General features: G+C 42.5%; 4 protein-coding genes across 9 annotated transcripts; 1 reads left to right on the forward strand and 3 right to left on the reverse strand.

The window, feature by feature from the left end:
* Positions 1 to 566: 566 nt before the first annotated feature.
* Positions 567 to 167,938, reverse strand: LOC126475103 (mucin-2-like). 2 transcript variants are annotated; one of them, XM_050102681.1, is made up of 3 exons: positions 167,842 to 167,938; positions 24,511 to 25,927; positions 567 to 610 (listed from the first exon to the last, which is right to left on the reverse strand). In XM_050102681.1, exons 1-2 carry the CDS (start codon positions 167,875 to 167,877, stop codon positions 24,518 to 24,520), a joined length of 1,446 nt encoding a protein of 481 aa, XP_049958638.1. In that variant the 5' UTR covers positions 167,878 to 167,938; the 3' UTR covers positions 567 to 610; positions 24,511 to 24,517. The 2 variants fall into 2 exon arrangements, with proteins under 2 accessions (XP_049958638.1, XP_049958637.1); XM_050102680.1 differs by lacking the exon at positions 567 to 610 and having other exon boundaries at positions 24,444 to 25,927.
* Positions 167,939 to 219,633: 51,695 nt separating this feature from the next.
* Positions 219,634 to 256,412, reverse strand: LOC126474152 (uncharacterized). Its single transcript, XM_050101609.1, has 2 exons — positions 256,308 to 256,412; positions 219,634 to 220,833 (listed from the first exon to the last, which is right to left on the reverse strand). Exons 1-2 carry the CDS (start codon positions 256,338 to 256,340, stop codon positions 220,192 to 220,194), a joined length of 675 nt encoding a protein of 224 aa, XP_049957566.1. The 5' UTR covers positions 256,341 to 256,412; the 3' UTR covers positions 219,634 to 220,191.
* A 64,097-nt stretch (positions 256,413 to 320,509) lies between these two features.
* On the reverse strand, positions 320,510 to 385,416 carry LOC126475107 (TIP41-like protein). Of its 5 annotated transcripts, none has more exons than XM_050102687.1 (6): positions 385,127 to 385,416; positions 384,722 to 384,919; positions 375,404 to 375,583; positions 375,110 to 375,329; positions 326,801 to 326,962; positions 320,510 to 321,551 (listed from the first exon to the last, which is right to left on the reverse strand). In XM_050102687.1, exons 2-6 carry the CDS (start codon positions 384,886 to 384,888, stop codon positions 321,438 to 321,440), a joined length of 843 nt encoding a protein of 280 aa, XP_049958644.1. In that variant the 5' UTR covers positions 384,889 to 384,919; positions 385,127 to 385,416; the 3' UTR covers positions 320,510 to 321,437. The 5 variants fall into 5 exon arrangements, with proteins under 5 accessions (XP_049958644.1, XP_049958643.1, XP_049958646.1 ...); XM_050102686.1 differs by having other exon boundaries at positions 385,011 to 385,416; XM_050102689.1 differs by lacking the exon at positions 384,722 to 384,919.
* Positions 385,417 to 385,837: 421 nt separating this feature from the next.
* Positions 385,838 to 826,484, forward strand: LOC126473859 (TWiK family of potassium channels protein 7). Its single transcript, XM_050101187.1, has 6 exons — positions 385,838 to 386,073; positions 576,004 to 576,289; positions 727,688 to 727,860; positions 744,332 to 744,557; positions 751,117 to 751,352; positions 825,425 to 826,484. Exons 1-6 carry the CDS (start codon positions 385,948 to 385,950, stop codon positions 825,545 to 825,547), a joined length of 1,170 nt encoding a protein of 389 aa, XP_049957144.1. The 5' UTR covers positions 385,838 to 385,947; the 3' UTR covers positions 825,548 to 826,484.
* The last annotated feature ends 319,918 nt before the right edge of the window (positions 826,485 to 1,146,402 follow it).

Consider the following 1,146,402-nt stretch of genomic DNA (forward strand, 5'->3'; position numbering starts at 1 on the left):
GATCCTGAAATTCTCCTGCTGATTCACATGTGAATGGCGCTTCAGTAGTTGGGGCTTCTGTTGGAACAGTTGATGTTGCCATACCGGTTGTTATTTGCTTGGTTGTTGTTGTTGTTAATTCTGTTGAACTGGTTTCTTCTGTAGTCAATTCTGTGGTAGTCTCTGTCGTCGTTGATGTCGGCATTGTTGTAGTTGTTAATTGCGTGGTGGTTGTTTCTGTTGTACTGGTTTCTTCTGTAGTTAGTTCTGTGGTCGTCTCTGTCGTTGTTGATGTCGGCATTGTTGTAGTTGTTAGTTCTGTAGTTGTTGTTTCTGTTGTACTGGCTTCTTCTGCAGTTAGTTCTGTGGTAGTCTCAGTCGTCGTTGTTGTCGGCGCTGTTGTTATTTCCGTTATAGTCGTTTAAGTTGCTGCCGGAGCACAGTCTACACCAATCTCTGCGCAGGGGTTTATACAGCTATCATAACAGTTCAAGGGGCTACATGACTGTATAAAATCAGCGACTACATTGCCATTTAAGCAATATGCGAATGCCGTTTCATTTACACAAACAAATTCCACATTAGAGGCACAGGTTTGTCCTTCAGCTTGATGTAACATTGCATGGAACATCTGTAAACATACAAACCAGTGAAATTAAGTCATTTTGTTCAGCAGCAGAAGTATTAAAAAACTACATCATTGATTTCTGTAACATAATAAGACATAATGGCAGTTTGGCGCACGCACACACACACACACACACACACACACACATACATACCAGCGCGCGCGCAAGAGACGGAGAGAGAGAGAGAGAGAGAGAGAGAGAGAGAAAGAGAGAGGGAGGGAGAGAGAGAAGGGGAGGGAGAGAGATAAACAAATGGAGAGATACTCCTCGCCGCATAGTTCTACAGTCTCTCTGAAGCTACAATAGAATTATATCCAGATAGATACTCTGTAAATCATATTTAAGTGCCTGGTAGAGGGTACATCGAACCACCTTTACAATAATTGTACAAATTCCACTGTCGAATAACTCGTGGGCAAAACGAACACCTATCTTTACGTGCGAACACTGATTTCCCTTATTTTATTATAAAGATCGTTTTTCCCATGTAAGTCGGCGTCAACAAAATATTTTCAATAAAATATTTTCGCATTCGAAGGATAAAGCTGGTGTTCCCCATTTCGTGAGAACATCCCGCCGCATCGAGAAACGCCGTTGTTTTAATGAGGTCCACCGTAAATCATGTATCATGTCCATGACAGTCTCTCCCCTATTTCACGATAATACAAAACGTGCTGCCCTTCTCTGAACTTTCTCGACGTACTTCGTAAATCTTATTTCGTGCAATTTTCCAGTCTTTGGGTACGCATCTTTCGTCCAGCGCGCGGTTGAATGTGATTGTTAAACATGGAGCTATTGCTGCAGCATACTCTGAAAGGAACCTAATTGCTACACAATCTGGACCGGAAGACTTACTTTTATTAAGTGACTGAAGTTGCTTTAATACTCATAGGATATCCATTTCTAAGTTACTTGTGTTGGCAACTGTTCTTGATTCGAGTTCTGTAGTATTTACTTCGTCTTCTTTGATGAAGGAGTTTCGGAAGGCTGTGTTTAGTAACCCTGCTTTAGCAGCACTGTCACCCATAGTACTCCCATTTCTATAGCGCAGAGACGGCAATGATTATGTCTTTACTTTACATACGACCAGAATCGCTGTGGATTTTCGAACAGGTTTCGAGACAAAGCTTTGTTGTGGAAACTATTATAAGTATCTCGCATAACATCGAGCTTCTGGAAAAGATCACAGATCTTCAGGGTTTTAAATTTGGCATGCTTTTTTCTTGTCTCTGAAACAATGTTCTCAACTGCTTTGTGCACCATAGGGGATCAGATCCGTCATTTGTTAATTTATTTGGTATAAATCTCTCAACTGCTGTTTGTTCGAGTTCAAGCCATGTCTGGTCTACACTTACAGTGTTGATTGGAACGAGTGGAATTGTCTCTCAGAAAGACGTCAAGCGAATTTTTATCTGGTTTTTTGAATATATATATATTTGCCTTTTATATTTGGAGTATTTGGAAGTTACAGTACTCTGTCTCGCTATGACAACCCTGTGTTCACTAATGACTGCATCCGTTTTGATGCTCATGGTTAGCTCAGGATTATTTGTTATTAAGAGGTCAAGTGTGATTTCACAACCGTTTACTATTCGAGTGGGCTCATGAACAAACTGCTCGAAATAATTTTCAGAGAACGCGTTTAGCACATTTTCGGATGGTGTTTTGTGCGTATGCCATGATATCTACCTACCTCAATTTCGCTGCAAAATAAAACAAACACACCATCGCCAACTGTGTTTAGCCTATCCTTAGCGAACAACGCTGGGTCCTTCGCAAAACTTTCGGCTCAACTTATCTGCAACTTTAGTCAGCTTTCAGTGCCTTTAACGATTTAAGCATCACTGCTTTCTATTAGCGCTTGGAGCTGTGATACCTACTTTCCCAACACATCTACGACAATTTACAACTGTTACGCAGATGGTTCCTAAATCTGCGTTCTCCCTGTGTCGACCTGCCCCTTTGCGACTGATGCCCTTTTTGTGTTTCCCCGAGACCCTCTAACCTAAAAAACTGCGCAGTTCACGCCACACAGATCCGGCTACCCAGGTAGTCGCCTCCTGGGTGTAGTGGACTCCTGACCTGTTTAGAGGAAACCAAAACTCTAAATTTTCTCATTGTGATGTGTACGAAGAGTCATTTCAGTTAGAAACCATTTTGAGCTTCTGCCATGGAAAATGACTCTTAGTTCTCAATGCAAACAAAATGTGAAAATTCTATCTTGAGGCCAGAGCACTTCTGCGAACCCAGGATGCTGTCTTCACTGTTCCATGGTGAGAGCATAGCCAACTGCCATGGTTTGCCTACTGCGAATCCAGACAACACCAAAAAGGGATTCTCACGCGACTTCAGCATAGCAATGCTTACTTACATTTTGCACATAACGTAACTTAAGTAACTCACGTATCTGACCCAGCTTTACAACTGTTTGTTTTTAACTACAGAGAGAATCTACTGTTGTTGCTATGGCTGAAAAGAGAAATACATGAGTGGAGAACCAGCCTCTTTCATATTAACGAACTACAAAAGCACGTGATTATAATTATCATACTAGTTAGATATCGATTATACTAAGCAAGCATTTATCTGTTCATAGCTTTAACCTCAATCCAAATTTAGAGTGCTAATTGTTCAGAGCACTTCAAACTCTTGCCCTTTGTTGCAGATGTTTCAACAGTTTACTACTAGGATTTTAATACTCTCACCTGTGAGAGGCATTTCTTTCGAACTTACACTGATACTTTGGGGTTTCCTACAGCTATCGTTATCTGAACTAGATGGAGAGTCGCCTAACCAAAAAACCGTTAAGTGCACCTCACAAACTGTCAGCTACCTGAGTAGCAGCCTCTGTTGTGTAGTGCACACCTGACCCATTTAGGTTGACCCTACAGTTCTCAACTCCTTGGCGCAAGTCCAAGAAGCCACAGCCTAGCTTGTCACAAAACACTCGAAGTCTCTCGTTCGTTGCTTCCATTCGACCCAGGACCAAAGGGTCACGATCAGTTCTGGGGTCAATGCTGCAAATTGTGAACTTCACTGACAATCCATGCACAAAGCTGGTCTTCTCAACTTTCTCAGCCAGTCGCTGCAGTGACCCAAGAATGACCTCATGTCCGTAATAACAGCTCTGTGTGTGACGGCTGGTGTTGCTTCTGGTGCTAATTGGAACTAAACTTGCATCGATTTAGTTATGCTATGTATGTATGTTCCAGCATGCTACCCTCTAATGCTTCACACAGCAAAGAAAATGTGGAAATAGTTAAAAGTCTCGCAGACAGCATCAGTTGTTCTGTAAAACCGCCACATCACTTCTGTCTCGCATGCGATTGTAACCAATATAAACTCATTTTCAACAATCTTAAAACTTCTGCAATGCTCTGGACACCAGAAGAAGAGGTCTGACAGTTGAAGTGGCCTTGGCGCACATGCTTCGTGCATCCTCGACGGCCAATCACATTTTGTGTACGTTACCATGGTAACGCCCCAGTGTTGCTGTTGTGCTAGGCGACCCCTGCTTTGTCAGTTTTACTTGTAGAAGAACGATATATATATATATATATATATGCTTCTTCACGTTAATGTGTGTAGAGTACAGTGAAGGTATATACTTAGCGCCAATAACCAGTTTCGTCGAAACAAACACAAACAAACAAATTTTCCATTACAACAATGCACAACTGACATTTCATACATTTTCCTTTTTTGTGTGCTTCTCTTCCGCTTTAAGTTTGCGGCATTCTGTGCTAGTAATTTCTAAATGAAACGAGAATTAAACGCTCGTAAGTGTAGCTGGAGGTTATGGGAGAACAATGTGGTGCACCTGCGACTGCTGGTGGTCCCATCACGTGGCACAGGGGCGCCAGAGTCCTGCAGTAGGGCTATTCTGCCTCGTTCAGTTCTCCCTAGCGACAAGGATGTCTTCTGTGGCTTTAGTTCCGCCACTCTGGCCCACAGAGGAGTGCTCTCAATGGTTATTTTAGGCACTGCTCTGTTTCTTTAACAAATTTACTCCGTGTGTTTTCATACTCCTACAGAAATATATTATGTTGATTTTGCACATAAATATATCGTTACAGTCATATCTATTCTTATTTAACAGTTGTTTAAATGCTTAGCAGGAGTTCGAAAGCTTGATTTCTTAAACTTGCCTCCTAATATCTCCACCAATGCTACGTTCTTCTCAGGGAACGGCCCTACCGCAGATAAAGCTGTCGAGGGGAGAGGGCTGATAAACGGAAGGCAGCGTCTGCTGCCTGCAACAGTGCTAACACCATTCTCTTAACAATGTGTACAGTAGCACTTCGCGTCTACAGGCAACTGAACGTTGGCAGCGCTCGTAGACAAATGAATATCTTTCAACTAGTGCCGATTTTCTCTGCTTGCGTCAGCAAAACGCAATCGTCAAGTTATCGTAGCCAGGTAATACGTATGAATGTTTTTCTGACATATTTTTCTGGTTGTGTGGTGTATTGTTTCAAAGAGTTTCGTGGATTGTTTGAATAATTTCATAACATAACATGAGCGGTGTGTACAAATTTGTAGCAGGTAAGTAATCATAATAAATTATAATCAATCATCCATAACGTATCAGTAAGACGTAATTTAACTTCATAAATAGCTGTTTCGGTAGCTGTGCAAAGAAATTACGATGACGGAAGTACCTTTACCCAAGATGGCGGGAAAGTGCCACACCCCCATGCCACACCCAATCTGGCGAGAAGTTCAAATTCCATCAGGACAATGTATCACACCACAGTTACTTCTATCAACCTAAGAAAATCGCGGGAAGATAGATCACTTGAGCTACCTCCACCAACCTAAGTCACCCGACTGGCGCCCCTTCCTAGGAACTGGCACCAATTTTGAATTTTGGCGGTAAAGAAAGGCCACTTGGGGCTTCTCTAGCAACCTAAGAAAATTGCGGGAAATAAAGCTCACCTCCACTAACCTAAGTCACCCGACCGCCACCTCATCCTAGGGACTGATGGGAAAAGACTCAGCCTACACTGGGCTGGTGGAGAGAGGAAGGAGTGTGCTTTATTTATTTTGAGACAATTTATTTAGGGATGGAGTATATTTATCACAGTCATACAGAACACACGCTCTGACATACCACACAGCATACAGACCTGCAAACTACTCTTAAATAACTAACGTGTAATGCTCTGCACGTGCACTTGCTATTTGCAATTGTAATTGTAAATGTGTTACCCTTCCTGCTTTCAACACACAAAAACGTTCCCACTGTAAGGTAGAGTCTTCTATATCCCAGCACAAAGGATGCCTTGTGAATGAATCGAGCATTATGATTGACTCATATCGAATTTACCTGCCGAATTACTGATACCACCTGTAACGAAGAACCATCCACCTTTTCTTTCTTTTTGCAAACTAGACTTTCAGCAGTAAAATTATGTTGCACAGATCGCTAAATTGTATTGACAGTTAAGCCCACAAAGTTGTCTACAGATCATCAAATACATATGAGACTCACAAGGATATTGGAAGCCAGCAACATATTTACCAGTGTAACTACAATTAAATATTACGATTGCTGCTACAGTCTGACACCAGTCGATGTACAGGTAATGTCTCCTCTTGACAGCTGTGCTTCGGGAACAAATCTCAGTATCTATAGCACACATAATTTTCCACGTAAAAAAACTCTCTCATACCCTCAAAGTTACCGATGTGCTGGATCTATACGTCCCTTATGGTAGGACACACAGTCATCTTCTCTAGTCATGCCGCAACATAAACCACAGTAATTTTACAATGCAATATATACACATTTTACACAACATAGGCCACAGTAACTTTACAATGGAATATGTGGACATTTTACACAAACAGTGCAGTTATCTTTTATATCTGTACAGCAACAGAAAAATTATGATATGCCTACACTCACACCGGCTATATGTCACGATTCTCCTCAGTCCTAGGGAAGCACCGACTGCCTTCTCTTTCTTTCTGCAGACATGACTTTCAGCCACAATAAGCTATTTTACATTGATCGCCATATTGCACCGACAACTAACGTTGCAAACTGCCATACATATCATAAAATATGGACAGACTCTTACTCAATTTCACTGCTCTCCCACCGAGGACAGGAGCTTGAACATTAGAGCATAAAACAGATCTACAACCCATGCGGCTTTTCGCAGATGATGCTGTAGTATAAAGAGAAGTTGCACAATTAGAAAATTGCAGTGAAATGCAGGAAGACCTGCAGCGGATAGGCACTTGGTGCAGGGAGTGGCAACTGACCCTTAACATAGACAAATGTAATCTATTGCGAATACATAGAAAGAAGGATCCTTTATTGTATGATAGTGGAACAAACACTGGTAGCAGTTACTTCTGTAAAATATCTGGGAGTATGTGTATGGAACGATTTGTAGTAGAATGACCAGATAAAATTAATTGTTGGTAAGGCAAGTGCCAGGTTGAGATTCATTGGGAGAGTCCTTAAAAATGTAGTCCATCAGCAAAGGAGGTGGCTTACAAAACACTCGTTCGACCTATACTTCAGTGTTGCTCATCAGTGTGGGATCCGTACCAGGTCGGGTTGACAGAGGAGATAGAGAAGATCCAAATAAGAGTGGCGCGTTTCGTTACATGGTTATTTGGTAAGCGTGATAGCGTTACAGAGATGTTTAGCAAACTCAAGTGGCAGACTCTGCAAGAGAGGCGCTCTGCATCACGGTGTAGCTTGCTGTCCAGGTTTCGAGATGGTGCATTTCTGGATGAGGTATCGAATATATTGCTTCCCCCTACTTATACTTCCCGAGGAGATCAAGAATGTAAAATTAGAGAGATTAGAGCGCGCGTGGAGGCTTTCCAGCAGTCGTTATTCCTGCGAACCATACACGACTGGAACAGGAAAGGGAGGTAATGACAGTGGCACGTAAAGTGCCCTCTGCCACACACCATTGGGTGGCTTGCGGAGTATAAATGTAGATGTAGATGTAGAATATATTACTGTGTACCGTGTCGATGTAGTAAACATACAATTCATATCCCCATATCCCCCACAATACAAAATCATCCTTATTACATCAGAAAGTCGTCAGTGGATCGAAGTCACTCTGAGAACTGTTGTGCAAAGACTGCTCTCCCCCCCCCCCCCCCCGCCCTCGGTACAAACGCGTTACTGTTTCTGGTCCGCACCTGCCTGCTTGCTCGCATTTCTACACCCATCTCCAGACTCTGGTATTACAAAAAGAACATGGCAGTATCCTACAGATCGCCACGCAATATAATTTCGAAGATATATAGACTGGGAATTATTTCTATACAAACTCGAACCTTTGGCTAGGTGGAGCGTGCTCTAGACCAATGACTAACTAGAAACTAACAACGAAAAATGATATTTCCTCTTGTGAATACCGATCTCGGAGATGTAACAGATTCGAAACATCCCTATAATTTACAAGGTCAACTAAGATGTTTCTCATATCTAGAGAACTGGCAAACGTGTCTTCCATATGCTAGATGCACATGCTACAATCGATCTTCTCTCTACTAAATAAAGGCGCGAAATGTGCCGAAGCAGTCAACCGAACAGTTTTCATGGGAGGGAATAATGGTCCAGCGCAAATGCACCTCCATATTCAGTCTCCTCAAATTTCCACGCGATCACGCAAGCTATCCAACACATACTAGGTATTAGTTCACTGTTCGGTAGTCTAAAGGACAATACGTTAATTCATCTACATTCCTACACTGCAACAGGGCTCTCCATTCTGACAGCTCCTACCATCAACAGGAAGTGTGAATCACTCTCGTGCAGGTCACCGGGGCTGCATGCCTAGCACACACAGGTAAAATGCTTATCCTAAGAAATCGGTCACCTACATATTTTATCCCAGTATTTACAACAAAATTTTACGATCGTAGTCTCTGTTGAACGCCATTCAACAATGTGCGAAGTATCGAAAATATGCTCTGTTGACGGCTGTGGCTCTGGAAATAGAAATATCACTACCACTCTTATGGCTTGACATACTCTTTCCCACGCTATCACAGCACTCAACGTCAAATCCATACCTTCCTTATGACTGGACATAGTCATTTCCTTTGCACATGTCAGAGCACAATCACATACTTTATAAGCCTGATGCTCAAATGCAAACATATCACACTCCTCCTATTACTAAGTATAATACTTCTTCAATGACTGCTTGCTGGCGATAGGAAATAATACTGAGGGAAAATCATCCATGGGTGGACACGTCTCACAAGTTTTTCTTGTGAGTGCCACCACCGTGTACTAGAAAGAGAGACACAATTGGCCCAATGTTAAAAAAACTCGATCCCAACAACTACTGTGTGTTACTGTCAGAAGAGATCAACGTTCTACATGTACACACAAGTATCCATGTTTAAAGCTATACTGGCTATATAAATCAAGGTATGACCTTATCTCTGAATGAGGTGGTTTTTCTATTCTGACAAATACCGAGACGGTGATCGATGGAGTGTATATTATCAGACAAGCACTCAAGTTACACGTAGCTCACGATGCAATCTCGTTATAAAATCGCTGAATTTTGAAAGTGATTCGGCTAAGGGAGGTGGTATGTAAGCGGTATTTGCGACTCCCTCATACTGTCTCAGCGAGGTATTTCTATAGTACTTGTAACGTATTCTGACTCGATACTATATCATAGGTTCTGTAACATATCCACTGAGCTATAGGCGATGACTGATTGAGAAGGAACAGAAACAGTGATAGTAGATGATGTGCTGATTGAGGTCATAAGAAAATGTACACTAGCTTTTTAGATCTCTAGTGTTACACTATCTGCTAGAAATGATGTCCATTATTTGGAATCAAGTCTTTCCATTCAACCACATACATGTGTCGGATCACACCCAAAAGTGAATCATATTTCTGGCACTCTCATATCTCGAAACGAGTCACCTTTCTCGAACCTGTCTGGTACAGTAAAATTCCAACCTGGTTTTAGTCAACCCCTACACATCTTGCAACTGCTCCCATTTCTACAGCTTTGCGCATGTGATTGTTCCAATTTAACTTGGAAATGAGCAGAAGCCGGAGAAAGATATATCAGCCACCTTCTGAAACCCGTGTAGAAACAGAACGAGCTGAATTAGTGCAACAGGAGCGTGTTTTGATCATTTGGTGTAAATGCGAGCATTGTGGTGTGCCTCCAAACTAGATATAGATACTGCAATCTGAAGCAGATCCCTGTCCATTCACAACTATAAAAGCTCCACTAACTTCATCCGATATAGAACTCACCTAGGCATTGTTGCTAGCGCGATGACGCATAGCTGCTATATGGGTCCGGCGCAGAGAGTTGTTGTGATGCTTCCCAGAATAGCTTTCCTAATGGGACACCCTATCCATCGTCGAATTTACCTATCAAACTGCTGATGTTAGCGATGCAGGACGATCCTATTAAATATACAGCTTTTGCTCCAGTGCAGAGGGCAGTTTAAGGTTTCATCATCTTTACTATAGGAGGATGGCCATATCCCACAGACTCTACTGTAAGTCGCAAGAGATACTCCCTGTGACCCTGTGTTGTTGTTTGAAACATTGTTTTCCAACACGCTTTGTAGACTGCCATACATTTTGGTTTTGTGCAACGACTTCGATGTCTATGTCAGATCCTAAACTGACATTAAGATGCTCTGATCGACGATGTCACGCGGAAAACTAGACAATGCACAATGTAAATCATATTGTTACTATGGCTACCATAACACGCCACAAACACTGGATGATTTTAAATAAAAGAGAGTTACAACATAAACAAACTGGAAGAGTTTTATGGCATTGGCGTAGGTTTCCAAACTACATTTAAACTCATCTGTCGTAGTCACAGAATAGTTGATGATTCTACATTCCGTTTCGACTGAATCATCATATTGCAGTCATGTAAGCGATCAGTGTCTTGGTGCTATCCACCCTAGAAGCTGCTGTCCATCCACCAAAACTCCTTCCCCAGCTCAAACATGTGATATCAGTCAATCATGTGGTAACCAACATCGTGCCAGTGCACGCATGGGATGGAAAAGAGACCATCAATATACTCTAATAACAAGCACCACAGTTGATAGTGCGAACAGTTTTACAGTAATTTCAACACCAACCAATGATGTGACAGCATGTTTCTCAATTTCAGTATCATAGCTAAACCGCCAATGGTCCACTTTGCGAGTATCATTGCGAACGTGGACAGATGACTGTGCAGTATGTCCATTCATTGTTAATTCTCGAACACATAAATTATCTAAGTATACCAGACAGGACTCCACATATTTCTAACACCTCGAGCATAGTGCTTAATTTATGATCAATCTCTCTGCATATGGGAGTCACAGAGTATTCTCGCTGTCTTAGGGTAAACTTAGAGCGTGAAAGACTTTCCTCACACTGTCATTGACCAACCCAGCCTGTAGCACAGTTAGTGAATTAATCCGCAACCAACCAGAAGAAGACCACTACACTCCACGTCTCGTGAATGAATGGAACTTTCGGAGTCCTCACCCATCCAAATGCATGACATTTCTCGAGTTGCGCCCATGCCTAGGAGCTTAGCATTCCTCATCGATGTATAGTAACAGATTTCAAAGTGTCCTGATGTAATAGCAGACAGTTAAGAAGAACAAGAAATGAATGATTTTTATGCGGGATGGAGCTCCAGACGGATGGAATTCGACGCATTTTTATGTAAATCAACCAAGCTATCAACACTAAGTATTGTTCTAGAGTCTCTGATCGGTACCTGGAAGGTATTGGTAAGATAGGACATAAACAGACGCACTCCTAAGGCCACAATATTCTGCACTTAAAACGGGCTATAATGTTAGATCGCCTTCGTTTCCGACCTATCAGTCATATGGAATGTCGCGCTGTTAATATTCCAGTGTAAGAAATATATTTCAAGCGCATGACATAAATCCTTCCTCCTGGTTTCCCTACGATAAAGTATGTTATCGGGCAGTAAAACGAATAAGCTACTACCATAAAACATTTGCTCTGCGTGATGTGAGCGCAATATACCTTTCCAGAGACGTATAGTGTCTGCTGTTCACATCTGATCACAGTTCTGTTAGGGTAAGAATTTCAGTGCGTACAAGCTGAGACATCTTGAAAACTCCTCCAAAAGTGCACGTTAAGTATTTCTGGGACACTACGCGATTTACTAGAGTTCAACTTGGTTATTATTTTAAATAGCCATGTGGCTTCAGTGTAACATTGAGAACATTGCTAGATGCACTTGCAGTGGTATTTAGGTACGTGCAGCGATGCATCAGACACACATCATGCATGGTCCGCTACAATTGATAGGGAGAAAGCAGCTTGTGCTATTATGGAATGGATTTCTGTAGCATCTTCAACGGACCGCAGATAGACGGAGGGTAGCAGTGAACACACGTGCACGTGGCGCAGCTTGGAGTGTCTGCACTCTCTAAATAAGTCTTTGCCCCCATCTGTTCGCGTCATCAACGGCACCTAGGTGATCACGTATTCTGAGAGGAATTTCTCAGGTACCAAGTATGAAAGGGATGTCGCCACCTCATGCATGCGGGACCCGAATGGGCATCTGTGAGTCACTTTGCAGGGTGTGGCGGTGCATCCCGATTTCTGAGAGCGTGTGCAGCAGCCTTCTGTGTGGTCCAACGGACAGCTGGGCGGCAGGCGATGTATGCGTATGTTGTACGCATGTCTGTTGCATTATTTTACCATGTGGTCTGTAGGCTGTGCTATGCGTTATTTGGACATTTTACGAGTACTGAGAGTGTCTACATATCAGTGTACTGCATTATTTAGGAGGAGTCTGCATGTCTGTACTGAAATTACTTTGGTAAATTAGGAATTGTTTGCGTTTCTGCAGAGAATTATTTAGGAGTAGTTTACAGATCTTTGGGCTGTGTGGCGTGACCCCAAGCATGTGTTTTGTATCAATGTAATAAATATACTCCATCCCTAAATAAATTGTTCCAAAATAAATAAAGTACACTCCTTCCTTACTCTCTCCAGCAGCCCAGTGCAGGCTGAGTCATTTTCACTCCGTTTTCCCCCTCCAGACCACCATCTTCGATTACGTCAGGATACCGACGACAGCACTGTCTGGTGGTGGTACTGTGTACTAGGTCCAGACCTCATGGTGAACACACTGTTTGCCACCATCTTGGATAACGGTCCTTGCGTCATCAGCTGATGTCATGGTTGCCATCTTGGCTTACATGAGGGAATGGATGAGAGGGCCTTCTAGTAGTGGTACTGTGTACTAGGTCAGTTGGAGTCCGGACCTTGTGGCAAACACACTGGAAGGGGGTGCTTCCTCCAATTGTTTAAATAAGGACTGGTGCATGATTTCTACAGTTGACATTAGCAAGCACATTTGCAGTCTTTTAGATGGATTATTATTTTGAGAATTTATGTGTTGTTTGGCTCTCAGGACATAAAAGTTATTGCATTACTTACGAGTGGTTTGCAGATCTGTAGGCTGGGCTATGCATTGTTTTGACAGTTTACAATTTGCAAGTGCGTGTGCAGAGCACTATACATGAGTTATTTAGGAGTACTTTGCAGGTCTGTATGTTATGTGTCATGTTAGAGGGTGTGTTCTGTATCACTGCAATAAATATACTCCATCTCTAAGTAAATTGTCCCTTCCTCTCTCCTCCAGCCTAGTGCAGGCTGAGTCCTGTTCCCAACAATCTCTACGCTGAGGTGGCAGTCGGGTGACTTAGTTTAGTGGAGGTAGCCCAAGTGACCTATCTTACCATGATTTTCTTAGGTTGGTAGAGGTTACCACAGTGTGATACATTGTCCTGATGGAAACTTCCCACCAGACGGGGTGTGGCACTTTCCCACCATTTTGGATAATGGTACTTGCATCTTCAGCTGACATCATGGCAGCCATCTTGGATGACGTCATCAACTGATGTCACAGACGCCATATGTCATCGCCGCCATCTTGGATAACGGTACTTTGGGACCATACCGGCTTTGGGTTTGTGAGATGTCATCGACACCAACTTGGATAATGGTACTTTGGGGTCACACAGAATTGGGGCCATACCAGCATTGGGGCTGTACCCCCCTTGCCCCAGTACTTTTGGGCCCGTCTGGAGAAATCTTGTGCACTTGGGTGGGCGAGGACTCGGCAAGCTCCATTCACTCACGAGGCATGGAATGCAGTGGTCTACTTCTGGGTCAGCCACAGATTAAATTGGTAACAGTGCTGCAGGATGGGTTGGTCAATGATAGTGCGAGAGGGCCTTCAAGTCTCTAATTTCATCCTAAGACTGCGTGAATGCTCTGTAACTCCCATCTGCATAGAGACAGATAGCAAATTAAGCACTATGCTCAAAGTGCTAGAAATATGTAGAGCTCTGTCTGGTACACTTGCCGATGTATATTCTAGAATTAACAATGAATGGACGTACTGCACAGTCATCTATCTACATTCGCAATGATACTAACAAAGCAGAGAAGGGACAGTTCAGCGATGATAGTGAAATTGGGAAACATGCTGTCGCATCATTGGTCAGCGTTGAAATTATGTAGAATTGCTAAAATTGTTCGCACTATCAACTGCAATGCTTATTATTACAGTACATCGACAGTGTCATTACCATCCTGTCTGTCCACTAGTATGCTGTTGGTTACTACATAATGATTGACTGACATCACTTATTTGAGATGGAGAAAGAGTTTTAGTGGACGGGCAACACCTTCTGGGGATGGTTAGCATCGTAATAGTGATCACGTACATGACTGCAATATGTGGAATCAGTCGAAATGGAATGCAGAGACATCAGCTATTCTGTCACCGTGACAAATGAGTTTAAATGTAGAGGTCGTCAATCACCTTCGGAAAGCAGTTTGGAAACGCTCCACAACACCGCCAAACTTTTCCAGTTTCCTTATGTTGTAACTGTCTTTTATTTAAAATCATCCAGTAGTTTGTGTTGTGTGTTATGGTAACAGCAGTAACAACATGATTTACACTGTGTGAAGTCTAGTTTTCTGTGAGAAGCAATGGAACAGAACGTGCTGATACCAATTTAGAACCTGACACAGACCTCGAAGACATGGTGGAAAAAACGAAGTGTATGGCAACGTACAGATCGTGTTACAGCAGAATAAACAATTTTTCAGACAAAGACACAGGGTCACAGGGTGCGTCTCTTGCGACTTATAATATAGTTTGTGGGATACGATCATCCTATTACAGTACAGGCGATGAAACTTTACACTGGTCTGCGCAATGGATTCCTAACTGTATATTTAATAAGGTCGTCACATGTGCTGGATGCTGTTACTCAGGCAGTATTTGTTTTCGATATATGGGTGGAGGGAGATGCAGTAAAAATCTTATGGAGTTCTCTATCGGGTGAAGTGAGTGGAGCATTTACTGTTTGCAGCTTTTCTCTGTTGAATGGTACAGAATAACGATGATAGCATGTTGGGGTGATAGACATGAATGGGCCTGATCGACACGGATCGGCTTCGGTCTGCAGTGTCTGTATGTAGTTTGAGGATGCACCACAATCCAGTAGCAAAATCCTCATCCTTCTCCCAGTTCCTGTACTGTCGTTTATACTACCTCATGTTGCAGGAGAAGGCTTCATTTGGCACTGAACTTATATGTCGTTCACTGTTGGTGGATCTACGACAACTTGTTCCCAATTCCACCGAATGGTCAGAACGCTGTCGTGTCGCTCTAACTCAGGTCACTCTGTTTCAACACGGGTTGCAGAAGGTGGTGGACATAGCTCTCTCCAACTTTGGCTCTGTTCTGACTTAAATTGGAACAATCACATGTGCAAAGCTGCAGAAATGGTAGCAGTTGCAGGAGGCTTAGGGACTATCTAAAATTTTACTGTAGCAGACAGGTTCGAAAATAGTGATGTGTTTCGAGATATGAGAATGCCAGGAATATGATTCACTAGTGGCTGTAATCATTAAAGGACTTCTTCGTCCGATAAAACACAAGTATGAAATATCTAGCGGCGGCAGGAGGGAGTTGCAAATACCGGTTTCATACCACGCCCCTTAGCAGAATCACTTTCTAAATTCGGTAATTCTATTACAAGGTTGCACCATCAGTGACATGTAACCGCACTGTTGGTCTGATAATATACACACCTATGATCACCATCTATATTCAGTGTTGAGGTATGTCTGGAAGAACTACTTCATTTGCAGGTAATGCCATACATCGATTTACAAAGCCGGTATAGCTTTTAACATAGATAATTGTGTGCACCTGTAGAACCAAGACCACTTGTGATAGTAATATGATCGTGTTTTTGTAACATCTGGCGATTTGTAAGACAGTTACATCTCTCTTTCTAAGACACAGTGGTACCACTCACAAGAAAAACTTATGAGACATGTCCACCCATCACTGATTTTCGGTCAGTATTATTTCGTATCAGTTATTGGTGGAGTAGTAGTAGGGGAAGTACGATAGGTTCGCCTTGAGCATCAGGCTTATAATGTAAGTTAGTGTGTTCCAACATGTGCAAATGGAATGGCTATGTCCAGCCGTAAGGAAGGTATGGATTGGAATACTGTAGGTAGTAAAGGGGAAAGTACATCAAGTCACAAGAATGGTACAAATACTTCTGTTTCCAGAGCCACAGTTGAATGTCGTCCAATTGAGACCGCGATCGTAATATTTAATTGTAAGTACAGTGATAAAATATATTTGTGGCCGGTTCCCTAGGATGATTCTGTCTGCGCCGGTGGCCTGTGACGGGAATGATTCACGTTTCCGGCTAATGCTAGGAGCTGTCCGAATGGAGAGGCCTGTTGGGATGCAGGAATGTAGCTAACTTAACCGTGTCATGCTCAAGACGGCCGCATGATGTACTAATACTCAGTATGTGTTGGATAGCTTTCGTTATCGCGTGGAAATTTGAGAAGATTCAACATGGATGTGTGTTTGTGCTGGACCATTATTCCCTCCCATGTAACTTGTCCAGTTGAACGCTTCTACACATTTCGCGCCTTTTTTAGTGTAGGGGTAATTGAATGTGGTGTGTGCATCTAGCAGGTGAAAGGCGGGTGGAGGACACGCTTGCTGGTTCTCTCGACATGAGAGAACATTGACTTTGTAAATTGGAATTATTTGGAATCTGTTACATCACCGACATCGGTACTCGCGAGTGGAAATATCAGTTTCTTGTATTTTTTCGGGTTTTGACGTAGAAGTCTATGCAGACGGAATAAATTTCTAGTTACTCAGTCATTTACAGCATGCTCCACTTCGCAAAAGTTCGATTTCTAGAGAAATAATTTCGAGTCTATATCTTTGGGTTTATACTGTGCGAGTGATACTGCTATGCAAGCAATATTGCTGTGTGCTTGATATCGAGAAGTATCGCGTAAATGGTATAATATTCTGGCAAACCATGTGAAAATAGTATTCTTGTAATCCCAGAGTCTGGAGATGGGTGTAGAAAGCAAGCAAGCAGGTCGGGGCCAGAAACGGTGATGGCTTTGTACCAAAGAGAAACAAGCCCGACTTTGTACAACAGTTCGGAGAGTGACTTCGGTCTGCTGAGGGCGCTCTGGTCACGCATCGGGAGTGGATGAGTTGTGACCATCGGCTGCAGTGTATGATCGCCCAACCTCGCGGGAAATATCTAGCGCTGTCAGGAGTATATATGGTGCCTGTGCTTATGCTGTCTGTCTTCGCAGTATATGTACTCGTGTCTGGCGGTCGATATCCATATGCATGATGCAAAAGGGGCGATTTTGTATGGCGCAAAATACGAATTGTGTGTTTACTACTTCTATACGATACATGGAGATCGGTTTTACACTGAAATATTCAAGCTTTCGTATTCAGAGGCAGAGCAATGTAATTGAGCAAGAGTCTTTCCGTATTTGACGATCTGTAGGCCACTTTTTCAGGGTTTCACTGTCAGTGCAATACGACGATTTGTACCACATTATTTTGCCACTGAAAGTCTCGTCTATAGAAAGAAAAAGGGGGACACTGCTTCCATACCAGCAGCATCAGTAATTTGGCAGGTAAATTCAGTAAGAGCTAATCAGAATGCTCCGTTCATTCGCAAGACATCCTTGGTGCTGGGACATAGGTGCCTCTATATAGTAGTGAGAACGTTTTCGTTTCAGAGATGTGATGGACAGGGTGCCACATTAGCACCATCAAGAGGAATGCATTCGGCGTTATTCTGCGCTATTTTAGTAAACAGGTTTTGATAGGACAAGAATTTCCATGTAGACAATCTGAGACATCACTAAAGGTCCTACAAAAGCGACCGTTAACTACTTCTACTGCACTTTACGATTTCTGAGAGGTAGACTTGGCTCTTATTCACATAGCCATGTGACGTCAGTATAACACTGAGAACCTTTTAGCTGCACCTGCGATGGCGAGCCTCTATGTCAACATTTCGCAGCGATGCATCAACCACACTGGACCAGCAGGTACGAGTGGTGGCTGAGTAAACACATAAGCAGCCAGAGGCGTCTTGCATGTCCTGTTAGGATCGCTAGGAAGAATGCACCCTGTGCTACACCAGGAAGCATAGTAAAACATTTCTATAGCACGTTCAGAGGGGAGACTTGGCTCTTATTTACATAGACCTGTGACATCAGTATACCATTGAAAGCCTTTTAGCTGCGTCTGTGAGAGTGAGTCGCTGTGCAATTACGTCTTCACAGGTCTGCAGGTAGAGAGGCATCGCACTACTAATGATAAACACATGCGCGTTGAGAGGGTGCCTTGGCTCTTATTTACATAGACGTGACATCAGTATAACACTAGAAGAATTCTAACAATATACATTAAAATAGACATCACTTTCACCTGCTGGCTCTAGGCGCCAGTGGCCTGAGAGCAATGTCTTATGCCCCTGCGTTCATCTGTCTGGTGGTGGCTCACAGCTTAGTCGATGCTTGTGCTGCTTTGGAACCTGTGATACGTTGCAGTTGATAATAAATCAAAAGTGTCTTTTACAAGTGATTAGTGTTTGTAAACTGCTATATTTTCGGCTGTTTAAGCGTTGTGAGTATGTTTGTGAGGCCTTTTACATAAATTATATTTTGACAGTTTACCAGTTGTTTGCATGTCTGTACATCAGTGTACAGCATTATTTCGGTATTTAAGAGTAGTTTACAGGTCTGTAGGCTATGTACTGCATCATTTCGACAGTTCACAGTTAGTGAGCAAGTCTGCAGTGCGTTTTACATGCATTATTTTGACAATTTACGAGTTATTTTCGTGTCTGCGGATCAGTGTACTGCATTATTTGTGTGATTTACGAGTAGTCTGTAGGTCTGTAGGCTATGTAGTGTGACCCCAAGCACGTCAGAGCGAGTGTTTTGTATGAGTGTAATAAATGAACTACGTGAAATCCTTCACTAAATAAACTGTTCCAAAATAAATAAGGTATAGTCCTTCCTCTCTGAAGCAGCCCAAGACAGGCTGAGTTCTACTAGGTCAGTTGGACTCAAGACCTCATGGTGAACTCACAGGATGGAGTTATTGCCTCAAATTGTTTAAATGAACACTGCATGCAAAATAGACTTATGTCCATCCTGTTCAGCACAGCCTGAGTCCTTTCACCGTCAATTCCTAGGAAGAGGTGGCGGTCAGATGACTTAGGTTAGTGGAGGTAGCCCAAGTGACCTTTTTCCCACCATATTCTTAGGTTAGTGGAGGTAGACCAAGTACCTTTTTCCACCAGCATTTGAACTTCCCCTCATTTTCTGGGGGGAGGGGAGGCGGGAGTGGAGGGGAAGGGTTAGGTTAGTGGAGTTAGCGCAACTGAGCTATTTTCCCGCCAAAATTTGAACTTTATACCATGACTTCATTGCGGCACTGCTACATCTATCGCCGGCATCTTGGATCCGCCATCTTGAATAGATTTGGCAACAATGGAACGTGAGGTGATGCCGGCCTTGCCCTACTACTCACGATGTGTTGAGATCATCAGTCAACTGCCTCCATCATAAGACTATCAGGAATTATACAGATTCATAGGCGTGATAATCTTCTACAGGTGACATTTTCCACAAGCAACAGTGTTGCAAGCATCCATAACCTAAGCCCTGGCCAGCAAGCATACCTCTGTCAAACGTAAACTCACATGGATGGACCAGATGCAGACAGCATTTGAGCACATCAAAGACTGCTTCGCACATACTGTCCTCTCGCTACTTTCCTTCCTCCCCCAAATTCACAGCTAGTCATAACAGCAGAAGTGAGTGATTCTGCCATTGGGGCTGTATTCCGATGAGAGATAGAAGGCATACTGCAGCTGTTCCAGTTCTTCTCTCGTAAACTAACGCTGTCCCAAAGCAAATGATCAGCATACGACACAGAGATCATGGTGTTCTACGAGGCAGTACAATATTTCTGGCAGCACTTTGACGGCCACCACCTGATTGTTTATCTTGACCACTCGTGAACTCTGTCTCCAAACGGCCCAAAGATCCATGTCCCCAGTGTTACCTGCACTTGGACTCTGTAGCTCAGTTCATAATGAATGTCCACCACCTCATTTATGCATAAAAAACTATCAGTTACAAACCCTACTCACAATCTGGACACGGACCTTAGGAATGAACTTCATTATATCACACACATTACCCTTGCCATACTATGTGATACTTCTGAAAGCAGGATATGCCACGTCATACATGAATGCTTTCGTCGAGCCACCTTTGAACAGTGTCACAGTCTTGCACAACCAGCCATTCTGCCTACCATCTGCCTAGTCATGGACAGCTACAATTGGCCAAATATTTAAAACAAAGGCTGCAAACTCTAAACTCATGCATACATAGCATGTCAGAAAAGTAAAGCTTCTTGCCACACACATCCACCAATAGGTTTGTCCGACATTCCTAAAGGATGCTTGCAACTCATTCACATCAACTTTGTCGGCCACTGCCAGCCTCTGATGGCTACGCTACATCATCTTGGCTATCGACCGAGTCACAAGATGAGTCAAGGTGATGTCACTTGAAGAAATTACTTATCAATCAGTAGCTTGTGAACTTGAAGCTAAGAAGTCATTTATTGTAGCGTCATATTAGAACCATAATTGGGAGCTCTTGCAATATATTTTTTTGTAGATAGTGGGACAAAAAACGAAATGACTATCGAAATTTGCTGTTATTTATCGAAAATTGACAAACCTATATTGAAAGTTAATGACGACGTAGAATGTGAATGATGTTTATGAGGAAGAGGATGCCGCCCAATTGGGAAGCGATGAAAGATTGAATTTGCTGGAAAAGATATCGAAAAAGGATTCACATTCAGAAACGGACAATAGAAGCGAGACGCAACTCTCACTACTGTCATAGGATCAATCCAAGGTTTTTCAGCCATGATGAGCGTGCTTTGAAGTCATTTAACGCCAGTGACTGATATCTAAGTAAAAAGTGAATATTAGACTTCGAGGAAAAATTATTTTTGATTGGTTGGAACCAGTTACAAATGCTTAATTTTGCACAAAATTAGCTTGATGGATCGGTTAAGCTTTTTATATGGGGCGTGAAGGGTCTTACATCACTGACGGCACCGAATAAAGATTTGAAAGAGGAATTTGAAGAGAAGACAAGTGCTGATTCACAATCTGCTGTCTAGACGGAAGAAGCGACGGGAAGAGTCTTCAGAAACATTTTCTCGCAATGAAAGAGATTGCCAGGCGTGCTTATACTGATACGGACTCATTATTCCAGTACGTGATGTACGAGGCGGAGGACAATTCAGGCACAAACAGTCTGTTTTATGGCACTCGAAATGTGAAAGAGTATGAGGAAAACATGAAGCATTCTGAAAGAGCTGTGAAGTCTTTACCAAAAATAAATAACAAATTTTACAGCAATGGACATTTAGGAAATTCCAGTAACAAAGATGCCAAGAACTCAAGTAAGAAAAACACAGCTTGGGGTCCAAACAGATAGTGTTTCGACTGTGGTGCTAGTGGTCACAGGTCAAATGATTGCAACCACGAGAGAAAGAGAAAGAGACGCTTCAATTTGCTTCGAGTTTGGCTGTATCTGAAGGAAAAAATAATCTAAAGACGACAATGAATGCAAACGCTGCTAACCTGGAGTTGAGGGCACTAATTGACTGTGACTGTCAATTTAATTTATTACAAGATTTTTATGACACAATGGATGCTCCCTGATTGCAGAACAATTGTATAGTCTTCATTGGGATTAGGAGAAACTTGTTCCTCCCTACGTTGTTTTACAGCTACTGTTGACTGATGATTTAAATGTTTTAAACATATATTTACGCGCACCTTCTGTGTCTCGACATAGCAGACAAACCAGAGTTACATACTTAAAGCTCTCTTACCGGTGAAGGAAAAGAACTATTTAAGATCTAGTGACTAATGACACCCCCCAATACAAACAAAGTTCACGGATGTCAAAATGAAGATTGTAAGAGAGGGCAACCAACACATAGCAGACTGAGGAGATCGTCACCAGGAGAGAAAGCAACTGTTAAAAACCAAGTCCAGGCGTGCCTTGACCAAAGAATAATAGAACCGAGCTCATCTGAATACATCAGGCGGGCAGTAGTCGTAAAAAAGAAAAATGGAGAGTATCGCCGCTCTATAGGCTACAGAAAATTAAATAAAATTGTCTTTAGATTTGCCCAGTACATCGCAAGCATGGATTTTCTCACATTGACGGGAAAGTTCAAGAAAGTTCCATTCTCACTGCAATGTTCCAGTCCTTTACCTGCACTGTTTTTAGGACAAAGTCTCGAGAGAAGAATAATGGGTAGTTGCAATTGAAAACATGCTCACAGAGAAACTTTCTGACAATTTTTAGTCAGAGCTGGTATTCTTTTCAAGTTCAATGACAAAACATAGGCTTTAGAGATTCCATGAGATAGGCAACGTGAAATCACCGTGCTTGTGCATGATAAACGACAGTAGGCTGTTAAGTGACCTGAAGGAGAAGTCAAACAAGATCACTACATACCAGAGTTGACCGACGAGGTGAAAAATGTTTAATCAGGAAAGAACTAGGTTCCTTCACAGTTATTTAAAGAGGGTACGCTATTGTCTACTTATCACATGGATCATATTGGACCACTTCAAGCTACTCACAAAGGATTCAACCACATTCTAAGTATTATCGAAGCTTTTACCAAGTGTACCTGCTTGTATACTGTTAAGACTAGTAAACAGTGAAAGCAATTAGTAAGATGGAATTGCAGGAAACTAATTTCGGAAATCCAGTTCAAGTGATTACTACAGAAGGACTTACTTTACTTCTCAAGAATTCAAGGTTTACTGCACGACAGAAGGAACTGAACGCGTTTTAGTGACGACAGTACATCCTAGAGACAAAGGACAGACTGAGAGGATCTATTCTACTTTGGCTACGATCATCGACGATTAATACAGACTGGTATTAGTAGTTCAGTGTGCTATGCGTTCAGCATACCACAGAAGTAATTGGAAAATACCATTTTAATTTTTGATAGGAGTTAATATGCACACACGGACTGAGCTTCGCATTACGGATTTACTAGAAGGAATTATTAATTCATTTGGGGAAAGCCGCAATGAACGGAAGGAAAGTGCTAACTACAAATCAGTAAGGGACAAGAAGAGAACCATGCTAGTTACAACAGAAATAGGAAGAAGTGTTCAAGTACAAAGTTGGGGATCTTGTGCCGATAGAACTAAAACAGACTGAATCAAAAAAATGAATGTCAAGAACGTAGATCCCCACTAGGTTGCGAAAGTTGAAACAAATGATACATACGTTATGTACTGAGAAGGTCCCAGGACTACAGCAACTGTGCTGAATTCATGCCGCCCTGGCCAGGGGGCTATTCATTATCCGAGTCAGATGATTGTCAGGATGGTTCAAATGGCTCTGAGCACTATGGAACTTAACATCTGAGGTCATCAGTCCCCTAGAACTTAGAACTACATAAACCTAACTAACCTAATGACATCACACACATCCATGCCCGAGGCAGGATTCGAGCCTGCGACCGTAAGAGGACTGAAGCGCCTAGAACCACTCGGCTACCGCGGTCGGCGATTCTCAGGATGGCCTAATCTGGTATGCTGGTAGGGAATTTAAACATTTTGCTACCAACTAGACAAGGGACGCACCAGAGAAGACGAATATTGAAGAGCAGTTCTTCTGTGAGGCTGTATTGAACTGTTCTTTTTTTCTTTGTTTCCGTTCATCGTTAGAATTGTTTCTTTGTGCGCTTTCTTAGAGTATGTAACTGTAAAGGAAATAAATAGTTTATGTGAAAGTCAGACCCATAATTTTTCCTATAGCAGTTGTTTTGCAGTCGTTATGGTGAAGTCACGGTAAGATGTCTGTTTATTTCAATGGCTCCATCACTATATGCTGTATTCTTCGTTTTTCTTACAATTATGACAAAAATGTTTATTATTTTTAGATAGCAATATCAGACTACATTTTAAATGAAATCTTAAATCTGTGTTTCCCCGTGCAGCGTTTTAGGATCCTACAGAAGTGATTAATTTCGTGTTAATTTGCCTTTCACTTCGTAATATTTAAAAGAGTTACATAATTAGAATTGCAGACCAGTGTATCGTGTTGCTGTTGGCATATATTTGGGCTATTAAATCTTGGAATAGGGACTGTAATAATGAATACCTGAAACAGCCATTTATGATCTGTGATTAGCTCTCAGCTCACGAAGATTTCTCGGTATCTCATTTAGGAACGATAGTATGGAGTAGTAGTAGTAAGTATATTATTTTTCACTTGCTATAACACACTTTATTTGGGAGCAGAACATATCATACTCTCATGAGTCCTACAGTAATACTATTAGTGGAAAGAATAATGCAAAAACATCTATTTAGCTACAAGCTAAAAATATTGTGTGTCACATACGAGCAATTCAACAGTTAACACTCGACGATGCACTGCACTGGCGTGTGCTTTGATCATAAGCTGATGTAGGTGGGCACTGGTAATGTATCTGGTAGAATCCTCCAGATGATTTTGGTGAGCATAGGTAGTATGATTTGCAGTCATCCGGATCAGCAAAACGTCCAGATTCTTCACAAGTAAAGGGCTGCGATGTTGATGTGACTATTGTTGACACTGTGCTGCTTGAATTGTCAAGCAATTCTGCAGGAGAACATGTAAAACTATCAGAACATTGTTGCGTGCTAGGATTATACAATGATTGTGGAGAACAAGAAAAGTGCATCGTGTAGAAGCCACCTGAAGACTTGGGAGAGCAGACGTAATAAAGACTGCAGTTAGCAGGATCAGGAAACCGTCCAGTCTCTGAACAAACGAACGGTTCTGCAGTAGTAGTTGGTGGTATCGTCACTGTCGATGTAGGTAAAGCTGTTGTTGATGTTGAGGGAGGTGCTGTGGTTGTACAAGGAATATCTGTCCAGCATGGGTATTGACAATCCATACTGCAGTATGTGTTTGTAGGGCATGTGAAAGCATCACCACTTGGTGGCTCTGAATCATAACATAACTGAACCTGCGACGTGCTTAGACAGTAGAATCCAAAGTCATTACATGATGGAGTAATACATGTTGCGTTTTGAGAACATTTCTTAGTCACAGAATCAAACTGAGATCCATCTGGGCATGAAAACATTATGTATACAAAGTCTCCTGAAGATAGTGGTATGCATAGGTAGAAATTGCTACAGTTCCCGAGATCCTGAAATTCTCCTGCTGATTCACATGTAAATGGCGCTTCAGTAGGTGGGGCTTCTGTTGGAGCAGTTGATGTTGCCATAGCGGTTGTTGGCTGCTTGGTTGTTGTTAATTCTGTTGAACTGGTTTCTTCTGTAGTCAGTTCTGTTATGGTCTCTGTCGTCGTTGATATCGGCATTGTTGTAGTTGTTAATTGCGTGGTGGTTGTTTCTGTTGTACTGGTTTCTTCTGTAGTTAGTTCTGTGGTCGTCTCTGTCGTTGTTGATGTCGGCATTGTTGTAGTTGTTAGTTCTGTAGTTGTTGTTTCTGTTGTACTGGCTTCTTCTGTAGTTAGTTCCGTGGTAGTCTCAGTCGTCGTTGTTGTCGGTGCTGTTGTTAATTCCGTTGTGGTTGATGACGATTCAGTTGTAGTCGTTTCAGTTGCTACCGGAACACAGTCTGCCTCACTCTCTGCGCAGAAGTTTACACAGCCATCATAACAGTTCACGGGGCTACATGACTGTACAAAATCAGGGACTACATTGCCATTCGAACAGGATTCGAATGCCGTTTCATTTACACAAACATAATCCACATTAGAGGCACAGGTTTGTCCTTCAGCTTGATGTAATATTGCATGGAACATCTGTAAACACACAAAACAGTGAAAGTAAGTCATTTTGTTCAGCAGCGGAAGTATTAAAAAACTATGTCATTGCATTCTGTAACGTAAAAATACATATGACTGCATACACACACACACACACACACACACACACACACTCATACAAGCACGCACGCAGGAGAGAGAGAGAGAAAGAGAGAGAGAGCGAGAGAGGTCAGCAAATAGAGGTACTTCTCGCCGACCGGCCGCTGTGGCCGAGCGGATCTAGGCTCCTCAGTCCGGAACCGCGCTGCTGCTACGGTCGCAGGTTCGAATCCTGCCTCGGGCATGGATGTGTGTGCTGTCCTTAGGTTAGTTAGGTTTAAGTAGTTCTAAGTCTAGGGGACTGATGACCTCAGATGTCGAATCCCATAGTGCTTAGAGCCATTTGAACCCTTTGAACTCCTCGCCGCATACATTTTCTACGGCCTTTCTGAAGCTACATGTACATCTGGCCGGCCGAAGTGGCCGTGCGGTTAAAGGCGCTGCAGTCTGGAACCGCAAGACCACTACGGTCGCAGGTTCGAATCCTGCCTCGGGCATGGATGTTTGTGATGTCCTTAGGTTAGTTAGGTTTAACTAGTTCTAAGTTCTAGGGGACTAATGACCTCAGCAGTTGAGTCCCATAGTGCTCAGAGCCATTTGAACCATTTGAACATGTACATCTATATCTACGGAGATACTCTGTAAATCACATTTAAGTGCCTGGCAGAGGGTACATCGAACCACCTTCACAATATGAATGGTCGGCTCCACGTGGTTCCCAAGTCGTGCTGCGACCGTAAACCATTGCTGCATATTTGGTAACCTTCACAATAATTCTCCATTATTCAACTGTCTAACAGCTCGTGGAAATAACGATCAACTATCTTTCCGTGCGAGCTCGGATTTCGTTATTTTATTATAATGATCGTTTTTCCCTTTGTAGGTTGGCGTCAACAAAATATTTTCGCATTCGAAGGAGAAAGCTGGTGTTCCAAATTTCGTGAGAATATCCCGCCGCAACGAGAAACGCCGTTGTTTTAACAACGTCCGCCCCAAATAATGTATCATGTCCATGACATTCTCTTCCCTATTTCTCGATAGTACAAAACGTTCTGCCCCTCTTTGAACTTTCTCGATGTGCTTCGTTAATCCTATCTGATAAGTACCCCACTCGGCGCAGCAGTACTCCAAAAGAGGACGGACAAGCATAGTGTAGGCGGTCTCTTTAGTAGGTCTTGTTGCGTCTTCTAAGTGATCTGTCAATAAAACGAAGTCTCCCATTGCCATTCTTGAATACTGGTGTGACCTGTGGAACTTTCCAGTCTTTGCATACGCATCTTTCGTCCAGCGTGCGGTTCAATGTGTTTGTTAAGCATGGAGCTATTGCTTCAGCATACACTGAAAGGAACCTAACTGGTATACAGTCTGGACCGGAAGACTTGCTCTCATTAAGTGACTGAAGTTGCTTCACTACTCCAAGGATATCTATTTCTAAGTTACTCATGTTTGTAGCTGTTCTCGATTCGAGTTCTGTAGTATTTACTTCGCCTTATTTGATGAAGGAATTTAGGAAGGCTGTGTTTAGTAACTCTGCTTTAGCAGCACTGTCACCCATAGTATTCCCATTTCTATAGCGCAGAGAAGGCAATGATTATGTCTTTACTTTACATACGACCAGAATCGCTTTGGATTTTCGAACAGGTTTCGAGACAAAGTTTTGGTGTGGAAACTGTTATAAGTATCTCGCATAACATCGAGCTTCTGGAAAAGATCACCGATCTTGAGGGTTTTACGTTCTTTTAAATTTGGCATGCTTTTTTGTTGTCTCTGAAACAATGTTCTCAACTGTTAATTTATTTGGTATAAATCTCTCAACTGCTGTTTGTTCGAGTTCAAGCCACGTCTGGTCTACACTTACAGTGTTGACTGGAACGAGTGGAATTGTGTCTCAGAAAGACGTCAAGCGAATTTTTATCTGCTTTTTTGAATATATTTATTTTTCGTTTATGTTTGGAGGATTTGGAAGTTACAGTGCTCTGTTTCACTATGACAACCCTGTGTTCACAAATCCCTGCATCCGTTTTGATGCTCGTTGTTAGCTCAGGATTATTTGTTATTAAGAGGTCAAGTGTGATTTCACAACCGTTTACTATTCGAGTGGGCTTATGAAGGAACTGCTCGAAATAATTTTCAGAGAATGCGTTTAGCACAATTTCGGATGATGCTTTATGCGTACCTCCGAATTTAAATGTGTATTTTCGACAACATATCGTGGATAAACTGAAGTCACCACAGACTCTAACTGTATGAGGCGGATATGGTTTTGAAATTAGACGCAAGTTTTCTTTGAAACTTTGAGGAGTTGTGTCATCTGAGTTGGGAGGTCGGTAAAAGAATCCAAATCTTATTTTATTCTGGCTGCCATGAATGACCTCTGCTGTTACCTACCTACCTCAATTCCGCAGCAAAATAAAACAAACACACCATCGCCAACTGTGTTTAGCCTATCCTTAGCGAACAACGTTGGGTCCTTCGCAAAACTTTCGGCTCAGCTTATCTCCAACTTTAGCCAGCTTTCAGTGCCTTTGACAATTTAAGCATCACTGCTTTCTATTAGCGCTTGGAGCTGTGGTACCTACTTTCCCAACACAGCTAAGACAATTTACAACTGTTATACAGATGGTTCCTAAATCTGCGTTCTTCCTGTGTCGACCTGCCCCTTTGCGACTGATGCCTATTTGTGTTTCCCCGAGACCCTCTAACCTAAAAAACCGCGCAGTTCACGCCACACAGACCCGGTTACCGAGGTAGTCGCCTCCTGCGTGTAGTGGACTTCTGACCTGTTTAGCGGAAACCGAAATTCTAAATTTTCTCATTGTGATGTGTACGAAGAGTCAGTTCAGTTAGAAACCATTTTGAGATTTTGCCATGGAAAATGACTCTTAGTTCACAACGCAAATAAAATGTGCAAACTGTATCTCGAGGCCAGAGCACTTCTGTGAACCCAGGATGCTGTCTTCACCGTCCCATGGTGAAAGCATAGCCTACTGCCATGGTTTGCCTACTGCGAATCTAGTCAATATCAAGAAGGGATTCTCACGCGACTTCAGCATAGCACTGCTTACTTTCGTTCTGTACGTAACGAAACTTAAGTAACTCATGTATCTGACCCTGCTTTACAATTGTCTGTTTTTAACTACAGAGAGCATCTACTGTTGTTGCTATGGCTGCAAAGAGAAATACGTGAGTGGAAAAACAGCCTCTTTCATATTAACGAACTACAGAAGCACGTGATTATAATTATCATACTAGTTAGATGTCGTTTATACTAAGCAAGCATTTATCTGTTCATAGCTTTAACCTCAATCCAAATTTAGAGTGCTAATTGTTCAGAGCACTTCAAACTCTTGCCCTTTGTTGCAGATGTTTCAACAGTTTACCACTAGGATTTTAATACTCTCACCTGTGAGAGGCATTTCTTTCGAATTTACAGTGATACTTTGGGGTTTCCTACAGCTATCGTTATCTGAACTAGATGGAGAACCGTCTAACGTAAAAAAACCGTTATGTGCACGCCACAAACTGTCAGCTACCTGAGTAGCAGCCTCTGTTGTGTAGTGCACACCTGACCCATTTAGGTTGACCCTACAGTTCTCAACTCCATGGCGCAACTCCAAGAAGCCGCAGCCTAGCTTGTCACAGAATCCTCGAAGTCTCTGGTTTAGTGCTTCCATTCGACTCAGGACCAATGAGCCACGATCAGTTCTGGGGTCAATGCTGCAAATTGTGAACTTCACTGAAAATCCATGCACAAAGCTGGTCTTCTCAACCTTCTCAGCCAGTCGCTGCAGTGACCCAAGAATGACCTCATGTCCGTAATAACAGCTCTGTGTGTGACGGCTGGTGTTGCTTATGGTGCTAATTGGAACTAAACTCGCATCAATTTAGTTATGCTGTGTACGTATGTTTCATCATGCTACCCTCTAATGCTTCACACAACAAAGAAAATGTGGAAATAGTTAAAAGTCTCGCAGACCACATCAGTCGTTCCGCAAAACCACCACATCACTTCTGTCTCGCATGCGATTGTAACCAATATAAACTCAGTTTCAACAATCTTAAAACTTTTGCTATACTCTGGACGGCGGAAGAAGAGGCCTGACAGTTGAAGTGGCCTTGGCGCACATGCTTGGTGCGTCCTCGACGGCCAATCACATTCTGTGTACGTTACCATGGTAACGCCCCAGTGCTGCTGTTGTGCTAGGCGACCCCTGCTTTGTCAGTGGTGCCACGTGCTTCGTTCAGGTTTGTGTGTGTACGAGTGCATTCCGCTAATTGTGTCAGTTTCTTGTTGCGTCTGTGGAAAATGGCTTCCAGTACTGCAGAGAAGAGGATTTTAGGAACAGGAGCTACGCTGAAATCACAAGCTCATGAATTTGTATACAGATTATGTGTTTACTTCCAAAGGCAAATTGAGAATGGTGATACCACTGAATTAAGTGACTGACAGGGTAGCAGAAGAATTGAATATCTCTACAGCGACCGAGAAGAGAGTCACAAACGATAAAGATACTGCCAATTCAGCTGGGACACTTGTTATTGTGACGCCTGGGAAATCAAAGAACAGATAGTGTCGTGAGACTGAAACAGGCAGTTTTGACGAAAGTGCTGTCAGGCACCATATAGTGTGGTGTCACGCATCTTGGTTTGTATCGATTCAAAAGACTGCCATTCGGGTGTGCATCCGCCCCTGCATTGTTTCAGCAATATCCACGAACTGTTTGTGCGTCGGTCCCTACTGCAGCAAACTATCTGGACGATATTGTGATCTCCGGAAAGACGGAAGAAGAACATTTAGCCAATCTCAGAACATTATTTCAGGTCTTGCGACAAAATGGTCTCCGCTTGCGGAAGGACAAATGTGTGTTTTTTGCTCGTGATTTGCCATATCTGGGACATGTACTCGATGCCCAAGGCATACATCCCAGTCCAGAGCACCTCCGTGCCATACAAGACTTGCCTTCGCTGCGGAATTTGAAGCAGCTACAGTGTGTGCTGGGAAAAATCAACTATTACCATAAATATGTGCGCCACGCCTCTTCCATTTCAGTTCCGCTTCATCGCTTACGCCGTAAGGGTGTTCCGTTCGTCTGGACGACGGAATGCGAACGCGCCTTTCGCCAGTTGAAATCGGCGTTGCTTTCCAATACTTGCCTTACGCCATTCGATCCCCGGAAGCCCCTTTTGTTGATGGTGGATGCATCGGATTTCGGGATCGGTGCTGTGCTTGCGCACAAAAATGGATCGCACGATCGCCCTATTGCCTGTGCGTCCAAATTGCTCTCGTTTGCGCAAAGACATTATTCACAGATCGAGAAAGAAGCATTGGCTCTCGTATTTGGTGTTACAAAGTTTCATGATTTCTTGTATGGTCGTCACTTTACCATCATCACAGACCACAAACTTGTGACGTCGCTTTGTCATCCGACCAAGACTGTACCTCCACGTACAGCGCAGAAATTAATTCGCTGGTCTATTTTCCTCTCGCAGTACTGCTACGATATCTTGTATCGGTCCACTGCCAAGCACGGAAACGCCGATGCGTTGTCCCGTTTGCCTGTTGCGGAGGATAGAGCATTCGATTCTTCCGAACTTGCTTGCATGTTCATTGATTCGGAAACCGATGACGTGGTCGAATCGTTTCCGATTGATTTTCGTCGTGTAGCTACAGCCACAGCTGCCGACCCTGTCCTTGCTACCGTTCTGCGTTTTGTTGCTACGCAATGGCCCTCGTCAAAGTCACGGATCGGGGATCCGTTGGTTCGCCGATTTTTTGCTCACTAGGAGAGACTTTTTGTACGACGTGTGGTTTTGCTGTTGCGTTCTGATAATGATCAGTCCAGGGTCGTGGTCCCACGTTCGTTGCAGTCCTCTGTCTTACAGCTTCTCCACCAAGGACATTGGGGTATAGTGCGAACGAAACAACTTGCTCGTCAGCACTGTACTTGGTTCGACATCGATGCCGCGATTACGAATATGTGCTCATCTTGCATGGTGTGTGCCGAACAACAATCAGCACCATCGCGGAAATTCTTTGCATGGCCGAAAGCCACTTCCCCTTGGCAACGCTTACACATCGATTTTGCTGGTCCATTCTGGAATGCTCGATGGTTGGTTGTGGTAGATTCATTCAGTAATTTTTCTTTTGTTGTCCGGATGTCTTCCACGACGTCATCTGCCACCATCCAAGCGTTATCTGCTATCTTTTGCATTGAAGGTCTTCCACAGACTATTGTTTCCGACAATGACCCACAATTCATGTCCGCAGAATTTCAGTCATTCTGCAAGGCCAATGGTATTCAACATCTGACGTCCGCGCCGTTTTCGCCACAGTCAAACGGTGCCGCTGAACGATTGGTCAGGACTTTCAAGTCACAGATGTTGAAGTTGAAAGGTTCGCATTCTCGGGAGGACGCGTTATTGCTCTTTTTGTCCTCATATCGCTCTCAGCCCCGAGATGGTCGCTCGCCAGCTGAGTTGCTTCACGGTCGCCCTCATCGCACCTTGATGTCTTTGCTACATCCGCCGCATCAGGTTCCTGTGCAGCGGCAGACACCTGCTTTTGCCCCAGGCGACGTTGTACACTATCGCAACTATCGAGGTTCACGGCGTTGGCTCGACGAGCGCATTCTTCGCTGCCTCGGCCACGCTATGTATCTGGTTTTGGGGGCCTCTGGTGAGGTGCGTCGGCATCTCAATCAGCTGCGCCTCTGTCGTCGCACGGGATCTGCCGCTCCCCGTCAGCTTTCAGCGACGGTGCCGTCCGGTCAGCGCCCTGGGGACCCATCTGCTGGCTCGCCTCGGCCCCAGGTGTTACCGACGCTGCCTTCCATTTTGCCCCATGGCGACGCGCCGCCGCCGCCGCCGCCGCCGCCGCTTGTTCTCCCGCCAGCGACGCCCGCAGTGGACGCTTCGCTGCAACCGCCGGGCGCCTCCCTGGGTCACGCGCCGCCGATCGCTTCCCGTGACCAGTTGTCCTCCGCCATGGAACTCTTGCCCGCTCCGGACCGTATGTCGTCTTCGCACGTCGGGTGCCCCATCCCGATGGAGGTCGACCCCTCGGCCCCTCCTGTCTCTCCACGGGCGCATACACCGCATGTTGGCGTGCACCCTGAAGCAGGTTTTCAGGCGTTTCCTAGCTCCCCTCGGACCGAATGGCAGGGTGCGGGTGGCACAGCCTCGCCTGTTGTTAGGCTCCCCACCTTGTCGCATACGTCCTCCCCAAGGCGGGCGGAAGCCTTATGCCACAACCGTCCGCCGATTTGCGGGGGAGGAATGGGGTGTCACCGCCAGACACCACACTTGCTAGGTGCTAGCCTTTAAATCGCCCGCGGTCCGTTAGTATACGTCGGACCCGCGTGTCGCCACTATCAGTGATTGCAGACCGAGCGCCGCCACACGGCAGGTCTAGAGAGACTTCCTAGCACTCGCCGCATTTGTACAGCCGACTTTGCTAGCGATGGTTTACTGACAAATTACGCTCTCATTTGCCGAGGCGATAGTTAGCATAGCCTTCAGCTACGTCATTTGCTACGACCTAGCAAGGCGCCATTACCAGTTACTATTGATGCTGTAAAACATGTACCGTCAAGAGCAATGTTCACCAATTATGGATTAAAGTTAAGTATTCCAGCAGCTACGTACTCTTTTTACTAGTCTCAATTCCTTTAACTGTTCCAGACCTCACGCCAGCCTGCGTGACCTAAAACGCGTGCCTTTCGGCTTCCTGTCATAGAGGGGTGGGCTGTCTTGCCAATCCACAACAGTTGGCGACGAGGCCAATTCGCGTTCGTAACTATACTGCCCTGATTTACTTGTATAATGGCTTCGCCACAATCTCCAGATGTACTGTCCGAATTTTATCGCCTACAGAATCAACAGACGCAGGCCTTACTGGATGCCCTTGGACAGCTCGTCCAGGGTCAACGCGCAATGCAAAACGATGCGGCAGCCGCCGCTCCACCGCTACCGCAGCCACAACACGCAGTTGCACCACCTTTTCGTCCTTCTGATGCGGCACTGGATAGCTGGACGGAGTGGTCACGCCAATTTGGATTCCATCTCGTCGCCTACAGAATTCAAGGTAACTAGCGGCAGCCTTTCTTATTACCGTGCGTCAGAGTGTCCACGTATCGTGTGATAGTCAAATTATTTCCCCGACGCAACGTAGCAACTCTGTCCTACGAAGAAATTATGTCTGCATTAGATGCATATTTCAAAGAATCAGTCAATGTAGTTGCCAAACGGTATACCTTCTTTTGTACAAAACGTACGGCAGGTCAGACTAACAGGGAGTGGGTTGCAGCCTTGCAAGGCCTTACTAATGATTGTGCTTTTGAGTGTGAATGTGGACTCCCTTATTCAGATACTATGGTGCGTGATGCAATTGCACAGAACGTTTCTGATGTTTGTATATGGGAACAGATTTTGAAACTAGTCAATCCCTCCCTTCAACAAGTGATGGACATATTGGATCGGCAGGACACACTTGATTTTGCTCAGGAATCATTTGAAACTTCGCCACTAGTGTGTCAGGTTAACCGGCCCGCCGGGCGAACTGCACGGAACAGTAAACAGTCCTCGCGCCCGGCCGCGAAAAAGCCGCCTGGCTCTCAGCCACGTATACTGCGCCAGCAAGCAAATGCAGTGAAATCATGCCCGCAGTGTGCTACTAGACATTCGCGTGAGAATTGCCCGTCACACCAGGCTATTTGCTTTTTCTATAATAAAAAAGGACATGTTCAAAGTGTTTGCCAGAAAAAGCTCCTATCAGACGCTCAAAACCATTCCAGGCCCTTTGCTTAGCGCCGGAATCGGAATCAAACCAAGGATAATCAGGCTCGCGATGCTTCGCCCATGGAAATTCATATAGTTCATGCCACTCCGCCCACTGCCACTCTCTCTCACAGTGACTGTGTTCGTCCCACAAATAGTGTGCGTCGAGATCGCAGGAATTCCCGTCAAGTCGCAAGTGATTTTGTACCAGTGTCAGTTCATGTTGCACGAGACAGTCGCTCTTGTCATCAGCAGGACAATAAACTTTTTGTGGACTTGGGCATTAACGGCAAAGTGATACCATTCCAGCTCGATACCGGAACTCCAGTTTCACTGAGCAATCAAGACACTTACAAACAGCTGGGCAAACCTCCGTTGCGTGCCACAAATGTTAAGTTAAGTAGTTATTCAGGACAAGCGATCCCTGTGTTAGGACAGTGCAGCCTTCTTGCAACATACAAGGGACAAACAAAACTTGTGTCGTTTTACGTGCTTTGTTCTTCTGCTGCAGTGAACTTGTTTGGTTTCGATTTATTTCAGTTGTTAACCTTTCCTATAGTAAATCAGGTCCTATCAGTGAACCAGACTGTGCCTTCAGCCAGTGTTTCTCGTCTGTGTGAAGAATTTGCAGACATTTTTGCATCGGGCCTCGGTTGGGCTAAGAACTATAAAGCACATTTGGAACTGAAAGTAAACGCGCAACCGAAATTTTTCAGAGCGCGCAATGTTCCCCACGCATTGTGTGATGAGGTCGCAAAAACATTACAGGATTTGGAATCACAAGGTGTAATTAAACGTGTGCAGGCTTCTCTCTGGGCATCACCCTTAGTAATTTTGCAAAAACCTTCCGGAAAATTGAGACTTTGCGTGGACTTCAAGGCAGCAGTGAATCCACAACTAGTGACTGCAACTTTTCCTTTACCCCGCCCGGAAGATCTTTTTGACAAACTGTGCCCGGGTAAATATTTTTCGAAGTTGGACCTAGCAGATGCGTACTTGCAAATACCGGTGGACGAAGAATCCCAGCGCGTTTTGGTGGTTAACACGCATCTTGGTTTGTATCGATTCAAAAGACTGCCATTCGGGTGTGCATCCGCCCCTGCATTGTTTCAGCAATATCCACGAACTGTTTGTGCGTCGGTCCCTACTGCAGCAAACTATCTGGACGATATTGTGATCTCCGGAAAGACGGAAGAAGAACATTTAGCCAATCTCAGAACATTATTTCAGGTCTTGCGACAAAATGGTCTCCGCTTGCGGAAGGACAAATGTGTGTTTTTTGCTCGTGATTTGCCATATCTGGGACATGTACTCGATGCCCAAGGCATACATCCCAGTCCAGAGCACCTCCGTGCCATACAAGACTTGCCTTCGCTGCGGAATTTGAAGCAGCTACAGTGTGTGCTGGGAAAAATCAACTATTACCATAAATATGTGCGCCACGCCTCTTCCATTTCAGTTCCGCTTCATCGCTTACGCCGTAAGGGTGTTCCGTTCGTCTGGACGACGGAATGCGAACGCGCCTTTCGCCAGTTGAAATCGGCGTTGCTTTCCAATACTTGCCTTACGCCATTCGATCCCCGGAAGCCCCTTTTGTTGATGGTGGATGCATCGGATTTCGGGATCGGTGCTGTGCTTGCGCACAAAAATGGATCGCACGATCGCCCTATTGCCTGTGCGTCCAAATTGCTCTCGTTTGCGCAAAGACATTATTCACAGATCGAGAAAGAAGCATTGGCTCTCGTATTTGGTGTTACAAAGTTTCATGATTTCTTGTATGGTCGTCACTTTACCATCATCACAGACCACAAACTTTTGACGTCGCTTTGTCATCCGACCAAGACTGTACCTCCACGTACAGCGCAGAAATTAATTCGCTGGTCTATTTTCCTCTCGCAGTACTGCTACGATATCTTGTATCGGTCCACTGCCAAGCACGGAAACGCCGATGCGTTGTCCCGTTTGCCTGTTGCGGAGGATAGAGCATTCGATTCTTCCGAACTTGCTTGCATGTTCATTGATTCGGAAACCGATGACGTGGTCGAATCGTTTCCGATTGATTTTCGTCGTGTAGCTACAGCCACAGCTGCCGACCCTGTCCTTGCTACCGTTCTGCGTTTTGTTGCTACGCAATGGCCCTTGTCAAAGTCACGGATCGGGGATCCGTTGGTTCGCCGATTTTTTGCTCACTAGGAGAGACTTTTTGTACGACGTGTGGTTTTGCTGTTGCGTTCTGATAATGATCAGTTCAGGGTCGTGGTCCCACGTTCGTTGCAGTCCTCTGTCTTACAGCTTCTCCACCAAGGACATTGGGGTATAGTGCGAACGAAACAACTTGCTCGTCAGCACTGTACTTGGTTCGACATCGATGCCGCGATTACGAATATGTGCTCATCTTGCATGGTGTGTGCCGAACAACAATCAGCACCATCGCGGAAATTCTTTGCATGGCCGAAAGCCACTTCCCCTTGGCAACGCTTACACATCGATTTTGCTGGTCCATTCTGGAATGCTCGATGGTTGGTTGTGGTAGATTCATTCAGTAATTTTTCTTTTGTTGTCCGGATGTCTTCCACGACGTCATCTGCCACCATCCAAGCGTTATCTGCTATCTTTTGCATTGAAGGTCTTCCACAGACTATTGTTTCCGACAATGACCCACAATTCATGTCCGCAGAATTTCAGTCATTCTGCAAGGCCAATGGTATTCAACATCTGACGTCCGCGCCGTTTTCGCCACAGTCAAACGGTGCCGCTGAACGATTGGTCAGGACTTTCAAGTCACAGATGTTGAAGTTGAAAGGTTCGCATTCTCGGGAGGACGCATTATTGCTCTTTTTGTCCTCATATCGCTCTCAGCCCCGAGATGGTCGCTCGCCAGCTGAGTTGCTTCACGGTCGCCCTCATCGCACCTTGATGTCTTTGCTACATCCGCCGCATCAGGTTCCTGTGCAGCGGCAGACACCTGCTTTTGCCCCAGGCGACGTTGTACACTATCGCAACTATCGAGGTTCACGGCGTTGGCTCGACGAGCGCATTCTTCGCTGCCTCGGCCACGCTATGTATCCGGTTTTGGGGGCCTCTGGTGAGGTGCGTCGGCATCTCAATCAGCTGCGCCTCTGTCGTCGCACGGGATCTGCCGCTCCCCGTCAGCTTTCAGCGACGGTGCCGTCCGGTCAGCGCCCTGGGGACCCATCTGCTGGCTCGCCTCGGCCCCAGGTGTTACCGACGCTGCCTTCCATTTTGCCCCATGGCGACGCGCCGCCGCCGCCGCCGCTTGTTCTCCCGCCAGCGACGCCCGCAGTGGACGCGTCGCTGCAACCGCCGGGCGCCTCCCTGGGTCACGCGCCGCCGATCGCTTCCCGTGACCAGTTGTCCTCCGCCATGGAACTCTTGCCCGCTCCGGACCGTATGTCGTCTTCGCCCGTCGGGTGCCCCATCCTGATGGAGGTCGACCCTTCGGCCCCTCCTGTCTCTCTACGGGCGCATACACCGCATGTTGGCGTGCACCCTGAAGCAGGTTTTCAGGCGTTTCCTAGCTCCCCTCGGACCGAATGGCAGGGTGCGGGTGGCACAGCCTCGCCTGTTGTTAGGCTCCCCACCTCGTCGCATACGCCAACATGGGGTCCTCCCCAAGGCGGGCGGAAGCCTTATGCCACAACCGTCCGCCGATTTGCGGGGGAGGAATGGGGTGTCACCGCCAGACACCACACTTGCTAGGTGCTAGCCTTTAAATCGCCCGCGGTCCGTTAGTATACGTCGGACCCGCGTGTCGCCACTATCAGTGATTGCAGACCGAACGCCGCCACACGGCAGGTCTAGAGAGACTTCCTAGCACTCGCCCCAGTTGTACAGCCGACTTTGCTAGCGATGGTTCACTGACAAATACGCTCTCATTTGCCGAGACGATAGTTAGCATAGCCTTCAGCTACGTCATTTGCTACGACCTAGCAAGGCGCCATTACCAGTTACTATTGATGCTGTAAAACATGTACCGTGAAGAGCGATGTTCACCAATTATGGATTAAAGTTAAGTATTCCAGCAGCTACGTACTTTTTTTACTAGTCTCAATTCCTTTAACTGTTCCAGACCTCACACCAGCCTGCGTGAGCTAAAACGCGTGCCTTTCGGCTTCCTGTCATAGTGGGTTGGCTGTCTTGCCAATCCACAACATATAGTGTATGAGGTCTGTTAGAAAAATTCCAGAACATTCGTAATTTCGCGCCAATGGTGTATTAGAGCGAAGTGCGGTTGCCATCCCTGTACGCTCCTGTGTTTAATGTGTAACTGCTGAAAGTTTGATTGTTCTATGTCTGTTACTTTATTTTTCAGTGCTCTATTGGGTAGAACATTGTGTCACACAGTTTGCGAATTTCGCGCCTGCATTAAATTTTGCGTGAAACTCAAGAAACATTCACACAGACATACTAAATGATGCAGGAAGCCTACGGCGATGAGTGCTTTAGTCGTACTCGGTGTTACAAATGGTTCACAACGGTTTAAAAACGGCCGGACGGATGTTAAAAATGATCTCGTTCAGGACGCCCTTCGGCTTCTACCAACGACTCTCATCTCAGGAACGTCATTCGAAGACTGACAGTCCGAGACGTTACAGAAGAATGTAAAATTTCAGTAGTGTAGTGTCGCGGAATAGTAAAGAGTTGGAAACGTGGAATATTGTCAAAGTTTCCTTGGCTATGCCGAGAGCCAGAGGCAGTACCACGAGGGAGCAGTAACTGCTGCGCAGAAGCAAACCCATTTCTGACGTTCTGCGCATGACGTCACTGAGGAACAGCTCTTGGCGCGCGCGAAGTGTACGTCTGAGCTTTGTGTTGTCGTGGTTCGTCCGTGTTGTGTTTCGTGCGTGTTGTCGTTTCCGTTTGGTTATCTTTGTGCAGTGAGTGTTTGTCCGAAGTATTTGAGTGTGTGGAAGCAATGCCAGGTTGTACTGTTGTTGGCTGTAACTCTCACAATCGCAATACAAAAGGGACTGAAATAGTGTTGCATTGTTTCCCACGTGATGAAAGTCTGCAAAAGGTTTGGCTTTCAAAATGCTTTAGGAAAGATCCTGTGAACGTAGGGAACGCTAGAATATGCTCTCGTCATTTCAAGGAAACGGATTATGTCCAGGACTTACTTTCAGAACTGCGGAAACTAATCCTTAAGAGTGATGCGTATCCGACTTGCAATTTGCCTTGTGGTAGTAGTGCCAGTGATAACACACGGATTGCAATAGAAGAAAGGAAAGAACGTTTTAACAAACGTGAAATTCGTAGAAGAAGTCTAGAGACTTTAAAGAAGCTCTCACCATTGAAGAGGAATGTTGACAAGTATACATTTACAGATGAAGTACTTTGTAGTGATCCACATAAAGTCACTTTACAGAATTCTGTAGCGTCACTACAGAGAAGAAATGCTCATCTAAGGAACATGTGCATGAAATTGCGAGCACGTAATAAAGATCTTAGAGGTCAGCTGTCCTCAATGAAACGACGTCTGCACGAAGAAGAATTTAATAAAAGGGAACTTGTGTCTCGTGAAACTAATCAAATACTGGGCAAAATATTTTCACCCAGTCAAATTAGAAGTTTGTTGCATGGTTCAAAACGGGTTCGATGGGGCAAAGAGGACATTTGTAAGTCTATTACTTTACGTGCTCTGTCGCAGAAGAGTTACAATTTCCTCAGAGAAAAACTCAGATATCCTCTACCTGCAGTGTCAACCTTGCGTTCTTGGATTAACCGCAGTTTCAGTTGCCAACCAGGAATTTTGAAGGATGTTTTAGTGATGATGAAAATGCAGGCTGCAACACTGACTGACAGGGAACGTATTTGTGTTTTGTCATTTGATGAAATGAACATTGACAGTAGAATTTGTTACGATCAGCAATATGACAGGATTCTTGGACCTCACAGTAATGTCCTTGTTGTCATGGTCCGAGGCTTGTTTGCAACGTGGAAGCAACCTATCTATTTCAATTATGACGTTCAGATGACAGCAGCACTCTTGAACGAAGTAATTGTTTCCCTGGCCAGCATTTGCTACAATGTTGTGGCTGCAGTAGCAGACATGGATGCAAAGAATAGCTCTGTCTGGAAGGAGCTTGGCATTACTCATGAAAATACTTGTTTTCCACACCCGTGTGATTCTCTGATACGTGTGTGGGTGTTTGCTGACGTTCCCCATTTGCTCAAACTCTTAAGGAACCACTTGCTGGATCAAGGAATAATGTTGTAAAACAAGGCTGTGACAAAAACTGTGTTCGAGAAACTGTTAGTTCTGGACAGTGGCGAGATGAACATATGTCCCAAGTTATCTCAGCAACACATTACAGTGAAGGGCAGAGAGCGACAGCGAGTACGCTTAGCAGCTCAGCTGCTATCAAATACAACTGCACAGGCGATTCGGTATTTGATGCCTGAAGAAGGACACGCCAGTGATTTCATACAGATGGTGGATGAGACTTTCGATGTACTTAATTCAAGGACAAAAGAAAGTAATAAATCACTAGCCTCTGGATTTGGTGTCAATTTTCAAGCCCAAGAACAGTGCCTACGTAAATTTTTGAAGTGTTGTGAGAAGATGCGTGTTGGCAACTCAGAGCATCTACTACCCTTCCAGAAAGGATTTTTGAAAAGTGTTCGGTCACTTTTGGGTCTGTTCAGTGACTTAGCTGTTTATAATATTGAATATATTCTTACAGCAAGATTAAATCAAGACTGCTTGGAGAACTTTTTTTCTCTTATAATAGGCCTTGGACGTTTTTATGATCATCCATCGCCAGTCGAGGTAAAGAGCTGGATAAGACTGTTGTTGTTGGGAGCAAACGCTCATGATATTCCACTTTCAAATGCATCGTCTGTTGAGCCAGATGAAGAAGGAAGATTCGTGACTGCAACTGTTTTTGGCAATATCCTGTCTGATATGTCTGAGTTAGGAGTAGCATAATCCGATGTGCCTCCAATGTCACTGGCTTCTGATTGTAGCACTGAAGGATTTAAATATCTTGCTGGATATGTAGCTTACCGATGCAGGCAGTATGACAGATCACTGGCCACACCCACTGGAGAGTTACTGACACTGCCTGAGGAGACATCGAGAGGACGGCTGGGCATGGTTTCTAGTGGGGGTTTGCTTGTGCCTTCAGAAACGTGGCTCGAAACAATTAGCAGATTTGAAATAATTTTTCCCCAGATCCATGGACACGACAGTTTGTCCAGGGAAACTGGTGTCATCAAGAACCTGTGCGCTATACTTACCGAGCGATTCCCCACTATTCACCCAGAAATCATTAAGATTTACGTATCCGACTGCGTTGGCTGTCTGCAAAGGACAAGTCGAAGAAAGCAGTTGCCGCTCAGCAACGGAAAGCAAGGAAGTGGTATTTGTCATCGCTTTAGAATGTAAATATACAATATTTGTGAAAGTTAAATAATGTATAAACTTAGTGATAGAAGTGAAGGTCCTCTGACTGTGTGTTTCACAACTAGCAAGACTCTACACTGACAGTGTCAAGGATTGGCTTATTGTTTCCCACACTACATACCAACTTTGCTGAACGGCGGACTCGGTAAGATAATTTACCACTATTTCCTGTAAATCGTATTTTGCAGCACTTTTTTTGATTCAATGCTCTTTTATATAAGTTAATTTTAACAACTAGGGCAAACATTATACAGCCACCTTGATAAAAATACACTCCTGGAAATGGAAAAAAGAACACATTGACACCGGTGTGTCAGACCCACCATACTTGCTCCGGACACTGCGAGAGGGCTGTACAAGCAATGATCACACGCACGGCACAGCGGACACACCAGGAACCGCGGTGTTGGCCGTCGAATGGCGCTAGCTGCGCAGCATTTGCGCACCGCCGCCGTCAGTGTCAGCCAGTTTGCCGTGGCATACGGAGCTCCATCGCAGTCTTTAACACTGGTAGCATGCCGCGACAGCGTGGACGTGAACCGTATGTGCAGTTGACGGACTTTGAGCGAGGGCGTAGAGTGGGCATGCGGGAGGCCAGGTGGACGTACCGCCGAATTGCTCAACACGTGGGGCGTGAGGTCTCCACAGTACATCGATGTTGTCGCCAGTGGTCGGCGGAAGGTGCACGTGCCCGTCGACCTGGGACCGGACCGCAGCGACGCACGGATGCACGCCAAGACCGTAGGATCCTACGCAGTGCCGTAGGGGACCGCACCGCCACTTCCCAGCAAATTAGCGACACTGTTGCTCCTGGGGTATCGGCGAGGACCATTCGCAACCGTCTCCATGAAGCTGGGCTACGGTCCCGCACACCGTTAGGCCGTCTTCCGCTCACGCCCCAACATCGTGCAGCCCGCCTCCAGTGGTGTCGCGACAGGCGTGAATGGAGGGACGAATGGAGACGTGTCGTCTTCAGCGATGAGAGTCGCTTCTGCCTTGGTGCCAATGATGGTCGTATGCGTGTTTGGCGCCGTGCAGGTGAGCGCCACAATCAGGACTGCATACGACCAAGGCACACAGGGCCAACACCCGGCATCATGGTGTGGGGAGCGATCTACTACACTGCCCGTAAACCACTGGTGATCGTCGAGGGGACACTGAATAGTGCACGGTATATCCAAACCGTCATCGAACCCATCGTTCTACCATTCCTAGACCGGCAAGGGAACTTGCTGTTCCAACAGGACAATGCACGTCCGCATGTATCCCGTGCCACCCAACGTGCTCTAGAAGGTGTAAGTCAACTACCCTGGCCAGCAAGATCTCCGGATCTGTCCCCCATTGAGCATGTTTGGGACTGGATGAAGCGTCGTCTCACGCGGTCTGCACGTCCAGCACGAACGCTGGTCCAACTGAGGCGCCAGGTGGAAATGGCATGGCAAGCCGTTCCACAGGACTACATCCAGCATCTCTACGATCGTCTCCATGGGAGAATAGCAGCCTGCATTGCTGCGAAAGGTGGATATACACTGTACTAGTGCCGACATTGTGCATGCTCTGTTGCCTGTGACTATGTGCCTGTGGTTCTGTCAGTGTGATCATGTGATGTATCTGACCCCAGGAATGTGTCAATAAAGTTTCCCCTTCCTGGGACAATGAATTCACGGTGTTCTTATTTCAATTTCCAGGAGTGTATAAGCCAAAGGTTTGAGGTATGAGAAAATTAAGAATGTGTATGTGTGTGTGTGTGTGTGTGTGTGTGTGTGTGTGTGTGTGTGTGTGTCAGTTCAGGTAGGTAATTCAAATGCTTCCTACAAATAAGGCAATTGCATAATTTCTTGAGTGAAAGTGAAAGTGTTTTTGTAGACATGATGTAAAGAGAATATAAATGAGCGTTACATAGAGCTTGTCTACAAGTTAACACTTTCCCCAGAGCCAAAGTTGGAAAATGCTCATTTCGAACGTTTACTTCGTAGAGAACTGCAAAACAGACTGTACTTTGCACTTATTTTTGTATAGTTTGATCTATAGACGCTTGATTTTGTTAAAGTCAGCACTCAGCAGTGTCTGTTTAAAAGCTGGACAAGTTACAGAATATAGCAGTAACTTTCTAGAAATAGCAGAATAACAACTTACCTTTTACTATTTCTGTAGAAACTGAAACATTTCACAAATACATCGCTTAAATGCGCGGGCTGCGTCTTGTAGCGCTGTTCAGAGGCAGCGGCGGTTCCTTCGCGACGTCACAGCCTCAGCCAATGGCAGGACAGAAGGCTTACTGCTCAACCTTATTTTTTTTACGGACCTTGGGCAGTACGTTAGCCAAGAGGTAGGAGGATTGCACATATATCGGAATGTGTCGCCACACAGGGGCAATGGCCTGGTTACACACAACGCGCGAGAGACAATTGCTTAGCACACAGGATTGTGTTAGACGGAGACTTTCGTAGAGTGCAACACAGAGGTATAGCGTCAGCTGCACTGCATTTCACTACTTCGCATAAGTCTGTCGCAACAACACGCAACTCTGTCGCAAGAACACCTAAGGGGCGAGTACGACAGATGAATCAGCAGTATAAGTGGAAGGAATGCGTTCATTACAAACGAGCATGACGTCAGGACGTCGCTCGTGCTTTCTTTAAATACGCCAGCTTTGATAGCAACAGGGCACTCGCAGTTAGACTTGCAGTTAGATGTGTACTGGGTCGCTGCATAGCGCTCAGCTCAGTGATCGACATGTTAATCTTTATTAAGGAGATGTTGCAGTAAGGGCTGCCCATCCAGCAGCAGACGTGTGGGGACAGTACCAGCTCTGGTCCTCTTTGCTGCCGCTGTCAATCATCAACCCAGAATAAGCAGACATCGCGGCAGACTCGCTCGCCGCCAATGCTGACCACATCAGTGAGCCGTCGTCGAGATCGTGTAGGGCCTAGGCTCTGTGCATCCGCCATCACAACCGGGTGAGCCGACGACGCTTGGGGACTGCAGCCCGTTCAGCCACCGCGGACAAGCCACCAGGAGCAGCAGGGAAGAAGGTGGGGTGGGATAGAGTACACTCTGCACTACGAGAACACTGACAGCGCCAGGACTCCAACCCGGAACCTCTTGCTGTCCGCCGCCGAGCCGGCCGACCAGCCGGACGCCGCCATCCACGCGCGGTCGAAGTAAGGACATTCCTCCGATACGTCACAGCACGCGGCGCTGGGCTAGCAAGACTGTGCGGCCTGGATCTGGTGTCATCGCTACGAGTCAGCAAGGACTCGGGGAAGATCGTTGATATCACCAAGCCACATTGTACTCGGCAGGAATAAAGGTGTTATGAATTAATAATGTTTCTTTGTCGTTTCTGACGCGTCCTCAGTCATTTCCTAGCATCCTGACAACTGGAGAGGTCACCGCTCGGCCATCCAGTCCACCATAGGCGACCGGGACCACGGGGGGCGCCTACAATAGGACCATGTCTTGAAATCCTGACACAGCATCTTGGAATGCATCGTGTTGCGCCAAGTTCTTCCCATAGCTCATACCTCAAAACCAGAAAGACTTCCGTCTCACAGTATGTGAGGACGCTTTGGATTGCAGAAATCACAACGAGATGTCCCTTATGAGAATCATAACCGGTGATGATATGTGGGTCTATGGCTATGATGGTGAGACAAAGGTTCAATCTTCAGAATGGGTCAGGAAAAGTTCTCCAAGACCAAAAATATCTCGTCGTGTCAGGTCAAATGTCAAAGCCATGCTGATAGTTCTCTTTAACTTTGAAGGATTAGTTGATCATGAATTCGTGGCACAGGGACAAACTGTTAATCACTGGTACTATCAGGACCTGTCGCGACGCCTGCGAGAAAACGTGAGAAGGAAACGGCTTGAAATGTGGCGAGACAGTTCATGGCTCTTGCATCACGATAACTCACCTGTACATTCATCCCTGTTAGTGTGGGACTATTGCACAAAAAACTAAATCACTGTGCTGCTTCATCCTCCGTGCTCTCCAGATCTGCCCCCGCAGTTTTTTTTTGTTTCCAAAGTTGAAAACCCCGTTGAAGGGACGAAGATTTGCACAATAGACGAGATAAAATAAAATAAGCGCGATCCAGCAATAGGTGTACCGAGACTGTTTCCGGAAGTGGAAACGAAGTAGGAAGCGGCCCATCAATTGTGGAGGAGAGTATTTCGAAGGAGCCCATGCACAATAGGTAAAAGGTAAGCGTAGAAAAATTTTGTGGACGAAGTTCTGGAATTTTTTGAACAAACCTCTTATATGTGTACTACAACTGTAAGTAGTACATAACACTTAAAAAGTAGATGATATAACTGATAGACTGTGGTTTATCACAGGCAGAACGACGCGTGTCTGCAGTGTTTTAAACAAATGGCTTCCAGTGGAAAAATTACTCAGGAAGAAAGGTACTAATGGAAAACGGAGACATTGTGGAGGGGAGGTGTCACTTCCTGCGTGAGTTGCAAGCAGTGAATCTGGAGAATATAATATGGATTGACAAAACATGGGTCAACTTGCGTCATTCACGCTCTGTCACGTGGATAGACGACATGCACCAAAGAATGTTGTGTGTCGCAACTGGTAAGGGAGGACGACTAATTACTGTTTATTCCAGCTTTATTATTGGTCTTGTGCCCCTGCTAGGATGATGTTTCAATCAAAGAAGCTTTCGATTACCATGAGAAAATGAATGCAGATACCATTTAAAGAATGGTTTGTTAAACGTTTGCTGCCAAATGTCAGTTCAGGTAGATTTTTTGTAAGGGACAATGCGCCATACTTATCTGTACAGTTAAATAAGGCACCAAAGGCTGCTGCAAGGAGAGGCAAAATAGTCAGTTGGTTGATAGATGACAAAATAGGCTTTGAACAGAATATGTGACAAACAGAACCTCTGGAATTAGCGAAACGTTGCAAAGCATAATAGACGACGCATTATGGAATTGATACGTTAGCAGAAAACCACGGCCACAAAGTCATACGTCTTCCACAGTACCATTGCCATTACTCCATCGAACTTGTCTGGGCTAAAATAAAAGCAGATGTCCAGGACCAAAATAAACCTTTATGTTACGAGACACAGAGGGGCAGGTAAATGTGGCTGTCATATTAATAACGTCAGAAAATTGGAAGAACATCGCGAGTCATATGCGGAAAGAGATTACAATGTGGACTGTAGAAGAAGGCATAAGAAAAGAAACCATAGAAAATACTGTAATTTCCTTTTCAGATGAAGAGGACGGCAGTAGCGAAGATACTGAAGCCTGTGTGGTCATGACGAAAGGTATGCAGTCGGATGACGATGATCTTGGGGTTTCCATTCTCCCACACGAAAAATGAAGATAACTTCTTCATTCGATATTTTAAACTTAACATTTGTGCATGTTGCTGTACCTTGTTAGTATCGAGAAACTACAGGGCTATTACAAATGATTGAAGCGATTTCATAAATTCACTGTAGCTCCATTCATTGACATATGGTCACGACACACTACAGATACGTAGAAAAACTCGTAAAGTTTTGTTCGGCTGAAGCCGCACTTCAGGTTTCTGCCGCCAGAGCGCTCGAGAGCGCAGTGAGACAAAATGGCGACAGGAGCCGAGAAAGCGTATGTCGTGCTTGAAATGCACTCACATCAGTCAGTCATAACAGTGCAACGACACTTCAGAACGAAGTTCAACAAAGATCCACCAACTGCTAACCCCATTCGGCGATGGTATACGCAGTTTAAAGCTTCTTGATGCCTCTGTAAGGGGAAATCAACGAGTCGGCCTGCAAGAAACAATGTGCGAATCTGGGCGGTAGAGAATCCTCACGCATTCGTGCAGCAAATTCGCAATTCACCAAAAGTTAACGTGTTTTGTGCAATCTCACGGTTTAAAGTTTACGGCCCCTTTTTCTTCTGCGAAAAAAACGTTACAGGACACATGTATCTGGACATGCTGGAAAATTGGCTCATGCCACAACTGGAGACCGACAGCGCCGACTTCATCTTTCAGCAGGATGGTGCTCCACCGCACTTCCATCATGATGTTCGGCATTTCTTAAACAGGAGATTGGAAAACCGATGGATCGGTCGTGGTGGAGATCATGATCAGCAATTCATGTCATGGCCTCCACGCTCTCCCGACTTAACCCCATGCGATTTCTTTCTGTGGGGTTATGTGAAAGATTCAGTGTTTAAACCTCCTCTACCAAGAAACGTGCCAGAACTGCGAGCTCGCATCAACGATGCTTTCGAACTCATTGATGGGGACATGCTGCGCCGAGTGTGGGAGGAACTTGATTATCGGCTTGATGTCTGCCGAATCACTAAAGGGGCACATATCGAACATTTGTGAATGCCTAAAAAAACTTTTTGAGTTTTTGTATGTGTGTGCAAAGCATCATGAAAATATCTCAAATAATAAAGTTATTGTAGAGCTGTGAAATCGCTTCAATCATTTGTAATAACCCTGTACTTGTGTGTGTTCGTGCATGTGTAAGGCAGACACTGCTGGCACATGAGAAAAAAATTTGATCGAGGAACACGTCGCTCGGTAAAATGCTACCAACAATAATGCTGCAACGAAGTGTGGGCCATTGTTAGGCTCTGTAGCCTGTGGCTGCCAGGGTGGGGGGGGGGGGGGGGGAGGGGGGTAGTGGGATGGGGATGGTAAGGTTTGTCACTCCACCCTGCCAATCGCAGCGCTGGCCCACTGCACTTCCACGTCGAATACTGGCAACGGCGCTGACAGTTGTCGTATCTTTTCTCTCGCCCTACAGAGTACAGTGCGCATTAACCATTTTTACATACATTTTCTGCGTTTACGAATAGCTCCTCGCCAGTGTGACGTGCTAAGGATAATCTTAACTTCTAGAATATCTTTACCTTTAATAGCCACTATTTTTCGTCGTTTTGAAATTAACCTGCAAATTACGTGGTACTAGTGGCCATCAGGTATGGACTATAGCCAGATTTTGCATCATTTTATCAATATGACTAACTTGTAACGTTTTCATTCTAGAACACCGAAAAGAAAGCCAAAATATATCCCACTCAGAAAAAGGAAGAAACAGAGCAAAACAAATATGACAAAGGTAACTCATGCAGTCATAAATAAAACTACGTGGACACTGACCATTTAAATAATTTAATGTGCCACAATCGATGCTACAGGTGTGGAGAAATGGAAAAGGAACTAGTGTCTTATCTGATTCACATAGAAGAGAAATTTTATGGCTTCACAAGCGGTGACCTACACCGAATGGCTTACCAGTCATCGAAATGGGCTGGTTTAAAACATCCATTTGAGAAGGAAGAGGCAGGAAGAGCTTGGGTGGGTCTATTTTTGCAACATCATAAGAAATAAACAAGAATTAATCGCTTTTATGATATAACGTATAGGCTACTGTAAGAGTGTCACGATGATTCTCCAGTGTAACTGGTTGTTGCTGACCGAAAAATTCATATATATTTGGAACACGACAATTAAAATTACACAAATGGCCTGATACTAGCCCTGCATTGATTATGAGGTATATCACGGCTAACACCTTAGGATGCTGGTTCTCATGTGGTCAACCTCCTGATGTGATATTGTCTCATTGTCTCAGATGAATGTATGTTGCCTTTTTAATTTGATGCCAAACAGGTTGATTGAGGTTACCTAAATTTTTATACATCGATGCATAGGTCGTCTACTTTCTAGAATTGCGTATCATCATGAATTGGCTAATTACACTATGTGGCTGCCCTGGAGTCAGTTACTTTATAATGGCAATATCTTTATATTTTCACTTAGCAAACTGTATTTGTGCTCCATTTTAGCATTTTTTTTGTGACTATGGTATTGTTAATAAGGCACTCTTGACATAAGCATTGATGACAATTGTTTATATCTTTCAAAGTTCTTACTTATGATTATGTGACTGTATACTTCTTGTTAATTTGATATGACGTTATTTTATCACTTCTGAAGGATTATGATCCTAATTATACCACTGGATAGCTCCCTAATGGGTCATACCTGTTATTATCGTTTCATCTGATTGTTACTATGATAATTTCCGATAACCTTTGCTAAAGATGTGTCAAATATGGCGTTTAATAATTATTTTGTTATTGAACAGTACTTTTTTCTAAAAAACAATCTGTTATTTGAGTTAGCATCTTTTAGCTGTGTATGTTAGCATCAGTTGGATGTTTGCAGTATGGTATTTATCCCATTCTGATAACTTTGTTATATTTTATTATAAAGATGTTACTTTTTTGTCTTTTTGACATCAAAGGATGTTATTATCATAGAATAAGTGTGTTGAAACCTTATTTAATGTAATTTTAAATGTTTATTACTTTATTTTCTTGAAAATGTTTGGTTAGAATACAATTTTGGTACAAGATGAATGATAACCGTTATCTTCATCCTGGGTACGAATGTAACACCTTAGCAGTATTTGATCTTCGAACTGCTTGCTATGAGTTCTGGCCCTGCAATGCCAGTATGTCTCATGTTGGTTCTCTTCAGTTAATTGCTCTTCACAAAGACACCATACTTGTAATGTTCGAAATGAACTATACTTATAGTTCTGAGCTGTAATATTGACTGTAGATTATTTTTCGATGTAAGTAATTTTTCTGGTGTTACATTCGAAATTTTGTGACCTTGAAGATCGTTTCACTTCTGCATTTTGACGTGATTTTTGTTTTGTATTTTGAGCAGAACTGTGAACATGAATTAAGACCGAAACTGGTCGGAATAAAATATAAATAAAGGCTGCATTTGCGTGCCATGCATTTTATAAAAAAATTATAGAAAATTACGAGAGTGACAGACTTAATAATCACTAACAAGGGTTGAAACAGGACTTAATAGGTCATTCTTTTGCAACATAGCATTAATTATCTGTGAGCTGCTGTGCGTTATGCAGTAAATGAGAAGTGATGGAAGCAAACTGTGCATTACTAAGAGAACAGTGTGACAACTGTTTGGCAATAAAAATATGGAATTGTTGTTTTCCTCTTAGCAACATTTCACTGTAACACAAATTGGATCTTTAACAACACTTACTACGAAGTATTACTGGTTGAACGTTACTGATGCTATATCACTGGACAAATAATTGCTCCAAATACTGTACAAGAGAATTAATTGTCGGTGTCTGCAGTAAGACTTCACGATTTCTGGTGTGCCGACTGATTACTGTTATACAATGGTTCGACCCACATTTGGTGGAAACACTTCCACTTTAACAACCAACAGAGGAAAGACCTAGCATCGTTCTAGATTGCCGTTCACAGTTATTTAAATCATGTCAGATGTAATAATTAAACCACCTTCAGCGAAAATCTAGCCTATGAAAACTTCAGTGAAAATCTAATTCTCATACTATGCCACTGACCCAATTCACAGTTACAATTGAAAGAAAACAGCCCTCGGTCACTATTTTTAACGAATTAACCGGGTTTCAACACTGCTAGGAGTGTCTTCCTCAGAATTTAAATCAAAGATTGGTCTATAACATGGTCACAGAATTATGACTATAAACGTATAATACAGAGTATAAGTACAGAATCATCGTGAAAGACTGGCAGTACTTATATGTCATTTATGAAATAATAAGTATGCCAAAAGGGGATTAGTGACAAAGATATTTAAGATAAAAAATTGTGGTGGCGAGCCACTAAGGGCTGCTCGTTACTTACGTGGTTACAGGTTGCAAACGGACCTGAGTCCAGTTTTATACCGATAAGCGGGCTCATACTGCCAAGTTCTTCGGGAATTTGACTCGATTGCATAATTGCTGAAATAACATTACAGATCCTATTTGCCCATGAAGCTCCATTCCGTTTCCTTAACCTCTTTTAAGTGCTTCAGTTTTTATGGAGGGCAGTATATACTTTGAATGCCTTTTTAAAAAGTAATATATATATATATATATATATATATATATATATATATATATATATATATATATGGGGGACCAGCAATGAAGCCGTAACAGGATAAGGGTTCAAAATTTGCTAGTTAACCACATGCACAGTTCTGGAGTTAAGGCCATGAAACGGCAGTCAGTCAACGACGAGTTAACTTAGCTCAGTTAGTACTTGTTATTGGTTATTGGTTAAATACGTTCAAGGTGGTTTTTGGGTTCCGTGCAGCAATCGGGAAAAAGGGAACCCTTTTAGGATCACTTCGTGTCCGTCTGCCTGTCTGTTTGACTGTCCAGATGTTAAAAGCCCATTTACTCAGGAACGGGTGGACGTCTCAAGCTGAAATTTATGTCATATGCTAATGTCTAGGGTCCTTTGGCAATGTAAGAAACTGAAGCTTCTGAGTCAGTGCAATCAAACGATATGGTCATTTATGTGACATATTTTAGTACTCGAAAGCTCACTCATCAAAATCTTCCCGTTGACCTAGCATTATGAAATTTGGCAAAAAGGAAGGTTTCACAATACAAACAAAAGAAATATCCGAAAACCGTAAATCTGTAATTATATCATACGAAACTTTTTCCCATTTTTTATCTGTCTGCCTGTCCGTCTGCTGGTTAAGATCTCTTTTTCTCAGGAGCGGGTAGACGCATCACGTTGAAATTTATGTCGCGTATCGAGGTCTACAGTTCCTAGGCGATGTAAAACACTGACGCTTCTAAGTCAACGAATCGAACGATATGGCAGCTTATGTTACAAATTTTAATACGCACCAGCCATTCATCAGAACCTATAGGGCTCTTTCCGTTGGCCTAGAATCATTAAGTTTGGCAAAAAGGAAGGTTTCACAATGCAATCAAAGGCAAAAGCCGAAAACTGTAAAACTGTAACTATACCGCATGAAAATAATATTTCATTTATCATTTGTTATCCGACGTCAAACTTGAAACTAAAACAGTCAGTAGTTCTGCATTCAAGCTGACTGGCTCACAATGGTGAACGTCAAATGTCAGGCAAGGAATGATTTTATTGCTCGTACGACGTGTTTCGGAATTTATCCATCATCAGATATCCATGAGCGATTACTGCACTGCGAATGTTTGTTTCGGATACAACTTGAAACACCATATCTACGCGCAGCAATTGGCCCTGGTATCTGATGATGGATAAATTCCTAAATACATCATATAAACAGTAAGGTCATTCCTTGCCTGATGTCTGACTTTTACCAGTGCGATCCAGTCAGCCTGAATGGAGAATTACTGATTGTTATAATAATGGCCGCCTACCTCCTGAATGACTTTATGTGACATTTATATTAATGCAATTAAAACGTTCTTGAAAATCTTGGAATCCCTGGGACAGATATCTTGCCAGTATCAATTATATATATATATATATATATATATATATATATATATATATATATATATATATATATATATAGGGTGTCCCAGCTATCTTGTCCCATCGCAGTAGGATGGCAGCAGACCGTATTATTCGTTTCGGACCTCTTGATACGTATGGAAGTGTGATTACGCATGTCAATCACATCGCGATTACGGGCAGCATGGGGTTCACGCCTGAGCCTCAGGACGTGCGCTAGCAGCGCATGTCGGGTGTTTCAAGCGTCAACTTCGCGTCTTAATATCTCTGGACGTAATGGGAATATTCCGATGCAATCAACGCCATTGTGTATGTGATTTGTCATGCTATGGATTCCTGAAGAAAAAATACAGGAGGTCCATTTAAAAAAACATAAGTTTGTGTTAAAAAACACATATGCTTTCGTTTTAGAATGTTTCCAAATATGTACATTCATGGGCCCCAGCCCGACATTGATACCGGTGAAAGTCGTTTTCCAATAGCTGTTATTGTTCCAGAGATATTTTGGGTGGACAAGATAGCTGGAACACCTTGTATATATATATATATATATATATATATATATATATATATCAGTTTGTACAGTACCATATGTGCACGAGTCTTACTCGCATCTAGGACAATTGTTTTTAATTTTAAGAGCCTAAGAAAGGCATTCATTAGGTTCGTACCCACAGCTAAAATCGCTAGATGTGATTTTCCTGGCACGTTTACTCGTCAAGGTTCAACTATCATATCAACTGCACTAGGAATAGTGCAAAATCATTAATCTGTTAGAGTAATAAGCTGTACTACAGCATTGGAGTAGAGTAGCCGACCATATGGTACTATGAAGTGCAAAGTTTGGTTCAAATGGCTCTGAGCACTATGGGACTTAACTTCTGAGGTCATCAGTCCCCTAGAACTTAGAACTACTTAAACCTAACTAACCTAAGGACATCACACAAATCCATGCCCGAGGCAGGATTCGAACCTGCGACCGTAGCGATCGCGCGGTTCCGGACTGTAGCGCCTAGATCCGCTCGGCCACTCCGGCCGGCTTGCAAATTTTGTTTATGAAACATAAAGACCTCGTGTTTTTATTTTTGGTAATGGACGTCAATATCAAAAGAATAATGAATGGCAAGAAACATGAAATAACTACATTTGAAGCTTGGCTAAAGTTGGTAAAAGGTTGTCCCCCAAACTACGATTGTGGGACAGCGCAGATGTTGGTAGTGCTCATCTACATTGCGAACAGCCAGTGAAATGCGATGAGGACTGCTAACCAAAATTACTCTTACTTTTGAAAGACAGGAACAGGTTACAAGGTGTAAACAGACCATCGAGAGTGTTATGTACAATAATGATAATCACCTACGTTTGACTGTTCATTCGCAGTATGTCGTGACTTCCTAGGTAGTTCTTGGGCTCAGATTTAATAGCACAAATTAAATTACTGCGACTGGAATGAGCTGCAATGATATTTGCATCCATTGTTATCACTTGCATTTGGCGCTTCTTTTGGAATACACATGCGTCCCAGTTCCGTTGGGACTGTGGCTATGAAAAATAAGTTGTGAATTAATTCATAAAATTACGGTATTGATTCAAAACAGTCTACTACGGAATCAATATACAGCTGAAACCCTTTCAAGCGTTTTGAAACAGTCACTGTAATCCTTTTTAGGAAATGCATTTAGCACTGAGGTGCAATTTCCTTGAATGCCCTTAACCGCGTCATAACAGTGTCCTTTCATTGCTAACTTCAATTTGGAGAACGACCAGAAGTTGGCTGGGGCCAAATCTGTCAAACATGGCGGGTGGCCTAGGACTGCGATCTGTTTGCTAACCAAAACCTTAAGCACGATCTTCACTTTATGGGCTGAGGTGTTGTCATGGAGGAGAGACTAGAAACCTGCCTCTCGGTATTTGGACAAAATTCTATGAATTCTTTCCCACAAACACAGAACTTAACACAAATCTGGACTTTTCCGAGCTGCTCCACAGCCATTTTCCGCCGAGTGTCAGACACATCCTGTTGCATTCGTGGCCAGGACGCCTGCTGTAGCTTAAACCTTCTACACGGCTGTTGTTGAAACTTCGAGGATCCTAACGCCACAACTCGCCAAGAGATAGTGTTGCGATTTGGAATTTCACGCAAGTAGTCTTAACAGAACTGGGACACTGTGTATGGAGCATGCTTTTCTGACAGAAATCGCTAGTGGCGTACGGCAGACAAGTTTTTCACAGCTAATACACGGCTTCTCTCCTAGGAGTCGTCAGGCGCATTTTCTCTGGTTTTTCCGCTGATATTTGCAATTGTGTGTCTGTAATACGTAGTTAGAATCAGTCCAAACAAATACATCACATAACATCTTTTATACGACGCCCATTGTCGAAGGAAAGCGTCGTTTTCCTTTCCGTTACAAGCAAAATGAATTTTAAACCGGAATTTTACGTGCCATTATGGTCCCAAATTAGTATAGTGTGATAACTGTTTTAGCCACATTAATTAACAGGAACAATGAAACATGGAAGAATGAGCAGTACCCCAGGAGCGACTTAGCAACTCTGCTGCTGCGTGGTAATAGCAGTCAGCATGGGCCAAGCCAGTGCTCTCCCTGCTGGAGTACCGGTATTTTTTGTGTCTGACCGTCCCTGTTAATGCATCTCGACAAAATACGTACAGCAATAGACTAATCTGGCACCGCTCTATCGAATCAGAATGTAAAATTCTGCTTTAAAGACATTTTTTTTTTTTTTTTTTTTTTTTTTTTTTTTTTTTTTTTTTTTTTTTTTTTTTTAAAGGAAAAGAAACCGACACTTCTCTACGACAGTAGGCGTCGCATGAAAGATGTAGTGCACAGTATTTGTTTGGACTGACTCCAGTTACACGTTACAAAAACTAAATTTCAAATATCTGGCGAAACGTCAGAGAAAATGATTATGTGGACACTTATGTTTCATGCAACCTCAAGAGTCAACGGAAAGCGTCAGCTTGTTTCCTCTTACAAACAAAATTACTTTTAAAGCGGACAGACAGAGCGGTTCCAAATTAGTCCGGTATGTATTCCCAATGATAGTAAAGCAGGGAGAATAAGCAGTACACCAACAACGACTGAGTAGCCCCCTTCGTGGTGGTAGCGGTCAATGCAAGCCATCGTGCTACATGAATCTCTGCTGATTTACTCGTTTTTCTTTGTGTCTTGCAGTTCCTGTAAACCGTTGAAACAACAGCAAATCCTGTTGTAATTCCTTATACGTTTCACCAAAATTAACACGTTTAAAATATGGGTAACAATTAGCCCAGCATCAGCCAAGCTTCAGGCTGTGTTTAGTACAGCAACTGAGGCTGCAGATTCAGCTTGGAAGCAAAGACGGTATGTACTTGTGCACCAGGCAAGAAGGGAGGTGGTCTCCATCGACAGTTTTTTTCCATTGAACATCAAGAAACGTTTATCTATCAAAGCAGAGACGAAGAATACAGGCATAAAGAAGCAGGATAAAAGTATTATGCAGTTAATAATCTACCGCTGCATATCCCAACTTGTTTCGCAGAGTTTAGCTAACCTTGAAACTCAGAGTATCGACTATCTTCTGTGACTTGGGTCTGAGATTTTCATGAAGTTATTGAATAAAAGAGTCTAAATAAAAGGCTTATTTCGTTTTCTCCACAAACATGTGAAACCTACAATAAAGTGGGAATAGTATTAAAATAAACAGTATTTCTGTAGTTATTACAAGTAACATTTGTAACAAAAGCAAATTTAAAAAAGTAGGTTGTCCGAAATAATTTAGTTTCATGTGATTCTAAAACTCAAGTTCCAAAAGTCTTAGTGATGGTAAAATTTTCATTTGCATTTACAGTTGTGGTTCATGACGTGTTATGCCTCTGCTATACCATATGTGGTATTCCTTCTACCTCTCATAAATATAATAAAATGACACTCTATTTTTAAGTGAATATTAACTTCAGACGTAGATTTTCAGCTGTGGCGTGACTGGATTGCACTGAAGTGATCATAATCATTGTAATTCAGTATATTAGCTTCTTGATTCACAAACGTAACAAGAGTTAAATACTTAGCACTGGAAACCACAGTATCTCATTCCTCTAGGAATTTATTTAAAATATTACATCTTGGAATCCAGACGGTGACTGCTAAATACCTTAAATAGCCATTTATAGTTTATTTTGTGATTACCTTTCAGCTCACGAAGATATTGTTCAGAGCATTTGCGAACTGAAACGTTAAAGTAGTAGTATAGAAATATCTCTTACTTCCTGCAAAACTCTTTAATTCTGAACAGAACATACCACACTCTCGCACAATAATATTATCAGTAGAATCATGCAAAAACATGTTATGTCGTTATGTAAATAGGAATTAAATATAACAGTCAATATCAATAAAACATTTCATGTGTCATTAATAAGCAGCTCCACAGTTAACACTCGATGCTGTGGTACACTGGCTTGTATTTTGATTGTAAGCTGTTGATGGAGGACACTGGTAATGCATTGTATAGAATCCTCCAGACGATTTTGGCGAGCATAGATAGTATGATTTGCAGTCTTCTGGATCAGCAAAACGTCCAGACACTTCACAAGTAAACGGACGTGATGTTGACGCGACTATTGTTGGCACGGTGCTATCAACCAACTCTGTGGTAGAACATGTAAAATTATTAATACATCGTTGTGTGCTAGGATTATACAGCGATGATGGAGGACAAGAGAAATGCAGTGTATAGAAGCCACCTGAAGACTTGGGAGAGCAGATATAATAGAGACTACAGTTAGCGGGATCAGGAAACCGTCCAGCCTCTGAACAGACGAATGGTGCTGCAGTAGTAGTTTGCGGTAATGTCACTGTCGATGTTGGGGAAACTGTTGTGGATGTTGAGGGAGATTCGCCGGTAGATGGAGGCAGTGAAACCGTCGTTTTTGCCAAAGCTGTTGTAGACGCTGAGGGGGACTCAACAGTGGTTGGTGGTAACGTTGTGGACATTGCGGGAGATTCAGTAGTCACTGTACATGTAAAACTGTCAGAACATTGTCGCATGCTAGGATTATACAATAATGGTGGAGGACAAGAAAAGTGCATCGTGTAGAAGCCACCTGAAGATCTGGGAGAGCAGACATAATAAAGATTGCAGTTAGCAGGATCAGGAAACCGTCCAGTCTCTGAACAAACGAACGGTTCTGTAGTAGTAGTTGGTGGTAGGGTCACTGTCGATGTAGGTAAAACTGTTGTTGATGTTGAGGGGGATGCAGTGGTCGTACAAGGAATATCTGCCCAGCATGGGTACTGACAGTCCATACTGCAGTATGTGTTTGCAGGACACGTGAAAGCATCACCAGTTGGTGGTTTTGAATCATAACATAACTGGACTTGTGAAGTGCTGAGACAGTAGAATCCAAAGTCATTACATGATGGGGCAATACACGTTGCATTCTGAGAACATTTCTTAGTCACAGAATCAAACTGTGACCCATCTGGGCATGAAAACATTATGTACACAAAGTCCCCTGATGACAGTGGTATGCAGAGGTAAAAATTGCTGCAGTTCGCGAGATCTTGAAACTCTCCAGCTGATTCACATGTAAATGGCGCTTCAGTAGGTGGAGCATTTGTTGCAGCTGTTGATGTTGCCATACTGGTTGTAGCGGCAGTTGAAAGGCTTGTTGTTGTCTGCTTGGTTGTTATCCTTGTTGTTAATTCCATTGTACTGCTTTCTACCATAGTTGGTTCATTCGTATTCTTAGTTGTTGGCCTTGATGTCGTTGTTAACTCTGTTGTGCTGATTTCTCCTGTATGTAACTGTGAGGAAGTCTCTGTTGGTAGCATTGTTGTACTTTCCAGTTCTGTAGTAGTTTTACTGGTTTCTTCTGTGGGAGAATCTGTGGTAGTCTCAGTACTCATTGTTGCCATTGTAGAAGTTTTTAATTCTGTAGTTGTTGTTTCTAAGGTCAGCTCTGTGGCAGTTTCTGTTTTCATTGTTGGCACTGATGTAGTTGTTGTTAATGTTGTACTGCTTTCGTCTGCTGTTAATTCTGTGGTAGATTCTATTTTTGTTGTTGTCAGCACTGTTTCAGATGGTAATCCTGTTGTTCTTTCGGTTGTACTGGTTTCTCCTGTAGCTAGGCTTGTGGTTGTCTCGGCTGTTGTTGCTGGCAATGAATTTGTTGTTTCTGTTGTACTGGTATCTTCTGCAGTTAATATTGTGGTAATCTCTGCTGTCGTCGTTGTCATTGCTGTACTTACTAAATTTGAAGTTGTTAACTCTGGTGTACTAGTTGCTTGTGTACTTTGTTCAGTTGTAGACTGTGTGGCCATTGTAGGTATTGATGCAGTTGTTAACTGTGTAGTTGTTATTTCCATAGCCAGCTCTGTGGTACCTTCAGTTGTAATTGTTTGCACTGATGTAGTTGCTGTTTCTGATGTAGTGGTTTCTTCTGTACTCAGTTCTGTGCTCATCTCTGTTGCCTTTGTTGTCAGCTCTGTTGTAGTTGGTAATTTTGTAGTAGTTGCTATGGTGGTGCTGATTTCTCCTGTAGGTTGTCCGGTGGTAGTCTCTGTAGTCATTGTTGTTACCAGTGATGTTGTTGTTGTTTCAGTTGTACTGGTTTCTTCAGCAGTTAATGGTGTGGTACTCTCTGTTGTTGTCACTTGCATTGTTGTAGTTACTAACTTCATAGTTGTTGTTTCTGTTGTACTGCTTTCTTCAGCAGTTAAATCTGTGGTAGTCTGTGTTGGGATAGTTGGAGTTGTTACTTCTGTAGTTGTGGTATTCATAATTATCTCTGATGTAGTATCTGTTGTCATTTCTGTTGGTACTGATGTAGCTGTTGTTTCTGTTATACTACTGGTTTCTTCTGTAGTAAGTTCTGTTGTGGATCCTGTTGACGTTATTGTCAGCATTGTTGTAGTTGGTAACTCTGTTACTGTTGTTTCAGCTGTGCTGGTTTCTCCTGTAGGTTGTTTTGTTGTAGTTTCTGCTGTTGTTGATGGCAATGGTGTAGTTGCATCAGCTGTGCTGCTTTCTTCAGCACTTAATTCGGTGGTATTCTCTGCTGTTGTTGTTGTTGGCATGGTTGTAGTTACTACTTTCATAGTTGTTGTTTCTGTTGTGCTGCTTTCTTCAGTACTGAATTCTGTGGTAGTCTCTGTTGGCACTGTAGTAGTTGCTAAATCTGTAGTTGTTTTTTTCGTATTTAGCTCTGTGGGAGTGTCAGTTGCCATTGTTGTTACCACTGCTGTAGCTGTGGTTTCTGCTGTACTGATATTTTCTGTAGTCAGTGCTGGTGTAACCTCTGTTGTCGAAGTTGCCAGCATTGTTGAAGTTGGTAATTCTGAAGTTGTTATTTCCATACTTATCTCTGTTGTAGTCTCTGGCGGCATAGATGAAGTTGTTAATTCTGTAGTCATTGTTTCCCTACTTAGCTCTGCTGTAGTGTCTGTTGTCATGGTTGTCAACACTGTTGAAGTTGGTAGTTCTGTAGTTGTTGTTTTGGTTGTACTGGTTTCTCCTGTGGTTAGGCCTGTGCTTGCCTCAGCTGTTGTTGACAATGAAGTTGTTGTTTCCATAGTACTGGTTTCTTCTGCAGTTAATTCTGTGGTAATCTCTGTTGTCGTCATTGACATTGTTGTACTTTCTAAATTTGAAGTTGTTGATTCTGTTGTACTGCTTGCATGTGTACTAAATTCTGTTGTAGACTGTGTTGCCACTGTAGGTATTGTAGTAGTTGGTAGTTGCGTGGTTGTTAGTTCCACTGTCATCTCTGTGGTTCCTTCAGTTGTAATTGTGTGCACTGATGTAGTTGCTGTTTCTGTTGGAGTGGTTTCTTCTGTAGTCAGTTCTGTATTCATCTCTGTTACCTTTGTTGATAGCTCTGTTGTAGTTGCTAATTCTGTAGTGCTTGCTTTGGCTGTGCTGGTTTCTTCTGTAGGTTGCCCTGTGGTAGCTTCTGTTGTCATTGTTGTTGTCAGTGATGTTATTGTTGTTTCAGTTGTACTGGTTTCTTCAGCATTTAATGTTGTGGTACTCTCTGTTGTTGTCACTGGCATTGTTGTAGTTACTAAATTCATAGTTGTTGTTTCTGTTGTACTGCTTCCTCCAGCAGTTAAATCTGTGGTAGTCTGTGTTGGCATCATTGCATTTGTTCCATCTGTAGTTGTTGTATCCATACTGATCTGTGTGGTAATCTCTGTTGTAGTTTTTGTTCGAATTGATGTAGTTGTAGTTTCTGTTATACTTCCAGTTTCTTCTGTAGTCAGACCAGTTGTACCCTGTGTTGTCGTTATTGTCAGTACTGTTGTAAATGGTATCTCTGTAATTGTTGTTTCAGTTGCGCTGATTTCTCCTGTAGATTGCCTTGTGGTACTTTCTGCTGTTGTTGTTGACAACTGTATCGTTGTTTCTGTTGAGCTGCTTTCTTCAATACTTAAATCTGTGGTAGTCTCTGTTGGCACTGTAGTAGTTGCCAATTCTGTAGTTGTTTTTTCCGTATTTAGCTCTGTGGGAGTGTCAGTTGCCATTGTTGTTACCACTGCTGTAGCTGTAGTTTCTGCTGTACTGATATTTTCTGTAGTCAGTGCTGGTGTAATCACAGTTGTCGAAGTTGCCAGTATTGTTGAAGTTGGTAATTCTGAAGTTGTTATTTCCATACTTATCTCTGTTGTAGTCTCTGGCGGCATAGATGAAGTTGTTAATTCTGTAGTCGTTGTTTCCCTACTTAGCTCCGCTGTAGTGTCTGTTGTCATGGTTGTCAACACTGTTGAAGTTGGTAGTTCTGTAGTTGTTGTTTTGGTTGTACTGGTTTCTCCTGTGGTTAGGCCTGTGCTTGCCTCAGCTGTTGTTGACAATGAAGTTGTTGTTTCCATAGTACTGGTTTCTTCTGCAGTTAATTCTGTGGTAATCTCTGTTGTCGTCATTGACATTGTTGTACTTTCTAAATTTGAAGTTGTTGATTCTGTTGTACTGCTTGCGTGTGTACTAAATTCTGTTGTACACTGTGTTGCCACTGTAGGTATTGTAGTAGTTGGTAGTTGCGTGGTTGTTAGTTCCACTGTCATCTCTGTGGTTCCTTCAGTTGTAATTGTGTGCACTGATATAGTTGCTGTTTCTGTTGGAGTGGTTTCTTCTGTAGTTAGTTCTGTACTTGTCTCTGTTACCTTTGTTGTTAGCTCTGTTGTAGTTGGTAATTCTGTAGTGCTTGCTTTGGCTGTGCTGGTTTCTTCAGTAGGTTGCTCTGTGGTAGCCTCTGTTGTCGTTGTTGTTGTCAGTGATGTTATTGTTGTTTCAGTTGTACTGGTTTCTTCAGCATTTAATGTTGTGGTACTCTCTGTTGTTGTCACTGGCATTGTTGTAGTTACTAAATTCATAGTTGTTGTTTCTGTTGTACTGCTTCCTTCAGCAGTTAAATCTGTGGTAGTCTGTGTTGGCATCGTTGCAGTTGTTCCATCTGTAGTTGTTGTATCCATACTGATCTGTGTGGTAGTCTCAGTTGTAATTTTTGTTGGAATTGATGTAGTTGTAGTTTCTGTTATACTACCAGTGTCTTCGGTAGTCAGACCTGTTGTACCCTGTGTTGTCGTTATTGTCAGTACTGTTGTAGATGGTATCTCCGTAATTGTTGTTTCAGTTGTGCTGATTTCTCCTGTAGATTGCCTTGTGGTAGTCTCTGCTGTTGTTGTTGACAACTGTATCGTTGTTTCTGTTGTGCTGCTTTCTTCAGTACTTAATTCTGTGGTAGTCTCTGTTGGCACTGTAGTAGTTGCTAATTCTGTAGTTGTTGTTTCCTTATTGAGCTCTGTGGGAGTGTCAGTTGCCATTGTTGTTACCACTGCTGTAGCTGTAGTTTCTGCTGTACTGATATTTTCTGTAGTCAGTGCTGGTGTAATCACAGTTGTCGAAGTTGCCAGCATTATTGAAGTTGGTAATTCTGAAGTTGTTATTTCCATACTTATCTCTGTTGTAGTCTCTGGCGGCATAGATGAAGTTGTTAATTCTGTAATCGTTGTTTCCCTACTTAGCTCTGCTGTAGTGTCTGTTGTCATGGTTGTCAACACTGTTGAAGTTGGTAGTTCTGTAGTTGTTGTTTTGGTTGTACTGGTTTCTCCTGTGGTTAGGCCAGTGGTTGCCTCGGCTGTTGTTGACAATGAAGTTGTTGTTTCCGTTGTACTGGTTTCTTCTGCAGTTAATTCTGTGGTAATCTCTGTTGTTGTCACTGGCATTGTTGTACTTACTAAATTTGAAGTTGTTGATTCTGTTGTACTGCTTGCTTGTGTACTAAATTCTGTTGTAGACTGTGTTACCATTGTAGGTATTGTAGTAGTTGGTAGTTGCGTGGTTGTTAGTTCCACTGTCATCTCTGTGGTGCCTTCAGTTGTAATTGTGTGCACTGATGTAGTTGCTGTTTCTGTTGGAGTGGTTTCTTCTGTAGTTAGTTCTGTACTTGTCTCTGTTACCTTTGTTGTCAGCTCTGTTGTTGTTAGTAATTCTGTAGTGCTTGCTTTGGCTGTGCTGGTTTGTTCCGTAGGTTGCCCTGTGGTAGCGTCTGTTGTCATTGTTGGTGTTAGTGATGTTATTGTTATTTCAGTTGTGCTGGTTACTTCAGCATTTAATGTTGTGGTACTCTCTGTTGTTGTCACTGGCATTGTTGTAGTTACTAAATTCATAGTTGTTGTTTCTGTTGTACTGCTTCCTTCAGCAGTTAAATCTGTGGTAGTCTGTGTTGGCATCGTTGCAGTTGTTCCATCTGTAGTTGTTGTATCCATACTGATCTGTGTGGTAGCCTCAGTTGTAATTTTTGTTGGAATTGATGTAGTTGTAGTTTCTGCTATACTACCAGTTTCTTCTGTAGTCAGTCCTGTTGTACCGTGTGTTGTCGTTATTGTCAGTACTGTTGTAGATGGTATCTCCGTAATTGTTGTTTCAGTTGTGCTGATTTCTCCTGTAGGTTGCTTTGTGGTAGTTTCTGCTATTATTGATGGTAATGGTGTAGTTGTTTCTATTGTGCTGCTTTCTTTGGGAGTTAATTCTGTGGTAGTCTCTGTTGGCACTGTAGTAGTTGCTAATTCTGTAGTTGTTTTTTCCATACTAAGCTCTGTGGTAGTGCCAGGTGTCATTGTTATTAACACTGATGTAGCTGTAGTTGTTTCTGTGGTACTAGCTTCTTCTGTAGTTAGTTCTGTGGTAGTCTCTGCTGTCAGCATGGTTGCTACTTTTGTTGTAGTCGTTCGACTTGGTGCTGTAACACAGACAGTGTTAAGCTCCACGCAGAAATTTTCACAGCCGTCGTAACAGTATAAAGGGCCACATGACTGTGCTGGAAAATTAGGCACTACACTGCCGTTCAAACAGTATTCAAATGCCGTTTCGTTCACACAACGATAGTCCAAATCAGGCTCACATGTTTGTCCACGAGTTTGAAGTAATAATGCAAGAAATGTCTGTAACACGCAAACAATGAAAGTAAGTGCATTTATTCAGCAGAGGAAATGTAAATAGATTACATTTATTTGGATTCCGTAACATACGACTGTGTCAAACACACACACACACACACACACACACACACACACACACACACACATGCAAATATGCGCACAAACAAGAGAGAGGGAGAGGAACTAAGAAAATGCTTTCCTTGTCGGGTAAGTTTTGTGTGACTTGTCTGAATGTAGAAACTGTCTATGAGCTTTTTCAAAGAATAGTAACTTCTTGTTGCCAGAGCACTCCTGTGAAATGTAGCGCCGTCCTCTTGACAATCCCATTACAGCAGAGGTAATCAACCTGTTATTCTTACCACCCACCTTTTTATCTCTGTTAGTATTAAAAGTTTCTAACCGCCTACCGGTTTCAACATAATTATGATTTGTAATGTAGAGAAGTAATTTTACTTTATGAAATTTATAAATTATAGGTTTAGCAAGATAAATCAATAATAATAATTTCTTAGCAAATATTTTATGTCAAAATTTTATGAACAGCCAATGAAAATGTTTTAAAAACCCCTACGGCCTACTGTGAAAGCTGCAAAACCCACTAGTGAGCGGCAATGATCACGCTGGCTACCACTGCGTTAGACGGTACTATCGGACTGTAGTAGAGTCATCTCTGATGAAAGCATTGCGTGCTGTCGATCTGCCTTCTGCGGACTTTGTCAACATCAAGCTGCGATTGTCACGTGATTTCGACAGAGCGCCGTTTTTCTACGTTTTCTACATACCGAAAATTACGTATGTCAGGTATCTGAGCCGGTTTTCCGTATGTTTGTTTCTAACAGTGGTGGTGATGACTATCGCTGCTATGACTGCAGAGATATTTAGGGCTGAGTGAATGAAAAAACAGTCTCTCTTCATGTTACACTATTGCAAAAGTCTGATTGTAGTTATCATATTAGTTAGCGTCTCTTTATATAAAACAAGAGAAATTGTCGTGCACCTATCTCTTCAGAGCTTTAAGCTAAGTACGATCCAAATATCGAACGCAAATTGTTCGTGTACAAAATTCACATAATTTATGTCTGATCTTCTGTACACAAGGCAGTGTAATGTCGTAATACGCTTGTTCAATGAATATGGTATAAGTCGCTTTGGATAAGAGGAAGAAAAAATATCGACAAGACTCTTAATCCAGACCGTGACTGGTCATCGATATGCAGTACTAGGCTCTGAAAACATTGTAAAAATCTGAACTGTCAGTCATAGTTGAGAGTGAATAAAAACATTTAGAACAGCCACTATTGAACAGTAGCTTCTTTTTGATCGGCACAGCTGTGCCCAAGCCGCTGCTGGAAACAGTAATAACCCCATCGTGTTTTGATGTTATCACCAACAAGTGTCTTTGAAATGAACATCGCAGTGGACTAATGACAGATCACTCTCTAAATTTACGACGTAAAGTTTCACAATGAGAACAACAAGAACATTTCCCGATGACACTCTGCATCATTATGAGATACCCTAGACGCAGTTTTTGTTGATTCCACCAATACATCAGAAACGAAACTTTGTTAGAAACACCAGAGAAATAGCACCAGAGTGCTTTTGAGAGAAACGCTAAGTATATATGCTGCAGTGCGCTTGGCAGAACGCGTTTCCTTGTATAATAAGGTAACACGAGTTTTTTAAAGATTAAATCCTTCGGAGTAATCATTTGGCTGGTGAAAAATTTAAAGATACGATAGCCAAGGAGAAGGACATTCTGTCATTCGTTGTTCAAAATAATTAGGCTATCATCCTGAGCAAAATTTACAGTCAGCGTGGAGTGTAGCAGCTCAAAATTCCCGCTGAAGGAATAAAGTCACTGTTACGCTCACCTAGACACGACAACTGGACGCGTGACTAACAAACTAGGGATTGCTGAAGTATTAAAGCTTCAGGAACACTCGTTGATGTGTGTTTTTTTGTTGTTATCATTAAAGTCGTGTTTGGTGACTAGTTTGATGCATCTGTCCGCAGACGTCTGTCTTGTGCAGCTCTTTCCATATCTGCATGACTATTACACCCGACATCCAAATTGATCTACTTGCTGTGTGTGCACCTTGCCGTTTCTATACCCGTTTAAACTACACTGAACACACAAAATATTATGACCACTTCCCACCGCTACGCTGGATACTCCCTGGTGAAATTGCGGCCAATGACGCAGTAACAAAAGTATGTAAGCAGAGCAGACACGGACGGGGATCACCGTAGCGAAGGTATGGGCTGCAAATAGGGAAATCCACTGAGACAAGCGACGTTAACAAACGGCAGATTATTATTATGCAGAGCCTGTTAAGGAGTACATCGATAACGACGAAGCTAGTCGAATGTTCACGAGCTTCTGTCGTGAGCATCTATGAAAAGAGGCAGGACAGTGAAACTACCACTTGGCGCTAAACGGTTGGATATCCATCACTCTTCACAGAACGTGGGGATCGGAATCTTGCCTGCTCTGTAAAGTAGGATGGATTGTGATCTGTGCATCTCTGCCGAAAGAGCACAATGCTGGTGCACGCACAAGTGTTTCACGGGACACCAGTTCATCGTACCGTGTTGAACACGGAGCTCTGCAGCAGACCAGCCATGCGTGTTCACATGTTGACCCAACGACATCGTCAATTACGATTGCAGTGGGCACGCGACCAACGGGATTTGGCCGTCGATCAATGGAAACGCGTCGGCTCTTCTGGTGAATCACATTTTTGCTCCACTAGGTCAATGGTCGTCTCCACAAATGCCGTCATCGTGGTGAACAGCGGTTCAAAACGTGCAGCGCGCTACGGACGCAGGTTGGTGGAAGCAGTATTATGCGACGGGAAATATTCTCCTGCGAGTGCTTGCGTGCGACCTGCGGTAGTAATCGAAGGCACGCTGACAGCTGCGAAGCACCTGTATCCCTTCATGCTAGATATCTTCTCCGACGGCGATGTTATCTTTTAGCAGTATAATTGTCCGTGTGTCGGAGCTAGAACCGTACTAAAATGGTTTGAGAAGCATTGTAGTGAACTCACTTTGATGTCTCGGCGACCAGATTCACCTAATGTAAATCCTATGGTGCCCATCTGGGTCGGTATCGGCCGCTATCACCGCGTACGCACGCTATTAAGCGGCCCGTTATTTACACGAATTAGATAACCTGTGCGTAGACATCTAATAGCACATATATCCACAAACCTACCAACAAAGTGTCGAATCCCTGATATGCAGAATAAATTATGCATTTCGCTCCAAAGACGGACAAACAAGCTATTAAGCAGATGGTCACAATGTTTTGGCTCATTGGTGCGTCTCCCACTTCCCTCCGTTGCCAGATTAACCATTCCTTAATGACTAAGGATGTGCCCTATCAACCTACCCCTCTCCTCAGTTGAGTTGTGTCATAAACCTATTCCTCTCCCCAATTCCATTCAGTACCTCTTCATTAGCCACTCGATTTCAAAAGCTTCTGGTCTCGTCTGTGCTGTAAGGCTACATTACCATTAAATACTGCCAGGAAAGTCTTCTTGACACATAAATTGTAATAAAGGTTGTACAGTGGCTCAGCAACGCTAGTTACTAGAATTAGAGGCAAGTACGAAGGAAACTAGTCAGTCATTGTGTGATGTATTAGATTCCAGACGAATTTTCCTAGGTGTAGTACCTCCATTGTAGCCTTGCTTTATACAAAGCAAATCAGGGATAAGTCATCCAAGACCAAATACCTCCTGACATGGTCGTTACCTCTTGCACACAGCCTCCTGTAATGTGCGACAGACTGCATCTCAATTGCAGTGAATCGAAGCCATCGCTTCCCGTTCAAATATTTCCTCACCTGTCTTCGCAAATTGCGATTTTTTTTACATTTTTTTGTGGATGTGACAATTCACCATACGAACACACGGCTAATTTACAGCCACCTACATTAAAATTTTCTACCGCTGTGGTTACATGGTGTTGAGAAAGACAGATGATATCAGTTTCTTTTCAACTACTAAGATCTTGCCAACAACTTAACAACTCATTTACTTTACTTTATACCGAGCGAGGTGGCGCAGTGGTTAGACACTGGACTCGCATTCGGGAGGACGACGGTTCAATCCCGCGTCCGGCCATCCTGATTTAGGTTTTCCGTGATTTCCCTAAATCGCTCCAGGCAAATGCCGGGATGGTTCCTTTGAAAGGGCACGGCCGACTTCCTTCCCCATCCTTCCCTAATCCGATGAGACCGATGACCTCGCTGTCTGGTCTCCTACCCCAAACAACCCAACCCCTCTTCCTAAATTTGACTCGATTGACTTTACTTTATACCCCCTAATATTCTGATGAAGCAAGTTGATTACACTTTTACCTACATTATTATAATATGAACTGGGAGTCTTTGTCACATTATTTTCCTTTAACACTGTCTGTCTCTCTGTCGCACCTAAATTCGTTGTCTTCCGTGACTTCAGTAACCACGGAATTTTTTTTTGTATATTGACGGACCGCCTTATGTTTTCAGCTAATACGCTGATTACCTTGCCGTTGAGCGTCCATAAGTTCCTTTTCTGCTGTATTTTTGTTAACTTGTCTCTATTCCTCCTGTACAGGATTACAATGAGCTCACAAATCAATATATTTCTTAATGATATTTTGTGAATAAAACCGTCTAGATCGCTAAATAAAATCTCTTTATTTACTCGTGCCACCCAGTTTCTTCTAGTGTCACCATCTGATGCCAAAAAGCGTACAACTTCCAAAACAAGTATCAGTGCCAGTATTAAAAACCTGTGCCTAATACGAGAATTGACGCTGACACTGACCCTGTTTTGACAGTTCTAAGCTTTTTGATATCTGACGGCGTAATAAAGAAAGGAATTTACTAAGCGGTCTAGACGGTGTTATTCACAAAATATTCACAACGATCACGGACACGTATAGGAACTCCAGTTCCTTCACTAATTTCTTAATGAATGTGTGTGTGAATTTCTAAGGGACCAAACTGCTGAGGTCCCTAGACCTACACACTACTTAAACTAACCTATGCTAAGAACAACATACACACCCATGCCAGAGGGAGGACTCGAACCTCCGGCGGGAGGGGTCGCGCAGTCAGTGACATGGCGCCTCTAACCGCTCTTAATGAATTTTTGTCCATTTTTGAGACTGGTTTCCTTAAGAAGATAATTAAATGTGATGGTGGATAGTCATTAAAACACACTTGTCTCAGTACAAGTATCAAGGTATAGTCACAACGAAACAGGGAGTATGAACAGTAATGATCCAGCAATATTTTCAGCCGGCCGATGTGGCCGAGCGGTTCTAGGCGCTTCACTTTGGAACCACGCGACCGCTACGGTCGCAGGTTCGAATCCTGCCTCGGGCATGGATGTGTGTGATGTCCTTAGGTTAGTTAGGTCTAAGTAGTTCTAAGTTCTAGGGGACTGATGACCTCAGATGTTAAGTCCCACAGTGCTCAGAGCCATTTGAACCATTTTGAACCAATATTTTCATGTTATAAACAGTAACGTAACGCATTAAGAAAGTAGTAAAAATCCAGACGTGCTTACTTCTTGTATCAAACTGACAAACCAGAAATTGAGATAAAGGTAATATGTAATTCTTAAAATTAAGTGAGAAAATTGGTACCAATACCTCAGAAACAAAAGTAGAACAGTATACTACAGAAGCAGTTCAGAGGACATTTAGTGAAATAAAAATTAATCTCGCAAACCCATCTGAAATAAGGAAGATAATCATTAACAAAAGTTCGTATTGCATGAATAATATCTTTAATGAGACCCTATAAAGTTGTGGCTCTGCAGGAACTACTGTTCATAGTCACTTAAGTAGTGCATCAGCAGTTCAGCTAGAATGAAATATGCCATTTTTAGGTCTCTCTATAGAAAGGGCAACTCCACAGATGTCAATAACTACTGCTCAGTGTTGCTCCTTACATCATTTTTCCAAAAGTTTTGAGACGATCAAGCACTCCAAGGATGTCACTCACCTGTATAATAATGGGGTACTAATTCACTCACAGTTTAGACTTCAAAAGGATCATTACACTCAGTCACCCATTTATACAGAGGACTTACAACATGAGTTCCGCAGTGTTCGATCACTGTCCCACTATTATTTTTCGCTTCATGTTAATTTTTCGCCGTTTTATTGGAGTTAGGAAGTAGAATTAGTGCTGCAGTGAAGCCGAGGAAATAGTAAACTATGTTTTTGTAATAGTCAGTGTCTGTATGTGTGTTAATTCCTAAGGGACCAAACTGCTTAGGGCATCGGTCCCTAGACCTACACACTACTTAAACTAACCTATGCTACGAGCAACACACACGCCCATGCCCGAGGGAGGACTCGAACCTCCGGCGGGAGGGGCCGCGCAGTCAATGACATGACGCCTCAAACCGAGCGGCCACTCCGCGCGGCTAAAGTCAGTGTCTGGTTTGTACGTATGGGCTAACATGAAACCATGGAACACAAAATAAATCCAGTTTTGTGCTGTCAGAAATATCCCATCTCAAAAAATGGTTCAAATGGCTCTGAGCATTATGGGACCTAATTTCTGAGGTCATCAGTCCCCTAGATCTTATAACTACTTAAACCTAACTAACCTAAGGACGTCACACACATCCACGCCCGAGGCAGGATTCGAACCTGCGACAGTAGCGGTCGCGTGGTTCCAGACTGTAGCGCCTAGAACCACTCGGCCACTCCGGCCGCCTATCCCATCTCCATTTATCCTAGCAATTCAAAAAGAAATAATAAACGGGGTTAAAACTGCTAAGTTCTTCGATGTACGTATTGATAAAAACTTAAAGCAAAAAAAGAACAGACTTGGTGAAACGTGTAGATTCGGCTTTTTTGCCATACGAGTTATTGTCAACTTTGAGGATATATAACTTTGTGAGACAATATACTTTGTACATTTACATACACTGATATATCTTATTTTTATAATTATTGAAGGAAATGCGCACAATGTGCAAATACAAAACTGAGTTACATTCCTCTAGTTCTCTTTTTCTGCAGTTTTTGTGTGAAATCTTTCGCAGTGTTCATTCCAAAGTTCTCACACGTGGTTTTCATTCGACTGGTGGAATCTCTTGTTTTTTTCCAGAACTTCTAGTGGAAACCACGTGCTGCCTATCCTGTTAGTATGTGAAGGTGATCGCAGTTCGCCTGTTTCCATTCCTCCGTCATTATGGCGTCGGTTGAGTAGAAGTCGTTGTAGAGAGAGCTGTGTTTTTCTATGAGCATTTGTCTACATCTACATCTACATCTATTTTTATACTCCGCAAGCCACCCAACGGTGTGTGGCGGAGGGCACTTTACGTGCCACTGTCATTACCTCCCTTTCCTGTTCCAGTCGCGTATGGTTCGCGGGAAGAACGACTGTCTGAAAGCCTCCGTGCGCGCTCTAATCTCTCTAATTTTACATTCGTGATCTCCTCGGGAGGTATAAGTAGGGGGAAGCAATATATTCGATACCTCATCCAGAAACGCACCCTCTCGAAACCTGGCGAGCAAGCTACACCGCGATGCAGAGCGCCTCTCTTGCAGAGTCTGCCACTTGAGTTTATTAAACATCTCCGTAACACTATCACGGTTACCAAATAACCCTGTGACGAAACGCGCCGCTCTTCTTTGGATCTTCTCTATCTCCTCCGTCAAACCGATCTGGTACGGATCCCACACTGATGAGCAATACTCAAGTATAGGTCGAACGAGTGTTTTGTAAGCCACCTCCTTTGGTGATGGACTACATTTTCTAAGTACTCTCCCAATGAATCTCAACCTGGTACCCACCTTACCAACAATTAATTTTATATGATCATTCCACTTCAAATCGTTCCGCACGCATACTCCCAGATATTTTACAGAAGTAACTGCTACCAGTGTTTGTTCCGCTATCATATAATCATAGAATAAAGGATCCTTCTTTCTATGTATTCGCAATACATTACATTTGTCTATGTTAAGGGACAGTTGCCACTCCCTGCACCAAGTGCCTATCCGCTGCAGATCTTCCTGCATTTCGCTACAATTTTCTAATGTTGCAACTTCTCTGTATACTACAGCATCATCCGCGAAAAGCCGCATGGAACTTCCGACACTATCTACTAGGTCATTTATATATATTGTGAAAAGCAATGGTCCCATAACACTCCCCTGTGGCACGCCAGAGGTTACTTTAACGTCTGTAGACGTCTCTCCATTGATAACAACATGCTGTGTTCTGTTTGCTGAAAACTCTTCAATCCAGCCACACAGCTGGTCTGATATTCCGTAGGCTCTTACTTTGTTTATCAGGCGACAGTGCGGAACTGTATCGAACGCCTTCCGGAAGTCAAGGAAACTAGCATCTACCTGGGAGCCTGTATCTAATATTTTCTGGGTCATGAACAAATAAAGCGAGTTGGGTCTCACACGATCGCTGTTTCCGGAATCCATGTTGATTCCTACAGAGTAGATTCTGGGTTTCCAAAAACGACATGATACTCGAGCAAAAAACATTGTCTAAAATTCTACAACAGATCGACGTCAGAGATATAGGTCTATAGTTTTGCGCATCTCCTCGACGACCCTTCTTGAAGACTGGGACTACCTGTGCTCTTTTCCAATCATTTGGAACCCCCCGTTCCTCTAGAGACTTGCGGTACACGGCTGTTAGGAGGGGGCAAGTTCTTTCGCGTGCTCTGTGTAGAATCGAATTGGTATCCCGTCAGGTCCAGTGGACTTTCCTCTATTGAGTGATTCCAGTTGCTTTTCTATTCCTTGGCCACTTATTTCGATGTCAGCCATTTTTTCGTTTGTGCGAGGATTTAGAGAAGGAACTGCAGTGCGGTCTTCCTCTGTGAAACAGCTTTGGAAAAAGATTTTTAGTATTTCAGCTTTACGCGTGTCATCCTCTGTTTCAATGCCATCATCATCCCGGAGTGTCTGGATATGCTGTTTCGAGCCACTTACTGATTTAACGTAAGACCAGAACTTCCTAGGATTTTCTGTCAAGTCGGTACATAGAATTTTACTTTCGACTTCACTGAACGCTTCACGCATAGCCCTCCTTACGCTAACTTTGACATCGTTTAGCTTCTGTTTGTCTATTCAGGTACTAAAACGCAATGATACAACTCTCAAATACTATAATACGCCCGAAATTTATGAATTAAACAATGCAAGTACCAAAAACACGCAAAGAAATTAAGAATAAAACTATGTAACAAATGAGTGAGCTAGGAGTATACAACTTGCTGCTGCAGCTGCTTATCCAACGGCGGCAGGGAGCACACTGACTGTGACCAACCGACATTGCCGTTCAAAACAAAAACAGAAGACAAACGACTACGCGAATTTACACTATTCAGGTACTAAAACGCGATGCTATAACTCTCAAATACTATAATACGCCCGAAATTTATGAATTAAACAATGCAAGTACCAAATTAAGAATTAAACTATGTAACAAATGAGTGAGCTAGGAGTATACGACTTGCTGCTGCAGCTGCTTATCCAACGGCGTATGCATTGGTGTTCAGCAGGAACATGTGCAGTCTGATTTCTTCCATAAAGAAGGTTTCTTAAGTTGAGATATAACCAGTCTTGAATACACTGTCTTCCTAATGGCCAGCATTCGTTTCATAAAGCGGGAGCTGACTTTCTCTAATGTTACAAAGTCGTTGACTTTTAATTTGTCCCAAATTATGGGGATTGCGTAAGCTGCTGTTGGTGCTATGATTGTTTTACAAAGTGCCGTTCCATGACAGTTTTTGAGACTGTTTGATGATGTAAATTGCGTTTTTTACTGCTGTTGCTCTTTCTTTCACATTTGTCTTGAACGATATCAGTGTTGTTTGCAGAGTAACTCCAAGATAATTCTATTTGGTGCCATTTATAGTGGTTTATTTTTAAAGGCTAGCATGTCTTTCAGTGTTAGTTTACCACCTGTTCTGAAATCATCTGTTTGGTTTCGCAGCGATTTATTTGTAAGTCATTTTCCACAGCAAAAGCTGTGAAACTGTTTAGCATCTATTATAACTGTTCTTCATCTTTTGAACCTATTATTATGTTGTCTCACTTGGGCAAAAAGTATTCATTGGACAAAAGAAAACAATTAGAATTGTCTGTAGGGTTCACACATTTACATCTTTCAGGAATCTCTTTAAGCAGCTGATAACATTAACCACAGCCTCACAGTACATTTATTCAGTCATGAAATTTTCTAACAGCAGTCAGTCTCAGTTTGAGGGTAATACAGGTATTCATAAGTAGAGCACTAGAAGGGAAAAATGACCTGCATTATCCTTGTATCAAATTAAATTTGGTTCAGAAAGGGTTATGTATACAGCTGTAAAAGTCTTTGACACTCTACCCTCTGCAATAAAACGTCCGACTGATGGCAGAATTGCTGTTTTCAAATGTATAATGAAGACAGCTTTGCTTAATGACTTCTTTTAACCATAGACGAACCAGTGCCGGATTAGCCACGCAGTAGGAGGTAGCAAATTCTAGGGGCTCTGCGCCTGCGTGTAGCAAAAATAAATAACTAACCAAATAAATAAAAAACTATCAAGTTAGGTGTGAATGGCATTCTTCCTACCGTCCAATGGAAAGACGACGGTGTCCAAATCTTCGAGTAGCAACGATTTTGGCTCATTTCTAATAGCGAGCTCTGGCCACACCTGCATTATGTGTCGCAAGTTGACAACACCGCAAAATCAACCTTCTCTGAGTTAGTCGTAGTAACCCAATCAATTAGAATATGGTTCTACTGATTACTAATACGAAAGTAATACATGGATACTGTTTTCGCTTTTGTAATTCTTCTATTACAGTCGTCTATTCCCCTACAGTGTATTCACTTTTCTTACAGTACTTTTGATACAAGCCACCTAGAGTGAAGGTTGCTTTCTTGTTGGTAGTTTATTCTTGCAGTTTCGCGGTTCCTGCGTTTCTTTTGTATTGTTTTTTCCTTCGTCTGTCGTAGTGGACTTATAGGATATATTTAGTGGTTAACAGCAGCAGAAGATATTAAATGAGCGAAATATAATTTTATGTAATGATTGAGATATTTGGCGACAGGAAAACAAGAAGCAGTGAAGGAAAAAGTAAGCTTACTTGTCTCGTTTACAGAAGCTACGAAGTTAAAAAGAATAAAAAATGTGCCACGTATAGATTTAAGTCATCGGCGTTTGATCTGATAATAAAATATTACTGTTGCAATTAATTTACTTCCAAATAAAGTGAAAATCTTTTGGCCTCTGAGTCATCATGGGGTGGGACTGATGTTTTTAATACCAACCACACAGTGGTGTAGAATTGGGTGCCAGGTTTTACACTGTGCAGCCACCCATCCTGGTGGACCCTAGATGGTGACAATGTGACGAAAATTATTCCTCGTAAGACACTAAACCATTAACAACAAGATAAGCTTTCCCTGTAGCTCAGTAGAATAACGGCTAAGACTCTAGGCGCGTAAGCTAAATGTCGCGTGTTCAGTATTTTTTAAAAATTGTTATCGAAATGATTGTCAACTTTATTTTCAGTTATTTTGTTTTAAATATTATTATTTTCTTAAATTTAATTTCTGATCCTTGAACGTCTCATTTCAGTCACTGTATTAACTTTATTATTTTTTACAAATTTAATGAAGTGAACTGTATTTTTTTAAAAAAAATGTGATTGCAGTAAGGTATCGTTTATGTTTTCTCATGGTGCTAAAAGAACTTTTGTTTTAAATGTTCGTGTGACGATAGCCATCCAAGGAAATGTGCATACCATTTTGGAACCATAATGTAGTGCTGTTTTATTTTGTATCGTAAAGTTTGAGGTCTAAATTAAACGAAGGACTCCTCTGAACATTTGTTACGGGCCCCCGCGCTAGCTTAATCCGGTATCGAGAGAACCCCTTTAATAGAAATAGTTAGTAATTTTGACAGAAAAATCCTGTAAGGAGCCAGCATGAGGGCATGTAGGCCCTGGCCTACGCTGACTGCAAGTGCCATGTCGCAGCGCAACACAGTCGCTGCTGGAGCACTCGTTATTCTTGTTGTTGATAACATGAATATCAGAGAAGACTAATTTGCGACCGCTCTATGGAATGGGCGATTGTGTGTAAAGGGAAACAAACAGATGCTTTCCTCAGCGCTTAGCGTCACATGGGAGAAGTGATGAAGAGTATTTTTTTTTTTTTTTTTTTTTTTGTTGGAATGGGTCCAGCTACACATTGCAAAACAGAAATTACAAACATCTGCCAAAGCACCAGAGAAAATGCGTCTAGCGACTCTCACGAGGGATATTTTATATGTAGGTATATTCTGTGTTGTTCTGTTGGCACGTTGCACATCATGACGTTTACCGTGAATATGATCCGTGGAACATGTAGCTAACTAACAGACTAACCACGCACCACGTTCCCGTCCGCCCCCTAAGTAAAGTGAGGTCAGGTTTTCCGTACAACTCACATACACGCTGATTACTGACCTGCAGAGACAGAGGCACCAAACGCAACTGTTTGTCACTCTCTGGAACGTCGTGATTAGTGTTGCTATCATGAGCATACTCTGAGTTCGAATACAAAACATTTCCTTCAGAATAAAAGGTATCCGTCCGCAAACCAACACGGGTTTAGAAAACATCGCTAGTATGAATCTTAGCTTACCATTTCTCGTACAATATCCTGGATTTCGAGAAAGCGTTTCACACCCTTCCACACTGTAGATTGATAACGACTATCTGAGCGTACAAAATAGGTTCCCAGATTTGTGAGTGGCTAGGAGACTTCTTGATTAACAGAACGCAGTACGTTGCCCTGGATGGGATGTGTTCATCGGAGACAAATGTGTCATCAGAAGTGTGATAAGACCGTTCTAATTTCTGTATGTATATAAGCGATTTGAGCGGATAGGTTGGGGAGCAATCTGCGACTGTTTGCTGGTGTTGCGGGAAAGTGCCGTCGTTGAGTGACTGTAGGAGGAGGACACAGGATGACTTGGACAGAGTTTCTGTTTGCTATGATGAATGGGAGCTTAATCTGAACGTGAAAAGATGTAAGCTAGTGCAAACGTGTGGCGAAAACTATCCTATGCAGTTCGAACACAGCATTAGTAGTGTACTGCTTGACACAGTCACGCCGATCAAATGCTTAACATAACGTTCTAAATTCAATATGTAATGGAACGAGCATGTAAGATCGATTACAGGGAAGACAGATGGTCGACTTCGGCTTATTGGGACAATCCTAGGAAAGCACAGTTCACCTATAAAGAAGATCGCGTACAGAAGAAGAATTCAAAATGGCACTGCCCTTTCCAGGACTTGAACCCCAGTCCTTCTGGGTGGCAGCCCAAGTGCACAAAACCACAGAAGGAAACTGTCCAGATACAGAGAGGAATGTTAGGCTAGTGTACTTTATTTAGTTTGGCTGAGAAACTGAAGTCAAGATCACTCCTAATTTCGTAATTAATCATAAAAATCGAGTCCAATTACACATGTACATGAATAGTGCTACGCAAGGAGTGCCTAAAATCGCAATACAGCTCGAAAATTGACGATGCCATACAACTGGTGTTATCCTGCTGGGAAAAAAATTCACGATGCCACTCGAAATTACTGCCAGATACACTCACACTCTACACAGAATGATCCCTTCTGCTACGAGCTGGCGGAAAAAGGGTTGGACTTTATTTTTGGCGAGAAATCCATGCAACTGACGAGATGTTGGTGTTAGTCAGAGAGACGTTTAATAAGTGTATTACCTGTAAGCATACAGCTGAGGACTGTGTCTATCTCTGATATTAAAGTTATTCAGGAAGACCAATATACACTACCACAACTGATGGAAATTGCTTCACTGTTCTAATTACACATCGAAATTGACATGAAAAAACCAGCACTCGCAAACAAGTCATAATGCAGCACATGTACTGGGGATTGAGAAATTCATCATAATAACGCAACTTCTGCAAAAACCCCACCCCAAAACATTGGACCAGGAGAGACGGACAGCAGTTGCATGTGTCCTCCTCGATGTGTGGTCACACGCTAATCAACTTACAACCAGTCTTACCCCCCCCCCCCCCCAACCCCCAAACCACCCCTCATCTTTCTCTCTCCTCACTGTAGGCAGGGGTACAGGTTTATTCTATCCCGTCGCGCCGGCCGGAGTGCGGTTCTAGGCGCTACAGTCTGGAGCCGAGCGACCGCAACGGTCGCAGGTTCGAATCCTGCCTCGGGCATGGATGTGTGCGATGTCCTTATGTTAGTTAGGATTAATTACTTCTAAGTTCTAGGTGACTGATGACCTCAGAAGTTAAGTCGCATAGTGCTCAGAGCCATTTATCCCGTCGCAGATGGTCCACAAGGAGATCCAGCCGTCGAGGCAGTGTTGTAATGTATCTGGTCTGTGGAAATCAGTCACAGATAGATAAAAGACACCACAGCAGCATGCTTCCTGCACGCCATTAAAGCCGGCCGAGGTGGCCGAGCGGTTCTAGCCGCTACAGTCTGGAACCGCGCGACCGCTACGGTCGCAGGTTCGAATCCTGCCTCGGGCATGGGTGTGTGTGATGTCCTTAGGTTAGTTAGGTTTAAGTAGTTCTAAGTTCTAGGGGACTGATGACCTCAGAAGTTAAGTCCCATAGTGCTCAGAGCCATTTGAACCACGCCATTATAAATATTTCTTGTAAGGGCTGGACCCCCCTTCGAACAACAACGAAATTCCAGATAACTATCCAGAACACTTTTTCAAACATCTGCTGCTTCGGAAAGAGCCAGCTGCTACCATTTCTGCATGCAGCCGTGCAACCTTCCCCAGCTGGCAGGCGCGGTCGGCCGTAGCTGGAGGCCCAGGTGGTTGAGGTGGTCAGCGCTATCGATGCCAACGTACACAATATGCCACGACGCCTGTGGGCCATAGAGCAAAGCTTGATAAATGACGGATATTCTGACCGCGAGTTGCTTATTTAAAAGTGCAGCTGTGACTGCATCTAAGACACGTCCCCACACCGCCAGTAGCCATCCCCAAAACCGCACGCCGTTCTGAGAGGGAAAACACTTCAGTGCAACAATTGTGTTTAATTACAACGCACCTCTTATAAGCAAGCATCTATTGAAAAACAGCACAATCGCAACGACAATAAAAAACAATATTGTATCAGTGACAATTGGTGCAGTCCATTTTGTTTTAGTCTTATGAGCGAAATCGGTATAGTTTGAGAGCATTCACCATGTTCAAATTACGTATTGTTGTGCACAAGGCATTACATTCTTTTCAGATGATTAAATTATCAATATAGAACGACATCTAAACGGCCATTCTTTTACGTCTGACTGTAGGATAAAGTTCAAATCTCTCTCTCCCTTCCCCCCCCCCCCCCCCCCCTCACCCCACAACACTCCCCCTTCTGTAATTTTGTGACATCCAGAAAAGTGAAAGAAAAAACTACAACAATGCCTCTGGCTACAGTCGACCAAACTGCAGAGAACGGAGCTCTATAGTGTTACATCTGATAGATGTATTAACTTCACCTCACATCCCCTATATATGTACACTCTGCATAAAAACGAAAGAACTTCCACCATTTCGCTGCGAAAATTGTCGGTAACTGCAGAATGTACTTATCATTTCAAATCTTTCATCAGAGTAAAGAAAATGCGAGAATTTAAGCTCCGCAAACAAAATGTTTGTTAAGTGAGTTCTTTCGGTTTGGAGGACAAAATTACATGGCTTGAGAGAATTCCTGGTATTCAAATAAGCGTCTGTAAATCAACTGTCATGCATGAGTGTATTACAAACATTTCAGACACGTGAAATAATATTACAGAATACAGCCTTTCATACCATTTGTTCACATGTCGGAAGAAACACAAGCATTTTAAGCACGACAACAACAAGCTATAATTCAAGAAAACATTATTGTTTTTTCCGCTATGGCAGGTCCCGTTTTTCCAATGCAAAGCTATATCACACTGGCATTTATGAAAAGTTAAAAACAGATCGCGAGAGCATGCCTTGTAAGACAACCTCCTAACGGCACCCAGTAGAGAAGCCTTTAAGAGTCCACCGATACAGAGAAAAGAAATACCGTATGTGTGCTGACATCTGGCAATTTTGCTGCCTAACTCATCTCTAGCAACACGTGCGTAAAATTTCTGTCACCCAGCAGACCATCATTCGTAATAGCAGCGGATTCTTGTGTTATAGTTTCGAAAGCAATTTGGTCATCACAGAACAGCCTGTTTCACACAATCTAGTAGTAATGGTAGTAGCAGCTTTATTCATCCATAGATCTCTTTTCACAAGCATATAGGACATGTCAAAGTATTTACAAGTTTAGACCAATTTAAAATAAGCTAATTCATACACACATACATTTATACACTTCTAGTTAAAGACAATCATTAGATTTACTCCTGGTACACAATACTTTTTTCACAAATAACTTATTAAATAATGTAATGCCACACTGTTAACTCATACCTCACCAACAGTCACTGCACACACTATACACTCATTGTTTCACAGCACTTCACTCATTACACACACAAACACACACACACTGGTGATCTCTACCCCATTTTCTGTACCACAACTTCCCATTTGCCATCCTCAAAAACTGAGTCAGCATCTCTCTATAAAGAGTGAGATGTTGAGCTCAGAAAGAGGAAGAGGTGTTAGTATTGTGCAATGCACAGATTGGGGCTAAGTTTTTCTAGAAAAGGAAAAAGAAGGAAAAGAAACATAGTGTGAAGATGTTATGTGGAATGTTGGATGTTTTATAATCATTATTATTATTTGAAACTTCCTGGCAGATTAAAACTGTGTGCCCGACCGAGACTCGAACTTGGGACCTTTGCCTTTCGCGGGCAAGTGCTCTACCATCTGAGCTACCGAAGCACGACTCACGCCCGGTACTCACAGCTTTACTTCTGCCAGTATCTCGTCTCCTACCTTCCAAACTTTATTATTATTTATTTGTATAACTTTTTTTTACCAAACCTCTAATTTGTTTTATCTAAGTAATCCTTCAATGAATAAAATGTATTGAATAACAGGTACATTTTAGCTGCCTTATTAAATAGGTGTATTTTTGCAATTTCTTTTTTCTCTTTTGGTAATTTATTGTGCAGTTTTATTCCTTGGTAGGAAATACTGTTTTGAGTTTTATGTTTATTTTTTCTTGGCAAATGTAAGTTGCTTCTAGCTCTTGTTCCACGGTCATGGACAGAACTGTTTGTTTGAAAATTGTGTTCATATTTTGTGCATTTGTTCCCCCAAAAAAGAATGCCATGGCTAAGAACTGAGTGTATATATGAATAGTATGTAACTAAAAGACGCTGCATGTTACACACTGATGATAAGATTCTAAGGGCATAACATGCTGATGACATTCTGTTTGCAAGTACCTTTGTGTGTTCACATCACTTCAACTGAGAATCAATATTCATTCCCAGAAATTTTGCATTTGTTACAGTCTGTAGAGGTGCCATCTACATTTAATTTAACATTGTCATTTTCCCTCTTCGAACTGAAATTCACAGCATTAGTTCTCTTTATGTTCAATGTCACCTTGTTGCTTATTGACAAATCGTAAACTTCCTTGAGAGCTTCATTTGCTTTCGCTCCAAGAAGTTCTCTTGTTTTCTCAGTGACTACAATATTAGTGTCATGAGCAAAGAGAATTCTTTCACTGTGGAAACACTATTGGGAAAGTCACTGATGTACGAGGGCGGTTCAGAAAGTAACCTCCGATTGGTCACAGTGCGGGTTGTGGGGGGAGTAGCGACGCCATCTGTGCGTTCACGCACTCAACAGGTCAGTCGGCATCAAGCCGTGGTCGAGTGAACGTCGTACCTGCGCTAGTTTAGTTTTTGTGGCAGTTTGAAATGTATGCTGCAATAGAAAACCCCGCCAAATGTGAAGTGCGTGCTTTCATAAGGTTTTTTACAGCCAAAGGATATTCTGCAGCAGCTATTCATCGTGAGCTTTGTGCCGTGTACGGACCAAGAGTTATGAGTGAAGGAGTTGTCCGTGAATGGGTACGTTTATTTAAAAGTGGACGAGAAAACGTTCATGATGAAGAGAGGAGTGGTAGACCATCATTGGTGACTGACGAACTCGTTCAGACAGTTGATGCAAAAGTTCGTGAAAATCGACGTTTCTCAATGTCGGAGTTGTCTACTGGTTTTCCACAGATTTCTAAGACTCTCTTGTACGAGATAGTGACAGCAAGATTGGGTTACCGTAAGTTCTGTGCACGATGGGTGCCCAAAATTCTTACCGACCACCACAAAACTCAAAGAATGGCCTCTGCATTAGACTTTCTGTCATGTTATGAGGACGAAGGAGAACCATTGTTAAACAGAATCGTGACCGGTGACGAAACCTGGATTAAGTACGTGAACCCTGAGACAAAAGAACAATCAAAGATGTGGGCACATTCAAATTCGCCTACCAAACCAAGAAAAGCCTCGCAAGATTTTTCTGCCAGAAAACTGATGGCAACGGTGTTTTGGGATGCCAAAGGGGTGTTGTTGGTTGAATTCATGGAACGTGGTACGACCATTAATCAAGACGTGTACTGTGAAACAATAAAAAAGTTACGACGGGCTATACAGAACAAACGCCGTGGTATGCTGACTTTCGGTATCGTTTTTTTGCACGATAACGCCCGTCCTCACTCTGCTCGCAGAACAACAGCCCTTCTTGAGTCCTTCAAGTGGGACGTTATCAACCATCCACCTTACAGCCCAGACCTGGCGCCAAGTGATTATCACCTCTTCATGCATTTGAAGAAATGGCTCGGGTCACAGCGGTTTGATGACGACAAAGAGCTCAAAGATGCGGTCACAGGCTGGCTCCAGGCACAAGCGGGTGATTTTTATGCAGAAGGAATTTCAAAGCTTGTGAAGAGATACGATAAGTGCCTCAATCGCTATGGAGACTATGTAGAAAAATAGTGCAAAGATGTAGTTGTAAGATGTATATATTTAAATATTTTTATTTAACTTGGTGTATTTTTTTAAATCAACTGGAGGTTACTTTCTGAACGGCCCTCGTATATCAGGATAGTATTGGTTCTAATATGCTACCTCGCGGAACACCTACATTAATGTATTTTGGTTCTGATAAGTGTTTTACTAAATGTTCAGATCTATTTGAAGTATGTGTTATCTCCTACTCTTTGTTCCCTATCTGCTATGTGTGATCGAAACCAGTCATTAGCTACCTATCTTATTCCTAATGATTTTAATTTAATTCCATAAATACCTAATGCTTCTAATTTAGATCCAAAAATATGCCTGTGACACACTCATCTTTGTCAAGAGCACCAAGTACAATCTTTGTGAATTCTACTATGGCTGACTCAATATTTTTGCCACTTCAGAAACCAAACTGTGATTCGCTTAAAAAATTGTATTTATTCAGGTACTTCATTAATCTGTCTTTCATTATTGCTTCTATTATTTTTGAGAATGGTGACAGCAGGGAAATGGCTTGTAATTTTCTATGTCTTCTGCATTACCTTTCTTAAGCAAAGGTACAACTCTTGCCTGTTTTAACTGTTCTGGAAATGTCCCTGATGTGAAGGATTCATTTATTGTATTTGTTAAGGGGCCTTATATAACCTCTATGCATTGTATCAGTACACACATTGGTACTTCATTAAGCCTACTTTCTTCTTATTTTTTAGTTTTTGAACAGTTTTATTGACTTCATTTTCTGTGGTTGAAAGTAAATCATTGTATTTAGTCCAACATTATTTACTGGTGTTGTATTTGTTTTTGGGACATTTTGCTGTAATTTCCCTGCAATACTTGAAAAATGCCCATTTACATAGTTTGCTAAGTGTTGTGGATCATTTATTACCTTATCCCCCTCCCTTAGCAGTATGTTATTCTGCATTTCTTTGCCTCTCCTTGTTTCCTTTTTTACAACATCCCAGACTGCTTTGCTTTTATTTTCTGTATTATATATTATTTTGTCATTAAATGACTTTTTTCCTATAGATCTTTTTGTTTCTATGATAGAAATTTAAGAATTCTGGATCATTGTGACTTTTTCATGGAACTGAGGTATTTAAGTGTTTGGGAGGACTTCTTAATACCTGCTGTTATCCATCTGTTTTTGTAAGATGTTGATACAGGCATGTATATTTTTGGAAATGCTTTTTCAAAATTTCAGTTTAAATAATGTGGAGAATTTTGAGAATTTCATGTTCACATTGGTTTCCTTATACACTTCATCCCAACTCTGTTTTGCTAGTTTCATTGAAAAATTTTTATTTTGATTTCTGATGGATGTCGTTTGTAGGATTGTAGTTTAGGGAATGATTTGACACCTGATTTTATTGTTGTTATTTGACGGAGATGGTCTGATAGTCCGAGATCTTTTACAGCTACATCACATTTTCCCTGTCCATATTTGCAGCCAAATGGTCAATTACTGATGCAGTCATTGCACTAACCCTTGTTGCACTATTGACCAATAGGAACATGCCAAAATTTTGAAGGATATTTATGAGGGTGCTGCTGGATTCATTTATGATATTAGCGTTGAAGTTTATGTCCCCACACAGAATTATATTGAACTTTGTACCTGAGACTTTATCTAGAACTTTCGTTAATTTATTGAAAAAAGTGTCCACTCTACCACTGGGAGATCGATACACACATAAAATGATTAATTTCTTGGTGATATCAAGCCCTGTTAATTCGACAGCTGATACTTTAAAGTGTTTGTCTGCACTTTCTGTACTGAGGTCATGTTTTGATTTGAACTGTGTTCCTTTTCTGATATAATTGCATTACCCTCCACCGCTTGAAGCAGTTCTGCTGTAAGAGTTTGCCCTTTCATACGATGATAACAATACATGTTGGATTTCTGTCTCTCCACATCAGTGCTCAGTAACACAAACTACTGTGCAGTTCAAAGACTGGAGCTCAATTTCTAATAGTTGTATTTTATTTTTTATTGATTTCATTTTTGGAAGCAGGGTTGTTAAGTCTGTGAAATGCCCCATGTTACTCATACGAACTGTTTGTGTTTATTTGTGACATCTGGTATCTTTGATATTTGGAGTGTTAAAATCTGTCTTCTGAGTGATTGTTTCAGTACTTTTTTAAATGCTGGAAATATTCTTTAGGCAGGGGAACCTGTCTGGACTTATCCTAAAAAAAGACTTACTTTTCCTGCCCAAGACCACCCCCTATTCTTTCTTGAATCAGCTGTACCAATCTCCCCTTCCTTAGTCCTGTTTAGGTGTAGGCCATGCCTGGTGAAACCCCATCTGTTGATAGGCCTGACGAGCACCAGAGAAATTTGAGCAAAGTTGGCTGCCCTCAGAGCCGGTCCTAACACCACATTGATTCGCATGACAGCTCCATCAAGGTGTGGCCGATCGTGACGCTGGAACAGCTCAACAAAGTGTATGTTGGTGCCATGCATCAGGGAAGCTATCTTGTCCAGGTCACCACCTATGTCATATGCCCCATCCCTGTCAAAACTGTTTCACACCCCACCCACTATCACTACATAGCCCTCTTTTGTAAAGTACTTATATAAAGACCCTAAGTCCTCGATCACGTGACTTAGCCCTGCATTTGGCTTGAAGATACTGGTGGCCTGGTACGCTGCCCCTAAACTTACCTGTAACTGAGGGCCTACACCTCGCCCATGGCTACTACCTAGCACCAGCATTTTTTTCTTCCTAACACTTTGTACACTCCTAGGCTTCTTGGCCTTGGTTGAAGTGTGCTGCATATTTTCTGTTTCTCGTTGTACCTGAGGCGCTTCTCCACTTAACTCTGGCAGTGGTAGATACCTGTTTTTGGTGTTGATGATGAAACTGTCAGATCGCGTTCTCTTTCTTCCTATCCTCCTAACAGCTGCCAGTTCCCAACCATCCTCCTCCCTCGACCTCCCTTGATCCTTCTCAGTTCCTTCCTTACTTCCAGATTTTCCTTTCCCGTTCCCCAGTCAAAATGTTCCTACTGTATACACTGCAGTTCCAGGAGAGAGCCTATTCTGTTCTCCCAACATTCTCCCCACTGCATACCCCCAGTGAAAATATTTCCTACGAGATTGACAACAAATCCCTCTAATCACTACCCTAGAATAGCTCCCACATTTCTCACTCATGGTCAGCTTCGAAAGAACAATTAAGTTTATAGAAGGTTTTAAATTTGTCAAGGACTACTTACACGTCAGGAAGAACACTCTCGTTTCTAGGTTCCACAACGAGCTATAATTCAAGAGATGGCTACGTTACAGTTAGAGATTATAAAGTACGAAATAACACAGGACTTGTGGTAATACGTATTTTTAAATACACAGTCGTTATGACAACAATAAAAGCAGTCATGATTCCACGAAAATAGATGTACTCTATTTCTGTTACTTTTATAAGCGAAATCGATATACACTCATGCTCATAAATTAAGGATAACTGCAGAATGTGGTGCCACACAACGTGGCACTACACAAAACAGGCGCTAATAGCATAGGAACATAGGGAACACACACGACACAGATCTGTAAGTCCACAGTATTGGTGATAAGTTGAGAAAACCGTCCCGAAACACATGTACTACAAAACGCCACTGTTTCCCGCGTATGTACTCCGACATCAATATGGAATATGATCACCATGCACACGTACACAGGCCGCACAACGGGTTGACATACTCTGGATCAGGTGGTCGAGCAGATGCTGGGGTATAGCCTCCCGTTCTTGCACCAGTGCCTGTCGGAGCTCCTGAAGTGTCCTGAGGGTTTGAAGACATGCAGCGATACGTCGACCGAGAGCATCCCAGACGTGCTCGATGTGGTTTAGGTCTGGAGAACAGGCAGGCCACTCCATTCGCCAGATACCTTCCGTTTCAAGGTACTCCTCCACTATGGCAGCTCGATGGGGCCGTGCTTTATCATCCATCAGGAGGAAGGTGGGACCCACTGCATCCCTGAAAAGGAGGACATACTGGTGCAAAATGACGTCCCGATACACCTGGCCTGTTACAGTTCTTCTATCAAAGACATGCAGGGGTGTCCATGCACCAATCATAATCCCACCCCACACCATCAAACTACGACCTCCTTACAGGTCCCTTTCAAGGACATTAAAGGGTTGGTGTCTGGTTCCTGGTTTACGCCAGATGAAAAACCGGCGAGAATCACTGTTCAGACTATACTTGGACTCGTCCGTGAACATAACTTGGGACCATTGTTCCAACGACCATGTACTGTGTTCTTGACACCAGGATTCACGGGCTCTCCTGAGACCAGTGGTCAGTAGAATGCACCTTGCAGGTCTCCGGGTGAATAAACCATGACTGTTCAGTCGTCTGTAGATGTGTGTCTGGAGACAACTGTTGCAGTGGCTGCGATAAGGTCCCGAGCAAGGCTACCTGCAGTACTCCGTGGCCGTCTGCGGGCACTGATGGTGAGATATCGGTCTTCTTGTGGTGTTGTACACTGTGGAAGTACCGTACTGCAGCGCCTGGACACGTTTCCCGTCTGCTGGAATCATTGCCATAATCTTGAGATCACACTTTGTGGCACACAGAGGACCTGTGCGACGACCTGCTGTGTTTGACTAGCATCCAGTCGCCCTTGTATTCTAACCCTCATAACGTCATCAATATGTGTTCTTTGAGCCATTTTCAACACACAGTCACCATTAGCACGTCTGAAAATGTCTGCACACTTACTCGCTGCACCGTACTCTGACATGCACCTATACACCTCTGCGTACGTGGACTGCTGCCAGCGCCACCGTGCGACGACATCAGGTCAAATGCATCGCATGGTCATACCCCGAGGTGATTTAAACCCGCAAACCGCCCACCAGAGCGTTTTTCACCATGTATCAGCATTACCCTTAATTTGTGAGCATGAGTGTAGTTTGTGAGCATTTCGGATGTTCAAATTACAAATTGTCATGCACGAGGGCTTTACATTAATTTTAGATGTGTGAAATACCGATACAGATCAGCACCTATACAGACATTTATTACATTCAAAAGCACTCGTCATCGTTATTTTGTAACACCCGAAGTAGGTAAAAAACTATGAACTATCTGCACCGAAATTTTAACCAGTCGTACCACTCCTTGTAATAGAACCTCCTAACATCACCCTATAACATTTTACGACATCCGCCTATTCTAATACATCGAAAAACAAATACTGGCTATGTGTTGACATCGAGAATATTACATATAAATGTATTCGTCCATAGGAACACCTGGCCAGTGATCGAAGTCACTTGCGCAGACCTGTGTAAAATTCTGTCACCTGTACGGAGGAAGATCATATACCATGGAGTGTCAGTCACAAGAGAAGGTTTCTGTGTTGCTTTTTCATAAGCAGTTTGATACATTCTTTTACAGTTGTAACACATCAATGAAGTGTATGACTACTGGTTTGTAAACCACCATACATTTTGTTTTCCTACCTCGTCTTCGAGGTCTGAGTCAGGTGCTAAGCCGAGATTAACACGTTTTGATCCATTGGCTCTCACAGAAAGCTGGACATCGCATGGAGTAAATCTTGCTGTTCCCACAACACACAGGATGGTGGAAATAAAAAAAAAAGGCAGAGTCGATGTTAGTTACTGGCAAAAATGTGGAAGAAGACATGGCAACATATGAAACCTGCGAGAGTTTGCAGCATCGGAACCTTTCCAAACAGCTGTCCGATGGCAATAACATATTCATTTAATCTCATCTTTCACGATGACAGAGTAACAGATGTCTCGGTGTTCCGTTTCGAATTGCATTGTTTCCTCATTTTGTAGTTAGGTACACGATCACTGCTCCAGTGTTGCCTATCCCTGGAAGGGATGCAGGGGATAGTAGAAATAAAAAGAAGTACTGTTATCTTATTTGTGAAAAAAAAGTGTGGAGGGCATCGCAGTGTATGGAAAGAGGATGCGTCTACAGCACTGAGGAACATCACCGAACAACTGTCTGAAGGTGATGACCTCTACATTTAATCCCATATACCACAGTGACAAGTAGGAGTATCCGCTATTCCACCAAGGCTCTCTCCTTCTCAAGCAAGTGGTGGTTCAAATGGTTCAAATGGCTCTGAGCACAATGGGACTTAACATCTGAGGTCATCAGTCGCCTAGAACTTAGAACTACTTAAAACTAACTAACCTAAGGACATGATACACATCCATGCCCGAGGCAGGATTCGATCCTGCGACCGTAGCGGTCACGCGGTTCCAGACTGAAGCGCCTAGAACCGCTCGGCCACACCAGCCGGCAGCAAGTCGTGTCAGTCAGTTATTATGTGGTAATCAACAGCGTACCAGTGGACGGATGGGTTGGAAAAGGCACCGTCGACGTGGCACGATGTACTGTAAGCACCACAGTTGATAGCGCTATCAGTTTTAACAATTTTACCAGTTTTCCTGTAATTTCAACGCCAACCAGTGACACAGGAGAACGCTTACAAATTTCTGCCTCATCGTTAAACCACTCCTCCACTACTTTGTGAGTACCATATACTGGACTGTGAATGCCGATAGATGACAGTTCAGTTCATCCATTTGGTCATATAAACGAAAGTATGCCAGATGCCAGACAGCGTCCTATACTGGTGCAGTTGGTCATCTACATATTTCTAGCACATCGACCTCCCCGCGTTGTCCTTGCCCTCTCCACCCCCCCCCCCCCTCCCCTCCGCAACATGGTCGCCGATTTAATCTGCAACTAACCAGAAGTAGAAGGGTACTATAACCATTACATTCCACATCTCGTGAAGAAACAGGGCGAGCTGAGTGCATAACTGCTGTTCAGCGAAGACTGTTCTGCTCCAGTCTTACTCACGGCAGCCATCCAAGTGCCTCTTATCAGTGTACAGTAGATATGAGAACGTTGTGTTGATATAAGAGACGGCCAAGAAGAAATGCGTGGTTTATGCAAGACCGGACTCTAGGCGAATGAAGTTTGAAACATTTTATGTAAACCAACTGTGCTATCAATTCTGGAGTGTTATATCAGTGTTTGGAGTCATTACCTTGAAGGTACCGGAGAGAGATAAATGATAGTAGAACATAAACATGCACTCTCCTAAGGCTAACGGATCTGCAAATGAAAACGATATATTGTTAACGCCATTGATTTCCAAAGTATCAGTCTTGCAGAATGCAGCGCTGTTAACTCTCTAATGCGGGACATATGTATCCATCATATGATATACAACCACCTTGCACGTTTCCTGCCCCAGTCACTGCGGTGACAAACTTTAAGATGATAAAACTACTTCCTTCTACGCTATTCTGATGTACTAGGAGATGACCTAACTGTTCCTCGATATGAAGGTACTGTCGGTGCATATCTGCTGCTCGAACCGCTTATAAACCAACTAGAATGAACTCAGGAACAGCTATTCTGTCTCTTAGGAAAGTGACGGATTTTATACGTCTTTTTAAGTCGGAAACGTATGTACCTCAATAACATTTCCCGCGGTCAGTAGTGCTTATTATTGTTAGTGGTAGTAGTAGTAGTAGTAGTAGTAGTAGTATTAGTAGTAGTGGTTTCTACGGATATGGTTATGCCTCACTGGGAAATAGAGCGTGGAAAAACGACATGAATATTTTCGATAGCTGAAACACTGAGTTGCTACCCACACCCTGATGCACGAAAGTGCACTTGAAGTGCACTTCAAATTTTACGTCAGGGTGATTTTCAGCTGCTTCACGGCAACAACGCAGGAAAAGACCATCTGACATTCGCATGATGTTAGCTTTATGTACTGCAGTAACCTTCTTGCGGCCATTCTCTTTTGCGTACTGGAAGGCAAATTCCGCTACTCGTCGAGATGCTTCCCCTGTAATAAGCTTTATACTTTGTACAACCCCATCCACAATTTCATGTTCAATACCAGAGTATTGACCCTCTGTATTTTCACGAATGGTAATAACATTAACATCATCATAAAGTGTCCGATAGCCTTCCAGCGACCTACAAGGCCGCACATTTGCATACAAGTTAAATTCTTTCCTAAGAGCTAGATTGAGAGACCTATGGCCCTTGCCAACAGGTGTCATGAGTGGGCCTTTGAGGCCCAATTTGTTTCTATTGACGGAATCATTAGCTGCTTGTGGAATGCCAAATTTCCCATCAGGACCTCTAACAGGTGTCACATCAACTGACTCCCATTCAATAGGAACTTGAGCAGCAGCAAATATCTTCTGTACCGACGCTGAAATTTCTGGTCCAATACCGTCACCAGGAATGAGGGTCACTTTTTTCGGCCCTGAGCTACTGTATCGTCGCAACGGAGCCGCCACCACTCCGTTAATCAAGTGCCTTTGTACTCTGCCAGCCATTTTCCTTGTGGAGGCAGATCTTCACCGAAACCTCGGTGAAAATAGATTGCAACATCTAATAGGTCTCGCAAGACGCCAAGTTCTTTGGAAGAGGCCGCGCGACGTCGCCTGCAGGCAATAGGCGCCAACTCGAAAGTCCGGTGTACACCATCATCAACTGTACATCATCTTGCCAATCTCTGAGTTTAATTCCCCTGTAATAAATTGCGAATCTTGACTATTTTTTTACCATCTATCCAATTTGCAAGTACAGAACGCCATTAAGCATTAAAGGGGACAAGTAACAGTGATTTCTTAAGAGGAAGTAAGCACCACGAACAGTAGCCAGAGATGATTTAAAAGTCTTATTGCTCCTTACAGCAGCGTACCCACAGCCCTGATAGCATTCCTCTTGCACACAGGAGTCATGATCTGATGTTAGATAGTTTTGCTTGCATGTAGGATAATTTAACAATTTCGTCCTTACGCCACGTCTCTAGAGTACACCCTCCTCACAATATTATTAGTATACATGTGGCATCCATGCTCCTACGGAATTTCAGTTAATTTACGTAATTGTGCAGATTTTCGCGATTTTACACATTTCGTCGTATTTCCCTCAATTTTACGTATTTCCCATCAGTCTTTCGTAATTATTTTTAGAGAATTTATGTCATTTTTCATATTTTGTCGATAGTTTCCCGTATATCTATCGTCATATCACTAGCGTGTCATGCTAATAAAAAATCCTAAGAATTTCCCTCTTGGCAATGATCTACATGCAAGCATTTTGGATAGGACGATTATGAAAAGTATAATAACACTCGCTTCTTACCTAGATTAGACTCAACGAGTGGTGCAGACTGGGAAAGAATTCCGTGTACGACACATCAGAGAGCTTGTCTGCAGACTCATGTAGTGATGCACTCGATGGAAACTCAGTGTCTACAAACAGTTCTACAGAGTTGATTTCTGCTGCTGCTCTGATATTTTTCCCATAATATATGCTCTTACTGCTTACCAAATGGACTTCGTTACTTTTGTTTACACTGTCAAGGATTTCCCTTGGTGAGAGGACTGGAACAGGGTGCAATCAGCATCAAGTGGCCAAATGAGGAGCTACTTGACGAAGAAATAGCGAGACGAGGTCACGTAAACTGATAACGGCTGTAAGAGCGTTGCTGATCTCACGCCCCTCGATACCGCTTCCAATGGAGCCGCTGGCAGAGGCTGACATGGCGGTCGGTCGGTACCGATGCGCCTGCCAGGGTCTGTGGGTGGAGTCTGCATTAGGTTACGGATTAACGATCAGGGAAAAGAAATAAACAAAGAGAAAACAATTAAGAACTGAGGGTACAAAATAAAAAACTTTAAATTGCAGTTGTTTCAAAGAAAATACCTTTTCTGCATGCTTCACATCAAAATTTTTATTTTTATTTATGCATCTGTATGTGTGTGATGAAAGATATATAGGACAAACCAGCAGAACATTTGACCCCCGGTACAAAGAAGATATCAGAGCATGGAAATATGGAACGAGCCACTCAACTTTTGTAGAACATTTGAGAGAAAATAACCACAAACCTACTACAAGAGAAAATGATATGAAAATAATTAGAATAAACAATTAAAGACATCTCCAAACATTACAGGAAAATTTCATCTATACAAAACAAAGGCTGAAAAGGAACAACTACTAAATGAACAAGTAAATATGATTAACAACTCACTGTTTACACTGATTGGTCATATAATAGAAAGAAATCCCAACAAATGAGTACACATCTGATTCCTCTCATAAGTATATACAGGAAATATAATAAAATAATAATAATTATTATTTTTAAGAATAAATAAATAAATAAAAAATAGCAATTACAATAAAATAAATAATTTTTATTTTATTAAAAAAAGAAATCTCTCTCTGCCCTCCCTCTCTAATACACACACACACACACACACACACACACACACACATATATATTCACAAAACAGTTGAATGCAGAAAACTGAGAATGTTGGTAACACTTAGAAAAACAAATGAAAGTCTGTATTAAAAAGATCGCAGTTGCAGTGCTGTGTAGTATAAACAGTGAACTGAAAGTGAACTGTAAGACGTCCACGGGGTTGCCAGATGAGAAAAAGCAGTTTGCTTAGATGCAATGAATTAAAAGGTACCTGTAAGTACCTTTCTATTTCCTAAAAATGTTAAAGAACTGTTTTTAAATGTATAACCTAGATGTGAAACCACAATCTATGTGTGAAAATGGATCAATCATATAATATTTCAGGACACCCACTGAAGATGCCTTGTAAAAAAGGCGAAACGCATCTGGGTGCATAAATAAAAATAAAAATTTCGATGTGCAGCATGCAAAAAAGGCATTTTCTTTGCAACAAAGGCAATTTATATACGGCTGCTGAGAAAATGGCCACTACAAGAAACGTGTTAAAAAACTTTAAGGTTTGCCGATGACGTTCTAATTTTGTCAGAGAAGGTCTTGAAAGATCAGCTGAACGGAAAGTATTGTATATTGGATTGAGATTATAAAATGAACATCAATAAAGTAAAGGAAGGTCAATGGAGTGTACCTGCAGTTGAATCAAATCAAGAGCAACGAAGGTAGTTACGTTAGGAAATGAAACGCTTAAGTTAAAAGACAGTATTTGCTATTTGAGCAGCAAAATAACTGAACAAGGTAGTAGTAACGAGGATATAAAATGTAGCATGGATTTAGCAAGAAAAGTATATCTGAAAAAGATAAATATGTTAACACCGAATTTAAAATTAAGTTTTAGTAAGACTTGTCTGATAGTATTCGTATGGAGTATAGCCTTACGTGGAATTGAGACATGGCTAATAAACACTGAAGACAAGAACAGAAGACAAGCATTTGAAATGAAATGCAGCAGAAGCACTGTGAAGATTAAATAGGTAGATCGCCTAACTGATAAAAAATACTGAAATGATAACGAAAGAAAAGAAATTTATGGCTCCAATTGATTAGAAGAAGGGATCAGTTAATAGAACGCATCCCGACGCATCAAGCAATAATTAATTTCGTAATGGAGGGACATATGGGAGTAAAAATTGTACAGGGAGACACAGGTTTTATTTTGTGCTAGGTTGAAGTACAGCGTCACCGGGGGATCTCGGTCTTACTGTCTTTGTGTGAAGGTAAAATTGTTCTATCGTGCAATGACGTCATTCCAAGGACGTCACTGGAGTGGACGCTGAAGGTGTGGCCGTGCGACCTGAAGTCCCATATCACCCTCCGACGGTGGAAGTTTAATCGCTGGCTTGACCACGGTAAACAAATACAAAGGTGCATTCACTGAAGAGTCAAAACATTATGGCCACCTGATTGATACCGCGTTTATCCAGCTTTGCTATGCAATACGACTGCGATTTTCCGTGGCATAGATATATCAAATCCTAGGTAGGTTTCTGGAGGTATGTGGTACCAGATGCCTACGCACAGGTCACACAATTTCCATAAATTACAGGTCGGCGGATACGAGTCGACAGATACGAGTTTCATCGGCTATAGATCACGAGAATTTTGTAGCCAAGACATCAACCTTAATTCACTATCATGCTGCTCAGACCATTATAGCACAGTTCGGTCTTGTAAAATGTTATCTTGATGGTATTTGCAAGCACTGTCTGGGAACACATCAAGCATGAAGCTATGCAGGTTGTCCAAAATAACATTCAAGAATCCACATTTGTCATGGTGTCCCCATTTACCATCACTGGCCCAATGGAAACTCAGATGAATATTCCCCATAGCAGAACACTGCCCCAAATGGCCTGTGTCAGTGGTGAGTAGCACATTTCGCCTTAATGAAAGAGCATCTGGACGCCACCGTCGACCTGGCATAACAAGAAAAGTGATTCATTCGACCAGACCACACATTTACATTGATCCACAGTCCAATCTCGATGATCCCCAGCCCACTGCATTTGGTTTGTTGATTTGGGGGAGGGGACCAAACATAGAGATCATCGGATTAGGAAAGGATGGAGAATGAAGTCGGCAGTGCCCTTTCAAGGGAATCATCCTGCATTTGCCTGAAGCGATTTTGGGAAATCACAGGAAACCTAAATCAAGATGGTCGTTCGCGGGTTTGAACCATCGTCCTCCCAAGTGCGAGTCCAGTGTGTTAACCACTGCGCCACCTCGTTCAGTCCCACTGCAGTTATAATTGACAATGTCACACGGTCAACATGGGAATTCAAAGGAGTCCCTACTGCAAAGCCCCATGTTCAGCAATGTGCGCTGAATGATGAGGTCCAAAAGATTCTTTTGTGCCCAGCAGTATTGTACTCTGTTGCCTGACCTGCCATAAATCGCTGCCTGTCCAGCTTTACAGAGCGTGCAAGCTTCAGATGTCCACATTCTGTGACAACATATGGACGTGTAAACCCTGTCACGTATTTTATGTTTCACCATCCGTTAACCACTTTCCATTGATGTTCATGATAGTAGCCAGCGAATAGCCAAGCACCTCACCGTTTCTGAGATGCTTGCTCACTAGTCTCAGACCATAAATGCCTGGCCTCTGTCAAAGTCGTTTATGTCAGTGGATTTTCCCATTTTCGCCCCGTATCTCGTTAGAGTGATTTCTCATTCGACTCTGCTCCACGTATACACAATGATCAGAAACAGCCTGAAAAGCTTGTTAGGGTGTTACTGGATGGGTTCTGCTGAGAAATAATTGTTAAGAAAAAATTCGATACGTTGCACCATTTCCGAGTTAATTAGCATTGAAATTAGCCAACCAGGTTCTTGCGCACGTAAATTCAAGCAGCCCGCCAGAGACGGTGTCGCCAGACATGTTCTTCGTTTGGTTTTCTAAAACCGAACAACAGCGCGATATAAAAATTGGACATGGTACGATGGTAAGGATCGAGCTCAAGCAAAGACTGAGCACCGTCGTGCGCTGTCATCTACGTTTTCAGAACAAATGGCACTAATTGCACCTGGCGGGCCGCTTGAGTTTGCGTGCACAATGGCCTGATTTGCTATCTTAGATGATAATTTACTCAGAAACGGCAGAGTGTATCGCCTTTTTTCCTTTGCGATTATTTCTCAGCACAACCTACCTTGCAACACCCTTAAAAGCTTTACAGACTGTTTCTTATCACCACCAAGTGGCATTCAGTCTCGCGGTGGGCAGTTATATCGTTTTGGTTCAACATTGTAGAATGTAGCAATTATTCCGAGATGAGGAAATTAGCTTAGGATAAATAAATGTGGAGAGCCTCATTAAATCAATCTTCGAAGTGAGGATTACAATAACAGATATAAGTCAACTTTGTAATTCCCTCAGCAATGATAACTTATTTGTCTGTAATGTACCATTATAGCACTCCTACATCAATATCAGCTACTGTTGCCAGATATTCAATCAGATCACTCTGATCTACTCTCTTGAAGACAATGCACATTTTCACTTAATAGAAATCAGGAAGCATTTTATTTAAGTAACGAATCATTCGAATCGTTAGTCATTAAGAGATTAGGATTTGAAATATTTACAGCCTTATAACAGTCGAAATATATCGCAAATGACGCCAAACAAATATTATGACGAGTATGTTAGGCCTAAAAAGTTCATTCGCGGGAAACACAGCGAAAATGTGTTTGAAGTGCCATTAAATAAACGTTTTCAGTGTTCCAGCGGCAAACAAAGGTAGAGAAAAATGTGTGCAAATGAAATCACAGACAAAGGTGCGCCTACAAATATGACGCGAAAGACAGGAAAGAAATCTTTCAATATAAACATACACTCAAATATTCACGGACATACATTCGCGAAAATCTTACTGAGGAACATAGTGCAAACGCTTGCAGTTACGGGAAACCAACTGCACCTATGTATCAAATCGCAATAAACATAAAAGCCGGATCTCCGTCAAATACAAACGATTATGCAGTGGGGGACACCTATGATGTTCACAGGAATAAATTGACAAGTGTGGCCCAAAACTTGAATGTAGTAATGGACATAAATACGAGCAAAACTATGGTCGTCATTGGTATACCATATAGATATGACTTTACAAGTGACTCATGTGTAAATAAAGAAATGATTAAAGCCGGCAAACAGTTCGAGAAGATCTGCAAATTGTATCAGTTTTCACCTGTTGACTACCTGCTGAGAGACAGTTTCGCATGAATTGCACCAAAACCGAAAGGGCAAGAGACTTCTCAGTTATAAAATTCTGGAAATGTGGCTAAAATGACTTTAGCTTGTCAACCACAAACAATAGGACAGCAACCACCACTGTCTCCAGGAGTACAACCATCAAAAATTACTGCAAATGTTCAGCTATCAGCAGTGGAACCACTACAATTATCAGTAGCAGAACCATCAGAATCACCTGCTACAGCAGAGTCATCACCAGTGGCAGCAAGACTAGTATCAACTGATGCAAAACCATTATTATCATAAGCATCAGCCACAACAGAATCAGCAACATAATTATTCCAGGCAACAGCAGAATCACCAGCAACAATAACAGTAGCAGAGCCACCTCTACAAATAACACCAGCATCTATATCTCCAGAATCAGAACCATTATCATCAGAAACACAAGCAACACAGGAACAAGCAACTGCAACAATAGAAGAAGCAACATCAATAATGGAAGAACCAATAGGATCCATTTGTCCCCTTAACAAGAGAAGAATTTCGCTATCATACCAACTGAAGTATTTTTAATGGAAATTGGTATCAAGAAAATACTGAGCTAAGAAATCTGGTTCACTTCAAACGGTCTGTCACTCAATGTGAACAAGACTCGATTCATTCAACTTCAAACAACAAATAAAATACAGGAAAATATTGAAATAAATTTTGATAACAAAGAAATATTGACAGTTAAGTCTTCCAGATTCCTGGGGTTACACATAAACAACTATCTAACCAGGTCAGTTCACATCAAAGACCTATGTAAAGGACTGAATTCAGCAGCTTTGCCATTTGCTCAATTTCATCTGTTTGTGGCTTGAAAACAATTAAAGCTACATACCTAGGATATTTCAATTCACTTTTGACATATGGCATCATATTTTGGGGTAGCCAGACATGAGCAAACAAAGTTTTTGTTGCACAGAAAAGATTCATCAGAATTATGGCTAGAGTGCACCCCTTTCGAACAGCTTGAGATTCTCAATATGGCACCTCAGTATATTTCTTCACTAATGTGCTTTGTGGACAATAAACATATAAACAGTGAATATCATGATCATGATACAAGAAATAAACATGATCTTCACAAAGATATAAAAAAATCTCAGCATGGTACAAAAAGTATTCTTGCATAAAAGTATACAACAAACTTCCATTTCATTTTAAAACAGTCATTTGGGATGTGACTAAATTCAAAAAACACCTTAAACTTTATCTTTTGGATATTTCTTTCTATTCATTATAGCAATTTTTTGACAGTGTGTAACAATTGGTACAATGTGTTTAATTTGAAGCATTCTTATAAGAACTAACTATGTAGCACTGGCATATCAATTGATGACATAATGCTTTTCATATGTATTAGAATGTAAGACTTTTAATTTCTTTGTGTAATCATCATTACTACTATAACCTGTGTTGTTTAAACACTTGAATGACATGTATCTGTTTACATATGATTTAGTTGTAAGCCTCATGACCATTTAGATATGGTTATTACTGTAATAATCTGACACGTTCTACATCCTAGCATTACACTCGAATCAAAGGATCTATTGAACACGAAAATAAATAAATAAATACGAAAAGCTGTGCTTAGGCCGATAAACAAAAATGAAAAAAATTACTTAATGCACTGAAATATAAATGGTATGGAGGCAAGTGGAACCAAAATAAAAAGCAAAATAAATCAAAATCATCTGTTTAAATGGACGTTGGTTAGCTAGTGACTATATAAAAAATTTAAATAAACTGGAACATTTCAATGTAGCTAGCAGATTTTGCAGGAAAGAGAAGTACCGTGGAGGCCTGCTTAAAACATGAGACACAAACTGATTTTAATAACTCAGATGTGGAGAGCTCTTTTGAAAGTTGCACTGAACTAAAAGAGATGAATACAATAGTCACTTTACAGGATCCCAGAAAGCACTGTAACTAAAAGTTCTTGTACAATCTCCAGCAACCATGTTTACATGCGACATATCTTGAGGAAGACGAAAATCGAATTATGGTAACCGTTTCCAGCTGTCGTGTTTACACTTCAAGGTCTGAAGTATTTACATGTCAAGGTATGAAGCGGATTTGCTAGCCCAGTCTAATATGACGTCTGGAAGCCAGTTATTCCAGTTTCTGATGTAGTCGGCACAATCACTATTTCTCTTCATTTAAATTTTAGTAGTAGACAGCTTCATGTCCCGTGTAGTATTTCTACTTCTTTTTCATGTGTAAAAAGTCAGTCCATACATATCAGCCGAAATATTTTAAACAAGTCGTAACCTGATACCCCAAGCACGTTTCAAATACGGTTGTGTGTTTGCATGGTAGCGAAAATCGATTGTGGAAGTGGAAAACTGGCATCAAAAGCGGATTTAAAGAATAGATTTTGGAGTTTTTACATGACCAACCAAAAGCAGTATTGGGAAATCGGTTTACGAAATCCGGCTTTGAGAGCCCATCCTAACATGGTCTCGTAGATAAACTTTGGAAAGACAGGAAGAAAATGATTATCATACCAGCTGATTTGAATGTAAATGTGAAAAGTCATGACAATAGTTCATTGACCTAATTCAGAACTCTGGTTTTAAACTAAACTCACTAGAGAAAATGCCCATTCAACTACTTATGTAGACAGTGTTTAGGCTTAGGACTTTCTGAACATTCTGCATTGTTTTATTCAGCTGCCAGAAATATTAAACCAATTGGTAAGAGAGGTTATAGCAAAAAGAGCAAAAATAACTCGAACATGTTCTGTGACAAGACAGATGCACCAAAGTAGCCCTTAGATTACTGTGTCTCAGGTAATGATAACTTTGATAAAGTTCTAAGAAATTTTCTACAGGTGTTCAGTGAGCCATTACCACTTAGGATCTGGCACCAAATGGTCAAAAGTAAACTAAACTAGATCATTCCAGCCTTAAACATATCTAGTGCAAGAAAACAATAGCTACATAAAGAGCTGAAACCCAACAAAAACTCTGACTTCATTAACTATGTGACATGTTATGAAGCTATATTTCAAAATATTGTTAAAACTACTAAAAGAATGTCAAATATTTTGTTCAGTTTAGGAAATAGGAATAAGTGTAAGGCAGTATGGTCTGTTTAGGTACAACAGTTATCCACCAGGAAATTTCAAAAATTAAACAAAACAAAAACACTACAATGAACCCTGTTCAGATATCTCAATGCTTCGATAAGATTCTCATAAATGTAGATGTGATTACTCATGAAAACGGTGTAAATTTCTTTGGCCTGGACCAGATAGTGGCCCTCTTGTGACATTTATTGAAGTTTCATCTGAAGATGTGATAACTACGTAAGTCACCACGTGCGGATGTGCGTTTGTTGCACTCTTATGTTTCACATCGCTTTTGTGAGATATACTCAAGGAAGTCGGAACAGGATATGCTCTAGCTGCGGTATTCGTCTTCGGCACACTAGGGTAAATGGGAATGCAAAATCAACAAAGTGGCAAAATCTGTGCTATTCGCACATTTATTTACTTATGTGTATAAGCCGACTCCTGGGATTTCCTTTGTCTTTGAGTAAAATCACGTACATTAATTTCGAAAAACTACGTAAAAAAGCTTGACATAAAATTCAAACGTAATTTTCATGTCGATTTTATCGAAACAATTTAAATGTATTTTTCATGTTGATGTTATGAAAGCCTGTGTGGGTGTAGTGACATATTTTGTAGTATTAAATCGTCAATTGTAAACATAACCTGTTTACAGTTGACGATTTTCAGGAATGTGATATACTGTGTAGTATTACATTGTCAACGGGAAATTTAACATTTTAGAAACTTGGTCACAGTATCCTCGTTCACAACTAACAATTCCCAAATTTTAATATATTATATTCGTGCATTAGTTAGTAGCGTTTTAGTTTTGCATGTTCGTATTCCTGTTGCTATAAATTTATCGACAGTCTGTTTTTATTTATAGTTGACTGTTGGTATTTGAGATTACATATTGTCATTTTGTCATTTGGAGATAGTGAGTGGAGCTGTGCCGCTAGAAAATGGAGTACCAGTCGGAGAAATCGGACCATTCCGACACGTTCTTCTGTTTGAGTTCAGTAGAGGCCAGACAGCAGTGGAGACAGCCAGAAACATTGGCGCCGTGTATGTGGGCACTGCCTTTGGACAGAGCGCGGCAACAAAATGGTTTTCTCATTATAAGGAGAATCGTTTTGGCAAGCTCTAAGTCAAAATCACAAAGGTCAGTGGGTGGCTATATGTGTATAACTGCTTGCTCATCATCAGTTGGTTCATGAGCAACACCGACCATTCCTATCCTGTATCGTTAGCAGTGGCGAGAGAAGGTTTCTTTATACTAACATAAAGAAAAGAAAAGAATAGTTGAGCCAAACAAAGCAGCAACTCCCCGTATAAGGACTTGCATGCTTTTACAAAAGATAATGTTATGCTTGCGGTAGAACAGTGGGAGCGTGGTGTACTATGAATTACACTACTGGCCATTAAAATTGCTACACCAAGAAGAAATGCAGATGATAAACAGGTATGCATTGAAAAAATATATTATACTAGAACTGACATGTGATTACATTTTCACGCAATTTGAGTGCATAGATCCTGAGAAATCAGTACCCAGAACAACCACCTCTGGCCGTAATAACGGCCTTGATACGCCTGGGCATTGAGTCAAACAGAGCTTGGATGGCGTGTACAAGTACAGCTGCGCATGCAGCACGGTATCACAGTTCATCAAGAGTAGTGACTGGCGTATTGTGACGAGCCAGTTGCACGGCCACCATTGACCAGACGTTTTCAATTGGTGAGAGATCTGGAGAATGTGCTGGCCAGGGCAGCAGTCGAACATTTTCTGTATCCAGAAAGGCCCATACAGGACCTGCAACATGCGGTCGTGCATTATCCTTCTGAAATGTAGGGTTTCGCAGGGATCGAATAACGGGTAGAGCCTCGGGTCGTAACACATCTGAAATGCAACGTCCACTCTTCACAGTGCCGTCAATGCGAACAAGAGGTGACCGACACGTGTAACCAATGGCACCCCATACCATCACGCCGGGTGATACGTTAGTATGGCGATGACGAGTACACGCTTCCAATGTGCGTTCACCGCGATGTCGCCAAACACGGATGCGAACATCATGATGTTGTAAGCAGAGCCTGGATTCATCTGGAAAAATGACGTTTTGCCATTCGTGCGCCCAGGGTTGTCGTTGAGTACACCATCGCAGGCGCTCCTGTCTGTGATGCAGCGTCAAGGGTAACCGCAGCCATGGTCTACATTTACATCTACCTTTATACTCCGCAAGAACCCAACGGTGTGTGGCGGAGGGCACTTTACGTGCCACTGTCATTACCTCCCTTTCCTGTTCCAGTCGCGTATGGTTCGCGGGAAGAACGACTGTCTGAAAGCCTCCGTGCGCGCTCGAATCTCTCTAATTTTACATTCGTGATCTCCTCGGGAGGTATAAGTAGGGGGAAGTAATATATTCGATACCTCATCCAGAAACGCACCCTCTCGAAACCTGGCGAGCAAGCTACACCGCGATGCAGAGCGCCTCTCTTGCAGAGTCTGCCACTTGAGTTTGCTAAACATCTCCGTAACACTATCACGGTTACCAAATAACCCTGTGACAAAACGCGCCGCTCTTCTTTGGATCTTCTCTATCTCCTCGGTCACCCCGATCTTGTACGGTTCCCACACTGATGAGCAATACTGAAGTATAGGTCGAACGAGTGTTTTGTAAGCCACCTCCTTTGTTGATGGACTACCTTTTCTAAGTACTCTCCCAATGAATCTCAACCTGGTACCCGCCTTACCAACAATTAATTTTATATGATCATTCCACTTCAAATCGTTCCGCACGCATACTCCCAGATATTTTACAGAAGTAACTGCTACCAGAGTTTGTTCCGCTATCATATAATCATACAATAAAGGATCCTTCTTTCTACGTATTCGCAATACATTACATTTGTCTATGTTAAGGGTTAGTTGCCACTCCCTGCACCAAGTGCCTATCCGCTGCAGATCTTCCTGCATTTCGCTACAATTTTCTAATGCTGCAACTTCTCTGTATACTACAGTATCATCCGCGAAAAACCACATGGAACTTCCGACACTATCTACTAGGTCATTTATATATATTGTGAAAAGCGATGGTCCCATAACACTCCCCTATGGCACGCCAGAAGTTACTCTAACGTCTGTAGACGTCTCTCCATTGATAACATGCTGTGTTCTGTTTGCTAAAAACTCTTCAATCCAGCCACACAGCTGGTCTGATATTCCGTAGGCTCTTACTTTATTTATCAGGCGACAGTGCGGAACTGTATCGAACGCCTTCCGGAAGTCAAGGAAAATACACTCCTGGAAATTGAAATAAGAACACCGTGAATTCATTGTCCCAGGAAGGGGAAACTTTATTGACACATTCCTGGGGTCAGATACATCACATGATCACACTGACAGAACCACAGGCACATAGACACAGGCAACAGAGCATGCACAATGTCGGCACTAGTACAGTGTATATCCACCTTTCGCAGCAATGCAGGCTGCTATTCTCCCATGGAGACGATCGTAGAGATGCTGGATGTAGTCCTGTGGAACGGCTTGCCATGCCATTTCCACCTGGCGCCTCAGTTGGACCAGCGTTCGTGCTGGACGTGCAGACCGCGTGAGACGACGCTTCATCCAGTCCCAAACATGCTCAATGGGGGACAGATCCGGAGATCTTGCTGGCCAGGGTAGTTGACTTACACCTTCTAGAGCACGTTAGGTGGCACGGGATACATGCGGACGTGCATTGTCCTGTTGGAACAGCAAGTTCCCTTGCCGGTCTAGGAATGGTAGAACGATGGGTTCGATGACGGTTTGGATGTACCGTGCACTATTCAGTGTCCCCTCGACGATCACCAGTGGTGTACGGCCAGTGTAGGAGATCGCTCCCCACACCATGATGCCGGGTGTTGGCCCTGTGTGCCTCGGTCGTATGCAGTCCTGATTGTGGCGCTCACCTGCACGGCGCCAAACACGCATACGACCATCATTGGCATCAAGGCAGAAGCGACTCTCATCGCTGAAGACGACACGTCTCCATTCGTCCCTCCATTCACGCCTGTCGCGACACCACTGGAGGCGGGCTGCACGATGTTGGGGCGTGAGCGGAAGACGGCCTAACGGTGTGCGGGACCGTAGCCCAGCTTCATGGAGACGGTTGCGAATGGTCCTCGCCGATACCCCAGGAGCAACAGTGTCCCTAATTTGCTGGGAAGTTGCGGTGAGGTCCCCTACGGCACTGCGTAGGATCCTACGGTCTTGGCGTGCATCCGTGCGTCGCTGCGGTCCGGTCCCAGGTCGACGGGCACGTGCACCTTCCGCCGACCATTGGCGACAACATCGATGTACTGTGGAGACCTCACGCCCCACGTGTTGAGCAATTCGGCGGTACGTCCACCTGGCCTCCCGCATGCCCACTATACGCCCTCGCTCAAAGTCCGTCAACTGCACATACGGTTCACGTCCACGCTGTCGCGGCATGCTACCAGTGTTAAAGACTGCGATGGAGCTCCGTATGCCACGGCAAACTGGCTGACACTGACGGCGGCGGTGCACAAATGCTGCGCAGCTAGCGCCATTCGACGGCCAACACCGCGGTTCCTGGTGTGTCCGCTGTGCCGTGCGTGTGATCATTGCTTGTACAGCCCTCTCGCAGTGTCCGGAGCAAGTATGGTGGGCCTGACACACCGGTGTCAATGTGTTCTTTTTTCCATTTCCAGGAGTGTAGCATCTACCTGGGACCCTGTATCTAATATTTTCTGGGTCTCATGAACAAATAAAGCGAGTTGGGTCTCACACGATCGCTGTTTGCGGAATCCATGTTGATTCCTACAGAGTAGATTCTGGGTTTCCAAAAACGACATGATACTAGAGCAAAAAACATGTTCTAAAATTCTACAACAGATCGACGTCAGAGATATAGGTCTATAGTTTTGCGCATCCGCTCGACGACCCTTCTTGAAGACTGGGACTACCTGTGCTCTTTTCCAATGATTTGGAACCTTCCGTTCCTCTAGAGACTTGCGGTGCACGGCTGTTAGAAGGGGGGCAAGTTCTTTCGCGTACTCTGTGTAGAATCGAATTGGTATCCTGTCAGGTCCAGTGGACTTTCCTCTGTTGAGTGATTTCAGTTGCTTTTCTATTCCTTGGACACTTATTTCGATGTCAGCCATTTTTTCGTTTGTGCGAGGATTTAGAGGAGGAACTGCAGTGCGGTCTTCCTCTGTGAAACAGCTTTGGAAAAAGGTGTTTAGTATTTCAGCTTTACGCGTGTCATCCTCTGTTTCAATGCCATCATCATCCCGGAGTGTCTGGATATGCTGTTTCGAGCCACTTACTGATTTAACGTAAGACCAGAACTTCCTAGGATTTTCTGTCAAGTCGGTACATAGAATTTTACTTTCGAATTCACTGAACGCTTCACGCATAGCCCTCCTTACGCTAACTTTGACATCGTTTAGCTTCTGTTTGTCTGAGAGGTTTTGGTTGCGTTTAAACTTGGAGTGAAGCTCTCTTTGTTTTCGCAGTAGTTTCCTAACTTTGTTGTTGAACCACGGTGGGTTTTTCCCGTCCCTCACAGTTTTACTCGGCACGTAATTGTCTAAAACGCATTTTACGATTGCCTTGAACTTTTTCCATAAACACTCAACATTGTCAGTGTCGGAACAGAAATTTTCGTTTTGATCTGTTAGGTAGTCTGAAATCTGCCTTCTATTACTCTTGCTAAACAGAATAAACCTTCCTTCCTTTTTTATATTCCTATTAACTTCCATATTCAGGGATGCTGAAACGGCCTTATGATCACTGATTCCTTGTTCTGCACTTACAGAGTCGCAAAGTTCGGGTATGTTTGTTATCAGTAGGTCCAAGATGTTATCTCCACGAGTCGGTTCTCTGTTTAATTGCTCGAGGTAATTTTCGGATAGTGCACTCAGTATAATATCACTCGATGCTCTGTCCCTACCTCGGAACTGATAGTGCATGCTGCTGCAAACATCGTCGAACTGTTCGTGCAGATGGTTGTTGTCTTTCAAACGTCCCCATCTGTTGACGCAGGGGTCGAGACGTGGCTGCACGATCCGTTACAGCCATGCGGATAAGATGCCTGTCATCTCTACTGCTAGTGTTACGAGGCCGTTTGGATCCAGCACGGCGTTCCGTATTAACCTCCTGAACCCACCGATTCAATATTCTGCTAACAGTCATTGGATCTCGACCAACGCGAGCAGCAGTGTCGCGATACGATAAACCGCAATCGCGATAGGCTACAATCCGACCTTTATCAAAGTCGGAAACGTGATGGTACGCATTTCTCCTCCTTACATGAGGCATCACAACAACGTTTCACTAGGCAGCGCCGGTCAACTGCTGTTTGTGTATGAGAAATCGGTTGGTAACTTTCCTCATGTCAGCACGTTGTAGGTGTCGCCACCGACGCCAACCTTGTGTGGATGCTCTGAAAAGCTAATCATTTGCATATCACAGCATCTTCTTCCTGTCGGTTAAATTTCGCGTCTGTAGCACGTCATCTTCGTGGTGTAGCAATTTTAATGGCCAGTAGTGTACTTCCCCAAGTGCAACTATCACTGCTGACATTTGTTGTCAACAATTGAGGTGTGTTTCAGGCGCAATCCAAGCACAACGACCGCGAAGACTGCGTGAAGTGATGTCATGCCACGATAACGGCCACATGCATTCCGCTACACTGACAAAAAACGCTACGCAGGAGTTGAACTGGGAAGTCGTTGCGAACCCATCTTATTCATCTCCTGCGAACCTTGCAGAACTGGTGAGATCTGCAAGCTTTGCAGGAGAGTTTCTGTAAAGTTCGGAAGGTAGGAGACGAGATACTGGCAGAAGTAAAGCTGTGGGGACCGGGCGTGAGTCGTACTTCGGTAGCTCAGATGGTAGAGCACTTGCCCGCGAAAGGCAAAGGTCCCGAGTTCGAGTCTCGGTCAGGCACACAGTTTTATTCTGCCAGGAAGTTTCATATCAGCGCACACTCCGCTGCAGAGTGAAAATCTCATTCTGGAAACATCCCCCAGGCTGTGGCTAAGCCATGTCTCCGCAGTATCCTTTCCTTCAGGAGTGCTAGTTCTGCAAGGTTCGCAGGAGAGCTTCTGTAAAGTTTGGAAGGTAGGAGACGAGATACTGGCAGAAGTAAAGCTGTGGGGACCGGGCGTGAGTCGTGCTTCGGTAGCTTAAATGGTAGAGCACTTGCCCGCGAAAAGCAATGGTCCCGAGTTCGAGTCTCGGTCGGGCACACATTTTTAATCTGCCAGGAAGTTTCATATCAGCGCACACTCTGCTGCAGAGTGAAAATCTCATTCTGTCAGGAAGTCGTTTCTGAAAGTATTTGTATGGAGTGAAGCCATGTATGGAAGTGAAACATGGACGATAACTAGTTTGGACAAGAAGAGAATAGAAGCTTTAGAAATGTGGTGCTACAGAAGAATGCTGAAGATTAAATGGATAGATCACATAACTAATGAGGAGGTATTGAATAGGATTGGGGAGAAGAGAAGTTTGTGGCACAACTTGACTAGAGGAAGGGATCGGTTGGTAGGACATGTTCTGAGTCATCAAGGGATCACCAATTTAGTATTGGAGGGCAGCGGGGAGGGTAAAAATCGTAGAGGGAGACCAAGAGATGAATACACTAAGCAGATTCAGAAGGATGTAGGTTGCAGTATGTACTGGGAGGTGAAGAAGCTTGCACAGGATAGAGTAGCATGGAGAGCTGCATCAAACCAGTCTCAGGACTGAAGACCACAACAACAACAGACCTCCATGCGTTGTGGACGTTTACGCCAGTCGCAGGTTCTGTCAGTCGCAGACCACATGGGTTGACTACAACGTGCGCTCCCTACCAACACGTTTACGAATTTTAACAGGTGTCAACTGTTCACTCTGCCCTGTCGTGTCTGCGAATTAACAGCGCCCTGCGAGACGAGAGGTAATTTGCGCATTCAGCCAGACACCCATTCTTTGTGTCTCTGCAGCCAGGAGACCATACCATGTGCTCAATCACTGAGGAGTGTGCATCCTTTGGGATCAGTGATGGAGCTATTTACCGCAGTCGTGAGACCCCTGTATGTGAACTTTTCAGACAGTACCTCTGCAAGTTTTTAGTGTACTGACCACTGTCAATAAATGTACTCTTATGTAATTATGTTCTTGGTCACCACATGACAGACTTGGAAGTGGTAAAAACCACTTGCTTCCTGCTTCACCGGTGACCCCTGTGTGATCTGTAGGCAAAACACGTGTTGACAGACTTGATCAGCGGATGTGTCACGGAACCTCGAGTGGACATCTGGACAAACGTTTCTATGTTTGCCAGTTGCCATGAGTGCGCGTGGTTTGAATGTTGAACGTTTATTCTTTTTGTGTACGTGTCTTCTTAGTGCGTGTTGCATTACCCTATGTATGTGTTTTACCCTGTGCATGAAGGCTTAGTGCATTATGATGACTATGGAGGAACGCTAGAAGGTGATAGAAGAGCTGTTGGCGTGCAATTGGCTCCTGGATAGCAAGCTACAGACACAGCCTGCATGCACAGAGCAGGCTCACTTGGAGCCAGCCCATGAAAATGTGCACACGCAAAAAAGCGTTACACCGACATCACCTGCAATCACCAGGGTGACGACTAGTGCAGAACATGTGTTGGTTAGGCTGCTCTCTTTCAACCTCATCACCCGTTTATGAGGTTTAGCCAAGCTGAGGCGGTTTTAAGTAACTACGTCACTCGCGAGTTCACACAAATTTGGGTATGTCATGAGCCAATTTTATCAAAACTACACAGCTCAAGTGTGGGACATAATCACCACCCCACTGACACAGCCTTTTTACAAACAGGAAGGAGAAATTGATTCGACACATTTCGTTGTCCAAAGAACAATGGGTGCACCAACTGCTGCTCCGAGAACAATATGGCGACCAGAGACCTCAGTCCCTGTGCCACCTGCGAAGCCTCACACAGTCTGACATGGTCCGGACTCACTGTTGTGCACTATCTCAGTGCACAGCCTCCCCACACAGGTGCAAGCGGCAATATCCACACAGACAGATATGCAGCTGGATGCCAATGCAATCTTGGCCCATCAGGTACATAAGGCACTGGCAACGCTATCTAGTACCACGGCTGCAGCAGCCTACGACACAATATTCCCAACTCCACGGCTGCACCACCTCCTCAGACTCTGATTTGCACCACCTAGTGCAGAACTTGACCACCCAGATGGCAGAATTAACCACACAAGTAAATCAGGTCAGAGGACAGCAGGCATCGCAGAAGCAGATATGGTTACAGGTGATCCAGCTCACACAATTGGGAACACAGAAACAGCCATTCTAATGGTACCCTGCCAACAACAGAACCAACTCTGAGTGGTTACTGTTGGTACCATGCCCATATCAGCAATGAAGCGACCAAGTGTAATTCATCATACCCCAACTGCCAGTTGCAAACTGGCGTAGCAACACACACTGGCAGCGCAGTATCAAAGTGTCTGTTCATATCAGAATGGGATGGAGGCATGAGATACCTGGTCGACACTGGTTTACATTTAGCCATTTTCCATTGGATGACATAGTACTACTAAGTGAATCAAAGCACAAGTTGAAAGGAATGTACCAGAATATGGACAATTATGCACAGAAGGTAGTGCTCAAAGTGAATCAAAACGAAACAGAGTTCATGCAATTAGGAAGAAGTCAACAGCAGGAAGAATTTCTTGAGATAGATGGCAAGAGGTTCAAGAGAGGGCATCAGTTCAAATACTTGGGATCTTAGTTTACCACGGACAACATAAAAATGGACATCAAGGAAAGAATAGCAGTGGGAATGAAATGCATGCATTCCCTCAGAGAGACGCTCGGCTCTAAATCGATCTCAGTGAACACTAAGATGAAAATCTACAAAACAGTGATATGCCCAGCAGTAATGTACGATTAAGAAACATGGAGCATGACAAAGTGAGAAAAGGAAAAACTATTAATATTTGAAATAAGATTAATGAGGAAGATATAAGGACCTGTTTTAGATAATGGAAAATGAAGGAGGAGGAAAAACGAGGAAATCTACCTTCTGATGCGATAACCAGCTATCCTACAGAAGAAAAAGAGCAAAAGAATACAATGGGTGGGCCATGTGTCCCCTATGTCAGATGGAAGACAGGAGAAGATGGCACTGAAGGGGAATCCAAACACCAGACGCCCCATTGGACGACCAAGGCAGCGCTGGATGGACGACCTAGCGAAACTGAAAACACCTGGAGGAACCAGGCACAAAACAGGAAGGAATGGAGGCAGTTTGTGGAAACAGCATGTGGTCTGCAGGGCCTGTGATCGCTGGATATCTATCTATACCTGATGTTAAGAGACCAAGGTGGCAAACAACTCTGCCATGAAAAGGTACGGCACTCATCACTGGAGTGTGAACCTCAGAATGTACCACACATTCATGAGGAGGTTCACAGCAGCCAGTGTCAACGAACTGAACCTGGGTGTAGATTTCCTCATCCACTACAAGCTGCTTTCTAACATGGCAATCGCCCAACTGATCAACCCTACAATGAGTTTGAGGATAGACAGAGAGCAACAGCAGGCAGTGTTCTTCAGCGTACACCCATGGCATGCTCAAGATCGTATGTAAACATGTTGGAGAAATATTCAGAGCTTACTCACCCATCTGAGGTACTGAGGGAAGGCAAACATGCGACGCTCCTGGCATTATCATGACGCCCAGCTCTCCAACCTCATGCTGCCAATTTCGCCTCATGCCTGATAGGCTCGCAGTGGCAAAGGCTGAGTTTTTGGCCATGCTGCGACAAGGCACCGTGCGACAATCGAGCAGTCTGTGGTCTTTTACATTACATTTAGTACCGAAAAAGGACAATTCATGGCGCCCATGTGGAGACTACTGCACACTCAATCAAGGGTGCTGCCCAACAGACCCCAGTGCTGCATCTGCTGGATTTTAGCTATGCCTTGGTGGGCTCAACTGTATTCAGACAGATCAACTGCGATACCCATATCACCAGAAGACATTCAAAAAACAGCGATCATCACCCACTTTGGGCTCTTTGAGAGCAAGAACATGATCTTCAGTCTTTGGAATGCAGCTCAGACTTTGCAGAGTTTTCAGAATGGCGCTTTATGAGCTTTTCAGGTTTTGCATACCTTGATGAGATCCTTGTGTTCTTGAAGTTGCCCAAGGTTCACCACAGCAACCTAACGACCGTCTTTCGGCGTCTCAGCGAGGTTGGAATCCTTATAAACACACTGAAAGCGCATTCAGGGTAACGGATATCAAATTTATAGGGTATTTTATCACCCCTACCAGATCCAAGCCTTTGCCAGACAAGGTGTGGTCTGCCTTGAACATGCTAAACCCACAGACTCACAAAGGCCTCCGCCAATATCTCAGCATGATCAACTTCTAATGGCAGCATATGCATAATGCTGCCACCTCTGACTGTGGAACCATGCGGCCCCACTGACAAAGAAAGTGCTCCTGTTACCTGGCTGGACAGACACAATGGAACAAAACTTTGCCGAGTTCAACAAGATCCTCACCAAAGTGACGCTGCTCACCCACTCAATACATAACATGGAGTTAGCCATAGTTGTGGACACCAGCCAGGCCGCTATGGGCACAGCACTCCTTCAACACATTGGCAGCAGCTGGCAGCCACTCGGTTTCTTTTCATGCAGATTATCAGTGTCGCAACACTCTTGGAGTGTGTACAATGGCAAGTTGCTTGAGGCGTACCAGGTGATGCAATACTTCCATTTGTCAATAGAAGCCCACACTTTCATTATTCTCACCAACCGCAAGCTGACAGCTCATGTGTTTCGGAGCAACAACATCAACTGTTCACTGCATCAATTACAGCAGCTGGAGTACATATTACAGTTCACAACGGATATTTGCCAAATTTCAGGAATGGACAGCATCATCGCCAACTGATTGTAGCACGATTGTGCTGATATGTCCTCCTCTTTAAACTCTGAGGATGTCACCTAAGAACAGGAGAATGGTGAACAAATGGACAGCTTCTGCCACAGCACCTCCAGTCACCTATGCTGGAACTAGTTTGCATTCCTGGTTCCCACCACAAGATTTGCTGTTGCATTTCAACAGGTGCACATTGCCCATTTCTCACAGAGAAATTCTGGCACAGTGCATTTGACTGCATCCGTGGGCTATCACATGCTAGTGTAAACACCACTGTGATGCTCACAGCCATGCATTCCATCTGGACATGACTCCAGAAAGACTGCTGGCAATGGGCACGCACCTGCACTGCTTGTCAGCATGCCAAATTCAGAAGACATATCCATGCCCTCATCAGTACCCTCCCTGATGCCACACACCATTTCACACATCTCCAAGGGACTTTGTGGGCCCCCTTCCTCTGTCCAAAGGCAAGTGGTATCCATTGCCAATGATGTGCCATTTCACACACTGGCCAGAGGCAACGTCAATTGGGAACATCACTGCCAAGATCATCAACACCACCTTCATCGACACCTGGGTGACATACTTTGGTTGCCCCAGTCACATAACAACAGACTGTGGCCACCAGTTCGACAGTACAGTGTTTATGCACATCATGTGACAGTGTGGCATGTGGTTACTTCAAACGACCTGCTACCACTCAGCGTCTAACAGCATGGTTGAACGGCTCCATTGGACGCCGAAAACGTCCCTGACATGTCATGACATTACCTGAATGGAGACACTCCTCCCTTGCTACTTAGCTTGCGAGTAGCACAGAAGGACGAAATCGGAGTTTCACATGCAGACTTTGACTATGGTTAATCGCATGTCTCCTGCAGTGAACTCATGCAGGAGGAACCTCCGCCATATGACACCTCAGCCCCATCCACTGGTCGAACGTCTGCCCAGTCACATGCCCAGCCTCTGACCGCATGCACTCACACAGCATGGTACTGGCAGAGTATTTGTTCATGCTGATTTACTGTGCTGCATGCATGCTATGTTGCACATAGATGCCGTACAGCACCACCTAGGCCACCCTACTTGGGACTGTGCTGCATGATCACCTATGACAAGAAGACTCAGCAGATCAAATGTAGTGGCAAGCTGACTGTAGTCTTGATCGACTGAGTCAAGCTGGCTTATGTCTTGACTGCCGCAGCCACCATTCAGTTCTTTGACCCAGTGGAGGACCTATCGATGGACAATGCTCCCCATTCAGTGGTCAAGTAGGGCTTGTTCCAATAGCTACTGGTGGTGCATGGTTGCTGCCACCTGTCACCACACAGTCACATGTACCCCAGCCTGTCCCCACCCTGCCCTGGCAGCCACCCAAACCACAGCTCACACAGGCACACCAGCCACCCCCACCACAGCAGCCAGTGGATTACATCACATGAGCTGGCCACTGCGTCCATTTAAAACACATGTGCTGTGTCACAATGACGTCATGCCACATGATGCAGCCAGCACACACCCCTCCTGCTTCCTGCTGTTGAGACACCTCACCAGCTGAAATCTTATCTCCAGTCAAGCCCCAGACATCACCTCCCATCTCCCCAGCTGTTTCTCTGTCGTAGTTCCTGGACCCACTGTCACATCTCTGTGCCTCCAATGAGTCAGGCATTGAGGCCAGACAGACTCCCGCACCAGTCTCCTCATCATGTCCTTGTTGGACTCTGGCCACCACCTGCCACACCTCTGGGCTTGTCCATCACTGTTCCATGACCCACATTCAAATGTCAGTAACACAATGTTCAAGTGAGCCTAGACTCTATGCAATCTCCGCATCCATGCTGCAGTGTGCACTGAAGCTGTATCGAGTGCCACACTGTGTTTCTCTGTCAGATCACTCAACAACTCAGTAAATAAATATTTACAACCATACATCACCACAGACAGCTCCCAGACAGCGCTCCTTATCACTACTGTCACTAACAAGCTGTGCGAGAACACATCCACTGCACTCCAGACTAGCCACGTGCACCTGGTTTTTAAGAACTCATAAATGAAATCACAGCTGAGTATTTAGTGCAAATTAAATCCAAAGCATTTGCTAGGCCTTTTTCTCACTGGCACTCTCACAAATTTTCACACTCTGAGACTCACCACACTGTCTACAATGTACAAATTTAGAAATTACATCTGATAATATTCTCAGATTTATAATAATGTTACTGCACCCCTTGTAACTTACTGTAAATTCGTTGTAATTCTCTTGAAACTGTGAGAGCTTCTTCGATGATACACTAGTTGAAGAATTACAATTAGAAACATCGTTGCCAGGCTACATAACCTCTTGTACAGAAAGCTTTCTAAACTTGTTTCCTCCAAATTGTAGTTTCTTGAAAATGCCTTTAAGTTTCGTCATCTTTAATAAACTAAACAAAACCCACGTAAACAAGCACTGCAAATGTAAGTATAACAACCACTTGCAATCACACTTGACCAAAACTAACCGCGTGTTTGAAAGCGTGTTGTTTGCAAACAGCACCGGCCTTTGTGGCCGAGCGGTTCTAGGCGCTACAGTCTGGAACAGCGCGACCACTACGGTCGCAGGTTCGAATCCTGCCTCGGGCATGGATGTGTGTGATGTCCTTAGGTTAGTTAGGTTTAAGTAGTTCTAAGTTCTAGGGGACTGATGACCTCAGAAGTTAAGTCCCATAGTGCTCAGAGCCATTTGAACCATTTTGCAAACAGCAGCCGGCCGGAGTGGCCGAGCGGTTAAAGGCGCTACAGTCTGGAACCGCACGACCGCTACGGTCGCAGGTTCGAATCCTGCCTCGGGCATGGATGTGTGTGATGTCCTTAGGTTAGTTAGGTTTAAGTAGTTCTAAGTTCTAGGGGACTGATGACCACAGCAGTTGAGTCCCATAGTGCTCAGAGCCAATTGAACCATTTTTTTGCAAACAGCAGAAACAAAAGAATACAAACCGTTGCATTCCAAGGATAGGCAACACACTCTGGAGTAAAAAATGTCCCTAACGTGCAATGTAGGGGATATAAAGATCTAAAACATATGCACGAAAGTGGGTGACAGAAAAGTGGGCGTAGCACATACACGTAGTAGGAAAATGCTCTTTAAATGCTCGAAAAAAAATTTTTGAGCAAAATCTTTTTCAGAGTACTTAAATAAAACCTTAATCTATTGGAATATGATAAAAACCGAAAATCGATTTTTTTTCGACCTTAACCACTGTGTGGTCCCCTTAATTCTCATACCACTGAAAAGGTGAGTGAAATAGATATTATTGTCAGTGATATTGAGAAACAGCTAAAATCATTAAGATGGAACAATGCCCCAGGGTCTTATAGAATCCCTGTCAGATTCTATACTCAATTCACAGCTGAGTTAGCCCGCCTGTTAACTATAATCTGTCATAGAACCCCAGAACAAAAAACTGTGCCCAGTAGTTGGAAGCAATGAGAGGTCACACCTACCTGCAAGAAGGATAGCAGAAGTGATCCACAGAACTGCTGTCCAAGATCCTTGACATCTATTTGTTGTAGAATCTTAAAATATATTCTGAGATGAAACATAATGAGGTATCTTGAGCAGACAACCTCCTCCATGCCAAACAGCATGGATATCTTTATATCAAAAACATAGATAATATGAAACCCACCACGCATTTTCTCACATTACTTCCTGAAAGCCACGGATCAAGGCAGTCAGGTGGACTCAGTGATTCACGATTTCAAAAATCTTTGACTTGGTAACAGATCTACACTTATTATTAAAAGTATGATCATATGGGGCATCAGATGAAATACGTGACTGGATTGACGATTGTTTGGTAGGGAGGATGCAGCATGTTATTTTGGATGGACAGTCATCAACACATGTAGAAATAACTTCAGGTGTTCTACAAAGAAGTGTGTGGGGTCTCTTCGTGCTCGTATTGTATATTAATAATCTTTTGGGCAATATTAATAGTAATCCCAGACTTTGACAGATGATGCGGTTATTTAAAATGAGGTACAGTCTCAAAGACTCTGTAGGAACATTGATACAGACATTGATAATATTTCAAAGTGGTGCACTGACTAAAGGCTTCCTTTAAATGTTAATAAATATCGAACCATGTACTTCATAAAACAAAATAACATAGTATTCTATGAATATAATATTAGTGAATCACAGCTGGAATCTATAAACTCAAACAAATACTTGATTGTAACACGTAGTAGGGACATGAATGGGAGTGATTACATAGGCTCAGTCACAGGTAAAGAAGGTAGTAGACCTCGGTTTATTGACAGAATGTTAGAGAAATACAATCAGCCTCCAGAGGAGATTGCTTACAAATCACTTTTGTGACCCAAATTAGAATTCTGCTTTAATATGTAGGATCTGTACCAAATAGAGCAACAGGGGATATTGTAGTTGTAGTGAGAGGGCTGCACGAGTGGTCACAGATTTGTCTCACTTGCAGAAGAGTGTCAGTGGGAAGTTGAAAGAGCTGAACTGGCAGACTCTTGGAGGTAGATAGGAACTATACTAACAAAGTCTGCCATCAAAGTGTGCTGGCGCACACCTTCGCCAGCACATCTGCGGCACTAGGAAACACTGTACAGCAGGCGCTGAACTAGGCGCGCCTATGACAAGAGAAGACCAAGACACACCCCCAGGCTACGCGCCGATAACGTCCCCTGGACGGCGTGCATATAGGCCGCCGCCGACCGAGCTTCGCCTCAATCTCAAAATCTCACAAGGGGAAGGCCTCAGACACGGCCAACCGATTCGGCTCAAATTTGGCAGGTCGCTTGTGTAAACCTAAAACGAAGGAATCTAAGATATTTTGGGTCAACACCCCCGCGTTTTTGAGAAAATCACCCCTAAAGGTTATGACGAGCAATCGACTCAAAATTGGAGGGATCGATAGATAATTGTAAATAGAGCATTTTTCATCATCAGGTACGGGGTCCGAAAACGCATACTTTTCCAGAAATCGAGGAAAGAAACTTTTACAACTGCCGCTTCTGTACCCACATGGTAAACGCTCGTCGCCGACAGCACCGACAGCGCAACGGCCAAGGTAAACCGGCATGGTAGCTCAGCGTGTTCGGTCAGAAAGCTTGGTTGGCCTCTGTAATAAAAAAAAAAACCGAGTGAAAGGATCATCAACGAACTTGACCGGATGTCATGTGAGTCATCATGTGAGTCATGTGACGTCCGCAACGACCAAACACAACGATCAACGACGAAAAAAAGAAAAACACTGTAACTGGCTAGAAATAGGAGAACCCGGGTTCGAATCTCGAAGAAACCTAGCGGCTGTTCTTCTTTTCGTTTGTATTTTTTCATATTGATAGGGATAGGAGGGTTAATAAGGTAAGTAAATCAATAAGGAATGATAATAATAAGGTATGCAAATAAATTTCTCAAACCTCTTGGGATAGTAAACAACTAAATTGTTACTCCAGGTCACTTTACAATGGCTCTTCCAGTCACTGTTACGTGTCCTCACTTTTCTTCGAACAACTAGATGGATGGTACTTGTCATATAAACATTCGAAACAAATATATTCACGGCACCAAGAACATGTAATGAATGCAATCTTTTGACAACCACACTGTTCCTTCCGAAGAGTCAGCGGAAAACAAACTTGGTTTACATTTAAAAATATGTCTTTTTCGGGAATTAATTTTGATGCGTACCACGCATACGATATCATTGCCTGAAAAATCGATGCTGAAAGTTGGTTATGAAATAGTTATTGCGTCCGTGCGTTTGTGCAATTCCCGCTGGGTTTCCAGAAGCAGACTGCAATTCTGAAGCCTGGAAATAAAGTTTTTTCCCTGGCGATAGAAATAAACATCACACGGCTGGCACACAGATGTGCAGTATGGCGGTATTTTACTGTGCACGTCGGCTGACCCTCGCCATCTATAAACATTGTGTCATCTATTGTAGTATTAATTTGTCCACTCCATGAATCCAATACTAGACAAAACTTGTTATCAGAAACGTATGGTTTGAAAACATTCTCAAGAAATATTCTGTAAATCGCATTCATCAGTTTTCCCGGATTTGGAGCAGGTAATGTAAACATTTTTCAACGAGTCGGTTAAACGATTGACCTCTTCCACTACCCGAGGTCCAAATGCAACATTCGTTTCCTGTAAACGCAGGAAAACCTTAGGCAACACTTTTCCAGAGGCTGTGATGGTATATTGCGCCGTGTACGAATGTGTTAGTTTGTTTTTACTACCAACTGCGACAAGGGTTCGTTTTTCTCCCTTATGCGATAACGTGCGTAGAATGTTCACCCGATACTCACACCCTGTTTGATCGGTGTTGATCACGTAATCACGATTAAAACCGGTCATAAGTTACGCCGTTTTCGTGCTGAAAAGAGCCGCCACTTTTTGTATATCTTCTATATTTTGTACCTCCTTATGAGAGACGTATTTAGTGACGTGCCGTTGACGAATTTTATTCTCCGATTTGAAATTTCTTGCCCAAGGTAATGATGCAGCAAACGTAAAATCCTTGTTGGCCGTATATTGAAGCGCTGCACCTGCAGCCCACTCCTGAAGTATTCTCGTTGTTACGTTCTCGTTATGACAACGAGATTCGTCAAATCGGTCGTATGTCCACTTATTTCAAAAAATGGCTCTGAGCACTATGGGACTTAACATCTATGGTCATCAGTCCCCTAGAACTTAGAACTACTGAAACCTAACTAACCTAAGGACATCACATACATTCATGCCCGAGGCAGGATTCGAACCTGCGACCGTAGCGGTCACGCGGTTCCGGAATGAAGCGCCTAGAACCGCACGACCACACTGGCCGGCTCCACTTATTTATCGCCTGATATTTGTCGTATCTTGTTCCTCCTTTAACGATATCACTTTCCTACATTTCAAGTCCTCCTTCATTTTCAGGGCTGTTATTGCTCCACTCTTTTGCAGTGTTTGTAAGTTCCAATTTGGATGATTCCTGGCTAGCGCTATCGCCTTCACTTTTACTTCAAGGGGTATAGCGCCGTAGTTCAATCATTTAGTAACCGGTTCGTAATACTCATCGGGAACAGATGAAGCACATATTCCCAGTGACGTGGAGATTTCCGAAGTGTTATGACCGTTTTCACTAGTCGGCATGTCTTCCACTGAATCACCTTCTGCTTCGTCTTCATGGTATAGTATTCAGTATCAGCAAAAGTCATTTCGTTCGTCAGCTCCAAAAATCGCTCGACGAATAGCCGCTCCTACCAATGTGGAACGCCGAGAACCAGAACTGCCTGCTTCCGGTAGTGCTCTGATAATGCATCTGTGTTGCAACACTTTTACAAACCAAAACACAGCGTCGGTAACTTCCCGGTTGCCATCGTCTGTGACAGGCTCCCAACTACATATTACAGCGCTAGTCGAAGAGTGTACATCCTCCATTATTCAGATTATGCACCTGAAAGATATGACACGACAAACACTAACTAGTTACTACGGCATAAACATGCGAGCTAATTACTACAAACTACATACAGTACTCGTCATATGTTACTTACGGAAGAACACTGTATTCATTCACAAAACGTATTTCATTCGGCGCATTAACGATTAAAAAATCACTACATGTATCCGCGAGGTTCGCGGCAGCCTAATGACGGAAAAATACTCTTTCTATTGACTTCTATAAGGCCGCTGCTGGACACCTTCACTCTACCAGGTTCTACGTGACTCTCACCGCGTGCATTCTGTCCCGTGCCTCGCTGTAAACAAGCGTCGCTCGGTTGTCTATCTGTGATCCCTCGTGAGGAATTCGTAGCACTCTTACTCGGAGTTGTTTTCATGTGACAAGACTTAAAAGTTTAATACTTAACTAACTCAAGGCGTTTGGGAAATTAGATTGCCTACCTTATTATTATCATTCCTTATTGATTTACTTACCTTATTAACCCTCCTATCCCTATGAATTGAGATATGGAAAAATGCAAACGAAAAGAATAACATCCGCTAGGTTTCTTCGAGATTCGAACCGGGGTTTTTTAATTCCCAGCCAGTTACCTTGGCCGTTGCGCTATCGGCGCTGTTGGCGACAAGCGTTTACCATGTGGGTACAGAAGCGGCAGTTGTAAAAGTTTCTTTCCTCAATTTCTGGAAAAGTATGCGTTTTCGGACCCCGTACCTGATGATGAAAAATGCTCTACTTACAATTATCTATCGATCCCTCCAATTTTGAGTCGATTGCTCGTCATAACCTTTAGGGGTGATTTTCTCAAAAACGCGGGGATGTTGACCCAAAATATTTTAGAGTCCTTCGTTTTAGGCTGTACACAAGCGACCTGCCAAATTTGAGCCGAACTGGTTGGTCGTGTCTGAGGCCTTCCCCTTGTCAGTACCTCAGTACGTCGCATCGGGACTCAGTTCGCATTACACCTCAGGACGTGGTACTGTGCTCTAGTCTTCCGCAGTGATAGTCATCGCCTATTTCCAGCGACAGCCCCACTTAGTCGCCACAACGAGCGCGCACGCAGGCGCGCAGACAGCCTAGTAAACAAGTAGCCAGGCCTGTAAATCTGGTGGAGCTTTGCCCTCGCTGTTTTGCTCGCCATAAGCGGCAAGATTGCCTGTCGCGCAACGCGACATGTTACTGATGTGGAAAGAAAGACCACGTCCAGGCTGTTTGCTTACAACGGCAAAAGAACGACAATTCTGCCCGCTCTCGCAACAACAGGTCTCAAGCACATTCTGTGAATGCAGTGTTTTCAAAACCGACTACAGATTCTAGCAGTAATTCAAGTAATGTTGTGCACTCAATGTGACGCCATTCCAACAAACTATTTGTAACCCTACAAATTGATGGCCGTCGTGTTGACTTTCAATCGGACGCAGGTGTTTCTGTAACATTGCTCAATCATGCCACGTACGCACAGTAAGGCTGACCTAGCCTGTCAAAGTCTAGCACGCACCTCACTGCACACAACGGATAGAAGCCCAGTAGTTAAACAGCGTTGTTTGCCTGCCAGTTACAAATCTCACACAAGGACAGTAAAATTTACTGTGTTGCAATCAAGAAACAGTGAAAATATTTTTGGCTTAGATTAGTTTGACTTGTTGCTAAGCATCGACGACAATGTACTTTCAGTGACTGTTTTTAATCCAAAAGACAGTGTAGCTAATTTGCTTAAGGAATTTCCTCAACTCTCTTCTGATTGTCTTTGAAAAGCTAATAATTTTGTAGCGCATTTTACCCTGAAAGATAATGCCCAGCCAAAGTTTTTCCGGCCACGCCCCGTCCCCATTGCTTTACGAGACAAAGTAGCCAGTGAATTAAAAGAATTGCAAGACAATGGTGTGATTGCTGCAGTACAAGCCAGTCAGTGGGCAAGTCCATTGGTTTTGATGCCCAAACCTTCTGGTCGCATTCACATTTGTGTGGACTTCGAAACTAGTCGCTCTACAGACAATAATTGACACTTATCCATTGCCTTGCCCTGTGGAACTTGTGGACAGGTTTGGTGTACGCCGTAACTTTTCTAAGACAGATTTGCGTGATGCTTATTTGCAAATACCACTACATGAAAAATCACAGGAAGTGTTTGTTGTTAATACACACTTAGGCCTTTTCAAGTATTTGCGTTTGCCAATCAGCAGTGCCTCCGCACCAGCCAATTTTCAATGTTACTTGGAACAGCTGACTGCTCAAGTGCACTTCTATTCGAACTACCTTGACGATATTGCCATCTCAGGTCGTACCCCAGAGGAACACATTGCCAATTTGCGTACTCTTTTTCGAGTGTTGTCAGATGCAGGACTTGTGTGACTTTTTTCAGACGGAACTACAGTATTCAGCTCATGTGATAAACAGTCAGGGCATACACTCCCTCCAGTCCCATTTGCTTGCAATCCGTGACCTTCCTGTTCCTCGCAATGTATCTGACTGCAGTCAGTGCTAGGTAAGTTCATTCCGAACGCTTCACAGTTCGCGGTTCCATTGCATTGCTTGTGTCGGAAAAAATGCCTTTCGTGTGGACCAAAGAGTGGTACGACGCATTTCAGAAACTCAAAAATGCCTTGCTCAGTGACAGATGTTTAGTACATTTTGACGCTGCCAAACCAGTGATTTCGCAAGTAGATGCTCCCTCTTACGGAATCGATACTGTGCTTTCGAACAGAATTGGTGTACAAGAGAAACGTATTGCTTTTCCCTCAAAGTTGTTAATTATTCGCATATTGAAAAAGAAGCTCTCGCTATTGTGCATGATGTGACAAAATTCCGTCGCTATCTGTCTGGTTGCAAGTTCTATTTGGTTACAGATCACAAGCCTTTTCAGTCCTTGTTTCATTCATCAGAGCCGATTCCTACACGTACTGCTCAAAAATTGCAACGTTGGGCTTTGTTTCTATCCTAGTATCAGTACGAAGTTGTGTACAGGCCTACGGCACAACATGGCAATGCTGGCGCCATTTCCCACCGTCCGATCGGCCCCCACTCATTTTGATTCATCTGACGCATCTTGTTCGTAGATCGATGTGCAGGACCCTGAATAGCTGCAATCTGTTCCACTGAATTGCAGAAAAGTTGCACAGGCCACAGCGGCGGACCCTGATCTGAAGATTTTGTTGCATTACATTCACACGTCTTCGCCTCTCTCATTGAAAAGTATTCAGAACTCCGTAGTGTGCAGATACTTTGTTCGTCGGCATAACCTTTCAGTACAACAAGGTTTGATCTTAGGACCATCTGACAGTGGACAATCGCGTGTGCCCATTCCTACAGTGATGCAAATGTTTGTATTACAACTGCTTCACCAAGGACATTGGGAAATTTTTCACATTAAACAGTTAGGGTGCCGGAACTGTACTTGGCAGAGTATGGACGCCCACATTGAACAGATGACGTCACAGTGTCGCGCATTCACGGACAACCAATCAGCTCCATCACAGACATTCGCAGCTTGGCCGAAGACTCATTCGCCGTGACAACGAGTGCACAGTTCACTTTCTGTGGTAGACTCTTTTAGCAAGTTTCCATTTGCGGTGCCTATGAACTCTTCCACATTACATAGCGTGATTCGAGTGTTGTCATCAATTTTCTGCATTAAAGGATTGCCTGAAGTCATTGTTACAGGCAATGGAGTTCAGTTCATGTGACCCGACTTTAAACAGTTTTGTGAACAAAATGGCATTTGTCATCTAACAAGTGCTTCGTTTTTCCCCAAATCCAATGGAGAAGCAGAACGCTTCGCACGCACATTGAAACAACAGACGGCCAAGCTTTGCACCTCCTACACACAGCAACAGGCATTGCAACCCTTTCTCGCCTCCTATCGCTCCCACCCACGTGACGGACCACCACCGGCGAAACTTCTGCATGGCCACCGCCGTCGGGCACTGCTTCACTTGTTGCACCCACCACAGCATTTGCCACCACCGATGGTCTGCAATTATCACTTTCCACCAGTGATCTTGTTCTTTACAAGATTTTAGCCTGACGCCAGCGCTGGGAACGAGGTGAAATCCAGACACGCACTGCCACATGTATATCTCTAATTGCAGGTCCCAATGCAGTGCCGTCACCAGAATCAAATTTGCGTTTGTTGTTTGCCCTGTGATTCTGCTGTTTTTCTTCCCCCAAATTCACGGCCTCACAGGACCACGCGACCTTCGCAGCCACTTGCTGGTGCCGCCACGGCACCGCAGGACGAGCCAATGGACGTCACGCCCTGGGACCCTATTCTGTATCGTTCATACCGATCGGTGTAGTAGGTTAGAATCGGTAGTGACGTCATTTTCGGTTCTACATCGAAATATCCTATTCAGTAAGCTTCTGAGACTTGTTACCGAACGGTCCTCCACCGATTTTACGACAATTGTACCGAGAGGTTTTGGATTTCGGTCTGGCCCTGTCGATCGGTGAGCTGTGGTTTATGTACACCTATAATTTGTTATTTTAAACATATTTAGCGGTTTTAGCTTTGGATTTAGTGATTGTGTTAGTAAAGAATCACCAGAGGACGCATCCAGTTGGAAAGTGAGTTTGCAATAGACTATTTTCCTTTGTTAGAAATTTGGTTAGGTTAGGTCGTTACGGTGAATGGATACACAAAAAAAAGTTTTCGGTCAATATTCTCTCAAAATACGTGTTATTTTTATGCAAATAAGAGTTTAAAAATCATTAAATATCAAGACATCGGCTCTGCTTACGTATATTACATGAGTGTGAGCTGACGTTATTAGTGCCTTTGTGTACTTTTTCCCACAAATAGGTTGGTTAGTAATTATCGAAACGTGTTTACAATTTTCAAGTAACAATGGAAAGCAATTATGTGAAGCCTGATATTGGAAACCTTCCAAACTATCACGCATTTATGACTTATGCAGCACCGTTTGGCAACAAAGTCAGCCTACGTTTCTCTACACAATACTACAACAAATGAGCACTGTGTGTCTATTGTTTGGCGTGGCCAAGTGGTTGCCGGCACGGTAGCTGAGCGTGTTTGGTCAGAGGGTTTAGCTACCCTCTGTAATAAAACGACTGAGTGAACGGATTTAAGACCACCTGAACGAGTGTCCTCGGACGTCCGCCACGAAGAAATTCAACGAACAATATAGAACAAATTGAGATCTAAAAAAAAAAAAACAAAAAAAAAAGTGGTTAGCGCGCACGAATTCGATACCTAAGGTCGCGCATGGGTGGAGGTCAAAAATTTTTTTTTTCCTCTTCATACATGCAACACGTTCTGAGACATTGTTATTCGTGTAAGTTAAGATTTTTCTGCAATATTCGTTATTACTTACACGTACGAGCGCACTTCCTCAGTAATGATTTCGTGATTTCTGTATGTTTAAAATACGAAATATGAAATTGTTGGAGATGAAATTGTTGTGAGTGAAACAACCGACAGTGACCTTTATATTTTTTCTTGCCAGAAATAATTCATTTTTTCCGAATATGTAGCGATTTCCGAGTATGCTGTTAGGCAGGAATCTAAGAGCAGAACTTAAATTACTGGGAATGTAACTAGCAGCAGTCATCTTCATAATCTTGCTTGTCACAAGTATTTATCTGCGATCGAATCATCAACCACTGTAGACAGGGATGAAAGATCTCTGCCGTAATATTTTTGGACTTAAGCACCATATACGAAACATATTCATTCATGAGATGCATGTTATAAACTTCGACGAACTGCAGGAGCTCTCGAAAATGCGTTTTCTTTTTCAATTTTTGTTTTTAAGACCCAAATTGTGGACGCATCATATAGGGAAGTGGGCTACTTATTCATTTGGATATCTAGGAGCGTGTTATAACGACATTCTGTTTATGTTCTTATTCTCTGAAACTCTCAGAATCAATTTTTCGGGTGTTTTTATAGATGTATTAGCACAATGTGGTACTACACACTATTCCTAACTCATTTTCCGAAACATAAAATCCAAAACACGATGTCAGTGTGAATGGGAATAAGATGACATAATGCGGCATTTACGACAATCTGCAGAATACAGTCAAATACGCTATCGTTATTATGCGTGCATGGAAACATGTGGTCAGAGAAACTGTAAAAATTTCTATGAATTTCAGCTGAGAATCATGGAAATGGATATACTGCGCCTGATACTCTTTAAGGAGGAGGCAAGAGCGATGAAGGCGGGCACGTCAGCTCTATGGAATGCGGCGTCATGCGTTATGGCAACGTAAACACAATTTTCGGTACTTGGAAGGATGGCGCGCCTGTGTCATCTGATAGCCGCTTTGTGTTCGTGGCACTGTGCGCGCTGCAGTGCGCATGCGCGGATTTGCGGCCGCTTGCTTTTGACTGGTTTGCGCGACACGAACCGACAACAGCGCTTCGGTTCTCTAGACCCAAACAGTATTGCTACCGAAATGCATACCGAATAACGCTGAGACTCTAATTCGAGTACTACACCGTTCGGTGCTATTGAGTACCGAAACGATCGGCACAATGGCGGAAAGATACAGAATTGGCACCCTGCCCTTGCCTCCGCCGTCGCCATTCTCTGGCTCGATGGACCTCTAAATTTCCAGGCTCACCTCTATGTCCAACTTTCTGCCTCCCCCCCCCCCCCCTCCATTGTCGTTTGAATCTCCAGTACACGACAATGGTGTGGCGTTTTGGAGGAGAGGAATATGCTGTCATATGCCTTTGCCAGACCACCGGTCGGCACTAGGAAGCATTGTTTAGCAGACACTGAACGAGGAGCGCCATGACAAGAGAAGACCAAGACACGCCCCCCCCCCCCCCCCAAGGTTATGTGCCAATAACACCCTCGGGTAGTGTGCATACAGGCCACTGCCTCCGACCAAACTGCCTCAATCTCCAAATCTCAGTACCTCAGTACAGTACATCGGGAGTCAGTTCGCATTGCATCTCAATACATTGCACTGTGCTCTAATCTTCCACAGTGACAGTTTTGAACTCGCATCTTACCTAGTTGTGAGGAAACATTAGTCGTTGTGTATATTTGTGATATGGACACGGACAATGTTCAAGATTAGTACATGTTATTTGATTGTGCTTAACCACACAACTTCAGATAGGACATCACTGCAGTTAAGTGCTCAATCGGTTCCTGTAATAAAGTGTATTTTAACTGTGTGTGCAATATGTGTTGTAGTGAGGGGAGACAGGCCATCCAGCTAGGGACCACAAAACATTACAAGAGGGCACAGCCATAACACAAAGTTTCAACAATTGGCTCTGAATGATGACTCTAGGAATATACTGCAACCTGTCACATAGAGATCATGAGGATAAGATTTGATTAGTTAAAGCATGTATAAAGGCATTTAAACACACATTTCCCCATGTGCCATATGTGAATAGAATGGGAGCAAGCCCATATAACCAAAGCACATGTCATCACCTCACAGTGATTCACGGAATATAGAAGTAGGTGCTGATGTAGATTATTTGCTTCAGGATCATAAAGTCTGTAGCATATTGTAGTGTTGGTGTATCCCACTAAGATCATCTATTACGACTTCTTATCCCATTTTATCCTATTAACTTTTGGAATACGCATCATGACCTTGCTTCCATCCTGAGTTGACTAATGTTTGATTTCTTGTCTGTCCACAGTACATAGGGTATTTTATTTTCCAAACTCAAACTTATCATCCTATTTCACAAATATATTGCACTACTAACAGCTCCAGTGCAAGTATACCTTCAGATAGCATACATATTGCCTTTTCCACCACAGTTCTATCCAACCTTTCTGCGGAAACATTTTGTTATGGTGTTAGTCAGTTAATGTACATCCTATGATTTTTCAGCACACTGCCAAAACTTACACAACAGAATACTTTTACAGTACCTGTCCTCAGTGTGTTACTTTTCCTCTCTTGCTGATTTTCTACATTTTTTTCATATTCTCGAAACATTTCACAATTCTCGTCCTTTGTACTTAGGAAGGATGCAGATACCATTTCACTATAATCATCTTCAAAGATGAAAAACTAATTTACACTATCTAATAACATAACGTCCATTGGTCCACAAAGATGTGCACGAATAATTTCAAATGGTTTAGTAGTTCTAATACCTTCATGTGGAAAAGTCTCACTTGTTCACTTGCCTTCATTTTGTACCATAATATTTTGTGTACTGGCACTTTCACACACCATCTCTTCAACAGCACCATTTTTATTTTTATAAGATCCTATGCATTTAAATGACAATTAGAGGCAGTAGTTACTTTCAAAAAATTACTTCTTCTATCAATGTTCTGTAAACATAGTTAATAAGAGCTGCAGTTACAGTTGATTCATGATTCTCGTTGAAAATGTTACACGTCTCACTATCAAACTCAACTGAGTTTCCAAGTTCAGTTAATCTGCTCATAGACAGTAATTTTTTTTAAGTTCTGGAGTCCACACAACCCTTTCTACTGCGATACAGAAACCCTTTTCCCACTACAGCTGTTACATCACCTTCCTCAGATCATAACAGCGGAATTTCAGTCTGATTTGCTGCCACAATTTATTTATTTATTTTTTTTGCATTTTAACATTGTTCGCTAGGTATTTCATCCTATTTTTATTTGTTGTGAGATGTGCACTAGCACCCAAATTAACATACCAGTCATATCTATTAAAAGATCCACTTAAAACACTGCACTGAAGGCATCCCACATTTTGTTTTATTTGAAATAACTATTCCCAAAGTTAGGTCACTTACTTTTAAAGTGTCCTTAATTTTTACACTTACAGCATATAACTTCTGTTTTGTTTTGAGGTTGACAACTCACATGATTTGACAGTATAGGTTGTGTGTTATTTTTCAAAGACAACCTTCCCATTTCTGTGAAAAAACTGTTGTTTGCTTTACCAGCTTTTCATTCTAAAAGCACTCTCAGGTGTAATCTCTTCTTGACTGTCGAGAAGCTTCCTAGGACTTGGATCTATTGTAATAGGATTTTCTGAATGTTCAGTGACCATAATCCTCAAAGAGTATTTTTTCTGGTACTCCTCCTAAAATTAACAACCCAATCCATTCATCATCAATTGCAAAATCGGTTTGACATAATTTTTGACCAGTGTCTATTACTTGATGTACATAGCTTGTGACTAAATCACATTTGTCTGGACAAGTTGATATTCATGTTCTCAATAAGTTTATTTTTCTCGCAAAACTGTAGTCATCAAGCAATTACTTCAGTTTTTTGAAGTTTTCCCACTGGATCGAATATCCCAGATGCTCTCCCAAAAACTAATGGAATTATTTCAGTTTCTGCCATAAGTCCTCTATCATTTCTGCTTCTTTTATATGCACATATACACTGAGGTACAATAGTCGTGGGATACCTTCTAATATCTTGTCAGATGTCCTTTTGCCCAATGTAGCACAGAGTCTTGATGTGGTATGGACTCGAAAAGTAATTGAAAGTTCTCTGCAGAAGTATAGAACCATGCTTCCTTTATAGCTGTCTATAATTGCTATAATTGTGAAAGCGTTGCTGATGCAGGATTTTGGGCACAAACAAACCCCTTAATTATGTCCCATAAACGTTGAATTGGATTCATGTCAGGCAATATGAGTGACCAAACCATGTATATGAATTGTCCAGAACGTTCTTCAGACCAGCTGTGAACAATTGTAGCCCAGTGATATGACACATTGCCATCCATAAAAATTCCATCATTGTTTCGGGAGTATGAAGTCCATGAATGGCTGCAAATGGTCTCCAAGTACCCAAACAGAACAATTTCCAGCTGCACTGGAGAACCCAGTCCATTCCATGTAAATGCAGCCCACATGACTCTGGAGCCACCACCAGCTTGCACCATACCTTGTTGACACCTACTGTCCATTGGCGTCGTGGTGTCTATGCCACACTCGAACCTTACCAACAGCTCTTACCAATTCAAATTGGGACTCATCTGACTGGGTCATGGTTTTTCAGTTGTCTTAGATCCAACTGAAATGACCAAGAGCCAAGGAGAGGTGCTGTAGTTGATGTGCTGTTAGCAAAGATGCTCATGTTGGCCATCTGCTGTCAGATTCCATTAATCCCAGATTTCACTGCACTGTCCTAATGGACACATTCATCGTACATCCCACATTGTTTTCTGTTGTTATTTCATGTACGGTTGCTTCTCTGTTAACACCGACAACTCTATGCAAACACCACTGCTCTTGGTCATTAAGTGAAGGCCATCAGCCACTGTGGTGTCTATGGTGAGAGGTAATGCCTGAAATCAGATATTCCCAGCACACTCTTGATACTGTGGATCTCAGAATATTGAATTCTCTAACCATTTATGAGATGGAATTTCCCAAGTGTCTAGGTCCAACTACCGTTCCACATTCAAAGTCTGTTATGTTCTGTAGTGCAGCCATAATCACACTGCAAATCTTTTCATGTGAATCACCAGAATACAAATGAGAATCCCACCAACACGCTGATTGCCCTTTTATACCTTGTATACTAGACACTATTGCCATCTGCATGTGTGCATATTACTATCCCATGAGTTTTGTAACCTCAGTGTAAAGCTCGATAGTAAGAACTATATATTTTTGCTTTGGTCTTGGAATCTTCTGTGTCACGCAGTTTTCCTGACTTTTAAAAAAAAAAAAAAAAAAAAAAAAAAAAAAGCACATTATTGACTGCAAATCTCCAGTCTTCATAGCTCACATTTCCTCTCATCTATAGCACGTTAATCAAATAGTTTGTTATCATATTTGTTCAGTAAAACAATTCTTCTTCTGAACAACAATATGTTCTGGTCTTCAAATAATGACACATTATTCCTGATCTTTTAAGTGATGGTTGCCTGAGTACCTGGCCCCAAATCCTGTTGAGAGTTCCGTTACATTCTGAGGATTCCACTGCTATCTAGTCATACTGAGAACACTTTTGGACATATTACTTAACACTTTATTAGAACACCTCATGTGAAAAATAACTCACACATCTTATGGCTCTGCATGATGTGCAACAAATGTTTCATGCTTGCCACAAGCAAAAATAAGAATGTACGCATTAAAAGAAACAGGACACACAAAATCATGGCTCACAGCATATTCAATGGCATCACAGAATTCATTAAAATGCATTGACCAGGCTTAACAGAATCTTATATAACTTATTACGGCTGCCACATGATTTTTAGGTACCAACATCCTCATCATCAGACTGTTATTTCATATATTAAAGGAAAAATAAGATACAATGGGACCTCCCTTAATGAGCACCTCCCCAAAACAAACAATTCGCAACCAATGAGCAAAACAAATTGTAAAAAAAAAGACTTGCTTAACAAGTGGAATTTTGCACAAGTGATGACAATTTAATGTGATGTCACCATCCATTCGCTCACAGCAGGGAAAATATTCAAGAATGAGAGTAGAGGGACAACTTATATGTCAGCCCACTCTGCATTGTTGCCAAATTTATTCAAGATGGCGGCGATGACATCATCCAAGATGGCGGCTTCCGGTGGGAAAACAGGCCAATCGTGCTATGTCCACTAACCTAACCTCCAGAAAAATGGCGGGAATTTTGAATTTTGTCGGGCAAATAGACCAATTGTGCTATGCCCACTAACCTAAGCCTCCAGAAGAAAAAAATGGTGGCAAGTTTGAATTCCAACAGGATAATGCATGCAAAACTGTGCTTGTCTTTATTATTATTCATTATCATTTATTAACATTCATAATCATTTATTATTATTTATTGGTCTATTTAAACAATAATAACAATTGGTCTATATAAATAATAATAAATAATACTAAATGATAATGAATGTTAATAAATGATAATGAATAATAATAAAGACAAGTATGGTTTTGCATGCATTATCCTGTTGGAATTCAAACTTGCCGCCATTTTTTCTTCTGGAGGCTTAGGTTAGTGGACATAGCACAATTGACCTATTTTCCCGCCAGAAGCCACCATCTTGGATGACGTCATGCGCTGTTGCCAACTCTACATGCCTCCATCTCGGATGGCGTCATCGCCGCCATCTTGAATAAATTTGCCAACAATGCAGAGTGTGCTGACATATAGGTTGTCCCTCTACTAATGTGAACACCTTTCATTGTTGGCAGAGGCCTGTGAATAATGTCATTAGTACAGACTGCAGTCTTGGTTTAGTGCTCTTTCTGCTACAATCTTAGTGCAGTTTGTAATCACGTATTTTTCTAAACTTGCTTGCAAACTTTAATAACCCTCGCAGAAATATCCTCGAAGATAAAGCCGCGACAAGACGACCATAAGAAAAAGAAAATAACCTTAGAAATGAAACATAAAGTCACTGAAACATGTGACTGTGGTGTGAGCATTGCTGATTTAGCATGAATGCACCGTCGGTCTACATCAACTATTTGCACTATCCTCAAGAACAAGGACAAGATTAAGGAGATAGATGCTTCAAGCATCTAAACAATAGGCTCGTATTCTGGATGATGTCAACAGGATGCTTCTTTTATGAATAAATGAAAAGCAATTGCAAGGGGAGATTATTAATGAGATATCATTTGTGAGAAGAAAAGAATGAGTTTCGCTGATCTCATTAAGAAGACACCCATGATCAACAGTGGCCGATAAAGTGTTGAAGGGAAGCCTAGGGTGGTTCGAGAAGTTTAAGAACTGGCATGCACACCAGTGTGAGGCACAGCAAAGCAGCCAGCTCTGACACAAAGGCAGCAAAGATCTTCATCAGCGACTTCAAGATATTTGTAGATTCTGAGGGTTATATGCCGCAACAGGATTTTAATTGTGACAAGATGCGTGTATTCTGAAAAAAGATGCTGAAGCATACCATTGCAACAGCAGAGGAGAATGCATTGTCCAGCCACAAGCCAATGAAAGACCATCTCACACTCCTGTTGTGTGCCAATTCGAAGGGATTTAAAAATTTAATCACTGCTTGTTTACCATTCAGAAACTCCATGAGCCTTCAAGAAGTAAAAAGTCCAGAAGAGTAAGTTAAATAAGACGTGGAGGTTCAGTATCAAGGCTTTGGTTACACATGACCTTTTTTGTGCTAGGAGCAATGAAGAGTTTGGTCCTTTGGTGAAAAAATATTTGCTTGAGATGAATATGTTGCTCCATGTCTTCCTTTTTGTGGACAATGCTCCTACCCATTCTCCATGCCTACAAGACCACCTCCTTGAATAATTTCAATTCATGAAGATCCAACTTCTGCCTCCCAACACCACTCCATTACTTCAGCTTATGGATCAGCAGATTATTTCTAACTTTAAGAAAAGGGGTTACCAAGAGAACTATCACTTCAGCTTGAAACAAGCTTTGGTCAGTGCGAATTGTTAAATGTGACTCTAAGTAAGTACCTGTGGAGTCTGTATTCAATGAGATTGTGTCTTAGGCAAAGAGCGTGGGACTTGAAGTGGATGACAATGATATCAATGAGCTTGGGGGAGATCACAGCCAAGAAATGACCATCGATGAATTTGTGGAGTTGCAGTGTGTTTCACAGTAGGAAGTTATGGAGAGGAGTTTCTCAGAGGAGGAGGAGGAAGAGGAGCAGGTAGTAACATTAAAACAGAAATCTTCTGGTGCAATAACAGAAATGCTAAAAACATGGGAATCAGTTGCACTGTACATTGAAAATCATCACCCCAATAAAGAAGTGGCTATGCATGCTACAAATTTTTTGACAGTAATGTTGTCTTGCTTTTTCACCAAGTGTTGAAGCGTCAACAGAAACAAATGACTATAGGTAACCTCCTAGTAAAAAAAGAATTAGTTATGTATCGTGAATAAAAAAGTGTATAAAACGTATGTATAATTTTCTTTGAATAAAGAGCATGAATAAGATAAAACTTTTAGTACTTTTTCTGCATAGAATACATTATCTTATTTTACATGAATTTATATGGAATAATTTTTTTCACTTAACTGTTGTTTCACACTATGAGTAAGATTCTGGAACGAATTATGCTCGCTATGCGAGGTTCCACTTAGTTTTAAGTGTTGAAAAACCTTATAATTCTGTGTGAGTCACAAAAATTATTTATATATATCAAACGTTTCGATAGTTAACAATCATCGTCAGATAGAAAGTGTCTCCCACGTGGCTGTTGGTAATGAAAAGCACTGGTGATTTTGTGCAGTAGCTTATAAGGTGACCACGAGGCTATGTTGTGATTTGCAAGAGCAAGTAAAGCAATATTTGTGCAAAATTGCATTTGCTTCCCAGTGTACATCAGTCACAAAATATTGTTTGTATATAGGAAAGATGTCACATTTTTCACCAAAAATGTAAATTCACAAAAATCTATTCATATTACAAATTTAAGTCTCTCACAACGTTTTTCTTTCTGTATGTAAAGGGTAATCTTGGGAATTACTGTAGGGGTTTTGATATAGTTTTCACTGGGAGCTGCCTGTAATTATATTTTCCTAAAAATCACAGACCAGAAGCTACTCTGAGTCAGATAACAAAACACTTCTTATTAGAACCAAAGTTTCCATAATCACGATGACAAAGCACTCAGGAAGCAGTTTTATACATTGACCACAACATCTCAGCTCAGAAGTTTTAACTGAAGAAGATGCCAGGCATGAAAGCCTACGTTGTCTGATTAAACAGCTTTATGAGGAGGCTGTGTCAATTTTGGTTCAGTGACTGGAGGGACTGCACAAGGAGAAAGCTCAACAACTGCATGTGCTCACTAGTAGGCAGAAGAGGAAGTTTGATGGCTTACAGAGAGGCAGACATAAAACATCAGTAGCTGACAAATTTGAATGGTTATTAATTTGTCTGAGAAGAAGTTAAGCAAAGAAGAAAGTTCAGTTCTATCAAAAGAAGGTAATTAAGCAGTGACGCCATTAAAGATTCCCACAGAGGACATTATAGCATATGTGGAGACAGCCTGCCTTACCACGACTTATTTCCATTGGATCCACGGATTTTATGAACAAATCAATGGTGTGGCTATGGACAGCCCTCTTAGTCCAGCTGGTGCCAATTTATTTACGGAGTTCTTTGAACAGCGTGTACTACTGAGGGCCAGTAAAAGATCAGCTAGGTATTACGGCTACGCGAACGATACCCTTGTAGTTTGGAATCACAATGAAAAGGGACTGGATGTCTTCTTGATGCAACTCAATGACATCAACCCAAAAATACAGTTTACAATGGAGAAAGAGAACAATGGTGAACTTCATTTTCTGGATGTGTCTGTAACTAAACAGACGGACGGTAGTATGGGCCGAAGGCATATAGAAACGGCAGACGTACACAGTGGCAGATTTACTTATAGGCCCACTAGGCACGGGTCTTGAGACGACACCTTAAGGGGGGAGGCTTTTTTTGCTCTATACTAATTTTAACCTTTTACATTTCAAAATAACTGCACTTACAAACGACAAAATTTTTTAATATAGTTAAACAACTTGCTAGCTTAAATAAGCCTTGAGAACGAAATTCGACAATACAAGCTTGGAAATATACATAGTTTACCTGATGACTGAATGAAAATTTAACGTTGGCTTTCTGTCAGGTATCATCTTCGTGACTGTTCAAAATATTTTGAAGTAAGCTGTCAGGAAGGCAATCTACAATAGTGTTCGAAACGCTATTATTCCGAGAATGTTGTCGGCTTCTACTGAACCCCACCATATTTTCCCTGTGAAAATACCGGGACCCCTGAAAAGCTGTGATAAGCTGATCAACTGTCTCTTAAATACTGTAACATGTGTGGACCTCTGTATGTAAAACCCGACTCCACTTATTTTCTTGTAGAAATTACTGGGAAGTATCAAGTCAACTCTCCATTACTGTAATTAATCTGTAAGCTCTGTGGTTTACAGTAGAGTTGGGTCGTTCGCGAAGTAACGAGTCAAAAAGGAACAGTTCATCAAGATAAACGGAAAGAGCAATGAACGAACTCTAAGGAACGATCTTTCATAGTTTAGTTCGGTCGCCGCTTTCCACTTATAGTTCCCGGGAATGGGAAACGGTAGGTCTCGTTCCCGCAACTGCACGTCGGCCGGTCTCGTTCCAGCCTCGGTCCCGTCCCCATCTGCTTCGGTCTCGCTCAGCCAGACTCGTCCTTCTTCCCGTGGTCACTCGTGGCAGTTCCCACGGGAGTGCAAATGCGACCTCCCACTTCTTTATCCGCCATGATGGATCTCGAGCTGTGACGTCACCTGGCAGCTACTGCAGTTGGTTTACAACGGTGTCGCTCAGTGTTTCTATCGAAGGCGTGCATGTGTGTTACACGTTAGTTTGTGTGTAATTCTTGTCGTGCCGAGTGTTCTGTTGGAAAGGAATTGTTCCGTGAGTCTTGGAATTATGTCTACAAATACGTCGTAATGTGCAGTTGCTGAATGTAGTAATAGTGGACGTAAGACTGAAGGCGTAATTTATCATCGTTTCCAAAAAATGTTGAACTACAGCGTAAGTGGACTGCTCGTTGTAAACGAGAGGATAAAATTAATGTTCATAATGCAAGAGTTTGTTCTGAACATTTTTGTGAAAGCGATTACAAACGAGACTTGCAGAATGAATTGTTAGGTCTACCTACACGGAAACTGCTACAGGATAATGCTGTTCCGTCTCTAAAAATACCAAACTAGCATGGAAATGTATTCGAAGTTCCAGGTCCCAGCACCGCGAATGTTACCGGTAGTGTTCTAACAGAGAGAGAACGCCGCTGGGACACTAGAACAGTAAAAAAAAAGAGCTCTCTCAACGTTGAAAACTTTATCTCCCAAGGAAAGTAAGCTGGATAAATCCAGCAACACAGATGTTTTTACTGATCCGCTAATTTCACTTAAAGACCAGGAAATTCAAGCACTGAAGAAAGAATTGGTCAGTTTGAAGATTAAAAATGTTCGACTGGAACAAAGAATTAAGTCCATGAAAGAAGTTATAAAGCAAGCTACATCTATAAAACGTAATGTGTCTCACACTAAGAAGCACAAATGTGTATGCTCGGATGTGAGAAGTACACTTTCTCAGTGTTTCACACCAGGATAAATTCGTTGTCTGTTAAAGAAGAGGAAGCAAGTAAATTGGTGCTCAGAGGACATTGCAAATGCTCTCACATTGAGAGCTTTGTCTCCTAAAGCATATGCCTACCTGAGGAGGAAGAATTATCCTTTTCCCTGCAGGTCAACAGTCTACAGACATGGACGAAACAGTTCAAGTGCCAACCAGGTATTTTGAAACCAGGTTTGGAGTTAATTAAAGTTAGGTGAGAAATGTTCACATCATTAGAGGCGATTGGTGTCCTAGGCTTCGACGAGATGAGCACTGACGGTCGTGTGACTTACGATTCGTCCGACGATGTAGTACTCGGACCACACAACAATGTCCAAGTCGTCATGATTCGCAGCTTGTTTTCAAAATGGAAGTAGCCAGTGTATTATGACTTTGATGTTGCAATGTCCAGTGATTTGTTGCAGAATGTCATAAAAGAAGTTGAAACAGCAGGAATCCGTATCGTAGCTGTTACATGTGACATGGGACCAAAAAATATGAATGTGTGGAGGCAACTTGGTGTGTCTACATCGAAGACATTCTTTTCAAACCCTATTGATCATAGCAGAAAAGTCTGGGTTATTTTTGATGTTCCACATTTTCTTAAGTTATTAAGAAATCATTTTCTTGATGACGGAATCACTTTGACTGATGGTACTGTGATTACAAAAATGGTTATACAAGATCTTCGACATCAGAAAGGCGATCCTTCGGTCAACCACCGCATATCGGAGGTTCATCTTAAGGGTAGTGGACGTGATCGTCAGAATGTCCGAAGGGCTGCACAGATATTTTTACGTCGCACTGCCCAAGCTGTGAAATATGTTCTGCATAAAGATCGCGAAGGAAGCTTCATTGAGCGGGTGAACGATGTTTTCGATGTGCTGAATTCGAGATACCCTCAAGATGAAAAAGCTCCCCTTAGAAGTGGTTACGGGTTTAATATCAGAAGTCAGGAAAACTCTCTAAAAAGATTTCTTGAAATGTGTTCTAATATGCGAGTAGGAAAAAGAAACAGTCTTCTCCCGTTTCAGAAGGGATTCAGTATATCAATAAATTCACTTTTTGGACTTTACAATGATATGAAAAATTCCGGAGCTACTTATATATTGACAGCCAGACTTAATCAAGATTGTCTGGAAAATTTCTTTTCCAGAATCTTTGACCTTGGTGTCTTTTACAACAATGCTGCTCCTTTCGAGGTGAAAAACAGAATTCGTTTATAGATACTGACTGGAAGCGCAAGTGAAATACATTTGTCTTCTGTTGCTTCGACCTCAGAGGACAGAAATGAGAATTCTGCTTCTGAAAACTACCCAACACCAGCTGATGAAACTGAGGAAGATTTTGCACGTTTTCTCTCGAGTGAATTATGTATAAGAGTAACTAGTAAATCATTTGACGTCGCTACAGATGACGAAAACTTGCTCTTAGAATTCGAGCTCAGTGATTCAGTGTGCACCAGTGAAGACGTGAATGATGATGCTTTAAAATATCTAGCAGGATATATAGCATTCAAGTGCAAAAACGTTGACAGTTCTTTGGGAAATACAGCAGGGCAGAGTGTTGTTGATACAGAATTAAGTCTGAAGTAAGACTGGATTACTACACTCCTGGAAATGGAAAAAAGAACACATTGACACCGGTGTGTCAGACCCACCATATTTGCTCCGGACACTGCGAGAGGGCTGTACAAGCAATGATCACACGCACGGCACAGCGGACACACCAGGAAACGCGGTGTTGGCCGTCGAATGGCGCTAGCTGCGCAGCATTTGTGCACCGCCGCCGTCAGTGTCAGCCAGTTTGCCGTGGCATACGGAGCTCCATCGCAGTCTTTAACACTGGTAGCATGCCGCGACAGCGTGGACGTGAATCGTATGTGCAGTTGACGGACTTTGAGCGAGGGCGTATAGTGGGCATGCGGGAGGCCGGGTGGACGTACCGCCGAATTGCTCAACACGTGGGGCGTGAGGTCTCCACAGTACATCGATGTTGTCGCCAGTGGTCGGCGGAAGGTGCACGTGCCCGTCGACCTGGGACCGGACCGCAGCGACGCACGGATGCACGCCAAGACCGTAGGATCCTACGCAGTGCCGTAGGGGACCGCACCGCCACTTCCCAGCAAATTAGGGACACTGTTGCTCCCGGGGTATCGGCGAGGACCATTCGCAACCGTCTCCATGAAGCTGGGCTACGGTCCCGCACACCGTTAGGCCGTCTTCCGCTCACGCCCCAACATCGTGCAGCCCGCCTCCAGTGGTGTCGCGACAGGCGTGAATGGAAGGACGAATGGAGACGTGTCGTCTTCAGCGATGAGAGTCGCTTCTGCCTTGGTGCCAATGATGGTCGTATGCGTGTTTGGCGCCGTGCAGGTGAGCGCCACAATCTGGACTGCATACGACCGAGGCACACAGGGCCAACACCCGGCATCATGGTGTGGGGAGCGATCTCCTACACTGGCCGTAAACCACTGGTGATCGTCGAGGGGACACTGAATAGTGCACGGTACATCCAAACCGTCATCGAATCCATCGTTCTACCATTCCTAGACCGGCAAGGGAACTTGCTGTTCCAACAGGACAATGCACGTCCGCATGTATCCCGTGCCACCCAACGTGCTCTAGAAGGTGTAAGTCAACTACCCTGGCCAGCAAGATCTCCGGATCTGTCCCCCATTGAGCATGTTTGGGACTGGATGAAGCGTCGTCTCACGCGGTCTGCACGTCCAGCACGAACGCTGGTCCAACTGAGGCGCCAGGTGGAAATGGCATGGCAAGCCGTTCCACAGGACTACATCCAGCATCTCTACGATTGTCTCCATGGGAGAATAGCAGCCTGCATTGCTGCGAAAGGTGGATGTACACTGTACTAGTGCCGACATTGTGCATGCTCTGTTGCCTGTGTCTATGTGCCTGTGGTTCTGTCAGTGTGATCATGTGATGTATCTGACCCCAGGAATGTGTCAATAAAGTTTCCCCTTCCTGGGACAATGAATTCACGGTGTTCTTATTTCAATTTCCAGGAGTGTATTATTTCAAAAGGGGGCATCATTTCTCCCTCTACTGACTGGTTTGCTAAAATACGAGAGTTAGAAATTATATTTGTTGCTTTCCATGGATCAAATATTTCTCATTGTAATAGAGTAATGGCAACTTTAGCAGATCATATAAGTGCGAAATTTCCCGAACTTAATAGCAAAATAGTTCAGTTATATGTCAGAACAAGAACTTTTATACGGATTAGACATTTAAACAAAAGAGCCAAAATTGATGCAATGAAACGGAATTCGGCAAGGAAGAATCGGCTTTGGTCAGCGTCGCCTTCAGCATCTTCGACGCAGCTTCTGCATCAGCTTTGTAAGGTAAGTTCGAAGATTACTATATTTTTATTTACAAAAACATGTGTAAAATAGGCAGTACCCAACAGTAAAACATTTACCGTAGTCAGATGCCTAAAACACGAGCATGAATGCGGATGCGAACATCGGCCACTAGTTTTGCGTGGCGATAAATCATCATTGCTACTAATATTTAACGCATTTCTTTCGGAAACCTTGTATATAATTTAACATGAAGTGTGTTCAACCCTGTGAGCACGAAACTTCAAGTTATATGAGAAGAGAAGAGACGTGAAAACAGTTATTTTGCAATCTCTCATATTCTACAAACGGAGACTGCCGTCTGGTTGCCGGGTGACGTAACAAGTCACTGACCAATGAGAGCGCACTAAGCCAATCAATCTGGCATACCTTTTTTATTCTATGTTCCTTGGCAGTTCCACTGCCGACTGCTCATAGTTAGTTCAATATAGAGTTGTTCGTTTCGTCCGCTGCGCACGCTCATTCTAGATCTGTTTCAAACTTTTTTTTGACCTCTGAACTTTTGATTCTTTTCGTATTTTATCCAGCGTCCATGACCGGTAGTTAAAATGTATTTTATAATTACCTAAATCTCATAAAATTACGTGGTATGTAATACATACATCTTTTCAGGTAACAAAACGGCATATCAGTTTACTTCACTATTTCGATAAATAGCAGAACAAATGCTTGTAAAAAGGCAATATTTTTTGTTATTACACATGCAAAGGAAGTCGGCACGGCACACACGAGTGACCATATATATATATATATATATATATATATATATATATATATATATTTATCCAAGGTAAAAGAGCATGTTCATAGTTATGGAAGGCAGACCGACTTACAACCAAATGAATTGAGCGTCTGGTGTCACACTTTGTAAAGAGAATATGATAACTTCTACCATATCATTTCAGTGGTACAGGGTGGCGCAGAAAAATCGGCCCCGAGTACTAAACTGCTCATTGCCGCCTACCAATCGTCATCTATTGTTTCGAAGTTCTTCTTTGCATTAGTTTATTTTTTATTTCTTCACTACATAATTATTGCATGTTTATCTATTCTGCTCGTAGCAGTCAAGAAATCTTGCGTGATTGGCGAGCAGTCTGTACTCGGGGCCGGTTTTTCGTGCGCCGCCTTATATTATTTCGCTGCGATCAGCCACATAACACTAAAGTTGGCTAAACGAGAGATTTTGCAGAATCAGTAAAGTTACTTCTACAAGTGTGTGAAAATTCTGTTATGAATAAAACATTTGTACTCCAGGGCTGAGGCGAGTGCCCCCTCTTGGCGCCCTCCATCTTCAGTCACCTACGCTACTAATTTTCAGTTTTTCATAAGAACCGTATACCAAGCGCAAATGAACGGTGAACGAATAAAAATGAACGGTTTCCAAAAAAGAGCGATCACCAGTGAACTAGTTCCCAAGGACTGAACGAGTTTACGCATCTCTAGTCTTCAGTATCTGGGCTTTGATTTAATGACACCCGTTTAACAAAACATGTTGATACTGGGAATGTTTTACATTTTTAAACACATGTTTATACGAAAAGAACATAAGCATAATATCTAATATTGTGTGAAATACAGTTCACAACAGTTTAAAAATTTTATTTATTTATTTACTTAGTTACTTTTTCTGGCGAAAAAAGAAGAAACCAACTTTAGTTTGCCTCATTTATTGTGCTGCAGCCTGCATGTTATCAAAGTTCCCACTCTGTGCAGTCGAATAGTACCTGGCATTACAAATTTTACATTAAAATTTTTAACTAAGCTTTTTTTCTTTGAGGAAAGGTTATTTTTATTTTATGTTGGAACAAAAGGTGCACTTGTGTGTAGACATAACAGCAGTGTTTACGCAAAAGACAACACACCACATCAACTGCCATCAAGACTACGTAAACTTTGGTGTCTATCTTCTCTGCCCACAGGAACCGCTAAAATGTTAAAAGAATATGTGGGATAAGAGTCGATCCAGCACACCTCACTGCAAGAAATTGCAAAAATAATTTGCTTTTTAAATTAGAAAGACAGTGTCAAGAATATTCAGAACATATTTGCATCCCAGCTAAAATTCCGGCGACGCGGGAAACAGAAGCCAGGAGAGCGACTCTCCCGTTTCCTTTACGAGACAAATGCCAGCCAGCAGGTGCGCTTCTACTGTTCACTGACAACAGAGAAACAAGCGAAATGAAATTAAACTATTCTGCATTGTTATTCTTTCGTAGCACAGTTACGTCGAGTAATCCGAGTTCGTCAGTTCAGCGCTCCGTGTTTAAAGGAACCTTTTATAATTTTTTTCTTTTGTTTTGACTGTTGGTTGACAGTTTTGTAAGCGCCTTAACATGAATAACAATGAAAAACGTTCAAAATTAAGTGGGGGCGGCATTTAGGAAATTATCGAAGGAAAGGCGAGAACGAGAAGTCACTCTTCTAAAAACGCTTGGCAGAGTAGGTAAAATTTTCGCAAAATATGTTGCTGGTTCCACTTAAGTAGTACGCATGATATTTCTGCCATTGCAGCTGCTGTAAAAGAAGTAAATACAGACGAAATAAAAGTTAAAAATGAAGAAAAGCAAATTATTCCTGATTTCGAGTTCCACGAAAAACTACGTGTCGAGTCAGACATTACAAAAAGAAATAACCTCGTTAATGATGATCCTTCAGAATGGTGTGTCAGTGAATCAACAATCGACATTCTCATACAATGTAGGCTATTTAAAAACTGCCTGACGACAACTTATTTCCAGCACAACAAAGAGTTTTACGAAAAGATCGACCGGGTGGCGATGGGAAGCCCTCTCAGACCAGCTGTTACCAATTTATTTATGGAGATCTTCGAACAGCGAGCGCTGCAGACTGCCAGTAAAAACCCAGCTAAATGGTACCGCTCTGTTGGTGACACATTTGTAGTGTGGACTCATGGTGAAGAAGAGCTGGATGTCTTCTTGGTGCATCTGAACTGTATTAACCCGATGATACAGTTTACTATGGAGAAAGAGAGAAACCGTCAAGTCAATTTCCTGGATGTGTCGGTAATTAAACGAGTGGATGGGACGCTGGGCCCAAGTTGTATAGAAAGAACACTCACACGGATCGATACCTCTACAAGGAATCAAACCATCATCCTACTTGCAAGATGAATTAAATCACTTACGGTCAGCCTTAATGAAAAACGGATATACCAGCAAGGAAATTGATCGAGCCCTCCATCAAAGAAGAAAAGAAGCCAGAACTCAAGAGCAACAACGGTCACCCACTGGAAAAGTTTTCCTGCCGTTCATTAATAAAGTCACGGACCGTATCGAGAAAGTTCTGGCCACGTATGGGATCGAAACAATCTTCAGACCCACCAAGAAGATTAAGAAAAATTTAAGAACTACAAAAGACGCCCGTCACCCCCTAGCAACATCTGGGGTGTACAAAAATCCACGCAGTTGTGGACAAGTATATATTGGAACAACGTAAAGAAGTGTAAACACCCGCTTAGCCGAACATAAAAGAAACTGTCGCTTAGGACATATCGAAAAATCGGCCGTAGCTGAGCATGTTTTCGAGATGGGAACCACGAAATTAAATTTAATGAGACAAGCGTTCTAGCACATCCCATTATCCTCCGCACATGTATAGAGAAACAATAGGGTTTCACAAACACCATAATAATTTTAATAGAAAAGAGGAAGTTTTAAAGTTGGACAAAATATGGATGTCTACGTTGCGCCAGCAGAATGACAGTCGATTACTCTTAACCGAGAATGATGACGCCTTCCAAAGATGGGCATACCGTCGGCATCAGGTGACGAATGGTGGTGCCCTCTATGCGATCTATAAATGCGAGAGTACCTGGAGCCTCAGTGGCATTAGCCAGACGACCTCAGAAGATGTCTCCCGCAGATGTAGACGAAACGTTAGGTGGAAATTTTAAACATAGACCACGGCCTCTCAGCCCGGAAGTTTCAACTGAAGAATCGACATTCTCTTACAACGTGGTATTAATGAAAATTGGAACGGTGACTTTTCTAATTCAAGAAGATCAGCAGGCGATAAAACCAGATATTTGAACAAAAATGTGTTTTACTGTAACTTTTAAATGGTGAATCAACTTTGCGTGATTTTATAGTATACTGCTGTAGCACCGGTCCTGTTTTTCGTGCACCATGTAAATTGACTGAGGTAAGGCTGCGATTGCTGCTAATGGTATTGCAGATTGGAAAAATGTTTCTAATATTTTATCTCATCATGAGAATTCACTCCAGATTCCATTCATTAAATAATAGTCAGTTTATGATGTCTCTTGAACTTATAGCCGAGTTTGATCCTTTTCTTGCAGAGCACATTGAACAATATGGAAATCCGGGCAGGGACATACAAGTTATCTTTCAACAATCTGTGAAGAAATAATAGTTTCTTTATGAACAAATAAAAAGAATTATCATAAGTGAAATAAAGCAGGCCAAATATTTCTCTATAATAGTAGATTTTACTGCGGACATTTCACATATTGATCAATTATCTTTCATATTAAGATATGCGAACGAGAATGGTGAACCTGTTGAATGTTTCCTTCTGTTTTTACCAAACCCGGAACACAAGTCAGAAAAGTTAGCTGAGGCCATACTAAAAGTCCTGTCTACAAATTCCAATGATATTACTGACTGTAGAGATCCGTCATATGACAATGCAAGCAATATGCCAGGAACCTACCTAATATGTTTGCAGGCACGCATTATAGAACGAAATCCGAAAGCGCATTATGTGCCTTGTGCAGCACATTCTTTGAATTTAGTCGGCACTAGTGCTACAAGCTGTACCCGGAAGTATGTTCATTTTTCAATGTAGTACAAAACCTTTATAAGTTCTTTCTCTGCTTCTACACAGTGCTGGGATAAACTTCCTTATATTTTCATGAAACCAAGAAGCAAAACGGCAGAAGTTTATATATATAAAAAAAAAAACACTTTGGTGAGCAAGAGAGGAAGCATGTGTAAGTCTAGATGAAAACTGGGAGGGCGTTATCATTGGCCTCACACATATTGCCAATAATATATTTGAAAAACCATTTGTGCGAAATGAGGCTTTATTGAGTCAACTCAGTAGACTAGAAACACGATTCATGATGACAGTTTGGAAGGACATACTCCAGAGATGCAATGGTGTAAATCTGAAATTACAAAGTGTAAATATAGATACTAAAATAGTGCATGAATTATGTGAATCACTTGTAGGATTTACTGCATCTATTCATGGCATGTTCGACTATTATGAAAATAAATCCATGGAGATTGTGACTGATATAGACTATGAATGCACCTATAAAAGATCACGAAAACGCAAACTTCATGATGACGAAGAAGCGGACTCTGAAGAAGTTTTTCTGACTGGAAGGGAAAAATTTAGAGTCAAAACATTTCTCCCAATACTCGATAACTTGTACACCGAATTAGTGAGGAGGAAGAAAAGCTATAGAACACTGTTGGATTCCTTCACAGTTTTCAGTAACCTTAAGAACAGTCCACCTGACGATATTGCTGAACGTGCAGCGAAACTCCAAGCGTCATATGACACAGATTTAGAGCCTTCCTTCCCTAGTGAATGTGTACATTTCGCGGAACTTTTGAAATCTTCTGAGATTAATGATATACCAGTCGAAATGAGTAAATTTTTACGAAAAGAGAGGTTACAGTCCGTGTTTCCGAATGTTGACATAGCTCTTAGAATATTTCTATGTATGCCACTTATGAAATGTTCAGCAGAACGCTCGTTTTCGGCTCTTAAAAGACTGAAGTCTTACCTATGTTCTACGTTATCAGAGGATAGATTGAAAGCCTTGTCCATTCTTCACAGCGAAGCCGACCTCCTAACTGATAACCGTGTGCACTATGAACATATGTCAACGACTTTTCTACCGTCATAGCCAGACGCAAACTTTGTTGACTTGTGAGTTTGTTTATTTATTCATAGACTATTAGTTTTAAAAATTTAAGATTATAATGCGATTTTTATCATAACGTAGAGCACATTCATTGGATTTACAAACGACGTATTACCCGTTTATTTTACAATTGCCGATGGCATAGCGCGGAACTAAACCTTGTTTACGTGCAGACGTGATCGGAAGGCATCCGACAATACTAAACAATCCCCGAACGACCCAGGCCACTCGGCGTTGTACAGTCAAGTCATACTGAAACTGTTGTATATTACAACTGATGCGTACTCTTGGCGTCTGTTGAAATGTATGGTTATCGCAGAAATATACTACATTATCGGAGAGTACGCTCAGATGAAAAAATGTTAATAAATAACGTCGTTCAGTTCTGTCGATAAATACGTAAAAACTTTGCCAATACCGTTAGAAAGAGCTATGGTGAGAGCAGTAGCTGCAGTACAAAACTGTTCAGCCCTTACATGGATTAACGGTATTGCGTACACTTATTACGCAGCTTCTAGCTACACAGACCCTAATGCTTTACACTTTAACTATCATATTATAAAACCAATTTGATTTTTCCGCACAAGTTTGTAAAATTATGTAATAGCAAATTCAGTTCTGTGTTTGTTCGTCTGTATTTACAGTAGTTATAGCATGTAGTCATTAGTTCGTGCACCGAAATCTCTATTTCATTTTCATTTCTTACGTTTTCCTAGAGATTCACGCATTAATGCCGAACGTGATTTTTTTTTTTTTAATCTGCTATACATTCAAGTTATTAGATCGTAAAACCACAGTTTAATTTTAATTTTGAACTCATTTCTGTAAAAGTACGTTTTAATTTCTAATGTATGACACGTTCGCTTCAAGTTTTAGATCGTAACACAACTTTTTGTATTCATTTTTAACGGTGTCGTGTAAAAAGAACATATTAAAAGTGAATGTATAACAAAAATCTGTTGTCTCCTACACGCTCTGCTGAATTTTTAGGCCATAAAAGAAAAGTTACTTCCTTGTGTTGGTTTATGTTGACTTTCGACAAAAGAATGTGTTAACACAATGCAGTTTTAAGTTTGTTTTATACGCTGCCGTACACCAAGTACAGTTCAGGAAGCATATCACATTTTGATTGAGCGCGACTAGACCGCATACGCGTCCTTCAGAACAACGAATAGCAGAGCACTATAACAGCTCACAGCGCTCCAACCCAAAATGGCAATTGTGAAGTGATCGGGTAATAATTATTATTTAAAACAGGTTTTTTCTGGGGGGGGGGGGGGGCATACAATCAATATGGTGTGCCTAGGGGCGCAAAATTTTTAAATCCGCCACTGCACATAGCCTACACTGATCGATACCTCCACAAGGAATCAAACCATCATCCTAGACAAAAAAGAGGTGTCATTAAAACCTTGGTGGACACAGCCAACAAAATCTGTGAGCTGGTTTATTTACAGGATGAATAAAATCACTTATTGCCAAACATCAAGAAAAATGGATTTGCGATTGCCGAGCAGAGCGTCAATGAAGAGAAGAACGTTTTTCCCCTATTAATTAATAAAATTACGTATCACATCAGGAAAATTTTGGTGAAGTATGTGGTTGAAACAATCTTTAGACCCACCAAGAAGATGAGCGAATATTTAAGAATGACAGAAGATGCACGATACCCTCTAGAAACACTTGGGGCATATAAAATTCCATGCACTTGCAAACAAGACTATATTGGAACCACAGAAAGAAGTGTCAAACCTGCATAGCCAAACACAAAAGGAACTGTCATCTGGAGTGTACTGAAAAATCGGCCATAGCAGTACATGTTTTTCGAGATGGGAAAATTCAGTAAGATGAGCATTTTAGCAAGGACATTGGGTTATCATGCTCCCATGTATAGAGAACCAAAACTAGACTCATAAACACCATAGTACCTTAAAAGAAAAGAATAAGGTTTGAAGAACTTGATAAAATAGGGTGTCGACTTTGCGTCGGCTGAACGACAGCCTTTTCTTTAAAGTGAGAATGATGACACCATCAAGAGATAGCTACATAGTCAGCATCACATGGTCTATCTTGGTACCCCTTATGAACTCTCTAAATGTGAGAGCCCTTCGAGCCATGGTGGCAGTAGCTGTTTTACCTCAGAAAAAGTATCTCGCATTTGGAGACAAAATGTCAGGGAGCAGTTTTATATATCAAGCATGGCATCTCAGCCTGGGAATTTTAACTCTATTTTCAAATGTTACTTTACAAATGAAAATTTAGAGTACTGTCCCCATGTGTTTATTGTATCAGGCAAAAAATTACCGACAGTGGTGTTGAGAAACAGGTGAAATCATTAAAATTGAGCAAACTCAAGGGCTTGATGGACTCCCTATCAGTTTATATACTAAATTTTTGACTCAGTTACACCCTTTTTTAACTATAAAGCATCATAGATCCCTTGAACAATACACCATGCCCAGTAGTTGGAAGAAAGTATAGGTGACACCCATCTACAAAAAGGGCAGCAGAACTGGTTCAGAAAACTGTCACCCAGTACCCATGACATCCATTTGTTGTAAAATCTTAGAATGTATCCTGAGCACAAATATAATGAGGTATCTTGAACAGAATAACCTCCTCCGTGCCAACAAGCATAGATGCCAAAAACACTGATCATGTGAAACCTAACTCGCATTTTTTCCACATGACATCCTGAAAGCCATGCATAAAGGCAGTCAGGTACAGGCAGTATTTCTTGATTTCTGAAAAGCTTTTGACTCAGTACCACATCTATGCTTATTATTAAAAGTAAGATCATAAGGGAGAATGCACCATGCTATTCTGAATGGCCAGTAACTGACACACTTTGAAGTAACTTTGCGATGAGTCCCAGGGATCCTTGCTGTTCGTGTTGTGTATTAATGATCTTGCAGTAAATATTAATAGTAATTTCAGAGTTCTCACAGATGATACAGTTATCTATAAAGAACTACTGTCTGAAGAAAGCTGCACAAATGTTTAAGTAGAGTTTAATTACATAATAAAATGGTGCAAAGGATGACAACATGCTTCAAATGTTCAAAAATGTAAAACTGTGCAGTTCAAAAAGTGAAAAAGTATGATATCATATGACTACAGTGTGAACGAGATACAATTGAACTATATCAACTAACACAAATACCTGGGTATAACACTTTATAGTGATATGAAATGGAACAGTCAAGTCATACTGAAACTGTTGTATATTACAACTGATGCGTACTCTTGGCGTCTGTTGAAATGTATGGTTATCGCAGAAATATACTACATTATCGGAGAGTACGCTCAGATGAAAAAATGTTAATAAATAACGTCGTTCAGTTCTGTCGATAAATACGTAAAAACTTTGCCAATACCGTTAGAAAGAGCTATGGTGAGAGCAGTAGCTGCAGTACAAAACTGTTCAGCCCTTACATGGATTAACGGTATTGCGTACACTTATTACGCAGCTTCTAGCTACACAGACCCTAATGCTTTACACTTTAACTATCATATTATAAAACCAATTTGATTTTTCCGCACAAGTTTGTAAAATTATGTAATAGCAAATTCAGTTCTGTGTTTGTTCGTCTGTATTTACAGTAGTTATAGCATGTAGTCATTAGTTCGTGCACCGAAATCTCTATTTCATTTTCATTTCTTACGTTTTCCTAGAGATTCACGCATTAATGCCGAACGTGATTTTTTTTTTTTTAATCTGCTATACATTCAAGTTATTAGATCGTAAAACCACAGTTTAATTTTAATTTTGAACTCATTTCTGTAAAAGTACGTTTTAATTTCTAATGTATGACACGTTCGCTTCAAGTTTTAGATCGTAACACAACTTTTTGTATTCATTTTTAACGGTGTCGTGTAAAAAGAACATATTAAAAGTGAATGTATAACAAAAATCTGTTGTCTCCTACACGCTCTGCTGAATTTTTAGGCCATAAAAGAAAAGTTACTTCCTTGTGTTGGTTTATGTTGACTTTCGACAAAAGAATGTGTTAACACAATGCAGTTTTAAGTTTGTTTTATACGCTGCCGTACACCAAGTACAGTTCAGGAAGCATATCACATTTTGATTGAGCGCGACTAGACCGCATACGCGTCCTTCAGAACAACGAATAGCAGAGCACTATAACAGCTCACAGCGCTCCAACCCAAAATGGCAATTGTGAAGTGATCGGGTAATAATTATTATTTAAAACAGGTTTTTTCTGGGGGGGGGGGGGCATACAATCAATATGGTGTGCCTAGGGGCGCAAAATTTTTAAATCCGCCACTGCACATAGCCTACACTGATCGATACCTCCACAAGGAATCAAACCATCATCCTAGACAAAAAAGAGGTGTCATTAAAACCTTGGTGGACACAGCCAACAAAATCTGTGAGCTGGTTTATTTACAGGATGAATAAAATCACTTATTGCCAAACATCAAGAAAAATGGATTTGCGATTGCCGAGCAGAGCGTCAATGAAGAGAAGAACGTTTTTCCCCTATTAATTAATAAAATTACGTATCACATCAGGAAAATTTTGGTGAAGTATGTGGTTGAAACAATCTTTAGACCCACCAAGAAGATGAGCGAATATTTAAGAATGACAGAAGATGCACGATACCCTCTAGAAACACTTGGGGCATATAAAATTCCATGCACTTGCAAACAAGACTATATTGGAACCACAGAAAGAAGTGTCAAACCTGCATAGCCAAACACAAAAGGAACTGTCATCTGGAGTGTACTGAAAAATCGGCCATAGCAGTACATGTTTTTCGAGATGGGAAAATTCAGTAAGATGAGCATTTTAGCAAGGACATTGGGTTATCATGCTCCCATGTATAGAGAACCAAAACTAGACTCATAAACACCATAGTACCTTAAAAGAAAAGAATAAGGTTTGAAGAACTTGATAAAATAGGGTGTCGACTTTGCGTCGGCTGAACGACAGCCTTTTCTTTAAAGTGAGAATGATGACACCATCAAGAGATAGCTACATAGTCAGCATCACATGGTCTATCTTGGTACCCCTTATGAACTCTCTAAATGTGAGAGCCCTTCGAGCCATGGTGGCAGTAGCTGTTTTACCTCAGAAAAAGTATCTCGCATTTGGAGACAAAATGTCAGGGAGCAGTTTTATATATCAAGCATGGCATCTCAGCCTGGGAATTTTAACTCTATTTTCAAATGTTACTTTACAAATGAAAATTTAGAGTACTGTCCCCATGTGTTTATTGTATCAGGCAAAAAATTACCGACAGTGGTGTTGAGAAACAGGTGAAATCATTAAAATTGAGCAAACTCAAGGGCTTGATGGACTCCCTATCAGTTTATATACTAAATTTTTGACTCAGTTACACCCTTTTTTAACTATAAAGCATCATAGATCCCTTGAACAATACACCATGCCCAGTAGTTGGAAGAAAGTATAGGTGACACCCATCTACAAAAAGGGCAGCAGAACTGGTTCAGAAAACTGTCACCCAGTACCCATGACATCCATTTGTTGTAAAATCTTAGAATGTATCCTGAGCACAAATATAATGAGGTATCTTGAACAGAATAACCTCCTCCGTGCCAACAAGCGTAGATTCCAAAAACACTGATCATGTGAAACCTAACTCGCATTTTTTCCACATGACATCCTGAAAGCCATGCATAAAGGCAGTCAGGTACAGGCAGTATTTCTTGATTTCTGAAAAGCTTTTGACTCAGTACCACATCTATGCTTATTATTAAAAGTAAGATCATAAGGGAGAATGCACCATGCTATTCTGAATGGCCAGTAACTGACACACTTTGAAGTAACTTTGCGATGAGTCCCAGGGATCCTTGCTGTTCGTGTTGTGTATTAATGATCTTGCAGTAAATATTAATAGTAATTTCAGAGTTCTCACAGATGATACAGTTATCTATAAAGAACTACTGTCTGAAGAAAGCTGCACAAATGTTTAAGTAGAGTTTAATTACATAATAAAATGGTGCAAAGGATGACAACATGCTTCAAATGTTCAAAAATGTAAAACTGTGCAGTTCAAAAAGTGAAAAAGTATGATATCATATGACTACAGTGTGAACGAGATACAATTGAACTATATCAACTAACACAAATACCTGGGTATAACACTTTATAGTGATATGAAATGGAACAGTCAAGTCATACTGAAACTGTTGTATATTACAACTGATGCGTACTCTTGGCGTCTGTTGAAATGTATGGTTATCGCAGAAATATACTACATTATCGGAGAGTACGCTCAGATGAAAAAATGTTAATAAATAACGTCGTTCAGTTCTGTCGATAAATACGTAAAAACTTTGCCAATACCGTTAGAAAGAGCTATGGTGAGAGCAGTAGCTGCAGTACAAAACTGTTCAGCCCTTACATGGATTAACGGTATTGCGTACACTTATTACGCAGCTTCTAGCTACACAGACCCTAATGCTTTACACTTTAACTATCATATTATAAAACCAATTTGATTTTTCCGCACAAGTTTGTAAAATTATGTAATAGCAAATTCAGTTCTGTGTTTGTTCGTCTGTATTTACAGTAGTTATAGCATGTAGTCATTAGTTCGTGCACCGAAATCTCTATTTCATTTTCATTTCTTACGTTTTCCTAGAGATTCACGCATTAATGCCGAACGTGATTTTTTTTTTTTTAATCTGCTATACATTCAAGTTATTAGATCGTAAAACCACAGTTTAATTTTAATTTTGAACTCATTTCTGTAAAAGTACGTTTTAATTTCTAATGTATGACACGTTCGCTTCAAGTTTTAGATCGTAACACAACTTTTTGTATTCATTTTTAACGGTGTCGTGTAAAAAGAACATATTAAAAGTGAATGTATAACAAAAATCTGTTGTCTCCTACACGCTCTGCTGAATTTTTAGGCCATAAAAGAAAAGTTACTTCCTTGTGTTGGTTTATGTTGACTTTCGACAAAAGAATGTGTTAACACAATGCAGTTTTAAGTTTGTTTTATACGCTGCCGTACACCAAGTACAGTTCAGGAAGCATATCACATTTTGATTGAGCGCGACTAGACCGCATACGCGTCCTTCAGAACAACGAATAGCAGAGCACTATAACAGCTCACAGCGCTCCAACCCAAAATGGCAATTGTGAAGTGATCGGGTAATAATTATTATTTAAAACAGGTTTTTTCTGGGGGGGGGGGGGCATACAATCAATATGGTGTGCCTAGGGGCGCAAAATTTTTAAATCCGCCACTGCACATAGCCTACACTGATCGATACCTCCACAAGGAATCAAACCATCATCCTAGACAAAAAAGAGGTGTCATTAAAACCTTGGTGGACACAGCCAACAAAATCTGTGAGCTGGTTTATTTACAGGATGAATAAAATCACTTATTGCCAAACATCAAGAAAAATGGATTTGCGATTGCCGAGCAGAGCGTCAATGAAGAGAAGAACGTTTTTCCCCTATTAATTAATAAAATTACGTATCACATCAGGAAAATTTTGGTGAAGTATGTGGTTGAAACAATCTTTAGACCCACCAAGAAGATGAGCGAATATTTAAGAATGACAGAAGATGCACGATACCCTCTGGAAACACTTGGGGCATATAAAATTCCATGCACTTGCAAACAAGACTATATTGGAACCACAGAAAGAAGTGTCAAACCTGCATAGCCAAACACAAAAGGAACTGTCATCTGGAGTGTACTGAAAAATCGGCCATAGCAGTACATGTTTTTCGAGATGGGAAAATTCAGTAAGATGAGCATTTTAGCAAGGACATTGGGTTATCATGCTCCCATGTATAGAGAACCAAAACTAGACTCATAAACACCATAGTACCTTAAAAGAAAAGAATAAGGTTTGAAGAACTTGATAAAATAGGGTGTCGACTTTGCGTCGGCTGAACGACAGCCTTTTCTTTAAAGTGAGAATGATGACACCATCAAGAGATAGCTACATAGTCAGCATCACATGGTCTATCTTGGTACCCCTTATGAACTCTCTAAATGTGAGAGCCCTTCGAGCCATGGTGGCAGTAGCTGTTTTACCTCAGAAAAAGTATCTCGCATTTGGAGACAAAATGTCAGGGAGCAGTTTTATATATCAAGCATGGCATCTCAGCCTGGGAATTTTAACTCTATTTTCAAATGTTACTTTACAAATGAAAATTTAGAGTACTGTCCCCATGTGTTTATTGTATCAGGCAAAAAATTACCGACAGTGGTGTTGAGAAACAGGTGAAATCATTAAAATTGAGCAAACTCAAGGGCTTGATGGACTCCCTATCAGTTTATATACTAAATTTTTGACTCAGTTACACCCTTTTTTAACTATAAAGCATCATAGATCCCTTGAACAATACACCATGCCCAGTAGTTGGAAGAAAGTATAGGTGACACCCATCTACAAAAAGGGCAGCAGAACTGGTTCAGAAAACTGTCACCCAGTACCCATGACATCCATTTGTTGTAAAATCTTAGAATGTATCCTGAGCACAAATATAATGAGGTATCTTGAACAGAATAACCTCCTCCGTGCCAACAAGCGTAGATTCCAAAAACACTGATCATGTGAAACCTAACTCGCATTTTTTCCACATGACATCCTGAAAGCCATGCATAAAGGCAGTCAGGTACAGGCAGTATTTCTTGATTTCTGAAAAGCTTTTGACTCAGTACCACATCTATGCTTATTATTAAAAGTAAGATCATAAGGGAGAATGCACCATGCTATTCTGAATGGCCAGTAACTGACACACTTTGAAGTAACTTTGCGATGAGTCCCAGGGATCCTTGCTGTTCGTGTTGTGTATTAATGATCTTGCAGTAAATATTAATAGTAATTTCAGAGTTCTCACAGATGATACAGTTATCTATAAAGAACTACTGTCTGAAGAAAGCTGCACAAATGTTTAAGTAGAGTTTAATTACATAATAAAATGGTGCAAAGGATGACAACATGCTTCAAATGTTCAAAAATGTAAAACTGTGCAGTTCAAAAAGTGAAAAAGTATGATATCATATGACTACAGTGTGAACGAGATACAATTGAACTATATCAACTAACACAAATACCTGGGTATAACACTTTATAGTGATATGAAATGGAACAATCATATAAGCAATGTCATAGGTAAATCAGGTGACAGACTTTGGTTTATTGGTAGAATACTAAAGAAATTCAATTAGTCTATAAAGGAGATAGCTTACAAATCACTCATGCAGCTCATCTCAAAATATTGCTCAACTGTGTGGAACCTGTATGAAATGGGACTAACAGGGGGCAGTGAATGTGTACAGAGAATGCCAGCGCAAGAAGTCACAGGTTTGTTTGACTCTGTGCGTTTCACAGAAATTCTGAACTAACTGAACTGGTAGACACTTGAAGATAGAAGCCAACTATCATGAGAAAGTCTACTTACAAAGTTTCAAGAACCAGCTTTAAATGATGACTCTGGGAATATATTACAACCTACTACATATCACTCCCTTAGGGATTGTGAGGGTACAATTAAGTTATTTACAGCATGCACAGAAATTTTGAAACAGTCACTCTTCCTGCAGTCCTTATGTGAATGGAATGGGAAAAAGCTTAAGTAACTGGTACAATGGTAAGTACCCGCTGCCATGTATTTCACATTGGTTGCAGAGTATGGTTGTAGATAGGAACTGAACAAACTGAAATGTCTGGGCATTGTTAAGAGTTTTAGAGGAAGTATTAGGCAATGATTGATGGAAGCATTGTTAAGGTTCTTAACAGAAGATGACAGGGTAGCATTGAGACATGGTCGTAAGGTGCTGTATTTAACTGACAAAACGAAGAATTCAAGAAACACAGCCAATGAAGCAGTGAAAGGGGATACAGATGGTTAAAAATTGAGTTATACGGAAAGTGAAAATGGCAAAGCGGAAATGACTGGAGGGCAAATGCAAAGCTGTAGAAGCTTGCATGACTATGGGAAACACAGATGTTGCCTACTGGAATACTGAAGAAACCTTTGGAGAAAACAGAAGTGCCCATGTGTAATTTAAGAGCTCAGATGGAAACCTGGGACAAAACAAAAAAGGGAAGGTGGAAGGAATATACAAATGACTATATGAAGGAAATGAACTAAAACACAATGTTATGAAAAGAGAAGATGAAGTGGATAAAAAAGACATAAGTCAAAACAAGACAATCAGAGTAGACAATATTCAATCAGAGTTATTGAGATCCATGGGAGAAACTACAATGATGAAACAATACTGCCTGATAACATATGCAAAATGTATGACACAGGTGAAACATCTTCAAACTTCAAGAAGACTGTAATAATTCCAGTTGTAAGGAAGACAGGTGCTGACATGTGTTAATATTAGCAAAACCCTTAGTTGATAAAGGTCATGGTCACAAAAAACTGACATGAACTATTTACAGGAGAATGGATAGACCAGGAGAAGCTGACTTGAATTCCAGGGAAACATAGGAATATGCAATGCAGTATTGCAACTACAACTTATCAACAAAGGCAGGTTGAAAAGAGACAAACATATGCTTGGATAATTTGTAGGCTTAAAGAAAGATTTTGACAATGTTGGCTGTAATACACAAAAATTCTGGAGATGACAAGGATAAAATACAAGAAGGGAGAGATTCTTTATAACTTCACTTAAACCATACTGCAGTTATAAGAGTCAAAGGATAAGAAAAAGACCAGCAGTTGACAGGGGAGTGAGGCAGGGTAGCCTATCCCTCTAGTTATTCAATCTGCAGATTGAGCAAGAAATAGAGGAAATCAAAGAAAAATTTGTAGACAGAATTAAAGTTCAGAGAGAAGAAATTAAAACTGTAAGGTTTTCTGATGACATTATAATTCAGTTATAGACAGCAAAGGACCTGGAAAAGTAGTTGCTTAGGATGGATAGTGCCTTACAAGGTGGTTACAAGATGAATATCAACAAAAGTGAAACAATTCTATAGAATGTAGTCAAATTACATCAGATGAGCTGGAGGAATCAGATTGGGAAATGAGACATTTAAAGTAATAGATGAATATTGTACCTTGGCAGCAAAATAACTCATGATGGCTGAAGCAGAAGGGGTATAAACTGCATACTGACAATAGTAAGGAAAGCATTTTTGGAAGAGAAAAATGCATTAACATCAAATACAAATTTAAATATTAGGAAATATTCACTGAATGTATGATTCTGGAGTGTAGCCTTGTACAGAAGTGAAATGTAAATTATGAACCATTCATACAGAAGAATGCTGAAGATTTGATAGGCAAGTTGCATAAGTAATAAGGAGGTACTAATTGAATTTGGGAGGAAAGAAATTTGTGGCATAAATTGTTTAAAATAAGGGATTGGTTGATATGGCACACTCTGAAGTGTCAAGCAATTGTCAGCTTAGTTATAGAAGGAAGTGTGGAGGGCAAAAATTGTAGAGGGAGATATGGCTTGGATACAGTAAACACGTTCACATGGATGTAGTTTGTAGTATGTATATACAGTTGAAGAAGCTTGCACAGGGTAAACTAGCTTGGAGAGCCTCATCAAACAAGTCTTCAGATTGATAACCACAACAATAATAACATACATAGAATGTAGATGGCATTTCCTGTACATATTTTGTGTAGCTGTGCTGAAATAGCAATCATTTGCATCTCCAAGCACAGATTATATTTCATGGCAATTTTTTTGTTTCTTGTGTACCTTATTTGTGATGTAATTTTAATGCCTAGCTGTGTACTTACAGCTGTGCTGAGCAAAGTGGTACAGTGAAAACACTGGACTTGCATCCTTTTTAAGATTGGTTTCTGACAGAGGGAAGCAATCGGTATTTGACTGGCAATAGCATGATTCTGGCTCAAGTGCTAACACCAGAAACATTGATATCATCTGATCACTCACCAGAAGCACAAATAATTATTGTCTTGGTTGATATACAAATAATACCATCAACAGAAGAGGAGCAGTGACAAGAACTTTGTAATCATCAAGTATGGCACATACTGTTTGTGCTGGAAACAAAAAGTAATGGGAGCATGTCTTGCCATTGAGAGATGCCATCATAAAGCTGGGATTTATATCTTTAACCATTTTAAATGTCAAGTATTATTGTTGCCCTTCACAGGATAGCATTACATTGAAAGCACTATTTTAGAGAATCATCTGTGCATTTTTGCTTCCAGGTGTAAGATGTAAAATGCATATAAATTCTTTATCAAGATAAATTCTCATTTCCAGAATCACCACACACAGAGAGTTATTACAGATTTTAATCATAATATTATTGTTTTGAATTGTGAATCTGGGGATCAGTATATCTACATTGCATGAATGAGAAATAAAGTGGCTCTCATACTTGGTGCAAACCTATTGTTGCCTTTATTATTGGTAGATATGGATGGGGTTGTAACCCTGATTTCATACTGATCAGTGGTAACATTATGAGCAATTGTTGTTGTTGGTGTAGTGGCCTTTGGTGGAAGAGCACTTTGATGCAGCCCTTCACGCCAGACTAACCTGTGCAGTGGCTTTGTTTCAGCAGATCTACTATACCCTACATCCTCTTGAGCCTTTTTGCTATAGTCAAGTTTTTATCTTCCAATACAATTTTTACATCCTTTCTCTCCTTCCACTAACAAATGAACTATTCTTTGATGTCTCACATCATATCCCAACTTGTTATTACTTTCAGGCAAATGAATCCACAACTCTTTCTCCCCAATTTGATTCAGTACCTCTTCATTAGTAATCCAGTCTACCATTTAATCTCCAGCATTCTTCTGTAGCACCACATTTGAAAAACTACTGTTATACTGGTTGTCTGTACTGCTTGTAAGTCATATTTTGCTTCCTTTTAAGACTGCACATTAAACATATACTTTCAAAATGACTTCCTAACAAACTTATATTAGAAGTTAACATATTTATCTTGTAAGATTTTTCTTTTTGTTGCTAATGTGCATATTAAATCATCTTTCTTCTGTCAGTTACATTGTTGCCCAAGTGGCAAAAGTTGTCTGATACTTTTAGTGTCTCATTTCTGAAACTGACATATTTTCATGTATTTTCTTCTACATTTACATCTACATCTATACTCTGGAAACCACCATGGGGTGCACAACAGAAATTATGTCCCATTGTAACAGTTACTAGGGTTTCTTCTTGTTTCATTCACATATAGAGCACAGGAAGAATGATTGTTTGAATGCCTCTGTGCATGCAGTAATTATTATAATCTTATCCTCACGATCCCTATGCGAGTGGTGCATAGGGAGTTGTAGTATATTCCTAGAGTAATCATTTAGAGCCAGGTCTTGAAACTTTGTTTATAGACTTTCTTGGGATAGTGTACATCTATCTTCACAAGTCCTCCACTTCAGTTCCTTCAGTATCTCTGTAACACTCTCCCATGGATTAAACAAACCTGTGATTGTTTGTGCTGCCCTTCTCTGTATATGTTCAGTATCCCCTGTTAGTCCTATCTGGCATGGGTTCCACACACTTGATCAATATTCTAGAAGCAGTTGCTGAATGATTTGTAAGCAATCTCTTTTGTAGACTGATTTCACTTCCCCAGTATTCTACCAATAAACCAAAGTCTACCAGCTGCTTTACCCATGACTGAACCTATGAGATCATTCCATTTCATGTTCCTGCAAAGTTTTATGCAGAGGTAATTGTATGAGTTGGCTGATTTCAGCAACGGTTCACTGATATTATAGTCATAGGACAGTACATTTCTTTTCATTTTGTGAAGGGCAAAATTTTATATTTCTGAACATTTAGAGCAAGTTTCCAGATTCTGCACCACTTTGAAATTTTAAGATCTAACTGAAAATTTATGCAGCTTCTCTCAGACAATACTTCATTACAGATAACTGCATCATCTCCAGAAAGCCTGATTTTACTATTAATATTGTCTGCAAGGTCATTAATATATAGCATGAACAGCAAGGGTCCCAACACACTTTCTTAGTGCATACCAGAAGTTACTTCCACCTCTGATGATGACTCTCCATCAAAGGTAACATGCTGTATCCTCCCTACCAAAAAAGTTTTCAATCCAGTCACAAATTTCACTTGATACCCTATATGGCCATACTTTTGGCAATAAGCATGAGAGTGGTACTGAGTGAAATGCTTCTTGGAAATCAAGAAATACTGCATCTACCTGGTTGCCTTGACCCAAAGTTTTCAGTATGTCGCCACAAAATAATCATTCTTTCCTATGCTTATCTGAACATTGGCTTAAGCCAGGACAAACAGAATACTATGAACCAGAAGGTTATAAAAATGGAAACAGTAATTGCAGATGTCAATACTGTAGTGGTGGTACTGTTATCTATGTTTCAAATGAAATAGGGTTTAGAGCACTACATCTCAGTTGGGCATGTGTAGAGAAACACTTTGAAATTACTGGAATCATATGTGATGTAATGCAGCTTATCTTAGTATGTATTTACTATTCCCCTGACTCAAGTGAAAAAAAAAAAAAACCTTTTTAGATAATTTAGATAGTGTACTTTGCTACAATACAAAGTGGAAGCAACATGTAACTATAATTGGGTGAGACTTTAATTCAAGCTTTGATGTAACATGCAACAAAGCCAGTGTAAATACGGTACTGAATAAGCAAAGGCAGCACAACTTCCATCACGTAAATTCTGAACTGACAAGACTAAAAGCATGCTTAGATAATGCATTTGTCAACTGTGCTCATCATATGTGCTCCACTAGTATAAAGGAATTTGATTTCTCAGATTACTTCATGTTAACAGGAGAGTTAAGACATTTTATAGAAGGGGATGAGAACAAGGTTTTACAAAAGTTATCCAAATCTAATACCTTAACACTAATAAAAAAATATCTCAGAAAGCTAATACACCAGCTGAGCATAACTAACTGAGGACAAATTATTTCAAAGATGTGATTCCAATGCCCAAACAGTTTATGCAGCATTCCACAACTGCTTAATAGGTATGTTAAAAGCTCATCTTCTTCCAAAGAAATATCATAAAACAAGAAAGGTAAATTGTGGTACACCAAAGAGTTGGAGGATTTAAAAAATAAGCTGCTGCTGTTAAAGTGCCTTGGCAAAGCAAATAATTCTAATGAAATTAAAGACCTCCAAATAACCACTAATAAACTGTATAAGAAAGATCTACAATTGGCTAAAGAAAGATACAACACTAATCTCATAAAAATAGTAAAAACACAGTGCAAAACAACCTGGTCAGTAATTAATATTGTTAAAGGTGAAATCAGAAATTTTGAAGACATTCCCAATACTGGCAGATATGTTCAACAAATATTTTGTAAGCTGTGCTGCTGAAATGAAAAAGTTGGTCAGTAAGCCCAATGTAACACATACAAATTATTTCAAGGGCACAAAATTAAATCAAAATCAGGCCAGACTTCCATTGGCACACTTCAAAGAGGCTTGCCAAGATGAAGTTCTTTAAACTGTCAAAGAAATGAAAACTTCACATAGTAAAGATATTTTTAATATGTCAAACAGTCTACTGAAAGAAATAATACATTACATTGCAGCACCGTTAACATATTCTATAAACCTGTGTCTCATATAAGGCTTTTTGCCTGATCCTCTCAACCTATCCAAGGTGACTCCTTTAAGTAGGATAGCAAATCTGATCCAGCAAATTACAGACCAATTTAACTAATTCCAGTACTAGCCAAAGTCTTTGAAGGGATAATGTATGAGAACTAAATGATGTGCTATGTACATCAGAGTTTGGTTACAGAAAAGAAAATTCAACTATACATGCCATAGAACTCTTAGTGCGAGACAGTTTAGCATCATTTGAGGACTATGTTCACATACAGATAATCTTATGCTATCTGAGCAAGGCCTTTGACTGTGTTGAACATTTGCTGTCTAAACTTGAGTACTATGGAATATATGACAAAAGTTAAAACTCTTCAAATCATACATTAATAAAAAAAAAAAAAGGAAGCAAGTGTTGAGTTCAGGAAGTCATCTGTCAAACACAGTTGAGGCTCAACACGGAGTGCCACTGGGATCTAAATTAGGACCACTTCTATTTCTTGTGCATATAAATGACTTGCTGGGAAACACAGACGTAAAGACATATATGTTTGCAGGTGGTATAACTTTTCCTCTGTAAACCTTGTTAGTAGTATGAATTTGGCAAAAAAGTGCAATATCGTGGTTTAAGGAGAATGGTCTACTATTAAATGAAAAAAAGACATAGAATATGTTGTTCAGTCTCTCAGAGACTGTAAAAATAGAAAAACAAAATGCAAAATTTTTATGTATCATACTTGACAGTAAACTAACATGGAACTCTCATGTTGAACACATAGTGGTTAGGCAGTCGAGTTACATATCTGCTGAAGAGACAGATGTGCTGGTGACAGTTGAATTTGTAAGGACAGTGTACTTTGCTTTTTTTGAGTCTGTTTTAACGTATGGGTTAATACTCTGGGGAAAGAGAAAAAAACGGATGATCCAGAAGTAATTAGAGTAATGACAAAGGTAGATAATAGGACACATTGTAAACAATTGTTCATTAAATGTAGAATATTAACAGTTACTAATCTATATACTCTTGATAGCGTTAACTATATACTTGCTCAACTTCCAAATTTTGGTGTAATGGATCACAGGCACAACTGCAATACAAGAATCTCTGCTCTTGCCACAAAATAGATTAGCAAAAATTAGCAATAGTCACAAGTACATTGCAATTAAAATATATAACATGCCTCAAGCATGCCAATCAAAGTATTTAAGGAAAAGTTACACGACTTCTTGTCAACTAACTGTTTTCATTCATTAGAAGAACTTTTAGAGATGCTCAATATAAACTTAAATACATAAAAATGTATTTTATAAAATTAATAAGTTAAGTGGTCTGACAAAGTCTATTGCATGTAATAATGCTGAATGACTCATATAAAATATGAATCTGATGTTGGACAATGGTTTTGTGGATCACTTCTACTACCCTTCTTCTAGAAGAATGTGGCATATGCCTTTTTTCCAAGAACTTGGCACAGTTTTTGGTCCGAGGAATTGTGATGGGTTATAGAAGAGGGGCTAACTCAGCTGCATATTAAATATAGAATCTGGGAGGGATTCCAACATGCCCCAGAGCTTTGTTCAAATTTAACAATTTCAGCTGTTTCTCAACACCCTTGACAATACTTATTTCATTTATCTATTCAGTGGTATGAGGATTAAATTGGGGAAATTCTCCTTGGTTTTTCTTTGTAGAGGTTCATTTGAGAATGGATTTAAGCTTTTCAGCTTTTGCTTTGCTACCCTCAATTTCAGTTCCTGTCTTATTTGTTAGGGACTGGACACTAACTTAAGTGCTACTAACAGCCTTTACATATGACCAGAATTTCTTTGGGTTCTGTGGAAGATCACTTGACAATATTCTGCTATTGTAATCAAGGAAGGCATCACATATTGCTCTCTTGACAGCCAAACACGTTTCACTCAGCATCTCTCTATCTACAGTCCTACACTTTCTTTTTTACCTCTTATGCAGTAATCTCTGTTTCTTTAGAACTTTTTTTACAGTGACTGTATACCATGGAGGTTCCCTCCCATTTTGAACTATTCTACTGGGTACATATCTATCCAGTGCATGGTCAACTATTCTTCTTAACTTGAGCCAGAGTTCCTCTAGATGATCCTGACCTGTGCTGATTGTTTCAAATTCCTTGCTGACGTATGAAAATACTGATTTTTTTGTCTAATTTACTGACATATATATCTTTCTGCTTGTTTTTGTTGTCCTTTGTACTTTGGTAATCATTTTTGTCACAGCTGTGTCATGGTCACTGACACCAGTTTCGATGTGGATGTACACTCCTGGAAATTGAAATAAGAACACCGTGAATTCATTGTCCCAGGAAGGGGAAACTTTATTGACACATTCCTGGGGTCAGATACATCACATGATCACACTGACAGAACCACAGGCACATAGACACAGGCAACAGAGCATGCACAATGTCGGCACTAGTACAGTGTATATCCACCTTTCGCAGCAATGCAGGCTGCTATTCTCCCATGGAGTCGATCGTAGAGATGCTGGATGTAGTCCTGTGGAACGGCTTGCCATGCCATTTCCACCTGGCGCCTTAGTTGGACCAGCGTTCGTGCTGGACGTGCAGACCGCGTGAGACGACGCTTCATCCAGTCCCAGACATGCTCAATGGGGGACAGATCCGGAGATCTTGCTGGCCAGGGTAGTTGACTTACACCTTCTAGAGCACGTTGGGTGGCACGGGATACACGCGGACATGCATTGTCCTGTTGGAACTGCAAGTTCCCTTGCCGGTCTAGGAATGGTAGAACGATGGGTTCGATGACGGTTTGAATGTACCGTGCACTATTCAGTGTCCCCTCGACGATCACCAGTTGTGTACGGCCAGTGTAGGAGATCGCTCCCCACACCATGATGCCGGGTGTTGGCCCTGTGTGCCTCGGTCGTATGCAGTCCTGATTGTGGCGCTCACCTGCACGGCACCAAACACGCATACGACCATCATTGGCACCAAGGCAGAAGCGACTCTCATCGCTGAAGACGACACGTCTCCATTCGTCCCTCCATTCACGCCTGTTGCGACACCACTGGAGGCGGACTGCACGATGTTGGGGCGTGAGCGGAAGACGGCCTAACGGTGTGCGGGACCGTAGCCCAGCTTCATGGAGACGGTTGCGAATGGTCCTCGCCGATACCCCAGGAGCAACAGTGTCCCTAATTTGCTGGGAAGTGGCGGTGTGGTCCCCTACGGCACTGCGTAGGATCCTACGGTCTTGGCGTGCATCTGTGCGTCGCTGCGGTCCGGTCCCAGATCGACGGGCACGTGCACCTTCCGCCGACCACTGGTGACAACATCGATGTACTGTGGAGACCTCACGCCCCACGTGTTGAGCAATTCGGCGGTACGTCCACCCGGCCTCCCGCATACCCACTATACGCCCTCGCTCAAAGTCCGTCAACTGCACATACGGTTCACGTCCACGCTGTCGCGGCATGCTACCAGTGTTAAAGACTGCGATGGAGCTCCGTATGCCACGGCAAACTGGCTGACACTGACGGCGGCGGTGCACAAATGCTGCGCAGCTAGCGCCATTCGACGGCCAACACCGCGGTTCCTGGTGTGTCCGCTGTGCCGTGCGTGTGATCATTGCTTGTACAGCCCTCTCACAGTGTCCGGAGCAAGTATGGTGGGTCTGACACACCGGTGTCAATGTGTTCTTTTTTCCATTTCCAGGAGTGTATAACGTTTGTTGTGTGTGCTAATTTGAGTATTATTTGAAGCTAAATTTATCTGGATTTGGCACAGAAGTATAAATCTGCAATCTTTTAGAGCATTCTAGAAGCTGTGAGATATGTGGATTTGTATTTCTAGTGAACTGTGCAGTCCAGATACACTGAACACTGCATCCCGTGGAACACATCTTGAAAGTTGCAAGCAAATTTCCCCCAGATTCACAAAATATTTTATTCATGTATTCCATCAAGTTCAAAATGAAGAGCCCACAGTCATATGTAGTGCTATAGACAATAAACTTGATTGAAATTTCATGGCTCAGAAGAGACATAATTGACAAATTGGTAAAACGATGAAAGAAATAATAATAGTAATGACAATAATAGTAATAATAATAAAACACTGCTGAATAAAGTTAAGTAAAATTCAAGTCAATCATATCTGGTTTAAGTATTCTATTAAGAAATATGCTTCAGTCAGAAGCTGATAGACAAAGAAGGTGAGGAGGACAAGGTAGCAGAGATTATTAGAGAATAGCTCCAAAAAAACACAACTTAATAAGCTATGTGGAATGAATTAGTAAAAGTTGCTTTTTTTTTTTTTTTTTTTTTTTTTTTTTTTTTTTTTTTTTTTTTTTTTTTTTTTTTTTTAAAAAAAAATCTGGAAGAGATATAGTAAATATGAAGGAATCTATGTGCTGTAACAGTTGCAAGAGTAATGCCCTTTCATTGTGATGCTGCATTCTGAGTACAATGTTTGCAAGAGAATTTTAAAATTGAATAGTTGGCTTCTACTCAGAAAAATAGAATTTCAATATATACTGATTTTAATTCTCTAATATGAACAAGAAAAAGAGTTAGGTGGTAAAAATTTGTATGTTTGTTGAAAGACTGATAGGGTGAAACATCACAAAAGAGATTTTATCATGTGGACTGAGAGTTATCAGGCTACAGCTATGAAATCAAATTGAAAATATAAAGAAGGCCAGTTATAACAAATTACAAATTAATTATCTTTACAGAATTAATGGGTGATCTCTATTAAGTATTGAGCTGATAGGAACAAACAAGGCAGTTACCACATAAGCATTGGTGTAGATTGTTATAAACTTCAGAATTAATGCTAATAGTATGTAATAGTATTATAATGACGATTACATTTTTGTCAAATTTAGCAACTATAATTGTCGAACAGTATAACTGTTGGGTACTACATAGTAAAAGTCTGAATAGGCTATACAGTGTACTTAAATATTACTTGACATTATTAAAAAAAATAATGCCATGTTCATTTACTTACCAATACTAAGAAAATAAAATATGGTATAGACGGCATTCCTGTTAATTAACAACAGCTACCTTACATCTAAAATTGAAAGACACTGTGAGGATTTATGCATTTTAGCTCTGGGTAGGAACTCTTATCATCTTATCTTTCATCCTGACCTTGTGATGAATTTAAGTATGCTCTGAAAGAAGCTTTAAGACTTTGTGAGATTATGAGTGAGAAGGAAAGCTGTGCGTAGGTGAAAGAAATGTTTTCTTTTGTGTGCAAAGCATGTGATCCAAACACTGTCTTACTGAAGTATCTGTTATCACCTTTTAATGAAGGACCAATGGATACATATGAATATTATCATTGGTGTCAAGATCTGGGGGTATGAGTGAAACAGAGCATTTCAGACAAGGAAAAATGAGCTGCATGTGATGTACTGAGCTCAAACACTTAAAATAAAACTGGAAAGAATAAACTAAAGTGAATAAAAACACCATTATAATCATTTGTTGGATATGTTTAGATGTACTTGAAGGATTAATGAAGAAATTGGAAGTGTCATTAGTAATTATGACAATGTGGCAACTGGTAGGCATATAAAAGACAGGATCATAAAGTTGCCAGAAGACAATGTTTGTGCTACACAGAAACATTTCTTTATTCCTTCCTCACAGCCTCCTCCTCTGTCTCCCTCTGTCACAGTTTTTTTTTCTTTGTTAAAAAAAGAAAATAAATTTTATGTCTTTTGGCACTTGTGAATATTTCATTGTATAGTTAAGGAATGGATTCCGCCAAAATTGTGACAGATAAATCATCTTTGGTTAATCACAAAACTATTGCCAGTATTTTCATACAAATGAAACAGTTGAGACACTTCTGCAGCTAGTATGTGGGCAGCAGCCTACTGACAAAATTTCGAAGGAAAATGTAGAAACAAACACACTTTCAGTAAATTATGTTAAGGTATGAGAGTCAACATCAATGACAAACAGGCTCATGAGCTTAAGTAGACTTGTTGTTTCATGGCTCATAGTAGTGGAGCTGAAGTGATCTATTACATAAGTGGCTGACTACAGTCACACAAACTGTTACCATGAACAACACATTGAATGTTGTGCTGCTGTAGTGAAATTGCAATCATAGTCATGTAAAGTTTCATTTTTATTTATCCCATGGATCAAATTAGTACAATACTGTGTAAAGTTGAAAATAGCTCATCTTGAAGAAGCTCTTCAAAAATCTTGGAATTATTAATATACTTCCCAGAGTATTTACTCTTTAATGATACTTTTTGCTAAGAACAAACAATAACTAAGTTCGCACCATGCCATTTCCAGTTAATACAGCACATGATTTGCTTGGCAATAAACCAAAACATTTTATGTCAATAATACACACTTTCAGATGACTGCAATGTAATTTGTACCGGGAGATGGCTAATAATGCTGGAAAATTAGTGCTCTTATCAGTTTCCATCCATGGATGTATCTCCTGTGGTCCATCATCTCATCATTATCTTGCTTACAGACACTAATTAAAATCATTCTGTACAGAGTAAGACAGTCATACTGTATCCTCTTCCAATATGTAACCAAGGCACACTTTAAAAGATTTAAGTACAGTTTGTATAGGATTTTTACACACAGGTCACTATATGTCCATGCATCTGAGATTATAAAATGTTTGAAATCAGTTATATAAAATACCTTAACTAAGGCTTATCATCATTTATAATATATTTTTACAATAAATCAGACAACTTAATCACTTCACTAAAAAGCATTGTCCTCATAACAATTTTTCTTTAAGTTATTACCATAATTACACATAACCTGGGTAACAGCTTTCTACCAAGTGCAACCTACAAAGGAAATTGTTTGTGGCTAAATATCTAACTGGTGTGGTTAAACTTAATGACTGTATGGGTAGAATTTTACTTATAATAGGTATGTAGAATATAACAAATAAGAAATAGAACACCACTGCATTCAGAATGTTCACAGTTCTTGAAAAGTGCAAAGAAAAGGTCTGTTTGCAATCAGAGATATGGGGAAAGTGGACAGATATGTTAAGAAAGTAGATGTATTATTTAACAAATAAATCTGAGTTGACCTTGAAAGGTGTGACAGAATCTAATACTGGACGTAATGTAAAGTGTAGGTTCTTAGTCTTTACTTGAAATGAGAAAATTCATCACATTGTATTTTAAAAGGTTTTAAACAAACAATACCATCCTCTTAGTGGGACAAAAGTAAAATTAGTTTTGTTATTGATCTCCTTGAAAGTGATCACACACTGTGGGAAATTTTGCAATCTGATAGTTTTAAGAGACTTTTAAGTCAAAATTTTGATTGAGGAGAGCCAAAAAGGAATGACATATCAAGCTACTTGGAAGAAAATCCTATAGTTCTCATTGGTGAGTTAATATGACTCTGATATCAGATAGCAATGTGATGTATTGATTTTTTCACATAACAGTGCATTAAGTTGTAGTGTAAAACCATAGTCATTATGGCTTATTCATTTATAGGGGCAGCATGTGTAATGGCACTTAATATGCAAATGAATACATTTTCAAATGCATGATTTTCATGCCAACAAAATACCTATACCTACAATCTGCAAAGCCAGCTTATAGTATGCCAAACAGTACTTTGTATTCAGTGGTCACTTACCTCCTTTCCTGTTCGAGTTGTCAAAGGTATGCTGGAATAATGATTATTGGTGAGCCTCCGTGTGAGGTCAGGTCTCTCTAAGGAAGCAATACACTGATTGATTCTTCTAGGATTTATGCTCTCTGAATTTTAACAGTAAAACCACATCATGGTACATAAAACTTCTCTTGTAGCATCTCTCACCGTATATGGATGATTGTCTCTGTGATGCTCCCACACTTATGAAATGAACCTGTCACAAAATATGCTTCTCTTCTTTGGGTCTGATCTATTTCCTCTATCAGTCGCCCCCAGGGGCTCAGCATTGATTTGCTGGGTACGGGCTTGACGACCCCAGTGTTCCTGAGCTGGGGACTGGTAAGCACCGCTCAAGGTGTGCTGCATGCCGATGAGATGCGTGGCTGTTGAGGTGGAACGGTCGTTAGCGGGCAACCTCTGGGGAACCTGCCACAGCTCAGTTGTATAAGGCTTACCTAGGCACGCGGGGCTCTGTCTAGGTGGACTTCTAGTTCCCTAGCTGCTTGTGGGACCGAGATGGAACCCTCGAACTTTTGTTCCTCTCCTCCCAGCGGAAAGGGTGGGCCGCTGGTAGGTTCCAACACCCAATCCAACAAGAGGGCTCATGTAGCCAGTCCTCCTGATTCAGTTACTGGTAACAGAATGCAAACTGCTTCGCAGAATGTGTTTCTTATAATTAAAAGAAAAGAGGGGAGTTTCGATAAAGTTTCACCATTTTATATACAGAAAAGCTTAGAAGGCATTGCTGACACCTTAAAATCTGTCAAGCATTTGCGAAATGGAACCTTGTTGGTTGAAACATCTAGCTTCCAGCAAGTCAGGAACCTTCAGAAGGCACAATTTCTTGGGAAGTTTGCGATAGAGACTGAATTTTACAACACCTTGAACTACAGCAAAGGTGTTGTGACTTGCAGAGATCTTGTTGACATTCCCCAAGATGAACTGAAGGCTGAATGATCCCAGGAAGGAATTGTCGACGTGCAACACGTTATGAAACGGGTGGATGGTGCTCTCATGAAGTCCGACTCATTTATCCTTACTTTTAACAGCACCAAATTGCCAGAGCATGTGAAGGCAGGTTTCCTATGTCTCAGTGTACAGCCTTATTACCCCAACCCCATGCAGTGTTTTAAATGCCAACACTTTGGACACACTACTCTCAGCTGTAGAGGGGGAAGCCACTTGTGGGAAATGTGGTAAAGTCGCCTTTAAGGGAGTTGGTTGCTCCTCTCCTCCCAAGTGTGTCAACTGCTCTGGGTATCACCCTGTGTGGAGTAGGGAATGCACAGTTTTCCTTGAGGAATGGAAGATCCAGGAACTTAAAACCACAAAACGCATCCCGTATGGTGAGGCAAAGAAAATATACAAGTCCATGCAGCCGCCCATGTTCGCTGCCTCTTTTTCTTCCATTCTGAAACAGCCAGTCTTGACAACTGATACCGCTACACAAATGGAGGTTGCTAACATCATGGACCTTCAAAAATGGTTCAAATGGCTCTGAGCACTATGGGACTTAACTTCTGAGGTCATCAGTCCCCTAGAACTTAGAACTACTTAAACCTAACTAACCTAAGGACATCACACACATCCATGCCCGAGGCAGGATTCGAACCTGTGACCGTAGCGGTCGCGTGGTTCCAGACTGTAGTGCCTAGAACCGCTCGGCCACTCCGGCCGGCATCATCATGGACCTTCCTGTCCCTTACCGGGTCCAGTCTTGTGCACTGCCCAGCGCTACTACACCTCCTACTGCTTCTGAGGTTTTGGCTCCAATGCCACCTCAGACCAAAAAATCTAAGCCAAAGCCAAAGGTAAAGACTCGCGCACTGAAGGAGACTGAAGTTATATAGTCTGCTGATGTTGATGACATTCTCTCTGACGTCTCTCTCGACTCCTCTTCAGAGGTGATGGAGGTTGATGTCAGACTGGGCCAATCATCACACCCCAAAACTGAGCCTCCACCTGTTGTGGGCTCTCCTCCCCGACAGAAAGTGAGGATGAAGGTACTCTCACCCTGATAGATGGCTCCCATTATACAGGGGAACATGAATGGATTCCGGACACATGTGGAGGAACTGAAACTCCTAGCACAGCAACACCCCCTGTGCTTGCATTTACAGGAAACACATTTTAAACCATCTGATGCTCCTGTACTAAGGGCTATATGTTATATCGCAAGGATGACCTGACTGAGGAAAGGGCCAAAGGCGGAGTCGCCGTGTTCGTCAATAATGGCCACCACTCCTCTGCTCTCCCACTGGATACTGACCTGCAAGCAGTTGCAGTTGAAATTCATTCACGTCGGAGGCTTACTGTTTGCTCCCTTTTTACCGCCTCTGGATGCAGTGAACTTAGAGGCTCTCACAGATCTTATCGAACAACTCCCCCACCCATTTCTCCTCCTGGGCAACTTTAATGTCCATCATGTCCTGTGGGGCTCCACGTCTCTTTGCGCTCGAGGTCGAGTTTTGGAGAGCCTCCTGACATCTCAAGTCTTGTGCATCCTCAACACTGGTACTCCAATTCATTTCTCTGCTGCTACTGGGTCATTCTCAGTCATTGACCTATCTTTCTGCTCTCCAACCTTCACTGACTCTGTTCACTGGGAGGTCATTAATGACCTTCATTCCAGCGATCACTTCCCCATCCGCATTCATGTCCTGGATGGTGTATTGCTGGAGTAGAGGCCACCATTGTGGATGATTGGCAGAGCTAACTGGCCACTGTTCAGTTCGTTGGCTGTCTTTGACCGCCGCAACAGCGTACAAGAATGGGTGGATCACATCACACTTGTGATCCATCATGCTGCTGACCTGTCCATACCAAAGTCTTTTGGCCCTCTCAAGCGGCGCCTTGTGCCTTGATGGACAGAAGAGTGCCATTCAGCCATCCAGGACAGGCGTGCGGCTCTTCAACAATTTAAATGCCGCCCAACAGCGGTCAATCTTACCGCCTTTCAAAGCACGAGAGCCAGGGCATGCCGTGTCATTAAAGAGAGCAAGAAAAGGTCATGGCAGGAGTTCCTGGACTCCATCAACCGTTCCACTTGCTCCACAAAAGTATGGGAAACCATCCAGAGGATTTCCGGTAAACGCAGACGTTTACCAATAACTGCAATCCTGAAACAGGGATGCCTCCAAACGACACCCAGAGCCATTGCTCAGACTCTGGAAGAGTATTTTGCACAAAGTACTGCCACTGCAAACCTGGATCCAGCATTTTGTCGCCACCGTGGGGCTGTCGAAAGAGCAATCTTGGACTTTCGGTCGAAAAGTTCTGAGGCCTACAACTCCTCTTTCTCCATGTGGGAACTTGAATCGGCACTTACTGAGACTTCTGACACTGCACCAGGTCACGACCGCATCCGGTACTCCATGCTTCGACATCTGCCAGTGGCGTCAAAGGAAATCCTCCTCGAATGTTTTAATCTCATATGGCATCTACATCTACATCTACATCTACATCCATACTCCGCAAGCCACCTGGCGGTGTGTGGCAGAGGGTATCCTTAGTACCTCTATCGGTTCTCCCTTCTATTCCAGTCTCGTATTGTTCGTGGAAAGAAGGATTGTCGGTATGCTTCTGTGTGGGCTCTAATCTCTCTGATTTTATCCTCATGGTCTCTTTGCGAGATATACGAAGGAGGGAGCAATATACTGCTTGACTCTTCGGTGAAGGTATGTTCTCGAAACTTTAACAAAAGCCCGTACCGAACTACTGAGCGTCTCTCCTGCAGAGTCTTCCACTGGAGTTTATCTATCATCTCCATAATGCTTTCGTGATTATTAAATGATCCTGTAACGAAGCGTGCTGCTCTCCGTTGGATCTTGTCTATGTCTTCTATCAACCCTATCTGGTACGGATCCCACACTGCTGAGCAGTATTCAAGCATTGGGCGAACAAGGGTACTGTAACCTAGTTCCTTTGTTTTTGGACTGCATTTCCTTAGGATTCTTCCAATGAATCTCAGCCTGGCATCTGCTTTACCGACAGTCAACTTTATATGATCATTCCATTTTAAATCACTCCTAATGCGTACTCCCAGATAATTTATGGAATTAACTGCTTCCAGTTGCTGACCTGCTATTTTGTAGCTAAATGATAAGCGATCTATCTTTCTATGTATTCGCATCACATTACACTTGTCTACATTGAGATTCAATTGCCATTCCCTGCACCATGTGTCAATTCGCTGCAGATCCTCCTGCATTTCAGTACAATTTTCCATTGTTACAACCTCTCAATACACCACAGCATTATCTGCAAAAAGCCTCAGTGAACTTCCGATGTCATCCACAAGGTCATTTATGTGTATTGTGAATAGCAACGGTCCTGTGACACTCCCCTGCGGCACACCTGAAATCACTTAGACTTCTCTCCATTGAGAATGACATGCTGCGTCCTGTTATCTAGGAACTCTTCAATCCAATCACACAATTGTTCTGATAGTCCATATGCTCTTACTTTGTTCATTAAACGACTGTGGGGAACTGTATCGAACGCCTTGCGGAAGTCAAGAAAAGCGGCATCTACCTGTGAACCCGTGTCTATGGCCCTCTGAGTCTCGTGGACGAATAGCGAGAGCTGGGTTTCACACGACTGTCTTTATCGAAACCCATGCTGATTCGTACAGAGTAGATTTCTAGTCTCCAGAAAAGTCATTATACTCGAACATAGTACGTGTTCGAAAATTCTACAACTGATCGACGTTAGAGATATAGGTCTATAGTTCTGCACACCTGTTCGATGTCCCTTCTTGAAAACGGGGATGACCTGTGCTCTTTTCCAATCCTTTGGAACGCTACGCTCTTCTAGAGACCTACGGTACATCGCTGCAAGAAGGGGAGCAAGTTCCTTCGCGTACTCTGTGTAAAATCGAACTGGTATCCCATCAGGTCCAGTGGCCTTTCCTCTTTTGAGTGATTTTGGTTGTTTCTCTATCCCTCTGTTGTCTATTTCGATATCTACCATTTTGTCATCTGTGCGACAATCTAGAGAAGGAACTACAGTGCAGTCTTCCTCTGTTAAACAGCTTTGGAAAAACACATTTAGTATTTCGGCGTTTAGTCTGTCATCATCTGTTTCAGTAGCATTTTGGTCACAGAGTGTCTGGACATTTTGTTTTGATCCACCTACCGCTTTGACATAAGACCAAAATTTCTTAGGATTTTCTGCCAAGTCAGCACATAGAACTTTACTTTCGAATTCATTGAACGCCTCTCGCATAGCCCTCCCCACACTACATTTTGCTTCGCGTAATTTTTGTTTGTCTGCAAGGCTTTGGCTATGTTTATGTTTGCTGTTAAGTTCCCTTTGCTTCCGCAGCAGTTTTTTAACTCGGTTGTTGTACCATGGTGGCTCTTTTCCATCTCTAACGATCTTGCTTGGCACATACGCATCTAACGCATATTGTACGATGGTTTTGAACTTTGTCCACTGATCCTCAACACTATCTGTACTTAAGGCAAAACTTTTGTGTTGAGCCATCAGGTACTCTGTAATCTGCTTTTTGTCACTTTTGCTAAACAAAAAAATCTTCCTACCTTTTTTAATATTTCTATTTACGGCTGAAATCATCGATGCCGTAACCGCTTTATGATCGCTGATTTCCTGTTCTGTGTTAACTGTTTCAAATAGTTCGAGTCTGTTTGTCACCAGAAGGTCTAATATGTTATCGCCACGAGTCGGTTCTCTGTTTAACTGCTCAAGGTAGTTTTCAGATAAAGCACTTAAAAAAATTTCAGTGGATTCTTTGTCCCTGCCACCCGTTATGAATGTTTGAGCCTCCCAGTCTATATCTGGCAAATTAAAATCTCCACCCAGAACTATAACATGGTGGGGAAATCTACTCGAAATATTTTCCAAATTATCCTTCAGGTGCTCAGCCACAACAGCTGCTGAGCCAGGGGGCCTATAGAGACATCCAATTACCATGTCTGAGCCTGCTTTAACCGTGACCTTCACCCAAATCATTTCACATTTCGGATCTCCGTCAATTTCCTTCGATACTATTGCACTTCTTATCGCTATAAACACGCCTCCCCCTTCACTGTCCAGCCTGTCTCTGTGGTATACATTCCAATCTGAGTTTAGTATTTCATTACTGTTTACGTCTGGTTTCAGCCAACTTTCTGTCCCTAGTACTATTTGGGCGTTGTGACTGTTTATTAATGAGAGCAGTTCTGGGACCTTTCTATACACGCTCCTGCAGTTTACTATTAGCACACAGTGGTCAACACTCATTTTCTTGCCAAGGATATTTGAGTGGCTTTAGGATGGGTTAGTGGTGCTGAGGACGAATATAGCAACAATTTATGCAGTTTGGCTCTAGTTTTTGAGATAATGCATGATTTATTCAAAAAATTAGAAAAAATTGCTAATACTGAACTCGAGCGCTACAAACTACAATGAAAAAAGAAAATAATCTTTATAAATAGCTTCTATGAAAACCTGATAGGTGTTTGTCCACGTATAAAACATAATTGAAAACTTTCTCTATAAGTATATCATTTTCCGTCCATGACGAACCGCTTCCTGCACGCTTTCCTTTTATAGGTCTCTTCAGAACAGTCATGTTGCAGATTCCAGCAATAATCTGCCATCATATGCCTGTCCCATCTTCCTTTATATCTTTCCTCTATTCCTTTCATATCTTGATGGAACCGCTCTCCTTGTTCCTCACTGAAATCACCTAGATTACGAGGAAATCGATCCAAGTGGCTGTGAAGGAAGTGCAATTTTATGCTCATGTTAGCTCCTAAGTTTTGAAAGTTAGTGAGCATGTTTTTGACCAGTTCCTCGTAATTGGGAGCTTTATGATTGCCCAAAAAACATTTTACAACAGCGACAAAACTGTTCCAGGCCGATGCTTCAGTGACAGTCATGACACTTGTAAAATTGGTATCGTTGATGAGCCTGCGAATTTGAGGACCATCAAATATTCCTGCCTTAAGTTTTTCACTACTGAGTCCAGGGAACGTATTGCAGATGTATGTGAAGCAATTACCATTTCTGTCTAAAGCATTGGTGAATTGCTTCATTAGTCCTAACTTAATATGTAATGGTGGAAGAACAATCTTGTCCCTACTAACCAGAGGTTCATTAATGATGTTTGCTTCACCAACAGCCATATGTTCCCTTGGAGGCCATGTTTTCTGCTTCCAATGTTCGTGCTTTGCCCTACTATCCCACATGCAGATAAAACATGGGTGCTTTGTGTATCCACTTTGTTGTCCAAGCAAGAAGTTCACCATTTTCAAATCAACACAAATCAACCACTGGTGCTGCATATACTGAATTTTCTGCAGAACCATCTTGATGTTCACAGTCGACAACCTGACTCTCCTAGAGGCGGTTATTCAGCAGGCTTTTCTCTCTCGGCATCACTGTATCGATATCTTCTTTGATATCAGTAAGGCATATGATACTACTTGGAGACACTGTATTCTCGCACAACTGCATCAATGGGGCTTTCATGGCCACCTCCCAATTTTCATTCAGTCCTTGCTGTCTCAGCGGTTTTTTCGGAGCTGAGTTGGTGACACACTCCGCTTTGAGCAAGAGAACGGTGTCCCCCATGGCAGTGTTTTAAGCATTACCCTCTTTGCCATAGCCATCAACAGTATAATGTTACAGTGCAGAGTCCAGTACAGTGCTCCTTATTTGTGGATGACTTTGCTGTTTTCTGTTCCTCCTACAGTGTTGCAACCGTGAGCCATCAGTTGCAGCTAACAGTGCGGCAGTTAGAGGAGTGGGCTGAAAAGACGGGTTTTTGGTTTTCTGCTGATAAGTGTGTTTGTGTTCGTTTTAATCGTTCTCGTTGTCTTTTTACTTTGCCTGCCTTGCATATGGGGGATACTGTCCAACATTTTAGAGACGCAGTATGGTTTCTGGGCCTAGTTTTTGACTCCAGGTTGTCATGGCTGCCACACCTATGAGACTTGAAAGCCAGAACCCTGAAGGCACTGAACATCCTCAAGTGCCTCAGCTACAGGTCTTGGGGAGTGGACAGGGCGTGTCTCCTTCAGTTTTATCGGGCTTTTGTGCGTTCACGGCTGGACTACAGGTGCACAGTGTATGGGTCAGCGAGGCCGTCTTATTTGCAGATCCTTGACGCTGTCCACCATGCTGGGATTTGACTGGCCATGGGTGATTATTGGACCAGTCCCATACCCAGCCTCTGTGCTGAGGCTGGGGAACCGCCACTTACCATCTGGCAGCAGCTCCTGCTGGTGCACCAGGCTTGTAAGTTTCTTGCAGCTCCAACCTTGCCTGCTCACCATATTGTTGCTCATCCACCTCTGGACCGCCTTTTTTCCCATTGTCCCTGGGCTACGTTGCTGTTTGGGATTCATGTGCAATGTGTGCTAGAGTCCCTCGGTGTGGAGTCTGTACAACCCCAAATCCTGGGTTTTAACTGCCTGCCACCCTGCTTACTGAAGAGGCCCAGAGTGATTTTAGATTTATTGCAGTATAAGAGAGATTGCACTCCTGCCACCATATTTAATGCAGCATATTCTGCCATTTTACCAGTGCACCATGACTAGGATCCTTTATTGTACGATTATATGATAGTGAAACAAACACTGGTAGCAGTTACTTCTGTAAAATATCTGGGAGTATGCGTGCGGAACGATTTGAAGTGGAATGATCGTATAAAATTAATTGTTGGTAAGGTGGGTACCAGGTTGAGATTCATTGGGAGAGTCCTTAGAAAATGTAGTCCATCAACAAAGGAGGTGGCTTACAAAACACTCGTTTGACCTATACTTGAGTATTGCTCATCAATGTGGGATCTGTACCAGATCGGGTTGACGCAGGAGATAGAGAAAATCCAAAGAAGAGCGGCACATTTAGTCACAGAATTATTTGGTAAGCGTGATAGCGTTACGGAGATGTTTAGCAAACTCAAGTGGCAGACTCTGCAAGAGAGGCACTCTGCATCACAGTGTAGCTTGCTGTCCAGGTTTCGAGAGGGTGCGTTTCTGGACGAGGTATCGAATATATTGCTTCCCCCTACTTATACCTTCCGAGGAGATCACAAATGTAAAATTAGAGAGATTCGAGTGCGCACGGAGGCTTTCCGGCAGTCGTTCTTCCTACGAACCATACGTGACTGGAACAGAAAAGGGAGGTAATGACAGTGGCATGTAAAGTGCCCTGCGCCACACACCGTTGGGTGGCTTGCGGAGTATAAATGTAGATGTAGATGTAGCTGTTTTTACAGATGGGTCGAAACAATGGGGTTCCGTTGGTTGCTCTGTTGTTTTTCCGGATCGTGTCCTCAAGGTCCGACTACCTCAGACTTTTACTGTCTTTGATGCAGAATTGTCTGCGATCTTGCGGGCACTGGAGCAGATGAGACATTCATCCTGTCCTAAATTTCTTGTCTGTTCTGATTCACTAAGTGCCCTTCACTCATTGCAACATTTGTATCCAGCAGATAAAATAGTCCAGACCATCCAGGATGCCCTCCTCCAACTATAGCGACTGGTGAAGGTGGTGGCTTTCTGCTGGGTTCCGGGGCATGTCGGCATTGCTGGGAATGAAAGGGCAGATCTCACAACCAAGGAGGCGTGTCTCGATCCACAAGTATCTCAGTGTGCTATCCCCCTGCACGCACTCACCTCGCTGTTGAGTTCACGAGTCATGCGTCAGTGGGAAGATGAGTGGCTGGAAGTGACTGACAATAAGCTCCATATAGTCAAGACCACAACGCGTGTATGGTGTACTTCCTTTCAGCTTCATTGACAGGACGAGGTTCTCCTCACTTGGCTTTGGATAGGCCACAGCCCTATGACGCATGGCTTCCTGCTCTGGCAAAAGGACCCTCCAATGTGTGGTGCTTGTGGTGTCCAGGTCACTGTGCGCCACGTTTTATTGGATTTCATTTTATTTTCTGACCAGCGGGTGGGGGCTGACTTGCCAGCAGACCTGCCATTTCTTTTAGGCAACACTCAGGCAAATGTGGTTAAAGTTTTAAAGTTCTGTGCCATGTCAAATGTTTTTACAAAGATTTTAGGGAGAGGTTCTTAATTTGCTCACTGTGTGACAAGCTCGTCCATATTTTATGTAAGTGGACAGCCAATGACAATTTCCTGTGGCATTCTTGTTGCTACGTTTTCCCTTTCCTTATGTTTTACTTTCTTATGTAGCATTTTCCTTCTTTTCGTGCTTTCTTTGCGTGTGTGCTTCAGTTTTATTAGGTCTGTCCACATTCGCTCATTTTAATGTGTGTCAGGACACCAATGGCCTCGACGTTGAGCGCTCATAAGCCACAACACACACACACACACACACACACACACACACACACACACACACACACACACACACACACACACACACACACACTATCAGTCCTATGTGGTACATATCCCATAATGATGAGCAGTATTCAAATGTCAGTCAAGCAGTGGTTTTGTGAGTGGACTAATTTTCCTGAGGATTCTTGCAGTGAATCTCAGTCTGGCATCTGTCTTTTCTGGGATTAGTTTAATAGCATCATTCAAATTAATTTTCTCTTTATGCCTGTATCCAGATATTTAATGGATGTGATTGTTTCCAGTGATGTTTCAGCACCTGAGTAACCATACAATAATGGGTCTTTCCATCTATTTATGCACAATGTATTACATTTGCTTGTACTTAGGATCAACTATCAGTCCATGCACCACAGGTCAATCTTCTTTACAAGAGTATAATCCACAAACAGCCTCTTGGAGCCCTCACTTTATCCACAAGATCATTTACATATACTGCAAACAATAATGATCCTGTAACACTCCATTGGGGTATGCCCCAAGTTACTTTTAATCTTAATATTGCTCTCAATGTACATGAATAATAAGGTTAGTAAATATTGTATCATCATACTGATACTGTTTGTAATTTATTTCTATTAGAATTACAGTGTCCATAAAACTGGACAACTGAGACAGCCAATGGCAGGTGCTGAATCCAATTGATCATTACGGTAACTGACAGAGACTGTTAAGAGGACTAGCCTTGCCTTTGAAATTTTAGTGAAGTTCAAAATCTGCAGAACTGGTCTAAGAACTGATCATGAGAACCTTGTCCCAAGTCAGGTGATAGGTATGAACCAGAGACTTTGAAGATTTCCTGACTAGCTAAGTTGCAGCTTCTTAGATTTGCAAAATGCAGTTGAAATCTGTAGGGTTCCACTTGAAGGCTGAGACAAACATATACAGTACACAGGTAGTTGACTATTTGTGGACTGTACAGAAAGTGATTTTTTTAAATGGGTGCTCTCTATCTAGTTCAGATAATGGGAACTGTATGACACTGCAAAGTGTTAGCCTAAGACACAAAGAAATGCATCACACAATTGGGACTATTACAATCCTAGTAATCAACTCCTCAACTTGCCAACAGTATTCTGATCATATGTAAAGGCCCAAAAGTTATTGTCCAGGCACTCATCAATGGCACAGGATTTGTAATTGAGAGTGGCAAGGCAAAAGCAGAAATAATGAGTTCATTTTCAAATTTTCCTTTGCAGAAGAAGATTCAGCAATGTAGAAAGAGATGCTAGTATAAAATTCAGTATATTCCATAGCAAATTTGTATCAATGTTTTAAAGTAGTTTGTCTAACAGGTTATCCAAAAAGTCCCTTAAAATGAGTAAACCGTGGATAACTAAAGGACTTAAAACCAATTTGAGAAGAAAAGGGAAATGTATATAAAGGCCAGAATAAGTCAAGACTCAACATTACTTGCATTCTAGAAAAAAATACTGTAATATTTTAAGGAAATTTGCATATCTTGCAAAATTAATAATGCAGATTATAAAATTTAAGCAATGTGGGATATTGTGATACAGGAGACAGAACAACCAGACAGATGACCAGATCAGTACCATAACAATTAAATTAAACAACAATGTTTTATTTCAACATGGAAGCTAACTTTACAATTGCAGAAAGGACTACAATCCACCACCTAAAAGCTGATCCTGACCTTATAATCCTATCTGCTGACAAAATCTCCACCACTGTAGTTTTGAACCACATGGATTACCTGGCAGAAGGAGTCAGCCAACTGTCAGATTCGTACACCTACAAACATTGTCATAGTGGCCTGATTCCAGATATCCAACAGGATCTTCAGTCTCCAGTCTCTCCTCAAATCCTTAGGCCCCTCCCAAAACCTCTCCCCTGAGTCTATCTCTCTCTTCAACCCTACCACTGTCCACACTCCTACCTTCCACTTGCTTTCTAAACTCCATGAAGCCAACTATCCAGGTTGCCCCATTGTGCTGGTTACTGTACCTCCACTGAGAGAAACTCTGCTCTCCTAGACCAACAACTTCAGCCTATTACCCATAACCTACTCTCCTATATAAAAGAAACCAACCATTTTCTCCATCAACTCTCCACAGTTCCTGTTCTTATACCACACGATATCCTTTTCATCATTACTGATGCCACCTCACTTTAAACCAACATGCCTAAAGTGCATGGCCTTACTGCTATTGAATACAACCTTTCCCTATGCCTGACTGATTCCAAACTTACAATCTTCTTCCTGGTCACTATGACCAACGATAACCCTTACCCACAATCTCTTCACCATTGAAAGCATCACATGCAAATAAATCCGTGGTGTGGCAGTGGGCACCTGCATGGCATCAGCCTATGCCAGCCCGTTCATGAGCCATCTAGAGGAATCCTTCCTAACCACACAGAATCCTAAATCAATCATGTGCTTCAGAGTCACTGATGGCATCTTCATGAACTGGATTGATGGCAAGGACATCCTATCCACATATGAATGGCCACCAGAAAACAGTGGCTGAGACACAGCTGGAGCTCCTAGGTGTTGAATCCCATCAGAAATTTACAGGACATATCAAGAGGTTTGTTCATTCACAAAATCCTGCACTGGCAACACGTTCACAATTGTGGATAGCTGCAGAGGCAGCATGGCTCAAATTTCTGCAAGGGACTTCCAGTGACTTGTTGAGTCTATTCCATGTCAAGTTGCTGCACAACACTGGGCAAAAGGAGGTTGAACATGATATTTGGAGGAATCCCAAGACTTTTGTTTCCTCAGTTTACACCCGATATTCCCATAACCCCTGGCCTCAACCTTCATTAGTCCCTGTCCTTCACTCACCTATCCCCTTTGCAGCTCCCACCCCAGCACTACACAGCCTTTCATTCTACCAATGCACCCACAGGCTTTTTTTTCCACTCCGCTACTTCTCTCCTAATGCTCTTCCCCCCTCCCCCCCCCCCCCCTGCCATCATTCTACCATCTCCAAACCCTACTGCTATCCATGCCCCAGCCACCTCCTTGCCCCCACCACCCCACCCAGATTGCTTGTCCCATCATGAGCAGTTGCTTGTAGTCCAGCCTCTGTGGCCAGAGGTAATCATATTTGTGTGAGATGTGCTTGCATGAATATGTGTGTGTGTGTGTGTGTGTGTGTGTGTGTGTGTGTGTGTGTCTTGTCTACTTTAGAAGGCCTTTTGAAAGTAATAAATCCATGAATATACTGCAGTCCCCCCCCCCCCCCTCCCTCCTATATAATGCTCCAGTAAGGATCGTGAAGGAAGACAAGACTAATGCACAGAGACATTAAGCTGTATTTCTTCTCATGCTCCATCTCTTAATGGAATGGGAAGAAACCCTAATACATGCTACCATGAGATGTACTCCCTTCCATTCACCTCACAGTGGTTTGCAGAGTACATATGTAAGTTTAGGTACAAATTTTATGGAAGAAGAGGAAGCTTTACAAATGAACCTTTTATTTAAGTGCAATACAATGAAATGTTTCAACATTATGGAATAGTATCATATGGTAGTGATACTACGAATTACAAAATGAACTGAAACATTTATTTCAAAAGTCTATGCGAAGGTACTCTTCAATGATGTAGAGGCATTTGTGTAATAGAAAGTTCTTTAAATCAGACTTAGTCCACTGCAATGTCTGTGCTGTGGCAACTTGTTGGAGACATACGTACCTATGTATTTCACTCCTATCTGCATTGATGTTAAGCACTTACAGTCTTTGTGAAAGATGCATTATATTCTTGTTTGCCCCATTTTTAAGATAAGAGAAACATTGGTAATTATAAAGGAAATTCATGGACATATATGTAAAACAGCTGCTAACATAAAAATTTATTAGAAGACTTATTTGCAGGATTCTATAGAAATGACACCAGACATACTGTTAATTTTACTACAAGTTACTGTACTGCCCTGTATGTTGAGTATCTCCACAAAAAGATTCCAAAACTCTTTAGTGAATGGAATTATGTATAGCACAAACTAGTTGCTTCATTTTAAATTATCTATAGAAGCAACCATATATGTTGTAAGTGCAACTGAACAAAGGTAGTTCATTTGAAGTGGGAACATGTGGGTATCGTTGCTTACATGTCAGTCATACAGTGAGCTGACTTTACTGTCACACCCAAATACTTTCTTCAGGATGTAGGCTCTAGTGATGCTGTGGTAACAGGAATTGATAAGTACAATTGCTGAATATATATTTATTCTGCCAAATGATAAAATGAACAAGTGGCAAAAATGAAATCAGATCACATTGTCCATTAACCATTAATTGCAGTAATTGTCTTTGCATAACAGCTCAACTCGGACACCGATCATGGAGGGTTTACAGTCCTCGGTGTGACTGTGTTGTGTGATCACATGAGTGCGCGAGAACAATGGCATGTGTCCAGAATAAAGTGAAATTTTTTCTCATGATCGCAGGTCACTGTGTGTTTTGCAGATGCAATGAATTAAAGGTGCAAATGAACAGAGAGCACTAGCAAACTTCTGTCCACGTCTGTGGGGAGCTTGCATTGAGCTCAACTGATGTGGTCCATGGACTGAAATTACAGACTCTCAAAATACTCGTCTGTACTATACGGTGGCTCATTTCCCACAACCATTACTTTTTCTGCTGACTCGCATCAGTGCTCATCATAAATTGCCAGAATTTTGCCTATCAGTAGGTTTGCATGCCGACAAATATCTGACTGATGCAGCTAATTTGGGCTGGGCATGAGCAAGTCTGGTCCGTTCACACGTTTTTGCAGCATGGCTGTCACACAGAGTCCCTCTTGGAGAGTGGAGCTCAAAATTTTCAAATCTATGTGAATTCCTAAGGGACCAAACTGCTGAGGTCATCGATCCCTAGGCTTACACACTACTTAAACTAATTTATGCTAAGAATGAGACAGGCACCCATTCCCGAGGGAGGACTCGAACCTCTGGGAGAGGGGCTGTGCAATCCATTACATGACATATCTAACCGTGCAGCCACTCCACATGTCGAGAGCAGAGTTCTGAAGCTGCAAGAAAGTGCAGGCATCCACCTTGTACAACAGATGTTTGGGTTTCACATGCTTTGTTGTGACATCAGCATGAGTGCTATGGTGGCAGGCTGGTCAGCAGTGATTGGTCAGTGGCACATGATTTCTCCGTGTGGGTGCACAGTGGGTGTGTCTTTGTGCTGCTGGCTAGTGACAGTAGCAGCAGGCAGAGCTGGCTGTGAATAACACAAAAAGAAGTCAGCACAGAAAGCACTGATAGTAAAAAGTAACAAAATTAAGCATTCACAAATTTCACTGTTCAAAGCTCACAGACATGCTCAGTCGCAGGAGCACAGTGTGGGATTCAGTCTAGACTCGATACTTCAGTGGAGGTACAGAGATCATGCAAAGTGTCTATAATTGCACAAGTATGGTGTTTTTGTGTGAATGGGGTTCCCAGAATTGCAACGGACAAAACCCAGCAGCACGGTGGAAGATGTCCGGAGCTTAAATGGAGATGAAGTGCTGATGACACAGCTCACTAGAGACAGGATGTCCACAGCGGGCGGTGGCTGGAGCATTGTTATGAAGCAGCACAGGCATCTGAAATGGAAGCAGCAGCCAGAGCACATGGCGTAGTCCACTGAAGGCTGTGCCAAGGGTGGCCTGAGCGCTTGTGATGAGCATGGTTTTGGCAGCTGTGCCAGTTGGCTGGGCAAGGTGGGCTGGGGCTGCAGCAGCACACGTGGTGGCATGATAACAGCTGGCAGCATGCATGAATCATTGGCAGCCACAGGTGCAGGCTCTCTCTGATCATTGACAGAGGAAGCATCGTCCATTGACAGGTCTTCCGCTGGGTTAAAGAAGTGAATGGTAGCAGGAGCAGTCGAGTTGCAAGCTGGCTTGACTTGGTCAACTGACACTTTGATTGACTTTCCATTGCACTCGATATCGAGCATTCTCTCACTGCGGGTGATGATGTGGTGTGGCAGTACCAGCAGGAATGCATCCATTCAGGCAGTGTTGTGGCAAGTTAGGGTGGCTTTCAGTGTTCGATCGAGCTCCTCGACCATGCTGTCAGATGCCGCGTGGTAGCTGGTAGATCTGAATAACTGCTTGCCTCATATTCAGGTGACTTGTGTGAACAACTCACAGTGAAACTGGCAGCTGTGATCCATTGACATAACTGGCACAGCTGAAGCATGTCACCCAGTTATTGACAAAGGCTGTGGCAATGGTCTCAGTGGAGATGCCCACTATGAGTGTTGCTTCCAGCCAGCATGTGAAGTGGTCTACCAACATCAACAGATAATGCTTGCCCTGGTACAGAGGGATTGGGACCATGACGTTGATAGGGACACATGCAAAATGGAATGGTCATGTTGGGAAAGGTGCCGACAGTTGCATGGGTGTGTGTCCCAACATTGGCATGCTGTCATGCCCTGCAGGTGCATGCCCATTGACGGTAGTCTTTCCATAGTCCTGTCCAGATAAAATGCACAGCCACAAGCACACAATGTTGTTCATTCTGAGTTTTGACAGTCCATAGACACAGTCGGAAGCACTGTGTCTGAATTCCTCTAGTAGAAATGGGCGATGTGCATCTGTTGAAACGTCACACAAAATTTTATGAGCAGAGCTGGGAAAGGGCACTAGCTCGAGCTGTAGGCCACTAGAGGTGTCATGGTGGAGGCTGTCCAATTGTTTGTCATTCTCCTGTTCTTGGGAAATGTCCTCAAAGTTCACAGGAGGAGAGATAACGGCACAAATGTGGGACAAGCATTCAGTGATGATGTTGTCAATTCTGCAAATATGGCGGATGTCCATGAAGAACTGCAACACCTACTTCAGCTGATGAAATTGGAGTGGCTTACACTTGGTATTATTGTTTCGAAACGTGTGAGTGGTCGGCAAAAATTACGTATGGATGAGCTTCTTCCAATGGGCAGAAGTGTTTTACTGCCTTGAACACCGCAGGCAACTCATGATCGTAAGCACTCCATGTGCTTTGTGACTCTGAAAGCTTCTGCAAGAAGAAACTGAATGGCTGCCAATTTCCACTGACATGTTGTTGAAGCACTGCACCTATGGCTGTTTGGCTAGCATCCATGACTGTGCCCAGTTCAGTGCCATGCATCATGTGAGCAAGCAGCATTACTTCTGTGAGGCTTCGTTGGAACTTAATAAAGATTCTCTCCATTGCATCCATCAAGTTAACAGGAGTCCTTCCCTTCGAGGTAGGGCTACATAGTGCCACAGTGAAGGGTGCATTAGGCAGATGGTGTCAATAAGAATTTATCATGCCAAGATAGCGGTGTAAGTCATTGTGCATCTGTGGGAGTGGCATGTTAAAAATTACCTGTAACTTGCTCAGTAGTAGCATGGATCCACTAGGGGTGACTAAAAGCCCCAGAAACTCAATTTCCATGCCCCTGAATATACTTTTTGAGAGATTAATGAAGATGCTGGCCTCACTCAGGAACTGAAAGATAGTTGTTAGGTGGCGGCTGTAGAGTTTGGACAAATTAAAATAGATGAGGATGTCATCAAGGTATGCGAAACACCACAATAAGCCTCATAAAATGGCATCCACAAAACGCTGCCAGGTCTCAGTGGTATTCTGAAGGCCAAACATAATGTATAAGCTTTTGAAAAGCCTGAAAGGCATGATATTTGCTGTTTTCTGGATGTCTTCAGGCACCATAGGGATCTGCATGAATGTCCTAATGCAGTCAAATTTTGCTAAATATAACTGAGCTCACCAAGATGTGGCTAAAATCATGCAGATGTGATACTGGATACTGGTCCATGACAATTCATGCATTTAAGACATGATAGTCTCTGCATGTGTCCCATGAATTATCTTTCTTTGCCACTAAGTTCAAGGCAGAGGACCATATGCTGCATGATGGCCCAACAACGCTCTGTCGCAACCTTTGCTACAGTGAGACGCTTGGGCACAAGATGAAGTGGATAGCATGAGATCGGTGGGCCAGGTGTAGTCATGCTGTGGTCAACCATCAAATGTTTGATGCTCCTTGGTGTGCTGGACTGGCGAGTGAGCTCTGGAAATATGTCTAAGAGACTTCCCTGGTTTAACACTAAAGAAGGCAGTCAGCCGTCACTGCCCTGCTATTTTCAGAACTGTTGTTGAATAAGTCAGCAGGGCATTTGCGAGATCAGATAATAAGTTTTAGTGGCCAAGCAAATCCACACACAGATTGGCTCATTGAAATCAGCCACAATAAACGTCCCTGGGAATGTGTGGCACAGTCCAAGGTCCCTATTTCTGTGTTGAATGCCTTACATTTTCATTGTTGAATTGTTTGCTGGTGTAAGAGACAACACCTCGGTCTTCTGGCAGTCTCTTAGCATAGATTGGGGGGAAACCGATCAGAACTCATGTTGACAAGGTAAGTAATTCACACTGCCTGCCCATTCCATTATGAAGAGATGCCTGGATATTGCACTGCAGCTGGGAGCACTCAAGCCTGGTTGCAGCAGGCATTAGCACGTGAGCAGGGAGGCCGACATTTCATTACTTTGTTGTCGAAGCAGGAATGATAGTAGCAAAATGCACTCGGCTGCTCTCTAACGTTGTCAGTGGACCACTGGAATGGCTGGTACTGTGCTGCCTTTTGTGTGAGTTGGGTCAGCAGTATCAGAATCTGGTGGAGCTATGGTGCCTATTGCCCTCTGCCTGTGAGTGTGCCAACCAGTCAATCTGCGTGCTGAGTGCTGCCACCTGTGCAGTCAAGTCTTGTTCTAGGTGGTGCACATATGCATCTGTGCCCTTGATTGTGGGAGACACGTATCACCGTGAAATCAAATTTGCTGGTGTGGCTATGCCATTTTAGGCTGCTGCAGCATTGGTATTGGGTGCCACTGCCAGCACATCACGCACCCTGCAGCCAAGTTTGTGATGGCATTCAGCTGTATTTTTGTTTGCACAGTTGGCAGGACACTGATTATATCCCACACTTTGCCTATGTAGTCTTGACCTAGCTGGCTCACAATGTGTCTAAATTTGGTGAGGTCACAGATGATGTTACTCAGGAAGTCTACCTCCACGTGGCTGAACCACATGATTGGGTCATGAGGCAAAAGAGCAGCAGCCTAACCAACATCTGTCCTGTGCTTGCCGCCACTCCCATAATAGTGGAAGGTGTTGATGTGGCCATGTCTCATGCATGGAAGTTTTCCTTAGCTGGTTCTGGGTGGGCAGAGCATGTGCATGCAGAGAGTGCCTGTAGCTCACTCTCCAAACTCTGGTTGTGTTCTAGCAGCTCATTATTGTCTTTTTGTCTACTGTCCATTGTCTTTTGTAGTTCTTCCAAAGTCATCATCTTGCTTTCGTTTAAGATGGTTTGTTCACAAACTAACTTTTCATACACGAGGACATGTTAGATCTGTTGCAGTACCATTTCACCCACACCAATAAAAGTTCACCACCATGTAATTAGCCTAGTGATCATGTCAGGGTCACCAGTGAAATGGGAACATGTGAGTATCATCGCTTACATGTCAGTTATGCCATGAGGTGACTTCACTGTCACACTCATGCAATTTGTTCAGGATGGCGGAGTGGTAATGGGAGTTGAGAAGTGCACTTGCTGAAAATGTATTTATTCTGCCAAATGACTAAATGAACAAGTGACAAAAATGAAATCAGATCACAATGTCCATTAACTGCCAAAGTTACACAACTTGTAGTTTCAGTCTCTTTATACCATGTTTTAAATTATATTGTATCAGAATCTTTGATATATTACAAAAAAGCAGCATTTTTAACAGTTCCATTACAATAGCCCATTAACAATTTTGTAGGCATGAAGATTTGAACTAAATTCTGACACCAAAGCAATGAAAACACTGAAGGCTGTTTCTAACAAGAATAAAAATAAAAGAGACAATTGACTTTCTAAAATTAAAATGCCTAGCTTGTGTAGACTTTCACCGCATGGAGTGGCCGCACAGTTAGGTGTGCCACGTCATGGATTGCGCAGCCCCTCCTGCCGGAGGTTCGAGTCCTCCCTCAGACATGGGTGTGTGTGTGTTATTCTTAGCATAGGTTAGTTTAAGTAGTATTTAAGTCTAGGGACCAATGACCTCAGCAGTTTGGTCCCTTGAGAATTCACACACATTTGAAAATTTTGTGTAGACTTTGCTTTGATTAAGTATTATTACAAACAAAGTTACATAAAGCAAACAGATATTTGCAAACAACACATGAAAATTACTAATTACCAGTAACTAATTAAATAATACCAAATACAGATACATATATTCGAGAACCTTAAAAAAACTACACACACACACACACACACACAAACACACACACACACACACACACACACACACAATGCCTCATTGCACACTTACATCATTTACCAGCAGATAAGTACACATAAATTATGGTCTTATGGTCTTTTGCACATGAAATAATAGTTACCGCTTTATAAAAAATGGTACAAACATGATCATAATAAGATCTGTCTTCCCTTCAGTTAGTCATTTCCATTTCCTTGGTAGTACATAATATTATTGTCTGTAGCTTCTTAGTTCCTTTCAAATCTAGCCTTTTTAGAATGTCATCTACATGGCTATAATTGCTTTTCACATCTAGGCTCAGTAGAACATCTTTTTCATGAGTGTAATATCAGCTACAAAAAAGAAATAGACAAACATGAACTTTTTCTGAGTAAGTAGCTGTGGCAGAAATAATATGTCAAGGACAAAATTGTAATTAATATAAATATTTCTACAAATCCTCAAAATTGATTCGAAAGATGAAATAATATTACCATTATCTAAATATCTAAAAAAACATGTTATTAAAATTAGAGACCAAAAAATTAATGCTGTTATGATCAGTCAGCCATCACCCTTAGGTGGTAATGCACCAGAAGACTAGCAAATCAGATATTTAGTGTTTCTATTTGTTTTCACAGTTAAGTTAGTAAGATGGGTAAGGTATGTGCAGTCACAGGAGGAGCTGACTACATTTTGCATAAAGCTGAAGATGCTTATAACCAAGGTTATCCATCTGCAAGCTGCTGCCTCAGGATGTGGTGACAGCAGAGAAACTGGCATGACACATGGGATATGTCAGGCATTGCTTGTTTTGCCCGTAGGCTCTGCTGTTGGGGCACCTTCCAGCACACTCATCACAGGGGAACCACATTCACTACTAGGTAAGGAGTCAGTTATTATGCAATCACATTACCCAGTTTGAAGAGTCAGTGGAGAGGCTGTTTATCTAGCCTTGCCCATTTGCTCTGTGAGAGGATAGGTGGTTGCTACTCCATAGTGTCTGAGCCGGCACATGGGGTAAGGGGTTTACTATTTATCAAGAGATTCAATGTTAGGCACATTAAGGAGCCCCTTTGGAGAATATTGTTCAAGACTGGAAAGAATCCTAGTTTGCACACAGTGTGTCTGCTGGAGGGATGGGGGTGGGGGCAGGGTGTCCAGGTGTGGAGGAGGCCTGCCTGCAGCTATCAAGTGTGCAGAGTGTAGTCCGCAAGATGTTGCTCATGAGGCCTGTCACTTGGGTTCTGAGGCCATCCTCAGTTCCTACAGGCAGCTGGCAGAAGTGGTAAAGACTGTTGGCCTCACTCATGGGATGCAACCGGAGCTCACAATTTGCAGCATTACACCAAAAGTCAGTCGGGGTCCTTTGGTTTGAACCCATGTACCATGACTCAGTCAGAGGCTCCGTCATTTCTGTTACTGTCATGGATGCATGTTTTTGGACCTGTGCTTTTAGTAGGAGAGTTTTAATACTTGTAGAGGCACATAGATTCATTTTAGACTGGGCAGTAGTTTGAGGTCCTGTGATGAACCACTCACCTGTTGATAGACAGAGAGTGAAATCAGATCACATAAAAAGTAGAGGCACATCATTATAATCATCATTTTATTCTGTACCATTCTTGTTGTTTCATACAAGTCATTACTATGTCATCCCTGTAAGATTTTCAATGAAAATTTACGTACCACAGATATGTCAGACCAACAGCAAGCACTTCAATATCTTATGGACATGATCACAGAGAATAGAATAGAATATTTTTATTAGCCTTTCAGTATTTTTCATACAATTGGCTTCGTCAAAGTGAGCAAAACTTTACTTCAGCAAACAACACTAACTAACCTTAAACGCTTCACTCAGCCTACAGTCATTAATAAGAATGATATGAATCACAAAACAGGGCCTTAGTAAGCCCCTATCATATCTTCAACATTGCATCATCATAATCCAATGAATCATCAGAGTGTTTAACACAAACTTCATCTCAGTATTTTCTGTAACTTTCATATACTTTATCATCATTTTAATACTTGTAGAGGCACATAGATTCATTTTAGGCTGGGCAGTAGTTTGAGGTCCTGTGATGAACCACTCACCTGTTGATAGACAGAGAGTGAAATCAGAGAGTGAAGTCAAAATACATTATTACACCACCAGATATCTCCATAGTGCCCTAAACATCGTCATGTTACCCGTAATTGAACAATACTCGCCATATAATTACATACCTTACTCACGACACCCAGCACATATTTTTAACCAAGAAACATGTTAAACTGCAACTGATTTTTCAAGAATTTCTCTACATTCATGTTTTCTTGACCTGACAGTTACCCTCCTCTATTAAACTTTTTCCTCTCAACAGCAAGAAGTTACATACAGTTCACATAGATTGCAAAATTAGATCTTATATTTTTATTTAACATCAACAGTTTCCAATCACTGCAACTTTGGATATTTTAGTATTTTTTTAAAGAAAAGAAGCCTCTTACTATAACTACATTGTGACAGTATAGTTTGTTTTCAGTCTAACTCCCCACTCTCAATATATCAGTAATTCATGTGTGTTAACCATTTATTATTTCAAGATAGCAATCATAAACAGCTTAGTAAAGCTTTGTGTTAATAAACTATGTAGAACCTGAATGTATTGAGTTTGAAGGACACACAAAAAATTCTTTAGATAACATCATACATAGAAATGGTAGATGTGACTTCATCATTCAAATGTTTCTCAGCATGAACAGTTATTAAATATTATCTATTTCAACACTCCTGGCTGTTATCAATATTTTAGAATTTACACTTCAAAATAGCTTGCATTCCCACTATGAGGTCATAATCTTTACCTATGTCGTTAATAAACCTACAACAAAATTCTTTATCTCTTTCAACATTCCTGGCTGTTATCCATTTTTTACAATTTAAACTTCAAAATAGTTTACATTCCCACTATGAGGTCATAATCTTTACCCATGTCATTAATAAACCTACTACAAAATTCTTTATACAGCATAGAAGAAGATAGAATGACAGTAGAATAATTTTGTAAAAGATGAACAGATGAGTCACAGAAAACATGCAGTATGGAAGTCAAAACTTTTGAAATAATACTGCAAGAGCATCAGGGCCTAGGATTTGCCATGGCCATGTCACAAAAACTTCTTGTGACTCTTTGAGGGTACCTTGTTATGGTTCTTCATTGAATGTTTCTTGATTTTCATTTATTTCAGAGTTTGTCACTGATTCATTACTTAACTGTAGTTTCACTTCACAGTTCAATATTTTTGTCATACATTGCCTATAATATCATCTAAACTTTCTTCCCATTGCATTTAAAGTATATCTGTAAAGAGTAATATTACTAGTGTTACTGACAACATAATCAATTTACCACGTTCCAACTTCCACCTTTGTTAAATATTCCTGAAACCAAAATTTTCATAGTGATCTGTTATCATGTAGCCTTAATATCACAGTTGCTTGTGATCATAAAGTTAAGCTGTTTATTTCCTGACAGACGTTTTACACGCATAATTCTGCCTTTAATTCAGATTTGCTTTTAATGATCCTTCTTCTTAATTGGTAATCATAATTTGAAAATTTGATGTTATTTGTGGTCCATGGTTAATGACATAGTGTTCATATAGATTTCCTGAATAACAAGACTGCTAATGTCTGTTTCAGTAGTTTGTTCTTTTTTGAGAACAGGCCTGATCTTATCATGTTTGTTTTACAACTATACCTAAAGAAGTTCTTGTTTTCTTTTTTTCAGTTCATTCCCTACTTCTTCATAAGTGGAATCATCCATAGTCTCTCTGAACTTTTCATATCTAATTTTTTAGGGTCAAAACTGGAAATAATTGTGGTTTCCAAATGATCATAATTGGATTTCATACTTGACTTCATTCTACTAATCAGATGAATTTTTTTAAATGCATTATTAAAGTCAAGACTGTTTTCATTTCCTGAGTACACCAAGTGTTGCTTCATATTTGATATCCTCCCCACTGATTGAGTCATTTCTTCTTTTGTTGACTCTTTGTTAACATCAGCACAGACAATTCAGAACAGTAAAAATGTAAATTTAAACTTTGTACTTATCTTGATTTTTGCTGCAACACATTGTTTGGCAGTCCTTTGTCCATTCTTAATTATTGTTTTTTGGTTTGTTAATTCTTGAAGAAGAGAGATATTATACAGTGATGTCGCCCTTAAGTTGAAAAGGTCATTTATTCAAATTCTAGGTTGTTTATTTGCTAAAATAGAACCTTTAGTATGAACTATGTTCAGTGGTATTATTCACTGAACAGAAAACTGTGTCAGGTGCCCAATATGCAATGTAACACATAGTGGGGATAAAATGATATTTAGCCACCAATGCGTAAAGTGGAAAAGCTTTGTCTTTATTTATAATTATAGTGTAAAAGTGGCAGTGGCAATAGTTATTTTGTTGTAGGTCCAGATTTTTGGCCTGTTTGTGTTAAATAGCACTCATTCACAGCAGCAATTGTGTATACTAATAACATGATGCATAAAACTATCCTTTGAAAAAGGAAAAATTTTAAGATTCTTATATTTTTATAATTTTCCCTAGATTGATTTAGTCCCAGTGCTTTATGATTAGTGATAAAGAAAAGGGCATAAGAGTATTAAAAGAAAAGAGACACATATAAGGAAAGAAAATAATCATCTTTTCTTTAAAGTTTATTACTTAATGTGTTTAAAGAGGAAGATATTTGAAATTTACACAGAGAATAGTTTTGGTAAAGAGTATTTCAAAGATAGAATATGATTTTTGCAGTCAACTAGTGTACATCTCATGCAGTTGTGATTCAGAAAAATACCAATTAAAGAAAAAATATTGTCAAGCTGGGATTTTCCTGTTGAAAGAAAAAGTAAACATAAAACAAAGTTAAGCTTTAAAGAGAATGGAATAAAAAAATATAGTTATCAGACTTCATAACTTTAAAAAAAGAGTATACATTGACAACAGAGTTATACCACTTCTGTTTTGAGACAGGGTCTATTATGCCATATGGCAGTGGTGTCAAAAAGACATGTACTGATTTTGGCAGTTTTAGCTGTTTTGTATTATACCATGCAGTATGCCATTTCAAGGCAATGTTGTATTGAATATTTATCACAAACAAATCAACCTTATAGTTAAATGTCAGTTAATTACACATCAACAATGTAAGTTGAAAGGAGGCTGTGATGATTTTCTGGAAGTTTTAGCTATAAATGTCAATGAAGTTGTGAATTTGATAAATGTTATATCAGTATAATCATATTCTTTGTAAGATGTCCGGCTCCCATCAGATCACTGAAGTTAAGCGCTGGTTGGCTGGTCTAGCACCATCCGGTCTGCTGAGCGCTGTTAGCAAGCAGACTGCACTCAGCCCTTGTAAGGCAAATTGAGGACCTACTTGAGTGAGAAGTAGCGGCTCCAGCCTCTTAAGGGGCTCCGGAACGCCCTATACTTGCAATGTTAAAATAACGCTTATAAATTACATCTTTCCTCACAAAGTATTTGAGGTAGGAAGTTGAACTTTTTACAGATTATTTATTGGAATATGGGCTACAAATTAACACAGGGATTTTACAAAATTTTAGTTCAGTTATTAAAGATGATTTTTTTTCAATTGTAATGAAAATTCACAACATTTTTTTGCAATTTTTTATTTATATATTCAAAAATATACAGTTTTTTTGGAAAAAGGCTGTGTTAAATTATGCAGAAGGTACTGTGTAACATTTACTGAAATTTTGAAACAAATATGTTTGGAAGATCCTTAGAAAACATGTAATTAGTATGAGAAAATAATAAAAGTTTTGGAAATCGAGCGACAAAGATTGGATTAACTTTTTAGTGCATTCCAGGTCCATAGGATGGATTATCTTCATCCTCTGCAAACTCCTCCTCCAGCTTCCTCTTGTTCCTCCTCCTGTTTACTCTTGCTTGTATTTCTAGACTCTTTACAGCCCTGTCTGCAGCCCAAAGGAGTTCCTTGTCTAAAGCAAGCATCACTCGTTGTTGTGTTCGTAGATTTTGCTACCATTTTCTTCAGTTGCAGTTACTGCAACACTGTTCCAAAAAGTCGTCATGTATGAACACTTATCACATTTCAGTTGTATTTCACTAGCAAGTCCTACGTGCTTTATTATGGAGAGTTCCAGACCAACTTCACTACAATGAATACATCTTACACAGTTTGAAAAAATTCCTTTGAGAACCGACATATCAAATATTTCATTCACATCCGATTCGCCCATAAAACATTCATAGTTTTCACTCATTGAACCAAGCTTCTTCTGTGAAGTATTTTCTTTCCCACTTTGACTGCTATGGGCAGGTGTACTTGAGAGGTTAGGTTCACTCACTTGGTTATCGTTTTTATTGTTTACAGTAATAACACATACCTTTGGCTTTCCAACATTTCTCCTTTTCTTAAAAGCCTTCAGAGGATTTCTAATAACTTTACTTTTACTCATTATTATACTTCAACAAAACAGAGACTCAAGAAACAGAATTAATTACGAATATTTTCGAGATAACGACAGAGTAAATAAACATGAAACAATCGACAATCACGCCAGCGATTTATATTGAACCATCACAGGTTAGCCACAACACATACTTTATCTCACATCACTAAAATGTACCTGATGAACACGGACGTTAATAATAACACCATTTGACAGCAGTTTAACAGCGCCACAGTGGGTCACGCCCATGTAGAACACATTTCAAAAAAAATTTAAAAATAGTTGTAGTCTTCGGAATTGAATAAATTATATATATATTAAAAGTTAATAGGCTGCAGATTCAGAAAACGCAAAAAAGTAAAAATTAAACTTTTCATGATTTTGAGCCTTTCCGGAGCCCCTTAAACTGACATACAAGTCCTGTTCAGGTGAAAACGGAAGCTGGCCTGCTGTGTAATGAAGGTGGCATTGTTTGAAAATGATTTTGGAATAAAATGTTTTGAGGGAAGATATTGAGCAAATTAGTTTATGTTAGTGGAAGAATGATAGAGGCCAACTTTCGAGGTAATGTAGCTTTTTGTGATTGTAACTGTGAGGCTTCTCATTGTTAGAACATTGCATATGATTGAAGTTTACTGTAGAAATTTTGTAATGAGGCATTTGGTCTTGTCTTATAGTTGAAACAAGTCTCAAGGGAGGTAGTTGTACATAGGAGAGTTATTAAGAAGTATTTTGCCAACATGTCTAAGTGCAAGAACTATATGAAAAGGAGTATTGTTATTATGTCTTAACAAAGCACAGTTACACTTGGAGTCCTTCTGATTTATCAGTGATCAATATTAGTTCCCCATTTTTATTTACTTTCATGCACTGTTTGCACATTCAGATTGTATATTGTGAGTTATGTATTGAGAAGATACCATCTTGCATTGCACACCGCAGGTAGGGCAATGTAAATTTGATTTTTGATAGTCAGATCATTATGCCCAATAGCAACAAGTTACAGAGGAGACAAGCATACTGTGTACACAAGCAGTTCAATAAATTTAATTGCCATCAAAGTTCATGTCCATTGAAAGGCACAGTGATTGGCAGAGTGTATCTGTGAAAATAATAACAGTATCAGTTAGAAGGCTTAATACCAGTAAAAGATTTCAGTAAAGAACTATCTTGTAAATTTTCAAGCAGTTTTACCAGAAAGTCAAACAATGGAAACTCCAGGTAGGAATGTCAACAATGTAGGAAAAGATAGATTGCTACTTACTGTACAGAAGATATGTCAAGTTGCAGACAGACATGAGTAAAGGACACTCACATGTAGTTTTCGGCCACAGCCTTTGTCAGTAAAGAGAAATCAGTAAAGACACACACACACACACACACACACACACACACACACACACACACACGACTGCCACCTCTAGCATCTCAGGCCGGAATGCAACATCACGTAGGATGCAAGCAGCAATCTGGGGGGGGGGGGGGGGGGGAGGGGAAGGGGAAGAGATAGTAATGTATAGGTGGAGAGAGAGATGAACACTGTCTGGTGGTGTGTGCAGGGACTAGACTCCAACAGATGCAGTGTCAGGTGGTTATGGGGCAGGGAGGTGGGGAAAAAGGGAACAAAAAATGAGAGGAGGAGCGAAAGATAAGTGGATGCATTGGCAGAGGGCTGCAAATAAATAGGGTGGGAGATGAGAATGGGAGGAGATGATAGGACATAGGGGGTGGAAACTGTTGGGTGGAGGGTGCGGGGATAGTATGTTACTGTAGGTTGAGGTCAGGATAATTATGGGAGAGGAGAATGTGTTACAAGGATAACTCCTATCCGCACAGTTCAGAAAAGCTGATGGTGGAGGGAAGGATCCAGATGGCTTGCGTAGTGAAGCAGCCAATAAAATCAAGTGTGTCAGGTTGAGCCGCATTTTGTGCCACAGGGTGGTCTCCTTTGCTCTTGGCCATAGTTTGGTGGTGGCTGTTCGTCCTGGTGGGCCGCTGGTTGGTAGTCATACAAAATAAAATGCTGTGCAATGACTGCAGCAGAGATGGTAAATGACGTGGCTGCTTTCACAGGTGCCCAGGAACCTGAGGGGTTAAGAGAAACCAGTGACAGGACTGGAATAGGAGATGCTGGATGGTTGGATTGGCCACGTTTTGCACCTGGGGCTTCCACAGGGATATGATCCTTGTGGCAAGAGGTTGGAATTGGGAGTGGCATAGCGATGGACTAGGATGCTGGGGAAGGGGGGGTGACAGAACACCACTTTAGGAGGGGTGAGAAGTATCCAGGGTAGGATGTCCCTCATTTCAGGGCACGATGATAGGTAATCAAAGCCCTGGCAAAGGATGTGAATCAGTTGTTCCAGTCTGGGGTGGTACTGGTTGATGAAGGGGACACTCATTTGTGGATGGTTTTTGGGGGTAGTGGGAGAACTGGGGTTGTGAAGGGAAATGGCACAGGGGATCTCTTTGTGGGCTAGATCTTGGTGATAGCACCTGTGTGTGAAGGCCTTGGTGAGCCCTCGGTGTACTGAACAAGCGAGTTTTTATCACTGCAGATACGCTGTCCCTGGGTAGCTAGGCTATATGGGAAGGATTTTTTGGTATGAAAGGGATGACAACTGTCAAAATGGAGGCACTATTGGTGGTTGGTGGGTTTAATGTGGACAGAGCACAGATGGAGCCATCAGAGAGGAGGAGATCAACATCTAGGAAGGCGGCACATTGGTTTGAGGAGGACCACATGAAACAGATGGGAGAGAAGATGTTGAGGTTGTGAAGGAATGAAGATAGGGTGTCTTGGCCCTGGGTCCATATTAAGAAGATACTGTCAATGAACCTGAAGCAGACTAGGGGTTTGGTGTTGTAAGAGGTCAGGAAGATCTCCTCTAGATGGCCCATAAAAAGGCTGGAATAGGTGGGTGCCATGCAGGTGCTCATGCCAGTGCTGCAGATTTGTTTATATACCTTCCCTTCAAGTGAGAAGTAGTTATGAGTTATGATACAGTTAGTAAGTTGTATGAGGCATGAGGTAATAGTTTTAAAGTCTGAAGGATGTTGGCAAAGGAAGCGTTCAAAAGCGGTAAGACCATGGGCATGAGGGATGTTGATTTATAGGAAGATGGCAACAACAGTGACAAGTAGGGATCCAGGAGGTAAAGGGATGGGGATGATGGAGAGTCAGGGAAGAAGGTGGTTGGTGTTTTTGATGTGGGAGGCTAGATTATGGGCAATTGGTTGGAGGTGTTGGTCAATGAGTGATGAAATTCTTTTAGTGGGGGCACGATAACCAGCCATAATGGGGCATCCAAGATTGTTGGGTTTGTGGATTTTGGAGAGCATGTAGAAGATAGGTGTACGGAGTGTCATAGGGATGAGGAGGGAAACAGATTCAGGGGAGATGTTCTGGGAAGGGCCTAAGCAGGGATTGGAGCTTTTGTTGGACATGTGGGATGGTATCACTCTGGCAAAGTTAATAGGTGGAGGAATCAAGAAAATTGACGGGGAGCTTCTGCCAGGTAGTCACTGCGATTCGTCACAACAATGGTGGACCCTTTGTCTGCAGGTTGGATGATTAGGTCAGGATTTGTTTTGAGGTTGTGTATGGCTGTTCTTCATTCTACTGAAAGGCTGGTGTTCTGAGGAAGGGACCTGGGGAAAGACGGTGAGGCTAAGTTGAAGGTAAGGAATTCCTGGAAGGTGACCTGTGGGTGGTTAGGTGGGAGGGGGAAGGATCACAGTTGGATGGTGGCACAAACTGGAACAGGCAGGGTTCAATGTTGGAATTAGAGTGGTTTTGGTTGGAGGAATTGGTGGCAAAGAAGTGCTTCCATTGCAGGGATCAGGAGAAGGAGAGTAGATCTTTGACAAGTCCAACACAGTTAAATTTGGGTACAGGGCTAAAGGTGAGGCCTTTGGATAGGACTGTAACTTCTGTGAAGCTGAGGGTTTTGGTGGAAAGGTTAACAACAGAGTTACAGGAATGTTTTGGCTCTGGATTTGGTGGAGGAGTGGTAGAGAATTTTGGGGGAGGTGGCAAATTGAAAAGGTTAGCTAGGCAGTGCTTAGCTGCTGTGAGTGGTGGACAAGGAGGAACACTGTAGGCACAATGGGAGTTGGATAGCCATGCCCCGAGGTTGCAGTAGGTTGTCAGCAGGTTGGATAATTTATGGAGGTGTCTGGAATGCTTCTCCAGGTGCAGGAGGGCAAGGGATTCAATTTGGGAGATGTGATGTATGGAGTAGGGATGGCAGAGTAATAGTATCTTGTGTAGGGAGCAGAGGTGGTTCTGGGATGCCTGTGCCATGGAGAAGTGTTTTTACAATTACCAGATTTGTGAGGGCCAGGGATTGGCAGAATCTTAAAATATGTAGGCCGTTGTGAAAGGAGGGGCAGGATCCCAAGAAAGGAATCTCCTCATGTGTACACTACTATCCCTTCCCCTCCCCCTTTCCTACCCCCTCCAGACTGCTGCTTGCATCCCATGTGATGCTGCATTCTGGCCTGAGATGCTGGAGTTGGCAGTCGTGTGTGCGTGAGGTATGCATGATTGTGTGTGTGTGTGTGTGTGTGTGTGTGTGTGTGTGTGTGTGTGTGTGTGTGTGTGTGAAATGTTGCGTGTATGTCTCTCTTTACTGACAAAGATTGTGTCCGAAAGCTACAAGCGAGAGCCTTTTAATCATGCCTGTCTACAGTTTGATGTGTCTTCTTTACGGTAAGTTGCAGACTATTTTTTCCTACATTGTTGATTATCAGAAAGTCAGATGTGTTCATTTTTATTTACATTTGCTGTGTAGTTGCAGTAACAGTTCTGGTGAAGTGATTGTTTGCAAGACTAGGACTGGGGATTGGCAATATTCCAGACAAATATTTTGAAATGATTCCTTTTGCTTTGCAGTTGGATGGACTATGTAGGTTTCCTTGATGGTGGATTGCTTTTCCGCAATGTTCTGCTTGGTGTGACGGATGGTCTGGGTTTTGCATTGTGTAGCATGAGTTCCGTATGTCTCCATTCAAAGATAAATTTTCACATAGGTCTATTGCCTTGCACTGAGATTTCCATATTTTGGTATCAAAACTATTTATTATGCATCTCCCTGATACCAACTTGACGCTTATGAACACAAGTTTAAATATATAAGAAACTTTCACCTGTTAACCTTTCCTGCAAGGATACATAATTATGTGGTAGTCTGCTGAGTTTTACAGTCAGATAAAGTTTTGTTTTGCAACCATATACAGATCAAAATTTTGATTATAGGCTTTGACTTAATACTTACTTTCAAGATCTGTGATACAACAGTTGAAATAATTATACACTCTATGTCATTAGAGCAACACAGTTTGTTTTGCATATTTATTACCGAGCAACACTACAGACAAATTTTGTGAAGATCAGTAAAGGTTTATTTGAGCTGGATATAGTTTTGTGTATTTTCTGTAATTTTGAACACTAGTTTGTGAAAAGCATTTTACAGAGTGTAGTGCAAGTGAGATTCTTTCACTTTTGTGCATTGGTGGAGTTATGTATTTGCTTAGAATAAGTGATTCTGACATTCATCTTTTATTTTGCTGATGATATATTCCCATTTAAAAGTGTTCTTGTTAACTGAAACTTTAAGTATTATTTGGTCACACAGACAGTGTTCTTTACTGATATATAGCCTTTTTACTGTAAAGTGATACTATCAAAAGCTTAACTTGCATCTACAGAGTAAACTCTATCAGTAGTAACTTAAATATTTTCTCACTTTAAACGATATTTATAGGAAGTGTTTTTGGTAGTTACTTGTGTAGTGTAGATTTTCAGTGTGTGTGAGTTTTTCCTTTTGTTTACTGTGTTATTGTAATTTGATTAAAATGTCAGAAAACACCAGAGCTATGTCAAATGCCAGGGCTGCAGCTGATGTAACTTTTGGTAATTCTGTAAACAGAGAATGGACAGTTGACCAGAGATCCTTCTGCAATACCGATTTAACTGAAACAGATAGGACTATGTCTGATCGGACTAATCAGGATAATTTTTTGGTAACAAACATGGAACGAGGAAGTGTAGTTTGAGATTATGCTTTAGACAGCAAGTCTGTAGGATGTAATTTGTTGCAACAGCGAACTCTTGTTGATCAAGATTCAGGTTTTGCACCCACACAAACTCAGCCAGTCTTTACTCATTTTGGTAGTAATGCCAAAGCATGGATAACAACCTTTTACAGCTAGCGTACTATGATCAGATTTTAAAAGTGTTAAAGAAGACAATAAAAGTTTTAGAGAAGAAATTAAAGGATGTGTCAGGCAAGAGATTAAGTGCTTCAAGGATGAGATGAAACAGATTAGGCAAAATGTACATGAAGAGTTCACCCTTGTAATGAATGAGTAATGTCTGGCAAAAAGACACATTTGTTGATACAGAGAATTCCTCCATTCATACCATAAAAATCATACATTGTGAACCCATTTGTGAACAAAATTAACAGTGTGAGCCTATTAGAAATCAAAATGAGAAACAAATGTTAGGTGAAACTGACCATAATCCTGTTAATATGGAGATTGTTGAGGACAAATAACTAACACAAGGGGAATCAGTGTCTTTGATGGGGTAACTAATTTCATGCCTTGGTCAGATGATGATGGTGAAAGTGAAACAGATGTACAGCCACAAGCAATAGGGGATGTGACTAATGATATGGTAGTGGATTTTGATGACATTTCCATAGGAGAAAACTTCTGTAACATAGATTCAGAGGAGAGACAAATAAATTTTGTCCAGTTTGGTAATATTAGAGACACCTTTTTGAAAGAGAAGGAAGACAATCAGAACATCTTACTCCATCCCACAGTGTCAGTTTATGGTGAACAGGTATCTTTAAGAGCTGTATAAGACTTTGATAGTCCTGTTTCAGACTTGGGTAGTCCTGTTTCAGTTATCAGTGAGGCAGCATTCAGTAAATTTCAGGGGTCAACTGTTTGGCCAACATTTCCATTGCAATGAACCAAAATTAAATGTGTTGTTACTGGTAAAATTTTAGAGGTCAGAAACCAAATATGTTTGGATTTCATTTGTCAAGATCATCAGTGCTCTGCTAACTTCTTAATAGTGCATCTTCTTACGACACAAATGGTACTGGGTGTCAATTTCTAGACTGAATACAAGACCATGGTCAATTTTCATGATGCTCAGGCAAATACTGCAGTCAGTGGCAAGTTAATACATTTGCAGCTTGGAAGATTGGATTATAAAAAAAAAAGGAAGACATCAGCTGTTTCAAATTTTGATCTTCATTGAAATCACAACCTTCTACTGAAAATATGGAAATAAATCAAATACTTCTCAGAAAATGGGACAATTTTTTGATATCTCTGAATTGTACCTGATAAAGTATACAGTGTAGAGGACCCTTCTGAGGAAGATAGGCAAGAGTTATTTGATATCTGATAGTCACATTCTGAAATGTTTGTCAACAAACCTGGAACCATACAAAATATTCTGAATGAATTTAAAGTCAAGGAATATACAAAGTTTATGCTATGACATTGGTATACAGGGGAAGAGTAAAGAGTGAGACCCAGTCCATCTTAGCTGAATGTGTCATTGAATCTATCATAAGTTTGTCCAACCATCCACTTCATGCTGTTGAAAAATGATTACATGAGTACAGTACGTAGAGCATCCATATCTCTGATGGGTACATCTACTGGCAACTGATGTCTCCTTAAGCTGTGTGTTACTATGTCTAAGAAGTGTAAATAACTCTCCTACTCTCCTAGTGCAGATACACTGAAGTAGTTCTGTGACTGGTTGACTGTCCACTACAAGAAATTATTTTCCTAACTGCAGATAAATCTAATTTTCTATGAATTTTTGGTAATTTGTGAATGATGTTCTAGAAGTCTACTGTATTGATCCTCAGCTATTGACTACTTGCAATACAGAGAAATAACCTTTCAGCTTTGAATGAATCTTTATATTGCGCAAAACTGAATGCAATGTAAAGAATGACAGAGAAATTGTATTGAACGTCATTTGTGTAAAAAAATATTTACACCAAAAGGTAAGAAATGATGTGCTTATGTTGTAGCTGTATTTGTGTGATGAAATAAGATGTAGATATTATGCAATGGCATAAATGGTACTTGTGCTAAGCAGTAATGAAAGAATAATATATATTGAATTATGATGGGCATCTATGTGAGGAGACATTTTTAAGAATAAGCCAATGAGGAGGAGAAGATGTTATTTCAGTAATGATGATGTATGTGGATGTCTTTATGGATTATCATTGCATGTAGCCAATGAGGAGTAAAGGAAGATTTTTGTCACGGCAATGATGTCATATGTGGTTTGATATTAACTTTACAGGTACACTGGGTAGCAGTGGAAAAAAGAACCAAAATACATTTAACATGCACATTTTCTTTCAGAACTGTATTCTGTATATACACTGAAATGCCAAAGAAACTGGTAAAGGCATGCATATTCAAATACGGAGATATGTAAACAAACAGAATAAAGTGCTGTGGTCGGCAATGTCCATATAAGACGAGTGTCTGGTGCACTTGTTAGATTGGTTACTGCTGCTACAATGGTAGGTTATCAAGATTTAAATGAGTTTGAAAGTGGTGTTATAGTTGGCACATGGGCGTTGAGACACAGCTTCTCCAAGGTAACCATGAAGTGGGAATTTTCCCATACAATCATTTCACAAGTGTACCATGAATATCAGGAATCCAGTAAAGCATCAAATCTCTGACAGCACTTGAGCTGGAAAAAGATCCTGCAAGAATGGAACCAACAACAGCTGATGAGAATCATTCAACATGGTAGAAGTGCAACCCTACTGCAAATTGCTGCAGATTTCAATGCTGGGCCATCAACAAGTGTCAGTGTACAAATCATTCAACACAACATTGGACTGTTGGCGACTAGAAATATGTTGCCTGGTCAGACGAGTCTCGTTTCAAATTGTATAGAGAGGATAGATGTGTGCACGTTTGGAGATAATCTCATGAACCTATGGACCCTGCATGTCAGCAGAGGAATGTTCAAGCTGGTGGATGCTTTGTAATGGTGTGGGGCATGTGCAGATTGAGTGATATGGGACCCCTGAAATGTCTAAATATGACTCTGACAGGTGACATGTATGTAAGCATCCTGTCTGATCACCTGCATCCGTTCATGTCCATTGTGCATTCCGATGGACTAGAGCAATTCCAGCAGGACCACACAACACCCCACATCTCCAGAAATGCTACAAAGTGACTCCAGAAACACTATTCTGTGTTTAAACACTTCTGCTGGCCACCAAACTCCCCAGAGATGAACATTATTAATGCCTTGCAATGTGCTGTGCAGAAGAGATCTCCACCCCCTCATACTCTTATGGATTAGGGACAGCCCTACAGGATTTATGGTGTCATTTATCTCCAGCACTACTTCAGACATTAGTCAAGTCCATGCCACATTGTGTTGTGACACATCTGCATGTGGGGGGAGGGGGGGAGGGTCCTACATGATATTAGGCAGTTATACCAGTTTATTTGACTCCTCAATGTATATGCCTACAAGGAATTTATTCAACAGATAATAGAGCTATTTTGTGGGTCACACCTGATTTTTGAATTTTTAGGAACTTGCAGCTTTTTAATGAAATTATATAATTAACATGTTACTCTTTCATCATCAGAAATGACAATTGTTTTGTAGCCGTAATGATACCAGTGAATTTGACCAATGCTAAGATGATGTTACAACAAAGATATTTGCTACAATAGTATAAGATGTTCACTGATGCATCACTGACAGTAATAGTAGTCTAATAAGGTTTTCTATTGTAAGTGTGTGTATACAATAGTTACTTACTTTGGTGATCACCATACTTATTCCTCATCTTATTTTACATGAGGTATGTGGTAGTTACCTCTCTGGCCAGATAGACAATTGTATGTAACTTAAAAACTGGATACAAGTCTTTTTATTTATGTGGAGTACTTTAAAAATGGAGATACTCATTCAAGACTGACATTTGATACCAAATTGATAATTTTTACTTTTTTAAGCAATTGGTTGCAGTGACATCAGAACTTCACTTTTCAGTAAAGCCTTATATGCAATTTATATGAGGCCCATGTTATAAAAACAACCATTTCTACTGCAGATAAGGATTTTTGAATGAGGGACATGCACAGCAAATTACCATATTTATCACAGAAGTTCATTTAGACACTAAAACATATGTATTACATTTTCATGCAATTTGGGTGCATAGATCCTGAGAAATCAGTGCCCAGAACAACCACCTCTGGGCGTAATAATGGCCTTAATACACCTGGGCATTGAGTCAAACAGAGCTTGGATGGCATGTACAGGTACAGCTGCCCATGCAGCTTCAACACGATACCACAGTTCATCAAGAGTAGTGACTGGTGTATTGTGATGAGCCAGTTGCTCGGCCACCATTGACCAGACATTTTCAATTGGTGTGAGATTTGGAGAATATGCTGGCCAGGGCAGCAGTTGAACATTTTCTGTATCAAGGAAGGCCCATACAGGACCTGCAACAGGCAGTCTTGCATTATCCTGCTGAAATGTAGGGTTTCACAGGGATCGAATGAAGGGTAGAGCCACAGGTTGTAACACATATGAAATGTAACGTCTACTGTTCAAAGTTCCGTCAATGCGAACAAGAGATGACTGAGACGTGTAACCAATGACACCCCATACCATCACGCCGGGTGATATGCCAGTATGGCGATGACGAATACACGCTTCCAATGTGTGTTCTCCGTGATGTCACCAAACATGGATGCGACCATCATGATGCTGTAAACAGAACCTGGATTCATCCAAAAAAATGACATTTTGCCATTCGTGCACCCAGGTTCGTCATTGAGTACACCATCGCAAGCACTCCTGTCTGTGATGCAGCATCAAGGGTAACCGCAGCCACGGTCTCTGAGCTGATAGTCCATGCTGCTGCAAACGTCGTCAAACTGTTTGTACAGATGGTTGTTGTCTTGCAAACATCCCCATCTGTTGATTCAGGGATCGTGACGTGGCTGCACAATCCCTTGCAGCCATGCGGATAAGATGCCTGTCATCTCGACTGCTAGTGAGACGAGGCCATTGGGATCCAGCACGGTGTTCTGCATTGCCCTCCTTGCCCTCCTGAACCCACCAATTCCATATTCTGCTAACAGTCATTGGATCTCGACCAACGTGAACAGCAGTGTCATGATACAATAAACCGCAATCGTGATAGGCTACAATCCGACCTTTATCAAAGTCGGAAATGTGAAGGTACGCTTTTCTCCTCCTTACACGAAGCATCACAACACCATTTCACCAGGCAACGCTGGTCAACTGCTGTTTGTGTATGAGAAATCAGTTGGAAACTTTCCTCATGTCAGCACGTTGTAGGTGTCGCCACCGGCGCTAACCTTGTGTGAATGCTCTGGAAAGCTAATCATTTGCATATCCTAGCATCTTCTTCCTGTCAGTTAAATTTTGCATCTGTAGCACGCCATTTTCGTGGTGTAGCAATTTTAACGGGCATATATATATATATATATATATATATATATATATATATATATATATATATATATATATATATATATAAAAAAACAAAGATGATATGACTTACCAAATGAAAGTGCTGGCAGGTCGACAGACACACAAGTTCTAACCTTCATGCACATCGCTGTCTACCAACCCAAGTTCTAACCTTCATGCACATCACTGTCTACCAACCCAAGTTCCTAACCTTCATGCACATCACTGTCTACCAACCCAAGTTCTGTTTGTGTATCTGTGGACCTGCCAGCACTTTCATTTGGTAAGTCACATCATCTTTGTTTTTAGATATATATTTCCTACGTGGAATGTTTCCCCTCTATTATATATATATATATGAGAGAGAGAGAGGGAAACATTCCACATGGGAAAAATATATCTAAAACAAAGATGATGTGACTTACCAAACGAAAGTGCTGGCAGGTCGATAGACACACAAACAAACACTAACATACACACAAAATTCAAGCTTTCGCAACCAACGGTTGCTTCGTCAGGAAAGAGGGAAGGAGAGGGAAAGATGAAAGGATGTGGGTTTTAAGGGAGAGGGTAAGGAGTCATTCCAATCCTGGGAGAGGAAAGACTTACCTTGTGTCTGTATATGTGTGGATGGATATGTGTGTGTGTGCGAGTGTATACCTGTCCTTTTTTTCCCCCTAAGGTAAGTCTTTCCGCTCCCAGGATTGGAATGACTCCTTACCCTCTCCCTTAAAACCCACATCCTTTCATCTTTCCCTCTCCTTCCCTCTTTCCTGACGAAGCAACCATGGGTTGCGAAAGCTTGAAATTTTGTGTGTGTGTTTGTGTGTTTTTTTATTGTGCCTATCTACCAGCGCTTTCCCGTTTGGTAAGTCATGGAATCTTTGTTTTAATATATTTTTCCCATGTGGAATGTTTCTTTCTATTTTAAATATATATATAAACACACACGCACACACACACACACAGAAAACTTGATGGAAAGAATTATGCTAGATGGCTTCATGCTTTTCGCTGTGGCACTGTGGCACTAAGTTGAATGTTGCACCATGTCTCAGCTTATGAGAGATGGACCAATGGAAACACTGCTCATTGTGGCAATTCTACAGCAATGATTGTAGCTCTTCACATTCTGGGTTGTCAGTGGAGGTTGTGGCAAGACAATTAATCCTCCATGAGTTTGCCTGGATAACAGAGCTCTGAGCTCTGTAGTTTGTCAGTGGAGAAACTGAAGGCAAAGTATTATGCTCTCTGACTCTGCCCCAGCAATGTGTTCATTCTACCATCTTGCTTCAACTGTGACAAGTGTGTGTGTGTGTAACAAAACAGTAATGAATGTGACATTTTGTTGTGACATTTTTTCCTCCCATTGCATGATGTTGTCCTCATAGGTTTTCTCAATAATTTTGAACAGACAGTTGTTAGCATTTTTGTACTATACTGTAAATGTGTGTATCTTTCTTGTTTTATTTGAACTGACAAGAATATTCATGTGTCTTCATAAGATTTTCTTATACATTTGTACAAACAGTTACAACTGATTTGCAAAGTTTTTTACCATGTTGCATGAAGTGTGTTTATCTTCCATACTTCATTTGAATTGACAGGAATTCTTACTTATACTTACAGGTTTTTTAAAACATTTGTACAGCTAATTGTAAAGACTTTTCAATGCTTTGTACATAAGTGTAAAACTGTATGTATTTACATCACTGTATTTGACTGAACTAGATTACTGATTTACCACAGCAAACATGTTGTTATGACATGTCCTTTGTATCCTCACAGTGACTTAATACTGGAAGCTCTGTACATTTGTTTGAATGTATGCACTGTTACTACTAATGCAACTCATGTACCATATTTGTATCACTTTGTATATGTTAACTGACATACATTGTCACCCAGGGCCAGGTGTTTGTCACCACACATTTTGTACCATGCCTTTGTGATTGTTTCCATTGGGGAATTTTTTGAGCACCTCCTATTATTGTATCAGCTGAAAACATTCTGCAGATTCTTGTTTAATCGGCATGGTGTTATGAAAGAGGGCTGTCCTATTTGCCATGGTGATTTTCAGGAAGTTTTGCCCACAAATTTGAAAGAAGTTGCGAATCTAATAAACGTCCTCAACCTCTGTAATATCAATATAACCATTTTCTTTGTAAGACTGTGGTTGAGACCAGAAATGTTGGTCAGAGAGGTTAACTTTGCCTTATCAGAGTAAGTCAGAGAGTAGCAGTAGCAGAGTGTGCTGGACACTCTATCAATGTACTTGGTTTAAAAAGAATGGTAGCTGGCCTGCTGTGTAGAGTAGGCAGCATTGTTTAAAAAGGAGTTTGTAATAAAATGTTTTGAGAAAACATAATAATGATGAGAGCCAAGTTTTAACGCAATCTACAAGGTGTACAACTTTGCTTCCACTGTTTTTTCCCCAACATTTTAGGCTTTAATGAAACAAATTCCTTACACATGTATCATTAAAAGTATTTTCCATCACTGGCCACTACTTTCTCCCATCTTTTGGGCAGTGTACAAATCCCGAGTCGAAAAAATTGTTCATCTTTTGAAGCGACCCACAAATTGATCCAATTTGTGACTTCTTCATAAGATCGGAAGTGTTGGTCAGCCAGTCCAGGCGCTATTGATCTAAACATATGATAGTCAGAGAGAGCAATGTCTGGAGAATACGGCAGGTGGGGTAGGACTTCCCATTTTAATGTTTCCAAGTATGTTTTGACCTCTTTTGCAACGTGGGGTCAAGGGCTGTTGCGCTGCAAAATCACTTTATCATGCCTCTTGCTGTATTGCAGCCATTTGTCTTTTAATGCTCTGTTCAAACACACTATTTGCATTTGATAATGAGCACCTGTGATTGTTTCATTTGGTTTTAACACCTCATAGTACAGGATGCCAAGCTGGTCCCACCAGATGCAGAGCGTGATCTTGGAACCATGAACATGTGTAAGGAATTTATTTCATTAAAGCCTAAAATGTTGGGGAAAAAACAGTGGAAGCAAAGTTGTACACCTTGTAGATTGTGTTAAAACTTGGCTGTCAACACGAAAGCATGGCGGGATATCCCCATGGTTTTTTTGTGTTTAGGGTTATCGTAATGGACCAATTTTTTGTCTCCAGTCACAATGCGATGCAGAAATCCCTTCCGTTTTTGCCTCTGAAGGAACTGTTCACAAACACACAAATGCTGTTCAATGTCTCTTGGTTTCAGCTCACATGGAACCCAAGTTCCTTCTTTATGAATCACACTCATAACCTTGAGACATTTTGAAATGGCTTGCTGTGTCACTCCCACTAATCATGCTAATTCTTCTTGAGTTTGATGCGAGTCTTCACTTAGCAATGTCTCCAATTCTGCATCTTCAAAAACATTCTCTCTTCCACCACTATGCTGGTCTATGACGTTAAAATCACCGTTCTTGAAGCACTGAAACCGCTCACAACATGTTCTTTCACTAGTAGCGTCCTTACCATATGTACTTGGGAGCATTCGATGAGATTCAGCTGCTGTTTTCTTCATATTGAAACAAAACAGTAACACCTCCCACAAATGACAAGAATTAGGCTTGTAAACTGACATTTTCAGTCAAGAACAGCTGTATGATGCAGACACAAATCGACTAATGTTTGAATGAGGTTATGTTGACTGAGGTCCAAGCTAACTGCGTGACATCTGCGATCTGTTTCTTTTGACTGCTATTTACTGTTGTCACCACCTATCGGCAAACGGCGGAAGCAAAGTTGTACACCTTGTAGTTTTCTATGTTTGTAACTGTGTAGCTACTCATTGTTAGAACATTGCATATAGTTGTAGTTTACTGTAGAAATTTTGTAATGAAGCATATGGTATGCTTTATAGTTGAAACAAGTGTCAAGTGTGGCAATTGTACACAGGAGAGCTATTAAGAGATATTTTGCCAACTTGTCTAGGTGTGAGAACTATTTGAAAAGGTGTATCGTTGTTATGAGCTAATGAAGCACAGTTAAATGTGGAGCTTTCTTTTTGTTTATCAGTCAATAGGACTAGTTCCTCATTTTCATTTACTTTCATGCTTCTGCCTGTACACTCGCTTTGCACATAGTGAGTTGTGTACTGAGAAGATATCATCTTGCATTGCACATCACAGGTGTTGCAACTGAACTTTGATTTTTGACAGTCATCATTATTCCTAATAACAACAAGTTACAAAGCAGATGAGCATTCCATGCACACAAGTAGGCCAATAAATTTAATTACCATCAAAGTTCATGTCCATTGTAAGGCACAGTGTTTGGCAGAGTGTATCTGTGAAAATAATATCAGTACCAGTTAAAAGGCTTAATACCAGTAAAAGATTTCAGTAAAGACCTATATTATGAGTTTTCAAGCAGTTTTATGAGAAATTTAGATGTGTTCATTATTATGTGAATGTGCTGTGTTGTTGCAATAACGGTTGTGGTATAGTGATTGCAAGACTAGGGCTAGAGATTGGCAATATTCAGGGTGAACATTTTGAAATGAGTCATTTTGTTTTGCAGTTGGATGGCATATGAAGGTTTCATGAGGCCAGAGTGCTTTCTCAGATACAAGTTGTTTGATGTGCTGGCTGGTCTGGATTTCGCATTGTATAGCGTGAGCTCCACATGTTTCCATTAAAAGATAAATTTTCACATAGTTCTGTTGCCTTTCACTGAAATTTCTATACTTTGGTATCAAAAATATGTTTTACACATTTCTCAGACACTAACATGATACTTATAAACATGAGTTTAAATATTTTAGAAACTTTCTAAGGTTTCACAAGACACCAAGACAAGTGATACAAAAGGTGATAGTCACATGCCTTTGGTGTAGTGTAGTGTATAAGGAGATGTATTAGAGAGTTGAAGGTAGCAGGATTGTATCACACAATATAATAACTGGTTTATTTACTTTTCATCTTAATGTCTTTAACTCATTCTTGGACTTTCTTACGATTGTAGCACAAGTATGTTCTCCAATATTCAATGTTATATACAAATAAAAGTATGGTGTGTGAGGAATGAGTTACTTTTTTCTTCCTTATTAGAAAACAAATGATGGAATAAATATTTTGCACTTTAATTCTGAATATGTGATGGTTTCTGATTGAGTGTTTAGGCGGGAGCCTAAAAATGCACATTTTTCCTTGTCAAAAATATATTTCTCTTTTTTTCCAAAAACAAAGATTGTTAAGAGACAGATACTTCACATGTTACACACACATCAATGAAAATAACCAATTTTTGAAAACATAATGTAGTTGGATGGATGAAAAATCTTCTCACCAATTGGTGGCAGGGGAACACACATATAAAAGGTATTACATATGCAATGTTTTGGAGCCTGTGGCTCCTTCCTCTTGCAGAAGGGTTGAAGGGGAAGGAGGAGGGGAAAAGAAAAGGGAATGTGAGGTTAATAAAAAAGGGTAGAGTTCAGAAACATCACGCAGAACCTGGGTCAGGGGAGACTTACTGGATGGGATGAGAAGGAAACGCTGATTATTGGGGACTGCATAGGCAATATTTGAAAACCTGAGAATGACTCCGTCAGTTGCTGGAATGACCCAAGTATGACCTCAGAGCCCAGATGGCAGGCATCATTTGATGCAATGTGCACCACAATCTGCAGTTAGTTGTACCCTGTTCCTTCAATGGTTGCCAGAGTAGCCTCTTCACGCATCCACAATGAGTGCACCTGGTGTCTTTTTCTTTTTCTTGGTGTTACTTCCTTAAGGGGTACCATCATTCGACATACATTTGAACTGCTGATGATTAATAGAACCCTTCCCATTTGTATTTCCCTCCTCTTGACACCAGACAAAACGGGTTTGCCTAAAACAGCTGCAGTGAGTCCCACTGGCTTAGTTTCAGTTTCAGTGAAAGCGAACTTGTTGGTTACCGGGATTGGTACTACACCATGAGTCCTCCCTGGTCCCTGTCCAACCTGTGAAGGATGCCTAGATCTACCACTGACAATCCACTCACAGTCAAGTGAATGAGTAATGACAGATCTTGTACTTTCTGCAGAGGAGACTGGATTCACAAGGGAGGATAGCACCTGAGGTACCTCTGGTACAGGTATCACAGGTAAGTGACTCTCAGGGCCTCATCCAACACACCAATTCACAGCAGCTGCCAATCACTTGACAGTAGTCAGAATGATTTCCAGCTGCTTATGAATGTCAACAGATTTTTCCCATGTTTGAAGACAGGATTCACAGTGGGGCTGCATTATGGCTGGTGCAATGAATTACAAGGCAGCAAACAAATAACTTCAAATTAAGCCCACTGATTATCTTTTAATCTGTTAAGCTAAAAAGTGTCTAATTCCCTTTAAGAATTGAATCAAATACATGAACATGATTTCTATTAAGACAACAAAACCCTGTGGTAAAGATTACCAGTTTCCTAAAACATTTTGAGGTTAATTATAATTGTTAACAAACTTGAAAACAGAGTTAATTTATGATAAATGAAGATAATATATAAGCTACTCCTCTTTAAGGGAAAACTAGATGTAACACTACATGGTAGAAAATCTGCTACAGTAACTAAATCACAAATGCCGATGTACTACAGATTGCTCTAATATTATGCAAAGGACAAGGGTAGCTTCCAAAAACTCTCAAAAACACACATTTATTTGTGTTGATATACAATGAAATTCAGGGATGATGTATTCTTTGGCAGAACTGCAAACCACAAACGCTGATTTGCAATGAAATCCAAAACTTTCGTACTGGTAATTTATGAAAATGCAGTACTGTAAGTGTCCAAAAACTCTCAAAAATAAACTATTTCTCATGTAATTGCACAATTAAATCAGAGAACAATTGTTTTGAATGAGGTTAGGCCTATTGTTCTCAAAAATTTTAAAAGAGCACCATTAAGTTTTAGCCTACAGTTGACAATAATGTATGAGTTTATTGTGGCACTCCTGAATGTTCAAAATTTTGGAATATCTCACAATACAAATGAGTATTGATACAATCAATGAAATATCATGCAGAAGTGACACAAATGGTAAAATATGTGAATTCAGAACTTCAAATCGGGACATGGATCTTGTACACGCAGTCTCATACAAGTGAAATTCTGAAGTCGGCTTTTATATACAAATAAACATTCGTATTACACAGATTTTTCACTTTGCTGATTCTGTGCACACTTCTGCTCTGGTGTGTTGAAGAGGAACACTGCCGCATGAGTTTATCTTGGTCAAAATTGCTAAAATGTGCAGCACCAATGCAGCACGTCTTCTGCCTGTTGCAGCTATTAAACAACATGACTGTTAAACAGGACACTACTAATGTGGTATCTGAACATTACGGGTTCATTTTTCCTACTCATCCACATTAACTTACAATTCTTTACATTCAGAGCCAAACTTCCATTCATCACACCAACTAGAAATTTTGTCTAAGTCATCTCTAGTCACTCATCTTCGACACCTTTCTGTACATCACAGTGCATTGCAGTGACTTTGTCAAGCACAAAACACAGGTGGCAAGATTGCAGTATCTGTCCAGACCAGTTCTCACCACAAAGGAAGAGAGAGTAATAAAATTAATCCTTTATTCAGAACACAGATTCAAACTCCAAACAAAATTACAACTAAACTGATATCTAACTCAAACCAGTCAACTAATTAGTTAACATTTCAACAAACTTAATTACTGAACTGATGCTGTTAAATTAGTTTCTTAAGTCCACATTCACTACTGAGGCATTGTATGCATAGAGGCCCATTGGCTGGACAGGAAGAACAAATTTAACATTTCCAATTTAATTAATATAGAAAATGCTCAAGATGGTTAAATTTTGCCTGGTTTTCTGGTTGTTGTTTTAGATTGTCATTGAAGCCATGTGAAGGCAGAGGCATACACTTTTCTTCAGTGTTCTGAGAATTCACGCCAGTTCAGGTCACCCAACTTGAGGGCCAGAACTCAGCCACTCCAGGCAGCCAGGAAGCAGGAACTGTTCCACCTCTCACCTCTTTTAGGTTGCCTACAAAGACCTTTTCATGTACCATGGAGGTGCACCATAGCTCTCCGACAGAGTCTTTAAGTCAATAGAGGATCAGTTCTCCAGCCTATTCCACTGCAGTTCGTAGAGGTGCCAGGTTTAGTGAGCACCCCGTCACTGCCAATTAGTGGCTAGTGCTTCCCATTATCTTGGAAACAGCCTAGGTTAGTCATCTGTGAACCAATCATGATGTTCAGAGTTATTAAGCACATTGCAATTACAGTAGTAGTGACTGTATTACCACTATGCCTCTGCCGCAAGATATTGGCACTGCAGGTTGACATGTGGCTTGGTAAGTTGTTTTGGCTGAATGCTGTTCCTGTCATCATAAATGTGAACCATGGTTTGTTTATTCTATTGTAGTGGTACCTGTTATTTCATTTCTGTGCTCTCTCAGGGGACTAGTCTATATTCTGAAGATGGGTTTGTTGTGTGAACTTGTGCACTTTCAAGTTGTTCAATAGCAAGTCTATTGCTTGCCAGCAGCTACATTCTTTGAGTGATAATTTATGGAAACTCATAGCAGGGTTAAATCTCATTTATGTGTTTATTTCTGAGTATATGGTTTTCCAGGTTATCCCCACTTTCATTGTCTGTAGCTTCTCCACTGCCCCTTTTGTAAATCAGATTTTTACTGTACTCTGAAGCACCTGTCGTAAGGAATGAAGTCCAGTACCTAGGACTGCAGATAAAGAGGTGAGTGATCTGCTAGGGAACAATGTAAGTCAGTGCTTCTTTGCTAATTTGCTACAGTTACATCCACCAACACCCAAAGGTTCAACAGCACCAGGAGCAAACAACTGCAATTGCTGGTCACACTGTCTGCCAGATAACTTATGTATATAGAAAATAACAGCAGTTACATCACACTTGCCTGTGGCACTCCTGACAATAACCTTGTCTCTAATGATCACTTGTCATGAAGAAGTCTTTGAGCCGCTCACATATTTGGGAACCTATTCTGTATGCTTGAACCTTCATTCACAGTCTGCATTGTGGCGTCATGTCAAATGCTTTTTGGAAACCTAAAAATATGTAATCTGTCTGTTAACCTTCATATATAGTTTGCTGTTTATCATGTGAGAAAAGGGCAAGCTGAGTTTCACCTGAGCAATGCTTTCTAAAACCATGCTGATTCATGGGCATTAGCTTTTCAGTCTCTAGGAAATTTATTATATTCAAACTCAGAATATGTTATAATATTGTAGAGCCCTGCAGTAAACCGATGGTAAGGATACCAATTTGTCCTTTTTTGTACAGGAGTCACCTGCACTTATTTCCAGTTGCTTGGGACTTTGCACTGGGTGAGAGATTTGTGATAACTGCAAGTTAAATAGGATCACCAATGACTCTTAATTCCTGGACTTTCTATTTTTTGTAATTATCAGAAATTTAAAAATTTTTGTATGATTATAGTTGTTCAGTTTCTGCATTGTGATTACAGAAATAGGTTTTTCAAGAAAAGATTGTGCTCCAATGTCATTTTTATTGTGTGGAATCTACAGTTCTTTGAAACAATACTCTTAAGAATGAAAAAATTAACGCCATCATCAACTGGGGTATCATTACTCTTGATGTAATGAAAACTCTGGCTGCCACTACTACTGACTGTCAATCACTACCTATCACCACTGAGAGTCTTAGTTTTTTTTTTCTGCCTCACATGTTTCTGGCCAATTGGAGGGACAAATATGCCTTGTGTCTGCAAACTAACTTTCCACACTACAACAGGTAACAAAAACAACATACAAAAAGGCTATATATTTTAATACAGTTGCTTCAGCCAGTTTTACAAAGAATTAACAAGGAGGATATTTTAATACAGTTGCTTCAGCCAGTTTTACAAAGAATTAACAAGGAGGTGGATCATTCCCAATTAAAATGAACATCATTTTTAAGATATGGATGGCTTATATTTACTTCAGACAGCTTTGAGAATTTGTGACTTTGCAATTGTTATGTCTTTTTAGTTGGTTTCAGATACAGCACATCATTTCTGTCGTTGTGACAATCTGAGGTACAATACATAATTTATATGGCTGATATAAAAGCTAACATACCATTCAACCATTATCCAACCGTGTTTATGGAAATGTGAATTATGATTTATAATTTTTCATAACCTTGCTGTTCATTTTACAGATATGTCAGAAATTCAAAATAAAATAAACACTTTTGATGTTTTGTGAATAGTTAAGGAATTGAAAGTATTTGGATAAGTGACCACAATAAAAGTGCAATAATTTTTTGTTACACTAAGCAGATTCAGAAGGATGTAGGTTGCAGTAGGTACTGGGAGATGAAAAAGCTTGCACAGGATAGAGTAGCATGGAGAGCTGCATCAAACCAGTCTCAGGACTGAAGACCACAACAACAACAACAACAATTTTTTGTTCATTTTATTCAACATTATTTGAGAATTATGTCCTCCAGAATACAAGGAGAGTTCAATCTTTAAAAAGCAGAAACCTATGCCTCCCTCTTTCCTCAAAACCATGTATTTTATGCTAACTGAATGTATGATTTAAAAATTTAAAGACTTACATGAAATTCAGACTTATCACTACTATACTAAGAATAAAATAGAAATACAAGCATTTACCCACCTTATTGGATAACATGCAGATACTATGTAGTATACTGGAATGAATCTGCAAAACCAAATTTTTTTAGGTATAAAATCTCACAAGTTTTCAGTAACTCACGTGAAATGATTACATGGTGCATCACGGTACACATTATTGTATACATTTTCATCACTGTAACTGAATGAAATGTATTCCACATACATTACAAATTCAATCATTAACATAAATAACAAGTGTACAATACCAATTTCTAACTTTTGTTCATAAACTAGGTTTGTGCCACAAATAAAAATGAACTAATACATTAAAAATACACTTCATACTTAAATTTTGATCTACTAAGTATATTACCTTACATGACCTTAGTAATTATACAATTTTTAATGTAACAATAAGCGCTTTTCTACACACAAGTGGTGGAAGCTGTGCATTGACTGGTTGCTGAGTTAAAGGCTGCTCCCTGTGGGCAGTCATATAAATATTGGTAGAAAGTACCATTTGCACTGAGGGAACACATATAATATTGAAAGCAATCAAGTGGGTTTATAAATCGGCCTACACTTGTGCAGGTAAAAGGGGCAACAGTAGTTGTTAGAGTTCCAGTTGGAGCAGTTACTGTAGGTGATACAGAGGTGCTTGATGTACCACATGTAACATTTGTGGAAAGTGTACAAAGTCTTCTCACCGAGTCAAAAAGAGAGCCACCAGGGCAGTTATACAGGTATTGGTAAAATCCACCAGTAGATATAGGGGAGCACATATAATAATTAGAGCAATTTGTTGGATCAGGGAACCTTCCAGTTGAAGTGCACACAAAGGGTTGTTCTGTTGTAGGGGAAATGGTTGTTGTTACACATGGAACTGTTTCCAGACACTCTAGGGAACAGTCAGCACTGCAGTAAGTTCCTGTTGGGCATACATTGACGACAGGAGTTGCTGGAGGTGTGCCATCTATGCAGGTAACACTTGCAGTATCATTTACACAGTAAAAGCCATCAGCATTACAGACTTGTCCTTCCACTGGGCAGTACAATGCTACAGCAACCTGAAAAACAGTTACATTTCATACAGGAAGGATTCTTCTGTTGTAATGGCCAATGTTAAATATATATTGTAGTGTCACCACCCAGTTTTAGTGAAATTAGTAAGCAGTGGTAAGAAAGCCGCACGATGTATTGCAGTAGCAACTACAGGATGGTAGGCACAGTATGGTAACACGGGGATCGGAATAACATGTACACAGAAGGATTGCATGTCAGGCTAGCCACACTCAGTGGGAAGTGTAACCTTTGGTGGTAATAGTTGTAGCAGACAGGATGATGTAACCACACCAGGGCAAGAGACTTGTTGTGACTCATGTGACTGGTTCCAGGATTCTGTGTAACTGAAGTGCATCAGAACCATACAAATAGGTCTGAATTTTAAAGCAAATTCATTTGAAGCCCAGCAGCCATGCCAAATGAGAAGACAAATGTGGTCCATGGACTGGTGGCTGTCATTCAGCCTGCCATCAGCATCACAGGTAGCCTATGAAAGCATCTCTTTGCTCAGGCAGAAGCAGCTATTTGCGAGCAGCGCAGGCTAGAGGGACCAGAGTGAGGCATATTTGTTTCACCTAGCTACTGATGCATTCTGTATTTAAAGTCAAATAAAGCATTTCTTTTAGTCAGCAATACATCCACTGGACCTTCCAGCCCATCATCACCACCACTCCTCTACTGGGTGCTGTTGCACCCAACGGAGTGGTACTAGAAGTGGGATCTTCAAGCCTGTGACTACACCATTTGGTGACAGCAGGGGGAGTAAACAGCACCTGCATTGACACAAGGTGAGGTGAGTGTACCTTTTTTGTTTTTGTTTCATTTGGTGTGAGAGGTCATAGCAAGTCAATAGTTTTGCCAGGTGGTACTGTGCTTGTGAGTTCAGTATGAGACAGAACAGATTTTTTGAAAAGGTGTAAATATGCCTTAGCTTCCACCTGGTTGCTATGGGCAATATGGGTGTCATGAATAAGAGTTGTGGCTTATTGTCTAGTAGTATATAATATGTTAAGTATGAGTAGTGATTCAGAAAATCATTATTTTCATTTGTAATTATTAGCAGATGCTCAGGCAAGTGCAATAAAGTTACAGTAAAGAGTAATATGATAGTGTTACAGTTAAGTATTCTCTGCTCACCAAGTGGCAGCAAGAGAACACACATACAAAAGATATTACAGTTTGCAAGCTTTTGGAGTCAGTGACTACTTCTTCTGGCAGAAGGGTTGACGGGGAAGGAAGAAGGATGGAGGAAAAGTACCAGTGAAGTTTAGGAAAAGGGGTAGACTTCAGAAAAGTTGCTCAGAAGCCCAGGTCAGGGGATGCTTACTGGATGGGATGAGAACGTTATTTTTGCTGAGTTAAGTGTTCTCATAATTTGATTTTGTTTTGGGCAGAGCAAGGAAAATGGCTTGGGTTAAAAGCATGGAAAGTAGTGAAAAGTGTTTTCAGTTATGATTTTTTAACTGATAAGAAGTAATCATGATGTCGTCAGTACCACCAGGAGGAGGAGTTTTGATATGACACAGAGCTACCAGAGAGGAACTGTTTTAAATTTAAGAAGTAAAGTAGATAAGTTGCTAGTAGAAAAGATAGAGCTCTCTAAGGGGTTACAAGCAGTTGATGATGAGATGAAGGAAACAACTTATGACAAAACTCCAGAGTACAGGGAGAACTTATGGAGAGAGCACAAAGACTGGTTAATGGAAAACATGCCTCATGATGTGAGGAATATATTTATTATGCATTTGATGGAAAAAAGTGAAAGAGAGGAAGCAGGACGGCAAACTGCCATTAATGTAGTTAAACTTGTCAATCGTGAGAAAAGTGTGACTGAGTGTCCTGATTGGTTTGATGAACTATTTTGTGGGAAGATTAAATTAGTCATAGATGGTGTCTTAATTCAAGTTCCTCAGAATTTAAGCAGGGCACAGTGTAACGGTATTGTTGAATGTAAGGAGATTAATGTAGAAGTACCAGCTCCAATACCAAGTAGAATTGTGGAGTCTGAGGTAGCAGGAATGAGTGTGGGACATACCAAAGTGATTGAGTGTGGGGACAGTGACTTAGGTGATTTAAGTGCAGTAGTATCTACCCCACTGGGTGATGATGGGTGTTGTGTTGCGGCTGGAGAACCTGAGCCAGATGCAGAGGGAAGTGCATGTGTCAATTATTTATGCATTGTGCAGAGTGGAAGTGCGGACGATTTTGTTGTTTTAGATACTACATGTAATGCACAAGAAATTGTTGATAGTTGTGTTGCAGATGTTTTGACAGTAATGGTACAAGCACATATATTTCTCATAAGCAGAGCGAACAAAGCAAAAGGAAGAGAAAATGACTTTGTAGATTGGATAATCAGATCAACAGGCCTGAATCTGTGTATGTGTATGCCAGAGGTTCAGAATGTACCTTGAGTGTAAGTACTGGGTCACAGCCTTGCAGGGCAAACAGATGATTTACGGACATGCTATTTACTGCACAGTCACAGTCTGATACATGTCAAGTGTGAAGTGGGTGAAGGATACAATGCAAGGCTAAAAGTAAACGTTCTAACTGAACATCATGCCAAAGTTAAACTTCAGTGATAGAAAGTTGTTGCCAGTGTGGAGCTGTCATGAAGTACCTCTGTTGTACAAACAAACCAGTTAAACCATATACAAATACACCATGGTGCAAATCATGTAGTATAGTGCCACCAGGCAGTAGGAAGTTGTTTTGGGTAAACAGGAGTAGCAGAAAACCCAGCATTTTGAGAGGAATTCAGTCCTTAATGATTGCTACAGTGGGAGGAATAAGTGAGACTACTTGTCAACATATTATGAATGATAGTAGTGTATGTGGTTTTCTCATTACAGTAGTTTTGGGAGTATGTGTGCTGGGAAAGTGTAGGGGGAACTGTTATCGCAAGGACAAAGTTCCCAAAGTTATTCCAAAACAAGTAGTTAAAAAACCGCCAGATAGACAGATGAGACACAACACAGCATAAGGGTTCACTGTAGCCAGACCATGTTGTGTTGAAGCTGATATGTTAAGGGTAATTGATCAAGAGAGAAAGAGTGTCATTTTCAGCTTGTAAGTGTGGAATGTAGAGTTAGAGGTTTTTGTTGCATAAATGTGGGAAGAGGTCTAGCAGTGAAATATGTTTCATAGTATCTGAATCAATGAACATGGAAAAGGTCCCTTGAGAGATGTTGGAAGATTAAACAACACAAGTGAGAAATGAGAAATAAATTTACGGAATGCAAGGAAGACAGAGTGCAGTCATACGAATTAGGGTAGTAGTTTTGTAGCATTTAAGAATAGCCAGTCTAGTAGCATGTACTTATTCTGTGGATTAAGGTTGCAGGAAGTTACAATTGAAAACTGGGCCTGAGCAATACCTAAGGGGCTAGATCTTCCCCGTGCAGGGAGTAATGTAGTGTCACTGCCCATTTTTACTGAAATTAATAAGAAGTAGTAAGAAAGCCACAAGAAGTATAGAAGTAACAACTGTGGCCTGGTAGGTATAGTACGGCAGCATGTGAGTCAGGATATCATGTACACAAAGGAGTGCATGTCAGTCTACCTGTGCTCAGTGGAAAACTAGACAGTGAAGCAGTAATAGTCAGACTGGGTGGGACAATGTCACCACAGCAGGACAAGACTCTTGTTGTGAGCTATGTGATTGGGGGTCACATTTTGATGTAACAAATGTGCCTCAGAAGTGTATAAAAAGATCTGAATTTTGAGACAGGTTCGTTCAGAGTCCAGCATTACCTCCATGATGCCAGGGTCATGTCAGATCATGAAACATCTGAGCATCACCTGTTGCAGCCGTGGGTTCAAGACCAGTCAGGTCAGCCACCACCAGCACTGAGTTCCTTCTGGGATTTGGTGCCACAGCACTGCTGACTTACCGTTTAACCTGCTGCCATCTGACTCCAGCCACAGGGCAGTGAGTCAGGTCCCATGCACAGCAATCTCTATGTGGCACCACAGTGAATGCATGCAGGACTGAATCACCAGAGTGGGCATTCCATGGGGGGACGTTGTCACAGGAGAAGTAGTGTGCTGCTGATTTTGGGGGCTGTGATCTAGTGACAGGCTGTTGCCCATCATTCAGCCTATTGTCAGTATTAACCATTCACCTACATGAGCATCTCCTGACTCGTATGGAAGCAGCCGCCGAAGAGCCAGTGCTGGCCAAGGTCACCAGGGTGAGACAAGTTTTCCTCACCTAGCTAATAATGTAATGTGTATTTAAAGTTGAATAAAGCATTTCTTGGCGTCATCAGTGTATCCACTGGGCCTTCTAGCCTGTCACCACCACCACCACCACCATTAATTCTCCCAAGTGCTGATGACATGCGACTGATATATTCACTGTCTTTTATTTTCCATTTAGACCTCTGTCCATCAATCCATCCACCTGTATCTAACTAGGTTATGCAGGAAGCCAGTCAGTTCTCTGTTGCATTCAGTCAAATCTTTTGTCATATAACCCAACAGTTGTATTGTCCAGCTTCCCCCCTGCCATATGTTAGTTGCAATAGATACTAGCTACCTAACAGGTGAGCAACGGCATAAATATTTGACACAATTTTTTATTTAAATGAGAAAGCAGCTCATTTGAAAGGTCAGAAAATATGTTACACTGCTTGGTTTAGTCTGTTTGCTTCAGATTACATATTTATTAGACAATCTGTACTTGTTGAAATGGGTCCTACACATTTGAGCAGTATTCTAGGATGGGTCACATGAGTGATTTGTATGTGATCTCCCTTGAAGACTGACTGAATTTCCCTAGTGTTCTACCAATGAAGGACAGTCTACAACATGCTTCACCAATGACAGAGCCTAAGTGACTGTTCCATTTCATATCCCTTCAAGCTGTAAAAATCTGGTATTTTTATGAGCTGAGGGATTCCAGTTGTGACTCTCTGGTATTGTAATCATAGGACACTACCTTTTTTTTTCATTTTGTGAAGCGTATAGTTTTACATTTCTGAATATTTAAGGCAAGTTGTCAATCATTGCTCCACTTTGAAATCTTATCAAGATCTGACTGAACATTTGTGCAGCTTTTCTCAGACAGCACTTTGTTGTGGGTAACTGCATAATCTGTGAAAAGTCAGAGGTCACTATTAGTATTGTCCACCAGGTCATTAATATACAACATGAATAGTAACACATTTTCCTAGGGCACACCTGAAGTTACTTCTATATCTATTGATGAGTCTCTTTCCAAGATAATTACCTGTGTGTCCCATACCATAAAGTCCTCTATTCAGTGACAAATTTCCCTTGATGCCCCATGTGATCATACTTTTGGTAACAGGCATAGATGTGATGTTGAGTCAAATACTTGCCAGAAATTGAGAAATACTGCATATACTTGACTGCCTTGAACAATGGCTTCAAGTATGTCATGTGAGAAAAGTGCAAGATGGGTTTCCTGTGACTGATGTTTCCAGAAGCGTTATAAGGGGAAAGGAGAGGAATGAAGGGAAAGAACTGGAGAGGTTTAGGACAATGGGTAAAGTTCGGAAAAGTCACCCAGGACCCCAGATCAGGGGGACTAACCGGATGGGATGAGTACGAAAGATTGATTGTTGGGGACTGCATTGGATGAGATTTGAAAACCTGAGAACTTAAAAGTGGAAGACACAGTTATATGCAAGACCATGACTTTCTAAACTCATGCCCCAAAATGAGGTCCATTCTGTCTGAAATTTTGCCAACCACACCTAGAATAGCTTTTCATCATCCTTCTGATCTCCACAAATCCTTGTCAGGCTCTATGCTACTTCTGCACCCATCTCCCTACCCTATGGTTCCTACCACTGAGATCATACACATTGCAAGACTTGCCCTATGCACCCTCCTGCGACCACCTATACCATCCCTGTAACTGGCAAAATATATACTGACAGAAGGAGAGCCACCTGTGAAATGACACGTCATATACCAGCTGTTATGTAAACACTGTTTGGCCTTTAACATCAGCATGACTACCACTGAGTTATCAGTTAGGATGAATGGGCATAGGTAGAGGGTGGATACCAGCAACACATAATATCCAGTTGCAGAGCATGCTTTACAACATGACAGTCATGACCATGGTGCCTGTTTCACCATATACGCAATCTGGATTATTCCCCCAGACACCAGTTTCTCGGAACTCCACAGGTGGGAACTAGTGCTGCAACATGTCCCTGATTCTGGACACCCACCTGGACTTAATTTACATTACTTTCTTCTGTCTCAGAATTTCTTCACAGTAACTACTGCTTTCTTCACTCCATTTTAGTTTTATATATCTTTCATTTTCAGATCTGTCTATTTTCTTTTGCCCTCTCCCAGCTCTGTTACATACAATGCACTTAACTTTTCACTCTTATTAACTCATACATGGTGTTTTATCAGTAATCTCAGTCTTGCATATTACCCTGTCTTACACCTTTAAGCTCTCAGGTTTTCAAATCTTGTCCTGAGCAGTCCCTGACAATCAGTCTTTCTTTCTCATCCCATCTGGTAAGTCTTCTCTGACCTGGGGTTCTGTGTGACTTTTCTGGACTCAACTCCTTTCCAAAAACTCTCCAGTTCCTTTGCTTTCACCCCTCTTTCTTCCCCTGCAAGCCTTCTGTCAGAAGAAGGCACCACCGACTCCGACAGCTAGTATAACTAAAACATTTTCTTCTATGTGTGTTCTCCTGCTGCCACTTGGTGAGTGGATTTTTTATGTACCCAATTACATTATATTGTGAAAAAATTGATTATTCATTGTGTGTGTGTGTGTGTGTGTGTGTGTGTGAAGGTCATTCTGCTCAAGGTACCTTATTATGTTTGAGCTCTGATTATCTTCTAAGATTCTGCAACTACTGGATGTCAAGGTTATTGCAAGGTGGTTTTGTGAATCACTTCTGCTACCATTCTTGTAGAAGGGTATGACCTGTGCTTTCTTCCACCTTTTGGACACTGTTTTTGTTCAAGTGACCCATGATAAATTAAAGTTAAAGGAGGGACTAACTCAATTACATTCAGTACTGATTCTGATAGGGACTCCATCAGGTTATGGAGCTTTGTTTAATTTAATGATTTCAACTGTTTCTCAAAACCACTTATGTTAATACTTGTTTGACTCATCTGACCAGACATGTGCACTGTAGCAGCAATTGAAAAAATGTCATGATAATCTCTCCAAAGGCAGAAGATTCTGGATTAGTTACCATTCAGATCTCTGCGAGGGAACTGCCAAGGAGACAACCATGAGAAAAAGATTGATTAAAAATGGAAAGGGCAAAATTTTATGATTCAAATTGTGGAATGTCAGAAGTCTGGATGTGCTAAGGAAGCTAAAACATCTGAAAAGGGAAATACAAAGCCTCATTTAGATACAGAGGGAGCCAGTAAAGTGAAAAAAAAGATAAAGATTTCTGGAAAGATGAATATATGGTAACATCAACATCAGCAGAAAATTGTGTTGGGAATATGATTTTTCCCAAATAAGAAGGTAGAGCAGTGATAGGACTATTCTCATCAGAATCAACACCAAGAAAGTACCAGCAACAGTAACTTAGGTATTCATGCTGGTATCACTTGCAGAAGATGAAGAGATAGAAAAGGTTTACGAAATATTTGAAATATTTATTTATTCCATGTGATCTGATGGTACACAGTGTGTTGCAGATGTCAGAAAATACCATTTAACATTGTTAACATATATTAATATAGTCCTACAGTGTCCTAATGTATTATATTGCTCAATGTTTTCAATTTAACACAAACAGCAAGATTACTGTTTTAAGTGTTCATTTACAGAGTAAAAACAGTGACACAACAAATACGACTTCACGGTTTTGCTAAATTTTATGTTGTCTTCGATGGACTTAATACTAGTGGGAAGATTGTTGAACAGTTGGAGGCCCATGTGGAAAGCTCCCTTTTTACACAGTTGAGTGTTTGTACGTATAACATGCAGGTTTGCATTTGTCCTGGTGTTGTGTTCATGTATTTCATTATTTTTTATGACTCTGGGGTCAGTTGGCACTATGTGGTTTCAGAAAAATTTTAGAGTCTCAAGAATGTAGAGGCAAGGCGGTGTAAGGATTTCCAACTTTCTGAAGATGGGGAGTCTCTGGGTTTGCTCCCAGTAATAATCCTCATTGCTCTCTTCTGGATTCTGAATGTGCTCAGAGCAGTTGGAGAATTTCCCCAGAATATTACACCATATTTTAGGTGGGCTTGTATGTAGGCATAGTATGCACTGGTTAATGTTTTCATGCTAGCACATGTTTTCAGAACACTCAATGCATAACAGCCAGTACAAATCCTGGCATTCACCTTTCCTGTATGTGTATTCCATTTCAGGTTATCTTGAATCCACAGACCCAGGAATTTGAAAACAGTGTCGGTATCTATTGACTGGTTATTTACAGTAACAAATGGCTGAGAGGAATTTGCATTTTGTGTTGTGTGAAAGTTCATGGAAGCTGTCTTTTTGGTGTTGATAGTTAATCTGTTGATTTTAGCCCAGTTGCTGAGTTTTTCAGTGGCCAAGTTCACAGTTTTTTGCACAGCCTCTGTATTCTCCCCTTTGAGGAGTGCAGTTGTTTCATCAGCAAATATTATTGTTTATGAGGATGTTGAACATGTAATTCAGTATGTAAAGGGAGATGAAAATCTAAAAAATTTGTATGAGGATATTGAACATGTAATTCAACATGTAAAGGGAGATGAAAATCTAATAACTATGGAGGTCTGGAATGCTGTTGTAGAAGAACAAATAGAAGATAGAGTTACAGGAAAGTTAGGGGATGGTGACAGGAATGAGAGAGGAGAAAGACTAACTGTGTTGGCATAGTCCATATATATTCAACCAGGCCAGGAAAAAATCTTATCTTTATAGTCTCGGACGTTATTGAATTTAGCATATGTTAAAATGAAGGACTATTTAAGGAACTCATATTTTTTTGTTTTCTCCTAAAAAAATTCTGCTCCGAGATACAGCCCTCCAAAGATGGCACTGCGCATACCATTTTCAAGATACAAATTTTGGAAAAAATTTTAAAATGCTTTATCTCTAGAACAGTTCTAGATATTTTGTTGTTTTTTTTTTTATTTGAAAAAATAATTGCTTTATGATTACAAAGAAATCCTCCATTTGGACTTATCTGTCAACTTTTTTTTATAATTTGTGGAAAATGATTTTTTTTAAAAAATGCTAATCCATAAAATTTTGATTTTTTTTCTGTTGATTAGTACCACATAATTCTACATTCCCTGAAAAGGAGAGCTTGAGGGCTGTGGATGTGTAAGATTTCACGATTCTCATAAAATCCTCAACATTCTGAATCACAGATGTATTTGGTCTGGAGAGATTATGTTTTGTAGCATGGTGCTTTAGCAGGCCACCTATGCCATCACAAGGCCTCTTCCCACAGCCAGTAGCACTGTATACCCACTCAGTTGGCACAAGTGACTTACTCAATTCAAACAGCTGGTAACGATTTTTAAAATGACTAGGAGCACCATCAGAAATAATGATGATCTTCTTTGCCTCTGTTTGCAGTTGAAGAATTTTGATCCTTGTACCTCTTGTGCAAGAATTACAGACTAGTTCTTAGCAAAAACACAGTGAATCTTCTGCCTGTACACACCCTTTCACTTCTACAATGTGTTGTTGTTGCAATTTCTTCAGATGCTTGCATGTTACTGCTTTCACTGAACATGTACCAAGTTCATCAATGAAACTGTCAAAGGTAACAGTTTTCTTAATTAGTTTACTTCCCTCCTACATTGCATATGTAATTTCTGAAGAGTTATCTGCTATGTACTCCAGGCCAAGAGTTTGTAAAGCCAGGCCTCTCTTTCCAGAGCAGTCCACATTCTTGAAACAAACAAGTCTCTCACTTTACGTCACAGACGACTAACGACTTCACATGCCCAAACAAGGTGTCATATGTCACATGCTCCAGTAAGTTCTTTAAAGTTACCACACAAAGTTCAAAATCCATGCAGTACACACATGAACAGACATTTCTAGGTGGATGTGAAACTACCCACTCGTTCGTTGTGCATAAAATTTTGATCTTCCAATATGTAAAGTTGTGTAGTTATTCTTATAAATTCCAAAATTTTCTTTAATATTGCAAGTCATGTACCTCTTCACTTTCACAATTTTAATCTGCCAGGAAGTTTCATATCCGCACACACTTTGCTGCAGAATGAATATTTCTTTCTGGAAACATCCCCCTGGCTGTGGCAAAGCCATGTCTCCACAATATCCTTTCTTCCAGGAGTGCTAGTTCCGCATGGTTTGCAGGAGAGCTTCTGTGAAGTTTGGAAGGTAGGAGGTGTGGTACTGGTGGAAGTGAAGCTGTGAGGGTGGGTCATGAGTCTTGCTTGGGCAGCTCAGGTGGTAGAGCACTTCCCTGTGAAAGGCAAAGGCTCAAGTTTGAGTCTTGGTCCGGCACACAGTTTTAATCTGCCAGGAAGTTTCATATCAGCACGCACTCCACTGCAGAGTAAAGATTTCATTCTGGAAGCTGAATTGATATTTGTGAAAAATTTGTGAACAAGAAGTGCAAGAGTGTTTTGTTTCATTTCCTTCTCAAGATAGAATTTCTACTTTGAAGAGTGAGGTCAGTTTTCCTGTAGTGTATTCACCCATAGCTTTAGTAATTTCTCTGTACTTTCTTGATGCATAGAGCTTATGACTCAACTTCACTGACGGCAGTTTTTTAACAGGACTAACACCTATCTCTATAGTTGACTGATTCAGGATATTTAATTCTGCCTCTATTGATGCAAGATCTGCATCATCTGCGCCATGGGAGGCTTCACCTTGTTGAAATACTATCATTGTTGTTATTCTATCAAAACTTTTAGAACACAAAAGTCGTCACTTGAAACATCTTCACATTGAAACAGAGTCTTCAAATGAGAAACTTTATTCCCAACCTGAACAAAGTGTGTTTTTTGCTTATTTGTCATATATATCACTCCTTTATGGATAGTCAAACAGTCAGCATACTTCACTCTCTTGTGGCCCCAGTCAGAAGACATTTCAGACAGTCCTTTTCACAAAACACACTGCAACTGTGTCAATTGGCAAATTTCTCACAAAAACACAGAACTCACTGGATGGTCTCAGATTTCTTAGAAGCCTCTTCAGTAAACAAATTAATGCTGTTAAACTACAGTACAGAAACCTGCAACTGACAACCATGACAAAGAAACTGACAAGAAACTACAACAAAGTGTAAGAAATATCTGCAACAATGACAGTGAAAAAAAGTAATTGCAACAAAGAAAGTGATAAAAAATAACTACAGCAAAGACAACAGAAATAAACACTGTAACACAGAAATTAGTAAGAAACAACTTCAGTTAAGACATAAATTACCCTTGAAAGTTAAAAAAAAAAGATTTTTTAAAATAAAACCTGTCCAACTTAAAAGTGGAAGCTCTCCTTTACAGAGAACATAGTAAGTACTACAGAAAATTTAACTTTTCTGGATTGGCATTTTTGAAAAATAAAATTTCTGTAAATTATAAAAAAAATCCAAAAGGCAAAAGTAAATGAAGTTTGACAGATATGTCCAAACAGAGGATACTATTGTAATGATAAAGCAATTATCTTTCAAATAAAAAAATCTAACAAAATATCTATAACTGTTACAGAGATACAGCATTTTAAAAAATTTTCCAAAATTTGCATCTTCAGAATGGTGTTCACAGAGTCACCTTCGGAGGCCTGTATTGCGGGGCAGAAATTTTTTTGGAGAAAACAGAAAAATATGTGTTTCTTACTTACTCATGAACTGCTTATGCTAAATTCAATAACGTCTGAGACTATGAAGGTAATCCCCTGCCTGAGGTGATATGGATTATGCCCATTCTAAAGTTAATTTCAACTCTTAACAGAAAATACACTGTTCAAAATTCACGAGAGGGCTAAGTATATTTGGTAAAAGCCTGTAGACACAGGAAGATTGCAGGTAGATTACATCATGGTCAGACAGAGATACCTTGCTAGTCAAACCGGCAACAGACTCACCTCCACTGTCATCAACAGAAGAATAACCATGCCACCAGCTCATCTAAAGGATTTTTTAGCATCGGGTCTAAAGGGAAAGGTGCCACCAAGATAAGTGAAAACAAATGCCTAACAGTGTTTCACCAAAACATTCAAGCCATAAAGAACAAAGCACAACAGCTAGAAGAAGAATTGGAAAAATTTGATAGCCAAATTTTGTGTATCACTGAACACTGGTGCGAAGGGAAGCAAATTGAACACATTGCATTAGCCTCATTTGACCTTGCATGTTACTATAGCAGAATCTCAATGAATGGTGGAGGTTCATGTATCTATGTAAAAAAAGGTATGTCATTTAAAGTAAGATATGATCTTTTAGATCTAGGTGAGGACAAACATTTCGAACTTTCCGCTGTTGAAAAAATAGGACCTGGCATAGCAAAAAAATTAGTCATATTTTGTGTGTACCGCTCTCCCAGTGGAGACATTGATATATTCTTCTCAAAACTGAATCAAAGCTTAGACAAGGTTTCTGGACCAAAAGCAAATGTAATTATCTGTGGTGACTTAAACATTAATATGATGAAGCCTGATAAGGCTAGCAACATGTGTGTGAATATTCTAAGCTGTTATGGAATATCCTCCCTTGTTAACTGTCCAACTAGAATAACGAAAGAATCCTCCTCATCTATAGATCATGTAGCTACAGATATTGATAGTAAAAAATGTCATATTGTTGTCCAAAACCTGGGCCTAGCAGACCACCTCTGCTAGATCTTAAAAACTAACATTCATGTAGAAACTCCTCCTAAACTTTGTACATACAAAAGAATGCTTTCCAAATCAGCCCTGAATCAGTTTAAATCCCAGCTAGAATATGAAGATTGGAGGGAAGTCTATGCAGAAACCAACGCAAATCAGAAATTTATCAAGTTCATGTCAATTTTTAAACTCAGATTTGAAGAGATGTTTCCCAAAACTCTTTATCAAATTGAAACTACAAAGAGAAATCAGTGGGTGACTACAGGTATTAAAAAATCCTCTGAAACTCTTAGATATCTCAACTCCATAAAAAATAATCAATCTAACCCAGAAGTTCTGCAATCCTACAAAAAGTACAGGAAAATTTACAGAAAGGTGTTGCTAGCCGCAAAAAAACTTACAAACAACAAAATATTACTTGAAGCTGAAAACAAGAGCAAAGCAGCCTGGAACATCGTCAAACAGGAAACATCTAACTCTGCTAAAAAGGACCTCAATTCACATATTAAAAACAAAGATGTACCAGTAGGTAACCCTAAAAACTTAGCTGATTTTGTAAGCTCATATTTCAGTAGTATTGCAAAAAAATTACAGCAGAAATTTTCAGATACGTATGATTTACCTACTCAGAACCAGCCAACAAACTCAATGGTGCTCTTGCCAACTACAGAAAGGGAAGTGGCACTAGTAGTACATCAACTAAAAAATAAAACTTCAGTAGGACTTGATGAAATCCCAGTCTGCATAATTAAAGATTGTATAGACTCCATAAAGGGCCCATTAACAGACATAATTAATGAATCTTTCGAATCTGGATACTTACCGGAGTACCTAAAACAAGCAAAAGTTATACCTATCCTTAAAAATGGAGATATGGAAAATGTAGAGAACTACAGGCCGATCTCTATACTGTCTATCATTTCTAAAATAATAGAAATACTAGTCAAAAAGAGACTGCTAAATTACCTGAATAAATATAATCTTCTTTCCAATGACCAATTTGGTTTTAGGCCCGGAAAAGGCACACAATATGCTATAGCACAGTTCACTAAAGTAATTTTAGAAGCACTGGACAAAGGTGAAAATGTAAGTGGTATCTTTTTAGACTTGTCCAAGGCCTTTGATACAGTTGACCACAAAATCTTACTTCATAAATTAGGGCAAATAGGAATGAGAGGTGTGACAAAAAAGTGGTTAAAATCATACTTGGAAAACAGAGTTCAACGAGTTGAGATATCACAAATTTCAAACAATTCCCTTATAAAACACCTGTCTGACCCAGAAAATGTGAATATAGGCGTCCCACAGGGAAGTGTATTAGGCCCAATATTGTTTCTTATATACATTAACGACTTCCCACAAAGTATCAGACATGGCGAAAAAATACTTTTTGCTGATGACAGCAACACAGTAATAACAGATGAAAATCCAACACAACTGTCAGAAAGATCAAACGAGGCTCTCAATGATGTCCACAACTGGTCATTAAAAAATAAAGTAACCCTAAATATAAAGAAAACTAACTATATTAACTTCCAATTGAACAAAAAACACAATGCCACTAGAATAAAAGTTAATAATAATGAATTAGAATGTGTAACAAGTACCAAATTCTTAGGGATGAATGTAGACAGCCAACTGAAATGGACAAACCATGTCAACATTTTGGCAAAGAAATTATCCACAGCATGCTATGCTCTTAGAATCCTTGCACCGGTATGCAATAATACCTGTCTTAAAATAACATATTACGGATATCTGTACTCAGTCCTCAGCTATGGGATCATGTTTTGGGGAACAAGTGCCAGTAACATACAAACTGTGTTCAAAGTACAAAAAAGAGCCATAAGGATAATAACAAATAGCAACAACAGGGCCCACTGTCTAGAATTATTTAGAAAGCTAGGAATTCTAACTGTTTCTTGTGAGTATATCTTTCAGAACATAATGTTCATTAAGAAAAATCTCAACATGTACAACACAAACAGCCTAATACATGACCATGAAACAAGAGCTTGTCACCACCTCCATCTAGATAGAAAGAACAAGGCAAAGACGCAAAAAAGTATATTTTACAATGGGATAAAACTGTACAACAAATTAACACAAGAAATTAAAGAAATAAATGAGCCCCTCACTTTCAGACAAAAGCTTAAAACCTTTTTAGTAAGTAAAAGTTGTTATACTGTAAAAGAATATTTAACATAGATGTAGATTATTAGCAACATATGACATTATCACCAAAATATTATGTAATTATAAATATGTGTATGACTAGTTATAAAAACTACACAAAATATGAGAAACCTGTTTAATTGTAAATGTAAATGTGTGCTCATGTGTTGTAATCTGACGACATCCATACAATATTTATTGTTCCACGGATGAATAAATAAATAAATAAATAAATAAATGATATCAGATATTGGATTTTAAGGTGTATGCAGAATCTGATATAGGCTCTGTTAACAATTTGGTAATGGTGAAGAGTAGAGTGAAGGGTAAGAGAATCATTCAAAAAAATCAAGATGGAAAGAAATGGATACTTAAGTACTGAGGAATGATGTATTGTATTTGAAGGCTGTTGATACTCTGATAATGAGCACCATTTGAAAAGGTATGAAATTTCTAAAAAATGGGCAGTCACAGAAGGTGACCTGAAAATTATATGTATGAGGAAGGTAATGCAAAGAAACTTTGGATAATTGAAGAAATTCTTCACTTGATCAATGAAAGAAAGAAGAATTACAAAAAGGTTTAGTAAATGGCAAGAATACAGAAATACGAGTAAGTCACTTGGGAATGAGATAAATAAAAAGTACCGGGAAGCCAAGGCAAAATGGCTACAGAAGTAGTGCAAAAAAAAAAAAAAAAATGTTATCTGAAGGGCTAATTCAATGTATGGGGACGTCAAATCAACCTCTGGTGAAATTAAAAGCAAGACTATCATCATGAAGCGAGCAATGGAATCGACCTGAACACTGCAATGGTAATCCCATTGTTAAATGTAGAAGAGAGAGCAGATGGTGCAAAGTGTACACTGAAGGCTTCTACAAGGGGGAGGAACTGTCTGATGATGTAATAGAAGAAAAAATGAGAATCAAATGGATGAATATGGGACTCAATATTAGAGACCATATTTCACAGAAATTTGCATGACTTGCAATCAAATAAGGCAAAGGCATAAATAACATATCTTCAGAACTTCTGAAATCATTGAGAAATGTGATGAGGACATAAAAAGCAGTCTGCCATTGGCAAAGAGGGCACTCCAGGCCAAAGAAGTCTAGTAGTATCAAACATTAGTCTTATATTTGGGGAAGAAACTTCTGAAAATGTATGTTTTGAGCATATCATTGTATGGAAATGAATTGTGTACTATGGGAAAACCAAAAGAAAAGAATTGAAATGTTTTGAGACTCAGTGCTGCAGAAGAATGCTGAAAATTAGGTAGACTGACAAGAAATGAGGAAATTCTCTGCAGAACTGATTAGAAGATAAACATCTAAAAAACAATGGGTAGAAGAAGGGGCAGAATGGTAAAACATTTACTAAAATATCAAGAAATAACTTTTTCTATTTACAGAACAGAAGATGGAGGAAAGAAGGATGTACTAACACTGAGATCATCTAGTATAGAAGAATTCGTGAGACTTATGATTTCTACACTCTACAATACTGTAGATGGTAAAAACTGCACAGAAGTGAAATATATCCTACAAGTAATTGAGAATAGTGGCTGCAAGAGTTAATTTGAACATAGGTTGGCACAGAAGAGGAGTATGTGGTGGGTCTAATCAAACCATTCGAGAAGATATATTGGTGACTGGCAAGGGGGGAGAAGGTAATGTTCAGTTAAGTAAACCACATCAGAAGTTGTGCAGGCACTTATGCCTGGCAGTTTGAACACTCTTGCCTCTGTCATTGCCCCATTCTTGCTTTTATCAAGTTATTGTTCCTCTTAAGCATTCTTTTCCCACAGTTTTTGACTGTTTTCATGATGTACTAACCCATTTTGTGTAACTTTTTTGTTTTGGTAGTTTTGTTGGTCTTTTATAATCCGAGAGTTATTTCCTTCTAGAGTGTATGTCATTACCTCTCGCAGCAATGTGGTACATATTACTCCATAATTATGAGACATATATAGTGTGACAAGCAGTGGAGTCAAGGAAGCAGACAAAGTACTTAGAAATACTGTTGTCACAAACCTCACTTTTACTGCTATCCAAATTATTGCTGACGTGACTAAAATTCTGTTTGTAGATGATTTTAATCTCTGAATGACTTTCTACTTACAGAAGAGAAGATGGAGGAAAGAAGGATGCACTAACACTGAGATCATCTAGTATAGAAGAATTCATGAGAATTATGGTTTCTACACTCTACAATACAATTGACATGAGACCAATGTATTTTCTCCCCTTTGCCAGTAGGTATTTGCAGAGAAATTTTGTTTTTCACTTAAAAAGAGGTGGATTTGTTTTAAAGAATGCAAAGACAGACTATGTTTAAGAAGTCAAGTTACTGTCAGTTGAATGAGACATTTAAAATATAGGCTGCTTCTGCACTTTTTACTCATGTGAGTACTTGCATTATAGGCATCCCCATATTCTTGTCTCTGCCTCACGAAGTGGGATTTCTTGATGCCTAGTGCTTTTGTTGGTTCTGGTACCTGTGTTTGTGCTTAGCTGAATTAGGTGTTACATGTCTGCTGAATCACTGCAGCAATCTCGTTGGATTTGAAGATTTCCACTGCCATTCTTAGGCTTTTGAAATATGGACAGACACACTTATGGTGTTTGTAGTGCAACATTCAATGCCAGCAGCAACTTGCCGAGACATATTAATCACAAGCATCTGAAGAATGGGATTTTAAATTTTAAATGTAATATTTGTAATTAAAACACTTATATATGACAAGTTCAGGAGGCATAATTCTGAATGCTAAAAGGCTTTGCGGGTGACATTTTCTGTCCAGAGTGTAAATACAAATGTGCAGAATGATATGTAAAGCACCCACATACTCTGTTCACCATGAGACACTCACAGCACACAAAAATCTTGAATTTTCCAACACAAATAAATGAGAAATGTGAAAATTTAGACTGAAAAGGGAACCAATGAATCAGTCCATGCACAGTATAGAGCAGTCTTTTGGAATCACAGGTAAAAGTACCAAATTATTCTTTCTCTGTTATAATGTTGTTTACAAACCCAGAGAAGCATACAGGCATCACTAGAAGCTGTTAGGTAGTAACAATGCGAAGGCTACTGCCTAACTAACATGGAAGCTATTTATCATTCCACTGGTATTATTATTTTTTTATTTGATCCATGTGATCAGATATTACACAGGGTGCTATATACTCACCCTGCATCGAAGATGCTGAGTCGCCAATAGGCACAACAAAAAGACTGTCACAATACAAACTTACAGCCAACATAGCCTTTGTCGAAAACAGACTACACACAAAATGCAAATGCAATTCACACATTCACGATTGCAGTCATGTTTTTGTGTGTGTGTGTGTGTGTGTGTGTGTGTGTGTGTGTGTGTGTGTGTGTGTGTGCTGTCTTTCGTGTATTTTCAGCAAAGGCATTGTTGGCCCAAAACGTGTATTGTGACAGTCTTTTTGTTGTGCCTATCTGTAACTCAGCATCTCCACTATATGGTGAGCAGCAACATTCCATTTTATAATATTGTTAAATTCCATCCTGGATTTTCCAGTGTGCTGTAGAGTCACACAAGATGTATTAGTATTTGCAATCATATTTCACCTACAATACTTTTTGTAGGTTTATATAAGGTTTGCTTCACTCAGTGGTTCATGTTGTACATTTAAACACAACTTGTAAATTTATTGTTCTATGAAGACTTTTATAGAGTAAAAAAAAAGTGACACAGAAAATAAGGCTTCATAACTCTACAGAACTGTGTTTTGTGATTCACAGAATTTAGACTTGAGAGCAGCTTATCTAACAGCTGGGGGCCCACATGGAATGCTCCCATTCGACAGAGTTGTGTGTTAGCTTGTAACATATGCAGCTTTGAGTCTGGTCTAGTGTGATGTTTGAAAATTTCACTGTTTGTCTTAAGTCTGCATTCTGATAGAATTAGGAGCTTTTTTTAAGAATGTATAAGTAAGGCTATGCTAGGATCTCCAGCTTCTTGAAAATGGGTTTGCGAGAGTTACTACTTTTTCTTCCATTAATGATCATCTTGGTTTTCTTTTGGTGTCTAGAAGTGGGAAAAATTCACCAGACTATCACACCATATCTCAGGTGAGCCTGTATGTATGCACAGTATGCAGTTATTACTGTTACATGCTAGTGACTGCATGCAGCGCACTCGGTGAATAGCAGTCTGACTTATTCTACCATTTATCTGCTCATATGTTTATTACATTTAAGGTCAACTTATAACAGATCCAGGAATTTGAGAATTAGGTGTTAGCCTTTATTAGCTGATTATTTACTATTACAAGTGGTTAGCAGGGATTTGTATTTTGTGTGATCTGGAAGTTCATTGAAACTGTCGTTTCAGTGTGGATGGTTAATTTGACTGTCTGCTGCCAAGTTGTTATGTCGTTCTATAGCCAAATTCATAGCCTTCTGTTCTGTCTCTGTGTTTTCCCCTTTGAGGAGCACAGTTGTGTCATCTGTAAAAATAATAGTTCTGTTAGCACTAACTTTCAAACAGAAATTATTGATAAGCAAGAGGAATAGCAGAGGTCTCAGTACTGAACCCTGAGGCACACCTAGTAGTGTGGAGTGCTGAGGATAGGGGTGCATCAGTGTGTGCAGAGAAGAGTCAAATAGGCCATGTTGCTATCTTCTGGTACAAGTAGGATAGAATGTTTAGGATTCTTGTCTGGCCGTGAGGAGATAGGTCACATGGGAAGGTGGACCACTGCTTGGCATCCTGTGGAAGGCAGTAGTAGTAGTATTAGGATGATGTAGTGTTTAAGCCAAGATGGAGGTAGAAGGGATTGAGCAGTGCAGGAGAGAGGCTGGCAGAGGTATCGTGGTGTGGAGATGGCCGTTGGTCAACAGTGTGGCCAAAAGATCATCCTCACTGGCATTGGGTGGCAGTTTGAAAGACCAAATGAAGATGATATGGATGATTGGTGAGCTGTCCTGTGAAGGCTGCAGGGTAGTGCACACAAGGAGAGTGCTGTTGCAGAGTTGTAGAGAGAGGTCTTCAGGGTATAAATCTGACATGTCAACCATGAACATGGCGCTGTTGGTGTCTGTAGAGGGAGGAGAAGATGTTGAGTATTTGCACTAACTTGGCTCACCTATCATTGATGGTTAAACATTCACATAGGGCGCTTCATGGCACACCATGGATGGGAGAGGAGGATCACTATCACATGGGAGAGAGGTGTGGTGTGAAGAGCCTCTGTCTGCACCCAGGAAGGAAACAAGGTGAAGTATCCTGGTCGATTTAACCCTATAGAATGAAAGTCTTTGTAGCAATATCTTGTGAGGACCAAGTAGGGAGGCTAAACAGCCAGTTTGATGTGTCATACCATAACATCACTAAGTCACAAGAGGTCAGTTCTTCATGGATGCAGTAGCAAGTGTGGTCATAGAAGAGGGGTGTGCAAGTTTGAGATGTGAGTGTCAACCTACTCGACTAGTACCAGGAGCTCATCCTGACATGAGAGTGCAAAATCTTCAGTGAACTCATCTGGTAGTACTAATAACTCACTCTACAGGATCTCTGCTAGAGAAGCATTCGGATCCTCCTTGTATGCAAAGTGAATGGCAAGTAAGACCCACAGCAGGGTCTCGGACAACAAACTGCAGTGACATATCAGCACCACCTTGAATGTGCGGTGCCAGGGCTCCGTAAGCCATTTACTTTGCAGGTGATAAGTAGTAGTATGGAACTTATCCAAGACACTCATGGTACACAATATGGCAAAGAGGGAGGACTCAAACTGGCTTCCCTAAAATGGTTCAAAATGGTTCAAATGGCTCTGAGCACTATGGGACTCAACTTCTCAGGTCATTAGTCCCCTAGAACTTAGAACTACTTAAACCTAACCAACCTAAGGACAGCACACACATCCATGCCCGAGGCAGGATTCGAACCTGCGACCGCAGCGGTCTCGCGGTTCCAGACTGCAGCGCCTAGAACTGCACGGCCACTTCGGCCGGCAAACTGGCTTCCCTGATCAGTCATTATTGAAGAGGGGCACCCAAAGTGTGTGATCCATGTGACAACAGAGGAATGGGTGACAGCATCAGCTGTGGTGTCCGTCAGTAATAAGGTTTCATTCCATTTTGTCATACAATCAACAGCTGAAAGTATACAGGGTGGTCCATTTATCGTGATAGGGCCCTATATCTCACGAAATAAGCATCAAACGAAAAAACTACAAAGAATGAAACTTATCTAGCTTGAAGGGGGAAACCAGATGGCGCTATGGTTGGCCTGCTAGATGGCGCTGCCATAGGTCAAATGGATGTCAACTGCATTTTTTAAATAGGAACCCCCATTTTTTATTACATATTCATGTAGTACGTAAAGAAATATGAATGTTTTAGTTGGACCACTTTTTTTGCTTTGTGATAGATGGCAGGTGTTGCACATGGCATCAGGACACTTGTGGTGTGCTGGAGATGCCAGGAGTAAGTCACTTACTCCATAGGGTCATAGAGATGGCTCACAAGACAGATGAATGTGGCATTGTTGGTCATTATCTAGTGAATGTCCAAGTTTTGGGATTGTCTCTCTGAAGTTGAGGTAACCATGGAAACTTGAACAGTGAGACACACTGCATCATGGTAGGCAGCATGAGTTGGGGTTGAATCACAGGCTGAGGCATAGCAGACAGGGCCTTGTCCATGGTATCTTGACTGAGTGATACGGACATCAGGTCGTAGGGAAGTGACATTTCAGCTGAGGTCATCGTGCCTTGGACGAAGTGATAGCTGCAGTTGGTACATGATGCAGTAACCACTGATACAGTCTAGACCAGCATGGAAGGGGTGACTATGATCATTGGGTAGTTGTACAACACATATGTGAAGGGAAAAATGGTTGGCCAAATGGAAGCTGTCGACATGATCTGTGCATAACTCTCCATTTACTGATGTGGTTGAATATCCATTGGGAACACAGTAGGAATGGCTGAGGAGTGTCAGAGAGTAACCCTGCTTCAAATGAAGTGGGCTACAGTCCTGTGCAAAACAGAACACTTGGTTATAAGAAAGTCTTCGTGTATGCATTGCTCAGGTCATGTACATTTTACACCACTGCAAACCGGTAGAGGTTAAGTTAGCTGTTAGTGGTGTGGTCGAATGCAAGTGCATATTTTCACATTCACTCACACACTCTGTCATTGCCAGAATCTGTGCTTCACAGTCAAATGTCAGTGGGTGACTAGATAACACATAATGAGAATTATCTAGTGCCAGATGCTCCACTGTTGACATTACTGTACACACAAAGGACAACATGTATTTGCTTACCAGAAGGCTCAAAATGGTTCAAATGGCTCTGAGCACTATGGGATTTAACTTCTGGGGTCACCAGTCCCCTAGAACTTAGAACTACTTAAACCTAACTAACCTAAGGACATCACACACATCCATGCCTGAGGTAGAACTCGAACCTGGCGACTGTAGCAGTCATGCAGTTCCAGACTGTAGCACCTAGAACCGCTCGGCCACCCCTGCTGGCCGAAGGCTGAAAGACTTGGGGTCAACAAAGTGGGTTTTGCTCCTAATGTGATGATGAAAACCAATACAGTATTTCAATACACATATTTTTTTATACGTTCATGCAGTATCAAGCTACATACCAAGTAAACAGTGGAATAGAACTACGCGAGTTAAGGTACTTAGTCTCACAAAGTGTAAAGTTCATTTTCTTGGATTTATAGTCATCACAAGTTACTGAATTGAGTTTTTTGTAAGTGTACTTCAATCTGACCTTCTGTGTGTGATTACATGGGAATAATCCAATTCACCTGTTTGCAAGTACTCCGATACTGTACTGCTATATTTTTATTAGAAGTATTTTTTGATCCACTGTTATCAAAAGCTTTGATAAATGAAGAAATATGCCTGTAGTGGATTGTTTTATATTTAATAGATCTCACATCATATTAATGCAGTAATATGAAGTTGTTTTTGTAGATCTGTTGTTTTTAAACCTGTTTTAATATATACTCAGTATACTTTATTGGTCAATGAAGCCCATAAGTTTTTTTATGCACAACTTTTTCAAATACTTTGGAGGAGCAGGATAAAGTTGTGATAAGCCCATAGTTTTTGATGTCGTTAATATCAACTTTATTGGAAATAGGAATTACTTTTCAGATTTTCAGTGACTCTTGGAAGGTACCTTCCTGGAAAGGACAGTCACAGAAGTGATTGTGGTTCAGCAATAGTCTATGCACAATTTTTATTATTGTTACTGGAATTACATCAATTCCAAATGAACAGGAATTTTTTAAACCTCTGACTGGTTTTACATCTTTAGTGACTGTAATAATGGAGACTGAATGTGTGCATGCGTGAGTTTATCATTTCATTCTTGTGTTTAGTGTAAATTACATTGTTTTCCCCTCTTCCCCTTTTTATAAAATTCAACATTGCTTTTACTTTGTTGTTGGATTTGTCAATGTTCTCATCGTAGGGCATCCTTTTATTTGAGTCTTATCACTATTCTCAGAATACATGAGTAGTTTGAATAGCATTTAAGTGGTTTAAGGATGTCATCACTTTGTTTAAATTACTGTATCAATCTGCAAGTCAAATGTCAGCTGTCAGTCAGACTTGGGTCATTTAAAGCTTTCAAGAGATAAGAGAGAGGAAATCACTGAAAAAAATTGAATGTAAATTCTTTTTGATGATGTCCTCAATTCTGTGAGGGGCTCTATTACAAATAATGAACTGTAATATTGTCACTTGCTGTCAAGAAAAGGTCCTTACTATGTATCATGGACTGTGACCTCAAGATTGAAGCAGTGAGACATACAAATGACTGCACTAGAGTGGAAATATGGGTGCAATATATACTAGAAGTGGATTCTATAGAGAAAGTCTACAAAGCTCAGGAGTCAAAATCACAAATGTACCCACAGTTGCCATGTGACAATTTCGTGGTAATACTAATGGGTGAGGCCTAGATAAAAATTTTGCCTTTACTAACATGTGCGGTTACAAACTTATACTTCCAAAGAATGCACCGAGACCTAAATAACTTCTTGGTTAAGATGTTACTTTCCTTCTCCCTAGTGCAGATAGCCCAGCTGTGTACTAATAGGAAAGGAAATTTCTTTATGAAAAAGGTAGTTCCACACTGAAATTCTGTGTCAGTTCTATGCTAATTGCATGTCGCACTCCGAGAAGTGGCCTCTGAATTTTCATACTACGTATAACAAAACACATATACTTAAATGGAATGTTCATTGATAAGGCAAAATATTATGACCACTGCCCACTGTGATGTTGGATGCTGCTTGGTGGCATTGTAGGCACATGACATGGTAACAAAAGTATGTAAGCAGAGCAGGCACAGATAGGGGATCGCCCTAGCAAAGATATGGGCTGCAAATGGGTAAATCCTTTGAGATAAGTGACTTTGACAAAGGGCAGATTATTATATGCAAAGCTTGTGAATGAATGTCTCGAAAATGGTTAAGCTGGTTGAATTTTCATGTGCTACTGTCATGAGTATCTAGGAAATGGGTAGAAGGACAGTGAAACAACCAGTAGGTACTAAATGGTAGGATGTTCATGACTCTTCACAGAACATGGGTTTGGAGGCTTGTGTGCTCTGTAAAGTAGGACAGATCATGATCTGTGGCATCTCTGCTGAAAGAGCATAATGTTGGTGCATGCACATGTGTTTTCTAGCACACCGTTCATCGTGCATTGTTGAACATGGAGCTCTGAAGCAGTGGGCATGGGACCATAGGGATTCGACCACTGATCAATGAAAACATGTCAGCTCTTTGGGTGAATCACATTTTTGCTACACTAGGTCAATGGTTGTCTCCACAAACGCCATCACTGAGGTGAACTGCGGCTCGAAATGTGAACCACGCAACTGATGCAGGCTAGTGGGACCACTATTATGCTGTTGGAGACATTCTGCTGTGCTTGCATGGGACCTGTGATGGCAACTGAAGACATGCTGCCAGCTGCAAACCACCTGCACCCCTTCATGCTTGGTGTCTACCCTGACAGCGATGTCATGTTTCATCAGTATAATTGTTCATGTCTCAGAGCCAGAACAGTGCTACAGTGGTTGAAGGAGCATTATAGTGTACTCATGTTGATGTCTCAGTGACCAAATTCACCTGATCTAAATCCTACAGAACCCATCTGGGTCACTAATGGGTGCTGTCACTGCATACACAAGTCAGTGGTCCATTATTTATGTGAATTACATGATCTGTGCATAGACATCTAATGACGCATATCTCCATAAACCTACCAACAAACTGCCAGATCACTGATATACAGAATCAGAGATGTTTGATTCCAAAGACTCACAGACAAGCTATTAAGCAGGTGGTCATATGTTTTAGCTCATTCACACACTGTTACTGTACTGATGACACAAACTGCATGATTAATTAATATATATTAAATTATAGCATAATAACATCAATGCTTTCAGTTATAGGGTGGCACCACTGACTGTCTTTATAATTTATTTTTAGAGATGTGGTACCAGTATGTGAAAATGATGTAAGGAAGCCATGGCCACTGACATAAGTGATGTAATGCTGCACACATAGTCTTCACACGCATGGTGAAACAAATTTCAACTGGCATGTAAATAGCATCATGTTACTCTTGTAGTAGTAGTAGTAGTAGTAGTAGTAATAGCAGCCGTAGCAGAAGCAGCAATAGGAGTAGTGATATTAGCAGTGGATCAAATTATTCATATTATCAGCTATCACTCAATGATTAATATCATTGCATAATATATGTGTCAATTAGGCTAATCAGTGGAACGCATGGATCTATCTATGGACATGGCAGTAACTGGGTGTGGGTCAAGTACAGGGTGACATGTATTGAACTATATGAAATAAAATCACCATAACTTCTGAACGGTTTGCATTAGGATGTTTAAACTGCACAGATGGCCACGGGGCACGATGGGAATTAGTACGCGCATGTGCACACACCTTGTTGTTGGCCATTTGCACATGAAAATGTCACGGTACAGTATGCCTGAGTATATAGTGCTTCTGAAGGCCTACTATGGAACAACAACAGCCCAACTGCGACTCAAAGGAAGTTTGTGACCGAGTTCAAGCTGAAGACAACTGGTCATAGTGTGCTAACAATCAAGAATTTGATTCACAAGTTTGAGATAATGGACAGTGTTCATGAGGACAGTGGTGGCAATGTTGGTCTTTACCAAAAAGGGTGAAAATGCCTGAAAACATTGAGAAGACACATGCTCTGCTTGAATCCAGCCCCAGGAAATCGATCAGACAAGCTGCAAAACAGGTGGAAATCAACCAGGAGACACTGCAACATTGTTGTTGAAGATCTCCATCACTTCCCATACAAAATTCAAACCCTCAGCCATTAAGCACCAGGGCCATGGAACAGTGGTTGTGTTTCACCAACAATATTGTAAACAGAATTGGGCTTTGATGTGAATATGGTTTGGTTTAGCGATGAAACCCACTTTTATTTGGATGGGTTTGTCAATACGCAAAATTGGCATGTTTGGGGGTCTGAGGATCCACGTTTCATGATCAAAAAGTCTCTTCAGCCTCAATAGGTGACTGTGTGGTGTGCCATATCTAGCTGCAGAATAATGCGTGTGATATTCCTTGATGGTATGGTGACTACTGAATGTACAGGTGAAGGTTTTGGAAGATAATTTCATACCCATTATTCAAAGTGACCCTGATTTCAACAATATGTGGTTCATGCAAGATAGTGATTGACCCCATCGAAGCAGGAGAGTGTTTGATGTCCTGGAGGAGCACCTTGGGGGTTGCATTCTGGCTCTAGGGTACTCACTGGGGTGCCACTGGCACGGGGTTCAATTGGCCGCTATATTCTCCAGACCTGAACAGATGTGACTCCTTTTTGTGGTGCTGTATTAAAGACAAGGTGTACAGCAATAGCCCCAAAACCATTGCTGAGCTCATCGGCAGCATCAGTGTTCCGACACTTCAGCAGGTCATGCAGAGCTTTGCTATTTGTCTGCACCACATCATTGCCAAGGACGGCAGGCATATCGAACATTTCATAACCTAAATCTGAATATCTGTAGTGACATTTACATGCTGAATTAAGTGTGCAAGCTGTAGTTTGCAACTAATTTATATTTTTTTCATATAGTTCAATAATTGTCACCCTGAATGTAGCTGATTTTGAAAATATAATGAGCTCATTAGTGCACGAATCCTCTTGGTGTACACCTGATGAAATTCTGTTGGGGGAAAAGTCTAAAACGTTGATGGGGGGGGGGGGGGGGGGGTAAATTTTGAGTTCACACTTAGTACACAATGTGACTTGGGTTTTACAAATGTGGGTGAGTAACTCAGTAGAGGCTGGAGTTAGACAACACAATGAAAAGCTTAATCTTCAACAGTCATGAAGGTGCTCAGAGCAGCAAAAGCAGTACTCAGCTGCATTAAGCTGCTAAGGTAGGCTATCAGAGCCTGTTGCCACAGGCAGCACATCACCTGGCAGCATGTGACACCTGGTGAAGTGATGGGACTCAAGGTACAGGTGACAGCCTGGGCTAACATCTGCACAGAAGGATTCCTCTAGATGGCCCATGAATAGGTTAGCATAGGATGGTCCATATCAAACCTACTAACCACCAGCAATACCTCCACTTTGACAGCTGCCACCCATTCCATACCAAGAAGTCCCTTCCATAACACCTAACCACCCACGGTCATCACATCTGCTGTGATGAGCAGTCCCTCTCTAAATGTACCGACGGTCTCACTGAAGCCTTCACTGACCGTAATTATCCTCACATCCTTGTACAAAAACAAATCTCTCGTGCCTTATCTTTCCAGTCTCCTACCACCTCCCAAAGTCCCACAGTCTGGCCACAGAGGAGCATTTCCCTCGTAACTCAGTACCATCCAGGACTGGAGCAACTGAATTACATTCTCCGCCGGGGTTTTGATTACCTCTTGTCATTCCCTGAAATGAGAAATGTCCTACCCACTATCCTTCCCACCCTTCCTACCATGGTATTCACCATCCACCGAACCTACACAATATACTCGTCCATTCTTACACAACCCCTGCTCCCAATCCTTTACCTCATGGCTCATACCACTATAATAGACCTAGATGGAAGACCTGACCCACACATCCTCCTACCACCACCTACTCCAGTCCGATTTCTAACACCACCTATCTCATCAAAGGCAAGGCTACACACAATGTAATAATTTAGAATAGAATAACATTCAATGTAACCACACCAAATCTGACCGCTGTTGAATGTGGTGTTCACTTGTGAGATGGATTATTATAAAGACAACTTTGATATTTCTCATTTCAAAACGGGGAAACTAATTCAAACAGCTGCTTGTTATGGAGTAAATGTTTGAAACTTCAAATAACTGTATGAATGAGACTAGATCTTAAACAATGGAAACTCGAGGTTGGAACATTAACAGTATTAGGGAAAAATCAAACAATGGAAAATCCAGGATGGAATGTAACTGTATCAATACAGAAAAGTTTCCTTATCCCTACACAGAACCCAGTCACACGTACTGTTCCTGTGTTGTTGCTTGGCTCATGGAATCCCCCCTCCCCCCCAAATGGCCTTACCATCAAATTAATCATCCTCAGCTGCCACCCCTCCTTCCACAATGACCTCCATCTGTTCAGATTCTGCCAATACTCAGCACTCACCAACATAGTCCTGCAAAACCATATCAACCAAGCCCAAACCTCCTTGCAGTACCTTCTCTCCCTCTGCAAAATTCTCCTGCTATGCAATCCTAATTCCTGGAACCCCTAACACACATTGAAACTCTTGCCCTCTATGAACTAGAGCAACATGCACAACACCATCTCAAAAAGCTCTCCACCCTGCTCACTTCCTACTCCACCTTGGAGTACCACTGTCCACCAACTCTGCAACAACCTCCAAACCTCCTCCCTGTCCCCTCATAGCTGACAAACCTTTCTCACTGACCTACTAAATTTACTCCACCCTCCAAAACTCCCACCACCACACAGAATCCAGAACCTAAACAGACCCTAAACACTGTCATGAACCTTTCCTACAGAAGCCTTAGCCCCACAGAAACGTCAGTCTTTTCCAAAGGCCTTACCTTTTGCTCCACTCCCAAATTCAACCATGACTTGTTAAAGACCTTCTCTCCTTCTCCTGGTTGCTACAGTGTACAGTGGAAAGACTTTTTCACCACCAACCCACCAACCAGACTCAACCAAAGATCAATGTTGAACCCTGCCTAACTGAGCTCACTCATGAATCCAACTGTGATCCACTGTCACTGCCACCAAATCCCTGAACATGCAAACTAACCTTACATCCACAAAAAGATTCACATTCCACCATCTAAAAACTGATTGTGCCTTATAATCCTACCTGCAGACATAGGCTCCACCACTGTTGTTTTGAACCACAAGGATTACCTGGCAGAAGGACTCCACCAGGTTTCAGATACATCCACCCACAAACATCACAGTGGCCCCATTCCAGAAACCCAGCAGGATCTCGAGTCACTCCCCAGATCCTAGGCCCATCCCAGAACATCTAACCAGAGTCCACCTCTCTGCCCACTCCTACCACTCCCCACACTCCTACCTTCTACATGCCTCCTAAAGTCCGTAAACCCAACTATCCAGGACGCTCCCCATTGTGGCCGGTTACTGTGCCCCTACTGAGAGAATCTCTGCTCTAGTAGATCAACACCTTCAACCTATTACTCAGAACCTACTCTCCTATATATAAGATACCAACCATTTCCTCCACTGACTCTCCACAGTTCCTGTCGCTTTACTAAACAGTGCCCTGCTCATCACTATTGATGCCACCTACCTTTAATCAACATCCATGATGGCCATAGCCTTATCACTATTGAACACTACCTTCCCCAGTGCCCGACAGATTCCAAACAGACAAGCTCCTTCCTAATAGCCATGATTAACTATATCCTCACCCACAATTACTTATACTTTGAAGGCATTATCTACAAACAAATCCCAGGTATGGCTATGGGGACCCACATGACACCATCCTATGCCAACCTATTCATGGGCCATCTAGAGGAATCCTTCCTATACATCCAGAATCCTGAACCACTCATCTGGTTCAGATTCATTAATGACATCTTTGAAATCTGGATTGAAGGTGAGGACACCCTATCCTCATTCCTCCAGAACCTCAACAACTTTTCCCCCATTTGCTTCACCTGGTCCTACTCAACCCAACAAGCCACCTTCCTAGATGTTGACCACCACTTGAAAAATGGCTCTCAGTAGCTCCGTCCATATCAAACCTAGGAAACACCAGAAATACCTCCACTTTGACAACTGCTACGTATTCCATACCAAGAAGTCCCCTCCATACAGCCTAGCCACCCGTGATCACTGCTTTTGCAGTGACAAGCGGTCCCTCTCAAAATATACTGAGGGGCTCACTGGAACTTTCACCAGACCTTAATTATCCTCCCAAGCTTGTACAACAACAAACCTCTTGTGACTTATCTTTTCAGTCCCCCAGCACCTCCCAAAGCACCACCATCCAGTCTCAGACCATTCCCCTTGTAACTCAGTAACACCCAGGACTGGAGCAACTGAATTACATTCTCTGCCAGGGTTTCAACTACCTCTCGTCATGTCCTGAAATGAGAAATGTCCTGTCCAGTATCCTTCCCCCCCCCCCCCTGCCTCCCCCCCCCCCCCAAAAATGGTATTTCACTGTCCAGCAAACGTATTCAATGTACTCATCCATCTCTACACAACCCCTGCTCCCAACCCCTTACCTCATGGCTCATACCCCTGTAATAGGCCTAGGTGCAAGACCTATCACTTATATCCTCCCACCACCACCTACTCCAGTCCGGTCACAAACATCACCTGTCCCATCAAAGGTAGGGCTACCTGTGAAGCTAGTCATGTGATCTACAAGCTAAGCTGCAACCACTGTGCTGCATTCTATGTGAGCATGACAATCAGCAAGCTGTCTGTCCACATCAATGAGCATCAACGAACTGTGGCCAAGAAACAAGTGGACCACCCAGTTGCTGAGCACACTGCCAAATATGACATCATTCATTTCAATGACTGCTTCACAATCTGTGTCATATGGATCCTTCCCACCAACACCAGCTTTTCCAAAATGCATAGGTGGGACCTTTCCCTGCAATATATTCTACGTTCCCGTAACCCTCCTTGCCTCGACCTTTGTTAGTCATTGTCCTCACCTATCTAGCCTACCTGTTCCCATTCCAGCACTATACAGCCCTCATTCCACCATCGCACTCAGCATTTTTACTTCTCTCCTTTCCCATTACCCCCCAAAAATCTCTCTCCTGCCCTCCGCCTAACCTCCCAACGGCACATAGCTGCCCTACCCTCTCTCCACCTCGCCTCTAGGCACTCCCCAGCAGCACTGCACTGTCCGCCACACCTATCCTACTATCCCTCCCCCTCCATGCCCCAGCCTCCTTCTTACCACTGCCCACTTGCCACTTCCATCATGCACTGGTGCTGCTGCTTGCAGTGTGGCTACAGTTGTCTGAGACTGCAATTATGTGTGTGTGAGTTGTGTTTAGAGTGTGTGTGTGTGTGTGTGTGTGTGTGTGTGTGTGTGTGTGTGTGTGTGTGTGTTTTGTCCACTTTGGAGAAGGCCTTGTGGCCCAAAGCTTATGTGTTTAATAGTGTTTTTGTCGTGCCTGCCTTTGACTCAGCATTCCTGTTATATGATGAGTAGCAATCTATCATTATCACAATATTTTTGAAAAAGGTAGATTACTGCTCACCATAAAATGACCATTGAGTTGCAGAAAGGCACAAAAAAAACATTGTTACGCATTATAGCTTTTAGCCAAAGCCTTCTTCAGCAAAGAAAACACACACACTTTCGCATAAGAAAGCACATTTCACTGACACATGGCCACTACCACCACCAGCTCCAACTGGAACACGGCTGTCACATGATCAGCAGTCTGAAGTGAGCTGGGGAATGGGGATGGATAGCAGAATATGGGTGGGGGAGAGTAGAACACTGTCTGGTGGGTCATACACAGACTAGAGACTGCCAGGCACAGCTTTGGGAGGTGGGCTGTGGAGAAAAAGTGGGGAGTGGAAAAGGAGAGAAGCAGGGAAGGAAAAGGACAAGTGGATACATTGCCAGAGTGAGACACACAAAGAGGGTTGGGGAATGTGAAAAGGAAGGAGGGACAAATGGGGGCAAACTGTTATTGGACGATGTGGGAAAGTGGGTTACCATAGGTTGAGGCTGGAATAATTTTGGGAGCGGAGAATGTGTTGTAAGGATAACTCCCATTTGCACAGTTCAGAAAAGCTGGTGGTGGAGGGTAGGATTCAGATGGTCTGGGTTGTGAAACAGTGATTCAAATAAACCACATTATGTTCAGCTGTGTGTTGTGCAACAGGGTGGCCTACTTTGCTCTCGGTCACAGTTGAATGATGGCATTCATCCTGGTGGGCAATTGGCTGGTAGCCATACCAATATAAAAGGCTGTGGAATGGTTGCAGCAGAGCTGGTATACAACAGGGCTGCATTCACAGGTGGCCTGACCTTTGATGGAGTACAAAAAGCCTGTGACAGGACTGGTATAGGAAGTGCTGGGTGGGCGGATAGGGCAGGTCTTGTACCTGGGATCCTTGTGGCAAGGGGGTTTGGGATTGTGAGTAACACAGGGATGGAATGGGGTGTTGTGGAGGTTGGGTGGATGATGGGACACCACTTTAGGAGGGGTGGAAATGATCTCGAGTACGATATTCCTCATTTCAAGGCATAATGATAGATAATCAAAGTCCTAATGATTGGTGTGGTTCAGTTGTTCCAGTCTGGGTTGGTATTGGGTGACAAAGGGGGCACTCTTTTGTAGCTGGCTCTTGAGGGTGGTTGGAGGGTTTGGGGTGTGTAGGGAAATGGCCCTGGAAATCTGTTTGCATACAAGATCTGTTTGATAGTGCCTTTCTGAGAAGGCCTTGGTGAGACCTTCAGCATGCTGGGAAACAGAGTTCTTGTTACTGTACATATGCCATCCCCATGTGGCATGGCTGTGTGGGAGGAATTTTTTGGTATTGAAGGGATGGAAGCTGTCAAAATGCAGATACTGTGGGTAGTTGGTGTGGACAGAGGTGTGGATGGAGCCATCAGAGAGGAGGAAGCCAACATCTTGGAAGGAGGGCAGGAAAACCATGTGAAGCGGATGGGAGAGAAGGTGTTGAGGTTGTGAAAGAATGAGGGTAGGGTGTCTTGGCCATGAGTCCAGACCATGATGATACCATCAACGAAACTGAAGCAGACCAGTGATTTGGGGTTTTAGGAGGCAGGTTTTCCCTAGATGGCCCATAAACAGGTTGGCATAGGAGGGTCCCATGCGGTTGCCCATGGCAGTGCCAAGGATTTATTTGTATATCTTCCCTTCTGAGGAGAAGAAGTTATGTGCTAGGATAAAGTTATATGGGTGGGTTTAGAGACTGAAGGACATTGGAAAAGGTAGTGTTCAGTTGTGTCAAGACCATGAACATGAGGGATGTTGCTGTTCAGGGAAGTGGCATTGACAGTAACCAGTAGGGAACCAGGAGGAAAAGGGGTGGAAATGGTGGAGAGTCAATGAAGAAAATGGCTGGTATCTCTGATGTGGGAAGATAGATTATAGACAATCTGTTGGAGGTGTTTGTCAATGAAGGCCAAAATTGTTTCAATGCGGGAACAATAACCAGCTATAATGGTGGTTGAGTTTGCCTGAATATTGGGGAGTATGTAGAAGTTGGGTGTGCAGGTGTCATAGAGATATAGTGGGAAATGGATTCAGGGAAGAGGTTCAGGGAAGAGCCTCAGACTTTAATAAGGGACTGAAGATTTTGTTGGACTCTAGGATAGAATCACTAAGGCAGAGTTTATAGGTGGATGAGTCAGACAACTGGCAGAGGCCTGCTGCCAAGTAGTCTCCGTGACTCACCATACAGTGATGGAGCCTTTGTCTGCAGGGAGAATAATTAGGTCAGGATCTGTTTCTGAACTGTGTATGGCTGTCATTTACTCTCCTGAAAGGTTGGGGTTCGTAGTAAGGGACCTGGGGTGCTTATTTGAGTGAATGTTTGTGTGCTTTATTTACTGGAGAAGGCTTTTGCTGAAAGCTGTAGTGTTTAACAGTATTTTTGTTGTGCTTGTTTGCAATTCAATCTTTATGGTGAGTAGCAGTCTACACATTTCTTTTTATTGTTGAGGCTAGAACTTCATAGGAGCATACCAGTTGTCTTACCCAACCTAAAAATGGTGTTTTTAGACATTGTGTTCTCATTTAATCTATCATCAGTTATGTCTAAATTTAGTTTGTTGGAGACAAGTTGTTTACACACTACATTTTCTCAGGTAAATAAAGGTTATGACCTGATTTTAAGGTGCTCCCCCCCATCCCCCTGCCTTTTTGTTAAAATTATCACTGCCCTTCTAATCAGTTAGCAAACTTAATACTAGAAAGAGAAGAGGAAAATTAGAAGTTGACTCTACACATGTTACACATCCACAGTAAGAAAGACACCATGAGACATAAAGCAACAGAAAAAATATGGATGACTGTTAGGCAGTGACAACAATAAGGCTGTATGTGTGGGCAAAACTGAACTGTGAAGGGACCAGGTAATATGAAATATGAAGAAACTACACAATGTGATGTAGAATAAATGACAGAAAAAAGATTTACAGTGCTTCTGTGTACATTATTAGTTTATTAATTCTGTAGATCTCAGAGTGAAGGAGAACCTCTAGGGATATTGAATATATCAAGAAATATTTTCACAAAGTTGAACTCTTTTAGAATTGCATTAATAATTACTGATAAATTGCTGTAGGTGTTGTGTTCACTCAGGTTATACTTGACACAGGAAAATATCTAGAATGCTGTTACTTCTGCTTCTTCGTCAGTTACATTCTATGGACATTTTTCACCTCATATTGTTAGCTAAATATGTACATGAGTACATTTACATTTCTATTAGAACAGCATTTATCTATGAGTTAATGAAACAAAGACATGTAAACAATTATAACTGCTACTTGTCATGCAGTTAATAGAAATCTCCAATCCATTGTAGAAAGCATGGATAATCATGTACTAATTTCTATTTCTTTTGAATTTGTATGATATATCCAATTTCTTGGTGGACGTCAGAGACTTGCTGAAGTTCTTTGTGCCATGTACGTTTTTTTAAGTATGCTTTATTTACTATACCTGTATTTCCACACTAGATGGGTCATTAAAGCAGCAGGAAGTGAAACTGTACAAACCATCATATTAATCTTTAAGTTATTTGGAGTTGTATGCAAATTAAGTGATTAAACCTGTTTTAGTTAGAGGTGTTAACAGGGACACGATGTATTTATTGCATTAACGAGATACTCTTTTCATTACATGTGTGAAACTACTGAGTTACAGGGGAATGAAAGAGTGTAAATGACTTTCAAATAAGCTAATACTTGATAGTAATTACCAAAGAAACAACTGTCCAAAACAGGCACTGCATGTTGGAAAACAAGTTGGTCCTATTTCACACTACAGCTGCACACAAAACATCTGATAGACTACTGAGTGAATAAATAGCCCCTCTCATACTTTTTTGCAAATTGAGGACACTCTCTGTCTCTCTCTCTCTCTCTCTCTCTCTCTCTCTCTCTCTCTCTCTCTCTCACACACACACACACACACACACACACACACACACACACACACACACACATACTCATACTCATACATACAGATAAGAAGTGTTTAGTCAGGAAATCCAGTTACATAATGTGATGAATATATGATGAACATAAATATTTCATGATGCCCCAGAATAAGGAAATATACAGCTGTGAATGCAAAATAAGATTGCACGACAAGGCATTATCTATAAGCAATACTATCAGCAAATTGTTCCCATCATTTGAGGACAGCAAGAATTGTCAGTGTAGGCAAAGAATGAAAATATATAATTCTTCTTGATCATTATTCAAAAGGAGGATAAAACAGGTGTTACAACTTTCAGAAATATGTTTCTAATTATTAATTCTTGTCTGTAATACAACCTGTAAGATTTAATGTCCATTCTGTTTTCATTGGAACTTATTTTACAAAAAGTGTAGCATATGTGTTATTTCTTTTTTATATTAGAAGCATTCTTTTTCCTTCATAGATCATATCACTTTCAGCATAAATGTAAGTGCAAATAATGTATGAAAAACTAACTTTATAAAACTTCAAATTTATATTTCAAAAATGTTTATCCTTTCAACATAAAGCTAAGCAAAGGTAATTAATTTGTATGAAATTAATCAAGGACAGAACCTCGTAATCTCGACAGTTCCTTATAGTGAGAGGGTTATATCACTGGTTTTAAACAGTTTGTGTGGTTACATTGGCCAACAACAAAACTGCAGTAAGTCTGACACTGAATGAAATAAAAATGCCATGTAATCCTGATTCAGGTTGATGACAGAAAATTAATAGAAATAACAGGGAAAATATGTTTTCAAACCAGCTCAATTAAACTTCTTATTCCTTCTTCAGTATTTTATTGAGATGTTGAAACTAGTATACTTTTAGACAACTGAATTTGAAGGTACAAAGGAAGAAGCATGATAAACATTTGAGATCAAAATATTGAAGAATAGGAAAAATAGGACTTCAATTATTTATAATTACTGTCATCAGACAAGAGTTGAAAGCATGCTACATAAATAATACAACAAAATAGTAATGTCTGATATAAAAAGTCAGGCACAATAACACATATGATCTGGAGTGTTATTATTTACTTGCCTTTATTTATTCAAGGATCATCTCACAATGATATAGGCTTTGTCAAGGTGAGACAGTGTCAATCAATATATAAAACACAGCACATATAACATGCTTTAAGAGGATTGGACTGGTAACCTATGGGTACAGAGCAGGTATTCAGCTTTAGTGATCCATGAAAACCATGGAAAACTCAAATCAGGATGGCTGGACAGAGCAGCTTCACTCTTCTGAATATGATGTCAGTGTGTTGATAGCTGCACTACCTCATTTGGTAATTCTCTACTGTAAATGTTCCTTCATTTACACACAAATTGTTTCATATAACTTACTAAATGAAACATAGTTTCCTTCCTCACTGCCCGTAAAACATAGTTCCTTTTCATAGTGGCTCACGCTCGGACACTCACCAATGACTCCTGGGGTAAGAAGATGCTGCTGTGCTCTTCTCTTGATTCTGAATGCCACATTCAACTGCCCGCTCAAAAAACTAAGCCAATAGACATTTCTGCCATGCAATATACATCTTGACATACGATCCTAGTGAAAGCAACAGGAAACAATTTTGACACAAATGATATCCATTACATTAACAGTCTGTGAGTTAAACGAAAACAGACAGATGTCATCAAATGTAAACTAAAACAAATTCTTCCCAATAGTAGTAATGCCTAAAGATTTCAAATTAAAGTATATAGTTCCAGAGATCTTTTCCAGACTCAGGCATCTATGATGTACATATGCAGACTGAAGTGATGAATGAAAATTTGTACAAAGCCTAGAATTTGGACCTGGACCTCTCACCCAGTTTGCAGATGCACTAATCACTATGCCATTCTGGTACAGTGGCTTTGCACAACCAAACAGAGTAGCCTAGCACACCTACCTCCACAGTCCAAATTCCCATTAAACCCTCAGCCCACTTGGTATTTCTGTTCAAGTTTATGGGAAATATCTAGTGGGCTGAGGTGTGAATGGCAATTTGGATTGAGGAGGGAGGCATGCTAAGATAGTCCATGCAGTTGTGCAAAGCCACAGTGCCAGGGTGGTGTAATGGTTAGTGCATATGCCTAATTAGCAGTAGACCCAGGTTTGATCCCTTGCATTGGTGCACATTTTCACTTATTGCTTCTCTCTGCTGAAAATGTTTGCCCCGACCGGGACTCGAACCCGGGATTTCCTGCTTACATGGCAGATGCTCTATCCATCTGAGCCACTGAGGACACAGATGAATAGCATGACTGCAGGGACGTATCCCTTGCATGTCTCCTGTGAGACCCATATTCCCAACTGTCCACAATCTACATATGTAATGTTCCTAATAGATATTTTGCCCATCAATGCGTACAGGTTGCCTGAACTCTTACGGGAACCATCACCTTAGTGTGTGCCAGTAATGAGTGGATGGGCAAAATATCTATTAGGAACATTACGTATGCAGGTTGTGGACAGCTGGGAATGTGGGTCTCATGGGAGGCATGCAAGGGATAAGTCCCTGCAGTCGCGCTATTCATCTGCGTCCTTGGTGGCTCAGATGGATGGAGCATCTACCATGTAAGCAGGAGATTCAGGGTTCGAGTCCCAGTCGGGTCACACATTGTCAGCTGTCCCCATTGAGGTACATCAACAACACCTGTTGGCAGCTTAGGGTTTCAGTTAATTAGCATTTATTCTAGAGAAGCTGCACAGTCATCAATAGCATCTGTTCTTTCAAGAACAGTCACTATCTTCTTATATAGTTAAAGCCTACCCGGCCATTGACCTTTGTCTGTGCGAATGTGTATAAGCTTTCTTAATAAGTTTCAAGAACAAGCTTTGACTGAGGAATCCAGGAATACTCTACAGTGCCGTATAATTGGTCCTGTAGGTTTTCATGAGGAAAAGATTAGACTAATTATATTGCATACAGAGGTGCAAAAGCAATTGTTTTTCCCATGCTTCACAGAAAACAAGTATCCCTTTCTTTCGTGGGCCTATATAGATCAACTGAAGGACAGGACATTAATGCCAGTGAAAGAAAAAAAAAACATACATAACACTGATCAATTGCCTCAGTTGACATACACACAAATTTTACTTATGTCAGTTTTTTTGCCTTCACTTGTACTAGAATCAACTGAAGAATAGGATACTAGTACTAGCAAAGGCAAAGAAGTGACAAACATAAGATTTTATGTGAGTGCATGTTTTCTCGGCGAATTTCATATATGAAGTCTTCACAGGTTGTCAGCCGAGTAGCGTCATCATCATCTTGTAGCGTTTCGATGGAATGCATTTCCATTATCTACATACAAAGTGTCAGTATATCATCAGTCATAGGCTGATATCTCACAGCGCCATAATGAAGACATCAGGCATGTACACTTGGGTCAGACCAATAAATCTGCTGTGGCAGAACATAGTATTGATGAGAGGTACACCTTCGATTTCGAGGACACAAAGAAAATATGAAGTACAAATGGATTTTGGAACTCAGTAACCAAAGAGTAAATAGAAATATGGTTACATGACAACCTAATCAACTGTGAGAGTGGCTACCATCTCAGCACAGCCTGGGAGCCTGCAATCAGGAAAATCAGCCAGCTGACAACCCATGAAGACTTCATACATAAAAAACATATGATTTGTATCCTGTACTTCAGTTGACCTACGTAGACTAGTACTAGTGAAGATGAAAAAAACACTAACGTAAAATTTGTATCCTTTACTTCAGCTGAGCTATATAGGTCAACTGAAGAATAGAATACAGCCTTCAGAGGTCATGTGAGATACAGAATGCCAGTTTCACATGTTTTGTTTTGTTTTGTTTTCGCTAGTGCTAGTACTAGTATCATATTCTTCAGTTGATCTACATAGTACATGCTATGAATCAATTGCAGAGGTAACAGCAGCTGGAATATCAGGTGAAGGTATAATTAAAAACGTGTACACAAATGATTTAAAATTAGCACAAGCAACAAAAAGCGTACACAATATCTGTCTATTCATAACACATTCATTTATAACTATTTATGTTTATGATGCCTTGTCACAGAAGATAACAAATTAATTATCTATGGCTCAAAAATAAACAGATTAATATCTTTGATTAAAATATGACATCATCGATCAAAGCTGATGGGTTGTATCCCATTCTTCAGTTGACCCTTAAAAGCAAGAACATGATAAGAAATCACAACCAGGAGGTAAGGATCAACTGCATTCAATCTGACTTCTCCAGAATGAGATTTTCACTCTGCAGTGGAATGTGCACTAATATGAAACTTCCTGGCAGATTAAAACTTTGTGCCGCACCGAGACTCGAACTCGGGAGCTTTGCCTTTTGCCGGCAAGTGCTCTACCATCTGAGCTACCCAAGCATGACTCATGCCCCATCCTCACAGCTTTACTTCCACCAGTACCTCGTCTCCTACCTTACAAACTTTACAGAAGCTCTCCTGCAAACCTTCCAGGACTAGCACTCCTGAAAGAAAGGATATTGCGGAGACATGGCTTAGCCATAGCCTGGGGGATGTTTCCAGAATGAGATTTTCACTCTGCAGTGGAGTGTGGGCTCATATGAAACTTCCTGGCAGGTACTGGTGGAAGTAAAGCTGTGAGGACGGGGCGTGAGTCATGCTTGGGTAGCTCAGACGGTAGAGCACTTGCCCGCGAAAGGCAAAGGTCTCGAGTTCGAGTCTCGGTCTGGCACACAGATACAGGGGCGGCAAATGCTTTGATGAACATCTTGTTGCAAGAGAGTTTGCTCAAGTATTGTCAATTTCGGATGTACCTCCCAGACAAGAAAGGGGTTCAACACCCCACTGTTTTCATGAAGAGCTTCAGGATACAACCCCGATCCTGGGCACCCGCCTAAAGAATATAATTTGTTGCCTCACTTGTACAAGGTGAAGGAGCACTGTGGGCATCAGAAATTATAGTGAAATGCAAAACATATGTACAATTGAAAAGAGCATTTTTATCAAAGTACTGGTCTCTAGGCCAGCAGGAGAGATTAAGAAAAGAACTGTACTTACCTGAAGTTTACAACAGTAAACAAGGTACTCTACACAAGTACTTTGAGGAATAGTATATCAACAAGAGAAGATACTAAAATGAGTCTGTATCAGTGAAAGATTTTATACAAATTTTAAAGGCATTTATGACAAACTCACATAATGTTGTTGTTATTGTGGTCTTCAGTCCTGAGACTGGTTTGATGCAGCTCTCCATGCTACTCTATCCTGTGCAAGCTTCTTCATCTCCCAGTACCTACTGCAACCTACATCCTTCTGAATCTGCTTAGTGTATTCATCTCGTGGTCTCCCTCTACGATTTTTACCCTCCGTGCTGCCCTCCAATACTAAACTGGTGGTCCCTTGATGCCTCAGAACATGTCCTTCCAACCGATCCCTTCTTCTAGTCAAGTTGTGCCACAAACTTCTCTTCTCCCCAATCCTATTCAATACTTCCTCATTAGTTATGTGATCTACCTATCTAATCTTCAGCATTCTTCTGTAGCACCACATTTCGAAAGCTTCTATTCTCTTCTTGTCCAAACTATTTATCGTCCATGTTTCACTTCCATACATGGCTACACTCCATACAAATACTTTAGGAAATGACTTCCTGACACTTAAACCTATACTCGATGTTAACAAATTTCTCTTCTTCAGAAATGCTTTCCTGGCCATTGTCAGTCTACATTTTACATCCTCTCTACTTTGACCATCATCAGTTATTTTGCTCCCCAAATAGCAAAACTCCTTTACTACTTTAAGTGTCTCATTTCCTAATCTAATTCCCTCAGCATCACCCGACTTAATTCGACTACATTCCATTATCCTTGTTTTGCTTTTGTTGATGTTCATCTTATATCCTCCTTTCAAGACACTATCCATTCCGTTCAACTGCTCTTGCAAGTCCTTTGCTGTCTCTGACAGAATTACAATGTCATTGGCGAACCTCAAAGTTTTTAATTCTTCTCCATGGATTTTAATACCTACTCCGAATTTTTCTTTTGTTTCCTCCAATGCTTGCTCAATATAGAGATTGAATAACATCGGCGAGACTCACATAATGAACGACTTTTAAATGAAAACAAAACTACTAGTATATGACAAAAGACTCTTGTTGTTGTTGTGGTCTTCAGTCCAGAGACTGTTTTGATGCACCTCTCTCTGGTACTCTATCCTGTGTAAGCTTCTTCATCTCCAAGTAACTACTGCAATCTACATCCTTCTGAATCTGTTTAGCGTACTCATGCCTTGGTCTCCCTCTACAATTTTTACCCTCTGCACTTCCTTTCAATACTAAATTGATGATCCCTCGATGCCTCAGAACATGTCCTACCAACCGATCACTTTTTCTAGTCAAGTTGTGCCACAAATTCTTCTTCTCCCCAATTCTGTTCAGTACCTCCTCATTAGTTATGCAATCTACACATCTAATCTTCAGCATTCTTCCGTAGTACCATATTTTGAAAGTTTCTATTCTCTTCTTGTCTAAAATATTTGTCATCCACGTTTCACTTACATGAAAGAATTGTTCAAAAACTGAACATTTTGTGTAACAAACCTGTTTGACATGTGTTATCATGAATATTTTATAGACTTCAGAATTTAGCGTGTTTTCAAAATGACATGACAAAATGCCTATGAATTTCTGCAATATTTGTACTGTCTTGTAACATGTAAAATATCTTTGTACTTTGAAATCCACATATTCAGATAAGTTTCAATCAAGAAATAGACTGAGGACTGTGTGTCCATTCCTTGGTTTTTTACCTTGTTTTCCTTAGGACCCCACCCGAATAGGTGGACAAGTAATTACAGTCAGAGTACTAGTTAGAACACAGGCCTCAGTCAAATAACAAAGGCAACAGTAAAATGTAAATGTAAATGTACTCAGATAATTGCCTTTTTTTTTTTAATGAAAGAAAAGGTATTCATGTAACCTGTAAAACTATTAACTATGTAAACAACAAATGAAGTGACTTTAGTTAAATATTGATATCCAGCAGCCAAAACAGTATGATCTCAACATCAAGGGGTCATTCTGGCACTGCCCTCTTTTGATCTGCTCTTTTGCTCTCTTGTTTTTGCTCTTTATGCTCTTGTCATTGCGCTTGACTCTCTTGGTTAGCTTGATTCATGTTATGCAATTAATCCTGCAGATTTGATGAAAGTTGTCAAAGGAGATCTTTCTTGGGCTGTTACTTAATTATTTGCAACTGTAACTGTTATTAGTAATCAGAATATAAAGTGTGTACATTTGAATATTGCACATTTCATGGAGAAGATCTTTTGTTTTAAATATTAGGCATCAAATGTCTGCCGTGTTTTACATCTTGAAAATATACGTTAAAGTTTAACCATATTTCATTTACAAATCTATCCTTCCTTTACAGATTCATAATTTTGTGTGTTTTCTTAAATACGGAAGCATTACTGTATCTCACAGAACATTAGCTTGATGAGGACAAGTTACATATTGTGTCCCCACTTAACTTTGTACTATGTGGTTATTTCTGTAGAAAAATTCTTAAACATGGTGGCAGTTGTATAAAGTTTGTAAATATAAAATTTTCTGTTGAAATAATGAAGGAAAAAGGCGTGGGCTATCAGGAGTTGTTGTAGTGGACACTAAACTAGCCATTATTTGTTTATACGGAGCTCCAACTGGTGACGTAAATACTTTCCTAAAAAGTCTGGAATACAGATTTGTCAGACTAATACAAGGAAACAGAAGAGTTATTCTATGTGGTGATTTTAGTATAGGTTTGCAAATGACACAAAAGAAAAGAATGAATTACTGAATTTCCTGCAAACTTTTAACATGAAATCTATCACAGAAATAGCAACCCTCCTTTAGTTCTACGTTTCCAAACTTGGCAATAATGTTGTGCAAAGTATGTTTTTTGTTTGCACGTACCTGCATATATGATGTTTTGTTTCCATTTACAAATAGATTGTTTTCCTGAAATAATTGTTTCCACTTTTCATATTTAGCAAAGCCTTCACTTGTAGATTATCCGTTGTAGAACCGGTAACAATAAATGAAGTGTCATCTGCGTACATGACTACACTATCACATACTGTTTTTGTCATATCATTGACATACATAATGAAAAGTAGTGAGGAATCCCCATATTTCACAATTTCAAAATTTGAAAAGACAATTGCAATATTATTTTTCACTTTTAGCTTTATTTCTACACACTGCTTTCTATTTTCAAAAACAATTTAAATTTTCCCCCTTATACTGTAACAATGAAGCTTTTCTAATAGGATGTCGTGGTGTACACAATCAAATGCTTTAAATAAGTCCAGGAACATACTGCAGACTTTCTTCTGTTCACCAAGCACTTTAGTTACAAGTGTTACAAATTCAGCTATTGCTGTATGGATACATTTGCCCTTTCTAAACCCATGTTGTTCATTGTTGACAATATTGCATGTTTAATAAAATGTAACATTCTGCCTTTTATTATGGTTTCTGTTATTTTAGAGAGTACAGATGTAATAGTTATAGGTCTGTACTTTCCTACATCTTTTTGCAGCCTCCTTTATATACAGGGATTCCTTCACTCTTTTTCAGACACATTGTGGAAAATATTCTTTATTGCTTGTACATATTTTGTAAATGTTCATTCACTTTTTTCTTCTTATTTATTTACTTCTTTTATTTTTGAATTACCCAAGTGGGACATAAACTTGTCAGTTGTGACATACTGAATTCAGATCCGGTTTTTTGTGTAATGTTTATTGAGATTATTTGTGAAATTTTATGTTAAAAAAACTTTTTAGAAGTGGGGGGGGGGGGGGGGGGCAGAGAAGTTATATAAAAAGATATAACTGATGTCATAAGTAAACTTATCATTTTGATTTGCAATGTCATGTCCCATTGAGCAAGTAAACTGCTAAATGAAAACTTTTTCTACTGTTTCCAAGAAATGCAGAAGTTAATTTCAGAGTCAGTACTCATACTGTCACTCTGCTTGACAATTGCTAGGGACCAACTGACACTTGCTTAGGAACAACTGCCAGTTGCTGTGGAACAACTGACAATTGCTATGGAACACCAAAACAGCGTTAGTAAAAGGAAATGTACAGGGTGGGACATGTTAACTGCAGCGAAGCCTGTGCAGAAATGCTGTGTATTTATTGGATAGTTCATGCAGTATGATGTTTGATGAAGGGTGTTCTGAAAATGATTAGTTGCAACATTCTGCATTGTATGGCAACATATCTGAAAGACACTGTTTGAATGCTTACAATCGAGGAGTTGGATGACTTGAGGCTGGTCAAAGTGTTACTATTGTGGGCATAGTAATAAGTGTCAGAGCATCATCTCATGATCAAAAATGGCTGATAAAGTTGGAAATGCTATGTGAAAGCCTGCCAGTGGTCATAAACAAATCACCACACTGCAAGAGTTTTGATAAGTAGCCCTAGTGGTGAAAAGGCAGATTGCTGTTGTCCTTTTGCAGCCACTAATGGTACAAGTGTATCTGCCAGAACCATTTCATGCTGATTAAATCAGGCTGATTTGTATGCTTGGAGGCCTTTTAAATGCATACTACTTCAACCATGCCATCATTGAGAAAGAGTTCAATGGTGAAGGGAGCATATTGATAGGGATCAGCAACAATGGTGCAGAGTGATGTTCTCTGACAAATCCTGCTTCAGTGGGGCAAGTGCTTCTGGTCAACAGTTAGTGTGGAGAGAGAGAGAGGGGAAATCTTACACACCACAGAATGTTCACAAATGTCATTGGAATGGCTTAGGCATTATATTGGAGTCAGGCATTATGCACAATGGCCGAACATCACTGCATATCTTAGCACGAGGTACTGTTACAGCACAGAAGTATTGCAGAGAGATTATTCTGGATCATGGCCATCTATATAATGGAACAGTAGGTCCCAACTTTCTGTTTATGGGTGACAGTGCCCACCATCACAGGACCACTGTTGTGTCAGACACACTGGAAAGTGAAGATATTGAGCGTACGTGATGGCCTGTGTTCCTAGGATGTTCTTGGTAGATGTGATTCTCAAAGAAAACCCTGAAGCGGGAACGTGTTGTATCTCCGCTTACAGTCGCTCATGTGCAGTGAACCGGCATTTATCGCCGCGCCCACGCACTATGCTCATGGGAGAGGCTTTGTGGCAATAAATGACTAGAGCGGTTTCTGGACAGGACACATTTATTTTTCCTGCCGTTACAATAAATGACAAATAATATACTTCGCTAATGTCCGCCTATATAGGCGCGTTGCACCGGCGGCACGGCTCGGTCACCGATCCCGGAGGGTGTACACTCCAGTGACGAGCCGTGGCGCGACCGCGTGGACCGAGCGAGACAAAAGGCCGCGTCACAGAATGTTCTGCTCTTGGCGCGACCGGAGGCGCCGTAACGTCCGCGAAGAAGCGAAAGACAATTTAACGGCGACTGCGTTCACGACCGCGCGTACGCATTTACGGCGGAGTCACGTTGACTCGACGCACGTGGTCCGCGGCGGAAGAACTGGGGAGACGTGTGTCGCGTCGCGTCGACTAGCTCGCACTGATGGCAGCTTTGTTCCCGTGCGGTCCGGTGTGCGACGCACCGTTGTCGAAATTCCGCATAATGGTACAGCTGCCCCTACTTGTGTCGGCAGTGCCGTAGTTCAGCCCTTCGTGCGTTGGACGGTGCTGCCGCCACAACCCCTTCCCCAAACCACACAAGAATTGGAAACTGAGAGAGCAATGGGAAAGGACTCCTCAAAAGTTTGGTAGCTAGAATGAATAACAGTTGCAAAATGTGCATTAGTGACTGAGGAGGGAATGTTTTCCATTATAAAAATACCACTCCACCACTATTATGTATGTACTGTGTTTCATATTGTACACCATTACCTGTGGTTATTCCTATCTAACCATGTCTCTGTTCCTTAGCATTTGTCAAATAGTGTAAATTCACTACATTATGAGAAGTTTTTTTACTTTTTTTTAAAGATATAAAAGCTATTTGAATTATAAATCCTAACTTTTTACCATCGTTCTCTGTAGAAGAGAAAATGACCTAATTTGATTACAAATAACATTGCTATGTTGAAAATGATCTAGGTTGTGTAATTTTTCTGCTTTTCAAAGCAAAATTCTTTTAGGTGTTGTATATTGTGGTAAATAGGTAGGATAACTTCTCTGACCTGCGGATTGAAATGCCTCTCTTCAAATAAGAATATCACTAATAGGATAAAAGTGTTATAGGTTGTACAACTATTTTGCTTTTCACAGTGAAATTCCTCGACAAAGGTAAAAAGAAATATTGTAAGGGTATTATCTAACTTTCTGCTAAATTTGATATTATATTTGTGTATATAAACTTCTGTTTTGTATTCATATTTGAAAATTTTAGTAGTGGACTCTATGTACATTTTTCTATGTTAATTTAGTCACCCTCTGGAATGCCAGTTGCACTAAAATTTAAAAATATTCATTACAAATGCATGTCAGTACTCAGCTATTGGCTGTAAAAACAAACTGTTCCAGACTTGTATGGATTCAAGTTTGAAGAAAAGACAAGACAATCAGCCTGACAATGACTTAAAAGAAGCAAAAATCACACTAATCCAAAAATTATACATACAGAAAAGAACATTTCTTCGATGAAGGGATATGGAATGAAATTTGTACACTCAAACAAACTTTTTATACAAAGTAACGTATTTGCATAAAACTGTTTATGAAACACAAATCATTCAAGTTCTGTCAAATATGCTTCATTGTTTGCAAATTTTGTGAGTTTGCTTATTGTGGAGAGCAGAGAACTGAATGTAACATCTTTCAAGTGTGCCTGATTATTAGTTAATTTTGTCATTAGTTGATTATTGTGGTAAATGGTGAATTTAGTGTTATTTCCTTGTAATGGATTTACTAAGTAGTTAGTCTGTCATTTCATTTAGGTTTTCCTGTAACAATTAATGTCATGCTGCGAATTAGGTAGAATCATCTTTGGAAAAGATGATTCTATAATGATGGCACTATGTGACAGTTTAGTCAGTGTACAAGCAATATGTCTGCTTGTGTCTGTTATGTGCGAATGGATATGTGTGTGTGTGTGTGCGAGTGTATACCTGTCCCTTTTTCCCCCCAAGGTAAGTCTTTCCGCTCCCAGGATTGGAATGACTCCTTACCCTCTCCCTTAAAACCCACATCCTTTCGTCTTTCCCTCTCCTTCCCCCTTTCCTGATGAAGCAACCGTGGGTTGCGAAAGCTTGAAATTTGTGTGTGTGTTTGAGTTTGTTATTGTTTCTATCAATGTACCAACACTTTCGTTTGGTAAGTTACAGAATCTTTGTTTTTAGATATATTTTTCCCATGTGGAATGTTTCTATGATAATTGCATAAGTATATAAAAACTAGAATTATTCCACATCGAGTGTGCATAAAAAAGAAGGATGAGTAAGGAAAAAGAACATAAGCCAGAGATGTCAGTCTAACAAATATTCTGATGAACTGTAGGATGATAGTGGGAGTCTTATAGCTTGAGTAAAACATATTGAATAGAGTATATAGGCATGGTTAGAAGTTGTTGAGTAAAGGGGGACTCTAGGGTATAAAATGAGGTATTAAGAAGCAAGTGTAAAGCGTAAAGTAGATTTTTAATTTTACCAGAGAATATTTAATTATAGTGTACATAAAGATGTATACTAGGGCAAGGAATCATGAGTATAAGGGGGGTATAAGGAGGTGCACCCAGCATTTACTGTATGTAGAAGGCAGATAGGCAGACCTAAGAAAGGGTGACCTATACTGTGTGGACAGGGGCACCAAGAAGTGGATTGACCTGTACCATAGGAGAATAGGAATTAAGAGGGGCATACCTACCAAAATGGAAGGAGGAAGGGCACTCATAGAGTCAACCCACGTGTAAGGTATAGATGCTGATCCAAGGGGAAAAGGACAGTATCGTGACAGAAGTCACACATTTTGTAGGAATTATACTGGTAAGTTTGGATTCTACATACCACTAGCGTTATTGGGTTTTATGAATGTTGTAAAGAACGTGTTAATTTTTCCCTGAGTCCCTCCAGATTGCAGACGGTGATAAATAATGATACTAGTTGGTACTGAGGAAAAAATAGTACAAAAAATTAGTATAAAGAATGAAATATTTAAGACTGGAGCTGAGAGAGAGATTCCTCACCATTTATAAGTATGAGTAATGTGGAATGAAATCATAAACAGAGGCTTATGTTCTAAAAACAAAGTAAGGTAAGAATGAGTGGAAAGCCAACATTCGGAACCTGCTCTATAGAGTACAAGGATTTATGGGGAAAAAAAGGAAATTGTGTATATAAATTTATGTAGTAAATGATACTTTTGAAATGTGGATTGTTACTAGGTACAATATTAATGTACATAATGGTTATGTATAAAATACTGAGTGTTAAAAAATCCAAGGGGGAAGATATGTAGTGCTTCAAGAATTTACACATAAATTCTGGAACCACTCGACCTTCTGCCACCTTGAACATGCAATATTTTAAAGATAAGTGTGAGAGAGAGCCTATTTACTGCGCAACACATGTCTGTGTGTGCAGGATGGACGTTGGTCATGGGAGTACAGGAGCTGCGTCAGACAAGCGACACCAACAAGTGTTTGCCGCTTGCGCCATGGAACCTGTATGGAAAGTACAAGGCATAATTACATGTTATTCCTTGGTGGTTGAATAATTGTAATTGTTATAGATAATTGAAACATTATTCATCTAGAGACTCTTACTTACTCTTGGTATTACACTTACTAGAAGCAAAACCTGTCTTTGAATTTCTGGTGGTTATTAAACCCACCATTTTTGTAATTATATTTAACAGTATCTAATGGTTAACAATGCAGTTGACATGCAAGAGTTTGTATGCTTATGTGAAACTTGTGGAAATGAAAATATACCTGAAGAGAACTGAAAGTATTATGAGGATACCGAGTTATTTCAAGAGAGAGAGAAAGAGAGAGAGTCTTTTTTAGTTCTTCTAACCAGCATTATTTCTTCAGAGAAGAAGCTGTGGAGATTGACACAGCCACATATCCAGGGGAGAGGATTGGCTAAATGTTTCAAGTATTCACCTGTAGTGAGAGAAGTGTGAAGTTCGCAATCCAGTTTTGAATCACTTCGCTTGTCACTGAAACCGTTAGACACTCATATATTGACACATCTCAACACCCCTTCATAATATTGCAGATGGGGGAAAGATATGATACTCTGTCAAAAATTAAACTTCAATCAATTGCCAGAAACGTAGCATAAAATTTCCCAAAAGCACAACAGCACAACATGAAGTTGACTTCACATATCTGTAAACATAAAATGTAACAGTGAGCGTAGCAGATCAAAATATGCAATAACTATGAGTTCGTACTCAAAGCATAGCTTGCATAGCTTGGCAAAATGATTCAGATTTTAACCATACATATTTCCACATTATTTGAAAAAGAAATAAAAAATTGTCTTCAGTAACTTCTGTAAATACATACAACTGTCTTTTGTTCACTACTCACCACTCCAACACACACAACATATTGTAGAAAGAAACAGAACAGGAAACAATTATACATGCTATTGATGTTCATTCAGTCTTATTTGCTGATGATACATCAGTTCTAATTGAAAATGAGGTATCTGAAAATATTCCAGAAAAAGCCAAAAACACTTTAGAAAAACTTGAATCTTGGTTCTATCAAAATGGACTAAAACTAAATGTAACTAAAACCAAAATGATGCAATTTGAAGCTAAATCAGTAGAAAGGAGTGAAATAAAGATAACTTGCAATGATCAGGATATCACAGAAGCAAACCACGTGAAGTTCTTAGGCCTAAATCTTGACAAAAATTTAAATTGGAAGGTACACATAGATTACTTAGCAAATCAACTGAACAACTTAGCATTTGCAATGTGTATTTTGTCAGGTGCCACAAACATAGATACCAGAAAGATAGTTTATCACTGCTACTTTGAGTCAGTTATTCGTTATGGCATAATCTTCTGGGGAAATTCAGCAAATGTCACTAGGCTCCTAGTATTACAAAAGAAAGTAATTAGAAACACGTGTGTTGCAAAAAAACGGGAATCCTGTCGACCACTGTTAAAAAATTTAAAAGTACTATCTATCCCCTCACTTTACATATATGAGATGGTGGTGTTCCTATATAGAAATCAGCATACACTAGACAATTTCCGTTTTGACCACAACTACAGCACTCGCCACAGAGATAACTTCAAACTTCCAACACATCGTTTAAAACTTTATGCCCAAACGGCAGAGTATATGGGGTTAAAAATTTTCAATAAAATAAAAGGCAGTAATATATTTAAAATGGAGATTGGTTCACTGAAAAGATTGCTCTTTACTCTCCTGGTGGAAAAGTGTTATTATTCTGTCGATGAATTCATTGAGGACAGCTTCACAATCTGAACACAGGGATTGTAATACATTTATTATTTTATGTACATGTGTAGCTGTAACTTAGAAATGTAAAATATAATGTAAACTTTTGTAGTTCTCTTAAAAAAGTGAAAAAAGTTTCTTTTGTAAACCTTGACATGTCTCCTGTACATCAAATCAAATGATTTGAAAATTGCATGTAATGAGATGAATAAACCACATACCATAACACATAACATAACATGATTGATGCTGAAATAACAAGATATAGTGTTCATGTTAAACTGTCTCAAGTTTTATAATCATTACACAAATATGGTTTCATAAGCAGTAGCTTTCTAGCAAGATAAGTTTTGTCAATTCTACCAACATAGGTACATGACTTCCCTAAATGGCATTTGTGGATAACATGTACATTCTCAAATATCACCTCCAGGACAGAATACAAGTTAAAACAGCATGAGATGGCATGATAATTAGTTTGTCTTTTCACTGACATAAATTATTTTCAATTTCTTTGTACATTTGTGTATTCATTTTGGCATTACACTTGCTCCCTCTGCAAAGTAATGCATAAATCATAAAACATCAAAATATTAAGTAATAGAATTTTTGTTCAGTAGAAGGAAACACTGTGTGGGCATATGCTTTTGAGCTAGTGTCCCTCCCACGTCAGCAAAGTGATGTGTATATTCATAAAGTAATGAAATTAGCAGTTAATATATTCCTTCCTTCAGTTTCTCAGTACGTATGATTGTCATCACGTATGGTAAGGAATACTGCACAGGCACATGTTTTATACAAGTACTTCTCACACTGATCTGTAATAAAATTTCATACAAAGACAACTCGAAATGTTCAGCGTAAAAATTGTATGATTAACAATTATTAATCCAGTCAGATGTGTCTCTACAAGTGATAGATTATATGCAAATTCTATTCAAAATGCTACAAAAAAATGACCACTTTCAGAACGATGGAATATTATAAAAGAAGGCAGAAATATTACATAGAGCTGAGTGGAGACACCTCTACAAGAATTCAGGACGGCTGATGGGAACCTGTGAAGTATCAACAGTGCCATAAAACATTATTAGAGTTCAGTTATTTATTCATAATGTTTACAAGTCATCATTTTTCTGTAGCAGCCGCAGCTGGTGCTAATTCAGCTGCATGTTGGATTCCAGCTGACTTCCATCAAGTTGGCTCAACGTCTGCATGCCCAGGAGGTAGCAGCTGCCCAGTGTGAAGTGGTTCTCACACCAGTAGCAGCATCTACTTGGTCTAATTCCAAATTCTACAATGACCCTTGATGACCCATTATATGATGTATCTGATGTTGGTAGACATGTAGTTGGTTGACCTCCTCACTACCCTTGGTAGGTTTCAGAACACAAAGGTACCTTAGTGTTGAACAGAAAACTAGAGCCAAAGAGAACCTGTTGCTGACTTCTGTGTTGAAGTCTAGTATTGGCAACATTCTGTGATGTGGTTTTATTGGAAGACAGTCAGTTTTTCGATCAGTAGACGGTAGGTGGCAAGCAAGGTAAACTCTATCAGGTGAAGGCTATCGTCTTGAATACATCATTGGCTAGTTTCTACTCTGTGCTGGAGCATCCAGGACATAGATTCACTACAGTATTGTAGTCATGGAATCAAGTGTTATTGTTATGAATGACATCAATCTCAATGATCAACTCATGACAGTTCTGGAGAGCTGGAGCATTTAAAGGAGCTAGCATGAATCGATGATGAAAAGCTCAGTCCATACTGACCACATGTATCCTTATTCTGCTATAGTTCACTTAACAGACTGTTAACTGCTGTATTGGTTTCTCACTAAGTGCTCTTATGAAATAGATACAGTTTCATGCAACATGCCCCACAAGCTAGTGAATATTCTTGTCTTGTTCCCTTTGGTTTTCCACCCTCTTTTCTGGTGCATACTTATTCCTTACTTGGCAGTCAGTATCATTGACCTGACCCACTTGCAACACGATGGCTCACTTGTTGCTCCACTTCTGTCTCTGGCTTGGCTTGTTTTTTTACCAGTAGATGGTGCTGTAGGCACCAAAATATGCAAAATAAAAGATGTGGGGTACATGGCTGTTCCTCAGTTTGTGTCTGAGATGTTTTGCAAGATTGTCTCAATGCATGTTCATGTGCTGTTGGTAAAACTCTTTTACAAGAATGGTGAGTGTGTGCCAGTAGCTCAGCAGAAGTTCCAGTCATTCAAGGGTATGAAAAGGAGATTTGGTCCTACATCTTCCAAGGCTCAGGAAAAAAAGGCAGGTTCTTTTGCTTTGCATTGTGGCAGAGGAAGGAAAACAATTGAGCCAATGTCAGCAGAAGATATGGCCACAGCACTGCAGAAAGGGTCAAGCAGGTGGCATGCAAACATGCAGTGCATGGGAAATTTCCCACAGTTTGGACATGCTCATGAGCATGGTGCATTAAATTCCATAAAACATCTTGCATTGTTACCATTGTTCAGGAGATGTTTCATGCTAACCTGTCAGTAAGACAAGCAGCCATGTGAGATTTTCTCTCTCGCATGTAAGTAGACAATGAATAGCCCGGAATGTTCTGTGTACAGACAAAGCCCATTTCCATCTCCAAGGAAACATCAATGCACAGAATTGCAAAATATGGGCAATGGGGCAACTGAAGATACACTCGCGTAACAACTGGTGCTGCTTGATTCTGCAAAGGTAACTGTGTGGTGTGGGTTGACAAAATCGTTTCTTGTAGGGCCACATTTTTTCAAGGAGATGGGCCCCACAGATCCTGTTACATATGTCTTTTGTGCGCCAATGTCATTTCAATCCTTCAACAGTTGTGGATATGTGGGTAGGATCATTTTTAAGCAAGATTGTGTTCCTTGGCACATCGCACAGCCAGTGAAGCAGCTCCAGCAGAGGCATTTTGGAACTGCTAGAATTATCAGCCATCATTTCCCAACAGCTTGGCCATCCAGACCACCCAATCTTAATCCATGTGCTGACAACTGTGGGGTTGTCCGAAAAATGCTGTATCCAGTGCTCTGATTACAAAGGAAGTTGAACTGAAGGCATACATTGCACAACACATTCTGAACTTGACTTCTGAGATGCTCTCTGATCTGTTGTCGAACATGCTGTTTCTCAATTTCAAAATGGTGGACAGCATATTAAACATACCTTGCGCCTTTCTCATGGCAAAAACAGATTTGCTTTTTGACTAATGGAAACCAGTACATTACACAGGTTAGTGAATATTCCACCGAAATGGAAGGTATATTGGGTATGCTCCAAGGAAATGTAATAGGACCAGGATTGTTGTCAGTACACTTGAACGATTTATTAGATAGGATCACCAGCAGGAATGTATCATTGTTGGATGATCATAAGGATCTGCAGAAAGATTTGGACAGAATTTGCACTTGGTAATGAATGGCAGCTCTTATACTGTGAGTAAATGTGACATAATACTTGTAGCAAAGAGACAGAATCTGATAGTATCTGATTACAAGAGTGGTGGTGAGTAGCTTTAGCACATCACATTGCATAATTATATAGGAGTAATATTACGATATGATATGAAATGCGACGATCACATAAGATCAGTATTAGAGAAGCTGAATGGAAGACTGACATTTGTTGGAAGGGCTCTGGGGAAGTGTGATGCATGAAGGAAATTGCAAAGAAGGTGCTAGGATGACCAGTTCTGAAATACTGTTCCAGTTTTTAGAATCTTTATTAAGTAGGTCTAATGTTGTACTTTGAATGAATTCAGATATACACAGTTGAGATCATAACCCATATGAAAGTGTAACAGAAATGCTTGGGAGAATCAAATGGAAATGCTTGGAAGAATTATTGAAAGTCCTCAAAAAAAAAAAAAAAAAAAAAAAACTGTATTTGAGGAAGACTGTTGACAATTATGCTGGCACCAACATATGTATTGCATAGAGATCTACACCTACAGCTACATGCGTACTGAACAAGCCACTGAACAGGGCATATCTGAAAGTACCTGGTACCACTACTAGTCATTTCCTTTTCTGTTATGCTCGCTAATGGAACAAAGAAGAAAATTTGTTTTTATGCCTCTGCATAAGCTGTAATTTCTCCCATCTTGTTTTTGCAGTCAGTACACAAAATATACATTGGCAACAGTAGAATCATTCTGCAGTCAGCTGCTTGTGGTAGTTCTCTAAATTTTGTCAATAGTGTTTTGGGAAAGAATGCCATCTCCCCTCCAGGGATTCTCACTTGAGTTCATGAAGCATTTCTGTAATACCCACATGTTGACTGAACCCACAGGTAACAAATGTAGCAGCCCACCGCTGAATTGCTTTGCTGTCTTTCTTTAATCTGACCTGGTGGGAATTCCAAACACTTTAGTAGTTCTCAAGAACAGGTGACCTAGTGTTCTATACATGATCTCCTTTAAAGATGAAGCACACCCTCTTAATTCTGCCAGTAAACTGACAGCAACCATTTGCCTCCCTTGCTAACATCTTTCATGCTTGTTCCATTTCATATAGTTTTGCAGCATAATGCTGAGATACAAGTATTTAATCAATGTGACTGTGACAAGCAGCAAACTAATAATGCTGTATTATGGCATTGTTTTTCCTACTCATCTCTATTAATTTACATTTTTCTGCATTTAAAGCAATCTGCACAATTAGAAATTTTGTGTAAGTCATCTTGTATCCTCCTACAGTAACCTGATGTCACCACCTTCCCATACACCACGGCATCATCAGCAAACAGCCACTGATTGCTGCTCAACCCGTTCATCAGATCATTTATATATAGAGAGAATAAGAGCAGCCCTACAGCACTTCGCTGAAGCTCTCCTGGTGACGCCCTTGCATCTGATGAAGTCTTGCCTTTTAGGAGAACTTACTGGGTACTACTACTTAAAAAGTCCCCAAGCCATACACATATCTGAGAACCTGTTCCATATGCTCATATCTTCAGTAAAAGTCTGCTGTGGGGCACTGTGTTAAATATTTTCTGGATATCTAGGAATACAGAATCTGTTTGTCAACATCTAGCCATGGTTTGCAGGATATTTTGTGAGAAAAGTGCAAGTTGAGTTTTGCAAGAATGATGATTTCTTAATCTGTGCTGATTTTTGCACAGAAGTTTTTGTGCACAAGAAATTTGTCATATTCAAACCCAGAATTTGCTCAAATATTCTGCAGCAAACTGACATTAAGGATATTGGCCTGTAACTTTGCAGGTTTATTCATTTACTCTTCTGACACAGGGCATCCCAGGAGGAATGGTCAGTATTCAGGGATAAGGCAGGACTGATCATTTGAAGCAAAAAATATCATATGGACTCTATTCTGAATGGTTTTCAAGACAGAATGCATTCCACGTATGTTGTTATTTATTTTCTGTATTATTCAAAATGCTGTCAGGTTCACCCATGTACAATGGTTCGTAAACATAACATGCATTTTGCAAAGTATCAGCTGAAAAATATATATTTTTAACACATGTACCTCATCTCTAAGCATTATCATACACATCAAATTACAGCTGCTGTACAGTGTTCACCTTTTGTTTTAGACTTCATCAAACACACAAACAAAAATGTTATTGCATTTGGTCTGACGACCTTGGATGCCAAGTTAATTGTACTACAATGACCAACGCATCTATTATGGTTAGAACACACATGTGCACAAACCCCAAAAATAAATGTGCATTAAATGTGTTGTATCTCAGAATCCTTCCATAATAGGACATATACTCTATGCGCATTCCTGTCATATCCTTGAATACTGACCATTCCTACTGTGACATCCTGGATACAGGAATCAACTGAACTTTTTTCCAGTCACTTGGGACTTTTTACTAGGAAAGAGATTCATGATATATGCAAGCTAAGTAAGGGGCCTATGTTGAAGAGTTCTCTCTGTAAAACCAGACTGAGATTCCTTCCAGAGCTGGCAACTTATCTGTTTTCAATTTTTTCAGTTACTTCTCAATGCCAGAGATGCCTATTTCTCTATCCTCCACATGGGAGTCAGTGTGACAGTCAAATGATGGTACATCTGTCCGATCACCCTGCATGGATGATTTTTAAACACAAATTTAAAACTTCAGATACCCTTTTGCTGTCTTCTGTTGCCATACCTGAATGGTCAACAAGGGTTTAGATAGAGTCCTTCAACCCACTTAGCAATTTTACATAGGACCAGAATTTTCTAGGGTTCTCAGCAAGATCTTTCACTCAGGTATGACAATGGAAGCTGTTGTATGTTTTGTGCATTTATCATTTTATAGATGCATGAATTTATTTTGAATTGAGGGTGGAACAATCTCTTCTTCCTCAGGATAAACCATGATAGCTCTTTTCCATCTGAAACTCACTTACTTGGCACATATTTCTCTGAAGTGAGATTTACAATTAGTTTAAACTTTGCCCATAATTCCTCAATGCCTCTCTATGTGGAACTAAATAATTCCCCATCATTGTCTAAGCAGGATGCTAACAGCTGCTTTCTGCTCTTTCCAGCTCAAAAGCTCTCCTAACCTTCTTGATGAATTAATTAATTTGACTAACTGTCATCGATATGATGACATCATGATGACTAATTCCTGTCTCTACAGTGATACTGTGATAAGTTGATGCCTGTTTGTAGCTAGAAGATCTAAAATATTTCCATCTCATGTGGGTTGTCGAACTAACTGCTCAAGGCAGTTTTTGGAAAATATGTTCAGAACCACTGCATAAAATCAACTGTCCGTACCACTTGCAATCAATCCCTAGCTGTTCCAGTCTATACTTGATATGTTAAAGTCACTTTCTTGTACTACTGCATGATCGGGTGCTTCTGTGTGTAGGCTTTCTTTCAGTGATTGTACAACTGTTACAGCTGAATCAGGCAGCTGGTAAAAACTTTCAATAACTGGATTCTACTAGGGCAATCACATCTGTCTAGGCAACTTCACAGTAAGATTCAATTTTGACCTTTATGGACATAATATTTTTGTTGATTGCAATGAACACTCCCTCTCTTCTTAATGTACATTATATGGCTTGCCAAATATTTTGGATGTTGCTACTTTTGCTTTCACCCATCTCTTGGTTCCAAGTGTAATTTGAGCATGACAGCTTTACTGGAGGGTGGTAAGTTCAGGAACTCTCTTATGAATGCTTCAGCAATTTACTGTTACAATTTTTACAATCAAAGAGTCTTTACTTTGCATGAGATCTGATTTCACTCTTTTTACATATAAACTGATAAGCATTCGCCATAGGACTTCACCTAGGTAAAGATGGCGGCGAGTTTACACGTAGTTTCAAATCGCTCGGTAATTTGTGATCATATTTCGTCAGTGAAGTGTACCATATGCCATAAAATTGTGTTAAATGGATTAAGAATCTGTGCGTTCAATCATAAGTGGTGCCACACCCATTGTTTCTCACGATCGGAAGTTCTAAATAAGTGCGACTGCAGTATAGAGTGCAACGGGCGGGACAATGCCAGTGAAATGCACAGGGCAGGTTTGCAAGTGAATGTAGAGAGCGAACTTAGGAAAGAACTCGATTATATTATAAAATACGCAAAAACGCTTGAAAACTTGGTAATAAGTGTGAGAAATTCCTCAAAATCTAGCCTACAAGAGTTCTCAAATACCAGTCAAATAAGCAGCACACGACCAAAAACAAAAACAGCGGGACTTACTTTAAAACTAAGTAATAGGTTTAGTGTGCTTGAAAATAGCACAGAGGAGAAAGAACAATCAAATTGTACCATCATCCACACGGACAGTTCTGTGATCAACGCTAAATTGCGCTCACAAAGCAAAACAAATCGGCCTGCTATTTGTAAACAAAACAAAAAACACACGTTGGAAAATAGACATGAAATCCTTATTCTAGCAGACAGCCATGGAAGAGGTGTAGCCGAAATTATGAGTTCTAAGAAAACAGGATTCAAGGTAACTGGCGTAATCAAACCAGGAGCGCCACTATGTGAAGTTTTAAATAGCTGTAATCAATCTATGACGAATGGCAGCACATGTGTGATAATTGGAGGTGCCAGCGATGTATACCACAATGAAACTAGACGTGCTACAACAGTTTTAAAGCAAGTAATTTGTAAAATGCCTGAAGTGAAATTTTTTGTTGTCAGTATCCCTCATAGGTGTGATCTCATGGTAAACTCTTGTGTGAATACTGAGATTATTACCGCCAACAGAATTTTCGCTAAGATATGTCGAGGTTATCCTAATGCTACATACGTTGGGATAAACAGTGATTGCAGAGAGCATTTTACAGAGCATGGACTTCACAGAAACATGAAAGGGAAAGAAGCCATGAGTGCTGAAATATCGAATGCTATTAAAGACTCTAAAGTAGAATGAAACACTATTACACTGTCTGAAAACGGCCTTATTAAAGTATCAACATTAGTGGAAATAGGAAGAGCTGATGTCCCACAATCATTGGTAGCAACAGAAGATTCTTTGTCCCACAATCATTGGTAGCAACAGAAGATTCTTTGACGTTAGAAGAAGTAAAAAAATCTGAAGTGTCGTCCAGTACAGCAGCCACATCAGCCAAATTGTCAGTAGTGTCGAAATCATCAAAAACAGCTGAACCATTATCATCAGCAGCAGATGTACCACCCTCCCCAGCAGGTTCAAAATCAAGTCCAGAATCTGTGACTAGTCCATCAATCAGAAGAACAGAGGCAAGAACAGTGGTACAAAATGCCACTCAGATATCATCAACAGAAGAAAAATCAACACCATCGGAGCATCATTTATCAGCTTCATACGCAGCTGCAACGTCCACAGTAACGTCAGTGCCAACTGTAGTTCAAGATTTAAACGAAAATACAGTTTCAGCAAAAGTTCCAGTATCAATTGGAACATCACTTACAAAACCAGACTCAGCATCAAAACTGGCAGCATCTCCAACATCCACTGAATCATCAGCTTCAGAAACACCTCCAGCATCCACTGAAACAGCAGCTACAACTACAGATACAACAAGTATGGTGACACGTCCAGGGGTAAGAAATACAAGGAGCAGGAAACGTGTAATTCTTAAGGATTTTTGGTACCCAGCCTCAGCAAGGAACAGCCGGTAACATTGGGAAACATGAGTACAAACTCCTCTCAATCTAATGTCAATAATTTAAAAATAATGAGCCTTAACATACAATGCATTAAAAATAAAATATTAGAACTTGAGATTGCAGCCAGTGAAGCTAGTATAGATTGTATTTGCATTCAAGAACATTGGTGCATGAGTTATGAACTAGAAAATATTTGCATTTCTCCATACAAATTAGTAAGCCATTTTTGCAGGAAGGAAACAAGACATGGTGGTGTTTGCATTTATGTAAAACCTGGAGTAAAGGTTAAAAATATGACTGTAACTGAATCCTTGAACGGAGAAAAACATTTTGAGGCTGCAGCAATACAGTTGAATATGCAAAAGAGTAAATTAATAATAATGTCAGTGTACAGATCACCATGTGGTGATCCTGAAATTTTGAGAAATAAGTTAGAGGCATTGCTCAAAATATTACATCATAAAAAATCAACAATAATTATAAGTGGAGATTTTAATGTCAACTTATTGACTGAAGGTGCATCCAAAGATCAGTTCCTGAATGTTTTACATAGCTTCAATTTGTATCCACATATAACTAACCCTACAAGAATAACAAACTCTTCAAAAAGTCTCATAGATAATATCTTCACAAATATAGATGCCACAGATATAGATGTAATAAATGTTGACCTAGGAATATCTGATCCCAATGCACTTATCCTTAAATTTTCCATAGCCCCTGTGACCAAAAATAGTTCATACCAAATGTACAAAAGAACCTTCTCCACAAATAGTTGCAGTCGCTTCATAAATACACTGACTAACCAATCATGGGCAGAAGTGCTGTTACAAACTAGCACAAACACTGCATATAATGTTTTTTCTTCCCTGTTTATGTTAAATTTTGAAATGTGTTTTCCTAAGAAACTTGTCAAAACAAACACATTTGGGCATACACATGCCAACTCCTGGATCACAACAGGTATTAGAAATTCCTCCAGGACCATGAAAATGCTTAACTATAGACTGAAAAGTTGGACTGACCCCAAGTTTAAAGAATATGTAACAAATTACAAAAAAATATATAGAAAAGTAATTACAAAAGCAAAATTACTAAGCAATGATAAATTAATAAGAAAATCAGGCAATAAATCAAAAACTATTTGGGAAATTGTGAAAAGGGAAACAGGTAAGGGCCTCAAGGATCAGGAAATAGTACTAAAAATAGTGAAAATATTGAATTAAAAGATGAAACTCTGGCAAATTACATTAATAATTACTTTTTAAGTGTACCAGTGTCATTAAGTAAAAACTTTACCAAACATGAGAAATTAACAGCCCCAAAAGTAGACAGTAGTATGTTGTTAACTCCCACAAATGATAATGAAATATTAAAGGTGATAAAGAGTCTAAAATCAAAAATGTCTGCAGGTGTGGATGAAGTGCCTGTGTCAATAATAAAAAAAGTTGCCAAACAAATTATAAAGCCCCTGGTACATATTGCCAGTCTTTCAGTGAAGGTGTTTTTCCTGAGAGGTTGAAAATCTCTAAGGTTAGACCTCTGTTTAAAAAAGGAGATCCATACAAGGTAGAAAATTATAGACCAATATCCCTTCTCCAATCATTTTCAAAAATTCTAGAGAAATTAATGAAAACCAGACTCATAAATTACTTAGATGCTCACAAACTTCTAAACTGCAATCAACATGGCTTTCGCTCGGGCCACAGCACAGAATCAGCTATCCATGCCTATACCAAAGAGATTGTCAGGAGCCTCGACACTAAAAAATGTGTAGTAGGAATTAACTTAGATTTATCTAAAGCTTTTGATACAGTAAATCACAAAATTCTGTTAAACAAGATGGAGGCAATAGGTGTAAGGGGAGTTGTGAAGCAGTGGTTTGAATCTTACCTTCAAGATAGAACTCAGGTAGTAGAAATCATTGCAGAACATAAAAATCAGAAAATCAAGTGGGTCTCAGATGCAAAGAAATTGGAAATAGGTGTCCCACAGGGCAGTGTTCTTGGTCCCTTATTATACTTGCTTTATATAAATGACATAAAAAATCCTAATATTTCTACCAAAATAATATTGTTCACAGATGACACTAGCATAATTATAAGTGATGATAAAAAATCATTAACTACCACAACTGATATAGTCCTGAAATATATTCAACATTGGTTTAATGCTAATGAGTTAACACTTAATCTAAGTAAAACAAATTATATACAGTATGGCAAAGCAACTCAAGATATGGACCTCCAGTTAAAACTAATGGATAAGAAGATAGAGAGTGTACAATCCACAAAGTTTTTGGGAATGCACATTGATCAAAACTTAAGCTGGAAAGACCATCTCAAGTACTTATCCCAAAGGCTCAATTCGGCATGTTTTGCATTGAGGATATTATCTAGAGTATGCAGCACAGACTGTACTAGACTAGTGTATTTTGCTTACTTTCAGTCCATCGTGTCTTACGGCATAGTGTTCTGGGGTAAAACTAAATCAAGCTTAACAGATATCTTCAAATTTCAGAAAAGAGCTATACGAATCATAACACATAACTCTCCAAGAACTCATTGTAGGCCCCTTTTCAAAGAACTGCAAATACTCACAATACCATCACTGTATATTTTTAAAAGCATTCTGTGTACAAGAGCACATATGAAAAATCTACATACAAATGAGGACTGCCATAATTATAATACTAGAACTTGTAAGAATTTGTATGTAGAAAGGGTAAGGACAACACAAACCCAAAAGCATGTAAGTTATTTTGGAATAAAAGTCTACAATGCTCTGCCAGTGTACATGAAGGCAATAATAGATGAAGTAAAATTTAAGACTGAGCTTAAAAATTACCTTTTAAGCAAAACTTTCTATGACGTAGATGAGTACTTTGATTGTGTGTAAATTTATTGCCAAAAATTTTAATTTATATGTCTAAATTTGTACTTTTAAAAAATGCCTTGAAAGTGATATTCCATTATTATGTCTGTAGTACTTGTACTAGTATGATAACTTTGTTGTGACAATTCCTACATCATGTAAATGATATACAGGAAGATAATAAAATGAAATGAAATGAAACAATTGTTTAGCCCAATGAAAGCCCACATGCACTTCACGAGCACTCTGCTACTCAAGTAGCTGCTTCCTCTATGTAGAGCACCCCTAACCAACAAGGGGAGTCCTATAATCTCCAGCCCATAATACAGGTCCAGATATCTGGAACCAAGACTGTCACATGGTTGACGGGGCCTTTGGTTGAGACACTCTACTTGACTCTAAACCAAAGGACTCCAATCATTATGGATACAATACTGCAAACTGTAAGCTGTGATTGTACCCTCTGGGTGAGATGAACAGTCTCCACCATTTCTGCCAGCTGCCCATTTTAACTGACAATGGCCTGAGAACTGAAATGACAGGCATTTCCCAAGTGACAAGCATCTTTGTTACTGACATGAGCCACAACTTGCAGATGACTGCATCCGGCATAATCAAATACCCCAGGTATCTTGTATGAGGACCCGCAGTAGTCATACCAAGTGCATATTAGACTTCCTTGGAGCCCTGGACAGTATTTCTGTAAAGGGCTTTATAATCTGCCTTACATTGGAGTGCCAGTAATTAGCAAACCTCTTCCCCTGTGTGCTTGCTTGGACCCTGCTAAAGAAGTGGCCACTTGTTCACTCACAGGGTGAATGGGCGAGGTCAGATGGCCAGTTCTCACACTGACTTTCAGCCTCCTCGTGTCCCATGGAACGTGTTAGTTTCTTTGCCACTGCTGCACCCTAAGGCAGCAGCCTGCAGGTTGCTGACTGCGGCCAATAACCCCTTCAGCTGTTTGCAAACTGTGGCCAGCTCCTCCAGTGTCTGCACACAGCATGTACACACCCTATCCATCCAACTACTAAAATTTTAACAAAAGTAGGTAAAAAATACTGCAAACTGAATAGGACTCAAAGTCAGTAACATAAGTATGATATACCCTCTGCCTCTTCATTGCACTTGCAGATTATATATGTAGATGCAGAAGCCACATACACACACCAACACTAAAACTACCAACTGATAACTTACCATTTACAATCGAATTGTTGGTGACCAGGTGACCAATTAAGGCCCTTTTCCACTTCTCTTAATTACTGTGAGACTGTAGAAATGTTAATTAAGAGTTTATGAAACAAGGGCACAACTTCATTACATCATTCATTATCTCACAATGGAGACCTATGAAAGGGGACTTCCCTATGACTACATTGTTCCTAGCATCTCCCATGCTATGGAAGGGCAACATACACGACAAAGTTTTAAGAACATTCTGGAAATACTGTACATAACTTTTCACACATCCATTATGTGACCTAACTTCTGGCTACATGCCTACTTGAAAAACTCAGTAAACAAAAAAGGAAAAATATAGTAATAGCTACTGACTTCAATATTAATATCATAGTTGAAAGCAATGACGTGTCTAAATTCATTGACTTAATAAAAACCTTTGGCTTCAGAATAAACTTCATGCAACCCACTAGAGTAAACGTACAGTCAGCTACCTGTATTGATAATATTCTAACAAATTACGTATTTGAAGATGTTCATTGAACTACTAAAAATTAAGAAAGAAATTTCATGTAACAAAGGTATATGAAAAGGAACTTCAATGAAAAAAAATTCAATTACACTTAGAAATAAGTTAAGAGGGGTTGAATGGCATTGCAACAGCTGTATTTTGAGTAATAGTAACTTTAAGAATTTTAAGTAGCTTTCTTGAAATATTTAATGAAACTTTTCTGTTTAGAATTGCGTGGAACAAAATGATTAATAAACTTAAATGGATAAACCAGGGTATAAAAATTTCTAGTACCAGGAAGAGGAAATTCCACAATTAACTGAAATATAATAGAAACAGACATTTGCTGAGTATGCTCATCATTATAAAGTTATATTTAAAAATGTTGTGAAGGCAGCCAAACAAGTGGCAAACAAGAAGTTCATTGTACAACATAAAAGTAAAACAAAAACAATGTGGTCTGTTGTCGAACAAGTGTTGGGTGTTGGAGTGAGTAGTAATGAAGTATCTAGGATTGAAGTAGATGATAGCTTTATTTTAAACCTGGCTCAAATATTAGAGTGTTTAAATGACTTCTTCATAAATGAAGCAAAGTCAGATGTTGATGTAGCAGAGTATCAGAGTAAAGTAAATCCTTTTTGAATACATCAAGTAGCTGAGTATCTCACGGATTTAAAAAAAGCCACAATAAAGGAAATGGAAAATGTTGTATTATCAGTAAAAAAGAAGACCTCTGCTGGGTGGGATGGGATACCCACTAAAGTGATTAAAACAGTGTGTGGCATAATAGCACCTCCCCTAACTAAAATATTCAACCAGTCTTTTGAACAGGGATGCTTTCCCAATGTTTTGAAGTATGCCAAAGTCAGACCTCTGTTCAAGAAAGGCTCGAGGGAAGACATGGCAAACTATTGGCCTATTTCTATTCTTCCAGTCAGAATACTGAAATTGAAAAAGAAAACTGTCCACTACATGAGTACTGCACAGCAAACAGTCTTGTCACACAATATCTGCAAATCCTAACTGTTCCTTTCATATACATTTATGAAATTATAATCTACCTACACAGCAGACAAAAACTGTTTGAGGAGAATCATTTTAACCATACATGTAACACAAGAAATAAAAATAATTTTATGCTACCCAAACACCAGTTGAAATTATATGCACAGACTCCACAGTATATGGGGTTGACAATATACAAAAAGTAAATGGACAAAAACATATTTAACATGAAGCCACAAATTTTAAAATGAGGCTCCACAGATTCTGTGGGAGAAATGCTACTGTTCAACAGAAAAACTCATAGAGGGTGAAATGATCATTTGAGCAAGGGGCAATTAAGTGTTGGATTTTATTGTATGTATATATAACAAAATTGTATTGTTATTACACTGCTGTCTGGTAACATCAGCTGTTCTTCGTATATGGTGAAATTTCACCACAATTTGACATGTCTCCTGTACCTGAATCAAATGATTTAGATTGTGTATGTCATGAGATAAATAAACCACATTTCACAAAAAAAATCACAATTCACAGTCCTGCCTCTTTTAGCAACCTACTTCTCTCTCTACATTAGAACCAACACAGGTCTGTCTCATTTTCCCCAGTATGAACTACAAAACTCTCTTTTGTGTGAATGAAAACAACCTACAATGCTACAAAACACATTAATGAACCATGTTGCCTGATGGGAAGCATGATTTCTGCTGTTTTAAATTTAGGGGAAGGCTTTACAATTATTATTATTATTATTATTATTTCTTTACTTTCTCAGTCATTATGTCTGGTTAAAAATGGAAAGTGACGCAGACCTTGACCAAGCGTGACTTCCTTTTAACTGTACGATATATGTTACATTGCATTTAGGAACTTTCGGGTAATTGAACATGTATCAATAATTACAGATTTCTGTAGTTCTATATATACGTTTGGATGTAGCTGTATTGCGTTGATGTACTGGTGGATATTGTGTGGTATGACTCCTGTAGTTGATAGTATAATTGGTATAATGTCAACTTTATCCTGATGCCACATGTCCTTGACTTCCTCAGCCAGTTGGATGTATTTTTCAATTTTTTCTCCTGTTTTCTTCTGTATATTTGTTGTATTTGGTATGGATATTTCGATTAGTTGTGTTAATTTCTTCTTTTTATTGGTGAGTATGATGTCAGGTTTGCTATGCTGTATTGTTGTACCTGTTATAATGGTTCTGTTCCAGTATAATTTGTATTCATCATTCTCCAGTACATTTTGTGGTGCATACTTGTATGTGGGAACGCGTTGTTTTATTAGTTTATGTTGTACGGCAAGTTGTTGGTGTATTATTTTTGCTACACTGTCATGTCTTCTGGGGTATTCTGTATTTGCTAGTATTGTACATCTGCTTGTGATGTGATCTACTGTTTCTATTTGTTGTTTGCAAAGTCTGCATTTATCTGTTGTGGTATTGGGATCTTTAATAATATGCTTGCTGTAATATCTGGTGTTTATTGTTTGATCCTGTATTGCAATCATGAATCCTTCCATCTCACTGTATATATTGCCTTTTCTTAGCCATGTGTTGGATGCGTCTTGATCGATGTGTGGCTGTGTTAGATGATACGGGTGCTTGCCATGTAGTGTTTTCTTTTTCCAATTTACTTTCTTTGTATCTGTTGATGTTATGTGATCTAATGGGTTGTAGAACTGGTTATGAAATTGCAGTGGTGTAGCAGATGTATTTATATGAGTGATTGCTTTGTGTATTTTGCTAGTTTCTGCTCGTTCTAGAAAGAATTTTCTTAAATTTTCTACCCGTCCATAATTTAGGTTTTTTATGTCGATAAATCCCCTTCCTCCTTCCTTTCTGCTTAATGTGAATCTTTCTGTTGGTGAATGTATGTGATGTATTCTATATTTGTGGGATTGTGATCGTGTAAATGTATTGAGTGCTTCTAGGTCTGTGTTACTCCATTTCACTACTACAAATTAGTAGATCAATATTGGTATAGCATAAGTATTTATAGCTTTTGTCTTGTTTCTTGTTGTCAATTCCGTTTTCAGTATTTTTGTTAGTATTTGTCTATATTTTTCTTTTAGTTCTTCTTTAATATTTATATTATCTATTCCTATTTCTTGTCTGTACCCTAGATATTTATAGGCATCTGTTTTTTCCATTGCTTCTATGCAGTCGCTGTGGTTATACAATATGTAATTTTCTTGTTTAGTGTGTTTTCCCTTGACTATGCTATTTTTCTTACAAAAGCCATATTTATATCATTGCTGAATACTTCTGTTATCTTTAGTAATTGGTTGAGTTGTTGAATTGTTGCTGCCAGTAGTTTTAGATCATCCATGTATAGCAAATGTGTGATTTTGTGTTTGTATGTTCCAGTAATATTGTATCCATAATTTGTATTATTTAGCACGTTGGATAGTGGGTTCAGAGCAAGGCAGAACCAGGACGTAAGGAGTCTCCTTGGTATATTCCATGCTTAATCTGTATTGGCTGTGATGTGATATTATTTGAATTAGTTTGGATATTAAGTGTGGTTTTCCAATTTTTCATTACTATGTTTAGGAACAGTATCAATTTAGGATCTACTTTGTATATTTCCAATATTTGTAGTAACCATTAGTGGGGTACACTATCAAAAGCTTTTTGGTAATCAATGTATGCATAGTGTAGCGACCTTTGTTTAGTTTTAGCTTGATATGTCACCTCTGTATCTATTATCAGTTGCTCTTTACATCCTCGTGTTCCTTTGCAGCAGCCTTTTTGTTCTTCATTTATAATTTTGTTCTGTGTTGTATGTGTCATTAATTTCTGTGTAATGACTGAAGTTAATATTTTGTATATTGTTGGTAGGCATGTTATGGGGCGATATTTAGCTGGGTTTGCTGTGTCTGCTTGATCTTTAGGTTTCAGATAAGTTATTCCATGTGTAAGTGTATTAGGGAATGTGTATGGGTCTGCAATGTAACTGTTAAATAATTTAAAAACAAAGATGATGTGACTTACCAAATGAAAGTGCTGGCAGGTCGATAGACACACAAACAAACACAAAAGGCATTTGCCTTTACGAATGTCTGCTTGTGTCTGTGTATGTGCGGATGGATATGTGTGTGTGTGCGAGTGTATACCTGTCCTTTTTTCCCCCTAAGGTAAGTCTTTCCGATCCCGGGGTTGGAATGACTCCTTACCCTCTCCCTTAAAACACACATCCTTTCATCTTTCCCTCTCCTTCCCTCTTTCCTGATGAAGCAACTGTTTGTTGCGAAAGCTTGAATTTTGTGTGTATGTTTGTGTTTGTTTGTGTGTCTATCGACCTGCCAGCACTTTCGTTTGGTAACTCACATCATCTTTGTTTTTAGATATATTTTTCCCACGTGGAATGTTTACCTCTATTATATTCATATTCTTAAATAATTTAGTTGGATGAACTTCTTTAGCCAGAAATTTGCTATTTTATCTTTTCCAGGGGCTTTCCAATTGTGAGTAGAACTAATTGTTCGGGTGACTTCATGTTGCAAAATTATCACTTCAGGCATTTGTGGTATCATCTTGTATGTGTCTGTTTCTGCCAGTATCCACTGTGCATGCCTGTTATGTTGTACCGGGTTTGACCATATGTTGCTCCAGAAGTGTCTCATGTCTGTTATGTTTGGTGGATTGTCTATTTTAATGTGTGTGTTATCTATTGTCTGGTAAAATTTCTTTTGGTTTGCATTGAATGTTTGGTTTTGTTTCCTTCTATTTTCACTTTTTTTGTATCTTCTTAGTCATTTGACCAATGCTTGTAATTTCTGCTTCTTTTCATCTAATTGCTCTATCGCTTCATGTTGTGAGATTTTACCTAACTTTTTTCGTTTTTTGTCTGATATTTCATTTCTTATAAACTGTGTTAGCTGTCCAATGTCTTTTCTCAGTTTTTCTATTCTGATCTGTAGCCTGTGTTGCCATGCTGGTTTTATGGGTTTCTTCTGTGTATTGGTTGGTTCTGATCTCTGCCTAGTGTGTATATTTAGTGTAGTGAGTGCTCCTATTAACCAGTAGTTGTAACTCTTCCATGGTTGTATTTTCATTTATTTTGTTATGTATGATTGTGTTGATAGTTGTTATTGTTGTTTCGACTTTTGGGTTATTTGGGGGTCTATGCAAGAATGGTCTAATGTCTGTATTTGTGTCTTTGTATTCTATATATGTCAGCTGAAATTTTTCTTCTATATCTAACATGTTTGTCACTTCGTATTCTATTTGTGCTTGTTCTGGTGGCTGTCTTAAGATTTTGTTTTCCTCTTATTGTTTAACTGATGCGTGTTGTTCTTTGTTTGTTTGCTCTGGGATGTTTGAGTCCATTACCGTATTTTCTTCTTCTTCTGATTGCACATTATTTTGTTCCAGTATTTGTTGTTTGATGTTTTCTAATTCTGACTGGGGTATCCTGTTATTTTTTTATTGTTACACGGATCTGATCAGCTAGTTGTTATTCTGTTAAAAATTTTAATTCTGGGTATCTGGTAATAAATGTTGTGTATACTTGTGATCGGTATCCAGTTGTGTTGGTTCCTAAAGTTTGTTGCTTGGTAATAACAGAACATTAGGTGTCGATTAACTTTATCTGACCATCTCATCCTCTGTGTTTGTTTTCCTTCTATAGTGGTTGCAGGAAGCATATCCTGCAAAACACCTCTATTTGGATTTAAATCATTTTCTGTGTGTCTAGCAGTGTCGTTACCATTGTGGACGGGCATAGGTTTCAAGCGTCATCCCCGACCATGACAGCGCTTGTCCGAGGCTTCATTAGTTCTGTCCTGAACTGACTAATCACACTAAAAGGGGGGTTAGCCCTATTAGTGGTTTGTTCTTTTCATCGCCTTTTACGACTGGCAGAACATACCGGAGGCCTATTCTTTTCCCGGGCCTCCACGGGGTTTATTATTATTATTATTATTATTATTATCATTATCATCATCATTGTCATCATCATAAAAAAATAATTGAAGAAAGACATGGAGGAGTGAAACATCTTCATGTGTAATACAAACAGCAGGCGTAATTGCTGCAGTACGTAATGCAACAAGGTGGGACTATCTTGCTTGTTCTTATACCACTCCTGATGCCCATATTATTATTTTTTTTCTTCTCTGATAATAGTACATATACAATAGTCACATCAAATAATCAGTTTTTTAAGCATGATGTATTTCACAAAATTTTATTATTAACTGCATAATTTTCTAATTATGGATGACCATTCAGCAGAGCGGTGGTGGTAGTGGGCAAAGGGGTCACATGCTGCCCCCCATCCCAATCCCCGTAGTCTGAAGTACTTATTCATAGACTGAGCAGATAATCATCAGTTTTCTGGGATATAATAAAATTTTTGTGTCACCTTTTTATATCATGACATGCCTCAAACTGAACAACTCATTTATATAAAGAAATGACAGTTTTACAGCTTTCTTTGGATGCCTATGCTGATGACAATATTATAAGTAGTTCAATTGCAAATATTTTCTTTAGAGAAATATTTTTGATTTACTACACAAAGTATCAGAAAATAAAATTTCAGGTTTACTGAAATTTGTTTCTAGGCTACATTTACAGCTTTCACTGGCACACAGGACAGCCTTCACATTTGTATTAAAATACGGATTTTTGTTTTGTACATGATATTTCTATTGTTCCATATTGGATACAATTGTATGAAGGCAGCATTTGCCTTTTTAATGCAGTTTTTCACGTCATCTCCAACTCCACCATCTTCCGTCACTATACTACCCAGATACAGCAATGAGTTGACAGTCTCCACCTACTGCTCCCCTATTAACAGTGGCACCTCATGTCCCCTGAATTTACTCTCATTTCCCTTGTTTTGCCTATATTTATCTTGAGAAGCAGTCTCTGCTTCTTCTTTCAGCAAGTTTAATTTAGCTTGCATATAAGTCAGCCTTTGAGCTAATAAAACTATGTTGTCTGCAAAATCCAAATCCTCTAGACGTTCATGGATCCCCCACTGGATTCCTCATCTCCTGCATGCTGTGACACTAGGCTACAGCTTATTTACAAGCCAACATTCTCCACTTTTAAGCAAATGTTTTACTTTTTCCAGGAACTTCATGTTTCAAAAGTTGTTAGTACTCAAAATGTTCCAACTTTAAAATGTAATTATTTCAAAACAAACCAGTACCAGCTACAATGTGCTGCAAGAACTTAATGGTCCTGGTGGCCGTGCCTTGCATTCCTATTCCATCTGCCAGCTGTCTCCCCCTCCTACAGTCCTATAACATATGTCTGCCACCTTTCTCCAATCCATCAACCATCCTTCCTCAATGTTCCTTCGTAATCACATTTTTTTTTTCCCTGCCCACACACTTCACCAGACACATCATCTTACCCTGGAGCAGACACAATGTTGTTCTCTCTCTCTCTCTCTCTCTCTCTCTCTCTCTCTCTCTCTCTGTGTGTGTGTGTGTGTGTGTGTGTGTGTGTGTTGGCACGTGCACCTGTCAGTACCTGCTTTCTTTGGTATTGGAGATGTTACATTCTTCTTGAAGTCTGAGGGTATCTTGCCTGTCACATACATCTTGCACACCGTATGGAAGAGCTTTGTCATGGTTGACTATCCTAAGGTTGTCTGTAGTTCTGATGGATGGTCATCTACTCCTTAGGCCTTGTTTTGACTTAGGTCTTTCATTGCTCTATCAAATTCTTCTCACAGTGTCATATCATCCATCTAATCTTCATCTACGTCATCTCCCCTGTACAGAACCTCTGTAATCTCCTTCCACCTTTCAGCTTTACCTTCTTTGCTCAGGACTGGTTTTCCATCTGAGTGCTTGGTATTCATACAGCTACTTCTATTTCCTCCAAAGGCCCCTTTAATTTTCCTGTAGGTGGTATCTACATTTCCCCTAGTGAAATATGCTTTCAAATTCTTACATTTGTCTTCTAGCCAATCCTGCTTAGCCATTTTGCACTTCCTCTCAATCTCATTTTTTAGACATTTTTATTCCATTTCATTTGCTTCATTTTTATATTTTGTCCTTTCATCTATTAAATTCAGTAGCCCTGTCTTATCCACAGATTTCTACTAGACCTTGTCATTTTATTCATTTGAGCCTCTGCTGCCTTCACCATCTCATCTCTCAAAGCTACTCATTCATCTTCTACTGTAGCCCTTCCCCTCAGTCTGGTCAACTGTTGCATAATGCTCCCTCTGAAACTCTCAACAACCTCTGGTTCTTTCAACTCATCCAGGTCCCCTCTCTTTAATTTCCAACCTTTCTTCAGTTTTAATCTACAGTTTATAATCAATAAATTGTGATCGGAGTCCACATCTGCGCCTGGAAATGTCTTACAATTTGAAATTTGGTTCCTAAATCTCTGTCTAACCATTATACAATCAATTTGACGCCCTCCAGCTTTTATAGGTCTCTTCCACCTATACAGCCTTCTTTTATGATTATTAAACCAAGCGTTAGTGATGATTAAATTATACTCTGTGCAAAATTCTACCAAGTGGCTTTCTCTTTCATTCCTTTCCCTTAGTCCATTATTCACTATAATTTTTCCTTTGCTTCCTTTTACTATTATCGAATAACAGTACCCCTCACAAATAAATTAACATATCCCTTAACTATCTAAATAATTTCTTTAATCCCTTCATATATTTCTCCAATCTCATCATCATGAACCAAGAGTGCAGCAGCCTTGGCTTTATCAACTTTTCGGAATTTCATTGCAACATCCTCACAATTAAAGCTTTTGGTCATTAAAGCCTTCATCATCAACAACAACAACAACAACAACAACAACAACACACACACACACACACACACACACACACACACACAGATATGCAAATGCGGCAACTGGGTGGAAGTAAGGAGGGGAGGTTGGAGCGGGGAGGGGGAGGGATAGTATGCTGCTGGAGGTGGCATCAATAGTGATGAGCAGGGCACCATGTGGTAAAGGGACAGGAACTGTGGAGAGTCCATCTCTCTACTCACCTCCACCACTCCCCACACTCCTACCTTCCACACGCTTCCTAAAGCCCATACACCCAACCACCCAGGATGACCCTTTGTGGCAGGTTACTGTGCCCTCACTGAGAGACTCTCTGCTCTCATACACCAACACCAACACCTTCAACCTATTACCCGGAACTTACCCTCCTATATAACAAGATACCAACCATTTCCTCTACCGACTCTCCACAGTTCCTGTTCCTTTATCACATGGTGCCCTGCTCGTCATTACTGATGCCACCTCCCTGTACACCAACATTCCTAATGCCTATGGCCTTACCACTATTGAACACTACCTTTCCCAACATGCGATGGATTCCAAACCAACAACCTTCTTCCTAGTTGCCATGAGCAACTATATCATCAGCCACAACTACTTCTGCTTTGAAGGCTTTATCCACAAACAAATCTGGAGTATGGGTGTGGGCACCAGCATGGCACCATCCTAGGCCAAGCTATCCATGGGCCATCTAGAGGAATCCTTCCTATACACTCAGAATCCTAAACCCCTTTCCTGGTTCAGATTCATTGATGACACCTTTGTACCTGGATCCTAGGTGAGGACACCCTATCCACATTCCTCCAGAACCTCAACAACTTCTCCTCCATTTGCTTCACCTGATCCTACTCAACCCAACAAGCCACCTTCCTAGTATTGACCTCCATCTCAAAGATGGCTACATCAGCACCTCCATCCATATCAAACCTACTAACCACCAGCTATACCTCCACTTCGAAAGCTACCACCCATTCCACACCTAGAAGTCCCTTCCGTACAGCCTAGTCACCCGTGGCCATCGCACCTGCTGTGACGAGTAGTCTCTCTCAAAACATACCGACGGTCTCACTGAAGCCTTCACTGACCATAATTATCCTCTAAATCTTGTACAAAAACAAATCTCCCACAGTCCCACCATCCAGCCACAGAGGAGCATTCCCCTCGTAACTCAGTATCATCCAGGACTCAAGCAACTGAACTACATTCTCTGCCAGGGTTTTGATTACCTGAAATGAGAAATGACCTGCCCACTATTCTACCCACCCCTTCCACAGTGGTATTCTGTTGTCCACTGAAACTACACAATACATTTGTCCATCCTTACACAACCCCTGCTCCACATCCCTTTCCTCATACCACTGTAATAGACCTAGATGTGCGATCTATCCCATATATCCTCCCACCATCACCTACGCCAGTTCAGTCACAAACATCACCTATCCCATCAAAGGCAGGGCTATCTGTGAAACCAGTCATGTGATCAAGCTAAGCTGCAACCACTATGCTGCATTCTATGTAGGGATGACAGCCAACAAGCTGTCTGTCCACATGAATGGCTACCTACAAACTGTGGCCAAGAAAGAAGTGGACCACCCAGTTGCTGAGAATGCTGCCAAACATGATATTCTTCATTTCAATGACTGCTTCACAGCCTGTGCCATATGGATCCTTCCCACCAACATCAGCTTTTTCTGAATTGCACAGGTGGGAACTTTCTCTGCAATACATCCTATGTTCCTGTAACCCCACTGGCCTCAACCTTCATTAGTCACTGTCCTCATGCATTCAGCCCCTTATCTGTTTCCTTTCAAGCACTATACAGCTGTCATTCCACCATCACACCCAGTCCTTTTATTTCTCTCCTTTTCCGCTACTCCCCCCCCCCCCCCCCCAAAAAAAAAAATCTCTCCTGCCCTTCGTCTCCTGCACTTCACTGTCCACCACCCCCACCATACTATCTCTCCCCTCCCCTCTCCAGCCTCTTCCTCAGCCCCATCCTGTTGACACTCCCTTCATGCACTGGTGCTGCTGCTTGCATTGTGGTTTCAGTTGCCTGAGACTGCAGTCATGCTTGTGAGTTGCGTTTTCGTGAGTGAGTGAGAGAGAGATGAAGGCCTTAATGGCCAAAAGCTTTAATTGTGTCTTTTTGTTGTGCCTATCTGCGAGTCAGTGTCTCCACAATATGTTGTTACATTCCAGCCTGAATTTTTCATTGTTTGATCATTGTAACCTCCTTAATCCACTTACTGTGTACATACTAACAGTCTGTTTTAACTTTGCCCATAATTCCTCAGTGTACATCATACCGGAATTAAATTATATCAATTCATTAGTGAGATGCTAACAGCTGCTTGTCTGCTCTTTCTAGTAGAAACACTCTCCTAGCCTTCTTGACTGATATATTAATTTTTTGTAACCATAGTTGCTTTGGTAACACCAAGATCACTAAACCCCGTCTCTATAATGATGCTCTCAGTAACGTCAGGCTGTTTATAGCTTCAAGGTCTAAGATATTTCCCTGGGCTGCTGAAATAGCTGCTAAATGCAGTTTGAGCAACAAACCAATATACAGTAGACTCTTGACCATCTGGCTTAATGTGGTGGAAAGTCAACTGGATACTAAAAAAGCTTAAGTTCTATAAATTCTTTCTTCTGACCTTAGCTGTACCATTAAAATGCCATTTTTTTACATCAAAACCCAGTTTTGTTAACATTTTCAGATTTCTTACCTAATAAATGCTACTCGTAAGTGACTGCTTTGTACATACTGCACCGTTAAAAAATTATTAAAGGAAACAAAATGATCTGAATTGGAAAATATTAATGTATGATTACACTCATGTGAAAAGTCATTCCTAACAAAAAAAAAAAAGATGAAACTTACAGGTTTTAAAGAAGTCTTTGAAAGATGACCATTTCCCTCCTTTAGCCCCCCTCAATGCAGCAACATCACTCCACTTACACAAACAGATGATAACAGTTGGTGTTGCTTCCTTCTGCACAGTAATGTACTGCAATGGTGCTTCAGTTGTCTTGAACCCTTCTGAATGTAATTTCTCATGTCATTTAAATTTGCTTTTGCCTCTTGGGTTACTTTCCCATATCACCATTTCTACAATATCACTGTCAGTTAGTTCATCAGCTCCACCTTTTTTATTTACACTGTGACATCCATCCTCACAACCCGGTACATTTTTGAGCAATGAAACAATATCATCATTTCCATCTTTGGTTTTGGTTGCACACATGGATTCAAAGTTAAAATGTCCACCTTCAAGTCTAAAAAAAATATCCCAAGACCTTAAAAGGGACATGTACAGATTCTCTTGCCACTTTTAGACCAACCACCTAACAATACCTAGCAAGTCAATACTCTTCAGAATGGTTACGCAGTCTTCATTATCACCTGTCAGCGATATCTAAGAACAAAGAACACATCGGCGGTACATCTCCTGTAGCATTTCAAGAATGTCCTGGTCCATTGGCTCACAAAGAGCAGTCACATTTGAAGGTAAAAATGAGGCAGTGGTATCTCCAGCTTTGTGTTCATCATTGGCAGGTTGCAAAGGCGCATTATCAACAAACAGCAGAGCTTTCCTTAGTAAACTGTTGTTTTTCAAATATTTCTCTACAACCAGTACACATTCATTATGGAACCAGGTTTTAATGATTTCTGTACCACATCTGGCCTTTCTTTTGATGAATGTAATGCAGGGTCAATGAGTCTTGAATTTTCATGTTTCTGAAAGCTCTAGGTTCCACGATTTCCCTAGTAACAAAAGCCTAGTCTTGTGGTTGCCAGTTGCATTACTTTTCCTGTATTCAGCTGCAGCAGTTTTTTAAAGTAAGCTTTTCGTAGGCAGCACCCTGTAATTTAAAACACTCTCATCACAACTGTACAACTGTTCACCAGAAGTTCCACCATCATCAATTAACTTTGAAAGGAACTTCAGGGATAATGCCTCTCCATTAATGGTAACATGTCGAATACCGAATTACCCGATCCAACCATCCTAAACTGGCAGCAAATTCTAAGTCTTCTATTTTTTTGCTGAAATTGCAATGCTTTTTCCTGTAATATCAGCCCAGTAATGAGCAAACCTTTTCCTTTTAAATGTTTGCCACACAAATAGAGCTGCTTCAACTTCTTTATGCTTACCTTTCAACATTGTCTCCCTTCTTTTATTCCATTTCTATCAGCTTGGGAAGCACACAGCGTTTCAATTCCTGCTCGATTTTTCTTTGTCTCCAACAGTATTTTCACTACCTGTAGCTCCAAAGCAACTGTTTTGGTTGCTATCTCAGAATCCAGTTACATTACAGCACATTGTTTCTGATCCACAGTCATGCAAGTTTTTTATTTTATTTTATTTATTTATTTAATTTGTTTATCACCAATTTTTGACTCTAATTAAACCACGAGGGACCACACAAAACAACAGTGTTATAAAACATGTCCTTTGGACATCCTATACACAACTGAAAAAATGGAGAAAACAGGATTGTCAGCAGAGTTGCTCTCTACGTGTGATAATTGTTGTATTTGAGCATCGGAAGAGTGTTTCCAAGTGTTGTTTGTTGAAGAGTGGTTTTGATTATTTATTCAGTATTAAGAATATACAGAATTGTTAGAAGTACAAAAGACACAATGAACATTTTCAAAGCCCATACAGCATTGTAGCCAGCATCTACTTGCTAAAGCTCTGGAAAAATACAATGCACACAATGAATAATCCTCATTTTATTAGAGACAGCTATTATTATGATATTAATGGAGTAGGCCAGTTATTACGGAGGCAGAATAGTCAAGAGTCTACAGTACTATGCAATGGAATATAAATGGTTTATATGTGCTTTAAATAACAAAGCTCTAAAATAAACAAACTGGTAATAGTTCCATCAGAACATGATAACACTCGAGTTATTTATCTAAATGAGCACTCGTTTATTGAGGACACAATTAAAATTTTAAATAGAATCAGAAATTTCAAGAAACCAGTCATGTGGCTGTTCATATGTACTTCTTTATGCTAATAAAAATTACGATACCACAAATTATTTAAATGACGAATCCAGAATGAATTACCACTCCGCAATGGAATGCACATTAATTTGAAATTTCCCGGCAGATTAAAACTGTGTGTCACAACAGAATTCAAATCTGGGATCTTTGTCTTTTGGGGGGTAATGCCACGCTGCAGAAAAATAGTGTAATTGTAGTCCTGCAGTGCATACAGGAGAGCTCCTGTTAAGATTAGAAGTAGGAGAAGGGGTGCTGACAGAGTATAGCTGAACGGAGCTCTTGTCCACGAAAGACAAAGTTCCTAGTTTCAAGTTCTGGTTTTAATCAGTCAGGAAGTTTTATATGAAGAAAGTGTATTTACAACTACTGCACAGAGATAACATTTTAGTAATTTTGATATACAGAGTCTCTAGGAAGTTAAAAGCAGAACTTTTCCCACCTAAGCCTCCAAACATTCGAAAATACATTTCAGAAAAAAGGAAAAAATCTACAAAAGCTGTTGATTTTAACATTGATATTAGAAGTCAAATTAGCTTGGCTCCAAGATTCACTGAGTCAGTACACCAAAATAAATAAATAAATAAAAATAAATAAAATAAAAAGACATTGTTTCAAACTGAATGTCATTGACTCTACCAGAAAAAAGGCCAATCAGCAACCTGTACTGATAAGATTTTAACTAATTACGTATATGAAGGTGTGTGTAACTTTTGTGGAATTTTATGTATATCAGATCATAGTGCATTGTTCATTTTGAGCTGATCATTAGGCCAGGAACATCTCAGGTATGAAAAACCCAAATTAAAAGGAACTTTGGCAAATAAAACTTGTTCATGGTTAGTAATAAATGGAAAGAGAGAAAATGGCCCCCAATCATTGTACCCCAAATAATACAAATATTGACAATGTCCTGGGTAGTTTTTAGATGTATTTAATGAAAAACTGCCACCTATTAAAATATAATTAGAAATACTGAGTTCATTGAATATGTTAGATTTTGTAAACTTACAAGCCTCTTCACTCCAGCTTTGTTCGCATACACATTCAATGCCATACTGCATACCTCCCCCTCCCTCCTCTCTGTGTCCACCTCTTTGTCCCTGCATCTCTCTGTTCACTTCAGTCTCACTCCTCTTTCTGTCCAGCTCCTCTTTCTGTCGCTCCATCCCCTTCTCCTCTCTTTGTCCACATCCTTATCCCTCTCCCTGTCCCCATCCTCCTCCCACTCTCTCTGCTCATCCCCTCCAGCCCCCCCCCCTCTCTCTCCCTGTCCATCTCCTCCTCTGGCAATCTCAACCTTGCCCATTCCATCCCCATTAGCATGTGTAACCCCTCCAAAGGTCAATAAAGCAGGTCAATACTACAATAACATGCCTGTTGTGTAGAACTGCTACATGCCTTGAGCTCAAAAATGTTTCTTGCTCCTGATGTTTAGGCTGCCCAGCAAAGCAGGTCGATAAGATAAGCTGATACCATTCCCACACAACACACTCACTGTCGAGGGTGGCCTGCGGCAAGGGCTGGAAAACTTATTTTTGTCCATATCTGTGATCCTATTGGAGCTGGGAGATTGTACAACCCATAGTGCTGATACTCATGAAGTTTGCTGTTTGTGTGCCAAATTTTGTTGAGATTGATCCTGGGGTTTGGGAGGAGATCCCTGATGTACTTACAGCCTGCTTTTATATTAAAGAGTTGGCAAGGAAGTAAAACAGTTTCCAAATATTAGGATTTTAAATTATAAGAGTAAGACAAATCTTAATCAGATGTTAAAAGTCTGTAAGCAACAAATTTCAAAAATTAAACTCAAAAGAAACACTACCACAAGTCCAATTCAAATACCAGAGTGCTTCAATGAATTATTTCTAAATGTGGTAAAGTCAGACATCTATATAATGGATTATCAGAACAATGTCAATCCCTTTTACCTTGATACAATTCTGAAAACCTTATGAAATTTTTGAGCTTCCGTTAAGGATGGTGGTGGTGGTTGTTGGGATGTTTAAGGGGGACTAAACAGCTAAGGTCATCAGTCCCCCACATTAAGGATGTATAAAATGTACACAGAGTATAAAAAAATCTACTAGTTGTCTGAAACATCCACTAAAGTTATTAAAGCAGTACAAAGTGTTACTGCACACCAATTAGTTTAAGTAACTAAGCAATGTTTTGAATAGAGCTGATTTCCAACAGTACAGATGTATGCTGAAGTTAAACCTGTGTGACCTCACAAAGGCTATTGAATCTGTGAACTCTGCCTTGTTTCTTTGCAAAGTTGACAAGAATGTAATTATTTTACAAACCTGAGAAGTAGGGCATTAGGGCCAGTGCCCTACAATGGCTTAAATCCCACTTACATGAATCAAAGAGTTTGCATTACTTTAAATGGGGCAAACTATTATTCTGACTGGAAGGTAACATCTGAGGATGTCCCATGTTATATTCAAGCCTGTTTTTGTCTTATGTGAATGATTTACCATGGAAAATCAGCTCCCTATTAGATCTGTTGGTAGACAATACTTTTATGTTAACTGAAAATCATGATGCACAATACCTCCTATGTCACTGATCGACATCTTCAGCAGGCTACTTCAGAAACTTTGTTACAGTGGAATCTAATTAGCACTTCTTGAAAGGACAGATAGATTTTGAACATCATAAGTGGGAAAATGTAATACAGAAAAACACCTAATTTGGTAATGATTTATTTATCTATTTTTTGTGTGTGTGTTACTGGTACTATATTTAGGATAACATGGAACCACATAATGCCACACTTCCTGAAATGTTATAGCAATAAACTATAATTCAAAGTGCATCTTTCCAAGGTCACATTTGGAATATCAAACCCAGAAACACTCAAAATCCTCTCCGGGGGACACCACCTTGACGAAGCACTGTCCGTGCTGGTGGAGAGGCTTGCATATCCTTGGGAAGCTGAGGGCTATGGCGAAGGTAGAGGACCTACTGCTGGAAAGGTCTCAGCCAATGGATCAGACTAAGAGTGTCCCACAACGTCCCATCTTCCCTATCCACTCCTAGTCCTACCCTATTCCCTGACCCAACCCATAGTGTGATGCGATCTGTGATGAGGGGTGCGTGGCACATGGGAAGATGTGTTGCAAACGGAGCCTCAGGGATACCGAGCAACCTCCCTGAGTAATTAGCCTTACACTGCACGGGGTATTCGTCGTGTGGACCTTCTAGATCCCCAAATCTCATGGGACCAATATGGACACAACTATAGAAAATAAAGAAAAAGAAACTGAGGGGCAAATTGAGACCTCAGATACCCAAACATCGGGGACAGAACCGATGAAGGCATTGCCATTACTGAATCAGGGTCTAGACCTGAGCCAGAAGTGGGAACTGCAATCGAGAAGCTAGACCAGATTAAGATCAGAGGCTTATCTGGGGCCCAGAGGAAGACGTTACTCAGGGAACAGAAGAAAAAGTAAGGGAAAGAATGGCTTCCTAAAAACAAGGGGGGGGGGGGGAGTAAAAGGACTAGAACCTAAGATCCCCAGGAAAAAACTGTCTCAGGATGGAGGGGACACGCAGACCCCCACAACATCAGACAGGTAGTAAGTGGATAAGGAAGGAATCAAAGACTCCCTCCTCCCTGGATAGGCAAGTCCAGAAAAAAATGAGGCAAGAAATAGGGAAACAGACCTATCAGTATTGCAGTCTCCGTTTTTAGGATGGCAGTTATCCAGGAAGGTGGCCATCACCTTGCAGCAGGAGGAACTAGTACAGATAGCCAGATGGCCCTCTTTGAAAAAAAGATGGGGAGGGGGGGGGGGGGGGGGGGGGTGCTGGTCCAGGTCCCAACTTCAGGAGGGTCTATCTAGATTGTGGTGCACTCATTTTTGTCTGTAACGGGGTGCACACAGTAGAATGGCTCAAGGACAAGGTGCCCATGATATCCCCGTGGGAAGATGCAAAGCTGCTGGTCAAGACGGCAGCGGAGCTTCTTAAGACCACAAAGATATCATTATGGGTACCTAAGATTCTTAAGGAAGTCTTTCCCAAGACTCTGTTCAGAAAAATAGGGGCCCAGAACCCAAAAGTCCCAGCAGAAGACTGGAGAGAGATTAACCAGAAGGTTGCTCTGGTTTTTAGGGTTCTCGCAGGTCACCGTATGGGTTCTCAAAGACCTCAGAGATGGCAGTAAGATGGAGCCTGGAGGTGCTGCAGATTAATCTGGAGCACAGTAAAGGGGCCTCTGCTGCCTGGGGAGACAGGAAGTGGACATGGCCCTGATACAAGAACTCTATTTATACAAAGGGGGTGTATCGGGCCTCGGAGGCACTAGAGGTAAACTGATTTATGCTAGGTATCTAAGAAACTCCAGAACATGCATCTATGTTAGAAATGGCATTTCTTTCATGCCAATGATGGATTTCTGCTCTAGGGACTTAGTGACCATCAAAATACAGCAATGTGAGGAAGGCATCACAAGGGAAATTATTTTGGCCTAATCATACCTTCCTTACGAAGACAGCTCTCTGCCTCCCTTGGAGGTGAGGAGACTGGTAGAGACTTGCCATCGGCAAGGTGATCAACTGCTGGTGGGATGTGATGCCAATGCCCACAACCTCGTGTGAGGCAGCAAGGACACCAACAGTAGAGGTGAGTACCTTCTTGAATTTCTCTTAGCTAACAACTTAGAGGTCCTGAATAGGGGCAATGAAATTACATTCAGGAATAGCAGAAGGGAAGAAGTAATTGACATTTGGTTCCATGATGATGGGTAGCTATGTCAAACAATGGCATGTGGTGTTGGAGCCATCCTCATGGGACCACATGTACATTAAATTCAAATTAATGGGAATCAGACAGCCCATGACCTATAGGAATCCCAGGAAAACAGACTGGGAGACATATAGGAGGGACCTTTACTTAGGCTTATCGGAAATTAAAACCTCGATAAGGAAGCCAGTAGAATTCGAGGAAGTAGCAGAGGCTGTTACCTCTGCCATAGTGACCTCATATAAGGACAACTGCACAATCACCAGGAAGTGTACAAAAAGGAATGTTCCTTGGTGGAATAACAAACTGGAAACGCAAAGAAAACAGGTACAGAGACTGTTTAATATTGTGAGACATAAAGGACAATGGGCTAAATATTGTGAGGCCCTTGTCAATTAAAATCTTGCAATAAGACAAGCAAAGGAGCAAAAGAGGCATCCTGGAAGGCATTCTGTGAGGAAGTGGAGGGCACGGCCGCACAAACCAGACTTCACAAGATTCTCACTAGAGTACCAACCAAGCCAGGAGGTATGTTGAGGAAGGAGGATGGGGAATATACAAAGACAGCACATGAGACACTGGAATTGCTCCTCAAAACTGACTTTCCTCAATATTATCTGCCGGACAACACAGACCAGTATGTGACCCCAGAGAGACAACGGTTCTCAGGCACTCGAAGAGAGGACTGGGAATCGGCCAAGGAGTGTGTGAACTTCAACAAAATCCAGTGGGTGGTGGGAACATTCCAACCGTTCAAGTCACCTGGCCCAGATGGAATTTTTCCAGCTCTTCTGCAACAGGCAGGAGGAAAGCTTGTAAGAGTCCTATGCAGGCTATTCAGGGTTAGCCTAGCAGTAGGAATCATTTCCAATGGTTGGAGGCCAGTGGATGTTGTCTTCATCCCAAAGCCAGGGAGAATTGATCATACCAAGGCCAAGAATATGAGACCAATCAGTCTGTCCTCCTTCATTCTCAAAACATTGGAAAAACTGGTTAATGTATATGTTGGGGAGAGGAGGCTAAGTAGGGTCCCTCTACACCTGAACCAACACGCACAACCAGGTAAATCATGTGAGACAGCTCTCCACCAATGGGAAGGTGGAAAAAGCACTTCAAAATAGCCCTCTGCATCTTCCTGGATATAAAGGGGGCCTTCAGTAACATGACCTTCGATTCCATGGTAAGGGCAGCAGAGGTGCATGACCTGGGGATCACTATATGTAGGTGGATGAGGGCATGCTTAGTGGAAGGAAGGTAGAGGCTACCATGACGAATGAAAAGATGGTAATTAAGACCACTAGAGGCTGCCCACGAGAAGGAGTTTTGTCTCCTCTATTGTGGAATCTAGTGGTGAACGAACTCATTGAAGAACTAAATTCCAGACAATGCTTCTGCCAAGGGTATACAGATGACCTCGTCTACATCTACATCTACATCCATACTCCGCAAGCCACTCGACGGCGTGTGGCGGAGGGTACCCTGAGTACCTCTATCGGTACTCCCATCTATTCCATTCTCGTATTGTTCGTGGAAAGAAGGATTGTCGGTATGCCTCTGTGTGGGCTCTAATCTCTCTGATTTTATCCTCATGGTCTCTTCGCGAGATATACGTAGGAGGGAGCAATATACTGCTTGACTCTTCGGTGAAGGTATGTTCTCGAAACTTTGACAAAAGCCCGTACCGAGCTACTGAGCATCTCTCCTGCAGAGTCTTCCACTGGAGTTTATCTATCATCTCCGTAACGCTTTCGCGATTACTAAATGATCCTGTAACGAAGCGTGCTGCTCTCCGTTGGATCTTCTCTATATCTTCTATCAACCCTACCTGGTACGGATCCCACACTGCTGAGCAGTATTCAAGCAGTGGGCGAACAAGCGTACTGTAACCTACTTCCTTTGTTTTCGGATTGCATTTCCTTAGGATTCTTCCAATGAATCTCAGTCTGGCATCTGCTTTACCGACGATCAACATTATATGATCATTCCATTTTAAATCACTCCTAATGCGTACTCCCAGATAATTTATGGTATTAACTGCTTCCAGTTGCTGACCTGCTATTTTGTACCTAAATGATAAAGGATCTATCTTTCTGTGCATTTGCAGCACATTACACTTGTCTACATTGAGATTCAATTGCCATTCCCTGCACCATGCGTCAATTCGCTGCAGATCCTCCTGCATTTCAGTACAATTTTCCATTGTTGCAACCTCTCGATACACCACAGCATCATCCGCAAAAAGCCTCAGTGAACTTCCGATGTCATCCACAAGGTCATTTATGTATATTGTAAATAGCAACGGTCCTATGACACTCCCCTGCGGCACACCTGAAATCACTCTTACTTCGGAAGACTTCTCTCCATTGAGAATGACATGCTGCGTCCTGTTATCTAGGAACTCCTCAATCCAATCACACAATTGGTCTGATAGTCCATATGCTCTTACTTTGTTCATTAAACGACTGTGGGGAACTGTATCGAACGCCTTGTGGAAGTCAAGAAACACGGCATCTACCTGTGAACCCGTTTCTATGGCCCTCTGAGTCTCGTGGACGAATAGCGCTAGCTGGGTTTCACATGACCGTCTTTTTCGAAACCCATGCTGATTCCTACAGAGTAGATTTCTAGTCTCCAGAAAAGTCATTATACTCGAACACAATACGTGTTCCAAAATTCTACAACTGATTGACGTTAGAGATATAGGTCTATAGTTCTGCACATCTGCTCGACGTCCCTTCTTGAAAACGGGGATGACCTGTGCCCTTTTCCAATCCATTGGAACGCTACGCTCTTCTAGAGACCTACGGTACACCGCTGCAAGAAGGGGGGCAAGTTCCTTCGCGTACTCTGTGTAAAATTGAACTGGTATCCCATCAGGTCCAGAGGCCTTTCCTCTTTTGAGCGATTTTAATTGTTTCTCTATCCCTCTGTCGTCTATTTCGATATCTACCATTTTGTCATCTGTGCGACAATCTAGAGAAGGAACTACAGTGCAATCTTCCTCTGTGAAACAACTTTGGAAAAAGACATTTAGTATTTCGGCCTTTAGTCTGTCATCCTCTGTTTCAGTACCATTTTGGTCACAGAGTGTCTGGACATTTTGTTTTGATCCACCTACCGCTTTGACATAAGACCAAAATTTCTTAGGATTTTCTGCCAAGTCAGTACATAGAACTTTAATTTCGAATTCATTGAACGCCTCTCGCATAGCCCTCCTCACACTACATTTCGCTTCACGTAATTTTTGTTTGTCTGCAAGGCTTTGGCTATGTTTATGTTTGCTGTGAAGTTCCCTTTGCTTCCGCAGCAGTTTTCTAACTCTGTTGTTGTACCACGGTGGCTCTTTTCCACCTCTTACGATCTTGCTTGGCACATCCTCATCTAACGCATTATGTACGACGGTTTTGAACTTTGTCCACTGATCCTCAACACTATCTGTACTTGAGACAAAACTTTTGTGTTGAGCCAACAGGTACTCTGAAATCTGCTTTTTGTCACTTTTTCTAAACAGAAAAATCTTCCTACCCTTTTTAATATCCCTATTTACGGCTGAAATCATCGATGCCGTAACCGCTTTATGATCGCTGATTCCCTGTTCTGCGTTAACTTTTTCAATTAGTAATACTTGGCAAATTCACTGACACAGTCTGGAATATGGCACAAAGAGGGTTGGACTTTGCGCAAAAATGGTGCACTAACGGGATCTGAGAGTTAATCCTAAGACGACTGTTGTGGTGCCACTTATGAAGAGACATATTCAGCATGTAAGTTGGAATCTAAAGCTCTTCGATGAAACTCTACCTGTGAAGGGAATAGTGAAATATCTACGGCTAGATTGGCTAGGATGGGGGCAACAACTCAATTTATTGGACTGGAACCTGTCTTGGCAATCACCAAGCCTATGATCAAATTAGAACTACGAAATTGGCTTAGGAAACAGCATGTAGGATATTGGACGAAGGTCCATAAACAAAAACATGGTAAGGTAATGATGCCCAAGCCATGTTTTAAAAGAAGCTCTGTAATCCTGGGACTGAACAGGAAAGAGATCAAACTCATGACTGGACTGATGACCAGCCATGGGAATTTCAAAAAACACCTATACACAATGGGTATACTGGAAGAGGATCCTAAATGTAGGATCTGTGATTAGGGTGAAGAAACTGCATCACACCTAATCTACGAATGCATGGAATTGGAGAGTGAAAGATAAAGACTCTTCGGGACAACTAGACCTGAAGAAATTGTGTCTAACAAAAAACTGGTAGAGGGACTCCTTGCACTATTTAATGGCACTGATTGGCTTTACTAGATATACAGGGAGTGATACCGCACAATAAACCCAGTTTCGGTGCGGGCAGTTGCACATCAGACCTAAGCTGTTTTAGCTCCCCTGTTAAAATCAATCAATCAATCAACACTCAAAATTGTGTTTTAGTGTAGAAGGCACAAAACGTGTTAAATATGTTGACACTTGCTAAATCCAATGTATCAGACATGTACATGTGTGCCATCAGCCACCTGGAATGCAGGTGTGGCGTCGATAGGTCACATCAACCATGTAAAGCATGATCCTTGAACTCTTAACTGCTCTGATGAGCTGCCATGTTAATGTTCCAGTCAGCCTTTGTACCTTGTACAGCTTACGCGTGTATCTTTCTTTATGTACAGACATTTATGGGAACAGTTTGTTGTGTATACAGTTATCCGTTTTCCCGTTTCCCATATTGGTGACCCCGAAGTTTCTATGTCTTCTGTGCTGGCTGTGTGGAATCAACAGGTTTTACGTTCAACGCCATGGCTGCCTCACCCAAAGTTTTATATGATCATTTGGAGGCTCAGCTACTATTACTAGGCTACTCCAATCCCCTGTCAATGGTTGTTTCGCTGCTAACAGACAGTGATTTGCGATCTCCAACAAAGTTAACCTCAAACTTTGCAGTTCTACAATGGCCGAGTGTTACGCTGTTACCTCAAACAATGGGTCAGGTTTTGTGTCGCCGGACTGTGCACGCCAACATGTGAGAGGTGAAGTGGACATTTCCAGTATCGTGTAACGATCGATCGCTCATGTAGTGTTCAAAGGGACCCAAATTCATACATGTGCTTTGATCCTGTATGCGCCGCAATGTCGGTTACTGTAGTGTCGTGTGCAACGCTGCCATTACTGCAAAACGCACACACGGTCAACTGCTATCAAGCTATGCCAGTTTTGCCATCCTCAAAATTTAATAATGGACATTTTTATACATCAAGTTTGCGAGCCTCAACCACCAGATCTGTCACCCAGTGTCTCAACCACATGGGTTCGAGCACACCCAACTGCGATTCACCATCCAGGAACATTGTATCACGACAATGTGCCCACCAGCAGGTTTTACCGATGATTTATGGACCTACCACATGGGGTGCGCCTGTGATGTGCACAGGAAACTCTCGCTGTTGCCAAACCAAGTACCAAACCAACGCCCCCCCCCCTACCTCCTGCCCCCCCCCCCCACCGCCCCTCTCACTCCTGGGGGTCCCCAATTCTGACCATACAGCCGCTTGCTCCTTCCGCAGTACCATCTACGACTGCCGCGCCGGCCTTCCGCATCATTTCCGAGGTGGACAATTTAAGTACTGTGCCTTTAACTTCTGGTCCAGTTTACGGGCCTACCTCACACGCTGCTCACCCGTTCGTTCCCATGGTACCGACCGTGCCTGCCGCGTTGTGGTTCTGTGACTCATCAGGGACATTGCAACCGGCTGTTGTTTGGAACGTGTTTGCTAGTAATACGCCCATGCCAGTAGTGCCGAGTTACAGGTCAGCCTATCCTACCGCAGGACAGCAGGCCTTCTAAGATATGCCAAAGCCACCCTTCTACCCCCATCCCCCCTCCCCCACACTGTCTGCTGAAGCTACCTCCTTTATACAAGGACAACCCCGTTTCATGGCTTGTGCTTGTGGAGCAACTTTTCGAGTTACATCAGGTGACCGACGACACTCTAAATTTCTATGTCTCGTCACGCACTTCCATGACTACTCAGATTTAATTTGTGACCAACTCCTTTAGCCACTGCCGCTGCCAAAATATGAGTTCGCCAAGAAGACAATATTGGTCTGACTCGCCCGCTTGCCAGAGGAATTAATAATCAAGATCCTGTATGAGGAACACCTGGGGGACGGCACTCTGTCACAACTCTGGTGCCGCCTTTGGCTACTTGTGAGTGAACACACGATGCCGAACGTTACCCTGTGGGCGGTATGGTCTGCCAATTTACCTACCAACCTGCAGATACACCTGCTACCGCATTCCTTCGAGTTTACTGGCTCTCACCTTCACATCGCAGATCGGCTGTATGCACTACTGTGACAAAAAGAACCAGCACACCTCTCACTGCTGGTTGGCATTATGCCACCTGTTTATCGGCCATCTGCGGGCAGAGGCAGCGCTCGTTCCACCTCCATGCCACCTACACCACCGGGCAGTACTTCTTTGCTCTCTTCTCTTTCCGAGCACTCAAGAATCGCACACGGACCATACGTCCCTGTTTACATTCCGGAACAGATCAATGACGACAAACCTCCTCCGCTGTCACAATCACCGCCACCACCACATCCAGCTCATCTGTACTGTTGGTACCACAAGATTTTTGAGGATGAGGCCAAGAAGTGCAGATAACCTTGCGAGTACCCAAACGCCGACCACAGGACCTAAAAGATGCCGAGTCCTGCGGAGAACTTCACAGGCGTCTTCAAACAGTGCACTCCGTCCACTCGGCCGAGAGGTCATTTATATGTGACCGACATTTTGTTGCGGCTTGTTTTCCTAGTCGACACAGGCGCTGACGTGTCCATCATACCAACATGATTGGCTCCTTCCGATTTTTCACTGACGAAGTCACTTCTATGCGCTGTTAACGAATCAACAGTACAAACTGTTGACTCTGCTAAAGTTATGGTGCATATATCTCCTACGTTTCCCGTGGACTTTTTACATTGCCAATGTTGATGAACCAATTCTTGGTATGGATTTCTTATCTCATTACAAACTCTCCCTGAATGTAGTCCAAAGTTCAGTGGTACACCACCTTTCTGACATTCAGATACCGTGCTGAGGCACTTACGCTCGTCGTTCTGTTTCCGTCGCGACATGTGATTTGGTTTGTGAGTGCTCCATCTTCATGGACAAAATTGTGAACTGCGACACTAATCTACTGTCAGAGTATGACGCAGTGGCACAACTCTGTCAGCATAATGACGAGTTAAAACAATGCATTGCTCACACTTTCGAGGAGCTCACTGCAGCTCATACCTCGCTGCTCAACTACAATCCACAGTTCCTTCACCTGACGACCTTCATCAGCAGACACCAGCACGGACACTCATCAGGTTAGTTCAAAAACATTCATTGCATGTGATGATTCACATTCAGTGATCTCTGCACCCGCCTACTGCGTGCAGTGCAATGTGTTTCAAACAGTGCTTCTAATGACAGTCATGCATGCGATCTGAATATGCCCACCCCACACGCAGCTGCCCCACGTGTTGGTACACATTCCCCCTCTCTCGCATGCCAACCACGTGATTTGGCGGCCATCGCCGTTCCCCATGCGATGCCAATGCCACTCTAACCAGTGCCGGTCACTCAAGGCAAAGATAACAACAGACAGTCTCTGCGTGCCCTGATCCGCTCCGTGCTGCGCGTGCAACCGACCTCTCCAAACACACACACGCCACACTCACATAACAGGCATGTGACTTTTGTGCTGCCTTTTCCCACTCGCGATAACGGCTATGCCTCATTGCGCCCCACTCATCCCTTAACTTCACGTCAGGATGTTACTCAACCTCATGCGCAGTTCTCAGTGTCTTCCGTCACTGACAGAACAACACACAATATAATTACCACTGCCAGCCCTCCTATTAGGCACAAGGTTAGAAGCCTCAACCCCATTAAGTTGGGCACGGCCCGGCAGCAAATTTACAAACTTCTTGAGGCAGGCATTCTACAGCCATCTGACACCAATTGGTCTTCACCGACTAACCTCGTCACCAAACACAACGGATTTTTTCGAATGTATTGTGATTACAGACGCTTAAACACTCGTACCATCATGGACAATTACCCTGTGCTGAACAATAAACGATTTCACTCATATTTTATCGGGCGCCGCAGTCTTTGTTGACTGTAAATGTGGCTATCACCAAATTCCCATAGCACCGGAAGACATTCCAAAGACTGCTATCATCATGCCGCTTGGTTTGTTCTAATACAAATTCATGCCATTCGGTTTAAAGAATGTGGCACAAACGTGGCAACATTTCACTGACTCAATCTTCCAACAGTTTGAGTTCTGCTTTGCATACCTGGATGACATCCTCATTTTCAGCAAGTCTACTGAGAACCACGAAGATCATTTATCCCCATCCTCCAGACCATGAACTCCAATGATGTCGATGTCAACAAAGATGAATTCCAATTGCGCCAGTCTTCTGTGACATTTTTGGGTTACACCGTCTCCTCAGACGGAATACAGCCTCCCAAATCCTGTGTGCAGGCTATCACATGATTGCCACACAAAGAACTCTGATGTTTCCTGGGCACTATAAATTACTACTGCTGACATCTACCTTCTGCCGCCACTGTGCAGGCCCCGCTGACGGACTCGCTGTCCAGCAAACAGACTTTGGGCCTTAAGCCAGTCCGTTGGACTGAACCTATGTTAGAGGCCTTCAGGGCTCTAAAGACAGTGTTAGCTCACGCCGTCGTATTGACCCACCCCGATCCGTTTGCCAAGTTGTTCAACACTAAGGATGGCAGCGACATCGTGGTTGGGGTAGTATTACACTAACACAAAGGCGACACAGTTTCACCCCTTCATTTCTTCTCTATAAAACTGTCTACAGCACAGAAGAAACATTCCGCTTTCGATAAGAGAACTTCTGGCACTCTATGAAGCTGTCAAACGCTTTTGCCCTGACATTGAGCGCCGTTCTTTCTTCATCCTTACTGACCACAAACCACTGACGGATGCGTTCTGCAACCCTCCTGAGGACCCACCCCCTCTGCGTTTACACCACTTCGACCTGGTCTCACAATTGACTACAGATGTACACTACATCAACGGCACAGAAAACGTCCACGCTGATTTCTTTTCGCGGATCAATACTGTCTCACACACCGTCGATTTATGCAAGCTTGCCACTCTCCAGGCCTTTGACGAGGAACCTCAAGCTCTCCTCATGGATCCTCAGACATCGCTTGCGTTTACCAAAACCAAGTTCCCCAGAATTTCAGATGAAGTGTGGTGCAACTCTTCTACTGGCACTCTGTGGCTGTTGCTCCCTCCCACGTTGCGCCGACGAGCCTTCAATGCCTTGCATAACCTTGCCCACTCTGGTAACCGTGCCACCACACGCCTCATCACTGAGCGTTTTTTTTTGGAAAAATGTTAAGCAGGAATGTCAAACCTAGGCTTGCAGATGCATTTCCTGCCAACACAACAAAATCTGACACCACACCTCTCCCCCTCCTTGGCAAAATTGACATTCCGCAAGGACGTTTTCGTCATGTACATATCGACATTATTGATCCTCTCCCACCGTCAGAGGGCCACAGATACATCCTCTCCACAATCGACTGCATGTCTCATTGGGTGGAAGCTGTTCCATTACCCAACATCACAGCAGAAACTGTGACCATGTGATTTGTCTTATCATGGATCACTAGCTTCGGTTGCCCGTCCACCATCACTACGGACCAGGGTTGACAATTCAAGTCTCCACTTTTCACGATTCTATGTAACCTTTGCGGTATTAAAAACATTAATACAACAGCCTACCACCCAAACAGCAACGGTTTAGTGGAACGATGGCACTACACCCTTAAAACAGTACACAAGTGCCATGACTGCCTCTGGTCTGGGGCGCTTCCTTGGGCATTACTCGGTCTCCATTCGACCTTTAAACCTGACTACGAATTTGTTTTTGGTGAGAACCCAGTTCTACCCGGGGAACTTATCCTGCCTGAAGCACTCGAAGATTTCCCCACCTCCCCAGACTTTATTAGTATAATGTGCACCCACTTTAGACACGCACGGCTACACCCGCCTGTCAGTCATTCCCCAATGGCCCCTTACATGAAAACCGCACTCAACATGTGCACCCACACTATGCTCAGGGACGATTCCGTTAGACAACCCCTGCAACCCCCATATCTCCATCCCTTTGACGTACTCTGGAGGGGCATGATGATGTTCGACATTATGCTTAAAGATCGCCCGCGGACTGGTTCGCTACACAGGCTCAAGCCTGCTTTCGTGGACTCCGACGCCCCTCTGCCGTCCCAGTTGAACCATCCAGATGAATTTTCCATTTCTGAGCCCAATAATAAGTTAGCTCACCCCATGGTAGGGTCTTCTCCTTCTGATGATTCGCCACCGCAGTTCGCGGGTTTCTCGAGAATGTCGTTATCAACCCCATGCGCAGGTTTTGATGACGTTTCATCAATTGGACAGACTTGCTTCCCGACTTCCAACTTGAACTGCAATATACCACCTAACTGCATCGACGATGTGTCAACCATCGCTTTTGACGACCGTGTGCTCGTGCTCCTTACAGACACTGCAGACTGGACACTCAATGAGGAACTAGATGTCAAGATAGTGCATAGCCTCTCTCTTCCCCGAGAGTGCGATCCATCATCTGCGACGCATCGTCTGCCCCTACTGGCTGTCTGGTTACGATGTGGACCTGCAGCCGTCACTGCGCCTTCGCACACTGCCGACTGAGACGGAGCATGTAGTCATATACCTGCCAACTCACACTACTCACTCCGACACCGACACAGACACCCACACGACCGCCCCTCAAGCCTCACAGGCCGTATTCCGTACTGCAGGAGGGGGGGGGGGGGGGGGGGGCTGTGTGGCATCGCTAGGTCACATTGACCATGTAAAGCATGATATTTGAACTCTAACTCCTCTGACGAGCTGCCATGTTAATGTTCCAGTCAGCCTTTGTACCTCGTACAGTGTACACACGTATCTTTCTTTGTGTTCAAATATATGTATGTACAGACATATATGGGAACAGTTTGTTGCATATATAGTTATCCGTTTTCCCGTTTCCCATACAGTAAAGTCACGTGGCTTGAGACCACACTCTCTGGAGACCAAAATACATACCCCACATGAGATGAAAAAAAGAAATAAAAAACATGAAAATACACTAAAATTGCAGTTTTTATTATACTTCTGTAAACAAATGAACATTGTTCACTTCGCATCTCTCCATCAGTGAACCACTACAGGAACTGAATCAATGTTGTCATTTCAGCAAACTATTGGTATATTGTACATTTGTGACACTAATTACACTATAGCACAATAATGATGATATCATACAATGCACAATTCTATCTTCACAGAGGTTTGAAAACATGTCAATAGTTGATTGTTTCTTTTGTCCTGATTTTAATATTGTATTGTGCATCTTCGTTAATGTGTTCATCACTTCTTTGTCAACTTCAAAATTTAATGCTTAACTGTGTTTACTGTTTCAATAGAAGGCATCCCATACAGTAAGTCTCCACTGACCCGCAGTTCTGGGTGACTTTTCCAAACTCTATCCCTTTCCTGGACCTCTTCAGTTCTTTTCCTTCATCCTTATTCCTTCCCCTTCAACCCTTCTGCCTGAAGGAGGCGGCACTGGCTCCGAAAGCTTGCCAATCGCATCAGTCTTTTATAAGTGTGTTCTGCAGCCATTTGGATTTTTTTGTATCCAATTAAATAATTCCAGTGAATGTGATACTCATTATTCACAGATAAAATGAGATGTATTAAATATTTGTTTCAGAACAAAAACATTCTCAGTTGTGAAATAATAATAATAATTATTATTATTATTTTCGATTATTCCCATTTAAGAGAGTATTTGAACTTGAATTCCTTTATGATGATTGTTTATGTTTTTACTGAGCCCAAATTTTCTTCATGTGTTCACTGTGTTGTTTCTTTCGCTCCGCTGTCCATTTGCATCCTGGTCTCTTCTGTGTTGTGGTGTCAAATTTATGTTTTTTGATGATGTTCCTGAATTCAGTTCTATTTTCTGCATTGTTTACTGTTATGTGTGCTTGTCTGAGGTCCTCTTCAACTTCTTTTATCCATTTTGTTTTTCCCCTGCCTGAGTTGATGACTTTAAGAATTCGCTTTGAAATTCTGTTTTCATTCATCCTGTGGATATGTCCATAGAACTGCATTCTTCTTTTCCTTATTGTATCCGTAATCTTGTCTGTGTATTTATATAATTCTGATGTTGGTCTCTTCTTCCAGATTCCTTGCTCTTGTATTGGGCCAAAAATTTTCCTGAGAATTTTCCTTTCTTGTTTCTCTATTTCTTTGATTTTAGTTTGCCCACCTATTTGTGTTGTTTCAGATGCATACAGTGCCTCCGGAAGTACGACAGTGTTGTAGTGCCTCAATTTTGCGTTAATGGATATGGACTTTTTGTTATAATAGTTCCACGTGAGTTTATATGCTTTCTGTAGTTTTTTTATTCTTTCCTCATTGGCCTTTAGGTTGATCCCTGATGGCTGGATGATTTCTCCCAGGTACTTAAAATGTGGTACTTGTACGATTTTCCCATGGGTTGTCAACAATAGGCAATTTGTCTTGTGGCACTCTTTCTATGTACTGGGTTTTCTCATATGAGATTTGCAGGCCAGTTCTTTGTGCAATTTCGTGTAACTTCTCTATGGCGTTAGTGGCTTCTTTTCTATTATTTGTGAGGATTGCAAGGTCATCCGCAAAAGCTAAACACTTCACATTGAATCTATTATCTTTTCTAATGTCAATTTGGATTCCTTTGACCTCTTTTTCCCATGTTCTGATAATTTTTTCAAGAATGATATTAAAGAGTAATGGTCAAAGTCCGTCACCCTGTCGCACTCCAGTTTGTATTTCAAATGGTTCCGAGATATCCCCCATAAATTTAACCTTGGAGACTGTGTCAGTTAATGTTTCCCGAATGATTGCTCTTGTCTTTCTGTCAATGCTGAATTCTTCCAGCGTCTTGCAGAGCGCTACTCTGTCTATTGAGTCGTAGGCCTTTTTAAAATCTACAAAAGTAACCACTGTGTTTCGGGTGTTTCTCATCTGGAGAATCATTTTCATATTCCAGATATGCTCTATGCATGATCGTCCCTTGCGAAAACCAGCCTGGTATTCTCCTATTTGTGGGTCAGCTTGTTCTTGTAATCTATTCATGAGAACTTTTGATAGGATTTTATATGTGACCGGTACGAGTGAGATACCCCTGTAATTATTTGGTTCAGTTTTGTCCCCTTTTTTGTGGAGTGGATGGATGAGTGCACATTTCCATTCAGAAGGGATCTGTTCTGTTTCCCAAATGTTTAATGTGATTTTGTGAATTTTTCCTGTTAATTTTTCATCATTTAGTTTCCATAGTTCTGCAATAATTCCATCTTCTCCTAGGACTCTATTGTTTTTCAGTGTCTTGATAATTTCTACTATTTCGTTGATGGTTGGCGATTTAGCGTCAGGATTTGGTGTAGACGTCTCGTAGTGAATATCCTCTGTAGGTCTTTCGCAGTTGAGAAGTTTGTTGAAATAGTCTGCAAGGATTTGGCAGTTATTCTTCGTGTTAGTTTCTAGTGAACCATCCGGTTTCTTGAAGAAAAGATTGGGTGGCGGGTATCCTGCAATATGTTCTTTAAACATCTTATAAAAATTCCTGGTGTTGTTCTTCTTAAAGTGTTGTTCTATCTCATCAAGTCACCGTTTGTCATAATTTCTTTTTTCCCTCCGAATAGTTTTCGATGTTTGCTTTCGGATTATTAGAAATTGTTGCCATTTTTCTGATGTTTTGTGACTATTGAAGTTTTTCCAGGCATTGGTCCTTACTTCTATTGCTTGGTCACATATTATATTCCACCACCTGTGTTTTCTCCTTCACGGGGGTTGACCCAATTTCATCGTGGATTTGAGGACGTCCACAAGTTCTGTCCAGTTTGTGGTGTTTGTCTGACTAATTTCCTGTAAGATGTTTTCCTTGTTGAGTTTTATGTATTCGCGGTCTGGTCTCAGCACTTTGTTTAGTTTTGGCTTTTTTCTATTGGGTTGTAATCTCGTCTTTATCTGTAGAAGATGGTGGTCTGAGTCAAAAAATCCTCTTCTCATTTTCACATTCAGAATTTCTGCTGTGTTACTCTTGGAGATGGCCACATGGTCTATCTGGAATTCACCCATAATTGTGTTGGGCGACTTCCAAGTATACAGTTTCTTGTTGGGTTTTTTGAATTGTGTTGACATAATTACGAGGCCGAAATTTTCGCAAAAGCTTATCAATCTTTCCACATTCTTGTTAGTTCTCTTGTGAGCTGTATGGATCCCGGTGATTTTCCTGTATTTTTTCTCTTTACCTAATTGTGCGTTACAAGTCGCCTAACAAGATTATTACATGGTGTTTGGCAATTTTGTTTGTCGTCTCTTCAAGGTCATTCCAGAAGTTATCCACTTTCTGGCGGTTCTTCTTGTTATAGTTATTTGTGGGTGCGTGTGCGTTGATCAAGGTATATGCTTTGTTGTTATTATTATTATTTTTGTCTAATTTCGCAACCGAGACGGTTTTTGTTCTGAAACACTTTTAAAGCAGTTGTTGTAACAACCTGCCATGATGAAATGGGGAAATTTTTATATGTATTAACAACAGAGAAACTCTCTTACACTTTTCATAGGACTTTTAAAAAAAAAAAAAAAAAAAAAAAAAAAAAAAAAAAAAAGTGTAGAAGGCGGGAAAATGTAAAATTTGGGAAATAATGTTTTATGCTGTAAAAGTTATATATAGGATACCCCTTGCACATTATGTAGGATATATGTACAAAACAGGCACCAAAAGACTTGTCAGGGACATGTTTATTATCTAATGAAGGTTTATTATCTAATAAAGACCGCTGATGTAAGTGGAACTGGTAACTGTCTGGGAAGTAGGAATGTTTGATTCAATTTCATATGTCATAACTGATGTTTTTGAAAGCCTGCAGTTGTCATTCATTATTTAAATAATGAAATACTGAACTAGTTACATATTTTTTCATGCTTGGCACAATGCGCTTCTAGAAATTTTTCTTGTTGTCAAGTGTAAATATGTACACAAGTATTTTGTGTGGTGTTTGAACACGTGTTGTTCCACGTCTCTTGCACTGTAGTTGTCTTTTCGAGGTTATCAGATATGTAGAAAACAACCCCCCCCCCTCCCCCCCCCCCCACACACACACACAAAAACTATCATTCACATTACTTGTTTGTGTAACATAAAAATAAAAAAAATACATACGTAAATACGGCACTTGACAATGAAAATAATTTCCAGAAACACGTTTTGCTCAAAATGAATAAAATATGTAACCCCTGCTGTGTTTAAACTAAAAACATTTGAGCATCGCAAAGTGAATGGCGGTGTCAACTATCGCTCCGATGGCCACATGCTGAAACACGCCAAATATGGTTCGACAAGGGGGTCACGATGACCACAACAATCATGAAACTGCGTTTGCACAGTGGAGACAGTTTGGGAATGATTGTGATTGATCATGATATCTTCATTTGAATGAACCTAGTTATTTCCATCAGCCACCACACCAAGTAGAGCTTTGCAGTGGCAGGAGATACAGCACAAATCGTTCCAACTTTTACATGTTTACTGGTTCAAATCCGCTGAGTAGAGTGCCTTGGTGTCAAGAAACTTAACCACATAATGTTTGTAAACACTACCGGACAGCCAACATCATGCCAGCGTCATTTTTTCACGATGAACATTTTTTCATAATGCGTAAATCATGGGAAAATTATAAATATGTTGACGCAAAATCAGGTGCAAATTAACATTGTGGGCACAGGAAATTTGATGGGACCAATAAAAAATGTCATAAATGGTGGGAAAATGCGAATTCTGGGAACGTAAAAGCCAAATTACACTGTATTCCAGTAACATAAAATTTAATAATATTATTTAGTATAGGCATTGCAGTTTCATTTCTTTTATCTCTCTTATGTTTGGAAAAGGGATGGGTGAATGGAGGGAAGGGATTAATTTTTTTAAAAATATGTATTTTACTTTTGAACACAGTGTTCTGAATTACTACACTAGGACTGTAGGCCTGTTAGTTTCTCATTCTGACATCACAGTTGGCAAAAATGGAAATATAGATGAATGTTGAAATATGACACTTCTATTAAATTTTAATAAAATAAAAGCACATATTTACTTTTCAAAATTTCACTTTTTTAATGTATATTGATAAAACATGATGTCTGCTTTTACACACACACACACACACACACACACACACACGGTTGGAAATGAGCACAAAGTACAGTGTCTCACTAAAGATTATGTTTACATAATTCTGTGAACACTTGTTCAATGAATACCTATTCTGTTCACAATATATTGTACTGGTTAACAATTTTTCATGGTGTACACACACACACACACACACACACACACACACACACACACACACACACACACACACACACGCGTGTGCGCGTGATGGGAAATGAGCACAAAGTACAGTGTCTCATTAAACATAATGTTTACATAATTTTACAAACACCTATTCAATATGTACCTATTCTGTTATTGTAATGGTTAACAACTTTTTTGACGTCCTCAACAGTGCTCACAAAATTTAATGCTTTCATAATTAATTGAGAATATGGCAACTAATTATGATTCTACATATATACTGGTAGATTTCTGAAATAGTAAATACATTATATGGGGTGTAGGAAAGATGTAACAGTTCTCTCATTACAGACAAACGCACAGGCAAAAAACAGGATAAAGAAATGAAACCTACATCATTTCATTAAGTTTGCAGCTCTAGAGAAGCAATATACATCAATTATTCAATTTCCTCAATTCCATGGAATGGATTGATCACTGTTACTAACATTGACAACAGGTCTCACTGATTATTCAAGGCTTAATCAGTATGAGCCACATGTTTTTACACGAGTTCACAGACTCGATTTCCCTTGCATTTTACATTTTAACTACTGCTAAAACCCATGTACTTGACAATATAAACATACTTCAGCAATATAAAGTACATCAATTATTTAAAAAACACACACACACACACACCAAAAATGACAACATTGGCTTTATCATACATTCTGCAAATTATTTTATTCCTGAAGAACTGCTTTCTGGGAAGCTAAGTTTAGAATAATGAGACTCAATTAATGGAAGAAGTGGTGACACCTCATTTGGTTCTCTGAGGACAGAAGGTGGAACCTGAAAATGAAGACTTTTAGTAATAATTATAAACACTAAAATGAGAAATTATAATATAACAAAAGAAAAGAGAGCATTTAAGTGCTCAACTAACTCAGGGTGGGCCAAGATTTCGGCTCCTGGGATCGAGGGCCAAAGTGCTCAGCCTCATGTCACATCGCCGCCCCCCCCCCCCCCCCCCCCCCCCACTGCCACACCGTGCTATGCTACGCTATCTGAGCACAATGGGGTGAAGCGGGGAAAACACTGAACAAGCCACATTTAAATGGTAGTACAGTGGTACTGCATATGACCTGGTTTTATATTTCACTACTTTCAACAACAAAGATCACAAACAAAATAAGTTTTCAGTATTTTTTAATTATTTTTTGCGTGCTGAAGACATACAATTTTTATCTAGAACAAACTGTCAGCACACAGAGAAATGCAGGGAATTTCACAGAGTTTCACACTCAAGTTGTCATGTACTTATGACTAATTTACTTTCATAATAAAAAAAAGTCTTTCACACACAAATGTCTATCAAAATATTGTAGCACTTTTGTAGCCTCATGGAGACTATGAAAATCGTATCTGAGAAAAGCAATGTGGACATCCTGGACAGTTTTAACATACAAAGATTTGTAATTAAAACTGGAATTACCTTGTAGGTCAATAAGTTACATCTGCATATGCACATGGGTGCTTTCAAATGAAAAAGCAGTCTCGAAAACAGATGTAAGACTGAGAGCATCCTCCTAAAAACCTCTATGAAACTATCATCGTAATTCTTGCAGGGCCACAATGAATTCTTCAAACCTCACACTTTCTTTAACACCAGTGAGCTTAAGGAACTGGATTGTCTTTGTCACAATGTGTCCCTTCTGCAATGTGATTTTCTTTCTAAATGCATCCCTTTCAAATCAGAAAGAAGTTATCTTACAATGCCTTACAGTGGGCGGCAGTGTGCAGTCAAGTCCACTTAAAATGCAAAGTCTGCAATCCATTTCGGATGTTCTAATTTTTGTTCCTGCACTGCTTTTTCCTTCATGAATCCAACAATAGTGAGTTTTAAATTGAGAAATCATTCCAGGAATGCTCCCTTGACATACTTTGCAGTAGTATGTAAAGTTTCCATACTCTTCATTCATTTATGAAAACTTCAAGTGGTCCATGCCTGCAAGTTAAACACGAATTGCTCCTTGATCCACAGAACAATGGATCATGTCTGTCGATCATTGTAATTTATTCTTGTTTGATTGTCACGTAAATGTTTAAATTCTTTCTGCATAGTACTATAATGTTGTTTAGTAGTAAATACACAGTGTCCATTGCTTATTTGAATTCAGAATTCTCATCCATCTCTTCTGTCATTCCTGTTCATTTTAAAAGACTGTAATTTAAGACTGCTAGACTGCCCCTTTCTGTGTAAACAGCCACTTGCCCTGTGAACGTTCTTCATACCATGGACAAACAGGAAAGGGTAAACATCAATGATACCAAGATCTACCGAACTCACAAGAGTTGTACCGACCACTAAATGCTGCACTGGAGTGCTTTAATGTCTTGCTGTTCTGGCTACTTCTAAGAAGGACTGAGCAAAGCTGAGTCACAGGCAGGGCCTTGGTGTGCTCACGTTGTGCACGTGAAGTTTGGCATGCCATCGTCAGCCCTGAACTAACTGAAGAGGAAACTTGAACAGGAAAAGAATGTAGACATCATCCACAAGATGACAGAAATGATACTCATTTACATACAACAGACAAACTTTACTGTCTCCTTTAGAATGAATGTAAATGGACTTACTGTTGAACTGAGTGGAAATATTATTCAAAATGCCCAATTCTTTCAACATTTCTAGCATTTACTATGTTATGTTGTAGTTATGGTATTCAGTCAGGAAACACATTAAACTTTTTTGGGGAACTTTTTTTTTGCTACTGCCAATCTGCATACTGTGCCCTCTTTACTTCTTCCACCATCAATTATTTTGCTGCCCAAACAGCAAAACTCATCTACTCTTGTTGTGTCTTATTTCCCTATCTAATTCACTCATTATCACCTGACTTAACTTGACTATATTATCCTTGTTTTATAACTTTTCAAAACACTATGCATTTCACCGAATTAATCTTCCAAGTCCTGATAGTGCCTCTCTTGGCGAAGTTTTATTTCTTCCCTCTAGAGCTGCAGTTTTATTTCGTAATTATATAAGCAGCCCTTTATGATTTAGGTAGCTTTGTGAAGTTTATTTTGATTTTTAGTGAACTTTCAACAGTGAAAAAAGGAGCTTGAGATTGACTGGCTCTTTGAATAGTTTGCTTCTCCCAAGACCAAGTAAGTACACCTAAACTATGTGCTTTGTCATGTGGTTCCTGTTTCTGAATCTGATACTGCTGATGACCACATGAATGCGATGCTGTATTGTTTGTGATTGCAGACTATTGGTGCAATTTTGTGAAGTAAACTTTTTATGGTAAGTTTTCTCTAAAGTTCTATGTGGCAGAAAATGTCTTTTTCATCAGCAAGTTTCAATGCTCACTGCTGCAAAGACTATATGTGCCTTGTGAAAATGCAATTTATTTAAGCACACTGTAATGGTTAATTACAATGTGTAATCTTAATCGTAAGACTGCTGAGAATGTCTATATCTATGCTTTGTTTTTAGCTCAGAGGCAGTGAGAAGGATCAAAGAGTTTACAGTGCATAGACGAACTATGTTCCAGGAAATTCACTATTTATGTACTGTCCACATCACCCTTACTCCTGTACGAGTTAAGTTGAGAAGAGATGAAATTGCTTGGTTGTAAAAAACAGCCATAATGAGGGGTCGCACTTGTGGCACTGATACAGCACAGTAAAGCACTATGTTTGAGTTCGGTATTCGGATATCCGGGTTCATTGATGCTATAAGCTCGATGATGCTTGAAGGGATGCCTTCAGCTCACTGTCTCCTTCCTGGGTGTTGGCAAGCTGTACTATGAGTAAGTCACATTCCTTCGTGATGGAATCAATGTGAGCTAAAACATCTGTTGGTCTATTCTGCTCACCATCAACATGCTGAATATCTGTAGTAAATTGTGCAATGAAGTCCAAATGTCATAATTGGCATGGTGATGCCTTCCTGACTGCTGATGGAAAGCAAACATAAGGGGATTATGGTCTGTGAGAAGTGTAAAAATTCTACCTTCACACATGTGACTGATACCTCATCATCAGTAAGGTGTATCCTCATGTTGGAGAATGTGGCCATGGGTGAGCCAAGTGTAGCCAATGCCTGGCCGATTCCCTGCAAGAAGTGCAAAGGGAAGACTTCCACATGGATGTGGTCTCCTTTACTGCTCTCAGTTTGTTTGGGGAGTCCAGTGCAGATCATTCTGAGTTCCAGACCTCTAACAACTAATGGTGTTGAGGTCCAATTTTGTGACCCCCATTTTCAAAATCGGCATCCTGGTGGCCAACTTTGCCAAATGGTTGACATGATCATTCCTTGAGATCTCAACATGTCCAGGAGCGCAAACAAAGATTGTTGGCCATCCAGCTTGATGGAGGTCAGCAAGAAGACCCTGGATAGTCTTGACCACTGGGTGATGAGGGTAGCACCAGCCTACAGCTGAAGGCTGCTCAAGGAGTCACTGCAGATTAGAAGCATCTTGCCTGTGCAACAATGAGCATGGCAGACGGCTTGTCAGATGGCCACCAATTCAGCAGTGAAGACACTGCATCCATTTGGCAGGGAGCATAGTTCAATGTATCTTGCAGGTGTGTATACATAACCAGTTCATTCATCGACCATTGAGCTATCTGTATACCACTTCCGAATGAGAAATGCCCTGAGGAGAGCCAGAAACAGGCACCAAAACACCACATTGGGTGAACTGAATCTTTCGATCAAAAGACAGAAAGAGATCCTAGGTCGGAGAACATGCCATGTGGGTGTACATGATTGCTCCTTGACAAAAGGCAACAGTGGGAGAAGCTGGCTTCAGGGCAGAGATACTGTAGTCAAACTGCAGTTGTGACCCCAGTTCTGGGTCTCTGTTGCAGAAGGTGGATCTCCCTACTAGAAAAAAGGACATGGTAGTTTGGATGCTTAGGGGAGCTGCAATCACTTCTAGCATAATTGAGTAGTAATTGTTGGTGCCTGATCTGTAGTGGAGGGACCCCAGTCTCCGTGAGTAGGCTGTTCACAGGACTAGTTCTAAAGACTCCTATTGCAAGTCAGACTTCACAGTGACGTATAGGGTCCAGTAACCGCAATGCTGAGGGCCATACTGAACCATCTGCCAGAGCCCCACAACCAAGAGGAGACATGATCAGGCTTTGTAAAGCTGCAAAAGGGTAGTTTGGTCTGCACGCCAGAAGGGTAGTTTGGTCTGCACGCCAGCTGGTGTTTTCAGGCAGCAAAGTGTATTCATGTGTAGCCAGTACCTTTGCTTAAGTTGACGAAGATGGGGAAGCCATGTCAGCAGGGCATCGAAGACCAGTCCCAAAAAGTGATAAGTCTCCACCACATCGAGTAATTGGTCACTGAAGTAAAGTTCTGGTTGCAGATCAACAGTACGAAGATGACAGAAGTGCATGACATGAGTCATGGTGGCTGAAAACTGGAAGTCATGCACATTTCAAATGGCACATTGCAGTCCGTATTCAGCATTACTCACACTAAAGAAGCAATAGTAATTTAGTAAATACAAAACTCGTCAGCATACAAGGAGGGCAATAATGAAGACTCTACTGCTGCTGTTAGCTCACTGACGGTCACTGGAGAGAGAGAGAGAGAGAGAGAGAGAGAGAGAGAGAGAGAGAGCGAGAGCGACTTAATATAGAGCCCTGCAGGGCCCCATTCTCTTGGATATGTGGAGTACTGTGGGACGCACCAACTCTTAAGCTGGAAAGTACGGTGCAACATGACATTTTGGACAAATATTGGAAAGCTGTCTGGATGGCAGACTCCAGGCAGAGAAAATTATCGGCAGTGGAATGGCCTTGGCAAAAACCTTTCTGGGACAGAGCCAGAAGGCCCCAAGTTTAAAAGAGTCAACAATACCACTGGCTCGAGCAACTTACAGCAAACATTGTTGAGAGTAATTAGGGGATAGCTGTCCCACTCTAGGCGATGATTACCCCTTTCTCACCTGGAGATGAGAACTCGCCCTCACTTCAATATATTTATTGCATGATCAGCATATAAAAAATTAACGGATTTTTGTGGAAGTATTCCATATTAACAGCAAGTCACAATCTAAGCACAACTATATAGTACTTACATGTTTTATTTCGGATGCCTGAGCTGCTCTAGATGTATATTCTCTCAGTATAAAATCTGTTCCAAATTCATGATACAGCCGAGTATCATTTGTTCGCAACATGACATTGTCCACCCTCAGGAAGTACCGCAACAAGACAAAGAAACTACTTGGCATTACCCTCTGTAAAAGAAAATATAATTAATATTTAAAATTATTCATGCTTAATCGTGTTTAGTAAAATATTGTATTTTCTGATTTTTACAATTTATGAAAATCAAGAATACCCTGTTAAAGTATTTTATTTGTAAGTCAATGACAAGGCTAAGTTTTATCCTTATCACACCAACTGAAATCTTACTAGGAGGAAACTTAAAAGAATGAGAATTTTGTTCTTGTGGAGGCAGAAAGGAGCGGAGCGGGAAGGGGGGTGGGGGGTGGGGGTGGGGGTGGGGGAGGTGCAGGTGAAACAGCACAAAAGTATTTTTATTGCACTTCTGTGCCATCACTAGCCAAATACTAACAAGTTAAGACTGCTCAGATATTTTATTCTTTTTGAGCAAAGTCTATGTAGAGCCATGAAAATCAGAGAAACTGTAATTGTTACTGTTATACAAACCATGATATAGCTTTTTTCCCTATGTACATTAATTTATGTTGCAGAGTTTTCAGAGCAATGTCATATGGCAAGTGATGCAGCAGTGCATCTCACGAATTTGTGCTGCACATGCCTTCCACGGGCTTTGCAGCACTCTGGTCACCCATGTTCAAGATCTGAAAGCTTCATGAGAAGGATAAGATTCCAAAGGAGGGTTATTCTATGTGAAAAATATTTTTCATGTTATTAATGTTCAGTACTTTGGTACAGTAAGATCAGCGCCAGCTACCAACAGCTGAATAAATCAGTCCACTTTTCATGGATCCTCTTCCTCAGACTAATTTGAATTAGTTAAATGCCAGATACTTTTTCAACAATCATGTCCGTATATATTTGATACAGGTTTGGCTACAAGAAGAGAAATCAGAATCACACTGGTTCCAATCTTTTGTTTGTTTGTTTGTGTGTGTGTATGTGTGTGTGTGTGTGTGTGTGTGTGTGTGTGTGTGTGTGTGAAAATAAAGCAAATCTACAACAATCCACAGAGGGGCATCATACTTGCCTTCCACCATCAGATGACCCTTTGCCAACTTCGGATTGAAAATAAGAGTACCTGACAAAAAAGTCTGCCAAGCATGAACAAGAGAGAAGCTGATCGGAGGTATTGATCCCAACTAAGTGCTAACTAACAGAAAAATAAATAACTTTTAACCTACATTTTGACGATTTGGTGTCTGAGTGCACACTAGGGAACAAACAGTTACCTAATCGACAGCAGTTTGACAATAATGCAGGTGGGGTCGGCCACGTCTGTCCCCAGCAGATGACAGCACGTAAGTTGAAGCCAGTAGGCGAGATCACAGCATCTTATATGGGCATCTACTGATAACAACCAGGCTGACAACAACAGTGAGCAGCATCGCATCACTTCACTTCAGATACAGCAACAATGGTGGAACTGTTTGGAGGTGTTAGCAGAATCACTAGGGCTGAGCAGTGTAGAGTCCATTTGTGTTAAATTTAGTATGTTGCATGTAGAGGAATTTATTCAGTGATAATACTTCGTATTGTAAATGACAATGATTGTAGGTACTAATGATAATGAGAGAATTTCTAAATTTGTGGAAATAATGAATGATGAATTTAGCCATTTAAATGAAAGGTTAGACAAATTAAATAAAAATATAGACAAAGTAGAAAATAAAATGGATGGAAAATTTTCTCAAATTAGTGTTAATTTTACAAATGAATGCCAGGATGAGACTATTACTGCACAAATAAATGGATGGATGGACCAGTTACGAGAATAGACAAATGTTGTAATAATGCATGAGAGCTATCTTGAGACTGAGGAAAAGGTAGCCAGTGGCTTAGAGGTGGTGGAGGACTTGGAGGTGAAAGTTATTTGTAACAAATTTGAGATGACTATACATGTAGACAGAGAGAGTGATTGGATAGGCAAATAGAGCAGACGATAAATAATATGAAGGGAAATGTTGCTAGAAACTTAAAGGATCAATTTTCAGAAAAAAAATGATGGTCATTAATCACAGTAAAGGTGGTGGAACTGGGAGGAGGAAGGATTACAGAGAAGAAACATTCAAGAATTTACCACTAGGTGAGGCAAATGATTAAAGACAAGCCTGTCTGTGCTGAATTGTCAGAAAAGGTGGATTCTTATATGTGTTATACAGAGAAAACAAAACTGGACACAGAAACAAAGTATTCATACTGGAAGGTGCCAAAGGTAACTACAATGGGGAACAGTACATGAGAGTCAACTTAAAAGTGACAAATGTAGGGAGGAATGGTATTTACAGTGTGGGAGGAATCGGAGCCATCACTTTCAGGCATTCGGACCTGAGGGTGACGAATAATCAATGTCATTTTTAAAGCATTTAAAGACTTATTACCTGAAGCATGGACAGATAAATTACAAATTAGATGTGTGTTGAGTCACTTTGAAGGGGGAGCTGCCCAATGGGTTATGTTACGCATGGATGGTTTTGGAACATATGAGGAATTTGCATTAGCTGCTAACAGTAAACACTGGCTAGAGAAGGTTCAAAAGAAACTGAGGTTGGAATTTTTTAACTTTATGCCTTATGGATTTCAATGGAGGGGATATAAAGATTTTGCTGAATAGCATTTTAACAAAGCAAGACATTCAGATGAACTGATAAAAGAAGATTATTTAGCAGAAATATTAACTTAAGTGGTAGAAGAATAAGATTACTTGCTACACTACACTTTAATTTTTTTTTTTTAAATACATTAGTAGGCAAGACTGGACAAAAACTGATTATTGGATTTTCTGGAACACATGGATGTGTTAGAGAGAATGGGGCTTAAGCCACCCATAGAGGAGATGGCCTCTTATGGAAATGATAACCGGAGAACAAATGAAAGGGTTTTATGCATATACACTGAAGTTGTAAGCGAAAATTTGTACCAAGGCCAGGAATCAAATCTAGGTGTTCTGATTACTACGCAGGTACATTAGCCATTAAGCCACCTTAGCACAGTGGTACACACAACTGCACAGATTACATTGGCATGTCTCTCTCCTCAATCCAAATTCTAACTGTTGCCCCAGTCTACTTTAAATCCTCCCTTCATGGCTAACACATCTGCCTACTAAGCAGGAGGCACAGGTTCAATTCTCGGCCTTGGTACAAATTTTACGTCACCACTTCAGTCTATGTACATAAAATCAAATCTATATGTGACCAGTAAAGTCTCTGAAATTTTGTCATTTTAAATGAAAGGGCGTAAAGAGGAGAACTCAATGAAAGAAGGAATGATAATGGAGGAGTAGAAAATGGAATAGTGGATGGAGGTGGAAAAACTACACAGACAGAAGAGAAGCAAGAAGGAAAACTGGCAGTGTGGGACCAGCCATCAGAGTCCACAGAATAAGTTCCGACAATTAGTGTTAGCATATTAATCAGATGTCATGCAGAAGACAAATTGTGTAATGACGTATTAGAAGAGTCTGAAGACCCACATATAACAGAGTAAACAGGGTGACTGGAGTAATAGAGGGGAGGGTAGCTGATATAATTTTAGATTCAGGCAGTTGAACACATTTAGTAGACCAAGCTGTTATTTGCAGTTGTGGATGGCAATACACATATTCTGCTTTTTCTGTCTCTGTGATATGGATTATGAGAGTGCTGCCATGAAAGTTATCAAGTCAGAAGCTTTAGTGGTAATGATTGTTGGGGGATATTTCTTTGACTAATCCACATTAGTATTTAGAGATTTGCCAATCCCTGTGATGGGAGCTGATTACATAGTGAGTTCAGAGTTCAAACTGATTTGGAGAAATCACTTTAGTATTTCCGTATGAAGGTTTAACTACAGAAATGACCTAACAAAAGAAATACAAACATGAAATACCAATAACTAGAGCAAGTGTGTATGATTAAGCAGTCAAGAAAATCTGCAAGGTAAAGAGAAATAAAATGGGCCAGATGATGAGATGGGGACAGACTACAAGGATATTTCTAAGCTGAACTGTTGGAAGGAAGAGCAGTTGAAGTTATTGTTAAGTAAGCATCATGTACTTTCTCAAAAACCATGTATGATAAAAGCATGCTGTTGTCAGTTGAAATCAAAGCTCTTGTCCCCTTTTTTTGTTATACCTTATTATATTCCCATTGCATACAAAGAGGCTGAGTGTCACGGACAAAAAGAATGAAGTGGGGAATTATTGAAAGGTTAAGTAGTTATTACAGCAATCCTTGTGTGGTGGTGGTGGAAAAGGCAGATTCGTATGTTAGGATGGTGTTAAGATGCTAGAAATTAAAATAAAGTTATAATTATGCAAAGGAACAGACCATACATAATCGAAGAGTTAGTAGTCAAGTTTAAGGTGGTAAAATATATGAGCACAATGGACTTAATAGATGGGTTTTGGCAAAGTTCACTTGTTGTGGAGTCAAGGCCTTTTACAGCTTTTTACTTGAAAGTCTATATTTTCAATATAGTGTGTACCTTTTTGACTGAACCTATCAATTTCAGTATTCATTCAGGCATTAGCCCAGGCAGGGATAAAATTATTTTGTACGTAGATTATATTTTTGTAATTTTCAAAACATGGGAAGAGGAACTACAAGTATTAGACAGATTTATAACTACGTTACATGAGGAGGCTTTACATTAAAGCTGATGAAGTCACAGTTTGGCAGGAAAAAAAGTTATTGGGACAAATAATAGACAAAATGGGGATGCATCTGGATCTCACAGAATTACAAACAATTCAAACAGTTTTAAGAATGGAGTCTGATATTTTAGGGGCATGGGATTGTGTCATCTTTTGTGTTGGGGATAACTTTGTACCATTTTTTACACTTTAATACCACGAACAGTATTTATTTTATTTTTATAGGAGTGGCTACTCTGTAGTTTTGTAGGATTAGTTGACCTGGTATGTGACTGTCAGTTACTTTACCAGCACATCTGGATTTACTTTTTTATATTGATCAGGTCTTCTCAAATCTAGAGGATCTAGTTGCTGACAGTTTTCGGACAGGGAGTGGAGGAAGAATATTCTATAGGATCAATGAACAACACTATCCTCCAGCCCATCAGTGAAGTATGACACTGGGAGGGGAGAGGGCCGTCTTGAGGTTGGGGAGGGGGTGGGAGAGGGAGGGAATCTGTCCTTGGGGTATGTCTCCTGTGCTCCTTTGGCTTCAGTTTCCCTGACTTTCTTACTTTCTTTTTCCTTTCTTACTGCTTCTGACTCAGAGAAACATCAATTTGTTATCTGCTTTCCACAATGCAAATTATCATGAAGAGCTCTTCCTATTCAACTAGTTAAAACATAATTACATTTGTACCAACCCTTAAAAACCTTACTCAGGGTGTATACGTGGACGACGAAAAAAAATTCCCGGATTTTTCCCGGATTTCCTGGTTAAAAATACACTTTCTCCCGGATAAAAATACACTTTTTCCTTGTTAAGTAAGAGTATACTTTTCCTCGGAACTGTAAAAGTTATCAATCCTTGTTGTGGTCTTACACCGGCGTAGAATTTCCCGGCACTTTAGAAAACTAAACTCGGAGAGGGGGGGGGGGGGGGGGGGGGGGGGGGGACGACACGTTTTGGAAAGATGTCTGACGTGCAGCAACATGTACACTGCATATTTCGTATTACGAAAGTATAAATTCGAATTCCACCAAACACCGCATGTTACTTTCCGTAGAATTGAAATCAAGATTGCAATGCGCTTTTGTAAGCCGGTCGTAGCTCATGTCAAGCGATCTCGCCAGCCGATGACAGCGGATATTCAGAGCATAGGACACGTGATGTAGTCAGCCAATAGCAACATCACTGTTAAGTAGCGCGAGCACACAAATCGGGAAAGGTAATGGTTTAAATTAATATACATAGTGTTGCTAAAAGAAAAGAAAAGCTTTCACGTACCCTATAATATTGGCCTCTTAAGATTAATAAGCTGCAAGAGAAGATAGGCTTTCACACGTAATGTTGATCTTTTTTTGCACGTTTCACTTCAAGAATACATCACAGAAATGTGCCAGTAAATTATTTAACAACGACATAAATGTCTGACCTTCTGGGCTCGAAAATATTCTAAATGGTTGTTCTCAAAGATTTGAATTCTGAATGAGAGTCAAACGCTCTGTTTTAAGAAATTCATCAGACATTGGTGCACAGAGTTCATCTTGTGTAAAAGGAAATTTACTTTACTTGAAAGTAACGCTTTTCAAACAACCATTCGGAATATTTTCCCGCGACGTTATATTCGTTTCAGTAGTTACGCCAGATGACAAGCGTCGGCGTGCTTGCGCAGCTACGATGACGCAGGAAGCCCGTATGTTGCGTACGTGTATAACATTAAAAGACCTTACATTATGTCAATAAAGAAACAAGAAGTTAGAGGATACTCCAAGAGCATGGGAAATTTTGTGAACCCTACTAAAACGCCTTAATTCGGCTTAAAGTGCACATTCGTATGTCCAGATTCAGATGTACCAGTACTGATTATCTCATAATTGGTTCTTTATTATGGCATAATGCCATACTTGCTAGACGATGAAAACGTGCACTTGAAATGTAGTGGAACAGTTGAAACTAGGCAATAGTGTGGAATTAAACACTTCGTTTCAAATAAATTGACTGCCTCAGCAGAAAAGATTAATTAAAGTCAAATTTCTTTAACAAATCAACAAAGATAACTTCATTGTTCCGCAAGGCGATTACCGCTCGACTGTCATAAAGGTAGAAACAAAATAAAATCTGAAACTAATAACTTATTTTAGCCTTCCATAATTATGAGTATGTATTTTAATTCACTTGATAGCTCCCGACCACAGAATTCCGTTTTGTTTTTGACGTGAGAGCAATAAACGAAGAGGAAACAGCAAAATTACTTAACGTAAACACGGGTCACGTGGAGGCTACGACCTCCCCACTACAACTTAGACTGTTCTGTGCACCAGGTCCGATCTACGATATTTCTGAACTGGGCCAATATTAGATAGTGGCGCTCCCCATCCCTCGAGCGTTTGAGGTAGGACGCAAAAAATTTAAAAAAATCGACTTTTCAAAAATATCTTCATATTGTAGCGCACGTCTTTCTGAAGTGTCTGATACATAAAACATATATGATCGAGGCAACGTAAGACACCTTATTTGGTCTTAAGCGTGTCAAAGTGCAGTGCCAAGCCTCTTCATACAGCATTCTTCTACGGCACGTCACTGTATTTCGCTCCGTGGAATTCAAACTTGTAATATTTTGTAATGGATGTCATCAAACCTGTATTGAGGACAGTGGAAATTAAAATGCCCTGTGGTGCCTCTCCTGATCCCAGTCAACCGGTTTGACATCTTACCTTTTTTTTTTCTTTTTTAAATACTGGGTGGTATTATTTGTGACTGGCAGAACAAGAACTCTTCAGAAAAATTTGCAGTCTTAACTGCCTATTGGCTAATAACTTGCTGTTCTGTGTGACATAAAATTATATATAGGATACATAAAACGAGTAAAGACAAGAGACAAGCAAGACAGTACACATTTCTTCAATCCTTAAGTCCTAGGTTTTCTTTTTTTTTTTTTTTTTTTCCTCTAATCTTGCTGCAGCTTTATATGGCGTACTTTCCTTTCTGGGAAAGCATCTATTATGCCATCAAAGTTCGTCAACGTTTTGATACATGAAAAAACGAAATGTCGTCGTCTAATATCAGAAAAGCTGTTAATACAAATAGTACCCAAGACTGGTGTGGTTTCTCAATCTGATTACGTGTATTTTGTCACTGTCTGCTAGATAAAATGAAACAGGCCTGCCTAGTATTGCAGCAGTTGTTACACACACCAATTAAACGAGACTGTTCTGGCACAAATGGTCATTTTTATAACACGACAGAATATAATTCAGGAAGCACCAATATAAAAAAACCCATAAGGCCTACTACAAGCAAAAAGTTTTATGTTAGGAAATAATTTCACACTTCATTCATACTCTCTAGCTTCAGAAGCATGAGTATAAATTTGGAATCGTCATATACTTCCATAATTTGTGACAGTCTCCGTTTGTTCTTCTTCCTCGTTCTAACAAACAATCTTGTCATCACTAATTCTGTAACTATTCCTGCCAGTGTCAAAATTTTTCTCTGGTTAACCTCACTAACCCTGCCACAATCACGGGTTTAGTTATCCCGCATTTGTTCTCTGGTTACGCGTTATAAAGAGCTCGTACAACGCGTTTTCTGCGCTACTCCCAGAATAGAACTTTAGCGGCTGCTAGCCGGGGACTGTAGTGTACCGGTCTGGCCAAAAATTTTCTGTCAAAACTTCATTTTCTTGGATACACGGAGAAGACAACACGTAATCTTAGTTGCCTGTTATTCCTGTTAGTCGTTTACTTCCACTCTGATAGCCTGAATCGGTGGAATTCGCTAGTAATTGTAACAACACTGATCATTTGCAAACCCAGTCAACCAGGAACAGTTTACAGCGATTGTCATTCACCCTTTCGGCTTTATTCGCTCAGCTCGTATAGACCCGTCCCCTTTTGTCTGCAAGAAAGTATTTTTCTAGATGCGACGGGGATTGCCCTAGCAGAGACATCACGTACACTATGCACGCATTCAAAAATTAATTTATGATTCATTCAGAAATCAACCTAGAATTTGATCAAAAAAGTTAAAAAACCAACAAAGATGCGTTCAAAATCATATGAGTAATCGATAGACCAACGTGCACTGGGTGCTAGGTGCTTTGTGAAACAAGGTCTTTTTCCTCAATAATATGAATTTAGTGCCCCCCCCCCCCCCCCCTTTTCCCGAAACTGCCACCCGGGACAGATAGTTACCCCTGTTTGCCCCCGCTCCCTAGTTTCGGGCCTGTTGCGCATACGTGAATCTGCCAGCTTAGGTGCACCAGTAAAATTTTTCCGGATAGCATCTGCCTGCTTGCTGCTATTGCTTATACAGCTAACTGCCACACTTCTGTAGCCAGAAGCGGGAGAGGGTACTACTCATACGCGACTCTACTGCACGTGCGCATAAACACGCCCGCAACCGCTCAAACGAATCTAATGTAAACAGTTGTGACGTCACGCTCATCGGAGGCAATTTGTTGTTATAAAACATTTCATAGTCTTCCTAAAGCCTTGACACAATTTTGCTGTTGGCAGACGCTTGTACGAGCACTGTGTTTTGTTCCTGTATATGGCGCATTTCCTTTTCAACTTAGGTTTTATTTTCGTTTTTTCTCTCGTTCGTGTTTTATTGCTGTAGTATTATTCTGCAGTAGCGAGATACAGTAATATTCATTCTTATAGTATTGGTTCTTACTAGTCAAATTTACAAAAATGTAACCAAAAACTAAAACAATGAAAAATTCCCGGAATTCTAAAAAAATCCCCGGGTTTTTCCCGGTTTTCTCCTGGATGAAAAATTCCCGGGTTTTTCCCGGATCTCCCGGTTGTCCCGGGTCGTATGCACCCTGTTACTGGAAGCTTCCACAAAAAATACTGACACATGATCAAAGTATTCCAATGGGATTATGTCTCCAGCAACTGTAAAACAATAACCTAAGATTGTTCACATTAAGTATACTGCACCATCATACAGAAAAGTATAAAAAGAGAGAAAATCTTAAGTATGATGGTGTTAGGAAATCTTGTATGTTGGACTGTGACATATAACGCTGCTGCTGACGAAGGATTTAATGGGACTTAACACCTAAGTCATCATCAGTCTCTGCTTCACCACGACCCTCCTCCTTCTTCTTCTTCTTCTTCTTCTTCTTCTTCTTCTCCCCCCCCCCCCCTCCCCTCCCCTCCCCCAGGAGCTAAAGTTATAACGTGTATTTTTATGTGATATGGAAAGCTTATAGAGAGCAAAGAGACTAAATGAAGAAAGGGGGAGAGGGACAAGGAGTAATAATGTTAATATTAGTCTATGACACAATTATATTTAGTTATGATTATAAGTGTTAACTTAGTGGTAGCATGATGTATTTTGAATGAAGATGTAGCATGGAGGGCACACATGGTCAAACCTGAATGCCTTAAGACTGAAACCATGGAATGAATTTAAAATAAGGATATGTTCTCTGAAAGTACCCGAGTTGAAAACTCATGTTATCTTTGGACAATTTTTGCTGTAAAACTGTTCTCTCTAGAAGTTACACTGGACAACTGTTATTAAAGCTTTCCCTAAAAGTTGTGCCGGTAGCACTTGTAATAACTCATGTATTACATAGAACGACTGGATTAGGTTAATATTAAGCAAAACTCATTGAGTTACAATGGCAGCTTGTCTAATGGCACAAAATTAGTTTTATTTCACTTTTGCACCATCTCTGGACAAATACTTGCAAGTTCTTAAATACCTGATTATAATTTATTGTGGTCTGTGCGAAGAAATTAATGTTTACTGCTACAGAAAATATTAGATACGGTTTCTTGTGTATGCATTAATTTGTGTTGCAGACTTTTTGCAGCAATGAGGTGTGGCCATGAAATGTGGCAATGCATCTTGTTAGTTTGTGACATGAGGAACGGCACAGAATTTACAGCACTCTGGCCATCCCATTCAATCCAAACGCTCCACCACAGTTACCAAGAATCATTAGAAAGGTTATTCTGTATGGAAGGATCTTTTTATTATTATTATTATTATTATTATTATTATTGTTGTTGTTGTTTTGTTCAGGACTTGTTTAGTAAGTTATTTACAATCTACCAATGAATGAATAAATAAGACCAGTTTTCATGTAATTCTCTTTTCTCAAACTGTTAGAATTAATTAATTTACAAACATTATTTTGAAAAAGGTGTTCATGGATATTCAATACGAGTTTGGCGACTAGAGAAGAACTTGAGACACACTTTGAATCTGAGTAGTCAAATTATATAAATATTAAAATAATGAGCAATGATCCAAAGAGATGCTTTAATCTTAGTACAAATTCAATACAAAATCACTAGCAAACAATAAAAATGCATTTAACAATAGCACATGCAACAGTAAAATTATTCAATGTTCCACATATTTACTATTGGTAAACTCCCAATGAACTGGAAAGAAATTAATGTCCATACTCCTTTTAACATCATAATATTTATTGCTCATCTTCCCTTTTCATGAACAAGAATTCTTTGAATATTTCTACTGTATATTTTTGTACTCAGAACATACCAATTTTTTCTCATAAGCCTGTTCAAAATGTGAACTTGCAATAGCTCTTTCTGATGAATATTTAACTGCTCTTGCATCTAAATATAGCAGACATAATGTAAAAAAGGGTGTGTTCTTTCAGAATCTTATGAAGGACAGAATAAATGTTATGTATTACACATCCAAAAAACAATGAACTCTCACAAGACCTATTTGTTAACACACTGGAAATAATATACTGGGTTGAAATTTGCATCTATCTCTTGTGCTCATACTATTGACATAAGATGTAAGATATCACAGAAAAAGAGTACAGTTGGCAATTTTAACAGTAATTAAAACTGCAACACCAATTCATCTGGGAACAGGTGAGGGGAGGAAGTGGTCATATGTGTTCTTACACATTAGGGTCAATGGACACTTTAAACTGAAATGCTTCTGCCTTGTGTTGGGCTGATACACTTTGTTTCTCACTGCTATTGCACCACACCCTCCACCCAACAGTTGCCTCTCCCTCCATCCTATCACCCATTCCCAATACACATCGCCTCCTCACCTTCTGCGTGCATTGCTCCTCTCTGGCTCTGACCCCCATGCATCACATGCAAAGCACGTGCATCTGACATCCCTCTATCCTGCATTTCTAGTCAGCAAACTGGCTGCCTGTCTCCGAGTTGCTAGCCACCCACCCCCAACCGCTCTCCAAGCTCCCCACTTCTCTCCTCCTCTACACATCCAACATGACACAAACCCCACCCTAATCTAGTCCACATGTCAAAATACAGCATTGGCACTGTGCATCCAGAGTACTCAATCTTGAGAAATGCTTACTCCAAACAGCTAGGAAGTTTTGTTTCTTTTTTGTGTGTGCCTGTCAATGACTCAATGCTTCTACCTCCTATACTCACCAAGTATTTACACATCACAAGTAGTGATGTTTATGCATAAATGTATGCACACAATACTGAAGTACAATATGATAATAGTGACTTTCAACGCAAGATTCTTGAGACTAATTTACAACTCATGACTGACCCATTATGGCCACATCAGATGGTTACAATAAATGAAGAAAGCTTTTCAGATGTTCACCCATGCCTGACAGGACACACATCTTGAAACAACACCAATCGCTGGTGGCAACCTCAACTGGATTACAGTGAAATTTTCTACCACCGCAAATTACATAAAATACGGTACTGTTCTATTGGGATCTGTATCAGACTGATGCTTCTAATTTTACCTAATGCCTTCTTCTTGGAAGCTAGGGAGAAACTACATATCCAGTGGCAGTTCCTACCAGATACAGTTATACGGAGAATATAAATTCTAGAACCCCCATAGTCCAGACATTAACTGGGCTATAGCCTCTTCTTTGGTCAATATATTGTTTCTCTCTTAAAACAAAAAGTACACTGTTTAGTAGCAACATTTGCTCAACAGGAGCAGTTCCTTACTACCCAGTTCACCACATTAACCAGCATCAAAAATACTTTTCATCAGATACTTGGTTCAGGAACATTCTTCTGCTACCCAAAAATGAAAACACCAAATATTTTTCACAATAAAGGATGACAGCCAAAAACAGTTGCAGGATAGAATTTTTTTATTAAAATTCTTGACCAAGGTTTCGGTACATATAAATATACCTTCATCAGAAGTAAAACTTCCTGTGTCCTAGTGTCAAACGGATAAAGCTTGCGCTTGGATGTTCCAAGCGCAAGCTTTATCCGTTTGACACTAGGACACAGGAAGTTTTACTTCTGATGAAGGTATATTTATATGTACCGAAACCTTGGTCAAGAATTTTAATAAAAAAATTCTATCCTGCAACTGTTTTTGGCTGTCATCCTTTATTGTGAAGAATTTTAACAGTTGCTGCTGCACCCATGTTTAAAATCTTGAGACACCAAATATTAACAATATTTTCTAGGTAATGCTGCACCTGCAGTGGCTATATGCAATTAAATTTACTAATAGGTTCAAAATATTTGTTAAACTACATGTGGGTACTCGCTCCTTCTGCTCCAATCTCCAATGAAAATTATTCTTACACACCCCACCATCTCAGAACGAATCATCACAGTTTATGGTAGGGGAAGTGGAAATCGTGCAAGCTTTCCAGTCACCTTGCACTGAATAAGATGTTAATCACATCTGACTTTTTAAGTACACTATCAGCTATCAGCACTCTAGCCATATGCAGGGCCAAGGAAGTTCATATTTGAACATAATGCAGAAGGTGATCGAGTTGCAGCTGTATGGAACTTTTCTGGACTTTCAATGAATCACATTGTACCAAGTCCTACAACAGAATGAGTGCATGGACCACCTCAGAAAGGACACAATAGTGGCACTTACTTGTCCTTGATTTCAATACATCAAACTATATTGCAGAGGGTGAATAATGCCGAAAGGAGAGAATCATGACGATCGAGGGAGAGACAGTTATGTGCAACCAGCATTGGATACAACTTCCCCAGTCGCTTACCTGGGTAGGTATATTGATTCCCCATACTGATTGTCGCAGTCATCACTAGAACATTATTTAAATTGCATCTTGCAACTGGTATGGTAATAAGTAACTTTGAGGAAGAGTATAAGTCATCAGAAATTGAAATTTCCAACTAGTGTTACCACTATATTTACGTCAGAAGATGCAATACTTGCGAAGTAATCGTGGCCTTTATAAAGAATTGTTATCTAGGTAGATACCAGCAACTGTGTGATCTGTATGTACTAACATAAATTTGTTGAAGTCAATGGATATGCTGGTAATACGGTGAATTTGGTATGCTCACCATAACATCAAAATTAAATGGTGGTGGTGGTGGTTTTATTTTGCATCAGCTGCTGTGCTACATTACTATATGCCTCCTTCCTCTGTTCATATGTATACTTAAAAAAAATGAAATTCTGGTAATATGCCTTACAGACATAGCTTGTCAAATACAGAAACTTAAGAATTCTTTGATAACAGCCTAGAACTAAGTAATATTTAGGATAAAAATAATTAATTTTCAGAATATCGTGATTTTTCATGTCTGCTGTAGAATGAAAATTTTGCTAGATATAAAAAAGCAACAAAATTATGTATATAGACTTTTGCATTTCTATTAGCCCTCTTCTGAATGTAATTATTATTCATAATACCAAATGATCTAAAATATATGTACAGTAAACTCTCATTTATCCAAATCACGTTTATCCAAAATTCGCTTTATACAAACAAATTTTTCTGATTTTCACAGCTCACATTGGCACTGTCTGGTGCATCGTCCAGCTACGCTTTTGGCTAGCTAGACTGACACTTCACAAGTTTCAACTTTCTGCATCTGGAGCCATGCATTTGCTAGTGTTTTTGGCAATCTACTGTTAAGGGAGAGGGTTACTATCTTTTGGTTCAAAAAATCATTTTTTTTTTAAATTGCATTTTTGCATAAGTGTTTAGAATCCACCCTCGAAACGGTTTTTGCGAATACGGAACGGAAATATTTGTTATTCACGGTTGAACAAAAAAATGCACCTACCTGAAATCGGCCTTTTTCACGCACCAGTTTTTGTTCCCGGGAATTTCGACTTTGTACCGCAAAAAATGATTCTATGTGCTTGACCATGACTAAAACTGATAAACTGATCAAGGAGCTTATGACGTACTATGGCTTGGCAATCCGACGGCATTTCAATTCGATGGAACAGACGAAGAAGGCAATTTGGGCAACGTATTTCCACAAGCGTTTGACAGATGACCACCCACAACACCAAAATTGTCCAGCTGGGGAAACAAGTTGGTGCTTGGGGGGAAACACACAAAATTGAAATGAAAGTTTGAATGCGTGTGTTTGGAAGTTAGCCCTCAAGCATTTGCATTCTGGTGCGAAGACTGTGGAAATGCGACTTTCCTGGCAGTGAGCTGCTTCAATGAAGGGTATTCAGCAATTCTGAAGACCATGACAGTGTTGGATGTCACCCTGGGACTCTATTTGACGCAGTTTGCTAAGTATTCGGATGACCACCAAATTCAAAAGCGCTTGTCACCGGCCATACGAGCAGCTCTGGAGCAGCGCAGGATAGCCCAGATCGAGCAGAACGCTCTCTATGAGGAAGAGGACCCGGAATAGCAGATTGAACGTAAGTTGCATATTATTACATTTATATATAGTTGAAACTTCGAAAATGTTTTTCTCAAAATTACTTTTTCTTTATCACGCGGTATGGTAACTTCAAATCTACTGAAACGATTGACATGATTCTTTGTTTCCGATGTACCACTTTTATTCCAATCCATCAATTATAAATATTTTTACTTGGCCGATAAAGTCGAAAAATCGACGAAAAAACCCTATTTTTTTCAAATGGCCGCCATTTTGTTTCCTATGGTCCAAATAACTTAAACGAGGTACAACTCCTAGAGAATCTTATATACTTCGCTTATGTCAACTCAATTTTGATTTCAAATGAGCTGGCTGACCTGTGACATACCGTGCACGGAGGTCAACATCGAAATTCTGTTTCGTTCCACTGGTAATTCCGCCTTTGCTCTTCAACATTTCCGGTCAAAAAAAATTCAGTTTGTAGAGGAAATATCAATAAACATTTTGACTAAATTCGACGTTGATATCTATAACGCATCCCAAGAAAAAAATTCTCTGGGAACATGCTTTTTTCAGACCAAAGATAGAAAACTTCCCCTTAATCAGTGTCAAAAGTCTTAGTGTCATCAATTCGTGCGTGTGTTGGTTGCAGTTTTAGCATGTTTCTTGTTCATATTGCATGGCTTCATGCCATTGCCATCTACTGTATTGGAACTCTTTGAAGTGCAGTACGTACAATATTGCTCCATGCAGCACAATGTAGCCCCGTCGAAACCAAAAATGAGTTCGGCCTGTTGTCGGTACATGAGAAAAGTCGAGCGTTTAACAGTTTAACAGTGAATGTACAACACACTGTTGTGTGGCCGTGTGGGCTTGGGTAGGACATGGGAGAGAGGGTAGATGTGTTGAATGTTTTCATTCGGTGGCTGCCACAGCCAGATTTCAAAAGTGAAAAGCTTTGTCTCGAGTGTTGTCAAGTCGTGCATCTGTGTGTCTTCAATTTAACATTTCATGCTCGCACTACATGCTTTAAAATGTCCAAAGATAAAAGTGGCCAATAACAAAAAAAGAATCATTCGAGTGTCAGTAAAAAAAAAAAAAAAACCACACGCTTAATGTGAATAAGGGCGCAAAACGAAAAAAGAATGTGATCTCATAGGAACAAAAGCTTTGCACTTTGCAGAGAATCGATACTGGTGAGCCACTCACAAAAGTTGCTGTGGATTTGCACGTCAGTAATAGTATGATTACTGATTGGAAGACAAATCGATCAGAAATTGAGAAATTTTCTTCCATCCAAGCATCAGGCAGCACAATGAAATCTCGAAAAACAATGATAAAAGGTGCACATCCTCAGTTAGAAGAGGCCTTATTTTTGTGGCATGAACAAATAAGAGCCAAAGGTGTACTAGTTTCAGGTCCTCTACTTTGTCAAAAAGGGATGACTTTTTATGAGCTGACTGAAGGAAAGGAGCAAAAATTCCTCTGAAGTGATGGCTGGCTGGATCGGTTCAAGAAGCAGCATGGCATTCGTGAAATTGCCATCACTGGCAAATCATTATCTGGAGATGATGTTGCTATCGCTGATTTTAAGACGAAAATGCGCACAATCATTGACAAAGGAGGTTACACTGGCAATCAACTTTACAACTGTGATGAAACCGGGTTGAATTACAAAATTTTGCCAACAAAAACCTTTGCCCCTAAACAAGAAAAAATGGCATCTGGATATAAAAAAGCAAAGAAAGAGTTACTTTCCTCACATGCAGTAATGCCACTGGCAATAATGAACTGCGCCTTACTTTAATTAGCAAATCCAAAAAACCAAGAGCATTTAGACAGCAACCAACTGATAAACCTTTGCCATTGTGGTACACGAATCAGTGTAAGGCGTGGAAGAACAGTGCTATCTTCAAAGAGTGGTCCCAAGCAAAGTTTGATCCAGCTCTAGAAAAATACATGGAGGACAACGGACTTCCTCGAAAAGTGCTACTTCTTGTGGATAACACTCCTTCTCACCCAGATAATCTACAAGATGGGGATGTTAAAGTTGTGTTTCTCCAGGCCAAACGTCACGTCTCTATGTCAACCAATGGACCAAGGTGTTTTTGAGGCGATGAAAAAAACATTACAGATGCAAGCTGCTGGAATACTTATTTAGTTTGACTGATGCTGAAGAAGATTTTGTGCAAGCTCTTAAAAAAAAATATCAATGTTTTAAGTGTCATTCACTGGCTTGTTAAAGCTTGGAATCTAACTCCTCCAATTTCTCTCATTAAGTCTTGGAAAAAAACTCTTAGATCATAAGGCAACTCATCAGTGGTGGAAAGGAGGAGGCAACACCGAAACTCAAGCTGACATGCCAAAAACAGCTGAAAATGAGGTAATTTGGTGAATTTACTGGAGAAGCTACTGGACTGTGAAGACGCGTGGATGGAAACCAACTTCTTTGATTTGACTGATGAAGAAATCATCCAAACTGTACCCAATCAGAAAGCATCAGAATAAAATATTTCTGATGACGAAGCAGACAAAAAGATTCCTCACACAGTTGGTTATGAACCACCCTGGAGTACATCAGCCAACAAGAGGAGGCAACTTACCCCAAAATCGTTCCAACATTGGAAATATATTCTCACAACAAAAGTTTCTCAACCCAAAATATAAAAATCCATTATGGACTTTTTTTACCAAAAAATAAATTATAATGAAGCGTTCTAGACCTTCAATGTTCATAAGTTAGAAGGTTTTTTTTACTTTAAAGTTCCTATAGACAAACTTTTTGTTCCATTGAGTAATCTCTAGATTTGTTTCATAATTTTGTACAGTAGTTTATTTTTTATTCAAAAGAGTAGGTAAGAAAATTAAAACTATTTTTTCCTGCTGCCAAATAAGATGGATTTTTTTTCTGTAAGAACACAAAGTAAACAAGCTTTGTTTTCAACATTTAAAAACTTTGAGATTTCACTCATACTTTGGCACCTTTTTAACATGTCAATACAATTTTTTCAGTCAAAAACAAGCATGCTTATTCACAACCATATCAACATTCTACATACCCTAAGCACATTTTAAGATCATATTTCACCGTATTGATGCAATTTGGGGTGTTTCACACGTGACAACAAGGGGACTTTGGTTTACCGGCCGCCGTAGTGCGAGTGATTTTGGTGAATCTGCACTTACAGTGTCTGCACCTTTTCCATTGCATCCTGCTGTTGGTAATAGTTTGCATGATGAGTGGTGTGAAGTGAAAACAGCGAACCATTGGTCAGACACAGGTAGCCAATCACATTACTTGTTTGTGGTTTCCTATGCTTTGTAAATGAAGTTGGCTGGTATTTCATTTCACTCACACCAAATGTTGCAGAACTATTAGGTTCCACCCTAACCACTACCTCAAAAATCGAAATACACTACAGAATAACATTTATGATAAAAGTAATTGTAAACATATTTACTGATCGTGGTGTGGTCGCAGGTCCCACCTTAACCGAAAGTGAACCACAAAAACTACCACCACCACCACAACCACAGAAACTGCGACACATTCTGGAGAGAGAAAAATAAATAAATAAAATAAAAAATAAACAACTGCCAACTGCAGCACACAACAGAAGATCTGTGGACACTTAAGTGCACTTCACACATGGTTTCAATTCAAGACTCCCCTTCCTTATTCAAAGTGAAAAAGTTTACTTATCCTTAATGTGTGAAGTGCATTAGAAAAATTTGTAAAAGATACTAAATTGCTGTAACTTTGTTCAGTAACATGGTTTTATGTGGAATGGCAAACCACTAACCTCCAATGTGTTTACCACTTCCCCAGAATTGCCTTAATTCATAGGAACCGCAAAAAATTTAAACAGTATGGTTCAACAAAGATGTAAACCCAGCCCTTTCTGAACACAAATCCCTTATCATAAAAATATTAACACTGCACTCAATACATATCACAGTCAACTGATAGGTGAAGAATGTCAGTGCATCTATACATTTTAGGTCTTAATGTACTAAAAGAATTGCTGTGGTTAAAAAGTCAAGGCACTTAAAGGAACAATTCAGGCTTAGGAATCCTCAAGTGCAGTAAGTTTGGCATAAAACCTGCCAGTCCAGGAAATTCTGACACCTGTGTTGACATGTTGTGCACTCCAAAACACTGTGCATAAAAATGGGATTTTTCCAGGGCTCATACCTCAGATTTTATTGGTGATAGAAAGGTACGGTAAGCGCTTTGGATATCCCTTGCACTTGGGACCATTTCTATGCCCAACAGAAGAATCACCTTATTGTAACTATCCTACAGTACAGAGTCAATGTTCGAATATTACACACTTCCTCCAGCTTAGGCAAGTGGACCAAATCAGATGGTTCTGGTTCTTTTTGCATTAGATCATTAGATATGGTCTACAGCACACTATAAGGCACCATTTAGCTCATGGGCGATCCCTGGTGGGGGGGGGGGGGGGGGGGGGGGCAGGAACAGTTTTCAGCAGTATTTCGCTGTCAGACACCTATATCTAAATATGTAACACCAGAAAATTGTTCAAATTTTAGTGGTATATTCTCTACACTTTAGTCTATTAGTGCCATAATCCCATTTTCAAAAATGTTTATCCATTATCAAAAAACACACCAAAAACATGTTTCTTGGGTACCAAAACTTAGCCATGAATTCCAAGATGGCTATGCACAGCAAATGACTATAATTTTTATGATATATTCCTAGGATCACTATCTCTAGAGCATGTGTCACATATCTTGGCGGGTGGTGGGGCAGTTCTGCGCAGTCAGCTGTTAGTAGTGGGGGGAGCCAGCTACCATCCATGGCAGTGCACCCAAAGTATGCGTTACCGCTCGATTCGACTGTTGGCTACTGACCGCCGTGCACTGCAGTAGGCGTGCATGCAGGAAAGGTGACAAGCGCAGTAATACCTACCGTATACGTCTTTGTGAGAAAGGTGTTGTCATCGAATCGTCTGCCTTTAAAATATGAACATTGGCGAGAATAATAGACAGACTTGCATTGTTTATTGTGTCTGTCGATCAACACAAGAGTACCGTTTTGAGTAACAGGGAAAACTGCTGCACATTTATTTATCTTTCCTACTCTAACTCAGAAAATACAACCTTCTTGTGCTGTCTTCAAAAATAAAATTTAAAAAGCAGAAGAAACCTCGTGAAAAAATGTATACCTACTAATACTCAAACAATTTTTATAATACGCATAAAATGTTTTGCAATACGTGTGAGTACCGGGGAAAAATAGCGGCACATACAGGGGTATTTCTGTCTCTCTTTCGAACCCAGAGAATACGTTCACCCTGTGATGGCTTACCATCTGTAGTCAAAATTATTTATTTGGATTGCAGGGGAAATATTCCCACATGTGAAATTTTTGCATGCCAGTTTTTTAAGTGACCTAAGCAAACGTCTGAGCAGTCTACATGTAGAGCATCTTTTCGGCACATAGCTGAAAGAATCATATTTCAGAAAATATAAAAAGAACCTGTCATACATTAAAAATCATTATTAAAAGGACCAAAGGCACTTTCTGCTTCTAGGCACCGCACTAATTTATAGTTGTTGATACTGTGTCTATTGTACATAGTTATTGTCATACATAATTAAGTTTCCACATGCTGTTTGTTGGGCCTAATATTCGGGAAAGCAAGAACAATTACTTTTTCAGAAATGAAGACAGCAGTCCGACTAGCATAAATACAAACGAAATTTTACATATTTTGACAGATAATTCAATAAGAAAATCGAGAGTGTAATCACTGAAGACAACCTTTAAACAAAGTCCACAAAAAAATTGCGTAAGAAACTGAAATTTTTTATAATTACTTTACCAGCCAGGCAAATCTAGACTCAAGTTATATAATATAGGCTTATGATTTACAATATATGTTTAAATGCTTACTGCACCACTGCAGTACTGTCACAGGTATCCCAAAACATCATCTTCATCCTCCCTGTCTGATAAAGATGAATCCAAATCGTGAAGATTAATTATGAAAGGCTCCATCACAGAGTCTCTGTCGATTTCCTTTTTAAAATCTTCCTCCTGGAGTATTTCCAAATGTCTGACACAGTTTGCCCATGCAGATATGCTTACGTTGTTCCTGGCTTCATGTGTGAGTCTTTCCACATCAGTAATTTGGAATGTGCTGCTTCTTTCTGAGATATGGGCTTTAACTTGTGCCCATACCAGCTCAATAGGATTGTAGTGGCAGTGATATGGTGGTAACCTGATCACTCGGTGACCATGCTGTCTTGCCAGGTCATCTATCTCGTAAGTGCGGTATTTAGGCCTGTATGCATTTACGAGCATGAGTAACTCTGCCCTAGTCTGTGACGCTGTGTGAGGAATTCCATTCGACAACAACCATGAAATAATTTCATCCCTCCTGGTATTTGAAGTAGAAGCCTTATTCACTTGTACAGAGTGCATGCTTGTGTTGTCCGTGACAATAACAGAATTCTCTGCCATGTACGGAAGTAGCTGTTGCACAAACCACCGTTTGAAGACAGCATAGGTCATTTCAGAGTGATAGGCATCTGATTCCTTCATCTTCGATGCTTTAAATATTAATTTACTCTCCACTATGAAGCCTGTCTCTGCAGAAACAGCGTGAAGCACAATAAGGCATCTCCCTTTTCCCACAGGAACCTTCAGGCCACCAACGTCGTCACTTGTCTTCCAGCACATTGGTCTTGAATGGTTCTGGTGAATGTATGTTTCATCAAGATAATAAATACGTGCTTTTCTGGCTTGTTTTATCTTGTGCATTTCTCTCAAGAACACAGTTCTTGCTGCTACAATGTCACTCCTCTCTAAGAGCAGTTTTCTTCCGTCATTGCTCTTTCTGTATTTAATTCACATTTCCCTTAATATTCTGAGCATGGGGGATTTGCTGCTATTGAAACTTTCAGCTTATTTCATGTAGGAACATAATTTATCTGCCATAGGATATTCACCTTGGCTATACATGTTAAATATTTTGCGCCGTAACACATTCTTGCTGAAATCGTCGAGCTCACTTACGAATTTCTTTCGATTTTGGCACTTACCAGGCGACTTAAAAATAGGTGATTCGTTCTCTTCAATAGATGCTTTGGCTTCAATGGCGATCCGTTGTACAGTTCTCAAACTGATACCACACGTCTCAGCTGTTCGTTCTTGGCATTTGGCAATACTGGGCGACACTTTTTTGTCAGCTATGGCTGTCGCTTCCAGCTCCCATCTAAAGAACTGATACACGCAAAATATTATTTCTCTCACCTGCCTGTGTAATACTGGGTGAAATTTGCTGTTGCCACTCATATTACCACAATGCCTTGCAATAACTTCCGAAAAAGCACCACACACAATGCTAAAACCAGTTGTAAACTTGCTCCACACAAAACAACATTAAATCGGGCACTCGCTATGACTGACTGACTCCTATTGGTCGGCAGGCCACGTGAATTCCATGCTACTGCGCATCCAGTCCTCACCCGCCAAGTTACATGATGACCGCTCTAACAATGTGTTTTCTTGACATTTGTATCTGTTTCCAATATACGGAGGTTCAAAATTTCCCTATTTGTACATGTAAAATCCGGTGTGAGGTGAGAATATGGTTTATAAAAAGTGAGATAGCATGGACAAATATGCTGTAACATGTCTCTGCTATCATCAGAAGGATTCTGGGAATCCCACATTGTAGTACTGAATCACATGCAAAATTTTTGTGCATGTATATTCTGATGTGAGATGTAAAATTAGTTTTGTATTATTTAAGTTTCACACAAGTTAACAATCAAAATTTTACTCACCCATAAATTTCTTTTCACATGTGACAACCCTGCTGTAGCAGGGCAAAGAGGACACCAGTGGAAAAATGCTCCTGTCTCAATAGAAGAAAGGCAAATGTGTTTCTGTTTAATAGACTGACTGAAGAGGAGGTACCAGTTGCCTCATTCTACTTTCCTCAACACCTTTAAAAATCTTCCCAAAATTTTTGGCATGTGAACATAGTCACACTTTCTCATGCTGAGAGAGAAGGAGAAAGTGGCAATGGGAGAGAGATGGAAAAGTATTAAATACTCTAAGGTAGTAGAGAGTGGTTTTGGCATAGAAAAAGTGAAGGAGGCACTGGCTGGCAGTGTGAGAGGAAGAGAGAGAGACAGTGGCAGTGGAACACAATGGACAGTAACAGATCAGTGCCAGGAAAAGAGTGAAAGAGAGAGTCCCAGTGGGAGAGGAATAATGAGAAAGAAGAATTCGAAGGGGGTGAGAGCCAGTGATAATAAAGAGAGAGTATATAACAATGACATTGAGACTGATAGTGACACTGGAAAGGGATAGTAGCAGTGGGAAGAAATGAATGAATGACTTAATTAATTAATTAGATAGTAGCAGTACAGGACAGCAAGAGGGAGACAATGACAGTGAGAGCAGACAGTAGTAGTATGATAAGGGAAGTATGGCTGTAACACCCAATCCCGGGCAGGGAAAATCCCCAACCTAGCCGGGAATCGAACTCAGGACCCCATGATCCAGAGGCAGCAATGCTAGCCACTAGACCACGAGCTGCGGACAGATAATGATGAGTTGAGCTGAATGAGTGAGTAAGAATGGGCAAGTGGGAGTGAACGGGTATGAGCAACTTACAGTGATGGACTAGGTGTGAGCGGGTTATGGGTAGGAGAACTTGTGGGAGCGAGAGGTGAGTTGCATGTTAAGAAAAGCACAAACACATTTGCATTACATAATTTTTGAAAAAATTTTTAAAGATGCTCGGAAAGGTAGAATGAAGTAGCTGGTACCCCACTTTTCAGTCACTGTCTTTTAATAAGGACATGCTGGTATAAATAGAGGGCACTGAAAATATCCAATGAAACGCAGATCATGATATCACAGGTTTCATCAGTAAGAATGAAATCATCATGGAGACACTCATCCAACACCATTCACAGGTGTTACAAGAGAGGAGTTTTACATTATTGTGTGGTTTACCATGAAAATTCCAAGAGTTTACATTCCTAGAAGAGACAACACATATACAGCTTCCTCTCACATACAGTGTGCCCCAAAAAAGGTGAAGCACGCAGAACACATGGTGAAATGTCAATGTGACTTCGCAAACATAGACACCATTGGCAGTAATTACATGAGTGGAGCAGCAATTTTCTGCAACAAATGAAATGGCCACCACAGTGCATTAATGTCGTTCATGTGTAATGTTGTTAACAGACCTGGAAAGGTATATCAGGGGTATGAACTACGTCAGATGTAGGGTGATCACTGTGAAGGACACGGAGATGCCACCTACTCATATGAGATGGCATTATCAGCGTCTGACCAACTCATCTGGTGGATAGCTGGTTAGTTGTCTACCGACATAATAAGCTGTGCAATGATTCCAGCAGAGGTGGTAGCCGAAATGCATTCCCAGTATTCTGTGTCCAGCAGGCACAATGTAGGGACACTGGAGAGAGAGAGTGAGAGTGTGTGTGTGTGTGTGTGTGTGTGTGTGTGTGTGTGTGTGTGTGTGTGTGTGTCGGGGGGGGGGAGTCAGAACCAACATTCCACATTCCAAATGAAGAGTTGCAAGTTCAAGGGATTTTTTTTTCAAGTACTTATCTTAACAACTAATCAGCATCTTTGCCTCATGACATACATGTTTACTACTTCTGTTATTTGTTTTCAATCCATGATTGTATTCTTCAGAATAGTGTGACTCAGTGGATCAGTGTGTACGTGTCAAACAACCGCAAATGTTCAGAGATCAATCTCCAGTTGGCCCAATGAATTTTTCTGTTGTATATTGCTTCTTTCACCTTTGCAAATTGCTTACTATTGTGAAAAATGCAAAGCAGTGCTATACTTCAGAGGCCACATTAGACTGTATGTCTCCCTACAACTGTTTGGGTCAGTCAGTTCAAGGGAAGGAAAGGGTGTGCCATTTCTTACAGGGCCATGCCTACTAAGTAGATGAGGAGCTGTAATGGGCAGTCAGAAGGAAGTGAGACAGATGGGACAGAGAAAACTATTTATTATTTCAAAAGTCATTGCCATAACTGTTAATATATTCATCCCACTGTGAGACAAAATGGCTGATGCCTTCATCCAAAGCAAACCTGGCACAAATGTTTTTCTTCAGGACTCCAAAAATACAAAAATCTTATGGGGAGAGATTAGGACTGGAAGGAGGATGTGTAAGGTCTTTCCAGTGTAACATGTGCAGCATACTCTAAACCTAGGCAGTGTGTGGGCAGGCACTTGAATGGCAGCTTGATTCGACGAGGCTGCAGAAATTTGGCAGGGAAGCCCTTACTCATCCTCCATACAGTCTCATTCCGTCTCCATGCAATTTTCCTATTTTTGGGCCCTGAAGAAAAAAATTTTTGATCATTGATTTGCTTTGGACAAAGAAGTGCATGTCTGGGTACAATCATGGTTCGACAGCCAACTGCAAACATTTTCCCATGAAAGCACCGATTATCTTGTCTCAGGGTGGAATAAATGTATTAACAGTTATGGTGATTACTTTTGATATAATAAACAGTTTATTTACTTTTTTCCCATCTGTCTAGTCTTCATTTGACTGCCCCTTACAAGTTCATTTTACTGATACAGACTTCAGATGCTCTGTAACTGTTTCATTTATAATAGTATGCAATAATGTAATATAATACACTAACAGTTGAATGCAGTAATGTATTGCTAATCTGTTTATTGTTTATCGTGAACATTTTTCTCTTGGAGTACAAAACTGACACCTTCACTGAGTAAATAGTTTACCAACACTGCCTCTATATGGATGTCTTAATGTCTTTTCCATTGGAAATTAAGAAAACAGCAGATCTGGATTTTACAATGTTTCCAGCAGAGAATTAAAGTAGAGCTTGAAACTACTGCTTCAGTTGTAAAGTTCTTTTATTATCACATGGTCGGTTTTGGGCTCTTATAAGCCCATCTTCAGGTGTCGTTCTGAAAATAGCAAGAGACAGGAGATAATTTTTACGCGTAACAATCCACATAAGAAACAAAAAATTTCATAAAAAAAGTTTTAAAACATTTGAAAACTGTCGGTCGGGCTAGGTGCTGTGAAACCCATGTCAATGCGAAAGTGACACCAGACAGTACTACAGATGACTGCCTGGGTAGAGAAATATACAAATAATACCAGGACACTTTGGTGCTGTGACCCCCGAGTGCCATGGTGGACTTGTACTAGGTGCGGCATGCTACCTACCGCAGCGCTCGGTGGTCACAGCACCAAAGTGTCCTGGTATTATTTGTATATTTCTCTTCCCAGACAGTCATCCGTAGTACTGCCTGGTGTTACTTTCACAAAGACGTAGGTTTCACAGCACCTAGCCCGTTGGGTAGTTTTCAAATGTTTTAGAATTTTTTTGTTTGTGTGTGGATTGCTGCGCATAAAGATTATCTCCTGTCTCTTGCTATTTTCAGTATGACACCCAAAGATGGGCTTATAAGAGCCCGAAACCGGTCTTGTGATAATAAAATAACTTTACAACTGAAGTGGTATTTTCAACAAGAATGAAATTTTCGCTCTGCAGCAGTGTGTGTGCCAATATTAAACTTCCTGGCAGATTAAAACTGTGTGCTGGACCGAGACTCGAACTAAGGACCTTTGCCTTTCACGGGCAAGTGCTCTACCAACTGAGCTACTCAAGCACGACTCACGATCCATCCTCACAGCTTCAATTCTGCCAGTACCTCGCCTCTTACCTTCCAAACTTCACAGAAGAGCTTCTGTGAAGTTTGGAGACGAGGTATTGACAGAATTGAAGCTGTGAGGACAGGTTGTGAGTCGTGCTTGGGTAGCTCAGTTGGTAGAGCACTTTCCTGTGAAAGGCAAAGGTCCCAAGTTCGAGCCTCGGTCTGGCACACAGTTTTAATCTTTCGGTATTTTCAACCTCTGGCATAATGCTCAGTTGCGGATGTTCCACCAACAGGATTGTTTGTAGAGAATTGTTCCCATGTAATAGTGATGTCTTTTCAGATCTATGTAATGTGTCATTAACCCAGGGTATTTTTCCAGAGAAATTGAAGAATGCCATTGTTAAATCCCTTTGTAATAAACATTATAGAAATGTCAATAACTACTGACCTGTTTCACTAATGACATAGTTTTTGAGCAGGTGATACATTCTATAATAGTATTCCACCCAAGCAACAATAATATCCTCAGTAACTCACACTTCGGATTTCAGAAGACTTGGCAACAGAGAATGTTGCATTTTCACCCAGCAAGTTTTACAAGTATTAAATAAGAAAACAGCAGCGGTTGGTACTTTCTGAGACACAACAAACACCTTTAACTGAGTGAATCACAATATTCTCCTAGATAAACTGAAGCTTTACGGAGCTGGTGGTATAGCCAACCAATGAATAATGTCATGTATATCCAAAAGAATGCAGGACATTTTGTTGGCTAATTCAAGCAATATATGCAGAATAGTTTCTCCTGAATGAAGAGAAATCACTTATGGTGTTCCACAAGGCTCAATTTTAGGCCAACTATTGTTTCTCACATATGTAAACAATATTCTGTCTAATATACAACAAGCGAGAATTAGTTATTTTTGCAGATGACATTATTACTGTAACCATTCCAAACATACACACAGCAGAAGAAATGGTAAATAATGTTCTTGGAAGTATTACCCCAGATCACATAAGAAACAGATTGACCGTCCTTACGGCGGGACAGGCAACCGTATAAATAGTTTTCCGGTCAGTCAACAGATGTCGCAGACAACGCTACAATACTAACTGACTTGTCCTTGTAATGGAATTGGCAACGCTGTATCTTCGGTGACATGAATGAGGGTAGATTTGTGTTCTGCTAGAGCACTGCACATGAAGTTCATTCGTCACACAGCTGACTGTAGCTCCAGGTCGGCTGTGGTTTTTTCCGTGTTTTCAATCAAAGAACGTAGATTAGCTTTTGTAATTCTACAAATGAAGTTTATTTTTACTGTAGGGATACTTCCGACAATTATATGTGAAATGAAATGAATGAAACGTAACACACAAACATTTCTCGCGATTTACTTTTTACATGCAGACTGTATTGCAGTCGCACAGTTTTCACTCTCACCTTCCATGCCGTCTATTTACTCTTTGTTATACAGCTCTTCTGATATGGATTATGATCGTAAAAAAAAAAAAAATCTCCAAGTGCAGGTTAACACTAGAAAGCTTTCAAAATCTTCAATATCTTTGGAATATAAACAGTTAATTCACTGATAAATATTGCACCGAGCAGTGGGTTTCGTGTCCTAATATTACGGACATAATTCATTATTTTGCATACAGTATGTATAGGGATTAGGTGAGTTATAAATACAATATATTTTTCACAATGAGACTGTAAATAAGTTTAAGAAACAGATTTTGCTTCCTTTCTAAGTTTTTTTCTGTAGGCGTTCTTAAGTACAACCACATTTTGCATTTGATTACTGCTAGTTGTAACCGAACATCATTTCGTGTACACACTTAAAAACAATATCTTCGAAAAAAATAAATACTGCGAGACTTTAAATATCTTGAGTAAAAAAAATTGTGAGATGGTAAACATCTTAACTTTGTGGTCAGCACATCTACTGTTTTGCTCAGATTTAACACATTATTTCTTTCTAGTTAAATGTGGTAGAGTGATCAAGGAAAGATTTTGTCGTGGTCTTCAGTTCAGTGACTGGTTTGATGCAGCTCTCCATGCTACTCTATCCTGTGCAAGCTTCTTCGTCTCCCAGTACCTACTGCAACCTACATCCTTCTGAATCTGCTTACTGTATTCATCTCTTGGTCTCCCTCTACGATTTTTACCTTCCAATACTAAACTTGTGATCCCTTCAAGCCTCAGAACATGTCCTACCAACCGATCCCTTCTACTAGTCAAGTTGCTCCACAAATTTCTATTCTCCCCAATTCTATTCAATACCTCCTCATTAGTTATGTGATGTACCCATTTAATCTCCAGCATTCTTCTGTAGCACCACATTTCGAAAGCTTCTATTCTCTTCTTGTCCAAACTATTTATTGTCCATGTTTCACTTCCATACATGGCTACACTCCACACAAATACTTTCAGTAACTAGTTCCTGACACTTAAATCTATACTTGATGTTAACAAATTTCTCTTCTTTAGAAACGCTTTCCTGGCCATTGCCAGTCTACACTTTATATCCTCTCTACTTCAACCATCATCAGTTATTTTGCTCACTAAATAGCAAAACTCATCTACTACTTTAAGTGTCTCATTTCCTAATCTACACTACTGGCCATTAAAATTGCTACACCAAGAAGAAATGCAGATGATAAACGGGTATTCATTGGACAAATATATTATACTAGAACTGACATGTGATTACATTTTCACGCAATTTGGGTGTATAGATCCTGAGAAATCAATACCTAGAACAACCACCTCTGGCCGTAATAACGGCCTTTATACACTTGGGCATTGAGTCAAACAGAGCTTGGATGGCATGTACAGGTACAGTTGCCCATGTGGCTTCAACATGATACCACAGTTCATCAAGAGTAGTGACTGGCATTTTGTGACGAGCCAGTTGCTCGGCCACCATTGACCAGACATTTTCAATTGGTGAGAGATCTGGAGAATGTGCTGGCCAGGGCAGCAACATGCGGTCATGCATTATCCTGCTGAAATGTAGGGTTTTGCAGGGATAGAATGAAGGGTAGAGCCACGGGTCGAAGTGCCGTCAATGCGAACAAGAGGTGACCGAGACGTGTAACCAATGGCACCCCATACCATCACGCCGGATGATACGCCAGTATGGCGATGACGAATACACGCTTCCAATGTGAGTTCACTGCGATGTTGCCAAACACGGATGCGACCATCATGATGCTGCAAACAGAACCTGGATTCATCCGAAAAAATGATTTTTGCCATTCGTGCACCCAGGTTTGTCGTTGAGTACACCATCGCAGGTGCTCCTGTCTGTGATGCAGTGTCAAGGGTAACCGCAGCCATGGTCTCCGAGCTGATAGTCCGAACTGTTCGTGCAGATGGTTGTCGTCTTGCAAACGTCCCCATCTGTTGACTCAGGGATCAAGACGTGGCTGCATGATCCATTACGGTCATGCGGGTAAGATGCCTGTCATCTCGACTGCTAGTGATACAAGGCCGTTGGGATCCAGCACGGCATTCCGTATCACCCTCCTGAACCCACCGATTCCATATTCTGCTAACAGTCATTGGATCTCGAGCAACGCAAGCAGCAATGCCACGATACGATAAACTGCAATCGCAATAAGCTACAATCCGACATTTATCAAGGTCGGAAACGTGATGGTACGCATTTCTCCTCCTCACACGAGGCATCACAACAACGTTTCACCAGGCAACGCTGATCAACTGCTGTTTGTGTATGAGAAATCAGTTGGGAACTTTCCTCATGTCAGCACATTGTAGATGTCGCTAGTGGTGCCAACCTTGTGTGAATGCTCTGAAAAGCTAATCATTTGCATATCACAGCATCTTCTTCCTGTTGGTTAAATTTAGCATCTCTAGCATGTCATCTTTTTGGTGTAAGAATTTTAATGGCCAGTAGTGAAATTCCCTCAGCATCACCAGATTTAATTCAACTACATTCCATTATCCTCATTTTGCTTTTGTTAATGTTCATCTTATATACTCCTTTCAAGACACTCTCCATTCCGTTCAGCTACTTTTCAAGGTCCTTTGCTGTCTCTGACAGAATTACAATGTCATCAGCAAACCTCAAAGTTTTTATTTCGTCTCCATGGATTTTAATTCCTACTCCTAATTTTTCTTTTGTTTCCTTTAGTGCTCGCTCAATATACAGACTGAATAACGCTGGGGATACGCTACAACCCTGTCTCATTCTATTCCCAACCACTGCTTCTCTTTCATGCTCCTCGACTAACTGCCATTTGGTTTTTGAACAAATTGTAAATAGCCTTTCGCTCCCTGTATTTTACCCCTGCCACCTTCAGAATTTGAAAGAGAGTATTCCAATCAACACTGTCAAAAGCTTTCTATAAATCTACAAATGATAGAACTGTAGGTTTGTCTTTCCTTAATCTATCTTCTAAGATAAGTCATAGTGTCCGTACAGCCTCAGGTGTTCCAATATTTCTATGGAATCCAAACTGACCTTCCCTGAGGTCGGCTTCTACCAGTTTTTCCATTTGTCTGTAAAGAATTTGCTTTAGTATTTTTCAGCCGAAACTTATTTGCGCAGTCTAACAGAAAATCTTTATTTGGTACATAAATACAATATGAATGAACTACATATTTTTTGTAACCTTCAGTTTTGAGACAGTTCTACCAAACTTGTCTCTGAACATTGTTCTGCAGCTGTAATACAATTTGTATTTCCCAAAATGATTCAAAATGAAAAATATGTGTTCTCCACATTCCTCATTGTCCAGCCACTGAAAGTTTTCAAGTTTTGATTTCATGTAGTTAACAATCCTAAACTTTATATTTCTCTTATAAATAAACTGTAAAAAACAGGACTCATATGCCTGTAAAGACATTTCAATAATATTGCTAAACTCAACAGTTGGAGCACTGAGTACCACTGAAGAATGACACAAATTCCCAGTTGTGTATTTTTTATGGAGAATAAATAATTCCCTCTTCTCTTGAAGCTCACTGCTACAAGTAAGTGTCTCCTTACATCTCAAACAACCATACCTTTCGATGCATGTGTGTGCTAAGTAGTCAGAAAAATATGCTACTAAACGCTATTTAGAGGAAAGGTCTTGGTGTGAGACAGAAAAATACTCATCAGGCTTGATGGTACTCCTTTCTTCATCCATAGAGGAGCCAGGAGTGTTCAGAATTCCAACGTTTCCAGAGCTATCCAACAGCAGAGGTTCATCACCTTCCTTTTGCAACACACAGTTGTTCTGCAACAGCATGATGTCAGTGTCATTCTCACAATTTGAAGTGTCAGAAGGCTTCATTAGTGAGTTAACAGTGCTTGTTCAGAACAAGCACCTTAGTGTTCTACCTGTTGGATTACGGTTGTAGCCTCCTTTCTGAAGGTACACAGAAAATAAATTCTCAAGAGCATCTTGATTCAATCTGGTGGTCAGTAAAAACTTAATACACAGTTTGTTCCTCGAGAAAAAACTGAGCAATAGCATTAACAGTCTGGATTAAACCCATAATGCATGGTGGTGTCGTTATTTTACCTGTCTTTTTGTCAATTTTATTTATGGTACTTAAGACATCCTTTGCTTTCTGTAGCATTTCCATTATTTCTGGGGATTGTTCTGATAATGCACACCTATATGGTTTAGCAGAAAATGGTGTCCTGCTATTCAAAACATCAAACAAATGGTTCATAAATTCTATAAAAGTAGCAGTGTTCTCTGCTGTATCACTCTGCAATTCTTTAGTCACTACATAAGTTCTGAGATTTTGCTCAACAGAAGACCACAAACATTTTTTGCTCTTGCACTGCATTGCGGCCAGTGCCCCGGAGTAATCAGATGGGAAACAAAAACTGCTGAACACAAGGGCAATATTATTTGAGCTCCTACAATGCAACAATCTACCCTTAACTTTTGACAAGTAGGAAGTTTTGTTTTTCAATAATCTGTTCATATTATGGATTTTCTGTTTCAGGTTTTGCTTTCTAGGAGTATTCTCATCATCACGTAGCATACAGAGTTTTCTTTTAACTTGTCTCACCGGCAATTCTATGATTTCTTTCAGGCCTGGAAACGTTCACACTTTTGTGGTGTTGCATTTGTTTCTGCCAGAAGGTGACTAGCTGCACTGTATGTTCTTGTTCTTCTTCTTCTTCTTCTTCTTCTTCTTCTTCATTTCTTCTTCTTGTGTTACGGCCTCTATAGGACCAAGGGTAGCCCCTTCGTGGACTGCATTTTCCTCCTCTTCTCCCAGAACCTCTTCATTCTTTCTATTCTTCTCTCCCGCTCTTCTTCCGAGATCTTCAGTTTCCGTTGCTCCACTGGTGACACTCTAATCTTTTCCTGTATTCTTCTTTGTCATTGATCTCCGGCATATTGGTCAGTGTATATTTGTTCCTCCAATTTTCCTTCCCTTCAATCTTGATACCCAATTCCAACCAGTCCTTCCGAAGTTCAACAACCCACTTGGTTCCTGTCTTTCCCCTTGTCCTCCCTGTTGTTTCCCACACTCTCTTCGTCATTCTGTCCATACTCATCCTAACTACATGTCCAGCAAATCTTGCCCTTTTGAGTCTGATTTCCCTGGATATTGTTCTCATGTTCTGGTACAATTCTTCCCTAGGTCTTTGTATCCACCTCTCGCCACCTCTTTTGGGACCTAGTATTTTTCTCTCTTCTTTCTCTAGTTGTTCTGCCCCATTTCTTCCTAGTGTCATCGTATCAGCAGCATATAATACTGCATTCCTCACCATTGCCTTGTATGGCGTATCTTTGCCTCTGTGGATATATTCTTTTTATTGTATATGTCTATCGTCATGCATAAGGCTGACCTCATCTTCTTTATCCTCTCTGTTATTCCCTCCTTGCTCCTGGTCCTTCCTGTTATAAATTCTCCCAGATATTTAAATTTTCCACCATTCGCACAGTGCCTTCCGGTGTTTCCCAGTCTGCAGTGGTATTTAATGTCTTTGTCTTGGTATAGGCGATCCTCAGTCCCACCTTTCTGGCTACCTTACTTAAGTTGTTGAGTTGTGTCTTTGCGTCTTCTTCCGTCTCACTTACTATTGCTATGTCTTTGGTATTCCCATTTCCTCGTTTATTGCTCTCCACTGCCTGATCACTTCGTCCAGTGCTATATTGAACAACAATGGTGACAATCCATCTCCCTGTTTAGCACCAGTCTTGATCTGAAATTGTTCTGACAGTGCTCCTCTGAATCTCACCCTTGCTTTTGTGTCTATCAGAATTTCTTTTATGAGCACTTGTGTCGTTCCATCAAGTCCTCTGTTCTTCAAGGTCCTAACAAGAGTCTGTCTGTCGATGGAGTCATATGTCTTTGTGAAGTCCACGAAGGTTATTACAGTCTTTTTGTTTTTTAAGGTCCTATGTTCTATCAGTTGTTTCAGGATAAATATCTGTTCTATACAGCCTCTTCCCTTCCTGAATCCCGCTTGGTAATCGCCAACTGTACTTTCTACCAGTTCTTCTACTCTCTTGAGCAATAGTTTTGACAGCACCTTGTATCCGACCTTTAGTAGCGACATTCCTCTGTAGTTGTTTGCATCTCTCTTGTCCCCCTTCTTATGTATTGGTACTACAATTGTGTTCTTCCATCCTTCTAGCAACTTCTTTGTTCTCCAGATCTGGTGAATTTTGTTGGCCATGTTGTCTATTGCTTTGTTGCCTCCCCACTTTATCATCTCGGCTGCTGTCCCATCTTCTCCAGTTGCCATATTATTGTTTAGATAGCTTATGGCCTGTGCGACTTCATCCCTGGTTGGAAGGCGTGGCTCTCTGTCTTGTGTGTCAGTCCCCAGTTCCAGCTCTTCTTCAGATGGTTCACAGTTCAGCAGGTCGTGAAAGTGCTCTGCAAAAATCTGACAGTTCTCCTTTGCACTAAAAGCCAGCTCCCCTTTCTTATCTCTTATAAACAGTTCTCTACCCTTGTATCCAATCAGACTCTTTTTGAATTTCCCGAAAAAGTGTCTGCTGTTGTTTTTCCTGAAGTTGGTCTAAATCTCGTCCAGTTCCTGCTTCATCTTCTGTCTTCTGGGCCATCTTATTGTTCGGGCCACTTCCTTTCTAGCTCCTAAGAAAACTTTCCATTTTCCGGGTCCTTCTTGCTGCTCCAGTCTTTCCTGCGAGTCCCTACTGCTTCCTCACATTTTTTTTTCCACCACCAGTGCTTCCATTTCTTTTCTTCCTTTCCCCATAGTTCAGCCTGTTTCGCCATATTTCGCTTCATGTCGTCCCATTTATTGAATGATTCAATTCCTTCCTCATATCTGGATCAATTGCATCTTAATTTGTCTCTGTCTACCTTTATGTTTTCTGTTCTTCTGTTCGTCTGCGGCAGTCTGTCCCTATTTGGAATCCAAAGGCACTTAACTTCTGTAAGATAGTGATCCAATTCTATTCTTGTGTTCTTCCTGACCTTTGTGTTCATGATCTCTTTAGCATTTGTCCAGCTGATTGCTATGTGGTCAACTTGGAATTCCCCAAGACAGATGCATGGGTTTGCCCATGTATTTTTCTTACACGGTTTGGCCTTGAAGTGTGTTGTCATCAATCTCATTTTGTGTTCTCAACACAGTTCAGTTAGTCTTCCTCCATTTTTGTTTGTCCGCTGATGTGCAGGGTACTCGCCCACTACTCCTTTATGTTGCTTCTCTCTTCCAATCTGTGCATTATAATCTCCTATGAGTATCTTTACATGTCTTTATGGTATGTTTTTCAGTGTATCCTCTAGCTCTTCCCAGAAACTATCTGCAACTTTCTTGTCTTTCCTGTTCTTGTCATTTGTTGGTGCATGTCTGTTTATTATTGTATACTTTTTGTTCCCTGCTTGAGATGTCAGTGTTGATATCCTTTCTGACCTGCTCTTCATTTCAGTTATGCCATCCTCGTATCTCTTGTCTATTATGAACCCTGTACCAAAGCATCTAGGTGCATGTCTTTCCTTTCCCACTTTAACTCCTGGTTTCCCCTTCAGTATTATGAAGCCTTCTGACTCCACTGTATCTTCGTCAGTGTATCTTGTTTCTTGCATCACTAATATTCCAATGCTTCTCTCTTTCATCTCATCTATTACCTGTTTAAGTTTACCAGTCTTAATCATTGTCTGTACATTTATGGTTCCAATTCTGAAAGTCTTTTTAGTTTTAATCTTCCTTGAGGTTCTTGGGAGCTCCGACTCTTCCCTTATGCACTTTTTGGCAGGTCCCCCAGAATCCGAATGCCTGCTTGCATTGACCATGGTCAATGGGGGATTGTCCCCCTGGGGTAATCTCGATGCCATAGTGCGATCCATTCCATGAGCTAAAAAAATTTTTTGATGGGACGGCTCATGTCCGTCCAGTTATACAACTGAAGTTGTTAGCCCCAGAAGATGTGTTCAGGCCGCACCCCTGACATGGGGACACAGACGCCTTTGGTAGTTGCCCCTAACATGGAGTACAGCCACTACCTGATATGTTTCAGTGGCTCTTCCACTCTCTCTGCCGTTGGGAAGTGCCGTTCCTCTTCCGCCTTCGAGACTGTTGGCCGGGCTTCGCCTGTAACCCTAGGTAGTGGCCCTAACTGGGTGCTACCATCCGGAGCCAGATGGACCCAGGTGTTTTTTTTTTTCTTTACGAGGTTGTTATTCCTCCCCCTCCTCCTTGTTCTCCTTGGAATATTCACTTTCAGGTCAGGTGATGACAGATTAGTCTTATCACTGGTTCTCTCACATACTGCTGAAGAACTAGTATCAGATGTAAAATTTACAGGAACTGCTGTGTGTATAAGCCATTGTTTCGTACTGTTCATGAATGACTTTTCATCAAAACGGGTATCACACAGCAGTCTTGTGCAGTTTTTCTGCGCCCATATCCAGCAGTTTGACATTGCCTGTAACAATAACTATCTATCAAAAAATACAATATATGTATATACCATTAACACATTTAGTAGCTCAGTCTACATTAGCTTGATAGAAAGGAATCTTTCATTAAACATTTACTAAGAGAGCTTTTTGTTTGCAACCTTTTTTGGAATTTAAATATTACGATTAATTCTGGTAATGTGGTCCTATGGCAAGGACGTTTTACGCCTGAGTGAACTAAATCAGGGAAAACTGCGTTCTCATGTGTGTAGACAAAATTGAGAAAATGACATTCAGTCATGTTTGGTTCGCGAACTTCACTCGCTGTCCACCATGCTTGTGAAGTTCCTGCAAAACACATGATTTCTAATCTCTTCTTCTGAGTGACATTACTTGCTTCTTAATTGAAACAAACCTTGTCTATAATGTTGTTTTCCCTTTAGTGCTTAGCTTTTTCACAGTGAGAAACAATTTAGTATTGAAAGCATAACCTCAATATTTGAAAGTGTTTCTGTGACTAAATGCTCATTCTGCAGTGTTAAATTCCATTCACCACTGTGAGAAAATAAAATTCAGTCTTGTTCGATACGCATTCAGTGGTGTTCATTAGTGTTCAGCTGGTTGTCAGTTTTTGAGCAAAGCATCAAAAGCAGTTCGCTACATCTCCTCTTTGGCACTACCAGCACAGAGAGTATTCGTCTGCATGCGAACTGCTTTATGTTGCTGCTAGTAAATTTCCTCATCAAGTGTAATGAGGAGCATGCGAAAGGCATCAACTGACATATGTGCAAAATTTTGGAATAAATCTAAAGAAGGCTGGAGCTGCAATTCAATGTTAAGTGCTCTGACATTACTTCCATGTGTTTCACATCAATGTACAAATTAAGCCACCAACATATCTATTTTCCTATGCCACTTTGCTTGCTTTGTCAAAACCAGTGGGCAAAATACTCTTATCTCAATATCAAAGATTTACATCGTAGTTGTAATCAGAGGTCTGCGCAGACAAGAAAAATGCCATCCGTATGTGCACCGCATCCAAAAGGTCATTATCCACATCTGCCAAGTTGCGTATCCGCATTCTCAGATATCAACGTTTTGTAAAGCAGTTTAACCTTCGACTGTTCTGACAAAAGACTTGTGCCCAGCCTGAATTTTTGTCTGCTGATGTCCGTACTCGATTATGATGTGAATTAAGGCTGGACACATTTCACTGACAGTCATTTCAAATTTAAATTCTTTTACTTTGTATGTAACTTATTGTAAATGATATAAGAGTGGTACAAAACATATTTGTTCCTTATTTTTAATTAGAAAGGCAGTTGATGAGAAGACATTTTGCATCTGATGAATTTTTAATTATTGCTGAAAGAGGGCTACAAACGCGTAACATACAAGTGAAAGTCTGTTCTTCGAGCATATTTTAGTGATGTCAACTTTGAAGAGTCACAGACAGCAAACCATAATTATGTTAAAAATTTACTTTGTACAGTTTAAAGATAATCCACAGGTATCTACAACAGAGGTAGGTTTTTATCAGCAACACAATTATTACTGGGCATATTCGCACCCGCGCACACCTGTTGCTGTAAGTAGTGTTGTTTGCAAGTGAAAGCTGCATGAGGATTATTGCCGCATAGATAAAAAAGAAATTAAAATAGGCAGCATCTATAGTTTGCATGCTATGCTCATTCTCTTCTATTATTCTCCCTTCATTCCCTCTTGTTTACGGGTATAAACAAACGGCAGTGAACATTGGCGAATTATCTATGAATACTCGTTTGCAGCATTGTAAATAAGTTTTTACACTTGTTCACTTACATTCACTTCACTCACTCTGGTATATACCATGATTTAGATCATGGCTATTACTCATTTATTTCACTGTGACGATTTCAGCTCTAGAGCCATTTTCAAGTACCAATAGAAAGGTGTTGTAAAGTAATGCTTCTTAAATTGTGTTTACCAAATGTTATCACACTATGCTTTGCATTTTGTTATTCATATCTTACATTAGTTTCAGTTTTCACATTGCACACAAAAATGCCTCTACAGCCAAAATCACAATAGTGAAGTGAATAAACAGTTTTAAAAAAGGACAAACTGCAGCAATGATTTCATTTAAAAATTCTACAAAATTTAGATAGGATCAAATGCTTAGGGCTCTTTATTAATTCTTACTCTTAACTAATTTATTAATTTACCTGAATTTAAAATCCACTTTGGTAACCTTTCTTTATCTTTGATGGGAAATCTGAACATTTTTAGTTCAGGATTTGTCCATCTACTCCTTCCACAGTTGATGTACTCGCAGGCACTCGGCATGAGGACTCGATCCACTAGCAACGGTATGTCAGAAACAAATGTACTTCACAGAGACCAGACGATGGAGAGAGACTAGTCGCTTCATATGTATGGACGAGGTTTGCCCCATATTGCACATCTAGTGCTGGGAGCCACAAGTAACGGTGTGATGCTGTCGCTGCCTGGTGGCCGTTCCCTAACAAGTATTGCCTGCTACACCAAGCGATCGGGCAATCTGTTCCTTACGTGACCTGGGATATTACTGAGTGGTTTTCTGCAAATGGTCTCCCTCTCAATTCCAAAGAAGACAACACATTCAGTTCTGTACATTTAGAGGTACTATGCCAACGATAAGTTTAGCACACAACGAAGAAATTTAAAAATGTATAGGCAACCATACTAATGAGAAATTAAACTAGGGAAAAATGATCATTTTTTTAACTTGAAAAACAACTCAGTTCAGTCACATCTGCACTTCAAATCACTGCAAATCTTTGGGAGAAAAACAGAATATTTTGCATATTTTCATTCAATGATGGCAAATAACGTTCTGGGGCAACTCATTTTTAAGAAAGAAGGTCTTTATTGCTTAAAAACATGCTGCAAGAATAATATGTGGTGCCCACTCACGGTCATCTTGTAGGTGTCCGATTAAGGAGTTTTGACTACTGCAAGTCTATTTATTCCCTCATGAAGTTTGTTGTAAAGAGCCCAAGATAATTCGAAAGGAGCCATGATGTACATAATTACAACACCAAAAGAAAACAATGGCATTCATGGATGTACAATGCTGCCACAAAAACTTTCATCACTAACCCAATGACATAAAATGTCTGACAGATAGCAAAGTTAAACCTGAAAGGAAATTGAGAAAGTGTCTCCTTGACAACCCCTTTTACTCTGTAGAAAAATTTCTATCTATGCAATGTGTAAAAGATGGTGAATTGGAATTACAAATTGTAATTCACATCTGTACCTTTCTAAAAAAGAAAGAGTGAGAGAGGGAGGGAGGGAGAGGGACATGGAGCGAGAGGGACACGGAGGGTGAGGGACACGGAGGGTGAGGGAGAGAGAGCTATTATAAATGGCTCATCCCCAGCCTGGGGGATGTTTTCAGAATGAAATTTTCACTCTGCAGTGGAGTGTGCACTGATATGAAACTTCCTGCCAGATTAAAACTGTTTGCTGGACCGAGATTCAACTCAGGACCTTTGCCTTTTGCAGGCAAGTGCTCTACAGTGGTAGATCATTTGCCCAGGAAAGGCAAAGGTCCAAAGTTTGAGTCTTGGTCCAGCACAAAGTTTTAATCTGCCAGGAAGTTTCATGAAAATAACTAAGAATAGATAATTGATTTGTTGATGAATAAATTTGTAAATAAAAGAAATGTGTATCTATCTCTCTCTCTCTCTCTCTCACACACACACACACACACACACACACACACACACACACACAAGTGCATGTAATACACAACTAAGTCAACCTTACTTCCAATGCCAAACACTTACATGTACTTTATTTTTTAACATTTTAGTTTGCAATATACTCAGAACTTTAGATTTATAATCTCTGTTGTAATAAATCTGATGTACTGTGACAATGATATATAATTTTGAATTTATACTTATTTTAACAAAAATATATGGTAGGAATAAATGTCTTAGCCATTTGCATCCAAATACCTAAAGCTACAGCTGCATACATATTGTCTTCTCCACAACCAATTACGTATCCACGCAAAGACAACATTTCAGACTTTCACTTATAAAAAACTAAGAGCTCATCAAATGCACTGCATTTTTATACCAAAAGTAAGTTGCTGTGCCTTCAGCTGTGCCTTCAGAGGAAGAATCCCTATTTTTGAACGAACATTTGAAAAAAATGAAGCTAAAAATGTGGGAAGTCTGAAAGATGAAAAAAATTAGTAATTATTGTTTCATTTTAATATTAGATTACTTACATCTGCGGATTTCACATATCAAGACAGCTCACAAGGCCGAGCAACTTTCAGCAAAATCTCACAGATGTGTGACCATGTCATGATGTAATCAAAATTTAATCAACCGCATGTTATAGTCACACAGTCATAATAATTTTACTCAGGATACATTATTATCTGTCAAATAATTTCGAAGTTGAGAGACTTTTTGGGTTCTCAGCACATTAACTCCCCTGAGGATTGTTGTTGAATGACTTTATTACCTATTATGATAAAACAACAACTATAAATAATTTGTATTCATTTAAGTAATGTTGTCAGGAATGCGAGCAAACAGCAGCATTGTCACTGGTATCCGCACACAACTAAACATAAAGGCAATGCAAATAAATTAAGAAAAACTGAAGTTGGACAACTAACAAATACTCAAAAGTAAATATCAACTCCCACGTTTCTTTTTCTATAGACTGATGATTAAAAAAGACATTCTTCCTGTTCCAGTTTTGTGTTGGTTTGGGGTATAATGGGACCAAACTACAGGATCATCAGTCCCTTTTTTCTGACACAAGCAAGGCTCAACATACAAAAAACAGCCAAAGTACTTTTGAGAAAGAAGAAGAGGAAAAGGAATGGGGAACCACAACTAAAAAGAAAACGAATGGAGTGAACAATAAATGGGGAAAACATACACCACAAGGAAAAGTAGATAAAGGAAACCATAGAGCAGATGGTCTGGGCTGGCTGATCACAATAATAAAAGAGGATGAGCCGGCCACTCTGCAACATGTAAAATAACCACCCCAAAAAGAAAGGTGAGATGAACACATGTAGGGAAAAGAAAACCACCAGGACAAACAAATGCAAAGAAAGTGCAACAGAGTTAAAATAGAGGGAGGGTGGTGGCCTCAGAAGGAAGGCTAAATGTCCATCCATAGATGGTACGGTAACCCCCCACCCCAACAAAACATAAAACTAAATCTCCTGTTGAGGCATTGTCGCCCAACACCGAAGGTAGGATGTTGGGAAGGTTAAAAGTCCACCGCAGAGGGGCTAAAAGTGGGCAGTCCAGCAAGATGTGGATGACAGTCGTGTGAACCACAGTGACACCAAGGTGGATCCTCGCAACCGAGGAGGTAGCCATGTGTTAGCCGCATACGGCCAATGTGGAGCTGGCAGAGAACCACAGAGTCTCTGCAAGAGGCCCGCATGGAGGTGTTCCACACATTCATAGCCTCTTTAATAGCATGTCTATTTGTTGTGTGTACTGAGATTATGCCATTCCATCTCCTAAAGCTGAAAAACCCTGCGGCTTAATAATGATCACAGGTCAGTTATGGGGATGCCGATCTCCAGGAGCGGTTTCCTTGTAGCCTGTTTGGCCAGCCTGTTGGCAAGTTCATTTCCTGGGATTCCGACGTTGCCTGGGGTCCACACAAACACCACAGAATGACTGGACCATTCCAGAGCATAGATGGACACCTGGATGGTCGCTACCAAAGGATGGCGGGGATAGTACTGGTCGACAGCTTGTAGGCTGCTCAAAGAGTCAGTACAGAGAAGAAACGACTTGCCAGAGCATCAGCAGATGTGCTCAAGAGCAACAGAAATGGCCACCAGTTCTGCAGTGAAAACACTGCAGCCATCTGGCAAGGAGTGCTGTTCAGTATGTCCACCATGAACATACGCGAAGCTAAAGTGACCATCAGCCTTCGAGCCATCGGTGTAAACCATTCCATAGTCCCGGTACATGTTAAGAATCGAGAGGAAGTGACAGCAGACAGCTGCAGGGTTAACTGAGTCCTTAGGACCATGTGAAAGATCCAGGCGAAGCTTCGGCCTAGGTGTACACCATGGAGGTGTATGTGAATGGACCTCGAGTATAGGTGGTAAAGGCAAAGAGTCCACTTCAGACAGAAGAGATTGGACGTGAACCATAATCATGAGCCCTGACCTGGGCCTCCGATGCAGGAGATGAACTGCCATGGGTGGGAAAAGAAGACAGTAATTTGGATGCTCAGGAGAACAACGAGTGTGTGCAATGTAACTGACAAGCAGTTGTGCACACCTAACCTTCAATGGATGAACTCCGGCCTCCACCAGGACGCTAGTCACCGGACTCATCTTAAAAGCTCCTGTTGCCAGTCGAATGCCATGGTGGTGCACTGGATCAAGTAAACACAACACTGAGGACGCTGCCGAACCATAAACCAGACTCCCACAGTCAAGGCGGGATTGAACAAGGGCTATGTACTGCAGCAGCGTAGAGCAATCTGCACCCCAGTTGGTGTTGCTCTGGCAGCAGGGCGTATTGAGGTGCTGCCAGCACTTCCACTTCAGATGATCAAGATGGGGAAAGCACGTCAATCAGGCATCAAAAACCAGTCCTAAGAATCGAAATGTCTCCACTACAGTGAGTGGATTGTCATTAATGTAAAGTTCTGGTTCCGGATGAACGGTACGATGCCAACAGAAGTGAATAACACACAACTTCATGGCTGAAAACTGGAAGCCGAGGGCTAGAGCCCATGACTGCGCCCTGTGGATGGCTCCCTGTAGGCTCCGCTCAGCAACACCAGTACTGGGGGAGCAGTACGAAATGCAGAAGTCATCTGCATACAGAGAAAGTGAGATGGGCAGTCCAACAACTGCTGCTAGACTGTTCATGGCCACTAAAAATAGAGATACACTCAATACAGAGACCTGTGGAAGCCCCATTCTCCTGGATGTGGGGGGAACTATGGGAGGCACCAACTTGGACATGGAAAGTACGGAGCGATAGGAAATTTTGGATAAAAATCGGGAAAGACCCCATTCATATAATGTGGCAAGGATATGATGTCGCTAGGTCATGTTGTAAGCTTTTCATAAATTAAAAATGACTGCAACCAGGTGTTGGCATCTGGAAAAGGCTGTTCATGTGGCAAACTTGAGGCAAACTAGATTATCGGTGGTAGAGCGACCCTGGCGGAAACTGCCCTGGCATGGAGCCAGTAGGCCACGGGACTTCAGGACCCAATAAAACCACCAACTTACCATATGTTTTAACAGCTTACAAAGAACGTTGGTGAGGCTGATGGGTCAATAGCTATCCACATCAAGCGGGTATTTGCCGGGTTTGAGTAATGGAATGATGGTGCTCTATCGCCAGTGCAATGGAAAGATGCCATTGCACCAGATCTGGTTGAAGATGACAAGGAGATGTTACTTGTAGTGGGACGAGAGGTGTTTGTTCACCTGACTGTGGATCCGATCTGGCCCAGGAGCTGTGTCAGGGCAACATGCAGGGACACTGAGGAGCACCCACTCTGTAAATGAAGCATTATAGGGTTCACTGAGACATTCAGTAAACAAGAGGGGTTTCCTTTCCATCCACCATTTGAGGGTGGGAAATGATGGGGGATAATTCTCCGACATGGAGGCTCGAGCATAGTGCTCAGCAAAGTGCTTGGCAATTGCATTTGCATCGGTAGATAACATGCCATTGATGTTAATGCCAGTGACACCTGTCGGGGTCTGGTACCCACAAACACGTCTGATCTTCATTCAGAATTTTGGAAGATGACATATGGTACCCAATGGTTGAGACATACCTCTCCCAACATTCCTGATTTTGTCTTTTTATAAGCTGGTGAACGCAGGCACGAAGGGGTTTAAAAGCTATTAGGTGCTCTTGGAAAGCGTGCCGCTTATGTCGCTGTAGAGCTCAGCAACATTCTTTAATGGCCTCAGAGATTTCCAGTGACCACCATGGCACAGACTTTCACTGGGGTCACCCTAAAGAATACGGGATCGTGTTTTCCGCTGCAGAAACAATCGTTCTAGTGACCCACTCAATTACCACATTGATGGTACTATGTGGGGGAGATTCAACAATGACAGCAGAGGTAAAAGCTTCTCAGTCTGTCTTGTTTAAAGCCCATCTTGGTCGACATCCGGCTGAATGGCGCTGGGGGAGTGACAGGAAGATGGGAAACTGGTCACTACCACACAAGTCATCGTGTGCTCTCCGGTGAACAGATGGGAGAAGTCCTGGGCTGCAGAGGGATAAATCAATGGCAGAGTAAGTGTCACGAGTCACACTGAAATGTGTGGGGGCCCCAGTATTTACGAGGCAGAGGTTGAGTTGAGACAGAAATGTTTTAACATCTCTACCTCGGCTAGCAAGCACTGTGCCACGCCACAAGGAGTTATGGACATTAAAATCTCCCAAAAGTAGGAAAGGTTTAGGGAGCTGATGAATCAGTGCAGCCAATGCATTCAGGGGTACTGCACCATCTGGAGGAAGATATAGACAGCAGGCAGTTATTTCCTGCGTCGTCCTTATCCTGACAGCCACAGCTTCAAGAGGGGTTTGAAGGGGCACAGGTTCACTGCATACTGAGTTCAAGACAGACAAAAACTCTACCTGACACACTATTTTAGTCACTACAGTTCCTGTAATACCCCCTATAGTCGCAGAGGGCAGGGGTCCGCATTGCCAGGAACCAGGTTTCTTGGAGGGCAATGCAGAAGCAGGTGTACAGCATAACAGCTGCCATAGCTCAGGCAGGTGGTGGAAAAAACCACAGCAATTCCACTGGAGGATGATGTTATCATGAAGATGGGTAAGCATGAAGCATACTAGGAGGAAGGTTACGCCTCAGGGTCACCTGCTGCCACCAATTGAGTATTTGTATCCATTCTTACTATGGATGAGGCATCAGTGAGATCCAAGTCCTCAGGTGATGCTGAGATCTCCACCTCATTCGAAGGTGTAGAACTGGTAGGGAGTGGTAGTGTTGGAGCCACCGGAGGGTCCTTTTTCTTAGCAGACTTCTTTGTTTGCTTGCCCTCTCACTTCTCTTTAGGGGCTTGCTGGGAGGACTTCTCTGAAGTAGCTTCAGACACAGAGGAAGACCATGAAGCTCTTCATCCAGCAGCTTTTGGCTCCTTTAGCCACAGATGAGTGTCCGCTGTGGCATTAGTGGAGACCTTGGGAGAGAAGGTCCCGAAGGACCCCTTCCACACAAGAGGAGCCAGAGGAGGCTGTTGCTTCTCTGGCTGGGGGGAGGGGACCGATGTCCCCTGTGTTTGGGGGCGGGGGGGGGGGGGGGGGGTGCTTGCTCCCGAAGAAGGTACTTTGGGAGCAATGGAAGGAGATTTTCCCCCTACTACCAAGGGGGCGGATGTATTTTGGAGGCCCGGAGGGCCCACTGTTTGTGCCACAGTGTGTGGTACGACTGGTGAATCTGACAGTGATGGTAATGTGGCTGCAGCATATGTGGTTGTCAATGAAACAGGGTGTAATCATTCAGATTTATGTTTAGCCTCTTGGTCAACTGGTCCAGGATCTTGTACTCCATGATTTTCCACTCCTTTTGGAGTACTGTGCAGTCTGGTGTGCAGGGGGTGTGCTGCTCTCAACAGTTGATACAAGTGGGAAGAGGTGCACATGGAGTATCTGGATGCAGTGGACATCCGCAGTGTTGACATGTGGCACTGGAAGTGCAGCGGAAAGACATGTACCCGAGTTTACAGCCGTTAAAACACCACATAGGGGGAGGGACGTATGGTTTAACATCACAGCGGTTAACCATCACCTTGACCTTCTCATGCAATGTATAACCATTAAATGCCAAGATGAAGGTACCGGTAGCAACCCTGTTGTCTTTGGGTCCACTGTAAATGTGCAGGATGAAATGAACACCCCGCTGTTCTAGATTGGCACAGAGCTTGTCATCAGACTGCAAGAGGATGTCGCGATTGAAAATAATCCCCTGGACCATGTTGAGGCTTTCGTAAGGAATGACGGAAACAGGAATATCACCCAGCGAGTAACGTCTGGGATTAGATTGGGAATACTGTCTGAATCAAGACTGCTCTGCTTCTCATCTTGGACAGTGCTGTCACTTCCCCAAACTTATTTTCAAGATGTTCAACAAAAAATTGAGGCTTTGTAGGTAGAAAGGAGTTCTCGTCCATTCTGCTACAGACTAAATACCGAGGCGAATATGGCTATCTTCTTTCTGTAGCCCTACGTTCCTCCCATGGTGTAGTGAGGGAGGGAAACGATTTAGTGTCATATCTGTCAGTATTGTACTCGATCTTGCCCTTCTTAGAGACTGCTGGAACCCTACGGTCACCAGCAAGAGGTGACTTAGCCTGCTTCATTGTTGATCACCTGCCCTGATACCACCCATTCCAATCAGGGGCTCTTCCCACGAGTGGCACCCAGCCACAGCAAAGGCCACCTGGCATGATGGCCATTGCTGGGAGTCCTGATGTCCCAGGAAGACAGGCATCTACTCTTTGGCATACATGGGGAGTTTACAGCTCAGGCATCAGCAGTGTGATCCCTGTGTTGTCAGGGGGCTACTACCAAATGGGTACATGACAGCCCCACCACAATGGACTGGCTACCATGCTGGATATTGGGTGCAGAGAAATCCAATATTGTCATGGGGACAAAAGAGGACAGGAGACAATGGAAGAAGATGACATACCCAGAAAGTGTCCTTGTCCAAATAGCTGAATTGCAGGTGGAGATGCAAAGCCATGGCAAGAGGTTCAGGAGATCGAATCTAAGGGCAGTATGGATAACTCGTGCACCACATAAGGTGTCCTTCCCCATACGGCCTACACTTCTGTAGAATTTGGAAAGTGGCAGGTCAGACCATAAAATGGGACCTGAACTTACAAGGCCGAAAAGTGTGAGGCTCCTTTTAGTTGCCTCTTACGACAGACAGGAATACCTTGGGCCTATTTTAACCCCTGGACCCACAGGGGGGTTGTATTAATGGCCCCTTCTCAACTTGCAGGTCTGGTGGCCTCCTCTGACTGTCACAGAGTCCAGGATTGTTTCCTTTTCCTTTATTTCAACATGTGCCCAGAATAAAAACTATTCAGTCACACACACTTGAGATTTTAATATTTATTTTTGAGTGTTTTTGAATGTAATACATTGGATATCAGTTTCGATAGTACACATCTAAATTACTTTCTAATCCAATTAGTCAAATAAAAATATTTGACACCACAAAATGTTGTAAAGTGAAAGACACTAAACCAGTTGTTTTAGTGACTGGCTTGATGACCATTTCTGGTGTCAAATCAACATTTTAAATTTCATTCAGTCACACTCCTTGATGACAGTTACATTGAAATAGATGGTAAAATAAAAGTTTAATTTTGAGTAATAACATTTCATACTTACCACTTTCACTGAGCAAACTGCAATGCCATTATCATGTAACTCATCTTCAAACAATGTGAGATCATTATAAAATAATATTTGCTCCCTTTGCCGTAGTTTCTCAATATTTATCCTCTCATCTGTTTGTCTGACAATAAAATTTCCCAACAATGTGCCCATATAGTCCGTGGTAAATGTCCAGTCAAATGGCTTAACTTCATCAAGATTTCCATGCTCCTGTCTACATAAAAAATAAGCATTTTTCTCTACAATAGAAGGGTAGTTTAAATTAACTAACTCAAGTGAAATTTATACCTTGATTCCTTCCATTCCTCAGAACAGGCAACTTTCAAAGATAATTTTCCATTACTGACTCTTCGCAGAGCATCCAAGGCATTGAACTCTATTCCACAACCATTATCATGCTGTAGCACCATCACATTGTTGGGGAACACCATGTCAGGTAAATGTGGAAGCTCTAGTTCACTGTTGTAACTGTGAAGAAAACATTTATTCAGTTTTATTTATGTAAACTGTCACCAATGCTCTAGGTCGCAGAATGTGACATTGTCTCTAGAACTAGAAAAAATTCAGACTAATAAATCTCTGAACAACATTCTGAAGGAAAATACACTGCTTGACAACTGCTGAGGAAAAACTGAGACTTGCCAAGGAACAAATGCAAATTGATATGCCACAACTGGCAGTTGTTATGGAACACTCAACCAATGATAGAAAGGGAAATGCAGAGGGCATGACATGTTAACTGTAATGAAGCCTATGCATGAATGCTCTGTATCCATTCCACAGTTCATACAGTATGGTGTTTAACAAAGGCTGTTGTAGAATTAATGCAACATTCGGTGTGATACAGCAACACATCTACTTGCAATCATGGATGAGCAACTGGACAGCTGGAAGCTGGTCAAGTGTCACTATTGTGGACACAGTACAGTGTGTGTCCAAATGTGTCAGCTCGCAATTAAAAAGGCTCCTGAAGGTGGAAATGCTATGCGAAAGCACGTTGGTTATTGTAAATGGACAACCATACCATATGAGGATAGATATGTAGCCCTATTAGAGAAAAGAAACAGTCATCTCATTCTAAGGTAGATGACTACAGAGCTTGCAACCACTACTGGTATGTATGTCTCTGCCAGAACCATTTTGCGATGATTAAATCAGGCTGGTTTGTATGCTTGCAAGACTGTTAAATTTTTTTGTGTAGGGAGCAAGATGGTTGGCGTCAGCAACAGAGGTCCAGAGCGATGGTCTCCGTCAAATCCAATTTCACTGTGGCAATTGCTTCTCACCACTAGTTAGAGTGTAGAGAGAGGGGAACACATTATGTACCACAAAATTTTTATGAACGTCATCAGTAAGGCCTAGGTGTTATTGTGTGGGAAGGCATTATGCAGAATGGCCGAACATTGCTGGGTATCTTTGTGCGAGGAACTGTTACAGCGGCAGAGTGGTACTGCAAGGAGATTATTCTGGATTATATATGTCTGTTTAGGACTGCGGTAAGTACCAACTTTCTGTTTATGTATGACAATACCTGCCCACATAGGACCGTTGAGGTATATGACACACGGGAAAGTGAAGATATCGAACATATGGAATGGCTTACATACTTCCTGGCCCTAAACCCTGTAGTGTGTGCCAGGGATGCTCTTGGCAGACATGTTTTTAATGAACACACACTCCCTGAACCATGCAGGAGCTGAAAACTGCCTTGAGAGAGGAGTCGGACAATATTCCACAAGGAGTCCAGAACAGTTTTGTATCCAGCATAAACAATTGGTACAAAATGTCCATTATTTCCCAAGGAGAGCATATTCCCTACTAAGAGTCAAATATCAAACTTTATTTTTCGAGCCTAATCTGTGGCAAAACTGAACATTATGTCTTTTACCTTGTTATCCCACATGGTTAAGTCTGTACCATTTCTCATTATTCATATACCACTACACCTCTATGACATACATACTGTGTTTCATGTCGTCCATCACTGCCTGTGATTATACCTGTCCAACAATATATCCCACAACAATGTCAACAAGTGTAACAATGAGAGGAAAAAATATTGCATACTGTGCTACTAACAGAGAGAGAGAGAGAGAGAGAGAGAGAGAGAGAGAGAGAGAGAGAGAGAGATTAAACCTCTGAATCACATCAAATCAGTCCTAGTCAAATACCGGAACATGTATGGAGGACAAGTAGGCCTAGTACATTATGACAAAAGCACAACCATTTCTGTTTGTACATATTCTTAAATTCAAGTGAATGTTTCATAACACTCATTTCATATTTTAACCACTCATTTGTAATTTATATGCATTATATTGGCTGGAAGATAATGCAACATATTACCTGATGTTGGGAACAGAAATGCGATGATGGCTGAAAAAGCAGGTGGAAGAATATATTAAGTAGCACGAGATTTGAAATTTGGAGAGAGATGGATATTTTCTGTTAACACATAAGAAATGCCCACAAAAACTGAAAAACTTTACGTTGATTTGGAGTCCAAGCATCTCACAGTACCACAACTCAGTCAATTTCAAAAAGGAATGTGCTGGATAATGATATGTTCTGTCATCCTGAAGACAATTTGGGCAGAAATAGGCATATGAAATATTATGTTGTGACAAAAGAAACACTATTAAAAGATGATTGCTGTACTCATTTTAGTAACATGAAAGATTAAAGTTCAAGTGTCAAATATAATAGTGCCACGTAATACCTCTTCCTGAAACAAAATACACTGTCTTCAATCACAATATTACATTTTCCTAAAGTACAACGTGTTCCAGAACACCACCTCCATTTTCAAGGATGAAACTGACTCTCTTGGCTTTTACATCTGCTTTGATTTGTCACTTAAATACAAAATAAATGACAGATGATAATTTTACTAGAAAAAACATCTCAAATGAGATTAAGAAACAAATGAAGTATTATTTGTGGGTACCTTAATTTGGGCATTATGAGTTTCTCTTCTAGATAAATGATAAACTTCCGCATTTGCACTTACACTTAAAATAACCTAACATGTTTATAACTCGACTATATTATTTGTGATTCAGAACGCATTAAAGTAGCAAATTTCATTTGCATAAACTAACGAGATAAAAGAAAATTACAAAGAGAATTTGCAGCTGATTTTTTGTTCTTTTTACATGCATTGCATTTGATATGGTATGTTTATTACCCAACTCTGCAGCTTTAATAATTCATTACAATTTGATATTTCTATGGATAAGTATGTAATTTACAATCTGACCATGTGTTCAAGCAATATTATCATGCTATTTTTAGATTGAAAACAGATGAAATGAAATGGCCTGTTATGGAGAAGTGCCATTGAGTACGGCATGAGGGTGGGGTGAGTGCAAAATAAGGTGGAGCATGGCACGTTAAAAGTGAAAAAGCACCACAGGAAGAGTGACAGAAGAGAGGGTGTATTTATGTTTTTGTACGGGTGAAGGATATTAAGTTCAAGGCTCCTGCATTGGGCAGCAGTCACTGCTCATGTAAAATGTACTATTAAGGAACCTGTCATAAGTACAATTGATATTTGACATTGTTTCAAAATATTTAATCAAAATAAAAGAAGTGTGTGTGTGTGTGTGTGTGTGTGTGTGTGTGTGTGTGTGTGTGTGTGTGTGTGTGAGAGAGAGAGAGAGAGAGAGAGAGAGAGAGAGAGAGAGAGAGGGGATACATATGTACTACTAAAGTAATAGGTAGTTTTGGGCATTGTGATGTCCACATCTCGCATCTGTCTAGTACTAGTATGTAGCAAGATGCTTCTGGGCCTTTGACAAAAATACTATGGACCATGGAGTTCATATACAGAATGCTGAGAGTAAACACATGGAGTGGCATGTGTTTCACAAAAATTACATAAAACCACCACCTTCTTCAGTTCAAGAATGTCTCAAATAACTAACTATGTTGCGTTTTACATTACAGACTTTTTTTGAAACATTATATGCACCACAGTCATTCTGCAGGTTTGTACATAATTCGTACGTAGTGGGGAATATATGACCCAGAAAATTTCATAGACTGCAGGAAACATTGGCGTATGGTATGTCAAAACCATCTTCCAATGTTAAGTTGATAACTCGGGTGTGATATTTTGTGTTTTTCACTGTCAGGAAATAAATGTGTGTTACAGCTGAATCATTATACTTTTTCTGTAACAGTCAACCTGGTGAAAAACGTTCTAAAATTAAAAATTTAACTATGAAAATGTATTAAGGTCACATGAAAACATGGATCTTGTTAGGCTTGTGGGACACACGATCTGAAATCTGTCAGCTCAAAATTTTTTTGGTAATGAAAATGTATTATTTATTACAAAGGAAGAAAGTTTTTGACATCTTATTTTTCAAATATATGCAAAATAATTTTTAAACATGAAAACTCCATAACAATAACAGTAAGATTATTGTGAGTGACAATTTTAACATTAATCTTCTTTCAAACCATAAATTGCAAAAAAAGGAATTATTATTGTCTACTTTCAACCTACTCCCTATGATCTAATTCCCACCAAGATTATGCGGGCACAGCAAGACAGTAACTAGTAATTTGTTACTGGACCCAACAGATTACAGGGAAAAGCTGCAATAAATGGTTGTGTCTCATTATGATGGACAAATTACAACCTTAAATCTTGCCAACAGAAAACAGTAAATGGTTACATCCAAGTTGAACATAGAATCATAAATACTGAATCTACTACCTTGTCTGCAAATATTTCACATCAGAATTATTTGCAAATATTTTACATCAGAGATAATGGAAGGAAGTGTACCAGGCAGACAAAGTGAATGAGAAATTCATTTCAGCCTTGAACTTATTTTTCAAACATTTTGAAGCGTACAATCCAACCACCCTGCAGAGGAAGGAAAGAGTGGTTAACAACTGGCATTAAAATAACACACGTCAAAAAGAGAGAGAGAAATTGTATAAATCATGTAATGAAATAACAAGAAATGCTGTAAAATTCTAACATGTACAATCAGGAAGACCAGACACATACATTGTGCACAAAAGATTTGCTGGTCAAACAATGAAGTAAAAGCCATTTGGAATCATAATAACTGAGACAAAAAGAGACATACTTTTGGAGGCTGACACATGTGATGGTGATGACAGTCCACAAAGATGGAGAGAAGAATGTAATACTCAATTATCAGCCCACCTCTCTACTGAGATAGGATATTGAGTCATAAGACTAGCATCTACACTACACAAAATGGTTTACTGACAGATATACAGTTCAAATTTTATAACATTTTCCACAAAGAGAGCTATGTTAATTTATCCTAACACATGAAATTGTAGGTGAACTAAATTTCAGAAGATACTCAACAGGGATCTTTTGTGACCTCACTAAGCTATTTTTACTGGGTAGATCATAACATACTGATAAAACACTACCAGTGTGTGGCATCAAAGACAAATTTTTGACCTGGCTAGAATCTTATTTACACAACAGAAAACAAAGAACTGTTTTAATGGAGGCAAGTGTAACAAACTCAGACTGGGGAAATGTAAAATAGAGTCACCCAGAACTTCATTCTTGTGTCACTGATTTTTCTGATCTACCTTAACGATCTACCAATTACATTTAAAAACACAGCAAAAATAGTAACGTTTGCTGGTGATCCAACTCCACAATGCAGGATAAAGCCCTGACAGTCACTATCCAAGTGTACAAAGAGTTCACTGCAAATAGCCTAATCCTAAATTTTTCAAAAACTAATATTTTACCGTTTCACGCAAAAAATAAATAACTTCATGTCTCTGAAATGAATATCAATACTCACAAAATTACTGGAACTTAACATTCAAAATTGCTAGGCATAAAGATGGGACAGTCAGTTAAGATGGAATGAGCAAATTGATCAGCTGGTCGAGGAATTTAACGCAGCTTGCTTTGCAGCGAGACCCATTTCTCACTTTGTTGACAAAGAAGTAATACTGTTATTTTATTTTACATATGGTATCTCCCTTCTATAGTCTCCTGTAATATAACACTCTGGGGAAATACTGCAGGAGTTGAAAAAGTTTTTAAACCCCAAAAACAAGCAGTGACATTAATACATGGGGTCTCTAAGCAAAATCCTGCAGGAGTCTCTTCAAGTCTTTCAGAATATTTACTGTTTCAGGTCAATATATACACTCACTGATGTTTGCAGCCAACAGCAGGGAATTATTTTAGACAAACTGTGAGATTCACAACTATGACAATACAGGTGAAAAATTTCCACCAAGGAAATGCAATACTTATTAAACTACACAACGGGGCTACCAAGTCAGATATAAAAGTACACAATAAAGTTCCTACCAATAAAAAAGAGGAAATTAATAATCCACAGGTATTCAAAAGAAAAATAGAAACATCATCAAATATCAAGCTTTTCATAAAATGAATAAGGCCTTAGAGTTATAAGGTATCCCTTAGTATAAGCATGGAGGAAATTATGGCAAAATAAAAAGATATCTAGAAACAAAGATGCTGTCACTTACCAAACGAAAGCATTGGTATGTTGATAGGAGACAATAAAAATCACACAAACACACACACAAATTTCGAGCTTTCGCAACCCGAGGTTGCTTCATCAGGAAAGAGGGAAGGAGAGGGAAAGACGAAAGGATGTGGGTTTTAAGGGAGAGGGTAAGGAGTCATTCCAAACCCGGGAGTGGAAATAAATAAAAGGATAGATTGCTACTCACCATATAGTGATGTTCAGTAACAGATACGGGAAAAAACTGTTAAACAAATAAGTTAGCTTTCAGCCAAAAGGCCTTCATCCGAATTACACACACACACACACACACACACACACACACACACACACACACACACAAACCTCCTAAAAGCTATCTTACTTGTTTCACAGTCATTTTTGTTGTGTACATCTGCAACTCAGCATCTCCACTGTATGGTGATTAGCAATGTATTCTTTTTCATAATATTGTGATTATTCCATCCTGGATTTTCCAATGGAGGAAACTATTTAGGTAGAAGCACACTACTAAAAGAAAAAAAGACAGGTACTTTAAATTATGGCATCAAAATAAAAATATTGTATTTAAATTTAAATTATGATGATAAAATGTAAATTTAAATAATTAGGATAAATTTGTGTAGTGCCACTTATTCCACTTTACGTACTCCAATTTAGAAAGTAAGTATGCGATAAGTAAAATGCTCAGGTAATACTGTATTATTCCATTAGGCTTGTCTTATATTACTCGGTGCATTATTTGTACAACATGAAAGTGAATAAAGAGGAATATTTGATATGAGTCATCAGCACTGACCAGTAACATAGAAAACATGACAAACGCCGTAATCAACATGGCAACCATAACCTGATACCAGTGGAGATTTTTTCAAATGGGCTAAGCTACGGGTCAGTCTGTCACCACAACCAGCTGGTTTCTACTTTCACATTTGTTGGCTTCACCGACTAACAACAAAACTATGACTATATGCAAGCAAAGGTGACATGGCAGCAGGCATTAACATTATGTCCCTGGTCAAAGTAGACTCATACTGAATATTTTTCTTGATGCCAAGTAAACAACAGAACCAAATAAACATCAAATCACATAATGCATAAAGCAGTCTGTTATATTCACTGTACGTCTGTTCACTCACTGTCACCCAGTTCCAAACACACGAGCATTAAAATGAGCTACTACACAAACAATATATGTTCTTCCTCCCAGTTGCAACAAATTTTGACAAACACAACTCAAGTATGTCAGTTGGTATGCAATACAATATTTATCAAACAATGAACACACATCTGTTATAAGTTTCAATGTACAACTTTAAGTCTGAGACAAGAATTCACCTCTGTTAGGGCAAACACAATCTGCCAGATATATCATCACAGATCTTCCAGTCCTCTGGTACAGACATTAACATACTAGAGGCACAAGAAATAGAGAGACAACAGATTTTTTAATCAACTGAGATAAGGAATGAATGAACAGACAGTGAATATACCAGATACAGTAGGCTCATAAGGATGTATGAACATAATTCCCTTTTCTCTAATTGAAAATTGAATATCTTCACTTTTCTATCACTTTCATCCTCTCTCCATGCCTCTCTTCCACTCTTAACATGTCACACCTCACCCTGCTGTACACTTCCACCCCCATACCATAACTCAATGTCTCCTCACCAGATAATTTTACTTTACTTCATCTGTTCCCAAGAACAAAATATAGTACCATAATATTGCTTGATTAAATACTTAGTTGTATACATGATACACCTATTAATACAGATAGCGAACTGTAATGAGTGCTTTGAGTTACACAATGTGCCAATGAAATGCTAACTCTAATTCAGTGAATACAATAATGAAAATGCTAATCCATAACCGACACCTGTCTTCGCATTTTTTAAAGAGTACATGTAAGTGAGGAAGATTTTTATCAGTGCAAAAGATGAACATTTCATAGTCAAATGGGGGTAACCTCTAATAATAATTCAGCCTTCCAATAATCTCATCTAATACACTTTCTTAGGCTAAAGTTTACAATGGGCCACCCACATGCAGGTGTGTGGAAGATCCATGCTTGTATGATTATGAGCAAATATGTTATTACTTTTGACAATAAAAACTGATCACTTATTTTCACGCATCCACCTTCCCAGCCCCACAATTCAATTAAAAACTATGTGAAACACTGATTCACACTTCAGCTGTTCCAACATCTTAGATTTCCCTGATGGCCCTTTGTAAAGTTCTTTCTAGCTGATAAACTTCAGCAAATAAACACCCAAAAAATCAACATAGTCCTTGAAATTGAAGATTTATCTCTGAATCAGATCTGAAATTAAAAAAGTAAATCAATTATTACCAGTGAATATGGCAATTACTAGCAAAATATCCCTAACATACAGTGATCTGCAGCACAGCACAAGGTTGTTTTTGTCATCAGCAACATTCATTCACTAAATTAAACAGCTCCAAATATGTTGCACTGGCTGTACACATGTAGGCTTACGTTCAAGATGGCCTAGCTTTCTCCAATTAGAGCTCATTTCAAGCACTGTAATTGGACTGGGATCCATATTAGTTAAACTTTATTGCTGATTTTGAAGAGAGATGTTGAGCAGTGAGATCAGTTCATGGGAATTTGTGTAATGTGGTTAGTTTCATGATTAAACAGAAAGGAATGGGAAGAGGGAGGGGGAGGGATTCACAAGTTAATCAAAATAATTTGCATTCCAGTCTTAGGCCTTTTTCAGTGTGTGTGAATTCTGAATTCATCACAGAACAAAAATTGTTAAAAGTGTGAGACATACTGTAAAGAGAGATTTTACATGAACGACCTGCAACACTGTTTCTGGCGGGGAACACCCTCTGTAAAGTAGAGGGAGAACAAAATTTGCACTAACAGTGCAGCCTATTTCTTACCAATATTTCCATATAATTTCAAATGAATGTAACAATATTTCCAATAAATCAATGATATAACAGTTCCTCATTAGCACACGCAGGAAGGTTTATATGTAACTAATATAAACTTCAAATTCACTTAACCACATAGTTACCTACTGCATGCAGGAATGTGTGGCTAACTTACATGCACAACAAGCATTTATTTTTATCGTCTTCGCAAGGCCCATTGACACATTTTGAGTGTAGTATGTGACTTTTCTTGTATTTTACTTTCCATGAATTAAACTTGTGTTCCTCTGAATCCACAGGCAATTTCTGGATGTCAATTTCACCCTTTAATGCGGAAATCATTCTTCTTCTCTAAGTGATCTTCCACTAATTGCTAAAAACAATCATTTACAAGTATTCTGCTCATGTACCTGCCTTATAATAAAACATTAACAGTGAGTATAATCTCAGGATGAAGTAAGTACCTAACTGAAAACAAAAAAGAAACTATTTCTTCGAGTGATTACATATCTGGTTTCAGGAAAACACACAGAGAAAAAGAGACATTGATATTGCTGCATACGAAGTCTGTCATGTATACCTGGCATGCACATAATTTAGAGAGATAAGCAATATTTCAAATTTCACTAGCTTATCATAGGCTACATATGTTTCTGAAAAAAGTGGAGGATGACACTGAAGACGTATAATCGAACAATTAACGGTGTGAGCTATGCTATCTTCAGAATTGTCTTTCAGTTACATTTTTTTCGGGGAAATACAAACAGCATACACATAAATAATACATTTCGACATTCACTTGTCTTTCCTCTTAAGTGTCTAGCCGCTAGCGTCTCACCACGGTGAAAGATAACAGAACAGAACACCAGTCTTTCGCCAAAGACTCTTATGATGAGAAAGTAGCCCACCTAGTGCTGCCATCTGTCTGAACCACGTTTTCCCGCTGAGTGTTCGAATTTCATTTCAAGTAAATGGTATTACATATTACCTAAAAATACAATTAGCGTGACACATTAATGTAAACAAAGTCCCGAAATACTTCCTGCAGTGTGTAAGTCCGATATACATATACAAACCAATTTCTATCATAAAGGCACTGAAAAATATCAAATGACACTTCTTCGTAGCAACCTATTGTAGGACTATTCTTGTATGTTATTACAGTAATGTTAAATATAAGTTATCCATAACAGCGTAATATATACTATATGCAGAGGAACTACTGTTCCAAACAATGCCTTAGGCTCCTCGGGTTCGGACTAAAAACGTCCTTAGCAGTATTAGTGGCGCACCGGGTCGCGCTGAGCGCTGTGCACCCTTCACTCCGCTACAGTCCACTGATGTGGTCGGAGGGCTACAGTCTCAATAACGTAACCATGAGTGTGTTTTAGTGTTTGTGAAATGTCTGGTGAAGTTAACAAAGAAACTGAAGGAGAGAAGACCTCAAGAAACAAGAGACTCAAATCGGCTCTTGGTCATGTGGGTCTTTTGGCAGCGCTAATGGTGTATGCAGCTGCAGGAGGATTGGTATGTAGCTATAAGTTACTAAATGCTACTCGTGATATTTATCTATCGAGAAAGCTATAACAATAATTTATATATACACGACGTCTAGCTAAAAGATTATTACCATGCTCATATTGAACGTACATCAGCAGCGTAAACATGATTTTTTTTTCCTTTTTCGTACAATAATGCAGGCTATTATCCTAAGTTTTTTTGGTATCCACTGTCGTAAAGAACAACCGCAGTTAATATATATATATTTTTTTTATACAAGCAGACGGAGGTATAGTTTGAGACTAGCAACAAGCCAATGAATGATTTCAGCAATTGTCTTTAATGTTACATATTCTGAAAACTAAATTTATATGTCATTATGAAGTATTACAACGATATGCTGGCCATCCTTGGAAATTAACAGTGCTCGTAATATACGGAATCCATCTCTTAACAGCAGTAGGGGAAAAATGTTGTAAATATGGTTGCAGGCGGTTAAGATGATTTTTGTTTGCAATTGTTGTTGTTATGATGAAGATGTTGGTACGACATTTACCTAGCTCTTTTCAGATAATGAATTAAAAGCACAGAAAATGTCTCTATCAAAAATTAGTCATTTACTTGGAAAACCTCACTTTTTCGCCAGTTGTTTCATAAAGTGGCAATACGTGCGTTTTCTTTTATCCTCCCGCTTCCTTCCGTTAATCAGGTTTCATCAAGTAACTACAGTGAAATCAACAAAAATTATTACGCGATATGCAGACTCCATTAACCATGTTTGCAATCAGAAAGTTTTTTTTTTTTTTTTTTTTTTACCTGTGTAACATATTTACTGATTGCGGCACTTAGGGGCTAATGAGGACTGTTAGGGGTGCTTACACATTGAATGTCTAACTCGCAATTCACATTGGGAAAGTAGTTGTCTCAGTTGCTTTATCACATACGAAATAATTTGTTAGAGTAGTGCTCATCATCGAAAGAACCTGATGTTTTACCTTTGCGATTGCTACTGACTGAAGAAGACACTGAGATCTGTATGTTGTCGACGATCCCCGACAGCTTATTAGCAAAGATAGAAGGTAAACATTTAGCTTTTCTCAGATATTCTTTAGAGTATAAAAAGCGTAATAATTTGTCCTGTTCTAAAGAATAAATGCCTGAAGTCTTGGGTGTGGATTCTTCTCATAGTGTTAAAGTCACCGGGTGCTGCTGTAGTATTCCGTGACTGATTTGGACAGCAGAACATTATATGTTTAGTTGTTAAAAGTCAGCATTTTCGATCAAATATAGGCACTCTGGCTGGCCAATCACCACCTTAACTTTTATATGGGTATTCAGAGATGTGAAATAGTAGCATTCATTTAATCAGCGCAATCCTATGCCCTGTTTCCCCCCCCCCCCCCCCACCCCTTCCTGTTCTCGCAGATAAAAATGTTTTAAATTACTCGATAACTACTTTAGAGGTAGAATCAAATTTCTGGGACACTATGCTTTAGCATAAATTTATTAGATCCCATATTGTTTAAAAAAATGTATTGGACGCTGGCATAGAACAGTTCATTCATACCGCACTGCTTTAATACGGTATGCAGAAACATCATTTACGTGCTACTGACTGCTGGAATTTATATGGTACAACTTAGTACCTTACTCGAGGAACAAGCTTCGGAGGCAAATGCGAGGACTGCGCGTTGTCCTCTTGGGCAGGGTCCTTGTGAAGGTGGGTTTAGCCTTGCCTTCCTCTGATTTTTTATGAACTGTCAGAAGTGTTTTTATGGATTACTGTGACTGTACAGTGTGGTGGTACGTTTGTGTTGTGGTTTAAGGAAACGAGGAGGGTGGACCGGGTACCGGCGCATAACTTACTCATCTCGAACACCACTAAGGTGGCTGCACAGCTTCAACATGTCAGACTGACTAATGTCACTATGACTGTGTCACATGCCCTCATTCTGTGGCGCACCGGCGAGAGGGTTGGAATTTCGCCTAGGCCAATGGTGCAATGTCTAGTGATCGGAACTTGATGCCCCCATCTCTCCCTCCCCCTCCCCCCTTGCCGGTCAAACAACGACTGTGAAAATTTCTTCTAGTCAGGATTCGAACCTGATATCTCTTAACTGAGTGCCTCCGGGGAAGGGCACATTAGCGACCTCGGTTACGGAGTCGGGTTGCCTGTGTTTATTACGAGAAAGTTACTCTTAGGGAAATGAAATACCATCACAGATGTGAAATAAAACAACTATGTTTATATCTGAAAGCCACTAGACACCGCGCAACACTGTGTATGCACGCATCACCACCGTCTGTCACTTCTTGCGGCATTTGTGGTGTAAGGTAGATTGCCGGTAAGCCGCCGCGTAATCCCGATTTTCTCTGATACTTACACACAGGATATAGCTAGATCGCAAAGTGATTATTATTTCTTCTGACGCATTTCGGCCAAAACTATCATCAGTTCTAAATAAAAAACATAAGAACCAATACATTCAGATCTGATGATGGCTGTAGCCGAAACGTATCACTAGGAATAATACACACATTGCGATACAGACAAATTCTGTATATAAATACTAAGAATGACCATCATCTTCTTTAACGATTTTCTAACTAATGTTTCGAATTTTCTGTAATATTACCGTTTTGCTCATTGTACGGAAAGTATGGGGGACGAAACCGTAAAACGTGAAAGTAACTTCGAGGCTACCCTGAGAGGGTATTATAATGTGTTCATTGTTCACAGTATATGCAAATGATCTGATGGATAATGTCCAGATCTCAGTGAGACTGTTCGCAGATGATTACGTCGTATACACGGAAGTTGCACGTCTAGAAAACTATAGGGAAATGAAAAAACTTCTGCAGAGGGCCGACACACAGTGCAGGAACGTGAAGTAATTATGTTGAAATGTGTGTGAAATCTTATGGGACTTAACTGCTAAGCTCATCAGTCCCTAAGCTTACACACTACTTAAGCTAAATTATCCTAAGGACAAACACACACACACACACACACCCATGCCCGAGGGAGGACTCGAACCTCCGTGAAGCAATTAAATAGGGAAGAAAGATCCATTATTGTTCGATGACACTATTGGTGACATAAATCGCTGGAAACGACAGCAACCGTCCGGAGCGTCCTAAAAAGTATTGACCACATAACATTGGGGAAAAGCTGATAGGCTGAATGTCACTGGAGAAATCTTAACGGGATATAATTCATCCACGAAAAAAGGGGCTTACAAAACTTTCATTCCTGAGTATTTCTTAACAGTCTGGGCGCCTTATAAGGCTGAATTAACAGAGGAGATACGGAAGTCTAAAGAAGAGCGGCGCGCTTTCTCACGGGATCGTTTAGTAAGCGCCAGTGAGTTACGAAGACGCTCGCCTTAACTTCAGTGGGAGGTCCTACGAGAGAGGAGTTATCTATCATGGAGAGGTTTACCGTTAAGAGTACGAGAAAACGTTAAAAAAAAAAAATCGAGCAACGTATAACTTCCTGACACATTCATCTATAGGGACAAGATCAGATAAATTAGAGCTCGTGCGGTACATACTATTAGGGAACGTCACACGAAAGTGAGCGAGGCGAGGGTAGTAGTACTATACCAGAAGAAGTGCCCGCCAGACGGCGCGAAGTAGCTCCCGGCGTACAAATATACGAGGAAGTGCTGAAAAGTAATGTCTCCAAATTTTTTTATGTGAAAACTCTTAAAGCTTCGTAAGTAAAGTAAACGTCATTAACATTCTACAACTTTATTCTTGATCTCTACGTATTTTCTGCCTTCTGTCGCTAGAGGGCTCGGAAATGTAGTTTGTAACTTGGAGTGTAACGTAACTGTGACGGTTCGTGAGAAACGGCTCTCTGTAATAGAGTTTCGAATTCTAAGAGTTCTTTCACCATTGGAGCACCCTCTTCTTCAGACTCCACATGAGCGCTGCCACATCTGCCATAACCCGACGACCTGGGTTCACTGTCATCGATCATCCTCCATACAGTACCAACTTGGTCACATCTGATTTTCATCTGTTTACAGAACATAGACATCTTTGAGGGCTTCACTTTGATAATGATGAAGAGGTCCAAGCAGAGGTGGTGACGTGGCTCCGTCAACAAAGTCATTCTGCAGTGACGGTATTAACAAGCAGGTCTCTCATTGAGAAAAATGTATTCGTCGCCAGGGTGATTATGTTGAGAAATAAATATGTGGATATGGGGAATAAAGATTTCGAATGTTAATAAAGTCTGTTTTATTTAAAAAGCTGTAATAGTTTTCATATAAAAACGCGTAGGCGTTACTTTTCAAATTCCCGTCTTAGATTTAAGGGAGGTAATGTTTTTCTCGATGCCTATTGGAACATTCGCCATTGGCATGTTAGGAGCAAACGTTTCTGTAATTTGATCAACGACAGTTTGTTTATTTCTGCGACTCTTTCACAGTTCTACTTCAAATAGTATCTCTGCTCTGTTAATCCAACAAGAGTCCTAGACTAACAGAAAAGGGTATAGAATCAATCGGATGACGATTTCGTAAGTGTCATAGTTCACAGCAAATTACATCTTCTGAGTATACTTACTCTGTTAGGCCACAGCCTTATTTGTGTCAGATCGAAAATTTCTGTCACACCTTGACTAGCCTTTTACGAGCAATGCTTTTACTATTGGGCTGTCTATCTACGTTTCGCGACCTGTCTCAGAGCTCCAGTCTGCATATACTTATCCCCTATTCCTTCGAATCTTGCTAACCTACCCGCATCTAGGAGAAAGTTTGAGGCTCGATCACACAGTGATTCACTCTGATAAAATGCATTCTGGAAGCAACATTTAGGCTGTAGCTATTCTTCCACAGATAATTTTCTAGCAGAGTATGGAGGAATCCAGTGGAGTTAGAAAAGTAGAGAAGAGATATTGTCAGACTGTAGCTTTTAGTCGGGTCGTGAAGCCTGCTTGGAGAGCTTCGTTGGTAAGTAAACAAGTCAAAGATAGTCCCAGTCCGATGCACAGACTTGATCCTTCAGGAAGTTTAATTACAGCTAACGCTTTGCACGTTTAATTAATGTGGCAGTGCAGTCGTAATGGTTTCAGATTGATAACGCTAGATATTTGATTACTGTGACCAGTCCTTACGACTAATTGTTGACGGTTTCATTATTTGTTCTCATTACAATGAATTTGTTTTTATTTGCCAAGCTAAGTATTGACAATCTTAATGTCCTTCCATATTTCGTTACTATTATCAAAGGTTGTGCACAGACCAGTGCTTCCGGCGTAATCTTCCAGGTCATGTATACACCGAATGGTCACTTTCTTATGATCATCTGCTGACAGTTTCCAAAAGAGGGAGAAACAAGAAATAGGGACCTTGTTCTTGAGTAGAACGTCAGAAGATTTGTGGAAAACGGTGAAATTTAATCAAAAGATATTAGACGTGTAACACTGTTCACAACATGTCAATGGAAAAGTTGTGAAACCAAAATGCCCAAAATAAACAGAATTTTCGTAACAACAAAATAGTTCACTGAACATACGATTATCCCTAGCTGCCACACACACTTGATTTTTTTATGCACTAGTTCAAGACTGCCGTTCACAGTTGGTTTAATTCGTGCAAATATCTGGAAGTCATTCTTAGTTGCTGACAATCAGAAATTCCCCATTGCATACAAGAAATGGTCTAAGTGGTTCAGATGTGGAGATAGCGCAGGCTTGTCCGTGCCGTGTGTAACTTAGCCTGCTAAAACTTCATCCTTGGGAAGGGTTCAGGCCGGAGGAGGGAGCGTTATTGGCTGAGTAATGTTTTCGTAGTATTCCCTGGGTGACTTCGTCATTCTAGAAGGCACAGTGGATCAATACTATTATGCATCTATCCTTGTGGACCATGTCCACCCCTACAAGCAGTTAGTTTTTCCTCTGCACGATTACATCAACCAGCAGGACAATACAATGAGTCGCACAACTCGCAGTGTTCGAAGAGTGCCAGGATGAGTTTACCGTATTTCACTGGACACCACATTCCCCAGATTTAAATTGAATGTAGAATAGGTGGGATAACCTCATCGGTCTGTTCGCACCATGGATCCTCAACTGAGAAACCTAGTGCAGATGGCCATAGCACTGGAGACGGCATGGCTCCACATCGCTGTCAGTATCTCCGAGAACCTCATAAACTCTCTTCCTGCACGTCTCGCAGCGGTCCACCCTGTAAAAGGTGTTTATTCTGTCTTTTTACAGGTTGTCACATAATGTGATTGGGCAATGTACTGTAATACTGTGTTGTGACCAAAAATTTTTTAAATGTTCTTAACTGTGTCGAAATATAGGGCTATTTCTTGATTAGTATCTTAGCCTCTACAGTGTCTTTAATGACTAAATTTAAAATATGACTTGATTCTTTTTTTGTGCATAATTGTTTATATTACCCACGACTGGTGCTTTGTCATATCGTTAGCCAAAATACTTGCTCAAGTCTAGTCTCTTTCGTTCTTTACATATTCGTATCATAATGCAGATAGATCCTTGTCCTGGGTAAAGGAGGTAAATGATTCCAATGTCTTTCCGTGAGTCCAAAAAAATCCTGTGTTATTTTAACACAGAAAAAGCCTTCTCTTTATCGATGGGTTTACTACATTTTCCACTTTTCCTTCCTATTTTAATTTTTCTCATTTTCATTAATTATCGAGGCACGTTATCCTGGAGGATATTGCACCAATCGCCCCAACCTAGTTATTCCACTCTTATTATCGCTGGGTAATTTCCTTTGTTGTTCGATGTTTGCATATCCTCTTAGAGTAAACGACACGTAGAGTCGTGACGCAGTTCGCAACAATACAGCGGTCTCCACAATGGCCGTTGCTTAGCGTCAGTTGGAGAAGCGACTGGCGAGCAACATGACTGTTTCCGTTGCAGTCGGCAAAATCGTAAGGAAACTATGAAATGCAGTAAGAACGCGGAAGCAACGACAGCATTCAAAAGGTAAGCCACCAACCTACATGTGAGTTCCGTCAATATTTTTAAACCTAAACATATACAGTAACTCCGACTGCACCTTCCTGCAGGTTCATAACTTAAATTCTCAGACATATATACTTAGTCAACGTGGAGAGCTTCCATCCTGCAGTTACATTCAGGCTAATTTGATTTTACAAACCAGTTATACAGTCTATTTCTCAAGGTTTGTCTGTGTTGGAGCAGCATGGATTTTATAAATCTTAATCGGAATATTACAAATTATACATTCTATATTAAGTTTCTGTACCAAGTGATCTCTAGATTCGCTCGTATAGAAATTGTTCATAAATTGAGTGTGTCACCGTGACGTCTTGAAATACGTTTTCCATTCAAACAGCAAAAGAAATAATACATTTTTTAAAAATTTCTGACGCGTTGTAGACTAATTCCAAACGTTAGCTTGTATTTTTGTCAGAAAATTAATTTGCGTTTTAATAACGTGTGTCTTACAAACGGAGCGAACTGCGATTTGAAACTTGTTTCTGCCTACGTACGGTTAAATAAGATGGACCAGCTTTCGTCTTTGTGCAACTTAGTTCGTATCCTCAATTCTAGTAGAGTTCTTAGCTTTCCGTCTCCGTAATACTGAATCGACAGATATCACAGGATTTCGAGCTGCTAATAATTCGATTATTCTCATTATCAACTATGAGGATCAAATGCTAACGTGCGCGTTAGCAATGACGCTGTAAGCATAATCGTTTAATGCTGTTTTATTTCAGTGATAAGTAATTTGCTGCAATATCATTTGTACCCGACCTCTTGCGCCAAATCTAATTTGACCACAAGAAGTATTAATCGTTCACTCTAAGATGACTCTTCAACCAGTGGCTGATGAGAGTATCTCTTTCGATAGATATCGAAAGACTGTGTATGACTTCAGACTGATATTCACATATTTCTAGTCTTCACCAATTTTAGCTGTCAGTATTCTGCACAGAGAGAATTTTCATTGAGCGTATCAACAAACAAAAATCACTACAAATTCAATTACCCCTGCTTTCTTTTACGAGTACATAGCTTCACTGAACCAAGCATCGTCTGCTAGCTAAAGTTAACTAAATAAGTGGCACGTGTTTACGTCAAAATGATATCCAAAACCAGTTTTGATTATTGTAGTATTAGCTGAGTACCAGGCGTTGCCTGGGTATGTATTTATTCCATATCTTCCTCTCTCTGTTCCTCTCCGCCTGTCCCTCGCTCTGTCCATCTCCTCTCGAGTTCTCTCTCCACGTTATCATACCTATACCAATAGGCGGATGGTGGTTCTTACCTCCCAAAGTATTTCTATTCAGATAGTATCAAATTTGATTGTAATCGTTCCAGGAGTTCAGCTTTCTACACGTGACAAATATATTTCACATATTTAACGTATTTCACATGTATTTATACACTTGCTTCACCTCTATCCCTTGCGAATTTCGCCTTGCATTTTCATTTTCACGCAACTCAGCGTTTATGACTTCTTATCTCCTGAACTGTGTGTCGTATAGTGATATAATTTTACAGGCGTATCCAGTGATTAAATTTAGATACTTTATGCAAAGTGCGTTTTGAGCAGAATTAGCAGTAAAGAAGTACTAAAACGTCATGCCTGATGCACGAACAGCGAAATTGTAGTAAGCTATAAATATTTTCCGTTTCATCATTTTGTGGGCGCTGTCGGCGAGAAATTGTTTCGTTAAGGTTTGAAATACATACATACATACATTTATGCTTCCATAGTTATTAATTTATGGAAAGGGAAACACTTCACTTGACTGATCGATTTTACTAGTTTTTCCAGTTTAATTTTTCCTTGTTCGTTATTTTTCTTCGTTTCTCCTTCGGACACCAGGACCCCCCTCATCCTGTTCTGCCCCGTACAGTAGACGTTACTTTAGATCAATCATGAATGTGTTCCTCTATCTCGTGTGGATTTCTGTGCCACAACCACACGTTATGAAGATTCACCTTTCCAGACGCATACAACTTGGCTTTGTCACTGGAAACCAGCTCCTCTGAAAAACGTTTTCCTCCAGTAGCCACTACATATTATTGAAAAATCATAAAAAGTGTATCTCCCCGAGCCGTCAGCGGACATAACAACGGCAGTCAGTATGATTATTACACGCAAACTTTTGCGCAGAACACGTCATACAGTTGACTGTGGTACCTGCAGTTCTTTGCTCACATGTCCTCTTGATTTTTTTCGTGCTCCTGGCAGATTATTCCCCTCACACATTCCACCTTCTGTGCTCATTTCCCAGCTGGCCTGCTTCCCTGACACCATATATGCAGACATTTTAACGGAATGTATTGTATCACCCATGGATTGTTTTGTCTGTTGGAGCTTTACTCGATATTTGGTACGGATTCGTCGCTGAACGGTCACAACTGACTCGCATTTAATGAATGCCAGACCACAGAACACACGCATTGCTCCATTATACGCCAAGCTCTGACACGCCTTATACGTGGTGGTGCGCTTTGATCAAAACTTAAAGAGGTTTTCTGTTCACTGATAGGTGTCATTTTTCTGTATGTCGTGTAGACTTTGCGCAGTCGTCTTCTGAAACTCCAGAGGTACTTACAAATAATACTGCACTTTCCTTACCGCTGCTGCGGAGCAGAATAATTTCATTATGCAAGATTAATTTTTTTTTATTTAAGTTCTGTGAGGTGAACTAGGATATGGCTCCGTCAGTGTGACAGACCCTCATGCAGGGACCTGGGTTCGATTCCCAGTACTGCCAGGGATTTTCCTTGGTGGGAGGACTGGACTGGGATGAACTCAACCTCGTGATGCCAGCTGAAGAGTACCTGATCTAGAGGTAGCGGCTCCAAGGTTGGAACGTCGACAACGGCCGGAGTGCGGTGTACTAACCCCATGCCCCTACATACCGCATCCGATGTTGAAGACGAGAATGGCTTGGCGGTCGGTCGACTATCGCGTGGTCTTCAGGGCCCGATCGCGGGGTTCCCATGTTCCAGATGAGCCCCAAAAGGTATAGGCTGGAGATGAACCGAGGCATCAATCGTTATGTCGACATGGCATACCGCCAATACAACAGACATCAAGAAACAGGACAGACGGAGACTCCTCTGGTTTAGTTAGCAAGGCACTGTGAGGTAACGCTACGTAACACTCCATCGAGCACCGCTAAAAAGTCAAAGTCAACAGAAGGACTGAGCTTGACAGCATAGAATCATTATCGAAATTTCCACAGCGAGGCAAGCAGTGCTGATGGTCCCAATAAATAGAGACAAATACCCTTATCTACTCAGAGCCATCGCATCATAGGCCCGGTTCCCACAAATAACACAGCTTTCAGGGAACAAGGCACATTCTAACTTACTGTCGTTCTGTCTGTGACTAAGAACCAGAGAGGACAGTCTAACGAACCAGAATGAGCTGTTCAAAAATGGCCAGTCTGATTCTTAACTTCAACACTGGGACAACCACATCTTCCGCTTGCCACAGCCGTGGTCTGCCGTTGTAGCCTACTGGGTCAACGTGGCTTAGTAGACTGGTGAGCAGCCAGCCACCTCATCATCATCATCATCATCATCATCCTCATCCTCATCATCTGAGTCACTGCGGATGACGTACGAGCTGCCTTCTTGGTGCTGATAAGCCGAGGCGCGTACGCGCAGCCTTCTGGCGGACTGATGAACGTCTAATGCAGTCTAGCTCGATCCATGGTCGGTGAACGAGGCCTCTCTGCACGACAGCCGGCATCCCGGACCACAGTCGACAGACTCCACCTGAGCGCATGACGGGGCGGTCATCGAGAGCGCTGACGGGGCAGCAGATCTGGGACACCGTACTTCGCCCGGCGGGCCGCGCCTGTGTCGCCCTCCACCGTCGCCAGCACCGCACGTAGCCGAGACGCTTACTTGCGGCATTGACTTCACGACACGCTGGCAAGGTACAAATGGTTCAAATGGCTCTAAGCATTATGGGACTTAACTTCTGAGATCATCAGTTCCCTAGAACTTAGAACTACTTAAACCTAACTAACCTAAGGACATCACACACATCCATGCCCGAGGCAGGATTCGAACCTGCGACCGTGGCGGTCGCGCGGTTCCAGACTGTAGCGCCTAGAACCGCTCGGCCACTCCGGCCGGCAGAATGCAGAAGGATATGGACACATTTTACAGGATTGTTTAATGCGCAGATTAGAGGAACAACGATCCGGAGAAGACTAATTGTTTGCATCAGCATGACAATGCACCCTCTCAAAGAATGTGTGTGGGGAAATGGTTTTCGGACAGTAACGTTCCTGAAATGGAGTGACCTGTCCGGAGACCTGACCTGAACCACGGACAACGTCGGGGATGAATTAGGCCGTAGGCTTTACTCCAGAACCCAATGTCCAACATTACAACCTTCCCTGATTTCGGCTCTTGAGGAAAAATGGGTTTCCATTCCTCCGCAGGCGTTGGGACTACTCACTGAAAGTGTCCCCATCAAAGTTCCAGCCGCGATCAAGGCGAAGAATGGACACAACCCATATTAACGCCCACTAATAGGTGTCGAATATGAGATACTGTACATAGACGATCTTCAATTTTTGTTATCAACAGACGTAATTTTTTCCCTTTTCTCAGACGATAATTACCTAAACGACAACTAACGAAATATTTGAAGACGCAAACAACGTAATTGGTTTATCATTAAATTTTGATAAAGGTTATTTCATATAATTCAGGACTCATCAGAGTTTACGTTACAACAGTCCACTCAGATAATGAAATGCTACAAGTAGACAGTGCTGTGTTTCTGGGGCTACAGACAGTTAACGATATAATTGGAAAAATTGGCTCAGTTTGGTTAAGTTTTCAGAACACAAGATCACTGTTACAGGTCATTAATGAAGAAACTAGTGTGTTCTGAATGTTATACATATTGCTATTCGCTAATGAGTTACAAAACAGTTTTTGAGGAAACTCGACTAAGAAGGATAACATTTTCAGAATACGTGGGTCTGTTACAAGAATATTATCCGGTGTTGCTTCTAGAATTTCCTTAAGGATCTCTTCACAAACCTTGACAACTGCTTTACACTACAAATATTCATTATGTCTTTTGTCAGTACAACTGTTCTCGTGCCAAAAAATAGCGCAAAACTTGAATATAATACTGGGGCCAAAAACAGCCTCTACAAAGATTTCAAGGGTTTTATCTGAATAAAAGAAGGAAACATGAAGTTAACAACGGAAACGGAGACGGTTGGAAACTATCCTCCTAAGACATTATTGTTGAATGGAAGTTAGACAGTCGGCTTGGTCACCCTGTGTCGCAAAACCGAGTCACGCGATTGCGGTGTCTCAGCGAGAACAGTTTCCGTTATCATGTCCAAAGAGAGCTTAGATGAATGATGTACACAGCCAAAAGTGTGTAGGCATCGGCATCGAAACAAACCGTGAAACCTCTGTGTTCAGAAAAAAAGGATTTCGGACATACGACGACATACTAGCTCTCTCCGGTAATCGCACACCCAAATCCAGTCAATCACTACAATATTACCATACGACGTTCTTCCGTTCCACGGGGAAACATCAAATAAAATCCTACGGGGCTTAAACAGACATGGGGTTAAAACCATCATTCGGCCGCGTATTGTGAAGAATAGCCGTGCCTCACCCCCCAATCCTGTGTTTAAACGTTCCATGTGATATAGCACTTGATAAGTGGGACAGTCTAATCGTTTCTCAGCCGAATTGTTTTCCAACGCTGTACTGAAAACTATCGGCATATCGAATGAAGAACTTTTGAGGAATTTGCTGACACTGAACACAGTCTTAGCATAAGCAGTTGTCAGAGTCTGTCATTATTAGACGCATCTCAATTTTAAAAGATATGAGCTACGCGACTGGTAATGGCTGGAAGCGATAGCTTGATGATGAAAGGGTGCATGTATGGATGGATGGAAAAGAGGACGCTACGCATTTCATCGGTGTTTCCAACGTAACATCTTGCCGCAGAGTGCACAACTAAAGCATCTGCGTGATTCCGTTGCTTCTTAGACAGCTAGCTGCTTTTCTGAAGAATACAATGATGACCATTGTCGGAAGCTCGGATCCTGCAGAAAAATGACGCAGTAAATTCTCAAACAACATTCAACAAAATGTAGAAAAGAGTCAGATAAGAATTTAACAGCGTGACAGGGCATACTGTCTTATGGATGATGTGCTGGAGTTTGAATGAAGTAATATTGTATTGGGAAACTCCTTGTAAGCCATTGAAGAGTATCTCTGTCAAATTATAATGAATCAAAAGACACTTAGATACATTCCTGATAAGGGGAATATGCATTGAAATAGATTTTTTTGCTCGTTAGGGTATAGTGCTCCCATCAGTTTGTTTTTATAGAAAATACCTGTCACTCAGTGGATGTCAACGAGCAGCGTCACAGTTGCGTGGAAAACAAGCAGTTCATCCAAGTTTATGAGCCGGACCACTGATAGTTTTGTATCTAGTATACAGCCCACGTCATGCTTGACAAACGCACACGCACACACCATTATAAACGAGGAGAGTTCAACCAACAATTCCACGCATTTTTTTTTCTGAAAGCACGTTGTTGTATTTTTCCCAGGGTTCCACTAAACCATATTATTTCCCACTCTTTTGGCTACAAAACCCTATTTTTCAACATAATCTCTGTTCATTGTGACGGCCTTACGCCACCTTACTGGGAGTGCCTCTCCGCCCCCGGTAGCTGAATGGTCAACGTGACGGATTGCCAGTCCTATGGGCCCGGGTTCGATTCCCGGCTGGGTCGGGGAATTTTCTCCCCCCAGGGACTGGGTGTTGTGCTGTCCTCATCATCCTATCATCCTCACCGACTGCAGGTCGCCGAAGTGGCGTCAAATTGAAAGACCGGCACCCGGCGAACGGCCTGCCCGACGGGTGGCCCTAGCCATACGATTAAATTACATTAAAAAGCCGGGAGTGCCTGTGTGTCAGCATGGTACCACTCTACTGGACGACGACGGAGGCGACGGCTTGCTGCATCAATAACCTCCCCACTGTCCATGTACCACTTCCCGCGGAGTGCATACTTCATTGGGCCACACGAAAGTCGGAAGGTGCGACATCCAGCTTGTAGGGTATGAGGAGGAACATTCCCATGAAGCTTTTTGAGGTCCTTTCGGGTGCGCAGACTTGTGTGAGGCCTTGCGTTGTCAAGGAGAAAAAGTTCGTATTCGTTTTTGTGGCGACGAACACGCTGAGTTCGTTTCTTCAGTTTGCTGATGATGGCACACTACACTTCAGAGTTGATCGGTACGCCATGAGGGACGACACCAAACAGAATAACCCCTTCAGAGTCCCAGAAGACCGTCGTTATAGCTATACCGACTGTGTGCGCTGGTTTGAACTTTCTCTTCAGAGGAGCGGTAGTGTGGCGCCAGTCCGTGGATTGCCGGTTTGTTTTCAGTTCGAGGTGATGAACACTAGTTTCGTCGCCTGTGATGATATTCGACAGCAAACTGCCACTATCAGCCTCGCAACGTGCAGGAAATTCCGCACAGATGGTTCTTTGTTGCTCTCTATGGTTTTCTACTAGACGGCGAGGAACCCAGCGGGCGCACACACCTCTGAGTACCCCAACTGGTGGACGAGTGTGTCAGCACTACCAACAGAGACGTCAAGTTGTGCAACGAGGTGTTTGACTGTAATGACTGTAATCTGGCAATCATCTCGAATGAAAGTGTCTGTACGTTACACCACTACAGGAGTAACATCTGTGTGCGACCCGCTGGCACGCGAGAGATAGAACAGGTTTGCACGACCTTCTTGACAGGCGTCTCGCCCAACGGCTCACCCTGCTTTTGTTCACTACCAGGTCACCGTACACATTCTGCAAGCGCCAAGGTAAACTCTGGTTTTCTGCCGAAAGAAACTCAATGACAACACTCTGCTTGGAACGTACCTCCTTTACAGACGCCATTTTGAAGCATTACGTACAGCGCTGCCACCTATCACAACTTCATGAAACTATCGGGGCTGAAGCAGGAATACTCCATGATACCTCACAACAAATTCCGTATTTCTTAACTGAAAATGGCCGAGAAGAAACTTGTGCTGCATAACTTATCGTACGACCCTCGTAACATATCAGAGAAAGGCAACTGCAAAAGCAATCGCCAGGACCTCTCCTAGACTCTCTCTCTCTCTGTGTGTGTGTGGGCGGGGGGGGGGGGGGGGGAGGGGGGGGGGCGCTCAACGACGAGGGTATCAGCGCTAGAACGGCGATGCATGATTCCTGGATCTGCTCCCCTACGCTCATTTCCTGAGTATGGGACTACTTTGATTTTTGAATTAATGGCTACGTCCTGAGTGCATTACAAAAATCAATAGTGGCACGTCTGAAAAATCGACATGAACTCTGTTAAAGAATTTCAATTGTTTAGACACTTGTTTCAAATTTCACGTACTTGGTTAATGTAGCACCTTTCAATGTATCTTACTGCGCTGTTATGGACGACAGCGGAATATATCAGTAAGCACAAGTGAAATTCAGCAGATTTAATATTCCGATCGGCTTGCTCATGTTAGACCATTCTAGAGTTTCGAAATGATACTGAAGAACTGTTCCAGTTTTTGCACTAGTTTTGAAACCCCTCGTTTTGTTGCTCTACATGTCTTCGGATGGAAGAGGCTAATTTGGGAGCAGAATAAGAGAGCATTTTCTTTTGGGTTCAAGTGTTCACTGTAATAAGTTCAGTGTCTGTGTGTTGCGACCGCACCGCAAAACCGTGCGATTAGTAGACGAAAGGACGTGCATCTCCAATGGGAACCGAAAACATTTGATCGCAAGGTCATAGGTCAACCGATTCCTCCACAGGAAAACACGTCTGATATATTCTACACGACACTGGTGACGGCATGTGCGTCACATGACAGGACTATGTTGTCGACCCACCTAACTTGCACACTTGGCGAATGGGTAAAAAGATTCTTCTACCTTGCCCGATTTAGGTTTTCTTGTGGATGTGATAATCACTTCCAAAAACGTGATGAAAACATAAGAGTGTCACATAAACTGCAACAAATGAATGCAACAGTTTCACAGTCGCACAGTTTTCTCTGTGCTCTGTCAAAACATATGTTTTTAACGTTTTCAAATTTTTCCGTGTGTAGATCGTCAAATCCTTCATATGTCCAAGCAAATCTGAACATGTCCTGGAATTTTGGAGAGCGAAGTTGATTATGTGTGAGTGCCTGAAGTCTGATAATTGTCTGAAAATAAAAAAATTTCACTCGAGGGAAGACTTGAACCAAGGACCTCTTGTTCCGCAGCTGCTCACGCTAACCACGGGACCACGGCGCTCCTTAGCTCACGTCCTCCTTGATGTTGCCGATGTTGCCTATGGACTGCTCCGTTTGTATATTTTGCTTATTTTTTCATAGTTCCACACAACTTCTTCCTGTTTTCTCGATTGATCTGTGTTCAGTTTTTCAAGGCCTATCCACTGTGCCAACTTATAACTGAATCTGAGGGGGGTGCGATGGGGACGTTCCCTTGTGAGATGTTAGAGCACGTGCCCCCCCGAAAGCCAAAGGTCCCGAGTTCGAGTCTCGGTCTGGCACACAGTTTTAATTTGCCAGGAAGTTTCATATCAGCGCATACTCCGCTGCAGAGTGAAAATTTCATTCTGGAAACATCCCCCAGGCTGTGGCAAGGCCATGTCTCCGCAATACCCATTCTTCCAGGAGTGCTAGTTCTGCAAGTTTCGCAGCAGAGCTTCTATGAAGTTTGGAAGACGAGGTACTGGCGGAAGTAAAGCTGTGAGGACGGGTCGTGAGTCGTGTTTGGGTAGCTCAGATGGTAGAGCACTTGCCCGCTAAAGGCAAAGGTCCCGAGCCGAGTCTCGGTCCGGCACACAGTTTTAATCTGCCAGGCAGTTTCATATCAGCGCACACTCCGCTGCGGAGTGAAAATTTAATTCTCAGTTAAATTAAACTACGCAAGCTTTTAGTGGCACGTCTATTATTTCAGTTTAGCTTTCTATTTATTTCTACACAGTTGAACGTGTTTACGACGTGTAGTGTGCAACGTGTTGAGCGCCATGCCGCCTGAAAAAAGAATCGTCGTTTCGTGGATAGCTGACCATCCTGGAACATTTACATATGACAGAATTGTTTTATATTGTCCAGTTTGAGAGAAAAACGTTTGGTGCAAAAAAAAAAGTTTCAATTACGCCAGCATGTCAAGACAAGTCCTCACATCGCAGGAATGCAGAAGAAAGGACCATGACAACAACTTCAGACAATAGCAAATTGCAGTAGCGGGAATTTGACCAAAGGTAACCAAAAAAGTCTGTTTAACATGGATCTATGTGAAGCATTCATTGCAAGCAATATTCCTCTTAACAAACTGACAAACCCTATCCTCAAAGCCGGCCGCGGTGGTCTAGCGGTTCTAGGCGCTCAGTCCGGAACCGCGCGACCGCTACGGTCGCAGGTTCGAATCCTGCCTCGGGCATGGATGTGTGTGATGTCCTTAGGTTAGTTAGGTTTAAGTAGTTCTAAGTTCTAGGGGACTGATGACCATAGATGTTGAGTCCCATAGTGCTCAGTCATTTGAACCATTTTTGAACCTATCCTCAAAGGCTTTCTGCGCAATTAATGCTTAAATCAAAATAAACCAGTTGAATCAACATTGAGTAAAAATTACAAACTAACAATTTACGTAAATGTTCTGGAAGAAATACGCAGTGAACTTAAGGAGAGCATTGTCCGTATTTCTGTTGACGAAACTACAGACACTTGTGGCCGTTACATTGCAAATTTAATTGTTGGTGCTTTAAAAGAAGAGCCTCCTTCTACCTATTTAGCGGCCTGAAAAGAACTTGAAAGAGTCAGTCATTCTACGATCGCCAGGTTTGTGAATGAGAGTGTTAGAAAAAATATTTCCAGAATTTTCTGCTGATGAGAGGATGCTTTTGTTTTATTTTTGATGCTGCTCCCTATATGATCAAAGCAGGAAAAGTTCTACTACTGCTTTATCCCAACTTGATCCATGTGACGTGCTTTGCTAATGGAGTACATGGCCTAGCTGAGGAAGTACGTTCCATGTTTGTAAATGTAAATAAACGGATTTCATCCACAAAGCAAGTGTTTCTAAAGGCTCCTGCTGGCATCAAGACCTACAAAGAAACACTAGCAAATGTGCATTTACTTCCCGAACCACTGGTAACTCGTTGGGGTACGTGAGTCGAAGCAGTATTGTTTGAAATGGTTATTCTGAGGCCATTCGAGGGGTAGTAAACGACTTCTATGTGGAGAGGCTTTGGCAGCTTGCCAGTGCAAGGAAACTTTTAATTACTCCAATATTAAAATGACATTGCTAAGATTAGCACTCACTTTCCCATATACCTGCAAGTACCAAAAAGTATGAAATTCAAGGTTTGACGTTGAATGAATCTATTCAGCTAATGAATAAAATTATTCTAGTGAACACCTCACTGCCGGAGATATTCCCAAGGAAACTTGTAAGATTGAAAATATTTTAAACAATAACACAGGCTTTGAACCCCTGTGCCAAATTGATTATTTTATTAATGTGATGGGCGAACGTTTACCAGAAGCAGTTACCTCAGTTTATCTAGAACGGTCCTTTTCTGCTTACAAAAATGTTTTGAGTGATCGAAGACACAATCTTACTACCGAACATTTGGAGGAGTACTTGGCCATTTACGTTTACAATAGCAGAAAAATGTAAAATAAGTTGTAAATGATGCTTTGTTCCAATAGTATTAATTAAAAGTCAATGCTGTTCAAAAGAATTCATAATTGTATGTTTTCTTAAATAAAATACAGTATTACGGAGTTTTGAGCGTGCCCCTCTGCGTCCGATATGTCTCGAAGTTGGTACTGTACATATCGAATGTTTCGCTACGACTCACTCGCATCGCATATGCTTCTTACCGACAACGATAGCTAAGAAGGAGCAATTCTTTGAAACACGGTATGCGTCCCCATTTTGCAAATTTTCAGAAAATAAACTCAGAAAGGCCTCCTTTCTAACCTCTACCAGAAAGTATCCAGAAAATATTAGCGTTCTAAATGTACAAATTTTTCAAGTGGTCGGCGCTCTTCTTCGTAATTTATATGCACAGGTTCGACTTTGAGATATAATGCCTGCAGTAACTACAATGTTTTTTTTTAGTTATTAGATCTTGCATATTTGGACACTTTTCATGCATTATAAGCATTTTTCATGCATATTTGCATGCATATTTTAAGGTTTTTATGATGCATATAATCCGGTCTCTGGTCATGACATAACATTAGCTCAGTGGGAATAGTACTCGTTCATAGCGAAATGGTAAACTGTTAGGCATAAGCGGGATGCAAGTTGTGAAAGCTGGCTCACCTACACCACTTTACATCAGAATTTTAACGTCTATAATGTTAAGTTGGGGAGATATAACTTTAAGCCTGTGTGAATGGAGGGTTCTGAGGAGCGAGATAATGAATGACGTTCTCGATCAGAGTGACCTGTACATACTTCTATGTACTACATCCATGACACCTTGTTTCTTTCTGCAGAAGTACAGTAAGGAGGACTAAACATTATTAGTTGATGAGGCCACGCCCGCATCTCGTGGTCGTGCGGTAGCGTTCTCGCTTCCCACGCCCGGGTTCCCGAGTTCGATTCCCGGCGGGGTCAGGGATTTTCTCTGCCTCGTGATGGCTGGGTGTTGTGTGCTGTCCTTAGGTTAGTTAGGTTTAAGTAGTTCTAAGTTCTAGGGGACTTATGACCACAGCAGTTGAGTCCCATAGTGCTCAGAGCCATTTGAACCATTTTTTTGATGAGGCCACGCTGAAAGTGCCTCTTGATCGTGCTGTTACTCTGCCCAGCTTCCCAGGCGAAACGAGGTCACATTATGGAACTGACACCTAACACACCCCATCCATTTGTGCCAAGAAGAGCACCAACGTACCTTACTGGACTACTTTCTCACGCCGCCTTTTAATGTGCTCTTTACAGGATCGTAATATCCTTGTGGAATAACAAACACGCTCCCGTGTGTAAAATGATACAGTGTTTTTATTATTTGTATATCACAACAAATGCAACAGAAAGGGCGCTGTTTTTACAATAATCAGAATGAATCATTAATTTGTCGTATTAGATACATTAGGAAAATTAAAATGGATCTGAATCGTTGATGTAAATACAATAACTAACAACATTGGAAATGGAAATGCCGTGTGGCTAGGGCCTCCCGTCGGGTGACCGTTGCCTGGTGCAAGTCTTTAGAGTTAACACCTCTTCGGCGACTTGCCCATCGATGGGGATGAAATGATGATGGTGATAAGGACAACACAAAACACAGTCCCTGACCCGAGAAAATCTCCGATCCAGCAGGGAATCGAACCCTGGCCGTTAGGCATGACATTCCGTCGCGCTGACCACTCAGCTACCAGGGGCGGACCACTAACAACATTAAAATAATATAAACTGCTTGAGTACTTACCAATCACTGTACTGTGCATGCAGAGTGTCGTACTTGTGCAAAGGAGTATTCCTTAATAATGAGGTGAAATTTATTGTGCAACTGCAGTACACTCCATTCAGTCAAAAATACTAAATACAAACACTAAAATAAAGACGAATTAAGGCAAGGGTAAGTGCCACTTAGTTCGGAATCACTTTCTTCCTTGACACAGCCATTATCTCAGCTCTGGTCCGTGAATGAGCCACTGGCATTGCCCAAGGACATAATAATATTGTCTATATTACTCTCGACAACCTACTTCATTTTTCCACGCTTCTTTAGCAACCGTTTCTGTATCGAGTACAACATTTCTCGACTTCACTGGCGTTAAATGTGCCACTGCTTCACAGTCTTTGAATCTCTGCCACAGTGAAGCTTTTGTTATTTATTGTGACGTAATTTTTAATTTGTGGTCTATCATTTGGATGGCGTTAAAGCGGCAGTGGTATCGTGGCAGACTAAAAAACCTGTGACCATGTTCTTCAGCTACCTCGTCCACAACATACTGTTGGAACTGGGGCTTATTTTTCTTTACTATTTCCATTAGCTCCACCTTACAGAAATCGGCCAGAATTCTCACGTTGTGGCGTTTGAACCTTTCAACAATGTCTGCTTTTTCGTTGCCATCGTTGGAGCTTTATCTTTAATAACTGAATGGTATGGGGCATTATCCATTACAGTGGCAGACGGCCGGTTTAAGTTTTCCAGTGGTTGCCCCTTGAACCACTTCAGAAAACTGTAGTGGTTCATCTCCTCGTGGCAGTCGTTTGTTTTCCTCGATTTGTAAAGGAGGGGACAGTTAGTTTCGAAACAAGATGCAGTTCCAGCGTTTAAGTCTTTAAAACAATAATTCTTGCGCCCTTTCCCATCGCAACAGGAGAACTTCCACATGTGCCGACATCCGTCCAGTATTTTCTGACAGAATGACCGGCGTTTATCCAGGTTTCATCGAGCCACAGAATGTCTTCAAATGACACTTTAACGATAGTTCTTAAAAGTCGACAACGCCACGCTACGATGTCGCCTCTCTCCATTGTAACTTTGCGTCCATTAATTTTTTTATATCAAAAACAGAGAGCTCTAACAACAATTAACAAATACGTTTTGCTGCCAGTGAATAACTTTGCCTCGCGAGAGTAACGCACGGTTTTTTAATAGTTGGATGTTCTTTTCTCTCGTAATATCCATTTCTGTGGCGACGAACAGCATCTTGTCGAAAAGAGTCCAAGTTTGTCACACGTGGTTCTGTCCTTCTCTTCTTCCCGCATGTCCGCAGTTTGAATCAACCTGGCTCTTACTCTTGTGCACAGCAGTTCTCCTTTTTTAATACTGACGACAGTATTTTTGTGTATCTCCAAGCCGTCTGCAGTTCTTTGGACTACCTTCGTTTGAGGCAATTGACCACTCTCTCTCTCTCTCTCTCTCTCTCTCTCTCTCTCTCTCTCTCTCTCTCGCTCTCTCGAAATATTCTCGCACCAAGCATACAAACTCGCTTGTCTGACTGTACAAAACATGAGTAGATCTCTGGACTTTCCGGTTAGTTGCTGCACTTTTCTGCACACTTCCACTACAAGCTTCAAACATTCTGTTGCGCAAAATAAACTCGCTGCACAGAGAAACAAAACACACAACGAAACGGACCATAGCTGTTTACTTTACCGCTAGCGCCGTCTACAACTGGCTACAGGAGGCGCTACGTGCAGTAGGAGAGAGATTTGACAACGGTGAACAGAAAATGAGGAACGGCCAAGTGCGTTCAGCGATTAAACGCTGTGAGTAGTCAGAATTTCACCCTAAATTGCCCGAATAGTTGGTTCTTTTCCATTATTTATGTTAGAGGTTGGCCAGGCCTGTGTAAATGGCAAAAAGTTACTAATTATAATCCAGTCAATTTTCGTGTATTGTGGAAGTATTTTATGACCATAAAATTTCTGTTTGACTGCAAGGATATTTTCTTGAGATTGCCCACAGCAAATCATATGTTTAATCTTTGTTTTAATGTGCTTACAAATGATTTTAAATTATGATTAATTTTAACTTCTTAGAAAACAGTCTCTTACGTGTTTCATGCTCTTTGTTGTAATATATTTATTATGTACACTGATGTTTGGTGTAATAACCGTATATTAGGTGTTTTGTTGTTAAGCGTTTATTGATCAATAAAATTTTTTCAGTGATGACTCAAGTAGGCCTGTTCTTAAAATCTGAGTTCACACAATGTGTAGATTCATCTTGAGCAAGGGCACTAATAACTTTTGGTTGAATGTTTAAAAATCAATGTTAACATCACGGACTTGTTCAGTAACACGTTTCATTTTTTCGTCCAAATTTGCTTTGTTTTGCACTTGTCATTTTTCAATTTCTCCTTACATCTCCTCAAATATAAATGAATAAAATAAATTATATGCAATTAGCTGAAGAATCAAATTAAATAAACAAGTTAAACTGTTTCACAGATTTTACTTACTGGTTTTCTTTTCATATATTTTTTTTTTTTTACTTTTCTCGTTAACCTATTCTCTTAATATAGTTAGGTTAGCAGCTTTCTATTCCGACTACCATTTTTGTATCAAAGTTGTACTCCATCTGCTACAAAAAAGTTTAAAATAATCAATTTTGCTGTAATTTGCATGAAAATGCTGTGAGACGACGCGGTCATCTGGATGAACTTTTAATAAATTTACTGAAGTTATGTCTTGACCACATTTTTTATTTTTCACCAACTTTACGCGTTTAGACTTCCCGTCATTTTCAAAGACAGTGCTGTCTCAGCACTTGTCTCGTGCTCGAGAATGTTGACGTGATAACAATGTATCTAATGTTTTTATATGATTGACATAGCACTGCCTTTGGAAATGATGGAAAGTCGAAAAGCATAAGGTTGATGAGAAATGAGTTGCAAGACATAAGTCAAATAATAAAATTTAGTACACTGTACGGTCCTCTACAGAATTGAAAGCCAGTCAGTTTTACTATTTGTTTACAGAAATTACAAATAAAATGCAACAGGAAAAGAGAAGCTTCTTTTATGGTCGCAGAGTGCAATGACTGGGAATTTTGGCGACGCAGAAAAGCTATTTAAGCACTTAGGTTTATTACAAAAACTTGTAGATCTACATATTAATGGAAATGGCTGTGCTTGAGTTCATGGTAGTGTTTCGGAATCAATGTGCAGACATACATCTTATATAACATTCTGTATGTTGAGAAATACTGGCGCTCGCGGAACTTTTCGTTTACTGGTGTAACATCGAGAGAAAGTGCTGCTTTCTCCTGGGCTTCCATATCACAATATCATAACCGTTCCAGCGGCCGTTTTAGTAATTGGTGCCGTGCCGTACCAGCGGATTCGTGCAGCTGTGGTTATACTCTGGTTGGTACTGAGACGTCCCGGATGCACATGCCAGACCTGTAGTAAGAAGTAATTTTTGGCTGCTTATCTGAAATGCAAACTGGCTGTCGTGCACTGCTGCAAATATTAGCAGGGAGCATGCTTGTGGTGAGAACATTCAGACATCTGGAGTGAGAAAGAGGAACGTTAATTATTATGTTCATCCATAGAATGAGCCCCAAGCGAGGCTACAACTTCTGTCCGTAATTAAGAAAGCAAACAGGACGGGAAACAAATAAGCAGCTTCGAAGGCTCCAGTCGTCGAAATACGTGAGTTACTGTGGACAATAAAGATGCTAACTCGTTTCAAATGGTTTACTCCGAGGTCTTTCCTTCTTATTCCTTGGGAATTAAGACAAATAAATTTTTTTGTAGCCCATTCTCATATATAAAACGTCTTCAGGCTACGAGTGGCCTACCGGGACCATCCGACCGCCGTGTCATCCTCGGTGGAGGACGCGAATAGGAGGGGCGTGGAGTCAGCACACCGCTCTCCCGGTCGTAAGATGGTATTCTTGACCGAAGCCGCTACTATTCGGTCGAGTAGGTCCTCAGTTGGTATCACGAGGCTGAGTGCACCCCGAAAAATGGCAACAGCGCATGGCGGCCTGGATGGTCACCCATCAGAAGTGCCCACCACGCCCGACAGCGCTTAACTTCGGTGATCTCACGGGAACCGGTGTGTGGATGTAATATACCGTACATTATATCAGCAGCAGTAGATATTTTCTGACGTGCTTGAGTATAATATACACTCCTGGAAATGGAAAAAAGAACACATCGACACCGGTGTGTCAGACCAACCATACTTGCTCCGGACACTGCGAGAGGGCTGTACAAGCAATGATCACACGCACGGCACAGCGGACACACCAGGAACCGCGGTGTTGGCCGTCGAATGGCGCTAGCTGCGCAGCATTTGTGCACCGCCGCCGTCAGTGTCAGCCAGTTTGCCGTGGCATACGGAGCTCCATCGCAGTCTTTAACACTGGTAGCATGCCGCGACAGCGTGGACGTGAACCGTATGTGCAGTTGACGGACTTTGAGCGAGGGAGTATAGTGGGCATGCGGGAGGCCGGGTGGACGTACCGTCGAATTGCTCAACACGTGGGGCGTGAGGTCTCCACAGTACATCGATGTTGTCGCCAGTGGTCGGCGGAAGGTGCACGTGCCCGTCGTCCTGGGACCGGACCGCAGCGACTCACGGATGCACGCCAAGACCGTAGGATCCTACGCAGTGCCGTAGGGGACCGCACCGCCACTTCCCAGCAAATTAGGGACACTGTTGCTCCTGGGGTATCAGCGAGGACCATTCGCAACCATCTCCATGAAGCTGGGCTACGGTCCCGCACACCGTTAGGCCGTCTTCCGCTCACGCCCCAACATCGTGCAGCCCGCCTCCAGTGGTGTCGCGACAGGCGTGAATGGAGGGACGAATGGAGACGTGTCGTCTTCAGCGATGAGAGTCGCTTCTGCCTTGGTGCCAATGATGGTCGTATGCGTGTTTGGCGCCATGCAGGTGAGCGCCACAATCAGGACTGCATACGACCGAGGCACACAGGGCCAACACCCGGCATCATGGTGTGGGGAACGATCTCCTACACTGGCCGTACACCACTGGTGATCGTCGAGGGGACACTGAATAGTGCACGGTACATCCAAACCGTCATCGAACCCATCGTTCTACCATTCCTAGACCGGCAAGGGAACTTGCTGTTCCAACAGGACAATGCACGTCCGCATGTATCCCGTGCCACCCAACGTGCTCTAGAAGGTGTAAGTCAACTACACTGGCCAGCAAGATCTCCGGATCTGTCCCCCATTGAGCATGTTTGGGACTGGATGAAGCGTCGTCTCACGCGGTCTGCACGTCCAGCACGAACGCTGGTCCAACTGAGGCGCCAGGTGGAAATGGCATGGCAAGCCGTTCCACAGGACTACATCCAGCATCTCTACGATCGTCTCCATGGGAGAATAGCAGCCTGCATTGCTGCGAAAGGTGGATATACACTGTACTAGTGCCGACATTGTGCATGCTCTGTTGCCTGTGTCTATGTGCCTGTGGTTCTGTCAGTGTGATCATGTGATGTATCTGACCCCAGGAATGTGTCAATAAAGTTTCCTCTTCCTGGGACAATGAATTCACGGTGTTCTTATTTCAATTTCCAGGAGTGTATTTACATATTCTGATAACGACTCTACTGTGTGTTGTTTGTTTGAAATACTTAATAACAAATGCAGCGCGGTCAACTATTTTTTTGAAAACCGTGTGGCTGCTACAGTCTCAGCAATATTGTTGTTTAGGTTAATATACTCTGTGATTTAACTAAGTTGTTCACCTCAAATATTTCTGGAACCGGTTAAGATATCGTAATTCTGTTTTTACCCAGATGAATAGTGAGAAAGTCCTACTAAACGACGCATCATCTCTTTCTCAGAGCTATATTAATTATAGAGATATTGGTATCAACTTCGCTTTTCCAAATGATACTATAATCATTTCTGCTGTTATTATTGTAATTCTAAAAAAATAATTAAACGGCCTTTTACTCCTCAAAAATACGATTACTAGTTTCGGAACTATCACAGTATTTAGAACTTAGAATTTATGTGTTTTGAACATGAAACTGATTACTATCTAATACATAGTTCGTGATTTCATACCCAAATAAGGAAATAGTTCACTTCGGGCATCGAGGAAACAATTGTACCATTGCCACCGCAGTACTGTTATAAAAGGGTCACAGAGAAAATTTAACTTTCATTCCGTATGTGTCGCTCACATGTGTCGAGAGCTGGTTAGCTCGAAAAGAATAAATGGTTTTTCAGAAAACAAGAGAAACTGTATGTGCTAATTCTTCACAGAGATTATTAGAACAATACGAAGAGAACACCTGAAATGTAGGCATAGAGCTACCCCAACAGTCAATTTCCAACAAGAATAACAATTCTGCAAACGTACAAAAAATTGGTATTGGGGTAGCATAGGAATATTACATAGAGGATAAAGAGCAAGCGTGCAACGAGCGGAAGGAACGAAATAGTTGTACTGGTTACTGTTTCAAATGATCACCGTGTTGACTCCAGACAGATAACGAATTTTCCTGGAATGAGTCATTCCAGCGTTGTTAGCATTTTGCTCGCAAACAGCTTCCGCGTGTATCATGTGTCAGTTCACCAGCAGATCAACCAGTGGGGTTGTAGAAGGCGTGTGGAATTGTTTCGCTCTGTTCTGGTTTGAAATCAGGATATTTGTTTCTTCATGGAAATTCCTTTCCGATGAAGCTGCCTTTGCAAATAATTGCAGGCTGAATGTGAGAAACATCTACTATTGGGCCACTGAAAATTTGTACTGGCTCAGGCAAGTTGAACATCAGAGGCAGCAGGATGAGAAGGTTTTGTGTGGGATTGTTGGAGACTACGGGGTTGATCCTTACTTCAGAGAAGAAACGTTGGCGGGTAAAAGATATGCACAGTTTCTTACCGAAGTGCTACCGACTCTCCTAGAGGACACGTAGATATATGTGGTGCCAGCACAATGGGTACCAGATTCAATACTCGCTTGTGGTCACGATAGCGCTCTCCCAGCCTTTGCTGGTCGCTGAATAGAAGGTGAAGTCGCTATTAATTGCCTGAATGTTCTCCTGGTTTGACGTCACTGGACTTTTTTTCTCTGGGGCAAACTGAAAGGCGAGGTTATGCACGAGTTTTGACGACCAAACAAAATTTGAAACGTAGCATTGATGCTGCACACGCAATTACAAGTATATCTAAGAATCTCTTCAGTTTGTTCACAAGCCCTTGTACTGCGTCTGCCTACGTGTGTTGCAAAAGGTGGCAGCTTCGAGCACTTGATGACACTATAGAACTTGGGTTTGTTGATGACCATATTCTTTTGTGATTTCCTTTTTGTCGCTGTTGCTGATGTAATTGTAAAATGTTACTTGTCTGTCTTGACATTAACTAATGATGCTTAGTCTTTATTCAGTAATCCTTATGTCCTTATTCCCTTCTTTACAAATTCATTAAATATTTTATGTGCGTCTTTCTTTCAAGTTCCTCGCAGGTACAAGAACAGAAGTGTTACCTTAGTTGACTAGTGAATCATCCTCACATGCCATATCCTTTATCTTCTAGATGTTGTGTCGATCCAGTGACATATAGCAAAGTGTGATAAGTATCTTTTTCCGTTTAAACTTTTCTCCGCTATTCCACTTTTATAAGTAGACTCCCTTACCTGCGTCAAACGGGAAAATCCAGTCTGACATAGTTTCGTATAACAATTTCCACGCAGGCAGCAGATGGTTTCTTATTCAAAACAGATAAATCCTAAGCTGTAAACATTATAATTGCGCCGAAATTATAATTTAATTCTGAAGTGTGAAATGGCGTTGAGCCTTCATTGTCTATTCGGGAGGAGAGAGAGAGAGAGAGAGAGAGAGAGAGAGAGAGAGAGAGAGAGAGAGAGGGAAATGGCGTTGAATTAGTACCTTTTAGAACTACAATGCTAGAAACAGAAATTAATTTGAAAAAAATGGATCTCTCTACAATTAATATAGCCGTAAAAAGAGACTAAGCGTCATTTAGTGATGAATACTTCACAATTCATTCGGGTAAAAGAAGAATTACAATGTCTCTAACGATTGAGGAAATATTTACATAAACAGATTGGCTGAATGACCTGAACCAAATTTGGCATAGAAACAGCAGCACTGTGATGTTTATAACCACCCGGCTCCAATAGGAGCGGAAATATGAGGAAAAAACGTGTTCGTGGTGTTCGGGCTACTCTGGACGACAAGCGTCTCGTTTGGGAACAGTATCGACCCTGCCAAATCAACCAACTTTGCAGAGCAGCCTACATGTCAGGGACAAGAAACAGTTTTCTGGGTCTCGACATGGGGAATGCTCTGCATGTTGTTCTGTTTTATTGGCCTGCTTTGCTTGGTGGCCTCGTATTTCTATTGTTTATTGTCAAATCACAATTTATGAAAGATGTTTATATTTTATTAATAGGATTAAGTAGGAATAATTAATATTTGTCATGTTGGAAATAATTGTGGTAGCAGGGAATGTCTGCACGAAAATATTGTTGACAAGAGACCGCAAATTGATATAATTTTAAAAAGGGCGGGAGAGACCGTGTACAGATACATTTTAAGAAAAGAGTGGGAAATACCGCGCATTGATACATTTTGTAATGGTATCAGGGATTTTCTGCACCAGAAAGCATTGTTGGCAGGAGAAACGGCACTTTAGCGTTCGAAGTCAGTAGTAAGCGAGAAGTGAAGCCAATCGGCAGCAGGTCTGAAGCTAGAGGTTGAGAGGAGTGGTGTGCCTACCAGTCACTAGCTATGATTTACAAGAGATTATAAACGGAAGTACAGAGACATCAGCTAACTATTATAATAAGAGGAACTAATATTATTGAATTAATTTTTTGAGAAACTCAAGACTACTGAAGGTATGTTGGCGCATTGCTAGTTGTAAGATGTAAAAAGTAAGTCCCATTTGAACGTCCGTAAAATCATTTCATTCAGAATATAATTAACTTTTGCCAGCAATATTGCATTTCTAATTATAATCCATCCCAAAAACCATCAACGTAAAACTTTGCAAAATTTTATTGTTGTCAAGAAAAAGTTTAACTATGAATTACGTAATTTCAGTCAAATTAATTATAGAATAACGTCAGCTTTGCTATTAAAGAATAATGTCAGCTTTGGTAATAAATACAGCCACTAATTATGAAAGCCCACGAGCAGCTAATAGAGTATAGTAAAACAGAGTAAGTATATTCATGTCGAACTTCGATGTAGTAGTCAGATGGCGATCCAGTAACAGTAAAAAAGGTAAGGAACAGTTTTGGGTTGTTGCAGATAACGACTGAGCGCCACGACGACGACACATTCTATGTTTCGTCGAAATAATCATAAAATCACTTTTAATAAGCAGGAATTAAATTTGTATGCGAAGATAAAGAGAATAAATTTCAAAGGGAAAATTTCATTTGTTATTATTAAGCAAGAGATAGAAATCCTAAGGAAAGGTTTCATAGTTTGTTGTAAATGGGAAGGTTATCAATAACAAAAGAGATATAGAGGAGACGGGAAGGTTTCAAGGGAATGGACAGAGTGAGGGGGGTGGAGACAGAGGCGAGGAGGGGAGATGGATGAGGCACGTGGAAGGTGTAGAGTGGCAGTGGGCAGGTGGAAAGGTAAGAGGGGGAGATGGAGACAGAGAAAGAAAATCAGAAGGAGTGGAGGATATTGTCAGAGGTAGGGGAAGGAAGATATGATCAGTGACAGGGTAGAGGGAATGGATAAAGGGAGTAGGAGGAGGACGACACACAGAGTGGGGAGGAGTTGATACATAGAGGTGAGAGGATGAGGTGGACAGACAGACAGAGAGGCAGAAGTGAACGCTGAAGGGGGGGGGGGGGGCGGGGAAGAGGGGTTCATTACATGTCAAACGCATATATGGGTGAAGCCACGAGGAAACGGTTAGTGAGTCAACAAAGCCGAATCTAGAGTCTTGCTATTACATGAAAAGGATGGCATTTTTCTATGCTGAGTCGAAACCTATTGTTACTAATATAGTTGAGTTAGTTTTTAATTAATTGGTGTTTGGTGTACACACTAATGGACTTCTTATTACATAGGTGGTACAACGGAGGATTAAAATAATTAATAAAGACATGCAAAAACATGATAGCTGATGACAGATCATTCACTTGTATGTCGCCGGTAGCTACGTCTATTCCGCCGATGAAAATATCGACCTTATCGAGCCAAAGAGTTTGCGGTGTCTGCTAACTCAGGAGATGCGGCGCCCCCGACAACTTACCTTGAGAAGCCACCAGTAGGCCACAGTGCCTTTATAAGCAGCGGCCAGGAGTTCCACATCACATCGTTTGCCTAGTAAAGCACTGTAACATCGTCCTCATGACACACGATTGGAACGTGGCTGCCTGGTACTGAACTGAGATTAGGATTCGCCCTGCAGACTATTTATTGCTGAGTTGGACGGCTTTGCTAGGATTTTACGGACATTCTGGTATAATTCTTTCATTATAAAGTTCACGCGCTCACCCCGAACCAGCTCGTTCAGGTCTTTTGTGCACTGTATCTTGCACTATGGTCAGTTGTGGATTAATGAAAACTTTGCGGATTTATAGCAGGAACCCAAACAAGAATGTATAAAAATAACTTGTTGACTGGCAACAAATACAGTTCTTTGAGCAATGAGGATAAAATGGCAAACAAGGATATACTATCTTATTCTGACACAAACTCCTTGTAATAATACTAATGCCACACGATGCAACTGCCTGGTGCAAATCTTTCAATTAGACGTCACGTAGGCGACTTGGGTGTCCCTGAGCCAACGGCACTTGGTAGTTCCCAAGCGGTCACCCACCCAAGTGTTAAGCGGGCCCAATGCTGCGTAACTTCGGTGATAACGAGAGAACTAGTGTATCCAACTTGGCAAGGCAACTGGTAAATTTCTGTATATGCAATGGCTTCTATAAGGTAACGATTAAAAAATACCTAGACAGGGCACAAACGGCCGACAGTCCACGGGGTGGTACAAAAGTTTGCCGTTGCTGTGGCCACTCAATTATATTTACTTGTTACAATTTCTTAAAAAGTACATGATGAAGCTGCCGCTTGGATTGCATTTTATACGCAGACGACTCCACATCGCCGGCAGAGAATGGAGATGATCTATAGAGGGAATGCATTTATTAGGAAAGATTTATGAGGATCAATATTTGACGATTTCAGAAAAGAGGAAAAAATAGATGCTTTTTAAACTAAACACCCTGTACGTACAAAAATTGTGATTAACAACAGAATAGCAGAACACGTCAAACATTTTAATTGCTAGGTTGCGACGCCACATATGAGTATGACAAAGACACGGAGAATTAATTTGCAAAGTTTGGGAATATATGTGGAACAATAAACAGATCTATAAAAAATAAAACGAAGAAAGAAACAATACTGATATTTTATAAGAAAGTAGCTTTTTGAAAGCTTGTTTAGGGAAGTGAATAGTGGGTTCCAAGTAAACGTCAAGAAAGTCACGCATATGCATCAGGCACGACATTTCTAATAGCAGTAAAAGGATGCACAAGAGCTGACAGATTTTGGAATTCGGAAGTTCGAAAATTAGGGAAGAACTGAAGATATTTAATATCGTCAATAAAATACAAGAAAATAGTAGAAACTGGAACGTTAATCTCGAAAGAATGAGTGGAGAAAGTTATCTTTCGAGGTGAGGTGATTTAAACCAATTGGGAGTAGTCACGGAAGACCTAAAATCAACAAAACAAAGAGCAGGCGTCAGTTTGGCCAGTGGAAACAGTCTGAATGATATAGGGGCCTACTGTAATAGAACAAAAACTAAGATACTGTGGTACTGTCACTGTATATACAAGAGATGTTACCGTTGAAACAGTTACATAATAATAACTTCTATATAAGTTTTCAAGCATCGTTACTGTTTATTTGCGGCACAATGTAGACATTGCAGACCAAGCTAGATATTTTTTCCATGCAAGCCTTACGAAAATAATCGCAGGTGGGAAACACACGGCTGAGCGTACACACGTCGTCAGGAAACTGCCAACGAAGCACAGCAAGTTATACACTTGTAAGAAAACAAGCGCGTGCTGGTAAAAAAAGCGCGGAACAGCACGTGGCCAGAGAGAGGCCTGAGCACGAAGCTTCTTGCGTGCACTGTTCCGGAATCCAACGTGAAATTAAATACAACTGATTAAATGCCAACTATGATAGCGTCTGGAAATGAGTAGCGCTTATATATCGAAAAAACAAACTACTCAATAAAACTGGAATTTACGCAAAACGAAGATGAACGCCTAGCATAGACAGGTTTGATGTAACTCTCCACCCTTGTCTCTCCTGTGCTGCTCCCTTCATCCAATCTACATCTACTTGAAACTGCTGACTGTAGTCGAACCTTGAGCTCCCTCTACAAAGTCTTCCCACCGCCCACCCCAAGCCCATCTACCCTCTCTCACTTTGACTAGAAAATTAGCTATTCTATGATGTTTCAGGAAGTGTCCTCCTAATCGCTTCCTTATTTAGTCAAGTTATGCCATAAACTTCCTCTCCCCAATTCGATTCAGAACCTCCTGGCAATTATTCGAGCTATCCATCTTCAACATTAATTTGTAGCACCTCACTTCAAACTCATCTGATCTGTTCTTGGCTGAACAGTTCATCGTCCATGTTTCACTCCCGGAAAAGTCTACAGAAAAAGCATCCTGACACTGTAACTTAAATTGAATGATAAATTTATGTTTCTTTAAAAAACACTTTTCTTGCTATTTGCAGTCGGCGTTTCTTATCTATTCTCTCTCTACTTTGGTCATCGTCACTTACTCGTATTACGCTGCCTAAACATTGAAACACGGCTCCAACTTTTATCGTCTCATTTCCTAATCTAATTGCCTGAGCAATTTCTGATTCAATTCGATTACTTTCTAGTTCCACTGTTTTACTTTTGTTTTTAATTAATCTTGTGAACTGTTTCCGTTTGCCGTGCGGGGTAGCTGTGCTATCTGAGGCGTCTTGTCACCATTCGCGCAGCTCTCTCCGTCGGAGGTTAGAGTCCTCCCTCGGGCACGGGCGTGTGTGTTGTCCTTAGCTTAAGTTAAAGTTAGATTAAGTAGTGCGTAAGCCTAGGGACCGATGGCCTCAGCAGTTTGGTCCTATAGTCCTTACTACAAATCTTCAATTTGTTTGCGTTTACCTGGACCTTTCTAGTTCCTTTGCTGTCTTTGTAGTGATTACAGTACCGTCGATAAAGCGTTAAGTTTCATTTCTGCTCCGTGAACTTTAATTCCGTTCCAAAACTCTATTTCATTTTCTTTGCTCCCTCCTCAGTGTACAGATTGAATGACATGGAAGCTGGGGGTCCAACCTTGTCTCACTCGTCTCACCTACTATCTCCCTTTTATGTCTTTCGATACTTCTAACTGCAGCCTGGCTTGTGTACAAGTTGTACATAACCCTTCGCTCCATCTACTTTAATCCTGCCATCTTCAGAATTTCAAAGAGTGCCTTCTTGTAAACATGGTCAAAAGCTATCTCTGAATATACAAATGATATAATGGTGTGTTTGTTTACCTTCCATTTCTGCGAAACCGAAACTGATCTTCCCTCAGGTCGGCATCCAGCAGTAACACTTACACGCTGTACTGTCACACTGTACTGTCAAACCAATGTGATCATCTGTCAAAAGCCTGAATAACAATATTTTTCAGCGCGGACAGAGATAAAGAAAGAGTCAATGAAGTTCTGGAAATCACCGACAAGGACGTGGAGCCGTACCGACTCCAGAACCGTAGCCAACTGCGATAGGTTTCTCGGCTGAGGATTTTTGGAGCGAAAGCCCGATCGAGGTGGTTCCACAGATTCTCCACTGGGTTTAAACTCGGCGAATTGGGTCACCAGAGGAGTACAATAAGCTCGTCCTGGTATTCTTCAGACCACGCCCATACAGGATGACAATTATTGAAGTATATGAAAAAAAAAATCGTCATAAGTTCTGTAAGGTTTGCTTTAGGACGTTCAAACTGCACGGTTGGAAGCGGGGCATGATGGAAATTAGTCCCCGTCAATCTAATTGGTATAGCGACGAAACCCACTTTCATTTGGATGGCACATTTGGGGGTCTGAGAATTCGCGTTTCGCGATCGAGAAGTCTCTTCACCCTCGTCTGGTGACTGTGTGATGCGCAATGTCGAGTCACGGAATAATTGGCCCGATATTCCCTGATGGCACACTGACTACCGAACGCTACGAGAAGGTTCCCACGCACAATTCGTGAATGGAACAGGGAAGGGGGGGATCAGATAGTGGTACAATAAGTACCCTCCGCCACACACCGTAAGGTGGCTCGCGGAGTGTAGATGTAGATGTAGATGTAGATGATTACATCCCCATTATCTAAAGTGACCCTGATTTCGACAAGATGTGGTTCGTACAAAACGGAGCTCACCCTATCGAAGCAGGACAGTGTTCGATGTCCTGGAGGAGCACTTCGGGAACCGCAGTCCTACTCCGTGGTACCCAGAGGCCACTGGCATAGGTCTCGATTGGCCGCCATATTCTCCGGACCTGAACAAATAAGACTCCTTTCTGTGGGGCTCTATTAAAGACAAGATGGACAGCAATGACCCCAAAATCATTGCTGAGCTGAAAACAGCCGTTCAGGAGGTTATCGACAGCATCGATGCTCCGACACTTCAGTAAGTCATGCAGAATTTTGCTATTCGTCTGCGCCACATTATCGCCATTGATGGCAGGCATATCGACCATGCCATAACCTAAATCCGAATACCTGTAGTGACGTTTACATGTTCAATAAAGTGTGTGCACCCCGTAGTTTGTAACTAATTTTTTTTATATAGTTCAATAATTGTTATCGTGTACATTGAAAGCTGGGTAGACAATGTCCCCAGGGATAGATGCATATTTATGTTGATCCGCTGTGCTTTCCAGCTCGAAGAGATCACCCAGAGAGTGCCACGAAAACATTCCCCAGACCATCATTCTCCCTCGTTGTTGGCTCTCAGACGTTTCACGCCGTTCACGCCAAGAGGTATCTGTGTGTTGGAGCATAAAACGTTACGTACCCTCCATTGCCAGTGCAACCACCTGTTGTCTGTGACGCTGAACATAAGTGTTGGTCGCATTGATGTGACTGGAAGATGTATTTCACGGTTGCGAGTGATACTAACGTCTAATCATGGCTAATTAGACGCTATCGGTTTTTTCATCTACTTACGCACAGTCAATTACATTTGATTATCTCGACTGTCAGCTGTCGCTCGTTGCGCCTACCCTTGGTAATTTGCACGTCTTTGTGCATTTAGTAACAGTTTTCTAACGATGAGATCTCAATTTTTATGAAGGCCACGGGGCGATTCGTGCCTCAAAAATGGCAGGATGTGGAGCCGGATACCTCATGCCAGTAGTGTGGTGTCCCAGTACTGAAGATGAAGATGTTTATAGCATATGGTTCATGGGCTTCCTGGATCCACAGGAGAACAATTAAAACACCTGCTGGCAACTAATGCGCACTCCTTTTATCATCTCTAGCACCTCGCTTACGCTAAAGAAGCCAGTACCTCATTTACTTGCTTCTGAACTGTATCAAAGAGGTTCAGGGAACAGTTAATGTGCATTTGATTCAGTAGACTTCATTCTTCTTTGTTCGATGTATCTGGGTTATGATGCAAAGAGACAGTTCAAATTCGAACCTCCGCTGTCTCTGAATTTTGTACTACTGTCGAGTGCTCATAGAGAAATATGGCTTCTCGTCGTTCTAGTGCCTTACGGGATGAGTTATCACCCTCACCAGGACAAACAAGGATGCCACGCAGGAATTCAGTTCACCATTAGGATTAATTTTTCGAAATCTGTAATAACTAGAAATTGACACACTTCCCCCCCCCCCCTTTCACCCCCCGCCCCTCGCCCTCTCCGCCCACCCCACGTCTTTGGTATTTCTCAAAGCTTATCTGAGGAACTATTGTTGAGATGTTCACTAACAGATATACTAATTCACGAGGAACGTTTGTTTCTATAATTTATTACCACTACGCCAAACAAATCATCCAGTTGTAGAAACTTCGTGTCACCAGTGAGAAGCCGGTGCTGGTCTCTAGTACATTCTACGAGGGTCGTTCAATAAGTAATGCAACACATTTTTTTTTCGGCCAATTCCGGTTGAAAAAAATGCAGAATTTGCTGTGGGACATCGTGGAATATTCTCGCTTCAGCTCCTGTAGTTTCATGAAGTTCCGATAAATGGCGGCGCAATGTACAGCCTTCAAAGCGCCGTCTGTAAAGGAGGTGCCTGCCAAGTAGAGCTGTCAATGAGTTTCTTTTGGCGATAAACCAGAGCAGCGCAGATATTCATAGGTGCCTGTAGAAGGTCTACGGAGACCTGACAGTGAACAGAAGCGCGGTGATATGTTGGGCGAGGCGTGTGTCATCATCGCAACAAGGTCGCGCAAACCTGTCAGATCTGCCGCGTACTGGCCGGCCGTACACAGCTGTGACCCCTTCAGTGTTCGAACATGTGGACACTCATTCGACGTGATTGATGGATCACAAACAAACATCTTGCTGCGCAACTGGAGGTCTCTGTTGGTAGTGCTGACAAACTCGTCCACCAGTTGGGGTGTTCAAAGGTGTGTGCCCGCTGGGTTCTTCAGCGCCTAGCACATGACTGTAATGAGCAATGAAGGATCATCTGTGCGGAAGCGGTACTTGGTTGATGGGGAGATCATTGATACAGCAAGACGTTGACTCCGATGTAGACTAGTAGAGTGGTACCGTGAGGTTATACGGGTCCTCCCAGGAACGTGGCGTAAGGTCTTCGCATTCAACGGAGATTATACCGGAAAATAGGGGTTTATAACCAAAGACTGGGGAATATGTGGTGTATTGGAATACTGAATAAAATAAACCTGCTTTAAAAAAAGCAATGTGTGCATTACTTATTGAACGCATCTTGTATTTTTAACGCGGATCATTCATCCTTAAGTTTAAGGTGAGTTATTTTTGTAGAAGCTTCAATTTCGATTGAAAAACTATTTTTCGGTTTGAAAAACTAATGTCCTTACCACAATACCATTGTCTTGCAAACAACGCTGATGTATTTTGGTGAGGGGAGGAAGTTTGTTGGCTCTAAAACGGGATCTGAAGGACGCTGTAAAATTGATGGCCACACGGAAGGCCAACATCCGCTGTTGCCAATACGCTGTGAGTGCGCCCACTGCCACGTCCCGATAGATGTCATTTCTAGACGTTCTCCGATTTTTATACGATAAGGTCTCTCAATTCTACGTGAATATCCCTGCAGACGACAACATTTGAAGGCACTATTTTCTGCAAAGAAATACATAAGAAACGTCTTCTCATCCCAATAAACTGAGAGCAATATCTTTACAGTTTAAAACTGGATTTAGAATCTTTAGGGTGGCGAGCTTTATAGTTTGCTTGTTTTTAGCGCAGCTTCTCGAGAACGGATGGTTTCATAACGGCTACCGTGATATTTCGCGAAAATGATCAATCTACATAATTTAATCAGATAGCAAACAGTTGTTGTGAAGTGTACTGACACGTTCATGTGCAAGTGGTTTTCTTATTGTCTCATTGTGGGGCCAGGATTGCATTCATTTAGTAATTTGCGGCGATTTCCAGTAATTAACTATTTTCTTTTCGTTAAAATTTTCGAAATCACACTCACTTTCCTTCTCTTCTGAAAATATTGTGAAGTATTGTAAGGCTGAATTTTACCTACCCTCAGTTTTGTTTGTTTGGATTTGTGGCGGTACTGGGCAGTAGGACTGAAGGCTGAGACCGGTTAATTGAGGTGAGTTACAAACAGCCAAAATTGGTACATGTATTTTTTACAATAGCATTTAAGGTACATAACAAATGACGACAATAGAGTTTACAGTGATAAAAGTCGATTAATCAGTTAACAATTTACACACTTAGTTATATCCAGAACGTCACATAAAAAGAAGGTAGCACCATATCAGCCAGTACTAAACAAGGCTCACTAATGATTTATGAACAATTAAAAAAAGGTAATAGCTGTTACAAGGCCATATTTAAAAATTAGATCACCTATAGTTAAGCAGCTTACTGGTACTAAAACAATATTTAAAACAAGACTAAAGAATGATTGTAACATTAATATCAAACGTTCAGGAACAGCAGATTCTTTAGAGCAATTCTTCGGTGGTTCAGGATTAGTTTAAATCCATTAGTCTTGCTCCACTTAGCTGCTATGACATCCACCTGCTTCCGTTACACATGCACACTGGTAAACAACCAGTCCCCATCAGCATGTATAGTTTACATAATTAACCACTAAAATGTTTACCTGAAACAATTCAATAATCAGTACGATACAACATGTTACATCATCAGTTTAAATCTATTGAAGTAATTACTTATTTTGAAAAATTGCACCTATGAACATGCAAGGCAACCTGTGTCATGTAAAACCTGGCCAGTAAATACAAAAGAGTTATACCAGTTACCATGTAATCAAAACAGTACAATCACTGCGGCTAAGCGAAGGCAGAATCAGCTAAACGTCAACATATGGTATCCGATCGAAGCGCTACCTCTCTAGGCATATGATAAACACATTTACTGGCGGGGCTCTCAGCGAGGTAGCTTACGTCAAATTTCACTTATCACCGCTACAACCGCCTACCCTACATTATTGAGCTACGGATTTCAAACTCAAAGACTGTACACTCTGACCAATAGGACACGGCGCCGCCTCCACTGCCGACGTTCTTTGCCGCTCGCACTCCGCAGCCAACAGTCCACTCGGCTCACAGCCAAGTCCCTGCAATGCCCAGAGTCACGGGATATCACAGTTTGCGTCAGAGGACGCAAACACCATCTGTGGCATGCGAATAAATGCCGACCTTGTTACAATAATAAAAATCGTGGCACCCTTGGTACATATTAGATAACCTTTTTCTTTATAAACTATTTCAACCTCTTCTTAAATTTCTTCACTTGTTACCTGCACGAACACAAATTGTATTACTGACAATTTTATAGTATCAAAAAACTGAGCATCATATATTTAGTGCCTGCAAACAGCAGAACTGTGACATGTTAAACTTCTTGCTGCTATTAAAGATGCACCACAGTATACTCGAGTCAAATGTAAGTTTCAATCTATCATCAAGTTTTAAAACAGAGCACGCCTTACTGCCACTAAAATGTTCACTCTACAAATATAAATAACTTAGTGTAATCCACACAGTTCGTGAGGGTGGAAAAGTTTCGGCATTCCTGCAGTTAGTTCATATACAACAAAGTTTGTGGAAATTATAACGCAATGAAGGAAGAATGCAAAGGATATTAATTTATTTATTTAGCGTGTGGAAATACAAATTGAACTGAAACTTACATGATTGCATAATATTTCAAAGTAAATAGAAATAAGCGACTAGGTCTACAAAGTTAATGTCTAGATTTTGAATTCATTGAAGGGCTGCCTAGATTTCCGGAGTAAACTCGTCTGCTACGGCTTGTTAAAATAATGTTTGATGGTCTGTTCATTGTCACAGTCAGTTTTAGGAGCCAACGCTTTTCCCCGTCGCTGGAGACTGGCCTGTGCGAATCCTGTTCCCTGTTTTCCAACAAATTCGTGGTAAATCCCTGCTGGCTGGTATTATGCCAGGTCTTATGAGGAACTGATATTCCTCGTGGAGAATATTATTCCATTTTTCTGACTGAAATCCACTGTTTGCAGCGATTCTGCCAATACGATAGTTGACTCTCTGGATTTTAACTGGCTTACTTAAAGTGCATGCACGTCAGAACGGACTGGAAGTTGGGAAATTTAATCAATTTTACATTTTCCTTGAAAAACGGCATTCTGTCCTTGAAGATCTGATGGCACATTGTGGCTCCGAGGTGATAACAAGTGAAGAGGAATATATCTCATGCAACCTGTTATTGTCCTCATTACTGTCTTTATCTGAACATCGATTTTTCTCACACATGATCTATTAAGCCACACTGTACACAGTACTCGGCAGCAGAACAAACGAGTCCTACGAAGAATATTCTAGTACCGTTGCTCTTGCACTGCAAGAGGGATCTCTGAGGCTCCGTATGATGTTATTGCGCGATCTCAGCTTCGCTGTGGTGTTTTTTACGTTTTTATTGTACGACAAGAGTTACTCCTAGGTATTTTGAGAAGTGTTGGTGGTGAAGGACTTCACTACTAAAGGTGACCTGTAGCTTTGCGTTGGCCATTCTATTGTTAAGATGGTTAAGGTTCTATTGCAGCCGGATCATGTTCACTTCTTGCCACAATATTTCTGCTAGCAACCGTACAGCTATCTTCAGGTGATTGGCCGCCACTGAGGACTACACACATGCGCATAAGCGCCCATCACTGGAGCGTCATCTATCGAAATCCGCGCCCTCTGCAAATACGGTTCCACCTGTGGCGCGCAGGTGCATGCCTTAAGGTGAAACTACATGTCCGCCCTCTATTGGAACTCTCGCTCGCGGCGCTAAAAACAAATGTGAGATGCTGCCAGACGTGTCATTATTAATGAAATGTTTTCTCTCATAAGAAATTAGAGGTCACCCACGGGATTTACAAAACTTCTTGCCAGTGTGACAAAGCTTACATAGGTCAGACGATGTGCCCAGTACATGAAATGTGCGTTGAACATGAGCGCCACACTCGCCTTTCGCAGCCTAGTAAGTCGGGTCTAGCTGAGCAGTGTATTACCATAGGACACTCTATGTATTATTCTGTCACAAAAATCGTGGACCCAGAGGGATCCTTATGGGACTCAGTAATTAAAGAATCTGGGAATACGTCCAGCACAAGAGCTTACAAGTCGTGACGGCGGCTTTCAGCTGAATAAGGCCTGGGACCCGATGCTCTCTTTTAACTTCTTCTGAGAGAAAACACTTTTTGTAATGACACGTCTGGCGACATCTGACGATTGTTTTTAGCGCCGCGAGCGCGCGTTCCGACAGAGGGCGGACACGAAGTTTCACTTTTACGGTTGTGTCTGCGCGCCACAGGTGGAACAGTATTTGCAGAGGACCTGGATTTCGATAGAGGACGCTTCTGTGACGGCCACCAATGTGCATGCGTCTCCTCGCCAATTTTTGCTATAAAGCCGACGCCGTGAACTAGCAGTGAAGACCAACTCCTTAACCTCGTCCACCTTCTCTCCCTCCAACTTAACTCCCGCCGCTCCGTCATTTTTGTTTCCCTTGACCTCCAAAATGCCTACGACCGCGTATGGCATCCCGGTCTCCTCTTTAAATTCCAAGCCCACGCCCTGCCTATATATTTTGTCCGTCTGGCCACTTCCTTCCTTTCACACCGTCCTTTCTATGTCACCCTCCACAACACCAACTGCCATATCTTTTATCCCACTGCTGGCGTCCCCCAGCGCTCCGTCCTCTCCCCTCTCCTCTATCTCCTGTACACTGCCGATATGCCCCAGCCAGCCCCACCTGTTCACCTCCTCCAATATGCTGATGACACCGCCTTCCTGGCTTTCTATCCTACCCTTCAACAGTCGAAACGTACCCTCCAAACCACCTTGACCAGTTCACCACTTGGTGTAACCAGTGGTTCCTTCATATCAACCCCTCCAAAACCCAGACAATCATCATAGGCCGCACCATCTGCTCATCGCATCTCCATGATTTCTACCTAACCATTTATGGTCGTCCCATCCACCTCACCACCATCCTGAGATACCATGGCTTTACCCTCGACTGTCACCTCACCTGGACCCCTCATCTCCTGACCATCCAGCAGAAAGCTCATTCCTGGCTCTGCTTCCTGAAACTCCTGTCTGGCCGGACATGGGGATTGCATCCTTCCACCATCCTCCACACCTACAAGTCCCTCATCCATCCTATCCTCTGTTATGCCAGCATTGCCTGGATCTCTGCCCACCCCTCCCCCCTCCCCCACTTTTACAAGGCCCTCCAAATCCTAGAATGCCATGCACTCCACCTTGCTTTCCGTATCTGCCTTCTTTCCCCCACACGACTCCTGTATGACTTCATCCCCTTCCCCACCTCCTCCTTTTCCTCCAACATTTCCGCATCCTGTCTGCAGGTGTGAACCCCCACGCCCTGGTTTCCTTCTTCCTCTCCACTCCCTGCCCATCGCCGCCACTCTATCGCTGTATCCCTCCCTCTCACCACCCCCCCCCCCCCTGCGGGTCCAGGGGTTAGAATAGGCCCGAGTGATTCCTGCCTGTCATAAGAGGCGACTAAAAGGAGTCCATCCCCCTCAAGGGGGTAGTTAGCGCCTGCGTCCGAAGACGGACGGTTCCACGACCTATATTTGTGGTCTTTTTGGTTTTTCACTTCTCGTTTCTTCCTTCCTTTAGTTGGTTCCTTTCTTTGTTCTTCTCCATCTCACTGTCTTCCTTACTCTTCTCCTTGCCTTCTTCTCCTAGCCTTCTTCTCCTAGCCTTCTCTGGTCTCCGCCTCGGCGTTTGAGACAGTCTGTCCTCTCTCTCTTCCTTTTCCTCTTCTTCCTTCCTCCCTGTGCGCGCCTGAAGGCCGACCCACGCGTTCGCACGCGTAGCCGGTGATGGGTTAACACGTAATTCCCCGCCCTGGGTAGACAAGTAAGGCACGCACGTACCCCCTGGTAAAGGGCAGGCCCGGGGAGGGGTGATTGCCTGAGCTGATACCTTCTGACCATGCCGATTGGTCCCTCCGTCTGTTTCTCGGGAGGTGTGACCTGAGGTGTAAACATTCACCTAAGGCGGGAGTGCCCTCTGAGAGGGTCCCCATAAGGAAGGAGCGCGCCATCGGAGACGCTGGCAATCATGGGGGATTCCTCTGCAATGGATTTCTCTTCTTCTCTCTCGACTTCTGCCCACAAACGGAAACATGACCAGCCACCAGTGACAAAAGTACTACCGCCTGCCCCACAGTTCCTCGTCGTTTCTCGATCTGAGGACAGAAAGGATTTTTCCTCTGTCTACCCTTTCGTTATCCAGAAGAGCGTAGATGCCATAGCCGGATCTGTCAAGTCGTTTACCAGGTTGCGTAATGCTACCTTGTTACTAGAAACTGTGAGCGCCTTTCAGGCACAGAAACTGCTTCGAGCCACACTCCTGTACACGTTCCCTGTCCGGGAGGAGGCTCACCGAACTTTGAATTCGTCTCGTGGTGTGGTCTATACTAGATCCCTCGACGGATTGACTGACGAGGAGATTCAGTCTTTCCTCGCTGAGCAGGGCGTGACGGCTGTCCATAGGGTCATGAAAAAGGTCAACAATGACCTTGCACCGACCCGGACACTTTTCGTGACCTTTGATAGTGTTCAGCTGCCATCGCACATCAAAGCGGGCTACGAGGTTATTTCTGTTCGCCCCTATGTCCCGACACCTACGCACTGCTACCAGTGTCAGCGTTTTAATCACACTCGCCAGTCTTGTTCCAATGCGGCTAAATGTGTCACTTGTGGCAGGGATGCTCATGAGGGCGACTGTCCACCTCCGTCTCCTCGTTGTGTGAACTGTCAGGGTGACCATGCAGCACCCTCCCACGACTGTCCCATCTATAAGGAAGAACGCTGTATCCAAGAAATTCGGGTCAAAGAGAAAGTGTCCACCTCGGCTGCTCACAAGCTATTTGCTAGTAGGAAGCCCACGCTGCTCCCAGCGGGGAAATAATGTACTGTCCTCGCCTCTCCTCGGACTACCAGGGAGGTGGCAACCCAGACATGCGATCTGACCTTCGGCACCACGGTCGTCCGTTCGGCCAGTGCTAAGATCGCGCTGTCGACGTCTCCTCTTCCTCCCATCACCCCACAGACACAAGCCCCTTCATCAGCTTCTGCTAAGACGAAGACCCAGAAGTTAGATGCACAGGCCTTCAAGAAGGAACCGTCCTGTGCAGACTTCCTATGTACCTCGACCTCCCAGCCATCGACCAGTACTTCCACCAAACGACCTTCCAAGAAGGCTCATAGGAAGCACAGTTCTCCTTCTCCGCCACGGCGCATTTCTTCTCCTGCGCCACCCAGCGGTTGCCGCCCCAGGCCGTCATCCGTTTCGCCTGGCCGCACCGCTGGTAGCCGAACATCTGGCCGTTCACCGGCGGCGGAAGCTCCCCCTCCCGGCCATCTTACCAAGATGGCCGATGAACCCATAGAACCCATGGACGATGACTGTCCGCCTACTGATAGCGGCGGCAGTGCTCTCTCGAAGCCAGGCCCTCAGCGGCCTTCGAGGTGACCCCTTCTTTCATCTTCCTTTTCTTCTTACGATGGCACTTATTCACTGGAATATTCGCAGCATTCGCTCCAACCGAGAGGACTTGAAGTTGCTGCTCTGCTTGCACCGTCCGCTCGTCGTCGCCCTCCAGGAAACGGAGCTATGCCCCTGCGATCAAATTCCCTTGGCACACTACACCTCTGTGCGTTTTGACCTACCCCCTGTGGTAGGTATTCCGGCTCATGGAGGAGTTACGTTGCTGGTCCGGGATGATATTTACTACGATCCCATCACATTGCACACTGGCCTGCAGGCAGTTGCCATCCGAATTAATCTCCCCACTTTTACATTTTCCATTTGTACCGTTTACACTCCATCGTCTCGTCTGCCATTACCAGGGCAGACATGATGCAAATTATTGCTCAGCTACCTGCACCATTTTTGTTAACTGGAGACTTCAATGCCCACCATCCCCTTTGGGGCTCTCCAGTATCCTGCCCGAGGGGCTCCCTGTTAGCAGACCTTTTCAACCAGCTCAATCTTGTCTGCCTCAATACTGGCGCCCCTACTTTTCTTTCGGACACATCTCACACCTATTCCCATTTAGACCTCTCTATATGTACTACCCAACTTGCACGCCGGTTTGAGTGGTATGCACTTTCTGATACATATTCGAGCGACCACTTCCCATGTGTTATCCATCTCCTGCAGCATACCCCCTCTCCATGCTCATCTAGTTGGACCATCTCCAAAGCACACTGGAGGCTCTTCACTTCCAGGGCGACCTTTCAGGATCAAACCTTCACAAGCTGCGATCGTCAGGTCGCACACCTCACGGAAGTCATTCTCACTGCTGCTGAATATTCCATCCCTCACCCTACTTCTTCTCTACGTCGCGTACCGGTCCCCTGGTGGACCGCAGCATGTAGAGACGCTTTACGTGCTCGTCGACGTGCTTTACGCACCTTTAAACGCCACCCTACAGTGGCGAATTGTATCACTTATAAACGATTACGTGCACAGTGTCGTCGTATTATTAAAGAAAGCAAGAAAGCCAGCTGGGCTGCTTTCACAAGCACCTTCAACAGTTTTACTCCTTCTTCTGTTGTCTGGGGTAGCCTGCGCCGATTATCTGGCACTAAGATCCACTCACCAGTTTCTGGCTTGACGGTCGCGAATGACGTCCTTGTGGCCCCTGAGGATGTCTCCAATGCCTTCGGCCGCTTTTTCGCAGAGGTTTCGAGCTCCGCTCATTACCACCCTGCCTTCCTCCCCCGCAAACAGGCAGAGGAGGCTAGGCCACCTAACTTCCGCTCCTCGAATTGTGAAAGTTATAATGCCCCATTCACCATGCGGGAACTCGAAAACGCACTTGCCCGGTCACGGTCCTCCGCTCCAGGGCCTGATTCTATTCATATTCAGATGCTGAAGAACCTTTCTCCTGCGGGTAAAGGTTTCCTTCTTCGTACTTATAATCGCATCTGGATTGAGGGACATGTTCCCGCATGCTGGCGCGAGTCTATTGTTGTCCCGATTCCTAAGCCGGGGAAGGACAAGCACTTGCCTTCCAGTTATCGACCCATCTCGCTTACCAGCTGTGTCTGTAAAGTGATGGAGCGAATGGTTAACTCTCGTTTGGTTTGGCTGCTCGAGTCTCGACGCCTACTTACCAATGTACAATGCGGATTTCGTAGGCGCCGCTCTGCTGTTGACCATCTGGTGACCTTGTCGACCTTCATTATGAATAACTTCTTGCGGAAGCGCCCGACCGCGGCTGTGTTCTTTGATTTGGAGAAGGCTTACAACACCTGTTGGAGGGCGGGCATTCTTCGCACCATGCATACATGGGGCCTTCGCGGTCGCCTCCCTCTTTTTATTCGTTCCTTTTTAATGGATCGACAGTTCAGGATACGTGTGGGTTCTATCCTGTCAGACACCTTTCGCCAGGAGAATGGGGTGCCACAGGGCTCAGTTTTGAGCGTCGCTCTCTTCGCCATAACGATCAATCCAATAATGGATTGCCTCCCAGCTGATGTATCAGGCTCCCTTTTCGTGGACGATTTTACCATCTATTGCAGCGCGCAGCGTATATGTTTCCTGGAGCGCTGTCTTCAGCGTTCTCTTGACCGTCTTTACTCCTGGAGTGTCGCCAATGGCTTCCGTTTTTCTACCGAGAAGACGGTCTGTATTAACTTCTGGCGCTACAAAGAGTTTCTCCCATCGTCCTTACGACTCGGTCCCATTGCTCTCCCATTCGTGGAGGCAACAAAATTTTTAGGTCTTACATTTGACAGGAAACTTAGCTGGTCTCCACATGTGTCATATTTGGCTGCCCGTTGTCCCGTTCTCTAAATGTCCTCCGTGTTCTCAGTGGTATGTCGTGGGGAGTGGATCGAACCGTCCTACTTCGTCTATATCGGTCGATCGTCCGCTCCAAGCTGGATTATGGGAGCTTCGTATACTCCTCTGCACGGCCATCCATCTTACGCCGCCTCAACTCCATAAACATCGGGGTTTACGACTTGCGATTGGAGCGTATTATACTAGTCCCGTCGAGAGTCTTCATGCTGACGCTGGTGAATTGCCACTCACCTACCGGCGCGATATACTGCTTTGTCGGTATGCCTTTCGGCTACTGTCAATGCCCGACCACCCGTCTTATCGTTCCTTTTTTGACGACTCCCTCGACCGTCAATACGGGTTGTATGTCTCTGCCCTGCTACCCCCTGGAGTTCGCTTTCGTCGCCTCCTTCAACACCTTAATTTTTCACTCCCTGCAACCTTTCGAGTGGGCGAGAGCCACACGCCACGTTGGCTCCAGGCTCAGGTTCGTGTTCACCTTGACCTCAGCTTGCTCCCAAAGGAGGTTACCCCCGGTTCAGTATACCGCTCCCGTTTTGTCGAACTTCGTTCGAAGTTCATTAATATGACCTTCATTTATACAGATGGCTCTAAGACCAATGACGGGGTCGGTTGTTCTTTTATTGTCGGGGCACAAAGTTTCAAATACCGGCTCCATGGCCATTGTTCGGTCTTGACAGCTGAGCTCTTTGCCCTCTACCAAGCTGTTCTTTACATCTGCCGCCACCGACATTCTGCTTATGTCATCTGCTCTGATTCCCTGAGCGCCATCCAGAGCCTCAGTGATCCGTATCCGGTTCACCCTTTCGTGCACCGGATCCAACGCTCTCTTCAGCAGCTGGTGGACGTCGGTTCTCCGGTTAGCTTTATGTGGGTTCCTGGCCATGTCGGTATCCCTGGGAACGAAGCTGCAGATGCCGCGGCCAAGGCTGCGGTCCTCCAGCCTTGGACAGCTTCTTGTTGTGTCCCTTCGTCAGATTGTAGCAGGGTCATTTGTCGGCGCATTTTATCGTGTGGCATGCCGATTGGGCTGCACTTACAGACAACAAGCTTCGGGCCTTGAAACCTCTTCCCGCGGCTTGGACGTCCTCCTCCCGCCCTTCTCGGCGTGAGGAGGTCGTCTTGGCCCGGTAACGAATTGGACACTGCCAGTTCAGCCATCGCCATCTGCTGACGGCTGTGCCGGCGCCGTTCTGCCCATGTGGGCAATTGGTGACGGTCCGCCACATTTTAATGTCCTGTCCGGATTTTAACACACTGCGTCTTGATCTTGGCCTGCCATGTACTCTAGATGCCATTTTAGCGGATGACCCACGAGCAGCTGCTCACGTTCTTCGTTTTATCAACTTGACAAAGGACATTTGATTATGCTGTTTTTTTAATCCTATGCCTGTCAGTCTGTCTTTTATTGTGTTTTCCCTTTTAGTTGCTGTTTTAAACTTGTGCCTCGCGGTGCATTCCTAACGTAGTCTGGGCGCTAATGACCATTGAAGTTGTGCGCCCTAAAACCACAAAAAAAAACCTCTCTCCACCTCCACACCCTCCATCTCCTCCATCAGGGCAATTTCCAGCTCCTCCCCCTCCTGGATGTTGAACTTCACCGTGGCATCTACCTTTCCTACCAACTGCAGCCTGGCCTTGTTCCCCACCCTCCCCAGGGCCCCCCTTTTCGTCTCCCCTCCTTCTCCCAGAGCAGATTTTCCTCCTTCACCCCCTGAGTGATTGCACCCTCTCCTCGACTGTTTCCCTCCCCGGCCCCCTTCGACGCGCCCCACCACATGTCTCCTCCCCTCTCCCTCCCTTCTTCCCTTCTCCCTTCTTCCCTTCTCCCTTCTTCCCTTCTCCCTTCTTCCCTTCTCCCTTCTTCCCTTCTCCCTTCTTCCCTTCTTCCCTTCTTCCCTTCTCCCCTTCTTCCCTTCTCCCCTTCTTCCCTTCTCCCCTTCTTCCCTTCTCCCCTTCTCCCCTTCTTCCCTTCTCCCCTTCTTCCCTTCTCCCCTTCTTCCCTTCTCCCCTTCTTCCCTTCTCCCCTTCTTCCCTTCTCCCCTTCTTCCCTTCTTCCCTTCTCCCCTTCTCCCCTTCTCCCTTCTCCCCTTCTCCCCTTCTCCCCTTCTCCCCTTCTCCCCTTCTCCCCTTCTCCCCTTCTCCCCTTCTCCCCTTCTCCCCTTCTCCCCTTCTCCCCTTCTCCCCTTCTCCCCTTCTCCCCTTCTCCCCTTCTCCCCTTCTCCCCTTCTCCCCTTCTCCCCTTCTCCCCTTCTCCCCTTCTTTCCCTTCTCCCCCCTTCTCCCCCCTTCTCCCCCCTTCTCCCCCCTTCTCCCCCCTTCTCCCCCCTTCTCCCCCCTTCATCCCCCCTTCTCCCCCCTTCATCCCCCCTTCATCCCCCCTTCATCCCCCCTTCATCCCCCCTTCATCCCCCCTTCATCCCCCCTTCATCCCCCCTTCATCCCCCCTTCATCCCCCCTTCATCCCCCCTTCATCCCCCCTTCATCCCCCCTTCATCCCCCCTTCATCCCCCCTTCATCCCCCCTTCATCCCCCCTTCTTCCCCCCTTCTTCCCCCCTTCATCCCCCCTTCATCCCCCCTTCATCCCCCCTTCTTCCCCCCTTCTTCCCCCCTTCTTCCCCCCTTCTTCCCCCCTTCTTCCCCCCTTCTTCCCCCCTTCTTCCCCCCTTCTTCCCCCCTTCTTCCCCCCTTCTTCCCCCCTTCTTCCCCCCTTCTTCCCCCCTTCTTCCCCCCTTCTTCCCCCCTTCTTCCCCCCTTCTTCCCCCTTCTTCCCCCTTCTTCCCTTCTCCCTTGTCTCCATCCCCTGGCCGATCCTCTCAGCTTGTTCATCGTCATCAGTGTGCTATGTCACTGTTGAGTTTGGTGCCATTCTCCCATGCTGTCAAGAGCTGTGATTTTAATTGTGTACTGAATAGTGTTACTGTCAGTGACTGTTACGTGCTACGCCATCCATCGCTACTTTTATGCTCTGGCCACACTTCGCCTTGTGTTTCTTATAATCGTCATAGTGTGTGGTTTTTTGTGTACAGTTTTTAGCTTTTTATCACCATTTTAGTCACTCCCTTTTTTACGCTATCTTCTATTATGTTTCCCCCTTTTATACACTACTGGACATTAAAATTGCTACACCAAGAAGAAATGCAGATGATAAACGTGTATTCGTTGGACAAAAATGTTATACTAGAACTGACATATGATTACATTTCCACGCAATTTGGGTGCATAGATCCTGAGAAATCAGTACCCAGAACAACCACCTCCGGCCGTAATAACGGCCTTGATACACCTGGGCATTGAGTCAAACAGAGTTTGGATGGCTTCTACAGGTACAGCTGCGAATGCAGCTTCAACACGATACCACAGTTCATCAAGAGTAGTGACTGGCGTATTGTGCCGAGCCAGTTGCTCGGCCACCATTGACCAGACGTTTTCAATTGGTAAGAGATCTGGAGAATGTGCTGGCCAGGGCAGCAGTCGAACATATTCTGTATCCAGGAAGGCATGTACAGGACCTGCAACATGGGGTCGTGCATTATCCTGCTGAAATGTAGGGTTTCGCAGGGATCGAATGAAGGATAGAGCCACGGGTCGTAACACATCTGAAATGTAACGTCCACTGTTCAAAGTGTCCTCAATGCGAACAGGAGGTGACAGAGACGTGTAACCAATGGCAACCCATACCATCACGCCGGGTGATACGCCAGTATGGCGATGACGAATACAAGTTTCCAATGTGCGTTCACCGCGATGTCGCCAAACGCGGATGCGATTAGCATGATGCTGTAAACAGAACCTGGATTCATCCGAAAAAATGACGTTTTGCCATTCGTGCACCCAGGTTCGTTCAGTACACCATCACAGGCGCTCCTGTCTGTGATGCAGCGTCAAGGGTAACCACAGCCATGGTGTCCGAGATGATTGTTCATGCTACTGCAAACGTCGTCGAACACTGTTCGTGCAGATGGTTGTTGTCTTGTAAACGTCCCCATCTGATGACTCAGGGGTCGAGACGTGGATGCACGATCCGTTACAGTCATGCGGATAAGACGCCTGTCATCTCGACTGCTAGTGATACGAGGCCGTTGGGATCCAGCACGGCGTTCCGTATTACCCTCCTGAACCCACCGAATCCATATTCTGCTAACAGTCATTGGATCTCGAGCAACGCGAGCAGCAATGTTGCGATACGATAAACCACAATCGCGATAGGCTTCAATCCGACCTCTATCAAAGTCGGAAACGTGATGGTACGCATTTCGCCTCCTTACACGAGGCATCACAACAACGTTTCACCAGGCAACGCCGGTCAACTGCTGTTTGTGTATGAGAAATCGGTTAGAAACTTTTCTCATGTCAGCACGTTGTAAGTGTCGCCACCGGCGCCACCCTTGTGTGAATGCTCTGAAAAGCCAATCATTTGCATATCACAACATCGTCTTCCTGTCGGTTATATTTCACGTCTGTAGCACGTCATCTTCGTGGTGTAGCATTTTTAATGGCCAGTAGTGTATGTCTGTTTCGCCGTATTTCCCCCTTTCTATTGTTTTCTTTCTTTCTTTTTTTTTTTTTTTTTTTTTTTTTTTTTTAATGCTTCCGTGTTCTGTACTCAATGTCTCTCTCTCCGCTGACGGGCGGCGCCTATGCTGCTGCCAGCCCCCCCGTATGGGGCATTGAAATACAATAAAGGAAAAAAACTAGAATTCTCCATTGGCGGACACTCGACTGAAGGTGGCTGGACGGTTTCCAGCCGAAATATTGTGGCAAGAAGTCAACTTGATCCGGCTGCAATCCCGAAATCTCATAGAATGTATGAATGTACTTGGAGAGCTATTGCGTGTATCGGTTGATTAGTGTTCTAAAAACATGTTTTGGGCGTGTCTATAAAAGGCCTGTAAAGGAACGTTAAACTTAACGTTTGTCCTATAGCGGGGCAAACTACAAGGAAAATCTCTATGGATCGTCGGCGCTGAAGATTATATCATACGGCCAAGCTAGGTGAATAAAAAAGGAACTAAAATGAAACTGCATCCCATAGAGGGCGTATCATTTCGATTGTGACGCTAAGTGGGAGATATGGAGAGAAAAGAAGTGGAATGTCTGGGATTCCAGCATTGGAACACGAAATGTATCGTCAACACAAGGCGACAGATCCCTCACCCACATAACAGGGACAGTACACAGAGCTTCATTGAAACTGATTGTTCAGCTGTGAAGACCAGCGAATATATGTCTCAATATCTCCTCCCACAGATGATCAGTGTTTTCTGCATTCAGATGTCCCATTGCACACTTTCATCCTGAAAGTAAACTCCGGACACCCCCAGATATATCGGAAATCTCATTGTGTGCAATAGATTACAGATTTATGCTTTTCTTGCGAACTGCAGAGGCGCCTCAGTACGTGTGAAGTGCCTTAAGGGTGACCTCCACTGCATATGGCTCACTACCCGGTGCCGTATCACAAGATTCTCTGAAGCTATGGGTCAAAGTAAACCCAGCTGATCCGAAGTGCAAGTAATAATAGAGTGATGGCTGTACCAGGGAAGATCTGGAGCCTTGTTTGGTACCTCTCCGTCACTGCATTCTTGGAGATCTGTTTCAAAGCTCACTGCTTCTTCTCTTGTTGAAAGGGAACGTAAAGATGGGTACTCTGTGGTATAGCCTGTGGTTCTTTACCGTGATGTTAATGTGCCTGACATGTCTCCCCATGCCTAATATTTTGTCTATTGATGTCTCTGGTTGTTAATATGTAATCAATATCGGCACAATGAGAATTTTTTTACTCCGATAACAGCCACTCATAATCCTGTTTCTCAGGCAAAAATAAGATAGAAAGGTTCACTGACAAGCGGTGTAGAGGTTTTCATCGACGACTTTTTCAGATATTGCAATGAATTTGAACAAGTGTTCTCCAACTGATCCGTATTTTGAACTATGTGTTCGTATCATTCTAAGTAAAGTGTAGACGTGGTTTCGCTCATGTCTGATGTGTGGAATATTTCCAAACAGAGTATTTGTGATAATGCATTCACAATCTCCTCGCTATACTAAACCAATACAAAAATTTCTCGGTTTAGCCGCGATTCCGTACAAAGTGGTATAGGTGACATACAGTATAACTCGTCATGCCTTCCCGTCCGGGATTGCGCTAGTTAATCTAACCCTTTCGTGGATTATCTTTTGGATCAGCTGTCGATTTCCTCGTACATGCTTTATGTGAATCTCTCGCAGATGTTGTACCTCGAAGCGGCTTCGGCAGCGCATGTTTCCTCCAGGAGATGCGAGCAGGGTATCTGTAATTATAAGTGGACATGGGAATAGCTAATTTACTTTAAATAAGTGACAGTAGGCTATTACAATGCATTTATTAGCAAACACCGTAAAACAGGAACTAATTATGTGAAACGATTCATCTCAAAAAATTAATACATTTCGAGAGCACGATAAAGCTATCACATGAGAAATGGCCCCGAGCACATCGTATCGCCGACTGATGAGATTGGTTCGCGGCCGAAATCTCTTGCTTGTATCCTAAACATTCCATAGCTCTTTGTACGACCTCGGTAATTTTACAATATTCATTTATCTATTGAATTCACTGGTTTACTGCAGAGCGATATTACTGCATTAAAGCCCTGATGGCCTGTAGGCTGCTTCTTGTATTTGCTGTGTCAAAAGTGGATTTTAACAACTGACATTAATAAAGAAAATTGAGTTTCGCGACAGAAGACTTTTGGCTCTTCTATATGTTGGCAGTTAAGCAAGATTCACTCTCAATGCTCTCGTACTTGCCCCCACTCCTACGGTTCACTACAGTGTCGTGTGGTGCTCTGGTTACCACTGCCTCCGTGAGGACCAGCTTCCTACTCGCTGCAATTCTGCAGCGCTGCGTAAGGCAGTGCATTACTTCTATCTACCCAGTTCTAGCAAACGTGAAATCTATAAAATAAAATTGTTTCCAAAAAAAGGAGGCACCTCAATGTTACTTTATCCCTCTTCTGATTTAATGAAACACTTCTGGATGCTATGTCGTTCTGTAAAACGAAATAACTAAGAATGTACAAAGTTTCGACCGACTTGCGGCAGTCTTCTACCTGAAACTTAAGCTACTAATGCCTGAAGTGAGTTGTTCTGTTTATGATTTTCCCTCTGCGAAGTACCCGAAATAAATGATGGAACGTTGCAGAACCTTTCTCTTGCGCGCAAGCACTTTCTCCTTGATACGTACAATCGCATCTGGGCAGAGGGCACGTTTCCCGGGTGCTGGGGTGAAGCCACGGTCATACAGTCCAGCAAGGACAAACACCTTCCTTCTAGTTATCGCCTCATCTCTCTCACCAGCTGTGTTTGCAAGGAGATGGAACGTATGACTCATGCCCGGCTGGTGTGGTGGCTCGAGTCTTCCAATTTACTAACCATTGCACAGTGTGGATTTCGAACGAGCCGTTCTGCAGTTGACTACCTCGTCACTTTGCAACCCATGTCATGAATGGTTTGCTGCAGAAATACCAAACTGTGGCCTTGTTTTTCGATTTGGAGAAAGCCTACGACACCTGCTGCAGGATTAGTATCCTCTGTACTCTCCACACGTGGGGCTTCCGTGGCCGCATGTCCTTCGTTTTCTTCTGGAATTTTTAAGACCTAGTTTTCAAGGTACGTGTGGTTTCTGCCCTGTCGGACACCTTTATCCAGGAATACGGTGTGCCTCAGGGTGCGTCCTGAGCGTCGTCCTCTCTGCTATCGCCATTAACCCTATGATGGCCTTTCTCCCGCCGGACATTTCCGGCTCCCTTTTCGTAGACGACTTTGCGATCTATTCCAGTTCTCCACAGGCTTGTCTCCTTGAGCGGCGTCTTCAGCGATGTTTCGATCGTCTTTATTCGTAGAGTATCGACAATGGCTTTCGCTTTTCCACTGACAACAGTTTGTATGAATTTCTGGCGGCGCAATTAGTTTCTTCCACCGTCTTTACATCTTGGACTACAAAATTACTGGGGCTCATGATCGATATAAAACTTCCTTGGTCCTCCCACGTGTCTCACCTGGTAACCCACTGTACGCGGTCCTGCAGTGTCCTCCGTGACCTCAGCGGTACTTCCTGGGGAGCAGACTGGACCACCCTCCTCCCTTTGTATCAGTCCCTTGTCCGTTCGATACTAGACTATGGTGTTTAATTTATGCATCTGCACGTCCGTTCTTATTATGCCGTCTCAGTACTATCCACTACAGTGGCATCCGTTTTGCCACTTCTGTCTTTTACACTATCCCAGGTGAGTGTCTGAATGCCGGAACTGCGGAACTAACGCTGTCATACCGCCGCGACTTTCTTCTCGGTGGATACGCCTGCCGTTTGTCTGCCTTCCTGGCCACCCATCCTACGCCTCCTTTTTCGATGGCCCCTGTGATCGCCAGAATGGGGCGCGTCCCTCTTCTGTTACCTCCCGGAGCTCGCTTTCGGCTCTTTCTCCGGCAGCTTCACACTACCTGCCACTTTCCTTTCACCGCCTGGGCTTCGTGCGGCGACCACTTGTTCACCTTGGCCTTCATTCGCTTCCTAAAGATACTACTCCAGCCTCGCTCTATCGCCTTAAGTTTCACGACCTTCGCACGGAATTTTGCGATAGTACCTGTGTGTACAGTGATGGCTCTCGGTCTGACCTTGGTGTCGGGTGTGCTTTCGGCATTGCCACCGACGATTTTCGGTATCGGCTTCCGGAATATTGATCAGTATTGATAGATCTCTTCGCCCTGCATCAAGCCACGCAGTACATCTGGCCACACAGGTTTTTTCAGTTTCGCCAGGTTTTTCAATTGCGTCATCTGCTTTGACTCTGTGTTCTTTTGAGCCTCAGTATACTGTACATCGTCCATCGCTTAACGCAACGGGTCCGAGAAAGCTGTCACTCACTCTTGATGGAGCCTCTGTGATGTTTGTGGCTTCCTGGTAACGCCGTCTGACGGGAAACGAGGCCTCTGTTGCTGCTGCCAAGGTTGCAGTTCTCGTACCTCGGTCCGCCGGTTCTTCCGTTCCCTCCGATGACCTCTGTGTTGCCATCTGTCAACAGGTGGTGTCACTTTGGCATCACCACTGATGGGAACAAGCTCCGGGGAATTAAGCCTCTCCCATCGCCTTGGACGACCTCCTCTCGGCTGTCTCGCCGCGAGATCATTTTAGCTAGGCTGCGCATTGGGCACTGTTTTTTTAGCCATCCCATTTGTTAAGTGGTGCTCCACCACCACAATGTGCTCATTGCCTTCAACCTCAGACGGAATGATCCTTTTTTAACCACTTGTGTTCTCATTTATGTTTGCCGTCTGAGTTATCGGCCGTTTTAGCGAACGAGGCGCGGGCTGTCGAGCGCGTTTTACTTTTTATCCGTCGTAACAATATGGCGAAGGACATTTAAACTTCATTCAGGACCTCCGTTTCTCTATGGCGTATTTTATGGACCTTTCTCCAAGTCCCTGTTTTTAGCTGTCTTTCCTTCCTTCGATTTGGCTTAACGTATAGTCGTTTTTAACTCCCTTTTTTTTCTTAGTGTTCTACGGTTCTGACATTGGCGCGTATGACCCTAGTTGTTTTTGCGTCCTAAAACAAAACAGACTCTGCAGCTTCTGTTCTCTCCACCTCACACCAATTCCTGACATCTCCGTCTCATTTACAGTGATAATTCAAAATCTGACGCTGTTTACGCCATCTTATATAGCCTACCAGGCGCGGTAAGAACAGTAAATACGAATGACGCGAATGCATTCTATTCAGAGATAGGCAGCTACAATCATTTACATACCATCTGATGGTGTGGACATGTATGAAGTCACACAGACATCCGATCACATCTTCTGGGTGTTTCTGTATTTTTGTCATGTATATATTTTTGAAGCGGTGGAACGCATTGTTTACAACAGATGCCATATGCTTGTCATTTTGGAAGACTCTTCACGAATTTGCACTAGATTTTTTTTCAAGAAATCTGAAAAATTCCTCGGTGTACAACCTAGATCGTGCGTCAGTTCTACAGTAATGTCTTACATATCACCTGTCAAGCACTTCAAATTACAGAAGCAACAAAAAAAGGGAAGAGTATTGGCATCTTATGTCCAGTCAACGATGAAGCCGTTAGACGAGGCAAAAGTATGGATTGGGATAGGACGAAGCAGAATACAGAAGAATACGTTGTGAAGGAAAAACTACAGGATTTGCATAAGTTAGTTACGGAAACCACGGGAAAGATTTGAAGCCTGCTCATCATAATTACGACTATATTACCTTAATCAGTGTGCCATCTAGCTCAGAGACGTCAAAGTAAAATACATTAAGAGTGTACGCAACATACTCTCACAAAAATGGACAACCATAGCCCAAAAATAAATTAGAAATCGTTCCTGCAAAGGATTTCGGGTGGTTTTCTTTGCTGTGTACGAGGTCTGACAATAAAGTAATGATACTGATTTTCTTTGCAAGATGTGGCAACCCTGCAAGCTTGCATAGGCGCAATATCTTTGACCTTGGTCTGTAAACTGCTTCTAGTCCAAGCGGCACAGCGATGCAACGACTCAGTCGTGAGTTGTGCTGTAAGAAGTTAACATGTGTTAGTGTCTCTCGCCACGGAAATGGAACCGCATAATGTTGTGCAACGGTATGCCATTTCTATTTGGCTTAAATTGGGTGAAAATATGATTACTTACGGTTAGCTTCAGAAGGCTTTTGGAGAGGAGGTTATGTCAAGAGCTCAAGTTTTTCATTGGCATAAAATGTTTAGTGTGGCAGAACGAATGTTGAAGATGAAGAAAGTCAAAAGTGAAATGCATTCTTGAGTGTTTCTTTGATTCCAAGGGAATTGCTCATAAAGAGTGGGTGCCTTCTGGACAAACAGATAACCAATATTACTACAAACAGGTTTTAGAAAGACTTCGTAAAAGAGTTCTTCGTGTCCGTGCCAACATTGCCGATAATTGGAGTCTGCATCATGATAATGCGCCATCCCATACTGCTCTGTCAGTACAGAAATTTTTAACCTGAAAACAAATTTCAGTATTACCACAGCCACCTTATTCACCAGATATTCTCAGTGCGACTTTTTTCTATCTCCAAGAGTCGAAACGGCGGTCAAAGGACATAATTTTCAAACAACACAAGATGTCCAAAAAGCTGTGACGAGGTTCTTGGAGGATATTACAGAAGATGAGTTCCAGAAATGTTACCATTGATGGCAGAAGCGCTGGAAAAAGTGTGTGCAGTCAGAAAGGAACTACTTTAAAGGAGACAACACTAAACTTGACTAAAACGGTAAGCAACTTTTTTTCACACCAGCCTCATTGCTTTATTGTCGCACCTCGTAAGTTAACTGTTGGAACTATCATTTGGGACTCCCACTACCAACTTGCTCGTTATTTGATTGAAACGAACAGAGATTAAACACCGTTAAGCCAAAAGCAGCAGACCACCCCGACGAGTTCACATGCTGAACCAATGACGTCGTCAATTACTATTGCAGTGGGCGTCTCTACCGACGCCATCACCTAGGTGAAAGGTGGCTCGAAACTTGGAGTGCTCCACGGACGCAGGGTGATGGGAGCAGTATTATACTGTGGGAGACGATCTTGGGCGCTTGAATGGGACCTGAGTTAGTAATCGAAGCCACGCTGACAGCTGTGAACCACCTGCATCCCTTCATGCTTAATGTCTTCCCCGACGGCAATGTCGCCTTCCAGGAATACAATTGCCCGTGCCTCTGAGCCATAACCGTGCTACAGTGATTTGAAGAGCATTGTAGTGAACTCATGTTGATGTCTCAGCAACCAAATTCGCCTGATGTAAATCCTGAGGAAGCCATATGTGTCGCTATCACCGCGTACGCAAATCAGTGGCCCGTTATTTACGCGAATTACATGATCTGTACATAGACATGTAATGTCTCATACCTCCACAAACCTACCAACAAACTGTGAGATCCCTGATACGCAGAATCATTAATGTATTTCGTTCCAAAGACGGACAAACAAGCTATTAAGCAGATGATCACTATGTTTCGGCTCATCAGTGTATAATGATACGGACGTCTAACAACGCACTCTAATCTTTGGAGTACTGCATGAATAGTGAAAGAAAAGTAAAGAAAGTGAGAAAGTGGTTGTTAATGGATGATGACTTTGAGCCGTAACGACGGCTTCTTGTCAATTCTTCCTGGCCTTCCGTAATCGTATGTGTCTATGGTACCACATTTCCCTCTATGTATCAATTCTCCTTGTGAAACAATATCTCTGGCCGTGCATCGAGGAGGTGACGCAACGTGAAGGAATTGAGTAGTACGAGAACAAGCGAATAGTTGGGTACGGCGGACCAGAACAACCACCAGCCCGGACTACCAGCGGCAGCTATATTTCTCCGGTGCTTGTTCTGGTCAAGGCCTTAGCGTTTCTCGCCTGCTACAATTTTTGGGGTCAACGGCGTCCGCTTATATGAATTCCATTCGTCTTGACGTCCGTTGATTTGTGATTCAGACTATTCAACGCTGTGTGTGACTGCCCTGACAATATTCAACTTGCCTTGCCTTTTGCACATTTTATGCACAGTGGTCGTACTACGAGCCCTTCTGGCTTTGCCTGGTCCTGTTGGCTTCCTGAAGGGCTGAATTTAATGTGATTACTGATTGAGCCCTTTTCTTGTTGATTGCCATTTTTTTATTAATTGTGTATTTGTGCCTTTCAGTGCCTCTTTAAGGGTGGTTTTCTGCTTTTTTTTATTTTATGTGTAATTTGGTCGCTGAAGTCCAGTTACAGTGGCCGAAGGCAGTTATTTAACTAATGTTGTTTATACTTCTATTATATTGGTGATTACTTTGAGGGTTGCCTTGTTTTATTTAAATGTTGGTGGCCACCCTTTTTTTATCAGTGTTGTTAATTCAAGTTTAGTCCTTTAGTATTCTTTAAATAATTTTGTCGCGGAATTGGGTCTGAGTTTTCTTATGGGTGGCTACGTGAAATTCTGATTGAACTGAAATGTTTTATTAGCCATATGTACACCTGAGTCTAAAGTCAATTAAATTTACTGGTTGTGTTTTCTACTGCTGGTGATTTTAGTAGTTGCCTTTTTATTTTTTATTTATTTATGGGGGAGTGGATTTAAACCTTGTATGTCTAATACGAACGCAAATAGTGTTATAGATTCCCTTGCTTAAAGTGTTGTGTAAGCAGGTAATGGACATGAGAATCTGTTTGATTCCAGTTCTGTAGACGTAAGTTCGTTTCTTCTTGCCTTACTGTAATACGCCAACAAATGGCTTGGTGGCCTGACAGTTATCGGCTGTATTTGTCGCTGAGCCTCTGCTTTTAATTATGACTAGCCAGTTGATTAAAGCATGAGGCTGCCTTTAATTCTGATTTTCTCTTTTCTTGAATAGTGATCTTTGTTACGAGAGTTAAAGATAAGTTACTATTCTTTGGTATATTCTTCCAAGGACTTCATTTATAATTGTTAAACCGCTTCTTTGCTACTCATTTATTGAGTGCCTTTTGTTAACAGCACCAACTTGCCTCAGCTTGCAGCCGACTTCTCTGTGCCTCATGGGTGCGGGAACCTGTTATTACGCGCCGCCTTGATGTTTGTTGTGTCGTGGCGCCGGGCATTGGCCGAAGCACAATAATTGTGGCTGTCTGTTGGAACCAGCTACTTAAGTTCATTTGTGTATTTTACACCCTATATTCTTGTTCAAAACTGTACCCTTTCCCTCACATCATCGTGCTTTGAGTTTGATTTAACTGTACTGTACCAGCTTTCTCTCAACCATTAGGGATTCATAGTTTATTTGAAGGTGTTTTACTTAACTGGCTTTAGCCTGAGCTAATGTACTGCTTTCACCTTGTATCCTATAGAGGCATTTTAGTCTTATTTATTAAAATTTTTTTAATGTATTAAAAAGGGGGAGGGGGGAGATCCTGCTTTAACAGTATATTCGCTTCCTTTGTTGGTATAAGGAACTGTTAATGCTACTATGAAATAACTTATTGCCTTTTATGAAATTACTGATTGTACTGTAAATTGTAGCAGTTTCTGCATTTAGCAACATAGCTTCGTCGAGTGGAGACTGAGAATGGGAATAGGTCCTGAGGCATCATTTTTACCATTATCTTAATGCTAATGTTCTTTATTGTGTGTGTATATCTCTGTTACACATTTTTACATAATTGCCCTTTGGTTGTTGTGTGTCAAGAGGGAGCCTGGTCATTACTGTGTATCATATTATTTATTATTTGTTGTTATTTGAATAAATGTAACAAAGCGAGAAATAACATTACTACGTTGGGTTGCCCATTCACGCTTCCTTATCTTTCAATCGTTTTGTAAAGGGGTTGTCAGAGCTGGTAACTGAGCATTCATTGTTGGTACCTTTTCTGGGACCGGTAATGCAATAAAGTGGCGAAAACCATCTGTGTGATAATCAACAACGGAAAACTTTTAATGTTCGACGTTTGTTTCGTGAAGACTGGACATCGGTTGAGGCTCAGTATAATTCTGCACCTCACCCAGTAGGTCGTCGTGGCCTATCACATTTCCCAGACGCCTACTGCTACCCGGTAAGACGTGACTCACAAGACGCGATAAATCCTAAAAGCGCGACTTTTATGCAGGCTGCTGCTCCCCGTGTCCCTCTCGCGCAAGTTTTAGAGGAAACTGCTCTGGTACATGTCCTGTCTGACTATAATTATCCACGGCGGTCCCTGGCGGTCTCCGGGAAGCTCGGTGCTCTACTGAGAAAACCAGCCGCAACTCATTGTGTGTTGTCCAGCGCTATCAGATTCACGCTGCGAGTAGTTTGTCAAGCCAGAGACTAGGTATTCTCTTCAATAGAGAAGGAAAACTTTCTTAGAGACACAACTGTCCACACACAGATTCTAATGTGTACGCTGCACGTGTGTTAACGTTCGGTACGCTGATTTTAGTTATGAATCACGTCTCTAAAATAGCTCTCTTCTATTCATTTAAGCCGTTTGCTTTTATTTTCGTTTCTTGCCTGTTAGTACATCAGTCACGTTCATAAAATGTATCGACCTAGAGAAAGCTTCGACAATGTAAAACTGTGCAAGATGTTCCAAATTCTCAAGAAAATAGAAGTAAACTATAGGGAAAAACGGGTAATGTGTAATATGTTAAAGATCCAATAACTACTCGGGTTGGAAAGAGCACAGGTACCGATGTAGCCTTTCGCCCATAATGTTCAGTCTACACCTCGAAAAAAGCAATGAAGGAAATAAAAGAAAGGTTTACGAGTAGGTATTAAAACTCAGGATGAAAGGATACCAATGATAATATTCGCTGATGTCATTGCTATCTTCAGTTGAAGTGAAAAAGAATTGTAGGATCAGTTATGTTCAATGAGCAGTAACGACCAGAAGGCAGAGAGTAAACAGAGAATGGAAATAATGAACAGCGGCAGAAATGAGATTAGCGATAAACTTAGTCAGAATTGAGTACAAAGAACTAGACGACGTGAAGAAAGAATGTTAATTTGCAATCAAAACAGCACATGACAGACGATGCAAGCAGGGCCGGCTAGAGAACGTGTTTCCCCACAAGCAACTCCTCATTTGGCGCCCCTCTTCTCCCCTTTCTCTCGATACTTTCACCCTTATAAATTTTCACTGCTAGTTCTAATACACACAGGATACAGATGTTGCACTTGGGCGTCCCTCTTAGCTTGGCGCCCAAGCAACCGCTGCTAATTGTGTTACGTCATATAAAGAATTCTTACAGTTATGGTGCCTCTGACGCTCCTCCAAGCTTGGTGCCGTAAGCGGGAGTTTGTATCGCTTGAGCCTTAAACTGGCCCTGGATGCAAGGAGGACATATAAAGCACATGAGCAGAGGCAAAGACGACATTCCTGAGCAAAAGAAGACTGCTGGTATCAAACATTGGTGTTAATGGGAACAAGCAATTTTCGAGACTTTGCGTCTGGCGCACAGCATTGTGTAGTAGTGAATAATGGGCTATGGGAAATCCAGAAAAGGAAATCGAAGCATTTAAAACGAGATGCTGTAGAAGGATCGTGAAAATTAAGTGAACTCATCAGAAATGAAGAGGTTCTCCATAGAACCGGCTAGGAGAGGGAAATGAGAAAAAACAGACGTGCATAAGGGACAGGATATTATGACACGTGTTTTAAGATACCTAGGAATAACTTCCATGGTGCCAGAGAGAGCAGTAAAGAGTAAAAACTGTAGGAGAAGGCAGAGACCGAAACCTTTTAAATAAATATCAGAGACTATAGGGTGCAACTGCTATTTATGAAGAGGTTGTCACAAGAGAGGGATTTGTGACGGGTCACATGGAACTAGACGGAAAACTGTCTACCTCAGCAGCTAACTAACTGCGTTAGCTGGAACACATTATGCAGTGTATTATTCGTCATGGTCGTAAAGTGTTTTGGATCCTCCCCACACTTCAGTTCGTAAGATTCGTTTCATAGTGCAAAGGAGAACATGGCATATAATATGGAACCAGTACGACGATACGAACTGTTATTTTTCAATTGCATTTCGCGATAAGGGCAATACTGTGTACGCTGTGCAAAGATTACGCGTTTCAGTAGGGAGAGAATCTTGACGTTTTGGTCGATGGATCTTGAAACGATAGAATAACAGCAAATAGCCGCTGCACAAGATAAACAGGACAATAAATGTAACAGAATCTTTAAAACTGGAAATGGTCATAGCACCAGACGAATCTTTCAGGTTCCATGGACAAATGAAGAGTCAATTACTTTCACTGTCGGTCATAGTTTGTCACAGAATCCCTCAGAACACCAGCCTTTCCAACATTGAAAAAGAACATACCATAAATAGACTTGGTCCACATCATTACTGTGCTTTATGTAAATCTAATACAACAAAAGCCATTTCACAGAGCATAGCGGTTCGAACAGCAGAAACTGAATGAACGCAATTAGGATTGTAACAGTTTAGTGCAGCCCATGAAGAAATGTAACAGATATTCGGCAAACTTAAATAAGGGAATATTTAGAAGAAAGGTGGAGTTGCTCTCGTCAAATTCTTTTAGGTAAATACAGATAAACGTCATTTAATAAAGAATGTGTTAAAATTCTGCTGCCACTGCTAGATTTATCACTGGTGGGTTCGATCGTCACGTGAGTATTAAGGAAATGCTTCGCGAACTCTGACGGGTAGCCCTGCGAGGAAGAAGATTACCGTTTTACGAAACACTGTTGAGAAAATTTAGAGAAGCGGCGTTTGCTACGAACTGAAGAACGCCTCTACTGCCGCCATTGTACGTTTCGCTCAAGGATCGTGAACAAAAAAGAAATAGGGGCTTGTATAAAAGCATACAGACAGTTTTTCCCCTCTCGATTTGAGACTGGAGCAAGAAAGAGAATGATTAATAACTGTACCCTCCGCCATGAACCGTATACTTACGGAGTACGTATTTAAATGTAGATGTATATCTCACGTAAGAATCAGGTGAATAGGGCGCGGATCGAATAGGGCAGAGGTTCGCTAATATTCTTACCAACTACTGTCTACTGTTGTCAGTACAGTGGCTTGCGAAGTATTTATGTAGATATTAATTTGATTTCGCTGTCTTTTTCTAATTTCTGACTCAATGTCTTGATGTACCGTAGCAAATCATGATAGGAGAAAGTTGACGAATTAACCAAAAATCGAAGTTCCATTTATGTATATTAAAAATTTAAGTGGGCGATCAGAAGCTTCCCGCTGGAAAACTACAGTCCTAAATGGGTATGCAAATCAGGCAAAATAGCTGTGAGCATTCAGCCAATCATCCTACTGACTCGCTAGGTTAAAGAAAACTGTTTGGTAAAATTCTGAGTGCTGCTGTATGAAGAAGTCAGTAACTGCCTGCTGTACATCCTCGTCAGATAGGAATCGTCGGCCCTTCAAAGCTTTTCTTTAATGGATCGAAGGCTAGATAATCGCATGGGGGAGAGATCAGGATAATAGGGCGGATGATCCAGTGTCTCCCACTTCGATGAGGCTGGGCTCCCTGAGCGACTGACGTCTTGTGCAGAATCGCGATCAGCACGAAATTTGGCGCACCATTCCACATCTCCAGTGGATGTCTACCGGTGTTTGTCTTTTGGCAGCAAGAAAAAGATAACAGCCCGCTCGTCCAGTTTGGACACATTTGGTAATAATGCCACCATAGTTCACGTTTCGGGATTTACTTTTGGAAAGACACGAATGCCACACTGATCCCTTGCCTCTATGTTGGAGTTATCTACACACATCGGAGTCGCGCTGCCTCGAACGTACGCTGCAGCAACGCACCTAAACGGAAACTCTTTTATCGCCCATTATAACTGGCGATAAATTGCTGTTAAGAACAAACTGAACACTGGTAAATTGAACAGAAGTAATAAGAAGCAGAAAAATACTTGGATAACCCATCGCCAACAAACCCAAATGCTACCCCATCTTGAACCACCAGTTTAAAGTGGATTCGCATACCAGTTTAAAGTGGGTTCGGAATGACCGCAGACCTTCCATTGACTTGCCAGTTCTCAGTTGTACCTAAACTAACCTACATATCTACTATTAAACATATTTATCAGCGTTCTAAGAATTAAGTCTATTTGTTTATAGTGACTTCATATCCTGGTCTTACAAAATAATGGGAGTTTTGATGCTACGTAGCGTCATGGCGTTGCTTCCTTTGAGAGCTCTTTTGATGTAGCTATTGTGTCGCCACCGTTGCAAGGTCGCGCTTGACGTTGGTCTGCTTCGATGTGACATTACTGGCGATAGGCGAGAACGCAGCTTTATCGAACGGGTCTGGGAGTCACTTACGAGACACTGCGAGTTGAGGACGCCGAGGCCTACGAGAAAGACAGGCGGCGGCGCGTACGTCACGAAGGTAGTCCTGCACTCGCTCGCTTAAATCAGCAGATTCAAATGGTTCAAATGGTTCTGAGCACTATGGGACTTAACATCTTAGGTCATCAGTCCCCTAGAACTTAGAACTACTTAAACCTAACTAACCTAAGGACATCACACACATCCATGCCCGAGGCAGGATTCGAACCTGCGACCGTAGAAGTCCCACGGTTCCGGACTGCAGTGCCTAGATAAATCAGCAGACAAACTGCGTTTCTACACCTGCTAACCCGTAACTAGGCTTGTCTGTACAAACTGAAACTGAATCTTCTACTGGAATCCGCTATTATGGAATTTTACTGTTATTAGTCCCATAATGATAGGAAGTCCATGGGGCCACTTATAATTTGTTACGGCTGTACTGGCGTACAATAAAATCAAATCATGCTAAAGTGATTATCAATTGCGTATGGCACCACTTCCAGCATGTAATGAGTTCTGTTAAGCAGAAGAGACTAAATGCTATAAACAAGCCGTTATACTATTTATATCGAATTGATCTTAAATTAAATTTAGCTGTAGCACTGTTAATCAGTGAGACTTCATAATAGCAGATTGCAGTGGAAGATGCAATTCTCTTTATTACTTACACATCCAGCTGCGAGTTAATAGGTTTAGAAACTGTTTGTCTGCTGAGCTGAGCGAGCGAGTTCAGGACTACCCTCGTGACGTACGCGCCGCGGCCTGTCTTTCTCGTGGGCCTCGTTAAACGCGAACTCACAGCAGACTCGGCCATTAATGTCGAGCAACAATATACTTCAGGACGAAAAGCATTTTTATGTGGGCTTATCTATCTTCGGGTGGACAGGCGGGTCTCCGTATGTTGCACGTGGAACTGCTTGAGCGCAAATATACATACTTGTATATTTGATACTCATGTACGTTCTGTGTCAGTGCTGTGGACGACGATTTCATCCTACATGGAGATAATGTCAGTAACAAAGAATTCTTCTCTTGGATCAATATCTTCAACAACACCTAATAAATACAAGGGGCGCCCTACTTCATGTTCCGATCGGAATCCCACACAACAAATCGTCACACTCTCAGGAAGTACGTTTCCCCTTGAAGCCCTGTAAACATACAGTTTCGAGTAATGGTTGTTTTTTGAGAGTTTACCGTGACTTGCTTTCTAACTTAATGACGAAAGCTGGACTTCACAATCATTATTCATTGATATATCGCGTATAGTACTTCCAAAGAAACGAAGACGTTAAAGTTTAACGATCTTCGGATGTCAAGGCCTTCTCATTGAAGTTTAATTTTGCTTCTTAGGAGGTCACACCGTTAAAGTGAGAGAAGAGTGGCTCCGTCTTGTGCGCCGTCCATGGAAAGATTACGATTCCCGATCTTCAGTCTTTACCATGTAAGGCAATCGAACTCCTTCCTACTTGCATTGGCCTCTACATTGGAACGGAGGAGGTGGACAAAGGCTTTCATCAAACAAAGAAAAAGGTTATCATTAAAATCTCTCTAAATCAAAAACATTGTCCTGATTTTCTGAATCATCATCGCCCAGCCCAAACCGCTAATGACAGAAACCTGAAATTTGGAAAAGGTCTGAATCTTATGCTGTAGGCGTCGATTAAGGAGGGATTTCTCGAAATTCCAACCCTAAGGCGGGTTAAATAGGGGATGAAGGTTGATTTTGAAAAATTTCGTTATTAAGGCAATTTTGAAGCTAGAGTTAAAAAACTGGTATTTGGTTTCTCGGTCAGAAATAAAGAAATATGTTCCAGCATTTTTGGAAGTTTAATCCTGTGGGGGTGAAATAATGGGCGAAAGCTTTTTTTTTTAAAAAATATCACTATTAAAGAACTACTAAAGCATTTTTAAATCTACATTTATGAACGTTCGTATTTGACCTCTCAGTTACAAATAAAAAAACGTGTGTTACAATGTTTTTGAAAATTCAACACCTATGGGGTCAAGCAGGCGGTGTAAGTTTTTATGGAAATATTTCATTGTGCAAGCATTTTTGAAGTTAAATCTATGAAAATTCATAGTGGCTTTTCTGTTAAAAAGAAAACATACGCATGTCACTGTTTTTGGAAATTCAACCCCTAAGGCATTTAGATAGGGGGTGAGAAGTTCTATGAAAATATTTCATTGCGAAAGCATTTTTAAACTTAAATCTTTGATAATTGATATTTGGCTTCTCGGTTAGTGACGTAAAGACGCCACTCCTAAGAGGGTGAAACAGGGGTGAAAGGCTTTTTGAAAGTACGTCGGTGTTGAAGGAATTTTGAAGCTAGAACTACGAAAACTGGTATTTGGTGTCTCAGTCAGAAAATAAAAACATTAGGTGTCTTAATATTTCTGCAAATTCAACCCCTATTTATTTATTTATTGTTGCGTGGGACCAAATTAAGGAGAAGTCTCCATGGTCATGGAACGAGTCAGTACATGAAATTATAAGACGATAGTAGAAACAGATAAAATGAAAACGTATTTAGGCGACAATTCGTAAGTTTAAATAAAGAAAATCAAGAATGTAACACTGGAATTTGCTTCATTTTTCAGCTCTTCCAGGAGCTCCTCGACAGGATAGGAGTGAGCCATGAGGAAAATCTTCAGTTTAGATTTAAAAGCGTTTGGGCTACTGCTTAGATTTTTGAGTTCTTGTGGTAGCTTATTGAAAATGGATGCAGCAGAATAGTGCAGTCCTTTCTGCACAGGAGTCAAGGAAGTGCATTCCACATGCAGATTTGATTTCTGCCTGGTATTAACTGAGTGAAAGATGCTAACTCTTGGGAATAAGGAAATATTGATAACAACAAACAACATTAAAGAAAATATATACTGCGAGGGTAATGTGAGAATCCCAGACTATTGAATAGGGGTCGACAAGAGGTTCTCGAACGTACACCACATATAGCTCGAACAGCCCGTTTTTGAGCCAAAAATACCCTTTTTGAATCAGAAGAATTACCTCAAAAAAAATACCATATGACATAAGCGTACGAAAATATGCGAAGTAGACTACTTTTCGTGTTGAACTGTCACTTATTTCAGATACTGTTCTAATGGTAAATAAAGCAGCATTTGGTTTCTGAACAAGATCCTGAACATGGGCTTTCCACAACAGCTTACTATCTATCCGAACGCCTAGGAACTTGAACTGTTCAGTCTCGCTTATAATATGCCCATTCTGTCTGATCAAAATATCAGTTCTTTTCGAATTGTGAGTTAGAAACTGTAAAAACTGAGTCTTACTGTGATTTAGCATCAAATTGTTTTCCACAAGCCATGAACTTATTTCATGAACTACATTATTTGATAATGTTTCAGTATTACATACAAGATCCTTCACTACCAAGCAGGTGTCATCAGCAAACAGAAATATTTTTGAATCACCTGTAATACTATAAGGCATATCATTTATATAAATAAGAAACAGCAGTGGCCCCAGCACCGACCCTTGGGGAACGCCCCACTTAACAGTGCCCCATAGGGACTGAACATCACTACCACTCTCAATATTGCGGAGAATTACCTTCTGCTTTCTGTTCTTAAAGTAAGAGGCGAACCAATTGTAAGCTACTCCCCTTATTCCATAATGGTCCAACTTCTGCAGTAATATTTTGTGGTCAACACAGTCAAAAGCCTTCGTTAAATCAAAGAAAACACCTAACGTTCGCAACCTTTTATTTAATCCGTCCAAAACCACACAGAGAAAAGAGAATATAGCATTTTCAGTTGTTAAACCATTTCTAAAACCAAACTGTACATTTGACAGCAAATTATGCGGATTTAAATGCTCTAGTAAGCTCGATAACTTTAGCAAACACCGATGGCATAGAAATAGGTCTATAATTGTCAACATTATCCCTGTCTCCCTTTTTATAAAGTGGCTTCACTACCGAGTACTTTAATCGGCCATGAAACCGACCACTCCTAAAGGAAAAGTTACAGATGTGGCTAAGTACTGGGCTAACATACATAGAACAATACTTCAGTATTCTGCTAGATACCCCGTCATATTCATGAGAGTCCTTGGTCTTTAGTGATTTAATTATTAACTCAATCTCCCTCTTGTCAGTATCATGCAGGAGCATTTCAGGTAACAGTCTCGGAACACTTTTTTCTACAAGCGCTATATGATTCCCTGTTGGGACTAGGTTTCTATTTAGTTCACCTGCTACATTCAGAAAGTGATTATTAAATACTGTACATATATGCGACTTACCAGTAACACGGACATTCCCTCTACGCACTGATTCTATATCCTCGACCTGTCTCTGCAGACCAGCCACTTCCTTTACGACTGACCATATGGTTTTAATTTTATCCTGAGACTTAGCTATTCTATTTGCATACCACATACTTTTTGCGTTCCTAATAACTTTTTTAAGCACCTTACAATACTGTTTGTAATGGGCTGCTGCATTTAGATTTTGACTGTTTTTAACGTTTTAATGCCACTTTGTTCTACAGGATATTCTTATCCCTCTGGTCAGCCACCCAGGCTGCCTGTTTGTGCTAGTACGCTGTTTTGAACGTTCTAACGGAAAGCAACTTTCAAAGAGCACGAGAAAAGTCTTGAGGAAAGCATTATATTTATCGTCTACTGTATCAGCACTATAAACATCTTGCCACTCTTGTTCCTTGATAAGATTTACAAAGGTCTCTACAGCAACTGGATCAGCTTTCTTAAAAAGTTGATAACTATATTTAACACGTGTTGCAGCACAAAAATCTTTTAGAGTTAAAACTTGGGCATCATGATCTGAAAGGCCATTCACTTTTTTGATAACAGAATGCCCTTCTAGTAATGAGGAATGAACAAAAATGTTGTCTATGGTTGTTCTACTGTTCCCTTGCACTCTCGTTGGAAAGAATACGGTTTGCATAAGATTATGTGAATTAAGGTGGTCTACCAGCATCCTTTTCCTTGCACAATCACTTATTCAATTAATGTTGAAGTCACCACATATAACTAACTTTTTGTATTTCCTATAAAGTGAACCAAGAACCTCCTCTAGCTTTAGCAAAAATGTTGTGAAATCGGAGTCTGGGGATCTATAAATAACAACAGTTAGAAGTTTCGCTCCGTTAAATTTAACCACACCTGCACAACATTCAAACACCTTTTCAGTGCAGTTCTTTGAAACATCAATTGACTCAAATGGGATACCGTTTTCCACATACATGGCTACTCCCCCACACCGCAAAGAGCTCATAGAAAAGCTGCCAGCCAACCTGTATCTTGGTAAAGGAAGCCTCTGAATTATCTCCTTATTTAATAAGTGTTCACATATACCAATAATTTCAGAGTCAACATCTATAAGCAGTTCGTTAACTTTATCTCTAATACCTTGTATATTTTGATGAAATATACTAATTCTCTTATTACTCGGATACCTAAGCTTTGTAGAAAGTGGTTTCTTTGTTAAAGAGACTTCCCTTAAGCAGGAATACCTATCAGCTGACTTCAGTCTAAAAAAGGTGCAGCTCTAACACCCACTAGTACAGGAATTTTCCCATGAGTGATCCCACCACCCCCACCTATGCTGTCACCTATAAGCTTTGCCAACCTCCCCTTTCCATACCTGTTGAGGTGCACGCCATGTCTAGTGAAGCCCGTCCTGCTGATAGACTCCACCAACACCACAGAAATGTGACTCAAGCCTTCTGTCATCAGCGCACTCCCAAGTCTCATGTTATTACGCCTGACAGCTGTATTAAGATGAGGCCGATCGTGGCGCTGAAACAGTTCCACGAAATGCACATTCGTGTTTCCAGTCCGAGTGACTATCTTTTTCCAGGTCACCATCTATGTCATACTCCCCATCCCTATCAATACTATTACCAGCCCCACCCACAATCGCTACCTGATCCTCTTTAGTAAAATCCCTACATAACCCCTCCAATGTTAAGTCACCTGAGCCAATCCTGCATTAGGCTTCACAATGCTGGTGACCTGGTACTCACTCCCCAACACTTCCTGCAACTGCTGGCCTACACCTCTACCATGAGAACTACCTAACAACAGAACCTTCTTCTTTCTCTTAGACTTTGCAACTGCCTGCCAGTGTGGCCGAGCGGTTCTAGGCGCGTCAGTCTGGAACCGCGCGACCGCTACGGTCGCAGGTTCGAATCCTGCTTCGGGCATGGATGTGTGTGATGTCCTTAGGTTAGTTAGGTTTAACTAGTTCTAAGTTCTAGGGGACTGATGACCACAGCAGTTGAGTCCCATAGTGCTCAGAGCCATTTGAACCATTTTTGAGACTTTGCAACTGTCCTAGCCACCGTAACTGCTGAGGTCTGCTGCATACTTCCTACGTCTACAGCTACTAGAGATTCCTCTCCACTAGTCTCTGACAGTTGGTCATATCTATAGCACCTGCCAACAGCCAGCTCCCATTCCCCAACCCCCTTCTCCCTCCTCATCCTATCTAGCTCTTCCTGTGCGTTTTACAACTGCACCTGAAGGGCACAGATCTTACGCTCCTGCTCCTTTATCAACTTACTCTTGCTACATAACCTGCAGTTCCAGGAGAGGATCTCACCAGAATGCCCACTGGCTTCCCCACTGCATTCCCCCCCCCCCCCTCCCCCAGTGAAAATACTTCGAACAAGTCTCACACCGCAATCCACTACTCACGAACCTACGGCAAAGCCCACACTACTCACTCATGGTAAAATTTTACAGTTACTGAAACAATAAGATGTTAAAAAACTGACTACAATAATCATAAACTTACTCTACAAGGGAAGTAACTACTATTATTAACAGTATTAATCAACAGCAAATGATAATATAACAAGACTAACACAGAAAGAAAATCAAACGTCTAATGACACAGTAACGAAACTGAAATCTCCTGAAATCATTTCACCAGAAAACACCAAGAACACCGGTTGAAGACTACTACAGTTCCTTAATAAACCACTATACACAAACAATTACTTAGTACTTACAAGGGAACCTCCCCATCGCACCCCCCTCAGATTTAGTTATAAGTTGCCACAGTGGATAGACCTTGAAAAACTGAACACACATCAATCGAGAAAACAGGAAGAAGTTGTGTGGAACTATGAAAAAATAAGCAAAATATACAAACTGATTAGTCCATGCGCAAGATAGGCAACATCAAGGAATGACAAAGTCAGGAGCGCCGTGGTCCCGTGGTTAGCGTGAGCAGCTGCGGAACGAGAGGTCTTTGGTTCAAGTCTTCCTTCGCGAGAAAAGTTTAATTTTTTATTTTCAGACAATTATCAAAGTTTATGCACTCACACATAATCACCTTCGCTCTCCAAAATTCCAGGATATGTTCAGATTTGCTTGGACATAGGCAGTATTTGACGGTCTACACACGGAAAAATTTGAAAACGTTAAAAACATATGTTTTGACAGAGCACAGGGAAAAGTGTGCGACTGTGAGACTTTTGGATTCATTTGTTACAGTTTATGCGACAAACTCTTATGTTTTCATCACTTTTTTGGGAGTAATTATCACATCCACAAGAAAACCTAAATCGGGCAACGTAGAAGAATCTTTTTACCCATTCGCCAGGTGTAGAAGTTAGGTGGGTCGACAACATATACCTGTCATGTGACGCACATGCCGTCGCCAGTGTCGTATAGAATATATCAGACGTGTTTTCCTGTGGAGGAGTAGGTTGACCTATGACCTTGCGATCAAATGTTTTCGGTTCCCATTGAAGAGGCACGTCGTTTCGTCTACTAATCGCCGTGCGGTCGCAAAACACAGACACTAAACTTATTACAGTGAACAGAGACGTCAATGAACGAATGGACAGATCATAACTTTGCGAAAATAAAAAAATAAAATTTCGCTCGAGGGGAGACTTGAACCAAGGACCCATCACTCCGCAGTTGCTCACGCTAACCAGGGAACCACGGCGCTCCAGTGTTCTGTTTATCTTTGATGTTGCCTATTCTGTGCATGGACTAATCAGTTTGTATATTTTGCTTATTTTTTTCTAGTTCCACACAACTTCTTCCTGTTTTCTCGATTGATCTGTGTTCAGTTTTTCAAGGCCTATCCACTGTGCCAACTTCTAACTAAATCTGAGGGGGGTGTGATGGGGAGGTTCTCTTGTTAGCTTTCGATGCGCCGCTACAGCTGCAACTGGTCAGCGCGGAACGTAAACACAGGTTGCTCGATACGAAACACTCACAAATATCAGGTCACAACACAAGAAAGGCGGAGGTGAATGAAGAAACCACTAATAAGTCACTTATATACTACATATTATCACAAAAACCGTTAAAATATGTATCTGAAACCTAAAAATATGTAAAAACTTAGAGAGCGATCTCACACGCAGTCACGCGCTTATGACGTCACACCAAAGACTCCCCCAAGGGAGTGCAATAGGAGATGAAAATTTTTAAGAAAATACTTTGTTACATTAAAAACATTTTAAAACTAAGTGTATGAAAATTGGTATTTCGCTTCTCAGTTAGAGATAAATAAATATTTGTTAGGGGATGAAAGTTGTTAGCGAAATGTCTCCACAAGAACGCAGAAGGCATGATTAACAAAAACGTTGGCCTCCACCTACCAAAATAGCTTTTTGGTCAGTGGTGCATTCGGAAAAGACCATGCTTATATGGCCTTAATTAGCGTGAAAAGCTTAGAAGGTGTTGAAGCTTGTAAACATAAAAATTCGATTAAATAAAAACAAAAACAAAAATCTGAGGTTATACAGTCTACGTGAGAGAAGTAGTGGGTGCTAAGCAAGAATTCATATATTACAACAAAGAACTTTCACGTTGTGATCCTTGAGTTTCTCCCGGCGTATTTCATAATCAAAATATCCACGGGTGTACTGACGGTCTACAGTGTCCAACGGGCGCAATATTCCGGCGACAGTTCACCTGATGATGGCGACATGTATGATCGCCGAAATATTGTGCCCGTTGGACACTGTAGATCGTCTGTGCACCCGTGGATATTTTGATTAACTTTCACGTTGTCGAGAACAGCTTCCACAAAAGTACAAATCTAGCCAAGAATTCGCACACAACCATAACTAAATCATCCACATCCGAAATCCATTATATATATATATATATATATATATATATATATATATATATATATATATATATATATATATATATATATATATATATACAGTATGTATGTTCCATATGTCCTCTTAAACCGGTGGATCGATTTGAACAAAGCTTGGTACACATATCCCATATTATCAGGCAACAATTTCTGTGGGGATAAGAACCACCTACCTATCAAAATTCAGAAAGTTGTTGTTGTTGTTGTGGTCTTCAGTCCTGAGACTGGTTTGATGCAGCTCTCCATGCTACTCTATCCCGTGCAAGCTGCTTCATCTCCCAGTACCTACTACAACCTACATCCTTCTGTATCTGTTTAGTGTATTCATTTCTTGGTCTCCCTCTACGATTTTTACCCTCCACGCTGCCCTCCAACACCAAATTGATGATCCCTTGATGCCTCAGAATATGTCCCTTATTCTAGTCAAGTTGTGCCACAAACTTCTCTTCTCCCCAATCCTATTCAATACCTCCTCATTAGTTATATGATCTACCCATCCAATCTTCAGCATTCTTCTGTAGCACCACATTTCGAAAGCTTCTATTCTCTTCTTGTCCAAACTAGTTATTTTCCATGTTTCACTTCCATACATGGCTACACTCCATACAAATACTTTCAGAAACGACTTCCTGACACTTAAATCTATACTCGATGTTAACAAATTTCTCTTCTTCAGAAACGCTTTCCTTGCCATTGCCAGTCTACATTTGATATCCTCTCTACTTCAACCATTATCAGTTATTTTGCTCCCCAAATAGCGAAACTCCATTACTACTGCAAGAGTCCCATTTCCTAATCTAATTCCTTCAGCATCACTCGATTTAATTCGACTACGTTCCATTATCCTCGTTTTGCTTTTGTTGATGTTCATCTTATATCCCCCTTTCAAGACACTATCCATTCCGTTCAACTGCTCTTCTTCTAAGTCCTTTGCTGTCTCTGACAGAATTACGATGTCATCGGCGAACCTCAAAGTTTTTATTTCTTCTCCATGGATTTTAATACCTACTCCGAATTTTTCTTTTGTTTCCTTCACTGCTTGCTCAATATACAGATTGATTAACAGGAGAGGTTACAACCCCTCTCCCACTTCATTCCCAACCACTGCTTCCCTTTCATGCCCTTCAACTCTTATAACTGCCATTTGGTTTCTGTACAAATTGTAAATAGCCTTTCGCTCCCTGTATTTTACCCCTGCCGCCTTTAGAATTTGAAAGAGAGTATTCCAGTCAACATTGTTAAAAGCTTTCTCTAAGTCTACAAATGCTAGAAACGTAGGTTTGACTTTCTTTAATCTAGCTTCTAAGATAAGACACAGGGTCAGTATTGCCTCACGTGTTCCACAATTTCTACGGAATCCAAACTGATCTTCCCTACTGTCGTCTGTAAAGAATTCGCGTTAGTATATTGCAGCCGTGACTTATTAAACTGATTGTTCGGTAATTTTCACAAATTTTCACATGTGTCAGCACCTGCTGTCTTTGGGATTGGAATTATTATATTCTTCTTGAAGTCTTAGGGCATTTCACCTGTCTCATACACCTTGCTCACCAGATGGTAGTGTTTTGTCAGGACTGGCTCTCCCAAGGCCGTCAGTAATTCCAAAGGAATGTTGTCTACTCCGGGGGCCTTGTTTTGACTCAGGTCTTTCAGTGCTTTGTCAAACTCTTCACGCAGTATCGTATCTCCCATTTCATCTTCATCTTCATCTACATCCTCTTCCATTTCCATAATATTGTCCTCAAGTGCCTCGCCCTTGTATAGACCCTCTATATACTCCTTCCACCTTTCTGCTTTTCCTTCTTTGCTTAGAACTGGGTTTCCATCTGAGCTCATGATATTCATAAAAGTGGTTCTCTTATCTCCAAAGGTCTCTTTAATTTTCCTGTAGGCAGTATCTATCTTACCCCTAGTGAGATAAGCCTCTACATCCATACATTTGTCCTCTAGCCATCCCTGCTTAGCCATTTTGCACTTCCTGTCGACCTCATTTTTGAGACGTTTGTATTCCTTTTTGCCTGCTTCATTTACTGCATTTTTATATTTTCTCCTTTCATCAATTAAATTCAATATTTCTTCTGTTACCCAAGGATTTCTACTAGCCCTCGTCTTTTTACCTACTTGATCCTCTGCTGCCTTCACTACTTCATCTCTCAAAGCTATCCATTCTTCTTCTACTGTATTTCTTTCCCCCATTCCTGTCAATTGTTCCCTTACGCTCTCCATGAAACTCAGTACAACCTCTGGTTTAGTCAGTTTATCCAGGTCCCATCTCCTTAAATTGCCACCTTTTTGCAGTTTCTTCAGTTTTAATCTACAGTTCATAACCAATAGATTGTGGTCAGAGTCCACATCTGCCCCTGGAAATGTCTTACAATTTAAAACCTGGTTCCTAAATCTCTGTCTTATCATTATACACTCCTGGAAATGGAAAAAAGAACACATTGACACCGATGTGTCAGACCCACCATACTTGCTCCGGACACTGCGAGAGGGCTGTACAAGCAATGATCACACGCACGGCACAGCGGACACACCAGGAACCGCGGTGTTGGCCGTCGAATGGCGCTAGCTGCGCAGCATTTGTGCACCGCCGCCGTCAGTGTCAGCCAGTTTGCCGTGGCCTACGGAGCTCCATTGCAGTCTTTAACACTGGTAGCATGCCTCGACAGCGTGGACGTGAACCGTATTTGCAGTTGACGGACTTTGAGCGAGGGCGTATAGTGGGCATGCGGGAGGGCGGGTGGACGTACCGCCGAATTGCTCAACACGTGGGGCGTGAGGTCTCCACAGTACACCGATGTTGTCGCCAGTGGTCGGCGGAAGGTGCACGTGCCCGTCGACCTGGGACCGGACCGCAGCGACGCACGGATGCACGCCAAGACCGTAGGATCCTACGCAGTGCCGTAGGGGACCGCACCGCCACTTCCCAGCAAATTAGGGACACTGTTGCTCCTGGGGTATCGGCGAGGACCATTCGCAACCGTCTCCATGAAGCTGGGCTACGGTCCCGCACACCGTTAGGCCGTCTTCTGCTCACGCCCCAACATCGTGCAGCCCGCCTCCAGTGGCGTCGCGACAGGCGTGAATGGAGGGACGAATGGAGACGTGTCGTCTTCAGCGATGAGAGTCGCTTCTGCCTTGGTGCCAATGATGGTCGTATGCGTGTTTGGCGCCGTGCAGGTGAGCGCCACAATCAGGACTGCATACGACCGAGGCACACAGGGCCAACACCCGGCATCATGGTGTGGGGAGCGATCTCCTACACTGGCCGTACACCACTGGTGATCGTCGAGGGGACACTGAATAGTGCACGGTACATCCAAACCGTCATCGAACCCATCGTTCTACCATTCCTAGACCGGCAAGGGAACTTGCTGTTCCAACAGGACAATGCACGTCCGCATGTATCCCGTGCCACCCAACGTGCTCTAGAAGGTGTAAGTCAACTACCCTGGCCAGCAAGATCTCCGGATCTGTCCCCCATTGAGCATGTTTGGGACTGGATGAAGCGTCGTCTCACGCGGTCTGCACGTCCAGCACGAACGCTGGTCCAACTGAGGCGCCAGGTGGAAATGGCATGGCAAGCCGTTCCACAGGACTAAATCCAGCATCTCTACGATCGTCTCCATGGGAGAATAGCAGCCTGCATTGCTGCGAAAGGTGGATATACACTGTACTAGTGCCGACATTGTGCATGCTCTGTTGCCTGTGTCTATGTGTCTGTGGTTCTGTCAGTGTGATCATGTGATGTATTTGACCCCAGGAATGTGTCAATAAAGTTTCCCCTTCCTGGGACAATGAATTCACGGTGTTCTTATTTCAATTTCCAGGAGTGTATAATCTAACTGAAACCTGCCAGTATATCCAGGCTTCTTCCACCTATACAACCCTCTTTTATGATTCTTCAACCAAGTGTTAACTATGGTTAAGTTGTGCTCTGTGCAAAATTCTACCAGGCGGCTCCATCTTTCATTTCTTAGCCCCAGTCCATATTCACATACTACGTTTCCTTCTCTCCCTTTTCCTACTACCGAATTCCAGTCACCCATGACTATTAAATGTTCGTCTCCCTTCACTATCTGAATAATTTCTTTTATTTCATCATACATTTCTTCAATTTCTTCGTCATTTGCAGAGCTAGTTGGCATATAAACTCGTACTACTGTAGTAGGCGTGGGCTTCGTGTCTATCTTGGCCACAATAAGGCGTTCACTATGCTGTTTGTAGTAGTTTACCCGCACTCCTCTTTTTTTATTCATTATTAAACCGACTCCTGCATTACCCCTATTTTATTTTGTATTTATAACCCTGTATTCGCCTGACCACCGAACTTCACTAATTCCTACTATATCTAACTTTAACTTATCCATTTCCCTTTTTAAATTTTCTAACCTACTTGCTCGATTAAGGGATCTGACATTCCACGCTCCGATCCGTAGAACGCCAGTTTTCTTTCTCCTGATAACGACGTCCTCTTGAGTAGTCCCCTCCCGGAGATCCGAATGGGGGACTATTTTACCTCCGGAATATTTTACCCAAGAGGACGCCATCATCATTTAATCATACAGTAAAACTGCATGTCCTCGGGAAAAATTACGGCTGTAGTTTCCCCTGGCTTTCAGCCGTTCGCAGTACCAGCACAGCAAGGCCGTTTTGGTTAATGTTACAAGACCAGATCAGTCAATCATCCAGACTGTTGCCCCTGCAACTACTGAAAAGGCTGCTGCCCATCTTCAGGAAGCACACGTTTGTCTGGCCTTTCAACAGATACCCCTCCGTTGTGGTTGCACCTACGGTACGGCCATCTGTATCGCTGAGGCACGCAAGCCTCCCCACCAACGGCAAGGTCCATGGTTCTTGGGGAGGGATTCAGGAAGTATGAAGTATTAAACAATGAGATGCATGAGAAACTGCTACATCATGCATGACTTTTAAATTTGTTACTCCTTTGCTACTAACTCTGTTCGCAACATATTTCGTGGACAGTATCCACATATAGCCACTGAATGTAGCAACACAAATACACAATACGACCCATAGTTTGAGATATATAGAAACTGAGATGAGTGAAAAAATGGCGCATCATGCATGAACTTTTAATACGTTTATTCTTTCTACTAAGAGACTCCGCAGTCGAGTCACCTGAAGGAAACCCGTGACACCTGCCAGCGCTTTTGACAGCTTTCAACTGCAAAGCGCAAACGTCTGTACGCGAAAACAGTAGTCTCTATAGAGCTATTAAGAGGCGTTGCCATGGAGACGTTCACAAAATCTCTTTATAGACAAGCGAAGCAGCTGCAGCCAGCGTGTAGAAACTGTTTCATACTTTCAAAGATGGTTTCACGAATACGTGGAAATGGAAAAATTGTCGGTATTACATTAGCAACACAGTTCACCTTTTGTTTCCGCTGCAGTCTGGAACCGCAAGACCGCTACGGTCGCAGCTTCGAATCCTGCCTTGGGCAAGGATGTGTGTGATGTCCTTAGGTTAGTTAGGTTTAAGTAGTTCTAAGTTCTAGGGGACTGATGACCTCAGAAGTTACGTCCCATAGTGCTCAGAGCCATTTGCACCATTTGAACTGTGGAATGGCATAATCATGTTAAATTTTGCTCCTTCTCGCTTTCTATACATTCGCGAATTATTTTTTCAGGGTTGTACTTTATGACTTAAGGCCGAAATCGTAATAGCAATACAAAATAAAGTTTTTACCGAAAACAGATAATGCCTTCTTTCCTCAACGGTTTCGCATATTGTCTAGGAGGCTCTCTAACGACAGATGAAAGCATTACACAGCCTTAGCGTGCGTGGGAAAAAAAGTCGCGGGGATTGCTTTGTCGGCATATTTAGCTGTTGCATATCTCACCAACGCATCATTCATCTCTGTGTCACTGCACGCTCAATCCAATAAAACGGAATTCACTCCAGAAAAATAATAATCATCATACATAGCTTGCATCGCAAACATTAAACTGAAATCGTAATACAGAGTCTGTCATGTAATTTTTAACTACAAAGCAATGATTATTGTGAATATCTGGACTCGTGCATCATCATCTCGGCTATACGCACATTGGGTAACGAATGAGCGAGCGGACAAGCTAATAGATAGCTGCACCAGGGAGTCCCCTAACGACAAACCAAACCAAACCACAAGAACCGGCAATTTTGCAATTGCCTCGAGGTAAACTTTTACTTTCTATGTGTAGGCTATAATACACCTCATGTTTCTCTCGTGATTCACTTAGAAGATATAGTTTGGTGAAAACGGTTGAATCTTCTTGTAAACGGAGTATTCGAACGGTGATGTTGCTCATATGTGGCCGGTTCTACATCTACTACATCTTCATACATACTCCACAATCCACCATACGGTGCGTGGCGGACGGTACCTCGTACCACAACTAGCATCTTCTCTCCCTGTTCCCCTCCCAAACAGAACTAGGGAAAAATGACTGCCTATATGCCTCTGTACGAGCCCTAATCTCTCTTATCTTATCTTTGTGGTCTTTCCGCGAAGTGTAAGTTGGCGGCAGTAAAATTGTACTGCAGTTAGCCTCAAATGCTCATTCTCTAAATTTTCCCATTAGAGATTCATGAAAAGAACGCCTCCTTTCCTCCAGAACTCCCACCAGAGTTCCCGAAGCATTTCCGTAACACCCGCGTGATGATCAAACCTACCAGTAACAAATGTAGCAGCCCGCCTCTGAATTGCTTTTATGTCCTCCCTCAATCTGACCTGATAGGGATCCCAAACGCTCGAGCAGTACTCAAGAATAGGTCGTATTAGTGTTTTATAAGCGGTCTCCTTTACAGATGAACCACACCTTCCCAAAATTCTACCAATGAACCGAAGACGACTATCCGCCTTCTCCACAACTGCCATACATGCTTGTCCCACTTCATATCGCGCTGCAAAGTTACGCCCAAATATTGAATCGACGTGACTGTGTCAAGCGCTACACTACTAATGGAGCATTCAAACATTACGGGATTCTTTTTCCTATTCATCTGCATTAATTTACTTTTATCTATATTTAGAGTTAGTTGCCATTCTTTACACCAATCACAAATCCTGTCCAAGTCATCTTGTATCCTCCTACAGTCACTCAACGACGACACCTTCCCGTACACCACAGCATCATCAGCAAACAGCCGCACATTGCTATCCACCCTATCGAAAAGATCATTTATGTAGATAGAAAACAACAGCGGATCTACCACACTTCCCTGGGGCACTCCAGGTGATCACTTAAGGGAGATTTTGGATGAACCAGCCACTGAAATACACGGTACAACAGTGAAAAACGTTCGCGGGCTTCACGCATAGCACTTAATATAGATGTACTAATTGCTGTCACGTTTTCTGTATCAGCAACATGAAATGGAGTAGGCTCAGAACCGACTTCTGGTAGGAGCCACTGCTGACGCAATGTGCCAGTGATTGGCGGCTGTCAACAGAACTGAAGAGCCGCAGAGGAAAACGGCTGTTTCTCCTAAGAGGACGCAAGTGGCCGTTCGCGGGCGGCGTGGTGCGGCGTGTGTCCGCCATGTGCGGCGGACAGGAATAGTCCAGCGGCTCCTGGAATAGCGGCCGCGCCACCAGACGTGGCGCCTGCGATCGCCGCCGTGCACGCGCCTCAGGGGAGGCGGCGGACCCGCGCCAGAGGAGTGCGCGCCGCGGCGGCCTTAACCGGCCCGCTGCCTGGCCAGTCCGCAGCGCCTGTTCCTTTAGACATTCATCCACCTCCAGAGGAACATTGCATTGCAGTCGGAGTAAGACAGCCACTGCAGTAGTGTATACTCAGAGGGGTGACTGAGTGTCCAGCGCAGGCCACCAGCGACGTAGCAGTCACTGCTCAGGCAAGGCTGGCGGGGTAATGTCCAAACAAGATTAGTGTCTTTACAGGAGCGTCTTCACAGATATTTACTCAACAAGAAGGGGTTAGGGAGCGACAGTCACAATTGGAATTTTTATGTAACTGAGTTGGTGAGATTGGATATGTTTTGTGCTACAACAAAAACAGAAACGTTTCATAGGGGCCAGTGACAGAGCAAGTTGAAACTGTCCGCTTTGTGACGAAAGAAGGTTTATGCTGTTTAATTAAAACTGAATCTCTCCATACCAATTTTCTTTAAAAATTTTTAAGCCACTTCAACCGATAATTACGAGATACTTGATTTTTGCTGGAGATCTCGATACGATGAACTACTTTATGGATGTTAATGTAGCTTTATTGAACCCGACAGGATAGCCAGAGAGCTAACGCGCTGCTTTCTGGACTCGGGTAGGCGCGCTGGCCCCGGATCGAATTCCCCCAGCGGATTAACCACGAGAGCCTGGATGTGGTTTTTAGGCGGTTTTCCGCATCCTGCTAGGTGAATACCAGGCTGGTCCCCACTTTCCGCCTCAGTTACACGACTCGCCGACATCTGAACACGTTCGCACTACTCCATGAATTACAGTAGACGCAGACAGCTGGGGTACACTAATTCCGTCCCGGGGGGGTACGGGGTCGCCGCAGAAAGGGCATCCGGCCACCCCTTCATCCTAACTTTGCCAAATCCGTTCCTAACAATGCCGACCCTGCATCAGTGCGGGACATGGCACCAGTGAAAGAAAGAAAGAATGTAGTCTTATTTACTCAAAGTCGCCACAAACGTTTTCTACTCTGAGCAGCAGAACAAAACGATCAATTTTTACGAAACCTCCTAATCCCACCCATATCGACGTTAAGTCTGTAATGGCGCAAAAGCGTGGCGGCCTGCGATGTCACCCTCTGGCTTCAAATAACAAGGCATCGACGCTGGCCAAAAAAGGCCACATCTCAGAAGTTCATTTGGCGTGTAAGATGAGTTAATGATGTCACATTGGAACCATATTTCACCAGAATTCTGCCCAATGCCGTCGTGGACATGTCGCGCGATCAATAGGTCGTCATACCCCCTCTTATACACATTTCATCCCTTTCTTTTGACGCTCTGCGAGGAGGTCAGAATCACAACGTCCAGCATTGATATCACCTAATTTGGGTGGCCAATGTAAACATTTCAGACACATCGCCGATCAGAATCAGCACGAAAAGGCCGCATGGGGTGGCATAAAGGAGTCAATGAAATCACCACTTTCCCTGTGGCGTTGCCTCCCAAACATTTCGCGGTCGGAAACGACAGTTCCCAGTGCGATGAGCAACAAGAAGACATTCTTCACAACCTTCGACACTGCGAACGCCCTCGGGCGTTTCAACCCTTCTCTAAGGACATTGTGGGGCTGCTGCTCCGCCGAACATGATTGCACTGACTTAGAGCACAGCGTGACCGCAGTTGGTGCTCTCGTGTTAAAGTTAAAACCACTAGGGACGATGGAAAGCATTCAACGACATTTGAACGTGATCTGAAGCGGCTAATAGTGCCCGAGCTTCTGAGCTCTCCTATATTGTAGCTTCCCGTGGCGTGGTCACTGGGGGATGTGATACTGACGCACGCGCGAACAAAACAGAAAAGAGTCTCTCTAAGTCCTACCAGTTCAGCAAAACCCTAGGTGCCACCCACCCACCCACCTTTGCTCAGCACCTAAAAAATGAACCTTCACAGACGAGAGTCCCAGGCCCCTGCACGGACGCCATGCTGGTGCTGTTTCTCCGCTACACTCCTGCTCTTCCACCTGACAGTAGGGCATCCGAAATGTAAGGGTGTCGAAGAGATTGAAGCGCCTAGGCCTTCGTCACGGGTAATGTCTTTACAGGTACGTCTTTAAAATCCTCAACAACGGTGGGTACGTGTCATCGAGGGTTTTGGCGAACTGAGAGGTCCTAGAGGCACCCTTTGCCGTTTTACTCACGCACGAAACAGGGGCGCTGAGAAGCATAACCTCCCTTAAGTGCTTCGGATCACTTTCGATTTTCGTCGAATGGTTTTGAAAGGTCTTTAGTGGTTCCAGCATGTACGCGAGACGAAAAATTGGGGTCGTGGAACTTCAAACGGGTGCGATCACGTTCTTGAGGATGCAGTCCCACAGTGTCCTTAGAGAAAAGTTGTAACAACCGAGGGTGTCAGCCGTGTCAAAAGCTGTGAAGAACATATTCCTGCTGCTCGTCGCTCTGCGAACTGTCGTTCCCGACCGCGAAATGTTTGGGGGTCAACAGGCTAAGGGATAGTGGGGTTTCATTGACGCCCTTTATGCCATCCCCCCTCCCCCTATGGCTTTTTCGTGCCGATTCTGAGCGTCGGTGTGCCTGGGATGTTTCTCTCGGCCACCATAAGAAAACCACCTGATTTCATCACTGGGTGTCGTGGTTCTCACCACCTTCGCAGAGGCGTCAAAGGAAGGGCTGAAATGTGGATAACAGGGGGCGTGCGGACCCTGCTATCATGTGACACGTCCATGGCCGCATTGGGCAGAATTGTGGTGAAATTTGGTGCCAATGTGACATCATTAACCCACGTTTCACATCAGATGAACTTGTGAGCTGCGGAAGTTGTACGCGCTTTTGAGCCAAATTTCAAAGTTAAGTGTCGCAGTCGGTGGGTATTCTTTGCTTATGAAATAGTATTCCTTTAATTCTGTTCCTCAGTATATATTAAGATTCGAAAACTTGAAGAACTCAGAACATTAGTCATCCTTAATTGTTACATCGGATGCAAACAAAAGTAAATGGAAATAAAAAGTTTGAAGTATTATGCACATTACATTTTACAGTAATACAGGAGTTTTGGTTCTGATCCCATGAAGAGGAAATCAAAGGTCAAATATTTTATCTTTGAGAGCACTTTGTAACTTAGTTTTAATAATACCTTCGCTCAAGGGTGTGCATCAATACAAAAGCAGGCATGTTGTACACAGTAGTAGTGGTGGTGGTGGTGGTGGTGGTGGTGGTGGTGGTAGTAGTAAGCGGTTCGTTGTATCAGTTGGAAGTAAAAGTAAGCAGATGGCACATACTGCCAAGATGAACAGGCCATATTTCACGATTTTATGTTTGAAGGCTATTTGAAATGAATTTATTCTTCTGAAAATTGAGTGTGTAGTTACGAATTCGTGTAATAATTTGCTTATGAAAATCTTTTGAAGTGAAGTTTAACTTTAGTTTTGTGCATCTGTGCCAAACAGTTATTACTGTTATTATCAATAACGAAAAAGTACAAAATTTGAAGATATTGTATAAATGTGAAAACTGCTATATGTGATAAATATGACACGAACCGCAATGACCCTAATTATTTTCAGCGAGCCACATTTCAACGAGGAGCCAAAAAGCAGAGGAGTCATATATAGACTTAATTTGTGTCACTTTCTTTGGCGGATATTTCACCTACACTACATTAGAGTTGCCAGAGCTACGAAAGCATGCTGGAAAGTAATGCCTCCGAATTTCTGTGAAAACTCTTACAGCTTTTTAAATAAAACAAACGTACTACTACGCTACATTTTTTATCCTTAATGTCTAGATACGTATCTCTGAACATAGCCAGCCTGGCGACGAATAAATTTCTCCAAAGGGGACACCAGTTTGTTGATACCGCCACTGCACAATGTTTGACTTTCTTAAGAGCCACAATCTTAGCTCTACTCGTACCGCTTCATTGCTTTAAAAGTGAAGTTCACGAACGTTTTAATTAAAGTTTTGGAAACTGACGGGAGTCGGATGGCCCCAAGTCGGAAAGGAGGGTGATCGATGACAGTGAACCCAAGGGCGTCGGATTGCTGCAGATGTCGAAGTGCCTTTGTTGGCTGTCGTTGTCATATTAAAGGAGATAGTGCTCTTTGTGTGGACGAAGTTTCCTGCGGTTAGAAGATCACAGAACGCTGTTCCTAACGCACCGTCATGTTACGCGCTACCATTCGAAGTGCTCTAGTGGCAAAGGCGTGCAGCTTGCGTCAGCGAAGCGGGAAGGTTGGCCGAGTAATATCCATGAAGGTAATAGCTCAACCGATATAAGAACAGAATAAAAAATTCAGAGGCTTTACTTTTCAGCACGCCCTCGTACAAAAGTGCACGAATATATAAAGAGTAACATTATTCGGTATTCTTCTAAGAGAGATCAACCTTTACTGCAGGGTGGGCGATCATATCTTGTACTTACTCCGTTCATAATAATAATAATAAGACCCGTGGAGGCCCGGGAAAAGAACAGGCCTCCGGCATGTTCTGCCAGTCGTAAAAGGCGACGAAAAGAGCAAACCACTAATAGGGCTAACCCCCCTTTTAGTGTGATTAGTTGGTTCAGGACAGAATTAATGAAGCCTCGGACAAGCGCTCTCATGGTCGGGGACGACGCTTGAACCCTATGCCCGTCCACAATGGTAACGACGCTGTGAGCCACACGAAAAATGATTTAAATCCAAATAGAGGTGTTTTGCAGGATATGCTTCCTGCAACCACTCTAGAAGGAAAAAAAATGGTTCAAATGGCTCTGAGCACTATGGGACTCAACTGCTGTGGTCATCAGTCTCCTAGAACTTAGAACTACTTAAACCTAACTAACCTAAGTACATCACACACACCCATGCCCGAGGCAGGATTCGAACCTGTGACCGTAGCAGCAGCGCGGCTCCGGACTGGAGCGCCTAGAACCGCACGGCCACCGCGGCCGGCCTAAAAGGAAAACAAAGACAGAGAATGAGATGGTTAGATGAAGTTAACCGACACCTCATGTTCTGTTATTACCAAACAACAAACTTAGGACCCAACACAACTGGATACAGATCACAAGTGTACGCAACATTTATTACCAGATACCCAGAATTAAAATTTTTAACAGAACAACGGTTAGATGATCAGATCCGCGTAATAATAAAAAATAACAGGATACCCTAGTCAGAATTAGATAACATCAAATAACAAGTACAACAAATACTGGCACAAAAAATGTGCAATCAGAAGAAGAAGCAGAAAATACAGTAATGAACTCAAACATCCCAGAGCAAACAAACAAAGAACAACACGATTCAATTAAACAATCAGAGGAAAACGAAATCTTAAGACAGCCACCAGAACAAGCACAAATAGAACACGAAGTGACACACATGTTAGATGTAGAAGAAAAAAATTCAGCTGACATTATAGAATACAAAGACACAAACACAGACATTAGACCATTCTTGCATAGACCACCAAATAACCCACAAGTCGAAACAACAATAACAACTATCAACACAATCATACACAACAAAATAAATGAAAATACAACTATGGAAGAGTTACAACTACTGGTTTATATAGGAGCACTCACTACACTAAATGTACACACTAGGCAGAGATCAGAACCAACCAACACACAGAAGAATCCCACAAAACCAGCATGGCAACACAGGCTACATATCAGAATAGAAAAACTGAGAAAAGACATCGGACAACTGACACAATTTATAAGAAATGAAATGTCAGACAAAAAACGAAAAAGGTTAGGTAAAATCTAACAACAAGAAGCGATAGAGCAATTAGATGAAAAGAAGCAGAAATTACAAGCACTGGCCAAACGACTTAGAAGATACAAAAAAAGTGAAAATAGAATGAAACAAAACCAAACATTCAACACAAACCAAAAGAAATTTTGCCAGACAATAGGTAAACACACATTGAGATAGACAATCCACCAAACATACCAGACATGGAACACTTCTGGAGGAACATATGGCCAAACCCAGTACAGCATAACACGCATGCACGGTGGATATAAGCAGAAACAGACACATACAAGATGATACCACAAATGCCTGAAGTGATAATTTTGCAACATGAAGTCACCCAAGCAATTAATTCTACTCACAATTGGAAAGACCCCTGGAAAAGATAAAATAGCAAATTTCTGGCTAAAGAAGTTCACCTCAACACATTCACATCTTACTAAATTATTTAACAGTTACATTGCAGACCCATACACATTCCCTATACACTTACACATGGAATAACTTATCTGAAACCTAAAGATCAAGCAGACACAGTAAACCCAGCTAAATGTCGCCCCATAACATGCCTACCAACAATATACAAAATCTAAACTTCAGTCATTACACAGAAATTAATGACATATACAGCACAGAACAAACTTATAAATGACGAACAAAAAGGGTGTTGCAAAGGAGCACAAGGATGTAAAGAGCAACTGATAATAGATGCAGAGGTGACATATCAAGCTAAAACTAAACAAAGGTCGCTACACTGCGCATACATTGATTACCAAAAAGCTTTTGATAGTGAACCCCACTCATGGTTACTACAAATATTGTAAATATACAAAGTAGATCCAAAACTGATACAGTTCCTAAACATAGTAATGAAAAATTGGAAAACCACACTTAATATCCAAACAAATTCAAGTAATATCACATCACAGCTAATACAGATTAAGCGTGGAATACACCAAGGAGACTCATTAAGTGCTGTCTGGTTCTGCATTGCTCTGAACCCACTATCCAACATGCTAAATAATACAAATTATGGATACAATATTACTGGAACATACCAAAACAAAATCACACATTTGCTATACATGGATGATCTAAAACTACTGGCAGCAACAAATCAACAACTCAACCAATTACTAAAGATAACAGAAGTATTCAGCAATGATATAAATATGGCTTTTGGAACAGACAAATCTAAGAAAAATAGCATAGTCAAGGGAAAACACACTAAACAACAAGATTACATATTGGATAACCACAGCGACTGCATAGAAGCGATGGAAAAAACAGATGCCTATAAATATCTAGGATACAGACAAGAAATAGGAATAGATAATACAAATAGTAAAGAAGAACTAAAAGAAAAATATAGACAAATACTAACAAAAATACTGAAAACAGAATTGACAGCAAGAAACAAGACAAAAGCTATAAATACTTATGCTATACCAATATTGACCTACTCATTTGGAGTAGTGAAATGGAGTAACACAGACCTAGAAGCACTCAATACACTTACACGATCACAAACCCACAAATATAGAATACATCACATACATTCAGCAACAGAAAGATTCACATTAAGCAGAAAGGAAGGAGGAAGGGGATTTATTGACATAAAAAACCTAAATTAAGGACGGGTAGATAATTTAAGAAAATTCTTTCTAGAACGAGCAGAAACTAACAAAATACACAAAGCAATCACTCATATAAATACATCCGCTACACCACTGCAATTTCATAACCACTTCTACAATCCTTTAGATCACATAACATCAACAGATACGAGGAAAGTAAATTGGAAAAAGAAAACACTACATGGCAAGCACCCGTATCATCTAACACAGTCACACATCGATCAAGACGCCTCAAACACATGGCTAAGAAAAGGCAACATATACAGTGAGACAGAAGGATTCATGATTGCAATACAGGATCAAACAATATAACACCAGATATTACAGCAAGCATTTTATTAAAGATCCCAATACCACAACAGATAAATGCAGACTTTGCAAACAACAAATAGAAACAGTAGATCACATCACAAGGGGATATACAATACTAACAAATACAGAATACCCCAGAAGACATGACAGTGTAGCAAAAATAATACACCAACAACTTGCCATACAACATAAACTAATAAAACAACACGTTCCCACATACAAGTATGCACCACAAAATGTACTGGAGAATGATGAATACAAATTATACTGGAACAGAACCATTATAACAGGTACAACAATACAGCATAACAAACCTGACATCATACTCACCAATAAAAAGAAGAAATTAACACAACTAATCGAAATATCCATACCCAATACAACAAATATACAGAAGAAAACAGGAGAAAAAATTGAAAAATACATCCAACTGGCTGAGGAAGTCAAGGACATGTGGCGTCAGGATAAAGTTGACATTATACCAATTATACTATCAACTACAGGAGTCATACCACACAATATCCACCAGTACATCAACGCAATACAGCTACATCCAAACGTATATATACAACTACAGAAATCTGTAATTATTGATACATGTTCAATTACCCGAAAGTTCCTAAATGGAATGTAACATATACCGTACAGTTAAAAGGAGGTCACGCTTGATCAAGGTCCGCGTCACTTTCCATTTTTAACTAGACATAACGTCTGAGGAAGGAAAGAATAATAATAATATAATTTTATGTTCCGAAGGATACTTACACAATAATTGCATAAAACAGTTACTTCATTATTCAGGCCTTAATCCCCGAAAATTTGTTCTTCATAACAATACTTAGATTACTGATGACGACAGGTTAATCATCCTTTGTGGAACAATTTTGACAGTTTGAGGCGTTCCACAAACATGTGAAAATGGACATCTTCAACTTTTTTAGTCATATCTTCCTCAGTTGCGTGTAATATTACGGTATATTGATAATTTTTACTTAAGGACCGTCTGACAGCAACTGAATAAAACACAATTTTAGTGCCATACGCGTTTCGCCTTTATTTTCTGTAAGGCATCATCAGTGGCAGGTTGCGTGGACAATTTCTTACATATTACGCTCCTGTTGCATTTTTGGTGTTGTTCTTCTTATGAACGCCAATGCATTAAAGCAAGCGTTCAGTGCATAGTGCTGTAGAATGTGGCAAAAACCGCAAATTGGCGTTCATAAGGAGAAGAACAACACCAAAAATGCAACAGGAGCGTAATATGTAAGAAATTGTCCACGCAACCTGCCACTGATGATGCCTTACAGAAAATAAAGGCGAAACGCGTATGGCACTAAAATTGTGTTTTATTCAGTTGCTGTCAGACGGTCCATAAGTAAAAATTATCAATATACCGTAATGTGAAAATGGAATTTTAGTTGAGCTAATAAGTAAGTCTGGATATACGGGTATATCACATCTGACAGCACTTAGGTTCTTACCAGTAAACGTATTTATTTTTCGGAAAATTCCCTGTTTAAAAAATTAGTCGGTTAAAATTTACATCTTCTATAATCTTCCATTTTTACCTAGTCCTTATTTTCAAAACTCATTTCGCTAGTTTTTGTATCCCTATTGTTTTATTACCATAATGGCCACCTGTACTACGAAAAGTGTTGGTTTGCTAATTATTCTATCTAGAAAATTAAGTAAATTAGTCAAATATGGCGGGAACTTGGAATTCCAACAGCAGTACACACTGTATTCAGTTATACACAATACAGAACTTAAATTTTGCCAATTTTCCCGTTATTCATTGAAAAGTTAAACCAGATTACTTCCGGACTCACTATAATTCTACATTAAGTGTGCTCCTTTCCCACTGATAAATGAAAAGTTAGTTTCCAAGTTCAATAGTTATTCATACGCTGCTCTATAAGTAGAACCACTGGAAAGTTATCCACGCAGTTTTCGTTCAGCCTGTAACACGCGAACATGTCCGTACAAATGTCACAACTCAGTTGTTGTTCAACCACCAAAACGCAAATTTCCCCGTGTCGAAATCAGCCAGCGAATGGTTTGGTGTGTAGTTTCTTCATTAGAGCTGTATAGAGAAAATGAAGTGAAAGTTTGTAGCCACTGTCAAATGTTTATGGGAGAACCCGAGTGCGTAGTTGTGATAAATAAACTATATAGATTATTGTACACAAGCTGATAATCATAGTACTTGTGCTAATAAATGTGGAAAATTGTCAAGCTAACTGATAAAATGTTGCGTTCATTGCTTCGACCTTGTCATTGATCCAAATTACAAGAAGACACCAGATATCAACAGCACCGATGACGAGGGTTAATGCAGTCTCAGGCGAGGTACTTCACAAACCCCAGAAAACTTATTACATCCCGGGGAATTCATAGCTACCTACGAGACTCTGATTAGTCAAAGGATCCCAGATATCACGCATTTATTGGGCATTTTTTCTCAAACGCGAGTCAAAGAAAGGCCTGTTTAATTAACAGATGTTTCAGTTTACGTCGCGAAGAATACCATGGCGTCTTACAGCCGTACCGAGTTGAGCCTGCGCCGCTGGCGAAACTATCAAAGCTGCATCTCCCTCCCTGCACAGCACTAATTTCTGCAGTTTTTTCTACCCTCAGACACGAGCCTACGAATGAGACGTCCTCATGGGTATGACTGGGAGGCATAGCGCAAACGACTGCTGTCCACTGAGAGTTAATAAAAGAAGTAAATGGGTTAAATTCATGACAGTGATTATGAAAGAAACGAAAGTGCATAGCGTACGTCAGTTTGTTCGCGCTTGAAAAACAATGAGTACCTCATACATCAGTAAGCGTAGTTCCAATGATCCTAAGAAAACAGATACTTCAACAATGCAGCCTCCGGCAAGTGGACAGAGCATAAGTTTGTTTACACGAGGTTTCAACCAAGTGTTTGATGAACAGAGTTCAGTGTCTAGCGGCAACAGAACGCACCAGCGTGACTTCAAACACTTTGTTACAGGAAATGTTCAGAACGTCCTCCGTTAGCGAGGATACATGCATCCACCCTCCGTCGCATGGAATCCCTGATGCGCTGATGCAGCCCTGGAGAATGGCGTCTTGTATCACAGCCGTCCACAATACGAGCACGAAGAGTCTCTACATTTGGTAACGGGGTTGTGTAGACAAAAGCTTTCAAATGCCCCCATAAATGAAAGTCAAGAGGGTTGAGGTGAGGAGAGCGTGGAGGCCATGGAATTGGTCCGCCTCTACCAATCCATCGGTCACCGAATCCTTTGTTTAGAAGCGTACGAACACTTCGACTGAAATGTGCAGGAGCTCCATCGTGCATGAACCACATGTTGTGTCGTACTTGTAAAGGCACACGTTCTAGCAGCACAGGTAGAGTATCCCGTATGAAATCATGACAACGTGCTCCATTGAGCGTAGGTGGAATAACATGGGGCCCAATCAAGACATCACCAACAATGCCTGCCCAAACGTTCACAGAAAATCTGTGTTGATGACTTGATTCCACAATTGCGTGCGGATTCTCGTCAGCCCACACATGTTGATTGTGAAAATTTACAATTTGATCACGCTGGAATGAAGCCTCATCCGTAAAGAGAACACTTGCACTGAAATGAGGATTGACACATTGTTGGATGAACCATTCGCAGAAGTGTACCCGTGGAGGCCAATCAGCCGCTGATAGTGCCTGCACACGCTGTACATGGTACGAAAACAACTGGTTCTCCCGTAGCACTCTCCATACAGTGACGTGGTCAACGTTACCTTGTACAGTAGCAACTCCTCCGACGCTGACATTAGGGTTATCGTCAACTGCACGAAGAATTGCCTCGTCCATTGCAGGTGTCCTCGTCGTTCTAGGTCATCCCCAGTCGCGAGTCATAGGCTGGAATGTTCCGTGCTCCCTAAGACGCCGATCCATTGCTTCGAACGTCTCCCTGTCGGGACACCTTCGTTCTGGAAATCTGTCTCGATATAAACGTACCGCGCCACGGCTATGCCTCGTGCTAATCCATACATCAAATGGGCATCTGCCAACTCCGCATTTGTAAACATTGCACTGACTGCAAAACCACGTTCGTGATGAACACTAACCCGTTGATGCTACGTACTGATGTGCTTGATGCTAGCAGTGTAGAGCAATGAGTCGCATGTCAACACAAGCACCGAAGTCAACATTACCTTCCTTCAATTGGGCCAAATGGCAGTGAATCGAGGAAGCAAAGTACACATTGACGAAACTAAAATGAGCTCTAACATGGAAATTAAGCGTTTCCGAATACATGTCCACATAACATCTTTTCTTTATTTGTGTGTGAGGAATGTTTCCTGAAAGCTTGGCCGTACCTTTTTGTAACACCCTGTATACAGATTCAGCTGCGCCTACTGATATGTTTCATGCAACCTGCACTACATCTCTAACAGGAAGGGTATCCAGAAGGGAGACAGCAACGTAATCGATATAAATCCATTATCAGAGCTTTGGGCAAGTGTTAGCAAACGGAATCATACTGTAAAAAATAGAAGTGAGGACTGGCCATGAGTTACATGGCATTTTTGGACCAAGATATACCTTGCTTCTCTCATACTTGTCAATGGGTCTCAGATATCTGTGGTATTCCTGTAATTAGATGTGTAGTCATATGGGTTTTGGATGTGTCTATAAGTTTATTGCGTTTACAGTATTTAATCTTTCGTAAGTGGTTTAGAAACTTGTTTCACTATCGGAAACAACGAAATTAACAGGAGATATCAAAGTGGGAGGTGTGGAAGTAACAACTTTCCATATCTAACCCAATGAAAATATTAAGATGTGACTTGCCATGTTAATGTGCTAAAGTAGTTTCGTCAACAATGTTTGTACAATAGATGTAATATGTCTCTGTATATTTTACCAGTTATTCTTAGACATTTTGACAGTGTCCTTCATGGCTCCAGAGCAAACTGGCCTGCACTGTTGCTCTGTCTGCGCGTTGTATAAAAAGGTATCGGTAGGGGCAGCTGACTCACCCTACACAGAAGCCAAATTTTGAGTGGCATTGCTGAATGTACATTTGATTAACTACAGTGCGACTTTCCATCATACTTCATGTTACTGCTAAAAACGTTACGAACTTTAAGTTAAAATGAATCATTTTACGCAACACAAATAACTGAAATCATATGAAAGCAATTCCATCATTAATGAAACATCAGAGGATGGAAAGCACATTGCAGTAAAATGTTGCATTTGACAATTTATGAGTGGGGTGACATTCAATCTCCTTCTCATTAGTGTGTGTTTACAGGCACGTTCAGAAAGGTTAGATGAGAAGTGCTTGGAGAAAACAGCAGACACTTCACAAAAATTACAACTTTTCGGGACATAAAAATACGAGTATATTTCGTTATCTAATAGATAAACGGCGCTTAAGAAGAGAGAGAAAAAAGTTATAATTTCATTGTTTGTGAAGGAATATGAGCGATAATTATTCAGCTGGGATAGCATCATCGATACTGTGGAGAGGGCCATCAGCCATGTACATCAGTGTTCCGATAAACTTGGATGGTTATATGGAGTGAAAATAAATTTTTTACTTTTTACGTAGCTGAATTCCAACAATGAAAACATTTGGCACAATTCCATTTGCAGCTTTTCTCTAAATAACGTGATCAGTACTCTTCAGTTGTATCCTTTGAGAATTATTGATAGTCGGAATCGAAGAAGCCACTTACAATTCTATTTAAGGTGCAAACAGTACTTCATACGGTGCAGGTATGCGCTATATTAAATTGAATAAGAAGACGACTACGCCATTACTCACTAACACAAAGAAAAATATTTCCAGAATGAATATTCAAAGGTCTAAGGTTCGAGTCCGGCCCAGCACACAGTTTCAGCCTGCCAGAAAGTGTCAAAAATAACACTGGTAGCGCACTATTATTTCCCAGCCGTTAAACTGTTTCTTTAACAGCCGCTCCTATGAAACGCCAGTAAATTATTCCTGGCAGCTTCAGAGTGTGTTCTGCAGCGCTAGCAGCCATTTATCATTTCAAGAGTTTCTTGGCGGATCTTAATGCATGCCCATAGCTTCAAAGCTTTCAGCGGGCGAGGCTGCCCTGGTTGCGTGAAGTGGACACTGGAGTGCCTACATGGGCGGTTGTTAACAGCTTCTCACAAACATTTAGGAACTACTTAGCTATGAGCAGTTTTACAAGTGTGGTCTTCACCAACACTTGCTAGTGCTGCAGCTGGTAACGAACTCACAGCTGGCGTAGCCTACAGCCCAGAGGAGACAAGAAGAGTAGCAGCTGGCAACCAAGGTGACGGAATTATTATATTGCGAAGAATGAACGAACGATAGGCTTCAGCTTCACATCGAGACTGATGTCATTAGAAGCTGAGCAGTGTCTAGAGTGGACGAAGATCAGAAAGGAAATTGGTCGTTGCTTTATGTGAGCAATAGTCCTCGGTCGTTCAGAGAAAACTCTGTAATTTTAAATCGAACGAGAATTTCAAACTCGATACTCCATATTATGCGTCTGTTCTCGTAACCACCCTGAAGCTATGAGAGTACTATATATCTCGAAACGTCGAGGCACACTAGCTATAACCTTTACACCTGCAATCGCATCTGTGGTAAACACACCTATGGAAATTTATTTGTTGTTGTTGTTGTTGTTGTGGTCTTCAGTTCCGAGACTGGTTTGATGCAGCTCTCCATGCTACTCTATCCTGTGCAAGCTTCTTCATCTCCCAGTACCTACTGCAACCTACATCCTTCTGAATCTGCTTAGTGTATTGATCTCTTGGTCTCCCTCTACGATTTTTACCCTCCACGCTGCCCTCCAATGCTAAATTTGTGATCCCTTGATGCCTCAAAACATGTCCTACCAACCGATCCCTTCTTCTAGTCAAGTTGTGCCACAAACTTCTCTTCTCCCCAATCCTATTCAATACCTCCTCATTAGTTACGTGATCTACCCACCTTATCTTCAGCATTCTTCTGTAGCACCACATTTCGAAAGCTTCTATTCTCTTCTTGTCCAAACTGGTTATCGTCCATGATTCACTTCCATACATGGCTACACTCCATACAAATACTTTCAGAAACGACTTCCTGACACTTAAATCTATACTGGATGTTAACAAATTTCTCTTCTTCAGAAACGATTTCCTTGCCATTGCCAGTCTACATTTTATATCCTCTCTACTTCAACCATCATCAGTTACTTTGCCCCCCAAATAGAAAAACTCTTTTACTACTTTAAGTGTCTCATTTCCTAATCTAATCCCCTCAGCATCACCCGATTTAATTTGACTACATTCCATTATCCTCGTTTTGCTTTTGTTGATGTTCATCTTATATCCTCCTTTCAAGACACTGTCCATTCCGTTCAACTGCTCTTCCAAGTCCTTTGCTGTCTCTGACAGAATTACAATGTCATCGGCAAACCTCAAAGTTTTTACTTCTTCTCCATGAATTTTAATACCTACTCCGAATTTTTCTTTTGTTTCCTTTACTGCTTGCTCAATATACAGATTGAATAACATCGGCGAGAGGCTACAACCCTGTCTCACTCCTTTCCCAACCACTGCTTCCCTTTCATGCCCCTCGACTCTTATAACTGCCATCTGGTTTCTGTACAAATTGTAAATAGCCTTTCGCTCCCTGTATTTTACCCCTGCCACCTTCAGAATTTGAAAGAGAGTATTCCAGTTAACGTTGTCAAAAGCTTTCTCTAAGTCTACAAATGCTAGAAACGTAGGTTTGCCTTTTCTTAATCTTTCTTCTAAGATAAGTCGTAAGGTTAGTATTGCCTCACGTGTTCCAACATTTCTACGGAATCCAAACTGATCCTTCCCGAGGTCCGCTTCTACCAGTTTTTCCATTCGTCTGTAAAGAATTCGCGTTAGTAATTTGCAGCTGTGACTTATTAAATTGATAGTTCTGTAATTTTCACATCTGTCAACACCTGCTTTCTTTGGGATTGGAATTATTATGTTCTTCTTGAAGTCTGTGGGTATTTCGCCTGTCTCATACATCTTGCTCACCAGATGGTAGAGTTTTGTCATGACTGGCTCTCCCAAGGCCATCAGTAGTTCTAATGGAATGTTGTCTACTCCCGGGGCCTTGTTTCGACTCAGGTCTTTCAGTGCTCTGTCAAACTCTTCACGCAGTATCTTACCTCCCATTTCATCTTCATCTACATCCTCTTCCATTTCCATAATATTGTCCTCAAGTACATCGCCCTTGTATACTCTATATACTCTATATACTCCTTCCACCTTTCTGCCTTCCTTTCTTTGCTTAGAACTGGGTTGCCATCTGAGCTCTTGATATTCATACAAGTGGTTCTCTTCTCTCCAAAGGTCTCATTAATTTTCCTGTAGGCAGTATCTATCTTACCCCTAGTGAGACAAGCCTCGACATCCTTACATTTGTACTCTAGCCATCCCTGCTTAGCCATTTTGCACTTCCTGTCAATCTCATTTTTGGGACGTTTGTATTCCTTTTTGCCTGCTTCATCTACTGCATTTTTATATTTTCTCCTTTCATCAATTAAATTCAATATTTCTTCTGTTACCCAAGGATTTCTATTAGCCCTCGTCTTTTTACCTACTTGATCCTCTGCTGCCTTCACTACTTCATCCCTCAGAGCTACCCATTCTTCTTCTACTGTATTTCTTTCCCCCATTCCTGTCAATTGTTCCCTTATGCTCGCCCTGAAACTCTCTACAACCTCTGGTTCTTTCAGTTTATCCAAGTCCATCTCCTTAAATTCCCGCCTTTTTGGAGTTTCTTCAGTTTCAATCTGCAGTTCATAACCAATAGATTGTGGTCAGAATCCACATCTGCCCCTGGAAATCTCTTAAAATTTAAAACCTGGTTCCTAAATCTCTGTCTTACCATTATGTAATCTATCTGATAACTTTTAGTATCTCCAGGATTCTTCCAGGTATACAACCTTCTTTCATGATTCTTGAACCAAGTGTTAGCTATGATTAAGTTATGCTCTGTGCAAAATTCTACAAGGCGGCTTCCTCTTTCATTTCTTCCCCCCAATCCATATTCACCTACTATGTTTCCTTCTCTCCCTTTTCCTACTGACGAATTCCAGTCACCCATGACTATTAAATTTTCGTCTCCCTTCACTACCTGAATAATTTCTTTTATCTCGTCATACATTTCATCAATTTCTTCATCATCTGCAGAGCTAGTTGGCATATAAACTTGTACTACTGTAGTAGGCATGGGCTTTGTGTCTATCTTGATGGAAATTTATTTCTAAAACTGAAAACTTCGGTTCGGAAAATTATTTTGTGGTAGAGTACTTTCTGGTTATTTTGGCTGCAATCTTGCAGCTTACGCTGAAATTTCTTCTTTACGGACCCGGTGTTAGCAACTTACATGGAATTTAAAAAAAGAATATCAAAGGACTCGGGTTTTCATTAGTGTTGGAAATAAGGCCTAATTGGCTAAATGTTACATTTTCCATCCTTTGCTCTCCATCGTTTACACAAAAATCATTATATCATGTTTTACTCAAAGAATTTCAATTTTCAGTTGAAAAATTTCTTACTATCACTTCCACGAGCTCCGCAAACAAACGAACCAACTTTCAGATTCCTTCTCCTCTGCGACGTTGGCATCAATACGAATATAAAAGAATAACTTTACATTGTCTTGTATATTGTTATTTACCGACTTCCAATGCAATGAGAGTTGGTAATAAACAAATCTAATGTACTGCAGTACCGTACTACATATACCCGTATTACAAATAAGAAAACATTTTTGCAATTACTGTGTACCTATATGCATCTTGAACTGTAGTCGGTTGACTAACGGAGTGCATTTTACTTGTGTTTCCATGTGTTTACTGTCAACTCTGCATATAGAAGAGTTACGTTACTTCGTCTACTTACACTGTTTGTTAGTACGGGAGGGTCAGTCAGTTTCATGTTGCACTTTTAATGTACTGTCTACATGAATGGTACACTAAAAGTTCTTGAACAGGTCTTGAGAGGAGGAAACGGATTACCGAATTAAAAAATACCAGGTCCTATTTAAAAAAAAAGACGTACTGTTGCTCATACCTTTGTAACGAACAAAGTTCTAAGAAAAGGGAATGATTCGGGTTAATATGTTCCTGGCAGGAAAACGAAATTTGCTTGATATAGTTTTTCTTACTTCTGGACAATAATATGGTAGCGGTGATAAAGATAAATGGGACGCCCCATATTTCCAGCTGATAACACTCTTAAAACATAAAATTTTACTGTTGTTATTGTTGTTTTGACGTTTGGGGCCCAAACTTCGAGCAATGCGTAGTACAATAAAGAGTATTTCTGAGCTTTATTGTATCTTATGTTTTTGGCCAATCTCTCTTTCATTCTCTCAAAATGGGCTCTGTTCTCATCTTGAGACGAAGTTTTTCTGGTGTTCGCCGGCCGGATTGGCCGAGCGGTTCTAGGCGCTACAGTCTGGAACCGCGCGACAGCTACGGTCGCAGATTTGAATCCTGCCTCGGGCATGGATGTGTGTGATGTCCCTAGGTTGGTTAGGTTTAAGTAGTTCTAAGTTCTAGGATACTGATGACCTCAGAAGTTAAGTCCCATAGTGCTCAGAGCCATTTGAACCATTTTTTTCCTGGTGTTCCTTGGGTTTTTGTGGCAGACCACCTATCAAACCATGAATTTACTGCCTAAATATTTTTCTGTCTGGTATATCATGTGCTATTGGTGCTTGCTTCATTTATTCCTTAACTAGGCAGATTATATATCGTACACAGATCCATATCACTGTTTCAGTTTTAACTTCACTGCAACTTTCATAGTATTCCTATTATTTTAATAGGTTCATAGAACTTCATCTGCATTTTTACATACCCGAATAAATGTTGGTATCTTTTTCAGTTTTCTCGTATGCACTTTGTTTGTGTGTGTGTGTGTGTGTGTGTGTGTGTGTGTGTGTGTGTGTGTGCGCGCGCCTATAGTCCTTCTTTGGTGTAATTCGAACTACACGTATTCCTTATTTTCCTTACTATTCTTCGTTCTCTCTGTTGCATATCTTCAATGCCTCTCTCTTTCTGTATAAAATGACTCTTTCAGCCCTATAAAGACGATAACGATGATGACGATGGTGATGGGATGATGGTGATGGGATGATGATGATGATGATGATGATGATGATGATGATGATGATGTTGTTTGGTTTGTGGGGCGGTCAACTGCGCGGTTATCAGCGCCCGTACAAATTCCCAACCTTCGCTCAGTCCAAACTCGCCACATTCATGAATGACCTATAAAGACATTTGACCACTGTGTCGTAGGGCCTCCGATTTGTGTGCTCTGAGATACAGTATTTTAGGTCTGTGGCCACAGTTTTCATAACCAGTTGTTTCCAGGCCAGTCTCTTCAGTTATTTCTCCTAAATAATAATTGAGGGACTCTTTCGATTTTCCGTATTTAATTTTTTTTAAGTTTGGTAGTTAGACATACAATTTTTTTCATCTATCATTCAGAATCTGAGATCATGTAGTCAGGGTTTGGTTTACGTTCAGGAATATCAACCATTGACAAATTGTGGTAACGTTGATAAGACAGCGCAATGCTTTTTCGGAGCATGAACTTCTAACAAAACGATGTAAGTTATTTAAAAACTTCCTAGGAATTTAAATATAATCTGAGGACACAGTCTAAGTATCAACTAACCGGAATTACTTGAAACTGACATGTTTTGGCTACATAGCGAATCATAACCCCACCGACAAAATTTCTGAGGCTGTTGGGAGATATTTTCTTATTATTTTGGTATAAGGAAACCATAGTCTCCGGTGGCTGGTTACAGAGTTGTAATTATTTCGTTTTTTTCTGCCCAGTTACTTTTGCCTCGGTGAAATTTATATTCAAAACAATGAAAAAGACTTTAACATCCTATCACTAGAACGTCATACACACAAAAAGACTGAGTAATAAAACAACCCTCAGGCGCAAAAGTACTGTAGTGTGGTCGTCTAGCTGCGCGAACAGACAAACTGACTGTAGTTGTAAGGCTCTTCCAATCTATTCAGTGAACCGAGGCGCATAGCGACCAACTGTTTACCAGTAAACCTATCCATACAGTTGTCTATCACCGTTAACGTACAACTAACACTCCCGGAGATCAAATCAGAAACACAACCGAACAGTACTGTACGCAAGCTTGAGGGCAAAGTAAAGAGAGTGAACAGAACATCTTTGTTTCCAAATAAGACACTAAACGCATACCGTTGACATTTTCACTGTTGTGTGCTACTTTCCATACAAAGAGATACATAGGTAATTGGGGTAAGGAAGCAAGTGAATTCATTAACTATGTAACGAGCCGCTGCAGAAAGTGGCTTCCTGGTACGAAAGTGCTTAGAAGGTATTTCTGAACAACCGCTGAGAGTTTGTTGGTGGAGTTCCGGTTTACCTTGTATATTCACTAGTTCACACCTCCAGTACATCAAAAATTTAGTGCTTCTGATGTGGATAACTCCAATGTAGTTGTCAAATGAAACCGCACATCTGGAAGAAAGTCGTTAAATTGTCACATGCACATTTAATTCTGGTACATTATTTATTTTGGTATCACAACCAAATAGAAAAGATATCCGTTAGTGAATTTGTAAGTTTCAAAATAAAATTTTTGCGTACATATTTCATTTTCTTCGTGAATCAGATTTCAGCCTTATACACGTTAAATACGCGTAGAACCAATGTCATGCTACTCAACGAGTGTTCAGGATAACTCGAAAATATCACATTGCTGTTCTACTGGTCACTGTGAACGTTGTTTGCGAATTTGGCCCTCAGATCTGTGACGGAATGCCCAATGTGGTATGTACCGAGTGGTTATACACTGAAGCGCCCAAAAAACTGATGTAGGCATGCGAATTCAAATATGGAGATACGTAAACCGGCAGAATACGGAGCTGCAGCCGGAAACGCCTATAGAAGACAAGAAGTGTCTGGCGCAGTTGTTAGCTCGGTTAGCACTGCTACAATCGCAGGTTATCAAGATAGAAGTGATTTTAAACGTGGTGTTACAGTCGGCGCACGAGCCATGAGACACAGCATCTCCGAGGTAGCGATGAAGTGGGGATTTTTCCGTACGGCCATTTCACGAATGTACTGTGAATATCAGGAATCCGGTAAAACATCAAATCTAAGATCCTGCGAGAACGGGACCAGCGAAGACTGAAGAGAATCGTTAAGCGGGACAGAAATACAACCCTTCCGCAAATTGCTGCAGATTTCAATGCTGGGCCATTAACAAGTGTCAGCGTGAGAACCATTCAGCGAAACATCATCGATAGGGGCTTTCGGAGCCGAAGGCCAACTCGTGGATTCCCTATGACTGCACGACACGAAGTTTTACGCCTCGACTGAGCTCAACACCGACATTGGACTGTTCTTGACTGGAAACATGTCTGTTCGGACGAGTCTTATTTCAAATTGTACCGAGTGGATGGACGTTACGGGTATGGAGATAACCTCATTAATCCATGGATCCTGTAAGTCAGCAGGAGACTCTTCAAGCTGGTGGAGGCTCTGTAATGGTGTGCGGCGTGTGCAGTTGGCGTGATATTTGCCCCTGATACGTCTAGATACCACCCTGATAAGTGACACGTACGTAAGCACTTGTCTGATCATCTGCATCCATTCATGGCCATTGTGCATTCCGACGGACTTCGGCCATGACTTCGGCCATTCCAGTAGGAAAATGCAACACGCCACACGTCCAGAATTGCTACAGAATGGCTCCAGGAAAACTCTTCTGAGTTTATGGACTTTCGTTGGCCACTAAACTCCCCAGACATGAAAATTATTGGGCATATCTTGGATACGTTGCAACGTGCTGTTCAGAAAAAAATCTCCACCCCCTAGTACTCTTATGGATTTATGGACCGACCTGAAAGATTCATGGTATCAGTTCCGTCCAGCACTACTTCAGACATTAGTCGAGTCTATGCCACCTCGTGATGCGGCACTTCTGCGTGCTCGCGGGGGCCCTACACGATATTAGGCGGGTGTACCAGTTTCTTTGGCTCTTCAGTGTAATTAAAGTGCAGCTACTCGTAGAGGTACAGGGTGGGCTTTAATTGATGTACGGCAGTGAAACTATGTGGCTATTCTAATGCGTTAATGTGGAACCGATTTACTTTGGAAAAATATTAGTTCCACCTTGAGCCACCAAGTACGAATCTGGTGCTGCGAGTGTAAGAAAAACCTACAGAAATTTTTCCATATGTAGCTGATTAGGAGCGGGAAGTGGGCAAAAGGAGGTCAAACTAGTAAGGCATAATGTTGATTATATTATTAACCTCCTCTTAAACAAGTTCTTCAGTTTGAGCACCAGAGACGTCGACGAGCTATTGAATCAGTAGGACGATGCGATCACTAGTTGCTCGCAGCAGGTTCCGGTGGAATACCAGCAACATTTTCCTGTATACCGGCCTTCAGATCAGGTAGAGACCGAACGTGTTTCTGGTAGGTGTTCTTTTAAGTATCTCTACCGATACCAGTGTTCCAAGAGCGGTGAAATTTTTTGGACGGTCAGGCCTCATCCCTAAACTGGTGGGAAGGGTGGCTGACTTTAATACGCTATAAACTGCTCCGAATGTGGGAACATCCTTCGTCCTCACCCATGAGATTTGCATGTTGACTTTTCGTCAGGGCGCTGATGACCATGATGTCGAGCGTCCTTTCAACCCAAATCATCATCATCACGTACCTCCAGAGCCAAAAGTCATATGGCCTCTTAGTGTATTCTCTTTAAAAAAGAACGGATGGTGAGTAAAGGTGCTTGTGAATCAACACTACACAGCCACATACGGCGAGTGTAATGGCTCTTCGTACGCAACACGTAGTTTAACAGTAACCCAAATCCGGCAATTCTATGTAACTACTGCACCCTGTAGTGTAAAAAGTACCTCATAACTCCATTGAATACTGGCCGGCCACATGTCATTATCTTCGATCCGTGCCAAAAACGGAAGAACAAATTTAGAAACGTTGCTGCGAGTCACGAGGTTTCAGTTGCTGCATCCTCTGGATCTTATAAGGGTACCAGCGTAAAACAGACCACAGAACTTTCCGTAATATTGAATATAGTAAGGATAATTCTTGTGACACTGCACGAGCACTTTCTTCAAGGAAATACTTGCATGGTTTCTTCTTAATAGCCGCGACCGAACTCGCCCAACTCCGTCCAGGTGTGACAATATTCTGATGCTTCGAACTTTAACGATTTTACTCTTCCTGGTGATCTCGGTCTCGATCTTTGCTGTACAAATGTCGGTCATGTTTCTTTTGCGCTATTGAGTGCGGATCAGCTTCGTGTCGAAAACTATTATGCCAACATGACAGCCGGGATCATTAAATAAGCAACATATGCAAAATTGCATTATTCTGAAGCAAACATATACGTCGATATTAATATAATCTTCATTGTGGAGTAAATTACCACAGGCGTATTTCTAATATGAAAAACAGTCTCGAATAGGTGCTTTGTTGTACATTCATAAAACAGGTTACTTTACACAGAACAGAACAGAAAAATTATGAGTCATGCGTCGTAAGCTTCCGAGGCTTCTATGAGGGTGCCAAATAAAAGAACAGGGAAGTCAACATTGGAATCACACTGAAAGAGTGCAGTGACGGCTCGTCTTTAAATATATGCCTGATTGTTGCACAACCCGCAACGCAGAGGTGTTGTAGCTATAGCATACGTGGCAGGCGCAACTGTCTTCAGCTTCGTGCTGACAAGAAGTTGGTTCGCAATACTTCACTTTGTCCTTCGCTAATAATTGCATAGGCCGGTGATAGAATAAACTATTAATCTTTATATTCTTCTATACATTTTAGACACAGTTAACACAAATTCTCTTTCTGCGTGCCTTTCCCTCCCATAGTACACGAAGATGATTGATTTTTTTCAATGGAAGTCTACGTTTGTTTCTCTACACTGAATTTTACAAGTACATACTTTTAAGAAAGAAACAGTTATTCTCAATGCTGTATCAGCCAGATACGGGTTTTGAGATTGCCAAATGACTGTTTCCATTAAAGGCCCTTTCCGCTACTGCCCAGTTGCCATTCCACTGCAGTGAGTGAAATGTAGTCTCCGTTTTTGCTTGTGCGTTACACATTTAGTATCAAGAAAAACGCTACAACATATAAGAGATAATGGAACTGGATTGCGTATTTAAGATCTTACTTTCGCACTAGTTGTTGCCTACAACATTCAGAAAATAATCAAAACATTTATTTGATGAGACTGTTTTCAAATCCAATGTAATTTGAAATTTCAAAAAAGAAGCCCAACTTTTAATGAACTCACAGGAACCGAAAACACGCTACTTGTTTACTTACGGGAATCAGAAATTCAGCGAACCTCTCATCTTTCTTGCAGAGATATGAGATAAATGTAAACAGAATTGCTGTGACCTGTGAAAGGCCTTTGGGTCGTTTTTATTAACCGAGATTTCTGGGCACCTTGATCACAGTACAATGTGTCTTGTCAAGGTAATAAGTCTTCGCGTACCTCCAGCTATCCCCGTCAGCCGTTTCTATATCTTCGTCTAGATATATACATAGCGCGTCGGTCCTAAAAGTTCAGAGACCGGATTAATAAATAACACAGGAAAGTTAAGATGCCAGTTTTAACGATTTAGGTCGTCTTCTACGCATTTTCCCTCTCCCCCTTTCCTCCCATAACATTCAAATAATCCGTGTGAAACTGTCAGTAAAGTCTTATCGGTTATCTCGTGAGAGCGTTGATCCTTCATACGAGTTTCTTCCACTTCGTCGTTTTGTGGTAGACTTGTTTCGATAACACCAGATACCGTTCCCCGCCACGGTTCTTTCCAGAAAGAAACAGTCTGGGTCTGCATTTCAGTCAAGTCATGGCAGGCGTCGTTTTTGTTCGGGAGTCCAGGTCTGTGGGACAAACTTTTCATTCAGTGTTTTCTTCTTCAAAACATCCTGGAGACTTGTCTTGAACATCAGATTTACGGATGTTGCTCCATTGCGATTTTTGACACAACGGCGTTGATATACTACCGTCGCATGTGCACAACTTAACACTACCTGCTCATAACCGACTGTTCGAATGCACGTCTATTGTCCAGTCGTTAGTTCTTGCTACCGCCGTCGTTACTGCACTGACGTCACTTGCACGCCAGAAATAAATTAAATCGCAGAATGTTTTGGACGGGCGGTATACTACGTGCGTACATAAGGGGCGGAGAAATGAAAACGAGGTGATGTGAGAAATGTAAGTAAACTGTTTGTTATTTCAAAAGTAATCGCCATATCTATTAATACATTTATCCCGCTGAGAGGTAAGTCAGTCAGTGCCTTTCACCGAAAGCAGTTCGACGGCCACGAATGTTTTTCTTCAGGGCTCCAAAAATGTGGAAACCGCAAGGCGACAGATCGGGGCTGTATGGGGGGTGTGTAAGGGCTTCCCAATTTCTGCAGCATAGTCCAAACAATCTTGGCAACATGTGGCCATTATGCTGTAACGGGATGATGCCGTCTGTCAACATTCCTGGGCGTTAGTTCTTGTTTACAGCTGTGCGCTAATTGCGGCGTCGTTTTCCGGAAAGTCAATAAACAGCAGGCCTTGCCGTCAAAGAAAAATGTTACCATGTCTGTCTCGGAGCTGAAGCGCACGGCTTTGGATTTTTTCGGTGGGGTGAATCCTTGTGCTTCCATTGTTGTCTGGGACGTTCGCTCTCCGGCTCAAAATTGTGACACCATATTTCATCCCTCACGACAATATGCGACAAGAAACGATATTCTTCATCGTGATACTATTCCAGATGCCGCAGTGATATCGATATTCTGTTAAACTTCCGCTTTAATATCGGGCTATGGGGACCCACCGCGCATAGATTTCCCTGAACTTCAGGTGCTCTCTTACGATAACGTGAGCGTTACCGTGACTGATTCTCAACATGAGCGGTATGTCTTCCATCGTCCGCTGTCTGTCATTCCTGACGGCACCATCCACCGCAGCAATGACAGTAGGGGTAATCACAGGATGAGCCTGACCTGGCCGACTGCTGTCTTTCAGTGACACCCAACCTTCTTGTGTTTACGTGAAATAAACGTATCCCACGCAAAAACAAGCGCCGATGGCAGTGTGTTTCCCATACAGAGCAGACATTTGGGTGTGAATTTCACTTCCTGACCCTCCTTCCGTAGTCAAAAACGCCACTACACCTCGCTGTTCTTTTTTCTCGGCCTCCGTAATGAAGTCGGACGCACACACGACTCGCTGACCTCGCGTTGACACTCTAACAGACAAATGATACAGCGGTGAACGTTCGCTCTGTTCCTTTCCATTTCCCTATAGAGATCCCTTCTATACACATACCTACCGGCGTTACCGTACTATGATTGTTATACAGTCTGACTTTTTTTACTGTCCCTTATATATTACCTGCACAATACTGTGAAATTCACGGCAAAGGGTACATACTATTGTACCACATTTTGCGGTTTATTCCTGTTACACTTTCATATGGAGCGCAGCCTGTGTGGTCCCTTTAATTAGTCTTATCTTGTCCTCATGAATATAGGGGAGAGACACTTAAGGCACTGAAGTATTCATTTAACATTGTTTCTTGGAAGTTTGTAAGTAGTCTTTAACAGGGTAACTGGCGTCTGTTTTCAAGCGTCTAGCCATTCAGTTTTTTCAACTTTTTGTGACACAGTCCTTGAGTCACACACGTCTGTGACTTTCCTGCTACCCTCGTCCGTATAAATTCAATATACTCTGTTCGCCCTGTTAGGTACGTGCCATAACCAATTCTCCTGGGGTATTTTAATATTTTATACACCCAGAAGAGCCTAAAAGTTCACATTGACAAGCGTGTTTTAGTGTCAGTCATAACCTTTTGGTTTGTCGGCTCAATTTTCTGACATAAAAGCTCTCCATACTTGTGTGACTGACAGTAGATTGTAACAGAAAATATTGTAGGTGTGCCGAGCAGACACACCTCTACGTTGTCAGGATGGTATTGTGGAACTTGTCGAGCGTCTTTCGGTGCTGATAAAATATCATTAGCAAGTTATGAAAGTTATTATTTATTCATTCAGATTTACAGTTCTGTGTGTCCTCGTCAGCATCGGATGTTACTAGTAACACGGAGGAATATCGCTGACTCCTGTTGTTGGCTCGACGCTTCTAATCAGCAAGGCCGCTACTCCAGCCTCTCAGCCGAAGTCTGTCCGGTTGCCGTCTGGCAGGCGAAGACGCGGTGTGAGAGTGTGGCCCATATCGAGTTAGAGCGTCCTCGATCGCACACCACACTGTGATGACGACCCAAAATATCTCATAGAGACGTACCGCCCTGTCAAAGTAGTGTAGTTGGGTGATCCTGGCCCCACCGGCACGTAGCTCATCGGCACCTGGAGGTGTCTGCAGCGTCGATCAGGAATAGAGGCACCGGACGACCCCGTCACCCATCAGAGACGATGATCTTAGTGCGACAAGCACCGCAAGATGTACTGGACAAGGGAAGACCTTCTCTCTCCCCATCAGCGATGTGGTAGCCAACCATTGCTAAGTCCCACTAGGGGAAGGTCGTTGTTACTTGGATACTGTCATCTCGGAGCAAGCAGTGTGTTCGCGAGAAGTGCTGGAGCATCTGTTACATGGATGTCACTGCATCATAATAATAATAATCGAATAGAGTGCTTCAGTACGAACGCCATCGCTCCTAATGACTGACTGAATTCAGAACTGGAGGCTGGTGCGAGGCTGTGACGTGAGCTCTGTTCGTTACGACAGAAAGTGGCTCGCTTCTCTACTAGTTGTCAGCGGTCCGCGTCCCACTGTGTCTACTTAACAATTTGTTACAGGATTTTAACTGCACTGTCAACTCAGTGGTAGGTGTTATTGAGTCCTACGTATTGCTTGTTGCTAAACGTAACAATAGCTAACGAATATATTTTTTGTCTCAGTCTCACAGTGGACGTTCCGCTGAATGTGTAATTTGTGCTTGGCGGGTGTTGCCCAAGTAGCAATCTGTGCTAGCTTCCGCGACCGACACAATGTGTTGTTTCTCTCTGTTGTATAGCTATGTCACCACATCTGTCTGGTGTCGCCTTTGGCTGTGTTAACATGAGCTTAAGAAAGATTTTAATTTCTTCCCCTTTTTTATACTCTGGCGTAACAATATCAGTAATTGTTGGCTTCGTGTTTCCTGAGAGAATTAGTATAATTCGTAACATGAACCGAATTCTCGTACATCTGTTCTGTTGTCAGCTGGTGTTTCTGTCTACTGACCCAGTACTCAGAAGTTTCGTAGAACTCAACAATAAACAAACGTTTCTCAATAATTTCAATTTGAAAGGCACAATGTCAAGATGTGAGGCATGTTCAAGAAAGTTCGTCTCCAATAGAAACCTGTTCAAAGAAGTATAAGTGTCTTAAGAGCAGTTTTAACGCTGTTGAACATTATGTAGATAAACGCGCAGTTCCTGCCGTATTGATGTCAGGGCACTCAAGAGAAGCTTACAGTCATTGATTCATTCGTCACACTCATGCAATATGGTGATCTGGGATAAGTAACCTCCTTTTTTTCTTCGTTTCCAGCAATAGGTTACAGAATCTAGCCTTGAAAAGACTAGCTAGGTAGAAACTGAACGAGAGAATTCCCCAAGCTCCGCCGAAAAACTTTCGTAGAATAAATTTTCTGTACGGAAGTCACAGTGGAATTTCTCTAGCAAAGGAATTCGCCTGCAGGCTTGTTTGCATATCACAGAGAATAACGACCGGGCGAGTCGTAACATAAAAACCCAGCGAGCCTCAACGCAAAGCCCCGAGAACTTGGCCGCAGTGTATTTTAAGCAGGCCCCTTCTGTGTGGCCATGTGCCTGCGCTGTGTAATGACCCAGACGTGGTCTGTTACGCCCGCATTAGCTGTCGTTCAGCACTGCCCGGCGGCGGCAAGAAGTGGCAGCTGGTGCTCTCAAGAGGTCTCAGGCTGATTTAGTATCTCTGTAGGGACTTCATGGTAGGGTGTAGGAGCCAGTGCTACATGTAAGCTACTGATCGAAAGGAGGGGCAGTAGAGGCAGTACCAATAAAGAATAGGTTCAATCTAAGAAGAATGTGTGCCAGTAGTAAATAACATTTTAATTTGAAGTAATTACGGCGCTGTGGAAGCCCCATGTACGCCATGGTATCTTACCCTAAAATATTGTTTATGCCAAGTTAAGCCAGTCAAAAGCTGTCAAACGAAAAGCAAAGCTGAAGCAAGTGCCAATATACCACAGTAAAGATCAGTGTGTGTGTGTGTGTGTGTGTGTGTGTGTGTGTGTGTGTGTGTGTGTGTGTGTGTGTGTGCAAATGTTAACATGTGTGTTCCCAAATGGCGGAATTCTCGGTTTCCGTGAAAAGGATTCGTCATACCATGACTTCATAGCTCTTGCAGTACATACTGTTGTGGTTCAGTGGATAGGAAAATCTTCGAACAGTGGATCTCAGTGCCTTTTACTGGACGCCAAACGCCCAACACGTAGGTCAGGAGTAACTTGATTTTTCGCGGATGAAGCAGTTACCTATTGGAAAGTAGCGTCGCTGAATGCAGGAAACGTAGAACGATTTAGGCACATTTTGTGTGTGAATGTCAGTTCCCTTTAAATGTGTGTAAATGGCATATAAGGCCCATAACGATGGTAAAGAAGCCGACAGTACCAATTATAGCACCAGTAGCAGATTCTTGTTGATTTCTACGTCGTTTAAATAACTAAAGGAAATTCGGGACCAACACGTGACATTAGTAGTTGTCAAGAACATGAAACACACTTGCTGGCAGTAATCTGAAAATATGCGGAGTATCTATAAAGAACATACACGGCGTTAGTGCGACTTTCCTCTAGTACTGTTTCACGTTTGAAATCCTTATCTAGTAATAGCAATAGTCATGATATGAATTCGGAGACTCGCTGCTAGCCCATGCAAAAGCGCAACAGAGATTCTCAGACAGCAAAATGTGGATCACTTAAAGTCAGTGTTGTTCTTACGAAAGCCTATAGCGTAAATTTAGAAAACGATATTCGAGAAAGACTGTGTAACAATTCTCCTGTGTCCAGTGTAAATTGTGTGTAAGGAGCGTGAGAATAAAATAGGAGATAAATGCTCGTACAGGAATATATATCGAGTCGTTTTTACTTTTTTTTTACTAAAGAGAATAGGAGAGGATGTGACTAATATACGTGAGAAATACCCTCCACTACGCACTGCAGGGTGTATACGAAGATGGAGATATAGATACAGACGGCATCACAGGGTAGTGAAACACGCAATACGACTAAAACACTGTGTGGACGTGTTGTTTCCTGCATGTGCTCGAAAGGCAGAAAAATATCGCGAACTAGGTTTGCTCAATTCTAGAGCGGGTCACTGGGCATGTACACTGTGTCGACGGTTTTACTTCGTTTGCTGAGTCTAGATTGGTCACATTCATGCTGTTCCCTCGGAACACCGTGCACAAACGCTTTAGACAGCGATGGGCACATTGGCGTTAGTCGTGAGCAATACAATATAATGTGTTTGGACGAGGTTTGTTTCAACTTGCTCAACTCTAATGCTGAATACGTATTCAATGCTACCACGCTAACAGCAGTCTGGTAGCATGTGTTGTTCAAGCGGATCAGTGTATAAACACTGGATACCTTATGCGTTCTCGACTCCTACGTAATGAAGACAGTAAGAACAGCAATCAGAATTTCTTTAAGCAGTTGCACATGCCATATTTCACAAGAATACAGCGCGGTTACATATGGCGAGGAAAGTCAGTGTTTTCCGTAGATCATTGGGCAGAAATGTTTGAATGGTTTGGATGTTCATGTCACCAATCGGACATGTCTGACAAGCAGGTAGAGAGAATTTTTTCCTCATAGCCATCCAACCACTACTTTTGATGTTTTGTCAACGCACATAAAAACCATGTGGATGTAGATTCCCTAAAAAACATATCTAGGCCCTCTTTGATTCTATGGAAGAGCATTTAGAAGATGTGATAGCAACATTTGCCCTTCCCCCCCCCCCCCCCCTCGGCCCCCCTTCCTCAATCTCCCCTGAGTCTACGACAGAGGTGCGAAGGTCTCTACAGGTTAGGACTGCAACGTGTGGGAGAGGCGAGCGCAGACGCTACTTGTCGCACCTCACACCACCTGCAGGTACGAGCAGATACTGGTAAGGTAAGTTCAGCTTCGACGCGAGCCCGATAGCGCTGACGTCACAGCGCGCTGGGTGGAGCGGGCAAAGCCAGGAAGGAAGTGGCCGTCTCTCCCAATATTGACGGCCGCTGGGCTGGACGCGGAAGCCGCCTGAGAGCCACTCATTAGCTGATAGCGACTCACTCACCGTTCCCACCACTATTCCTCCTCCCACAGGCACACAAACAGTTTACAATAGCATACTGCTTTCTTTTCTCCTGAGCACATCGGAAATATAGAGCGAGTATTCTTCATCTTCCTGACCTTTACTCGTTCTCCACAGTGTTAGCATGTTGGGTTTGGCAGTGTTGGTAATAGAAAGTGGCCGGATACCCCCCATGCTCCGCCGCCCGGTACGGAAGTTGTATACCCCAAGTGCCTGCCTCTAGTGTCGCCTCATGTGAAAGTGTGCTAACGGTTTCTAAATGGATTGCCAATTGTGTAACTGACTCGGGATGTGCGAAACCGCCTAAAAGCTACCTCCAGGATGGTCAGCACACCGCCGTAAATCCACCGGGCAGATCCGACGCGGGTCCGGCGCAACTCGCCAAATCCCGGAAACTGCGTGCTTCTGGGCGCAGCAATCTGGGCGGGCCATTCACCTACTTGACAGCGTGTCATGAAACGACCATCCATCTGATATAACAAGAAACGTCACTCACCCGACCATGCGACAAGTTTGCATTGGTTCACGGTTGAATCTCGACGATCGCGTGGTCACTGCAAGAGTAATTGATGATGTCGTTGGGTTAAAATGGGGACACGGATGGATCATCTGCTATGAATTTCTTGCTCAACAATATGCGCTAAACGGTGTGATGTGGAATACTTGTGCCTGCATCAGCATTGTTCTCTGTCTTTGAGTCTGCCACAGATCGCCATCTATCCTGCTTTACAGAGTGGCACTCTGTGATGTGTGGACGTGTAGCTTGTGGCCTACTCGAGGTACTGCCGTCAGTGGTGCGTGTACCGTGGGCAAGCTTCGCCGTCTGAGATGCTCATTCCCTGGAGTCAGACCATGATAATCTGCTCTCTGCCAAAGTGGGTTATGCCAACGAATTTCCCCATTTACGATTCGTATCGTCTTTAGGATGATTATTCTCATTAATATCTATTTGGCTTACATGCCAGCTGGTGATAATTAAAGTGGAGTTCCTCACAGAGGTCCACTGTGGGCTGCAATTATCATATGGCAGCGAAACTTGGTAGATATTCTAAAGCGTTAATGCGGAACCGATTTACCCTGAAAAAAGAAAGTAGTTCCAATTGTGACCACCAGGAGCAAATCTGGCGCTGTACAGCATCTCGTTGATGTTTACGGCGCTCATATTGAACAACTTGTATAAGCGGCAATTAATAATATCAGTATTATACCTTTCTCATTTTTTGACCTTTTCTGCCCACATCCCGTCCATAATCCAAAACATATGAAAATATTTATATAAGTCTTTCTTGTATCCACAGCACAAAATTTGCCTTGGTGGCCAGAATTGGAATGAATTGCCACCATTTGAGTAAAGCATTGCTTCCTGTGAGATCGCTTAAGAAACGTGTGTCAGCATTTACAGGGAAACCTTGCCTTCGATGTCAGTAAGAGAGAATAACAGGTAGCGGCAGAATATTTGAATTTTGGACTTCAGACTCCCACGATCACTACGCAACAGTTCATGTTCTTTTCTACCTCCGCGATGTGCTGACTTGGTGACGTGTACCACACATTTTCCTGTTGTGGAACATATGATTGCACAGGTATGTCAATACGGTAACATAGTCACTCACTTGTGAAACAGAAGCAAAGCATAAATATTTTATTAGTGAGTTTATTAATTTCAATCCATAATACGCTCTGGAATATTTCACAGTATGTGCACTGTTCTCAGACTGTAACCAGTAATGCCTTATGACAATATTTATGCAAACTGTTCCTTACGCTACTATCATTTCTTCTGAGCTCTTAAGCATTTGCGGATTATATTATTTGTGTAACTATTTATTTCAAAAGTTAAACTATATAAAAAGTAGCGTGAGTATTAAAAAGAAACAGCCTATGTAAACGATTATTGTTCTTGTACGGGAACTGCACTAGTTAGGCAAAGACTTCATTTATCGTAACAACTTTGAGAGTGGCAGTTGTTTCGTCGTCGTAGTGGAGTGTTCTCTGTGTGCAACTGTGAGTATACTGTGATGATCGTTCAAATACACATGGAGAAATATTTATAATGTGGTTATATATGGAGTTACTAGAAGAAAAGGTGTGCCACTATGTAATAGTTAACGTAACATGGAAGTAAAAGGAACGAGGAAGGATATGGAAAATATTTAACTGTCACTGAACCTAAATGTCACAGCGACAATCCAGCTAAGTGATATTTAGTTGTAAAACGCAGTTTCTCACTAACAGTCTGCGTTCGCATTCTGCAGTTAAGAATTAAAAGACAATGTAGGCAACTAATTTCTTGTGTAAAATGTTTTCACAAGCCTTCATTATAAAATATTTTCGCACTCTGTAATAATATGTTCTTACGAGCGTCTTGTTTCAGCCATTGAAATAAATTATTCAATTTAGTAACTGCACTGCATTATCTGTTTAGATACTTACATTCATTAGTCCATGCATAGTATTTCATTGTAAGATTGTGGGAATGATTATTGGAATTACTACGTTATTAAATTATGATGTGATTTAGTGATGCGATCTTCCATTTCTCATAGCTGTTTTGTTTCGTTTTAATTACAAATTACATGAACACAAACGTGAAATACACTCCTGGAAATGGAAAAAGGAACACATTGACACCGGTGTGTCAGACCCACCATACTTGCTCCGGACACTGTGAGAGGGCTGTACAAGCAATGATCACACGCACGGCACAGCGGACACACCAGGAACCGCGGTGTTGGCCGTCGTATGGCGCTAGCTGCGCAGCATTTGTGCACCGCCGCCGTCAGTGTCAGCCAGTTTGCCGTGTCATACGGAGCTCCATCGCAGTCTTTAACACTGGTAGCATGCCGCGACAGCGTGGACGTGAACCGTATGTGCAGTTGACGGACTTTGAGCGAGGGCGTATAGTGGGCATGCGGGAGGCCGGGTGGACGTACCGCCGAATTGCTCAACACGTGGGGCGTGAGGTCTCCACAGTACATCGATGTTGTCGCCAGTGGTCGGCGGAAGGTGCACGTGCCCGTCGACCTAGGACCGGACCGCAGCAACGCACGGATGCACGCCAAGACCGTAGGATCCTACGCAGTGCCGTAGGGGACCGCACCACCACTTCCCAGCAAACTAGGGACACTGTTCCTCCTGGGGTATCGGCGAGGACCATTCGCAACCGTCTCCATGAAGCTGGGCTACGGTCCCGCACACCGTTAGGCCGTCTTCCGCTCACGCCCCAACATCGTGCAGCCCGCCTCCAGTGGTGTCGCGACAGGCGTGAATGGAGGGACGAATGGAGACGTGTCGTCTTCAGCGATGAGAGTCGCTTCTGCCTTGGTGCCAATGATAGTCGTATGCGTGTTTGGCGCCGTGCAGGTGAGCGCCACAATCAGGACTGCATACGACCAAGGCACACAGGGCCAACACCCGGCATCATGGTGTGGGGAGCGATCTCCTACACTGGCTGTACACCACTGGTGATCGTCGAGGGGACACTGAATAGTGCACGGTACATCCAAACCGTCATCGAACCCATCGTTCTACCATTCCTAGACCGGCAAGGGAACTTTCTGTTCCAACAGGACAATGCACGTCCGCATGTATCCCGTGCCACCCAACGTGCTCTAGAAGGTGTAAGTCAACTACCCTGGCCAGCAAGATCTCCGGATCTGTCCCCCATTGAGCATGTTTGGGACTGGATGAAGCGTCGTCTCACGCGGTCTGCACGTCCAGCACGAACGCTGGTCCAACTGAGGCGCCAGGTGGAAATGGCATGGCAAGCCGTTCCACAGGACTACATCCAGCATCTCTACGATCGTCTCCATGGGAGACTAGCAGCCTGCATTGCTGCGAAAGGTGGATATACACTGTACTAGTGCCGACATTGTGCATGCTCTGTTGCCTGTGTCTATGTGCCTGTGGTTCTGTCAGTGTGATCATGTGATGTATCTGACCCCAGGAATGTGTCAATAAAGTTTCCCCTTCCTGGGACAATGAATTCACGGTGTTTTTATTTCAATTTTCAGGAGTGTATTATTACCACAGGTCCTGAGATTTCGTTATAACACGGAGTAGGTTGGTTCGATATATTCACCTCCATGTCTCCAAATAGTTAACGTCTTTTATAGTAAATCCCGACGGCCGCGTTGAAAACAGGGCTCGAAAACTTAAACCTTCTGGAACTGAGTGAACACGATTGTGCAAAAATTGCTGGACATACGTCCACATGCCGGTCGTTGTGGCCGAGCGGTTCTAGGCGCTTCTATCTGGAATCGCGCTGCTGCTACGGTCGCAGGTTCGAATCCTGCCTCGGGCATGGATGTGTGTGATGTCCTTAGGTTAGTTAGGTTTAAGTAGTTCTAAGTTCTAGGGGACTGATGACCTCAGATGTCCCATGGTGCTTAGAGCCATTTGAACCATACGTCCACATGAAGCTGCTGAAGACGTGACCGACGTAGATACGGCGGCAATCATTGTTTCCATACCTACAGTCCTCTCCAGGCGGCTCACGGTTCTTTTGTGAGTTTGTGTGTGTGTGGCGCACACGGCGCCTCGAGCTTTTGCAGCCCATTTTTCCTTTCTGGGCTGCATTTCCTTCCCAGTGCCCCTCCTTCCCTGTCCTCGCTCCTTCCCCTCTGCCCCTTCTTCCCCCCTCTCGTTGTTCCCCCTTATGACGGCCTGGTTATCCACCTGGTTTCCTGTATTCCTTGCCGTTTTCTTCCTTTTGGCATTTCTTTTCCATCCTTTCTTTTTGGCGGTTTTGGTCCCCCCTTTTGGGATTTGACCTCAATTTCTAAATTTTCTTTCTGTAGCGTGAGCCATTTGGGGGAGAACTCCCTCCCTAGCATCTATGGCGTGGATACCTCTCCTACTTTCCTTCCTCTCTCTCCCCCGCCCCCCTCCCCCCTAGTCCACTCTGCCCTGCTTGGTCAGCAGCACATGTAGCTAGCCTGTGAGGCTGAGCTGTTACGTACCTATCTGGCTGAGCACGGTGACAGCACAGGGAACAAACTTCTGATGCATGAGCTGCGGCCTACCCACGTATGCCTAGGAGAGTGATTGCTTATTATTCTGGAGCATCGGAACTCAGGGCAATGGCCGCCGTGCCAGGTGGCCCTTGCTATGGCTGGGTGGTGCCGATAGGGAGAGCCCCTGATCAGAGTGTGTAGTATCAGGACGGATGCCTTGCATATGAAACGTATCAAACTCCAAAAAACTGGTCGTTGTTCATGGCCGTCTCTTCAATTGGTAATGGATCATTTAATGCTGCCTCTTATGACCCTGTGGCCTTCTCTTCCCTGGCTACACCCTGAGAGGAAGGCTGTCTCTCTAGCTTGTGGCTTGGGATGAAACAGTTTCTCCGCTACTTGATATGCACTAGGACGGATGGGGGACACGTTCACTGACATAAAGTCGTTACTCTTTGTGGAGAACACCGAAGACAGTTTGGCGAAGTGGAGTCTCTTAGTAAGATGCGGTTGGGTTCACTGTTGATCAAACCTCCTTCTACCGCCCAATCTGCAGCCCTTCGTGCTTGAGATCATGGCGACGTACAATTGTCCACTACTCTTCACCAGTCTTTGAATATGGTTCACGGAGACAATTTTCTTAGGGATCTCAGCCTTCCAACTCATGAGGAGCTCCAGGCCAATCTAGAACGACGGGGAATCCATTTTTTTAGGCGTGTTCAGAAAGGTTGTAAGGACAATTGCACCAACAATGGCGCTTTATTCTGGCGTTTGAGGGAGATATCCTTCCAGAGACGGTCAAGGTTATGTGTTATTGGGGTGATGTGAAGCGGTGCAACCCGCCATCCATGAGATGATTTTGGTGTTTACATTTCTTCCTCTGTGGTGTGAATGCGAACACCTACTCCATGAGGGGAGCCTCGTTATTATTAAATGTCCAGTCTTGCAGTTTTTTGAGTCATCAGTCTTCTGACTGGTTTTTTATAGCCCACTTCGAATTCCTTTCCTGTGCCAACCTCTCCATCTCAGAGTAGAATTTGCAACCTACATCCTCAATTATTTGTTGGATGTACTTAAATTTCTGTCTTCCTCTGTAGTTTTTACCCTCCAAAGCTACCCCTAGTACAATGAAAACAGATGTCCTATCATCCTGCCCCTTCTTCTTGAAAATGTTTCCCACATATTCCTTTACTCTCAGATTCTGCACAGAACCTCCTCTTATATTTCCTTATCAGTCCACCTAATTTTCAAGATTCTTCTGTAGAAGTACATCTCAAATACTTCGATTCTCTTGTTCCGGTTTTAATCAAGTCCATGTTTCACTTCGATAAAATGCTGTGCTCCAAGGTGTACATTCTCAGAAATTACTTTCTCAAATTAAGGCCTGTGTTTGATACCAGTACACTTCCCTTGGAATGGATTCCCTTTTTGCCAGTGCTAGTCTACTTTTAATTTCCTCCTTGCTCCGCCTGTCATTAGTTATTTTGATACCTAGAGAGTAGAAATGGTTAACTGCATCTGCTTGGTGACCATCAATCCTGATCTTAAGTTTCTCGCAGTTCTCATTTCTGCTACTTCTCATTACTTTCGTTTTTCTTCGATTTACTCTCGGTCTATATTCTGTTCTCATAGACTTTTCATTCCATTCAGCAAATCGTTTAGTTCTTCACTTTCACTGAGGATAGCACTGTGATCAGCGAATTGTATCATTGATATACTTTCACCTTGTATTTTAATTCGACTCCTGAACGTTCCTTTTATTCCCATCATTGCTTCTTCGATGTGTAGATTGAGCGATAGGGGCGAAAGACTACGTTCCTGTCATACACACTTTTTAATCCGATCTTCCACTTCTGTTGTTCTCCCTCGGCTCTTCCACGTGTTGTAAGTTATCAGTGTCTCTCTAGCCTACCCCCCATTTTCCTCAGAATTTAGAACATCTTGCACCATTTGACGTCGTCGAACGCCTTTTCCAGGTCGACAAATTCTATGAACGTCTCTTTATTTTTCTTAAGTCTTGTTTCCATTATCAACTGCAGCAACAGAATTGCCTCTCTGCTGCCTTTACCTTTCCTAAATCCAGACTGTTTGTCATCTAATACATCCTCAATTTTCTTTTACATTTTTCTGTATATTATTCTTATAGGCAACTTGGATGAATGAGCTGTGAATCTGATTGTGCGATAATTCTCGCACTTGTCAGCTCTTGCAGTGTTTTGGACGATGTTTTTCCGAAAGTCATATTGTACGTCGCTAGACTCGTACAGCAACGTGAATAGCCGTTTTGTTGCCACTTTTTTTTTTAGAATTTTAGAAATTCTGATAGTGTTATCTATTTCTTCTGCCTTGTTTGATCTCAAGTCCTCTAAAGCTCTCTTTAATTCTGATTCTAATATGGATCCCCTATCTCTTCTAAATCGACTCCTGTTTCTTCTTCTATCACATGAGACAAATCTTCGCTCTCATAGAGGCTTTCAGTGTACTCTTTTACTCTTCCCACCGATCCGCTCTCTCCTCCGCATTTAACAGTGGAATTCCCATTGTATTCTTAATGTTACCACCCTTTCTCTTAATTTCACCAAAGGCTGTTTTGACTATCGTATACGCTGAGTCAGTTCTTCCGAAAATTATTTCCTTTTCGATTTCTTCACATTTTTCATGCAGCCATTTTGTCGTGGCGTTCCTGCACTTCCTATTTATTTGATTCCTTAGCGACCTGCTTTTCCATATCCCTGAATTTCCCTGAACATTTTTGTATTTACTCTTTTCATTGAATAACTGAAGGATGTCTTCGGTTATCCATGGTCTCTTCGCAGTTACCTATTTTGTACGTATGTTTTTCTTTCCAATTTTTAAAGATGGCCATTGTTCTTTAATTTTACTGCCTACTGCGCTATTACTTATTGCTGTATCTACAGCCCTAGAGAGCTTCAAACATACCTTCTCATTCCTTGCTACTTCCATATCTCTCTTTGCGTATTGATTCTTCCTGACTGATCTCTTTAACTTTAGCCTACTCTTCATCACTACTAAATTGTGATCTGAGTCTATATCTGCCCCTGGGTACACCTTACAGTTCTTATCTGATTTAGGAATCTCTATTTGACAATGATATCAAACTGAAATCTTCCCATATCTCTCAGCTTTTTTAAAGTATAGGTCCTTCTCTTGTGATTCTTGAACAGAGTATTCGCTATTACTAGCTGAAATATTCATATACCTTATCTCTCTCCAATATTCCATTGGAACTACTGATGGCCGTGGGAGAGCCAGTCCTGACAAAACTCTACCATCTGGTGAGGAAGATGTATGAGACAGGCGAAATACCCTCAGACTTCAAGAAGAATATAATAATTCCAATCCCAAAGAAAGCAGGTGTTGACAGATGTGAAAATTACCGAACTATCAGCTTAATAAGTCACAGCTGCAAAATACTAACACGAATTCTTTACAGACGAATGGAAAAATTAGTAGAAGCCAACCTCGGGGAAGATCAGTTTGGATTCCGTAGAAACACTGGAACACGTGAGGCAATACTGACCTTACGACTTATCTTAGAAGAAAGATTAAGGAAAGGCAAACCTACGTTTCTAGCATTTGTAGACTTAGAGAAAGCTTTTGACAATGTTGACTGGAATACTCTCTTTCAAATTCTAAAGGTGGCAGGGGTAAAATACAGGGAGCGAAAGGCTATTTACAATTTGTACAGAAACCAGATGGCAGTTATAAGAGTCGAGGGACATGAAAGGGAAGTAGTGGTTGGGAAGGGAGTAAGACAGGGCTGTAGCCTCTCCCCGATGTTGTTCAATCTGTATATTGAGCAAGCAGTAAAGGAAACAAAAGAAAAATTCGGAGTAGGTATTAAAATTCATGGAGAAGAAATAAAAACTTTGAGGTTCGCCGATGACATTGTAATTCTGTCAGAGACAGCAAAGGACTTGGAAGAGCAGTTGAATGGAATGGACAGTGTCTTGAAAGGAGGATATAAGATGAACATCAACAAAAGCAAAACAAGGATAATAGAATGTAGTCTAATTAAATCGGGTGATGCTGAGGGAATTAGATTAGGAAATGAGGCACTTAAAGTAGTAAAGGAGTTTTGCTATTTGGGGAGCAAAATAACTGATGATGGTCGAAGTAGAGAGGATATAAAATGTAGGCTGGCAATGGCAAGGAAAGCGTTTCTGAAGAAGAGAAATTTGTTAACATCCAGTATTGATTTAAGTGTCAGGAAGTCATTTCTGAAAGTATTTGTGTGGAGTGTAGCCATGTATGGAAGTGAAACATGGACGATAAATAGTTTGGACAAGAAGAGAATAGAAGCTTTTGAAATGTGGTGCTACAGAAGAATGCTGAAGATTAGATGGGTAGATCACATAACTAATGAGGAAGTATTGAATAGGATTGGGGAGAAGAGAAGTTTGTGGCGCAACTTGACCAGAAGAAGGGATCGGTTGGTAGGACATGTTCTGAGGCATCAAGGGATCACCAATTTAGTATTGGAGGGCAGCGTGGAGGGTAAAAATCGTAGAGGGAGACCAAGAGATGAATATACTAAGCAGATTCAGAAGGATGTAGGTTGCAGTAGGTACTGGGAGATGAAAAAGCTTGCACAGGATAGAGTAGCGTGGAGAGCTGCATCAAACCAGTCTCAGGACTGAAGACCACAACAACAACAACATCTCTCTCTCTCCTCATCCTTTACTTCTGATGTCGACATGTATAGGTGAACTATTGTTGTATTGTATACTGTTCATTCTGATGGGAACAACCCTAGCACTGAACTGTTAACAGTAACACTCTCTCTTCCCTACCTTCGTATACACAACGAATCCTACTCACTTTGTACCATCTTTTACTGCTGTTATTGCCCTTTATTTATCTGACCAGAAATCCTTGTCGTCTTTCCATTTCACTTAACTGACCGCCACTATATCTGGACTGAGCATTTGCATTTCCCTTTCCAGATTTTATACCTTCCCTATCATATTCAACCTTCTGATATAAGATGCCATGACTCATAGAATATTCAATTACAGGCCAAACGTTCTGTGGATACACGATATGTATCTTTAATGCAGTGGTTTCAATTGCCTTGCTCATCTTCATGCCGTTGATCATAGCTGAGTGTTCTGCCTTTACAGATAGTTTCCCACCCCAAAGGCATGAGAGATCCCTGTGCCTCTGTCTGCTCGTCTGCCCTCTTTGACAAGGCCACTGGTAGAGTGAAGGATTATAAGAAGGAAAACAAGATACAGGATGGTCGATGAATTCTACCTTTGCCTCTGTTGTCTCTTTGCCCCTCCTCCCTCTTCCTTACCCCAGTCCCACCTCCTCTCCTCTCTCCCTCCTCTGCGGTTCCCAAGCACTCCCCTCCCCAGCTGGAGAGTTGTCCCCTTTCTTTGTCCCATTGGTGATGGGGCTCCCTCATGGGTCCCATCCTCCTGGCATGTCATAAAGGTGTTTTCTTTGAGAGCTTCTTTGATGTAGCTGTGTAGGCAGTAAACAATGCGCAAGAAGAATGAAATGCTCACTCTGCAGTGGAGTGTGCGCTGATATGAAGCTTCCTGGCAGATTAAAACTGTGTGGCGGACTGAGAATCCAACTCGGGACCTTTGCCTTTCGCAGGCAAGTGCTCTACCATCTGAACTACCAAAGCACGACTCACAACCCGTCCTCACAGCTTTAATTCCGCCAGTACCTCCTCTCCTACCTTCATAACTTCGCAGAAGCTCTCCTGCACATGTTGCAAAACTAGCACTCCTGGAAGAAAGGATATTGAGGAGATATGGCTTAGCCACAGCCTGGGGGATGTTTCCTGGAGCGCTAGTTCTACAAGGTACGCAGAAGAGCTTCTGCGAAGGTAGGAGAAGAGGTACTGGGGGAATTAAAGCTGTGAGGACGGGTCGTGAGTCGTGCTTGGGTAGCTCAGTTGGTAGAGCACTTGCCCGCGAAAGGCAAAGTTCCCGAGTTCGAGTCTCAGTCTGGCACACAGTTTTAATCTGCCAGAACGTTTCAGTGCACAAGTATTGTAACGTTTAGAGCCACTATCTGTTCTATGTCTATACGATAGTTTAGCTCTGGTCGCAGTGTACTGCCTGTTATGATATCTCACAGTTTGCTAATGGCCATGTAGGTGTGTCAAGTAGTCCACTATGTGATATGTCGTAGGAATACAATGTTGCAAATGGTGGTTCCAATTAGAACTTATGGAATCAGCATTTCCCTCACAGCATGGAGATAGTCCCAGGTGCCATTGGATATTCAAGAACCATTGAGTGGCATGTCGAAAATTACGATAGTATACCAATTTCTATTCTTTCGATTACAGGGCCACTGTGGGGAATGAAGGAAATGCTACAGACAAAACGTATGTAATTTTGCCATAGAATCTTAAACTACAGTAAAAGAACATGGGTTAACATTGAAGATTTCAAAACTGTCACTTCCACCAACACATAATGTGGGGTGTGGGGATCGAATGTTATGTCGTTGGATGTCCCCTTCCGAGACAAACATATTGGAATTACTATCTTTTTTATCGGAGGTGTAGTTTACGAGATATTTCAGCTACTTCAATTCAAACGTACACCTTGTACGTCAAATTTGGTTGAAATTGCTCTAGGTGTTCCTGAGTTAAGCATTTGTGTCTGCTTCTTTCTGCATTTCCTCACCCATAAGAGTATTTTACGGCCACAACAATATTCCTCAGAAAACAAGTGATATGTAGGCCAAGTTCGGCAGAAACTGCTTCACACATTAGAGATATGCTCATGTATCAATGTCACTGTCACTGTCCATCGCCTCCTCTCTCTTCTTTTCCTTTCCCCTCTGTCCATCTCTTCCTACCACCTCTTTCTGTACATCTCTTCTTTTCCTTCCCTCTCTGTCCATCTCTTCCTACCACCTCTTTCTGTACATCTCTGCTTTTCCTTCCCTCTCTGTCCATCCCTTCCTCTCCCGCTCCCTCTGTCCACCCCCTCCTATGCCCTCTCTGCCATGCCCTGTCTGTCTGCCATCTCTTTCTCCCCCTGTCTCTGTCTGCCCATCTCTTTCTCCCCCTGTCTCTGTCTGCCCATCTCTTTCTCCCCCTGTCTCTGTCTGCCCATCTCTTTCTCCCCCTGTCTCTGTCTGCCCATCTTTCTCCCCCTGTCTCTGCCCTTGTCTCTGCCTTCCCATCGCTTTCTGCCCATTTCTCTGCCTTCCCATCGCTTTCTGCCCGTCTCTGATTCCCCGTTTCTCTGACTCGCCGTTTCTGATTCCCCGTTTCTCTGACTCGCCGTTTCTGATTCCCCGTTTCTCTGATTCCCCATTTCACTGATTCCCCATTTCACTGATTCCCCGTTTCTCTGATTCCCCGTTTCTCGGACTCGCCGTTTCTCGGGCTCGCCGTTTCTCGGGCTCGCCGTTTCTCGGGCTCGCCGTTTCTCGGGCTCGCCGTTTCTCGGGCTCGCCGTTTCTCGGGCTCGCCGTTTCTCGGGCTCGCCGTTTCTCGGGCTCGCCGTTTCTCGGGCTCGCCGTTTCTCGGGCTCGCCGTTTCTCGGGCTCGCCGTTTCTCGGGCTCGCCCGTTTCTCTCTCTCGGGCTCGCCCGTTTCTCTCTCTCGGGCTCGCCCGTTTCTCTCTCTCGGGCTCGCCCGTTTCTCTCTCTCGGGCTCGCCCGTTTCTCTCTCTCGGGCTCGCCCGTTTCTCTCTCTCGGGCTCGCCCGTTTCTCTCTCTCGGGCTCGCCCGTTTCTCTCTCTCGGGCTCGCCCGTTTCTCTCTCTCGGGCTCGCCCGTTTCTCTCTCTCGGGCTCGCCCGTTTCTCTCTCTCGGGCTCGCCCGTTTCTCTCTCTCGGGCTCGCCCGTTTCTCTCTCTCGGGCTCGCCCGTTTCTCTCTCTCGGGCTCGCCCGTTTCTCTCTCTCGGGCTCGCCCGTTTCTCTCTCTCGGGCTCGCCCGTTTCTCTCTCTCGGGCTCGCCCGTTTCTCTCTCTCGGGCTCGCCCGTTTCTCTCTCTCGGGCTCGCCCGTTTCTCTCTCTCGGGCTCGCCCGTTTCTCTCCGCCCCTCTCTCCGCCCCTCTCTCCGCCCCTCTCTCCGCCCCTCTCTCCGCCCCTCTCTCCGCCCCTCTCTCCGCCCCTCTCTCCGCCCCTCTCTCCGCCCCTCTCTCCGCCCCTCTCTCCGCCCCTCTCTCCGCCCCTCTCTCCGCCCCTCTCTCCGCCCCTCTCTCCGCCCCTCTCTCCGCCCCTCTCTCCGCCCCTCTCTCCGCCCCTCTCTCCGCCCCTCTCTCCGCCCCTCTCTCCGCCCCTCTCTCCGCCCCTCTCTCCGCCCCTCTCTCCGCCCCTCTCTCCGCCCCTCTCTCCGCCCCTCTCTCCGCCCCTCTCTCCGCCCCTCTCTCCGCCCCTCTCTCCGCCCCTCTCTCCGCCCCTCTCTCCGCCCCTCTCTCCGCCCCTCTCTCCGCCCCTCTCTCCGCCCCTCTCTCCGCCCCTCTCTCCGCCCCTCTCTCCGCCCCTCTCTCCGCCCCTCTCTCCGCCCCTCTCTCCGCCCCTCTCTCCGCCCCTCTCTCCGCCCCTCTCTCCGCCCCTCTCTCCGCCCCTCTCTCCGCCCGTCTCTCCGCCCGTCTCTCCGCCCGTCTCTCCGCCCCTCTCTCCGCCCGTCTCTCCGCCCGTCTCTCCGCCCCTCTCTCCGCCCCTCTCTCCGCCCCTCTCTCCGCCCCTCTCTCCGCCCCTCTCTCCGCCCCTCTCTCCGCCCCTCTCTCCGCCCCTCTCTCCGCCCCTCTCTCCGCCCCTCTCTCCGCCCCTCTCTCCGCCCCTCTCTCCGCCCCTCTCTCCGCCCCTCTCTCCGCCCCTCTCTCCGCCCCTCTCTCCGCCCCTCTCTCCGCCCCTCTCTCCGCCCCTCTCTCCGCCCCTCTCTCCGCCCCTCTCTCCGCCCCTCTCTCCGCCCCTCTCTCCGCCCCTCTCTCCGCCCCTCTCTCCGCCCCTCTCTCCGCCCCTCTCTCCGCCCCTCTCTCCGCCCCTCTCTCCGCCCCTCTCTCCGCCCCTCTCTCCGCCCCTCTCTCCGCCCCTCTCTCCGCCCCTCTCTCCGCCCCTCTCTCCGCCCCTCTCTCCGCCCCTCTCTCCGCCCCTCTCTCCGCCCCTCTCTCCGCCCCTCTCTCCGCCCCTCTCTCCGCCCCTCTCTCCGCCCCTCTCTCCGCCCCTCTCTCCGCCCCTCTCTCCGCCCCTCTCTCCGCCCCTCTCTCCGCCCCTCTCTCCGCCCCTCTCTCCGCCCCTCTCTCCGCCCCTCTCTCCGCCCCTCTCTCCGCCCCTCTCTCCGCCCCTCTCTCCGCCCCTCTCTCCGCCCCTCTCTCCGCCCCTCTCTCCGCCCCTCTCTCCGCCCCTCTCTCCGCCCCTCTCTCCGCCCCTCTCTCCGCCCCTCTCTCCGCCCCTCTCTCCGCCCCTCTCTCCGCCCCTCTCTCCGCCCCTCTCTCCGCCCCTCTCTCCGCCCCTCTCTCCGCCCCTCTCTCCGCCCCTCTCTCCGCCCCTCTCTCCGCCCCTCTCTCCGCCCCTCTCTCCGCCCCTCTCTCCGCCCCTCTCTCCGCCCCTCTCTCCGCCCCTCTCTCCGCCCCTCTCTCCGCCCCTCTCTCCGCCCCTCTCTCCGCCCCTCTCTCCGCCCCTCTCTCCGCCCCTCTCTCCGCCCCTCTCTCCGCCCCTCTCTCCGCCCCTCTCTCCGCCCCTCTCTCCGCCCCTCTCTCCGCCCCTCTCTCCGCCCCTCTCTCCGCCCCTCTCTCCGCCCCTCTCTCCGCCCCTCTCTCCGCCCCTCTCTCCGCCCCTCTCTCCGCCCCTCTCTCCGCCCCTCTCTCCGCCCCTCTCTCCGCCCCTCTCTCCGCCCCTCTCTCCGCCCCTCTCTCCGCCCCTCTCTCCGCCCCTCTCTCCGCCCCTCTCTCCGCCCCTCTCTCCGCCCCTCTCTCCGCCCCTCTCTCCGCCCCTCTCTCCGCCCCTCTCTCCGCCCCTCTCTCCGCCCCTCTCTCCGCCCCTCTCTCCGCCCCTCTCTCCGCCCCTCTCTCCGCCCCTCTCTCCGCCCCTCTCTCCGCCCCTCTCTCCGCCCCTCTCTCCGCCCCTCTCTCCGCCCCTCTCTCCGCCCCTCTCTCCGCCCCTCTCTCCGCCCCTCTCTCCGCCCCTCTCTCCGCCCCTCTCTCCGCCCCTCTCTCCGCCCCTCTCTCCGCCCCTCTCTCCGCCCCTCTCTCCGCCCCTCTCTCCGCCCCTCTCTCCGCCCCTCTCTCCGCCCCTCTCTCCGCCCCTCTCTCCGCCCCTCTCTCCGCCCCTCTCTCCGCCCCTCTCTCCGCCCCTCTCTCCGCCCCTCTCTCCGCCCCTCTCTCCGCCCCTCTCTCCGCCCCTCTCTCCGCCCCTCTCTCCGCCCCTCTCTCCGCCCCTCTCTCCGCCCCTCTCTCCGCCCCTCTCTCCGCCCCTCTCTCCGCCCCTCTCTCCGCCCCTCTCTCCGCCCCTCTCTCCGCCCCTCTCTCCGCCCCTCTCTCCGCCCCTCTCTCCGCCCCTCTCTCCGCCCCTCTCTCCGCCCCTCTCTCCGCCCCTCTCTCCGCCCCTCTCTCCGCCCCTCTCTCCGCCCCTCTCTCCGCCCCTCTCTCCGCCCCTCTCTCCGCCCCTCTCTCCGCCCCTCTCTCCGCCCCTCTCTCCGCCCCTCTCTCCGCCCCTCTCTCCGCCCCTCTCTCCGCCCCTCTCTCCGCCCCTCTCTCCGCCCCTCTCTCCGCCCCTCTCTCCGCCCCTCTCTCCGCCCCTCTCTCCGCCCCTCTCTCCGCCCCTCTCTCCGCCCCTCTCTCCGCCCCTCTCTCCGCCCCTCTCTCCGCCCCTCTCTCCGCCCCTCTCTCCGCCCCTCTCTCCGCCCCTCTCTCCGCCCCTCTCTCCGCCCCTCTCTCCGCCCCTCTCTCCGCCCCTCTCTCCGCCCCTCTCTCCGCCCCTCTCTCCGCCCCTCTCTCCGCCCCTCTCTCCGCCCCTCTCTCCGCCCCTCTCTCCGCCCCTCTCTCCGCCCCTCTCTCCGCCCCTCTCTCCGCCCCTCGCTCCGCCCCTCGCTCCGCCCCTCGCTCCGCCCCTCGCTCCGCCCCTCGCTCCGCCCCTCGCTCCGCCCCTCGCTCCGCCCCTCGCTCCGCCCCTCGCTCCGCCCCTCGCTCCGCCCCTCGCTCCGCCCCTCGCTCCGCCCCTCGCTCCGCCCCTCGCTCCGCCCCTCGCTCCGCCCCTCGCTCCGCCCCTCGCTCCGCCCCTCGCTCCGCCCCTCGCTCCGCCCCTCGCTCCGCCCCTCGCTCCGCCCCTCGCTCCGCCCCTCGCTCCGCCCCTCGCTCCGCCCCTCGCTCCGCCCCTCGCTCCGCCCCTCGCTCCGCCCCTCGCTCCGCCCCTCGCTCCGCCCCTCGCTCCGCCCCTCGCTCCGCCCCTCGCTCCGCCCCTCGCTCCGCCCCTCGCTCCGCCCCTCGCTCCGCCCCTCGCTCCGCCCCTCGCTCCGCCCCTCGCTCCGCCCCTCGCTCCGCCCCTCGCTCCGCCCCTCGCTCCGCCCCTCGCTCCGCCCCTCGCTCCGCCCCTCGCTCCGCCCCTCGCTCCGCCCCTCGCTCCGCCCCTCGCTCCGCCCCTCTCTCCGCCCCTCTCTCCGCCCCTCTCTCCGCCCCTCTCTCCGCCCCTCTCTCCGCCCCTCTCTCCGCCCCTCTCTCCGCCCCTCTCTCCGCCCCTCTCTCCGCCCCTCTCTCCGCCCCTCTCTCCGCCCCTCTCTCCGCCCCTCTCTCCGCCCCTCTCTCCGCCCCTCTCTCCGCCCCTCTCTCCGCCCCTCGCTCCGCCCCTCGCTCCGCCCCTCGCTCCGCCCCTCGCTCCGCCCCTCGCTCCGCCCCTCGCTCCGCCCCTCGCTCCGCCCCTCGCTCCGCCCCTCGCTCCGCCCCTCGCTCCGCCCCTCGCTCCGCCCCTCGCTCCGCCCCTCGCTCCGCCCCTCGCTCCGCCCCTCGCTCCGCCCCTCGCTCCGCCCCTCGCTCCGCCCCTCGCTCCGCCCCTCGCTCCGCCCCTCGCTCCGCCCCTCGCTCCGCCCCTCGCTCCGCCCCTCGCTCCGCCCCTCGCTCCGCCCCTCGCTCCGCCCCTCGCTCCGCCCCTCGCTCCGCCCCTCGCTCCGCCCCTCGCTCCGCCCCTCGCTCCGCCCCTCGCTCCGCCCCTCGCTCCGCCCCTCGCTCCGCCCCTCGCTCCGCCCCTCGCTCCGCCCCTCGCTCCGCCCCTCGCTCCGCCCCTCGCTCCGCCCCTCGCTCCGCCCCTCGCTCCGCCCCTCGCTCCGCCCTCGCTCCGCCCCTCGCTCCGCCCCTCGCTCCGCCCCTCGCTCCGCCCCTCGCTCCGCCCCTCGCTCCGCCCCTCGCTCCGCCCCTCGCTCCGCCCCTCGCTCCGCCCCTCGCTCCGCCCCTCGCTCCGCCCCTCGCTCCGCCCCTCGCTCCGCCCCTCGCTCCGCCCCTCGCTCCGCCCCTCGCTCCGCCCCTCGCTCCGCCCCTCGCTCCGCCCCTCGCTCCGCCCCTCGCTCCGCCCCTCGCTCCGCCCCTCGCTCCGCCCCTCGCTCCGCCCCTCGCTCCGCCCCTCGCTCCGCCCCTCGCTCCGCCCCTCGCTCCGCCCCTCGCTCCGCCCCTCGCTCCGCCCCTCGCTCCGCCCCTCGCTCCGCCCCTCGCTCCGCCCCTCGCTCCGCCCCTCGCTCCGCCCCTCGCTCCGCCCCTCGCTCCGCCCCTCGCTCCGCCCCTCGCTCCGCCCCTCGCTCCGCCCCTCGCTCCGCCCCTCGCTCCGCCCCTCGCTCCGCCCCTCGCTCCGCCCCTCGCTCCGCCCCTCGCTCCGCCCCTCGCTCCGCCCCTCGCTCCGCCCCTCGCTCCGCCCCTCGCTCCGCCCCTCGCTCCGCCCCTCGCTCCGCCCCTCGCTCCGCCCCTCGCTCCGCCCCTCGCTCCGCCCCTCGCTCCGCCCCTCGCTCCGCCCCTCGCTCCGCCCCTCGCTCCGCCCCTCGCTCGGCCCCTCGCTCGGCCCCTCGCTCGGCCCCTCGCTCGGCCCCTCGCTCGGCCCCTCGCTCGGCCCCTCGCTCCGCCCCTCGCTCCGCCCCTCGCTCCGCCCCTCGCTCCGCCCCTCGCTCCGCCCCTCGCTCCGCCCCTCGCTCCGCCCCTCGCTCCGCCCCTCGCTCCGCCCCTCGCTCCGCCCCTCGCTCCGCCCCTCGCTCCGCCCCTCGCTCCGCCCCTCGCTCCGCCCCTCGCTCCGCCCCTCGCTCCGCCCCTCGCTCCGCCCCTCGCTCCGCCCCTCGCTCCGCCCCTCGCTCCGCCCCTCGCTCCGCCCCTCGCTCCGCCCCTCGCTCCGCCCCTCGCTCCGCCCCTCGCTCCGCCCCTCGCTCCGCCCCTCGCTCCGCCCCTCGCTCCGCCCCTCGCTCCGCCCCTCGCTCCGCCCCTCGCTCCGCCCCTCGCTCCCCCCCCTCGCTCCGCCCCTCGCTCCCCCCCCTCGCTCCCCCCCCCTCGCTCCCCCCCCTCGCTCCCCCCCCTCTCTGCCCCCCTCTCTGCCCCCCTCTCTGCCCCCCTCTCTCCTCCCCTCTCCCCCCCTCTCTCCCACCCCCCCCCGTCTTCCTTCCCATCTATCTTCTCCTGCTCACCCCGCACCCCCGCCCCCTCACTGTCTACTTCTTTCTCGCCTCTCTCTGCAAAGCCTTACAGCCAATGGAAAGCATTCTGATACTACCAACACAAAAAGACAGTGATGCAGTGCGGCCTAGATGACAGAGTAAATTAACCATTTTCGAGCCCCATACCCACTCATATAGGAGCAACTTGGTTCTTACCGCTACAGTATTTCTTCCTAGACAGTATGTAGTGTGTGTACCAAATTTTCTCGAAAGTTGTTCCCCAGTGTAGTACAAGATGTGGGCAATATGCACTTACATAAACCCTTTTTATATACATGTACTGGTGTACAGAACTTAAGAACGAGTGTAAGTTACACATAATATGTCATTGTCAAGTAATATAGCTCGATGAAACTTGGATCATACAGAGAAAGAAATGCTACAATATTGCACATATGGTAACTGAAAGAAATAAGCAATATAACTAACATAAATAACACTTTTATTCAAAGACAATAACTACTCTGAAGTCATCGCCATATATAATGGTCTCTTGGACATTACAGAAGATGGAAAAACTTTCTTCATAGGTTGTGTGATCACCACAGATGGTAATACGTAATCTGCAATGTGCTCGCATGCTGACGACATGGTTAGAAAGGAACTTGCGTGGTAGGGCGTTCCATTCCTCCACCAGATTTATTGAAAGCTGCTGGGTGGGCTTTGCTGTTCAGTACGTCTCCCCATTGCATCGCACATGTGCTCGATGGTATTTAAGTCCGGGCAAAGGGCAAGCCAGTCCATTTGCAAATATACTCTCGTCCAAAAGTTCCTCGACTTGCGCTGTTCTATGCGGGCGCATATTGTCATCCACAAAAACGAAGTCAGGGGGAATGACCCACAGAAAAGACGCGCGTGGGAAAGGAATGCAATGTCACAATAGCGTTGATTAGCGAATAATCGTGTTCGAAGATTTGATGACCAGTACACCCCTACAACATTATGGCTCCCCACTCCATTAAGTTACACCTCAACCACCAAACCAGCATGTTTGACAGTGTTCCTGTGTTCATTAAGTGTTACCACTTCTCGCCAAATGAGGTTACGTCCAGAATTGTCGAATATGAGCATACTGGTGATCCATACGTAATGGTGCAGGGAGGTATAATGTTGTATGGGAGTACTGACCTCCAAATCTTCGAACGCATTACACTGAGTGGTCAACGTTATTGTGATACTGTGCTCCTTCCCCGTGTGCTTATTTTTAGGTGTGCCTTCGACCCCTGCTTTATGTTTATGGAGGCAGTTGTCAGGCGCGCTGAAGGAGGAATGGAACGTCCTGCCACAAAAACTGTTTGCCAACGTTGTGCCCAGCATGGGAGCCCACTGCGGAGCAGGAATTGCAGTCCTTGTTCATCAGACACCCCACTACGTGCCAAGGCTCGCCTTTCCTCCAGGGGACAGTCGTGAATCGCGGTGACTTCACTGTAGTAACGGTTTTTGAATACAAGTGTCATTTCCGTTAGTCTTATTGCGCATTTCTTCCAGTTATTTTTTGTACTATATCAGTTCTTTCTATGAATGGTCCAAGTTTCATTGAGCTGTGTTACTTAGCAGTGACACATCTTGTGAATGTGACTTTTTTCCTCAATTTTTTCCCGTCACTGTATATATGATGTAGTCATATATTTATTAAATTAATTAAATTCTACTTATCTTGTTCATTTTCTTTTATAATCGCGATGTCATGCCACTGACAGCTTCCGGTATCGACCAGTCTCTGCAGTCTCTTAGCGATACAACATTTAAAGAGCATGTTAGCTGTAATTGGTCGACATCTGCTGTAGACTGTTGAAGCTTTCAATCCTCTTCATTGTATGAGACCTGCATGTGTGCTCCACAACCCATCCAACAGTTTTTGTAGGTGGCTAGTTAAAATTTCACCGCCACTTTAAGCGTTTCTTTTGCGAATGATTCACGGGTAGAACGACTGCTTGTAAGCGCATATATATATATATATATATATATATATATATATATATATATACACGAGGGCAGTTCAATAAGTAATGCAACACATTTTTTTTCTGAAACAGGGGTTGTTTTATTCAGCATTGAAATACACCAGGTTATTCCCCAATCTTTTAGCTACACAACACTATTTTTCAACGTCATCTCCATTCAATGCTACGGCCTTACGCCACCTTGAAATGAGGGCCTGTATACCTGCACGGTACCATTCCACTGGTCGATGTCGGAGCCAACGTCATACTGCATCAATAACTTCTTCATCATCCGCGTAGTGCCTCCCACGGATTGCGTCCTTCATTGGGCCAAACATATGGAAATCCGACGGTGCGAGATCGGGGCTGTAGGGTGCATGAGGAAGAACAGTCCACTGAAGTTTTGTGAGCTCCTCTCGGGTGCGAAGACTTGTGTGAGGTCTTGCGTTGTCATGAAGAAGGAGAAGTTCGTTCAGATTTTTGTGCCTACGAACACGCTGAAGTCGTTTCTTCAATTTCTGAAGAGTAGCACAATACACTTCAGAGTTGATCGTTTGACCATGGGGAAGGACATCGAACAGAATAACCCCTTCAGCGTCCCAGAAGACTGTAACCATGACTTTACCGGCTGAGGGTATGGCTTTAAACTTTTTCTTGGTAGGGGAGTGGGTGTGGCGCCACTCCATTGATTGCCGTTTTGTTTCAGGTTCGAAGTGATGAACCCATGTTTCATCGCCTGTAACAATCTTTGACAAGAAATTGTCACCCTCAGCCACATGACGAGCAAGCAATTCCGCACAGATGGTTCTCCTTTGCTCTTTATGGTGTTCAGTTAGACAACGAGGGACCCAGCGGGAACAAACCTTTGAATATTCCAACTGGTGAACAATTGTGACAGCACTACCAACAGAGATGTCAAGATGAGCACTGAGTTGTTTGATGGTGATCCGTCGATCATCTCGAACGAGTGTGTTCGCACGCTCCGCCATTGCAGGAGTCACAGCTGTGCACGGCCGGCCCGCACGCGGGATATCAGTCTTGCTTGACCTTGCGGCGATGATGACACACGCTTTGCCCAACGACTCACCGTGCTTTTGTCCACTGCCAGATCACCGTAGACATTCTGCAAGCGCCTATGAATATCTGAGATGCCCTGGTTTTCCGCCAAAAGAAACTCGATCACTGCCTGTTGTTTGCAACGCACATCCGTTACAGACGCCATTTTAACAGCTCCGTACAGCGCTGCCACCTGTCGGAAGTCAATGAAACTATACGAGACGAAGCGGGAATGTTTGAAAATATTCCACAAGAAATTTCCGGTTTTTTCAACCAAAATTGGCCGAGAAAAAAAATGTGTTGCATTACTTATTGAACTGCCCTCGTATATGCATCCGGATTCTCTCGCTAGCCTGTTACTGTCGTTTGTTTCTCGAAATGTACCTGTTAGGTAGTAATTTGTTGCCTGATCGTTGTTGGACTTAACGCTTTCAGAATCTGTACAGTAAAACGCGCAGTGCTCTCTTGTAGGACCAGCCGCTGGAATTTAATGGGCAGCTCCCTGACGCTCTCGTGCTTCCTGAGCGATCCCATCAGGAAATATGCCTCTCTCATTTGTTTCGCCACGATCCCTTCTATTAACAGAATTGTGTCCGCTAAAGATCCCTTCTGACAACCAATACTTAAGAATTTTTAGAACAAAGATTTCTTCAGCATTCCCTCTCCCGATTGTGTTGCGTTTCTTTAGCACTCTTCTATTGATTCCGTCTGACATTTGTTTTTCCCTTTTCTACATTTCCGATTACTCGCCGTTCTTTCCTCTTCTGAGACGGTGTCTAAAAGATATTTGTCCCATTTCAATTTAGTTTTTTATTCCTCAAATGGTTCAAATGGCTCGGAGCACTATGGGACTTAACTTCTCAGGTCATCAGTCCCCTAGAACTTAGAACTAATTAAACCTAACTAACCTAAGGACATCACACACATCCATGCCCGAGGTTGGATTCGAACCTGCGACCGTAGCGGTCGCTCGGCTCCAGACTGTAGTTTAATTCCTCAGTTTTCGTATTAATTTTAACTATTGCATTTGTAACATAAGATATGAAAATTTACATTTCTGGTGTTTTGAATGGTGACAGTTTCATTAGTGTTAGCAGGGGAGTATATCAGTCGTTGTATCGATGGTAACGATTCACTCTGAAACCTACTTTTCTACTGATAAAGGCTACAGCTGCTCTTAGAACTTGCAATTGACCGACCTGAAATAGCTTTCCTTTTTCCACTTCACTTTACAGATTCTTGTTGCATCTGACTTGAGTGTATCAATCAATTGCTTCAGATGTTGTAGATTACTTACACCATTTCACCATTCAACATGCGGGGATTCTGATGGTTCAGTGATAACTGTTTTCATTCCCTTGTAATAGCCGGACTTCTTTCTTTTCTGTTTTTGTAAATGGAAAGAAGATTAAGAAGATTGTCACTAGACGCACTTTACCTTAAATTTAATAATTTTCATTAGTTCCCGTAATCTCGATGCTGATGTTGTTGATCTGTTCTAATCACTAGCATGTCATGGATACAACCACTTATGAAGAAGCTTCTGTCTAACCAGAGAGATTTCTTATCCTGGAAGAACTTTGGGTTCTTTAAAGGTGTCTGCAGTTATGGAGATCTGTATGTGTCCAATCGTTAATGCTGATCTGTAGGGCATGAAACTACAACGTCAGATAACTTCGACACAACCAAAGCAATAATGGTATGTCACTGATTTGCAGTTATGGAGATCTGTATGTGTCCAATCGTTAATGCTGATCTGTAGGGCATGAAACTACAACGTCAGATAACTTCGACACAACCAAAGCAATAATGGTATGTCACTGATTTGCATTGTGACCAACATATATCCACATGCGCAGTAAAATTTAGCGTACGACCAAAGAGATCCATTTAGCGGAGATCTGTCTGTTTTGACCACCAGATAAACGAATAATACGTAAATATAACTAAAGGAATGTCCAGTCTGATGTGTAGAAACCTGTCCTGGAACTCTTAATACAGGAAAAATACACGGAAAGAAACAGTGTAAAAATTTTTGTTGCTAGGACACAGAGCAAACATTTAAAAAAAAAAGTTTAAATTTGTAGCTCGCGAGGCGGCTGGAGAAATGTACACCCATGTTTTAGCTGTATCAGACAGTGCATGCCCAACATGACTGGCTCATATCCTTGGTTAATCGCAAATTCGTAAACAGATAACATGGCACAACGTGATCGTAATTCATAAAGCGAATTTCAGTTCTCGTTGATAGTTTCTCTAACGGATTCCACAGTTTCATAGTAATGTGGAATCTGATAAATGTTTTTAACTTTACAAAGATGAAATACTGAAAACGTGTTATGCAATCAAAACCGCCTATTTCTCCTGAAGACCTATATATGTGTTACTTACTGGTTAATATCTGGGACATTCATTCCAATGATCTTGACATTCTGTTAGAAATTGTGGAAATGTTAGAAGAAACAGGAAATTCTGTGAATTGTGGTTCAAACGATGATTGAATAAAAATAGTGGACCTTCGAAGCCCAAAAAAAGAAATCTACAGTAATGGTTTCCAGTGAGAAAGAGAAGGCCGTAAATTATTATCGTTAAACGAAGGAGGGAGAAAACGTTTAAATTTAAGCAGTGTGCAAAGCCGGTTTTTTCCCCAAAATCTGAATATGAATTATATAAATGGACGAAAAATTTACACGAAGTACACGTCAAAATGAAGCTGAGGCTTCTTCGTTCTGATTAAATAGATCCTGGAAAATATACGGAAAAATAAACGGTAAAATTATGTTGTTTATCGCAAGTAAATGTTTAGAAGAGATATCATAAACAGGTAATACTACACAGAAATTCCTACCTCATGTGAAGACGAAGCTGTCAGTCAAATTTCGTGCAGACCGCACTCCATCATTTCAAGCAATAAATAAATAAATAAATAAATAAATAAATAAAGAGTGGCAGTTGATGAATGGTGTGACACACTCATATACACAATGCCAGTGATGAGTAACAGTAGAGTATTGTCAGTGTAGTTCTCTCTCTCTCTCTCTCTCTCTCTCTCTCTCTCTCTCTCTCTCTCTCTCTCTCTCTCTCTCCAAGAACATAAATGCAAGTTAGAACCAAAAATTAAAAAAAAGGCAACTTGCTTGCAAAAATTTGTTAATCGAAGTGGTAAAATCTGGAAAAATTAGGGAGACTGATTTTCATTGTTACCTCCGAAACGTCTTATCATTTGCAGAAAATAATTTATTGCTTTTGTTGAACTCTTGGCCTGGTCGTAACACTTGTATAGGCGACAGCGACCCGGAACTAATAGTGGGATTCAGACTCTTGATAATGAAATGTTAACAGTGTACACAATATTTCAGGAAACTGATGGACAACATAATTTTGGATAGCTTTTCGTCATTTCAGGTTTATCAGTGGAACAGTATTGTTAAACTTCAGTCATTTATGTATTGTCAGTAGGCATCACCACATTTTACGAATTTGACCAAGTATGCCTGGTATGCAGCACAGTATGCAGATCGACGGCCACGACCAGTTCTTACTCCATTCCAATTCTGTCTAGGCACATAGTTGTGAAGGGAGAAGCCTGATAAGATTGTTTTCATAAGGCATATGCCACGATATTTTGGTATTTGTTATACACACTACAAGATGGCTTCAGACGATGTAATACACATTTTCTTGCCTGTCCGTCATTTGTCTGTTTAATAACAAATGTGGTGGGGGGGGGGGCTGTGAGGGAAGGGGGAGAGGCGGGAGACGGTACAATATCCAGTCCGTGAATAAACAGCCATGCTTCCTCTATCTTTATCTAGTGCTTGTCAGCTCTTACTCCGAAGGTTTACAGACACTTTCTGTGTAAATTTATCAGGTTTTGTGGGACCATGTGAGCAAGGGCTAGGTGATCATGAGACACTACATAATTCACAGGATGTTGATAAAAAACTTCAATAAAAACGAAGAATGATATAAAAAATTAAAGAAAGACTATAAAAAAGATCTATAGTAACACTGTAAATCTCTGAACTATTATTTAGCTCACTCGAATATGTCAGTTATGTTGAAAGGTTATAGAAAATGAAATTTGCAAAGAGGTGCAGGCCTTTCTGTACAGTAACTGGAGAAGTGTTATCCAAGTCCAGACAGTATTTCCGTCTAGAGTTCACTGAGTTAACGTCGTAATTCCTTTTCAACGAGTCCCTATTGTTAGCCACTAGTATACGGATACAAATGGCAGAGCTTGAAATCAGAAACACCTGAACAACAGCCTGATCGAAGCTCACGATCTGACACCGTCGTTCTTTATGACTGTCCTTTTCTGAACAAAGAATATTATTTGTGAGTGCATCCGACTGGCCCAAAATAAGATATCATTGGATATAATAGTGAAAAAATTGCGAAGCAAAAAAAAATCTCGTTTTGATGTCACAATATTCTTGTAGTTAAGGTAGGAGCGTTTAGTTTCTGCACACTATCACGAACGTGATACTTCCCAGGACTTTTCATTTGTCTTCAGTCGTAAGAATTTAGACTGTTGATTCTATAAGATTCCGACCATAAAACCTTAAGCTCTGTGTTGCAGTTACCCGTTAATCTGTTTTCTGTAAGGTGCGACCCAATACTCTTCAGTAACATACTTGCTTAATTATGTACTTCAAAAATGGCTCTGAGCACTATGGGACTTAACATCTATGGTCATCAGTCCCCTAGAACTTAGAACTACTTAAACCTAACTAACCTAAGGACATCACACACATCCATGCCCGATGCAGGATTCGAACCTGCGACCGTAGCAGTCGTGCGGCTCCGGACTGAGCGCCTAGAACCGCTAGACCACCGCGGCCGTCATGTACTTCACATTCCATTTCTTTCACACAGTGATCTTGTCATCAGAAACTAGATAAAAGTCATTTGTTACGCTTGGAGACAAATCATTGTTGTATTATCGAAAGCCAATAGATCCAGAACAGAACCCTGTGACACACCTTTCAGAACGAAGTATGTTCTTTACTTGTTGGGACTGGTGGAGAACCGTCTGTTTCCTACGTATAAAGGGAACAATCTTTCACCGCTTTCCATAATTTCATAATATTCCTACGTATGCGAACTACGGCATTTCCACACAATCAAACCTTTTCACTAATTCACATAAGTTATTAATTTTGCTCAGCTTATCACATGGTCTTGCAACTGCGATACTCATAAAAGAATTAATTCCATTTCCTGTTCATGCTCTTCTTGAAGCTAACGAAAAATTTTCAATCTACAATTAGTTAATAACTGATTTAAGTACCTTCTTGGTTGTGATTGAAATGAATCGTGTAAAACAAGCGACGTACGACGAACAGAAAAGTCGCTGTGATGTCAGAATTTTGTTTTTTCTCTACAGCTTAATGTTGCCTTGTAGTATTATGCACTAACATTAGCTGTGTGATATATGAGAAAATATCTATGAATTACCAGCTCCATCACAAATATAAATATTTTAAACTTACTCGTGGTGACACTTCGGATCAATCTTCTGGCGCTTAGGTTTTAGAAATAACTTTCCAGCATTTGTCAGGGTCATTTTTACAGTATTCGTTTCTCATTTCCCTTCAGTAATTGTCTATGCGAATATTTTGGATTCTGAAATCATCTCAGATATGTAAGGTCTTCTAAACACACCAAAAAAGTTTTGCATCAGCCCGGTTCCCAGAACTCCCGAAGAAAGACGTTGACTGTGGATATTGTATCACAGACACAGAACCTTTGACTGTTCAGATATGTCACTAAACCCGCCCAAAGATGTAAACAAACATGCCTGGGCATCGCCTATTAGACGGAGGGGGCAGAAAGCCGGTTAGTTCGTCATTACACCGAGGAGGAGGTATACGGCTCATGTTATCTGTAGTTCAACCATGCCTAGACAGTCAATACCGCGGTTCGATCGCGCCCGCATTGTTACCTTGCGCCAGGAAGGTCTCTCAACAAGGAAAGTGTCCAGGCGTCTCGGACTGAACCAAAGCGATGTTGTTCGGACATGGAGGAGATACAGAGACAGGATCTGTCGATGACATGCCTCGTTCAGGCCGTCCAAGGGCTACTACAGCAGTGGATGAACTCTACCTACGGACCATGGCTTTAGGAACCCTGACAGCAACGCCCCCATGTCGAATAATGCTTTTCATGCAGTCACAGGACGTCATGTGACGACTCAAACGGGGCGTAATAGGCTGCATGATGCGCAACTTCACTCCCGACGTCCATGGCGAGGTCAATCTTTGTACCCGCGACACCATACAGCGTGGTACTAATGGGCCCTACATGTCGAATGGACCGCTCAGGATTGGCATCACGTTTTCTTCACCGATGAGTGTCGCATATGCCTTCGACCAGACAATCGTCGGAGACGTGTTGGAGGCAACCCGGTCAGGCTGAACGTCTTAGACACATTGTCCAGCGAGTGCAGCAGGGTGGAGGTTCGCTGCTGTTTAGGGGGGGCATTATGTGGGGCCGACGTACGCCGCTGGTGGTCATGGAAGGCACCGTAATGGCTGTACGATACGTGAATGCCATCCTCCGACCGATAGTGCTACCATATCGGCAGCATATTGGCGAGGCTGTCGTCTTCATGGACGACAATTCGCGTCCCTATCGCGCACATCTTGTGAATGACTTTCTTCAGGATAACGACATCGCTGTCGCTGGCCAGCATGTTCTCCAGACACGAACCCTATCGAACATGCCTGGGATAGACTGCAAAGGGCTGTTTATGGGTGGCGTGACCTACCAACCACTCTGAGGGATCTACGTCGAATCGGCGTTGAAGAGTGGGACAATCTGGACCAATAGTGCCTTGATGAAATTGTGGATAGTATGCAACGACGAATACAGGCATGCATCAATAGAAGAAAACGTACTATTGGGTATTAGAGGTCTCTCAGCGTTTTCCGACTATAGCTCGTCCCCAAGCGATTTTTGAACAGTGTATTCGCAGTTAGTAGACGAAATTTATTGCAGAACTGAATTACTTTTTCTTCTCTATTATTCCTACTATGAAACCCATGTTGTCCCGTAACTATGTAATCTATTCCTTCCCATACAAGCGCATTCCAGTCCCCCATGACCATCAGAGTTTCATCTCTCTTTACATACTGAATTACGTGTTCAGTATTCTCATATACTTTCTATCTTCATCGTCTGCTTGTGCCGTCGGCATGTGTACCTGAAGTGTACTAGTTGGAGCTGGTTTACTACCGATTCTGAGGAGATAAGTTCTCTCACCGAATTCATTCTCTGCTCCGCTTTCTTGTCCATGACGAACCATGTTCGCGTTACACCATTTTCTACTGGTGCTGCTATTACCCTACATTCGTTCGATCAAAACACCTTATCTTCCTCCCATTTGACGTTACCCACTCGCCTGAGCCTTTGCATTTCTCTTCTCAGATTTTCTAATTTCGGTACCACATTCACACTTCTGAGATTCCACTCCGAGTCATAGAACTCATGGAACTTTGCTCGTTGACTTTCGTTGGTTGTTCTATCTTTCCTCGTGGTCATCTCCCCTTTGTGAAGAACTTGGATACTGATGTAATGAGGAAAGATGACGCGCGATTGAAGTTCTCTAAGGCTGTAGATACGGCGATAATGAATACCACAATACCTTTGCAATTCCCTTCCTTTGATCTGAATAGGCACTAAAACGGAATCTTTTGGCTATGTAGGGATTATCATGACACTGTTATATTATGGCAAGTCCTCTATATACATCATGTGACATCAATGCAGTAGTATCGATAGCCTCCTGAATCCTCATGCCGTTGATCATTGCTAAGTCTTTCTCCTTTTAGGGGCGGTTTTCCACCGCTATGGGTGGCCCCAAACTCTGTTCGATCTTCCTTCCCCCTGCGGGTCCAGGGGTTAGAATAGGCCTGAGGTATCCGTGCCTGTCGTACGAGGAGACTAGAAGGAGTTTCACACGTTTTGGCTTTTATGTGATGGTCCCCTGTAGGGTTTGACCTCCATTCTTCAAAATTTTCCCGAAGACCGAGCCAATAGGGGAAGGACGCCTTACAAGGTCCATTGTGCATTGAGATCATTAGCCCACTTTCTCGTCGTCGCATTTCAGCCCCACTCATTCTCAATTTTTTTGGCGAGGACACCTTCCTGGGTGCGTTTTGCACTATGCAGCGTCGCTTTCTGTGTCGACGATGACGATGGACTTCTCTGCAGCTGATACCCAACATGGTAGCCAGTCCGTTTTGGTGGGGCCGCCATGTACTCTGTTGGTTGTAGGCTCCTGACCACACAGGGATTGCTCTGCTGATGCCTGCGCTGTTAACACCTCATGTATACCAAGGGGTAGATGCCCATACCCCTGGGGTGCTGGGGCTCCCGCAGTGGCCATCCTGCCAGGTGGCCTTTGCTGCGGCTGGGTGGCGCCTGTGGGGAGGAACCCTGGTCGCGAGTGGGTGGGATCAGGGTGGATGACATACGATGAAGTATAGTCCATCATCTCTTGCTGGTGGTGAAACACCAGCAGTCTCTGAGCAATCATGAGCTCAACTCAACGGACAGTAGTACGACCCCAAAGCATTCCCCTCCCTGGCCACACCATGGGAGGAATGTCAGGCTAAGGATGGCAGTGGATCTTATTCACCGTGGTATCTTGTATGTTCGAGAGCTGATGGGGAATCTTTCATGACACTGAAACCTCAGTGTTTTGTTGAGCATTTAGAGGACAATTTTGAGGAGGTGGAGGGCTTGTCCAAAATGAGATCTGGGTCAGTCTTGATCAAAACAGCATCCTCTGCCCATTCACGGAAGTTTCTCGCTTGTGACAAGCTGGGGGATGCTTCTGTAACCATCAGGCCATTAAGATCTTAAATATGGTCCAGGGTATCATATTTCACAAAGACCTTCTTTTGCAGACTGACGATGAGCTGCGCGCCAATTTAGAGCGGCGAGGTGTACATTTCGTTAAGTGTGTCCACCAGGGTCCAAAGGATAATCAGAGTACCACCGGTGCCTTCATCTTGGCCTTTGAGGGTGATACATTGCCCGAGAAGGTCACGGTGATGGTCTACCGGTCAGATGTAAAGCCCTATATCCCTCCCCCAATGCGGTGCTTTAAGTACCGGAAGTTCGGCCATGTATCTTCCCACTGTACTTCCAGCGTCACATGCCGAGATTGCGGACGCCCATCACATCCCAATACTTCATGTGCCTTGCCTCCCATCTGTGTCAACTGCAGAGAGCAATATAAGCCACGCTTGCCTGACTGCAGGATTCTCCAGAAAGAAAGGAAGATCATGGAGTAGAAGACCCTGGACGACTGAACTGCACTGAGGCTAAGAGATAATTTGAACACCCGCATCCTGTGCGTATGATATCATCTTAGGCCGCCGCTACAACAGTTCTGGCATCATCAACTCCACCCACCTGCCCCCTTGATGGTAGGGGGTATTTCCCTCCCTGTTGCTCCTGCACCACCTACTTCAGGAGCAACACCCCCCCCCCCCCCCACAACCATCAGGGACATCTATCCCCACTTCTGAGCCGGAGAACCATAAGTCTTCTTTGGCTTCTCTCGCTAGGAAGGGGTCCCTTGGGTTACTCCCTTCTTTCTTCTAGTGGGAAACATGACTCCTGCCAGTGACTGAAGAGCCCAAAAGCAGCTGGTCGTAGGGCTTCACACTCATCCTCAGTCCCGGAGACTGAGCCAGTGGCTAGTCGAAGTGGCCGTGCAGTTCTGGGCGCTGCAGTCTGGAACCGCGAGACCGCTATGGTCGCAGGTTCGAATCCTGCCTCGGGCATGGATGTGTGTGATGTCCTTAAGTTAGTTAGGTTTAACTAGGTCTAAGTTCTAGGGGACTAATGACCTCAGAAGTTGAGTCCCATAGTGCTCAGAGCCATTTGAACCATTTGAACTGAGCCAGTGAGGTCCTCCCAGCCAGGGAAACCCAAGGAGCAGTGAGAGAAATCCAAAAACAAAACCCGTAAGACCAAGGAAATTGTGGTGGTACCAACACCACCGCTACCTACAAGCTCCGCGGCTGAGGATGGGGTGGAGATTTTGGCGACTGCTTAGGACCTAGATCTCACCAGACCCTCAGACACAATGGACATAGATTGCTCAGGCAAAAAGACGGTAACAACAGGTGACTCTGCGGCGTAAACTGCCTCACTGAATGTTCCATGCCTTCCCAGTCTCACGATGTCATCCTCCAGTAGAATTGCGGCGGTTTTTTCCACCACTTGGCTGACCTACAGCAACTGTTAGGCTTTAAACCTTCTATCTCCATTGCCCTCCAGGAAACCTGGTTGCCAGTAATGCAGACCCCTGCCCTACACGGCTATAAGTGATATTACAGGAACTGTAGCGACTATAGTCGAGTGTCAGGTGGAGTGTGTGTTTATGCTCTAACCTCGGCCTTTAGTGAACGTGTGCCCCTTCAAACCCCTCTTGAAGCTGTGGCTGTCAGAATAAGGCCGACACAGGAAATAGCTGTCTGCAATGTATATCTTCCTCCAGATAGTGCAGTACCCCTGAACGTATTAGCTGCACTGATTGATCAACGTATAACACTGTAACTGGTATTTACATAGCTTATGTAATCAAATACTAAATTTGGTCTATTATGTACTATGCCCCAACAGAACAAATAGTCCTGTCACGGGAAAGCCACATATAACACTCCCGTCTGCTAGTGCTATACCATAACCTTAAAGTCGGAGGCAGGTTGTGAAATAAAACTACCTTGTTAAAGCAATTATGGTATAAAGCAACAGAGCAGTGTTACCCTCTGAGAGGAATTCTGTTATATTGACCGTGTTGTATCTAACGGGTGTGGTTTATCGGAAGTGAAAGTCAGAAATACGTAAATATCTAAACAGTAATAAATAATATTTAACCTATCCACACTGTTCAAATGATAAAGAAAACGGTCGCCAGCCCAATTAGGCAAGAGAAGGATTAACGTCCTTGTTTAAGAAAGTAGATATGAGTAACCTTAACGGACAAACACAACCTATATTTTTCCACACGCTAGTGCAACGAACTCTGACACCTGCATATGTTCAGTCAAGATCGGAAGCTAACAGAGCAGAACAAACTATTTGCGTAAATATAACAGATCACGAAACACACTATTACTTTCAGGCCTTATTCAAACTAAATGGTCTTCGTAACATTACTATTAATATTCACTGCAAAATCATAAATTGGACATAGGTTAAGTATTATTTTTCAAACATTTTCCTAATTGACATAGAATTATAAATGTTGTTCACTGCAAAATTATGAGCTGGTAACAGGTTAAGTCTCTTTCAGTTAAATACTTTACTATTTAAAATGAAAGTTAATTGGAATTCACTAACAGGTTACTTCTCACTGTCTTTTGAATAAAGAAATTGTTTTCATAAATAGTGGTAAAGGATAACCTGTGGATCTTATTACACTATTAATATGCACTTTCAGTGCCCGAAAGAAACAAGTGCTTAACAAGCAAATATAACTATGCACAACTGCAATTCACGACTTTTGCTGCAGTGAGACACAATGTTGACAAATTTACAAGAAATTGACTCACCTTTTAAAATTTACTACAGGCAGGACTATGATCATTATCTAGGCAAAACTTTATAAGTCTCAGTTTTAAGAACTTTTAATTTTTAAAAGAAACGGCAAAATGTCTTTATTACCACAGTCTTCTACTTTCAAGTAAATGATAAAATAGGTGACTTTGACACTCCAAAAAAAAACTTTAAATTGGACTGTTTCCATCACACAAACTAGGACACTTGGTAATCATAGTTCAAATGGAGAGGAACCTGAGAGGTGTTGTGATAGGGAAAAAATCAAGGTAGGTACATGAATCCAGTTATAAGTTACCTTATATTTGAGCACACTCACACATCCAGTAAGCTGATCCTTCAATGTACATTTTATAGTATTCCGTTACAGTGATTGCGCAATGTGGTGGCAACTGCATGTTGGTAGGTGGATTTGCAGGCAGAATTGCTGGACTCTGTCCCTTCTTGGTGGCGATGATGGATACCAATTCCAGAATCGTTCCAGCTATTTATCCATCCATCCGAGGCATTGGAAAGTGGCAGAAAAAGCCTCTCTCGGAACCAGCACAATATACAACTTTTACATGGCAGTGCACAGTTTGATAGCTCGTTCCCGACTGACTCTCAATTTCACCTTTTCTACCTAGGCCAACCACAATTTGCGCGCGCTACACAGTTCCGTTCCCGAGGGGAACCACAACAACTTTTACATACAGATAACTAAGAACCCTAAGTGAAGGTCAGCAGTTTACATAACAGCGAACAAACATTTTAAATAAAACAGAACATTTGAATCTATTGGTAGTTCTATAAAAAATTATTAACAGAAATTACAATTATACAGGGTGATTCAAAAAGAATACCACAACTTTAGGAATTTAAAACTCTGCAACGACAAAAGGCAGAGCTAAGCACCATCTGTCGGCGAATTAAGGGAGCTATAAAGTTTCATTTAGTTGTACATTTGTTCGCTTGAGGCGCTGTTGACTAGGTGTCAGCGTCAGTTGATGCTAAGATGGCGACCGCTCAACAGAAAGCTTTTTGTGTTATTGAGTACGGCAGAAGTGAATCGACGACAGTTGTTCAGCGTGCATTTCGAACGAAGTATGGTGTTAAACCTCCTGATAGGTGGTGTATTAAACGTTGGTATAAACAGTTTACAGAGAATGGGTGTTAGTGCAAAGGGAAAAGTTCTGGACGGCCGAGAACGAGTGATGAAAATGTAGCACGCATCCAGCAAGCATTTGTTCGCAGCCCAGGAAAATCGACTCTCAGAGCTAGCAGAGAGCTGCAAATTCCACAATCAACTGTATGGAGAGTCCTACGAAAAAGGTTAGTTATGAAACCTTATCGTCTGAAATTGGTTCAAGCACTGTCTGCAGCTGATAAGATTAAAAGAATCGACTTCTGTGATTTTATCCTTGCTCAAATGGAAACAGATGAATCTTTCGTTTCAAAGGTTGTGTTTAGTGATGAAGCAACTTTCCACACTAACGGGAAAGTCAACCGTCAAAATGTCTGTATATGGGGCACTGAGAATCCGCGGGAAACAACTCAATATGAACGTGACTCGCCTAAGGTGAACGTTTTCTGTGCCATTTCAGCCAATAACGTTTTTGGTCCCTTTTTCTTCGAAGATGCTACTGTAACTGGACTACAGTATCTGGAGATGTTAGAGAATTGGCTGTTTCCTCAGCTCGAACAAGAAGCACAACAATTCATATTTCAGCAGGATGGAGCGCCACCACATTGGCACTTATCTGTCCGTAACTACCTGAACGTCAACTACCCGAGGCGATGGATCGGCCGCCAGGCAGCCCGTGACAGAGCACTTCATCAATGGCCTCCAAGAAGCCCTGATCTTACCCCCTGCGATTTTTTCTTATGGGGATATGTTAAGGATATGGTGTTTCGCCCACCTCTCCCAGCCACCATTGATGATTTGAAACGAGAAATAACAGCAGCTATCCAAACTGTTACGCCTGATATACTACAGAGAGTGTGGAACGAGTTGGAGTATCGGGTTGATATTGCTCGTGTGTCTGGAGGGGGGCATATTGAACATCTCTGAACTTGTTTTTGAGTGAAAAAAAACCTTTTTAAATACTCTTTGTAATGATGTATAACAGAAGGTTATATTATGTTTCTTTCATTAAATACACATTTTTAAAGTTGTGGTATTCTTTTTGAATCACCCTGTATACAGTAAGTTTTGTTCTCTCCAAATGGGACAAAGAATTTAAATGGCAGATATACTACATTGCTTAGAATCAAACCACGACATCAAAGTTTTAACAAAGAAAGGAGTATACAATTTTATGTTATCGATTCAAACACATTTACAGAAGCTCATCGATGTAACGCTAATAAAACAAAAGCAAAATAAATGAGTAGAGCACTGGAGTTATGGTGTTACAAACTCCCTAAACCTTTCCTACTTTGGGGAGATTTTAACGCTCATAACCCCCTTTTGCGGTGGTACCATGCTTACTGGCCGAGGCAGAGATGTCGAAACTTTATTGTCGCAATTCGACCACTGCCTCTTAAATACTGGGGCTGCCACACAGTTCGTTGTGGCTCGTGGTAATTATTCGGCTATTGATTTATCAATCTGCAGCGCAGGATTTCTCCCACCTATCCACTGAAGAGCACATGACGACCTATGTGGAAGTGACCATTTCCCCATCTTCCTGTCACTGCCCCAGCGTCAGGCACATGGACGCCTTCCCAGATGGGCTTTGAACAAGGCGGACTGGGGAACTTTCACCTCTGCTGTCACCAATGAATCTCCCCCACACGGTGACATCGATGTGATAGTTAAGCAGGTGACTAGCACAACCTTTCTGCGGCAGCTAACGCGATCCCTCGCTCTTCAGGGTGCCCGAGGCGTAAGGCAGTCCCTTGGTGGTCACCGGAAGTCGCTGAAGCAATTAAGGAGCGTCGGCGAGCTCTACAGCGGCATAGGCGGCCTCCTTCCCTGAAGCACCTCATAGCCTTTAAACGGCTCGGTGCCCGCGTTCGCTATCTTACCAGACAACAGGTGGAGGAATGTTGGGAGAGATACATCTCCACCATTGGGTGCCACACGTCACCTTCCCATATGTGGACCAAGATCAAACGTTTTTTTGGGTACCAAGCCCCAACAACTGTTCCCAGTGTTACCATAAATGGCGAGTTATGTACCGACGCAAACGCGATTGCCAATCACTTTGCTGAGCACTTTACTCGAGACTCCGCGTCGGAGAACTACCCCCCAGCCCTTCGCACACTCAAACGGCGGCTGGAAGGGAAAGTCCTCTCATTCACTATACGCTGCAGTGAATCCTGTAACGCCCCATTTACAGAGTGGGAAATCCTCAGTGCCCTCGCACATTGCCCAATTAGAATAATTACAGCACAAACAGATGCACTCAAAGACTCATTATTCCCGCGCCCCGTACGTGAATGGAACGGAAAGAAACTTCAATAACTGGTACACTGGGACGTATCGTTTGCCATGTACTTCACGGTGGTTTGGAGAGTACAGATGTAGATGCACATGCAGATGCGGACAGTATCATCAGCTTCAAAGCAGTTTTTGAATATTTGTTCTTGGTTGAAAATGGTGCCGTTACAAGTGCACACCAACAGTCGTCGCACTGCACGAAGGCTTTTCGTTGATGTCGCGTAGTGTCCCCTGGGTGCAAGTTTTTTGCTTAAAAAAATTACATAGCGCAATCTTAACGGTGAACAATAAAGGTCCAAAGTCAGTTTTCATTTCTGTGTTATTTTCTTGAGTAAAAAATCACGAATATCGGTTCCAGAATCGAGCGTCACCCTGGCGCACCTTCCGAGCACCGCGGTCCACCCGCTTGCTAGCCGGCGCGCTGCGGCAGGCGGCGCGGGGTTGTAGGACAGGCGGGCCGAACTGGAGGCCGGTATTGTTGAGTTTGGCAGCGGCGCGGCGTTTGGCGGGCCTCAGCCTAATGTGTTTACCCGCGTTGCGTCATCGGAATGCCTGGCCACGTGCTCCGCCGTAATGGGGCGCCGCGGAATGCCAGCCGCGGGCGACAGCTCCTACGCAAGTGTATCGCACAGCCCGGAGCGAATCCTCGGCCGATCGCGTCTCCTTCGACACGAGAGATACCGACCGAAACGTGGCTTGAGATGCAGTCATTCGTGAAATTGCCTACAAATCAAACCCGAGCCGTCTTCCGAATCTCCTACACCTCTGAAGGCGTAAACTGTGTACTACGGTAGGACATACTGAAGAGAAGGAAATCCAAAACAGGCATCGGGTTTACGTGGATCCTGCTCTTATCGCCTTGGGTGTACCAACTGTTGTCCCCTAATTCTGATGCATTTCCCTGCAAAATTTCTCCATAATTCTTCCTCGCACTTAAGTTTATATTGGCTGCCTCGTTTTACAAACTGGGAACGATATCTCAGTAAGTCTGCAGGCTTTCAGACCGTTGTTATTGAGCGTCCTGTCTTGTAGTTTTTTGAGTCCTCAGGCTTCTGACTGGTTTGACGCGGCCCGCCACGAATTCCTCTCCCGTGCCAACCTTCTCATCTCAGAGTAGCACTTACAACCCTAGTTCTCAGCTATTTGCTAGATTTCTTCCTCTGTATTTGTTGCAATTTACAGTTCCGCCTAGATCTACGGAAGTTATATCCTGGTGCCTTAACACAATGTCCTATCATCTTTTCCATCTTCTTCATGTCAGTGTTTTCCATATATTCCTTTCCTCGTCAATTCTGCGGAGAAGCTCTTCATTTCTTACCTTGTCAGTCCACTTAATTTTAAACGTTCTTCTGTAGCATCATATCTCAAATGCTTCGATTCTCTTCATTTCTGGTTCTCCAACAGTCCATGTTGACTACCGTAAAATGGCGTGCTCCAAAGGTAAATTCTCAGAAATGTCTACTAGTACCAAACATACGTCTTAATTTCACGAAGACATCTGTTGGCCAGGAATGCCCTTTTTGTCAGTGCTAGTCTGCTTTTTATGCCCTAATTGCTCTGCTCATCATGGGTTATTCTTATGCCTAGGTAGTAAAATTCCTTAACATTGTGTACTTTGTCACTAATTCTGATGTCAAGGTTTTCACTGCTCTCATTTCTGCTACTTCTTATTACTTTCGTCTTTCTTTGATTTTGTCTCTATCCATATTCTGTACTCATTAGAAATCTCATTCCATTCAGCAGCGTCCGTCCCGATAGCTGAGTGGTCAGGGTGACGGATTGCCCTCCTACGGGCCCGGGTTCGATTCCAGGCTGGGTCGGCGATTTTCTCCGCTCAGGAACTGGGTGTTGTGTTGTCTTCATAAAAAGCCGGCCGGAGTGGCCGAGCGGCTCTAGGCGCTACAGTCTGGAACCGCGCGACCGCTACGGTCGCAGGTTCGAATCCTGCCTCGGGCATGGATGTGTATGATGTCCTTAGGTTAGTTAGGTTTAAGTAGTTCTAAGATCTGGGGGGACGGATGACCTCAGTTGTTAAGGCCCATAGTGCTCAGAGCCATTTGAACCATTCAGCAGCTCATGTAATTATTCTTCACTTTGACTAAGGTTAGCATTGTTATTAGCGAATCTTATCATTGATATACTTTCATCCTGAATTTTAATCCCACTCTAGAACCATTTATTTTATTTATGTCAATGCTTCTTCGATATATAGATTGGACAGTGGGGGTGAAAACACTTGGTTACGAAACTAAATGTCTGTTCGCCGTTGTTGGGGGCTCTGGATTCGTATTCCTCATGAAGACTATCAAAATTCAGCGGAAATTAAAGTTCTGGCTTCCGGGCAGTGTTTGTAATCACGCATCCCTGTTGACAAGAATGACATACGGGTAAGTGTAGGCCCCTTAAAAAAATTCCAGAGGAGGCCATACATATCCGTACGACAGACAACGTTGTCAGCAGGGATCGGGATTACAACTAAGCACTGCCTGGAATCCAGCAGCATCTAGCAAGGTGGCGCAGTGGTTAGCACACTGAACTCGCATTCGGGAAGACGTCGGTTCAAATCCCCGTTCGGCCATTCTGATTTAGAACTTTCCGTTTTCTCCCTAAATCGCTTCAGGCAAATGCCAGGATGGTTCCTTTGAAACGGCACGGAAAATTTCGTTTCCTAATCGGAACTTGGGCTCACTCTCTAACGTCGTTGTCGACGGGATGCTAAACACAAATCTCCTCCTGGAGTGCAGCACTTTCTGCCGTTAAATTAAAACAAGAGAAACAAGAATATCCATTTTACGACCCCCTGCAGCGCATTCTGACAGTTAAATCATTTTTCAACCCCAGGAGCGTCCGGTAGCACTGTCACTGCCCACTGTACACGCGCAGAAGGTCTACTTTCTGCGTTCCGGCAGGTAGCACTTCGAATGCGATCTTCCTCCACCTGCGAGAGCTTATCTGCGCATGTGTAATTTCTGTCCCTGGTCTGACAAATTTCGACGCTGCCACGCGATTATCACAAGCGGCAACTTGTAGCAGTCACAACAGCAACTACAACCACATGAAGATATCAGACAGTTGATTCGATGAGATACCGTGGGACTTGCACAGTATTATCTTGCCTCATGCCGGTGGAGTGTATTTGTAGCAGATCCAACGGGGAAGCCGGAAAAGTGATAAAGGCGATGCCGTAGGTTGTAAACAAACCGTTTCGCTTTTAAGTACCTTTAAGATATTTTAAGGAAAGAGTGCAATAATTCTACTGGCGTTAATGTTTGCATCAAATTTTGAAAGATCCAACGCAATCCTCGTTGAGCTATGTTTATGTTGCTCCAGAGGTAAAAGGTGAATCTGTCGCTAGCTTTCTCTCTCGCATTTCACTGTAACTCTCATTCTGCTTTCTAGTGTTCAAAAATGGTTCAAATTGCTCTGAGCACTATCGAACTTAACATCTGAGGTCATCAGTCCCCTAGAACTTAGAACTGCTTGAACCTAACTAACCTAAGGACATCACACACATCCATGCCCGAGGCAGGATTCGAACCTGCGACCGTAGCGGTCACGCGGTTCCAGACTGAAGCGCCTAGAACTGCAGGACAAGAGAATTATGTTATTCTGTTTAAAAAAGAACATTCCTGTTTCATTATCTCAGAAGATTTTTACGTATTGCAAATTAGTTAACAAATCACAAATTTTTTCCACATATCTGACGTGTGACGGATCCCTATGTCCATTTCATTGGAACAGATGGCCTCGATCTAAAGTGCTGAAGTTCAGAATAAATTTTATGTCTGCCTTTATAATTCTGCTTGCATAAACCACTGTTATTACGAGACCTATTTAAAGTCCCTTGGAGAAACCACTTATTCTAGTGCAAAATACGAATTCGTTACTGGGGCGATAAATAGGCACCTGACTACGTAATGTTAGTGTTCCGCCCCTGCAAGGAACCTCTCTCCAAAAGTTGAAATTCAAAAGAATAAATATCTGCTTTGGCATCTAAATGCCGATCATGACTTTTAGGTTTAAAACTTTGTCCATCTAAGCAAAATGTAAACGTTGAAAGAACAGGTGTCTCATCAATTCATCCACATCACCTGCAATATGAGTATAATGGTGGTATTAAGATAAACAGTTGGTATATTCGATAAATTTACACATTGCACTTCTTTGTGTTGTTTATTCTATTTTTTTCGGAATATAAAGAAGTAAATAAGTATACAACACTTTTGAATAAAATGATTTTGGGTATTACACCGCGTCATTATCAATCAGTAAAGGAAAATTGCCGACGTTTCGACCGACTTGCTGTGGTCTTCCTCAGGGCGGTTCATGTCTTCCTTTATATACTGTCTCTTTCAGTTATCTGGTAACTACCGACGTCACGTGTCTGGGCTGTCACTGGACAATTTGAAGAGAAGTTGCTATAGAGGGGGATGGCTGTGCTACACTGACGGCTGATTGGAGGGAAACACTAGTAACTGATGGGTAGGAAACAGCTTATCGGCACGTTATTGCCTGTGCCACAGTGGTAAGTGATTGGTAGGCAACTCTACTTGGCGACGGGCAGACAATAGCGAATCGGTTGCTTGTTTTTCTATGGGTTCGCATTTTCTTGCAGAAAATCGTTAACAAAAAATGGTTCAAATGGCTCTGAGCACTATGAGACTTAACATCTAAGGTTATCAGTCCCCTAGAACTTAGAACTACTTAAACCTAACTAACCTAAGGACATCACACAACACCCAGTCATCACGAGGCAGAGAAAATCCCTGACCCCGCCGGGAATCGAACCCGGGCGCGGGAAGCGAGAACGCTACCGCACGACCACGAGCTGCAGACAAAAAAAGCGTTAACACGCCATTTCTTTATCGGCTGCTTTTCGTACAGTTAAACCCGAGTCAATTGGTGCTGCTGGCTCGCGAACACATGCGGCTCACCGGGCTGGAATTCCTGGCAGCCAGGTCCTACTGAACTTGTAGCCGTCCTCCCCGTTCATGTTGTTAGAGCAGATCCGAGATCTGTTGAGGCCCACTAAGGTCCCGTGAACGCTCTCCAGACTGCAGGCGTCTACGAAATTCGGTATTAATTCTGCTACATCTATGTTGGTGAGACCTGGAGACCTATTAGCACGTGAGTGTCAGAACATGAATGTCACGTACGGCTGGGACAGAACGACAAGTCAGCAGTATCAGGAATGTGGCCGTTCTATGAATTTTCTAGAACCTGGCGTATGTTAGCGGCAGCCATGGATGCAGTAGGCGAAAAGTAAGAGTGACTATTGAAATAATCAAACGTCCTAACAGCATGAATAGGGAGGACGGCTACAAGTTACCTACGACCTGGCTGCCAACGATTCCAAGCCAGGTGGATCGATGTTAGCCAGTCAGCAGCATTATTTGATCCAGGTTTAACAGCAAAAACAGCGTTCACAAGAGAACTGCCGTAAGGCCTTAGCACTTCGCTGTAGGAAAACACTACCCCATGGATAAAAGCTACAGAATTATTAATGCCTACCAGTATTGTCTGCTAGTCAGCCACCAGACCAGCATAGGGAATGGCCCTTCGCCTCCATAGTAACCTGTCTTCAAATTTTCCGCTGCGTATCAGATATGTGACGTTGGTAGCCACCAGATAACCGAAATAGGCAGTATAGTGCCTATAAGGGAACATTTTCACCAGTATCCAGCAGTTGAAAGCCCCGAAGAGGACACCAGCCACTCAGTCGAGACGTCTGGGATGTAGTTGGTATAGTGTTTTATAACGACGCTGCCTAATAGCCAAAATAATTTTATTTAAAATGACACTCCGTGGAAGCCTACGAACTTAATATACACTACTGTTTGTGAAAATCGCAACCCTCACAGAAACGAAGGATGTGTACAATATTGGAACCACAATAAGTGATTAAGTTTGCAAGTAGATGACGTGCACGTAGGCCCAACAGCGCTTTCTTTTGTGTACCGCACAAGATGGTGCTGACCTGCACTCTCTTGACGCAGAGTTGTCAAATGACGTGGGAATCTGACAGCAGGTGTCGGTATGCCTCGTTGATGTCAAATGACCCATTATCGGCATGTGAGTAAGAACGGAGCGGAATGACTGGTCTCTGGGAGATGACATTATCATACCGCAATACTTTGGCTCGTACAGGGCACTTGCTACAACAGTGATGCATGTGTGGGACGATAGGGTTGCTAGTATACAGCGGTGAGTGGGTACTGGGCCCACAGTGTCACCACAGTGCTATATGACCGCCATCGTGTCTGCAGGGCCATTAACGACAGAAGAGCTTTATTATATACATTGTTCAAAATGGTTCAAATGGCTCTAAGCACTATGGGACTTAACATCTGAGGTTATTTGTATCCTAGACTTAGAACTACTTAAACCTAACCTACCTAAGGACATCACACACATCCATGCCCTAGGCAGGATTTGAACCTGCGACCGTAGCAGCAGCGCGGTTCCGGACTGAAGCGCCTAGAACCGCTCGTTACACATTGTACGTCGGCTTCGGAGCACTGCAGCGGGTGTGGACGTATGCGCCGACGGTTTGACGTTGCTTGCTGAGGGCTGGACTGGTGACACAGATAACGTTGAGTCGACTTCCACTCACCAGAAGTCGTCATTGCGTCAGTCTGCAACGACAACGTGAATGCCGCCATCTGCTGATTGGCAAAATTTTGTCTTCGGACACGTCCCACTTCAAGTTGTCCTACAATGACAGCTGCATATGTCTTACACGCCACCTTTCTGAACGCAGTCGTACAGACTACATCGTTGAGTGACACAATAGACAAATCGAAGTGTGGTAATTTGGCGCGCTATAGGGTGTAACATGTGAGCTTCCTTCCTGCATATTGAAGACAATCTGAACTGCAACCACTACGTAAGGGAGGTTTTAGAGCCGGAGGCACTATCACTCTTGGAAGCAGCTCCACATGCCATATTTCAGCAGTACAGTGCCCATATATATATATATGGCGCCTTCTTCGAAGAACGAAAGGTACCACTGCGCCCCTGGTCTGAACGTTCGCATGATTTACAGCCCATCGAACGTGTCTGGAATATGGCCGATCGGCAATTTGTTTGTTCTGGTCCTCCTGCAACCACTGTCGATGCCGATGCTTTGTGGAATCTCCTACAAACTGCGTCGCAGTGTTTCTCTAGCAGCACAGTCACAGCCCCATCGATTCCATACCATGACATCCAGAGACTGCAACAGTGCACACATTACTGAATTATCATGGTCAAAGTGCACGCAGTTTCTGTGATTCTAACCATTTGCGTATTCTCATGTCCTTAATCTGTGGAATAAATTCAGTTGTAATCCCATGTCTTCTTCTTGATGTTGCTGTTCTCACGGACAGTTGTGAAACTCTACTCAAGTGTAACCAAAACTCGTCATTCCAGTTCGAATACAAGGCAACAACTGACGGCGTCCGTCGCAGCAACATAAGTTTTCCGCGTACTCAGTCCCGGAGTGTGAGATGCTGGGTGACGGCTCAGGTGTTCCTTGTCCGCCAGTAATGCGAAATCTATTTTAACACGGATTAGTAAAAGGAATTTCCATTTCTGTCACTTAGAACTGGATCTATTTTATCCACCCTTCCCCTTTTTTTCTTAGAATAAAAGAAGCGAATGTAGAAGGACCGCATCAGGCTGGTTAAGAAGTGATAAATGCTTCCAAATTTATCAGACATCCTGTATAGTTGTTCTGGGTCAAATAAGCAGCAGCGTGATAAGAGTTATACCTGACAGAAACAGAACTGAAAGAAGATTATGTAGTGATCTAGATCAGTGGTCGTCGAATGCAGCCCGCGGGCCGCATGCGGCCCGAATCAAGTTTTTCAGCGGTATCTAGATTACCAAAACGCTAGCTCGGAACCGGGTACCACTTGCAGCGAATGGGCAACAAAAATTCGATTTTCACAATTTCGAATAATTAATGACCGAATTTTAAATGCTGACGTAATCTCTCATTAAGAGATATAATCTTAAGCTATCCAACACAGTAAGACAAGTACGACTGTTAGAAACTGTTTGTCTCGGGGTAGCTCGGTCGAGGGCACGTGAATAAACGGAATTTTGATAAGACACAGTACATACAGTTCCGTACAGTGAATGGTATGACGCCATTAATAAATATAGACCTTAATCAGAAGCATATAGCTAAGGTAGAATATTCCAAATTTTTAGGTATGTCCATTGATGAGAGATTAAATTGGAAGAAACACATTGATGATCTGCTGAAACGTTTGAGTTCAGCTACTTATGCAATAAGGGTCATTGCAAATTTTGGTGATAAACATCTTAGTAAATTAGCTTACTACGCCTATTTTCACTCATTGCTTTCATATGGCATAATATTTTGGGGTAATTCATCACTGAGGAATAAAGTATTTATTGCACAAAAGCGTGTAATCAGAATAATAGCTGGAGTCCACCCAAGATCTTCCTGCAGACATTTATTTAAGGATCTAGGGATATTCACAGTAGCTTTCAGTATATATACTCTCTTATGAAATTTGTTATTAACAACCAAACCCAATTCAAAAGTAATAGCAGTGTGCATAACTACAATACTAGGAGAAAGGACGATCTTCACTATTCAAGATTAAATCTAACTTTGGCACAGAAAGGGGTGAATTATACTGGCACTAAAGTCTTTGGTCACTTACCAAATAGTATCAAAAGTCTGACAGATAACCAACAAGTATTTAAGAAGAAATTAAAAGAATTTCTGAATGACAACTCCTTCTACTCCATAGAGGAATTTTTAGATATAAATTAAGAAAAAAAACAAAAATATTAAAAGAATAAAAAAATAAAATAAAAAAATAAAAAATAAAGAAAAACAAAAAACACAAAAAAATAAAGTTGTTATATTAACTTAAGTATGTTGTTAAATTAACCTAATTATGTCATGCATTGGAAAATTCGACTCGTTCCACATCATTACGAAATATCGTATTCATGATCCATGGAACTAGTATTAATCTAATCTAATCTAATCTAATCTCATTCATCGAGAATGAGAGCACATAATTTCAAACTTTAACGAAACTTTTTCTACTTGTCTCTCCCCACAGAATGATGACAAGAAAAAAGTTAATCGTTTACTACATTTGCGCTGTTCACGCAATCAAAGTTCAGCATAAGGCACGACGTTTTAATTTATTGCTTCCTTACTAACTCTATTCGCAGCACAGTTTGAATCAATATCCACATATACCACTGAATGTCCCTGCAAAATTTTATCATTGCACGACACACAGTTCAGGGGTATGACGTCATAAACATTTAGATGCGCGAAAAACTATACCTTTTGCTTAAAATCAAGCGCAGATTACCCAATTTATATTCATGTGTTTCATAATGAGTGCACTTAGCGACACCAACAGATCTTAAGCATAATTACAAACCCTTCCTAAACTTTTCCTCGCTTGCACACTTAAAGGCAAATTTTTAACATATTAAGACTCATTTAAAAAGTAGTCAGACGTTTGAAGCTGTTTTACACAAGGGATTTCTATTCTTTAAAGAATCAACGATTTAATGGTTTTATAATATGCATCTTGCAACTAACAGCCGACTCTAAAATGTGATCTAATGTCAAGAACTTCTGAAGAGTGTTGTTTTCCGTTTTCGTGTTCAGTAACAAACAAAACTGCTTACAGAGACAGCGATATTTTAGGATGTGCCTACTTTTAATTGATGTTCGTGAATTCGGCGGTGAGCTAAGTAAAGTTGCCCGCGTACCTTACGGGCAGATGGGTAGGTAGCGTGGCCACAGGGTTAGAGGATGAAAGAGAGAGAGCGAATGTTTTCTTTTTTGTGACAACTCATTGGCATATGTGCCACGTACCAGTCATCTGTAATGGTATACATTTGAAGCGTAAGTAACATTAACATTGATTCGTAAATGTGCATTATAGAAATGGTGATCTTCAAATGTGATGCATATATATGAAATTAAATTAAGTCTTCTAATAAAATGCAGCGAGTAGAAAAAATGACTTTCAAAACATGTTGTGATCATTAGTCACCTTGTCTTCCACTGTAAAATGTATTTAAGTGTAAGTGCAGCCACTGTTATTAATCAGTTAATCATCCGCTCACACTGACCACACAACGACACTTCGTCAGGTAATGACAGCGTCATTGCTTTGGTGTCTCTCACCTGGCGGTGATAGCAATCTGAAATAGAGCAGTCGACATGAGATGTTCCAAATGGTGGCGATTTTTAACGATCCCCCAACTTACCACGGCCTCGGTGTAACTAGTCTATTGGAGGCTCATAACATATTTATGTAGGTTACCAACTAATACTAAGATCCGTACGTATGTGGCTCGAGTTGTCACTCCATGATGTTAATATTGTCTCTCGAGCAACGCAGTTTGACGACCACTAGATGACTATGCCACTATACATTTAAAACCTGTAGATGTGGTTTCCCCTAATTGTACAGCGAGTGGCACTAGATCCTTTCGTCAAAACGGCTGAGTGTTTGGGATCTGCTGTTTACGTAAGTTTACGGGAGACAGCTGACGCTTTCACCAGAGCTTCATGTAATGTTAAAGACATCAAACATGAGTAATTTCAGTGTACTGTAATACTTCGTCGCCGGGCGCTGACAACAAGAGGGGATGCTTAAGCTGCAGCAGCTATGAGAGACTTTCACAGAAGCCAGACAGGGTTGGCTCATGTAGTGTTTGTCTTACTGGGGAAGGAGTTACCCCATTTAGATTGCGACGGACAGCAAGGATATCGCTACGCCACGAACACCTGCCGACACTTGAATGAACAACAGGCATTCCAGCTACAAATAAGTAGCTTTGTTGTGGGTGGCTACTTTCTTGGGGAATGCAGACAAACATTTGAAACAATTAGCTGGGGATAATGCACCTAGCGCTGGGAGTAGCATGATATCGAACACGTGAGAACAAGGTGTGAGTTCCTGGCTCAAATGCCAAGCGCCGCTAGATCAGAAATTTTCATTCTGAACAAAGAAGGGGAGACGTGGTCACGAAACGTCTGTCGACAATTGGGTGGTATTGCAAATTCAGCCCACTAATGACAAAGCTGATGAGACAGAAATTTCAGCGCTCTAGAAGGAGTGAGAGAGACGAGTGATAAAACTGCGAATCAGGTGCAAACAGAGGACATTCATTCAGGCAGGCAGTGAGAGGATCTGTCGGTGGGGCAGTTAGCAAAGCAGAGTCAGAAGAACCAGACAAAGAGAGTGCCTTCTGGAGGCATGCCAACCCAATGTCGACTCTCTTCGGTTTGTGACTCAGATCCTGACTTTCATTTCAATGTTTATCGTCGCTTTGTGATATATTCATTGTCGTTTCACGTTTATGGACGAACCCTTTGCAGTCCAGTGCTTGTGTCTTCAAGCATCCGACAGCCCTCTCCTCGTCTGACCTCACCTCCCAAATATTGTGCTAACACTGTTTCTGTGAGACAATTGCCATGGATAACAGACGTAGGGAACGAGAGCATAACAGCACCATTTCGATTGCCAAGCGTGTGCTCCCTGGAGGGGATTAAGTTAGACGGTGCAGAAGAAGGGCAGGTTAGTCATCCCGGTCGTCGCTTAAAAGCCGCAGAACACGGAAGGTGAAAGCTGCCAACTATCAACCAGCAGCCACACAAACAAACGAGGGGAGATCGACACGTGGCGCTGACCTCATGTCTACCACAGACGCCTTCGTGCAACACTGTCAAGTGGTGAGGTAGTCCATTCCCCCTCCCCCTCCTACTTACCCAATTGCTGAGTCGTGCCTATGCCCAGTAAAAAGGGCCATGATATTTATATTTGTATTAATGATATTACAATAAATATGAATACCCCATGTTTTTTAATGCTGTATTCGTTTGACTGGCGTATTTATTTCTAGAATGTACCGTAATCTGACGCCCATCTTGGGGTCGATTTACACAGTAACTTCCGCGATTCTCAGTATACTAAAGTCTGGGACCCACTATGGGGTCTTTATCATTTTAATTTTACTACATTACATTTCAGTCTAATTATAATAGAAGAGTCACTTCGTTGTAACTTTCGACTGCTGAACGAAATCAGCTACGAGTACTAAAAGAAATCAGCTAAATTTCGATTATGCGATAAGTCACACAAATCTGAGAGTGCTGTCAATTCAGCTAAAGACTTAAGGATTACAATTACAAATAACCTAAATTGGAAGGATCATATCGATAATATTGTGGGTAGAGCAGACCAAAGACTGCGATTCATTGGCAGAACACTTAGAAGGTGCAACAGGTCTACTAAAGAGACTGCTTACACTACGCTTGTCCGCCCTGTTCTGGAGTTCTGCTGTGCGGTGTGGGATCCGCATCAGGTGGGACTGACGGATGACATCGAAAAAGTACAAAGAAGAGCAGCTCGTTTTGTATTATCGCGAAATAAGGGAGATAGTGTCACAGACATGATACGTGAATTGGAGTGGCAATTATTAAAACAAAGGCGTTTTTCGTTGCGATGGGATCTTCTCATGAAATTTCAATCACAAGTTTTCTCCTCCGATTGCGAAAAGATTCTGTTGGTACCCACCTACATAGGGAGAAATGATCATCACGATAAAATAAAAGAAATCAGGGCTCGCACGGAAAAATTTAAGTTCTCGTTTTTCCCGCGTCCCGTTAGAGAGTGGAACGGTAGAGAGACAGCATGAAGGTGGTTCATTGAACCCTCTGCCAGGCACTTTATTGTGAATAGCAGAGTAATCACGTAGATGTAAATGTAAAAGTGATCTGACGACCGTCTAATATCGATTTCGAACCAACCAATATAGAAACTTCCTTATAGACATCAACTTTGATCTTCCAAATGTTTCTGAAAATTTTCAGCTCCAATACTAGGGTAGCTGCTTTTAACAGTCGTTCTGTTCTCGATTATAGCAATCTTTCGGCCCAGTAACTGGTGTATATAATTCGTTCAAATCTTCATAATGAGAGCATAGCACTGATTCCTGCGAGATACAACCAAAGCAGCTCGTATCATATGAAGTACATCTCGAAAGAAAACGTAGATGTACTAAAAACAAGAAATAACCCTGAATCGTGAAATCTTGTTGCATATTCTATTGAATGTGGCTCAGACTCTGTAAGCTACTTACCGCGGATACATACCGCAGCGAAGCTTTTCACGTGATTTCAAAGGTCTTCAGGAAATTCAAGTTACGAAAATGATCTGTAAAAAAAATCACCTACTATTGATTTCACTTAGTTCTCGATTTCTGGATTTCGATTTGTTCTCACATTTGGTGACTTTTGTTATGTCTAGTTAGTTGTCGTCTGTCAGCTAGAATTTCCAAGAAATGATAATTTGAAACCTATTTCTGTTTCCTTCATTGGTGAAATCTAACAGCCTATAGATAATGCCATGATTCCTGAATGTCTGAAGGCGTTTCTGACAGTTGAGTTTTACGAGTTAATCGATTAGGACTCCTTTAACGGAATATCCAGACATAAAACTGTATCTAGGTCTTCTTGTCCGACGAAGCTTAGTACGTGATTTCAGGTAATCATATCACAAGCGAATGTACTGTATGCGGATATAGGGCACTGATGCCGAATTAAATATGTTTACCTAGTTGCGGCAAATATTCAGTTCACAGTAAATAGTCATGAGCAGGGTGTCGAAGCTGACCTTTGACAATCGCATGCATGCTGTAAGTTCGAGTATAATAAACCAGAGGAAAAAGTTACAGTCGAAGCACGAAAAAGGCGAATATGTTCGTCTTTAGAAGACTGGGTCAGAAAAGTTGGCAACCAGTTGCCTCAATTCTCATTCCACCTTCTACAACAAAATTTTTGGCATGTGGACATATTCGCCCTCTTTTAACTCGGAACATTCTGAATCCTTTTACTCAGTCTCCCTTAGTAGTTATGCCGCAATACCCATCATCTCCCTCTCCCTCTCACTGCCACTGTCTATATATGTCTCTCCCCCACTGATTGATAGTATATTATACGGCCACTGCCTCCACTTTCACTGACCCCTTTTGTCTTCCTTTCCCAATGCCACAATCTCCACCGTACCTAGGCACCTAAAAAAATTCTGGAAGGAAAGGGGGGTGTAACTTAATTGTTCCCCAATACAAACGTGTTCAAAATTTCGGTCCAAAACGCACACTCCCCTATACCTGTGTGTTGAATTTTGGCGGTGTGGAACTGTCGAGACCCCAAAGCCTATGTATCGCCCTCGCTGATCTATATTTTTCGTTTCCACTGTCTCCTATCTTTTGCTTCGTCTGCTTCTGCTAGCCATCGAACTCTATTTCTCTTTTCCTGCCACATTCTATCACTGCCCATCAATATCTCCTCTCTCTTTGGCTACCAATGTTGAGTCCTCATCCATCTCTCTCTCTCTCTCTCTCTCTCTCTCTCTCTCTCTCTCTCTCTTTCACTGCTATTTTCTCTCTTCCAACATCACTGTATCCTCATCCTCTCGGTTTCTCTCCTGCCGCACTGTCACAGCTCTCTTCCACCGTCACTATCTGTCTGCAATTCTTCCAGTGCAAAAAAGTGCGAATATGTTCGCATACCAAAGTATTCAGTGAGGAAGGCAGAATAAGGATTGCCGCAGTTGGTCCCCCACTTCCTGTCACAGTCTCTTAAAGATGAGCATAATCGCCTTTTGTGCTAAGACAGGAGCATTTTTCTGCTAGTCTTCTTTTCACTGATATAGCAGCGTGTGCTGCTTTTATAAAAGGAATTCAGCAGGTCAGTGAAGTTCTGGCAGTTTATTTATATTCTTAAAAACACATGAGTAACAAATAAGTGTACATAATGCAAGGTTAACACAAAATCGTTTGCTTTACATTTTTTTCTGGATATTTCACTCACCGCAGTTCATCGAAAAGACCAAACTTAAGATTTGTATGTTAAGAGTAAAAATGGTATTAGAAATATTTTACTGGATTCAAAATGGTTCAAATGGCTCTGAGCACTATGGGACTTAACATCTATGGTCATCAGTCCCTTAGAACTTAGCACTACTTAAACCTAACTAACCTAAGGACATCACACAACACCCGGTCATCACGAGGCAGAGAAATTTACTGGATTTGCAGCCTTTGCAGTTTCACATAATTTTCACCGTAAGTTTCGCCCAAATACGAGTATAAACTGAGATCTACGTTAAACTCAAAAAATAAACAAAGAAAACCGCTGCTCAAGGAATAAAAACGGAAGGTTTCAAAACTATACGATAAATATAGGTGTAGTCTGACCACACCGAAAAACACATTCTTCCCCTAGTTTAAAGTGAGCGTAGGACTCCCACCCAAAGGAACTTCACTCGATACTACTTTACATAAAAAAGACAACATTTTTAGGCTACACCTACAGTACACAAAAAAGCGGTGTTCCCTGTGCAACTAAAAATAATTTAGCGTGATAATACAATTTTTCGTAAGGTGCTTACGGCGCCAGATGGCACTATCGAATAATTTTCAGGTCAAGACAACCTGCATATACGCGAAGCACGTGTTATACTGAGACAGTGCGTCATAAAGATTTATTGGTGGAAAAAACAGCTATTATAAACGTAATTAGGTGACCCCAGGACACTTCCCATCCGTTCGCTAAGTCAATTAAAACTGCATTTACGCCTCAGGCGGACATTGGTGCATATTTACGTACATAAGAAGGGTAACATTGAACCACTGGATCAAATATTTACAACTAGTGGCAGAGGACTGATAGTGCACCACAAAAATAAGGGCAAACAACATGGAAAGTGTGAAGGAAAAAGTTAGGAACATAAAAACATGCTGATGTTTCATAAATGAAGTTATAGTTAGACTTCCAGCATGCGACCAGATGAGAGGAAATGCAGACGCCAACCAAAATCGCGAACTATCCCACTGAAGACGCCTTAATATAAAAAAAGGCGAAACGCGTCTGGGAGAAATAAAACGCAGAGCAGCTAGAAAAATGAGTTTTTATTTAGAAACTAAATATTCTTTGAAGCTTCAGTTATAGTTCCTCTACATGCTCCTGCCCTGCGCTGTTAAGTTTCTACTTCCTCGATGAGATACGACACTAGCGCTTTCTTTATCTAGTTCAGCAAATATATAAATCTTTCTACTTGCTTTAGTTGCCCTTTGTATTTCGGTAGTTATTGCTGCCTCAACCGCCTAATTTCCACAGGTACCAGTTTCTATCAGCACATCCTCAGAGAGGTCAGGTCTGTTTGTTGCCATTGGATTTAATATATTTCCATCACTAGAGTGCGCGTGATGTGACCAATGTAGGCTTTGCCACAGTGCAACGGTATTCTGTAGACTCCAGTCTTTCGCAATCCCGGATCATCCTATACCAAACCGAGAAGAGCACTGGTCACTCTAGACGGCCGGAATATTATTTTAACACAATGTTTCAGAAGATTCCATATTCTTACATTGTCGGAAAGTCTTCAACAAGGTACCAGGCTGCAGACTGTTAAAGAAGGTGCGAGCATACGGAATAGCTACTCAGATATATAACTGGCTCGAAGACTTTACAGTAGGAGTGCGTTGTCCTGGACGGTGAGTGTTCACCAGGGACAATGCTATCGCCAGAAGTGTACAGGCAAAGTGTGAGAGGGTCGCTCTTGCTCTCTATAAACACAGAAGACTTGTCGGATATGATGAGCGGCAGTCTTCGACGCACAGTCAATATGGATTTAGAAAACATCGTTTTTGTGAACACAACTAGCTCTATACTCGCATGAAGTGCTGAGTGCTATTGTCAAGGGATTTCAGACTGATTCTGTATATCTGGGTTTCCGGAAGGCTTTTGACACTGTACCACACAAGCGGCTTGTAGTGAAATAGGGTGCTTATGGAATATCTTCTCAGTTATGTGACTGGATTCTTCATTCCCTGTCAGAGAGGTCACAGTTCGTAGTAATTGTCGGAAAGTCATCGAGTAAAACCGAAGCTATTTCTGGCGTTCCCCAACGTAGTGTTATAGGCCCTTTGCAGTTCGTTATCTATATAAACGATTTGGGAGATAATCTGAGCAGCGGTCTTAGGTTGTTTGCAGATGACGCTGTCGTTTATCGATTATTAAAGTCATCAGAAGATCAAAACAAATTGCAAAACTATTTAGAAAAGATATCTGTATGGTGCGAAAATTGACAATTGATTCTGAATAACGAAAAGTTTGAAGTCACCCACATTAGTGCTAAAAGGAATCCGCTAAACATTGGTTACACAATAAATGAGTCAAATCTAAAGGCCGTAAATTCAACTAAATACCTAGTAATTACAGTTACGAACAACTTAAACTGGAAGGAACACACAGAAAATGTTACTAGAAAGGCTAACCAAAGACTGCGTTTTATTGGCAGGACACTTGGAAAATGTAACAGACTGCCTACACTACGTTTGTCTGTCCTCTTTTTAGATCATTAAAACAAAAAGTTTTTTTAATTGCGGTGGAATCTTCTCACGAAATTCCAGTCACCAACTATCTCCTGCGAATGCGAAAATTTTTTGTTGACACCGACCTACATAGGGAGAAACGGTCACCGTGATAAAACAAGGGAAATCTGAACTCGTACGGAAAGATATAGGTGTTCGTTTTTTCCACGCGCTATTCGAGATTGGAATAATAGAGAATTTCGAAGGTGGTTCGATGAACCCTATGGCAGTTACTTAAATGTGATTTGCAGAGTATCTATGTAGATGCAGATGTAGACGCTGTGGTATACGAGAAAGGGTCGTATTTGAGTGACTGTAGGAGGAAAGAAGATGAAATGGCTCAAATGGCTCTGAGCGCTCTGGGACTTAACTTCTGAGGTCATCAGTCCCCTAGAACTCAGAACTACTTAGACCTAACTAACCTAAGGACATCACACACATCCATGCCCAAGGCAGGGTTCGAACCTGCGACCGTAGCGGTCGCGCGGTTCCAGACTATAGCGCCTAGAACCGCTCGGCCACCTCGGCCGGCGCAAAGAGGATGACTTGAATAGAATTTCTATTTGTTGTGATCAATGGCAGCTTGATATAAATGTGGAAAAACATTACTGTAACGTCAGAGCACTGTATTAGTATTATGCTGCTTGACACATTTATGTCGATTAAATATCTAAGTGTAACGTTGCAAAATGGTACGACACGAAATGGAATAAGCACATAATATCGGTTATAGGGAAGGCCAATGGTCGACTTCGGTTTACTGGGTGAATTTTCGGAAAGTGTAGGTCATCTGTATCGGATACTGAGTGTAGAACAATTGTGTGATTCATTCTTGAGTACTGCTCGAGTGTTTAGGATCGTAGACAGGTCGGATTGAAGGAAGAGATCGAAGCAAATTCAGAGGCGTGATGCCAGATTTCTTACAGGTGGTTTAAATTTACCAGCGAGTGTTACAGAAATGCTTCTTGATCTCAAACGGGAATCCCTACAGGGAATTATACGTTCTTTTCTCGAAACACCACTGAGAAAGATTAGGGAACCGGTATTTGCGACAGACTGCAGAACGATTTTACTGCCACATACGTACACCAAATGCTAAGCACCACAAAGACAAGATAAGAGAAATCAGACTTGTATCGAAGTAGGAAGCGAATCATCTTTGCCAAAACAGGGAAGAGCAGGGATCTCTTACTGCAAAGCTGAAGCTTTGACAGGAGCTGGCTTCCCTGATACTGTCCGAAACACAAAGATCTCGCCTTTCATCCTGGTCAGGCCGGAGCAGAAGTACTCAGATACTTGTCTCGCATATTTGATATGGGCGTATTCAACCAGCAATCTTAGACTTAATGGAGAGATTGCAGCAAACAGCGAGAATTCCGTCTGCGTTCACATATTTGGGAACCTTGATATCACTTAGGTTAAATAATGCCCTTTTCGCGTTATATTTGGCATCACGTGGTCTTGCCGTGCATAATGTAGGGTCTTTGCTCTCGTTTCATTTACTTAAGAATATGTGGTTATTGATATACGTCTCAGAGTAACTGTCAGTAAATTCAAGTGGCTTACAAATACCCTCACTCGCAAGCAAGGTTCTTAACTTTGTAAGAACTTAGTTTACTCAACTTTGTATCATGATGTTCCGACTTCACGTTTCTTCGTAGCCACAACGGCTAATTTGTGTATCATGTTTGTTCCTGAATTACATGGGATTCCTCATACAGCTGGGATTCGTGGATTTATTAACTCTTATATTTCAAAATGGTTCAAATGGCTCTGAGCACTATGGGACTTAACATCTGTGGTCATCAGTCACCTAGAACTACTTAAACCTAACTAACCTAAGGACATCACACACATCCATGCCCGAGGCAGGATTCGAACCTGCGACCGTAACGGTCACGCAGTTCCAGACTGAAGCGCCTAGAACCGCACGGCCACTTCAGCCGGCTCTTATATTTCCTTTAATCACAAGTTATACCACGTGTACGTTGCTTCCACGTTCGACTACCTAATCTCGCTTTCGTACAGAACGTGCTCCATTCACTTACAATTGCATTTTGTTGTGAGGCTAAGCTACTCGTGCTCGCGCTGCCTACACTCATTATCCGTAAGAAATTTGAGCAATGCGTGTAAGGCGACGCTGATGCAGGGTTTCCAATTGTGCGACGACGGAGCCAGCGTCATCGTAAATTATTCCTTTCTTCACACAAGTTCTTTATTTTCAGGGTATAAGGAAGTGTAGGTAAGAAATGAAAAAAAGGTACTGTCCTTCCACAAATCGGGAGTACAAGGCGAATTATCACACTTCTGTGTTGTGTAGTATGAAATTTGCTGTTAATGTGAAATTTCAATGTTCAGTTGGGTTACTTCCCTCCTTTTGGTTTCGGTTTGCGTAGACTTTGCTAGTCCCTCTTCTTAATCCAAAGTCATATCGTCCTTATTAATGGACCTTATTCAGCGACTGGGGGCATGTATCGGGTCATAAACCGGGTTCATAATTGTGTATGAACACTAGGACATGTTTTAGAAAGGAGTGACGACTTAGCAAATGCTACTCACAGGGGGTGACCACGACGTTCGGGTTACGGATTTACTTCAAACTTTGTACGCTATCAATGATCTTTCAGGGCAACATAGTGTCCAGGTAGTAGGACGTACCCTTTGGCGATCTCGAAAAAATCGGAAGAGAAGTTTCACGTGCCAGTGATGCACAGGTGCGTTGCGACTCTGAGGACGCGACGGCGGCAGTCATGAAGTTAGCGTCCAAGCTCGTAATCGGTGGGTCGCTGAATGAAGTCCTTCTCACCTACTTTTTTTAATCTCTAGCTTTTTCACCATTAGTCATACTTTTTCGCACATATTACATTTGAAACGTAATATGACGAAAAGACACGTCTATTTGCGTGAAATTTTATTGACTTTCCAATGTTATTTTGCTGTTTACTAAATTCTAGCACTACAACAAATATTATGCCACTTCCATTGGCAAGTTAAAAACTTAATGAAGCGCTTTCGAACTTGTACATATTTGATTGTTCAAGAACGAGAAATTGCTTCTCGTGAAGATACTATTAAAGTACATTCAATTGCACGTCGCCCTTTTTCGGCACTGATAGTTACAAAAATGTTGCGTTACGTATGGTTTGCATTCAAATTGGAGGAAAAAGAAATTTTTCAAAATGTCAACGACCCTGGTTTTTCCTGAGAAACTCCGAAGATGCCTTGGGCGTGTGGGGAAATTGCATTCATTCGGTGTAGTAGGTGCAGTTCTAATTTATTTTCTATGTGCCTATATGAAAAACATCCTGCACCTCGTAATGTGTGAATCACATCCGACTATTAATCGTACATTGCCCTCATTTGCATGTTGTAAGTCACTCCATTATTGAATAAAGTTATTTACATCTTTATTTATCGATATTTGACTTGGGGTTTCCTGGCCTGTCTCTCGTCCTCGAAGCTTGTGTCTGCAGATCGAGACGTTCTTAGTACCTGACCCGATTACACGTATGAGGGATTTCGGAAATCACGACAGGCATACGTTTTGACCTAACCTCGTGCGTTTGGTCGTTTAGTTGTCAATTGTTATAAATATATTTCTTGTGATACTAAAAGCTAGCAAACAATCAAATAACATTGAATATTCAATAAAAGTTCATGCAAAAACGCTTGTCTTTTCATCATATTACTTTTCAAATCTAATACAAATGAAATAATATAACTAACTTTAAACAAAACAAAAATTAAGAAAAACATGATCGGACTCGATCCCGTGATCCATCAATTACACAACTTGAATGTTATCAATGACTGTTGCCTTCTCTTGCTCAAGGCCGCAAAATTTCTCTTACGATTTTGTCGAAATCGCCTAAGTAGTGCGCCTTACTACTTGCACATTACATTGTCCTAAAAGGATCATTAAAAGTTTACAAAGTTTAAAGTGAATCTGTATGTCGAACGTCGTGGCCTCCTCTTGTCAGATGAAGACATGAAAATCACATGCCGCGCTGAAGCAGAGGGCACTATTGCTCTGTAACGAGCTTGGAAGCTATCTTAAATTGCTCACTCCACCCGGTCTGATCAGCCAGAGTCACCAGCGAAAAAGAAATATTCTCAGAAGAGCATTTCATTATTTTTGGCGCCGTATGATGTGCTGTCCTTAAGTTATCAACTTTCCACTGTAAGATGTAAGAAAAACAGCCTAGAAGCTTCAGTGTATGATGTGCGTGTGATACTCAACACTTCGGCGTAGTTCTCTCCCACGTATCGCACACCTCCATTCAGTTGGCTTGACGTTTCTGACTAGTTATTGCACGCTGGCAGCTCGAGCGTCAGCCTGTCTGAGAAGTGACACGTCCATTTGTTTTCCTGCCACTCAGCAACCGTTTGAGGTCGCTCACTTAGAGTTGCAGGCTTTGCGCCCTGTTTGGTTTCCGATTACAGCCGGTAACTGAAATCATCTTTGCTAACAGCGCGTAGATAAACACGGAAAAGGCGGCGCTGCTCGCTTTGCGGCTCAGATCACAAACCAAATACAGGAATCTGCGCTCTGAGACAGGGTGGTCAAGCTGTTTTTTTCACTGCCTTCAACCTGACGCAACATAGAATTTTAGAATGATTATCCCTTTCGTATCACAAAAGAGAGCGAGCATGATTATTCCTGCCGGTGGTTGAGTGCGGAATTCTTTGGATTTAGCGAAGAGCTGTGAAACCGTTCGTTGCTCGATATCGTCGTTTCACTTTCGTGATAGTGCACCCAGGTTTCATCCCCTGTAGCAGTCCTATCCAGAAACCCTTTACCTTCGACCTGGAAACGACGCAGAAATTTCTTACAAACATGGAAGAGGCACCCATCTTGCGTATACTTCATCATGGACAATATTGTTTGCTGAAACGGCACTAATATCTATTTCAGTTACAATAACGCACCTGTTTCCCTCCAGAAGCTCTGTCATTGCGGCAGTGTTATCATTCATCACAACGCGGCTTACAGGTCCGGCCGCGGACCGTCTTCACACAATACCTATATTATGAAGTTATTCCAAGAAATAGCAAGCTGACCTATACCAATAACAAAACTGTAAAAGTGTCGTGTCTGAAGTTTCTCTGTTAACACGTCATCCTCCAAAACTACTAGAACGATTTCTATGGGGGGGGGGGGGGTTTTAAATGGTAAGTTCAGCGTAGCTAGGTGCAACTTAGAGGCTATATTTCATCAAAATCGTAAAAAAAAAGATAACCATACATTAAGAGGGGTGTTCAATGGGTAACGTAACTTTTTTTTATTTTTCTGAAACCAGGTTGATTACTTTCAGGATTCCAGTACACCATATAACACCCACTCTTTTAGCTACAAAACCCTATTTTTTAACATAATCTCCGTTCAATGCGACGGCCTTACGCCACCTTACTGGGAGGCTTGTATGCCTGCTTGGCTTGGTACCACCCCACTGTTAGATGTCGTAGTCAGCGTCTTGCTGCATTAGTAACATCCCCACCATCCATGTATTGCTTCCAGAGGAGTGCGTCCTTCATTAGGACAAACAGATGGAAGTTCGAAGGTGCGAGATCCGGGCTGTAGGGCGAATCCCGGTGGGTACACATCTTTGGGTACCCCAGACTGCTGACGAGCGTGTCAGCACTAACAACAGAGACGTCCAGTTGTACAGCGAGGTGTTTGATAGTGATCCGTCGGTCATCTCGAATGAGTGTGTCAGCACGTTGCAACACTGCTGGAGTCACACAGATGTGTGCGGCCGGCCTGCAAGCGGGAGATCGGACAGGTTTGCGCGGCCTTGTTGCGACGATGACACACGCCTCGTTCCAACTACGCAACGTGACTTTGTTTGCTGCCATCCATGTTTCCGTAGTCATTCTACAAGCGCTTACGAATATCTGCGATGCTCTGGTTTTCCGCCAAAAGAAATTCAGTGATAACACTCTGCATCGAATGCATCACCGTTATAGAGGTTATTTTGAAGGCTACGTACGGCACCAACACGTAACGGAACTTCATGAAATTATACAGGCTGAAGAGGGAATAATCCACGATGTCCCACAACAAATTCTGCATTTTTTCAACCTAAATTGGCAGAGAAAAAATGTGCTGCATTACTTATTGAACGTATTATAAAAATGTGTGTTTGTGTATGTGTGTACACCATTTCCTCCGAAACCACTGGACCGATTTTAACCTAACTTAGTACACATATTACTTACTGTCTGGAAAGAATTGCTGTGGGGGTAAGAACACCTAGCCATTAAAGGAATGGTGATGAAAAAGAATTTTAGGACACGATGCGCGAACACTCGAATTTTTTTCATCCAGTATTTGAGAAAAACAGCACTTTGTGATTTGCAGAAAACTTGAAAAACGTAGCTTCAAGCATTTACGAAAATTTTCCTCCCTTACAAACCCCCAAAACGATGAAAGGATCACTTACTACATTTCCGCTGTTCATGCGGTAAAACTGTCGTATCAGACACGACGCATGACATAAAAATTTATTACTTCTTTGCTATCAACTCTATTCGTAGCACATTCAGCAGACACTATCCACGTTTTACTGCTGAACGTACCTACAAAATTATATCTTTGTACGGCACAGAGAGGGGGGAGTAGGAGATGGACAGAGAAAGGAAAGAGGAGAAGGTGGGCAGGAAGAGGAGGTGGAGGAGGTGTACAAAGAAAGAGGTGGTGGATGGAGAGACGGGGGAGGGAGATAGACATATGGGTGGGGGGGGCAGAGCAGGTGGACAGAGAGAGAGAGTGTGTGGAGGAGGAGATAGACTAATAGAATTGAAATGAATACATTCCCGGTCAACGCCGCGTACTCAGCTAGTACTGCATAAATCAGTTGGTATGTCAACAGTTGTCAATATACACATGCAGCGAATGTGAATGCTCAAACATCAACATAGCGCATACACAAATGTGTGACTGGTATTTCACAGCTCCGTCTGGATTGGAGTGCCATAATTCTTGAAATGCTGCTCTCACGGCGGTGACAATTTGAGGACTGTGAACGGCAAGCAGACTTCTCAGAGCTTCCCAAAGAGCGGTTCACACCTGACTGCTCTCTGTGCTGAATTGTTCACTGTTGAAGACATTACCCCACCTGAAATGCCCTGTATATTTGAGCATAGTCTTACAGGATGAAATCATTTATTACTGCATCGCAACAAGGACGTAAAAAAGCACCGAGAATTTTATCTCTATAAAGTTGCGCAGTTGCGGTTCTATGTGGAAAGTCGTGGAAGCTAGTGCATTTCTCTAAAAACATGTCACTCACAGACACGCCTTGCCTTGTCAGAAGGTGTTCCATTCATGGCTTCCCGACAGACCAGAACACAACTGCTGCCACTGCGCATGCTAAACGGAAGCTTATCTGCGACTAAAATGTCCATGAAGCAATTTTAGTCTCAATACAGACGGAAGCGACCTCAATAGACATGCTCCTTCCTACGATAAGAAGTGACCTGATCACCTCGCATGCCTTCATGAAGAAATCCGCTGTCAGTGTTCGACGACATTGCTTTCCATCGACAACATCAAGAGTATTTGATAAGCGCTGGCATAACCACGATTTTCAATCGATCGAGCTGAACCTTTCTGACGATGAATTTTTGCTCAGCATTTATTACAACTGTCTACAAACAAAATGAAGAAGTAATTTCAATCACCTGGCTATCTCAGAATTTGTTTGACGTGCCTACAGCAAGTAAACTTCTCGTTTGCTTGATCGTACATTGATCGTACATTGATCTTACTTAAACAATCTGGAAATTCCAACTGTCATTCTACCCCGATCTCCAAGTACCATTATATTGACAAACTTGTAGCTGTGTACTAAATACTGACGAAACAAGCGAACTGCAATGCTGTTGATTTGAGGGAGGTAGCTTTGTGCAGTACCGTTGCGGTATCAGGAAACTCGGTTTTCGTGACAATTATTTTATAGTTTCACGAGTTACTATTGTTACTAGGGATCTTTCGTTATATACAGAAGCCTGTGAAGTTGTGCGTAACTGTAATGTTAAAATTAATATCATTGAGATCTTTCATTGTGTTCTTGGCAATTCTAAAGGGGAAACAGCTTGTTTTGGACTATCTCAGATCAATCCGTCACGCGAGTAAATTTAACTACGGCTGAAATGATTCCATGTCAATTTTAGCCTCTTATGGTGCTGTACTAAAACGCAGAAATGAATGAGAATCAAGGAGGAAGAACCTGACGCCAGAAAATGAACTGCTCTTATAAAAAAGTAACGTACCTCCATCGTTCGTCGTCTCATACTTATGAGCTACAGTGAGCTTTCGCACTTAATCGGGACAAATCGTTATGTTTTAATTCCACATCTCGTTAGTTAAAACGAATAGCGTCAATAAACATTCTTTCTGATGGTCGCTAGACATTTGTCTTGATTACTTACCTCCCACGTTTAAAGTCTACTAAAAGCCAACACCCCCCTCCCCCCTCTGTTTACCACAACAGCGATATTCTCACATAACGTTCTGAGAGATCAGAGATTAGATTAGATTAGTTTAGTTTTTTGTTCCATAGATCCGTACTGAGGAGATCCTCGTGGATGTGGAACATATCACTTTCTTTTTTAAGCTGAACTAACAATACTAATAGTATGAGTATATGCAATACATCATTTTTAAGGTGAAATAACAGTACTAATAGTATGAGTATATACAATACATCATTTGAGTCTGTTAAAAAATTCGTCAATGGAGTAGAAGCAGTTGGCCACTAGTAAGTCTGTCAGGCTTCTTTTAAACTGATCTTTATTTGTAACTAAATTTTTTATGTTTGCTGGCAAATTAATGAAGATGAGTGTTCCTGAGTAGTGGACCCATTTTTGAACTAAAGTAAGTGCTTTTAAGTCCGTGTGCAGATCATTTTTGTTTGTGGTATTGTATGTATGAACTGAACTGTTTGTTGGAAAAAAAGATATATTATTAAGGACAAAGTTCATTAAGGAGTAAATATACTGGGAGGCAGTAGTTAGTATACCCAGTTCTTTGAAGAGGTTTCTACATGAGGTCCGTGAATTTGCTCCACAACTAATGCGTGCGTATTACACGCTTTTGGACTCTGATAACTTTTGTTTGACTTGAAGAGTTATCCCAAAATATTATACCATATGACATTATGGAATGAAAGTAGGCAAAGTATGCAAGCTTTTTCATTTTTATGTCGCCTATGTCTGTTAACACTCGAATTGCAAATACAGATTTGTTAAGGCGTTTCTGCAGTTCTGCGGTGTGCTCCTCCCAACTGAATTTATTACCAAGTTGTAATCCCAGGAATTTAAGACTGTCAACCCCTTCTATCTGCTCTTCGTCATACTTTATGCATATGCTGGGTGGAAATCTCTTACAGGTTCTGAATTGCATACAGTGAGTCTTTTCGAAGTTTAATGTCGGTGAGTTGGCTTTAAACCATTTATTAATATCCACGAAAATATCATTAGCAGATCTTTCTAGAACTACACTTGACATACTATTTATTGCAATACTTGTGTCATCTGCAAACAAAACGAACTCTGCTTCTGGCAGTGTAACTGAAGAGAGATCATTAATGTACACAAGGAAAAGAAATGGCCCTAAAATGGATCCTTGTGGGACACCACATGTAATTTCTTCCCATTCTGATGATGACTGATGACTTAATTCACTAGTCCCTTGCACTGACACCCTTTGTTTCCTGTTAGCGAGGTATGATTTGAACCATTTTGCAGCACTGCCTGTGACTAACCTATAAGCCCCATCAAACTTGCCTTCCCTCTTAAGATAACCTAATGCTAATGCGTGTGACGCTGCCGCATTTTGGTGTCTCTGAGTCGAAACGTCGGAATCCATCTACGCAGGTGAAGGGAACTGCTCGATAATCATCACCCAAGCTAATCAGTTAACTCAGGTTACTCACATTTGGATTGGTTCTGCCGTGAGCAAAGAAGATGTTTGCTTATTTTCTAGCTAGACATGTATCACTGAAGTTGCAGCATCATTTTTTTATTGTTTTCTGTATAAAGTTTTCGATGGTAGCAGATGACAAATTGTGAAAAAAATAGCTATGACACAAAGCACAGTAAGCCAAAAAAACAGCTTTTGTTAACAAGGTGTATAAAAGTTTCCGTTATCAAATTGGTAATTGTTTTATAAAAAAAGAAAGTTTTATATGTAAAGATAGCAAAAATTATTTTCCCTTTTATTTAACTGAAAGCAACCAAAAAACGCACTGATGAACTGAAACTTCAGCGAAACATGTCTATGTAAAGAAGAATAAACAATATAGTTTTCCCAAGGTGGAACCTATACGAAAACGAATTTGTTAGTAAACACGAGCGCAAGAGTGATCTTCAACCTCAAAATCAGATCCTCGCTTTAGGAGTGCGTATACTGGGTTCGACAAACTTTTCTCTGGACAATGCCCGCCGAGAGACTTAATATATTGCCCGTGACTGGTACGTAGTGTCGAATGACTAATCATTTTTCACTTACTATTAAACTGAGAGGGGGTACCGTTTTATAGCTATTAAACTAAAGCTATCCTGCGATTTGGGAAGCAAACAATTCTCTGTTCAATCATTCTGTAGTTCACACAATATCATCTTTTAGTGTTTTCGTAGAGTACACAACTCTGCACGTGGCAAGGATTTTAGCTTGCATGTGATAGAAACTGTCGCACAAGTAAGAGTGAGTGAAGTAGTGTACAATAAAGCAGTTCAGTTCGGTGAGAAACATATGCTGTTTTTGTGTTCTTTTTTAAATTCACGGTACGCTCAGTAGCCGCCGAATAGACATATGCAGAAATGCCTGAGAATCAAAATACTGCAGATCTGTACTAAGAAGACGAGGAATGACAAATTCAAATCGACAAGTCAGATTCGCGATCCAGTTACTTCTCTGTACTCAAAACTGGCAATGTGTCGGATTCTATTTCAGTTATTTGTCGACGACAATTGACATAGTAGAAACCACTGAAATTCACATCGCATTTTGCAGTACGGGGCTATGGCGTTCCTTAAACTTGGAGGCAGAGAAGATCTAGCAAACTGCTGCTAGTCAGAGAATTACTGATTTTACGGCATTTACAGGGACTGAAAAATACTTTGAAATGTATGCTTGAATATAAATGTTGATGCTAGCCGCAACTGCAAGTTGCTTTGTGCTATTTGACCACAAACGGCACCCGTGAATGTCCTCAATTAGTTCCAAGTATCAGTCGTGGGCAGAACAATGAGAATTCTGTGTAGTCGTGAGAGCATTACGTCGGAGCTAAGAGAATTCGAACGTGGGATAATTATTGGTGGTCGCATAGTGGGTGCTTCCATAAGCAAGGTAGCCGAAGTGTTCGCTGTTTAAACACACCCCGTATCGAAGATTTAATTTCAAACAGGGGTAACGAAAAACATAAGAAACTAAGTCACAACGTGCACGAATTTTTCAGTCGAGCGATCATGACGGGCAGTCAATGAAGAGAACTGTGACGGAAAACAAAGAGGACGGCGACACCTGAAAAAGTCACTGCAGAAATAAATATCGCACTCGGGAACTCTATCGTCACCAAAACAACACGAAGAGAGCTCCATAAGCAGGGAATCGCAAGATGAGCTGGAATTCCGAAACCACACATCAGTGATGAAAACGTTCGTAACAGGAAAACGTGGTGCCGAAGCCAAGAAAACCAGGACCTACGAGCGAAGGAAGGAAGTCACTTTCATGATGAGTTTTGTTTCACACTGCTTTCAGCTTTTGGCCAATTTTAAGTTCAAAATGGTTCAAATGGCTCTGAGCACTATGCGACTCAACTTCTGAAGTCATCAGTCGCCTAGAACTTAGAACTAATTAAACCTAACTAACCTAAGGACATCACACACATCCATGCCCGAGGCAGGATTCGAACCTGCGACCGTAGCGGTCACGCGGTTCCAGACTGAAGCGCCTTTAACCGCACGGCCACACCGGCCGGCCCAATTTTAAGTCCCAAGACTGAAATATGACTGTGGTCTTGTAATGATTTGGGCAATCATTTCGTGATATTACAACGGCCCCGTGGTCACTCCCTAAGGTCGCATTACTGCCAAGGTTTCTTTGACCATTTTGGCCGATCAGGTCCGTTCCATTGCACAACGTCCGTTCCCCAGTGGCGATACTGTGTAGCAAGACAACACCACCACTGTTAACGCAGCTGGTACGTCCAGGACTGGTTTTGTGAGCACCAGGATGGATTGTTGCACTTTGCCTGGTCATCGCAGCCACCAGATTACAATGTTATTGTGCCTTTGTGGTCTACTTTGGAGAGAAGGTTGCGTGGTCGCTATCCACCCGAACTGGCTACTGTTTTGCAGTAAGACTTCTATAAGATTTCCTTTAAAACCGTACAGGATCTGTAGCTATCCATTCCAGGACGACCGGAAGCTGTTTTTAATCCCAACGGGTTTCCTACACCGTATTAAGTTTGGTAATATGTTGTGTCCACGAGACTCAGAGGGCCATAGACACGGGTTCCCAGCTACATGCCGTGTTTCTTGACTTCAGCAAAGCGTTTGATACAGTTCCCCACAGTTGTTTAATGAACAAAGTAAGAGCATATGGGCTATCAGACCAATTGTGTGATAACAGAAGGTAGCATGTCATTCTCAATGGAGAGAAGTCTTCCGAAGTAAGAGTGATTTCAGGTGTGCCGCAGGGGAGTGTCGTAGGACCGTTGCTATTCACAATATATATAAATGATCTTGTGGATAACATCGGAAGTTCACTGAGGCTTTTTGCGGATGATTCTGTAGTATATCCAGAGGTTGTAACAATGGAAAATTGTACTGAAATGTAGGGGGATCTGCAACGAATTGACGCATGGTGCAGGGAATGGCAATTGAATCTAAATGTAAACAAGTGTAATGTGCTGCGAATACGTAGAAAGAAAGATCCTGTATCATTTAGCTACAATATAGCAGGTCAGCAACTGGAAGCAGTTAATTCCCTAAATTATCTGGGAGTAGGCATTAGGAGTGATTTAAAATGGAATGATCATATAAAGTTGATCGTCGGTAAAGCAGATGCCAGACTGAGATTCATTGGAAGAGTCCTAAGGAAATGCAATCCGAAAACAAAGGAAGTAGGTTACAGTAAACCTGTTCACCCACTGCTTGAATACTGCTCAGCAGTATGGGATCCGTACCAGATAGGGTTGACAGAAGAGATAGAGAGGATCCAACGGAGAGCAGCGCTCTTCGTTACAGTATCATTTAGTAATAGCGAAAGCGTTACGGAGATGATAGATAAACTACAGTGGAAGACTCTGCAGGAGAGACGCTCAGTAGCTCGGTACGGGCTTTTGTTGAAGTTTCAAGAGCATACCTTCACCGAGGAGTCGAGCGGTATATTGCTTCCTCCTCCGTATATCTCGCGAAGAGACCATGAAGATAAAATCAGAGAGATTAGAGCCCACACAGAGGCATACCGACAATCCTTCTTTTCACAAACAATACGAGACTGGAATAGAAGGGAGAACCGATAGAGGTACTCTAGGTACTCTCCGCCACACACCATCAGGTGGCTTTCGGAGAAAGGCTGTAGATGTAGATGTTTTTGGTGTTCCATATTTTCGTTCATCACCTCTAATCCACATCGGAAGATCAATTATTCTAGTTCTCTATTGAGTGCTCAATCCAACTTTCGTTGACGAACAACTGAAATCACATTGAGAATACAGATTATGTTCAGATAGGTTTGCATCTGTTTTTTCATAAAATAATTCGCGCTACAAAAAGTAAATGAAAAGTTATAAAGTTAGGAAAGTCCATCCTCTTAATCTCTGAATGATTCCTTCAGTAATGATAACTGTTCGAATAAACAAGAAATATTATAAAAGATGAGCAATAAAGAGTTACTTATTGCCGTGAGACACGAATGACGATTTTTGCGCAAAGCTTCAGCTTGAGCACACAGCATGGCACAGTATTCTACGTGAAACAGGATCGCACACCTTCAGTAAGCAGAGTGTAACTCTTTTCCCTTCCAGGAAATTCGAGAATGCTTAAAAGCCTGGAGAAATTAAACTGAGCAAAACTTGACAAGTGCCTTAGCAGAGTTCACAAACAATCTGCACATCTGGTCTCCATAGTGTCTACAAGATAGTATTTCTCATACACAAAGCATTCTGTCAATGCTAACGGATAGCGGAATACAAAGCTCTGTAACATGACACGACAGTTCCAGTACACATATATCCCTGTTACCGTTAATCTTTCATCTGTGTTACTGCATTTGCATCATAGTCCTGTTTCTTCAACCTGAGTAACGAAAGACATAACTAAACAGCTTAAATGACCTCGCTCTCGTTCCCGCATATTTACTGCGATAGTCGATTCTCGTAAACTGTTTGAAATTCCACTTTATGGCTCTTCTGTACAGATTAAGTTCAGCTCATCCTTTACGGACTAGACTAAATAGTTTTCCATGCCAAAACATACCATCCACCAAACAGCCAACCTTACGCTATTTTCACGAGATCGCTCACTCGAAAGCTATCGATTTAAGAATTGCTATTCAGTGCAGCTTGCGGAATTCTCGACAGCCATTAAATACTGTGCAATGATACTTTGCCCCTGGTTTATTTTAAAGGGGAATCCAAGATATTTTATGATCCGCACAACTTTCACAGCTAGTGTCCATTTGCTGGTACTTGAAGTGTTTTAAGCAAGTCGACCAACCTCATGGCATTATTCTGTTATAATTTTTCTTTTATGTGATATTTAGAACTACCAATGTCTCTGGAAGAACAGTAGAACGAAGTTGTAACTGTGTTCTCAGTTGTCACTTATTAGAGTTATAATTCTCCGGAAGCCTGTTGTAGGCCAACACATTCACGTTAAGTGTCCGCAGAGGCTAAAGTGTCCAACATTGTAAGTAAATTTAAATTAATAGGATTTATAAATCACGACATTGCAGAAATCAGCGAATCGTACTCGGTGTCAATTTCAGTCAATTGTTACTGAAATATGAAGCGTGATTGGCTCTTACCCACAGTGTACTAGTCTTCAATAAAAGAGGTACCGTTTATGACACAGGTTGCCCGATCTTTATATATGCCATCGATGGTCGTGGTATGGAGGGTCTAAATTCCGTAATAATTAATAAGTGTTCCGCAGAAGTCAATTAACTACAAATTTTGGATTCTGATCGAAGCAGCTTGACATAATACTTCAGGAAAACTTATGGCGGTATTGGATTTAAAATTACTACATGGGCCGTGGAATTGAGTATGCGGAGAGTGTGTACGTAATGTAAATAAGACAAATGAATTAGTCTAATCTGTGCTCAGATATTTCGAGAATCAACTGATCTAAAGGCAACCTGTGATGACTCGACAGACAGGAACGAGTACTCCAAATGACGAGTACTCCAAATTTCTGTCAGCTCGGGCCATGTTTCATGGCAGTAGTCGCTGAATGCTGTGTTTCGCGGATAAATTCTTGACTTAACCACCTTGCTCACAAGAACGGTACAAACCAATGTAAAAAAAAAAATAAAAAGAAAACAGGCGATTCCCTAGTGTCTTCGCTTTCAGAAGACTTTCTTACTGTGTTTTATAGTGGAAGAGTCATACTGTGTGCCTGTGCACTTTGTTGCGATATTTAAATTGCTGCAGATTGTTCTGGAAATAAATAAACGGGAACCTGACCACTCAATATTGGCTGCTCGTCTCTAAAAGGGAGGGCTTGGCACAGATATTTGATCAACCTTATGTTGACCGTGCTGTGAACTTAGCACCGGGCTTGAGAGATCGCTGATGATTGTTAACAAGGAACTAACTTCAGGGTGGCAGTTATAACAATCCACAAATCCGGCTGTACTAGACATGGCTTACATCTGAATAGGATTTGGAAGGAATGGCTGCGAAGCTCATAGCTGACAATACACTAGACGGGTTTGGCTAATTCAGGGCCAAATATCGCTGATAACATCTAGGAGGGCTCTAGATCTTTTTCGGATGTAGTCAGGTAGAGCGTGTCCCTGCTTGACGAAGGTTCCGTTAACGCTGGAAGTTACTTCAGTAAATGGGGAGTGCAGATCAGAAGGCACAGTAATCTTATTTAATCACAATATTATGGAAATTAAAGGTAAAGTAGATAAATTGCTAATTATCTTGACAATGGCAATACCTGTATCTCAGTGCATCATTTATATAGCGAAGGAATACTGAAGTTGAGCCTTGACACCCAAATCCAGCTTACTATGCTTTGCCCCACCACTTCCTTTAGCTCGCTTACCATTGGCTGCCACTGTCCTCTCTTCCATACCTGATGACAGACTGTCCTAGTGAACTGTATCACATTCCGGTTTAATAATACACATTTTAACCAATCGGGCAACATTAATAAAAGGTTTTTAATAGGTAATCATGCTCAAACGTGGATAAAAAGCAATACATACCAAAATGATTTGCTTGTCATAAAATGTTAGGTTAAAAATTCTGTTTCGATGCGTTAACCGATGGTCTTTAATTAGTTTCTTTATCTGCCATTCAGTCACAAAATTTACTCGACATGATAAACATACTCAAATTTAATGCCCAATACTAGGTACTTCCCAGTTTATCATCAAATCATTTCGTTAACATGACAATCTCAACATATATATTTTTAGTATCAAGTAAGGATGGAATTTAGAAATAAGGTGATCTACTCTTGTGTGCTGTGCTGTGTGTATTAAATGTTCGTAAGTTTCCTTTTGTGAAAACTCCACCTCAGTCTAGTTATGAATGACGCGTCTCTATGATAGTGGAGACACTGATGGTCTCTACCTATCCATGGCCGGCTAAACTCTGTTACCTCCATATCTCGCTAAATGGTCTGTACTCCTTTTCGATGCTTACCAGAGTGCATCCAAAATAGCAGTACCCGTGCCCGCTTTCTATGCTGCAAATTCCTCGGTCTAGCTTTCACTCAGAAACGTCTAGTCCTGCGGCATTCCTACAGTAAACCGCCAACATTAGGCTGCAAAGCTCGCAGCTTAGGTTCGTTCTCTCCGTTGTGTCTAGAAATCCTGCATACTCGGTTCGCTAGACAAACAATCAAACAACTCGTACTAATGAGTTTTATTACAACAAGACAAATACAAACAACACTTCTGGTCCTAGCGACCGCTACTAAAAAGTCTGTCAACTGAACTGCAGTGACTGTTGATCTGTAACTGAGCTACGTAGAGATTGGTAATGAACAGGGCACGATGCGTCGGCTAATGAAGTGGCTAACGGTGAAGCTGCTGTCGAAGTGGGGCGCCACCAGTCGGGCCGCTGCTGTGCGTTGTCGTCCTGGAGGGAGATCGGTTATCGTGCGATTGGCTGACCTCTTCTCACGCCCTTCTCTACTCTGCTGGGGCCCATAAGAGGGTGTGGCGGCCATGCATCTTCGCAGCCCAATGTGACTGTGGACTTCTGTCGGAGACTCAACACTCCTGATTAGTGAAGTTGTGCTTAGGCTCGATCCCACGATACTGCGTAACCCTCTACTATTTGTTTACTGTACCCACAACTAAGACGTTCTTCCTTAAAATCATCTTCCAACTGGCTTAAATGTTACTGTCTGGAGAGGTAATCTCTCTCCACTCCTTATTTCGTGATGTTCGCTCCCGTGTTTCCTGTTATTATATTGAAGATATTCAGTTTCCTCCTTTTATTTTTTAGACATCTATTTGTTGTTCCACACAAGTTCCCAAACTTTGCTAATTTCTTCTCCATGTCTTGGTTATATAGTACGTACCGTAGCAACATAAACAGCTAAAAATGTTTGACCTGTTCTATAGTTAACCACAGTTTCTGTTTGTAGAGGATGTTTTCGTTTAAAAGATGTTCATTTTGTCTCCTTTTCTGAAATAGTCAGTTGATACTATTCACAATTCCCCCCATTGTTGGTTGTCTTCATCCTCTGCCAACAATTTGGTGTCAAATGGCTCTGAGCACTATGGGACTTAACATCTGAGGTCATCAGTCACCTAGAGCTTAGAACTACTTAAACCTAACTAACCTAAGGACATCACACACATCCATGTCCGAGGCAGGATTCGAACCTGCGACCGTAGCAACAGCGTGGTTCCGGACTGAAGCGCCTAGAACCGCTCGGCAACACCGGCCCTCACAACTTGGTGTCGTATGCAAATATAATTAAATTCAAACGGGAATTTCTGTTAACCTTATTACCCGTTGAAAATCTGCTTCCATTTCCGGATTGCATCATCTAAATAAATGTTAAGAGGTGTTCGTGAAATACTGAAGTTTTGTCTAGCTCCTTTATTTGTGGTTATAGGCTGTCTCATAATGTATCTAAAACAACAGTCGTGTCTTTGTACAGACACTTTAACCGTTTATTAGGATCTCAGTTGGTCCATTACGACCAAGGAACGTCGGCTGGTACGTACTTTTCAATGTCAATAAACTTTACCAACAGCCATACACTTTAAGACAGTTGATTTTATTCTGAAAGAAACCAGTTTCGGCAATTCATTTTGCCATCTTCAGGCCCCACATGTTTTTTTTTTTTTTTTTCAAAACTACGAACATATCGTATAGCGCCATAAAACTGGATATCGTGAATTCCAATCGTTGTGCAGATGCTTCAAATGTAGACGTGACAGATGGTGGCTATTTTCAGAACATAAAACATTCATGATTAATGTTAGTGCCATTACAGCTTCACACATCGTTGAAATCTGGCTTAAAATGGCAATCCCCGTACAAGACATAGTTAAAAACAGCTTTTCATCGTTCGTGACCAGTGTAATTGAATGGTAGTCATAAAACAAAAGCGTTATGACGTTAAAACTTCGTATGATGTAAATACAGATTGTGTCTATTATTTAGTTTTAACGGCATAACTACTTTCTTTTTATGACAGTCGTTCTGTTACACTCGCCATGAATGACGAAAAGCTGTCTTTGACTATGTCATGAACGGTTCTGTCATTTTAAGAAGGATTTTAACGATGTTTGGGACTGTAATGGCACCAACACTAATCAGAAATGTTTTATGATCTGAAGATGGCTAGATTGTTTGCGCATCTAGTAATCCATCCAGATAAAGATATCACGTGCGATCCTGACTTAATGGGTTTTCAGTCCCTCGCATAAATTTAACAAAATACGTAGTGTTACTTTGTTGTAGATCTAGAGATTATAGAGACAGTTCAAAACGCGCCACGTATTTAAAAATGTGCAACTGAGACTTGTTTTAAATATCAATACAGTTGCTATTTTCCCGTGATGAATAAGCTGGTTATATTGGTATCACAAGTTCTTGGAATGTTCCATTCTTTTCGCTTCTTAGATATTTTTTGTGCAACGTCTGTGATAATAATAAAATATTGATGATGATGATGATGATGATGATGATGATAGTTACTGTAATAATACACTACTGGCCATTAAAATTGCTACACCAAGAAGAAATGCAAATGATAAACGGGTATCATTGGACTAATATATTATACTGGGACTGATATGTCATAACATTTTCATGCAATTTGGGTGCGTAGATCCTGAGAAATCAGTACCCAGAACAACCACCTCTGGCCGCAATAACGGCGTTCGGATAGATAGTAAGCTGTTGTGGAAAGCCCATGTCCAGGATCTTGTTCAGAAACTAAATGCTGCTTTATTTACCGTTAGAACAGTATCTGAAATAAGTGACACTTCAACGCGAAAAGTAGTCTACTTCGCATATTTTCATACGCTTATGTCGTATTGTGTTATTTTTTGGGGTAATTCTTCTGATTCAAAGAGGGTATTTTTGGCTCAGAAACGGGCTGTTCGAGCTATATGTGGTGTATGTTCGAGAACTTCTTGTCGACCCCTATTCAATAGTCTGGGAATTCTAATATTGCCCTCACAGTATATATTTTCTTTAATGTCGTTTGTTGTTAGCAATATTAGCCTATTCCCAAGAATTAGCAGCTTTCACTCAGTTAATACTAGGCAGAAATCAAATCTGCATGTGGAATGCACTTCCTTGACTCTTGTGCAGAAAGGAGTGCAGTGTTGCGCTGCATCCATTTTCAATAAGCTACCACAAGAACTCAAAAATCTTAGCAGAAGCCCAAACTCTTTTAAGTCTAAACTGAAGAGTTTCCTCATGGCTCACTCCTTCTATTCTGTCGAGGAGCTCCTGGAAGAGCTAAAAATTTAACCAAATTCCAGTGTTACATTGTTGATTTTCTTTATTTAAACTTACGACTTGTCACTTGAATATGGTTTTTTTTTTTACATTCCATTTTATCTGTTTCTAATATCGTGTTATAATTTCATGTATTGACTCGTTCGATGACCATGGAGACTTCTCCTTAATTTGGTCCCACAGAACAATAAATAAATAAATAAATAGATACGCCTGGGCATTGAGTAAAACAGAGCTTGGATGGCGTGTATAGGTACAGCTGCCCATGCAGCTTCAACACGACACCACAGTTCATCAAGAGTAGTGACTGGCGTATTGTGACGAGCCAGTCGCTCGGCCACCATTGACCAGACGTTTTCAATTGGTGAGAGATCTGGAGAATGTGCTGGCCAGGGCAGCAGTCGAACATTTTCTGTATCCAGAAAGGCCCGTACAGGACCTGCAACATGCGGTCGTGCATTATCCTGCTGAAATGTAGGGTTCCGCAGGAATCGAATGAATGGCGTATTGTGACGAGCCAGTCGCTCGGCCACCATTGACCAGACGTTTTCAATTGGTGAGAGATCTGGAGAATGTGCTGGCCAGGGCAGCAGTCGAACATTTTCTGTATCCAGAAAGGCCCGTACAGGACCTGCAACATGCGGTCGTGCATTATCCTGCTGAAATGTAGGGTTCCGCAGGAATCGAATGAAGGGTAGAGCCACGGGTCGTAACACATCTGAAATGTAACGTCCACTGTTCAAAGTGCCGTCAGTGCGAACAAGAGGTGACAGAGACATGTAACCAATGGCACCCCATACCATCACGCCGGGTGATACGCCTGTATGGCGATGATGAATACACGCTTCCGATGTGCGTTCACCGTGATGACGTCAAACACGGATGCGACGGATGCGAACCTGGATTCATCCGAAAAAATGGCGTTTTGCCATTCGTGCACCCAGGTTCGTCGTTGAGTACACCATCGCAGGCGCTCCTGTCTGTGATGCAAGGGTGACCGCAGCCATGGTCTTCGAGCTGATAGTCCGTGCTGCTGCAAACGTCGTCGAACTGTTTGTGCAGATGGTTGTTGTCTTGCAAAAGTCCCCATCTGTTGACTCAGGGATCGAGACATGGCTGCACGACCCGTTACAGCCATGCGGATAAGATGCCGGTCATATCGACTGCTAGTGATACGAGGCCGTTAGGATCCAGCACGGCGGTCCGTATTACCCCCTTGAACCCACCGATTCCATATTCTGCTAACAGCCATTGGATGTCGACCATCGCGAGCAGCAATGTCGCGATACGATAAACCGCACTCGCGACAGGCTACAATCCGACCTTTATCAAAGTCGGAAACGTGATGGTACGCATTTCTCCTCCTTACACGAGGCATCACAACAACGTTTCACCAGGCAACGCCGGTCACCTGCTGTTTGTGTATGAGGATTCGGTTGGAAACTTTCCTCATGTCAGCACGTTGTAGGTGTCGCCACCGGCGCCAGTCTTGTGTGAATGCTCTGAAAAGCTAATCATTTGCATATCACAGCATCTTCTTCCTGTCGGTTAAATTTCGCGTCTGTAGCACGTCATCTTCGTGGTGTAGCAATTTTAATGGCGTGTAGTGTAGTAATACCAGCACACAGGGAACGATAGAACATACAAACGGCCGGCCGCGGTGGTCTAGCGGTTCTAGGGGCTCAGTCCCGAACCGCGCGACTGCTACGGTCGCAGGTTCGAATCCTGCCTCGGGCATGGATGTGTGTGATGTCCTTAGGTTAGTTAGGTTTAAGTTGTTCTAAGTTCTAGGGGACTGATGCCCACAGATGTTAAGTCCCATAGTGCTCAGAGCCATTTGAACCATTTTCGAACATCATTACACTAGATCGTGAACAATAAAATTGTGGCAGTGTGATGTAGTGTAAAGAACTGAGGTACATGTATGTCCTGCACTGCGTGGCAGGTGTTCCGGGAGCTGGAGCAGCCAGCGGAGGAGGCGCGGCTGCGCGCACTGGCGTCCACGGTGCGCGAAGAGCGCGCGTGGCTGCTGCAGCGGCTGCACAACTTGACCGCGGGGGCGGGGGCGGACCAGCGCGTGGAGGCGGCGCTGCAGCGCTACGAGGCGGCGCTGGCCGACGCGGTGGGCGGCGGCGTCTCCGTGCCCCCTCCGCCTCCGGGCGAGCCGCCTGTCAGCCGCTGGAACCTGCTGCAGGCCGTCTTCTTCGCATCCACCGTCCTCACCACCATAGGTGGGCCCGCCAGCAGTACTCCTTACTGTCATACTCTACAGGGCGGTTGTAATGAAACTTTCGCTACTTGGGAAGGCCCTCCACGAAAAACGAGTGCAGCGCGGGATTAGCCGAACGGTCTGGGGCGCTGTAGTCATGGACTGTGCGGCTGATCCCGGCGGAGGTTAGTCCTCCCTCGGGCGTGTGTGTGTGTGTGTGTGTGTGTGTGTGTGTGTGTGTGTGTGTGTGTGTGTCTGTGTCTGTCTGTCCTTAGGATAATTTAGGTTAAGTAATGTGTAAGCTTAGAGACTGATGACCTTAGCAGTAAAGTCCCATAAGATTTCACACACATTTGAACATTTTTTTGAAAAACGAGTCGTAGTATGACAATGAAATGTTCTGTATACAACTGTAATATCATGCGGAAGGGAACTAACGAGTAAACCATCGAAAATAACACATTTTAATTTACACGAAAGTGGATAATATTTCTTAACTGCGTACCATGTTTACGTTCCAGGTTACAAATGTTACTAAATGTGACGACCATCTGCATTCACGGCAACCTGGAATCGTAGTACAGATTCCTTCCAATAATTGTTGTTACCGAGCGAAGTGGCTCAGTGGTTAGCACACTTGAATCGCATTCGAGAGGACGACGGTTCAGGCCCGCGTCCAGCCATCTTCATTTAGGTTTACCGCGATTTCCCTAAATCGCTTCAGCTAAACGTCGGGATGGTTCCTTCGAAAGGTGCAAGATCCCCTCGCTTCGAAACTGTTACTGTTATTACTCAGCTTAGCCGCGAGTCTGTAGAGGGTACTATATGTGACGTACAGTATAACTGGTCAGCATTTCCACCCGGAATTTGCGAGTGTAAGTCGCAAGTCACACGTTCCTTGATCCGCCTTGATGGGTCGTGTCGTCGGATTTCCCCCTACCTGTGCGCGGTGCAGTTCTCGTAAATGTCGTCCCGTGCAGATTCTTTATTGGCGCATTGGATGTCCCTGTCGGTGGAAGCTAATTATCTGAAATTGCTGTCGATCAGCTTTGGGGTATATATTTACTCGAAATTAACATTCAGAATGCCGTAATATCACTTTTATTCCTATTAGATCAATAATGAAACACTCATGCCACAAACTACTCGTAACCGAGAGCATACGAGCGAGGTGGCGCAGTGGTTAGCACACTGGACTCGCATTCTGGAGGAAGACGGTTCAATCCCGTCTCCAGCCATCCTGATTTAGGTTTTCCGTGATTTCCCTAAATCGTTTCAGGCAAATGCCGGGATGGTTCCTTTGAAAGGGCACGGCCGATTTCCTTCCCAATCCTTCCCTAACCCGAGCTTGCGCTCCGTCTCTAATGACCTCGTTGTCGACGGGACGTTAAACACTAACCACCACCACCACCGAGAGCATGGCTACCATCGAACAAGACAGGAAGAGCTCTTAACGCCGACTGCCGACTTTGGCGCGCAGTCCGTATCTCTTACTAGTTTCGTCACAGTTCGTGGATTTCCGATCAAGTTCGTACTTACTAAGATATGCATTAGTTAATGAACGGGTGTGAATTTTAACGAGGCAAAATTATGATAAATATTTTTAAACATCCAGAGGCTCCTCCTAGTATTCATGTTGTCATAAATGACTTTAATTATTAAATATAAGTAAACAAAATCGGTGACTTTGGCGCCAAGATGGCGATACTTCCCGTCATGTATATTTCCCAGGCTGACGCTTGTTGCTACGGTCCAGCGCCGAGCCCCACCCCACTACGCGCGGCATATGGTCGCTTCGTCACCTAGCCAGCCAGCGTGGGAAATGCTCTCCGACTCATTGCCGGCTACGGACTACAGCACTTCCTAACTATCGTGAATACATCAAATAAGAGACAATAATTTATTAAAACTGGTAAAAATATCTTCCTCACGTAAGAGGCACTGTACAAAGGGCACGTCCGACTTCCTTCACCATTTTTCCCTAACGGGATGGGACAGATAACCTCGCTTTTTGGTCCCCTACCACAAATAAACCAACCAACCAACAATCATTCACGGCATTTTTCGAACGTTCGACCATGCAATGTTCGGGTGTCGTGAGAAAGCTCGTAGACTGCTTAAAGATCGCTCATTACGTCCAGCATTCTCAGCCATGGCTTCTGTAACTTCAACAATTTAGAGGCGCAATTGGCCGTCGGCCTTTGTCAGGAGCAAATTCCTAAATCGCCAGTTAATTCCCACTTACGAATCATGTTCTTCAACGCACGGTGCGGGAAGTGACCTCCACGTATTCCTATAAGGCGTCGATACTATTCAAGAGTGGCAGCGCTATTTCTGTTTCTTGTCCGGACGCATGTTGACTGTCTGCAAAATGTAATACACTCTGATGCTCGTTTCAACCATTCGTCGCTATAGCAGTACCGGCGCCTAGCGGCAATTCATGACACTAACACTACTAACAATGCAAATCCCTCAGCGCATATTCTGAACATCATTCCTATCAAGTTGGTTACCTGGACGGTAAATAGCCTTCCTTCTACACTGGATCAAAAAGCGAAAGGTGAATTAGAACCACCCTGTATATCACTAAATGGCTAACCCATTTCATGCTTCAAGTCCAAGTTGCAGATTGCCTATCTGAAGTCTTCCAGGACCAACACACATTTGATTTTCAGTGTTTCGTATTATTACTAACCGAATTTAAAAAATTAATATGCTGTCATAACCTAGTCATTGAGATCTATAGACTTACGTTAAAGGTTCAATTTGTCAAAAAATATTAGAGTTGGAAAACGTCTATGTGTCGTGAGGCAGCGTAACTTGTGACGCGGTAATTACCCAGACTACATGACCCACTACCAGAAGGTGAGGACACTTTGCGACTTCCAAAAAACTTTGCACATTATTTCGATCCATTGCAAGACTTCTCCCCCCCCCCCTCCCCCCCCCCCCCATCCACAGAACCATAGGAGGAGATAAGCTAATCGCTTGCTACATTCTTGTTGCTCTTGCTGTACAGCCTCAGCATTAGACATTACATATTAATTTATTACTTCTTTACTATTAGCTGTCTTTGGAGGGTATTCTACAGACAGTATCCAAATATGCCACTGAATTAACATGCGAAATTAATAACTGTACGACACGTAGTTCAGGAGATACGTCATCAACATTAAGATGCATGAAAAACTAATTTCTGCTTAAAATGAAGCGCAACCTGCCCGGACGTTACTCATCCATTGTTTCTCAATGAGAGCACTGAGCCACTTCCAGCGAAGCTTAAACATAATTTTAAACTTTTTCTGAACTCTTTCCAGCTTACATGCGTAAGGTCAAATACTTAACACCCAACTCATTTGTAAAGTAATTAAACGTTTGGAGCTGTTTTACAAACGGCGGTTCGATTCTTTAAACCAGGCATAGGTAACCTTAGTTGAGCTGCGGGCCATATTCACATAATTAAGCTCGCGGACTACGTTGTCACGTGTCGCAACAACAGCGCTCATGGTCCGTACAATCAAAACTATAGTGTCTGTGAAGTTAATGTTTATGGGGGGACATACCGATGTGAATGGCACCCTGCTGCCGTTGTTCAAATACACACATTTTACGAGTAGTGGTAATTCTCGTGCCATAGGCGCCCACTAGCAACGTTGGCGATCTATCAATAGACGTAGGCAGTAAGCAGCAAGTAACGTGTGTGTGTGTGTGTGTGTGTGTGTGTGTGTTGTCAGAACTGATCCAGAGGAGAAAATACTTCTCCTCACACCCCTCGAACGTAGCGAGCTGTTTCCTCCATTCTCCGCAAGCACATGAGCACTTCACGTTCAGACTAGGAACGTGTTTCTCTTTGTTGTTCAGAGCCATCGGTGGCAAAATGGCACTGCGCACGCACAGGGTAAGCTAAACTTTCACTGGTCTGTCTAATGAGCCGCAAACTCGAGGCGAGCCGAGCGTCGGCTGATATAACAGAATATAGGTCCCGTGCGGGATACGCCTTGCTGTCTCCCACGATTTCTTCCGCGGGACGGACTGAAACCAACCCTTGGCCGAATCCGGCCCACGGATCGCCGGTTGTCCACCCGTACCGTGTTACACTCGGTAGTTTTCTGGTAGCACACTATTTAATAAGAACCAACGCGAAGAATTTGCTCAGTAAACGAACTTCTATTTCAAGACTGGCATCTTCAAATCCCCAAAAGCTACTGTCTCGATATGTTTAGCTTTTATTTACGACTGGCTTCAGCCAACATGAGATCGACGTAACAGTTCTTTACCGAATGGCCAAAAGTCATGGGAAGGCGTTGTGACAAGATTCGGTTGTCGCTTACCGAAGCCCCTGCGCAGAGCTGTGTTCGGAATCATCAGTGCCATAGACTGAAGCTGTGGTGCGGATTCTATAAGAGAAAATTTTGTACTAACTAACCCGTAAAACTTGCATTCCAGAGCAATTAAAAAACCCAATAAGCAGCGTTAAGGTTTACCGTTTAATTGTACAAAATTACATTATTAATTTAATGAACTGATGAGAAATGAGTTTAAAAATTGTATATTTGAAATCATAAAAGTATGAAAATGATTCAGAGAGACAGAGACAGAGACAGAGAGACAGAGACAGAGAGAGAGACAGAGAGAGAGAGAGAGAGAGAGAGAGAGAGAGAGAGAGAGCGCTGTATGACCAAGCCAAAACCAGTTTTTCAATTTGAGAAATGATCTGTCGCAACTACGTATCAGGACAACTGAAGGAAGGTAATAAAGAACCAGATTTAAACATACTAGCTTCAAATGTAGTAATTACGGACAGAATCTCATTTACGAATAGTCATCTGAAAATGGTTTTGCTCACCTTCAGTTTAATATTCACGTCAGCGGACTATGTCAAATGCGGCATGGATCCGTTACAGATCATGACTAAAGAGCGCCACCAGAGACGCGGAAGGCAGGCCTTGTGGCTCACAACAACGGACTAAGCAAGCGGCCGCGACTTTGTGCTACATAGTGAGCCGTATGAGTATAACTTAATCTACACTCCTAGAAATTGAAATAAGAACACCGTGAATTCATTGTCCCAGGAAGGGGAAACTTTATTGACACATTCCTGGGGTCAGATACATCACATGATCACACTGACAGAGCCACAGGCACATAGACACAGGCAACAGAGCATGCACAATGTCGGCACTAGTACAGTGTATATCCACCTTTCGCAGCAATGCAGGCTGCTATTCTCCCATGGAGACGATCGTAGAGATGCTGGATGTAGTCCTGTGGAACGGCTTGCCGTGCCATTTCCACCTGGCGCCTCAGTTGGACCAGCGTTCGTGCTGGACGTGCAGACCGCGTGAGACGACGCTTCATCCAGTCCCAAACATGCTCAATGGGGGACAGATCCGGAGATCTTGCTGGCCAGGGTAGTTGACTTACACCTTCTAGAGCACGTTGGGTGGCACGGGATACATGCGGACGTGCATTGTCGTGTTGGAACAGCAAGTTCCCTTGCCGGTCTAGGAATGGTAGAACGATGGGTTCGATGACGGTTTGGATGTATCGTACACTATTCAGTGTCCCCTCGACGATCACCAGTGGTGTACGGCCAGTGTAGGAGATCGCTCCCCACACCATGATGATGCCGGGTGTTGGCCCTGTGTGCCTCGGTCGTATGCAGTCCTGATTGTGGCGCTCACTTGCACGGCGCCAAACACGCATACGACCATCATTGGCACCAAGGCAGAAGCGACTCTCATCGCTGAAGACGACACGTCTCCATTCGTCCCTCCATTCACGCCTGTCGCGACACCACTGGAGGCGGGCTGCACGATGTTGGGGCGTGAGCGGAAGACGGCCTAACGGTGTGTGGGACCGTAGCCCAGCTTCATGGAGACGGTTGCGAATGGTCCTCGCCGATACCCCAGGAGCAACAGTGTCCCTAATTTGCTGGGAAGTGGCGGTGCGGTCCCCTACGGCACTGCGTAGGATCCTACGGTCTTGGCGTGCATCCGTGCGTCGCTGCGGTCCGGTCCCAGGTCGACGGGCACGTGCACCTTCCGCCGACCACTGGCGACAACATCGATGTACTGTGGAGACCTCACGCCCCACGTGTTGAGCAATTCGGCGGTACGTCCACCCGGCCTCCCGCATGCCCACTATACGCCCTCGCTCAAAGTCCGTCAACTGCACATACGGTTCACGTCCACGCTGTCGCGGCATGCTACCAGTATTAAAGACTGCGATGGAGCTCCGTATGCCACGGCAAACTGGCTGACACTGACGGAGGCGGTGCACAAATGCTGCGCAGCTAGCGCCATTCGACGGCCAACACCGCGGTTCCTGGTGTGTCCGCTGTGCCGTGCGTGTGATCATTGCTTGTACAGCCCTCTCGCAGTGTCCGGAGCAAGTATGGTGGGTCTGACACACCGGTGTCAATGTGTTCTTTTTTCCATTTCCAGGAGTGTATCTCAATCACCTTTCACAATTAGTTGCTTTATGGATCCCGACTATGTTGTGGTCTTTGACTTTAAGGCTTTCGTCATTATCATTTCATCACTGTCCTATTCATCACGAACTTGGCCTTGTACAGGTTTACATGTTTGTAACGAGATTGGACGCAAAATTCAGAAACTCAAGAATCTGCACATGGTGACAGACAGTAAAATAATTTAGGAATTCCTGCTTGGATGAAATGAGGTATGCTAGAAATCGACTTCCCGCGATATCGAAATCGCTTCAAACTGCCGAAATTCCATTAAGGATTCTTTTAGGAAGCTCAGTGATTTTGCTGATTGCCAATGGGAATTCGACATGGAGTGCTGAGGTGAATGCTGATTTATTTCACAAGAGCTGTCCAGTGAAGAACTTTGCCGATAACCCCATACAAAATACGAGGGCGTGCTGAAAGGTAATGGCTCAGAATTTTTTTATTCCATTCTCAATGTAGGTTGGAGTATTTATTACATGGCATGCATATTACTCGGTCGACTTTCCCGCCTCGCTGATGCAAGCTGCAATCCTCTGCCGCTAGAGGACTCCCAATTGTAGTGCGTAACATGGCGGTGTGTAGCGTAACTGTAAGAGGCCCCCAGAGAAACGAAGACAGGAATTCCAATAATTTGTCCACACGTGAAGCACCCTCTCCTTCAGCATGAAAATACCAGCCCACACACGAGCGCGGTCATATGTGTAACAGTCCGACGCCTTGGGTTCACTACCATCGATCGTCCCCCATACAGTCCCGACTTGATTCCATCCGATTTTCGTCTGTTTCAAAAACTTTGCTAGTTATGAAGCGGTGCAAGCAGAGTTGAGGTTGTGGTTCCGTCAACAAATGCAAACATTCTACAGTGACGGCATTAACAAATTCGCCTCCCGTTGGGAGACATGCGTTAGTCACCAGGGTGACTATGTTGAGAAATAGGTGTAAACATGGAGAATAAACGCGTAGCATGTTAACAAAGTTTGTTTTATTTAAAAAGCTTCACGAGTTTTTACATAAAAAATGTAGAGGTAATGCTTTTCAGCGCAGCCTTGTAATACCGTCTGAGTCTATTAGCAGTACGAAATCACAGCATTAAAACAGTCTCTTTTTAAAAATTTCTTTGATGGCGGCTCCTAGGTTGCTGCCTAAATAGCAGTCATGCCTATGCTGTGTATTGGTCTCCTTAGAGACCTGCATTCAAACTGGCGACGTTTGGATCCACAGCAGACCGTCATTCGCTCAGTGAAAGTGACATGATGTCGCCCTTTGCGGCGATTTAAGATTGTGGAAATATTCTCTCTGCGGTACTACAGATCTTTGCTAGTTAAATTACGTACGAGCTACGATATTGATTACTCACCGACTGTAACAAACCGCTCAGCTATCGTGTTCACGGTTGCAACATATACAACGTCTAGCTGGTACGTTCGGGGATCATATATGGTAATTTTTCAAATGGGACATCATTTCCGTGAATATTTGCTACTCATTTTAAATTTATTATTGAAAGAGAGTTCATTAACATGAGATGCACAAGCACGATAAAAGATCTCATTATACTGAGCATCATGGGTCAACAAGTGACACAGAATAATAGGAATGTGGCAGCCATGGGCAGGTGGCAACACTGCAGGTTCATGACAGCGAGTAAACAGTCCGCCATTTCAGTAACTGTGGATCAGTGGAACGGACTAACAGCGTACGTTAGCCATAAAAATGTTATAAATTTGTGGCTGGTTGCTGTCTCAACACCATCAACTGCCACGGTCGCCAACCATATCATCATAAGTGCAAAATCACATAAAAATGTTTTATAAAACAGTGATAGTTTGGTAGCGGCGCAGAGGGAGTTTCGACGTTTTTGAAATTTAGGACGTCATGATGCCGTTCCGTCGAAACACGCGATAAAATGTTGGATTAATGACTTTGAAGAGACTGGATCTGCCCTCAACAAGAAATCAACAGGACGACCAAGAAGTGTGTGATCACCAGCGAACATAGATGTCGTACGCTGGTCTGTCTTACGGAGGCTGCGACGTTGAATACGTAACTAAGCAGCAGTAATGGAATGTCCCGAGAGAGTGTTTGCAGAATTCTTCATTTTGATTTAAAATTTCATCCGTACAAACTATAGTCGGTGCAATAATTGAAGGACAACGATTATCGATTACCATTAGGGTTCTGTCAACAAATGATAACAATAATAAACAATGACGATGAATTTCCAAACAAGCTGTGGATGTCAGATGAGGCACATTTACACCTCCCAGGTAATGGGAATAAACAGAACTACCGTTACTGGGCAAACACAAATCCTAATGACTTTCATCAGCGCCCTTTACACGCTAGTAAAGTGACAGTATGGTATGGTGTTTCATCACACGGGATTATCGGACTGTATTTTTTCGCAAATGAACAGGGAAACATAATAACTCTCAATGCCGATCGTTGCTTGGAGATGTTACGAACTTCCGTTACGTCTGCACTGAACAACTTTCCAAACGTTCAAGAAGCCTGGCTTCAACAGGACGGAGCGACATCGCACAGTGCACGACACTCAATGGCATATGTGCGAAAATTGTTTGGCAACGATGTGATCTCACGATTCGGTAACATTCCCTGCCCCCTAGATTGCCAGATTTATCCGTTTGTGATTTTTTTTTTTCTTGTGGGGCTACCTCAAGAGTAAAGTCTACACGACTCGACCAAGAACCCTGGATGAGTTAAGAGTGAATTCGGGGTGCAATTCACAGTATCCCAGCTGAGATACTGCAGCGGTCAATGAGGAATCTCAACAGCAGATTTCACGAATGTATTCGTACAGGAGGACGCCACTAAAGGACATAATTTTTAACAAATGATAAATGCCATCAATATTTCTTAAATGGCAATGTTTAAATTACTATGAATGCAATTTCTTTCCTTCATCACTTCTAGTTTTATTGGATTGTGGAAATGTTTCCGTTTTTCTGTGTCACCCTGTACTCCCGTACGTGTAGGTATAATTTAAAACAAGTTATGAATGCCCACAGTATTGCGTATAGCCTACAGTGTGCCCCTAATTAAAGCTCCCACGTGACTATTCTGCAATTCGCCATCACTGACAAGTGTCTGGCTGACTGTGGGAGAAATGTTTTCCTCCAGGAACGTCACAAAGAGGTCTGCGTCAGAATTCGGAAAGAACTAACCATATTTTAGGTGAGATTTAAAATGGCATGAAAATTACCCATTCCACGGATAAAGGCCCTTTGATAAATCTCTCGGAAATACTGGAAACTTCCGTAGAAACGAAGAAAAACCTGAAAAAGTGGACAAAACGAATTTCATTTACGTGAGTTCTTCCCTTTATTCGAAGAGAGGCTGTAGATAAGCACTCAAGTCGTAACTCATCTACCGGCCGTATTATCGTAATAAAAGTATTAAAAACTGCTTCTTGTTGTCACGTACCTCAATTGATAAAAACGGAACCCTTTTTGGGATCACTTTGTTGTCCGTCCGTCCGACTGTTAAAAAGCCCTTTTTCTCAGGAAGGGTAGACGTATCTATTTGAAATCTATATCACACACTAAGATCTATGGTCCCCTGGCGACGTAATAAACGTTAGCTTCCAAGTCAATGCAATCAAAACTGGAGGCCATTTATGTCGCATAGTTTGTAACCCGCAAACTTACTCGTCGAAACTTATAAAGTTGTTCCCGTTAATGTAGAATCTTGAAATTTGGCGAGAATCAATGTTTTACAGTGCAAGAAAAAAGAAAATAAATCAGAAAAAGTTAATTTGTAATTATATCACAAGAAAAAAATATTTTTTTGTCATTTATAATCCGAATTTAAACTTAAACATTCTCGAAAGTCTTGGAGTTAATAGGAGTGATACCTTGCTTGTATCAACGTGGAGAACGGGGAAAAATGACCGTGATTCTCGATTGCCGGAATGGATGCACTGCTTCTATACATAATTAAGTTTGTATGAAAGCCTTAGAGCGCGGGTACTGTTCGCACCTGTACAATTCTTTCTTTTTTTTCCTTTATTGAGTTTAGATTCCCCCCGAAGGGGGCGGGCTGGCAGCAGCTTAGTACGCCGCTCTTCAGCCTACAGAATTTCTTTTAAAAAGATGAAGATAATAAATAATGAAAACAGGCGATAAAATTGGTGACTTAAGTGGTAAAATGTCGGAAAATCGTGGAACTTAAAACATAAAACAAAGGGTTGATGATGCTAATAAAATACATAAGAAGCAGACAGGTAAAAGAATAGACGTACAATTAAGAAAACACGGCGACAGTCTGGTTTCTGTTCGCAAGAGATATAAAATTTACACTCAGCGACAGCATGGTTTCTGTTCGGAACACTTTGGAAAGACGAATAACACTGAACATTCACTTAAACACTGCACTAAAAAATTTTCACGGATATGATATACCACAGCCGAGGGCTTATTGGGGGGGGGGGGGGGATCTGGACAGACATATTTGTAAAGATATATTAAAGATGTATTTTGACAGTTATTGCAGCACAATGAAACTCAGTCCAGTGCAGTGCAGAGATGACATCTCTGTATGCACGTCCACAAAAACGGCTAATGTAAATTTCTATTTCACGTAGCTATATAACGGTAATAGTTTACCACATTTAGATTTTAGTATAGTAATTGAAACGCATTGGTTCTACGTGAGGTAAATTCATGGCGCTATGGTTGGCCCGCTAGATGGCGCTGCCATGGGTAAAGCGGGTATCAACTGCGTTTTTTTTAATAGGAACCCACATTTTTATTACATATTCGTGTAGTACGTAAAGAAATATGACTGTTTTAGTTGGACCACTTTTTTCGCTTTGTGATATAGGGCGCTGTAATAGTCACTAACATATGGCTCACAATTTTAGACGAACAGTTGGTAACGGGTAGGTTTTCTAAATTTAAATACAGAACGTAGGTACGTTTCAACATATTATTTCGGTTATTCTAATGTGATACATGTACCTTTGTGACCTTATCATTTCTGAGAACGCATGCTGTTCAGCGTGATTACCTGTAAATACCACATTAATGCAAAAAATGCTCAAAATGATGTCCGTCAACCTCAATGCATTTGGAAATACGTGTAACGACATTCCTCTCAACAGCGAGTAGTTCCCTTTCCGTAATGTTCGCACATGCATTGACAATGCGCTGACGCATGTTGTCAGGCGTTGTCGGTGGATCACGATAGCAAATATCCTTCAACTTTCCCCTCCTGAAATATGATATTCAATACCGCTTCAACCGCACGCGAGCTATGTGCCGGACATCCATCATGTTGGAAGTACATAGCCATTCTGCCATGCAGTGAAACATCTTGTAGTAACATCAATAGAACTTTACGTAGGAAATCAGCATACATTGCACCATTTCTATTGCCATCGATAAAATGGGCGCCAATTATCCTTCTTCCCATAATGCCGCAACCATACGTTAACCCGCCAAGGTCGCTGATGGTCCACTTGTCGCAGCCATCGTGGATTTTCCGTTGCCCAATGGTGCATATTATGCCGGTTCACGTTACCGCTGTTGGTAAATGACGCTTCGTCGCTGAATAGAACGCGTGCAAAAAAATCTGTCATCGTCCCGTAATTTCTCTTGTGCCCAGTGGCAGAACTGTACACGACGTTCAAAGTCGTCGCCATGCTATCCCTGGTGCATAGAAATATGGTACGGGTGCAATCGATGTTGATGTAGCATTCTCAACACCGACGTTATTGAGATACCCGATTCTCGCGCAATTTGTCTGCTACTGACGTGCGGATTAGCCGCGACAGCAGCTGAAACACCTTCTTGGGCATCATCATTTGTTGCGGGTCGTGGTTGACGTTTCACATGTGGCTGAACACTTCCTGTTTCCTTAAATAACGTAACTATCCAGCGAACGGTCCGGACACTTGGATGATGTCGTCCAGGATACCGAGCGGCATACATAGCACACGCTTGTTGTGCGTTTTGATCACAATAGCCATACATCAACACGATATAGACCTTTTCCGCAATTGGTAAACGGTGATAAATTACCCATGTTAAAATGGACCAAGCAAATACCGTCCGCACTGGCGGAATGTTACGTGATACCACGTACTTATACGTTTGTGACTATTTCTTTACGTACTACTCGAATATGTAATAAAAATGGGGTTCCTATTAAAAAAAACTTAGTTGATATCCGTTTAAACTATGGCAGCGCCATCTAGCGGGCCAATCATAGCGCCATCTGTATTCCCCCTTAAAGCGAGACGAGTTTCGGATCTGGGCAACGTAATCAGCCAACTACTGTACTTCAAACGTTATTTTCCATACTGTAAATGGATTACGTTCATTAATGTTAACGAAGGATTCCACATAGTCACACTTCATTGTATATTTCACGCTGTAAATTGCAGAGATTCTGACGACGCCTTCGAAATAAAATCTACCGAGTGCCAGTTGTGGCTGCCCTGAAAAACTTAATTTGTGATAAATTTGTCGACTGGTCGCTAAACGCTTCGAAAATTATTTTAAAAAATGCGGGTGATTACTAAGCCACGGAGACAATGCTCTTGTTTTACAGTAGTAGTCTGTTAAACCCAGTATTTCTGTATATTTTTAACGTTATATGATATTCTTTTGGACTTACCTAGCCGCTTTGAAGAGCAATATCTGGGAAAAATGTCTCTCTTAAACGGACGCGGAACATTGTGACAGCTACTTTTCTTGCGTTAGCCGTTTACAGCTCTTGAAGAGATGTAATTCGATGATAGTCTTTTTTTTTCATATTGTCGACTCACAATTTCACCGCGCCTACTCGTTGTCTCCGATTTCGTCTACATTGATGGTATATGCAGGACTTGGCGAGAAATGAAAGTGACAGAAATGGGGGCTCCAGACGGCCAAGTCTTATGGAGAAAAAATAGTATTGCTGGTGTGGGTCGGGCAAGGCCTGAACCATTCGGGTGGGGGGGGGGGGGGGGGCGTGGTTTCCAACACAGCGGAAAGAGTACTGAACACTATGCGGAAATTTTTTTATTTTTTATTGTAATTTTTACGTTACTTGCACTGAAAATAAACCCATATAATGCTAAATATATTGAATAAATTAATATTTTCATAATATGCATGAAAAGGAAAGGCAAGCGAAAATTTGGGACTGCAAATACTTTTCTAGGAAGGAATTGCAAGGCGTACACAAGACATTAGTGTATAAAACTACTTTTACTGTCTTACACCGAGCGAGGTGGTGCAGTGATTAGCACATTGGACTCCCATTCGGGAAGTCAGGAAGACAACGGTTCAAATCCGTGTCCGGCCATCCTGATTTAGGTATTCCGTGATTTCCCTAAATCGCTTCAGGCAAATGGCGGGATGATTCCTTTGAAAGCGCACTGCCGTCCTCCCTTCCCCATCCTTCCCTAATCCAATGGGACCGATGACCCCGCTGCTTCCCCTCTCCCAAATCAACCAACCAACCAAATATCTTACAGGTGATGAGTTGCGCGTGCTAGGATGATATTCACCGTAAAAACGGGGAAGCAGTAATTTTATCAGCATATTCACCGGGAATCTGTTTTTAGCATGCAGAAGCCGAAGACTGCTCGAAGGTCAAAGTTAAACTAACGGAATAGGAAGCCCTGTGCGCTTTAATTGGAATCTCTTCTTCGAAAGTTACTTGCAGAACCCTCGTGGACGTTTTAAGTACAGCCTTTTGTAGGAAATTTATGTTCAATCCCAAATTTCCCTTTGCTTTTCATTTCATGCGCTCAATAATTATGTTAGTAAATATCAAATGTTGAGCGTTATTTAGGTTTATTTTCGGTGTAATTAACGTAGAAATTGAAAAAAAAGCTCTAAGGAACTCTACCTCATGGCCTTACGATTACCGTTCTGTAATCTTTCCGCTGCACCAACTACTGCCTGGAAACTCTGCTAACATAAATGGCTCATGCCTCGTCCGATCCGTATGAAGAATGCTAGTTTTTCGAAACTCTTTGCCATCATCACTCCCACTTCTGTGACTTCATTTCCGGCCAAGCCCTGCACATACCATAAAGTTGGAGGAGATCGGCGACAACGATTAGGCGCCGTCTACTTGGCAGTTCGCCTTTATTTTACTTCTTTTCTCGTAACTAAATTTGTGAAATACAAACAGTTATTTTACATTTCGGAAAACTGCTCCCGAATTGTGCTGTACACCGGCTCCTAAAACTACGAAATCTGATACTGCATATAAGCTAGCCATTGTGTCAACTTCCGCGGCATCAAGTTTATACAGGCAACGCCCTTCGCAAAGAAGTACATATTCGCCTCACAACTCGCTCTCTGTGGCTATTGCGGTGTTTTCAGTTTGATCATAGAACACCTCGAATAAAAACATGTTCATTTTGCAACGAACAGGTCGTATCAAGTACATAATAACTTAAATAATTTCTCCCTGATGTCGACAATTAATCTATACAGTACCGGTAGCTGTGTTCATTTCAGTTTTGTTTTGTTTACTGATATTGCAGCGTCTTTGCAGTATTAATGATCTTAGGCACTTAACCGATTTTGATTGAACATACATCAAGTTAGAAAAATTCAATGAATTCATCCGTTACATTTTGTGACCTAGTCATTAAATGGTGGAAGACCCTTTGAGTATCTATGTTATTGGGAGCTCACGCCTTCAATAAAGCTTTCATCACTGTCTGTATCTGTAATCTTTTCCATTTTAGGAGACAATTGAGAAATACGTTAACGATATTCGACATTATCAAGCCTCGTTACAGAGTCTGCTCCTGCCACATCTATAAATACTCTTTCTTGACCCTCTCGGTAAATCCGTGTCAACGAAAGAAATAAATTATTTAGAAACCAATAGACTTAATGTACTCACATCAGCCTTATAGCTAGTATAATGTATTCGCATGTCGTTACAGAGCGAGAGAGTTTAGTATATTCTGACATTGGGAAGACGAGTTCACTGTGTTGCCCTGGGTCCACAAACGTCGATAGTATGGTCATTCCAGCTCTGAAGCACTCTAAGTCTGAGTAAGTGAGGTTTTAAGACAGACGTACTGTCACGTATTTATGATCACTTTCAAATTAAGGACATACCAGCACATTAGAGTTCAGATCGAAATTGATAAGCAGATTACAGAGCAAATTAAGTCATTTCAATATTTAGGGGGCAAATAATGAAATACAAATTTACTTACACTTATTCAACTATTTCTGTGAAACTATATGCAGAACGTTGGGAAAGAAAGTCCACAAAGATACTCTGCTGACTTTCTATAAGGATATGGCTATACCTAAGCTGATCTATGGATGCGAAACCTGGCCATGAACAGGAGTGACGAAAAGGGAACAGAAGAGAGTGGAATGATCGTCATTAGATACGTGGCTGGCTATACTCAAATGGACTATAGCCAGCCACATTGCTGCCGTTGTTCTAAAGTATTACATGTGGATTTAACATGCTGCTGTATAGCATGATACTTGTTAATAGTTACTATTTGTCACGCATTTGGTTAATGATACCACATCTTACAGTGGTACGTTTCTGACCGAAAGTGATGGCCAAATAAAGTGACAATATAGCTGAGTGCAAACGGTGATTTTCCAAAAGTATTTGCGCAGTATTTTCCGAAGAGAACAGTGCTCTGTAATTTGAACAGTGATTTAATTATTATTTATCACAAAAGGGTGACGTATAAGATTTTGCGTTCTCTACATATTGTGCAAATTATTCACTGAAGTTATTATTAACCACAAAGCAAAAAAAAAAAAAAAAAAATACTTTCAAACCATGACGTAAATTGCAGAAGGGACCAAAAAGTGTAAATTTCTGCTTTGTGTGGTATCCATGATGGACAGTTAGGACTCTTTAACTCTGTTTCCGTAAAATCTACACGAATCTTTGAGAAAAAAATTCATTGTGTTCACATTTAGTGCATCGTAGATTAAAGCAGTTTTCGAATTACAGGCAAGAGCCATAAGAGTAACAACCAAATATAGTAATCGAGCTCAATGTAAAGATATGTTTAAAACATGGGGTATTCTAATTACACCATGCCAATATTACACAACAAAAATAAGCAGGATTATTATTGCCCATACAGCACTATCCATGACGGTAGAACGAGATACAGATTGAAGTTAGATTTACCAAGAAAGACTAAATATAATTGTTTAATAATGACTTAGTAAACACGGATTAAAAACTGAGGGAGAAATGTAATATAACAATAATAATTATAACTGAATTTGCCTTCGGTGCTTGGCAGAACATGACAATAATAATAATAATAATAATAATAATAATGAGGAAGAACTTCCTAATGTTTTGCAAAATCATATTTATTTGGTCACGTACCGGCTTTAGACTTCTCAGGCCATCTTCAGGTGACAGTTGAATGTCGCAAACACGGATAAATATGGGGTGCCACGTACACAGATATTTTTTGTACAGAAGATACGCAAATGATATAGAGAGTTTACACAGGAAAACCTTTAGCAAAATATGACGCTTTTTGACACATACAAATGATAATATAGACTAAAAAAGGAGAAACAGTTTTTATGTAGAGATAAAAGTAACAGCTGATGAAATGTAGGAAGTACTTCTATTTTGGTCACAGTATTCGTAATGAAAACTTAATTTAGCCAAGGGGAAAAAGGAAACTGAATCTGATCATTTAATACTAATCTGGCATTCTATGTCATGTGTTTGATCATGTCCTGTAGGGTACTCTCTCTGCTTGTGTTAACATTATGTAAAATTTCATACTCTAAATCATATGAATAGTTTACTGTTAATAGATGATCAACAAAAGTTGAATCTTTATTCCTTAATCTCCAGCTTCTCTCATGTTCATCTAGCCAAATTGGCACCGTTCTGCCTGACTGACCAATATAAATATTTTCGCATTGCTTGCACATGTTTTTGTACTCACCATTCTATGCCAAGGGCTGTAATTTGTCTTTACGATTGAATAAAATTTTTGATATGCTGTTTCTATCACAAAATGCAGGTCTGTAGTAACGAGACTTTAAACTGCTTTGAAGACTTCCTGAAATGTTGCCGATATATGTGATTTTGCACCAGGCTTTGTAAGTGGTCAATGAATGTTGTTTATCCAGCGTACAGAAGAATGATGCATTTTCTTTTTTCTTATTATTTTATCAATCAGAGCAGAGCCTTGGTCATTGCTGGAAACGGTATGTTTGATGGTTTGTAGTTCTGTTTGAACGGCTGACTCACACAATGGAACAAATATGAAGCCGTAAAACATCGAATGAAAAGCTGCATGTTTGTGGCTGTGCAGATGCTGGGAGCTTGCAGGGATTACCGTATCTGAAGCTATGTTTCTTTTTTTCTCTGGATTGTAAATTAGTGTTTTCTTGTACTTACGTCTACATTAAGATCCAAGACATTTATAGGTCATCTCCCCGCAGCACCATTGTAAACTGAATTCTCTTATGTTTCGAGTTCAGATGACGTAGTAATATATGTGTCTAACGGTACTAATCCAAAAACACAGTACATGATCCATATACCAGAATCAGTGCTTCACTGTGCAATTCAGCGCTTTTTTGTAATAATAATAATAATAATAATAATTCCTGTGGAGGCCCGGGAAAAGAATAGGCCTCCGGTATGTTCTGCCAGTCGTAAAAGGCGACGAAAAGAACAAACCACTAATAGGGCTAACCCCCCTTTTAGTGTGATTAGTTGGTTCAGGACAGAACTAAAGATGCCTCGGACAAGCGCCGTCATGGTCGGGGACGACGCTTGAACCCTATGCCCGACCACAATGGTAACGACACTGCTAGCCAACTGGAAAGTGATTCAAATCCAAATAGAGGTGTTTTGCAGGATATGCTTCCTGCAACCACCCTAGAAGGAAAACAGACATAGGATGAGATGGTCACATGAAGTTAATCGACACCTCATGTTCTGTTATTACCAAGCAACAAACCTAGGAACCAACACAACTGGATACAGATCACAAGTATACACAACATTTATTACCAGATACCCAGAATTAAAATTTTTAACAGAACAACGACTAGCTGATCAGATCCGTGTAATAATAAAAAATACAAGGATACCCCAGTCAGAATTAGAAAACATCAAACAACAAATACAACAAATACTGGAACAAAATAATGTGCAATCATAAGAAGAAAATACACTAATGGACTCAAACATCCCAGAGCAAACAAACAAAGAACAACACGCATCAATTAAACAGTCAGAGGAAAACGAAATTTTAAGACAGCCCACAGAACAAGCACAAATAGAACATGAAGTGACACACATATTAGATATAGAAGAAAAATTTCAGCTGACATATATAGAATACAAAGACACAAATACAGACATTAGACCATTCTTGCATAGACCACCAAATAACCCACAAGTCGAAACAACAATAAAAACTATCAACACAATCATACACAACAAAATAAATGAAAACACAACTATGGAAGAGTTACAACTACTGGTTTATATAGGAGCACTCACTACACTAAATATACACACTAGGCAGAGATCAGAACCAACCAACACACAGAAGAAACCCACAAAACAAGCATGGCAACACAGGCTACAGATCAGAATAGAAAAACTGAGAAAAGACATCGGGCAGCTAACACAATTTATAAGAAATGAAATGTCAGACAAAAAACGAAAAAGGGTAGGTAAAATCTCACAACAAGAAGCGATAGAGCAATTAGATGAAAAGAAGCAGAAATTACAAGCATTGGCCAGACGACTTAGAAGGTACAAAAAAAGTGAAAATAGAAGGAAACAAAACCAAACATTCAACACAAACCAAAAGAAATTTCACCAGACGATAGATAACACACACATTAAAATAGACAATCCACCAAACATAACAGACATGGAACACTTCTGGAGCAACATATGGTCAAACCCGGTACAGCATAACAAGCATGCACGGTGGATACAAGCAGAAACAGACGCATACGAGATGATACCACAAATGCCTGAAGTGATAATTTTGCAACACGAAGTCACCCAAGCAATTAATTCTACTCACAATTGGAAAGCCCCTGGAAAAGATAAAATAGCAAATTTATGGCTAAAGAAGTTCACCTCAACACATTCACATTTAACTGAATTATTTAACAGTTACATTGCAGACCCATACACATTCCCTGATACACTTACACATGGAATAACTTATCTGAAACCTAAAGATCAAGCAGACACAGCAAACCCAGCAAAATATCGTCCCATAACATGCCTACCAACAATATACAAAATACTAACTTCAGTCATTACACAGAAATTAATGACACATACAACACAGAACAAAATTATAAATGAAGAACAAAAAGGCTGTTTCAAAGGAGCACAAGCATGTAAAGGGCAACTGATAATAGATGCAGAGATGACATATCAAGCTAAAACTAAACAAACGTCGCTACACTACGCACACATTGATTGCCAAAAAGCTTTTGATAGTGAACCTCACTCATGGTTACTACAAATATTGGAAATATACAAAGTAGATCCTAAATTGATACAGTTCCTAAACATAGTAATGAAAAATTGGAAAACCACACTTAATATCCAAACAAATTCAAATAATATCACATCACAGCCAATACAGATTAAGCGTGGAATATACCACGGAGACTCATTAAGTCCGTTCTGGTTCTGCCTTCCTCTGAACCCACTATCCAACATGCTAAATAATACAAATTATGGATATAATATTACTGCAACATACCCACACAAAATCACACATTTGCTATACATGGATGATCTAAAACTACTGGCAGCAACAAATCAACAACTCAACCAATTACTAAAGATAACAGAAGTATTCAGCAATGATATAAATATGGCTTTTGGAACAGGCAAATGTAAGAAAAATAGCATAGTCAAGGGAAAACACACTAAACAAGAAGATTACATATTGTATAACCACAGCGACTGCATAGTAGCGATGGAAAAAACAGATACCTATAAATATCTAGGATACAGACAAGAAATAGGAATAGATAATACAAATAGTAAAGAAGAACTAAAAGAAAAATATAGACAACGACTAACAAAAATACTGAAAACAGAATTGACAGCAAGAAACAAGACAAAAGCTATAAATACTTATGCTATACCAGTATTGACCTACTCATTTGGAGTAGTGAAATGGAGTAACACAGACCTAGAAGCACTCAATACACTTACACAATCACAATGCCACAAATATAGAATACATCACATACATTCAGCAACAGAAAGATTCACATTAAGCAGGAAGGAAGAAGGGGATTTATTGACATAAAAAACCTACACTATGGACAGGTAGACAATTTAAGAAAAGTCTTTCTAGAACAAGCAGAAACTACCAAAATACACAAAGCAATCACTCATATAAATACATCGGCTACACCACTGCAATTTCATAACCACTTCTACAACCCTTTAGATAACATAACATCAACAGATACGAAGAAAGGAAATTGGAAAAAGAAAACACTACATGGCAAGCACCCGTATCGTCTAACACAGCCACACATCGATCAAGACGCATCCAACACATGGCTAAGAAAAGGCAATATATACAGTGAGACGGAAGGATTCATGCTTGCAATACAGGATCAGACAATAAACACCAGATATTACAGCAAGCATATTATTAAAGATCCCAATACCACAACAGATAAATGCAGACTTTGCAAACAGCAAATAGAAACCGTAGATCACATCACAAGCGGATGTACAATACTAGCAAATACAGAATACCCCAGAAGACCTGACAATGTAGCAAAAATAATACATCAACAGCTTGCCTTACAACATAAACTTGTAAAACAATACATTCTCACATACAAGTATGCACCACAAAATGTACTGGAGAATGATGAATACAAATTATACTGGAACAGAACCATTATAACAGATAAAACACCACCACATAACAAACCTGACATCATACTCACCAATAAAAAGAAGAAATTAACACAACTAATCGAAATATCCATACCCAATACAACAAATATACAAAAGAAAACAGGAGAAAAAATTGAAAAATACATCCCACTGGCTGAGGAAGTAAAGGACATGTGGCATCAGGATAAAGTTGACATTGTACCAATTATACTATCAACTACAGGAGTCATACCACACAATATCCACCAGTATATGAATGCAATACAGCTACATCCAAACTTATTTATACAACTAGAGAAATCCGTAATTACTGATACATGTTCAATTACCCGAAAGTTCCTAAATGCAATATAACATATCCCGTACAGTTAAAAGGAAGTCACGCTTGATCAAGGTCCGCGTCACTTTCCATTTTTGCCCAGACATAACGTCTGAGAAAAGAAAGAAATAATAATAATAATAATATAATAATAATAACAATAATAATAAAGCTATCGCTTCACACAATGTTTTCTTCTTTCTTTTCATTTCCGGAAAACGTTACTCCCAAATCTCTGCAATATATAACACTGACATCCTGTCCTCTTTTTGAGCCCACTATCTCGCTCGTTATAGAGAGATGCTAACTCAGGTTTTCAAAAAGCAAATGAGAAATTGTGAAACGGGAATGAAATATCGTCACTATAGTCATGATGGCAGAATACAGCGTGTGTAATTTTACATACAGAGAAAGGAAACGATCATATGGCATTACTGGCCGGGGTTCTTCGGTCGCTTGGTGAGAGTCTTTCTATTTCACGCAGAGTTGGCGACTTGCACGCCGACGAGGACGAAATAAAATGATTAGACCAACACACACTAAGTTCCCTGGCGAATAAAATCTCCGACCCGGTAGCGAATCAAATACGGTACCTAGCAATCTAGGGGCAGTGACAGTAACTAATTCACCATGAGCTGCGGATGTTACATTACGAAATAGTGTCTGTATAGTGTTGGCACTGATTGGTAATGAGAGACGAATGGACGGTGTACCACTAGCTATCTACATTATTAAAAACTTCTTCGCAAAATAGTACTGTGCGCTAGGGATACGCAGAATGAGGTTGCTCTGTCTTAAAATGACTCGCCTTGTATTCGGAAAGATAGATGTGCGCATATCCATCCAATCATCCTAGATAGGTTGTGTGTGCTTTGCCTAAATTTCTTAAGGCAACAAGTGGAATAGTTAGTACTATCCCACAACGGCTGACTACGTGTCCCATCCTTGTCAGACTAGAGGCGTAAGTATGTAAAAATTTACATATAGAGGGTGTGTCTCCAAAGAATCGTCAGGCGCATTTTCTCTGGTGTCCCAGCAGGTAGTTTCGCTTTCGTTTTTTCATCCCATATACATAGTGCTCACCACGTCTTTCTTGCAACACCCAGTATCGACGGAAAGCGTCGGTTTGTTTCCTGATACAAACAAAATGATTTTTAAGCGAAATTTCACGCTCCCATTTGATGGACCGGTTCCGTATGAGTCTAGTGCGATATTTGCTTTATCGTTACATATTAACAGGGACAGTAAAACACGAAGAATGAGCGGCACTGCTACCGCCAATCAGGCAACGCTTTTTGGACGCTACTGGATTGTTATTTATTCTTCGTGTTCTACTGTCCCTGTTAATACGTAACGCTAAAATGAATATCGGAATAGTCTAATTTGGGAGCGATCTATCGAGTAGGCAGATAAAATTCCGTTTGTAATGGGGAACAAACCGATGGTTTCTGTTAACACTGGACGTTGACTGAAAGATGTGACGAGCAGTAAATATTTGGGTTGACTACAAAATATTACACATTGCAAAAACGAAATTGCAAATGTCTGCTGAAACACCAGAGAAAATGGGTCTGACGACTCTGAGGAGAGAGACCTGCTATATACATAAGAGTGCATTTATATATGAACTATGTTTTTATTTGTTTGTTAATAGTGGAAGAGACAGGAAGCAGCAAATGGAGCAGAGACGACGACCTAATGGAAGATAAGGACAGGAAAAACTCAAGAGGAACGTGGATGAGTGAATGTCAAATATCCGATGACGATGGCGGGGACACTAGATTTACTGAGCTGAGTTTATGGAAGCAAAGAATGAAACTATACAAAATAACTACATGTTAGACACAACATTGCAAGTGGCATAGATTTCTACCGTTATAATAAACTGAGCCAGCGAGTCGGTTGATAATGAATTCAGACTGCTCTGTAAAGGGAGGAGACAGTGCACCGTCATAATGAATACCCTCAACTGCTTGAAGGTTTTTAAAATGTGGGTTCACTGGATACGCAGAATCACCAAAGACTGCGTTTTATTTGGAGAACACTTAGAAAATGCAACAGACCTACTAATGAGACTGCCTACACTACGCTTGTCCGTCCTCTTTTAGAATACTGCAGCGCGGTGTGGGATCCTTACCAAATAGGACTGACGGAGTACATCGAAAAAGTTCAAAGAAGGCAGCACTTTTTGTATTATCGCGAAATATGGGAGAGAGTGTCACAGAAATGATACAGGATTTGGGCTGAACATCATTAAAAGAAAGGTGTTTTTCGTTGCGACGGAATCTTCTCACGAAATTCCAATCTCCAACTTTCTCCTCCGAATGCGAAAATATTTTGTTGACACCGACCTACGTAGGGAGGAACGATCACCAAGATAAAATAAGGGAAATCAGAGCTCGTACGGAAAGATATAGGTGTTCATTCTCTCCGCGCGCTATACGAGATTATAATAACAGAGAAGTGTGATGGTGTTTCGTTGAACCCTCTGCCAGGCACTTAAATGTGATTTGCAGAGTATCCATGTAGATGTAGATGAATCCTACACAATTCTGGAAATAATCAGCTCTCTAATGAATGAGAACTTTGACAATAAGAAAAATACTAACCTGTATAAGCCCCTCCCTCGTGTTTTTTCTCCGTATGTGAAAGTATTGTCATCCGTCGCATACGTAATTGGCGTTTAGAGTGACCCCTCTTGGCAGGACGCGGCATCTGGCGTGGAAAATAGTAAACAGCCGCCACAGATCCAAATAGCAGCGAAGCTTGACCAGAAACTCTGTTGGGCGTGTTGGTCTGTACGTAAAATGAACGCGTGGTTACAGAAAGATCACTTCATTTAATTCCAGTCGGACAACAAATTTTTCACTCTACCTGTTACACAGGCTTCCACCTTTCAGTGGTGCGGAGATGCATCAGGCATGAAACATGAAGAGCCTACGGAATATCAGACCAGCTGTGTGGCTGGATTGAAGAGTTTTTAGCAAACAGAACACAGCATGTTGTTATCAATGGAGAGACGTCTACAGACGTTAAAGTAACCTCTGGCGTGCCACAGGGGAGTGTTATGGGACCATTGCTTTTCACAATATATATAAATGACCTAGTAGATAGTGTCGGAAGTCCCATGTGGCTTTTCGCGGATGATGCTGTAGTATACAGAGAAGTTGCAGCATTAGAAAATTGTAGCGAAATGCAGGAAGATCTGTAGCGGATAGGCACTTGGTGCAGGGAGTGGCAACTGATCCTTAACATAGACAAATGTAATGTATTGCGAATACATAGAAAGAAGGATCCTTTACTGTATGATTATATGATAGCGGAACAAACACTGGTAGCAGTTACTTCTGTAAAATATCTGGGAGTATGCGTGCGGAACGATTTGAAGTGGAATGATCATATAAAATTAATTGTTGGTAGGGCGGGTACCAGGTTGAGATTCATTGGGAGAGTCCTTAGAAAATGTAGTCCATCAACAAAGGAGGTGGCTTACAAAACACTCGTTCGACCTATACTTGAGTGTTGCTCGTCAGTGTGGGATCCGTACAGGATCGGGTTGACGGAGGAGATAGAGGAGATCCAAAGAAGGGCGGCGCGTTTCGTCACAGGGTTATTTGGTAACCGTGATAGCGTTACGGAGATGTTTAACAAACTCAAGTGGCAGACTCTGCAAGAGAGGCGCTCTGCATCGCGGTGTAGCTTGCTCGCCAGGTTTCGAGAGGGTGCGTTTCTGGATGAGGTATCGAATATATTGCTTCCCCCTACTTATACCTCCCGAGGAGATCACGAATGTAATATTAGAGAGATTAGAGCGCGCACGGAGGCTTTCAGACAGTCGTTCTTCCCGCGAACCATACGCGACTGGAACAGGAAAGGGAGGTAATGACAGTGGCACGTAAAGTGCCCTCCGCCACACACCGTTGGGTGGCTTGCGGAGTATGAATGTAGGTGTAGGGTGTAGGTGTAGATGATTCGGATTCCTCGTTGCACTGAGTGAACCTTTTCTCCGACTGGATAACTAGGATAGGTTCGAGACACGCAAATTGAGGTGATGTCCAATTGAAGTACTTCCAGCAGGCCATTGTGCCACACGAAATTACTGAAGCTATACGTCTACATAGGTCTCCCTTTTTTATGTATATAAATTTAAGTCCATCACCATGTTTTCGGTTTGTAAGCGAAGGCAAATCTCAAGAACTACTGAAGAGATTTCGATACTACTGAAGAAATTTCGATACGGTTTTCAGTAATAGATGGATTGATTCACGAGGAAGATTGGTAGAAATTTTACCGTCAAGTTGTTCGGCCCTACATACCTAGTGCTTCCGCTGCGAAATAAGTGTCGTAAATTCGCTCATCACTGACACGTTTACATCTAAGTCTACATCAATAACCCGCAAGCCATCCGACGGTGTGTGGCGAATGATACTAACAGATCACCCTTTCCCTGTTCCACTCGCGAAAGGTGCATCGAAAGAATGGTGGCCTCTGTATTTGCTCTAATTTCACGAATTTTTTCGTCGTGGTCATTTCACGAGATGTATGTGGGAGGAGGTAATATGTTGTCCGACTCTTTCGGAACGTAATCTCTAGAAATTTCTATGGTAAACCTCTCCGTAATGCACAACACCTCTCTTTTAACGTCTGCCACTGGAGTTCGTTGAGCATCTCCGTAACGCTCTCGCGCCGACTAAACGACCCCGTGACGAAACGCGCCCCTCTTCGTTAGATCTTTTCTTCTCTCTCTCTCTCTCTCTCTCTCTCTCTCTCTCTCTCTCTCTCGCTCGCTCGCTCGCTCGCTTTCTGTCTTCTATCAGTCCTGCATGGTAAGGATCCCAGACAGCTGAATAAACTCAAGAGTTGGTCGAACAACAGCCTTGTCAACCACTTCTTTCGTGGATGATTTTAAGTTTTCTTCAGTTTCTCCCTATGAATCAGTCTAGCATCTGCTTTTCCTACTACTTGTTTGATCCGCGCGGAGTGACCGCGTGGTTAGAGGCGCAATGTCACGAATCACGCGGCCCCTCCCGCCGGAGATTGGAGTCCTCCCTCAGGCATGGGTGTGTGTGTTGTCCTTAGCGTAAGTTAGTTTAAGTAGTACGTGAGTTTAGGGACCGACGACCTCAGCAGTTTGGTCCCTTAGGAATTCACACTCATTTGAACATTCATTCCACTTGAGGGCAGCTCTGGGTAGATATTTTCCGGTATATACTGTTTACAGAAATTTGCCACCAGTAGTGTAATTGTACAGCAGTGGATTTCTTTTTCCCATGTATGCGCAATACGTTGCATTTACTTACGTTCGGGGTCAACTGCCAGAGTCTGCACCATACATAAATATTCTGCAGGTACTTTTGCAAATCGATACTGTCTTCTGGCGTTGCTTCTTCCTTATAGCTACTCACATCATTCGCGAACAGTCTTATTGAGCTACCGATGCTTTCTACTTGATCATTTATATACATCGTTAAGCGCAATGGTCCTATCGCACTTACTTGGGGTGCTCTGGAAATTACCTTTACATCTGTAGATTTTGTTCCTTCAAGAGCGACGTGTTGAGTTCTGTCTGCAAGGAAGTCTTGAATGCAGTCGCAAATCTCTTCCGATGCTCGGTAAGCTCGTATTTCTTTCCCCTAACGGGAGTGACAAACGGTGTCAAATGCATTCCTGAAGTCAAGGAACACAGCATCAACCTGAGTGCCGTTGGCTACAGCGCTATGAATAATATTATGCAGTAACGGAGCAAGCTGAGTTTCGCAAGTCCTCTGTTTGCCGAATCCATGTTGATTTTTGTAGGGGAGATTTTCATTCTCAAAAAATGTCGTAATTCTTGAGCATAAGACTTGTTCCAGAATTCTACAACAGATTGACGCGAACGATACAGCCCTATAATTATGTGCATCTGTCCCACGACTCTTCTTGAAAATGGGTATGAGCTTCGCCTTTTTCCAGTCGCTAGCAAATCTTCGTTGCTCCAGCAGTCTACGAGGGCTATTCGGAAAGTAAGGTTCGATAGGTCACGAATTGAAAACGACAGTGAAACTCCTATGAAGTTTTGCAATGATGTGTTGGGCGGTGTGTCTACCATACATGTCGATCGCGTCAAGTTGCTCTTTTCAGTTCCGAGCACACAGTGAGCAAATACAGATAACTAGACCAATAGTGCCTCCCGGCAAGTATGGGTTCCAGCTGAAACATTTCGTCAGATTTCATGCAACCCCACATAACGTAACTGTTCTCGCGCGCTGCAAGGACAATTAGGACTCACCGGCAGCGTTTTCGCTGGGAAGTATTTAATCACCCACCATTCAACGCGGACTTGGTTCTCTCTGATGTTCATTTCTGCTCACATAACCTAATGGCTATGAAGACAGTATTTTGGCGCAGACAACGAACTGCAGACCAGCATAGAGAGATGGTGGAAAACACAGGCGGCCTTCTTCTATTACGGGGGTACTGCAAAGTTGATAAAACACTACGACGAATGTCAACGGCGACTATGCAGAGAAGTAGCTGGAAGGTGTAGAAACTGTTGCAAATAAGAAGTTTTTGATTATCACTGTGGTTCCGATTTCGTGACCTATCGGACCTTACCTCCCGAATAATCCTCGTACAATAAACTTCTTTGTAAAGGGGAGCAAGGTCTTACGCATAATCTTTGTAGATTCTTACAGGATCTCTTCTGGTCCTGATACCTTTTCACTACTAATAGATGGTAGTTCCTTTTCTGTTCCACGCTGGATTACTTCAATCTGTCATTTCGACGTTCGTACGATGGTTGAAAGGAAGGATCATGTTATAATCTTCCGTGGTGAAACATTTTCGAAAGACCCAATTCAGTATTTCGGTCTTCGCTCTGTTATCTTCCTTTTCGGTGGCAGTATGTTCACTGAATGAAGGAATAGAGGATATCGAACAGCTTACTAATTGTATGTAGGACCAAATCCTCTTAGGTTTTCAGTCACATCAGCTGCAAAAATTTTACTTTCAAAGTCATTGAACGCCTATCTCATTCATCTCCTTACGTTAATTTTCGCCTCGTTTAGCTTTCGTTTGTCTGCTAGGTTTTAATTTGTCTCGAATGCATCTCATTCCGAAAGAATAGGTTCTGTGCAAATAAGGCATTGATCGAGTGCTGATCTTGACAGTATCAAGACTTGAACTGGAATTTAAACAACTGTTGAACTTGTAACCTCCCCCTCACTTATCGACCTTAATGACAGTGAAAAATGAAACCGCGTGTACCTAATGGGAATTTTGGAAAAGCAATCGTCACCGAAGTTAACCTGTCAGTAAAGAGGGAGGAAAGGGTTACATCTAAATGAAAGGAAAAATGCAAGTGAAACTGGTGGAAATTAATTTTGAAATAGGGATAAAGTTAATAAAGAAAGTAAATGTGCGGCCGTTACGTTAACAATCAACTAGCGGTAATTAGATATTTGAGATTTGGGGGAAATTACGGTCGCCAGTCCTATGGACAATTACTATAATAACTGAAAAAGAAAGGTTATTACACATATAATTAGCACTAGAAGCGTGGCAACTGAAGGTTGACACGTGTAGCGTGAAAACTGAAAGTTTGTCAGAAGTAATAAATTTCGCTACACTTAATTTAGCAAAAGAATTAATGAAACCGGAAAATCGAGAGTTAATTTAGTGACTGAAGTTAATGGTGAGCTTTCTTTCTGAAGCACATCGAAATACAGTTAGTCTTGGACTACCTCAACAATCATTTCTAAAGCTACTTGAATCTACGCAATTTAGAAAGAAAAGATTTAACTTTGAACTGGAATTAAACGATTCTGAACAATTAACAATAGTAAAATTTAGTACGTACCAAGCTGAGCTGCAGTCACAGGTAAGCTAAAATACGGTAACAAAACTCGCACTCTTAATTTGTGCTTGTGTAATCTAACTATTGTAGCCAGCTAATGCTTAAATTGAACTTTGAAATTAAAGCAGTGAAATGGAATTATGCTGGCGTTTGAATTTCAACGACACTCGGGTTCATTTCGGAAAAGGAAGGGATCCTGCTTGGCAATGCAATTGGGACAATGAGCAACAAAGGTTCATGCTAAGTTGCTGTAATTTTGCGAGGCAAATGGAACAATTTGAAAAGCTGAGGTCTGCCATACAGTTCTGAAACTTTACGTGCTTTTAGTCTTCCTTGTTGGTTGATTGAAGGTTTGAAGCCGTCGATCGAGGAGGTGGCGACAGTCACTCATTGTCGGCCGTCGCTGTTGCAGAAGCTGGATGTTGGCGCGCCTTCTTCTCGACACGGTCACCAGGCGAAACGGGCTCTTGATGTGCGCCAGCTAATGCTTCCCGTCCGCGACACCATGTCAGAAACTATCATCGCAAGTCGAGCGCAATTACATGCTGCCAAACCCCGAAAGCGCGGCAACTCGCGGGAGCGTCACACAACACCTGCTCCACTCGCTACTCCCGCCAGACTCCCTCTGCCCGCGCTCCACGCGGCAGAGTTAACACTACCAAAGATCCTACACACTTTGATTCTTCACACGACCCATCGATGTAATCGTTCAATAGCAGTTTTCCCTAGGCAAGACCCAGCGTAAAAATACAAATAATATTTACGAAACAAACCAATTATACATCGACATGAGTGCATAAATATATATATACAAACAGTAAAACAATTACAATATATAAAGAGACAGAAATGTCATATCTTGAGGTAACAAAACAAGGAAAAAAATAATAGTACAATAGATGGAAATAGGAGGATATGCATTTCCGGCGTTACAAACTCTTCAGGCTGCTTTAACGTGAGGTAACTAAAAATTTCGAAAACGATGTAAAGAAAATATAATAGGTGAAGAACATTAGTAAAGGAGAACTCTTTCTGTGCTACAGCTGGCCACATCCTAAACACCCCTCCAGAGTGGGTGGGATGAACTTTGTATTTTCAAACGTAAACCCCCCCCCCCCCGTTTTTGTTTTTATTGCATATTCGGAGTCCATACCAATAAAAATATCTACGGTTGAAACGTCCCCTTAGAAAAATTTATGAATAACTGTGCTGATAAAACTCTTACGCTATTTGATTTTCAAACAGCTGAGCAAAACTGAACGTACTCAGACATTTCGCTCTTTACCTATTCTGATCAACACTAAACTGACACACAATGTTTTTAGCGCAACGCAATCTGACTTTCAAAAATCCCTACAAAAGAATGGCCCTGACTAACTATAACCTATACCTTTCCCAAATCACTTACCTCACAAAAATCATCGTTACTCGAACTACTGCAATACAGCGAGCGCCACTACCGCCAGCTAAATAAAAGATTCAAACTACTGAAGGCACTAACTACTGATAGGCATAGCTAGCAAATGAAAAATTTTGATAGAGAACAATCAATGTATTTACCTTTATAATGTTCAAAAGTCATAATATATATAGCAGTTCATGACATCCAGTCTTACAAATTTACTGTCTCTGATGGACACACGTCCAGATCATCCGCTCTCAAAACCCCGCCATTTCTCTCCCCAAAACCACCACTGCTGGCGGCTCATCTCCAACTACGCAACGCTACGCGCTGTTTAACAGCCAACTGCCCAACACTACAATAGCAAATTCCAACAATGCAAACCAGCCACAGACTGCACGCAGCACAGTCGGTGATTTTCATATAGAGCGCTACGTGGCGTTACCAACATAAAAACCTAAACAGCCTATTTACACGGTTTACTCAAACCATTGTTTTCTATTGAGGATAGAGGGCGGTGTAATCAACAAATATCAAGCGTGCCCGTTTTTGCAATTAAGATCCTCCGCATTTGATTCAACATTTAATTTGCGATGTAAATGTAAATCGTTGTATTCTAAAGGTTGATACTGCTATTCAAATGTTACTTGAGTGTTGCAGATGTAATTGCATAGTACAAATAATACGACTAGATACTGACATTTCTCGCAAGTAATCTACTTTTGTTGGTAACGTAGTTTTGTGTTCCCTACGGTGTTGATTCTGGTGAGACCCTAAAGCAACGGAATGCTTGATTTCAGTGGCTGCTCTTTAAGTCCGCGATCAGAGTGAATGCTTTTGGTGTGTGTTTCCATCTAACCGTCGTAGCTCTGGTGTAGGTCGCTACTGGCGGCATACGAACCACGACCGTTGCAACAAGATAAAATGTCCATGAAGCGATGTTGATAGGCGCACCTGCCATGGGTACTCTCAGAAACCAAGTACACCTGCGGTGAGAGGCAAAGGGACTCGTCGATATCGAGCGTCCCTATGGGAACAGAAAACTATTAAATGCAAACCTCCAATCACAAGGATGGACTTGCAAAAACTATTACGTCCAGGTCGTTGTTCCTGGATAACAATGAACGTAGTTTCTAACCAGACTTCGAAACGGCTAACCATACTGTGCTGTACAATCAAATTTGCAACACCAAAGCAAATTTCGAACATAAACGCAAGTATCACCGTTAGAACAGAAAGGTTTACATTTACATAGTAAATCAAATGTAGAATCAAATTGCAAAAACAGACACACTTCATGAATATGCAATAGAATTTTGGGGGGGGGGGCGGGCGTGTTCCCATCTGGAAATATAAAATTGCCAGTCTCAACGCAGAAGGGTAGGTTAGGAGGTGGCCATTGGTAACACAAGTACGATGCGTCGTTTTCGACATATATAATTACGTCAAATACAAACAAACACCCGATGTACAGGGAGTTTCCGTAAGAGCGTGCAAACATTTAACAGGACAGCTCCTCTGAACAATATGAGGTAAGGAACCTGGGGTCGGAGAAGCCGTCTTAAGTAGACAATAGGAATAAAATCACATTACTGCGTACTTTTTTTATTTACTGTAATTAACTGCAGATACTATCACTGCCACAATGAACGCACCATTTATACTGTATCTTACAAAATGTACTGAAACTGACGGCCATAACGTCAACGAAAGCATGACATCGGCGAATAGGATCCTGACGCAACCTGACAAATATCCCTGGTGTGTTTCGAGTCACATCACAGGCAGCTACAATTCTGGCAACTAATTCCTTCTGCGTATCCACTGGGGTCTCATACACAAGTGACTTTAGATGTTTCCATAAGAAATAACCAAGGGGATTCAGATTAGGTGACCTCGTACGCCATGGAATAGGACCTAAGCTATCCAATCCAGCTACCAAGAAATACTCTACCAGTACTGCTTCATCGTATTGTATTGTACTTCTGAATACGACTGAGTAATGAATGGGTCTGTCGTTGATTGACAGAACGTTCTGTCATGGCACAATGTAAACACTATGCAACAGAGCCATCTTATGGAGAAGGAAAGTAAGCGAAACGTGCATCATGACCTTCGGGTAATCAGGATCGCCGTCCTTGTTCCCTGGCAGGAAGTAAAGAATTCAAATGGCTCTAAGCACTATGGGACTTAACATCTGAGTTCATCAGTCCCCTAGACTTAGAACTACTTAAACCTAACAAACCTAAGGACATCGCACATCCATGCCCGAGGCAGGATTCGAGCCTGCGACCGTAGCAGCAGGGCGGTTCCGGGACTGGAGCGCCTAGAACCGCGTGGCCACAGCGACCGATAGTAAAGAATTTACATGTAAATAAACAGCCCAGTACGTGTAAACTTGTACGCATGTTAGTTGTAAATAAGCTGGAAAACAGTAATGCTAGACAAAGCGGTAGACAAGTTTACTTCCATATCTCCTTAATCTGGCTTCACCGACCCCAGGTTCTCTATTCCAAATTACTCAGTGGAGCACTCTCTATCTGCTGTTGCAGTTTTGCACGCTCTTACGGAAACAACCTGTGTAGTATCCTGGTAGTTCAGTGGCTCAACCTGCCCGCATCTCGTGGTCGTGCGGTAGCGTTCTCGCTTCCCACGCCCGGGTTCGATTCCCGGCGGGGTCAGGGATTTTCTCTGCCTCGTGATGGCTGGGTGTTGTGTGGTGTCCTTAGGTTAGTTAGGTTTAAGTAGTTCTAAGTTCTAGGGGACTGATGGCCATAGATGTTAAGTCCCATAGTGCTCAGAGCCATTTGAACCATTTTTGAAAGTGGCTCAACCGCGCGGGATTAGCCGAGCGGTCTGGAGCGCTGCTGTCACGGACTGTGCGGCTGGTCCCGGCGGAGGTTCGAGTCCTCCCTCGGGCATGGGTGTGTGTGTTTGTCCTTAGGATAATTTAGGTTAAGTAGTGTGTAAGCCTAGGGAATGATGACCTTAGCAGTTAAGTCCCATAAGATTTCACACACACACATCCAGAAGTGGCTCAAATGGCTCTGACCACTATGGGACTTAACTTCTGAGGTCATCACTCCCCTAGACCTTAGAACTACTTAAACCTAACTAATCTAAGGACATCACACACATCCAAGGCCGAGGCAGGATTCGAACCTGCGACCGTAGCGGTCGCGAGGTTCCAGACTGTAACGCCTAGAACCTCTCGGCCACTCCGGCCGGCGGTAGTTAAGTCCTATCGGGTCTAAAGGAGGAGGAGAAGACGTGAGAGTCGTTCAAACAGCCTCTGAGAGTGGTTTTTTGAGAAACCAATTACGTTTCTGTGATTGCCTCCATCCCTCGGTGGCGGTACGCCCCTTAGCGATGAGCAGCAGAGTTTCATCTTTGCAGCATAGTTTGCGCGAGTAAGAGGCGCCACATTCGCTCGGACGTGAAGCTACGCACCGCCACGCTGGCCAATTGTTCGGAACTCTCTCGGTCCTTGTCCCTCTGCTCTCGCTTTCCGCCTCGCGGGACACGGGAGGGAGAGCGGGTGGGGAGGAGTGGCGGGCTATTTCCAAGACACCGCAGGCTGCTCTCAAATAACTGCCGGCCTTTCGAAAGCCGTCAAGTTTACTACAGTGGCCGCTGCCAATCCCCGGCGTAGACAACGGCGTCTAATAACAGAACGGAACGACGGCGGGGGCGTGCGTGGCGGCGGCGGCGGCGTCTGCGCCCGCTGCCCGGCGCTGCCCCGGCACTCAGCGGGCTCATAAGACAGCCGCGCGTCGCGTCGCGCTGCCAGCCGGCCGACGCCTCCCGGCTCTCACTATTTCGCAGCTGCCAAAACAAATCGCCGCCGATGATAGCGGCTTCCGACACGTAACGCGCGTCCCTCGCACGCTAAACGCGCCGAGCTACTCCGGACGCGGGCAGTACGCAGTATATACGACTAGCGCAAGAAGAAAGATGGACATGCGCCTCAGCTGCGTCAAAATATTTTCGCTTTATTTTATCTGGACCGAGAAGACGTTGCTTTGCCACCAGATGTGCTCTGTCAATAGGCACTGCAGGTCGTAGTGAACGTTGCTCGCTGCTCATCCTGCGTACCAAATAGCACATGGCTACGTACGAGTTCACCAACTGCCAGGAAGAAAAAAAAATTTGCTTTACTCTAACGACATTTTCGGCACCAAGTACTGTACCATCATCTGGCCATATTCTACACCGCTGGCCATTAAAATTGCTACAGCAAGAAGAAATGCAGATGATAAACGGGTATTCATTGGACAAATACAATATACTAGAACTGACATGTGATAACATTTTCACGCAATTTGGGTGCATAGATCCTGAGAAATCAGCACCCAGAACAACCACCTCTTGCCGTAATAACGGCCTTGATACGCCTGGGCATTGAGTCAAACAGAGCTTGGAAGGCGTGTACAGGTACAGCTGCCCATGGAGCTTCAACACAATACCACAGTTCATCAAGAGTACTGACTGGCGTATTGTGACGTGCCAGCTGCCCGGCCACCATTGACCAGACGTTTTCAATTGGTGAGAGATCTGGAGAATGTGCTGGCCAGGGCATAAGTCGAACATTTGCTGTATCCAGAAAGACCCGTACAGGACCGTGCAACATGCGATCGTGCATTATCCTGCTGAAGTGTAGGGTTTGGCAGGGATCGAATGAAAGGTAGAGCAACGGGTAGTAAGACATATGATATGTAACGTCCACTGTTCAAAGTGCCGTCAATGCGAACAAGAGGTGACCGAGACGTGTAACCAATGGCACCCCATACCATCACGCCGGGTGATACGCCAGTATGGTGATGACGAATACGCGCTTCCAATGTGCGTTCACCGCGATGTCGCCAAACACGGATGCGACCATCATGATGATGTAAACAGAACCTGGATTCATCCGAAAAAATGACGTTTTGCCATTCGTGCACCCAGGTTCGTCGTTGAGTACACCATCGCAGGTGCTCCTGTTTGTGATGCAGCGTCAAGTGTAACCGCAGCCGTGGCCTCCCAGGTGATAGTCCATGCTGCTGCAAACGTCGTCGAACTGCTCGTGCAGATGGTTGTTGTCTTGCAAACGTCCCTATCTGTTGACTCAGGGATCGACACGTGGCTGCACGATCCGTTACAGCCATGCGGATAAGATGCCAGTCATCTCGACTGCTAGTGATGTGAGGCCGTTGGGATCCAGCACGGCGTTCCGTATTATCCTCCTGAACCCACCGATTCTATATTATGCTAACAGTCATTGGATCTCGACCAAGGTGAGCAACAGTGTCGCGATACGATAATCCATGATCGCGATACACTACAATCCGACCTTTATCAAAGACGGAAACGTGATGGTACGCATTTCTCCTCCTTACACGAGGCATCACAACAATGTTTCACCAGGCAACGCCGGTCACCTGCTGTTTGTGTATGAGGATTCGGTTGGAAACTTTCCTCATGTCAGCACGTTGTAGGTGTCGCCACCGGCGCCAGTCTTGTGTGAATGCTCTGAAAAGCTAATCATTTGCATATTTCAGCATCTTCTTCCCGTCGGTTAAATTTCGCGTCTGTAGCACGTCATCTTCGTAGCGTAGCAGTTTTAATGGCCAGTAGTGTACGTATGTGCCTTACGTACTTTGGTAAGCAAGTTTGAAGATTGTGCGCCAGGGAATGGCCTGATGTTTGCACTCGGTAACGAAACCGATAGTTATTAGACATAATAGAACTGCGTATAATTTTTTCAGGTTTTGTTGGTCGCTGTTCCAGTCGTCTCTGTGTAGGAAATATCTAAGCTGTCAGACTGCTGTACGGAATTCTAGGTTTCTGTAAGAAGTAACGAGCGATGTGACGTAGTGGGAAGACTGGTTTTCAATTGTTGTAAATGCAAGTATGGTTCTGTTGACATAAACATGGCTTCCTACAATCTTACGTCCATTACTGACGTATCACAAGTTCAGATTGCATAAAACCTTGGTTATATCAACAGAACCATAGTTGCATTTCCAACAATTGAAAACCAGTGTCTTCCCATTACATCACTGTGATTATGCCATTCCGTCTCCCAAAGCGGAAAAACCTTGCGGCGTAATAATGATTGCAGGTCAGTTACAGAGATGCCGATCTCCAGAAGCGGTTTCCGTGTTGCCTGTTTAGCCAACCTGTCAGCAAGTTCATTGCCTAGGATTACGATATTAATGTTTTGTTTGTCTCTAAGCGCGTTTCTGCTAATCCTCAATACTTCGTCTTTCTTTAGTTTACAATCATCGCGCGTACTGTCTTCAGCAGCCTTTATTACATTCAACACATCCTGTAATCCTACATCACTTTCGCAGCCAATAGTAATGACTTCAGCAAATCTTATTTTTCCATAGCTGTTACCAGCAGATGCGCTCGTATAGGTACCATACATTAACATTCTACTTAAAAAACAGGTAAGGAGGACTGATAATGGGTTATAAAACTATGCGCTGTATGCCTATAGTTATAAAAGTTGATGTGAGATAAACATTCCAGTGTTGTCCTATACACAAAATGTTAGTCGAAATGTGAGAAGTGGTTGCTCTGTGTTGAAGTATACTATCAAATAAGGATATTAACGGTAGTATTGTGGACTATTTCTTTCCTAAGTGAGTATCGTACATCCTCTGTAGCATGGCCAACGAACCAATTAGATGAATAGTCAGTCATCAGCTCCTTTCCACCATTAGCATATGCTACGTTGAAACCGCGTTCTTGTAATACATATACCTGAACACGTATAGGTATAAGCAGTTCTGTTATGGTAAGAGACTGTAAGTAAGTGTGGTTCTGTGCGTGCAATACTGTAACGTCATCTACCCTCACGTGTCTCCATGTTCCGATGAGCATAGCTCGTGATGTGCGCCCTGCTCCCCTCTCAATCCCCAAAGCAGTCCCAAAATACGATGTGCAGCACGCACAGCGTCGCTGCCTAGGGGTGTGTACAGAGAAACATGGGCAAGAGCGCGCATCTGTGCATCCTGCTATTGAAGTAGCTATGTATTATGCAACGCAACATTATGTAACAAATAGTGTTAACGTGTGGATTAAACACACAAGACTGGAAAATATTTTCTTATTTACAGTTACAATGTATGGTACTGCATCCCGTCATTACCGAACATTCCGTTAGATGCCGCGTCCTGCCAAGAGGTGTCACTCTAAATGCCAATTACGTATGCCATGATGAACCTACACACAAAGAGAAAAACATTAATACAGTTGAATACACCTGTAATTTAGGACTAAATTGTTGACATAGACAAGATACGTATAATACGTAAGTGATATATTTTAGCTTGGTGTGTATATTTTGTGGACGACAGTAAACCACAGCTTCCACTGTGTTACAAGGAGCGTTACATGGGGAAGGTAGAGACTGGAATATGCACGGTGGACAAAAACACCTACAGAAAAATTTCGTCCCGGGCGTATTTTCGATTGGAAATGGACGTAGAATAAGGACTTCTTGATGACGATGTTATCACAGGTACGACAAATATTTCCATTCACTGCTATTTAATTCTATTGCCCAGTTGATGCAGTGGGTAGAGTTTAATGGTACAATACTCGGGTCGAGAGTTCGATTCCAACGCTATATGTATTCTTTTCTCTGGGATGCATTATGAGGTATCTGACTTCTTAATCGTCATACAGCAGTTAAAGCAGGTCTTCTACAGAAATGTGCATTTGTGTAATACCAACACACACATGAATGGACAATCGTTTTATTATTAAGCGTTAATCTTGGATGCCTGAGTGGTAGGAGTCGCAAAAAATGCACGAGAGGGTCTATGAGACCCGTACCTCACGGTAAATACAATAAAGCTATTTATTGAAACAATATTCAAAGTTATAAAGTGTTTGGTGACGCAAAATGAATGAAGTATTTATTATGATGTTGTGACATTGATTTAAAAACTGAAAACATTATCCAAGTAGCCCGTATTCTTTTTATTGTCCGTGCAATTGGCCAGTTTCAACAATGGGTAAGTTTCAAGCACCTTGAGATCACTGCAGCTTGTAGAAATTTTTTGCTGAGTCTGATACATTCGTTCATCCGTACTATTTTTGTGAAACTTAAGACGTATGGGTTCCTCCTCGAGTGACGTAACCGACCTCTGTGGTTCGCTTGTATCATATAGATTAGTGCAGAGTACATCTTAATAGAACCTGTTTCGTATAACTGTAAGACGACAGCAGCTGGTTTATCATGTAATGCCGCGCGGAGTGGCCGCGCGGTTTAAGGCGCCATTGCACGGATTGTGCGGCCCGTTCCGCCAGGAGGTTCCAGTCCTCCCTCGTGCATGAGTATGTGTGTTGTTCTTAGCATAAGTTAAAGTACTGTGTAAGTCTAAGGACCGATGACTTCGGCAGTTTAGTCCCTCAGGAATTCACAAACACATTACCATGTAATTGGCTCTACGTTTTACATGATTGTGAGTTGAATGTGGTATAAGTTTTAGCATTGGCATCTCGCTTGTTATTAAAAAATTTCAAATTGTTTACTGGGCTCATTATTATTTTACTCAATCATCATCTAGCCACGGTACCTGTAAGAGTTTTTCAGCTAGTGAAAGATGGGCGTTTGAAAATTCTGTGCAATGTCCGAGAGATGGCACCACCGGCGCGTATCAAGGTCATGTTTAGTTAGTAGCATCTTTGGAAAGAACGCACACCAAGTTTCAGTCATATTGATCTACACTTCTGGAAATGGAAAAAAGAACACATTGACACCGGTGTGTCAGACCCACCATACTTGCTCCGGACACTGCGAGAGGGCTGTACAAGCAATGATCACACGCACGGCACAGCGGACACACCAGGAACCGCGGTGTTGGCCGTCGAATGGCGCTAGCTGCGCAGCATTTGTGCACCGCCGCCGTCAGTGTCAGCCAGTTTGCCTTGGCATACGGAGCTCAATCGCAGTCTTTAACACTGGTAGCATGCCGCGACAGCGTGGACGTGAACTGTATGTGCAGTTGACGGACTTTGAGCGAGGGCGTATAGTGGGCATGCGGGAGGCCCGGTGGACGTACCGCCGAATTGCTCAACACGTGGGACGTGAGGTCTCCACAGTACATCGATGTTGTCGCCAGTGGTCGGCGGAAGGTGCACGTGCCCGTCGACCTGGGACCGGACCGCAGCGACGCACGGATGCACGCCAAGGCCGTAGGATCCTACGCAGTGCCGTAGGGGACCGCACCGCCACTTCCCAGCAAATTAGGGACACTGTTGCTCCTGGGATATCGGCGAGGACCATTCGCAACCGTCTCCATGAAGCTGGGCTACGGTCCCGCACACCGTTAGGCCGTCTTCCGCTCACGCCCCAACATCATGCAGCCCGCCTCCAGTGGTGTCGCGACAGGCGTGAATGGAGGGACGAATGGAGACGTGTCGTCTTCAGCTATGAGAGTCGCTTCTGCCTTGGTGCCAATGATGGTCGTATGCGTGTTTGGCGCCGTGCAGGTGAGCGCCACAATCAGGACTGCATACGACCGAGGCACACAGGGCCAACACCCGGCATCATGGTGCGGGGAGCGATCTCCTACAGTGGCCGTACACCACTGGTGATCGTCGAGGGGACACTGAATAGTGCACGGTACATCCAAACCATCATCGAACCCATCGTTCTACCATTCCTAGACCGGCAAGGGAACTTGCTGTTCCAACAGGACAATGCACGTCCGCATGTATCCGGTGCCACCCAACGTGCTCTAGAAGGTGTAAGTCAACTAACCTGGCCAGCAAGATCTCCGGATCTGTCCCCCATTGAGCATGTTTGGGACTGGATGAAGCGTCGTCTCACGCGGTCTGCACGTCCAGCACGAACGCTGGTCCAACTGAGGCGCCAGGTGGAAATGGCATGGTAAGCCGTTCCACAGGACTACATTCAGCATCTCTACGATCGTCTCCATGGGAGAATAGCAGCCTGCATTGCTGCGAAAGGTGGATATACACTGTACTAGTGCCGACATTGTGCATGCTCTGTTGCCTGTGTCTATGTGCCTGTGGTTCTGTCAGTGTGATCATGTGATGTATCTGACCCCAGGAATGTGTCAATAAAGTTTCCCCTTCCTGGGACAATGAATTCACGGTGTTCTTATTTCAATTTCCAGGAGTGTATTTATTTGTGTTTGGCTTTCGTGTGAATCAAGGAAGTAGAGTGATTGTCAGAAGATGGACGAAAAAGAATTTCGTGTAGTGATTAAACATTACTTTCTGAAAGACAAAAGGCGTCAGTAGACTAAAGAGAAGCTTGATAAACATTACGGTGACTTTGCACCTTCGATAAGTTTATAAGTGGTTTCAAAATTTTCGGAGTGGCCATATAGGCACAAGTGATGCTGAACGTCCTGGACGACCTGTGGAGGCTACGACTCCAGAAATCATTGATAAAATCCATGATACGGTGATGGATGACAGAAAAATAAGGTACGTGAGATTATTAGTGCTGTGGGCATCTGGAATGAATGGGTACATAATATTTTGCATAAACATTTTGACTTCAGAAAGCTATCCACAAGATGGGTTCCACGACTGCTTACGCTTGACCAAAAACGGAATCGTGAGAAGTGTTGCAAGGATAGTTTGCAGCTGTTCAGGAAGAATCTGCAGGACTTTAAGCGTCGTTTCGTCACTGCGGATTAAACATGGATACTCCTGAGACCATACAACAATCTAAACAAGGAGAATCTGCACCAAAAAAAGCGAAGACCATTCCTTCGGCCGGATAGGTTATGGCGCGTGTCTTTTGGGATTCGCAAGGGATAATCCTCATCGACTATCTGGAAAAGGGTAAAACTACTAAGGTGAATATTATTCATCGTTATTGGACCGTTTGAAAACCCAGCGGCAAGAAAAACGCAGGCGATTCAACCGCAAGAAAGCCCTTTTCCATCACGATAATGCACCAGCACACACCTCAGCAGTTATGGTTGCAAAATTAATGGAAATAGGATTCCAACTCGTTTCACATCCCCCCTGTTCTTCAGACTTGGCTCCCTCGGACTACTATTTGTTCCCCAATCTGATGAAATGGCTGACGGGACAAAGATTTTATTCAAACTAGGAGGTGATTGCAGCAACTAATAGCTGTTTTGCAGACTTGGACAGTTCCTATTACTCGGAAGGGATCAACAAATAGAGTTGGACGAAATGTATAAGTTTAAAAGGAGACCATGTCGAAAAATAAAAAAGGTTTACCCCAAATACGCAAGTAGTTTTTATTTTTGCACGGACTTTTCAAACGCCCCTCGTATTGTTATTCTGATACGCTGCTTCGCCTTGCTATTCTGAATCGCTCCTTCGTGTCGCCCTTGGAGATGGCGTAGCGTCGCTCCAAGGCTGACTCGTGGTTACGCCCGGAATCTACGCTCTGCTAGCGGTGCTTTTGTGTGTGTCGCACAACGGAATACGGGAATTATGTCACCGGCTGGTTCACAAGAAGACTTATTTTTGTCATTGTTTAGGCATAGCTACTGTACCTCTTTCATTTTTATTATACCACACCTGTTTGTATATTTCTTGGGTCCTGTTGCAAGGCGACGAAGGAAGTCTGAAGTGCATTACACCTAAACTAATTTATGATTCAAAAGAGTTTCCACTAGATGTGACAACCTATATAACAATTGCGTACTGAATCGCCAACTAGCTGCATGACTCTGAATGCAACACTTGTTGCTCGATATACCGGATGATCAGAAATTGCCCGAAAAGCTTGTAAGGGTGCTTCAGGGTAGACTTTACTGAGAAACAACTGTTCAAAAATGAATTCTATGCTTTGTGCAAGGTAAACGGCGTTGAAGTTAGCGGATCATGCCGCTGCGCGCACATATTCAAGAGCTGTGGCGTATGAAAATAAGTATAAATTGTTCTCCTATCGTAGATGATAGCACACGAGACTGCTCAACATACGACTTGGCTGGGATCCCTTTCAACCGTGCCATGTTCAATTTTTGCTTTGCTCTCGTGTTCGGCTTTAGGAAACCAGATTTAGAATACGTTTGGTATCGTTATCTCTGGCGGTCCGCTTCAACTTCCGTGCAACGGCCTGATTAACTAAGTTCAATACTAATTGACTCGGAAACGGCGTAACATATTACGGTTTTTCTCTTAACAGTTGTTTTGTCAGCACAACCTACCCTGCAACACCATTACAAGCTTTTCACACTGATCTTGACCACACTACACAATAACAAATCATGTTCAAAAATTGTTCAAATGGCTCTGAGCACTATGGGACTTAACGTCTGAGGTCACCAGTCCCCTAGAACTTAGAACTACTTAAACCTAACTAACCTAAGGGCATCACATACATCCATGCCCGAGGTAGGATACGAACCTGGGACCGTAGCAGCAATGCGGTTCTGGACTGAAGCGCCTAGAACCGCTCGGCCACACCGGCCGGCAACAAATCATGTTCCATAGATAATTTTCTTTATTCAGGATGTAAATTAAATAATACAATAATTTATTTCAAAGACAAGCTTGCGAAAAGGCTTAAAACAATAGTACACTTACTGATGTACTTGTGAGAGTTTCATGACAAACATGTGAAGTAACAATAAATTCGCTGTACTACATCGTGTAGATAATTGAAATCCAACATTTACTTAGCCTAAGTTACCGCTCTTAATAAGTCCCCAGACGGCATATAATCCGGTTATGGAGTCCAGGCCGGTTTAAAGTCCAAGTGACACATGGGGCGCCAAGCTGAGTGGGTCGTTAGAGGCGCCAGAGTGCAACATTCGAGCACAAGGTGTATCATAATTAGTCGAGGAAACAGCGAGGGGTTAAAGTATACAATAACCCGTCTACATCTATATCATACTCCGCAGCCCACTTAACGGTATGTTGGGGAGGGTACCTCTGCTAACACAAACTGATCGACCTTTCCCTCATCCACTCGCGAATGTCGCGTGGGAAGAATGATTGTCGGTAAGCATCCGTATTGGCTATAACTACTCTATGTTTTGGGCGTAGTCATTCGGCAAGATGTATGTGGGAGGGAGTAATTTGTCGTTCAACTCTTCCTGAAAAGTGCTCACTCGAAATTTCAGTAGTAAACTTCTCATTGATGGACAGCACCTCTCTTGTAACGTTTGCCTCTGGAGTTTGTCGAGCATCTCTGTAACACTCTCGCACCGACTAAACGACCCTGTGATGAAATGCGCCGCTCCCTCTCCCCCTCTCTCCCCCCTCTTCCCCCCCTACAGCCCTACTTGATAACTGTCCCACATTGATGAACAACACTTAAGAATCGGCCAAAAAGGAGCCTTGCAAGCCACTTCCTTCGTGAATAAGGTAATCTTCTTAAGATTATTCGTATGAATTGCAGTCTGACATCTATTTTTCCTAATATTTGTTTTATGTGGTCATTCCACTTAAGGTCGCTCTGGATAGTTACTCCTACATGTTTTACGCTGTATATACTGTTTCCAACAGTTTGTCATCAACAGTACTATTGTACATGGTGACTTTCTTTTCCAATGTATGCGCAATATGTTACATTTATTTATGTTCGAGGTCAACTGCCAGAGACTGCACCATCCATCTCTGCAGGTCATTGTGAAAATCTATACTGTCTCCTGCCTCTCTACTTTCTTCTGGAGAACCGCGTCATCTGCGAACAGTCTTAAAGAGCTTTCGAAGCTTTCTGCTAGATCATTTGTATACGCTGTATCGCACTTCCTTTGGGTACACCGGAAATTGCATTTTTTATCCGATAAGAGCGACTTGTTGAGTTCTACCTGTCAAGGTACTCTTGAATATAATCACAAATATTGTCCGATACTCAGTAAGCTCGTTTTTTTCTTTTTTTTTTCCTTCACGGAGCGGCAGTGCGGGGTGGTGTCAGATGCTATCCTGAAGTCGAAGACCATGGAATCAACCTGGGCACAGTTGCCTACGGCGCTGTGGATTTCATGGAGGAACAGAGCGAGCTGAGTACCTCAAAATCTCTGTTTGCGGAATGCATGAGAATTTTTATATAGAGATTAAACAGAGCGATTCAGCTGCCCCTGCCGATAGGTTTTGTGCGACCTCTAACACCTTCCAAAACCATGTGTGAGATTTTCGTATTCTCTCGCTCGCTATGTGCAAACTGTTGGTCTTAACAGGAAAAATAAACAGGACACTTTTGTAGGACATTTAATGTCTTAAATTTTCTACTGGGATACGTTTTCATTGGAACCCACAGTTTTTAAGTTTCTCAAGAAAAACGCGTTTGAAGATCAATTTTGCAAGCTTTTCTTGAACAATTCAAAAAGATGATCTCCAACGAAAACGTGTTCCGATACAAACTTTAACTACATTAAATTTTTTACGAAATGGTCCTGTTAATTTTTTTCTGTAGAAATAATACCTTGCCTGTAGCGAGCAGGAGAATATGAAAATCTTGTACATGCTATTTTAAGGTGTTGCAGGTTGCATGAAACCCAGTGGTAGAATCATCCTGTGAGATATATATATATATATATATATATATATACCTATTTTATCAAGAAATACAGTACTACTTCAGCACATTAATGGCTGCAAATTGCTGTTCACTCGTACCTGTTAAGAGGTTTCCCACGCACCATCCCTGCATTTGGGGGCAATATGGCACCGAGTCACAAATTGTTTCAAACGCATCCGGACCAACTCACAAATGTTGACAAGACTGTACAATTCGCTACTCTAGTTCTTCCAACAATCTCAAAGTTAACTAATGCTCACTACCGTTTAAGCGTGCATTTGAAGCAAACCTGATCTGCATTCTTATATTGCTGCTACTGGCGCCACTCTTATGCGACTGGCGCAAAATTTGGATAGAGACGCAGAAACACGCCTACCACTTTCGTTTATGTCGCACAACTCCTCCTTGTTGCTGCGATTCTTTTTCCGTTAGTGTACAAATTACAAGGACCAAATCCCCCCCCCCCCCCTTCTACACACACACACACACACACACACTCTTGTACTTGTGTTCTACCACCGCCGATGTAGAATGCTGATACTGCTCGTGTTCTGCAATACATATACTGTATTAACACCATGTCCCCTCTCGCCATCAGACAAGCTCAGTACTGTATCTAAGCTCGTAAACTCGTGACATGTGAAGCTTTGTAAGGCGTCTTCACTGGAACTCAGGGAGTTTCTTATTTTATTCTTGCTATATTAGACTGGCGTGATTCCCCCTTGACATAAAGTACTTTCTACCGTGTCACTAACATCTCGTACTTACGGTAGGTAGGTGATTGGCAACGAGTGTTCCTCCTGGGTGCCATAGACCGCGTATGTTGTCGCCGTAGATTTCCATACGATACTTTTTCTATACCCATTTACCCTGAAAGTGCTGTACAAGATCGGCTTCCGCTCTGACTGTCACTGATTTGGTGTTCTTTCATGGTTAGTGTATGAATCTCAGAGTTGTTCTACTTTGGATGGCGGTGAGCAGCACCACATCACTTTGGCAGTTTCCGCCGAATTCACCGACGCCCAGTGATACATTTTAACAAGTATTGCTACCAATAGGAATGTAGCCACTGTACATGATTGCAGCTGCCCCTTGGCCGAGACATCCATGTAACATAATGTATGCCAGGACGTATAGTCACTTACGGTAGGGTATAAGGACACAGTAGTGATCATAAACCAACTACCACAATCCACAAAGACTCTTCACCCTGAAGGGTGCCTGCATAGCAGCCGTAACGTTGCTAGTTTTATCATATCATGGCAGTCACTCGCTAGCGAATTCTATTAAGCTCTCTACACTGACCGAGTAACTCTGCACATCACTAAGGATCAGTAACAGCCACGGATGGATAAAAATTAGAGGCAACTCTGCTGTAACATGAAGGATGTGCATGCAGTGGCATGCGCGCTGACTGTAGCTGATAGGAGAAGGTTAGTTGAATTAGTGCAGTGAGCGGCAACGGCCGTGTTTGTTCAAGCGTCCTAACAATATGTTTAGGGAACATGAACAATATGAATGGGTCAAGACTAAAGTCGCATGTGGTCGGAGCACACAACAATGTTTTCAGTGACTGTGTGAGGCGTGTAATGGTGGGGCATTGCCATATCAGACGGTGGCGAGATGGGATGAAAGTGTTTCAGGATGGCAGGGATGTCATTACAGATCGGCTCCGTTCCAGAGGTCCCCCCATGGAGAACATGGCATCTGAGTTCCTTGCCTCCATGCCGTATGTGGATCGCCGATGAACAGCATTCCATCACCCTTCGTGACAATGCACCGTTCCACAGGGCGAACGCCGTGCAGGGGCTCCTGCATACGTGGGGGTGGGAGATACTGGAACATCCACCGTATTCAATTGATGTGAATCCGCGTGGTTACATCCTATTCGCCAAAATTAAGGACACTCTTTGTGGCTTGCGCTACAACACAAGAGACATCATCCGTGCCATAGGGGCGATCCATGCAAGACACTGGCAGAGATGGGCACGCTAACGGTGTACGACGCCTTCCATCTGAGTGGCGAAATGTGATCGAGATGCTAGGGCATTATATTAACGGCATTTAATGCGGTGCACGTCTGTCATTAAAGTCTCGTATGAATTATTACAGTGTTACCAGTACTTTTTATCCAACCCAAGTAATACTAAACACCGTGAGAACAGGCCTTGGAAGGCCCAACGGTGCCGACCGACTGCCACGTCATCCTCTGAGTATAGGCATCTCTGGATATGGATATGGAGGAGCATGTTGTCTGCATATCGGCTCTCCCTGCCGTTGTCAGTTTTCATGATGGGAACCGCTACATCCCAGTCAAGTAGATCCTCAGTTGGCCTCACGAGGGCTGAGTGCACCACACTTGCCAATAGCGCTCGGCAGCCCGACAGCGCTTGCTGAGATGACTGGAATCGGTGCTATCAGTATGGCAAGGCCATTGTCAAGGGCCGCTATCTCTTAACTTGAAATTCACAAAAGTTTGTGATATCATCTTCTTTCCACAGGGCCCATGCCATGCTTCTAGAAGCTTCATCTTTGGTCATCCTCTCCTCGACGTTTCTCTGAAACGTTTTGCCTCCGTCCCAAACTTCTCTCCAGGTAACATCTAATTTAAAAAGTGCTCAAAAATGCCTGACAACCTGGGAAATTCCTCTACCTTTAAAGTTCGCCTACCAGAGTCAGGTCAAAGAAGTTAGTTTCAATTTTCAATCTTCCCTGCAGCCCACTTTAAGCGGATCAGGGAATCCCACCCCATCAGGTCCTGCGAGACTACAAAGTGAGACTTCTAGCAAACGAGGCTCATGTAAGATCCGCTAGTCGTGGCCTCTTGTATCTCTAACAAGCAAGATCACACTTCCACGGCATGGCCGGAAACCAGGACAGAATCAAAAGTAAATACAATTTCTGCCACAATTAAAATCCGAATCAGATAGTCATTGCTGCAGACCTTCGCCTCGACATTGTTTGAAAAGATATTTTACAATTTTGCTTATATTTGAACAATTACTTTCCTAAAATTACTCTAGAATAATTTTAAGTATTGTGTTTTATGACTTGTTGTTCGTATTTTTTGAATCTGTATGTGAAAGTGACTTTGAGACAGAACGGAGTAGAATTTAGTTTAACCGGATTTGTCTCTAAATGTTTTCGTAACTGTGCTTGATGTTGAACGCATCATGCAATAATCACATAGAGTTAACAGTAGCGTTTTTGCCCTTTCGATGACTGTATGCCCTGCAAACAAAACGTGCATCTGGGTTAATGGAAAATTGCCAACGATAACAGGTACAAACAGCTGTGATTCGATGGAAGGAAGATACAAATAGTCTCTCGGAGCAAGTTTCAAACTCTAGTAAATATTTCTCAAGACAGCTATAATGCTTAGCGAAATGACGAGTGTAGAAACACAGTTTTTTATTACTGTGTGCGAGAGCGGTTCCACCTGTCGAATGCGAGACCCCGAATAAACTGCGTGCCACGATACACCATGACGCGTCGTGTGTTCATCGCGCAGAAATATACACGTCCCGTAAGGCTAGGAAAGCGTTTCAGAGATAGATGCTGTCGCACTGGCTCCTCCCCCTCCAAAACTGGCAGCATGGAATGTGTTGCATCAACGACGTAAGAAGATAGCTACACAAGACGCTCGACTAGCATTTTCGAGGAGCTGGATTCGAATCCCATCCGGCTATTTTAGGTCATTCGTGTTTTCCCTAAATCACTTGAGGCACTTTGCGGGACGGTTCTGTAAACTATTTCCCGGTCTTTCCAATTTCAGCGCTTGATCCGTCTCTGATGTCTTTAATATCAATCAGATGATACATATTAAACCGGTATTCCAGTTTTTTTAGAAACAAGAACAATCTTCTCATGACAGAATGGCAGCCATCTCTACATATCAGTGGAAATTGTCATGCATGTGTGATAGCTATTGGAACAACAGTCGCGAACAATTGTGGCCCGGTAACATGTCGCATTGTTATCCATAAAAATTCCATGTCGCTCATCAATGGTTTCAAATGGTCTCAAAGTACCCGAACGTTATTTCCAGTCAATGATGGACCAGTGGACAGAGTCCATGCCATGTAAACACAGCTTACACCATTATGGAGTCATTACCGGCTTTTACCAGCTGAAATCGATACTCATCTGCCACGTAGAGTGGCCGCGCGGTTAGAGGCGCCATGTACGGTTTGTGCTGCCACTCCCTCGGGCATGGGTGTGTGTGTGTGTTGTTCCTAGCATAAGTTAGTTTGAGTAGTGTGCAAGTCTAGGGACTAATGCCCTCAGCAGTTTGATCCCTTAGGAATTCACGCACATTTGAACATTTGATACTCATCTGACCAGGCCACGGTTTTCCAGTTGTCCAGGGCTCAGTCGATATGATCAGTAGCCGAGGAGACGCGCTGAAGGCGATGTCGTGCTGTTAGCGAAGGCACTCACGTCGGTCTTCCTCTGCCAAGACCATTAAGCCAAATTTCACCGCAATGTCCTAACGGATACGTTCGTCATACGTCCCACGTTGATTTCTGAGGTTGTTTAAGGCAGTGTTGCTTGTTTGTTGGCACTGACAATTCTACGCAAACGCCGCTGCTCTCGGTCGTTTTGTGAAGGCCTTCGGCCACTGCATTGTCCGTGGTGAGGTGTAATGCCTGAAATTTGGTATTCCCGGCACGGTCTTGATACTGTGGATCTCGGAATACTGAATTCCCTAATCATTTCCGTAATGGAATGTCCCATGTGTCTAGCTCCAACTACCATTCTGCGTTCAAAGTCGGTTAATGCCCTCGTATGGCCTTTATCACGCTGGAAACCGTTTCACTTGTAACATTACAGTACAAATGACAGCTCCACCAATGCACTGCCCCTTTATATCTTGTGCACACGATACTACAGCCATCTCCGTATCTCTATCGCACGACTTTGTCACCTCAGTGTACTTCAGAGCACGAGTTGAAGTCTGTTATTAAAACAGCGAAATACATGCACAATGCTAAAAACACCCCAAGGCAGGAGAAAAAACATTAAAATATTATTAAAAAACGAACAATAAAGAATTGCAAATCAGTAACCGCAGTAAGAATGACATCAATCGTGACTTTAATCCATTGAAATGAAATATTTCTTACACCATTTTATATAACATTTCCTGTAACCAGTTCTTATGTTTTTTGAATAATGCATATATTAGCAACAATGAAAGTTTTTTTTTCATTCCCCATAGTCGTCAGAATACATCGAACTGTCATTTACACCATGAAAACATTCTTCGTACATAAAGCACAACCGGCGAAAGAAAAATTAATGCTTCCAGGCGCGTCGCAGTAACTACTAGATTTATTTAGACAGAATGGCGATGGTGTAAGAAATGGTCCTGACCGTTGTTCTAGTCATTATGCTGTATACCGAGCATCCTTATAGCAATTCGTAACATGCACCGGTGCAAACTGATATTGCACAAATGACTGAAACTTAAGAATACTGTTCTCATGATAAACCTCAAATGACAATGAGCTGTTGGAAATTATACTGTCAGACGATTTCCTTGAAAAATACTTTTTTACGGTCGAAAAAATTCTTTATCAAGAGTTACATTGTTTGGTCTGGATAGAAAGTGAATTACATCAACGGTCTTTTAGTTGTCCACCTGAAAGACAGAGGTACTGCTACGTCCATCCCAAGAGTCCAACAAAAGCGATGAATTAATTTCTGAAATTGCTTAGAAACCGTTTCAAATCAAATGCCAAAAATTCTTTTCTGTTCGCCAAATTTGATAGGTCCGCCACTAAAAAATCCTTTTTTTAATTTTTGGACCCAATATGTCTTGAGGTCCCGAAAGACAGTGTAACTGGACGGTAGGTTCTCTGGTTAACTTTGCCCGTTGTTTGAATACAGGTTTAGGCCCATCTAAAATTTAGGAAACAACCCCTTAACAGATTGAGTTTGAAAAGATCGCAACGGGATACGTCCCGTTAGCTACACTTGTCTCAAGAACTACGTATTTTAGTAGCATGATTATCAATGAAATAAAAGTGACACTATTTTTTTGCCGTATAGGAAACAATAAATTGAACGAACACGGAAATAGCTTCAAATAATGTTATGTTTATTTTGGCTAAGTTTTCGCATGTTAACAGTAGTCTTTTGTATTTAATAGATAGACAAAACATTGTTGATACATTTTTATAAACGAGCCTATGGCCTCACGTTCACCTTAGGCTGGCGAGTCCTGTGGGGTGGGGATATCTGGGGGTCACGTGGTTACTGCTCAGTTTCGAAACACACACACTCACGTGCACTAAATACACATGCCAAACAAAATGTTGATAGCATTTTTGTAAGAAGTATTGTATGTACCTAGTGGTTGGCATCGAGCAGGATTTTGGGTGGCTGCATAGCCTTGCGTGAAGCGCTTCGAATTAAATAGTCTCACTCTTTGCCAAATGTACGCTCGATACAATTTTATTGATAATTTAAAAGTCCACCACAAATAAAATAATACCGCAAGCTGAAATTGTTAAGGCTTGGGCTACGATTTGAGTCTATAGACCGCGTGGTCGCGCCTTACGGAAATCATCTTACAATTCCACTGCTTAACTGAACCAAAAATTGTAACCAGAATCTAAATAGTAATACAAAAACAACTAGGAAAAGAAATTGATGACATTAGAAACTATTAACACATTCAAATACCTCTTTGTTCTTCGTTCGACACAGACGTTCTGAAGGAACGTCTGGTCGCTTACCTGTCTTCCGAACAACTCCCTGTCACTGTCGCTCGGAGCTTTGTCCGAACCGCCCGAGGTGGTGGGGGAGGCCCATGACCAACCTCTGCTACGTAAACGTTTCAGCTTTGCTCATCTTTGGCCAAGCCCTCCTGTTCCTGCTCTCTGCTTTCCACCGACACCGTTTAGGTGTTCGTCCGCTACTTCATTCACTTCATTCAAACTTGGCCACACACTTTCAGGAAGGGTGAGAAATGAAAATCAGGACACAGGACGTGCACATAAGAGTGAAAAGAAATGTAACGACCCATATTGATTTTACAGGGATGCAGTTGTTGGAGCAGAGATTAATTAATTGCATGAAGATTGATTTAATTTTACAATTTTGTATGTCAGGTAGTATGGAGATTTTTCTTTCCACTCATTTAGTCATGTAACAACACCTACTATGGTGTTAAAACAGATATAAAGCTGCGAAAACGATAATCCACTCATCCACATCACTGTCATTGTTGTATATGAATATGTCATAGCATAAATCGATTGAACCGCAAACTCTTTTTCCACCTCGAATACATCCAGAAAGAAATTTCTTAAAAACGTTTGTTCATGTTATTCAAGCTTAGGGATATATCCTTGCTATTAATGAGGGTATAGGGACATTGCGCCAACCTGTACAGTAAATCTTTCAGATAGGTTTTCTTCCACAGTTTCGTGTTTAATTTGGCGCATGTTTGTAACTTTGTGTAAATCTTTCTTCCATTTATACAGTTCACTGTCACTGCTGGCAAAACCACCCAGCGGGATAGCGCAGTTGTTAGCACACTGGACTCGTATTCGGGAGGACAACAGTTCAAACCCGCGTCCGGCCATCCTGATTTAGGATTTCCGTGATTCCCCTAAATCGCTTAAGGCAAATGCCGGGATGGTTCCTTCGAAAGAGCGCGGCCGCTTTCCTTCTCCATCCTTCCCTAATTCAAATTTGTGCTCCGTCTCTAATGACTTAGTTGTCGACGGGACGTTAAACACTAATCTCCTCCCCATCTCTCACTAAGCAAAACCAAGTTACCACACTGCTTAACGTTAAGCGTTTAACAAAACTGATATTACTTAAGTTTCATCTCCGTTGTTAACACTTACGCTACAGCAAAGTAACGGGTAATTATTGTGGATATTAAATTAGTTGCAAATTTTATTCATCAGTTACTGTGGATTACTGTTTCAGAGAAACCAACGGAAACTGAAATTTGGTTTGCAAATTGCAGTTGCGCCAAGTCGTGTCACTTGCTTGCCGATGTACTTTCAAACAAGAATATGCGCCTGACATGATCCATATGCGCAGTCCACTACGAATGGTTCAAATAGCTCTAAGCACTATGGGACTTAACATCTGAGGTCATCAGTCCCCTAGACGCAGAACTACTTAAACCTAACTAACCTAAGGACAGCACACGCATCCATGCCCGAGGCAGGATTCGAACCTGCGACTGTAGCAGCAGGGCGGTTCCGGACTGAGGCAGAACCACTCGGCCATAGTAGCCGGCGAGTCCGCTACAGCTCTGGTAGGGGTGTTCAATCCTCCAGCCACCTGGGCAGCCGCAAATTTGGCAGTTTCCAACGTTGTTGTTGTTGTGGTCTTCAGTCCTGAGACTGGTTTGATGCAGCTCTCCATGCTACTCTATCCTGTGCAAGCTTCTTCATCTCCCAGTACCTACTGCAACCTACATCCTTCTGAATCTGCTTAGTGTATTCATCTTTTGGTCTCCCTCTACGATTTTTACCCTTCACGCTGCCCTCCAATACTAAATTAGTGATCCCTTGATGCCTCAGAACATGTCCTACCAACCGATCCCTTCTTCTGGTCAAGTTGTGCCACAAACTTCTCATCTCCCCAATCCTATTCAATACTTCCTCATTAGTTATGTGATCTACCCATCTAATCTTCAGCATTCTTCTGTAGCACCACATTTCGAAAGCTTCTATTCTCTTCTTGTCCAAACTATTTATCGTCCATGTTTCACTTCCATACATGGCTACACTCCAGTTTCCAATATTTTTTTAAATACTTGCAGTGCGTCTTAGAAGCTAAAATTATGACGAGGTCTTTCTTTCGGTGTATTCTTCCCGTATAAAAAATTTCAGGGCATGTTTCGACATGTCGGATTGGACTATTCCCTTGTCAATTCGGCTTTTGCAAAAGTTTCTCACCATAGGAAGCTATACAAGATCTCAGAAATTAAGTCCCGGCAGAGCTAGAGAAATGGTCCTGATGGTATATTTCGTGACGTGGCAAAGGCTCTGATTGTGGAGGCCACTCAGTTCTACTTGCTAGACTACATAAAATTTTAAGATATTAGTGGCATCCGTCTTGCGTGGACGAAATTTTACCTTCATAACAGAAACCATAGGTCATTTTGGTTGACTGTGTCACAGGGGATAAATTACCTTCAGAATGGAGGTACTCCACAGGGATCGATAGTGGTTCGTCCTCGATCTTAACTTACATAAATTACCTTACACTGACTTTAAAGGGCAGTTAAAAAAGGCAGGATGTCGCAGATAAAAGTAGCCCTTGTAGGTATAAAGAAAATGCACTTACCATTAACTTACAGTGAAACATAAGGTGAAAAATACATTTGGAGAAGATGTTGAAAGTGACCCTCTGCAACATCAATGCACAGCTGTACACGCCTAAGCATATTCAGATACACTCGGCGTAAAGTTCGGGTATCGATGGCCACAAATTAAGGGCTGATGTTGTCTTTCAGTTACTGTATTGTGTGTGGATTTGTTTCATAGACATTGCTCTTCAAGTGATTCATAGAAAAAAATGACATGTTGTTAGACCCGGCGAACGTGGTGGCCGTAAATGTTTGCTGCCAGTTCGTTTCTCAGTGGAGACATCATGGACTCGTTCCAGGGACACATCAGACACGTGACATGTGGCTGGAAGGAGTAGTATTGTCTTTAACATTCAGTGAGGTGTGCATAAAATGTATCAAAAATTTCCATATACGGAACCACGTTTAGGATATTGTCAAGAAATATCAGTTCAGCGATGAGCGTTCCTGTCGCCCCGCACCGAACGCCTATTTTTTTCATCATGGAGTAGTTGCTGATACACAATGCTAGGGTTATTCGTTGCCCAGTTCCCAGTTCCTAGTGTTCTGTGAATTCACATGACTCTTCATCGCTCATGATGTAATGGAAATGGTGTAACAAACGATCGTTGATGTTATTCAAAAGCCACGTGCAGTAATCTACGCGTTTCGGACTGTCAACATCCCATAATTGCTGCGCAACCGGCACACGATACGGCTTCAAATTAAGACTTTTCAATTTTCGCTGGCAACTGGTCCTTACATGCGCCTGTTGGGCTAATTTAGGTGTACATTTGTTTGGACTCTGAATAATTCTTCGGCGAATGTCTGCAGTAACTTCTGGTGAGCGAATTAAAGGAATTCGTCGTTTTACACTTAGCACAGATGCGTATGTGCGCCAGTTTTTATACAGAGCTCTTTGCTGGAAATCCTCCATCCGGATACATCACCCTAAAAATTTCGGGAGTCTCCTTAATTGAACTTGTTCTCACATGTGCTTAGACATTTGCAATGATTTCTCCTGTCGAGAAAGTCATTTTCCGACCCCAAAAAAAGTCTAACTTCACTGATGAAATAATCGAAATGCTGAGAGAATAATTCTAATAATCGATAACTGGATAAAACTGCTCATTGTTATAGCTGTTCGTTTCAGAGGTAGAGATATTACATTCGCTTTTAAAGGGGAGGCGGGCTTCTTTTAACTTGCCACCATTTAGCTGAATAGGCCTACAACTGGTTGACAGCGTACTATTTAAGCCTCAGTCTCACAAATACTCACGATATGAAACAAGCAAGAAAGACCAGTTAGCACTAGAAGTAAACATTAAGGGTCACACACTAAATGAAGCATTGCGTGTAAAATTTCGTAGGATCTGACTCGATAATACACTGGAACGCCAAAGAAACTGGTATAGTCATGCGTATTCAAATACAGTACAGAGATATGTAAATAAGTAGAATACGACGCTGCTGTCGGCAACGCCTATATAAGACAATAGGTGTCTGGCGCAGTTGTTAGATAGGTTACTGCTGCTACAATGGCAGGTTATCAAGATTCCAGTGAGTTTGAACGTGGTGTTACAGTCGGCGCGCGAGCAGTGGGACACAGCATCTCCGAGGTAGCCATGAAGTGGGGATTTTCCAGTACATCCATCTCACGAATGTACCGTGAATATCAGCAGTCCGGTAAAACATCAAATCTCGGACATCGCTGCGGCCGCAAAAAGATCCTGCAAGAGCGGGACCAACGAAGACTGAAGAGAATCGTTCAACGTGACAGAAGTGCAACCCTTCAGCAAATTGCTGCAGATTTCGATGCTGGGTCATTAACAACTGTCAGCGTGCGAACCATTCTACGAAACATCATCGATATGGGAAAAAATTGAAGTTTGGAAGATCTTATGGGACCAAACTGCTTAGGTCATCGGTTCCTAAGCTTACACACTACTTGATCTATCTTAAAGTAACTTACGCTACGGACAACACACACACCCATGCCCGACGGAGAACCTCCTGGGGGCGGGGGGAGTGGGGGCGGGGGGGGGGGGGGGGAGAAGCAGCGCGGACCGTGACAAGACACCTCAAACCACGCGGCTACCTCGCGCGGCATCGATATGGGCTTTGGGAACCAAACGCTCACTCGTGTACCCTTGATGACAGTACGACAAAAAGCTTTACGCCTCGCCTGAACCCATCATCGACATTGGACTGTTGATGACTGGAAACATGTTGCCTGGTCGGACGAGTCTCGTTTCAAATTGTATCGAGCGAACGGACGTGAACGGATATGGAGACAACCTATGAATCCATGGATCCTGCATGTCAGCAGGGGACTCTTCACTCCGCTGGGGGCTCTATAATGGTGTGGGGCGTGTGCAGTTAGTGATACGGGATCCCTTAAACGTCTAGATACGACTCTGACAGGTGACATGTTCATAAGCACCCTGTCTGACCACCTGCACCCATGCATGTCCGTTGTGGATTCCGACGGACTTTGGCAATTCCAGCATGACGAAACGGCACTCCATACGTCCAGAGTGGCTCCAGGAACACTCTTCTGAGTTTAAGCACTTCCAATGGCCACCAAACCCCTCAGTCATGAACATTACTCAGCACATATAGCATGTCTTGCAACGTGCTTTTCTGAAGAGGTCTCCACCCCTCATACTCTTACGGATTTATGGACAGCCCTGCAGGATTCATCATGTCAATTCCCTCCAGCACTACTTCAGACATTAATCGAGTCCATGTCACGTCGTGTTGCAGCACTTCTGCGTGCTCGCGTGGGCCCTACACGACGTTACGCAGATGTGCCGGTTTCTTTGGCTCTTCAGCGTGAGTTAAAGTGGTGACAGCACGGAGATAGACTAATCAAGAAGTTCACTTCTAAATATTTTTCCGTCAAATAAATATCTCATTCTGTTGACCTAAGGATAAGAAGTTCGGTTTCTTTTGCATGTTTTCACTCCCTGTTGTCATGCAGAGTAATCTTCTGTGCAAGTTTCCCTAAAGTAAATAAAGTGTTTGTACCGCAGAAACGATCTGTAAGAATATTGCGTAGAGACGGGCACCGCACGTCTTTGAGAGTTCTCTTTAAGGATTTTGAATTCTACCGTACACTTAGTATTTGCTCCTTAATGGTTGTTGTTGTCGATTGTAAAAATAAGTTTGATGTGGTCAGAATGAGATTTTCACTCGGCAGCGGAGTGTGCGCTGATATGAAACTTCCTGGCAGAGTAAAACTGTGTACCGGACCGAGACTCGAACTCGGGACCTTTGCCTTTCGTGGGCAAGCGCTCTATCAACTTTTTTTTCTCCTTCTTCTTTTTTTTTTAATCTCATTTTGTTCGCTTTCGTTCGTTGTATCTGCTCGGGGCGGACGTCGTAAGACATCCGTTTAAGTTCGTTGTTGGTCGATTAACTCAGCTTTTTTATTACAGAGGGCTGCTAACCCTCTGACTGAACACGCTGAGCTACCGTGCCGGCATTGCCAGCTAGGCTACCCAAGCACGACTCACGCCCCGTCCTCACAGCTTTACTTCCGCCAGTACCTCGTCTTCTACCTTCCAAACTTAACAGAAGCTCTCCTGCGAACCTTGCAGAACTAGCACTCCTGAAAAAAAAACGATATTTCGGAGACATGGCTTAGCCACAGCCTGGGGGATGATTCCAGAATGAGATCTCCACTCTGCAGCGGAGTGTGCGCTGATATGAAACTTCCTGAGAGTGAAAATCTCATTCTGTAAACATCCCCCAGGCTGTGGCTAAGCCATGTCTCCGCAATGTAGTTTCTTTCAGGAGTGCTAGTTCTGCAAGGTTCGCAGGAGAGCTTCTGTTAAGTTTGGAAGGTAGGAGACGAGGTAATGGCAGAAGTAAAGCTGTGAGGACGGGGCGTGAGTCGTGCTTGGGTAACCTAGTTAGTAGACCACTTGCCTGCGAAAGGCAAAGTTACCGAGTTCGAGTCTCGGTCCGGCACAGCCGGCCGAAGTGTCCGTTCGGTTAAAGGCGCTACAGTCTGGAACCGCGAGACCGCTACGGTCGCAGGTTCGAATCCTGCCTCGGGCATGGATGTTTGTGATGTCCTTAGGTTAGTTAGGTTTAACTAGTTCTAAGTTCTAGGGGACTAATGACCTCAGCAGTTGAGTCCCATAGTGCTCAGAGCCATTTGAACCATTTTGTCGGTCCGGCACACATTTTTACTCTGCCAGGAAGTTTAAAGTTTGATGTGTACTGAAATTGCACAAAACAGGAAAACGATTTTCTTGTAGAATTTACCATCTTATCCACGGTTCACAGTGGATTTAGGTGCTAGGGTGCAAATGTATTTAACACGCTCCTATATAACATGAAGCAAGAAATTAGGAACACCTAACAATTCAAAAAGAAAATTAAAAAGCATGTCGTCGCTAGGCACTCCTCATACTAATTATATGTTTGGATACAAGGATTGGGAATATCTACTAACTACGTGGAAAGTTGAAATCATCTTGTACAGCTGCACGACAAATAGCAGTAGGGCATGACAAATGTAGATAACCGTTTTCTTTGACAAATACTATTTACTCATATAAATACACTACTGGCCATTAAAATTGCTACACCAAGAAGAAATGCAGATGATAAACGGGTATTCATTGGACAAATATATTATACTAGAACTGTCATGTGATTACATTTTCACGCAATTTGGGTGCATAGATCCTGAGAAATCAGTACCCAGAACAACCACCTGTGGCCGTAGTAACAGCCTTGATACGCCTGGCCATTGAGTCAAACAGAGCTTGGATGGTGTTAGTTACTGGCGTATTGTGACGAGCCAGTTGCTCGGCCACCATTACCAGACGTTTTCAATTGGTGAGAGATCTGGAGAATGTGCTGGCCAGGGCAGCAATCGAAAATTTTTTGTATCCAGAAAGGCCCGTACAGGACCTGCAACATGCGATCGTGCATTATCCTGCTGAAATGTAGGGTTTCGCATGGATCGAATGAAGGTAGAGCCACGGGTCGTAACACATATGATATGTAACGTCCACTGTTCAAAGTGCCGTCATTGCTAACAAGAGGTGACCGAGACGTGTAACCAATGGCACCTCACACCATCACGCCGGGTGATACGCCAGTATGGCGATGACGAATACACGCTTCCAATGTGCGTTCATCGCGATGTCGCCAAACACGGATGCGACCATCATGATGCTGTAAACAGAACCTGGATTCATCCGAAAAAATGACGTTTTGCCATTCGTGCACCCAGGTTCGTCGTTGAGTACACCATCGCAGGCGCTCCTGTCTGTGCTGCAGCTTCAAGGGTAACCGCAGTCGTGGTCTCCGAGCTGATAGTCCATGCTGCTGCAAACATCGTCGAACTGTTCGTGCAGATAGTTGTTGTCTTGCAAACGTCAGGGATCGAGACGTGTGCACGATCCGTTACAGCCATACGGATAAGATGCCTGTCATCTCGACTGCTAGTGATACGATGCCGTTTGGATCCAGCACGGCGTTCCGTTTTACCCTCCTGAACCCACCGACTCCATATTCTGCTAACAGTCATTGGATCTCGACCATCGCGAGAAGCAATGTCGCGATACAATAAACCGCAATCGCGATAGGCTACAATCCGACCTTCATCAAAGTTGGAAACGTGATGGTACGCGTTTCTCCTCCTTACATGAGGCATCACAACAACGTTTCACCAGGCAACGCCGTTCAACTGCTGTTTGTGTATGAGAAATCGGTTGGAAACTTTCCTCGTGGCAGCACGTTGTAGGTGTCGCCACCGGTGCCAACCTTGTGTGAATGGTCTGAAAAGCTAATCATTTACATATGACAGCATCTACTTCCTGTCGGTTGTTTTCGCGTCTGTAGCACGTCATCTTCGTGGTGTAGCAATTTTAATGGCCAGTAGCGTATTAATCTACCAATACAAGATAGCGAACAGTTATTTAATATAACTGAGGAAGCAATAGCTTTTTCAGAGCAGTATCTCTCTTTTTAATTCGCTCCGTTGAACTTAAACTGCACTAGCACAAATAATATTAAGCACTTTTGTGATAGTTAGCACAGTGTAAATATTAAATTTCTGTGGTTTTCTCGGCTTTTGTTACTGTATGAGAGGCAGTCAAATGGAAACCGAACATGATACCTGAAGCGCAGCCTTCTTCTGATTGGGAGTGAGGAGGCGGGCGCTATCGTTCACCAGGATGAATACGTCCGACAACATTCCGCCAGCCTCAGTGCAGATGGCAAAGCCAACAGTAGAAACATCCCACACCTCCCCCGCCGATGAAATCCAAAGCTGTTGACACAAGTTCCAGTAAGATCATGATGACCTCCTCCTTCGACAGTAGCAGCCCTCTGTTCGTAGAGTTCCACGGTCGTAGAACCACAATCAGTGTGCAGCGCTATGAAGACGTTTCCAGAAACTTCAATGCACCATGAAGTCAAAACGTCTAGGAAATCTGTCAGACGGAATCGTCCTGTTGCACGTTGAGGCACGCCCTCACACTGCCAATAGGACGACTGCTTTGCTTCAGCGATTTGTCAGGGAGCACACTCGTAGCCCTGATTTTTCACCGTGTGATCTTCTCATCTTTAGCGACCTGAAGAGAGACAGGCATTAACATCCGTTTCAGATGGACGGGGAAGTGAAAGAGTGAGTGCGGTTTCGGATCCGTTAGCAGCCGACCGCGTTCTGTGAACCTGGAATTGATCACTTCGTCTCCCAGTGGGATAAGTGTCTTAACGCGAATGATGGTTACTTTTGGAGGGAACCATTCCATGGTCCTGCTGTGGCCAGTGTTCGGTTTTCGTTTAACAGCCCATTATGCACCTTGACTCCTTTTACATCCCTGAAGGCCCCTCTCCTTTATGAGGTATGTTGGGCACAGTGAGTAAATGGGTGAATGAATGAATGAATGAATGCAGTGAACTGTAATTCAATACCAGCAAGAGGCAAAAGAGAGATAAGTTGACGAAGAAAGCTATGAAAGTCGTTATAGCTAACCTGTGATTGGAAGAAGAAGAAGAAGAAGAAGAAGAAGAAGAAGAAGATAGCCATACCCACAGTGGTTTTAACAATTTCTTCACGATTTATTCCAAAACGTATTAACATTAAAGTTTCAAAAAGTTTTGTAGCTGTTTCGCAGTGCCTATGAAGCTACCATGTGCTACTACATTTTGGTTGCTTTAGAGGAACTGCAGTCAAAACAGTAGGGTGTGAATGTGTTACGGTCTGCATACACAGCAGCTTGTATAACACGTCTTTAGGTAAGCAAATTCATAACTACTAGTGAACAGTTGCAGAATAAAGTGGATCACTAAATCTGGCTTTGTTTGGCTCCGGATCGCAATACGTCACGTGGGCAAATAAGCCGTCTGTGTTATATGTTTGCAACGGCGTGCTGAAACTAAGCTCTATGACTACGGCATTACCGTAAGAGCGATTTAGTCTTACAGAGGTGCACGCGAAACGAATTAGTGGGTTCACTGAACTCTGGTTGAAGTCCAGGGAAAGGAAACCCCGGTTGCGGAAATACCACATACATATCATCAAATGCTCTCGATCTGTACAACTTTACTTCAGGTTGTACCTCTTTAACACACGAAGGGTGGATGTTAAACTAACAACGTGTTCTTGTAACTGCTTCGATAAAAAAAAATTTAATAGATGTAGCGGAACTGTTCGCAAATAGCTATTGCTCCAAATATTTGTTTTATGAGCCAATGGCAGGATGCAAACCAACAATTTTCTTATTCAGTAACTTTTAATTTGTAGTGTTTTCTTTAATGTCCAGACACTTACGAAAGAATAGTGATGCATTTTTTTTGTGCGTATTCCGAATGAAGAAACTCTGCCGCAAATCTATTTTAGTTCCTCAATAAACAGCCGTGAGTGCATTTGTAAGGAGCACGTAGTGTTTGTGGTTAGAATAATAGGTAGAGAGATACTGAATTCTTATTCACAGGGAAAACCTGTCACCCCAATGTGAGCAAAAGGAAAATGTTGCAAGCAGGAACTTAACAATTTACTACAATGGTTTCAGTGGACCATTCCGGCCAATGACCACTAAAGCTTATGCCACACATTCACAGGAAACCATTGACTACTGAAATAATAGCATCGATCTTTTATATAAAATAGTAGCTGAAATAGGCAACAAAACGAAAATAGTAAATCACTAGGTCGACGCTTATTAATACAATAGTACAAGATCCAAGCAATTAAAAGTCCGATGGTTGTTAGTTCATTAGTAGTGAATAAAATATGCACTATTCTCCGTAGAAGCACGTAAGCACGTTTTATGTGGGCATTGGATTAATATTATCGAACCCAACAATGTTTCGCAAGTGCTTAATATGTGTGGGAATTGGATACATGTGCTCCTCCCACCTCTCTCTGTCCATCTCCTCCTCCTCCCCCCCCCCCCCCTCTCTCTCACCATAAGCCTTGTTTATTGTTACTGTCAACAAAACCTTGAGTGACAAATGAGGACGCTTAAATAATGGGTAAATTTATTGGGATCATTGGTATAGCTTTATGGCAGTATTCCGCATAATTTTAATGCCCAAATTAGTAGTGTTAAGTTCGGAAGTTTCAGATTCCGTAGTAGTGTTCTATTCATAAGACGAGAAGCCATAATACAAACTTTTCTGTTTTCTGTTGAAGATAATAAAACGGCACATAGTTATGTATACAATTTATGTTTAAAAAGAGAGAGAATATAGATGCTGGCCGGTGTGGCTGAGCGGTTCTAGGCGCTGCAGTCTGGAACCGCGCGACCGCTACGGTCGCAGGTTCGAATCCTGCATCGGCCATGGATGTGTGTGATGTCCTTAGGTTAGTTAGGTTTAAGTAGTTCTAAGTTCTAAGAGTCTGATGACCTCAGATGTTAAGTCCCATAGTGCTCAGAGCCATTTGAACCAGAATATACACTCCTGGAAATGGAAAAAAGAACACATTGACACCGGTGTGTCAGACCCACCATACTTGCTCCGGACACTGCGAGAGGGCTGTACAAGCAATGATCACACGCACGGCACAGCGGACACACCAGGAACGGCGGTGTTGGCCGTCGAATGGCGCTAGCTGCGCAGCATTTGTGCACCGCCGCCGTCAGTGTAAGCCAGTTTGCCGTGGCATACGGAGCTCCATCGCAGTCTTTAACACTGGTAGCATGCCGCGACAGCGTGGACGTGAACCGTATGTGCAATTGACGGACTCTGAGCGAGGACGTATAGTGGGCATGCGGGAGGCCGGGTGGACGTACCGCCGAATTGCTCAACACGTGGGGCGTGAGGTCTCCACAGTACATCGAAGTTGTCGCCAGTGGTCGGCGGAAGCTGCACGTGCCCGTCGACCTGGGACCGGACCGCAGCGACGCACGGATGCACGCCAAGACCGTAGGATCCTACGCAGTGCCGTAGGGGACCGCACCGCCACTTCCCAGCAAATTAGGGACACTGTTGCTCCTGGGGTATCGGCGAGGACCATTCGCAACCGTCTCCATGAAGCTGGGCTACGGTCCCGCACACCGTTAGGCCGTCTTCCGCTCACACCCCAACATCGTGCAGCCCGCCTCCAGTGGTGTCGCGACAGGCGTGAGTGATGGGACGAATGGAGACGTGTCGTCTTCAGCGATGAGAGTCGCTTCTGCCTTGGTGCCAATGATGGTCGTATGCGTGTTTGTCGCCGTGCAGGTGAGCGCCGCAATCAGGACTGCATACGACCGAGGCACACAGGGCCAACACCCGGCATCATGGTGTGGGGAGCGATCTCCTACACTGGCCGTACACCACTGGTGATCGTCTAGGGGACACTGAATAGTGCACGGTACATCCAAACTGTCATCGAACCCATCGTTCTACCATACCTAGACCGGCAAGGGAACTTGCTGTTCCAACAGGACAATGCACGTCCGCATGTATCCCGTGCCACCCAACGTGCTCTAGAAGGTGTAAGTCAACTACCCTGGCCAGCAAGATCTCCGGATCTGTCCCCCATTGAGCATGTTTGGGACTGGATGAAGCGTCGTCTCACGCGGTCTGCACGTCCAGCACGAACGCTGGTCCAACTGAGGCGCCAGGTGGAAATGGCATGGCAAGCCGTTCCACAGGACTACATCCAGCATCTCTACGATCGTCTCCATGGGAGAATAGCAGCCTGCATTGCTGCGAAAGGTGGATATACACTGTACTAGTGCCGACATTGTGCATGCTCTGTTGCCTGTGTCTATGTGCCTGTGGTTCTGTCAGTGTGATCATGTGATGTATCTGACCCCAGGAATGTGTCAATAAAGTTTCCCCTTCCTGGGACAATGAATTCACGGTGTTCTTATTTCAATTTCCAGGAGTGTAGATGGGAGAAACAATTTATCTAATGGATTAAATTCCCGGCTATTGTAGTTACAAATGACTGCGTGAAAGAAAACGAAACCACACATTTTCACAGCACAACATTTCCTCTCTCTACACTGTTGTCTAAAAAATAGCCTATTTTCTTCTGAATGTTTATTACTGTGTAAAAATTTGAAATTAGTCGGTCAAGAACGTTTCGAAATTTTTGCTAACAACGTTATACATGTCCAAATGTTTAGGATACTGTGTAAAAATTGAAAGTAAATCGGTCAAGAACTTACCGTGATTTGTTCTAACAATATTTCCCTTTTACATATTGTATATGTACACCATATATATTTGAAAATATCTCCTATGTTTGTCCAAATGTTTGTTAGTTATCATGTAAACATCTGAAGTAAATCGGTAAAGAAATTTTCGAGATTTTTGGTGACAGCTTTAAACAAACACTTTTCTTTATGCAGGAGTACAGATTTAAACCAAAGCCTGTAAATATTACCGCACAGCCCTCCAGCGATCTGATCTTTGAACAAATTGTATACTTGGTGAGGAATTTCGAAGTAAATTTTGTGTTCTGTTGTCAAAAGGAAGTTCATGGCAGCAATAAGTGGATGCAGCAGTACTGACTTTCATGACTCGTTACCCAGGATTCAGAAGATCAGAATTTACATTAGCAAACAGTTCTGAACAGTTATGTATTTTGTATATATTATTTTGATTTTCGTGTCATATATATATATAATAATAGATTTACAATGTTGTGATATCTTAAGGTACCCAAGCAACATAAAGCACACAGGTGCTCACCTGCATTTTCTTCGTCGTTCTCGATGTAACTGCATATACTGGTCGGTTATACGTCATTTAATATACGTTGTCGTTGTGGTCCTCAGTCCTAAGACTCGTTTGATGCAGCTCCCCATGCTATGCCACCAAAGGCAATCGCCTCGTTAGCGGCACGGCGCCTGGGCTCAGAGGCCTCTTCATCTGCCAGTACCTACTGCAGCCTACATCCTTCTGAATCTGCTTAGTTTGTATTCATCTCTTGGTCTCCTTCTACGATTTTTACCCTCCACGTTGCCCTCCAGTACTAAATTGCTGATCCATTGATGCATCCGAACGTGTCCTACCAATAGATTCCTTCCTCTAATCAAGTTGTGCCACAAATTCCTCTTCTCCTCAATTCTATTCAGTACCTTCTCATTAGTTGCGTGATCTACCATCTAGTCTTCGGCATTCTTTTGTAGCACCACGTTTCGAAACCTTCTGTTCTCGTACTGCGTCAACTTTTTATCGTCCATGTTTCACTTCCATACAACATTGCTGCATTGTACTACACAATTCCAACTTGACATAATGCTGTCGGAAATCGTAGCTACGCTCTAAACAAATAGTTTAAGAAAGGACTTACTGACACTTAAATCTATACTCGATGTTAACAAATTTCTCTTCTTCAGAAACACTTTCCTTCCCACAGCCAGTCTACATTTTATATCCTCTCTACTTCGACCATCATCAGTTATTTTGCTTCCCAGATAGCAAAACTCATTTACTACTTTAAGTGTCTCATTTCCAAATCTAATTCCCTCAGCGTCACCCGACTTGATTCGACCACATTCCATTATCCTCGTTTTGCTTTTGTTGGTGTTCATCATGTATCCTCCTTTCAAGACACTGTCCATCCCGTTCAATTGCTCTTTCAGGTCCCTTGCTGTCTGTGGCTGAATTACAATGTCATCGGCAAGCCTCGATGTTATTTCTTTTCAATGGATTTTCATTCTTACTCCAAATTTTTCTTTTGTTTGCTTTACTGCTTACTCAATATACAGATTGAATAACACCGGGGATGGGCTACAACCCTGTCTCATTCCTTTCCCAATCACTGCTTTCCTTTCATGCCCCTCGACTCTTATAACAGCCATCTGGTTTCAGTACAAATTGTAAATAGCCTGTCGCTCCTTGTATTTTATCCCTGCCACCTTCAGAATTTGAAAGAGAGCCACAGGTAACGAAGACGTAACAGTCAAATAAAATAATCACGGATAACAGCTGCTATGCGATCTGTAGGAAATACCAGTTTTGGCATATCCGTGTATCATATAGCTGTAACGAAATTGACTTTCATTGAAATAAATAACTGACAGCTTATAGTCCTACGGATACTCAGTAGATAGTTCCACGAAAAAACTATCATGTTTCTGTTCATTGTATTTCTCGCATGGTTACCTCATCTTCCAGCGCATATTAACTCACGAAAACGTTGCTTCATATGGACTGAATTGTGTGGTTATTGGTTTTAATTTCTGGATTATAAGTCGATCTATAAAACACTTTACTTATCTGAAAATTGTGTCGCTACAAAGTTTTTCATCGTGAAGTTGGCTAAGACGGTTTTCAGAGTCCACAACACTGTGTGGAACTCCGATACATAGTGATGGCGAATGATAGAAGACGCAGTGATATGGATTACACAACACTCTTTAGTTTATAGAAACTTGATACATGAAAGAATACACGACATAACACTCTCGAGTCACAGAGCGAACTGAACTGCTAGAGACAGGACTGCGAGTCGTTTACTCTGGTCAGCGATGCTAACGTTCCCACAACTGTCTTAAATTTTATCTATCAATGCTGAACATCTCGTGCGGGGGATAACTCATTTGTACGCCGCGGTACGCTATGTGAGGGATGTAGCATCTTTCGTCTGCTCTCGGAACGTCTGTAAAGTCAGCCGAGATAAAATACGCACACATGAAATATATATATGCCACTTCTCGAACGACTGTTTTCTGCGTTTCGTCTCGACGAATGTAGACGCTGTCTGGAATCCGAACAGACAGCAGACTACCCCATCAAGTATATTCCGATCCATTAATAGTTATGTATCATCGCTCGATGTTGAAATGCCTTGTGAGGCGACCTGTCCCGTTATCAGCACCGATGATGTACTTCGGCTGTGTGCTCCCTTACTTGGGTAATAAAGATAATTGAATGCTTCCCATCTTCAGTGTCTTACAGGATTAAGCCGGTTTCTTCTGGATGTGAAAAGATGCGGTATTCTTCCTTCGGATGCATTAGAAATTGGTTAACACTCTTCAGCTATCTTCTTTCGTTGATCTAAGTGACCGTGTTAATCGGAGGGACCGCACCTCACACGAATATTTCTCGGTATTCATTTTACATTCTCTTCAATGAAAAATGGATTCCTGTCTCTCTTTATATATAGCAGACTCGTTTAGTCTGCCTAGTCGAGAAGGGACTGCTTCTAAAATTTCAAGTAAATCGCCACCGTAGTGCGAGAAATGTTGTAGCTGTCCAAAAAAACAATGAGACGTCGCGCCCCTGAATTTTAACAGCTCTGTCGTATAATATTAAAATATATCATTTTAAACTGTTTTTCTACCAAAATCTCAAATAATACTTACATTGAGAATGAAGGATCTGATATTCTTCAAAGTTATTTTCTTCACTTGAACGTCGAACTCACATCTAATCTTAAACTGATCTCCAGAAAGCAACACAGATTTTATTACGTCAGGCAAAATTCGCGTAAACGTATTTTGTTTAATGGTTTCGCTAATATTGTAACATCCCCACTATATTTGTTACTGTATGCAATTTAGCCCAACTTTACCTCCTACTGTATAAAAAAAATTTACATACTACCACAACTATGTCCGCACAAACTGTTACCCAACTTACACTTGTATGATAACCTTTGCCTTAACAGAACCTAATTTGAATTGACTTGTAACTGGTCTCAATAAGACTTCTCTTCATATTAGATGCGCAACTGAAGTAAACAACTATTTGGCCCTAATCAAAATTTCCACTTACCTCGCATCTTGACAACATTGTTGCAGGTTTCTCGGTGGCATAACGACAGACAGAAAGCAGGCAGCGGCTAAGCTAGATTTCTATTTCTAAATAAAATTTCCAAACTATATTCAAACTGATGCATACCACCTCGATTTTAGAGTGAAGTATGTATGCAAAAAGACAGAGTAAAACTTCGCGTGACCTTCACACGTAATATTGGTCTGAACAATGCTATCGTTAACAAAGTGAACAGTGATTGAAAGAGGGTACAATGTTAGTAGAAAATTTCTATAAAAAACGAACAGCTTAATCAGATGAAATCTTAACATGATTCAGGTAAGTGGGGTGGTCTCTCTCTCAGCTCTGAGCAAGTGAACTAAGTTAAATAGCTGTCAACATTCATTTCTACAAATTAGGTGCGCTGTGTACGATCTTACCTCAAACTTATTCTCTTCAAAAACAATAACATTCCAGAATGAGATTTTCACTCTGCAGCGGAGTGTGCGCTGATATGAAACTTCCTGGCAGATTAAAACTGTGTGCCAGGAAGTTTCATATCAGCGCACACTCCGCTGCAGAGTGAAAATCTCATTCTGGAAACATCCCCCCAGGCTGTGGCTAAGCCATGTCACCGCTATATGCTTTCTTTCAGGAATGCTAGTTCTGCAAGGTTCGCAGGAGAGCTTCTGTAAAGTTTGGAAGGTAGGAGACGAGATACCGGCAGAAGTAAAGCTGTGAGTACCGGGCATGAGTCGTGCTTCGGTAGCTCAGATGGTAGAGCACTTGCCCACGAAAGGCAAAGGTCCCGAGTTCGAGTCTCGGTCGGGCACACAGTTTTAATCTGCCAGGAAGTTTCAACAATAACATTATTCAAAATTTATATTCTCTTCGCTTTCCAGTACATACATCTTTTCCATCCTCGCTGCCCTTTACAATAAATCTTTCTTCATCTAACAGATACAGTCACAAGTAAACACAGCACTACTGAATACGTCCATTACCTACCACACTTCAGCTAAGAATGTAGAGTAGGCAGAGGCAAAAACTTGGCCACGACAAAACCAAAGATACATTAACATAACCTGCTCGCTGTCTGACATGTACATCGATAACCTACGAAGATCAGAATGGCATGCCTACCGTACATATCCTCCATCTTCTCCGAGTAGAATCTTGTACGGGAGTCATTTCCGATAGGAATGGGACGAGGACAAAATTCTGAACATTATGGATCAGAACATAAAAAAACATGTTACAAATACGAAGTGAAAAATAGCTCGATAAGAACGTGAGTTGAAGAACTATAAACAAAAAAGATTTACACAAAAGTTAAAGAATTTGTGGATTAAGTAATCAATAGAATTAACCACTGGTAGGTTACGTTTCATGATACCTATAAGAACCTCCGGTTTATATGTCACATTTTGTATTGACGTAGTATTGGTAAGCTACTCTGTTTCTGTTGCATCCAAAGAGGAGGTGAGTGTCTTATCACACAAGGCCTACATGTCTGAAGCACATCACATAAGGCAGTAGTAATTTGCACAATGAAATTAGGTAGAAGAGTGTCCGTGTCACAATCGAGCAAACTGTCTTCAGCTCGTTGCAATAAAGTTACTGTTGTAAGTTATGTGGAAGCAGACTCAACGAGACTAAGCACAGTTCTCAGCTGACGACACCACACACGTACGAACAGTAAAAATATGTAGTAGTATCTGCTTGAAGCAGACTGTATATTTATCTTATAATATCGAAGAGTTCGTTATAAAACTCAGTTTCAGCATCTATCGGTGAAGTATGCCAACATTTGACAGAATATCTCAGTATATAGTCAGTAGACATATTTCTTCTGACCTGACAAGTCTGTCAATTGAGATGAATGGTCCATTTTTTTTTTAATTTACCGCATACAATACCTGTATTAAGACAGGAGTAACAAGATTTTACGTCGTTGTGCATATGGAATGCACATGTAGTGTAATAGTAACAACGGATTTATATAACTATACAAAAAGTGAGAAAAACTGCCATCATGGTTTTACAATACTGAATTGTAGAAACACCGGACAAGACCTTGTAAAGCAGTGTGCTGTAATAGGCACGATAAGACTGGTTGGTTTGGGATATAAAGGGACCGAACTACATGGTCATCAGTCCCTTTTTCCTGACGCAAGCAAGGCTCAGGGTACAAAAACACCCAACACCACACCTAAAAAGAAATCTAATGGAACGAACACATGTAGGGAAAAGACGACCACCAAGACAAACAGATACAAAGAAAGTGCGACAGATTTAAAATGGAGGGAGGATGGCGACCTCAGAGTGAAGGCTAAATGCCCAGCCTTAGATGGTACGATAAAAGACCCCTCACGAATCTACATCTACATTTATACTCCGCAAGCCACCCAACGGTGTGTGGCGGAGGGCACTTTACGTGCCACTGTCATTACCTCCCTTGCCTGTTCCAGTCGCGTAAGGTTCGCGGGAAGAACGACTGTCTGAAAGCCTCCGTCCTCGCTCTAATCTCTCTAATTTTACATTCGTGGTCTCCTCGGGAGGTATAAGTAGGGGGAAGCAATATATTCGATACCTCATCCAGAAACGCACCCTCTCGAAACATGGCAAGTAACCTACACCGCGATGCAGAGCGTCTCTCTTGCAGAGTCTGCCACTTGAGTTTATTAAACATCTCCGTAACGCTATCACGGTTACCAAATAACCCTGTGACGAAACGCGCCGCTCTTCTTTGGATCTTCTCTATATCCTCCGTCAACCCGATCTGGTACGGATCCCACACTGATGAGCAATACTCAAGTATAGGTCGAACGAGTGTTTTGTAAGCCACCTCCTTTGTTGATGGACTACATTTTCTAAGGACTCTCCCAATGAATCTCAACCTGGTACCCGCCGTACCAACAATTAATTTTATATGATCATTCCACTTCAAATCGTTCCGCACGCATACTCCCAGATATTTTACAGAAGTAACTGCTACCAGTGTTTGTTCCGCTATCATATAATCATACAATAAAGGAGCCTTCTTTGTATGTATTCGCAATACATTACATTTGTCTGTTAAGGGTCAGTTGCCACTCCCTGCACCAAGTGCCTATCCACTGCAGATCTTCCTGCATTTCACTACAATTTTCTAAAGCTGCAACTTCTCTGTATACTACAGCATCATCCGCGAAAAGCCGCATGGAACTTCCGACACTATCTACTAGGTCATTTATATATATTGTGAAAAGCAATGGTCCCATAACACTCCCCTGTGGCACGCCAGAGGTTACTTTAACGTCTGTAGACGTCTCTCCATTGATAACAACATGCATTGTTCTGTTTTCTAAAAACTCTTCAATCCAGCCACACAGCTGGTTTGATATTCCGTAGGCTCTTACTTTATAAGGCGACAGTGCGGAACTGTATCGAACGCCTTCCGGAAGTCAAGAAAAATAGCATCTACCTGGGAGCCTGTATGTAATATTTTCTGGGTCTCATGAACAAATAAAGCGAGTTGGGTCCCACACGATCGCTGTTTCCGGAATCCATGTTGATTCCTACATAGTAGATTCTGGGTTTCCAAAAACGACATGATACTCGAGCAAAAAACATGTTCTAAAATTCTACAACAGATCGACGTCAGAGATATAGGTCTATAGTTTTGCGCATCTGCTCGACGACCCTTCTTGAAGACTGGGACTACCTGTGCTCTTTTACAATCATTTGGAACCTTCCGTTCCTCTAGAGACTTGCGGTACACGGCTGTTAGAAGGGGGGCAAGTTCTTTCGCGTACTCTGTGTAGAATCGAATTGGTATCCCGTCAGGTCCAGTGGACTTTCCTCTGTTGAGTGATTCCAGTTGCTTTTCTATTCCTTGGACACTTATTTCGATGTCAGCCATTTTTTCGTTTGTGCGAGGATTTAGAGAAGGAACTGCAGTGCGGTCTTCCTCTGTGAAACAGCTTTGGAAAAAGGTGTTTAGTATTTCAGCTTTACGCGTGTCATCCTCTGTTTCAATGCCATCATCATCCCGGAGTGTCTGGATATGCTGTTTCGAGTCACTTACTGATTTAACGTAAGACCAGAACTTCCTAGGATTTTCTGTCAAGTCGGTACATAGAATTTTACTTTCGAATTCACTGAACGCTTCACGCATAGCCCTCCTTACGCTAACTTTGACATCGTTTAGCTTCTGTTTGTCTGAGAGGTTTTGGCTGCGTTTAAACTTGGAGTGAAGCTCTCTTTGCTTTCGCAGTAGTTTCCTAACTTTGTTGTTGTACCACGGTGGGTTTTTCCCGTCCCCCACAGTTTTACTCGGCACGTACCTGTCTAAAACGCATTTTACGATTGCCTTGAACTTTTTCCATAAACACGCAACATTGTCAATGTCGGAACAGAAATTTTCGTTTTGATCTGTTAGGTAGTCTGAAATCTGCCTTCTATTACTCTTGCTAAATAGATAAACCTTCCTCCCTTTTTTTATATTCCTATTAACTTCCATATTCAGGGATGCTGCAACGGCCTTATGATCACTGATTCCCTGTTCTGTACATACAGAGTCGAAAAGTTCGGGTCTGTTTGTTATCAGTAGGTCCAAGATGTTATCTCCACGAGTCGGTTCTCTGTTTAATTGCTCGAGGTAATTTTCGGATAGTGCACTCAGTATAATGTCGCTCGATGCTCTGTCTCTACCACCCGTCCTAAACATCTGAGTGTCCCAGTCTATATCTGGTAAATTGAAATCTCCACCTAAGACTATAACATGCTGAGAAAATTTATGTGAAATGTATTCCAAATTTTCTCAGTTGTTCTGCCACTAATGCTGCTGAGTCGGGAGGTCGGTAAAAGGAGCCAATTATTAACCTAGCTCGGCTGTTGAGTGTAACCTCCACCCATAATAATTCACAGGAACTATCCACTTCTATTTCACTACAGGATAAACTACTACTAACAGCGACGAACACTCCACCACCGGTTGCATGCAATCTATCCTTTCTAAACACCGTCTGTACCCTTGTAAAAATTTCGGCAGAATTTCTCTCTCGCTTCAACCAGCTTTCTGTACCTATAACGATTTCGGCTTCGGTGCTTTCTATCAGCGCTTGAAGTTCCGGTACTTTACCAACGCAGCTTCGACAGTTTACAATTACAATACGGATTGCTGCTTGGTCCCCGCATGTCCTGACTTTGCCCTGCACCCGTTGAGGCTGTTGCCCTTTCTGTACTTGCCCAAGGCCATCTAACCTAAAAAACCGCCCAGCCCACGCCACACAACCCCTGCTACCCGTGTAGCCGCTTGTTGCGTGTAGTGGACTCCTGACCTATCCAGCGGAACCCGAAACCCCACCACCCTATGGCGCAAGTCGAGGAATCTGCAGCCCACACGGTCGCAGAACCGTCTCAGCCTCTGATTCAGACCCTCCACTCGGCTCTGTACCAAAGGTCCGCAGTCAGTCCTGTCGACGATGCTGCAGATGGTGAGCTCTGCTTTCATCCCGCTAGCGAGACTGGCAGTCTTTACCAAATCAGATAGCCGCCGGAAGCCAGAGAGGATTTCCTCGGATCCATAGCGACACACATCATTGGTGCCGACATGAGCGACCACCTGCAGATGGGTACACCCTGTACCCTTCATGGCATCCGGAAGGACCCTTTCCACATCTGGAATGACTCCCCCCGGTATGCACACGGAGTGCACATTGGTTTTCTTCCCCTCTCTTGCTGCCATATCCCTAAGGGGCCCCATTATGCGCCTGACGTTGGAGCTCCCAACTACCAGTAAGCCCACCCTCTGCGACTGCCCGGATCTTGCAGACTGAGGGGCAACCTCTGGAACAGGACAAGCAGCCATGTCAGGCCGAAGATCAGTATCAGCCTGAGACAGAGCCTGAAACCGGTTCGTCAGACAAACTGGAGAGGCCTTCCGTTCAGCCCTCCGGAATGTCTTTCGCCCCCTGCCACACCTTGAGACGACCTCCCACTCTACCACAGGTGAGGGGTCAGCCTCAATGCGGGCAGTATCCCGGGCAACCACAGTCGTAGTCCGATCGGGGGATGCGTGGGACGAGCCGGCCGTTCCCGACAAACCCCCATCCAGAACCCCACAGTGATGCCCATTGGCAACAGCCTCAATCTGTGTGACCGAAGCCAACACTTCCTGAAGCTGGGAGCGAAGGGATGCCAACTCAGCCTGCATCCGAACACAGCAGTTGCAGTCCCTATCCATGCTAAAAACTGTTGTGCAAAGAACGTCTGAACTAATCTACAGAGAGCGCAAACAAATCGACACAAAATATAAACGGTTATTAAAATACAAGATTGCCTAGTAAATGCAGTAATGCTGCTACTTGCGCACTGCTGACACACAGCTCGGCGGCGGAAGGAGACTACGCGATTTTACACTATTCAGGTACTAAAACGCGATGCTACAACTCTCAAATACTATAATACGCCAGAAATTTATGAATTAGACAATGCAAGTACCAAAAACACGCTAAGAAATTAAGAATTAAACTATGTAGCAAATGAGTGAGCTAGGAGTATACGACTTGCTGCTGCAGCTGCTGTTGAGGAATTGTCGCGCAACACCGAGGGTAGGGTGCTGGGGAAGGTTAAAACTCCGCCGCAGAGTGGCTAAAAGTGGGCACTCCAGTAAGGTGTGTACGTCAGTCATATGTGAGCCACAGTGACACTGAGCTGGTTCCTCGCGACAGAGGAGGTAGCCATGTGTTAGCCATGTACGGCCAATACGGAGCCGGCAGAGAACCACAGAGTCCCTGCGAGAGGCCTGCATGGAGGTCTTCCATACATTCGTAGTCTCCTTAAGGGCACGCAGTTTGTTGTGCGTACTGAGAGTATGCCATTCCGCCTCCCAAATCTGAAAAACCTTGCGGCATAATAATAACTGCAGGTCAGTTATAAGGATGCCGATCTCCAAAAGTGGTTTCCGTGTAGCTCGTTTGGCCAGCCTGTCGGCAAGTTCATTGCCTGGGATTCCGACGTGGCCTGGGGTCCGCACAAACACCACCGAACGACTGGACCATTCCAGGGCATAGGTGGACTCCTGGATGGTCGCTACCAAGGGATGGCGGGGGAAGCACTGGTCGACAGCTTGTTGGCTGCTCAGAGAGTCAGTACAGAGAAGAAACGACTCACCAAGGCATGAGCGGATGTGCTCAAGAGCTCGAGAAGTGAAAACACTGCAGCCATCTGGCAAGGAGTGCAGTTCAATATGTCCTACAAGAACATACGCGAAGCCAACGTGACCATCAGCCATCGAGCCGTCAGTGTAAACTACTTCATGGTCCCGGTACAAGACATGAATCGAGAGGAAGTGACAGCGGAGAGCCGCGGGGTTAACTGAGTCCTTAGGACCATGTGAAAGGTCCAGGTGAAGCTTCGGCCTAGGTGTACACCAAGGAGGGTACGTGAATGTACGTCGAGTATAGGTTTACCACCTGTATTCGAGGCAAAGACTCCACTTCAGGCAGAAGAGATCGGACGCGAACCGCAATATTAAGCCCTGACCTGGGCATTCGATGTGGGAGAAGAACGCCACAGTGGTGGAATGGTTCGAGTAAACGCAATGCTGAGGGCGCCGCCGAACCATAAACCAGAGTCCCATAGCCAAGGCGGTATTGAACAAGATCTCTGTAGAGCTGCAGCAGCTTAGGGCGATCTGCACACTAGTTGGTGTTGTTCAGCTATCAGAGGGCATTGAGGTGCTGCTAGCACTTCTGCTTCAGCTAACGAAGATGATGGATCGTCATTAAGATAAAGCTCTGGTTCCGGATGGACGGTACGACGCCGACAGAAGTGCATGACACACGGCTTCGCTGCTGAAAACTGGAAGCCGTGGGGCTAGAGCCCATGACTGCAACTTGTTGGTGTCTCCCTGTAGGCGCCGCTCGGCAACACCAGTACTGGAGGAGCAGTACGAAATGCAGAAGTCATACAGAGTAGGTGAGACCGACGACCCGTCAGCTGCAGTTAGTCCGTTAATGGCCACTGAAAATAGAGATATACTCAATACAGAGCCCTGCGGGACCCCATTCTCCAGGATATTGGGGGGTGGGGGTGGGGGGGGGAGAACTATGAGAGACAGAAACTTGGACACGGAAAGTACGGAGTGGTAGGAAATGTTGGATAAATATCGGGAGTGGGCTCCTGAGACCGCACTCATATAATGTGACAAGGATATGATGTCGCCAGATCGTGTCGTAAGCTTTTCGCAAATCAAAAAAGAGGGCAACCCGGTGCTGGCGCCTGGAATAGGCTATTCGGATGGCAGACTCGAAAGAAACTAGATTATCAATGGTAGAGCGACCCTGGCGGAAACCACCCTGGCATGGAGCCAGTAGGCCACGTGACTCCAGGACCAAATACAACCGCCGACTTACCATACGGCTAACAGCTTACAACGAACGTTGGTGAAGCAGATGGGCCGATAGCTGTCCATATCAAGCGGGTTTTTACCGGGTTTGAGCACTGGAATGATGGTGCTCTCCCACCAGCGCGATGGAAAGACGCCATCGTACAAGATCCGGTTGAAGATGACGAGGAGATGTTACTTGTAGTCGTACGAAAGATGTTTGTTCATATGACTGTGGATCCGGTGTGGCCCAGGAGCTGAGTCAGGGCAATGTGTAAGGACGCTGAGGAGCTCCCACTCTATAAATGGAGCATTATGGGGTTGACTGTCTCGTTCAGGGAACGAGACGCCTTTCCTTTCCATCCGCAGTTTGAGGGTGCGAAATGCTGGGGGATAATTCCCTGAGGCGGAGGCTTCAGCATAGTGCTTAGCAAAGTTCTCGGCAATTGCGTTTGCGTCGGTAGATAACACGCCATTGATGTTAATGCCAGTAACACCTGTCGGGGTCTGCTACCAGAAAACACACCTGATCTTCGTCAAGACTCGGGAAGGTGATGTATGGCACCGAATGATCGAGACGTACCTCTCCCAACACGCCAGTTTCTGCCTTTTTATAAACTGGCGAACGTGGGCACAGAGCCGTTTGAAAGCTGTTAGGTGCTCTAGGGAAGGGAGCCACTTATGTCGCTGTAGAGCTCACCGACGCTCTGTAATGGCCTTTAAAATAAAAGTATTTGAAGTCCTCGTCTGACTTCAAAAATGGCTTATCCATGTTTCAGCACGTCCACCAAAGTGTTCGTTCCGTAAGGCGGTAAACACCGGTCACATCAGTTGCCCTTTTGTGGAATTTTTAAAGTAAGACGATGAATTCTTGTCCAAAAATGTTGTTTGTATTTATATTTGAATCTTGAGAACTTTCAAAGCGTGTCTTGTGTAGGATTAAGGTGAGGGATTGGAGCTAGACTCCCGAAACCCCTTGCCTGTTGATTATGTTCCTAAAAAAGAAATCAAATGGCTCTGAGTACTATGGGACTTAACTTCTAAGGTCATCAGTCCCCTAGAACTTAGAACTATTTAAACCTAACTAACCTAAGGACATCACACACATCCATGCCCGAGGCAGGATTCGAACCTGCGACCGTAGCGGTCGCGCGGTTCCTGACCGTAGCGCCTAGAACCGCTCGGCCACTCCGGCCGGCTGATTATGTTCCTAATATTAGTGGTTGTATCCTAAAAATCTTTATAACTGTTTCCTTAAGAAACGGTACCTCCTGTCCTTAGTATGGAGAAGACTGGATAAAATTAATCGACCCTTACAATCAAATATTGAGCACATTTTTTGTGTGAAAAGTTAAGTCTTTATACTTCCAGGTACAGCCGTGAAGCCATGACGATTGCTATAGTCCAGTGGTTCCCAGTCTGGGTGCAATTACCCCTTGACGGTTAAAGTGTGATTTTCTGAGCGGTAAAAACATTCGAGTTCAGTTATATTTCGGTCATTAGACTACATTATTTTTAAAAGATCATTACTGTTATCACTATTTGGAAAGACTATAATACTGATTGCAAAAGATACCAGTAATTACTTTCTTTTGCAAATACTAGCTTCAACGTGTGACACGGTGTAGCGGAGGTTACGGTTGTCAAACGAATGCCTGAATAACATCTTCCTAACGTAGTCGAGTCCTACAAACATACTTTCCACTTAGTACGATGTATTTGTGACAGTAAAATTGAGATATATGTACACCAGTTACGCTTAAATATTTCGTGAAAATGCCATCTCCAGCTTGTACTAATTTCCCACAATATACCAGCAATTGCTTAATTATTCACTTGGCAACAGTAAACGAACTACACAGGCAGGAAAAAGTCGTAACACCAAGAAGGAGTTGTGCGCGTAAACGAAACTTGTTAGGCGTGTTTCTACATCTGAAAGATGATATCTATTCAAATTTCACACCAGTCGGATAAGAGTGGCGCTAGTAGCACCAATATGAGATGCAAATCAGGTTTGCTCTAAATGCACATTGTAACGGTCGTCAGCGTTCTTTACCTTTGAGATTGGACGTGGTGAGTTGGTGTTGATCAAGAACGCCTGTAACGCGACTACGACATTATCAACACCTCACGAAGTTTGAACGAAGTCGTGTAATAGGACTAAGAGAACTGGATGTCCCTTCTCTGATACTGCAGAAACACTTGTCAGGAATGTAGCCAAAGTACATGACTATTGGTAGTGGTAGTCACGGAAATGTACGGTCGCAAGAAGACCAGGTCTCCAGAAACCCACGTGGCATTACCAAGAGGGAGGACCATTGTGTTCCGCGTATGGCTCTGGCGCATTGGACTGCATCTGCAGTAGCAATGTGAGGTGTTAGCACCACAGTGACACAACGAACTGTTACAAATCGGTTATTCACGGACATCTTCGACCAGACGCCCTGTAGTGTGCATTCCACTAACCCCTAACCACCGCCCTTCGCTAATACAGTGGCGTCAAGCGACAGCCCATTGGAGGGCAGGGTGGAGGTCTGTTGCGGTTTCTGATGAAAGCTGGTTCTGCCTCAGCGCCAGTGATGTCCGTTTATTGGTTAGAAGGAGGCCACTTGAGGGCCTGGAACCAAACTGTCTGTGTGCTAGAGACGCTGGATCTATATCTGGAATAATGGTCCGTATGACAGCAGGAGCACTCTCCTGGTTATCCCGCGCTCTCTGACTGAAAATTTGTGCGTCAATCTGGTGATTCGATTTCTTATGCTGCCATTCACGAACAGCATTCCAGGGGGTGTTTTCCAACAAGATAACGCTCGCCCACATACCACTGTTGTAACCAAGCACGCCCTATAGAGTGTCCACATGTTGCCCTGACCTGTTCCATCACCTGTCTCGAATCGAGCATATATGGGACATAATTACACAACTCCAGAGTCGTCCACAACCAGCTTTAACCGTCCTTGTATTGACCCACCAAGTGTAACAGGCATTGAACTCCATCCCACAAACTGATATCCTGAACCTCTGTAAAACAATGTATGTACCTCTGCAAGCTTGCATTCAACATTCTGGCAGCTACATCGGTTATTAACCTACCAGAATTTCACACTAGCACTGTCGTATCTCGCTCTTCTACATCTACATGGTTACTCTGCAATTCACACTTAAGTGCTTGGCAGAGGGTTCATCGAACCATTTTCATACTACTTCTCTACCATTCCACTCTCGAATGGCGCGTCGGAAAAAGGAACACCTAAATCTTTCCGTTCGAGCTCTGATTTCTCTTATTTTATTATGATGATCATTTCTCCCTACGTAGATGGGTGTCAACAAAATATTTTCGAATTCGGAAGAGAAAGTTGCTGACTGAAATTTCGTAAATAGATCTCGCCGCGAAGAAAACCGCCTTCGATTCAGTGACTGCCACCCCAACTCGCGTATCATATCAATGCACTCTCACACCTATTACGCGGTAACACGAAACGAGCTGCCCTTCTTTCCACTTTTTCTATGTCCTCCGTTAATCCTACCTGGTAAGGATCCCATACCGCGCAGCAATATTCCAGCAGAGGACGGACAAGTGTAATGTAGGCTGTCTCTTTAGTGGGTTTGTCGCATCTTCTAAGTGTTCTGCCTACAAAGCGCAGTCTTTGTTTCGCCTTTCCCACAATATTATGTATGTGGTCTTTCCAATTTAATTTGCTCGTAATTGTAATTCCTAGGTATTTAGTCGAATTGACAGCCCTTAGATTTGTGTGATTTATTGTATCTCCAAAATTTACCGGATTTCCTTTAGAACCCGTGTGGATGACCTCGCACTCTTCTTTGTTTAGTACCAATTGCCACTTGTCGCAACATACAGAAATTCTCTTTAGATCATTTTGTAATTGGAATTGATCGTCTGATGATTTTACTAGACGGTAAATCACAGCATCATCTGTAAACAATCTAAGGGGGCTGCACAGATTATCACCTACATCATTTATGTAAATCAGGAACAGCAGAGGGCCTTGCGGAACGCCAGATATTACTTCTGCTCTACTTGATGATTTACCGTCCATCACTACGAACTGTGACCTCTCTGTGATCTCGCATTGTTAATTAATTGAATAAGTTACCTACAGAAATGTATTCTGAAATTTCATTGCTCTACATAAATTATTTTTTGCGGTTTCGATTTTTCCGTCAGTGTAACTGATATCACAATGCAACAGTAACTATTTAAAGGCTACGACACTGCTGTAGGGCCTTCACGATATTATTGTTATTATTGGTACCAGTGGTGACACAAAGCACTGGTGAATTACAATCTTGCAATTATTGCTAAATCAGTAATCAAGTAGTTCACAAACAGTAGGCCTAAGTATTGTGCACACGTTTTAATTTTGCTGATTTCAAATGAATTTTTAATTGCAGCAGATATCGTTAGTGAAGCGAGTGAAGCCTAGGAAGCATGTTTTGTAACAAGTGTCAATGCTTAATGAGAATAGCTTTTATTTCTAAGAAGCAGTTCCAGGTGGCACTCGTCATGCCCTGAGAATTGTATCATCATTCTACAAAAAGGACTGTTATAACTAAACAATAGCAATTGTTTCATGACTCAGTATTTCGTAATTTAAAAAAATAAACTTTTAACTTTAAAAATGAAACTGTTCAAAGAAAATTAGTGTCATTGTAAAGTTTAGTTAGATGTTAATGTTAATAATGGGGGGGGGGGGAGGAAGGGGAGAGGTAGGTGATAACATCTGATTACACTCGGGGATAATAGCCTCACGAAGGTTGGGAACACTGCTATAGTCAGTCGCAGCAGACTCCGACACTGCTGCGAAGCAAAGCCCTGCGGGACATCCGCCGTGGAGTGTGTTATTGCAATGGAAGCGATAATAATCGAATCCGGGGGTGGCGCTGGGTGATTCACGCGCCGCAGTATGTCAGCTGGTGGGCGTCGTGTTATTTCAGTCGCGACGCCGGAGAGCGGCAGGCGGCTAGCGGCAGCTCGTGGTGCCGGCGGGCCGTGCGTCTGTCTCTGGCGTCGGCGTCGCACCAATAAATATGCGCCAAGTGCCGCTCTGTTTGTTGGCGCACGGCGCCGCGCGGCCCTGCGTTTAACGCCAGACATCTGCTGCTCGTCTGTAGTCGCCCTGCCTTGATTCCGCGTCTGCACGCGCCGCTTCTTGCGTTCCGAGAGGTATTCATCACCGTGACGCACGCACTGACAGCAAGAGTAAAGTTTTGGCGCAGTATCTGGGACACTAGTTTTTAAATACCAGGGTGGGTGTCTGCAACTTGGATCGTCATTAATGCACTACACATATGAACTATTACATTTTTCAGCCAATTACGAATACAGAAAAGAAAAATTAGACTACACATCTGCTTCGGACTAACAAGTCCAGATAGTCGGCCGTGTTATAGCGCTGCTTCGCGGGCGGGGTTGTGCGCCGGCTGCGGATAGAATCAACCCGGCCTATTGACAGCGACGGTCCGTCTGAATACTGAGCTGGTACCCAACTTCCGTCTCAATTACACTATAAGCAACATTTAGAAAAACCTTCGCTCACTTTTCGGATGACTGACACTACATGCAGGCATTTGCTGTACGGAAATTCCGTTCCGGAAAAGGGGGAGGGGGTAACGGGGCAGCACAGAAAGGGCTGCTGGCCACGCTCCAGATTTAACACTCCAAATCCATTAACAACCATGCCGATCCCGTGCCAACGTGGAGCAAAGAAGAAGATAATCTGAAGGGTAAGTCTAATGTTGGTGCAGAATGAAAATAACTAGTAGTTCGACTGACCAACTAGCGTGCCCTACAAAAAAATAATTGCCCGTAGTTTCCTTCAGAATAAGGATTTCTTTTTCGTTCCATCACAAACATTTTCAACGAAATGGGAACAGGCTCTGTTAGTAAATCCTACTGGAAACATTGAGTCATTGAGCTGCTGTTTTCTGTTGTGCTAAATTCTCCCAATTTATTTATGGTTCAAACGATTCACCATGCACAAAAATGTAATAACTCGTTAAAACGACTGGAAATCGGATATGGAACTTACGCAATTATATCGTACACTAAATACACAGTCCAGTTACGTTAATTTGACCACCTGTCAGAAACCCGAATATCTACCTTTTGCAGTGAGGACTGTGCGGGAAAGGAGTCACTGAGGTCCTCCAAGATACCAAAGGGACGTGGAGCGAAGGCAACTCCAGTGCCGTGGCCAGCTGTACTAGGTTTCTCGGTTGAGGGTCCGCAACAGCCCGATCGAGGTTCAAATGGCTCTAAGCACTATGGGACTTAATATCTGAGGTTATCAGTCCCCTAGAACTTAGAACTATTTAACGGAAGGACATGACACACGTCCATGTCCGAGGCAGGATTCGAACCTGCGACCGTAGCAGCAGCGCGGTTCCGGACTGATGCGCCTAGAACCGCTCGGTCACAGCCGCCGGTGATGGTCCCATAGATTCTCCAATGGGTTTAAATCCGGGGCACTGGTGACCAAGAAAGAATGGTAAACTCATCCTGGTGCTCTTCGAACTACGCACACACACTGCGAGCTGTATGTCACATTGCATTTTCGTGCTGGCAGATGCCGTCCCGTTGATGAAGAACAAACTGCATGTAGGGGTGCACATGGTCCCCAAGTTGAGATGCAGTCGAGTGTTCATCTGTTTTGCGTTCCAGAATGACGAGACCACTCACAGAATGCCACCAAAACATTCCTCAAACAACACAGCCGCCGCCTCCGGCCTGGATCCTTCCGACGATTGTAGTAGTGTGTTTGGCTTTGAGATGTTTCATGCCGTACACGCCGACAGCCATCTGTCTGATGGAGCAAGAAACGTGATTCGCATGAAAAGGCCACCTGTTGCCACTCAGTGGACTTCCAGTTGCGTTACTGGTGTGCAAATTTAAACTGTCGTCGCTCACGAACAGCAATCAGCATGGGTGCATGAATCAGGCGTCAGCCGCGCAGGCCCATACGCATCAGTGTTCGTTGAACAGTCGTTGAGGAGGCACTGTTGGTACCCCTTGGTTGGTCTTGGCGGTCGGTTGCTAAACAGTTGCACGTCTAATGCCCCGTACACATATCCGCGGCGGCCGTCGTTCACCACTGTCAACCCCTGTCATCTATGCCTCGAGATGCGACACAGCTGCTGGTTTTGGATAGCACCATTTTGCCGCCATCCACGGTATACTTTAAGCACGGCGGCATGCGAACAGTTTAGAAAGCTAGCCGATTTGGAAATGCTTCCACCACTGGACCGAAAGCCAATGATCATGCCCTTTAGGACGTCGACAGCGACCAGCGACTGCACTTATCTCCGCGTTCACCCCCCCCCCCCCCCCCAAGCCACTTCTAGTGCTATTATCTGCCGTCTGTGGCCTGATATATTGCACGTAGACATCGAACATACGCGGTGGTCACGTTAGTGTGACTGGAGAGTGCAAAAGTAAAAGTAATTGACCCGCCGACTGTAATCGCTCCTCCAGCAACCCAAGATACAGGATATTAAAAATTTGTAAATTTGTGGTAAGATCTTATGGGACCAAACCGCTTAGGTCCCCAAGCTTACACACTACTTAAACTAACTTACTCTATGGACAACACACACACACACACACACACACACACACACACACACACACACATACATGAGCGAGGACTCGGACCTCCGACGGGGGGAGCCGCTCGGACCGTGTGGCTACACCGCGGGGCACAGGGTATTAAAGTATTCTGGGTACAGACTAAAGGGATGAGTAGAGGGCAATGAAACTAACAAATAATCCTAATTAATATATGTCGCCCGGCCGTTTGGCCGTGCGGTCTAACGCACGGCTTTCCGGGCGGGGAGGAGCGCCTGGTCGCCGGCACGAATCCGTCCGGCGGATTTGTGTCGAGGTCCGGTGAACCGGCCAGTCTGTGGATGGTTTTTAGGTGGTTTTCCATCTGCCTCGGCGAATGCGGGCTGGTTCCCCTTATTCCGCCTCAGTTACACTATGTCGGCGATTGCTGCGCAAACAAGTTCTCCACGTACGCGTACACCACCATACTCTACCACGCAAATACAGTCTGGTGTGAGACATTCCCTGGGGTGTCCACCGTGGGCCGAGCCGCACAATAGCTCTGAGTTCGGTGTGGGGCGGCGGAGGGGTGAAATAGACTGCGGTAGTCGTCGTGGGGTTGTCGACCACTGCGGCTGCGGCGGGGACGGAGCCTCTCCGTCGTTTCTAGGTCCCCTGTTAACATACAATACAATATATGTCACGGAAACGAATGCTTTCCCTGATACGAGGTATCATGACTAACCTGTCTTTTTTTCATCTCACCTTAGTTCCACGACATCAACCCAGAAATTGTTATTTTTACTGTTTATATTTGAATTTCACTCCTTATTTAACTCTCACGCCCTTGACTGCTCTAAATCACTCCAGGCAAATGCCGGGATGGTTCCTCTGAAAGGGCACGGCCGACTTCCTTCCCCATCCTTCCCTAATCCGATGAGACCGATGACCACGCTGTCTGGTCTCCTTCCCCAAACCAACCAACCAACCATCTTGACTGCTAGGGGAAGGGCGGGCATAACGGCCACTGTAAAGTTCATCGATTTTTTTCTTTTTTAGCTGAGTTGCGATTTATCCAGAAACTCGAAAATCGCAGGTGGTGCACTCAAACTACCCTCCTACCTGTCTAAACTTTTTTTTGTTTGCTTGCATTCTCGTTGGGCAGAAAGATAGTACCTAAATAATCAGTAATCCGAAAAATATATAAATGGCCAATTGGTAAAAGGGGACTCGGTACATTGAGAAAACCAATCTAAACTTGGATAAAGTGTCTGACAGAAAAAAAAGTCATAACATTTTGAAAGTAAAAAATTAGTTACATATCACTTTTTCGAGAAAGTCGTTATAACTAAAGAGAAAAAGTGAAGTGATTTGCATCACATAATTTTAGAGGCAGTTATCGCATAAATATGCGTTATTCCGAGATGTTGTTATTGACCGCTAAACAATAAAAAGTATATATATATATATATATATATATATATATATATATATATATATATATATATATATATACACTAAGATGGTATCTGTTCTTTCGGACTTGTGCGAAGGAACAAGCTTACCTGCTTGACCAAGCTTACCTGCTTACATGGCAGACGCACTATCCATATTTTTTTTATTTTTATTTTATTTTTTTTATTCTCATTTTGCTCTATATTGGTCGATGAATTTGTTCGTGGCGGACGTCCGATGACAGCCGTTCAGGTTCTTTGTTATCCATTCACTCAGCTTTTTTTTTTATTACAGAGGGTAGCTAACCCTCCGACCGAGCACGCTGAGCTACCATGCCGGCTACCCACCTGATCCACCGAGGACACAGAGGATAGCGCGGCTGCAGGGATTTATCTCTGGCACGCCTCCCGTGAAACCCACATTCTCAACGTATCGTCCCGCACTACATTCGTAGTGCCCCCGCCCATTATACTCATTACTCGCGGCGCGTTGCCGATTCCCGTAAGAGTCCAGGCGCAAGTACTACTCGCGCCCTGAGGGTTCTGTACAAACTTAATTATGTTTCCAGGGCCGTCAGAAACAGTCTGAAAGGCTTGTAAGCATGTTTCAGGGCAGGTTGTGCTGAGAAATAATTAATAAGAAAGAAATTCAATACGTTGCGCCGTTGTCAAGTTAGTTAGCATTTCAACTAGCCAATCCGACCGTTACGCACACATATCCAAGTAGCCCACCAGATGTAATTAGTGTCTATTATTCGCAAAGCGTAGATTATAGCGCACGAGACTGTTCAGCCTTTCTAATTCTTGCATCGCACTGTTGTTCAGTTGTAGGAAACCAAACGAAGAACACGTTTAACGGCACTGCTTTTAACGGACCGCTTGATTTTTCGTGCGCAGCGGCGTGATGGATAACTTCATTGCTAATAAACTCGGAAACCGCGCATCGTATCGAATTTTTTTTTCTTAAACTATTATTTCTCAGCACAGTGTACCCTGCCACACCTACACAAGCTTTTCAAACTGTTTCTGGCCACCCTTATTCACAGTTCGTTCATCCTAGGACTCTAAAACCTCGACGATTTTTGTCTTTTGTCGACACTGATACTGGAAAGACATCGGTATCGGGAATTCCAAGACTTACAAGAAACTTTAATTTTCGTTTGGAAATCGATAACAAATGACAAAAAATATTTTTATCATGTGATGTAACAACAAATTAACACTTGCTGAATATTTTACCCTTACTTGTGCTGTTAAACTTGCTTCTTGCGAAATTTCACGGTTCTAGGTCAACGGGAAGTATCCAACAGGTTTTGAAGGGCGAATTTACGAGTATCAAAATAAGTGACGTAAATAGCCGTATCTTTTGATTACGTTGACTTAGAAGATTAATTTTTTTTTTTTTTTTTTTTTTTTTTTTTGCACCGGAAAGTGACAACAGACCTTTGCATATGACATAAAATTAAACTTAATACTTTTGACTGTTACAGAGAAAACAGTAACTCCAATATCTGGATGAAAATGGGCGTGGAAAACACTCAAAGAAACATTGACCTCACTACATTACACGAAAAACTGGGAGAGATTTTTTGTAGTTCTTTCGCTGGTTTTTACGCATTCACAGAGAGAGTTTTTAACCTAAAATTATATAGAAAAGGGAAAGAAAGGAGTTTAAGTATATTGATATTCTGAAAAATATCAAGAGGCATTGCCGGCCGCTGTGGCCGAGCGGTTCTAGGCGCTCCAGTACGGAACCGCGCTGCTGCTACGGTCGCAGGTCCGAATCCTGCCTCGGGCATGGGTGTGTGTGATGGCTTTAGGTTAGTTAGATTTAAGTAGTTCTAAGTCTAGGGGACTGATGATCTCAGATATTAAGTCCCATAGTGCTTAGAGCCATTTGAACCATTTTTTTCAAGAGGCATTAAAAGATCTAAGCCATTACCTAGGGAACGTGAAGTTTGTGAGACTCTAGAAAACTTTGTGCGTCATCTGTTCGGCTTCAAAAGTCTCAATTCCATTAATGATGCAAGATTAGCAACTTATCAGTAATGTGCAATTTTAAAAGTGGTGATACAGTTTGAAAATGACACTCAAGAATGTTGATGCCACCCTGCTAGATAGAAATCAACAAACAAACTGAATAAACAGCAGGACATAGACGCGACGTGCATTGCACCTGCATTTTCATTTTCTGCGTTGCTGAGTATCAGAGTCCCAAAAGATATCTATTTTATAATGTTCTTAAATGAGCATGATGGGAAGCGAAGCAAAAAACGAACGTTTCGAAAACTACAAAATGGTTGCTCCATACAGATATTTTGAAATATTGAGAACGTTGCTGATGGCGTTAGTCCCGACTGCGTGCTTTCTGACTTTCTCCATCAACAGTTTACAATGCTAATAAAGTATAAAAAAGTTGTAATTCGTATAAGGTAGCTTTCGGACATTGCATTTTACGATACATTCTAAAGTGCGTGGGCGTCGCATGTTCCACAATACAAACTTTATGATAATGGGTGTCTTTTGTTAAGCAGTCAATAGCAACGTACAACAACTCCAAAGAGTACGAAATAGTTGCACGTTTTTGTCATGTGCCGCCAAACTATTCGCGATAGCCTCCAACGAAGCAATCGTTGAGATGGGATTTTGTTGCTAAGCAACCACTCTTTCAACATACATATGTTCCTACCTTCTTATGTAAATTTGTAATAAATACAATAAGTAATCATTTTAGTTAAGAAGGCATCAGAGCCGTATGAAACGTGTCTGCAAGACTACACGATGCCCTTGTTCTCTCAAGTGACTGTACGTAACTCAGAAGTTTATGCAGTTAGCGTACGACTGCAGCGCTGCGCGGACTCAGCAATTTAAGCGTGCTTTCTTCCCGCAGTGGCCATTATGCCAACCCATCTCTTAACTGTATTTCCCACAAATGACGTACAAATCTTTATCCTGTTGAGGTCCGTGATCTGAGATAGTGGACTGCAATTATATTTTTATAGCATTTACTTTACCAACTTCACCATCAGGTAATGTTTAGGCAAATAAACGGAGTATCTGGAGTGGATCATAGACGCTCATACGATATGAGTTTCACACTCTTCGCGAGTACGTTGGTACAGGTATACAGACTGTAGTTAACAGAATGGATAAGTATGACATGTAGGAGACATTTGTTTCCACGACTCTGAAAACTGCACGTATTAGGAATTACTGTTTTCCGTGTAGCTTACCTAGGTGCGTATGTACTCGAATTCTGCTTCTCTCTGTGTACCAACCGTGCCTCTTACATGTCGCATTTTAGTTCTGTACTCAAAACTAACTCTGCAGATCAAATTTTGCCACCAGATGTTCTCTGAGAGCATACGGGTCTTCTGTTTGCTTGCTCAGATTTATTTCCGCCTGCTGAGATGGGACGCAAACGTTTAAAATGAAATCCTTTGTATAAATAAACGAACTAGTGGCATACCGTGAGGCTCTTTCGCAATATGAAAAACAAGATTTGCTGACGCACTACCGTGTGTATTTCGTAGTAGCGTGTAAGTATATCGGATGATGTAAGGCGACTGTCACGCTGGGAATGATATACTGATTTTTTGTGTTTGTTGTTAGTAGACTACATTCACATTAATTTGCCCTTAAATTTCGTAAGCTCTAGATGGAAACAATGTTAGGATGAAAAAGGTAGTAAGAAGAAGTTACAAAAAGGTACTTGGAATGCGGGAACAGTGGACGAAAAAGGAAATCTTGAGAATGCAAAGAAGAACATAGTTCAGTACAAGTTTGTCACCCACGGACTGAGTGAAGCATGATAGGAAAGAGAAGAAAAGACTTAATAAGGAGCCATCGTTCTAGGCGCTTCAGTCGAGACCCCCGCTGCTGCTACGGTCCCAAGTTCGAATCCTGCCTCGGGCATGGATATGTGTGATGGCCTTAGGTTAGTTAGGTTTAAGTAGTTCTAAGTCTAGGGGACTGATGACCTCAGATGTTAAGTCTCATAGTGCTTAGAGCCATTTGAACATTTTTTTGGAGCCATCGCGTTTCCACAAGATGTGACAAGCAAGACAAAGCTGTGGGAATTAATTTGTGGAAATGACTTAGGAAAGTAGATCAGTATAATGCCAATATTCGCTGATGAGCCAATATATTATGACGGCTGCCCACCGCGAGACGGAATGTCACTTGGTGTTGTTGCGAGCATGTGAAGCCGTACTAAAGCCTATACACCATATCATCAAAAGTACCCCGGCAACTATTAGTGGACATTAATATAGGGTGTCCACATTCGTCCTTTTTGTGGGCATAGGGGCTACTGAGGACACTTTCAATGAGATGGCTGAGTGACTGTAGAGAAATGGCAGACCGTCCCTCAAGTGCCGAAATCAGAGAACGCAGTCGTTTTGGTCACTGGGATCCTAACTGTTCCTCTATTGTACTCAGTACATAATGCTGTAGAAATCTGTTCATATCGTTCTGCACGTAGCGTTTTCTTAAGCGCAGTGAGGAGGCCACGGCCTAACCATGATACTGTACACCACCACCACCACCACCACCACCACCACCACCACCTCCGAACTTAACTGTGAGCGCTGCACAAGATGGCAGCTAAAGTTCTCCAGGCATTCAACAAGCCCAGGGTACAGCGTGATTCATCACTCCAAGTCACCCGTTGCCAGTCTTCCACTGTAGAATGGCGTCGTTCATTACACCACCACACGCGCAGTCCTCCTCTAATCCGATGAGATCGATGACCTCGCTGTTTGGTATCCTCCCCAAACAACCCAACCCATCGACGTAAATGACTCTGATAAAGGAGAGATTTTTGCTCCGTCGTGGAAAGGAGCATCCCGAAAAGGTGGTGCTGTTTGCGTGCAGGTCTTACGAGCATAAGTGGAAAGTGTTTGAAGGACGGTGAAACCACGAGTAGGTAAGAAGGCTTGCCCGCCATTAAAAGAATGATAGGAGGCGTTTGGCGTGTGTCGATTGAGTACCATTCTGGTACAGACACAAGTGTATCGGACCACAGTGTTCAGCGCACAATGATGGACGTGGGGCTGTACAGCAGACGTCACCTGTGTTCTCAAGTGGCTCAAACGACATCGTCATTTACGATTTCAGTGGGCATTGAATCATCGGGATTGAACAGTCGATCAATGGAAATGTGTCACTTGGTCGGATGAATCCAGGTAAACTGTTTTTCCAGGTCGATGGTCGTGTCCGGGAACGCCGTCATCCAGGCAAATGGCTGCTCGAAACATGCGCCATGCCATGGACGTAGACCAGAGGAGACAGTATTACACTATGGAGAACAATCACCTGGATTTTCATGGGACCAGTCACAGGAGTCAAAGATACCATAACTATATGACCATTATTGTGGAGCACGTGCATTCCTTCATGCTCATTGCATTCCCCAACGTCGATGGAATCATCCCACAGGATAACTGTACGTGTCACAAGGCCAGAATTGTGCTACTGACGTCTTATCCCTCAAATTCGCCTGATCTGAACCCGATGCAACATACCTGGGAAGCTGCCAGTCTCCAGTTCCGTGCCCACAAACCAGTGGCTCGTAATTTCTGGGAACTGCGTGAACTGTGCGGAGACATCTGGCACTACATATCTCCGGAAATCTACCAAGGACTTGTCGAAATCATCCCACCCAGAATCGCTGCTACATTGTGTTCCAAAAGTTGACGTTCTGAGCATAATATTCTGGTTCGTCAGTGTTTCGAGGACAAATCCAGAGAGATTCTGTCAACATGATGGTGACCCAAGCATACGTACAACTTCAGATACTGATAAGAATGATATTTATCATCGAACAGCAGAACTGATGTAAGAAAATTGAAAACGAAAGATGAGCGGCCTCAACATATGAAGGTGATTCTGAGGAAATGCGGCACTGGTAAGAGAAACGAGATTGCCACTATGTTAAAGTACAGTATTTAAGCAAATGAAGATGCCTATGGTCAGCAAATACTTGGTTATAACATATGAAAAGACTCAGGGAGGAGAAGCTGACAAACACCTTTCACCAGTCCATAGAAACATTAAAAAATAGCAAAAACAGACAGGTTACGATTTTGATCATAATTTACTTTAATTACGTAAGAGGGCAAGATTGAAACCTCTGTCCCCACATCCACTTCATACTGTTATATTCCGTAAGCCATCTAACGGTGTGTGGCGGAAGGTACTTCTGGTGCCACTAACTTATCGCCCCCCCCCCCCCTTCCCTGTTCCACTCGCCAATGGTACGTGAGAAGAATGATTATCAATAAGCCTCTGTATTAGCTCTTAATTTCTCGGTGGCAAGACGTAGTATGTTGTCCGACTTTTTCCGGAAAGTGCCCTCTCGAAATCTCAGCAGCAAACCTCCCTCCCCCCCCCCCGTCGCCCCCTTGCCCCCTCGCTCCCGCTCTCCCAGTGCTGCCTGGTAAGGATCCCAGACAGATATGGTCATTCACTTAAGGTCGATCTGGATAGTTACTCCTAGATATTTTATGATAGATACCGTTTCCAGCAGTTTCTCAGTATCCGCAATAGGTTACACTTATTTTTCAGGATCAGCTGCCTAAGCCTGAAAATTCACCAATCCTCTGCAGGTTATTCTGCAAGTCGATAATGTCTCCTGGCGTTGGTACTTTGTTATAGACAACAGCAACAGCTGCAAACAGTCTTAAAGAGCATGAGACACCCTGTACTCGCTAATTTGCGAACATTGTGAACAGTAACGGAACCTGCCGGTCGAAGTGGTCGAGCGGTTCTAGGCGCTTCAGTCTGGAACCGCGCGACCGCTACGGTCGCAGGTTCGAATCCTGCCTCGGGCGTGGATGTGTGTGATGTCCTTAGGTTAGTTAGGTTTAAGTAGTTCTAAGTTCTAGGGGATTGATGACCTAAGATGTTAAGTCCCATAGTGCTCAGAGCCATTTGAGCCAGTAACGGAACCATCACACGTCCTTGGGGGTCTCTGGAAATACTTTTACATCTGTCGATTATGTTACGTTAGGAGCGACATGTTGAGTTCTATCTGCAAGGAAATTTTGAATCCACTCGCAAATTTGGTCTGATACTCTATAAGCTCGTTTTTTTTTTTCCACCAAACGGCAGTGCGGGACGGTGTCAAATGCCATCCTGAAGCCAAGGAACACGGCATTAACCCGAGCTTCGTGGTGTACAGCTTTATGGATCTCATCGACAAATAGAGCAAGCTGAGTCAAAAATGTTGATTTTTATAGAGATTTCTTTTTCCTTGAGAGCACAAAACATTATCCGTGATTCCAAATCATACTGACGACAACGATATACGCCTCCTATAATGTACATCTGCCTCACGAACCTTATTGAAAACGGGAATGACCTGTGCTATTTTCGAGTCGCGAGGTACCCGTCGTTCCACCAGCGACTTACGATGAACTGCTGCTAGAAGAGGAACATGTTCATTCGCATTATCTTCATAGTATCTTGTAGGTATATCAGCTGGTCCTGACGCCTTTCCACTACTAAATGATCGTAGTTGCTTTTCTATTCCGCGATCGGTTACCCCAATATCTGTTACTAGTGAACAAGAACAAAATGGCAATGGAATAGTTCAAAACTATAAGAAAAGAAAGGCAGTTTCATCTACAAGGTAATTGAAGATATTACTCAAAACTAAGAGAAGTCAATGTGAATACAGAGGGAACAAACATAAGAGAAGCTTCCTGAAAGCCTTAGAACGTACAGAGAAAACAGAAAGCCATAAAGCCAGGAAGGAGTCAAAAATTTCAGTATCGATCTTGGAAGAAAATAGAACACTAATGTTAGAAGGGTGGAAAAGAGTGTCAAGACCTAATAGAACCAAAGTGTAAAGTGATGAAAGAATTGGATGAAGTGGCGAAGATAGCAGATTTGCATAGAGGAACCAGAACTTTACATTGTGTGACACTTAATAAACTAATACCACAGAAGCACAAGATGGTCATGAAACGTGGCTTCAGACGCAGAAAATATTAAATATATTAGGATTCACTACGTAGAATAGCTACGTACGTTGGAACCTAAATAGTGGCAACACTGCTGTGGAGACACTATGCAATGGAATCTACTATTGTCGCTGATAGCACAAGCTGTTGGCATACCTACCTCACCTCCGAGGAAATGGACTCGGCCGTCCTACGTCACCGGCATGCGCACAATCGAAGGATACACTGTCACTCGTGAGCGAGCGGTCTAATGTAACGATGTCACTGTTTTCGAAACAGGAACAACGGAGTTGGACCAAGATTGAATGTGCCAGAGGTTGTACAGCACGACAGTGTCATCAAGGTCTTAAAGAGGCGTGCGGGGAATAGGCATTGCCGTACAGAACAGTGGCACGCTGAGTAAAAGCCTTCAACGAAGGTCGGCAAACTGCGGCAGACATGCATCGGGCAGGTCGTCCTAGTGTCTCTGAAGAAGTGCATGCTGTTGCGCGTTAGTGGACAATGATCGACGCCATACGATTCGTGAGCTCGTCCATGAAACCGGATTAGCGCATACGACTGCGCTCCGCATCCTGAAGGAATGCATGGGCATGCGAAAAACTGCATCACGATGGGTTCCGCATGACTTGACGAAAATGCAGAAATGGATGCGTTACGACCCTGCTCAGAGGCACTTGGACGCTATAAGCGGGAAGGGGAGGCTTTCTTACGTCGTAACTTAACACTGGATGAGACATGGGCCACATCGTACGAGTGAAAATTGAAACGCCAGTCCAACGAATGCCGTCATTATGGGTCGCCGCGAAAGTCGAAAGTGCGTCTGAACCCCAGTATGGTGAAAGTTATGGTGATTCTCGTGTACGACTGTGATGGTGTTATTCTAACGCATTACGTTCCTCCGCGGCAGACAGTCAGTGCACAGTATTATTGTTCATTTTTGGAGCATCAGCTGCGACCAGCTTTGTGAAAGAAGCGCCAACACTTTCTGCGCAACCCACCCATCATTTTGCACAAGAATGCGCGTTCGCAGCATACTGCTCAAGCTGTGGCTACCCTGTTCGGTCAATGGCACTGGAAAGTACTGTACCATCCACCATACACCCCGGACGTAAGTCCTTGTGACTTTGATTTGATTCCGAAGATGAAGGAACCACTTCGCGGCATTCGCTTCAGAACTGTTCCAGAGATTCGACAGGCAGGAAACCGCTCCATTCGCACCATCAACAGAACAGTCTCTGCTAACTGTATACTACACCTTCCACATCGCTGGCACGGGTTCCACACAACGCTGGTGACTACTTTGAAGGACAGTAACAGGTGCAGACATGTAACTCTTTTGTATCGGTTGTGAATAAATAGTTGCCATTATTTAAGTTCCAACCCTCGTACATGACTACAAAGTGTCTGTGGGTGAGCTCTGCGAATAAGCAAAAGACGAGAAATAGGACAGGAATGGAACTGACGCAAGAAGTAGTTGATACAGGCATAATAATGAGTATATCAAATGCCCGCCGAGTACTGCAAAGGCACAAATTTGTCCACTCTGCAGCGTAGTGTACACTGCTATGAAACTCACTGGTAGAGTAATTCTGTGTCCCGGAGCTGGAGTTGAAACATCGTCTATAATTAGCAATGATTTTTAAGAGCCCAATACCCATATCGCAGCTTGAAATCAGTCTCTAAATGACCCCAGGAAGAATAGTGTTGCACTGAACAGTTAACACTGTTACTGTTAAGAGCATTACTAGCTGAAAGCAGGAGTTGAGTTTAGGTTCTCCGTCTGGCTCGATGTTTTAACCCTTCATAACAGTAATACTCCGTTTCAGAATGGATGATCATTCTGGGGACTGCCTTACGTACAACTGCTCATGGTAAACGACATAGTGTTTTCTTACTGAGTGGGAGGTTCCATTTCCAAAGTTGTAAACATACAACCTTTTTCGAGACCCTGTGCGACGATGGTACAGAAAATGCACCACAACAAGTTCTACCTTATGTAGCGAACAGTGTAGTTCTTGGTCGCGATCACTAGTTACGCATATTAATAGACGAACCGATACAAAATCGTATTTCCAGTACGAATTTTTCACTCTGCAGCGGAGTGCGCGCTCATATGAACTTCCTGGCAGAATAAAACTGTGTGCTGGACGGAGACTCGAACACAGGATGTTTACATCCCATGGGCAAGTAATGTACCAACTCAGCTATCCCAGTACGGCTCACGACCCCTCCTCACAAGTAGAGCAGTTGCCCGCGAACTGCAAAGGTCCCGAGTTAGAGTCTCGATCTGACATACAGTTTATTCTTTCAGGAATTTTCACAAAATCTTAGTTTTTTGTGCCATCAAAATGCACCACACAAGCTGTCAGACGAGAATCGAAAGCTGTCATTAGTTTCGATGGTAAATGAGAGTAAAAAAGTCTTCAGCGTGCGTAAGTCACAGAACAGTGAATCGCCCGGCTCAGTTGTCTGTTACAGATCTTCTAGGGACGTACATGACAGATGAGTTACAGCATCGCCTGTGCAGTTGTTATAAAGGAATCTACGTAAATACGCGCACCAGTTTAATGACTATTAGCGAGTTTACCTCACTGGTTAAGTGACTGGTGGATTACTGCTCCTCTCCGCCACTGAAACATGCTATGCAAACAGTTAAAACGTAAAATGACACAGAACAGAGCTTAGATTCTTCTTGCTATTTACCATGTTAAATGTAGCACAGCGTCTCTCTGAGTGTATCCACTTCCCGAGCCTGTAACTGAGCGGTGACTTAGCCTCTAATTGCATCTTGAAAATGGATGCTTGACATCTGAAATAGGTTTTTAAATAAACTCTGCTGTGCCAGTGAGGCTCAGTATTACGTTATGTACAGGATTTGTAAATTATGCTATCTCAGCCAGGGACTCTGAAGAAGTCCCTTGAAGGGCAAGCATACGCTAGACATGTATTTCACTTCATCATGGCGTGAGCCGGTGACGTCAGTGTTCATTCTCATTCATTTGACACGCAGTGATTTGTAATTACTTGGCGGGGATCTTGTATATAGCTACCTGAAGCATAATGTGGTATTTATACGGTGACCTTCCATTCACTTAGTTTATGAGATAAGAGGTATGTTGATGCATTTCAGCAAACTAGAGGGAGAGTGTGTCACATTACTAGGAACTTAGCCTATCATTTTTTTCCTCAAACTAATGTTCGTAGAGGCAAATCATTTTGGCGATAAGCTGAAGGTGTTTTGCTCGCTTTGGAAATAATATTTTTCTCATACCGAACACGAGGGGCCTTATCTTAATTCCCACAAATCACAAATCATTATCAGAAAAGTTCCATTCAATTATAGACGACTTAGTTGTTCAAATAATCATCACTTCGTTCCAAATCACCAGAATCAGCTGTTTCGAATCACCAAAATCAGCTGCGCTTGTTGAACAATATCACGGGAGTTAGGTTCAAATAATGGTTCAAATGGCTCTGAGCACTATGGAACTTAACATCTAAGGTCATCAGTCCCCTAGACTTAGAACTACTTAAACCTAACTAACCTAAGGACATCACACACATCCATGCCTGCGGAGGGTTCGAACCTGTGACCGTAGCAGCAGCGCGGTTCCTGACTGTAGCGCCTAGAACCGCTCGGCCACAGCGGCCGGCACGGGAGTTAGGGTCTGCGTTTTATCCAAATTTCTGTTCTTCTCAATGTCGCTGTGTTAGCTGCAGCATCATAAACACTGTGCTTTGTGAAGTTAGAAATTATAATTTACGGGTGTGTAGTTCTCAAAAACATATCGGTTTGCTGTGTGAATTTCTGCAACAGATGAGTAAACACACGATGACGTCATAAAAACTGAGATACCTGAAAAACTGTCGCATGAAGTTTATTACGTCTTTGCTACTAGCTCTATTTGCAACGCATTTTTCAGACAGTACCCACATGCGCCGCTGAATGAATCTACGCATGTTTTTCAAGAGATAAGATGTCATAAACACTGAGATGCGTGAAAAAATGCCGCATCCTGCATGAAGTTTTAATACATTCTTTTCTTTACTACTAAGACACTAGAGTCAACTTAAACAAATTCCTGATACCTAGCAGTGCTTTTGACAGCTTTCGGCTGCGCGGGATTAGCCGAGCGCTCTAAGGCGCTGCAGTCATGGACTGTGCGGCTGGTCCCGGCGGAGGTTCGAGTCCTCCCTCGGGCATGGGAGTGTGTGTTTGTCCTTAGGATAATTTTGGTTAAGTAGTGTGTAAGCTTAGGGACTGATGACCTTCGCAGTTAAGTCCCATAAGATTTCACACACATTTGAACATTTGACAGCTTTCAGCCACGAAGCGCAAACGGCCGTAAGCGAAAACAATCGCCATCTACAGAGCTAAGAAGAGACGCTGCCACAGACACGTTTACAAAATCGTGTTGTAGACACGCGAGGCAGCTACACGTAGCGTACACTAACCCCGGGGATATTACTCTACAAACACAGTTCATTTTTTGCTTCCATTTTTAAGAAAAACTGAGAAGATGAATTCCCCGGCATGCCGGATTTGTCAGCTAGTATTCTATAAAACAAGAACTAAATAAAAGCACTCGCCGATGTTGGCGCAAAGATGCCGATACATGTTTGAGTTTAAAAAGAACATCTGTTTGCATGATATGCGGACCTGAATTCCTGTAACTTTACTGTTGGTTATTCGTTCCTGAAATTCATTTACTGTAAGTAAGCGCAGGGAAAACAAAACTGCCACATCTACGGATAGGAGGCAGGAATGTTACCTCCCTTAATTGGATAGGTAAGTTCCACCAACGCTTCTCAACCGTTGTATCGCGATACAATCGTGTGTCGCGAATACACGTAAAGTATGTCACGAGATCTTTACGTTCCTGCATAAGAATAATAAGTTTTTTTTTTTGATTGCATGCCTTATTTTTATGTTCATATGGTCCCATACAAGAGTCTTACGTAATAAATTTCTAAAATTTGTATCTCATAGTCGTTTCATAATTTTAAAAAAATATATTGTACGTAATTTGTTTGCTTTTCTGTATCTGGGAAAAAAATATAGTGTAGGGGTGTCTAAAATGTATGAAACGCACTTTGGTGTGCCCTATAGGAAAATAGGGTGAGGTTAGATTAAGTGGGAATTACTGAAATGCGGTGCAGAAAGAACAGGAATTCAGTCAGGTGAGTACAAGGTTACAAATAAACGAACAGCTAGGGGTAAAGCAGGATCAGATCTAATCATGAATAGGAAAATAGGAATACTAGTAAGCTACTATGGACAGCATGGCGAACGCATTATCGTAACCACGATCGACACAAAGCCAAAATTCGCGCTATCAGAGTCTGTATTGGAGCATTCTAATCGACTCCAAGTGACGCTCTGTTAGTAGAAGTGAGAATAAATGGCATTAGAATTAAGTAGGAAATACTTCACCGTCAAATTCCCCTTGAAACGTCGTCACTTATTAAATGACAGTTTATTAACAAAGATTAGTGACCCCACTGCGAAGTGCTATGCAGACAGGTACTGGATTAAGAAGAAATAAACGTCCTTAACAGAATTTTATTTCGATACTTCGTCTTTTGTGAATGCGTTGCTGCTTTCCCAAATTTAAGCTGTTTAAGTACGCACTACGATACACCTTAGCGAAGCGGAATATCAAGACGCACCTTCCATTCATTCAAAGGTATACTGAATGAGAAAATTTTAGCTGGCAACCTAGCAGCATGGTCATCCTTAAGACAGATCTACGCAGATGGGTCCAAACAAAATGACTGGGCAGGAAGTGCATTCGTAGATGGTAAGATTAATCGAGGAGGCAAAGTCAAGCTCCCTAAAGTTGATACCATACTAACTGCAGAACTCATAGCTTTTTTTGGACTAACTTTAGCACTCAAAATAAGTGCATGAAGAAACTGCGATAATTTTATCAGACCCAAACTCAGCACTGATGTTTTGAAAATGCTACGTTAGCAACAGTACCAAAAATTATGTCCTATGTCGTATTATAAAAGCAGCGCAGGACCTTTCCCAGCAAAACAAGACGACCTTCATGTCAGAGGTGATGGCGAACGGCGGAATAAAGGGAAATGAAAGAATAGATAACAATGACAAAGGAAGCTGCGTATACTGGTTCAGTGAAATATATTAAAGTGCCACCCCACGATATTCATATATAGCGTAATGACTACAATCAGAGCCCGATGCAATGAAACTTTTCAACGATCTTGTGAATTAAAGGGAGACACTATGCCACAATGATGCCTAACCTCTCATCACATTCTTGGTACCAAAATTCCAGACACAGCGGAAACTTTATAGTGACAATTGCACGATCTTGGTCAATCGCGGCAGATTCCGGCAACACCTCTCTCACCTCAACATGATCACATCTTCGTGTGAATACAGCAGAGAGAAGATGTGAATCACATATTCTTCAGCTGCCACAGAAGGTATCAAGAAACTACAAAACTAATACAGCGTCTGATAAACTCTGCAAGTGCCCTACCACTAAATATTAAAACTCTTTTAGCAACAGAGGGCATAAAAGTGAATAATGTACTACATGTTTTTATAACAGAGGTTCATATAAGAAATAGGTAAATTTAATTTTTTTACATTGTAATATAGTAAATTAGTGAATTTGCTTAGGTTATTTACTTAGGTTATTTACTTAAGTTCAGTTTAAATGGATGTAACAGATAATTACTTTTTATGGTCTGAGTCTAGCTGTTCACTTGGTTTAAGAATAATCAGAGAAGGCTGTATACGTGGAAGAGGCCAGGTTTTAAATTGTAAGACATTTCCAGGGGCAGATAAACGGTTGACAAGAATAATGGAAAGATAGAGTAGAAGAAGAATGGGTAGCTTGGAGAGATGAAACAGTGAAGGCAGCAGAAGACAAAGTAGGTAAAAAGACGGTGGCTAGTAGAAATCCTTTGGTAACAGAAAATGTACTGAATTTAATTTATGGAAGGAGAAATTATAAAAATGCAGTAAATGAAGCAAGCTAAGAGACATACAAACGCCTCAAAAATGAGATCTACAGGAAGTGCAAAATGGCTAAGTAGGGATGGCTAGAAGACAAATGTAAGGATGTGAAAGAAGGGAAAGCGAAAAGGTGGAAGGAGTATATAGAGGGTCTGTATACAGGTGCGATATACTTCAGGGCAATGTTATGGAAATGGAAGTGGATGAAGATGAAATGGGATATATGATACTATGTGAAGAACTTGACAGAGCACTGAATGACCTAAGTCGAAACAAGGTCACGGGACTAGACAGTATTCCAGTAGAACTACGGATAGCCTTGGGAGAGACAGCCATGACAAAGTTCTTCCATCTGGTGATCAAGATTTATGAGAAATGCGAAATATTTTCGGACTTCAAGAACAATGTAATAATTCCAATCTCAAAGGAAGCAGGTGTTGATATGTGTAAAATTACCGAACTAGCAGTTTAATAAGTCATGGTTGCAAAATGCTAACACGAATTCTTCACAAACGAATGGAAAAACTGGTAGAAGCCCACCTCGGGGAAGATCAGTTTAGATTCCGTAGAAGTGTTGGAACACGCGTGGCAATACTGACCCTACGATTTATCTTAGAAGATAGATTAAGGAAAGGCATACCTACGTTTCTAGCATTTATAGACTTAGAGAAAGCTTTTGAAAATGTCAACTGGAATACTCTTTCAAATTCTGAAGGTGGAAGGAAAGGCTATTTACAATTTGTACTGAAACCAGATGGCAGTTATAAGAGCCGAGGGGGCACGAAAGGGAAGCAGTGGTTGGGAAGGGAGTGAGATAGGGTTATAGCCTATCCCCGACGTTATTCAATCGGTGTATTTAGCAAGCAGTAAAAGAAACAAAAGAAAAATTTGGAGTAAGAATTAAAATGCATGGAGAAGAAATAAAAACTTTGAGGTTTGCCGACGACATCGTAATTGTCAGAGACAACAAAGGACCGGGAAGAGCAGCTGAACGGAATGGACAGTGACTTGAAAGGAGTATATAAGATAAAAATCAACAAAAGCAAAACGAGGATAATGGAATGTAGTCAAATTAAATCAGGTGATGCCGAGGGAATTGGATTAGGAAATGAGACACTTATAGCAGTAAATGTTTTTTGTTATTTGAGGAGCAAAATAAGTGATGACTGTCTAAGTACAGAGGATGTAAAATGTAGACTGGCTATGGCAAAGAAAGCGTTTCTGAAGAACAGAAATTTGTTAACATCGAGTATAGATTTAAGTGTCAGGAAGTCGTTTCTGAGAGTATTTGTATGGAGTGTAGCCATGTATGGAAGTGAAGCGTGGACGATAAATAGTTTGGACAAGAAGAGAATAGAAGCTTTCGAAATGTGGTGCTACAGAAGAATGCTGAAGATTAGATGGGTAGATCACATAACTAATGAGAAGGTATTGAATAGAACTGGGGAGAAGAGGAGTTTGTGGCACAATCTGACGAGAAGAAGAGACCGGTTGGTAGGACATGTTCTGAGGCATCAAGGGATCACAAATTTAGCATTGGAGGGTGGCGTGGAGGGTAAAAATCGTAGAGGGAGACCAAGAGATGAATACACTAAGCAGATTCAGACGGATGTAGGTTGCAGTAGGTACTGGGAGATGAAGAAACTTGCACAGGATAGGGTAGCATGGAGAGCTGCATCAAACCAGTCTAAGGACTGAAGACCACAACAACAACATTAAATGCAAAATTTGAAATAAAGAAAATGAATGTAATTAAACGCCGAAAGAAACTAACTGTGTGCTCATTGAAAAATAGATAACTGAAGCACATTATGAACGGTGAGTAATACAAAGTGCAATGTTCGACTAAGAATATCCACAAACATACATAACTGCAAAGACAAGTGAAATCCTCTTTTTTTCTCAGCGACTTTGCTTTAACATACGTTACAGTTCTGTAAGATTCTCACAGTGGAAATGTTCATTGGAATTACTAAAGTTCTCATAGGTTTATAGATGATGATGCATTTCGTCAGGTATATTTGTGGTAAGTTACCCATATTTTAAAATAGATCACTAATGTCATCAATTAGATAATAAGATAATACGGATAAAAGAAATACTTTGCACTCCTTTCTCAATGGCAAAGGGGAAGCACCCATATTAATATCAAGAGCTCAAATAGCAAGCCTGTACTAAGCAAAGAAGGGAACCTGAAAGGTGGAAGAAATATATAGAAGGGCTGTAAAAGAGAAATGAAGCTGAAGGTAACACTATAAGGAGGGAGGAGGAAGTAGATGAAGATCAACTGGAAGATACGAGACCGCAACATGAATTTGACAGAACACCGCAAGACCTAAGTTGAAACAAGGCCCCTGAAAAAACGGCATTATCTCAGAATTATCGGAATATCTGAGACGAAACTGTTCAACTTGGTGTGCAAGATGTGAGACAGACGAAACACTCCCAGGCTTCAAGAAGAGCTTCCAGTCCTGAAGTAGTCAGCTACTGATGGGTGAGAATGTCAGCGAACTATTAGTTTAATAATTCGTACTGCAAAATACTGACACGAATTATCTACAAGTGAATGGAAAACTTGGTAGAAGCCGTCCTCGGGGTAGACCAGTGCCGGTTCTGGGGAAAAAAGTAGGAAAATGGGAGGCAATACGGACCCTACGACTTCTCTTCGAAGACAGGTCAATGAAAGGCAAACCTACGTTGTAGATTTAGAGATAGCTTTTGACAATGTTGAATGGAATACATTCTTTGAAATTTTGAAGGTAACAGGGACAAAATACTGTAAGCAAAAGGTATTCTACAACTTGTACAGAAACCACACTACGCATACAAGAACCTGAGGACATGAAAGATAAACAGTGGATGAGAATTGAGTGATGGCAATATTCCTTTTCACTTGTTTTGAATCGCCGTTCGTAGATATATTTCTCGAATCGCTTGTCCACTCGCTGAAAAACATCGTCCATTGATACTCGCTTCCCTCCCTGGCCGCCTGCGTCAGGAATCTCTGTGTGCTCCATCCGATAGAGCCATTTGGGATACGAGCTACAGAATGTCTCAAGGATCTGGATCTATCATGCATCAAAATACACAGCCAGGGATGTAAAGCACTGCCGCCTTGGCGTCTTCAGAGACCCAAAGTGATTTTAAGCCTGATAAAGTACAAGAAAACTAGTACTGCAGATTATGTTCTTACAACTTTCCATTTTAAGAACGTACCACAGTTTTATTGTTGTTTATACAGATGGTTCCCAGCAAGAGAATGTACTCCGTTGTTCTGCTGCTTTCCCTGACAGGGTTTTTAAAGCGCGTGTTCCGGGACAATTTGTAAATTACGATGCGGAAGTATATGGCATTCTGATGGCACTGGAGAGGGTTCACAGACATCACAATACAAATTTTCTTGTCTATTCATACTCGCTAAGTGCACTGGAAGCACTTCCGAAATATATCCAGTACATAGCGGGTCCAGCTTATCCATGACTCCTTACAATTGCTCCAACACCGTGGCAAGGAGGTGATCTTTTACTAGGTACCTGGCCACATCGGGATACAGGGCAACGACATGGCCGACTTAGCCTCCAAGGAAGCACGTCGGGATGGTGCTGTCCATCAATATTCCTTCCCGTTGCACGCAATCATCTCATTTTCTGACGGAAAACAAACTGCGGTCGCTCAAATTCGACCGCAAAGACATGTCGGACTTTGTCAACCTCACCGCTGGAAGGAGGTTCTGCTTACCAGACTGCGCATCGAACATAACCCTTTAACACATTGGTTCCTTCTCCGGCGGGAGGATCCACCACGGTGTGAAGTTCGTGGCGTGCCACTTTTAGTGCAGCATATTGTGGCAACGTGTGTCCTGTATACTGATGTTAGGGCAGCCCTCAGTCTCGATGGACACCTGCCCACCATTCTCGCAGATACTGATTCCAGAGTTACAATGGTGGTGACATTTTGTGAACTGTCAGGGCTTATCCCCAAATTGGTGGGGAAGAGAGGCAGACTTCAATACGTTATAAACTGCTCCGCATGTGGCGGCAGCCTTCGTCTCCACCCATGCGGTTAGGGTGCTGACTTTTTGTCAGGGCGCTGATGACCATGATGTCGAGCGCCCCTCAACTGACCTCATATCATCATCATCATAATCATCATCACAATCTCTCGCATGCTGCTTCAAAGTTTCTGCACCATTTCCGCAATTTGCTGCCACCCATGACAGTCTCATCATGTGGGTGCGTGAAATCAGGGGGGAACCCCCAGGTTGAAGAACTCGAATGATAGCACACACTTCACGCTTGGCGGCAGAGACTGTTCTTCCATGCATCTTTGTGATCACTATGCACTCAGGATTGAAAAGTGGTGCTTGGTGCTATGAACGCTCATACTAGAGATAACTGTGCAACATATATATATATACACCTTCATCGGATTTTCGCTGTGGCCTTTATTTCGTGATCGATCAGACATTGAAAAAAAAAGCCTCACACTGGCTCAATTTTCGTACTTCGACAACACAATAACTGATGGCCAAAGAAGAGAGTATTAGGCAATAACAAAAAATGCGTTTCTGATGAACTAGATTTTGTTAACATTTAATATAAACTTCCATCCTATACAGCGTAGCCTTGTACGGAAGTAAAACATGGGTGATAAGCACTTCACACAAGAAGAGAACATGAACTTTTAAATTTTGGTGCTACAGACTAATGCTGAAGATCAGATGGATTGATTAACGAATGAGGAGGCACTGAACCGGATATGGAAAAAAGAAATTTATGGAACAAACTAAAAAAGAAATGGGTCGATAGAAAACAATCTGACAGGATGGAAACGTCAGTTTGCCAAGGTAGGGAAGTGTGGGGTGTAAAAAGTGTAGAGGGAGAACAAGGGACGAATGGGGTAAGCAGATTAAAATGAATGTAGGTTCCAGAAGCTATTCAGAGATGCAGAGGCTTGCACGGGATGGGTATGAGCGAAGAACTGTATCAAACCAGTCTTGAGACTGAGGACCACAACAGTAAGGTACAGGCATTCTGATTTTTTGAGAGCAGTAGTATTCTTTTATCCCGTCAACGAAAAATGGATGGAGAGAAAATTAGGATTTAGTATTTCGACGGTGATAAGGCATGTAGCGACGGAATCGTTTTGCGGCTACTCCATTTGAACCCCTAATATGACACCGATGCTGTTGCCTTTACAAATAGAATTTGTAAGTTCTGTAGCAACCGGAAAAAACGCGCGAGCTTTTATTCTTATCAGACTGGAAATTCGTTGTATACTCCTATCGTTTTTAATATTGCTGTTGGTTTTTTTGTACAGGGTGGGCGAGAAGTCCCCGTACCACTGGCATACAATGCTAATTGATTTCATTTTTTTCAGCACAAATATTTACTTACGTATTACGTGTCCAGTATATCGGTATGTCCACCAACATGCTATGAAACACATTTCCATACTCCTCCATACCGATCGAGATTGCGCAGTGGTTAGCACACTGGATCGCATTCGGGAGGACATTTCAAACCCACGTTCATCCATCTTGTTTTATGTTTTCCGTGATTTCCCTAAATCGCTTCAGGCAAATTCTGGGATGGTTCCTTGGAAAGGGCACGGCCGATTTCCTTCCCCATCATTCCCTAATCCGGTGGGAGCGATGACCTTGCTGTTTGGTCCCCTCCTTCAAATCAACCAACCAACTCCTTCCATATCCACATCAGATGAATTTGCAATTGCGAATAATGATTACCATCAGCTGTAGAATAGAACCATCATCATCATTTAAGACTGATTATGCCTTTCAGCGTTCAGTCTGGAGCATAGTCCCCCTTATAAAATTCCTCCATGATCCCCTATTCAGTGCTAACATTGGTGCCTCTTCTGATGTTAAGCCTATTACTTCAAAGTCGTTCTTAACCGAATCCAGGTACCTTCTCCTTGGTCTACCCCGACTCCTCCTACCCTCTACTGCTGAACCCATGAGTCTCTTGGGTAACCTTGCTTCTCCCATGCGTGTAACATGCCCCCACCATCTAAGCCTGTTCGCCCTGACTGCTACATCTATAGAGTTCATTCCCAGTTTTTCTTTGATTTCCTCATTGTGGACACCCTCCTGCCATTGTTCCCATCTACTAGTACCTGCAATCATCCTAGCTACTTTCATATCCGTAACCTCAACCTTATTGATAAGGTAACCTGAATCCACCCAGCTTTCGCTCCCATACAACAAAGTTGGTCGAAAGATTGAACGGTGCACAGATAACTTAGTCTTGGTACTGACTTCCTTCTTGTAGAAGAGAGTAGATCGTAGCTGAGCGCTCACTGCATTAGCTTTGCTACACCTCGCTTCCAGTTCTTTCTCTATGTTGCCATCCTGTGAGAATATACATCCTAAGTACTTGAAACCGTCCACCTGTTCTAACTTTGTTCCTCCTATTTGGCACTCAACCCGTTTATATTTCTTTCCCACTGACATTACTTTCGTTTTGGAGATGCTAATCTTCATACCATAGTCCTTACATTTCTGATCTAGCTCTGAAATATTACTTTGCAAACTTTCAATCGAATCTGCCATCACAACTAAGTCATCCGCATATGCAAGACTGCTTATTTTGTGTTCACATATCTTAATCTCACCCAGTCAGTCTATTGTTTTCAACATATGATCCATAAATAATATGAACAACGGTGGAGACAGGTTGCAGCGTTGTCTTACCCCTGAAACTACTCTGAACCATGAACTCCATTTACCGTCAAACTCTAACTGCTGCCTGACTATCTATGTAAAGACCTTTAATTTCTTGCAAAAGTTTGCCTCCTATTCCATAATCTCGTAGAACAGACAATAACTTTCTCCTAGGAACCAGAGTGGCACATTCATTTGTAGAATAGAATGACAATGAAAATTAGTGCCAGACCGGGACTCGAAGCCGGATTTCCCGATTATAGAGAGCCATCGCCTAACCATTTGGCTACCCGTGCACGATTCACGGCCAGAATCAAACTGGCGAACCGCCACTTACCATCCGGCGGCAGCTCCTGCTGGTGCGCCAGGCTTGTAAGTTTCTTGCAGCTCCCAGATCGCCTGCTCACCATCTTGTTGCCCATCCACCTCTGGACCGCCTTTTTTCCCGCCGTCCCCGGGCAACGTTGCCGTTTGGGATCCGTGTGCAACGTGTACTAGAGTCCCTCGGTGTGGAGTCTGTACAACCCAAATCCAAGGTTTTAACCGCCTGCCACCCTGGTTACTGAAGAGGCCCGGAGTGATTTTAGATTTATTGCAGTACAAGAGAGATTGCACTCCTGCCACCGTTTTTAATGCAGCATTTTCTGCCATTTTATCAGAGCACCACGACTATGTAGCTGTTTTTACGGATGGGTCGAAACAAGGGGATTCTGTTGGTTGCTCAGTTGTTTTTCCATATCGTGTCCTCAAGGTCCGACTGCCTCAGACTTTTACTGTCTTTGATGCAGAATTGTTTGCGATCTTGCGGGCACTGGAGCACATGAGGCATTCTTCCTCTCCTAAATTTCTTGTCTGTTCCGATTCACTCAGTGCCCTTCACTCATTGCAACGTTTGTATCCGGCAGACAAAATTGTCCAGACCATCCAGGATGCCCTCCTCCGACTACAACGACTGGGGAAGGTTGTAGCTTTCTGCTGGGTTCCGGGGCATGTTGGCATTGCTGGGAATGAAAGGGCAGATCTCGCAGCCAAGGAGGCGTGTCTCGCCCCACAAGTATCTCAGTGTGCTATCCCCTTGCACGCACTCACCTCGCTGTTGAGCTCACGGGTCATGCGTCGGTGGGAGGATGAGTGGCTAGAAGTGACTGACAGTAAGCTCCGTATGGTCAAGCCCACAACGCGTGTGTGGCGTACTTCCTTTCAGCCCCATCGACGGGACGATGTTCTCCTCACTCGGCTTCGAATAGGCCACAGCCCTATGACGCATGGCTTCCTGCTCCGGCGAGAGGACCCTCCAATTTGTGGTGCTTGCGGCGTCCAGGTCACTGTGCGCCACGTTTTATTGGATTGCATTTTACTTTCTGACCAGCGGGTCACGGCTGACTTGCCAGCGGACCTGCCGTCTCTTTTAGGCAACACTCGGACGAATGTGGTTAAAGTTTTAAAGTTCTGTGCCCTGTCAAATGTTTTTACAAAGATTTTAGGGAGAGGATTTTAATTTGCTCGCTGTGTGACAAGCTCGCCCATATTTTATGTAAGTGGCCAGCCAATAACAATTTCCTGTGACATTCTTGTTGCTATGTTTCCCCTTTCCTTAGGTTTTACTTTCTTATGTAGCATTTTCCTTCTTTTCCTGCTTTCTTTGAGTGTGTGCTTTAGTTTTCTTAGGTCTGTCCACATTCGTTCCTTTTAATGTGTGTCAGGGCGCTGATGACCTCGATGTTGAGCGCCCATAAGCCCGAACACACCACCACCACCACCACCACCAGAATCAAACTTCCATATGTCGACAACGGCACGTTGTCGTGCAAGGATAGCCAGATGGTAAGGCGACCGCTCGCGATAAGCGGTTCGAGTCCCGGTCCGGCATAAATTTTCACTGTCGTCATTCCGTTCTACAGCTGATGGGAGTCATTATTCGCAAATGCGAATTCATCTGATGTCTTTAGTAACGGCTGTGGTCGCCGCAGTGCATTGTCATCAGAATAACATCGGGACTGCAAAATCGCCTTCCATATCCTTCTCGACATATTTTTGAGCACGTCGGGCGTTGTAGTGCGTAATGCATCCTCAATGATATTGCGCAGTTCTTTGCTTGTAGCATAACGACGTGCAGATACATGCGCTTTGGTGACTCTCCATAAGAAGTTGTCAGGTGTGGTGAGGTCAGGACTTCTTGGTGGCCACTTCAAGGGAGCTGGTGTTGCTGATGAAGCAACCGTCCTGGAAAGTGTTCATTTAGGAACTCGCAGCAAAACGGAGCGCCTCTTCATTGCGCTCTTGCAGTTCGCAACGGTATGCGATCTGTGAGGCCCCTTTCCTGAAGCTGAGTTGTTAACCATGTTTGTAACAGGTGTAAATAATTTGTGCCATTCACAGTCCCCTCAAAAACATACGATCCAAGCAGATGTTGTGATGTCATCGCTGCCCATATCACTACGTGAGGCGGGTTCCTTTCTAACTCGACGATAAAATGAAGATTCTCTTTGGTCCAAACGACAATATTTCTAGTATGCGAGCTACGGTATATGGCACATTCATCTGAAAACATAACTTCGGCGCGGTTCACTGCATTTGGAAATTAAGGTACGAAAACACGGCATGGTAAAACGCGCTCATTCCGGTCTGTTTCCGATAACTCGTTTACGAACGCCGGTCCAAAAAGTCTGACGTTAAGATCTTTTTTCTACTAGATATTTTTCTTGTCCTCGGTATACCGAGTTCCTAAGGACGTTTACGCGTCGAATCATAAGAAATTGTTCAACCGAAGCAGAGCCTTCGTCACATGTTTCTTCCCGTGTCTTCTTCCTGCCACTACGTGGCCTGCCTTTAATACTACCAAAAGCGAAAGCACGTCTTTTCCAAACTAGAAACGTTACCTTTCGCGGTGGAGCCTTATTAAATCTTGCCTGGAATGCTCCCATAATCTGCGTCTCTGTCTGGCTTGTGTGTTGGCGTGTACTCACATACTCACCACTAAGAGCTCCTCAGTGGTTGTAACCATGATCGATCACCTTACGGCAAGAAAAAAGGAATAAAAGTGAAATAGTGTTAATACTTTCATCCTTCTTTACCTCCTCTGCATTTCTGCAGATGACGTGTCACTGAGCACATTTGTACTGTGCATGCAGTACACGTGAGGCGCCTAGTTGTTTCCACTGCCCTGTGTGGAATACATAAGTTCTTGTACACTTCACTAACCTGCTGTCTTCATGATGATGTCCCCAGCGCAATAAACAGCACGCAGGTCGTGGATTCTTTTTCTTGAGGCTGAAATTAACTTCGCAAGGAACTGCTGCTACGAATAAACTATAACTCATTTGGGATGCCACTCGCGTTTTTATTGATATAGACACGAGAAACTATTCTTGATCACAACGTATTGAACATATTTTTCCACAGTCATTATATCTGGCTAAAATAACATGAAATACATCCTGCCACAGACAACACATCTGTCTACTGGAACCGTCAGAACTGGAGAATAAAATTACATGAATCAAATACTACTATTACAGACAACATGTCTGTACCTAGCGAAGGTCGGAACTGTAGTAAATAAAATTGCATGAAACAAATACTGCTATAACAGACGACATGTATGTCTACTGGAACGGCCAGAATTGGAGAGCCGGACTGCCCGAGACACTTCGCGCGCCAAGGCGTGACCCGAACGCCACCGAAGTGCATCGGCAGTAATATCGTCAGTCTTTTGTTTTAGTAATACTTTGATTTTAATAATTTTGAAATGACTGATTGATAACTGGCTGTTCAGAGATGTTTATTTAAAAAATGAAGTAACTTGGATGACAGGTTTAACTAATAATAGCAACTAAAGTTTAACGTTTTGGCGCCCCACCGCCGAACACAGCAGCCAATCACAGAGCAGCAGCATCATGCAGGCGGTCTTTCTCACGGGAATGGTTCCGAATCTAACATCTGTCACCGGTACCTCATCCCACATTGCGTCATCTCTATGCTTCTTGCATCTCCACTGCCCTGGGAATAGCTTCCTGGAGCCTAATATGATAGCTGAATAAGCCAGAAATATTACAACCTGTGCCATGGCTACAGACTGAAACTCGACTGCTACTGCGAAAACATGTAAACATGAATTCCAATAATTGATCCCAACAATTAATAAGAAGCACCAAAGCTACGAGCTTGCATCATAACATTTGATACTAAACAAGGGTTACAGGGGTACGAGGACTTCTCGCCCATTCTGTACATTAGTGAGTGTGTTTCCATATTTGTGAAATACCCAATAAATTCGTTGGCGAAGTGAACCATTACAATGAGGACGATTTGCTTGACATTTATACGTGAAAATCAGTCGGTTAAATTTCATTTTTAGCAGAGGTTGTGCAATATAGTCAAGATAAAGTCACTGATATCCTCATCAGAAAGATTAGTACACCATTGGTAAAATTCATGGTAGTGCATGACTTTTCTCTTGTTTTCTGCATTCTGTTCGCTATTTTTTTACTGTTCAAATGTCCTAAAACGACTGCGCTTCACCAACTGATTGTAACCAAACAGATTTTGTTTCAGAAACTAGCAGCAGTTTGCTGCGTTCTCAATGGCTGGTTGATTCGTGGTCACTCTCATCTTCCGTTCTTCGTGTTCTTCTTGACTGAGGCCTCACCCTTTGTTTCTTCTGCTGGGACCTACCCCCTGTTCTCTGTGACCCCTCTGGGGATGGACTTGCGGCTATACATCAAATCCCTTTTCGCTCACTCGTGGAATGACTCTTTGGAGGAAAGCCCCTCTCCAGGCAGGAATCTACCACCCTCTGACGTCATCGTATTGGCCATACTAGGTTGACCATGGGTTTTTACTACGCAATGAGCCCTTTTGTAGTTGCGGGGCTCCGATCACGGTGATCCATATTTAGCTGGACTGCCCCTATCTTTTTGCCTTTTACACCAAATATGCCTTCTCATCTTCCTTGTTTCGGGGCAACCCTCACATGGTCATGTGTGTCCTCGGTTTTCTTCGCGAAAGTGGTTTGTACTCTAAGTGCAAGTCCTTGAACGTTCCTCTGCAATTTGAGTCCTCAATAATCGTAGGCTTTGGTTATGGAGACGTTGTCCTTGCGTCCATACCTGCCAGGTTCTCCCCGCATTCCCCTTCATTCTGTCTGGTCTGTTGTGCTGTTTTATTTCCCCTTTTCTTGTGTCTTCTTCACTTGCTGGTGTCTCCAATGTATCGTGATAATGGTGTGGTATGATATGGTGTGGGTGGCGGGACGGTTCTGTGGCGATGCTGGTGCCCCACCACGCGAAACGTTTCTGAGGCAGCCCTGTTACGTCCGTTTCCACCCGGCTCCCTCCTGTTCTGTCCACTTCATGCTGGCCTGACGTCCCTTTTCCCTCTTTGTTTTCATGGTATCCTTTCCATTTGATTGTATTGTTCTGTTTGAGTCGTTCCTCCCTTGATTTCTGCCATCGCAGCTCATGAGACCGATGACCTTGGTGTTTTGTCCCCTCCCCTAAATCAACCAACCGCTCAAACGAACTTATGGTTGTCTACAGCGCTGCGCTGTGTCTGAAAGGATATCGGCCGCATTCACGATTCCTTGCCCACTGATTGTTACCTGTTTGAGCACTACGGGACTTAACTGCTGAGGTCATCAGTCCCCTAGAACTTAGAACTACTTAAACCTAACTAACCTAAGGACATCACACAATCCACGCCCGAGGCAGGATTCGAACCTGCGACCGTAGCGGTAGCACGGTTCCAGACTGTAGCGCCTGGAACCGCTCGGCCACCTCGGCCGGCGTTACCTGTTTCTTTGGGGTAGTACAGCCTGACTGAATGCTGGAACAGCAATGAATCTTAAATCATTGTTAACATAAACAGCAAGTGCATTGTGCATCGCTTACTGGCCAACGCCTCTGTTAGGACTGTCGTTTTTTGAGTGTAATATGCATTCATCTGCATATGTGTTACGTCATTGGAGATTTGGGTTAAAACTTTGCATACTGTAGCTGTTAAGGAATTCGAAGAGTCATCGATGGACTTGCGAGCCACTGAAATTATAGCGTGCGGCGAGAAGGTGCATGTATCAAGATATCAATGGAATTGCTTTTGGAAGTAACAAAAAATAGTGAAGATATTCGTTAATGAATGATGGCCGTGAGGTATGTAGGTGGACAATGCTAGTGCAGCAGTGAGACGAGTTTAATATTATTTTCTCTTTTGAAACATCTTGAAATTCTGACATGTGTTCAAGAACTTCTTCTTGAAGTTTTCTGATGAATTATTACAAATGTGGCGAATGAGTTAAATACTATGAGGAGTGAACGTTCCTATCAGCATCGTATGTCTCCGGAAGCTAATGTCCACAGGTAAAAGTTGAATTTGTTAAGTGCATACTGCTATTGTACCTAGATCCTGAAATAATGACAACACATTGAATGTCTTCCGTAGCAACCTCCAGAAATAAAATTGATAGAATATTTTATGGCCGCACTATTGGAAATAATGACGTTAATTCCCTAAACCTAGTATTGTTCTTCTTCGGCTATGTTTGAAGAATGAAATCTTTAATATTGTTTTGGAGTTACTTTCCGTTACCAGTGTTGAAAACAATATAGTATTGCTCTTTCATAGTTGAATAAATAAATGCAACGAATAAAGAAATGCAATATTGACAGTTACCCTCAAACAGATGAATTATTAGGTTGCAGAATATTCTTCAGATATGGTAACGGAAAACGAGAAAGACAATATTTCTTTCCGCAGCAGTTCCGCTTGCGTGTCCCGTGGTATTGTGAAATGAAATTATTCATAGATTTCAAGGCAATATTCTTGGTAATAGAAGTTATTGGAGATTCGTATTGTGTGGTTGGCGGATATTGAAAACGATTCCTTGGCGACAGTCAGTGATCAGTGATACGGAAAGAAGACGTACGAGGCAGCGAGCGTCGTAGTTCCAAGTGTACCGAGAGATGGCACCAGCAGGACCTTATTCCGCTACTGAGGTCCGCGGGCCGCATGTGGCTCTAATCAAGCAATCGTGCGGCCTGCGGTACTCAACCGTATTTGATAATATTATGCATATCGCAACAAACAGCTAAATCATAAAACGTCAACTAACGGTAAGAGATTTTTAAGGATGCAGTTTTCCTGCTCAGTAACAAAAAAAAAAAAAAAAAAAAAAAATACTTGCGCAAAAATAACAATTTAAAATGTGCTTAATTTTATTTGACGTTGGTGAATTCGGCAGTGAGCTAAATTTAAGTTAGAATCTTACCTCAGGGGCAGAAGGGTAAATAGAGGGTTTGAGAGGGTTAATGTTTTATTGTTTGTCTTCTAGCACTGACAATTCACGGGGGTGCACGACTCGTACTGACAAATCTGTTGTAGTATACACTTTGACACGTAAGTAACATGGATTCGTGAATGCGCATTATAGAGAGTCATCTTCAGATGCAGTACTTATTTATAGCGAGGAACACTCAGTTGAGGCTGTTCTAATACAACGAAGTGAATAGCATAAAACTGGCATTTGTAGCATTTATGAATCTTCTGTTGTGATGTCTTATCTTCACATTTAAATACAAATTGAAAACTGTCATTAATCTATTAATCATCCGCTCACTTAGACAAAACACCACCACTTCGTCAAGCAATTATAGTGTCACAGATTTGGGTTCGCTGAGGATGGCAGCAGTCTGAAACAGGTAACAGTTATTATAGCTAGTCTGTTGGGGAGCTCATAACATGCTAATTGATGTAGGTTAGCAATTAATAATATCGGTACATACGCAAACCGAGATATTGCAACACAATATCAGTATTGGCCCATGAACAAAAAACTCCGATAACCACTGCGCTAAAGCAAGGCATCGCCCCCAGTACATGCACACCTTCTCCGAAATATGTCGCGAGTTAGAGAACCTTTAATGTTTCAGCGCTTTCATTTCTGAAACATGAAGAACCGCCAACTCGAGCAACTGAAACAAAATAAAATTATTTTAAAGTAAGAAGATATGTTCTAACACCAAGCAGATTAAATATGCAAGAATGTGAAACTTAAAAACTTTGCATTTATGTTCTTCCAATGTTTAAAGGCTAACGGATTTAAAGACTACAGAATTAGAAATGGCTGAATGAATAGGCCATTATAATTATAATCAGCAGATTGAAAAGGCATACATGAGATGATATGTGGCAAAAAACTAGAGCTTTTGCTTCAAACAATGTAAAGGGTGAGTAAGGAGGAAAAGTACGTGCTTTGAGAGGTGAAAGAATTAGTGATTCTTAACAAAAAAACTTCATACGGTCATACTCTCTATTACGGATGGTTTCTGACATGGAACGCATCTATGGGAAACGATGTCAAACTGGCGCATAAGAACTACCTGAACTTAGCGCATGCGCATCGAGCGATATTCTCGCGCTCCCTTCGCGCAAATCATTAGTCCTAGAAAAAAATGAATAGGACGTTTTTTGTAGGAAATTTAACGTAGTTTAATAATGTACGGTGACACATTCTCGCTGGAGTGCAACTGTGGAGTTTCAATGAAAGAACAGCTCGAGACAAAGATCCGGACGAAGGGTTTCTCACTGTGGCTTTGGATTTGGACAACTGCAATGTGGAAACGGCGAACAATTATTTAGCACCCCCATATGTTGCGCATATTAAGCTTATGTGTGGGTCCATTAAGCTGTATTTTGATCACTTCATTGTAACTCAGCGGTTCATTCCAATAATGAATAAAGGAAAAACACAATGTCTTTTTTGGGAAATGCTATTCTATAAGTACTGCAGGTACACTGTCCCGTTCATTGTGACCACCTGTCAAAAGCCAGAATAACAACCTTTTGCAGTGCGGATGCGCGGGAAAGGAGCCACTTAGTTTCTGAAATGTACCGACAGGTATTGCCGACTCTAGTGTCGTGTCCATCAGCACTAGGTTTCTCGGTTGAGGATTCATGATGCGAACTGCCCGATCCAGGTGGTCACACAGATTCCCGATTGGGTTTGAATCTGGGGAGTTTGGTGAGCAACGGCGTACGGTAAATTCATCCTGGTGCTCTTAGAACCAAGCACGTTCATTGACCGCTGTGTGATACGTTGCGTTGTCCTGTTGGTAGATGCTGTCGTCCAGAGGAAAAGGCAAACCCCATGCAGGAGTGGAGACGGTTACCAAGGATAGATGCATAGTTATGTTGGTCCATTGTGCCATCCAGAGTGAAGAGATAACAAAGAGAATGCCACAAAAACATTCCCCAGACCAGAACGCTCCGACGATTGTTGCAGGGCTTTTGGTTTCAGACGTTTCACACAGTACACGCTTACGGCCATCTGTTCGATGGAGTATAAAACGTGATTCATTTGTAAAGACCACCTGTTGCCTCTCAGTGGACGTCCAGTTGAGATACTGGCGTGCAAATTGCAACCCTTGTTGCCGATGGACAGCAGCCAGCAGGGCTGCACGAACCACTCGCTGCTGCGGAGAACCATACAGGCAGCCACGTTCGCTGAAAGGTCGTTGAGGAGACACTGTTGGCCACGCCTTGGTTCATCTGGGTGGTCAGCTGCTCAACAGCTGCACGTCTATTCGTCTGTACACATCTCCACAGCCGTCGTTCACCCCTGTCATCTATGCCCTGTGCTGCACCACAGTTGCCTCGGCGCCGAATTTTGATAGCGTCATTTTGCCATGCACGGTATATTTTAACGATGGCAGCACGCGAACACTTTCCAAACGTTGGCGTTTCTGAAATGGCAGTCTTAGCCCCGAAAGCCAGTGATCGTGCCCTTCTGGAAGTCAGCTAATGTACTCTGTTTCCACACGTTGCGACTACATCCCCCCCCACACAAACACTTTATGCACGCTCCACTGTTAGTGGTGCCACCTGCCGTCTGGGAGTGGTTATTGCACGTTGACGTTGAACATAGAGAACGTAGTGGGAGGGGAATCACATTAATTTGTATTAATGTATTGTTTCAAGCAAATTTTTAAATTGTGCCAAATACCCCATATTTAAGGCCCTTGTGATCCTGTCACCGATACTGTTTCTCCAGCCATTCGAGTTTTTTTTACTCTCTACATTCGAGAATCTTCAAAGATAGATTGTACATAAATACAGTGTTTTACAGAAGGATAACCTTGTTGTGCGTAGAACTCACATATCAACGTATTTTAAAACCATTTTTATTCGGTTGTAACCATTCAAGCTGTGACACCACCCTTCTTAAAAGCTTCTTGAAACTGAATCATTGTGTTCCTACGCCATCAACTGTTCATGCGTTGTACGGATGCTTAATTAATAACCAGACGGTCAGTCAGCGCTAAACCTGCAAAGAAAAGTCGTAGCCTACAGCTTCATCATCAGAAAAAGTCAGCATAATAATTTGTATCACGGAGAAATGTACTGGGAGATTATGCATTAAAACTTTACTTCTTTATTGCTCAAGATGCCTTGCAGACGTGATACATATTGAGTCTAAAATATGGACCAAGTCAGCTTAAGAACGACACCTTCGGATGCACTTATCCAAACTATTGCTTATTAATCTGTACTACTACATAAAGATAAGTCGTTGCCTAAAAGTTGTTACCATAAATTTCGAAACGTTCTTGACCAATGTACTTCAGCTTTTTACACAATACTCTAATAAATATTCAGACGGACAGAGGCTTCATTTTTTTAACAACAATGTAGAGGTTTTCTGTTAAAACAAACTACAAGAAAGAAAATGCTGAGCTGTGGAAATATGCGGTTCCGTTTTCTCTGGCAGTCAGCCTTAACCACTATAGCCAGGCATTTAAATCATTAGATAAAATGTAACCAAAAACTGTATACACAACCATGTGTTGTTTTTGTTTTCTTTCTGCAATCCGTTTCAACAGAAAACATCAAAGTTTTATTTTTGGCTTATGGTCTCGCAGAACAATACTATGGAATCGTCCGAATGTAATCCGGCCCGTTTTCAGATGAAAACTGTGCGAAATATTGTTACTGATGTTATCTTCACATATCCAACAGCAGGAGAGGTCCCTCATACGCCTTGTACAAATGATCCCAATCGATCTACAATTTTAAGTGACTTAAATTCCCAATCAAGTATTTGTTTGCAATAACAATAAACAAGACTCAAAGTCAAAGAGAGGAGGCAAGAAGAGATGGACAGAGAGCGGGGGACAAGGTGGACAAAGGAAGGGAGAGGTGAGAAGATGGGCACGGAGAGGGGGAAGAAGGCGATTAGGTTGTACATATACCCAGTTTCCTTACACATTTTGCGAAGCATTGCCGTGTTCGCTAGTTTCCTTATAAACTTTTGTTGCTCGAAGCTAAAGAAGAGTTAGAAACGGGTAGGAATTGTCCATTCGTATTACAATAGAATCAGCTGTGTTTTTTCGTTATTTATGGCTCGGTTGTCATTTGTAGGACAACGAAAGTGAGACACTGACGTTTCTGCGAGGAGTATGGTTAACTTAATTTGCCACGAAAACGACACAAGAGTTACCACAAAAGTTTTCGATAAGATGAGATACTGTCCACTTGAGGCAATATCAAGCTGTTGACCTGTTTGAAGTGGCTGTAATCTCGATCAATTGTCTCTTTGCTGCATCAGCTGGCAGAATGATAACCAAAGTAGTTTCTCGTGTAACTGTCATTTTGTGTTTTTCACGTCCCGGAACTAACGAGAGCAATTGAAAGTTTCCTTAAATGACGTCGAAGGCAGTGTCATTGTAACAAAGTACCGCCGTAAAGAAATTCTTCTTATTGTCTAATTAGTGCTTTCAACATAGTTTTTGTCTCCATAGGGTCTCCATGTAAAATATCGCTTTCTTTTTCTTCCTTTTTCATATGCATCACTTTTGATTTGATGCATCATGCCAACACTAAAGTTAACGGAACAGTTTTGCGATTTGTTAAGCAAAATAACCGACGATGTCAGAATTGAAGATGATGTAATGTGCAGATTGTCGAAACAAGCTAAACTTTCCAGAAAAAATAGAAATTTGTTAACGTATATAAATTTAAATGTTATGAAGTGTTATATAAAAGTATTCCATAAAATAAAAATAAAAGAACCCGCACTGGACGGAAGTAGGTGGACGTGATATACGTGGCCGGCCGGAGTGGCCGAGCGGTTCTAGGCGCTACAGTCTGGAGCCGCGCGACCGCTACGGTCGCAGGTTCGAATGCTGCCTCGGGCATCGATGTGTGTGATGTCCTTAGGTTAGTTAGGTTTAAGTAGTTCTAAGTCTAGGCGACTGATGACCTCAGAACTTAAGTCCCATAATGCTCAGAGCCATTTGAACCATTTTGATGCACATGTACAGACAAAAAAATTAGTAAAATTGCAGAAAAATTGGATGATTTATTCAAAAGAAAAAGGTTCATAAATTAAGCAAGTCAGTAAGGCGTTGATCCACCTCTGGCCCTTACGCAAGCAGTTTTCAGCTTTGCATTGATTGATCAATGTACTCTCGAGTGACATCGTGCCAGATGTCGGCCTGGAATCTCAGTGAGGGAGTGTAATTGCCTTCAGTGATGAGTCCCGCTTCGAACTGAGTCCCGATGACCAGCGAAGACCATGTCTGGAGACGCCCGGGACGGCGGTGAGACATCAACCAGTCTACCAGACTGTTGCCCGCCTTACGACCCGACAGCCGAGAGTAATGGTCTGGGGTGCCATTTCTTTTCATAGCAGGACCCCTGTGGCTGTCATACGCGGCCCACTTACAGCACAGCTTTACGTGGACGATATTAGACACCACGTTCTTTTGCCCTTCATGGGAAGCCATCCTGGGCTTACATTTCAGCAAGATAATGGCCTGCCTGCACATGGCGAGAGTTTCTACAGCTTGTCTTCGTTCTTGCCAAATCCTACCTTGCAAGGTCGCCGATTCTCCCCCCAACTGAGAACATTCGGAGCACTATGGGCAGGACCATCCACACAGCACAGGGTTTTGAAGATCTAACGAGCCAATTGAACAGGAAGTATGTTACAATGAAATGAATACCCCTAGCTGCATACAGGCGTTGACGGGGACATTTGAAAATGTGTACCCCAACCGGGACTCGAACCCGGGATCTCTGCTTACATGGCAGACGCTCTATCCATCTGAGCCACTGAGGACACAGAGGATAGTGCGACTACAGGGATTTATCTCTGGCACTCACAACTTATTGTCCCGCACTATTATACTCATTACTCGCGGCAGTTTGCTGATTCCCGTAAGAGTTCGGGCACTGTTTGTGCACCCGCACAGAAGAAGATGGTCAAGTGGCCGGCGAGCCTTATATATATATATATATATATATATATATATATATATATATATATGGTATCTTATCTGTTCTTCCCGGCATACTGTAACACCTACAACGCCTCTCGATGTTAATAAACCGTAATAGCTCCCAAATTAGCTCCCATGGCCTCGAAATATAAATTCAGAAAATGTCCCAAGCCCCTCCACAAGTAGTAATTTACGAAATAGAAATAAGAGACAAACAGAGGGAAATCTGTAGTAGAAAAATAATAGAAAAAGAAAAGAATTTTAATCATAAATTATGGAAGCGTGGGAGGGGGAAAAACGATAGAAATGGTTAAATTATTGGTTATTGTTATATATGAGAAAATCAATATTATAGTCACAGAACGTAGGTCTTGAACACCAAAGACAGCGTTTACTAAAGTATAAATAGACATACAATGCATTTATGATACTCCAGTCTCTATCCTCTAGTGTGTTCGAAGTCAATTAGGACGTACAGCTTTAGGAAGCAACAATAGGAGCTTTATTAAACCAGGGCGCAAGAATAAATCGCGACGAGATTGTTTTTTGGGAAGCATTAATTTCAGATCAGAATTAGTACTTTTATCATATTAGAGGAACGGGGAGGTGATCAATAATCTCTCTGACTTTAACGTCACTTCGTGTAAAGATTTAAATATTTTACGGAGTGTACGATTTATCGACAGATTCGGACTTTGTATTGTGATAGTGGAAAAGCTTTACTTCACGCGGCTAGTAATCATAGTTCGTCACAGTTTATGGATATTAAACGGGAACAATATTTTTATCGAAAGTGACATAACATTGTTTAGTATCTCTGATATTGACGGGATTCCACATCAGATACTTACTCAAAGAACCCCTTTGAATGCGAGCGTGTGAATGAACTGATTTATTAATAATTATTGTTAAATAAAATAACGTGTTGATTTGAAACTGATTATTCGTCTTGAACTTTACTTCGATTTAGGTTCATAAATAATTAGGTTACGTGATTTTCACCAAGAATAAACTGCAGACTAGTAACTGAAACAAGTGAACGAGAATCTATTGAAAACTAGTATTAATTTACTTATGGTTTTTTCCTTCAGTACTGGGAAGACAATACGTATAGTGACTCACTGGGGTTAATTTAAGAACTAGCCGGGGTAAAACAAAACCCCTCAATACCAGTCAATGTATAGATAAATTAACATTCCTACTTTCATGCAAGATACGGAAGTCGGGATAGAAAAAACGGTAGCTAAAATACCCAGGTTGGTTTGCCTGGCCGCTAGCCGGTCTTGGCAGGGCAGCGACGTGATCGCTTTATAAACGTAAATATGCCAGTTTAGACGTAGATCGACAAGAGTTAGGAAGGAAACACATCCTAGGTAGCTGGATGCCGGTGACGGAGAGAGCTTGTGCCATAGAGCCGCCACTCCGTCAACAGCCAACACGCGACTCCTCCGTTGCGTACCCCATAGGCTACATGCAGCGAGCGCATAAAGAGCAGACTATGAGCAGTCTCGGCTGCAAAGGGAAACAAACTACCCCCGCTGGCAAGTTGCGACATGGTCGCCTCAGAATTCACATTGATCCAGGAAAGAGTTCATGTCTTTATTCCAACTCTGTCAATAACATATTACAGCTGGTAATTGTTTTCGGTCTTCGATGTCTATCTTCAAGATCTGAGTACAAATAATTTTCCATTCACGTAGAGCCAACGTATGTTAGTATGATAAAACCAGGAAATAATAAGGAAAAAATGCTTCGTCGTTTCATATAGAAATGTAAGTACTATATCTAAACTTTCGAACCGGCATGTTGTCTCTATACAGCATTTTAGCAGATGCTTCAGACATTATCGGGTGAGATATTTGCTAAGCTTTTAAAACTGGCTGCAGTGGACGGAGATATTCGTTGTGAACACAACAGATAAATTGGCGGCAACGATTTTCACCGAATCGAGACAGTAGTGGTACACCGTTGACACCGTTGTGGCTCAGTCCTTCTACACGGCCTCGGTAATACAGTGTACCGTGCGTCCGACATTCAATGACTCGTGAGTGTAAATACAGAACTAATCATTCGGTGCTGCGCGAGACCCTTCCTGAATAATAGCGGTCTTCCTACCCTCTCCCCCATCGCATGTTTTACTTTATATTTAAAACTTTTATTTCTTCTCTCTTTTATCCCTAATTCCTTTTTTCCCACTTTATCAGGATTGTTAGGTGGACATCTTCATGAAGAGTCCGAACCTACTCCACGATGACTTTGGCCTTAAATGGCACATTCAAGAGGTTCAAGTTGCGCAGAAATTAAATACAAATGTTGCACATCAATAAATAAGTTTCCATTTACCCGTTCACAAACCATAGTCATGAAGCCCTTTCATGTTCTATGACCGGAAATGGACTTAAGATACGTTTCAGACCTGATTAATGGAGTAAAGAAGTAACTCAGTTACCTTCTTCGTGTCACTAATATTTCTTTATTATAAGTACTAGTTAACTTCGCAAGTGCCAGACATGTATCAAACGGTAGGATAATACATAGAGTTTATGGGAACTGGATATAAATTCTAATCTAATTCGGCATCCTGTCTTTTCCATCTCCTTCTCCTTCTTTATTCCTCCGTCATAACCTCCTCCTACCTCTCTCTTCACTTCCTCTTGCCATTCTATCTCCTTCTTCCTCCTCTCTTTGCCCGTTTCCTCCTACCTCCTTTCTTTGTTAATCTCCTCTTCCACCCTCTCTCTGATCTTGAGCCTTGTTTAATGTTATTGCAAGAGAAATCTAGACTGAGAAGTGAAGTCACTTAAAATGAATGTGTAAATCTGTTGGGATCACTGGTACACAGGAAATAAGAATGACTTCTGCAGCTGCTTGATCTGTGAGGATAGTAGCTTCAGTGATAGTATTTTGCGTAGTTTTAATCTGTGAACGGGTAAGATTACAGAGTTTCATGATTCAGATTCCGTTGTAGTATTCTAATCAAAAGGCAATAACCCCTGAGAACTACTTTCCTAATTTCTGTTAAAACCGATTGCGAGGAGGAAACAAAACAGCACAGTACTGTGTATACGTCTTTTGCTTAAAATTACGTATAAAGAGGAAGAATATATTTGAAGAACCCGTTTGAGTCATGGGCTAAATGCCCTGAATCGTAGTTAAAACTGACCCTGAAAAACTTAACACACGTTCGCAGAACAAAGCACAATACAGCATAGCATTCTCTTTCTTGTAGTTGGTTCTAACAGGAAACCAGCAATTTATTCTAAAAAAAAAATTTAGTCTATGTCCTTCCGAACATTTAATAGAGTATCGTGTAAAAATTCGAAGCAAGCCGCTGAAGAACTTTGAGAGTTTTGGTAACAGCTTTAAACTACGATTTCTCTTTTTATATGGTGTACATTAGTCAATACACTTTCTAAATCGCCAGTATGTACTTAAAAAAACTCATGCGAAACTTTGACGAACGATATATTGTACGTAAGGCCTCGAGTATCTGTGTGGCTAACACTTTGTTCTGCCTGGTTCAAACAGATTAAGCAAAATTATCCAAATTATGTTACTAAGTCAACAATTATTGGCTTTTTCCAGAGGACGACATTACTTTAATGCAAAATTACCCTTAGAACGATTATCAAAGACACATTAACCCTGATAGTGAATTGAATCAGGGAATACAAACAGGAGAAATGGTAGTGAATGAAATGTAAGACACCCAGAACTAAAATTTAAAATTTTGTTATTCAGACCCCTGAATGGCGTCCTTAAAAGTCGCTGAAATACGCAGACCTTCCAGGGTGTCCAACGTTTTTCGGTTGTGAACATATTAATAAGAAATGATGGTAGGATAATACATAGAGTTTATTTCTTCCTGAGAAATATGTTATCACTTATTTGTAAACAGTATTAAGGGCGAAATAATAGGGTTGGAATGCTACAAACGAGGGAGAATATCGTGAGTGAATATTGTTAAGGAATAGACGAATTGCCGGTTTTAAAATTTTTGTCTAGCGACAAGCAATAGTAGTCTGGCAGGCGTGTGCAACAGCACGTTTATGTAAGAGCTCGCGGTATCCGCTTTGTTTCCCACACCTGTCCATTCGCTCACTGTTGATTATCTACATAATCTCCTGTTGCGTTTGATGCATACCGTATCAACTGTTTGTTGTAATTAACATTCGCTGCAATCTCCCTAGAATGGCGTTCCACTACAATGGGAAAAGTATTTAAGACAAGAATATTCCATTAACATGTGAGAGTCGTGGTGAATGGTACAACTTCACTTGTTCTTTAAGCATCGTTATCAACGAGCGAAACGACAAAAAAAAAAAAAAAGCCTGCTTGACTAAGTCCTGAAACATGCAATCAACCCTTTTTGTTCAAGGCTTGCAGCCATTTCTCTAAATCATCCGAAGCGAATTCCTGATGGGTACATACAAATCTTTCAAATGCTGTTTTAGCATTATCAGTAGTACTTATTTGGTTAAAAAAATACACACAAACTCTGGCCGCGTTTGAATTTAAATGTTTCGATAGTACATAATCATTCACAGGTCGTGACCCAAAGGATCTGTGTTGTACAAAAGGCGGACCCTTCATGTTATATAAAAACCAAGCGTTGTGTCAGTACGGTGCTAAAGGGCTGGCATCCGGGAGGGTGGTGGTTCGAATACTCGTACGGCAATGCAAATTTAGGTTTTCCATGGCTCCTCAAAATCTATCAAGGGAGGACACGTGTCAGTATGAGACCTCCAGACCCACGTGGCCGATTTCCGTAAACATCCTACCCCAAACCTATTTTGTGTTTCGTCTACAGTGACCTCTTCGTCGGCGGGATGTTAAATTCGAACTTCATTCATGCAGTAGGTTTCCTTCGTTTTCTGGGAGGCTGTAGGAGGGGGTGGTGGTGGTCGGGTTTCCAGTCAAGAGATCTATCATTCTTCCTCTTCTTCTTCTTCTTCTTCTTCTTCTTCTTGTCAGTGTTTCCACATGTTCCTCACATAAGCAGTTCTTCGCAGAACGTTCTCATTTCTCAACAGTCCACATGATATTTAACATTCTTCCATAGCATCACATCTTACACACTTAGTTCCTATTCTTTCTTGGTTATACCACAGGCATTATTCACTTTCATACAATGATGTGCTCCAAACACACAGCCTCATAATTTTTTTCTGAAGTTAAAGCACATTTTTGATAAAAGCACACTTTTTCTGGCCAGGAAAACACTATTTGTCTGTTTTAATCATGTCCTCCTTGCATCGTCCGTCATGTGTCATTTTGATTCTAACATACCAAAAATGGTTCAAATGGTTCAAATGGCTCTAAGCACTATGGGACTTAAAATCTGAGGTCATCAGTCCCCTAGACTTAGAACTACTTAAACCTAACTAACCTAAGGACATCACACACATCCATGGCCGACGCAGGATTCGAACCTGCGACCGTAGCAGCAGCGCGGTTCCGGATTGAAGCGCCTAGAACCGGACGGCCACAACGGCCGGCACCGACATAACAGAAAACTATTACTTCGTTTCCTTCCCAGGCCCAAATTTTGATGTCTATCGCTAACTTTATTCCTGTTACTCGCCATTATTTTGATATTTTTTCGGTTCACTCTCAATCCATAATTGGTGTTACTTACACTGTTCATTGCATTCAACATGTCCTCTAATTCTTCCTCACGTCCACTGAGGATGGCAATGACACCAGCCAATCTTGCGATTGATAGCGCCCATCTCTGAAATTTAATCCCACTCGTGAAACTTTTCTTTTATTTCCGTGATTGCTTTTTCAGTGTATAAAAAATCCCTCTCATACACCCTTCCAACTGGAGCACTTCATCCTTGTTCGTCCATTCTTATTTTTCGCTGTTAGTTCTTGTATACATTGTGTATTAACCGTCTTTCCTCATAGGGTGTACCTGTTTTACAGAGCATTTCGAACGCTTTCACCATTTTACATTGTCGCACACTTTTTATATCTGGACAGATCCAATGAATGTGTCTTCATTTTTCAAGAGTCTTGCTCCCATTATCAAGCGCAGGTGCAGTACAGCCTCTCTGATGCCTTCACCTTTTCTAGAGGAGTATTTTACACTCAACAAAATGACAACAATGGATGATATCAGTTGTAGAATGATCATCTCTTAGTGAGATTAAGGCCTATTTTTCTTGTAATTTTGTCCGGCGATTTTGAGAAACTCTTCGTTAAGCAGACGTTAAATTCTTGTAGTAGCTTTATCTGGAGATACGTTAAATATCGTTTCTCTCTCATTTTAAGACAAGGTGTGCGCAGGAGTTCGTAAGGTCGTTCCATTGTAATGAGTACTGATCACACGTAACTTCCATTATGAGGCAGAATCCGAACACAATTATTGAAACTTCATTTTAAATTTTACTTAGCTCTTTCTTCTGATTAAGATATACGTTGATTTTCCTAGAGAGTACCCTTCAAAAACTGCAGCAGTGATGTCTTTCTCCGATCATGTTGCACCCAAATAGCATTTGTGTATTTGAAACGTTATCAATCAGTTGCACAATTCCGGAGTTACTGCTGCTTAATTTTATAATTTAGGATTTTGATCGTGAATTACATATTTTGACTCCAGATTTGGCATATTTGAAGAGTGCCAGAAGTGGCAATTTTAAGTTCGGAATTCTTCCACTATCGCTTTATTGCTGACTGCTCTATGTGATCTACGTAGTATTTTCTGCACTTGTCTTCCTGGCAATAAACACAGGTTGTCCCAAACTTGGTATGGCCTTAGAGTGCAAAATTCCGGGCCCACGAACGCAAAGTTAATAGCTGGAAGGCCGGCCGATGTGGCCGAGCGGTTCTAGGCGCTTCAGTCTGCAACCGCGCGACCGCTACGGTCGCAGGTTCGAATCCTGCCTCGGGCATGGATGTGTGTGATGTCCTTAGCTTAGTTAGGTTTAAGTAGTTCTAAGTTCTAGGGGACTGATGACCTCAAATGTTAAGTCTCATAGTGCTCAGAGCCATTTGAACCATTTTTTGAATAGCTGGAAACGAAGATCTGCATGTAGTGAATTTTGTGCGATAAGCAATTTCTGTGTGCCCTAAGAGCGCAGAATATACTATTCTTCGTGAAGACTCCAGCGTGGCTCTTCACTGATTCTACTAATGTTGTAGCATCAGTCGTGTCGCAGACTGACTAGTAGCGGTCTGATTTGTGACGGCTCTTGCGCCAGTAATGAATATGAATAGCACTCTCTGTTGTTGACAAGCGAAGCTCCTTGTTTTGCAACGTTCAATGTCATTACATGATAATGGAGCTTGCAGAGATTTGCGCAACATTACGTTACGGAGGACAGATTGGCGCTGTGGTAGGTTTTAGTCCCTCATCAAGATAAAAAAAAACGGAGTTAAGATATTCCTCAACAACTAATTACACAGTACATCACCAGGGTTATCGTCCGTGTCGCAGTTTGCGATTTTCCATTATCGCGATCATAACTCCGCGTCAAATCGACTTAATTTCTTAACTTAATATATGCAGTCGAATTGGACACACGGCGGTTTCTGCGAACGCTTTTGCCGACTTACGGATTTCCAAATACAGTTTCTAAATACAGGTTGTGTTAAAAGAAATGTTTCACCTATTCTTACAGGAGGTAGTATTGGTTCAAACTAGGACGAAATCTCCTGTAGTTACATGTTCTCAAACGATTACTGGTAAGATATGGGTTGTTTTGCTTGTGACGTGTAATGAGTAGTATTGGATGGTGTAGGCCATTGTTATTGTTCAAGGCTGGTTCAAATGGCTCTGAGCACTATGGGACTTAACTTCTGAGGTCATCAGTCCCCTAGAACTTAGAAATACTTAAACCTAACTAACCTAAGGACATCACACACATCCATGCCCGAGGCAGGATTCGAACCTGCGACCGTAGCAGTCGCGCGGTTCCGGACTGAGCGCCTAGAACCGCGAGACAACCACGGCCGGCTGTTCAAGGTCAATGTGCATTACCGCAGTATGGTCGTGTAGGCAGATACAGATCCTCAGCAGTCAAGGAGTTGAGGCTTCAGGATCGCTTCGGTGTCATTATGTGGTAGAAATTGTCGGTGATAGATCACTGCTGGTAGTGACTGACGGAATCCGATGGCCTAACGGTACGACACGGACATCTTACGTCCACTTGTGTAGCCTCTCATACGAGAGTATAGTTGTGCCGTTTTTCAACAGGACAGTGCTCGTCTACACATGGCACGTATCTAGATGGATTGCCGGCGCTATGTTGAGGTGCGCGCATGACTAACAAGATCCCCAGGTCTGTCGCCTATTGAACACTAAGAAGGTCCTCAGGTATCTCACCTCTTGAAGATGTGTGGGATCGGTTCGGATGTCGACTCTTTCCCAGTGTCAATATCAGAGATGTCATGCGCCAGTTACAACAGCAGTGGGCAAACCTGCCTCGGGAGAAGATGCAACGGTCTTATCACCACCTTCCCAACCGAATAAGAGCATGCATACTGGCCAGAGGGGATGTAAGATCTTATTGATAAGTGGGTTCATATTGCCAAGTTCTTCGTAAATTAGATTCGACTTTGTAATCAGTGAAATAACATCACATACCCTCTCAACTCGTGGAGTTTCAATTCGTTTGGTCCTGCTCTTCTGGATGCTTCACATTTTTTGTCAGGCATTCTATAAGGTAAGGTGATTTACGTAGTAGTATGTTATTGATACTATCGTATTCCATCGTGACTGCCTCTCAGGTTTTGCGGATGCGGTGTGGAGGGGAATGGAGTTAGCACACCGCTTTCTTGGCTGTTGTTGGCTCCCAGCCCTAGGAGCCGCTAATTCTCAAAGAAGTAGCTCCTCAGTTCACCTCACGAGGCTGAGTACACCCCCTTCCAGTCTTCCCACCAAAGAAAAATCCCTGGCAGTGTCGATGGTTGAAACTAGTTCTCTGCATGGCTTTCGGCGACGCTAACCATTTGGCCACGGAAGAGGAGGAACTAGTCTGATATTGGAGGAGATGGCAGAAAGTGAAATTTGTTGGTGAGAAAGAAATAGAAGATGTATTGAATTTTCTAGTTAAAACAGAGAGCTTGAACAAAAATCCCGAGGAATGCATGTTTGAAAGTAACCGCAAATGCTAGACAAGCCTGCAGATTGCGCTGTTGTATTTGACCAAGAACGGCACCTGTGAAATGTACTCAGTGCGTTGGAAGTGCCAGTTGTGAGGTTTCCTGTGTAGTTGTCGGTGCATTATGTCGGAGCTATACTGTGATCAAAAGTACCCCCAAAAACATACGTTTTTCATATTAGGTGCATTCCTCTGCTACCAACTGCCAGGTACTCCATATCAGCGACCTCAGCAGTCGTTAGACATCGTGAGAGAGCAGAATGGGGCGCTCCGCGGAACTCAGGGACTTCGAACATGGTCAGGTGATTGGAAATCTCGCCTTCAGACGAATGACAAGTGACAAACTCCTAAACATCCTTAGGTCCACTGTTTCCAATGTGATAGTGAAATGGAAACGTGAAGGGACACGTACAGCACAAAAGCGTACAGACAAATCTCGTCTGTTGACTGACAGAGAACGCCGACAGTTGAAGAGGTTCGTAATGTGTAATAGGCACACATCTATCCAGACCATCACACAAGAATTACAAACTGCATCAGGATCCACTACAAGTACTATGACAGTTAGGCGGGAGGTGAGAAAACTTGGATGTTACAGTTGAGCGGCTGCTCATAAGCCACACATCACGCCGGTAAATGTCAAATGACGCCTCGCTTGGTTTAAGGAGCGTAAACATTGGACGACTGAACAGTGGAAAAACGTTGTGTGGAGTGACGAATCGCGGTACACAATGTGGCGATCCGATGGTAGGGTGTGATTACGGCGAATGAACGTTATCTACCAGCGTGTGTAGTGCCAACAGCAAAATTCGGAGTTGGTGGCGTTATGGTGTACTCGTGTTTTTCTTGGAGGGGACATGCACCCCCTTGTTGTTTAGCGTGGCACTATCACAGCACAGGCCTATATTGTTTTAAGCACCTTCTTGCTCCCCACTGTTCATGAGCAATTCGGAGATGGACACGATCGAGCACCTGTTCACAATGCACGGCCTGTGGCGGAGTGGTTACACGACAATAACATCCCTGTAATATACTGGCCTGCACAGAGTCCTGACGTGAATTCTGTAGAACACCTTTGGGATGTTTTGGAACGCCGACTTCGTGCCACGTCTCACTGACCGACATCGACACCTCTTCTCAGTGCAGCACTCACTGAAGAATGGCCTGCCACTCCCCAAGAAACCTTCCAGGACCTGATTGAACGTGTGCCTGCGAGAGTGGAAGCTGTCATCAAGGCTAAGGGTAGGCCAACATTACCGATGGAGGGCGCCAGGAACTTATAATTCATTTTCAGCCACGTGTCCGGATAATTTTGGTCACATAGTGTATGTATATAAATGCGAACTGGGAAAATTTTTAGTGCACTTACTTCTGGTGCTTCAGTAACCATGGTAGCTGAAGTATTGGTGTTTCAAGAGAAATCGTATCGAAGATTTGTTTCGCATACAAAGTAAGCAGGAAAACATCCGCTATGTCACAACGCATACGAAAGTGTTAGTTGAGTGATCGTGACAGAGGACAATGGCGAAAAATAGGAGGACGACAGCCGCAGAAGTTACTGCAGAACTGAATGTCGCTCTCGCGAACCCTGCCTGTACCAAAACAACACGAAGAGAGGGCATTCAGCAGATAATTGTAGAGCAAACTGAAATTCCGAAATATTCATCAGTGATGCGAATGCCTATAGCAGGAAAACGTGATTCCGAAGCCATAAAACCTATAATAAGGACCTATCGAATAAAGTCTAAATGGCTCTGAGCACCATGGGACTTGACATCTGAGGTCATCAGTCCCCTAGAACTTAGAACTACTTAAACCTAACTAACCTAAGGACATCATACACATCCATGCCTGAGGCAGGATTCGAACCTGCGGCCGTAGTGGTCGTGCGGTTCTAGACTGAAGCACCTAGAAGCGCTAGGCCGCACCGGCCGGCGAATAAAGTCTTCGGTCGAAAAGCATACAGGGCCTGACTATAACCATTCCGAGATGACTGAAAATATTTTGAACGCCATCTAGTTTCCTACTCCGTATTAGCCATGGTAATGTCTTGTGTATCCACATTTCTGTCCAGTCCTTGCACTCCCGGTCAGTCTAGGAAAGTAGAACACTGTCGTTATTTTTGTATCTTTAAGAACAATGTTTGGGAATTTACAGATTTTACACGAAACGCGTAAGTTGCTGGAATGCTGCAGCAGAATGTACTGCAGTGGATAGACTGGGCCAGTAAGGAGTTTGATGCTTAGCAACGTCATCTGTCTAAATGGGTGTCGCGGTATTCACTGTAAATACAACTGCTTTTATGCCGGTCGGGCCTAATTAAAGTGCAGCTACTCAAGGAAGTTAAGTGTGCGCTTTACTTATCAGACGGCGGCGAAACTTGATAGATATACTAACGCGCTAGAGCTGAACCGATTTACACTGGAAAACAAATTAGTTGTAATTGTGGCTACCAGGTGCAAATCTAGTGCTGCAGACTGTTTGTATGAAGGTATGACATCGGCGATGCCAGTTGATAAGCCATCACGTGAATGAACAATGTGGATATCCAGTAAAAAGACTGTGCGCTGTTAGTGAAGCTATTTCATACGAACGACAGCAATTAGCGTTCTGCGTTGTGAGAGTATCGCCGACTGAAAGATTTGAGGAGAGGTCCGATGTCATTAAATGATTGAAAGGAGAGAGATGGATGAGTTGGGTGTGGCATCTGGAAGAGGAAGGCGTCCTGTCACAGTGAAAGTAACTGCCGAGGTTGCTGTTGCTGTAGCTGACTATGCAGCACGTGCCTCGGTTAGTTCTAGCGGTCGTGCAGTTTTCTGCGATCTTCTTCATAACGGTACTCGTACAAGATCCAGATAGTGCAGCAACAGAAACCTCAGGATCTGCAGCAACGTTCTGAATTTGCTCTTGACTTTCTCGCACGGATCGAAGTTGATGACATGTGGGCGGACAGTATTCTGTGGGGTGACGAGGCACATTTTATACTACAGGACGCAGTGAGCACACAGAACTGCCGAAATTGGGGTACTTTTAAATTACGTGTTTGGCACGAAGGGTCATTGGTAGTGGTCTATGTGACTGTGTGATGCGGATTCACAAGCTCCCTTATTTCCAGCCCGTCCTTCTTTGAAGGGAATACACTCAGAGGGCGTGTCAGGTGTAGCGTGACGTTTGCGCGTTATCGAGCACGTGACAGTTGCTTTGGAAGAGCGCAGCTGTGTGGAAACCACGGTTTTCATGCTAGATGGGGCAACACACATCGCTCGCGTGAAAAATCTGCTTAATGCACCCTTCCACGAACGCGGTATCTCGAGAGCATTTCCAGATGCATCGCCTGCAAGATCACCTGATCTGAAGCCGTGTCACTTTTGTCTCTGGGGATGTCTAAATAATATGTTTACCAGGGACACGTTCGGTCTCTACCTAATCTGGAACGCGTTGCTCAGATTCCACCTGAACTGCTGCGAGCAGCTCTTGATCTCGTCGACTTCTCCGGTACTCATACTTAACAAATAGTGTAAGCGGTTCTTAATAATGAAGTCAACACTATGCCTTTCTCACTTGTTTGGCCTTTCCTGTCCACGTCCCTGTTCCTGCTCCATTACATATGTAAACATATCTATAGATAATTCTTGGATTCACAGCGCCAGATTTGCACCTAGTGGCCAAAATTGGAACTATTTTATTTTTCCAGCATAAATTGGTGCCGAATTAATGCAATAGAATATTTACCAAGTTTCGCTGTCAGATTATTACTCCCACACTGGACCTCTGTGAGTAGCTGCACTTCAATTATAACCACCCAGTATCGCACAGCAATCTATATTTGATAACTATACCTTGGTACAAAACTAAAATAACCGATCGATCGCCACGTGGTGTTCTGAAGAACGAATGAGGATTTCGCAGTAGAAGGACCTTCTGACGTCTCGCCACGCGGATTTGTTTCGCGTATTTAGAACATCTGCTGTTATAAAACAACCTACCGTGAGGTTAAATATACTGATGCGGAAAATATAATTAGCATGTTGACTATCCTTTTTTTATCCAGCATGAGGTGCAATACGAGGAGACCAAATTTGCGAGTCCTCTTTGAATTTGCGCCATCGGTTTTTATACGGGTTAGGTGGATAGGAAACAGACTTATAAATTAAACGTGAATACTTAAAAAAATCAAATAAATGATTATGTGATGCAACTCCCTCATACGTACTGACACTGATATATCGAGGTGTAATTTGCAAACTGACAGGTAGTTATGTTACCCTGCAAGATTTCTCCCACAGTGCCTGGAGCAGACGATGAACGCTTGCTTAAGATGTATGTGTGGCTTTTATCGTTTCGATAATTTCCATTATGTCGTCTGTTGCTACATGGAATATGTGCAAACAGGCGCAGAGATTTCCATACGCTCCGTCTGCTTTAGTGCTACATGGAGTAGTTTCAAAGTTCTTATTACTACGTAGAAAAAAATATAAACAGATGCTAGTTCTTCCGTATTTGTTCGCTACTCAATACAATAATTTTTCCCTACGATGAATGAATTGACGAAGACCTTGGTTTCTGAAGTCTGCATTTTCGCTGTTCGGGAAACATTAATTCCAGAGATGCCACGAAATCGTTTTTTCTTCTGAGGAAAAGAAGTCGATGGGAAGAAATCGGTGGCTACCATGTCAGGACTATACAAGGGTGAGCCAAAATTTGATAGCCCACGGATCTAACAAGTATGGTTCCGTGCTGTTAAAAATGAGCTAAAGTGATGTCGTGAGCAGCTTCCCACAATACTTAGACTTACCGGAAATTTCAGTAGAATACTCCTGCGACGGTTAACATCTTATAAGAATATTTGGTTTGCACCACACCATGTCAGTTTCAAACACATTGAGCATCAACTTGCCCATTGATGGATCTTTGCCTGTTTTGGCGGTTGTAAAATCACAGATCTGCGCTATTCGCTTCGTTTCCTTTCCTCGGGGTCAAGTGTTATATGACAGTTTTTCGGAACTGTCACGCAACATATGTAAATTGATATAAATTCATAACAGATACCTTGTATCTGAATAAGTTATTACAATCAGAAAAATAAGTTAATATTAAATGAATGAGTATCAGTTTCAATAGTCATGAAAAACAGTAGAAACAGTAAGGGAGCCCACCAAGTCATTCTTAGAAGGCCAATGAGAGGCTGTACTCATTTACATGGCTGGTCTCAACAAGCAGCTTTATGACACCCCAAGGTGCCGCCATGCAGATGGACAGCAGTTAGGATATCCTGTAGTGACCGCTTTTACGAAATGGAGTGAGGAAGAATATTTAGCGAAAGGCGCTATTGTCAGTCGAATGTAGAAAGTCGACTTTTTGGACGGATATTGTAGATCGCTACCTTGTAGGTGAAAAGAAAGCTCCAGGTTAGAATTTTGAAAATTGAGAGATGTTGCTGATCGCGTAGCTCTTACAGAAAAAGCTATAAGGATGCAAGACGTACAGACATTGGTTCATCTGAACTTTATCCAGAATGACAGAGAAGCACGGCAGTGCTGGAGGGATGCTGCCTTTTTCAGGGGAGAATGGCAGAAGAGAAATCATCAGTTAATCAAGTAAAAAAAATAGTTCGGAGTCAGTTACCCACACTCGCCGATGAACGTTTTGATCGGTCGGAGCTGAGAAGATCAAGGGCCCAGCCAGTCAAGTTGAGCACCCATCAGAGAACGTGGCAAAGCAAGGTTTCCTCGTTGAAAGTTCTCACACAGGAGACACTGACTTCTTCTTCTTTTTACTTGTTAGTCAGCTTCAGATCTTCTCATCTCTTGAAACCTGATGCCGCTCCGCTGCCAGCTGATCTGATGCATTCGGAGACTTAAAATTTTTTGGGCTATCCAACACTTAGCCGTAGGAGAGGGCCATTAGCGCTGTATTTCACTGAGGCCGCAGTACTTCAGTCACCGACAGCTACACTACGGTAGACCAACTTGATGCCACATTAGATATAGGGAAGTTCAGTCAAGCTATAATTTATTAATCTCACAGCCTCAATCTGAAGATTTGCCTTGTAAATTCAGGAACGGTTTATTTCCAAAACACGCAACGAGTGTGCACATTACCTTCAATAATTGTTTGTATTACCTTCAATATTCATATGCATTACCCTCAGTAGTTCTACTCCATGCTAACCAGTTTCACGACAAGCTCTTGCTACCTGCACAATTTATCCTCAGTTGCCCCCCTCCCCCAATCCTCATGTTACATACGTCGGATTTACGTTCGCACAGGTTGCTATAATTAAATGCTTATTCAGAAGTTGCCACAGGTTCCTGTGTATGAGGAATTAATTATCAATGACAATATCTAAACATCACTTTGTCTTAATAGTTAATTGTCTAACTTAAAAATATGCAAATACATCCAAGTAATTAGAATATGAGTATCAATTAACAGCTTACTGACACTCCCCAGCAAGGTACCTTACACAAGATAGCGCATCCAACAGTCATATACGGTGGTTAGGCGAGTATGGAAGTGATCTGGATTGGCGTCACACAGCTGTAATATTTCTACTGCTGCCTTGCTTCAGCGGGCGTTGTCTGGGTTGGTGTGAGCAGTCACGGAACCAAGCAGGAAGCGAATTTTATCGTAGTCAATCTGTAGAGCAAGATGCTGAAAACTGATCCATGACTAATTTTCCATTTTTTCCACTTTCACTTCGGTTTTGATACACAGGTCTCGAGCACCACGGCTTACCATACTCCTGTATTTTCCTGTCTTTCACAGAGAGATCATCTGCGCCTCTCTTCTTTGTCATTCAGATTGAAATGTCTGCGTCACTGTGACAGACGGGGGTGCGTTGTAGCCGTAAACTTCCATAAAATTATCGAGGATTGTAGCGTAGCCCATCAAACGCAGAAAATATATGCCAGCTCAATGCCCCACTTTATCAGTGGGCTGCGCTGTTCGCACCTCTAGTGGCGTGTTGCGGTTCTATGGCGCGGAATAGCCATGTGTACCAGGGCTGCAGCCATATGCCTGCAAGCAGGAGATGGCAGTTGCACCGATTTTTTCATCTCCAGTTTAACCTGATTGTTAAAACCGCTCAAAATATATATTTTCTCAAATAACCGATTTTCAGTTTTTTATTGGTGTCGTTTCCAGTAATAAACACAGTCATCGAACAAAAATTGAAAAATTCTAAACACCCTCAGACTGCCACATTACGCTATTAAACATGATTTTTGAGCAGAGTTTCAAAGAATTAGTGTCAACAGGAGAATTCTGGAGATTTTGTGTTGTATCTGCAATCCCCGCCCCCTTCTTTTCGAGAAAAGCAGCGAACGATAGACCGACGAGTTCTATTTTGTTTACAAGGTTCTCGGGTGTACTGCGGAATCCAATCGTTAAAGGTCTACAATATTTTGGTGATCAACCGTTTCACCATGAGGTGATGCTGATGGAATGAAATGTCTGCTGCGTGCTGTAGGCATTTATATTTGCCGGTCCAGAGTTTAGGCCACCCGCACCATGCTTGGTGGTGCTGCGATAGTTGTTGTGAGTGTGTGTGTGGGGGGGGGGGGGGGGGGTGGAAGGGGGGGGGATCAGTTACTTTCAGCCCGCCGTCATGTTTCGTACATCGATCTTCAATTGTGCGGATCGTTTGTCCATCCCTTGGAGAATAACAGCGTGCTCAGCACTCCAATACGCAGGGCACACTGTGTTTCAGACGAACGAAGTCTGATGGCAGAACTGCGGCATCTTGAACCCATCTTACACGAGAATGGATACAGTAACCGACAGATTCGGGCGGCCTTGCGACACAAGAGCTCCAAGAACGACACAGAGGACGAAAACACAGAAGGAGACGACGACGAATGCGATAATATTCTGTTGACACCCACCTACGTAGGGAGAAACGATCATCATAATAAAATAAGAGAAATCAGAGCTCGGACGGGAAAGATTTAGGTGTTCCTTTTCCCCATGCTCCATTCGAGAGTGGAATGGTAGAGAAGTAGTATGAAATGGTTCGATGAACCCTCTGCTGGGCACTTACGTGTGAATTGCACAGTAACCATGTAGATTTAGATGTAGAAGACCGCTTTCACACCGTTTGCTGGCAATGTATCGTCAAAAATAGTAAGATTACCGCGAAACACTACAGTTTTCCGCACGCGAGCCGAAATAAGAGCTTTTTAGGGACAGTGAAAGGCGACCTCTGTCTCAAAAAAGCGGAGATGTACAAAGTTCAGTGTGAATGCCGAAAAACTTATTAAACAAACGATCCGCACAACTGAAGAACGATGTACAGAACAAGAGCGCTACGGCGGCCCAACAAGTCTGCAGTAGCGGAACACTGCGTTGAAAGTGGACATAAAATAAGTTATTAATAAACTTAAGTCGTGATTACCACCGATAAATTTCGGGATTTCATTTTCAAAGAAACGACTGAAATTCGTGTGACTTATAATTTAATCAACAGGGTCAAGGGCTCCTACGGAAAAAGGCATGTATGACTCCAGTTCGCAGCAGACGCATTCCATATGCACCACCTGATGATCTCAGAACGGTTGTTCTCCGAAATATCGTGGACGTTCGCCGATTGGATCTGGGCAGCAGCCGAGAAGCTTGGAAAAAAAAAAAGAAAACTTCGTCCTTCTGTCTTTCGCTGCTCGTCTCGAAAAGTATGGTATAGGGGTGGGGGTGAGGTGGGAGTGTATGGGGTCAGGGTCGGGGAGGTGGGGGGAAGGGGAGGGGGGGGAGAGGGAAGCTGAATACTGGACAAAATCACCAGAACGTTTCTGCGGCATCCAATTTTTTTAAAGTCTGCACAAAAATCATGTTGTAGTAGAGAATCGCACCACTGTTTGTGCATTACGAATATTCAGTGCTAAAGGGTGAAAACTGAGGATGGAGAAGTCATATTTTTCATATCAAGTTGACCGATTCAGAGGACTACAAGCAGATATAGACATACTGTGCAGACACAGGTAGCAGATCAGCCATTTTCTATTTTTATTGAAAACCGTGAATGAATTATTAAGTTTTCAATTTACTTTCCTTGACTTAATTTCCTTTCCCTTTTATTACTATGTAGAAACGACAGACAGATAACAAGCTTCTTTGTAAGATGTGTAGCGTCATTTTCCTTTAATTATTTCGATTGAAACACCCGCTTACAGACAAATATATTCATTAACTTTTTAATGGGAATTTGAATAAAATTGATTTGTTGCTTACAAAACTGCAAATGCTCTTTCAAAAATTCGAATGAACAATTTAAATAGCAGGCAGATTTACCAGAAACAGTCACATGACAATAGTTATGATTTCATTAATGAATTAATCCAGTAGCCAATATTTGCTGTCCACTTTGTTCATAACTAATCGTTCTATCTGTAAGTATACTACTTTCATCATAAACACTGGCATTCTAACATGATACCAATCTTCCAGAATCCACACAATTTCCTAACAACGATAAATATTGTTGGGCTAAAAATGGAAAATGGAAATGAGCGTTTGGCGTCATTGGCCGGGAGGCCCCTCGCGGGGCAGGTCCGGCCGCCATATCGCAGGTCTCATTACATTCGGCGCCACATTGGGCGACCTGCACGCCGGATGGGGATGAAATGATGATGAACACAACACAACACCCAGTCCCTGAGCGGAGAAAATCTCCGACCCAGCCGGGAATCGAACCCGGGCCCAGAGGACGGCAATCCGTCACGCTGACCACTCAGCTACTGGGGCGGACGGCTAAAAATGACAAGCCTGGCGTAAACCTTGTACTCTTCCCAGGAATCCTAAGGGTCACTGCTTTGGGTAATAAAGGACAACAGCTACATTATTCTGTCAGCATTGCTCTACCCATTCTTTTGTCATATGTATGTTCCTCGTTAGCCGGCCGGAGTGGCCGTGCGGTTCTAGGCGCTGCAGTCTGGAACCGCGAGACCACTACGGTCGCAGGTTCGAATTCTGCCTCGGGCATGGATGTGTGTGATGTCCTTAGGTTAGTTAGGTTTAACTAGTTCTAAGTTCTAGGGGACTAATGACCTCAGAAGTTGAGTCCCATAGTGCTCAGAGCCATCTGAACCATTTTTTTGTTCCTCGTTATCCACTGTCGGTGTTATTAAAATAGCACTGATAGCTTTTTCCATTTTGTGTAATAACTCAATATTTCAGAGCAATGAAAATTTTGCGAATCATCATTAATCGTTACAATAAAGAATTCTGCTGTGACAAACTGATATAACTGGTCGTTAACCGCTTATTAGTAAGAAATAAAAAGAACCCATCATAACCGCGACCAAACAAATATCGAAAGCTACCGGCTATTTGGAACTAAAATACTGGTATTGGTTTAAACCTGTCAGTTTTACTCATCCATATCACAAACGAACCAAAATTAATTACGTAAATTTGTTTTAGATGGGATGGTGAAAACTTCGAGTACCCTATGTGCAGTCATTTCTTCTCGACCTGTACATCCTGACATGAAACACTGCAGAAACATTCATTCCCGTCAGAGATCATCCTTTGTATGTCTTTCCATCAAACGAATATCATTTCCAATTCATTTTCTGTGACGAGAACACGAGTTTCGAAAGATCGCATTCAATACAGCAGAGAACTGGATCACATCTCCAGCCACCGAAGACAGCTAATTGATCGGTCCCTAAAGCAACTATTTTTTGAACGCACTTTTTACTCCATGTAACCAGGAATCCGCTGTTACAATCAGCGATATTTCTTTTTCCAAAGCCACTAGTAAGGGCGGTCAGAAAAGAAAAATTGGCTATTTGTGATCTATCCCTCAGTTTTGACCTCTTACGTAATGGTAATTGCTGTTGTGACGTCACTTCTTGATGAATTCTGCGAATTGCGCTTCTCGGTAGCATTGTCTGGTTTGTTTCCATTATTTCTCTGGCTTCATAAGAATTTTTTTTAAAAAATCTCTAGTATCTATCAGAATCAAATTATCAACCTTTCTGTATTGGCGCTGATCATAAGATGCTAAAATGTCGTCGGATACTTATTCTTTATTGCGAAATATTGAGGCGGTCGCGGATCTGGGTTCTACTACCGATTCTGCAGATGTTTCTGAAGTAGTATTTAAATTGAAATTCCGATTGCGTATTTCGCTATTTTGTAATGAAATCATGGAATTAGTAATCAGGTGACGCATTAACTTCTTATGAAAATGTAACTTCATGTTGCTGTAACTGATAGATGTACTTCTGAGATACATGCGAACGACTGTGCCTACACGTGGATTCGTAAATGCGTGGTATGTTGACGTAATAAAACGTTTCCATTTAACAGCGTTGTTAACAGAACGAATGGCTTCACATTCATATCCATCGTCTAATGCATTTCTCTGTTTCTCCTGAGCAACAGCAGGCAAATATTATCCTTTAACTAGATGGTTCATTGCCTTTCCATCCATCTGAAACTGTGTTAAAGCTGCATTCTTGATGATTTCCACGTCAACGGGATCTTAACTTATAGCAAAAGAAGGGCTCAGTATGTAACAAATACCAATGAAAATTATCTGAATTACTTTCATTTTGATGTTAACGTTGTACTATTTGCATGCAGTGAAAATAAAATCAGTTAAAACAAGACTAAAATAAAGTGCGATGAACGAATGGAAACAAAGATTTTATAAATTAACGAAGTATCAGATCCAGATGGTTAGTATTTGTATTTATGGCAGTTAAAGGCAATGATTGTGCAGACTGTCAAAATTTCGCTAGTCGTTCAGCAATATTTCTTAAGTATTTTGGTACAAGGGACCCATGGTCTCCTGCTGCTCTTTACAAAATAATTGCACTTATTTTGATTTCTTGCCTCCATTCGACTTCGTATGTGTAGAGCACTGAAAATGCCTGCACCACAGTGCCATGTCGATGCCATGTGTTCGAACCAGACCTGTTCCATTCATTCACGATTCTTCTTGTTAACATTACTGATAATTTTATTGTTCGCCAGGAAGATTGTGGGTAGTGCTTTCGGTTCTGTCTCCGGATGGATTTGCCGGCAGTGTTACTTGTACGTTAATAGTGGTATACAGGAGTATGAGCAGGTTTACTGATGGAGGTTGACGTGCACCTCGTGTGTGTGCGTGTCACTAAAAAAAAGTGCAAGAGCGGTCTGACGACGCTACACGTATGCTGAGCCGCTCCAGCATGGACACCACAGTACGGTACTTCTGCACCTCGGGGTTGTTGCATTAATCTGTGTTGTGTGTTTGTTTTGGTGAGTGCATAGTACAGGCTTTTTTACTGTCGTGACGATATTTCACATAAATAACGCCAATTGGGGTAAAAAACAGAATTAATCATTATTGTTTGATCTTGGGCTTTCTCTGGGAATCAGCCATTTGTACTGTTGTCGGATGTCGTCATTACATTTACCTCTGTAACGAGCCACAGGACACCACTGGTCTCTTATACCAAAATACTCTGAAAATCCATCCCGTGAGTTCGAGTTCAACCTGTGTATCAATTCGTAATTTTGTGTCGCAGTCTCGACTTGAAGCTGTATAGCTGAAGTTTCTTTTGCGATACTAGCCTCGATTTCTCTATGATTTTTATTTCTTCGAAATGTGTGTCTTGTCTCCACTCAAGTCGTGGAACTTTTCTACTCTAGCCGCCTGTCTCCGATTAACGTTTCTTGTATTAATATGTGACTAAGAATAGTGTAAAGGCCGATAAAAAGTTTCAGTTCGAAGGCCGTACAGTCCAGCGTAGGTATGGGAATCAGGCAAAATCGCCGTGAGCCGTGAGGCAATAATTCCACGGCCGCACCAAGTTGAAGGCATCAGTTTGGAAAAGCATCGTCTACTGCTGCATGAAAAGGTCCGTAATTGCCTGTTTCACATTCCTGCCCGACAGGGACAGTCGACCTTTTTTTACGGACCGAAAGCGTTGTAATCGCTTAGGGAGAGGTCAAGAATGTAATGCGGGAGCTCTAGTGTCTGCCACTTGAGTTGGCTTAACTCCTGTGTTACAACATTTGCGACATGGGGACGTGCGTTATCATGAAACAATACGGAACTTAGCGTGCCATTTAACAACGGTGGTTTTCAACAAATATTAAAATTCTTAATCCTCCGACGGACTTGTACCGATGTTTGTCCTTCGGCAGCAGCCAAGAAAAAAAAAAAAAAAACAGCACGTTGGTCCTGTTTAGGGGCAGTTGGTAATAATTTCGCCATGGTTAATGTTTCTACACGCACGCCGGAAAGATGTGACTGCCACACTAATCCGTTATCTACATGTCAGTGCTTATATACCAGCTACTTTGGATTTACGCTGTAGCAAAGCCTCCAAACGGAAACTTTTTGATCGCTCCTCATATTTGTAACTTGATATACTTGCCTCAGATTCACGGAAATACCATTGTCTACTCCCTTCACTGTCAATATATGGCCAACGGTATGCCGATATAGTCGTCACGTTGGTTACTTAGAGTAACGAACAGGCCAATGTTCATTACGTTACTGTTCAAAATGTACGTGTCATATCCCAGTCTTTATGCTGCCAGTCTACATTAATTTCTCTCTCGTGGAATTCACAAATGCATTCATGGATATATAAAAAGTGAAATATTACAACTCAGTATCTTCTACTCCTGCTAGTTATTTACTTCTATAGTTATCCATCTAAGCACTACGATAAGCTTTCAGTTATTATGACTTTTTTCGCTTAAAACAGACACTTTTCATCAACGCGCTGAGTTAAACAAGGCGTTCGTATCATAGCATTAGTCGTTCATTGATCAACCCGGAAAGTCACAAACGTCACTGCAGCTGTACAGAAGATGTTCCGGTTTTGTGTGACTTGAGGTGGTATTCCCCTTTGCTCTATTTCTTTTTCGATAATCATCTATCGCAATAGTGTGTTTTAGTTTTGAAATAAAAAAGTTGTTGTATAAACTTTTCATCCACCTAGGTTATGCATTCTTCTTCCCTGACCATCAAATTCAACTCTGCATTTGTTAGTCATGTCCGCATTTTTTTCTACCTCAGAATGTATTTTTTGTTTCGACTTCTTTCGTAAATTACGTTTTATAATATTTACCCAGTATACTGAGTAAGATAGACGTCTGTTTTCTATCTAAAAACATCACTCATGCAGAAAGACACATGACTGAGTTTAATGATCAACTTTGGTATTTATGGAAAATACTTCGTTTTAATTGTTTCATGAAATTTTGAAAGTTATTTCCATTCTTTAAAGTTATCACTTAAAAAGCTCTCTTGTCTAGTCCACTGGCTGTAATCATTGCATTTCTTGTTCCGTATCTGGTGTTTAACTCTTTTGTATTGTCCCTGATATTTGACATTCTTTTCGGTTTCGTTAAAACGATATTAGCAAGCTTGTTTGTTGTATTACCCCTTTCGGTACAGTTGAACTACAGGGTGATTCAAAAAGAATACCACAACTTTAGGAATTTAAAACTCTGCAACGACAAGAGGCAGAGCTAATCACTATCTGTCGGCGAATTAAGGGAGCTATGAAGTTTCATTTAGTTGTACATTTGTTCGCTTGAGGCGCTGTTGACTAGGCGTCAGCGTCAGTTGATGCTAAGATGGCGACCGCTCAACAGAAAGCTTTTTGTGTTATTGAGTACGGCAGAAGTGAATCGACGACAGTTGTTCAGCGTGCATTTCGAACGAAGTATGGTGTTAAACCTCCTGATAAGTGGTGTATTAAACGTTGGTATAAACAGTTTACAGAGAATGGGTGTTTGTGCAAAGGGAAAAGTTCTGGACGGCCGAGAACGAGTGATGAAAATGTAGCACGTATCCAGCAAGCATTTGTTCGCAGCCCAAGAAAATCGACTCGCAGAGCTAGCAGAGAGCTGCAAATTCCACAATCAACTGTATGGAGAGTCCTACGAAAAAGGTTAGTTATGAAACCTTATCGTCTGAAATTGGTTCAAGCACTGTCTGCAGCTGATAAGATTAAAAGAATCGATTTCTGTGATTTTATCCTTGCTCAAATGGAAACAGATGAATCTTTCGTTTCAAAGATTGTGTTTAGTGATGAAGCAACTTTCCACACTAACGGGAAAGTCAACCGTCACAATGTCTGTATATGGGGCACTGAGAATCCGCGGGAAACAACTCAGTATGAACGTGACTCGCCTAAGGTGAACGTTTTCTGTGCCATTTCAGCCAATAAAGTTTTTGGTCCCTTTTTCTTCGAAGGTGCTACTGTAACTGAACTACAGTATCTGGAGATGTTAGAGAATTGGCTGTTCCCTCAGCTCGAACAAGAAGCACAATAATTCGTATTTCAGCAGGATGGAGCGCCACCACATTGGCACTTATCTGTCCGTAACTACCTGAACGTCAACTACCCGAGGCGATGGATCGGCCGCCAGGCAGCCCGTGACAGAGCACTTCATCACTGGCCTCCAAGAAGCCCTGATCTTCCCCCCTGCGATTTTTTCTTATGGGGATATGTTAAGGATATGGTGTTTCGGCCACCTCTCCCAGCCACCATTGATGATTTGAAACGAGAAATAACAGCAGCTATCCAAACTGTTACGCCTGATATGCTACAGAGAGTGCGGAACGAGTTGGAGTATCGGGTTGATATTGCTCGAGTGTCTGGAGGGGGCCATATTGAACATCTCTGAACTTGTTTTTTAGTGAAAAAAACCTTTTTAAACACTCTTTGTAATGATGTATAACAGAAGGTTATATTATGTTTCTTTCATTAAATACACATTTTTAAAGTTGTGGTATTCTTTTTGAATCACCCTGTATTGTACCGATTTCTAAAAGTTCAGAGAAAACATCCTTAGAATTTAGTTTTGTTCATGGTGTTAACCAGGGTTGTTCTTATAGTCCCTAGGAGTTACCCACCCTCGTAAACTCTGCCATTGTGTTAAGCAGCACATCACGATCTAGGCAATAATACGCCTTTCTATACTTTAAGATGGTGGGCACACACATTTTCTTAATCTCAGAATACAAATAATTCGTCTCAACATGTAATACGTTATTAATGTTTTCAGTTTCGGTATTTATTCTACTGTTGACCGACCTTTTCGGCTCGGCGCTGAGCACTGTGGGACTTAACTGCTGAGGTCATCAGTCCCCTAGAACTTAGAACTACTTAAACCTAACTAACCTAAGGACATCACACACATCCATGCCCGAGGCAGGATTCGAACCTGCGACCGTAGCGGTCGCGCGGTTCGAGACTGAAGCGCCTAGAACCGCTCGGCCACACCGGCCGGCTGTCCTTTCCGGGATGGACGATACGGAGGCTTGTACGTTGCTGGGAGTAATGAGATGTCACATTATCTATCCTTTCCTGTAATGTTTCCTTTCTTAAGCAGAGGAAGAACTAAGCCTAATTTCAAATGGTCTTATAGTTCTTCTTTGTCCCAAATTTTTTCTATGTTTTTGTGTAGAACCTATTGGTATTTAATGCAAAACCTTAGATAATTTTGTTAGTATGTATCTGTGTGTATCTGTTGTTTTTCAGTCTGTGGATATTATATTTTATCTCATCGCAACTGTTGTTCATAATTTAGAAGTTTCTTAAAGCATCCAGCAAGGCTTTCAAAGTTTTCTTTTTCAGATGTTTGCAAGATTACATCTATCTTTTGAACACGGAGGAGGGGAATTTGTATCCATATACCGTCTTTTCAAAATTTGTGTAATACTCGTGGGTCTCACTTCATTGATGGATTTACTCTATCTTCTTCAATAATTCCTTTAAACACTTTCGTTTCTCAATGCGTGTTTGCTTTCGCGTTTGTGTTCGTTGGGATTAATATACTCCCATTCTTCTTGTTTCTTGCGCGTATAGATTTTTTTGTAATAGTTAAACGAGCCTTGACTGTTTCCGTGCAATTACCATTCCACCACACACGTTTATTTCTTTTTTTGATTCCTGAAGCTTGAACCTACTGCCTTCCTGTATTTTCAAAATGGTGGAGCTTATTGTTTGAGTTTATTTTTCTTTTCTGACAATAATTACCTCCACACATTATTATTATTATTATTATTATTATTAGTAGTAGTAGTAGTAGTAGTAGTAGTAGTAGTAGTAGTAGTAGCCGTAGCCGTAGCCGTGTATTGCAATTGTCGCTTTTAGTTCCTACTTAGTATTATTTCTTAAAAGGGGCCTACATGTGTGCAAGTTTTGTTTCAGATCGTTATTTTACTTCCATTATTGCCTTATTATTTACAGTATTATTATTACTATCGTCGTGTGAACAAACTGTGATGCGAAAAATTGTTGTATACATAAGACCGTGGTTCGACAGAAAAGAGGGTTTGAAGGCTCTAATCTTACCAGACTAAATAAACAATAAATGTAAACGTCGAAGCCGCACATGGCTGTGTGATCTTTCAGTGCGGCTTCGTCTTACACAACGACCTCCTTGGACTGCCGTGGAGCAGACGGCGAACGGTGTGTGCAGCCGAGCCAAATGTACTGTTTCCCTCGATTCGCAAGTCTCAGACTGCAGTATAGCTGTATTGGTTGCTATCATTATTTTACTGTGTTGAGGGACTGAGGGGCAACAACGCTGTGTTGCTTTTAAAACATACAGAATTTGAATGTTACAGACTTAGAAATAAAAACTCGAGAATATCAAAAAATTGTGCTTAAGAGTTTTAAACGGCCCACAGACAATTTCAGTGAATTTTTTATGAAATTACGCGGGACGATTCGGCTTTCAGGCTATCTAAACGGAGTTCTTTCAGTGGACGGCTACATGCTGGCCAGTCACAGTCCGGAAGCAATGAATGCAGGTTAGATGTAAAACTTGTTTTACTAACATTTTAAGTTACTGGGCAAAGTTCAAAATTTTTTGTGATGCACATTGGACTCCTTTCTGAGTTGCTTTAGTAATGAGCTGTAAACGTCAGTTCTTCGTCTAGTGTTATAGCTGTGGACATCTCCGTTCTTCTCAAATTCTGATGAATTATTTATGACGAATTTGATTAGTATGTGTGTCTGTTGTGAAGATGCAGTTAGAATGCCTAGCTGCATGAAGAGGTACCTACAAGATGACTGCGGTTGAACAGCACATATCGTTCATGTTGTTCACTTTTGTGTAATCAGTACTTTATTTTTCAGCGATAAGTTACCCCAGAAAATTGTTCCATACGACATTATTCAGTGAAAATATGCAAACTAAATTAAAAGGTCAATTCGTTATTCCTAAGACTAGCAGTAATACGAAGAGCAAAAGCGGGTGAACATAATTGTTTGAACAACTCAGAATTATGCTATGATGATGAATGCTTGTGATTGTGATGCTGATACGGTTGGAGTTGTCAGGTTGTTGAGGGAGTTGTTACAGGAGCTGCTTGGGCTAAGCTGTAAATACGTTGTGTGTCTGGTGAAACACTATAATGAGGGTTTAATGCCTCATATTAAAATTAACCGTTGTTTAAATGCATCTCCCCATACAAGAAATGCCAAGTGTAACACTATCACAGCACACAGGAATGAATGTTCGAAATATCGCCTGCCACAATATGTACACAGGGACGCACAAGGACGCTACGTGTGATTTACAAATGAAAGTCCAGTGTGTCCACCTCCAACTTCTCGTAACAGAACTGTAGCCAATTTGCTTACCTCGCGTGTTACAGACGTTGTCCAACTGGTTTCTTCTCCGTCGGTGGCGAGCTCTAACGTTTGTGCTATAAACAGTACATAATAATGTGGCAAGTGTGTAGGTTTAAATGCTTAAGCATAATGTGCCTCGCAAAATGTCAGGATGCCAATTAATTTTGTTTCATTTCACCAATCGCAAAATTAGTAAAGCGATTTGTAGAGTCAGTCTACCATTAAATTTCATAACAAGATTCCAGGTCATTAATCATTAGTTGTCGAGCACCGCAAAAGTCAACAAGTGCTTCACACTATCTTAGGATACACATGAGGTGGCGCTAGTATATTTTCCGAGGCAACTCTAACAATTAATTTCGTTTTTACGGTGAGTTGCACTTCACACTCTAGTTCGCGTGTTGCCACCTCTAAAACCGATCGTAGACTACCTTGGATTAATACAACATTGGCAATTTGGCGCCTGTCTTCTCAGAGCACAATAGTGATAGGTCCACCCTTTCCATCAATCAGCACTGAACGTAATTAAAGTTTGTAATTAGTATTTCCTGATGAACTGAGATGATATTGAAATTATTAGTAACGAGTTCTCAGTGCAAGTGACGTCACCAGCACGGCCACAGCAGTACATTAATAGTTACCGATAAATATAAATAATAAAAAAATCCCTACTTGACGATCACCATTGTAGGTGAATCCCAACAGCTTCTCTCTGCTCCAGTACGATACGTTTCTTGCTCGCCCTGCCGTTCTCACGCTATGTGACAACCTGGCGCGTCGTTTGATGAGACTCCCTCCTGATCCTACCTACTCCGTAGTCTCCAGTAACAAAATCTTACTGTACTGTGCAGTAAAAGACAGGAACAAAAATGTGATAACTGTGGGCGGGGATGCGACGTAAACGCAAGTTTGATGATGAGCCCTGGGTAAACTGTAGGAAGGAAATTGACGATGAAATACAGTATGTGATCAAAAGTATCGGGACACCTCCAAACCATACGTTTTTCGTATTAGGTGCATTGTGCTGCCACTAACTGCCATGTACTCCATATCAGCGACTTCAGCAGTCATTAGACAACGCGAGAGAGCAGAATGGGGCGGTCCGCCGAACTCACGGACTTCGAACATGGTCAGGTGATTGGGTGTCACTTGTGTCATACGTCTGTACGCGAGATTTCTACACTCCTAAACATCCCTAGGTCCACTGTTTCCGATGTGATAGTGAACTGAAAACGTGAAGGGACAAGTACAGCACAAAAACATACAGGCCGACCTCGTCTGTTGACTGACAGAGGCCGCCGACAGTTGAAGAGGGTCTTAATGTGTAATAGGCAGACATCTATCCAGACCATCACACAGGAATTCCAAACTGCATCAGGATCCACTGCGAGCACTATGACAGTTAGGCGGGAGGTGAGAAAACTTGGATTTCATGGTCAAGCGGCTGAGCCACACATCACGCTGGTAAATGCCAAACGACGCCTCGCTTGGTGTAAGGAGCGTAAACATTGGACGATTGAAAAGTGGAGAAACGTTGTGTTGAGTGACGAATTACGGTAAACAATGCGGCGATTCCGATGGCAGCGTGTGGTTACGGCGAATGAACGTTATCTACCAGCTTGTGTATTGCCAACAGTAAAATTCAGAGGCGGTGGTACTATGGTGTGGTCGTGTTTTTCGTGGAGGGACTTGCACCCCTTGTTGTTTTGCGTGGTACTATCACAGCACAAGCCTACATGGATGTTTTAAGCACCTCCTTGCCTCCAACAGTTAAAGAGAAATTCGGGGATGGCGATTGCATCTTTCAACACGATCGATCACCTTTTCATAATGCACGGCCTGTGACGGAATGGTTACACGACAATAACATCCCTGTAATGGACTGGCCTGCACAATATCCTGACCTCAATCCTATGGAACACCTTTGGGATGTTTTGGAACGCCCACTTTGTGCCAGCCTCACCTACCTACATCGATACTGCTCCTCAGTGCAGCACTCCGTGAAGAACGGGTTGCTATCCCCCAAGAAACCTTCCAGGACCTAATTGAACATATGCCTGCGAGAGTGGAAGCTGTCGTGAAGGCTAAGGGTGGGCTAACACCATATTGAATTCAACCCTTACCGATGCAGGGCGCCACGAACTTGTAAGTAATTTTCAGCCAGGTGTCCGGATACTCTTTGATCACATAGTGTACATACGCAGAGCTGATGAGAGCGTTGGAGAAGTCTAGCCGTGTGAGCATGGTTGTAATGAGACAGGTCAGACAGTGTTGTTTTTGGGGACGGATGCGTTAGTACTGGAGATGTTGGGCAGGATAGGGCGTGGTTTCATTAAAAAACGCTACCTACCCAGGCGGGAGAAAGTGAAATAAGTTTTGCGACGTATGTGGCGGTGGAATTCATGTAAATCATGGAATAGGTGGCTAGTGTTTTTCTTGTTGACGATATGAGGTTAATCGAAGTAGTTGCTGCATGCGGTGCGCTCTGCCGGCAGGTTACGGCAACATTGTGCCAGTGACGTTCTGGGGGCGTGTCTTCTGCATCCTGTTCGGGCTGGTGGGAATCCCGCTGACGCTGACCGTCATCGCGGACATGGGCAAGCTGTTCGCCACGGCCGTGCAGCTGCTGCTCGCCAGGATACGAGACGGCCTGCCCGCGCCCCTGCAGGTGCGTACTGGCTGCTCTCCGGAACCTCCGCTCCACTGCTTCTTGATGGCTGATTGACTAACCATATTGATTACCTACATATTGTGAGTCTCCTAATACTTACAGCTAAGTTTCTATAGCTGTACAAAAGTTAACCCGCACACAACTTCTGTGTCTTTTATTCCACGACGTTGCTAAACAAATTACGAGGTTGTACTGAAAAGTAATGCCTCCGAATTTTTCATACGAAAATTCATAATGCTTTTTAAACAAAACAAATGTTATTGGAATTCTACATCTTTATTCTACTTGTGTACACATTTGCGGCCTGTGCCACTAACGCGCTCGGAATTCTAGCGTGTAAATGTCAGTGCTCGAGAAGCAGCGTGATGTTATAGTTTCGAACTAGAAGAGTTCGTCCACACGTGCAGCACTCTCTCCTACAGCATGACAGTGCCAGACTACAGACACGAGTGCTCCGACATCAGCATCAACCCGACGCCTTGGGTTCGCTGTCACCTATCATCATCCATAGAGTCACGACTTGGCCCCATTCGATTCTCATCTGATTCGAAACTTAAAAATCATCTTAAAGGACGTCTCTACGTTATGGTATCAACAAACAGGGCTCTCTTTGGGAGAAATGTGGTAGTCGCCAGGGTAACTACACTCACGCTCATAAATTAAGGATAATGCTGATAAATCGTGAAACAACGCTCTGGTGGGCGGTTTGTGGGTTAAAATCACCTCAGGGTATGACCATGCGGTGCATTTGACGTGCAGTCGTCGCATGGTGGCGCTGGCAGCAGTCCACATACGCAGAGGTGTGTTGGTGCATGTCAGAGTACGGTGCTGCGAGTAAGTGTGCAGACGTTTTCAGACGTGCTAATGGTTACTGTGTGTTGAAAATGGCTCAAAGAACACATATTGATGACGTTATGAGGGGTAGAATACTAGGGCGACTGGAGGCTGGTCAAACACAGCAGGTCGTAGCACGGGACCTCCGTGTGCCACAAATTGTGATCTCAGGATTATGGAAACGATTTCAACAGACGGGAAACGTGTCCAGGCGCTGCAGTACGGGACGTCCACAGTGTACAACACCACAAGAAGACTGATATCTCACCATCAGTGCCCGCAGACGGCCACGGAGTACTGCAGGTATCTTTGCTCGGGACCTTACCGCAGCCACTGGAACAGTTGTCTCCAGACGCACAGTCTACAGACGCCTGAACAGACATGATTTATTCGCCCGGAGACCTGCAAGGTGCATTCCATTGACCCCTGGTCAAAGGAGAGCCCGTAAAGCCTGGTGTCAATTACACAGTACATGGTCATTGGAACAGTGGTCCCAGGTTATGTTCACGGACGAGTCCAGGTATAGTCTAAACAGTGATTCTCGCCGGGTTTTCATCTGGCGTGAACCAGGAACCAGATACCAACCCCTCGATGTCCTTGAAAGGGACCTGTATGGAGGTCGTGGTTTGATGGTGTGGGGTGGGATTATGATTGGTGTACGTACATCCCGGCATGTCTTTTACAGAGGAGCTGTAACAGGTCAGATGTATCGGGACCTCATTTTGCATCAGTATGTCCGTCTTTTCAGGGGTGCAGTGGGTCCCACCTTCCTCCTAATGGATGATAACGCAGGGCCCCACCGAGCTACCATCGTGGAGGAGTACCTTGAAACAGAAGATACCAGGCGAATGGAGTGGCTTGTATGTTCTCCGGACCTAAACCCCATCGAGCACGTCTGGGATGCTCTCGGTCGACGTATCACTGCACGTCTTGAAACCCGTAGGACACTTCAGGAGCTCCGACAGGCACTGGTGCAAGAATGGGAGGCTATACCCCAGCAGTTGCTCGACCACCTGATCCAGAGTATGCCAACCCGTTGTGCGGCCTGTGTACGTATGCATGGTTATTATATCCAATATTGATGTCGGGGTACATGAGCAGGAAACAGTAGCGTTTTGTTGCACATGTGTTTCGGGACGGTTTTCTCAACTTACCACCAATACTGTGGACTTACAGATCTGTGTCGTGTGTGATGTGCCTATGCTATTAGCGCCTGTTTTGTGTCGTGCCACGTTGTGTGGCACCACATTCTGCAATTATCCTTATTTATGAGCATGAGTCTATGTTGAGAAATAAATACGTAGACATGGAGAATGAAGATGTAGCATATTAATAAAGTTTTTTGTATTTGAAAAGCTTTAATGGTTTTCACATAAAAAATCGCAGACATTACTTTCCAGCATCCACAAGTAATTGTTTTCGGAAATAATGGAAGGAGTAAGGGAGGCATAGTCTGCCAAGAAATGGGTTTTCTTGCAGCGCCAGCATCGCATTTAGCAACTGATTAGCAAGAAAAACTACACAGTTAACGCACAAATCAAATTTTTGTAATAATGTATGGCGGTAACATTGCCCAGATGCACGTTAAATGAAAATCCTCACACGGTTGGCATATCTAATTACATAAAACATTTTCCGTACTAGGCTCTACATATGTGGACTCGTTCAGATAAGCTGTTTACGAACTTAATAACCTAGCTATATAGACCTTATTCATTATTCTACGTTACTGTTTTAAGAAAGATCTGTACAGCTGTATAAAATGCTACGTAATAACGAATCGTCTGCATTTTTACCTGATATATTTTAGCACTGACCATGCTGTTGAGATGTCATAAACAAAATTCGAAACAGTGCTGCATACAAGAATATATACTAAGGGTACTCAACCTTTCCTACCAACCCGCCCACTCTATCTCTGTTAGTAGTAAAATTTTCTAACCGCCCACCGCTTCCACAGTAATTGTGTTTTATAAAGCAGGGTAGTAACTTCACTTTAATAAAGAACAGTTACATAAGTTAAAGCCCATAATAATAACAATTACATACCAGATACGTTGCGTCAGACTTTTATGAAAACCTTATGAAAATGGTTTTAAAATCTCTACCGTCTACCGCCCAACATAAATGCTGGAACGCGCATTGGTAGATGATATGGGATCAGGTTGACTGCTACTGATGTATACGAAAGACTGCATTTGCATACGTAATTAGTGTGATTAATTTTAGAGATTATCTCTCGCAATTAACACAGATCTTTCTTCCTGTTCCCTCTGATATATACGTTTTAATTGTTTTAAAAAATTAACTTATAATTAAAAAAAATAAAAATAGGAATATATCTGACGCCACAGATAAGATCATTGGGAGCAGCACCAAGCACGTTCGTAGGTCTTTCGTTAATAAATGTCACAACTCGTGAACGCACAGTCAAAATTATTGTGCTGATGGCATGAATTGCATAGTGATTATTACAGTAACAAGATGAGAGAATTCAGTCTTAGATACATGGACTGACATAATTTTCTCGTTTTACGGAACTGCTAGTTTTTTATGTAAATTACGAATACCCCTATCTTATTTTCTATATGGAGTATGTAAACGTGATTGACAAGACGTAAAAAGAGCCATTATTCGTTGAACAACTCTTTTATATATTATTTCGATAACAGTTTGTATTTGTACAGTTGAAATCGTCTTCAAGCAATATCCGTTGCGAATAAATACACTTGATAGGAGGCTTTGAGGAAAAAATCGTGATTCCTAAAACAAAAGTACAAATATCAAAAACCGTTTTGCATCACCTCTGTTCTGGAAACTGCACAGAAAACTGGAATAGAGATGAACATAAACACCGTTTCCGACCTTTTTATTGCTCATGACAACCACATATTGCATGTTGTACCACCATACAGCGAGACCTTCAGATATGTTAGTCCAGATCGCCGCACATACCGGTACCTCTGATACACAGTAACACCTCCTCTTGCACTGATGCATGACTGTATTCGTCGTGGCATACTATCCACAAGCTCATCAAGGCACTGTTGGTCCAGATTGTCCCACTCCGCAACGGCGATTCGCCCTAGATCTCTCAGAATGATTGGTAGGTCACGTCGTCCATAAACAGCCCTTTTCAATCTATGCCAGGCATATTCGATAGGGTTCATGTGTGGAAAGTATGCTGGCCACTCTATTCGAGCGATGTCGTTATCCTGAAGGAAGTCCTGAAGACGAATGTCTCGCCAGTATGCTTCCGATATGGTTGCACTATTGGTCGGAGGATGGTATTCACGTAATGTACATCTGTTTTGGCGCCTTCCATGACCACCAGTGGCGTACGTCGGCTCCGCATAATGCCACTCCAAAACAGCAGGAAACCTCCACCTTGCTGCACTCGCTGGACACTGTGTCTAAGGCGTTAAACCTGACCGGGTTGCCTCCAAACACGTCTCCGACGATTATCTGGTTGAAGGCATATGCGACATTCATCTTTGAAGAGAACGTGATGGCAATCCTGAGCGATCCATTCGGCATGTTGTTGGACCCATCTGTACCGCGTTGCATGGTGTCTGTCATGGTTTGCAAAGATGGACCTCGCTAAGGACGTCGGGAGTAAAGTTGTGCCTCATGCAGCCTATTGCGCACAGTTTGAGTCGCAACATGACGTCCTGTGGCTGCACGAAAAGCATTATTCAACATAACGGCGTTGCTGTCAGGGTTCCGCCGACCCATAATCCGTAGGTTGCTGTCATCCACTGCAGTAGTAGCCCTTGAGCGGGGCATGACAAGGACAGTTGTTGTCTCTCTGTATCTCCCCAAGTCCGAACAACATCGCTTTGTTTCACTGTGAGACGCCTGGACGCTTCAGTTGTTGAGAGCCATTCCTGGCACAAAGTAACAATGCGTACGCGATCGAACAGCGGCATTGACCATCTAGGCGTGGTTGAACTACAGACAACAGGAGCGGTGTTCCTACTTCCTGTTGGAATGCCTGGAAGTGATCGGCTGTTGGATCCCCTACGTCTAATAGGCGCTGCTGACGCACGGTTGTTTACATCTTTGGGTGGGTTTAGTGACATCTCTGAACATTAAAAGGAACGGTGTCTGTGATAAAATATCCACAGTCAACGTCTATGTTCAGGAGTTCTGGGTTCCGGGGTGATGCAAAACTTTTTTTGATGTGTGTACTTGATTACAGTAATCAGATTACTAATATAGGTCATATAGATGACCAATTCAAAAATGATATTCTGAGAACAACACTCGCTTTATTGACGCAAAGTACAATACAAACAGCAATCGCAAATCGCGTTCTGACCCCAGAAACGCCGACAGTAGACTCCAAAAATCCGTAAATAAACAGTATTTGAAGTTAACTGTCAGGGATATCCGTGCAGCGAATATAATTTGTTTCGTTTTAAAAGAAATTGCTATAAATCGCGGGTCGGAGATTTGTGAGCGCGGGGCTGACTTCCGATAGAGTCCCAAATGTGTTCCATTGGGCTCATATCAGGAGAATTTAGTGGTCAACACATCATTGTCAGTTCAGCTGTAATGCCCCTCAGACCACTGTATCACGAATCTGTGGCAGGGACAGATAGCCTGCTAGAAGATGCCTTAGCTGTTGGGGAAGATCTTAAGCTGAAAGGATACAGTGTCCACGTAGTCCATAGCTATGATGGTGCCTTCGATTACTAACACAGTTCCCAGAAAAACCCAGGTAAGTGTTCCACGGAGCGTAGTACTGCATCCACCAGCCTCCGTCCGTAGTGCGGTGCATGTTTCGATTATCCGTTTACCAAAGCCTTGTCGTAACAACAAGCGTGATTCACCCGAGCAGGCAACAGGCTTCCGTCGATCCAAGGTCCAATCTCGATGTTTCCGTGCCTGTTGGAGTCGCAGATGTCGTTAACAGATGAACACGTAGAGGTCTTCCACAGCGGAGTCCCACGTTCAGCGATGTGCGCTCAGTGGTGTTCCTATTAGCACTTGTCCCTCCACCAGCATCGTACCGTGTCGTCAGAAGTACGGGCGAGACCCCCGACCTCCATGTGCCATCATGCGGGGCAGACGTTCCAAAAACTTGTCTCCTCCTACTCGTGGTTTCACCGTCTTTAAAGTACTTTCCATGGATGTTCAAGACAGTAGCATGGGAAGAGCGGAACCGCTTCAATGTTTCCAAAATACTCGTTCCCAGGCGCCGCGCAGTAACAATCTGCCTTTTGTCAGTGTCGCTTATTTCATATATTTCCAGATTTGCATTCATGTCCAAAGGAACTTTGCATCGTAATCATAATAACATAGGCACTGCAATATCGTATCATTCCTATAAAGTTCAGTACATGAAGGGAAATACTTATCCATATATACTGGCTCAAGGAACGATAGTTTAATTATAACCACTCAGATGTGAGGCAGCTGCTGGTACAGTGGAAGCATACTGGACGAGTAGAAGTTGTGGAAAAACCAGGAAAAATAGCACGTCGCCATCTTGGAGCTGTCAATCACGCATGTACGCCTCCACGGGCGAGGTGCGTTGGGAAGGATATAGTCGCACTCTGTCCTTAATGGGATTACGAGGACGATCGAGGACATTGCTGCAGCGTATTTGCAACGATGGGCGTATACAGTATAAGCACAGACTTGTAGACAAGGGATAGGCCCCTAAGTGTGGCATTCGTGTCTTTCCAATGTGCGTGCCGAAAAGGTGAAAACGTGAACTATAATCACGTTATTACCAAACGCTTCCAAACCGGAACAACGTGGTGTTATTCTTTGCTTGGCTGCCGAAGGATAACCACTGTTAGATAACTATCACACAATGAAGAATGTGTGTGGTCCAGCATGTCTGTCAAAAACTGCCGTTGTGGAATGGTATGCCAAGGGGTCCTGGTGCTTTTAGATAATGCACGTCCCTATATCGCAAATTTCGTAATGCAGAAATTACGCCAACTAAAATGGAAGATACTCGAACACCCACCCTACAGTCCTGACCTGTACCCATGCCATTATCGTGCCTCCGGCCCCTTAAAAAAAGCCTTGAATGGTCGACAATTCCTATCGGACGATGATGTGCAGCAGAGAGTTACAGAGACGTACATGCAAACGTTGCTCAGTGTGCCGAACATCTACATCGACAACTTGGATATCATTTCACAACTGTTCGCAGCACTTTTAAAATGGTTAACCATGGACTGTTCAGCTGACGTGACAGCTCGTGTACTGCTTGATCTTCAACTTGGTGTGTTGGGATTGCCTCAAAGCTCAACGACGATTTTGCCTAATTGGTATACCGATTCTAGACTGTACGTCCTTCGAAAGGAAACTTTTTGATAGCCTTCGTAATAATTACTATCGATGGAATGTAGCACAAATAGATGAAAATTGTGATACGTTTTCCCGTAATTTTAAACGACAAAGTAATTATTATTATGGATATTTGCAGATGCACCCAATGATATATAGGGTGAGTCACCTAACATTACCGCTGGATATATTTCGTAAACCACATCAAATACTGACGAATAGATTCCACAGACCGAACGTGAGGAGAGGAGCTAGTGTAATTGGTTAATACAAACCATAAAAAAATGCACGGAAGTATGTTTTTTAACACAAACCTACGGTTTTGTAAACGGAACCTCGTTAGTTTTGTTAGCACATCTGAACATATAAACAAATACGTAATCAGTGCCGTTTGTTGCATTGTAAAATGTTAATTACATCCGGAGATATTGTAACCTAAAGTTGACGCTTGAGTACCACTCCTCTGCTGTTCGATCGTGTGTATCGGAGAGCACCGTATTACGTAGGGATCCAAAGGGAACGGTGATGGAGCTTAGGTACAGAAGAAACTGGAACAGCATATTACGTCCACATGCTAACACCTTTTTATTGGTCTTTTTCACTGACGCACATGTACATTACCATGAGGGGTGAGGTACACGTACACACGTGGTTTCCGTTTTTAATTACGGAGTGGAATAGAGTGTGTCCCGACATGTCAGACCAATAGATGTTCAATGTGGTGGCCATCATTTGCTGCACACAATTGCAATCTCTGGCGTAATGAATGTCGTACACGCCGCAGTACATCTGGTGTAATGTCGCCGCAGACTGCCACAATACGTTGTTTCATATCCTCTGGGGTTGTAGGCACATCACGGTACACACTCTCCTTTAACGTACCCCACAGAAAGAAGTCCAGAGGTGTAAGATCAGGAGAACGGGCTGGCCAATTTATGCGTCCTCCACGTCCTATGAAACGCCCGTCGAACATCCTGTCAAGGGTCAGCCTAGTGTTAATTGCGGAATGTGCAGGTGCACCATTATGCTGATACCACATACGTCGACGCGTTTCCAGTGGGACATTTTCGAGCAACGTTGGCAGATCATTCTGTAGAAACGCGATGTATATTGCAGCTGTTTGGGACCCTGCAATGAAGTGAGGACCAATGAGGTGGTCGCCAATGATTCCGCACCATACATTTACAATCCACGGTCGCTGTCGCTCTACCTGTCTGAGCCAGCGAGGATTGTCCACGGATCAGGAATGCGTGTTCCGTAGATTCACTGCCCCGTGGTTTGTGAAATCCGCTCCATCGGTAAACAGGTAGAACTGCAACGCATTCTCTGTTAATGCCCATTGACAGAATTGCACTCGATGATTAAAGTCATCACCATGTAATTGCTGATGTAGCGACACATGAAACTGGTGAAAGCGGTGACGATGCAGTATGCGCATGACACTACTTTGACTCAGTCCACCGGCTCTCGCAACGTCCCGTGTACTCATGTGTGGGTTCATGGCAACAGCAGCTAACAAATGGCTCTGAGCACTATGGGACTTAACTTCTAAGGTCATCAGTCCCCTAGAACTTACAACTACTTAAACCTAACCAACCGAAGGACATCACACACATCCATGCCCGAGGCAGGATTCGAACCTGCGACCGTAGCGGTCGCGCGGTTCCAGATTGTAGCGTCTAGAACCGCTCGGCCACCCTGGCCGGCCAGCAGCTAACACACCAACTGCACCCGCTTCTCCTGTGACGGGCCTGTTACGGACCCGTTGGCGTGCTACGACCATACCTGTTGCATACAGTTGGCGATAGATGTTTTGCAATGTGCGGCACGTTGGATGCTCTCTGTCCGGGTACCGTTCTGCATACACCCTGCAGGCTTCAGCCGCATTTCGTCGACGCTCGCCATAGATGAGTATCATCTCCGCCTTTTCAGAGTTCCAATACACCATGGTCACAGTTCCTACAACACTACACTATCACAGACGTCTGGTAACACGGTGTACTACAGTTGGTCTGCGTGCGGTGACGAATGCAGAACAATAATAGCAGCAAGCGCTACATGCGGACACTGCGACAGCTAGACCAAACCACAACAGTGCACTACAGTCACACTCGTAAACACGGTCGTCATCGTAAACATGTCCCTGCAGATGCTGCTCGCCGACCGTGGCCCGTGTTTGTTACAACACGCAACTGAACGTCGGAGGTTTCAAGCGTCAACTTTAGGTTACAATATCTCCGGATGTAATTAACATTTTACAATGCAACAAACGGCACTGATTACGTATTTGTTTATATGTTCAGATGTGCTAACAAAACTAACGTGGTTCCATTTAAAAAAAACGTAGGTTTGTGTTAAAAAACATACTTCCGTGCATTTGTTATGGTTTGTATTAAACAATTACACTAGCCCCTCTCCTTACGTTCGGTCTGTGGAATCGGTTCGTCAGTATTTGAGGTGGTTTACGAAATATATCCAGCGGTAACGTTAGGTGACTCACCCTGTATATAGGCGTAGGATTTTACCGGCTAAGTAGGCATTATCGTGTGTGGTGATACCACCGCTATTTCCTTGCATTACCTTCCAATTAAATCAGAAATTACGTCTTCTGGAAGCATCATTTGAACGTTGGTAGACGTGAGTAGCAGAAACAGTGTAGGCAGATGCATGACTTGGACTACCCGCTGGCACTCGCATTCGTGTGTCATACAGGCTGGCCGCACACCTGCAGTTTAATGCCATTGTCTATACATAATAAATGATTCATCGACTAAATAATCTAAAACAGGTTAGCGGTTTATTAACATAAAAAATGTTGATTGACACAGAAATCAGAGAATAGCGGCCTCACACAAGTGAGAGTTAAAATTGAAGTTAATAACCAAATAATAGCCTATAAAATGCACCCATAGAGCGTAAACACGGAACACGCGTATGCATAATTTTTTTCTCAAAACATTAAATATCAAATACGGAAAAAAATCTTAAATGTTTACAAGCATTGTTACTTCACTATACTCTAGGTCAGTAGCCGTCAAACTGCGACCCGCGGGTCGCATGCGGCCCGAATTAAATATTCTTGCGGCCCGAATTAAATATTCTTGCTGCCCGCGGCTCTGAGGTGTATTTTATAATACAGTAATATGAATCTGGCAATTAATAACCGAATCCAAAAACTTCATTGTAGTTTCCTGCTTAGTAATAAACAAAATACTTACAGAGGTAGTAATGTTATTTTCATAGCCACTTCTGAAAGAGAGTTTAGTATCTACACGTGACGAAAGCCCTAATTGCTGTCAGAATGGCGCACACTCGACTCCACCAATGTGACTATGTACGTCGGAATCCAATTGTCGACAAACAGACGGCAATCTAAAATTTTTATTCCCAATGTTTGAGGATTTTAATGTCACGGACATGGCTGTTCATCATCAGCGACTGCACAATAATTTTATTTGCCGAAGGAGTTACGTGCAGCCAACAGTTGCGGATGGTAAATATTGGTTCCTTACCAGTATCGAATATTCATTTCGATTTGCAACCGGTGCTAATGTTTACTACTATCAGAAAAAGGATAACTCATAAACCAGTAATGAATAAATTCTTACAGTTTTCAACTGTTGTCCGTACCTGATAACTTCGTCGAATCAAAAATATACTGTAAGAATAAAGTAGGCGTGCGAAAAGTTGGCCGGTCACCTTAGAAGCGAAGCTTGCGGGGAGAGAGAACATAAGGGGATTACTTTCTTGTTTGTCTTCCAGTGCCTCATACCGATCAGCTGCTACGTTATAAATTTCAGCCATAAATAACATGAATTCGTGAATGCACTTTACAGAGACGGTCTTTTTAAATGTTATATATATTTATAGCAAGCAATATGATATTAAATTAAGGCTGTTGTAGTATAACACAAAAAGCAGAAGAAAAATGACACTCACACATTTAGTAAACATTTACGCTAGTGACTAATACTGCATAATACCTTTAAATATAAGTACATTTACTGTTACTAATAAATTAAACATCCGCTCGCACAGATAGCACAACAGTTAGTCAGGCAATTATAGTGTCGCAACGTCTGCGTGATACCGACCTGAAACAGGGAACAATGGACACAAAGTATTCCGAATGGTGCCGCCTTCTAACGATCAGTGCTTTGAAGTCGACGGCCAACTTATTAGGCCTGTAGTATTGCTAGTTCATTGGGGACTCATGACATGGTAATTTATGTAGGCTATCAAATGGTAATAAGATGCGGCCCGAAGTGTTGCCGCACAATGTCAATATAGGCCCTTCAGGAAAAAATATTTGACGCCCTGTACTGTAGGTGACCTGTCAAAACAAACAGTCGTGTTTATCATGCGCAGCGACTTACATAAAATTCTGGAAAATGTTCGAAGTTCACTATGTCTCGATTGTCGCAAGCGCAAAGTTGAAGTTCGCACAAGCATCCCAAAATCAGTCACTGAAACTGCGTTCAGAACGTTCTAAGACCTGTACAATGTTAAAGCGTATGTTTTAGCTCAGTTAAATTACGGTAAGTCTAGTGTTTTGAATCAGGAAAAAGTTAGAGGTAACTGGTGTGAACTTAACAGAAACGTGACCACCAAAGAAATACCACTTGCACTCCTACTCGCGCCCATACTACTGAATTCAAGCTTAATAACGACCATCAGTCAAAAATTAACCCTATTGTCAGATATACGCAATATATAAAATGATCTGTAATGGTGCCGGCCAGGGTGGCCGAGCGGTTCTAGGCGCTACAGTCTGGAACCGCGCGACCGCTACGGTCGCAGGTTCGAATCCTGCCTCGGGCATGGATGTGTGTGTGATGTCCTTAGGTTAGTTAGGTTTAAGTAGTTCTAAGTTCTAGGGGACTGATAACCTTAGCAGTTAAGTCCCATAGTGCTCAGAGCCATTTGAACCATTTTTTTTCTATAAAACTTGTAAGCTTGTTTTAACACTGTACGGAATGAGAAAAATAGTTGAATTTTCGTCTTCTCTTAACTATTTAAATAGAACTTGATGAAATCGAAGTCTTGATGATGATCTCCCATATTGCTTCTTCTTGGGCAAATCTATATAACAGATCCTGATACCATGTTTATATTTGATATTCTCTTTAAATAGACAGTCTTGCTCATGATGCCATTTTGACTGATGACTTAATCTCCGATTCAGATACACTGACACATTCACAGTTGACAGATATTTTCGTATATAATTATGATGATTTAAGAGTTCACAGAGATTTAAAAAGTGTCTTCTTCCTAGTATACATGACTATGAAGGGAAGCGTCTGCTTCGAGCAGTCAAAGACCTTGCAGAATCTTGTGGTTCAAACTGGAGTGGCTGTTATGGTTTTTGTTTATAGGTTTTTGAGGCAATATATGAGTTGTGCAGAGAGCTTCCAGTTGTTATTGGTACTCTTTTATGTGAGTATTAATTTGTATTTAATTTGACTAGGGTGTTTTTTTTTCAGTCTCTTCGTCAACCCCGTGTTTTGAAGTATTTTATTTTTCAGGAGTGAGCTACTTAAGTTTAGTGATCAGTATCAGGAATAACAAATTATAAAACGAATTTTGTTGTGAACAATTACGTTGATTAAATATGTTTCTGAATCCAAAAATTACTACGCAGTTCACACACTTCAGATTTGTGTATTTTCTACTTGGGATGGATTTGACGAAAACTAGAGTGTTTCACTGTCTCTGTCTCCTAAGCTTTCCATGTTGTTGACACTCAGAGATTTGGTTACTTGTAATATGTCCTTGGCTTGTTTCATAATTCATGTCTTCTGGATACTTGTGTATTTGCAGAATTTCATCGTAAGCCTACATTGATGGCAGTCTTCGATAATCGGAGAGAGCTTATTTCAGTGATATTATATTTCTTCGAATATAGGCGTTATCAAGTGCCTAATGTTGTCTAGTGAAATATCGTATGACTATATTAACTGGCAAAATCTATGTTCAATCGAAATTTTATGTTTGGACTAGAAATTTTTTCGTGAATCTATCGATAGCATGGCTATAATGTTAACAGCTAAAATATTTGAATTGCGGACTCCTGTTATGCTTAATGACACGTTCAGCTTTCATTTCATTCTCATATTCTGTGATAACTCCAAGTCGTTTTTAGTTATTAATAACATATTGCTTGCCAAAATATTTGTAAGGATAAACATTCGTAACTTTTGCAGTAGTTATCGTAAAATTATGATGTATATTACAATGAGCTCGTCTTATCGCCGTACCACAGTGCTGAAGACTTTGAGGACAGACTCCTTACACCAAAAGAAGAAAAAAAGTCTAGTAAACATGAGCTGTAAAATGCTGTGAGCACTTGCTCATCTTCGCTACTATCACTTATCTCTTCTATTGAATAAGAGTGAATAGCTCTTAAAGTATGCATTTTAGAGCCCATGTTTATTAGACATTTTTTTCTTTTTTTGGTGTAAGGAACCTGTCTGTAAAGGGAATTTATTTACACCCTGTAACAGGACACAGAGAATGTTCCACTGAACAATCTGAGGCAGGGAACCTGGGGTCGGAGAAGCCAGCTTGAGGTGACATGACATTACTGTTTTCTAGCTTATTTACAACTAACTGTGCTGTTTATTTAGATTTATATTATTCATTTCCTGCAAGGAAACAACGAGGACGGGCCTGACTAGTAGGAAGTCATGATGTAGGTTTTGTTTACTTTAGTTGTCCATAATGTGAATTAGTTGTATCGTGTTTCCATTGTGCGATGCAGAACGTGATACGAATCAACGAGAGACCTATTCATTACTCAGTGTGATTCAGAGACGTGCAGTACAATACGATGGACCAGAACCGGTACAGTTCCGCAGAACTCACTGACATGCACCTTCTGTGTGCGGAAGTTTGTTGCAATGCTCTCGCCGCTGGAAGGCTTTACAGGGAACGCTTTCCTAACAGACATCATCCGTCACGACGATTGTTTATTTCTCTAGATCAATGAATGTGGGAGACTGGTTCATTGGAAAGAAGAAACGAGGGACGTGGCAACATGAGGATGACTCGTACACTCTATTTTGAAGGGGAGGTGCTGGAACGTGTTGCAGCGGACCCCAGTATAAGTACTCGTACTGCATGTGAGATGGGAGCTGCACCTACTAGCGTGTGGCGAGTACTCCATGAACAACCATTGTACCCATATCACCCACAATGAGTTCATGCAATGCTTTTGACTGACTTTGCACTAGGGGCCGCATTTTCTCAGTGGTTGCTCCAACAATGGACTGATGCAAAAGATTTCCTCCAGATGGTGCTGTTTTAAGACGAGGCCTCATTTTATCGTGATATTTCGGACAACAGTAATAGCTATGAGGAAAACCTGTAGTAGAATGGTTAAAATGGCTCTGAGCACTATGGGACTTACCAGCTATGGTCATCAGTCCCCTAGAACTTCGAACTACTTAAACGTAACTAACCTAAGGACAGCACACAACACCCAGTCATCACCTGTAGTAGAGATACGTCGTGAAGTAAGTTTTGCTGTGAATATCTGGGCCGGAATTGTAGGCGACAATCTCATTGGGCCATATCGTCAACTTGGCCGTCTGAATGGTCACATGTACTTGAGGTTCGCCGAAAGAAGTCCACCTGAATTGTTTGAGAATGTACACTTCGATGTTCGTGAGGGGATGTGGATAGAAAATGATGGTGCACCGGCTCAAATGAGCGTGGATGTCCGCAAGCATCTAAGAGCTGTGTTTCCTGGTCGGTGGATTGGAAGGGCGGAGGGGGGGGGGGGGGGGGGTTCCTGTTCCGTGGGCTGCGAGATCATCTGACGTGAATCCCCATAATTATTTTCTTTGGGGACATCTGAAGTCACTTCTCTATGAGACCTCTGTGGATACGGAAATGAAATTATTTAACAGAATTGTAGCTGCTTTGATGTGGGTCGAAACACACCAGGGATATTTGTCAGGTTGCGTCAGAATCTTGTTCGCCGATATCATGCTTTGCATTGAAGTTGATGGCCGTCAGTTTCAGCACATTTTGTAAGATACAGTACAGATGGTACGTCCATTGTGTCAGTTACGGAATTTACGGTTCACTGTAACTAATGCAAATAAAGTACACGGCTCAAATGGCGCTGAGCACTATGGAACTTAACTGCTGAGGTCATCAGTCCCCTAGAACTTAAACTACTTAAACCTAACTAACCTAAGGACATCACACACATGTATGCCCGAGGCATGATTCGAACCTGCGACCGCAGCGGTCGCGCGGCTCCAGACTGTAGCGCCTAGAACCGCTCCGGCACCCCGGCCGGCAAAGTACACGGTAATGTGATTTTATTCCCGTTATCTCCTTAGACTGATTTCTCCGACCCCAGATTCCCTGCCTCAAATTGGTCAGTGGAGATTCGTCTATGGCCTGTTAAATTTTTGCACGCTCTTACGGAAACGCACTGTATATCTAAAGGCTGCATCATACATGTGGTTGTTTGATATTTAACAAATAAATTGTAGCAAAAATGACGCGCTTTTGATATATGATTAAAGCGAAGCACATTGAAACGGCATACTGTCGTGGTGCTCAAATTATAATACAAAAAAGTCAGAGACTTTTAACTACCAATATGTAGCTCCCCATCACTTTTTATAACAAATCATACCAAAAAAACGGCGCGTTTTTTAGAGATCTTCCCGAACAGCTTGTATGAATAGCACGATGTTATAATATAAAACCCGCCAAATACGGAGTTAAAATCTATATGACTGAATCCAATATGACGTTTCCTAAGTTTTGCTGTGAATGTCATATCCCACTTTCCTCTCCACGAGACAAAAATTCAATTCGGTGGATTTTTCCTTTCGCTTTTCACAATGTAGTGGAACGTGAAATTCCGCGCTGTGACGTCACTAGACTGGAACAGCTCCTCGTTCAAGAATGCTTTCACGTCGCGCGAAAGGACGCCCGATCGAGTGCACACCGCAGCTCTTAGCGCTGCCGCACAGGTGGCTCTGGTGCTTGTATCGATCTGCGTGATATTAACATAACCTCCTATCTTTCCATGATCTGTCACAGGCAGGAAGGAAATCGCTGCTGCTCCTACTATCCGTCCAGGTTGACGCAGAGGTTTTTTGCCATGGCGCTTGCCGCGATACTTCTTTCGCCTCTGCCCTAAAAACGGCTATGTTTCAAACGCTTTCATCCTGTTTCTACCGCCCGATGGGCCATACGACCAAGGTGACAGTCCCGCATCTTGTGATAGGCTCGATTCAAATAACTGACTCATTTTAGAGGTGAAGCAGAACTTTTGTGATGGTCACCACGCCCGCAGGAGGTGCTGAGCTCCTGGAACTCGGCTGGCGGTGGCGCCGGCGGCGGCCTGCAGATGGCGGGGCGGCGGTCGCTGACGGCGCTGGCTGCGGTCGCCTTCCTGCTGCTCTACCTGGCGGCCGGCGCCGGCATCTTCACGCTCTGGGAGGACGAGTGGGGCTTCCACGAGGGCTTCTACTTCTGCTTCATCACCATGACCACCATCGGCTTCGGCGACCTGGTGCCCCGTAAGTGACTCGCCCACCTTATTACCTCCTGTAACTGGGGCAACCGAATTTTGTGGGTGACTTGCTGCAGATACAGGCACGTTATCGCTCATCAGTTGACCAAATATCATAAAATTAAATCACGTGATGCTGAGGGAATCAGATCAACAATGAGAGACAGAAAGTAATTGGGCAGCAAGATAACTGACGAAGACCGAATTAGAGCGGACGTCATATGTAGACACGCAATAATCAGGAAAACGGTTTAGAGCAAGAGGAATTTAACACCCTACATCATACAATACCTGTTCAAAAAGATTTCGGGCTTGCAGCCGGTTGTCGTAAACTTCATTGCACGATATTTCGGCTGGACAACTGCCAGCCAGCCATCTTCATGTGCGCCAAACGAGGACTGACGAAGACGTTTTTTTTTTTTTTTTTTTTTTACTTTATTGTTATTTTAAAACCTGTACAACAGGCAGGCTGTCAGCAGCACACTACGCTGCTCTTCAGCCATAGAATATACAAGGAGCAAAAACAGTGAGAAGACACATAAGTCACAGAGCGGTGGGCAATAAAACAGAAGACACACAGAGACAAACACGGAGCCGTTCACACTCGTCGATAATCCACACTGCTAGCTGATGAGACGACGCACAAACACCGAAGATGACGATGGCACTGGTGAACGATGGAGTGGACGGTGAACACTGAACACTAAACACGACGGCACACACACAAAACACTGATGGCGGTGATCTCCGGCGCGCGAATGTCCACGTAACGTGTGCGAGTCCGGGGACCTGCCAAGAGGGGAAAGGGGTGAGGTGGGGGAGAGGGGAGAAAAAGGATGCCAATGGCTGAGGAGACGGGGGCAGGAGGAGAGGGACAGGGGAGGGGAGGCCCGGGGGAGGAGGGGGGAGAAAAGGAGGAGAAAGGGAAAAGGGAGAGGAGGGAGGGAGGGTGCCCAGAGGAGTAAGTACAGGAGGAGGGCGGGAGGATCAAAGTTGGTAGGAGGGGTAGATGGAGGGGAGGAGGGCATCATCAGGGAGGGGGAGCTGGCGGAAGCCACCTTGGGAGAGGGTAAGGAGGGTGGAGAGATGGAGACCGGGTGGGACGTGCGAATACAGGCGCGACAGTGGGCGGGGGTGGGAGAGGATCGGGGAGATGAGCGGGTGAGGAGGATCGAGTTTGCGGGAGGTGTACAGGATCCGTATCCTTTCAAGGAAAAGGAGGAGGTGGGGGAAGGGGATGAGATCGTAGAGGATCCGCGTGGGGGAGGGGAGACGGATGCGATAGGCGAGGCGGAGAGCATGGCGTTCAAGGATTTGGAGGGATTTATAAAAGGTAGGGGGAGCGGAGATCCATGCTGGATGGGCATAACAAAGGATAGGGCGGATGAGGGATTTATAGGTGTGGAGGATGGTGGACGAAGACGTTCTCTGCTCCGTCTTATATAGTGCGCTGATAGGACTGTCGCGCATGCATTGCCGTCGCGGAGACAGAAGGGCCACACCGCCCAGCGGCAGCGCCCTCGCTGGTGGAACTGCAGTACTCAGCTGCCGTCGGTATTATCGCTGGCCGCAGCTATCGAAGTCTTCTGGCGTCTTCGTCTCGAGCAAATTTCGGAGATAACAGGATTCCATGCGTTATTAAATTGGTAACCACTGTCACGGTTCATTAGATTTCCCGCAATGCGTATTTCAACTGATTTTTTGATAATGGAGTCCCAAAGAATCAGTCGAAATACGCATTGCGGGAAATCTAATGAACCGTGACAGTGGTTACCAATTGAATAACGCATGGAATCCTGTCATCTCCGAAATTTGCTCGAGACGAAGACGCCAGAAGACTTCGATAGCTGCTGCCAGCGAGGGCGCTGCCGCTGAGCAGTATGGCCCTTCTGTCTCCGCAATTGTAACGCATGCGCGGCAGTACTATCAGCGCACTATATAAGCTGGAGCGGAGAACGTCTTCGTCAGTCCTCGTTCGGCTCACATGAAGATGGCTGGCAGTTGTCCAGTCGAAATATAGTGCAATGAAGTTTACGACAACCGGCTGCAAGCCCGAAATCTTTTTGAACAGTTGATTCGCCGGAAAAATTTCAAATTTTACGTACAATACCTGTTAGAAAATCTTTTATCAAAGTAAACAGAATTTGGAAAAAAAATTGAGATTTTAGAGAGCCATCATGATGTACATAATTGTTATTTAACTGTCCTGATCGCAAAGTGTTTTGAATAAAATTATTGGTTTGGGCTATGCAGTAACAATCTTCAGACCATTAAAATATTAAAAACGAAGACAGTAGTTATAACAAAAACTCTGTGTATCTCTTATTCTGCTGCACTGCAACAAGTGATATAACATAAAAATAGCACGAGTCAAAACTGTCATGCATGTTTCGGCCAGTTACATACTCGCGTAGGATGCAAGGCGATCCTAGAGGTCATCAATGCATAAATAACGTAGAAATAATTATACAAAGTAGTTAAAACGAAGTTTATCTAAAAGTACATTTCTTCAAAATATTTTCAGTTGCATATAAAAGGGAAGATTTTTAAAACATATTTAATGATACGGAAAAATAAATTCGTTTTCTTGCAGTTTAATGATGGTCAGTATCTAACAAAATGGTAAAAACTGGTCATAGAAATCACTCTAAAATTGAAGGCATAATGATGGCTTTACAATTGCTTTAATAATGGGAGAAGAACTGCGAGTAATCTGCCCCGTCTGGCGACGACAGCTCCACTTCACTGCCTTCCCAGTATAAATCATGGCATGTGTTATTTATTACAATGAGAGGTTCTTGTAATTAACTTATTTTCGTTACTTCGCGTCCATTCCTGTTTCATTTTTGTTACTTAATGTTTTAATCAAAACATAAACTGGAATATGAGAAACAGGACAACATGCACGTTTCCGAATATTATTCCGTCTTCATCCATTATAAGACCAATTTTAGAGCCATCACAATTTTAGGATAATTTCTGTAATCAAGTTTTATTTTTTGGTCATTTTGTTAAATTTTTACCGGATTTAAACTGTTAGAAGAGGAAAGCATTTCTCACATGACGAAAAACGTCTTTTTTTTTTTAAATCTAGCTTTCTTATACACAGCTGAAAATATTTTAAAGATCTGTACTTTTAAATGCATTAGCGACGTCTAGGAGCACTTTGCATCGTATATGTAACTGGTTGATCCATGCGTGGCAGTTCTGACTCGTTTTATTTTTACATTTTATGACATGTTACAGTACAGCAGCCTGAAAACGACATTGTGTTTTTCTTATAACTACTGTCATTTGTCTTTAATCTCTTAATTCAGTAGCTAGTGATGTAGCTTCTTTTACTTTTATTGTAGAGTTTGAAGATGGCTGTTGCATAGTCACAACCTGGTCATTTCATGCGAGAAACTTCGCGATCAAGATTATTAAATACAAATTATTTTATCCAGGCATTTGTCTGGATGATACGGAAGCGAAACGTGGACAATAAACAGTAATGGCTAGAAGAGACGAGAAGCTTTCGTAGTGCGGAGGTACAGAAGTACACTGAAGGTGAGGTGGCGATGAGAAACTAGAAATCAAAAGGTGACGCTGCCATCGACCTGAGTGTACATTGCAGAAATAAACAACGTTAAGTGGAGGTTTTCTATCTTTTGGTTCAAAAAATGGATTTTTTTGAATTGCATTTTTGGATCCATAAAAGTGTTTAGAATCTACTCCTGATACGGTTTTTCCGAATACGGAACGGAAATGTTGGTTATTCGCGGCCGAACAAAAAAATGCACCTGCCTGAAATCGGCCTTTACCACGCAACAGTTTTGTTTTCGGGAATTTTGACTTTCTAGGTGCGAAAAATTATTCTATGGCTTGCCCATGACTAAAACTGATAAAGTGATCAAGGATCTTATGACATACTACGGCTTGGCAATCCGACGGCATTCCAATTCGGTGGAACAGACGAGGAAGGCAATTTGTGCAACGTATTTCCACAATTGTTAGACGGATGACCATCCACAACACCAAAATTGTCCGGCTGGGGAAACTAGTTGGTGCAAGTGGCGCATTGCAGAGGCTACCGGACACCCGGACGAATATCAACAAGGCCAGCCGCTCTCCAAAGAAGTTCAAAAAGTGATTCATCCGATCTACGAGGCCCTTTCGGAGGATGAGCTATTGTGTCGGTGCTTGGGAGGAAACACACAAAATTCAAATGAAAGTTTGAACACGTGTGTTTGGAAGTTAGCCCCCAAGCATTTGCATTCAGGTGCGAAGACTGTGGAGATTGCGACTTTCCTGACAGTGAGCCGCTTTAACGAAGGGTATTCAGCAATTCTGAAGACTATGACAAAGATGGACGTCAACCTGGGACTGTATTCGACGCAGTTCGCCAAGCATTCGGACGACCACCGGATTCAAGCGGCCGAAAACCGCTTGTCACCGGCCGTACGAGCCGCTCTGGAGCAGCGCAGGATAGCCCAGATGGAGCAGAATGCCGTCTATGAGGAAGAGGAAGGACTAGTTTATGGATCCGGAATAGTAGATTGAACATAAGTTGCATAATATTGCATTTATATGTAGTCAAAACTTCAAACCCGTTTTTCTCGAAATGACTTTTTTTTTATCACGCGGTATGGTAACTTCAAATCCACTGATCCGATTGACATGATTCTTTGTTCCCGACGAAGCTAACTAAATTGTCTAGGAGTTGTACCACTTTTATTCCCATCCATCGACTATAAATACACTCCTGGAAATTGAAATAAGAACACCGTGAATTCATTGTCCCAGGAAGGGGAAACTTTATTGACACATTCCTGGGGTCAGATACGTCACATGATCACACTGACAGAACCACAGGCACATAGACACAGGCAACAGAGCATGCACAATGTCGGCACTAGTACAGTGTATATCCACCTTTCGCAGCAATGCAGGCTGCTATTCTCCCATGGAGACGATCGTAGAGATGCTGGATGTAGTCCTGTGGAACGGCTTGCCATGCCATTTCCACCTGGCGCCTCAGTTGGACCAGCGTTCGTGCTGGACGTGCAGACCGCGTGAGACGACGCTTCATCCAGTCCCAAACATGCTCAATGGGGGACAGATCCGGAGATCTTGCTGGCCAGGGTAGTTGACTTACACCTTCTAGAGCACGTTGGGTGGCACGGGATACATGCGGACGTGCATTATCCTGTTGGAACAGCAAGTTCCCTTGCCGGTCTAGGAATGGTAGAACGATGGGTTCGATGACGGTTTGGATGTACCGTGCACTATTCAGTGTCCCCTCGACGATCACCAGTGGTGTACGGCCAGTGTAGGAGATCGCTCCCCACACCATGATGCCGGGTGTTGGCCCTGTGTGCCTCGGTCGTATGCAGTCCTGATTGTGGCGCTCACCTGCACGGCGCCAAACACGCATACGACCATCTTTGGCACCAAGGCAGAAGCGACTCTCATCGCTGAAGACGACACGTCTCCATTCGTCCCTCCATTCACGCCTGTCGCGACACCACTGGAGGCGGGCTGCACGATGTTGGGGCGTGAGCGGAAGACGGCCTAACGGTGTGCGGGACCGTAGCCCAGCTTCATGGAGACGGTTGCGAACGGTCCTCGCCGATACCCCAGGAGCAACAGTGTCCCTAATTTGCTGGGAAGTGGCGGTGCGGTCCCCTACGGCACTGCGTAGGATCCTACGGTCGTGGCGTGCATCCGTGCGTCGCTGCGGTCCGGTCCCAGGTCGACGGGCACGTGCACCTTCCGCCGACCACTGGCGACAACATCGATGTACTGTGGAGACCTCACGCCCCACGTGTTGAGCAATTCGGCGGTACGTCCACCCGGCCTCCCGCATGCCCACTATACGCCCTCGCTCAAAGTCCGTCAACTGCACATACGGTTCACGTCCACGCTGTCGCGGCATGCTACCAGTGTTAAAGACTGCGATGGAGCTCCGTATGCCACGGCAAACTGGCTGACACTGACGGCGGCGGTGCACAAATGCTGCGCAGCTAGCGCCATTCGACGGCCAACACCGCGGTTCCTGGTGTGTCCGCTGTGCCGTGCGTGTGATCATTGCTTGTACAGCCCTCTCGCAGTGTCCGGAGCAAGTATGGTGGGTCTGACACACCGGTGTCAATGTGTTCTTTTTTCCATTTCCAGGAGTGTATTTTTACTTGGCCGACGAAGTCGAAAAATCGATGAAAAAACCCTATTTTTTCAAATGGCCGCCATTTTGTTTCCTATGGTCCAAATAACTTAAGCGAGGTACAGTTCCTAAAGAATCGTATATACTTCGCTAACGTCAACTCAATTTTGATTTCAGACGAGCCGGCTGACCTGGGACATACCGCGCGCGGAGGTGTACAACGAAATTTTGTTTTGTTCCGACGGCACTTCCGCCTTTGATCTTAGACATTTCCGGTCAAAAAACTCCAGTTTCTAGAGGGAATATCAAAAAATATTTTGACCAAATTTGACACCGATATCTATAACACATCCCGAGAAAAATATTCTCAAAGAAAATGCCTACCCTTAATACCGAGCAGTGATGAGTGGACCGTTGCTGGCAGGCAAGCCCAAGTACATGCTGCTGTGCACGCTGTACATCCTGGTGGGGCTGGCGCTGACGTCGACCATCATCGAGCTGGTGCGGCGGCAGTACGCGCAGTCGTGGCGGCAGCTGCAGGCGCTCTCCGGACCGCTGGCGGACGCGCTGCGCAGGATAGGCGACCGCGGCACCGGCGCCATCGACGTCAACGCCCTCTCCAGGATGCTCACCGTCATCTCCGTGCCCAAGGGGTTCAAGGTGCGTCCGCGCACACCACACGCGCTTAAATTTCTAGACCTGCAACCGAAAAATACGCCATAAGCAGCAAATCACACTGGTAGCTCACGGTGTCCACTTTACTCAATGTGTGTACTTCCATTGCGGTTGTTACTCTAGTGTAGCCTTCGGTAAACTTAATTAGCTTATTCTCTCTTCCTGAATTTTAGTCCACACTACGTTTTTTACGACCAGCCAAGTACCTGGCAGCGCCCGGTACGTATTTATTTCTATTCTATTAGTCTATTCTATTAGTATCCTCCTTCTTCTTCTCATTCTCCTCCTCTTCCTCCTCCTCCTCCTCTTCTTCTTCTTCTTCTTCTTTTCCTCCTCCTCCTCCTCTTCTTTTGCTCTTCCTCCTCCTCTTCTTCTTTTTCTCTTCCTCCTCTTCCTCCTCCTCCTCCTCCTCCTCCTCCTCCTCCTCCTCCTCCTCCTCTTCTTCTTCTCCTCCTCTTCTTCTTCTTTTCCTCCTCCTCTTCTTCTTCTTTTCCTCCTCCTCCTCTTCTTCTTTTCCTCTTCCTCCTCTTCTTCTTCTTTTCCTCTTCCTCCTCCTCCTCCTCCTCCTCCTCTTCCTCCTCCGCTTCTTCCTCCTCCTCCTCCTCTCTGTCTCGTCCGACGATACAGTTCCATAGTTACATTCAATAGTTTATATGAACACTGTGTGCAAAATGTGTCTTGAATACAGTTAGCAGCAAAAAAGTTATAAATTAAAACGGCGCGCTGATGTTGAAGTTTGACTGCATGAACAGCGAAAATGTACTAAGCTGTAAACATTTTTCTTCTCATCATTTTTGTGCAGACTGAAAGTGCCAAAAATTTTCTTAAAGATTTGAAATTATGTGTAAAGTTTATTGCAAGTCACTAAGTCCTCCTGACCTCAGATACTGTATGATAGGTATGTGGGTCTCACTCCCACAGCGGTTGATTGTAGACTGTAAGTGTATGTATACAAAATTTGGTTGAAATCAGTTCAGTGGCATAGGAGGAGATGCCTAACATTTATCCATACATTTTTTATAATATGTATGAATCTTTTTTGTGGCCCAATTTTGTTGAAATATAGCCTGTACGGTGTCGCTTGGTACGCTGAAGGTACCAGCGAAAACACCATAAAAATCTGTCTAGTACTTTTGCAGATTAGTGTGTTCAAAGATAGATACAGACGAATGTTTTATAAATTTATTGTTACGATAAATATCTATGTGGAAAAAGAAAAGCAGATGATAGGATTGATTACCTCCTATAAACGAACAGTCCACTAACAAAGACCATAGGTTGGTCTCGTATCTCATACTTGTTGCAAATCTCAGGAAACTGTTACACAGAGTGTTGTGCTGTTGGTCATTCACAGATCGACGACGAAATGGTTTTTAAACTTGAACTGGCTTAGTTTCTGCTCTTTAGTATGTTGAGTCCTAACATGAAAAAAAGGCCTTACCATCTACTCTTTACAATTAACATTCAGTACTCAAACATATTTTTAACAATTTTAATGATATGCATTTCTTGTACATCATCAGTAATATGAAGCTGAAATTTCAGTCGAAATGTTTGTACTGGTTAGTACATGCGAGACCTGAGTTTCTCAGTCCGCAGCTCGTGGTCGTGCGGTAGCGTTCTCGCTTCCCACGCCCGGGTTCCCGGGTTCGATTCCCGGCGGGGTCAGGGATTTTCTCTGCCACGTGATGACTGGGTGTTGTGTGATGTCCTTAGGTTCGTTAGGTTTAAGTAGTTCTAAGTTCTAGGGGACTGATGACCACAGCAGTTAAGTCCCATAGTGCTCAGAGCCATTTGAACCATTTGAGTTTCTCATGGCGTATAAAACTTTCAAATAACTTCCGGGAATTCAGCCAGGTAACACTTTCAGCGACCGCCGATATTTCGGCGGGAGAACACTCCGCCATTTTCAAGGCGAACTGTACATATTGTTGAGCCAAAACATTATCACTACTTGTTTAATAGCGTGTAGATCCACCTTTCCAAGGAAATATAGCAGCCATTCTGCCTGCTATTAGTTCGAAAAGCCCTAGTATGTGCCCGGAAGTATGTGGCACCAGATTTCTATACGCACAAGCCACGCAGTTCCCGAAAATTACGGACCGCTGGTTAGTGGGTGCGCAGCTAGCGTCCGATAGCGTCCCACCTGTGTTCCATCAAGTTCAAATCAACGGAACTTGATGGGCAACACATCAACGTGGCTTCAGTATCATGCTCCTCAAACCATTGTGACACATTCTGATTTAGTGACACGGACAGTTACCCTACTGGAAGATGCCACTGTCATCAGCGAAGACATTCTCTATGAAGGAATGAAGGTGGTCTGCAACAACATTTGTGTACTCTACAGCAGTCATGGTACCTTCGATAGCTACGACAGGTCCTGTGAAAACACAGCATCATAATACTGCCCCAACCGGTCAGCGAACACGCAATGCATGTTTCCAGTAGCCATTGGCCTGGATGATGTATCCGGACACAACTGACCTAGTGTAACAAGATAGGTGATTGGCACTACCAAGCGACACTTTTCCATTTATCCACAGTTCAGTCTCAATGATTCTGTGCTCAGCGCAATGTAATTGACTGTCATTTCATCACCATGGTAACACGTAGACGTCATCTGCTTCAGAGTCCACTGTTCAACAATCTGCTCCTAAACATTTTTGCATGCCACAGATCGCCAACTATCCCGATTTGCAGTTCAGAGAAACGCCAACTGACACATTGTGTGATGAGGCGCAAAGGTCCAACACCTTGTCACCCACTCGTCCTTCAATCATTTTCCATAGCTCCTCACAACTCTACCATGAGAACAGCAGACTTGATTTACTGAGATACTCGTTTCTGAGCATCGTACCCTAAGTATCTGCCCTTTGTGAAAGTCGCTTATGTCAGTAAATTATTCCATTTCATTTTTCCTGGTGTTTTTTATCGTTATTTCAGTTCCCAATGAAGGGGCGGGCTGGCAGCGGAAAAAATCTCTCTTCAGCCGAAGTTTACACATATATAAACGAAATTTTGTAATAACAAAACATATGTTTTTTAAAAGACTCGTTGATGGACAATAGTTTTTGAAACTTTCAAATGGTTTTGTATTGTCGTTAAAATATAATCATTGCTGATTAGAATGCTGCTGCAGTTTAAATATGATGATTGGTGCGTGGAAATGATCGTATTCATGATGGAGCTGGAGTGATGAGTGTGACTATGGCCTCTCGTTGAAACACAGATAGCAACTAAACGTCGTTGAGAAGAGGAAGGGGAAGGGGAAGGGAGGAAGGTCTAACGTGAGGAGTTATGTAGGACTCGAAAGAAGGTTATCACAGGACAGATTTAATCGTTGGGTAGGGGGGATGGTTTCAAATTCTGGCGGGAGAAGTTGGATAAGCCATGAAGGTTCATGGAAGGCGGGATGTGAATGTACTGGCACAGCAGTGTACCTGGATTGGCATTAGGACAGAATACTGTGTGACAGGGCTGGATTTTCCAGTTGATGTATTGGATGCTCCACCAAGAAGAGGAGCTAATACATATTGCGAGTTGGGGGGTGATAGTACGATGTTGAAGGCGACGCAGAGTGTGTGTCATTCCACGATTTCCAGGGATGTGAAGAAAGTAGGAGGGACAGAGACCCAGCCAATTATCATAGAGGGTGACAATTATTGGACTACATGAAATAAAATCGTCATAACTTCCGAACGGTTTGCGTTAGGACGTTCAAACTGCACGGTTGGCCAGGGGAATTAGTATGCACATGCGGCGACGAATTCCACTTTCATTCGGATGGGTTCGTCAATAAGCAAAATAGGCGCATTTAGGCGACTGAGAATCAGTATTTCACGATCGAGGCGTCTCTCCACCCTCTCTGGATGACTATGTGGTGAGCAGTGTCCAGTCACGGAAAAATCGGTGCGATATTCGTTGTTGGCACAGTGACTACCAAACGGTACATGCAGGGTTTGGAAAACGATTTAATCCCCATTATTCAAAGTGACCCTGATTTCGAACAGAAGTGGTTCATAGAAGACGAAGCTCAACTCCATCGAAGAAGGAGAGCGTTTGATGTCCTGGAGGAGGACTTTTGGGACCTCATTCTGGCTCTGGGGTACCCAGAGGCCACTGCAAAGCGCCTCGATTGCCGCCATATTTTCCGGATCTGAACATACGCGACTCCTTCTTGAGGGGCTACATTAAAGACAAGATGTAGAGCAATAACCCTAAAGCCATCGCTGAGCTGAAAACAGCCATTCAGGAAGTCATCGACAGCATCGATGTTCCGACACTTCAGCGAGTCATGCAGAATTTCGCTATTCATCTGCGCCCCATCGTCGCCAATGATGGCAGCCGTATCGAACATATCATAATCTAAATCCGAATATCTATGGTGACGTTTACATGTTGAATAAAGTGCGTGCACGCCGTACTTCGTAACTAATTCACGTTTTTTTTCACATAGTTCAATAACTGTCGCCCTGTATGTTAAGATACCGCTGAGGAGGGATTTATAGGTAGGGTATTGGTAGAAGGATGTAGACCCCAAATGCGACCTTTTATTTGGTTTCGGGACTTGTGTTGGTTGTTTAGGTGGTGTTCATTCAAGTTAATTTTCTGTCGAAGGTTTGTCCTAAATAATTCACTGTGTTAGGCAGAGGAATGGATTGGTTTTAGGCAGAGAAGTGGAACTGCGGACAGACCGAGTGGTGAGCTAAAGAAGTTGGTCGTCAATAGAATAACTGGGCACAAAAATCACATTCGATTTTTAGGTAGTGTTCGTGTTATGTCTGGAGCTGTTATTGGCAAGTTTAGTGATGTTTGTAAAGTGCTGTATAAGCACCGGTAGTTCGATGTCAGAGGAGGGATACCTATGTTCGTGCATTCGTACGATATGAGTCCATCGAGTTGCCGAGAGTCTTACAGGTATGATACGAATTGCCTCGCTTTGGTGCGGTTGCCAGGAAGGGGATGTGTTGCTGTTTAGGGTGGGATGTATGGGAGTCAGGTTTCTCCCAGAGAGCCTGTGGAATCCTCCACTGTACTTTGTACAGCTTACAAGAGTTCTTCTTTTAGTTCAGTGCGTGTCATGTGCCAGTCCCGTTGTTTAGCTTGTAAGTTATTGCGAACATGTCGCTGGATCTACTGGTGGCCTGTGAGTATGTCATGGGCATGAAGGAGTTTTCCGTAGAGACAGTGGGATTTTTACAGCAGAGCAAGAGGAAGTGAAGGGAAAGTTGGATGGTGTAGTGGATAGTTTACAGTGGTATATGACTGAAAATTGCGTTTCAGATGATTTGTTATAGACAGTCAGCATCACCCTAAATGTCGTAAGGATTTTGAAAGCTGGAGTTGTAGCTTTCGATGAGGATACAGATTCGGGTTCAGCATGCATTGAATGATTAGTTTGGGTCTGATTTGACACATAGTATGAGATTTGGGGGAGGATAGTTAAAAGATCACTCCCAGTTGGATCTAGGGCTTCTATGTTGTGCGACTTGACAGGTTAGAGAAAGCAGTTATGTTATTGAAGTTGTTGTCTGTGTCACGTCAGATATAAACAGCGATGTGGATTTTGTGACCAAAGAGGACCTTGATAAACAGACGCCGTCGCATTTTTTCGGCAGGTCCGTGACAGTAAAGGTTTAGATCGGCAGAGGTTATGTATATGTTAAAAATTCGGTCTGCATGGGTTTGGAAATTATGAGGGTTAGGATGGTTATGGCGGATACAGATAATGCCAAGGGTTAATGTGAATGTCAGGGAAAAAATGATGAGGATGCGATATTAAATTGCATCATTTAGGAGTGGTTGAAGGGTATAAGGAACATTTCGGAGATAAGAGACCAATACTGCGCCCCGGGCAACAGGATTGTGTCACCCATGTAGGATGTCAAGGGACATGCATATGAAGTGATGATATTTAGGGGGACATCCATTTCGTATTGTCTAAGAGTACAAATAAGATGATGATTATTGGAGAAGAGGGAACGGATGTTTTGGTATTGGACATTATATTTCTGCTGCGCCTTTTTCAGTCAGACAGGGAGGTGTTTGAGGGTTAGACGCAAACGAGTGTACCTAGATGGTCAAAAATGAGATGACTTTCATTTTGGGGATATGTATTAAGCTGGTGCAAGTGATTGCAGTTATTTGCTGTAGGAAAACGGGTATTTCAAGAGGGTGGGTATTTTGGAGGCCTAAGGTTCCTCAGTGGCGGGTAGAGGATGAGGTGAGTTTATTTTATGGAGAGTGTGTGGGAACGATGAGTCCAGGTATTTGGGAAGCTATTTGGTTTTGCTCTTATGTCCCAGCGTAGGTAAGATGAGAATGGTCAGAGGAGCTACGAGTAATGGGGATTTTAGGTTGGGGATTTATTTGTGAATGTGGTGTTGGTAGCAGTAAGGACAGATGGGTGAGTTCTTGATTTTTTGGTCAGGTGGCCATTACGTTGCTGGCATCACTGAAGTCGATATAGTTGTCTCCGTTCTAGAGCTATATGTAGGATGTTTCTTGAGGTGAACCAAGGCGCCATTTTTATAAGTATGTCTATGGTGTCAGATGATTCTTAAAACGCTCCGAGTAGTCAGGTCCATTGTCATTTCGAATTCGTAGTGACTTACATAAATTAATTACTAGTAGTGAGTTTATTTCAATTTCAATTTCTTCATATGTATATTCTATATCAACATTTTTAATTACTGCTGTGAACTTGGGAGGTCGTTGCGGAGACTGTGGTTGCTTTGGCAGAAAGTTAGGAGGAGTGTTGTGGGAAGATTTTCTAGAAGAGAGGGGATACTTCTGACTAGAGATGGATGGAAATGGGGGACATTGGTTTTACTGACTATCTCCTGGGGATGAGGAGATGGATCTGCAATGCATCGCTGAATGTAACTGAATACTTTATTGGGGTTTACGAATTTTGGATCGCATCTGCTTGATAAAAAGGAAGTTTAAGGTACTGGCTTTGAGGTTCAGGACTGATTTCGACCTCCATGTCATCAGCGCCTGATATAGTTGGATGAGTCCTTTTGATTTAACCATGACACTTACTTGTTCTAGGCCTTTTGTTGTTTTTTGTTATGGATTTAGGTTGGGTGTGGAAAGGAGGTTATGGGATGACAGAGGGTACAGTATTTTTTTCTGCGGGTACCATTGCATGCATTGTAGCGGGTGTTGTTCTTAATGGTATTGTGGTTACTGTTGACGGTGACATGACTACTGCTGTTTGTGGTGGTGCTGTGGCTGATGACGCTACTGGCAGTGATGGTGTCGCTGTCTGAGTGGTTGGTGGTACTGTGAATGGTGCTAGAATGTTGCAGAGAGATCCAACTAACGTCCGACAGGTAGTCGTTTCCCATGTTGTTGTCCAGGTAGTAGGTAGTATCGTGTAGATCGCGAATATTGTAGCAGCTGTTACAGGTGATGTCCTTACTCTGATGACTGTAGCCTGGAAATGGACGTGGCGGCCGTCCATGGCAGGAGTAGCTAACCACTTGGTGTCAATGTGAAAATGACACTGGGCGATGAATGTTGTGGCAGCCATGACATTCTGGTGTGATGGTGGAGTTTTAGCAATCAGATTTCGAATATAGAAGAGTAATTCTCAGCTCTTCAGTGACTGAGAGTTAAGGGATTCCAACCATTTCTGTGTAATTCTCCATTGGTCACTGCTCTGCTTATATACTTTTCTTACTACGTCACATGCCCTACGCTACCAGGCAGTGGTAAAATGCTTTGGCTTGTCGGCATGTACAGGGTGTAACTGGTATAAGTGTAGATATTTTTATATGGTGTGCCTAAATATGTACACACATAACTGTGTTGTTCTTTCTCTGTGGAAAACCATCTTCTCACAAAAGTTACCATGTTTTGTTTTCTGCATGGCCATTACTGCACCACTAAATGGACTACGCCTGTCAGTGTAGTTTAACCGTTTTGCATCCATGTGTCTAAACTTCAGTAGCTGACCTACAGTCCAGGGGTAAATAAGCATTAATGGCTTCCCTTACCACCCATTTTTGGACGTGCTACCCAACCTAAAAACATACAGAATGTAATATCTACAGTTGTTAGTTTGCAAATGACGCAAATCCTCATATTGAGAACACCATTCTAGTCATCAGTAGAAGTATAGGCACTTATACTTCGTGCATCCTGTATAGTAACTCTGTTGTGAAGCCATTGCAACCATTAAGAGAGCATTTTGATTTTTCTGTTTTATTTACAGTCGGGCATACAGGCTTAGTATGCCAGAAAATTTCAGTATTGCAGTCATGACCAAGAATACATTTTAACTGTTTCAGTTTGTGTGTGTTTCTCTTGTTGGAAAACCATTGTGTGTGTGTGTGTGTGTGTGTGTGTGTGTGTGTGTGTGTGTGTGTGTGTGTGTATTGTGATCCTGAACAGTATAACTGGTGTGATTACGTAAACACCATCTGATATAATGAGTCGACAAAACTACCTGAAACTGTATAGCAGTACTTGAATTAACTTTTAGAAAACGTGAATTGTATCGTAAACAAGCTGTCCTGTGAAATTCCGTACTGTGTAGTGCAGTGAATGGTGCTTCAATCAGTGACGCAAAAATACTTGACTTTCTGTCTTAACACACAAAAAAACTGACAAGAAAAAATTTACGTAAAATCACAAATATAATTTTGAAAGAATGAAAGTCCAAAATGTTTCTCTGAAAAGTCCTGTAAATTTTCATTCCAAAACTGACGAAATGAATTTGCAAACACTAAGTGATACACATTTGAATGTAACGCTGCACTGTAATAATAAGACTGTCCTACACTGAAATGAAATCTGAACTGAATTTTACCTAAACTGAACCTGATAACAAAGGATTAAGTGTAAATTATCTTGTTGTGTCCTGCCGGTTAAAATGTTAAATTAGTCCTCCCGAATTTTCATGACTTACCTGACCTTTGGCAACGAAAACTGGGCACTGCTCTCGAAAGTGATGAACACTGAAAATGCAGCCCAGCAGCAAACCACTAAAGATAAAAAGGTGTTGCGGAGTGCAATGCAAGGGCATGCAACTATTCTAAGCACATTAAGCTTTGGCTTTAGCTATTGTGTTCCACGAAGTGCAATGTAGTAACCTAAAATTACAAAATAAAATTTTCATGAGGAGGTGGTGGAAGATATACATTTCCTGAATGATGTAGAAGAGACAAGTATTAAAAAACTGTATTGTGAATAATGAAACTCATTCCTCGACAGTTACAACCATCTTAAGAAAAATTATTTATTATTAGAAAAATATTACTCTGCCATGAAATTAGGTGATAGAATGGTAAAGGAGTGGTGTATCTATGAGTCTGAGTGCAAGCACTTTGAACAGATTATCTTACCTTCTCGACAGTCAAACTAAGTGACCAGAACCAATAAAAAGAAAATTGCTAAGTATTTAGCTCACATAAAATTACGCAAGAGCAAGAAATGCAGCGACAAAATTACTCGTAAATCGTCACAGTTCTCAAATCAGTCTTCAAAAAATCACGTTTCCAGAATTTGACGTCCTCTCCATTTATGCTGTGCAAGATGTTTCCAAACCACTAAGTAGCGTGACCAACACCCGACTTCCTCACTTACTTCTCACTTAATGTACTGGCAATGGCAATGGCAATGGCAATGGCAATACATCTGACAACCAAGGATCACATTGTTGTACTCAGAACCTCTGTGGCGTAACATAACGACTACTAAAGACTTATGTTTGAAAAGTATCCAGTGTCCAAATGTAAAGTATGATACATCGAATAAAAATAAAAATGAATACCAAAAATAGGCTAGATACCTCACAGCATATCAAAATACTGCGGAAGTGACGTTTTAAATGAAACGGATACTGAACTTTCTTTCCAACAAAGGAGAAGTAGAGATGTTCTTACACGAAGCACTCGTGGGCAATCTGTATTTTCCACTGGATATGGCCCAGATAAATGCCAGGAAAGGAAAGAGTTGCGTAATATTAAAACAATGTGTCCAGTGTCGACTACTGAAAAAAAAAATGGAGTTTCATTCAAATTTCCAGTAACAGAATGGGTTTACATGAGGGGAATAGCGACCATATGTTGTGAACTGGAATGTCTCTGATCAAAGTTGAAATAGGGCGGACGACTCGTTTTGTTCCCGGCAGCTTTTCCGTATTATTCTAAAGGCTTCAAATTCGCCTACGTTTAAAGTGAGTAACAGAAAAAATTCAAAACCTCATCAAGATTACCGAAAAAGTCAAAACCTCATCAAGATTGCCGAAAGGGGATACGAAACCCATCCCTTCGTAAACGAATTCAGCTTCATAAACAGAGCGCCTGCTCGCTCAAACGGTATATGTAGTATTTGCTTTTAGTTCTTGGACTGTTTTCAGTTCTACTCGTAAGTTGTATGCTGAGTGAGTGTTTACGGGGGCACGAAACGCTCGCAGGGAAAGTGTGGCGTTTTACGCCATTGTGCGTGCACACTTGCACGCGCCTTGCAAGTGCCTGTGGACAGAGTGACGTCAGGTGTTGACGCTCCCCTCGAGATTTGAGGGAGGTAGCCTGCAGAAACAGCAGTCGTAAACGTCTCTACGCTGCTGGCGTTCTGTCCGACTCGTTAAAAGAGCATTTCCTCCTAATAGCAAAACCTTATCTCTAACTAAACGTCATTCCCGATGATGTAATATTAACTTCTAACTGGTATTTGAAGAGTAGGGCGTTGTATAGGCACATAATCAATAATTCCAGAATATGGTGAATGTGTAGGTCTCCTACCCAGGTCCTGACTAAACATTGGGATCAACAACCCGGAAAGTAGTGTGTTCCGGAGTTCGCACTAACGTCATCACATTTGGAAAAAAAGTTTCGTGTCTTTTTAAACTCCGTGGTATGTAAAGAGTTATGGAGAGGGATATTGAGGGTTGTTGAACAATTGGCAAAAAAATCATGCGTTATAACACATATTCAGTTCACAAAAGGTGAGTGGTTTTATTCACTAGGGATATGTAAATAAGCAAAATGCATGCATGTCAAATGAATATAAACGTTGTGTGTTACAAGAATGAATTTTCACTCTCCAGCGGAGTGTACGCTGATTTAAAACATATTGGCTAATTAAAGCTTCTGAGACACTTTATTCCTGGCGTATGAGCAACGTTAGCACAGTAACGACGGTGTCAGCTTGCAGTAACAACTGTAAACAACAGACGTGCATTAGACTAGTCAACTGTGATCAGGGAGTGATAATTAGAGGTCGTGCAACCGTAGTGTGTCAACGTAGTGTCACAAATCGTAATGGAGTAACATCTTGAAATAACCTGTTAGAGACATTCTCTGAAATGTTTTGAAGAAGAGAAAAGTGTGTGCAAAGTTTTTTCCGCACACTTTTACTTCCGAACGAAAACAGCTGTCACGACTAGATGGAAATGTAAAACGGGGACTGTCCATAGTAAAATGGCGCTGTCCAAAACGAGCACCGAGGCAACCACGTGCACCATGGGCCATAGATGACAAGGATGAGCGATGGCTGCGGAAAGGTGAACGGGCGAATAAACGTACAACTGTTCAGAAACTAACTACCCAGATGAACCAAGGAGCTACCAGTAGTGCTCCTCAAATACCATTTAACGAACATTGCTTCGTATGGGCCTCTGCTGCAGGCGCCAGGTTCATATAACCGTGCTGACTGCTGTTCATTGGCGATGAAAATTGGAATTTGCACGCCAGCACTGCAACTGCTCTATCGGCCAGACTGCCATGACGTGTACGGATTCGCAACAATCGTCGGAAAGGTCCAGACCGGAGAAGGAAGCATTATGGGATGGGGAATGTTTTCTTGGCATTCACTTGATGATCTCGTCATTCTGGTAAGCACCATAGATCAACCCAAGTACGCATCTGTCCTTGCGGACATGCAGTTTACTTTTCCTCGGCGTGATGGTATCTACCAGCAGGGTAATGCAACGTGTCGCACAGCTCGCAGTGCATGTTCGTGGTTCGAAGAGCACTGTGATGAGTTCGTAGCATTCCCCTGGCCACAAATCACCGATTTTGAACCTATTCAAGAATCTAAAGCACCACCTTAATCACTCTGTCCGCGCCATGGATCCTCAACCGAGAAACCTTGCACAGCTGGCTACGGCACCGGATCCAACATGGCACCAAATCCCTGTCAGTAGCTTCCAGAATCTCGTTGACTCTCTTCCTGCAGGTCTCGCAGCGATCCGCACTGCAAGAGGTGGTTATTCAGTCTTTTGACAGGTGGTCGTGTGAATATGACCAAACAGTGTAATAAACGTGCTATTGGAGGTCCGTCGAACCGATAGCACATTCTAGAGGGACGTATCGTTAAAGCAAGCACTGCCATCACGAGATTAGTGACACCACCAGTCGCCCAGGACTTATGGTCCCCATTCCCTGTAGTGATCCGTTACGGTTTTGCGCCAGTCAGAATTGCCGGTACAGTGTCTGGGTCCCACCACAAGCAGCGAAGTGGCGCCGCACGATGCCCTCGACTAACATGCCCCCACGAGTCGCTGAGCGCCTAGTGATTGATGTCGTGTGACTAGGGCTTCCCGTCGGGTAGACCGTTTGCCGGGTGCAAGTCTTTCGATTTGACGCCACTTCGGTGACTTGCGCGTCGATGGGGAATAAATGATGATGATTAGGACAACACAATACCCAGTCCCTGAGCGGAGAAAATCTCCGACCCAGCCGGGAATCGAACCCGGGCCCTTAGGATTGACATTCTGTCGCGCTGACCACTCAGCTACCGGGGGCGGACGCTGAGCGACTAGTGACACCACAAGTTGTCCTCTGCTGCCCTCAGCTCTGCCTTCTCAGTCTGTAACCAACGCATGCTGGCTGTAGCTGTCCATCCCAATGAGGCTTGCTAAGTCACTGACTATACTTAGTGACTGCTAAGTATAGACGTCTGGAAGCTTTCGTGACGGTTTTCATTGAAGGTAAAATCTTCTGGATCAGTGGGTTGTGTCTTCTTCCTGCGTAAACAGCTTCTCTGAAACTCAAAATTTCGAACCGCCTAGAAAGTGAATTAAAGATACCGAAGAAGAAATTAAAATATTGAGGTTTGTCGATGACACTGTAATTCTACCAGAGGCAACGAAGGTCTAGGAAGGTCTGTCGAACGAAGTGGACAGTGTCTCTGTAGACTTCTGCAGTAATGACAACAATTCATGTGGCTTATCACACTGACACGGCCGAAAAACACAGTAAAGATAATAACACTTCGATGTCACGCAAAGAGAAGGTAGCCGGCCATACGTAGCTGGAGATTGACGCTAAACTCGTCAACAGGTAGTGGCCGGTACAGTGAACATTCCATCAAACGAGCACACGAGGGAATGAGCCCTCTGCGCGGCATGCGCAAGGCTAATGCCGATCGGAGATCACCGGGTCCCGCCACATGGGTTGACGTGAGCTCTGGGGGCGTGCCTTCTTCCAAGAGCCCTTCAAAAATGTTCAAATGTGTGTGAAATCTTATTGTGACTTAACTGCTAAGGTCATCAGTCCCTAACCTTACACACTACTTAAACTAAATTATCCAAAGGACAAACACACACACACCCATGCCCGAGGGAGGACTCGAACCTCCGCCGGGACCAGCCACACAGTCCATGACTGCAGCGCCCTAGACCGCTCGGCTAATCCCGCGCGACCCAGAGCCCTTCTCGCGGGAACCATTTGTAGATTGTGGTGCCACCGGTGCTGCGGGCTTGAGGGAGGGAAGGATCTAAGTCAGCTGTGGCAGCTCCATATTCCCGCGGAATTGTTACTACGGTGTTGAAAAGAAGTCATAAGATGAACGTCAACGGATGTGAAACAAGGTTAATGTGGTGTAATCGAATTAAATCAGGCGATGCTATGAGAATTAAATTAGGGAATGAACTAAAAACGGTTCACGAGTATTGCTAGTTGGGCAAAAAAATAATTGATGATGGCCCAATTAGAAAGGATTTAGAATGCGGACTGGCAACAGCAACAAAAGCCATTCAGCAAAATATAAATCTGTTTACTCAGGAAACTAATTTAAGTATCAGAAAGTCTTTTACGAACATTTTTGTTAGCAGTGTAGCGAAGTGAAAGTGTTCTCAGCTCCGAAGACTCGTTTGAACACTACATTGTTTTACTAGTCATGGTCCTGTTGGAAGTTGTATGACGCTACCTTTCTCCGACGCACAGTTTAACGTGGACTCTGAACCATGGCTATACTTGGCATTTTTCATATTAACTGTCATTGTCAGCGGGGAAGGAACTGATACGTGACAGATAAGTCCTAGGACCGACTGTGACATGAACACAAGACATCTGTAAGCATAGTCCGCCCCTTACCACTCAGCTACCGAGAGATCAGACTCGAATTGGGCAGAAGATAAATGGAAGCCTCAATTTGACTAAAGAAGGAATCAGTTGACAGGGCAGAATAATCTCTTTCGTAATAAAGGGAAGAGGGAAATATGTAGGTAAAAGGAATTGTGATGGGTATTGAAAGACCAGGGCATGGTGCAGTAAGTTCAACAGCGGTATATGGGCGAGCGTTATACTGTTGGAAAACACCCCTGGAATGCTATTCTTGAATGGCAGCACAGCAGGTCGAATCAACAGACAGAACTACAAGTTTGAAGTCAGAGTGCGTGGGATAACCACGAGAGTGCTCCTGCTGTCATACGGGATTGCACCCCACACCAAAACTCCTGGTATAGGTCCAATGTGTCCAGCACGCAGTCAGGTTGGGTGCAGGCCCTCAACTGGGCTTCTTCTAACCCAAACACGGCCGTCACTGGCACCGAGCTTTCATCAGAAAACATGTCTCCACCCTTTCCTCCAATGAGCTCTCGCTTGACGCCACTGAAGTCGCAGATGGCGGTGGTTTGGGGTCAGTGGAATGGACGCCCTCAGTGGAATGGACGCCGATGGGCGTCTGGCTCAGAGCTGTCCTTGAAGTAAACGGTGTGTAACAGTTAGTTGTGTCACTGTGGTGCCAACTGCTGCTCAGATTGCCGCTGGACATGCAGTGCGATGCGCCAGACACATACGCCGAACAGATTGTCTTCCGTCTCTGTAGTGCCACGTGGCCGTCCGGAGACCGGGCTTCTTGTGATCGTACATTCTCGTGACGACCGCTGCCAGCAATCATGGACAGTGGCTACATTCCCGCCAAGTCCTTCAGCAATATCGCAGAAGGAACATCCGGCTTCTCGTAGCCCAATTACACGACCTCGTTCAAATTCAAAGAAGTGTTCATAATGGCATCTTCGTCACCTTAAAGGCATTCTTGACGTACATAACCGTCCAGTCTTAACAAGGAAATAATGCTCACAAACTTTACAGCTTGTATTTCATATTTGCATCTTCACAGTGGTGTTACTGGCTCTACGGTTATGCAACTGGCGCGAAATCCGAATACACACCATTTTTCAAATTTAGAAACACGCCTAACCATTTTTATTTATGTCGCACAACGCCTTCTTGGTGCTGCGATTTTTTTCCGTCAGTGTATGACTATAGTTTTAATTAGGTATTACCGAACTATCAGTTTAATTAGTCACAGCTGCAAAATACTAACGCGAATTCTTTACAGACGAATGGAAAAACTGATAGAAGCCGACCCTGGGGAAGATCAGTTTGGATTCCGTAGAAATGTTGGAACACGTGAGGCAATACTGACCCTACGGCTTATCTTAGAAGCTAGATTAAGAAAAGGCAAACCTACGTTTATAGCATTTGTGAACTTAGAGAAAGCTTTTGACAATGTTGACTGGAATACTCTCTTTCAAATTCTGAAGGTGGCAGGGGTAAAATACAGGGAGCGAAAGGCTATTTACAATTTGTACAGAAACCAGATGGTAGTTATAAGAGTCGAGGGCCATGAAAGGGAAGCAGTGGTTGGGAAGGGAGTGAGACAGGGTTGTAGCCTATCCCCGATGCTATTCAATCTGTATACTGAGCAAGCAATAAAGGAAACAAAAGAAAAGTTCGGAGTAGGTATTAAAATCCATGGAAAAGAAATAAGTTCGCCGATGACATTGTAATTCACTCAGAGACAGCAAAGGACTTGGAAGAGAAGTTGAACGGAATGGATAGTGTCTTGAAAGGAGGGTATAAGATGAACATCAACAAAAGCAAAACGAGGATAATGGAATGTAGTCGAATTAAGTCGGGTGATGCTGAGGGAATTAGATTCGGAAATGAGACACTTAAAGTAGTAAAGGAGTTTTGCTATTTGGGAAGCAAAGTAACTGATGATGGTCGAAGTAGAGACGATATAAAATGTAGACTGGCAATGGCAAGGAAAGCATTTCGGAAGAAGAGAAATTTGTTAACATCGAGTATAGATTTAAATGTCAGGAAATCGTTTCTGAAAGTATTTGTATGGAGTGTAGCCATGTATGGAACTGAAACGTGGACGATAAATAGTTTAGACAAGAAGCTTTCGAAATGAGGTGCTACAGAAGAATGCTGAAGATTAGATGGGTAGATCACATAACTAAGGAGGAGGTATTGAATAGAATTGGGGAGAAGAGGAGCTTGTGGCACAACTTGACTAGAAGAAGGGATAAGTTGGTAGGACATGTTCTGAGGCATCGAGCGATCACCAATTTAGTACTGGAGGGCAGCGTGGAGGGTAAAAATCGTAGAGGGAGACCAAGAGATGAATACACTAAGCAGATTCAGAAGGATGTAGGCTGCAGTAGGTACTGCGAGATGAAGAAGCTTGCACAGGGTAGAGTAGCATGGAGAGCTGCATCAAACCAGTCTCAGGACTGAAGACCACAACAACAACAACAACAACAACAACATTTTAAGATGGGTAGATATTTACGCTTAGAAAGAGTAACAGGAAACGAACTCCAGAGTATGTGAGTTGTCGGCATCAGATAGTCAATTTTGAGGAAGAATATGTGGAGCACAAATCGAAGAAATTCAACAGCATCATTCAGTAGGCCTTAGACAAGTATGTTCCGAGTAAGTCTGACGGGATGGGAAAGACCCAACGAGGTTTAACAGCCGTGTTAGAAAACTGCTACGTAAATAGAGAGAGCTTCATCTTAGCTCCAAGAGAAGAGAGAACCTAGCTAATAAAGAAAAAGGAAGAGAGAAAATGAGCGTAAGGATATCAATGAGAGAAGTGTTCAGTGACTTCAAAGTAAAATTTTGGCAACCAATCAAAGTAAAATTCTGGCAACCGATCTGAGTTAGTGCTCTAAGAGGCTTTGCTCCCATGTGGAAATCAGTAAGCTGTACGAAATCATATTTTAATTCGCGCAGAGACCATACTGGCACCGAAACGGAAGATGACAGAAGGCCGAAATACTTAATTTGGTCTTCCGAAATTGTTTCGCCGCGGAAGATCGTAACACATTCACTCCTTTCAATCATCGTACGAACGTCGGAATCGCAGATATTGAGATAACAGATCACGAAATATAAATCGCTTAGCAGTGGAAAGTCATCAGGACCAGATGATATATAAAAGTCTACAAAGATTACACGGAAGAACTTGATCCCTTTCTGGCAGCAGTTCATCGTAGGTTGCTGGAGCAGCAAAGGGTACTTAGCGGCTAGGAAAAATGCGCAGGTCATTTCTGTTTTCAAGAAGGGTCGTAGCACAGATGCACATAATTGTAGATCTACATCGTTGACGTCAATCTGTTATACAATTAAGGAAGAGGTTTTGAGCTGAAGAATTATGACGCTCTTGGAGAACGAAAATCTGCCGGCCGCTGTGGCGGAGCAGTTCTAGGCGCTTCAGTCCGGAACTACACTGCTGCTACGGTCGCAGGTTCGAATCCTGCCTCGGGCATCGATGTGTGTGGTGTCCTTAGGTTAGTTAGGTTTAACTGCTTCTAAGTCTAGGGGACTGATGACCTCAGAAGTTAAGTCCCATAGTGCTCAGAGTCATTTGAACCATTTGAGAACGAAAATCTCCTCTTTAAAAGTCAACAGGATTGCTGAAACAGAGAACGTGCGAAACTCAGCTCGCTCTTTTCCTCAATGCGATCCACAACGCTGTATACAAGGGCACTCGTGTTGATGCCATGTTCCTTGAGTGTAGGAAGGCGTTTGACATCGTCCCGCACTGCTGTTTACTGAAAAAAAAATAGAGCCTGTCGGACCATATTTGCGGTATATTCAAGACTTCCTTGCAGATAGAATTCAACACGTCGATCTTAACGGAACAAAACCAGCAGTCGTAAAGGTGATTTCGGGAGTACAGCATGGAAGCGCGATAGGACCGTTATCATTTCCAACGTATTTAAATGATCTAGTAGAAAGCGTTGGAGGCTCTTTAAGACTGTGCGCAGATGCTGCGGTTGTGAATAAAAAATTAGCAATCCTATAAGACAGTATCGATTTGCACACATGTAGAAGGTTGATGAATGGTGCAGGCTCTGGCAGTTGACCCTGAGCGTAAATAATTGTAACATATTGCATACATATGAAAAGAATACCACTACTGACTAACTAAACTATTGATGAGAAACTGTTGAAAACAGTATCTACCGCGAAAATGGAATGTCCACTAAAACATACAGTAAGAAAGGCAGTTGCTAGACATAGACTAATAGGAAGAATCTTAAGGAGATGTAATTCATCAGTGAAGGAAGTGGCTTGTAAGGCGCTTGTTCGACCGATCCTTGAGTATTGTTGAATGTTAAAAGAGAGAGATGTTGAGCATCACTATTGAAATTTCGAGAGAGCACTTTCCTAGGAAGAGTCGGACAACATATTACTTCCTCCCACATACACGTCGCTTAATGGCGACGACGAAAAAAAATCGAGAAATTAGAGCCAATACAGAGACTTAACTATAATTATTCTTCCCACGCACCGTTCGCGAGTGGAGCGTGTGAGACCAGTTTGTCATATGAGAAGTATCCTCCGCCACATATCATGGGGTGGCTTACGAAGTATGAGGTAGACGTAGAGATGAAGAGAGCTGTACAGGGTAGACTAGCGTGGGGTGCTGCGTCATACCAATGTTCTGGCTGAAGAGAACAGTGACAGTGTGAAGAAGAATATGACGCGCACTAATCATCTAGAAGACTTTACCTTCAAATAATTGCCGCGTGTCCCGTTAAAAGTAAACCTTTCTGCGAACTTGAACGGTGATTTGTGCGTGACTACACTAAAAAGGTCCGGCTCGGTAGCTATGTGGTCAGCGCGGCGGACTGATACGGGAAGGGATCCCGGTTCGATTCCCGGCCAGGTCTTAGATTTTTCTCCGCTCGTGGACTGGATGTCGTGTCGTCCTTACATTCATATCGTCATGAGTGACATTACTATTGAGATAGCTGCAAGGGCATTGCCCGAAAACCGATGAAGGCGGTAGTGTCTGGCAACCTAACAGTTCCAAGCAGTTTCCAAAAGCTGTGAAAACGAACTCAGTTCACCCGTAAAATATAGCTCTTCTCTGGAGAGTAGACTCTATTATTTGAGCGCTGAAGTTTTAAATTATACCGAAAGCCAGCAGTCAGTCTCATCTGGGTAGTTTGGTCTTCTACAGACAAAATGCAGCCTATGCGGTTAGAACGGTCAGTCTCCAGGACACATGGATGTGCAAGCATGGGCATCATGTTGCAGTAGTTTATCTGAGTGCGTAAGGGGTTACACGTTGTGGCAAAGCTGTCGGTTTTGTCGAGGAAAACCGTTCACAATCTGGTTGATCGCTTGTTATGACTGGCCGGCCGAAGTGGCCGAGCGGTCCTAGGCGCGTCAGTCTGGAACCGCGCGATCGCTACGGTCGCAGGTTCGAATCCTGCCTCGGGCATGGATGTGTGTGATTTTTTTTTTTTGTTATGACTGTTTGTTACGTTCGAGTTACGATAGCAACTCCCAATTACGATTGTATCCAAACCACAGCCTTCGCTAAGGTAATCTTTGACATTATACTGCCGTGTATCCTCATTAGACCAAACGTCTCTCGTTAGTCGTCAGTTTTTACCCTTTGTTTCTACTTTATGCTTATACTTTCCAGGTGTCTTGCGTGTGGTGTTTCCTTATCGACCGAGCACTGCCTGCCAATCCTTTACCCAATGTGTTTTGACACACACTTCAGTCCTTTCTAATGTATTAAATACCAGAGCGTTGTTGTAAATGTATTCATTTTTCCCAATATAACGATAAATTTATTTATTTATTTATTATTGAGCCTGACAAGGTTAGGGCCGTAAGGCCCTCACCTACATGAGACCAGGAAGAACACTTACAAAAGAAATTACAAAACACTCACAATAATAATAATAATAACAGTAATAATAATAATACTGGAATAATAATAATAATAGTAGTAGTAGTGGTAGTAGTAGTAGTTATTGTTATTGTTATTATTATTAATAGTAGTAGTACTAGTAGCAGCAGTAGTGTTAATAAACGGCATTTAGTATGGTATAGATTAGGTTAACATATTTGAGGCCATGTCTAGTACTGTCAGAAACGGAAGGAATGAAGAAAAAGGAAATGGCTGAAACGACAGTGACAGTGGTTGTTAGGAAGGGAACAGAATATAAATAGGAAGATTACTCCAAAGTCGGGTTCCTGTCAGAGATAATTATTTAGAGAACATGGCAGTGTCATGTGTCGGTACTTCGTTGAGTACGAATCCTTCTGCAGTACGGTTCAGATAGTAGAGTAAGAGTTGAAGACAAATAAGAGGGGAAGCAGCGATTAAGAAGGCGATAAATAGAACATAGAGAATGATAGCCTCTACGCTTATCGACACAAAGCCATGACAATTGTCGGTACGCAAAAGTGATGCGGTCGAAAAAGCGTACGTCACGAATGTATCTTACACAGGCATTTGTTGCCAGTTGCATTCTGAGAGAGCTTTTGGCGAAAGTCCTTCGAGAATAACATTACCATAGTAAAGTATGAGGAATATTAGCGTCTCTACGAGCTTCTTTCTAAGCTGGGGAGGAAATACTTTGTTACTGTAGTGAGTGAAGAGACGCTGACACCTTCTTAGAGACTGCAGTTGTGTGTTCAGTCCAGTCTAACGCAAGTGATGGTCCAGAATTATCCCCAAGTTCTTTTCAGAAGAAGAAACGGTTAATTCTGTTCCGTATAAGATTGATGGTGGTATATGAACTGAGGGGCGATAAATCTTTCGTGATCGCTTAAGACTGCTTGCCTTCTAGATTGGTTATGTTTCAAACCTTTGTTCTGCATCAACTCTGAGAGGGTAAGTTAATCATATATGCAGTGGGAGAGAATAGTTGACACATCGTTAACATAAATGAGAAGAATGATGGACCAAATACTGCTCTTTATGGGAGCCGAGAGCCCCGGTACTACATCCCTCCATTGTGACTTTTCTGTTCCAGTCATTACACTCTGTTGGCGAGATGTAAGATGTGAATGGAACCACTGTACAACACTTTAATAAAAATTCTGACTTATCGTTTAGCAAGTACAATGTCTAACTCGACAGTAGCGAGAGCTTTGATGATCATACAAGAAGCACATAAACTATGTGACCAAAAGTTTCCGGAAACCTGACTGAAAATGACTTACAAGTTTGTGGCACCTTCCATCAGTAATGCTGGAATTCAATATGGTGTTGGCCCGCCCTTCACCTTGATGGCAGCATCAACTCTCACAGGCATACGTTCAATCAGGTGCTCGAAGCTTTCTTTGGGAATGGCAGCCCATTCTTCACTTGAGTACTGCACTGAGGAGAGGTATCGATGTCGGTCGGTGAGGCCTAACACGAAGTCGGCGTTCCAAAACATCAAAAAGGTATTCTATAGGATACAGGTCAGGACTCTGTGCAAGCCATTCCATTGCAGGGATGTTATTGTCGTGTAACCACTCCGCCACAGGCCATGCATTATGAACAGGTGCTCGATAGTGTTGAAAGATGCAATCTCCATCCCCGAATTGCTCTTCAACAGTGGGAAGCAAGAAGTTGCTTAAAACATCAATGTAGACATGTGCTGTGATAGTGCCACACAAAACAACAAGGGGTTCAAGCCCCCTCCATGAAAAACGCGACCAAACCATAGCACCACCGCCTCTGAATTTTACTGTTGGCACTGCACACGCTGAAACATGACGTTCACTTGGCATTCGCCATACCCACACCCTGCCATCTGATCGCCACATTGTGTACCGTGATTTGTCACTCCACACAATGTTTTCCCACTGTTCAATCGTCCAATGTTTACGCTCCTTACACCTAGCGAGGCGTCGTTTGGCATTTACCGGAGTGAAGTGTGGCTTATGAGCAGCCGCTCGACCATGAAATCCAAGTTTTGTCGCCTCCCGCCTAACTGTCATAGTATTTGCAGTGGATCCTGTTGCAGTCTGGAATTCCTGTGTGATGGTGTGGATAGATGTCTGCCTATTATGCATTACGACCCTCTTCAACCGTCGGCGGTCTCTGTAAGTCAAAAAAAGAGGTCGGCCTGTACGCTTTCGTGCTGTACGTGTTCCTTCTCGTTTCCACTTCACTATCACAGCGGAAACAGTGGACCTAGGGACGTTTAGCAGTGTGTAACTCTCGCGTGCAGACGTATGACACAAGTGACACCCAATCACCTAAGCACGTTCGAAGTCCGTGAGTTCCGTGGAGCGCCCCATTCTGCTCTCTCACGGTGTCTAATGACTACTGAGGTCGCTGATATGGAGTACCTGGCAGCAGGTGGCAGCACAAAGCACCTATTATGAAAAACATATGTTTTTGAGGGTGTCCGATACTTTTGATCATATAGGGTGTTACAAAAAGGTATGGCCAAACTCTCAGGAAACATTCCTCACACACAAATAAAGAAAAGATGTTATGTGGACATGTGTCCGGAAACGCTTAATTTCCATGTTACAGCTCATTTTCGTTTCTTCCACCTACGCTCAATGGAGCACGTTATCATGATTTCATACGGGATACTCTACCTGTGCTGCTAGAACGTGTGCCTTTACAAGTACGACACAACATGTGGTTCATGCACGGTGGAGCTCCTGCACATTTCAGTCGAAGTGTTCGTACGCTTCTCAACAACAGATTCGGTGACCGATGGATTGGTAGAGGCGGACCAATTCCATGGCCTCCACGCTCTCCTGACCTCAACCCTCTTGACTTTCATTTATGGGGTCATCTGAAAGCTCTTGTCTACACAACCCCGTTACGAAATGCAGAGACTCTTCGTGCTCGTATTGTGGACGGCTGTGATACAAGACGCCATTCTGCAGGGCTGCATCAGCGCATCAGGGATTCCATGCGACGGAGGGTGGATGCATGTATGCTCTCTAACGGAGGACATTTTGAACATTTCCTGTAACAAAGTGTTTGAAGTCACGCTGGTACGTTCTGTTGCTGTGTGTTTCCATTCCATGATTAATGTGATTTGAAGAGAAGTAATAAAATGAGCTGTAACATGGAAAGTAAGTGTTTCCGGACACATGTCCACATAACATATTTTCTTTCTTTGTGTGTGAGGAATGTTTCCTGAAAGTTTGGGCGTACCTTTTTGTAACACCCTGTATAGTGTATCTGCTGATGAAAGTACTGCATGATACAGTGGTACGTTGCTATGGGGATAAGCCTAACTTTGACATTCACACATATTTAAAGTATTTCTGCCTTGAACGTTTCGAGTGTTAGTAGTCGTAACGGTAGTAAACTATCAGATAAACGTTCGCTTTAAATACGGCAGCATAATAAATTCGTGAGCAGGCAAACACGTGCTTTACATATGGTTACACGACTTCACCGAAACAGAAGACACCAAAACAGAAGACTTGCGGCAGTGACTGGTCTTTATTGTTGAGCTGCTAAGGCAGGATCCGTAGTATCAGAAACCGTTTATCCATGCAGACCAAGATTCGCTCGTAGACCTGACCAGTAAGACAGCAGTTTGGTGTGTATTGAAGAATCTTCATGTATCGGTACACGACGAATACGTAACAACAGTATGTGATACTTCTCATGGTATTGCTCAGGAAATATTTCTCGGGCAGTTCGCGTATCCGTTTCTTCTTCAGCGTCTGCAAGGCCTGTTACTTTCAGATTACCATATCCAAACCACCAGTCTGTTAATTGCATCTTCAGCACAGATTGCAGATGTAACATTTGGAAGAGGTGGAATAACAAATTTTCACAACCAAAATTTGTTTGTGAATGTAGGTTCCCGTAGAATAACGAGGCTGACAACAAGAACAGCTGAAGATTAATATATGGGCTGGAGTTTCGAGTGGGTCCATATGTCTTCCCAGCAATTCTTAGAGACACTGTTTACGTTATTCACACTATTCCAGTCTTCCTACATGATACGCCTCTGCAGATAAGAAAAAAAACCTGTTTTATGCGTGAAGGGACTCCTTCACTTCTCAGTTAGTTGTTCTAGATGAACTGTATGAGATTTACAATGACAGATGGTTAGGTAGGTGCGGATCAGTTTCATGGCAAGGACGTTCCTCAGATTTTAATCCTCGGATTACTATATTCACCCTCGCATACGGCAGTTAAATTATTATCATATATTATTAATTTAGAGATGTAGCACTTTGCAGGGGACTTCGAAAACGTGTTAATGTCTCATAAACGAAAAATTATTCGGATTTATTTACCCGGGGTGTTATGAAAGTATTAGTTCAAATTAATATAGGAGGTGTCCGCCCTGGTAGCTGAGTGATCAGCGCGACAGGCTGGCAATCCTAAGGGCCCGGGTTCGATTCCCGGCTGGGTCGGAGATTTTCTCCTCTCAGGGACTGGATGTTGTGTTGTCTTAATCATCATCATTTCACCCCCGTCGACGCGCCGGTCGCCGAAGTGGCGTCAAATCGAAAGACCTGCACCAGGCGAACGGTCTACCCGACGGGAGGCCCTAGCCACACGACATTTCCATTTATACAGGAGGTAGAGTGCATCAAAACAGATACATTTCGATAAGGAACATACGGTCTCTGAAGTCGTAATATTAGCGAACATTTTGTTAGTGTTGCTGCTGTGTCTGTGTCGCCGACTGGGAATGTGAGTACTGTTTAAATATTCACAATTCATATATGATTGGGCACCTGTGAATCCGTGAGGTACTCGACCTCGTGCTCATCAACAGCGATTTGGTGCCCATGTGTTGGCCGACATTCTCGGTGATATGTTGATTGAGCCACGTATTCTTTCATAACGCCTCAACGGACGAATATATCGCATCGTCGTGGTACACGTGCTGCTAGAACGGCTGGAGTATCTACCTCTGAATTTTAGGCAAAGGACTTTCATCACGATATGGTGCCACCCATTTTAACTTTCCTGTAAGCTACATCTTCGGGAATCGATGTATTTGGAGAGGTGGCGCGGCCACAGATGTCACCTAACCTCACGTGTCTCGATTTCTTCCTCTGAGGTGGGGGGGGGGGGGGGGGGAGGAGAGAGTTAGGGGTGGATATGAAGCAGCTGGTGTATGAAATCGTTGTGGAAACAGAAAAAGACATCGTCGGTGAAATTAACGCCGCTGCTGATATCGTTGCGGACATGCCAGGAATTTTCGAATGAACACAACAATCAATGTTCTGACGATGTAATGCGTTCATTGAGGCCAATGGTCCCACATTCGAACAATTCCTATGAATGCCTCTGATCTAATTAGCATGCTAGACTACCCTCTGAGTAAATCTTCTAGCATAAGAAACCATACTTACCCAAAGAAATACACTCCTGGAAATGGAAAAAAGAACACATTGACACCGGTGTGTCAGACCCACCATACTTGCTCCGGACACTGCGAGAGGGCTGTACAAGCAATGATCACACGCACGGCACAGCGGACACACCAGGAACCGCGGTGTTGGCCGTCGAATGGCGCTAGCTGCGCAGCATTTGTGCACCGCCGCCGTCAGTGTCAGCCAGTTTGCCATGGCATACGGAGCTCCATCGCAGTCTTTAACACTGGTAGCATGCCGCGACAGCGTGGACGTGAACCGTATGTGCAGTTGACGGACTTTGAGCGAGGGCATATAGTGGGCATGCGGGAGGCCGGGTGGACGTACCGCCGAATTGCTCAACACGTGGGGCGTGAGGTCTCCACAGTACATCGATGTTGTCGCCAGTGGTCGGCGGAAGGTGCACGTGCCCGTCGACCTGGGACCGGACCGCAGCGACGCACGGATGCACGCCAAGACCGTAGGATCTTACGCAGTACCGTAGGGGACCGCACCGCCACTTCCCAGCAAATTAGGGACACTGTTGTTCCTGGGGTATCGGCGAGGACCATTCGCAACCGTCTCCATGAAGCTGGGCTACAGTCCCGCACACCGTTAGGCCGTCTTCCGCTCACGCCCCAACATCGTGCAGCCCGCCTCCAGTGGTGTCGCGACAGGCGTGAATGGAGGGACGAATGGAGACGTGTCGTCTTCAGCGATGAGAGTCGCTTCTGCCTTGGTGCCATTGATGGTCGTATGCGTGTTTGGCGCCGTGCAGGTGAGCGCCACAATCAGGACTGCATACGACCGAGGCACACAGGGCCAACACCCGGCATCATGGTGTGGGGAGCGATCTCCTACACTGGCCGTACACCACTGGTGATCGTCGAGGGGACACTGAATAGTGCACGGTACATCCAAACCGTCATCGAACCCATCGTTCTACCATTCCTAGACCGGCAAGGGAACTTGCTGTTCCAACAGGACAATGCACGTCCGCATGTATCCCGTGCCACCCAACGTGGTCTAGAAGGTGTAAGTCAACTACCCTGGCCAGCAAGATCTCCGGATCTGTCCCCCATTGAGTATGTTTGGGACTGGATGAAGCGTCGTCTCACGCGGTCTGCACGTCCAGCACGAACGCTGGTCCAACTGAGGCGCCAGGTGGAAATGGCATGGCAAGCCGTTCCACAGGACTACATCCAGCATCTCTACGATCGTCTCCATGGGAGAATAGCAGCCTGCATTGCTGCGAAAGGTGGATATACACTGTACTAGTGCCGACATTGTGCATGCTCTGTTGCCTGTGTCTATGTGCCTGTGGTTCTGTCAGTGTGATCATGTGATGTATCTGACCCCAGGAATGTGTCAATAAAGTTTCCCCTTCCTGGGACAATGAATTCACGGTGTTTTTATTTCAATTTCCAGGAGTGTATATTTGTTTCAATGTTCTGTGGTTCCTATATCAACTTAAAGGAATAGTTTCGAAATTGAAATTAGTGGTAAGGTGTTATGAGAGCAAACTGCTGAGGCTATAGGTCCCTAAGCCTACACACTACTTAATCTAACTTAAACTAACTTACGGTATGGACACCACACACACCCATGCCCGAGGGAGGACTCGAACCCCCGACGGGGGGAGCCGCGCGGATACTGATAAGACGCCATAGACCGCGCGGCGGATAGTTTCAAGACACATGTTTTATAAATATGGAATAAAAATGAAAAGGTAACATGTATAGACTTTTCTCTTTTGTTTTTGTCAGAACGCTTTTTGCGAAAAAACTGCAAAAGTATTTTGGATACATCCTGTTTTTCAGACTTCAGCACAGTGGCTCGCACCCTGATAATTGGTATTCGAGGGTTCAGTCTGAAGTACGATCCTTGAAAAAATTCGTTGTGGTAATAATTCTTATTGTTGTTTGAAGAGCTTTTCGTGGAAAACATCAAGGCACTCGTATTCCTCACAAATGCGGATCACAATAAACAAAAAGCTAATTAGTGCCACCGTTTTAAAATATTGAATGTAGCCATCTTAAGATAATCGTTGTTTATGTGTTGAGTACAATACTGAAGATAATTTACCGTCCTATCTATCTCTCGTATGACTATCCAAACAAGGGATAATGAGAACCTTCTCTCGGGCTGGCCGCGAGTCTTATTCAGATTAAGAGCTACTTGTTATTTTAGATAACCAATCTTCGTCATTTCCCGTTATAGTCACTGCTCTTGTAGACTCTGCTGTTATCTCAGACTTAGTCGAAATTTCTAGAAAACGCTGACTGGGAATACCGAAGTTCAGTAACACCGTTTCTATTTATATTTAAGCACGTCGTTCTCTGTACCTGGTGACGCAAATGAGTGCAATTACAGTATCTAACTAGGATCTTTGCCTTCCAGGGCCAATGATACCCTAAAGGGCAATCCAGCTACCCTACCTGGGCTGCAGTGTGGTTGTACTTGTGACAGAATGAAGCTTTGAGTCTTTTTAGGTAGAGCTATTTAAATGCTATAAAGCTAGAGAGTGCAGCAAAGGAGCTCGGAGTAAGTTTTATCGAGATATTTGGTACAATGCATAGAGTAATGCACACGGGTTTCACATTCTCTTTCAACTGAATAAAATTTTACCTTACTTCACTAGACACTGGACTCGCATTCGGGAGGACGACGGTTCAATCCCGCGTCCGGCCATCCTGATTTAGGTTTTCCGTGATTTCCCTAAATCACTGCAGGCAAGTGCCGGGATGGTTCCTCTGAAAGGGCACGGCCGACTTCCTTCCCCATCCTTCCCTAATACGATGAGACCGATGACCACGCTGTCTGGTCTCCTTCCCCAAACGAACCAACCAACCAACCTTACTTCACTAAACCAATTCCTGTGACTGCGTGGATAATTTCTTTAACGAAGCCCTTTCTACTTCGATAGGGCTGCTGCTACGTTTGTAAGTCTTTCATTCGTCATGATTCTTTATTTCAGGGTGTATTCACCGGGACCACTTTTGTAATGTTAAGCTCTATGGAAACCTTTTCAGTAGCGGATGTGTCTTGTTCTGACTCCCCTTCTGTGTTAATAAGACTTTAACGAAGCCCTTTCTACTTCGATAGGGCTGCTGCTACGTTTGTAAGTCTTTCATTCGTCATGATTCTTTATTTCAGGGTGTATTCACCGGGACCACTTTTGTAATGTTAAGCTCTATGGAAACCTTTTCAGTAGCGGATGTGTCTTGTTCTGACTCCCCTTCTGTGTTAATAAGACTCACTCCCTGTTCTACTAAATAAAATATTTCTCTATACAGTAGTGGAAATAGGTATAGAAGCATGGATATTTGCAGGAAAATTGACATTGTGGGTTGGAATAGTTCTGCAAAACGTATTTGTAATTGTATGAAATCCAGTATACTGACAAATTCAGTCAAGCAGTATCACAAATGACGTCAGAGGCACAGTATACAACAAGATACCAACGATTCAGATGGTAGAGGGTGGAACTCGGTGTAAAGACAGTCGCCTCTGTGCGGTGTCAGTGTGCGCGTACGTGTCTCTACTACAAACAGGAAACTTACACCGGGAAACCACGGCTGTGACAATACCACACGGAAATTAGTCATCATGTGATGAAAAAGCAATAATCGCTATGAATAAGGAAATGGGACACTCTAATCCTCAAACTTCCGTGAAGTTGAACTGTGAAGTACAATGACTGATAATTTCGTTAGATTGGGCGCACGATATGGACAGAACGCAAAACGTGGGCAAAGTAGAAAATTATCTAGGGCGTAGAAAGGGTTCCTTTTGCGCAAAGCAAGGGGCACAAACCGTTATTCTTCTTAACTTGTTGCTGATTCACAGGCACCAGTAATTGCCTGACGTGTACGATAATTTTGTCATGTGACAAGAATAAGCACCTTGCATCGTAGAAACAACTGCAGAAAGCCGCTCATGGACAGCGTGGATTTCAGTATTGTGCACATGAACTGAGAACAGAGCAGGTAAGAATGAGCAGAAACCTTGATGGTGAAAGTTCTATGTTTTGGGGAGCCTTCTGCGCTAAAGATAAAAAAGATAAAGATAAAAACACTAGAATGAACTCTAACATGTATCCTGAGATACCAGAGACGGAATTGATTAGAATGTATGATGACTTAGGGGACAAAAGTCTAATGGTCCAGCAAGATAACGCATATGTGTATGTTTTTGTTACAACCAACAGTGATTTTAAGATAATGATATCGATGTCTTGCCTTGGCCTGCACGTAGCCCAGATCTGAACCCCGTGGAGGACCTTCTGGAATATTTGCAAGGCGTGTTTATCACAATGGAAGACAATTTGAAGCCATATGTGAACTGAAAAGAGCGATACGAGAAGAGTGGGCTACAATTTCACTGCAGGAACTACAAACCCTTACAAAATGAATGCAGCAGAGAATTTTTGAGTTAATTAGGAGTAACGGTGGTTGGACAAAGTACTAACAATGCAATAATATAACAGTACAGTAAATGCCTTTATGCCAATTTCGATCCACGAAATGCAAATACATTTTTTTTGTCACTCATGTCATGAAATAAACTATGTAATTTCGTCATGATTGTTCATGTATTACATGTGTCTACTACTTTCATAGTAAATTCGGTACATGTATGCTTCAGACTTTGTACTATTACTTTTGTCGGACCCTGATATGCTCTACTGTTGGAATTTAATGCGGACATACAATTAGTCCTCTCACACATACCGCTTTCTTCTAGAATGGATTTCGCCTGTTTTTGAGTATTTCTTCTCATTGTGTTGAGAGCATCTACGCCTGATCACTGATACTTTGTTTATTGTACATGTAAGCCCTCCTCGAGACAGCGGCCAGAGTCTTCGCACTCTGAGCCGTGCGCTACCCGAAACAAAAAAGACTCTGATTATTGCTCCGAAGACTTACTCGAAAACGTTTCTCGACGGAGACGTGTTATTTCTATACGCTGCTATACATACATACTACCATGTTAAATAAGGGTCGTCAGCCTCGCTTTAACTAGCGAGAATGGTTTAAAATAATGACTTCTATACCACTAATCAATGCCCTTTGGCAATCCAACTATTTTCAGAAGACTTTGATCCGACCACTGGATCGTAAAACAAGTACCGTGAACAGTCACTACAGTGTCTTCAACCCGTTCCTAACATCATCTCCAGAATCAAAGGTGCATAACAAAAAAATCAAATGGCACTGAGCACTATGGGACTTAGCATCTTAGGTCATCAGTCCCTTAGAACGTAGAACTACTTAAACCTAACTAACCTAAGGACATCACACAACACCCAGCGCGGGAAGCGAGAACGCTACCGCACGACTACGAGCTGCGGACGGTGTATAACAGTTTAAAGTTAGTCGGCAGAAGGGCTGGGGTTGTTGGTTTGTTTGGGGGAGGAGACCAGACAGCGAGGTTATCGGTCTCATCGGATTAGGGAAGGATGTCGGCCGTGCCCTTTCAAAGAAACCATCCCGACATTTGCCTGGAGCGATTTAGCGAAATCACGGAAAACCTAAATCAGGATGGCCGGACGCGGGATTGAAGCATCGTCCTCCCGAATGCGAGTCCAGTGTGCTAACCACTGCGCCACCTCGCTCGGTTCGGCAGAAGGACACACACGAAAACACAATTTTCCCTTAGAAAAAGTGGAATTTTATTTTCTTCTATAAGACATCAGCAAATCCTTTACTTTCTTATCGAATACCACCTAAAGGTAGCTAATGTCTCCACGTTGTAACATGAGACCTCTGTCCATCTAGCAAATCTTCGCTCATTAAGTCGCTCCTTTCCTCACAAAAACCGAGAAACAATTAATTAGTCACTGATGATTGTTCACTGCCAGTTTCATACAATCATTACTTTCAAAGCCTTAGCTCAATTCCCAATGGGGGCAATGACGAATCGGTCTATTCCGGGCGGCTACGCTTCGGGGTGGACAAGATAACTGGTGAGGGGGAACACAGGTTGACGCTGCGGTGTAAAGTGAAACAGGGGTCGTATTGATAGTTGTCTATTCAAGGAGCCCTATACAGATCGCTCGTCGGCCTCAGGGCCACTCTGTGTTGGTGCAGACGCAGCCGATTGCGGAATACGCTGACACGCCGTCTGTGACGTTCGTTGTCCATGGGTCGCGGCCAGCAGCTACCGCGGTGCCGTGTTTGTGGCCAGCGGCGAAGATGGAGCGCGACCCGCCCAGGTCCTCCAGAGTTGTGCCAGCTACCGATGCGCGTACTCGTTGTCCCCATGTCGTCCGCTTGGGTGCGATAGCCGACACTAGTTGCTTGATACTGATGAGCAATGCCCAAGTCACGATGGCCGAAGACGTGTAAGTAGCTAGGAGGCCGCAAGGCCGTGCTTCTCGCAGCCGTATTGTAGACAGCTTGCAGTCCGTCAGCCAAATCTCCTCAGAGGGCGGAAGCTGGCCACACACCAGCTTCACATCTCTGTGAAAGTCCCCCAGCCACCCTGCCACAAGTATGGCGAGCCTGCCACCAGAACTTGACCAGTTAATCAGTGGGCATCCAGCCAGCAGATCTTTATCAGCAAGGGTCAATCTTGGTTTCCCTGAAACTCAAAAGCTCGTCATTCTCTCCAGTTCAAGACGCAGATAGAATGGCGGCACGACTGCATGCCGTGAGCCCCTAAGATTGATTATTTATACCCTTGTAGCTACACTTCTGACGTAGCCCTACTTGTCCCACAAGGTTTGCCACATACTTGTCCTGGCACCATTTCCTCTGCTAGGAGCATGGTTTTCTATGCCCAGTTAAGGTTTCAACATGTGAGTTTCTCAGTAAAACGCAGCGGCTCAGTTACATAATGTTGCTTCATTCCTGGTCACACTGCGTTGTGGTATTACTGGTTCTATGCGCCTCGACTGTTATAAATTGAAATTGGTCCACTGTTCGTTTATTCTTTCATTTTTTTGTGTACTGAAACTTGTGTTACCAGAAATCACTGACAATCTGTATGCAGAAAGTTTAGTGTAAGTATCATCCTGTGAAACGTAGGCTGAAGTGCAATCTGTATTACTAAACTGTAGCCCGGGGCATGGTCCACGTTGCAGATTACCTATCTAATAGCCTTCAGGAGCAAGAAAAGTTGACTGTCAATATTTCATACAGCTATCGACCGAATGCAAAAATTTAAAATGTTGCCATAATCCACTCCTCAAGAACTATAACCTTGTGTTAAAGATTTAACACAATAAATCAAGTCGCGCGGGATTAGCCGAGCGGTCTGGGCGCTGCAGTCACGGACTGTGCGGCTGGTCCCGGCGGAGGCATGGGTGTGTGAGTGTTTGTCCTTAGGATAATTAGGTTAAATACTGTGTAAGCTTAGGAACTGATGACCTTAGAAGTTAAGTCCCATAGGATTTCACACACATTTGAACACAACAATAAATCAACTATTACGGCTAGACACTGTGTGTGAGTCTTGAGGCATATTACCCTGACTACATTCATCCAATATCTGAGAGTGAGAGCACTTACCGACTTGGAACAAACCTACATAATTTTATATCTTTACGGAATCTCTCTTCGCTGACATCCCCCACATCCCGCACAGACACACACAATATGATGAAAGGAAAAAGTTGATCGCTTACTAGGTTTTCGATGTTCATGCAGTAAAATTGCAGGATCAGACAACGTTTTATTTTATTGCTTTTTTTACTGCTAGCTCTATTCGCGACAAAAATTGCAGACACTGTTCACCTAGGGAAGTTACGCAGAAATAACGATCTCTGTCCATCAGAATTTAGTTAATAATGCCAGCTTGTAGGGAATTGGGAGTACTATAATGTTTCTTTTGTAAAAATTTTGTCTTATAATGCTGTACCTTCATGTTACTGGCCTTCCAAAAATCGAGCCACGCTCATAGTGAGGAAATTTCCGTCCCCGGAATAACGCTGCAGCTGCAGTGCCAGGTGACTAATAATCAGTCTCCCCTACATCTGCGTAGAACAGTGTGCGGAGATTTACGTAGATTCTGTCCTTATGCGCTTCTCTGCATTAGTATTCTTAGTAATTGACATCTGTTTTCCATGTAGTGTTAAATGCACTTGTAGAAAATAAACACTTCCCCGGACGTCTGCGCACTGCGTCACCGTTGATTCACAAAGCCCGCTGCGAAACGGGTGGCATAACTTTGTGAAATACTCTGTAGTTCTTTTTCGTGATGTAGTAAGGTAGAGAGAACGGGGAGTCGCCTACTCGCTCTTCAATTGCAAAGCAGTGAAGGAGGGAGGTGCGTGACCAGAATCCAGCGACATACCTTTCCTCATTCTTCTAAACTTCACCCCGCCTTTACACCTTTCTACACACCCAGAACACAATTTATCCATTAATATGGCTCTACTGCATTTAGATGCGGAAAGCGCACTTAAAATTTGTACTTAACACATTTCATTTAATAATGCCAATTTTATACAATTAATATTTTTTCATCTCGTGAAATGCGGAAACTATTTGTCCCAGAGCCTGTTTCTTATGAAATTTAATATAGTACAATTTTTTACTGTGAAAAATTTTTGCTTGCAGCCGCAGTTTCCGTGGTAAGGATTTTTAGCATTTTGTTCACGACACCCCCTTATAAAACGGTACAAAAATTTCCAGCTACACGATTTTTTTCACCAGTCGGTATTTTTTGGTCTTCACTAACTGGGCTACATCCTCAACTAATAGCGTAGTGTGAGAAAGAAAGTAAACACATAAACCCACTAAAGATAGTAGTACAAAGCTATAAAACGGTGCCTTGCGTAAGGCAGAATTATTACTCAGTTTCTCATCATCTAATTTCCTCAGAATTGCGCAATTTATGTCGGCTACACTTAATTTCCTTTGTATTACTTTTATCGATATTAATCTGATTATTTCATTTCAAGATAGTGTCTATTCTATTAAACTGATGAATCATGTCCTGCAGAAGAGTCCCCGATAGAATGACACTACCATTGACATACCTCGAGTCTTTTTCTTTTTTTTTTGTTTTATGGCTTCTCCCTCAGATTCAATTTCCTTTCCAAATTCTGCCCATGGTTTCCTTTACTGCATGCTCTGAGTACAGTCAACAGTATGGGCTGCGAGCTATAAGCCAGACTTACTCCTTTCTAGTTTCCTCCCTTTTACATTCTTAGACTCACAAGTGCAGCCTTGTTTCTGTACAAGTCGTAGACAGCCTATTGCTACCCGTCTTTCACTTCTGATAACATAAGTATTTCAAAGAGTGTATTCCAGTTAACTTTGTTAAAAGCGTTTTCTAAATGTATAAATGTGGCTCCGTCTTTCTGCAAAATATCTTCTCAGGTCGATGTTCAACCTTAGAAGACAGGTTGCAGAAAGACAGAGCCTCATATATTCATCTTCTTGATCTGCATATGTTGCTTTTCTTTTCGTGTCTGCAGTTAAATTATAGGATGTAGGTTTCGCCTTTTATGAGAGAACACTATTTTTCTTGTTACCCATGGGTATAAAGACATAGTCACATTTATAGCATTTGTAGATTGAGAAAACGCTTTTAACGAAGTTGACTGGAATACACTCTTGGAAATTCATATGCTGTCAGAAATGAATGGAATACAAGCGGGGGGGGGGGGGGGGGGGGGGGGGGGGGAAGGGCGGGGGCGAAAGGCTATCACCGACTTGTACAGAACGTCAAAAAAAAAAAGCAAAACGAGTATAATAGCATGTAGTCGAATTAAATACAGTGTTGCTAAAGGAATTACATTACGAAACGAGACACTTAATGTAGAAGATGAGTTTTGCTATTTGGACAGCAAAATAACCGATGATGGCCGACGTATATAGGATGCAAAATGCAGACGGACAATGGCAAGAAAAGCATTTCTGAAGAAGAGAAATTTGTTGACATCGAATATAAATTTATGTGTTAGGAAGTCTTACTGAAGGTATTTCCGTGGACGATAAACCGTTTAGACAAAAAGAAAATAGAAGCTTTTTAAATGTGGTGCTACAGAAGAATGCTGAAGGTTAGATGGGTCTATCACGTAACTAATGAGAAGGTACTGAATAAATTGGCAAGAAAAGAAATCTGTGGTACAACTTGACTACAAGAAGGGATCTGTTGATAGGACACATTCTAAGACATCAAGGAATCGCCAATCTAATATTAGAGGGAAATGTGGAGGGTAAAAATCGTAGAGGGAGACCAAGAGATGAATACAGTAAGTAGATTCAGAAGGATGTAGGTTGCAGCAGTTATTAGGAGATTACGCGGCTCGTACAAGATAGTCACATGGAGATCTGCTTCAAACCAGTCTTCGGAGTGAAGACCACAAACAGTAACATCTTCTAAAATAATTAAGATGATCAACATTGCTTCATCTGTTTCTACAGTTCTTCGGGAAACAAACTCATCTTCGTGGATATCTGCTTCTAACAGCATTTCCATCCATCTGTAGATACTTCATGTCAGTATTTTGCAACCTCGAGTTTTGAAACTGGTGCTACTGATCTAATTTTCACAGGAAACAACATAAAGTAATGTACATAGAAAACATCTCACAGTTCCGTCTAGTAAGGGTTTGTTCTTCAGCTTTCCAACGTCCCCACGCCCACCTATCCATTTACCGGTTCCGGCAGCTTTTTAAACACTGACCGAAGTGTATTGTAGGCAAATTATATTACTTCGACGTCGAATAAAAGCATTGGCTTGTGTCTTCTAGTTTTGAAATTTCTTTCGCATTATTTTTTAAACACAACTTGCGCTGTATGCGCCCGCGCATTGTCTCCTAGGGCTGTTTGTAAGGTGGCCCCACAACCACGTGCAGTCTGCTCAGGTGAAAGGACCGTAGGTAAGACGGTGCGTATGCGCGCTGCTAAGAGGCGTGCTTAGATTTTATAGTCTGCATTCAGTAGTGTAAGGGAGCAATATGCAGAGACATGAGACCCTCCCTTCGGTTTAGGCACAGGTAGAAGAATGCCAGTGACGAATTCAGGTGGAATTGGGAAGGACGGAGTAAAGAGTTCCTGAATCATTTCCGTCCAGCGAGGAAGCATTAACGTGGTGAACGCCGGGTAAAACTCCACTGGGAGACCATCTGGTCCGGGTGATTTGTTCTTGGCCCCTTTGTTGACAGCATCTACCACCTCTTCTGCGGTGATTGCAGACATCATGGACGTTGACTCCGCTACGGTGAGGGTCCGATCAGGGGAAGGACGGAGATCATCAGGAATGGGCGTCGCCATCGGTTCATCATCATAAAATTGGCGATAATGTTCAGCAAAGGCAGACACGACTGCCACCTGTGTTGTGTGGTGAACACCATCGGAGGTCGTGATGTTGGGGACGAAAAGCCGACGTCGACGACTATGGTCGGATGCGGCATGGATTGTGGATGGGGTTTCGTCGTGGAGGAGGTCTTGTCGTCGGGAACGCACCACGACACCATGCAGTCGTGCACGTTGAAGAGAGAGGAGACGAGCTTTAGTACGTTGTCGTTCCCTGTGGGTGTCAGGTGATGGAGGGAGCGCATCGAGCTCACGGAGGACGGCGTAGTGAAAATTTGTTGTGTCTCGATGCCATGCTGCTGCTTCCTTGCCACATTGTATGAAGGCCTTTCTGATCGCGGGTTTGGCACATTTGAGCCACCAATGGAACGTGGATGTGTACTGCGGAAGGCGTCTTTCGCAAGACGCCCATGTAGTGGCAATACATTGTCGGCAGTGTGGATCATTAAGGAGGGAGGTATTAAGCTCCCAGTAACCTCTGCTGCGCCACACTGACTGAGATGGCAGAGCCAGGGAGCAAATGACGGCGCAATGGTCCGAAAATGCAAGGGGCCATCGTTCAGCTTGGGCGACTTCATTGCCGAGGTGAGCTGAGACATAAAACCGGTCCAGTCTGCTCGCAGAATGTGCTGTATAATGGGTAAAACCGGGGGTATTGCCATGAATTTTCTCCCAAACGTCCACTAGATGAAAATCTTCGATTAAGGTGAGCAGCGCTGGACATGGCGAATAACCAGGCACTTGGTCCTGCGGATGGAGGACACAGTTGAAATCACCTCCCATGATAAGGCGATCATAGCGTCCAGAAAACAGGGGCGCCACGTCATGTCCGAAGAAAGTGGACCGCTGCCGACGGTTCGTGGAGCCAGACGGAGCGTAGATATTGATGACGCGCGTGTCGAAGATGGTAACAGCCATGCCTCTTCCACAGGGAAGGATTGTCGTGTCCGTGAGTGGGATTCCTTCGCGTATGTAGAAAGCCACTCCACGCCCTGATTGATCACATGTGGACGTGTATGAGTCGTAGCCGTAGACTGGTGGTAGTGTGGCAACGCGTACTTCCTGAAGAAGGGCGACGTCGACGTCAGAGGCCCGAAGCATGTCACATAGGAGTTGCAGCTTGGGTGCAGTGCCGATCATGTTGATGTTCAGTGTGGCAAACCGGTACGTTTGTTTCAGTGGTGGTGGACGCGCATCTACCATCACCAAGGGAAGTAAGAGGAGGGCACCGACAGGAAGTCCCGTCCCATCAGCTGCAATGCCTCGCTTTTGATGTTAACAGGCAGCCTCGTCCGGCGGAGGCAACTCATCCGGAGGAGGGGGCGTACCTTCCTCAATGTCGTCGGCCCATGCTCCTGTGCCGTGGGTCTGTCCAATGTCCATGGGAATTGCGTCGTGGTGAGAGAGATCTGGAGTTGTCGGCGGGGAGACAGGCGTCTCAACCGGCGCACCGATCGTTACATTGTGCGTGGCGACCTCCATAGTGGTCCCGTCCTGCGAAACGTCTTGTTCATCGTGAAAGTTGTCCGCCGACCTCTGCGTGGAAATGTCGGCTGCTTGGGTGTCGTCTTCGTCGTCGCGGGTGGCAACGCTCTGAGAGCCCGTGGGTGAACGGCGACGGCGTTTGCGCCTACGTGGCGAGCGTTGTTTGCGCACGTGTTCCTCAGTGTCGGACGACGGCAAGGAGGAGCGTCGACCTGGTTCGAAGGCGTCGGTGGGTACAATGAAATTGTCAAACAGGTGTTGTGAAGATGTACTGATCTCCTCAGCGTCCGGTGCGGGAGCCTGTTCGGCGGCAAGGTTGTCAGGTGGGACGTCTGCACCGTCCGTTGGTGACTGGGACGGTGGGAGGTGCCGATCGTAAGGACCGGGCGACGGACTGGACGAAACTGTAGACGTGGCAAGAGCCGCTGCGTAAGTGACCGGTAGGGCGGTCATCGTGGGTGTGACGGACGCTTCCGACAACGGGAGCTGCGCGACACGTCGTTGAATGCATTCAGACCGTAGGTGACCTTCTTTCCCGCAACCGGAACAGGTCCGAGGTTGGCTGTCGTACATTATAATGGCACGGCAGCCTCCGATACGTAGATAGGAAGGCACGTGTTTCTGCAACTCGATGCGGACCTGTCTAACACCGTTTAAAACTGGATAGGTCTGAAATTGGACCCATCGTTCGGCAACATGTTCCAGAACGTTGCCATAGGGACGGAGCGCCTCGATGACGACGTCTGCAGGTAGTTCGAACGGCAGTTCTAAGATCCTTATCGTCCGTGTGCCGAGACCTGCGTGATCGGCGGTAACGGGTCCGACGTTGCCGTCGGAATGACAGAAGCGCAGTCCACGTTTTGCCTCTTGAAGCACCTTGACGCACGCCGCATCGTTGATCATTTTGACGTAGACGGTACTGCTAACTATGGACAAGTGGATACCAATTAGATCCGTTGGTGGTATTTTAACTTCATCGCGTATAAATCGTTCTACCTCCAGGGCCTTGGGTCGGACGAAGTCGGAACAAAAGTTGAAACGTAATGTCTTCTTCCGATAGTTGTGCGCCATGGTGGTCTAGAAGGAAAACGGCACTTACAGCGGCCGAAGTAAACACAAACACACCGTGCGCGCCTCGCCCGCAGCGCTCTGGCGCGTGACCGCCTCGCAGCACTGCCGGCGGCAGACTAAGGACATCACACAACACCCAGTCATCACGAGGCAGAGAAAATCCCTGACCCCGCCGGGAATCGAACCCGGGAACCCCGGCGTGGGAAGCGAGAACGCTACCGCACGACCACGAGCTGCGTACTAAAAGTTACCACTCCAAGCCATGTGGGGCAGGAAGGACATGGCTACTACAGCTCTGATCGTGTAGGTCTAACTTCCGTTGAACATTTAAGACGAACTGCTATATGACAACAGATTACACTGAGCTAAACAGAAAAATGACTTCGTAGTTATTAAGGTTTCTTCTGTGGTGGATACTAACAGTATTGTTGCCCCCGCGTTTACGTGCTTCTCTATACCTTTCGGTAGCTCTTTTATCCTCTGCATTGTTCGCATAAGTATCCTGCCTGGTTGTAGGAAAAGACAATAATTTTTTAATTCATGGACTACATTTTGAATGGAATGTTAAGTTCTCATTCATAAATTTAGAGCAGCAGGGTGTCGTTGAGCCAGATTTGCTGTAGAATGCATCTTCAGGATTAATCTTGTAATGAAATCTGAACATCTCGCAGTGAAACAGATGAGTGCGAAACTGGAACCGAATTTTTTCATTAAATATGGATCTTGTAGATTGTTAACCACTTGTACGCATCGGCTAAAAAAGTTTGCAGTGTAGAAAATAGCCTTTCCTCCTCCTACGGCAGTACAATGAAGGGTAATCTTGTAGAAAGTCAAGAAATGAAGGAACACAAGGAACATGCTTATGTAGCACATCATATGTGGATTGTTGACAACAGGCGCTTGCATTAATTGCCATCCATAGTTTCATAATTTCGTTGTTGAGACAAAAATTCAGGTGGCATTAAGAGAATCTTCGACTCGATATGCCTGACAAAAGTACGGGATAAAAATTAAGAGCTACGACTGTACAGATGTGTTAACTCGTTGTCGTGAGGATCACCTCCGAAGAATAGGTTAATCAGCCCTCCACGTCAGCCGACAGTGTAATAAGCGAGATGGTCGTATTGAGTTATTGGCTGGGAAGTGAAGAGAGATGACTAAACCTTCCAAATAGAAACGTTTCCTTCATTAGCGCTCACAGACACCCTTCACTTCCAAACGTGAAGATACATCTCACTAACGTTATATCAGTTTTGACCGTAACATCTGTTTCATATTTTCCAAGTACGTCAAAAATTTAAACATAGATTCTTTGTCTGGAGGTGTGTTATTTATGGAGACTTACGTTCCCATACTTTTGTCTAGACTTTCATAATATTCTAAATTAATTAAGTTAGCGTGTTCATCCCAACTTTTCGTGGAGCTATGACAACAGCTGTTTCTTCATTGTATTGGTGCTTTTTCTAAGAAAAGAATTTTTAGAGCCGAATCACGAAAAAACACCACAGTATGACAGTCAAATTATCAACTTACAAATAAAAATATTCCATATCTATATCAATCAGAATACATTCTATTCCGCCCAGCCAGGTGGCACAGTGGGTATCACATTCGACTCGCAATCGGGAGGAAAACGGTTCAATATTCAATACCGCGTCCGGCCATCCTGATTGAGGTTTTCCGTGAATTCCCTAAATCGCTTCAGGCAAATGCCGGGATGGTTCCTTTGAAAGGGCACGGCCGACTTCCTTCCCCGTCCTTCCCTAATCCGATAAGACTGATGACCTCGCTGTTTGGTCTCTTCCCCCAAACAACCCAACCCAACATTCTATTCCCACAAGTGTGTTGTTGTTGTGGTCTTCAGTCCTGAGACTCGTTTGATGCAGCTCTCCATGTTACTCTATCCTGTGCAAGCTTCTTCATCTCCCAGTACCTACTGCAACCTACATCCTTCTGAATCTGTTTAGCGTATTCATCTCTTGGTCTCCCTCTAAGATTTTTACCCTCCACGCTGCCCTCCAATACTAAATTGGTGATCCCTTGATGCCTCAGAACATGTCCTACCAACCTGTCCCTTCTTCTAGTTAAGTTGTGCCACAAACTTCTCTTCTCCCCAATCCTATTCAATACCTCCTCATTAGTTATATGATCTACCCATCTAACCTTCAGCATTCTTCTGTAGCACCACATTTCGAAAGCTTCTATTCTCTTCTTGTCCAAACTATTGATCATCCATGTTTCACTTCCATACATGGCTACGCTCCATACAAATACTTTCAGAAACGACTTCCTGACACTTAAATCAATACTCGATGTTAACAAATTTCTCTTCTTCAGAAACGCTTTCCTTCCCATTGCCAGTCTACATTTCATATTCTCTCTACTTCGACCATCATCAGTTATTCTGCTCCCCAAATAGCAAAACTCCTTTACTACTTCAAGTGTCTCATTTCCTAATCTAATTACCTCAGCATCACCTGACTTAATTCGACTACATTCCATTATCCTTGTTTTGCTTTTGTTGATGTTCATCTTATACCCCCCTTTCATGACACTGTCCATTCCGTTCAATTGCGCTTCCAAGTCCTTTGCTGTCTCCGATAGAATTACAATGCCACCGGCGGACCTCAAAGTTTTTATTTCTTCTCCATGGATTTTAATACCTACTCCGAATTTTTCTTTTGTTTCCTTTACTGCTTGCTCAATATACAGATTGAATAACATCGGGGAGAGGCTACAGCCCTGTCTCACTCCCTTCCCCGCCACAGCTTCCCTTTCACGCCCCTCGACTCTTATAACTGCCATCTGGTTTCTGTACAAATTGTAAACAGCCTTTCGCTCCCTGTATTTTACCCCTGCAACCTTCAGAATTTGAAAGAGAGTATTCCAGTCAACATTGTCAAAAACTTTCTCTAAGTCTACAAATGCTAGAAACGTAGGTTTGCCTTTCCTTAATCTAGCTTCTAAGATAAGTCGTAGGGTCAGTATTGCCTCACGTGTTCCAATATTTCTACGGAATCCAAACTGATCTTCCCCGAAGTCAGCTTCTACCAGTTTTTCCATTCGTCTGTAGAGAATACGCGTTAGTATTTTGCATCCGTGACTTATTAAACTGATTGTTCGCTAATTTTCACATCTGTCAGCACCTGCTTTCTTTGGGATCGGAATTATTATATTCTTCTTGAAGTCTGAGGGTATTTCACCTGTCTCATACATCTTGCTCACCAGATGGTAGAGTTTTGTCAGAACTGGCTCTCCCAAGGCCGTCAGTAGTTCTAATGGAATGTTGTGTACTCCTGGGGCCTTGTTTCGACTCAGGTCTTTCAGTGCTCTGTCAAACTCTTCCCGCAATATCGTATCTCCCATTTCATCTTCATCTACATCCCCTTCCATTTCCATAATATTGTCCTCAAGAACATTGCCCTTGTATAGGCACTCTATATACTCCCTCCACCTTTCTGCTTTCCCTTCTTTGCTTAGAACTGGGTTTCCATCTGAGCTCTTGATATTCATACAAGTGATTGTCTTTTCTCCAAAGGTCTCTTTAATTTTCCTGTAGGCAGTATCTATCTTACCCCTAGTGAGATAACCCTCTACATCCTTACATTTGTCCTCTAGCCATCCCTGCGTAGCCATTTTGTACTTCCTGTCGATCTCGTTTTTGAGACGTTTGTATTCCATTATTCTTCTACTGTATTTCTTTCCCCCAATCCTGTCAATTGTTCCCTTATGCTCTCCCTGAAACTCTGAACAACCACTGGTTTAGTCAGTTTATCCAGGTCCAATCTCCTTAAATTCCCGCCTTTTTGCAGTTTCTTCAGTTTTAATCTACAGTTCATAACCAATAGATTGTGGTCAGAGTCTACATCTGCCCCTGGAAATGTCTTACAATTTAAATCCTGGTTCCTAAATCTCTGACTTACCATTATGTAATCTATCTGAAACCTGTCAGTATCTCCAGGCTTCTTCCATGTATACAACCTTCTTTTATGATTCCTGAACCAAGTGTTAGCTGTGCAAAATTCTATCAGGCGGCTTCCTCTTTCATTTCTTAGCCCCAATCCATATTCACCTACTACGTTTCCTTCTCTGCCTTTTCCTACTACCGAATTCCAGTCACCCATGACTATTAAATTTTCGTCTCCCTTCGCTATCTTAATAATTTCTTTTATTTAATCATATATTTCATCAATTTCTTCGTCATTTGCAGAGCTAGTTGGCATATAAACTTGTACTACTGTAGTAAGCGTGGGCTTCGTGTCTATCTTGGCCACAATAGTGCGTTCACTATGCTGTTTGTAGTAGCTTACCCGCACTCATATTTTTTTATTCATTATTAAACCGACTTCTACATTACCCCTATTTGATTTTGTATTTATAACCCTGTATTCACCTAACCAGAAGTCTTGTTCCTCCTGCCACCGAACTTCACCAATTCCCACTATATCTCACTTTAACCTATCCATTTCCCTTTTTAAATTTTCTAACCTACCTGCCCGATTAAGGGATCTGACATTCCACGCTCCGATCCGTAGAATGCCAGTTTTCTTTCTCTTGATAACGACGTCCTCTTTATTAGTCCCCGCCCGGAGATCCGAATGGGGGACTATATTACCTCCGGAATATTTTACCCAAGAGGACGCCGTCATGATTTGGTTCAAATGGCTCTGACCACTATGGGACTTAACATCTATGGTCATCAGTCACCTAGAATTTATAACTACTTAAACCTAACTAACCTAAGGACAGCACACAACACCCAGTCATCACGAGGCAGAGAAAATCCCTGACCCCGCCGGGCGTCATGATTTAATCATACAGTAAAGCTGTATGTCACAAGTGTATCGAGAAGAAAATGTCAGTATATTACGCCGGTTTTGATTGTGAAGTTTACGGTATTCTCACTTCAGAATGCACAGGTATCTGCGTACTTCATCTCGTTGTTTTCTTCGCGATTTGATGTGACAGAGTAGCTTAACTTTTAATCATAACAGTTGGAATTACAGTGATATCCTGCTGTAATATAACCGCAACGGCAATTTCCGTCCAAGGTGGCTCTGGAAGCTGTTCAACCGGTTAGTTTTACGTAAGCGACCTCTGGAGAAGGCTAAGCTCTTAAAAATCAAGTTTCCTTCTTCCACGGCAAAATCTGGATCCTTTTTCTAAGATTAATGGCGCACTCAGGATCAAGGTTAAAAATAGTTGCTAAGCATACATTTATAGTCATAAGAAATGATGGTACTGTACTGAGCGTGGTATGAGTACGGATAACATCTGTGCACGAAGGATCCTCCAGTCTTTCGAAAACAAATTAGTAACAGCTATAAGTGAAACGCGCCGTGTTCGGAGGACTCAAGCTGTCATTAATATTTTAGTGACGTAACTTTCTAGAACCGTCAGACACTTAAGAGAACTGAATTTTTAAACATCAGCTGTGTAAATAAACCTTTATTCTCGACAGGTTCCGATCAATCATACCGTCATCATTGGGAAACAATCAACAGAAGAAGAAACGATGCATTGTACACACTATGTCCAACATATAATATTAACACAAAGTAGCAGACTTAGCCTCTAATTTACATGGCCCTAATTTAATCGTAAGGTATGAGCTTATAAAGGGGCTGCGTGATTACGTCTGGAATTATTCTCAAGCTAGAGGACCGTTTTGCTCTTTCGTTGCCTTAATCATGAATTAATTTTATCAAATTATAAATATTTAGTCCGTTGCCTCATCTTGATGACATAGGTCCATTGGAAACTGTGGCTGCAGAAACATCGTTAAGTCAACGACTCACGCGGATGCGGATTCTGCTCCACTCTGAAGATGGCATCACAGTGTGGTGGCACTTAACTGCGCAAAGATATTGAGTACTGACAAAAGACGTACATAAGACAATGTATTCACATTATCGTTCGAAGCCTGTGCTCTTTGGAAGAGAAGCGGCTATCTGTACAGATGTTACATAATGAATTCCTTTGACAGTGGTGTTGGAAATGCACCAGAGAAGACGCGGTTTTAAAAATATTTCTTTATTTTCATATTAGAGACAATTCCTTTCTCTCCACTGATCTCGATGAAAGCCACCACGTGTACGTATGTTTCAGAACGGAATGAAGCAGTAATCAATCAATCACGTGATAAGTTTGAACATTACAAGGGAAGTCCTTGAGCCATGTAATCGCCGGGAAAAAACTGTTGCTGCCCATAGTTAGTTTAAATATTCTCTTAGTAAATACGTTGGGTTCCAGTATGGTCAACAATACTAAGAGTCCCACACGTGGGCAACGAGATTAGTATACACAGAATTTGGGGACCAGAAAAGTACTTTGACGTCGGCAACGAGCGTTTTAGCCATTTACGGACAGATTATGATGTTATGGCTCTAGATTGCTTATCTATGGTTATTATGTATTGTGTACACGTGTCTTAGCGGTTGCATTATTTCTCCTAATTTTCCGTTCGAGTATTGTTTATTAGGTGTTTTCGAAGCTCAGTGCTTACAGCAGTCTGATAAGGTTTAGACAGCAGCGGTGTATTGTTATTGCGATGAAAATATTTTTTTAATTTTTTTGCGTTGGAAAGGGGACTGGGGGGCACTACTCCGTATGAAGATATCAAGTGTACGGAACCAGTCAAGCATTGGCTTCTTTTTTTCCATAATTTGTTTTAGCAATATGACGTCATGCTTTCACAAGCAGTATATTAGACACGACGAATATTAATTAGTGATGCTGTACTATATCCAGACACTAAAATCACTTTGTGGCAGCGTTACATTGGCCCATTCATCCTTTTCGTCAGTTGAATTTCCTGTATCCGTCTTTTCCCTTGATATTTACTGTAGTCTTGCCTCCTTTCGCTATTCAGGATTTGTTGATTTTTGTTCTTAAAGTGTTGCTTCAGCTCACATATATACTCTCCTCCCTCGTTGACGACGGAGTTCATAAAATAATACACGAACCATGTGAGTGTTCTTGGCATGGATGCTGGAAATCGTTTTACGTCCATATAAATTCATTTCCCTCTGGGTTTTTTTTTTCTTACGTCAGCAATGGATAACAGCAAACTTTCTGATTTAAACTTTATCCGTTTCCACTGACCTGGAGCAATCTACTGTTCGGCGTATGGCAGTATCAACCAATAGATAGTAATGGCAGCACGGACGAGTAGTCCGTTTTATTCTGTGGCGCCGCGCAGCTGCCGGGATCAAATGATTTATAAACATTTAAGCTGCTAAGCGCAACCTTGAACTTACGGATTTGTCAGCAAAATTTGACCAGATCGTCTTCTAGTTTGTCTTTGTGTTTCATCTGCTATGTTGGAGGACATAGTTTCCTGGAAATGGTTTAGATTATTTTCTTAGTCGTACATACTCTTACATTTGGAGTCTTCTCATGATGCAGTTTGCAAATTACGAATAATATTTACATGCATCCTTCTGTCATCCCTACTTTCTGTTACGGTACCCCAGCCCTCCTTCAGTAAGTCCGACTGAGTAGCTGGTAATTCGAGGGCACGAATGGGATTTTTCACTATAAGAACTGAACATCTTGCCTCTCAGTTTATTAGTCCAGGGTCGCCATCGTTAGTGGTTTCGTCAGTTGATCCTTGGCTGTCCGAAACAAGACACCTTTCTAAATTAAGCAGCCTATGTACTTTTTGATTTGTCCGATGTGTTTTATGTCTATATGCATGATTTGTGCCACATACCACATTTCGGATAGGGTCAATATGTTTACATATTAAATGTTTAACTTTCTTGTACTATTAGCTGTCAGAGCATATCTTTTTTCTACCACTCCTTTAGAATTGGAGTCAATTTACTTGTTTATGCTTTCCCTAAATTTCAGTTTTTCAATTACTTCTTTGAATTACTTTATTTGGCTATTTTTATGAATTATTTTATGTGACTATCAGTTTCAGTGCCTCATTGGCACCATCTTCAGGCCGCTCTATATATGTAGCAAGAAACATCATCTAAACGCCTGTGCTGTTATAGGGATCACTAATTTTAGCTGGCTACTGTAGATTTCTGTAACTGCTCTGTAGGTGTGGAGAGTCCACGTCCACAGAGAAGTTTCAGAAATCCTACGGAAGCCAGTTGAAATTAGCGATACCTTCAGTGTAGAGGTGTAACATGGAGTGAGTACTTCCATTTAGCCATTTAGCTGAGTTTTATCATTGTTTATCGTTGTTCATCGTTGCCCTGTTGCTCCTATATAATCATCCATTATTTCTGACACTTTTTTGTGGACTTAGGGTTCTGTAATTGTGACGGTAACATCATCAGCGTAGGCGTTTACAGTGAATTGTTGTGCACCAACATGGAATCCTTGTATTGAGGTGCTGACTGTGGGGATTAATGGTTCTAAAGAGATCACAAACGGTATCATTGACAAGGGACAACCCTGTTGCACAGAACGTTGGACTGCGAATGCCTCCGTGAAACGTCCATTGATTTCTATCTTCGAAAAAATTTGATACTTGTTTGGTAACAGTAACTCTTTTGTTGCTTGTGGAAATCTGAAATGCTCTTGCACACCCTACACATATTGATGATGACTGACATTATCGCAAGTTTTCTGTAAATCGATGTTTCAAAAGCCCTAATGTTGTTACTGATGCTTCAATAAGTAGAAGGTAGGATCTCTTAAGAAGCAGATTCCACCTACAATACTATTGTAAGGTATGCTACAAGTCTGTTCCGCCCCGAGGGTTTGCTGCTACGGCAAGAGAAATTATTTTCGAGTCTGCGCACAACAACGTTATGGGGCTGAAATTCGTGATTCTTCGTGGGATCGGTTTTCTAGGCACGAGTACGAAAATTTCGGATCCTTTTTGGAGTATAGTTGTCCGCATTCCTGTCTCTGTCTCGCTACTTCCATGGATTCTTTTCCAATACTTTACCAGAAGGATTTATAGAATTCATAGGGGATACCTTCACCTCTTGGACTTTTGGCAAACTTTTGACAACATCTTCAATCTATCCCTCAGCTATTAGTTCTGACAACATAATGATACTTATGTTGGTTAGATGTGACGTGCAGTTTTGTAGTAGCGGTGCTGTTTCCGAGTATCAGATGGATGTGCTGACTCTGGAAATGTTCTTTGATCCATTCCCAGCTTATGTATTCGTTCCCATCTACAGATAGTGTATTACTTAAATATCTCTGTTTGCACTTTTTTCGTTTTCTCGTGAGGTGATAAATACTCACTTCTCTTCTGTTACAAGACCATAATCTTTGCACTTGATGATTTTCTCATCTAGTTCACTCTCCTGCAGTTCTAAAACTTTATACATAATTTCCGAATACCGGGTTTTACAAGGTTCTCCCAGCACCCAATTGCGTTACGGAAGAAGCTTTCCCCGTTAACCCGCGATTTGTAAGTAGCAGTGAACTCAATACTTACCCCTGTTATGTGGCGCAGGATAAAATTTAATTTCCAGTATCCTCGGCAAATTATTTTGGGACGAAGTAGACTTTTGCTTTGATACAAGCAGCATTATGGTCGCAAAAGGTGATAGTTACTACGTCATAGGCTTGTACAGTTACTCCCATTGTGTAGGTTCTGTCAAGCCCTGATGCTGCCACTGCAGAGACATACGTGTAGTGAGTACGGGTAATGGGAAGTCGGTCAACTACATCTTTCACGTTCAGATCTACAGTCGTATTTTGCAGCATACCGCAGAGGGGTGTTGTGCCTTTTGCCTGTCTCAGAAAATACGGGACTTAATCGTGGAAAAACTTTCCCCTTCCAGCTCTGTTATTTGATCCGGAAAAAGCGTAGAGATTTAAAAACGTTTCCGTTCAGGACAGTGCGGAGAAATTTGGTGTTGATGGACTATGACAGCAGGCAACCGACGAGAATACCTTCGCTAATAACACGACATCGCCTGCAGCACCTCTCTTGGGCTTGTGACCATATTGGTGGAACGCTACACGACTGGAAAACCATGGCCTGGTCAGATGAGTCCCGATTCCTGTTGTTAAGATCTGATGGTAGGGTTAGAGTGTGGCGCAGACCTCACGGAACCATTGACCCATGTTGTTAACAAGGCACTGTGCAAGCTGGTGGTGTCTCCATAATGGTGTGGGCTGTGTTTACATGGAGACCATTTGCATCAAACAATGATGAAATATTCATGGAGAGGCAGCATGACTTACTGTTTCTGCAGCAGACTTCCAACGAGTCCACGCCACGTAGAGTTGCTGCACTATGCCGGGAAGGAAGTGGTCCGACACGATATTAAGAGGTATCCCATGACTTGTCACGTCATTGTATATATCTGAAAGAAATCTTCCTCTTCGTAGACGACTCTCCTTTCAGATTACACTGATACAATAGCTCCCTACTTAGCAATCATATACAACCGCTCGCTCACCGATAGAACTGTACCTACAGATTGGAAAATTGCGCAGGTCGCACCAGTGTTTAAGAAGGGTAGTAGGAGTAATCCATCGAACTACAGACCTATATCATTGACGTCGGTTTGCAGTAGGGTTTTGGAGCATATACTGTATTCAAACATTATGAATCACCTCGAAGGGAACGATCTATTGATACGTAAACAGCATGGTTTCAGAAAAAATCGTTCTTGTGCAACACAGCTAGCTCTTTATTCGCACGAAGTAATGGTCGCCATCGACAGGGGATCTCAGGTTGATTCCGTATTTCTGGATTTCCAGAATGCTTTTGACACCGTTCCTCACAAGCGACTTCTAATCAAGCTGCGGGCCTATGGGGTATCGTCTCAGTTGTGCGACTGGATTCGTGATTTCCTGTCAGGAAGGTCGCAGTTCGCAGTAATAGATGGCAAATCATCGAGTAAAACTGAAGTGATATCAGGTGTTCCCCAGGGAAGCGTCCTGAGACCTCTGCTGTTCCTGATCTATATAAACGACCTGGGTGACAATCTGAGCAGTTCTATTAAGTTGTTCGCAGATGATGCTGTAATTTACCATCTAGTAAGGTCATCCGAAGACCAGTATCAGTTGCAAAGCGATTTAGAAGAGATTGCTATATGGTGTGGCAGGTGGCAGTTGACGCTAAATAACGAAAAGTATGAGGTGATCCACATGAGTTCCAAAAGAAATCCGTTGGAATTCGATTACCAGATAAATAGTACAATTCTCAAGGCTGTCAATTCAACTAAGTAAATGGGTGTTAAAATCACGAACAACTTCAGTTGGAAAGACCACATAGATAATATTGTGGGGAAGGCGAGCCAAAGGTTGCGTTTCATTGGCAGGACACTTAGAAGATGCAAGTCCACTAAAGAGACAGCTTACACTACACTCGTTCGTCCTCTGTTAGACTATTGCTGCGCGGTGTGGGATCCTTACCAGGTAGGATTGACGGAGGACATCGAAAGGGTGCAAAAAAGGGCAGCTCGTTTTGTATTATCACGTAATAGGGGAGAGAGTGTGGCAGATATGATACGCGAGTTGGGATGGAAGTCATTAAAGCAAAGACGTTTTTCGTCGCGGCGAGATCTATTTACGAAATTTCACTCACCAACATTCTCTTCCGAATGCGAAAATATTTTGTTGAGCCCAACCTACATAGGTAGGAATGATCATCAAAATAAAATAAGAGAAATCAGAGCTCGAACAGAAAGGTTTAGGTGTTCGTTTTTCCCGCGCGCTGTTCTGGAGTGGAATGGTAGAGAGATAGTATGATTGTGGTTCGATGAACCCTCTGCCAAGCACTTAAATGTGAATTACAGAGTAGTCATGTAGATGTAGATGTAGAAGGCAATATCAGTATAATTTGTTCTAAGAAATTTTCCCACAGTGTTTATCTTGTCCTTTCTAATGTCACAGATATTTAACGTTAAAAGTGTGAGCAGTCTTCTGTTTTCCATGCAGCTAATACTTAATATTTTGTAATTTCTTTATGTGTTTAAGTTTTCTGTTCGCATTCAGATCCTGTTTGTTTACTTCCCATATGAGTCTTCCCTCAGTTTTTGTGTTATTCTTTCTCCTATTTATTCTTCACTTTTTGGTGTGCCAGGGTTAAGTTTTGTTTGGCGTTTACCTTTGACTATTTTGCTCCACTTTGGTGTTTGAGAGACTTATGATTGCCGGTAATTTTCTCTGTTTCACTAACAGAGCACTCAGCTGGTTCGTCAGTGAGAGTGAGAGTATTTTTCAAAGCGTGTTTCTCTTCGCGTCCTTGCTTGCTGTTTTCATTTTCATTTATAACTATTGAAAACTAAGTCAGCCGTTAGTGCATTGTAGCTTGTTGTGTTCCTTCGTCTATCAATTGTTATTTACCTACTTGTTGGTTGGTCTCACCTGGTCTGTTATATGTGGTTGATGTTACTGATGTACCACAGCTTGTATTTCATTTTCTGCTTCCATCTCCAACGCGGTCAAAAAATTTACTGGTTTATCAGACTTCTGGTTTCTTGGTGTCTGTGAAGGTTTCCCACCACCTTTTTCTTCTGAGTTAGAACTTTCCTGCTCTAGTTGCCGCTTTTTGTGCTTCTGACGTTCGTTTGGAGGGAGATAATCCTCCACTCTCATTTCTGGAGGCACTACCTTTTCGATAAATCTCCACGCCAACCGCTTTTATGCTGTTACCTTGCATAGTAGTTGCAGGCTGGAAGTAGGTACTCCTTCCGCTTACCTCTCTCCCTGTCCGTTCATCCAGTGATGCTTTTCTCGTTTCTTTAATCAAGGTAAGGTATCCTCAAATGAGATCAGCTGTCGTTCTGTACATTCTATTGCGGTGGCTTTACTTCTATTCTGTACATTAACAGCAGGTGTAACACCTTGAAGTTCTTGCCTAATAAGCTGTTGTAGATTATTGCTCAAAGCAAACATCCACCGCTGCCAATTTTCGCGAAGATGCCCCGGCTCGTTGCACAGGTCACATGTAGGGTTCTGTCCTGAGTAGATAAAATGTGTCGTACATCCAGATACAGTAATGTAAGCGGGGATGTCAAGTTTTATGAACATCTGCACTCACCTTATGTCGTTATAACACTGGATCTTGTACCTACTGGACCATCTTTTCAATTTAAAGTTTTTAACCTGTCCATATTTAGAAAGAACCTGTACTAAATCATTATTTCCTAGTTGTGGGGAAGATTCAAAACTCTAACAGTTTTCAGTTCACTGTTTGCATTTCAAATATAGATCATGTAAAAAAAAAATCATCATGTTGGCAAAATTCAGCAAAACAGTTGAAACGTCCCCTTAAAAAAATTAACGAATTACTGTGCTTAAACGGACAAACAATATTTTTAGCGCAACGCAATCTGACTGTCAATAATCCATACAAAAGAATGGCCCTGACTAACAATAACCTATACGTTTCATGAATCACTTACCTCACAAAAATCTTCGTTACTCGAACTACTGCAATACAGCGAGAGCCAATACTGCCAGATAAATAAAGGATTCTAACTACTGAAGGCACTAACTACCGATAGGCATAGTTAGCAAATGAAAGATTTTGATAGAGAACAAACAATGTATTTACCTTAATAGTGATCAAAAGTCATAATATATATATATATATCAGTTCATGACATTTAGTCTCACAAATTTACTGTCTCTGATGGACACACGTCCAGATCATCCACTCTCAAAATTCCGCCATCTCTCTCCCCATATCCACCACTGCTGGCGGCTCACCTCCAACTGCGCAACGCTACGCGCTGTTCACATCCAACTGCCCAACACTACAATGGCGAATATTACAACAATGCCAACCAGCCACAGACTTTACACAACACAGTCAGTGATTTTCATATAGAGCGCTACTTGGCGTTTCCAACATAAAAACCTAAACCACCTACCTGCACAGTATTATATAACTAAACAAACACACAATACTATTTATTGTCAGCTTGGGTGAATTCAGCGTTATCTTCTAGAATACCGAAGCACGTAACAAGTCATGGATTTCCAAGGGAATAGGTTGAGCATGACGAGTATTCTTGTCAAACAAGAACATTAATGTGTTTTTCCTGTGACATTCAGAAGACATGGTGAACGTGTGGGAAGCGGAAAACCCGCTTCTTCGATGAACACAAAGGAGGCTTAATTGGTAAGATTCAGTACTTACAACCTCGGAAATCGTACACCACATCCACTAAGAACGCTCGATGACAGTTCCACACCACGAAGCACCTGGTGGGAGCAAAGCCGGTTGCTGTTGGCAGCACAAACGGTCACTCAGGACGTCTGCCGCAACCATGCAGAAATTATCTGTCAGCTGCTTTGCTGTGAAGTGTTTCACTCAGACAACATAATTAACAGAAGAACTCTTTATAATTAATCTATATTTCTCAACATTTTTGAGAGGGGCCGGAAAACAATGTTACTACCGTTGCTATCCAAAAGACGACGCTGCATAAAAGTCTGTTTAGATTCAACGTTCATTCGCGTGATCATCAACTATAGCGACGGGAGAAAAATAACTCCTTTCATGCCTTTGGTGTCCCTATTTCACACGTACAGTAGATGGAGTGTTCATTTTTGATGTTATTTGAAGTCAGTGTTAAATAAAGAAAAGCAGCAACAGCGTTAGAGAATATTGCTACTCTATGACGTTTACCAATTAACAAGTTACACTGATGTTAAAATTATTAACAAATCCCAAAACTTCTCCAACAGGGTCCTCATATGTTACAAAACATGCAGGTCAGGTACCTTTATTTGCATTCCAGCTCCTGCTATCTTAGTTCAATAATTAACCTTGTTTGCATAGCTTTTCCAGGGAGCCTGTGGAAACAAATTATGCAAACGAGCTTGAAATAAGTGTTTCAACATTGCCTGTCCTAAAGATATTTTTGTTTTAAAATAGGTGTAACTCTTCCTATGGTTGGAAGCAGTTCTGTATTTCATTCTGTCATTTCATAACGTACAAACTACACCACCCATCCTCATTTCATTGGAATACACAACTTCGCTAAATTTCCGCTAAAGTTTCTGATCTTCCGCAGTTTCAATCAGATGTAAAATTTCCTCCTTGTGCGCACAGGCGCTACTACCTTGTCCTCGTTTACGGTAAGAGTTTTGCTCTACTGTTAGTGACGTAAAGAGTTCTTTGTACCGGAGCAAGTAGCTGTAACTCGAAGGATTCACTTCTTCGTGGCGTATTATACATATTCCTCGTAATTTCGTATCCAACGTCTGCACTTTATGTTCGATATTATTCACTAGCGTTAGATTTTTAAATGCTTGCATATCTACATATCATAGTTTTATATACTATCCAGCTCCACTAGTCCGCAGCTCGTGGTCGTGCGGTAGCGTTCTCGCTTTCCACGCCCGGGTTCCCGGGTTCGATTCCGGGCGAGGTCAGGAATTTTCTCTGCCTCGTGATGACTGGGTGTTGTGTGGTGTCCTTAGGTTAGTTAGGTTTAAGTAGTTCTAAGTTCTAGGGGACTGATGACCATAGATGTTAAGTCCCACAGTCCTCAGAGCCATTTTTGAACCAGCGCCACTTCGACGCGTTGAGATGTTAAAAATGTTATTTTAGAGTCAACTGGGTTAGTTTGAAGAGAGATTTCAAAATGGTACTTTTATTTGGAGCAGTACCAGTTAATTTCTTATTATTTTAAAAAATCGAACTCCCATATATAACACATTTTCAGACTTCCGATTACTTACTTTACAAATGAGCTAATGTGATAAATATTCGACGTTAAGCACTTTAATAGGAATACGTTTAGAGGAGCACTGAAATTATATTTAAAGTTTGTTGGAAGTAGCTAGTTATTAAACAGTGGTTGAGTGTAGTCTTGGTCGTTTGCGCCTAATATTGAGCAAAACCTAGTTTACTTTTTTTTCACGCATGTAATGTTCATGACGTCATATATCGTGAACTATGTGTCGTATTCAATGACATACCATTGCAGGACATTCACTAGTAGATGTGCATACTGCCTGTGACTGTGTTACGAATATATTTAGTAGTAAAGAGGAAATAAATTAAAACATCATACGTGATGCGGCTGTTTTGCAGCATGAACAGCGAAAATGTAGTGAGCGATAACTTTTTCCCTTTCATTACTTCGTGGGGGATGTCAGCGATAAAATGTTCGGTTTGAGGCGCCTTGTCACGGTCCGTGTGGCTACCCCCGTCGGAGGTTCGAGTCCTCCCTCGGGAGTGTGTGTGTGTGTGTGTGTGTGTGTGTGTGTGTTGTCCTTAGCGTAAGTTAGTTTAAGCTAGATTCAGTGTGTAAGCTTAGGGACCGTTGACTTCAGCAGTTTGGTCCCAAAAGACCTTACCACAAGTTTACAAATTTTTCCATCTTCTCACATCCCCCCCCCCCCCCCTCTCTCTCTCCCTCTCTCTCTCTCTCTCTCTCTGTGTACATCTCCTCCTCTCTCCATCTCTGTGTGAATAAACTCCTACCCTTCACTCTGTTCATCTCCTGCTAACTCCTCACTTTGCCGATTTCTGTCTGCATCTTCAGTAGAATATCATTTAAAAATTTGAAGTAAATCACTCAAGAACTTTACGAGATATGTGGTAACTATGCTTCCCCTTCATATATAATGCATACATACATATTACAAAAGCATATACTCCATGTGCGTCAGCACGTTCATTAGGGTGTCGTGTAAAAGTTGGTAGTAAAGCAGTCAAGAACATTTCGAGATGTTCGCGAACAACGTTTCCGCTCCGAAGATATGGAATGCAAAATGCCACACGGGAAACAGCTGGGTGAAGGAAGTCAGAGATGACTGGAAGGCTTTAGGAATAAAAGAAAGGAATCTGCGGGCAGTAGTACAGGACAGGGAGAAGTATAAGGGTTGGTGGATGGTCACAAGTGGCTGGACACCAAAATAAAAAGTTATCTTAACAGAAGAAGAAAGATACAGAAGATGCGAGAGATTAAAGAGGTATTTGGAAGAAAGAATACATGCAAAACAAGCCACACGTCATCCTGAAGGGCCCTAACGAAACATAAGAAGAATATACAGTCAAGCTACTTTCTTTTGTTATGAAGAGACTTAAATAGTGGCAACTATTTATTCACAACCGATACAAGAGTTACATGTTTGCACCTGTTACTATCCTTCAAGGTAGTCACCAGCGTTATGTAGAACCCGTTGCCAGTGATGTGGAAGGCATAGTATACCGTTAGCAGAGACTGTTCTGTTGATGGTGCGAATGGAGCGGTCTACTCAGTCGAATCTCTCGAGCAGTTCTGAAGCGAATGCCACGAAGTAGTTCCTTCACCTTCGGAATCAAATCGAAGTCACAAGGACTTAAGTCCGGGGAGTATGATGGATGGTACAGTGAAACGTCCCCTTTGAAAAATTATACATGACTGTCCTTAAACTGACACACAATATTTTTAACGCAACGCAATGTGACTTTCAATAATCCCTACAAAAGAGTGGCCCTGAGTAACATTAACCTATACCTTTCACAAATCGCTTACCTCACAAAATCTTCGTTACTCGAACTACTGCAATACAGCAAGCGCCACTACTGACGGCTAAATAAAAGATTCAAACTACGGAAGGCACTAACTACTGATAGGCATAGTTAGCAAATGAAAGATTTTAATAGAGAACAAACAATGTATTTACCTTAATAATGTTGAAAAATCATAATATACATAGCAGTTCATGACATCCAGTCTTACAAATTTCAAACCTCCGCCATTTCTCTCCCCACATCCACCACTGCTTGCGGCTCACCTCGAACTGTGCAATGCTATGCGCTGTTCACATCCAGCTGCCCAACACTACAATGGCAGACAACAATGCAAACTAGCCACAGACTGCACACAGCACAGCCAGTGATTTTCATACAGAGCGCTACGTGACGTTACCAATAAGAAAACCTAAACAGCCTACTTACATAGCCCCCATGCTCCCCACAAAAAATTTTACAAATTGTTTTGGGCACTGGCCAATACAGATTTGAAAAATTTTTTCATAATTACAGTAAGAAAGATATCAAATGCACACACTTATTAATACAGTGTTGGTCAAAAGTTAAAATTTTCTCACAGTCCATAAAGACAGTCCTGATCATTCATCACAGTAAAATTGCAGTGTTTTTCTCAAAGTCTGAGCAGTAAAAGAAAATGCACATGGAAGTAGTGGATTTCCATGCAGTCTTGAAGAAGTAGTGTTGTCATTCCAACAGAAAGACAATGCTGACTCTTGACATGCTGACAGGTAATGGGTCACAACAGACCAAACCCACAGCAGAGTCAGTCGAAGTTTTGAAGAATATTGGTAGGTAGGTCATCACAGAACAGACCACTGTAGTCTTGTTAGAGATTACGGTATTGGTGGGCCACCAGAAGTGCAGACCCACTGCAGTCCTTGTAGAGATGGCCAGCAGCCATCTGTTGTGACTGTGCAGGTGCACAATCACCATTGAAGAGTCTTTGCGGATAATATAGCAAGTCCATAACCACCACTTGTGCACTCACAAAGTTTTTGGAATTGTCCTTAGAACCAGCAACGCTGTTATCCAGTCCCTTGCTGAATTATTAACACACGTGCAAACACTAACAGTCCCTACTTCTCACATATTGTCCGTATACTATGACCAACAGAAACGTGTGCAGTGAAATGGAACTTACAAGTTAATAATTTGATGAACTGGTACCAATTACAATTTTATAACATAAAAATACAATAACAAAGGTACAAAATACATCATTAAAAACATAATAATACAGATAACATTTGTAGTAAAACAGCCTTTACAAAAGAATAGAAATAAAGAGATACATCAGTGTTACAGGAATTATGACATCACTATATACATAAAGATCAGAATAACTTTTGAACCATCACCTTCACATATGAGCAACAAAACAGAATAAATAACGTCTAAACATCTTTTCAAAGTAAATAACATATTATCAGAAAAATTCTACAATGTAACTGTCATCATATAAACACATAAAGACAGCAAGAACACAAATATACAAGAGTACACAAACACATAGCTGAATAACAGAAAGGGAAAGGACAGGGTTTGTTTTATTGCAGTATCTTGCAAACAAAACTTTCTTTACTTCTTGGAGATCTCCCTTCGTTCTTTATTATTTCAAAAAGTGCTATCTATACCTGCTTTCTGTACTTTTTTCGTAAAACTTCTCAATGCATTTCTTCCGATTCATTGCAACTCGTTCTCTTATATAGTCTACCCCCTTTTAAGCTAACTTAAATCTACTGAGCTCAGATGCTAAACTAAGGGACGAGGCAATGCAGCAGCATAAAACAATTAATACAAACAGCAATGACAAAAAAAATCACCTTGAAGTTCTTGCCTAATAAGCTGTTGTAGATTATTGCTCAAAGCAAACATCCACCGCTGCCAATTTTCGCGAAGATGCCCCGGCTCGTTGCACAGGTCACATGTAGGGTTCTGTCCTTTGTAGATAAAATGTGTCGTACATCCAGATACAGTAATGTAAGCGGGGATGTCAAGTTTTATAAACATCTGCACTCACCTTATGTCGTTATAACACTGGATCTTGTACCTACTGGACCATCTTTTCAATTTAAAGTTTTTAACCTGTCCATATTTAGAAAGAACCTGTACTAAATCATTATTTCCTAGTTGTGGGGAAGATTCAAAACTCTAACAGTTTTCAGTTCACTGTTTGCATTTCAAATATCGATCATGTAAAAAAAAAATCATCATGTTGGCAAAATTCAGCAAAACAGTTGAAACGTCCCCTTAAAAAAATTAACGAATTACTGTGCTTAAACGGACACACAATATTTTTAGCGCAACGCAATCTGACTTTCAATAATCCATACAAAAGAATGGCCCTGGCTAACAATAACCTATACGTTTCATGAATCACTTACCTCACAAAAATCTTCGTTACTCGAACTACTGCAATACAGCGAGAGCCAATACTGCCAGATAAATAAAGGATTCTAACTACTGAAGGCACTAACTACCGATAGGCATAGTTAGCAAATCAAAGATTTTGATAGAGAACAAACAATGTATTTACCTTAATAGTGATCAAAAGTCATAATATATATATATATCAGTTCATGACATTTAGTCTTACAAATTTACTGTCTCTGATGGACACACGTCCAGATCATCCACTCTCAAAATTCCGCCATCTCTCTCCCCACATCCACCACTGCTGGCGGCTCACCTCCAACTGCGCAACGCTACGCGCTGTTCACATCCAGCTGCCCAACACTACAATGGCAGACAACAATGCAAACTAGCCACAGACTGCACACAGCACAGCCAGTGATTTTCATACAGAGCGCTACGTAGCGTTACCAATAAGAAAACCCAAACAGCCTACCTACAACAGTACCTCCCGGTCCCATCCACTGAACAGAGCAGCCACTGCTTGCACTGTATGCGCCCGCGAATTGTGGTGCAAAATGATTGATGGGTTGCGCAGAAAGTGTCGCCGTGTCTTTCGCAAAGCTGGTCGCAGGTGATGCTCCAAGAACGAACAGTAATACTGTGTATTGACGGTCTGCCGTGGAGGGACGTAACGCGTTAGGATAACACCATCACAGTCGTACACGAGAACCACCATAACTTTAGACCGCTCCATTCGCACTGTCAACATAACAGGCTCTGCTAACGGTATACTACGCCTTCCACATCGCTAGCAACGGGTTCTGCCAACGCTGGTGACTACTTTGAAGGACAGTGACAGGTGAAAACATGTAACTCTTTTATATCGGTTGTGAATAAATAGTTGGCACTATTTAAGTTCCTACCCTCGTATACAGGGTGTTACAAAAAGGTACGGCCAAACTTTCAGGAAACATTCCTCACACACAAAGAAAGAAAATATGTTATGTGGATATGTGTCCGGAAACGCTTACTTTCCATGTTACAGCTCACTTTATTACTTCTCTTCATATCACATTAATCATGGAATGGAAACACACAGCAACAGAACGCACCAGCGTGACTTCAAACACTTTGTTACACGAAATGTTCAAAACGTCCTCCGTTAGCGAGGATACATGCATCCACCCTCTGTCGCATGGAATCCCTGATGCGCTGATGCAGCCCTGGAGAATGGCGTCTTGTATCACAGCCGTCCACAATACGAGCACGAAGAGTCTCTACATTTGGTAACGGGGTTGTGTAGACAAGAGCTTTCAAATGCCCCCATAAATGAAAGTCACGATGGTTGAGGTCAGGAGAGCGAGGAGGCCATGGAATTGGTCCGCCTCTACCAATCCATCGGTCACCGAATCTGTTGTTGAGAAGCGTACGAACACTTCGACTGAAATGTGCAGGAGCTCCATCGTGCATGAACCACATGTTGTGTCGTATTTGTAAAGGCACATGTTCTAGCAGCACAGGTAGAGTATCCCGTATGAAATCATAACGTGCTCCATTGAGCGTACGTGGAAGAACATGGGGGCCAATCAAGACATCACCAACAATGCCTGCCCAAACGTTCACAGAAAATCTTTGTTGATGACGTGATTGCACAATTGCGTGCGGATTCTCGTCAGCCCACACATGTTGAGTGTGAAAATTTACAATTCGATCACGTTGGAATGAAGCCTCATCCGTAAAGAGAACATTTGCACTGAAATGAAGATTGACACATTGTTGGATGAACCATTCACAGAAGTGTACCCGTGGAGGCCAATCAGCTGCTGATAGTGCATGCACACGCTGTACATGGTACGGAAACAACTGGTTCTCCCGTAGCACTCTCCATACAGTGACGTGGTCAACGTTACGTTGTACAGCAGCAACTTCTCTGACGCTGACATCAGGGTTATCGTCAACTGCACGAAGAATTGCCTCGTCCATTGCAGGTGTCGTCGTTCTAGGTTTTCCCCAGTAGCGAGTCATAGGTTGGAATGTTCTGTGCTCCCTAAGACGCCAATCCATTGCTTCGAACGTCTTCCTGTCGGGACACCTTCGTTCTGGAAATCTGTCTCGATACAAACGTACCGCGCCACGGCTATCGCCCCGTGCTAATCCATACATCAAATGGGCATCTGCCAACTCCGCATTTGTAAACATTGCACTGACTGCAAAACCACGTTCGTGATGAACACTAACCTGTTGATGCTACGTACTGATGTGCTTGATGGTAGTACTGTAGAGCAATGAGTCGCATGTCAACACAAGCACCGAAGTCAACATTACCTTCCTTCAATTGGGCCAACTGGCGGTGAATCGAGGAAGTACAGTACATACTGACGAAACTAAAATGAGATCTAACATAGAAATTAAGCTGTTCCGGACACATGTCCACATAACATCTTTTCTTTATTTGTGTGAGAGGAATGTTTCCTGAAAGTTTGGTCGTACCTTTTTGTAACACCCTGTATACAGCAGAATTGTCAAATTTAACGCATTTTTAAATTTTTTATACCAAAAATACCGTTACCATCCACGCTTACTGTAAAAAGAAGAGTCAACAAAATCGATCGAGCCGCACTGAAGACATCATCTTTCACAACTGATTTTAGTTTCCAGCTTTCACGGTAGAATTTCCAATAATTTTCTTTCATACCATCCTAGTCCTGATAACGAACACAAAGACAATCAACCAAATCAGTCAAGCCGTTCTCAAGTGAAAAACTTTCATTTTTTTATTTATGTAGATGAAACAGGTAACTTTCCTTCGAGCAGTATGTTACCATTATCTTTTTCTTGTGATGGTGTGATTTTAAATTTATGCGTGCTCAGTAATTCTCTTTCGTTTCCATCATTATTCGTTCAGCTAGCCAGCTGTGCAAGACGGCTTACATGTTTGGCTCTTCCATTAATTTTGCGACCACAACTGCTGACTTGTGTGCTGGTGTATTGTCGTGATGGAAAAGGACTTTTTTGCGGTCCAATCGCTGACGTTTTTCTTGCAGCTCGGTTTTCAAACGGTCCAATAACGATGAATAATAGTTTAACTCTTTTTCCAGATAGTCGATGAGGATTATCGCTTGCGAATCCCATAAGACAGTCGCCATAACCTTTCCGGCCGAAGGAATGGTCTTCGCCTTTTTTGGTGCAGATTCTCGCTTGGTAACCCATTGTTTAGATTGTTCTTTGGTCTCAGGAGTATAGTAATATATCCATGTTTCATCCACAGCGACGAAACGACGCTTAAAGCCCTGTGGATTCTTCTTGTACAGCTGCAAATTATCCTTGCAGCACTTCACAACATTCCTTTTTTTGTCAACCGTGAGCAATCGCGGAACCCATCTTGCGGATAGCTTTCTCATGTCCAAATGTTTATGCAAAATATTATGTACCCGTTCATTCGAGATGCCCACAGCATTAGCAAACTCACGCAACTTAACTCTTCCGTCATCCTTCACCGTATCATGTATTTTGTCAATTATTTCTGGAGTCGTAGCCTCCACAGGGCGACCAGAACGTTCAGCATCACTTATGCCTATATGGCTACTCCGAAAATTTTGAAACCACTTATAAACTGTTCTAATCGAAGGTGCAGAGTCACCGTAATGTTTATCAAGCTTCTCTTTAGTCTCGTGAGGCGTTTTGCCTTTCAGAAAGTAATGTTTAATCCCCACACGAAATTCTTTTTCGTCCATATTTTGACAATCAGTCGACTTCCTTGATTCACACGAATGCCAAACACAAAGAAATGGACCAATATGGTTGAAACTTGGTATGCGTTCTTTCCAAAGATACTACTAACTAAACATGACCTCGATACGCGCCGGTGGTGCCATCTCTCGGGCTTTGCACGGACTTTCCAAAAGCCTCTCGTAATTCTTGTGACACTGAAATTCAAGCTTCCAGCCTTCTCCCTACTGACTTAGTACTGAACTCCTCTATCCACAGGCTCCATGTTTTGCGCGCTTTGCTCTTAAAAGTCTACCACAGGACACTCCTCATCCAGAGCAACGGAACAGTAAACGGGGGGGTCTCCATCTTTTATCACTGACTACTCGACCGGGAATGTAGCTTACCTACAGACGTATAGCTATGGACTAGTCAGACATAAATCTCCCTACACTTTCTGTGCCGTTAGACAGTTCAGGTTTACTTCCTTATCCTTCAAATATGGAGAAAATATCCACATGAAGATCATTCCCTGATTCCAGACAAAGCTCCTCCCACTGCGCTGCTGTGAAAGGGGATGCAGCTCCAGTTTTTTAAAATAATAGAAATATAATAATGATAATGATGATGATGATGATGATGATGATGATGATGATGATGATGATGATGATGATGATGATCATGATGATGCTTTCATGTTCCTAGTTACTATAAATTAATTAAAAAATTAGTAAAATAATAATTCAATATGTCATGCGTAGAATGAGAGAAAACTTTGCCTAAGACTACAGTAGGGCCTACATGATACGCCACAAACAATGGAAACACTTTTACAGATAATGAATTTGTTTTAGGACTTGTAAGATGTCTGAGATGTACAAAGTGTTCGTCTCAACTTAGTGTAAAATAAATGACGTGCACATTAAGCGTGATAAGCATGAGGAGCAATACAGCGCACGCACGTAGCAGGTACGCTATCATCTCCTTAGACTTGAGCAGTCACATTAGTACAAAGAAAGGCTCGAAAATCTGCACGCCCACTCAGAAATATACCACCCCACAGGTTGTGCTTGTCTAAATACACTCCGTTCAGGGACGTTTGATAAATGCTATTCCTTAGGCTTCTCCTTCGATCGAAGTCACGCTCGTGTCACCCTTGGAAGTGAACTGGTACGCGAAGAGAACCATCCTCCATTGATCTGAAGTTTACTGTGCAGTTCTCGACCCTCCACATTCCAGTATTCCCTGTTGTGGGAAGTGTCGAAAAATACAAATTTGGTTTACCTCCTCGCATGCAAACGACTTTCATATGAATCCTGTTGTGTTCAGTACGCAGTGGTATCATTCCGTTGTTGCGGCGACGGCAGACTGCAGCTCAGATCGATACAGTCTTGTTCTTCTTAGAGAAAAAAGATAATATTTGTAATAAACACTTGTGCAACTTGTCCTTTTCTTTTACTCATTAGTGCTGGACCATTTCAAGGTTGAATTAACAGAAGAGAGAGATAAGATGCAACGAACAGCAGCGCGTTTCATCGCGTGATCGTTCGCTAAGTGCGAAAGCGTCGAGGAGGTGCTCAATGATCTCCAAGGACAGACGGTGCGGGAAGTTTCTTACGCATCACGCACAGGTTTACTGCTCAAACTCTGGCGATTACGTTCCAAGAAGATTCAGGCAACATTTTACTTCCTCCAACATACGCATAGTAAAATGACCACAACGAGAAAAGCGGAGGAATTAGAACTCTTAGCTCGGTGGGGAACCGTTGAGTGCGAGGTCGCAAGTTCAATCTTTAGAAAGGCTTACTGGAAATTTTGTGTTAACAACTAGGACAGGAAAAACAGCAGTTGCTAATGACTCACCACGTGCATCAGGAGAACGACAGAAAATGAGTGCCCGAGAGATGCAGAGATCAACTTTCTACAGAATGTAAGTATCACACTTCACCAAACGGACTTCGTCGACATTCATGAAATGTTCAAAGCAAACCACTGACTTGCACCATGAATATCGAATGGGAAACGGCGCGCCACAGTGATCACAGACGTACGCAACATCAAAGGCTAACTTCTTGGGAGTTACAAACCGCGCATATTGTTCAGCCAGGTGTCTACTCTTAAAGAATGCATATAGAATCATATTAATCTAACGACATGATGAAAACAGATGTAATGTGATGGCATTCAGACTAATGTGAAACAGACTGTCGCAGAGATTATCGTGAAAATGGTTATCCTTCAAGGCGTAGCTGCAGATAGGCACGGAAAAACAAACACGCAGAAGCTTTATTAGTCCAGCGGTTCCAGGTGGTATGAATTTTTCTTGAGGGATAGTTTGAACTAAAGGATTACGATTTTTATTCGCAGGTCAGGAATCGAGCTAAGACAAGTTATTTCGACCAGCTGTTCCCCAAAGGCAGAGCTTGTATCATAGTTGTAATTCTCTTACGCTCATTTTCCCACTCTTGCTTGCTGTAATGTAAATATTTATTGCCTCTGCAAGATCACGCACACGAGTAAGAATAGTAGGTGGCAGAGCACCTCCAACTTCCAGCAGCACAATAAACAACTTCGCAGCCAGTTAACCATCCATATTAACAGTCGGTATAATTGTATACGAATGCGTTAAGGCATTCATGTTAGTTGAACTTGCTGTAACTCTCTTGGAACTTCTAAATTTTAGGCTTCTTTTCATATGCATTTCTGCTTGAAATCCCGGTTCGTCGGAGTTGATAAAATATTTCTTACTGGAAGATAGGATAAGTTTGTTTACATCATCTACAAATTTTCAGGCGCTTCCGAGTTGGCTGTGCATCGCCAAGTTGATGCTTTGTTTGAAATTTCGTTATCTCATGCCTCCCCGTTCTCTAGCACTATTTGAAGTTACGCAACCATCCACTGTTTCCATTGAAATCACGGTAATGTATGTCGCGCACAGTTTGATGTGCATAACGCAGTAGGCCACTGTCATGCACATCCCGTAAATTGTATCGAGCATCCTCGAAACGCACCAAAACAGTTTTTGCAATAAGCGCGTCTTGTCCTCCCTGGAATATCTGTACTTTTTCTTAGCAGTACACGATCTTGTTGCTGCGACTTATTCGAAATTTGTTCACAAACTTTTTTTTTCATATGCTACGGATGACCTTCCCGTACGTAATTATGTTTAGTGTCCGCTACTTGAACAACGATTGTCCTTTACTAAGATACACTGGAGACGGGATTTGTGACTCCCTGTCCGACAAGAATGATGAATGGCTCGACACCTGTTTCGGTATCACTTTCAATTGTTAAGCACGTATCGTCATACCGTACTCCTTATGTACGTTGTCCGCACAGTCGAGCGTATAAGACACCACACATCCCACTAACTCAACTTGCAGAAGCGATAATATTTCATCTGCCACTTCTTTCTCACTCTGGGAAATTCCTTGGGTTCCTTTCCGACGAAATGTCAACTTTGGCAATTGTTGTTGTACATATAATGCAATGTTTGCTTTGTTTATATTTGTCAAGCTCTGTTTTGTATCAACACCACTGGCACTGCAGCACTGTTGTTACTCGCGACTAACCACTTCAATTGCTCTCCGTAGCCTCAAGCTGTGCTGACACCATTGGACACCTCCAGCGCCGTACCCTGTTGAAGTTGTATGACAGACAATATGTGGGGCGTCGTGTTCATTGAATACGTTTGGCCTTTTGCGACGTCGAACTCAATGGTTTTCTCATCCGTGCTTAAGTGCCGAACTGCGAATCTAAAGATATGGCTTACAATCTTCGGTCTGACTTGGTATTATTACCCCGTTCATCACTTATTTCACCTCTCGCAATATATTTGTTAATGTGAGAACAACAGAGTTTCTTTGTCATTCGGCGTCCACATTAATCCGGAACCCCCCACCCTTATTGGCTGGGTAAGTTCACTCTAAAGCCGGAGGCGAGGGTACACCTAACGTTGGTAAATGGTGAAGTGCGGTGATTGATGACTGCTTCTCCTCCATTATGGAGGTTTACTCTCTGTTGTTCTTCCCTTGCACCATTCGCAAATGCAACAGGAAATGGCGAAATGATGGTGGAGTGATACCAGAAGTACCCATCGCCACACACCATGCAGTGAATTTCGGAGTATAGATGTAGATTTAGATACATCGCACCAACGTGAAAAGTTTTGGGACTGCGTTAATAAAAAGTAGAGAAAAGTTAAGGTGGTGGTTTTAATGCCTCAGGCGTTCAACACAACCCCGCCCCCTCCTACCCCCCACCCCACTCAGAGTTCATCGCTCAGAGCGCTCATACAACCACGTGAAAGTGTTAGAAAACTCCTTCTTTCGGATGTTTTTCAAGTCTTACGTCATATTGACGTGAATGTTGCTTACGTTATCAAAGCTTTGATCATTTACGTGAATTTCTGTGATTTGTGTCGTTTTGTGGTAGTGCGGTATCGGTAACACCAAGTCTCGCCATCGGTTATGATTTTTTTTTCCACAGAATAATTGTCTGCGTCTTGCATTTCTATTAAGTTGCGGCAGGCGTCCACGGGTCGTCGTTTTTGTTCGGAAGTCAGGGTGCAGGGCAGACTTTGTACACACTTTTCTGTTCTTCAAAACACTGTGGAGAATGTCTTGAGCACTTTATTTACAGATGTTTCTCCATTATGATTAGTGACACATAAGCGTTGAAGCACTACTTACCACCGTCTGCTCACAACTGACTGGTCGAGTGCACATCTGGCGTTTACAGTTGTTTCAAGCCGCCGCTGTAGCTACTACGCCTATAAGCCAAGAATAAAATCGGTCTCGCAACTTTTTGGACGGACGGTGCACATACCTCAATATTAAAAAAAAAAGAATTGTAATCGATTTCTGCCGTTCCAGTATCTGAAACCCGGCGAGCAGCGGGACACCTGCTACTTGCCCTCTTTCCGAGACACATCATACTGAGTAAAACATGAAACAGGACATTTGTATAGCCTTCTATATCAATAAAAATGTAGACGTTCGTTTATTCAAAATCTTAAATCTTCGAAAGTTCTTCATCGATTAATTCGAAATTTTAACACAACGTTGCATTGGAGTACGTGCATGTTTTATAGAACAATATATTTCCCACGTCATGTGGGGTTGTTGCTTTTCTGGATCCTTCTCTTCCATAAATGCCTGTCCAGTGCTTCTTCTCTGAGCCATCCTTCCTCCCGTAGTTCCCCTGCTACCTTGTCCTTCTATCTCAGTTTCGGTCTTCCTCTTCTCCTTCGTCCTTCGATATCTACAATTCTTTTCCCCACGTAGTACTCCCCTCTTCTCTGCGCATGTCCACACCATCTTAGCCTACTTTCTTGGATATTCTTCCTTATGGGCCCCACTTTCACTGTTCCCCTGATATACTCATTCCTTAGTCTATCCTTTCGTGTCACCCCACTCATCCACCTTAACATTCTCATTTCTGCCACTTCCATAGAGAGAGAGGAAACGTTATTGCGTTATAATGAACATCCAGGCATAAAGGGTAACATTGTTACCAACATTCAAAACAAGTACTCGACTGATTTATTTCGGTCTGAATTTGCAAACAGCAATAGACAAGATACAAGGTCAGAGAGAAAGGTGGGAGGGAATAGTCATAGACGGCGGAATGAAGGAAATGGCCAGAGAGGTGGGGAGGGGGGCAGGAGGATACGGAAAGCGAGGGGAGGAAGGAAAAGATGTACAGAGAAAAGGGGGAAGGAGGCGATGGACAGAGAGATGGGGACCAGAGGGAGCTCTAGGACAAAGAGAGAGGGGGGGGGGGGGAGGTGAAGTAGGAGAAGACAGAGTCACAGCAATTCTTGGCTAGGTGCAGATAGTATACAGTAACATTACTCTGAAGGTGACTGATTCTTTATGTGTTTCGTGAGATTCTTCCGTAATTTACGGACCTCAATTTACGGACCCAACGTCAGCGTGTCGCTATCTGCTGGTTGTCATTAGCATGTGATGGTTTTACAGTTTTGTCATCAGTGTGTAACATTCAGAATGTTTTAGTTACATACTATTCATACGCACCCTCGGAGCTCAGCTATGGGGTTCTTTTCTTCGAAACAATTTCACATATCATCACAGTTTTCAAACTACAGAGAATAAAAATAAGAACAGTAACAAAATGTAGTCGACCTCATTGTGAATTCCAGTCAGAGCACTGGGAATACTAACGACATTAAGTGAGTATATTTTCCGGTCAGCTAGACACATCAAAATTGCCTTGATAATTACTGTACAAACAGATTTCTCCGTGACCATGAAACTTTTAGCTCGAACTCACACTACATTTACCACGAAAAAATAAACAAAAGTCAAAACAGTATTTACTAACAAGGAATATGACTGTACTACTACTACTAATAATAATAAAAATAATAATAATACACGTCTAGCATTTCACATAACATTCTCACATTTTTTATGGAAAACCTTCTCCTCAAAGTTCTGGAATGTATGATACTAGCACAGTGACCACTTTTCGACCTCAGCACATCACTCGTTATGTTGTCACGGTGTCTCTTTTTTCCTGCTAGCAAATGGGAAGTTGCTGTACAAAACAAATGGAAACCACGCATCATCGCTGTGGTCCTAATGTCAGCTAGAGTGTGCATATTGTTACTGTCTGAAATAATGTGTGTAATGTCTACAGTCATTGGTAATGAGAAATGAGTGAACACTGAAGCAATAGCTTTTTAAATTATTAAAAAACTTGTTTACAAACAATATTGTACGCTTCGGATAAACCGAATGAGGTTGCTTGGTTTTAAACAGACTGCCCTTACCATCGGTGGATGGAGGCTTCTGTCTTCAATGGGCGATCCTGTTCTACGTTTTCCTTGGATTCTGTAAATTACTTCAGGCGAGTTGTCGGCTGTTACAAGCCATAACACCACAGCCGACTTCTTGTCTCATCCTTGTGAAACTTGACCTGTTAGTGTGTAAATGCTAGTATATATGAATTATTTTTTTTAATTGTTCTTAAGTTGTAATGGCAAGGCACAACCAATATACTTGTTAAAGTGGTCTACGGATGAATAAAACTGCTACAACAACTACTACTACTACTACTACTACTACTACTACTACTACTACTGCTGCTGCTGCTGCTGCTGCTTTTGCATACGACAGGGAACTGCAACCAGTAACTTTTCAAAATATTTCTTTACATCCATTATTAAGTTTTTGGACCTTTTTAGGCTCATCTTCCGATGGGGCAGATGGAAGTTCAACCTGAAGATAAGCGTGAATAGACTCGAAAACTAGTTTATAGGAATAAACTAATCCAGAGCCTGACAAAAAAGTGAAGCACCCAGGAAGGAAGGGCGAAACGAAATAGACTTCATGGGCTAACACAGTATTTGATGTTATATCAGTGATTACTATATAAAGTCAAGTTCACAAATAACTTGTCAGAAGGAAACAACACATCAGTACGACACTGCACCACCTCTGCCCTGGATGTATGTACCGATTCGGTTCGGTAGAGTGTACTCGTAGTTTAGCCTCTCCTGCAAGATTGCCAACAACTGTTGTAAATGGTCATCGATGTCATGGATACTGGGACTAGGATGGAGTTGAGATCAGAGATGGTCCAAAAAATGATCTATCGGGGACAGATCTGTGGATCTTGCTGGACAAGGAAGAGCCTACGCAGACAGTTCATAAGAGACATGTGCCATGTGTGGATGAGGATGGTTCGTTTGAAAAATGGCATCGTGATGTTTTTGTATGAAATAACAAATGGGGACGAAGGATGTCTATGACGTACCATTATGCTACACAGTTCCGCTCCCTCAGTCATTACCATTCGTGACTGGACGTCATGGCTGATGACTCCCGGAACCACTGTGCCTCTGCAAAACATTGGAAGAATGGGCACTCCCCACACGTCGCCGCTATATCGCCGACGACGGCTATCTGGGGTAGCGCAGAGGCGCTAAACTTTGCTGAACACAGTGGAACACCATTCATCAGCAGTTCGTCTTTCCTGTCATGGCACCACTCCAACCGCAGTGTTTTTCGACTAATAATGGTGTGGGCTGACAGAGAATTTGACAAGGATTGCATTACAGTCCTTTTCTCGGATGACAGGCGCAAATGTGGACGGATTACGGTGTGACTGGTGTACAAAACGGTGTCGACTAGAAACTAGATGATGAGTATGCCTGCCATGACGTTCCCATCCAGTCCAACCTAGGGCCACTGTCACATCCGAGTGCCCCACAAATCTAGATATTCCACTATCCGACCAAATGGCCAAGTGGAGTCCCACAATGACTCCCCTTTCACTGTCTGTCAAATGCTGATAAATCTGTCTTACAGGAATACGCAGAATCACCGTATCGTTCACAGTGATCACTCAACTTCTGACTTTCATGCCTCGTACATACCCTATAAGGCGTGTTAACAACGCAAACAACACTTACGCACACACATCACAGAGAAATACAATCTCAACCATTATCTAACATACCTGCCAATGGCGTGTTTATGTACAAAGTTACACTGGTATCCGAGCATATATTCTGGATGCTTCAGTTTTTTGTCAGGCTGTGTATTTCAAAAATGTGAGTGAGTGATGGCAGTTTTCTGGATTTATAAACTGCTCAAAAGATTTAGAGGAACAAGACTTTGGGTGTCTAACATACTCCTCTGAACAACAGGTTGAGGATTGAGAATGTTGCCAAATTATAGCTTTATAATTCACAAGTGAAGTACACAACAAAACATTACATCCTCGATCGTTGCATTAAAAAGAATTTAAATGTCTGACAGGTGTCGAAAACAAAGTGGAAACTATCATACATCCTGTTATTCTGGATGCTTTTCATTGGACTTTGTGAACTTGAATAATGCATATGCCCTCCTTGAGCGTTTATTACCGCCTTACATCTACGTGACATGCCCTCTGTAAGTCTGCGTAGGTCACCCTGTGGTATTCGTTTCCATTTTTCAATAAAAGCTCATGAGAGTTCTTGGGGAGTCTGTGGTGGAACAGGACGACCACGGACACGTCTTTATAGAATGTCTCACATATGGATCATGGAGTTTAAGTCAGGATTCACCGCCAGCCATTCTGTAACTTGAGTGTCCAGGCTTCACAAGACATCTCTGCTGACATCAGCCATATAGGCCCTAGCATTAGTAGGAATCCAGGGTCACCACAGTATGCAGCAACCAGCACATGGTCCAGCAGGATCTGTTCGGTGGACTGCCTGGCAGTGAAGTAGTCATGGACAACGACGGAAAACGGATGCACCTGATTACCTCCACAATGCAGGCGTCTATCAAGTGTCACGTGGCTGCGGCAAAGTGTATATAGGTGAAACAGGAAGAACTGTTAAAGAACGCATTAAGGGACACGAACGGCACATGCGGCTAAAACAAAGTGCAAAATCGGCAGTAGCGGAACATTACGAAAACTGTGGCTCTGACATCGATTTTAATAACGTACGTGTACTGGCTAAGGAAACAAACATTTGTAGGAGGAAGGTCCGAGAAGCGGTTGAAATTTCCAAGAATGCATCTAATTTCAATAGGGAGGACGGCTGTGTGCTTCGGGCATCGTGGCTCCCCGCCATCAAGGAAGTAAATATGCGGCCGCGTTGTGTGAGTGGCATAAATAACGCGCTGCATATCACCTCGGCGGACAATAATATTTTGGGTAAACATTGTCCCTCCCTTGCTCTGTCTGTTTGGAATCTAGTCACTGATGACGACCAATCATTGACTGTAGCGGTAGCAGGCATTTCAACCAATAACCCTTCTCCAGCATAAGTGTGGAATAGCGCCTTTCTATCCAATGACGATTGACCGCCAATGGTATCCACAGGATATGAGCTACCAACGCCCCTTCTTCTGCATCAGAGCAGGATTATTAGCCTATGACTATGGCCCACCAATGGTAGCCATATGAATTTTGACCAATACTATCACTTCTCCAGCACTAACGCCAGAAAACTCCCCCTTTATAAGTGGGCGCGACAGTCGTCTCTGACAGTGTTCTAGCAGTAGTGGACACCAAAAGATCCTGAGGAAGATCCCAGCAGAGGGGTCGAAACGTCGAACACTTTAGAAAAAACATGACGCGGCCCAATAATCCAGAAGATTTTAACTTCAGTAACAACGGCCACGAAAGCCTGCAGACTTGCATAAGATCCATATGGCTGTCAACACTAAAGCCTTCCTACAACTTGGCCGAACATTTGGCAGGTACTGCTCGCCATGGGTCTCCACACAACCGTCACCTTGCATCAGAGGATATGTGGACCCATCTGTGAATAACACTTTTCGCTAGTGATGAAGTTGCCAGTTGACATGGGAATGACAGAGCTGAAAGCGAGCTACAAGATGTCATGTCAAATGAAATACTCGAACAGGACGTCTGGGTCGTACAGTACTTCCTCATAACTCATTACCGTCTGATCGGCGAGATGGTCCTTCTGAGATCGTCCTGCAGTGCTCTGATGGTATGCATACAACGCTACCCAGATATCGTGTGGGGCTGTAATGCGTCGGCGACCTTGTCCAACTCGTCTTATGTAGTGACCTGTCTTCCTGTAGTGCGTCCACAACCTATGCATGAAGAGGCATTCGCATATTTAGCAACACGACCGAATGTTCATACGTTCTGGATAAAAAATACCGGTTTTTCAGCTTGCACTGCATTAAGATGCCGCACTGCATGTGCTTGGTTGAATACAACATCCACAAATGACAACTGCCATCTGTGTACCTTACAAGATATCACTGGGACACCAGTACTCACTTCCTTCTGAAGGATCATCTGACACTGTAATCATAACACGGCCAACAGATGGCCAGTGACTTTGTTGCCTACATTGAAACTGAAGATATCAAGCCATGCAAATAAGACGATAGGTACTACCTGTATCAGAACAGATTTAACATACCGGGCGTTGATACACGTATTCCCTTAATTCTGTATTTAGTAGACCGTCATAGGTTCTGGAACATCCATAAATTATAAGTTTAATACGACTTGTAGTACTACTGCAACTGCAACTGCTGCTGCTACTGCTACTGCTACAACCGAGGCTATATGCTGTGTTCACAGGGCGGCGAGAAAGGTGCAAAGGAGCGTGCCGAGTGGGAGCAGGCGATGGCCGTGGTGCTGCGCGATCTGGCGCGGCCGCAGCATCAGCCGCCGGTCATCGTCATCTATGAGTCGACTGTCTAGTGTCTGCGCCCCCAAGCCAGCTACCTAGCCAGCCACCGTTGACCTGCTGCCGCGACTCCACTTCCCGCCACGGGGCGCAGCACTGCAGCGCTCGCTGTTGCGTAACGTCTCGGCCTTCGCTGCAATTGACACTTGCGGTGCGGACTGTCGTTTTGGTACTGTCAGAGCACAAAGATTCGAGTGTTAGATTACTTGCCGGCACGTCATATGTTGTAACGCGTCGTGTTCTACGCGTTTCTGCGAACATTTATCATATCTTGTACTTACAACATCGGTACATGTTTACACGAAGTCACAGATAACGCACTTTGTCGGAACTCCCTGAGCCGTGTAGTCCACCCACCCACCTTCGAGGAAATCTTATACATTCGAGTGGGGCAATACACGTGTAATCTTTGACAGCTGTAAGATGCTTGTACCGTGGCGTCAAGAAAAGGAGAACTTTTCCTCTATGCCCGTGGCTTTCGATTTCCTGAGAGCAATTGAAGAAAACTCTTCTGATTGCGTTCCGGCGTGATTGCACAAAACCTTGCAGTGCTTCGGTCACTTCTGTGGGCATCTTCATCAGGTTACTACTCATGAAGCGTTTACTGACTATGGCAGAAACAGTTATTTGACGTGATAAAATTTCTAGCGTAAGTAAATTTGGAGTCGTGATGGGTTTCCCACAGTATTATCCTCAAGTGAAAGTGACGAAATGGCAAGATATTCAATGAATTTCCAACAAACATGATGACAGACTACGATCGTCTTCTCATTAATCGTGAACGACAGAGTGATATTAATAGTGTAATGGTGAGGTTATTACACTGCTAATATTATTTTTTACAATACCACAACTCATATCACCCACTATTAAAACATGAAAACAATAAAACTGCAATTGTGCTCCTATTCTATTATTTAATTTATAGTTAATAAACAAGTACTGAAAACTAGCCTTTTCCTTAAATTGTCATGACATCCACTGTGAGACATTCTAAAATAAAACGTGACTCACGGAAAATTTAAGGCGTCTTCAAAAGTGCTTTCGAAACTGAAGAAGTCATTAAACGTTAATATTTTACAGAAAAACGGTACATCCAGAAAAAACTATGTAACTGTTCAGTATTAGAAGAAATTGACTTACTGATCGTAGGCAAAAACATGCCTCACTGTACAAAAAGATGAGTTTTTCCATCCATATGTCAACGTAAACTTTAATAAACTGCGAGAAATTTCGCTGTGAGGAAGCACAACATTTCGGTAATGAGACAAATGTTACCACAGAAGGCATAGGCAAGCGAGCTGTACTACAAATTAAAAAAATTTAATTCATGTTAATAACTATCGTAATATCTGGAGAGAGAGGGGGGCAGGAGGGGTGATCTATTTATTTATCTGAAGGATATAATGAAATATGAATTTTAAGAACTAAATTTATTTCAAGATTTTATCTCAGCATCCTTGCATCATAATTCTTCATTATTTCTATAGTTAACATTAACTTCTTCCAGTGAGATACAATATTCAGAAAGTGCAAGATGTGTTTAAGTGCTTAGTCATTTTCTTTCTACAAAATGCGTTATCTTACTAGAGCGTCCTCAATGTTGTTCCAAATCGCCCTTCGGTATTCACGATTTAAATTTCCGAAATTCACTTTGGCAGGATGTTGGGATAGATCTATCAACAAAGCCACAGTCGATTCCCTCTCCAGTCATTGTCCAACTGAGCTAATGCTCTACATCCAGTGATCCAGATATCAACGACGTAACAGGCAGTGAACTTCCTTCGTCATTCTACATTTAGCCGAGTTACCCGAAGACTCCAACATATTGCTGTTATACTCTTTCTGTGCCATATTTTAGATATTCTACATACATCATACAACAGAAAACAATTCCAAAGGTTTTGATGATGATAGTGATACCAAGATATATTTGAGTATCGAAGCCACGGTGCCCCGCCACCCTTTCTATTAATTTCGCTCTCTCATCCACTATCCCTCCTCTACCCTTCATTTTTGCGTCGCAACTGCTATATACGGGGTGTTTAAAAGACCTTGCATCAGACATCTAGGGGTGACAGATCACGTCATGGGAACGAACTCTGTGAGAGACCAAATATCCGCAGACGTCTCCCAGCGATGCTCGGTGTCTTGTATTATTGGCTATGCCCCTGAGAAGCGGCAGGACATAGTGAATCTGCGACGTGCATACAGTGTATACAGTTTGTGCTGCCTATAGTCCAGTCATCTGCTACGCATGAAAGGACAAAATTGGAGTTCCCGATTAACTTGAAATATCTGTCTCTGCTTACAGAAACTCATCCTTCAGATTTTCTTGTTGAAATTCACTCGATCAGTTCACTGGGACATCAATATGCAGTTCCAGCACCTCTAAATCAACGAAATCTCGTCTCTCCCAGAGCCGGTGAACTCAGTCAGTTAACAGAGGCCGGGAAGCGTCAGCGAACATTTTGTCTCTAACAAAAGATGTTCCCCACGCCGTGATCTGTCACGAAGACTTTGAAACACTATGTATGTAAATACTTAACCATGGTTAAAAGAAGACTCACAAACTCTGAGATGGGGTCATAGTCGATCCTGAAGCCTGCAATCACCCTCAAAATGGAGAGTATTTTTCTATAGGGTTAACATACGGAAATTTCTTATTTACGGCGGTATAGTAGGAGCTATTTTTATTTTATGTCTTCCATCTAGTAATGTAATTTTTTAAGAGTCTTCGACGGCTGTTAAAATAGAATTTACTTCAGTGAAGCCGGCCGCTGTGGCCGAGCGGTTCTAGGCGCTTCAGTCCGGAACCACGCGACTGCTACGGTCGCAGGTTCGAATCCTGCCTCGGTCATGGATGTGTGTGATGTTCTTAGGTTAGTTAGGTTTAAGTAGTTCTAAGTCTAGGGGACTGATGACCTCAGATGTTAAGTCCCATAGTGCTTACAGCCATTTGACCCATTTGAACTTAGGTCAAAATAAACGCGAAGTTACTTTTCTTATATTACAGCAGACCGACACACTGAGTTTTTCCATTAGATATAGACCGTTCTGGTCGCCTACTGGTTGTTTAATGAGACACTGTTTCAAGATTTGTCACAATAGTTATTTGCAAAGTGAGTTTATGCAGTTTGTACTGTGTTTTGGAAAAAAAATGAAGCCTGTCAAAAAGAGAGATGTGGCCGTTCCTAATAACTGATGAAACCGCTTTAAATGAAAAATGGTTAACAATTCCGACAAAAATAAATCGCCAATTCTGTTGCAGTTTTGGTGAAATCCTGTAACCCAACATATTTTTAATAGTGAACAACTGTAATAGAACTTACCAAAGGATTTTCTCCCTGTCCTTCACGTGAAAAGTATGAAAATAATTCGTACCAAATGATGTACCACATTTCTGTTCCTATCCACACTCAGAGTTAAGTGGTGAATCTCTTCACCATAATTATCTGTTAATTGTTAAAGATGGATTACACATATTTGTAATCTATTTTAACCTTAATCAGTAGTCTCAAGCAATTCATAAAGTAATGAAACAGCGTAATTTTTAATGGCCATCGATAGGTGGTGAAACGAGATTTACTGTGAGTTTTTGCAACAACATAAATGAAGAAACTGCATATTTATTTTCATGTCTAAGATATACTTCTTTATAAGCTGGTGACCTGATTTGTCTTCCTTTCCTCACGTAATAAACCACTTTTTTAGTATGCAGAAAGAAAATAATTTTCAAAGTTTCAGTACCACCCGTTCTTTATTAAAAAGACACTGGATTATTAGGTTACTCCGAAATTACAACAAAGAGACGATTCATTATCCCCTGACTTGTTTACCTTCCCTCTTTCCGGAAAGTGTCATCAGTGAATATTTTTGGTCCAAATGGTTCAAATGGCTCTGAGCACTATGGGACTTAACATCTGTGGTCATCAGTCCCCTAGAACTTACAACTACTTAAACCTAACTAACCTAAGGACATCACACACATCCATGCCCGAGGCAGGATTCGAACCTGCGACCGTAGCAGTCGCGCGGCTCCGGACTGAGCGCCTAGAACCGCTAGACCACCGCGGCCGGCAATATTTTTGGTTAAACAAATTTAATAACTCAGATTAAAATAATTCGCCAGTTCTGTTGCAATCGCAGGGGAATCCTGTAACGCAGTGTATCTTTAATTATGAACAGCTGGGACTGAAACTTACTAAAGGACTTTCTTTCTACACCACAGTTATATTTGACATATCAAAGAGGACAGCAAATACCGAACAATAGGGAGTGAATCTTCTTACTACAAATATCTTTTTAATTCATCAGTGATACTGATTTTGACGAATAGTTGGCAAGATTTTGCAAGTCGTCAGTGTATTCACAGCTAAGTAGCAAAAATGCTGTATTTTTCTATTAGAAATAAATTTGGTGCCTGTGTATCTATCTGCAGATAACTGTGTTACAAAATAATGATAATCATTACTTTATGAACCTCTTAGACTACTCATTAAAGTTAAATTTAAAGATAATTATGATGGAGAAATTCATCACTTCACTCTAAATGTGAACAGGAACATAAACATGGTACACTAGTTGTGTAAGTAGGCTGTATAGGTTTTTTTTATTGGTAACGCCACGTAGCGCTCTGTATGAATGTCACTGGCTGTGCTGTGTGCAATCTGAGGCTGATCGGCATTGTTGCAATAATCGCTATTGTAGCGTTGGGCAAACAGCGCGTAGCGTTGCGCAGTTGGAGGTGAGCCGCCAGCAGTGATGGATGTGGGGAGAGAAATGGCGAAGTTTTCAGAGCGGATGATCTGGACGTGTGTCCATCAGAGACAGTACATTTGTAAGACTGGATGTCATGAACTGCTATATATATATTATGACTTTTGATCACTATTAGGGTAAATACGTTGTTTGTTCTATATCAAAATCTTTCATTTGCTAACTATGCCTATCAGTAGTTAGTGCCTTCAGTAGTTTGAATCTTTTATTTAGCTGGCAGTAGTGGCGCTCGCTGTATTGCAGTAGTTCGAGTAACGAAGATTTTTGTGAGGTAAGTGATTTGTGAAAGGTATAGGTTAATGTTAGTCAGGGCCATTCTTTTGTAGGAATTATTGAAATTCAGATTGCGTTGCGCTAAAAAATATTGTGTCAGTTTAAGCACAGTCATGTATAATTTTTCTAAGGGGACGTTTCAGTTGCTGTGAATCATCCTCGTACTTGTCAGACGAGGAACAGGGAGAAAATCCTATGGGAAGTTTCCATTCCAACCGCTCACTATCAAAAATACGGCGGATTACAGGAATCCGCCAAATCTGCAACAGAACTGGAAGTTTCTTTCTATCTGAATTGTTAAAGATTTTCCATATGAAGAAGCTTCATCAGTCATGAGGAATGGATATATTTCTACTGTTGAAGGTTTTGATGCTTTTATTTTTTTATTTTTTATTATTTTTTTTTTTTTTGCCAAAACCACAGTATAAACTGCTCAAACTCACCTTGCAATAGCTATTGGAGAATCTTGAAGTAGAGGGTGTTATTAAACAAGCAAGGCGACCAGAATAGTCGGTACCTTATGGAAAACCTCAGTGTGACGCTTTGCTGTAACATAAGACAAGAAATTTCGCGTTTATTTTAATATCAAATTCTCTTTTCAATATCTGTCGAAGACTTAAAAAATAATTACAGTACTGGATTGAAGAAATAAAATAAAAAACGTAGCTTCTGCTATATCGCCGTAGATAAGAAAGTTTCCTATGTTACGCTATAGAAAAATACTCTCCTCTTCGCGTGGTATCGTTTGACAAAATCCCGTACTGATATCACGAACGGTTTAAGGACACATGAGATATGTTACGAATATTTCATCCTCGCGCGAATGCGCTCTGGGATGTATAAGCTACAGAAAATCCATTTTCTCGAGATTGGAGACTGACAGAGACCTCCCAAGTCTAAAGAAAAATTCCTTATCTTGGCTAAACTTCACTCGCAGCAAAATGTGGGGTAACATACACCAAACGCAAAATCATAGCGACTCACATCTTTCATTGCAAACTTTTTCGAATTTCGGGCAGCGACTTACTTAAATGTGAATATTACAATAAGTATGACGATTATCGAAATTTTGAGCAAATCGCCTTGAGGATGACATATGAAGCTATAAGTAACGCGAAAATCCAATTTTTTTGCCGATTAGTTTCCGTAAAATTGTTTGAGAAGGATTGCACTGTTTGCGCCCTGCATCATCGCTAAAGCCATAATTACGCCTAACACACCATACTGTTCGTTTACTAATTTCTTTGTTTTTCTTGTCTCTCGTACTAGTTACTAAGTTGATGAATTTCTCCATTTATCATTGAATTACCCACAGTTTCTGAAAAGTTGTCGTACCCAGAATTCAAAACCAGTAATACACAATAATTGTAAACCTTCCTTTTGACTTACTGGAACATTAGTTTTCAAAACTCTGTTTAAAGTTCATCAAAAGCGCTCCAGGTTGTGTTCACATTTTTTTTCATTCGTCTTGAACTACTCTAAATACAAATACTCATCAACTGTTTACGTGGCTTTTTTGTTACTTTATTTTCTTTTGAATTTGTTGTTTACCTATTTTTTGTCTTATTGTAATAGATTTTCGTGCCTACTGTCTACCTTTTACCATTACGTGGTTATAGCTTTTTAGTGTATATTCAGCAATATACTAAGCTGAAGCAATGCTATATTTATCAAGAGCTGTTGGTACAAATTCAATTCAAACGCGGCAATACGCTTTCTGTAAACCTTTACCAGATACAATGGTAATCCATACTCAATTCTCTGATCTATAATTTCGTTCCCTACTTGCAAGTGATCCACCTGTGCTATATCCGCTTCTAAACCAATGTGTATTACTGCTTGATTCAAATCCAATTTTTCCCGCTTTGGTATTTGCAATTATTTCTTTCTTTCACTCTCCCTTACAGCAGTTTCAGACTGTAGATGACTTCTTTGTGTCTGAAGGAGTTCCTTCATCCTCTTCGCGAGTATTACTGAATCGCATGATAATCAAATTGGTGTCTTCGTTTCCTCTAATTTCCTGTTGATTTGCTTTTCGAGGATTTTGATCCTCTGCACCGAAAGAGTCACTGTTAAAAGCAGCGTGTAGTAAGAATGCTAATTATCACCTACTGTTGGCGAGTTTAGGATAGCCTTGAAGATTATGTTGACTGTATATGAAAGAAAAATTCTGTGCCTTTTAACTTATTACACACCTTTCCTGTAAAAACTGGCAGACAATCCCAGGACGCTTTCATATTCGTGATAAGTTGACAGAATTTTCTCCGTACAATATGGTGCAGGAAAGTTCAGTTCATGATTGCTTATTGGTGTCCCACTCCATAAATGATTTATATTATAAGAGTTCTTATTTATCAGTTACTACCAGCGGAACTGTTTTATTATATTTTGACCAAATACAGGTCAACTTTCTCGGCAGTGTGCTCCCAAAAATTAGTTTTCCATTTATTTTGGAATTTGCTAGACTAGGTAAGAACGTTACTTAATCTAAAAACTACAGTGTCCCATTAGGAAATGAAGGACTGAATTCAATGCAAAGGCTCACAGGAAGAAACTATGTTTGGGTTTCAAAGTAAAGTTTCGGGCTTGCTGTCTTAGTTAACGATACCGGCAGCAAGCCCGTAACTTCTTTTTCTTAGAGAAAATTTTAAAACTTACATTTTGTAGTCAAGGCCCAGAAGCTTAAATAGTATGGCTTGGTACCTCCAATTCTCTAAAAGTGTTACTTATAATGTTACTCAAAATCCGTCTTGATTGCAAATTTTTTTATTCATATGACCGGTTTCGGTTCATTCAAAACCATCTCCAGATCTGTAAAAATAATGATACTAATTTACTATTTCACAGAAAACACAAGGTCTGTCGACAAGGGCAGTAGCAGCAACACTCTTCACTGGTATGCGGTTCTTCTTGTCTCCAGCTGTTGTGGCAAAGTCGATGTTCTCGATCGTTTTATACACTGTCCGTTTAGAACGGCGACGAAATCTCCTGTAAGGCATCGTGGCGGCGTTCAATGCAGTTGCCTGTGCAGCAGCAGCAGCAGCGCGAATGAGCCTCTGCGCGGCTCTCGCTCGCTTATATAGTATTTGCAGTAGCCACCGCTTCACTAAGCGGTAACACGACGACATACAGTGCAGAGCTCTTAAATACTGAACTTTTGTGACGAGTTGAAACTTTATGGTGCAACTAATAAGGAACACATTTACTAACAGACCACTTGCAGAAGAACTACCCGAACTCGTCCCACCGACTGCCATAGAAGTGTTCATACGATTTGCAGTATTCGCCATCGAGATAATCTACGGAGAGCACGATAATTCAGTTTACCTCAGAAATATTTAATGGATACGTGTCTGCACGCACGCGCGCGCCTGTGTGTGTGTGTGTGTGTGTGTGTGTGTGTGTGTATGTGTGTCTAAATATTTGTGTCTGTGATTAATAGTTTTAAGTTTTACACTAGAACATCAAAGTAATACCAGTATTCTTGTTCATTGTTTACCATCAGTAATGTAATCTCGTGGGTAAATTTTTTTTTGTCATTGGAAGTTAAAATTTCTACCATTATAAGTGGGAAATTTTTAGTTTTTTCATCCATGGTTAGGAAAATTACAGTCTGAAATTCATGATAGCTTAAACGATATCCTGTTTGTTCCATTGTTACCAATATTTAAGAAAAGTAGCTAATTTTTGTGTTATCTTGAAATACAATAAATCTGAAGTACAAAGTAGATTTGTTTGTCTTCACTATTCCTTTTCCTCAGTTGATTATTAATGCCATTTTTAAGCACCAATCCATTTTAAAACATTAAAAAACTAGAAACCCGCCTCGACTGCGAAAAAAGCACCTAGTGTTTACCTAGGTTTCGGCGTAGATAACTATACCTTCTTCAGAACAATAAAACCCACAAGTGCCTAAAAAAACCTTTGTCAATTGTTAAAAGAACACCATGGCTATACATTTATAAACGAAAAAATGGGAAACACAAACAGTACATATGTACAAAGTCTAAACCGTTACTTAACTTAATGGTGTAACCTCCACCTCACACCGGCTTATGTTCGATGGGCCACGACCCGCCATACGCTGCAGCTACAAATGGTCGCTCACTTACACGCTCGACCCGCCACCTACGCACATGCGCAAGACAAGGGAAGTTGCCCTCCGTCACACACCGTTGGGTGGCTTGCAGAGTATAAATGTAGATGCAGATGTACTTGAATGCGCATGCACATACTAATACGTGAAAGTTTATACATGGGTCGTGGCTAAATAGCCCTTATATTCCCAACCATGGATCAACGTATTTCAAAAATAGAATGGATAGAATGAGTGATGAGCTACATAGGAGATGAAGCTTAAAAATAACGGCACACGGTTGTTTATGCTAGGAAAGAAACATATATGAAGCTATCTATGACAACAGATAAAGATATAGGGATAAAACGTGAGGTGTTCAACGGGCTAAAATCACCTTCATCGTAAAGGAAATGACGAAAAAAAGAAAAGACGAACAGCTTCACCAACCGCGCTCGCCAATCAGCGCATGCATGTGAAAATCCTCAGATCATCAGATTTACAAGTATGAGGAACAAATTAAAGGTGCGAAACCTTCAAAAAAATTTCTGTTTCTTAGTAGGAGTTGGTCGTTAAGGATATTGTCTTTATCATGTTGCAGATGCTTAAAGATCTGCATTTCTTCCAAAACATCCAGTTTTAAGTCCTTAACCTCGGCATGAAGTAACTCGATATTAACTGGAGGGCTCGGCGCATGAGCCGTTTGCACGAGATGTTCCGCATAAGTAGAGCCCTTAGTACCGTCACCGCTTCTAGTAGGAATATGCTCTTTATACCTGAGACTCAGAGCTCGTCCCGTTTGCCCGATGTAAAATTTTGGACAATCCCCACATGTAATTTTATATACTCTGTAAGTAGGCTGTTTAGGTTTTTTATTGGTAACGCCACCTCTGTATGAAAATCACTGGCTGTGCTATGTGCAGTCTGCGGCTGCTTTGCATTGTTGTAATACTCGCCATTGTAGTGTTGGGCAGCTGGGCTGTTAACAGCGCGTAGCGTTGCGCAGTTGGAGGTGAGCCGCCAGCAGTGGTGGATGTGGGGAGAGAGATGGCGGAGTTTTGAAATTTGTCATGAACTGCTATATATATTATGACTATTGAGGTAAATACATTGGTTGTTCTCTATCAAAATCTTTCATTTGCTAACTATGCCTATCAGTAGTTAGTGCCTTCAGTACTTTGAATCTTTTATTTAGCTGGCAGTAGTGGCGCTCGCTGTATTGCAGTAGCTTGAGTAGCGAAGATTTTTGTGAGGTAAATGATTTGTGAAACTTATAGGTTAATGTTAGTCAGGGCCATTCTTTTGTAGGGATTTTTGAAAGTCAGATTGCGTTGCGCTAAAAAAATATTGTGTATCAGTTTAAGGACACTCGTGTATAATTTTTATAAGGGGATGTTTCAACTCCTTATTGTGCAAGGAGTGCGATAACACAGTGTTAAATTTATATTTATTTTGTTAGCGCCAGCTGGTTCCGTTTCTATTATTCCAAACTTAATTTGTGCTTGTTTGGTTTCAAACAACCTATGCAAGACTCCGTCACATAGATTTTAGAGACCAGCAGTTAAATAATAAATAGATAGGTAAGCAAGTTTTAGTATCGTCAGAAGTAGTCGTCGTGGCCCACATCACAAACTAATAGAACGACTACGATTTATTTATTTATTTGCGTCAAAGCATCAAACTTCAGCATACAAGAAGCATACATATGCATGCACAATGAAATTTATATACTGTCATTTTTTTAAAGAAATGAAGACATTGTTACATATCACAGATAGTTGGTAAACATTAAAATAAAGTAATAAAGACAAATTCACAATGTAAGCAGCTTTAGCCCAGCGTTTGGCAATCTCAGCAGCTTCAATGCTGGTGGACAACGGATCATCAGTGGTACTTCTTGCAGGACATATTCGACATTGGTAAGTGTGCTATTTAATTTGTTGAACTTCACATAGGATTGGTATGTGGGGTAACACCATTTCTGAAAATTGTCTTCTGACTTAGCGACCCCACTTCTGAGCCCGTTGAAAGTTTTTCACATGGGTCATTCTTCAGTGCGACCAGCAGCTATATTGCGCTCATCTTGGTATGATAAAATCAGAATTCTTAAGATGATTTTAACGTATGAGGAGCACCAAGCTTTTGCTAGCCAGGCTAGCAACAAGAAGACAGTCCTTGAGAGGAAAGTATTTTCTTTGCTGGTAGGCGTTCCCTAGGCTCGATCAGCGTTTATAACGGAGGATACTATGTTTCTTGAGGGCTGGTGATTAAGTCAATGTGTTACCAAAGACCATCACATCACTCACCTCATAAGTGAGGTAATGACGAAATAGATTGTTTATGTGATTGCCAATCGTACCAAAGAACTTTCGATTACAATTTATTTTACAAATTTGTCATCGAAGAGTATTTAAAATGTAAAATGTTTCCCTCACACTCAGTTATAGCGCGATCCATATAAACTGAACTACTTCAATAAGTCATAACATTTGAACCAATAAAAGGAAACATTTGCAATTTTGGCAGATGATTGTACACTACTGGGAGCTTCCATACATACCTATCTACATACATACATACTTACATACATACATACATACAAAGTCTTGCAGCAAATGTGCCCTCCACCAGCATTGATGCACCATTTTCCTTAAAGTTCTGTGAAAAGTACCCTCGCAAATGTTGCTTTCGTTTCGTGTGTAATGGCCTTGTGGGGTCCTACAGTTGTCCGAGGTCTATTGATGTTCACTTCTCTTTTAATACACCCCGCGAGAAATAATCCAGTGGAGCTCTGTCAGGTGACAGGGGGAGGGGGAGGAGCACAAATTTTTTGAGATTATTCGATCACCAAAGAAACTGGTTACAAGTTGAATGAAGCGTTAGATGTGTGACATGTTACTCCATCTTTTTGGAAATATCCTTCTATAAGTCCGACGACATCCAGCTCCTCCACAAATTTATTGAAGATGCCCCTATAAACTGTAGTAATTACGGTCGTATCCAAGAAAATGGAGCCAACAATGCTGGAAGCTGACACCAAGCACCACAGTCCAAACTTTTCCTCCTGTAGTGTTTCGTGAATGATGTCTGGGCTTTGAATAAGAAACACCTCAAACCATCGACAATTATGCATACTTTTCTTCTGATGTGATTCTTGCAATGCTCGCATCATGTGCACTCTGTACGGTCGCACTGTTATTTTGTTCGGAGCTCTCTGACTTCTGTCATATGAAATGCCTGTCTTTTGTCTCAATGAAAGCAATAATTTCCTTGGAGATTTCTTCAAGCATTATCAACAATCTCTGCACTCAGTGATGGTCTATGTTTAGTAGACCAGTTGTCTCCAGCTTCCTTCCAATCGATAAAATTGTTGCCTTTGTTAAAATGTCGTACACATTGAATTCTTTCCGGGATGTCCGTTTTGTTGTAACCAATGAGACGGTCCCAATATGTTTTCACAGTGAAAACCCGTTGTGGAAGTGTGTACTGAATTTTCTGCCGCGGGCCGCGGTGGGAGGGGATATAAATCGGCCGCCCGCCCTCAGGAGCTCAGTTCGTCAGTGCACCTGACGATGGCGACATGTCTGATCGCCGAAATATTGTGCCCGTTGGGCACTATGAACCGGCAGTACACCCGTGGACTGTTCGAGCAACAAATACGCCGGGAGAAACTGAAGAATCACAATAATAAATTTACCAATAACTTCTGAGTCTCTGAGAGCTACTGAGATAATTAAAACAACTTTCGGAGGGAAATTAGGACCCACTGAAGTAGTTCAGGTTTATATGGATCGCCCTGTATTTCACTGGTGTAAATTCTGGTGGAAGTGTAATGTACAGTGGTAAGTTGTGCGCATGCCTGTTCATATAAGAAGAAATGGTCGTGGCGAATTATATTTTGATGCCTTAAGCATTGCGTTAACGAAGTGAGAAAGAAAACTTCGGCTTTTCCCTAGTAATCTTTCATAATTTTGTTCCTCAAACGAAGTTCAACAGCAGTGATTATTAGAAATTAAAGCACCTTAGTTGATGGTGCAGACTGGCAGTAGTCTGAAAGGCGTTACTAAAAATGAGAAATCTGTTAGGATGTGTTTTCTGAAGGTGTTTGTCTGCCTTGTGGTCTTGTACATAAGTGAAATTTGGACAATAACCAGTTAAACGAAGAGACCAGACGCTTTATAATTTTGGGGTTGCAGAAGAATGTCGAGAATTAGCCGGCTAGATCGAAAAACTAACGAGGAAAAACTGAACGAACTGAAGAAAGAAGAAATTTATGGCACGACTCTAACACCATCCTTCAAGAAAATATAGGACTTCTCCAGAGGTTCGGGGCTAGAACTATTTAAGCAGCACAACGATTAAGAACTGAGCGGTTCCCATTTGAACAAAATTCTGATAAGACGATTCTTTCTAAACGCAATACGAACCACAAGTGCTAGTTCGTAATGTCTGAAGTGTTTACTGCCGGTATCTAGTGTGTAGTGACGCGTACTTCGATTACCAACGTTTCATTGTCGACTGTTTACCGTCTAATAAACTTATCATAGCTTACGAAAATGCCTAAGAATGGAAAGAGAAAGTGTCACTTTTCGGATGATAACACAAAAGAGTTGTCTTTTGTTAAGAAAGGACGTGCGGGTCAGGAAGCGTTGCATGAGATTTGTAGCTGTTTCATATCAGTAACTCACAGAGGTAATGCAGATGTGGGGAATCACATTTATACGAAGAATCATAAAAATAGATTCGCGGTAGCATCGACATCAAAGCCTATTTCTACATTCATGATTAAAGAAGATACCCAGGAAGAATTATTCGTTGCTGTTGCTGTAGACTAATAATAGCTTATAAAGTCGTCAAGCACCATCCACCCTTCCCTTCTCCTGACTGTACCGTAAAAGTGAATGTTTCCTCACTCCAAAGTCGCCGATTGTCCTAAATATCTTCGCACCACACTCCGTGTTCGAATGCATAAAACAACTGCAAAAAGTTTCATTTTACGGCATAGGCACAACGCATCGAACCACAAGGCTGAAAAGATGTTTCCTTTAGTTGCTCAGTACTTTACTGGAACTGACGGAATCCAACACAAGGTGACGCAGTTTCATTCGCTGAATAACGAAACATCGGAGACAGCTGCAAAATTTTATCTAGACACTTTAAGACAACTGCAAAATCAATTAGATAACTCAATCGCTTTTTGTGAAGACAATAGCAGTAGGGCTTCACTGACACGGCCAGCGGAATGGATTTCACCAAATTAACGAATAACTTGGAAAAATATGAAAGGAATTCGATGCCCTGCCCACGTTCCTCACAATACTATATCTAGCGCTGCTGATAAAGCTGAGAGTTCTGCTTATACTGTGATGTCAATCATCAGACTCTTCTATCTCAAACAAAAACAAAATTTCTGTCGTTAATGGCCGCAGTTGAAAGAATTCTGAATCTCTGGAGTCCATTAAAACGATTTTCTGACGCCGAATACAGGCCCCAGCTAAACTAATTTCAGATTTTTTCAACAGTCCGATCAGAATGGCAAGTTTATTGGTATGCAAAATAAGATGAATTTCAACAAATTAAAGAATGAGAACCCTAACCAAGAACAAATAATTTAATGTCGAAAAAAAGGGGAAGTGAAAATGGTGTTCTATACTATAGCGTTTGATTATTTGGGAAAACGGGCTATTTATAAATCCGAGCTAGATAGCGCAATGATTAGCACACTGAACTCGCATTCGGGCGGACGACGGCTTAAACCCGCGGCCGGCCATCATGATTTAGGTTTTCCGTGATTTCACTAAATCCCTTTAGGCAAATGCTGGGATGGCTACTTTGAAAGGGTTCGGCCGATCTCCTTCCTCATTATTCCCTAATCGGAGCTCGTACTCCGCCTCTAATGACCTCGTTGTCGACGGGACGTTAAACACTAATTTCGTCCTCCTTCTCCGCTATTTCTAAGCTCAAGTATCTGATGGCTGACGCTATCTGAAATCCCAAATTGGGTGATGATTGAAAACACTATTATATACCTGCCTAAAATTCAGGTGACAATTGTTTTCGGGAATGTACGTATCTGAAGCGCTTTTTAGAAACCAATCGCGACTCGGAATAATGGAAGTCTAAACACTCCGTGGAAGAAAGGTGGACTTAGTTTCTTAAGGAAAGTGAAAACCTTGAACGCAAATGCCAACTGCTAAGATTACGCGAGTATTCGTTTTCTATTCCCGCACACAACCCCGCTCTTTAGAGAGTATTTCGCTGAGGCTGGCCCAGTGGACTGATGAAAGAAATCGACTGCTGCCAAGGACTGTGGGGTCATTATTACAGTGGCAGTTTAACTACAAGCTGAGTTTACATAAGACGGAAAAAGAGATGTTGAAAAATATGAAATCTTCCGAAAAGTTTGGTGTACCAATTACTTCTTCGCAAAAGTTACATATAATTCTGTTCTAAATAAAATGTAATTACATTAAATAGATTTTTTGTTTTATTTCTACATTCCCACCTCAGAGTATCCCGACGATGTCCCAGAAAGGTATGGCAACCCTAATTACAGTAGACATGCAGAGATGGCGAGATTTGCACAGGATAGAGTGGTTCGGACTGAAGACCACAACAATGATAACAGTAATCAACGAATCAATATTGTATGTTCGCCAAAACCGCCGATATGGACTAAAGAAACACAACAACTTAGATGATAGCATCGAGTGGGACGGGCTTCGAATACACCCTCTAGTTCAAAATGGTTCAAATGGCTCAGAGCACTATGCGACTTAACTTCTGAGGTCATCAGTCGCCTAGAACTTAGAACTAATGAAACCTAACTAATCTAAGGACATCACACACAGCCATGCCCGAGGCAGGATTCGAACCTGAGACCGTAGCGGTCGCTCGGCTCCAGACTGCAGCGCCTAGAACCGCACGACCACTCCGGCCGGCACACCCTCTAGTAATGATGTCCTGTTTAGATTAAGTTTTTGCTTAGTGATCGTCATAGGCGCACTGGAGACGAGGAGTGGAGTTGAAAACCCCGTCTGGCGATCGTAATGTGTAACTTACATTGTTTCCCTAATGTACTGACACGAATATCAGGATGATTGCATCGTTAAAGCCACTTCCATCCTTGTCCAATTCGCGTTCGTGCCGCATGTTCCTTGGCCTCAGTGTCATAGACACTGAGCTTCGTTGCTTGGACTAGCTTTGCGAGCGAGCCGCCGGTCGAGGAAATACATAACGTCTTGAGTGGTCGACGTACAGGATGTTTCACAAATGGTACCTCAGCTTTACAAAGAAGTAAGCCGGGAAAGGAGATCGACAGTAGGTTGCCACAAATGATCGTTTTTTCACTATAGCATAAAAGTCGAATGCGGAAATCTGAAAATTATTCGCCAAGATTGTCCGGAAAGTTGCCATCTTGGCAAGGTGCGAAAGAACGCAGTCCATGCCCATTTCAGCAAATATGGAGTTGCCCAAAGCAACAACTCCAATACCTAGGTAATCGTACTTAAAAACACTCTAAGCCAAAAAACGATTCCCCATGAAGGAAATATGTGAATGAGAGTGAAACTGATAGATTTTATGTACATGCGCAGACAAACAAATGGTTACAGTTTCAGAAAAATTTAATGGTTATTCAACAAGACGACCTCCACAAATTCGACAAATCAATAACGCGTTGGCCTTCCTCTCACCCAGTTAATCGACTTAGCATTAACAGATTTGTTGGATGTCCTTCTGACGGATATCGTAGCATATTGTGCCCAACTGGCGCGTTAGGTCGTCAAAATCCCGAGATGTTTGGAGGGCCTTGCCATAACGCAACAAGCCTTCTCAACTGAGGGGAGATCCGGCCACCTAGCTGGCCGAGATAGGGTATGGCAAGCACAAATACAAACAGTAGAAACTCTCGCTGTTTGAGGGCGGGCATTATCTTGTTGAAATGTAAGCTCACGACAGCTTGCTGTGAAGGGCAACAAAAAGGAACGTAGAATATCGTCGACGTATCACAGATAACACCCAAAGGGGTCCTGCTATCAAAATAAATGGCATCTCAGACCATCACTCCTGATTGTCGGCCCATACGGCAGACGACCGTCAGGTTGGTATCCCACCTTTTTCTGGGACATCTCCAGACACTTCTTCTCCCTGGAATCTCATTGACTGGAGCATAATTTTCAGTGGCGAGTCCCGCTTCGACCTGAGCCCCGATGACCAGCGAAGACGTGTATGGGAACGTCCTGGACTGTGATGAGATATCAACCTAATTCTCGCCTGCCCTACGGCCCAACAACCAGGAGTCTGGAGTCCCATTTCATTTCATAGCAGAATGCCTTTGGTTGTCATCTGCGGCACCCTTAGAGCACAGCGGTGCGTCAACGATACTCTACTCTCGATTTTGTTGTCCTTCATGGCAAGCCATCCTGGGCTTACATTTCGGCAAGATAATACCGCGAGAGTTTCTACTGCTTGTCTTGTTGCTTGTCAAGCCCTATCTTGACCAGTAAGTCGCCGGATACCTCCCTAACTGAGAATTATTTGTAGAGCCCTCCAACCAGCTCGGAGTTTTGACGATCTAAGGTACCAGCTGGACGCATCTTGGCACGATAACCCTCAGGAGGACATCCAAGAACTCTATCAATCACTGCCAAGCCGAGTCGCTGCTTACGTTAGGGCCGGAGATTGACCAACGTGTTACTGACTTGCTCAATTTGTGAAGCTGTTTCTCTTGAATAAATCATCCAATTTTTCTGAACTGTAATCATTTGTTTGTACATGTACTGCATCACGCCTATCAATCTCTGTCCCATTCGAATAATTCCTTCGTGGTGCGTCATTTTTGTTCTTAGAGATTATTTACAGCGTAGCGACAAATTTGTTTCAGAACCACTGTGTACCACTCACTGTCGAGAGGCTACAGCCTAATTAAGGTTCAAATGGCTCTGAGCACTATGGGACTTAACATCTATGGTCATCAGTGCCCTAGAACTTAGAACTACTTAAACCTAACTAACCTAAGGACATCACACAACACCCAGTCATCACGAGGCAGAGAAAATACCTGACCCCGCCGGGAATCGAACCCGAGAACCGGGAAGCGAGAACGCTACCGCACGACCACGAGCTGCGGACTGTCTAATTATGCCTCTGATGGATGCTGCAATCGAGATGCTTAATTTTGAGGAATGCAGCTGACAGTGCTTGACAAAAACGTTGAGTTTCGACGTCTCAGATGCATTTTTGTCCACTCAGCAACCATCCTATTAAAAATTAGTCTCGTCTTGTGGTGTCAACGAGCCAACACTGACTTCACAAGCAACGCCGATGACTGGCAGACAATGACATGCAACGTTCATCGCGCTTCTACGTATAATCCATGTACGCGGCTAGTATAATATTCAGCCCCACGTGTTCAGTTTTGCGGTCTAATTTTGTACTATCTACTAAGGTTATCCCTCATAATTACATCCATAGCCCCCTGTTATTTTTTTTTTTCATTTTTATTTACTACTAGCTATGAAACCCAACATTGGCCGGATTTTTATTCATTGCTCTGCCTGAGACTCCGTCCACGTGGACGTGGTATCTGTCGTTGACTTATATATCTTCTTTGTATACGAAGTTTGAAGTAATACAACTGTGGAAGTGAACGAAGAAGTTCTTTGCTTCACTGACCTCGGAGAGCTGTAAGCGCGAAAAGCAACTGACACCAAGCTCCACGCCGCAACACGCACCGTCTGCCCTTGTGCTTTGTTTGCGGTCATGGTAAGAACACTGGAAACTGTACACGTTAAAGCCAAATCGTAAATTATTAGGAATGAATTTTGTGTGTCATATTCTATTCTGATTGCCACTAAGTATCATAGCTTCTGCGTACAATCTTCATTTACACTTCTACAAATAGTTGTATTTGTTCCGAGAGGTATTGACGTAAATGAGAGGAAAGGGAAGACGACAACAACATGAAATATAAAATAATAGCCACCTACGCATTTGTGACTGCAGGGGCATTCCAATGATAAAAATCTTCTCGAGTGATCAGCCGAGTGGCGGCGTCATCTTGTCGCAAAATTTCTGCGAATTTCGAACCCACCACCTTATGTCAAAGACTTTGCCTGAAGATGATTGGTATGAAACTCAATGAAACGTTGCGACAAGACGATCCACCACTCGGCTCATCACCCGAGAAGATTTGATCAATATCTACCTATACTGGATATAACGCTCTGTCTTAATCATGACCAAATGAGGCACTAGCAGGTCTAAACGATAGTTTGAGGACAGTAAATATTTTCTTTGATTCAGAAAAAGCGTCGAATGTGTAGATGATGGAGTACTTCTGCGAAAACTGGAGCACAACACGATTAGCACAACAATCGTTCGCTTCATATCTGGAAAGTAGAAAGCAGAAGGTAGTCCTCCAGAGTGAACAAACAGGACAGAGGTTTCAGTTTGACGGAGGAGACGTAATGTGAGAGGTGCCACAGATATCTGCTCTGGGCCAATCGCTTTTCTTCATATATACCAACGATCTGTCACTTAACGTAACAAAAACTGTTCATATCATATAAATGATATAGTTAATAGGGATGACTGTAACATCAATACGTGGCTTTCAGAGAGCAGATTAACGCGTAACTGTTAACAATAGCCGCGCGGGATTAGCCGGGCGGTCTAAAGCGCTGCAGTCATGGACTGTGCGGCTGGTCCCGGCGGAGGTTCGAGTCCTCCCTCGGGCATTGGTGTGTGTGTTTGTCCTTAGGATAATTTAGGTTAAGTAGTGTGTAAGCTTAGGGACTGATGACCTTATCAGTTAAGTCCCGTAAGATTTCACACACATTTGAACATTTTTGTTAACAATACGCAATGCATACAGTTTCTGCACAGATACCTTGTAAAAGCGGAATTTTACTGTCCGAAACGTGGTCGAACAGCCAGTGAAGTCGGACACTTTAAATTCTTAGGACAGAGGACAGATGAAAGGCTGTCTTGTGCAGAATCTGAATGCTGCTACGATTCACTATAAGAATGATCTCCTGTGTGTCCTGTACTGGAGCACGGAGCCTTGTTTATTTCGCTTGCTTTCACTCTATTATTGTGTCTGGTCTTACGTTTTCGGGCAACTCACCAAGAAAAGCCCTTTCCCAGAAAAGGGCGATCAGATCGGTCTTCTGCGTCAGTTCGCGAAATGCATGTAGGTCGTTGATCAGGTGTCTCGGAATTCTGTCTTCGCAGTCGTCGTGCGTAGGATGTGTTGTTGACGTTACTGATTCATTCAAATGAAACTGCAATATTCTTTAAATGAACACTAAACAGGAAAACGATAAACACTTGGATCACAATACTGTAATGGTACATTCTCCTCAGCCAGCCTACAAAATAAGCTATTTTTACGATTTTTTCAACAGACTAATGAAGCAATCAACGTGAATCTTTCTGTGCATTATTTATAGATTCTTGGACAACATTTTATAATTTTTTAAAAGAATTTCAGTCTTTATTAGTTCCTTTATTCTTTTGTTTTCAAATTTTCTTATCAGCATTTCGCAAACTATGTACTAGTTCGTTCCATGACCAAGTAGCTCTGGTTCGCATGGTCCCACGGATCCTAATAAATAAATACATAAATCGTCAGTATTGTAAAACCTACTATTTTTACGTACCCTGTATGTCTTACTCTTGCTGTAATGTGTTTAATTAGAGTATTTTATGAAGACGTTCGATTTAATGCTGAGATTTAAGAACATTCGTGGTTTTTGTGAAAATCTCAGTGTACATTACCACATAACGTGTAGATCATTATCCCTGACCACTGAAATTTTCTTTATGCGCCGGACGTTGGCTAGCTTATTCACATTAACAAAGAATTTTGATTGAGACTAGGATTAAATCGCCGTACCGCGTGATTTTTCATTGATTTCATACTGCGTGGCAAAGAGGAATCGCACGGTATTAAATCAACACCGCTCAGTGTTAGTACATAGCCCTGAAAAACTGCTGCTAAAATTAGATTGTTTTTTGTGCGGTAGTGCTGATGGAACAGATTGATGAATACTTTTTGTCACTGTCCGTATAATTTTCCCACTGAGTGACCTCAATGATTTCACATTTTTTAAACGAATTCAGGGATATTTTCTGAATAATTTAGGTAGAAGGGTTTCGCGGTCCTTCTTACTCTTTACTTTTGTACGCACACTACACTGCACTGAAAATATCTGCACAACATTGCAGATGTCAAAAGAACGCGCTGTGTACCTTGTTTGGACACGACCTTGCTCCACTCGTTCACATTGTACTTGCTGTTGACAACCGTAATGCCCACTTTACTCTTCATCCTCAAGCTTGCATTCTGTATTACTCGTCTCTGTCGCGAGTTTGCTTTTACGGTAGTGTTAGTTGTATGTCAACTGTGATACATAGCAGTAGGATAGGTTTAGTAGTGGATCACGTTATTATTGCACCTGGGGGTGAGGGCGTTTCAGTCGGATTATCGCGAGTTTTTATCGTGGTATTTCCAATAACGGCCATGGGAGACCGGGAGAGATAATATCGTGGTCGGGTAATACTGTCGAAGAGTTGGCCGATTGCACCGTGTGTATGGATCCACTGAATACAATGGAACAGCGGCACAACGGCACTACGCTAGCTGTTCCTGAAACTACGGCAAGTGCATTACAGTACTTCACGTTTTGTGTTGTAGGTGCCAACGGGAACCGGTTCCTTCTGTGTGCGGACGATTGCATACTAACACGAGTTTTCACTGTTGTATTTTCACAGAAACGAAAATCTTAAGTCATAAATACTTTATTTCTCTGTAACGAACCACTGAATACCACGGGTCCCTCACAGAAAACTACTCAGAAAATTTCCCTGAAGAACTTAAGAAATTTTATTTGTGGAATTCAGGTTCAACCTGTACGTAGCTTCTAGGCTGTAACATTGCGATTGTGTTAGTCACAAAGGGAAACGGTGAAACCTGTTGCGTGGTACACAGTTTACTCTTGGCGAAAAGCACAAACTTTACCTTAGCCATCTTAAAGACGGCTCACCATTACGTCAACCAATCAACTCTATCTAATAAAAGCTACTGACCCACGGTCTGATGATCGACGGCTGTACGCCACCATCTCTCCTCGTTCTTCAGGGGAAACAGTGGTGGAAATAATTGTAGCATGTTAAATGGTTACCTCCAAGTCGAATTAAACTGGACTACTGTGCGTATCAGACTTCCAAGCGGCTCCAGAAGCTATACATCTAAGTAAAATTTTTTAAATAGTATAAACACTTGGCGTAACCATTCAGTAGCAGGTCATGCAGTATGTAGGAATTTACGACTAGTTTCGGAAATAAAGTGTCGGTTCCATAGGTCAGAAATTTGAATGCCAACAAAATTAGGTGCGTTTTATTCAATTCCTGTTGTACTCTATCTAGAATCCTGTAACTTCGTTGATAGGTGTATGTCAAATTTCAAAATGCTGAATGTGCTCCTGTATTGCTTACCCACGCTAAATAAGTGCACTTTAACCATTTAATATACGAGATATCTATTTTACGACTCTGCCCATCTTCGTGAGTCTGAAACATAATGCAGCTACTTCTGGATTTACCAGTTAGTAGAAACCACTCATCTTCATTTTTCAGCGACCACCGATGCAGCAGTGGCTGAAAAAGAATTACTAGTATCTGCTCCACCAAATTTGCAACAACTTCCTCAGCTGTTCACAGTGTAGCTAACGATGTGACATGCCAACAGAAATTTGAAGTAAACAGGTTGACTCGATGTTTCACTTTCCGAATTACATGTTATTTACGCAAAACTGATACATGACTCACTCTCTCTAAAACTGCCATCCCAATGATTAATTCGCCACTGCTTGTATATTGTTTCCACAATCACTGGTTACGTCATTCATTTTAACGAAAAGAAAGTAGTGGATTACAATCAAGAACTTCCTAGTGTATACAGGCTGACATCAAGGAATTATATGTTAATTGCAACATGAAGTTTTACACAGCTTTTAAGCCTTTAGTACTGAAATTCCTAATATCAGTTCATCAACAACGTTTTCTATAAAGTTGCTTACATCATGAAGATTATTATTTGAGAAATGCTCCTAACATGTACATATGTTCTTTACATAAATGCCAACGAAAAACCAGTTTCACTTCTTGTGAAAAGTATTCTGAAATTACAAAATGAGAATTGTTTATGTTTTATGTTCAAGTATCGATCAGTAACAGTCGAACCAGAGCAGAGATGTAATGTAATTAGTGACAGTATAACACATTTAGTATTAAAATGATCAAATAACTGGACAACAAAGGAGAGGAGAGACAATGGCTTGCCTGCCTAACATCATGTAGGGCCCCCGCGAGCTCGCAAAAGTGCCGCAACACGATGTGGTATGGACTTCACTATAATGCATGAAGCAGTGCTGGAGGGAACTGACACCATGAATCATGTAGAGCTGCTCATAGATCCGTAATAGTACGAGGGTGTGGAGATCTCTTCTTAATAGCACGTTGCAAGGCATTCCAGATATGCTCACTAATGTTCATGTCTGGGGAGTTTGGAGGCCATCGAAAGTGTTTAAACTCAGAAGAGTGTTCCTGGAGCCACTCTGTAACAATTATGGACGTGTTAAATGTCACATTGTCCTACTGGAATTGCCCAAGTCAGTCGGAATACACAATGGGCATGAATGGATGCAGGTGATCAGACAGGATGCTTACGTACGTGTCACCTGTCAGAGTCGTACGCCCCACACCATTACAGAGCCTCCCCTACTGGCATGCAGGGTCCAGGGATTCATGAGGTTGTCTCCACACCCGTGCACGTCCATCCGTTCGATACAATTTGAAACGAGACTCGTCCGACCAGATAACATGTTTCCAGTCATCAACAGTCCGTGTCGGTATTGAGGGGCCCAGGCGAGGCGTTAAGCTGTGTGTCGTGCAGTCATCAAGAGTACACGAGTGGCCTTCGCCTCCGAAAGCCCATATCGATGATGTTTCGTTGAATGTTTCGCACGTTGACACTTGTTGGTGGCCCAGAATTGAAAATTGCAGCTATTTGCGGAAGGGTTGCATTTCTGTCACGCTGAACGATTCTTTTCAGTCGCCGTTGGTTTCGTTCTTTCAGAATCCTTTTCAGGCCGCAGCGATGTCGGAGATTTAATGTTTTACCGGACTCCTGATATTCACGGTACACTCGTTAAATGGTCGTACGGGATAATCCCCACGTCATCGCTACCTCGGAGATGCTGTTTCCCATCGCTCGTGTGCCGACTGTAGCACCACGTTCAAACTCACTTAAATCTTGATAACCTGCCATTGCAGCAGCAGTAACCGATCTACTGAACTGCGCCAGACACTTGTTGTCTTATACAGGGTAGTCCATTGATCGTGACCGCGCCAAATATCTCACCAAGTAAGCGTCAAACGAAAAAACTACAAAGAACGAAACTTGTCTAGCTTGAAGGGGAAAACCAGATGGCGCTATGGTTGGCCCGCTAGATGGCGCTGCCATAGGTCAAACGGATATCAACTGCGTTTTTAAAAATAGGAACCCCCATTTTTATTACATATTCGTGTAGTACGTAAAGAAATATGAATGTTTTAGTTGGACCACTTTTTTCGTTTTGTGATAGATGGCGCTGTAATAGTCACGAACGTATAAGTACGTGGTATCACGTAACATTCCACCAGTGCGGACGGTATTTGCTTCGTGATATATTACCCGTGTTAAAATGAACCGTTTACCAACTGCGGAAAAGGTCGATATCGTGTTGATGTATGGCAATTGCGATCAAAATGTGCTATGTAAGTTGCTCCGTATCCTGGATTACATCATCCAAGAGTCAGGACCGTTCGCCGGATAGTTGCGTTATTTAAGGAAACAGGAAGTGTTCAGCCACATGTGAAACGTCAACCATGACCTGCAACACATGATGATGACCAAGTAAGTGTTTTAGCTGCTGTCGTGGCTAATCCGCACATCAGAAGCGGACAAATTGCGCGAGAATCGGGAATCTCAAAAACGTCGGTGTTGAGAATGCTACATCAACATCGATTGCACCCGTACCATATTTCTATGCATCAGGAATTGCATGGCGACGACTTTGAACTTCGTGTACAGTTCTGCCACTGGGCACAAGAGAAATTAGGGGACGATGACAGATTTTTTTGCACGCGTTCTATTTAGCGGAGAAGCGTCATTCACTAACAGCGGTAACGAAAACCGGTATAATATGCACTATTGGGCAACGGAAAATCCACGATGGCTGCAACAAGTGGAACATCAGCGACCTAGGCGGGTTAATGTATGGTGCGGCATTATGGGGGAAGGATAATTGGTCCCCATTTTATCTATGGCACTCTAAATGGTGCAATGTATGCTGATTTCCTACGTAATATTCTACCGATGTTACTACAAGGTGTTTCACTACATGACAGAATGGCGATGTACTTCTAACATGACGGATATCTGGCACATAGCTCGGGTTCGGTTGAAGCGGTATTGAATAGCATATTTCATGACAAGTGGATTGGTCGTCGAAGCACCATACCATGGCCCGCATGTTCACCGGATCTGACGTCCCCGGATTTCTTTCTGTGGGGAAAGTTGACGGATATTTGCTATCGTGATCCACCGACAACGCCTGACAACATCCGTCAGCGCATTGTCAGTGCATATGCGAACATTACGGAAGGCGAACTACTCGCTGTTGAGAGGAATGTCGTTACACGTACTGCCAAATGCATTCAGGTTGAGGGACATCATTTTGAGCATTTATTGCATTAATGTGGTATTTACAGGTAATCACGCTGTAACAGCATGCGTTCTCAGAAATGATAAGTTCACAAAGGTACATGTATCACATCGGAACAACCGAAATAAAATGTTCAAACGTGCCTACGTTCTGTATTTTAATTTAAAAAGCCTACCTGTTACCAACCGTTCGTCTAAAATTGTGAGCCATATGTTTGTGACTATTACAGTGCCATCTATCACAAAGCGAAAAAAGTGGTCCAACTAAAACATTCATATTTCTTTATGTACTACACGAATATGTAATAAAAATGGGGGTTCCTATTTTAAAAAAACGCAGTTGATATCCGTTTGGCCTATGGCAGCGCCATCTAGCGGGCCAACCATAGCGCCATCTGGTTTCCACCTTCAAGCCAGACAAGTTTCGTTCTTTGTAGTTTTTTCGTTTGATGCTTATTTCGTGAGATATTTGACCCGGTCACTATCAGTGGACCCCCTCTCTATATCTGTGCTATATCTTTCTATATATGGTCCAAGTTTCATCGAGCTGTGGTACTTGTATACCAGTGTACTGAAATGTCGCGTGGCTTGCGCCTCCCGGCGGGTAGACCTGATCGCGTGGTGCAAGTCTTTTGAGCTGACGCCACTTCGGCGATTTGCGCATCGGTGAGGATGAAGTGATGATGATAAAGACGATACAAACACCCAGTCCCTGAGTGGAGAAAATCTCCAACCCAGCCGGGAATCGAACCCGAGCCCCCCGTCATGATAAACCGGCGCGCTGTCCACTCAGCTACGGCGGTGGACACCACAGTACTTAAAACACGACACACAGGGCGTCCACGTGTCATCATCTACAGAGGATTGAAGTAGGCCGTGAGGTCCCAGAGAAGCAAAGCGAATAATGTTTGCTGACGACACAAGGCGAAAAACTTTCGAACGAGAACGCATTCGTCGACATAAGAATGAAACGTCACTTTTAATTTGAAAACTATTATTTCTAATATTAGATACGGTAACTGCGACGGCGACACTGTCATTGTAACTCGACAACTTGAGTTAACATTTGGACTTATTACTTTAAGAATAGAGTGTTTAAGCACCATTCTGATTACTGACGTTATCACGTTAATCTAAAGCAGGCGTTGTCCCCTACTGTCATTCTGCACTTCTTTATCTGTTTAACTGTATTAGTTCAAGAAGAGAGGTGCTTCATAACTATGGGAATATTTCCTGCCGTCAAGTACTTTCTGTTTGGCTGATTGACGTGAATTGGTTCTTCGGCGAGATCAGATATTTTGATGGACAGATGATGAAACAGAAGCTATAAGTATCACAAACGCAGCCGCACGCGCCGCTTCTTATCTTACTGTTATTTTGACACATGAAGTCTTTCCCCGAATGAATACTCAAGATTGCCATCGAGATTGCTATCGTACTCCTCGAAATACTCATTATCTCCTTTCTTAACTATGTCCCGTATTCTGACTGATTGTTTTATCATCGCTACCTAGCGTATATAACGCGAGTTAAACAATGAACTAGAGCGACGAAAAACTTCGCAGGTTCGAACTGAAATTATAAAAAGGACAATTAACTTAAAATCACTGTGTTGTTTCTTAAGAAATCTCAATTTTTGAATGTGCACGGGAACTGTTGTACAAACGTCCTAGACCTAATGCAGTGCATGGCAGCATGCAGATGTTCGTGAACGTGAGGGAACGTATTCTGGGTTGTCAAATAGCACGCGCGAAACGCCTAGGACAGAATAAAAACAGTAGCTCATTTAGTCACATTACACGAAACATGTCCCAAGATTGCCGGCCGCTGTAGCCGAGCGGTTCTAGGTGCTACAGTCTGGAACCGCGCGACCGCTACGGTCGCAGGTTCGAATCCTGCCTCGGGCATGGATGTGTGTGATGTCCTTTGGTTAGTTAGGTTTAAGTAGTTCTAAGTTCAAGGGGACTGATGACCTAAGATGTTAAGTCCCATAGCGCTCAAAGCCACTTTTTGAACGATTGATTTGAATGTTGTCTAGCGATCCGGAAGGCAGGTTCCCTAGACCCCACATATTTGTCGTCAGGGCAGGATTTAACGGTGCGAGCGGATGATTGATTAATAACAATAATGGCACTAAAACTTAAATTCGTTATACAGTGTGAGACAGGATCACAAATGTCTTCTAAATCTCTTGAGTCATTTTTCTTCTACTCATTGCGTTTTATTAGAATGGCCTTCATTTAATTTCATATTTATTGTTACAAATAAGTACCACATTTGAAGTCCCGCATGATAGTAATGGGGGATTTAAACGAACACGTTGGAAGAGAAGAGACAAGGCTGCGAAAGTGTGCTTGGACCAGAAGGTTGGGGCTGCCGAAATGAGGAAGGTGAAAGACTGTTAAAGTTCTGTTAAAGGAATGGCTTGCTGGTTGGGAACACTTGGTTCAGGAAAAGAGAGTCACAAGATTACCTAGTACAGTCAAGACTTAAAGAGGAAGTCGATAACTGACTACTTCCTGTTCGATGGTGAGATGAATTTGAACGTCATTGATATTAAGGTAATAAATACCCTTGGATAGCGACCACCGTTTGCTGGTAATGAACCTGAGAGGGACTAAGGATAATAAAGGGACAGAAAACCAGGAAAGGTCGTATAAGGGTATGGTAGTTGAAGGAGGAAGAAAACAGGCTACAGTGCCGACAAATAGTAAAGGAAAGCATCCTAAAGGATGAACCAAAAACGGTAGAAGAGGAATGGGGTAGATTCAAGGGAACATTAGTAAGTGCAGTGGAAGCAAAATGTGGGAGGACAAGCAACAAAAAGAGATGGAAAGAAACACCCTTAGAATGATAAAACGAAGTATATAGTACAGAAGAAGAATATAGCCTTTAGGGAATGGTTCCAGAAGAGAACAGCAGAGACGAGAGAAAAGTATCAGGCAAGAAAGAAAAAAGCAAAAAGAGTGATGGCAGAGGAAAGAAGAAAGTTGATGGAACAGTAAACCAGAATGATGGAGGAGGATATTGAAGGTTGAAAAAAGGTATTATATGGGATGATTAAAAGTAAGAGGAAGAACGTTACGACAGATTATGCTCGAATGGTGAACAAAAGTGGACAAGATGTAGAGAATAAGGAGGAAGTCAAGAATATATGGAAGGAGTATTTTTAAACTCCTGAAACCGAATGGAGACCTGGACGAGGAGGAACAAACCAAGGAGAGAAAAAGAGGAGGAACTGCAAATAGAAAAAGACCTTTTATGGGGAGAAGTGGAAGAGGCATTGGGCAAGATGAAGGGAGGAAAGTCATCAGGTCTGGATGAGCTAAGAGTAAAGATGGTAAGAGCAACAGGATATGTGGGGATACAATGGCTATATTGAGTAATGAAAATTATCTAGAGACTGAAGATGATCCCAGAAGACTGGAAGAAGGGAATAATTGTCCCGATCTTTAAGAAAGGAAATGGAAGAGTGCAAGAACTATCGGGGGATAACATTGATGAGTCATTGTGCAAAGATTTTTGAGAAAATTTTGGAAGCACGAATTCGGGTAAAATTAGAAGGAAGAATGAAAGAAGAGCAACATGGCTTCGGAACAGGAAGGTCCACGGTGGATCTAATTGTTCCTGTAAGACAACTGCAGGAACAGCATTATGAATATGGAATAGATCTACTAATGCTTTCCTGGACATTGAAAAAATGATAGTGTATGTAGAAGCAAAGTGTGGAAAGCCCTGAAGAACAGAGGAGTAGCAACACATATTATTTGGAGGATAAGGGAAATGTACCATGGAAGTGTGAGATGTAAAAAAAGTTGGAGGAGAGAGATCAGCTTGGTTTAAACAGAAGAATGGCTTGAGGCAGGGAAGTGCACTTTCACCATTACTCTTCATTGTAGTGATGGATGATATAACGAGTACAGTAGCACAAGTAATTGGTGAAAGGAAGATGAAAGCTATGGTGTATGCAGATCATCTGATGATTTGGGGGAATAAGGAAGAGGAAGTACAAGAGCAGTCGTCCGTATGGGAACGAACAGTACAAGAATACGGGACGAAATTTAGTATAAGTAAGAGTGAGATGATTATCACAACAAGAAAGAAGGAGAGAGGAACAACTGGAATAACAATTGGTAGGGAACGAATGAGGAGAGTTTCAAGTATCTAGGAAGCCTGATACATGAAGATGGAAAAATCGACAGAGAAATAAACGAGCGGGGGAGAAAAGCAGAAGCATTTCGGAAGAGTGTCAGAAGCCTGATATGGAGCAAGGATGTACCCCAAATATATACCGGTCATACTACGTCCCGATCCTGACATATGCATCAGAAACCTGGGTTATGAAAGGAAGAGAGAAAAGCAAAGTAAAAGGCAGTAAGATAAGATTCTCGAGAAACAGTACTGGAGTGACAAAGATAGACAGGTTAAGAAATGAGAGAATCAGAGAGCTGATGAAGGTGGAACCATTACAAGAGGATATAGAGAAATCAAGGCTGAGATGATATGGACACATTAAGCGAATGGAGAAGAATAGGATACCCAGGAGGATATACAAGATGAAACTGGAAGGAAAGAGACCAAGAGGAAGACCGAGAGACAGAGGGCTGAAAGGATAGAGGAATGCATCCAGAAGAAAGAAGAAGACTGGACCAAGGTGAGGACGGAGAGGTGGTGGCAAGACAGCAGACGACTGGAGAGCCCTAATTTCCATACAGACCTGGCAACAGGCTGGAAACTGCCCAAGATGATGATGATGATGATGACCGCATTTGAAGATGACCGTTTCGATCATTCGCATTTACGAATGCATGTTACTTACGTGTCAAAAACACGACAGCAGATGATCGCTACGAGTCGCGCAACTCCCGTGAGTTGTCGCTACGGGAAGACAAACAATGGCATATTCTCCCCTCTCACATCCTGTAGCCCCCCAGTGGCTGCGCTACTTATCCCTCTACCATGAGATATGTGGTCGATTTTACTTAGCTCACGGCCAAATTCACCAGAGTCAATTCAGATTAAGCACATTTTACAATGTGAATGGGCCTGTAAGTGTTTTGTTTGTTGGAGAGTGGGGAAACTATACTCGTCCCGTTAGTTGACGTTTTTGGATTCGGCTGCTAGTTGCAAGATAACCACGGGCCGCAAGAATACTTGATTCCTGCCCCATGCGGTCCGCCGGCCCCAGTTTGACGACCACTGTCCTAGAGGCTCGGGCATTGTTCGTACTTAACAACATTAAAAGAATGAATAAGTGTGGCACAAATGGACGTTAAACGCAGGCATGAAGCAAATAAAGTAAAATTTTAAAAATTTACAGCTAGATGTTGTGCATTATCCTTCAATTTGTGCACGAGTGGGAACACGGTGTAGTTTTCACATAAATAGATTTGAAAATCGATGATGCCACTGCTTCAAATGCGCAAGATGTGGAAAACTTATCCATATTAAATTTTTGATGGCCGGAAAACAATTAATTGAAGGGACAGAATTTACGAGGGAACCAACAGAAAACTTACATCTACGTCTACATAACTTACGTAGTGGGAAAACGAAAAATATGGGACTGTTAAAACCAGATTTCGGTGTAATTATACTGTTAATTTGTTCGTGTTTATAACACTGGCCAGGTACGAAACGTGTACTGTAGAAACTAACAGGAGAAAACGATGATCAGATAACAATGAGCTCAAAATTTGTAAATCACGTACATGGAGAATACGTTTCACCCGCATTGCCATGGAAGCTTGGCGGCGCCCATTGTACTATAGCATGGGTTTTTTTAAGCCTGTGTGATTACGCCACTGAAATGCTCGGGTACTCCGCTGGAGACGTTACAAGAGGACACTGGCGATGGCTAAGAGCGCACATTCCCATATGAGATGAGAAATGAAAGTACATCAGCCGAAATTAGTTGCCCCCCAGAACACGAGGGGCCTTCAACAAGTAACGCAATACATATTTTTTCTCTCCAATTTCGGTTGCAAAAACGCAGAATTTGTTGTGGACCATCGTCAAATATGCCCGCTTCAGCCCCTATAGTTTCATGAAATACAGATGGCTGGCTGCACGACAGATAGCCTTCAAAATGATGTCTTAATGGAGATGGGTTTCAAGCAGAGAGCTGTTACTCAGTTTCTTTTGGCAGTAAAGCAGAGCATCACAAATATAGGCGCTTGCAGAATGTCTACGGAGACCTGGCAGTGACCAAAAGCACGGTGAGTCGTAGGACAAGATATATCTCATCATGTCAACAAGGTCGCGTAAATTGTTAGATCTGCCGCGTGCCGGCCGGCCGCACACAGCTGTGACTCCTCCATTGTTGGAACGTGCGGCACACTCAGTCAAAGTGATGGCTAGATCACAGCCAAACACCTCGCTGTTCGACTGGATGTCTCCACTGGTGTTGCTGACGCACTCGTCCACCAGTTGGGATACTCAAAGGAATGTGCCCGCTGGGTTTCTTGCAGCCTAACTTTTTAAAGGGCCACGAAGGACTGATTACCATCTATTTGATCCAATGAAGGATGCACTTCGCGGGAACCACTACGTGGGTGACGGGGAGTTTTTTGATGCAGCAAGACGTTGGCTCCGACATCGGCCATTTGAGTTATACTGTGAGGCCGAACAGGCCCTCGCAGTAAGGCGACGTAAGGCAGTCGCATTGAACGGAGATTATGTTGAAAAATAATGTCTTGCAATCAAAAGAGTGGGGAATAATATGATGAACTGTAATCCTGAATGCAACCAACCTGCTTTCAGAAAAAAAGTGTATTGCATTACTTATTGAGCTCCCCAAGTACATCTCGCTCACACCCTGTAACACCACCTCTAGGTTGACAATGACCTCAGTTCGACCAGAGAGAGTCCACAGGTTTCTTCTGGTATACCATATCGACAAGAAGCGACTCAATAATGATTAGATCCCATAGAGCTACCGAACTGCAGAGATGTTGACTACCAAAATCCAGTACCTGTTTTCAAATAATGAGACATTTTCTGTGGAATTATGATCGGTGATTTAGTGTTCCAATCGAGTCTCGTGAACACGGCTGTAGTCATCTCGCAATAACTTTAATTAGTGGGTCCAAACGATGGTTCGAGACCACCAAAACGTCACAGAACCACCTCCAGTGTGAAATGCATATAACTGCCTCATTTCATGATTTAAAAACAGGTAAAATCGTGATTAGACTATACACCTCCCGTGAGCTAATGCCCAGTTTCTGATAGTTTGGGCCCGTGAAGTCGTTCATCTTTATGTGTCGTTGTGGGCAATAGCCTTTTGCAAGGTACCGATTCCAAATATTCATTATGTGCAGTTCCCTTCGCAGTGTTCGCAAGGAACTGCTAGAGATGGAAAGTCATGTCGTACATGAAACAGGTTGTCACTGAGAAGACTTGACAGTCATCCCAACTCCCGTCGATTACTTTCTTTTTATGATCACTGGTCTTGCGCAATGTTATAAGACACCACGAGTGGGGCCGGGTGGTCTAACAGTAAAAAGCGCGTGCCTGTCAACAGAAATCGCGGTATGGAATCCCTCTCATGTTCAGTCTGCCAATAATCACCCACATTCATTCTCAATGGAGAGAAGTTTTTCGAAGTAAGAGCGATTTCAGGTGTGCCGCAGAGGAGTGTCGTAGGACAGTTGCTATTCACAATATACATAAATGACCTTGTGGATAACATCGGAAGTTCACTGAAGCTTTTTGCGGATGATGCTGTGGTATATTGACAGATTGTAACAACGGAAAATTGTACTCAGATGCAAGAGGATCTGCAGCGAATTGACGCATGGTGCAGGAACTGAACTGAATCTCAATGTAGACAAGTGTAATGTGCTGCGAGTACATAGAAAGAAAGATCCCTTATCATTTAGCTACAGTATAGCAGAACAGCAGCTGGAAACAGTTAATTCCATAAATTATCAGGGCGTAGGCATTAGGAGTGATTTAAAATGGAATGTTCATATAAAGTTGATCGTCGGTAAAGCAGATGCCAGACTGACATTCGTTGGAAGAATCCTAAGGAAATGCAATCCGAAAACAAAGGAAGTAGGTTACAGTACACTTGTTCGCCCACTGCTTGAATATTGCTTACCAGTGTGGGATCCGTACGAGATAGGGTGAAAAGAAGAGAGAGAGAAGATCCAACGGAGATCAGCGCGCTTCGTTACAGGATCATTTAGTAATCGCGAAAGCGTTACGGAGATGATAGATTAACTCCAGTGGAGAGACGCTCAGTAGCTCGGTACGGGCTTTTGTTGAAGTTTCGAGAACATACCTTCACCGAGGAGTCAAGCACTATATTGCTCCCTCCTACGTATATCTCGCGAAGAGACCATGAGGATAAAATCAGAGAGATTGGAGCCCACACAGAGGCATAGCGACAATCTTTCTTTCCACGAGCAATACGAGACTGGAATAGAAGGGAGAACCGATAGAGGTACTCAAGGTACCCTCCGCCACACACCGTCGGGTGGCTTGCGGAGTATGGATGTAGATGTAGATGTAGATTTCCAACGATGTCAGGAGACGCAAGAATCGATATGTAGATCGGATTCCAGGTTGAACTGTATGTCACCTTTCCCTGGTGGGATAACTGCATCAGATAAGCGACACGCAAGTAGCAGAAGTGGCGTTCAGTTGAATAAACTTGCACCTGCTCACTGAGGTGCACACGATGACTGCGAGTCGCACATTATTTCTTGTGCACGCATTGCATGGACCGCGTTGACACAGCAATGAACAGCGCAACTTCATTCGTGGTATGGGTTTGCGAACGTGTAAACATGAGTGCTACCATTCTGTCTCGTCTCTGCGTTGACCCAATTTTCAATTGTCTCTCCAGTGTCACTCCTTTAACCCTTTTCACTCCGACATCGAGTAGTGCTCGACACTGACAATTTTGTTTTCCAATCTATTGTGAAGCCTCATTCAACACGATTTTTCGTACCTCTCACATGATCCATTCTCTACGCTGGCCATATTAGGCATCAATGAGATGTCGTTAAACTTACGGTACGCATCTGCTCCAAACGTAAGCGACGTAAGATGCACCTCACGTTTCGCACGCGCAAGGCCTGCTCTCCCCTGCTTTTCTCAAACAGCTAAATATTTGTGACAACGAAGAATATAAATACCTTTGTTACTCGTTTGAATCGCAACCATTTAAGCTGTCCTCTAAGGTTCTTGCGTAAGCACGCACTCATAAATCGCCACATATTCGAAAATAAAGATTCAAATATTTATTTCAGTCTTAGAATTCTCATCAGACAGATACATAAATAATACTGAATATTGCAGTATTACATCAATAAGAAAGTCCCAGAATGTGTTAGTGTTAACAACGCTACAATGACGCGAACCTGCTTTCTTCAGCACTGTAATCTACGACATTGCCCATAACACTGCGCACAGGTACCGTCTTTTGTCTTGGGTGACTTGATGTCTCTTGAACTCTTGAAGGCTTATATCGTTTATGCGCCATTAACTGACATTTAATGATAAAGATGAGGTGTCTATGATAAACCTTCAGTGAGCCGTTATCTTGAATCCTCATACTGCAAGTTATAAGGCAGAATAGTTAAGTGTGGCAAAATAAACATGGCGTCTGCCGCGTAGTCACTTCCGCTTGGAGCAGATGTCTGTTGTTAGTTTAACGTCTTCAGCATCAATGCTGCATGGTACTGCCATCTAGGAAAGCCAGTGTTAACTCTGTATCGAATTGTAGCAGTTGTACTGAAAGAAAGGTTGTAATTATTACGTTCAAGTTAGCAGGCGCGAAGTGGTTACTTCTTCACGCACGGTTCTTTCTAAGGAAGAGACTGTCCAGCTTTTAAACGAATGTCTAAACGAAAATGAGAGTGAGAAAGATTTTGATGAGGACAGTCATTCATTTGTAAACAGTGAAAAGTGAAAAAAAGTGAAATGACGATGGAAACAGTCCACCCAGAAGAGTTTAAAAAAACATCACACAATGAAAAGTTCTATACTGTAATTCTTCTGTAAACAGTCGTATATCCGAATGAAAGCTCAGTTTTTGTTTTAATTATAGGCTATTTCGTGGTCAGTGGCCTCATTGTTTCCACAAAGAGACTCGCGAAATTCTATGTGGCGCCGAGCGATTTGAATATGATCGCACGGAGACGCCCTGTCTCTGCGTGACGGAGTGCAAAGGGTTAATGTAACCGACTGCTACCCTTGCCAACTGCTCGTCTGCAGTCCCGCGACAGCAGACACACGAAGCGACGCGCGACTTGAGTGCTCGGCAGAGGGGGACGACATGGTGACAACCACTGTCGTTCGAAGTTGTTCGTCAGGCACAAAAATTACGGCGTTATGAACTAACAATGCAAAAGTCTGAAGATTTTTGGTGGAGCTGAAGTTTCTTAATTTGTTACAACGTCATTTTTACCTCTCATCAGCATGTGCAGGCAGAATGTATGGCTACCAGGACATTTATGAGATGTGACTGCTGCCTCACATCTGAAGTTCACTATTATATATGAAATAGTTACTTTTGGTATGTTTAAAAGAATGGAAACGTCTCACCAAACAATTCACCAGGTAGTATTCCATAAGCTAAACTGTTATTCCATGATACGCACCATTTTGTTCCTAGCTTGCAAACGCAATACAGCAACGGCTCTGCGTGGAAAGTATTCAACAAGTCGTTCGTGGGTTTACAGACGTGCGGCACAGCTGGTTTTGGTGTGCGGAGCTGGCTCCCTATAAAGTTCCACATGCTTTTCATTGGATTCACGTAAGATGAATTCGGTGGCAAAGTGAATTCAGAATCAAGATCCTGGAACGACTGCAGCACGATCATGGCCTTGAGCTGGAGGATTTCATCGCCACCAGAGAATACAACGAACATGAAGTGATGCGGGCGGTTCGCAATAGCATTGACGTAGTCTACAGCTTTCATGGTGCGTTCGATAACTACCAAAGCTCGCGTGAAAGTCTAGGTGAATGTTCTCCGTAGCATAATACAGCCCACGCCGGCTTACGATAGTGCATATTTCGAGCAGTCTTTCGCCCGTGCACGACCGCAGACCTGGTAAAACAAGAATTCTAATTTTTCCGATCAGACGACACGTTCCCATTGATCACCGGTCCAATCTCGATGATCCAATCTCACTGGATTCGAAACTTTCGATTTCATTGGATCATCATGGGACTAGATAGGGTTCGACTACTGCGGAGTTCCATGTTCTCCTAACACTGGTGACTGCACCATCATTTTCCTCTGTTGTCAGATCTGACATATATCGCCGCCAGTCCTGCCTTACAGCACGGGCAAGCATCTGACCTCCACATTCTGTGATGAGATGTCGACGTCCTACACAGAGTCCTCTACTCGTAGTTCCACCGTCCTTCAACCACTTTCCATAAATGCTCACGACAACAGCATGCTAAGAGGCGACTTTCGCCGTTTCCAAGAAGCTCGTTCCCAAGCACCGGCTCGTAACAACTTTCCCTTTGTTATAGTTGCTAATTTTAGCGTATTTTCCCATTCATGTCTCGTATTGTCGTTAGAGTGATGCCTCATTCGTTTTTGCTAAGGTTAGAGTCTTCGCTTACCGTGTTACGTTCCCACAACTCCAACAGGCGGCATTCACTCTCTCATTGGGCAGCGGTCATATATTTTGGCTCATCAGTGCATAACAGCAGGTAATAAGAAGATATTTAATGTAACCGAGGAAGTAGGAGATGAATCTGACTAAATCTGTAGCTAATCTGTTATAAAAGGTGATCACAAAATGTGTGAAAAGCTTGTAAGCGCTTTGCAGGGGAGGTTGTGTTGAGAATAATTGTTACGAAAAGAAACCGGTACATTGCATTTTCCAGTTATTTTAGCATTGAAGTTAGCCAGTCAGCTCGGTGTGCACACAAATTCAAGTTCCCGCACACGCAAAATGCGGTGATGTATAGACGTCTGTGGGTCCGTGAGTTACCATTTGTTGAAATGCTCATTACCATTTAAGATTTGCGTTCTCGCATGTGATAAATTTAGGGTAGGTGAGTAAAAGCTGCGCGAATTTGCGGGTGCAACATCCCGATCGGCTAATTTCAATCTAGGAAACGGCGCAACATATCCAATTGTTTCCTTAACAATTATTTCTCAGGAAAGCCTCCTCTGCAATCCTCTTACAAGCTCTTCATACTGTTTGTGACCCTCTGCATATGTGGAATGTGTAAGCACTAGTGCTGTACACGGTGTCCTAAAGCTTTAGGGTTAAAATCGTACACACAGCAGAGGATCATGAACGACGTATTTACAGATGAAGAATCAGTGGTCGGAAATTAATATTTCTTGTAGTACGAGATCTTTAACAAGACATTATTCTAAGATTCGTGTTTGTAAACTGCATAAACCATATCGACAGAGGTGCTGATTCTTTTAAAAGAAAAGGAAAAAAGAAAGGAGAAAGGGGAGAGGAAAGGAAAAAGAAAGATAAAAACAGGATGACTGTGTTTTTTCCGTGACGGATTTATCCCTGTTTTCATATCATTACTTGTGTCGAAGATAGAGCATTATTTATTTCAGGAACCTGCAGACATGCATTTAACTTACAGCACAGATTATGCAATACCTGGAGCGCAGAACGAGTGTTTCATAACAGGTGTCGCCCTGTTTGGGACAACTGTATCGTCGTGGGCAGAAACGTCGGACCAACTCAGTCATTTAAGTCATAGAGAATTGGCCAAAGTTGTCAGCAGAGAACTTTTCGCACGTTACACTTAGAGGATGCAGTGCTGAGACATGTTGGCAAGATTCGCCCATAATTACTTGTTAACCAGATGGCGAAATGTACATTTCGAAGAACACAACGAGGGCAATACCGGTGAAGCAACGATTACACAACTTATCATAATATAGTGTTGCCAATGGAGATAAACGTTTTTGATTTCAAGGTCCAGTTCTATTAATACATAACCCAGCGTGGTACTGCGGTACCGAACTTCCCACAGTTTGTACTGTTCACGGATGTGGTGTCTTTACTGCGATGGAGTTTTCAACTTCCGTAGTAATCTTCCCCGGGCTGTAAAAACACATTTGTCACGTTCGTCTCAGATCATTAGCTACGGCTAACAACTCGTGGGCAGTATATGTCTGAGATCAATTAATGAAGGATTATTTGCTGTAACCCAGCGTGAATGGTACACCTTACATGCCGTTAATCCAGAAATGCTGCCACAGTTGTTGGAGACTGTACCTCTTGTCGTCCGCTAGATGATGTGTTTTCAATATCGCATCTAGATATTAAATGTCCGTAAAAACATACACAAATGGTCATCGTTAGAGCGGAAGGGGAAAGTCCCATCTTACGACCACCGTAGTTTCCGCTCCTTACTCCTATGAACCACCTGTAGATTTTTAGGAAGCTGTTATTGGGTGAAACCCCAGTACAAAGTCGGCCGGAGTGGCCGTGCGGTTCTAGGCGTTGCAGTCTGGAGACGAGCGACCGCTACGGTCGCAGGTTCGAATCCTGCCTCGGGCATGGATGTGTGTGATGTCTTTAGGTTAGTTAGGTTTAATTAGTTCTAAGTTCTAGGCGACTGATGACCTCAGATGTTAAGTCGCATAGTGCTCACAGCCATTTGAACCCAATACAAACTGGCCGCAGGCCGTTGTGGCCGAGCGGTTCTAGGAGCTTCAGTCTGGAACCGCGCGGCCGCTACGGTCGCAGTTTCGAATCCTGCCTCAGGAGTGGATGAGTGTGATGTCCTTAGGTTAGTTAGATTTAAGTAGTTCTAAGTTCTATGGGACTGATGACGTCAGATGTTAAGTCCCATAGTGCTCAGAGCCATTTGAATCATTTTTGAACAAACTGGCCATAAATAATTGATAGGTTCTTAGCTGCTAGTCACATTGTTTAACAAACGACAAGGGATATATAAAGGAGACTGGCCATATTTTGTGTATCGTTGCACGCACTGACACTGACGGTCATCACATCAAACAATCGCAATGATCTTAAGATTTTGTTATAAGGTGTAGGTGGTTTACTTCGATAAAAAGCTAGGTATTCACTTCCGATAAATGTATTGTTATCGCAAAGTACTAAGTTTAGTATCACACACTCTATATTTTACCTTGACTCTAAACGTATGCGACACCCCGAACAGCACATAAGTCATATTTCATTGTATAGACTTCTTTTGTAACAGCAGGTTCCCTTTTGTTACCGTATACTTTAACAAATTCAACGTACCTGAATTTGTCCTCCATGATGGGATCTTTCCAGTATGTTAAGCGAACGAACGATGGAGTTGATGTAACAAAGTCTCATAAAACGAAAGGAATGAATATGTACGAATTAACTATAGGTGTCTTTAAAAAAATGTGTCACGTATTTCTACAGGACGTAGCATTGATCGAAACTAGAAGAGAGAAGTTACGATAACGATACGTTCGGTCGTTGAAGATCCACTGTTCCCAACCTGCATTTTATTTACATATGAGGCAGGTTTTATAAGAAATGGTACAGTAAGCTTCAACAATACACAAATGTGGGTCGATGGAAATCTTCAAGTAATCATGGAACTGATACCTCAGAGTCATAACAGTACCAAGGTATGTGTGGGAATTGTCTGTCACGGACTCATAGTGCCAAGTACTTTACCATTATTTTCCTGCGCGATGAATTACTAGCGCTACTGGAGAAATTTACACTTGCAGAAAGACAACGATTGTGATTTATGCAAAACGAGACACCATCCGATGTTCTACGTATCGTGCGACACTACCTCATCATAACATTTCATGGGCGACGGGCGCTCTATACGTCCGGTAGCACGGGTTCTGCGTCCATGGGATCTGAATCCTTTCAGTTTCTAGCTAAGGGGACATTTAAAGGTCTGTGCTCAACGAATCGACTACGTATAGACGTTACAGGAGCGTGCGACCAACACATGTGACGACATCCGAATGGAGCCAGGTATGTTTAAAACAGTACGTGAAGAAGGGCTGAAGAATGTTTCAGGACCCGTGGCTACCACAGGCTGCACTGTCTACAACATGTACTTCCTCGTAACAGACTGACAGGAATGTGAGGACAGTTTGGTTTCCGGACACACCATTATAGGAACTATTCTTCTAGTTTTGACCTATACTATCTCTTCTAGGAGCATGGACCCTTTTCTTTAATGATCTGGCTAACAGCAAGCAATATGTGTTAGTTACTGCATTTAACGAGACCAAGTCCGTTAAGTAAGCGTTTTGAGTAAAAATGGCTATGTATGAATTTTTATCTGAGCGGACGTGACTATGTGTGAATTTCTATCTCAGCGGACATATGGGCCTGCTTAAACGACTGATTGGACGTTATTAATTATATCTTTCGGGTGATAAGTTTAGCCAAGGTGGAGATGAAATGACGAAAGTCAGAAGGACTTTGTTATCTTTTGTAGCTTACTCTTTTATCTGTTTATCATCTCAGATTTGGAAATTGCTTGTATGAATATTTCGTCATATTTTTTAGTGTTTTGCAACGATCCATAAAAACAGAGACTACTTTTTGCAGTAATCATAAAGTCCAAAACATGTCACTGCACCTGATCCTGATGTGCTGCAGCTTGACCGTCGAGAGACAAAAGAAAATAATGATGTAATGCGAGATTTTATGGATAGATGCAAATGCGAAATACGCTGATTATAGATATGAACAGTAAAACAGCTGGCGTTAATTCTCAACCTTGATGAAGTACGAGGCTTCCCGCGGATACGCGGTATTATATAGCTGTTTTTTTACTCATCATTGCAGTTGCTTTGAAGGGTTCTTCTACGTTTCATTGCGCGGTTTATTTACAGTATTCGATGCCAGACTCCTGAGTTTAGGCCGCGTCGAGTGACGAACGAGTGTCTTCGGGCAGTAGAATAGTACTACTGTTTCTGGCGCTGTAAGATATCACTTCCTACCATTTTCAAAACTGTACTTCAAAGCGTCCCAAGTTAAAACAGTACACCAACTGAATATATTTCGGAACACACTGAGGCCACAAAAGTAATGCGACAGCGATGTGCAAGTATGCAGACGGTGGTAGTATCAGGTACACAAGGTATAAAAGGGCAATGCGTTGGCGGAGCTGTCACTTGTACTCAGACGATCCATGTCAAAAGGTTTCCGACGTGATTATTGCCGCACGTCGGATATTGACAGACTCTGAACGCGGAACGGTAGTTGGAGCTAGAAGAGTAGAACATTTCACTTCGGAAATCATTAGGGAATTCAATTTTCCGAGATCCACAGCGTAAAGAGTGTGCCAAGAATACCAGATTTCAGGCATTACCTCTCACCGAACAACGCAGTAGCCAACGGCCTTCACTTAACGACCGAGAGCAGCGGCTTTTGCGTAGAGTTGTCAGTGCTAACAGACAAGCAACACTGCTTGAACTAACCGCAGAAATCAATGTGGTACAACATGACGGACGTATCCGTTAGGGCAGTGCGGCGAAATCTGGCGTTAACGGGCTATGGCAGCAGACGACCGACTCAAGTGCCTTCACTAACAGCACGACATCGCCCGCAGAGCCCCTCCTGGGCTCGTGACCATACCGATTGGACCCTAGACGACTGGATAACTGTGGTCTGGTCAGATGAGTTCCGATTCCAGTTGGTAAGATCGGATGGTAGGGTTTGAGTGTAGCGCAGACTTCACGAAGCCATGGGCCCAAGTTGGTGACAAGACATTGTGCAAGTTGGTGTTGCTGCTATGATGGTGTGGGTTGTGTTCACGTGGAATAGGCTGGGTCCTCCGGTCCAGTTGGATCGATCATTGACTGGAAATTTTCGGCTATCTGGAGACCATTTGCAGCCATTCATGGACTTCATGTTCCCAAACAAACACCGATGCAGTTTTTATGGATGACAATGCGCCTTTTCACCCGGCAACAATTGTTCGCGATTGGCTGGAAGAAGATTCTGGACAATTAGAGTGAATGATTTGACCACCCAGGCTGCTCGACGTGAATCCTATCGAAAATTTATGTGAGGCAATAGAGAGGTCAGTTCGTGCACCAAGTCCTGCATCGGCAACACGCAATTACGGACGGCTATAGAGGCAGCATGGCTCAACATTTCTACAGGGGACTTCCAACGACTTGTTGAGTCTAAGCCACATCGAGCTGCTGCACTACACCGAGCAAAAGGAGGTCCGACTCCACATCAGGAGGTATCCTGTGACTTTTGTCATCTCAGTGTACGTCAGCATAGGACTCACTCACTAAAGAGAAGCCCTCTGAACGTGTATTTATTCTAATGCTACAAGGCCGCTATTTATGCGGAGTGCTTCACGCCTACACACGTTTCTAGTAGAAATATAATCATTTTAAAATACTTAAGAGGCAAGAATGTACATTCATTACCTACTTTCGAGTAAAATTATCGCCACCAGAATTAACTGTCTCGTCGATAACGCATTAATAAGTAGCTCTTGAATATCGCGTACTGCTACGAAGGACAGTGCAGCAAATCGGCAGTCAATTCGGTGCTATACAACAACAAGCGAGCATCCGTATAATGCAGAATTACCTTCCAGTAACTGGCTACAATAGTTTCAAAGCACTTCGCACAGCACAAACATAAGCATCAATGGCTGCTTATACAAGAACGTGCGGAAAAATAAGGCCTCCGAATATTTTACGTGAAAACTCTTACAGCTTTTTAAATAAAAGAAACATTCTTAACATTCTACGTGTTTATTCTCCATGTCTACATATTTATTTCTAAACGTAGGCACCATGATGATAAACACATTTCTACCGACGAGAGACTAGTTTGTTGATATTGTTGCCGTAGGATGTTCGACTTTGTTGACGGAATCACAGCCTCACCTCTGCTTGCATCGCTTCATTACTATCAAAGTGAAATCATCGAAGGTAACCTTTAAGGTTTGGAAACAGATGAAAATCGGCTGGAGGTAAAGTCTGGACTGTACGGAGGTGATCGATGACAGTGAACCCAAGGCGTCGGATTGCTGCAGATATCACAGCGCTCGCGTGTAGCCTGGTCTTGTCATGCTGAAGGAGAGGGTGCTCCATGTGTGGACGTAAACTACGAATTAGTGCTTTCATTTTTATGAGGGGTCACAGTACGATGTTTCTCACGCACTGACGTGGTTAAGTTGCACACCGCCTTGTCACACGCTAGAATTCGGGGACACTCTAGCGGCAGAGTGGTGCAACTTGCATCAGCGAAGAGGGAAAGTCGATCGAGTAATGTGGATGTCACGTAATTCCTCGACCGATATTGAATAAAAAGTGAGGAGGTATTACTCTTCAGCACACTCTTGTGCCGTGGAAGAAGGTCGCACTGACTGAAGAGTCACTGTATAGATTGGTAAACGCAGATGGCGGGGTATCAGATCGTCGAAAAACACGTGAGTCTTCGCATGGTACTTTTCCATATAGTCAAAGCAAATACTGAAGGTATTTTCTTCTGGGCCACAGTGACGTGGGAAAAAATGTGGCTCCCTGGTTTCTGCCATCGTCCCTCACCGCCGAACTATTCAGGAACATACTGTCGGATTTCCTCATCTGCAGCACCCCGCTAATGACCCGTGCCCGGAGATTGCTGGTACACTATTTTTCTCAAGTGTACCAACAATCTCCGTGAGCTGTGAGCAGTATTTGATCGCTCATAGATCAGGATAACTTGCAGATTCTTGCGGTTGCTCAAGTAGACCATGTCACTACGTGTCAGTGACCTCATTGGCAACAGCAGTGTTACACGCTAATACATGGGTTTCTCTAATTCAGTTATTGATGGGTGCATTTCGTGACGTAACGCAGATTGAGGCTCTTGAAGTAGAACCTAGTTATTGCATGGAAAGAGCATATGATGAAGTTATACGAGTCACTAGCATTGGGAGCAGGACGTACAAAGTAGAGTGGTCGTGCCATTGTCGGAACAGTTTCCGGCACAAGGTAACGGCAGATAACGGCATTATCGAAAAGAAATTCCGGTACTAATAGCGGTTCATAATAAAGGGTGATTCAGGTGCCCCAACCGATGTCGTGTTATGCCACCCGCGTTGTTATATTTGGCCTTCGACAACCACGAGCAAATTTTTCATATTTTCTAGATCGCTATACACAAACTGTTAGTCATATGGAAAAAAATGAACAGGATCTTTTTGTAGGAAGTTTAGTGTAGTTAAATTTTGTACTGAAATACGTTTCCGTTGAACGCCACGGTTTTCGAGTTATTCAAGAAAAACGTACAAAAGTGGCCTTCAAACGCACCTCCTCTCTCACACTCTGTCCTTACCAGTGAAGATTTCTAGTATGCTCTCCCTCCTACCACTGTTCAAAAAGTTCCGACTACACGTCTATCCCTAATATTAGATCTTGTTTGGTCTCAATTGATTGGGTTAATACACCATCATCATAGCAGGCTATTTCGTGAATATTATTAATTTGAATTTGTCCCTGAGAGAAATGAAAGAAAAACGACTTTTGTAAACGTTACGCTAAAACGAATTACGTTGACACTTCGATCCAAAATTAACACTTACAAGCACACTAGTTACGAAGTCAGAAGGCCTGACGAATAATATGATGTAATTGTTAGTTTTATGCTGTTAAAATTCACAAAACTACTGGGTAAAATTTACACAAACGTTAATTTTACAATTTGTAAGCGCTCGGATAAGCCGGTGACGTAATAAGGCCAGTCAATGAAGACCAAAAAGTCGGGTGTGGGAAGTAATTCGTGCCGTCACAAGTTTTTGTACAATGGAAGGAAGGAGTGCCACGAACAACGTATTAGAAAACCTGACTTTAGAGGGATGAGTGTAGGGGTGGAAGTGCTACGTAAGGACACTTTCGAACGTTTGTCTAGAATAACTCGGAAACCGTGGCGTCCAACGGAAACGTATCCCATTACAAAATTTAATTCCATTAAATTTCAACAAAAAGATCCTGTCAGGTCCTGTTCATTTTTTCTCTAGGACTAATAGTTTGCCCGTAACGAGCCAGAGAATATGAAAATCTCGCGCGTGGTTTTTGGATGAGGATATAAAATTGTGGTTTGCACAAAACAAAATAGTTAGGGGTAGCTGAATCATCTCGTATAAAAGACAATGGCAACATAAAACAGGTGTCTGTTGACAATAGTTTAAAATTACAGGGTGTTTCAGGATCTCATAGACAAACTTTGAGGGATGATTGGTCATTAAAAGACCATTATTTCTTGTTAAGGAACGTATAGTTTTGGTCCGCCGTTTATGGATTATGTGCGGGGTCATGATGCCTACTGCCACCTAGAGACCTGCTGCGCAGCAGCTCCCTAGTCAGCTTGTTATTCTGTGGAGTCGTACCAGTCCTGTCACTCAGCTTATGTTGTTATGATACCATATCTCCTGACGATTCTATCTTACCAGTGCTGCATCCAGCTTGTGTTGTCATAATACTGTATGTTCAGTTGTGTACACCTTGCTAGTCATGATTTCAGGTTCTCTTACTGTTAGTACTCCATGAAACGTGGAGAATGGACTTTATGAGCTTACTGACATGATTACGTGTTATGGCGAGGTGAGGTGAAGTGGAAGAACATCTCTTCGTATGTACGAAAATTGGTTCCCTAACGGAAAAAAATCTACACAGCAGCACCTTTATTGCAATTCCTGAACGCTTACGAGAAACGGGGAGTTGGCGCCCACAGCGTGTTGATTGTGGTGGGCGTATCGTGAGAATACCAGAGTTTGAGACTGAAGTGATCCATAGATTCAGCAACGAAACTTCAAGCCGCACGCATGCTATAGGAACAGGTCATGAATCTGTTTGGAGAGTACTGCAGGTGTACAGCCTACATGCATACAATCTTCAAAGTGTGCAGGTTTGGGATCAGTTGTTTTACCCACATCGCATACGGTTTGTGCAACGGGGTCCGTACACGAAAGATTGAAAGTTGTTGTCTTCCGCGTACATGTTTATATTACAGATGAGGTCTCCTTTACAGGTGACGGGAATTTTAAGAGCAGGAACAGCTACATCTTGGTCTATGCTCCGCATGCAGATGCTGTTAGATGGCGCCAACGAATATTCTCCATAAACGTGAGGACGGAAATTGTCGGTAATCATCTGCTAGGTCCTGTAGTACTGCCTGTAGTACAGACACCTAGGTTAACTGAACAGCTTGCTTACATCAATAAAACGTTCTCGGTTTTCAAGCCGCGCCAATTCGAATAAAATTTGAATTATTCGAATTGACGCGGCTTGAAAACCGAGAATGTTTTATTCATGTATGCCGTCTCGAAAGACTCCGAGGACACATAGCTTGCTTACAGTTCCTGCTGACCGGACTTCCGGAATTTCTGGAGAATCTGTCGCTAGCTGTGCTGAGAGATCTCTCGTTCCAGCAAGATGGAGATCCAGTACACTTCAAAGCTGATGCAGGAGCGCAACTAACTCTCGACTTTTGGGGACGTTGGATAGGACTGGGAGGACCCGTTGCGTCACCAACACATTCGCTGACTTGACGCACCTTAAATACTTTCATTGTGGGCATGTCAAGTGTGTGGTTTACGTTACTCCAATTGCCACATGAGCCGAGCTGATACCCGAATCACTGATGCATTTCGCCAAATCCGACAGAATCCTAACGTGCTCTACAGAGTTGGACAGGCATTGATACGAAGGTGTGTAGCATGTTTTGAGGAACAGGGGGATTGTTTGCACCATTCATGTAAATTGCAGTCACGACATGCCTAAGAGTTAAAAACTATATATTCCTTAATAAAAAAGACTGTCCTCTCTCTGTGATCTGTCATTCCTCAATTTTTGTCAGTGAGGACCTAAAACACCCCCTATAAAGGTGGCCTTTGGGCATTATGCAGTAAACCAAATCTCACGAGATGAGTTTCAGATCAGTTTTATTCAAATTAAGATGAGTTTATATAGCACTTTCTTGTTGAAACGTATGCAGTACGCATATATACTCATCAATATTAATTAATCGCTCTTATAGGCATGCACACAAACGCCACATTTAAACCGCAAACCCATTTTCATACTAGGGTGTGCTGAAAAGAAATGCCTCAGATTATTTTATTTGAAAACTGTTAAAGGTTTTTAAATAAAGCCAAATTATTCACATTGCACAGAAGGGGATTTCGCCTCCCATGTATGCCCAATATGTTACATTTATTTACTGCGAGAGCCTACACGATTCATAAATCCTCCGCGGTCATTCTGAAAACTGACACTGTCCTCTCGCGGTGCTACTTTCTTATAGGCAAACGTATCATCTGTGAACAGTCTTAGAGCTTCCGACGCTTTCTGCTAGATCATTTATATACAAAACGGTCCTGTCACACTTTCTTGGGGTACTCAGAGCGACGTGTTGAGTTCTGTCTGTAAGGAAGTCTTGAACCCTGTTGCAAATCTGGTCCGATAATCGTAAGCTCGTATTTTTTCACTAAACGCTTTAGTGGGACAATGTAAAATGCTTTCCTGAAGTCAAGGAACATGGTATTAACTTTTGTGCAGTTGTCTGCAGCGCTATGGATCTCACGCAGGAAGAGAGGGAGCTGAAATTTGCAACATCTGTTTGAGGAACCCCCATTGATTTTATAGAGGAAATTTTCTTTCTCCAAAACGTCATAATTCTTTAGCGTAGAACATGTTCCATAATTGTACAACAGATTGACATCAACGAGTTAGGTCTAGGATTAAGTGCGTCTGTCCTACGACCCTTCCTGAGAATGGACATAAAGTACGCTTTTTTTCCGGGCGCTAGGTACCTTTCATTGCTTCAGTGACGTACGATAAACTGCTGCTAGAAGGAGAACAAGTTCTTTCACATAATCTTTGTAGAATCTTATAGGTTTATTATCTGCTCCTGATGTCTCTCCGTTAACAAACGATTGTAGTTGCTTTTCTATTCCGCGATTGGTTACCTCAATATCCGACAGTTGTTTTCAGCTAAGTACCAGACCAACTGGTAATAAAGGCCCTTATTGAAAATATCTAAGAAAGGATGCCCCATTTCGCCCTTTGCCGTAAGACCTTGGAAAACGTCCCGAAAACTTTCGTTTTGCTATAAGATCTGTTTTTAACCTAATTTTGGGATACCTCGTTTCAAATAAGCTTGTGAAAGACTACCGAAAATCCAGGTAATTCACTTGATGCTTTTAGTAACGTCCTATTGATAACAGACAGCGAGTACGCGTAGTATGTGCGGAAAAGATAGGCGTACCCTTTGACGATTTCTGTTTTATTTCATTTCAGAGGCCTTCGATAAGTTTTCACAAAAAAAGGTGAAGGATTTTACCAAACTGTTCGCATAGTTCTATAATATATGAATGATTACAGATCTAATGGACAAATTGATTTATTGTGTGATAGACGCAATACCTGACCCTCTGAGGTCACCACAGCGATCATATTGAGCAATATATGAGCGGCTTTGAAAGCAACATGGCGAATATGAGAAGATATCCTACTACCAATGCTGAACACCCTATTTTCCCACAGAAGTAACTTCCAGCAGTCACGTGTTCCGCATATTCATGGGAGTGTGTGGGGGGTGACCGGGAGCAGCAGCCGGAAGTGGACGGCACACATGCGACGATACGAGGAAAGTGGTGACACTGAGCGCGGCTACCGCGAGCCGTTCAAAGCCAACGAAAGCGCTGCGGAGAAAGCTGTGACGCAACAGATTGCGACATGGATGCAGAGTCCGACACATAGCGTGCGAAGGAACGCCGACCCCCAGCGTGCGGTCATAAAGCACTGCAAAATCCTTACGTATTCCTAAGGAAACGGTTTGTGAGAAAACTGTGTACACTTCGCACACCATTGCCTAACCAAAAATATGAAGAACCTGTGGAACATGGTGCATCTAACTCAGTACACGTACAGTCCCTCGGCGCTTATGTAAATGATTGAGTTGCAATTCTCTGCGAAAGGTACAACGGCCATCAAAGTGTAATAGTGTTTGGTGTTGTTAAAAGGTCTTGTACGGTACATAAGGCGTGTGAATAGCCTCAGATGCTGAGTGATCACTGTGAAGGACACGGAGATAACACGTACTCGTGTGGGACAGTGTTAGCAGCACTTGACACAGTCTGGAAGATTCCTTGTTCGTTGTTGGTTTCCATTTGGCCAGCTGGTCGAATCGGGCAATATCCAGATATCTGGAGCATTCAGATATGACAGCGGCCAGAAACTGGACTTTGTGGCAATATGGGGGCAGATAAACTCGTCGCGAAGATTTCGGTCGACTACATCTGACCACCACAAGGGATGATCGCCTAATTCTGCACCAAGCACATTCAAACCCCTTCACATTTGTGCCTGCCGTCCGAAACGAGTAATGGACTCCTTGAGACATTGTCTCGTCCCGCACCATTGTTCGGGGACAAATAGCAGCCGGACTAGGGAGTTATGGTCTCATGCGTAGGCTACCATTAACACCACAACGCAGATCGGACTGGTGCTGTGACCAAGGAGCATGGGCTGTTGATGAATGGCGGCGCATTGCGTTCTGCAGTGAATCGTTGTTCTGAACTAATCGGATGACCATATAGAGAGCGCGCCCGTGGATGACGCAACGCAACCTTACTTAATCACAAGCTACTGCAGATCACTGAGATGCCCACAGCTGCCTCACAGTCCCCCTGAAAGCTACAACACCAAGCAGAATAGCTTCTTGGCTTTTGACAAGATCAATGTTAGACTGTTTTCTTTTTTTTATTTAAAAATTCCACGAGAAAGAAGGAAAGGAGACGTACTTTATTTCATTGACGGTAATAAAAAGTAAGACACTTTAATTTTGCTACAGACTCCACCTCCTTTAAAACATATAACAACCGACTCACATTCATTTATTTATTTATTTTACGATGATTCCTGGTCCTAACTACAAATGGCATATTAGACATGAAGTACGCCACCGACATGTGGAGAGGCCCCATTCTTCCAGTAGGTTGGAGAGCCACAGTGCTGTTGCTCCTGGCGTTTGGAGAAGCACTGGGTACAATTTCAGGTCACGGCTGGTAATTATAGAGAGAAATCTGACTGCAGACGTTATGACACGGAGAACCTTCGCTCTTGTGTGTAACCTCTCACATGACTGTACTGTGGTGTCATTCTCCAACAAGACGATGATCGTCCTCACATGACAATTATCTCTGTGAACTGTCTGCGTGATGTAGAGATACTCTCGTGGCTAACAAGATCGACAGCTTCGGTAGAGGGTAGAACGACTTTACAGCACTCTCCCACACCGGATCCGTGCATACATCTAGGTCAGAAGGGGTGCACCGGGTAATCTCACCCTCCTTTCTAATTCAAGCTATTAATCTCAATAAGCAAAGACTTTTATGAAAAATTTGAGAGGAGTGAAGATTGCAATACACTTCGTAGGCCGCGCGGAGTGGCCGCGTGGTTAGAGGCGCCATGTCACGGATTGCGGGACCCTCCCGTCGGAGGTTAGAGTCCTCCTTCGGGCATGGGTGTGTGTGTTGCTCTTAGCATAAGTTAAAGTAGTGTCTAAGTCTAAGGACCAATGACCTCAGCAGTTTGGCTCCTTAGGAACTCACACACATTTTGAACACTTTCTAATTTACTTAGCTTTTGGTGTAGAGTTGGCTCCAGTTCTTCTTGTCGAGGGATCTGAAATTCTCATATTTTAGGTCCTCATGGTTAAAGTGATCTAAATAAATTTAAAGATCGTTGTTGCAGAGTTTTTGTAATTATGTTAATATATTTTGTCACATTTTAATGTATTGTAGTCTAGTCTTTTGAATTTTAACGTGAACAAAGCCGAAATTATATTGTTCGCCAAAAATTCGCTCGATCACATCAGAGGTGTGCTTACCACTCCTTCACTCTGCAGTTATAACAACATTCCAAAGGGTTTACAATTTTTCTTGACAAATGGATTTTTATTAGTTTCGATTATTACTTCATAAATGATCCAGAAATAAACATAATAAACATTACTAGATTGCGTAAATAAAAATAGAAATTTTAAGTTTGCCAAATAACTCGTAATTTCAAATGTTTCTAAACAAAAATTTTAAGTGTACATTCAGAACTACTATTTATCGATCATAAAATCCAAAATAAAGTAATTCCGTTTCATAAATTTCAGCTTGAAATATATTGTGTATTAAATTATATGAAACAGCTAGTACTGATCTGTCCAGAATTGCAAAATAATACTGGCATGGACAAAAGAAATGCTAGAGAAGGATGTCCCGTTACAGCCGTCAGACTGTTAAGTGGACTCACGCTGCCATGTACGTAAATTTGGCTCGATTTTGGAATCACTGAGCTAATACCATACACAATCTCAGCCCTTACGGTTTCATTTCGTTTACTGCTGCCCTTCTGACTCCGTCACTTTTTTGTTGGCCCGTACATGTGCTTACTTCATAATAATCGCTAACAACAAAAATAAGGAACACGTCGATAAGCTTTCGCAGGAAACTAAACAACGATCCGCCAATTTACAAGAGCCGTTGAAAAGTTTAACAGTTTCCGTAATACAGACTGAAACATAAGTGCACCAAGGATGCAGAAGGCCAGGGATAGATCTGGACCCCGAGAACTTGCATTACTTGGTGACGTTCCTCCTGGTAACATCAGAAAAGATATTTTGGTCACGAGTAAGCTAAGAGGAAGTGTGATCAGGAATGGATGGCCAAGAACGTAGTATTCGGATTAAAGAGGGTCTAAGACAATGTTGCAGTACACCGCCTCTACCCTTTAATCTATACATCGGAGAAGCCATGACGAAATAAAAGTAAAAGTTCAGAAATGAGGTGAAAATTCAGGCTGAAAGGATATCAGTGATATGATTAGCTGATGACGTTGCTAGTCTCACTGAGGTAGGACTACAGGCGCTGTTGAGCGGAATGAACAGTCGAGCGAGCACAGATTATGCGTTTAGAATTAAAGAAGGAAGATGGAAATAATAAAGAATAACAGAAATGAGATTAAAGGTAACCATCCAAATTCGGGACCACGGAGTAGACTAAGTGAAGGAATTCTGCAAAATAACACATTACGAACTAAGCAGACTAGCACAAGAAAAGGGAGCACTACTCAGTAAGCCAGCTAGTGTCAAACTTACGCGTGATTTAACTAACTCGCTTACGACAAATGCTGGAATAGTTCCTCTGAAAAGGACAGGCCGATTTCCATCCCCAGTCTTCCATGAGACGAGATTGTGCTGCGTCTCTAATGACTTCGATGTGACGGGGCATTAAACAATAATGTTCCTTCCTTCCTTGCTTCAAATATAGATCTTCACTGGGGCAATAAATTGCTGGGAATGAGAGTCTGGAGCACAGCATTTTGAACTGTGGCAAAACCGAAAAATAACAGAATCGGAGACCATATCAGACTAATTAAGACGCCCTGCCCATATACTCCACAATACCATATCAAGCGCTGCTGGTCTTAACTGTCGGCACTGAAATATTTGTCGTGAAAATATTTAATTATTTTTTACTATACGTGGTAAGGACAGAAAAACTGGAAGAGTTCTGTTTATAAGTTGATGTTAGTCGTCAGACTCTTTTACCTTATTCGAAAATAAGATGGCTGTCGTTAATGCCAACAGCTGAGAGAATTCTTAAGCTTTGGATTCCATTAAAACTACTTTTTGACGCCGAAGAAAGGCCACCTAAAATAATTTCAGATTTTTTCAGCAGTCCGAGAATGAAATTTTCTTCGTGTTTCTGCTGTCAAACTTGCCTCTGTATGAAAAAAAATTATAAAAAAACAATAAACTCTCGATGACTGAAATAAGAAAAATATTAACAGACACTCAAAGACGACTGAATGAAAGGAAGACTGCCAGTTTTATTGGCATGCATACGAAGATGAATTTCAACAACTTAAACAATGATATCCCTAACCAAGGAACAATCAATTTGATTTTGAAATTGAGGAAAAGACAATGGCTTTCTATACCATAGCATCTGATTACTTAGAGAAATGGGCTATTTCTTATAATAAATATCAAGTATTTTATTGGATGACGCTATCTGAAACCGCAGATTGGGTGATGACTGAAAAACGCTATTATATACCTGACTAATAATGGCGTGAAGATTTCGGACTACAATTGCTTTGAGCAATATATGTAGCTGAAGAGCTTTTTAGAATCTAAGCATGACACGGAAGATTGTAATTCTAAGCATTCCGTGGAAGAAAGGTGGATTTACTTCCTGAAGGAAATTGAAAATCCTGAACGCAAATGCCAGCTGCTAAAATTATGAGAGTATTTGTTTCCCATTCTCACACAGAACTCCACTGTGGAAAGGGTATTTTTGCTGATGTCGGCCCAGCGAACTGATTAAAGAAATCGACTGCTGCCAGGGACTGCGGAATCAATGTTTCTGTGCCATAACTAAGAGATGTCTTGCAAGGAAGTTTTATAAGTAGATGTTGTTGTTGTTCGAAAAGTATGGTGTACCAATTACTTCTGCCACAACAAGTTCCTTGTAACTGTGTCCTAAATAAAAAGTAATTATAATACCTAAACGTTTTACTTCATTGCTATACCAGGTGTCAAAGTGTTCTGACGTGGCATCTGCTAGATATGGCAGCCCGACTTGGAATGTCTTTCTGCCATTACATTAGACCGTTGTCAATGGTGCGTTGCGAGTGAAGTAACGCGAGGAACCGAGAGTATCACAAAGAGGCATCGGTGAACTGTGTTTGCACAGGCGCTGGCTGTGCCGCCACACATCTGCACTAATGAAGAATACGCAGGTATGGCGTATGACTTCTACGATGGTAGCGCTACTGTTTCTGTCGAAGAATACTGTCGGCGTCTTCCTACACGTCGAATTCCCGACAATAGAGTTTTACCACAAATTTCAGCACATTTGGGGGAAACTGGTATTCTTCCAAGTTCACATTTTTCTCCTGAATCTGTAATTCAACGACCTGTGCAGGAACAGCAACACATTGTTGAAATAGTAAAACGTAATTCTTCTAACAACACATGCAAAAGTATACGACAATGCTTGGAAGTGAATGTGTTAAAAATAGGATTTTTTCAATTACTACTTTGTAAAACCCATGTTTTAATGGTTACAAACTGTTGTACGTACTATGTGTACGTATGTGAACATGACAATGTATTGAATAATACAGAAAAGGAATAAAAACGTACATTTTATGACTTCTGTCTGGGAAATCATATGTACTGGGGCTTATGTCCATATGAAGATTTTTGGTTCGAATTATCGTTCCTGTCCTATCCCTGAATATCGACCATTCCCCCTGGGACATCCAGGATGTACAGTGTTCAGTGTCTATATTAAAGGAAACATTTTTTTTAAAAAGGAACTTTTACTAATTCCTTATTATCTCCCTTGCTTTCTTCGAGGTACAACACACAGAATTTCTCGAAGTAGATAATATTTCTTAGTCGTTTCTAAAATCAGTTAGTAGTAGATTTTCCTCTGCTTCTTTTTCTTCAGCTACCCACCTAGATGTCATCGCAGGTACATATGCAAAGGTGGTATTATGAATACAATAATCGAAAATTTCTTTGGTTGCAAAAAGAGTCGGATCCTTAAACTCTTCATAATAGTACCATTATCCTGTTAATAGTTTCCGCTGCACTTAAAAGTTCTTTCCAGTGAACTTTTTCCGAATGTCTGAAAAGGAAAGGTTTCTTGATTCTGTGAAAGCAAAAGCAGAACCACCTATAACTTCTCATTGTAGTTGCGACTTATTGGTGCAGGGTTGGCATGGTTGTTGTTGGATTTTAGCATTGTTAGTTGGGATAGAGTAAAAGGCTAATTTTTTTATCTAACTTATTCAATAGTTGTTGCAAAAAAGTGACCAAAACAGACGACAACACTATAGCTGTGTTTCAAACGTCCGCCATTGTATTATTTTGCCAAATTTCTAAAAACTGTGCTATTACTCCGTGCACAGTATCCCATAGATTAAGAAAATCGTTTGTTTTTTTTATTTCAGATACGATTTACAGACAACAGGACTTCCGTCATGAACGTACCTCATTATTTTGGACAGAATAACTTAAAACTCCTTGGACTGGTGTGTGTGTGCGGGGGGGTTAATGGTGACGGAATTTCTTAAAAAATTAGAATATCTTTACCAAGAACCAATGAATAATGTTCAAAAAGATTTACGTTAATTGCTTCATCATTTTTTCAAAAAATCGTAAAAATCGCTCATATAATAGGCTGACTAAGGAGAATAGAACCTTAGTGCTAATTTGACGATCTTGCCTCCCTCAGGTCTATTTTAAGGGCCAGCTGAGTATTTTCTAACTCCAGTGTTTAACTAGTGTTGAGAAATGCTTCGCAAGCGAAACACAAAGGCATTTAATTTTAGACTGAGTGCTGATGATACTAGAGTGTTGTAACGTCTTGTATGTAACCAACGCACAATGAGTAGAAGATATTAGAATGGCATTAAATCTTATGCCACTTATGCAGAATTCTTAGAACAGATATTGATTTTTGTGACTGTGGAGGAATTTTTCCCTACCACAAACTAACACAGCGTATTTTCTATGATACATGATATATAAGGTGGGCTCAAATGGTTTCCGTTCGAGAGCGTTGCTGCAGCATATAAGCAACGTAGCGCGACTCTGATGCCGTTATACAAGCACCGACATGTAGGCAAGAGATTAGTATGATATCCGAGTCTTCCCAACGTGCGAGTGGTTAAGTGCGAAAACGTGAAATTGGGGACATTATTTTCAAATGAGCCCAAACAGGACCAACGCGCTCTTACTCTCTGCCGAAGGGTGAACATCAGTAGACTTCCGTCGGAGATTGAAGGACGTTAATGGGGCAGCATTTCTGTAGGAGACCACCACCGTGGAATGGTGCCCCCATGTTCCGTGCTGATCGCGATTCGACGCAAGACGCTGGTCCATCTGGGAGGCCAGCATCATCCATTAACCACAACAAGAAGCGGGAGGTTGGTGATGCAGTAGTGTCACACATCGTCCCCTCGTCCCAAGAAAGTCAAGATCCACACATCTGCAGAACAATATTTATCGATGTAAAGGAACACCGTGTCTCCGTTACAGCGGAATTACGGCGTGCAATTATGGCAAAACTTCTGGGAAAACTGCGACAAGGAATGCTGCTGCTTCATGACAAAGCATCTCCCCATATCGCGCATGTCGCAGCGTAGAAGTTACCTTAAGTGGGAGTCAGTCGAAGAGCCGCCCCATAGTGCTGATCCCGCCCCATGCAATTATAAGGCCTTCAGTCCCTTAAAAAAAGCAGTGGAGGTCGACATTTCCTGTCGGACGAGGATGTGCAGCAGGTAGTTACGGATTTCTTTACGCAGCAGGGCACGATGTTTTAACAAACGGGTATCTTCAACCTGGTGCGTCAGTGGGATAGCTGCCTCAATGTTCAGTGCGATTTTGCCTGATTGGCATACCGACTCTGAACTCTACAGCCTTCGCAGGGAAACTTCTTGATGGTGCCTTATATATAACAATGAATTAATTTAATTTTAACGTTACTAATGTTTTTTGTGTAAAAGTAAACGAACTAAATGTATTCTGTAAATATGATGTTATGTTTTATGTAACTTTGTGTAATGGAAAAGAGAATGCCTTGGTCCAGTAGGATAAATGTAGTGTGTGCAAAAATTTTACTAACAGGAAGTGACAAATGAAGACAAACAGTTGACGTCGGGAAGCAGAAGTCTAAAGGTGTAAGGAAGAGTCATGTCCGTTTATTAATGCTAAATTGAACCGAATTTTGTAAAAAGAAGATGTTTTCTTGGTAGCAACGCATGGACGGTGAAACGTAACGAGGAGAATCGAAGTATGGGCATGTGCCGAAGATGAAGCTGTGATATGGATATGTAAGGGCGGAGACATTGAACGTTGTGGAAAACTGTGTCAATTTTGCCAAAAGTGGCAGTTTGCTTTGTAGTAACAGTCGGAAGATGTAAAGTGAAGAAGAGAATTATGGTAGTGAGACATTGGAGGCAATTATAGAGTGCAGAGATGGAAGAAACGAACACATAATTTATCATAGTAGTATTGGTGCAGTAATACCAAAATTTAAGAGAAGACCACGATTTTTTCGAAATTATCAGAGGGGAAGAGTAGACAGAAGAGGCAAGAGTCAAGATTCAAGATTCAAAAACTGAAAATTCAGGAGGAGATCGACGCAGAAGATAGAAGTTATTAGGACGAAAACTTAAGACATCGGAAGTATGAGCAAAGTTCAACAGAGTAGTCACCACAAAACGCGAGTACACGCTGCCCAAACATAGACTTTGTGTGTGACTAAGAGAAGAGGAGGAACTATGAGCTACAGCAGTGGCAAGGACTCGGTTATGAAAGTGACTGTGTTCAGTCATTCAATTTTGAGAAATGGGCTGTGATTGAAGAACTATTTTTTGCTTTCACGACCAAAGCAGATGTTTAATTTGACAGTAAAATATTTATAAATAGACACCACTTACATTGGTGTTCTTTGCTGTGCTGAAGACTACAGCCCCAGCACATCCGTTCCAACTTCCCTTCTACGGAGCACGGGCGATTCTAGAAGACGGTCAACGGAGGGAGGGGGGGGGGGGAAGGGGGGGGGAGAATGGAATGTGGCTTAACAAAAGGAGACTTATGGTCCTCTACCGATAAATTAGTAAAATTTGGTGTTGCTTAAAGTAGTTTTTGGTAACTGTTTTGGAGTTCAGGGTAAAAAATGTGTATTAATAAGTAATAAGACGCCTACTTTAAGTTAAATGATATTTATCGGTTTACGAAGTAAGCTGTTTGCCGCTTTTATTCTTTTGTTAAAATGTGTTTGGAATATATTTCAACCTATATTGCTACATAATTGTAAAAAAAAAAAAAAAATGATTGAAACTGTTGGAGCAATATATTCGCCGATTTCTGAAGTAATTTTATCCAGTGTAATATGATACTCCATTGGGGGGGGAGGGGGTTTATAGCCCCCATCGCCCCTATCCTTTGCTACCGCCCCTGCTACGGAGTGTTAAAAGGGTTTATCAGCGAATTTTACACAGCAAGACGGCGCACGGGAGCAGTAGTGTGAATTAACAGCATTATTATAAATCAAATTATTCACTTTGAAAGAGTCATCGCAATCTTATCGTCGTCCTGTGGACAGCAGAACATCTGACGTATTACAGCTCATGCGACAGTCAACTGCTGCAGTAGCAACATCTCAGGGTGACGAAGCAGTTGCCGGCCGATGTCGTCGAGCGGTACTAGGAGCTTCAGTCTGGAACCGCGTGACCGCTACGGTGGCAGGTTCAATCCTGCCTCGGGCATGGATGTGTGTAATGTCCTTAGGTTAGGTTAGTTCTAAGTTTTAGGGGACTGATGACCTCAGACGTTAAGTCCCATAGTGCTCAGAGCCATTTGAACCATTTTGAACGAAGCAGTTCATTCATGGTGACTGCCATTATTTTCGGTACACCAGTAACTATTTACGTGAGAATTAAACATCATGTACCAGATTTGATATATAGATAAATGATTCTGAACAACATTGAAGTCGAATCAATTATATCGAAACAAAGACAACAAATTCAAATATATTCGATTTTGCATTCAACTGCAGATCTTTCTTGCAGTTTTGTTCCATTATTTAAGTCAAGTAGTAAATTAATACTACATTATGTACATATTTGCAAACGCAATGGTTCAAAATGAGTTCATTTGATCTTAACAGCTTGAATGTTAGACCGCATTATCGCCAGATAGCACTATTACGCAAATCCGAAAGCATAGTATACAGAGTGTTACAAAAAGGTACGGCCAAACTTTCAGGAAACATTCCTCACACACAAATAAAGAACAGATGTTGTGTGGACATGTGTCCGGAAACGCTTAGTTTCCATGTTAGAGCTCATTTTAGTTTCGTCCACCTACGCTCAATGGAGCACGTTATCATGATTTCCTACGGGATACTCTACCTGTGCTGCTAGAAGATGTGCCTTTACAAGTACGACACAACATGTGGTTCATGCGCGATGAAGCTCCTGCACATTTCAGTCGAAGTGTTCGTACGCTTCTTACCAACAGATTCGGCGACCGATGGATTGGTAGAGACGGACCAATTCCATGGCCTCCACGCTCTCTTGACCTCAACCCTCTTGATTTTCATTTATGGAGGCATTTGAAAGCTCTTGTATACACAACCCCAGTACCAAATGTAGAGACTCTTCGTGTTCGTATTGTGAACGGCTGTGATACAATACGCCATTCTCCAGGGCTGCATCAGCGCATCAGGGATTCCATGCGACGGAGGGTGGATGCATGTATCCTCGCTAACGGAGGACATTTTGAACATTTCCTGTAACAAAGTGTTTGAAGTCACGCAGGTACGATCTGTTGCTGTGTGTTTCCATTCCATGATTAATGTGATCTGAAGAGAAGTAATAAAATGAGCTCTAACATGGAAAGTAAGCGTTTCCGGACACATGTCCACATAACATATTTTCTTTCTTTGTGTGTGAGGAATGTTTACTGAAAGTTTGGCCGTACCTTTTTGTAACACCCTGTCTAACAAGAGCAGGATTCAAAACAAACGGACATAGGCTATAGAACAGGAATCCGCAAAATAGAAACAAGAAACACTGCTTCACATTTGGGACATGGAACGTCCGTAGTCTTAATAAACCAGCTGCAGCAGAGACTTTGATATCTGAACTAAAAACATACAAGACAGATATTGTAGCTATACAGGAAGTTAGGAGGCTTGGAGCATAATTGTGTCATTTATTATGGGCGAGATGAAAAAATCATGAATTTGGTACTGGTTTTGCTGTTAAGAACAGGCAAAACAGTAAATCAGATTGACCATGTTATGACAGATCAACATTTCACGTCATTTATAAGAGATGTCAGAACGTACAGAGAAGCTGAAATTGGCTCAGATCATTTCCTAGTGGTAGGAAAGATGAAAATCAAGATGATTTGGAATCAACAACCAAAAGCCATACCAAAACCTAATTTAGACATCAAACGACTGAAGGAACTGTCTGTTAAAGAAGCTTATGTGATTGAAATAAATAACCGATTTACAGCATTGCAAGAAGCTGAGGAGGAAAATAGTGTCGAGAAGGCTTGGGAAAGAATAAAGACTGTAGTAACAGAGGCAGCACAAAAACACTGGGTAAGAAAAAGAAAACGAAGAAACAGAAATGGTTCAACGAAAAGTGTCAAAGAGCAGTAGAAAGGAGGAAAGAAGCCAGGATGCTGTGGCTGCATAATAGGGAAAGTGAGGACAGGAGGGAGACGTTCAATGCGGTTAGAAGAGAAACAGCAAGAGTTCTACGAACAGAGAAAAGGAAATATCTAACTGGAGTCCTAGAATCTATAGAAGTGGAAAGCAGGAATGGAAACTCAAAGAAGTTGTTTCAGTATACAAAGAAAAATAAGACAGGTTATCAAAGAGAAAACCTATACATAAAAGATAAAAATCAAAATGTGATAACGCAGCTGGAGAGTATCCTAGAAAGATGGAAAGAGTATTTCTCAGAAATGTTAAGTTGCACTGATCCGCACAAAATCTTCAATTACGCAATGTCTGAGACTTACAGCATTAATAATGACGAATGTAGAATCACAGAACAGGAAGTGATCCACTCCATTCAAAAGCTCAAAAACTACAAGGCAGCAGGCGAGGACCAGATATCAGCAAAGATGTTAAAAGAGGGCGGAAGCAAACTACATAAAGAAATTTATAACCTTGTCACAAAGATCTGGAAAAGTGAAACACTGCCTGAACATTGGAAAACTGCAATAATTTGTCCCATACACAAGAAAGGAAACAGAATTGTATGTGATAACATACAAAATTCTGTCAATGAACGTTCTGGAAAAACTTAAACCTTACGCAGAAAACATTATTCAAGGTTACCAGTCTGGATTTCGAACAACCGTTCCACAACTGATAAATTGTTTACTATACGACAATAAATTTCCCGAGGGCATGCAGCTTTACTGTATGGTTAAATTATGATGGCGTCCTCTTGGGTAAAATATTCCAGAGGTAAAATAGTCCCCCATTCGGATCTCCGGGCGGGGACTACTCAAGAGGACGTCGTTATCAGGAGAAAGAAAACTGGTGTTCTACGGATCGGAGCGTGTAATGTCAGATCCTTTAATCGGGCAGGTAGGTTAGAAAATTTAAAAAGGGAAATGGATAGGTTAAAGTTAGATATAGTGGGAATTAGTGAAGTTCGGTGGCAAGAGGGAGAAGACTTTTGGTCAGGTGAATACAGGGTTATAAATACAAAATCAAATAGGGGTAACGCAGGAGTGGGTTTAATAATGAATAAAAAAAATAGGAGTGCGGGTAAGCAACTACAAACGGCATAGTGAACGCATTATTGTGGCCAAGATAGACACGAAGCCCACGCCTACTACAGTAGTACAAGTTTATATGCCAACTAGCTCTGCAGATGACGAAGAAACTGAAGAAATGTATGATGAGATATAAGAAAATATTCAGATAGTGAAGGGAGACGAAAAGTTTATAGTCATGGGCGACTGTAATTCGATAGTAGGAAAAGGAAGAGAAGGAAACGTAGTAGGTGAATATCGACTGGGGGTAAGAAATGAAAGAGGAAGCCGCCTGGTAGAATTTTGCACAGACCATAACTTAATTATAGCTAACACTTGGTTCAAGAAGCATAAAAGAAGGTTGTATACCTGGAAGAGTCCTGGAGATACTAACCGGTTTCAGATAGATTATATAATGGTAAGACCGAGATTTAGGAACCAGGATTTAAATTGTAAGACATTTCCAGGGGCAGATGTGGACACTGACCTCAATCTATTAGTTTGAACTGCAGATTAAAACTGAAGAAACTGCAAAAAGGGGGGAATTTAAGGAGATGGGACCTGGATAAACTGACTAAACCAGAGGTTGTACAGGGTTTCAGGGAGAACATAAGAGAACAATTGACAAGAATGGACGATAGAAATACGATAGAAATACAGTAGAAGAATAATGGGTAGCTTTGAGGGATGAAGTAGTGTAGGGAGCAGATGATCAAGTAGGTAAAAAGACGAGGGCTAGTTGAAATCCCTAGGTGACAGAAGAAATATTGAATTTAATTGATGAAAGGAGAAAATATAAAAATGCAGTAAATGAAGTAGGCAAAAATGAATACAAACGTCTCAAAAATGAGATCGACAGGAAATGAAAAATGGCTAAGCAGGCATGGCTAGAGGACAAATGTAAGGATGTAGAGGCTTATCTCACTAGGGAACTGAAAGAGACGTTTGGAGGAAAGAGAACCACTTGTATGAATATCAAGATCTCAGATGGAAAATCCAGTTCTAAGCAAACATGGGAAAGCAGAAAGGTGGAAGGAGTATATATATAGAGTCTATACAAGGGCGAGGTACTTGAGGGCAATATTATGAAAATGGAAGAGGATGTAGATGAAGATGAAATGGGAGATACGATACTGCGTGAAGAGTTTGACAGAGCACTGAAAGACCTAAGTCGAAACAAGGCCCCGGGAGTAGACAACATTCCATTAGAACTACTGACGGGCTTGGGAGAGCCAGTCCTGACAAAACTCTACGATCTGGTGAGTAAAATGTATGAGATAGGCGAAATACCCTCAGACTTCAAGAAGGATATAATAATTCCAATCCCAAAGAAAGCAGGTGTTGACAGATATGAAAATTACCGAACTATCCGTTTAATAAGTAACGGCTGTAAAATACTAACGCGAATTCTTTAAAGACGAATGGAAAAAGTGGTAGAATCCGACCTCTGGGAAGATCAGTTTGGATTCCGTAGAAACATTGGAACACGTGAGGCACTACTGACCCAATGATTTATCTTAGAAGCTAGATTAAGAAAAGGCAAACCTACGTTTCTAGCATTAGTAGACTTAGAGAAAGCTTTTGACAATGTTGACTGGAATACTCTCTTTCAAATTCTGAATGTGGCAGGGGTAAAATACAGGGAACGAAAGGCAATTTACAATTTGTACAGAAACCAGATGGCAGTTATAAGAGTCGAGGGACATGAAAGGGAAGCAGTGGTTGGGAAAGGGATGAGACAGGGTTGTAGCCTATCCCCAATCTTATTCAATCTCTATATTGAGCAAGCAATAAAGGAAATAAAAGAAAAATTCGGAGTAGATATTAAAATCCATGGAGAAGAAAAAAAAAACTTTAAGGTTCGCCAATGAAATTGTAATTCTGTCAGAGACAGGAAAGGACTTGGAAGAGTAGTTGAACGGAATGGACAGTGTCTTGAAAGGACGATATAAGATGAACATCAACAAAAGCAAAACGAGGATAATGGAATGTAGTCGAATTAAGTCGGGTGATGCTGAGGGAATTAGATTCGGAAATGTGACACTTAAAGTAGTAAAGGAGTTTTGCTATTTGGGGAGCAAAGTAACTGATGATGGTCGAAGTAGAGACGATATAAAATGTAGACTGGCAATGGCAAGGAAAGCGTTTCTGTAGAAGAGAAATTTGTTAACATCGAGTATAGATTTAAATGTCAGGAACTGGTTTCTGAGAGTATTTGTATGGGGTGTAGCCATGTATGGAAGTGAAACATGGACGATAAATAGTTCGGACAAGAAGAGAATAGAAGCTTTCGAAATGTGGTGCTACAGAAGAATGCTGAAGATTAGATGGGTAGATCACATAACTAATGAGGAGGTATTGAATAGAACTGGGGAGAAGAGGATTTTGTGGCACAACTTGACTAGAAGAAGGCATCGGTTGGTACGATATCATTCTCAGGCATCAAGGGATCACCAATTTGGAATTGGAGGACAGCGTGGAGGGTAAATATGGTAGAGGGAGACCAAGAGATGAATACACTAAACAGATTCAGAAGGATGTAGGTTGCAGTAGGTACTGGGAGATGAAGAAGCTTGCACAGGATAGAGTAGCATGGAGAGCAGCATCAAACCAGTCTCAGGACTGAAGACCATAACAACAACACGACAATTGGTTCAAATGGCTCTGAGCACTATGGGACTTAACATCTGAGGTCATCAGTCCCCTAGAACTTAGAACTACTTAAACCTAACTAACCTAAGGACATCACACACATCCATGCCCGAGGCAGGATTCGAACCTGCGACCGTAGCAGCAGCGCGGTTCCGGACTGAAGCGCCTAGAACCGCTCAGCCACTGCGGCTGGCAACACAACAAATCTTTGAGAAATACTAGGAATTTAACAAATACATCCACTGTCTCTTCGTTGACTTCCAGCGAGCTTACGTCAGCAACCACAGAAGTAGCTTCTACATCACACTACGAAAATTTAGTATACACAGTAAAACGATTTTGATGTTACAACAGCGCATGGATGGCTCCCAGGCAGCAGTGAAGTTCAGAGGATCCATATCCTCCACATTTCCAATTAAAACAGGCTTTCGACAGGGAGACCCTCTTTCATGTGTCCTCTTCAACCTTGCATTAGAGAAAGTGGTTCGGGAGAGTAATTTACATGTATACAATAGTCTCCGATTCGAACACAGTGAAGTAAAACTCCTGGCTTATGCAGATGATATGTGTTGCTGAGTGAAACTGAAGAAGAACTGAAAGACAAGTACAGGTCTCTCAGACACAGTGCCAGCAAAATCGGGCTTTTGATTATCCAAGAGAAAACCGAATATATGGAAATAGGTCGAGTGATAAACCTAAATCCTTACTTTGAAACTGTCCAACATTCTAAATTCAGAAAAGTTCTCCAGTTTAAATACCTTGGATCACTTTTCAACAGTAAAAATATCGTAACAATGGATATAAATGAAGGAATAGCCTCAGGGTGAAGATGTCTGTACTCAATAAGCAACCCACTCAAAAGTAAAGCCTTGCCAACCACCACAAAGATGAATATATACAACACTATTATCTGCCCCACAGTATTATACGGTTCAGAAAGCTGAACGCTTACAAAGAATGAAAGATAAAAACTGAATGTTTTCGAAAGAAAAGTAATGAGTAAAATCTGGGGACCTGTGTTGGAGAATGGCGCATGGAGAACTCGAAAGAACAATGAAATTTATCAGTTAATGAAGCAACCCACTATCATCCAGAAATTAAAAAGTAGGAGACTGCAATGGGCTGGACATGTGGCCAGAATGGAAAACAACAGTATCACCAAGAAAGCATTTGAAGGAACTCTCCAGGCAACAAGACCATTGGGCCGACCTCGTACAAGGTGGAAAGATGACATAGAGAAGGACATCGCAGCATTAGGAATTTCCGCAGGTTGGAGAGAGGCTGCGAGAGATAGAAGGCGGTGGAAGCAGATCGTTGATGCAGCGCGTGGTCTACAGGGCCTGTGATCGCTGAGAAGAGAGGGAGAGGGGGGAACGTAATATTGGCTCAAGTTAGAGACGACACCGCCTTACTTGAAAGTAGCAGTAGAACGACCGTTGCGATAATAAGGACGCGAAGACAGCTAAACAGTCTAGAAGAATGGGCACCAAAAACCATGTCAAATAAAATGCGGAAGAAACACAGGCAATAATGCGTGCCAGGAAGAGGCCAGAACTACGGGACCCATTACTAATAAGCGGGACACACATAAATAGGACAAACCAGGTCAAATAGCTTGGAATCAGACTGGACAATAAACTGACCTTTAAAGCACATGTCATATATAAGAAAGGAAATGATAAAACTAGTACATATACTATTCTCACTTAGGCCAGCACTGACATGGGAATCCGAGCAAAATTGATCCGTTATAAAACAAAAATAGAAGAAATGGACCTGTTAAGAAATACAGCCAGACATCTAGAGTATGCTGGAACAGTAGAATTCGAGAATGATATAGTGTGAGAGTTCCCAGAGCCGTAAAGAGGAATTAATGAAAAGAAAAACCAGTAGCAGTCACCATATTAATATTAGGCTTAAACGGCGACACAGCCCAAATGTCCTAATAAAGCGAAATAAAGTAAAATTGTGGCATTATAAAGCGGCTTTAACCCACAGGAGGCACCAGAAACTGAGAGTGACGAACAAGAAACGGGTACCATTCACACCATTGGGCTGAAGCTTCAGAAATCTTGAACACTTTTGTGAAATTCGCTGTGAGTAGCCAACAATACAACGCACGCATCTGTAGTTATGAATCTGCACATAGTGAAAGGTGGCTACACTGAGCCACAGCGCCAGAGATCACGCCAGAGAGTATTATTCCGCCGCCTCCACAGGCAGTGCTTATTGAGAAGTAGCAGTAGGCAGTGCTTGTTGAGATGTGGTGGTAGTTAGTGCTTTGGAGAGAGGATGTTGATACCTGTAATATTTGAGGCCATGTTGTGTGCAGTTGTTTTGATGGGCTAGACACCATATGCTGTTCGAATGGAGATATTGTAATGATCAGAATACTTTTCGTCAAGATATATAAAGGTAAAAGAAATTTTCTTATTTTTTTTTATTTCAAATGTGTTAAATAATAATGCCCCTTGGTCACAGGTTCAGTCAACAAAGCATTTGGCTCGTGTTCTTGTATTAGACTGTATTTCTGGTTTCGATGTGCAATTATAGTATTTATGTTTATTTTTTAAATTTCTTCATGGTAAATGGCTTGTCGTATTGAGGAAGAACCGTGCCAGATGTGTACGTTGAATCACACTTCCACACACAGAACAGGTACACTTGTGCTTTGGTTTCGTAGGTTTTATAGTTGCTGGGGACTTAATTAATTAATTGTGTTAACGGAAATTTCCTTTCATTCCTTGTTGTTGTTCTACGCAGTCAGATTGCGTAATAATACTAGTCAGGGCCAACCGGTTACGAGACTGCGTAACCGGACAGTCAGCTACTGAAAATTAAAAAGTATTTGCATTCATTATATATAATTAAGCCCCCATGCAACAGTACAAAATTATTTTTGTCGAAAAAGAGCTCAAACCGAGAAACAAGTCAGCATTTCTGCGATGTTCCAGAGTGCTCGGAAGGAAATTTCAGCTAAACCATCATTGGTAGGTAACAGTCCAACAAATTCTACGCCCTCTGCGACGTCAGATGTGTGTGCTACTTCCTAAAGATGCTGATTTCAATTCAATTGCACCAAATTCTTGGTAACAATTTTTATTAATTACCTTGTTTACAATCTTTTCAAATAAATGGTGCTCATTTTAATTCGTAACTGATGTACGAGAATTATTGATGTATATTGAAATTTTCTAAAACTTTGATCCATAAACTGAGTTAATAGAGCAGTACAGTATTTGATTTTTAATTCAGTTGTGTTTTTACAGAAAACTAATACATATTTTTAATTTTTTGTGCTGTAATCGCTCCCGTTGTCTTTAATAAGTAAGTTACTAGTTTCTGTACGTTAAAACAGTAGGATTCGCTTATATCCTTTTTTAAAGCGTGCTTTTAAAACGACCTTGATAATCCAGCATATATAATTCGGTATCGACAGATCCCCGAGCATCCCGGATTATCAAAGTCTTACTGTAATTACTTCAACTGCCATTATTAACTTTGCAATTTAATAGTGATTTATGAAGATTCTTTGTTTATATCACTTCACATCAAAAGATATCATCGCAAGTGAACTTGACCAACACGATTACCTGCACTGCAGTCATAATCTCTTGACTGATATCACATGAGAGTTCTATCTGATCTTCACTTGTACCTACAGATAACAGATTCAAAGTATTCACCAAATCTTCTTAATTTTACACGACAAATTCCATTATAGTTACAATGAAGCACAACCATTCAGTCAAAACGGAGGAGTAATTTATGAATCCAAATAGATATATAAACATTATTGTTATTCTATATTTGTACCTGTTTTACGTAAGTGTGAGTCTGTATATATTCGAGTGTGTAAGTAGGTCATTTGTCATAGGCAAGAGCGAAAGTGAGGCTAGCCTCCTAAACATTTGTCCACTGCTGAATTATTGGCGAAACAGCAGCAGATTTGATGGCAACGGTTCATCAGCGTTTGTTGACAGTGTACTATGTCAAGTGATATCCAGGGAACCTGTCAGGGTTAATCATTTTATTACTGTTATTAAATTACCTTATGACTATTTTATGAACTACATTGCTTGAAAGATATATGTACCTTGTTTTTTAGGAATCAAATGACGAACTGAATACCCAAATCGTAACAAGCAACGCTGAACGAGAAACAGAACAGGAAAGAAAATTTAAAAAATATCCGAAGATGGCCAAGGAAGTCTTGTTGTTTTTATTTTTGTTGTTGTGGTCTTCTTTACGAAGAGCGCAGTGGTTAGCACACTGTTCTAGCATTCCGGAGGACGACAGTTCAAACGAACCTGCGTCCGACCATCTTCATTTAGTTTTTCCGTGATTTTCCTAAATCGTTTACGACAAATGCAAGGACGGTTTCTTTGAAAGGCCACAGACGATTTCCTTCTCCATCCTTCCCTAATCCGAGCTTGTGTTCCAGCTCTAACAACCTCGTTGTCGATGGGACGTGAAACACTAATCTACTTGTCCAGCCCGAAGACTGGTTTAATGGAGCTCTTCACGCTAGCCTGCCCTGTGTGATCCTCTTCATTTTCGAATACTTACTGTAATGTACATCTGTTTAAACCTGCTTATTGCACTCATCTCTTGCTCTCCTTCTAAGATTTCCCCCAAATTTCCCTCCACTGCTAAATTGACATCTCACAATGTGTCCTATCGAATTATCCCTTCTTTTAATCAAGTTTGAAGTTGTACCACAAATTTCTTTTTTCCTTAGTTCTATTCAGTATCTGGTAATTAGTTACGTGATCTACCCACCTGCTCTTAAGCATTCTTCCGTAGAACCACATTTCAAAGGGTTCTATTCTCTTTTTGTCAGAACGGTTCATCGTCCACGTTTCACTTCCGTACAAGGATACACTCTATATATATACCTTCAGAAAAGACTTCCTAGCACTTCAATTTTATTATGTAAATTGAATATGGGGGAGGAAAGGAAGGGAAGAACTAATGATATACACTATGTCATCAAAAGTATCCGGCCATATGACTGAAAATGACTTACAAGCTCGTGGCGGCCTCCTTTGGTAATGCTGGAATTCAAGATCGTGTTGGCTCACCCTTAGCCTTGATAACAGCTTCCACTCTCGCAGGCATACGTTCAATCAGGTGCTGGAATGGTTTTTGGGGAATGGCGGCCCATTCTTCACGGAGTGCTGAACTGAGGAGAGATATCGATGTCGGTCGGTGAGGCCTGGCAGGAAGTCGGCGTTCCAAAACATCCTAAAGGTGTTCTGTAGGATTCAGGTCAGGACTCCGTGCAGGTCAGTCCATTACGAGGATGTTATTGTCGTGTAACCATGCCGCCACAGGCCGTGCATTATGAATAGTTACTCGATCGTGTTGAAAGATGCAACCGCCATCCCTCAATTGCTCTTCAACAGTGGGGAGCAAGAAGATGCTTATAAAAACAATGTAGGCCCGTTCTGTGATAGTGCCACGCAAAAAAAAAAAAAAAAAAAAAAAAAAAAAAAATAAGAAAGTGCAAGCTTCTTCCACGATAAACACGACCACAACCACAACATAAGACGAGGGCCTCCAAATTTTACTCTTGGCACTATACAAACTGGCAGATGATGTTCACCGGGCATTCGACATACACACACCCTGCCATCGGATCGCCACATTATGTACTATGATACGTCACTCCACACAACGTTTTTCCACTGTTCAGCCGTCCAATGTTTACGCTCATTACACAAAGCGAGGCGTCGTTTGGCATTTACTGACGTGATGTATGGCTTATGAGCAGCCGCTCGACCATGAAATCCAAGTTTTCTCACCTCCCGCCTTACTGTCATAGTACTTGCAGTGGAACCTGATGCAGATAGGAATTCCTGTTTGATGGTCTCTATAGACGTCTGCCTATTACGCATTACAACCCTTTTCAACTGTCGGCGGTCTCTGTCAGTCAACACACGAGGTCGGCCTGTACGCTTTTGCGCTGTACGTGTCCCTTCACGTTTCCACTTCACTATCACATCGGAAACAGTGGACCTAGGGATGTTCAGGAGTGTGAAAATCTCGCGTACAGACGCGTGACACAAGTGACACCCTATCATCTGACCAAGTTCGAAGTCTGTGAGTTCTGCGGAGCGCCCCATTCTGCTCTCTCACGATGTCTAATGACAACTGAGGCCGCTGATATGGAGTACCTGGCAGCAGGTGGCAGCACAACGCACCTAATATGGAAAACCTATGTTTTTGGGGTTGTTCGGATACTTTTGATTGCATAGTGTAGTTGCATCGGGACTCTACGCGGAATCAGCGGTGATAAGTGAAAATGTGTTTCAGACCGGGACTCCAAGGCTGGATCGCCTGCTCACTAAGCAGTTTTGTTAACCCCTGCACCACCCGGATCCAGGGTTTATCGCAAAAGCGCGGACTCTCTCGGGACGCACCCAGGGCCGACCCACATTCCCAGCCAGTGCCACCTATCGGTGGCCTCGTCCATGTCGTCCACTCTCGCTAATTTAAATTCCCGCTGGAGGTCGGACGTAACTGTGCATCCGCATGGTGTCTGTTCTTTTGGACATGTTGGAAGACACAGAAACCACACATTCATTTACTAAAATTTTGTGTTCGATACTAACAAAATTCTGTTATTTAGAACACTTTTCTTGTCCCTGCCAGTCCGCTTTTTATATTCTCTCCAATTCCCTCAGCACCATCTGGTTTAATTTGTCTGAATTCCATTACCCTTGTTTTGTTTTTTCATCTCCTGTCCACCTTTTAAGACATATCCCACCGTTCAACTGCTCTTCCAGGTACTACGCAGTCTGACTAAATTACATTGGCTCGGCAAACCTTTAAGTTTTATTTCTTGTCCTTAATCTGTAAGTGCTTCTCAAAATTTTTCTTTGGTATCCTTCACAGCTTGGTCAGTGAACGATTTGTATAGCATCGGGACTGGAGTACAGACCCGTCTAACCCCTTCTCAATCACAATTTCCCTTTCACGACCTTCGACCCTTATAACAGCCGTCTGGTTTCTGTACGTGTAGCAAAGAACCGTTAACTTCTTGTATTTTACCCCGGCTACCCAAGGTCCTACCCCCATGAACCATGGACCTTGGCGTTGGTGGGGAGGCTTGCGTGCCCCAGCGATACAGATGGCCGTACCATAGGTGCAACCACAACGGAGGGGTATCTGTTGAGAGGCCTGCCAAACGTGTGGTTCCTGAAGAGGGGCAGCAGCCTTTTCAGTAATACAGAGGCAACAGTCTGGATGATTGACTGATCTGGCCTTGCAACACTAACCAAAACGGCCTTGCTGTGCTGGTACTGCGAACGGCTGAAAGCAAGGGGAAACTACGGCCGTAATTTTTCCCGAGGGCATGCAGCTTTACTGTATGGTTAAATGATGATGGCGTCCTCTTGGGTAAAATATTCTGGAGCTAAAATAGTCCCCCATTCGGATCTCCGGGCGGGGACTACTCAAGAGGACGTCGTTATCAGGAGAAAGCAAACTGGCGTTCTAAGGATCGGAGCGTGGAATGTCAGATCCCTTAATCGGGCAGGTAGGTTAGAAAATTTTAGAACGGAAATGGATAGGTTGAAGTTAGATATGGTGGGAATTAGTGAAGTTCGGTGGCAGGAGGAACAAGACTTTTTGGTCAGGTGAATACAGGGTTATAAATACAAAATCAAATAGGAGTAATGCAGGAGTAGGTTTAATAATGAATAAAAAAATAGGAGTGCACGTAAGCTACTACCAACAGCATAGTGAACGCATTATTGTGGCCAAGATAGACACGAAGCCCATGCCTACTACAGTAGTACAAGTTTATATGCCAAATAGCTCTGCAGATGATGAAGAAATTGATGAAATGTATGATGAGATAAAAGAAATTATTCAGGTAGTGAAGGGAGACGAAAATTTAATATTCATGGGTGACTGGAATTGAGAGTAGGAGAAAGGAGGGAAGGAAACATAGTGGGTGAACATGGATTGGGGGAGAGAAATGAAAGAGGAAGCCGTCTGGTAGAATTTTGCACCGAGCATAACTTAATCATAGCTAACATTTGGTTCAAGAACCATAAAAGAAGGTTGTATACATGGAAGAATCTTGGAGATACTAGAAGGTATCAGATACATTATATAATGGTAAGACAGAGATTCAGGAACCAGGTTTTATATTATAAGACATTTACAGGGGCAGATGTGGACTCTGGCCACAATCTATTCGTTATGAACTTTAGATTAAAACTGAAGAAACTGCAAAAAGGTGGGAATTTAAGGAGATGGGACCTGGATAAACTGACTAAACCAGAGGTTGTACAGAGTTTCAGGGAGAGCATAAGGGGAAAGAAATACAGTAGAAGAAGACTGGGTAGCTCTGAGGGATGAAGTAGTGAAGGCAGCAGAGGATCAAGTAGGTAAAAAGACGAGGGTTAGTAGAAATCCTTGGGTAACAGAAGAAATATTGAATTTAAATGATGAAAGGAGAAAATATAAAAATGCAGTAAATGAAGCAGGCAAAAGGGAATACAAACGTCTCAAAAATGAGATTGACATGAAGTACAAAATGGCTACGCAGGGATGGCTAGAGGACAAATGTAAGGATGTAGAGGCTTATCTCACGAGGGGTAAGATAGATCCTGCCTACAGGAAAATTAAAGAGACCTTTGGAGAAAAGAGAGCCACTTGTATGAATATCAAGAACTCAGATGGAAACCCAGTTCTAAGCAAAGAAGGGAAAGCAGAAAGGTGGAAGGAGTATATAGAGGGTCTATACAAGGGCGATACACTTGAGGACAATATTATGGAAATGGAAGAGGATGTAGATGAAGATGAAATGGGAGATACGATACTGCGTGAAGAGTTTGACAGAGCACTGAAAGACCTGAGTCGAAAAAGGCCCCGGGAGTAGACAACATTCCATTAGAACTACTGACGGCCTTGGGAGAGCCAGTCCTGACAAAACTCTACCATCTGGTGAGCAAGATGTATGAGACAGGCAAAATGACCTCAGACTTAAAGAAGAATATAATAATTCCAATCCCAAAGAAAGCAGGTGCTGACATATGTGAAAATTACCGAACTATCAGTTTAATACGTCACAGCTGCAAAATACTAACGCGAATTCTTTACAGACGAATGGAAAAACTGGTAGAAGCCGACCTCGGCGAAGATCAGTTTGGATTCCGCAGAAATGTTGGAACACGTGAGGCAATACTTACCCTACGACTTATCTTAGAAAATAGATTAAGGAAAGGCAAACCTACATTTCTACCATTTGTGGACTTAGAGAAAGCTTTAGACAATTTGACTGGAATACTCTCTTCAAATTCTAAAGGTGGCAGGGGTAAAATACAGGGAGTGAAAGGCTATTTACAATTTGTACAAAAACCAGATGGCAGTTATGAGTCGAGGGACATGATAGGGAAGCAGCGTTTGGAAAGGGAGTGAGACAGGGTTGTAGCCTATCCCCAATCTTATTCAAAGTCCATGGAGCAGAAATAAAAACGTTGAAGTTCGCCGATGATATTGTAATTCTGTCAGAGACAGCAAAGGACTTGGAAGAGCAGTTGAACTGAATGGAGAGTGTCTAGAAAGGAGGATATAAGAGTGTCATGAAAGGAGAGTATAAGATGAACATCAACAAAAGAAAAACGAGGATAATGGAATGTAGTCGAATTAAGTCGGGTGATGCTGAGGGAATTAGATTCGGAATTGAGACACTTAAAGTAGTAAAGGAGTTTTGCTATTTGGGGAGCAAAATAACTGATGATGGTCGAAGTAGAGAGGATATCAAATGTAGACTGGCAATGGCAAGGAAAGCGTTTCTGAAGGAGAGAAACTTGTTAACATCGAGTATAGATTTAAGTGTCAGGGTGTCGCTTCTGAAAGTATTTGTATGGAGTGTAGCCATGTATGGAAGTGATACATGGACGATAAATAGTTTGAACAAGAAGAGAGTAGAAGCTTTCGAAATGTGGTGCTATGGAAGAATGCTGAAGATTAGATGGGTAGATCACATAACTAATGAGGAGGTACTGAATAGTATTGGGGAGAAGAGGAGTCTGTGGCACAACTTGACAAGTAGATGGGACCGGTTGGTAGGACATGTTCTGAGGCATCAAGGGAGCACAAATTTAGCATTGGAGGGCAGCATGGAGGGTAAAAATCGTAGAGGGAGACCAAGAGATGAATACACTAAGCAGATTCAGAAGGATGTAGGTTGCAGTCAGTACTGGGATATGAAGAAGCTTGCACAGGATAGAGTAGCATGGAGAGCTGCATCAAACCAGTCTCAGGACTGAGGACAACAACAACAATACCCTAGGTATTTCAAAGAGTGTTTTCTAGTCAACATAGTTAAAAGCTTTCTCTGAGTCTACAAACGCTCAATATTATCTGAAATATGTCATAGTGTAAGGTTGCCTCGCATGCTCCTACATTTCTCAAGAATCCAAAGTGATCTTCCCAGAAGACAGCTTCTATCACTTCTCCATTTATCCGAATTCTTCTTTATTAAACACATAGTTCGGTTATATTCACACCTATTGTGCTGTGGGTAAAGTTGCTGTTTTGAAGAGCGCGCCGCAACGCGTGGAGTGAAGCAGTCGCCCTCTGTTTCTGGCGGTGGAACGGCTGTGGCAATTGCAGCTTTGGTGTCTCCCTCTTGTGGGAAAGGGGAAAGGTTGCCTGTTCTCGTGCTTTCAAGGGGCGCTATGAGCTCGCCAGTGGTGCAGTTTGGGTCAGTCTCTCGTCCCCAGCTTGCTAATCTGTCTCTCGTCTGCATTTGTTAGGCATTTAGTGTCTGTCGTTCGGAATGCTAATATGTCTGTCGTTCGGACCAACCTTTAAAGCCGGTAAAATGATAATCTTTCCACTCCGCCAGAAAAAGAACTCAGCGAGTGGTCGCCCGGTCGGGGCTTGATTCCTGCATATGAGTCCGCACGTTAGGCCGCCAGTCTGCTTGAGTTTGCTCAGGCAATGGTTAGATCGATCGGTTGGTCGGTCGCCCATTGAGACACAAAATTACTTGTCCGTCTTGAGCATCGGCGCATGTGAGGTCGCCACGTGAGTCCAGTGGGCCGCGGCGTATATCGAGGGGTAGTGACTTCGCGCTCAACACGAGAGCAATAGGAGTCAAGCTAGCTGCGACGCCGTGAGACGGGAGATCGGCGCGCCTTCCTGCGTCCGTTGAAGCTGCTGGCAGCGGGCGGTTCGGGAGAGCGATTTGGGGGTGCTGCGCCAGGTCTTCTCGAGAAATCGCAGTTTATTAGAAGTTATTGGTGATATCTTGTTTGATTTACTCTTGTTAAATTCTACTTGTTTTCTTGGTGAGGTCACCAGCCGTTTTGCTTTGGGGTCGTCCCACCATACTTCTCCGTTTGCCCACCGGCGGGAAGGTGGTTGTTTTTAAATTGGGTGTTCCACTTTTCCCTTGTGGAATAGGAGCAGGTTGTTCGGTAATCTCCAGATCAATCTACCGTGCGTTAGTAGCCGGCTCTTTCATGTTTGTCGGATTTGGTGTGTTAACGAATTTATTGCTTGGAATGTAACGGCCTAATACCTGAAATATGTTTTGATCATTGGAAACTTTGATATAATTGCCTATGATCTTGAGAGCGGTATCTATGTTCTGTAGAGCATCTTAACTATTATTTGGTCAACCTTGTAGAATTTTATATAAGATTACATTTCATGGGCTTTTATTTAAATGATGTTTTAGTATATAAAGTTGCCACCCTTTCACTGTAAGACTTTTCTTAGAAGTTAAAATCAAGTTGCACTTTCGGTGGCAAGGTTAATATTTTAATTTTTGGTGTTTGTACCATTTCCATCCCTCTTACGGGGGGTGCATAGTTTGTGTGCTTGTGTAAATTGTTAAAACTCTTAGTTTAAAGTTATCTGGTGTGTTGCAGATTTGCACCAGTGTAGTCTTTCAGAGGCTGTTGTGAGCGGTCGTAACTACGTCCGTGTCAAAAGGGAGCGGCAAGGTTCTCTGCCCGAAAGCTCATACAGTCAAAACTTGTTTCTTTCTGCCTCTGAATAAATTGTAACTTTTAAATGTAGAGGGTGCTTTCTGATTATAATTTTAAATCTGTTGCTTTAAAAAAATGCTTTTAGGTACTATTAAAGTCAATAAAATTCCCATTTGTTAAAAGGAATTTGGTTATGATTTAATTAGTTACTCCCTGGCAACTACTTCCATGCTTACATAGTGTGATTAAATGTGTTAATGTTCTTGATGAATCGCTAGTAAATAAAATAAATTCTTAAGAATATTCTTTGAAAATAAATCACGGTTCATTACTGGTAGCAGAGCGTGGTTAGCATTCTTGCTACTACTCTTTGAGTAACTGATGGCATTGTAGTTGTACTTATTTTATAATTTTGTAATATTTCGCTTTGGCCAAGTGACTGTTTAGCTGCATGTTTCAGGTTGTCATGGCGGCCAGAGAATGTCCAGTATTAGGCCTGTTGCGCAGAAGTCAACTCTTATGAGTTGCGTATTCGTAATATAAACAAACAAGGCACTGTTCCTGAGTTGCTTGCGGAGTTAAAAGGTACCTTGCTGAATCCGGTCCAAATTTCACCGGAAGTCATTGGTTCCTTTCCGACAGCCATAGCAGCGGCGGCAGGAGAGGTCCGTGACATTTAGACTGGTTTTATGTTGATCAACCGAGTCGCAAGCAGTTAGCTAGACTACGCGCACATTTGGTGCACGCGTTTAACCGGGTCTCTGATGTAGAACAAGTTGTTGTAAACGAGGCTGATCGTAAGGATGTGGTTGAGTTGCAGCGAAAGCTGGCTGCTTTGTGATTAGGTTTATTGGGTTAGAGTCTAGCTCCGAAGAATCTAGTGGGCAGGTTCAAGTCGATCCGGCACGAACAGGAAGCGAACTAAATAACCCAAACCGCGGAATTGAACCTAACTCGAAGTTTTCGCAAAGCTACCTAATCCGATTGCACTTTTGTTAAAGGATGTAGGAGAATTAAGTGCAGAATCGTTAGCGAAGATACAGGAAATTATGTGGTTACTGGTTTATTTTGAGCAGCAGTCTTTTGCTTTTCGTATATCGCACTCCACCCTGTTAGCTCTGCTGTTCCCCTTACCAAAGGGGAAGTGTAACGAATTAATTTCTAGATCTCTTTCGGAGGGGTTATCGTTACGACAACTTAGAGAACTAATAATCACTGAGAGACTCACAAAGGATTTTAGGAAAAATCTAGAATGTAAGTATATTTGGAAGGTGCAGGCCGCTAGTGAAGATTTGTCGGTGTATGTGGAAAGGGTAAGGGTAGCTTCACAGGCCTTGCTAAGTGATTTGATTCATAATCAAAACGTCTTCGGTTCCGGATTCGATCCCCGCCACTGCCTAAATTTTGATAAATAATCAGCGTTGGCGGCCAAAGACTTCCGTCATAAGAAGTCAGCCTCATTCTGCCAACGGCCTTGTCAAAGAGGGCGGAGGAGCGGATAGAGGTTCAGGGCACTCTCTTGTCCTAGGGGTGGGAAATTGCCCCTAAAGGCGGAAGAATCAGCAATGATCAAAGACATGAGGATGCAGAAGGCAATGGAAACCACTGCATTAAAGACACGTAACGTGTATCCACAGGACATGTGGCCTGTAATTGAAGAAGTGTCATGATGATCTCTCCATTGGCAAAAGATTCCGGAATAGTCCTCCATTCGGATCTCCGGGAGGGGACTGCCAACGGGGAGGTTACCATGAGAAAAAGATTGAATAATCAATGAAAGGATAACGTTTGTAAGTAGGCTGTTTATGTTTTCTCTATGTAAGTAGGCTGTTTAGGTTTTTTATTGGTAACGCCGCCTCTGTATGACAATCACTGGCTGTGCTGTGTGCAGTCTGTGGCTGCTTTGCATTGTTGTAATACTCGCCATTGTAGTGTTAGGCAGCTGGCTGTGAACAGCGCGTAGCGTTGCGCAGTTGGAGGTGAGCCGCCAGCAGTGGTGGATGTGGGGAGAGAGATGGCGGAGGTTTCTAATTTGTCATGAACTGATACATATATTATGACTTGTGATGATATTAAGGTAAATACATTGTTTGCTCTCTATTAATATCTTTCATTTGCTAACTATCCCTATCAGTAGTTAGTGCCTTCAGTAGTTTGAATCTTCTATTTAGCTGGCAGTAGTGGCGCTCGCTGTACTGCAGTAGCTTGAGCAGCGAAGATTTTTGTGAGGTAAGTGATTTGTGAAAGGTATAGTTTAATGTTTGTCAGGGCCATTCTTTAGTAGGGAATTTTGAAAGTCAGATTGCGTTGCGCTAAAAATATTGTGTGTCAGTTTAAGGACAGTCGTGTATAATTGTTCAAAGGGGACGTTTCATATGTCGACCCTTAGCCTAGGATACCTCACTGGAATCTTCTGATTTTTTCTTGTAGTTTGTGTATTTAGTGTAGATTTTGTTTATTGCTAGCGCGTAATTATAGAGAGAATTTCCTTTGTAGTTGTAGTTTTTCATTGTTGTACAGTAAAACAGTTGTGGCATGCATGTAGATTTGCAGCAAGTATTTCGCAGCTGCGCTTGCAATTAACTAGATATTATTTTCAGTGCTATGTTAATGTGTTCTCTTATTTTTGATCTTCAAATTGTGTTTTTCTGTGTTGTCGTGTGAAATACTGTGACAATAATGGCGTGTGAAAAACGTAACACTAGGCTCCAAACTAAACTGAGAAATAATAGTGATGACGAGCGTAGCTTATCAGCGCCGCCGAGTAATGAATTTACTAATGTTCAAAGTAGTAATTTGGTAACTGTGCACAGGGAAATGGAGCGGGCGTCAAACAATGGCGTGGACAGTGAAACAATTAGTGAAGAGGGAAGCATTATCGATCGATCGGTTGGCAACAGCTCGCCTCAGGAATCCGAAATGATAGGACACAATTTTGCAAACACTGTAGATTCAGGTTTTGCGTCCTCACCGTTTTCTCAAATGAGTCAAGACACGTTTTCCGCTTGTCAAAATGTGAATGTTGCCGGTGCAAATTCACTGCCGAAAAGCACTGAGGAACATGTTTCAGACACCAGTGCATTGTTATTACAATTAATGCAACAAATGGGACAAAAGCTTGAAAAGTTAGACACAATGGAACAAAATCTTCGAAAGTTAGACACAGTGGAACAAAATCTTAAAAAGTTAGACACAATGGAACAACATCAGAGACAAACACAGCAACAGTTAGACACAATGGAACAAAATCTTCAAAAGTTAGACACCACACTTGAACAAACACGTGAAGATTTAACTACTGAGTTACATAACATTGAATCTAAATGTCAAAAAGTCTGTAATGACGTAAAAACACAAATTTGTGAGCATTTTCAACCTATTTTTTCGCGGCATGAAAATGCATTACAGAATCACGAAGCAGCCATAAAAGAACTGCAAATTATTGTTCATGAAAATCATGAGACCTTGCAAGCTAAATTTGACTCAGTTGCATCTACCGATTCGGTTACGCAACTTGCAAAAACTCAGGATAACTTAAAGGACACAGTAGATTCGATTTCAACACAAATGGACACTCTGAAACTTGGTTCAGAAAAACACACTGAGGAAATGTGTTCATTATCAGAGAAAGTAGTTGAACTTTCGGATCAGCTAAATAATTTATCTACGAAGGTAGATGATAATCTGAATGACGCAAAACCGGTAGTCTTTAATGACACAGAACAGAGCGAACAAATTAGGAAACTGAAACAAAATCTGAATCAAATTGATACGCAACACCAAAGAGAAATCCGGGAAGTACAAGATCAGCTGACACAGGTAATACAAGAATTACGTATTTCAGAAGACACTCGCGCTCCAACACGGGAAGAGGGACTTAGAAATACGGAAAAGCCGCAAAATAATAACACAGGGCATTTCGGAAGTTATGAAAGAAATTGGCAATGTGCACCGAATTTTGAGATGGAACGGCCGACACGACCTAACAATGACCGATATGCGACTCGCCGACATGATGATTTTGACTATAAGCTGTTCATTACTACACGTAAATTCAAAACATTTAAGAATTCTGGGAACGACATTCATCCACAAGCATGGCTCCATCAATTCTCTCATTGTTTTCCTCCCAACTGGTCATTAGAGCACAGATTAGAATTTATGTGTGGCTACTTAGAGAATGAACCAGCTGTAAGAATGCGATCGGTAATTCACGATTGCCACAGTGAAGGAGAATTTTACCATGCCTTCCTCTCAGCATATTGGTCTCAAGCCACACAAGACCGCGTAAAACATGGCATCATAATGATGAAACATTTCGAACAATCTGAATTTTCCAGTCTTGTCAAATATTTTGAAGACATGTTGCATAAGAATCAATACCTGTCAAACCCATACAGCCCCTCAGAACTCATCCGCATTTGCTTAATCAAACTGCCTAAACATTTACGACATATTATTTTAGCAGGACGTTGCAAAGACGACATTGAAGCTTTTCAGGGACTCTTACAAGAATTAGAAATTGACACTGACAATCGCGGAACGCGAAACCAGGAACATAACAATTACAGGTCACATCCGTCGCAAATCCGCGATGAAAGAAGTAATAACTGGACACGACAAGGCTATTCTCACAACACATATCGTGACCAAAACAGACACCACCCGTATGACAAGCGTTGGCAGAGTAGTAATAATTACAGGGAAAGATCACCTCTCCGTGGTAATGACTATCACAGAGACAATAAGAGAAACAGACAATATGGGAACCAGAATAATTATTATCAAGGGAGGCAGAATAAATTCAGGCGCAACAGTTCGACGCACAGTTACGATTCAGGGAGAAATTCTCCACCACGTGACCGACAAGGAGGAAACTACGGATTCTACCGAAATGACGACAGACGATATGATCATAACGACAGACGTCAATTGCATCAGAACTGGCGGGATTCAAACAGAGCAGGGCCCTCTCGAGGAGGTGAATTTGTAGAAGTTAGGTCTCCGAACCCGAATAACGGCGCGCGCCAACAAAGAGACAGACAATGACTCGCACAGCAGGCAGCCACGTGCGCCGGCTGGCTCCGAGAAAAATAACATTATACTGGTACTGCTAATGAGATTTTAATGCAACATTTTGGTTTACTTGAAAATACATTCTGGGTTTAAAGTACTTTCTGTGAGATACCAGACGACACAGTGGTTAGTTTATGTGATAGCTACACGATTTTTATCACGACGCTACTAATGAGTGACAATGTACAATGTTGATTTTGCGATGTTTCTGTTTTATATCTGCACAGTTTTTCTGTATTATTCTGGAAAGTAAAACATGTTTTAGTAGTAACTTTTGTGGTATAGCTACATGAGACTGCCTTTTCCGTAGCACAACAATACGTTACAGCACAGTACTTTCTTCATCATGGCAATAAGCGTAATAACTAAGATATCTATACGCAAAGCATTTCACTTTTGTTTATCATGAGGTAAGTACATTGACTTCTGCAGAACTTAGCTTTCGGAGGACGATAACTACAACACTTCCACAGAGATTATGTTGCAACAAGACGCACATTTAGCGCTACAGGACACGTATTTGAGTCATTAATTTTGTACTTAAAACATTTATTTTTAAAGATATTTGAAGTACAATGATACAAAGGTTTTCAGTGATACATTTCATTTCATTGCTGTAATCTGTAACACCTGAGAGTATAATTACATTAATCCTCAGGGGGGTACACACTTACTTTGTGTACCATGTGTGTGGCAACCACAAGGAACCCTAGCTAATATGGTATTTGCTTATCCAACTTTACACATTGGTACCATATTTCTCTAACACACAAATTACACAGCTATCTGATCATTTAACTGAGAGATAAACTTTTTTACTACATCAGTGACACATGTTTACGCAATTTCACAGTTGGGTAACTTCACACTTATGAAATTGTATTTTGTCTGTACTTTGTGAAATGCTCATATTTTTCGGAACCATTGTGATACTATGAGAGCTTTGAATGATATATTTGGTAAGGAAGCATGATTTTAAAGTACGTTTGAGGCAGATGACACTTTTGACATGAGCAGAGAATTTTTTTAATTATTGGAAGATGCTACGACGATTTTGAGATTTGACTGAGGTGTTATGATGTTATTTTTACGACGACGATGTGTATTATGCTGCTGAGGTATGTTTATGATAAATAAGCTGATGCTATATGAGGAATCTGATTATGCTATGTAGCTATTATGATGAAATATTGAAGACGTGTTGATGAATATGAATATGAATATGTGTAATAAGGTAAGGAATAATGAGTAGTGTTTAGGGACTCTGATTTGTGAAAAAGGATGTTGGAAACCAAGAATCGTACTTTAAGAGTTATGACATGTGTGAATCATGTGTGAATGTATCACAATGCCACTGAACATTTTTTGGACACTGTTATATTCATAGGATTTTGTTTCTACAGATTTGCAACGCTAATTCTTGACCTGTGAAATATTTTTATATGAGACTACCACGGTAGTGCTGTCGTAAATATTTCCGTACGAAAGTTAAGTGACCACCTGCACGTAATGCGTCGCGGGCACCCAGCTGTGTCAGACGCCTGGAGAAAAAGCCATTATTGCGAGCCCTTTTCAGCGGCACAGGTAGAAAAAAAAGGGGACGCCATTAACCACATATGATTTTTGTAATGCGTTGTGGGCACACAGCTGTGTCAAACACCTGGAGAACAAGCCATTAGGGTGTGCCTTTATCGCTAATGCGACACCCTCGTTACTTGAAAACATATGATTACTCGCACTTTGTGCTAATTACTGAAATGCTTATGAATTGATGGGAAATATTCGTACATCTGCACACCTGATTATGACAAGTGTCTTTCTCCGAGAGTTGAGAGCTACTAACTTATGAAATGTCACATGACTACTGAATGATATTTTTATGCTTTGCTTTTCATAGTTGCTTATTTCATTTGACATTTGTTTTCCAGCTGTGTTGCAGCATTGCTTTTATAAAATAAAATGCATTTGCTAATGTGAACACTTTCTGTCAACAGATCTATTAAATAATTATTTTATGATCCACATTCTTTAAAAAAGGAGCACTTGGAAAGGAAAGAACAATAAGAAGGAACTAGTAACTGCATTCATAATTTTCTTTTCAAGTAATTGGTAACTTTTTGGTAGAATAACTTCTTGTGGTGCACCACTTTAATTACATAGACATTAAGATGTGAATATACATTTCCCTTATCTGCATTGTTGTTTAGTGTAATATTTTTTTCTGCTTGCGCTATGTCATGTTTAGGTATAAGTCGCTGCTGTTTGCCAGGCATAGTGTTATTGAATTTGACTTTTGCTCATTTATGCTGCTAGCTTTGCCAATTTGCATTTTTTGCATTGCTGTTTGTGTTGATTTGTTATGTGATGCTGCATTGCCTCGTCTCTTAGTTTAGCATCTGAGCTCAGTAGATTTAAGTTAGCTTAAGAGGGGGTAGCCTCTAAGAGAATGAGTTGCGATGAATTGGAAGAAATGCATTGAGAAAACAGGTTTAGGTAGGATTTTCTTGGAAATAAATGTTGAGGTAAGAAATGTGTGAACATATAAATACAGAAAGCATGCTTAGATAGAATTTTTTTGGTGGAAACAAAGGATGAAATAAGAGGAAAGATATATGAAGTTTTAGGTTGGACTGCAGTACCACATGTTACACTGAAAACGAACCCTGTCCTTTCCCTTTTGTGTTATCCCACTATATGTTTGTGTACCCTTGAGTATTTGTTTTCTTCCTGTCTCTGTGTAGTTTCATAGAATTTTTTCTTCTATTAATATTAAGCTACATTCACTATGATGAGGAATACTGTTATCCTCAAATATAATTGGCATTCATAATATGTTATTTACCTTATAAATATGCTTACACATTATTTATTCTGTTTAATGCTCATGTGTGAAGTTGATGTTTCAAAAGTTATTGTGATCTTTTATGTATGCACTCATCTCATAATTCCACTGATGTATATGTTAGTTCGATTCTTTTGTAAAGCCTGTACTACAGATGTTATCTGTATTATTATGTTTTTAATGATGTATTTTGTACCTTTGTTATTGTATTTTTATGTTATCAAATTGTAATTGTTACCAGTTCTTCCAATTAAGTTCCATTTCACTGCACACGTTTCTGTTGGTCATAGTATATGGACAATATGTGAGAAGTAGGGACTGTTAGTGTTTGCACGTGTGTTAATAATTCTGCAAGGGACTGGATAACAGCATTGCTGGTTCTAAGGACAATTCCAAAAACGTTGTGAGTGCACAAGTGGTGGTTTATGGACTTGCTATATTCTCTGCAAGACTCTTTGATGGTGATTGTGCACCTGCACAGTCGCAACGGATGGCTGCTGGCCGTCTATACCAGGACTACAGTGGGTCTGCACCTCTGGTGGCCCACCAATACCATTATCTCTACAAGGACTACAGTGGGTCTGCATCTATGATGACCTACCAACGCCATTATTTCTACAAGGACTGCAGTGGGTCTGCACCTCTGGTGGCCCACCAATACCACAATCTCTACCAGGACTCCAGTGGGTCTGCTCTGTGATGACCTACCTACCAATATTCTTCCAAACTTCGAATGACTCTGCTGTGGGTTTGCTATGTTGTGGCCCATTGCCTGTCTGCATGTCAAGAGTCAGCACTGTCTTTCCGTTGGAAGGACAACACTACTTCTTCAAGACTGCATGGAAATCCACTACTTCTATGTGCATTTTCTTTAACTGCTCAGACTTTGAGAAAAACTCTGCATCTTTTCTGTGATGAACAATGTGGACTGTCTTTATGGACTGTGAGAAATTTTTAGCTTTTGACCAACATTGTATCAATAAGTGTGTGCATTTGATTTCTTTGTTATTGTAATTATGAAAAATTTTTTTCAAATCTGTATTGGCCACTGCCCAATCCAATTTGTAAAAATTTTTGTGGGGAGCATGGGGGCTATGTAAGTAGGCTGTTTATGTTTTCTCTATGTAAGTAGGCTGTTTAGGTTTTTTATTGGTAACGCCGCCTCTGTATGACAATCACTGGCTGTGCTGTGTGCAGTCTGTGGCTGCTTTGCATTGTTGTAATACTCGCCATTGTAGTGTTAGGCAGCTGGCTGTGAACAGCGCGTAGCGTTGCGCAGTTGGAGGTGAGCCGCCAGCAGTGGTGGATGTGGGGAGAGAGATGGCGGAGGTTTCTAATTTGTCATGAACTGATACATATATTATGACTTGTGATGATATTAAGGTAAATACATTGTTTGCTCTCTATTAATATCTTTCATTTGCTAACTATCCCTATCAGTAGTTAGTGCCTTCAGTAGTTTGAATCTTCTATTTAGCTGGCAGTAGTGGCGCTCGCTGTACTGCAGTAGCTTGAGCAGCGAAGATTTTTGTGAGGTAAGTGATTTGTGAAAGGTATAGTTTAATGTTTGTCAGGGCCATTCTTTAGTAGGGAATTTTGAAAGTCAGATTGCGTTGCGCTAAAAATATTGTGTGTCAGTTTAAGGACAGTCGTGTATAATTGTTCAAAGGGGACGTTTCACGTTCTACGAGTCGGGGCGTGGAATGTCAGAAGCTTGAACGTGGTAGGGAAACTAGAAAATCTGAAAAGGGAAATGCAAAGGCTCAATCTAGATATAGTAGGGGTCAGTGAAGTGAAGTGGAAGGAAGACAAGGATTTCTGGTCAGATGAGTATCGGGTAATATCAACAGCAGCAGAAAATGGTATAACAGGTGTAGGATTCGTTATGAATAGGAAGGTAGGACAGAGGGTGTGTTACTGTGAACAGTTCAGTGACCGGGTTGTTCTGATCAGAATCGATAGCAGACCAACACTGACAACGATAGTTCAGGTATACATGCCGACGTCGCAAGCTGAAGATGAACAGATAGAGAAAGTGTATGAGGATATTGAAAGGATAATGCAGTATGTAAAGGGGGACGAAAATCTAATAGTGATGGGCGACTGGAATGCAGTTGTAGGGGAACGAGTAGAAGAAAAGGTTACAGGAGAATATGGGCTTGGGACAAGGAATGAAAGAGGAGAAAGAATAATTGAGTCCTGTAACAAGTTTCAGCTAGTAATAGCGAATACCCTGTTCAAGAATCACAAGAGGAGGAGGTATACTTGGAAAAGGCCGGGAGATACGGGAAGATTTCAATTAGATAACATCATGATCAGACAGAGATTCCGAAATCAGATACTGGATTGTAGGGCGTACCTAGGAGCAGATATAGACTCAGATCACAATATAGTAGTGATGAAGAGTAGGCTGAAGTTCAAGACATTAGTCAGGAAGAATCAATACGCAAAGAAGTGGGATACGGAAGTACTAAGGAATGACGAGATACGTTTGAAGTTCTCTAACGCTATAGATACAGCAATAAGGAATAGCGCAGTAGGCAGTACAGTTGAAGAGGAATGGACATCTCTAAAAAGGACCATCACAGAAATTGGGAAGGAAAACATAGGTACAAAGAAGATAGCTGCGAAGAAATCATGGGTAACAGAAGAAATACTTGAGTTGATTGATGAAAGGAGGAAGTACAAACATGTTCCGGGAAAATAAGGAATACAGAAATACAAGTCGCTAAGGAATGAAATAAATAGGAAGTGCAGGGAAGCTAAGACAAAATGGCTGCAGGAAAAATGTGAAGACATCGAAAAAGATATAATTGTCGGAAGGACGGACTCAGCATACAGGAAAGTCAAAACAACCTTTGGTGACATTAAAAGCAACGGTGGTAACATTAAGAGTGCAACGGGAATTCCACTGTTAAATGCAGAGGAGAGAGCAGATAGGTGGAAAGAATACATTGAAAGCCTCTATGAGGGTGAAGATTTGTCTGATGTGATAGAAGAAGAAACAGGAGTCGATTTAGAAGAGATAGGGGATCCAGTATTAGAATCGGAATTTAAAAGAGCTTTTGAGGACTTACGGTCAAATAAGGCAGAAGGGATAGATAACATTCCATCAGAATTTCTAAAATCACTGGGGGAAGTGGCAACAAAACGACTATTTACGTTGGTGTGTAGAATATATGAGTCTGGCGATATACCATCTGACTTTCGGAAAGCATAATCCACACAGTTCCGAAGACGGCAAGAGCTGACAAGTGCGAGAATTATCGCACAATCAGCTTAACAGCTCATGCATCGAAGCTGCTCACAAGAATAATATACAGAAGAATGGAAAAGAAAATTGAGAATGCGCTAGGTGACGATCAGTTTGGCTTTAGGAAAAGTAAAGGGACGAGAGAGGCAATTCTGACCTTACGGCTAATAATGGAAGCAAGGCTAAAGAAAAATCAAGACACTCTCATAGGATTTGTCGACCTGGAAAAAGCGTTCGACAATATAAAATGGTGCAAGCTGTTCGAGATTCTGAAAAAAGTAGGGGTAAGCTATAGGGAGAGACGGGTCATATACAATATGTACAACAACCAAGAGGGAATAATAAGAGTGGACGATCAAGAACGAAGTGCCCGTATTAAGAAGGGTGTAAGACAAGGCTGTAGCCTTTCGCCCCTACTCTTCAATCTGTACATCGAGGAAGCAATGATGGAAATAAAAGAAAGGTTCAGGAGTGGAATTAAAATACAAGGTGAAAGGATATCAATGATACGATTCGCTGATGACATTGCTATCCTGAGTGAAAGTGAAGAAGAATTAAATGATCTGCTGAACGGAATGAACAGTCTAATGAGTACACAGTATGGTTTGAGAGTAAATCGGAGAAAGACGAAGGTAATGAGATGTAGTAGAAATGAGAACAGCGAGAAACTTAACATCAGGATTGATGGTCACGAAGTCAATGAAGTTAAGGAATTCTGCTACCCAGGCAGTAAAATAACCAATGACGGACGGAGCAAGGAGGACATCAAAAGCAGACTCGCTATGGCAAAAAAGGCATTTCTGGCCAAGAGAAGCCTACTAATATCAAATACCGGCCTTCATTTGAGGAAGAAATTTCTGAGGATGTACGTCTGGAGTACAGCATTGTACGGTAGTGAAACATGGACTGTGGGAAAACCGGAACGGAAGAGAATCGAAGCATTTGAGATGTGGTGCTATAGACGAATGTTGAAAATTAGGTGGACTGATAAGGTAAGGAATGAGGAGGTTCTACGCAGAATCGGAGAGGAAAGGAATATGTCGAAAACACTGATAAGGAGAAGGGACAGGATGATAGGACATCTGCTAAGACATGAGGAAATAACTTCCATGGTACTAGAGGGAGCTGTAGAGGGCAAAAACTGTAGAGGACGACAGATATTGGAATACGTCAAGCAAATAATTGAGGACGTAGGTTGCAAGTGCTACTCTGAGATGAAGAGGTTAGCACAGGAAAGGAATTCGTGGCGGGCCGGATCAAACCAGTCAGTAGACTGATGACCAAAAAAAAAAAAAAAAGTTTTGGAAGGGATGGCGGCTGCTGATAAAATAAATTTTTATTTTCAAGTCACCCCCAGAGACCTGGGAAAAACTCTCTGTTGTTGTTACTTCTGCTTCTGCGCTAAAGTTAAGCGACGACTCTAGGAATGTTAGTGTGTTGGGACAAGTGAAGGAAAATTTTGAAGTGGAGAGAGATCGTCCAAGTAGTAATTATCAAGGTGTACACAAGAAATGTTTTCGATATGGGGCTAGTACGCATTTGGTTAGGAGTTATGCGGTTTTACGTGGGGAAAGAAGTACTACGTGACAGTCAGATGGATTGAGTGCGGGCACTGATAATCCATTAGGATCAGGCATTACCCTCTGGTCTTAAACTTCTGATAGCTCTTTGGTTGTCAACTTTGGTCATCTTGTGAGGCTTAGCTTGGTGCCTTCTACTGTGTAGGGATGCCGGGTTGAGTGGGGCATGTTTCCTCTGCATGGTTGAAGTCCGAGCGGGTATCTCGATATTTTCGTTGTTATCTTAGCAGTGGATGTGAACTGGTCGTCTTGATGGGCTTAGGTCGGTCTCGTCCTGGGGCTGGGATGTCGGATAGCCAGTGGGCGTGTTTCCTCTGCAGGGGTGGGTCCGACCGAGTGTTTCCTTTGCGGCCTTTTTCGGCCACTATCTTGTGCCTTTTTAGAAGCTGCCAGTTAGTTTATTTCGGTATATCACCCCCGGGTTTTGGTTTGAGAGAAGGAAGTTGAGCCCTGGTAAAAATTGCTGTTTTGAAGAGAGCGCCGCAGCGCGTAGTGTTAAGCAGCGGCCTCTGTTTCTGGCGGTGGCGCCGCTGTGGCAATCGCAGCTTTGGTGTAAAGGTTGCCTGTTCACGTGCTGTTAAGGGGCGCTATGAACTCGCCAGTGGTGCAGTCTGGGTCAGTCTCTCGTCCCCAGCTTGCTAGTCTGTCTCTCGTTCGCATTTGTTAGGCATTTAGTGTCTGTCTGTCGTTGGGAGTGCTAATATGTCTGTCGTTCGGCTCAACCTTTAAAGCCGGCAAAATAAGAGTCTTTCCACTCCGCCAGTAACAGAACTCAGCGAGTGGTCGCCCGGTTGGGGCTTAGATCCTGCATCTGAGTCTGCGCGTTAGGCCACCTGTCTGCTCGAATTTGCTCAGGCTATGATCAGTGGTGGTTGGATTGATCGGTTGGTCGGTCGCCCATTGAGACCCAAGATGACTTGTCCGTCTTGAGCGTCGGCGCATGTGAGGTCGCCAGGTGAGTCCAGTGGGCCGCGGCGTATATCGAGGGGTAGTGACTTCACGGTCGACACGAGAGCAACAGGAGTCAACCCACGACATCAGTCTGGCCGGTGCGAGCTGCGACGCCGTGAGACGGGAGATCGGCGCGCCTTCCTGCGTCCGTTGAAGCGGCTAGCAGCGGACGGATCGGAAGAGCGATTTAGGGGTGCTGCGCCAGGTCTTCTCGAGAAATCGCAGTTTATTAGAAGTGATTGGTGATATCTTGTTTGATTTACTCTTGTTAAATTCTACTTGTTTTCTTGGTGAGGTCACCAACCGTTTTGCTTTGGGGTCGTTCCACCATACTTCTCCGTTTGCCCACCCGCGGGAATGTGGTTGTTTTTAAATTGGATGTTCCACTTTTCCCTTGTGGAATAGGAGCGGGTTGTTCGGTAATCTCCAGATCAATCTACCGTGCGTTAGTAGCTGGCTCTGTCATGTTTGTCGGATTTGGTGTGTTAACGAATTTATTGCTTGGAATGTAACGGCCTAATACCTGAAATATGTTTTGATCATTGGAAACTTTGATATAATTGCCTATGATCTTGAGAGCGGTATCTATGTTCTGTAGAGCATCTTAACTATTGTTTGGCCAACCTTGTAGAATTTTATATAAGATTGCATTTCATGGGCTTTTATTTAAATGATGTTTTAGTATATAAAGTTGCCACCCTTACACTGTAAGACTTTTCTTAGAAGTTAAAATCAAGTTGCACCTTCGGTGGCACGGTTAATATTTTAATTTTTGGTGTTTGTACCATTTCCATCCCTCTTACGGGGGGTGCATAGTTTGTGTGCTTGTGTAAATTGTTAAAACTCTTAGTTTAAAGTTATCTGGTGTGTTGCAGATTTGCACCAGTGTAGTCTTTCAGAGGCTGTTGTGAGCGGTCGTAACTACGTCCGTGTCAAAAGGGAGCGGCAAGGTTCTCTGCCCGAAAGCTCATACAGTCAAAACTTGTTTCTTTCTGCCTCTGAATAAATTGTAGCTTTTAAATGTAGAGGGTGCTTTCTGATTATAATTTTAAATCTGTTGCTTTAAAAAAAAATGCATTTAGGTACTATTAAAGTGAATAAAATTCCCATTTGTTAAAAGGAATTTGGTTATGATTTAATTAGTTACTCCCTGGCAACTTCTTCAGTACTTACATAGCGTGATTAAATGTGTTAATGTTCTTGATGAATCGCTAGTAAATAAAATAAATTCTTAAGAATATTCTTTGAAAATGAATCACGGTTCACCTATGAGCATCTGCTTTCTTTACAGCTGGAATAATTGTTAGAGACAATCAAATTAAGATAGACAGAGGGAAGGAAAGTAAGTAAACTGTTTATTATTTCGCAAGTAATGCTATAAATGTTAACAAATTTATCCCTCTGTGCAAGAAGACACTTTATGTCCTCGTGGAAAAATACATGTGGTACTCCACTGTAACAAATTAACATCAAAATCAGAAATCAAATTGACGCTATAGTACTACGAATGTGCATGATCGTATTCAATATTTTTTTAAATAGTTGCGGCACTAAACATCTTGTACTCTTCACCTATTTCTTGACTCTTCCATCATGTAAGCACGACATTCTTCTTGCACTCTGTAATTTTGGTATAATATAAGATTTATTAAGCTGAGATAAGCCCCATTTCTTAGAAAAAGGACCGATATCCTCTACCAGTAATATGTGAAGCCTTTGTCTACGTTCCAGCATTTCAATAACGTTGGGAAAAGATTGTTTTGGTGATGTGAGTATTGCGTGGCGTCTGAGCGCTATTGCATAAACATTTGAATTGTTTATACGTCGAATGCTGCAATCTTTATTTCTTGTCACGAAGTCCGATTACTGCTTTTGCGTAATGCGAAACACACCTTTGCATTATACGACGTACTATCATGGTCTGCCGTCAGCAAGTAGGAGATTTCATATTAATGAACACGGAACACTGATACTGTAATGATACATATTTCCTTACTGTACTGCTGTGGTTACTGTGATGTATACCGACTTGAAACAATTAGGTTTTTGAGGACTGGATTTCAGTCATTTTCTTTCACAAAAACTATTCTCTTCGGGGAATACATTACACCACGGAACAACGATTGTACCCAGCCGCACACCTCTTTGGCCGAAAGACGTCAACGGCCACGAATGTCTTTCTTGAGGGCTCCAAAAGTGTAGAAATCGCATAGGAAGAGATGAGAAATGCATGGTGGATGTATAAGCGCTTCCCAGTGAAACTTCTGGATCTTAGTCGAAGCAACCTTGGCAGCATTTGAGAGTGCCCATACACAGAACAAAGACTGCACAATTCACAAACAGGTAGAGCACATAAGGTCTCCCCCCCCCCCCCACCCCCGCACCCCCCCCACCCTTCTCCCCTCATAGGTAAATGACGGCTGCGGCGTCAGGAAGGTCATCCAGCCGCAAAGTTAAGTAAAATAAATTTGCTAAATCCTGAATGCAGCGGACCACGTAACTGACGGGACTAAAGCTAAGAAGGAACCCCTTGCGTGAGTGGTCGCAAGGCCAATGATGTTCATGGCATTCGATGCCCCAAATATTGTCTACCATGCAGCCACAATATTGGCTGGCAATAGCAATGATGTACAAAGCGAACAGCTGCTGAAGTTGACATTCCGTCAAAAAGGAACCAAAAGAAAACCACAGATTGAGAGAGAAGTGGCGGGTGAAATAGTAGCGTTTCTACAAGATGAGTCACTGGAATGTGTGGTGTTGTATACACTCGATGATAGTGATGATGATGTTTGGTTCGTGGGGCGCTCAACTGCGTGGTTATCAGCGCTGGTACAAATTCCAAACCTTTTCTGAGTCCAACCTCGCCACATCCATGAATGATGATGAAATGATGACAACTCAAACACCCAGTCATCTCGAGGCAGGTGAAACTCCCTGACCCCGCCAGGAATCGGACCAGGGACCCAGTGTTCGGGAAGTGAGAACGCGACCGCGAGACCACGAGCTTGTATACACTGGACTGTGCGGACAGTGTACATGAGGAGTGCAGTGATGATACGAGCTTAACAAGTGAAAGTGATATTGAAACAATTGTCGCGCCATGTAGTTCATCATCAACGTCGAACAGGGAGCCACAAAACCTGTCTCCAGTGTAACGTTGTCCAAGGACCGGGTACTAAACCCTATTACGGTTGGAGAAGATCATCTGCAGCATTGTAAAAAGCAATTATGAACAGATTTCGAATAACTCCACAGCAACACGACGGTGTAGTACTACGAAAAACTACGGACATTCAAGAGTGGACCAGACGCACTTGTCACAAAAACTGCTGTTCGCGCGTTTCAAGAACGATGGATACAATTTACAGGATGTGTATGACAGTGACATCAAATTGCGTGTGGCATACATTACAGTGATTTAAAGGGAAGCGGTGGATGATTGCGTAATCTCAAACAGTGCTGCAGAACTGGAAGACGTAAGGTAACGGAATTTAGAACAGAGGATCAACTTGACGATGTACGGCAGACTACGGAATTGGCCCGAAAATTTGTGTGTAGATGAGATAAACAAACTTACCCCATCGTTCAGTAAGGAGTTTCTCTTCAATTCTAACAAATGGGGCTTGAAGGGGAAATGCGTATGAAAGGAATCCAGGAAATTAGGGGCACCAAGAGAGATATATCAAGATCAACTAACATCAGTGCCTTAATGCATATCCATACAATTATGCCTACGTTAATCTGGATGGCAAATTGGCTGGGAAGTTATTTATTGTGCTGCGAGAAGTTGGAGGTGCTCTGCTCCCTACGATTCTTTCTCGTGTGCGTGAGCTTGCAAGGGCGAAGGGAAAATTTAAGTCACAGCAAGCAAGAGCCGAAACAGGGTGGAAGAGAACTACAATTATTTGCATGTGCACTGCTTTTGGCCAATAGCTGGTCAAAATACTTCGCTTTTACTTGAGTGGATGGTATGCGTATGAAAATCATACTCTTTGAGAGCAAATTATCCCTCCTGAAATGTATGGGACATAGCTATTCATACCACCCGGAACAATTGGACAAATCTCAATCAGTTCTCATCACATCTTTACACTGATGTGATTCTATATACATTTCTTAAGACTGAATGTCTAGCTGAACGTCCTGCAGAGTTTGTAACTCCCATGAAGTTCTCCATCTATCTTGATGGTGCGTATCTTTGTGATCACTGTGGTCTGCCATTTTTCATTTGGAGTTCATGGTGTAAGCTAATGGTTTGTTCTGAACATTTGTTGAATATGGGCGATTTCCATTTTGTGAGGCGTAATTCATACGCCCCTTAGAAGGTTGACCTCTGAACCTGCCGGACACTCCTTTTCTGTCGCCGTCCTGATGCACATGTTGAGTCATTAACAGCTAATATTTTACCTGTCGCAATTGTTAACACAATACTTTCAAATGAGCCGTACTAAAGATCGAAGTTGCGACGACTATGCAGTCAGAGGGTTCCTTGCAAGAAGAAGAAGCGGACGAAGAAAGTATTCCACATCCACTCTCTTACAATTTTTTCTACCAGTGAGGGAAAGTGTGTCTGTACGGTACCTTGCGACAGAGCTCTAAGCTGTAAGCCGCACTTGCCACTAATTCCGACCACTTGTTTGCTCAGTGTTGGCACGGACACTGACGCAGGGCTTGTCCGCTCCACTGGCCACACATCCTTGAGCATATGCGCACGTGGAGCGTGCTCGTTTACTGAGCCGTTCGCAAACATTCTGTACACGCGCGTTTAGCAATCCTCCGGACGGACAACACTGTTCTCTCATTACACCATACGATTGCTACCTGATTATTGACACACAGTTCATGAAATTTGTCAGCAATCATTTCTGTAGTACCATACTTCCAGTTTATGGACGAGAAGGTTTCGTATGGGAAGTGTTATTGTACGTGAAATGCACTCCCACTCATTTCGTTGGGTTCATTGACGACTTGATAAACGTCATAAATGTTCCCAATAAAAACGACTGAGAGCATTACAGAGCAGATGATGATGAAGAAATATTGGTAATGTAATTTTAATAATCAACGAGAAAATTCGCACGCATGATTGTGATGTCTGGTGATATACAGATGCATTTTATTATCCTCTTGGAAGAGAACTGATGTTAACACTATGTTAATACGTCTCACACTGTCGCTGGTATTTACGTTATCTGACAAAGATATGCACAGCGGCAAATAGTCTGCCACTTTATGTCCAAGAATCCGCATTGTTCTACAGGGGAACGAAGAGGTAGTTAGCCCATGTCTTTCAATGTTAATAATGCTGTTTTATAAAGAGAAGTCTCAACGCCAAAGAGTACGGGAAGAATAGAAGTACAGGATGACCTGCAGAGGATTTTCTGTTGGTGCAAGGATTAGTAGTTGACTTCCGACGTAAACAAATACACTATTTTGTTCATAAAAGGTTCAAAGACAGTCCCCTGGAACTCAGAACTACTGAAACCTAACTAATCTAAGGACATCACACACATCCATGCCCGAGGCAGGATTCGAACCTGCGACCTAGCGGACGCACGGTTCCAGACTATGGTTTGATTATATGATTGCCGAACAATCACTGGATATCTGGAATATCTGGAAGTTGTCGTAGGGAGCGATTTACTGGTGAGTAGTATCAGTCGTGTTGCTTCTCAGCCTCTACCCTTAGTAGATAAGACAGATGTAAGTCGCTGTTCCCTGTAGAACAGTGCGTCTTCTTGGACATAAAGTGGGAGACTATCTGTCGATGTACATATCTTTGTTAGATGATGGATTCAAGTGGTTCAAATGGCTCTGAGCACTATGGGACTTAACATCTGAGGTCATCAGTCCCCTGGAACTCAGAACTACTTAAACCTAACTAACCTAAGGACATCACACACATCCATGCCCGAGGCAGGATTCGAACCTGCGACCGTAGCGGACGCACGGTTTCAGACTGAAGCGCCTAGATCCGCTCGGCCACACCGGCCGGCCTGATAATGGAAATACCAGCGACAGTGTGAGGCGTATTAAGACAGCGTTAACATCAGTTCAAACGAGACAACACGTCTCATCGCAGGTTCGCTTCGTCGGAATGAAAGTGTCACGGATTAGCTCAACTAGATCAGATATTGCAAGGTAAGCGTTGTGTACTACAGTGTTGTTTACTGTTAAAATTTCGGATGCGTAAGCTCGTAGAAGAATGGCTCTGAGCACTATGGGACTTAACGTCTATGGTCATCAGTCCCCTAGAACTTAGAACTACTTAAACCTAAACTAACCTAAGGACATCACACAACACCCAGTCATCACGAGGCAGAGAAAATCCCTGACCCCGCCGGAAATCGAACCCGGGAACCCGGGCGTGGGAACCGAGAACGCTACCGCACGACCACAAGCTGCGGACAGCTCGTAGAAGAGTTAAATAACGTATTAGTGGAAGCTTGCTATGGATGAGCCATCTAAAGAAAACGTGTAGTAAAATCATAGGATATTGTAATGAATATTTTATTTTCAGTGCAGCTTGAACATTATATTTTGCCTTTCATTGTATTAAACACGGAGTCATAAGTATTCACTGTGATGAAATACTTGAAAAATAAAAGCTTGTGTCTTAGACCCAGTCAAGGGGCTGATTTCCTTCATTAGACCAGGCAGTTTCCACAAACAGGTTGTAGTCTGACAACTGTTAAATACTACACACACCTAAAAAACGTCAATACATTTTGTATTTTTATTTTTGGAGTTTTTTGTTGGCATCTGAAACTAAATGGCATTTATTCGACACCAAGCAGGCTAAAGTAGAAATGTCGCCTTCGAAGTTAAAAGAAATAACACATATTATCAAATCACTTACAAACAGCCGGCCGCGATGTCGAAGTGGTTCTATGCGCTTAAGTCCGTACCCGCGCGGCTGCTACAGTCGCAGGTTCGAATCCTGCCTCGGGCATGGATGTGTGTGATATCCTTAGGTTAGTTAGGTTTAAGTAGTTCTAAGTTCTAGCCGACTGATGACCTCAGATGTTAATTCCCATAGTGCTCAGAGCCATTTGAACCATTTGAACTTACAAACTATTAGAAAACATATGATGGAAACTAATACGTAAGGGGTGAACTCAATGACCGCTTGTATGTGCCTACTGTCAAATTCAGAGAGAAATGGAGCCGGCCCATCGATTACAACCTTCCCCTAATCCCTCTGTATATAACGCGCAAAAATACCATGAAGGTAAATTAGAGAGTTTGGAGTTCTTGGATACTTTACGAAGGAAAGTTCTTCCTGCGCACTAATCGTAACTGGAACATGAAAGGGAGGGGTGAGGAGTGACAGAGGTGCCTGATATATTGCCTACCATACATAGTAAAGTCGACTGCGACGTATACAAGTAGGTGTACGTTAATGACCACGCTAAAGAGGTTTTTTCTTTTCTCCGATCCACTGACTCTGCACATCTGTAAAACTACTCATTTTTTGATACGATTAGGTTGTGTAATATACACGTTTCCCGACGGACGGACTCAGGAAACAATCCGTGGTCTAACAATCGAGGGTAACATTGGTATATATTCTATAAGAAACTATCATTGTTGCTGGACAGACCGAAATATCATACGATGCTTGAAATTTGTGTGTTTGTTCCTTAGGCGCTGCTGCTATGCTGTTCCTACAACGGTAAACAGTGTTATTCGTAAGTACCCTGTGGGTTTCACAAGATGACTGCAAAAACACTACAGGTCGTACAGGAAAATAACATGTATCAATCGATAGAGCATATATCCACGTTTCGATTGGAAATACGCGCCGCGGCGTTGTTGCAGAACGCTGCACTAGGGGGCGTGACAGGACAAGGCGTCTACTGGAGCGATGCGTGCGTTTTGTTCCTTGAATTCGATAAATATGATTCATTTGCTAAGATTCTAAGACGATTTCGTACCAGATATCCGGAAAAGCTGCAACAGGCAAAGAAAAATCCGTGGGTGGTGCAACACATTCCGTCAGACTCGTCACTTAGGAAAAAATTGTTTTGAGCTATAAGGGCACACAAATCGCCAGTCATAGTTCCTGTAACAACTACATGATTACTCTGCGGTTCACACTTAGGAGTTTTGCAGAAGGTTCATAGAACCAATTTCGGACTATTTCTCGATGGTTCCATTCCCGAGCAGAACTTGCAAAACATGAATACCTAATTTTTTTCGTGTGAGCTCTGATTTCTCTTACTTTATCAGATGGTCATTACTCTCTATATTTCTGTATAGACCTGAGACAAAAAAATATTTGACGTTCGGAGGAGAAAGTTGAATAGCGAAATGTAATAATATAAAACGATCTTCCCTTCTTTGAATTATTTCGATGTTCTTCGTCAGACCTATCTGATAAGGATCCTGCATTACTCAAGAACAGGACAAACAATCGTATTGTTCTTCAGAAAGAAGGATATCGTCAGGCGTGTCCCAGGGAAGTATGATAGCACCGCTCTTATTCTATATACCTCTATACACATAAACGATCTGACGGAGAGGCTGAGCAGCAATTTACAGCTGTTTGCTTATGACGTTGTGGTGTGCGGGAAGGTGTCGCCGCTGAGTGACTGCACAAGAATTGAGGATGACTTAGACAGAACCGCTGCAGTCGCAGGGGCCGAGCGGTTCTAGGCCCTTCAGTCTGGAACCGCGCGACCACTATGGTCACAGGTTCGAATCCTGCCTCGGGCATGGATGTGTGTGATATCCTTAGGTTAGTTAGGTTTAAGTAGTTCTAACTCTAGGGGACTGATGACCTCAGATGTTAAGTCTCATTGCGCTCAGAGTCATTTTTGAACAGAACCTCTAGTTGTTGTGATGAATGGCAGCTTCCTCTAAGTGTAGAGTAATGTTGTTACTGCGGATAAGCTGGATAAACGATCCTCTAATGTTCGAATAGAGCATTAACAGTGCGCTTCCTGACACAAACACTTTGATGAGATATCAAGGAGTAAAGTTGGAAAGCGATATGAAATGGAAAGTCTCTGTGGGTCCATATTTTCACAGATGGTTGCGGGACCTCGGCTGTTCAATAAAGAATGTCAAATCAAACACCTTTCAGCCGTCTACATTTCCAAATTGTCATTTTATTGGGCTACCAGTTTCGGTGACGTATTACACCATCTACGCGCGCCTCACTGACATGTAGGAAGATTTCCACCTTTGGTCCATCGAAGTAGGGGCCAACATCCAAAGACTGGTTCGTTCGTTGTGGTCTTCAGTCCTGACACTGGTTTGATGCAGCTCTCCATGCTACTCTATCCTGTGCAAGCTTCTTCATCTCCCAGTACCTACTGCAACCTACATCCTACATCTTTCTGAATCTGTTTAGTGTATTTATCTCTTTTTCTCCCTCTACGATTTTTACCCTCCACGCTACCCTCCAATACTAAATTGGTGATCCCTTGATGCCTCAGAACATGTACTACCAACCGATCCCTTCTTCTAGTTAAGTTGTGCCACAAACTTCTCTTCTCCCCAATCCTATTCAATACCTCCTCATTAGTTATATGATCTACACATCTAATTTTCAGTATTCTTCTGTAGCACCACATTTCGAAAGCTTCTATTCTCTTCTTGTCCAAACTAGTTATCGTCCATGTTTCACTTCCATACATGGCTACGCTCCATACAATTACTTTCAGAAACGACTTCCTGATACTTAAATCAATACTCGATGTTAACAAATTTCTCTTCTACAGAAACGCTTTCCATGCCATTGCCAGTCTACATTTGATATCCTCTCTACTTCTACCATCATCAGTTATTTTGCTCCTCAAATAGCAAAACTCCTTCACTACTTTAAGTGTCTCATTTCCTAATCTAATTCCCTCAGCATCACCCGATTTAATTCGACTGCATTCCATTATCCTCGTTTCGCTTTTGTTGATGTTCATCTTATACCCTCCTTTCATGACACTGTCCATTCCGTTCAACTGCTCTTCCAAGTTCTTTGCTGTCTCTGACAGAATTACAATGCCATCGGCGAACCTCAAAGTTTTTATTTCTTCTCCATGGATTTTAATATCTACTCCGAATTTTTCTTTTGTTTCTTCACTGCTTGCTCAAAATACAGATTGAATAACATCGGGGATAGGCTACAACCCTGTCTTACTCCCTTCCCAACCACTGCTTCCCTTTCGTGCCCCTCGACTCTTATAACTGCCATCTTGTTTCTCTACAAATTGTAAACAGCCTTTCGCTCCCAGTATTTTACCCCTGCCACCTTCAGAGTTTGAAAGAGAGTATTCCAGTCAACATTGTCAAAAGCTTTCTCTAAGTCTACAAATGCTAGAAACGTAGGTTTGCCTTTCCTTAATCTAGGTTCTAAGATAAGTCGTAGAGTCAGTATTGCCTCACGTGTTTCAACATTTCTGCGGAATCCAAACTGATCTTCCCTGAGGTCAGATTCTAACAGTTTTTCCATTCGTCTGTAGAGAATTCGTGTTGGTATTTTGCAGCCGTGGCTTATTAAACAGATAGTCCGGTAATTTTCACATCTGTCAGTACCTGCTTTCTTTGGGATAGGAATTATTATATTCTTCTTGAAGTCTGAGGGTATTTCGCCTGTATTGTACATCTTGCTCACCAGATGGTAGAGTTTTGTCAGGACTGGCTCTCCCAAGGCCGTCAGTAGTTCTAATGGAATGTTGTCTACTCCCGGGGCCTTGTTACGACTCAGGTCTTTCAGTGCTCTGTCAAACTATTCCCGCAATATCGTATCTCCCATTTCATCTTCATCTACATCCCCTTCCATTTCCATAATATTGTCCTCAAGAACATTGCCCTTGTATAGGCACTCTATATACTCCCTCCACCTTTCTGCTTTCCCTTCTTTGCTTAGAACTGGGTTTCCATCTGATATTCATACAAGTGATTCTCTTTTCTCCAAAGGTCTCTTTAATTTTCCTGTAGGCAGTATCTATCTTACCCCTAGTGAGATAACCCTCTGCATCCTTACATTTGTCCTCTAGCCATCCCTGCGTAGCCATTTTGTACTTCCTGTCGATCTCGTTTTTGAGACGTTTGTATTCCATTATTCTTCTACTGTATTTCTTTCCCCCAATCCTGTCAATTGTTCGCTTATGCTCTGCCTGAAACTCTGTACAATCTCTGGTTTAGTCAGTTTATCCAGGTCCCATCTCCTTAAATTCCCATCTTTTTGCAGTTTCTTCAGTTTTAATCTAAAGTTCATAACCAATAGATTGTGATCAGAGTCCACATCTGCCCTTGTAAATGTCTTACAATTTAATACCTGGTTCCTAAATCTCTGTCTTACCATTATGTAATCTATCTGAAACCTGTCAGTATCTCCAGGCTTCTTCCATGTATACAACCTTCTTTCATGATTCTTGAACCAAGTGTTAGCTATGATGAAGTTGTGCTCTGTGCAAAATTCTATCAGGCGGCTTCCTCTTTCATTTCTTAGCCCCAATCCATATTCACCTACTACGTTTCCTTCTTTCCCTTTTCCTACTACCGAATTCCAGTCACCCATGACTATTAAATTTTCGTCTCCCTTCACAATCTGAATAATTTCTTTTATGTCATCACACATTTCTTCAATTTCTTCGTCATCTGCAGAGGTAGTTGGCATATAAACTTGTACTGCTGTAGCAGGCGTGGGCTTCGTGCCTATCTTGGCCACAATAATGCGTTCACTATGCTGTTTGTAGTAGCTTACCCACACTCCTACTTTTTTATTCATTATTAAACCGACTCCTGCATTACCCCTATTTGATTTTGTATTTATAACCCTGTATTCACCTGACGAAAAAGTCTTGTTCCTCCTGCCAGCGAACTTCACTAATTCCCACTATATCTAACTTTAACCTATCCATTTCCCTTTTTAAGTTTTCTAACCTACCTGCCCGATAAAAAGATCTGACATACACGCTCCGGTCCGTAGAACACCAGTTTTCTTTCTCCTGATAACGACGTCCTCTTGAGTAGTCCCCGCCCGGAGATCCGAATGGGGGACTATTTTACCTCCGGAATATTTTACCCAAGAGGACGCCATCATCATTTAATCATACAGTAAAGCTGCATGCCGTCGGGAAAAATTACGGCCGTAATTTCCCCTAGCTTTCAGCCGTTCGCAGTACCAGCACAGCAAGGCAGTTTTGGTTAGTGTTACAAGGCCAGATCAGTCAATCATCCAGACTGTTGCCCCTGCAACTACTGAAAAGGCTGCTGCCCCTCTTCAGGAACCACACGTTTGTCTGGCCTCTCAACAGTTACCCCTCCGTTGTGGTTGCACCTACGGTACGGCCATCTATATCGCTGAGGCAGGCAAGCCTCGCCACCAACGCCAAGGTCCATGGTTCTTGGGGGGGGGGGGGGGGGGCAAAGACTGGTATCCGTAGATTTTTTTATGGTCATCAGGTGATAATGAAGCGGTCGCTGTCTCAAAAATGTATGGATACTAGTCTTTGCATGGAGGCCACTATTTCGATTGGACCAAAGACGTGAATCTTCCTACATGTCGGTCAGGGGGCCTGAAGATGGCGAAGTATGTCGCCGAAACTGATAACCCAAAAAAATAACAATTTGGATATTTAGACGGCTGAAAGATGTTTGATCTGATATTCTGAAATGGAACGTGCGCGTCACGCGTCATTTAGGTACAAGGGAAGGCGGACGGCTGACTTCGTTTTATTGGAAGAATTTTGGGAAAGAGTAGCCCTCCTACAAAGAAAGAGTTGTGTAAAACTGTAGTAAGACCCATTCTTGAGTACTGCTCCGATGTTTGGGTTCCCCAACATGTCAGATTAAATATTAAATGGAGACATCGAAACAGTTCAGAGGTGTGCTGCTAGATTTGTTACTGGTTGGTGCGATGGGCGCACGTGTATTACGGAGATGCTTCCTGAACTCAAATGGGTGTAGCTGGAGAAAAGACAACGTTCTTTTCGCGAGTCACTATTGAGGAAACTTAGAGAACTCGCATTTGAGGCCAACTGCAGAACGATTCTACTGTTCCCAAAGCACATTTAAGAACCATGAAGGTAAGATGAGAGAAGAGAAATAGACTCCCGTTTTTCCCTGTCTCTCTTTGCTAGTGGAAAGGGAAAGTAACGACTAGTACTATTATGAGCTACCCACCGCTATGCGCCTACGGTCGCTTGCAGGCTATGTACGTAGATATGGATCTAGTACAGGCGGTCGCTTTAGCAGAGGTGGAGTTTTAGCGGGCCGCACCGGGTACCATTTCCGTAGGAGTGACAAAACTTGCTAAGTGGTGATCTGAAAAATATTAATTGTTCATTGTTTCATTCTTCACCATGAAGGGAGCGTTTCGGCAGTTAAAGAGCTATGCACAGGACCTTTTGCATGTATATACACATTTTACCGCTTAAATGGCGTGTTAACTTAAATTAGTCACAAGGTTTTGCGCTTTGGTTTCGCTGTTATTATTTTGTCATAAGCTGAGACTCGAGACTGTAAAATACAGAATCAATCTGTAATAAACTATTGTACTGTGATGCTGATAAACTGAGATAGTGTTTGGAGAGGATCTCGGGTATAGGGTAATCTGGATAAGAGAAAGCGTTTTTCTGCCTTCTCTAGTCGGTCATATGCATTCGCAACAAAGACACAGCTGTTACATTTGTTGTGCGATAGTACGATGTTCGACGTGGCTCTCTTTCCAGAACAGTTTCCATTTTTTAATTAGGCAATGCAAATGGATAAGTATTTGCGTCGTATCAAATTACCCAAGAGACATCTCTTTAGCCTATTCTGAAACTTTCTACTGCGATGTATTTTCTTTTATTGTCTACTTTTTTGAAATAGTGTAATCGGTGTTATTGTTGGTATTAGCCATGTATACCAAATAGCCATGTATAGTAATAGCCATGTATACCAAATTATTAGAGAGAATGAAGTTGTTCCTGGTGGTCAGAGGAGAAGAAGAATCAAGTCAACATCAGTAGGAGGAGCAACAAAAATACGAGGAAGAAATTAGCAGACGTCACATGTGCCTTAATACAAACGTTAACTAGCATTCAACACAGTGTTCTCCTTGCAAAGGAAGTGTGTGCAAAATGATTTCCAGCGTTCTAGGCACAAAATGTGTAGTGAACTGAAGTATTTTAATACTACAGAACGTTTTGTGCTTAGTTATGAAACACTGTTTGTGTACTAAGTTAGATTTCCTTTATTTTGCACCAATAATTTCAATGTCATTAAGTGCTGATAAGTAATGTTGTTTATACTTAATGAATTAACAGTTTCTGTGCAATTGTTTTGTTTTATGAATAAGCAACTGCATTTGTTGAGTAAATAATATAAATTGTATCATAAAATTTATTTCTTGTCACACACAAATATTTTAAATAATTTCACGAACATGAAGGAACACTGCCCAACTGGGGCACAACAGTGGAAAACACAGAGGACTAAAGTTTTCGAAAACCAGTCGCTGATCAGCTTTATGTTGAAATTTGGTAAAACTTCTACATCAGTATCAATTATTCGAAAGCACCGGACCAAAATGACTTGGAAGAAAATGAAAAATTATCTCAGTCTGAGAGCGAATTTGTAGGTAACGAAAAATCTGGCAGAAGTAACAAAAGAGAAGAGACAGAGTGTACATTCATGAAAAAAACTGAAGAGCTCAAAAAATGTAGAAAATCTTATAGATAAATGGAGTGTAAATGAAAATATTCTGGTAGACAACGCATTATTTGAAAAGGGAGCAAATGAAGAACAAAACAGTGAAATTAGTGGTACCATTCTGTGTTTTGACTTAGTGCCCTCACACCGTTCCAGAAGATCTAACGATTGACTTAATTAAAACAGGAAGTGAAGCTTTTCGAAACACAGATGGTCCATTTGTTTCTGTTAACAGACAAGACGTTAAGGGTAAGACGAAAAATGCTGAACGACGGATGGTGTCTGGCGTTCTACATGTTAGCCAAATGGTGAGAGAATTCTGCGAATAAGGACGGCGTTGTCAAATGAAAACCAAAGTTTGTACTGTATTTGCTGCAAGCTTTTTAGCACAGACGCAAGGGTGAATGACAGATCTAATTTGCTTCTAGTTATCAAGTTCGGTGAAAACTTTGTCCGAAAGATTACAAGCATGAGATCTCAGAAAAACCATCAAACTTGGTTGTTACTCCGACAGAAACTGCCACAGAAAAACATAATGGAAAGATATTTTACAAAGACTGCTGGACCTCACTAACTGAACAAAATTTTCCATTCCGCAGCCACAGAGAATAAGCTGCTGCAAAACAAAGAAAATGTTCCGCAGCTGATTAGATTGTTATCTAAATGTGACGCTGTACTAAGAGGATACTTGATCAAACTCAAGCAGTCCAATCAGTCACAATCGCCTGAAAAATTTACGATCTATTTACTCCCCAATTGACAAAATGAATTTATGTCATTTCTGGACAGAATTATTACGGAAAATATTTTTAAATGATCCAAAGCATTTTTGTATAATCTCTGACAGTATACCAGGCATATCCCACATAGAACAAATCAATGAAATCGTTTGTTACGTTAACATAGAGAGCAAAATATAGAAGTAAAGGAGTTATTTCTACGTTTTTTAAACAAACTGAGAGGAAAGCATAACGGAAATTATTTTAAGGGTTGTTGAACAGGATGGTCTGTATGTAGCACTGTGCGAAGGACGAGGATACGAAATGACTGGAGTGCATTTAGGAGTTAAAGCCAGATTTTGTGATCTTAAACCCAAGGCGTTGTTTGTACACTGTACAGTACACTCTCCAAACCAGTGCGGATTGCGTGCTTTTGCAACAGTCCCATCATGTACGACTTTTTTGAGACAGAAAGTTAGTACGTGGCTTGCGTTTCAATGTTTTGAAAAATATTATCGATGGCTCTGACGAAATGTCTGATTTTCAGAAACTACAGAAACCAGAATAGCTGCTCGAACCTTGTTGCCATTAGAAAATTTCGCTGTTTTAGAGCCAGAAATATAATTAAAACCACAGAAACGGAACTTCTCACGATTCTGTAAAGTTATACTGCCTATTATGATGAGATTTCTGAACTTGGTATCCATGCAAAAATTCCACACCTAAGAAGGTTTCCGCAATCTGCCAAATTCCAAAAGAAGAGTCTCTTTGTTGGACACGTTTAAGATTCTTACAGTTCGTGGCTGAATATAAATTTTCCGAATTTGTTCCCAACCTTATTTTCGCGTTAACAGTTTTCTCAGCTTTGTGAGTTTCGGTGTCGTCATGTGAGAAGAGTTTTTCATGGAATGATAGTTTGTTGAAACCTGTATATCCTAGTGGATCCAATGTGAAACAACCTCCTTAAAACAGTTGATTGTTTACTTTCTGACAATTTCTTCTTGTATTAGTTGCTAAATGCGATAATAGAGGTTAATTTTGTGAAAAATTTTGAAGTTACGAATATATTCCGAAATGAAACCAACTCCTTAAAGCAATTGAACACATGCACGGAAAAATGGGCTAACCTTCGAATGAAAAGCTTAGATATAACTGTTGTCATGTGTTGCTGATTACGGAACTATCAAAACTGACATTGGTCTCACCCCTAAATATCACTTCGGGGAGAAATCAATGTCAATTTTGATAGCTCCCACACCCAGCAACAGATGTTAACATTATCTGTAAACTTTTACATTTTAGGGTTAGGGTTTTTCCGTGCATGTCTTCAACTGAGAGTTAACTTTTTGCCAATTTCCTCTTTTATTCGATGCTTACTATGACAATAAAGGTTCTTCTGCGAAAAGCTTTAATATAAAATTTTCTTCATATTGTTGGCACTTGAAGGATTGAAATATGTACAGGGTGTCAAACTGGCTAGCTACACTACGGCCCGTGAGTGCTGCTAAATATTCTGCCAGTCTTTCGCATAACATTTTCGGTGTGGTTGTTCCGATTTAAATTGCTCGTAATTGTAATCCCTAGGGATTTAAATCGACAATCTTTAAATATGTGAGATTTATCGTGTAACCGAAATTTAACGGAATTATTATAGTACTCATGTAGAGAACATCGTACCTTTTATTGTTCAGTCAGTTGCCACATTTAGTACCATGCAGATGTCTAAATCATTTTGCAATTCGTTTTGATCATATGATGACTTTACTAGACGAGAAAGACACAATTTTGCAAAAAGTCTAATAGGGCTGTTCAGATTGTTTCCTAAACCGTTTGTATAGATTAAGAACAGCATTGGGGGGGGGGGGGGGAGGGAAGGGGGGCTATAGCAGTTCCTTGGGGAACCCCAGATATCAGTTCTGTCTCTCTCGATGACTTCTCGTCAATCACTACGACCTATAGTGACCTCTGTAACAGGAAATTACGAATCCAGTGACACAACTGAGACGATAATGCAAAGACGAGAGCGGGATATAATGTGATGGATTTAGATTGGCCTGTTTTACCGGCAAAATCTGGTGATGCAATGTCACAGCAGACAGAAACAACTAAAAACACTATTTCCCAAATTATGGCTAACGTATTTGTGATTTGATGTATGTCTAACTGTATCACTATTGATAGAGAACACTATACATGATACTTAAATGGCTATCCAAGACACTGTTCCAGATATATGACTGTGCAGCCGTAGTCAAATAACTAACCGTTTTATGATAAATGAATAATTCTACATTCATGTGGCATCATTGCATCATTGTATCACAGTATACATTCTCATCTCCTTCTACCATAATACAATAAATATTTCATTTAGCCATCACTCCACACCGTTTTGAAATATCGTAATCCCATCCATATGTTGACAAGGTTGTTTCGACTACGTGGAAGAAGTTTCGCTGGGAAGCTCTTACACGTCCTCCATAAAGTCCCGATCTCTTCCCATGCTATTTCCATGTTTTTGGAGACCTGAAGAAAGACATTCGTGTCCGTCGATTTGCTTCGGACGAAGAGATGCACACCGGCGTACAATCAAGGTACCATAAGCATCTGTAAACATTTTCCGTGTAGGCGCTGACCGTCTTGTCTCACAGTGTATTAACAATTATGGTGATTACTATTGAAATAATAAAGAGCTTACTTACGTCCATCTGGTTCCTTCTCATTTAACTGCCTCTTATAGCATTTGGAATAACTAAATACATTATTTATTAAGTATTCACTAGCGATTTATCTCTTTCTCTTCACTTCCTCACCTGTACGCCCACCGGATGCTACAAGAATATCCTGGTAACACTTCCAGTGTATTATTAACTAAGAAGGAACTGTATTAATTGCAAAAGGTAACTCAGAACAACAAAACAAGATAGGAGATGAAGGAGACAGGTCTGTAAGACCTCCAAAACAAACCCTGACTATGACTTTTAAGCAGAAAAGAAACTCGGATATATTTTATAATTCAACACAGGATTTAAAAATATAGTGGAATTAGGGGTGCAAGATGAAAACTAGAACAAAAATTAGTGGAAGAGGATTATCCAAAATCTTTTTGTTATGTACATCATGTGTGTTGAGACAATGTGTGGTCACACGTGGACGATGTACATTCTAATGTGCTTCCTCGACAGCATACGATACCATGTATATTGGGGGCATTTTCCAGTATCGAGCTCTTAGTATTATACACCACAATGTCACGATAAATAATTCCTTTTTTATGATTAACTATTGACCTGCTCCGACTTCGCATGGTTATCACTAAGTGTCTATGACCAGAAAACTTGTTTATAATATCTAGGGATGTACACAAACCTTCCTCATTAATCAATCTATCTATTAATTAAAACCGTACGAAATCTCTACAGTAGTTTCTGAGACATATAGACAGAAAAACACTTGTCGGACTCTGATTTATATTGTGTATAGTTATTGGTTACAGGCTAATCTGGACGTCAAACAAACCCTCACTAAAAAGCGAAACACTGCACATAGTCACAATAGATTTACTTCTTACCACCTGAAAGAATGTCTCGGAGCCTATAATGCAACACACACCATCCTTTACAGGTTAGTCTCCTACACAGGCTATTACCCAGAGTCCAAAATCCTCCTCTTTCTCAAACGTAACAAACCACCCTCACAGACCTCATCATAAAGACCTACTAGCCTCACGTCAGTTTTTAACAAAATTCCTCGAACTATGTTTACCCAACAAATGCATCAGCATCTTGCGATACACCCTCCCACCTCCAACCTCCAATGTGATTTTTGTCCCAACTATTCTATCGGCCACCAACTTATTTCCCAGGCCTCCTCATCTTCCATCAAATAAATAAACGGAAATTCACAATATTTATCTCTCTTGATAATCAAAAAATCTTTGACAGGGTAAAGCATTGAGGACTGATCTTCGAGCTTCAAGGTGTAATCCTAATTAACTATGTCCACATTAGAGCATCCTCACTTCACCACCGACCTACATACGTCACAAACAACTACACTTGCTCACGCACTGCTGGTGTGTAGGCTCTGTCCTCTCACCTTTCCTTTACATCCTTTCTCAAACCAGTACCACCTAAATGACTCCTGAAATCTGCTGACGGCATCACCTACATAGCCACTCACCACACGCTACAACTTCCCATTTGAGTTTCCTGGTGGAGTGGTGTAATACGTGGAAACTTCAAATAAATCAGGAGAAAAGCCAAGTCACCATTTTCGGTAGCACCCTTGGCGTTTCCGAGGTCCATCTGTCCGTCTACAGCCAACCCCCACTGTGACCAACACAGTTAAGTATTAAAGACTAACCCTCGACAGAAAACTAACATGGAAGTGCATCATTTTCATGTATCACCAGCATCACCATCACACCATTGCGTCATTCACATTATTATCAGTGACTGTAGTTCCACTGTAAAATAAAATCATCTAGAAATTTGAAAAATCATCAATACTGTACACTGTGGTTTAAAAAAGCCTCAGTTAACTATCATCTGTTTTTAAGCGCAAACAGTAAAACTTGTCCAGCAAAGTGGTCTTTAAAAATCGTCTTTTATTGCCATTAGTTTTCATGTATTTTAAACAATATTTTCGTTTGTGTATGCTTTCATGAAGAGCAATTTTATCTGCTTCCATCCCATTCCTTCGTGGGGAATTAAAAAAGAAAAAAAGGAAAAACTGTGAGTAGAACTCTCACCCTCAGGGTACAAACTTAATTATTATGTCGTTTCGCTCAATGGCCTGGTGCAAGTCTCTCTATTGCACGACACTTCGCCGACTTGGGTATTCCTAACCCACCCCAGTTATCCAACAGGGGAAATGGACCTACAGTTTGACATGGAATCCGAAACCACGTGTTGGCAACTCCTCACATTGTTGAGAGGGGAAGGCTAGGTTAAAACGACGACTGAGAAATCCGTGTTACGGCCTGGATTCGATCTCGCGCCCTCTCGGTGTCCAGGCACACGCTTTATCGCTTTTTTTCTTCATTTTGTTCGTCATTGTTCTCGGCGTTTTGTCTGGATGGACTCCCCTTGAAGATCATCGTTGAATATTTCGGTCAGGATTTTTATCACAGGGGGCAGCCAGCCTTCTCGCTAGACCACCGTGTGCCCCACATGTACATGCACAGTTCGTCTATAAATTTAGCAATTATCAAAATGTATGACATATATGGCCGTACCTTTGACTCTATTGACTTTTAAGGTACAGTTTTTTTACACCGCCAAGGGACCATAGGCCTAGAGGCCTTGATTATTGACTTAAAACCTCTATCCTTTCCTGAGAAAAAGGGTTCTTAACGGACGGACGAATAGACAGATGGACGTATGACAAACGGCAATAAATTTTTGTGTGATATTATTACAAGTTAACGATTTTCGATCTTTTCTTTTATTTTTAATGGTAAATCCTGCTTCTCGTCCAATTTTATGATTCTAGGTCAACCTGCCCTATAGATTTTGATGAGTGACATAAATGACTGTATCGTTTGATAGCACTGAGTTAGAAACTTAAATTTTGTATGCCAGAAAGATACCTTCGACCTTAGTATCTGACATAAATATTAGAGTGATACCTATATCTGTTCCTGAGGAAAAAGGGTTGTAAGAGACGGACAGACGGACAGACAGACAGACGACAAGGGTTCCGTTTTTACCAACTAAGGTGCGTAACCCTAAAAAGAAGCTAATCTGGCTGACGGGAGAGCCTCAGCGAACCAAATGCAAATCTGAAATGGCAGGTAGGGAAGTCTTTCATCTCATGGAAACATACATACAGGGAATGTAGAACATACTCCACCTCAAACACCTAAAACTGAACAAAAATGATTTTTAAATACGCAGATATATGTGTGATACCATCCACCAACGTTGTACAACTTGTCATTTGGGTGCAACTGATGTCTGAACGACAACAGATCTAAAGACTTGAGTAGCACAAACTGCTGAAGAAACAGTACCGTGTAACAAACAGACATTAAGCGAAACATTCGCTTGAAACTGTGTGTGTTAAGACATGAGAGATATTTCATCATCCGTCTTCAGTTTGTTATCTATTTTGAACGTCATGATACTGATATATGTGAGGCAAGGGTCTGGTTGCGAATTTGAAATTTCTGTTGATAATGTGATAAGTGTGGCTTTTGATGTTCGACTACTGCAGTCGGGATACATAAAAAATGATATGGCAAGCGCACATGTTGCGCGTGTCGAGTGTGCATACTGTTCCATTACGTTGTGTTTTAATACTTCATTGAAAATCCACATTTGTATGTAGATAACGACAGTGAAGCAAATGTTATTTTGGGAAATATGACTGCATGTGTTAACACAAAATGTTTTACACAATTATAAGGCTCTACGCAAATAACACCTCATGAACAATGGACCTTATCGCAGCAGGGTGCCTTGTGTACCCAACGGTACAGATACCCGTACCATACGTTCAAGTATAAAGCAGGGCTATCTCTAGAGGGATTTGGTTAAGCTGACTACCCTGTAGTTCCTGAAGAGGGGCAACACTCTTTTCAGTAGTTGCAAGGGCATCAATATGAGTCATTTATTGGTATGGCCTTGTAACACTAGTCAGCATGGCCTTGCTGTGTTGGTACTGCAAACGGCTGAAACCGTTTTTTTGTTGGTTTTTTTTTGGGGGGGGGGGGCATGCATCTCTACAATATGGTTAAATGATGACACTATACTATTCGGTAAAATATTCTGGAGGTGAAAATTTCTCTCACTAGGATATCCGAGCGGCAACTACTTAGGAGGATGTTGTCATAAGGATAATCAAAACTGACTGATATGGGTCGGGTCGTAGAATGCTAGATCCCCTAACCAGGCAGGTAGGTTAGATGGGAAATAGGTAGGCTGAAGTTAGATATCATGGTAATTAGTGAAGTGCAGTGGCAGCAAAAACACAGCTACTGGGCTGGTCATCACAGGGTTATTAAAATGAAATCAGTTAAGCATTGTGCAGAAGTATGCCTGATAATGTATAGGTATGCGTGCAAACTACTATGAACAGCATAGTGAACGCATTATCGTAGTGAACATAGACTCGGAAGCAATATCTACCACAGTAGTACATGTTCATGTGCAATTAGATTTACTGATGCCGAAAAGGCAGAAAGAATGCAGGAATGTCTGGTGTGATAAAAGAAATCATTCAGTTACTTAACGGAGATGAAGATTTTATTATTATGATGTGGGACTGGAATTCGATAGTAAGAAAAGGAAGAGAACGAAACGTTCTAGGAGAACATCAGCTGTGTGAGACACGAAGGAAAGAAGAAGTAGCCTCATGGCATTTTGCAGTAGCATAATTTAATCATCGCTAACACTTGATTTAAGAACCGTGTAACAAGGTTGTGTATATGAAACAGATCCGCAGACCCTGGAAGGTTTCAGATTGCTCATATAACCATAAGACGGAGATTTCGAAATCAGATTTTAAACTGTAAGACACTTCCCGAGCCTGTTGTGGCGTCATTCCATAATTTATTTGTTATGGACTTCAGACTGAAACTGAACAAATTGCAAAACGCTATGAAATGAAGAAGATAGGACCGGGATAAAATGATGGAAGCATATGATGTTGAGAGTTTCAGAGATACAACTTGCAACATTTGACTGAAACTGGGGATAGGAATGAAATGGAAGACGAATGAGTAGCTTGGAGAGAAGAAACAGTGAAGGCAGCAGAGTATCGAATACGTAAAACACAAGTCCTAGTAGAAATCCTTGGATAACAGCGGATAGATTGAATTTAATTGGTGAAAGGAGAAAATACAAAAATGCAGCAGAAGAAGCAGGCGCAAGGAAATACACGTAATCGGATTAAAATGCGTAAGGTCTAAGTAGGAATGACCAGAGGACAAACTGAAGGCTGCTTATAACAAAATTGAGAACTTTGGAGAAAAGAGAAGCAGCTGTATGAATCTTAAGATCTCAAATGGAAATCCAGTACCAAGCAAAAATGGGAAAGCCGAAGGTGGAAGGAATATAAAGAAGGGCTATACAAAGGAAATTACTTTCAAGGAAATTACTTAGATGGGAGAGGAACTAAATGAAGATAGTATAGGGGATACGATTCTGCGAAAAGAATTTGATAGAGTACTGAAAGACCTAAGTGGAAAAAAGGCCCCTGGAGTAGAGACAATCCCTCCGAATTAATGAGAATATTGAGTGAGCCAGCCATCACAAAACTATTCCACTTGGTGTGCAAATTAAATGAGACAGGCGAAAATACTCTCATACTTCAAGAAGAACCTACTAATTCCTGTTACAAAGAGGGCAAAATATGGTAAGTGTGAATAATATAGAACCATCACTTTAATAATTCATGGGTCCAAAATAATTATACGAATTATGTACAGAAGGATGTAAAAACTAGAAGAAGTTGATCTCAAGAAAGAGTAGTTGGGATACAGGAGAAATGGAACACGGAACGCAATACTGACACACGACATACGTATCTTAGAAGATAGATTAAAGAAAGACATACTTACACTTCCAGCGTTTGTAAATTTAGTGAAAGCTTTTGCCAATATGGCTAGAACTACGAATTTCTGAAGGTATCAAGGATAAGAAGCAGGGAGCGAAAGGCTATTTACAATTTGTTGTTATAAGAGCTGAAGGACATGAAAGGGAAGTTGGAGTTGAGTAAACAGTGAGACAGGGTTGTAGCACATCGCTGATGTTACGCAATACGTACACTGAGCAACCAGTAAATGAAATCAAGGAAAAATCTGGAAAGGAAATTAACGTTGACGAAGAACAGAAACCTGAGGTTTAGGTTATGACATTGTACATCTTTCACAGACGGTAAAAGGCTTGGAAGAGCAGTTGAACAGAATGGACAGTCTCTTGAAAAGAGATTATAAGACGAACAGAGAGAAAATCAAAACAGGAGTGATGGAATATAGTCGAATTCAGTCAGGCGATACTGTAGGAATTAGATTACACTGAAAACAGTAGATGCTTTTCCTATTTGGGAGGTAAAATAACTTATGCTGACCAAATCAGAGAAGATATAAAATGTAGATTGGCAACGGCAAGAAAAACGTTTCCGAAGAAGGGAAATTTGTTAAAATCGAATACAAATCTAAATGTTTCGAAGTCTTTTCTGAAAGTATTTGTCTGGAGTATAAATAGGTCAAACAAGAAGAGAACAGAAGCTTTTGAAATATGGTCCAACAGAAGAATGGAGCAAGTGAGTGGGTAGATCGATTAATAAATTAGGAGGTACTGCATCGAAATGAGGAAAGAAGAAATATATCGTACAAACTGATTAAAAGAAGGGATTTGTTGATGAGGCACATCCTGTGATATGAAGTATTCGTCAGTCTGGAAGTTGAGGGAAGTGTATGTGCGTCTAGGGCGGGGAAGGGGTGGGGGACGAGTTGATTTGCAGAGGACGACGGGGGAATGAATACAATAGGCAGTTTTAAATAGATGTAGGCTGCAGTAGTTACATAGAGATAAACAGACTTGCACAGGATAGACCAGCGTGGGGAGGTGCATCAAACGATCATCGAGCTCAAGACCACAACAACAACAAACAGTAACTGATATGTAATGGTTTTCACTTTGCTGGTCTGTTACACACTATTTTCGCTGCAGTGACTTATACCTCTGTAGTTAATTAGCCTTCAAACATGAATCGTTCACAATTGCAGTTATACTGTCAATGATCATGATGGGTGGTAGAACATGACAACTCCGTATACGAAAATTATTTTTATTTGGTTCTTTTCTGTCTGAGTTGTAATATTTCTGAGCCGATCCGCAGTCGGTCCCAAAGATTTTCTTCTATCTCGTTGATACGTGGTGTCGCTGTCCGCTAGGAGGTGGGCCAACGGTAGTTGAAGTTGGTACCCGGTCCATCTCAGAGAGTCTATCGGCGCTCTCTGACTTGTGCCAGTCTTGAATGCATTCGTTTTGAGTTGATGAAGTCGTATCAAGCCCATCGTGGTGTGGGCCCTGTACATAGGGCACGTTGCGCTGTACATCCATTGCCATGATGAACTTTAGATGTGACCAACCAGCATAACCGCATCTACATCTACATCGACATTTACATGATTACTCTGCGATTCACAATTAAGTGCCTTCTCTACCGTTCTACTCTCGAGCAGCGCACGGGAAAAACGAGCACTTAAATCTTTCTGTACGAGCTCTGATTTCACATATTTTATTATGATGATCGTGATCATTTCCCCCTATGTAGGATGGCGCAAATAATAATAATAATAATAATAATAATAATAATAATAATAATCACACTCTGAGGAGAAAGTTGGTGATTGAAATTTCATGAGAAGGTCCTGTTGCAGCGAAAAACGCCTTTGTTTTAATGCATGTCACCCCATGTCATATCCGTGGCACTCTCTCCCTTATTTCGCGGTAATACAAAGCGAGCTACCCTTCTTCGAACTTTTTCGTTGTCCTCCGTCAGTTGTACCTGACGCGGATTCCACACTGCGCAGCAGTACTCCAGGAGATGGCGGACAAGTGTAGTGTAAGGAGACTCTTTAGTAGATCTGTTGCATTTTCTAAGTGTTCTGCCAATAAATAGCAGTCTTTGGTTTGCTTTCCCCTAATGTTATTTATGTGATCGTTCCAATTTAAGTTATTCGTAACTGTAATTTGTTGAGTTCACTGCCTTTATATTTGTCTGGTTTATCGTGTAACCGAAATTTAGTGGATTCTTTTTACTGCTCATGTGGATGATTTCACGTTTTTCATGATTTACAGACAATTGCCACTCTTTAATCCATGAAGATATCTTTTATAAATCATTTTGCAATTACTTTTGGTTATATGATGACTTTACATGACGGTACATTCCAGCATCATCTGGAAACAATCTAAGAAGGCTGCTCAGATTTTCTCCTAAATCATTTGTGTAGATCAGGAACAACAGAGGGCCAGTAAAATTTGCTTTGGGAACGCCAGGTATTACTTCAGTTTTACTCGATGACTTTCAGACAGTTGTTAAGAACTGTGACGTCTCTGACAGTACAAATCACGAATCCAGTCAGACAACTGATATTAAAACTTCACAGGCACGCAATATAATTAGAAGTCGATTGTGAGGAACGGTGTCAAAAGTCTTCTGGAAATCTAAAAATATGGAATCAATCTGATGCCCCTATCGATAGCGTTCATTACCGCAGTCTTGGGCGTTTGGTGGGTTCAGTTTGGATAAATTGAGGTGTCTGCTAAATTCTGTCCCCACGGTTGTTGAGCATTCGCAGTGGATGGATACGTGGCTTGTGGAAACTATTTGTGTAGCTACAGTGCTACACTTTGAAAGCGGTGAGCGTTGACCTGTTTACATGTAACTGGTTTCCTGCCTGCGCCATTAGATAACTGGTTGAAAATGATGCTCTCCCTCAACGTCGTCAGTGTTACGCTCAGACTGTAATGAGCTGTTACGAACTTGCTACATTGTAATGTAATGTCACCTTGTTGTGCTGCCTGTGCAACGCAACTGGTTTTGGAAAATTTTATTGTTCGTTTTGAAACCGTAAAGTAGTAGTGACATTCCGCATGCATCTTTGTTTGTCTGTTATTAAAGTATATTCTGGGTCATTTAACTCACAGCTGTGCTCGTAATTTGAGACCAGAGCGGCTAACGGTTAGTGTAACTATTTAAAATTTTAGATCTGAGCCGTCAATTTTAATTGCTGTACTGACTGGCTTCGTTTAAAGCTACATTTGTTTTATGCATAGTTCTTTAAGATCATACTAACTCCCGTTTATTTGGTGAATTTATGTGCTTTATCACATTTATATGATGTTAATTATTTCTCAGTTATTGGTTAAAAGCCACATACTAACCCCGAGCTCGAACTGGTTTTCTTTTAAAGAGTATTTTGTATTAACTCAGTGTTTTTTCTAAGTATTTCATGTATGTAGTTGTTTTATTTTATGTGTTTCACAACTGTCATAACTGTCGTAAATTGTTGTTGAAAGGTGATCTCAAGTGGCTGGTGTTGCCATTTAGTGAGAGCTGGTAGTTGGTTTGTTTTACACACAGAATCAGTTATAGAATGCAATTTTGTAATGATTTAATTTCATTTGTTCCCATTTTTAATTACTTTTGTTGATGTTTTGTGTAGTAAATTTTTGTATTCAGAATTCGCTTCCTCTGCATGGTCTGTTTAAGCAGCTTACGCTACCGAACATGAGTTTTGATATCTGTGTTCCTTTTCTGATTAATCCTGTGTTTCTATTTATGTATTTTCTCTTTGCATTACGTAATTTTGTTGTTATTGTGATTAACTGAAGTAAGTACGTAATTTGAGGAGAGCAATATAATCTAAGCACAATGTAAGGTTGTTCTAAAGCTTAAAGTAAATCGAGCACAGGACAACTTTCCTCGTTAGAGCATTCCAGAAAAGTTTTCAGGCTAGACCTGACAAATACTTAGAAGTACAGTGAATATAAACAATAACATTTTGCAAGGAAGAGTAAGTGTAGGAGTACTTATACTTCCCAAGTTCAATGCCTCAATGGATCAGAGGAAGCTTGAAAATGTCTGTTTTATATATATATATGATGATGATGATGAGTCCCATACTTCTTTACAGAGTGTAGGGGAGCGACGCGGGAGACCCGAACCGCCTTACTAGGCAAGGTCCTAGTGGGCGTGGTTTGCCATTGCCTTCCTCCGACTGTAATGGGGATGAATGATGATGACGAAGACGACACAACAACACCCAGTCATCACGAGGCAGGAAAAATCCCTGACCCCGCCGAGAATCGAACCCCGAGACCCCGTGCTCGGTAAGCGAGAACGCTACAGCGAGACCACGAGCTGCGGATATATATAAAATGGTGTATGTGTTTATGTTTGGGATCTCCTCCCAGACCTCTGAATCGATTTCAACCAAATTTGGCTCAGAGACAGCGGGCCCCAGGAGAACCAGTACTGTGGGGCTTATAACCTCCTAGTTCCAGTAGTAGCAGAGATACAGGCAAAAATGTGTGTTTTCTTGTCAGCCCTTAGTGTATTAGCTGCTTGCACGACAAGCACATTGTATGGGAACAGTAAATAACTGTCAAATCAACATGATTTTCAGGGCAGTCTACATGTCGGGGCAAGGACGGGTTTTCTGGGCCCCGACATGTAAGCTGACTTGCATGACAGGCATATTGAGCTGCTGTAGTATGAATGCACTTTGCAATGCAGCCTGTACATCAGAGACAAATAAACGATTTTTGAGCCCATGTTTAGCCTGCCATGCTGCTTTTTTTAACCATATTGTAAGGGCCCCTGAGCATGGCTGGGGATAGATTGAGAAGGCTTGAAAGAATTGTGACAGACACCCAAACAACGGGGGACTGTCAGACATTGATACTATGAAATAGTGCATTGACAATGGCTAGGCACTAGCTGAAATCTAGATCTGTTGAACAAAACCTGCAAAAAAAAAGGGTAACTGACTGCTGTGCTCTATCATTTGTACATCATATCACAGTCGCTGAGTGCACCCATGTCCCTAATGAAAGGTAACTTGATGCAGATTGAGATGGATAAAGGACATGGTGGATAGCATGAAGGGGATGAGGAAATGCACAGAGAGAGGGGAGGAGGGGTAGGTGTATGAGGTAGGTGCAAGGTGTATTGGGGTGCTGGTCAGTTGGAAAAGGAAGAAGGGGAGGTGAAGATGAAAGGAGAGAGGGAATGAGGATATGCTCAGAGGAAGGGTGGAGGAAAATAGCGTCAGAGAGAGGTGGTGGAGGAAGTGGATAGAGAAAGGGGAGTACGAGATGAGAGATGAGAGAGAGAAAGAGAGAGAGAGAGAGAGAGAGAGAGAGAGAGAGAGAGAGAGAGAGAGAGAGAGAGAGAGTGGGGAAGAAGAAAGAGACAGAGGTGGGTGGACGAGGTAAAAATTGAGATAGAATTCGAAATCCTCTGGGTACATATAATGGCTATGATATGAAAAATAACTATAAATAAACAGCCACAGGTTTTTAAACATTTATAATGGATGAATTTAAAGTGTTGCCACGCCAGAAAATAGTTATATTTAGATCCATCTATAGGCCATCAGTCTCGAGAAGTAACTGGTAAAGTCTGTTCCCTTCTATATAGTTTTCAAATAATGCTGTAACACTTGGAGAATATTTTAATCATCCCACAAATTGAGAAGATTGCAGTGGGAGGGGGGAGGGGGGAGGGGGGGGGAGGTAAAACTTCCTGTGAAATGGTTATGAAAGATTTCTTTGAAAATTACATAGTACTGATGACATGGTATTCTACCCACGCTGGAAATATTCTGTATCTTTGAGCAACCAACAGATCTGAACTGGTTGTTTTAATGAAACAATATTTTTTTACTTCAGTTATGTCACTGAACCAGCAAATATTATTGCATATAAAGTACGTGAGGCAATCGCAGACGTCCTACCGTTGCATGTAACATTAATCAATTAAAGGTCTGACCTCTTTAAAGATGTTTGTATTGAGACTGGGATTAGTGACGATGACTCAAGTGTACACTCCTGGAAATTGAAATAAGAACACCGTGAATTCATTGTCCCAGGAAGGGGAAACTTTATTGACACATTCCTGGGGTCAGATACATCACATGATCACACTGACAGAACCACACGCACATAGTCACAGGCAATAGAGCATGCACAATGTCGGCACTAGTACAGTGTATATCGACCTTTCGCAGCAATGCAGGCTGCTATTCTCCCATGGAGACGATCGTAGAGATGCTGGATGTAGTCCTGTGGAACGGCTTGCCACGCCATTTCCACCTGGCGCCACAGTTGGACCAGCGTTCGTGCTGGACGTGCAGACCGCGTGAGACGACGCTTCATCCAGTCCCAAACATGCTCAATGGGGGACAGATCCGGAGATCTTGCTGGCCAGGGTAGTTGACTTACACCTTCTAGAGCACGTTGGGTGGCACGGGATACATGCGGACGTGCATTGTGCTGTTGGAACAGCAAGTTCCCTTGCCGGTCTAGGAATGGTAGAACGATGGGTTCGATGACGGTTTGGATGTACCGTGCACTATTCAGTGTCCCCTCGACGATCACCAGTGGTGTACGGCCAGTGTAGGAGATCGCTCCCCACACCATGATGCCGGGTGTTGGCCCTGTGTGCCTCGGTCGTATGCAGTCCTGATTGTGGCGCTCACCTGCACGGCGCCAAACACGCATACGACCATCATTGGCACCAAGGCAGAAGCGACTCTCATCGCTGAAGACGACACGTCTCCATTCGTCCCTCCATTCACGCCTGTCGCGACACCACTGGAGGCGGGCTGCACGATGTTGGGGCGTGAGCGGAAGACGGCCTAACGGTGTGCGGGACCGTAGCCCAGCTTCATGGAGACGGTTGCGAATGGTCCTCGCCGATACCCCAGGAGCAACAGTGTCCCTAATTTGCTGGGTAGTGGCGGTGCGGTCCCCTACGGCACTGCGTAGGATCCTACGGTCTTGGCGTGCATCCGTGCGTCGCTGCGGTCCGGTCCCAGGTCGACGGGCACGTGCACCTTCCTCCGACCACTGGCGACAACATCGATGTACTGTGGAGACCTCACGCCCCACGTGTTGAGCAATTCGGCGGTACGTCCACCCGGCCTCCCGCATGCCAACTATACGCCCTCGCTCAAAGTCCGTCAACTGCACATACGGTTCACGTCCACGCTGTCGCGGCATGCTACCAGTGTTAAAGACTGCGATGGAGCTCCGTATGCCACGGCAAACTGGCTGACACTGACGGCGGCGGTGCACAAATGCTGCGCAGCTAGCGCCATTCGACGGCCAACACCGCGGTTCCTGGTGTGTCCGCTGTGCCGTGCGTGTGATCATTGCTTGTACAGCCTTCTCGCAGTGTCCGGAGCAAGTATGGTGGGTCTGACACACCGGTGTCAATGTGTTCTTTTTTCCATTTCCAGGAGTGTAGCTGCAATGGGCAGTAAAGTTATCTGTGTGCGCATTCTATCCAGCAAAAGCTGCAGTTATGCTAGGTTTTGTCACGACAAAATATTAGTTACAGCCAGATCTGTAATCCGCAAATCACTCAAAAATGCATAACAGGGGTACTTCTCAATGTAATATGGCGTGAGACTTTTTACCGTTCCACTAGTGTATGGAATACGGAAAGAATGATTGCTTGAATGAAAATACTAATCAGTCTTGACCGCAAGGAATTATTAAAAACTAAAAATCGCATGTAAGATGGGAAAAGGTTTCGATTTTATCAAAAGCCATATTCAGACCTAGTTTCTGAAACGTTGAACGTTAATGTAAATTGAAAGTCGAGGAGGGAGAAAAGGAAGGAACTCATGATGTCAGATGCATTGGAATCTTATGTGGAGTCAGCGGCGCCGAGTGTAAATGTGAGCCACACCGGGATTCGAATGCAAGATCTCCTGCTTACTAGGCAACTGCGTTAACCACTGCGTCACCAAGACACAGTGTCCATTTATTGAGGCGACTCAGTTATATGAACGCGTAGTGTCTGTTCTTTGGAACATATATAAAAAAAAGGAGACATCATGCATTCGAAATTATAACTGAGTCGTCTCGATGGGCTATGTATCCACCACCTTCAGTGCGAATGCACGATAACGTCCGTCCTTTTGTGGGAATCTCAAAGTTGTGGGCATGGAGGACATAGACGGAGACTGCAGATAGGTCGTGCTAGGTGGAAATCTGCGTCGGCCGAAGGGTGCACCGAGATAGCTCCGCACAACTGCGATAAACTCTGTGTTCTGGAGGCGCACTGGTTAACGCAGCTGCCTAGCAACCAGAAGGTCGCGTGTTCGGACCACAGTCCGGCACACATTTTCACTTGGCGCCAGTGGCCGTACGTAAAGTCCCAATGCAACTGACCTGCGACCGTAGCAGTCACGCGGTTCCGGACTGAAGCGCCTAGAACCGCTCGGCCACCGCGGCCGGCGACGCCCCACATATTGTCTACCATGCACCATGCATCCACCATGCTAGCTGCTAATGGCAACAGTGGGCGGGACAGGAGGTATCCAAGCATGAGGCTATGGAGCCTAGATGAACTGCTTAACATGCGAGGACCCCACAATATTGCTAAAGTGCTAGTGGTGTTGATACAAAGTAGAGCAATGGCAACGATAAACAAAACAGACCATTACATCAACAACAACAGTTGCCGAAGTTGACTTTCCGTTAGAAAGGAAACCAGGAATTTCGCAGAGTGAGAAAGAAGTGGCTGCTGAAATATCAGCGTTTCTGCGAGATGATACAGAGGAATGTGTGATGTCATATATGCTTGAGTATGTGGAAAATGTACATTATGAGTACAGTGATGGTTATCAGTGCATAACAAATGGCAATTAGATGGAAATAGGTATCGAAATTAGATGGAAATAGGTATCGAGCCATGTAGTTCATCATCCTTGTAGGACAGGGAGCCACGAATATCGTCTGCAACGAAACAGTCGTTGTCCAAGGAGCAGATACTAAACATAATTACGTAAACCAAAGATCATCTGCACTATAGTAACAACCTATTATGAACAGACTTATAATAATACCGCAGCAGTATGACCATGTAGTCTATAATAAAAACTACGAATATACAAAGGAGGATAAAGATTACTTGTTATAAAAATTGGTGTTTTGCGCGTTTCAAGGATATTCGATATAATTTACAAGATGTTCATGATAGTAACCTACTACGTTACGCACATCAAACTTGTGCGCGACGTAGATTATAGTGATTTGAAGAGAAGCTGAGGATGGTTGCATCACTTCAAACAGTATTACAGAATTGGAAGAGGTAAGCTAACGAAATTTCAAACAAAGCGTCAACTTGACGATGCACAGCACAAACTGAGGAATCGGCCCGAAAATTTGTAGATGACGTAAACAAACTTATCCCACGATTCAGTAAGGAATTTTTTTTCAACTCCGATCAATCAGGATTTTAACAGAAGATGCATCTGAACGGAACCCTGGAAAAAAAAAATGTACCAAGAGCATTGTATCACGATCAACTGACGTCAATGACTAAACGCATTTGCGTACAATTATGCCGACTGTTAAATTGGATGGTAAATTGGCTGGTAAGTTATTTATTGTGCAGCGAGAATTTAGAGGCCCTCTACAATTCTTTCTCGTGTGCGTGATCTGACAAGGGCAATACAGAATATTTACTTAGCAGAAAGCAGAGAGGGAGAAAATGAGCCTGAGAGAACTACGACTATTTGTATGAGCACTGCCTTTGGGGCAACAGCTGGTCAAAATAACTTGCTTTTGCTTGATTTCTAGTATGCGTATGAAAATCATAGTCCTTCAGAGCAAATTATCCCTCCTCAAAAGTATGTGGCATTGCAGTTCATACCACCTGGAACCACTGGGCAAATTCAGCCTCTCGATATTTGTTTTTTTCGGTGCCTCTAAAACATATTATCGGACTATCTGCAGCTACGGATTAAAGGATAGCCAGCTCCACGATAGGCTCCAAGACAGACTGTTTCGCATTCCATCACATTCCATAAGTTCTCATCACCCTGTTACAATAATACAGCATATTCAGAGTGGATACCTAACTGAACGTCCCGCACGGTTTGTAACTCCCAAGGAGTTCGCCTTTTATCTTGATGGTGCGAACTTTTGTGATCACTGCGGCGCGCCATTTTTCATTCGGAGTTCAAGGTGCAAGTTAAAGTTTTGTTTTGAACATTTATAGAATGTCGATGATGTCCATTTTGTGAAGTGTGATACACACATCCCAAGAAGGTTGATTTCCGCACCCCCTGGACGTTCATTTTCTGTCACCCTCCTTATGCACATGCTGATTCATTAGCACCTAATAATTTTTCCTGTCGTAATTGTTAACATACACTTTCAAATGAGCCTTACTAAAGATTGAAATCGCGAGCTCATACTGAATAAGTTCCTTGTCAGTTGTAGAGCAACGAAATGGCAGGCTACGATTCATTGATAAGGTATTGAGGGAGCTGAGGTTTGTCCATTACAGGGGTGGGGTACAAAATAGTTCTATGACCCGACTAAAGTGTTGGTGGCTCTTCCGCTGCTTGCTGCTATTGCTAATTCGATTCCGTTGGTCGTAGCCAATCGCGTGATACAACACGACAATCAGTGAGAATCACTGAGTCAAATGACTTGTTTCGGCGGGAGACATGCATTGATTAATTTTATATTCGACATGAAGAGCGCGAAACTGATGTTTATTGACCTGGTTATTATGTATTATAAGGTTGGTTATTGGTTTTCGTATCTATTTCTTGTATTGTATGTTTCTTCCTGGAAATATGATGGGATTTCTTGGGATATTGTTTCGTATTCCAATGTTACAGTTCGTTTGCGAGGTGGTGAAGCCAACGATCGTGACTGGAGGAAAACTGACTTTGGTGACGGAATGATCTGTGGCACAGCCCGATGGTCGTTTCAAAAACTTGGTGAGATATTTTCAGGATGTCCCGATTACCGAGGTGGCGATTAGATAAAACCTAACAGTACAGTTTAACCTACAGAATTCTGTTTAGATGATAGCGTTCTCCACAATATATTCCATTAAGCCCCGCCACGCACTTTCATACACTCGACATCATGACCACGTTTATCGAAGACTGTTTTCTTATTGGCTCCGCCATCTTGTCTACTGATTCGACTCATGATTCGTCTTGTTCACTTCGCATCATATACCACAAAAAAATGTTTCTAACTGCAGCATGCAACGGAGAAGTCACCGACACCGTTAAGTGCCCTTTTACCACGTCGCCCTTATTTGAATACAGCTCAAGCGTATATGACCCATATCAGGGCAGATAAGAGACATCGGCAGTACACATAGAACGGCGATGCGAATGGACAAAGACTTGTTTGACTGGTGAGATAGTGTAATACGTATGTTGCGAAGTCGTAACCTGTCGATAGTCGAAGGAATACGCCGTTCATATCGCGAGACTCTGCGTAGAAAACTTCAAGAACCACCACGCAGGATGGAAACCACGAATACTTTTTATCGGTACGTATTTATCACGTACGGATAAGACGGATAAAATTAGACGTAACAGCCCGCACAGAGGTGTACAGGCAGTAATTCTTCCCACACTCCATAGAACGGAAAAAACCTTAACACGGTATATGGTACAGTAAAAATAATAATCTGCCACGGATTTCACAATATAGTACAGATGTAGAAAATGTTTGTACCTTTACTCATCGGTAGAGATAAAGCAAGAAATACTTTTTGACAAATGTAAGTACACTACTGGCCATTAAAATTGCTAAACCAAGAATAAATGCAGATGATTAATGGGTATTCATTGGACAAATATATTATACCGGAACTGATATGTGATTACATTTTCACGCAATTTGGATGCATAGATCCTGAGAAATCAGTACCCAGAACAACCACCTCTGGCCGTAATAACGGCCGTGATACGAAATGGTTCAAATGGTTCTGAGCACTATGGGACTTAACTGCTGAGGTCATCAGTCCCCTAGAACTTAGAACTACTTAAACCTAACTAACCTTAGGACAGCACACACATCCATGTCCAAGGCAGGATTCGAACCTGCGACCGTAGCGGTCGCGCGGTTCCAGACTGTAGCAAGGTACCGTACAGACATACGTCCCCTCACTGGTAGAAAAAATTGTATGAGAATGAATGTGGAATACTTTCTTCGTCCGCTTCTTCTTCTTACAAGCAACCCTCTGAGTGCGTGGTCGTCGCAACTTCAATCTTTAGGAAGGCTCATTTGGAAGTATTCTGTTAACAATTGCGACATGAAAAATGTTAACTGCTAATGACTCACCATGTGCATCAGGGCGGCGACAAAAAAGGAGTGTCCGGCAGGTTCAGAGGTCAACCTTCTAAGGAGTGTATGAATTACGCCTCACAAAATGGACATCGCCCATATTCAACAAATGTTCAGAACAATCCATTAACTTGCACCATGAACTCCGAATGAAAATTGGCGGACCACAGTGATTACAAAGATACGCACCATCAAGATAGATGGAGAACTTCGTGGGAGTTACAAACTCTGCAGGACGTTCAGCTAGGCATCCAGTCTTAAGGAATGTATATACACTACTGGCCATTAAAATTGCTACACCAAGAAGAAATCCAGATGATAAACGGGTATTCATTGGACAAATATATTATACTAGAACTGACATGTGATTACATTTTCACGGAATTTGGGTGCATAGATACTGAGAAATCAGTACCCAGAACAACCACCTCTGGCCGTAATAACGGCCTTGATACGCCTGGCCATTGAGTCAACAGAGCTTGGATGGCGTGTACAGGCACAGCTGCCCATACAGCTTCAACACAATACCACAGTTCATCAAGAGTGGTGACTGGCGTATTGTGACGAGGCAGTTGCTCGGCCACCATTGACCAGACGTTTTCAATTGGTGAGAGATGTGGAGAACTTGCTGGCCAGGGCAGCAGTCGATCATTTTCTGTATCCAGAAAGGCCCGTACAGGACCTGCAACATGCGGTCCTGCATTATCCTGCTGAAATGTAGGGTTCCACAGGGATCCAATGAAGGGTAGAGCCACAGGTCGTAACACATCTGAAATGTAACGTCCACTTTTCAAAGTGCAGTCAATGCGAAAAAGAGGTGACCGAGACGTGTAACCAATGGCACCCCATACCATCACGCCGGGTGATACGCCAGTACGAGGTGCATTCAAGTTCCAAGGCCTCCGACTTTTTTTCTCCGGACTGGAAAGAGATAGAAACATGCGCATTGTTTTAAAATGAGGCCGCGTTCATTGTCAATACGTCCCAGAGATGGCAGCACCGTACGGCAGATGGAATTTTACAGCCAGCGGCGAGAATGAGAACTGTTTTAAATACTTAAAATGGTGACGTTTTCCTTACTTGAACAGCGTGCAATCATTCTTTTTCTGAATTTGCGTGGTGTGAAACCAATTGAAATTCATCGACAGTTGAAGGAGACATGAGATTGATGGAGTTATGGATGTGTCGAAAGTGCGTTCGTGGGTGCAACAGTTTAATGAAGGCAGAACATCGTGTGACAACAAACCGAAACAACCTCGGGCTCGCACAAGCCGGTCTGACGACATGATCGAGAAAGTGGAGAGAATTGTTTTGGGGGATAGCCGAATGACTGTTGAACAGATCGCCTGCAGAGTTGGCATTTCTGTGCACACAATCCTGCATGACGACCTGAAAATGCGAAAAGTGTCATCCAGGTGGGTGCCACGAATGCTGACGGACGACCACACGGCTGCCTGTGTGGCATGTTGCCAAGCAATGTTGACGCGCACAACAGCATGAATGGGACTTTCTTTTCGTCGGTTGTGACAATGGACGAGACGTGGATGCCATTTTTCAATCCAGAAACAAAGCGCCAGTCAGCTCAATGGAAGCACACAGATTCACCACCACCAAAAAAATTTCGGGTAACCGCCAGTGCTGAAAAAATGATGGTGTCCATGTTCTGGGACAGCGAGGGCGTAATCCTTACCCATTGCGTTCCAAAGGGCACTACGGTAACAGGTGCATCCTACTAAAATGTTTTGAAGAACAAATTCCTTCCTGCACTGCAACAAAAACGTCCAGGAAGGGCTGCGCGTGTGCTGTTTCACCAAGGCAACGCACCCGCACATCGAGCTAACGTTACGCAACAGTTTCTTCGTGGTAACTTTGAAGTGATTCCTCATGCTCCCTACTCACCTGATCTGGCTCCTAGTGACTTTTGGCTTTTTCCAACAATGAAAGACACTCTCCGTGGCCGCTGCTATTGCCGTGCTGCTATTGCCTCAGCGATTTTCCAGTGGTCAAAACAGACTCCTAAAGAAGCCTTCGCCGCTGCCATGGAATCATGGCGTCAGCGTTGTGAAAAATGTGTACGCCTACAGGGCGATTACGTCGAGAAGTAACGCCAGTTTCATCGATTTCGGGTGAGAAGTTAATTGGAAAAAAAAATCGGAGGCCTTAGAACTTGAATGCACCTCTTATGGCGATACGAATACACGCTTCTAATGTGCGTTCACCGCGATGTCGCCAAACACGGATACGACCATCATGATGCTGTAAACAGAACCTGGATTCATCCGAATAAATTATGTTTTGCCATTCGTGCACCCAGTTGCGTCGTTGAGTACCCCATCGCAGGCGCTCCTATCTGTGATGCAGCGTCAAGGGTAACCGCAGCCATGGTCTCCGAGCTGATAGTCCATCCTGCGGCAAACGTCGTCGAACTGTTCGTGCAGAGGGTTGTTGTCTTTCAAACGTCCCCATCTGTTGACTCAGGGATCGAGACGTGGCTGCACGATCCGTTACAGCCATGCGGATAAGATGCCTGTTATCTCGACTGCTAGTGATACGAGGTCGTTGGGATCCAGCACGGCGTTCCGTATTACTCTCCTGAACCCATCGATTCCATATTCTGCTAACAGTCTTTGGATCTCGACCAACGCGAGCAGCAATGTCGCGATACGATAAACCGCAATCGCGATACGCTACAATCCGAACTTTATCAAAGTCGGAAACGTGATGGTACGCATTTCACCTCCTTACACGAGGCATCACAACAACGTTCCACCAGGCAACGCCGGTCAACTGCTGTTTGTGTATGAGAAATCGGTTGGAAACTTTGCTCATTTCAGCCCGTTGTAGGTGTCACCACCGGCGCCAACCTTGTGTGAATGCTCTGAGAAGCTAATCATTTGCATATCACAGCATCTTCTTCCTGTCGGTTAAATATCGCGTCTGTAGCACGTCATCTTCGTGGTGTAGCAATTTTAATGGCCAGTAGTGTATTAGTCATCAACCTCAAGTAAGCGACATCGAAAGTGAACAAGTTTTGCATGGAGATGGGCGATCGTGCACATGGAATCATTTATAGCGTCGCTGACCAGTGACTCGGATGAGCCAGGTCCGACCATGCAATCTACCCCTCCCCTCCTCTCCGCCCCCCCCCCTCCTCCCCACCGCCCATTAATCATATTACATTAGTAAAGGATGGAAAGTGTAAGGTTACGTAACTATGAGGGTTTCTTGTGTGTTGTATTTCGCAGTAGTAGCTCCTTAATTAGTTTAGCATCATACATATTCTACACTTTATGTTTTGTGTATTGGAAAATACCGTTATACAAATAACACACTTGACAAAATAATATGGTTCAAATGGCTCTGAGCACTATGGGACTCAACTGCTGAGGTCATTAGCCCCCAGAACTTAGAACTAGTTAAACCTAACTAACCTAAGAGCATCACAAATATCCAAGCCCGAGGCAGGATTCGAACCTGCGACCGTAGAGGTCTTGCGGCTCCAGACTGCAGCGCCTTTAACCGCACGGCCACTTCGGCCGGCTAACACACTTGACAACATGTCTATTCTACTACATTTACTTTCACCAAAATGTTACTCATGTCATTTACTACGAGTTCTTACAAAAAATCCTACAAAAGTTACACAAGTAAAGAAATGACATCTATGTGTGCCACAGTCCGTCCGTTGAAATATTTGCCCATCCCCTGCTGTACTCGTGGAGAAAGTAGGGCACGTCCTTAATCTAATTACATCGCTGCCAGGACTTAAGTCTCGCGCAGTGGCTTAGCGGCCTAACGTCTGATTACACTCAAATGCTCCAGCAGATCCTACACCATATGTCTAGCCACCTCCCCTTGTTGCAAAATACTTACTTATTAAGCAGTATTCGTACAATATAATAGTCGCTCATTGTAAGAGTAATCTGCAACTCACGACTTGCCATTTCGCGTGACAGACATTACCTAAGGTTGTTCTGTTCGTTCAAAATCGCCAGCTGCCCTCTATTCGAAGATTACGCGGGGAGAGGTGAGACGAAGAGCAAGGCTCACTCCGTAACGACTCCTTTCTCTGGCCAGAAATGCATCCCCGACTCTTCGATCCCAGGTGACCGGGACAGCTTCGCCATTTTATTCGGATTTGTTGCCATCTCGTTTCCTTATAGAGATGTGGGGCGGCGAGGTCTACTTAATCGCGAGAGGCCATGTTGGAGGCTGGTTTGAGAAATGAGCAGCGATACTTACATGATGGCGGAAGGAACAGCGTCTGATCGAAAGACTTGTAAGAAAGTCACAAATGGTTCAAATGGCTCTGAGCACTATGGGACTTAACATCTATGGTCATCAGTCCCCTAGAACTTAGAACTACTTAAACCTAACTAACCTAAGGACATCACACAACACCCAGCCATCACGAGGCAGAGAAAATCCCTAACCCCGCCGGGAATCGAACCCGGGAACCCGGGCTTAGGAAGCGAGAACGCTACCGCACGACCACGAGCTGCGGGCGTGAAAGTCACACATCTATTTATTGTTAACACGACTGATATATTTCTGCCATTAAGGGGTAAACGACTCCAATAATCGGTGGGCGAGGAGTAGTCTGACAACTTCACAACGGGGGGAATGAAGGTGACGGTCGTTGCTTTGCCTCTTTACTTAGTGTCCTCGTTACGGAACATACTCACGTAGACATATGCTGATGGGGCTTAACTGTGGCTGTCTTGCAACAAAGCGATCTACAGCGACGCACAGTTACCAAAACAAATAATTCAGTTAGGGACCAAGTGCTAATTCATCCCAGAGAGGATAGAGATCCTGCTCGAGTGTTGCGTTGGGGAAGAAGTCACACACGCATTCACCTAAAGTAGTTCCGCATAACCACAGTAAATCTAAATCTGTGTGACAACAGTGTTCTGCATACCTTCCCTTCTGATATTAATCGTGTTTTGAAATATAAATGGCAGAATTACTGAAATTGACCCTTTAACCTTCCAATAGAAGCCGTTCCTGAAGGAATTCGGGTTAATCTGGTCGCTTAAAATCTGAGAGCGACCATTTGTAGAATATTTGTTCTATTATCCAAATCATGAGAAAATTGTGAAAGAGTTTCTGTGCGTCTACCGTAAAGTAAGCGTCTACCGTAAAGTAATCTGTCACATAAACAGTGTCAAAGGCGATTCTTCAGAAGAAATTACCTTTTTTTCTACTCGTCAAAAAACCCAATCCTATCGTTATAGTATATTCTCTTACTCATTTTATTATTGTCTCCATAATGAGGTGCGCAGCAGATGAAAAGTTTATGAAGCAGCTGTAAAACACATTTCGTGGAAACGATTCTTCCACAGGTGCATTAGGGCCGCTCATTCATTTGCAGCAGTAATTTTGTCTCTCTGTTACACAATACCACTCAACTTCGCCGATGCCTTTCGGACAGTCTTCTGTCTCACGTTCTTGGTATCTTCCATGAGTTGAGTGCGCTGCCATACATCTGCTCCTTATTGTCCATGAATATCGAGTATCGGTATAGCCCTTTTCTGAAGGAACCCCAACTGCGTCGCTTTATTTTTATTTATAAGAAAGTTTCTGTAACGCTTGCTACAATGTACCACAGTCTTTATTACATAGAAAATATGGATGAATATGGATGCAGTATAATGTCTTGATAGCTCACAATTCCAGTCTACACTTATCAGTGATAGAACACGACAAGATAGTTCAAGGTCAAACAAATCCGTCAATAATACATAGAACAGCAATCCAAAATATAGTCTAGTTGACATCCAGTGAATAGCCTGGTCACAACAGTAAAGACAGGTCTTGCAACGGCGTGGCAGCCGTGTGTATCTTCGGCTTCTTCTTATTTGGTCTAGCGGTTCTAGGCGCGCAGTCCGGCACCACGCGACTGCTACGGTCGCAGGTTCGAATCCTACCTCGGGCATGGATGTGTGTGATGTCCTTAGGTTGGTTAGGTTTAAGTAGTTCTAAGTTCTATGGGACTGATGACCACAGATGTTAAGTCCCATAGTGCTCAGAGCCATTTTGAACCATCTTCTTATTTGCCGCCGGAGGAGACGTTGACCGAGGACATAGCCGGGTATCGACAGTGCAGTCGAGTGGCAGAATACTGCAGTTTCGGTACTGGCGCCGTCAGATCTGTAATAGATTAAAGTTATATAAGAATGACAAGTGATACTTGCATTATCCGCCGACAAATGCAAAAATTCACCCACCTCAACTTATAACTTGTAAAACGAAGTTCAGTATTGGTTACTATAAAACCTAAGCGTGGCGTCAACTATTACAGTCCTTGCTGATAAGCATAATACATGATGCCGTCAGTTTCGAATGTTCGGCCTACACACTAATAGTATATAAGCAATTGCATAGTTCGCTACTACCTTCAACAACTAAAAATTCTGAAAAAGTATGAAGGTTAAAATTACAAAGCCAAAAACAAAAGTAGGAGTTTCGGAAGGAAGATCCCACCGTCTTACTCAACATCAACAAGTACCTAAGCAGTTTCATGAACAAACCGGCGTACGTTAACGTTTACAGTCTCGACCATTCAGAAGGGGAAACATCGTATAAACGTATGCCCTACTACATCGTATAAATGTATGCCCTGCTCTAAATGGTTTCTGATAAGCACATATATTTGAAACAGTCGTGAGAGGTAACGATGCAGATGATAGTAAATTAACATATGCTCTGTTTTACTATCACTTTTGCTCTGTAATCCATCTCCTAAAAAATTTGATTGTGATAACCATGAACCCCGTTGAAGATTAGAACATTTATTTTTCTAGACAAGTTTAGTGAGAACATGTTACTTAAGTAATCCATTGCAAGAGATTATAAGATTAAATTTGTGTATGATTTGGGGGTGTACAGGAAGCGAAATTTACAACACGAAGTTGCCATCTGTGGCAACAAAAGTGACTTTAAACTGTGAAGAAACCTGTTCTAAGAGGTTTATTTTGCGACATTTTGATCGCGAATTTATCTGAACATTTGACTTGGAAAAACGCAATGAGTTATACTGTGATTATTTTAGATTCAAAAGAACGCGTTTCTCCACTGAAGTTTCGAAAATGAACTGTAACAGAATTTGGTTAACAAACTCAAATGTAAATGTAAAATTTTGTAGACAGTATCGGAACAGGCTGTAATATTACTCGGCTCCCCCGTAGGAGATTCGAGTCCTCTCTCGGGCATGGGTGTGTGTGTTGTCCTTAGCGTAAGTTAGTTTAAGTTACATTAAGTATTGTGTAAACTTAGGGAGCGATGACCTCAGCAGTTTGGTCCCATAAGGCCTTACCACAAATTTCCAAAATTTGTAATATTGCTCAGTTGTAAGCACGAAAAACAAATAAACCCGCATTGGGTCCTGATTATGCCGTAACATGACGATCTATAGAATGAAAGCACAGTCCTCGTACTTAGACAGTTGTCAGGTTTAATGTTCCCACAGTCGTGCGCCAATAGCGAGCGAGTAGCCTTGCTACTATTGGTCGGCGCTAAGAAACTAATGGCGGACGGAGGAATCACAAAACCTACTACCTACCACACAAATACAACAAAATGTGCGTACTAGAAACACTGCACACACACACACACATACATAAAAACGCATCACTCCAAAATATACGTGCAAACACATGCAATAACAACTATAATAAAGTAAAAGACAAAGAATAGCAATGGGCACGCAACAGAAAGATCAATGTGAACACTAACGATGAAAACTCTCCCGAAAAACTACATTTGTTTACAGTAAAATCAATGATTGCCAAATTTGGTTATAAAGAAAAGAAATTACAATAGATACTGATTGAGAGATAAGGATTGAGAAGGTTGCCTTGCAACTTATCTTGTTCGTGCGGTGGTTGAGTTACGGCGTATTTAAAATAGCTCCATTGATTTTCATTACACCGGAGAAAAGTAAACTTCGGATGGAAACCCGTGTCCGAAGCTGCCGAGGCGACAGAGCATCGCATTCACAGTAGACAGGGCCTGCCTATGCAACAGTTAGCTCCCTGTCCTCCACTGGCGACCGTGGCCATCAGTCGCGATTACTGAAAACAAACATCGCGAGACGTTCCGACCACGGACCTCAGCGAACAATGTCTCGTTTGCTACCGAAGGACTGGACTAATGGCGGGGGTCCACGCTTATAACTCTGACGCTCTCTGGCGTCGGTGGATGACGTTTCGGGACACGGGTTCCTATCCTCAATTTCTTCCTTAAGACACTCTCTACAATCCTTCGAAGTTTGTCGGTATTGTTATCTAATACCCTGTGGATTGAAGTTCGTATACACAATCCTGTAACGTCTCTTGTACGCTTAACACTGGTAACACGGCATACTGTTTTCAGACGGTTAAAATTCACTTTAACTCGCCTTTCGCGAAGCTACAAGCCGTTCACTTTTAACATGAGTATCACAGTAGCGTATTCTGTATACATTTCAGGCGAATCAGTCTAACATGTGACAAAGAGTTTAAATATACCCACAACGACGGATAATGTATTAACCCGTGCGACAGTTCATTATATTGCAAATAAAGTAAGAATCATAAAATACATTAATTTGTGCATCTCAGTTAGAAGCAAAGAATTTGGTTCTAATAACGACAATCACCGTCCACTCGCGTGGACACTGTTACTGCTGTTTATAGCACACCGCGAAGCTCACAAATACAACCAGTCTAACATTTTATTTCATAAAATTCACTGTAACATATAGTCCAAACCGTGTCCGAAACATAAGAACTCGATTGTAAATTCTGTGTGTGTGTGCGTGCACGAGCGAGCGCGCGCGCGCGATTGCGCTTCCATCCGACGGTTTATCTTGAGTGTTACGCTGCACACCAGCGTATCCGAATAGGAAATGCCGTGTGGCTAGGGCCTCCCGGCGGCTGGCCCGTTCGCCTGGTGCAAGTCTTTCGAGTTGACGCCACTTCGACGACTTGCGTGTCGATGGGGATGAAATGATGATGAAAGACACAGAACACCCAGTCATCACGAGGCAAAGAAAATCCCTGGCCCCGTCGGGAATCGAACCCGGGACCCCGTGCGCGGGAAGCGAGAACGCTACCGCAAGACCACGAGCTGCAGACTGTGCCCACAGTGACTCTCTTTTCGTCTGGAACTCTCGGTATCACTCTTGCGTGCCGGCCGCGGTGGCCGTGCAGTTCTAGGCGCTTCAGTCCGGAACCGCGGGACTGCTACGGTCGCTGGTTCGAATCCTGCCTCGGGCATGGATGTGTTTGATGTCCTTAGGTTAGTTAGGTTTAAGTAGTTCTAAGTTCTAGGGGACTGATGACCTAAGATGTTAAGTCCCATAGTTCTCAGAGCCATTTTAACTCTTTCGTCACAGTTCATATAACACTTCACAAATTAAATTTAGTCTTACGTGGTGAAAAATGGTTCAAATGGCTCTAAGGCTATAGGACTTAACATCTGAGGTCATCAGTCCCCTAGAACTTAGAACTACTTAAACCTAACTAACCTAGGGACATCGCACACAGCCATGCCCGAGGCAGGATTCGAACCTGCGACCGTAGCGGTAGCGCGGTTCCAGACTGAAGCGCCTAGAACCGCTCGGCCACACCGGCCGGCTTATGTGGTGCATTTAACAAATATACTGCAAAAGAGGATAAAAAAGAAGTTGAGATTTTGCATACTTAGTTAATACGAGTTCTGTGCACCAACAACAAACAATGTAGTTACAGTGCATGTCATGGAACAAAACAAAAAATTATACTCATCCAGGATACATGTATGGAGTGAAAAGGAGCGAAAGAGAAAAAAAGAAAAAAAAAATGTCACTCACAGTTGGCAGTGTCTTCACAAACGCTACTGTGCATCAAGTCAGTTCGGGCTTGGATGACACTTTCCTGTAAGTAATTTCTTGCTTCTTCAACCCTGTGCTAAGTTTCGTCAACAATAGTGGCTTGTGAGTGGTGGCGCGAAGATATTTTGTCATCCCATGGCCAGATATTTACCGTGGATGAGAGATACGGTGAACCTGCTAGTCAGGGCAAAAGTCGAAGACCCTCTATATATCGACGTAAATCCGGACAATACTAGCAACATGCGGCCTGGTGTTATCTTGTTGAACGATTACAGAGCCCCCGATGATTCCATAGCCACAAGACAGTCGTGAGCCCCAGACTGAAGTGACCAGCAATATTGCGAAACGATAAATCGAAGTCTTGAGAGGCCGTGATGCTGTCGCCATCTAATTCCAACATATTCCAGGGAGAAAACTCTCCGTCTTAAGCTACATTTTCCTACTTGCGGAAATTTATCGCAGCGTGCTGCGGAATACGCCTGCGTCTTCCGCTGTCCGATGCAGGCCGCAGGACGCCGCGTGGAACGTTTTCCTAGGAGCGGGGCGGTGCGCGTCAGAACGTAAAAAATGAAAGAGGTGTTTTTTATAATTTGGCAACTGTACATGATAGAGTGATACGAGAACTACCACCTGACACTTTTTTTAACTCAGGTAAAATTTTTTGCTATTGAAATACAGAAATATTTAAGCTGTTAAGAAAATTTGATTTTTCGTGCTATCCAATATTTATCGTGCCGTACGGCCTAAACTATAGGTAGTACAACAATATAATTTTATAGCTGGTTTCAGTAGTAGATTTCGATAACGTGTGCGAACTTTCTGGCCAACAGAGTTAGTAAAAGTGACGTAATAAATTAATACCTCACGTCTGACGCGGTATTTTTAGCAAACCAACATCGGAAATGTAGTTAGTTACAAATTCTTCCCCTTTACACTTTCTGTGGCGGAGTCAAAGATAGAAAAAGTTTCGGAAAGCCGGAATTTATTTTTAAAGTTTGTTGGAAGTCGGTGGATGCAACAGTTTCTCCTAGAGGAAAGCAGTATACTGTTGTTTCACTGGCGTTACGTGTCTGCCGTTTGTGGCCGAGCGGTTCTAAGCCCTTCAGTCTGTAACCGCGCGAGACCGCTACGGTCGCAGGTTCGAATCCTGCCTCGGGCATGGATGTGTGTGATGTCCTTAGTTTAGTTAGGTTTAAGTAGTTCTAAGTTCTAGGGGACTGATGACCTGAGATGTTAATTCCCATAGTGCTCAGAGCCATTTGAACCATTTTGCACTGGCGTTACGTGAGTTCAGCGCGCTGCGAGGAATATTTTGCTGTCATAGGTGCGGTGCAGTGCGGCCTGACAATAGTAGCGGGGACACTAAAGGCAAAACATGCAGCGCAGTGATTGGTGTAAAAACCTATTAATTTTGGCAGCCCGAAAGTACATGAAAGTTTCAAAAGAGGAGGAATATTGTTTATTATTGGGAAGAATACTGAGGAAGTGCAAAGCAGTCACACAAATGTTCTTGCATCGTGAAGAAGAACAGGCGTATAACACTTTGTTACAAAAAAGTTGCTCGACGATGCTGAATAATGCCAGTTCCCAATACCTTATCACGCAGACATATCACAAATTAATGAACTGCCCGAGGACAACGTGATACTCTTGGTAGGTGTCGGTGGTTACGCCAAAGCTAAGAAGAGGATTGACTGATTACTTCATCGGGTCTAATTTACTCGTCGTTCACGGTATTGATCACAATAACAACATCCAACTCGTTATAGCTGTGGTTAAAGGCTCGTACAGATTTATTTACAAATGTATTACACTGGATATAACCAAAGACATTTCTTCTTACATGTTTCATTCATTTTTCCTTCGACTTCTGCCCAAATTAACTCCTTTTTCACACATACATGTTTCATAAAATATGCTGTTCGGATACCAGTCCGGTAAGCCGCTCATCCTCTTAGGCAGAGGGGCTGTCAACCATTATTTCTGTTGAGTTTTTCAATAATTAGACCAGAAGAATTTACCGAGCGACGTAGTGCCCCTGTTAGCACACTGGACTCGCATTCGGGAAGGCGACAGATCAAACCCGTGTCCGGCCATCTTGATTTGGTTTCCCCTGAATTTCTTTAAATTGCGTAAGGCAAATGCCTGGATGGTTCCTTTGATAGGGTACCGCTGCTTTCCTTCCACATCCTACCCTAATCAGAGCTCGTGCTCCGTCTCTAATGACCTCGTTGTCGATGGGACGTTAAACAATATTGTCCTCCTCCTCCTCGGAAGAATTAGCTTCTCTGTTGCTGCCCGTGCGCGCGAAATAAATGCTTCAGCTGTCGCCTATTATAGTAGTTTCGTGCTCAGTTCGACTTCCCCCACTCCTCCAACCGAGTAAATTGCTGCGACGTGCGTGCCAGACAACACAAGCGATCCCCGCAGGTAGAGCAAGCAGTGGCACTGCGTTGCTCGCACGCTAGGGAAACGGTATGGTTTGTTTGTTTTGTGCGGGTTGGGAGCAAGGTCTAGTACGCGTTTTACGCAGCACGTTGAGGGAAATCCCCGCAGCTAAGAAAACGTAGCTTTACACGAGGGATAAGAACGTACAGCTCACAAACAAAATTATTAAAGAACGATTTATGAAAGAAAAACGTGCTCTGGAATCTTTTCTTATGTTCAGGTTGTAGATGACGTTAATACTACACATTACGTGCGGTTGAACTGAAAGGCTAATCATTTGCATATCAGAGCATGTAGAACAGCGCATGCCAATTTCACGTTTTTCGGATACCACCTTCATGGTGTTGCAGTTTTCATTACCGGCAGTGTTCAAGCGGGTGCAGGAAATAGCCGAAGAAAATGCCTTTATTCTGCTCCTTACGTTGACTGGCAGAAATATCTAGAGTGTAAAACAATTTCATGGAGCTGATTGGGGCTCTGGAATCTAGAATGTGGGTGCGAGCCCTAACGAGTGGTGTAAACCCTTTGGGGTTTGGTATGTTAAGTCGGGAGAGAGTCATCCCCAGTAATCAGTAACGTTGCTCTACCTGTAGGGGAAGCTTTGAAAGCGTTTTCGAATGTATTCCCATTAACGACCGTAGAAATATACTTCTGAGCGTGTGTTATTCAGTCAAAGTACATGTACTTAGTAGAAAAGCCGTACAGCACAGCATTGAGCAACTGGCTGCATGAAAGTGGTGTTTAACGAACGAGATGGATTTTTTGAGAACTAATTGATGGCAATAAATTAAATTTTTTTCACTTGGAAACTTGAGGTGAGGTGTTTGTGTGTGTCCTTTTTCCTATTCGACTTTCAGTATTTATTCTATTTTGTTCTTGGAGAAGGCTGCCGGGTAGAGTTGCCAGAAACGGGACGCAGGCTGTGTGATATCTGATTGCAGGTACGTTCCTTTATCAAGCGGTCGGATGATAGGATCTCCCTGAAAGCTATTCCTGCAGGATATTTAGGGCTATATAGGAGCAGGGAAATTTCAGCCCTGTCTCACATTTCAAACTGCAGCTGGCGAAACTTGTTAGACTGATTTAATATTGTGACAGTGTTGAGGATTAATCCGAGTCCGTCAGTAAACGTTTCCGAGTAAATCTGCGGAACAGTACAGTTGGAGGGGCAGGTTAGTTCGCAGCTGAGAAATGTTGTTCAAAGGGAGACTCATAACTCAGTAATATGCGCAAAAGCTGAGAAACACGCTCAAAGATTTCCACCTGCTCATCGTGAAAAAGTTTTGAAGCCAATGAAGCTACCTACTGCACTTTTGCAGAGAAAATAGCGCTAAAAGAAACAGTACATAAAGAGGCTGTTGGTAAAGAAATGACTAATATAAGTGATACTATTACGCGCGGTCAGCGTACTAATTTTAGTAATTATGTGGTACAGACGAACCGCACGCTGGACACTAAGCGAAAAGTTTGCGAGTCGTTTCAAAAATAGCAGCTTGCACATCTACGTCTACACTCTGCAAACCACTGTGAAGTGTATGGCAGAGTGTACGTTCCACTGTGCAAGTTGTTAGGTTATTTTCCCGTTCCATTCACATATGGAATAAGGGTAGTATGAATGTTTAAATGCCTCCGTGCATGTTGTGATTAATCTAATATTGTTATCATGACCTCTACGGGAGCGATACGTACGGGACTGTAGTACATTCCTAGAGTCCTCGTTTAAAGCCGGCCCTAGGAACTTAATAAGAGGGATTTCCAGGGGTAGATTACGTCTATCTTCAAGAATCTGACAGTTTAGTTTCTTCCACATTTCTATTACATCTTCCCACAGATCGAACAAATCTGTATTCGTACTGGCTTTCTCTGTATATCCCCTGTTAGTCCTATTAGGTAGGGGCCAAACACACGTACGCAATATTCTAGGATAGGTCGCATGAGTGATTTCTAAGCAATGTCCTTTCTAGACTGATTGCATTTCCTCAGTATTCTGCCTATAAACCGAAATCTACCAATTGTTCTACCCGTGACTGGCCCTGTGTAATCATTCCATTTTATATCCCTACGAAGTGTTACACCCACGTATTTATAGGAGTTGACCGATTCCAGCTCTGATTACTTGATGTCATAGTCATAGCATGCTACGTATTTTCGTTTTATCAAGGGTACAATTTTATATTTCCCAACATGTGATAGAAGTTGACAATCTTTGTCCCAATTTAAAATCTAATCAAGATCTGACTAAATATTTATGTAGCTTCTTCAGACAGTACTTCATTATAGCTAACTGCACCATTTAAAATCTAATCAAGATTTGACTGAATATTTATGTAGCTTCTTCAGACAGTACTTCATTATAACTAACTGCACCATCTACAAAGTCTAATGTTACTATTAATATACATTGGTAAGCCAAATCATTATCACCACTGCCCACGACGACCTTTGATGCCACCTGGTGGCCTCGCGGTAGCAAAAGCCTGTAAACGGAGTAGTCACTGACGGGGTATCACCCTAGCGAAGACATGGGCTGCAAATGGGGAAATCCACTGAGATAAGCGACTTTGACAAAGGTCACATAATTATTTCGCAGAGCCTGTGAACGAGTATCTCTAAAACAGCGAAGCTGGTCGAATGTTCACGTACTGCTGTCTTGAGCATCTACGGAAAGAGGTAGGAGGACAATGAAATTACCATTAGGCGCTAAATGGTTGGACGTCCACAACTCTTCACAGAATGCAGGAATCGGAAGCTTGTCTGCTCAGTAAAATGGGACAGACGATGATGTGTGGCATCTATCCCGAAAGAGCACAATGCTGGTGCACGCACAAGTGTTTCGAAGCGCGCGCCTCTCCTCGTACGTTGTTGAAAATGGAGCTCCGCATCAAACCATCCCTATGTGTTCACATGTTGACCCAACGGCATCGTCACGATTGCAGTGGGCACGGGACCATCGGGATTCGACCGTCGATCAGTGGAAACGTGTCACATCTTCGGGTGAATCATATTTTTGCTACAATATGACGCTGGTCGTCTCCACAAACGCCGTCATCGAGGTGAGCGACAGTTCGGAACGTGCAGCGCGCCACGGACGCTAGCCGGTGGAAGCAGTTTTACGCCGTGGGAAACATTCTCCTGTGCTTCAGCGGGGCTTGTGACGTGATAACAGCTGCGAACCACTCCTACCACCCTCCCTGTAAACGGGGGTGACCTGTACTTTCTTCCAACTAAGGGTACGGTTTTTTTTAGGGGTATCTATGATACATTACATTTAAAAGGGGGGTTAACTCAGGGGCAAATTCGGCATAGATGCTGACAGGCAATCCATCGAGTCCTGGAGCTTATTCAGTTTTAAGTGTTTCCCAACGCCACTGACACCAACTGTTTACTTCTTTCAAGTTTTCAGAGGTAAGAAAATTTAGTTGGGGGTAGTTCTCCTGGGCTTTCCTTTGTAAAGGAGGATTTGGAAATGGAATTAAGTTTTTCTGCTTTTTCTTTGTTATTCTTAACTTTAATCTTCTCTCGTCCATTAGCGTCTGGACACTAACTATCGTGCCACTAACAGACCTTACATAGGACCAGAAATTCAGTGGTTTTTGTAAAAGATAATTCGACAAAATTCTGTTCTGGTAGCCACTGAAGGCTTCACGCATTATTCTCTTGACAGCCAAATACTTCTCATTCAGCATCTGTCTATGTATAACTCTATTCTTCGTTTTGCACCTATTATGCAACTGTCTCTTATTTTAGGAATTTCTTTACAGTGACTATATACCGTGGAGCGTCCCTCCCATTACATACAAGGTTCTACTGCGTACATATCTAGCCATTGTGTGGTCAGCTATTCTTCTGAACTTGAGCTATAGCGCGCATCCACGTACTTCTGTCCTGCGCTAAACGCTTCAAGTTCCTTGTTGAGATATGGCACAACTACTTTATATCTAGTTTACTGAACATATATATCTTTCTACTTGTTTTAGTTGGGCTTTGTATTTTGGTATTCATAGTTGACACACTCCTGTCATGGTCACTGATACCAGTTTCGCTCACAGGGGTCAGGTCTACGTGTTGCCTGTAGATCTAACCTCCCTCCCACACCCACCATTACCCCCCCCCCCCCCCACACTAACAAAACTGAAATTTTCCCAATTGATTGCTGGGTGATGAAAGTCTCCAGCGATGATTACAATATGATTCGAGAACTTACGTACAAGCGAACTCAGGTTTTTCAGAAGTTTTCGGTGACATCAGCAGGTGAATCTCGTGGTCGATAGAAGGATCCAATTACCGTTTTATGCCCATCCCTGAAGCTAAGTCTTGCCCAATCAATCTCACATGCAGCTTCAATTTGTACTTCGGGGAATTTTAGTGTCTTGTCTTCTGCAACCATTTCCCGTTAGACTATCATTTCAATAAGCACTTAGATTTAGCAAAAAAATCTCACTGTCATTGGCGTCAGGCCCCAGCCGTCTTTCTGTACCTACTATTATGAGAGCTTCGCTGTTTTCCAGGAGAGCTTCGAATTCCGGCAATTTGTTGCGAATGCTCCATCAGTTAACTACTAGGATTTTAGTACCATCGGCTGTGGGGGGCTTTCCCTTGACTCTTACATTAATACTTCTAGGTTTCCAACAGATTTCATTATTTGGACTGGGTGGCGAGTTGCCTAATCTAAAACGTCCTTGTGTACACCCAAACACAGCTATCTGGGTAGCAGCCTGTGATGTGTAGTGCACACCTGATCCATTTAGGGATACCCTACAATTCTCAACCCTATGGTGGAAGTCCAGGGAGTCGCAAATTAGCTTGGCACGGAACTTTAGAAGTCTGTGGTTCAGTCCTCCATTCGACTCTGAACTAGGGAGCCCCTATCAGTTCTGGGGACAATGCTGTATATTGTGAAATTCGTTGAAACTCCATACGCAAGGCTAGTCTTCTCAGCCTTCTCTGCCCGTCGCTGGAATGATCTAAGCACGACATCGGAGCGCAGATGTCAGCCATTATTGGTTCCAATGTGTGTTCCCTAGCCTAGTCAAAAAGTTAAATAAGTTTAATTTCGTTCATCATAATCGATGTTTTTGGAAAGCAAAATTGTACCCAATTTTTTAGTTGTTCATGTTGAGCACTGCGTGTTCCGCGTATTTATTCTCCCTTTCAAGTGTATTTTTTTACATATTTTTCTGAACAAATAAATCAAGTAGAAAGTGAACCGTATATGTAGAGGAAAGCAACATTATCTATGAATTCGTATTTGATGGAACTGACCTTAAGGTGCTGGACAATGAGAATCAATTGCTTTTAGATTCCCAGACTGAATGGTGTGAACTGTCGTTTCACGGCAGGATGCTTCAAGAGGTTCAGTGTTTTCTTGCAGGAAGAGTAAAACCTGAAAATTCACGGGAGAAAACGGAATTTGATAGAAAAGCTGTAATTAAAGATTTATTGTGTGGTGAGCAGTCAGTGTCAACTGTAGCTGATATTAATACTAATGCAACAGTACTAGCAAGGGGTTTGGAGTAAGAGTTTCTCATCGATAGTCGTTCTGAGATTCCAGCAATTTCTAAATAATACTCTGAAGTCCTGCCACGCAAAATGGAAATGGTAGTCATGCTGGCATCATATTTTAAAATCTTTAGAGCAACAGGGAAATTGTCAAAAGTGATCAGGCAAGAAATCGTGTTACCTGAGCAATTTAAGGATGTCATACTAGAGCACATGTTTTACATCATTCTGCATCTGAGTTTCAACATGATTATGGGTGTAGATTCTTTGAATCTATTTTATTGTGATGTGAAGTTCGATATGTGTTATGTAAAGATGTATGCAAAGGGACAAGTTGTGTGGAGCCAACTGTAAAGCAGAAGTGTGACAATGTGATGACTTTGGAAGTTATGTATCCAGAAGAAACAGAGGGAGAGGAATGGTGTACAAAGTCTAAGAGCAGAGGGACAAGAAGGTTCAGACAGAATGAGCAAATCAGAAGTAGAGGAGGAACCTGCGTTCAGAGATAGGAGAAATAACTTCAATGAAGGAGGAGGCTAGCCTGATGAAAAAATGCAGAAGGGGTTTCCTGTGCTTTGGGCAGCTTTACAGTTGGACAACTGTAAGCAACTGAGAGGTTTACAACAATTCTTCCTTTCCTTGTTCCATTTCCTTCCTTCATCTATTTTATTTCCATCTGTTTAGGATTTAGTTAATATGAAGTATTCAGCGAAGTAGTTTGCATGCAATACATTAAATTGGTGAGAAAACGTGTCAGTTAAAAAAATATGGTTAGTATCTGTTACGTACCTGATGCGCTCGATCTGCCCTCTCAGGAGTGGCGGGTGGCAACGAGTTCATATCCCTCGAGGCAGAGCGCCAATGTGGAAGATGGCCATCTGGCTTAGATTGAGAGTGAACACACGGCTGCTCCTTCAACAGGGTCCGAGCAGGCACACAGGGAGGAGTTTACTAGTTGATGATTGGGAGCTCCATCGTTAAGGGCGTTAGGGAGTCCTTTAGGCAGATAGCGTTCAGGCCAGAAAGGAAGCCAATGCGCACTCAGTATGCCAGTCTGAGAGGGGGGAGGAGACGGGGGGGGGGGGGGGCTCATCCGAGTGGCCCTTGACTGGAGCTATCAAGTGTGATGCAGTTGTCTGCAAGTTGTGGCTTACGACGACACGAACAACGCCTGTCGCTTGGGTTCTGAGGCAGTCCTCAGGTCATAAAGGCGGCTGTTGGAGGTGATGAAGGCTGCTGGCCTTGTGCTCAGCGTGCAAGAGCAGCTCACAAATTACAGTATTATTCCCAGAGTCAATCTGTGTCCTTTGGTGTGGAGGGTCTCAGCCAGAGGCTTCGTCGACTCTGTGGTAGTCGCAGATTTCTGGACCTGCGTTACTGGGTGGCGAATTGTAGGTCACCCCTTGATAGATTGGAGGAGGGGGAAGCACTACACAAAGGAAGCAGCTACTCGGATAGCAAAGTACTTGTGCAGTGCACATGGGAGTCTTAGGATAGGCCATAGGTTGAGGTTCTATCATGAACACTCGCCAGACTACGCGCAGATGGGGAAATCATACTGTATTCGGAGTGAAAACATTTCGGCTGTTAAAATCTTATCAGTAAATAGTCGAAGTATTCATAACAAAGTTCCCGCATATGGAACCCTCCAAGAAACGTCTCACTGTCAAATTATGCTTGGGATCGAGAGCTGCCTGAAACCCAAAGTAGAAAGCTCTGAGATATTTAGTGATTCATGAAACATATATCGAAAAGACAGATTAGACCCCATACAAGGGGGTGTTCACTGCAGTTGACAAACATACGATCTTTACTGAGGCCGAATTTGAGTGTGACAGTGAAATGGTGGAATATAACAGGTCTAGATGAAGTCAAAATCAGCTTAGAGTCATTGACAGAAAGTGTATGGTCGATAGTACGGAAATATCCAGATCATGCAGTATTAGTTAAGATGTGACATTAAAGTAACGAGTATAGACTGGAACGTCTGTGGATTCATTGCAGCGAGCACAGGCAGACAGTCTCGTTCTTTTGAACACGTTTTCCCGAAACTGCACCGAGCAGCTAATTCGACAGCCCACTGGCTATGGAAATATTTTGGACCTCGTAGTTAGGCCTGTGCCTGATCTAATCGATGGAATCAGTATGGAGGCAGGGGTTAGTGACCATGACATCCTCACAGCGAATCTGGTTACCGAAGTTAATAAATCAGTCATGAAGATTAGGAGAATATTTTTGCTAGACAGAGCAGACAAACAGTTGTTAGAATCTCACTTAGACAATGAACCGACATCATTTAGTTCCGCTACTATGGACGTAGAGCGATTATGGGCAATGTTAAAACGGATTGTAAATCATACTCTGGAGAAGCATGTGCCGAGTAAGTGTATTACGATAGAAAAGATCCACTGCGGTTTTACGACGGAATACGGAAAATGCCGAGGACGCAGAGTTTGTTGAACTCTCGGTTCAAAAGAGAACGTGCAAATGACGATAGGTAAAAGTTAATAGAAATTCGTGCGTCTGTAATAAGATAGATGCGCGAAGCTTACAATTACTACCACCGTCATACCTTAGCGATGCATTCTGCAGATAACCCGAGAAAATTCTGGTCATGAGTTATATCACTGAATGGGTCGGACGCTTCTATTCAGTCACTCGTTGAGCAATCTGGTGTGGCAGTAGAAGATGACAAAAGTAAAGTCGAAGTTTTAGATTTGCCATTTAAGAAATCGTCCACGTAGGAGAATCGTACAAATATACCGTCGTTTGGCACTTGCACGGACTCCCTTGAAGAGGATGCAGTTATAAGCATCGCTGATGTAGAGCAACAAGAAGTAATTTGACTTGTACAGTAATTATTTCCCAGTGACATTCTTCATTCTTTAATTGAGTAACTTCAATATTTGAAAAGTAAAAGAGACATTCGTATAGGCACATGGTTCAAATGGTTCTGAGCACTATGCGACTTAACTGCTGAGGTCATCAGTCGCCTAGAACTTAGAACTAATTAAACCTAACTAACCTAAGGACATCACACACATCCATGCCCGAGGCAGGATTCGAACCTGCGACCGTAGCGGTCACGCGGTTCCAGACTGAAGCGTCGAAACCGCACGGCCACACCGGCCGGCTAGGCACATGGTCACGTTTGTTTCGTAACTAAGCGTATTCTGTATTTAAAAAATAATGTATAGTTTATCTGAGGCATCATTTAAAACTGCAGTGCTAAGCTGGGCATTAGATCACATTCTGTTTATAGGTAGGATGGTTAGACTTCAACGTTTCGTCTACATCGATATCAAATTTCTATCACACCATGAGTTACCTGCAGTGAAAATCAGTGTCAGTTAAAATATAGTATTGTCACACATCAAAAGAGAATGTTGCCGGTGTGGTACAACTGGCTAAGAGTTCGTGGGTATTAATCTACCACTACAGCCAGCTGGGAAACTATTGCAATCTACAAGATGAATATGCTGCTGCTACCACCTTGCGGAAATCGCCATAGGACCTTGTGTTTAAATCTACTGAATCGAGTACTAGTACAGCCGCCATTATTCTACCAACTAGGCAACATCGACAACCACGCCTGTACGAACTACACTCCTGGAAATGGAAAAAAGAACACATTTACACCGGTGTGTCAGACCCACCATACTTGCTCCGGACACTGCGAGAGGGCTGTACAAGCAATGATCACACGCACGGCACAGCGGACACACCAGGAACCGCGGTGTTGGCCGTCGAATGGCGCTAGCTGCGCAGCATTTGTGCACCGCCGCCGTCAGTGTCAGCCAGTTTGCCGTGGCATACGGAGCTCCATCGCAGTCTTTAACACTGGTAGCATGCCGCGACAGCGTGGACGTGAACCGTATGTGCAGTTGACGGACTTTGAGCGAGGGCGTATAGTGGGCATGCGGGAGGCCGGGTGGACGTACCGCCGAATTGCTCAACACGTGGGGCGTGAGGTCTCCACAGTACATCGATGTTGTCGCCAGTGGTCGGCGGAAGGTGCACGTGCCCGTCGACCTGGGACCGGACTGCAGCGACGCACGGATGCACGCCAAGACCGTAGGATCCTACGCAGTGCCGTAGGGGACCGCACCGCCACTTCCCAGCAAATTAGGGACACTGTTGCTCCTGGGGTATCGGCGAGGACCATTCGCAACCGTCTCCATGAAGCTGGGCTACGGTCCCGCACACCGTTAGGCCGTCTTCCGCTCACGCCCCAACATCGTGCAGCCCGCCTCCAGAGGTGTCGCGACAGGCGTGAATGGAGGGACGAATGGAGACGTGTCGTCTTCAACGATGAGAGTCGCTTCTGCCTTGGTGCCAATGATGGTCGTATGCGTGTTTGGCGCCGTGCAGGTGAGCGCCACGATCAGGACTGCATGCGACCGAGGCACACAGGGCCAACACCCGGCATCATGGTGTGAGGAGCGATCTCCTACACTGGCCGTACACCACTGGTGATCGTCGAGGGGACACTGAATAGTGCACGGTACATCCAAACCGTCATCGAACCCATCGTTCTACCATTCCTAGACCGGCAAGGGAACTTGCTGTTCCAACAGGACAATGCACGTCCGCATGTATCCCGTGCCACCCAACGTGCTCTAGAAGGTGTAAGTCAACTACCCTGGCCAGCAAGATCTCCGATCTGTCCCCCATTGAGCATGTTTGGGACTGGATGAAGCGTCGTCTCACGCGGTCTGCACGTCCAGCACGAACGCTGGTCCAACTGAGGCGCCAGGTGGAAATGGCATGGCAAGCCGTTCCACAGGACTACATCCAGCATCTCTACGATCGTCTCCATGGGAGAATAGCAGCCTGCATTGCTGCGAAAGGTGGATATACACTGTACTAGTGCCGACATTGTGCATGCTCTGTTGCCTGTGTCTATGTGCCTGTGGTTCTGTCAGTGTGATCATGTGATGTATCTGACCCCAGGAATGTGTCAATAAAGTTTCCCCTTCCTGGGACAATGAACTCACGGTGTTCTTATTTCAATTTCCAGGAGTGTATTATAGCATATGTTTCTGTACAATCAGCCTTACAGTTCATTATAAATTATTTATAAATCGCTTGGAAATATTTGATGTATATGCCAATCGTTTTTGAATACTGTGATGTAGGATATCCGCTGTCCAAATCATAAGGGCTGCAGTGCTATGTCTAGAACTATTCGGAACACTTGTAAGCACAAGACTTCCACGCTGCTTCGGCTAAGTTACAAACTGAAACCTTGTAAAAGCTGCTACATAGATCTTGATTCATTTAAGCTGGGTGCAAATCACTGGAAAACGAATTTCAAACGAAAAATTCAATGCTTATGACGCAAAGCCGAAAAATCATGTTGAACCACCCTCCCCCTCTTAAGACGGTAAAGTCCCTCAAACAAATATACATGTTGGATGATGTAAAGTACACAATTTTCCTGTCACATCTTAGCTCTAGCGTTGGCTAGCGAGATGTATATTGATAATAGTCGGTTTTTTTGTGAGTGTAATTGATAACTAACTGTGAAAATCTGGTAGTGTACCGTAGATAACGATTAAAATCAGAGCACGTTTGGAAAAACTATGTAGTAGAGTTCAAGAACCATCCTTAAAACTTACAGAGATTTGAAAGATACATCATTAACGGATCTAGTGTTATTTGTAGCGTAACTCTGTTGGTGGTTCCCTTCGAAAACAAAATGTATCTCTCGGCAGAGTCAGACATGAGACATATCACAGATCTACTCTTGTGAGGTGTAACTATGAAGTACTAACGTTCTTCTTCCTTACGATGGAGCTGAGCTCAATTGCTCAGAAGTCCACATGATGTTAAACCACAGACGACAGTACCATAATAAATCCACTGGAGAGTGTGGATGTCAAGCGCTTATAATTTATATGAGGAACAGGTTAAATCGCTTCAGTACTAGATCGTTTTCTTGTAATAGGAGAGATGACTGAAGTTTTGTGTCTTCTGCATATCGATGCAACACTGATCTATTAATTTTAATTTAACATATCGACCTAAGGTCTGCTGGATGATGTTAGATCATCGTTAGCACGTTCGCACCCAGAAATCTGCTGGATATGTTGGATGTCCTAAGTACAACGTAAAACTCTTAGTTTTGTTGACTTTCTACCAACCCTATGCATACGTTTCTCTAGCCGTTTGCTCGACATCTATTGTGTGTGTGTGTGTGTGTGTGTGTGTGTGTGTGTGTGTGTGTGTGTGTGTGTGCGTGTGTGTGTGTGTGCGTGAGTGAGAGTGAGAGACAGAGAGAGAGAGGGAGAGAGAGAGAGAGAGAGAGAGAGAGAGACAGAGACAGAGAGAGAGAGAGATTGTGATGAGTTAGTGTTCTGTTCTATTAGTTAGTGCAGCATACCGTTTAAGTTCGGATGTCAAAACGTTGCTGTGCTGCATACATCTATTTTTGTCAAGGAGTTTGCTTTAATTGCGTTGGTTTTATAGCTGGTAGAATAACTATATTTAACGACAATTTGTTTGCTGTATATTGCCTAATGTGAATCGGCCTTTGTCCTTGTAAAATATAGAAGTGAATGGATACTGGATTTGCTGCAAGATTTCTCGGAAAATGGCATGTACTGTAAAGGAAAGATGGCACAAGGGGCACTGGTAAGGTCAGTTTTAGAGTGCATGACAACAGATATCGAAAGAAATCACACACACTCTGGTAGGATCATAAGAGCTACGTGCTCAACAGTTTTTGCGGAACGATAGTCATGGCCTTGGAATGTGAATATGTTGCTCGCTTAATTTGTTGATATTGCACAAGTATCCGATGCATTGAATGACGTCTGCCAGTTTCTCGTGCATCAGCGGAGGGGGCGTAACCTGTGACGTCCTTCACACCACGCTTCAGTCGGCCACATTCAATGCACGGTCGCTGATGTCTTGCGTCTCCACGTCAATTGATGCTCCTTAGAGTCGTTTAAATACGTACAAAACGTTCCCATCCCACTACACACATGAGGAAACAGCTTCGGCTGTGATGCTGAACTTTGCGGCAATCGGCGTGGATGGTTTGGCGACTTCAGGCGCAGCTCAGCATACAGTGTTCCTTCAGATCATTGTGTCACTACACTTTGAGTCAAAACATATCAAAACATCAAGTAACAATACATTAGCGACAGGAAAACGAGTGTATGCTTCCGTACGAATTTCTCCTGTCTTTGAGGTGCCCCTTCGAGCTTACCGTCCACTGTGCTGGGATACCGCTCTATGCGTGCAATTTACGTCAATTTCGTGAACCAGTTGATGCCTTACATCTCTGGAAACATGCCAGTGGGTTGTGTTAGGCAGAATCATCATTTTATTAGTTGTGAAATATTTCCCAAACAAATCTTCACTTGTGTTCTACATACTGTAAATATTGTGTAAAAAGCGGTGATAGTTACAAAATAATATAAATCTCTATCGTAGGTGGTGTATACTTCCATCGAATCGGCTTCTGAGTTCTTCTGTAAAAAATTGTTTAGTATATCACATTGCGTATCCATTCATGGTGGATGTTCAAAATGGTTCAAATGGCTCTGAGCACTATGGGACTTAACATCTATGGTCATCAGTCCCCTAGAACTTAGAACTACTTAAACCTAACTAACCTAAGCACATCACACAACACCCAGACATCACGAGGCAGAGAAAATCCCTGACCCCGCCGGGAATCGAAACCGGGAACTCGGGCGTGGGAAGCGAGAACGCTACCGCACGACCACGAGCTGCGGACCATGGTGGATGTTAAAACCACCAATTAAATATATTCAGCTCGCAACAAAGGTGTATGAACTGAAACCAATACTAATCAGCAGAGAGCCATTTACACTGTTCCGGGCCGGCCGGAGTGGCCGAGCGGTTCTAGGCGCTACAGCCAGGAACTGCGCGACCACTACGCTCGCAGGTTCGAATCCTGCCTCGGGCATGGATGTGTGTGATGTAGTTCTAAGTTCTAGGGGACTGATGACCTCAGAAGTTAAGTGCCATAGTGTTCAGAGCCATTTGAACCAATTGAACTGTTCCGGCTATGGAACGTCGGAACTGTTACATCGCCTTCTTGTACCACGATAGGACGCAGCCACATTCTAAAGTTAAGGTATCTATAAATCTAAAATCATTTAGTCTCAAGAGTATGTCCGAAAGATGTGTCACAAATGTAGTGCGCCAGCGGTGTTGGTTGCAGACGGCCCGTGTGGATAACGTCAGAAAAACAAACTCGATAGCCGTCTTGAAATCTACACTTAGAGAAAGTGATCTTTATGAATAGCAGCTCGAGGAAAACATTTTATGTAGGTCAGCAGACTATTCTTTGTCTAAGAGACACGTTTGGACCTGTAAGAGAAAGAAACACTTTTTGTCCTAAAACTGGCACAGGGAGGAGGGGGCCTCGTTTCTCCTGTTCCAGAACCACAGGCTTGGAACTGTTGGGGAAAGAAACATTCTTAGTCTCAAGGTATTGTTGTTGTTGTTGTGGTCTTCAGTTCAGAGACTGGTTTGATGCAGCTCTCCATCCTACTTTATCCTGTGCAAGCTTCTTCATCTCCCAGTACCTACTGCAACCTACATCCCTCTGAATCTGTTTAGTATATTCATCTCTTGGTCTCCCTCTACGATTTTTACCCTCCACGCTGCCCTCCAGTACTAAATTGGTGATCTCTTGATGCCTCAGAACATGTCCTACCAACCGATCCCCTCTCCTAGTCACGTTGTGCCACAAATTTCTCTTCTCCCCAACTCTGTTCAGTACCTCCTCATTACTTATGTGATCTACCCATCTAATCTTAAGCATTCTTCTGTAGCACCATGTTTCGAAAGCTTCTATTCTCTTCTTGGTTAAACTATTTATCGTCCATGTTTCACTTCCGTACATGGCTACACTCCGTACAAATACTTTCAGAAACGATTTACTGACACTTAAATCTATACTCGATGTTAACAAATTTCTTTACTTGAGAAACGCTTTCCTCAAGGTCTCAAGGTAAAACATAGGAAATCTGACGTCAAAGATGATGTGACATCATTCCAGGTCAGTAATCTTGGAGCATCATCTTTGATTCTGACATCATAGATCCTGTGCCATTAATCAGATGTCACCATCTTTAATTATTAAATTTGACAAGAATGGCTTGGTTCAAATGGTTCTGAGCACTATGGGACTTAACTTATGAGGTCATCAGTCCCCTAGAGCTTAGAACTACTTAAACCTAGCTAACCTAAGGACATCACACACATCCATGCCCGAGGCAGGATTCGAACCTGCGACCGTAGCGGTCACGCGGTTCCAGATTGCAGCGCCTAAAACCGCTCCGCCACACCGGCCAGCTGAATTTCTCACCAGTATGACAATGCACCATCTCGGATTTTGGAATTACCCACCATTTTTTTAATTTTCCACAAAAATTTACGTTTCCCACCATTTTACACATAGGGAAATTCGCCTGTGTCAGAGGCGATGAGAGGGAGACAGTGTGAAAATCCTTTGAATCATCAGTGTCATCACAGGTGACTTGATGTGGTGCTAGCTCCTACTAATGGGTACCCGCTGGAGTAGCCAGTTTCCGGAAAAAGGCCTCATCAAAAGGCTTAAACATCGGATAGAAATTTTCTGCAATAGTGACGACATTATCTCAGTTCACAAGTAAGATAACTATAATCGTCGAAAGGATCTGCAAGAAAAGCAGACTTTTCAAAAAGTTATGCAGCAGACTTAAGGTGAAGGCTATTAAACAACTTGCATTCAGAGTGCGCATTTCCACGAATAATCTTGTTCAAATTAAAGTTAATGTCTGCTATGTTGTTTCATGTTTACTGAAGCTAATCGGCGCTGTTTCACGCGAAGGTCTCCGAAAGAATCTGTAAACAGAATTCAAGGAAAACAAGTTGCTTTACAACGCAATTCGATCTCTCACATCACGTAATGAGTTAGTAGTTTCACGCTACTGAATAGTTTTAACGAACAGTTCGTACGTCGGGTTTTTCCATATCAACACTGTGACGTCCCAGTAGTTTACCATCAACCTTCAGACATCAGGTTGCTTGAATAAAGTTAAAATCTACAATTCGTTGTTTTACGCTGTTTCACAGTTATAATCATACCATAATTTTGTCTAGTTCCGCGTTTTTAAGCAGGCCTTAGCTTAATAAACACAATCAGCTTATTGTGCCCTTTGAGTCCTACAGTCAGTGGGTCCTACAGTCAGTGGGTGGCAACCTTATATCACATAATACTGATATTGTAGTGTAAGTAACACTCCTGTCTCTGCTGCCTGAGCTACTGCAGGTAAGTATTCATATTATAAAGCATTTGCAGCAATTAAATTTTAATGTATTCATACAAATATATTGCTTTCTTTGATTTATCTGAAATTAATGCAAGGAGCGGCAATGTGTTATTCTCTTTTTAGCACGCTGCAGACTTCCGCAGTACACTCAGTGCTTTCTATTTGCCGGGGGTAGATGTCAAATCAAAGGAATTAAAGATGTTTGTTGCCAGTGGGAATTGATCTATAATAATCGGGCAAGCTGAAAATTTGTGCCGGACCGAGATTCGCATGCGGGTTTCCTGCTTACTAGACAGATGCACTGACCACTACACCATCCCGAACACAGTGCTCACCATCACCGCAGGGACTATCCTAGCACGTCTCCCGTCAGACCCAATTGTTCAACTTAAACCACACACTACTGATTTAATACCTCTGTTCATTAGCCTCATTAATCGCGGCATCTCGCCGATATGCGTAAGAGTTCGAGCCTGGTGTGAGTCGGCACCGAAAGGATCATTGGCCGTCATCGCCGTCATTATACACGTGGTGTAAACCACATATATAAGATGGGAAGTACATTTTTCAGACTCTGAGTCTTATTGCTAAAAGAATTTACTCCCGTTGTAGTCATATTCTGTAACAAGATGTAAAGAAAAAGAACATACTAGGCGCTAGAGTCTGGAACCGCGCGACCGCTACGGTCGCAGGTTCGAATCCTGCCTCGGGCATGGATGTGTGTGATGTCCTAAGGTTAGTTAGGTTTAAGTTGTTCTAAGTTCTAGGGGACTGATGACCACAGCAGTTAAGTCCCATAGTGCTCAGAGCCATTTTAAAAAGAACATATTTCCCCGTCTGTGGAACGATACAGTTCACTGTACATTGCACTAAATCAAATGGCGTGTGACGAGGGCCTCCCGTCGCTAATAAGTAACGAATAGCCATTATCTATAATAATAACAACATTAGACTGTGAGGAAAAAAATGGTTATTCAAATGAAAAATAATTTGCGTCTACTTGTTTTTATTTATAATAAATTTTATTTGTTTGCAACTCAAAACTGCTACTGTCTCAAACGAAGCTAGAAACTTATATTTGCATGAAACGTTGTAGAAAATCATTACAACCAGAGACTGTAGCATGCTTCTATATTATAATCATGAGGGGAAGTTGTTTAGCTACAGAATTACAGAATATTTCATTGAAAATTTTATTGTTTTAAGGACACTTATATTGCGCGATTAAAGCAAAATTGTAAGGAAGAAAAAGAAAAAGAACACAAAAATATTGAGAAAATAATTAGAACACATCATACAAGAGAAGGACTACTGTCTCTTTTCCTTTCTTTGTTTTTGTGCACCAGGGAAATTGTACAAGCTCCCATGACAGGAATTTTATGTGGTTGCGAACGCAGGAGTGAAACCATATTATATGAGTGTGATTCTTGTGAGATGATTTTATATACTGATGTAGGCAATGTGTATGATTCAGCCACAGTTGTGGTTTGTGGGGAAGGAAGAGATACGTCCACCACAAGAAGACCTCTTCCTGATAACTTCCCCTTAGCTGGTTGCCTGCAGAGAGCCTGACGCACGTGAGCATTAGTCTGTGCACTTATGCACTCACAGAAAACGTTCAGGAACGACGTGTGAGTGGTTCGCTTTACAGCCGAGATCCACCAGTCTGCTGATGCATCCATCCACCCACCCAACCGTCAGAAAAAAAACCAGCAAGCTAACTGTTCTTTGGTGAAAAGACGTCTGTCGCTTTGGACTCAGGAACTGGTGGGCGCTTTGGTAATGTTCAAATGGTGATCCATGACTGAAAACCTCACAACTTCTCGAGTGACGATGGCGAAGTCGAGAAGAACGATTACAGAGACTGCAAGAGTTTTTTTTTTTTTTTTTGTCATTAGTCTACTGACTGGTTTGATGCTGCCCGCCACGAATTCCTTTCCTGTGCTAATCTTTCATCTCAGAGTAGCACTTGCAACCTACGTCCTCAATTATTTGCTTGACGTATTCCAATCTCTGTCTTCCTCTACAGTATTTGCCCTCTTTTAGAAATTCTGATGGAATGTTATCTATCCCTTCTGCCTTATTTGACCGTAAGTCCTCCAAACTCCATAAATAAATCCATATCCCCAAATAAAGTATATGAGGCCGTTAGGCGGTTTCCCAGGCAGCATTCTCGATCGCCAATAGCAACTGTATTATATCAACGGCGTTTTCAACTACAGCAGGGGACATCGCCGGAACAATGGATGAATTTTTAAAAAAATGTTCAAATGTGTGTGAATTCCTAAGGAGGGACCAAACTGCTGAGGTCATCGGTCCCTAAACTTAAACACTACTTACACTAACTTAACGCTAAGGACAACACTCACACCCATGCCCAAGGGAGGACTGGAACCTCCGGCGGGAGGGGCCGCACGATTAGTGACACGGCGCCTCTAATCGCGCGGCCACTCCTCGCGGCTGATGAATTTTATGAGAATACTGTTGTCGACTACAACCTGGATCCAGATTACGTCTTTACCACGCTGCACAGAAAAGGTGTGATTATGATTTACGATCTACCATCATCTCCATTTGGGAGCAAAATAACTGCACTGCTCATGGCTCCCGACACTGCGTCCGGTGACAGCCAAATAATGTGCAGGATGATAAAGCAGCTGAATCAGCAGTCTACTTTTTAATGAAATTTGGATGACGGGAATAATTCCATAGAAGCTATTTTAACGCCAGTTTTAAAACCAGGAAGGACCGTATTTGCTTCAGTAATTATCGTAGCGTCAGACTAGGTGCGTAGGAAGGACGCTGGTGTGCATGGCCAACTAGCTGCTAGTCCGGGTTCTCTATACCTGGACGCTACTGGACACTTTCCAACGTGGTTTCAAGGCGTACCACTCCATACCCGATAACCTGACTCAGCTGGAAGCCGCAATTAAACATCGTTTCCTAGCACACAACCCGGAGAAAGCTTATCATGTGACACGCTGTTGCAGCTTTATAAGTGGTGTTTCGGTGGACTTGTCACCATCTTCATTTAGTTCTTTTTATTGGAAAGATTTTTGTAGACACCGAATCGAGAGATTTCTATGCGATCGTTTTAAACAGGGGACCGGCGTCCTTCAGGGCAGTGTTTTAAGTGTAATGACGCTCCACATAGTGATTAGCAGTATTACGACCACAGTAGAGATTGATATGTAACGTTGTAAGTTTCCGTCTGTTGGCTCAGGTATGTAATACGAATTTACTTACGATGTCATCAAAAGCATGCTAGGCGATTGAGTGCTACGTTCGTTATACATCAGTTAAATAACTGGCCACAATATTTGCATATAAGCTGAATGATCGTAATTTGTCTTTAGAGGATCGCCTAGCCAGGATCAGATGTTGGACAATAGTTTGCTTCTGTGATTCAAATCAAGTGTGAGTTTAATACATCATTTACGTGCTCTAAAATTTCGACAAGTGCCGCATGAAAATGACAGAGAATATGTTTTCAACGGAATCAACATAAGGTTTCATAAAATTGACTGAGAAATTACTCCAAAACAATGATCAAATGTCACGTAAAATATTCAAACACAAATAATTGACCCATGTCCATGCCCAGTCAAATCGGCCCTGAGATCTGTAATTTGTACAAACGGTTCTGTGATAAAAGTAAAAATTTCGTGTTTCAATTCTCTAATTAATCTGTTCCATTCGAATATGAGTCCCTTAATCTCATGACCTTTTGCTGTTCGATTTCACTTTACGATCGTAGTAGTTACTTATTTAATGGCTCCCAGGGTGGGACGATGTCATTAGTAATCTGTATGTCATTTCATGAAAGAGATGAGAGTTTTGACTTCACAATATTAGTTTTCACTGAGAATAATATCGGATGTTCACCCAAGATAATTATAGACCCAACAGTTCAAGGATTGCAAAGTAAATATATTCTCTGATACCTTTGTTATAAATAATCAGAGCAATCATTACTATTCAGAAGGAATAATTATGTCTTTAATTACAAACGAAGAAGGAAAAATTATCCTAATTACTGTTTACTGAAATCGGTTTTAGATCAAGAATGGGTGAATAATGTTACTGTCATTTGACGAATGAGATAAAATGTGTAAATATGGAGCCAAGCTAAATTTTAAAAGAACATAAAATAGTTTTCTGAGCAAGTGTAAGGAAAGTATTTAGAACTTGTAGCTCACATAATTCAAAAGAACTATATGTTTACTTATGTCATTCGAAGTATTATTTTTAATGCAACAACCGTATGCTTCGCATGCGGAGAACACATCGACCATTTTAATTAATGTATAGGATACAGCATCAAGTCTCGTAGTATTTCATTTATTTTTATCGATTCCACTCATCACATGCGAGCGTGTTGCATGTTACGAGTACCGCTTGGCACCATCACCTACACAAAGTATCCACTTGGACAATGACTGTCTGAGAATGCTCACATCCAATGAGCGAAACCGGTGAAAGTAAGTTAAATAATATGCGACATGAGACTGTATCCTATACATTAATATTCTCCCACACACTCGTCTATAAATGGTTCGCATGTGTTTTCGTGTTAGTAGGCTGTAAGCTTATCCGTTTCGCTCATTACGAAATGTCGTAGAAAATCATAGAACATTCCGAGAAAATTTAAGTGTTACGTGATAACAGAATTTCTGGAAACATCTTTGACATCAAATTCTAACACGATCGTTCAGGTTCCTGGATACAGGTCACCCAGAAATAGAAAGCACAGGATACATTTTATTCTGGAGGTAAATATACAGGTCTGTTTACTTTTCAGGTTTCTTTCGAAAGAGAACGCCGAGTGGCACGAGTAATGGCACTGACAGTTTCTTTTGATTTCGACGATTCACTAAGCACAAAGTTGCATCGTAGGATTCTCAGGCTGTACCGGTGTTATTATTTGAAAACCAGCTTTTCTTGGCGGTGGGCAAATCAGTGCGGGGTGTCCATTTCTCTTTACCAACTCAAATAACTGTTCGTCCAGAAGCAAAATAAAAAGTATCAATAAAAAATTGTTGAGGTTCCAGTGAGACATTAACTGGCATGATTGTCTTTCTTTTAACTTGGTACGTTGCAAGGATATGAACAGAAGTGCATCTTTTAAATACTAACCTATATTTTTTATTCGGTTATCCACTTTCTCTCCTCGGGAACTTGTTAAAAAATGGTTCAAATGGCTCTGAGCACTATGGGACTCAACTGCTGTGGTCATCAGTCCGCTAGAACTTAGAACTAATTAAACATAACTAACCTAAGGACATCACACACATCCATGTCCGAGGCAGGATTCGAACCTGCGACTGTAGCAGCAGCGCGGCTCCGGACTGGAGCGACTAGAACCGCACGACCACCGCGGCCGGCAACTTGTTAAAAAACGCATCACAGTGTATCATTCACGAACATCTGATTTTATTAAAAAGGTGACACGAAACAAACCCATACAGATAATCACGCGTGTTAATGCGACCGCTTCCAGGACGGGTAGGTGTGACGGCCCTGGGTCGAATCTGCCCGGCGAATTAATAAGGCGTCGTTGTGCCGGCCAGCCTGGATGTGGTTTTAGGGGGTTTTCCACATCCGTTGGTTTCAATGTTCCACCTCAAACACAAGCTATGCAAACATTTAAAGCACTTTTTCATATCTGTTCGCGTAATTTCGCTACACGCAGACAGATTGGGTGCTCTGCTTCTGTCTTCGTGGTGAGGGGGAGGGGGGAGTGGAGGCGGAGGGGGGGAGGCAAGAGGATGGAGGGGTGAATAGGAGACTGATGGCCTTAGCTGCTGCGTCTCTTTAATAACTTCCTCAGCAGCAGCAAAACTGACTACACTACGTAATAGCACACAATACGGATCCTTGGGGTAACGTAACTCGTCCACTTGCTGGCGTTGACAGCAAACAAATGGAAACACAAGAAAAACGCACACCCTTCATTCAGTCAATTGGCTTTAGTTTAAGGTTTGTGTACGTAAAATGTACACCTACGAAGAAAAGGGAAAGTGTTACTCATCTATAGAGAATGTAAGTTTACTTTGAAACTTTCTGTTTCCTGAAACGTCACAACAAGACGTGAAAACATCCGTCGGGAATGTTGGTTCAGGACGCAGTGCTCTGTAGATTTCCTCCGTCTGAGTAACATTACGCCGACTTTCTACAACAATGAAAGTACGTAATGAGGTGCCGTTTTTAAGGGGAAACGACAGGGTGACGTTCGAGAAAACTCTAAATACTTTTTATTACGGAATTCGTAAGTATATACATCGAAGGATTGTTTTCCAAAATATTATGTGTGAACTCCAAAAATTAACGATCCTGTGAGCGTTAAAAGCAGAGCGTGCACGGCACGTCCCGGCGTTAGAGAACCCGTTCCGCGCTCACGCTCTCTATTTATACGGATTTGAGTAAACCTGATTTTCTAGAGCGTTATTGGGGCGGTTTTACTCAAAATGTGAAAGGAAGTTTCACTAGTCTCATTTGGAGATACGCTCCAAAAATAATATACACCCGAAGCGAAATTATCAACATTGCTTCCAAATTTGGCCGTATGTCAATTCAATGTAGGTCTCACTGCATTAATGCACGTGGCAAATGCCCTTCAAATCAAAATCTGCTATGAAATGTGCCGATTCTGTGAAGATAAAGACGCCAATGGCGATACGCTCAGTGACGGAAAGGGCTTTAAGGACAAAAATGAGGGCTTTTCAGGTCAAAGCAGTGAAAGCGGCCATCCACCAGGCATTAATGATATCTCGCAAGTTTCAGGCTTCGTCCCTTTTCTTATATGACAAATACTTGTCAAACTTTTAACGCGTTTTTCTCAAAACCATGATTTTCGGCATGGTTCAAAAGGTTCAAATTGCTCTAAGCACTGTGGGACGTAACATCTGAGGTCATCAGACCCCTAGATATAGAACTATTTAAACCTAACTAACCTAAGGACATCAACACATCCATGCCCGAGGCAGGATTCGAACCTGCGACCGTAGAAGCAGCGCGTTCCGGACTGAAGCGCCTAGAACCGCTCGGCCACAACGGCCGGCTTTCGGCATGATTATCGTCGCCCACGCTACATTTGTCATCCTATTTTAATGCTTTTTGGTCTCCCCTGAAGCAAACTGAATTCTCTTCAGTTCACAGTAGCCGACTTTTTTATGCTAATACATGGTATTTTTTCCGCCAAAAAAGAGAGACCTAAAATGGCCAGTGTTTTTAAAATCCCTACAATTAACTAAAATTACATCGGTAAGGATCACGGTGATATGTTACTTTCATGTTTCAGGTAACCAGAATTGAAGTTACTGCGACAACCATCGATCTACCTCCTTTCAGAGCTGCCTCGGGAATATCTCAATTCTCAGTGAAGATATTAATATTTTTCAATAAAAAATACCAATAAAAACTTATATGCATGCTTTATTTATTGCAGCAAACCCCATTTGTCTACTACATTCCGCTACGGAGGAAAAAAAAACCTGAATTTGAGCAATATTTTCGTCCGTCATCTGTCGTTCTGCCTTTATGAGGGACGAACTTCACTGAACACAACGTATAGTGTAAAAGTACTGCAGCACCTGTATTGCTTATAAGGAAACATTACTGCAGCTGTTATTTTTCTGAGTTACGTTTCCATAGATACGTGGCATTTCCACTTTCCCTTTGTTGGTGCACGTCGTACCCACACAAGACGTACACTGCAGACGGTTGACTGAATGAGATGTGAGCATTTTCCTCGTGTTTCCAGTTGTTTGTACTATCAGCTCCAACAAGTGAACGAGTTACGTCACATCGGGTACTTGTGTTACCAGCCAGAAGAGGAAAGTCGAAGTCAGCATTATGTTTCGTCTACAATAATGTTATTTTTGCATGAATCGTGTCCTGTGACAGTTTCTCATCAGTTCTTCAGGCGAAGATGTAGATAACCGAATAAAAAATATTGCGTGCTATTTAAAAAGGTCGCACTAGTGTTCATATCTTCGTAACACACAAAGTTACATGAAAGGAAATCATGCTCGTTAATGCTCCATTAAGCTTCGGGCGTACAGCCGCATGAATTCCATTTCTTCTTCTGATATTTCAGCTGTGTACTCTTCAACCATCTTCCGAGTGAGCTCAATGAGTATTCGCTCGTTCCTTATAAAGTCACAGACCGCGCCACTGCGCATGTGACCACAGACAACATAAGACACCAGAGATTGATTGGCTGCAGAGAGAAACAACATATGCATGAATTAGATCCATGGCTGAGTGGTCGATCCACGCTGAGATACCGATCGATCCACGCTGGGATATCGATGTATCACTGCGAGCTCTATGGTGGCGCCCTCTTTATAGTTTTGTTACAGAAAGTGCCGGATTCCACAATTTATCCAAGCTGAAGCCACTATCTCTGTTCAGTAAATTAGTAGCCAAGCGACCTTCAATTGGTTGTTTCACTAATGGGTCTAATAAATATGAAGTCGATGTTAAAATTTCGATGTTTTCGTACATTATAGATGTTCAGTGTTAGTACAGTATTAGGTTGCAAGAGCGGGGTGTACCTGCGGTGTTTTGTGCGTCTTTCATGGACTGTTCGTGTCGTCTGTGCGATGTATGACAAGCCGCACTCGACAGGGGACCTAGTAAACACCAGGCTTCTGAAGCAGCAAATCATCTTTAATGGAACCGAGGAGTGCTACTATCGTTGGTGGAGGACGAAAAATCACTTTTACTTTGTGTCTAATGAGGATCCGTCCTGTTTTTGACGATAGGTTTCCCACATATGGCAGGAAATCCATTGATTTAAAATTTTCCGTGGCTTCTTTTGCATTTCTTATGTGTACCGTTGGTTTCATTCGTAGTGCCTTATGTGTCTACTGTGGAGAATACCCGTTGGCTCTCTTCAAGTATAGAAGCTCGTCCCTCACGTTGCGTTCATCAGCAGTGATATGTCCTCTGTGTACCACAGTTCTGAGGACACTCATCGTCAGGGAACGATGGTGGCAGCTATTTGCACGTAAATATAAATCCGTACGCGTCGGTTTCTGATATATTGTGTGTCCCAAAGTGCCATCTTCGTTACGTCGTACCAAAACATCCAAAAATGGGAGGCATCCCTCTTTTACGATTTCCACTGTAAACTTGATTTGTCTATGGATGGAATTCAGATGGTTTAAAAATGCTTCTAATTTGTCTTCACTATTGGGCCACACTACCTGAAGATATGTAAGTAGGCTGTTTAGGTTTTTATATTGGTAACGCCACGTAGCGCTCTGTATGAAAATCACTGGCTGTGCTGTGTGCAGTCTGTGGCTAGTTTTCATTGTTGTCTGCCATTGTAGTGTTGGGCAGTTGGATGTTAACAGCGCGTAACGCTGTGCAGTTGGAGGTGAGCCGCCAGCAGTGGTGGGTGTGGGGAAAGAAATGGCGGTGTTTTGAAATTTGTAAGACTGGATGTCATGAACTGCTATATATATTATGACTTTTGATGATATTAAGGTAAATACATTGTTTGTTCTCTATTAAAATCTTTCATTTGCTAACTATCCCTATCAGTAGTTAGTCCCTTCCGTAGTTTGAATCTTTTATTTAGCTGGCAGTAGTGGCGCTGCTGTATTGCAGTAGTTCGAGTAACCAAGATTTTTGTAAGGTAAGCGATTTGTGAAACGTATAGGTTAATGTTAGTCAGGGCCATTTTTTTGTAGGGATTTTTGAAAGTCAGACTGCGTTGCGCTAAAAATATTGTGTGTCAGTTTAAGCACAGTCTCGTATAATTGTTCTAAGGGGGCGTTTCAGATGCACATTCTGGTTAATGTTTCCTCGGTAGCTAGACAACATTTGCTTGATACGTTTTGTTTGTTGCTGGAAACACGTTATTCAAATGGTTCTAATGGCTCTAAGCACTATGGGACTTAATATGTGAGGCCATCAGTCCCCTAGATTTAGAACTACTTAAGCCTAACTAACCTAAGGACATCACACACTTCCATGGTCGAGGCAGGATTGGAACCTGCGACCGTAGCAGCATCGCGATTCCGGACTGAAGCGCCTAGAACCGCTCGACCACAGCGCCTGGCAAACAAGTTATTGGGGGGGGGGGGGGGGAGTCAACTTAAATTGGACACTCTGTATATGGTCGAACACACGGCGGTAACGGATCGTTAAGAACCGCTGGGCGGCTGTTACGGCATTGCTCGATCTTTAACAGCATTCCTTGTAAACAAATCAGTCGACGCGCGCAGCACAGCTGAAGGTGAATGGACGGTAGAACGAGAGCGCTGGCCAACGGCCGATCACCTTCCCGTACGTTTCCACGTAACAAACATTTGGGTCCAGACTAGGCGGCGTGCGCGTCGGAATTTGCCGCGCAGGAATATTCCGGCACCCGCTGCAACGCCGCATGCCCGCTCTCTGGGAAAATGCCTAAGTGGTGCGCCGAGTAAGGCAAAAACGAGGCAGAGGCTGGCACAAACAAGGAGGGGAGTGGGAGCGGGCCGCAATCCGAACTGGTCGCGCCGGTGTGGTAAGCAACCTGTTCTGCCAGATCGGGTACCACTAACTGCGAAATAAGCTCCGCAAGGTCAGTTCTATGAGGAAGAGGGCGACACTCGTGTGAACTGCCGCGTGCCTGCCACTCTCGGCCGATGGTAGGCAGGGATAGGCGGCCGGTCGCTGACTCACGTTACGAGACGCGATGATGCGGTTATAGGCATTAGCACTTCGTTGTTGCGTCCTAGATGTACTGTTGGGTTCTGGACGGATACCAGCGTTTCGGAAGAGGTTTGCTTTTCATGTGTACAAATGTACCACACGGATCAATATTGCAGCCGCTCTTGTCATATACACTGAGGGAATACTCCTAATATCGTGTCGAACCTCCTTTTGCCCAGCGTAGTACAGTGATTCGACGTGGCATGGACTCAACAAGTCGTTGCACATCCCTTGCAGAAATACTGAGCCGTGCTGCTTCTATAGGCGCCCGTAATTATAAAAGTGTTGTCGGTGCAAGATTTTGTGCACAGACTGACCTATCGATGTCCCATAAATGTTCGATGGGATTCATGTCTGGCATTACTGGTGGCCAAATCATTCGCTCGAGTTGTCCAGAATGTTCTTCAAACCAGTCGAGAACAACTGTGGCCTGGTGACATGGTGCATTGTCTTCCATAAAAATTCTGTCGCTGTTTTGGAATTTGAAGTCCATGAATGATTGCAGATGGTCTCCAGGTATCCGAACATAACCGTTTCCAGTCAGTGATCGGTTCAGTTGGACCACAGAAACTGGTCCATTCCATGTAAACACAGCCCACACCACCATGGAGTCACAACCAGCTTGCACAGCGCCTTGTTGACAACTTAGATCCGTGGCTTCGTGTGGTTTGTGCCACACACGGACTCTACCGTCAGCTCTTACCAACAGAAATCGGGAGTCATCTGACCAGGCCACGGTTTTCCGGTCATTTAGGATCCAAGTGGTATGGTCACAAGCCCAGGAGAGGCATTGCAGGCGCTCTCAACTTGTTAGCTAATGCACTTGCGTAGGTCGTCTGCTGCCATAGGCCCTGTCGTAACGGATACGTTCGTCATAAGTACCGCATTGGCTTCTGGTTTCACGCAGGGTTGCTTGTCTGTTAGCACTGACAACTCTACGCAAACGCCGCTATTCTCAGTCGTTAAGTGAAGGCCGTCGGTCTCTGCTTCGTCCTTGGTGAGAGGTATTGCCTGAAACTGAATATTCTCGGCACATTCTTGACGTTGGAGATCTCGAAATATTGAATTCCCTAACGATTTCCAAAATGGAACGGCCAACGCTTCTGGCTCCAACTATCATCCGCGCTGAAAGTCTGATAATTCCCGTCGTGCAGCCATAATCACGTCTGAAAGCTTTTCACATTAATCATCTGAGTACGAATGACAGTTCCGTTAATGCACAGACCTTTTATACTTTTTGGACGCCATAGTACCGTCACCAGTACATGTGCAAGTCGCTACACCATGACATTTGTCACCTAAGTATGTAAAAGATTTTCCGTGATATAGCCTAGAAGCAGAAGTAGTTCTCTTTCATGATGGTGCAAGTATTATTCCAAGACTAAAGTTAAATTTAATATTTCTTTAGAAACTGATCATGAATGAAAAACGTGGGAGTTGTCATAGCGTAGTGAGTAGGGGGGGGTTTGTTGCCACTCTTGTAAAAATTATTTCCACTGAGGGGGACGTAGTGGGGAGCGGGGAGAACACTGGGCAAACAGAAGAGGCTCTGTCCTGGAACTGCAGACTATGCAGTATGATTGAGGAACTGGAAAGGAAAATCTGTGGCCTTCAAGTACGGCTAAGGGGAGGAAGGGAGGAACTGATCAGGATCAAGGGAGACAGAGGGCAGGAAGGATGGCTGGGAAATGGTAGTTGGTAGGAAGATATGGAAAAGAGGAAGCGATCTGATGGTTTTATCATTGACACTAAATACAGGTACCTACTCCTGCAAAGGTTAAGTGGAGAAGAGCATCAATTAACAACAGGCGCAGGAAATTTGCAGCTTGCTTCAACCGAGCTCAGGAAGCCTAGGAATATGCTGCTAGGTAGTAGCCATGGGCGATGTGCAGGCTCTCACTTACAGGAAAGCTTAATGGCAGCGTACCAGGCCACCAGCACTTTTAAACCAAATGCGAGGCTAAGTCAAGTGATAAAAGACTTAGAGCCTTTTATTTCTAAAATAAAGAAATTGTAGAAAAAAATAATTTTTACAACTTCAGCTGATTTTACCACTGATGATGAATAGGGCCTAACATTTCTGGTGTCCCGTCAAGAGAAATGTATGTTTTTATGTAAGGCTATTTCTGTACAAGACCATGTAATGATAAACGTATGGGACGGGAAACAGTTTGGACAGGGATGGAGCAAATAAAACATGTTGGGACCTAAACAAAATGGCTTATCTGACTCGCGGCACCAATGAATGTACGATTTGTTGAGCTATTCGAGCGTCACGAGTGATCACACCTTAACGGAGCTGTGAGGTGTATTAATGCTGGATTAGAGAGAGCATTGATGGCAGCCGATTTCGCACACGTTGCTCTGGTGCCTGTTGGGACGGGTGCCTGTCGGGTCGGGTTTCACTAGGCGTGGCGTACACCTAAACAAGACTTGGAAGGAGAGATCGGTACAGCTGATTGATGAAAGTGTAGGGGGTGGATCTCCGGCCACGAAGGGTCAAATACCTGTTCCACAGGTAGGAGAAGTAGGTCCTTTTTCAGGATAAATCCAGACAACTGGTTCCTGCACTGAAAGACTTTAAAAATTTCTGAAACAATTACTCACAAGAGACACTGTAACCGCTTAGAGCACGTACTCGTAATGCGTAACAGGAGAACAGGGATTAACACGGAAGAACTGAGAAAGAATCTGTAATGTCAGGAGGGTAAAAATTAGGATAATGACACGAATAGTGAAAAAATTTGTTTCTTGCGTGTGTTGTAAAATATGCAAAAATCCTATGTGCTATAAGTACGAGACAATTCAGTTAAAAAATACAAACCTAAAGTCATTTTCTTCATACAGCATAAAAGAGACGATGATCATTACATTTCTGTTATTCCATCTCGATAGGAAGGAAAAGGAGTTACCACATTCCTTCGAAATTGAAGACCGTAACTGATTTTTCATAACGTCTTAATTAATAATATTATTAGTTGCATTTGGATTTTCTGTTAGGAATGAAATTCCTGGATAACGTAATAAACCAACGCTACGTAATGAAACCTTCACCTTTAACAGACGTTCGGCGCTGCTTCTCCACGACATCTTCTTTTGCTATATTAGCATCTACTTTTGCTATACTATCATCACAAAGCTCAAAGGGTAGTTATGAGGAAGCTATTGGATACATCTTCATTAGCCTTCAGCTTCATTCATAACTACATTCTCACAGAAAATATTATGTTTCTTCATAAAATCTTGCGTATAATCATCTTACAGGGCCATAAATGCATGTTATTAGCTGATGAGACAGTTATCACTTAAGCTAATTTTTTGGATGTATGTTCTTCATTCTCTGCGAGCAATTTCATGGTAGGCACCAAAAAGTTGTAAGGATTAATGATTTGACTCCATTCTTGTTTCATTGCGGGGTGCTTGTTTTATCTTCACATTTACGCATATCGCCAAGTCTCTTCTGCTATATACGTGTCCGGGCAGTAACATATTCTTACACTATCCGTTATATTTGTTTCTGAATTTTAAAAATTATTTTTCAAATTATATGCGACTCCTTTCAGAGCACAATCTATTACATCAGCGAGGCATCGAACAAATTTTCCAACCAGGATGTGCGCCACACTTCTCGAAGGTAGTAAACATAAATTTTAGTTAAAATAAGATTTGGTTTGAGAAATATCTTGTCAACGATAATATCAGTGAATCTTGCGTAAGGTTAACACCAGGAAGAATTTGCTTACAAGAAAAAATATTGCATTTAGGAATTGTTGCACTTTGTTTGGAGTGTAGATGTCACATATGACAGCTCATTTGCAGAGGTCCTCCAGCGGTGCATCTGCTTCGCTCTGGCTGCCGCGTGGCCTTGGCAGTCACCGTTACCTCATCCTTTTAAGCAACAGCGTCATGGCGCATTCGGAACTGAGCCATCGCGTGCCGTCCATCACGTTAGCCTCCGTTAAGCTACTGTAAACAGAGCTCGACTAAGAACTGAGATCACGTGGTTATGTTTTGGGGTGTCTAGCAGAGTAGACTTTTACAAAAACACGTGATCAATCAATTACGCCGAGAAAAGCTCACAAATCATCACCAAAGTCTTGGCTTCTGCACATAAGAAGCGAGATTATTGACGTTAGCTGTGAGAACAAACTACATTGTAAAAAAAAAAAAAAAAAAAAACTTTTTAAGTAGTTGACTTACACATCTAAATATGCTGAGAACCGCTGACGTAGATAATCTCGCTTCGCTTTGTGTGTGTGTGTGTGTGTGTGTGTGTGTGTGTGTGTGTGTGTGTGCGTGTGCGTGTGTATCGACAGGCCTAATTAGTAAAAAATACTGTACAAAAAGGCATGAAAAGCCGGCCGCGGTGGTCTAGCGGTTCTAGGCGCTCAGTCCGGAACCGCGCGACTGCTACGGTCGCAGGTTCGAATCCTGCCTCGGGCATGGATGTATGTGATGTCCTTAGGTTAATTAGGTTTAAGTAGTTGTAAGTTCTAGGGGACTGATGACCACAGATGTTAAGTCCCATAGTGCTGAGAGCCATTTTTTTTTTTTTTTGAAGGCATGAAAAATATTTATATTTTTTATAAACAAAAGATTTTTATAATATTCATTTATCTGTGGCAACTACATGATAACTCAAAATCGGGTCTTCAATGTTAAAAAGAACTCAATGGTAATTTTGGCATTATTTGTCTCCCACGAGAGAATCAATATCTCAATTAAATCTGGTTAGCTTTAGTCTGAAATCACTATCTACCTTCGGTATATCGCTGAATTTATTTTCGAAAAAATATTGGAAATGTTCATTCACACAGAGAGTTCGTCTAAAAGCCCAATAAGGTTCTCAGTCAATAGTAACAAATAGTATCTGCACGGGAATTGGGCGAAGTGGTGTAGTTGCTAAGGCCCTGAACTTCCATTCGAGATATCCGGTTTCAGTTCTCGGGTCGGCCATACAGATATTGGTATTGTGCGGTCACCAGGGTCACTCCACACAATTGCCAGGGTCTTTTCTTAAATGGGCCATGACTGCTTTCTTCCCCTCCAGTAGTAATAAATCCCAGCAAAACGCCGTCACTCTTAATCTTAGCTGTGGAATGTGTATGCCTGTTAAGTGAGGAGGTTCAAGCGAGTCGTTCTTATGAACATTGTGTCCGAGAAACTACCAACGCGACGATCGGATTGTGGCATTTTATACGTTTACGCGATGGGAAACCAGTCGACGCAGCGCGCCAGTCCTGTAGCACAATCAGTATGGGTATATATTTCCCGCCCTCTGGTAGCGCACGACATCGGTAATTTTCAACATTTAAAAGTAAATACTGCCAGTCCGTCTTACAGCAGCAAGACAGGTTTCACGTGAGAGAATAGATGACTCCCTTGTAAGTGGTACAGATTAGCACTGGGGCTTTTCAACTCCGTCATGTCTTCGTCACTCAACCGGCGTTTACGACCCAGTGCCTCGCTGCACTTGCCCACGAGCGGGCCGCCGCCCATGTGTTAGCAACCGCCGATCTAGGTGATCGTCTCATACGAGGCTCAGCAGACTTGCTGTACGCATCGTTCAGGCCTTGTCACCTGGAACCGTGCACATATGTATCACAATCTTAGAGAATGGTCTGCTGCATTAATCAGCAGAAAATGGTCCACTGAAGCAAAATCGTATTTCAGTAATGATGGCACCAGATATCAAGCATAGAATGTCAGCATTTCCAACTCTTTGGAAATGGTTTGTTTTAAACATTAAATTACATGTTCCTGCCAGGCATCTTTCTTATTTATTTAATTTACCTTGTCCATCAGACAACAGTAAATGTTACACAGAACTCACAGTTCGGAAGACATTTTTACAGTGTCTCATTGCAACAATAACTTTAAACAAATGTGTTGCTGTGGTCTTCAGACCGAAGACAGGTTGGATGCAGCTTCCCATGCTACTCTATACTCTGCGAGTCTCTTCATCTCCAAGTAACTACTGCAGCCTACATCCTTCTGAGTACTTAGTGTATTCGTCTCTTGGTCTCCTTCTACGAATCTTACTCCCACACTTCCCTCCGGTACTAAACTGATGATCCCTTGATGTCTCAGAATATGTCCTATTCATCGATTCCTTCTTTTGGTCAAATTGTTGTCACAAATTTCTTGTCTCCCCAATCCCTTTCAGTAATCTAGAAGAAGGTATTAGCGACCATAATGTCGTTGTGGCTTCTATGTCAGTGGAAGTTGCAAAAAAACCAAAGAAACAGTCTAGAGTTTTTCTTGTTTGGGAAAGCAAATAAATGTGTCATTAATGAATATCTTCATAACGAGCTCCAAGCATTCACCGCGGGACACAAAGATACTGAGAATCATTGGTCGGAATTTGAAGGTATTGTCCACCATGTTCTAGAGAAGTATATGCCTAACAAAAATATAGGGGAGGGAAAGGATCTACCTTGGTACAACAAACATATTAGGAAGTTGCTGAGAAAACAGAGAATTTTGCAGAGTCGTTTTAAACGTAGTCACTGCCCCGCTGACAAACAGAGATTATGCGAAGTGAAAGCAGCTGTCAAAAGGTCAATGAGAGATTATTTTAAGGAATTTGAAAGCAATATTTTATCTGTAAATTCTGAAAATAATTCCAAAAAATTTTGGTCATACGTAAAATCTATGAACGCTACAAATAATTCAATACCTTCTCTTGCTGACAGTACGGGTAATGTAAACTCTAAACCTAGCTTTCAAAAACTCGATTACGGTAGAGGACTGTAACACCATTCTCCCTTTCAACTATCGAACAAACGCAAGAATGGCTGACAAAGTGTTTAGTGTATCTGGGGTTGTAAAACAGTTAAGATCCTTAGACGCCAGGAAGGCATCTGGCCCAGACGGTATCGCCATAAGATTTTATGTTGACTATGTTACAAACATAGCACCATTCTTATCCATCATCGATCAGAGATCACTGGAACAGTGGAAAGTTTCACGGGACTGGAATAAGGCCCAGGTCATAGCAATCTATAAAAAGGGTAGAAAATCGGATGCACATAATTACCGGCCAATTTCACTGACATCGATCTGTTGTAGAATCATGGAACATATTTTGTGTTCAGACGTAATGACCTTTCTAGACTCTGAGAAGCTCATCTGCAGAAACCAGCACGGTTTTAGGAAACAGGAGTCAGGCGAGACTCAGCTGGCCCTCTTTGTGCATGATACACAACAGGCTCTAGCTACAGGCTCCCAGGTTGATTCCATCTTTCTCGACTTTCGAAAGGCGTTCGAGTCAGTTCCGCACTGTCGCTTGCTCCAAAAAGTGCGCCTATCCGATGACATGTGCGGTTGGATAGATAGTTTTCTAACAGACAGGGAGCAGTATGTCGTCCTGAACGGAGTGACTTCAACAGAAAGAAGCGTAGCTTCAGGTGTGCCCCAGGGCAGCGTAATAGGTCCGCTGCTTTTTACGATTTACATAAACGATCTGGTTGATGGTATTGACAGTGGCGTTAGAATGTTTGCCGATGATCCTGTAGTCTACAGGAAAATAGCATCACACGAAAGTTGTGAACAAAGCAATGAGGATTTGCAGAAAATAAATGCGTGGTGTAATGATTGGCAGTTATTTCTCAATATTAGTAAGTGTAACCTACTGCGTATAACAAGGCGAAAATCCCCGTTAATGTACGAGTACAGAATAAATGTCCCGTCTTTGGAAGTGGTAACATCCGTCAAGTATCTGAGTGTGACTGTTCGAAATGATCTCAAATGGAATGATCAGATTACACAAGTAACGGGCAGGCGAACTCTAGATTGCGGTTTATTGGTAGAATCCTGAAGCGGTGCAGTCCTTCAACAAAGGAAATAGCTTACAATACATTAGTTCGTCCAGTCTTAGAGTACTGTTCGTCTGTATGGGACCCTTACCAGTTGGATCTGATTCAGAAAATTGAGAAGGTCCAAAGAAGAGCGGCAAGATTCGTGACTAGTACATTTAACCATCGCGAGAGCGTTACAAATCTCATAGAAAGTTTGAAGTGGGACATACTCTGTAAGGTGTCAGGCAAATCCAACACCTTCCATGAAAACCCCGACATGATAAGCAAATCCAGTAGTATGTCACATAGCTCCGAATAAATCGTGACATTAAATTAACCAAAGTAATACGAGTAACGAGTGAGCAAATGGAATACCACAGACTAACACAAGAATGCCTAAATGCATGTCATACCTTCCCACCATGAGACAAGACGCAGTTCTGAGGGGAGAAACGGGAGAAACGAGAACAGAAGCCGAGAGCAGAACCGTGTTAAGCAAGAAGGCCCTACGATAAGGGACGGACACCCACGTCGCCAGCTAACTGCTAGGACCACATCACCCGCAAGTTTTAGCGTGAGACTTTTTCTCGTCTCTGTTACATCAAGACCACCCCCCAGCTAATGTTAAAAGCTAGAACCCTCCATAAGAACAGTATAGATCTTACGATAACACAAAAAGGGCTACACCACCCGCAAGTTTTAGCGTGAGACTTTTTTGCGTCTCTGTTACGTTAGGACCACCCCCCAGCCCATGTTAAAAGATAGAGCCCTCCAGAAGAATAGTATAGACTTATGATAACGCTTAAAGGACCACACCAGCTGCTAGTTTTAGCGTGAGACTTTTTCGCGTCTCTGTTATGTTGCAAACTTTAAAAACATTGCCCCACCACGAAAAGTATAACGTTTCTCATTGGATAGACAGAATTTTTGTAGGCAGAGCTTAAGGTTAACATTGAGACCCTGATTGGTCAGATGAAAACACAGCCAGATAGTTTTTTTTAAACCAATTTCGGTAAATTGTAGTAAGGAGAAGTTAGGAGAGAGTTGCTTCCGAGAAGGCGAGCTGGATGGAGCTGCGCCGGCCGCCGCCCCCTTACGAACACCGACAAGATAATGAACGCACGCGATGCCGCATTTTTGAGCGCATAAGGCTTCACTCAGAACTGCAGAAGTCTCATCTGTTACATCCCCTTTACGTAATACTAGTGTGGATCGTCAATTAAAGCTCACGGTGTTCACATTTGCCACCTGAAGTAAAAATTTGAAACGCGATGATTTTTCTGTTATATAGTTATTGAGAAGCCACATCAGCCACTGTAATTTACGACAAGTTAGATAAGTAATTAAAGATAATTGAGGGTCACTGTAGACCATTTTGATAGCTTTCTCTTGTGTGAAACTTAATTTAAACCTATATTATAGATGTGATACGGCATAGGTTATCCTTCGATCCATTGTATAACTTGGAAACCCATTCAGGGAATATTCGTTCACATTTTTGTTGAACGCAGTTGGTTTTTACCATCCTGTATTAAAACATTTCCTTTTATCAATAGTGCAATTTATAAACGACGTTTTGTGAGCAGAATAAAATTTCCAATGGTAAATGTAACTGCTTTTTCGACGTTATTGTACCAGCTAACTAAAAATGGAAAAGCCTTGAACCCCTTCCACTAAATTTAGTTAGTATTAAGATTCCTTTACAGGGAGTGCAGTGGAGCTGACGCTGAAATCATTAAGTATTTGGTTATATCATCGCTAGTCTCACTGAACTCTTCTGAATTCTACATGTCATGTGTGGTCTGACGCCTCCTTACCAGCAACAGGTCCCAGGTTCAAACTAGTCAATTCCCTAAAAAACACGCTCAGAGCGTCGTTGCGCGAAAGTGGCAGGGAGACACGATATAGAACAAACAGACACCACGCAGAATGTTTAGAATTCGCATATAGACTTCGCGCTAAACGGAAAGGGCTGCTCACTAAATTCCGAAATCTGATCTTCGCCGAGGATGTAGAGCATATATTATTACCACCAACTTTCAAATCGCGCAATGATCACCATTCAAAGATGTGGGAAATCAGAGCTCGTACTGAGGATTTCAGACAGTCGTTTTTCCCTTGTGCGATCGGCGAGCGAAAGAGAGGGGGCGGGGGGAAATATGACTTGGCGCGAATTGTGCCCTCCGCCACACACCGCTTGGTGGCTGGCGGAGTATATATGTATAGATGTATATGTAGATGTACCTCCTCATTAATTACGTAACCGACCCATCTGATCTTCAGTATTCTACTATACACTCCACATTTTGAAAGCGTCTATTCTGTCTTTGTTTAAACTTTTTATCGTTCATGTTTCACTTACATGCATGGCTACACGCCAGGCAAACATCTTCAGATAAGACTTCGTAGCACTTAAATCTATATTCGATATAAACAAATTTCTCTTCTTCAGAAGCTCTGTTCTTACATTCGCCAGCCTACATTTTACACTGAAGAGCCAAACAAACTGGTACACCTGCCTAATATCGTGTAGGGCCCCCGTGAGGACAAATAAGTGCCGCAACACAACGTGGCATGGATTCGACTAATGTCTGAAGTATTGATGGAGGGCTGTCCATAAATCCGTAAGAATACGAGGAAGTGGAGATTTCTTCTGAACAGCACTTTGCAAGGCATCCCAGATAAGCTCAATAATGTTCATATCTGGGGAGTTTGGTGGCCAGTGGAAGTGTTTAACCTCAGAAGAGTGTTCCTGGAGCAACGCTGTAGCAATTCTGGATGTGTGGAGTGCAGCATTGTCCTACTGGAATTGCCCACCTCCGTCGTAACCCACGATGATAATGAATGGATGAAGGTGATCCGACAGGATGCTTACGTACGTGTCACCTGTAACAGTCGTTTATAGACGTATCAGGTGTCTCATATCACTCCAACTGCACGCGCCCCACACCATTACAGAGGCTCCACCAGTTTGAACCGTCCCCTGCTGATATTCAGGGTCCACAGATTCATGAAGTTGTATCCACTCCCGTACACGTCCATCCACCCGATACAATTTCAAACAAGGCTCTTCCGACCAGGCAACATGTTTCCAGTCATCAACAGTCCAATGTCGGGCCAGCGATGTCGGTGATTTGATGTTTTGCCGGATTCCTGATATTCATGGTACACTCGTGAAATGGTCGTACGGGAAAATCCCCGCATCGTCGCTTCCTCCGAGATGCTGTGTCCATCGCTCGTGCGCCGACTTTAGCACCACGTTCAAATTCATTTAAATCTTGATAACCTGTGATTCTAGCAACAGTAACCGATTTAACAACTGTGCCAGACGCTTGTCGTCTTATATAGGCGTTGATAACCACAGCACCGTATTCTGCCTGTTTACATGTCTCTGTATTTGAATACGCATGCCTAACTCAGTTTCTTTGGCGCTTCAGTGAATATCCTCTCTACTTCGGCCATCATCAGTTATTTTGCTGCCCAAATAGCGAAACTCATCTACTAGTTTAATTGTCTCATTTCCTAATCTAATTTCCTTAGCATCACATAATTTAATTCGACTAAATTCCATTATTCTTGTTTTGCTTTTGTTGATGTTCATCTTTTATCTTCTTTTCGAGATACTGTACATTCCGTTTAATTGCTCTTCTAGGTCCTTTGTTGTCTCTGACAAAATTACAATGTCATCGGCACGCCTCAAAGTTTTTTTTATTTCTTCTCCCTGAAGTTTAATTCCTACTCCAAATTTTATTTCGTTTCCTTACAGCTTGTTCAATGTACAGACTGAATAACATCTGGGTTAGGCTATAACCTTGTCTCACTCCCTTCTCAACCATTTCTTCCCTTTCATGCCCTCGACTCTTATAACTGGCGACTGGTTTCTGTGCAAGTTGTAAATAGCCTTTAGTTCCCTCTACTGCACCCCTGCCACCTTCAGAATTTCAAAGAGAGGATTCTAGTCAACCTTGTCAAAAGGTTTATCTAAGTCTATAAATGCTATAACCTATCTTCCAAGATAAATCGTAGGGTCAGTATTGCCTCACGTGTTCCTGTATTTCTTCGGAGTCCAAACAGATCTCCCCTGAGGTCGGCTTCTACCAGTTTTTCCATTCTTCTGTAAGGAATTCGTGTTAGTATTTTGCAACCACAATTTATTAAACTGATAGTTCGGTAATTTTGACACCTGTCAGCAACTGATTTCTTTGGAAGTGGAATTACTACATTCTTCTTGACGCCTGAGGGTATTTCGCGTTTCTCATACATCTTGCAAACTAGATGCAAGAGATTTGTCATGGCTAGCTCTCCCAAGACTGTAAGTATTTTTGACGAAATATCGTCTAGCCCCCCTACACAGATTATTACTATTTAATTTAACATAACGCAAAATACAGGATGATTCATCTGCACCCACTGATTTCGTTTTATACAGTCCGAAATGTTACATTTAGCCCTCAAAAACCACGAACTAAATTTGCATATTCTTTCGCTCGAGCCGCGCAGGATTAGCCGAGCGGTCTAAGGCGCTGCAGTCGTGGACTGTGCGGCTGATCCCGGCGGAGGTTCGAGTCCTCCCTCGGGCATGGGTGTGTGTGTGTTTGTCCTTAGGATAATTTAGGTTAAGTAGTGTGTAAGCGTAGGGACTGATGACCATAGCAGTTAAGTCCCATAAGATTTCACACACATTTTGACTTTTTTTTTTCGCTCGCTACGCGCCAACTATTAGTCGTACATAAAAATTTAAGAGGACTTTTTTGTGGGGAAATTTAATACAATTAAATTTTGTATTGGGATATGTTTTCGCTGGAACCCGCAGTTTTCGAGTTGTTCAAGAAACATGTACAAAAGTGACAAAAGAGCCTCCACCCCCACCGCCGCACTCATCCCTCACGACTGACAATCCAGTCTGTTGTTCGTGGCACTCCCTCCTAACATTGTACAAAAATTTTGCCTACACGAACTATTTCTAGCATTCGATCTTTTGTGGTCTCTGTTGATTGGTCTGTTATGCCACCAGGATAGTATACTATTTCGTTAACACTATTAATTGAAACGTACCTGGGAGGGTAATAAAAGAACAATGACTTTTATAAATGTTATATTAAGAATAATCACGCTGACAATTCGTTCTAAACTTAACTCTTATAAGCACAGTAGTTTCGTGGTCAGAAGGCCTGACGAATACAACGATGTAATTGTTTATTTTATGCTATATAACTTCACGAATGTGCTAGGCAAAATTTACAGAAACGTAAGTTTTACGATTTGTGACTGCTCCACTAATCGGGTGGCGTAATAAGACAAGTCATGTAGGATCAAAAGAGGTCGAATGTGGGAAATAATTCATGTAGCAGCAAATTTTTGTACAGTGGTGTGATGGAGTGCCAACAACAACATACTAGAACTCCTGAAGGGTGGGGAATGAGTGTGGTAGTGGGGGTGAATTTGAAGGTCACTTTTATAAATTTTTCCTGAAAATCTCAATAACTACGGGGTCCAGCGAAAACATATCCCAGTACAAAATTTAACTACATTAAATTCGTCATTTTTTTCTGTAGGACTAATAGTTTGTGCGTAGCGAGCAAGAGAATACGAAAATCTCGCGAGTGGTCTTTGAAGGGCAGGGATATAACACCTCGGGTTGCATGAAACTACGTCGGTAGGGGCACCTGAATCGTCCTGTGTATGGTAAATCTGAAGTAGTGCTTGGTGTCATCTATACTGCAATCTTCTTTTTGCGCGGGAATATTAGTCTTCCTATACTTTCAGCATCTATTTCTAGATTTAATTGAAAAGCTAATGAAACAAAATAAAGAATTTAAGACGGGTGGGAAAATAGTATAATGATTCTTGCAGCTGTCGAAGTATGTGGCCTCTTAATATACAACGATCTTACGCCCTACACGTAGTTACCTACTTGTTACAACTAATTCTGCTTCTGCAGGTGTGGTTCCGACTCTGAAGATCTAGAGCAATGAACGTCATACTTTTTTGCTCAGGAGCCAGTGTTGACATTACGGGCGGCACCTGATGTCGTTTATGTACTGATCCTATTATTAATTCGTAACCTATATAAATTAGTATGTTATGAGCCTCCAGTAGACTAGCTATAGTGAGGACTCAGTAAGTTTGCCGTCGATCCCCAATGCTGATCTTTAAGTCGGCACCATTAGGAAGACTCTGTGTCGACTGTTCTGTGTTTCAGACTGCTGCCACCCTCAGCGACGCCAAATTTGGTACACTGTAATTGTCTGACGAAGTGTTATTGTGTTGTCTTTGTGAGAGGATGATTAATTAATTCGTAACAGTGATTGTGGCTATATTTAAATGCATTAGGCAATGAGATACAAGAAAACAATTGTTTACTAAATGTTTTCAAGGTCATTTTTCACCTACTCATGGCGCTGTATTACAACAGCCCAAATTTAATTTCATGTTGCTTGCTACAAATACCACGTTAATCCGTGTCAAAATTTATACCACAGCAGCTGAGAGGTACGTCTCGCGAATGCTCATGGACAAACAGTAAAACATTACCCTTCTTACATGCTTTGTTAGCGTTTTAGGATGCGGCTGTTAGCTACTTTTAGATGCATATTATTGGAAAACGGTTAAAAGCACGCATGAAGCACGCGTGCCGCATTTGACTACCGCTGATCTAGAGCCTTTGTTCCATGGCCCTTTGATAGTACCAACCACATAACCATCTTACCACCAAGATGTCATACAACAGTTGTTGCTAAAAACACAGTACTAATGTTGGTAATAATCTCTGCTAAAGAGTAGAGTGTCAGCTGCAGATTGTCGCCAGTTGCGAAGACAGCTCTTCTTCCTCTGTTAGAAAACGTCGTTGTTGTGAGTGTTGATGAAGATTTGGATGCCTGATGTTTGAGGTGTGATCTCCGAACGTATAATATCACAAAGCTCTTTATGGATGTTGGGGAGGAGAGAGTAAAATCGTCGGCCCTTGCAAGCTGGTCCCATTGCCTATACCAAGAATTCACTATCTAATGCTTTCGGTGGAGTCCGTCATACTGACACCAATCATCTTCTAAGCTGCCTTTGTTTAGCCAGTATAGAGTGGTACCTTACCTAATGGCGATGGCTGTCTGCTGTATTCCGATGTCTAATGTAACGAGTCAGCTGGAATGGCCGCGGGGAGTGGCCGCGTGGTTTATAGCACCATGTCACGGATTGCGCGGTCCCTCCCACCGGAGGTTCGAGTCCTCCCTCAGACACGTGTGTGTGTGTTGTTCTTAGCATAAGTTAGTTTAACTACTGTGTAAGTCTAGGGACCGATGACCTCAGCAGTTTGGTCCCTTAGGAATTCACATACATTTCAACATTTCGCTGGAATGGATCAAAACGCCGCAGATAGTGTGTATTAGGAACATGCCTCTCTGCCGTCTGTGTGTAGCTCTTTCGTCCTGCTTAGCGCCGCGGCGGTGTTCCCATACACCAGTCGCAAAATTGCTAACGATGTTAAGAAAAAGATGCTACGCTGTTCTTTCATAGCTGATGGTGGTATCCTAACCTTTGTGGTAGCTGTACATGTTAAAATAGGCACTATGTAGAACAGTCCTTGCTCGGTATTGTTGGTATACGTTCTCCAAGCTGAGTAACTTAAGATTGTCTTTGTAGATAAGCAGGTGTAGTCTTTCCTTTCTTGAATTCTAGTGCTGCATGGGTAAGTATAAATCACGGAATCATTTGAGATTATGGAAGTATTATCGCGTCTTCGTAGAGACTGGTATAATTTCGACAACGTGCAGAATAGCTAAAAACTAGCGTAGCAGTTATCTGAGTGGAAACACTAACAACTGTTTGTGTGTCAAACAGCTGGCTGTTATAACGGGCTTCAGAGAAGAGTGATCCTGAAGAGTGTCTATGGTGGAAAGTTGATGCCCCGTCTGTGGCAAAAATAATCTTGTAATGTATGAAGAAACCCAACGTACGATAACTTTTCCTCTTTGCTCTAACGCTGCTAGCACAATCTAAATGTGCTCGTCCGACTTTACATAACAAATGAGTATTATGTCATTCCCCATTACCGGAAACCAGATCGTTACGAGTATGTTTCCAAATAACGTTTCTGAGCTAACTAATTATCCGAGACGGATCCCGGTAAACAAATCTATAAGCGTATGTAAAAATGTCTTCCTGAATTGTTTACCCTGACATTTGAACATGACCCTCACTTGTCATATATTCAACTAGCAACGCAGCAGGTCTTTCTCCAATAATAGAGGGTATTATTTTTGCTTAAAATTTTTTAAAGCAAGACAATTCAGCCGGTAGGTAGTACAGCGCGTTGATCCCCCGTGACAGAATAAAGAAAAGCAGTCACTACCTGAATCCACAAAATAAGATAAAAATCACAGTATTTCTCGCTTCTGAACTTAAACGAATACGGCGGGAGACGGACTGGGGAACGGAAGCTTAGAAAACAGCAGACTCACATTATGCTTAGACATTGTTTTCAACAGTTAGTCATGAATTACGATCCTCTTACAGAAAAAGTACTGCATTCACTTTTCTGGGGACAGAGGGCTGGTGATTTATCACTTTATATCCGAAAGTGTTTATCTATTTTCTTAGAATCGAAAAGAGACATTATGAAGAGTCGGTAGTTTCAGGAATTGCAGAAATGTGATTAAGACGGATTGGAAGAAATTTCATGCTGTACCAACACAATTTTCCTCCATATGGATTGGATCCTCACGAAATGACAGATGCAAGACGGCAATGAAGATATAACACTCTTTAATATTACATCCTACCTTTCCTTTAGATTGTTACTGCTTATTTACTTTCCGAGCTCACAGCTGTTTTCATTGTAGTTATTTCCCTGATATGTTTGTAATTTGTACTTGGGATCGCAGTCCAAATTATCGCCTTGTCGCAGCAGTTTCTTTGGCTATGTGCTGAACGTCTTTATTACCAGTAATCGCACTATTTCATTTCAATGATTAGAAATTAACTGATTTGCTTCCTCCTTGCATCAGTTCCTGCTCTTCAGCAATCCTGTATACAATAGGGATTTCGGTCTTGTTATGTCCGTCAGTGTCACAAGGTCTACAACACATCAAACGCTATAGAATAGTTATACCATATATATATATATATATATATATATATATATATATATATTTACAGTGTCTCATTGCAACAATAACTTTATATATATATATATATATATATATATATATATATATATATATATATCAGTATATCCGATATAAGGCTTATGTAACTTTGTATCGTGTAATTTTTCTGCGGTCTCTCTGTTCCATTAGTCCTGATTATCAATATTCACTAGAGTCGAGGCAGAGTCATTGGCTTCATACTAAGTTCACTGCACTTTCATCCGTAAGCTCGATGTGATTGGAGAGTAGCGTGATGATAAGCAGAAGATACTATTTGCAGCGTTTGTGTTTGACAATGTACTATGCAAAGTGCTTCAAACGTGCACGTCTGAAGGAACAGACACTGCTACAAACTACAGCTGTATGAAATGGAAGAAATGTATTATTACGAATACTATGAGACTTCAGCTGCACCATTTTTTCGTAGCAGATGAAAATTTTTGCTTGACCGGGGCTCAAATCCGGATTTTCCATTTTACGCTAGCGGCCGCCGTAACAGCTTACCTAGCTGAGCCAAATCTCCATAAGTCACTGAGTGTTCTGCACAGTTACTGCGATTCTCGCACAGGGTGAGATTTCATTATCACTATTAGAATTGTATATTAATACCTTCAGCTGCTGACGGGCGTTGATATATATCAACGGGGACGCTATGGCTATGTGTTGAACGACTCTATTACCAGTAATCGCACTATTTCATTTCACTGATTAGAAATTAACTGATTTGCTTCCTCCTTGCATCAGTTCCTGCACTTCAGCAATCCTGTATACAATAGGGATTTCGGTCTTGTTATGTCCGTCAGTGTCACAAGACAGGTGAAAATGTGTGCCCCGATCGGGACTCGAACCTGGGATCTCCTGCTTACATGGCAGACGCTCCATCTGAGCCACCGAGGCACAGAGGATAGCGCGACTGCAGGGACTATCTCGCGCACGTCTCCCGCGGGACCCACATTCTCACCTTGTATGTCCACACATTACATTCGTAGTGTCTCTACCCAACACACTCATCACTCGTGGAAGACATTCTTACCAAGTCCCGTAAGAGTTCAGGTAAATATGTGTGCATCCGCACAGAAGAGGAAACTCATGGCCGGTATTGCCAGAACTATATACTTATATGGATATGGTGTCTGTTCTTTCGGACATGTTCGAAAAAAACAGACACCATATCCATATAAGTATTCATTATCATTGTCGCGGTCCGTCCAGGTATGTAATACTACTGCAGTGTCTGTGGTTGATGATGTACTATGCAATGTCCTTTAGACATGCATGTACACATTTATACATTTTCATTTGCCACTAATAAATTGTGCAGCTGAAGTCTGATCGTACTCACAGTTTCAAATCCACTTCTTCCGTTTCGTACAGGTTTAGTTTCTAGCAGCGTCTGTTCCTTCAGACACGCAAGCATGTCTGAAGGACACAACATAGCACATCGTCAAACACCCATTGCAAATAGTATTACTTACCCGGACACGCCGCGACAATAGTAATAAACCCTCTCCCTGTGCGGGAATCATAACAGTTGTGCAAGTGCAGGACAAGGAAGCTCGGTGACGTATGGAGAACTGAGTCGGTCTTGGAAGCGCTCTCGGATAGCCGAAGTGGTTAAGACGACGGCTCCCGTAAGGCGGGAAATCTGGATTAGAGTCCCGGTCCAGCAAAAATTTTGATACGTCATGGATAAATTGATTCTGATCGCAATCACAATTCCGAATACATTTCTTTCGATATCAAGATAATCTGAGGCGGAGCTCTGAGTGTGCCTTCTTAAAAAGACGGGCGGACCAGTAGCAAATGCAGGCAGTGAAGTGATGTGAATTCAGCACCCTCTGGTGGCGTTATTAGCGTCTGGCGAGCCCCGTCTAGCATCGGCTCGCAGCGGTAGGGTTTAATATCTCATCTGGGGAGATGAGAACAATGCGCGACGTGTAGAGTACCGTCGACGAAGATACTGTCGATACCGCATGTCGCACTGGCATTTTTGAATAGTAAGATAGACAGTAAATCACTGTATACAACGTATGAAACAGCTATCATCTGCGAGCAGAGATTTTATGTTTCTAATATAGCCAGGACCGTGCAGATGATGCCAGTAGCTTCTTCTACCTGGGATGATTGGAACTGCTTCTGTCATTAAAACTGTATGATAAAGGCAACCATTTAATCTTTCTAGAAAGCCTCTGAATATTTAAGGACGCTAGTACATTCCCAAATCGCCGACTGATCCCTCTGTCAATGTCCGGGACGGGTGACCTGAGGTGTGAACAGTCACCTGAGACAGGTCGAAAGAAGTGCACCACCGAAGACGCTCACAATCATTGGGGATTTTCTTGCTATGAGACAATCATCTTCCTCACAGTCAACGTTTACTAAACGTAAACGGAATTAGGCCAACGATTCAAAGACCCAACCAGCTCAACCACAGTCCCTCGTGGTTTCACGTATTGAAGATGTTAAGTCGTTTGCTACGGTATATACGTTAATTATTCAGAGAGGTGTTGATGCAGTTGCCAGCCCTGTGAAATCCTGCTCTCATTTACGCTATGGAACTTTGCTTTTGGAAACTACTTCCGAGGCTCAAGCACAACTCTTTGCAGCTTCTCTCCCCCACAGCTAACCTTTTCGTGTGAGCCCCTTCGAATGCTAAATTCTTCTCATGGTGTTAGTTACACTAGGCTGCACGATGGACCGAGGCAGAAATCCAAACGTATCTCTCCGATCAGGGTGTCTTTGCAGTCCACTGGCTGATGAAAAAGGTAGATGCATACTTAGTGCCCACACACACAATTTTCTTCACATTTGATAGTGCTTCCATCAAGGATCATAGCAGTCTATGAAGTTATCATAGTTCGACCACACATTAAGAGCCCGATGCACTAGTACCAGTGTTATCATTAAAACCACACTCGAATGTCCTGTCGACACTCGTCCAATTTTTTACCTGTGATAGGGATGCTCTAGAGAGTAATTGTCTGCCTACTTCTCCCCGCCGTATCAACTGCAATGCCAACCATGCCACCTCCTCCCGAGATTTTCCTGTTTATTACGATGAGCGGTCCGTCCAGAAGATCGGGGTGAAGGAAGAAGTGCCTTACCTGGTTGCTCACATGTTGTTGGCTAGCCGGGAACCCTGCGTTCTACCATCCAGCACTTACAGTACTGTTATTGCTACATCTGGCAGCATGAAGGTCATGGCCATGCACACATGCGACCTCCAATTCAGCAACGCGATTGTAAAATCGCCCACTGTCACGGTAGTATCCCCGTGTCCTCCACCAGATGTGCAAAAAGGCACCAAACTTTCGCCTCATGGGGCGATGTCACCTGCCACACAACTGGCAGGTTGGAAAGGAAAAAAGGAACACTCTCACGAAGAATTCTTATGTCCCTCCAGCCATCAAATATCTGAATCTTCCCCTGCCAACAGGAAAGGCTCCAGAAATCAAACAAAGGTAAATGCTATTCACCTTCGCCGACTCGGAGATCCTTTTTGATGGTGTCGCCACATGATATCCTCACCCGGCCGACCTCCGTGTCGCCGGTGTGTGCCGCCATCGTTTTTCTGCCCTGGACTACGTTGACCGACATGAGGGGAATACCGACGCCTCTTTAGACCTTCTGGAGTAGGATCTTCCAGCCTCTGCGCTCTGTAGCATTGAGTCTTCGAAGGCTGGCTCTCGGCATCTTCCGAGGTCTAACCCCTTCATTTTTTCCCTCCTCTCCTTTCCTCATCATGACTTTCCTCCAATGGAACGTTTGCAGCCTTCGATCCAACAAGGAGGACTTACAGCTGGTCTTGGAATCGCAGTGTCCACTTGTTCTCTGCCTCCAAGAAAAAGAATTGCGTCCCCACGACCGCTATGAGCTCTCGCATTTCTTCCCAGTCTACTTTGACCTTCCCTTCCGAGAACGGTATTCCATCTTACAACGGAGTCATGTTGCTCATCCGGGATGATGTTCATTGTTAACCTATCTCCCTGGCTTCAAGTTGTTGCAGTCAGCATTTTCTTTCCTTAATTCACCTTTTCCCTTTCTGCCGTTTACAATCCCCCATCATTTGGTGTCACCAGGGCAGACTTTCTTCAACTTACTGAGCACCTCCCTCACTCGTTTCTGCTGATCGGTGATTTCAATGTGCACCACCCCCTTAGGGGCTCTCCGAGAACTTGTCAGAGAGATGCACTCTTGGCTGACCTTCTGAATAAAGTTAACCTCATCTGCCTTAACAGGGGAGCACCGACGTTCCTTTCAGACTCCACGTACACCCATCCCAATTGGATCTCTCATTCTGCACTGGCCATCTTGCCCATCGTCTCGAGTGATTTGTTCTCTCTGACACATACTCGAGCGACCATTTCCCGTGTGCAATCTGTTTGCTGACTCCTACCCCATCTACTAGCACGCCCAAATAGCACCTTTAAGACTGACTGGTGGCCTTACTCCTCCCTGGCGACCTTCGGCGAACAACGTTTCTCCAGTTGTGATGACCAGGTAGAATACCTTACGAACATTATCCTTTTCGCCACAGAAAGTTCCAATCCTAGCACTTCCCCTTGACTGCGACACGTCCCGGTCCCTTGATGGACGTATGCGTGCCATGACGCAATTCGCGCATGGAGACGTGCTCTCCGCGTTTTTAAGCGTCATCCTACTATGGAAAACTGCATACGTTATAAACTGTTGCGTGCACAGTGTCGCCGCATTCTTCGGGATAGCAAGAAAGCTAGCTGGATTTCCTTTACTATTTCTTTTAACAGTTCCGCTCCCTCTTCTGTCGTGTTGACCAACTTCTGACGGCTTTCCTGGACCATGGCCCACTCCCCAATTTCCAGCTTGACAGTAGCAGATGATGTCATAGTGGACCCTATTGGTATCTCCAACACCGTCGGCCACTATTTTACGGACATTTCGAGCTCCACCCACTGTCACCCTGCCTTCCTCCATCGAAAACGGGTGGAGGAGGCTCGGGCAATAGTCTTCTTCTCAGAATCGTGAGTGCTACAATTCCGTCTTTACGATGAGGGAGCTAGATCATGCTCTCACTTCATCGATTTTCGGTATTGGCTTCCGGAACACTGCTCAGTATTTATAGTAGATCTGTACGCCCCATATTAGGCTACACATTACATCCGGCGACACAGGCATTTCAACTGCGTCATCTGCTCCGACTCTCTCAGTGCACTTCACAGCCTCTGTGTGCTGGACACCGTCCATCCCTTTGTTCAACGGGTCCAGTAAAGCTGTCACTGGCTCACTCTTGATGGAACCACTGTGATATTTATGTGGATTCCTGATGACGTCGGTCTGACGGGAAACGAGGTCGCTGACGCTTTTGCCAAGGCTGCAGTCCTCGTATCTCAGCCCGTTAGTTCTTCCATTCCCTCCGATGATCTCGGTGTTGCCTTCTGTCAGAAGGTGTTGTCCCTTTGGCATCACCACTGGTCCTCCCTTCGTGGGAACAAGCTCTGGGGAATCAAGCCTCTCCCAGCGGCTTGGCCGACCTCCTTTCGGCCCTTTCGTCGTGAGGAGATTATTTTAGCTAGGTTACGTATTGGGCACTTTCTTTTTAGCCATCGGCATTTAACTGGTGCTTCCCACCTCTTTGTGCTCATTGCCCTCAACCTTTGACGGTTCGCCATTTCCTGACGGGATCCCTCTTTTTAACTACTTACGTTCTCATTTACATTTGCCGTCTGAGTTATCGGCCGTTTTAGCGAACGATACGCGAGCTATTGACCGCACTTTACTTTTTATCCGTCGCAGCGGTAAGGCGAAGGATATTTAATCTTTACTTCAGGACCTCCGTTTCTCTATGGCGTATTTTATGGACCTTTCTCCAAGTCCCTATTTGTAGCTGTCTTTCCTTCCGTCGACGGGTTAACGTGTAGTCGTTTTCAACAGCTTTTTTGTCCTCGTGTTCTACGGTGCCAGCGTGGATGCTTATAACCCTACTTGTTGTTGCGCCCTAAAACAAAAACATAGTTTTGGCCGATGAAGAGTATCAGATATATTGGGACCGTCTTCACATGTGAGTGGTATGTGCTCCGCACAGTTAGCTCAGGCAAAAGAGTGTGTCTAGGAAACAGTACTGCATTTGATTTGATGTAGTTTATGTGGGTTCTGTACGTGGAAGAGACCTGGAGACGTGGGAAGGTCTCAGATTACATAATGGTAAGACAGATGTCTCGGAACCAGATTTTAAACAGCAAAACATTTCAAGGGACAGCTTGAAATCTGATCATAATTTATTTGTTTTGAACTACATATTGAAACTGTAAAAACGTTGGAAATTAAAGAGAAGGGACCTGGATAAACTGAAAGATCCGGAGGCTATTGAGAGTTTCACAGATAGCATTAGGCAACGATTGACTGACACGGGGGAAAGGAATGGACCGAGGACGAATGGGTAGCTTTCAGAGATGAAATATTGAAGGCAGCAGAGAATGGAATAGGAAAAAAGGCAAGGCCTAATAGAAACAACACACAAGATACTGCATTTAATGGATGTAACGTGAAAATATAAAAACGCACCAACTGAAGCAGGCAAAAGAGAATACAGATGTCTGAAAGTGAGACTGATGGAGGGGCAGAATATCTACACAAGAAATCAAAGACTGTAAATGAATATATCACTATGGGAGAGATAGATCCCATCTACAAGAAAATTAAATGTATCTTTGGCAGAAAGAAAAACACCTTTATGAATATTAAGAGCTCACATATGAAACCAGTACTAAACAAATAAGAGAAGATTGGAAGATGAGAGGAAGGTATAGAGAGTTAAATGGGAGGGACTTACCATTTCTGGCATTTACTTGTCTTCAAAGAAGAACCTTCCAAAAAATATTGGTCGAAAGTATGTGATTGGAACCATTTAAATTTATTTTTGGGACAATTTTCCACAATATCGTACAAATATTAAAACTAAGTGGATGTGTACTGCGCAAGTACTTCATCAGTCCAAAATGCACTGAGATTGGTTTAAAAAAATAGAGAAAATTTAAGACGGTGGTTCTAATGCTTCAGATGTTCTACGGAAGCTACCCCTCTTCAGTACAACGCACAGACTGTTTGTACAACAATGGTAAACTGTCAGAAAAGTCCGTCTTTGGGATGTTGATCAACTCGCGCGTCACATTGGCTTGAATGTTGACATTGTCATCAAGCGCAGAATCTTCGTGTGAATTTCTGCAGTTTATCGTTTTGTGGTAGGTTCTTGTTAATGACTCATTCACACCATCCGTGACGAGTTTGTCCAGAAAAAAGGTGTTCGCATTTCGCAGTTGTATGAAGTCGCCAAAGGCGTCCAAGCGTCGTTTTTCTTCGGAAGTACAGGTGTACGGGAATAACTTCACACACACTTTTCTCTTCTTCGAAATGTTCTGGAGAATATCTTGGAAACTTGATTTGGAGATATTGCTCCACTGCTATTTGTGATACAACAACATCGAAAAGTTACAGTCATACGTCTACTGCTTAATGCTGCCTGGTCACAACTAGCTGGTTGAGTCACATGTGTTGTTTACAATTTGTAGTTCAGTCTGCCACCGTAGTTACGCCGCTAATACGCAAAGAATAAAATCAGTTTCGAAACTATTTGCATGCACGGTGTATGTTGGGTAACTGCGTTTGTTTCACTGTCTGTGTTAGAAATGCACGTAAAAGTGAGATGTAAGGTATGACACTGCAAGAATAATTTGACAGAACAAGGAAAGACCTAAAGTAAAAAAAGGCCCCTATAGTTGACGAAATTATCTGACAATTGTTGAGATACCTGTGGGAGCAAGTCGTGAGCGCCATATTTCACCTGGTATTTAAGATGTATGAGACACGCGAATTCAAAAAGAATGTAATGATTCCTCTTCCATACAGGGCTGATCCTAAGATTTGGACACTACCGAACCATCATTCTGAGAAGTCATGGTTTCAAAATACTGACACGAATTATTTATCCAAGAATGGAAAAACTGTTAGCAATCGGCTTCGTGAAGGTTCAAATGGCTCTGAGCACTATGGGACTTAACATCTATGGTCATCAGTCCCCTAGAACTTAGAACTACTTAAACCTAACTAACCTAAGGACATCACACAACACCCAGTCATCACGAGGCAGAGAAAATCCCTGACCCCGCCGGGAATCGAACCCGGGAACCCGGGTTTGGGAAGCGAGAACGCTGTCGCACGGCCACGAGCTTCGTGAAGGATCATTTTGTGTTCCGGAGAAATGAAGGAACACGTGATGCATTACTGACCCTATGTCTTGTCTTAGAAGACACAATGAAGAAAGGCAAACCTATGTTTTTGACAAGATTGCTGCACAATCTACAAGAAATTTTGAAACTAGCAAGAACAAAATTTGGGAATAGAAAGAATATTTACAGCTTGTACAGAAACCAGACTGCAGTTATAAGAGTAGAACATAATGAATCGGAAGCAGTAGCTGAGAAAGGAGTGAGAAAAGGTTGTAGCCTATTCCCCCATGTTAGTCAATGTACATTTGGCTAGAGTAAATTCTACCAGAGACGACAAAGGACTTGGAAGATCAGTTGAACAGAAAGTATAGTGTCTTGAAAAGGATCATATGATGAACATCATCACAAATAAAATAGATGTAATGGAACGTAGCTTAATTAAATCAGGCAAGGAGACATTAGTAGTATATATTTTGGTAGCAGAGTATCAGAGTATGTCCGAAATAGAGAGGATATAAAATTTAGTTTGGTAATTGCATGAGAAACATTTATGAAAAAGATAAACTTGTTAACAAATACGATTTTAAATTTTGGCGAGTGTTTTCTGAAGTTATTTCTGTGGACTGTGATCTCGTACAAAAGTCAAGAGTATAGAAATTTTTGAAATGTGGTGCAGTAATGGAATGCTGAAGATTAAATGGGTAGCTCGAACAAGTAACGAGGCACTGAATCTGACTGGGGATAATTGAGGATAAAAGAAATTTATGGTACAACTTGACTAAAAGAAGAGATCAGTTATTATGACTATCCTGAGGCATCAAGTAACAGTTTGTTAATGGAAGAAAGATAAGGAGGCCTGGGTCGGGGATGGGAAAGGGGACCGGCGGCTGAGGCGTATGAAATGTACAGGGAAACACGCACGAATATAGGTTCAAATGGATGTGGGTTACAGTAATTATTCGGAGGTGAAGATTCTTGCACCGAAAAGGGTAGCGTGGAGAACCAAATGAAACAAGTTCTCGGATTGAAGACCGCAACAACAACAACAGAGCTGCGGATGACGAAGAGGAAAGGCAAACATACACTATGGGATCAACAGTATCCGGAAACACCCAAAAACATGTGTCTCTCATATTAGGTGCATTGTGCTGCCACTTGCTGCCAAGTATTCCTTCTCATCGACCTCAGTAGTCATTACACATTGCGAAAGAGCAGAATGGGACTCCACGCGGAACTCACGGACTTCGAATGTGGTCAGGTGATTAGGTGTCACTTGTGTCATACGTCTGTAGCGAGATTTCCAAACTCCTAAACATCCCTTGGTCCACCGTTTCCGATGTGATAGTGAAGTGGAAACGTGAAGCGACACGTAAAGCACAAAAGCGTACAGGCCGACCTCGTTTGTTGACTGACAGAGAAAACCGACAGTTGAAGAGGGTCGGTAATGTGTAATAGGCAGACATCTATCCATACCATCACACAGGAATTCCAAACTGCATCAGGAACAACAGCAAGTACTATGACAGTTAGGAGGGAGGTGAGAAAAATTGGATTCCATGGTCGAGCAGTTGCTCATAAGATACACATCACGTCGGTAAACACCAAACGACGCGTTGCTTGGTGTAAGGAGCGTAAACATTAGACCATTGAATAGTGGAAAAACGTTGTGTAGAGTGACGAATCACGGTAGACACTGTGGCAGTCCGATGTCAGGGTGTGGCTATGGCGAATGCCCGGTGAACGTCATCTGCCAGCGTGTGTAGTGCCAACAGTAAAATTCGGAGGCGGTGGTGTTGCGGTGTGATGTTATGGTGTGGTCGTGTTTTTCATTGAGAGGGCTTGTACCCCTTATTGTTTTACGTGGCACTATCACAGCACAGGTCTACATTGATGTTTTAAGCTTCTTCTTGCTTCCCACTGTTGAAGAGCAATTCGAGGATTGTGACTGCATCTTTCAACAAGATCGAGCACCTGTTCATAATGCACTGCCTGTGGCGGAATAGTTACACTACAATAACATCCCTGTAGTGGAGTGGCCTGCACAGAGTCCTGACCTGAATCCTATAGAACAAAAATGGTTCAAATGGCTCTGAGCACCATGGGACTCAACTTCTGAGGTCATCAGTCCCCTAGAACTTAGAACTACTTAAACCTAACTAACCTAAGACTTCACACACATCCATGCCCGAGGCAGGGTTCGAACCTGCGACCGTAGCAGTCGCGCGGTTCCGGACTGAAGCGCCTAGAACCGCTCGGCCACCGCGGCCGGCCCTATAGAACACCTTTGGGATGTTTCGGAACGCCTACTTCGTGCCAGGCCTGGCCGACCGACATCGATACCTCTCCTCAGTGCAGCACTCCGTGAAGAATGGGCTTCCATTCCCCAAGAAACCTTCCAGCACCTGATGGAACTTAGGTGTACGAGAGTGGAAGCTGTCATCAAGGCTAAGGGTGGACCAACACCATATTGAATTCCAGCATTACCGATGGAGGGCGCCACGAATTTGTGAGTAATTTTCAGTCAGGTGTCCGGATACTTTTGATCACATAGTGTAAATGTTGAACTGATGACAATTCCACGTAGAATAAGAGAAATTTGTGAACTTAATTTTATTGTCGATGCACTCGTATTCCATTACACACTCGTAACCAGTTGTGGCCTACATTGGCCATTTTCAGATGCTATTAGTCATCAGTGGCACGTGGTTTGATGTTTAGTCTCATAACGCATTTATGAACATAGTAGTCTCCAAATTCCATCTACGTCTAATAGTATGTGAAGATGAGCAATGTATGCCGAAACTGTTAAGATTGTGTCATACAATGTGATTGTGCCAGAAATAAAAAGAAATTCCCTATATGTTAGTGACGTATGTCTTTTTTTTCTGGCATAAAATTAATCTTCAGTCAAGTTATCACTCATAGTCTGCTTTCAAAAATAATTCTGAAATTCTTTTGAAGTTACTGATTTAAGTGTTATTCACTATCTATGCAGAAGTGTCTGGTCACCACTGTGGAACGCGGAATTGACAATCAAATGACTCGAGACGCAGACCCGCCAGTATAAAAGGAGGGAAGTATTGTGTTGTCAGTTGGGAAACAGCAGAATGGGCCGGACAGGAGAACTCAGTGATTTCGAACGTGGATCAATCATTGAATGTCATCTGAATAACAAATCCCTCCTTAACATTGTAACCTCTTAAAGCTGCTCAAGTCGACTGTAGGTCATGTGACTATGAAGTGGAAACGAGAAGGCATAATCAAAGCTAAACCACGACCAGGCAGATTATCGAGACAGGGACCGTCAAGTGTTTCAGAGGGTGGCTGTAAAACATTACATGAAATCAGCAGAAGGAATTACTTGTGAGTTCCAAAGTGTCGGCCGGCCTCGGTGGCCATGCGGTTCTAGGCGCTCAGTCCGGAACCGCGCGACTGCTACTGTCGCAGGTTCGAATACTGCCTTGGGCATGGATGTGTGTGATGTCCTTAGGTTAGTTAGGTTTAAGTAGTTCTAAGTTCTAGGGGACTGATGACCACAGATGTTAAGTCCCATAGTGCTCAGAGCCATTTGAACCATTCCAAAGTGTCACCAGCAGTCCAGGCAGTACAATGACTGTGAGTAGAGACTTAAATAACAATGGGGTACAAAGGTCGAACAGCTCCTAATAAGACATACATTTCTGCAGTCAGTGCTAAGCGACAATGAGGTGGCGTAAAGAGCGTCAGCGGATAAGAAGAGTTGCTTGGAGTGATGAAACACGCTGTGGCCAGTGGCAATGCGATTGAAGCGTTTGGGTTTCGCGAATGCTTGGAGAACGTTACCTGCCATAATGTCCAGTGGCAGCAGTGAAGCACGGAGTAAGTATTGTTATGGCATGCGTGTTTTCGTGGTTAGGATGTTGTTCCCTTACTGAGCTTGAGAAAACGATAAATGTGGAATGCTCTGAAAACATTTTACAGCACCGTGTATTGCCACAGTAGAGAAACAGAATGAATTTTCGTTCTGCAGGGGCGTGTGCGCTGATATGAAACTTCCTGGCAGATTAAAACTGTGTGCTGTGTCGGGACTCGAACGTCGGACCACAGCTTGGAGGATAGTTTATAGAATGCTCCAGAATGAAAATTCACTCTGCAAAGCGCCTCCCAGGCTGTGGCTAAGCCATGTCTCTTCAGTATCATTCAGACACCTCACTGAAAGAGTTCCCAGTAGAGTTCGATCCGTCATAAAAGAACCGGGTGAACACAACCGAACTATATCCACCTGTAGGTGTCAGGCCACTTTTGATCAGATAATGTATGCGTGCCATGAAGTAGAAGGTAATTAATTGCAGCGTCTGTACGATATATATTATCTTTTTCTCCAGCTGCTTTTCACAGGTTGAAGCTCAGTAGCGTTCGAAATTAAAATTTAATTTCCAGTAAGTTTTATTGTGCCCTTTTAGTCGTGGACGTGTGTAGAATTAATGCGAACTGTTTAATGCCGTGTCCGTAGATACTTTAAACTTAGTTAAAAATCTATGTTACGCCATCACAAGAATCCAGTTTAACAAGATTTCAAGGCAAGGGCACGACTAGTTCCATTAGCAAATAATCCAGTTTCCTAGATACTGGAAAGAATGAAGGATACGCTTTTCTTTTTTTTCGTTTCTTTTTCCTAAGTGGTCCAAAAGTATTCACGTGTGAAGGATTTATAGAAATTAAACACTACCTGGAGAAATTGGACATTGAATAGAAAAGGGTTTATCGTAATTCAAATCCTATAAATCACTATATGTAACTAAGAAACATCAGTATGGATTTCCTTCCGCTTCCTTGCTTATCTCAGTTTTTGTTCAATTTCTTAAAATCCCGTCTTGGATGGGAATTCAATATCTGATCTTCGTTCCTTTTTACCATCACTCAGATTATCTCGAATAGTAGTCTATTTCCTTCACTTTATCGCTCAAACCATGTCCCTTACAAAGCCACAATACTTAAATTCAGAAAGAACAGAGCTATTTACTGTTTGTCAAACGTAGACGAGGCGGCATGTCACTAGAATAGCATAAGATTTATTTACTGGTTTTAAGAAGTTCTGCGTCAGTTTGAGTTACGTCAGTCAGTTGTTCTGCTGTTCCGACGTCTGTCAGTCTACTATCCACATCTAGATGGATACTCTGCAAATCACATTTAAGTGCCTGGCACAGGGTTCATCGAATCACCTTCATAATAATTCTCTATTATTTCTATCTTGTACAGCGCGAGCTCTGATTTCCCGTATTTTATTATGATGATCGTTTCTCCCTATGAAGATGGGCGTTAACGAAATATTTTCGCACTCGGAGGAGATGGTTGGTGATTGAAACTTCGTGAGAAGATTCCGCAGCAACGAAAAACGCCGTTGTTTTAATGATGTCCACCCCCGACACTCTCTTCCGTATTTCGCGATAATACAAAACGTGCTACCCTTCTTTGAACTTTCTCGATGTATTCTAAAAGAGGACGGACAAGCGTAGTGTAGGCAGTCTCTTTAGCAGATCTGTTACATTTTCTAAGTGTCCTGCCAAAAAAAACGCAGTCTTTGGTTAGCCTTCCCCACAACGTTTTTTATGTGTTCCTTCCAATTTAAGTTGTTCGTAATTGTAATTCCAAGGTATTTAGTTGAATTTACGATCTTTAGATTTAACTGATTTATCGTGTAATCGACGTTTAATGGATTCCTTTTAGCGCTCGTGTGAATGACCTCACATTTTCCGTTCCTAAAGCGTTTTGTTATTTGTTTGGATCTTCTGACGACTTTACAAGCCGATAAACGACAGTATCATCTGCAAACAACCTAAGACGGCTCCTCATATTGTCTCCTAGATCGTTTATATAGATACGGGACAGCAAAGGGTCTACAGCACTACCTTGGGGATAGCCAGAAATTACTTCTGTTTTACTGGATGACTTTCCGCCAATTGCTACGAATCCAGTCACATAACTGAGACGACATTCCATAAGCACGCAATTTCACTACAAGACGCATGTGTGGTACAATGTCAAAAGCCCACTGGAAATCTAGAAATGCGGAATTAATTTGAAATCCATTGTCAATAGCACTCTGCACTTCTTGTGAGTAAAGGGCTAGTTGTGTATCACACACAACAACGATGTTTTCTAAATCTTGTTGACTGTGTGTCAATAAACTGTTCTCTTCGAGATAATGCATAATGTTCGAACACAATATATGTTCCAAAATATTGCTGCATATCGACGTTAATAAATGGGCCTGTAATTTAGTAGATAACTTCTACTACCTTTCTTGAATATTGACGTTTGACCTGTACAACTGTCCAATCTTTGGGTACGGATCTTTCGTCGAGCGAAGGGTTGTATATGATTACTAAGTGTAGAGCTATGTTAATAATATCATTAGAATCAATATTCTGTCAACTAGTTGCGATCGAGTCACTGGTGTCGCCGTATCTTTGATTCTGTGTAATGGTGGCGGTTATCTGTTAACAAGGTATACATTAGCTGTGATTAGAGATCCAGACCATTGTGCTACGAACTGAATTGTTAGAACTGTTGGGGTTCCTTGGTTGTTGTTGGTCCTTTGCAAATTTCATTTATTCATTGCTGTATGGAAAGTTGGGAACTAGTGCGATTGAGGTAGGGATGGCGGTTATCGCTGAGACAACCGATTTTCGGTTATATCGGTTTATTTCCACGCCAGTTCAATCTGACTGTTACAATCGCTCAAAACAACAGGTTTCGGAAATAAATTATTTTTAATTTTTTATTCCTGTTATTTTCTGTAACAAACGTAGGAAATGAAAACAGACTGAAAAAATTTGAATGTCTCAATTTCGTGAGACACAGAATCAAAATATTAAATTTAATAGGCAAACATAAACCTTTTCCCGTCCACCGTTAGCTGTTTTTCTAGAAAAGTGGTAACTGGTTGAATAATACAAAAAATAATCTGTATTCTCCTATTGATTCTAATTTTTTGAAACTTTGTTCAAAAATCATGATGTAATCGGGGATCAAATTACTATTTGGGCATTACGAATACTCAGTGCTAAAGGATGAAAAATGTGTTTGAACTCTTTTTTCGCGTTAATTTGTCCGTTTTCACGGGCTACAAGCACATAAAGGCTTTTTAAGTACGCATAGGCAGTAGATCAGCTACTTTCTATTTTTATGGTATACTACGAATGAATTGTTAAGTTTTTAATTTATCACTGTTACCATTACTTGCTTTCTTTTTTTATTATTTCATGCAAATGAAAAAGAAATCGTTAATATCTCAACGCAAATGGAGCAATGTACTACATTGCTATTACACTCCATAAAAATACAAATGGCCGCGAGGGATTATCCGAGCGGCCTAAGGCGCTGCAGTCTTGGACTGTGCGGCTGGTCCCGGCGGAGGTTCGAGTCCTCCCTCGGGCATGGGTATGTGTGTTTGTCCTTAGGATAATTTAGGTTAAGTAGTGTGTAAGTTTAGGGACTGATGACCTTAGCAGTTAAGTCCCATAAGATTTCACACACATTTGAAATAAAATATAAATTGCGTTCAGTAAGTAATGCAACATTTTTTTTTCTCGGCCAATTTAGATTGACGAAAGGCGGAATTTGTTGTGGGACATCATGGAGTATTCGTGTTCGGTTTCATGGTTTCATGGAGTTCTGATAGGTGGCGGCACAATATGTAGCCTTCAAAATGACGTCTGTAGTGGAGGTGCGTTCCAAACAGAAAGCTGTCAGTGAGTTTCTTTTGACGGAAAACTAGAGCATCGTAGATATTCATGGGCGTTTTCAGAATGTCTACGGAGACTTGGCAGTGAAGAAAAGCAGGAGGAGCCGTTGGGCGAGGTACCTGTCACCATAGCAACAAGGCCGCGCAAACCAGTCAGGCCTCCCGCGTGCCAGCAGGCAGTATACCCAGCTGTGACTCCTGCAATGTGTGAAAGTGCGGACACTTATTCGAGGTGGTCGACGTTCCACAAACACCTCGCTGTATCGCTGCGCAAATGGACGTTTTTGTCGGAAGTGCTGACCCACTCGTCTACTAATTGGGGTACTCAAAGGTGTGCGCCAGCTGGGTTCTTCGTTGCCTAACAGAAGACCATAAAGACAACGAAGCGCTATCTGTGCTGATTTGCTCGCTCGTTACGAGGCTGATAGTCACAATTTTTTGTGGACTATCGTCACAGGCGATGAAACGTGGGTTCATCACTTAGAACTGTAAACAACACACCAGTACGAGGAGTGGCGCTACCTCTCCACCGAGATAGTTGAATGCCGCACCCTAAGCCAGTAATGTCATTTGGAGTTTCTTCTGGGCCTCTGAAAGGGTTATTTTGTTTGATGTCCTCCCTCACGATATAACGATTAACTCTGAAGTGTATTGGGCTACTCCAGGAAATTGAAGAAATGACTTCAGCTTGTTCGTTGTCAGAAAAATACAAACGAACTTCTGCTTTTACATGAAACGCAAGGTGTCACACAAGTCTGTGACCCCGACAGTAGCTCACAGAACTTCATTGGACTGTTCCTCATCCACCATACAGCCCGGACCTAGCAAGTTTCGACTTCCATATGCCTGGCACTATGAAGAATGCACCCCTCGGGAAGCAGTACGTGGATGATGGGGATGTTATTAAGACAGCTCCAACATCGACCAGTAGATTAGCGTCATGCGGGCATACAGGCCCTCCCAATAAGGTGGCGTGAGGCCGTTGCATTGAACACAGATTACGTTGAAAAACATTATTTAGTAGCCAAAAGATGGTTCAAATGGCTCTGAGCACTATGGGACTTAACTTCTGATGTCATCAGTCCCCTAGAACTTAGAACTACTTAAACCGAACTAACGTAAGGACATCACACACATCCATGCCCGAGGCAGGATTCGAACCTGCGACCGTAGCGGACGCGCGTTTCCAGACTGTAGCGCCTAGAACCGCTCGGCCACCCGGCCGGCTAGCCAAAAGAGTGAAAATTAATATGGTCTGCTGGAATCGTGAATAAAACCAACCTCGTTTTCAGAAAAAAGTCTTGCATTCTTATTGAACGCCCCTCGTATTTCCAGACTAGGGTTGGTGCCATTCTGCAATGCAGCTACTGTCCGAGGGCGACAGCGAGAAACTACCATACAGATCAGATGGGGCCAGTGTTGCACGTTGCACGTACACGCGTACCTTCAGCAACGCTACACGGCAGCAGGGACATTATTACCTCAGCAAAGCTGTACCAATTCTTTTGCCAAGAGTTTGTTGCTCGTTCCTGTCGTCACTGTTATTAAAATAGCACTGATCGCTTTTCCATTTTCTATAACAAAACTGTGTTTCAAACCAATGCAAATTTAACGAATAAAAATTACCCCTTTTCTAAAAAAAGAATTATGTAAAAACGAAAAATTTTAGCACTGTTGCCATAGCTAATTGATATTTCGGTTTTTTACTCAATTATCAGTAAAAATAAAAAACACCTCTTATAACAGTCCCGGCGGAGGTTCGAGTCCTCCCTCGGGCATGGGTGTGTGTGTTTGTCCTCAGGATAATTTATGTTAGGTAGTGTGTAAGCTTAGGGACTGATGACCTTAGCAGTTAAGTCCCATAAGATTTCACACACGTTTGAACATTTTTTTAACCTCTTATAACAAAGACCAAATAATACCGAAAAATACCGGTTATTCGGAGCTAATACCGGTATCTGTTTCAATCGGTCTGTTTTTCTCTTCCATAGATTGTCAGGGATTGTCTTCTGTTCGCAAGGAAGGAAATGCTTTTATTTTGAGGTTTACAGACTGCTCAGAAATAACTGTTTATGAATTAATTATTATTTCTTCGTCTTATATATTTAGTCCATTGTTTTTCTGTAGCTACGTGATTTTCTTGACCATATATAATATATCATATAAGATGTTGATTCAAGTGACATTCACTACGATCCTACCCATCACTTGTTTGCTAATATGCCCTAGATCATAAACTATTACAGTACTGCTCCCGAAGTGCCAACCGCATCTGCATCTTGAATTCAAGCACTGTCAGTGCCGTCCTATACGTGCCACAAATTACGACACATATTGTTCTATTGTTGGAGAACCTGAATTATTTCTACGCATTGCTACACATATACGTTGTCCAGTCACATTAATTCGATTACTGGCTATATTCGACGTCAACGTGCAGTAATCACTAATAGACGGCAAGTGGCAGCACTAGTATTGGAGGGTATATAAAGTGGACAATAGTGCATTCGCTGTCCTAATGCGGAAACGGATCGGATTATATGACGTACAAATCGGCATGATCATTGGCTTTCGGACCAAGGGTGGAAGCATTTCCGAAACGGCCAAGTTTGTCAACCGTTCGCGTGCTGCCGTGGTTAAAGTATACCGTGCATGGCAAAATGCCGCTATCCAAAACCGGCACCGACGCATCTGTGGTGCACCAGGGGCCATAGATGACAAGGGTGAACGACGACTGCGGAGATGTATATGGGCGAACAGACGTGCAACTGTCAAGAAACTGACCGCTCAGGTGGATCAAGGAGCTACTAACAGTGTATCCATAAAGACCGTACAGCGAACGTTGTTGCTTATGGGCCTCCGCGGCAGGAGCCTCGTCCACGCACCCATCCTGACTGTTGTTCATCTGCCACGAAGGCTGGCATTCGAACGCCAATAACGCAGCTGGAAGCCCATTGCGTGGCGACAGCCCGCCTTTTCACATGAATCACGTCTTATGCTCCATCGGACAGGTGGCAGTGAGTGTGTATGGCGTGAAAAGTCTGAAAGACAACACCCTGCAACAATCATCGGGACGATCCCGGCCGGTGTAGAGAGTGTTAGGGTCTGGGGAATGTTTTCGTGGCATTCCCTGAATGAACTCATCATTTTGGAAGGTACAGCGGATAAACACAAACAAGCATCTACCCTTGGGGATGCATGTCCACCCCTACATGCAGTTAGTTCGTTTTTTCTCAGCACGATGGCATCTACCAACAGGACAATGCAACGCACAGCTCGCAGTGAACATGCGGGATTGGAAGAGCACCGGGACGAGTTTACCGTGTTTCCCTTGCCACCAGACTACGCGGATTTAAACCCCATCGCGAATCTGTGTGACCTCATCGATCGGGCTGTAATCGCCATGGATCCCCAACCGAGAAACCCAGCGCAGCTGGCCACAGCAGTGGTGTCAGTATGTCCTCACATCTCTGATCTCTGACGGTACCTTCCTGTTATGCGGCTTCCTCCAGCAGTGTCCGTGTACGCCAACCAAACTGCAAACCCGCCTTGAAAACACCCTAACGGCTCAGTCGATTTTCACGCCGCATGCTAGAACGCACTTGCGAAATATTTCGGGACTCTCCGCAGGTCAAAACATCTTCATCGATCACTGACTGCCAACTTCCTAAACGCACATCGCAACATCCCTACGCTCCTCAGGCGACAAAACGGTCCTCCTTCATTGCACGAGACCTGCCGGCCGACTCTACGATTTCGGGCGTTGCAAACGGCCCCCAAAATGTATTTAGCATTTAGTTCAGACAACTTATCAACCTCAGCAACACATTCAGTCTTTCCATGGACCTTTTGCTACTAACGCTAATTGCACTTGCCGTGGAGTGCTACTTCCTGGTAGGTTCAAATGGTTCAAATGGCTCTGAGCACTATGGGACTTAACTTCTGAGGTCATCAGTCCCCTAGAACTTAGAACTACTTAAACCTAACTAACCTAAGGACATCACACACATCCATGCCCGGGGCAGGATTCGAATCTGCGACCGTAGCGGTCGCGCGGACTGAAGCGCCTAGAACCGCTCGGCCACACTAGCCGGCAAAGTTTTCATATGGAGATATGTTTAACAATGGATGAAATATACACTCCTGGAAATGGAAAAAAGAACACATTGACACCGGTGTGTCAGACCCACCATACTTGCTCCAGACACTGCGAGAGGGCTGTACAAGCAATGATCACACGCACGGCACAGCGGACACACCAGGAACCGCGGTGTTGGCCGTCGAATGGCGCTAGCTGCGCAGCATTTGTGCACCGCCGCCGTCAGTGTCAGCCAGTTTGCCGTGGCATACGGAGCTCCATCGCAGTCTTTAGCACTGGTAGCATGCCGCGACAGCGTGGACGTGAACCGTATGTGCAGTTGACGGACTTTGAGCGAGGGCGTATAGTGGGCATGCGGGAGGCCGAATGGACGTACCGCCGAATTGCTCAACACGTGGGGCGTGAGGTCTCCACAGTACATCGATGTTGTCGCCAGTGGTCGGCGGAAGGTGCACGTGCCCGTCGACCTGGGACCGGACCGCAGCGACGCACAGATGCACGCCAAGACCGTAGGATCCTACGCAGTGCCGTAGGGGACCGCACCGCCACTTCCCAGCAAATTAGGGACACTGTTGCTCCTGGGGTATCGGCGAGGACCATTCGCAACCGTCTCCATGAAGCTGGGCTACGGTCCCGCACACCGTTAGGCCGTCTTCCGCTCACGCCCCAACATCGTGCAGCCCGCCTCCAGTGGTGTCGCGACAGGCGTGAATGGAGGGACGAATGGAGACGTGTCGTCTTCAGCGATGAGTGTCGCTTCTGCCTTGGTGCCAATGATAGTCGTATGCGTGTTTGGCGCCGTGCAGGTGAGCGCCACAATCAGGACTGCATACGACCGAGGCACACAGGGCCAACACCCGGCATCATGGTGTGGGGAGCGATGTCCTACACTGGCCGTACACCACTGGTGATCGTCGAGGGGACACTGAACAGTGCACGGTACATCCAAACCGTCATCGAACCCATCGTTCTACCATTCCTAGACCGGCAAGGGAACTTGCTGTTCCAACAGGACAATGCACGTCCGCATGTATCCCGTGCCACCCAACGTGCTCTAGAAGGTGTAAGTAAACTACCCTGGCCAGCAAGATCTCCGGATCTGTCCCCCATTGAGCATGTCAGGGACTGGATGAAGCGTCGTCTCACGCGGTCTGCACGTCCAGCACGAACGCTGGTCCAACTGAGGCGCCAGGTGGAAATGGCATGGCAAGCCGTTCCACAGGACTACATCCAGCATCTCCACGATCGTCTCCACGGGAGAATAGCAGCCTACATTGTTGCGAAAGGTGGATATACACTGTACTAGTGCCGACATTGTGCATGCTCTGTTGCCTGTGTCTATGTGCCTGTGGTTCTGTCAGTGTGATCATGTGATGTATCTGACCCCAGGAATGTGTCAATAAAGTTTCCCCTTCCAGGGACAATGAATTCACGGTGTTCTTATTTCAATATCCAGGAGTGTAATACTGAATTTATAATTCTGAATGTTGTATTTATCACTAAATCTTAATCTAAGGCATTCTATAAGTGGCCCACCGGGATCGCATGACCGCCGTGACAACCTCAGCTGATGATGCGGATAGGAGGGGGACGTGACCAGCATACTGCTCTCCCGGTAGTTATGATGGTTTTCCTTGACCGGAGTCGTTACTATTCGGTCGAGTAGCTCCTCAGTTGGCATCACGAGGCTGAGTGCAACCCGGAAAATGTCCAACGGCCCATGGCAGCCCGGATGGTCATCCAAGTGCCGGTCACGCCTGACAGAGCTTAACTTCGGTGATCAGACGGCTGTATCCACTGCGGCAAGGCCGCTGCAAATCTTAATGTAAAAGAGAGAGAAAAAGGAAATTGAATTTGATCATTTAATACTAAGCTGGGTTTCTGTGCCATATGTTTGTTGACTCTAGCAGCGTCATCTTCCTGCTTATAGTAAATGAATCGCAAATTTTATAAACTTTCTGAAACATTGAAAGTAAAACAAAATATATTTTTTTGTTGTTGGTGGTTGTATATTGGTTTTAGTTCAATGTGTAATAAACGACAGGGTTTACTTGTTCGTAATCAATTATTAATAGCTCATGAATTATTAATTAGTTCTATCTTGAGCATAGGGAGTTTGATTTCGAGACGGGCAATCAGGCCCTAAGTTGGGTGTTGGCTCGATCCAGGAAAACTAGTAGGACTGCTACGTGGGCGGTCCGCATCTTCGCGTTTCATTTCAAGGTGCTACACGTAAAAGGATCTGACAACCAAATCGCCGACACCCTCAGTCGCATATTTCAGGAGGATGGGGCTGTCGAGAATAAGAGCGTTAGTGAGTCTCGCCCGGTTGTGTGTACCGTTTTAGCTGAAGTCCCCCGGTTGTTTGTGGACGCTAAAACCAAACAGGATCAACATCCGTTGTGGGATCCATTAAGAAAGCAACTCTTTGGTTGTGAGGTTAGCGAGTACTCCATCAGAGTACTGCGTAAACGAGTTAACAAAACCGGAGACTCTAAAATTTGCTTGTCTCAGGAGCTGGTGCCTCCCGTTTTTCATTATTTTCATAATTCTCAGGTGGGACGACATCTGGGCCTCTATCAAACCTTGGAAAAGGTTAAAGCTCATCTCACCTGGCCTACGTTTTATAAGGATATCTGGCGATTAGTGGGTGAGTGTGAAGGCTGTAAGAAAGCTAAACCCAGTAATGGTCCTCTAAAGGGGTTCTTACAATCCGAGCGCCAGAAGAACGCTATGTACAAACTTTGTCGATTTAGTAGAGGGCCTCTTCCTCGAACTGAGAAGGGGACAGATATATTCTGGTGATTGTTGGCGCTTTTTGCATATTTATATGGTAAATCCCTAGTCGTAGGGTCACGGCGGCCATTACCATTGCACATCTGACCAACATCTTCAGCTGAGGCTCTTGTTAGCAATAACGCTCTGTTACCACTGCCCAACGCGCCAAGCCTCCAGACGCCCCGTCCGCCACCAACAATCTCGAGCAAAGATCTTAGCGGCCTCAAGCCAGAGGCACATAACACGACAGACCGAGCTAGTGGCGCTAGGAATTCGAAAGGTGACGTCAGCAACCCCACCACGGCTCAAGAGGGAAATCTAATAGTACAGTTAATGTAACGTACGTAAAATACGACAAAAAATAAGTTATACAGATGACAGCAGGTGGTTGCAATGAACGGAGCAGATGTCTTGGATGTATGAACGTAAACTGCTGCTTAGTAGCTTAAGGCAGAGGGGCTACGGTTTAAGTATTGGATGCTCCTCTCACCTCTCGTTGAATTACGTCAGTAACAGTACGTAGAAATCATTATTTACAAAACGGATGAAACAACTGTACAAATATTAATAAAAACGCCACATAGTATCACATAAATATCTGCTATGTAAAGCAACTCGTCAAATTGCATTTAAATAGATACATGGGAGTATATAGGAAAACAGCCAATTGAAATCGGCTGAAATTTTTCTGTTGTTCTATCCCGACGCCTTTGTTCCCACAGAGATGGCGTGAACGTATCCATATGCACCATCCAGTGCTGATGGATAAAGATTGCAAAGATGCAACAGCAACTGACCGCTACGATGTACCACCATACAAGCAAGAAAAGCAGTTTATGTGCATGAAAACCACTAAACAACGTTGTGAATTAACCATCATGATGATTGGCTAGAAAGCGTAGATAATATGAAGTATAATGCAGTGTATTAGATAGAGATAAGCAGTGCCACGACGACTGACGGCAAAAGTGTACGTAATTCTAGGTGTAAAGTGGCATATTACGTAAAAATTATCGATGTCGATTGGTGGATTGCAGCAAAAGCACCAAGGAAACGTGAAACTAAAATGTAACAAGCTATAAAATAACATGTCAAATATTAGAAATATGGACAGTGTCATTGTTAGTCATGAAATTGAAATTACATATACCATAAAATATCATGTTAGAGGCGGAATAAAAATACAATACAATTTGAATTATAAATATGAAGTAAGAAATAATTAGCTGACGAGATTAAAATAAAAACAAGACAGCAAAAGCATTCTATAGTAAGTCGTCGAAGAGGTCGAAAAAATTGCTCCATGAGGATGCTTTCAAATATTGTCTATAGTTCTGCTATTGAAAGAGGTTTTAATTCCTAGTAAAACTGCTATATGGAAGCAGTAGCTGCGTTGGGTGCAAGGCGAACAGCTCCAGTCTCCTTCAAGCGTGACAGCCGGTCACGCTTGTACAACCTTGCCAGGTGTGTGGAAATTCCACTGGACAGCAGCTCTTTTGATCGCGTAAGACGTGTTACTCACCATGCCCACCGCTGAAAAGACTGGAGCAGCTCTTGGTCAGTAACAAAATCAGGGCCATGAACTAGAACCAGTTACACTGTCAGTGCTTGAGTGTCACGTTCATGGCAACTGTCCGAGTGTCAGCTGAAAGATGGTTCAGTATGGACACGTATCCGAAGGTACGTTGAAGTTCCGCTACTCTGTAGTTGAGTTCAGTTTCAATATTTCTGAGGAAGAAAATATTTTATGCATTGCTTTCTGATAGGTAAGTAATCATTTTTCATGTTAGTGAGGTTTGTAATACGATAATAAGAAGGAGTAAATTGTTCTTTATTTACAGATTATTCAGATGTCTAGATGTGACAACAGAAGATTTTGGGAACGTAAATACGGAGAGGTAAGGACAGAATAAGTAATCATTTTTGTAACAGACGTTGAAACACACATGAATCAACTGTGAAATCCGGATGCAAACTACATTTATACGGTCGAAACCGAACTGGGAAACCAACTCGTCAAGCGACGTGATGCTAGGGATATCTAAACATAAAGTATTTCCACAGACTTTATAAAGATCTGTTTTCGTCTCCATCACACAGCATCTTGTGACAACGTTTTCATCTAAATCATCGAGTGTAAGTTGCATCATGTGTTAAATTCGTTGTAGATTCTTATAACTCTTTTTCTCGGTTGTCTCTTCGGTCTAAAATTTACGAGAGCGTGCTGAAAAGTAATGTCCTCGAATTTTTTATTCTGGTCTCAATACCGGTTGGGGTATTACATATCATGCGTATTACTTGGTCGACTTTCCCGCTTTGTTGACACAAGCTGCAACCTTCTGTCACTAGAGGGCTCCGAATTGCAGCATGTAATATGGCGGTGTGTAACGTAACCATGTCGGTGCTTGAGAAACAGAGTGCTGTCATCGAGTTTAAAACCGCAGAAAGCGTGCTTCTAATTGAAATGCATTGAAGAATGAAAGCTGTGAACTATGGCAAGTGATGAAAGCTAGCTTCACCATTTAGATCCCAAAAACAAGAAAACATCAATGAAGTTCCTCAACAAATGATCAGAAACGCCAAAAAACTTCAAGACATGCAATCAGCAAGTGAAACCATGTTCACAGTATTCTATGATGTTCAAGGTGTGATGCGTTTGGGATTAATGCCTAAGGGCACCACCATGAACTCTTCAAGGTAGTACGAGTCACTCAGAAAACTGAAAGCCCAAATTCAAAGAGTTCGTCCATACAACCAGCATTCTTTCCTCCACCTTGACAATGCCAGACCACACACAATCGCTGTGAGATATGGAACAATCCGACACCTTGCGTTCACAGTCACTGATTATTCTCCGTTCAGTCCCAACTTGGCCCCATCCGATTTTCATCTGTTTCCGAAACTTAAAGAACACCTCCGAGGACTTCACTTTCATAGTGATGAAGCGGTGCAAGCAGAGGTCAATTAAGAATAAAGATGTAGAATGTTAAAGTTTGTTTTATTTATAAAGCTTTAAGAGTTTTCACATGAAACATTCCGAGGCATTACTTTTTAGCACGCCCTCGAACTTTTCATTGGTGACGTAAAGTGCCTATGACTAAATATACCAATCACTGGTAAGGACAACACATAAATATCTTTCTCGTTTAATCTTTATGTTGTTTCTGTGATTTATCTGTGTACCTAGTTTCTAATAAACTTCCATAACATCACATTTCGTAAGATTAGTCTGCTGTTATCGTGTCGTCCATTATTTATTCCTGTTCGTTACTCTGCACTAAACGATCAATTTCAGAAGCATGATCTTTAGTTCCATTTCTATAGTTCAAATGGTTCAAATGGCTCTGAGCACTATGGGACTTAACATCTGAGGTCATTAGTCCCGTAGAACTTACAACTACTTAAACCTAACTAACCTAAGGGCATCACACACATCCATGCCCGAGGCAGGATTCGAACCTGCGACCGTAGCGGTCGCGCGGTTCCAGATTGAAGCGCCTAGAACCGCTCGGCCACACTGGCCGGCATTCCTGTAGTTAACACCAGTAGAACAGTTTCGTTGAAGAAACAATTCTTTCGTTGAACAAACAATTCGGTGTTCTGCCTATGCCAGTCAATGACTAATGTCCTTGTCCCTTCGGTTGTATTGAGGAACTGAAATTCAGTGCACCAAAAATTACCAGAGAACGGCAAGGTATCAGAGATCAGAATACAAGTAAACGCTGATGTAAACGTTTCACTTGCAGAGTCAAAAGGAGCTGTAACTCTGCTAAAAAATAGAAAGTCTGCAACGAAAAATAGGATTTGTAATAAATCACTGAAGTATGGAGGATATCCAGTAATTAAACAACTAACCAAGTTAGTTAACAATGTTATGAGTCGTAATAAAATTACGAATGGATTAGGTACTAGTATCATTATTCTGGTGTGCAAAAAAGGAAATTCGAAAGACCCATCCAGTTACAGACGGATAAATATACTCAGTTCAACTCTTAAGCCCATGACAAATATAAAACGAGAAAAATATTACAACCCTTGCAGAGGACTGTATCGTTTTAGATGCGGTAGCTCATGCGCGGATGCAGTGTTCATTCTTTGACAGCATGTAGAGAAGCTCATCGAAAACAACAGACCAGTTTATCGTTGCTGTATTGATTTAAAGGAGGCTTTCGATAGGATTCAGTTAACAGATGTGGTAAACCTACGCTACGCTCAGGGGATTCCTCCCAAACTCAATAAAAACAGCTGAAGACAGTTTTTCGACAACTACATTCAGACGAAAATTGGTTCCTGGTAAACTAGCTATACATCAGTTAATAGTGGTATTAGACAAGATGGCTCTTTAAGCCCGCTAATTTTTAATATAGGCATGGGAGAAATGATAAAGAAAGTATTGGTTGGTAGTGGTTATAGAATGGAGGACGAATGCCGAGCGGTTCTAGGCGCTACAGTCTGGAACCGCACAACCGCTACGGTCGCAGGTTCGAATCCTGCCTCGGGCATGGATGTGTGTAATGTCCTTAGGTTAGTTAGGTTTAAATAGTTCTAAGTTATAGGGGACTGATGACATCAGTTGTTAAGTCCCGTAGTGCTCAGAGCCATTTGAACCATTTATGAGGACGAATAACTAATATCATTTGTTATGCTGACGGTGCAGCTCTACTAGCAAACAGTGGAAGGAAAATGAATAAACTTTTACATGTACTTAACGTGGCTGCTAAAAACTTAAGTATCGTCATATCCACTTAAAAATCCAAATATATGACTGCGTATGCGGAGTAAGTTAGTTTGCAAACTGCAAAAGGATGGGAAAATATTCAGCAGGTAATGACATTTAAATATGTTGGTGTTGAACTATCCAGCAGTGGAAACGTCGCAGTGGTAGTTAGAGGGCAGGTAGCAAAAGCAAACAAAGTGGCACAGTGTTTAAATCATACTGTCGGGTAAAACCAACATATAGGAAAATATGCAATGGTACGAATATACAAAACAATAGTGATCCCATTTCGAACAAATATAGCTGATAAAAGACCTGAAGCAACAAAAAGGTTTTAGGAAACTACAGAAATGAAAATGCCACGAAGGATTGTAGAGAAGACACTGAGAGGCAGAACGAGCGAGAAGCGAAAGCATTAGAAAAAGGTTATAAAGCGAACTCCATTAATGAGTGGCTACATAAGAGAAAGCTTGAATGGAACTAACACACAGACAGGATGGATGAACGAAAGATTATAAAAATCGTAACATATAAATCACCAGCTGGTAAAAGATATATAGGCTGTCCAAGGAAAAGATAGAATGACATCCGCCGGCCGATGTGACCGAGCGGTTCTAGGCGCTGCAGTCTGGAACCGCGCGATCGCTACGGTCGCAGGTTCGAATCCTGCCTCGGGCATGGATGTGTGATATCCTTAGGTTACTTAGGTTTAAGTAGTTCTAAGTTCTAGGCGACTGATGACTTCAGATGTTAAGTCTCATAGCGCTCAGAGCCATCTGAATGACAACCTCAGGACAGACTTGGGGTTCTGGAGGAATCAGGCTTTAGCCTAGGGAGAAAGGGAGAAGAAAAAGAATAAGAACAAAAAGAAGATAAAATTTTTTAAATCTATTATAGATATAAAAAAGGGTCATACGACATTGTTGGCTGGGAGATCCCGAGAGATCGTTCAGCCTCTTAATCGGGAATGATTTTCTTACTCCGCGTATATTAACCACTTTCCTCGTTGTTTGTACCTGTTGACTGCAGGTGGCTGAAACGACGTGTGTGTAGTGTGGTACCGTGTTCATGTAGTTTGATTACGAGAGAAGGAATACCGTGAAAACCGGTACCGGCAGATAATCTGCTCCTTTCAAATAGCACTTAGCATCTGTGTTTTGAGTACTTGTACGAAGTGACGCTTGTACAGAGATGGAATGTGCTGATGTTTCTACGGACCCGTACCCTTCAGTAGTGGACCTCGGGACGGAGTGTTTCAGAGGTAGGATAAACGAGCCTACCTATCGCTATCTGCAGCGTGCTGTTGGGGAAGGTCACTTCCTGCACTACGAAACATGTCCGAACACCAGTTCATTAACAGGCGGCTGTGGCGACTGGCTTTCTCCCACTGTTTAGTTCTGGAGTTGATCTCTGACTGGCAAACTGTGTTCCGTGTTTTAAGTATTGTGAAGATAGAGTTCCCCAATCTCACCAAAGTGAAGCCTTAATTGATTTAAAAGGGGCATCAGTATACATACCATCAAAGAATATGGCGTTGTGTAAAAGTTATAAAGAATAAACGCAAAGGTAGACCATCCGCTTAAAATAAAACAGTTTTAGGTGAGGGTTGCCATGTTTGTATTCCAGATGAAGCAGTAAATAAACTGTGAACACATTTTATAAGTACATTAAAGCGCGCAAAAGAAACAATGCAATTTCGTTAATTTATGTCGAGAAAGTACGGCTTTAATCGAGGTTATGACTTAGTAACATAGTTACCATCACATAGAAGCGCGAAACAGTAGCTGCATCGCCTTATGAGAAAATACACTGGACCTACACAAGATTCGACCGATTCTGGAGGAATGTACTTTAGAGAAAATAATTTACTTATAAACGATGCTTGCAAATTCTTATTTCCAGATGAAAACAGGGCGCCGAATGAGGGAATATTGGTGTCTTCCATCGAAAAGGGAAAGTGATGTTTATGAAACTGTCAATCATTCTTTCTGGAATTTTTGGAAATTTGTGGTAAATTCCAGTCTAACGTAAACTAACTTACGCTAAGGACAACACACACACCCATGCCAGAGGAAGGACTCGAACTTCCGACGGGGGGAGCCGGCGCCTCAGACCGCATGGCTACCCTGCGCGGCCGTTCTTTGTGGATGGAACGTTCAAAATTCCGAACAAATAATTTTCGACAGTTTATATACTTCACGCCCACCTTACAAGCTCTTGAGAGGAAACGAAGACAATTACATCTGTCTACGTTTTGCTATCGAACAAAAAACGAAAAGCATATGATCTTTTTATGTAACTATTAAAATTAACATGGTTGGACGGAACCTTGCTTTAGCCATGACGGACTTCGAAATTACTGCTGTTCGATCAACTAGAAGCTTGTTTTTTGAGACAGAAATTACAGGTTACAATTTTAATTTTAATCATTGTTTGTGGAAACAAATAGTGTTGCGGCCCTGTTCCTGCCTATAAGGATAACGAAGAAATACACTGTTACATTATAATGCTTTAATCTCTAGTACATTTTCCCATGGAGATGTTGGATGATGGCTGACTATTTATTCAGAAGAGCATGTCTGAAATTCAAAAGCTGTTTCTGGACAAGTGGCTCGATAACAAGCATATGCTGAAAGATATGAGGAACTGCAATGGGGAGGCTCCATCACATGTTAGTGTGAACAGAAGGATAGAAGGATAAATACATTAATGTTTACTCACAAGGGAACCTCCCCATCGCACCCCCCTCAGATTTAGTTATAAATTGACACAGTGGATAGGCCTTGAAAAACTGAACACAGATCAATCGAGAAAACAGGAAGAAGTTATGTGGAACTATGAAAAAATAAGCAAAATATACAAACTGAGTAGTCCATGTGCAAGATAGGCAACATCAAGGACAGTGTAAGCTGAGGAGCGCCGTGGTCCTGTGGTTAGAGTGAGCAGCTGCCAAATGAGATGTCCTTGGTTCGAGTCTTCCCTCGAGTGAAAATTTTACTTTCTTTATTTTCGCAAAGTTACGATCCGTCCGTTCATTCATTGACGTCTCTGTTCACTGTAATACGTTTAGTGTCTGTGTTTTGCGACCGCACCGCAAAACCGTGCGATTAGTAGACGAAAGGACGTGCCTCTCCAATAGGAACCGAAAACATTCGATCGCAAGGTCAAAGGTCAACCGATTCCTCCACAGGGAAACACGTCTGATATATTCTACACGACACTGGTGACGGCATGTGCCTCACATGACAGGAATATGTTGTCGACCCACCAAACTTGCACACTTGGCGAATGGGCAAAAAGATTCTTCTACCTTGCCCGATTTAGGTTTTCTTGTGGATGTGATAATCACCTCCAAAAAAGTGATGAAAACATAAGAGTTTGTCACATAAACTGCAACAAATGAATGCAACAGTTTCACAGTCGCCCAGTTTTCCCTGTGCTCTGTCAAAACATATGTTTTTTTACGTTTTCAAATGTTTCCGTGTGTAGACCGTCAAAACCTGCATATGTCCAAGTAAATCTGAACATGTCCTGTAGTTTTGGAGAGCGAAGTTGATTATGTGTGAGTGCCTGAATTTTGATAATTGTCTGAAAATAAAAAAATTAAACTTTTCACTCGAGAGAAGACTTGAACCAAGGACCTCTTGTTCCGCAGCTGCTCACGCTAACCACGAGACCACGGCACTCGTAAGCTCACACTCTCCTTGATGTTGCATACCTTGCGCATGGACTACTCAGTTTGTATATTTTGCTTATTTTTTTCATAGTTCCACACAACTTCTTCCTGTTTTCTAGATTGATCTGTGTTCAGTTTTTCAAGGCCTATCCCTGTGCCAACTTATAACTAAATCTGAGGGGGGTGCGATGGGGAGGTTCCCTTGTCAGCAGTAAAAAAAAAAAAAATCTTCAAGAAGATGCAGAGTTTCATACTCACTAGTTCGACTGACTGATTTCAACTTTCGACCGGAAAAGAAGAAATAAGTCAGAAATTGACTGACGAGACTAGTCCAAAAATTTTAAAAAGATTCCAAATCGACGGTAACTTAAAATAATTTCTGACTTGTGTGACCTACGACACAGAAACTACGCTGAAGAAGAAAATGGCACAACCACTGGAAATTATGTAAATACTGGAAAGTAGTTCAATGCAAGTTATATCCATTGACAATCTTGTAAAGAATTTATCAGGGCACGAAATAAAAACCCCTTCTCGTGGTTTTACTTGGATACGACACAAAGTCGGCTAAATGTGTCTAGGAGTTTGTAAAATATTCGCTGATGCAGTTCGGTAAAACTATCTTAAAGGCCATGCCTTTTCTGAGGATCATCGTGAACTCCTCCTTGAGAGATTGTATGTGTAAAAACCTGTACGGCTGGACACCGAAAATCGTTTGCGCAGAAACACAGGCAAATGATATGCAGCAATTTTGGTCATTCTCGCTATGTTTAAAGACGTCTCGTAGACTACTGCACGCTGTGATGTATTGCTGGATTTCTTAGTGTGTCTGTATCTGAAAAAAAAAAAACAAAAAAAAAAAAACGCTATCGCAGCAATAGCCGCAGGCTCCCTAGAAGTGTCACACCGTAAAAGTGTCATTCCGTGAAAGGTGTTCCAACCCACCTCACCACTACTCTCCTCTCGATGGACGGGTCATCATCAACAATGAAGCCTTCTCTCAGTCCACGGCACACAACAGTGAAGTTTGGAAATTAATCCATGACACTGGCACAAAGTCTGGCGATGCTAGTATCTCTCCTCTTCTGGATGGCAAAACACAGAAGCTGAACTTTTCCTCCACCACTAGCATTCGAACAGGTGGCTGACTCCGAGTCGTGTTAACATCATCTCCTGCGGAGGTAGGTTATGCATGTAAACACCGAATCATTATGATGGGATGTTTGCCCTCGTAAAAAGCGTCTTGCGCTATCTATGTAAATTAATGTGATGGGAAGGGTGAGAAAACTGTCGGAGTAACACACAAGAGAAGACTCAGGAATGGTAACTAGACTAAATGAGTGACGAGCTGCTCTAGTCTAAGAAACAGTTGTAATCTCAGTAGAAGACGTCGTTACCGCGTTGTCCACAGTTAGTCCAGCAAGGTCCATCACAATGGGACTGCCACTGAGCCAGTGAGCCATTACTGTACTCACCACCTTTTCCATACATATAATCAAGACTGATAAACAAATTTTTAGCGAAAAGACAAGAAAATTTGAAGTGAATGTAGCAGAACAATTCTATGTCAGTGTAGGAAGTAAGCAGACGTTCACAGAGTTACCGAGCACAATCTGAAACGTGAAAAAGATGAAACTGCAGACTTTCATACTTGCTAAAATGTAAATTTTCTGATTCTGGAGACTTTCTTGCTTTTTATCATGTATAGAATCTCAGACAGTATCTACTGGTGAGACACAAAATATATTTTAAATTTTCAGTGCTTAGTACACTGTGCTTTAGGCAAGGAAGATAGTGAAATCTGGTAACAGCAGTGTTTTTATCTAGGAGAAAGCAATGTAGTGTGAGCAAGTTTTGTTATTCTATACACTGTTTATGCTGACAAGGTAATATAGTGGATTTTTCTGTAAGTAGACTAACTAAAAATTAATCTCTCTAAACCACACACACAGATCAGTTCACCTTCTGGAGATAATAATAGCTCTGATGAAGATAAAATTATACTTGAGTTAAAGTTAGGGAATGCAAAATACTCGAAATGTACTTAATCCAACGCAAAAAAGGTTTTGTGATTAACCATTTCATTGCCACACCAGCGACACAAAGCTAATACAAGAAAAAATTCGAGGACAATTTCTTAGGATTTCGATCAAGAAATGCAAGATGTTTCACTTATCAGTGGGTAATCTTTGTACTATAATTATTCGGCAAGTTTTAACAGATGACTTGCAATTTGCAAAATTAGACAGAAAATTTGATAAGCTGTTGCAATATGTGAAACTAAAACGATGGGAAAAAGTAAAAATAATTTCATTTGTTCCTTTTAGTTGTCTGTTGAAGGAAGTTACAAAACAATCTGGTGCCCGCAGGTAAAAAAAAGGGAATAAGTGAAGTAAAAATGAAGTCTCCCTGATATTCAGAAGAAAAAACGCAAGCGTCTACCTGATGCTACTGTTACTACACTAATTCAATTTTATGAAAATGATTAATGAACTGGGTAAGTCCCCAAAAAAAGAAAGACTTTGTTTCTGTAAAACAATCTGAAGGACCTAATAGTGAGCATGTACAAAAGATGTACTTCTATGTAACTTAAAAAAGTTATTTGTTGCGTTTAGTGAGTAAAAACATGAAGTGAACATTGGATTTTCAGAGTTTGTAGAACTATCCCCCAAAAGTTGTATTCAAACTTGTTCGAAGAAACGTTATTTTGTTTGTTTGTGCTTGATTCACCGACATATAAATCTTATAGTTCTAGAAGTAAATGATCTTAAGGAACTCAATGCAAGTAGCATTCGTAATCAAATGGTTTGTTCAGTGAACGGTTTTGTAACAATGTGACAGCTGTCCTGGTCCTGGAGAATTTCGTGCTTCACTAGCACAAAACCTATAATGTGTTGATCAAATTTTTAGTAAACAATGGAAGACGTCAAATAGCATAACAAGTGACGGTTTCATCTTCGCGACACTTTATCAACAGCCTTATTAACTAAATTTGTATAATCTTGCAATCTTACTTTACACGAAGTCAGGCTCGGTTTATAAGTGGAAAAAATTTTAAAAGAACATTAATTCGGTATTATTTTGGTAGATTTTGCAAAAAAATTCACGGTTATCTAAATGATTTCATATTCCCTATTGATTTTGCATTAATTACAATATTCACTATTGCACAGTTTCGACCTTAGATCATTTTCAAATGGTTATAACTGCAGTAAATATATACATGAAGGTTATACGTATCTCTGACAATAATATATACACGTTTCATAATATAGCCATAAAAATCTGAGTTTAAAAACAGCAAAAATTGCTCATATACTGAAAACACAGCAGTATAAAAAGAAAAAAAAAAAGAAAGACGTGAACCTCTACGACTCGTGTCAGAATTTGCCACAAACACCATCTCTCTAAAGTACAAAATACACCATCACTTTGCGAGAAAACATCATGAAACACTCGAGTAAATGCAGCACTTGCAGGCTGGGAGGAGATGTGGAAAAAACACACACACATTATATATATAAATGGATACCAAGGTGACACATCTCAGTACATACCATTTCGGCTTTCTGGCAATGAGAGAGAAACCACATTATGATCTCCCGTAGTGAGACAACTGCGGATGGCGTAATTCAGTAATAAGACCAGTTCTCTGTCAACTTCCTTTTCGGTGCCTCTATGAATGCTGAGCGATTGAATGGATGATTTTTATCCATTTGCTGACTTGATGTACGACAGAACTTCTTATGATTCTTCGTAAGATAGCTTGGCAAAATTTTACTTTCAGATTCATAAACGCTTCTCACGTGGCTCTCCTTACGCTCGATTTGTCTTCGTTCAGTTTTTATTTGTCAGTAATGTTTTGTCTACAATCTGTGGTAGTTTCTCTTTGCTTTTACAGAAATTTTCTAGCACGGCTATGTTGTATAGTTGTATAGTCTTCCATGTGCTTAACATTGATAGAGGTTGTGGCCGTCTGCTAATATCTCTGAACCTACAGTAATTTGGATACCTTTGTTTTACTTGCCTCCAATGTGACAGTGGCACGTCATTGCAGCTTATCCGATTACTGAAGTTTCGACGCCATTTAACTAACAAGTGAGCTTCATAAGTGACTTTCTCACTGTCACAGCATCAATTGGTTTTCTTCTTTCTAATGTGATGTTTTCTGGCATGTGAGCATATACAAATGAATTGTAGCGGCACTAAGTGGCGTATGGCAGGTTGATGATGCACTGCTGACGTAACAGTACACTTGACTTTCGTGTCAGTCGATTTTTTTCATGGTTAATAGCGTTTTTTTCGACGTCTCCCTAATTTCAGCTAGCCAACTTATATGGTGCCAGGTATATATTGCTTGTGGTCAGCAGTGTGCAATTTGAGCGGGAAGGAAAACACAATTTTTTGTTGCACTTACGAAGAAGACTGCAATAACATTTACCTCTAATTTAGCTGAATGCAGATTCCACTGCGAGGGATTTCGCATGCAGAATGCATGCAGCTGACAAACAAATGCGTTAAGTTGGTTTGCATCTGAAGGACAGCCGGCGCGGAAACTTTGTATCCGCTGCACAACAACATCGGAAATTTCTGGGGCGTAGGTTACCAGGTGACTAACAGCAACTAGTTTGACGGAAAATTTTCGAGACTCTTGATCTATGAAATGAGTCTAAACAAAATTACATCAACGACGAGTAGTGAACAAGGAAGATATCGGCTGTCAGTCCGGTATGGAATATTTCCCATCCGTACTGCATTGAAATTTAATCCTTCGGTGGGTGAGCCCTGGGCTGTTAGCAGCAACATTTGGTTTCGAGGATGTAACGTAGGCAGCAGTAATTATTGGGTACATATCTAACTACATATTTATTATTCACAACACGTGCAACCATTAAAGAACATCGAAACTTTTTGCTGAGAAAGATTGGTTACTTATGAGGTATGTAATAGAACTATTTATAATCAAGATTTTTTTTCCTCCTAAAGGAATTTTTATTGTGTATTCTCAATTACTGTCTATACCTTATTCTTTTAGAAACGTTTATGGATATTTATTGTTTTGCAAAAATATTGTAATTTTGTATGCATTTGTTTTATTGGGTCTCATGCAAGTGTGTACGAGATGAAAAATAAGGTATTTGACGCTCTTATGAAATCCTGCAATCCGAAGACGTTGGAAACTGTTAAGAGAACTGACACAAAACAGCTGTAAGTGAAGTACGCCCAGCGTTCAGTCTGTATCACTTCCAAAATGACGTGTCCTTACTCACTTGCTGCATTTATCAACAGTTATCTTTATATTTCTGACGTAAACTGAAATACAATATTCAGTTTCAACAACCTTGATAATGATGACAGAAAACTTATCTCGAAATGTCTTACTCTTGGTCTAAAGGAAAAATTTTCGAATAACAGTCTTCATTTTAAGGAGACTCATCTCTTCTTGACCTAGCATGGGATACGAAGAAAGGCAGTCCTTGGAATCTCAGGAAATTACAATTTTTTTCCATATTTATTTGCATAAAACCAACAAAACAAAACAAAAATGGTTTTTACGATAAAATAAAAATGGTTGTAAGAAACCTAGTAGCACAGACTTACCATGTGTTCACTGTGAAAATTAGCACCGGACGGAAGCTGAGTATTTGAAATTAAATATAAAACAGTCTTGAATGCAAAGGCACCTTTATTACCAGGTAACCGGTTTCGATCATTACATGATCATCTTCTGACCTTCAAAACCATACTGATGGACAATGGCCGGCCGTTGTGGCCGAGCGGTACTAGGCGCTTCAGTCCAGAACCGAGCTGCTGCTACGGTCGCAGGTTCGAATCCTGCCTCGGGCATATATGTGTGTGATGTCCTTAGGTTAGTTAAGTTTAAGCAGTTCTAAGTCTAGGGGACTGATGACCACAGATGTTAAGTCCCATAGTACTCAGAGCCATTTGAACCATTTTTTGATGGACAATGGCTGTACATGGAGCAGGAACGGCAGAATGATGATACTCAACTTCATGAGCAGTTGGCTATCATCATTCAGCGGTTTCTGGTCCATGTACAAGCATTGTCCATCAATATGGTTTTGACAGCCTGAAGATGATCATGTGATGACGGGAACCTGTCACCTTGTAATAAAGGCACCTTTGCTATCTAGAATGCTTTATATTTAATTTCATATATTCAGTTTTGATTGCTGACTGTCTCCAGAAATATTACCAAAAATAGTAAACGAAGACACCTATACTAGATTAAGAATCTCCTTACACAAAATGTGGTTTCTTCCTTTCAGCAGTTCCGCCAAGAATCCATCCTCCAAAGAGTGTTGACGTCCCTTAGCGTGCTAACACAAATCTTTAAAAAAATGGCTCTGAGCACTAGGGGACTTAACATCTGAGGACATCAATCCCCTAGCACTTAGAACTACTTAAACCTAACTAACCTGAGGACATCACACACATCCATGCCCGAGGCAAGATTCGAACATGCGACCGTAGCAGCAGCGCGGTTCCGGACTGAAGCGCCTAGAACCGCTCGGCCACAACGGCCGGCACAAATCTTTATCTCTTGTATTTCTGGTCGCTTGTCTTCCTTTTCCCTTTCCAGCATTTACAAACATTGTACTGATTCTCAACACTCACGCCTATTTTTAATATTTTACCTTTACAATGGTCACATGAGACATGTTATCAAGAAAAATACTAAAAACGAATGCCGACGCTGCTATTGCCCAAGAAACTATGTACAACATGGCTGAGTGCTTAGCAAAAAAGATGATTAATGAAAATGAAAACATTGTGCAACCTTGTGCGAACTGGTGGAGACGGCAGTCGGTACTTACTCCTGTGAGGGGAGGGGGGACGGAGGGGAGGCGGAAGGATAAATTTATGTAGGAAATAAAAACAGATTCAATGACCTATGTAACCTTATTCTGAAAAAATTTATTTAAAAAAATTACCTAATGGCAGTATACAGCGGACTGCAGACGCGCAAAGTCGTAGAAGGCTGGAGACGAGAGAAATATTGTTAATTAATTTCTCCATGAGAACCTTATTAGCTTCAAATAACGTAAAAGACCACAACCTTTTGCTGTGGGCAAATAGAATAGAAAATGCAAAAAATTCAAAAATACTAAGTATGTGATGTTATCTTCAAAAATACGTAGCTTTGGTAGTGTGAAGATCAGGATTTCGATGCATGCAGGTACAAAACTAACAAGAGATATAGATCATGTTAACGTGTACTTGATTTATTTGTTAGGAATGCGACTACTCGACAGTACCAATCCGGTTTCGGTAAATGGAGGACATCTTGTGAGTTCGCGTATCTACCACGCGATCTCACAGCTAACATGCTTCGAGACGTATTTTTCGTCTACTCATTTAATAAGCTCTGAGTTCCATCAACGTCAATGTTTATTTGAAACGGACGTTTTTTGGGAAGACCATACTTCTACCAATGTTTTTGAGGCATTCTCTCAGTAAATTACATACCTGAATGTTTCAAATTTAACGACTACGATAAGTACAAAACAATTGGGTTACCACAACAAGGGTCACAATACCATATTAACATTCTGTCTTCACGTTTGTATCACATTTTAATTTATATGGAATATAACGTAATTCCAACGGAAAAGTTGGTTAGGGATAGTGACCAGCTGCTGACTGAAGGTGCACAGGCATAAGCTAGAAGAAGTACTGGAAAGGAGAGGTAAGAAAGGCACAGAGATGTATTGAGCTTCGGTGACAGACGCCTTCCATCCGAGTCATGCGAGTACGCCTTACCGACTGTTACAAAGTCAGCGCCACTTACACTTGACTCATCTTCCAACCTCCGCAAAATCTGTTTGCGTGCCTTACTGGTCTACGCTCTTCGGAGAATGGATATTCCCATACGAAGTTTGAAAATAAAGACAGGAGGCTATAGGTGTTGTGTGACTGAAACTATGGCAACCGATTCCATGGGCTCTAGTTTCTTTTCTATAAAAACAGAGTTGTACGCTGATATTTATGGAGTGGACTGAGATGGTTACAAATGTTCACTGAGAAGACTGAATAAAATATAAGAAAGACCCAACTTTCTCACATTCAGCAAAGAAACCAACGAAACCATAAGTCTGTAGGACCGTATGGGTCTTCACAGCAGCAAGCAGAAATCGAAAATAAATTGTCTGTAGTTTAATTTTTAACTATTTCTTTCTTTCTTTTGTTCTCTTACACATTATAACTTGCTGTCTATCTTACGTAGCCGGTGTTCACGTCTGCTTACGTAACTACTGTATACATTTCCTGTACACACGTAAGCCAGAACATTACAACTCCGTCCGAAAAGGCCTCGGAAGACCCAATGGTACCGACCGACTGTCGTGTCATCCTCAATCGATAGGCGCTACTGGTCGCGGATATGGAAGGGCATGTGCTAGCACGCCGCTCTCTCAGCCGTTGACAGTTTTCATGGCCGGAGCCGCCACTTCTTGTTAGTCAAGCAGCTCCTCAGTCTCACAAGGGCTGAGTGCACCCTTTTGCCTACGGCGCTTGGCAGACCCGGACGGTCACCAATCCAAGTGCTAGCCAGGCCCGACTGCGTTTAACTTTCGTGATCTGACGGGAAACGTTGTCACCACTGCGGCAAAGTCGTTGGCAAAACATTATAACCACCTAATTAATAACGTGTTGCTGCACCAGTGGAAAGCAATACAGCATCGATTCTGTATGTCACGGTTTCGACATCTCCTTGGTGGGTTTCCAAAGATATGCGGCACCAGACTTCTACGCACAGGTCACACGATTCCCGTAAATTACAGGTAGATGGTTAATGGACCCAAAGCTAGAAACATTAGAGCCCCATACCACTCATTTCACTCGAACTTGGTAGTCAAGACACCAACGTGAGTTCACTATCATGCTCCTCAAACTGCAGAACGGTTACGGCCTTGTGATATGGGCAGTTACGCTGATAGAAGATGCCTTCGCCGTGAGGGAAGATTTAAAACATGAATGGACCCACGTGGTCCGCTTTAATGTTCACGTTGTTCACAGCTGTCGTGGTATCTTCGATTACTACCACATGTCCCATGGAACCGCAGATTAATGTCACCAGTAGCATAATACTACCCAACCATGTCTGTATCCATAGAGCGGTGCATCTTTCAAACAGTCGGTCGACCGAATGAAGGCGTATCAGGACACTACCGTCGATTTAGTGTAACAGGAAGCTTTTTTAATCCTACCATGTGGCACGTTTCCATGATCGAAGGTCCAATCTTTATGATCCAATCCACTACTACCCTAATTCTTGATGTCGTTGTCTCACTATGGGTATAGATCGTCTGTAGAAGAGTCCCATGTTCAACAATGTGCGCTGAAAGATTTCCTCTGATGAAACATTTCTGTCTGCACCATCTTTATATCCTGACGATAGCTGTTCCACAGACTGGCGCCTACAGTTTTACAAAGTGGGGAAGTGACGGACGTCCATGTTCTGTGATGACACACGTAAATGCAACACCTTGCCGCCTATTTGTGGGTTCACCAAACTTAACCATTTTCCTTAGATGATCGCGACAGAATCTCGCGAACAGTCGACTAGCTTCGCTATTTCCGAGACGCTCGTTCTCAGGTGCCAGGCCATGACAATTTACCCTTTGTCAAAGTCGTTTACATCAGTTGATTCCTCCATTTACGCCTCATATCGTTGCCGAAATGACTCCCTGTTTGTCTCTGCTCCTCCTACATACTTTCCTTATTGCGTGAGCTGCCCGCAACATCACCGGCTGGCATTCATTGGCGGGGTAGAAAAGTGGTTACAATGTTCTGGCCCATTAGTATATGTTTTTGAGTCGGGGTGGCACAATCTATCAAATATCTTATGTTGATCATACTGAGATATTTTCATATAATATTACAACCTGCTTTTATGACAGGAACCAATCATATGTGATACAAGAACTTTATTTCCTAAACATTAAATTTCTAGTATTAGATCGTGTGACTGGAAATCACATATGACTGGCCTGCTATAGGATGGACAACAAACAAAAAGTACGCAAAAACCTACTTGGTAAGGTGCCCGTTTCCAATATAGCTAGCACATTTCAGCAGCAGCTGAATCACACAGACACCAGCAAAAAATAAACGAATAGCCGACACAAACATAAATAAGCTGAAATTTTATATGTCAGTGTATCACAAGTAATAAAAACACGACTAATGCCTTAAATTACCGTATGACAGAAACAACGATAATAGAAAGGGCAATGAAACAGGTCTGGAGGAAAAATAAGTAAGCGTTATGACAGTCCAGTTCCCTAGAAACATCTACCAATAACTTCATATGGACGAACGATGAGCAAAATTAATGAAATCGTGAGTTTCCTCATACTGGAAGTAACGTAAACATCGCGGCAAGTTGCACAGATGCTCGATATACGCAGCGTCTGCATTTACTCAATTTTGTACCACCTTCTTTAATATTATTTATTGTGCATAGGAATTGCTGCCCTTGGCATCGATCCGCAAGACCAGCTCCTAAAAACGGGCCAGCATGTAACAAAGCTACGCCGCTAGTACACTTCTAACAGAAGATGCAAAACGCCGCCACCACTACACGCTTTACTTGGTATAGAAAAATTCACAAGGGTAACCTCACTTCTCATATTTCTCATTCATGTATGCTCGGCTGTGATTGCCCCTTTATCACTGAAAACGACACCAAATGCAGCGCGGTCCTGCAGGCAGTTTGTACAGACGTAGACGTGTTGCTGTGAAAATGAAATATCACATCGCCATAGCTTAATCGTTCCCTCTGGCTGATGGTTTATGCCATTAAAGGCTCACGAGGGCGACAGTCGTCACTACTCCTGAATGTAAATGTTACACAAGACTATACACCGCTATCTTTCAAGAAGATATGATCGTTCAAGGCACTTACGAACTACGTCACCCAACGATGCGACACGTACACCGTTGCTGTGACAACAACCGGCGACTGGTACAATCCATACACTAGACCGGAATGGTCATAGCGGTATTCTAACGTCTTGCAGCTGTCTCCTGATTCGCTGGGACCGACAAAACATTCCACCAGGGACGCACATCCTCCCATCACGAGTCGGAGACAATAGCCGTTGTCAGGACAGCACACGCATTCCTGTTTCCTATGCCCGGATGCTCGCAATAGCGCGTGATAGTGCAGACGAAACAAAAGACTCGCAAGCACAGCGCGTTAATATGCATTAGTTCCTTTGCCCTTCCTTGAACTGAGTGATCAGAGGAGCTGCTACGTCGGCACTTGAAGTTGTACTGACAGCTTCTTCTCCAAAGCGTGTGCAATAACGCAGCTGCGAGCTTTAAAAGTTGTATTTAACTTTGCTTCTGAGTTTGTAGAGGAATGTGCCACGCGCTGCTGTACATAGTACTTGGAGTCAGTGTTAGTAATTCGTTACGCAAAATCAGAGTGCAACTGCTACCTGACCGGAATAAAAACTGAAATGCTGTTCCCGAGAAAACGGCGTTCCGACTGTTCGTAATTCAGTACTTGACTCTGTTTCAAAACAGATTGGAAAGCGTGGCAGCTTCTACAGTACACACTGACATAAACTTAAATGCTTCAGTGCGACGTAATGCTACAAGCTGTACTAAATGCAACTTCAAGCAGTTCATTCTCATATGAATATATCGTATCTATTAATACTTTTAGAACTGAAACAGACATCATGTAATCATAACTAGGAATATTGCAATAGATTGGCCTACGTGGAAACAAAAGTAAAAGATCGAATGAATGAATAAGAAAAACGTCAAACGCGCAGAATTTATGCGTGTCTTTGACTTAACATTAATTTACCTGTTTTGTTTTTAATAATGTCACTATTAATTTTGAAAAAATGGGTTGTTGTGTTAGTCCACTATGTTGCAAAACCACGGGAATGTTTTTGCTTTTAGAGATGTAATTGTCGCGGAAGTATCTTAAGCCGGACGAAAAGACATGGATGCTGAAGTACTAAATCATTAAAATACCCAATTCAGATAGGCACATACTGCTCAAGTTACAGAGCGTCTTACTAGTTCTGACGTAAGAGACTTTTTAAGTAACTGGAAACGTGCAAGACTTACGTAAACAACGTTCTAGAAAGCTATTCTTGTGTTCAAGAAGCGAAGAGTTGTGCTTACGTAACTTCTTCTGTCTTGTCAACTATCTTTCTTCTCGTCTATTTAGACGTCAAAACCTGAGCTGAACCAAAAAACTGAATACAAGATTTAGTGGCAAACCCGCTCCCCTAAAAAAAAAAAAAAAACAATTGGTGCACGCCCCTCCTTAATAGCGAAAGAAATCTGTTCAGCAAGCGGCTCCTGAAAGCAGAGAATATAGTCACGTGTCAACCCAGTTCTGAAAAACAATTATACAGTATTAACTGCATAAACATACAGTAAACGCAGTGTTTCGAAACAACTTACTAGTCACTTCAGGATCCACCTGTTACATAAGAACAACACGTTAACTGAGATAAAATCTTCTCGGGTGATCAGACGAATGGTGGCGTCGCCTTGTCACAATAGTTCAAAGAGTTACGTATCCATCATCTTCGTGTGAAGTGCCGAATTCTGTGTTATGCCTATCTCCAATCTGGCCGCGTACGCAGCTGCCTTCAGAGCGGAGCGTTCCTGTCATATTTTTGTGATTGCGGAATACTACGCTGTGTTGCGTTGAAATCCGCTATCCATGTTTCTTAGGTTGTTCTGCAGTCGTATTTATACAGCCACTTTGACAGTCGAGTCCCAGAACACGTCTGCACTACATAGCTTCTTTGTTTGCTCAGAATCGGAGGTATGTTCATCGTTGAAGCTATGTTCTGCCAGCGCGGACTTGTCTGTCTGCTCTAGTGGAAGGTTTCTAATGTGTTCCGTACGGCGCTGTGATTAGCATTTTGATGTACTGAGTCTGATGTACTGTATCCAGCATTTGCAGTCAATACTGTGAACGGCCAGAGTTTGCAGTCCTAGTCGGTCAATGGTCATTTAACTTAATGCTCGGAGCTTCCACCATCAAGCGCAACGCCATTCGGTACTAACCGGTACAGGAGGACATTGTTTTTGAAAGAGAAGGTAGTACATCAGGTGGCACAAATAAACGCCTTATGAATCGACACACGTTGCTGGTTCAACGACTGAAGAGGCATCAGCAGAGCAGGAATGCGCAGAGCGCGAAAGAAGACAGAGTATCAGCAGATCGGCTTTCCCGAGGTTAAGCTAGTACACGTCACAATGACGGGTAGACGAGCACTGACAACGTGGTCGGCAATGAAAGTGCGAGCTTGCAAGGTGCCGGGGTGGAGAAGAGTTTGTACCTCTTTAATTCAGACGAATTTTGCATGAGAACGAGACATGCACTCAATCCCCTCCTTATCTACCAGCTAATTAATAATGCGCACAACGGTAACGGAAGGAAATGATGGTGGACCCTGCTAGTTGGTAAAATAAAGAGTGCACACTCACAATAATTTAATAAAAATCGCAATCTTCTCAAGAAAAGAAAACTTTATCATAATAAACAACAGAAAATGGGATTCTACCTATATCTACGAAATGATATGCGTATTAAATCTACATCTACTTTTATACTCCGCAAGCCACGCAACGGTGTGTGGCGGAGAGCTCTTTACGTGCCACTGTCATTACCTCCCTTTCCTGTTCCAGTCACGAATGGTAATATTACAATGAGATTCATTATACATCAGAACATAAATGCACATTATTGTCGACACACACAGTAGGTACATTGAAATATTATGAGAATAAGAGTTGGCTCGAGAACAAGGGCCTCCTACCCTCTGTGATGCAATAGATTGACGATAATGACTGGAGGTCCTAATGAATCAAATATTAATCTCCCGACTATATAGCAGTATCGCAGTTAGTAGTGAGAGCTCAAATGGGGTCACATGGAGGAACAAGCAAGGTGGACTTGTAGCATAGCGAGCGTGTGTGCTGCTGAGGGATTCAGAACAAACTTGATAAGGTCCTACAATGCCGGAGCCGCAAAATACTGTTCCAGTGCTGAAATCTGCAGCACGTCGTCGGTAGGCAGCGTCCTGATGATGTAGGCGCCGACTTCTGCCATGCAGCAACTCTGTGTCAACCCCTGGCCTCGAAGGCTGACCGAGAATTCTAGGTTCTTCCGAAAAAGAGCGACCAAGTCGTAAGACTGCCCGACTCTGACAAAGATCAGATCCCGAATCCCTCTGTAATGCGATGCAAGAGCGAAGTCAGCATTGCTCAACTCCCTACTCTCCTCGAAAACCGCTAATCAGCAGAATGCCGGCCGCGGTGGTCTAGCGGTTCAGGCGCTCAGTCCGGAACCGCGCAACTACTACGGTCGCAGGTTCGAATCCTGCCTCGGGCATGGATGTGTGTGATGTCCTTAGGTTAGTTAGGTTTAAGTAGTTCTAAGTTCTAGGGGACTGATGAGCACAGATGTTAAGTCCCATAGTGCTCAGAGCCATTCGGCGAATCAGCATTCAGTCGGTGTCAGGAATCTTCGTTCCGGAGGCGCCGGAACGGTAAACACATAAACTGCGGCGACTCAGACGTTTCACAGGTCGTTTCACCCTCCATACAATAGGCGAAACTCGACCGACATCAGTTGTTCCTCCAGGCGCTTAAACCTATTGTACGAACCCCTCAGAATTCAGGGAAGTGCAGCCCGCAAACGGAAATGCCATGTGCCGCATCCTCCGATGCTTGCCTCGCACAGGCCACCCAGGGAACTAACCCAACATGTACAGGAATCGAGTGAATATTATTTTTTGAACTCTCAGTACAAATACTCTCAATACAATAACCTTACTACTCTGTTACTACCGTGCAATGACACATAACATTAACAAAATTGATGAAAATGAGAGGCGACATGCGAAAGACGGCATGGAACCTCTCAAGCTGTTGTCTGGTATGAGTGGGCACGTGAGAGTAGTGTGTCCGATATCCAAGAACGCCCAATGACCGTCTATGGTGAAGAAATCACGTCCCGTCCTATAGTTAGTCGTTGGTGTTGCATATTCAAAGAAAATAGACAGAGTGTGGAAGATGAAGGTCGAACTGCGAGTCCCTCCACATTCAAGAAAATAGCACTGATAAGAGTACAGGACATAGTGTCAGCGGATAGGCGCGTAACGCCTTTGTGTGTGAGGAATGTTTCCTGAAAGTTTGGCCGTACCTTTTTGTAACACCCTGTATATATATATATATATATATATATATATATATATATATATATATATATATATATATATATATATATATATATATATATGATGACTTTGTAAATCTGTCAGAGACAGCAAAGGACTTGGAAGAGGAGTTGAACGGAATGGACAGTGTCATGAAAGGAGGGTATAAGACGAACATCAACAAAAGCAAAACGAGAATAATGGAATGTAGTCGAATTAAGTCGGGTGATGCTGAGGGAATTCGATTAGGGAATGAGACACTTAAAGTAGTAAAGGAGTTTTGCTATTTGGGGAGTAAAATAACTGATGATGGTCGAAGTAGAGAGGATATAAAATGTAGACTGGCAATGGCAAGGAAAGCGTTTCTAAAGAAGAGAAATTTGTTAACATCGAGTATTGACTTAAGTGTCAGGAAGTCGTTTCTGAAAGTATTTGTATGGAATGTAGCCATGTATGGAAGTTAAACGTGGACGATAAATAGTTTAGACAAGAAGTGAATAGAAGCTTTCGAAATGTGGTGCTACAGAAGAATGCTGAAGATTAGATGGGTAGATCACATAACTAATGAGGAGGTAAGGAACAGAATTGGGGAGAGGAGGAGTTTGTGGCACAGCTTGACTAGGAGAAGGGATCGTTTGGTAGGACATGCTCTGAGGCGTCAAGGGATCACCAATTTAGTACTTGAGGGCGGGTTGGAGGGTAAAAATCGTAGAGGGAGACCAAGAGATGAATACCCTAAGCAGATTCAGTAGGATGTAGGCTGCAGTAGGTACTGAGAGATGAAGAAGCGTGCACGGGATAGAGCAGCATGGAGAGCTGCATCAAACCAGTCTCAGGACTCAAGACCACAACAACAACAATGTAATTGTGTAGTGTCTTATTGTTAGAACAGTGCGTCAGGATGAAGTTTGCTGTGGAAATTTTGTAATTAAGCACTTGGCATTGTGTTATAGTTTAAACGAGTGTCAAGGAAGGAAACTGCATACGGGAGAGTTATTAAGAAATGAAGGGTGTATGAAAAAGAATTATCCTATTTACAAAAAAAAAAAAAAATCATAATTATAATGTTATATGAGATATGTGTGTGAACAACGTACTGTTGGAAAGAGCAACCTCTGGAGTTTCACATGGTTCTCCCTAGGTAGCAGCAGTGTGCGCCCACTTCAGTCCGAGAAACAGGTTGTTCGTGTAAAGGCAAATCGCGGGAGCCGTCCCCAAGTGTTTGAAACAGACGTCGAAAGCATCCGCCATAGTTTCGCAAGGAGTCCGCAGGAATCCGCTCGCCGTGCAGCTCGACTGCTCAGCATGTCCCCCATGTCCGTCTGGCGTGTGTTGCGTCGACGTTTACACACGAAAACATACAGAATTAAGCTAGTGCAAGCTCTTCGTGAAGGTGACAAACAACAACGTGTGGAATTCCGTAACTTCGTTCTTGGCAGGATGGTGGATGACAGTTTTCTTCCACGTGTTTCGTGACGAGGCAACATTCCATTTAAATGAAGTGGTGAACCGTTATAATGTGAGAATCTGCGGTGCGGAACAACACCATGACGACGTACAACATGAGAGAGACTCCCCACAATTTAATGTATTCTATGCAGTTTCACGGGGAAAAGGTGTATGGTCCATTTTTCTTAGCCGAGAACACTGTTACAGGAAGCACATATCTCGATATGCTTGAGCACTTTCTTTTCCCACTTTTGGAAACTGATTCGAACGACTTCAGTTACCAACAGGAGGGGGCATCTGGGAGTGCGGGAATTTTTAAGTCAAAGTATTACCGAACGATGGATCGGTCGCACTGGACCAAATGATTCAGCCTTACATTACTGGCCTCCAAGGTCGCCGTAGCTGACCGTATGTGATTATTTCTTGTGGGGGTTTATGAAAGGCTCTGTTTATGTGCCTCCGTTACCAACTACAATGTATGAACTGAGACATCGCATAACAGCAGCTGTGGAAGCTGTTAACTCGCGACATGCTCGCTGCAGTGTGGGAACAGTTTGAGTACCGCATGGACATATGCCGCGCATCTCAAAGGGGACATGTTGAACACCTATGAAAAGATATGAAAAATACTTTTTGAGCGTCCAGTTCCTCAAAAAACAAAATTTATTTTATGTGTTTATTAGTTTCAGAAATACAGACATGCCAAATCGTATGATTCTTTTTTATATACCCCGTATTTTGCTAATTTGTCTAGGTGTGAGAAGTTTATGAAATGGTGTATTGTTGTCAAGGCCTAATGAAGCATAGTTAAACTTGGAGTCTTTGTTCCCATCTATCTGTCGTTAAGATTAGTTCCCAATTTCCATTTCTACTTTCGTGACTGTTTATACACTCGCACTGCACATTCCGAGTTTTGTACTGTGAAGCATATCATGAAAATTGGTAAGTCACGTCTTCAATTTACACATCGCAAGTACAGCAAATGAAATTCGATTTTTTTGATAGTCGTATTTATTCCTAGTTGCAGAGCAGGCGAGCGTTCCGTAGGCCAACAAATTTAATTACCATCAGAGTTCATGTTCACTGTAAGGCAAAGTGATTTTCAGAGTGTATTTGCGAAAATAATATCGTATCAGTTCAGAGGATTAATACCAGTAGATGGTTTCAGTCAAGTGCTATCTTGCGAATAAGCGATATCCAGGGCCGACATTTTAATCTGAATAATTTTGTTTTGCTGTCAGATAGCATGTGTAAATTTCTATGGAAACGGATTGCTTCCTCGCAGGCGAACTGTTTGACGTACCGGATAGTCTGTATTTCGCATCGTGTAGCGTGAGCTCCACATATTTCCGTTTTCTCATAATTTTGTTGCCCTACATGGAGATTTACATATTTCGATATTAAAATAGCGGATTTCGAATCATCACAGTGCTTGGGGTTTCGAAGTTACGACAATAAGACGAATGATTCGTTCTGAAGGCAGACGTGTCCGCCGACGGATTGGACAGACACCGGGATTCGATATCCGCACCAGAACTGCGCCGCTTCGCAGACCACCAGCGCGGCATTCTGTTCCGGAGGCGCAAAATTAACCTGACAACAGAAGAGGTCAACGGTCCATATACATAAGCAGAACACAGCATCAGACACTTTTCCTAAAGATGGTTGGTACGAAACTCATTGAAACGTTGCGGGAAGACGACGTCACCACTACATTCACCACCGGAGATGATTTTATCATTGGAATACATCGGGAAAGCCTGCAGTCACATATACCATGTGAACTTACTAACGTACAGTGTGCAATAAAGAAAGAACATTGAGATCGTTAAGATCTTTACTTCTCGTAAACATTGTCAGTAGCATGGTTGCCGACACATGCACTACTGGGCTCTTAAAGTCACAATATTTTTAATGATGAACTGATTACTTCTAGCTTAAAGTAGTACCTCCTTACCACCGTCGTGTTGGAAGAACCAGTCATGAAACTGAAATTGAAACAACATCAAAAATGTCACATGAAGCCATCTGAAAGCTGCACTTTATTGACAGCTTAGATGAGTATACTTGACGCCAATGAACTTCCTATGTAAGTAAATGGTGTATTGGTGACTTATGATGACCGAAAGGTAATTACCTGATCGAAGCTCATGATCCATACAGCAGCTATTTGGTGGTTTCATGATGACTTTTCCTCAAATCCTTAAAAGTCGTGGAGCAATTTTCACAGAAAATATTGAAATACCATGTGAATAAATTTCAAATTACGTTCATATTCTAGAAGCTCCAGACAGTTGGAGCAGGACCTATAATCCAACCACGGTGTAAAATGGGGCTGTTCAGATTAACAGATAATTCCCAAATGTGAAAGAAGCGATACCTGACAGAGAAAAGTGTTTGACCTTAACAGATAATACCCCTAGATGGAAAAAGAGATAACTGATGGAGAAGATTGTGTGACCGATCGAAAACTGAAATTTGAACGTTTTAAGTATGTAGTCGGGCACGCACCATTTCAGCCACCGAACCTCTGACGGATGGCCGATGACCTCGCCTCGTTGAATAGATCGGTTCTCGTCAGCTCATCGAACTTACGTCGGGTGCGGCCAGTACTTGGATGCTTAACTGCCTGGGTACGTCATGTGCTGTTGGCTGCTTTTCCTGTATCTTTACAGCAGAGGGGAGGAGGGGTGTTGGCGTGAAGTTCGTGATCACCAGACTCTTCGCCAATGTCCCAGATTAAATTTCAAAACTCTCTGCAGTGTCTCGCGTTGTGATACTGTTGGTGGTGATCCGTCCGTTGGACGGAGACGTTAAAGTTCAGTGACCCCTTGACGCTATTCCAGAGGAATATGCTGTGTACCGGCACTAGCTTCCGACCTCTCCATTCTCTCATCATCACTCAACGCCAACATGACAGTATAGTACAAATACATCCATTACAACCATCTACACTTGTCAGATACACTTACACACACAACTCTCATGCTTCACGAAGGAAAGGCGCCATGGTGATCAAAGGACAGAAATCTTTTCCAATTAGTTGGTGAACCTGCCTTTAGGCGTTTCCCAGCCAGCATTGCCATACGACTTCACTTACTTTAACCAGGGATGAAATAGTATGTTAAAATTACTTTCACGTAGTTCTTAGGAATAGGTACCCCGAAATAAAAGCATTTCCGATTCTTGTTACACTATTTTTCACAACAGTTAATGGAAATATTAGCGTCACCAAAAAGAGACGAGATGGAGGCCCTAAAATGCAAACCGCTGAAGGAATCGTAATGCCATTGCCTACGCAAGGGCGTGTGGTTCATATAAGAACACTGAGGCCCCAAACTCACAGGTAGACGGACATGAGCCCACTTTCACGTGACAACTGAATGTATGCGTCGACCGTCCACTGCAGGCGGTAGTGCTGACATCAAAGAAATGGGAGATTCAAAAGAAGAGAAACAGTATATAGTGCGTTTCCTTAAAGACGAAGGGGTGCGGGGAACGGAAATTCATGCAAGAATGCCACAAGTGTAGGGAGACCACTAAATGTCCGTTGCAATTCCGACGCTCAATCCAACCTCTGGGTTAATGGCTGTTACCGGAACTCGCTGGTCTTTGAAGGCGTCCACGTGCTCGGAAACGGTATCAGTAGTGCTGTGTTGCGTTATGTATCATGCATCATCCGCGACACCTTCTTCTGTAGGCAATGAGATTACGATTCCTTCAACGATTTGCATATCACTGCCTGTGGCTCGTCTCTTTTTGAATGCTTCCATTAACGATTAAAGTCATGTCTATGGCGCGTAGGAAGTGCTGGTCTGGTATGTGGGCGGAATCAATTTTAAATTTGAATCGCCGCATTTTTGTCCAGAAATCAATTTAGATGAAAGATGGATTGTTTCTTTCAAAAAAGTGACTACCAATTACAGCTTTCTTATTCCGTGAAGTTTCGGGATAGCAGCCGGAAGACATCGACTTCTTGCCACGTTATTTCGGCAGACAACGATCCAGCCATCGTTTTGCACTGGAGATTGCTAGTTCACATCGCTCCTTTTATTACCAAAATTGACGAGGAACTACACGCGCAATAGCAGCAGCGAAGTGTGCGTTCTCCGTAGAGTTTGGCGCCTCCTTCAAATACTGCTCCATCAATGGCCCGCATGCGCATGCGTAATGGTGTTACCACATGCGCGCTGACATTCAGATGTCTAATTAATTAAATCCGCTGTCACTACACGTGTCATTAGACATTTTTTTTTCTTTCTGAAGATATTAAAGAAATCACTAGGTCTCATGCCTTGTGCAGTTTAAAATCACCGTCAAGATTAATCAGCTCTTCTGCCAACCGTATTTCCATTGATTCTTTAATAACTGAATCCAAGAAGGATCTCGTCGAGGCCAAGATTTCCTTGGCAGAGTGATCCAGGAGAGGTACAATGCTCGGCTGCGGCTGGCTTACTGGGATGCGAAATGAGAGTGTGGTGATCATGTTCAACGCACTTTCACGTACTGCAAGCGTTGTCTGACCAATGTATGCTTTGCCAGGCTGGCAAGGTTTTTTGTAGATTCCAGCCATCCGCAGTCCAAGGTTATCTTCGGCCGAAGCGAGAAGGTCGCAAGTCTTTGTAGGTGAGTGGAAGGTTGTTTGACGTAATGTTTCCTTAAGATTCTGTCTAGTTTAGAAGAGACACTGGACTAGAACCGCTCCTGCTCTTGGTTTTGTAGATAATTACGCATCTTCCTCCTGTGCTGATCTGATGTGGAAAATATTCATTAAATTTGAAGACAGGTCGTAGGCGTTCAAGCCCATTTGCAAAACTGTCTCTATCAGACACAACATGTGCCTGGTGCACTAACGATCGAAGGATGCACATAGTTTGTGACTGGTGTTGGCAGCTACACGCCTGCAAATGTAGGTCTGTATGTGCAGTACATCCACTTTCGAACTAATCAACACGTTCAGAAACGGCAGACAGCTGCCCTTCTGCACTTCCATCGTAAATTGGATATTCTCGTGGGTTGAATTCAGACATTGAAAAAGCATGACAGTTCTTCTTCACAGTGGGGCCACAATACAAAAGTATCGTCTACATATCGCCAGAAGAATTTTCGTGTAAGTTCCGCCAGATCAACTGCCCTCTTCTCAAAATCTTCCATAAAAAACTTTGCTACCATAGGGGAGAAAAACTACTAATGGCAACCACGTCAGTTTTCCCAAAATATTCACGGTTGAATGAAAAGTAAGTTGACGGAAGAGCAGAATGGGGTAATGTCGCTAAATCGGCTTTGAACTTCCTGCTAATAAGTGACAGTGAACAATGGGGGAGGGCCTAGTGAAAAGTGAGACGACATGGGAACTTTTCGAATGAAATGATCCGCACTGGCAGTAAAATACTTTTATTGAAAGTCACGCCGGTTTCGCGTCAACTGAAGACCCATTTTAAGGTCAAGTGTACAAAAATGACAAAGAAAAACTGTTTCCAAAGAATACCTACAATGATCTGGGGAATAAAGGTTTACTGAAAAGTTGTACACATAGCAGTACTAGAAGTGTACTCACAGAGATTCTGTTTAACATCTCATATCGAAATGGTATCTGCCTTAGAGCCATTCCCCATCATTCACGTCAAGCTATAAAACCAAGCGCGCTAAAAGCGGTAGTCCATAGATAAAATGAAGGGGACGGCATAGAACATATCGAAACAAAACCCGGATCAAGACTGTGTCAACAAACAAAGCTGTAGACTAATGACGCACCTAGACCATGTCAGTGTATGAACCCGATAGACGAGAAGAGCCTTACCGTGCCAAGAGCGAGAAGGTGGTTGAGCGGCGGCGAGGAAGGCAATGCTGGTCGCTCTGCATTGCGGAAGATGTTTCCAGCTGGCGTCAGAGGCGACGGAAACAAACTGTCACAGTAGTATGAAGGGTGGGAGGTGACTGAACTTGTGTTAATCTACTTAAAAATACACTGAAGCGCCAAAGAAACTGGTATAGGCATGCTTGTTCAAATACAGAGATATGTAAACATGCAGGATTCGGAGCTGCGGTCGGCAACGCCTATATAAGACAACAAGTGCCTGGCGCAGTTGTTAGATTGGTTACTGCTGCTACAATGGCAGGTTATCAAGATTTAAGTGAGTCTGAACGTGGTGTTCTAGTCCGAGCACGAGCACTGGGACACAGGGTCTCCGAGGTAGCGATGAAGTGGGGATTTTCCCCTATGACCGTTTCGCGAGTGTACTGTGAATATCAGGAATCCGGTAAACATCAAATCTCCGACATTGCTGTGGCCTAAATAGGATCCTGCAAGTACGAGGCCAACGACGGCTGAAGAGAATCGTTCAACGTGACAGAAGTGCAATCCTTTCGCAAATTGCTGCAGATTCCAGTGCTGGGCCATAAGCAACTGTCATCGTGCAAACCATTCAACGTAACATTATCGATATGGGCTTGCGGAGCCGAAGGCCCACTTGTGTACCCATGATGACTTCACGCCACAAAGCTTTACGCCTCGCCTGGGCTCGTCGACACCGACATTCGAGTGATGATGACTGAGAACATGTTGTCTGGTCGGACGAGTCTCGTTTCAGACTGTATCGAGCGAATGGACGTTTCAAATTGTATCGAGCGGATGGGCGTGTACGGATACGGAGACAATCTCATGCATCCAGGAACAGTGGATATCCACAGGGGACTGTTGAAGCTGGTGGAGGCTCTGTAATGGTGTGGGGCGTGTGCAGGTGGTGTGGGACCCCTGATACGTGTAGATAGACTCTGACAGGTGACACGTAGGTAAGCATCCTGTCTGATCACCTGCATCCATTCGGTCCATTGTGCATTCCGATGGACAATTCCAGCAGGACAATGCGACAGCCCACACGTCGAGAATTGCTACAGAGTGGCTACAGAAACACTCTTCTAAGTTTAAACTCTTCCACTGACTGCCAACTCCCCAGACATGAACATTATTGAGCATATATGGGATGCCTTACGAAGTGCTGTTCAGAAGAGATCCCCATCACCTCGTAGTCTTACGGATTTATTCACAGCCCTGCAGGATTCATGGTGTCAATTCCCTCCAACACTAGACATTAGTCGAGTCCATGCCACTCGCGTTGTGGCACTTCTGTGTGCTCGTTGTGTCCCTACACGATATTAGACAAGTATACCAGATTCTTTGGCTCTTCAGTGTACGTAACAGTATGCAACAGACTGAGTTCCATTTACAATATTGAAAGTGGACAGTTAAAATGTATAATGTCAATAGAACCTGAGTGGCTATACACATCCCGACTTTCACAAATAGGATACCATATTAGCGGAAAAACGCAACAGGCTTGTCTGGGAAGCTAAAACCTGTGACAATAAAATAGTGGCTACAGGAGTAATGCCTATCTGCTTTAACAGTAAAAATTTGCAAAAAAAAACCGTATCTCTCAGATGTGTCTGCGCATTCAGGGTGGACTCGGGGAATCTTCAGATCATTATTAAGAATTCTTCGTAAATTTTTTCTTTGCATTCTTTGTACAGATCATCTGAGGGCTTTCAACAAAAGTATTTTACAGCCAGTGCGGATCTTTTGAGTCAAAATGTTGAAATTTGGCTGCGGTTGCTCGCAGTTTAAAATGACATTGAAGCTTACTAACAAATCCGACTCACTGAGTCGAAATGACTTCAGTCTATTAACAAAGTCACGGGAGTTGCGAATATGATGTGAGGATTACCCACGAAAGGTCTCAGCAAAGACGCAGTTTGTCTAGTTAAGTCATACGTCGGAGCACCGATAGAATGTAACGCAGGAACCTGTTCGTGAATCTTTGGAAGACTATACAACCTTGGTGGAAAATCTTGATCTTTTCGCAACTTCTTGCGGAAGGGAAGAATTCAGCATCCCTGACGTTTTATTTCTACTCTCCCTGTGGGGTCTTTATCAATCTGCCAGTGCGTTGGTTCGCTCAGCAGCCTATAAATATTCTGCTCCAAGATCTAATACTGTGGCGTTTGCCTTATCTGCTGGAGGGATTATCGTGCGATGATAGCTTTCTTGTTCGACTGAGCTAATGTGACGTCTGTAACCGATGGTTATGCTGATACAGTCATTGACTATCGCTTCAGAAGAGATTCTCATTATTGATCTTCTTGTGTTTAGAGTAAAGTGTTTTAGATGGAAAGTGTTAGGGTTGGTTATGAAGTCTAGTGTTATTACAGGAGATAGTTCTTTGCAATGTGGTGTTTGGTGCTGAGAAATATTCATTCAGTTCGTCAACTGACATCTGAAGAAATAGTTTCTAATTTTGCCTTTTCGACGCCCAAGCAATGCAGATTCTTCCACAGAGTCGCGGGTGTCGTATCGCTGTATAGAAAGGAACGAGCAGGCCTGATGATGGGTCTGCGAACGCACTGTTTTTCTCTGTTCCTCACCATTCTGCTTTTTCCTAGCGTCCTGGCTTCCGATTTGACTATAAACGTCTGTGACTAGCACCCCTGTTGTTCATGATTTGACGCAAGTCAGTTGTTAGCTAAAGATCAGAAGTTTTTCTTATGGGGATTGTACCTGTAGGAGAGTGTTCATCTTGGAGAACAGTGAACTTGCTAGTTAATTTGTGAATTTAGACTTCTTCCGTGAGTTCAGTGGTTGAAACTTACTGGCAGATTAAAACTGTGTACCCGACCGAGACTCGAACTCGGGACCTTTGCCTTTCGCGGGCAAGTGCTCTACCATCTGAGCTACCGAAGCACGACTCACGCCCGGCCCCACAGCTCTACTTCTGCCAGTATCTCGTCTCCTACCCCAAAGCTGTGGGACAGGGCATGAGTCGTGCTTCGGTAGCTCAGATAGTAGAGCACTTTCCCGCGAAAGGCAAAGGTCCCAAGTTCGAGTCTCGGTCGGGCACACAGTTTTAATCTGCCAGGAAGTTTCATATCAGCGCACACTCCGCTGCAGAGTGAAAATCTCATTCTGGAGTTCAGTGGTTGTTTGATGAAATTAGGTTTTCGTGTAGTTCGTTCCTAGTGCGTCATGATTATGTGTTTAATATTCCTTCAATTTATTCGACTCATTTGGACCTTTGGAGGCTGGGAAGGGTAAACCACAAACATTACATCCTGTGCTTAAAAGCTTAGAGCCGAAGTCTGACCTACATACCTTACTTTGTCAATATCTTTCGTTGCAGTTATGTCTAGAAGAGCGTGACTGTGCACCATACGGTGTGTGGGCTGTAATGAAAGAACGCTCATGTACTTGTACTTGAACAATCTTTCTACTTTCATTAACCGTGAAAGAGGTGACCAAATGAATTTTCTGGAAAAAAAGAAAAAATATTCATTTCTGGACTGTCTTAATAAAAGTGTGCACAAATACACCATTAAAATGTTAGCAATATAATCTAGCTGTAAGTGAAGTTGTAGAAAACGGAGCTATAAGTGAGCAGGGACCTTCGATTAACAAATGTGAGGTTAGCTTACTATAAGTAAATAGAAGGCAGTTCGGGGTTGCGCAATAGTATGCACAGGCCCCGCTTGTGCAGACAGCCCAAGTCCTTCATTCTCTTGACGCTTCTGGTGGTGGTGGTACGTATAGGGTGCTCAACAGCGAGATCGTCAGCGCCAATTCGCACGGACGCTTTTCTTTGTATGACAGTGAACTAATGCAGCCTATAAAATAACATACCCGGCCGTTTGGAAACGACGGTTAGCGTTTTGATAACTCAACACAAAACATCACATGGTGGCCGGCGGTAATAACAATCAACACACAGTCTAAACAACAATCCAAGCGGTAGCGTTATTCACATTTACGAAGACCAAACGTACTCGTATTCGAACAATCCCAATACGCGCGGCAGATTACAGCAACTTTAAAACTTCCTGGCAGATTAGAAAGTGGTACCATGCTGGGACTCGAACTTGGCACCTTTGCCTTTCGCGGGTGATTTATCGAATTCTTTCTGCCTTGTTCTTTTCGACCAGTTTCTTTGTCGTTTTTCGTCAGTGGCTGTGTGCGGATGTAGCATGACATTTTTCAAATTTTATAGGTGAGAATCTAAAGTTTTTTTTTTTTTTTTCGTTACAGAGGGTGGGCAGTACCCTGACCGAATACTCTGAACTACCGTGCCGGCACCGACAGAGCTACCCAAGCTCGTATCAGGACCCATCCCCACAGCTTTACTTCAGCCACTACCAAGTCTCTTGATCCTGGCTGTAGCAATCCTATTTGTGGACCAAAGGGGTGTACTCTTGTAGACCTCATTGAAAGGAAGTCTAAAAACTTCTAATGTGCACCGTCAAGTATTTTCGAAAACGGCAGTGCCATTCAGAACTAACGAATGAGATGGCGCGGTGTTTACGACATTGAATTCGAATGCGTTATCACAAGGGGCAAATCTCCGTCCCGCCATTTAAGCATATGATTTCGAGGGTTGGGTCAGTCGCTTAATGCCACTTCTGGCCTCTGATAATCTAGTGGTTTTGTTTGGTTGATTCGGGGGAGTGGACCAAACAGCGACGTCATCGGTCCCATTTGATTAGGAAGGAAGTGGAAGCAAGTCGGCCGTGCCCTTTCAAAGGAATCATCCCGCCAGTTGCCTGAAGCGATTTAGGGAACTCACGGAAAACCTAAATCAGGATGGCCGGATGCAGGTTTGAACCGTCGTCCTCCCGAATGCGAGTCCAGTGTGCTAACGACGGCGCCACCTCGCTCGGTAATAATGTCGCGGGTGATGTGAGGATTATCGTAATACATCTTTCGATCCTTCCATTCAGTAGTAACGCTATGGAAAGTTGAGATCTGGAACTGCCACAATTCATGAGAATAGACGTCCATACAACGCAGACGACTCAGGACTTAATGGGAAAACTTTTAGAATGTCGCTCTCATAAATCTGATGTCACATCCAGTGATTACCAAACTGGAGATGGGGCTTTCATCTCTATATGATTAATAAGTTTCTGTTCTGGATTAAATGTGATCACATAAGGTGGAAATCTAAGCAGAAAATGTGAAGAAGATTTATTCTATGCAAAAGAGTACTTGGAAAAGTATTGTTTAACATTATATGCATCAATTTGTCTTAAACTCTAGTTCGACTCAAAAATTTAATCAACTACTGGGATGCTTTCGATACCGTTATGCATATTGGCTTAATAACACGATAGGGGATTTCGAAATATTCCGTCGGACGTGTGATTTAATCGCTTTATTATGAGTTCTGCCGTGGGACGCTAGTATAACTACGTCCGGTGGGGGGGGGGGGGGGGGGGGCGTGCCTCACAGCAGCAGCGTTAGCTTCTTTGTAAGACTGGCCTTGTCTCTAAGATGGGAATGCAAGATACCGTCGATTGTAGAGATGATTAGGCTCGCAATAACTCTTCTGACAAGCAAGATGATTTATTGAAGAACTCACGCTGGTGCAGTGAATGTTTGTTCTACTTAAACATGTAGTTAGAAAGGTAAAGTTCAGTGTTCTAGCCCTAGAGGGCCAATCGGGCCCGAAAGACCGCCGTGTCAGCCTCTGCGAAAGGCCTATGCGGTATGGAGGGGCATTTGGCCAGCACACCTCTCTCGTCGTTCTCAGGTTTCTTCACCTTGGAGCCGTTGCTAACCAGTCTGACAGCTCCTCAGTAACTTAAACTCTGATAAGTAATCATTAATTGACATTCAGCTGCCACAGCATTACCATTGGGAGTGATGTGAAATAGATCAATCGCAAGAACGTCACAACGAAGGTAAATACGAGGGCGTCAATTGTTGAAGACATTTTGGGGAGGTATAGCTAGCTTTATTACGAACTATGTACCTCGCAAGTCCCCTAGTAACAATTGTCCATCTGGGAGCAATAGCAAGTGGGATGAACTGAAGATACAGAAAATATCCAAATGAATACAGTATGGCCGCGGGGGATTAGTCGAGCGGTCTCAGGCGCTGCAGTCATAGACTGTGCTGCGGAGGTTCGAGTCCTCCCTCGGGCATGGGTGTGTGTGTTTGTCCTTAGGCTAATTTAGGTTAAGTAGTGTGTAAGCTTAGGGACTGATGACCTTAGCAGTTAAGCCCCATAAGGTTTCACACACATTTGAACATTTGAATACAGTATGAGTTCGCTTCTAAGATGCCCAAAGTGCAAGAAGTGTACCACAGATGTAGAACGACGTCGTGTATCACATGTAGCAATACTTTTGAAATGTTGAGACCGTATGGACACAGGAGAATCTGGGGAAATATTGCTCTTCCATAATTACGTGATAGCGCAGTGATCGTGATGACAAACTAAGAGAGAGATGGCATGTTCACATGCAATCAATCCTTGAATGTGATGCTACTATGAACTAACGACCACTATACAGTAATCTATAGCTTCTTAAGTATGAATAATAACGTAAGTATCTGCATTAGGATCACCTGGAAAATGGTTAAGCGTATCTAATGTTTACTGCTGCGATTTCATGAGATGCACCGTCCATTTGGATACATTGACCTGATAGTGCCCTAATTGGACACAATATGACTCTAACTACACTGATGGAAAAACAAGCAATACTGTCAAGGAAAGGTGTCAGGGGCACCAGGGTACAACATGTGGATACTGGGGGGTTGTAGTGTTAGTCGTTCATTTGTTACGGCCATCGGCGATCAGATGCCGCTCATATGGCCCGTATGCGCACGACTTGTTTTGACTCTAAAGGTAGTAACTGTGCTGAGTTGACATATGAACAACGTTTCAACACTCATTCTAGGGTACAACCGTGCCCCACAGACGAGTCTGTACTCATGTTGAAGACGTGCACGTCCAATAACGCTGCCGTAGTGTAACGGATTTTCATGGTGTACAAGAACAACATTGGCCACTAGATCACCAGTCTCTCACCAACTGAATACATATAGAATTTAAAGAAACGGGAGCTCACTCATGCGAGAACATACGCCTGCGTTGCCGTCAACGGGGGTGCACTGTGTATTGATGCGACTGTTTGGGCTACCTTTACTGTGACGTGTTACTTTCGTTTGGCCTGAATTTATCATATACTCCTGCAATTATGAACTGTCACATCACCTGTCAATAAAATTACCCTCTCCTTGAACGTGTTGCATTTTTTTTTTTTCAAGCAGTGTAAATGGTTCACAATCAGAGCTTAAGGCTGGGTATTGTTCAAATTCGTAATTAATTACTGACCTAAATGTCACTAGAGGAACTACAATGGTAAATTTGGTATTACTGTTTTAGACGGTTGTGTTATTATTGCTGTATTAAGCGAAATAAAACACCACTTAATGGTAAAAATGACAGAACAAATCACCAAAGATATCAAAGCTTAATCTATCACGTAATCCACTGGTTTAGTGAATGTCTCGGTAAAACGTCAAGACTCTCACTGCTACATGGAACCTCCTGCTGTTTCTTACTGTAGCTTGAAGCCCACTGGCCCTATTCGTCTCCTAATACAATTTCCTGTGTGGTCTTATGGCTGTGTAAAACACATCTACCGTTGTCTCTACGAGTAAACACGCGTTTAGAGCTGCAGTTTAACAAATAAACGTTCATCATCTCTTAATTGTTCAAGTGGTTCAAATGGCTCTGAGCACTATGGGACTTAAGATTATGGTCATCAGTCCCCTAGAACTTAGAACTACTTAATGCTAACTAGCCTAAGGACATCACACAACACCCAGTCATCAGGAGACAGAGAAAATCCCTGACCCCGCCGGGAATCGAACCCTGGAACCCGGGCGCGGGAAGCGAGAACGCTACCGCACGACCACGAACTGCGGACTCTTAATTGTCTTCGTATGAAAATATAACGGTATGACTATAACAGTATAACAGTAAGTGAACGACAACGAGGAGGTGGGAAGGGACGGCGGAGAGCGGAGGAGGTGGGGGGGCGGGGGCACGCGTGTCTCGACAATTATTTAAGAGAGAGCATGCAAAGCACAAGTTATATTTCATCGTTCGGCGCATCACTGAATTAATTGCTTACAGTCTCGGTTTCTGAAGCCCTGAAACTTCATTTCCACACACAATACTGTCTGCATATGACGTAGCCTGTGACCCACCATGTCATGAGAATAACAACTCAGAGCTCAGGTGTCTGCAGCTAAAAACTACAGTGATACTGGCGTTCTACCACGAAATCGTATCGACACCTGATCTTTCAGGATAATAACATTCAGTAATGTACTCTTGACACTTCGGAGGTTTAGAGGCAGTACATTCTGTGGCTGCGAGGTCCACACACTCACCTTCTCCTCTGTGACGTAGTTGGACTCTGTGTAGATGTTGCGTACATAGATCGTTCGTAATCAGACAATGAGCCATGCCCCGTCTGGGCGATCTGTTTAATATTTTGAAACTTTCCCCGATGGTGGGGAAAACTTCGTAAACTCGAATTCTCTTATCATATGAATCTCAGCCCTACCGGTAAGCATCCACTCTTCAGCCGTTTAGTTGGATTTAATCTCCAGTTCTAGTTACTAATTCTATTCCTCCCATATTATATGTTTACCAGCAACAACAGAAAACTTGTTAAGGGTCGAACAGAAAGTAGTTTTTTGCATCGATGGAAGTTTTATTTCGCGAGCTGTAACGCAATTCTGGTTTCCCAAGTACATTAGCCCACGACTGGTGCAGGTGGTCTGTTGACAGCGACGTATGTGGGGCAGACGCAAAGCAGATGTGACGGAGGTCCACCGAGGTCAGCGGGTTAGGTTCCCTCTGCGTCAGCAGCTGCCGGCCTGGGCAAGCCTCCGCTCTGCCCCGCTGCCGACCTCGACTTTTGTCCCCAACTTCCTTGTCCTCCATCACGTCCACATCGATCAGAGTCATCGCGCTGTCGCATAAAACAGCGAAAATGCTAATTCGTAGCTATGTTAACACTTCATACGAGGATATGGTCACTATAAACATCATTTCTGCATGCAACAATATTGAACGGTTTTCGATATACCAGTGATATCACTTTCTAATGTAGTCGAATTAAAGCAGGCGATTCAGAGGGAATCATATTAGGAATCGAGACATTACGATTAGTAGATTAATTTTCCATTTAATTAGTAATGGCCGAAGTTAGGTTTAAGTGGTTCTAAGGTTTAGGGGACAATGGAATGTAGTCGAATTAAGTCGTGTGATGCTGAGGGAATTAGATTAGGTAATGAGACACTTAAAGTAGTAAATGAATTTTGCTGTTTGGGGAGCAAAATAACTGATGATGGTCGAAGTAGAGAGGATATAAAATGTAGACTGAGCAATGGCAAGGAAAGCGTTTCTGAAGAAGAGAAATTTGTTAACATCGAGTATAGATTTAAATGTCAGGAAGTCGTTTTTGAAAGTATTTGTGTGGAGTGATGCTATGTACGAAAGTGAAACATGGACGATAAATAGTTTACACAAGAAGAGAATAGAAGCTTTCGAAATGTGGTGTTACAGTAGCATGCTGAAGATTAGTTGGGTAGACCACATAAGTAATGAGGAGGTATTGAGTAGAATTGGGGAGAAGAGAGATGAATACACTAAGCAGATTCAGAAGGATGTAGGTTGCAGTAGGTACCGGGAGATGAAGAAGCTTGCACAGGATAGAGTAGGATGGAGAGCTGCATCAAACCAGTCTCTGGACTGAAGACCACAACAACAACATTCGATGTTAATAAAATTCTCTTCTTCAGAAACGCTTTTTTTTGCCATTGCCTGTCTGCATTTTTACCGATTCTAACTTTGTGTTTGTCATGTAATCTATATTTTAAGGTATGTGTGCCGCCAGTTACTTTCCGTTTGCTGCCATACCGGAGCACGTATTTCAATTTGCATCTTTCCCGATACCTGGGAGACACGCCATATTTCCTTTAATGTGGAACTAAATGGCAAGATAGTGATGCAGATAAAATCTGAAAATATTACCTAATTAGGAATAACGTATTGTTCAGATGAACCAGTCCTGATGAGGGAAATTGATTGTTGTGTATGCCGGAAGACTTCAATAATAAATTAATCTGGTACACATATCTGAGTTACAGCACTTTGTCACGGAAGCGCTGTAAAAAAATAATTGACCGGGCCAAATATCTCACGAAACTCGAGTAGCTTGAAGGGGGAAACCAGATGGCGCTATGGTTGGCCCGCTAGATGGCGCTACCATAGATCAAACGGATATCAACTGCGTTTTTTTTTAATAGGAATCCCACTTTTTATTACATTTTCGTGTAGTACTTAGTTGAACCACTTGGCTTTGTGATAGATGGCTCTGTAATAGTCACAAACGTATAAGTAAGTGGTATCACGTAACATTCCGCCAGTGTGGACAGTATTTGCTTCGTGATACATTACCCGTGTTAAAATGGACCGTTTACCAATTGCGGAAAATGCCGATATCATGTTGATATATGGCTATTGTGATCAAATGCGCAACGGGCGTGTGCTATATATGCTGCTCGGTATTCTGGGCGACATCATCCAAGTGTCCGAACCGTTCGCCGGGTAGTTACGTTATTTCAGGAAACAGGAAGTGTTCAGCCACAAGTGAAACGTCAACCGCGACCTGCAACAAATGATGATGCCCAAGTAGTGTTTTAGCTGCTGTCGCGGCTAATCCGCACATCAGTAGCAGACAAATTGTGCGAGTATCGGAAATTTCAAAAACGTCGGTGTTGAGAATGCTACATCAACATCGACTGCACTCGTATCATATTTCTATGCACCAGGATTTGCATGACGACGACTTTGAACGTCGTGTACAGTTCTGCCACTGTGCACAAGAGAAATTACGGGACGATGACAGATTTTTTGCATGCGTTTTATTTAGCGACGAAGCGTCATTCACGACCAGCGGTAACCTAAATGGGAATAATATGCACTATTGGGCAACGGAAAATCCAAGATGGCTGCGACAAGTGGAACAACAGCGACCTTGGAGGGTTAATGTATGGTGCGGCATTATAGGAGGAAGGATGATTGGCCCCCATTTTATCGATATCAATCTAAATGGTGCAATGTATGCTTATTTCCTACGTAATGTTCTACCGATGTTACTACGAGATGTTTCACTGCATGACGGAATGACGATGTACTTCCAACGTCGCGGATGTCCGGAACATAGCTCGCGTCCGGTTGAAGCGGTATTAAATAGCATATTTCATGACAGGTGGCGAATACTGTCCTGGGATACGTTATGCCAAGCCTGCTTTACCTGTTCACACAGGTCTGTATGAGTTGTTGGTTGACGAGTCGCACGAGTCACTTCTCGTCCCATCATATCCCATACATGTACGACTGGAGAGAAGTCCAGAGATGCTGCTCTCCAGGGAGGTTGCTGCACATCTTGCAGAGCGCATTGAGTTTCACAGGCAGCGTGAGGGGCGACCATTATCCTCTTGGAATAACACATTATTTTCCTGTTGCAAGAGCGGCAAAAGAAGGGGTCTAATAACAGTCTGCATGTACCAAGCGCTGGTTAGCGTCTCCTCCCGAAACACCAAAGGTGAACGAAAGTTATAGCTTATCGCACCGCAGACCGTAAGGCTTGGGATGGGGCCAGCGTGTCTTGGACGAATTCACTCTACAAGACAGCACCCACCAGGTTACATCATACGAGCAAAAGACCGTCATTTGCATGCAGGCAGAATCTGCTTTCATCGCTGAAGACCACGGCGCGCCATTCAATCTTACAAGTGATTCTTTGACAGCACCAGTTGAGAAGTGCATGTCGATGCTGTGGCGTGAGTGGTCGACAGCCTAGAGGTGTGATTGCCCATAGTCCCTTTGCTAATAATCAGTTCGCAACGCTTCGTGTCCACACGTCTGGTCTCACAAACCCCCTTATCTGTGCTGAGATAGCTGTACGATCTGCCACAACTGCCCTTACCATTCAACGATCCTGGCGTGCGCCTGTGCTGTGTGGACATCCAAAACCTCGTCTATGGATGTAACAATGTTCATGTGACCACTGATACCAGCATCGTTGCACAACTGATGCAGCACGTCCAACTTGTGTGGTAGTTCTCCGAAAGGACCATCCTGCCACTCGGAAGGCCACAATTTGACCACTTTCAAACACGCTCACTTGGCTGTAGGAAGCGCGAGTGCGTCTACGTGGCATGGTTGCATGCTTGCTTCACGCTTTTGCGCTCCACTGAGCCTTGTGGACTATTAAAGGGTAAACACAGATGGCGCTCTGATAGCTATGCCACTACACTATCTCTAACGACGTTGCAACATTATCAGTACATTTACTGCCCGCCAGTGGCATGTACCATCATCGGATCAAAATCGACATAATCTTTCCAGGTGTATTAATTTTTCTTCAGCCAAAAAATCTAATACATTCATTTCTAAAACCTAAACTTTATTGTCAAAACATGGATACAAAGTATCTGGTTTACATTACACGACGACATTTGAGTGCAAACTCACTAAGTGTAAAAGTCAAAATGTCAGGTAATGAATACCGTCAGATGGCAGAACTACATGGCAGTTATGAAAAAGTAATATGTTTTAAAATAAATAAGTATTAATATAATGTAGCGTTATATGACAATTTTCTGTTATATCTACACTCCTGGAAATTGAAATAAGAACACCGTGAATTCATTGTCCCAGGAAGGGGAAACTTTATTGACACATTCCTGGGGTCAGATACATCACATGATCACACTGACAGACCCACAGGCACATAGACACAGGCAACAGAGCATGCACAATGTCGGCACTAGTACAGTGTATATCCACCTTTCGCAGCAATGCAGGCTGCTATTCTCCCATGGAGACGATCGTAGAGATGCTGGATGTAGTCCTGTGGAACGGCTTGCCATGCCATTTCCACCTGGCGCCTCAGTTGGACCAGCGTTCGTGCTGGACGTGCAGACCGCGTGAGACGACGCTTCATCCAGTCCCAAACATGCTCAATGGGGGACAGATCCGGAGATCTTGCTGGCCAGGGTAGTTGACTTACACCTTCTAGAGCACGTTGGGTGGCACGGGATACATGCGGACGTGCATTGTCCTGTTGGAACAGCAAGTTCCCTTGCCGGTCTAGGAATGGTAGAACGATGGGTTCGATGACGGTTTGGATGTACCGTGCACTATTCAGTGTCCCCTCGACGATCACCAGTGGTGTACGGCCAGTGTAGGAGATCGCTCCCCACACCATGATGCCGGGTGTTGGCCCTGTGTGCCTCGGTCGTATGCAGTCCTGATTGTGGCGCTCACCTGCACGGCGCCAAACACGCATACGACCATCATTGGCACCAAGGCAGAAGCGACTCTCATCGCTGAAGACGACACGTCTCCATTCGTCCCTCCATTCACGCCTGTCGCGACACCACTGGAGGCGGGCTGCACGATGTTGGGGCGTGAGCGGAAGACGGCCTAACGGTGTGCGGGACCGTAGCCCAGCTTCATGGAGACGGTTGCGAATGGTCCTCGCCGATACCCCAGGAGCAACAGTGTCCCTAATTTGCTGGGAAGTGACGGTGCGGTCCCCTACGGCACTGTGTAGGATCCTACGGTCTTGGCGTGCATCCGTGCGTCGCTGCGGTCCGGTCCCAGGTCGACGGGCACGTGCACCTTCCGCCGACCACTGGCGACAACATCGATGTACTGTGGAGACCTCACGCCCCACGTGTTGAGCAATTCGGCGGTACGTCCACCCGGCCTCCCGCATGCCCATTATACGCCCTCGCTCAAAGTCCGTCAACTGCACATACGGTACACGTCCACGCTGTCGCGGCATGCTACCAGTGTTAAAGACTGCGATGGAGCTCCGTATGCCACGGCAAACTGGCTGACACTGACGGCGGCGGTGCACAAATGCTGCGCAGCTAGTGCCATTCGACGGCCAACACCGCGGTTCCTGGTGTGTCCGCTGTGCCGTGCGTGTGATCATTGCTTGTACAGCCCTCTCGCAGTGTCCGGAGCAAGTATGGTGGGTCTGACACGCCGGTGTCAATGTGTTCTTTTTTCCATTTCCAGGAGTGTATTACATCAATCACTTTATTATTTAACGTATATTCATCTGATGCAAGGAGTTCGGCGTCATTGTACAATGATGTAAACACAATAAGTGAACAGCTAACTGTTCAATAAAACGCAGGATATTGTAACTTAGTATCCAGAAATGCACGTATAAAAAGCTATTATGAGTATATTGGACTTAAACGTCGTAAGATGAAACACAATTGTGAATTTACACGCAAAATGGCAGGATGCATATTTAGTAATATAATAGTCTTGAAGAGACAAGCACCAATCTATAATAATATACGAGGGTCGGTCAAAAAGTAATGCCTCCCATTTTTTTTCTACTTAAAGAAATTAAGTTAAGTGAAAAATTTGAATTTGGCGCCATTCCTCAAACCTTCTTCTGCAATCCACTGCAGTAGTAACTTTCTGTGTCAACAGGTGGCAGCACAGCAGAAGTTTGTAAGATGGCCGACATCGATGTTCGTTTGAGACAGCGTTGTGTGATTGAATTCTTGAATGCAGAAGGTGAAACGCCCATACGCATTCATGAAAGACTGAAGAAGGTGTATGGTGTTGTGACAGTGGATGTCAGCACTGTTAGACGATGGGTTCGTCGTTGTAAGGAAGCTGAAGGGCAAACACCGTTGACTGACGAAAAGCAGAGCGGCAGGCCGGTGAGTGCAGTGACTCCACACAACATTCAGTAAGTTGATGACATCATTCGTGGTGACCGTCGGGTGACTGCAGATGAAGTGTGTCGCATTATTTCTCTTAGTAAAGGCAGTGTGATCACGATTATTAAACAATTGGGGTACTCAAAAGTTTGTGCACGGTGGGTTCCAAGAATGTTAACCGATCAGAATAAAGAGGCAAGGAAAACAATAGCCTCCCAACACTTGCAGCGCTTCCGTTTGGAGGGAGATGAGTTTCTGAAAAAAATTGTGACCGGGGACGAAACATGGGTGCATTTTTTTGAACCCGAATCAAAGAGGCAGTCAATGGAGTGGCGTCACACAAGCTCGCCGAGGAAGAAAAAATTCAAAACTGTGCGATCGGCAGGGAAAGTTATGGCAACAGTTTTCTGGGATACAGAGGGTGTGATTCTGGTTGATTTTTTGGAGCAGGGATGCACAATAAATTCTGTTCAATACGTCACAACCCTCAACAAACTTAAAGCACGTCTTCAGCGAGTTCGCCCAACAAAATCAATGGCAGATGTTCTTCTTTTGCATGACAATGCAAGACCACACACCAGTCGTCACACCTCTGACGAGATTGTCAAAATTGGATGGGAAGTTTTGCCTCATCCCCCATACAGCCCTGACCTGGCACCATCAGACTTCCATCTGTTCGGGCCACTAAAAGAAGCTCATCGTGGGATTCATTTTGAAGATGAGGAGGCCGTCAAAACATCCGTGCGTCAATGGCTTAGGAAGCAGAGCTGTGATTTTTACCGTGCTGGGATACATGCCCTTGTTCAAAGATGGACCAAAACTGTAGAGATGGGCGGAGATTACATTGAAAAATGACAAAATGATCCTCAATGTTGTGGTTTTCAACCTATGTAATTGCATTTAAATTTCCTGACAATTAAACGTAGAAAAAAAAATAGGAGGCATTACTTTTTGACTGACCCTCGTACAAATAAAAAGAAACACATGTGTAAGGATAGGTATATAACAGATTAATGTGTACTCATTATACAGCACATGATAAACAGAGAAACATTAGCAACTGCGCCAAATCTTCATCTCACGCATGGAATATAAATATAAATCACATCATGTGATTCAAGATGATAGGCTTTGAAGACTAATAATTTGCTCTCATACCTAATGGATTTTATATAATAATATCAATGTTTTTCACTGAGTGTTTGCTTCTCCCGTTTTTACTATATACATTTTATGTAAATGTGTCAATAATGCTTTTCCAGTTACAACTTTTCATGTATTTCTCTTGTAGAACCTTCGAGAATAGCGTAAGGCCGATACGCATAAAGTAGAATAATATTAATAAATACGGTGGTCAAGGCTAATGTCAGTTTTTGTAAGTTGTACGTGTTTAGAATAAATAAGAACAGTGGTGACTAAATCTTAGTATTGAACACTTTGTTTATGGACAGGGTCTCATCACAAACAGTATGAACATGTGATTGAGTGAATGTACGTTTCTGTATGTCGATAAGAAGATAGGAGAAACTTCGTGCTGAATTTCGCACGCTCGGCGGACAATTTCGTGAATCTAATTTCACATAGCAAATGAACATAACCGCCTCTCAGTCAACACTGACTTGAAACTTTACATGTTTTTCTCGCGCCAGACTGGTGACGAACAGATCTACAAAACGTCAAACCAGTGTTAGATTTTTCTTACAAGGACTGAATAATAAACTCCAGTGTTTCATATGTTGTACAATTTTGTTTTATAGGGACTGACTTATAGGCCTTAATAATGAACAATAGGTATTACCCTAACACAAAGTAAATGTCAGCTAGATGGCAAATTAATACCAGCACCATCAGAGATGGGAATTTAGTAAACATTGACTATTTATGACAAAGCATTGAATGAATCAGTAATTTTATGTAACCTTGAGCTCAGTGTGGAAGACATAAACCTTGTACATGCTTTACCGTAACTTTTATATTATCTTTATGTGCCACTAGCTGCACAAAATTGGGAAATTAAGGAGCTGGGACTTGGATAAACTGAAAGCGCTCGAGGTTACTGAGAGTTTCAGAGAGACCATTACGCAACGATCGACTAAAACAATAAGAAGGAAAGAAGTAGAAGACGAATGGATAGCTTTGAGATATGACACGGTGAAGGCAGCAGAAGATCAAATAGTTAAAAAGCAAGGCACATTAGAAATCTTAGAAACATGAATTCTTCCCACAAGAATGGAAAAACTGAAAGAAGCCAACCTCGGGGGAGGCCAGTTTGGAATCCGGAGAAATGTAAGAACACGCAAGGAAATACTGACCCTACAACTTCTCTTAGAGCCGCGCGGGATTAGCCGAGCGGTTTAAGACGCTGCAGTCATGGACTGTGCGGCTGATCCGGGCGGAGGTTCGAGTCCTCCCGCGGGCATGGGTGTGTGTGTTTGTCCTTAGGATAATTTAGGATAAGTAGTGTGTAAGCTTAGGGACTGATGACCTTAGCATTTAAGTCCCATAAGATTTCACACACACACGACTTCTCTTAGAAGAGAGGTTAAGGAAAGGCAAACCTATGTTTATAGCATTTGTAGACTTAGAGAAAGCTTTTTACAATGATGACTGCAATATACTCTTTGAAATTTTGAAGACAGCAGGGGTAAAATACAGGGAGCGAAAGATGATATGCAATTTGTACGGAAACATGAAGCCATTTATAAGAGTCTAGGGGCATGGAAGGGAAGCAGTGGTTGAGAAGGGAGTGATGCGGAATTATAGGCTATCGTCGATGTAATTGAATTGGTACACTGAGCAAGTAGTAGATGAAACCAAAGAAATATTTGGAGTAGGAATTAAGTTCAGGGGATAAAAATAAAAACCTTGAGGTTTGCCGATGACATTGTAATTCTGTCAGAGACAGCAAAGGACCTGGAAGAGCAGTTGAACGGAATGGACAGTGTCTTGAAAGGTGGGTAAAAATGAACAACAAAAGCAAAACAATGATAGCGGAATGTATTCGAATTAAAGCAGGCGATGCAGAGGGAATTATACACTCCTGGAAATTGAAATAAGAACACCGTGAATTCATTGTCCCAGGAAGGGGAAACTTTATTGACACATTCCTGGGGTCAGATACATCACATGATCACACTGACAGACCCACAGGCACATAGACACAGGCAACAGAGCATGCACAATGTCGGCACTAGTACAGTGTATATCCACCTTTCGCAGCAATACAGGCTGCTATTCTCCCATGGAGACGGTCGTAGAGATGCTGGATGTGGTCCTGTGGAACGGCTTGCCATGCCATTTCCACCTGGCGCCTCAGTTGGACCAGCGTTCGTGCTGGACGTGCAGACTGCGTGAGACGACGCTTCATCCAGTCCCAAACATGCTCAATGGGGGACAGATCCGGAGATCTTGCTGGTCAGGGTAGTTGACTTACACCTTCTAGAGCACGTTGGGTGGCACGGGATACATGCGGACGTGCATTGTCCTGTTGGAACAGCAAGTTCCCTTGCCGGTCTAGGAATGGTAGAACGATGGGTTCGATGACGGTTTGGATGTACCGTGCACTATTCAGCGTCCCCTCGACGATCACCAGTGGTGTACGGCCAGTGTAGGAGATCGCTCCCCACACCATGATGCCGGGTGTTGGCCCTGTGTGCCTCGGTCGTATGCAGTCCTGATTGTGGCGCTCACCTGCACGCATACGACCATCATTGGCACCAAGGCAGAAGCGACTCTCATCGCTGAAGACGACACGTCTCCATTCGTCCCTCCATTCACGCCTGTCGCGACACCACTGGAGGCGGGCTGCACGATGTTTGGGCGTGAGCGGAAGACGGCCTAACGGTGTGCAGGACCGTAGCCCAGCTTCATGGAGACGGTTGCGAATGGTCCTCGCCGATACCCCAGGAGCAACAGTGTCCCTAATTTGCTGGGAAGTGGCGGTGCGGTCCCCTACGGCACTGCGTAGGATCCTACGGTCTTGGCGTGCATCCGTCCGTCGCTGCGGTCCGGTCCCAGGTCGACGGGCACGTGCACCTTCCGCCGACCACTGGCGACAACATCGATGTACTGTGGAGACCTCACGCCCCACGTGTTGAGCAATTCGGCGGTACGTCCACCCGGCCTCCCGCATGCCCACTATACGCCCTCGCTCAAAGTCCGTCAACTGCACATACGGTTCACGTCCACGCTGTCGCGGCATGCTACCAGTGTTAAAGACTGCGATGGAGCTCCGTATGCCACGGCAAACTGGCTGACACTGACGGCGGCGGTGCACAAATGCTGTGCAGCTAGCGCCATTCGACGGCCAACACCGCGGTTCCTGGTGTGTCCGCTGTGCCGTGCGTGTGATCATTGCTTGTACAGCCCTCTCGCAGTGTCCGGAGCAAGTATGGTGGGTCTGACACACCGGTGTCAATGTGTTCTTTTTTCCATTTCCAGGAGTGTATTAGGAATCGAGACATTACAATTAGTAGATGAATTTTCGATTTGAAGTAATTGGTGATGGCTGAAGTGGAGAGGAAATAAAATGCTGACAGGCAATGACAAAAAAAGCGTTTCTGAAGAAGAGAATTTTATTATTACTTATTACGAATTTTCTGAAGATACTTGTCGGGAGTGCATGGAAGTGAAATTTGGACGATAAGCAGCTGATACAAGAAGAGAATAGAGGCTTTTGAAATGTGGCGCTATAGAATAATGATGATTAGATGAGTAGATCACGTAACTGATGTGGAGGCTCGAACTGGGGAGAAAGGAGACCTGTGGCACAACTTACTTAAAAGAAGGGATCGGTTGACAGGACACATTCTGAGACGCCAAGGAATCGTCAGCATAATACTGGAGGCAAGTGCAGGGTGTAAAATTTGCAGAGGGAGACCAAGAGATGAATACAGTGAGCAGATTCAAACGGATTAAGGTTATAGTAGTTATTCGGAGACGATGAGGTTTGCACAGGACAGAGCAGCATGTAGGGCTGCATCAAACTACTCTTCAGACTGAAGACCACAACAACAAATGTGTACTCTATTTTGTTATGCACTCGAAAGCATACATAGTGAAAAAGATTTTTTTAACCTGTGTACTTAGGCATTTTGATTAGGTATATTTTGGTTACGAGTACAGTATATAATTTGTTTCCATATACATACACGGAATAGCACAATTCTTATGCCATTTTTAGGTACTATATTTACAGAGATATTCGTGATTTTCGGTACACGCACGAAAACAAAAAATATTTTTGATGACCGGTGTACCTATATATTTGGATGATTTGTGTTTTGACAGACATATACTACTTGTGTTTTGCTATACATATACCTGGTCGAAAAGTGTGAATCTTAGTGAATATAGCTATATAAAGTAAGAGTGAAATTTAATTAACAGTTCTGTATTCAATGATGAGTATGTGTGAATTACTGTGTAAGCCATCAGAGAATGAGTGACAATACTGCGCCAGTGTCATTTCATAAAGTAAATAAGTGTGAATGAGGAAGCTAAGTAGAAAATAATTGTAAAATTAATATAAAAGGATGAATAAAAATCTGTAATCTGGTAATCCTTTTGAATATGATATTTCATGATATGAAGTTCACCCTTTACACCTGCAATTACCGTGAATATGTGTTGAATTACAATAAGTGTGAATGTATTATAAGATATCCCTTACCTAAAAATCTGTGAAATAACGAGCGCGCAAACTCAGGACCAGATAAATATACTTATGCTACGACAAGTCTAGGCATAACAACATTCGCACAAATACTGAAATCGGTTGAAAAATGATATTACTGTGCCGTTTTTGTCAAAACTGTTCCATGCCATACTGAAATTCCAATGCATTAATAGATCCAGCCAATCTAAATTAATCAGAAACTAGAAACCAGAGAAAGAAGTAAAGTTAATATCAGGGTCTGCTATATCCAGCTTCTATACTTTATATCCATATTGGCCAATGGTAGCAGCCCCTACTATTTTTTACATAGTGAACTGTAAGGCTACTCACTGGGCTCCAACTTGACGGCTGCAGCTCCCCGGAAGCTTAAACACAAAAGGGCCGGATGGCCTCCCGTCTCACTCCACTCTAGAAATCGTATCTTTGTTTTGCTTTGGGTCTAACATTTCCCAGAATATCGGCTTCTAGCACTGGACGGGGCACTGCGGTACTGCTGTCCTCCACTGTGTGTTTGGTGACAGTGGGCGGCCCACGTTGTAACATGATTCAGTGGCTCTCCATCGCTTAGGACACGAAGCAGACTGTGCGTCATTGGTAGAGCCTAGCCTACACACACAATATACTTACTGTCCCGAAGTTTCTACCTGCACTTCCTTTCATCCTGAGGGTGTTTTTCCACTGAAAAGGAAAACATTTCCTCTTAATGGTCGGATGCTGGTTATCTCCCCTACTCAGTAATATTCCCACCTATGTTTATCAGACCTCCAGAAGAAGAATTTCATGTGAAAATGTAGTAAATGGATATGGCAGTCCTTGAAATTAACTTTAATCATAATTGGGTTCTCGTTTCTAGCATGTGGTTAAGTTAGATTTGCTGGCTCTGTTGATGTGTCGGGCTTTCATTATGGTATGTGATAGTTTTAAGAAAAATGATCACGTAACACCTCATTCAACATCAGGTAAAAACTGGCCTTTATTGTATGATTACACGATTGCAGAACAATCACTGAAATGAGTCACATCCGTTAAATGTCTAGGAACGATTTGAAAATGAAATGATCACAAAAAGGTAACGCAGAGGCCTGACAAAATCATTGCAAGAATCCTCATAAAGCGGATGGCTTTAAAATAAAACTTTCGTTTGAACTGTAATTGAGTATTGCTCGTCAGTTCAGGATTCGTACCAGATACGGTTGTTAGGAGAATTAGAGAAGATTCAGAAAAGAGCAGCACGATTCGTTATGAGGCGTTTTTTAGCAAGAGTGAAGGCATCACAGAGTCTCACCTCATTACACTGGCGCACGCTATAAGAAGAGCGTTGTGCATCACTGTGTGGTTTACTTTTTAAATTCCGAGAGAATACATTCCTGCAAGAGTTCATCAATATGTTGCTTCTCCTTGGCTATTCCTCCGGAATAGACCATGAAGGTCAAACTAGAGAAATTCGGATTCAGGCAGTGGTTTACCAACAATTGTTTTTCCCGCGAACCATTCCAGGGAAAAGGGGGGTCGTACATAAAGTACTCTCCGCCATGCATCATAAGGTGACTTGTGGAGTATTGATGTAGGGACAGAGGTATCAGCTGTATTGGCAATTCTGCTCTCGAGTGCCTCGACGACGTCAGTACAATGACTGATGACTTACTTGGCGTGTTACGTGACTCTCCTTGGCGAACGGAGCAGTCTCTCTCTCTCTCTCTCTCTCTCTCAGTTAAAACGTGAGATAATGATCAGATTGATGTTTAAGAGGTAAATTAGTCGTCCTCGTGGATAACAATGAGGAGAAAACAAAAGAACCTTAAAGGAAGATGGGGAGGTCTATGGCGGCTGCAGGAAAAGAGTCTGCGCTGTCGGAGAGCAAATCTCTGTCGCTTGCCTGACAAGTGACATTAAATATTCCGTTAATTTTATGATCTGCGGTGCAGGACGAAGTGGGTGTAGAAAGTGGTTGGGAGTTGAGTAGCCATAGACTAGGTCGTCCCTTATTTGGCCTTAATTTCTTTGAACGGGATTGGATTGCCCTTGAAAAAAATTTCATACTGACCAGAACGACAAACGTTAATGCTAGCAGTTTTAGGATTTGTGGTTTTTAGGCAGTGTGAAGGTTACTGATAACCGTATAAAATCTAAATTAAATTACTTTTTGCATTTCAGGACGCATTTAGTATTATTGAGAATATTCTGTTTTCAGTTATTCTTTCTTGCAATCCGGTAAAGTCTTCGATGTTTTTCAACACAATGCAACACCAATTCCTTTTGTTCCTCAGCTACGGTCAATAGTTTGCGAAAATCTTGTATTAAGTTAATACACCTTTCATTAGAAGTATTAACAGCTTTTAACTCCTTAACAAACATTTTAGCGTCTGAATATGAAATGCTGCTCCTCCATTTCTGAATAAAACTAGTGTACGTAATCTTCTAGCAAGAGGACAGCTATCTGCTGTTGCTTGACATGAAGTCGGCTAATGTTTTCTCTGAAATGAAAATAACACTTAATTAGGAAATGTAAATTAACAATTAAAACCAATGATAATGCTTATCAGAATAATATTAAACTTACTACATATTGGTACACCCAGTTCTCCACAAAAGGAATATACTGCCTCTCCATTTCTAGATGCTCTCTGTCCAGTTGTGCTACCATTCGGATTCTGGTTTGCACATCTACTTCATCATCAAACGACGATAAGAGAGACTACTGTTGTGATAACTGCCACAAATAATGACTAAGTTCCTTATAGCTGCTTTTAAAATCGCGAACCTTTCCTTTCATACGATTTCAGATCTTTCAAGAAGCAGACACACAGATCAGGGCCTTTTACAGCTGCACTGCACTGAAGCCACAGTTCGACATAAACACTTACAATGAAAAGAGAGACATTACTCAATAAATATATTGCTCCTGCCACCCATCTCGCTTGATGCATTGCCCCTGGAGGGTAATTTTCGGTATTTTTCTAAATTCTCCTCCTAAAAATATTTTACACAGCTTCGTGAGTTCACGGTAGTATCCTTTCACTGTTGATTTGCCTAATATTCTTTCATAAAAATGTGAGGTCTGACTCATTACAAATAAATCCACAATCTTTTTTGCTTGTGTGAAAATTACTGACCATTAAAATTACTGACCACTGGTATTTTTCCAGTTCACTCCCAAATGATTAAAAAGTAATAAGTCACTACTTCTTGTTACATCTATTACTTGACGTTAAAAAGCCCTTTTAAAAACGTTTATACATGTGATGACGGCATGGGAAATATAACAACGCCTTGTCCAGTTTGTGTTCAAATAAGATACATGCCCCATTAAGACGGCCATGTTCGAGGCTATTGTGTTACTGCAGAGAATTTATACATTGTCTTCAGTACCCCAATACGCATTATAAGAAGCAGTGTTCGCTTGCTCCTTCCATTCTGTAATTTTCGAACGTAAGTGAGGTGTTCACTGACCATTAATGTTAAAAGTGACTGGAAGTCTTGCTTTCTTTGGGTCCCTGAAATTTAAAGTTGGCAAAAGTTTTCCATCTCAATGACCAAAACGAACTGCGGGGATAGCATTCTTGAAAGCTGATTTTATGGGTTCAAATCATTTTCTTATCTTCTTCTGAGTCTATGAAGAGAAGATCTATTAATACCGAGCTCTTCAGTATTGTGACCAAGTGCCTCTGCAGTCGCAGGAAAATAATACACAGAATCTCTTCGCTGGCATCTATCCAAGGCGGGCCCTAATTTGTCAGTAATAAACCCTCTGGCACATCACCTTGCAGAATTACCCAATGAACTACTCTCAGAAGTACGTTGTAGAACTCATCACCACCAACGTCAGTTTATCTGAATCTGGAAATACGTCACTGAAACTTCAGATGATGAAGAACGAAGTACAACAGAAGATGTAGAAGTACACGCTGTGCACTTTCGTTTCTCTTGTCTTTTCTCTACTTCCAATTTTATCTGCCTTCATCTTTCTTCTTTATCCACAAGTATTCGGTTTACCCCTGCAGGGAAGCTTTTACGCCCATTCTTTCTCTTCCTTGAAGTAAAAACATCCTGTCTCCTCCCAGCTTGATTGATAAGTCTAGCAATATACTAGTACTCTAACTTCGACGCATGGGTCCTACAGGGATCGTGAGGAAAGATCATAGCACGCATGGAAGCATTTAAACAACAATTCTTCCCTCGCTCCACACGTGTATGGAACCGGCAAAAACTCGCTAATAACTGATAGAGTGGGACGTACCCTCTGTGAAAGGCTTCACAGTGGTTTGTTGAGTGCACATGCAGATCTAAATGATTGTTTGTAGAGCACTAGCGTGTGTTATTTCAAATAAATTTTCTCCATTCCGAATGCAAGTTAACAACAATTTGTCACACAACGCCGAATAGCTGTAGGTGGAATTCTTGCTCTCTCCTAATATATTATTCACTTGTGAACATGAGATTAGCACTGTCACTAACGGTTAATTTTACTTCCCGTATGTTGTAAAATAAAATTTCCAGCACTTGTCTATTTTGTGGTAATTTATGTCCAGTTATTTGGTGTTTCATATCTCCTACGAAAATACGCTCCCTGACACTGCGTAATTGATGTAACATCTTAGATAGCAACTGAAAAATACATATGACACGATCCGTAATAAATAAACAACTGACTGTACTGCACGTGCACGAACTGGTAAACTTAGGTGATGACAGCGCGGGGTCGGGGAACGGTGTGAAAGATCATGTTCCCCGTGCGACTTCATGCTCAAGTCGGCACAGGTTACAGTGCTTCGATCGCAACATAATTTTGTACCGAAATGTTTTAAAGTCATTCAGACATTACTGGAGGTTGAGCGCTCAAAAATATTGAAGTCGGAAAATAAGGGACACCCCGTCGTAGATTCTTCATCAAGTGTAATTCATTTATTGATTTTCATTAAACAAGGTGAACAGTATAAAAACAGAGCGCATGCATGAGAAAACACAGACCAGGAAATAGCGCTCGGGTGAACAGTATAATAACACAGCGCACGCATGAGAAAACACAAACCAGGAACTAGCGCTCAGTTTATCAAATGATCTTGATACTTGATACAATAAAATAATACATTTTAACGCTCTTGCCCCACGGAGTTAATGAGTTTTACATAAGGAGCACAAAAAACATACAAAAGTACCTAAACACACAGCACTATATTTCGCCCCTTTCGGATCAATATTTCGCCCCTTTGGGATCAAAACTTTACTATGAAGTTGACACAATTTGCTATAGAAAATGACGACACACGTACCAACAGAACACAAGGACATCCAACCAAGGAACTTTTTCCAGAGCTCAATCATAAACACACACAATGTACAGTAAGACATCAACCAAATGTACATCTTGTAGCGAGGGCACAAGTAAATGCAGGATCAATAACAGGCAAACGAATCCCTAAAACACAGTTTAATCAGCTAGAACACTGCTCTGCAATTGTAGGCCTAACAGCGGCCTCGCAGTGTTTCAGCAAGAATACAGTTCAGTGAGATAAGGTACTGCTACGGCGCCCTCGTCGTGTTCCACCAACGTTAACCTTTGCTTGCGTAAGTATGCCGGTACAGGCTCAACTGTTTACATGACAAGTAGCCCAAATCATCTCTACACACCTTCTTCCAATTGTCGTAACGGAAACCACATCTTAGCGTACACTTCTCCATCCTCATTTGCGCCATGCCCCCAGAAGTACGAAGGCAAGCAGCGTCCGCTGTTTCAGCTGGAACGGTGTCTCGTGTTGACAACAGCCTTGGCCATCCGTTACCCAGCTGCCTTCATGCTCTAGCACGCTTCCAGCTCCGTGTCCTGGTGATTGCTCTCGACCTCGAAGTTGCTGACTGTTTCCCCTTTCGCTGGCCGATTCCAACTCTCTGCTCCACCGGGGCTGTCTCTCGCCGAACCGTCTCACGCTACCACTTCCTGGGGCAGCCACGCCAATACCAGAAGAGGTTCTGTCGTGTTCCGTGCATAACCCCACCGACTCACCGAAGTCAGCCGCTGCCCACGGCAGCCCGTCGTAGGTACGAAGCTGAAGTTCCCACTTCAGATCTGTACACCTCTGACGACAGCGGGCACCACTTTTTTCAGTTCCACATGACCGCTATCACGGGCCAGCTCTTGGGCCAGCCACGTTGAAAACATTAACAAGGTCGTTGGCCCACCACGTCAAGCCCTGAGGCTGAACTCGAAGACTTATCTTTTGTTACCTACTGCATCCTTATGCTGGCTTCAAGTGGATGTGACCAGTTCAACTCCAGTTATCAAACTGCCCTTCGCTTTCACAACACGCCACATCTCGTCTCACCATGGCTCTGTGCTCAGTGACTGGCAGATTTATGCACCTTCTTACTTGTCAGGAAAGAATCAGTGGTGTGCCACGAAATTGCTAATTCATAGCACACTTCGTTAAATGTCATTTAAAATTACCCATGATATCGAACGTTTTTGGTTAGTTTGTGGATGCTGGTTTATACTAGATGAGGATTATAAAAACGAGGAACTTATCCTGCTACCGTCTAACTACTTTTATAAGACATTTTAGAGAATATTAAATCAAATGCTACTTAGTCGAGAAAGCTAATCTGTAAAATAAGTTCATCTGTGACAATATACACGGTCCAGGCACAGGACGTCGACATGTAGTAACCACATACAACGGCAGGTGCCAGCACTAGGAGTGGAGGGTATGTAAAGCGTGTCGGGGGGGGGGGGGGGGGGGGGTCGTGGAAAACTGTGCAGTCGTTGTCGTAATGAGGAAACGGAGCGTTTTATCTAACGTCCAAAGGGCAAGATCATTGGCTTTAGAACCAAGGATGGAAGCATTTCCGAATCGGCTAAATTTGTAAACTGTCCGAGTACCGTCGTATTAAAGCAAACAATGCAACGCAAATTGACGCTATCCAAATATGAACCAATTCAAATGTGGTGCAACACGTGCCATAGATGACAGGGACGAACGACAGCTACAGAAATGGTAACGGGTGAATAGACATGCAACTTTTGAGCAACTGAGCATCAAGATGAGCAAAGCTGACACTAATAGTGTCTTCTCAACGAAGTTTTCAGCGAACGTTGATTTGTATAGGACTCTGCAGCAGGCGCCTGGTTCGAGCACCTAAGCTGACTGCTGTCCATCGGCGATGAAGGCTGGAATTTGCACATCAATACGGCAACTGGACGTCCACTGAATGGCGACAGATGGCCTTTTCAGATGAACGAAGTTCTGTGCTCCATCGGTGTGAAACGTCTAAGTGCAAACACCATGCAATAGTCGTCGGAAGGCTCCAGGTTGGAGGAGGGAGCGTTATGGTCTGGGGAATGTTATCGTGGCATTCTCTGAGCTATCTCGTCATTCCGGAAGGTGCAATGGATCAACACAAATATAAATCTGTCGTTGGGGACCATGTCCACCCCTACCGGTTGTTGATTTTCCTCGGCACGATGCATCTATCAGTAGAACATTGCAACGTCTCACTCAGCTCACAGTGTACATGCGTGTTTCGAAGAGCACAGTTTTCCGTACTGCTCTGGTCACCAAACTCACCGTATTTAAATCCAATCGAGTACCTGTGGGACGTCTTCTATCGTGCTGTTCGTGTCATGCATCATCAAACGCGTAACCTAGAGCAGTTGGTCACAACACAGGAGTCAGCATGGCTCCACATCCCTGTCGCTACCTTCCAGAACCTCACTGATATCCTTTATGTACGTCTCACAGTGATTCGCGCTGCAAAAGATGGTTATTCGGGTTTTTGACAGGTGGTCACATTAATGTGACCGGACAGTACGAGGTGCATTCAAGTTCTAAGGCCTCCAATTGTTTTTCTCCGGACTGGAAAGAGATAGAAACATGCGCATTGTTTTAAAATGAGGCCGCGTTCATTGTCAATACGTCCCAGAGATGGGAGCACCGTCCGGCAGATGGAATTTTACAGCCAGCGGCGAGAATGAGAACTGTTTTAAATACTTAAAATGGTGACGTTTTCCTTACTTGAACAGCGTGCAATCATTCGTTTTCTGAATTTGCGTGGTGTGAAACCAATTGAAAGTCATCTACAGTTGAAGGAGACATGGGGTGATGGAGTTATGGATGTGTCGAAAGTGTGTTCATGGGTGCGACGGTTTAATGAAGGCAGAACATCGTGTGACAGCAAACCGAAACAACCTCGGGCTCGCACAAGCCGGTCTGATGACATGATCGAGAAAGTGAAGAGAATTGTTTTGGGGGATCGCCGAATGACTGTTGAACAGATCGCCTCCAGAGTTGGCATTTCTGTGGGTTCTGTGCACACAATCCTGCATGACGACCTGAAAATGCGAAAAGTGTCATCCAGGTGGGTGCCACGAATGCTGACAGATGACCACATGGCTGCCCGTGTGGCATGTTGCCAAGCAATGTTGACGCGCAACGACAGCATGAATGGGACTTTCTTTTCGTCGGTTGTGACAATGTATGAGACGTGGATGCCATTTTTCAATCCAGAAACAAAGCGCCAGTCAGCTCAATGGAAGCACACAGATTCACCGCCACCAAAAAAATTTCCGGTAACTGCCAGTGCTGAAAAAATGATGGTGTCCATGTTTTGGGGCAGCGAGGGCGTAATCCTTACCCATTGCGTTCCGAAGGGCACTACGGTAACAGGTGCATCCTACGAAAATGTTTTGAAGAACAAATTCCTTCCTGCACTGCAACAAAAACGTCCGGGAAGGGCTGTGCATGTGCTGTTTCACCAAGACAACGCACCCGCACATCGAGCTAACGTTACGCAACAGTTTCTTCGTGATAACAACTTTGAAGTGATTTCTCATGCTCCCTACTCACCTGACCTGGCTCCTAGTGACTTTTGGCTTTTTCCAACAATGAAAGACACTCTCCGTAGCCGCACATTCACCAGCCGTGCTGCTATTGCCTCAGCGATTTTCCAGTGGTCAAAACAGACTCCTAAAGAAGCCTTCTCCGCTGCCATGGAATCATGGCGTCAGCGTTGTGAAAAATGTGTACGTCTGCAGGGCGATTACGCCAGTTTCATCGATTTCGGGTGAGTAGTTAATTAGAAAAAAAATCGGAGGTCTTAGAACTGGAATGCACCTCGTACATTTCGTCTCTATGCACAGTGCGAAATCCACATATATTAAACTTATTATAGCGTACTCTAACATCTATAAATCCTGTACACACTTTTAACTTCAAAACAGATTCTTCAAAAAAGATAACTGCTGTCATTCTTAATTCTAATCCTGTGAAGGGAACCATTTGGATGACTGTTTATGCATACATCTATTGACGAACGTTCATTGTCCAATGGGAGAGAATGCGGCAAGTGAGCAACGGTCGAAGGTGTCGACTTGAAGGCAAGTTAACCTAAAACTAACGAAGTGGTCGTGTTCCATAGCTACTGGTGCCCTGCTGCAAGACTAAGGTAGTTCCACCTGTAAATCACCGTTCTAAGGATATAGCCCTAGTGAAATGCAGTGCGTATTCGGATGCAAGGCACTTGATAAAATTAAATCCTCAACACAACTTAAGCAGAATGTGCATGAATGAATCCAAGAATGTAATGGACTTAAGGCCAAAAATAAATAGATAATAATAACATTCAAGATCCTATGCTCAAATATACTGAAGTTAGATAACGCTATGACGAAAATTAACTAACGTCAGAGGTATGAAAATATATCTTTCGCAATGTAGTTACCACAAGAATTTGATCAGATACGAAGGATCCGACTACAGAAGAAGAAGAAGAAGAAGACTGCGGTAACTTGTCCATCGTTGATCACAAAGTGAAACGTATCCACTCCGGCTTGTCCCGCAACTTTTTTTTTCTCTTCTACACTGCCTCTTTTTTTGTATCCGTGTCACAGAGCTGGAACTGCAGCGCCAACAAGCGCTGCTTTTTTCGCACCGCTGTTGAGTGACTGTTCTTGTGAAGCCAGACTTCGGTATACTCTATGAACTTAATTTTTCAAGTACGTTCTTTCATCCTCACAGCTTCACACATCGATTTTCTGATGGGTGAATGATGGATTTCCCTTAAAGCATTTTCTGGATCAGATCTCCTACATCCAGGCATATTATTTTACACCGAATTGCTGCTAACAAGACTTTCCACGAACTACATAAGGAAATACATAAAAGCCTTAATCTAATTTTGCACTGTTAATTGTACGGGATGGGCGAGAGTTAGCGCCATATTGAAAATTGTGTGCAATTTTTACTACTTAAATAATTTTCACAAGCCAAAAAACTTTTTCCTTACAATGGCAGAATTATGCTATTGTATGACGGACGCTGTCGCAGCGCCTAACTTTGCGTGGGCGGGCTCAGCTGGCATTCCGGTAAGAAGTAATGCTTTACGTGGTTCAAGAGCAGAGATGGTGGCGGAGTGGGAAAGGATCTCGTGCTCGGTAGATTGACAGACCACAAGGAATTGCCACTCGAAACTAGCAGACGAAGGTTCCGTATCAGGCGTTAGGAGAAGCTGCGGACCCTCAGTATCCAGGAAGGAGAAAAATATGTACGTGATCCAGGAAATGTTCACTCGAAGTCCTCAGAAATAACAAACACTGGAATCTCGGGGAGGTGGTTTAACCTGACCCACAGTCCAAAGCGTTCTGAAGAAAGTGTAGAACCTTCGTCCACGGGAACCACACTACTGTCAGGAATTATAACCGGAAGACTGTGATCATTTACTGGAATATGGGGACATGACGCTTGCTTAGCATGACGACTGGCACGATACTTTCGGTAAATCTAGCAGTCTGATCAGTCTGATGAGGCAGTATTTCATGGCGGGGGGGGGGGGGGGGGGGCGGGTTGATAACCAGTACAGTAGCTGTTACTGGGCAACAGAGGATCCGAGGGTGGTTGTTGAATAAATCCAACATCGCCCAAAGGTGTGGTGTGACGTGACACCCACAATAGTTGTGAGTCTATGTATGATGCGGGACACAATGAATTCAGAACGGTACCTTGATATCTTTGAAAATTATGTTCGCAGTATTGTACCAACATGCTACAATTAAAATGACCTGATCATTGCGCACGATGGGGAGTCGCCTTACTTCGCACGTCCTGGCCACGCGTGGCCCGACACCCATTTCTAGAACTCTGGTTGGGACGTCGTGGCCCCATTGCATGGCCTGCGAGGAGTCCGTACACAACGCCCTGCGATTTCTTCCTCTGGGGATGGGTGAAAGAGGAAAGCCAAAAACTCTTGATGAATTGGAGGAGCAATTCGCCAAGTTCTTGGAACTGTACCGCTAGATTATCTGCAGAGGTCTTAAGCAAACACCGACATCCGTTTACGGAAGCTTGTAGACTATGGTAGTGCTTATGTTAAATTTCAGCATTCTATACCAATTCTACCTGCAGTTTTTGTATCATGAATATTGGTGAGTATTAAAAAGGTTATAAATAATTTTAATAGTTAGTTAATCCTCACCCACCCTGTATATTTATGAGCAGTGACGCGGATTATCAGATGGTAAACATAGAGTAACTCCACAAATTTTGTATGACATCTCTTATATTAGTGCAGGCTTTTCTCTCACCTTGAGTCTAAAGCGCAGCAGTAACATGGTCACGTATGGTCCGGTTCTTCTACGAGTCCGTGAATTTCTTTTATACACCGTACTTCAGGACTTCTAGCAACCATGAGAAAATAATCTTAACTTAATAAGCACTGACGTTCACAACAGTTATAGTAGCGAAAAAGAAAAGTGCTTCAAGGGCGCAACTTATTTACAGACAGGAGGTTTCACAATTCGTATCGAAGTTTTCTTGGGGTTGTAGAGTTGACTTAGTAGATTAGGTTTTGATAAGGAGCCCACGTCCGGAAATGTACCATTTCGGTCGCTTTCAAACTTCTCTTTTCTCGGTGCGCACGCAGCGAAGACAAAGCTCTGACCTGTGTGCTCTGAAGTAGGGCTGTTAATAAAATATCGATATATCGACATTGAGACCAAAATATAGAAAAATGCGGCAGCTATATTTTCCTCCGATATATCGATGTCGTAGTAGCAGTACCGAGCACCGATTTTTTTTATTTTATAATACAGTTTTTCGCAGCTTTCGGTAAACATTTGTTCTTTTGAAATTGTTGAACATAATTTTAGTTTCACTGTGTGAAGGAGTCTTACTACTTTTTGAGCTTTCATGACGTCCAATATTTTTCTCTGACTTTGTGAAGCATGTGTAGGTGGCACAAAATAGAAGTCCATTTGCGGTGGCGGATTGTAGTGTGAATGGAATAACAAGATTTCCTATGTGAGGCAATAGCACGCCGGTTGCGTTAAAAAACAATTTTTAATGCAAGTAGTGTGCTACTTCTGCGCATCGGCGTTCATCAAAAACGGTTGCTGAAAATAATGAACAAAACTCTAAATGGTAAGATTGGTCTTTGCGGTGGGCTGAAACATGTTAGGGCAATATGCTGACGTCATCGGCGCTCGTGCTAGAAACAGAAACTGCAACGTTTAACTCCACCACGCGATTTTGACACTACAACTTCTAATTCGCTGTCGTTGGCAGAACTGAAAAAAGCAGGGAAGTCGACATGAAGTGTTGGGGACCAATGCGATATGTGATGAAATTGCACTACGGACCGTCGGACACCATCTATTGTGCCATTTACACGCAGTTACCATTGTTAGCAAAGTGGTTATCGCCAAGCTTGAGCGTGCATCGTTTTCCTTTCAATTCTTGCTCTAAGGAGCAGTTTGTTGATATACAGAATATCTAATAATAAATCAGTACTTAAATATACAGCTCTAAAATCGGCAGTACATTGATAATGTTCAGCCGATAGTTTTATAGACTGGTACGTCGATATTTCTTCCGTCGAAATATCGATATATCGATAGTTTCTTCGACATAATGGCTCTGAGCACTATGGGACTTAACTTCTGAGGTCATCAGTCCCCTAGAACTTAGAACTACTTAAACATAACTAACCTAAGGACATCACACACATCCATGCCCGAGGCAGGATTCGAACCTGCGACCGTAGCAGTCGCACGGTTCCGGACTGAAGCGCCTAGAACCGCTCGGCCACCGCGGCCGGCTTCTTCGACATACCGAGGCCCGATAATGATATTTTTAAACAAAGATATCTCGGGCTCCCCATATTTGCTACACCTGGCGACCTTTGCTTTCATCATACAAGGAGTGTCTGCGAAACATGCCTTCACACAGACGGTCTACAAAACTTTGTGCGCGTCCATGCAGCATCAAAGCGAACACTCCTGGTTGCGAACTTATGAGTTTCTCGCGGCCACTGTTGCAATTGGACGAAAATGGTACCTACGTGATGGACTGAAGCGATCTGAAAACGATCTCGATGCACGCGTTTTGCAGCTCTAGCATAAGGTACAGTATCTTGAACAGATTTGAAAGTGATCGTAAAACTTTATCTACTAAGACCCTCAACAATATGCAGAAGCTTGCAACAGGGCTTGTGAAACGCCCTTTATAATTATGCGAGACCTACTGCTCGGACTAATTCAGGTTCTAAAAATTTCATGTTGCAGCAGGACTAAAATCATTACTGTCGCTGCCTATAATAGCATACAAATCGTTAAATTAATTATTTCATATTCGTAGAATATTTCGTCGATACTTGGAGGAATATAGACGTATCAAAAATTGAAATACACACCATCAGTACAGTGTAATTCATTTTTGTTTAAATATTGACAAGGCAAATGTCGCGAAAATAGCTATATCATTTTTCAGCACATTTTCTATAAGTTATGCGTTCGTAATGTCCCACTTTTCTGGAGAAATATAACTCATTTAAGGGTAAATAAATGACAGTAAGTAAACCACGCAACGGTATTCGAAGTTTCGGGAAAGCGACTGACTCAGTTTCAACGAAATCCATACTAACAGCAGTTGAGAAACACACAGTTAGTTCGCTACCAAGTGTTACTTCTGTAGTAGAGGTATAATAATGAAGTGTTTCCGTCCTCGGTTAAAATTATGTTAGAAACAACACCGAGTAGTCAGCACTAGAATAATCTCTTTATCATAATTATTGAGAAGGAAATGTGGCCGTGTCTTCATCGAAATACCGCAATTTGAAAATGTAGTACACCAGGGACGGTGGCAAAACTTTAAAGCCAGTGCTTCATTCAGACTGCAGAAAAATTCCTGAGCTCATCCTTTGGAAGTTCAAAAATGGTTCAAATGGCTCTAAGCACTATGGGACTTAACATCTGAGGACGTCAGTCCCCTAGAACGTAGAACGACTTAAACCTAACTAACCTAAGGACATCACACACATCCATGCCCGAGGCAGGATTCGAACCTGCGACCGTAGCGGTCGCGCGGTTCCAGACTGAAGCGCCTACAACCGTCCGGCCACACCGGCCGGCTACATACGAGTAATTCGTTATGAAAAGGTGAAAAGGAGACAGAACAGTTACAATATTACAAGTTTTACAGAAAACCATTTGAACTAAACTTCAAAGCCTGTAAAAACGTCTTCTTCAGCAAGATCAATGATTAACACTGGTTACGTGACGTTATGGAAGTCCGTTTAATATTTAACCATAAGGCACAAACGAAGATTAAATTCACCTCCACAATAATAAAATGTATATCAACTCAATCGTCCTAAGAGGAATAGCAAGGACCCAGGAAATCTTAGAATTTCTATAGAAATGAATGAGGCTGGAAAATAGGTAGTACAAAAGTAGCTTGTAAAATTAGCTGCAAAACGTATGCGAAAGAAGACAATATTCCCTAAAACTGAAACAACTTTGTAATTTTTCTATTTCATATTAAAGGAACGTGTAAGACAAAAATAATATAGGTACATCAGTATCCGTAATTTAAAAGGTAATCAGTAAATCATTAGCAACCCCACCAGAAATAATTCGTGGATTTAATCGAGCAAGGGAAAAGTTGACTTTAGAAGAGCATTTAGCAAGATAGACGATTTACAGAGATCTTTGATAAATGTGTGGACAGAAAATGAAATATGCAGAGAAGTAAAAATCTGTAAGTGTCATATCTCAATGAGGAACCTGAATCATTTAGCTCAGGACAGGAGCATGTACAGAAACTAAGGCTCAAGTTTAAAAGAATAATGCACCATACACTAGACAGAGATGTAATCCAGTAGAATAGTTCATGATGGGAACAATCCTCCGTGGTATACAGATACTGTAATGAAACTTCTAAAGAAACAGGGACTATTTCATAATAGGTGTAAAATAAAGTGCAGGGTTATAGATAGAGAGATGCTGAATGAAACGCGATTCTCTGTGAGGAGAGCAATGTGTGAAGCCTTCAGTGACTACTCTAGCAGAATATTGTCAAATTATATTTCACAAAATCCAAGGAAGTTCTGGTTGTATGTAAATGCTGTCAGTGGCACTAACGTTAGTTGTCTGTCAGTGACACACAGAAAGTGTCCACAGTGCTGTGGAGGAGCTAGGAACCGAAATAAAAAATACCAAAACAAATGCCTAGATTTTGATGCTCTCTTTAAATGTTCCTTCACAAAAAAATGAAGAAATGTGGCCATCATTCAAGAACCTAAGATGAACGATCAGTACCAGTGGTGCTGAAAAGCAGCTTCAATAAATAATATTTAGTGACACAACAGGAGATCCTGCAAAGTTCTATACAGAATTGCGAGCGAATTAGATCTCCTCTTGACCATATTTTACTGCAGGTCCTTTGAGTAGAGGTATATTAGAAGTGACTGGAAAGGAGCCGTGGCCACTGCTGTCAACCAATAAGGAAATAGAACTGATCCACTGGTATTCGATTACTTACAGATCTGATATCACTTACATCTGCTTGAGGCAGAATTGTAGAACGTATTCTGGATTCGAACATTTTATCCGCTTAGACTGTAATAGCTACTCCATGGAAATTAGTACTGGCTCGGAAAACATCGATCATGTGAAACTGAAGTCACCCCTTTCACTCATAATACTCTGAGCAACATTTAGAGAGGTTACCAGATAGATGTGATAGATTTTCAGTTTCTGCACCTGAACAGTATTCAACTATGGGCCGTTCAGGTATTTTCTACGTCATTTATTTCATTTAGAAAGTGCAGTTTCCCAGTGTCCTGCCAATGAGTCTTGACCTGGCATCTACTTTACCTGCCGCTGAACTTATGTGAGCGTTCCGCTTCACATTTTTTTTCTAAAATATCTGTATAAAATAAGTGGCGCTTTGCTGAAGTGTGGGATACTCATATCAGCACGGATAATAGGGGACAAAGATCATCACAGGCTTATTTAAGTTATGAGAGAAATGAGGAAAAATCTTAAGTGGAGACATCCGAAGGAAGACGCAGTTGTCTAGTGAGAGCCTCCTAAGTAGAAAACATCATGGACCATAATTCATGACAGAAACTACAAATATTCTAGTCCGTAGAGACCTTGCATGTAAAATTAGGAAAGAACAGCTCGTACAGATACGTGCAAGCTATCACTTTGCCCACGCATTTTCTGTTAATAGAACTGTATGAAATCTTCAACATATCCTCTGCCACGCATTTCACAGTAATTCACAGGGTGCTGCTGTAGAAGTGTATGATTCATACAGGTGCTCTGTACTAATCTCTTACCTGGGTTTTGATGTAGACAGTCTGCTGTTTCTAGCCGCTGGTCATTTTTTATTTGAAAATCTATGCTATGCGAATCAGTTAACCCATCGCGTACAAAGAGCAGTTGTTACTGTAGAGTTGTCGGGCCTCTTCAAAGAGTTCACCCTTAGCCTTCAGAGCAGCTGCATGCAATCTTGTCATTCTGGAGAAAAGATTTTATAGTGTTTTTGCAGATACTGCAGTCCGACACGTCTGCTAATTATTCCGTAGATCTCTTACACTGCATGACTTCAGCTTTCTGACCTCGTGTCAAGTTCATCCCATAGGAGTGCAATGGGGTTTAAGTCAGGCGACTGACCTGGCCAAATCATATTATTCAGTTCCCCACATTTGTCTTTTCTGCTAACATATCCTCTGCACAATTTAGAAGCCTGTTTGGCATCACTGTCCTGCTACAGAACAAACCCACGACCGCTCAGACTCTTGGATGATGGAACTGCATAGTCGACCTGTATCCTGTGATGCCGTTCTTTCTTTAATCCTCCATTAAAGTCTCACTTTATCACTCACAAAACATCCCCACACAAAGACCGACGCTCCACCATGCTACCCTGTTGGTGTCACACACTGACTATTCACACATTCTCCACGAAGTCGTTGAAGAAACATTCGACAATGGTTTCCAAATACTTCAAACTTAGATTCGTCCGTGAATAATGTCTTAAACCATTACTGAACGTTCCAGTTTTTGTGTTGCTGAGCCTATTGCAATAGTTTCACCTTATTTTGTTTGTGTAATTACGGATTTTCTCGCCGCTACGCTTCCCTTTAAACCTTTTTCACGAAGACGCCGCCAACAGTCTTCTCAGGATGATGTTACCTGCGGTCTTCAGCCTTGCAATGCATTGTTCATGAATAAGTAACGAACTGCCTTAAGTCTCATGACATCCACGATGAATATCAATCACTCAATCACGCTTCCGAAAGCACCACTGGACAACAATTGTATTAATCAAAATGACTGATGGCATCGAACATGCCATGGGCAGACATCAACTGATCATTTTAACTCCACTTAATTTCAACATGGCTTCTGATACTGTTGATTTCGGTCGATTACATAGGCAAATGAAACACGCCTCTGTATCGGAGAAGTCATAATGCAAACAAATGCTCTCAGGGCCACATAGTTTTACTTCTTGGTCCCCAGCATTTCTCACGGTATACAATATACCGACAACATTTCGGATGTATTACATTCTTCTAAGCATCACTTATAAGCTGACGTCATCCACCTATAACTAAGACCCAGCCTTAAGACCATTGCTTCTGCCATATCAGATATGAATGACGACCAGAGTTCAGTTTTACGATGGGTGCAACACCTGGCTATCAAAATAAATCCTGAGAAGTAATCCTCATATCACAAGGAATGTTGATGAAATAACATTCCCCATTCCTCCGAAACATTTTCTCTCGTAATTCTTGATGATTTGGAGTTACTACAACAAAAAACAGTCACAGATCACGACATGATTCTGGATGACGATATAAAATGGAAAGAAACTGACACAAATGCAAGAAATATCTCTATTTTGCTAGTCCTGCCTTCAATCAATTTGTACTTCTATAATATAAAAATGGGTCAAACAGCAACAACACGATACAAATACCTAATACAACTCCAGGTAGCAAATAATGGTTTCGAAAAATATGTGTATGAAATTGGATTTTTAAATCACGTCTGCCGTTCCTGCTGGCAGTTAAGGGGGATACTACAGGTTAGGCAACATGTTTTTCACACCATCTGTTTTCTTCACAGGTTTCTCAGTCATTGGTATCCTCTATCATCTCCTCGTCTAGCCATCCAGAAGCAAGTTTACTGTGATTTTCCTAAATCACTTCAGGCAAATGACAGGACATTTCCACTGAAAGGGGGTGGTCTATTTCCTTCCCCATCCGCCACCTGTCCGAGCTTTTGCTCCATTTCTAATGACTTCGGCACTGATGGGACGTTAAACTGCTATCTCGCATGTCAAATACCTATCATCACCCGACTACTACAGTACAACATCTGATACATTCATATTGTTGGCTGCACCTACACATAATATTAATGCTTCTGTCACGTCTTCTCCATTTGAGCCACGCGAATTTTTACCTCGCAAAAGATGGAGAAACATCTACTAGCACGTGCTGGAATTTGATAGCGGTAGTATCACGGTCTATCGAGTTTGCGGTTTATCGTTCGCTGTTCGCACTGATCGGGATCTCATGACTGTCAAGTGAAAATGGAATAGATAGGTTCAGGAAGACCATACTCAACGCCATACAGGATCTCAAAGGCCAAAAATAAGTAGCGTCGGAGTGGACAGACGTATTGTCCGTTCGACTGAGCAGGATTGAACAGGTACCCAACATACCTTGAGCCAGAACGTCGGCTTGTTTATAGCAATACAAGTGCATACATGGGTAGTGCGAGGACGCCTGGAACACCACGGACTGTTGGCACGGCGATCATTGTTGGGTTTTCAACTGATGGGCCAGCAGAGAGAGGCGTGCCGCGATAGTGATGTGCCCAACTGCCACGATGGACACACGAGTGGCATCACCTTGTCCTCCCAGACGACTGACGTATTGGTGTGTTGAGGAAACTAGGAGAATGAATGCTGTCAGAATGCATTTGTAATAGGGCACCAGCACCTGGTGTCGTAATATCTGGTGCTACTGGGTACACAATATGAGAACCTTTGGATCGCATAACAGGTAGTTTGAACAGCAGCTGTTATATTTGTGATGTGTTAAGACCTGTGGCTGTGCACTATATTCGAGGTATCCCTGCCGTCATCTTTCAACAAGATGATGCAAGACTGCATGTTGACCTTCTTGACCTGGCTTACCTGTATACAGAAGTTGTTCGAATGTTGCTCAGATCAGCATACTCTCCAGACCTCTCGCCCATTCAAAGCATCTGGACATAGGTTGCCTAGAGAGTGACACGCCGCCAATCACCAGCCACTTTGAGTGATGAGCTGTGGCACAAAACTGAAGCAGCATGGAATGACGCACCCGCATCTGTCACACGTGATCCTTTTGACTCGATGATTAGCCAGGCTAGAGCACTTATGGCTGCCACAGCTAGCATCTCGCTGTACTAAATTTCACAGTTTGTATATATGAAAATCGCCCACTTATTTGTCATGTATTCTTCCTATTATTCTTTATTTGCAGCATAAGTAAAATTTCGTCTTTCGACACCCTTTCTCATTTTGCAATTTTAATGGCCAGCTGTGTATTTTCTATGTCTTCCATCTTACCTGCTAACGTCACCCTGATATTTCCCGCTACCGAGCGAGGTGGGGCAGTGGTTAGCACAGTGGACTCGCATTCGGGAGGACGACCGAATCCGGCCATCCTGATTTAGATTTCTCGTGACTTCCCTTCGCTTCTGCCAAATGCGGGGATGGTTTCTTTGAAACGGCACGGCCGACTTCCTTCCCCATCCTTCCCTAATCCGATGGGACCGACGACCTCGCTGTTTGGTCCCCTCCCCCAAATCAATCAACCATTATTTCCAACTCTGTCCCTAACCAGTTAACGTCTTTCCTTGATGCGATTCCTTCTGTCCGCTACCATGCATTTTTATTGATTCCTTCTGCAGTGCGGTCATGCGTTTCTGTTAGTATACCATTTCTTACTTTCGGTAGGAATCTTATGATACTACAAAAGTACTTAATACAATCTTAAGAAGACTGGTATTAATGTAATATCAAATACATTTTACTATAAATTTCATTACTGTTATAATGAACAGCTCATGTAGCCTACAGATTGAAATATCAACTCTTAAAGTTAGCAGTTATGCATAAATCCATATATATTATGAAAACAGACGCACGTATTTATCTACGTGATCAAAAACTAACAAGAATTTTCTTCATTTCGCGGGCTTTGCACATCCAATTTTCAGTCTTTTTTATTTTGTTGGTACGTATTATACTGATGTATGTTTCAATTTTCAGCATTTTGAATATTTAGTTTATTGTTGACAATCGAAAAGGTCATACGTGTTTTCGAGTGCTTGGCCAGTTTTTACTTTAGAGAAAGATGGATCAAAGAATTCGCATTTAATTTTGCTTGAAATATGGAATAAAGTGCAGCCCCACATTCGATATGTCGACTGTGGCTTTTGGCGAATGTACTATGAGCAAAACAAAAGTTTAAGACTCTGTAAACATTTCAAAGAGGGCCGGGAAGACGTTAAAGACGACGACTGTCCTGGACGCTCTAGCACATCGATTACCGACGACAAAGTGGAGAAGTATAGAAAATGATTTGAAAGCCGGCCGATGTGGCCTAACGGTTCTAGGCGCTTCAGTCTGGAACTGCGCGACCGCTACGGTCGCAGTTTCGAATCCTGCCTCGGACAGGGATGTGTGTGATGTCCTTAGGTTGGTTAGGTTTAAGAAGTTCTAAGTTCTAGGGGACTGATGACCTCAGATGTTAAGTCCCATAGTGCTCAGACTATTTGAACCATGGTTTGAAAAATCACCGAATCACCATCAGAAGGGTTGCTGATGATGTCGGAACATCCTTTGGCTCATGCCAATAAATTTTCTTGGATGTTTTGAGCATGAAACGTTTAGCAGCAAAGTCTGTTCCGAAATTGTTGAATATCGACCGAAAACGACGTCGCGTACTCATCGCACAGGAATTGCTGATTGCGATCCAGAATTTCTAAAGAAGGTTATAACATGTGACGAAACAGGGGTGCACGGGTATGACGTAGAAATCAAGGCCCAATCGTCCAAATGGACACTGCCTGAAGAGCCAAGGCCGAAAAAATTCGACAAGTTCGATCACGTGCGAAGGTTGTTCTCACTGTTTTCTTCCATTACAGTGGAATAGTGCATCCTGAGTTCCTGCATTATCGTCTTACGGTCAGTAAGGAATACTACCTGAAAGTTAAGCGCCGTTTGCGCGAAGCAGTCCGAAGAAAACGATCAGAATTGTGGCAAAAACACTCGTGGAAATTGCATTACGATAATGTTCCCGCACACACCCCATTGCTTGTTCGTGAATTTTTGCCAAAAACAAAACCATTATGTTGCCTCAGCCACCGTGTTGGCCGTGCATGTCCCTCTGCGACTTCTTTCTATTCCGGAGACTGAGGAGAACTATGAAAGGACCTCGTTTTGCTACCATTAACTAGATAAAAAACAATCGCTGACGGAGCTGAACACCATAACGAAAAGTAAGTTCCAGAAGTACTTCCAGGACTGGAAAATGCGCTGGCACACGTGTATTATATCTGAGGGAGATTACTCTAAAACGAACGAACTTGACGTTGGTGAATAAATAAACATTCCTTAATAAAAAAAATGGCTATTACTTTTTTATTACACTTAATACGTTCCACGTCTCCTCAAAAACACTGCACCCATTTCAACCGAACTCGGTACCTATATCACTTACTGTTTGGAAAGAATCGCTGTGGGGTTAAGAGACACCGACCTATCAAAGGGGTGAGGGTTGGAATGACAGAGAAGTGTAACCCACCGTTCGTGAATGCACATAACTTATTCATCCAGTATTTGAGCATCAGAGGACTTAGTACGTTGCAACAAACTTTACACTTAATTGGAGCCCTTACGAAAATTTTTCTCGCTAACAACCCTCACAAAATGATGAAAGGAGAAAAGTTTATCGCTTACTACATTTTCTCTGTTCATGCAGTAAACCTGCCGCATCAGGCATGACATTTTAATTTCTTACTTCTTCACTACCAAGTATTCGCGGCGCCTGTTTGCAGACAGTATCCACAAGTATCATTGAACGTACTAGCAAAATTATATCATTGTATGACAAATAGTTCACCAAATATATCATAAGCAATGAGATGCGTGACAAACTATAGCATTATACATAACGTTTATATTTATTACTTCTTTCCTACAAAATATATTAGCAACACATCTCGCTGACAGTACCCACACTTGTCGTTGACTGTCATTGCGCGACACACAGTTAAGGAGGTATGACGTGATAACAACTGAAATACTTGGAAAATTGCTGCACCATGCATGGCGTTTAAATTTATTACTTCTTTCCTATAAACTCTACTGGCAACAAAATTCACAGACAGTATCTACATATGCCGCTGAATCTACCTACAAAATAATATCATTGTACGAAACATAGTTAAGGAGATATGACGTCATGTAGTAACGAAACAGCAGGACGAAATTCGCTGGATATACAGGTGAACCATGTGTAGAAATATGTGCGAAATTTGTTAAATACTAGTATATGTGACACGTGTAAATGCGGATAAAGCCACGGGTAAAAAGTTTATCTTAACTCCTGGATCGGTTTAAACCATACTTTCTATACTGTCTGGAAAGAAATAGTGCAGGGGTAAAAGCCAACAACCTTGTATTGGTGTAGGGGTGATAACGTGGAGAGAGAAGTGGGTAGGAGGAGACGGACAGAGAGAGGGCGGAGGAAATGGAAACAGAGAGCCAGAAGAGTGAGATGGAGTTAAATGGGGTGAAGAGGTTAAAATGGCTCTAAGCACTATGGGGCTCAACGTCTAAGGTCATCAGTCCCCTGAACATAGAACTACTTAAACCTAACTAACTTAAGGACATCGCACACATCCATTCTCGAGGCAGGATTCGAACCTGGGGCTGTAACAGCAGGGTGAAGAGAAGATGGATTTAGAATGGGGAGGTGTAAATGGACAGAGGAGAAAGGAACAGAGGGCTGGGGGAGGGAAGAGCAAATGGATACAGAAAGGAAAGAGGAGGAGATGGAGAGAGGGAGGAGGAGGAGGAGGAGGAGGAGGAGAAGGGGGAGATGGACAAAGAAAGGGGGAGGAGGAGGTGAACAAAGAGGGGGCAAAGGAGATGGATAAAGGTAGGGGGAGGAGGAGACAGACTTAGAGGGGGTTAAGGGGAGATAAAGGAGAGGACGAGATTGGCGTTGAGGGGTGAGGAGGGGACGGACGGAGAGTGAAGGAGCGGATAGATAAAGGGGTGAGGAGTTGATGGACAAAGCGAGGGGGAGGAGGAGATCGGTAGAGAAGAGGGATTAGGAGATGAAGAGGGAGAAGGAGAAGACGGACTAATATATGACCGAAATAAATACATACCGGCAACGCCAAGTACTCAGCTAGTAAATAAAAAATATGAATATAGACACGTAATTAATGGTACAAAGCCTCATACTAAAGGAGTACCCTTCGCGATGGTGCAAATGAAAAAAAAGAGCAATAACAAAACGACGCCTTAAAACTGTATTCGGAATACCTTGTTCTTGCTGTATGCTTCAAGCAGTAGGTACAATATCACTTCACATCGTAAGAGGGAAGAAAACTCTAAACATTTATTGTCAGGTTACGTAAGAGAGACGGAAGGCCTGGTACAGTAAAACCTGTTATTGCCTCGCCGTATACCACGGAAAAAGTGTAGAAATCTCTGTTTTGCTTACGACACGAAAGTGTCGGAAAAAGTTTAATACTGGCATATCTTTGTCCCTCGATTCCCTGTTACTTTTTTGTCTGCTTCTTGTACACACGGTCCGTAAAACGTTCTCCTTTCTTACACTCTTAATCACTGCATGGCACATGTCGTATCGCAGCAGTCTAAAATATCGTTAGCAGCGAGCTCAGGCAGCTTAAATACGACAGTACCCATACTAAATGAAACTGGACGCACATCTTTTTCTTCTGCACCAATAAGCTCCGCGATTTTTTCCCTGTGTAGTAGCATAACTGTGGACGCTATAATGGTTTAGACATGAAACAATAACTTTCTTCTCGGCTATATTGCCTGATGGCAACTCAAATCATTGTCAATGCCGCACTCCTCACACATCTCGTTCAAATAGAATGGTTGTAGAACACACGATTATTTATGTGTAAGACATATTCTTAAGGCCCAGATAACCAAGTTTATTTTTACAAATGAAAACACACACAACACTGGCGTAATATTCCACGATATTATTATTTAATTCACAAACACGTTTTCGGTTGTTATGGCATCATAAGGTACAAAGATAATTATGAGGTGTAAGGAAATTTTTATTGGATCAAAGAGGGACTATTTCAGCGTAAATGAGATGTGAAATTCTTAACAAAGATAATATATGTGACACATTAACTCATGCACTATATTCTCGTACAAATTACTTCCGTTGTACATAGAAGAAAATAAGGTGAACAATAATATATTCTCTTTAACAGGTCCTATATTACAAACAGATAAGATATACTAGTGGGACTAAGCAGGTAAGTGGAGCAGTTGTGATTATACGAAATTTTTTAACACAAGTGAAATTATAGTAACTGAAACAAAGAAAATGGGTATGTAAGAAAGAGGAATAATTTACAACGTGGCTTGGGTGCCGTTCTGAGTAGTATCAGAAGTGGCGAGTAACGGAACTGTATGGCGAGTGAAGGAAATGTATCTGGTCATTGTCATTCAGTACTAAGCTCCATTAGTCTAAGATTAGTACTGAATGACCAGGCACCGTTCCCTTACTTTCCACTTCTAACTGAAGGTATTACTCAAAATCCCACCCAAGTCATGTTGTAAATTACCGCTCTTACTCACACGACCCATTTCCTGTGCTTCAGTTACTGTAATTTCTCTTGTGTTAAAAAATTTTACTTTGTATAATCACAGCGGCCTTACTTACCTGCTTAATTTCACTCGTATGTTTTACTTGCTTGTAATTTAGGACCGATTAAGACAATATTATTTTGTTCAGCCACACCATTGAAACATGACACCAAATTTTACTGTTCAATTTATTTTCTTCTATGAACAATTGTTTTAGTTTGTATATAGTCCATTAGTTAATGCGTCACATATTTTATTTTAGTTGAATAATTTGTATCGTACTTACACTGAAATAATCCCTTTTGTTTTATTCCTAAATCTGACATTAACATTTCATCTCTGGAAATGGAAATACTGTGTAGATTTTTTAAAATCCTTATTCCAATAAAATTTCACATCACCACATACTTATCATTGTACCTGATTATGACGTAACAGTCGAAAACAGGTGTGTGAAATAAATAATAATATGGTAGAATATTACCAGTGTTGTGTGGGTTTTCATTCATAATGTGTACAATATGCTACCAAGAACCAATGGAACGGACAATCAATGCAAGTTTATTTTTGCTTCATCACAACTTGTGATACGGATTATCTGCATCTGATGTAAGATTTTCTGTTGTTTCATTTACTGTTGTCGACTTTAACAACAGATGTATTAACGAAAACATTATGAAAAGCATTAGAAGCTATCAGATATCTGTCAGTCGAATGGAATACACGCGGAACGTTTCGATCTATTTAATAGACTTTTTGTCAAAATTATGATCACCTTCATGTGATCCGGGCACAACAGCGTGCGTAGAACAATGAAATTAGAAATACACTGACGTCACGCATTGCGATGAAGCTATGTATACGCTGACGAATCAATTGTGTGCAAAATACGTCTGGTGATTGACGCCGATTCCAGCTCATCCATTTGATTCCAATACCTCCAAACAGAAGAGATAATGTTTTTCCTAAAGAGAGTTTCTCATTCATCTCGTGTGTATTAGTGAAGGGAAGAAATAGTTCTCCATCCCGAATAAAATACTGAAGTATATTTACTTTACTTTTACATATACGCGATCAGGCCCAACGGACCGGGCGGTGCTGCAAATTTCCTTTTCTACATCTACATATATACTCCGCAAGCTACCTTACAGTGTGTGGCAAAGGGTACTTGTTCAAAATGGTTCAAATGGCTCTGAGCGCTATGGGTCTTAACTTCTTTAGGTCATCAGTCCCCTAGAACTTAGAACTACTTAAACCTAACTAACCTAAGGACATCACACACATCCATGCCCGAGGCAGGATTCGAACCTGCAACCGTAGCGGTCACGCGGTTCCAGACTGAAGCGCCTAGAACCGCACGGCCACACCGGCCCGCAGAGGGTACCTGTGTACCATTGTAACTTCCTCCTTTTCCTGTTCCAGTCGCGAGCGGGAAGAACGATTGCTGATAAGCCTCTGAGTGGTTTCGAACCTCTGAAGTTTTATTTTCATTGCATTTTCGCGAGATACGCGTAGGAGGTAGCAATACATTAATTGACTTCTCTAGGAATGTACGCTCCCGGAAGTTTAACACTAGACCATAACGTGATGCAGAACGCCCCTCTTGTAGCGCCTCCCACTAGAGTTGGCTGAGCATCTCCGTGACGCTTTTGCGCCTACTAAATGAATCTGTAACGAAATGTGCTGCTCTTCTTTGGATCTTCTCTATTTCTTCTATCAGTCTGATCTGGTCCTGATCCCATACTGACGAGCGACAGTCAAGTGTTAGCTTGGCTCAAATGGCTCTGAGCACTATGGGACTTAACATCTGAGGTCATCAGTCCCCTAGAACTTCCATGCCCGAGGCAGGATTCGAACCTGCGGACGTAGCGGTCGCGCGGTTCCTGACTGAAGCGCCTAGAACCGCTCGACCACATTGGCCGGCAGTCAAGTGTTGGTCGAACGAATTTTCTGTGAGATACTTTCGTCAATGATGGACTGCATTTCTTGAGGGTTCCTCCAATGAATCTCAATCTGGCATCTGACATGTACTTCTTTCCACCGCTGACATCTGCCATCCATCCATATCTATATCTGACTTCTGTAGGTCCTCATGGAGGCCATCCTCCACATCTTACTTGGCTTTCCCCTGTAGCTCCCACTTGTGGGATGAAATCAAGGAGCTACCGTGGCCATCTCGTAACAGTTTTTCTAGCTCATGGTTGTTTATGATGCTTCATTCACCCGTCTTTGAGTCGAACATCGGACCAGAGATCTTCCGCAGCACTTTCCTCTCAAAAACGACAGGTTTATGAAAGTGCTGCTTTCGGATATTCCACTTCTCATAGCCATACACAGCCATGGGTTGTATCATGGTTTTATACAGCCGAATCTTGAACCGTCTCGAGCAATATTTGCACCGAAGAAATTGTGTTAGGCTGCGACAGTATCTGTTTCCTGCCTGGATCCTGGTGTTGTTCTCTACAGGGCATGACGAGTTCTCCGTGGAAAGGGCTCCCAAGTATTTAAATTCGCGGACTCTCGTAAGAGCGGTCTCCCACTTTCAATGACTGTAGTTGTCCAGCCTCTTGGACTTGTCGACGAGTCATAATGGGGTAATCCGTCTTCGCTTCATTTATGAGTAGCCCAAATTTGCTAGTGGCCTTTTTCGGTGCCCTGGTCATTTGTTTCACTTCCTCTTCAGAGCTTCTGAGTATGTTAGGATGCCAGCTTCTTCCCTTAGACTCTCTCTTAAAAGTCTCGCGTACAATTTTCTCAACGACAAAATTTATCAGGGTAGGAGATAAACCACCCCTTTGCCAGAGATCTGTCACAATTTCAAAGGAAACTGACACTCAGTTTTCCATCTTCACCCTACAGCGCGTTTCACTCAGGGCTGTTTTTATCAGTTTGATGAATTTTTGTTATCATCCCGAAAGGTCTTATACATCTGAAGCGCTCTGGTCGCTGTATGCAGTCATAGGTTTCCTTGAAATCATCAAACAAAAGGACCAGTTCTTTACCTTCCTGTCTCAAGATTTGAATTCTGTGTATGAGACGGTCGGACAGGATATTTTATCACGGATTAAGTTGGGCGATACCTCGATACTTGTCACATTTCTATTTCTCGCCCTTCTTATGGACTGGACATAAGTATACTGAAGTATACTCGTTGTTATACGGAGTGGTCGGAAACAGTCTGAAAAGCTTGTAAGGGTGTTGCACGGTAGGCTGTGCTGAAAAATAGCTGCTAAGAAAAAATTTTGAGACGTTGCGCCATGTCCGAGTTAACTAGCACTGAAGTTAGCCAATTGGGTCGTTGCGAGCAAATTCAAGCGGTCCGCTAGAGAGGGTGTCACCAACCGTCTCCTTCGTTTGGTTTCCTAAAACCGAACAAGAGAGCGACACAAAAATTGGACGTGAGACGTTAATAAGGATAGATGCTGAGATAAAGGCTGAGCAGTCTAGTGCGCTAGCAACGACCTGGCTGGCCAACTTCGATGTTAATTATTTCGAAACGGCGCCACGTAACTAAGTATTTTTCTTGGAAATTATTTCTCAGCTCAACCTACCCTGCAACACCCGTACAAACTTTTCAGACTGTTTCTGACAACACTGTATATGTATACAATAGAGTGTAATTTGCCTGTTGCAATGCTAGTAACGATAAAATTACGGGCAGACGTAAGGATTTTTTTCTGCGATGGCACAATTGCATACGTACGACTTCAGTGTTGAATTTATTTATTGACAGAGTGGGTGTAATTATGACTATTCATTGTCACTGTGACATAAAATAAAATAAAGTATAATGCTGCTACACTAAAAGTTGTATGAAGATTTGGCAAACTGAAATAAATGATAACATAGACAGTAGCTGTCACTGAGCACATTAAACTGGTCATGTGTTGACAGTAACATAACACCCATACTGATTTCCTTCGCAACATCAAAGGCACAAATCATTGCACCTGAGAGTGGAAGGACCCCACCCAGTTCTCCATTCTGAAAATAGGCAACTTACAGCCAAGAGTGTCTGTATCAGATTAAAAAAACATTCCTTCTTTAACTCTTTGATTTTCTTCTAATCCAATCTTTTTCCTCTCTCTCTCTCTCTCTCTCAGGCTCTCTTCTGCTATTTTTTACGGAAAGTATTCGTTTCAGGGCCTTTTCTTTCGTACTGATTTTTGTACGACTGCTCCGTTGATGTCTCTGCATTCTCGCTATCCTATAAACTCCGCTGTTGTTGCACTTTCACTCATTATTTTTACACACACAGTTATGAAAAGCGTTTCTTGTTTGTTACAGTGTATGGAACCCAAAAGGATCTGCGGCATTTGTGGATCTGCCTTGATATAAACGGTTTGCTTATTTTCTGTTCTATGTATAAGGAAAAAAATTGGTAAAAAATACTAGTGAATTATAGCTGAGACTGTTTTGCGGATAACAAACAAATTGTCTGCATGACCTAGGAACCACTATTTCCACATTCCGTTTCTGCAGACGAGAATCAATCCGGAGGAGAGCTTGAGAGCGCAATGATTGTGTCTGAGATCATGAAAACGGTGCAGTATGTCTCCATGTTATGTAAGCTAATATAAACACTGATGTAATTTAGTTCAGTTCACAACAACCAGGTACGAAAAATGAGCTAAGTGGTTCTTACAGAATTCCCTCGCTACAGTTGACCCCTCTGAAAGACCTTTTTAACTTCAAAATTTGAACAGAATTCTGTCTTCCGTCGGTATTTTATAGCAGACACTGTTTCGTTAGCGGGTAACGTGACCTCTCTCAGGAGACCAGGCTCTGACAGTCACAAGAGAAGATAATTGCAGAGTAGTGGAGGAGTAACAAACATCTCATTAAAAAGAGAAGAAAAAATCTTGTCTGACTGTTAACTTCTTGTAAGGGCTCTTTTGTCACAGTTACGGCGAAGAATGAAATGGACTGTTGTTGTTGTTGTTGTGGTCTTCAGTCCTGAGACTGGTTTGATGCAACTTTCCGTGAAACTATATCCTGTGCAAGCTTCTTCATCTCCCAGTACTTACTGCAACCTACATCCTTCTGAATCTGCTTAGTGTATCTCCCTCTACGATTTTTACCCTCCACGCTGCCCTCCAATGCTAAATTTGTGATCCCTCGATGCCTCAGAACATGTCCTACCAACCGGTCCCTACTTCTTGTCAAGTTGTGCCACAAACTCCTCTTCTCCCCAATTCTATTCAATACCTTCTCATTAGTTATGTGATCTACCCATCTAATCTTCAGCAGTCTTCTGTAGCACCACATTTCGAAAGCTTCTATTCTCTTCTTGTCCAAACTATTTATCGTGTATGTTTCACTTCCATACATGGCTCCACTCCATACAAATACTTTCAGAAATAACTTCCTGGCACTTAAATCTATACTCGATGTTAGCAAATTCCTCTTCTTCAGAAACGCTTTCCTTGTCATTGCCAGTCTACATTTTATATCCTCTCTACTTCGACCATCATCAATTATGTTGCTCCCCAAATAGCAAAACTCCTTTACTACTTTAAGTGTCTCATTTCCTAATCTAATTCCCTCAGCATCACCCGACTTAATTCGACTACATTCCATTGTCCTCGTTTTGCTTTTGTTGATGTTCATCTTATGTCCTCCTTACAAGACACTATCCATTCCGTTCAACTGCTCTTCCAAGTCCTTTGCTGTCTCTGACAGAATCACAGTGTCATCGGCGAACCTCAAAGTTTTTATTTCTTCTCCATGGATTTTAATACCTACTCCGACTTTGTCTTTTCTTTCCTGCACTGCTTGCTCAATATACAGATTGAATAACATCGGGGAGAGGCTACAACCCTGTCTGACTCCCTTCCCAACCACTGCTTCCCTTTCATGCCCCTCGACTCTTGTAACTGCCATCTGGTTTCTGTACAAATTGTAAATAGCCTTTCGCTCCCTGTACTTTACCCCTGCCTCCTTTAGAATTTGAAAGAGAGTATTCCAATCAACATTGTCAAAAGCTTTCTCTAAGTCTACAAATGATAGAAACGTAGGTTTGCCTTTCCTTAATCTTTCTTCTAAGATAAGTCGTAAGGTCAGTATTGCTTCACGTGTTCCAACATTTCTACGGAATCCGAACTGATCTTCACCGACGTCGGCTTCTTCCAGTTTTTCCATTCGTCTGTAAAGAATTCGCGTTAGTATTTTGCAGCTGTGACTTATTAAACTGATAGTTCGGTAATTTTCACATCTGTCAACACATGCTTTCTTTGGGATTGGAATTATTATATTCTTCTTGAAGTCTGAGGGTATTTCACCTGTCTCATACATCTTGCTGACCAGATGGTAGAGTTTTGTCTGGACTGGCTCTCCCAAGGCCGTCAGTAGTTCTAATGGAATGTTGTCTACTCCTGGGGCCTTGTTTCGACTCAGTTCTTTCAGTGCTCTGTCAAACTCTTCACGCAGTATCGTATGTCCTAATTCATCTTCATCTACATCCTCTTCCATTTCCATAATATTGTCCTCAAGTACAACGCCCTTGTATAGACCCTCTATATACTTCTTCCACCTTTCTGCCTTCCCTTCTTTGCTTAGAACTGGGTTTCCATCCGAGCTCTTGATATTCATACTAGTCGTTCTCTTTTCTCCAAAGGTCTCTTTAATTTTCATGTAGGCAGTATCTATCTTACCCCTAGTGAGATAAGCCTCCACATCCTTACATTTGTCCTCTAGCCATCCCTGCTTAGCCATTTTGCACTTCCTGTCGATCTCATTTTTGAGACGTTTGTATTCTTTTTTGCCTGCTTCATTTACTGCATTTTTATATTTTCTCCTTTCATCCATTAAATTCAATATTTCTTCTGTTACCCAAGGGTTTCTACTAGCCCTCGTCTTTTTACCTACTTGATCCTCTGCTGCCTTCACTATTTCATCCTTCAGAGCTACCCATTCTTCTTCTACTGTATTTCTTTCCCCCATTCCTGTCAATTGTTCCCTTATGCTCTCCCTGAAACTCTGTACAACTTCTGGTTTAGTCGGTTTATCCAGGATCCATCTCCTTAAAGTCCCACCTTTTTGCAGTTTCTTCAGTTGTAATCTACAGTTCATAACGAATCGATTGTGATCAGAGTCCACATCTGCCCCTGGAAATGTCTTACAATTTAAAATGTGGTTCCTAAATCTCTGTCTTACCATTATATATTCTATCTGAAACCTTTTAGTATCTCTAGGGTTCTTCCATGTATACAACCGTCTTTTATGATTCTTGAACCAAGTGTTAGCTATGATTATGTTGTGCTCTGTGCAAAATTCTATCAGACGGCTTCGTCTTTCATTTCTTACCCCAATCCATATTCACCTGCTATGTTTCCTTCTCTCCCTTTTTCTACTCTCGAATTCCAGTCACCCATGACTATTAAATTTCCGTCTCCCTTCACTACCTCAATAATTTCTTTTATCTCATCATACATTTCATCAATTTCTTCATCATCTGCAGAGCTAGTTGGCATATAAACTTGTAGTAGGCATGGGCTTCGTGTCTATCTTGGCCACAATAATGCGTTCACTATGCTGTTTGTAGTAGCTTACCCGCAGTCCTATTTTTTATTCATTATTAAACCTACTCCTCCATTACCCCTATTCGATTATAACCCTGTATTCACCTGACCAAAAGCCTTGTTCCTCCTGCCACCGAACTTCACTAATTCCCACTATATCTAACTTTAACCTATCCATTTGCATTTTTAAATTTTCTGACCTACCTGCCCGATTAAGGGATCTGACATTTCACGCTCCGATTCGTAGAACGCCAGTTTTCTTTCTCCTGGACTGTTAGGTCAACGGAACCAGACGATGATGAGCGACTGCTTCTGTTGGAGAATATTCTTTCAGGAGGTCGCTGGCGGAACTGTCTATTATACATATACTGCCACCTCTGATCTCTGAATCGCTTTCCACATCGTTTGAATAGCGGGATATTAGACTACCTGCAGGGGTAGTCGGGACAACTTCAATAGCTGCAGTACTTCGACGTGGATGGAGACGGGAAGCCACCATATTATCTTTTTCAAGCACTTGCAATTCACTTCTAAAGTTATTTGATGGTTTCCTTCTTTGTACAACATCAGGAGACACCTCTGGAGGAGCTATTAACAAGTCGGGAAAGCTAAATAGAGTAGGCGCGTGAAGAACGCTAAAGCAATGGGGAAAATGTGAAAGTATAAAGGCAAAACTGGGAAGGTTGCAGACAGATATTGTAGCAACCAGTAAGTTGCGAAGAGAGCGATTTTTGGTGTGAAGGTCATATGATTAAACACGGCGTGTCAGATATTGGTAGGGTGAACGTAGGAGCAACAATGCAGAAGAAAAATGGGCAATACGGCGAAGTGGTATCAGTTCATTTTAACAAAAGAAGACAGATCGAGTGAAAGTGAGGAAGGACAAGTTTGGTTTTAAGAGACACAGGGCCAGCATATAACCAATGTTAGCATTGAAGTTAATAACAGAGGGCAGCTTTGAAACAAATGAAAAAAGAAAAGAAAAGCTACATTGAATTTTTACATTTGTAAAACACAACTCATTATGTATACTGGAATAAAATGTTTTTACTCTTAGGCAGTTTCGTCGAGGCCAAGAGCTCAAAAGCGTAATCCTTGGTATTTTTTTTTTTTTTTTTTTTTTTTTTTGCACGAAACAAAGCGGAGTAGTCAGCACTGATGGAGTTATGCAGGAAGTCAACATCAGAAAAGGTATAAGCCAAGGTTCCTCACTGTCACCACCATTACTTAATTTGTGCATTCTAGAGGCAGTTAGAACTATCTCTGAATGAGAGTTGTTTGCTATGGAAATAAAATCAACATGATACTGTTCGCTGATTGCAGCAGTGGTCGCTGAAGACGAAATGTCTCGGATGCCTAATGAAATGGAACTTGTGGTAGCTGATACCTACATGCACATAAACAAAAAGAAAGCTTAGGATAACGGTGTGCGCAGCTGGTGGACAAGCTGGTCGGCGAAATGTTAAATTTGGACAAGAGACTCTTGAAGAGATGGAAGAATTTTACTATTCGGAAGTAATAAATAGAGAAGGAAGGTGCAGCAACGATACAGTAGCAAGGATTTAACAAGTCAAAAGGGCGTTCTATGAAACGAACCAGCTGAAAGGCAAATAGGTAAAGTTGTGACGAAAGCCTGCCACTGGGCTAGCGGCCTTACTGCGGGCAGATTGCAGCCTTTCTTCACCATGGCACTAGGAGGTGGAGGGTGACGAGCCAATTGCCCCAGGCATCTTTTATCACGGTAAAGATCCACAGTACTCATTTAATGGCTGGCTGAATGGGCCTGGAGGGACTGGGACAAGGAAAAATCCTCGCCCCTGTCTGGGATTGGATCCGGGAGCTGCAGGGCCCGGGTCTGCTGTACTTCCCGCTAGACAACTACGACCACGAAACGAAGCCGTTAACGACCAAAAGATATAATCCTGGAGAAAGTTTATTGAAAAATTGTATTAGGATCAGAAAAACAATGCGGAGGTTAGAAATGAAAAGAGTAAAACGTTTGAAAAATGGCGTCACAGGAGACTGTTGAAGATCAGACAACTTCTCAACGATTAAAACAAAGAACGTAACGAATCATTGATACAAAATCATCGTTCCCATGTCACGACATTATTCGTCGCTGAAAAATGTTGTCGAAGGTGTAGTTGGAGGAAAGAATCGTAGGCCTATATGTGAACAAGGCAGATGGTCGGTAATGCGAGTTGCACTTCAAGCCAGTATAAAGGGTGAAAATCAGAACGTCAATGACGTTTCTTTTCGAGTAAGACGATTTAACAAAGGCTTAAAGAAGAATGATGCCACAGTGCAGCTGCTGGCCTAGTGGACCTACCTATCACAGCGTTCTAATGTTCTGATTTCCGTATTACCCTTCATTTTATCTAGGAAGTAAATCTAAGTTACATTAATTACTGAATTACTCAGCTAAAAAGCTTGCTGTCCTGTGCCCGAACAACATAATCGTCTACGCAATTAACTCGAAAGTTCTTGCATGTTTTGGTTTCATCGACACGATGTACAGCAGTATCTACATAGCACTTTTCTGATTTTTGTTTGATGAACTCTTAAAAACTTGCAACTTTAGTACTACATACCGTAAACATATTATATTTTTCATATTTTTTCCATTTTCAATTCTTTATTTTAATGAGAACGAATCTACTGTCCACCACAACACTGCTATTAACAGCAGAGTCCTTTACTTGACATTATAGTTTTGAAAATTCGGTCTTACCTTTTTCCCACCTAGTAGAAGGGGAATACAGTTTCATGCATCATCCACACCACGTTCCTGAGTGTGATTAAAAGCTTGGTTATTAGGTATGAAAGTGTGGCAGTGTTTGGCATGAATATTGTAGTTGACAAGAGCCAGTGGAGAACTGCTTAAAGCCAACAATAGGTTTGAAGACCAAAATATCAAATATTTCTCACTAACTACCGTTACTGGAAGGTTACTAAAGTAGGCAAATTAACGTAGAATTACTGTGAATACAGTTTTTTTTGTGGTCTTCAGTCCGAAGATCCGTTTGATGCAGCTGTACCCGTTAGTTTATTCTGTACAAGCCTCTTAATCTCTGAATAACTACTGTACCCTACATCCATTTCAACCTGCATACTTTATTCATCTCTAGATCTCCCTCTACAGTTTGTGTGACTATAGTCTAGCATCTTCGCTGGCGAGTCTCCTTTCCGGAAATAGTATTTAGTCATTGAACATCAGCTTCGCATAGCCTATACTTTTATTTTTTTAGATGTGTTCACTTACCATAAGTTGCCCTCGTTAGGCATTCCTGCCCGTAGAATACATCCACTTTGTTCTTCTTCTTTTGTGTTTCGATTCTTCATTTTAAATTTCTGCTGTAAATTATTTTTATGTAAATGATTCTAATTAGTCCTTTGTAATTACCACAAATGATTCCGTATCTTTCCTTTTTATACACTCCTGGAAATGGAAAAAAGAACACATTGACACCGGTGTGTCAGACCCACCATACTTGCTCCGGACACTGCGAGAGGGCTGTACAAGCAATGATCACACGCACGGCACAGCGGACACACCAGGAACCGCGGTGTTGGCCGTCGAATGGCGCTAGCTGCGCAGCATTTGTGCACCGCCGCCGTCAGTGTCAGCCAGTTTGCCGTGGCATACGGAGCTCCATCGCAGTCTTTAACACTGGTAGCATGCCGCGACAGCGTGGACGTGAACCGTATGTGCAGTTGACGGACTTTGAGCGAGGGCGTATAGTGGGCATGCGGGAGGCCGGGTGGACGTACCGCCGAATTGCTCAACACGTGGGGCGTGAGGTCTCCACAGTACATCGATGTTGTCGCCAGTGGTCGTCGGAAGGTGCACGTGCCCGTCGACCTGGGACCGGACCGCAGCGACGCACGGATGCACGCCAAGACCGTAGGATCCTACGCAGTGCCGTAGGGGACCGCACCGCCACTTCCCAGCAAATTAGGGACACTGTTGCTCCTGGGGTATCGGCGAGGGCCATTCGTAACCGTCTCCATGAAGCTGGGCTACGGTCCCGCACACCGTTAGGCCGTCTTCCGCTCACGCCCCAACATCGTGCAGCCCGCCTCCAGTGGTGTCGCGACAGGCGTGAATGGAGGGACGAATGGAGACGTGTCGTCTTCAGCGATGAGAGTCGCTTCTGACTTGGTGCCAATGATGGTCGTATGCGTGTTTGGCGCCGTGCAGGTGAGCGCCACAATTAGGACTGCAAACGACCGAGGCACACAGGGCCAACACCCGGCATCATGGTGTGGGGAGCGATCTCCTACATTGGCCGTACACCACTGGTGATCGTCGAGGGGACACTGAATAGTGCACGGTACATCCAAACCGTCATCGAACCCATCGTTCTACCATTCCTGGACCGGCAAGGGAACTTGCTGTTCCAACAGGACAATGCACGTCCGCATGTATCCCGTGCCACCCAACGTGCTCTAGAAGGTGTAAGTCAACTACCCTGGCCAGCAAGATCTCCGGATCTGTCCCCCATTGAGCATGTTTGGGACTGGATGAAGCGTCGTCTCACGCGGTCTGCACGTCCAGCACGAACGCTGGTCCAACTGAGGCGCCAGGTGGAAATGGCATGGCAAGCCGTTCCACAGGACTACATCCAGCATCTCTACGATCGTCTCCATGGGAGAATAGCAGCCTGCATTGCTGCGAAAGGTGGATATACACTGTACTAGTGCCGACATTGTGCATGCTCTGTTGCCTGTGTCTATGTACCTGTGGTTCTGTCAGTGTGATCATGTGATGTATCTGACCCCAGGAATGTGTCAATAAAGTTTCCCCTTCCTGGGACAATGAATTCACGGTGTTCTTATTTCAATTTCCAGGAGTGTATAAAATGAGTTTTGAGTACATACATATTTCCGGCCAAAGTCAATGGCTATCCATTAGGACGTCGAGTAAATAGTTAGGCTAACATTTCTATAGCAAATGGTTTTTCGGTCGCACAGGTATTCCCTTAGAGCATGGAGGGTCTGTCATCCAGTTTGTTGTGCCATCAGTCAGTGTTTCTGCAACAAGTCACTGCATGCAGTGCTTGAGTCCTGCTTAGATAGTGGTCAACCGTTTCTTACTGTCATTCTTTAAAACATTTTTCCTGGACGAATTGTGATTTAAAGCTTTTTGCACAAGTAGGCTTGCTTTCTTTGTTACCTGTTTCTGCACAAAACAGCCTACTGTAAACTTAAATGCGCAACGTTTCTTTCGTTACTAATAACTGGTATTTCCTTCTTTATTGATATTATTATTAGCTTCCACATGATAAATGTCTGCGCTTTGTAGCTGGTTCTTTTCTGACTTCTTCCGAAATTTGGTGCAGATGTAGTTTCAAATTTCAGTTGTTACCCATTCTACGTATCAGTTATATTTTCTGCTAATTTTGGTTTAAATAGGATTTCAGTGGCCTTTTTATTTTTAAGTTAAATAGCTTTTAGTTCTCCATTCTACCATTCAGTTATAATTCACTTCCGAAGACTGATCTTATAACTCAGTGTGATATGATTCACGTGTACCGTCTTTAACCCCTGTGTTAACGATTAGCCCGTATCACAATAAAGCAGTGAATACAAGACCTTCTCTTTCTGTACATGTTAATCCCCACGTCAGATATGTCATTGAAGACATTCCGTCAAAACTGTTGGCCCAGCTGAATAACAATTCCTATCCAAATTTCACAGTTACTGAGTTCTCGTCCACCGCATGAATGAAGATGGGCCGGCGACTCAGGCACAGGACTCGAGTTCAATATGAACAGTGTTCGGTATCTTGTTCACACATTCAGTCAAAGCTTGTCCGTGAGTTCTCTAAATCAGTTCAGGTAGTAAATGATTCTGTGGTTAATCTTACAAGGCGAAGGACGATTTCTTATCCGTCTTGTACAACTGCACAATGCTCCATCTTCGGCTTGTTGTCAACAAAACGTTGAACTTCAGTATTCTTGCTTTTTTCCTCAGTTTCATCAGTATCTGTTAATATGCAAATTTCTGTTTTACACTGAATGTCACTTATATCTCTAACAATATTTCGAGTAAATTCTCTGTTCCTTGTTAGGTAGAATCTTTATTAGGGGTCCTCTTAGGCCTACGAAGTGAGACAATAATACATCCCGTAACTTTATTTCCAGTATTACTATTTTACTCATTATTTGCAGGAAAGTGCTTAGCAATATTTTTGCTTTCTTAATTCGTAGCAGTACCTTCCCTCTAGCTCTCGTTTTTATTTTTTGTCTCATGTACTGGAGCCACATCTACATTGTACGTCTGCAGCTCAGTGAACACTTCTTGGTTGTTTGTTCTCACATGTTTTATTTTCCAGTATGCCAAGTTTTATATTTTCTATACCATATCTATACCAATAATAAATCTGAAAAAAACTGTCGTGTCTGTCTGTGTGTATGTTCAGACCTACCAGACGAACTTTTATGGGGCTAGATCACTGTACCATACTACTGCAATAGCTATCCAAGCATTACCATGTTGCGCAGCATCAACTTTCGCAAAGGTGAAATTCAGTACACAACCGCCAAACTCAGAGAGGCCCTGCAATATAACTTACGCACCAACACCACTAGATGAATTTCACCTCTGCGAAAGTTGATTCTGCGCCATGTGGTAATGGTTGGACCACTATTGCAGTAGTACGGTATAATGGGCACTGTTTAGGCTTTATTTCATCAAAATTGGGCCAAGAAGAAAAAGATATGCATACATATTATACAAATGTATGTATGTATGTATGTATGTGCCACATCGCCCAAATCACTAGATGATTTCAACCAAGCTTGTTACACAAATCTCCTACTGTCTGGAAAGAATAGCTGTGCGGTTTAAAACCACCTATCTATCAAAGGGATGGGGGTAGGAGTGAGAAAGGAGTGTGGACCACGGCGCTCGAATACCCAGATTTTATTCATCCAGTATTTGAGAACGAGAGCACTTAGTGACTTGCAACGAACTTACACATCATTTCAAACCTTTAAAAAATGAGGAAAGGAAAAAAAGTTTCTCACTTACTACAGTTCTGCTGTTCAATTTCGCGTCAGGCATGACATTTTAATTCGTTACTTCTTTTCTGTATTCGCAACACATTTTGCAGATAGTGTTCATGTATGCCACTGAACATACCTATAAAATTATGTCATTATATGACATAGTTCAGGATATATGACGTCGTAAATACGGAGCTGTATGAAATACTGCCGCGTCATCCATTATTATTAACATGCTGAATCGATTTGCATGACATTTGGTTAGAAGATACCTTGAACCCTGAGGAAGTACATAGGGTACTTAGAAACTGTGCAGTACAACATACTAATTAATTTGATGAATATTAAGCAAGTCAAGGAAAAATAGTTACATTTTGAAAAAGTTACTTGCTCTTTGGTTTTTAGACATATTTATGAAAATGCGTTGATTGATTGACGTGTGCTACGTGATACTATTCAAAGTATTGAATACAGTGTTTATACGATCTTAAATGAATATAGGGGTAGAGCCTTGTTTGTCCAAACAGGCAGACAAGTGATGGCAACTGATGTTACAGCACATACAGTAGTTTACTTACTGACCGTCACTCATCGTAATGAAACCACTGTAGTATCGTGAAACGGTCGATTTCATGAAGAACGTATTTTGTTTTGAGATGAACGAGGATTAAACCCGTCGACTAAGCTCCCAACATGGTGGATCAGGTTTTGTGATCAGTTTGTTCCGCAGTGGTGGTTGGCTTTACCTTGCCGAAAGCTTTATTTCTTCTCTCTGTAGCAGAATCCTTTTGATCCGGATTTTCCTCCAAGGTAGTCGAGTTTAGAAGGCCCCTCCAGCAGTTACGCTACCACCGACTTAGTCTTTAGCTTCGACAGAGAACATAAAACTCGGCACTTTGCTATCGTCAGTGTAGCGAAGTAATGATATCCTTCTAATAAAAAGAGTATTAAATAATTACCTCTGCTTCCAATGTTGTCTCTCTAGCCTTCGACATCCAAAATTGCAGTTTCTGACAACTAGGCACGTGAATTTCTCCGCATGCAGCTCATCATTTGTGAAATATCGCCATTCTGTCGGCCAAGTATTCACATGCGAAGAAAAGGAACGTCGCACGAAGAAAGATAAGAGCAGCTGAAGTACGAAGGCAAGGATTTAATGAAATCATCAGACACGGCACAAACACTGACTGGACAACGATGGGGAAGCAAACGAAAATATCCAGATATTCGCCTCAGGTGATTTAGGGAAACAAAGGGAACCCTTAATTAGGATAGTCGGATAAGGGTTTCAACTCCAGTTCTCCCAGATGCGACTGTAAAGTTTTCACACTGCTCCAGGACTGTTGAGGTCGTGATCACTAACTGCACACTGTATTGCAACAAACGTTGAGTACATTTTTTATCAGTATACTAGGGAGTTGTCTTGATGAAAGATCCAAATTCCGGTGTTATTTCGATGGAAAATTTTAATGACTGTTGTAGCTTAACTCTTTGAGTCCCAACAATATGAAAAAAATTAGCCACGTGCGAGTCGGACTCACGCTTATTGTTTATATAGACAGTTGATCCATCCTGGGACTCAAGAATTCCGAAGACTTTTGTGTGTCATAGACATTGATACTGGCAACATAAAGGTCCCGGGAATTCCAAGACTTTTGAGAATCATTTAATTCTAAGTGTGAAGTTGGATAACGAGTGACAAAAGATTTTTTTCGTGTGATATAATGACAAATTAACACTTATCTGATTTTTCGATTACTTATATTATGAAACCTCCCAAATTTCATGATTCTAGGTCAACGAGAAGTAACCTAGAAGTTTTAATGAACGAATTTGCGAGCATCAAAATATGTAACATAAATAGCCATATCTTTTTATTACATTGACTTGCAAGTTTACAGTTAATACATCGCCAAGGGACTATAGACCTTAGTAAGTGACTAAAATAGTAAATTGATACACTCACCCATTCCTGAGAAAAAGAGTTTTTAACAGTCGGACAGTAAAGGCAGACACACAGACAACAATGTGATTCTATAAGGGTTTCGTTTTTACCAGCTGACCGACGGAAAACTAAAAATTTGTATATTAAAGTTTTTCACATACTTAACCTTCATTATCAATGAAAGTAACGAGTACGAGAAGAAACTGGTGAAACGTGAATACTACATTTCATTAACGAAGTTGTTTCACTTCGGCATATAATTTTAAAATTTTTCACAAAATTAACCATTATTATGACAGTAAACGACGAATATAAATAGAAATTGGCCAAAAGTAAACAATTAATTTTTTTAAGGATGCGGTTTAACTATAGAACCACTAGGATATAAGATTTTCAACCACCCATTTTTCCCAGATAAAAGAAAATAAAAAGGAAGAAGGTGCTGAAATTTAACAGAATTTGCTATCTAACCTACAAACTGCTCCTGTGGTTTCATTCCAAAACTACTCATAAAAGAAGTAGCACAAACTCAACTTTATGCTACAATAACTTTAGATACACTTAATAGCTATTTTCACTAAAATTAGTATCCTCAAAGTTAATGAGTTCGTGAGCACCATATCAGATATCCAACACGATTTAGATTCAGTAAACGGCAGTATGGTGTACGTGGAAGTAAAGACGAGACAGTTTTTTCTGGCAGTATTGCCTTGGATTCCTAACACACGTGAAGCAGGCCTTTATCTCAGACACAAAATGGTGCATGTGAATTTTGCTTTGGTAATGTCACATCTGCATTTGCGTCCATACTCGGCAAATTTCTGTGAAGTGCATGATAGACGCCACTTCTTGTTATACCACGTATTAGCGGCTCTTCCTGCTCAATTCCTATGGAGCGCGTCGAAGAATGACTGCTTCAACGAATCTACGTTCGCTGTAATGAGTATAATATTGACTTCCTGGGGCCTAGGGGAGTTGAAGTAGCTTCCTAAATTTCACATTTGATACTTGTCCTTGAAACTGTGTAACCAGGCTATCGAGGGCTAATGGTGTCCATCTTGGTTCAGCTGCCAGATTAGCTTCTTCAACATTTTCTGCCAATTCCTAGTGACTCAGACTAACCTGTGATCATTTGTGTTGCTCTTATTTGAATACGTTATACAAATACCATAGTTATTCTTATTTGCTATGGCCCAACACATTTGAGCAATCTTCCAGGCTGTTTCTTTCGCACCAGTTTTCTGCAAGCGCTCTCCGTTGCAAACTATTTGCATTTTCCTAGTATCCTGCAATGAGGCAAACGCTGGTACCTTTTTTACCTACGATGTGATCTCTCCACTTCATAAGTCCACAAATCTGTGAAGTGTACAATTTTACTTTACATAACTTTTAAAACCAGTTGGCTTATTTGCGTCAATGAAAAATTGTCAAGAGGTTATTGAATATCCGTATACACTGAAGAGCCAAAGAAATTGGTACACCTATAGGACCTCCGCCAGCACGCAGAAGCGCCGCAACGCGACAGGGCACGGACTCGACTACTGTCTGAAGTAATTCTGGAGGTAACTGACTCAATGAATCCTGCAGCGCTGTATTACCGGATTCCTGATGTTCGCGGTGCACTCGTGAAATGATTGTACGGGAAAATCCCCACTACATCGCTACGTGTCCCATCGACTATAACACCACGTTCAGACTCACTTAAATCTTGATAACCTGCCATTGTAGCAGCAGTAACCTATCTAACAACTGCGCTAGACACCTATTGTCTTATATAGGCGTTGCCCACCGCAGTGCCGTATTCTGTCTGTTTATATATCTCTGTGTTTGAATACGCATGCCTATACCAGTTTCTTTGGCGCTTCAGTGTATGTTCTTCATCATAAATAACTGCATCACAAAAAAATGACTGAGTTTTCCATTAGTACTGATTCTCCGCATCATTAATATTGCCGCGTACTGCATATTGTCTGCCATGGTTTAGTGGTTATTAGTGGCAGCCTGGTGGCACGTATGTCATCGGTTCAGTTTCTGTCATGTGCAGTTATTTGAATTTTGTAATTTCTAGAAGACTGTCGGGTGTACTTATCAACAGAATATTTTAATTTACTAGAATATTTTAAGTATATACTGGGTGATAACCTGATAATGTTGCAAATTTTCAGGGATGATTTGAAAAGGTGAATCTAGCAGTTGTACATCACGGAATCGCCATGTATAAATACACTCCTGCAAATGGAAAAAAGAACACATTGACACCGGTGTGTCAGACCCACCATACTTGCTCCGGACACTGCGAGAGGGCTGAACAAGCAATGATCATACGCACGGCACAGCGGACACACCAGGAACCGCGGTGTTGGCCGTCGAATGGCGCTAGCTGCGCAGCATTTGTGCACCGCCGCCGTCAGTGTCAGCCAGTTTGCCGTGGCATACGGAGCTCCATCGCAGTCTTTAACACTGGTAGCATGCCGCGACAGCGTGGACGTGAACCGTATGTGCAGTTGACGGACTTTGAGCGAGGGCGTATAGCGGGCATGCGGGAGGCCGGGTGGACGTACCGTCGAATTGCTCAACACGTGGGGCGTGAGGTCTCCACAGTACATCGATGTTGTCGCCAGTGGTCGGCGGAAGGTGCACGTGCCCGTCGACCTGGGACCGGACCGCAGCGACGCACGGATGCACGCCAAGACCGTAGGATCCTACGCAGTGCCGTAGGGGACCGCACCGCCACTTCCCAGCAAATTAGGGACACTGTTGCTCCTGGGGTATCGGCGAGGACCATTCGCAACCGTCTCCATGAAGCTGGGCCACGGTCCTGCACAGTGTTAGGCCGTCTTCCGCTCACGCCCCAACATCGTGCAGCCCGCCTCCAGTGGTGTCGCGACAGGCGTGAATGGATGGACGAATGGAGATGTGTCGTCTTCAGCGATGAGAGTCGCTTCTGCCTTGGTGCCAATGATGGTCGTATGCGTGTTTGGCGCCGTGCAGGTGAGCGCCACAATCAGGACTGCATACGACCGAGGCACACAGGGCCAACACCCGGCATCATGGTGTGGGGAGCGATCTCCTACACTGGCCGTACACCACTGGTGATCGTCGAGGGGACACTGAATAGTGCACGGTACATCCAAACCGTCATCGAACCCATCGTTCTACCATTCCTAGACCGGCAAGGGAACTTGCTGTTCCAACAGGACAATGCACGTCCGCATGTATCCCGTGCCACCCAACGTGCTCTAGAAGGTGTAAGTCAACTACCCTGGCCAGCAAGATCTCCGTATCTGTCCCCCATTGAGCATGTTTGGGACTGGATGAAGCGTCGTCTCACGCGGTCTGCACGTCCAGCACGAACGCTGGTCCAACTGAGGCGCCAGGTGGAAATGGCATGGCAAGCCATTCCACAGGACTACATCCAGCATCTCTACGATCGTCTCCATGGGAGAATAGCAGCCTGCATTGCTGCGAAAGGTGGATATACACTGTACTAGTGCCGACATTGTGCATGCTCTGTTGCCTGTGTCTATGTGCCTGTGGTTCTGTCAGTGTGATCATGTGATGTATCTGACCCCAGGAATGTGTCAATAAAGTTTCCCCTTCCTGGGACAATGAATTCACGGTGTTCTTATTTCAATTTCCAGGAGTGTAGGTGCACACACTACTGAGGCAGGTAGTTTAACTCTTTTCGCGTTTTCATGTGCGCTTAATAAATGTACTTTCAATGTGAGGCGTTAGTTCTTGTGAGCGACACTGCTACCGTAATCGATTCCGGATTGTACATATTAACTTGGTGGGGACGCAGGATACGTCGGACAGCGACATCGCCGCGGCTCAAGTTTGGCAACGCATACGACGTTGCCTTCGTAGGCAGGAATCCTAACACGAACAGTACATTCCTCCGACTGTACGCTCCGTCATGGTTCCAAAGGATATAAATGCATTGGGAAGTCAGAGGAACATGAGGCATCGAACAGTATTTTTTGGGAGACACCTAACACGATCCGACGAAATAGCTAAAGGGATTTGACCAGCGGGTAGTATTACGTTATGTATCTTATCAACGTCTACTTCTGCTTGGACGGTACAGCCCAGCAGTACTTCGAAAACAGGCTCAAGATCCGCGACAAATGTCAAGTGAATACTGTATAAAATTGCCACTAGCAAGCCCCATAACTGAAGAACAGTCCAAGGGCAGGGAGATACGACACACTCCTATGTACAGAGTGATTGGCGCTATGTCACAGCGAACCCGAGTAAGACGAAAGCACACACAGTTTCTCACTCAATGATGGGCTCGGCTGAGCGCATTTTTGCGATGGATGATACCACAAAAGCGCCAAAAAAAAAAAAAAAAAAAAGAAGAGTATGCCCAAAGACACACTTGCTAATGTATCGATGGCAGCTACGGAAGACAGTCAGTTCCTCACATCGCTAATAAGGTAGATTGTAAGAGGAAAAATATGAGGGCTAATGACGCATGTTAATGTCGAACCCAGACGGCCAAAAGTAACAGCGTTGAACTGCAAACCCAACAAATATGAGGTAGTGTCTTTAATTATAGAAGATGTTAGCCGATCATTGACACCAAACTCAACAAGGCAGAGCAGTTCTGGGAAATGGAGATGGAAATTTTTGACTACTGCCGCAACAGTCGTCCAGCGCCCAAGGCCCTTGAGGATATAGACATAACTGGTTTCCTCGGAGGTTCAGCTGCCGTACAGAACACGGACATTTGTAGAATGGAGGAAAACACACCGGTATGATACCATTGTAAAATCCCTGGTCATGCCGTACGCTACTATAGAGATATCAGACGCATGCTCGAGGACTATTACGTCGCAAGAAGTAACAACACCGCTTAATTCTATCGACGCCAGCCACTTATGGATGACTACTGCGAAGCTGCGTCATGAAGTCCATCGTCTCACCTTTGTCGAGATCGCTCTCCAACACACCACAGTCGTTCCTCGTCACCGAAAACAGGTTCCATCTACTCTGTCAGCAACCGAAATCCAGAAAAGTAAACGGGGCTAAGATCTACGAGTATAGATATGAGGCTGCCACAGACGAAAACCCTCCGCAGACAATTGCCACAACGGGATATCATATCGACTTCATCATCGACGACAAACCTTCCCAGGCACTGTTAGATTCCAGGCCGTCGTTTTAAGTGAGATTGGATGCTTATTGTCACCAGCCGAAGACTATTATGTTCCGAGATTCATAGATCACTGTGCCGTAGGTTGCAAACTGAAAATACGTCCAGTCGACAGGAAACTGTGTTGTGAGAATTACTGTCAATGACAACACACAGGCCTTCGGCTTAATCGTTCTACCAGAATACAATTAAACTATTATCCTTGTTTGGGAGTTCTTCCAATCATCAGAAAACTGAAGGCCCAGACAGACGATGCTACTCCAATATGATCATTGGCCACCATTGAAGATACACTTATCCCATCGTCATCAACAAGTTCTAGTCAACATTAAGGCCGTTCAGTTAAGTTGTGAAGCTGTAGCCAAGTGCAAAAAGTTACTCAGCCTCAGAAAAGAATGCCATCGCGGACCATAATCATCACAAATGGAGAATGAGTCTTCTGGATGACCAACTGCCATGAAAAAACGCAATTCCATTTCTTTGGGACAAACTAAACAGTTCTAAAAGCGTAGCTCAGGGACATCGATGGAGAATCGTTCTAGACTACCTGTACCGCCCACCCACCAGAAGAATCCACTGTTTCGCTGCCAATAGACTCCAGCTCACTAACTCCAACATCGTCAGGTAGCAATTCCTCCTGCAGTCACTCCAATCACGGAACTGAAATTGACCACCTGGAAGGTTTCGCCAGTCCACGGATGGAAATGAACGGTCAGTCGTGTGTCCTGACTACTTCAGCCGCAACACTATCACCAAGAGTGCACAGTCAGCTATGACACCACGTGTGTAAAAGCTTTGACACATAGTGCAGAAACCGGGTGAGGTGGCGCAGTGGTTAGCACACTGGACTCTCATTCGGGAGGACGACGGTTCAAACTCGCGTCCGGCCATCCTGACTTAGGTTCTCCGTGATTTCCCTAAATCGCTTTAGACAAATGCCGGGACGGTTCCTTTGAAAGGTCACGGCCCACTTCCTTCCTCATCCTTCCCTAATTCGATAGGACCGATGACCTCGCTGTTTGGTCCCCTCCCTTGGATCAAACAACCAATCATAGTGCAGATACAAAGGGAATCTTTAATGTCGCCTCCAGATAGGCGTAATCGTGATCTGAAAACTATCAAACTGTGGTTGGAAGATTAAAATGTAGAAAGAAAACTTTGAGACGATGCACTTGACTCGAAACATATTCGCTGAATCGTTTGTAATGCCCACAAGTTTAGAAAAAAAATCGAATGGATAACAGTAAATAACTTTACAATTGGACTTTCGTCGCCGTTTCAAAGTAAAAAAATAACTGAAGTAATCAGCCAAACATGACAATTCTGTTATTATGACGCTGCTAAGCACAACACAATTTATCTTGCAGCAATGATTAAGCAGTGAAGAACACAACGCTATAACGAGATGATACATCCACTTTCTCTCACTCGTGCCAGCGCAAACTTTAACTCAGTCCTACATTACACAGTATACACGTGACCTCGTTTATCTGTGCACCTTTGTACAGCGCGGCTGACACTATCTATCAATATTAATTGGTGGCCTCCATTTAATTTACTAAAGTATTTAGATTATGTTGCTGTACAAAATAAAACAAGAGTGTCAGCGTTACGTGAACATTTTTGGTATTAGGGCGATTTATTATGAACATGCACACTGTAGGAATTTCCATTAACAACACAAATACGTTTTACTGAAGTTCCTCACCCAGCATTAATTTTGAAGTGTTATAACCATCCTGGGATGGTAAAGGATTGAAAGACATGCTTTGAGTGTTATTTAATATTAAAATAATGGTCAGAATACTATAGTTTAAACTATGACGGACTCGTAAATAGAATATCAATGCAGATGTGGCGGTGACCTTGCTGCTGTTTCCCTTCAGTCGCACGCTCCTCTGAACCCATCTCCACCAGCCACACAGGGGAAATTATGCACATGCTCGTCACTCACGCTACTTGACTAGAAGACATGCTGTCAACTCTGCAACTTCTTACGTCAGGCGGAGTGAGTTCGAATCAGGTACGCACTGGCGGGCATTCCCCGTTACCAGGTACTGCGCCATGAGAACTTGCCCTTGATCGAAGTCGCTCGTCAGTGGATACCCCATTTGCTGGCCGTATCGTCGCTAGAATAATTACCATTTGTCTCTGCTCCGTTTATATACAGGGTGGCTACAATTAAAGCAGCTACTCACAGTTATAGTTGGCAGTGAAACTTGGTAGAGCTGCTAATGTATTAATGAGGAACCAATTTACGCTGGAAAAAATTAGTTCCAATTTTGGTCACCAGGTGCAGAACTGGCTCTGCCAATGCAAGAAACACGTATAGCAATGTTTCCATCTGTAATATAATATGGGACGTGAGCAGAAAAGGTGAAACAAGAGAGAAAGGCATAATGTTGATTTTGTTATTAACCATTGATTACACAATTTGTTTTACATGAGCAGTAGAGACGTCGACGAGTTGCTGCATCCGTAAAATAACGCTATCAAGAGTTGCTCGCAGCTGTTCCAGAGGAATGTGAGCAATGTGTTCCTGAATACTGGCCGTTAGGTGAGGAAAAGCTTGAACGAGTCCCTGGTAAACGCCTTCTTTTAGATATCCCCAGAGCCCAAAGTCATATCATCATAGAAGCAGTGTACAGCGCCAGATTTTCACCTGATCGCCAAAAGTGGAACTACTTTTTTCGGGCATAAAATCCATTCAAAATTAACCCATTAGCAGATATGTCAAGTTTCGCTGCCGTACGATAACTACAGCTCGCCGTGGACCCCAGTCAGTAGCTGCACTTTAACTGTAGCCACTCGGTACTTCCCTCACCCTTCCATAGGCGTGCATCACGCCCAGCTGTCCTGCGCTAGACTGCCTGAGACGCGCTGTCTATCTCAGTGCTTGTAGGCTCAATCCAGCCTGGTGTGAATGGGTTCTAACAACCCCATGTTCAGCCACTGGGCTTCACTTTACCGCGCTGGCCTGCCGGGCTGCTGGAATGTCAGAGGCTCACGTATTGCAGCACGGGCTAAGCTCGCTGAGCAGCCCACTTGCCTACAGAGCCAATGTCATCCGTCATATCGACATAGGATTATCCCCAATGTGTGCGCTGGCTCATGTGTCACTACTGACTTGGAGAAAAGAAGAAATACAAGTTAATGATCATGGGAAAATTCTCCTTCCGTTTTCTTGTAATAATCTGTATCTTATGATAAAGCAGTTGTGGCGATCCAACGAGTATTCCATTTTATTTGTAACCTCTAAGTGAGACATTTGCACAGGATGCAGTCGTTGAGAAATACACTAATAATTGTTGTAAACATGCTTTGTAGGGTGTGAGAGACGTAGCGATATTGGTTGGCAGAAGCGACAACAGGAATGTCTGGGATCTGAGATTAAACTGCTACTTGGTTCAGCATTGTAGCCGAATCATCCAACAATTAGCCCAACAAACTGGTGAAACTGGTATGCTCGCAGCCACAAAGAAAACAATAAGCCCTCAGAGCTTAAAATCTTGTACATGGCAGCAGACAGCAAATGCAGAATTATAGATGGTAAGGCAAAGAAAGCTGGTGTAGACAGATGTGAAAATTACCAAACTATCAGTTTAATAAGTCACGGTTGCAAAATACTAACACGAATTCTTTTCAGACGAATGGAAAAACTGGTTGAAGCCGACCTCGGGGAAGATCAGTTTGGATTCTGTAAAAGTGAGGCAATACTGACCCTACGACTTATCTTACGAGATAGATTACGGAAAGGCAAACCTGCGTTTCTAGCATTTGTAGACGTAGAGAAAGCTTTTGACAAATGTTGGCTGGAATACTCTCCTTCAAATTCTGAAGGTGGCAGGGGTAAAATACAGGGAGCGAAAGCCCATTTACAATTTGTACAGAAGCCAGATGGCAGTTACAAGAGTCGAGGGGCATGAAAGGGAAGCAGTGGTTGGGAGGGGAGTGAGACAGGGTTGTAGCCTATCCCAGATGTTATTCAATCTGTATATTTACCAAGCATTAAAGGAAACAAAAGAAAAATTCGGAGTGGGAATTAAAATCCATGGAGAAGAAATAAAAACTTTGAGGTTTGCCGATGACGTTGTAATTCTGTCAGAGACAGCAAAGGACTTGGAAGAGTAGCTGAACGGAATGGACAGTGTCTTGAAAGGAGGGTATAAGATGAACATCAACACAAGCAAAACGAGGATAATGGAATGTAGTTGAATTAAATCGGGTGATGCTGAGGGAGTTAGATTCGGAAATGAGACACTTAAAGTAGTAAAGGAGTTTTGCTATTTTGGGAGCAAAATAACTGATGATGGTCGAAGTAGAGAGGATATAAAATGTAGACTGGCAATGACAAGGAAAGCGTTTCTGAATAAGAGATATTTGTTAACATCGAAGATAGATTGTCAGGAAGTAGTTTCTGAGAGTATTTGTATGGAGTGTAGCCATTTATGGAAGTGAAACGTGGATGATAAATAGTTTAGACAAGAAGAGAATAGAAGCTTTCGAAATGTGGTGCTACAGAAGTGTGCTGAAGATTAGATGGAAGGATCACATGACTGATGAGGAGATATTGAAAGATATTGAATAGAAATGGGGAGGAGAGAAATTTGTGGCACAACTTGACTCGAAGAAGGGATCGGTTGGTATGACATGTTGTGAGGCATCAAGGGATCACCAGTTAAGTATTGGAGGGCAGCGTGGAGAGCAAAAATCGTAGAGGGAGACCAAGAGATGAATACACTAAGCAGATTCAGAAGGATGTAGGTTGCAGTAGGTGCGGAGAGATGAAGAAGCTTGCACAGGATAGAGTATCATGGAGGGCTGCAGCAAACCAGTCTCTCGACTGAAGACCACAACAACAACAAGGCAGATGTGTATCATACACACGTGTGCCTTGGATTTTACGTTGATCCTTTTTACTGTTGTCTAAGTCTTATGGGTGTGCTATACCATTTATATGGAACATTTTATTGTTGACAAAGCCATATGACTTCATTTCTCCTTTCACGAAATGCGCGACAACGGGGCACGTGTTATTATTTCTTTCTGAGGAAGACACGTTTATATCTGTCGAAACCTAGATAAAGATTTGAATAAACTTTTGACGAGCAACTGATTGGTTGTATGATTCCCAACGTTTCCACGTCGACAGTTTTCGTCCATGTCAGGTAAAGAATCTGGTCGACAAACAGAAAGATAACAACCGTTCTATTCGTGCAACACAATTTCAGTCACACAAGTTTTCGTGTTTTAGACAAAAGGGGTACAATACGTGCTCGAAATATGAATGACATTCTACATGCACACAACTGTAAGAAAAGTTAGCCTTCTGCTTCCTGGTGTTTTACGTTTTTAAATTATATTTAATCAATTCTCGCACATATAACTGTTTATCGCTATAGCAAAACAGCCCTTGCATCTTTAGTTTACGCTACAGACGTGGGCAAATTACGCCACGCTATGTGACTCGTCTAGATGTTGGTGAGATAAAATGAGCACTGCAGTGCTGATACAGAGGCAGCACATGGAGTGAACGTTGTGCCCTCGGCCTGGTCGCAGTTCGCGATCTACGGGCTCGGTGGGCCAGCCTGGTGTCGGAAGATGCTCGAGAGGTGGAGGCAGGCTGGCATGGCAGCGAGTGGATAGATAGCCCGAGATGGGCCGGAGTCCACTCATGGCAGGCTGCGGCGGGCTAGCAGTCCACAGTGCACGGTTGCACGGTTCTAAGTGCGTCACAAGCTCACAGTGCCACCACGTGTCATTCAGGTCTTCAATCCAGCAGTCATAAAGTTTTGGCTCATCAGTTTATATCTGAAGGAGTCCAATGTTGGCGCAGTATTTACTGTCGTAAGGAACTCGATAATATCACACCTCTCTTCCACCATTTGGTAAAAGGTATACCCTCCCTAACTCCACCCAGAAGTCCACTATTAAAATATATGCTTCAAATGATATGGGAATATCCACTTCCTGGAAGGAAGGTTAAATAGCAGGCTGCTTTTGCTGCATCATCATCCGTCGCAATGACTCGTCAAGATGTAATACACATCATAGGTCAACTCAGTGTGGACATGTCCCAAAGATGTGGCTTTCTGTTAAGGTCTTCGACAGATGCACTTAGAGCAACCTCTCGTAGAAGTATTTAGCTGGGTGTGGGTTACATGTGATCAGTACATATGCGACATGTGACACACAGCTTCTCTTCGAATGGAATGAAGTAACATTCATCACTTCTTGTTGTATGCTTTTATGGACTGAAGGTTGTTGGGTCCCATTTTGGCCATCTATTCTTCTTCCCACTTGTAAAAGATACAGTACCTGAGATGCGCCCAAAAGTCAGCTTCTGGCGTTTATATTGGCAGTAAGTCCAGTCTTTAGACTTCCTTAGCTAATGTATTAGTACTGTCATTCCCATGGATGCTTACGTGGCTCAGCATCTTTCCAAAGCGGCTAAGTAGCCAGAAGTTCCAGTACTGAACGAGGACCCATGTGAAGCAGACACTCCTCCTGGACATCAGCGCCTTTGGATCCCTCTACGAATTGCCAGAAGTCCTCAACGAGCAATGCTCTGTGACCTCGGTCTGTTCAGGCCCCAAAGCAAGGAGCTGGTATCCCACAGTTAGAAAGTGGTCCATCTGGGCACAGAAATGTATTCTGTCAGACTTGCAGTGACAGTGTTTCAAGGTTACCTGTGATTAAGGCTTGTCACTGATTAACTATGTATAAGATAAGCTATCAGTGCGGATGATTTAACTGCAATGCTTGTGGTTAGTAAGATGTGTTTCTGTTCATGCTATTTCCAATAAATTGTTTACTGTTAATTAACTACCTATGAAGTTGTTCTTTGTGCGTGAGGTCTTAGCTAAGCGGGTGTAATATCCATATCAGACAGGTGGTTCTGCCGTAGGGAACGATTCAAGGTCATTGCCATCAAAGAGGTTGGACTTTACTGTCACATACCGCTATGTGATATCAGTACACACACACACACACACACACACATATTGGCAAATTATATATATATATATATATATATATATATATATATAATTTGCCAATAACATGCCGATGCTTGGCATGAGAACGACGGCTCCCTAGCAAAAAACCTTTTTTCCAGATAAAAGAGATTTACAGTTGTTGATTGGCTCCCCTTAGGATATGCAAAGTGTAGGCTTACTGCCCTAGCGTGGGAACCCAATTGCTGTGTCTGAGTTCGCTGACAGACCAAAAGACCAGTCAAGATGGGAGATTTAATAAGTAAAGTATAGTTCGATTGTTTTGTTCAACGTGGTCACGGTTTCATTTCTACCAAAGTGGTTCCCATACCGAGACTTGGTAGAAAGTGGTTAGGATTCTTTGCCTTTTTCGTATTCTGGTCCTCTGCTGGTGGAGATCTTCAGGTATTTCCCTGGTGGGTGAGACTTGTGGTCTCTATGTTGTGGTAGACTAAGAACCAGTGGCAGTTTCCAACTGTACCTAAGTGGAACTGCATATCATCTCGAACATATCGGGTGTCACGAGGGTGAACTTATCTACCTGAGTCGCCCATCTGACGTTTGACAATTCCTGCACGCACCATTATGCCTGTGAGTTAAGTTAGTTTGGTCAGAGCAGTGAACGGGCACACCTCACGCTCCAATCTGTTGGGATTTCAATGTTCTGATAGGAAAGTTTCCCTCGTTCTGATAACCAGAATGTCAGTCCGCGTAATTTGCAAATTTTCGTAGACGCGTCAGAACATTACACCTGCCGCAGCGACCGCTCCTCGCTCACAGTGCGCCGTTTTCTGCCGCCGCCAGAATCAAGGTGAGAGGGTAAAATACTGCTGCACCAGCTTAGGGTTGTTAAATGAGATTCACAGCTCCCTGTTCTCTGGTGAACCGTAGTTTCAGGTACACTTGGTCGTAGTTGAGTCCATTTGAACAGAGTTGGGCAACACAGTGGATTTATGTAAACGAAGTCAGGTTGCGTTGTAAAAGGGGACAATTTGTATAGCTTCCATTCCAATTAATGCTTTGCCAATCAAGTACCATCCCCTTTCTGATTTGTGTTTGTCATTTTCTCAGCTCGTTGTTACAAAAGGATTAATAAAACTTGATGTTATTTTTGTGAACTTAAATACGTCACTGTTCTCATTCGTATTCCCTCAACTATTCAGTGTTTTCATTTTATGTGATGACACGTGGATACACCAGCAATTTAAGGTTTAATCTTATTAAATTAATTAATTTGATTATTAATTTGAGTTCTGAAAGTAACTGCAAGGCGTAGGCAAGAAAACGGCCATGAGTAAATTCACTAACTGCATATACAGGGTGAAAAGTATTTAAACCGACAAACTCTGGGAGGTTGTAGGGGACATCAAAACAAATATTTTTCCCTAGTGCCATTTTTTCCTATGAGAAGTACTAAACCGGTAGAGGAAGATTAAATTAACTAAACCAACAAACACTTTAAAATTTTTTTATGACCAGGAGACAACACATTAACACAACCCAATTTCAGTTACAGTAGATTTTGAAAAATGCTTCCATTGACATGTAAACAAAGGTTACCTGTCGGATCATGTTCTATCTGACACGGGCAAAAACCCCAGGAGTATCCTGAATTGTTCCTGCTGCTGCTACAATCCAGACAACCATATCCTCTTCTGATGCTACAGGAGTTGCGTAAACAAGGTTGCGCATCTCTCCCCACACAAAAAATTCCAGAGGGATCTGAGGATCGAGCAGGCCATGGTACAGGACCACCTCTGCCAATCCACGTTTCTGGGAACCGTCGGTCCAGGAATCGACGCACACGACGACTGAAATGTGCCGGCGCCCCGTCATGTTGGAACCACATGCATTGTCTTGTAGGGAGCGGGACGTCTTCCAGTAATTCTGGCAACGCTCTGGGGAGAATATTGCAATAGTGCCTGCCATTTAATGGCCTAGGTGGCAGATACGGCCCAGTTAAACAGTCCCCAACGACACCGACCCACACATTAACGAAGAACCGCACTTGAGGAGCGCTAGTAACTGTGGCATGCGGGTTATCCTCACTCCAAACATGCGAATTGTGCATGTTGAAGACTCCATCACGCCCGAACGTTGCTTCATCGGTAAACAACACAGAGGATGGAAATGTAGGATGCATTTCACACTGTTGCAAGTACCACTGCGAAAACTGTGCTCTGGGTGGATAATCGACTGGTTCCAGGTTGTGGACACGCTGTAAGTGAAAAGGACGTAACAATTGCTCTCGAAGGACTGTTCTTACATTCATCTGATTCGTCCCCATGTTACGTGCAATTGCACGAGTGCTGATTGAAGGATCCCCGGGATATGGCGATTAGGATACTGTTGTACAGCTCGTCCGTTGTGGTGCGCTACGTAGTACGCACCAACCATATCAGTGTACTCACTCCAGGTGTATCGCTCCATTAGTAAACAGAGACAATGCACTACTACACTGGTGGACAGCAGTTGCCTACAACTAAAGAGCGTAATACGCCCTCTAACAACTGAAGATCGTAATACGACCTCTAACAACTGAAGGGCGTAATACGGCCTCCACCGGTTTAAATAATCCTCATAGGAAAAAATGACATTAGGGAAAAAGATTTGTTTTGATGCCCCCTGCAACCACACAGAGCCTGTCGGTTTAAATACTTTTCACCCTGTATAAAAATTAAGTGTGCAGCTCACGATTCAAAGGTCATGGAGAAGATAATACTTTTTGTAAAGATAATAGCATTTAGCATCACTCATACATATATTTATGATTAAAGGAAGCGATGGCTTGCGACCTTTTTTTTCATTCGGCTCGTAGTTCAAGATGTTCTGGGGAATTTTACGACCTGGCATTCTGTGTTGTCTCCAGTTGTGAAGATACTTCTGAATTTCATAATTCTTGTTAAAAATGTTTTCCTCTGTTCAGATGTTGTAATTACTATTCACGTCTCGCCTTTTGCAGCGCAGCGTCCTACTCAAGGCCCCGCCGGGTAGTCGCGCGGTCTGGGCGCCTTGTCTCGGTTATCGCGGCTGCCCCCGCCGGAGGTTCGAGTCCTTCCTCGGGCATGAGAGTGCGTGTTGTGCTTAGCGTAAGTTAGTTTAAGTTAGATTAAATAATGTGTAAGCCTAGAGACTAATGACATCAGCAGTTTGGTCCCACAGGAACTTACCACAAATTTCCTCCTCAGGAACGTCATCGTCTATGTTTGAATTTTGTTCATATACTCATTTATTTTTATTTATTTTGTGGTAACTCTGTTTTTGCTTCCATGGGATAGGACAGCAGCCGCCTTCACTTTAAGGAATTTCATCATGGTCTCTTTTTGTAATTCATGGCCGAATGTTTTGCCAATGTTATCACACAGCTTGGAATTTTTACATTTTATTTTCAGTGTTGGAGTCAAAATCAAAACTTATGTCTTAGAGTAAGTAAGGGATTCGAGAGACTTGTTCTGAAACTGAATTATCTTCTACTTATTTAAACCCTGTTACAACCACTGAAACAAGCATACTGACAATATCTTAGTACTACCGTTGCTTCATTCGAAATATTGACAAACAAAGATCCAGTATTTTAGATTTAATCTAATTCTGATGCATAAAGGGGAAACATCATTCAGCCACTAAAATGTTCAAACACCCAGTGAATCCTAAGTACTGGGACATAACAGTCAAACATAGATGTGCCAACCGTCCGATGTGGCCGAGCGGTTCTAGGCGCTTCAGTCCGGAACCGCCCTACATCTACATCTACATTTATACTCCGCAAGGCAACCAACGGTGTGTGGCGGAGGGCACTTTATGTGCCACTGTCATTACCTCCCTTTCCTGTTCCAGTCGCGTATGGTTCGTGGGAAGAACGACTGTCTGAAAGCCTCCGTGCGCGCTCGAATCTCTCTAATTTTACATTCGTGATCTCCTCGGGAGGTATAAGTAGGGGGAAGCAATATATTCGATACCTCATCCAGAAACGCACCCTCTCGAAACCTGTCGAGCAAGCTACACCGCGATGCAGAGCGCCTCTCTTGCAGAGTTTGCCACTTGAGTTTGCTAAACATCTCCGTAACGCTATCACGCTTACCAAATAACCCTGTGACGAAACGCGCCGTTCTTCATTGGATCTTCTCTATCTCCTCCGTCAACCCGATCTGGTACGGATCCCACACTGATGAGCAATACTCAAGTATAGGTCGAACGAGTGTTTTGTAAGCCACCTCCTTTGTTGATGGACTACATTTTCTAAGGACTCTCCCAATGAATCTCAACCTGGTACCCACCTTACCAACAATTAATTTTATATGATCATTCCACTTCAAATCGCACCGCACGCATACTCCCAGATATTTTACAGAAGTAACTGCTACCAGTGTTTGTTCCGCTATCATATAATCATACAATAAAGGATCCTTCTTTCTATGTATTCGCAATACATTACATTTGTCTATGTTAAGGGTCGCAGGTTCGAATCCTGCCTCGGGCATGGATGTGTGTGATGTCCTTAGGTTAATTATGTTTAAGTAGTTCTAAGTTCTAGGGGACTGATGACCTCAGAAGTTAAGTCCCATAGTGCTCAGAGCCATTTGAACCACAGATGTGCCTTTATGAGCACCTGGAGCGTATTTTCACAATAATCAATTAATTCTAAGGCTGCATTGTAGTGGAGAATTACTTAAACATTTCATGTGACTAACTACATCCTGTGATACAGGTCGTACACATTTCTTGTGACACAGACGCCGTTTCCAGGATGACAAAGACGATACGATTCACATATTCAAGCGCGATCTGTCGTAAACGTCGTCTTATTTGTCTGTTAGAATCACTTTTCGTGAACGTTGTCGCAAGCCGCTGGTTTTAAGGTACATTTCCTTTCCCATTACCTCTCACAGACGGGTGGCACTGCACGATAAGGGGTACAAAACAACTGGTTATAGATGGCTAACGCCGTATTCGTCACTTGCTGTCAGATGTTTCACGTTTTTCTTAAGCATACGAAATAAATCTAAATTGATTATGCCTTGTGCCATTTATAAACGTTGCGTAATTTGCCATATGTTTTTTGCCTACAGAACTCTCACCGAAGATAAGTACCCTGTGCATTTGGACAAAGCCGCAACTCTTGGCATAGGGTTCACTAACTAACAATACTACTCAGTACCACGTTGGTTTATTAACTCCCAGGAGAACCTAGAACATAGATTGAGAATTTTATCGTGCATGGATCAGTCGTGCAACTGTTGCAGAGCACATTTTGTCTTGTGAAGTCTTCCCCGCCATCCCAGTCACAAAGGATGTGATTTCTTTCGGATTTCGTCAAGAACAAAGTTCATATGCTTCTGCGTTCAGCAACTGTACCAGAATTCAGACAGCAAGTTACAAACTATCGAGATAGTCATAGCGGACCTCCTTGAGAGGGTTTTGCAAGTTTGAGGCTGCAGTCAGGACGTTCACCTTATTATGGACGGGGTTCAGATCACATGTACCTAACATTATTTTAAAAACTTCAGACTTACTTCGATCATGTATGATCAGTCGTTTATTTACTTTCAGTGTTGGTGAAAATATAACTTTCTTATTTGTCTAATAATTCGTAACCATTCCGTACTACAGCTAATTATTTTGTCATTTTCAGTAAAATGGGGAGGAATGGAGAAAAGACGCATTAACATGCATGAGAACTGCAGGTATTGCAAGAGTGGAAGAAATAGCTCTCATTTCTCACAGTTAGTGCAGATAACAAACTAAATGAAACTTGTACTTATTTACTTAATATCAAGCATCTTACAATGTAGAACACATGTGAAGAAGTAACGAACATTTAAACATTTCATGAACGGGAAGTGGAATCGCCTATCCAAGGAAGATTTTTGGGTGGATATTGTCATATATCAGATTACTTCTCTTCAAATACTGCACTAGAAACGGAATAACCACCGAAAGACATTCAACAACGTTTACTGTAGCTGCGACTGCACAAAGCAATTATTTTATGGCAGAAGTTGGTAGCTAGACATCCGACGACATTTCGAAAACCTAGCTAAGTAGGGATAACTGCTCGTATTGATCTATTCAGCTGTGTAGCTTCTAGCCACATTCTGTACTAGCTGAAGACTATTTATGTGCAACAGACATTGAAATAAAATATTCGCAGTCTGTGAGTGACAATGCTACTTGAGATTGTATGTGTCGCACAGAGAAAGTGGATGGAAAGTAAGAATTATAAATAAGAGTATAAGAAGTTAACTACTATCAGTTTCATGGCGTAAATGTAATCGATTCTTCGGTGCACTGAGCGATAGGAAACTATATGAATGATCAAACACACAATATGCAATAAGTCCGCCGATTTCTAGTCGGTCAATACAGATGAGTCGAGAGTAAAAGAAAAACACTGGTACATTTCATTCGAATTTCCCACACGTACTTCCCTTCCACGTTGCTATATCAAAATCTATGCTTAGAAATGGAAAAGAGTAGTAGGTACAGGACGAATGATATAATAATATAAATATAGTTTGCTTTATGTTCGATCATCACAGCACATAAACCCCCTGACCTATGACGTCAGAATATCGTGAACATTCAAAGCAATGTCCTTGTAGGTACTTTCTTTATTATCGTTGTCAACAGTAAGTCAAATACTCATCCCGTACATGAAAGAATTCAGCAGCAATTCAATGAAGCGTAACTTACACGGAAAGAGAGTTACAGAAGTGATACAAGTGTAATGGCAAACAACAACCGTCAAGCACCTGAATATTAAAATTCTTGAACATATTATATAATCAGACATGAGCGGGAACAAAAGACCTTCTCCATGGCCATCAACATGGTTAGCAGAAGTGAGGAACCGAACGCAAAAAATGGTTCAAATGGCTCTGAGCACTATGGGACTTAACATCTGAGGTCACCAGTCCCCTAGAACTTACAACTACTTAAACCTAACTAACCTAAGGACATCACACACATTCATGCCCGAGGCAGGATTCGAACCTGCGACCGTAGCGGTCACGCGGTTCCAGACTGAAGTGCGTAGAACCGCACGGCCACACCGACCGGCGAACCGAAAGCACAAATAGCATATGTCACATCCTTTAAAAAGTCGTAAATAGGTTTATTCCGTGTTTCTGCATTTTTTCGACTCGTCATGTGGTATCTCTACTCAGATGAACTAAAGACTTCTTGGTAAAACGCAGCACGGAATATCACTGAAACAGAAGTAATTCTCCAGGAAACTGTAATAGGGCGACTACTGTTCACATTCTACATTAAGGAGGCAGCTGAAAGTATTAATTGCCATACCATATTTCGATTATGATGTTGTTGTCTATGAGGATCTGTTGTGGGTAGTCGCATGTGGATTAAATATCAAGGTGATCCAAAGACTGGCAAATATCTCTTAATATAGCGAAGTGTCACGGTATGTAATTCAGGGAACCTAAATTTGTAGTTTTCCTAAAATGGTTAATAAGTTTCAACTGGAATCAGTATGTCATATAAATAATTGACAGTAGCAGAACTTGACGATATGCAGTGGAATGATCACAAACGAGCAACTGTGAGTGAAACAGCTTCGATTCATAAGCAAGAATATTGGGAAACAACAGTTCGTCCTGCATTACTCCGGTTCACGCGATTTTGTTGTTGTTGTGTAAGATAAACATGTCTGAAAAGTATCTGTACAAAATTAACCTTATCGGATATGTTGTCTGTGGTCATTTGTCAAAAAAGTTCGTCAAGAGTGCTCGTCCTCACGGGTTGGACATAGAAAAGGTTAATAAGACATTAGTAAACAGCAGGAGCACCTGTCGAAGGTTATAATACCCAGATAGTATTAGGAAAAGAAAACTGGTTGAAACCAGGAGTGAACGGCAACTTAAGTCCTAAATTCAGATTAGAATATCTATCGCAAGGATAGGTTAGTCCCCAGGGTGGCGACGTATTTATTGCAGTAAGGAATTCGATAATATCTAGCGAGGTTATCACTGATTCTGAACGTGAATTAATGTGGTGAGCCGGCCGAAGTGGCCGTGCGGTTAAAGGCGCTGCAGTCTGGAACCGCAAGACCGCTACGGTCGCGGGTTCGAATCCTGCCTCGGGCATGGATGTTTGTGATGTCCTTAGGTTAGTTAGGTTTAACTAGTTCTAAGTTCTAGGGGACTAATGACCTCAGCAGTTGAGTCTCATAGTGCTCAGAGCCATTCGAACCAATGTGGGTGAAGATAAGCAACAAAGGTCTTTCAAGAATGGTAAGCCGGTACTTTTATACACTTTCTGGGTCAGGAGCTGTAAGTGATATCTTTAGTAACTGTCTCGATCATACCGTTGTAATAGGAGGTGACTACAGCTTACCAGGTGTAGATTGGAAGTATCACCCTATAAAAACTGGAGACGGAGACAGGAATTCATGTGACATTGAGAACGTTTTGTCCGGAAATTCCTTCGAGCGGATAGTTAGAGAGGCAACTCGTGTAGGTAACATCTGACACCTCCTAGCAACAAGCAGACCTGAACTTAAGGAATCGGTTACATGGGGGAGGGTACTAGTGATAATAAGGCAGTTGTAGCAACAATGATAACGTGTATTACAAGGAATGTTAATAAAGGTAGGAAAATATGTTTCCTTAGTAAGAGTGGCACGATGCAAGTTGCTGAGTATGTGAGTAGTCAAGATCAAATATTCAGTGCTAAAGACAAATAGGTGTAGAACAAATGGAAAAAATTCGAAAGCATGGTTCAGCATGCCTCAGACAAGTCCTTTCTACACCTCAGACAAGGATATTCCGAGCAAGATCTCAAGGGACGGAAAGACCCTCCGTGGTTTAATACCCGTGATAGAAAACTGCTACTTAAACCAAGCGGGTCATCCATAGATTCAAAAGTTCTTAAAACCTAGCTGACAAACAAAAGCTGAACGAAGTGAAAATGAGTGAAGGAGACCAATGAGACAAGAGTTCAGTGACTTTGCTACTGTCATCTGTTCTGACAAAAATACTAAGAGGTTTCTGTCTTTCATAAAATCAGTAAGCGGTTCGAAATCATCTATAGAGCCACTCAGTAATCATACAGGCAACGAAACGGAAGCTAGCAGAGTGAAGATCGATATAATGAATTCGGTTTTCCGAAATTATTTCACTCCGGAAGACCGTAATACGGTCCCTCCTTTCAATCGTCGTACGAACGTCGCAATGGCAGATATTGAGACAACCGATCGAGGAATAGGAAAGAAACTATAGTCGCTTGGTAGTAGAAAGGCATCAGGACCATATGAGATACCTTTAAGATTCTGCAAAGATTATGAAAAAGAACTTGCTCCTCTTCTCGCCGCAGTTTATCGTACGTCGCTGAAATAACGAAGGTTAATCAACGGATCGAAAAAGACGCAGTCATTCCCCTTTTCAAGAAGGGTTGTAGGACAGAGGCACATAATTTTAGGCTTATAGCAATATGTTGTAGAGTTATGCTATATGTTCCTTACAGACAGAACACAATACCTCGTTCTTAACGGAACAAAATCGACAGATGTAAAGGCAATTTACGGAGTTGTTCAAATGTGTGTGAATTCCTAAGGGAAAAAATTGCTGAGGTCATCGGTCCCTAGTCTTACACACAACTTAAACTAACTTATGCTAAGAACAACACACACACCCATGCCCGAGGGAGGACTCGAATCTTCGGCGAAAGGGCCTAGTTCCGAGGGAGGACTCGAACCTTCGGCGGGAGTGGCCACGCAGTCCGTGACATGCCGTCTCGAACCGCACGGCCATTCAGCGCGGCTAATTTACGGAGTACCGCAAGGAAGTTTGATAGGACCGTTGCTGACTGCAATATATAGATGATCTTGCAGAAGGCGTCGGGAGATTTTTTTAGACTGCTCGCAGATTTAAGAAAGTAGCAAGGCCACAAGACCATACCGTTTTGCAGAATGACCTGCAGAAGACTGATGAATGATGCAGGCCCTAAAAGTAAATAAATGTAACATATTCCGCGTACACAGGAACAGAAACCCAATACCGTAAAACCACAATATTGACGACGTATTGCTGGAAAAAACATTAAATATCCAGAGTGAACTTAAGTGGAATAACCGCATGAAACAAACAGCAGGAAAAGGAGATACCAGACTGCGATTCATAGGAAGAATCTTAAGGAAATGTAACTCATCCACGAAAGAAGTGGCCTCCAAGGCGCTTATTCGACCGATTATTGAATATTCTTCATGAGTACGGGATCCTTACGTGGTAGGGCTGATAAAAGAGATAGAGAAGATCCAACGAAGAACGGCACGTTTCGTCACGGGATCGTTTAGTCGGCGCGAGAGCGCTACAGAAATGCTGAACAAACTCCAGCGGCAGACGGTAAAAGGG

The sequence above is a fragment of the Schistocerca serialis genome, chromosome 4, assembly GCF_023864345.2.
Source record: "Schistocerca serialis cubense isolate TAMUIC-IGC-003099 chromosome 4, iqSchSeri2.2, whole genome shotgun sequence".
Lineage (NCBI taxonomy): Eukaryota > Metazoa > Arthropoda > Insecta > Orthoptera > Acrididae > Schistocerca > Schistocerca serialis.

Bases quoted from the DNA above. Each gene is read 5' to 3' on its own strand.
- LOC126475107 (XM_050102687.1), bottom strand. From the start codon at position 384,888: ATGATTTCCGCATTAAAGGGTGAAATTGACATCCAGAAATTGCCTGTG. The intron at 375,330-375,403 runs GTATAAATTTCA...TTTTTTATGTAG, and splicing joins GAGGAATGGAAGGAATCAAG to ACAGGAGCATGGAAATCTTG. The intron at 321,552-326,800 runs GTAAGTACTATA...CTTCATTTTCAG, and splicing joins AGGCATCCGAAATAAAACAT to GTTCCACCTTCTGTCCTCAG.
- LOC126475103 (XM_050102681.1), bottom strand. From the start codon at position 167,877: ATGCCGTCTATACCATATTTTATTTTCTTAGTATTG. The intron at 25,928-167,841 runs GTAAGTAAATGA...GTGTGTTTACAG, and splicing joins ATTTTATTTTCTTAGTATTG to ATGTTCCATGCAATATTACA.
- LOC126473859 (XM_050101187.1), top strand. From the start codon at position 385,948: ATGTCTGGTGAAGTTAACAAAGAAACTGAAGGAGAGAAGACCTCAAGA. The intron at 727,861-744,331 runs GTGCGTACTGGC...CCACGCCCGCAG, and splicing joins GCCTGCCCGCGCCCCTGCAG to GAGGTGCTGAGCTCCTGGAA. The intron at 751,353-825,424 runs GTGCGTCCGCGC...CTGTGTTCACAG, and splicing joins CCGTGCCCAAGGGGTTCAAG to GGCGGCGAGAAAGGTGCAAA.
- LOC126474152 (XM_050101609.1), bottom strand. From the start codon at position 256,340: ATGCAGTGCCTGTTTTGGACAGTTGTTTCTTTG. The intron at 220,834-256,307 runs GTAATTACTATC...ACTGTTTTTCAG, and splicing joins TTTGGACAGTTGTTTCTTTG to GTTGCTGTAGCATTGTACTG.